The 1,153,433-nt window shown below is 40.0% G+C and overlaps 23 protein-coding genes and 19 long non-coding RNA genes across 46 annotated transcripts in view; 23 read left to right on the forward strand and 19 right to left on the reverse strand.

The window, feature by feature from the left end:
* Positions 1-7,237: 7,237 nt before the first annotated feature.
* LOC145458894 (uncharacterized) lies at positions 7,238-8,636 on the reverse strand. Its single transcript, XR_013921220.1, has 2 exons — positions 7,941-8,636; positions 7,238-7,454 (listed from the first exon to the last, which is right to left on the reverse strand). It is a non-coding gene; the product is annotated as an uncharacterized LOC145458894 (long non-coding RNA).
* A 2,043-nt stretch (positions 8,637-10,679) lies between these two features.
* On the forward strand, positions 10,680-21,223 carry LOC145458640 (uncharacterized). The gene is made up of 6 exons (XM_080337079.1): positions 10,680-11,333; positions 12,441-12,627; positions 16,501-16,631; positions 17,077-17,237; positions 17,294-17,394; positions 20,380-21,223. The coding sequence occupies exons 1-6, from the start codon at positions 11,285-11,287 to the stop codon at positions 20,675-20,677; spliced, it is 927 nt and encodes a 308-aa protein (XP_080193205.1). The 5' UTR covers positions 10,680-11,284; the 3' UTR covers positions 20,678-21,223.
* A 5,041-nt stretch (positions 21,224-26,264) lies between these two features.
* Positions 26,265-29,696, reverse strand: LOC145458488 (DNA-directed RNA polymerase III subunit RPC5-like). Its single transcript, XM_080336870.1, has one exon. It carries the CDS (start codon positions 29,600-29,602, stop codon positions 27,662-27,664), a length of 1,941 nt encoding a protein of 646 aa, XP_080192996.1. The 5' UTR covers positions 29,603-29,696; the 3' UTR covers positions 26,265-27,661.
* A 6,457-nt stretch (positions 29,697-36,153) lies between these two features.
* Positions 36,154-52,120, reverse strand: LOC145458468 (protein O-mannosyl-transferase 2-like). Its single transcript, XM_080336847.1, has 11 exons — positions 51,140-52,120; positions 49,558-49,694; positions 49,050-49,249; positions 47,902-48,192; positions 46,383-46,548; positions 45,110-45,258; positions 43,920-44,033; positions 42,802-42,985; positions 41,376-41,494; positions 38,327-38,548; positions 36,154-36,731 (listed from the first exon to the last, which is right to left on the reverse strand). The coding sequence occupies exons 1-11, from the start codon at positions 51,181-51,183 to the stop codon at positions 36,219-36,221; spliced, it is 2,139 nt and encodes a 712-aa protein (XP_080192973.1). The 5' UTR covers positions 51,184-52,120; the 3' UTR covers positions 36,154-36,218.
* On the reverse strand, positions 51,293-53,705 carry LOC145458511 (putative E3 ubiquitin-protein ligase HERC4). The gene has a single exon (XM_080336908.1). The coding sequence runs from the start codon at positions 53,703-53,705 to the stop codon at positions 52,152-52,154; it is 1,554 nt and encodes a 517-aa protein (XP_080193034.1). The 3' UTR covers positions 51,293-52,151.
* A 3,261-nt stretch (positions 53,706-56,966) lies between these two features.
* On the reverse strand, positions 56,967-60,840 carry LOC145458441 (putative E3 ubiquitin-protein ligase HERC3). Its single transcript, XM_080336813.1, has one exon. It carries the CDS (start codon positions 60,792-60,794, stop codon positions 57,825-57,827), a length of 2,970 nt encoding a protein of 989 aa, XP_080192939.1. The 5' UTR covers positions 60,795-60,840; the 3' UTR covers positions 56,967-57,824.
* A 33-nt stretch (positions 60,841-60,873) lies between these two features.
* On the reverse strand, positions 60,874-66,723 carry LOC145458433 (putative E3 ubiquitin-protein ligase HERC4). Its single transcript, XM_080336801.1, has one exon. It carries the CDS (start codon positions 65,886-65,888, stop codon positions 62,838-62,840), a length of 3,051 nt encoding a protein of 1,016 aa, XP_080192927.1. The 5' UTR covers positions 65,889-66,723; the 3' UTR covers positions 60,874-62,837.
* Positions 66,724-75,398: 8,675 nt separating this feature from the next.
* On the reverse strand, positions 75,399-81,855 carry LOC145434485 (putative E3 ubiquitin-protein ligase HERC4). The gene has a single exon (XM_080311846.1). It carries the CDS (start codon positions 79,269-79,271, stop codon positions 76,203-76,205), a length of 3,069 nt encoding a protein of 1,022 aa, XP_080167972.1. The 5' UTR covers positions 79,272-81,855; the 3' UTR covers positions 75,399-76,202.
* Positions 81,856-142,929: 61,074 nt separating this feature from the next.
* LOC145434487 (uncharacterized) lies at positions 142,930-145,834 on the forward strand. Its single transcript, XR_013913416.1, has 3 exons — positions 142,930-143,279; positions 144,578-144,763; positions 145,657-145,834. It is a non-coding gene; the product is annotated as an uncharacterized LOC145434487 (long non-coding RNA).
* A 6,962-nt stretch (positions 145,835-152,796) lies between these two features.
* Positions 152,797-159,399, reverse strand: LOC145458460 (ubiquitin carboxyl-terminal hydrolase 19-like). The gene is made up of 2 exons (XM_080336837.1): positions 156,615-159,399; positions 152,797-155,230 (listed from the first exon to the last, which is right to left on the reverse strand). The coding sequence occupies exon 2, from the start codon at positions 155,189-155,191 to the stop codon at positions 152,951-152,953; it is 2,241 nt and encodes a 746-aa protein (XP_080192963.1). The 5' UTR covers positions 155,192-155,230; positions 156,615-159,399; the 3' UTR covers positions 152,797-152,950.
* Positions 159,400-161,643: 2,244 nt separating this feature from the next.
* On the forward strand, positions 161,644-171,742 carry LOC145434488 (uncharacterized). The gene is made up of 2 exons (XM_080311847.1): positions 161,644-171,018; positions 171,146-171,742. Exons 1-2 carry the CDS (start codon positions 170,611-170,613, stop codon positions 171,152-171,154), a joined length of 417 nt encoding a protein of 138 aa, XP_080167973.1. The 5' UTR covers positions 161,644-170,610; the 3' UTR covers positions 171,155-171,742.
* Positions 171,743-206,434: 34,692 nt separating this feature from the next.
* Positions 206,435-207,570, forward strand: LOC145434490 (uncharacterized). 2 transcript variants are annotated; one of them, XR_013913417.1, is made up of 3 exons: positions 206,435-206,599; positions 206,657-206,768; positions 207,427-207,570. It is a non-coding gene; the product is annotated as an uncharacterized LOC145434490 (long non-coding RNA). The 2 variants fall into 2 exon arrangements; XR_013913418.1 differs by having other exon boundaries at positions 206,435-206,578.
* A 9,247-nt stretch (positions 207,571-216,817) lies between these two features.
* Positions 216,818-218,687, forward strand: LOC145434489 (uncharacterized). The gene is made up of 3 exons (XM_080311848.1): positions 216,818-217,224; positions 217,686-217,745; positions 218,407-218,687. The coding sequence occupies exons 1-2, from the start codon at positions 216,959-216,961 to the stop codon at positions 217,729-217,731; spliced, it is 312 nt and encodes a 103-aa protein (XP_080167974.1). The 5' UTR covers positions 216,818-216,958; the 3' UTR covers positions 217,732-217,745; positions 218,407-218,687.
* Positions 218,688-238,143: 19,456 nt separating this feature from the next.
* LOC145434491 (uncharacterized) lies at positions 238,144-240,012 on the forward strand. Its single transcript, XM_080311850.1, has 3 exons — positions 238,144-238,549; positions 239,011-239,070; positions 239,732-240,012. The coding sequence occupies exons 1-2, from the start codon at positions 238,284-238,286 to the stop codon at positions 239,054-239,056; spliced, it is 312 nt and encodes a 103-aa protein (XP_080167976.1). The 5' UTR covers positions 238,144-238,283; the 3' UTR covers positions 239,057-239,070; positions 239,732-240,012.
* Positions 240,013-259,855: 19,843 nt separating this feature from the next.
* Positions 259,856-261,726, forward strand: LOC145434492 (uncharacterized). Its single transcript, XM_080311851.1, has 3 exons — positions 259,856-260,263; positions 260,725-260,784; positions 261,446-261,726. Exons 1-2 carry the CDS (start codon positions 259,998-260,000, stop codon positions 260,768-260,770), a joined length of 312 nt encoding a protein of 103 aa, XP_080167977.1. The 5' UTR covers positions 259,856-259,997; the 3' UTR covers positions 260,771-260,784; positions 261,446-261,726.
* Positions 261,727-281,568: 19,842 nt separating this feature from the next.
* On the forward strand, positions 281,569-283,440 carry LOC145434493 (uncharacterized). Its single transcript, XM_080311852.1, has 3 exons — positions 281,569-281,977; positions 282,439-282,498; positions 283,160-283,440. Exons 1-2 carry the CDS (start codon positions 281,712-281,714, stop codon positions 282,482-282,484), a joined length of 312 nt encoding a protein of 103 aa, XP_080167978.1. The 5' UTR covers positions 281,569-281,711; the 3' UTR covers positions 282,485-282,498; positions 283,160-283,440.
* Positions 283,441-292,861: 9,421 nt separating this feature from the next.
* On the forward strand, positions 292,862-294,023 carry LOC145434495 (uncharacterized). The gene is made up of 3 exons (XR_013913419.1): positions 292,862-293,052; positions 293,110-293,221; positions 293,880-294,023. It is a non-coding gene; the product is annotated as an uncharacterized LOC145434495 (long non-coding RNA).
* A 4,060-nt stretch (positions 294,024-298,083) lies between these two features.
* Positions 298,084-299,118, forward strand: LOC145434677 (uncharacterized). The gene has a single exon (XM_080312022.1). The coding sequence runs from the start codon at positions 298,084-298,086 to the stop codon at positions 299,116-299,118; it is 1,035 nt and encodes a 344-aa protein (XP_080168148.1).
* A 7,271-nt stretch (positions 299,119-306,389) lies between these two features.
* LOC145434494 (uncharacterized) lies at positions 306,390-308,274 on the forward strand. Its single transcript, XM_080311854.1, has 3 exons — positions 306,390-306,808; positions 307,270-307,329; positions 307,991-308,274. The coding sequence occupies exons 1-2, from the start codon at positions 306,543-306,545 to the stop codon at positions 307,313-307,315; spliced, it is 312 nt and encodes a 103-aa protein (XP_080167980.1). The 5' UTR covers positions 306,390-306,542; the 3' UTR covers positions 307,316-307,329; positions 307,991-308,274.
* A 9,421-nt stretch (positions 308,275-317,695) lies between these two features.
* Positions 317,696-318,857, forward strand: LOC145434497 (uncharacterized). The gene is made up of 3 exons (XR_013913420.1): positions 317,696-317,886; positions 317,944-318,055; positions 318,714-318,857. It is a non-coding gene; the product is annotated as an uncharacterized LOC145434497 (long non-coding RNA).
* Positions 318,858-328,108: 9,251 nt separating this feature from the next.
* LOC145434496 (uncharacterized) lies at positions 328,109-329,988 on the forward strand. The gene is made up of 3 exons (XM_080311855.1): positions 328,109-328,525; positions 328,987-329,046; positions 329,708-329,988. Exons 1-2 carry the CDS (start codon positions 328,260-328,262, stop codon positions 329,030-329,032), a joined length of 312 nt encoding a protein of 103 aa, XP_080167981.1. The 5' UTR covers positions 328,109-328,259; the 3' UTR covers positions 329,033-329,046; positions 329,708-329,988.
* Positions 329,989-341,515: 11,527 nt separating this feature from the next.
* Positions 341,516-343,134, forward strand: LOC145458872 (uncharacterized). 2 transcript variants are annotated; one of them, XR_013921216.1, is made up of 4 exons: positions 341,517-341,800; positions 342,356-342,515; positions 342,582-342,733; positions 342,987-343,134. It is a non-coding gene; the product is annotated as an uncharacterized LOC145458872 (long non-coding RNA). The 2 variants fall into 2 exon arrangements; XR_013921215.1 differs by having other exon boundaries at positions 341,516-341,800; positions 342,356-342,733.
* Positions 343,135-350,530: 7,396 nt separating this feature from the next.
* On the reverse strand, positions 350,531-353,778 carry LOC145458925 (uncharacterized). The gene is made up of 3 exons (XR_013921234.1): positions 352,735-353,778; positions 352,092-352,181; positions 350,531-351,497 (listed from the first exon to the last, which is right to left on the reverse strand). It is a non-coding gene; the product is annotated as an uncharacterized LOC145458925 (long non-coding RNA).
* Positions 353,779-353,784: 6 nt separating this feature from the next.
* On the forward strand, positions 353,785-355,651 carry LOC145458792 (uncharacterized). Its single transcript, XR_013921188.1, has 3 exons — positions 353,785-354,102; positions 354,160-354,271; positions 355,271-355,651. It is a non-coding gene; the product is annotated as an uncharacterized LOC145458792 (long non-coding RNA).
* Positions 355,652-401,148: 45,497 nt separating this feature from the next.
* On the forward strand, positions 401,149-409,576 carry LOC145434498 (uncharacterized). Its single transcript, XR_013913421.1, has 3 exons — positions 401,149-401,405; positions 403,622-403,681; positions 409,466-409,576. It is a non-coding gene; the product is annotated as an uncharacterized LOC145434498 (long non-coding RNA).
* A 7,003-nt stretch (positions 409,577-416,579) lies between these two features.
* LOC145458918 (uncharacterized) lies at positions 416,580-879,404 on the reverse strand. Its single transcript, XR_013921233.1, has 2 exons — positions 878,605-879,404; positions 416,580-418,168 (listed from the first exon to the last, which is right to left on the reverse strand). It is a non-coding gene; the product is annotated as an uncharacterized LOC145458918 (long non-coding RNA).
* LOC145458498 (uncharacterized) lies at positions 421,194-423,738 on the forward strand. Its single transcript, XM_080336880.1, has one exon. It carries the CDS (start codon positions 421,477-421,479, stop codon positions 423,370-423,372), a length of 1,896 nt encoding a protein of 631 aa, XP_080193006.1. The 5' UTR covers positions 421,194-421,476; the 3' UTR covers positions 423,373-423,738.
* Positions 425,800-907,997, forward strand: LOC145458912 (uncharacterized). Its single transcript, XR_013921232.1, has 2 exons — positions 425,800-426,080; positions 907,722-907,997. It is a non-coding gene; the product is annotated as an uncharacterized LOC145458912 (long non-coding RNA).
* On the forward strand, positions 482,205-485,136 carry LOC145434499 (uncharacterized). The gene is made up of 3 exons (XR_013913422.1): positions 482,205-482,419; positions 482,957-483,016; positions 483,994-485,136. It is a non-coding gene; the product is annotated as an uncharacterized LOC145434499 (long non-coding RNA).
* Positions 514,035-541,973, reverse strand: LOC145434501 (growth hormone secretagogue receptor type 1-like). The gene is made up of 9 exons (XM_080311856.1): positions 541,260-541,973; positions 539,926-540,048; positions 535,611-535,740; positions 535,032-535,160; positions 522,760-522,881; positions 522,568-522,692; positions 520,326-520,427; positions 518,317-518,452; positions 514,035-514,249 (listed from the first exon to the last, which is right to left on the reverse strand). Exons 1-9 carry the CDS (start codon positions 541,328-541,330, stop codon positions 514,078-514,080), a joined length of 1,110 nt encoding a protein of 369 aa, XP_080167982.1. The 5' UTR covers positions 541,331-541,973; the 3' UTR covers positions 514,035-514,077.
* LOC145458890 (uncharacterized) lies at positions 550,017-551,129 on the reverse strand. Its single transcript, XR_013921219.1, has 2 exons — positions 550,778-551,129; positions 550,017-550,275 (listed from the first exon to the last, which is right to left on the reverse strand). It is a non-coding gene; the product is annotated as an uncharacterized LOC145458890 (long non-coding RNA).
* LOC145458768 (uncharacterized) lies at positions 554,149-765,462 on the reverse strand. The gene is made up of 3 exons (XM_080337251.1): positions 765,337-765,462; positions 568,428-568,658; positions 554,149-555,568 (listed from the first exon to the last, which is right to left on the reverse strand). Exons 1-3 carry the CDS (start codon positions 765,417-765,419, stop codon positions 555,460-555,462), a joined length of 423 nt encoding a protein of 140 aa, XP_080193377.1. The 5' UTR covers positions 765,420-765,462; the 3' UTR covers positions 554,149-555,459.
* Positions 557,522-571,819, forward strand: LOC145458929 (uncharacterized). Its single transcript, XR_013921237.1, has 2 exons — positions 557,522-558,099; positions 571,721-571,819. It is a non-coding gene; the product is annotated as an uncharacterized LOC145458929 (long non-coding RNA).
* Positions 584,753-596,449, reverse strand: LOC145458900 (uncharacterized). 2 transcript variants are annotated; one of them, XR_013921225.1, is made up of 3 exons: positions 595,474-596,449; positions 594,958-595,091; positions 584,753-584,949 (listed from the first exon to the last, which is right to left on the reverse strand). It is a non-coding gene; the product is annotated as an uncharacterized LOC145458900 (long non-coding RNA). The 2 variants fall into 2 exon arrangements; XR_013921224.1 differs by lacking the exon at positions 595,474-596,449 and having other exon boundaries at positions 594,958-595,291.
* Positions 777,340-779,349, reverse strand: LOC145434502 (uncharacterized). The gene is made up of 3 exons (XR_013913423.1): positions 778,545-779,349; positions 778,255-778,374; positions 777,340-777,568 (listed from the first exon to the last, which is right to left on the reverse strand). It is a non-coding gene; the product is annotated as an uncharacterized LOC145434502 (long non-coding RNA).
* Positions 864,946-866,998, reverse strand: LOC145459548 (uncharacterized). 2 transcript variants are annotated; one of them, XR_013921461.1, is made up of 2 exons: positions 866,856-866,998; positions 864,946-865,367 (listed from the first exon to the last, which is right to left on the reverse strand). It is a non-coding gene; the product is annotated as an uncharacterized LOC145459548 (long non-coding RNA). The 2 variants fall into 2 exon arrangements; XR_013921462.1 differs by having other exon boundaries at positions 866,793-866,998.
* LOC145459877 (uncharacterized) lies at positions 867,299-869,958 on the reverse strand. The gene is made up of 3 exons (XM_080338392.1): positions 869,603-869,958; positions 869,247-869,545; positions 867,299-867,481 (listed from the first exon to the last, which is right to left on the reverse strand). Exons 2-3 carry the CDS (start codon positions 869,451-869,453, stop codon positions 867,299-867,301), a joined length of 390 nt encoding a protein of 129 aa, XP_080194518.1. The 5' UTR covers positions 869,454-869,545; positions 869,603-869,958.
* Positions 907,998-988,526: 80,529 nt separating the features above from the next.
* On the reverse strand, positions 988,527-995,862 carry LOC145459564 (uncharacterized). The gene is made up of 3 exons (XR_013921463.1): positions 995,646-995,862; positions 991,061-991,272; positions 988,527-988,703 (listed from the first exon to the last, which is right to left on the reverse strand). It is a non-coding gene; the product is annotated as an uncharacterized LOC145459564 (long non-coding RNA).
* Positions 995,863-1,040,864: 45,002 nt separating this feature from the next.
* LOC145458756 (rhodopsin-like) overlaps positions 1,040,865-1,153,433 on the forward strand; it is a 321,540-nt gene continuing 208,971 nt past the window's right edge. Inside the window, exons 1-6 of the mRNA XM_080337226.1 lie at positions 1,040,865-1,040,990; positions 1,041,657-1,041,759; positions 1,042,161-1,042,424; positions 1,042,484-1,042,574; positions 1,042,655-1,042,833; positions 1,043,656-1,044,010. The gene's annotated coding sequence lies outside the window, so the exon portion shown is untranslated. The remainder of the gene's footprint in view (positions 1,040,991-1,041,656; positions 1,041,760-1,042,160; positions 1,042,425-1,042,483; positions 1,042,575-1,042,654; positions 1,042,834-1,043,655; positions 1,044,011-1,153,433) is intronic.
* On the reverse strand, positions 1,047,488-1,049,321 carry LOC145434503 (uncharacterized). Its single transcript, XR_013913424.1, has 3 exons — positions 1,049,183-1,049,321; positions 1,048,950-1,049,108; positions 1,047,488-1,047,773 (listed from the first exon to the last, which is right to left on the reverse strand). It is a non-coding gene; the product is annotated as an uncharacterized LOC145434503 (long non-coding RNA).
* LOC145458423 (uncharacterized) overlaps positions 1,092,345-1,153,433 on the forward strand; it is a 98,825-nt gene continuing 37,736 nt past the window's right edge. The window contains exons 1-3 of the mRNA XM_080336790.1: positions 1,092,345-1,092,399; positions 1,099,329-1,099,397; positions 1,146,410-1,146,556. The gene's annotated coding sequence lies outside the window, so the exon portion shown is untranslated. The remainder of the gene's footprint in view (positions 1,092,400-1,099,328; positions 1,099,398-1,146,409; positions 1,146,557-1,153,433) is intronic.
* Positions 1,128,365-1,130,897, forward strand: LOC145434505 (uncharacterized). Its single transcript, XM_080311860.1, has 2 exons — positions 1,128,365-1,129,498; positions 1,130,389-1,130,897. Exons 1-2 carry the CDS (start codon positions 1,128,632-1,128,634, stop codon positions 1,130,491-1,130,493), a joined length of 972 nt encoding a protein of 323 aa, XP_080167986.1. The 5' UTR covers positions 1,128,365-1,128,631; the 3' UTR covers positions 1,130,494-1,130,897.

The following is a 1,153,433-nucleotide window of genomic DNA, read 5'->3' on the forward strand; positions in this document are numbered from 1 at the left end:
CTTCGCATCGAGCTCAGTGGATTAGATGTGTTCGATGCACACCCCTAAATAACTTGAAGGTGCCATATTTGCCCGATCATAGAAAATAAACGAGTATATTGTACTAATAAATCAGCGATTATCAGCAGCATTTTATATAAATTATGATTTTGAAATAGCGCGTATGAAAATTTAACAAAACGTTTCTTAAATACTTATTAAGTAAGAGGCGAGGTAAGTGTAAAATTGTAAATTAATCGGAGTGTGATATCATATAAATAACAGAGCCATACACGGCTCGCGAGCTACAGGTCCCCTTCCCTGCTTTAGACGAATTGAAAAGGAATACACATATTCCTTACATTTGTTTTTCAATATTAATTCAATACCAGCGCCTCCATTTGCATATTACATACATTTATCGTTCAAACAGCCTTATATTCCACTTAGAAGGGGATCCTTGCTCAAATGAGTCACGTGACACTCATATCTCTCGCTCGTACACACTATACGCTCAGTTTGTCACGGTCAGAATCGTAAAAAAACATTGCATTCTTACGCCTGCCCGTAACTGTGCCAGTTCAAGCGCTTCAAGATATTATGTGCACATGTATAGACGCATGCCGAGGTCGCCTGTACCACGCGGAAGGCGCGTGCGTGTTGCGATTCAAAATATGAGCACCTTTTTCCTCCAGCGCCCCTTTTCACAAATTTCCATGGTCTGGCAGCCCGTATTTAAAGAATTCTACTAAAGATATCGGGATATAGGTTGGAGTTCAGTCAGTCTCTTCGAGTTTGGATTTGACTTTTCGAAGTATTTTGCATGGAATTGCGCCATTCGAGCACTCGATTAATTGACGATCATATAATTTTACGTACTAATCAAATTCAAGGTTATCATAGCAACCGTCTGGGTTCGAACCACTTCTGCGAATGACGATACGATGCAGTTGTAGTGGGACTGGTAAAGCAACTGAAAATATTTTATATGCCTTTGTTCAGATCTTGCGTTACATGGCATGTACTCCAAACAAACCAACTCATATTTTATAACGTTCATGTCAAGTCGTGGATTGCTACACTAAACAGAGTCATTCTTCATGGCGCGATGAAGAAATATACTGACGCTTTCATTTTGTAGCTCTCAAATACAAGGATGATAGGTTTACCATTTTGGTCAGGAAGCTTCAAAGCATGTCTTTGAAACAAATGCGTCAAATAAGTTGTGAAAGCTGACGAAATCTTAATTCACTCTCAAAAGTGGTATAGGGCCACTTTTCGGGATGCAGAGAGTCACCACACCGTGTCCTGCAGGGGGCACTACCTGTTTCGAAACATTTGCTTGTGATAACCACTATCTAGTACAGGGATCGGCAAACTTTTTAGCTCGAGGTCCGCATTCAACATCTGAATTCATCTCGCGGGCCGCACCAGAGTAAAATCTACATTGCAAGCCAATTACCAAGTATTTTTTATAACGTGTCTCGAGGCTTTCGCGGGTCGCACAAAATGTTGTCACGGGCCGTCGTTTCCCCACCTCTGATCCAGTGCGATTGAACTGTGCTGAGAGAGACTTTGCGATTCAAAGGTTCTTGCAAGAAGCACGTAACCCAGAGTTAACATAAATTATAGTAAGCCCTGCGTTTGTGGATACACATCAGTATATTTAGCGCGAGGCACGACGACAAATTTGAGGATTGGATAAATTCTGACAAAAGGGAATTTGCCTTAAGAACTCGGGAATAGAGATATAGTTTAGCTATATGGAACTATATATTCTAGTATGAGCTAAACTCCAACATCTCTATTGCTGCCACTTTTTTTCGTTATAGCCTCCCTTATCGCCCCTGATTTTCTCGTCCCTTCAATATTCAAATATTCCCCTGGGTGGTGAGGGAGTCAAGGTTAATAACCACGGTTCTAAGGTCTAAGGCACCCTACATTACCATAGCATTCTTCTCCAATACATTGATATGTACACCCCGCGTGGGTCATCTTATCAATCACCATTTAGAACGAGTCAAGCTTAGACAATATATAAAAAGATAAATTTGTGCCACGAATGTATTTCTTGAGTCTCAGGTAGCATTCCAGAAGCTAGATGTTTTGCCGGTATCTCGATGAGCCAAATTTGCGGTGATCCGATAAGTTTGGGATACCTTCACTCGCAAATTATTTCAGTTATCAATGCGTTTGGTATCACTTAATTTGCGGTGATATTAATGTCAGGCAGTCACTAGAATTATTGTGAACGTGGGATACGGATGGCTGCGCTTACGGGTGCAAACATATTCAATTTAGTGGAGAGCATGTTGTGGTTTTTGTTGTACGTGGTATACATGTTTCTGTCGAATAAAATAGTCATTTAATCCAGCAGGCCGATTTTCTTAATTGTGATTCTTTATCTGCCGACCGAATCGGCTAACTTTTTGGTTCTTAACCTTGACTCCAGCGACTCCATTGGCGACATGGATTTTGAGGGGGCGAAAACGCTAAAGGAGCAATATGGGAGCCTTGGACAATATGGACGCTATGGGCGCTGCTGTGAAATAGCGTAGCAGTATGGATGGAGTGGTAATTCTTACAGAGATATCAAGTTCAATAGCAGAACTGTAGTTCTATATATGCCGAGCTCTCGTTGCAACTTGACTTAAGAAAAAAAATTGATAAATTCTTCAATCCTAGAAAGAGGCCCGATGCCACTTTTGACGGTAAAATTAAGATCTTCGAAGCTTTCACACCATATTTAATGTGTTTGTGGAGTGGACAATGGACATGCTTTGAAGCTTTTTGGACATGATGATAAACCAGCTATCCATCTATTCGATATTTACTAAATGAAAGTGCTGGTATATTTCTTCATCGTACCATAACGACTGAAACTGCTTAGTGTTATAATCCACAACATCACAATCCCAAAACCCCACAACTCTCAGAGATGTTATCCTGTGCTTACATTGGAGCCGAGTCCCAGACGGCTGTTATAATAACCTTGATTTTGATTTTTACTTACAATTATTCTCAGATCGTTAATCAGTCGAGTGGTAATCGGTTTCGATTCTGCGCAAATTATATAGAAGTCCAAGGCCGACTGGACTTCGACCTCTACCTAGTACAATCCTCAAAATAATGGGGGCGCCAGACCAAGAAATTTTCTGCAACGGCGCGCTGCAGGAAAGAAAGGTCAAGAACCACTCGGTTAACCCATTCGGATAGCTGGTATATTCTAGCAATATTATGTGACCATTGTAACTCTAGTTACGGGCAAAATATAATCGCATATGATTCGGATCTGATACTGGACATTTGGCTCAAGTCGATTCGAATCACCTCCTTGGAATATTATTTGTTTATATGGTTACTATTTACCAGTTGCTAACGATTAATCATGACGAGTGTCATCTGAAAACATTCAGGTATCTTTCAATATGAATGTACTAACAACTTATTTTATTAATCTAAATTTACGGCTGAATAATATTCGATTGAAACGAAATTCACAGCAATTTGGACAATGAACAGTTTGAGAGTATTCGGTAACGAAATACTAAATAATTCTGGATCTTAATAACGTAACAACGTCGCTGTCACATTGATTCCAGCAGCAGTGTATATAGTCTTTTAAAGGCGTAACAGTAGCTGCAGTTTAAAGATATAAATTAATTGCCTGATTGAAAATACACACAAGCCAAGATAACCTTCCATCCAAGGTGTTGGTTAAGTTGGGTGCTATTATTGAAACACGCCGCTATACGTCATTATTCCTAACTGCCAGAGTCTCCCGCACTACATTTCAGAGGACAATTGCCATGGGATACCCCAGATAAAGTGGCGGAGAATTTGTATAGACAAATTGGAAAGGAATACACAGATTACTTTTGAGTTTTGCACAATGCACCTATTGCATATTTAATATATATCGTGCCAGCAGGGAATTATCACAGTTAGGAGAGACGGGGCCTACGTAAGAGAGATCTTTACGTTCGTATAGCCAGCCAGCAGTAGCCACGTGCGTCACGTGATACACGGACCTCTCCCCCGAACAGACTAGGCTTAGTTTGTCATGGTCAGGATTATAAAAAAAAACATTCCTTTCTTACGCCCATTCGTAACGCCAGTTCAAGCGCCTCATGCTATTATGTGCACATTTGGGCGCATACCGCGGCCACATGTATCACGCAGATGGCGCGTGTGCGTTGCGATGCAAAAAAATGGATGGAAATGGTTTAAGGACTAAGGCACCCAACATTGCCGTGGAATTCGTCACAAGCGCATTGATGTCTACACCGCATGTGTCATCTCATCAATCAACCGTCAGATCGAGTCAAGCGTACGTATAGTCTATGCATAAGAATATTTTTGTGTCCCGAATTTATTTCGTGAGTCGTAGCAAAGGTTAAGGTAGTGCAATGTTTCTCTTTTGACTCTTATTGTCATGTTGGCTATCTACCGGTTTCAACTTCATGGTCCTACTCAAGTCATAAGCAATGTCTGTCGTCCCATGTTTTTGAGTCCAAGCGGAAACGAATCAGAGAGAGATAGAGATAGAGAGAAAACAGTAATTTAGACTAAAATTAAATATAATTCAAACTAAAATTGAATAGAGAGAGACAGAGAGTTTAATTTCGGAATCACATAACTGTATTAACGAAAAATAAATACATAATTTACTAAATGAGCAGAACCGTCATCAGAGTTGTCACGTATTGATGCCCATAATTTAACATGAAACCCGAAATGAACACAAAGAGAAGAAAATAATGATTGGCAAATCCAGTTTGCGAGGTGCATTTAGTAGTGAGTTATTATTGTAACATGGGTGATCGAAGCAGCGATAGTTTTTGCAAAATGCGCAGATCGATTATTTAATGTAATGCAATCACAAGATTAAATACTGTATCGACTAATAAAATATAGAATTAAACATGCAGTTTCTCAGCACAATATATAAACAAATAATTATTCCAGATGTGATAGGGTGTCTAAGTGAAATTAATGCAGTATATGTAGTAGCAGGTATAAGATGTCAGTGCAAAATACCCTATATTAATGCACACGATACCTAGTGACAAATCGGGACACATAATGCCACAATGCTGATGTACATATTGATGTTTTAAACGTCGCCAAATGTATCAAACGATATAGTCGTCCCATAAAATCAATATCTTCCGTCGCTTCGCCAACAATTTCGCAAGGGAATATAAGCTTACGCCTTAACGGTCTAGGCCCCACCCGAACAATGCATTTGACGTCTGAGTATTGCTACGCGTTGATATCGGGCAGAGTGTTAAACAGGTTTCTATATTTGCTACCGATATTACCGCCATTAACAAGTTATACAGCAGTAGCCGGCACCCTGATAACACGGATTGGTTTCTATGATACAATAAACATATGAAATCAAGATTTGACTCCGTACGCCGGCTAGAATTTTACATCAGACAACGATATCAATTTCATTGACTGGTTCAATAAGCAGCATTTTCTGACTACCTATACATGTAGTGTATTTCTCTCTTGATGTTGCGTGATTGCGGGTCAAGCTCACAGCAGCGTCTCTAAATACCCACACGGAAAGCTGGATATTTCGTGTAAACTTTTGTAACAACGCTAGTAAAGTATTTGAGATTTTGAAGGTGCATGCTCTTTTAATGTTGATTTTTTTTAAATGCCGCCAGCGCCAAGCTTAGAGTGGCCCTCAGTTGAAATGCAATAAACTTTAACCAAAGATGTTATAATGAAGTGGAAATTGTAATATATGAAAAAGGTTCACAGTGCTTGTGAACGTGAACCACTAAATTTCTGAGGTTCACTCACAGAACGCGAACGTGAACCTCACGTTCGCCTCATCCCTATTCGCAATTATGAGACAACGTGTCATCCAGCATGCGGCATTGTGTCTGTACTCGATGAAAGATCGTCGGCGATGGAACCTTTGTTCAAAATGATAAACTCATGTTCTCTGAAATATTCGATATTGATATGTCCAAGCGCCGATTAATCATGTCCTGGTCAAATGAGCCCAGCGGTATACAGAAACGACGCGCAATATATGTACAACTATCACAATTATTAATCGAATTCATTCATTCATTCATTCATTCATTTTCGAAAAGTTTCGCGCTTGGCGCGGCTAGGACACGTAGACAGAGTTTTCATGACATGTTATCGATTTTTAGTCGTAGTAATATAAATCCTATTTTATCCGTTACCTAATGCGGCGTGCTTCTATAGGACGACTAAAAAAAGGACATCAACATTCCAGTGGCCCGCGTAGTGGTTCGTAAATCTCATCTGACCCTTTAGCCAAAAAGGTTGGCCACCCTTGGTATATGCAATAAACTCGGACTGAACTGTTTTTGATGTAGATATACGGTACTGCGGTAGGTCGTAATATTGTAACATAAAAATAGCAATAATTGAAATTTATTATTTATTATCAACTTCCGATAGAAATTTCATGTCGCCGGAAGTCTAGATTTAATATGGATAGTAGGAATAAAATACGCATGTTTTATAGAAATAGGCGTATTGGCGCCGGCGATTACCACGCATTCAGCAGGACTATATATGACTCTAACCACAGAATATCATTCTCAAACCGGAAAATAGGTCACGACCATAATAAAGGTTGAAACCCCCAGATTTAAAAGAAGGCAATATCCGGACGTATATAGGACGTCTTTCGGATCCACCCGACTGCGGCGTTTTCACAACATCAGTGCCGATCACTGACCATGACCAGTTGTCCGCAAAATGATTTGGCGGAAGTTTGACACATTGTGGAAATAATATTTTCTTTTTAGGCGTAGAAGCACACAAATAATACGTTTCGCTAAGGATAGATTACTTGAAGACGCTCAGCTATATTACGATATCATAACTGGTGTCTGGTCAATATTTATGTTGTCTCCACACTGTAAAAAATAAAAACCTCGATTTACCGCGAAATGTTTGGAAGCACGGTAGCCAGACATTTCGTGGTAATCTAACATTACCGTCAGTCAATGCAAATTCAACTTACACTCGTCCGGTAATCTCACTTTACACGCCAGACTGTAATGTTACAGTCCCCTCCGGTATATCCAATCTACATGTTCTCCTGTACATTTGAGACCGAGACCGTCTACCTACCCACCTAACTACCTACCTAAATCAGGATTACATACCAGCTTGTAAATTCACGTACATCCATACCTATCGCAAAGCAACCCGATGCTAAAATATCGCAAAATTTTCTTCACACTCCCAAAACGACATTGGAACAAACTGTATATTCATTCTTGATATCACGATGAAGTGGTAATCGATGGAAAAGTATTGCTGCTGGAGGTCTAATTCTTCTTTAGGAGACATGCAGTAACACGAGTGGTCGCAAGAAAAGGTGAATTAATTCCACCACCGGCCAAACTTCCAATTGTTTCTTTTTCTCTTCCTCATTCCTTCTGTGTAACTAGTATCTTGCAGTTCCACTAAAAAGAATTCATGAGTAAGTCGCTATATAAAGCAAAGTTCCTAACCTAGACATGACATTATAAAGACTACTAAGACAAATAGGCTAACAAAAATATACGGTAACATGTTTTGAAGTACCGGTACTGGTACATTGTGTGATGAAGGCTCCGCCTTGTACATGATATAGCAGAGATTCATGACTTACTTTATCTAATGTATTGAAGCAAAAGGTTCCTCATTTGAGGTGGCATGTGTGCCAAACAAATCCAGCAGTGGATGAAAACATCTCTATGCCATGGCCCGATAATGACATAAACAAACCAACAGTTTCAACTCCTCCGCGACGGAGTATGTGGTGTCACAGGTCACTATATAAGTCGACTAATATCCCAAAATAGAACAGAGAATGCGGAGAATGAAATATTTCAATCATGAAATCAAAGTGGTGTGCACATTGCACAGTCGCAGATATCCACGGTAACAAATACTATGTAGTACTGTACCTTTTACGATGCGTATCCCATTCAGCGTTCCCAGGAATCTTCCACGATCGTGTCCAGCTGTCCACTTTCTTCAAGCACAACATGCTTCGCTCCACCCTTTGCTCAAATCTCAATAATGGCCAGACAACGATACGACACTCGAACGATTTCGAAATAAGTTGTATTCATCCGCTGACAAGCCACCAATAATATTTGCTGGCCACGTTATAATGTTTGACTTAGGTTAGTTCTCTTTCATACAGAAACATTTATCATTACATATAGTTCCTTTCTTTTCCATCTAATTTCGTATAAATTGATATTTATCCCAAGTGTTGTTCACTACTTACTGTACTTACTAAACGAGACGCTACTTGTGATGTCACAGTTGTGCGTTGGCTGTTTACTACGAATCTCAGAAAACCAGTAACGCGTAACGGTAACCTATTGTAACCTATTACAGGTCGCCTTGTCCGCCATTAGCAAATGGTCAACTGAGCATGCGGTGCTGATATTTCTAGTTTCCCGAACAATATTATACATCCTAAACTGATTTTCTAACTTATCAGCCCTATCCGTAACAACGAATGTAACCAGCGAGATCGGCCGTATAGCCATATAGCCCTATAATATAATATAATGGCTATGGCGTAACCACATTAGCTACGATTGTCAGTTGTTTCTTGTACCCTACTATGTGCTATACTGAAATTGGTACTAGGTAGGGATGGTGTGAACCCCTGAAAGGTTCAGGTTCGTGTGAACGCGAACCTTTTTAAAAGGTTCTGTGTGAACACGAACGTGAACCTCATGACGTCACGTGACGTCATATTGCTAATTCCAACCCTATCTTTCAATGAAGTGATAGCCTATATTAATGTACACGATACCTAGCGACGACTTGGCCCACATAATGCAACAATTCTGAAGTACATATTGGCGTTTTAAACGTGTATCAACTGAGGCAATCAAAGGATATCATACTACCATAAAATCAATATTTTTCGTCGCTTTGCCAACAATTTCGACGAGGACTTACCAGGGAATATACGCTTATCCCTTATCGGTCTAGGCCAGACCGGACAATGTATTCGGTGTCTGAGTATTGCTAAATTGATATTGATCAGAGTGTAAAATGGGTTTCTATATTTGCTACCGATATTACCTCATCAAGAAGTAGCCAACTCCTCAATCGCACAGATTTGGTTTTAATGATGCAGTAAAGATATGAAGTCCAGAGTGACCCCATACGCTTCTCGAATTTTTACATCAGAAAACGATATCAATCTTATTGATTGGTTGAATAAGCATCCTTCGCTGACTACGTATTTCGCTCGTGATGTTGTGTGATTGCGAGTCAAGCTCACAGCAGAGAGTCACTGAATATTCACAAACGGAAAACTGGATAATTCGAGCAAACTTTTGCAACAAAGCAAGTAAAACATTTGAGATTGTCAAGGTGCATGCTCGTTTAGTGTTGATTTTGAATGCTGCCAGCGCCATGCATGGAGTGGCCCGCAGTTAAAATGCAATAAATTTGAACCAATGATGTTATAATGAAGTGAAAATTGCAATATATGAAAAAGGTTCACAGTGCAGAACCTACCAAGGTTCTGTTGTGAACGCGAACCTCTAAATTTCCGAGGTTCACACACAGAACGCGAACGTGAACCTCACGTTCACACCATCCCTAGTACTAGGGCCAACAATTTCCGTACGACAGACCCCAGTTTCGCGAACGAGGTTGAATCAAGTCAAATCACCACGAGAATGATATATCAGTAACATTCATTTCCACGTATAAATTGGCTGCAGCGATTATGAAGCTAATCAATCTTCCCAATAGCCTGGTAAACTGCAGTTACGAGTAACTGTCAGTAATTTTGCGAGGAACTTCTGGTAACTTGACTTCACAGCTAAACTAAGGTAATATCACATATTAAAATGTAAAATTACAAGCTACGCACAGTTATTGGCTGCGACCGGTAATTCGTTGTGAAATTTACAGAGATTTCCCAGTAAATCTACCAGATTTTTTACAGTGCACGCTCCACTGGCGAACAACTGAGTAATTCTCAGTTGCCCCCAATGACACAGGAATCCGATGGATATCGCCTTTAATGTTTACGCGCATACGGTTCACCAGATAGCACTAGTCACTACTCGTATACAAAGAGCATGTCGATTTAACATTCACGGTCAGTTTGAAAGCGTCGTGGTTAGTAGGCCTATATGACTCCGATCCCCCAGTGAAACAGCAACTTCACAAGTTAACATGGCGTATACTGGTAGGACTCTATAGGACCGTCTCACGAATTCCTATGAGAGCAACGAACCGGTTAGCATTGCTGGCTATAATTTTTTGTAACAGAGCCGGCTGGAAATATGACATTGATGACTGCTGAGAACATACTAGAATCCGACCACAGCATATTATAGCCTTTGCAGTGCGCCAATTCTGCACCAGGCTACCGGGAACTGTACGTAGGCTACATATACAGACACACGACTGACTCACGAAAATATTCAATAACAGGTCGTGTCAAACTCATAGTAAATAGTTAGGGTTTCTCTATCATAGTCAAGTTTACTAATTGATGATCATCAAAACACGGTACATGCGCAGATAAGGTGACTCATATCAGCGAATGGAGCACAACACAAGTATACTTTTCGTGACTCAAGTGTTCGTTGCAAAACATTTATACAGCTAGAAAGAGAAGTTCGTTTTCGACATAGTAGACTAACTCCAGATCGCACCGAGTTTTGGCCGAACTCGGGTAGGTTTGCCAATGCCATTTGTAGATAGTCGTGAGAAAAATCTTGGTATGCACAGAAACCTCGTAGATGGTACCATAAGTCGGATTTAAGATTATTGTCGGAGTTCGGAGAGCGGTTAATACGGTATGGATGTTGATTTATGTACTAATTCGAGAAGAAAGGCTGGGATCTTGTCAAAAATCGCTATTGGTGTTATAGATGCAAGCATCGTGCTACCTAAAAGAGATTGGATATATACTAGTGTGTTGAATAAGTTGCAGGTTGATGGCAGTATCTTCAGCATACAGCAAAATTCTATAATAACGAGGTCCGGAGTCATACATGTTCTGTAACTAAAGCTTGCGATATGGTCATTCAACTAAGATATTTCAGTGGTTGGCATTACTTACAGCGACATATAGCCTATCTTCGATTTCCCTGTTATGTTTGATCGTCATGATAGCAATAAACATACACAATTATACATAGATTTGAAGAATGCTGGGCGAATTCGTTCGTCAAAGTCACGATCCTATTACGTTTATGATTTCTCTTTCGTGTTTGTTCTCCAGGATACAATTAAACATTTAAAATAGATTTCAAGAATGCTGGACGAATTCGTCAAGGTCACACTCATGGTATTTTACTTACAAGGTAAGTCATCAAACAGTTGATGATTAGAAATTGTCGATATGAAAAGTTTCGGTTTCATGGAGCCTAATTATGATTGTATTATAGACAAAAAATAATTCAATTTGTAAAGTCTCGACGAATGTCTGGTACTAATATTGGGCAATTCTGTACTGCGTTTTCTGGGGTGCATCAGGTATGATTCGCGAAATTATACAGTACACCGTTATTGCGAGATTTAAATCGAAATAAGAAAATAGAATACTCGAAATCCCTGCTAATTATGTAAACGAAATACCTCATTCGAATTGGACGACATCTATATTGATTCGTCGCAATTTAAAATTGGTGATTCATCTATTTGTTACTTTTAATCATAGGAATGGGCAGTAGGCCGTTCCTATGCTAAAGTATCCGAACATGTTCAATATACGACATGAATGTGGACCAATATAATTGATTTGATGATCGCCGACAGACTACAGGCTTCTTTTATCCGTGAGACATGACGCTTAAATGCGCTTATCCGACAAAATATGATATTGGAAAGCGGTATGGTCAGCGGGTCTAAAGGGTACGACTCTCTAAATACGATGTTCTCTCAAAGTACGGTAGAAATTGTGAAAACAATTTGCTATCAGTTACGGATTTCAGAAAGCCACCGTCTTCGAACAGCAGCTACAAGATTTTCGCGAAATGTAAAACTTTGTGACTCTTGATATAAGTTTCGCGGTTTTTGCCCGGGGATACGCAGCCAGACGTCCGCTAATGTCAGTAATAAAATCTAAACAATTGGTTTTATGTTCTTGTTTGCAGACTGAAGAACACCTATTATTACCCAAAAAAAACATGAACAATTTTCAATAAACGTTCAGACTATGTTGATGATGCTGCTGTTGTTGGCGATGACGGTAGTGTTCGGTTTCGAGATTTATGAGTAGTGTACATCAGACCTTTATTCCTATTTAATAATCCTGAGATGCCAACACATGGCACGAAACACTTTAGTCCTAAGCTTTTGAAGACACTTCTTACCGGTATCAAGTGGCGATGAGGTGCCCAGAAACTCGAGACCACCGTATTCCGTGTGTCTAAATATACTTGGGACTACCGTATTTGGCAATATTGCAGGCGTGGTGGCGTCAATGCCAGAGACCATCTCATGCTCCAACGCGGACGATTGCTCGAAATCGACAACAACAGGGAAACAATTCTGCTGCGGCACTTGCGAGCAAGGCTTTTGCTGCGGGAACGAAACTTTGGTGATCGACAGAACCGAATGCAAAGCGAATGCTCCAGACGACGGTGGGATCAACAGGTAACTTGCGTTTAGGATATCACCAGGACCGAGACAGCACTTCGTTAGCACCCCTCCAAAAAACGTTGGACTTGGTCCCTATCGTGACCTCTCGAGAAAATCCCTCCTGATATACACACGGTTTTCTAGGCTTTTATTGACTAAAAGTTTAGACTAAACTACAAAGAATATAAACGTTAAAATACAAGGTAAATCAGGAAACACATGCTATACTCTCGAAACGCCCTACACCAGAATGATAAACTAACCGAAGGACAAACGGACAAAATAATAACGAAAGGAAATGACGCAAAGCTAGACACCTAGTGGATACATAAAACATCACATCCCCCATTGTGTGATTAACCAAACTTCGCCCCCAGACCTCCCATCTTCCTTTACGTTTTACCGGTACGTATTAGCGAGTTTTGTTTCACTGTTTACTGTGTAGGCTTTTATCGCCTAAACGCGCTAAGCGCGAAAATTTTATATAATTCATGATTGAATCGGTCAATATCATAACGTTTTCTCGCGGCCGATCGTTCTATGGCATACTTCTCGGAGTTACAGGGCCTAAACGCTTCATATGTCTTGGTGCGTCGTGGCGCGGTAATGGCTGACGCAGAAATGTCCATTTTCATAAATCAGACGTGTTTTTCTTAAGGAAAGGGTACTCAACAATCAAGATATTCGGCAACATTGAATTGAAGAAGTTGCATAAATTTCCCATATATTCATATTGAAATGAACCCGAATATTTCCCGCTGACACTCGATGTTCTTTTCCAATGCTCTACTAGTTGCTGACGATTACCCCTGTCGAGTGTCAGCCGAAAATATTCGGGTTCATTTCAATGTGGATATACTTTTCAATTGCATATTGAAGTTCTGTAAATCCCCAAGAAGCTCTTTTATAATTTATGTTAATGCACAAAATAATTTGGGGCCCCTTCGAGCTCGCTCCCTCTCAATTGGGGGTTTGGAATGCGGCAGTTACGGTCCTGGATATCACCAACGACGTCCAGGTTGCATGCTTCGTAATACGGAGTCCAAACTACGAACTTCTTATTCTTTGAATTACATAGAGTATAAATTAGTTTCGGAATATGCCTGGATCACTTATACGGGTGAAGTTGTGAAGACTTGGATGGCACAGTCTCAGTATCACCACTACAGATATGTTTTCGAAAATTGAGTGTGTAATCTGTGGTGTCATAGATCATTTTACATTAGTTGCGAAGATGCACCACGTAGTTTCGAAACTTGCCACCAACTATTAACTCCAAAAAGTATGCGACGCATCTACCTAATCCGCTTTTAGAAATTTCTCCCTTAATGACCATTTAGATCTTCATTTTCTATTTGTACTTGACGAAGTGTTGACATATCTTTGCAAGTGCTAATTTTACTTGTGAGTAAGTAAAAATTAACAACGATACTTTTACTTGATTATAGTAAGCGTTACTTATACCATCTCGGCATATTTGACGTAATTGAGGCTAAACATGTTTTTCCAAGCCTCATCAATGTACGCATAGGATATAGTCTGATCCCCGATTGTCCACTACCTCAGTTAATTTGAACTCCCGCTATTGCTTCGTTTTAACTTGCTTTTTTCGTATAATTCGCTGTTGTTGTGGTGATGATGGCGCGTCAAGATCAGTGGTCACTTAAGTCATCTTGCTATTTCGTTTCTTTGATTTCCTAGCTGATACCGTTTCGTTCTAGGAGGCTTTTATAACATCCCGACTATAAGGATCGGATGGCGATAGATAAACGTTCAACACTCGACGAGGGATTCCGGGGTCGTATTGCAAGTGAAGCTATTACCAATGGGTATACAGATGCGATTTTGTCCGAGTTTTAGGATTTGTTGGTCTCTTGTGAGGCATGAAGCGGCTATAGTATTCGCTATACTTCAGACCTCGCTTTATGCTATGCGGGGCGCGCGGTCACGAAACGCCTTATTGTACGAAGTGACCTAATTCAAGTGCAAAATATGGCGCTCAAAGATTTCGAATTTGATCACGTTACCCTAACGACCTAAACAGCAGTTGATCAAAAGTTTGGAGGGGACCCGATTTGAAGTTGTCCGTGTATCGCCACGTTTGATACAAATAGCACATTCCTGCGTAGTAGGCGATACCGATCTCATACAGCACATCGCCTCGGGTTTCATTTTGAATAATAACGTTTCGGAGCCCGTTATCAATACCGCGCGGCAACTCTGATATATGATAATTTGTATTATGCAAATAAACTGATGAATCTGCAAAACATCCCATGACTTGAAAGCAAAAACACTGGCCTAACTAAGGCGACAAAACACAGACATTCGGTCAAATTTAACGACGGTACATTTTCGTCAATCGGCAATGTTGTAGTGGCAAATCAATGTCTTTCATAACTAAATACTGATTGATTACGTCGTAGTTTTCCGCGACCCGATGACCTAGTCGCGTCTCCTCTTATTTCAGCTCTTGTTTATACATTACGCTCTCGTATTCGAAATTTGATGCTGGCGACGTCGTATTTTGTGATACGATTGTTGCTATACGATGGTCTTTTGAATTCTCTACTAGTTGCTGACGATTACCCCTGGGTTTATTTGAATATGAATATACCGTGTACTATGTGTCTCCAAGAAGCTGTTATACATTATGGTAAAGTTTTACCCATCTCAAACTTATGTCAATGCCTCCAGCTATACCTCATCTCTGTCGAATAAACTAATGAGTCGAAATCCCCTCATGTAAATACATGTAATTGCTGTTACGCAAATATTTAGGCCGCCGTTGTTGTTTAAACATAAATATTTGGTGTTGTGCTATAGCGAGAATATTGTAATATATCACTGTTGTCATAATAATTATAATATAGGTGAAAGGTTACAAGGTTTGGACATCATTCGTATATGTTTTAGGAGAACAAGAATTCAATCTTATAGATTCTTCACATATAGCAATACGGAAACAATCGAATTCCTATTGACCAGTCAAGTAAAACATGTTCGGTGGTTTCCGGATACAACGATAAAAAGAAAGTGGACATTCTAGTTGTTCAATTATGAGCATATGATCATCGATGTCCGTGGTTCTCACATTTTTGAGCTTGAGGACCAGTAAAATCTCAAAACACATTTGCGGGCCGGTCAACTTTCATGAAATAAAAATAAATCCAAAATGCTACTAATACCACAAATATAAGGCAAACAATTTGAACTTTCCTTTTATGTAAAATTTGCTGCTGTCATTTTCATATTACATCTGTTATGCGTGATATTATTGAGTTTTCTGAAAGGCAAAGTCCTGTCAAAACCACCAACTCGAACTTCACTATTCGTTTTCATTTGAAAAAAGTGAGACTTAGCGGCATGCTGTAGTCTATTACATTGCGTAATGTCACGTAATGCACCTGGCCGACACTCTTTATTAAGATTCCGTATTTGCAAATTTTAGCACGGTCCACTTCCAGGCTTTTTAAAGGCACCGCTTCCGCAGATCAGGCGGGGTGGAGCGTGTAGCCTATATAATGTTGGAAGTATACCATGAACTCTATATCCCGTCAGAATAAGTCCCTAATTAAGTTCTAAATTTCTACATTAGTTTAAAATTAGGTGCTGAATTTCTCTAATTAATGGACAAACCGTTAAACTCTTTGATTTTGCAATTAAGAATAAAATTTAAATATGCTTTGTGGACCAGCAGTTGAGAGCCTCTGATTTAGGCGACAGCGACAGGACTGCAAACAAAAATATATTGCAAATATATTATGAGCAGATGTTTCAAATATATGTAGTGTCGAATATGTATTTCGACTACATTCCGCAAATACATTGCCATATTAACTGAACATAACTGGCCGGATTCCTGATAGCGAATAACTTACGTTACAGCTCCGCAAAAATGCTCGGCGTTATCATTGGAGGAATGGTTATATCGTTTACGGGGGCCATGGTGGTACATGGGCTGATCAGGAAGCTGTTACGAAGGAGAAGGAAGCGGAGGAATAGAGACGGTGAAAACGGTAGGGTGTACTTGGGCATACGAGGAGTGCCGTCATTCACCAGTTAGTAGGGATGGTGTGAACCTCTGAAAGGTTCAGGTTCGTGTGAACGCGAACCTTTTTGAAAGGTTCTGTGTGAAATCCATTTCATTGCTACTTGAAGAACAGTCGCCAAAATGACAACTTCAATGTTCTAGGGGTTTTCAATAAATTTGTAACGTCATAAGCTGATCGCAACGTAACTGGAGCATATAAGCGCACAATGTTGTATATACTGAATCCCCTAAATGGTTGCTTCTATAATATGGTATCTAATTGTAAGCTCACCAGAGGCTAGTGATTTCTATCTACCAGCATTTGCCTGTACAAGACTGTGTCAAATAGACAGTCCGGCACCTATTGTGCCCAAACTATTGATATAAAGATTACATCTTGTCTCGCCTCACAACGTGACATATCTTTCCAGGCGTTCCGATTTCTGAACCCGCCACATCAAACACCCAAGTAGGAATCGAATTGGAACTACCGTCATACGATCAAATTCACCTTTACAAGACTGTGGGCCACAGCGACTACATTGCGATAGAACCGGTGGACATGTCGTCACATAAATCAGCCAAAACAGAGGTGAAATAAAAATCATTTTTTCAGTTATGATAAAACAATTAATTGTTGGTGTACAGAATGGAAACCATGTTGCCACGGACGAAGACTTAGAATCGTCGTCGTCATCGCCGCCGCCTCCGTACAGTATTTCGTCGAGAGTTGCGTCTACTGAACACAAGTGAGTTATGGGTAGGATATTGTGAGAATGGGGGTAGCCAGAACATCTTTTTTTTGGGGGGGGGTGAGGGCATCACATGAATGCACGAATATCTATTGTGATGTAGTGTAAAACAATGGCATCCTAATGTCCGAATAGAAAATGTGGAGTATAGCTTTCGTGGTCGTCAGTGACTCAGAAGTCTAAAGTAGCCTATGCTTTGTCTGCTTCACTTAGTCATGTTATGTCAATCTTGGAGAAATTAGTACGGACAGGCACAATCGAATCACTGCCGATTCAAATCGGACTTCACCGCTCACTACTGCATCGAATCGAATTGTTTTTTTTTTCTCAACTTTGCAATAAATGAAATTGTAGTTGGCTACTTTAGAATTGAGTTGTCTTGAATTTCAATGTTCCATTTTTATGGATGTTTGAAAGCGCGATTAGGGATGGGGAAACGGCGCTGTTGCCCCCGTAGATCTCAGTCATTTTACGTTATTTTTTTTATCACATACATCGCGACATTGTTGAGTATTTCCCCTCTAAATTTTCATTCCGGCGACGCAACCGCATGTAGGCAACATAGTGTAAGTACGAAATATTCTTATCCTTGAATGAAACGAATGTTTTATATAATTTCGTCCGTTTTAGCACACCGCAATCTTATATAAGATGTATATTCGACAGAAAGCGAACTAATATATATGTTCTCATCGAAATACAAAGAGAAAAATGTCGGCAACAAAATGAAGTATAGCAAACGCGAGTGATTAGAGCAGTGGTTCCCAGACTGTTTCTGCTTGTGGCACACTAGAAATATTCTAAAACGCGCCCGGCACACTTACAGGGGAAGAAAAGTTGCTTAAAAACTAGTTTTGCGGGTTAATGGGCTTGTTTATAAGGACTGAAGTGAAACGATGTTGCATTGTTTCCAAACAAACACTATTTAGTAGGGATGGTGTAAGAGGTTGAGAGGTTCACCCACACAGCGCAAACGTGACCTCACGCTCACACCCTCCATAGCATTTAGTCGTTAATTTATAAAGGTCTCTCTCGGTTTTAACTATTTTCATGCCATGTTCACATGCAGAACCGAAACAGCAATGTGTTTTGTCAGCCACACCCACATGGAAACGCTGATCATGGACCCCCATAGGGTGTTCACTGCTCAACCTAACTTGCCTCTTTCTTCTCCTAGTAATTTCATCATTAGCCCTTATACATGCGATTCACAAAAACGTAGCGAACGAAACACGTGTTACGCGATAAACGAACGAGTCATATTTATCTGCAGAATACACGAAGGTGATGATGTTAAAAATTTAGGGAACGTAATTGTACATGATCATGTTCAATTGCTCATGCTACACTGTCAGGTCTATCCCTGAGTTAAAATGCTGGTCCCATATTATATTAATATCAACTTAATAGAGAATATTATTGGACTGTCCGCGCGGATAAGTCTGCCTTTTCAGGCGATGTAGTGGTACTCTTTACGGTCAGTCTGCAACCGCGCCAAGTATTCCCGTTCGATCAGGCCCTCGATGCGTCCCTTCGTGACTGTAAATTATGGGTATTCTATTTAATTGTTTGTATTTGCTGGAACGGGAACCCCTATAAAAGTCAAGAATACCAAACAGACTAAATTTCGCCTTATCGCGCCGAGCGCGAAGAAATTTTCAAGTTGAGCATTATGCTGTCCGCCAAATATACTATGCTTCATGTTGCATTGCGAAACAATTTTGTCCCTCCTTCGAGCTTGGATCCTTTCAAATTTGGGGTAGGGACACGGCAGTTACGGCCCCGATCGCATAGCTGTGTAGATGCAGCGATTGTATAATCAGCCCGCAATTGCACCGATCAAGGCATAGGATTTGACAGCAGACAGTCGAAACTCATCCATTTTAAAGCAGATCCTTTCGTAAATCAATGAGCTGTTCTTCTGCAAAAAGCTGTTTGTTTTACTGGCACAACAGTGGCACTTAAAGTCATATGCGCCACGACAGTATACATTGTCTTTACTTTTCGTCTTCTTCCGGGCAACCTGTCACACGCGCACTCATTCACCGTCGGTCTCCCTCGTTTTTTATGCGCCCGTTTCCTCGTCTCCACAGCCGATTTTGGGCTAGGCTCACTTTCACTTCGGGCTTTTCGTACGCACTGCAATCGCAGTGAGGTAGGTTAGCGATGAGGAGCTCAGATAAACCTCCGACATATGGTAGTTTGAACCCACATCGATCGGTGTCGTGGGGCTGGCGGCTTAACCAACTGCGCCAGTCGGCACAAAGTTAGGGAATCACTGGATTAGAGCGTTGAAACGCACATCGTTGATTATGTTAGAAGTCGGCCTTGCCTTGTTTAAACTCGTTACAACCTTCGTTCATTCGCGTCATCCTTATATAAATATAGAAAATATAGATATCATATGTTATTAATATTTATATGCATATACATAAAACATACATAGCTACCAAATGTAAACAAGAACATTGTAGGGAATCAGTAGTTGCCGTTTTGGTATTTTAAATAATCTTCACAAATATTCTTTTCTGTGTTAGGCTATGCGTGTCCGAGGTAAGCCGAATGTCGCTTCTCGAAATATCACGTTTCGCAAGCTTATGTAACGTCAACATTCTGGAACATGCTTCCGTAAGCCCGCCATGTAACATTTACATGCAAGCGATATATATTTGACAGCACTCCATGACTCGACATTGCTATAATTAGGCGTTGTTTACGAAAGGCATTATTTCATTAAACCTGAACCTGCAATTGAAATAACGCGGTTTGTGCGACATTGTTCAATTTTAAAATATGCTGAAATCACGATGAACATGATCTGTAAAGCCACAAATAACTGTATATTGCGTGAATGTCGCGCAAACGGGCCATAAAATTATCCGATTTTATTTAATATCTTTTCTCTTGTTGGACAGATAATTGCAAAACAGAATAATAATACTGTCGGCGCGTATAACACTAATCCGTAATATTCCATTTTAGTACAACCCAACAATCAGAAGGCAACGCGTCCGTAAGTGAAGAAGTTGAAACCGCCAAACGGACGCCGCCCTCAAGGGAAGTGCAAGTCGACGAAAGCCCGTCAACATCAAGTCATACCAGAAATAGTGTAGCCGACACCTCTACGCAACAAACATCAGAAACGATCATCGTCAGAGTGATGAACCTTCTCCAAACGCTGGAGTCAGGCGATAACACAGAGCACACGCACAATGCCATACAGTCAGCGAGAAAATATCTCAATGAGGTCGTCGACAAAGGCCAACTGAAGGAAAAATAACCTAGCCCAAGTTAGAAACGCGGGGAAATGTAAAACAGTCAAGCCATCCGATGGTTCGCACTTACAAAGTTCCATAAACTATATACTAAGTTTATCAACCCAAATCTCACGCCAATCTCACCCAAATGTTTGAGAGGTTGGTGATGGAGAGGGATCAATCCAACAACATCCTAATTTCGGGAAGATGTCGAAAACACTGCCATCAGCTACGCACTTGAGCACTTCAGATTTTTGCTTCGCATACTTTACTATCACATAACCGGGTGATTATGACCATGTCTTTAGTAATAGTGCCGGTCTTATAGATGATCTTATCAAATGCCATTATATTTATCATGTTGAAATTGTCGAGGTGGGATATCTGTCGATTTTTTAGATACATTCTCAGACACAATACCGACCACTTGTGGCATACAGTATTGATAAAATGTTTTCGTTCAAAACAGTATCATTTAGTGTCTTTTGTGTGATTCGAAAGTCACCGTGCAGTTATTTTTCACTTTCAAGCAGTGTCTGGTTGAATTAACTACCTTGAGTTGCAAGTTATGTCAGGTCAAATCATTTAAAATGTTTCTAGTAAGGATGTATGGCGGGTCATTTTATCACGGATGATGAGGACGAAAACGTTCCCTCGCGACGCTCTAAATCGAGCAAAGTGAAATTTCATGTTGAATGAAAAAATAGCTGCGGCCCAATTTTTTTTTCGATCTGTGCTTCAATTTGCGACAACATCAATTTTAGGGCGCAGTGCCCCTTTAATGTTGCATAACTATGGACTTCTGAGTTGAGCGTTGGTGACGACTTTCGATTGAATGTACCGTTATCATTGTGCGACTGCGAACGACGTGACCCATATTCATAAATCTGCCTTTGCTGCACAGATAGAGAGTGCTATTAGTTTACAAATTTTTTAAACAGTTCATAGCGCCCACGTTTACTCACAGCGAACCCAATCACCCAGTTCGTAGCTAGCTCCCCTTTCGATATCGTAAACGCCCCAAGGGGACGCTGGCTCTCACTTTGCGAACCGAGCAGCATCGGACATCGAATCGACTATTGACGCACCAATAACTGGTTGTCAGTCCGACTTCAGACTTCTTTCCTACGTGTTGGAGGTTTGTTTAGGCTCCTCTGGGAGGACATCTGATCCGCGCAAAAGGTGTCTTAAAATGGCTAGAAGTCGGCAGATAAGGAATCATAAATGACCACTGTAGTCAAAACACCATGCTTGCCATAAACAACAGCAATCGACCTAGCGAGGAAGATGCTGAACGTAGTGAACGCCCTACCATTATGAAATCTCGTAGGCGTCTCCACAGCTCCATCGCTCTAAACCTGGTGTCGTTAGGAATATTCCGGGTACCGCGAGACAAACGAAGAATTACAAGACTACTGGCTATTACTGTGATCCCATCAGCTGGGGATATTATGTATTCCAAACTAGGGGATGTTGCGCTTCAGCATTGCAAGTTACCGACTACAGGCGCCTCTGCGTTTCGACGCAAAATTCGTCGGGGCGAATAATGAAAACTGCAACACAAACTGGATACATTGCTGTGACAGAATACACAGAATAGTGTTTCGCTGCTCTGCGATTATCCGGAGAAGTGACGATTTTAGTAATACGGTGCGATTTCGTGAGAGGGCAGGCTGCTGGTGCCCTCACCAGAATGATCTTTACAATTCCGTAATAGCTGTGACAGTAGCTTTCTAATTATACCAGTTTGGATATATTTTCAGTTCCAGTTTGCCCGCTCACAGCAATTAGCCAACAGCTGGCTTTATCCTCGCAATTACTCGAAGCCGCAAGTTTCTTATGTGTCCCTCAAGATGTAAAAGGTTTTGGAGTCTTCTTCCGATAGAGGTTTAGCTAGGGCAGGGGTTCTCAACCTTCTTTTGATCGTGCCCCATTTTCTGGTTTGAAAATATTCTATGGCCCACATCTTGTCCTAGAGCAGCAGGCCGGGGCAAAGTGCGGCCCGCGACGTGATTTTGAGCGGCTCGCGAAAGCTAATTGGAATTCATAACATAAACCCTACCTTTGAATGTTAACCCGTGGACTAAAATTTTAGGCTGTATAAACTGAACCGGAAATTCGTTCACTGTAGAGCTTGTTTATTCATTTGCCGTGATTGCGAAGCCTGCGTATGTCATCCCATAGTAATACACATTCAAAATAAAATGCCTTAACAATTGAATTCAAAAAAGTCATTGTTTCCATATTATTTTGTTCTAACCTTCTCTGCGCGATACTGTCACATGCACACACTCTGTGCCAAATCCCTAATTTGTAAAACAAGTCAATCAGTGCTCGTGCTGAAACGATGAGCGGGCGGGCACGTAAAAAATGAAAGGTGAGGACCCACGGCTGAAATTCTAAGAAGATAATTCGGAGTACTAAATATTTATTTACTTGAGTCGGAGATGGACCCGTCCCTTTAGTTTGTCGCGAACAGGTCGCAATGGAGTGTAATTTATGTCGATATTATGGCAAAACACGAATACAGACACATCGGCTAATGGCGGGCGCATTCGGAAGCATCACTGCTAGTTTCCATCAACAACAAAGGCTGTTTTGCCAAGATGTATACTGCTCGGAAGGCAGTGACCGATGCAAGTTTTGTACTATCGTAAATGCATTTCAATGTCTTAATAGGAAACGTGTCTGTGGGTTAAAAAAGAAGTAAAAATATTTCATCTTTACCATTGATTTTAATTATGGCGGAGAATAAATATCATATTTGTTAATTAACCGACACTTTCTCACTGCCAAATACCAATACATCCACTGAGCACCGTGTATTAGGAATGTAATTCACTGCTTTTAATTTAGAAATACAATTATTAAACCGCAGAACATAGTTAAAATTTTTGACTCGGCCCGCGTCAACATATTTTCTGCTTTCATTTGACCCGCGAGGAAAAATAATTGCCCACCCCTGTCCTAGAGTCATAGTCTTGTACAATCAGTGGTAATCGCCGCCGAAGAGATGACTATATTTCTTTAAAATATGCACATTTCTCTCTTTCTAACCATATTTAAATCTAGGCCAGTAGGGACATCTTCACGTTGAATATTCTCCTCCAAAAAGCAACCAATGAAATAATTTTGGGCCCCTTCGAGCTCCCATAATTGGGGTTTGAGGTGCGACAGTTACGACCCTTGAAGATCGTATAACTCTTGTGTACATCCGCTGTCCCACTCACATAGCGAAATAACCCAATGATCCAATCCCCGCATCCTCTGTGTGATTGGGGTTTTATAGTTTCACTACCACTATGGTGGGAAGCAATATAATCATTCGGGATAAATGTACCCACTTTGAGCCCGCGCGTTTCAAACAATTATTTGGTGAATGGGGTAGTAAAGAGTGGAGAAAGAATTCTTGAATATGCTAGCTGTACAATGTACTGTACATGTAGGCTACATAGTAGGCTATGTCTTGTAGGCTACCTATTGAAGTTGCGATGACAGAGCATTAAATCCGATGATGCAATCGATTCATGTTAGGCTACTGTAACATTATGTACAATGAAGGCCGGACATTTTTAGACCGACTCCAAAGATTAATGTGCAGCGCAAAATCCTCAATCCATTACGATTCGGTGCCGTATACTTTCACCGGCAGTTGATCATTGATAATAAATTACAATTGTGGGTATTTTACATTACTATAATAAGACCTGCCGAAGTACCGTGAATCTACATCATATGCACTTCGGTTCGAGTTTAACGAACACCCATTTTAAGGGCATACAACGTATGAAACCGTCGGAATACTTCGTTACTTCAACATTAATTCCTAGTTATTAAATAATCGAAATTATTTTTGTTGCTGTTGGCCTTAGGTTGTCATAGCCAGGGGACAAACGCCGCCCCCCCCCCCATTTACGACTTGTACATTGTGACTCGATATACGTCTCATCAGAGTCGGATGACAAGCTTTTCTGTCACCTACGTATAATTCGATAATATAAATATATTTTTTTATATATTAACATAACAAATGTAATAAAACTTCTACAAATTTTACAATGTTCGAAATAGCTCTGTGGTCCAACCTCAAATTATTCCTGTGGCCCACCCTCCGAGAACCCCAGAGCTAGGGTTAACATATGTCCTCCTTTTACAGGGAAACGAAACAGCAGTATAGTGTATCGTTAAAAAGTGGGTGATTTTTTTAGTCAACACAACGAGATTTCGAATACAAATTTTAGAATCAGCAGTTTTCTAGTCCGGTAATATGACTTTTATGATTTGTAAAGCAGATGTCTAAAACACGCGGCCCGCGAAAGCATTTTGTGCGGCACGCGACAAAATTTTAGAATTTCAAGTAGGCCTATTTGACAATGACAATATATAAGCGCCACATACATCTTTTCATGTTACAAAGTTAAAATTCCTTCTTAAACTACTCTAAAAGCCTGAAACTATTCGGAAATCTTTGTCACTATCATACCGATTGCAGACGCTACCATGCGGTGAAAGATTTACTATTTTGTCACTTTTCCGATTCATGATGATAAAACGGGGCCCTTAGATAATTCATGACCGAAATTTGTGACTCGGACGCGACCTTTCGTAGAATTACTCGGACTGACTCGATGGCATAATGAAAACGACTCGTGTCTCCGATCTCGAACGGCGAGACTTGAACCCGGGTCGCCTGCATAGATGACGCCACTATGCTTTCTAACGTTGTTTTAATTTGACCAAGGACAATCATAAGAATAATACCCCACTTATCAGGAGTAGCCTACACCCGGAACCTGGATTGGGCTAAACTGCTTAACCCTAAATTGCTGTGAATGTGATATCAGATCAATGTCTGTTATCAATCTGTTGAATTAAAAAATATTCGTGGTAGCTGCAAAATTATAACGCGATAGCTTTTATGCAGACATCATGCATTTGTAGGCTCGCCTCGCATGATGTCTATACCTTATAATTAATACCTACCAAGTACAACAACAATTTTATTCAAATAGTTATAAAGGTGATGTTTGTTTTCGTGTCAGGCCCAAATTGCTACAATAGTATATCACATTTTCACGGTGTGTGTGTCTGCTGGGTCGGCGCACTTTCAACAGGACATTATCATCCCGTCAAATAAGGTCTGCTTGGAAAGACATAGAATAGCCCCTATTGATGTTGCGGCCCGCGGCGTCGTCAAAAACTAGAAAATTGGCCCGCGAGCACATTTGAGTTGGAGAGTCCTGGTATACAGTGTCCTCCTCTCGAGATTATAAAAATATGGTAACCGAAGGCATAGCACATTACCATCTCTTCCTCATAATTATGATTCATAATTTGCACAAATGCTACACAAATATTCGAATAAATACGATTGACAAGCGCTAAACTTTACAACTTATTCGGTACTAGTTTATAGGCCTGCCGTTCTTTGAAATGATGAAACCGCATAAAGTGGATCCAGTGCTAGACCGCCACAAACTATTGTTCCCTTTGTTTGAGTGCCGCGAGGTCAAAAAGGTTTCGAACTACTGCGCTAGTTTTTTCCTAAACCTGACTATCAAAATCAGTGGTACGCGATTTCAAGAAATTACAACCAGTAACGACACACGCTTTTCGAGAATTGACCGTGATATAAAAGAAGTAAAAATCTTCGTTCGTTACAACACAGCCTGTTACAGGAAAATGCACGTTAGTCCCACAGAATAGCGGCATGGTAAATCCAATTCATCAAAAAGAAATCGTGCAACGAGCTATCCAAGTTGGAAAGCTATAAAATGATCAGTTCGGTGATATGAAGAATGTAGCTATGGATGAGAATTTGAAAGGCTCCAAAGATCAGAAACGAACGAACATGCCACAATGTCGAAAACTCAAAATTTGAAGCAGCAAAATCGTATTTTGGCTATACCTGGCGTGAACAGTCAATGCCCAGATCTCAGACCTGGCACTGCTAGTGTTGGTAATGACTATTTAGCAACGTGTGCAAATAAAATTGAAGTCCCCAACAACCGCGAGTAATAGCAATTAGTAAGTACTACGGTTCCAGGCAAAAACGTCAGGCATACTTTTGAGTGCGAAAAAGGTTAATGAATTCATGTAGAATTAGTCGCATAAGATATAACCTGCGTTCAAATTGACTTTGACAGGCTAATAAAATATGTCTAACCAAATCAATTATTGAAGATGTGGAACTCACATTATGCCGACTTGCAGTACATCACTTTGATAACGCGATGCGACAAAATAGGCTATAACAGTGACTGAAAGCGAGGTGCGGTGGACACGTGTTGAAATTGACAGCTGCCCGACATTCGAGCAGGTGAGAAAATGAAAAACGACAGCCGAGCATGCGGACTCTAAATTTGGTAAGGTGACTAAATTCACCCAGCTCCAATCATGCCCTGATTGGTAACTGGGTCTAGATGATGCTTAAAAAGCTACCTGATGAATACAAAAAGGTCACTTTCATCCAGCACATTCATGACTCTCATCCTGAGGTGAGCACAAGAAATACAACAAAACAAAGTCATAAGTCAAAAGTCTTATAAATAAGGACAATGTAGTTTGGTAGTTCTAGGTGCATTGGCCTTTCAAGGATTCTGTAATAGTACTCTGCTTTAGCATGTGACAGAGGAGCATACCACTTTATTGCCATTAAACCAAAACCCAACGTTAAATCTAACTTTAACCCACATGCCCAAGGGTTGCTTGCTTATAATTATGTCCAAGGACCGAAGCTGACACCATACCGCACATGTCCTCGGTAAAATGGACTGTCGGGCATTGTAAGCAATTGCATAGCGCCACCACTAGGTCGATTATGCTGGACTGGCAAACGCGTCTACAGTTGGTCATTAGAGAATAATAACGGAACAACCACCAGGACCAGTGCATACAGTCGGCCACCAGACTATAACGATGGTAGGCTATATCCAGCAAAAGCAGTGCATGCACTCGGTCATTACACCGGCACCTGACCAAACATAGTCTGACGAATAATGATTTCGTCAATGGTCCTTTTCCCGTTTTACATAAAAATTGCCGTCAACCTGAGACGACGGCACCGTCACCTCATGGTCCGGTATCAGATTCTGCAATCTGTTTGGCGAGTTACTCATATAGATCTGGTTCGCTATGCACTGCACCGTGGAATTCACACTGTCGATGTTAATACCGGCCGGCATCGAGCTCAGCGGAGGTATAACTGGTGGGTTTTCCACGCCTGAAGACACCAACGTTGCTGTAAACGGGACAGTGCCGTTTAAGGCCGTACCGGATATACACGAGGTTATCGGCGTAGGAACATTCTCGTTGGACGAAGAGGCTCCGTTTAATTGAACAAAAGGCATCGGAGGTGCGCTTGCTGTGGACACAGGTTCCGTTTTTGGCAATTGCATACGCGTGGGGGATTGCGGTTCCGATTTGGGTTTGATGTTTTGCGCGCTTGCCGCTGTACCCGAATTTTTTCTTTGTTTTTTCACCGTTTTTGTTGATTTCGAAGTGTTTTTATCACCGCCTGGAGACATTATTTTCTTTTTTCGCGAAGGCGACACTTCTGGCTTTTTAGAAGCGACAGTAACCGCGTCGGTTAGCAAGTTCGGCATGTCCATTACTTTGGCCAACTTGGCGCCCATCGCGCTCCAAATCATCCCTTGCCTTTCGGCTACTTCTGGGAATCGAACGGAGAACTCGTAATCTGGATCGAGACGCAATCTCCAGCCCTTGCCAACTCGCATCACAGCGATATCATCTAGTATTGCTTTCACGTCATCGCCGGGTATTTTCACGGTCGCCGTGGTTTCTTTGCGCGACAGAAACTCCCTTATCGTAAACATGAAAAGAATAAAGTCTCTACTTCGACACAAACTTTCGGCTGGCGTGCCGGACAAAGGGCTGACTGTTTCAGCCGGAAATATAACATCACTCTTCACGATCCAGCACCCGCGGATTAACACTGCATAAGACTGCAAAGACCTCACAACAGTGTTAGAATCGGACGCGCCGTGCAATAGCGAAAGAAGATGTGAGAATTTAATAATTTTAGCGTTCCTCATAATTAACTTAATCTGATCGCCGAGACTTTCGTGTTTCAACAATGACACCGAGAGAACGTTTTCAGGCATCGCGGTTTCGTCTACACCGTGCTGCGTATACACAGGCTTCAAACTGTCCAAATAGTCTCGCGGCGTTCTGCGCACTTCAGGGACGCTCTGCCCCATCATGCTATCCGCAGATATAGTCTGTTGGCACAGCAGCTTCCGTTTCTCAAGCTCGACAACGCCGTTTTCGGACGAGTAAAATTTCAGAGAGCACCATCTTTCTTCAGCAAGACGTTTTTCATAAGCTGCATAAGACCGTTCTCTCGCTAATCTGGCTGCTTCCGTTTCAGCGCCTTTAATACGAAGAGTCACGGCTTTTGCATCATCCGTTTCATCTTGTGACGAATCTGCTTCCGCAGCTTCCTTCATCTTCGCGATTCTCACAGCCCGGTGTTCCGCTTGATCCATGTACTTAAAACTTGGACGGAGTTGCAATACATGCGATATCGGTGTCAGGTGTAAATCATTATCGTGTATAACACCGCAGACGTATCTCTTCCCACTTGTAGGTACTGCGATAGACTGCAGCGATTGTTTATCCATGACGTTAGTGTCGAAGACCGTACTACTTTGAAACGCCGCATCATTTCCGTCCACATTCAAAGCGATTTGTTCGCCTTTGCTCTGGTCATAACTCGGACTGCTAATATTCAGCGATACATCCATTTCAAGTTTGTTATTGACCGGTTTGATTTTGGCGCCTTTTCTATCGTGCGGGCCGAAAGGCATTTGGTTTTTTTTCACAGGGTACTGTAATAGGTAAAGCTTTCCTTGTAGTCTTTTGGATAGGTAGACGTCAATCTCGTGTTCGACTTCATCGTCTGATTCACTGTCAGAAGCAGTATCCATTTGTTGTGTAATTCAAAGCTTTGAAGCAAATAGGTAAATTAACAAGTAGGTTTATTGTACCAAATGTTAAATGAATCTGTGACGAAAAAACTCTTAGATGAAGTGTGTTGGAATCTTGCCACGTCGTGGCACATGCACCTAATTGATATGTCTTTCTCATGACCATCGATTGCACTAAATGTGTGCTTCCCGCAATACTTGATAGATAGCAGGGTTGTAACCAAGTTATGTTCCGAGTCACAAGTCAATTCGACTTTTAGCTTTGACTCAAGTGATATCCAATTCACCACCGAGTTATAGAGTTCAATGTTCAGTATCATCGAATCAAGTCAGGTTCCACACACTTCTGTGAATGTCCTGGGTGCTATCGAAGGACATGGATTCATAATATCTTTCTCACTCTTAACATGCTTATTCAAACAAATAGAAGACAGTTTTTGGGCCTACCGTTCAATTATCGGTCCTGATATACACGAGTGGCCACGAGACTTGGATAATTCCTATAGAATGTGTAGAGCCATGTGCAATGACTCCAGTACAGGTTGAGTCAATACAGAAATTCTCCATTTTTATAAACGGACGAGTCAACGAAAAATTGCGACTCGAGTCATTACATCTCTGGTAGATAGCCTAAGCATCACTACATACCGTAACTCTGGTAAGGGTTTAGGCCCTGATTGGAATCTCCGTCCTTTTTTTGAAATAAATCCTGCGTGATAGAAGCTTTTTTCGCGTGACAGGGTCAACTTAGCGGCGTGACAAGCTAGGTTACTGACTTCAAATGACTGTGTTAAGCCAGTGAGAGGAGATCAGATGCTAATGGTTAGCAACTGGTAAGGTGCAAGTACTTTACCAACAGACAGTAATCAACAGATCCTGGCTAAGGGATTAGGTCTAAACATCATATACCACATACTAACTGGAATATAGCATTTGGGGTGGCTGAGAACATTGACTTTTTTTTCAATTTTTTTTTTTTTAATTTTATTTTTTTAATGAAATCAACGACCCGTGACGGCGTGATCGCGTGCAACTGGCGACCAAGTCGGCGTGATCCTGCGTGCCTTGGACACCGATTCCATACTGGGTTTAGGCGTGAACGACATGAGGGTGTGATTTTTATCAATCACATAATGGGATAAGTTTCATGGAGTTATGAACACAGCTCCGCTACACTTACACTTATGCATGTCGCGTTCAAGTTAGTTTTAAATATCCAAGTTGTAGCTGTAACAGAGCATAGGCAGGCAACCGAGACATGAAACGTGACCCAGCAAGACAATACAGTCACATCCAGTTGTGACACTGTGTAGCTACATTTTAATTCATATTTTCGGAGTCAGTGTGACATAGCTTTCGATCAATACCAGATTCAGTAAATTCTGCGCTCTGGAAGACAACTTTTGCACTGCCAGAAATTCTACAGCTGCTGCCACAAAATATGTTTGAAGGAAGCCACAGCGAAGCGGAACAAAGCTGCAAAATCGGTCGTTGCCATTCCATGTTTACATTTGAAGATTTGATAAACACATGAAACGTGAAAGCCGCAATATTAAAATGAAGTTTCCATATAGAAATGCATGGATAGGCTAGGCTACCGTATACATTTCAGATAAACAAGTATAAGCAGGCCTATTATATATATATTATAATTATAATGGTAGAACTATGAATGACTATGTGATACAGTCCCTAATTAAATTAGGCTAATTCTAACTTCAGCATAATGTACAGCGCTTAAAAGCTACAATCATCACGAGCCTTCGTAGTTACGGACACTATAACAAAAATGAACTAATAGCCTACGTTACGTATACGCAGATTCAATCAATTCGCATAACATGCATGTTTTCACAACAGGGTGTATATCTGTTGTGCATACAACGCGGGTCATTTATATCAGCATTACGAAGCAGCAAGCAATGACATAATCGTCGGATTATATTTTCATCCGCCCAATACACACACACACACAATATACAATGCGATATACAATACACACAATGCGACGTAATGAACATATAGCGGGATGCCGAACGACCAACTAGTTAGGGTCTCTGAAACTGGCATCCACCGCGACCTATAGTGCCCAATGTCACAATCTTCTTCGATTGTATTCTTTTTTCGTCGGTCCCATTTTAGAAGCTCTTTTTTTGCTCTTTTTCTTTCATTATCGGGTCTTTTTTCTGGACTTTCTTTGCTGCTGTATGAACAGCCACACGGGGACTAGGAGCCCAGAATAACCTCCGACGGCGGGAATCGATCCTGCGCCGCATGCGTAGATTGTTTCACAAATCTACATAAATTATATGGAGTATTTTGTAAGAGATTTCGTTCTATACTTCAAAATTTTCGTCCTCAGAGGATATTTTGAATTTCCTGAAAAAAGGATAAATCCTCTTAAAGGAGGTGTAGGCCCATACCAAATATAACGCTGGCCGAGAATTACCCCTGCATGTGGACCGACACCATCAATATATTATAGCCTATTTGCAAATTGCCATTGCCCCCAGGCTCGGAATATAGCCCTGTGCTTGCTATCTGAAGTCCTCATCGCACCCCCCTGAGCTGTACCAGTCTGATATATGCCATTTTTACCAATGTTATATAGAGAACAGTCAATCCATAGTATGGATTTTTCGCGCTTCACGCGACTATACGCACACACATAGACATTTAGACAATGACATGTACCCTATTACAGGCAAAAACTGCAAATCTGTTATTGATAAAACGACCTGACGTGAAGGGGTGGAGTTTGGTTTGTGATAGGGGGTGGCAACATACGGCCCGCGGGCCGGATCCGGCCCGCGGACAGTTTTCCGTCTTATATAATAATGTGGCCCGCGACTACAGTCTGCCGAGATTTTCAGCGACTTGCTTATTATACTTTGAATTTTAGTGACTGTATGTTATTATATACATGCGCACTGCGCAGCATGCGAGAGTGGAGCTTACGCATTAGTTCGTTGAGGAGGCAAGACTTACGTTATCGGCATTTACGATGTAGGCCTACTCAACCCTAATATCGTTTGTGGTAATCATGGTGTTTGTTGACTACAATGGTCAAACCAGGCCGGTATTTCTTATGTTTGATTCAGTAGCCGCAGACTTGTAGCACCACGGTACCCGTCTAGGCTTTTGTAAGACACCGCTTATGCCATGGGTCGCCAACTCAAAACAGGTCGCGGACTCGCGGGCCACTTTTCAAATGTCGTAGAAGCCGCGGCCCGCATGAATTCAATATATCGAGATCAAATATACCACACAGTTGAACAACGACGCTGTCTCATCGTCACCTACTCAGCCCTAATGAATTGATATCTTGGTAAATTTGGGGTACCGGCTTATCGAGTGCCTTGAAATCTTAATTAGTGATTGCACCGTCAGTGTTGCCAACTCCGGATGGAAGAAAATCGCTAAAACTGGTGTCAAAAATCGCTAGATGTCGCTAAATATTGAGAAAAAGGCGCTAAAAAATAGCGCTAAATCTGTAACAATTGCTAAAGGTGTTAAATTGGACCATAATATCAATACATTCTTCTCAGCTATATTTTACTCGTCTGGAGCCAAAGTCACCTATCATATTTCTAGCTCATAATACGTAATAGTCATCTCTAAGCGGGACGAAACGTGTAGTGTATTTCGATAAAGGAGATCGCTTTGCGCAATGATCGCTATACGTGACCACTGACCAGGTTTGCAGGCATAACCGCTCACTATATAAGCCTGCCTTGCTCGATGCGTCCGTGAATACGTGATGCGATGTACTGTGGAAATGCGCTTGATTTCTCTAAACTGTGTGTGAGTACCTGAACACGACATGTCGCTGGACACACTTGTACACGACAAGCGACTTGACCCGACACAACACACGACTTGAATCGGGTTTACCAGCCACTATAAGTGGAGACCTTAAGAAAATAATCCGGGGACCAACCCGGGCTACGAAATTTAATGAACTTGGTCTTGGACGAAAGCTGGTGTCGCATTGATTCCGACAATGCGAATTAGGTTCTTGTCAGGACAATGGAACGACCTCAAAACAGTCCCCGGGGTCTGAAATCGGCATTGATCAGGGCAATCACTGGACGAAATTGGTCATTGTTATGTTCATTGTGTTGCGACGGTGCCATTGTTGGAGCAATGCCGGTTTTCAGACTTTGAGGGCTGTTTTTGGACGCATGCATTGTGCTGACGAGATTTTGTTCTGTATTTCCGAGATCACTGCGACACTGGCTTTCGATCGGTGCCAATTATAATAAATTTCAGCGCTCAGGTCGCCAGATGTAGCACTGCCAATTATGTTACTTTTAGATTACTCAACAAGAAGAGACACTGTTTGCCCATGCGTAACCGCCAGGAGTTGCGTATCTATCCGTAGGTTAGTAATCTATAATCATAGTGTTCTTAGAACACCATGCAATATTATATATCATCGGAGTCCGCACTCTGGTGACCGGAGTAGCCAATGCAATCGTCGGCCACAACTGATCTTTATTAGTTATTTTCGGTAAAAAAGCGCTGAATAATCGCTAAATGCTTCTTAAAAAATCGCTAGACTTATCGCTAGGCGCTAGATCCATATTTTTTGGCGCTAAACTAGATGAAAAATCGCTAGATCTAGCGCGAAAATCGCTAAATTGGCAACACTGTGCACCGTGTGTTCATTGATCAGAGAAAAGTAGACATGGCGGCGCCTGTATGACAATGCTGTTCTCAATCCACATTGTCTTCGTCATTAGCGGCGAGAAATGGCTTTGAAGTGACATTGCTGTCGTTAAAATACCTTCATTAAATACGATTTACACCTTGTATATGTGGATAAATGGGCGAAAAATGTGTCGATTCAGCAATCCAGCCCGCCAAGTAGGCTACCTAATATTCTGATATCCGGCCCGCCGACTGGAGAAGTTGCCCTGCCCCTGGTTTATGGTACTGTTGGCGGAGGACGATAAGCGCCTACCAATTTGTTGGCTCTTGTTTGATTCCCGTCGGAGGTTTATCTGGGCTCCTCTTCCCCACCGTCGCCGTTCTCACGGCGACAAAAAAGCCCAGAAAAAGACCGACGAAAGAAAACACCCACAAGGAATGGAAAGAACTAGTAGAAAGGGCCACGTCTTCTAAAAGATCAACATCGAAAACAACTGTGACATCGGGCACTCTAGGCCGAGGTGGATGTTAGATTAAAATGATCGCAACTGCATATGTTGTTCGACATCCTCCTATCTGTTCATTACATCGCATTGTACATTGTGTGTGACTTGTTCAGATGAAAAATATAACTCAACGATCGTATTGAGGCCCAAGACTAACGCTGGGGGGCTGACGAAGCAGGCTACTGTTTCGGTCCTGCACACGGCGGGAGTGGGAGCCCTGGTAACTTTCCGTCGGCCACTGGTATAATTTATGAGCTTAGTTACTTCCGGCTGCTTAGATGGCTCTTTCTATTTCTTGTGAGTGGGCTCTTTCATCGGGTCTTTTTTGTCGCAGTAAGAACATCGACGCGGAGGAAGAGGAGCCTAGAATAACCTCCAACGTTGAATCGAACCCGGCGAAACTGGGCGGTAGGCGCTTATCGTCACCACTACGCTATCTCCCACTCGCAATAATTATCTTTTACTATCCTATGTCCCTTTCGGTTGTTATGACAATCGTGCCCATCAACAAAATCGAACCTAGCCTATACTTTCAAAGTACACACTACACACCCGATTCTTTCGCGTTGGATTAGGCCTACTGTCTGCATCTTGATCCCATCTTCCCACCAACCCTATTAATCTAAGGAAGTTGATACCAGATACTTCCTGCATACATCACTACTCGATAATTTTTTTCATATTCACGTTTCCCAACAAGGGATTCTACATTAGAATTCAATAGTAAATCAATATTTTTCAAAGTGTATTTCAGAAAATATATATAATCAAATATATAATCTGCTTTGAATTCTGTCTGTCAACACAGATGTCATAAACCACTTCATAGTCGGTTTCAAACGTATTCATAAATCATCAATAAATTTAGCAAAACTTGATGGAGGGATGTTTGTATCCTCAGTATCAGTATATTAATTATTTCATTAGATCAAACAATATATCTCGATACAATGAAAAGATATGAAGTAGTCGAAACGACTTGATGGACTAGTATAGGCCTACAATCAGACACTCACCTTCAAGTAGTTGATACTCCTTTATTTTTTTATACCAACAATCTTTCAACATGCTTTCAAGTCGAAATCTATTCTTTAGGATTGACCAAATGGCAAATTGTAGGCATTCTGCAAACTGGCGGGAAACTTGGACTAGTGACCAAATACGTTAGGCTTTGTATTAAAATATGTCATCAGACAGACACGATCGAAGCTAGTCACCAACTGGCAAGCGTGCAGGGACTAGGGATATTATATTGAAGAATTCTCCTTGTACACCTCAGCTTCTAAAATATGCTCAACACGCATTGAAATAACTGCATCCAGTTATCGATTCGCATTACAAAAAATAGCAGAAACCAAAACCTATTAAGGTAATGCTATTAATCAAATGCAGTAGGCAGAAGTATGATTTATTGCAGATTCAGAGTACGGTAAGTCACCAACTAATGTTTTTTTGGCCTAGTAGTTGTAGGAACTGGATGGAACTCCATAAGCAAGCGAAAAATAAAGGTAAAACGGAACAAACAAACAAAATACATACACTGTTATAAAAAAACGTTCGAAAAACAAGCAGGAAAACTTGTAATTACATGATTGAGATAACCGAACAGAAGCCCCTTCGAATATCATATTGTAAAAACAACCGCTAAGACAGCAATTGCACAGCATGGCAGGGTAATAATAATGAAAATAGACGACTCGTGGCATTACAAGAAAAGGCAAATAATTCAGTGCCCACGCAAGTACAAACAATTGGCAATATTGAAAGTGCAAAGGGTCAATACATTCGAAGATGTGTGAAAAGTAATTCTTATAAGCATACAACTTAGGATTGTTAGGTTTGAACTTTAAATGGCGGGACGCAGATAGGATGAAAACAGTAGCCAGCGACCAGATGTTGATGTAAAACACAATTGGGTTACTGAGAAGGTATACTCGGACGCCATGCTCGTCCTCTGTGAGCATTTGACCCTGTAAAACAATAGACAAGTTCAATTGAACATCAATATCATGGTAGACTAAGCATGTGGTAGACAGTAACAAAGTAGGCTACCTCAGTTGTTTTTGGAGTATTTACGTAGGTTTTTAGAAGTTTTACTTGAAACAGGTCACATTTTGGTATTAGTAAAACTATGTGATATCGTTGTCGGTTCAAAATTACGACATCGGTTAGTCTCCAGTAGTGTTAGGATCCAGCCAATACCTTTAAAACTCGTGAAAATTGTTAGCTTCAATCATTTCAAAATTTTCCAAGTCAAGTCATGAGTCAAGCTCGAAGCATCTTAAATTTTCAGATTACCAGTCGACATGAAGTTCGCAAAATCGCATATATGGTAGGCCCCGCCTGAGTAGTCCGTTCCAGAAATTTTGATATGAGTAACTGTGGTTATGCTGCGTGCTTTTCAAAATCATACCGGAGTTTGCCTCGGGGATATCCAGCTCATAGATATCAAGTTCTACATATCCCTGGTATAATTTTGAGTAACAGACATTTATCGACTGAAATGCTGGAGGAAGGCTCTTATCTAGTGCCGAACTCACATTTAGGCTGCAAAAAAATCATGTTGCAACAGAAAGAAGTGTTTTAAAAAATTTCGTCGAAATTGCCAAGAAATGACCAACTGTATCTCTAATACACCTGACTGAAAGTATTTACGCACACATCGTAACTTGTAATGGCGTAATAATGCCAGACAAAGCCGTTATGACGGCATTTATTGGCATGTCGAAGCTGTTATGTCTATGACTGCCGACACAACTGACCACATCGAAATTGGAAACATGAATCGATCTCCAGGAAATGAAGGATTAGTATTGATAACGTGGCTGAACGAAGCAAAATATTTGATGACTTACAAACCCAAAAACTTGTTTGTGAGCTCACGCTATTCCATATCTTTTGATATGTCGAGCTCGAGTCAATTAAAGCCATTTTCGGGCAAAGTGACTTAAATTCACGTCAGTCATTCACAAGAACAGACTCTATGCATGGCATCCCCGAGCTCTACAGCGAGAGGTAGCTTGAACGGTAGCAGAGTGTTTGCACCAACTGTTATCTATTATCAGCGGTTCTCAACCTTTCCAGCTTGCGGGACCGGTAAAATTACAAAAAAAATTACAGACCGGTTAACTTTAAAAGATAAAATCACTCCAGATTTTAATCACAATAAAGGTCTGCAACTCAAAACAAGGAATTGGAACTTGACTTAGTTGAGATCTTTTTGATATTACACCTGTCAATTTCCATTAAAACCACCTACTCCAATTTGAATGTTGGCTTTATTTTTAAGGAAATATGACTTTGTTGTCAGCTAGATTGTGTTCTGTCACGGGTCGTTAAATTGTATTGCTTCTGATTTTGTAAAGGAAGTTTTCTTACCTTTTACATAATACTGGTCTTAATTAAGTTGTCGGCTACTTTTAAACAATTTGGGGCAACACTTGCAGCATTGTTAAGTAGAAAAATTAAAAAGTAAACTAAAACTAAGGTACAAGCCTTCAACCTCATACATTTTATGACTATTGGTTGAGAACCACTGATCCATATCAAAACCAATGCCACCAACCTTGGAGTAAATAGGCCATTGCCAAGCGCTGGATGTCTGACTGATATCAGCCGGAGCGGAATGAAGGTGTAACGCAGCCATCGTCGCGTGAGACTCCATGAATCTGTCCCAAAAAGACATTTGACAGGGAACGATAGACTCTTCGTTCAACTTCTTGTGTGTATGTTGTTCAACATTCCACATGGCGCGCATTGATATTTGTTGATTGTTCGTGCAAGTAACCTGAAAATATATTTGTCAAACTGCATGAATCGGGGCTTTTCATTTTGTGGGTCATGTCGCTATTACCCATGTCGCGCTCGGCAAAATTGAGCACCAAAACTAATTACCTTTTTACATTATGGATGTTGAAGATTGTAGAAAGTAGTTTTGGGAATGGTTGGGAACACTTTTGCGAGTGAAATCATCGCAATAAGCTGTTGAAATAATCCTTGAATCGCGATAACTTCGTATGTTTTGAAAAGTAGGGGGAGAGGAGGCCAAGATGAGACACTTTTCTGATAATTCAACGCCACTCGAAGAGTAATGCCTTCTGAGGATTGATTTTGGTACCAATGGAAAGCCTGTGATCTGTACTATTTATGACTATGGCTTTAGTTATATTGAACAACATACTGATGGATTACTTGGCCCTCAAAAATCCTTGCTCAAATGTCTCAACTTACCCCCAGGTGAGGGTAAGATGAGATACGCTGTGTTCAAGATGAGACACCAAGCAATTCTTGCTCATTACACCACCACTTCATCCCAAACATGAATTCACATAACTGACATGGACTATGAAAATATAGTTTTTGGCATTTTCCTCCCCAACCTCAAATCTGTTTGCCTTGGTAATATGGTAGGACTATATAATGACATTATAGGAACAGCATAGTTAAAGGAATACGTCCCTCAGAAAATTTTTCTACGAAAAATTTGCATGTCTCATCTTGGCCTCCTCTCCTCTACACCTATTTGAAGTGTGATCAGAACTTTTGTGTTGACTGCAAGATTCAACTTTACGACTGCTACCATAAGACGTCTCACCCAAGTCTACTTTGTTCAGTACTTTTAGTCCTTTCATTCAACTTCTACTTGAAGTAGAAGGTATGTCCTGCAAGTAACAAATTACGACAATAGTTCCTCCTTCTACTGGAATAGGCCTGGGCTGTGGAGTCGGTTCCTTTTACACCGACTCCGACTCCTTATATTTTCTACACGGAACTTCGACTCCTAAATTCCAGTGACATCACCCGGGATCTTGTACCTCTAATTCATTTCTTAGACATGTATGGTTTGAAGAAATAATGAAAAATGTACTCACAGAAAGAAATTAAGTTTGCGATGGTTCGATATTGTGAAAAACTTTATAACTTCTGTTACTGCAATGGCACTTTTTAGTAACATTTGGTTTGATATTAATGTACTTGGAGTCGGAGTGAGAGCACTTTACCAAACTTCCACTCCAACTGCAGTGAGTATCTTTTCCCCATATCCGACTACAAGGAGTGCTACAAAATTTCTGTAACTTCAGCTCCGACTCCAAGAGAAAATCTAAGGAAACTCTGACTCGACGACTCCACAGCCCTGGTAGCAACGCATGTAGGGGAGAGTGGGTAGGTATGGGCCACCAAATCTTACAAAGCCTTAACTTGGCCAAACTTGGTCTAATATTCCTAAATTCCGGTATAGACGATCATTAATTATATGGCTAACTAGTGCTGGTAGAATTAAGCTAAAATACCCAAGTATTTGGAAGTGACATTAAATTTTGTAACAATAAATCATTTTTGTAAATAAAAAATAGGCTTCGAGGTATGGGCCGGGGGGTGGTGAGGTATGGGCCGCTGTCTGTATTGAATCAATAAATGTCATTTATATCCTACAAACCTCAACTCTTGTCACAGTTACCAACAGTTTGTATATACTGATATAATAAAGCCGGGCTGGAAGTGGACAATTCATATATTTCAATTCCCGTATTGATCGTAAGCCATAACGCATAACGAAACAAGATAACTAAAAATATGTAACATGAAAATCACTATCAAATCATGCTTCTTTCGCCTCAACTACCCCTTCAAATCCCAATGTCACAGCTCTATCTCTTATTTAAGTGGGAGTGACAAACCATGATACCTATTTGAGCATATGATGACATACTGTGCTAAAAAACTTTTCTCCTCTTCATTCAAGACAGTATTGGAAAACGAGTTTGAAATCTTTTTCATGTGAGACTCATCCCCTGTTTTTTCAGATACCTGTTTAATGTAGCTCTACCAATTTTGTACTGACGGCATGCTTCTCTTTTTGATACCTCCTCCCATGCTTTAACGTCTCATATTGCCATTGCCAAGCTCAGATCTGATTCTGAAAACTGGCCTTTTTATGGGTTTCATGATTTACTTCCAAGTGATTGTATATGGGAGGGATAAGACCAACACCGTCTGTATTCTAGAGATTAATATATTTAATAGGATCAATCAAATATTGATTTCAGGTATATGTTATGCTGTCCCATACCTCAGCCCATTGAGGTATGGGCCGGCCCATACCCCAACCTGCTAAAAGGCCCATACCTCAAACACACCGTCTTGGGGATTCTTACCATAATATCAAGATCCGAGAGATTGACTAAGCATTAAAACTATACTCTATAGTCTATAGATAGCATATTTCTATAGCTTTCACACCATAAATAAGTCTAATCCAAACATTTACATATCTGGACTCAAACCCAAGTTCCCTATTTTCAAAAAAATTTACTTTAGACCGCAAAAATTATGTATCTCTAGCTGAGTCAAAAACTCCGCTGGCCTCATGGATGTGAGTAACATGGGTGATTCTGGAGTCTTTTTCTAACAATCACAGAGCTTGACAAGCATATGCGATGTCACAGTCACCAGATATGGCAGTGGCCCACACCTCAACAGTGGCCCATACCTACCTACTCTCCCCTACCCCTTTCACTGCCTTGCCCATCGCATGATGCACAGTTAGCATGCAATAATTGTAAAACTTAAAATGGATGGAGTAAAGTAGGTCTACTGGCCAACACCTATCTCACCTCGTATTGGTTCGAGCCCCAATCCGGCAAAACCTGGAATGTGCTACGTAAAGAGCAACCAGTATTCGCGTGAACAAGCCGAAACTGAGTGTTCAGACAATCCAAAGTGACAGCATCATCTGTTGATAAAAACCTTATTCAATGAAAGCAGAAAAGTACATTGCATTCTCAACTCTTGACGATAACTAGAGGGGGTCACTAGTCGGTAACGAGCTCCGTCTACTTCAGTGGTTCTCAACCTTTCGTCTTTGTGGATTTAGCTCGATTATCGTGCAACCGTCAAAGGCCGTGTGCAAATATTACCTGTAGGTCAGCGATGAAGAGGAAGAAAATGACTTTTATTCAAGATAACATAATACTAATAATGTAGAAATTGGGAAGACTTTCTGTAGCTGCATTTCTTAAAATATGGAAAATTCATTTGATCGATTTGATATGAACGAGTGCCTCTATCTAAACAGCAGTAGGCTGTGCTTGTATCAGTAGGCGATTGGCAATTGAAATGAGTTTGCTCAGTAGAATATTTCATTTCATACGGCCATTCGGTTTATGCGACTCCTGAAAATTGAGCAGTTACGAAGCGAAACTGCCTTTTGATTTCTTTAATTTGAAAAAAATTACATCATCAACCATTTTGCAAATTTACGCGGCTCCCCGGCTCAGAGCCACCGGTCTACTTGTACGAAGTGCAATAGCGACCTTTGTGTCTTTTCCAGTACTTGTTCAAGTGATTTTAGACTACGATTTTAGACTACCTACTTCTACATCAACTTCTTTTGAGGCTACACTGCTTAGTTTTTATTTAACATTCTGAAAAAGTGACATATGGATGGATTCACAACATTTCCATGTGTGAAGTTGCCACGTTGATTTGGTGACGCAGATACAGTGTCGTGGTAACACTACAGATATAAGTTTGAAAATTGCATCTAGTTTCATCGGCAATCATCATCTTGTGTTGGTCTTGCAAATTTAAAAACTGACCTCTGACCAACAATACAAATTATGTGATGCTTTGTCCCATTCTAGATCATATACCTTCGATTCACGACCTTACATGCTTGGAAAACTGCACTACTTTTACTCGTAATTAAGTGATAGTGCGCGACATCAATTCAAATTCTATTAAATTACTTACATTGACTACTTTGACGGCAAGCAATATCAGATTTTCAGTAGGGTTACCATCACAGAAATTAGATTACCGGACTAAATATGATAATACTGTCTTTATTTGTGCTATGTTGTTGACTAAAAATAGTTGGAAGATCCACATTACAGATTTCATGTCATTTATGGCATTTTTCAGTTGTGCCTGTCCATTAGTCTGTCTGCCACAGCTATAAAGGAGGTCAAATCCTCAGTTTGAGCGGCATGTTCCATAACCTACAATGATCTTCGACATCAGACGATAAAAACGAGGTACCTGTGACGCTCGCAATGTCCAGCCTCCATATTTCGTTCATTTTGGCTTCGTGCAAAGAGTTTTTGTGGCAAGAGACGATTTGATCGTAAGGAGTAAACGCTGCCTTGCGCACGTGCGAATGAAGGTAACACCCTGTTTTTACGTGACGTAACTTTAGAAAGTTGCCAGACTTGAGAAGTTGGACCTGTACAAGAAATAATATGTTAAAAATCCGAAATTTAGTGCATAATAGCCAGATTTGTACAAACTACTCATTTAGTTAGTTGACGCTCAGTTTTTTGAGTAGTTATTGTTCTAGTTTTTGTTGCAGATTTTGAAAATTGAGTAGTTCTAGTTCTAGTTGCAGATTTTGAAAAGTTAGTTGTTCTAGTTATAGTTACAGTTGCGAGTTTTAAAACTTGGATAGTTGTAGTTGCGCTTTTAAAAAATTCAGTAGTTTGTACAAGTCTGATAATAGCAGGAGAGCTTAAAAACTGATGAGGGTAAACGAACTTTGACACAATCAGCTGGTGCTTACAATATGTTTTATTACGAACTCCACCAATATACTGGACATCAGAGGTGGTATTATTTTATCTATTTATTTTTCATTATTATTTTATTTCTGGTAATGAAAGGTAGCCTACATGTTTCAGTGTCTCCCTGTTGCATGATGTCACGATGAATGATACTAGAAAAATATAGCTGAAGATTACTACTCAACTAGGAACTGGAACACCTAGGTTCTCGATTTTGCCCAGCCTTAATTTTAAGTGGGATAATAAACCATTTCTGTGATAGTTTGCAATAATTTTATAGTGTACCGGCGTGGAAGCCGTGCTCTATACTGCTCGTTGTCACAGTTATATTAGTGATGTCTCGTGTTGAATTCGCCTCTTTCATATATGGCAGCTTAAGTAGTGGGACGCATTATAAAGTATCCGCAGCAGTACCATGAGTGATCAGTTACAGATAGAGGTATTTTAACCGGTACAGGAGCGAGGAAAAAAACAATGAAAATCAACCACCTAAATAAGTTCTTTATTGCCGAACAATGCAATGTTTGGTGATGACTGTAAGAGTTTGATCACATGAAAACACAATAACAGTTGAATGACATGTCTGGTTCCGTACTGTACCTCTGCACCGGACTTGTTATGGTATGACTCTTCAGCGAAATATCGCATTTCCACCTCGCTGGGATACACAACTTCCCAGAAGTTGTTTGCGTCTTTATGGAAATTCAGGGTTGCCTGAAAAAATTCCGCAGACGTGGTTAGCGAGATGCCGCCAACTAAAACATGCTAGCGAAACAAAATCAAGCATGAAAATTCGATGATGCATGAATCAGAGGAGTTTGATAAAACGTGGACTATACAAGTTGGTTCACTTTAGAGCCCGGCCGATCTATCATATATCTGTCTCTATAGAAATATCGCCATCTGCGGACTCAATATTTATCGACCTGTATAAAGTCATCTCCAATTCTACAAGAGTTCAAAATGAGAGGGTTTTCGGTACAGGTGGATTGACTTATGGGGACCATAGCAGTTCACTTCCTGGTTTAATTGCTAAAAAGTTTTGTTCCCTGAACTATAATCAATAAAATTCAATAATCGCCAGATTATATTTTGATCTGATCAAGACACGCACAATGCGACATAATGAACAGATTGGAGAATGCCGAACGACCAGTTGTGGTCTCTTAAACTGACATCCATATCGACCTAGTGCCGGGTGTCACAATTCCTTTTTGATGTTAATTTCTATGGCTCTTTCAATTCCCTCAGTGCGTTCGTTCGTCGGGTCTTTTTCTGGGCTTTTTTTGTCGCTGTAAGAACAGCGACAACGTGGAAGAGGAATATGCCTATTGGACCGGAAACAACGGTTTATTACTAAGCTGGAGTCGATTGTGAATAAATGAAGTTTATATGGGTTGTATATCTTAAATTACTGCAGAGAACCGGTCAAAAAGTCCCTATATTGTGGTAACTGAATATTCTTTCCAAAATTGTTCTATTAGTAGCGTCATCAATCATTTTGTGTTGTCACGGCGATTCAACTTGCCATTTCGAAAGAACCGCACCACCATTTGACCACCATTGATCAAATCAACTGTTGATATCAAGTTGTAATTGAGTCAAAATTTATTGAGTTACTGCCACTTCTACTTGAGTATCACTTCTGACTGCATTGATCACCTCTCCAAGCAATCTGATAAAGTATAGGGACTCTTTTACCGACTACCTCTGATTACTCACAAAAAATAGTGTAAAACAAATGGACGATAAACACAGTCACAAACACACAAAACAATCTGATGCCTCACTTGCTGATAGGGAAAAGGCATAATGTCGACAGGGTATAATCTATCGTGCGAGTGCAGAAGACCGGAACGAGATGGTTGATGAAATTTCACTGAGATGAGCGAGTCGTACGCCACATGAGATGGCATGGAAGTGTTATGAAGTGGGTTACCTTAAAACACCATGCAATGGAAGATGTGAGCCACGGCGAGCAATTGGGACACACAAAATTACTGTAATGAGTCATTACTGGCTAGAAATCGGGTTGACGAAGTGCATGCTAAAATGAGAATGAATACCAACACATGCCACTACATATTCAGTGCTTGTCCATTTTATGATCTCGTTAGTTATTGTTCATTCAGTGAAGCTGCCTCCTATTTTACGTATTCTTCTTTTAGTGCTATCTGTAGGTTAAGGCGGGTGTTTGGAGACTATCCAATCCTTTTCTGGTCTGCATCTTCCTATCTTTTCATTGTACTTCAGTATTGTGATGTTTTTACCTGATTATTATGTTGGTATATGAATGAATGTGATTAGGCTATGTAAAACAGGTGGATTCTGAGAGTGTGATAGACGACTTCTAAAATCTAGATAAAGGGACAACGGATACGGATGAAGGCTAAAGATGCGTCTAGTATTAATTGACATCAATGTGGCTTTACAAAGGAATTTAATTTCTGCTACGCCGCTGGCAATGAGATTTTTGGGCGTGTTGGAACAAGCTCATAATAATGCTAATAGACCCTGCCTTTCTTATAGGTCTGTCTGTGTTACCCAAAGAATACTTTTCAGAGAGATTGGTCACGGCTAGGAATAGGCTCTATCAATATCTGATTGAATATTCACGCAAATGATATTTTACGTCGATTCAAATCAAACATCTTTAATCAAATGATTCGAAGCTAATCATCAGGAACAAATGATTCGAAGCTAATCATCAGGAACAATGACATCGCTATCATCCAGATCCAGACAATAATATTAGCTTGGAGTGATGGTGCACTGACCGATATGCAACGCAATTTTGTTTGCCCAAAACGCTCATTCAAGACTGCAGTATTTTAAAGGATATACATTGATTATTAAAAAATGAAGTACAAAACAGTGTTTGATCCGATATATGAATCGAGATCATTTCATATTTTGCCAATTTGAAAAATAAAAAGTTAATCACTTCTGGAGGGACATTCTATAACTGCAGTCATCGTTTATAAGGTTGTGTTCTTATCAAGTGGAGTCTTATATATATCATGCTATTTAATTTCTAGTCAAAGACGCACAAAATTCTGATACCTTTCAAACAAGATTGAAATAAAGATGAGTGGAAACCATCTCCGGTGCCACTGTGATTGAGAACTTCATAATGCACCGCAAACGTCGAGACATATACAAGGAAAGGCAAAATCACGAAGAATACGGCAGACCCAAGAAGTAGGCAGATCCTCGCGAAGATGGTAGCCTGTAATTACAAAATAACGACAACCGTTACAGATAATGCAAATGTCTTGCAAAATAATGTGGCGTAAGAATGAGTATGGATTGTACCCCAAGGCAAGTATTAGCAATGGTGTGAAAAAATTTCAATTTTGCTAGCAAGCAAAATAGAGTTTCCTGTTACGATTTGTGCCAGACCGATAACCAAGATCTGTCTCCATAGAAATATCAGTATCGGCCAACACTGGTCAATATTTATCGGCGGCCTGTTCAATGTCTTAATCACTCCTACAAATATTCAAAGTGAGAGGATCTTCAGTACCGTTTGACTGAAGTGCTCCTTGGAGGCGTGAAAGCAACTGAAGGGTGCGTGAAGTCGCCTGAGAGAAATGAAGTTTAGGAGATCGGAATGAGTTTAAAATTTGTGCTGAAACCTCCAAGTTTCAGCAGCAGTAATAATCCCAATTATATTTCAATTTTAAATGTCACAGTAGTGTCATACTATCTATAGGCAACACCGCTGATTGAGGCTGATACCGGAACTTGCACCGATCAGAAGATGTCTCCGAATTAGGATTAGCTGGTGACTGAGTGTAGGTATTAGCTGATGCTTTTATTGTCCGTTTGTCTAGCATCTGTGTAGAATGCGTGGACAGAAACCAAGTTACGGAGAAATAAGATATTTGCTTATAAGGCCATGTCATGGGCCATGAATAATATGCCTTTTAAATCTAAGAAACAAGGAGTTATATGGAAGTGGCTTAGAACGTAGGGGCATAGCCACCCCGACTATTTTATTGTCTTGCCCGACAGGTGCGACCTGTAGAGAAGAATTATTTGTCCCATGAGAAGTGTCAAGTTTGAAAGGCGGCAACCTGTACCATTGGTTTTTGATCTGCTTCTACTCATAATTATTGCTGTGTTTAGTCCAGATTTCATATTTGTGAGGCCTCTCAACAGTGACAACCTTCCATGCCATCAAACTATGCGTTGGGATTGCAAACATTTTGGTTACTCTTTTTAATATTTTTTGACATAATGAGGGGGCGCGCAATTTTTCATTATCATCAAGGGCGCGTCTAAAAAAATTCGAGAACCACTGATACAGTTGAAATATGTCACATTTGAATATCAACAGAAAATATCGGTTTTAGTAGCAAAAATAAGCCGTATCAGCTCAAAAGTCCGAATTCAATTCTCATAACTCCTATGTTCGAATTCTAAATTGGGATTTGAAGCTCAACGTATTTGGACTAGAAATATTAAGGCCGCTCGTCTATGTAGCCTATGTAACGTGATACCGTCATGATTCAACCAATTTCCATACAAAAGTACTTGAATGCTACGGTGTATTACATTGAAAAGAAGAGGCACATACCTTTCTGCAAGACCAGATATCCCACAGAGTCCAGAAGCAGATAAATATTGCTGTGAAAAGGCCGTTCCATTTCACAGAAACTGTGCACCCGAGACAAAATCCACAGCGCAACATATCCCTGCACCACGATATCACGGGAAATGCCACCCGTTTGGATTTGGAGTAAAGTTTGAAAGAACTGAGCTTATTGGATGATTCGGCTTTAAAATATATAGCGGCAGACATGAAGAAGAGTAAAATTGGGTCGAGAAGTATATATTGTGAAAGAGTCAGTAGTCCGCAGTCGAAAATCTAAAATAAAATAATTTAGATAAATTCAGTGTTTTGGCAGATTTATCAATATCTATTTACTGAATATGATAAAAAATTGGATAATACGAGATTAGTTGTTAAAAACATCAAATTAGAACTCAAAACCGAGGTATAACATGTAGTTTGTAAAAAATGTGGCACTTCTTCGATATACACTCCATATTGCCAATTGTTCACCATGGTCATTAATCCATACACATCACTTACTCTCTTTAGGGAGAGCCTGAATTCTGAGGCGAGGAATGATGGGAATGTAGCGAACAGAACACCCCAACCTGCAGTACCAGCCTTACGGGTAGGTATAACCAACTTTCAATTCCCTTAATCAAGTGCGTGTATTGACCGAACAACATTGGGGCCACTGTTGATTGGTTGCCAAGGAGACATTTCATACGGTGCTTGTATTGAAAAAGTGCCAACGTCGCTACACTGAAAGTAACGCGTCTCAAGAGTAAAATCGGTACATTTTATTAGTCAATTTCGTCTAATTCAGCACATACGACAGCGTGTTGTTTACTGCTGAGATCGACCTGCATTAGAGTACACCTTACATGGCCGTTCTCTTTTTTGACATCATATATTTACAATAGAATGTGTTCCTGTTTACTTCTACGGAACTGTGTTTACCAGATCATAATTATTACACCAGAAATTTGAACTCCATCCATGGTATTACAGAATTCCACTGCTGAGGAGAATCGGTCGAAAAGCTTTAAGCAAACAAAGTGAACAAAATGAACTTATTGCTTTAAAATTTCAAGGAAAACAGTCAACATACACATCATATCGAGGACATCCAGCATATGAGTGAAATTTAATTTATAGTAGGGGCCTACCATGAGCGCACTAGAGAGAAAAGCAGCTAGCTGGCTCCCAGTCAACCTTTTCACAGTATAATGTAGCAGCGAGATCGTCAAAGAGCCCAGTGTTGCACTTGAGGCTCTCATCCCGAAATAATGAACTTTCCAACTGCTGGTGTTGTACGCGTCACCGTGATTTTCAAACGAAAACCGTCCATCATAGCCTGTAAGTCTTCCTGAAATGGAAAAAAAAAACACTGTGGGTTGAAATTAGATCCAATTCAACCTCTGAAGGTCGTATGTCCAAAGATAAAAAGGTTGAACTCAGCTTGTGCTGAACTCAAAATAGTAAATAAATGGTTGGACATCGGTTCTACGATGAGAAACGAGCAAAATCAGAATTCGAATTGTACTCTAAGATCACTGAACGAAGAAAATAATTCCTAAAAATAATTTCTTGAATTACAATAGCCTACTAATAAATTGGTAATATAATGTTTGTTGTGTTGTTTTACCTCAGTACCGGTATATAAGAAAAAAGCACCTGCTGCTGCTATGATCATTTTTCCAAGTGGCGGATGGGCATCAGTGAAATAGGTGCGATTCAGGTATCTGCCGGCCATTTTACCATAATGCACTTCATCCCAACACACATATTCAGGCACAGCCAGATTATGAAATCTGAAAATGCAACAACTGTTAACATCATTAAAATCATTGATAGCATTAGTGTAGACGGGAAAAAATTAGCTTACATACAAAAACATGTAAAACAGCTACCTTGTGTAAAGCACTCATGTTCTTACACAAAGTGAATGGAAATTAGTAATTGATACTTGATATGCATGAGTGGTCTTCTTAGAGTTATTTAAACACAATTTTCTGGAATGACCTCCATATCTCATCAATATCACAGCATAGTTCAGTACAATTTGAAAAATTAAATACAATACTTCACAATGATAACATGTGTGATTAGTTCATGTCTCAATCAGATACCCATGACACCTATAGGGCTATATATAATTGGATAAATGGACATTAGGGCTGTTCAAAAATAACCCTTTTTCCTTAATCTTGCGGGTTACTTGATTAAATCGTTAGGTTGCCTTGAAAAATGACGCACACCAAATTTGAATTCATTCCAACCAATATTCGCGGATTTCGTAGAGTTTGAAAATTTTGAATTTGCCTAAAAATGCAAAAAAAGATTTTTTCCAATTTTCCTTCCAACCTTATGAAATTGTTGCGCTGTCTTCAAAAACGATGCAAAACAAATTTGACTCAATTCCAAGCTGCAGAAGCCGAGTTATTCAAGCTTTTTGATGATAATTCTGGGATGATCCACCAATCAAGGATAATCCCAGAATTATCAAAGAAAAACTGAAATAACTCCACTTCTACGGCTTCGAATTGAGTCAAATTTGTTTGGCATCGTTTTCGAAGACAGCGCAACAATTTCATGGGGTTGGCAGAAAAATTTGAAAAAATTTTTTTTTGCATTTTTAGGCAAATTCAAAATTTTCAAACTCTACGAAATCCGCGAATATTGGTTGGAATGAATTCAAATTGGGTGTGCGTCATTTTTTAAGGCAACCTAACGATTTAATCAAGTAACCCGTAAGATTCAGGAAAAAAGGTTATTTTTGAACAGCCCTAATGGACATGCTTTCTAATATCCAAACCAGAATTCAAACTAACTCTCATATTATAATCAAGTCTTTTCGAATAATAAAATTGTACACATACGAATGAAAATAGGCAAGCTGTACTATTTACCAATGATCCCCAATTACAAGCCTAGTTCTACTGCAGGGGCGGCCAACCGTTTCGGCCGGAGGACCACATTAGATTTACGAACCATAGTGCAGGCCACTTAAATTTTGATGGCCTTTATAAGTCTTCCGATAGGAGTGAACCGGATTAGGCTTTAAAAACTAGACTTATCTTACTACTAATCAAAATCAATAACAACTACATCATGGAAATCTTAAGACCTTCTCGCCCGCCACATTTGGCCTACGGGCCACGGATTGGTCGCCCCTGCTCTACTGGATAGAGCACAGGATTATTTCAAACATTTGTAATGAGCACAATGAATTAGTCATTGTTACGCACTAACCTACCTTGTGAGAAGAGTGAAGATAATAAGTGTCCACATATGATCCATTGTTGAATCCGTCAGGAACTGTACTTGTATGTATATTCAGCCATTCCAATTTCAAGCCATTATTCATGAACGAACCACATTCAGTAGGCCTACTTCATAGGTACAAACACTAGAATAATACAATCGTTCGATTGAAGCGACATAATGTAATTTACAGGGTTTAAGTCACACACTTCAGCTAAAATGGCAATGAGGGAATATAAAAGGCCTCGGGGCATTTTATGATTGTTGCACTCTGTATGCTATATTTGGACTACAAAATGTTTAAGAGAGTATTGTTGAGAAGAACAATCGCACAACATAGTAAAAGCACTGTGTAATCATATCAATGAAAAATTTATTGAATAGGAGCAAGGCATGTGTGGAAAGAATATTTGCATCAATATGAAAAGGAAGTGTGAACATCAAGTTTGTACAGTGGAGTTAGCGGCGATTATACTGATATCAGACATGCATGATGACATTAGGTGTCAAAAAATAGCATAGTATAATTCAAGGTAAGCATTTGTACATAATTTCCCTGAAAACTCATTTGAGTGTTCAAAACTAAAAGCCTGTGCAATTCTCGATTTGTCCCAGATTCATATCAGAATAGTGTGTAAAATCTTGTTACAGCAAGATACAGCATGAATGTATTCATAATATGACGAGAACAGTATCTTAAAATAACATTGAAGAACTAAAAGCGTAATAAAATATATTCAGATCACTTTAAAAGTGTAGTCGTAGCTTTTATGCTGCTTTAGCTTTTCTTAAAAAACAGATTGAAAAACTTGGGTTCTGTTTATCAGTAAGTAGCGTAGCCAAGTAGGCCAAAGGTGCAAATGTCCCTGTCAATTTTCGACTAGCACTAGGGCATTACGAGGTGATTCATTTTCGAAACAGAAATGGTTGCATTGTTTGTGGTGAAATGATTCGACAATATTTCGACACACATAAAATGCAGGCAGAAACAGCACAATAATGGGTCAATAAGCATGAAATCCTTCGGTCTTGATCGCCTTTTTCAACTGTGTTTTCAGAGTCGCTTTACTTTCATAAGGCAGTAATTCAAGAATATTGAAACAAGTCCGAGCGAATGGCAGATAATCATTGATGCTGACAGCATCACCGTCACTCTCATTTTTCATTTTAGGCTGAATAGTCAATTCTAATCCTTGAATAGGAATTTTACTGGAGCCAGTAGTGAAACGTAAAAATTCTTCCTTTTCGTCTTGCGATAGACAATGGAATACTTTCCAGAACCAGACAATGACTTTCGGTTTACGCGTTAGATTATACTCTCCCGTGTAACGTGTCACCTTTTCCAGTTCGCGCCAATCGTAGTTTTTACTTCCGCCGGCCATCTCCATTAGCTCCTCAGGCCGATATAACTTGAACACCTTGCTGTCACAGACACGCTGAAAACCGTTCGCGAAAGCATCGACAGACTTATGCAAAACATGGTCAACGTAAGCGTTTATATAATCGTTGCGATTTTCAGCAGCAACTGCGATATTTTTTCCGTTTTCAATCAATTCAGTAGAGGCATCGGTCGTAAAATCTCGGCAGAACGTATTTTCGACAGTGTTTTCACCATTTTCAACAAATTCAGCCAGTATCTGTAACTTTCGATCCAAAACTGGATCGATTTGCTTCAAGTCCAATCTGGTGAGATCTGCACCCAGAAGCTTTTTATACAACTCCAACGGAAAATTCATGTCCAAAACGACACCGTTGTTGACAGCAAGGCCACAATATATTCCTACAACACGGTACATATCATCGGATACGCACTCATCGCAACTAAACCATAAATGATCAACCTCTTCACATGGCCGCAACAATTTGCGTTTAGGGTCCAATAACTCTTCGAAAAGATGTAAGAAAAAATCCTTCCGCACGCCTCTTTCATCTATGCCGTCCTCCCCAACAAACTTGACCCTAAAAGGACGTTTCAGATTCTCAACATCTTCAATCTTTTTTATTGCATCCTCAAATAAATGATCACGTCTAATATTAACAATCAAACAAGTGCTTTCCATTTGTTCCTCGATTCCCCAGAGTGCTGCTAAATTCCTCATAAAAATGTCGTCAACTATATTTTCTTCATCTATTCGCAAATTCATGTCAATTTGTAAAAGCAGAGCTTTTGCTTTGGTACTGAATACAAATGGATAGCAGCAAAAACTGAAGCGTTCAGTTGCAACCCAATTTCGGTAATCAAATTCGAGCACTTCTGCAATGCAAAGTTCAGGCATGTAGAACTCACTGAAACTAACGATGCTTTCAGCACAGGATTCATTCACCTTGTACAACTTCTCCATCATCTTCAGAAGTGATGTGACGTCTTGCTCGCAAAAGATAGAAGCCATGATCGCGATGATGCATTTTCGACACTTTTCAATCAGTGCCAAAAAGAAACCAGATTCAAGAGACTGATACCACCGGTCCAAAATTCTTGAAGAGTATTCATCCAATGCCAGCAGTTTTTCAATGAATGGTAAAAGAAGGCTGTCAAGATTTTCTGGAATGAGAACCATCAACTCGGGCAAAATGATATACAGCCGCAAAGCTTCAATGTCTGGCGGATTTTCCCACAATGAAGGCAATAAAGATTCCTGTAAGTGAGATAGTAGTTCCGAAATTAACTTCGTGTGTTAGCATTTCATCAACTCGGAAAATGAATTACGAACGTCCTTCAGGTTTAAACCGTGGTATTCATCACTGGTTGCACAGTGATCGGTGGCTAAAAAAGATGAATTGATACATCTTTGTGAGCTCATGGTGCATTTCAACCGTTCAAAGATATTAGAAGGAATCACACCGGATGGTCTGACACGAGAAGCCCCGTTGTACAGTGAAGCGTCGATGCTCCAGGGTTGTCTGACCAATGTCCGAAGCAAGTCCACCGACGAATCACTCATAATCGCAAAACTCTGGTTTCCACAAGCATATATCTGCTTGATTTCACAGGGAGAATTCGATGACCTCCAAGAGCCTTCAACAATAGAAGGCACGGCAAGACATTTCAATTTCCTATTTTGACCGAGCTGACCATTTCCCCCATCACCCCACACAAAAATACTGGAAGAATCCGGGACATACACCATTGTGTGTGTATTTCCGCATGCAACTTGTGTTACAACACTTCCTATCAACACCGATACGTGTTCAGGATTCACTAAATTCCTTGAAATGTTACCGTTGCCCAGATGTCCTTTACCTGATAATCCAAAAGTGAACAGCTGTCCATCATGCGCCAGGACTGCACTGTGATAATCCCCATCAGCTACAACAGGGTTTCTCAACTTCCCTTGTATAACGGGCCGCATTTTAACCGAAGAAGACGCTGCGGGCCGCAGAAAAATATTTACATGTATTTGTGGACTACTGTCAAATTTAGGCTAATGTAGCCTATTTACTAGTTTTCAGCTGCTGCTTGTTGTGAGACTATGTAGCTTTTTGCGGCGCAAGCAAATCCCTTCATGGAGCGTGCATTGCATTCGATACCAAGTCGGTATATTCAACTTCAAACCCTTCCACCAGAAAACCGAATTCTCTGTTTCAAAGCGTGAGAGAGCATGTATGAAATTACTGTAACTTTTGCGTAACGGAGGCCATTATCACATTGAGCTCTGAGTGATATGAAAAGACGTCCGGTGATCGGGGCCATTTCTGAGCGAACCAATCAACCCTTTTTCTTTCCTTCCAAGCCTGGGGCCATGCAGCAATATTTACAGCTAGTCAGCTTTGTCAAGTTGATGTTTTTGCTGGTCCGCTCCCCACGTTTGCCCAGTATGCATTTCCTCTGCATATACGTCAACTCTGATAAAATTCAACCAGATAATTAGTCATGCAATATCGGTGGATTCGTCCGAGGCTGCGTTAAAGTAGTCTATAGACGTATACGCGGCAACGTGTTTCAGAACATGCGATAAAAGATCGAATGACATTGATGTTTCTCGTCTGGTCACGATTGAATCAGACGACTGTATCTTTGCAAGTCGTCGGGTGACGTTGTCCTTGCTACTAAGTTCTGGAAACAGCCAATATTTGCACAGAATGTTGAGGTTTTATTGAAATAACACCTTCTATAGCAGATTTCTTGGGTTTAGCGATATTCCAATCAATTTTGAACAATGCGTCTGTAACGTCGTCTGCAATCTCAACAACCGTACGCAGTGAATCTAACACTCTTGAAAAGTGTAGCCCTACTACGTAGCGGAATTCTCTCGAACTAGAGTCCAGTCGAATACCGATTCAAAACAATAACAATCTGAAGTTGAGCATATATCAAGAAACGAGAACACATTAAAGCAGTGGTTCTCAAACTATTTTAGACGCGCCCCCGATTTTGATAGGGAAAATTTAGTACCCCCTTATCGTCATGTAACAAAATGCAACCAGGAGAGAGATTCTTTTTCGCCTGCACCATCGAGATGCTTTGACGACGGAGTTGCGATACGGCAGTGAGGCCATCTAGCCTGCTACCCCGTTTTTTTCTCCTCTGCGCTATCCCTGATTGCTGAGCGCCTAGCAGGAGAGCTGCGGATACCAATTTTCGAGTCTTTGGTATGACACGGCCCAGTATCGAACCCAAAACCTACCGATCGAGCCGTCGGTCGCATAACCATTACACTATTACACTATCTCGCTCGTGATGCTAGCAACACAAACTGCTAGTTCGATGGCATGGAAAGTTACTGCTGTTGACGAGAAAAATAACTAGGAATCGGAGATAAATTAAGCCCAGCTCAAATTTTTTTCAGTTGACCACAGCTTCGCCCCCCCCCCCCACCTTCAGATGCGTTCATGCCCCAAGGGGGCGCGTCCTCCCGTTTGAGAACCACTGCTTTCAAGAATGAGTAATCAAACGAAAGAGAGACGGTGCGATAAAAGAACTAAGTATCTAAATTAATTTGTAAAAATACCGTGTAATTGCGTTTATAATGAAAGATGTCGCGGGCCGCAAAATGAACGTCTGCTGGCCGCATGCGGCCCGCGGGTTGAGAACCCCTGAGCTACAAACTTGATGGCAATAAATTTTTGCATATTCAAGGGACATGGAACATTACGATTTTTCTGATCACCAAGCCCCAGCTGACCAAAATCATTTCTGCCCCAGCAAAATACTCTTCCGGACACAGTCACACAAAAAGAATGCCATCCGCATGCTTCAACTTGAGTTACAGGTAATCCGGCTATGGATAAGACTTTGGTAGGTTTCTCAGTAGGCTCATCAATGCCGATTCCAAGTTGCCCATAAGTATTGTCACCCATTGCTTAGACAGAACCATCGTTACACAAAACCAATGTATGAGATACACCACATGATATCTGCACAGCCTGCTTACACGGGGTAAGGGGAACACTTGCTGGGACAATTACATAAGCTTCTTTCCAACCAAGTTGTCCGTATTTATTTTCACCCCATCCATATGCACGGCCATCTTTAGCAACAGCAAACATATGGCTTCCACCAGAAAAAATATCAACAATTTTGAACTTCGTCAAAGTTGCCATTTTTATACTAGTGGCTATGTCATTCGTTGGATCCTTACGGTTAAAGATAGTGACAGCGTGATCAGAGTCAAGAATACAGCAATGATTTTCACCACCAGCGAGAACCTTCATGCTTTTTAGTATATCATCATCTTGTGGTATTTCTGTAGGAGATAGAATATCTCTTCTGCGCAAATAGTATGATCCACTTGCGTTATCACCCCAAACAAACATACCGTAGCACAGTTTTCACAGTCGCAGGATCAAAAATTCACATTACTAATAAATATTTCACAGTGTCTGCAACAAGAAGAGTTGAACAAATTGAATATACCGTAACAGAAAAGTTACACAAGTATTTCATTTCAAGAAGAGATGGATATATAACAATGAGGAAATACAGTGTTCTGTGTTTCAATTTACTACACCCGAACAGCAGTTAAAGGTTTGACCATCAGAGAAATCAAGGTTCTGTCAGCCAATATCGCTATACTACATCAGATTTAAAATAAAGATTTTGGGAGTCAGAGACAGCCCATTCGTTTGAAATGATCTAGCTGCACATCATAATGTAATCGATAAAAATTCAAATTCAAATATCCTAACATTAAATACTTACTAGCAAACTCAACATTTCAGTTACAATATATTAAAACTAATAACAATGCAATAATTTGAATAAAAACACATATTGAAGGCTCACATAGTTTTTTTGGATATCCCAACTTTCACACCAAAAATTTATTCACAATTTGCAACAATCATTCATTCGTCCTTAACCAATTTGTCATTTTAAAGCATGATATTGCAAAACCAAGAACATTCAGAATGGCGTCAAATCGTATTGAAGTCTATCGGTGGAATGCTCATTTGTCATTTCTAACAATATTTCTAACATACACAGGAGTTTAGTTCCAAAACAGTATGTATAGTGAGAAAAATTACATGCAAGGGCATGGAAAAATCGATATATGCCAGAAAAGGAACGCTGTCACTAATTTTCAAGTAGGGTAACACTGGTTTCTTTCAATTTCTCAACCATATCAGAGTTCTGCTTACAAAAGTTAAAATTGAAGAAAACGAAAGCAACCAATGAATGAAATCGAAAATATGGTACACAAAAACATAGCTAAACTATAACAGATCGCACACTCTGTTTAGACTAAATAAAAACCGTCAGTCTTGATAGCAAGTTTCAATTTTGACTCCAACGCTTCCTTATGCGTATAGCGTGGCAACTCCAGAATGTATAAGCAGGTACGTGCAACTGGCAAGTAATCATTAATGTCATCATCGGGATGTTTCTTTTTCGGCCTGATTGTCAATTTGAGTCCGTTGATAGGAATTACACTAGAGCCTGTTAGGAAACGCACAAAATCTCTTTTTTCATTCCTTGTCAAAGAGTGCAACACTTCCCAGAACCAGTGAATTACTTCGTCTTTTTTGTAATATCCGCAATCATAAACTGTCACTTTTTGTAATTCTTTCCAATCGTAGTTTTGCAAACCAGTTAGCATATCCCTCAGTTCCTCCGGGCGGATAAAACTGAACATTTTTTCACAACAGACGCGCAGGAATCCACTCTGAAAATATTCAAATTGAACCTCGACAGAATTGTGCAAAACGTGGTTCAAATAAGCATCGATGTATTCGTGGCGATTATCTCCAGTAACCGGGATGTTCTCTCCATTTTCTATCAGTTCTGTGGATTCATTGATTGCAAAATAAAGCATATATTCTTCGACAGTGGAGCCGTCTTCTTCATCTGCCAGTTTCTGTAGATTACGGGCCACATTTGGCTGGAATTCTTTCAAGTCAGCCAGTGTCGGCTGTACTCCGAGAAGCTTTTTGTAGAACGCCAGTGGAAAGTTGATGTCAATGGTTGCACTGTGATATAGCGCAAGACCGAAAAGTATTCCTATTTTATGGTATCTGTGGTCTGGTACAAGGTTACCATCACTGAACCATAAAAGATTTGAATCCTCATTTGTTATAAACATTTTAAACTCTGGTTTAACGACATCTTGAAACAAAAGCATGAAAAATTCCTTACGCAGACCGCCGTAATCTTGGCCTTCCTCTCCGTCAAAGTTAACATATAATGGAAGTTTCAATTTTCTTTCATCACGGATCGCACGTATTGCATCAACTAAAGGCCTTTGACGATGTGCAGTGATCACTAAGACCGGGTTTTCATTCTGTTCGCGAGCATGTCTGTACGATTCATCCATTTTAATTCCTGCATCTCTATTGAACAGATTGCATTTTGCAATCAAATCATATACGAAGGGATAGTGCGAAAGGGTATGATCTTGATTTGCAGATATCGTACGTTGAAGTGGCATTAATTCGCTTAATTGTGGAATGTAGAACTTTCTGAAATCCACTATATTCACAGTGTTGTTCACATCATACAACTTCTGCAAGAAGTTGAGTAGTAGAGTGATTTTTTCTGTTTTAACGTCTGATGCAAGGTTTCTTTTCAGAGTCGAAACAATGCATTCTTGACAAATCCGTATAGGTGTCATAAATGAGTCTGAATTAAGCGACTGATACCATTTATCCAAGATCTTTGAGGGACCTTCAGCCAAATCCAGTAATTTGGCAACAAACGGAAGCAAAAGGCTATCATGATAATCCGAGATACAAAATATTTTAAATTCCGGAATTATAAGATATAGCCGAAGTGCTTCAACATCGCAAGGATTTGGGTGTAAAGAAGGCAGCAAGAACTGTGTTAAACTTGACTCAATCATTTCGATCACACGTTTGTTTTTCTGTTCCATCAACATTGCAAATAATTTTCTGGCTTGCATCAAGTCTACATTGGCATATTCTGTGCTAGTGGGGTGTTTTGCGTTTTCCAAAAATGATGAATTGAAACAGCTTTGTGAGCTCATGGTGCATTCCAACCATTGAGTGACAGCAACTGGAATTCGCCGCGATGGACTCATTTTAGAGATACGGTGACAATGTGAAATATCAATGCTGCAAGGTTGACTGTGCACGGCCAGATTTCGGTAGTCCACTGATGAAGCACCTGTCATCACACAACACTGATTTCCACAAGCATATATCTGCTTGACTTTACATACAGATTCCAAAGATTTCCAAGGACCATCAATAATAGCAGGCGTGTTAAGATACTCAAACGTCATACGTAGACCGAGTTGTCCTTTTTCGCCATCACCCCACACAAAAATATTGGCAGAATCAGGAACATACGCCATTGTGTGCGTTTTTCCACATGCAATTTGTGTCACAACACTCCCTATCAACTCAGATACTCGTTCAGGTTCCACGACAGGATCTAGAGATCTACCGTTGCCAAGTTGTCCTTTACTTGATGATCCAAAAGTGAACAACTGCCCATCATGTGTCAAGAGTGCGCTATGATAATCCCCTCCTGCTACAAACTTCACAGCAAGTGATTCTGGCATATGTAACGGACATGGAACATTCCGATTATTTCGATCACCAAGCCCAAGCTGGCCAAAGTCATTTCTGCCCCAACAAAACATTCTTCCAGACACAGTCATGCAAAAAGAGTGCCATCCACACGCTGCAATTTGAGTCACTGGCACGCCGTTCAACAATGAGACTTTAGACGGTTCCGGCATACCTTCATAGGTCGACACACCGAGTTGTCCATAGGAATTGTCACCGAAGGAATAGATAGAACCATCGCTCAACAAAACCAATGTGTGTGATATGCCACAGGAAATCTGAACAACTTGCCGATCCTGTGGAAGGGGTACACTTTTTGGAATGCTTACATAGCTTTCTGAACCATCTTTCCAACCAAGTTGTCCGTGATTATTTCGGCCCCAACCAAATACACTGCCATCGTTAGTGACAGCAAACATATGGTATCCGCCAGAAAAGATGTCGGTGATATTCAATTCCTTCAACCATGTCATTTTCTCAATGTTTGAGATGTCATTTTTAGGGTCATCGTTGTAAAACAAAGTGACTGTGCCATTGGTACTGAGGACACAGCAGTGGGATTCACCACCAGCAAGTACCTTCACATTCTCAGTGTATTCATCAGGTAGTTCAACGGGAGATAAAATATCTCTCCCATATCCATAGTAGCATCCAATCGTACTGTCGCCCCAGGCAAACATGACATCAATTTTGCAATCGGGATTGAATTAAAAATTAAGACAGCATAATCCAACCATAGCTATTCTAGTTCACTATCACCTGTAAAAAAGAAAGTCGAATTACTTGAATTTATCCAAGAAGAAGAATTAAAATATCGCATCTAACACTTTAGCATAGGTCAGATGTCCGCAAATACCATTTGGCGTGACCCAAAAATCATCTTTAGATTTGCACAACAGAAGCGTCATGTCAGCATGAAATATAGTGAAAAATACAGTGTGATCAAAGCATCAGTTGTCATTTTCTTGCACATACTAGTGCAAAATATGGCTGGCAGCCAAAAAAGTAGGTGTTTGAGCAATTGAACAATGCTTGAGCAGTTTAGATGACAATTTCACTCTTAAAAATGACTTCCAAACATAAATATTTTCATTACAATTGAATAGTATATTCATATTGAAAAAAACCCGAAAATTTTCGGCTGACACTCGTCAGCAACTAGTAGAGAATTGGAAAGAACATTGTACATCAACAATCGTATCACAAAATATGACGTCACCAGCATGAAAGAGAGAGCGTTCAATGTACTATTTTTAGGTGGTACACAACTCCTTTTGTTGACAGAGTTTGGGTTGGTGTATTTTGATTAAAGTCGACTCCAAGGCACACAAACGGAAGTGTGAACAGCCCCTCCCAACGAGGCGAAATCTGTCATCTCGATAATTATTCGCACAAATCGGATAATCTAACAGATGTTTGCCTATGGCAGAATTATTTGCCTTTGATCGGTTAGCATCAGGCTTGAGCGGATGAGTTAAGGGTGAGCCTTTCACAGAGCCTGGTGCACTTGTTCTGATAAATCTAGGGACATGCTGGTTTATGCGTTACTGCAGACGCTTTGACGTTCTTCCCACGTGGCCACAATCACACTGGCACTTATATTCGTACACTACATTACTTAGTTGAAGTGCAGTACAATGAGGTCATGCTAATGTATCTAAAATTCTCTTTGGCTTAGACTAGAATATCCTGTAGCCTGAATTTGTGCGATGATCCACTATTTGCGGATTCCTGACCTAGACAAGGGATAACTGAATCATGGCTGATCACAAATCGCAGAGTAATACGAAGGTGATATATGCGAGTTCAAGTCCCTGCTGCACGCCTACAGTGGAATAGTGTTCTATACATCTGACACATGATATGACAATAGCAACATACCATATTTCAGATGCATGGAGGAAAAAAGGAAATAAAACGTTCGGTAAAAGGCCTTCAAACTATACATTTGATTGATCAAACAGCGACTGTGCAAACAATGGATTGACTAACTACAACATCCCACATGGCCAATCTTGCTGTATATTCAGCGCCTTGAAAAGCCCAGAGGAAGAGAGAGCCAAACTCTGGAAAGACGGCAGCAAAAGATCAGAAAAAGACTGCAAAGACATTGATGTTAATGCAATTACCGTGCTGGGCGCAAATGACCAAGTTGTTAAAAGCGCTAATTATGTCAATAAAACTACAAACATCGTCCCTGAGTTAGATGTTGACATATCTCGATATGCGGTGAGTACAAGTCACTAAATAGCAACTTGAATCAGCATCTATTGCTAATGCACAATTCCATCATTGCAATTTCCATACCATCACAAAAGTATTACTGCAAAAAAAAATCATTATTTCTAACATGATAATCATCATTTAAAAACATTGCCTGACTGCGATGCCATGAAAAGTCAGAGCGGAACGGTTTCACGGATCAAACACTCATATTCGCCTGCAATAGCAAGACACTGAGTTAAGATGTTAATTATGTAAACTTGAGAATTTTGCATATAGAAGTGTCAAGCTCACGAAAAAAAGATATAAGAGCATGTATGAGTATTGAGTACACAGCACACGATGCCAAGTCAATATGGCAGGGATAGAACTTTTAGCACAGAATAACATTAATCAATTACTACTGTCTCATTGAAGTGCTATTTTCACTCGTGGAAATGAAATGGAGCCAATTGTGGGATACATATTAAAATTTGCACATGAGACGGTGCTAATCTAGCCTATGCTACATAAAAGCCATCTGTCTTGATAGCAAGTTTTAACTTTGATTCCAAAGCTTCTTTGCGAGTGTACCGTGGCAAATCCAGTACATTGAAGCAGGTATGAGCAACTGGTAGGTAATCATTAATATTTTCATTGCCATCCTTCATTTTTGGCTTGATGACCAGTTTTAATCCAGTGATGGGGATTTTACTGGTGCCAGTTAAGAAGCGAACAAACGCCTTCTTGTCCTCGGCTGTCAACGAATGGAACACCTGCCAAAACCATATGATTACTTTTGCTTTTTTGACGTACCCGTCCGCATAAACCGTCACTTTTTCCAATTCTCGCCAGTCGTAATTTTGGTTTCCGACTACCATCTCCCTCAGCTCCTCAGGACGGAATAAATCCAAAATTCGGCCACCGCAGACCCGCAAAAATCCGTTTTTAAAACATTTAAATTGAGACCAAACTGACTTATCAAATATGTGTTCCACATAAGCAGTTATGTATACGTCACGATTTTTGACAGTAACCGGGATGTTCTCTCCATTTTCGATAAGTTCCTTGGACTCAGAAATTGTAAAATCAAGCCCAAATACTTCTTCTACTGTTGAATTATCATCTTCTTCAAAATCTCCAAGTTGCTGCAAACTACTACCCAGTATTGGATCTAGTTCAAGCAAGTCTGACAGAATCGTTTCCATTCCTAGAAGCTTCTTATATAACGCCAGTGGGAAGTTGATGTCGACTATTGTGCCATGGTACACAGCAAGGCCACAGAGTAGTCCTACCAAATCGTACATATCATCTGTTCCAAGGCAATCATCATTGAACCACAAAAGATTTGAGTCCTCAAACTGGCGAAACATGCCGTACTTGGGATTTAATATTTCCCTCACGAGAAGCATAAAAAACTCTTTTTGCACACCACCATAATCCTGGCCTTCCTCCCCAACAAACCTAACATATAAAGGACGCTTCAAGTTTCCTGCGTCTCGCAATTTGCTAATTGCGTCTTCTAGCAGTCTCTCACGTCTTATATCAATTACTAAACCCGGATTTGTAACAGTATTCCCTCTTCCAGATAACATGGCCAAAAAATTTTGTTGACATGTACTCAAGACTGCTTCCTCCCTTTGAATGTCAGTGTCAACTTTTAGGAGAATGACTTTCAGTTTCAAATCGTAGACAAAAGGATAACGAGAGAAACAGAATTCCCTCTTTATGTTCAGTGCCCACTGTAGGGGAAGCAAATCATTTAATTGCGGTATGTAGAATTTTCGAAAATCTACAATGCTTGCAGTACTGTTGACACGGTACATCTTTTCCATGAACTTCAAAAGAATTGCAATTTTCTCTAATTTAAGATCTGGTTGTAGGTCTCTTTTCAGAGTTGAGGCAATGCATTCTTGACACATCTGCACGGGCGACAGGAATAAGTCAGAATCAAGCGTCCGGTACCATTGTTCCAAAATGTAAGAAGGTTTCTCCGCAAGATTCAAAAGCTTTTCCACAAATGGAAGCAAAATACTGTCATGATATTCAGGGATACGAAAGATTTCGCATTCCGGCAATAGAAGATATATTCGTAGTGTCTCAATAGAATGAGGATTCGGCAGCAGAGACGGCAGCAAAACCTGGCTCAAATGGGTTTCAATAATTTGCAGCAGTTGCTCATTTTTCTGCTCCATCAACATTGAAAAGAACTTCCTGGCTTGCATGAGGTTTAGACCATGATATTCGTCGCCGGTGGTGTGATGATTCTTGGCCAGAAAAGAAGAATTGAAACAGCTTTGCGAACGCATCGTGCAGTCTAGCCATTGTGTGAATGTAGCTGGAAGTTGTCGTGATGGGCTTATCTGAGAAGCCTGATGGCATCTTGAGGTGTCAATGGTCCAAGGTTGTCTGTGCAACACTGGAATTTCAAAGCTCCTCAACGAATCACCAGTTATTGCCAGACTCTGATTTCCACAAGCAGAAATCTGTATGATTTTATAGGAAGAATTTGATGACTTCCAAAGCCCATCGACAATAGTAGGCACATCAAGATATTCCAATTTCCTCTTTTGACCGAGCTGCCCTTTTTTGCCATCACCCCATACAAAAATATTGGCGGAATCAGGAACGTATGCCATTGTGTGCATTTTTCCACATGCAATTTGTGTTACAACACTCCCTATCAACTCAGACACTCGCTCAGGTACCACAACAGGTTCCAAAACTCTACCGTTGCCAAGTTGTCCTTTACTTGACGATCCGAAAGTGAACAACTGGCCATCATGGCTCAGGACTGCACTGTGATAATGCCCACCGGCTGCAAACGTCACTGCCAGTGATCCTGGCATATGTAAGGGACATGGAACGTTACGATTATTCCGATCACCCAGTCCAAGCTGGCCAAAGTCATTTCTGCCCCAACAAAACACTGTTCCAGACACAGTTACACAAAAAGAGTGCCATCCACACGCTACAATTTGTGCAATTGGTAAGCCAGTCAACAATGAGACTTCACTAGGTTCTGATGTAGGCTCGTAAGTGGTAATACCGAGCTGTCCATAAGAATTGTCACCCATAGAATAGACAGAACCATCGTTCAACAAAACCAATGTATGTGATATGCCACAGGATATTTGCACAACTTGCTTATCCGACGGAAGGGAAACATTTCTTGGAATGCTCACATGGATTTCTGAATCATCTTTCCAACCTAACTGTCCGTAATTATTCTCGCCCCAGCCATACGCACGGCCATCATCAGCAACAGCAAACATGTGGTTTCCGCCCGCAAATACATCAACGATTTTCAACGGTTGTAAAGTCGGAACGACTTTCAAACTAGTTGCAATCTCCTGCAACAAACTGCCAGATATGTCATTCGCTGCTAATATCGGATTTTCAAAAACAGTGACGGAACCATCTTCATCGAGGACACAGCATTGATGCTCACCGATAGCCAGAACCTTCATGTTTTCAAGTATAGCATCGCCTTGAGGTAGTTCGGTAGGCAATAAAATATCTCTGCCGAGGTCATGGTATGATCCAATTGAGTTGTCGCCCCAAACAAGCATCGTCGAAATTGCCACGTTAAAATACTCAGTTGCTAAATATAGTTTGTAGCATATTGTTTTTAACCTGGGTAGTTGAAAAACAAAGGGTTAGATCAGTGGTTCCCAATGTGGGCAATATAACCAACAGTGGGTGATTTTGAGTAGCAAGGGGGCGAAAACATTAGAACGCCCTGTGAGATATATATTTAATTAACATGACCAGAAAATACACATGAATACGGCTAATTCTGCATATTTGACACGAAAAAAAGTCAATTCAGTGAAAAGTAGATGCGGAAATCGTTTTTGCGAGCACCTACTACGTATCCAGAAACCACGGAACATTTTTTAATCTACTGCCCAAAATATGAGGGCAATCGTAATTTCCTTGTTGCGAAATGTGTCAAATTAAATGATGAATTCTGCCTTAAAATTCTCCCACTGAGGACAAAATTATTGCATTCACCATTGAATTCGTATTATCCTGCATCCGCCATTTATGAATAGCCGTGACTGCTTTATTTTCCCACCGCACCGATATTTCCTCTTTTTGACCAGGATATTTTTTCGTGGTGCTGAAATGCTATTTAACAATATTATTATTATTCTATCCATTACGTACGCCATCATTGTCTGCTTTTTATTTCTTCTGTCGCATTTATTGACAGTGGTGCAAAAGATCAAAAGGTGATAAGTAGGGCAAGTTTTTGTTGCAGTTAAATCCGCGGAAAGTTGCATTTATTTATTTATTTTTGACAAAAGTTGCACTAAAAGACCATATTTTGCTCGGTTGACTAAAAAAAAAAGGTCAATTTACCGGCTCAGCTCCCGAAATACCCGTACTTCGGTGCTGATTTATGGCGTTTCAGTCGAATTTGGCTGTGTATTTCACCAAAACTGAAAATACTTGCATGAAAAATCGAAAAAGTTGCAAAATGTTGCAAAGAGTTGCATGAAAAAAATGGACAAAAGTTGCAAAAAGTTGCACTATAAGATACCTTCAAACAACTTAAAACAGCATTCTACATATCTCAAGAGTAATTAGGAAGCTGCCGGAAGCTGTAAAAAAAGTTGCAAAAGTTGCAAAAACTTGCCCTAGGGATAAGCACTAAATTTTTCTTTTAATAAACAACAGCGACAACAATGAGAACCTACTCGGAAAATGACCTTTTTTTGTCCATTCGCCAGCGATCGGAGTTATGTGAATAAATGCCCCGTTTACGTCTTCTTTTTCGGATCCGTAAATATGGGGGGAGAAAATTTATATCGAGTTTGATAAGGGGGCGATGAGACGAAAAAGGTTGGGAACCACAGGGTTAGATGATTCATTTAAAGCCATGGAATGGATCACATCCGATAATACGAATGAAGATGCAACACAAATATTCGATGGTCATCATCATCAATCAATGTCACAAGCTGATATCTCACCTGCAAATATCATAATCCAGCAACAGAAAGAGTCTGAGACAGTAGTAGAGAAATCAGCAAACACAGGCCAGATACGCCCCACAAGCTGCTTCGTAGTCATTTGCTGTGATGTTGTAGGTCTACACGTCTCGACGCCTTACCGCAGTTTCATGAAATCGTTTCAAACCATTTAAACTGAAGCAAGTGTGTCTACTTTAGTAGCCTAATTGTAAACAGTACTAACATATCTTTCAAATAACTTGTCGCAATCAGAGGGGGATCATTCTTGCCAGAAGTGGTTATTTTGGAAGTATAAAGTAGATTTTTTTTAGTTGAAGGCTACCACTTAGTCACTGGTTATGTTTTTAGGCTACTTCCACTTCAGCTTTTTCAAATTTTATTTTTTACTTTAAACAGTTTATCAAGCAATTTGAATTTGGAAAGTAAAGGTAGATATGTTTGCATTATTTTTATGAGCGAAATGCCACCGGTGATGGAATTGCCCGTACCGAAAACATAGGCTACTTCGAAATGGAATCTAGTAAATTAAGGATTAGCGACTCACCGGTTCAGAATTCTTCATGAAATGGTAGGTATATTTGATGACTGGAAAATTGACCCGAAAGTTTGATTTTTCTCATACACCAGGTTCAACTCAAGCCAGGTCATTTTGGGGCAGTGACTCACAACGAGAGACATCCCAACGCTGGTCAGTAACAAACTAGGCTACTTCTACGTTTTTTTCAAGTAGGCCTACTCTAGTGGGTTTTGCCTGCTTGCACCAACAAATAGAGTGCTTCCGCATATGTTTTTAGACTGCTGCAAATGCTACTCGAATGGTTGTAACGCAAAACTACTCACTATATCAATTTCATTTCAATCCGTATCAAAAGTGCACAAGTACGACACACGCGCGTCCTCGTCGTCCAACTACCTGATGGCAGCCAAAAAAAGATCATTGCTTCATCAAATATGCCGGACCGGATTTGTGGAACGGTATCTCACCGGCTATCCGACAGTCATCGAGCATGTCCAGAGTCCACATTTAAGTCGAAATACACACCTGTCCTTTATGTTATCTTCTTTTACTTTTTATTCAGCGTGCATGTCGACTTTTTTATATCACCTAGTCCAGGTGGGTGTCTGAATTCAAAGACTACTACTCCAAGTTGTTTCGACACCTTCTTATCTTTCATTGTATCGCAGTCTTGTGGTGTTTTGGAATGATGAAATTTTCAGCAATAAATGGAATCAAAAATTGTCATAAGAATTTTGTGATGCACTAGTAACTTTCTGGAACCTGGAATGTGTTTTTGTACAACATTGATCAACTCATTTATTCACGATTGCTATATGTCTGGGAGTCTATTGAATTTGTAGTCTCCCCACCATTGTTACTCAGAGGTGGTCACTGGTCAGAAACGAAGTACGGTAACCCATAGGCGCCGACTTTTATTTTTTTACGAGGTGGCGAAGTCTTGTGACGCCATAATTGTTCCATACCGATGACGTCATCAACGCACGTTACTACATGCCGGTGGTATGCGTGCAGCGTTAAACCATTCGCGTGACATTTTAATACTGGCATTGCACTCATTAATATCAAAACCATGCAGTTGAGATATTAAATGGAATCTTAAAACGGTACGATCATTAGAAGTGTTGAAGTGCCTGCGCTACCAGTCCGTCCTACGGAATCTGCAGTTGCATCGATGTTATTCACGCGCCATGCCCAGTGTGACTAACGAAATGCAATACGCAGTGGCCTTGCAAGTAACACACGACAACTCTCGAATACTTTAAGCAGACAATAATGATGATTACAAACGCGAAATCGCACAGCCAATCAATAATTGTCTCTTGCGGTTTCTTGCTTCGCGTTGACCAACTCGCATCGCAGCAATTGTTTGATGATTAAAACATTGGTGCATTTCCCGATTCAAGTTCGCGAAGCATTTCGGGAGTTCATCGACCAACTCGTAAATTCAATCTGCATGTCGACGGCCGCCAACGCATACTAATTGAATTACGTGTTGACGGCCGCACAAATTTCGTTCTACGGCCGCGGGTTGACCACCCTTGGGCTAGAATTAATTCCACTTTCGGACGCATGCCGCGATCTTACCAATAGAAATCCACTGTCTATATAATGCCTAATAGTTTAATATTCGATAATGTTGTTCTCGATGCGAGTACATCAGCAATCATCAAGTTTATCGCAATGTAGAAGGTTCCCTGATCAAACAAATCGAATAAAATCAGAATTTGTGGCACCCATAATCCTGTGATGCATCACGTTAATAATGAGAGGAAGACTGAAAAATGACTTTGTGTGACAATTTCGGAGTACGAATGCATCAAGTAGATAACAAGAAATATGGATGATGGCAAATAAGAAAGCGTGTAATCTAATCAGTATCGCCACGAATCGGTTTTGAGTGTGACACTGTATTGAGTGGCTTTCGTCGCGACAATTGTTTTCTCATTACTGTTCAAGCTGTATTGCTGCATCTCCCGATTAATGTCACAGGAAAAGCGAATCTGCGAAGAAATTAATTCCAATTTGCAGGCACACACCAACACACCCTCCAATTTCGCGCTCCGATTACCTATCACGAAGCTAGCTAGTTCATGAATGGTTTTGTAAACGAATATGGGCGCACATAATTTAGATTTCAGAAAAGCAGAACGCGCCTGGTCGGCAGAGGAGATCTAGGATGGTGCTTCTCAGCACACGCTAGGCGCGTAGCAAGTCGAAAAATTGGTAGGATTTGGATTTTTTTTTAATTTACCAATAAAACATCAATTCAATTAGGGGTCAAGTACAATGTACATGCGTAAATGGCGATCATATTATAACTTCGTATTGACGATTTTAGGCGTATGATAAGCTTGCCAGAGTCCGGGAGTGCTGCCAATTAGCGAGTCACTGATCTCTGGTGAACAATTAAATACGCGCGAGTATTACGCAGGCAACAGTTTCTGCAAATCAAAATGTCCGAGCTTGATTGCACCGATTTCAAACCTTTGTCGTATTTCAGAACTCGAGACATGATACACATCTTGTGGTCGTTACGTTCAAGTATTAGCGGGAATCAATTTTGCACGTTAAAGTCTGTTTGCAGCGATTTGATTTTATTCAGGTTCGCGGTGTCGCTTTTTAATCAATATGACATAAAACAATAACTAATTAGCGTAAACTAGGCCGCATTGTCTCGAAACCAGCGGGAGACAGGAACCAAAGCATGCTAGGCCCGAGACGCGATAGTTAGGCCATAGACCAGCATTCAGCAATGATATCGTTCACTCCAGGCCTATTGCATATGCTATTGTGTAGGCCAGCGATGATATCGTGCACACGAGGCCGAAGCCGCCAATGCAGATTCGATTGCGCAGTTAAGCGATGATATATAGTGTGAACTGGGCCCATTGCAGATGCGATTGTTGAAGCCTGCGGAACCAGGCAGGCTTGATCGAGACGCGATGAATCAGGCTAGCGACGATTGCCCTGCGCACGGGAATGAATGACCTAATTTCGTGACCATCTCAGCGGGAGATGATCACAGATTCTTCGCGCTAATTGACAACACGTTTCTTGCAAACCCGCCGCGCGGAACACTGATTACACAATTATTGAATTGCAACTGTTGCAATTGCAAGAGTTAGAATGATCATTTCAAAATGACGCGGTTTCGCGTTTCAAGTAGGGAAGTTCGACCCCCGAAAACCCGTGTCTACGCGCCTGGCACACGCGCGTGTCGGACTCGTAGAGGTCGCATCGATTCGCCTGATTACTAATTACTGATCACAAATCACTTGGGCGTTTGAGCATTTTGTACGAGGTGGCCGCCACCTCGTAAATATGGTCACGAGGTGACTGCGCCACCTCGTAACCTCGTAAGTCGGCGCCTATGCGGTAACCTACTTAAACTTTTTAAGGGTAGGCCTACCCGATTAGGTTATGCCTACTTCCACTACTCCCTTAAATGGTTACGCTTTCAGACTACTACTACTACTACTTGATGGTTTTTTAAGCAAAAACACTACAATAAATATTTACACTTGTGCTTTTGTAAAGTAGTAAGTAGTTTTCAGGTTGATCTGCATCTCTTCTGTGAGTGAAACAACAAAGTGAAATAGCGCTTTTAACATGATTACAAATAAGCAATGGAATATTCGTAGTGTCATTGGTCATTTTGCGTTTTCACGAAGATACGAATTTAAATTTTGAAAATAACCACCGTCCGTGGTCCGATATACGTCTTAGGCCTATTTGATTACATTTCAGATCTTTATTTCTACTTCTACTCAAGTGGTTTTGACATGTCTTTGAAATTGCTATTTATACTTACAGTTCACTAAATAGTTACGGCATTGCTCATACATCTACTTGAGTAGCAATGCCGACTATTTTGAATTTTTGATCACCTGTCTTCAGCTCAGACGTCTGTTATTACCAAGTACCATCAATCTAAATTTCCATATTGTTTTGGACTGGTTCCCGGTGTAAAGGTATAGTTAGGCAGGGTTGTAATGACTTGGGTCATGATTCGACTCGAGTCACGATTTTCTGATGACTCGAGTCATTTTTTCAAAATACGGAAATGACTCGACTCCAGTCAATCTGTGTATTGACTCGACTTGGACTCGAGTCATTGCGCATGACTCGAGCCAAGTCATTTGACTCGAGACTCATACGGCCAAGACCGACATTTCATTGTAGGGAGATTGACTATAAAAGTGAGATTGACTCGGAGCCTTGTGACTGGGTTACAACCCTGAGTTAAGGTCTGGTTAGGGGTAGAATTTAGGCACTTCTAGCCTACTTGCCGCAAACTTGGATCTACAGTACGTACTTATTCCATTATGTCATGCTACTTATTTTGTGTTTCCTTTGGCAAGTCTATTTCGACTTCATCGATTCATCCTTGGCAGACCATCAATATTTTTTGGGGTCCCACTTTGTAGCCCTTCAGTGACTTCACTCTGTCGCAGTTCGTGATCTTGACACATTGTAAAAAGATTTTAGCAATGGTATTCTGCTATGGTATTGCATTTGTGTGTCACGCCAAGCAAACATAAATCAACTAAAGTCAAATATACTAATTCGAGGAAATTAGCCTGGTCAACATTTAGCCTAGCTGAAACTATTATTTTACGACAGTAAAATGGCGACAATGTGGTAACTGATGCAATATATGAATGTGATAACAGAACACATTCATATCTAGCACTGCTACACCAGAAAACTTCAGGTTTTATTTTCAATTTACAGGCAGTATTATGCTATTATGGACAATTTGACAAAAATTATTCACCATGAAATAAAACCACATAAATTTTTATTGGCCTTCCATGAAGCCCTGCAATAGGTAGTCTACTCAACTGCTTTAATGTGGCTAAGCGGTTTGCCCGCAAACTCGTTTCACTTGAAGTTTTTCAGTTATCTTTCATGAACGAACATGACGTCTATATCGTCGCTGGAAAACCAAACTGCGCTATGTCCACTTTTGGTGATTTTGACTTTTTTGGCTCTTACCACTATTTGGACATAGATCTTTCATTTGGCCCGGGTTCCGTGTTTCTAGGTAGTTGGGATCTCTAGTGAAGTGGACATATACACATGCATTTTCAAGGTTAATTGAAAACCAAACTGGCCTATGTCCAAATTATATAGTCATAAGCCTCTTTGACCTTCCACTTGACTAGGGTATTATGTCTATTTGTGCCGGTAAGTAAACTTTTAGGAACCTGATGCCGTGTATAATATACGTAGCATCACTTTTTCTCAAGTTTCCTTTGTTAGACCATTGTAAGCTATCGACCAATCCTAACTATTGGGCTCTTCTTGAGGATGTATGTTTATGGAAGACATTCATCTCTGATGCCATTACATGTCGGAAGAAAAGTCATAGAAAAAGTGAAATTGCAAACACAAATGACAACAAAAATTACGAGTTTGTCAAGAATGTTTTCTCGGTAGGCCTACACTAAATATTTTGCAAAAAGGTATCAACTGCAATGCGAAAAATTGCTGAGACTGAGAACATTATTCCAGACAGTAGTTGTAAAAAAGGAAGGACATATAGCCTAATTGTGGTTCTAAATAACACGATGATAGGAAATGCCAATAAATTTTGCATTCAAGAAGCATTCTGCAGATGTCGAGGCCTTTTAATTATAGTGATGGGATTAACTTCAAATCGCCCCTCGGTTTACCCTAGTGTCCCTCAATTTGGAAGAACAAATCCATCTAAGTTACTGATCAAAAGTACGGCAAATGAAATATTCAAACTGGTCTAAACCAGCAGTATTTTCAAGTATAGCCTAATGACAGCGAGTCTGGGTTGATAAAGTTGCAGCTGTTCAGTTTGAAGCCATCAACCAGTACAACTGACACATTTCTTCCACAACTGTATCTGGACATGCTAGGGATTTCGGTAGACACCAAGTGCTGCCGAAACGTGACAAAAATTTAGTTCCTTGCAGCCTTTTCTTTAAAAATATTCCAGTGATATGCAATAGTGTAGAATGGCCGAATTAATTTTTTGATGATTTTGTGATTATGTCCCATAATATGTATTTTGAATACCAGGCATTGATTCCCTTCATTTGTTGTGATCATGTGTTTCAGTTTCACTCATTTCTGTCACAAAACACCTCTAAACTATATGTCTGATGCAATTATTGGTACGCTGAAGAGGTATTATGTCCAATAAAATGCTTCTTTGATTGACACTATTCGAGAACTGTACTGGCCTATGTCCATAAATGGGGCTAAAAAAGGGGGTTACTCTTATTTTAAGGAAGTAAAAATTATGTGATTTCTACACTATATGCATATGATTCAATATCCCAGGAGCACACTTCCAATGTATTGGTAGTGTGACCGTGACAACCATTGGAAATCTTCTTTTTCGATTATCTCAGTTTGTCATTTTGGGACATAGCGCAGTTTGGTTTTCCAGCGACGATATAGATTAGGGCTACCATGCATGACATACGTCCTCCTTTAAGGATTTGTTTTTGAAAATGTCCTTCTTTTTGGCAATTCGTCCTCCTTTACAGCTTTTACAGCTAAGATAATGGACAGATTCGAGTGAAAATGGGCATAAATGACGCTACATATCAAAGACGGACGTTCGAGCGGGAAATTTTTGGTTCGACCGAAAGAGACCACTGTTTTTTTAGTCAACCAACACCATTAAATTCAAGTCAGAACTATATAAATCGGGAGTCTGACTCATTTCTCATTTGGTCCTACTCCTTTCCCGATTCCAAAATATGGTAACCCTAATACAGACGTCACAGAAAAACGTCTATATATTGTTCGCTGTGCTAAATTGTCAGCAACAGTGGTTAAGATCGCACTCACATCCAATGTTTCAACGAGTCTGCGCACACTCACCAACTCACTGCGCAGACCCTTGGAGAACAGTGCGTAACAACTAAAAAAAAGGTCAGCACTAAGGATTTTTTGTTCGCAGAGACCGTGTCAGCACTGCGCATTTGCGCAGCTTACAGGGAACATTGCTCGCATCACAGAGCAGAGTGTGACCGTGTTCGACGCTACTCAGTCAGAATTTAGATCGCTAATTATAATTGAAACAACCGAATTTCAATTCGAGTTTATATTCCACCTAATTATGGTCTGTAGTTTTTTCTGAAATAGAAAGCACTTTCCCCACTCATACTTCATGGTATTCCAAAAACATTAGTTCTGCAGAATAACATCTATCATTGATTAGTCTGATCACCTGCAACAACCTCCCTTGTGCGTGCTCAGAGCCAATTCGAAGATAGCATTTTTATCTACCTGAGCACTAGGCTACTATATATCACAACACCGATTTCGGAAAAAACATGAAGTGATGAAGATAATCCAACCCCGACCGCCATGCAGTAGTATTTACATTTTCAAATTATGCCAATAGCTGAAGTTAACCTTCAGTTGTATGAATGTTGTAAAAGAGTCAGTCGGCGTTGCCGGGCTACATAACCTAACATACCTTGCTCTAAGTGCAACGATAGTTCCAGTATGTCCACATTGATCAGCTGGCCGACACTTTAGAATCCCATGATTTTATCAAACAATCAGGTTTACTTCAAAATTTACATTGCCTATAAAATGAAAAACAGTTTCAATTTTTTATGAATTGATAAGGGTATTAAAATGCACACCAGTCAAATTGAGAATGTTACATCCTTAACTGATATGTGAAATCAAAGAATAGTTGCTCGCTTTCTCCAACCGTTGCATCCTAACAAGTCAAAGGCACCCCTGCAGAATGATTCAATACGATCTATGCAAAATCGCAGCAAACTTCGATCCTTGCGAATGAATGTATTTGAAATTGCAGATTACCAAACAATGGTTAAGTACAGACTAAAATATCAACACAGTAGGCCGCACCATCCTTCAAATTAGGAACTCAACGTTGCAGGCGAACAAAGTAGGCTGAACGCAGTAACTGTTGTACATTTGGAGGTAATAAATCCAAAGCAGGTCACGACTGTAATCTGGTAACATACTTGCCTCTAAGTGGCAATTACAAATAAAAATGGATTGAACTAATTGCAAGTCAACTTGACACAATATCTTTTTGCGAGTCCCACATAAAATCAAAACAGACACAATTATTCGTAAGACACACATTACCTCAATACGCAAAATTGTTTCCACACCACAAATCTTGTTATTGGTACAAACATAAGTGATGCTATTTGTCCAAATTGATGTACGATTGGCGCATAGATGTGTCTCTCATGCAGGAAATCGCGATAATGGACCACTTTCAATTATTTGAACCTAGTTCTATGAGATGGGGGTCTTACAATGTACACCATATTCAAAAGTGCGTGAAAAAATGAAATCCAAAGATTATTAAAGCATGTTACAATAAAAATGAAGGTACGAGAGCTCGCTTACGCCAAGAAAAAGCCTTCAGATCGGATAGCCAGTTTTAACTTTGTTTTTAACGCATCTCTGTTGGTATATCGCGGCAAATCTAGTATATTAAAGCAAGTATGCGCGACTGGTAAGTAATCATCTCCAAACGGCAACGGTTGGATACAGAATTCCAACCCGTTGATCGGTATCTTGCTAGAGCCGGTTAAGAAACGGACAAATTCCTTTTTCTCGTCCACAGTCAGGGCGTGGAACACCTCCCAAAACCAAACGATGACTTTATGATTGCGCCAGTATTCGCCTTTATAAACTGTCTTCTTCTCCAGCTCTTCCCAGTTATAGTTTTGATTCCCCACCACCATCTCCATCAGTTCTTCGGGACGGAACAAATTCAACACCTGCCCGCCGCACACGCGCAAAAACCCTTTCTTGAAACATTCAAACTGCGACTCGATAGACTTATTGAAGACATAGTCCAAGTAAGCGCTCACATACTGACTGCGATTATCACCAGTGACGGCGATATTCTCACCGTTTTCAATCAATTCCTTACACGCGGTGGTGCCAAAATGGTCACGCGTGATCGTGAAATTGAGACAGAATATATCTTCGATCGTGGAGCCGTCGTCTTCCACAAAGTCCACGAGTTGCTGCAGACTGTTGCCCACCACCGGGTCTAGTTCTTTCAAATCCGACAACGTCGGTTGTACGTCGAGCAATTTCTTGTACAACGCTAACGGAAAACTGATGTCGATTATTGTGCTGTTGTACACAGCAAGGCCGCAAAGTGTCCCAATCAAATGATACGTATCGTCTGTTTCAATGCCAAAGTCACTAAACCATAACAAGTTAGAATCATCGTAGTTGCGAAACATTCCATACTTCGGGTCTAGAATCTCTCTGAGAATAAGCATGAAGAATTCTTTACGAACACCGCCCGCGTCCTGTCCGTCTTCACCGACAAATTTTACGATAAAGGGGCGCTTCAAATTGCCGTTGTCACGAATTCCACGTATCGCGTCTTCCACTAAACGCTCGCGACGTATCTCGACCTCAATGACAGGACTTTCGAGGCCGACGCCGCCCATCCCGAGCCCGAAAATAGCGGCTACGTTCTGCCCGCGCGCGTGTAAAAATGCTTCGTTCATCTGAAATTTAGAGTCTATTTGCAGAAGTAGCGTTTTAGCTTTGGAATTAAACACAAACGGGTAACGGCAGAAACTAAAATCCTGGTTTGCGGTCCGCGCCCACTGCTGGTAATCTGATTCGAGAGGTATCAAGTCGTTCAACTCCGGGATGTAAAACTTGCGGAAGTCTACAACGCAGGACTCGCCAGAGTTGTTGACCTTGTTCAACTTCCGCATCAAGTTCAACAGTAATGTGATCATTTTTTTCACTATATCCGGCGGCAGGCCTCTTTTTATCGTGGATACGATACAATCCTTGCACATCTCAACCGGAGTCATGAAGAAATCTGAGTCCAACGACCGGTACCACTGGTCCAAAATTTTCGAAGGATTTTCGGCGAGATTCAGTAGCTTTTCGACAAACGGAAACAGCAGGCTGTCGTGAAAATCAGGGTTACGAAAGATTTTGAACTCGGGCAGAGTGATGTACAACCTCAAGGCTTCGATATCCGGAGGGTTCGGCGGTAGAGACGGTATCAAGTACCATGCTAAATAAGATTCGACTTTCTGAATCAATTTCTTGTTGCCGCATTTCATCAGCTTCGAGAATAACAGACGTGCGGTCATGAGACTTACGCCGGGGTATTTGCTGCTGGTGGTGTGGTGGTCTTGCGCGAGGAAGGAAGCGTTCATGCAGCTTTGCGAGCTCATGATGCATTCCAATTGTTGCAAGACGTTAACGGGTATCTGCCCTGCGTCACCAATTCGAGATGCTCGCTCGCAAAGATCGGAATTGACGCGCCAAATTTGACGGTGTTCTGGAGAGTCTCGATAATCCACTGATTTAGCACCGACGATTACAAAACTTTGATTTCCGCAAGCGAGAATTCGGCTGATGTTATAAAAAGGCGAAGTCGACTGTCTCCAAGGTCCTTTGACGACAGTAGGTACTTGTAGAGAGTCTATTTTCGTGCCGAGACCAAGCTGGCCTCTTTCACCGCTTCCGCACGTGAATACATTTCCAGAATCAGGAACATATGCAATTGTGTGCAGTTTTCCGCAAGCCACTTGTGTCACGACACTCCCCATCAGCTCAAACACTTTACGAGGATTCACTTCCGACTCAGAAATACTACCGTGGCCAAGTTGCCCTTTACTGGACGAGCCAAAAGTAAACACCCCCCCATCTTGAGTTAAAACCGCACTGTGATAATCACCGCCCGCAATGAATTTGACAGCGTGCGAACGTAGCATTCGTAAAGGACTAGGAGATTTACGGTTGGCACGATCGCCGAGACCTAATTGACCAAAGTCATTTCTGCCCCAACAAAACACACGACCGGAAACGGTCACACAAAATGAGTGCCACCCGCTGGCTGCGATTTGAGCTATAGGTAAACCGCGCAATGACGTTACTTCCGTAGGTTCTGAGGTAGGCTCGTAAGTGCCGATACCAAGTTGTCCGTATGAATTGTCACCCATGGCATAAATCGATCCGTCGTGCAACAAAACTAAAGTGTGGGACAAGCCGCAGGATATTTGCACCACGCGCTTCGAAGGAAGACGTCTGACGCTTTTAGGAACGCTGATCACCGAATTCCCAGATTCATCTTTCCAGCCCAACTGCCCAAAGTTATTACCACCCCAGCCGTACGCGCGGCCATCATCTGTAACTGCGAACATATGGCTACCGCCAGCAAACACATCTACAATGTTTAAGGTTTCGAATGCAGTGATTTTACTGCTAGTGGAGATTTCATGAGATGAACTACCATTGCAGGTGGTGCCGAAAATAGTAACGGATCCGTCCGTGCTCAAGACACAACACTGATATTCGCCCACAGCAAGCGCTTTCAAGTTTCGTAGGGTGGGGCTTTCTTTGGGCAGTTCCGTAGGTGACATAATTTCTCTTCCGTTTCCGTGGAAGTATCCAATCGAATTATCGCCCCAAGCGAGCATTACGCCCGTTCTCGAGCGTTCGAATTGACTAGCCTTGACTGATATAAATTGCAACTAAATCTAGTTCATAGCGAAAAGAAGCTCGAGAGTTGATCGCGTCACATAACATCAGGGCTGGGCACAATGATGCGAGTCGAGTTAACATATTATTGATTCTGAGACGAGTCGTGAGAGACGATTTCGTCAAGTAGTGAAATAACATGCTCCTTGCCACTAAGACCTAATTATGCAACTTGTCACAAAATGAAATGAAATATAGCTAGTCAAGTCAAAAAACAAATAAATTAATAATCTTTAATGTAATAGGGAGCAATAATGTAATGAGCAGGGAGCATGACATGCAGTGAGAAATTAACTATATTCAAGCATACTTTAAAAGAATGTGTAACAATAGGTTACTTTGTTCTATAGGCCCATGTCGAGAAGGGGTTGGTGACAAATACAGATCTCAAAACTACACTACAAAAAAAATCAGACAAATTTGGTCTCAAATGTAAGACATGAGTATGATTTGGTCTCATTTTCAGCAATTTCAGTCATGCTGTTAAAGTGAGGTCTCAAAATTGAGACCGATTCAGCTTTTTAAGACCAATAAAGCGCATCTTATAAGACATATTGTGATTATTTGATTCATCCAATATTTTGGTCTTGTTTTCAAGACAGATTTCGCTGATCAAGAAACAACATGGTTTGTGGTCATAAAAATGAGACCGGAAAGTTGACATGGGCCAAGAGCACAAGACATAACTGGCTATTTGAGACAGTTTTTGATGTGTCAGTAATTTTGGTCTTGTTTTCAAGTCGGATTTCGCTAATCAAGAAACAACATGGTTTGTGGTCTTAAAAATGATACCGGAAAGTTGACATCCATGGGCCAAGAGCATAAAATTAGACAAATTTGGTCTCAAATCGATTTTTTAGAAAAAGAAGTCTCAAAACCAATTAGTCTCACCAAGTACTTTACGTCCCAAAAGTAAGACCCAACTTGATCGGAGTGAAGGGGGAGAGTGAGAGAGACCATGGGACAATACTTTGCTAAGGACTTTACAGACACAGCTAGCTTATTGAGACAATTTTTGATGCTTCAGTATTTTTGGTCTCATTTACCCACTCACCATAAATGCAATTTTCGACTTAGACAACCATATATATATTGATCTGAATAGTACATGTGAGTAGTAAGTGGCATGTACCTTGATAACTATATCTAGTGAATATCTTGTAAACTCCTTAGTACAGCATTATCCTAACACTGCAAATTCTGATCTCTCTCATGCTTCCCCTTCGCTCAGACCCTAACATTGAAAAGGAGGCCCCCCGAAGCACTTCTACTATCTTCGATCAATTTGTGTCTTACTTTCAAGACATAAAGTACTTGGTAAGACTAATTGGTCTTCAAGACATTTTTTTAAAAATAGATTTGAGACATAGAGACCAAATTTGTCTAATTTTTTTTGTAGAGTAGAAATAGCCTATTCATCAGAGTGGTGCCTTACCAAAGAAAGAATTACTAAAGGTTTTTGGAGAATTCAAATTAAAAAGCCATTGTTGCGAGATGAAGCACCTTACCAAATCGGCCTAAAAGCTATAAGATAGCGTAATGGTTAAGCGCCCGGCTTCTTGATCGGTAGGTCATGGGTCAGACCAAATACCTGAATAGTAACACGGGTATCCACGACTTCCCTGCTTGGCGCTCATGCATTACTGGGATAGCATGGAGGGGTGGTGCAAGACTTAAAAAGCCGTACAAGGCTATATCTGCACCTTCCTTGTCCAGCGGCATATGCACATCATGCACTCATGATATGCATATGCGCAGATCGTGTGTATGTGTATCATGAGTCGGTGTGTATGCTGCAAAAACATCGAGGACAAAAATAAACTACGACCTTTCCTTTCCTCTATATAATCAATCATCATTCAACTGAATGTTACATAGATGCTATGAGCGTGGGCTGTATGTACGGCTAATCTATCACCTGATGCAAGCATCTCTCCACTCACAGATATATAGCAGCAGAATTGATCGAAATTTCTCATTCTCAATACCGGTACGGCATAGTACTTACTTAAATCGCTATGTTAAGAAATTTGCGGAAAGAATTCCAGATCTCGTGCTGCAACTCCATTACGACACTGGGAACTGTGCCCAGAGAATTACCTCTGCATATGTTAACCTATATGCCAAGGATTCTTGACCTTTAAAAAGTCTTCATTTCAGCTCAGAATCGGCTTCGATGTGATTTCAAACTTAAATAAAATAAATCACTACCGGTAGGCTACGTTTAGAAGCAATGAAATGTAAGCTTTTAGAGATATTGGCACCATAAATCGCGATAAGTCCAGGAAACTGTCTCAAAATCAAGTATGGTTAGGAATAGGATACGAATCATACGATTACCGATCCGATCTGGATTTCATCTTACGAAATAATGGCTCACTCAACACACTCAACCGAAAATTGCAGAAGTGCTGTGACAAAAGCAGAACGATAAATAGACTCTCGTGGGAGGGGATATACCGATGGGTATGGTACCCCTTAAGAAAATGTTATCCGATAAGAATGACGTCGCGTTAAATTCTCTATAGACAAAACATCGTGCAAATAAACAATAGACTATACCAGTATCTTCTGGAATGAACTCAGTATGATGTAATATGGTGGATTTAAATAGTGATGTCAGTGATGTCGGCAATATCAGCGATATCACCATACTAGGGATGGTGTGAACTTGAGGTTCACGCTCGCGTTCTGTGTGTGAACCTCGGGAATTTAGTGGTTCGCGTTCACAACAGAACCTTGGTAGGTTCTGCACTGTGAACCTTTTTCATATATTACAATTTTCACTTCAATATGATAATTTTGGTTCGAATTTATTGCATTTCAACTGCGGGCCACTCTATGAATGACGCTGGCAGCATAAAAAATCAACACAAAACGAGCATGCACCTTGACAATCTCAAAGATTTTACTTGCTTTGTTACAAAAGTTTGCACCAAATTTCCAGCTTCCCGTTTATGAATATTTAGTGACTCTCTGCTGTGAGCTTGACCCGCAATCACACAATACCATGAGCGACATGCAGTACCTGTAGTCAGCGAATGATGCTTATTCAACGAATCAATGAGATCGATATCGCTTTTTGATGTAATAAATCTAGCAGTCAATCTTGACTTCATATGTTTACTGTATCGTTAAAACAAAATCCGTGCGATTGAGGCGTTGGCTACAGTTGTATCACTTGTGGTGTAGCCTAATATCGGTACCAAATATGGAAACATGTTTTACGCTCGGCCCAATATCAATGTAGCAATAGTCAGCCACCGAATACATTGTCCGGTCTGGCGAAGACCGTTAAGGCGTAAGCTTATATTCACTGGCAACTCGTCGTCGAAATTGTCGGCAAAGTGACGGATGATATTGATTTTATGGGAGTATCATATCATTTGACTGCCTCAGTTGATACATATAGCGAGGTTTCAAACGCCACTATGTATTTAGGCATTCTGTCATTGTGTGGCCCGACTCGTCGCTAGATATCGTGTACATTAATATAGTAGGCTTACCATACGTCCTCTTTCAAGAGGATTTGTCCTCTTTTTTTGACTTTTTTGAAAGTGTCCTCGGAGGACGCCCTTTTGTCCTCTTTTTTGAGATTTTGTCCTCTTTTTTGAAAATTTAGGTCAGATTTAGAGGAAATTGCGAGTGATATGCCGCAAATTAGCGCAGAAGTGAAGCTCCGGCGGGTATTTCGGAGGGTAAAGCGGCGGTCATATTAGCTCTGAGCGAAAAGAAGACCTTTTTTTTAGTCATCCACCTGGCAATGGGGAGAGAAAAACGTTATTTTGAGCTCTGAGCGGAAGTGAAGACCTTTTTTTTTTAGTCAACCGATCACGAACAGAACAGGAACATGAACCAGGTTGATGACCTTTTTCTGTGTCTATTTGTAGTTGTATTGCTGCCATGTCTTTGTCATCGATGATCATTTTACACCATGCCGATATTACATATTTTGATTCCTGAGGTGCCAACTTTTAGCACTCTTTGGAAGACACTGCTTTTGCAGATCGGGGGACGAGTAGAAGCATACATTAACCTCCAACACCATGGAAGGCATTCACACCGCCGAGAAATGAACTAATTTGGAAGTGATGCTCACGTTTACAAATTAGTATTGCCAGCTTAGCCATTCACATTGCGATTGTTAGGTATAGAGTGCCAGCACTGCAGGTAAAATGTAGGCTCAGGGCGCAACGCTATGTTGCAGGCGACAAATTCCAGAATTGAGAAGTAAAATTTATCAAATTATGTCAGTTACAAATTTCCCCGCCGCTGAGGTTTATTATCCCGGTTTGATGGAACTACAATTGAACTGCGGGCGATTGCCAGTAATACTATTGAGGTAGACTATCCTCATAGGTGCTATTACACGATCTGCGTGGAAATGGGTTTAGCATCCACCTCTTCGCCTCTGTATTTGTTAGTAGCTATTGTGATTGGACTCTTCGATGCGACGGTTGATTACATCGACAATGCGTTAGCGGGCAGACTTTATTGTCGAACCAATCTTATGAAATTAAGCTCAGCCGGACATTTAAACGAGATCTTAGCAGGCCACTCACAGATGTAATAACTGATAATTCAAAACTTCACACGGAAGCGGAGTAAGCTCTTCCGGCCTGCAATAGAATTGTAAAAATATATTTGGGAAGATTTGAAAACGATTCCCATGTCAAATGATACCATTCGTAGACGTATTTGTGAGATGTCAACAGATATAAAAAGAAAACTCAAAGCAGAGAAAAGCCTACTCGTGTGCTCCGAAAAGGTGGAAGTAGCCTACTTCGTCTGTGACCATGACCATCTCTGTAAGACTATGGTTGCCGCCCTGCTATACGCATTCTGGTAGTTCACCTGTGCCGTAAGCCCAATGAGTTCAGAACCACTGTGCTAGTGTGCCGCGAACTATTTTTTATTTTCAAAGTGTGCCGCGCAGTCAAAAAGGTTGAGAACCACTGGAGTAGTCTATTGAATCAGACACCCACCTTGGCCTAGCCCAGGGGTTCGCAGCCTGGGGGCGCGGGAGGCTCTCAGGGGGGCGCGAGAAATTGACGAAGTCAGCATAGGGGGGGGGCGCGAGAAATTGACAAAGTCAGTATAAATTGTACGTGTCTAAACATTTGTTTCACATCCATTATGAGAAGACGATTAATGAAGATGAAATTTATTCCATATTCAAGAAAGCTTGCAACTCTAGCAACCACGCTCAACGGAGTATAGTCTGATTTCAACTTCATTTGAGCAAATTTTTGAAATTCTTTGGAGATAAAGAGAGCAATTCCCACGTGTAAGTCATTCATTGCTTCATAGCTTTGACAGTAGCCTAAAGCTTGTCGCGCTGGGCAGCTGCTGTTAGTAGCTTGCGAACTGCACTGCCTAAGACAGACTTAGATGCAACATAGGTTGCCCGGTTTCGCCCTCAATTAGGCTATAAATCAACACAATTTAAATAATTTCCAAAACTGATCAAATTTAGCCTGGCAGGACAGAACGACGCCTTGTTCTCTGTACTCACTACCAGCATCAGGATTAGTCTCAGGGTGACCTACCTTGAAACTAATTAATGGATGTCTTGTTCAATGTTTTTTTGTTATTTTCAAACAAGTTTGGAGAAATTTGTCAGCAATGTAAAAGACTCAACAACTGGAATGCAGATTCAAAATTGGCGTAAGATATACCTTATGTATATACTATTAGATCAGGGGTGGGCAGCCTGCAGCCGTAGAAGGGAATTTGAGCGGCCGTCGACGCCTAATTCAATTAGTATGTGTTGGCGCCCGTAGACATGGAAATTGCAATTACGAATTCACTCCCGCATTTTCGAGAGATTTTAATTAATCTTGAAATTTTCTTCGCCCTCGCGCAATTCAACAAGAATTCATTTTCGATTTTAATGCAGCGCCCTTCTTAATCTGAGCCGGAATGGGAATTGGCAAGAAATAACAATTCGTTCGCGGCCCTGAAAAATTTTCGCGCTCCGCGCGACAATATGCACCTCCCGGCAACTATTCATAACATTGGCACTCGCTATTTCGGTGCGCACAATAGGCCATTGTGAAAAGTAGAATAGTCCGGAGTTCACCGGGAATGGATATGGACAGTTTACCACCGGGACTTTGCGTCCAGATCGTTCATTGCGGCTATGCCCTGGAATGCGGCCTTACGCTACATAAGCAATCGAAATGCGGCCATGATTATCAAAAACGTTGCCCACCTCTGTATCAGATGATGTGCTCTTTTTGACATGACGGTAAATGCAAGGCGGGTCAGGGGGGCGCAATTTTTTTGACCATCTCCAAGGGGGAGGCGCGTGTCAAAAAAGGTTGAGAACCACTGGCCTAGGCGATGTAAAGAGGTGGCATGCACACTGAATGAAAAGTAAAGAAGATAGTATAGTAAAAGGCAAGTGGCAAGAAATGAGGTGGCATGTCATGGAAGGCAAGATCGATAGGTCGAGTCGTCGTCTGGTAATGTTGTGGATGGACTAATATTCACTTAGTAGTAATTGCTTGTATTTCAACTTGAATGTGGACAATGGACATGTGGCTATCGAATCGAATGTAAACATTCACACCCAAAGGCCCGAAAAGGGTAGCACATGAAAACAGAACCTAACTCAGAATTAAATCGCAGTCATAAGTGCCTGCGTGCATACCTCCCTACGTTACTATGCATGCATGCATGCCAGTGCTGAGATGACTCGAGTCATGACTTGACTTGACTCGAGTCAGACTCGAGTCAACTTTTTCGTATGACTTGACTTGACTCGAGTCACTTTGCAAAAATGACTTGACTTGACCTGACTCGGTGCTTCAGAAATGTGGATTGACTCGTGACTCAGAGCAAAATTTACGAGTCAATTTCAAGTCATCAGTAAGTAAATGGTGTCGACTAAATCACTGTGTAAATTCATGTGTATAAAAATTATTCGCGATAGGCCGGTGGCACTTGTGAGAGCAACCATAGTCATTCACTTATTGTACGTTTCAATGGTCCTCCCTTGTTACATCACAAATAAATTGGCCGCAAACGCAATGATCACAGCTTACGTTACCGTAGCCTTGGAGTCGACTATTATCAAAATACTAGGGATGGTGTGAACCTCTGAAAGGTTCGGGTTCGTGTGAACGCGAACCTTTTTGAAAGGTTCTGTGTGAACACGAACGTGAACCTCGTGACGTCATATTGCTAAATCCAACCCTATCTTTCAATGAAGTGATAGCCTATATTAAAGTACACGATACCTAGCGAAGACTCGGGCCACATAATATCGCATTGCTGAAGTACAAATTGGCGTTTTAAACGTCGCTAAATGTATCAACCGCGGTTATCAAAGGATATAATAATCTCATAAAATCAATACATTCCGTCGCTTTGCCAACAATTTCGACGAGGACTTACCAGGGGATATAAGCTTACGCCTTAATGGTCTTAGCCAGACCGGACAATGTATTCGGAGACTGAGTATTGCTACATTGATATTGAGCAGAGTGTAAAACGGGTTTCTATACTTTCTACCGATACCATAAACAACAAGTTATATAGCAGTAGCCAGCACCTTAATCGCAGGAATTTGGTTTTAATGATACAGTAAAGATATGAAATCGAGATTGACCCCGTACGCCCGCTCGATTTTATACATCAGTAAACGATATCAATGTCATAGATTGGTTGAATAAGCATCATTCGCTGACTACGTATATCGCTCGTGATGTTGTGTGATTGCGGGTCAAGCTCACAGCAGAGAGTCACTAAATATTCACGAACGGAAAGCTGGATATGTGGAGAATTTTTTGGTAACAAAAAAGCAAGTAAAACTTTTAAGGTTGGCAGGGAGCATGCTCATTTGGTGTTGATTTTTTATGCTGCCAGCGCCATGCATAGAGTGACCCGCAGTTGAAATGCAATAAATTTGAACCAAAGATCTTATAATAAAGTGCAAATTACAATTTACCAAAAAGGTTCACAGTGCAGAACCTACCAAGGTTCTGTTGTGAACGCGAACCTCTAAATTTCCGAGGTTCACACACAGAACGCGAACGTGAACCTCACGTTCACACCATCCCTACAAAATACACCAACCGAAACTCTGTCAACAAAAGCAATTCGTCTACCACCTAAAAATAGTACATTGGACGCTCTCTCATTCGAAATTTCATGGTGTGGTGACGTCATATTATGTGATACGAATGTTGATATACTATGTTCTTTCCAATTCTCTACTAGTTGCTGACGATTACCCCTGACGAGTGTCAGCCGAAAATATTCGGGTTCATTTCAATATGAATGGCTGATAATAGTAGCCTGTAGCATAGCTATGTGGTGTGCGTCGTTTTTTAAGGCAACTTAACGATTTAATCACATAGCTAGCAAGATTCAAAAAAAAAAGTTTTTTTTGAACCGCCCTACAGTATACACTTACTCACGTATTTTATTATCAGCTCTACGTGGCGTGTGCGATACAACGCCTTTTTGCAGGTATATATAGCTTTATATTCGTTATTTGTTTCAAGATAATAATGGCTAATTAATCTGTCTTTCACACAGCTGGCAAAATGTTGCGACTTTGAATCATCACTCATAGGCAGGCCGTGTTATTTTTGGCATATGCCAAAACTGCCAAAAATAACTTATTTTTGGCATTTTTCGATTTTTATTTTTGGCAGTTTTGGCATCGTCATCTAAATAGATAGTTTCAGACTCGAATTAGTCACAAAACGCTTCATTTGGGCTTGTTTGTCAAAAGACACCACACAATGTGCAGCACCCACGTTTAATCAGTGCCAACAAACAATAAGTACAGAAGAAAAAACCTAACGATCTCATAGGTTGATAATATCAAACGAAACCACAGAATATGCAGTATCCATCGGAATCGGTGCCAATAAGCAAAAAAAAGAAAGAAAAGCCTAACAAACACGCTCAACAGCTGATTGTTACAGCTGTTGAATAGACTGAAATCATTTGCACTGTAACAGTGCTTCCAAACTCAGGTCAGCTAAGTTTGTCCTAAATTCATTTCTCGCCCAGAGAATCTGGGAAATATCGGCTTCAACGGTACCCGCTGAGGGAAAGAATGTTGCCAGTCATCCACAAAAGTTTTTCAGAGCTTTAAAATCTTTGGAGGGCCGAACCGGCATCCATACATCATAAAAAGCGATCACTTCGCCCGTGCCATCGATCTCATCGGGGAAAGAATTTTCTTCCCGATCCTTTTCCAGGAGTTTCCTGTGTTGTCTCTCAACACATTCTATTTAGTAGCCCGACTATCATTTCTCCTTCAGTCTACCGATATATTTTCGGAGGACTTTTGTCACTTCAGGTGGCTTTAATAGTACCAACTCGCATGGAAGAGTCCTGGGAGAGAGAGAGAGAGTCTTTATTTTTCATCAAACCAAAATACATAACACTCGGCAGTGGTGGTGGTACAGAAAATATGCATGCACAGTATTCGGTATTAGATAGGAATGATCGATAAGACCGTGAGGGTCATCTAGTCTGATCACACCAGCATCAAACAGGTACACTTGACTCTAAACAGTCTGGCTGTAAAAAAAGTTACAGTAGTTAAAAAAATAAAATAGAAGAAAAATTAAACGATGGTAGCAAATGATCAATGAAGCAATGTCTGGGCGAGGTATGGCAACAGTGTTAGTGTAACGATAAGAGGTGATCAAGTAGGGCTTTTTTGAATCTATCATAAGGCAATTCACGGATATGTGGTGGTAATGCATTCCAAATGATAGGTCCCGAGTAGTCGATAGATCTCTTAGTTAGGTTGCTATTGGGTGGGGGTAAGTAGATATTTCCCTTTGACGAGGATCTCGTGTAATGGGAATGGACATGTTTAGCAGGTATGAAAAAGTCATCAAACACAGGAGGCAGACTATTGGAAAAATATTTTTGAACAACTTTTGATACTTCGAAGCGATATAGCTCATCAACTCGCAAAATTCGATGCTTACGGTAGTAAGGCGATAAATAGGTACGTAAAGGTACAGATGAGATCAGCCGTATCGCACGGTTTTGCAGGGTTCGAATTCTGCACAGAAATGTTTTGCATGCACTTCCCCATACTACGATTCCATATTGCAGGTGAGAGTGGAAAAGAGAAAAATATATGGTTCGTAGTATTGATCTGGAAACCAAAGATTGCAGACGGGTCATTATTCCCACACACCGAGCTAGTTTTGATATTGTGCATTCAATATGCTGCTTCCAAGACATTTTAGCATCAATAGTGACACCGAGATATTTTGCTGAGTCACATATGGAGATTTGTTTATGATTGATGTTCACAGTGAAACTATGATTGGCATTATTTAAAAGGAGCATCTCGGTCTTATCTGCATTCAAGCTTAGTTTGTTTGCTTGGAGCCATCTCGACACTTTTGGGAGTTCCCTATTCACGGATGCATGCAAATCATTGCCAGTGTTAGAGGTTATGAAGAGGTGAGTATCATCAGCAAATAGGGTTGTGCGGAATAAAGATGCATTAACAATGTCGTTAATATAAATGAGGAAAAAAGTCGGTCCAAGGACTGAGCCTTGTGGGACTCCACAAGAGTAGTAGTATAGATCGGTCGCGAACTAGCGTTGTGGCTTATGGCGGGGTCGCGATTCGCCGTGAAAACCCGGGGTGGCGATTCGCCTCTTATCTCTTATGGCGGGGCCGCGATTCGCCATGTGTTCTTATGGGTGCGGTCGTGATTCGCCCTTTCGGGTATAGGCTGCGGTCGTGATTCGCCGTGAAAACTCGGGGTCGTGACTCGCCTTTTTTGCTATAGGCGGTGGCGGTGATTCGCCTGTCGTGTATTCTTACGGGTTCTGTGGTGACTCGCCATGTGTTCTTATGGGTGCGGTCGTGAATCGCCCTTTCAGGCATCTCTCGCACGGTGTTGAATATGTATCAAGTGAATAGTCATATGAATGAACCTTGTTAATGTGTATATCGTAAATTATTATATATGATGTAGTTTAGTCGTGACAAATGACCGATCGTGTTCTAAGTGTTTCCTCGCTATTGATCCCTACGTAGCCTGAATAGCACGCCGACTTTCAGATCGGATTATTGACACCTTCGCTGTTTCACATCTACAGAATAGTCTGCTGTTCACAAACTAACACTCCAAAAAGGTGTGAAATATTGGTAAAATCCCGCGATCGCTCACAAGATAATACCTAAGACATAACCATCGCTCGCGACTCGCTGTTACATACATGCCGATCGTTGACAATGTAATATTTTGGTAATTGGTTTGCCACAGAGCCGGCGTAGACGGTGATTCGAATATCAACAATAGCCGCGTTCACAAACCAACACTTCAAAAACGTGTGAAATAGGTTACAAATCCCACGATCACTCACAAGATAACACCAAAGACATAGCCATTTCTCGCGTCTTGTCATTACATACATCCCAATCGCTACAGTGTAATGTGTCGATGGTTGTTACTATCAAGTAATAAGTAATGAATAACAGTACCAGCGCAGACCGTGATTCGAAAACCAACAATTTGACATTTGCCCGCGATCGCTATATGTTTCACGCCTCCCGAATAGTGGCTGACTTTAGTTGCGTGATAAGATCCATGAAAATATTCAATCAATGTGTTAGTTTGTCAACTTGAAATGTAACTCACTACACAAATCAAGTTGAATCGTATTTGAATGTATTGACTCGACCCAACTCAAATCCTTTGACAAATTCTATTAACGCAATCTGTTGAATCGAACGTAACCTGAATATTACTGACGCCAACATTCACCCACATCGGATCATTCACACATTCCACGCCGCTGTTTTAACAGGTATAGAATCAATACAAACTATCTCTAACCCGATAATATTCAATCATTTTGGTAATTTACCAACTTTAAATCCATTCGCGGATGTACTAAAGGTAAATCCAGATAATCCAAAATGAAATATTTGGACTTTGACATAGTCTGAATTGAAATAGATTGACAAACATGACTAACAACTTTCAACCCAGTCATATTTAGAGATTATACGCACATTGATTCGAAACAAGTAATGAAACATTACAACTCTATTCGCGATCCGACTTTTCAATTGTCAAAGCGACATTTTAACATCTTACCATACTCAAAAGAATTATTCACAACAAACACCAGTGTTAAAAATCTAGTTTTCACTTACTTGATTATATCAGTACAACTAGCAAACTTGAACTAATTCATCTGGTTGTATTCATATGACCGATAATTTTTATCCAACTGTAAAGTTCGTTACTATTCTGTAAAACAAAGTATTTACTAATCGATCCATATACGACTTGACATAAACCTATTACATTTTGAATATACGATATTTGAATGTCTGAACAATAACTGAGAAATAATTATCACAAGTGAATCCATATACGACAGCGTAAAAGATATTGGAATGTCAGCAACTCTTTACGGTCGTAGTTACTACCACATTAACTAATTTACCCGACCAACTCGTCATGATCATTCCTGAAATCAACACAAATATGACCACTGACTTGAGTTAACCACAAAACAGCATCAAGTTTTAAATCCACTTGTAGCTTACGGATTATTTGAATGCTGGTTATGTTTTGTTGTAATTGAGTTAACGGAAATACTATTACGTCTCGACATCTGACCATCTTACCATATTCAAAGAATCAACCACGAAAACATTGTCAAGTAAATCCGTTAACCGACCAACTCAACAGTATCAATATGAAAAACAGCCAAACATACACGAATCCATACAAGCACTAAAACCTAAAATCCATAACAAGCCTGGTTGTATTCATATCCCTACATGTCTTTTTTATTCAACTTGAAAAGTCGTTACTATTCTGTAAGACAAAGAAATTACTATGCGGTATATTTTGTAAGATAAAAGTAATTACTTCTCGGTGCCCGCGACTTGAGATTAACATAATATGTTTGAGTATGCGAGATTTGAAAGTCTGCCCAACATGTTGAGAATTCATTTCTTACAATCGAACGCAGGTGTTATATTGAAAATTATCATGATGTAAACATAAGGATTGACACATTGATTTGACATATGTAATAGTTGATCATGACTTGCCTATTAAATTATTTGCGTTAATTAGACCCGGCGTTGTGGTAAAGATTATTGTGACAGCAACAAACTTTTCAGTACCATTGTTATTAACATATTGAGTTGTAAACTATGTGTGTCTAAAATGTTCTCGATTGGAAAATTATTCAGCCTTGGTACAAGCCACGCAGAGTATTGTGGATATCGGGAAATATTTTACAAATGTCTGCATTAAACAAGACTAAAGATGAAACAACAATTTCCTTTGTTGAACAATAACCGGGGCAATACTTTATTGTCGGTGAGAATGGAAACACTTTCGCGCATTACCTGGTGTCAAGATATCACACTTGGTGAATTGACATACCACCATTTGATTAATGCTTAATCCGTTCGCATCATTTCACACTCACTTTGATCATTACAAAAGTAAATTGGAATATGTTTGTTAGGCACCACCTATTCAACTATACTTGAGTAATACAGAAACCTCTCAGCATTAATAAAATCGAAATGTGCGCTACACTGAAATCTACAAAAATGTGTTTGTATTGCTGTTCGTAGTAGCGATATCGATTTGAACCTCCATCATCTAACCAAACTACTGAGAGTCGTTGTCAATTTACATGACGTTCACTGATTACATACTAGAACTATTTGTGCAGCACACACGATCAGAGAAATTGGAAATTTTCCCATTGCCATTTGTCAAAGTAAATGTCGTCACAATACTCAGTCACTAAAAGACCATATACTTGTATGTGATTGAATCACCAACAATTAACTCGCTAAATCAAATCGTAAGGCAATTTCACGCACTCAGCGGATATTACACAACGTCGCTTTATCGGTGTGGGTCGTTTTTTCTAAATACAAATCATATCTGTCCAGTAGAAAACAATTTTCACGCACTTGGGTAATGAAACCAGTGTGCAATATCAATACAAGATATTTTCGTGACACAAAAAATAATCAACTTACTCGATATTCTCGTAAAACGAAACTGTACACAGGTTTCATGTTTTTTGTATGACACGGAATTAATACCGATCGAAGTAACTGTGTTGGAAATGACTTTCATACAAATACACTCTATGTGGTTAACATTCTCATCGATTCTACTGTGATCAATGTATACTATATGTATTCTGGATTCATTTCGATATGGCTAAACATACAACCTCGACAGATACGAATTGTCACACACTCAAGTAATATCATACCAAATAGTTATTTACAAGACGCAGAAAATTTGTTTTGGCCGTTTCGATTTTATTACTGGAGGTACTCATCACTTCGCTTAATACAATCTAGATTTAAACCCCATCGAACCTTTGGTGTCTATCGTTTTGCTGGATACGAATTATGTTAGTCTAACAGTAAACAATTTTCACAATCTTGGGTTATGAATTCAATGTGTTGGCGGTCATTCATTATTTTGTTTGTATCAACTAGTTACTTTGTAGGGTATGAATGAGCACCCTCCCACAACTCTTACAAAAGTACGAAGGATATTTACATCACACAAAGTAGTCGACTTTACTTCATATCCTCACACTACGAAACCAAATGGTTGTTTAGACTCTACAAACTTTTTTACACGAATGGTCACACATCTAAATATTCAAATAATCCAACACATAACTATAGTACTTACAGAAATATCATAGTTCTTGTAACAAAGGTGTTTATCGTAAGTCCTACACAGTCATGATAGCCGTCCGAGTTTGACTTTTAGAAAATATTATATCGATACATCTTTCAAAAACAAAACCATGGTCACTGCTTGAGAGACCTGTCAATGATATCACAATAATACAGTTACTTCCACAAAAAAAAATATGTATTCGACTTACTTTCCACAAATCTAACACACAAAACAATTTACTTTGCTAACGAAAAGTGCTGAGTCATCATATGATTGTCCTCACAACAATACAACTAAAACATACTATCATACAAAATGGTCGTTATAGTTTGCACCCCAACGGTACATCGTAAAAGTAACAAGTTTCAAGAATCGAGTTATTGAAAAACGTGAAAGTGTTTCTCCTGTGTCAAGTCGTTATGTTGATGAAAGTGTATATTGCAATATCATGATCAATTTGCATTCCTTGGTCACAAACTGTCACTATACTCTAAATAATTATTTTTCACTCAAACACAAAAGCATACTAGTCACCATTCGTTTTCATCAAGTACGAGTTCAAGAAACTTACTTACTACGACATGAATTGTTATTTTTATGTTGTGTAAATAGGTAATCGTTATTTTTAGTAACACTTTATCAATGTCATCGAGTTGTGCGAAAAGATTTTCATGTGGTCTTGCGGTTTTAATCGAAGCACACATCATGATCTAATGTAGAGTCGTCTCTATTGTACAACAACTCGGTAATCGAAATGCATGCATTAACATTTGATCAACGATCTTGTTTCGTCGCACCAAAAATATGTTCACTGTCACAATACTCTGCACAAGACGTGCAAATCCTTTTCACCCTCGTAATAGTATACCAACGACCACCGACGACAACGTTTAACAATACCAACGACACTGGAAACACTGAACCCACGACACTTATCCGAGTAAAAATACATTTTCCTTTGGCTACATGACGCTTACCAGAGTAAAAAATATCATTATCACCTGGAGATCCACCGTTACCCGAACAACAAAACCATTTTCCTTTGGAGATCTATCGTTTACCCAGTGTAACAATACATTTTCACATGGCGATCCATCGTTTACCCTGAGCAACAAACCTTTTTCACTTGGAAATATATTTTTTCCCTGGGTAACAAACCTTTTTCACTTGGAAATATATTTTATCCCTGGGTAACAAACCTTTTCCACTTGGAAATATATTTTTTCCCTGAGTTACAAACCGTTTCCACTTGGAAATATATTTTTTCCCTGAGCAACAACCCATTTTCACTTGGATGTATATTTTTTCCCTGAGCAACAAACCATTTTCACTTGACGGTCCGTCGTTTACCTGAGTAAAAATATCATTTACCTTTGGATATCTGGCGTTTACCCAGTGTAACAATACATTCTCACTTGACCATCTAACTTTTCCTAGAGTATCAATACCGTTTTCACTTGGAAATCTGACAACCACACCCGGCAATTTGGTGTTTGTTGTATTGACGACAGTTGGAAATTGATGACAACGAACAGTGACGAAAATATACACGAACAACCGGTTTCAGAGTATACCCGCGTCGGTCGTATCACATCAATATCATCGGTTAGCCACATGAAATACCAATATGCTCTTATACATCGAAATGTATGTTTTGGAAATTGGACTATAGGTTTCGATATGTCTGTGATGTCCAGGTTCGTACTTTGGATTTTCCAGAGTCAAAGTGTCTGAATAAAACACCGCCTCGACTTCGGTAAATGTTTGGCACGCAGATAACGCTGGTCGGAAATCGTGGAATTTATGTTTCCATCGGGCTAACAACTCCAGGTTACTTGTGATTTTTCTCACACGTGTTTACTATGTTGTGTCGCTCTTTATTGATCAATACATAACACGCCATTAAGTTTGAAATCGGAAACCTCGAGAAAGTGTTAACCGGATCCGGATATCAACTCTGAATCGATAAACCATATTCAAGTAAACATACCACAACCCGGGTTTCCATGAAAATAACAAGACATCGCACAAATCAAGCATACTTCGCGATTATTTGCCCACACAAGAATCCCATAAGCGAGGTGTATGACATTACATACATCATGGATAACATCGTGTCTAGCATTACAAACATCATGGGTGACAAATTCGTCTTCTCAAGTCTCGTCATGCACCGACTCTGTACATTCAATGTGGGGTAGACGACTTGGAGACAGACAAACAGACATATTTGACCGTAACATGGCCTTAGCATGAGAATTCGTTACACGGGTACAACGTCGCAGTCAGACGTCTTTAACAGTGATTCCGCGTATGGAAATCTTAATTCGATTGTGGTTTTGTAATGTAATCCGGGTTACTGTGTTTCTGCGGTGTGAAGACTAAATTCGTGTTGATCCCCCTGCAAGAGCGTGATGTCTATTTCACACCTAGAGCAATTATAAAACACATCTTCGAAACTTTTGGTCTAGTTCATCCGCTTGCATTTTGAAACGGACCATCACCGCAAGACAATTGAAAAAACTTTGTCGTTACCTGATCAATATACACGAGTAAGGATGAGACTACGCGTAACTGTCCATAGATTCCTCTGGCCCCACACCGTGGTTTTACGACACAGACAAGATGCAGCAGTGGAAATATTGAAAATGAAAAACGATACCTTGGTTACATTTGATTTGGATTTTACACCTGATGAACCATACACTCGATTGATACATTGGGATGACAACTCTATCGTCGAGGTTGAGGGAAAAGAAATGTACAGATTTGTTGGTGTCGTGGATATTCAACGAAAATCGGGGTACATGATAGTACATGGTTCGCATATATGACTATGAATGTATCGGTATGCATAATGCTCTGTTCACTGTATCGATATCATCAATGGTATTTGAACGCATAACCATGTTACGGTCAAATATGTCTGTTTGTCTGTCTCCAAGTCGTCTACCCCACATTGAATGTACAGAGTCGGTGCATGACGAGACTTGAGAAGACGAATTTGTCACCCATGATGTTTGGAATGCTAGACACGATGTTATCCATGATGTATGTAATGTCATACACCTCGCTTATGGGATTCTTGTGTGGGCAAATAATCGCGAAGTATACTTGATTTGTGCGATGTCTTGTTATTTTCATGGAAACCCGGGTTGTGGTATGTTTACTTGAATATGGTTTATCGATTCAGAGTTGATATCCGGATCCGGTTAACACTTTCTCGAGGTTTCCCGATTTCAAACTTAATGGCGTGTTATGTATTGATCAATAAAGAGCGACACAACATAGTAAACACGTGTGAGAAAAATCACAAGTAACCTGGAGTTGTTAGCCCGATGGAAACATAAATTCCACGATTTCCGACCAGCGTTATCTGCGTGCCAAACATTTACCGAAGTCGAGGCGGTGTTTTATTCAGACACTTTGACTCTGGAAAATCCAAAGTACGAACCTGGACATCACAGACATATCGAAACCTATTGTCCAATTTCCAAAACATACATTTCGATGTATAAGAGCATATTGGTATTTCATGTGGCTAACCGATGATATTGATGTGATACGACCGACGCGGGTATACTCTGAAACCGGTTGTTCGTGTATATTTTCGTCACTGTTCGTTGTCATCAATTTCCAACTGTCGTCAATACAACAAACACCAAATTGCCGGGTGTGGTTGTCAGATTTCCAAGTGAAAACGGTATTGATACTCTAGGAAAAGTTAGATGGTCAAGTGAGAATGTATTGTTACACTGGGTAAACGCCAGATATCCAAAGGTAAATGATATTTTTACTCAGGTAAACGACGGACCGTCAAGTGAAAATGGTTTGTTGCTCAGGGAAAAAATATACATCCAAGTGAAAATGGGTTGTTGCTCAGGGAAAAAATATATTTCCAAGTGGAAACGGTTTGTAACTCAGGGAAAAAATATATTTCCAAGTGGAAAAGGTTTGTTACCCAGGGATAAAATATATTTCCAAGTGAAAAAGGTTTGTTACCCAGGGAAAAAATATATTTCCAAGTGAAAAAGGTTTGTTGCTCAGGGTAAACGATGGATCGCCATGTGAAAATGTATTGTTACACTGGGTAAACGATAGATCTCCAAAGGAAAATGGTTTTGTTGTTCGGGTAACGGTGGATCTCCAGGTGATAATGATATTTTTTACTCTGGTAAGCGTCATGTAGCCAAAGGAAAATGTATTTTTACTCGGATAAGTGTCGTGGGTTCAGTGTTTCCATTGTCGTTGGTATTGTTAAACGTTGTCGTCGGTGGTCGTTGGTATACTATTACGAGGGTGAAAAGGATTTGCACGTCTTGTGCAGAGTATTGTGACAGTGAACATATTTTTGGTGCGACGAAACAAGATCGTTGTTCAAATGTTAATGCATGCATTTCGATTACCGAGTTGTTGTACAATAGAGACGACTCTACATTAGATCATGATGTGTGCTTCGATTAAAACCGCAAGACCACATGAAAATCTTTTCGCACAACTCGATGACATTGATAAAGTGTTACTAAAAATAACGATTACCTATTTACACAACATAAAAATAACAATTCATGTCGTAGTAAGTAAGTTTCTTGAACTCGTACTTGATGAAAACGAATGGTGACTAGTATGCTTTTGTGTTTGAGTGAAAAATAATTATTTAGAGTATAGTGACAGTTTGTGACCAAGGAATGCAAATTGATCATGATATTGCAATATACACTTTCATCAACATAACGACTTGACACAGGAGAAACACTTTCACGTTTTTCAATAACTCGATTCTTGAAACTTGTTACTTTTACGATGTACCGTTGGGGTGCAAACTATAACGACCATTTTGTATGATAGTATGTTTTAGTTGTATTGTTGTGAGGACAATCATATGATGACTCAACACTTTTCGTTAGCAAAGTAAATTGTTTTGTGTGTTAGATTTGTGGAAAGTAAGTCGAATACATATTTTTTTTTGTGGAAGTAACTGTATTATTGTGATATCATTGACAGGTCTCTCAAGCAGTGACCATGGTTTTGTTTTTGAAAGATGTATCGATATAATATTTTCTAAAAGTCAAACTCGGACGGCTATCATGACTGTGTAGGACTTACGATAAACACCTTTGTTACAAGAACTATGATATTTCTGTAAGTACTATAGTTATGTGTTGGATTATTTGAATATTTAGATGTGTGACCATTCGTGTAAAAAAGTTTGTAGAGTCTAAACAACCATTTGGTTTCGTAGTGTGAGGATATGAAGTAAAGTCGACTACTTTGTGTGATGTAAATATCCTTCGTACTTTTGTAAGAGTTGTGGGAGGGTGCTCATTCATACCCTACAAAGTAACTAGTTGATACAAACAAAATAATGAATGACCGCCAACACATTGAATTCATAACCCAAGATTGTGAAAATTGTTTACTGTTAGACTAACATAATTCGTATCCAGCAAAACGATAGACACCAAAGGTTCGATGGGGTTTAAATCTAGATTGTATTAAGCGAAGTGATGAGTACCTCCAGTAATAAAATCGAAACGGCCAAAACAAATTTTCTGCGTCTTGTAAATAACTATTTGGTATGATATTACTTGAGTGTGTGACAATTCGTATCTGTCGAGGTTGTATGTTTAGCCATATCGAAATGAATCCAGAATACATATAGTATACATTGATCACAGTAGAATCGATGAGAATGTTAACCACATAGAGTGTATTTGTATGAAAGTCATTTCCAACACAGTTACTTCGATCGGTATTAATTCCGTGTCATACAAAAAACATGAAACCTGTGTACAGTTTCGTTTTACGAGAATATCGAGTAAGTTGATTATTTTTTGTGTCACGAAAATATCTTGTATTGATATTGCACACTGGTTTCATTACCCAAGTGCGTGAAAATTGTTTTCTACTGGACAGATATGATTTGTATTTAGAAAAAACGACCCACACCGATAAAGCGACGTTGTGTAATATCCGCTGAGTGCGTGAAATTGCCTTACGATTTGATTTAGCGAGTTAATTGTTGGTGATTCAATCACATACAAGTATATGGTCTTTTAGTGACTGAGTATTGTGACGACATTTACTGTGACAAATGGCAATGGGAAAATTTCCAATTTCTCTGATCGTGTGTGCTGCACAAATAGTTCTAGTATGTAATCAGTGAACGTCATGTAAATTGACAACGACTCTCAGTAGTTTGGTTAGATGATGGAGGTTCAAATCGATATCGCTACTACGAACAGCAATACAAACACATTTTTGTAGATTTCAGTGTAGCGCACATTTCGATTTTATTAATGCTGAGAGGTTTCTGTATTACTCAAGTATAGTTGAATAGGTGGTGCCTAACAAACATATTCCAATTTACTTTTGTAATGATCAAAGTGAGTGTGAAATGATGCGAACGGATTAAGCATTAATCAAATGGTGGTATGTCAATTCACCAAGTGTGATATCTTGACACCAGGTAATGCGCGAAAGTGTTTCCATTCTCACCGACAATAAAGTATTGCCCCGGTTATTGTTCAACAAAGGAAATTGTTGTTTCATCTTTAGTCTTGTTTAATGCAGACATTTGTAAAATATTTCCCGATATCCACAATACTCTGCGTGGCTTGTACCAAGGCTGAATAATTTTCCAATCGAGAACATTTTAGACACACATAGTTTACAACTCAATATGTTAATAACAATGGTACTGAAAAGTTTGTTGCTGTCACAATAATCTTTACCACAACGCCGGGTCTAATTAACGCAAATAATTTAATAGGCAAGTCATGATCAACTATTACATATGTCAAATCAATGTGTCAATCCTTATGTTTACATCATGATAATTTTCAATATAACACCTGCGTTCGATTGTAAGAAATGAATTCTCAACATGTTGGGCAGACTTTCAAATCTCGCATACTCAAACATATTATGTTAATCTCAAGTCGCGGGCACCGAGAAGTAATTACTTTTATCTTACAAAATATACCGCATAGTAATTTCTTTGTCTTACAGAATAGTAACGACTTTTCAAGTTGAATAAAAAAGACATGTAGGGATATGAATACAACCAGGCTTGTTATGGATTTTAGGTTTTAGTGCTTGTATGGATTCGTGTATGTTTGGCTGTTTTTCATATTGATACTGTTGAGTTGGTCGGTTAACGGATTTACTTGACAATGTTTTCGTGGTTGATTCTTTGAATATGGTAAGATGGTCAGATGTCGAGACGTAATAGTATTTCCGTTAACTCAATTACAACAAAACATAACCAGCATTCAAATAATCCGTAAGCTACAAGTGGATTTAAAACTTGATGCTGTTTTGTGGTTAACTCAAGTCAGTGGTCATATTTGTGTTGATTTCAGGAATGATCATGACGAGTTGGTCGGGTAAATTAGTTAATGTGGTAGTAACTACGACCGTAAAGAGTTGCTGACATTCCAATATCTTTTACGCTGTCGTATATGGATTCACTTGTGATAATTATTTCTCAGTTATTGTTCAGACATTCAAATATCGTATATTCAAAATGTAATAGGTTTATGTCAAGTCGTATATGGATCGATTAGTAAATACTTTGTTTTACAGAATAGTAACGAACTTTACAGTTGGATAAAAATTATCGGTCATATGAATACAACCAGATGAATTAGTTCAAGTTTGCTAGTTGTACTGATATAATCAAGTAAGTGAAAACTAGATTTTTAACACTGGTGTTTGTTGTGAATAATTCTTTTGAGTATGGTAAGATGTTAAAATGTCGCTTTGACAATTGAAAAGTCGGATCGCGAATAGAGTTGTAATGTTTCATTACTTGTTTCGAATCAATGTGCGTATAATCTCTAAATATGACTGGGTTGAAAGTTGTTAGTCATGTTTGTCAATCTATTTCAATTCAGACTATGTCAAAGTCCAAATATTTCATTTTGGATTATCTGGATTTACCTTTAGTACATCCGCGAATGGATTTAAAGTTGGTAAATTACCAAAATGATTGAATATTATCGGGTTAGAGATAGTTTGTATTGATTCTATACCTGTTAAAACAGCGGCGTGGAATGTGTGAATGATCCGATGTGGGTGAATGTTGGCGTCAGTAATATTCAGGTTACGTTCGATTCAACAGATTGCGTTAATAGAATTTGTCAAAGGATTTGAGTTGGGTCGAGTCAATACATTCAAATACGATTCAACTTGATTTGTGTAGTGAGTTACATTTCAAGTTGACAAACTAACACATTGATTGAATATTTTCATGGATCTTATCACGCAACTAAAGTCAGCCACTATTCGGGAGGCGTGAAACATATAGCGATCGCGGGCAAATGTCAAATTGTTGGTTTTCGAATCACGGTCTGCGCTGGTACTGTTATTCATTACTTATTACTTGATAGTAACAACCATCGACACATTACACTGTAGCGATTGGGATGTATGTAATGACAAGACGCGAGAAATGGCTATGTCTTTGGTGTTATCTTGTGAGTGATCGTGGGATTTGTAACCTATTTCACACGTTTTTGAAGTGTTGGTTTGTGAACGCGGCTATTGTTGATATTCGAATCACCGTCTACGCCGGCTCTGTGGCAAACCAATTACCAAAATATTACATTGTCAACGATCGGCATGTATGTAACAGCGAGTCGCGAGCGATGGTTATGTCTTAGGTATTATCTTGTGAGCGATCGCGGGATTTTACCAATATTTCACACCTTTTTGGAGTGTTAGTTTGTGAACAGCAGACTATTCTGTAGATGTGAAACAGCGAAGGTGTCAATAATCCGATCTGAAAGTCGGCGTGCTATTCAGGCTACGTAGGGATCAATAGCGAGGAAACACTTAGAACACGATCGGTCATTTGTCACGACTAAACTACATCATATATAATAATTTACGATATACACATTAACAAGGTTCATTCATATGACTATTCACTTGATACATATTCAACACCGTGCGAGAGATGCCTGAAAGGGCGATTCACGACCGCACCCATAAGAACACATGGCGAGTCACCACAGAACCCGTAAGAATACACGACAGGCGAATCACCGCCACCGCCTATAGCAAAAAAGGCGAGTCACGACCCCGAGTTTTCACGGCGAATCACGACCGCAGCCTATACCCGAAAGGGCGAATCACGACCGCACCCATAAGAACACATGGCGAATCGCGGCCCCGCCATAAGAGATAAGAGGCGAATCGCCACCCCGGGTTTTCACGGCGAATCGCGACCCCGCCATAAGCCACAACGCTAGTTCGCGACCGATCTATACTACTACTCACAAGTTATATCTCTGGTAGTCGATCTTAATGTCCCCAGTTTAACAAATTGTTTGCGATTTGCCAGGTAGCTTTCAAGTAGAGTTGCTGCAATACCCCTGATTCCATAGTGTTCTAGCTTGTATCTTAAGATTCTGTGGTTAACTGTGTCGAAAGCTTTACGGAGGTCGATAAAAATGCTGCAGCCACTTTTTTTTTGCTTTATGGTTTTGTAATAGTCCGTTACAATTGATAGTATTGCATGGTTGGTGTTGTGGTTTGATCTGAATCCATGCTGGGTCGGAGACAGTACTGCATTCAATTCAAAAAAAATTTTGAGTCGGCAGTCAATCAGTTTTTCAAAAACCGTGGCAAGATTTGGCAGAACAGATATTGGTCGGTAGTTAGAAATTAGCTTTTTACAGCCTTTCTTAAACACTGGCATTACTCTGGCAGTTTTCAGTGCATCTGGGAAAATGCCCAGACGTATCGACTCATTAAAGAAAATGCATATAACATCACCAATAATATTAAAGACTAGCTTCAGAAAGTGCGTTGGGATGAGATCGGGTCCTACTGCTTTGCTACTTTTCATTTCAGATAGTATGATGGCAACTTCTCCTTCACTTGTCGGCTCAAGAAAAATGGATTTCTTGGGGCCAGGACTTAAGTACGAGAGAAAGTCATCGGAGGAGTTCGGTATTGAAGCTGCAAGATCCGGACCAATGTTGCAAAAATACTGATTGAACTTTTCTGCTACTGCAAGCTGGTCTTTGATCATGCTGCCATTCTCGAGTAGCTCGATGTCAGCAGCACTGTTGGGAGCATTACCTTTAGTTAGGTTGATAATTTCTCCAATGGTTTTCCATGTGTTCTTGGGATCCTTGGAGCACTCTTCGAATCTTTTTTGGAAGTATGCCTTTTTGGCATTTTCTTTCATATGCGTCACTTGGTTTGCATATTTTTTGTACACTTTTTTGCCTTCGCTTGTGCCTTGCAGATAGTAGTGCTTATGCATCCAATCCCTTGTTTTGATCGCAACTAGTATGTCATGACCAATCCAGGGTTTCGATTTCAAGCGCCTTGCATTGCGGTTGACTTTCCTAATTGGGAAAGATGTGTCGAGGGCTGCCCGCAGTTCCTCAATAAATTTTTCAAAGTGGCGATTGTAGTTGTCAATTGTGAGTGGAGGAGTTTTGTAGTTGTTGAAGGTATTGCTGACAATTTCAATATACTCCTCAATACCGCGTGGGTTCAGGGGCGTTCGAGATTCAAATTCTTTAGCACATTGTGGCAGGACCAATTTCATGTGGCAGATGATGGGATAGTGATCAGTCATACTGTGTTGGAGCACAAAAGGGGACAGGTGATATTGATGAGTGTTGCAGTAGAAGTGATCTAGTAGAGTTTTGGATTGGTCAGCTATTCTTGTGGGTTCAGTAATTATCTGAGCTATTCCATAAGAATCAAGCATTTCACGGTACCTTGTGTTGAAGTTGGTGGTCTTCAGCAAATCAATATTTATGTCTCCCATAATAAATATTTGTTCGTTAGCTGCCGTTAACGTTTCCAGTATATTTGAGAATTCGTCAAGAAAAGTCTCTTGCTTTGTTCCTGGGTGTTTGTAGATGACTGCCACTGTGAGAGCTTTTTGTACATGCACTCTGACAAATATATATTCTACGCCTTCGGTTTCAAATTTTACGTCGGGCATCATGTCATATCTCACACCTTCGTTGATGTATAGTCCAACACCTCCAGCGTTCGTTTTGGATGGCGAGTGTAAAAAGTTGAAACCTGTCAGGTTAACATTAGTTGTTGGTTGTTCTTTCAACTTGGTCTCAGAGATTCCGATGATGATTGGTGAGCAATTAAACATCTCAAACAGGGGGGGAATTTCATCTAGATGAGCTTGGAGGGATCTTGTGTTTAAGTGTGCAAGTAAAATTCCTTGAGATGATGGGATGTCACTACTATTCGTTGAATTGATGGATCTGCAGTTGCTCATGTTGAAAAAGGTTAGCTTGTTTAATAACATTGACGCAACAAGAGTGTCTGGCAAAACGAGACTATGCAGCTCAGAAATAGCTAGACAGTTTGTTGCGTCACAATGTTCAACTCGATCACAATGCAAAATTCGTGGTTGATTTTGGGGGTTCCAGTTCCATGAGAATAGTTTATATTTTAATAATCAGTACTGCGGCAGCTTCTCATTGATACCCGTTTTATCAAATTTAGCGCTCGACAAGCCGGTCAAAAATGGTCGTAAAATTGCCTTTGGACAAATGGAAAATATGACGTAAACCAAATGCAGTCAGCCGTTCAATCTCGCTGTGCCCACACCGTTTAGGACACCATGCTTTCACCCCTAATGGGTGAGCTGGACCCAGATTAAGAAACGTGCCTTTCACAAACGCTCTTCTCGCTTGTAACGCGGTCCTGTTAACACAACACCATGAACGAAATACACTATTTGGCAGGCCGTGTTATTTTTGGCATATGCCAAAAATTGCTTATTTTGGGCATTTTCAAATTTTTATTTTTGGCAGTTTTGGCATTTGGCTCCTGAAATGCCAAAAATAACACGGCCTGCTCATAGGCTACTTCGAAAATTCAATTTGACTTGAATTGTGACTTGACTCGACTTGACGCGATGAGTCACCTCCAAAATCGAGTGACTTTACTTGAATCGAGTCATCTTCGAAAATCGATTGACTGGACTTGACTTGAGTCAAAATCTGCAATGACTCGTGACTCGAAGGCAGTGACTTGATCCCAACACTGATGCATACTAGGGTTGTTCAGAAATAACTTTTTTCCCGGACTCTGGGATTCACATGATTACATTGGTTGGTAGCTATAACGCAAGACGAATATTTTGATGATATTACACTCGCGTAATATGAATCCAGAAGGCTACTTATAGGATTCGCTGCGTGTATCTTCCCTTTTAACGGACCAGCGTATGTGGCGAGATAGCGCAGTGGTAGGCTATAATCCGCGGCTGCAACACCAATGGGTGCGGGTTCGAGTCCGACCGAGGTCGACTTCTGAATTCCGATAATATCTAAGTGTTGGAGGTTTACCTAGGCTCCTCCTCGCCACCTCATCCGCGTCAGCGGTGCCTTACAAAAGCCTGTGCATAAGTCGGCAGTTACGAAAAATAAGAACAATATCGGCCTGGTGTAAATTACAATAGTAGTCGACAAACACCATGAATACCACAAAACAAACAAATGGGCCAGCGTCCAACGGCAGTGAACGGCTTGACTGACGTACGACAGTGCCTCTCTTGTACAGTACACCGGTAATTGATCACTTTTGTTTCTGTCTCCAAAGACTTGTAAATTTATCGAATCATTCCTGCACGTTACGTCGAATGGATATGAATGAATATTTTAGGCTACTTTGAATTACATAGGCCTACATATGTAAATACGAATTATTTCCTCAAATATTTCGCATTATGCACAAATCATGTCATATCACAAAGATAGCCTACTACAAAGACTTCAATCCATATAATACCCAAAACGTCGTTACCAATACAACTGTTGGTTCAGATGCAGTAAATACCTACTTTACACGGGGAACACTGAATGTAATTCGAGAGAATATGAGACAAAGAAGAGTAAAAAGTCTGAATATGACGAAGCATGAATTTTATGGAAGTACACTTGATCTCATAAGGAACAAGTGCATTTAACACAAATATAATTTGACGTGAAAGCGTAGAAAAAATGTGGAAAAGCCAGGAGATGGGGTTGAGCTCTGTGAAGTAAATCGAACCAAGTGTGGAACACTTGCATGGCAAGCGCCATGAAGCTACACTATAATCAAATGGAGGCACCAACTGAACTTCTTCCAGGGCTGAACGTCATTTCTTGGCAATTTCAGTGGACGGGGGAGAGTCTGAAGACGAACACATCGATTACCTCCTTACTATCTGCGAACGCCAATCTATGAAAAGAAAAGAAAAGATCGTCGAAGGATCACAACTGGGGTTTTCTGCGCCGACACGGGAAGCGTCCTCAAATTGAAAAACGTCGTAGAAACCTAATACCCGCCAAGCTGGGAGGAGCGGCAACCTATAGACATGAAACTACGTAATATAGGTGACTCCTCCCACGTTGACTCCTTAGTAATAATCAATATCGACGGACTGTCGGCTCCATTTGCGATCGAGAAAGGAGACCTCTCGATATTGTAGGTCTAAAATGGATTGATCATGTACAACAATTACCAAACATAGCGACTGAATTTGAATCTCCGCCTAATGCAAACGAAGAGTTGTCTTTAGTAACACTTCATGACGAGATCTCGTGTGATCAGCGGGACGGAACCAAAGTCGGAAGCAGTCTTCGCGACACTGTAACCGATGATGGGTTGATGGAAGCTGCAAATCAAATAAGCGTCGAGTCGGCACGTTGTCTGTGTCGCCGCAGGCCGTTGCCGCTGGCGCAAGTGTCGAGATGGTAATCACCACTGGCGCGAAATGTGTCGAGTCAGGAATCCCTGCTGGCACCAATCATAAATACGCCGATCTTACGACGGCAACTGTCTTACCTTCTTTCCCAAAAGGTCAAAAAATATGGGAAATCCCTAGTGTTGGGTCAGGTAGCCCCTGCTGGCACTAGTCGAGAAAGTGTCGGGTCAGTTAGCACTGCTGGCACTAACTAAAGATGTGTAGAGTCAGGAATCCCTGCTGGCACCATTAATGAAGACGTCGAGCGCGGAATCCCGGCTGGCGTAAATAAGGACCTGCACGAGAAAACTGGTCCTAAATGCTCTCGTGGATGCACTTGTCCGAATAACTGTAATGATTCGGCACATAGATGCATGACGACAGCCACAGTCATGAGTACTACCCCAAAAGGTTCAAACAAAGCAGCTATTGCCGGTCAACCGGATACACGCCCGGTCATGTCCGGCAAGGAGTCTGGGGATTTTAAGATGCACGTCTCCCCAGAAAGGGGCCCCGGCGGCGACCGAATCCGCCGGCGTGACGGTAGGCGTGGGCACACGCCGAGATCAGAGGTCAGATTGAATAGGTTGGGAATCCCCGCTGACAACGAAGAACCTCGCCCTCTCTCCACCAACACCAAAACCCCGTTCATCACGAGATTCGCATTGGGCCAATAACTGGCCCGATTACTATGTAGCCTAACCTTACAACAAGACACCAGTCCCAGCGTGAAGACGGAACTCGAAAGTCTCTGTGCACAATCGGTAGCACTGGCGAAACTGTCATACAAACCTCCTGACTTTTGACTGGCCTAGAAAATATCGCCATTCCTGAAGGAGTCTTGACAGCTGTTTATGATCCATTTGCTTCCGAACTTGATAGCCTGCGGTTCCAACTCAGCGCCCCGCAATCCATGAAATACCAATGTGACATCGGACGTAAGGACCCATCGACTAAGCCTTTCGTTTCTGGCCCTTATAACCCGACGCGGGAGGGTCAGGCGAAGGCACTAAAGGAAGCAATAGATATAATACCTTACTTTGGTATTATTGAACAAGGTTTTGCCGAATGAAAATTGGCTATTTTTGTTGTTCATGAGAAAATGAATGAATTACTACAAGACAAGGCGAGTCGCACTCGATAGTAGCTAGACGGACGTCAGAGGTAAACCCCCATCCCAAGAAGTGTACATGATCGCTTACTACAGTCCGACGTGGGTAACTCCAGCGGCGAAAGACTATGATCCAAGCACTACAGCGCTGAAACATCTGCCACCCCTAACAATACAATGGCGGATGAAAGCGAGGCTGGTGCAAGTAAAACGATCGAAATCGATGGCTAACAAAAAGGGGGAGTATAAAACTGTCAAACCAATTGATGCGACTTATGGGAAGTAACAGTTGCAAACTCTTCGCGCACGAAACCAAACCGACGGAACGACGAAAATCATTGGTGAAACACCTACAACGTCGCGAGTGCATCCGGTCACCACTGCGAAGGCTTTGCAGAACTCCACGGAAGACGGCAGGACCGACATCGGAACGGACTACCAAAACCCGGACCACAACCGTAAGGTAAGTACCGAAACAACTGTTTTGTATTCAACAGGAGACGACAAAGACGACTCGTCCTCGAAGAGTGTCGAACTAATGAATACTACCTTGGAGTCAACGATGGCTAACGCATCACCACTGCTTGGGCAGAAAACCCGAAGTTTAGGAACACCCGCTCCTGAGTATTCCAGAATATCAAGAACCACCGTGGGGAAGACAACCACAGATTTCGTTGACTACAACTATACTCGATGGCTGCACGAACTGGTGATGATGGAAGGTGGATATAAGGTAAGAGAATTATCCTTGATCGATAGGGTTATTATGGAAGGTGCAAAGCTGATACCTATCATGGAACCAGTGGTTGTAATATTGGTGGTAACAGGGTTGATGGCTCTGGTGATTGAGTTATGGGTAGGTTGTATAAGGTGTCGTCGACGTAGAACCTTGAATCTTCCGAGGAACACGAGGAGACGTAACGGAACAAGTCAATGGATGGCGATAAGAGTAATACGGAACACAACGGAGAATGACTAACTCCGAAGGTAAGAATTGGTGTTTAAGATTTAGATGTAAATACGGGATTTTCATAGTTTGTTATAGGGAAGTAATGAAGTGTAACGTTATAATTTTGGTAAATCGTTAAGAAAAATGGTGATAGGTATCATGCGTACAAAACAAATCCTTTGGCGCATCGTTTATGATGAGTCCCAAGCACTCCGTGTTTCACGTAATGGGCGTTAAAGGAAAAAACTGTGAGTCATGGTAAGATAGCTATGTAACGAAGCATAAATGAATGGCAGTGCATCGTTTATAATAGGTATCAAGTGAATTATTTTACGTAATGGGCGTAAACGGAAAAAACTGAAACCTCGCAACTAGAAATCTGTTGAGTAATGAAATATCAATTCGAGAGAACAATAAAAGAAAAAGGTTGACGTGTGAAAAGATTGAGTCAATAAGGTGATTACCATGAACGGGTAATGTTGGTGTATAGTGCACTAGTTCCCAACTGTTTCATTTCCTCTGTCATTTCACGATACAGACTAATGTTATTTATAATCGCTAGGGCAAGTTTTTGCAACTTTTGCAACTTTTTTTACAGCTACCGGCAGCTTCCTAGATACTCGTAAGATATGTAGAATGCTGTTTCAAGCTGTTCGAAGGAATCTTATAGTGCAACTTTTTGCAACATTTGTCCGATTATTTTCATGCAACTTTTTGCAACATTTTGCAACTTTTTCGATTTTCCATGAAAGTATTTTTGATTTTGGTGAAATACACGGCCGAATTAGACTGAAATACCGTAAATCAGCACTGAAGTCACGCTCTTACGGGTATTTCGGGAGCTGAGCCGGAAAGTTGACAATTTTTTTTTAGTGGAACTGGGAAGTTGACCTTTTTTCTTTTTCTTTTTTTTTAGTCAACCGAGCAAAATGTGGTCTTTTAGTGCAACTAATGTGAAAAAATAAATGCAACTTTCCACTGATTTAACTGCAACAAAAACTTGCCCTAATATTCACCCAAAATATACAGCGCTAAAATTGCCTAAAAAGGCTGTACACCAGATTTGGCTCGATTTTTCCAACCAGCAGAAGCCGAAGCAGAGCCAATTGCAATTTTTGAATTTGAAAAAAAGATTGAAGTAAAATTTTCAAATTTGACTGTCGACCCCATGAAATTGTTAAGTTGTCTACAAAAACGATGCAGAATAATTTTAACGCAATTCCAATCCGTAGAAGCGAAGTAATTGACGAGTTTTCATCATCACTATTCCTATATTCATTCGATACAATATACAATACCGTTGGGTTATATTTTTCATCTGAACAAGTCACACACAATGTACAATGCGATAAGACACAAGGCGATGTCATTAACAGATGGAGGATGTCGAACGACACGCATCAGTAGCGTTCGTTTACTCTAACATCCACATCGGCCCAGAGTGCCCGATATCACAGTTTTTTCCGATGTTGACCTTTTTTTTTGAAGCCGTGGCCCTTTCTACTAGTCCTTTCCATTCCTTGTGAGTGCTTTCTTTCGTCGGGTCTTTCTGTTTTTTTTTGTCGCCGTAAGAACGGCAACGGCGGGGGAAGAGGAGCCCAGATGAACCTCCGACGGTCTGTCAGATTGGTGGGCGCTTATCGTTACCGCTACGCTATCTGCCCCGCCAATATAATTCGATATAATTCTGAGTCCGGTTCTGTTTTCGTGTGTAACACCCTTTACGGCCATGTGGGTGTGAATGCACACGCTTTTCGATAAAAGTGTGACAATCCCCACAGCTCACAACATTAGAGATGGCCTATATGTTTCACTCCTGTATACAGTCAATATGCAAAGCTTTGTGACGTGATATTGATGGAACAATGTGTTCATACCTCATTTTAAAACCCGCTAGTAGGCGCTAAAGAATGTTCGGGATTTGAGCCACAAAAATATGGTAACCCTACCCTATCCATAATCTCTATTGCAACCAGATGTGGCCAAGTCGCCGTTAGTAGGCCTACACAAGTGAAAGTAGATCTAACGTTGTAAATGTTTGCTCAAGTGAAAGTAGAATTTAAAGTAACTGGAATTAAGTAATCTTACATAGGCTTAGTTTTGACTCAACTGTGAAAACTCGAAAACTGGTAAAGTGTTAATTAGAATGTCAGTAAGTTAAAATCGTAACCTCCGGACTAGGCTAAGTAGTGCAAATAAGCAAAACTTGCAAAACCTACATGAGTACAAACGAAAAGTAGAAATACTTCGTTACTGAACACCTCTGAATGCAGCATACGCGATTATGTGCTCATTTCCGAATGTATCAATCGAGTGTGAGTGCGTGCGCCCTACAGCCAATAAAACTATCCATGGTCGTAACCAAGTCACAAGGTTCCGAGTCAATCTCACTTTTATAGTTTTGACCCGAGTCAAGTCGAGTCCTTTGCAATTCACCACCGAGTCATGTCCGAGTCCAAGTCAGTTAGGGTTACCATACGCTCCCTTGGATTTTTCAAAAATGTCCTCGGAGGACGCTTAATGTTCTGTTTTTTGAGAATTTGTCATCTTTTTTGAAACTTTAGAGTAAATGTACGCGGAAATTGGACTGAGACATAGGAAATCAGCGCTCAAGTAACGGTCCGGCGGGTTTTTTGGGACTTGAGCTAGATAAATGACCTTTTTTGTATTAGTCAACCAACGAGAAATCTCATAGAAAACGTCGGTATATCGGGAGTTAAGCAGGAAAGGTGACCTTTTTTTAGTCAACCGACCACAAACTCGCGACAAATTTTCCATTTTTCGGATTTAACTTCGTCTGAAAATTTTGAAAAAGTGTCCCTTCTCAGATTCACAGAATAGGGTAACCCTAAAGTCAGTGAGTAAATGGTCGAGTCCGCGTCATAGTGTTATGACTCGAGTCCGAGTCCAAGTCATTGTGTTTTGTGTTCACTGTTCAGTTTTGAGTTCAATCGGGTTCAACCCACATTTGTCAACTTTGCTCCAATGATATAGAACAGCGGTTCTCAACCTTTTTTGAAACGCGCCCCCCTTGGCGATGGTCAAAAACTCGCGCCCCCTGGCCCCCCTTCATTTATCGTCATGTCAAAAAGAGCAAGCATATCATCTAATACAGAGGTGGGCAACCTTCCTGCTAATCATGGCCGCATTTCGATTACTTGAATCTCGAAGAAAAATTTCAAATAGGATAAATGTGCTTAAAACTAATATTATTTATGTGTATTTACGAAAAAACTTTGAGCGTACTTCAAGCATTCAAAATCCTTGACAGTTGGACATTTTTTAGAATTTCATCCTCCCAGACGCAGTTTTTACGGTGAAATTTTGGAGATGTCCGTGAAATTCCGGACGTATGGCAACCCTAGTTTTGTACCATGTTTCTAACTTTCTGTAATCGTTGCTGCTGTCCGGTGTAATGAATTTAGTCATGTCTAGATGCTGAAAAATTTGAGATTGAAATAGTAACCGATAAGATAGCGTAATGGTTAAGCGTCCGGCTTCTTGATCGGTAGGTCGTGGGTTCGATTCCCGGCCGGGTCAGACCAAAGACCTGATTAGTAACACTGGTATCCATGGCTTCCCTGCTTGACGCTCATGCATTACTGGGATGGATAGCATGGAGGAATGGTACAAGACTTAGAAAGCCGTAATGGCTATATCTGCACTTCCTTGTCCAGCGGCTCATGCACCCAGTGTATGCATATGCGCAGATCGTGTGTATGCTGTAAGTTTATCATGAGTCGGTGTATATGCCGAAAAAACATCGAGGACAAAAATAAACTACGTCCTTTCCTTTCCTTAACGCTGCAATATGGCCTCCACCTCAAAGCCCCCTAGGATGCGGTAAATTTTTGGTGCCTTGTTTATACGTAAACATTGGTGTATGCGAAGCAGTGTTTGGTTCAACTTATCGCTGTGAATCAGCTCATCAAAAACAAACACAAAACACGACTCACTACTCAGAATTACAGTGTCGAGTTACCAGAGGTGGTCAGTAACGAAGTAATTCTACTTTTTCGAAGTACTCAAGTAGTTTTCCTCCACTTCTGGTACTTACTCAAGTAGATCTGATTTTCGCTACTTCTACTTCTACTTCTTAATATTTTGTGATCTACTTACTTACTTTTCGCTATTTTCAGTTTGTCAAGTAGAAGTAGTTCAATCTTCCAATCAGGAAGATAGCCTGAGGAATTTCGGAGCTGTTTTCACGGAGTATTAACATTTGATTTTCATAAAAGTTTAGTAAACACAGAATTTTCGTCGCGCTTCGCGCGCAGTGGATACGGAGTGACCAGTATGATTTCACGAAAGTATCGGTGAATATAATTTAGGTGGAGGGTTGGCGTGGTTCCGTTCACATCACATTGTCGCCCTTCGCCCATATGAAATAATTCATCACACTATATATGGCTCATCCTAACGTTTGAAACTGATGTTTCTCAATCTAGCATTTTCTTGTCATATCGTAATCTAGCATATATGTCCATGGCGTGTCCTAATCTGGAAGAGTAGACTTTGACTTTTTTTAATTTTAGAGCTGGTTTAGCATACCACCTTTGAAACTTTCTGGACTAAAAACATGAAATACATATTCTGGTTTTAGAAGTAGTATTTATATATTTCACTTTCAATTCCCAGTATCATATACTTTGAGTTATAATTAATATCAGTTCTTTTGTCCGGATAACATACATGTTGAAGTATAAAAGTAAGTGCAGTAATGCCTTTAATTTCTGAAAATAAAGCTATACACAATATGGCATTTTTACGGTCCACCGTATTTTTTATTAACGTTTACTAATCGCGCAAAGTGTTTACACCGTATCCTATACAACTTCTCCGTATTGCTCTTCGACCAAACTAAGGGCCTTATAATATGAGGTATGGCGCCATACCATGCTATTTTCCAAAACGTGCTGTTCGAGAAAACAGATGATTAGCATCGCATTTCCTTATCAATACTATCATTTTTATCCCATGATGTGGACGAATGCTTATGCTATCGAAAATTGGATACCTGCTGGTATGCATCAATATGAATCAAGCTCGTCACCTATCACATAGCTCAATTTGCACCTTTTTATAGTCCATCCAATCAGGATCGTTTTCACAACTACTTACTTACTTGAGTACTTTTAAAGTCAGTCAATTCTACTTCTACTTCAAGTAGTTTTAGGTTGCTTATGAAAGAAGTACTTCTACTTGTACTTGAGTTGATTTTTTCGGCGCTACTTCTACTTCTACTTGAGTAGCTTTCTTGACTACTTTGACCACCTCTGCGAGTTACATACCAGAGTACAGTGCACCAGTGTTGGGATGACTCGAGTCATGACTTGACTCGAGTCAGACTCAAGTCACCTTTTTCGTATGATTGATTTGACTCGAGTCACTTTGCTAAAAAGACTTGACTTGACTTGACTCGGCGTATCAGAAATGTGGATTGACTGGTGACTCGGAGCAAAATTCACGAGTCAATTTCGAGTCATCAAGCAATCGATGTAAATAAAAATCATTGTGTCTTGCATATGTTCGGATTGTACGCGAAACGCTGGTGTAACCCGTGAGAGCGACCAATCATTCAAAGATTGTGCTTTTTACTGAACCTCCATTGTCCTCACACAAATAAATTGATCGGAAATGAAGTGATCGAAGCTTACAGCTTACGCTGTCGTAAACTAGTATAGCAAAGTAATTTAATAGCAAAATGTCTATTTCTGTTCTTTGTTCTTAACTTAACCAAACTTGTTTTATTGAAATTGAATTATAATATAGTATATATAGTCCTTAACCATTAGCGCAGGTCCGAATCAATTTGTAACTGGGTACTGTATTGTATCTTATCAATCCGTTTCTCTATTCTCCATTTTGGCTGGTAACTATAATTCGAGGCTATGCCATTACTCATGTAGTTTAGCATTTCTACGTATATGTGAGCAATAAAATGCCTTTTTGCGTTTATATTTAACTCTATATTCGTTCATTAGTCCAGAATCAATGACCACTCAATCTTTATTTCTGACAGCTAGCAAAATGGAATGACGTAATCATGCCTTATACTTCGAAAAGGCAACTTGACTTGAATTGTGACTTGACTCGTGACTTGACTTGACTTGACTCGACTTGACTCGAGTCACCTCCAAACATCGAGTGACTTGACTTGACTCGAGTCCTCTTCGAAAATCGATTGACTTGACTTGACTCGAGTCAAAATGTGCAATGACTCGAAATGACTCGTGGCTCGAAGGTAGTGACTTGATCCCAACACTGCAGCGCACTAGTTGATCGCATGCAATGCCAGGCTTCCCACTGACTGATATAGAAACATATAACATGACGTCCAGTCTAAAGTGTGACATGATTTATTTCGAAATTTGAGTTGACTGTTGTTGAATAAGTTACACAAACACGGTGCAAAGTAAGTCATGATTTCTTAAAAAATCATGGTGGATATCTAGTTGAAATGAGATGATTTGATTTAAAGGACTATCTGCGAAGTCTTAATGCAAGGTGATTCCTTATCAGTGCTATGAATATCACAGCGCAAACTCAGTCTGGTACGGGTAAACGTCGGAAGTAAATGGTAGCCCGTCGCTTCAATCAGTACCCAAGACGTAGATCTTGGTAGCAAAAAGGTTGGTGACCCCAGATTCAGAAAAATGAATCAAACCGCATTCATATGTATCAGAAAACGATATGTTTCTAGTATCGGTTGAACCGTGGAGATGCGCTAGTCCTGGGCTGTGCAGTCCGGTGTTTCGGAGACTATAAGGCACCGACATTTCGGTTTCGCTGGGTTCGCGCCGCTAGATCCCAATAGGTAAAAATTTACCACAGCATAGGAATCCGCATCATTGGATACAAACGACAATTTATCTAATTTATCTCAACTCTTATTCACGCCACCGTGCCATTTCAGCAAGTATGTGATGCGTTCCCGCCATTTAGTTCATTAAAAATGTGGTAGATCATAAAATGTTATTTACATTGGATTTTACTTCCGGAAGATAGAGGAAAAACTGCTTTTAGTTTTAACCTTCAACATTCATGTGATCCGAAAAACGAACTCAAATTCATTTCACGGTGTCAAAGTAATAATACAAAATATAAAAAGAAATACAAATACAATTTTGATAAAGCAGAAAACATATTTCATGCCAATTGTCGAGAAAGCTTCAACGGAGGTCTGTTAAAACAGGGTCTGGCGCTCAAAAGTCCAGGACCATACTTTTTCAGGTGAAAACACACCATGTACAGCTGGAATATGATACGATAATTAGATGCTATATTTGGAAACGATAGTTCCAAACGTTATGCTGAGCCGTATTTCCATGTTATGAAACATGTCATATGGTCTTCATTTCGGTATGAAACAACCACTCGACCACGCAAGTGATATTGACCGATACTTTCGTGAGAACGTATTTTCTCGATTCGTACCTATTTCTCGCGAAGCACGACAGATACTCTGGAATTTGTTGACTTTTGTGAAAATTTAATTCTCGAGAACAGATCTACTTTCTTTGTCTTAGTCTTTTTCCCTCTCATCGAAGTAATATAGTCAGGGTTGCCATCGACATGGACCAAAAGATAAGGACAGTCGAAAAATAAGAGTAGCATTGAAATACGTTTTTCTACGTACTTTGTATTTATATGAGCCGTGGCATATCACATTCCATACTTTTTTGCCAGAAACAATCTGCTCCAGCAACTCCTTGTCATTAGAAAGTACTTCGTGGATCTCACGACAGCTCAGGTCTAGGTTTAACTTTACTGAGGGCCGAAGTAGCACTTCGTCAGCCCACCCCCCAAAAAAAGTTGGTCTTGAGTCTTCAATAGGGAATAAACCAAACTTCTTCACCTCGTTGTGATTAGAGGCGTCAGCCAATATGGGAAAAGGCCGTACACCAAGTTTAGACAAAATCATTTTTTGAGCGTATGGAGCAATAAATTCCAGTAACAATGCTTGTAGTCTTGGTCCTGGCCGAAGTAAACTTATTTGCGATGTTGGAATGAGGGAATGTTGGTTTGAACAATTGTGATGTGCAATCATTGGTGAGGAATGATTGCTGGTGTTTGACAGTATGGAATGCCCGGGTACCCTCAGCAGCGGCAGCTGATTTGTAGTCTGTGGTCGTTGGTGCTGATCGACTAGTGAAAAAATTATTCATCGACTGGCTCGAATTTATAATTGTGACACACTTCTTGTGCTTTGAGGTATCAATGTGAGTTGAAATAGCGGTCTTTCCTATGGCCTACAGGTTAATGTCACAATTGCAGGTATTTCAATGCGCGAAACACTCGCCCTTCAAGCTTCGCTGCCTTTTGTATTCTCTCTCATAATCGTAACGAAAAACGTTTTTACACCCGCTCATTTGAACTAATCAGATTTAGCCTTATTAGTAGTTAAAACTATATGTGCAAAATAATTTAGATACATTTATCAATGATTTATAGCTTTACCACTTTTTAACCCAAGTGTCGACGTCACTGCGCCCTTTTTTTCACTACGCAACAAATGCTGCATTCCCCACAGCGTATTCTGCTGTAGACTAAACAGAAAAAACCTGGTACTGCTAAAATGAGGTCCGCTGCGATAGCTTTTGATACACCCGAAACTGCTTTACCACTGTTCACTGCCCTAGCTATCTCACCACTTAGAAGTCAAATCACGCGGTGTATACGTCACGGGAGCTCCTTTCATTTATGATGTCATAAAATCTCGACGGAAAAGCATAATTTTATAATATTATCATACAATATAGATACCAGAGGAAAACGATCAAATTTCTGTAGTGGTTGAAAATAAGACAAAATAAGGACGTAAGTCGAAAATAAGGACATTTCTTAGAAATAAGGACAATTGAGTTTTTTAAGACGTGGCCCTTCAAAATAAGGACAAATCTTAGACTTCTTTCCCCGCTAATTCCGCCAAGCCCGTTCCCTTGGCTGTGGTTTCGCCAGATAGCAGACAGGGACAGAGGGAATCTCGTTAATCCATTCATGCGCGTCACTGGCTTAAAACCAGTTCAGTAATTCCTTAAATACAGTTATTAAGCCATGCAGCAAGGTCTAAAACGGTATTTTCTGTATCATTCCGTTCTATAAGATGGACGCAATTGTACGGAAGGACAAAAGCGGCTATGAATCCAGCACGGCCTTGTGTGAGTTCATTGTCAATTGTTACTGAATGGTTCGTCGCTGTTTCACCATAATTTCTGATCCTTGGCATATGGATCAGCTTGGATCAGACGCTCATCTATCCAGGTAACAGTCCAGAGGTGGTCAGTAACGAAGTACTTCTACTTTTTAGAAGTACTCAAGTAGTTTTCCTCTACTTCTGGTACTTACTCAAGTAGATCTGATTTCCGCTACTTCTACTTCTACTTCGTAATATTTTGTGATATACTTACTTACTTTTCGCTATTTTCAGTTTGTCAAGTAGAAGTAGCTTAATCCCCCAATACGAAAGATAGCCTGGTGAATTTCGGGGTTGTTTTCACAGAGTACCAACATTTAATATTCATAAAAGTTGAGTAAAGCCCAAAACTTTTGTTGCGCTTCGCGCACAGTAGTTGGAGTGGCAACGGAGTGACAAATATGTTTTCACGAAAGTATCAGGGAATATACTTTAGGTAACGGATTGCTTGGTTCCGCTCACACCGTATTGTCGCCCGTATCAAATATTTCATCACAGTAAATATGGACCACCATAACGTTTGAAACTACCGTTTCGCAATCGAGCAATTACCTATCATATCGTAATCTAGCAGCCTATGATGTGTCCTGTTAATCTGGAAAATCCAGCTTTTTTCAACGTTACACCTGTTTTAGCAGATCACCTTCGAAGCTTTATGGACAAAAGACATGAAATATATTTTCCGCTTTTTAGGGGTGGTATTTGTATTTCACTTTCAATTCCGAGTATCATACTTTGAGTTTTAATTACTTTCAGTTCTTTTGTCTGCAGAACATACATGTTGAAGCATAAAAACAAGTGCAGTAATGCCTCTATTTTGCGAAAATAAAGCTACACTAAATATAAATTTTACGATCCACAATTATTATAGCGCGTACTAATCGCGCAAAGTGTTGAAACCGTATCCGGTACGACTTCTCAGTATTGCTCTTCTCCTAAACTTGGTGCCTTATAGTATGGGGTAGGATGCCATGCCATTATATCCTCTAAAACGGGGTCTTCTAGTAAACAAAGGATTAGTATCGCATTTTCATATCAATACTAATTTGCGTCCCATGATGCGACAGAATACTTATTCTGTCGAATATTGATATCTCCGGCGATGCATCAATACGAATCAAGCTCTCTGCACCTTCCGCATATCTCAATTTGCAGCTTTTGACAGTCCATGCGAACGAATTGAGACTGTTTTTAAAACTACTTACTTACTTGAGTAGATTTAAAGTCAGTAAATTCTACTTCTACTTCAAGTAGTTTTAGGTGGCCTATGGAAAAAGTACTTCTACTCGTACTTGAGTAGATTTTTTCGTCGCTACTTCTACTTCTACTTGAGTAGCTTTCTTGACTACTTTGACCACCTCTGGGTAACACACTATGAGCAGTGGTTTGGGTTAATAAAGCCAACGATCCTGAGTTTCAACATTCCAACTGGAATGGCTGGATGAAGAGAATCAATGGTAATGATGCAAAACAGCGCGCACAGATCGAGTTCCTTCCAGTTATTGAAGGAGACCCTGATGACCTCAAAACCTTCTTCGCCAGTCTTAAAGAGTGCACACAGCGCGTTGGGGTAGCTATAGTGACCGTCGATCTTCCGATTCGACAGAAGGCTATATATATAATGAAGCAGACAAATTTACCAGTCATTCCAAGGTTGAGTAGTTTTCACCTATTGAAATATTTTCTTGAACCAATTGGTGACAACATCGAATATTCTGGGCTACTATAGATGTAATCCAGTTGATCTATGCTGGAAGCACAACAACCATCCACATCATGGATGGAGGATGTTTTGACAAGGCTATCTATCAACATACCATGGAAATTGCCTTAACTGAGGATAAGCGTGGTGACATGAAATCCTTCATGGAAAAGGTGACTGGTGGGGAAATGGGAGCCAGACACTGTGACCCAGTATTGCGAGGATTTGAGCGAAGGTTTGAAGAAACGTTCAATCGATTTGCAAAAAGAGGAAGAACACCTGCACTCTGGGTGGAGTGCCAATACATGGTAGATATGCCCAATGTCTTTATCAGAACCGAGTGACACGCAGACCACAATGGGAATCTGTCCTGCATTGTTACCAAGATGCCTCACACCTGCAGGCCATCATCAGCGGTTCTCAAACTTTTTTCGGCACGCCCCTTGATAAAAGATTTCGCCCCCCTCTTATCGTCATATCGAAAAGTGTTAAAAAGAGCAACCAATGTTTGCAACCCAAATGCATTGTCTGGTGGCACGGGAGGTATTATGGCTGTTGAGACACTTCTCAAATATGTAGTTGCAGTTGAATAATTTATTAAACATAACCATGTGCAATGATAACATGCAGCACATAGATATTTTAGCGATTTTGTTGCCTAACCCCTTCTATTACCCCACTTGATCATAGCTCAAACGGACCTGACCACAACCTAAATCAAAAACCAATGGCAGCTACATGCATTTACCAGTTACACTTCATTCAGGGACATCTTCTGATTAGTGCAAGATTCGGTATCACTCAAAATCTAGCATCAGTGTGTGGATGGTACGGCGGAATTATGACATTTCAAATCGAAATGCCTAATTAGGATTATTTCCGATGTTGAAACTGGAGGTTTCAGCACAAATTAAACTCATTCCGAGTTCAAGAAAATCATTTCTCTCAGGTGGCTTCGCGCCTCCCCTCAGATGCTTCCACGACCCCCCACCCCCAGTTTGAGAACCACTGCATTAGAACGTCTTGCGGCCACGGGAACCACGTTGGTGAACCCGCAGAGGAAGAATGCGCAACAGCTTTTCTGGCCACAGATGTTGGGTGCCCACTCTCAGTCATCTGTCAGATGTCAACCGGCGAATGGAGGAGGACGTCAGTAGACATGTACTCGTTCACAGAGAGCTTACCAATACACAGATGAAGCGAGATGCAGGGGCCATTGAAGTTGTCCTAAAATGGTTTGAAGAAATGAAGCCATTCGTCAACGATGGATAAAAGAAGTTGCTCATGTATTTCTCAACTGGATTCACAAGTATACGGTTGATGACGTAGTCGAAATACTGATGGAGCAGCTGAATTTAGGATGGCCATTGGCCATGCAGATCAACCTGGATGAAAAGTCAGTGACGCGCATGACTTCAAACAAGTCATATGACTCGAGACTCAGACGGCCAAGACCAACATTTAATGGTAATTTCGAAGAATAGTAAAGTAACCAAACTATTGGGATTTCGTCTAATAGTACTTGTACTTGAAAATGCGACGAGAAACTGCTGAAAGTGAGGAAAAATAGTATATTAGAAATGCGAACCATTCGATATCACCAAACAGAGTTATAAAAAAGGGGATTTAACATGGCTTTAACTGGAAACTGAGCAGTATCAACACAATGACTTGGATTCGGACTCGAGCCATATTACCATGACTCGGAGTCAACCCTCTGCTCGCTGACTTGGACTCGGACTTGACTCGGTGGTGAATTGAAAATGAATCGACTTGACTCGAGTCAAAACTATAAAATTGAGATTGACTTGTGACTCGGGGCCTTATGAGTTGGTTACAACCCTGGGTAAAAGCCCTGTCATCACAAAGAAAATGTTTTTTACCAGCAAAACATTCACATTGACTCATTGAAGTTGTTCAACCGACTGATCATTTTCACCCAGCGGGATATGGATGTTGCGACAAGCTTACAGTATAAGTTCACTCCTTTCCCGCTGTCCCTATGTTCAGCAACAAATCAGAAGATGAACAAGGCTACCAAGGCAAAATGTTCGAATACAACCTTGTAGGCCTTAACTGAACCACTTGATTCGACTAATCAACCATGCTGGACCCTCATAATTGATGGTGGATGGCTTCTGTACATGGTGAAGTGGGGTCAACGTCAGACATGACAGGGAATTGCCAACAATTACCCAAGCTTCGTGCAGTATCTGGGCCGTTGCTTTCAGAATGTCATTGTGGTCTTTGATGGTTACAGCAGTTCACCAAAACATACAACATGTTCTCAAGGAAGACACCGACAGGAGTGATAAAACCAGAGACACTACCTCTAACAGAGGGTGCAGCTTCATAACGTTCACTCCGCGAGTACCTGCAGACCCGAGATTTGATTCTTTTACAGAACTTGTATCCGAACCCCAGCGATTACGGATGGACAATAGGCGTGCATAGATATGAGCCTGATGAGCTATTGCCGTTCAGAAGCTATAGTTGTCATAAAGATTGCAACAACCGAATATACAGCTGCAAGAAGAATGAGGTCACGTGCATTTCAGCCTGTGGAGTATGTAAAGACCCTATAATGCAGAGGTCTCAAACACGCGGCCCGCGAGAGCATTTTGTGCGGCCCGCGACGACATTTTGGAATTTCAAGGATATGACACTATGACAGTATATTTAAGTGACGTATATCTTTTTTAGATATAACAACTTGAAGTTAACCCTAGAACTACTACAAAAATCACTGAAATCTCAACAAACTTCACTATCACATCACTACCATGCGGTAGAAGATCAGCTATTACGTCACATTTCTAGTTCATGATGATAAAACATGACCCGATGATGATTCGTGACTAAAATTGTGATTTGGTTTGGTCCGCCCTTTCGCAAAATTACTCAATTTCGGATTGACGGGAGGATAAATAAAAATCACTCGAGTTGAGTTTGTTTGTATTTTTATTACCACATCATTTGGCGCTGATCGCGATTATAGTCATTTGCGCCCAGTACATGAATTTTAGTAATGTCAGATGTCTTTTTTGCTTTTTCTCCTTCAACGTGATCTTTAGCTGCCATCTTTTAAGAGTTCGGCTCTCTCTTCCTCCGGGCTTTTGAAGGCGCTGTATTTACAGCGAGACGCCCAGATAAACCTCCGACACATAGAAACATGGCAGAGCCGAGACTCGAACCAGCAACCGTTGGTGTCGTGACCGCAGTGTTTTACCAACTGCGCCACCCGCTTCCCCACTCGAGTTGGGTCAAACATTAAAATCAGAAGACTTGCGACTCGGAACGGTGACTTGGAATATTGTATTGAAAATGGACAGGAGCTAGAAATCTTATTAGAAGCACAACGTGTGCGATCGCTAAAAACGTTAAGAAAGAATGCTATTACTATGGTCAATAATGACTATATTTAGATTTGTTATTGATATGTTCCATTATTAATCGAAGGCAAAATCCAACGCTGATTTAATTTGACTTTGGCAATGGCAGTAACAATAGCCTACTTATCACGATTATATCAAGACCCGGATTAGGCTACACTGCTCAAATGCTCTGATATCAGATCAATCTTCAGTAGATTTTAAAATATTCTACATAAGATTTGTGGCACGTAAAAGGTCCACTAGCTGCAATATTATAACCCGACAGTTTTACGACTCATGATGCACCCTCTTGCATGATGTCTGTAACTCATTATTCTAACAAACTATGCCAGGCACAAAACCAATTTATTCAAACATTAGAAATTATGTGATTTTTTCGTGTCAAGCGTGAATAGTACAATAGTAAATTACATTTTCACGATGTTTGCGGAATGCTTGTCGGCAAGGTCCCGTCAAATAAGGCCTATTTTCAAATTCTGCATTGAATATTCCAATCCTTTATGCTGCGGCCCGCGGCGTCCTCAAAAACTAGGAAATTGGCCCGCGAGTACATTTGAGTTTGAGACCTCTGCTATAATGCAATAATTACATTTACGATGATGTTGAGTCCGAAGAAGGCATAGGCAATGCCTGTTGAAATGTCTGATATTGTGCATGTGAAATAGGCTACCTCTTCAGTGAACATAGCTATGCGAAATAAAGGCGATTTTGTGCATGAATATAAAAGTGGGTGTGGCGTTTTTCACAAAGCAGAGCCTGTAGTGAATTATAAGTGCTAACAATTAATTGAGAATCATGGAAAACCATTATTAAACACGTCCTAAGTTACTTATGGGCGATAAAGATTTTTTAATCTTTTTTAATTTTGTTTTTAATTCGTCAAATTTAACAGCTTTTTGGGGGGGTTTCCCATAAGAGTTAAACTTCAACATTTTAACACATGTTATTACACACCTTAACAAACATATTGGTAAAGAAATTGTTTGGTAACAATATAGTTCACAGATTGTCATAAGTTTCCCTTACTATAAGTTCAATCGGGTGTATATTTGTAGCAAAAGTATTTTGCAACGGACTTTAAAAATCAGCTAAAATTTATATCAAAAGCTATGCGGATATGTAGCCTGTAGACCAAGGGTCGGCAACCTACGGCCCGCCAAGCGAAATCGTCCGGCCCGCCGTTTCATAATGAGTTTCAATCTGCAGTGCAGCGCTGCATGAAAAAGTGCGGCATTGCTACGATATAATAGGCTTACCATACGTCCTCTTTTAAGAGGATTTGTCCTCTTTTTTGACTTTTTTGAAAGTGTTCTCGGAGGACGCCCTTTTGTCCTCTTTTTTGAGATTTAGAGCAGATTTAGAGCAAATTGCGAGTGATATGCCACATATTAGCACAGACGTGAAGCTCCGACGGGTGAAAAACGGTGATTTTAGCTCTGAGCAAAATAATGACCTTTTTTTTTTTTTTTTTTAGTCATCCACCTGGCAATGTGGGGAGAAAAACGGTATTAAGAGATGACCTTTTTTTTTTTTTTTTTTTAGTTAACCAGTCACAAAGTGGGAAAAATTAACCGGTTTTTGAGAATTCTACTCCGATTTTGAAAGTTGGAAATTTATGAAAAAGTGTCCTCTTTTTTTGATTTGCAAAATATGGTAAGCCTACGATATAATAGTAGCCTACATCGTATTAGTCTATTGTTACGCCATGCAACGAAGGTGGTTGAAGTAGGAGATGGAGATAGACTAGACTGGATCAGTGCTTATCAATCGGGTGTATCTCGCAACCGAAGGTGTTCCATACTTTAAAGGGTTGACCACTCTAACGGGGTGTGACAATAAAGGTGTTCTTCCTTTGCTTCAAAAACGCTTGGAACATCTCAGACGCAATGACGGAATCTCAAACTGTTCAATTATAGATAACTAGCCTCCGTATGTTAGTTAGCCTGTCTATAGTTTAATTTTCCAGAAGGCATTGTGTGCCAAGACAAAAAACCTGAATAGTGTTTTGGCCACAATGGTGAAAACTGTTAATATAATTTTTGTCTCATTAACTGAATCAGTTACGCCAGATATTACTAGAAGCAGAGAATGAATGTGGCGATGTCATGTAGGTCTATATCTGTCATGTTCACTCATTAAGTCGAGCAGCTATGCTTACACGAGTGTATGAACTGAGAAATGAAATAGCAGCTTTCCAAATATCGCCGACTCATAATCTTGTAATCGAAAATGGGTATCTCATCTTGCTTTCCTGGTACACTTAATGTCACATCTGAACAAGTTGAATTTGCAACTTCAGGGGGAAGACAACTAAATACATGAGATGTTGAGGCGCATTCAAAACAAATCTGTGACTCTGGAAATGTCAACAGTACAAAGAAAATTATGCTCACTTTCCTATACTGGAGGAGAGAAAGCCTAGTACCAACACTACATTTGTAACTGTGATACGAAATTTAACTACTGAATATTCACCCGCTTTTCCGACATTCCTTCTCTACAAAATGAATTCTGACTATTCAGTACTCTGTTTAATGTGGACGCCAATACCATTGCCTGAAAATTTCAAATGGGCCTTTCTGAAATGCGATGCAGTTGAATTGAATGACAAATTTCATACAAAGAGCATATCGCTGCATGGCTTTGACGAAGAGTACGTTCTTGAAATTGGTCTTTATCCCAGCTTTACCAGCAATGCAAAAGAAATTGCATCGATTTTTGGAAGCACGTACGCATGTGAACAATAGTTTTGAACAATGAAATTCACGAAGAGCAAGCTAAGATCACGTATTTCGGACGTCCATTTTGAATAGGGTCTGATTCTTGTTTCATCTGACTTGTTACCAGAAGTTGAAAACCTTTCACCAGGCAAGCTGCGTCAATTGTCACAATTATTCTGTGTTGATGAAGTGTAAATACATGTGTCTTCTGATTGGTATGATTGAGATTGCAGCAATGTAGGATAATATACCGAAGTGAGCGTAAAATATAGTACTAAGAAAAATTCCGGCCCGCCAAAAAGTTGTACTCCCGAAATTTGGCCCGCGACTAGCAAAAGGTTGCCGACCCCTGCTGTAGACATATGACACAGTTCATTAGGGTTGTTCATATGTTTCTAAAATGGTTTGGGGGAGATGTGGTACCGATGGATCAAAAATTGCAAAATGATCTCTGGCCCTCAAATCTTCAGCCGAGAATAGCGGATCTTTTGCTGTCTCAGCACTTTGATGCAAGCTCTAACTATCGCGGACATTTACATTGATATACCTTTTTTCAAAAAATATTTATAAACGTTTAAAATTTGTTGCTTGAACGTATCATCGGTCCCCACCCGGTGGGTTCAATGGCGCACGACCCTGATACCTAAGAGACATACGCCCAAAACTCAAATGTTTCAACTTGTTGTGTTGTGTTGTTTACTATAATCTAAGGTACAGCATGCCAATGAAGAATGTTTCGTCGCCACCTACGGGAAAAAATAGATTATATCAACTCAAATGTTGGGATACAATCACGTTTTGATTTCCGCCGAAACTTACAAAATTATTGCCACATACATATCACCGGAAAATCGACATTTTGACTTTCAAATACCTCGTAATAGTGATAAAACACCCCAGGTAACTATGATTTACAGCCTCCATATATGTAGGCGTGTTTCTGTTGTTAAGTGATTAGTTGGTCCAACTATTTTGCTTGATTTGGCTGTGGTACCATAGGTCTGCCACCCTAAAAATATTGTAATTGAATTGAAAATAGTCCACTGGAGGATGGTATTGATTCAAAAAATATGTGCCATTATATACCCTGATACAAGCCCTATAATTCACATCACAAATTATTGCGAGTTTGTTAGTCTGGAAGGTGATATAGAAAAATGTATATGTTGATCCAAATTTACTTAGAACCCCCTAAAACGTAAATTATTTGTCACCGACCCCATAAATCACGCAGGTCGAAGTTTTTTGCATGTAAGGAAAGATTCTGTCAGCATGCCATTGTAGACAAAGTCGCGTACTGTAATCATGGGATTATCACAGAGAATTTTTCAAGTATTTTCGGTCCCAGTGTCTCATCGGTACCACATCTCCCCTACATATCACGATTCGTCGAAGGTTTTCAAGAGCGGATCACTTATGAGTGGGGCTTGGCACAATGAATCGAGAACTCGCATCTGAATCGAGTAGTAATTTTAATGATTCGAGCCGAGTAGTAAAAGACGATTTTTTCGAGTACTGAAATTATACGCTCCTCGCCACTGAAAGTTAATTTATCAACGAGAACTATAGTTTCGACACGGTTTTCCACTGGTGGAAGCCTTGAAACATACGCAGCATACGAAACATATAGCACAAAGCTACGAACGTTACTGGAAATAACGCTTTTCCGAATGTCATGATCATCCCACAACCTTATCACTCGGCGTCTCAAAAATAACGATCCACTTGTGACTACTCGAAGCAGTATTTTCGAGTCAATTACATGTCATTAAGTAATCGGTGTCGACTAAATGGCTGTACCTGTACGGACCGTACATGTTCTCGACACGCTGATACGATCTGTGCGAGTATCCAGTCAGTCAACGATTGCGCACATATGGTTTTACCGAGCCTCTGTCGGTAAGTCACAAATAGATTGACCGCAAATAAAGTGGTTAGAGCAGAGGTGGGCAAACTTTTTAGCTCAAGGGCCGCATTCAACATATGAATCCATTCGCGGGCCGCTCCAGAGTCACGGGATATTAAGTCAACACACATTTTCTTATTTGATTACATAACATATATTTGAAACAAACCAAATATTGATTTGATGATAACGCACACGCGTCAGAAAAGTTTAATGATATTGTATAGGCTGGCCATCCCCAATAATCAATTTGTCAAAATTAGGGATGGAAGTCGGTTGTGCCGACTTTTACAACAGGATAAAAATTTGAATTTGTGATCAGCGATCGGCTCATAGATTTGCTGATTTGCTTCAGAACACACAATGCTGACAGCGCCATAACCATGTTACCTTTAAATACGCTTCAGCAAATGGTTTAGGTCACTGAGTTAAACTCTTTTTCCGAAGACTACATCAACATTATTACAGTTGTCTCAAACACATTAATTCGGTTGATCTATTTTGCACCTTATAATTTGATAAAGTGTGCCTATAATTAGGATATTCGGTTTCAAGTGGTGTTTGAAATTACAGCAACGATTTTATTATATGGCAAGTCACATATACATTGCGTTATCTTGACTCCGGAACAGAACTACTGTTCAGCCGGTTCTTTATTGATAGCACAGAATTCATTTTCAACTTTTCGCAATTTAGATTACTTTGGACAACTCATTATGAGGCCGATGGTATGAATTATCTGTAGCTTACTGCACACATAGAGGACAAATCTATCTAACACATTCACGAATCCGTGTTTCCAAGTACAGCACTGCAAGTTCCAGTTGTCAATCTAAAATTACAAATGTTATCCGAATTCAGCCATTTCCGTTTAGATTTTCTGGGATGTTTAGCTATACCGAAATCTTCCAAAATGCATTGGCGCCCGAGGTTGGGCTACTGCGCCACAGCCATAAAATCAAAACATGCTATGGTAAGAATGAAACAAATTAATATCATGATGAAATATATGAGGAAAAGTTTCATCAAGCTGCTGCACGAATTATATTCTTACTACGCATTTTATCAATATTTTCATCATAAAGCTTCTTGGAGGAACAGAACTTCAATATACAATGAAATAGTATATTCATATTGAAGTGAACCCGAATATTTTCGGCTGAGACTCGTCAGGGGTAATCGTCAGCAACTAGTAGAGAATTTGAAAGAACATCGTATATCAACAATCGTATCTAGAAATATGACGTCCCAGCATGAAATGAGATCTCAAATAAGAGAGCGTTCAATGTACTATTTTAAGATGGTTCACGAACTCCTTTTGTTGACAAAGCTTGGGCTGATGTAGTTTGATAAAGGTCGACTCCAAGGCACACAGATGAAAGTGTGAGCGGCCCCTCCCGATGACACGACATCTGTCGTCTCGATAATTTTTTTGCACAGGCGGGATTATCCAGCAGATGCTCAAGGCTGCGGCATGCTTAAGTGGATGAGTCATAAGGGCGAGCTTTTCACCAAGCGTGATGCACGTGTTCTGATAAATCTAGGGACATGCTGGTTTATGCGTTCCTGCAAGCGCTTTGATGTTCTTCCTACGCAACCACAATCAAAATGGCCCATAAATTCGTACACTACGTCACTTAGTTGAAGTGCAGGAAGCACGTCTTTACGTGTTGAAGGTAGCAGTTGCGTTGTCGTAAAAATACATTAGTTTTCAGTGTGTCGTAACACCATAACAGTCGAAAAGTTAAGTACGGTGTTAACTGATCAAAACAACCTTCATCAGATTTCACCATATTCACAAGCCATACGCATTATTGTAGGATGCAGTTAGTAGTCAATCCTTTATTTAATGATACTTAAGAATGCAATGCCTGGAATACTGCCTTCAATCTGGCCGTGTTATAACACTTCGTGATATTTTGCTGCCTGCTCTAGATTACCGCAATGAAGAATTTGATGCACTCATTAAAATAAGACCAGGAATGGCGGAGTTTATTTGAGTAGCGGCATCGTCAAAGTTAGCCGGGACGATGTTATTGCTGGACACGAGACCCGATATATTTCTCGCCCTGATACAGTAGCAGTGTTGATGGATTAGTTGTGTTGCATTTATTATTTTCAATAAAACTATTGATTCACAATGAAGAATGAAGCATTTCAAATTGAAATCCTTTGAAACTACCGGATGTGAATCTTGATCGGATGGTAATAACGACATGCGCAGGCAGGATTTTCCGTATACTTTTTCTGCAGAATCCCCATAGCAAATCGGACGAAATATCTCTGCGGTGTTTCTCAGCTTCCTGAAAAGTGTAGTTGTGTTAGGAAATTACTTGGCAACGGACTCGCGGTTTCATCTTAATGAGGCTCATTCACCGATGCATCAAACTAGATGTTATAGTTCTGTAGTCATTTTCCTGTTCATATCTATGGTAAGACATCTCCAATGTATCATCATCCCGACGCGCTGATTGAAATCATGGTAATGCTGTGATTCACTCTTATTCTGTTAGCACAAACTCTCCGTGATAGTTGCCATTCGAACTGGCTAACTCCATACTAACACCTGTGATTGATTGTGGCAAGATTCCTAATTGAAACGAGGTAATAATCCACCAAATTATACGTAGGCCGCTACCATACTGTATTTCATATGATTTAGACCAGTGGTCCTCAACCTTTTTCACCTCGCGGACCGGTAAAATTTCAAAAAATATTCGGCGGACCGGTGGACTTTCAAAAATGGAAATCAACTCAAAGCGTGCCGTATGCAACTGTTTTATGCAAGTACATGGTGCTAGAGAGTGACATTTTGAGGATTTTGATCGTAATTAATTATGTTCATGATGGCATCTATCAGATTTTACCGTGGTAAGTCTGTTGAGTCGAGGTAAAATTGCCTTACCAAGATAAACCTGCTAACGCCGAGAGTCGTTTACAGTCTTTCGCACCGAAGGTCATGGATTTAACCGACCACGCTAACTCGAATATCAATATTCTCTTCGACAATATCGAGAGAACAAGCGTTTCGGAGTCAAACCAAGCACCTTGTGCTACCTTGCTCATTGCCCACTACCATCAGTTGTAGGTTACTGTGGATATACCATGAATTAGGGATGGTGTGAACGTAAGATTAACGTTCGCGGTCTGTGTGTCCACCTCAAAAATTTAGAGGTTCACGTTCACAAACGAACCTTCGTAGGTTCTACACTGTGAACCTTTTTCATATATTACAATTTTTCACATCTTTAACGTCATTGGTTGAAATTCTTTGCTTTTCAACTTAGGGCCACTATGCATGACGCTGGTAATATAAAAAATCAACACTAATCGAGCATGCAACTGGCTAATTTTAAATATTTTACTTGCTTTGTTACAATAGTTTGCTCGAAATATCCAGCTTTCCGTTTGTGGATATTAGTGACTCTCTACTTTGAGCTTGACCCGCAATTGCACAACATCAAGAGCGAAATACGCTGTAGGTGGATAGCGAATTATTCTTCATTCCACCAATCAATAAAATTTATATAAAGAATACATCGCTGCTACTGCAAAAAATCTAACAAGCGTTGGGTATCCATCTTGATTTTATATGTTTATTGTATCATAAAAACCAAATCCGTGCGATTGGGGTGCTGGCCACTGCATAACGTGTTGATGGGGTAATGTCGGAAGCAAGTATACAAACCCGTTTTACACTCAGCTCAATATCAATATATCAATAGTCAGACGCCGAATACATTGTCTAGTCTGGCACATATCGTTAAGGCGTAAGCTTGTATTCCCTTGCAAGACCTCGTCGAAATTATTGGCAAAGTGATTGAAGATTGATTTTATGGGAATATTATAGCATTTGATTGCTCCAGTTAATATATTTGGTGACTAAAAAGTCAGCATGTACTTCAGCATTGTGGCATAATGTGGCCTCAGTTGTCGCTGTACATTGAAATATGTAAGGTTGGAATTTGCAATATGAGGTCACCGTCACCGGCTCACGTTCGCGTTCACACAGAGTCTTAGCGGATTTCTATGTTAGCCGAAACTTCATTATGTGATGGTGCGTCGTGATGGGGTATGACTGGACGCCGAAATGCCTATTTCAATAATTCATGAGTATTTCTTGGGTGGAAGGACGCCTAATAATCAAGACTTTGAAGACATTTAGTGGCGCTAAACCGCGCAAAATTAGTTATAAAATTGCAAAATACCTCGCGGACCGGCTGGAAAGTCGTCGCGGACCGGAGGTTGAGAACCACTGATTTAGACAAGCGGCGCTTACGCTGATCAATAGTGCTGTTCAAAAATAACTTTCTTTTCAGGATTCCAGTAATTCCTTGATTAAATGGTCGCCAGGTTACCATAAAAAACGCTGCACGCCAAATTTGGTTCAATTCTAACAAGTATAAGACTCCGCAGATCCAATTAAAAATTTTGATTTATTAGGGAAAATTTAAAAATAAAATTCAAATTTTTCTGTCAACCCCGTGAAATTGTTGAGCTGTCTTCAAAGACGATGCAAAACAAATTTGACTCAATTCCGACTAGTAGAAGCAGAGTTATTTGAGTTTTTCGTTGATAATTGTCGGACGCGAAACAATAACTTCATATTGTTAATTAATTCGCGAAAAACTTTTCGACTGACTCTCATCAGCAGGGTCATGGTAAGGTATGGTATGGTATGGAAGTATGGTATGGTATGGTATGGAACGGAATTTCGGTATGGAATATGGAAATGTGCAAGTATGGTATGGTAAGGAACTTTCCCAAGTATGGTATGGAATGTCTTTTACATATACTTCCATACTTTTTCCATACTTTGACAGTTTTGTCAGAACCATGATAATTATCCTACTTTCGATTTGACAAATTGATTGCATAGCTCAGAAAATCGATCACTGTCTAGTGTCTATGCTCGTTCATATCTCAAATTGCGATTCATGACACACACACCCCGGTCATCGACATCTATTTGAAGACAACAAAGTTGCGCAACGCGAATGAGAAGGAATATGATATTAAGGATAATTATTCCAATCAAAATATCATAGAATGAATGATATTCGACCGCTGTCGCGTTACAACCTGTATTTCGCTTATGGCAACCTCTGGTCCGTAAACTACCAAGGGAGTTTTAAATCCGTAGACTCTGAGAACGTAGAAGTTACATGAATATTTGTTGAACAGGAAATAATTTTCTGCGCTTTGGTAGGATGATCATCACGCAATATCTATTTGAATAAGCATCATTGTAATTCAAAAATATGTAGCTTGTCTCGGAGCGACGTTACGATATGCCGGCCTCCAACACTACTACACACCACTGTTGGGATGACTCGAGTCAGACTCGAGTCAACTTTTTCGTATGACTTGACTTGACTCGAGTCACTTTGGAAAAATGACTTGACTTGACTCGGAGCTTCAAAAATGTGCATTGACACGTGACTGGGAGAAAAATTTACGAGTCAATTTCAAGTCATTAAGTAAGCGGTGTCGAATAAATCACTGTATCTTGTGTATGTTCGGATTGTTCGAGATGCGCCGGTGTCACTTGTGAGAGCAACCAGTCATTCACTGATTGTACATTACAAGGTTCCTCCATTGGTAGATCACAAATAAATTAACAGCAAATTAGAAAATTAATCTAAATAGCAATGTGTCTCTGTTTCTTAGACTGCTCAATGCTTACGTTGCCCATTGCTCAGATTTACCAATCCTCTTGTATGATTTAAATCGAACGAATGTATTGTGTGCGTTTATATTCTCACGGATGTGTAGATGGGTAGTGTAGGCTATTGTACCATATCAATTTGTTTCAACTTCTCGAAGCTTCGTATTAGGTCCTATATTTTGGCTGATAAGAACTGACTGTATAGTATGTAGCTGTACAGTTACTCACATATACTTTATTAGCAGTTCTACGTGTGCATGACGGATACACCGTCTTTTTGCATGTATATTTAACTAGATATTCGTTATTTGATCAGGATAAATGATTAATTAATCTGTCTTTCACACAGCTAGCAAAATGAAATGACTTTGAATCATCACTCATACTTCGAAAATTCAATTTGACTTGAATTGTGACTTGACTCGTGACTTGACTTGACTTGACTTGACTCGACTTGACTCGAGTCACCTTAAAAAAACGAGTGACTTGACTTGACTCGAGTCACCTTTGAAAATCGATTGACTTGACTTGACTCGAGTCAAAATTTGCAATGACTCGAGATGACTCGTGACTCGAAGGTGGTGACTTGATCCCAACACTGCTACACACTGTAGCGTGCGAAAGTGTAGCTGATGGCGGCTTATATCTACCATAAACATTAGTTCTTCAACAGCAGACAGTTCATCCGGCCAATGCATTATTTGGCATTTACACCTGTAAATTGATGCTACCTCGCTACATTTAGAAATATTTCAAAATTTTCCCATTTTTCTGTCGGCTTACACATACATTTGACGGAGGCGCAACATTGCATTTACGGTTACCAGTTCACTGCTCATTAATTTCATTGCGTGCCGCCCGATTCTGGGGGTCTTAATATTCACCAATGAAGTCTTTATAAAACAATTCTTACCTAATTTTATTGGAGGAAACAATTTTAAAGGGTGGAAATATAGATTTCAGGTTGAAGGGATAAAGAAAAAAAGGTTGGAAACCAATCTTCTAATTTCAAAATACCTTTGGTTTATGTAATTTTGTAAATGATGTTACTGCAGGCAGTGCGTAACCACACTAGATTTACATGTCATGAGATTCTGTTGTGATTAGGCTGACCACATGTGATATAAAGTAACTGGGGATATCAATGGTTTTATCAGGGCTCTTTAAATAGATAATTTTATCTAAGATAATTCGAATAAAAACGCCGCAACATTTCCACATATCAAAAATAGTGAGCAGAGCTTGGGTATCAGAGCTTGGGCAAGATGCGAAAGTATCGAAAAAGTATCAAATATGGTATGGAAGAATGTTGCTATGGTATGGAAAATTGTTAAGTATGGTATGGAACGATTCGGCGGGCATGGAGTATGGAAGATTCCCCTTCCATACCATACCATACCATACCATGCCCTGCTCATCAGTAGCGAACGTCAGTGATAGTATAGAAATTAAACATGGAACGGCAACGACCGATTTTGCAGCTTCGTTCCGCTTCGCCGAGGCTGGAGTGGAGAATTGTTTTGCGTAAGCGACAGTAGGATTTCTGGCAATCCAAAAGCTATCTTTCCGAACGCAGAAATTATTGAATCTGGTTTTGATCGAAAGCTATTGTTGCACCGATTCCGAAAATATAAATTAAAATAATGATCAGGCACTGATCCACCTAGAATCCGTCCTCCAAGTTTGAAATATCGGCATTGTTCGAACAATCAGAGAGTCGCAACGGATCATTGTTATGGCCATTGTGTTGCGGTTACCCGATTGTTCTGAATGCCGATATTTCAGACTTGGAGGACAGATTCTAGGTGGATCAGTGCCTGATCAATATTTTAATTTATATTTTCGGAAACGGTGCAACAGTAGCTTTCGATCAAGACCGGATTCAGTAATTTCTGCGCTCGGGAAGATAGCTTTTGGATTGCCAGAAATCCTACAGTCGCTTACGCAAAACAATTTTCCACTCCAGCCTCAGCGAAGCGAAACGAAGCTGCAAAATCAGTCGTTGCCGTTCCATGTTTAATTTCTATAGTGATAGGGTGAATCAAATTTGAAATATAGGAACTATTTTGTCCGTATGACGTAATAATAACGAAAACAAACAACTAGTACACTGGTAAGATACGGTAGGCCTAGTAACGATACAAAACAAACGTTAACGAGTAGCCTACATATTCGGTTATAAATAACCGAGAGCAACAACACACCACATTAATGTAATAATCCAAGAGTGTAGAGGCGTGTTCCTTCTGGCGACAGAGAATCGGCTTTCGCAGCTTTATGATCGTGGATTCCAGGACCTTCAAATGAAAAAGAGACCGGCCACGAGCAACTATAGAAAACTGACTGTCATTGCAATGATCAGCACGTTCTGGATGGGATAAGAGATGCTGTCCGATAGCCGAATTACAAGCAGTAACTTGATCATTAATCACGCAGCGTGTCACTAGACTCCGATGATGGAGTTGGAGAAACATTATAGTTATTCTAATTTGCCGTGGAAACTTGCTGGCGAATTCTTTGCTGCAAGCGCTGAGACGTGCGACCTACATACCGACTATCACATCGGCACGTGTATTCATATATTATATTGCGTTGATTTTTCGCAGGTAGCACATCCTCTTGCGTTGCACGCATCAGAGATTTCGTCATGAAGATTATCTGCGGTTCTACTTGTGAAAAACAATGTTTAACTTTTCTGAAATCTTTGACTTTACGATCCATGGTCATTTTAATGGTATGATCAGGATAACCATTAGACTGAAAGATTGACCGAATGTACTCCAATTCAGAATCAAGTTTGACGCTACTACAAATCATCAGAGCCCCGTGCACCAGAGTTCTTATCAAATTGACTTTACGTTTGACTGGACAGAAAGACTCCCACGAAATGTATTGCCCACTGAATAGGCTTACGGTAAACCGATGTAACAAAATTAGCACCCGTCTTTTCAACAAAAACATCAAGGAATGCTAATGATAGCTTTCAATACAACATCCATTGCAGTAAAATATTTATTCAACTCGAAGACTTTTGGAATGTTTTGTTTCCAGTCAGGGTCTCTTGATACTCTGCAAATCCGCATATCCTTTGTAGTCCAAACAACAAAATGTGCACAGGCAATATTTGTGGCATACATTTGGGCCTGAATTTGATGCCAATAAGTGTGATTTACTTGTAATTACCCAGCAGCAGTAAAAAATTGATATCTGTTCAAGATCGAATTTCATGAGCTCATCGACTGTTGTTACGATATTTCCAGGGGCACTTTACCTCAAGCACACCTACTGCCCATGCGGTCTGCTCAGGTAGAATCACTCTATCAGGTGAAGCACCGATACATCCACATGGAAAAAGAACAAGATCATGCTTCGTGCTAACCGCCACAATATTGAATCCATGTTCAGTGTTCATTAGGGTTATGACCAGAAAAATTTTTTTTGCCTGTAGCAGGAATTAATGAACATTTTGGTAGAAATTAATAAAAAATATAATCATTTTGTTCAAATCGAAAAAAATGTCCCGCACAAATTAACTTCAATTTTTGACACTGGTCCAAACATAGAAAAAATTTACAATCCAAAGGTGTTCTTTGCTACAAATTTAATCTTCATATATATGTCCTTTTGCACTCCTGGTACAGTTCATCCATCAAATTGACTTCCCTTTCTGTGATTATGTTAGTGCCAGGGACATCTACAACTGACATATCCGACTTGCAATGGGATTTTTAGGCACGTTATCGCTGCAGGACATTCGAGCGCAAAGATAGCAGCAAATAAACTTTGGTATACTCTAGAGCCCGACCCATATTGAATTTCTTGGTCGATACCGATATCTCACACTATGGCCGAGAACCCCAATACATTCAGCCGATATTTAAAAAAAGCTGGATATACATAAGCACATTTTCAAAGCTTCAGAGCATTTATTTGAACATCTTTACAGCCATTGTTATACTTGAACATGAAATAAACTAGAAAGGCTACATCTGGACACCAGTTAAGTGTAAGCTAAATTTGTAGCTGAGAGTTAGATTTGTTGAGGATGTTGGATTGAAAAACTCTGACATATGCTTTAAGAATCGATATTATTATGTTGGCAACCAATGTAGTGTGATTTATAAAAACCCTTGCTCATCATTGCAATTTGCAGTTACACAACGACATTCCGCCACCCAGTATCACCAGATACTGAGTCACATATGATATGGCATTTTCAAATTTTCATCATATTCCTCGAATCGGTTTTCTAGACCGCTGAAAATAGCTTGAGTTGTTCTACTTTCGCCTTTTCGAACAGTAGTTAGATTTGTGTCAGACAAATTGCAATTATACGATATATATAGTCTACATCTAAAATCGAAATTAATAATTATTTAATAATTATTTAATTCAGTATGTAAGCAAGAAAACGATCGGATAAATTCAATCTGGGCCATCACAATTTACCAATATACTATTTTAAATCTTCGCAATTGGAATTGTGTCAGTTAAATTCAAATAAGTCGGTATATATATTATATAGTCTGTATCTACAAAAATTGCCTATCCTTCATACAGTGAAAACTGGAAAATTTTTGTGCGGGAAGTTTTTGTTTAACCAGTCTTAACTTTTGTTAATTTTGAAATCAGGACACAAAAGTTCATGGTTTGTGACTACAGGACACACAAAATTTTGAATTTTTTTTCTAGTCATAACCCTAGTGTTCATACAGCACTGTCCTTGAAGTGATTTGAAAATAGATGACGAATATGGAGTACCTGCTGTCTTGTTCCCCTCAAAGCAGTCCTAAACCCTACCAAAATTGCTACTTGTGAGTCGAAGAGCCCTGTATTTACCCAATTCTGTACATTCTCTCTGTTCTGGCGATGTCCTGTTGGCATGGTAGCTATAATCCGTATATGACTAAAACTTTGTTGGCTTCCAACTCTAAGATTTAGGTGATGGCTTTGAAGATTCCATTTCAAGGCTACACGATGAGGATTCTAGATCCGGATCATCAATGACAGGATTTGTATGTGCAGCATCCACAACATCGGAGGAAAGACAGTTAATGACACGGCGTGGAAGTGGTAGGAGCAAATGAAGCTTGTCGAAGTAGGCTTGAAGTCCCGCCTTCTTGCTCTGCATTCCCAAGCCTTCCTTTCCTTTGCGTTGGAAGGATATTAGTGGAAAGATCTGTTCTTCCTCAGTTCATTGCCATTAGTTGCACTACATTTATAAACACAGCAGTATTTCGCGACATTCTATTTGAGTATATGTTACTAAATATTGTATTTCCTTTCCTAATTCCATTATTGATGAAGAAATAAACATTTAACTGTAATCTTGTCGTTTTTTATACAGTCCACACGGCTATAGGAATACATCGCAGTGCCAACTAGGCTTAGGTAAATGCAGCGTCCTCCGTTGCTGCGCCGTTTCTATTGCCATTATTGTCTCTCGACCAATCAGCGTAAAGTTTGGTTTACGGCCGTATAACAAACTTTGAAGTGTACGGTACGGTACTATAGTACAGTGGCGGCTCGTGACAATATCGGTTGGTGGGGCAAGGGCTGCAAGCGACTTTTTATCAAGATGACGTCACAATGGCGTTTTCCAACTTAAACAAGTAACTTAATGATGGTACGGTAACATGAATTTCCCGACAACAGTGATTTTGCCGCGAGAAGTCTGCCGGTGAGTTGTGACTTGAAGTGTGGGAACTGCGTAAACGGCGTACGGAACAAAGATTCAACACGGTTCATGTTCGCACTTGACCTGACTAATTATCTGCAGAAATGGAAATGACTATAACTCGAGAGAATGCGTAAGCCTAACTGGAAAGGTCAACGAGTTCGGACACATACGCAATTGTTATCTCATAGATTGGGCCTGTCATATTGAATCCAAAACATCATTCTGAAGAACTATTAAGGATAGCAGCCTCGGAAATTCGGTCTGGGTACACCATAGGAGATTTTGGCCTTGAAACTGGAGACTGTAACACGACACATACGGCTTACTGTCTATATGTCTGCTGCGAAATCGCCTTTGGAAAATATATTACCGAATAAATACGCCCAGCAAACACAAAACCGTAAAAGGATCATCCGGGATCATCTCGATTAGGTTCTGATTTTCTAAGTGTCGAGGGAATGTCTAAAATAAGTAGTAGGATGGTCTTGTGGTTATATTCAATCAGAATAAATTCATACTCGGTGTTGTTCCATCTCATGCATTAGGCTTCGTTATATCCGGTAGTTAACCTAATAATGCAAATTTTCTATCTCTCGCGGGTACGACTAAAATACGTAGAAAGGATGACTTTGTCGGTACATTCAATCACGATGAATTCTATCCGGTTTTGTTCGATCTCATGCGGTAGCTTCGTTCTATCCATTAGAAAACAATGTTCTCTCTTCGTTTTATTGCGTGAGGATGTCACCGGTGTTGTATATTCGTGTTGTTGCTCTAAGGTCGAATAGTTTTGTTTTCCTCTGATATATATGATCTTCATTATATATATATTCGCTCTTTCGGTAATCTCGCATGGTCAACGAGTATGGTTAATAGTTTTATTCAGAGAATAACTAAATAAGTGATATGTTGTACGTTTAGGAATATGATTATCGATGCGTGACTTCTAGAATATTTCGGCGATTCAAATTTTACGTCATCGCGCCATACAAAGATTTGAAGCGCAACAGGTCGCAGCCAGGCATAGTTCGCTCTTTCTGTATGGTAAATGCCGTAAATATATAGGAATTGTGACTGACTGAGGTAGCGGGTTAAAGGTATATATGCAGTAGCATATAGCTTATGGGGTATTTCGAATTGCCTGTAGTATATGACGCCTAGAGCTGTTTGACTTTCTGCAAAACAGGTGTAGACAACTATAGAAAAGTTTCAGCTTTTCCAGGTTAGAATTAGAGCTAAACCGTTTTTCCGAATTAGATTACAATTATATTGCTGGCATTTCGCTCTAATTTAGTGAAATTAGACCACTATAATTCGCTTCAAACATCTGAATTACCGGTACCTATACCTACGGTATATCATAATATTTATGCTTGAATTTTCTAGGTATATAAGTCATATAGATACATTCCTGTAGAACACTGATTCATGATTTTATAAAAGTTGGTGCAAGAATGGAAATTTTCAACTTGATGTTGATTAATGGAGCAAAATTTGATATTTGAGTGCAATTATACCTCGAATCCAGTGACAAGATTATTAATCGTTGAAACCAAACGCAGCTTGATTATGTTGGCCAGAGAATTTGGCTAGCCAGACCATATTGATGGAATATGGTCACAGTAAGATAATATTTTGGGCTATTTTACATGAACTTTCCAACATTTGATTTGATATGTCCACTAAAACAGTTGTTATTCTGCTTTCGAATAAGACCTTAATTGCTGGTTTCAATGGTAACTGTGTTTGTCAAAGGCTGCAAAGGTAATTTCTTTTCCTTGTTAGATGTTTATTTGTTTGTTTGTGGTGTTCATGGTGGTGGTTCGACTACACTGGTCATTTTACACAAGGCCGGTTCTTATTATTATTATTCCGTATCTGCCCGATTACCAGTGAACTCGGCACTTGGTGAATTCGGCCGCACAAACTCGGCACTTGGTGAATTCGGCCGTGGTAGATCTCGTAGCGGTACCGGTCACCATGATTGGTTACTGGAATGTTTGCCGGTGAACTTGGCACTTTGAGTGGTTGTCAATGTTGTACGGCGGTCAGGGCATGCGTAGATCACACAGTCACGGCGTGATTAGATCACAGATTGCGTAATTGCGGGAAATAACGCGACGCTCTTCACTTGGTGAACTCGGCCCTTGGAGGAATTGGCACTAGAACACCTTCGCATTATAAATGCATTTAGTATGAATGAACAGTATCAAAAAGGAAATTTAAACGTGTCGTGGCTCGTGGTAGATCTCGTAATCTTGGGATCCTTCAACCGTGTTATCTAGACACCCTAATCCCAGAGTGGAATCGTCTCTCCAAAGGCAAAAAATAATTTATTTTGACGTGATCATGCGAAACATTTGTTGATGAGGAACACTGGCTTGTCGTGATCGATAAACGAAGAAGCGCCGCTTGATGTTCCACAGTTTTGATCTCACATACAACGCCAAGATCCATCTTCTCAAAACTTACACGACACAGGCCCGTGACTCACGCCATCGATTCCAAGCAGACCGCGCGTGGTCGGTATATGAGCGCTGTGTTATTTCCCGTGGCTACGCAATCCGTGATCTAATCACGCCGTGACTGCGCGATCTACGGATGCCCTGACCTCCTTACAAGATTGACGAATCACTTGATAATACTATTATTAGTTTGATAATTCATATTAATAGCTGTAAATACACTTCATTTCAAAATTTCCCGAGGGCCGAATTCACCAAGTGCCGAGTTTGTGCGGCCGAATTCACCAAGTGCCGGGTGCATCGGCAACCATCTGCCCACTTACAGCACGGCCCACTCCTAGGCTTTTTAAGACATGGCTAGGCGAATCAGATGGCGAGGAGGAGCCTAGATAAACGGCCAACACTTCGGTAGGAATTATGGAGTCGACGTGTCACGCTCGAACCCGCAATTCATTGGTGTTTAGCTATAATGGAACGTACCACTACGTTTCCTCGCCATACCTTGTAAAATGAGACCGTAGCATTTGGCATTTCGTGTGGCAATTGACTTTTGTGTGGAAAATTGTGTTCGTTTTAGAACTTATCCGAAACTTTTATTCCGCCATAGATTGTATATGATAAAACAATATCGGAATTGATCCTAGAAGAATTCCAAAGCAACTCACCACAAAGGAGGATTTAAAGAAGTTTGATGGAAAATTGAATGAAAGCAAAAGCCTTTGCAAGAGATGTGGTATGTTGAATGTTTTGGTATTTTTAAATAGGCCTACTTTGTTGTGCCGATAGCAGACAGTATATATAAACGTAAGATGTGGAAGCTATTAAGGTGTTTTTAGAAATTCAGTCAGTCAAAGTGGACGATCGTATTGCTTGGATTATATTTAGGCTTATTTTAGCATCTTTGAGATGCAACTCTAAACGTGGACGGTCATGAACAGTAGGGCTCTTCAAAAATGACTTTTTTTCTCAAATCGTACTGGCTACTTGATAAAATTGTTAGGTTACCTAATTTAATCCTACAAACAAAATATGGTTCAAATCCAGCCAGTATCCGCTTTGCTACAAGAGAAGAAAGTTCCTATTTATTATATAAAAATGAATAATAAAAAATTTGAAGATTTTCTGTTAACCCCATGAAAGTGTTAGGCTGTCTATAGAAACGATGCTCACCAAATTTGGTTCAATTCCAACCAGTGGAAGCGGAGTTACTGCTGTCGAAAAATTTGGATTTTAATAAAATAGTACTTACGGTGAGCACAATTTAAATAAGTAAACAAAGAATCGGTCACCGTAAATACTATTTTATTCAAATCCAAATTTTTCGACGGCAATATCTCCGCTTCCACTGGTTGGAATTGAACCAAATTTGGTGAACATCGTTTCTATAGACAGCCTAACACTTTCATGGGGTGAACAGAAAATTTTCAAATTTTTATTACCTATTTATTTTTATATAATAAATAGAAACTTTCTTCTCCTGTAGCAAAGCGGTTACTGGCTGGAATTGAACCAAATTTTGTGTTTAGGCTTAAATTAGGTAACCTAACAATATTATCAAGTAGCCAGAACGATTTGAGAAAATAAGTCATATTTTAAGAGCCCTAATGTCCATGTGAGAGAAACGTTTTAGGGTAGGCCTACTCATATGTCTCGCAGCGTTCTCTACATAATTGTCAATTGCGATACAAACTGTTTGCTTGTATTGGTAAAGCCATCCAACTTCGAATTGTAAAATGTTGGGAGTCTTGATATCAAATTTTTGAAAGGTGCACTTTGAGAAGATTTCGGAATCTGTCAAATTATACAAAAATTTAGCAAATTCTTTGACATATTTCATCTATTTGGGACTCGATCAACGTAAAAGAATTGGTAATCATTTTATACAATGTATTGTATTTGTAGTTGAAGTATAGTAATAATTCTTATGGTTACCGCACTTGTAACGATTCACGGCCATAACTGGAATAATTAGAATGATGTAACTTTCAAATTGTCATGCATTTTGCAACCACATTGTTCTCAATTTTCAAGGTGCTGACCATTCGAGGAAGAATCACCCACCGGGAATTCACGATCCGTAAACGCGGCCGACTGTTTCTCTCCTCAAGCGGAAGCGACAGAGAAGAGGAACGAAGAGAAAAAAGGAGCAGAAATAGCAAGAGTGTGACAAGTCGCGTCCGTTCGCTTTAATGCGTATTTCCATCCGCGAAGTAGTAGGTGGGAAAACTAATGGGCGTTTGGTTAGGGCTTATATAAGGTTGACTCCAGCGCTGTATTTGCTTAATGTTGCTATGAAATAGGGGTGGTGTCATTTGGTATCAATATTGCCTATTGAAAGACCATTTGTTAGTGGTCATGGATTTGTTCGGCCAGTATGCAGTAATTTCTGATGGTCACTTCCCGGGCTTCTGTTCTCTAACCCCTCATGATTGTTATTCTGCTTCTAGTGAGACTGTCGATTCTAATGTTTTGTCGTATCATTTGTCGGAGGTTTCGCTCGCTTTATTTACAACGTTTTGCTCTCTGCTAGGTCAATTACTGGCTGAGTATCACTACAGCCTAAGAAACTGCACTAATTCTCATTTTAATGTCTTGCTGGTTATCTTGCTGTCAATTCTAATAATTTATTAATGTCTATACCAGTGCCGCCACTCAAATGTTTTGTTCTCTGTACACAATATTGTTAGGTCTTCAGCTTTCCAGGCAGAGTATCATTCCACTTTCTAGACTTGAGTATATATCTCTCCAACTAGCTGCCAAATAACTGATTCATTTGGATTGTTGAATTGATCATTTTGGACAGAATGTGAAGAAATTTTAGTCAAGAATTCTTTTTGTGTTAGTGGCTGTTTTCAAAGAGTGCTGAAGTAGTCATCGTTGATCTTGATAATCAAGTAGAAGTGACGATTGAAGTCAGTTCTCTAGTCATATAATATTAAAAAATATAATAATAAAACTTGAAAACTTGAGTGGAAATAGTTCAGAATCGAATCCATTTTAGTAAGTATGGGCGAAAAAAATGTAGGAGTCATTCGTTAGTCGCTACCTCTGCCATTTTCGCAGTACGAATGTCTTAGCTATTAATCATCATTTTCATTTTATTTCTGCAGGGTGTTGAGAAAAAAGGCCGCATGCTGGTTATTTAACTGGCTCATCAGAAGATGAAACCTGATGATAAGGACTGTTTTCACTTTCTTTCTAAAGACATTCGTTCGTTTGTTCGTTTTATTTTTTACAATGGCATTATTGCCAATTCGTTTGAAATTAAATTATCACAAATGTGATTAATATGTAGTAAATAATGTGGTGTGTGTACGCAGCCGTGATCAGGTTAAGCCCATAGTGATAGAAAACAGGTTATTATATCAGGAGGATCTTCTTCTAACGTAGGATCTACATTCTACTCACCATGTTTAAAGGCTGTAGCATCTGCATAATATTTACATTATTGAAGGACATGGAAAAGACGTTGAATTGAGTCGACACAAAATCCCCCTTTCTACGACCTGCCGAGATCTAATATCTACTATATCGGCTCGGCTTTTCTACATCTTTGGTCTGTACTGTGTTTGCTGGGCGTGGATAAAAGCCGTAAACTTACATGACACTGTACAAGTGTACATGACATCATCGAGAAGTAGCCTCATGGCCATTTTCGGTATGGTACACTGTCAAAATTAATACGAACAGACCAACACCGAATTTTGCGTAAAATTTACTGAGGAACAGGCTGATCAAGTGATCAGCTGTTAGCCGCCATCGAAAACGAAACAGCTATCGCGCTTGACAGGGGGTTGTAATTGTAAGCAAATGGCCTGAAGGCCGCAATTTCACGGTGAAATTGACATTGGAGAACATAAAATAAAAGTATATATTTGAATGCAAACCGAGAATGTTAGTAAACTGTTTCATGATACCATCATCTCATCACTAGGGCGGTTGTTTTTTGACAAGTCAAAATTTGTCAAAATTTTGTCAAAATTGTAGCGTTAGGTCAAAATTTGTCAAAATTTTTCAAAAAGTCAAAAATTTTTTGACGTCTGTATTTCGTTTTTATCGTAGATTTTGTACTGTCGGTGAACTTATTATTTGATATTTTACAGTTTGTAGCCTATTTTATAGGCCTACCGTTGTAAACAGCTAATTGTCTGCTCATTGTGAATCATAAATCGTCAAATAAAACAAATAGGTAGACACGGTGTTATGGTCAACGTACCGCAATATCCTAACTAAAGACTTCTTGGGCATTGCATCATTCTCATGTTAAGAAGCGCTTGATGAAAAATTGTGATGTTGACAACACTGTCAGAATGAAGCAACACGGTGTCGGACGTCCTTGGCAAGTTTCTTAGTAAGGACATGCATTTTCTACCAAAGAATATAGGAAAGTGGCCTATCTCTTGTTGCACTACAAAAAGTCTTAATTATTTCTTCCATAATACATATTGTAACCACTGGAATTCTTCATAGGGCCAGATTCCGTTAAAATATTGGTTTTTTCATGTAAAAAGTTGCCTGTTTCTGAGCCAAAAACATTTTTTCAGGCCAAACTACTTCGTTAGGACAGCCAGTTCCAACCAGAAATGAAGATAAGTGGAACAATTTTGTGGGAAATGTGGGAAAACACCTAATTTGCATACGTTAGGTCAAAATTTGGTCAAAATTCAGTTTATTTGGGCCAAAAAAAGTCAAAATTTTGATTTTTAGGTCAAAATTTTCCTTTTTTTAGGTAAAAAAAAACCCGCCCTACTCATCACCTATCTCAGTATTAAACACAGTTAACGTTAACACAGATACACCGGCTTTTGCGTGAAATCCGCAATGCGTTAGGTAGGCTAAGTGTCAGATCAGCGCACATCTCTACCATACTCGGCCTTGATAACGAAATTGCTGCCCTAATCATTGGGTGCCAACCTTGAGACTTGGCACAGCGTTCGATACTAAAATCAAGACATACCGTACAAAAGCTCATGGCGGATCCAGGTAAGGAGCATCGTTAAAATCAATAGAGACCAATACCGGCTTTGCGTAAAATCTGTTTGCGATAAATGACGAGTCAGCTCTCACTCGACTTAGGAAACGAAATTACCACTAACATAGTTCAGTGACAAACTTAAAACTTGGTACAGCGTTCGATACTAACATTAGGACTTACCGTACCAAATGTCATGACCGATCTCGGTATGGAACATCGTCAAAATCAATGGATACCAATACCGGCTATTGAGTAAAATCTGTTTGCGATATATGACGAATCAGCACAACCTCAACTTCGGAAACGGAATTACTACCCTAAACTTTAAGTAAAAACCCTGAAACTTGGGGCAGTGTTAAATACCACCATCACGACATGACATACCAAGTTTCAAGAATTATCATAGTGTGAAATACCATCAAAATCGACCTATACCAGCAAACGTCGACTAAACGCATATGACGGTAACCGAGTTCAGATATAGATACGATTGTTACATCACACCTTAAGGGCAACAGACCTATGTTGCCCCACTTGCTCGGTAATTTGATGAATAGGAGAGAGTAAATCACCATTTCTTTATTGTGCGCGGCTTTGAGAGAATAGATAGTGAAAGCTTATTATGAGCGCTACCGGGGCATGCCCCGGCTAGGCATTCGTAAAGCGAAAACATAGGAGAGAATTCGATTTTCGCTGTGATTTCGGTATATATAGATTGCTGTGCGTCTATAAATGGTAAAGAATTGTTATTGAACAGAATTTTAGGTGGGGCAATGCCCCAGTTGCCCTATAGGACGAGCCGCCACTGCTATAGTAACATAGCAATTTGAAACTAAACAATAACAAACACGAATTGGAACGCACTAATGGGAAATTTGTAAGTTATACAGAAAATCTTTTTGTCTACAAAAAATAGGCTTGGTCAATTGGATGATTGTTGATTGTAAGGCTTTCAAATGAAACAAGGATCTTCCTCGCGCAATGACAGTAAACATTTGGTCATTATAGTTTTGAGCACAAGAAGGGTTCTAACTTAAATGTTGGCCAATTGCCGAAGCGTATGCTTGGTAATCGTCATTACAGTCGGTTTTTGGGGCTAATTTGCATTGTCGTGCGAACTCCGTACGGTCATTTGCGCAAGTTTTTGAGCGAATCAATTTGGGAATGTGTTGCGTTATCCGTTCAAACAATCTTTGTGATGTACGTCCCACATACCTACTATCACAGTGGCACTTAAATTCGTAGACGACGTTAGTTGCATTTAAAGCAGGAAGTTCATCCTTTCGGAAGTTTGGCAGAAGTGGTTTGGTTGTATACACCACATGCGCTAATGAATTATTATTTATTACCCTCTTTTTCTATGGTGAATTTCAGTGACGGGTGCAGACCATTCAATTTGCTCAGAAACAAATCACACTGGTATTCATTCTCAAATATGGCGAAGGTGTCATCAACATTTCTTTGAAACTCCGCTTCGGCCTTATTTTTTTTCGCGTGTCTGTTATTTATCCTGATGATGACTCATAGTAATCACGGGCACTGATTGATTTGTTTTACGGATTAGGGATTTAGAAAGGTATCACGAAACAATTTGAAGCACAGACTGTGTAACGTGTAATGTGACAATAGCAACAAAGAATGCTTGAATGAATTAAACTATACGGAAAGAGTGACTTTCTTGTGACTTTAATTGTTAGAGCATACTTTGCTATATTGACTTTATTTGAATCTGGATTACGCATGCGAGGTGCGCGTAATCGCGGCATGTTAATGAACAGGCTTCAAAGTAAAAGAATTTCCTGTTCAGTTTTCAAAGCATATGGTTTTAATCCACGGAGCAAGATTCAAAAGTAGGTTTTATGTTCTCGCGGGTCGCTCAGAATTGCCCAGATCTGCGCCGGGACGTTATTGTTTGCCCTGGTCTGACCTAGGCTGACCCGGTTGAAGAGCCCTGGTTTAGTATACACTCTAATCCGCGACAATTGCAATATTATATCGCTTTTTGAGAATTTGAATTAGTGCTACGTCACGATTCGTGCCACATCTTAAGAATTGGAAAACTACTCACCCAATGCTTGTATACCTCGTCTAATCGGCGTGGTCGGTGAAATTTGGTGTGATTAGGCCTTGGCCTTGGAAGATCATATTGTTCGGTTTATTAGCAATTTTTATCAGTTCAATACACCACAAAAATTGCGATACAAGGAAATGATAGGAAGGTGTCGAAACGACTTGGAGTAGTCTTTGGAATCAGACACCTAGGTCTACCTTGGCCTAGATCACTGGTTTTCAACCGAGAGTCCGCGCCGACCCCTCGGGGTCCGCAAAGCATTTTCAGGGAGTCCGCGAAACCTGCAAATTTGCCTAATGAATAATGACGTAATTTATATATATATTAAATAGAGAAATCACGAGGTAGTTTTGCTTCCTAATTGCTAAAACTTCTGGACTCCCATCAACAGCATCGCCGTCTGAGATGAAACATCCTACTGTGCAAACACATTTTAATTGCAAAATTCCCAATTGCCTACTGATACAGACATATTGCCCTTTGGGGATGTGTAGTCGGGGTGTGTGGAAATTTTTTTTAAAAAAGTTAGAGCAGTAAGGTCAATCAGGGTGACTTCTAAATGTTTGCAAAACATTTTGGATTTGAAGTTCTCAGTCTTAGCAAATCAGTGAACGTGCAGTCGTTCGAAATTGAAATTCCTGAATTTTTCTTTTACTAATATTATGCCCCATGCAATAGGATTGAAACCTCGCCACGGAATCCATTTTCTCGTGTGATTTACAAAACCGCTAGTCTGGAATAACTTCAAGATTAGCTGCTGGAGATAAATGACTGTCTGACTGTTCTTCAATTTTTGTGCCATATGGTGATCATACCCTAAGGTGTCTTCGGAAGCATTACGCTTGAATATTACATTTGCCTCCATATATCTTTGTAAAAATGGATTTTCAGCAATCGTTTATATCAAATTTTTAAGACACGACTGCGTATTTATGCCCCATTTTTAGTATGTTGTATGATGCTACTTTTAAGAAAAGTCAATTTGCTGCTGTTTAGCCGACCGTTAATATTTGCATAAGCGAGATGACGAATGCGTAATAATTGAGCTAAATTTGAAATAAAACTTGATGGGGTCCGCGGTGATCCGTAACGGTGCAAAGGGGTCCGCGAAGACAAAAGGTTGATAACCACTGCTGGTCTAGGCGATGTGCAGTGGATAGGCATGCACACTGAAAGAAAAGTAATAGGATAGTACAAAAAAGCGCCGTTATTATCGAACACTATTTGACTCTTGCCGTGCTCAGCTCATGGTCTCAAATCGATGATCCACCTCGGCCTAGTGCCCGATGTCACAGTTCTTTTCGATGTTGATATCTATTCCGCGGTGCTTTCCATTCTCTGTGAGTGCGTTCATTCATCGGGTCTTTTCTAGGCCTTTTCTCTCGCCATAAAAACAGCGACGCGAGGAAGGAGGAGCCCTGATAAACCTCCGACGCGGAATAGAACTCGGGCCGCCCGGCTAGCAGGCGCTTATCGTCACCACCCTGGGCCTAATATGAATGTATCAACAAATATATCAGTCTGATTTAAATCATGCACGAGGTTCGTCGAGAGTAGCACTGAACAAAAAGACACCGCTATAGAATACTTATAGTCTACGACAACGTAAGCTCTATAATCACTTCGTTTGCGGTCAATTTATTTGTGACTTGTGCTGAAGGAAACTGAGTAAAACCAGCTGCACAATCGTTAAATGACCGCTGGTTGCTCACACAGATCGTGTCAGCGTGGCGAGAACATGTAGGCTACGTACATTCCTACAGGTACAGCTATTTCGTCGACACCTATTGTATCGTCTTATCGTCTTATGTTCTCTACATACTTTTCATTCAGTGTGCATGCCTCTTATTTACTTCGCCTAGGCTAAGGTGGGTGTCTGATCTTAATGGCTACTCCAAGTTGTTTCGACACCTTCCTATCTTTTCATTGTATCGCAGTCTTGTGATGTTTTGAAACGATGAAAATATTAATAAACCTGATTGATTGATCGTAGAGGCATCTGAAAAAGTTGACTGGAGTCTGACTCGAGTCGGCCCAACACTGGGGTCTGGGTGGCGACCCAACACCTGCTATATACGCTGCATTGTTGCTATTCTTTAGTTTCCATTCATGTTGTTTACACATTCTACATTATTGCGTTATAATGAGCTTGTTCTGAATCTTACTCTGTTGTGTCCTTTATCGTGATAACAAGTGATTTGTGGTACAGAACTTCAGAATAACGCGAAACAATAACTTCATATTGTTAATTTATTCGCTAAAAGCTTTTCGACTAACTCTCATCAGTAGCGAACGTTAGTGATGGGGTGAATCAAATTCGAAATGTAAGAACTATTTTGTCTGTATGACGTAATAATAACAAAAACAAACAACTAGTAGACGGGCTAGATACGGTAGTTATCGTGATAACAGACACGTTATCAGTTCTTCGAGTCGATAAACGTTGATATGAACTGAACTTCTACTTCAGTAGAAAATTACGGTGTTACTTCTACTTTAGCACCGACGGCGATTACTTCGACCACTACTTTTGAGGGACAGCAACTTGGTTGACAGCGAGTAGGCTACTTGAAATTAAGTAGATCCGCACTCTTGAAACGTCAAATTATTTTTGCAAAGTTAGCCTATACTCAAGTCAAGTCTTTTAATAAGTAGACTCGGGTCATGTCACGATTAGAGTCGTCTCAAAACTGCTAGAAACTTGAGATTTGTAGTTAGCAAAAATGCTCCAAGAAATATACCTACCTGTATTGCACTAGTATACATTGCAGTAGAAAAATCTAGATGGTCAAAGGTTGCCTCCGGGATTGCATGATGCGTCTAACGTAAATTGGCTAATTGCGTTACACACACATGCTATATTGCATGTAGTTTTGACAATTTCACTCATATCAGCATTGCGAACACATCCTAAAACCGATCTTTGCACACAGAATCCAAAGTGCAAAATGTATGCAGTTTTGGCCAAAATGTAGTAGTCAAAAATATAACTACTTAAGTACTACATAGCCACTTCAGCACCCTCGTAAAGCGGAAGTTATCGACCGCCCCTGCCTAAAATTCAGCAGTGGTAATGCAAATCCTGGTACCAGCCTTCTACTAAACCGCCTGCTCTGATATTAAAACTAAGCTCTACTTTGAAGGTTACTCCAGAAGAAAACATTCCCCTTCAAACACGTGGATTTCTAGATCCCCACCAAAACATTTCGAGACATTACGAGTTTTATTCGCGTGATGAAAACATTTCATATAAAAACAAAGAAATTCGTCAGCCGATCAAACAAGTACACCAAGTCAGACCACAATACAGCAAATAATAAAATCCTTAATAAATACCAAGTGACTTTACAGAAAGTATTCAATCCAACACATCCATATCGGTGTAGGAATCTGCGTTTGGACTGGAATTGATGTAGTTTGAGCAACACGCCACCTCTGTCTCGTCCTCTCTGGGTACTTTTACATCGGAAGCTTCAGGATTAAGTCCATTCAAATTATTACACGGTTTGCTGGCCACGTTCTGTACCTTATCGGGGATACCATCTGTGGAATCACTGTGTTTTACCGACGCATCAGCGTTTCGCCTTCGATAAAATAATACGTATGACGATTTGGTCACCAACCGGTCCAATGACTTGACTCTTGTAACGTTACTATCGTCACAAAATCTCCATCCGGGCCCGGAACCATCGCTGAGTGTTACGAACGAAGTGTAGTGGCCCCCGTGCAGAGCACCATGATGGTTGGCCACCGCGAAAAGGTCGTAGATCGGATCTGGATCTTCTGCGTTAACGCAAAACGGACGCAAGTCCAGCCCCTCGATCGGGAAATTGACCAAGTCGTCCACCTTGCGTCGCCACAGCCGGTTTTGAAGCGAAAATCTTTTCAGTTGGATTATCAACACTTCCGGCAACTTCCACAGAGACAGTTCTTTGGTGGCTTTTCTGCTTTCTTTGCATTGCGGGCAGTGCCACGCTTCTTCTGCCGCCAGCACTTCCGGCTCTGTGAACAACCTCAAACAGTCTGTGATGTCCAGTCCGGTAGATGTCTTCGAATTTACAGTGGCTTTTGGACAGACCACGAAGTCTGTCCCCCATTCGAGTACGACCCGAGAAGCGTTTCCGAAATCGAGGGCGCCGTCTTTCTTCAAAGGATGTTCCTTGGTCGTTTCGCAACATTTGTACATTTTAAAGTCATCTTCTTTGTGGATGCACGATACTTTCGATAAAGATTCGGCGTCCTGTGAACTTTTACGCGAAATTTCGACTGAAAAATCAAGCCACTTGTTGACTTTATGTAAAAACGAGTCGACCGACACGTTTTCCGGAACTTGCACCACAAACGGCACGCCTACGAAGTTCGGCAGGCACGTCGTTTTATGCTTCGACCAATCCGCGCCCTGGCACTCGCGACTGCAATACCCCACGTTCTTGCATTTTGTACACCTCATTATTTTTACGTTATGTTCTTTCGCGGTTTTGTCGCAATTCCGGCATACGTCACTCGTGTTTTGGCGTTGCAAAACCACGACCGTACGTGTATCTACGTCGCCTGACATGCGTTCTTTTTGTAGCACGATGAGAGTAGCGTAGCGACAGTATGTAAGAGATGATGTTTTTGTCATTTCCTCGCACTCGTAAGACGAAGTGATGTTGAGCAATTTCAAACTCTCAAACGGAACGTTATATTTGACGCTTGCTGCCGCCAGTAGGTGCGACGCCGTTTCTGTACCCGAAACCAGCACGTCAAACGTAGCGGGTCCGATCTCCTCACCGCAAAACGTAACACCGATTCTCATTTTCCCTTGCGGAATGGGTACGGACAAAAACACGAATGGATCGAAAGTGGTCGATCGTTTATCGCACTGCGGACAAGTCAGTCTCGATTTTAGCATACCGTGAAATAAATCGACTATATAAGAATCGTTACGCGACTTGTGCAACTTCCATAGTTCTTCCGCGATGGCCTTGTCCGGAAAATTACTGAGATCAGGCGTCTCGAAAAGTGGCTTGTCGACGACTCGATTCAGGTCTTCGTGCAATAAATCCAGAAAAAAGGCCAGAAACTCTTGAGCGTCGTGCTGCATGAAGCCGGAGAATTGAGACGCGCGCTTTGAAACGACAGCCTTCAACTCGTAAGGCGGGTAAGTTCCGGATGACTGGGACCAGATGCGTTTTAGCGTTGTGTGATATTTATCAGCCAGAACGCCCCCGGTGCCCAGCCTGTTGGCGTAATTTAAATCCTTCCGAAACCGACAGGTCAGGAAGTAGTCGCGTAACTCTTTCAGGTTAGCCAGCGATTGTAAGATACAGTTCATAAAGCAGGTGTTGCCGATGTTCGACAGGCCCGTGAAGCCAGCCTCTTCGCGGTCTGGGATTTGATTGGGTGTGGTTTTGGACGGCTGCGGTGTCTCTTTAATACGATCCAATTTGGCACGGTTTCCAACGGATGAGCTGACAAACTCATTTATCGGGTTTTTGTTCTCTATTAGAATGTCATCATTGGATTTCGGTCTCTCGAACCGTTGGGGAGTATTGTTCGCGATCCGCGCGCCGCCGAGCAACGGTTCGTTGATTTGCCCCTCGATTTTGATTGTCATTTTCTATCGCCAAGATAAATAGAAAATATGGTGCAATATCTGTGAAATAGGATGCGGGTATGAGATTGATGTCATATGTAAACTATGGTCGTGATCAAGGCAGGGCACTATGATTCAAATACACTCATCAAATTGTTTATTACGGTAATTGTTGTAATTTGAAGAGCTTCTTGGAGGTGTGGAACTACACTATACAATTGAATAGTATATTTTCATTTGGGTTCCTTCAAGACGACCTTTATCAAAATATGCCAACCAAATGTGTGCCTGCAGGAGCTCGTGTACCATCTAAAAATATTGCAGCAAAATAATACATGAAGCTCTCTCTTCGCCCCGAGTATTCCAAATTTCATCCCGGTGATGTCGTATTTGGTGACACGATTGTCGATACCGTATACAATGCTTTTTCCAATTCTCTACTACTTGCTGACGATTACCCCTGACGAGTGTCGGTCAAGAACATTCGGGTTTATTTCAAAATGAATATAGGCCTACTATTCAATTGTGATAATTCGTGTTGGGTAGTGAAGCGAAGTGAGAGTCGTTTCTTCCTGTACTGAAATTATACAGTTATACAACTCTTTGCACTAAGAATCGCAATATCATGGAGAATTATAGTTTCGCTCTGTGTTTCCCACAGTATAATCCTTGAAACCTGGATTTATCGAGGACAGCATCCAAAATATGGCGTAGGCCCTACAAAGCTACGAACGTTGCACATAACTGGAAATTACATCTCTAACATAAAGTGCAAAGACTCTTGGCATAAAGGCAAATAGTTGCATTACGAATCCTTACAATTGATACTCGACTAGACAAGACAAATTTTTAGTAGATCGATTGTTTGGTTAGGAATAAGTTCAGTTTGTTAATTGATAATTTCATCTTTCCAAAACACCACAAGATTGCGATGAAGTCGAAGGATAAAATGGCGCCAAAGTGACTTGAATTAGTCGTCCAATGAAACATGTTTGTTGGCCTAGCTCAGGGGCGGGCAACATACGGCCCGCGACAGGAATTTGAGCAGCCCACAGAGTGTTTCTACCCTGAAAGGGAAATTTTAGTCTGAAAGCATTGGCAAACCTGAGAAAGATGGTCATGAATGAAACTTTGTTCGGTTCGGATCTCTACCAATGTTCCCTCTAATTTATAACGAGTCTGCGCACACTCACCAACTCACTGCGCAGATTCTTGGACAACAGTGCGTAACAACTAAAGGAAAAGGTCATCAATTCGGATTTTTTGTGCGCAACTTAGATTTTCTGTGCGCAGAGACCGTCTCGGCACTGCGCATTTGCGCACGTGTGCAGCTTTGAGGGAACATTGGTCTCTACATGAATTTGAGAGCAAGCATTTTCTACCATGAGAATTGAAAAGACAAAAATACGTTCCAATCTAACTGATAATCACGTGCAGTCTTTACCAATGGTTTCTACATCCGACATGCAGCCAGATTTCAAAGAACTTGCTGACATTTCATCCGTGTGAGCAGTGTCCTATAAAAGCAACAACATCAACTTGTTGACATCTTAGATGAACCACAAATGTCTGATTGACTTCAACAGCTATTGAAGTAGGCTGCATTAAGTACCGGCACATATATTCATTTTAAATTAAATACGATTAATTCCTTGTATAGCTGTATATGTATCAATTCTGTAATCCGGCCCGCCATTTCCCATATCAGACCTGCTATCCGGAGAAGTTGCCCACCCCTGGCCTAGATAGAACATATAAATAAAGGGCATTTTCAATGATCTAAAATAATAGAAGGTAGTGTCATAAAAAGGAAGAGCGAGGAAAATGAAGTCGTTAGTGATGGATAGCTGAACTATAGTTATGCATGGTTACAGGTTTAGCTTAGTTAAGCACGTCAGCTATAGGGTCGTTTCAATAACCCTAACTACAGCTAACCTTGCGTAACCACGAGCCCAAGCTAACTCTAATACCAACACATGCTGACCCTAGCCCTAACCTTAACCATGTTAACTCTAAACCTACCATACATTGGCGTGATTGGCCTAGTATTTTGAACACGAAATGAGCACCAGTGCTGCCCACATCTGACTACAGTATAATAACGAGCGCATCAACAGCATACATCCTTTCTCTAGTAATAGGCAGTCAAAAATCAATATCTTTGTATATAGCTTGCAATAAGAACTCGGATTTGACCGACATTGATTCCAGTCCCGTGAGACTGGACATATGTCCAGTTGTTAAAATGCCTAATTGCGTGTATTTCCTTTCTAATATACGACAGAACAAATTTATATGCCATTTCTGTGTCATACTATACTCCCTAGTCACTAGCATTCCAAATTATATATACGGGATTACCGGTATCGATTGCAACAGCAACAGAAGCCACCACTATATCAGACTCACAGAACATCATGTTTGAAAGACGTGTCTTTGTAACATTTTCTCATCGTTGGCAGCCCGACCATGTAGTCAAAACATACGATGAAGTTTAAATATTTCTATTTTAATAGAGCGCAGGATACCTATGGTCAGCGATTTTAGATGTAACTGGTATCAACTGTCTACATCACGAAATGCTCTGGTGAGGAATGTCTATTTACTATTGACAGAATTCTTCAAAGTGAACATGAAGATTACTTTTATTAGCGGTATTTGATCAAAAACACTCCAATTATCCAACTACCATAATGAACACTAAGACTCTAATCGAAGTGTTTTGTAAAAAAACCTATTTAAATGTGTGAGAATTTGTAACAACATTAACCGACATTAAATATATTGATTGGTCTGTAAGATCGTTCTGAATGACCAATAAATATGACACACAGTCAGAGTAATGTTGGAATATATATGGAATACTGCACCCAGGAGTTCAACATACATCGATACATGTACTCCCACAAAATAGTGATATTATAAAACGAGCATGTGAGGTTGATAGACAACGGTTAACCAAATCGAAAAATTATTCAACTTAACGATGACACGATGAGGAAATATATTATTCATAAGCCCAACACTTTCATTTTATAAATAACAAATATCGGTTTATCATTTTGGCCAGAAAACCAGAAAGTCGGTTCACTAGTAGCCTCACTTTCAGAAATTTAAAGGGCCACATTTCAAGATTTGGACAGACACAGATATAAGTAAGTTTTATACAGTGTCCCTACTCTACTGGAATCTCGGTACGTTTTGCCTAAATATAACAGGTACGGTAAGCAGCGATGATCCTCCAAGTTGAAGTGCTCTCATTCAACAAAAAATAATGAAAACATGAAAAATTGTGTGAGCTGAGCACAGGACACCGATTCCATACAGACAGTGTAGGCCTAGTGCGCTGCACTGCAAGATCACAATACCTGTTGTTCGAAACGCTTATGAGATGGAGAGTCAGAGTCAGTTATATAATATCATATCGAGGAGCAACTGTTATTAAGTCTTTCTTTCAGCGCCGCCTAGGGCTCGGAGATGTAGCGCCAGCACCCGAGATTAAGAACCACTGGTCCCTGTAGTCTGTGGTCTGCACGTCTTTGTCTGATTGATTGATTCACTACAAAAAAAAATTAGACAAATTGGTCTCAAAATTAGACAAATTTGGTCTCAAATTTAAGAAATGAGGATGATTTGGTCTCATTTTACCACCCACTCACCATAAATGCTATTTTCGACTCAGACAACCATATATATATTGATCTGAATAGTACATGTGAGTAGTAAGTGGCATGTACCTTGATAACTATATCTAGTGAATACCTTGTAAACTTAGTACAGGATCATCTCAACACTGCAATTTCTGGTCTCTCTCATCCTTCCCCTCCTCCGCTCAGACCCCTAACACTGAAAAGGATGCCCCCGAGGCACTGCTACTATTTTCGATCAATTTCTGGCTTACTTTTGAGACATAAAGTACTTGGTAAGACTAATTGGTCTTTAAGACTTATTGGTCTTTAAGACTTTTTTTTTGTAAAAAATCGATTTGAGACATTGAGACCAAATTTGTCTTATTTTTTTTTTGTAGTGTTGTCTTGCGACATTTTCCCCCTCTTAAGTTTTACAGACAGGTCAAAATTTACTATTTCCTGTGACGCTGGTACAGTAATACTCGCTTCCTAATAAGCCTCACCCTAACACTACTATTAGCATCACAGTGGTCCCTACCTTGAGAAGTAGTAGTATCGGGCTATCGCAGCTCTAGTTAATTCACGGTTTATAAGCGATGCGGGTTAGCATTTTTCGAGTCCTTCAGCTTGGTTGTGGGTGTAGCGTCGGTGGTGGTGAGCCATAATCGAAGAGCGATTTCGAATTAATTTTCAGATGCGGATATGAAGTTTTGTATGTAGCTAATGATACTAAGGTACTGCAATCTCTATAATTATACACATAAACTTTCCCTCAACTCCGCTTTTTATGGCTTGCAGCCACTGATTCTATACAGTCTATCCTCAAGATTACCGGACCACGACTGACCTATCGATCTCGCTTCCCATGACATGCCGCCCTATTTCTTGTCGCATTCTTCTTCTATACTATCTTCTTTACTTTCATTCAGTGTGCATGCCTCCTCTTTACATCGGCTAGGCCAAGGTGGGTGTCAGATTCCATAGACTACTCCTTGTCGCTTCGACATCTTCCTGTCTTTTCATTGTATCTCATTTTTGTGGTGTATTGAACTGATAAAATTGCTAATAAACCAATGATGATGATGATGAAGTGAAGCAAATATTTTCTTTAAAAATATAATTTGGGCTCTGATTTTATGAAAAAATTTGCAGCAATCGCATTTCGTCTAGTGTACCAGTAGGTAATAGGTAATAAAATAGGCAGTGGCTACCAGAGATGAGCGGATTTGAAATTTCTATGTCCTAATCCAATCCAAATCCGAACCTTCAAATCCAAATCCAAATTCTAATCCATAACGTTTTCATATTCAAGTCCATGTCCAATCCTAATCCGATTCTAACTGGAAATTCAGAAAAAAAACTAATTTGTGCAATGGAAGGATTCGAAAATTTTCTTTTACAACCAACGATTCACTTCATTCAAGATAACCTAGTAACCATAAGTACATTATTAACTGATCTGAATAAAGTTTGTCGCCATTCGCCACACGACATTTCAATCTCCCAGAAAATAGATAAATCCAATCCAAATCCTAATCCGTTCTGAAAAAAATGTCTAATCCAAATCCAATCCAAATCCGACAAAATTTCACAAATCCTGTTTTTTCAAAACCTAATCCTAATCCATGCTCATCTCTGGTGGCTACTCGTCCGGTACCGGACGAATAATTTTCTCAGGCTATTCGTCCGGCACCGTGTGACGTAGGCCCGTTACTATGGAGACTGTATGCGTTTATGACAGGCTTCGGTTTTGTACATTATTTATTCGCGTTTCTGGTTACTGATTTGAATGGTTACTGTTACTGATTTGTATGCTCATAATTATAGCTCCGAGGGAAAGTTTACGCCATACTAATAATTGCAAATTGCTGTCGTGAAAGTACCAGAACTTGACGCCCACCTTTACCTTTACAAGATATGTTCACCTACGCTTAATGAAGTAAGAACAAGTAGGATACTGATTTGTATGATCATAATTGGAGCTCCGAGGGAATGTTTGCGCCATACGAAGAGTTCCAAAGTGCTATCGATAAATAACCGGATGCAGTCAGAACACGAACGATTCGCTGAAATTCTTGCCGCCTCCACCTATTTCTGAACTCATGCAAGCGTCGTTGACCTAACCAATTGTACGTGAACTTGTACAGCTAAGACGTAATTGTCACCTCTGCTGTACTACGAGTACTCATACTTGATGTTGCTGCGCAGTAATGATTGGAATACCAACTGAGAGAGACTGTGCGTCTTTATTTTCATACAACAGAAATACAGAACAAATGGACAGCAGGAATGATCATACAGAAAACATGTGCATGCCAGTGTTGGGATGACTCGAGTCATGACTTGACTCGAGTCAGACTCGAGTCACCTTTTTCGTATGACTTGACTTGACTCGAGTCACTTAGCTAAAATGACTTGACTTGACTTGACTCGGCGTATCAGAAATGTGGATTGACTCGTGACTCGGAGCAAAATCAACGAGTCAATTTCAAGTCATCAAGTAATCGGTGTCGATAAAAATCGATGTCTCTTGCACATGGTCAGATTGTTCGCGAAACGCTGGTGTAGCCCGTGAGAGCGACCAATCATTCAATTATCGTGCGTTTTACTGAGCCTCCATTGGTCTCTCACAAATAAATCTACCAGTAGGTAATAGGTAAAAAAAAATACTTTTTCCGGATCCGGAGTCCGTCACTCCGGTTCGCCACTGCGCTACTTACATTGATCATTGTCGCGTTCAATCCATCTCGAATGCATTTGGGTCGACTTTTCGAATAGAAGGTAAAAGTAAAGTGTCCTACATACTGATGTAGTGGTAGCAGTGATGAGCAGAAGATATGGTTCAGATGCAGTAAATACCTACTTTACACGGGGAACACTGAATGTAATTCGAGAGAATATGAGACAAAGAAGAGTAAAAACTCTGAATATGACGAAGCATGAATTTTATGGAAGTACACTTGATCTCATATGGAACAAGTGCATTTAATACCAATAAGATTTGACGTATAAGTGTAAAGAAAATGGTGTAAATGTAGTGTAGAGTAATCTGAACTTGAGGGTATTAATTTAGAATACGTGTACCAATAATACTTGGCGGAAACAAACAAAAATGACGGTTGGAATAAGTCGTCGGCCATTTTGATTAAAGCAAAGTTTGAACTCGCCTGTTAGTAATTCACGGCAAACACATATTTCAAACTAACGTCTAAATGCTTAACGGGCGAGGCAAATTCAGGAAGATATCAGGGATCAAATTTCATAATAGAGGCCATATGGTAACTTGAATGGGATGCGACGAACTATCGTTACAGCAAAGTTCACATGATGGCGTTCGGGCGACTTTTAATTTACCGAGGTAATCTGACCTGGAGTTGCGTTTTGTCTCAATACATACGGGAATACATGAATTTTGGAATTGCTGTAGAAATGAGTTCGATAAAATCGCGTGAGAAAAAAACGACAATTGTACGAGATTCTAGATTAGCACTCGATTTGAATCTTCATTCACGCAGGTGAAAACGCCGTGTGCTGGCTATTGTGAGCGTACGTTGTCAAGGTTGTTTAACAAAGCGCGTAGGAAAATGTGAATTATGATTTCATTTTTATAAGGGAGATACAGTAATAGCCTGATCATCCGCGCAATATAATCTGTGCCCTCCCGTATACACCACATGATTGATGTTAATTCCGGTCTGCCTTGAACACTGGATCGATTGGTCAGTATGGTAAGCGTTTGCTCTGTAATTAATACTGTGCAGAAGTGCATTATGCGGTGCTTGGCGTTGGGTTGTGCTGTCAGGTGCTGATGAGGCGCGAGATTCGCGGCGGTGCGAGTTCTGAATTAGTTCAAGTAGTTTTGCTGAACGGACGTTTTCGACACTGGCTTGCTGGTTGGTGATGCAACATGATTACCATATGGATGGCCGCGTAGTGAAAACCCGCGTGAGCCTACCACCTTTTGATCATGAAACTCGAGAACAATCCATCTAAGGTAAACACCCAGCTACGTATCTCGTGCGGCCGATATAAATATACAAGCGAAGATATATCTGACGTGATACTATATCTATACCAAAGTAATGTGACCTGTAGTTGTATTTTGACCCTTTTAAAACTCCGCAATTTTGCAACTATTCGGTGAAAGAAAACATAAAGTTAACTCGACGTTGAATTTCAATAAATTCACCTCAGGAAAATCAACAATAGTCCGGGATTCTAAACTCGCACTAAATTCGGGTGATCAACGCCGTGTGTTAACAATCGTTGGCATATGATGTCGCATGTATTTGACACAGCGCGCAAGAATATATGTATTCTGGTTTCGCCCGTACAAAGAAGATACAAATTATTCGTGCGGTACTCTCTATGCTATAATCCAGTTTAGGAGAACCTCGAATGAATTTCGTGTGCGCATAATGAAACAACAGCGCCCGCTGGCGACCTAAAGAAATATATGAACAAAAGTCGCCCTTTTAATAAAAAAGGGGGGCTATTTGTGATGCGCTAGGTCGTCGCTTCGACCAATTATGGGCCAGCCAAGCTAAGGTCGTACAGGGTATGCCTCTGACGCCTAAAAATACTAGGATCCCGGAGTTCAAGCTAGGCTTCGCATGAAAACCCGAATTGAAGAATTCTTGTTGTTAGACGTTGTTGTGTGTGGGTTGCTGAGTAAGCTTGTAAAAGGACTGACAACCCAAAGGTAATGTATTTCTCTGAGTGGGGGAAAGGTGATTGCAGCGAGCGAGGTACTGCAATGTATTGGGTTGGCACAAAATCAAAAAGGGCGACCGATGTTTCTATCCAAATAAGGAGCCGAGGCCGAATCGTGACACTTAGTCATTTCTGCTCGTGCACGAAGTCGTTATAATGGGTCATTTATAATGATGAGGGAGATTAACTCGCACACGAAGCTGTGCCATTTTGGTAGCTGATAGAGCCGAAAACAATTAGTTAATGGCCGCGGCTGGAGCACGAACTGTGATTCATAAAAAGATTAAAAAGAAAATAACTCATCACGAACTGGGCCCGAAACTTATAGCCAGCTCTTGGCAGGGAAGACCTTGTTTGTTTTTGAAACAGAAATGCATATAAGCAGCCTCGAATCACCATCTATCCAGTCCAATTCGGACTCCAACACGAAGCGGAGGAATTGAAGCTTATAGACAGACCGCATCTACGCACGGACGAGGCTGGCATTGTTGCACTGAGGTTACGTCATCGAAGATCAGAGCGTATGTAAATTTAAGTTTATTCAGTATTTGATTCAAGATAAATGACCAATTAATTTGTCCTACACCCAGTTGGCAAAGTGTAGTGACTTTGCATCATCATGCAATCATGCATACTTCGAAAATTCAATTTGACTTGAATGATGACTTGACGGTACTTGGCTGGGCTCGGGTCGAAATGTGTAATGTCTCAAGGTGACTCGTGACTCGAAGGTAGTGGTTTGATCTCCACACTGTTCTGAGGTCACAAGAGTTTATGGTTATAGCTATTCTGGAACACAGTGCAACTGTATAAAAAGTGCTAGTCGATTTGAATTCAAAGAAAGGGAACGCTGAAAGACAGAGAGGGTCCGAATTGTATGACAATTGCTAAAGAAAAGAAAAACTGACTTGTGGATGATATCAGCAGAGGTGGTCAAAGTAGTCAAGAAAGCTACTCAAGTAGAAGTAGGAGTAGCGACGGAAAAATCTACTCAAGTACAAGTAGAAGTACTTCTTCAATAAGCCACCTAAAACTACTAGAAGTAGAAGTAGAGAAAATCAGATCTACCTGAATAAGTACTAGAAGTAGAGGAAAACTACTTGAGTACTTCCAAAAAGTAGATGTACTTCGTGACTGACCACCTCTGGATATCAGTCATATTCTGTTGTAATTCGAATGGGTGATGACATATGAAATCCTTTGCAAATATTGCCGTTTGTTCTCAGACATGCGCGGTATATAGTCCTAGTTGCCATGGATGAAACAAAGAAGGCTACACCATATTAACACATTTTATCGATAGTATTCAAAACGGATCATGCTTGATGGTATTGATCCATGTCTGCGGAAACCCGCTCGAATAATCAATACGAAAAGTATGTAATTCATTTACGCGAAAATTTGAGTAGGACAGTTAGTATAGTTTAATTAAAGTCCAGAGATACTAATGTCTAGAGATATAAAAGCAGGAAATGACGAGTGCTTATGCCGCGTTTAGTCAATCAGTTTTAATAATATTTTCATCATTTCAAAACACCACGAAACTGCGATCCAGGGCAGTCGTACTAACTATCCTGCCGCGTGTAGTAATTGGCTGCGACAGATTTGGCGCGATGAAAGTGTCTAGTTGAAAGTGAGCCTGACTCCAGTCAAGATTTGAATTTGCCGAAAAACACTCTATTATTTCGTGTAAGCTTACATGGGCCGAACTAGGACCAAGAATTAGTGAGGATGAAAAATAATCACTAGCAGCGATAAAGTTTCCGTAGGGTATGTTGCGGCGTTGTAAATGTGTGGTATCGCAGTGCGTCAATAAATATGTGCCGTTCGCTGTGCATATTTATGCCGACAATAAGGCGGGTGCCTTTGTACCTAGATATTCCATGGTTTTGTCAGCATTTTAGAGCATTCTTGTTTAGTGTTTTTGAGGACAATTTACCTCGCTGACGTAAGATGAAACGCACTAACTCAAGAATAGCTTCAGAAATATACCCACTTGTCGCATTAAGTAATAACAAGGACAAAGTCAAATTGGATTTATTATTGGTACTGCAAGCAGGCGACTCGAACCAGGCTTGGACAACTAAATAATTCTAGTCGTCTAATCTCACGGAATTAGAGCGAAATGCCAGTAATATAATTCTAATCTAATTTGGAAAAAGCTGCGTAGCTCTAATTCTAATTTTAACATAATTTGAAAAAGCTGCGTAGCTCTAATTCTAATTTTAACATAATTTGAAAAAGCTGCGTAGCTCTAATTCTAATTTTAACATAATTTGAAAAAGCTGCGTAGCTCTAATTCTAATTTTAACATAATTTGAAAAAGCTGCGTAGCTCTAATTCTAATTTTAACATAATTTGAAAAAGCTGCGTAGCTCTAATTCTAATTTTAACATAATTTGGAAAAGCTGTGTAGCTCTAAATCTCACCAAATTCGGAAAAGCTGAAAATTTTCTAAAGTTGTCTGGGTATGACTCGAAATGAAAATATATTTACCTATATCTGAACGTCACAAGCGCTACTATTTCGGCAAGGTCAATACACTCAATACCATTCTGATCAGGACATCAATGCCCATGTGGAGACGCTGTAAATGGTCACGGAGCAGCGAGCCAGTTCGTTGGCTACTGTGTCCGTTTTGTGTTGTGATGTATATCGGGGCCTTGTGTTGATTTTACGACCTAGCGCTGAAGCGCCAGTATAGTTGCCGGCTATCTATCGCAAACATCACAAATCGCAAACAACAATATCAGCGGATTTCAAATTGCTAATTCGATACCTTTGGTGCTAGACCTTGGAGAAGATCGATTAATATTCCAAAAGTTTAGGGCTACTATTGTGATTAATAAACATCGATACCTTGGTCACTAACTAGGATTAATACAGAAATATTATACAACCGGAATTACTAGGCCTATAACATTAGGAATACTTCAGGCCAGTACTGCTAATATAAAGACCTTAGAAAAGTAACCCATGGTTGAACTTATCCACACATTCGTTTTTCGAAACTGATGTGTCGATGATGGAATATGACACTAGCCTAAAACCCGCTTTGTCCGCGTATTCACTTTACGAAGTGAATGCGCCTGACGAACGCCATTTTGTCGCATTGCAATCATTACGCGTACGAACTATGAAAGTTTACTGTATTGGCAAAAATCAATCTGCAAAAGGGTATTTTCATGTGAGGGTTTACTATGACGTATTATTGCAACGTGACGCCTATCTTTCTTATATTGTTCAAGTACTGCATTTACCTAATCTTTGACATCTACCATCATATTGCTTTAAGATGACGCTAACATGTCTTAGATATAGGTATAAGTTATGAACATTTAATATGAGAATAGTTGGTTGTTACTGCAGTAATTTAACAGCGAGTACTACAACTGTAGGTATTAATAAAGCGTCATAACTGACCCCGCCCCTATACTAGTGTCAGGACCCTTCACCCCAACGGGACAAAAGTTTGAAAATTTGATGTGTAATGGACCATAGGACAATAGAAACATGGGTATTTAAAGACCTCTCGGGGTAAGGCATTGGAGCATATGTGAGTTCGAAATTCGCGATAAGCCTAGTCTATTGCCTATGAAGCACGATATATACGAATGAATAAAAAAGCTTAAGCACACCAATACTGGAAATTAAGGAATATAGCATGATTACAATTAGGATATTGGTTCACATATGACTATTATAAGTGAGATGGTATCATTTTGTGCTTATCTGGGACTGTGTCGTATGCATGTTAAGTGTTAGCTATACCATCAGTTTGCTTAACCAAAAATGGCGCCACCATTTTTTCATGTATGCGAGCTTTTACAGTGAGCCGAAGTATGACTGATATATGTATGCATATCTATGCCATGTATGATGTCCACATGAATTGTACACTCAGTTGTAGTATCCAATTATTGCATATAAAGACGACATCGGTGCGTCCGCTAGCTTCGGCGAACTTGTGACTCTATGCCAAGTAAATCCGCCAGTCTGAAACAGAGCCCCAAACGAAGCATCCAGTAGCAGACTATATCCAGAAAACCGGACATTGACGGAGGCATTGTGGAAGGGTTTGACGTATTTTGAGATTGAGGGGTGATGTTCCGATGTCCCTCTAAAAAATCTTGACATGCTATTGATTGGGTCGGCTGCTTGCCGCAGTTGCAAAGTATACAGAAATAAAGCAGTGCGATGAAATGGGAGCGACTGCTAACCGAAATTGCAATGTATACATAAATGAAGAAGCTCGATTAAATTTGCTGGAATCGCTCCATAAAGCCGATGGGCTAAAATGGAAAGAGCCAAGAACATAGAGGTATTGCATTCGGAATATCGTTACAACGAACCCTCAACAAACCCCGCGTTCTGTTGGACTTGGAATGCCCGATCTCCGAATCGACAGCACGCAAGTAGGCTATTTGATGACCCTAAGTAGTAACGACTCAAACAAGGGGTCGGTTCCTGGACTAATTGCGGTTTGATATCTGCATCTGGAAGATTGGGGAACTCTTATAAACAAGGTGGTCGGCAAATTGGTCAACTTGAACTCTGTGTGGTATTGTTTTTTTGTGGCATCGATTGGCATATTTCTTGTATATTATATGCATGTATATTGTCGGCAGGAAATACCGTCACATTTATGGTGTAAACACACCTTAGAGTATTGAACTGTTATTAATCGTGCATGAATATGAATAGGTTAAATCTTGACTCGTGTTGTGATTGAAGTATGTTCCGTGTGCTAACTTAACCGAGTTTGGCATAGATACTTCATTGCTGCCTGCATGATAATTATTGGAGTATGTTGGTTGTGTTAAGCCAAGGGGCTTGTCTATTGTATGAATAGTTTGAGCCGCTGGACCTTCCAAGGTCACTGCTTCGTTCGATCAATCTACAACCAATGCTTCAATCAACGTCGACAAAACCGGGTTGTATAAGGGGTGTGGAAAAATGTGGAAAAGCCAGGAGATGGGGTTGAGCTCTGTGAAGTAAATCGAACCAAGTGTGGAACACTTGCATGGCAAGCGCCATGAAGCTACACTATAATCAAATGGAGGCACCAACTGGTCTTCTGGGGCTCAGCGTCATTTCTTGGCAATTTCAGTGGACGGGGGAGAGTCTGAAGACGAACACATCGATTACCTCCTTACTATCTGCGAACGCCAATCTATGAAAAGAAAAGATCATCGAAGGATCACAACTGGGGTTTTCTGCGCCGACACGGGAAGCGTCCTCAAATTGAAAAACGTCGTAGAAACCTAATACCCGCCAAGCTGGGAGGAGCGACAACCTATAGACATGAAACTACGTGATATAGGTGACTCCTCCCACGTTGACTCCTTAGTAATAATCAATTTCGACGGACTATCGGCTCCATTTGCGATCGAGGAAGGAGACCTCTCAATATTGTAGGTCTAAAATGGATTGATCATGTACAACAATTACCAAACATAGCGACTGAATTTGAATCTCCGCCTAATGCAAACGAAGGGTTGTCTTTAGTAACGCTTCATGACGGGATCTCGTGTGATCAACGGGACGGAACCAAAGTCGGAAGCAGTCTTCGCGACACTGTAACCGATGATGGGTTGATGGAAGCTGCAAACCAGATAAGCGTCGAGCCGGCACGTTGTCTGTGTCGCCGCAGGCCGTTGCCGCTGGCGCAAGTGTCGAGATGGTAATCACCACTGGCGCGAAATGTGTCGAGTTAGGAATCCCTGCTGGCACCAATCATAAATACGCCGATCTTACGACGGCAACTGTCTTACCTTCTTTCCCAAAAGGTCAAAAAAATATGGGAAATCCCTAGTGTTGGGTCAGGTAGCCCCTGCTGGCACTAGTCGAGAAAGTGTCGGGTCAGTTAGCACTGCTGGCACTAACTAAAGATGTGTCGAGTCAGGAATCCCTGACGGCACCAATAATGAAGACGTCGAGCGCGGAATCCCGGCTGACGTAAATAAGGACCTGCACGAGAAAACTGGTCCTGAAAGCTCTCGTGGATGCACTTGTCCGAATAACTGTAACAATTCGGCCCATAGATGCATGACGACAGCCACAGTTATGAGTAATTTCCCAAACAAAGCAGCTGTTACCGGCTAACCGGACACATGTCCGGTCATGACCGGCAAGGAGTCTGGGGATTTTAAGATGCACGTCTCCCCAGAAACGGGCCCCCGGCGGCGACTGAATCCGCCGGCGTGACGGTAGGCGTGGGCACACGCCGAGATCAGAGGTCAGATTGAATAGGTTGGGAATCCCCGCTGACAACGAAGAACCTCGCCCTTCTCTCCACCAACACCAAAACCCCGTTCATAACGAGATTCGCATTGGGCCAATAACTGGCCCAATTACTATGTAACCTTACAACAAGACACCAGTCCCAGCGTGAAGACGGAACTCGAAAGTCTCTGTGCACAATCGGTAGCACTGGCGAAACTGTCATACAAACCTCCTGACTTTTGACTGGCCTAGAAAAAATCGCCATTCCTGAAGGAGTCTTGACAGCCGTTTATGATCCATTTGCTTCCGAACTTGATAGCCTGCGGGGCCAACTCAGCGCCCCCCAATCCATGAAATACCAATGCGACATCGGACGTAAGGACCCATCGACTAAGCCTTTCGTTTCTGGCCCTTATAACCCGACGCGGGAGGGTCAGGCGAAGGCACTAAAGGAAGCAATAGATATAATACCTTATTTTGGTATTATTGAACAAGGTTTTGCCGAATGAAAATTGGCTATTCTTGTTGTTCATGAGAAAATAAATGAAAGACTACAAGACAAGGCGTGTCGCTTTCGATAGTAGCAAGACGGACGTCAGAGGTAAACCCCCATCCCAAGAAGTGTACATGATCGCTTACTACAGTCCGACGTGGGTAACTCCAGCGGCGAAAGACTATGATCCAAGCACTACAGCGCTGAAACATCTGCCTCCCCTAACAAAACAATGGCGGATGAAAGCGAGGCTGGTGCAAGGAAGACGATCGAAATCGATGGCTAACAAAAAGGGGGAGTATAAAACTGTCAAACCAACTGATGCGACTTATGGGAAGCAACAGTTGCAAACTCTTCGCGCGTGAAACCAAACCTACGGAATGAAGAAAATCATTGGTGAAACACCAACAACGACGCGAGTGCATCCGGTCACCACTGCGAAGGCTCTGCAGAACTCCACGGAAGACGGCAGGACCGACATCGGAACGGACTACCAAAACCCAGACCACAACCGCAAGGTAAGTACCGAAACAACTGTTTTGTATTCAACAGGAGACGACAAAGACGACTCGTCCTCGAAGAGTGTCGAACTAATGAATATTACCTTTGAGTCAACGATGGCTAACACATCGCCGCAGCCCGGGCAGAAAACCCGAAGTTTGGGAACACCCGCTCCTGAGTATTCCCGAATATCAAGAACCACCGTGGGGAAGACAACCACAGATTTCGTTGACCACAACTATACTCGATGGCTGCACGAACTGGTGATGATGGAAGGTGGATATAAGGTAAGTGGATTAAACTTGATCGATAGGATGATTATGGAAGGTGCGAAACTGATACCTGCACTGAAACCGGTTGCTGTGATAATGATGGTAACCGGGTTGATAGCTCTGGTGATTGTGTTATGGGTAGGTTGTATAAGGTGTCGTCGACGTAGAACCTTAAGTCGTATGAGGAACACGAGGAGACGAAACGGAACAAGTCAATAGATGGCGATAAGAGTAATACGGAACACAACGGAGAATGACTAAATCTGAAGGTAAGAATGGGTGTTTAAGATTTAGATGTAAATACGGGATTTTCATAGATTGTTATAGGGAAGTAATGAAGTGTAACGTTATAATTTTGGTAAATCGTTAAGAAAAATGGTGATAGGTATCATGCGTATAAAACAAATCCTTTGGCGCATCGTTTATGATGAGTCCCAAGCACTCCGTGTTTCACGTAATGGGCGTTAAAGGAAAAAACTGTGAGTCATGGTAAGATAGCTATGTAACGAAGCATAAATGAATGGCAGTGCATCGTTTATAATAGGTATCAAGTGAATTATTTTACGTAATGGGCGTAAACGGAAAAAACTGAAACCTCGCAACTAGAAATCTGTTGAGTAATGAAATATCAATTCGAGAGAGCAATAAAAGAAAAAGGTTGACGTGTGAAAAGATTGAGTCAATAAGGTGATTACCATGAACGGGTAATGTTGGTGTATAGTGCACCAGTTCCGAAGATATTGATTCCGAAAATCCGAATCCGTCTGATCACTTGAGTGTCTGAGGAACTATCCGTCCGAATCCGAAGAATCTCATATAAAAATCCATGCGAATATGGAAAACCTCGATTGATTCGGACATCTGGCTATCCGGACATCCGCTTTATTCGGCCAAAATGCTCAGCAACGAAACATTAATTGAAAATTCCGGCAGCGAGAAAACCTTATTTGCCGAAAAAGACTGGCTTCACACTGACCGAAAACTTCGATATATCTACATTATACATATAGATCTAATTGTCCATAGGCGCGTAAATGACTGGCGCCTGGGGTTGTGAATATAGCCCTTTGGGGGCCACGACCAACGTTTTTTAGGGGGGGCTAACGAAGTGCTGTTTCGGTCCTGGATATCACTCAAAAGCATCTGCGGTAGGCATACCGATCAGAGTTTGATCAATTACATAAATTCAGTTTAATTACAATTACAATTACTTCCTTGCATGGTTCAATTACATTACAATTAAAGTTACTCAATGCCTAAAATATCAAATTACAATTACAATTACAATTACTGTTGAACATGTAATTAAATACAATTGCATTTACTGTTAAACATGTAATTAAATCGGTAGAGATGCCCTTTGGCAACCGTAGCAACGTAATTTTGCAACAACCTCAAGCTAGTCATTTCATTCATGATACGTAGAATACCCTTTAATCAAAAACAACTCGAACGTATTCGAACTATTCCTAATCATGAGTACTGAAAACTACAAACACTGAATTTTTTTCAAGCGACCAAAAGTTTGAGTGAATATAGCCTACAAGAACGGCAGCGAAATGTAATCAAACGAATACACAAAGCTGAGTAAGGCAAATGAAATGTAGGCTAATTGGTAAGTCATCAGCGATAAGTATGATAATGACAAGGTGTGTAAAATTAAAATAAATGCAAAAGAAAAGAAGCTCCTGATAACTACGAATTACAAAATTTTGGTTCCCATTTACATTTTCACTTGCTCAAGAACTGTTATATAGATTGCATTCAGTGGCGGCTCGTCCTATAGGGCAACTGGGGCATTGCCCCACCTAAAATTCTGTTCAATAACAATTTAACCATTTATAGACGCACAGCGCTCAATATATATCGAGATCACAGCGAAACCCGCGTTCTTGTGCTTTCGCTTGCAAATGCCCATACATAGCGAAGTCTCCGCGCAAATCGAATTCTCTTCTGTGTTTTCGCTTTGTGAATGCCTAGCCGGGGCTTGCCCCGGTAGCGCTCATAACAAGCTTTCACTATCTATTCTCTCAAAGCTGCGCACAATTAAGAAACGTTGCTTTACTCTCTCCTATTCGTAAAATGGCCGAGCAACCGGGGCAAATATGCTTGCTCGCCCCTAAGGTGTGATGTAACAATCGTATCTATATCTGAACTCGGATACCGTGATATGCGTTGAGTCGACCGTTGCTGGTACAGGTCGATTTTGATGGTGTTTCACACCATGATAATTATTGAAACTTGGTATGTCATGTCGTGATGGTGGTATTTAACACTGTCCTAAGTTTCAGGGTTTCTACTCAAAGTTTAGGGTAGTAATTCCGTTTCCAAAGTCGAGTGTGTGCTGATCGGTCATGTATCGCAAACATATTTCACGCAAAGCCGGTATTGGTCTCCATTGATTTTAACGATGCTCCTTAGCTAGATCCGTCATGAACTTTTACATGGTAGCCTATGTCTTGATTTTAGTATCGAACGCTGTGCCAAGTCTCAAGGTTGACACTCAATGATTAGGGCAGCAATTTCGTTATTAAGTTCGAGTATGGTAGAGATGTGCGCTGATCTGACACTTAGCCTACCTAACGCATTGCGGATTTCACGCAAAAGCCGGTGTATCTGTGTTCCATACTGAGATAGGTGATGAGATGATGATATCATGAAACAGTTTACTAACATCCTCGGTTTGCATTCAAATATTTAGTTTTATTTTATATTCTCCAATGTCAATTTCACCGTGGAATGGTGGCCTTCTGGCCATTTGCTCACAATTACAACCCCTGTCAAGCGCGATAGCTGTTTCGTTTTCGATGGCGGCTAACAGCTGATCGCTTGATCAGCCGATTCCTCAGTAAATATTACGCAAAATTCGGCGTTGATCTGTTCGTATTAATTTTGACAGTGTACCATACCGAAAACGGTCATGAGGCTATACTTCTCGATGATTTCATGTAACAGTGTACCAAGTTTTCGGCTTTCATCCACGTATTTATTCGGTAATATATTTTCCGAAGGCGATTTTGCAGCAGACATATAGACACTATAGACCGTAAGCCGTATGTGTCGTGTGACAGTCTCCAGCCTCAAGGCCAGAATCTCCCAAGCTGTACCGGGACCGAATTTCCGAGGCTGCTATCCGTAGTTCTTCAGAATGATGTTTTGGATTCAATATGACATTTCCTTGTCCAATCTATGAGATAACAATTGCGTATGTGTCCGAACTCGTTGACCTTTCCAGTTAGGCATACGCAATCTCTCGATTTATAGTCATTTCCATTTCTGCAGATAAGTAGTCAGGTCAAGTGCGAACATGAATCGTGTTGAATCTTTGCTCCGTACGCCGTTTAGCCAGCTGCCTTTAGAGCAAAAATTAGAGGTAAAGCGTCGTGGGATAAGTGTGCAAAACCTGCTTGTTGCGGCTTACGAATGTTGCGATATACTGATGTCCCAAATCCAACATCGTCTGAATAGTGACCAGTTGGTTACTTTCGCCCTGTTAAATCCGAGAAATTTCCCTGCCTACAAAATTCATTTTCCTTCTGGACTACTGCGCAGCGTGCCTCGTTATTACCCGATGATCGACATTGCTCGGTTGGAGAGCGAGTTGACTTGTTTGTATTCTAACACATCCTTTTCGGAAATTAAAACCACTAGTGAACTTTCAAAATTCCTAGTTGAAAATTCGCTTTCGATCAACTTTGCTACAGTAACTAGCTTTCTGAATATCATTTTGACCACCCCGATTTCATCCGCGGAATCCGAGCGCAGTTTAAGCACATTGAAACGTATCAAGATCTTTCTCAGAAACAGGATTGGCCAAGATAGGCTTAATGCAGGGCTGGCCAACCTTTTCAGCCAAAGGGCCACATTCGATTGACGAACTATTGCGCGGGCCACTAGCCGCGCGAAGCGCGAAAATTTTTTGAAGTTCATAGGTCAATAATATTTTCACTTGACTATATTGCGAGCCTGTTGTATATCGCTGGGCTCAGTTTGCGAAGACTGGGCTATTCGGCGCATGGACATATCGATATCGAAAGCTGCGACCAACATGCGTCAATCATTTCGTGTCTATACGTTTCATAGTCGACGGTCTTACTGCGAGCGCAAACGCAATGTCGCATAGGCTATATGTTGAACTCGTAATCGCGAATATAGTTAGACTCAATCTGATACATAAGATATTCTTCCATTTTCACAAAAGGGCAATAATATTAAAAACAAGAAATCATGTGACAACATGTTGCACCAAGCTTGTAGAAAATTTTCACCTTTGATAAATCTATCGCAAATCATTCTGCTTTATTGTAGTGTACGAAGATATACCAATATGTGAATGGCTGATGGATCTGTCAATGCGTCGGAACTGATATTTTAGCCATCACATCTTAAGTCTTGCGGCCAGACTAATCAAATTTTTGGTTCGCCTTGCAAGTTCACAATCTGTGCAATCCATTTTTGATGATATTAGAAATTTCGGAAATTACCTCGCGGGCCACTCAAAACCTTCTCGCGGGCCACATTTGGCCCGCGGGCCACGGGTTGGCCGGCCCTGGCTTAATGCGTTGGCTGTTCTCTCGATTCACAACGACGTGGTTCTGGGAATTCCAGATTTCAATAAACTCGTTATTGAACATTTTGCTAATAAGAAATCACGTCGCGCACAATACTTATACAAGACATAAATTAATGCTGGTGGGCGGACGACTGTACACATCATGTTCTTTCCGAATAATTTCAATCAAGTGAGCCCAGGTAAGTCAACCATGTCTATGGCTAAGGAAAAGTGAGTGGTTTTCATCCTTATTACTCGAGGCACACTGACAGTTAATTTACCGATATATTTTGTTATGGCTATGGAAAAAAAGTGAAAAATTCATCAAGATGAAATAATTTATTCTTGAAATTGTTTAATGCGATATGTGCTCGCATTTCAATTTAACACAATGCTTTGATTCCTGCTTGAATGATGGCAGGCAGACTCGTAATTAATCTTCCATGGATAACAGCTGGCTTTTTATAATGTTTTACGTTTATGGGTGCCACCGCTTTGATTGCCTATCCCCTGGTCGTAACGCATCAGGATCGTGTACCAAACACTTTCGGACGAGGGCAAATCGATTTGACTCGCTTTCGGGACGAGAATCCATATACAAATCGGGTCGGAGGCGCTGCAGCACTTTACAGAATTGCTGAGCATGTAACGATTAAAACACCACAAGGTGTCATGCGAATGCTCTTTGTAGGTAGTTGGTCTGTGTATTTTTGGTATAGTCTTACTCGGCGCTTGCGTAATCTCTACCACGAAATCATAACGCATGCTACTAAGGATAACCTGATGATTGATTCGTGGCATGGGAACGATTCTTAGTTCGCGTACATTTTGTAAAATAATCATTTGAATAAAAAACAATGAATAAAACATTTGTTACCGCACTTCAAGTCACGCCACCGGCAAACCTCTCGCGGCACCTACGTTAAAAATCATTGTTTACGGGAAATTCATGTGGCCATCATGAACGTTGAAAAACGCTACTGTGACGTCATATTGATAACAAGTCGCTTGCGGCCCTTGCCCCACCACCCGATATTGTCACGAGCCGCCACTGATTGCATTTGATGAACATAAGGGTGCGTACAGTTACTGCCCCCAGTAAATTCGCCCAAGATTGGGATAACAACTCTAAAAATGCGTGAGCAAGTTTGATGAAGCCTTGGTTGAAAACTTGGATTTGTTTTTTTGCAATTGTGGCAGCAAGCCTCAGTACTGGTCAGAGATTAAAAAAAAAAACAATGACCGTGATGTAGGAAATGGCTCATCACACATTTCACAAGAGTTTATTGGCTGTTTATCCCTTTTTGAAATATTAAGATTTAGTTTAGCCCACTGGTTCTCAAACTTTTTTAGACACGCCCCCCTTATGACAGTGAAATATTTCGTGCCTCCCTTATCTTCATATCACACAATGAAACCAGAATGCTGGCAATCCTTACAGATAGTTTGATAGTATGGAGGAGGTTATGACTGTTGATGAGAGAATTCTCCAATATGAAATTCGGACTATACAAAGAGCAGTAACTATGAAATTGAGGTAAATCGCGCCAAGCGCATTAAAATTCTTCAATTTACCTATAGATAACTAACTTACAGATAGATACGCAAAACCCGTCGTTACGCTTGCTTGCCCAGAGGTAATTACTGCTCAGCAATCTGAACGCAACATAATTGCTAATCCCATAGCTGACGACCCGCGCGCTTAAATTCAATAAAGTTGATCTTAATTGAAAGCTACAGTTGCACTGATTCCGAAAATATACATTAAAATCCAATGAGGGCAATAGAACTCCCTTGAAATACACCTCAAAGTCGGAAAATCGGCATTGTTCTAAACAATCGCAGTGACGCAGCACAATGGCCATAACACTGGCCCTTTCGTGGTTGCGATTGTTCAGAACAATGCCGATTTTCAGACTTTAAGGTGTATTTCAAGGGTGTTCCCTTGCCCTGATTAGATTTTAATGTATATTTTCGGAATCAGTGCGACAGTAGCTTTCAAATAAGATCAACTTTATTGAATTTAAGTGCGCGGGTCGTCAGCTGCGGGATCAGCAATAGACACTTACGTGACCTTTGACACGAACCAATCAGGTTGCAGCAGGATGTAAACAAAGAACAAGGCCGGGCATGCGGGCAAGCTTACTATGAGCGCTTATGGAAAAGAGTTGAAAAATGAAGGTTTTTAGCAAAATTACATTGAATTGGGAATAGCTGGCTTTGGTGATTGGTAATAACGTAGAGTTAGTATGTATTTGCAGTGGTGGCAAGCACTTATCAGCATGGTATGTCCAAATGAATGGATTTCTGACAACTTTTCGGATGAAGCAACTATTGCTGTATTATCCTTAGTCTTTACAGTCGTATACTATAGGATTGTCGTATCGAATAGCATGTATTAGATTAATCTTGAGTCAGGATATATGGGGCATGGGGTATTCATTATGTGGGCTTGGCGTTATATGCGTTCTATTTATGGAATCGTATATAGTACAGTCTACAGTCTGCATCATTATCTAGCAAATTTGTTACACTGGACACTTGTCTGCATATTCAATGATCATATTAATATGATGTATGTTAGGCAACACGATCCGTTCCCAGTTAAAATCGTCATTTATTGTCCTAGCTCATGTATTGAATCAATCAGGACAAATGCCGGATAAACACTGTGCTAATAGCCTTGTGTAACTTTGAGATGGCTACCCAGACCGGGTGTGCGCTTGTACCTTTCCCAGAGCCAATAACATGCATGGAAGAATGTAAAATCTGGATAAAGGCATGTGGACTACCTTGTAGTCATCTGAATTCTCATTTTATTAATAAAATGACATATCTATTATTGTACCAAAAATATTGAATCGTGACATAATTCAGATTGTCCAATCTGAAATGCAGTCACACTTGATGCCACAATCGACTGGGTGTGTGTCTCGTTTTATTCCACTCCAGTTTTGTTGCTTGATGGTGTGTAATGGATTGAAATTGTTGAGAGCAATATATTCAATAATGAGATGAATAGTTGAAATTGGTAGAGGTGATTCGTTGCACGAGTCGAACGAGTTCGCCTTGATAGGTGCCTGCACAGCAGTGTTGCTCTGTAAAATAAACATAAACATATTGTATATTTTGTGCAGGTTTGATGGATATCTTTTATGAAGCTGCAGAAAGAGGAAGTCGATGGATAAAACGCTAGAAAATCAAATTTCTGGAAGAAGTAAAAGCACAAAACAGGAAACTCGTCCAGGAAAATTACAAATTGATGGACAATTATTGCTAGTGAAGTTCAATTCTCAGAGGAGCATCACAATGTCAAAAGATGCGGAGAAGCTGAAATGTTATACTAGAATACATCAAATTCTTTCTGAATTGCCCGACTTATCCTACTGACGTCAAATTTATAGTATTGCTGTAAGCATGGTATTAAAACCATTGGGTCAACCGTATGTAACTGCTCATTAAATTTCGATTTGGCCATGTAGATATGTGGTTCTAAAAAATGCACCATTTGCATTCATTCATGATTTCTCAAAACTAGAATGATTATTGACTGTCAATAAATCACATACAACTTTGAAAGGATTGATGGATTGTGGTGCACTTACTTTTGTGCAGGAACTGTTCACAGGGACCATTTCAGATCAAAATATTAGTGAAATATGTGGGTTCGACAAGAAATGTGAGAAAATGATGGAGTTCAGCTATGGTGAACTAGGAAATGCTATCATGGCAGAAATGGGATTCACCATTAAGTCTGAAATCAAGAAATTGAATCTAGATTTAAATATTCCTGCACATGATTTGGCACACCGTCTAATGCCTGAGCCAGACTGTTCCGCAACAAGATGGCGAGACAACGTATTCATATTGAACAGCTGATCGGAAGAATCAAGGAGTATAAAATTTTGTCTGGTGTCATACTATGCAGCATTGTGTATCAACTAACCAAATATGGAATAATTGCTTACTCTAATTCAAGATTGAAAATTAAAAATGAATGACGCAACATATTCGGTAATTGTGCAAATTCAGTTCCATTGTGAATATCGTAATGCCTAATAGCATGCTACGGATCGTAATTGCGCGGTGCCATGGTCAATGTGTACCAACAGTGCATGTGTATTCATACTATATTCCAGTGGTGTGCATTGAAGCTCATTTAGATGCCCAATTTGTTGAATGAACAATTCTCCTGGATTATTTGTGTTTGGTGGAATGTTATAAAACTGAAGACACCAGATACACCAAAATCTACCTTGAGGCAGGAGTTGATCGGTTGCGAGTACGGTCGAAAGATTGCTTGTCAATGTAGTCCTTGTAGCTTCAGGTGCTGGATTGTCTTAATCAATGCATATGCATGAGAGCATATATCAGAACCTAATGTGAAAATAAATCATGGTTACAATATCTATTGCAGGAGTCTCTGAAAAAATGTCTTATTCCTTACTTACCCTGTCTTACAAGTGCATGACGAATCAATAATGGATTTTCTGAGAACGTGTATTTCAATTGAGTGTTACATCTCACTTTTCTGCAAGTTGTGATAACATTGGCTGTTCACTAGAATATTGCTTCCACAAAGAGTGGATTGTCTCCTCAATCTTTTTCCCTAAGTCGTGTACGTAGCGCTCCATGAAATACTTCGTAGCTTTCTCCGCGGTGTTAGAAGAAGATGCTGTTCCACTCAAATCCAGAAATTCGATAGAATCTCCATAGCTTTCAAGTTTCATAATCAATACACCAAAATTGTGATGTGTGGCAGCAGCTGTATTTTATAGCATATATTTCTGAACATGAGATATGCTTGAAAATTTGGCTCGAGACCTGGAGCCTGTAGGCCCATTTACATGACGGTTTAAGTCAGCTTCGAAGCTGACTCGTCGATCCGACTCTCTCGTATTCGATGAAAAGAGAAAAACAAACTGCTTCAAGTCGACTCGAGCGTCAAGCTGTTGTGTAATGTGGTTTACGATCGGCTTGAGTATTTGGTCATCGGCGTCCGGCGATTTTCGTTCGACGGCGCTGTATTTTGCCGCGCGGGCTCTTGGCATCGTAATTCATGTTTTTCATTCGATGTTGAGAAATTGGGCAAACATGGTAAGGAAAAGTGGGGTTACTTTGTAAGTGCTCGCTTGTTTATATGTAGTACACCAGTACCGGAGTAGCAACCGTGCTCTTTTAGGGCAGTTTTATATTTGATATTTGGCTTCGATCTGTAGTAGCCTAGTTGCTGTCATCAGCTACATAAAATGGCTAACAAGGTAAAACGTTGCATCTGTATTTCAACTTCTCAGACTACAGTTCGGAAGAGATATGGATTGTACCGGTACTACAATTCGACTACGACATGCATAGTGAACTGATGGAAGAAGCGGCCCTGCAGTGTGATATATCGATACGGGAATACATGGACGATTGCTGCATTTCGTACATAGGCCTACTGTTCCACTGGATAAACTGATGTGAGCGCGCATGTGATGGGATGGAGCTGGTGTCTCTCCCGTGTGGATGATATGGAGATTTGTGACTCTCCTGGTGATGATGAAGCGCAGCGGTGTTAGGATTATTGCTTTGTTTTTAGTTCTGGGTTATAGTGTTCTGCTGATATGATAGTAGTTAGTATGATCGGTCGTGACCTGGCAGGGGTTCTTATGGGCCCGCTGGTGAGGTGCCGCGAAACTCGTGTTGGTGATGGCACCCTTTTGACCCCCCCTTCCGCTGGTGAGGTGCCATGTGTTCTTATGGGATCTCTGGTGATGGTACCCTTTCAGGTATAGGCTTCGTCGTTGATGTGTCGTGAAAACTCGTGTTGGTGATGGCACCCTTTCAGACCCCCTGTCGCTCGTGATGTGCCATTGTTTTTTACGGGATCTCTGGTGATGTGCCATTGGTTCTTATGGGATCTCTGGTGAGGTGCCATGTGTTCTTATGGGTGCGGTCGTGATTCGCACTTTCAGCCATCTCTCGACCGGTACCTCGAAACTCGTCTTGAACCGGTAACCATTTTCGGTATAGGGATCACTCAACCGGTGCCTCGAAACTCGTCTTGAACCGGTGACCATCTCCGGTATAGGGATCGCTCAACCGGTGTCGTAGTGGTAATTCGTACTTTCGGGTATATGCATCTCTCGCACGGTGTTGAATATGTATCAAGTAAATAGTCACGTGATTGGCTCTTAGTTAATGTGTACATCCCAAATTATTATATATGACCGATTCGAGTTAATCCCAACGTTTACGGTGAATGTGACTTTAATATATCGTTATTCTTATGGGCGCGGCGATGATTCGTACTTTCGTTGATAGAATGCTAGCGGCATGTCGTACTTTCACCAAAAAGGGTGTGAAATAGTTTGCTAAATCTAGGAATCAGTCGCTTGGTAATTAGTTTACCACGGAGCCGGCGTAGACGGCGATTCCAATACCAATACCAAAAATAGCCGCGTTCACATATTAACACTCCAAATAGGTGTGAAATAGTTTGCAAACCCTGCGTTCGCTGACAAGATAATGTCTCAGACATACGCGACTTGATGTTACAGGCATATCGATCGCTCACGCGGTGAAATTTTCGTAAGCAGTTTGTCACAGAACTTGATTTCAGCCGTAAAGATTTAATAAGTAACGAATAACAGACCGCCAGTGTCGGTAACTTGAATAGCGACAAATTGTCACTTATTTCCGCTCTAACCCTAATCCTTTGTGAAGTGAACGCTTATTCAAATAGGTGTGAAATAATTTTAAAATCCTACGACACTCACAGGGTAATGCTTCAGACAAAGCGATCCCTCATACCCGCTCACAAGGTAATATTTCCGTAATTAGTTTGTCACAGAGTCGTCGCAGACGGTGATTCGTAAACCAACAATTTGACACTTTCTGGTATGGTCGCTATATATGTTTTTGACACTTTGGAACGTGGTTGACTTTAGTTGTATGATAAGAATCATGCGAATATTCAAGTAATGTATCAATTGACTGAAATGAAACTTACTACACAGCTCAAGTTGATTCGTGTCTGAATGTGTTAATTCGGTACAATTCTAATTAATTTGAGAAATCTTTTTAACGTGATCTTTTGATTCGACCGTAACCTGAATATTACTGACACCGACTTTCAGTCACATTGAATTATTCACACATTCCACGCCGCTGTTTTAACAGTTATAGAATCAATACCAACTATCTCTAACCCGATAATATTCCATCATTTTGGTAATTTACCAACTTTAAATCCATTCGCGGATGTACTAAAGGTAAATCCAAATAATCCAAAATGAAATATTTGGACTTTGACATAGTCTGAATTGAAATAGATTGACAAACATGACTACCAACTTCCCCGCAGTCCCATTTCGATATTATATGCACATTGATTTGAAACAAGTAATGAAACATTGCAACTCTATTCGCAATCCCGCTTTCCGTTTGTCAAAGAGATATTTTAACATCTTACCATACTCAAAAGAATTCTTCACAACATTAACAATTGTTAAAAATCTAGTTTTCACTTACTTGATTATATCACTACAACTCACAAATTTTAATTCATCCTGGCTGTATTCGTATGATCGGTCGTTTTTATTCGATTGTAAAGGTCGTTACTATTCTGAAGACAAAGTATTTACTAATCGGTACATATACGATTTGACTTGGACATATTATATTTTGAGTATACGAGATTTGAATGTCCGAACAATAACTGAGAATTAATTTATCACAATTAAATCCGTATATTACAGCGTAAAAGATATTGGGGTGTCAGCAACTCTGTACGGTCGTAGTTACAACCACATTAACTAATCTACCCAGGCAACTCGTCATGATCATTCCTGAAATCAACACAAACACGACCACTGACTTGAGTTAACCGCGAAACAGCATCAAGTTTTAAATCCGCTTGCAGCTGACGGATTATTCGAATGCATCGATGGAGAATATTATTGAACTCGTCGGTATTGTTACTTCAACAAATTACACCGACTGCGAAAGTTAATATCGAATGATAAGACTTGATCACATATTTGTTGATCACAGACATGACAAAAAAACATTACCGAGATTTTATAAACTAGTCATATTACTCTACACATCTATCAATATCAAAATGCGAGTCATCCAATTTTTCTACTAAAGTAACATTGCACTTTCGGATTCGGATTCGGTATAGTCATACAAATTGTATTAAATCCAACATCAAAACAAAAGGAATTTTTTTTTAGTTTATTGAAATCAAATCATTCGTCTTCGACTTGTGCTTTTCTAGATTGCGCGCAACAATTCGTTACGAATGAGCTGTAACCAAAGTTAAGAATTCTTTGTGTCCACAGATATAGAAGATGAATATAGCTAACACCAATCACGAATCGACGTTTCAGAGTATTTCACGGATGTAATAAACTTGTTAGTGTCGCCTATCTAAAAGTATGCATGCGTTCGATTTCCATACCGACTGTTGCGATGTTTAGGATTCGCTTACAATGACCAAGAGTGAGGATTTAACATCAATGTCGTTACTGGAGGTATTCACAACAGAGAATCGAAACATTACACAGTGTGAAAATATATCTTTGATATCAAAGCACTATCCCAAGTACACGATTAATACTCAACTCCGTTCACACTTTTTATAGAACGTGCTAAATGTAAAATATCACGAGGTTGCACTCTAAGACTTTGATCATTACAAAAGTAAATTGAATATGTTTGCTCGACGCATTCAATTCAACTAGAAATGTCTAGTGCACAACAATCGTAATATTAAGGAAGTACTTGCTACACTGTAATTCACTAAACGTGTTTTGCATTGTTGTTCATTTGTAGCATTGATTGAAATTGTTTTTTGAACCCTCAAATAATAATTCCCGACATGAAACCAAACCGCTGAAAGTCGTTACCAACACAAAGAAACACTTTGTACGATGTTTGCCAAATGTACCCTATGGTTAGGTGTACTAGAATTATTTGTGTAACACATACACCGACAATGTAATCGAAAATTTTTCCGTTGTCATTCGCTAAAGTAAATGTCATCACAATACTCTGTCACTAAAGATCTTACTTGTATCTGATTGAATCACCGATAATTAACTCGCTAAATCAAACCATAAGGAAATTTCACTCACTCATCAGATATGAAACAGCGTCGCTTAATCGGTGTAGATCGTTTTTCTAAATGCAAATCATACCTGACCAACAGAAAAACAATTTTCACTCACCTTGTAATGAAACCAAGTGTAGTGGACCTTCGTTCAATATTTTGTTTGTGTCAAATACTTTGCAATAAACACACTGGAGTGGTCGAGCTTTACATCAGCAGACTGTAATCTGTAAATCAAGCTTACATCCGACTTGTAACTGTATCGTTTACCTAACCGAGTTGTATGCACTGTTTGATATTTTTTGTTATTTGGTAATTGCTGAATATACTACTTCGAAATACTCCCTTGAACGTAATTTCCATCATCGTAATAATCGAAGTACATTTATGTCGAATTCGTAACAGCCGACTATGACATGATAAATTTTTGACAAGTTATGCTTGGAAGATTGGTTGTATATCACGAAAAATAATTACCGCTCATATTCATACTGTTATCCATTGTTCGGTATTTTCAAACGAGTAAAATTTATTACTTGAGTTACTCCGCTTAATGCAAATGTAAACACAACCGTCTTTCAACATCGCAAAGACATCGATACGAAGTATACAATCAAACGCAACAAGTTTTACTTTTGTAGGTTGTGTATGGTTATCCTGCATAACTCATTTCTTACCAAAGCCATATGAAATATATTCATGTTACACGAAAATATTCACTCATGCTACGAACCTGTACAATGATTGGTGGTGCTTTCAAACTGTTTCGATACCTCAAGAACTTTATTGTCTGAATGGTTGTTCATGTATCATAATAATCAAGTAATTCAACACAGAACTAGTATTAACAGAAACACCAAAGTTGTTTACACAAAAGTTTGTATGTGTACAGTATACGAATACCATGTGTAAGTCCAGCACAATTGTGGTATCCATACGAGTTTAGTTAACACAATTTACGACACCGAGGTCGCGTCATCTTTCGTAAGACAACAAACCAAGGCTTCAGGATATGTCCATGTCATAGCAATGAATCAGCTACTCCAACAACAGAGTGCATATGTTTTCTAGTTACGGTGCTTACATCTTACACACAAATCAATCTACTTTGCTAACGAAAAGTGGTGAGTCATCATATGGTTATCTAGGCGTACCATATTTCGGAAAGGAAAAAAGAGGACACTTTTTCAGAAATTTCAGACAAGCAAAACTGGAGAAGAATTCTAAAAAACAGGTAAATTTTACCCGCTTCATGATCGGATGACTAAAAAAAAAAAATAAAAAAGGTCATCACTTCCGCTCAGAGCTCAAAAACACGTTTTTCACTCCACATTGCCAGGTGGATGACTAAAAAAAAAAAAAAAAAAAAAAAGTCATCACTTCCGCTCAGAGCTCAAAAACACGTTTTTCACTCCACATTGCCAGGTGGATGACTAAAAAAAAAAAAAAAAAGGTCTTTTTTTCGCTCATAGCTGAATTCACCCCTTTTCGCTCCGAAATACCCGCCGGAGCTTCACTTCTGCGCTAATTTGCGGCATATCACTCGCGATTTCCTCTAAATATGACCTAAATTTTCAAAAAAGAGGACAAAATCTCAAAAAAGAGGACAAAAGGGCGTCCTCCGAGGACACTTTCAAAAAAGTCAAAAAAGAGGACAAATCCTCTTAAAAGAGGACGTATGGTAAGCCTATGGTTATCCTCACTAGTAAAACATACTATCATACAAAATGGTCGTTATAGTTTGCACACCAACGGTACATGGTACAAGTAACAAGTCTCGAGCATCCAGTTATTCAAAAAACGTGAAAGTATTTCTACACCAAGTCGTTATGTTGACGAAAGCGTATATTGTAATACCATGATCGATTTGCATTCGTTGGTCACAAACTGTCACTACTCTAAATAATTATTTTTCACTCAAACACAAAAGCATACTTGTCGCCAATCGTTTTCATCAAGTACGAGTTCAAGAAACTTACTACGACATGAATTTTTATTTTTATGTAGTGTAAATAGGTAATAATTAATTCAAGTAACACTATATCAACATCATCGAGTTGTGCTAATAGATTTACATGTCTTGTGGTTTTCATCGGGACATACAGCACGAACTAACTGTAGACTCCTCTCTGTTGTACAGCTACTCGGTAATCGAAATGCATTAACATGTAAACAACGATCTTGTTTCGTCACACCAAAAATATGTTCACTGTCGCGATACTCCGCACAAGACGTGCATAGCCTTTGCACACTCGTAATAGTATACCAACGTCAAGCGATAACCTTTAACAAGACCAACGACACTGAACCCACGACGTTTACCTATGTAAAATTACCACTTTCACTTGCCAGTCCATCGTTTACCTGACTAAACATATTATTTTCCTTTGGAGATCTGACGTTTACCCAGAGTAAGAAACCATTTTCACTTGTAAATATATTTTTTCCTTGGCTAACAAACCTTTTTTCACTTGGAAATATATTTTTTCCTTGGCTAACAAACCTTTTTTCACTTGGAAATATATTTTTTCTCTGGTTAACAAACCTTTTTCACTTGGAAATATATTTTTTCTCTGGCTAACAAACCTTTTTCACTTGGAAATATATTTTTCCCTGGGTAACAAACCTTTTTTTCCCTGAGCAACAAACCATTCTGACTTGGTGGTTCGTCGTTTAGCCGAGTAAAAATATCATTTTCCTTTGGAGATCCGGCGTTTACCCAGTGTAACAATACATTTTCACTTGGAAAAATACTTTTACCTAGAGTAACTAATCATTTTCTCCTGGGTAACAATCCCTTTTCGTCTGGAAACTATCATTTAACTGAGTACCAATACCGTTTTCACTTGGAAATACATTTTTTCCCTGGGTAACAATACCATTTTCGTTTTGAAAACTGACAACCACACCGGTCAATTTGATATTTTTGTATATTGTTACAACAAACAGTGACGGAAATATACACAGACAACCGGTTTCAGAGTATACCCCATCGGTCGTATCACATCAATATCATCGGCTAACCACATACAATATGTCCTTGTACACCGAAATGCATGTTTTGGAAAATTGGACAATAGGCCTCGATAGCTCTGTGATGTCCGGGTTCGTGCTTTGGATTTTCCAGAGTCAAAATGTCTGAATAAAACACCTCCTCGACTTTGGTACACGGATATGGTCGGAAAACGGTTGGATTTATGTCACCCATCGCGATAACAATTCCTGGTCGAGTTTTCCTCTGGCATGTTTGCTATATTGTGTCTTTATTGGTCAATGTATGTCTCGACATTCAGTTTGAAATCGGAAATGATAAAGTATGTAACCGGATCCGGATATCAACTCTGAATCGATAAACCAATGAACAATATTCAAAGTAAACATGTCACACCCTGTGTTTCCACGAAAAAATACCATCCAGACATACATCGCGCTTGTTTGCCCACACCAGTATACGCGCAAATGGAGGTGTGTGACATTGCATGCAATGTGTTGGTATACAAACATCGATCCACAGACATTATCATAGCTGGTAGTTTTGATGTAGATCGAATGTCACCCGATAACAATACCAATAAGCCACATTGCAATGACTCTGAGGTAATCTGAAGCATGACATACAGACACACAAACATGGAACCGTAACATGGGTTATTCGCACGGCGGTGAAAGTGAACTGTACAGTACATACCAATATTGCGATCACAGTCAAATATGCAAACCGTGTACAATCATATAACCAGGTTTTTGTCTGATAAGTACAAATCCAATAAATCGATACATTTCTTTTCCCTGGACATCAATAATACAATCACCATTCAAATGCATCACTCGAATGTGAGGTTCGTCTGGTGTAAAATCCATATCAAATAACACCAAAGTGTGCCTTCCGTGTTTTATCATTTCCACCGACGCTTCTTGTCTGTGTCGTAACACTATGGTGCTGGGACTTGAAAAACGACGGATTGTGAAACGGATTGACATGATCTTCGATATGACCAACAGAATCGACGTCAATAGCCTTGTGACGATGTCGTTTCAAAATGTTACCGATATGACGAGCGAAACCTCGATCCCTTGCGGTGATGACCGTTTCGAAATGTGGCTGGACGAATGGGACCCTCAAGATGGCGTGTTTTATGATTGTGTGAAATCACGAGGTAGTGTTCTATTTGTGGTGTACGATTGCAGTCTTCACAGAAACACACCTTATTGGATCACAGTATCAGTCCGAGATTTGCAGAATCACTGTTCGCGATATTTATCTGGAGTCGTTATGTGGGAGTAGCGACATCCATGCATCGTGATTTAGTGAAAGACTGATCGCAATCATTTCGAGCACCGTACTTCGATAGTTCACATTGGTCAAACGCTGTAGCCTCAGCAGAAAACTTCGGTTCTCGACAACACGCTGGATATTGATCGATGTATCCAATTGATCTGGGTGGTCTGTCTGGAGATAGGGTCATGACTATCTTGTAATGTTACAACGCGATAACACCATCGAGTAAATCAGTGAACGGTATCGAAATATCGATGTAATAGCGCGGACTCAGAGTCATTGCAATGTGGCTTATTGGTATTGTTATCGGGTGACATTCGATCTACATCAAAACTACCAGCTATGATAATGTCTGTGGATCGATGTTTGTATACCAACACATTGCATGCAATGTCACACACCTCCATTTGCGCGTATACTGGTGTGGGCAAACAAGCGTGATGTATGTCTGGATGGTATTTTTTCGTGGAAACACAGGGTGTGACATGTTTACTTTGAATATTGTTCATTGGTTTATCGATTCAGAGTTGATATCCGGATCCGGTTACATACTTTATCATTTCCGATTTCAAACTGAATGTCGAGACATACATTGACCAATAAAGACACAATATAGCAAACATGCCAGAGGAAAACTCGACCAGGAATTGTTATCGCGATGGGTGACATAAATCCAACCGTTTTCCGACCATATCCGTGTACCAAAGTCGAGGAGGTGTTTTATTCAGACATTTTGACTCTGGAAAATCCAAAGCACGAACCCGGACATCACAGAGCTATCGAGGCCTATTGTCCAATTTTCCAAAACATGCATTTCGGTGTACAAGAGCATATTGTATGTGGTTAACCGATGATATTGATGTGATACGACCGATGGGGTATACTCTGAAACCGGTTGTCTGTGTATATTTCCGTCACTGTTTGTTGTAACAATATACAAAAATATCAAATTGACCGGTGTGGTTGTCAGTTTTCAAAACGAAAATGGTATTGTTACCCAGGGAAAAAATGTATTTCCAAGTGAAAACGGTATTGGTACTCAGTTAAATGATAGTTTCCAGACGAAAAGGGATTGTTACCCAGGAGAAAATGATTAGTTACTCTAGGTAAAAGTATTTTTCCAAGTGAAAATGTATTGTTTCACTGGGTAAACGCCGGATCTCCAAAGGAAAATGATATTTTTACTCGGCTAAACGACGGACCACCAAGTGAGAATGGTTTGTTGCTCAGGGAAAAAAAGGTTTGTTACCCTGGGAAAAATATATTTCCAAGTGAAAAAGGTTTGTTAGCCAGAGAAAAAATATATTTCCAAGTGAAAAAGGTTTGTTAACCAGAGAAAAAATATATTTCCAAGTGAAAAAAGGTTTGTTAGCCAAGGAAAAAATATATTTCCAAGTGAAAAAAGGTTTGTTAGCCAAGGAAAAAATATATTTACAAGTGAAAATGGTTTCTTACTCTGGGTAAACGTCAGATCTCCAAAGGAAAATAATATGTTTAGTCAGGTAAACGATGGACTGGCAAGTGAAAGTGGTAATTTTACATAGGTAAACGTCGTGGGTTCAGTGTCGTTGGTCTTGTTAAAGGTTATCGCTTGACGTTGGTATACTATTACGAGTGTGCAAAGGCTATGCACGTCTTGTGCGGAGTATCGCGACAGTGAACATATTTTTGGTGTGACGAAACAAGATCGTTGTTTACATGTTAATGCATTTCGATTACCGAGTAGCTGTACAACAGAGAGGAGTCTACAGTTAGTTCGTGCTGTATGTCCCGATGAAAACCACAAGACCGCATGTAAATCTATTAGCACAACTCGATGATGTTGATATAGTGTTACTTGAATTAATTATTACCTATTTACACTACATAAAAATAAAAATTCATGTCGTAGTAAGTTTCTTGAACTCGTACTTGATGAAAACGATTGGCGACAAGTATTCTTTTGTGTTTGAGTGAAAAATAATTATTTAGAGTAGTGACAGTTTGTGACCAACGAATGCAAATCGATCATGGTATTACAATATACGCTTTCGTCAACATAACGACTTGGTGTAGAAATACTTTCACGTTTTTTGAATAACTGGATGCTCGAGACTTGTTACTTGTACGATGTACCGTTGGTGTGCAAACTATAACGACCATTTTGTATGATAGTATGTTTTACTAGTGAGGATAACCATATGATGACTCACCACTTTTCGTTAGCAAAGTAGATTGATTTGTGTGTAAGATGTAAGCACCGTAACTAGAAAACATATGCACTCTGTTGTTGGAGTAGCTGATTCATTGCTATGACATGGACATATCCTGAAGCCTTGGTTTGTTGTCTTACGAAAGATGACGCGACCTCGGTGTCGTAAATTGTGTTAACTAAACTCGTATGGATACCACAATTGTGCTGGACTTACACATGGTATTCGTATACTGTACACATACAAACTTTTGTGTAAACAACTTTGGTGTTTCTGTTAATACTAGTTCTGTGTTGAATTACTTGATTATTATGATACATGAACAACCATTCAGACAATAAAGTTCTTGAGGTATCGAAACAGTTTGAAAGCACCACCAATCATTGTACAGGTTCGTTGCATGAGTGAATATTTTCGTGTAACATGAATATATTTCATATGGCTTTGGTAAGAAATGAGTTATGCAGGATAACCATACACAACCTACAAAAGTAAAACTTGTTGCGTTTGATTGTATACTTCGTATCGATGTCTTTGCGATGTTGAAAGACGGTTGTGTTTACATTTGCATTAAGCGGAGTAACTCAAGTAATAAATTTTACTCGTTTGAAAATACCGAACAATGGATAACAGTATGAATATGAGCGGTAATTATTTTTCGTGATATACAACCAATCTTCCAAGCATAACTTGTCAAAAATTTATCATGTCATAGTCGGCTGTTACGAATTCGACATAAATGTACTTCGATTAATACGATGATGGAAATTACGTTCAAGGGAGTATTTCGAAGTAGTATATTCAGCAATTACCAAATAACAAAAAATATCAAACAGTGCATACAACTCGGTTAGGTAAACGATACAGTTACAAGTCGGATGTAAGCTTGATTTACAGATTACAGTCTGCTGATGTAAAGCTCGACCACTCCAGTGTGTTTATTGCAAAGTATTTGACACAAACAAAATATTGAACGAAGGTCCACTACACTTGGTTTCATTACAAGGTGAGTGAAAATTGTTTTTCTGTTGGTCAGGTATGATTTGCATTTAGAAAAACGATCTACACCGATTAAGCGACGCTGTTTCATATCTGATGAGTGAGTGAAATTTCCTTATGGTTTGATTTAGCGAGTTAATTATCGGTGATTCAATCAGATACAAGTAAGATCTTTAGTGACAGAGTATTGTGATGACATTTACTTTAGCGAATGACAACGGAAAAATTTTCGATTACATTGTCGGTGTATGTGTTACACAAATAATTCTAGTACACCTAACCATAGGGTACATTTGGCAAACATCGTACAAAGTGTTTCTTTGTGTTGGTAACGACTTTCAGCGGTTTGGTTTCATGTCGGGAATTATTATTTGAGGGTTCAAAAAACAATTTCAATCAATGCTACAAATGAACAACAATGCAAAACACGTTTAGTGAATTACAGTGTAGCAAGTACTTCCTTAATATTACGATTGTTGTGCACTAGACATTTCTAGTTGAATTGAATGCGTCGAGCAAACATATTCAATTTACTTTTGTAATGATCAAAGTCTTAGAGTGCAACCTCGTGATATTTTACATTTAGCACGTTCTATAGAAAGTGTGAACGGAGTTGAGTATTAATCGTGTACTTGGGATAGTGCTTTGATATCAAAGATATATTTTCACACTGTGTAATGTTTCGATTCTCTGTTGTGAATACCTCCAGTAACGACATTGATGTTAAATCCTCACTCTTGGTCATTGTAAGCGAATCCTAAACATCGCAACAGTCGGTATGGAAATCGAACGCATGCATACTTTTAGATAGGCGACACTAACAAGTTTATTACATCCGTGAAATACTCTGAAACGTCGATTCGTGATTGGTGTTAGCTATATTCATCTTCTATATCTGTGGACACAAAGAATTCTTAACTTTGGTTACAGCTCATTCGTAACGAATTGTTGCGCGCAATCTAGAAAAGCACAAGTCGAAGACGAATGATTTGATTTAAATAAACTAAAAAAAAATTCCTTTTGTTTTGATGTTGGATTAATACAATTTGTATGACTATACCGAATCCGAATCCGAAAGTGCAATGTTACTTTAGTAGAAAAATTGGATGACTCGCATTTTGATATTGATAGATGTGTAGAGTAATATGACTAGTTTATAAAATCTCGGTAATGTTTTTTTGTCATGTCTGTGATCAACAAATATGTGATCAAGTCTTATCATTCGATATTAACTTTCGCAGTCGGTGTAATTTGTTGAAGTAACAATACCGACGAGTTCAATAATATTCTCCATCGATGCATTCGAATAATCCGTCAGCTGCAAGCGGATTTAAAACTTGATGCTGTTTCGCGGTTAACTCAAGTCAGTGGTCGTGTTTGTGTTGATTTCAGGAATGATCATGACGAGTTGCCTGGGTAGATTAGTTAATGTGGTTGTAACTACGACCGTACAGAGTTGCTGACACCCCAATATCTTTTACGCTGTAATATACGGATTTAATTGTGATAAATTAATTCTCAGTTATTGTTCGGACATTCAAATCTCGTATACTCAAAATATAATATGTCCAAGTCAAATCGTATATGTACCGATTAGTAAATACTTTGTCTTCAGAATAGTAACGACCTTTACAATCGAATAAAAACGACCGATCATACGAATACAGCCAGGACGAATTAAAATTTGTGAGTTGTAGTGATATAATCAAGTAAGTGAAAACTAGATTTTCAACAATTGTTAATGTTGTGAAGAATTCTTTTGAGTATGGTAAGATGTTAAAATATCTCTTTGACAAACGGAAAGCGGGATTGCGAATAGAGTTGCAATGTTTCATTACTTGTTTCAAATCAATGTGCATATAATATCGAAATGGGACTGCGGGGAAGTTGGTAGTCATGTTTGTCAATCTATTTCAATTCAGACTATGTCAAAGTCCAAATATTTCATTTTGGATTATTTGGATTTACCTTTAGTACATCCGCGAATGGATTTAAAGTTGGTAAATTACCAAAATGATGGAATATTATCGGGTTAGAGATAGTTGGTATTGATTCTATAACTGTTAAAACAGCGGCGTGGAATGTGTGAATAATTCAATGTGACTGAAAGTCGGTGTCAGTAATATTCAGGTTACGGTCGAATCAAAAGATCACGTTAAAAAGATTTCTCAAATTAATTAGAATTGTACCGAATTAACACATTCAGACACGAATCAACTTGAGCTGTGTAGTAAGTTTCATTTCAGTCAATTGATACATTACTTGAATATTCGCATGATTCTTATCATACAACTAAAGTCAACCACGTTCCAAAGTGTCAAAAACATATATAGCGACCATACCAGAAAGTGTCAAATTGTTGGTTTACGAATCACCGTCTGCGACGACTCTGTGACAAACTAATTACGGAAATATTACCTTGTGAGCGGGTATGAGGGATCGCTTTGTCTGAAGCATTACCCTGTGAGTGTCGTAGGATTTTAAAATTATTTCACACCTATTTGAATAAGCGTTCACTTCACAAAGGATTAGGGTTAGAGCGGAAATAAGTGACAATTTGTCGCTATTCAAGTTACCGACACTGGCGGTCTGTTATTCGTTACTTATTAAATCTTTACGGCTGAAATCAAGTTCTGTGACAAACTGCTTACGAAAATTTCACCGCGTGAGCGATCGATATGCCTGTAACATCAAGTCGCGTATGTCTGAGACATTATCTTGTCAGCGAACGCAGGGTTTGCAAACTATTTCACACCTATTTGGAGTGTTAATATGTGAACGCGGCTATTTTTGGTATTGGTATTGGAATCGCCGTCTACGCCGGCTCCGTGGTAAACTAATTACCAAGCGACTGATTCCTAGATTTAGCAAACTATTTCACACCCTTTTTGGTGAAAGTACGACATGCCGCTAGCATTCTATCAACGAAAGTACGAATCATCGCCGCGCCCATAAGAATAACGATATATTAAAGTCACATTCACCGTAAACGTTGGGATTAACTCGAATCGGTCATATATAATAATTTGGGATGTACACATTAACTAAGAGCCAATCACGTGACTATTTACTTGATACATATTCAACACCGTGCGAGAGATGCATATACCCGAAAGTACGAATTACCACTACGACACCGGTTGAGCGATCCCTATACCGGAGATGGTCACCGGTTCAAGACGAGTTTCGAGGCACCGGTTGAGTGATCCCTATACCGAAAATGGTTACCGGTTCAAGACGAGTTTCGAGGTACCGGTCGAGAGATGGCTGAAAGTGCGAATCACGACCGCACCCATAAGAACACATGGCACCTCACCAGAGATCCCATAAGAACCAATGGCACATCACCAGAGATCCCGTAAAAAACAATGGCACATCACGAGCGACAGGGGGTCTGAAAGGGTGCCATCACCAACACGAGTTTTCACGACACATCAACGACGAAGCCTATACCTGAAAGGGTACCATCACCAGAGATCCCATAAGAACACATGGCACCTCACCAGCGGAAGGGGGGGTCAAAAGGGTGCCATCACCAAAACGAGTTTCGCGGCACCTCACCAGCGGGCCCATAAGAACCCCTGCCAGGTCACGACCGATCATACTAACTACTTATGATGCGGTCGTGCGGGTGTTCACGATTTTCAGCTTGCCGTTTTGATATTGTATTCATGGTAGCCTATGTGTTTGTGAGGGTGCTGAAATTGGCACTTCTCAAAGTTTAATTGGTGGGTAGCAATTTAGTAGTAGTGCTCTATATTGCTCTTTATGACAGTTTTTATAGACATTCTTGGTATTGGTAACTTCCTATTCGGTATATCATGCCGACAAGATGCTTCAATAAAATCTCTGCAGTAGTTCCTGTATCGTGACTGACTCTTAAGTCACCGGCATACATGGGTTAGTCTGTTACAGAGGAGCGGCCGAACAACTAGAGGCTGCATGGGGTTTGCAAGTGGGTCACTTGAGTGTTAATGACCTTATTTTAATTGCATCGACAAGTGATGCCTGACATATCAAAACAGTCGTTACTCCCGCCTATACTCCACGGCCCATCTTCGTTGACGCCGAAAAAGCTAGCTGATAACTTATACTTGTTGTTTTCCTCTACAATCATGATATGAACAAGATTATTTTCCTCTACAAATATCGATATTATGAGTATCTCATCATCCTCGTTAATTTCGAGGATAAGAAACGTTTCAGAGTACGACCAAACACACATTGTCGTTGTACCTTTGCCCACCAATCTTACTAAGAATATATATTTGTAAGGGGTAAAACGACACCGGGTCGTCCACGATACAGCTTCCTGAAGGATCATGTAAACAGGGCCCTTTAACGAGTCAGCTTGGAGATGAGACGTGACGTCACTGGAGACGACTTGAACGCCAAGTCGAGTCGAACATGTAACCAGGCCTTATGAAATCGTCAAAGTATGCATTGCCACAATCCTATAGTATAGGGTTGCCATACGTCCGGAATTTTCCGGACATGTCCGGAATTTCACAGAAAAATCTGCGTCCGGGAGGAATTTCAAAAATATGCCTAAATGTCCGGAATTTTGAAGGCTTGAAGCAAGCTCAAAAGTTTTTTGTAAATCAACATAAACAATATTATTTTCAAGCAGATTTATGCTATTCAAAATTGTTCTTCGCGCCGCGCGCGAGTTAACGCAACGTATGATGATATTACTATAGATAACTAACCTACGGATAGATACGCAACAGTCGTCGTCACGCTCTCTTGCCCGGAGGAAATTAGTGCTCAGCAATCTGGACGCAGCATAATTGCTAATCCCATAGCTGACTACCTGAGCGCTCAAATTAAATAGAGTTGATCTTATTTGAAAGCTACTGTCGCGTTGATTCTGAAAATATACATTAAAAGTTCATTAAGGCAATGGAACCAGCTCGAAATAGCTTACAAAGTCTGAAAATCGGCATTGTTGCTAACAATGGCAGAGACGCAGCACAATGACCATAACAATGGGCCTTGCATGTTGCATGGTTGCGATTGTTTACAACAATGCAGATTTTCAGACTTTGAGGTGAATTTTGAGTGGGTTCCGCTGCCCTGATCAGATTTTAATGTATATTTTCGAAATCAGTGCGACAGTAGCTTTCAAATAAGATCAACTTTATTCAATTTGAGCGCTGAGGTCATCAACTATGGGATTAGCAATTATGCTGCGTTCAGATTGCTGAGCAGTAGTTTCCTCCGGGCAAGCAAGCGTGACGACGGGTGTTGCGTGTCTATCGGTAGGTTAGTTATCTATAATATTAGTATATGGACACCAGGCACCACCCTCTCCAAAAATGCAATCAAAAGTAATATAAATAACCATCATATACTGAAATAAGTTTGAGTGTAATCGCAATTATAAGCTAACGGAATATTCCTAGAGTTGGTTATAGGCCGATTGGAAGCTTCAATCACAGACAGTGCTTCCAAATCTTGGGGTCGTTCGCCTTTTTCTTGGGATCGCGATTATGTTGGACGCAATCAGCTCCCTAGGCCGTGAGTAAGTTTGGGCAAGGTGATTTTTTTGGTAATCAGCTCATCAAGTTTTGACCTTTGCCACGAAACATTTTCAAGTGGGAAAAGAGGTCGCGACCATAAAGGTTGGAAATCACCGGATGTGCAACCTGCTGGTGCATTTTTTAGTAGCCTAATATATGGAAGAATTAATATTATTGACAGAATTCACACATAAAATTTAACAGCCAAATGTATATAGTATAAGTGCCCAAGTTACATCGACTACCCTATGGTGGGCTCAAGATCAGTGCCTTTTTGGGCGGAAGGGGGGAGAAAAAAAGGTTTTTTCGAACCTGATTAAAACACATATACAGATAGCCCACCGACCTATCAGTATAGCAGGGCTGTCAAACACAATCCTGACAGGCCAGACACTAGGCTTACCATACGTCCTCTTTTAAGAGGATTTGTCCTCTTTTTTGACTTTTTTGAAAGTGTCCTCGGAGGACGCCCTTTTGTCCTCTTTTTTGAGATTTTGTCCTCTTTTTTAGGATTTAGAGCAGATTTAGAGCAAATTGCGAGTGATATGCCACATATTAGCACGGACGTGAAGCTCCGACGGGTGAAAAACGGTGATTTTAGCTCTGAGCGAAAAGATGACCTTTTTTTTTTTTTTTTTTTATAGTCATCCATCTGGCGATGTGGAGTAAAAAACGTTATTTTGAGATCTGAGCGGAAAAGATGACCTTTATTTTTTTCTTTTTTTAGTTAACCAGTCACAAAGTGGGAAAAATTAACCGGTTTTTGAGAATTCTACTCCGATTTTGAAAGTTGGAAATTTATGAAAAAGTGTCCTCTTTTTAGATTTCCAAAATATGGTAAGCCTACCAGACACGGCCCACCAGATGATTTCATCCCGCCCGTGGAGGAATCTATTGCAGACCCTAGCAAGTAGCAATCACCAGAGCTCATATTAAAGGTGACCCAATTCATGACCTATGTTCCACTCCATTCCCGTATCGTGTATACAGTCAATGGGCAATGCTTTGCTAGTGTGACGTCATATTGACGGTCAATGAGTTACACCTCATTTTAAAATCCGCTAGTGGGCGCTAAAGAGTGTCCGGAATTTGCTTTACAAAAACATGGTAACCCTACTATAGTATAGTATACAACAATCGTCGCTTAGTCCGAAAAGTTGTCAAAAACCCATGCATTTGGACACAGCACGCTGATACGTACTTGCCACCATTCATGTTCATCCTAGACTAAAGCTGCAACTACATACTAGCTTTACGCTATTTATTACTATTCATTAAGACCAGTCATCCCCAATTCAACGTAATTTTGCTTAAATCCTTCATTTTTCAACCTTTTTCCATAAGAGCTCATAGTAAGCTTGCCCGGCCTTGTTCTTTGTTTACATCCTGCTGCAACCTGATTGGTTCGTGTCAAAGGTCACGTAAGTGTCTATTATGTTGCGTTCAGATTGCTGAGCAGTAATTACCTCCGGGCAAGTAAGCGTAACAACGGGTGTTGCGTATCTATCCGTAGGTTAGTTATCTATAATTTACCCGAGCTTGGCGCCCCCTTTCAAATGCTTTCACGCCTGACAATGGGGGCACGCCCCCAAGTGTGAGAACCACTGGTTTAGCCTATATTGTAATTCGCTGCGTTTTCTGTTTCTACTGAAGTATGGGAAACAGTTTAGCATGGCTGAATTATCTAGTTAATGAGGCACGCATAGAATACCGATGTGAACAGGCTAATTATTTTATGTTGTGAGATTGTCAATGTAATTGAAATTGTAATTAGGCAAAATTTTCATCAAATTACAATTACATTGCGATGTAATGAAAAAAAGGACGGTGCCGAAGCGACTTGGAGTTAGGGTTGTGTTTGAAACAAAAATCAATTTAAAGCAGACATGTTTAAAACAAGGCCCTTGTTTAAAACATGTTTTTAATGTTTTTTTCCTAAGGCATGACGTCACGCATATTCAATTGTGACGTCATAGTGGATTGATATTGACAATTGAAAATATAGGATAAATATATGGCTCCTTTAACGAAATAGGCTTCCAACCCCTGTAACATACGGACCAAAAATATCTTTAACCAGGATTACATCGTCTTGCAGCATTTTTACGGTCGGTGGGCATCATCAGAACATTCATTCCGTACCAATGTTCTATATCTCAATGTTGGGATCAAGTCACTACCTTCGAGTCACGAGTCATCTCGAGTCATTGCAGATTTTGACTCGAGTCAAGTCAAGTCAATCGATTTTCAAAGGTGACTCGAGTCAAGTCAAGTCACAATTCAAGTCAAATAGAATTTTCGATGTATGAGTGATGATTCAAAGTCATTACACTTTGCTAGCTGTGTGAAAGACAGATTAATTGATCAATGATGATCATTTATCTTGAATCAAATAACGAATATCTAGTTAAATATACATGCGAAAAGACGTTGTATCACTCGCGCACACGTAGAACTGTTAATAAAATACGTGAGTAACTGTACAGTCACATGCTACAGTCAGTTATTATCAGCCAAAATATAGGACCTAATCTACATCTACGTATCCGTGAGTGAATAAACGCACAAACTATATTTGTTTGATTTAAATCATACATAAAGGTTGGTAAAGGTGAGCACTGCGCAACGTAAGCATTGATCCGACTAAGAAACAGAGACACATTGTTATTTAGAGTAATCTTCTACTACAACTACTACTACGACAACGTAAGCTGTGATTGTTTAGTTTGCGGTCTATTTATTTGTGATCTAACAATCGAGGATCAGTGTATCGTACGATCAGTGAATGACTGGTTACACTCACAAGTGACACCGGCGTATCTCGAACAATCCGAACATACACAAGATACAGTGATTTATTCGACACCGTTTACTTGATGACTTGAAATTGACTCGTAAATTTCGCTCCGAGTCACGAGTCAATGCGCATTCTTGAAGCTTCGAGTCAAGTCAAGTCAAGTCATTTTTCCAAAGTGACTCGAGTCAAGTCAAGTCATACGAAAAAGTTGACTCGAGTCTGACTCGAGTCAAGTCATGACTCGAGTCATCCCAACACTGCTATATCTACGTACTATAGCTGTTGAACCGACTGTTTCGAGGGTTCCAACGATCCCATATTGTATACGTCGACTATATCGGGTCGTAATCGTCGACCGTAATTGGCTTACCATATTTCAGCAACCCAAATTCCGGACACTCTTTAGCGCCCACTAGTGGATTTAAAAATGAGTTATGACGTCACACTAGCAAAGATTTGCTCATACACCAGAGGTATGGTCACGATCCGGTTCAGGAGTATGTGGCTGTGTGTTGTGTAACCGGGACCGAAACCACATGTTTTCTGCCCCTTCCCGCCCAAATAAACAATGATTTTGAGCCCACATTATAAGGTTATCGATGCAACTTATGGGTGGGGGTCTTGCTGTATGAATATGGTTTCTATATGCATCTGGTCGTTAAATTATTTGAATGAATTCTGTGTATAATATTGATCGTTCAATATATTACTACTACTCTCCGCCCACATGATCAGAGTTAGCGGTAGAGCTGGTCATGAAGTATGATGAGTTCGATAATACAGGGAGCGTAATTGCATATCGTTAAGTCACGTTCATGTCCTACCGATAAGATTGTTTATCAGCCTTATGCCGGTGCGCACCACGGAGCTTTATAAACACCCCACATTCAGTGGTTTCCAACCTTTTATGGTCGCGACTCCACCTCCAATTTGAAAATGTGCCGTAGCACGGATCAAAATTAGACGAGCTGATTACTAAAATAAGTCAGCACCATTGCCCAGACTGACTCATGGGCTATTGTGGAAGCTGATTACGTTCAACATATTCGCAAATCCCAGAATAAAGGCAAGCGTCCCCCCGTTTTGAACCACCATCTTTGAATAAAGCATTTACACGGCCTTAACGATCTCTAGGAATATAATGTTCTCCTATAATTGCGATTGCAATTAGGCTTATTCCAGTAAATGAATATTTTTATATTTTATGGCAGTTTTCGCGAGGGTGGTAGTCTCCATATTGAAATCAATAAATAAGATAATAAATCGCGCGCAGCGCGAAGAAAAATATCATGCATCAGCATAAATATTCCCAAAACATATTGTTTTTATGCTGATTCACGAATAAATTATGAGCCTACGTCAAAATTCCGGACATTTGGCATATTATAGAAATTCCTCCCGGACGCTAGTTTCAACAGTGAAATTCCGGACATGTCCGGGAAATTCCGGACGTATGGCAACCCTACCGTAGGCTCATATACAACATGTTTTTGTAAAGTTTTTACACAATTATGGCATACCTATACAACTTTGGAAAAAAATTGTATTCTCACGAATACAAACGAAGTCTATTGTATAAATTTTGCATATTTTTTTGGGAGGCTTATATTAAAATCAGTGGGACGATGACGCGTCATAACGACTGACCATTTTTTAGTCAACCCCCGGAAATTTAGTATACAAAAGTGTAAAATTCGACATCGAGCCGAAAAGTTGACCTTTTGTTTTTAGTCAACCAGCCGGTGTTTACAGTTTGTATGCCCATTTTTCGGTACACAAAATTTGGATGGCCGATGTTCGGTGTTGAGCTTGAAAAGGGGGCGATGGGTCGAAAAAGGTTGGGAACCACTGCGTTTTACGGGCCACCTCAGAGAAAGGTAAAGCTGATGCCCTCCGCTTAGATATATTTACCAGTGAGAAATACAGTCCGTTTAAAGCAGGGGTGTCAAACAAACGGCCCGCCAGACGATTTCATCCGGCCCGCGGAGCAATTCTAAGTAAATTGAAACATGCTTATACTTTGCAGCACATTTGTAACAAATGTTAAGATTTTATGTAGGAGATACTTCCATTAATTCAGTGGTTCTTAACGGCGATTTTAAAGGGGGTGGAAACGCTCAGGGGGCGATATGGGGGGGGGGCGCTGGGCACAGGGGGCGATAAGGGGGCGCTGAAGAAAAATGGCTTCGCCGAAGATGATTTTGTAGTAGGACATGAGTATTCAGAACAAATAACATTCCACAAAACATGTCAATTCCCGACATTTTTGGTCGCGATACGCGACTATGTTTGCTACATCTGTTTTCCTAAATGTGGTGGGTTATTATAATTCATATAAAACGAATTGCGCGTACTTTTAGATCGCCAATTTCTCGTTATTTAAAACACTTCCGTCACGCTAGCTAGGGTTATTTCCAACAAAATGTTTCGAATTAGGTATTATATCCCGCAGAATGAGGCACTGTATATCACGTTTGATTGAGAGTGAGAGCCCCTTGTACATAAAATAAGTTTTGAAGCTTTGTGCACGAAATGAATAACTAAATATACATGTATTCGAAAGCTACAAAATTAAATCGTCAGAATATTTCTTCATCGTATCAGAAAGGATGATACTATCTCGTGTTGTGATTTACAACCTCACACGAGCATTTTCAATACCAAAGTTCCAAAAAGACCGACTGAACTTGGACCTCTTACCAAGACCGAAACTGCTGCAACCCAAACCGCTCATCGGTTAGCTTGAAGGGTGCCCTAAATTATTTCGGTGAGTGAACATAAATTAAACATCATGTTTTGACGACTCCCCCACGGAATAATACGCATAATTATAGAAAATAAAAATAGGCATTTCGGCGGCGGCCATTACCATCGCCACGATGCACGAAGACATGAAGTTCCGGTGAATATGGGACTTCGAGAAGTGTGTTAAAAAGATCGTCAACGAGAAAACCTTAGCCGCAGAGCCCTTATGCTGAGCGTAAACGGCGATGTGTATAAGTCTAATTGTCCATGGGTACTTGAATCGCGCGTGGCGAATTATTGGGTCGTCGCAATCTGCTGCCCACAAGACAAATAACATTCATCAGAGAAAATTATTTGCCAGTGACAAAATACCAATTTTGAATAGTGTGCTTACTTTAGTTTAATACGTTTACGCGTTTCAATATGTTTACACTATATAGCGGACAGGAGGTAACAATATAACATGTAACAATTTAATTGTACCAACGGTCACGCCCCAATACGATCAATTATTAATTACGTCGCCTTCATTTTCCAATACAACAGCTCACTCTGCGCTACTGATTACGTGGGCGGAGAGAATAAAAAGTTTATAGTGACATATATTTGCAATTACAACCTATTTCATTCATGCATTATAGAAAATATTGGCTCCTAGGGCGACCAGGCCCATAAACTTTGCTGATCATCGAAATCACGCGACGGGGTTCTTGGGGGCGAAGCCCTCATGAGTTTGGTTTATCACGCTATGGGTCCTCAAGACAATCATTTTTTAGGGGTGCTGACGAAGTGCTGTAACGGCCCTCCCTCTCACCCATTGTCTTAATTACATTCCTTACAATACGAGGTGGGGGGGGGGGCGCTGGAGCACGATAATTTTTGAAAGGGGGCGCTGGAAGAGAAAAGGTCAAGAACCACTGCATTAAATAATTCCCCCAAGAAAGCAAATGTCGAGCATATCCATAGCAGACATGGGGTAATCGCGATTAGTAATCGTAATCGATTACGACGATTACAGCATTTTCAAGTAATCGTAATCGCAATCGATTACATTTGAAAAAATACCGAAGTAATCGTAGTCGTAATCGACTACTTCACATATCTAATTAAGCTAATGAAAAGCTAATGAAGCTAATGGAAAGCACAATGACTATGACATAAACTGAACATTAGTGAACAAGGAGATATATGTGGCGCCAAAATGCCTATTCCTGTAACTTAGCCATGCTTTTATTCTTGAGGGAGTGACGTTTGAATTTGAAAATCAAGAAATTAAGAGACATTAAATTGCGACGCTCGAAGAACATTTTCAAGTTGATTAAATTTCTCGAAAATCTCTCACTCCCCACCGGGGTTGCAACCAAGTTACAATGTTCCGAGTCACCAGTCAGTCTCACTTTTTTAGTTTTGACTTGAGTCAAGTCGAGTCATTTTCTATATGTTCACTGTTCAGTTTTCAGTTCAATTCGGTTCAACCCACTTTTTTAACTCTGCTGGAGTGATATAGAAGACTCGCATTCATAATATAGTAATTTTCCTCAGCCTTAACACTTTGTGACTATATTTTCCGAGTATCAGAACTGATAGACGAAAAATCAATATTGTGTTACCAGAACTATTCTTCGAAGTTGCAATGAAATGTCTGTCTTGAGTGCCCGAGTCTCGAGTAGCATGACTTGGTTCGAGTCATGGACAATGACTCGAGTACAAGTCGTGTCAATGCAAAAATTGACTCGAGTCGAATCGTTTTACGCCTTTGAAAAAATGACTCGAGTAGAGTCGCGAGTAACCAAAATCGCGACTCCAGTCACTACAACCATGCTCCCCACCCGATTGGGGAGTTTGGGGTACGGTAGTTACGGACCTGGCAAGAAAGCGAATGGGTGGATGCGATAAATCGTCCCCTATAAAGTTGGACATTCGTTATATTATGACGTATTATGATGTATTATCTATAAATAAAGTTATCTCATTACGACTTTTCATCGCAATCATTATATTGTCTACCAATATCTTCTAAGATTAGTTCTAAGAAGCAAGATAAATGTAATCGTGAGTAATCGTGATTACTTTTCCAATGTAATCGTAATCGTAATCGTAATCGCGTGACACTGAAGTAATCGTAATCGCAATCGATTACATTCATAAAGTAATCACCCCATGTCTGATCCATAGCCCATCTTAGTACCAGCCGGCTGCAGTGTCGTTGTTTTACTCCAGTTGCCATTAGGAAGAAGTCGGTGTCATCGTAACCCGATTTCGAGAAGGCAATAAGTCTACTAAGTTCAGAGTTTTATGGAAAATTATACCCAAAACACAGTTATTCACAGAAGCGAAAACGCCAATGCGAAGCCGCTATATGCAGTTTATATGTAAAAATATATTGATTTATACAACCATATAATCCAAATATCTGTGGTTGCACTGCGGTGACACTTTCGGCTTAAAAGGTGCCACTGCCCAGCCTCCAGTCAAATCCGAATCGAGATTTAAGATTTATTATGAACCAAATTCCAACGTCTGCGTTTACTGTTCAATCTCTTGTATTCCTCACCCATCTTGCGCAGGGCTGACTCCAGATTACGACTAAAGGAGACGAAGCATAGATATATGCCAACTTATATCGTCGTTAGCGCCAGTGTTTTGGCGGTTTATATCCGTATTCAACCGGCCAATCATGGTATTTTTGCCAATTTCATGGTCCGCGAATAAAATGTTGCTGCTTGTTAGAATAAAACCCCTATGATCCGTGGTACAACGTAAAATACTATTATGTCTATATACTTGATAACAAAGTGAAAAAATAGAGAATCAGGTAACATTTTCGAATTAGTTGACTGGTGCGGCCCGCGAGTGATTTGAAGGCTCGTATCTGGCCCGCGACGCAATTTGAATTTGACACCCCTGGTTTAAAGGATTGATAGATGTTAACCGGTACTGACGAAATTGCATTTAATCGCGACATTTCGATTCATCTGGTGTGATGCACAGATTTGAAGCAATATTTCGTTGTCATAACAATCATTTGGAAATAAAAATTCTTGAGAACGAATGGTATAGCAATACGAATCACCGGTTTGACCCGAGTACATCGCTACACCTACTCGCACCTTGGCGAGTTGACCTTAATTGAGCCATGTTAACCAATGATCCGAAAGATGTAAATTTGTGAGTGTCATCTAGGGCATGACGTACTCTAAGTAGGTCTATATATACAAGAGCAAATAAGTATAAAAGTTATTTACTTTGGTGGACAAAACAATCAGTGTGCAAACAATTTGGTATCACAATCGCTACAAGGCCAGGAAATATGCGAGTCAAACTGATGGTGTTCATCACCATTGCCACCCTTTTGACCAACGGGACATGTTCGTCCGATACTGAAGAAAGTAACAGATATCGTTCTGACGGTTTGTAAATGATAAGTTCGACATCAACTGAAAACGACAAATTGCAAGTAATTCCAGGTGCACATGGTGGTGAAATTACCCCTGTGAAGTGGTCTGCTGCGGCAAAGAATAAACTGCAATCGGAAATATCTTACCGTCATGAAGACCGCATGGCTGGCAGAGAGACACGGTAAGCAAATATAGGCCCTACCCGAAGCGACATTTCTGCGCAACTCATTTGCAGAATATTTTCGCATAACGTAACTCGAAGGTCTCGAGATCTTATTCAACAGTTATTCTCCCATTATTTAGTCAGTCGGATACTTAATTTCATTTTTTCCCTTCATTTTAAGAGCATGGCCTTCTATAAAAGCAGGAACATCCCCCCTTCATAAAATGTACCGAGTTTTCATTCTCCGGAGAAATAGATCTCCAATTATCGGCGATCCCATTGTGGTTAAAATTGAATAGTAGATTCATATTGAAATACACCCGCATATTTCGACTGACACTCGTCAGGGATACTCGTCAGCAAATAATAGAGAATTGGAAATAACATTGTATAACAGCAATCGCATAACCAAATCTGACGTCACCAGCATAAAAAGAATAATTGAGGCGAAGAGATCGCTTAACGACAATGTAATATTTACATGGTAGCGTACTCGAACTTCTTCTATTGGCACAAACTAGGTTGGTATATTTTGATACAAATGGGTAAAATTAGCTCCACAGATGATACTCTGAAATTATGCGGAAAATGTAATTCGATTTATGCCACACCCTCATTTTGTCATCACAACTAGAATGGTTATGAAGTTCCTATATTTATTTTCTTCTACTTGCAGCTATCATCCCGATGTACCCGGATGGCCTTAGTTAACCTATGACGAAGCGACAAAGGATTAAAAAAATAGCGATTGTTCCAAGTCCAACGATAATATTTGATGTAATTTTGATGCTACACATGGAACAAAGTATATTGTCGCAAATTTGACTGGCTATTTCGGTTATCCGGGGCGTCGCAGGTTAATTGCGGGAATAAGGTGACTCTCACGTCCTTCGTGTCCAGAGATTCAATGATGGTTTACCTATAGCATAGTGACGTGCGTTCGAAGGACGTCTCACCTGTTGTCATGACCGCAAAAGAAAATTGTGAAAACTTTCAATGAGGGATTGGTATTATTCTACCGATGTTAATGAATGACTAATCCTGAACATGTTTACACGCAAGATGATGCGATTTACATATTTATTGTTCACAAATACTGAGAGAAGAGAGACGTGGTGCACAGACGAAACAAGCCTAATCTGTGTTTGCGCAAATACTCGTCAAGAGCGCTGAATTTATAATTCATTGTTTTAATCAAATGCCATTATTACACTGATTTCGAAGATCAAGTAATATTAATTACCAATCGCCAAAACAGCAGGACCCCCTTGTAATTTCCATGAAGTTTGGAATTTTTTTTTCTTGCGTTCAATGACTACGCAGTGACTCAATAAAACTTGAGATAGAAATTTATACACCTTGCCAATTGTTCGTTATCAATCCAACAAGCGCAGAACATTGAAACAATGCGCTATCGGTTATCGACAGAGATAGTCAAAGCAGTCAAGAATTCAGTGCATGTATTCAAACATTCTCAAGGAATTTCGAAAGGTAATCATAAATACTATCTCATGGGCTGTCACAGGCCGCAAATTGACCTATGAGAACTGTGCAGAGAACTGGATTCGTGTTGCTACATCCTAAGATGTCTAAATCTTCAATGGCATAAAAATTCGACACCATCATCTGAAGTAAGTTTTGTTATATATAACAACGGCTCTTAACCTTTTTTTTTAGCTCATCTCCCTTTCCAGAAATGTAATATTAAGGTTCCGTCCACCGTAATACAATCCCCGTGACGATGAAGCTGAAATGGGGCATATCGTAAAGATGTAGGCCTATTTACGACAGGGGTGTCAAACAAACGGCCCGCGGGCCGCCAGACGATTTCATCCGGCCCACGAAGCAATTCTGATTAGATTGAAAACTGCTTATGTTTTCCAGCACATTTTTAACTAATGTTGAGATCTTATTTAAGGAAATACTTCCATTTAAATAATCCCAAAAGGCAGCGAATGCCGACAATGGTAATTGTTCAAGGTTACATTTTAACCACCCCGACTGCAGGTTTGTGGTTTCACTCTAGACTTACCACTTGGAACAATTCGGTGACTTTGATACTCGATTTCGAGAAGGCAAAAACGAGCAGACTGACATCAGACTTTTATGGAAAAACGGACCGAAATGCAGTTATTCGCAGAAGCGAAATCGCCAATGCGGAATCGTTTTTTTGCAGTTTACATGGATAATATATTACTTATATACAAAAATACATTTTAGATATCCGTGTCGTTACTGCTATGTTACTTCTGACTCAAAATGTTCCCTGACTCCAGATAAACCAGAATCGCGATTTAGAAAAAATGAAACAAATTCGAACGTCCGCGTTTGCGGTTAAATCTCTTGTGGTCCTCACAATGCATGGGCAGGGCTAACACCTGAAAGAATAGGGAGCATTGAAATATACCATCTTATATTGTAATTAGCGCCACTATTTTAGCCATTCATAACTGTATTCAGCCGGCTAGTCATCGGATTTTGGTCAATTTCATAATTCGCGAATATAGGTGTTGCTACTTGCTACAGTAAAAAAAACCTGTGATCCATGACATAGTAAAAAAAAAACTGTGATTCATGACACAATGTGATATAGGCTACTATTATCTTTATCAAATATTGAAGTATTCGAGTGAAAAGCAATGACATGAGGTAACAATTTTTGAATCAGTTGATTGGTCCGGCCGGCAAGCGATTTGAAGGTTTGAATCCGGCCCGCGACGCATTTTGAGTTTGCCACACCTGATTTACGATATATAAATATATGAAAATTTATCCTTAGAAATAGGAGCATTCAAACAGCAAATTTCAGTTGATAATATGACAGCAAAAATTATCTAAAATCCCATTCAAGTGCTGTAGGAGTAGGCTACATCAAATTATAGCAATGACGATAATGACTTCTTAAAACATTGCAAAAAATTGATATGCATCCGGTACAGCACATCAAACCTTCTCTATTCATTAGATCAACAAACAGAACTTAAATTTTATTGACCTCAAAAAAGTGATGGTTAAAACTACGAAGCAAAATGTCGATTGTAGATGCAAGGGATCAAATGGGTTTGGTGATAGAAACTTTTAAGTAATAATAGGGCTAATACCAGCAAGCATATATTGCCTTCGATAAAACTGATTCCTAATCTTCAGTACTTCTGGAGTCATTATGTGCGTGCAACTATAATATGTCCATTCCATACCCATTTCCTCGGCACATTGTACAAATGGCGTCATTTCTGGCAGATAGTGGGTGCGGCGGGATATTTGCAGGGCATGCTGTCAGTCAGGATTTCACACATTCAGTTTGTAAGATCAATCCATCTCAGCTTACTTAATGCCTACATCACACTGTTAATTTAAGATCCATAATCGCTCTTGATCCTGCTCTGATATCATTGTGAAGCACGCCATTTAAAGCTTTGTGATACAGCTCAACTTATTTGCGATGAATGCTGCAAAATGTTCGCATGATAGAAAGGATATAAAGGGACGCAAACGCCCAGTGAACTTCTTTACATTATGTACTGCAGCAGACTAAGCTGACCAAGCCTATGATTAATCGATGAAATTGCACTGAGAAACTATATAACCTCGGAAATAAAATCATCGTCATGGAGTTAGGTCAGCTGCTGCAAATAACTGAACATGGCTCGTGTACCGATCAATGTTCCCTCTAAGCTGCGCACGTTCGCAATTTCGGACTGCCGACACGGTCTCTGCGCACATAAAATTTAAGCTGCGCACAAAAATTCCGAAATGATGACCTTTTTCTAGTCGTTATGCACTGTTTTCTAAGGGACCGCGCAGTGAGTTGGTGAGTGCGCGCAGACTCGTGAAAAATTAGAGGGAACATCGGTACCGATGCAGATTCTATTAGAGGGCGCACTGGGTATATTTTCCCTCACTTGTCTTGAGATTCGCAGGCCTGTGTTGTGACATAACGAGTCCAATTTCCGTTTTGTAGTCGGATAAGTGGTTCATAAAGTGGTCGCCAGCGTCCGGCTGGGTGACGTTTACGACCTCGAATGGGGTTGATAGCTACAATTTGGGCGGTCGGGGGCGCTGAGAGTAAACGTAGGCTGTTTGACCTATGAGTAACTGTTTGGGTGAGTCCTTGAATTAGAGCTCTCTCTGTGCGCCAATGTAAGATTTATGAATTCATGATCACGTCGTTCACGGTCGTACAAGGTGGATTCAATCGAAAATCGTCACGCACGCTCTCCGCATATGTTCATTGTGAAGGAGGATTGAGTGTTCTAACTGACCAAACAATCAATCAAACAACGAATAGACTAATTATTGTAGTGACACTTATTGTACGATTGTTTTCACTGACTGTGTCTGTCCGGAAATTCGTACAAAAAGGGACAGATCAACGCGAAAAATCTATGCGACAATGCAGTGACTGTGCAATGAGCCAAATACCTTTTTTTTGGGGGGGGGAGCAGGAAGGGGCTAGGGACTGTTCGATACCTGGTTTGCTGTGGAGGTGGTCGATGTGCAGAAAAAGTTTGGCAAACACTGCTCTAGTATAACGGGCTGATTACCAACGTCCAAAACAGGCAGGCAGGTTTTCCCAAGCATATAATTGCAATAATATTGCACGTGCCTAGCCCAAGGAACTGAACGAGATCATTCCGACGGTGTCTAGATGCGCATAACTTGCTGGCGGCTGGAATAAAACGACTCTTATATTTCTAGTCTAGGAGCAATGGTTCCCAACCGCCTGTCCGTGGCAGCTTCCTGCCGGTCCGCCAAATGAACAATAATATTATATACCAGTTCCAAAACGCGAGAAGTTGTGCATTATTAAAGAAGTACGACTTCAAATTTTAAATTGATTCAGGGTATTTCTGCATAGTGTCGTAATAGGGAGCTCATTGTCTACTTTGGTCGTACGTCACAATCAGGACCATAACCGCCGCACCCCAAACCCCCCAACAAATATCGCCTACATGTAGCGCGGAAAACGTATGTCACGGCGGGGGTAGGGGGTGTGGAGGGCCTAAGACCAACATTTTGGGGGTGGCTGACGAAGTGCTGTTTCAGCGCTGGTCATAATGATGCAAGTGTTGTGCGAAACTGTTTGAAAGTAGCCTACTACTTCGAACAAGTTACGGAGATTTTTTAACAAACTTCGTTAATTTCCGACAGCGCAATCAAGCGACACTTCGCAGTATAATAAAATCTATAGGAGGGGTGGACAGACCTGCTTCATGTGCGAACCTCATAAAAAAATCTTAATTTTAAGAAAGCCACAACCACAACAAAAAAAATTCAAAAATACGAATTCATTTCGTCATACAGAAATGTGGGGTATCGAATGAAGTTTACTATAGTGTGATGATATGGTGCGTCTCCATCTGGGCTGCAAGGTGTTTGAAATCAGGCTGATATGATGTTGAATCAGTGCGGAGCAATTCCTTCAAGTTATAATAAGCATTTAAGGTAGATTTCAGCTCGGTAATCACAGTACTTCGTAAATCCGTCTTCGTTTCAAGTTACTAGTTTTGTAATTCTTAGGCGGATTTTGATAGATAAGACACATTGGCTTATACCTTCATTATCACTGAATGCAAACTCTTCCTCTCATTCTGTTTTGCAAGGTTTATATTCCTGTTCATACTTTCTTTTATTTTTGCAATTATCGCTCAACGACATTTTCTTGGTCAAACTCTGCAGTTATTGCTACCCTTTACAATGAAAATAGAAGATCCGTATTCACCATCTTTAGCCCAGAAATGATGTGAACTGCGCTGCCGTGGTTAACCGTTGAGCCATAGTGTCCTATATGGTGTCGACACAAGCAAATCGCACGGTTCAATGAAATTGTATCACGTCACAGTTTCCATTTGGCTACAGGCAATTTGACGGTGATTTTTGCCCGACTTGCCGAGCATTAAATTTGATGAAGCGGGTATCAATCGAAAGCTGACGCTGTACTGCTTGCGAAAATATAAATTTCATTCCACTCATGGCCCTGGAACCCCCACAATCTGCCCCAAATTATTCATTGTCTAGTAGATTGGCAGTGTGACGCAACAATGATGTCTGGCGAAACGAGAGACTAGCTCAAGAGCAAGGATGCGGCCGAGCGGCGAGAGTGGGATCAGCTGACGTCGCGGCAATAGCAATGTGCAACCGCGCCACAGAGAAACGCTGCGCTGTTGATACTTTTTCTATGCGTTCCGGTACAAGCGAGCACACACCAGCCTTTCCTTGACTTGTAAGGGTAGAACTGGGTCCACGGAATGTATTAGGGCCCTACCAATTTTCGCGCAATATCCTTCAGCTGATAGAGATATGTAGTCTACATTGGATATGTCAGATTATTATGATATCGATTGCCTTAGCCCGCTTGTTGCGTAAGGCTCCAGAGCAGACTTGGACAACTAGATAATTCTAGTTGTCTAATTTCACTAAATTAGGGCGAAATGCCAGTAATCTAATTCTAATCTAATTTGTGAAATGTTTCCATGCTCTAATTCTAATTCTAATCTAATTTGTGAAATGTTCTTATGCTCTAATTCTAATTCTAATCTAATTTGTGAAATGTCCCTATTCTCTAATTCTAGCTCTAATCTAATTATTGTTTTAATGAAAATGCTTCTTTGTCCGAGGCATATTGCACTTTTGCGCAGGGAAATCCAGTGCCAAGCCGCCATCGCCTTACTTACACCGTGCAGTCATAGTAGATATTATGACGAATAATAGCCTGCTAGAGTAGCTTGTAGTCTGCGAACAAAATTCTAGTTTTTAAAACTTTACGTTAGTACATCGCCGTTCTGACTAACATGGGCGATGTCCATGGTTATTATGAAGAAGTAATATTGTATTGGTGTACAGAAGTTAATGGGAATGCACTGATGTTGTTGTTGTTGTTTATTGAACAAAAATATGTGGCGCTTATCGCGTGACGGCCTTTTGCACCACGCACTGTGATTTGATATGAACTGGATTTTGCTGTGTTCATTTCCCATATACAATTTCATTCAATTTCCAATTTTTTGCGAACTAAGTAGCTCTAATTCTAATTCTAATCTAATTTGGAAAAAACTTAGTAGCTCTAATTCTAATTCTAATCTAATTTGGAAAAAGCTGTGGAGCTCTAATTCTAATTCTAATCTAATTTGGAAAAACTGTGTAACTCTAATTCTAATTCTAGTCTAATTTGAAAAAAACTATGGAGCTCTAATTCTAATTCTAATCTAATTCAGAAAAGCTGAAAATTTTCTAGTTGTCCAAGTCTGCTCCAGAGATGCGTGGCGCTGTTGATACTTTTTCTACGCGCTTCGCTAAAAGCGAGCACACACCAGCCTTTCCTTGACTTGTAATGGTCAACTGGGTCCACAGAATGTATTTGGTCCCTACCAATTTTCGCGCAATCCTTCAGCTGTTAGAGATATTTCTAGTAAGAAAAATATACTTTCAAGTAATAAGATTCACTCAAGACAGCAAATTTAGATAATGTAAATATATCATATTGTAGTAATACAACTACAGTGTTGAGTTTTCACTCTAGTCCCCATAAGCACCACGTCGGTGACCTTGCCAAATTCCGAGAAGGCGAAAAAGTGCAAACTCTGTTGGGCCGAATGGACAATGGACATTCAGTTATTCACAGATGCGAAAAAAATACTGCAAATCCGTTTTAGGTAAGTTACATTAGGAATATATATACAGACTACAGAATGAGTATAATTCAAATATCTGTGATACCACTGTATTACTTTTGACGCAAAATATCCCCGGCATTCAAAAAAACTATTTGGTGATTGAAAAATGCTAATCCAAATTCCAACGTCAACGTTTATAGTGATATCAGATATATTCCAATGAAAAACAAAGGTATGAATTTGGTGCTAACATTTTGGAATCATTTGGCAGGTATGGCCCGCAAGCTTTCTAGTAACGGATTGAATCCGGACAGCGATTCCAGTTTAATTCGACACTCCTGCTGTTAAACTTTATTCAACAATCAACATTTTACCTGCTGCATTCGCGGACCAAGTCCTACCCATACGGATCAAATAAAAGCTTGTAATGTATGCTCATGCTCAATGCTCCTTGCTCACACTTAACCATAAAAGCGACTATAGAAAGTATCTACACCCGCCATCAACAGCGCGACGTGTCTCTGGAGCCCTACGCAACAAGCGGGCTAAGGCAACCGATATCATAATAATCTGACATATCCAATGTAGACTACTTAGACGTAGCCTACATATCTTTATCAGCTGAAGGATATTGCGCGAAAATTGGTAGGGCCCTAATACATTCTGTGGACCCAGTTCTACCCTTACAAGTCAAGGAAAGGCTGGTGTGTGCTCGCTTGTACCGAAACGCATAGAAAAAGTATCAAAAGCGCAGCGTTTCTTTGTGGCGCGTTTGCACATCGCTATTGCCGCGACGTCAGCTGATCCCACTCTCGCCGCTCGGCCGCATCCTTGCTCTTGAGCTAGTCTCTCGTTTCGCCAGACCGCATTGTTGCGTCACACTGCCAATCTACTCGACAATGAATAATTGGGGGCTGATGGTGGGGGTTCCAGGGCCGCGAGCGGAATAAAATTTATATTTTCGTAATCAGTGCAGAGTCAGCTTTCGATTGATATCCGATTCATCAAATTTAATGCTCGGCAAGCCGGTCAAAAATCACCGTCAAATTGCCTGTAGCCAAATGGAAACTGTGACGTGATACAATTTCATTGAACCGTGCGATTTGCTTGTGTCGACACCATATAGGACACTATGGTTGAACACAATGATTTATCATTGATTCATGAACATGACCACGACCATGCACCATTGGTGCGGGTGAAACGTTCATGTGGAGTCGATTTGAGCGTTCAATTGCAACTTTCTAACCCTGTATAGTCCCACCGTTCTCTCAATTTTACATGTGTTACATAAACTATAAGGAAAGACGACACGAAAACCCTACAGATGTCGTTAATACGTGATAGAATGCATAAATTTGATAATCAGGTTAAATCTCTCTAACAAAATGGCGAAACGCATGAGCAAGTACATTGTATACATTGTACAATCAATGAAGAGACGTAATCGAAGCCTAACATCCGCAAGCGTCTGGTGAGCCGCAGTTTGCCCATCCCTGAGCTATAGCAATCATTAAAGTCGCATTTCTTTTAAAGGATACTGGACATTTACAATCAAGTTTGTGCTGTTCAACTTAGGGATACCATATGTCCTTAGCCGGACTTCGCGAGCTTCGTTAGCAGAAACTTCTATAGAATGATGTATGCCTTATAAATATCTGATTTTAAAGGGCAGCGTTAAATAAAGTTTTAAATATTACATTTGAGTTGCGTGCATTTGTTGTAATTAGATTTAGAGTTTGGGGCCCTAGGGGACGCGTAACACGGTTTGGAAAACCTTGTTCAACACCATTGTCTTTAGTACAACATTAAAATAACGGGGCGCCCAAACAAGAATAGTCCTAGGGCAGTGGTTCCCAAGTGAGGGGGGGGGGAATTCCCCCCTTGGGGGAATTTTGAAATTTTTAGGGGGGAATCTGGTTTAAATTTCTTAGGGGAAATCTGACTATGGCATTGTATTGGAAGATGCACTGGGTTCGCAAGGTTTTCAGAATTTTATGGTGTAGAACTGTTAAGTAGAAATTAGTTCTTTGCAATTGTATGTTTCTTTGGCGGATTTCAAGCTAGGTGTATATTTAAAAGCCTTCCGTAGATATTACACCCCCTGATAAAGTCGAGGCTCACGAGGCGATTTCGTTGTGTCAGCGACAGCCTCTCGACCAAATTGTTACTAGGCAGGAAAACGTCGAGCCGAATTCAGCACAAGGCCGCTAGTGAAATTGTTTAACTTTTTAAACCAACATATGAGCTAACGGGAAAAACATACCGTACCAAATTCATCGATTCAACTCAAGTCCATAGCAAGCGGACTTGTTGATTTATTTTTCGTCAGCGGCTACCCGACCGGGCACACACAGGTCAAATTTGACTGTACTGACTGACTGGGGGTAGGGGGGGGGGGGGGTGCATGTAAAAGAGTATACGACACACTGATCATGTTTGTGTTCTGCTTTGCAAATCAGTTCGATTGATACTCTATTCTAATCGAAAGTAGCGGAAACGTTGATCACTAGTTGGGCCAGTTGTAGATGTACTAATGTTCTCGTTCATAATAGATAAAACCCAATTTTCTTGGTGACTCGTATTGCGGAAACGATGCGTGTACTTTTAATGACTCTTGTTTGGCTATTGCTTCATAACGCGGAATCGAGTGAAGTACCGGGAACGAAAGGCGCTGAAGATTCTGGATCACCGTCTGTCGACGGCAACGACCCACAAAACAGTACATTACCTTCGAACAAAAAAGATGAAAAACTACCGCCTGGACATGCCAAAGGCAATAGCAGCAGTAAAATTAAACCTAAAAAGAATAATGGTGACAAAGGTGGAATAAAGAATATGAAAGTCCCCGGTGAGACAAGGCAAGTGTCGCTTCTGAGCAGTCACTCACGTTATGCGAAACACTGTCCGTCCCTGGCATTCGATTTGCGTCGATAAGAAAGGTTCATGGGGTCCCGGGAACCTTTATTTGTGTTGATCATCACGCCAGTGTCAACTTCTTTGTTTCATTCGATGGGTAATGATTCACAAGGAGTTGACAATAGGCCATCTACAACAGCAAGCATGTAAAGTAGGCTACGAGGTGTAAAATGTCAAAGGATATGTCCACCGACAATGCAACCTCTATAACACCAACGAAATTAAGTTTGCAAAATAAATTTGACTTTGTTAACAATTTTGACAATATTTTGACCTAACACTACAATTTTTACAAAATTTTGACTTTTCAGCCACGTCAAAATATAACTGTCCTAGTTAACATGTATACGATTTAGATTTTAACAGCATTATTTCTCAGCAATATCTTTCCCTTGTTTTTTAGGTACCACAACTGTCCACCAGGATGGCGCAATTGCGTCCAGAAGTGAATCTGCCCACACAGGTAAAATATCCGCCTCTACTACGGAGTAATGCGCAGCACTCCCATATTATGCATTGGAAGCATCATGTGAAGAACTTCCTCTTTACCTACGTCACAAACAGCTTAGCCTTAACTACCGCTTCCACCTCAGACGCTACTAGGCCCACGAACCCCCACCAATAGAAGTTCTCGAAGGCACGTGGCATGAGATATACAGCATCATGAACCCAAAATTCAATACCCCCAACATGACCAGGAATGCCACGTCTCCCAATAACCTCGTACTGGAAAGAAAATCGCATCCAGATTTCACGACATGTTTGATGCAATCACAAAACGTTGATCTAGACCTGACAATTATCATTAAAAAAGGCATCGCACCTCTGTCGCATAAACCCATAGTCCTGGACTTCATATTCGAACGCTATAACGAAGTCATTGAAATATACACTTGACGGCTTTAAATCAACAGAAGGAGCCGGTTATGCGTTTACTATCCCGTCGCTGATGATAAACTTTTCTGAACCTTGTTCGATTTGTTGTAAATGGGTCTCCTTAAAAGCATCTTGGGAACCACTTCTAGGTGTTGAGTCCTTGATTTGGCACCTTTTCGTTAAGCATACATTAGGCAAATTTATGTTTGCCTACGATAATTATCAAAAAATACACATTTATTTTGCAGAACTCATTGACCAATCCATGGAGGGGACGAAAATTTGCTGTGAATAATCGGCATACGGGCAAAATCCATTATTTTCTATAATTAAGTCGTGTCGGTGATTGTGTATAAGTATTTATTGCATTTCATAATTATTTCGATACGGAGAAACCTGATTATGGATTTGGTGCGAGTCTTATGCGTTATCTGAAAAGATAGCGAAGTAATTATTCAACGCTCATTTGTGTCTACTGCATACTGATAATTGACTGCTGTGTGATATTAAAGAGTGTTGCGCAGGCTTACGTGTTACGTGTGTGCTTGCTCAATATTTGCAAGAGGGTTCGAACCTCCGTTACTTAGCCCAGCTTGATCGTTACGCCAGAAACAGTAATATCGATTCCAATCCCGATATCCACACCAGTGATGAGCGGATAGTAATTTCTGAGAATCCGAATCCGTCTGACAGCTCGCGTATCTGAGGAACTATCAGTCCGAATCCGAACAATCTCATCCAAAAATCCATTCGAATCCGATCAATGTCGTCCAGAATACGAAAAGTCCGAATCGAATAACTTTTCCGAAGAATCCTGATTGCACGACTGAGCCGAGATACGATTAGGGCGTAGTCTTCACAAAGGCTAAGGTTAGGGTTTGCTGATTTGTATGTGCTTGGACCATTTACAGAACAACTTTAGAGTACTACCAGTCTTATCAGAACGTGTTTACTGTCCGTGTTTGGTTGTTCAGTTCAAATGACAAATCACGTCTGGTAAGAACTATTCGAAAATATCCGAAGCAGAAGTTACAACTATCCACAAATATCCGAAACAAAATATGCAATAGAATGCGAATCCCATCAGACTGTCTCAAAATTGTGCGAAATCAGGCCGGAACCCTATCCGAGTCCGTCCGATGCTCATCACTGATCCACACATGCTTGAAATGCCAAGAGTGAACACTCATATTATGTCGTATCGATACGACGATTATACTTATTGCCAGATCTACATAGTTTATCTGACATGTACAAAGCAATACTACAAACGTGAAATATGTTATAGGCAGAGGTGGTCAAAGTAGTCAAGAAAGCTACTCAAGTAGAAGTAGAAGTAGCGACGAAAAAATCTACTCAAGTACGAGTAGAAGTACTTCTTCCATAAGCCACCTAAAACTACTTGAAGGAAAGCTAGAATTGACTGACGTTAAATTTACTCAAGTAAGTAAGTGGTTTTGAAAACAGTCTCAATTCGTTCGCACGGACTGTCAAATGCTGCAAATTGAGCTATGCGGAAGATGCAGAGAGATTGATTCGTATTGATGCATCCCAGGAGGTATCAATTTGCGACAGAAGAAGCATTCTTTAGCATCATGGGATGCAAATGATAGTAATGATATGAAAATGCGATATTAACCTTGTTTACTAAGAGACACCATTTTAGAGAATATCATGGCATGGCGCCCTACATCATGTTATAAGGCCCCAAGTTTAGGCGAAGAGCAATACGTAGAAGTTGCATCGGATACGGTTTCAACATTTTGCGAGATTGGTATACAAATATTGTATGCAAATTAGTATACAAATATTGTGGATCGTAAAATTTATATTTAGTGTAGCTTTATTTTCGGAAAATAGAGGCATTACTACACTTGCTTTTATGCTTCAACATGTATATTCTGCAGACAAAAGAACTGAAAGTAATTAGAACTCAAAGTATGATACTCTGAGTATCATACTCGGAACTGCAATTGAAATACAAATACTTCAAACACTTCTAAAAAGCGGAAAATATATTTCATGTCTTTTGTTCATAAAGCTTCAAAGGTAGGTAATCTGCTAAAAAAGGCGTAGCGTTCCAAACAGCCAGAATTTCCAGATTAACAGGACACGTCATGGGCTGCTAGATAACGATAGGTAATTGCTAAATTGCGAAACGGTGGTTTCAAACGCCATATTTACTGTGATGAAATATTTGATATGGGTGACGATGCAGTATGAGCGGAACCATAAGCAATCTGGTACCTAAATTATATTCATATATTTGGCATTCCATATACTGTGCGCGAAGCGCAATAATATTTCTGGGCTTTACTTTACTTTTTTAATATTAAATGGTGGCCCTCCGTGAAACCAGCCCCGAAATTCCTCAGGCTATCTTTCGTATTGGGGGGTTAAACTACTTCTACTTGACAAACTGAAAATAGCGAAAAGTAAGTAAGTAGATCACAAAATATTACGAAGTAGTAATAGAAGTAGAGAAAATCATATCTACTTGAGTAAGTAGCAGAAGTAGAGGAAAACTACTTCAGTACTTCCAAAAAGTAGAAGTGCATCGTTACTGACCACCTCTGATTATAGGCTACATGATGAAGAAAAGGATTAATTCAATTGTCCGAATTTTTCGCTGCCGATGGTGAAGATTAATTTTACGGAATGACAGTTTTAAAGTTGCAACCCTCTTACGGGCCGTGGTAATCTTTATTATTTATCTTGAGCTAATATGTTCACACCACACGTTAAGACTATCCATGAGTTTTCGAACGGTGAGCATCGGGCGGGCCACTAGTAATTACTTACTTAGTTAAAGCATGCTGTTTTGTCGCGACTTCCGGAAAATGTTGTCGCCACTCAAAAGTTATCTCACGCGTACCACAACTCAATAAAAAATTGGTAAGATACGCACGGTTCCCAATTTGCATTTATTCACAGCGCGCAAAATTTATTCCTCTGCTTCTTAGCATTTGTACCGTGGGACTCAGATTGCAATTAATGAGCCATCCCGCGCGATCTTAGGACAAGGTTCTAACGCCGGCGATATTTCTGGGATCGCACTTCGTGTTGGCTAAGACATACCTGCCTTGGTGTGTCTTTTTAGCGCCGTAAAGCTGATACCTAATAGTCCCGCAACCGCTGGCAGCACACGCATATAATTAGATTCAATTCTGAATATCGTGCGTTTCTTTATTCAGGCCTATTTTTTGATTTTTTGATTTATCAAGAGGCGGGCACGCTATAATTAACATACCACTGAAACCATATATCGCGCAAAGCGCGATGAAAAATTTCAAGTCGGATACATATGGTCAATAATAATAAACCTATATTAAGTTTTGAAAAATGTTCAAAAATTATTGGGAGCACGGCCCCATTCTCCCAGTCCTGGCGACGCCAGTGCTATTGTATATATACATAGGCCTATGTATTAATACCGCTAACAGACTGTTTTGCGATATTAAAGAAAGCTCGGTGGATTTACATGCGTGCTCAATACTTGCAGGAGATTGTAAGACACTAGTACATGTAGTGTTTTGAGGCAGAAACTGTATAATATCAACTGCAAATACATATAATTACACATTATTGAAATGATAATAACGCAACCCCTTCATAAGAAAACAAAAATCACAATTCGAGCTCATAACATTATGTCGCTTCGGTACGTCGATTATACTTCCTTCTAGATATACATAGCTAATCGGAGATAATCAGATAAGCATAAAACAGGAATACTAGCGACATACAATAATATACTAAATATGATCCAGAGACGGGTCAATACAATCATCGAGATTTTTGGTTTCTGATGGGAAAAAATGTTAGCGAATGACTTGTTGAACGTGACAACTCCCTATGTATGGGATCTGGTAGTCTATAAGGACGATTATACACTGCTTACGCCTCTATACCGACAACAGCTCACCATCGCTTCTGAAATCAATAATGGTGACAATATCAGAACTTATTGCCAATGAGTTTACATCCCTGTCGGTATACATGCCAAGGCGATCACACGAAGACGAAGACGGTCATTAAATCTGTTTGTTTGTTTGAGGTATTCATTGTGTTTGTCGACTACTTTGTACATTTACACCACGCCAATTTTCTTCATTTTTATTCCGTAGCTGCCGACTTGTAGCACTGCCCACTTCCAGGCTTTTCATAAGACACCGCTTACGCGGATAAGATGGCGAGGATGAGCCTGGATAAACCTCCAACACTTAGGTAATTTAATCTCTATTCGCAGTCGACTAGTCACGAAACATCTTAGGGTTCACGATTATAATAATTATTAATTGTAATCACTGGTTTGCCTGGAAAATAAGGATCACTTCGTGGAATAATTTTGAATTTCCTGAAGAGTTCAACCCAAGCATTGCTCACCGAGGACTGACCGGTATAGCTGCGGTACCGGCGGATAGAATATAATACTAATCTGTGTGCTGCGTAGGCCTGCGGAACGCGCATCCCCCAAACTGAAAAGAGAGTGGCCTCTCACTGTCTTCGAGCTTCAGATCCATATTTTAGTCAGTCTGACGTGGAATGCATAGTGCGGACGCTATACAAAATGGTAAATGGTAAGCGAGTAACAAATTGTGCGAATCCCTGGTTTAGTTAAATGCCTTGAATGAGCTACATAACACTACAAAAAATGTAACAGTGAAATGCGACATGCAAGGTAGACGGGAGGCTCGATATGACATAGTCTTCAGAGCCGAGCCACCCGGGACAGGAGCAATTTTCACAGTCGATAACTAATGAAAATCGATGTTTATGTGAGTAACGTAAACTAGCGATAGTCTACACTACATACGCATTTGGGCTTTGGGCTTTCCCAAGACGATATAGCTCTTCAAAATAACTTGGCGTATTCGTAGCCATTACTGCGACGAGCTGATGTGGATCAGGTGGGAATGAACTGGTATTAAGTATATTTGACTTGTGGTCATCAACGTTTCGGGATGCGTGCTAAGGTAGGCCTACCCAATAAAATGGTTCTACCCGTCAGTCACTCGAGAAGGTTATCGAATATTTGCACCGAAGGTCTTTGTCCACTAAGCGTCAGTAAATAGTTTTTCGTTTTATGGCGGTAATTTTAATATGAAACTGTCGCTCTTTTCCGAAATGTAGCCTACATGGTTATCCCAAATCGAGAAAATCAATGCTTATTGACTGCACAACAAAACGGTATGTGGAACTTGACCTCAAGCTGTCGACAGGGCTGTTGAAATGAAGGCAATTGTTGACTATTGGCGGGTGCTGTAATGCGCCCAAAAAGTGAAGCCACTTGACACCACTGTTAACCCGGATAGCATGTGCAGCTGGATCGATACGCATGCAAGATCTGTCAAGATATAAACGATCATTGTACCACAGGCCAAACCAAAAGTTTGCACGACGTAAGCTGAATTGTGATCAATAAAATAGGTACCGGAAATCATATAGGCCTACACAGTCACTCTACGTAAAGCGTGCGTCGCACCCATCAGGATAGCCAGAACGGTCCGTGGACATATTGTGCGACCTAATTGACGGTTGCCAAATGGCAGCCACTGAATATCCAGATGCTTCCACCACCAAACTCAGTATCAGTAGAAATGGCATCGGTGTGTAATTTCCGAGTGCGGTTACCGATGAACAGACAAGGAATGAAGTATATACGTGACGAACAAAACCTTATCTAAATGATCAACACCGAGCACACACGAGCCATAAGCGCGTGACATGTCCGACCAAATGAAACCAGCAATGAAGCCTTGCTGCAATAGGGCTGGAATGGTCAGCAAACCTGGCTTTGAAACCACGTGACGAATCAAACGTTAAAATTAATTTTTACAATCTACCATCAATTCCGTGAGATACCCCAAATTTCTATTTTCGCTTGACACGGCATACCATTGAACCAATATATACCCAGTACTTGAACTCCGCAACATAAGCACAGGTACATACGTATAGAAATTAACGTCGGTACCAATTGTCTACTAGAATCAGTCGCAAACGCGTAATCAGACGGGCAATCGTTTGCTGCGCGTTTTGTCAAGTCACGAGTCGAGTCTGAGAAATTGGTGAAGTCATCAGTGATTTCCCTTTTTAAGAACAAGTCAGGCACAAGGCTGAAGATAGCTTGACCCAGCCCCAGAATGGCGACGAATATTCCGACAGCCGCTTCAGTACCGACTTGTTTGTCACTTGGCTGCGTCGACTGCGATATTGATGAGATTATGACTCCGAGTGCGGGCATTATTAGGCCCCCGCCGACACCCAGCAGCATGCCTGCGGGCGTTACAGTCCAAAATCGAGGGTAGCCTATAGCAACGCTAGAGTAAATAACAACGAAGGAACTTGGCCTAAATGTAAGCACGCTTTCTTCCCCAAAATACTAATCATTGGTACGTAAATCACCAGTGTCACAATGCAGAGAGCTTCGTAAACCACTACACTAATCGATCCCAGTTCCCAGTGCGCCCTTCACTCCAATGCTTCACTGTAAGGCAGTATGATTGTACTGCAGGCCAGCAACCATTGCAAAGCCAATTGAAACTTCATAAATGCGTAGTTTAGCGGACACTGCTCTTCGCCCCAAATCCACCATTGTAAATCATATAAGCTGTTGTGTGCATATTAGATATGCAACACTCCGTTAAAATTCAATTGTGTGATCGATTATGAGCTGGTCTGATCGTATCAAACAATCTCGATTGTCGTCATCCAATCGTGACTATGCAAGTGTATAGGTAGGGCTGTTGAAAACAAAAAAAAAATTCTTCCAAATCTTTCTTGCTACCTGATTAAATTGTCAGGTTACCCAAAAAAAACGATGCACACCAAATTTGACTCAATTCCAACCAGCAGATGCCGAGTTCTTACAAATTGAAATTTTGGCCATTTTTTAAATAACAGTATTTACGGTGGCAAATTTCGTCACTCCAACATGACGAAAAATCGTGTTCAAGGCATGCCCGAAGGCGCAGGGATGCTTTTTCTACCCGTTTACATCTTGACAAGGGCCTATGGTAGAGTTTGGATTTTAACATCGTCAGTTAACGAAAAAAAAGATATGAGACGGATTAGCTGGAAATAAGTCGACTTCATTGAAATAGCTACGTGCAAATGATGGTGATATAATTTGCAAATAAAATACCTTTCACATTAAAATTAACGACCACGGAAACGAAATAAACTGACAAGCAGGTAAATACACGGTCAAATATATTTCTCAATTGATAGTTACGATTAGTAATCGTAATCGATTACGACGATTACAGCATTTTCAAGTAATCGTAATCGCAATCGATTACATTTGAAAAAATACCGAAGTAATCGTAGTCGTAATCGACTACTTCACATATCTAATCGATTTATTTGTTCATGAACGATTACTTTATATGAGTGCCTTTATTTTGTACATGCAAGCTAATGAAAAGCTAATGAAGCTAATTAAGCTAATGAAAAGCTAATGAAGCTAATGGAAAGCACAATGACTATGACATAAACTGAACATTAGTGAACAAGGAGATATATGTGGCGCCAAAATGCCTATTCCTGTAACTTAGCCATGCTTTTATTCTTGAGGGAGTGACGTTTGAATTTGAAAATCAAGCAATTAAGAGACATTAAATTGCGACGCTCGAAGAACATTTTCAAGTTGATTAAATTTCTCGAAAATCTCTCACTCCCCACCGGGGTTGCAACCAAGTTACAATGTTCCGAGTCACCAGTCAGTCTCACTTTTTTAGTTTTGACTTGAGTCAAGTCGAGTCATTTTCTATATGTTCACTGTTCAGTTTTCAGTTCAATTCGGTTCAACCCACTTTTTTAACTCTGCTGGAGTGATATAGAAGACTCGCATTCATAATATAGTAATTTTCCTCAGCCTTAACACTTTGTGACTATATTTTCCGAGTATCAGAACTGATAGACGAAAAATCAATATTGTGTTACCAGAACTATTCTTCGAAGTTGCAATGAAATGTCTGTCTTGAGTGCCCGAGTCTCGAGTAGCATGACTTGGTTCGAGTCATGGACAATGACTCGAGTACAAGTCGTGTCAATGCAAAAATTGACTCGAGTCGAATCGTTTTACGCCTTTAAAAAAATGACTCGAGTAGAGTCGCGAGTAACCAAAATCGCGACTCCAGTCACTACAACCATGCTCCCCACCCGATTGGGGAGTTTGGGGTACGGTAGTTACGGACCTGGCAAGAAAGCGAATGGGTGGATGCGATAAATCGTCCCCTATAAAGTTGGACATTCGTTATATTATGACGTATTATGATGTATTATCTATAAATAAAGTTATCTCATTACGACTTTTCATCGCAATCATTATATTGTCTACCAATATCTTCTAAGATTAGTTCTAAGAAGCAAGATAAATGTAATCGTGAGTAATCGTGATTACTTTTCCAATGTAATCGTAATCGTAATCGTAATCGCGTGACACTGAAGTAATCGTAATCGCAATCGATTACATTCATAAAGTAATCACCCCATGTCTGATCCATAGCCCATCTTAGTACCAGCCGGCTGCAGTGTCGTTGTTTTACTCCAGTTGCCATTAGGAAGAAGTCGGTGTCATCGTAACCCGATTTCGAGAAGGCAATAAGTCTACTAAGTTCAGAGTTTTATGGAAAATTATACCCAAAACACAGTTATTCACAGAAGCGAAAACGCCAATGCGAAGCCGCTATATGCAGTTTATATGTAAAAATATATTGATTTATACAACCATATAATCCAAATATCTGTGGTTGCACTGCGGTGACACTTTCGGCTTAAAAGGTGCCACTGCCCAGCCTCCAGTCAAATCCGAATCGAGATTTAAGATTTATTATGAACCAAATTCCAACGTCTGCGTTTACTGTTCAATCTCTTGTATTCCTCACCCATCTTGCGCAGGGCTGACTCCAGATTACGACTAAAGGAGACGAAGCATAGATATATGCCAACTTATATCGTCGTTAGCGCCAGTGTTTTGGCGGTTTATATCCGTATTCAACCGGCCAATCATGGTATTTTTGCCAATTTCATGGTCCGCGAATAAAATGTTGCTGCTTGTTAGAATAAAACCCCTATGATCCGTGGTACAACGTAAAATACTATTATGTCTATATACTTGATAACAAAGTGAAAAAATAGAGAATCAGGTAACATTTTCGAATTAGTTGACTGGTGCGGCCCGCGAGTGATTTGAAGGCTCGTATCTGGGCCGCGACGCTATTTGAATTTGACACCCCTGGTTTAAAGGATTGATAGATGTTAACCGGTACTGACGAAATTGCATTTAATCGCGACATTTCGATTCATCTGGTGTGATGCACAGATTTGAAGCAATATTTCGTTGTCATAACAATCATTTGGAAATAAAAATTCTTGAGAACGAATGGTATAGCAATACGAATCACCGGTTTGACCCGAGTACATCGCTACACCTACTCGCACCTTGGCGAGTTGACCTTAATTGAGCCATGTTAACCAATGATCCGAAAGATGTAAATTTGTGAGTGTCATCTAGGGCATGACGTACTCTAAGTAGGTCTATATATACAAGAGCAAATAAGTATAAAAGTCATTCACTTTGGTGGACAAAACAATCAGTGTGCAAACAATTTGGTATCACAATCGCTACAAGGCCAGGAAATATGCGAGTCAAACTGATGGTGTTCATCACCATTGCCACCCTTTTGACCAACGGGACATGTTCGTCCGATACTGAAGAAAGTAACAGATATCGTTCTGACGGTTTGTAAATGATAAGTTCGACATCAACTGAAAACGACAAATTGCAAGTAATTCCAGGTGCACATGGTGGTGAAATTACCCCTGTGAAGTGGTCTGCTGCGGCAAAGAATAAACTGCAATCGGAAATATCTTACCGTCATGAAGACCGCATGGCTGGCAGAGAGACACGGTAAGCAAATATAGGCCCTACCCGAAGCGACATTTCTGCGCAACTCACTTGCAGAATATTTTCGCATAACGTAACTCGAAGGTCTCGAGATCTTATTCAACAGTTATTCTCCCATTATTTAGTCAGTCGGATACTTAATTTCCTTTTTTCCCTTCATTTTAAGAGCATGGCCTTCTATAAAAGCAGGAACATCCCCCCTTCATAAAATGTACCGAGTTTTCATTCTCCGGAGAAATACATCTCCAATTATCGGCGATCCCATTGTGGTTAAAATTGAATAGTAGATTCATATTGAAATACACTCGCATATTTCGACTGACACTCGTCAGGGATACTCGTCAGCAAATAATAGAGAATTGGAAATAACATTGTATAACAGCAATCGCATAACCAAATCTGACGTCACCAGCATAAAAAGAATAATTGAGGCGAAGAGATCGCTTAACGACAATGTAATATTTACATGGTAGCGTACTCGAACTTCTTCTATTGGCACAAACTAGGTTGGTATATTTTGATACAAATGGGTAAAATTAGCTCCACAGATGATACTCTGAAATTATGCGGAAAATGTAATTCGATTTATGCCACACCCTCATTTTGTCATCACAACTAGAATGGTTATGAAGTTCCTATATTTATTTTCTTCTACTTGCAGCTATCATCCCGATGTACCCGGATGGCCTTAGTTAACCTATGACGAAGCGACAAAGGATTAAAAAAATAGCGATTGTTCCAAGTCCAACGATAATATTTGATGTAATTTTGATGCTACACATGGAACAAAGTATATTGTCGCAAATTTGACTGGCTATTTCGGTTATCCGGGGCGTCGCAGGTTAATTGCGGGAATAAGGTGACTCTCACGTCCTTCGTGTCCAGAGATTCAATGATGGTTTACCTATAGCATAGTGACGTGCGTTCGAAGGACGTCTCACCTGTTGTCATGACCGCAAAAGAAAATTGTGAAAACTTTCAATGAGGGATTGGTATTATTCTACCGATGTTAATGAATGACTAATCCTGAACATGTTTACACGCAAGATGATGCGATTTACATATTTATTGTTCACAAATACTGAGAGAAGAGAGACGTGGTGCACAGACGAAACAAGCCTAATCTGTGTTTGCGCAAATACTCGTCAAGAGCGCTGAATTTATAATTCATTGTTTTAATCAAATGCCATTATTACACTGATTTCGAAGATCAAGTAATATTAATTACCAATCGCCAAAACAGCAGGACCCCCTTGTAATTTCCATGAAGTTTGGAATTTTATTTTCTTGCGTTCAATGACTACGCAGTGACTCAATAAAACTTGAGATAGAAATTTATACACCTTGCCAATTGTTCGTTATCAATCCAACAAGCGCAGAACATTGAAACAATGCGCTATCGGTTATCGACAGAGATAGTCAAAGCAGTCAAGAATTCAGTGCATGTATTCAAACATTCTCAAGGAATTTCGAAAGGTAATCATAAATACTATCTCATGGGCTGTCACAGGCCGCAAATTGACCTATGAGAACTGTGCAGAGAACTGGATTCGTGTTGCTACATCCTAAGATGTCTAAATCTTCAATGGCATAAAAATTCGACACCATCATCTGAAGTAAGTTTTGTTATATATAACAACGGCTCTTAACCTTTTTTTTTAGCTCATCTCCCTTTCCAGAAATGTAATATTAAGGTTCCGTCCACCGTAATACAATCCCCGTGACGATGAAGCTGAAATGGGGCATATCGTAAAGATGTAGGCCTATTTACGACAGGGGTGTCAAACAAACGGCCCGCGGGCCGCCAGACGATTTCATCCGGCCCACGAAGCAATTCTGATTAGATTGAAAACTGCTTATGTTTTCCAGCACATTTTTAACTAATGTTGAGATCTTATTTAAGGAAATACTTCCATTTAAATAATCTCAAAAGGCAGCGAATGCCGACAATGGTAATTGTTCAAGGTTACATTTTAACCACCCCGACTGCAGGTTTGTGGTTTCACTCTAGACTTACCACTTGGAACAATTCGGTGACTTTGATACTCGATTTCGAGAAGGCAAAAACGAGCAGACTGACATCAGACTTTTATGGAAAAACGGACCGAAATGCAGTTATTCGCAGAAGCGAAATCGCCAATGCGGAATCGTTTTTTTGCAGTTTACATGGATAATATATTACTTATATACAAAAATACATTTTAGATATCCGTGTCGTTACTGCTATGTTACTTCTGACTCAAAATGTTCCCTGACTCCAGATAAACCAGAATCGCGATTTAGAAAAATGAAACAAATTCGAACGTCCGCGTTTGCGGTTAAATCTCTTGTGGTCCTCACAATGCATGGGCAGGGCTAACACCTGAAAGAATAGGGAGCATAGAAATATACCATCTTATATTGTAATTAGCGCCACTATTTTAGCCATTCATAACTGTATTCAGCCGGCTAGTCATCGGATTTTGGTCAATTTCATAATTCGCGAATATAGGTGTTGCTACTTGCTACAGTAAAAATAACCTGTGATCCATGACATAGTAAAAAAAAAACTGTGATTCATGACACAATGTGATATAGGCTACTATTATCTTTATCAAATATTGAAGTATTCGAGTGAAAAGCAATGACATGAGGTAACAATTTTTGAATCAGTTGATTGGTCCGGCCGGCAAGCGATTTGAAGGTTTGAATCCGGCCCGCGACGCAATTTGAGTTTGCCACACCTGATTTACGATATATAAATATATGAAAATTTATCCTTAGAAATAGGAGCATTCAAACAGCAAATTTCAGTTGATAATATGACAGCAAAAATTATCTAAAATCCCATTCAAGTGCTGTAGGAGTAGGCTACATCAAATTATAGCAATGACGATAATGACTTCTTAAAACATTGCAAAAAATTGATATGCATCCGGTACAGCACATCAAACCTTCTCTATTCATTAGATCAACAAACAGAACTTAAATTTTATTGACCTCAAAAAAGTGATGGTTAAAACTACGAAGCAAAATGTCGATTGTAGATGCAAGGGATCAAATGGGTTTGGTGATAGAAACTTTTAAGTAATAATAGGGCTAATACCAGCAAGCATATATTGCCTTCGATAAAACTGATTCCTAATCTTCAGTACTTCTGGAGTCATTATGTGCGTGCAACTATAATATGTCCATTCCATACCCATTTCCTCGGCACATTGTACAAATGGCGTCATTTCTGGCAGATAGTGGGTGCGGCGGGATATTTGCAGGGCATGCTGTCAGTCAGGATTTCACACATTCAGTTTGTAAGATCAATCCATCTCAGCTTACTTAATGCCTACATCACACTGTTAATTTAAGATCCATAATCGCTCTTGATCCTGCTCTGATATCATTGTGAAGCACGCCATTTAAAGCTTTGTGATACAGCTCAACTTATTTGCGATGAATGCTGCAAAATGTTCGCATGATAGAAAGGATATAAAGGGACGCAAACGCCCAGTGAACTTCTTTACATTATGTACTGCAGCAGACTAAGCTGACCAAGCCTATGATTAATCGATGAAATTGCACTGAGAAACTATATAACCTCGGAAATAAAATCATCGTCATGGAGTTAGGTCAGCTTCTGCAAATAACTGAACATGGCTCGTGTACCGATCAATGTTCCCTCTAAGCTGCGCACGTTCGCAATTTCGGACTGCCGACACGGTCTCTGCGCACATAAAATTTAAGCTGCGCACAAAAATTCCGAAATGATGACCTTTTTCTAGTCGTTATGCACTGTTTTCTAAGGGACCGCGCAGTGAGTTGGTGAGTGCGCGCAGACTCGTGAAAAATTAGAGGGAACATCGGTACCGATGCAGATTCTATTAGAGGGCGCACTGGGTATATTTTCCCTCACTTGTCTTGAGATTCGCAGGCCTGTGTTGTGTTTAGCTTTACATAACGAGTCCAATTTCCGTTTTGTAGTCGGATAAGTGGTTCATAAAGTGGTCGCCAGCGTCCGGCTGGGTGACGTTTACGACCTCGAATGGGGTTGATAGCTACAATTTGGGCGGTCGGGGGCGCTGAGAGTAAACGTAGGCTGTTTGACCTATGAGTAACTGTTTGGGTGAGTCCTTGAATTAGAGCTCTCTCTGTGCGCCAATGTAAGATTTATGAATTTATGATCACGTCGTTCACGGTCGTACAAGGTGGATTCAATCGAAAATCGTCACGCACGCTCTCCGCATATGTTCATTGTGAAGGAGGATTGAGTGTTCTAACTGACCAAACAATCAATCAAACAACGAATAGACTAATTATTCAGTGACACTTATTGTACGATTGTTTTCACTGACTGTGTCTGTCCGGAAATTCGTACAAAAAGGGACAGATCAACGCGAAAAATCTATGCGACAATGCAGTGACTGTGCAATGAGCCAAATACCTTTTTTTGGGGGGGGGGGAGCAGGAAGGGGCTAGGGACTGTTCGATACCTGGTTTGCTGTGGAGGTGGTCGATGTGCAGAAAAAGTTTGGCAAACACTGCTCTAGTATAACGGGCTGATTACCAACGTCCAAAACAGGCAGGCAGGTTTTCCCAAGCATATAATTGCAATAATATTGCACGTGCCTAGCCCAAGGAACTGAACGAGATCATTCCGACGGTGTCTAGATGCGCATAACTTGCTGGCGGCTGGAATAAAACGACTCTTATATTTCTAGTCTAGGAGCAATGGTTCCCAACCGCCTGTCCGTGGCAGCTTCCTGCCGGTCCGCCAAATGAACAATAATATTATATACCAGTTCCAAAACGCGAGAAGTTGTGCATTATTAAAGAAGTACGACTTCAAATTTTAAATTGATTCAGGGTATTTCTGCATAGTGTCGTAATAGGGAGCTCATTGTCTACTTTGGTCGTACGTCACAATCAGGACCATAACCGCCGCACCCCAAACCCCCCAACAAATATCGCCTACATGTAGCGCGGAAAACGTATGTCACGGCGGGGGTAGGGGGTGTGGAGGGCCTAAGACCAACATTTTGGGGGGGGGGGGCTGACGAAGTGCTGTTTCAGCGCTGGTCATAATGATACAAGTGTTGTGCGAAACTGTTTGAAAGTAGCCTACTACTTCGAACAAGTTACGGAGATTTTTTAACAAACTTCGTTAATTTCCGACAACGCAATCAAGCGACACTTCGCAGTATAATAAAATCTATAGGAGGGGTGGACAGACCTGCTTCATGTGCGAACCTCATAAAAAAATCTTAATTTTAAGAAAGCCACAACCACAACAAAAAAAATTCAAAAATACGAATTCATTTCGTCATACAGAAATGTGGGGTATCGAATGAAGTTTACTATAGTGTGATGATATGGTGCGTCTCCATCTGGGCTGCAAGGTGTTTGAAATCAGGCTGATATGATGTTGAATCAGTGCGGAGCAATTCCTTCAAGTTATAATAAGCATTTAAGGTAGATTTCAGCTCGGTAATCACAGTACTTCGTAAATCCGTCTTCGTTTCAAGTTACTAGTTTTGTAATTCTTAGGCGGATTTTGATAGATAAGACACATTGGCTTATACCTTCATTATCACTGAATGCAAACTCTTCCTCTCATTCTGTTTTGCAAGGTTTATATTCCTGTTCATACTTTCTTTTATTTTTGCAATTATCGCTCAACGACATTTTCTTGGTCAAACTCTGCAGTTATTGCTACCCTTTACAATGAAAATAGAAGATCCGTATTCACCATCTTTAGCCCAGAAATGATGTGAACTGCGCTGCCGTGGTTAACCGTTGAACCATAGTGTCCTATATGGTATCGACACAAGCAAATCGCACGGTTCAATGAAATTGTATCACGTCACAGTTTCCATTTGGCTACAGGCAATTTGACGGTGATTTTTGCCCGACTTGCCGAGCATTAAATTTGATGAAGCGGGTATCAATCGAAAGCTGACGCTGTACTGCTTGCGAAAATATAAATTTCATTCCACTCATGGCCCTGGAACCCCCACAATCTGCCCCAAATTATTCATTGTCTAGTAGATTGGCAGTGTGACGCAACAATGATGTCTGGCGAAACGAGAGACTAGCTCAAGAGCAAGGATGCGGCCGAGCGGCGAGAGTGGGATCAGCTGACGTCGCGGCAATAGCAATGTGCAACCGCGCCACAGAGAAACGCTGCGCTGTTGATACTTTTTCTATGCGTTCCGGTACAAGCGAGCACACACCAGCCTTTCCTTGACTTGTAAAGGTAGAACTGGGTCCACGGAATGTATTAGGGCCCTACCAATTTTCGCGCAATATCCTTCAGCTGATAGAGATATGTAGTCTACATTGGATATGTCAGATTATTATGATATCGATTGCCTTAGCCCGCTTGTTGCGTAAGGCTCCAGAGCAGACTTGGACAACTAGATAATTCTAGTTGTCTAATTTCACTAAATTAGAGCGAAATGCCAGTAATCTAATTCTAATCTAATTTGTGAAATGTTTCCATGCTCTAATTCTAATTCTAATCTAATTTGTGAAATGTTCTTCTGCTCTAATTCTAATTCTAATCTAATTTGTGAAATGTCCCTATTCTCTAATTCTAGTTCTAATCTAATTATTGTTTTAATGAAAATGCCTCTTTGTCCGAGGCATATTGCACTATTGCGCAGGGAAATCCAGTGCCAAGCCGCCATCGCCTTACTTACACCGTGCAGTCATAGTAGATATTATGACGAATAATAGCCTGCTAGAGTAGCTTGTAGTCTGCGAACAAAATTCTAGTTTTTAAAACTTTACGTTAGTACATCGCCGTTCTGACTAACATGGGCGATGTCCATGGTTATTATGAAGAAGTAATATTGTATTGGTGTACAGAAGTTAATGGGAATGCACTGATGTTGTTGTTGTTGTTTATTGAACAAAAATATGTGGCGCTTATCGCGTGACGGCCTTTTGCACCACGCACTGTGATTTGATATGAACTGGATTTTGCTGTGTTCATTTCCCATATACAATTTCATTCAATTTCCAATTTTTTGCGAACTAAGTAGCTCTAATTCTAATTCTAATCTAATTTGGAAAAAACTTAGTAGCTCTAATTCTAATTCTAATCTAATTTGGAAAAAGCTGTGGAGCTCTAATTCTAATTCTAATCTAATTTGGAAAAACTGTGTAACTCTAATTCTAATTCTAGTCTAATTTGAAAAAAACTATGGAGCTCTAATTCTAATTCTAATCTAATTCAGAAAAGCTGAAAATTTTCTAGTTGTCCAAGTCTGCTCCAGAGATGCGTGGCGCTGTTGATACTTTTTCTACGCGCTTCGCTAAAAGCGAGCACACACCAGCCTTTCCTTGACTTGTAATGGTGAACTGGGTCCACAGAATGTATTTGGTCCCTACCAATTTTCGCGCAATCCTTCAGCTGTTAGAGATATTTCTAGTAAGAAAAATATACTTTCAAGTAATAAGATTCACTCAAGACAGCAAATTTAGATAATGTAAATATATCATATTGTAGTAATACAACTACAGTGTTGAGTTTTCACTCTAGTCCCCATAAGCACCACGTCGGTGACCTTGCCAAATTCCGAGAAGGCGAAAAAGTGCAAACTCTGTTGGGCCGAATGGACAATGGACATTCAGTTATTCACAGATGCGAAAAAAATACTGCAAATCCGTTTTAGGTAAGTTACATTAGGAATATATATACAGACTACAGAATGAGTATAATTCAAATATCTGTGATACCACTGTATTACTTTTGACGCAAAATATCCCCGGCATTCAAAAAAACTATTTGGTGATTGAAAAATGCTAAACCAAATTCCAACGTCAACGTTTATAGTGATATCAGATATATTCCAATGAAAAACAAAGGTATGAATTTGGTGCTAACATTTTGGAATCATTTGGCAGGTATGGCCCGCAAGCTTTCTAGTAACGGATTGAATCCGGACAGCGATTCCAGTTTAATTCGACACTCCTGCTGTTAAACTTTATTCAACAATCAACATTTTACCTGCTGCATTCGCGGACCAAGTCCCACCCATACGGATCAAATAAAAGCTTGTAATGTATGCTCATGCTCAATGCTCCTTGCTCACACTTAACCATAAAAGCGACTATAGAAAGTATCTACACCCGCCATCAACAGCGCGACGTGTCTCTGGAGCCCTACGCAACAAGCGGGCTAAGGCAACCGATATCATAATAATCTGACATATCCAATGTAGATTACTTAGACGTAGCCTACATATCTTTATCAGCTGAAGGATATTGCGCGAAAATTGGTAGGGCCCTAATACATTCTGTGGACCCAGTTCTACCCTTACAAGTCAAGGAAAGGCTGGTGTGTGCTCGCTTGTACCGAAACGCATAGAAAAAGTATCAAAAGCGCAGCGTTTCTTTGTGGCGCGTTTGCACATCGCTATTGCCGCGACGTCAGCTGATCCCACTCTCGCCGCTCGGCCGCATCCTTGCTCTTGAGCTAGTCTCTCGTTTCGCCAGACCGCATTGTTGCGTCACACTGCCAATCTACTCGACAATGAATAATTGGGGGCTGATGGTGGGGGTTCCAGGGCCGCGAGCGGAATAAAATTTATATTTTCGTAATCAGTGCAGAGTCAGCTTTCGATTGATATCCGATTCATCAAATTTAATGCTCGGCAAGCCGGTCAAAAATCACCGTCAAATTGCCTGTAGCCAAATGGAAACTGTGACGTGATACAATTTCATTGAACCGTGCGATTTGCTTGTGTCGACACCATATAGGACACTATGGTTGAACACAATGATTTATCATTGATTCATGAACATGACCACGACCATGCACCATTGGTGCGGGTGAAACGTTCATGTGGAGTCGATTTGAGCGTTCAATTGCAACTTTCTAACCCTGTATAGTCCCACCGTTCTCTCAATTTTACATGTGTTACATAAACTATAAGGAAAGACGACACGAAAACCCTACAGATATCGTTAATACGTGATAGAATGCATAAATTTGATAATCAGGTTAAATCTCTCTAACAAAATGGCGAAACGCATGAGCATGTACATTGTATACATTGTACAATCAATGAAGAGACGTAATCGAAGCCTAACATCCGCAAGCGTCTGGTGAGCCGCAGTTTGCCCATCCCTGAGCTATAGCAATCATTAAAGTCGCATTTCTTTTAAAGGATACTGGACATTTACAATCAAGTTTGTGCTGTTCAACTTAGGGATACCATATGTCCTTAGCCGGACTTCGCGAGCTTCGTTAGCAGAAACTTCTATAGAATGATGTATGCCTTATAAATATCTGATTTTAAAGGGCAGCGTTAAATAAAGTTTTAAATATTACATTTGAGTTGCGTGCATTTGTTGTAATTAGATTTAGAGTTTGGGGCCCTAGGGGACGCGTAACACGGTTTGGAAAACCTTGTTCAACACCATTGTCTTTAGTACAACATTAAAATAACGGGGCGCCCAAACAAGAATAGTCCTAGGGCAGTGGTTCCCAAGTGAGGGGGGGGGGGGGGGGGAATTCCCCCCTTGGGGGAATTTTGAAATTTTTAGGGGGGAATCTGGTTTAAATTTCTTAGGGGAAATCTGGCTATGGCATTGTATTGGAAGATGCACTGGGTTCGCAAGGTTTTCAGAATTTTATGGTGTAGAACTGTTAAGTAGAAATTAGTTCTTTGCAATTGTATGTTTCTTTGGCGGATTTCAAGCTAGGTGTATATTTAAAAGCCTTCCGTAGATATTACACCCCCTGATAAAGTCGAGGCTCACGAGGCGATTTCGTTGTGTCAGCGACAGCCTCTCGACCAAATTGTTACTAGGCAGGAAAACGTCGAGCCGAATTCAGCACAAGGCCGCTAGTGAAATTGTTTAACTTTTTAAACCAACATATGAGCTAACGGGAAAAACATACCGTACCAAATTCATCGATTCAACTCAAGTCCATAGCAAGCGGACTTGTTGATTTATTTTTCGTCAGCGGCTACCCGACCGGGCACACACAGGTCAAATTTGACTGTACTGACTGACTGGGGGTAGGGGGGGGGGGGGGTGCATGTAAAAGAGTATACGACACACTGATCATGTTTGTGTTCTGCTTTGCAAATCAGTTCGATTGATACTCTATTCTAATCGAAAGTAGCGGAAACGTTGATCACTAGTTGGGCCAGTTGTAGATGTACTAATGTTCTCGTTCATAATAGATAAAACCCAATTTTCTTGGTGACTCGTATTGCGGAAACGATGCGTGTACTTTTAATGACTCTTGTTTGGCTATTGCTTCATAACGCGGAATCGAGTGAAGTACCGGGAACGAAAGGCGCTGAAGATTCTGGATCACCGTCTGTCGACGGCAACGACCCACAAAACAGTACATTACCTTCGAACAAAAAAGATGAAAAACTACCGCCTGGACATGCCAAAGGCAATAGCAGCAGTAAAATTAAACCTAAAAAGAATAATGGTGACAAAGGTGGAATAAAGAATATGAAAGTCCCCGGTGAGACAAGGCAAGTGTCGCTTCTGAGCAGTCACTCACGTTATGCGAAACACTGTCCGTCCCTGGCATTCGATTTGCGTCGATAAGAAAGGTTCATGGGGTCCCGGGAACCTTTATTTGTGTTGATCATCACGCCAGTGTCAACTTCTTTGTTTCATTCGATGGGTAATGATTCACAAGGAGTTGACAATAGGCCATCTACAACAGCAAGCATGTAAAGTAGGCTACGAGGTGTAAAATGTCAAAGGATATGTCCACCGTCAATGCAACCTCTATAACACCAACGAAATTAAGTTTGCAAAATAAATTTGACTTTGTTAACAATTTTGACAATATTTTGACCTAACACTACAATTTTTACAAAATTTTGACTTTTCAGCCACGTCAAAATATAACTGTCCTAGTTAACATGTATACGATTTAGATTTTAACAGCATTATTTCTCAGCAATATCTTTCCCTTGTTTTTTAGGTACCACAACTGTCCACCAGGATGGCGCAATTGCGTCCAGAAGTGAATCTGCCCACACAGGTAAAATATCCGCCTCTACTACGGAGTAATGCGCAGCACTCCCATATTATGCATTGGAAGCATCATGTGAAGAACTTCCTCTTTACCTACGTCACAAACAGCTTAGCCTTAACTACCGCTTCCACCTCAGACGCTACTAGGCCCACGAACCCCCACCAATAGAAGTTCTCGAAGGCACGTGGCATGAGATATACAGCATCATGAACCCAAAATTCAATACCCCCAACATGACCAGGAATGCCACGTCTCCCAATAACCTCGTACTGGAAAGAAAATCGCATCCAGATTTCACGACATGGTTGATGCAATCACAAAACGTTGATCTAGACCTGACAAATATCATTAAAAAAGGCATCGCACCTCTGTCGCATAAACCCATAGTCCTGGACTTCATATTCGAACGCTATAACGAAGTCATTGAAATATACACTTGACGGCTTTAAATCAACAGAAGGAGCCGGTTATGCGTTTACTATCCCGTCGCTGATGATAAACTTTTCTGAACCTTGTTCGATTTGTTGTAAATGGGTCTCCTTAAAAGCATCTTGGGAACCACTTCTAGGTGTTGAGTCCTTGATTTGGCACCTTTTCGTTAAGCATACATTAGGCAAATTTATGTTTGCCTACGATAATTATCAAAAAATACACATTTATTTTGCAGAACTCATTGACCAATCCATGGAGGGGACGAAAATTTGCTGTGAATAATCGGCATACGGGCAAAATCCATTATTTTCTATAATTAAGTCGTGTCGGTGATTGTGTATAAGTATTTATTGCATTTCATAATTATTTCGATACGGAGAAACCTGATTATGGATTTGGTGCGAGTCTTATGCGTTATCTGAAAAGATAGCGAAGTAATTATTCAACGCTCATTTGTGTCTACTGCATACTGATAATTGACTGCTGTGTGATATTAAAGAGTGTTGCGCAGGCTTACGTGTTACGTGTGTGCTTGCTCAATATTTGCAAGAGGGTTCGAACCTCCGTTACTTAGCCCAGCTTGATCGTTACGCCAGAAACAGTAATATCGATTCCAATCCCGATATCCACACCAGTGATGAGCGGATAGTAATTTCTGAGAATCCGAATCCGTCTGACAGCTCGCGTATCTGAGGAACTATCAGTCCGAATCCGAACAATCTCATCCAAAAATCCATTCGAATCCGAACAATGTCGTCCAGAATACGAAAAGTCCGAATCGAATAACTTTTCCGAAGAATCCTGATTGCACGACTGAGCCGAGATACGATTAGGGCGTAGTCTTCACAAAGGCTAAGGTTAGGGTTTGCTGATTTGTATGTGCTTGGACCATTTACAGAACAACTTTAGAGTACTACCAGTCTTATCAGAACGTGTTTACTGTCCGTGTTTGGTTGTTCAGTTCAAATGACAAATCACGTCTGGTAAGAACTATTCGAAAATATCCGAAGCAGAAGTTACAACTATCCACAAATATCCGAAACAAAATATGCAATAGAATGCGAATCCCATCAGACTGTCTCAAAATTGTGCGAAATCAGGCCGGAACCCTATCCGAGTCCGTCCGATGCTCATCACTGATCCACACATGCTTGAAATGCCAAGAGTGAACACTCATATTATGTCGTATCGATACGACGATTATACTTATTGCCAGATCTACATAGTTTATCTGACATGTACAAAGCAATACTACAAACGTGAAATATGTTATATGCAGAGGTGGTCAAAGTAGTCAAGAAAGCTACTCAAGTAGAAGTAGAAGTAGCGACGAAAAAATCTACTCAAGTACGAGTAGAAGTACTTCTTCCATAAGCCACCTAAAACTACTTGAAGGAAAGCTAGAATTGACTGACGTTAAATTTACTCAAGTAAGTAAGTGGTTTTGAAAACAGTCTCAATTCGTTCGCACGGACTGTCAAATGCTGCAAATTGAGCTATGCGGAAGATGCAGAGAGATTGATTCGTATTGATGCATCCCAGGAGGTATCAATTTGCGACAGAAGAAGCATTCTTTAGCATCATGGGATGCAAATGATAGTAATGATATGAAAATGCGATATTAACCTTGTTTACTAAGAGACACCATTTTAGAGAATATCATGGCATGGCGCCCTACATCATGTTATAAGGCCCCAAGTTTAGGCGAAGAGCAATACGTAGAAGTTGCATCGGATACGGTTTCAACATTTTGCGAGATTGGTATACAAATATTGTATGCAAATTAGTATACAAATATTGTGGATCGTAAAATTTATATTTAGTGTAGCTTTATTTTCGGAAAATAGAGGCATTACTACACTTGCTTTTATGCTTCAACATGTATATTCTGCAGACAAAAGAACTGAAAGTAATTAGAACTCAAAGTATGATACTCTGAGTATCATACTCGGAACTGCAATTGAAATACAAATACTTCAAACACTTCTAAAAAGCGGAAAATATATTTCATGTCTTTTGTTCATAAAGCTTCAAAGGTAGGTAATCTGCTAAAAAAGGCGTAGCGTTCCAAACAGCCAGAATTTCCAGATTAACAAGACACGTCATGGGCTGCTAGATAACGATAGGTAATTGCTAAATTGCGAAACGGTGGTTTCAAACGCCATATTTACTGTGATGAAATATTTGATATGGGTGACGATGCAGTATGAGCGGAACCATAAGCAATCTGGTACCTAAATTATATTCATATATTTGGCATTCCATATACTGTGCGCGAAGCGCAATAATATTTCTGGGCTTTACTTTACTTTTTTAATATTAAATGGTGGCCCTCCGTGAAACCAGCCCCGAAATTCCTCAGGCTATCTTTCGTATTGGGGGGTTAAACTACTTCTACTTGACAAACTGAAAATAGCGAAAAGTAAGTAAGTAGATCACAAAATATTACGAAGTAGTAATAGAAGTAGAGAAAATCATATCTACTTGAGTAAGTAGCAGAAGTAGAGGAAAACTACTTCAGTACTTCCAAAAAGTAGAAGTGCATCGTTACTGACCACCTCTGATTATAGGCTACATGATGAAGAAAAGGATTAATTCAATTGTCCGAATTTTTCGCTGCTGATGGTGAAGATTAATTTTACGGAATGACAGTTTTAAAGTTGCAACCCTCTTACGGGCCGTGGTAATCTTTATTATTTATCTTGAGCTAATATGTTCACACCACACGTTAAGACTATCCATGAGTTTTCGAACGGTGAGCATCGGGCGGGCCACTAGTAATTACTTACTTAGTTAAAGCATGCTGTTTTGTCGCGACTTCCGGAAAATGTTGTCGCCACTCAAAAGTTATCTCACGCGTACCACAACTCAATAAAAAATTGGTAAGATACGCACGGTTCCCAATTTGCATTTATTCACAGCGCGCAAAATTTATTCCTCTGCTTCTTAGCATTTGTACCGTGGGACTCAGATTGCAATTAATGAGCCATCCCGCGCGATCTTAGGACAAGGTTCTAACGCCGGCGATATTTCTGGGATCGCACTTCGTGTTGGCTAAGACATATCTGCCTTGGTGTGTCTTTTTAGCGCCGTAAAGCTGATACCTAATAGTCCCGCAACCGCTGGCAGCACACGCATATAATTAGATTCAATTCTGAATATCGTGCGTTTCTTTATTCAGGCCTATTTTTTGATTTTTTGATTTATCAAGAGGCGGGCACGCTATAATTAACATACCACTGAAACCATATATCGCGCAAAGCGCGATGAAAAATTTCAAGTCGGATACATATGGTCAATAATAATAAACCTATATTAAGTTTTGAAAAATGTTCAAAAATTATTGGGAGCACGGCCCCATTCTCCCAGTCCTGGCGACGCCAGTGCTATTGTATATATACATAGGCCTATGTATTAATACCGCTAACAGACTGTTTTGCGATATTAAAGAAAGCTCGGTGGATTTACATGCGTGCTCAATACTTGCAGGAGATTGTAAGACACTAGTACATGTAGTGTTTTGAGGCAGAAACTGTATAATATCAACTGCAAATACATATAATTACACATTATTGAAATGATAATAACGCAACCCCTTCATAAGAAAACAAAAATCACAATTCGAGCTCATAACATTATGTCGCTTCGGTACGTCGATTATACTTCCTTCTAGATATACATAGCTAATCGGAGATAATCAGATAAGCATAAAACAGGAATACTAGCGACATACAATAATATACTAAATATGATCCAGAGACGGGTCAATACAATCATCGAGATTTTTGGTTTCTGATGGGAAAAAATGTTAGCGAATGACTTGTTGAACGTGACAACTCCCTATGTATGGGATCTGGTAGTCTATAAGGACGATTATACACTGCTTACGCCTCTATACCGACAACAGCTCACCATCGCTTCTGAAATCAATAATGGTGACAATATCAGAACTTATTGCCAATGAGTTTACATCCCTGTCGGTATACATGCCAAGGCGATCACACGAAGACGAAGACGGTCATTAAATCTGTTTGTTTGTTTGAGGTATTCATTGTGTTTGTCGACTACTTTGTACATTTACACCACGCCAATTTTCTTCATTTTTATTCCGTAGCTGCCGACTTGTAGCACTGCCCACTTCCAGGCTTTTCATAAGACACCGCTTACGCGGATAAGATGGCGAGGATGAGCCTGGATAAACCTCCAACACTTAGGTAATTAAATCTCTATTCGCAGTCGACTAGTCACGAAACATCTTAGGGTTCACGATTATAATAATTATTAATTGTAATCACTGGTTTGCCTGGAAAATAAGGATCACTTCGTGGAATAATTTTGAATTTCCTGAAGAGTTCAACCCAAGCATTGCTCACCGAGGACTGACCGGTATAGCTGCGGTACCGGCGGATAGAATATAATACTAATCTGTGTGCTGCGTAGGCCTGCGGAACGCGCATCCCCCAAACTGAAAAGAGAGTGGCCTCTCACTGTCTTCGAGCTTCAGATCCATATTTTAGTCAGTCTGACGTGGAATGCATAGTGCGGACGCTATACAAAATGGTAAATGGTAAGCGAGTAACAAATTGTGCGAATCCCTGGTTTAGTTAAATGCCTTGAATGAGCTTGAACTCGCCCGGCAGCTACTTTCCACCATAACGTTGTAGCAAACTACAATGAATTGGCGAAGTATAAATGAAAATTAATTTCAAGGTCAGTGGCCATATCGATGTTCATTACTCACCCTCAAGCGGAATGCTTCGGATCCGTGTTCAGACAGCACAATCGAAAACAGAATTCCCATTTGATCAGGAATCCTAACTGGATTGGATCCGGATCTTCAATAACACGACCCTTGCTTGTGTAATTATAATTGAGTCACCGCGGTACGCCCGCGAAGCAATTTCAGGTTATGCTCGACTAATTCATAATTATTCACTTCGTTGCACGCATCTAGCCGTTGAAATATCGAGAGAGAGAGAGAGAGAGAGAGAATCTTTATTCGTATACATTACATATCAACATAACACTACAAAAAATGTAACAGTGAAATGCGACATGCAAGGTAGACGGGAGGCTCGATATGACATAGTCTTCAGAGCCGAGCCACCCAGGACAGGAGCAATTTTCACAGTCGATAACTAATGAAAATCGATGTTTATGTGAGTAACGTAAACTAGCGATAGTCTACACTACATACGCATTTGGGCTTTGGGCTTTCCCAAGACGATATAGCTCTTCAAAATAACTTGGCGTATTCGTAGCCATTACTGCGACGAGCTGATGTGGATCAGGTGGGAATGAACTGGTATTAAGTATATTTGACTTGTGGTCATCAACGTTTCGGGATGCGTGCTAAGGTAGGCCTACCCAATAAAATGGTTCTACCCGTCAGTCACTCGAGAAGGTTATCGAATATTTGCACCGAAGGTCTTTGTCCACTAAGCGTCAGTAAATAGTTTTTCGTTTTATGGCGGTAATTTTAATATGAAACTGTCGCTCTTTTCCGAAATGTAGCCTACATGGTTATCCCAAATCGAGAAAATCAATGCTTATTGACTGCACAACAAAACGGTATGTGAAACTTGACCTCAAGCTGTCGACAGGGCTGTTGAAATGAAGGCAATTGTTGACTATTGGCGGGTGCTGTAATGCGCCCAAAAAGTGAAGCCACTTGACACCACTGTTAACCCGGATAGCATGTGCAGCTGGATCGATACGCATGCAAGATCTGTCAAGATATAAACGATCATTGTACCACAGGCCAAACCAAAAGTTTGCACGACGTAAGCTGAATTGTGATCAATAAAATAGGTACCGGAAATCATATAGGCCTACACAGTCACTCTACGTAAAGCGTGCGTCGCACCCATCAGGATAGCCAGAACGGTCCGTGGACATATTGTGCGACCTAATTGACGGTTGCCAAATGGCAGCCACTGAATATCCAGATGCTTCCACCACCAAACTCAGTATCAGTAGAAATGGCATCGGTGTGTAATTTCCGAGTGCGGTTACCGATGAACAGACAAGGAATGAAGTATATACGTGACGAACAAAACCTTATCTAAATGATCAACACCGAGCACACACGAGCCATAAGCGCGTGACATGTCCGACCAAATGAAACCAGCAATGAAGCCTTGCTGCAATAGGGCTGGAATGGTCAGCAAACCTGGCTTTGAAACCACGTGACGAATCAAACGTTAAAATTAATTTTTACAATCTACCATCAATTCCGTGAGATACCCCAAATTTCTATTTTCGCTTGACACGGCATACCATTGAACCAATATATACCCAGTACTTGAACTCCGCAACATAAGCACAGGTACATACGTATAGAAATTAACGTCGGTACCAATTGTCTACTAGAATCAGTCGCAAACGCGTAATCAGACGGGCAATCGTTTGCTGCGCGTTTTGTCAAGTCACGAGTCGAGTCTGAGAAATTGGTGAAGTCATCAGTGATTTCCCTTTTTAAGAACAAGTCAGGCACAAGGCTGAAGATAGCTTGACCCAGCCCCAGAATGGCGACGAATATTCCGACAGCCGCTTCAGTACCGACTTGTTTGTCACTTGGCTGCGTCGACTGCGATATTGATGAGATTATGACTCCGAGTGCGGGCATTATTAGGCCCCCGCCGACACCCAGCAGCATGCCTGCGGGCGTTACAGTCCAAAATCGAGGGTAGCCTATAGCAACGCTAGAGTAAATAACAACGAAGGAACTTGGCCTAAATGTAAGCACGCTTTCTTCCCCAAAATACTAATAATTGGTACGTAAATCAGCAGTGTCACAATGCAGAGAGCTTCGTAAACCACTACACTAATCGATCCCAGTTCCCAGTGCGCCCTTCACTCCAATGCTTCACTGTAAGGCAGTAAGATTGTACTGCAGGCCAGCAACCATTGCAAAGCCAATTGAAACTTCATAAATGCGTAGTTTAGCGGACATTGCTCTTCGCCCCAAATCCACCATTGTAAATCATATAAGCTGTTGTGTGCATATTAGATATGCAACACTCCGTTAAAATTCAATTGTGTGATCGATTATGAGCTGGTCTGATCGTATCAAACAATCTCGATTGTCGTCATCCAATCGTGACTATGCAAGTGTATAGGTAGGGCTGTTGAAAACAAAAAAAAATTCTTCCAAATCTTTCTTGCTACCTGATTAAATTGTCAGGTTACCAAAAAAAAAACGATGCACACCAAATTTGACTCAATTCCAACCAGCAGATGCCGAGTTCTTACAAATTGAAATTTTGGCCATTTTTTAAATAACAGTATTTACGGTGGCAAATTTCGTCACTCCAACATGACGAAAAATCGTGTTCAAGGCATGCCCGAAGGCGCAGGGATGCTTTTTCTACCCGTTTACATCTTGACAAGGGCCTATGGTAGAGTTTGGATTTTAACATCGTCAGTTAACGAAAAAAAAGATATGAGACGGATTAGCTGGAAATAAGTCGACTTCATTGAAATAGCTACGTGCAAATGATGGTGATATAATTTGCAAATAAAATCCCTTTCACATTAAAATTAACGACCACGGAAACGAAATAAACTGACAAGCAGGTAAATACACGGTCAAATATATTTCTCAATTGATAGTTACGATTAGTAATCGTAATCGATTACGACGATTACAGCATTTTCAAGTAATCGTAATCGCAATCGATTACATTTGAAAAAATACCGAAGTAATCGTAGTCGTAATCGACTACTTCACATATCTAATCGATTTATTTGTTCATGAACGATTACTTTATATGAGTGCCTTTATTTTGTACATGCAAGCTAATGAAAAGCTAATGAAGCTAATTAAGCTAATGAAAAGCTAATGAAGCTAATGGAAAGCACAATGACTATGACATAAACTGAACATTAGTGAACAAGGAGATATATGTGGCGCCAAAATGCCTATTCCTGTAACTTAGCCATGCTTTTATTCTTGAGGGAGTGACGTTTGAATTTGAAAATCAAGCAATTAAGAGACATTAAATTGCGACGCTCGAAGAACATTTTCAAGTTGATTAAATTTCTCGAAAATCTCTCACTCCCCACCGGGGTTGCAACCAAGTTACAATGTTCCGAGTCACCAGTCAGTCTCACTTTTTTAGTTTTGACTTGAGTCAAGTCGAGTCATTTTCTATATGTTCACTGTTCAGTTTTCAGTTCAATTCGGTTCAACCCACTTTTTTAACTCTGCTGGAGTGATATAGAAGACTCGCATTCATAATATAGTAATTTTCCTCAGCCTTAACACTTTGTGACTATATTTTCCGAGTATCAGAACTGATAGACGAAAAATCAATATTGTGTTACCAGAACTATTCTTCGAAGTTGCAATGAAATGTCTGTCTTGAGTGCCCGAGTCTCGAGTAGCATGACTTGGTTCGAGTCATGGACAATGACTCGAGTACAAGTCGTGTCAATGCAAAAATTGACTCGAGTCGAATCGTTTTACGCCTTTGAAAAAATGACTCGAGTAGAGTCGCGAGTAACCAAAATCGCGACTCCAGTCACTACAACCATGCTCCCCACCCGATTGGGGAGTTTGGGGTACGGTAGTTACGGACCTGGCAAGAAAGCGAATGGGTGGATGCGATAAATCGTCCCCTATAAAGTTGGACATTCGTTATATTATGACGTATTATGATGTATTATCTATAAATAAAGTTATCTCATTACGACTTTTCATCGCAATCATTATATTGTCTACCAATATCTTCTAAGATTAGTTCTAAGAAGCAAGATAAATGTAATCGTGAGTAATCGTGATTACTTTTCCAATGTAATCGTAATCGTAATCGTAATCGCGTGACACTGAAGTAATCGTAATCGCAATCGATTACATTCATAAAGTAATCACCCCATGTCTGATCCATAGCCCATCTTAGTACCAGCCGGCTGCAGTGTCGTTGTTTTACTCCAGTTGCCATTAGGAAGAAGTCGGTGTCATCGTAACCCGATTTCGAGAAGGCAATAAGTCTACTAAGTTCAGAGTTTTATGGAAAATTATACCCAAAACACAGTTATTCACAGAAGCGAAAACGCCAATGCGAAGCCGCTATATGCAGTTTATATGTAAAAATATATTGATTTATACAACCATATAATCCAAATATCTGTGGTTGCACTGCGGTGACACTTTCGGCTTAAAAGGTGCCACTGCCCAGCCTCCAGTCAAATCCGAATCGAGATTTAAGATTTATTATGAACCAAATTCCAACGTCTGCGTTTACTGTTCAATCTCTTGTATTCCTCACCCATCTTGCGCAGGGCTGACTCCAGATTACGACTAAAGGAGACGAAGCATAGATATATGCCAACTTATATCATCGTTAGCGCCAGTGTTTTGGCGGTTTATATCCGTATTCAACCGGCCAATCATGGTATTTTTGCCAATTTCATGGTCCGCGAATAAAATGTTGCTGCTTGTTAGAATAAAACCCCTATGATCCGTGGTACAACGTAAAATACTATTATGTCTATATACTTGATAACAAAGTGAAAAAATAGAGAATCAGGTAACATTTTCGAATTAGTTGACTGGTGCGGCCCGCGAGTGATTTGAAGGCTCGTATCTGGCCCGCGACGCAATTTGAATTTGACACCCCTGGTTTAAAGGATTGATAGATGTTAACCGGTACTGACGAAATTGCATTTAATCGCGACATTTCGATTCATCTGGTGTGATGCACATATTTGAAGCAATATTTCGTTGTCATAACAATCATTTGGAAATAAAAATTCATGAGAACGAATGGTATAGCAATACGAATCACCGGTTTGACCCGAGTACATCGCTACACCTACTCGCACCTTGGCGAGTTGACCTTAATTGAGCCATGTTAACCAATGATCCGAAAGATGTAAATTTGTGAGTGTCATCTAGGGCATGACGTACTCTAAGTAGGTCTATATATACAAGAGCAAATAAGTATAAAAGTTATTCACTTTGGTGGACAAAACAATCAGTGTGCAAACAATTTGGTATCACAATCGCTACAAGGCCAGGAAATATGCGAGTCAAACTGATGGTGTTCATCACCATTGCCACCCTTTTGACCAACGGGACATGTTCGTCCGATACTGAAGAAAGTAACAGATATCGTTCTGACGGTTTGTAAATGATAAGTTCGACATCAACTGAAAACGACAAATTGCAAGTAATTCCAGGTGCACATGGTGGTGAAATTACCCCTGTGAAGTGGTCTGCTGCGGCAAAGAATAAACTGCAATCGGAAATATCTTACCGTCATGAAGACCGCATGGCTGGCAGAGAGACACGGTAAGCAAATATAGGCCCTACCCGAAGCGACATTTCTGCGCAACTCATTTGCAGAATATTTTCGCATAACGTAACTCGAAGGTCTCGAGATCTTATTCAACAGTTATTCTCCCATTATTTAGTCAGTCGGATACTTAATTTCCTTTTTTCCCTTCATTTTAAGAGCATGGCCTTCTTTAAAAGCAGGAACATCCCCCCTTCATAAAATGTACCGAGTTTTCATTCTCCGGAGAAATACATCTCCAATTATCGGCGATCCCATTGTGGTTAAAATTGAATAGTAGATTCATATTGAAATACACCCGCATATTTCGACTGACACTCGTCAGGGATACTCGTCAGCAAATAATAGAGAATTGGAAATAACATTGTATAACAGCAATCGCATAACCAAATCTGACGTCACCAGCATAAAAAGAATAATTGAGGCGAAGAGATCGCTTAACGACAATGTAATATTTACATGGTAGCGTACTCGAACTTCTTCTATTGGCACAAACTAGGTTGGTATATTTTGATACAAATGGGTAAAATTAGCTCCACAGATGATACTCTGAAATTATGCGGAAAATGTAATTCGATTTATGCCACACCCTCATTTTGTCATCACAACTAGAATGGTTATGAAGTTCCTATATTTATTTTCTTCTACTTGCAGCTATCATCCCGATGTACCCGGATGGCCTTAGTTAACCTATGACGAAGCGACAAAGGATTAAAAAAATAGCGATTGTTCCAAGTCCAACGATAATATTTGATGTAATTTTGATGCTACACATGGAACAAAGTATATTGTCGCAAATTTGACTGGCTATTTCGGTTATCCGGGGCGTCGCAGGTTAATTGCGGGAATAAGGTGACTCTCACGTCCTTCGTGTCCAGAGATTCAATGATGGTTTACCTATAGCATAGTGACGTGCGTTCGAAGGACGTCTCACCTGTTGTCATGACCGCAAAAGAAAATTGTGAAAACTTTCAATGAGGGATTGGTATTATTCTACCGATGTTAATGAATGACTAATCCTGAACATGTTTACACGCAAGATGATGCGATTTACATATTTATTGTTCACAAATACTGAGAGAAGAGAGACGTGGTGCACAGACGAAACAAGCCTAATCTGTGTTTGCGCAAATACTCGTCAAGAGCGCTGAATTTATAATTCATTGTTTTAATCAAATGCCATTATTACACTGATTTCGAAGATCAAGTAATATTAATTACCAATCGCCAAAACAGCAGGACCCCCTTGTAATTTCCATGAAGTTTGGAATTTTTTTTTCTTGCGTTCAATGACTACGCAGTGACTCAATAAAACTTGAGATAGAAATTTATACACCTTGCCAATTGTTCGTTATCAATCCAACAAGCGCAGAACATTGAAACAATGCGCTATCGGTTATCGACAGAGATAGTCAAAGCAGTCAAGAATTCAGTGCATGTATTCAAACATTCTCAAGGAATTTCGAAAGGTAATCATAAATACTATCTCATGGGCTGTCACAGGCCGCAAATTGACCTATGAGAACTGTGCAGAGAACTGGATTCGTGTTGCTACATCCTAAGATGTCTAAATCTTCAATGGCATAAAAATTCGACACCATCATCTGAAGTAAGTTTTGTTATATATAACAACGGCTCTTAACCTTTTTTTTAGCTCATCTCCCTTTCCAGAAATGTAATATTAAGGTTCCGTCCACCGTAATACAATCCCCGTGACGATGAAGCTGAAATGGGGCATATCGTAAAGATGTAGGCCTATTTACGACAGGGGTGTCAAACAAACGGCCCGCGGGCCGCCAGACGATTTCATCCGGCCCACGAAGCAATTCTGATTAGATTGAAAACTGCTTATGTTTTCCAGCACATTTTTAACTAATGTTGAGATCTTATTTAAGGAAATACTTCCATTTAAATAATCTCAAAAGGCAGCGAATGCCGACAATGGTAATTGTTCAAGGTTACATTTTAACCACCCCGACTGCAGGTTTGTGGTTTCACTCTAGACTTACCACTTGGAACAATTCGGTGACTTTGATACTCGATTTCGAGAAGGCAAAAACGAGCAGACTGACATCAGACTTTTATGGAAAAACGGACCGAAATGCAGTTATTCGCAGAAGCGAAATCGCCAATGCGGAATCGTTTTTTTGCAGTTTACATGGATAATATATTACTTATATACAAAAATACATTTTAGATATCCGTGTCGTTACTGCTATGTTACTTCTGACTCAAAATGTTCCCTGACTCCAGATAAACCAGAATCGCGATTTAGAAAAATGAAACAAATTCGAACGTCCGCGTTTGCGGTTAAATCTCTTGTGGTCCTCACAATGCATGGGCAGGGCTAACACCTGAAAGAATAGGGAGCATAGAAATATACCATCTTATATTGTAATTAGCGCCACTATTTTAGCCATTCATAACTGTATTCAGCCGGCTAGTCATCGGATTTTGGTCAATTTCATAATTCGCGAATATAGGTGTTGCTACTTGCTACAGTAAAAATAACCTGTGATCCATGACATAGTAAAAAAAAAACTGTGATTCATGACACAATGTGATATAGGCTACTATTATCTTTATCAAATATTGAAGTATTCGAGTGAAAAGCAATGACATGAGGTAACAATTTTTGAATCAGTTGATTGGTCCGGCCGGCAAGCGATTTGAAGGTTTGAATCCGGCCCGCGACGCAATTTGAGTTTGCCACACCTGATTTACGATATATAAATATATGAAAATTTATCCTTAGAAATAGGAGCATTCAAACAGCAAATTTCAGTTGATAATATGACAGCAAAAATTATCTAAAATCCCATTCAAGTGCTGTAGGAGTAGGCTACATCAAATTATAGCAATGACGATAATGACTTCTTAAAACATTGCAAAAAATTGATATGCATCCGGTACAGCACATCAAACCTTCTCTATTCATTAGATCAACAAACAGAACTTAAATTTTATTGACCTCAAAAAAGTGATGGTTAAAACTACGAAGCAAAATGTCGATTGTAGATGCAAGGGATCAAATGGGTTTGGTGATAGAAACTTTTAAGTAATAATAGGGCTAATACCAGCAAGCATATATTGCCTTCGATAAAACTGATTCCTAATCTTCAGTACTTCTGGAGTCATTATGTGCGTGCAACTATAATATGTCCATTCCATACCCATTTCCTCGGCACATTGTACAAATGGCGTCATTTCTGGCAGATAGTGGGTGCGGCGGGATATTTGCAGGGCATGCTGTCAGTCAGGATTTCACACATTCAGTTTGTAAGATCAATCCATCTCAGCTTACTTAATGCCTACATCACACTGTTAATTTAAGATCCATAATCGCTCTTGATCCTGCTCTGATATCATTGTGAAGCACGCCATTTAAAGCTTTGTGATACAGCTCAACTTATTTGCGATGAATGCTGCAAAATGTTCGCATGATAGAAAGGATATAAAGGGACGCAAACGCCCAGTGAACTTCTTTACATTATGTACTGCAGCAGACTAAGCTGACCAAGCCTATGATTAATCGATGAAATTGCACTGAGAAACTATATAACCTCGGAAATAAAATCATCGTCATGGAGTTAGGTCAGCTTCTGCAAATAACTGAACATGGCTCGTGTACCGATCAATGTTCCCTCTAAGCTGCGCACGTTCGCAATTTCGGACTGCCGACACGGTCTCTGCGCACATAAAATTTAAGCTGCGCACAAAAATTCCGAAATGATGACCTTTTTCTAGTCGTTATGCACTGTTTTCTAAGGGACCGCGCAGTGAGTTGGTGAGTGCGCGCAGACTCGTGAAAAATTAGAGGGAACATCGGTACCGATGCAGATTCTATTAGAGGGCGCACTGGGTATATTTTCCCTCACTTGTCTTGAGATTCGCAGGCCTGTGTTGTGTTTAGCTTTACATAACGAGTCCAATTTCCGTTTTGTAGTCGGATAAGTGGTTCATAAAGTGGTCGCCAGCGTCCGGCTGGGTGACGTTTACGACCTCGAATGGGGTTGATAGCTACAATTTGGGCGGTCGGGGGCGCTGAGAGTAAACGTAGGCTGTTTGACCTATGAGTAACTGTTTGGGTGAGTCCTTGAATTAGAGCTCTCTCTGTGCGCCAATGTAAGATTTATGAATTTATGATCACGTCGTTCACGGTCGTACAAGGTGGATTCAATCGAAAATCGTCACGCACGCTCTCCGCATATGTTCATTGTGAAGGAGGATTGAGTGTTCTAACTGACCAAACAATCAATCAAACAACGAATAGACTAATTATTCAGTGACACTTATTGTACGATTGTTTTCACTGACTGTGTCTGTCCGGAAATTCGTACAAAAAGGGACAGATCAACGCGAAAAATCTATGCGACAATGCAGTGACTGTGCAATGAGCCAAATACCTTTTTTTGGGGGGGGGGGGAGCAGGAAGGGGCTAGGGACTGTTCGAGACCTGGTTTGCTGTGGAGGTGGTCGATGTGCAGAAAAAGTTTGGCAAACACTGCTCTAGTATAACGGGCTGATTACCAACGTCCAAAACAGGCAGGCAGGTTTTCCCAAGCATATAATTGCAATAATATTGCACGTGCCTAGCCCAAGGAACTGAACGAGATCATTCCGACGGTGTCTAGATGCGCATAACTTGCTGGCGGCTGGAATAAAACGACTCTTATATTTCTAGTCTAGGAGCAATGGTTCCCAACCGCCTGTCCGTGGCAGCTTCCTGCCGGTCCGCCAAATGAACAATAATATTATATACCAGTTCCAAAACGCGAGAAGTTGTGCATTATTAAAGAAGTACGACTTCAAATTTTAAATTGATTCAGGGTATTTCTGCATAGTGTCGTAATAGGGAGCTCATTGTCTACTTTGGTCGTACGTCACAATCAGGACCATAACCGCCGCACCCCAAACCCCCCAACAAATATCGCCTACATGTAGCGCGGAAAACGTATGTCACGGCGGGGGTAGGGGGTGTGGAGGGCCTAAGACCAACATTTTGGGGGGGGGGGGCTGACGAAGTGCTGTTTCAGCGCTGGTCATAATGATACAAGTGTTGTGCGAAACTGTTTGAAAGTAGCCTACTACTTCGAACAAGTTACGGAGATTTTTTAACAAACTTCGTTAATTTCCGACAACGCAATCAAGCGACACTTCGCAGTATAATAAAATCTATAGGAGGGGTGGACAGACCTGCTTCATGTGCGAACCTCATAAAAAAATCTTAATTTTAAGAAAGCCACAACCACAACAAAAAAAATTCAAAAATACGAATTCATTTCGTCATACAGAAATGTGGGGTATCGAATGAAGTTTACTATAGTGTGATGATATGGTGCGTCTCCATCTGGGCTGCAAGGTGTTTGAAATCAGGCTGATATGATGTTGAATCAGTGCGGAGCAATTCCTTCAAGTTATAATAAGCATTTAAGGTAGATTTCAGCTCGGTAATCACAGTACTTCGTAAATCCGTCTTCGTTTCAAGTTACTAGTTTTGTAATTCTTAGGCGGATTTTGATAGATAAGACACATTGGCTTATACCTTCATTATCACTGAATGCAAACTCTTCCTCTCATTCTGTTTTGCAAGGTTTATATTCCTGTTCATACTTTCTTTTATTTTTGCAATTATCGCTCAACGACATTTTCTTGGTCAAACTCTGCAGTTATTGCTACCCTTTACAATGAAAATAGAAGATCCGTATTCACCATCTTTAGCCCAGAAATGATGTGAACTGCGCTGCCGTGGTTAACCGTTGAACCATAGTGTCCTATATGGTATCGACACAAGCAAATCGCACGGTTCAATGAAATTGTATCACGTCACAGTTTCCATTTGGCTACAGGCAATTTGACGGTGATTTTTGCCCGACTTGCCGAGCATTAAATTTGATGAAGCGGGTATCAATCGAAAGCTGACGCTGTACTGCTTGCGAAAATATAAATTTCATTCCACTCATGGCCCTGGAACCCCCACAATCTGCCCCAAATTATTCATTGTCTAGTAGATTGGCAGTGTGACGCAACAATGATGTCTGGCGAAACGAGAGACTAGCTCAAGAGCAAGGATGCGGCCGAGCGGCGAGAGTGGGATCAGCTGACGTCGCGGCAATAGCAATGTGCAACCGCGCCACAGAGAAACGCTGCGCTGTTGATACTTTTTCTATGCGTTCCGGTACAAGCGAGCACACACCAGCCTTTCCTTGACTTGTAAAGGTAGAACTGGGTCCACGGAATGTATTAGGGCCCTACCAATTTTCGCGCAATATCCTTCAGCTGATAGAGATATGTAGTCTACATTGGATATGTCAGATTATTATGATATCGATTGCCTTAGCCCGCTTGTTGCGTAAGGCTCCAGAGCAGACTTGGACAACTAGATAATTCTAGTTGTCTAATTTCACTAAATTAGAGCGAAATGCCAGTAATCTAATTCTAATCTAATTTGTGAAATGTTTCCATGCTCTAATTCTAATTCTAATCTAATTTGTGAAATGTTCTTCTGCTCTAATTCTAATTCTAATCTAATTTGTGAAATGTCCCTATTCTCTAATTCTAGTTCTAATCTAATTATTGTTTTAATGAAAATGCCTCTTTGTCCGAGGCATATTGCACTATTGCGCAGGGAAATCCAGTGCCAAGCCGCCATCGCCTTACTTACACCGTGCAGTCATAGTAGATATTATGACGAATAATAGCCTGCTAGAGTAGCTTGTAGTCTGCGAACAAAATTCTAGTTTTTAAAACTTTACGTTAGTACATCGCCGTTCTGACTAACATGGGCGATGTCCATGGTTATTATGAAGAAGTAATATTGTATTGGTGTACAGAAGTTAATGGGAATGCACTGATGTTGTTGTTGTTGTTTATTGAACAAAAATATGTGGCGCTTATCGCGTGACGGCCTTTTGCACCACGCACTGTGATTTGATATGAACTGGATTTTGCTGTGTTCATTTCCCATATACAATTTCATTCAATTTCCAATTTTTTGCGAACTAAGTAGCTCTAATTCTAATTCTAATCTAATTTGGAAAAAACTTAGTAGCTCTAATTCTAATTCTAATCTAATTTGGAAAAAGCTGTGGAGCTCTAATTCTAATTCTAATCTAATTTGGAAAAACTGTGTAACTCTAATTCTAATTCTAGTCTAATTTGAAAAAAACTATGGAGCTCTAATTCTAATTCTAATCTAATTCAGAAAAGCTGAAAATTTTCTAGTTGTCCAAGTCTGCTCCAGAGATGCGTGGCGCTGTTGATACTTTTTCTACGCGCTTCGCTAAAAGCGAGCACACACCAGCCTTTCCTTGACTTGTAATGGTGAACTGGGTCCACAGAATGTATTTGGTCCCTACCAATTTTCGCGCAATCCTTCAGCTGTTAGAGATATTTCTAGTAAGAAAAATATACTTTCAAGTAATAAGATTCACTCAAGACAGCAAATTTAGATAATGTAAATATATCATATTGTAGTAATACAACTACAGTGTTGAGTTTTCACTCTAGTCCCCATAAGCACCACGTCGGTGACCTTGCCAAATTCCGAGAAGGCGAAAAAGTGCAAACTCTGTTGGGCCGAATGGACAATGGACATTCAGTTATTCACAGATGCGAAAAAAATACTGCAAATCCGTTTTAGGTAAGTTACATTAGGAATATATATACAGACTACAGAATGAGTATAATTCAAATATCTGTGATACCACTGTATTACTTTTGACGCAAAATATCCCCGGCATTCAAAAAAACTATTTGGTGATTGAAAAATGCTAAACCAAATTCCAACGTCAACGTTTATAGTGATATCAGATATATTCCAATGAAAAACAAAGGTATGAATTTGGTGCTAACATTTTGGAATCATTTGGCAGGTATGGCCCGCAAGCTTTCTAGTAACGGATTGAATCCGGACAGCGATTCCAGTTTAATTCGACACTCCTGCTGTTAAACTTTATTCAACAATCAACATTTTACCTGCTGCATTCGCGGACCAAGTCCCACCCATACGGATCAAATAAAAGCTTGTAATGTATGCTCATGCTCAATGCTCCTTGCTCACACTTAACCATAAAAGCGACTATAGAAAGTATCTACACCCGCCATCAACAGCGCGACGTGTCTCTGGAGCCCTACGCAACAAGCGGGCTAAGGCAACCGATATAATAATAATCTGACATATCCAATGTAGATTACTTAGACGTAGCCTACATATCTTTATCAGCTGAAGGATATTGCGCGAAAATTGGTAGGGCCCTAATACATTCTGTGGACCCAGTTCTACCCTTACAAGTCAAGGAAAGGCTGGTGTGTGCTCGCTTGTACCGAAACGCATAGAAAAAGTATCAAAAGCGCAGCGTTTCTTTGTGGCGCGTTTGCACATCGCTATTGCCGCGACGTCAGCTGATCCCACTCTCGCCGCTCGGCCGCATCCTTGCTCTTGAGCTAGTCTCTCGTTTCGCCAGACCGCATTGTTGCGTCACACTGCCAATCTACTCGACAATGAATAATTGGGGGCTGATGGTGGGGGTTCCAGGGCCGCGAGCGGAATAAAATTTATATTTTCGTAATCAGTGCAGAGTCAGCTTTCGATTGATATCCGATTCATCAAATTTAATGCTCGGCAAGCCGGTCAAAAATCACCGTCAAATTGCCTGTAGCCAAATGGAAACTGTGACGTGATACAATTTCATTGAACCGTGCGATTTGCTTGTGTCGACACCATATAGGACACTATGGTTGAACACAATGATTTATCATTGATTCATGAACATGACCACGACCATGCACCATTGGTGCGGGTGAAACGTTCATGTGGAGTCGATTTGAGCGTTCAATTGCAACTTTCTAACCCTGTATAGTCCCACCGTTCTCTCAATTTTACATGTGTTACATAAACTATAAGGAAAGACGACACGAAAACCCTACAGATATCGTTAATACGTGATAGAATGCATAAATTTGATAATCAGGTTAAATCTCTCTAACAAAATGGCGAAACGCATGAGCATGTACATTGTATACATTGTACAATCAATGAAGAGACGTAATCGAAGCCTAACATCCGCAAGCGTCTGGTGAGCCGCAGTTTGCCCATCCCTGAGCTATAGCAATCATTAAAGTCGCATTTCTTTTAAAGGATACTGGACATTTACAATCAAGTTTGTGCTGTTCAACTTAGGGATACCATATGTCCTTAGCCGGACTTCGCGAGCTTCGTTAGCAGAAACTTCTATAGAATGATGTATGCCTTATAAATATCTGATTTTAAAGGGCAGCGTTAAATAAAGTTTTAAATATTACATTTGAGTTGCGTGCATTTGTTGTAATTAGATTTAGAGTTTGGGGCCCTAGGGGACGCGTAACACGGTTTGGAAAACCTTGTTCAACACCATTGTCTTTAGTACAACATTAAAATAACGGGGCGCCCAAACAAGAATAGTCCTAGGGCAGTGGTTCCCAAGTGAGGGGGGGGGGGGGGAATTCCCCCCTTGGGGGAATTTTGAAATTTTTAGGGGGGAATCTGGTTTAAATTTCTTAGGGGAAATCTGGCTATGGCATTGTATTGGAAGATGCACTGGGTTCGCAAGGTTTTCAGAATTTTATGGTGTAGAACTGTTAAGTAGAAATTAGTTCTTTGCAATTGTATGTTTCTTTGGCGGATTTCAAGCTAGGTGTATATTTAAAAGCCTTCCGTAGATATTACACCCCCTGATAAAGTCGAGGCTCACGAGGCGATTTCGTTGTGTCAGCGACAGCCTCTCGACCAAATTGTTACTAGGCAGGAAAACGTCGAGCCGAATTCAGCACAAGGCCGCTAGTGAAATTGTTTAACTTTTTAAACCAACATATGAGCTAACGGGAAAAACATACCGTACCAAATTCATCGATTCAACTCAAGTCCATAGCAAGCGGACTTGTTGATTTATTTTTCGTCAGCGGCTACCCGACCGGGCACACACAGGTCAAATTTGACTGTACTGACTGACTGGGGGTAGGGGGGGGGGGGTGCATGTAAAAGAGTATACGACACACTGATCATGTTTGTGTTCTGCTTTGCAAATCAGTTCGATTGATACTCTATTCTAATCGAAAGTAGCGGAAACGTTGATCACTAGTTGGGCCAGTTGTAGATGTACTAATGTTCTCGTTCATAATAGATAAAACCCAATTTTCTTGGTGACTCGTATTGCGGAAACGATGCGTGTACTTTTAATGACTCTTGTTTGGCTATTGCTTCATAACGCGGAATCGAGTGAAGTACCGGGAACGAAAGGCGCTGAAGATTCTGGATCACCGTCTGTCGACGGCAACGACCCACAAAACAGTACATTACCTTCGAACAAAAAAGATGAAAAACTACCGCCTGGACATGCCAAAGGCAATAGCAGCAGTAAAATTAAACCTAAAAAGAATAATGGTGACAAAGGTGGAATAAAGAATATGAAAGTCCCCGGTGAGACAAGGCAAGTGTCGCTTCTGAGCAGTCACTCACGTTATGCGAAACACTGTCCGTCCCTGGCATTCGATTTGCGTCGATAAGAAAGGTTAATGGGGTCCCGGGAACCTTTATTTGTGTTGATCATCACGCCAGTGTCAACTTCTTTGTTTCATTCGATGGGTAATGATTCACAAGGAGTTGACAATAGGCCATCTACAACAGCAAGCATGTAAAGTAGGCTACGAGGTGTAAAATGTCAAAGGATATGTCCACCGTCAATGCAACCTCTATAACACCAACGAAATTAAGTTTGCAAAATAAATTTGACTTTGTTAACAATTTTGACAATATTTTGACCTAACACTACAATTTTTACAAAATTTTGACTTTTCAGCCACGTCAAAATATAACTGTCCTAGTTAACATGTATACGATTTAGATTTTAACAGCATTATTTCTCAGCAATATCTTTCCCTTGTTTTTTAGGTACCACAACTGTCCACCAGGATGGCGCAATTGCGTCCAGAAGTGAATCTGCCCACACAGGTAAAATATCCGCCTCTACTACGGAGTAATGCGCAGCACTCCCATATTATGCATTGGAAGCATCATGTGAAGAACTTCCTCTTTACCTACGTCACAAACAGCTTAGCCTTAACTACCGCTTCCACCTCAGACGCTACTAGGCCCACGAACCCCCACCAATAGAAGTTCTCGAAGGCACGTGGCATGAGATATACAGCATCATGAACCCAAAATTCAATACCCCCAACATGACCAGGAATGCCACGTCTCCCAATAACCTCGTACTGGAAAGAAAATCGCATCCAGATTTCACGACATGGTTGATGCAATCACAAAACGTTGATCTAGACCTGACAAATATCATTAAAAAAGGCATCGCACCTCTGTCGCATAAACCCATAGTCCTGGACTTCATATTCGAACGCTATAACGAAGTCATTGAAATATACACTTGACGGCTTTAAATCAACAGAAGGAGCCGGTTATGCGTTTACTATCCCGTCGCTGATGATAAACTTTTCTGAACCTTGTTCGATTTGTTGTAAATGGGTCTCCTTAAAAGCATCTTGGGAACCACTTCTAGGTGTTGAGTCCTTGATTTGGCACCTTTTCGTTAAGCATACATTAGGCAAATTTATGTTTGCCTACGATAATTATCAAAAAATACACATTTATTTTGCAGAACTCATTGACCAATCCATGGAGGGGACGAAAATTTGCTGTGAATAATCGGCATACGGGCAAAATCCATTATTTTCTATAATTAAGTCGTGTCGGTGATTGTGTATAAGTATTTATTGCATTTCATAATTATTTCGATACGGAGAAACCTGATTATGGATTTGGTGCGAGTCTTATGCGTTATCTGAAAAGATAGCGAAGTAATTATTCAACGCTCATTTGTGTCTACTGCATACTGATAATTGACTGCTGTGTGATATTAAAGAGTGTTGCGCAGGCTTACGTGTTACGTGTGTGCTTGCTCAATATTTGCAAGAGGGTTCGAACCTCCGTTACTTAGCCCAGCTTGATCGTTACGCCAGAAACAGTAATATCGATTCCAATCCCGATATCCACACCAGTGATGAGCGGATAGTAATTTCTGAGAATCCGAATCCGTCTGACAGCTCGCGTATCTGAGGAACTATCAGTCCGAATCCGAACAATCTCATCCAAAAATCCATTCGAATCCGAACAATGTCGTCCAGAATACGAAAAGTCCGAATCGAATAACTTTTCCGAAGAATCCTGATTGCACGACTGAGCCGAGATACGATTAGGGCGTAGTCTTCACAAAGGCTAAGGTTAGGGTTTGCTGATTTGTATGTGCTTGGACCATTTACAGAACAACTTTAGAGTACTACCAGTCTTATCAGAACGTGTTTACTGTCCGTGTTTGGTTGTTCAGTTCAAATGACAAATCACGTCTGGTAAGAACTATTCGAAAATATCCGAAGCAGAAGTTACAACTATCCACAAATATCCGAAACAAAATATGCAATAGAATGCGAATCCCATCAGACTGTCTCAAAATTGTGCGAAATCAGGCCGGAACCCTATCCGAGTCCGTCCGATGCTCATCACTGATCCACACATGCTTGAAATGCCAAGAGTGAACACTCATATTATGTCGTATCGATACGACGATTATACTTATTGCCAGATCTACATAGTTTATCTGACATGTACAAAGCAATACTACAAACGTGAAATATGTTATAGGCAGAGGTGGTCAAAGTAGTCAAGAAAGCTACTCAAGTAGAAGTAGAAGTAGCGACGAAAAAATCTACTCAAGTACGAGTAGAAGTACTTCTTCCATAAGCCACCTAAAACTACTTGAAGGAAAGCTAGAATTGACTGACGTTAAATTTACTCAAGTAAGTAAGTGGTTTTGAAAACAGTCTCAATTCGTTCGCACGGACTGTCAAATGCTGCAAATTGAGCTATGCGGAAGATGCAGAGAGATTGATTCGTATTGATGCATCCCAGGAGGTATCAATTTGCGACAGAAGAAGCATTCTTTAGCATCATGGGATGCAAATGATAGTAATGATATGAAAATGCGATATTAACCTTGTTTACTAAGAGACACCATTTTAGAGAATATCATGGCATGGCGCCCTACATCATGTTATAAGGCCCCAAGTTTAGGCGAAGAGCAATACGTAGAAGTTGCATCGGATACGGTTTCAACATTTTGCGAGATTGGTATACAAATATTGTATGCAAATTAGTATACAAATATTGTGGATCGTAAAATTTATATTTAGTGTAGCTTTATTTTCGGAAAATAGAGGCATTACTACACTTGCTTTTATGCTTCAACATGTATATTCTGCAGACAAAAGAACTGAAAGTAATTAGAACTCAAAGTATGATACTCTGAGTATCATACTCGGAACTGCAATTGAAATACAAATACTTCAAACACTTCTAAAAAGCGGAAAATATATTTCATGTCTTTTGTTCATAAAGCTTCAAAGGTAGGTAATCTGCTAAAAAAGGCGTAGCGTTCCAAACAGCCAGAATTTCCAGATTAACAAGACACGTCATGGGCTGCTAGATAACGATAGGTAATTGCTAAATTGCGAAACGGTGGTTTCAAACGCCATATTTACTGTGATGAAATATTTGATATGGGTGACGATGCAGTATGAGCGGAACCATAAGCAATCTGGTACCTAAATTATATTCATATATTTGGCATTCCATATACTGTGCGCGAAGCGCAATAATATTTCTGGGCTTTACTTTACTTTTTTAATATTAAATGGTGGCCCTCCGTGAAACCAGCCCCGAAATTCCTCAGGCTATCTTTCGTATTGGGGGGTTAAACTACTTCTACTTGACAAACTGAAAATAGCGAAAAGTAAGTAAGTAGATCACAAAATATTACGAAGTAGTAATAGAAGTAGAGAAAATCATATCTACTTGAGTAAGTAGCAGAAGTAGAGGAAAACTACTTCAGTACTTCCAAAAAGTAGAAGTGCATCGTTACTGACCACCTCTGATTATAGGCTACATGATGAAGAAAAGGATTAATTCAATTGTCCGAATTTTTCGCTGCTGATGGTGAAGATTAATTTTACGGAATGACAGTTTTAAAGTTGCAACCCTCTTACGGGCCGTGGTAATCTTTATTATTTATCTTGAGCTAATATGTTCACACCACACGTTAAGACTATCCATGAGTTTTCGAACGGTGAGCATCGGGCGGGCCACTAGTAATTACTTACTTAGTTAAAGCATGCTGTTTTGTCGCGACTTCCGGAAAATGTTGTCGCCACTCAAAAGTTATCTCACGCGTACCACAACTCAATAAAAAATTGGTAAGATACGCACGGTTCCCAATTTGCATTTATTCACAGCGCGCAAAATTTATTCCTCTGCTTCTTAGCATTTGTACCGTGGGACTCAGATTGCAATTAATGAGCCATCCCGCGCGATCTTAGGACAAGGTTCTAACGCCGGCGATATTTCTGGGATCGCACTTCGTGTTGGCTAAGACATATCTGCCTTGGTGTGTCTTTTTAGCGCCGTAAAGCTGATACCTAATAGTCCCGCAACCGCTGGCAGCACACGCATATAATTAGATTCAATTCTGAATATCGTGCGTTTCTTTATTCAGGCCTATTTTTTGATTTTTTGATTTATCAAGAGGCGGGCACGCTATAATTAACATACCACTGAAACCATATATCGCGCAAAGCGCGATGAAAAATTTCAAGTCGGATACATATGGTCAATAATAATAAACCTATATTAAGTTTTGAAAAATGTTCAAAAATTATTGGGAGCACGGCCCCATTCTCCCAGTCCTGGCGACGCCAGTGCTATTGTATATATACATAGGCCTATGTATTAATACCGCTAACAGACTGTTTTGCGATATTAAAGAAAGCTCGGTGGATTTACATGCGTGCTCAATACTTGCAGGAGATTGTAAGACACTAGTACATGTAGTGTTTTGAGGCAGAAACTGTATAATATCAACTGCAAATACATATAATTACACATTATTGAAATGATAATAACGCAACCCCTTCATAAGAAAACAAAAATCACAATTCGAGCTCATAACATTATGTCGCTTCGGTACGTCGATTATACTTCCTTCTAGATATACATAGCTAATCGGAGATAATCAGATAAGCATAAAACAGGAATACTAGCGACATACAATAATATACTAAATATGATCCAGAGACGGGTCAATACAATCATCGAGATTTTTGGTTTCTGATGGGAAAAAATGTTAGCGAATGACTTGTTGAACGTGACAACTCCCTATGTATGGGATCTGGTAGTCTATAAGGACGATTATACACTGCTTACGCCTCTATACCGACAACAGCTCACCATCGCTTCTGAAATCAATAATGGTGACAATATCAGAACTTATTGCCAATGAGTTTACATCCCTGTCGGTATACATGCCAAGGCGATCACACGAAGACGAAGACGGTCATTAAATCTGTTTGTTTGTTTGAGGTATTCATTGTGTTTGTCGACTACTTTGTACATTTACACCACGCCAATTTTCTTCATTTTTATTCCGTAGCTGCCGACTTGTAGCACTGCCCACTTCCAGGCTTTTCATAAGACACCGCTTACGCGGATAAGATGGCGAGGATGAGCCTGGATAAACCTCCAACACTTAGGTAATTAAATCTCTATTCGCAGTCGACTAGTCACGAAACATCTTAGGGTTCACGATTATAATAATTATTAATTGTAATCACTGGTTTGCCTGGAAAATAAGGATCACTTCGTGGAATAATTTTGAATTTCCTGAAGAGTTCAACCCAAGCATTGCTCACCGAGGACTGACCGGTATAGCTGCGGTACCGGCGGATAGAATATAATACTAATCTGTGTGCTGCGTAGGCCTGCGGAACGCGCATCCCCCAAACTGAAAAGAGAGTGGCCTCTCACTGTCTTCGAGCTTCAGATCCATATTTTAGTCAGTCTGACGTGGAATGCATAGTGCGGACGCTATACAAAATGGTAAATGGTAAGCGAGTAACAAATTGTGCGAATCCCTGGTTTAGTTAAATGCCTTGAATGAGCTTGAACTCGCCCGGCAGCTACTTTCCACCATAACGTTGTAGCAAACTACAATGAATTGGCGAAGTATAAATGAAAATTAATTTCAAGGTCAGTGGCCATATCGATGTTCATTACTCACCCTCAAGCGGAATGCTTCGGATCCGTGTTCAGACAGCACAATCGAAAACAGAATTCCCATTTGATCAGGAATCCTAACTGGATTGGATCCGGATCTTCAATAACACGACCCTTGCTTGTGTAATTATAATTGAGTCACCGCGGTACGCCCGCGAAGCAATTTCAGGTTATGCTCGACTAATTCATAATTATTCACTTCGTTGCACGCATCTAGCCGTTGAAATATCGAGAGAGAGAGAGAGAGAGAGAGAATCTTTATTCGTATACATTACATATCAACATAACACTACAAAAAATGTAACAGTGAAATGCGACATGCAAGGTAGACGGGAGGCTCGATATGACATAGTCTTCAGAGCCGAGCCACCCAGGACAGGAGCAATTTTCACAGTCGATAACTAATGAAAATCGATGTTTATGTGAGTAACGTAAACTAGCGATAGTCTACACTACATACGCATTTGGGCTTTGGGCTTTCCCAAGACGATATAGCTCTTCAAAATAACTTGGCGTATTCGTAGCCATTACTGCGACGAGCTGATGTGGATCAGGTGGGAATGAACTGGTATTAAGTATATTTGACTTGTGGTCATCAACGTTTCGGGATGCGTGCTAAGGTAGGCCTACCCAATAAAATGGTTCTACCCGTCAGTCACTCGAGAAGGTTATCGAATATTTGCACCGAAGGTCTTTGTCCACTAAGCGTCAGTAAATAGTTTTTCGTTTTATGGCGGTAATTTTAATATGAAACTGTCGCTCTTTTCCGAAATGTAGCCTACATGGTTATCCCAAATCGAGAAAATCAATGCTTATTGACTGCACAACAAAACGGTATGTGAAACTTGACCTCAAGCTGTCGACAGGGCTGTTGAAATGAAGGCAATTGTTGACTATTGGCGGGTGCTGTAATGCGCCCAAAAAGTGAAGCCACTTGACACCACTGTTAACCCGGATAGCATGTGCAGCTGGATCGATACGCATGCAAGATCTGTCAAGATATAAACGATCATTGTACCACAGGCCAAACCAAAAGTTTGCACGACGTAAGCTGAATTGTGATCAATAAAATAGGTACCGGAAATCATATAGGCCTACACAGTCACTCTACGTAGAGCGTGCGTCGCACCCATCAGGATAGCCAGAACGGTCCGTGGACATATTGTGCGACCTAATTGACGGTTGCCAAATGGCAGCCACTGAATATCCAGATGCTTCCACCACCAAACTCAGTATCAGTAGAAATGGCATCGGTGTGTAATTTCCGAGTGCGGTTACCGATGAACAGACAAGGAATGAAGTATATACGTGACGAACAAAACCTTATCTAAATGATCAACACCGAGCACACACGAGCCATAAGCGCGTGACATGTCCGACCAAATGAAACCAGCAATGAAGCCTTGCTGCAATAGGGCTGGAATGGTCAGCAAACCTGGCTTTGAAACCACGTGACGAATCAAACGTTAAAATTAATTTTTACAATCTACCATCAATTCCGTGAGATACCCCAAATTTCTATTTTCGCTTGACACGGCATACCATTGAACCAATATATACCCAGTACTTGAACTCCGCAACATAAGCACAGGTACATACGTATAGAAATTAACGTCGGTACCAATTGTCTACTAGAATCAGTCGCAAACGCGTAATCAGACGGGCAATCGTTTGCTGCGCGTTTTGTCAAGTCACGAGTCGAGTCTGAGAAATTGGTGAAGTCATCAGTGATTTCCCTTTTTAAGAACAAGTCAGGCACAAGGCTGAAGATAGCTTGACCCAGCCCCAGAATGGCGACGAATATTCCGACAGCCGCTTCAGTACCGACTTGTTTGTCACTTGGCTGCGTCGACTGCGATATTGATGAGATTATGACTCCGAGTGCGGGCATTATTAGGCCCCCGCCGACACCCAGCAGCATGCCTGCGGGCGTTACAGTCCAAAATCGAGGGTAGCCTATAGCAACGCTAGAGTAAATAACAACGAAGGAACTTGGCCTAAATGTAAGCACGCTTTCTTCCCCAAAATACTAATAATTGGTACGTAAATCAGCAGTGTCACAATGCAGAGAGCTTCGTAAACCACTACACTAATCGATCCCAGTTCCCAGTGCGCCCTTCACTCCAATGCTTCACTGTAAGGCAGTAAGATTGTACTGCAGGCCAGCAACCATTGCAAAGCCAATTGAAACTTCATAAATGCGTAGTTTAGCGGACATTGCTCTTCGCCCCAAATCCACCATTGTAAATCATATAAGCTGTTGTGTGCATATTAGATATGCAACACTCCGTTAAAATTCAATTGTGTGATCGATTATGAGCTGGTCTGATCGTATCAAACAATCTCGATTGTCGTCATCCAATCGTGACTATGCAAGTGTATAGGTAGGGCTGTTGAAAACAAAAAAAAATTCTTCCAAATCTTTCTTGCTACCTGATTAAATTGTCAGGTTACCAAAAAAAAACGATGCACACCAAATTTGACTCAATTCCAACCAGCAGATGCCGAGTTCTTACAAATTGAAATTTTGGCCATTTTTTAAATAACAGTATTTACGGTGGCAAATTTCGTCACTCCAACATGACGAAAAATCGTGTTCAAGGCATGCCCGAAGGCGCAGGGATGCTTTTTCTACCCGTTTACATCTTGACAAGGGCCTATGGTAGAGTTTGGATTTTAACATCGTCAGTTAACGAAAAAAAAGATATGAGACGGATTAGCTGGAAATAAGTCGACTTCATTGAAATAGCTACGTGCAAATGATGGTGATATAATTTGCAAATAAAATCCCTTTCACATTAAAATTAACGACCACGGAAACGAAATAAACTGACAAGCAGGTAAATACACGGTCAAATATATTTCTCAATTGATAGTTACGATTAGTAATCGTAATCGATTACGACGATTACAGCATTTTCAAGTAATCGTAATCGCAATCGATTACATTTGAAAAAATACCGAAGTAATCGTAGTCGTAATCGACTACTTCACATATCTAATCGATTTATTTGTTCATGAACGATTACTTTATATGAGTGCCTTTATTTTGTACATGCAAGCTAATGAAAAGCTAATGAAGCTAATTAAGCTAATGAAAAGCTAATGAAGCTAATGGAAAGCACAATGACTATGACATAAACTGAACATTAGTGAACAAGGAGATATATGTGGCGCCAAAATGCCTATTCCTGTAACTTAGCCATGCTTTTATTCTTGAGGGAGTGACGTTTGAATTTGAAAATCAAGCAATTAAGAGACATTAAATTGCGACGCTCGAAGAACATTTTCAAGTTGATTAAATTTCTCGAAAATCTCTCACTCCCCACCGGGGTTGCAACCAAGTTACAATGTTCCGAGTCACCAGTCAGTCTCACTTTTTTAGTTTTGACTTGAGTCAAGTCGAGTCATTTTCTATATGTTCACTGTTCAGTTTTCAGTTCAATTCGGTTCAACCCACTTTTTTAACTCTGCTGGAGTGATATAGAAGACTCGCATTCATAATATAGTAATTTTCCTCAGCCTTAACACTTTGTGACTATATTTTCCGAGTATCAGAACTGATAGACGAAAAATCAATATTGTGTTACCAGAACTATTCTTCGAAGTTGCAATGAAATGTCTGTCTTGAGTGCCCGAGTCTCGAGTAGCATGACTTGGTTCGAGTCATGGACAATGACTCGAGTACAAGTCGTGTCAATGCAAAAATTGACTCGAGTCGAATCGTTTTACGCCTTTGAAAAAATGACTCGAGTAGAGTCGCGAGTAACCAAAATCGCGACTCCAGTCACTACAACCATGCTCCCCACCCGATTGGGGAGTTTGGGGTACGGTAGTTACGGACCTGGCAAGAAAGCGAATGGGTGGATGCGATAAATCGTCCCCTATAAAGTTGGACATTCGTTATATTATGACGTATTATGATGTATTATCTATAAATAAAGTTATCTCATTACGACTTTTCATCGCAATCATTATATTGTCTACCAATATCTTCTAAGATTAGTTCTAAGAAGCAAGATAAATGTAATCGTGAGTAATCGTGATTACTTTTCCAATGTAATCGTAATCGTAATCGTAATCGCGTGACACTGAAGTAATCGTAATCGCAATCGATTACATTCATAAAGTAATCACCCCATGTCTGATCCATAGCCCATCTTAGTACCAGCCGGCTGCAGTGTCGTTGTTTTACTCCAGTTGCCATTAGGAAGAAGTCGGTGTCATCGTAACCCGATTTCGAGAAGGCAATAAGTCTACTAAGTTCAGAGTTTTATGGAAAATTATACCCAAAACACAGTTATTCACAGAAGCGAAAACGCCAATGCGAAGCCGCTATATGCAGTTTATATGTAAAAATATATTGATTTATACAACCATATAATCCAAATATCTGTGGTTGCACTGCGGTGACACTTTCGGCTTAAAAGGTGCCACTGCCCAGCCTCCAGTCAAATCCGAATCGAGATTTAAGATTTATTATGAACCAAATTCCAACGTCTGCGTTTACTGTTCAATCTCTTGTATTCCTCACCCATCTTGCGCAGGGCTGACTCCAGATTACGACTAAAGGAGACGAAGCATAGATATATGCCAACTTATATCATCGTTAGCGCCAGTGTTTTGGCGGTTTATATCCGTATTCAACCGGCCAATCATGGTATTTTTGCCAATTTCATGGTCCGCGAATAAAATGTTGCTGCTTGTTAGAATAAAACCCCTATGATCCGTGGTACAACGTAAAATACTATTATGTCTATATACTTGATAACAAAGTGAAAAAATAGAGAATCAGGTAACATTTTCGAATTAGTTGACTGGTGCGGCCCGCGAGTGATTTGAAGGCTCGTATCTGGCCCGCGACGCAATTTGAATTTGACACCCCTGGTTTAAAGGATTGATAGATGTTAACCGGTACTGACGAAATTGCATTTAATCGCGACATTTCGATTCATCTGGTGTGATGCACAGATTTGAAGCAATATTTCGTTGTCATAACAATCATTTGGAAATAAAAATTCATGAGAACGAATGGTATAGCAATACGAATCACCGGTTTGACCCGAGTACATCGCTACACCTACTCGCACCTTGGCGAGTTGACCTTAATTGAGCCATGTTAACCAATGATCCGAAAGATGTAAATTTGTGAGTGTCATCTAGGGCATGACGTACTCTAAGTAGGTCTATATATACAAGAGCAAATAAGTATAAAAGTTATTCACTTTGGTGGACAAAACAATCAGTGTGCAAACAATTTGGTATCACAATCGCTACAAGGCCAGGAAATATGCGAGTCAAACTGATGGTGTTCATCACCATTGCCACCCTTTTGACCAACGGGACATGTTCGTCCGATACTGAAGAAAGTAACAGATATCGTTCTGACGGTTTGTAAATGATAAGTTCGACATCAACTGAAAACGACAAATTGCAAGTAATTCCAGGTGCACATGGTGGTGAAATTACCCCTGTGAAGTGGTCTGCTGCGGCAAAGAATAAACTGCAATCGGAAATATCTTACCGTCATGAAGACCGCATGGCTGGCAGAGAGACACGGTAAGCAAATATAGGCCCTACCCGAAGCGACATTTCTGCGCAACTCATTTGCAGAATATTTTCGCATAACGTAACTCGAAGGTCTCGAGATCTTATTCAACAGTTATTCTCCCATTATTTAGTCAGTCGGATACTTAATTTCCTTTTTTCCCTTCATTTTAAGAGCATGGCCTTCTATAAAAGCAGGAACATCCCCCCTTCATAAAATGTACCGAGTTTTCATTCTCCGGAGAAATACATCTCCAATTATCGGCGATCCCATTGTGGTTAAAATTGAATAGTAGATTCATATTGAAATACACCCGCATATTTCGACTGACACTCGTCAGGGATACTCGTCAGCAAATAATAGAGAATTGGAAATAACATTGTATAACAGCAATCGCATAACCAAATCTGACGTCACCAGCATAAAAAGAATAATTGAGGCGAAGAGATCGCTTAACGACAATGTAATATTTACATGGTAGCGTACTCGAACTTCTTCTATTGGCACAAACTAGGTTGGTATATTTTGATACAAATGGGTAAAATTAGCTCCACAGATGATACTCTGAAATTATGCGGAAAATGTAATTCGATTTATGCCACACCCTCATTTTGTCATCACAACTAGAATGGTTATGAAGTTCCTATATTTATTTTCTTCTACTTGCAGCTATCATCCCGATGTACCCGGATGGCCTTAGTTAACCTATGACGAAGCGACAAAGGATTAAAAAAATAGCGATTGTTCCAAGTCCAACGATAATATTTGATGTAATTTTGATGCTACACATGGAACAAAGTATATTGTCGCAAATTTGACTGGCTATTTCGGTTATCCGGGGCGTCGCAGGTTAATTGCGGGAATAAGGTGACTCTCACGTCCTTCGTGTCCAGAGATTCAATGATGGTTTACCTATAGCATAGTGACGTGCGTTCGAAGGACGTCTCACCTGTTGTCATGACCGCAAAAGAAAATTGTGAAAACTTTCAATGAGGGATTGGTATTATTCTACCGATGTTAATGAATGACTAATCCTGAACATGTTTACACGCAAGATGATGCGATTTACATATTTATTGTTCACAAATACTGAGAGAAGAGAGACGTGGTGCACAGACGAAACAAGCCTAATCTGTGTTTGCGCAAATACTCGTCAAGAGCGCTGAATTTATAATTCATTGTTTTAATCAAATGCCATTATTACACTGATTTCGAAGATCAAGTAATATTAATTACCAATCGCCAAAACAGCAGGACCCCCTTGTAATTTCCATGAAGTTTGGAATTTTTTTTTCTTGCGTTCAATGACTACGCAGTGACTCAATAAAACTTGAGATAGAAATTTATACACCTTGCCAATTGTTCGTTATCAATCCAACAAGCGCAGAACATTGAAACAATGCGCTATCGGTTATCGACAGAGATAGTCAAAGCAGTCAAGAATTCAGTGCATGTATTCAAACATTCTCAAGGAATTTCGAAAGGTAATCATAAATACTATCTCATGGGCTGTCACAGGCCGCAAATTGACCTATGAGAACTGTGCAGAGAACTGGATTCGTGTTGCTACATCCTAAGATGTCTAAATCTTCAATGGCATAAAAATTCGACACCATCATCTGAAGTAAGTTTTGTTATATATAACAACGGCTCTTAACCTTTTTTTAGCTCATCTCCCTTTCCAGAAATGTAATATTAAGGTTCCGTCCACCGTAATACAATCCCCGTGACGATGAAGCTGAAATGGGGCATATCGTAAAGATGTAGGCCTATTTACGACAGGGGTGTCAAACAAACGGCCCGCGGGCCGCCAGACGATTTCATCCGGCCCACGAAGCAATTCTGATTAGATTGAAAACTGCTTATGTTTTCCAGCACATTTTTAACTAATGTTGAGATCTTATTTAAGGAAATACTTCCATTTAAATAATCTCAAAAGGCAGCGAATGCCGACAATGGTAATTGTTCAAGGTTACATTTTAACCACCCCGACTGCAGGTTTGTGGTTTCACTCTAGACTTACCACTTGGAACAATTCGGTGACTTTGATACTCGATTTCGAGAAGGCAAAAACGAGCAGACTGACATCAGACTTTTATGGAAAAACGGACCGAAATGCAGTTATTCGCAGAAGCGAAATCGCCAATGCGGAATCGTTTTTTTGCAGTTTACATGGATAATATATTACTTATATACAAAAATACATTTTAGATATCCGTGTCGTTACTGCTATGTTACTTCTGACTCAAAATGTTCCCTGACTCCAGATAAACCAGAATCGCGATTTAGAAAAATGAAACAAATTCGAACGTCCGCGTTTGCGGTTAAATCTCTTGTGGTCCTCACAATGCATGGGCAGGGCTAACACCTGAAAGAATAGGGAGCATAGAAATATACCATCTTATATTGTAATTAGCGCCACTATTTTAGCCATTCATAACTGTATTCAGCCGGCTAGTCATCGGATTTTGGTCAATTTCATAATTCGCGAATATAGGTGTTGCTACTTGCTACAGTAAAAATAACCTGTGATCCATGACATAGTAAAAAAAAAACTGTGATTCATGACACAATGTGATATAGGCTACTATTATCTTTATCAAATATTGAAGTATTCGAGTGAAAAGCAATGACATGAGGTAACAATTTTTGAATCAGTTGATTGGTCCGGCCGGCAAGCGATTTGAAGGTTTGAATCCGGCCCGCGACGCAATTTGAGTTTGCCACACCTGATTTACGATATATAAATATATGAAAATTTATCCTTAGAAATAGGAGCATTCAAACAGCAAATTTCAGTTGATAATATGACAGCAAAAATTATCTAAAATCCCATTCAAGTGCTGTAGGAGTAGGCTACATCAAATTATAGCAATGACGATAATGACTTCTTAAAACATTGCAAAAAATTGATATGCATCCGGTACAGCACATCAAACCTTCTCTATTCATTAGATCAACAAACAGAACTTAAATTTTATTGACCTCAAAAAAGTGATGGTTAAAACTACGAAGCAAAATGTCGATTGTAGATGCAAGGGATCAAATGGGTTTGGTGATAGAAACTTTTAAGTAATAATAGGGCTAATACCAGCAAGCATATATTGCCTTCGATAAAACTGATTCCTAATCTTCAGTACTTCTGGAGTCATTATGTGCGTGCAACTATAATATGTCCATTCCATACCCATTTCCTCGGCACATTGTACAAATGGCGTCATTTCTGGCAGATAGTGGGTGCGGCGGGATATTTGCAGGGCATGCTGTCAGTCAGGATTTCACACATTCAGTTTGTAAGATCAATCCATCTCAGCTTACTTAATGCCTACATCACACTGTTAATTTAAGATCCATAATCGCTCTTGATCCTGCTCTGATATCATTGTGAAGCACGCCATTTAAAGCTTTGTGATACAGCTCAACTTATTTGCGATGAATGCTGCAAAATGTTCGCATGATAGAAAGGATATAAAGGGACGCAAACGCCCAGTGAACTTCTTTACATTATGTACTGCAGCAGACTAAGCTGACCAAGCCTATGATTAATCGATGAAATTGCACTGAGAAACTATATAACCTCGGAAATAAAATCATCGTCATGGAGTTAGGTCAGCTGCTGCAAATAACTGAACATGGCTCGTGTACCGATCAATGTTCCCTCTAAGCTGCGCACGTTCGCAATTTCGGACTGCCGACACGGTCTCTGCGCACATAAAATTTAAGCTGCGCACAAAAATTCCGAAATGATGACCTTTTTCTAGTCGTTATGCACTGTTTTCTAAGGGACCGCGCAGTGAGTTGGTGAGTGCGCGCAGACTCGTGAAAAATTAGAGGGAACATCGGTACCGATGCAGATTCTATTAGAGGGCGCACTGGGTATATTTTCCCTCACTTGTCTTGAGATTCGCAGGCCTGTGTTGTGTTTAGCTTTACATAACGAGTCCAATTTCCGTTTTGTAGTCGGATAAGTGGTTCATAAAGTGGTCGCCAGCGTCCGGCTGGGTGACGTTTACGACCTCGAATGGGGTTGATAGCTACAATTTGGGCGGTCGGGGGCGCTGAGAGTAAACGTAGGCTGTTTGACCTATGAGTAACTGTTTGGGTGAGTCCTTGAATTAGAGCTCTCTCTGTGCGCCAATGTAAGATTTATGAATTTATGATCACGTCGTTCACGGTCGTACAAGGTGGATTCAATCGAAAATCGTCACGCACGCTCTCCGCATATGTTCATTGTGAAGGAGGATTGAGTGTTCTAACTGACCAAACAATCAATCAAACAACGAATAGACTAATTATTCAGTGACACTTATTGTACGATTGTTTTCACTGACTGTGTCTGTCCGGAAATTCGTACAAAAAGGGACAGATCAACGCGAAAAATCTATGCGACAATGCAGTGACTGTGCAATGAGCCAAATACCTTTTTTTTTGGGGGGGGGGGGGGGAGCAGGAAGGGGCTAGGGACTGTTCGATACCTGGTTTGCTGTGGAGGTGGTCGATGTGCAGAAAAAGTTTGGCAAACACTGCTCTAGTATAACGGGCTGATTACCAACGTCCAAAACAGGCAGGCAGGTTTTCCCAAGCATATAATTGCAATAATATTGCACGTGCCTAGCCCAAGGAACTGAACGAGATCATTCCGACGGTGTCTAGATGCGCATAACTTGCTGGCGGCTGGAATAAAACGACTCTTATATTTCTAGTCTAGGAGCAATGGTTCCCAACCGCCTGTCCGTGGCAGCTTCCTGCCGGTCCGCCAAATGAACAATAATATTATATACCAGTTCCAAAACGCGAGAAGTTGTGCATTATTAAAGAAGTACGACTTCAAATTTTAAATTGATTCAGGGTATTTCTGCATAGTGTCGTAATAGGGAGCTCATTGTCTACTTTGGTCGTACGTCACAATCAGGACCATAACCGCCGCACCCCAAACCCCCCAACAAATATCGCCTACATGTAGCGCGGAAAACGTATGTCACGGCGGGGGTAGGGGGTGTGGAGGGCCTAAGACCAACATTTTGGGGGGGGGGGCTGACGAAGTGCTGTTTCAGCGCTGGTCATAATGATACAAGTGTTGTGCGAAACTGTTTGAAAGTAGCCTACTACTTCGAACAAGTTACGGAGATTTTTTAACAAACTTCGTTAATTTCCGACAACGCAATCAAGCGACACTTCGCAGTATAATAAAATCTATAGGAGGGGTGGACAGACCTGCTTCATGTGCGAACCTCATAAAAAAATCTTAATTTTAAGAAAGCCACAACCACAACAAAAAAAATTCAAAAATACGAATTCATTTCGTCATACAGAAATGTGGGGTATCGAATGAAGTTTACTATAGTGTGATGATATGGTGCGTCTCCATCTGGGCTGCAAGGTGTTTGAAATCAGGCTGATATGATGTTGAATCAGTGCGGAGCAATTCCTTCAAGTTATAATAAGCATTTAAGGTAGATTTCAGCTCGGTAATCACAGTACTTCGTAAATCCGTCTTCGTTTCAAGTTACTAGTTTTGTAATTCTTAGGCGGATTTTGATAGATAAGACACATTGGCTTATACCTTCATTATCACTGAATGCAAACTCTTCCTCTCATTCTGTTTTGCAAGGTTTATATTCCTGTTCATACTTTCTTTTATTTTTGCAATTATCGCTCAACGACATTTTCTTGGTCAAACTCTGCAGTTATTGCTACCCTTTACAATGAAAATAGAAGATCCGTATTCACCATCTTTAGCCCAGAAATGATGTGAACTGCGCTGCCGTGGTTAACCGTTGAACCATAGTGTCCTATATGGTGTCGACACAAGCAAATCGCACGGTTCAATGAAATTGTATCACGTCACAGTTTCCATTTGGCTACAGGCAATTTGACGGTGATTTTTGCCCGACTTGCCGAGCATTAAATTTGATGAAGCGGGTATCAATCGAAAGCTGACGCTGTACTGCTTGCGAAAATATAAATTTCATTCCACTCATGGCCCTGGAACCCCCACAATCTGCCCCAAATTATTCATTGTCTAGTAGATTGGCAGTGTGACGCAACAATGATGTCTGGCGAAACGAGAGACTAGCTCAAGAGCAAGGATGCGGCCGAGCGGCGAGAGTGGGATCAGCTGACGTCGCGGCAATAGCAATGTGCAACCGCGCCACAGAGAAACGCTGCGCTGTTGATACTTTTTCTATGCGTTCCGGTACAAGCGAGCACACACCAGCCTTTCCTTGACTTGTAAGGGTAGAACTGGGTCCACGGAATGTATTAGGGCCCTACCAATTTTCGCGCAATATCCTTCAGCTGATAGAGATATGTAGTCTACATTGGATATGTCAGATTATTATGATATCGATTGCCTTAGCCCGCTTGTTGCGTAAGGCTCCAGAGCAGACTTGGACAACTAGATAATTCTAGTTGTCTAATTTCACTAAATTAGAGCGAAATGCCAGTAATCTAATTCTAATCTAATTTGTGAAATGTTTCCATGCTCTAATTCTAATTCTAATCTAATTTGTGAAATGTTCTTCTGCTCTAATTCTAATTCTAATCTAATTTGTGAAATGTCCCTATTCTCTAATTCTAGTTCTAATCTAATTATTGTTTTAATGAAAATGCCTCTTTGTCCGAGGCATATTGCACTATTGCGCAGGGAAATCCAGTGCCAAGCCGCCATCGCCTTACTTACACCGTGCAGTCATAGTAGATATTATGACGAATAATAGCCTGCTAGAGTAGCTTGTAGTCTGCGAACAAAATTCTAGTTTTTAAAACTTTACGTTAGTACATCGCCGTTCTTACTAACATGGGCGATGTCCATGGTTATTATGAAGAAGTAATATTGTATTGGTGTACAGAAGTTAATGGGAATGCACTGATGTTGTTGTTGTTGTTTATTGAACAAAAATATGTGGCGCTTATCGCGTGACGGCCTTTTGCACCACGCACTGTGATTTGATATGAACTGGATTTTGCTGTGTTCATTTCCCATATACAATTTCATTCAATTTCCAATTTTTTGCGAACTAAGTAGCTCTAATTCTAATTCTAATCTAATTTGGAAAAAACTTAGTAGCTCTAATTCTAATTCTAATCTAATTTGGAAAAAGCTGTGGAGCTCTAATTCTAATTCTAATCTAATTTGGAAAAACTGTGTAACTCTAATTCTAATTCTAGTCTAATTTGAAAAAAACTATGGAGCTCTAATTCTAATTCTAATCTAATTCAGAAAAGCTGAAAATTTTCTAGTTGTCCAAGTCTGCTCCAGAGATGCGTGGCGCTGTTGATACTTTTTCTACGCGCTTCGCTAAAAGCGAGCACACACCAGCCTTTCCTTGACTTGTAATGGTGAACTGGGTCCACAGAATGTATTTGGTCCCTACCAATTTTCGCGCAATCCTTCAGCTGTTAGAGATATTTCTAGTAAGAAAAATATACTTTCAAGTAATAAGATTCACTCAAGACAGCAAATTTAGATAATGTAAATATATCATATTGTAGTAATACAACTACAGTGTTGAGTTTTCACTCTAGTCCCCATAAGCACCACGTCGGTGACCTTGCCAAATTCCGAGAAGGCGAAAAAGTGCAAACTCTGTTGGGCCGAATGGACAATGGACATTCAGTTATTCACAGATGCGAAAAAAATACTGCAAATCCGTTTTAGGTAAGTTACATTAGGAATATATATACAGACTACAGAATGAGTATAATTCAAATATCTGTGATACCACTGTATTACTTTTGACGCAAAATATCCCCGGCATTCAAAAAAACTATTTGGTGATTGAAAAATGCTAAACCAAATTCCAACGTCAACGTTTATAGTGATATCAGATATATTCCAATGAAAAACAAAGGTATGAATTTGGTGCTAACATTTTGGAATCATTTGGCAGGTATGGCCCGCAAGCTTTCTAGTAACGGATTGAATCCGGACAGCGATTCCAGTTTAATTCGACACTCCTGCTGTTAAACTTTATTCAACAATCAACATTTTACCTGCTGCATTCGCGGACCAAGTCCCACCCATACGGATCAAATAAAAGCTTGTAATGTATGCTCATGCTCAATGCTCCTTGCTCACACTTAACCATAAAAGCGACTATAGAAAGTATCTACACCCGCCATCAACAGCGCGACGTGTCTCTGGAGCCCTACGCAACAAGCGGGCTAAGGCAACCGATATAATAATAATCTGACATATCCAATGTAGATTACTTAGACGTAGCCTACATATCTTTATCAGCTGAAGGATATTGCGCGAAAATTGGTAGGGCCCTAATACATTCTGTGGACCCAGTTCTACCCTTACAAGTCAAGGAAAGGCTGGTGTGTGCTCGCTTGTACCGAAACGCATAGAAAAAGTATCAAAAGCGCAGCGTTTCTTTGTGGCGCGTTTGCACATCGCTATTGCCGCGACGTCAGCTGATCCCACTCTCGCCGCTCGGCCGCATCCTTGCTCTTGAGCTAGTCTCTCGTTTCGCCAGACCGCATTGTTGCGTCACACTGCCAATCTACTCGACAATGAATAATTGGGGGCTGATGGTGGGGGTTCCAGGGCCGCGAGCGGAATAAAATTTATATTTTCGTAATCAGTGCAGAGTCAGCTTTCGATTGATATCCGATTCATCAAATTTAATGCTCGGCAAGCCGGTCAAAAATCACCGTCAAATTGCCTGTAGCCAAATGGAAACTGTGACGTGATACAATTTCATTGAACCGTGCGATTTGCTTGTGTCGACACCATATAGGACACTATGGTTGAACACAATGATTTATCATTGATTCATGAACATGACCACGACCATGCACCATTGGTGCGGGTGAAACGTTCATGTGGAGTCGATTTGAGCGTTCAATTGCAACTTTCTAACCCTGTATAGTCCCACCGTTCTCTCAATTTTACATGTGTTACATAAACTATAAGGAAAGACGACACGAAAACCCTACAGATATCGTTAATACGTGATAGAATGCATAAATTTGATAATCAGGTTAAATCTCTCTAACAAAATGGCGAAACGCATGAGCATGTACATTGTATACATTGTACAATCAATGAAGAGACGTAATCGAAGCCTAACATCCGCAAGCGTCTGGTGAGCCGCAGTTTGCCCATCCCTGAGCTATAGCAATCATTAAAGTCGCATTTCTTTTAAAGGATACTGGACATTTACAATCAAGTTTGTGCTGTTCAACTTAGGGATACCATATGTCCTTAGCCGGACTTCGCGAGCTTCGTTAGCAGAAACTTCTATAGAATGATGTATGCCTTATAAATATCTGATTTTAAAGGGCAGCGTTAAATAAAGTTTTAAATATTACATTTGAGTTGCGTGCATTTGTTGTAATTAGATTTAGAGTTTGGGGCCCTAGGGGACGCGTAACACGGTTTGGAAAACCTTGTTCAACACCATTGTCTTTAGTACAACATTAAAATAACGGGGCGCCCAAACAAGAATAGTCCTAGGGCAGTGGTTCCCAAGTGAGGGGGGGGGGGGAATTCCCCCCTTGGGGGAATTTTGAAATTTTTAGGGGGGAATCTGGTTTAAATTTCTTAGGGGAAATCTGGCTATGGCATTGTATTGGAAGATGCACTGGGTTCGCAAGGTTTTCAGAATTTTATGGTGTAGAACTGTTAAGTAGAAATTAGTTCTTTGCAATTGTATGTTTCTTTGGCGGATTTCAAGCTAGGTGTATATTTAAAAGCCTTCCGTAGATATTACACCCCCTGATAAAGTCGAGGCTCACGAGGCGATTTCGTTGTGTCAGCGACAGCCTCTCGACCAAATTGTTACTAGGCAGGAAAACGTCGAGCCGAATTCAGCACAAGGCCGCTAGTGAAATTGTTTAACTTTTTAAACCAACATATGAGCTAACGGGAAAAACATACCGTACCAAATTCATCGATTCAACTCAAGTCCATAGCAAGCGGACTTGTTGATTTATTTTTCGTCAGCGGCTACCCGACCGGGCACACACAGGTCAAATTTGACTGTACTGACTGACTGGGGGTAGGGGGGGGGGGGTGCATGTAAAAGAGTATACGACACACTGATCATGTTTGTGTTCTGCTTTGCAAATCAGTTCGATTGATACTCTATTCTAATCGAAAGTAGCGGAAACGTTGATCACTAGTTGGGCCAGTTGTAGATGTACTAATGTTCTCGTTCATAATAGATAAAACCCAATTTTCTTGGTGACTCGTATTGCGGAAACGATGCGTGTACTTTTAATGACTCTTGTTTGGCTATTGCTTCATAACGCGGAATCGAGTGAAGTACCGGGAACGAAAGGCGCTGAAGATTCTGGATCACCGTCTGTCGACGGCAACGACCCACAAAACAGTACATTACCTTCGAACAAAAAAGATGAAAAACTACCGCCTGGACATGCCAAAGGCAATAGCAGCAGTAAAATTAAACCTAAAAAGAATAATGGTGACAAAGGTGGAATAAAGAATATGAAAGTCCCCGGTGAGACAAGGCAAGTGTCGCTTCTGAGCAGTCACTCACGTTATGCGAAACACTGTCCGTCCCTGGCATTCGATTTGCGTCGATAAGAAAGGTTCATGGGGTCCCGGGAACCTTTATTTGTGTTGATCATCACGCCAGTGTCAACTTCTTTGTTTCATTCGATGGGTAATGATTCACAAGGAGTTGACAATAGGCCATCTACAACAGCAAGCATGTAAAGTAGGCTACGAGGTGTAAAATGTCAAAGGATATGTCCACCGTCAATGCAACCTCTATAACACCAACGAAATTAAGTTTGCAAAATAAATTTGACTTTGTTAACAATTTTGACAATATTTTGACCTAACACTACAATTTTTACAAAATTTTGACTTTTCAGCCACGTCAAAATATAACTGTCCTAGTTAACATGTATACGATTTAGATTTTAACAGCATTATTTCTCAGCAATATCTTTCCCTTGTTTTTTAGGTACCACAACTGTCCACCAGGATGGCGCAATTGCGTCCAGAAGTGAATCTGCCCACACAGGTAAAATATCCGCCTCTACTACGGAGTAATGCGCAGCACTCCCATATTATGCATTGGAAGCATCATGTGAAGAACTTCCTCTTTACCTACGTCACAAACAGCTTAGCCTTAACTACCGCTTCCACCTCAGACGCTACTAGGCCCACGAACCCCCACCAATAGAAGTTCTCGAAGGCACGTGGCATGAGATATACAGCATCATGAACCCAAAATTCAATACCCCCAACATGACCAGGAATGCCACGTCTCCCAATAACCTCGTACTGGAAAGAAAATCGCATCCAGATTTCACGACATGGTTGATGCAATCACAAAACGTTGATCTAGACCTGACAAATATCATTAAAAAAGGCATCGCACCTCTGTCGCATAAACCCATAGTCCTGGACTTCATATTCGAACGCTATAACGAAGTCATTGAAATATACACTTGACGGCTTTAAATCAACAGAAGGAGCCGGTTATGCGTTTACTATCCCGTCGCTGATGATAAACTTTTCTGAACCTTGTTCGATTTGTTGTAAATGGGTCTCCTTAAAAGCATCTTGGGAACCACTTCTAGGTGTTGAGTCCTTGATTTGGCACCTTTTCGTTAAGCATACATTAGGCAAATTTATGTTTGCCTACGATAATTATCAAAAAATACACATTTATTTTGCAGAACTCATTGACCAATCCATGGAGGGGACGAAAATTTGCTGTGAATAATCGGCATACGGGCAAAATCCATTATTTTCTATAATTAAGTCGTGTCGGTGATTGTGTATAAGTATTTATTGCATTTCATAATTATTTCGATACGGAGAAACCTGATTATGGATTTGGTGCGAGTCTTATGCGTTATCTGAAAAGATAGCGAAGTAATTATTCAACGCTCATTTGTGTCTACTGCATACTGATAATTGACTGCTGTGTGATATTAAAGAGTGTTGCGCAGGCTTACGTGTTACGTGTGTGCTTGCTCAATATTTGCAAGAGGGTTCGAACCTCCGTTACTTAGCCCAGCTTGATCGTTACGCCAGAAACAGTAATATCGATTCCAATCCCGATATCCACACCAGTGATGAGCGGATAGTAATTTCTGAGAATCCGAATCCGTCTGACAGCTCGCGTATCTGAGGAACTATCAGTCCGAATCCGAACAATCTCATCCAAAAATCCATTCGAATCCGAACAATGTCGTCCAGAATACGAAAAGTCCGAATCGAATAACTTTTCCGAAGAATCCTGATTGCACGACTGAGCCGAGATACGATTAGGGCGTAGTCTTCACAAAGGCTAAGGTTAGGGTTTGCTGATTTGTATGTGCTTGGACCATTTACAGAACAACTTTAGAGTACTACCAGTCTTATCAGAACGTGTTTACTGTCCGTGTTTGGTTGTTCAGTTCAAATGACAAATCACGTCTGGTAAGAACTATTCGAAAATATCCGAAGCAGAAGTTACAACTATCCACAAATATCCGAAACAAAATATGCAATAGAATGCGAATCCCATCAGACTGTCTCAAAATTGTGCGAAATCAGGCCGGAACCCTATCCGAGTCCGTCCGATGCTCATCACTGATCCACACATGCTTGAAATGCCAAGAGTGAACACTCATATTATGTCGTATCGATACGACGATTATACTTATTGCCAGATCTACATAGTTTATCTGACATGTACAAAGCAATACTACAAACGTGAAATATGTTATAGGCAGAGGTGGTCAAAGTAGTCAAGAAAGCTACTCAAGTAGAAGTAGAAGTAGCGACGAAAAAATCTACTCAAGTACGAGTAGAAGTACTTCTTCCATAAGCCACCTAAAACTACTTGAAGGAAAGCTAGAATTGACTGACGTTAAATTTACTCAAGTAAGTAAGTGGTTTTGAAAACAGTCTCAATTCGTTCGCACGGACTGTCAAATGCTGCAAATTGAGCTATGCGGAAGATGCAGAGAGATTGATTCGTATTGATGCATCCCAGGAGGTATCAATTTGCGACAGAAGAAGCATTCTTTAGCATCATGGGATGCAAATGATAGTAATGATATGAAAATGCGATATTAACCTTGTTTACTAAGAGACACCATTTTAGAGAATATCATGGCATGGCGCCCTACATCATGTTATAAGGCCCCAAGTTTAGGCGAAGAGCAATACGTAGAAGTTGCATCGGATACGGTTTCAACATTTTGCGAGATTGGTATACAAATATTGTATGCAAATTAGTATACAAATATTGTGGATCGTAAAATTTATATTTAGTGTAGCTTTATTTTCGGAAAATAGAGGCATTACTACACTTGCTTTTATGCTTCAACATGTATATTCTGCAGACAAAAGAACTGAAAGTAATTAGAACTCAAAGTATGATACTCTGAGTATCATACTCGGAACTGCAATTGAAATACAAATACTTCAAACACTTCTAAAAAGCGGAAAATATATTTCATGTCTTTTGTTCATAAAGCTTCAAAGGTAGGTAATCTGCTAAAAAAGGCGTAGCGTTCCAAACAGCCAGAATTTCCAGATTAACAAGACACGTCATGGGCTGCTAGATAACGATAGGTAATTGCTAAATTGCGAAACGGTGGTTTCAAACGCCATATTTACTGTGATGAAATATTTGATATGGGTGACGATGCAGTATGAGCGGAACCATAAGCAATCTGGTACCTAAATTATATTCATATATTTGGCATTCCATATACTGTGCGCGAAGCGCAATAATATTTCTGGGCTTTACTTTACTTTTTTAATATTAAATGGTGGCCCTCCGTGAAACCAGCCCCGAAATTCCTCAGGCTATCTTTCGTATTGGGGGGTTAAACTACTTCTACTTGACAAACTGAAAATAGCGAAAAGTAAGTAAGTAGATCACAAAATATTACGAAGTAGTAATAGAAGTAGAGAAAATCATATCTACTTGAGTAAGTAGCAGAAGTAGAGGAAAACTACTTCAGTACTTCCAAAAAGTAGAAGTGCATCGTTACTGACCACCTCTGATTATAGGCTACATGATGAAGAAAAGGATTAATTCAATTGTCCGAATTTTTCGCTGCTGATGGTGAAGATTAATTTTACGGAATGACAGTTTTAAAGTTGCAACCCTCTTACGGGCCGTGGTAATCTTTATTATTTATCTTGAGCTAATATGTTCACACCACACGTTAAGACTATCCATGAGTTTTCGAACGGTGAGCATCGGGCGGGCCACTAGTAATTACTTACTTAGTTAAAGCATGCTGTTTTGTCGCGACTTCCGGAAAATGTTGTCGCCACTCAAAAGTTATCTCACGCGTACCACAACTCAATAAAAAATTGGTAAGATACGCACGGTTCCCAATTTGCATTTATTCACAGCGCGCAAAATTTATTCCTCTGCTTCTTAGCATTTGTACCGTGGGACTCAGATTGCAATTAATGAGCCATCCCGCGCGATCTTAGGACAAGGTTCTAACGCCGGCGATATTTCTGGGATCGCACTTCGTGTTGGCTAAGACATATCTGCCTTGGTGTGTCTTTTTAGCGCCGTAAAGCTGATACCTAATAGTCCCGCAACCGCTGGCAGCACACGCATATAATTAGATTCAATTCTGAATATCGTGCGTTTCTTTATTCAGGCCTATTTTTTGATTTTTTGATTTATCAAGAGGCGGGCACGCTATAATTAACATACCACTGAAACCATATATCGCGCAAAGCGCGATGAAAAATTTCAAGTCGGATACATATGGTCAATAATAATAAACCTATATTAAGTTTTGAAAAATGTTCAAAAATTATTGGGAGCACGGCCCCATTCTCCCAGTCCTGGCGACGCCAGTGCTATTGTATATATACATAGGCCTATGTATTAATACCGCTAACAGACTGTTTTGCGATATTAAAGAAAGCTCGGTGGATTTACATGCGTGCTCAATACTTGCAGGAGATTGTAAGACACTAGTACATGTAGTGTTTTGAGGCAGAAACTGTATAATATCAACTGCAAATACATATAATTACACATTATTGAAATGATAATAACGCAACCCCTTCATAAGAAAACAAAAATCACAATTCGAGCTCATAACATTATGTCGCTTCGGTACGTCGATTATACTTCCTTCTAGATATACATAGCTAATCGGAGATAATCAGATAAGCATAAAACAGGAATACTAGCGACATACAATAATATACTAAATATGATCCAGAGACGGGTCAATACAATCATCGAGATTTTTGGTTTCTGATGGGAAAAAATGTTAGCGAATGACTTGTTGAACGTGACAACTCCCTATGTATGGGATCTGGTAGTCTATAAGGACGATTATACACTGCTTACGCCTCTATACCGACAACAGCTCACCATCGCTTCTGAAATCAATAATGGTGACAATATCAGAACTTATTGCCAATGAGTTTACATCCCTGTCGGTATACATGCCAAGGCGATCACACGAAGACGAAGACGGTCATTAAATCTGTTTGTTTGTTTGAGGTATTCATTGTGTTTGTCGACTACTTTGTACATTTACACCACGCCAATTTTCTTCATTTTTATTCCGTAGCTGCCGACTTGTAGCACTGCCCACTTCCAGGCTTTTCATAAGACACCGCTTACGCGGATAAGATGGCGAGGATGAGCCTGGATAAACCTCCAACACTTAGGTAATTAAATCTCTATTCGCAGTCGACTAGTCACGAAACATCTTAGGGTTCACGATTATAATAATTATTAATTGTAATCACTGGTTTGCCTGGAAAATAAGGATCACTTCGTGGAATAATTTTGAATTTCCTGAAGAGTTCAACCCAAGCATTGCTCACCGAGGACTGACCGGTATAGCTGCGGTACCGGCGGATAGAATATAATACTAATCTGTGTGCTGCGTAGGCCTGCGGAACGCGCATCCCCCAAACTGAAAAGAGAGTGGCCTCTCACTGTCTTCGAGCTTCAGATCCATATTTTAGTCAGTCTGACGTGGAATGCATAGTGCGGACGCTATACAAAATGGTAAATGGTAAGCGAGTAACAAATTGTGCGAATCCCTGGTTTAGTTAAATGCCTTGAATGAGCTTGAACTCGCCCGGCAGCTACTTTCCACCATAACGTTGTAGCAAACTACAATGAATTGGCGAAGTATAAATGAAAATTAATTTCAAGGTCAGTGGCCATATCGATGTTCATTACTCACCCTCAAGCGGAATGCTTCGGATCCGTGTTCAGACAGCACAATCGAAAACAGAATTCCCATTTGATCAGGAATCCTAACTGGATTGGATCCGGATCTTCAATAACACGACCCTTGCTTGTGTAATTATAATTGAGTCACCGCGGTACGCCCGCGAAGCAATTTCAGGTTATGCTCGACTAATTCATAATTATTCACTTCGTTGCACGCATCTAGCCGTTGAAATATCGAGAGAGAGAGAGAGAGAGAGAGAATCTTTATTCGTATACATTACATATCAACATAACACTACAAAAAATGTAACAGTGAAATGCGACATGCAAGGTAGACGGGAGGCTCGATATGACATAGTCTTCAGAGCCGAGCCACCCAGGACAGGAGCAATTTTCACAGTCGATAACTAATGAAAATCGATGTTTATGTGAGTAACGTAAACTAGCGATAGTCTACACTACATACGCATTTGGGCTTTGGGCTTTCCCAAGACGATATAGCTCTTCAAAATAACTTGGCGTATTCGTAGCCATTACTGCGACGAGCTGATGTGGATCAGGTGGGAATGAACTGGTATTAAGTATATTTGACTTGTGGTCATCAACGTTTCGGGATGCGTGCTAAGGTAGGCCTACCCAATAAAATGGTTCTACCCGTCAGTCACTCGAGAAGGTTATCGAATATTTGCACCGAAGGTCTTTGTCCACTAAGCGTCAGTAAATAGTTTTTCGTTTTATGGCGGTAATTTTAATATGAAACTGTCGCTCTTTTCCGAAATGTAGCCTACATGGTTATCCCAAATCGAGAAAATCAATGCTTATTGACTGCACAACAAAACGGTATGTGAAACTTGACCTCAAGCTGTCGACAGGGCTGTTGAAATGAAGGCAATTGTTGACTATTGGCGGGTGCTGTAATGCGCCCAAAAAGTGAAGCCACTTGACACCACTGTTAACCCGGATAGCATGTGCAGCTGGATCGATACGCATGCAAGATCTGTCAAGATATAAACGATCATTGTACCACAGGCCAAACCAAAAGTTTGCACGACGTAAGCTGAATTGTGATCAATAAAATAGGTACCGGAAATCATATAGGCCTACACAGTCACTCTACGTAAAGCGTGCGTCGCACCCATCAGGATAGCCAGAACGGTCCGTGGACATATTGTGCGACCTAATTGACGGTTGCCAAATGGCAGCCACTGAATATCCAGATGCTTCCACCACCAAACTCAGTATCAGTAGAAATGGCATCGGTGTGTAATTTCCGAGTGCGGTTACCGATGAACAGACAAGGAATGAAGTATATACGTGACGAACAAAACCTTATCTAAATGATCAACACCGAGCACACACGAGCCATAAGCGCGTGACATGTCCGACCAAATGAAACCAGCAATGAAGCCTTGCTGCAATAGGGCTGGAATGGTCAGCAAACCTGGCTTTGAAACCACGTGACGAATCAAACGTTAAAATTAATTTTTACAATCTACCATCAATTCCGTGAGATACCCCAAATTTCTATTTTCGCTTGACACGGCATACCATTGAACCAATATATACCCAGTACTTGAACTCCGCAACATAAGCACAGGTACATACGTATAGAAATTAACGTCGGTACCAATTGTCTACTAGAATCAGTCGCAAACGCGTAATCAGACGGGCAATCGTTTGCTGCGCGTTTTGTCAAGTCACGAGTCGAGTCTGAGAAATTGGTGAAGTCATCAGTGATTTCCCTTTTTAAGAACAAGTCAGGCACAAGGCTGAAGATAGCTTGACCCAGCCCCAGAATGGCGACGAATATTCCGACAGCCGCTTCAGTACCGACTTGTTTGTCACTTGGCTGCGTCGACTGCGATATTGATGAGATTATGACTCCGAGTGCGGGCATTATTAGGCCCCCGCCGACACCCAGCAGCATGCCTGCGGGCGTTACAGTCCAAAATCGAGGGTAGCCTATAGCAACGCTAGAGTAAATAACAACGAAGGAACTTGGCCTAAATGTAAGCACGCTTTCTTCCCCAAAATACTAATAATTGGTACGTAAATCAGCAGTGTCACAATGCAGAGAGCTTCGTAAACCACTACACTAATCGATCCCAGTTCCCAGTGCGCCCTTCACTCCAATGCTTCACTGTAAGGCAGTAAGATTGTACTGCAGGCCAGCAACCATTGCAAAGCCAATTGAAACTTCATAAATGCGTAGTTTAGCGGACATTGCTCTTCGCCCCAAATCCACCATTGTAAATCATATAAGCTGTTGTGTGCATATTAGATATGCAACACTCCGTTAAAATTCAATTGTGTGATCGATTATGAGCTGGTCTGATCGTATCAAACAATCTCGATTGTCGTCATCCAATCGTGACTATGCAAGTGTATAGGTAGGGCTGTTGAAAACAAAAAAAAATTCTTCCAAATCTTTCTTGCTACCTGATTAAATTGTCAGGTTACCAAAAAAAAAACGATGCACACCAAATTTGACTCAATTCCAACCAGCAGATGCCGAGTTCTTACAAATTGAAATTTTGGCCATTTTTTAAATAACAGTATTTACGGTGGCAAATTTCGTCACTCCAACATGACGAAAAATCGTGTTCAAGGCATGCCCGAAGGCGCAGGGATGCTTTTTCTACCCGTTTACATCTTGACAAGGGCCTATGGTAGAGTTTGGATTTTAACATCGTCAGTTAACGAAAAAAAAGATATGAGACGGATTAGCTGGAAATAAGTCGACTTCATTGAAATAGCTACGTGCAAATGATGGTGATATAATTTGCAAATAAAATACCTTTCACATTAAAATTAACGACCACGGAAACGAAATAAACTGACAAGCAGGTAAATACACGGTCAAATATATTTCTCAATTGATAGTTACGATTAGTAATCGTAATCGATTACGACGATTACAGCATTTTCAAGTAATCGTAATCGCAATCGATTACATTTGAAAAAATACCGAAGTAATCGTAGTCGTAATCGACTACTTCACATATCTAATCGATTTATTTGTTCATGAACGATTACTTTATATGAGTGCCTTTATTTTGTACATGCAAGCTAATGAAAAGCTAATGAAGCTAATTAAGCTAATGAAAAGCTAATGAAGCTAATGGAAAGCACAATGACTATGACATAAACTGAACATTAGTGAACAAGGAGATATATGTGGCGCCAAAATGCCTATTCCTGTAACTTAGCCATGCTTTTATTCTTGAGGGAGTGACGTTTGAATTTGAAAATCAAGCAATTAAGAGACATTAAATTGCGACGCTCGAAGAACATTTTCAAGTTGATTAAATTTCTCGAAAATCTCTCACTCCCCACCGGGGTTGCAACCAAGTTACAATGTTCCGAGTCACCAGTCAGTCTCACTTTTTTAGTTTTGACTTGAGTCAAGTCGAGTCATTTTCTATATGTTCACTGTTCAGTTTTCAGTTCAATTCGGTTCAACCCACTTTTTTAACTCTGCTGGAGTGATATAGAAGACTCGCATTCATAATATAGTAATTTTCCTCAGCCTTAACACTTTGTGACTATATTTTCCGAGTATCAGAACTGATAGACGAAAAATCAATATTGTGTTACCAGAACTATTCTTCGAAGTTGCAATGAAATGTCTGTCTTGAGTGCCCGAGTCTCGAGTAGCATGACTTGGTTCGAGTCATGGACAATGACTCGAGTACAAGTCGTGTCAATGCAAAAATTGACTCGAGTCGAATCGTTTTACGCCTTTGAAAAAATGACTCGAGTAGAGTCGCGAGTAACCAAAATCGCGACTCCAGTCACTACAACCATGCTCCCCACCCGATTGGGGAGTTTGGGGTACGGTAGTTACGGACCTGGCAAGAAAGCGAATGGGTGGATGCGATAAATCGTCCCCTATAAAGTTGGACATTCGTTATATTATGACGTATTATGATGTATTATCTATAAATAAAGTTATCTCATTACGACTTTTCATCGCAATCATTATATTGTCTACCAATATCTTCTAAGATTAGTTCTAAGAAGCAAGATAAATGTAATCGTGAGTAATCGTGATTACTTTTCCAATGTAATCGTAATCGTAATCGTAATCGCGTGACACTGAAGTAATCGTAATCGCAATCGATTACATTCATAAAGTAATCACCCCATGTCTGATCCATAGCCCATCTTAGTACCAGCCGGCTGCAGTGTCGTTGTTTTACTCCAGTTGCCATTAGGAAGAAGTCGGTGTCATCGTAACCCGATTTCGAGAAGGCAATAAGTCTACTAAGTTCAGAGTTTTATGGAAAATTATACCCAAAACACAGTTATTCACAGAAGCGAAAACGCCAATGCGAAGCCGCTATATGCAGTTTATATGTAAAAATATATTGATTTATACAACCATATAATCCAAATATCTGTGGTTGCACTGCGGTGACACTTTCGGCTTAAAAGGTGCCACTGCCCAGCCTCCAGTCAAATCCGAATAGAGATTTAAGATTTATTATGAACCAAATTCCAACGTCTGCGTTTACTGTTCAATCTCTTGTATTCCTCACCCATCTTGCGCAGGGCTGACTCCAGATTACGACTAAAGGAGACGAAGCATAGATATATGCCAACTTATATCGTCGTTAGCGCCAGTGTTTTGGCGGTTTATATCCGTATTCAACCGGCCAATCATGGTATTTTTGCCAATTTCATGGTCCGCGAATAAAATGTTGCTGCTTGTTAGAATAAAACCCCTATGATCCGTGGTACAACGTAAAATACTATTATGTCTATATACTTGATAACAAAGTGAAAAAATAGAGAATCAGGTAACATTTTCGAATTAGTTGACTGGTGCGGCCCGCGAGTGATTTGAAGGCTCGTATCTGGCCCGCGACGCAATTTGAATTTGACACCCCTGGTTTAAAGGATTGATAGATGTTAACCGGTACTGACGAAATTGCATTTAATCGCGACATTTCGATTCATCTGGTGTGATGCACAGATTTGAAGCAATATTTCGTTGTCATAACAATCATTTGGAAATAAAAATTCATGAGAACGAATGGTATAGCAATACGAATCACCGGTTTGACCCGAGTACATCGCTACACCTACTCGCACCTTGGCGAGTTGACCTTAATTGAGCCATGTTAACCAATGATCCGAAAGATGTAAATTTGTGAGTGTCATCTAGGGCATGACGTACTCTAAGTAGGTCTATATATACAAGAGCAAATAAGTATAAAAGTTATTCACTTTGGTGGACAAAACAATCAGTGTGCAAACAATTTGGTATCACAATCGCTACAAGGCCAGGAAATATGCGAGTCAAACTGATGGTGTTCATCACCATTGCCACCCTTTTGACCAACGGGACATGTTCGTCCGATACTGAAGAAAGTAACAGATATCGTTCTGACGGTTTGTAAATGATAAGTTCGACATCAACTGAAAACGACAAATTGCAAGTAATTCCAGGTGCACATGGTGGTGAAATTACCCCTGTGAAGTGGTCTGCTGCGGCAAAGAATAAACTGCAATCGGAAATATCTTACCGTCATGAAGACCGCATGGCTGGCAGAGAGACACGGTAAGCAAATATAGGCCCTACCCGAAGCGACATTTCTGCGCAACTCATTTGCAGAATATTTTCGCATAACGTAACTCGAAGGTCTCGAGATCTTATTCAACAGTTATTCTCCCATTATTTAGTCAGTCGGATACTTAATTTCCTTTTTTCCCTTCATTTTAAGAGCATGGCCTTCTATAAAAGCAGGAACATCCCCCCTTCATAAAATGTACCGAGTTTTCATTCTCCGGAGAAATACATCTCCAATTATCGGCGATCCCATTGTGGTTAAAATTGAATAGTAGATTCATATTGAAATACACCCGCATATTTCGACTGACACTCGTCAGGGATACTCGTCAGCAAATAATAGAGAATTGGAAATAACATTGTATAACAGCAATCGCATAACCAAATCTGACGTCACCAGCATAAAAAGAATAATTGAGGCGAAGAGATCGCTTAACGACAATGTAATATTTACATGGTAGCGTACTCGAACTTCTTCTATTGGCACAAACTAGGTTGGTATATTTTGATACAAATGGGTAAAATTAGCTCCACAGATGATACTCTGAAATTATGCGGAAAATGTAATTCGATTTATGCCACACCCTCATTTTGTCATCACAACTAGAATGGTTATGAAGTTCCTATATTTATTTTCTTCTACTTGCAGCTATCATCCCGATGTACCCGGATGGCCTTAGTTAACCTATGACGAAGCGACAAAGGATTAAAAAAATAGCGATTGTTCCAAGTCCAACGATAATATTTGATGTAATTTTGATGCTACACATGGAACAAAGTATATTGTCGCAAATTTGACTGGCTATTTCGGTTATCCGGGGCGTCGCAGGTTAATTGCGGGAATAAGGTGACTCTCACGTCCTTCGTGTCCAGAGATTCAATGATGGTTTACCTATAGCATAGTGACGTGCGTTCGAAGGACGTCTCACCTGTTGTCATGACCGCAAAAGAAAATTGTGAAAACTTTCAATGAGGGATTGGTATTATTCTACCGATGTTAATGAATGACTAATCCTGAACATGTTTACACGCAAGATGATGCGATTTACATATTTATTGTTCACAAATACTGAGAGAAGAGAGACGTGGTGCACAGACGAAACAAGCCTAATCTGTGTTTGCGCAAATACTCGTCAAGAGCGCTGAATTTATAATTCATTGTTTTAATCAAATGCCATTATTACACTGATTTCGAAGATCAAGTAATATTAATTACCAATCGCCAAAACAGCAGGACCCCCTTGTAATTTCCATGAAGTTTGGAATTTTTTTTTCTTGCGTTCAATGACTACGCAGTGACTCAATAAAACTTGAGATAGAAATTTATACACCTTGCCAATTGTTCGTTATCAATCCAACAAGCGCAGAACATTGAAACAATGCGCTATCGGTTATCGACAGAGATAGTCAAAGCAGTCAAGAATTCAGTGCATGTATTCAAACATTCTCAAGGAATTTCGAAAGGTAATCATAAATACTATCTCATGGGCTGTCACAGGCCGCAAATTGACCTATGAGAACTGTGCAGAGAACTGGATTCGTGTTGCTACATCCTAAGATGTCTAAATCTTCAATGGCATAAAAATTCGACACCATCATCTGAAGTAAGTTTTGTTATATATGACAACGGCTCTTAACCTTTTTTTTAGCTCATCTCCCTTTCCAGAAATGTAATATTAAGGTTCCGTCCACCGTAATACAATCCCCGTGACGATGAAGCTGAAATGGGGCATATCGTAAAGATATAGGCCTATTTACGACAGGGGTGTCAAACAAACGGCCCGCGGGCCGCCAGACGATTTCATCCGGCCCACGAAGCAATTCTGATTAGATTGAAAACTGCTTATGTTTTCCAGCACATTTTTAACTAATGTTGAGATCTTATTTAAGGAAATACTTCCATTTAAATAATCTCAAAAGGCAGCGAATGCCGACAATGGTAATTGTTCAAGGTTACATTTTAACCACCCCGACTGCAGGTTTGTGGTTTCACTCTAGACTTACCACTTGGAACAATTCGGTGACTTTGATACTCGATTTCGAGAAGGCAAAAACGAGCAGACTGACATCAGACTTTTATGGAAAAACGGACCGAAATGCAGTTATTCGCAGAAGCGAAATCGCCAATGCGGAATCGTTTTTTTGCAGTTTACATGGATAATATATTACTTATATACAAAAATACATTTTAGATATCCGTGTCGTTACTGCTATGTTACTTCTGACTCAAAATGTTCCCTGACTCCAGATAAACCAGAATCGCGATTTAGAAAAATGAAACAAATTCGAACGTCCGCGTTTGCGGTTAAATCTCTTGTGGTCCTCACAATGCATGGGCAGGGCTAACACCTGAAAGAATAGGGAGCATAGAAATATACCATCTTATATTGTAATTAGCGCCACTATTTTAGCCATTCATAACTGTATTCAGCCGGCTAGTCATCGGATTTTGGTCAATTTCATAATTCGCGAATATAGGTGTTGCTACTTGCTACAGTAAAAATAACCTGTGATCCATGACATAGTAAAAAAAAAACTGTGATTCATGACACAATGTGATATAGGCTACTATTATCTTTATCAAATATTGAAGTATTCGAGTGAAAAGCAATGACATGAGGTAACAATTTTTGAATCAGTTGATTGGTCCGGCCGGCAAGCGATTTGAAGGTTTGAATCCGGCCCGCGACGCAATTTGAGTTTGCCACACCTGATTTACGATATATAAATATATGAAAATTTATCCTTAGAAATAGGAGCATTCAAACAGCAAATTTCAGTTGATAATATGACAGCAAAAATTATCTAAAATCCCATTCAAGTGCTGTAGGAGTAGGCTACATCAAATTATAGCAATGACGATAATGACTTCTTAAAACATTGCAAAAAATTGATATGCATCCGGTACAGCACATCAAACCTTCTCTATTCATTAGATCAACAAACAGAACTTAAATTTTATTGACCTCAAAAAAGTGATGGTTAAAACTACGAAGCAAAATGTCGATTGTAGATGCAAGGGATCAAATGGGTTTGGTGATAGAAACTTTTAAGTAATAATAGGGCTAATACCAGCAAGCATATATTGCCTTCGATAAAACTGATTCCTAATCTTCAGTACTTCTGGAGTCATTATGTGCGTGCAACTATAATATGTCCATTCCATACCCATTTCCTCGGCACATTGTACAAATGGCGTCATTTCTGGCAGATAGTGGGTGCGGCGGGATATTTGCAGGGCCAGAGATGGAAGTCGGGCCGGGCTTTTCGGGTTCGGGCCGGGTTCGGGCCGGGCTCGGGCCGGGTTCGGGCCCAAACTTATAAAAATTATCGGGATTGAATCGGGCCGAATAGTCACTACGAAAAGCATTGACTTCATTTACAAATTTGATTTGCAATTTTGTTCGAAAGTGGCACAACTACATATAAGACACACCAATACCATATCACGTAAGTATGGCAATATCTGTGAATAAATTTTATACGCAGTACGAACCCAGATAAACTTCATTATAAGACGGCCCGAAGACTATGATTGAATAATGAAACAATGTCAGCTAAATAGTAAACAAGTGTCCCAAATACGCCAGACATTGATCATTGTTCAGGCCACATTGTGACGAAAACATGACTTACGGATGGATGGATTACCATGCTGGAGCCTGGATTACTACCAATTTAGTTATAATTTCGATGTGGCATGCTGAACTGAACAGCTAGAAGCAAGTGATGAGACGACGGCTTCCGTTGTGGCACAGCAGAATTGATCGATAGATGTGTTACGGCGGTGTTAATATTTATTAAAGAAAGCTTTTAGATGCGCCATAGTGATTTTGTCGTCCATGGTGAATTGCTTTAGGTCTATACGGAAACTAACTTATATTGTATTAGGCTATGTGACAGCGGTAGTATTGTTATATAGTAGGCTACACTAACAGTAAATAATGCAGACGACACATGAATTATCAAAAGAATTGCAAAGACATCCAGAACGATTTACGTTTTCTCCTGCTCCAGGTCGATCAGAGTTTTGGAGGACAATGAAAGTCGTAGCACGGCGTTGTCAGCTTACTAATGCTGTAATTGGTGTCACACCGGAAATTTTGACCGGAATAGTTTCATGCGGTGTTTGCAAACTAGTATTAAAATACGATTGCCAAAAAACAGGGTCGTCCCATATCAAGCGCCATTCCGAACATTGCAAGCCTGGGTCTCATGGGAAAAAGAAGCAGCAGCTAATGTTACAGTTTGCAAATAAAACGCTTAGACTAAGCGAATCTGAAAAGCTGGACATAAAAACTGCTGAATTGGAGTTTTGCGTTCGTGGCTATCATGCCTTTCAATCAGTTGAAAATGACGGCCTGATCAAGCTATTACAGCAATTTGTGAACATGTCCGCGACGCATGGACGTTTTAATGTATCAGACGTGATATATGGACGTAAAACTATATCGTTATATTGCAAGGAAAAAGCTGCAGTAATAAGGGAAAGGACAACAGAGGTTTTAGTTGAACCACAGTTAGCCGAAGCCGTCGCAGTAACGTTGGACTTGTGGACGGACGAATACAAGCATACGTCATACCTAGACGTACACGTCTTCTGGATTGATAAGTCCTATGAACTGAAACATCAAGTTTTGGCGGTACGTCATTTTGGGACTGAACGTCACACTGCTGAAAATATTTCACGGGTTATACAGACTATATTGGCTGAATATGCTATTGATGCTTCAAACATTACGGCAACTACCGACCACGGTGCAAATGTTGTCGCTGCCTTTCGAGTAGGAATGTTGGAAACGTCCGCACGCCTTGACTGTATGGCACATAGGCTACACACTTGCTTCTCAACCATGTGGTCACGGGTATGCACTTCACAGTCAGAATTGCTCGATTACGATAACAATGCATCTTCTCTGGTAAAGTATTGTAATCAAGCCTCCGGTGTGCAGGAACAACTGCCCGTGTCGTTGAAAAAAGGCTCGTCAACTCGGAGATGGCAAGGCTATATTGATAGAGCATATTCCATCAACGAAAGTTATGAAGCTTTGGTGCGCATTCTTTCAGAACCACACAGAGACCGCATGCAGCTCATAGCATCTGTTAATCGAAGAATGAACGCGGAAATTTTACAATTCATGAAACCATTCGGCGATATATTTGATGTTATGCAATTTAATTCCAAACCAACGATAGGCTACGCCGTGCTAGCGTATTATAAGGCGTTTGAACTTGCAAAACCTTGCCAGAATGACCATCCCGTTATCAAGGCCATGAAGACAGAACTTAGACAACTTTTGGACACAGTATATTTTAAATCTTCGCTGAAGGCCCATCACTGGCTAGCTACCTTTCTCGATCCAAATTTCAAACGATTTGAATTTCTGCCACTTATTAGTAATGAAGAGGTCTCATTCAAGATAAGATTGCTCTCGGACATTGATAAATGGGTAATTGAACACATGGAAAAGGTTGCCGACAATAGCCCAGGAAATCAAGACTATGTTCGATCAGAAGCAAGAGAAATGCGACCAATCGAACTTGATGATCCATTCTCCCAATTTCGCGACGGTCTTGACAGACATTCTGCTCCAAGCTTCGCTTCGTCTGACAGTATCAAGCGAAACTTACTTCAGGAACTTCAACGGTACAAGGAATACCAAAATGCATCATCGCACCCCAATCCGCTGAACTTCTGGAGAAACCATGAACGGGACTTTCCAACGCTCTCCTGGGTGGCTAGAAAGATGTTTGCAGCCCAGTGCTCAAGTGCGCAATCCGAAAGAGATTTTTCTTCGTGCGGTCTGACCTTGTCGCAGAGACGAACCCGACTGTCTCCAGTAACTGTTGAGGCTATTGAAATAATCAATTCTTCGTATAACGTGTGAATGCAACGCCCTTTGTATGGATGACATTTGACTTGTATTTTGAACAGACTATTTTTTCTCATCTTGGCCAATTTCATTCCTTTATTTCTTTAATTTAGTTTAATATTGAACCATTTAATACAGTTCACATTTTGCAAAAAGCATGGTGGAACTAAGTTAACAGTGGGGCTGTTTTCAGCGTATTCTCATTCAGATATATTAAGTTCTCTTGCCATGTGCAAGATTGCTATCAAAAGAAAACAAAGTGAGAGCATTGAAAGCGTTGAAAAGCTCGAAATTTGAATCGTATATCAGCTTATTTGCTCGCAACAGTTGAAAATTGCTATTTGAACTTGGTTTCGGGCCGAAACGGGCTGAAAACTCGACCGAGGGGTTCAGGCCGGGTTCGGGCTGAACTTGTCGGGTTCGGGCCGGGTTCGGGTCCGGCTCACCCGGCCCGCTTCCATCTCTGTGCAGGGCATGCTGTCAGTCAGGATTTCACACATTCAGTTTGTAAGATCAATCCATCTCAGCTTACTTAATGCCTACATCACACTGTTAATTTAAGATCCATAATCGCTCTTGATCCTGCTCTGATATCATTGTGAAGCACGCCATTTAAAGCTTTGTGATACAGCTCAACTTATTTGCGATGAATGCTGCAAAATGTTCGCATGATAGAAAGGATATAAAGGGACGCAAACGCCCAGTGAACTTCTTTACATTATGTACTGCAGCAGACTAAGCTGACCAAGCCTATGATTAATCGATGAAATTGCACTGAGAAACTATATAACCTCGGAAATAAAATCATCGTCATGGAGTTAGGTCAGCTGCTGCAAATAACTGAACATGGCTCGTGTACCGATCAATGTTCCCTCTAAGCTGCGCACGTTCGCAATTTCGGACTGCCGACACGGTCTCTGCGCACATAAAATTTAAGCTGCGCACAAAAATTCCGAAATGATGACCTTTTTCTAGTCGTTATGCACTGTTTTCTAAGGGACCGCGCAGTGAGTTAGTGAGTGCGCGCAGACTCGTGAAAAATTAGAGGGAACATCGGTACCGATGCAGATTCTATTAGAGGGCGCACTGGGTATATTTTCCCTCACTTGTCTTGAGATTCGCAGGCCTGTGTTGTGTTTAGCTTTACATAACGAGTCCAATTTCCGTTTTGTAGTCGGATAAGTGGTTCATAAAGTGGTCGCCAGCGTCCGGCTGGGTGACGTTTACGACCTCGAATGGGGTTGATAGCTACAATTTGGGCGGTCGGGGGCGCTGAGAGTAAACGTAGGCTGTTTGACCTATGAGTAACTGTTTGGGTGAGTCCTTGAATTAGAGCTCTCTCTGTGCGCCAATGTAAGATTTATGAATTTATGATCACGTCGTTCACGGTCGTACAAGGTGGATTCAATCGAAAATCGTCACGCACGCTCTCCGCATATGTTCATTGTGAAGGAGGATTGAGTGTTCTAACTGACCAAACAATCAATCAAACAACGAATAGACTAATTATTCAGTGACACTTATTGTACGATTGTTTTCACTGACTGTGTCTGTCCGGAAATTCGTACAAAAAGGGACAGATCAACGCGAAAAATCTATGCGACAATGCAGTGACTGTGCAATGAGCCAAATACCTTTTTTTTTTTGGGGGGGGGGGGGGGGGAGCAGGAAGGGGCTAGGGACTGTTCGATACCTGGTTTGCTGTGGAGGTGGTCGATGTGCAGAAAAAGTTTGGCAAACACTGCTCTAGTATAACGGGCTGATTACCAACGTCCAAAACAGGCAGGCAGGTTTTCCCAAGCATATAATTGCAATAATATTGCACGTGCCTAGCCCAAGGAACTGAACGAGATCATTCCGACGGTGTCTAGATGCGCATAACTTGCTGGCGGCTGGAATAAAACGACTCTTATATTTCTAGTCTAGGAGCAATGGTTCCCAACCGCCTGTCCGTGGCAGCTTCCTGCCGGTCCGCCAAATGAACAATAATATTATATACCAGTTCCAAAACGCGAGAAGTTGTGCATTATTAAAGAAGTACGACTTCAAATTTTAAATTGATTCAGGGTATTTCTGCATAGTGTCGTAATAGGGAGCTCATTGTCTACTTTGGTCGTACGTCACAATCAGGACCATAACCGCCGCACCCCAAACCCCCCAACAAATATCGCCTACATGTAGCGCGGAAAACGTATGTCACGGCGGGGGTAGGGGGTGTGGAGGGCCTAAGACCAACATTTTGGGGGTGGCTGACGAAGTGCTGTTTCAGCGCTGGTCATAATGATACAAGTGTTGTGCGAAACTGTTTGAAAGTAGCCTACTACTTCGAACAAGTTACGGAGATTTTTTAACAAACTTCGTTAATTTCCGACAGCGCAATCAAGCGACACTTCGCAGTATAATAAAATCTATAGGAGGGGTGGACAGACCTGCTTCATGTGCGAACCTCATAAAAAAATCTTAATTTTAAGAAAGCCACAACCACAACAAAAAAAATTCAAAAATACGAATTCATTTCGTCATACAGAAATGTGGGGTATCGAATGAAGTTTACTATAGTGTGATGATATGGTGCGTCTCCATCTGGGCTGCAAGGTGTTTGAAATCAGGCTGATATGATGTTGAATCAGTGCGGAGCAATTCCTTCAAGTTATAATAAGCATTTAAGGTAGATTTCAGCTCGGTAATCACAGTACTTCGTAAATCCGTCTTCGTTTCAAGTTAGGCTACTAGTTTTGTAATTCTCAGGCGGATTTTGATAGATAAGACACATTGGCTTATACCTTCATTATCACTGAATGCAAACTCTTCCTCTCATTCTGTTTTGCAAGGTTTATATTCCTGTTCATACTTTCTTTTATTTTTGCAATTATCGCTCAACGACATTTTCTTGGTCAAACTCTGCAGTTATTGCTACCCTTTACAATGAAAATAGAAGATCCGTATTCACCATCTTTAGCCCAGAAATGATGTGAACTGCGCTGCCGTGGTTAACCGTTGAACCATAGTGTCCTATATGGTGTCGACACAAGCAAATCGCACGGTTCAATGAAATTGTATCACGTCACAGTTTCCATTTGGCTACAGGCAATTTGACGGTGATTTTTGCCCGACTTGCCGAGCATTAAATTTGATGAAGCGGGTATCAATCGAAAGCTGACGCTGTACTGCTTGCGAAAATATAAATTTCATTCCACTCATGGCCCTGGAACCCCCACAATCTGCCCCAAATTATTCATTGTCTAGTAGATTGGCAGTGTGACGCAACAATGATGTCTGGCGAAACGAGAGACTAGCTCAAGAGCAAGGATGCGGCCGAGCGGCGAGAGTGGGATCAGCTGACGTCGCGGCAATAGCAATGTGCAACCGCGCCACAGAGAAACGCTGCGCTGTTGATACTTTTTCTATGCGTTCCGGTACAAGCGAGCACACACCAGCCTTTCCTTGACTTGTAAGGGTAGAACTGGGTCCACGGAATGTATTAGGGCCCTACCAATTTTCGCGCAATATCCTTCAGCTGATAGAGATATGTAGTCTACATTGGATATGTCAGATTATTATGATATCGATTGCCTTAGCCCGCTTGTTGCGTAAGGCTCCAGAGCAGACTTGGACAACTAGATAATTCTAGTTGTCTAATTTCACTAAATTAGAGCGAAATGCCAGTAATCTAATTCTAATCTAATTTGTGAAATGTTTCCATGCTCTAATTCTAATTCTAATCTAATTTGTGAAATGTTCTTATGCTCTAATTCTAATTCTAATCTAATTTGTGAAATGTCCCTATTCTCTAATTCTAGTTCTAATCTAATTATTGTTTTAATGAAAATGCCTCTTTGTCCGAGGCATATTGCACTATTGCGCAGGGAAATCCAGTGCCAAGCCGCCATCGCCTTACTTACACCGTGCAGTCATAGTAGATATTATGACGAATAATAGCCTGCTAGAGTAGCTTGTAGTCTGCGAACAAAATTCTAGTTTTTAAAACTTTACGTTAGTACATCGCCGTTCTGACTAACATGGGCGATGTCCATGGTTATTATGAAGAAGTAATATTGTATTGGTGTACAGAAGTTAATGGGAATGCACTGATGTTGTTGTTGTTGTTTATTGAACAAAAATATGTGGCGCTTATCGCGTGACGGCCTTTTGCACCACGCACTGTGATTTGATATGAACTGGATTTTGCTGTGTTCATTTCCCATATACAATTTCATTCAATTTCCAATTTTTTGCGAACTAAGTAGCTCTAATTCTAATTCTAATCTAATTTGGAAAAAACTTAGTAGCTCTAATTCTAATTCTAATCTAATTTGGAAAAAGCTGTGGAGCTCTAATTCTAATTCTAATCTAATTTGGAAAAACTGTGTAACTCTAATTCTAATTCTAGTCTAATTTGAAAAAAACTATGGAGCTCTAATTCTAATTCTAATCTAATTCAGAAAAGCTGAAAATTTTCTAGTTGTCCAAGTCTGCTCCAGAGATGCGTGGCGCTGTTGATACTTTTTCTACGCGCTTCGCTAAAAGCGAGCACACACCAGCCTTTCCTTGACTTGTAATGGTGAACTGGGTCCACAGAATGTATTTGGTCCCTACCAATTTTCGCGCAATCCTTCAGCTGTTAGAGATATTTCTAGTAAGAAAAATATACTTTCAAGTAATAAGATTCACTCAAGACAGCAAATTTAGATAATGTAAATATATCATATTGTAGTAATACAACTACAGTGTTGAGTTTTCACTCTAGTCCCCATAAGCACCACGTCGGTGACCTTGCCAAATTCCGAGAAGGCGAAAAAGTGCAAACTCTGTTGGGCCGAATGGACAATGGACATTCAGTTATTCACAGATGCGAAAAAAATACTGTAAATCCGTTTTAGGTAAGTTACATTAGGAATATATATACAGACTACAGAATGAGTATAATTCAAATATCTGTGATACCACTGTATTACTTTTGACGCAAAATATCCCCGGCATTCAAAAAAACTATTTGGTGATTGAAAAATGCTAAACCAAATTCCAACGTCAACGTTTATAGTGATATCAGATATATTCCAATGAAAAACAAAGGTATGAATTTGGTGCTAACATTTTGGAATCATTTGGCAGGTATGACCCGCAAGCTTTCTAGTAACAGATTGAATCCGGACAGCGATTCCAGTTTAATTCGACACTCCTGCTGTTAAACTTTATTCAACAATCAACATTTTACCTGCTGCATTCGCGGACCAAGTCCTACCCATACGGATCAAATAAAAGCTTGTAATGTATGCTCATGCTCAATGCTCCTTGCTCACACTTAACCATAAAAGCGACTATAGAAAGTATCTACACCCGCCATCAACAGCGCGACGTGTCTCTGGAGCCCTACGCAACAAGCGGGCTAAGGCAACCGATATCATAATAATCTGACATATCCAATGTAGATTACTTAGACGTAGCCTACATATCTTTATCAGCTGAAGGATATTGCGCGAAAATTGGTAGGGCCCTAATACATTCTGTGGACCCAGTTCTACCCTTACAAGTCAAGGAAAGGCTGGTGTGTGCTCGCTTGTACCGAAACGCATAGAAAAAGTATCAAAAGCGCAGCGTTTCTTTGTGGCGCGTTTGCACATCGCTATTGCCGCGACGTCAGCTGATCCCACTCTCGCCGCTCGGCCGCATCCTTGCTCTTGAGCTAGTCTCTCGTTTCGCCAGACCGCATTGTTGCGTCACACTGCCAATCTACTCGACAATGAATAATTGGGGGCTGATGGTGGGGGTTCCAGGGCCGCGAGCGGAATAAAATTTATATTTTCGTAATCAGTGCAGAGTCAGCTTTCGATTGATATCCGATTCATCAAATTTAATGCTCGGCAAGCCGGTCAAAAATCACCGTCAAATTGCCTGTAGCCAAATGGAAACTGTGACGTGATACAATTTCATTGAACCGTGCGATTTGCTTGTGTCGACACCATATAGGACACTATGGTTGAACACAATGATTTATCATTGATTCATGAACATGACCACGACCATGCACCATTGGTGCGGGTGAAACGTTCATGTGGAGTCGATTTGAGCGTTCAATTGCAACTTTCTAACCCTGTATAGTCCCACCGTTCTCTCAATTTTACATGTGTTACATAAACTATAAGGAAAGACGACACGAAAACCCTACAGATATCGTTAATACGTGATAGAATGCATAAATTTGATAATCAGGTTAAATCTCTCTAACAAAATGGCGAAACGCATGAGCATGTACATTGTATACATTGTACAATCAATGAAGAGACGTAATCGAAGCCTAACATCCGCAAGCGTCTGGTGAGCCGCAGTTTGCCCATCCCTGAGCTATAGCAATCATTAAAGTCGCATTTCTTTTAAAGGATACTGGACATTTACAATCAAGTTTGTGCTGTTCAACTTAGGGATACCATATGTCCTTAGCCGGACTTCGCGAGCTTCGTTAGCAGAAACTTCTATAGAATGATGTATGCCTTATAAATATCTGATTTTAAAGGGCAGCGTTAAATAAAGTTTTAAATATTACATTTGAGTTGCGTGCATTTGTTGTAATTAGATTTAGAGTTTGGGGCCCTAGGGGACGCGTAACACGGTTTGGAAAACCTTGTTCAACACCATTGTCTTTAGTACAACATTAAAATAACGGGGCGCCCAAACAAGAATAGTCCTAGGGCAGTGGTTCCCAAGTGAGGGGGGGGGGGAATTCCCCCCTTGGGGGAATTTTGAAATTTTTAGGGGGGAATCTGGTTTAAATTTCTTAGGGGAAATCTGGCTATGGCATTGTATTGGAAGATGCACTGGGTTCGCAAGGTTTTCAGAATTTTATGGTGTAGAACTGTTAAGTAGAAATTAGTTCTTTGCAATTGTATGTTTCTTTGGCGGATTTCAAGCTAGGTGTAAATTTAAAAGCCTTCCGTAGATATTACACCCCCTGATAAAGTCGAGGCTCACGAGGCGATTTCGTTGTGTCAGCGACAGCCTCTCGACCAAATTGTTACTAGGCAGGAAAACGTCGAGCCGAATTCAGCACAAGGCCGCTAGTGAAATTGTTTAACTTTTTAAACCAACATATGAGCTAACGGGAAAAACATACCGTACCAAATTCATCGATTCAACTCAAGTCCATAGCAAGCGGACTTGTTGATTTATTTTTCGTCAGCGGCTACCCGACCGGGCACACACAGGTCAAATTTGACTGTACTGACTGACTGTGGGTAGGGGGGGGGGGGGGGGTGCATGTAAAAGAGTATACGACACACTGATCATGTTTGTGTTCTGCTTTGCAAATCAGTTCGATTGATACTCTATTCTAATCGAAAGTAGCGGAAACGTTGATCACTAGTTGGGCCAGTTGTAGATGTACTAATGTTCTCGTTCATAATAGATAAAACCCAATTTTCTTGGTGACTCGTATTGCGGAAACGATGCGTGTACTTTTAATGACTCTTGTTTGGCTATTGCTTCATAACGCGGAATCGAGTGAAGTACCGGGAACGAAAGGCGCTGAAGATTCTGGATCACCGTCTGTCGACGGCAACGACCCACAAAACAGTACATTACCTTCGAACAAAAAAGATGAAAAACTACCGCCTGGACATGCCAAAGGCAATAGCAGCAGTAAAATTAAACCTAAAAAGAATAATGGTGACAAAGGTGGAATAAAGAATATGAAAGTCCCCGGTGAGACAAGGCAAGTGTCGCTTCTGAGCAGTCACTCACGTTATGCGAAACACTGTCCGTCCCTGGCATTCGATTTGCGTCGATAAGAAAGGTTCATGGGGTCCCGGGAACCTTTATTTGTGTTGATCATCACGCCAGTGTCAACTTCTTTGTTTCATTCGATGGGTAATGATTCACAAGGAGTTGACAATAGGCCATCTACAACAGCAAGCATGTAAAGTAGGCTACGAGGTGTAAAATGTCAAAGGATATGTCCACCGACAATGCAACCTCTATAACACCAACGAAATTAAGTTTGCAAAATAAATTTGACTTTGTTAACAATTTTGACAATATTTTGACCTAACACTACAATTTTTACAAAATTTTGACTTTTCAGCCACGTCAAAATATAACTGTCCTAGTTAACATGTATACGATTTAGATTTTAACAGCATTTTTTCTCAGCAATATCTTTCCCTTGTTTTTTAGGTACCACAACTGTCCACCAGGATGGCGCAATTGCGTCCAGAAGTGAATCTGCCCACACAGGTAAAATATCCGCCTCTACTACGGAGTAATGCGCAGCACTCCCATATTATGCATTGGAAGCATCATGTGAAGAACTTCCTCTTTACCTACGTCACAAACAGCTTAGCCTTAACTACCGCTTCCACCTCAGACGCTACTAGGCCCACGAACCCCCACCAATAGAAGTTCTCGAAGGCACGTGGCATGAGATATACAGCATCATGAACCCAAAATTCAATACCCCCAACATGACCAGGAATGCCACGTCTCCCAATAACCTCGTACTGGAAAGAAAATCGCATCCAGATTTCACGACATGGTTGATGCAATCACAAAACGTTGATCTAGACCTGACAAATATCATTAAAAAAGGCATCACACCTCTGTCGCATAAACCCATAGTCCTGGACTTCATATTCGAACGCTATAACGAAGTCATTGAAATATACACTTGACGGCTTTAAATCAACAGAAGGAGCCGGTTATGCGTTTACTATCCCGTCGCTGATGATAAACTTTTCTGAACCTTGTTCGATTTGTTGTAAATGGGTCTCCTTAAAAGCATCTTGGGAACCACTTCTAGGTGTTGAGTCCTTGATTTGGCACCTTTTCGTTAAGCATACATTAGGCAAATTTATGTTTGCCTACGATAATTATCAAAAAATACACATTTATTTTGCAGAACTCATTGATGACCAATCCATGGAGGGGACGAAAATTTGCTGTGAATAATCGGCATACGGGCAAAATCCATTATTTTCTATAATTAAGTCGTGTCGGTGATTGTGTATAAGTATTTATTGCATTTCATAATTATTTCGATACGGAGAAACCTGATTATGGATTTGGTGCGAGTCTTATGCGTTATCTGAAAAGATAGCGAAGTAATTATTCAACGCTCATTTGTGTCTACTGCATACTGATAATTGACTGCTGTGTGATATTAAAGAGTGTTGCGCAGGCTTACGTGTTACGTGTGTGCTTGCTCAATATTTGCAAGAGGGTTCGAACCTCCGTTACTTAGCCCAGCTTGATCGTTACGCCAGAAACAGTAATATCGATTCCAATCCCGATATCCACACCAGTGATGAGCGGATAGTAATTTCTGAGAATCCGAATCCGTCTGACAGCTCGCGTATCTGAGGAACTATCAGTCCGAATCCGAACAATCTCATCCAAAAATCCATTCGAATCCGAACAATGTCGTCCAGAATACGAAAAGTCCGAATCGAATAACTTTTCCGAAGAATCCTGATTGCACGACTGAGCCGAGATACGATTAGGGCGTAGTCTTCACAAAGGCTAAGGTTAGGGTTTGCTGATTTGTATGTGCTTGGACCATTTACAGAACAACTTTAGAGTACTACCAGTCTTATCAGAACGTGTTTACTGTCCGTGTTTGGTTGTTCAGTTCAAATGACAAATCACGTCTGGTAAGAACTATTCGAAAATATCCGAAGCAGAAGTTACAACTATCCACAAATATCCGAAACAAAATATGCAATAGAATGCGAATCCCATCAGACTGTCTCAAAATTGTGCGAAATCAGGCCGGAACCCTATCCGAGTCCGTCCGATGCTCATCACTGATCCACACATGCTTGAAATGCCAAGAGTGAACACTCTTATTATGTCGTATCGATACGACGATTATACTTATTGCCAGATCTACATAGTTTATCTGACATGTACAAAGCAATACTACAAACGTGAAATATGTTATAGGCAGAGGTGGTCAAAGTAGTCAAGAAAGCTACTCAAGTAGAAGTAGAAGTAGCGACGAAAAAATCTACTCAAGTACGAGTAGAAGTACTTCTTCCATAAGCCACCTAAAACTACTTGAAGGAAAGCTAGAATTGACTGACGTTAAATTTACTCAAGTAAGTAAGTGGTTTTGAAAACAGTCTCAATTCGTTCGCACGGACTGTCAAATGCTGCAAATTGAGCTATGCGGAAGATGCAGAGAGATTGATTCGTATTGATGCATCCCAGGAGGTATCAATTTGCGACAGAAGAAGCATTCTTTAGCATCATGGGATGCAAATGATAGTAATGATATGAAAATGCGATATTAACCTTGTTTACTAAGAGACACCATTTTAGAGAATATCATGGCATGGCGCCCTACATCATGTTATAAGGCCCCAAGTTTAGGCGAAGAGCAATACGTAGAAGTTGCATCGGATACGGTTTCAACATTTTGCGAGATTGGTATACAAATATTGTATGCAAATTAGTATACAAATATTGTGGATCGTAAAATTTATATTTAGTGTAGCTTTATTTTCGGAAAATAGAGGCATTACTACACTTGCTTTTATGCTTCAACATGTATATTCTGCAGACAAAAGAACTGAAAGTAATTAGAACACAAAGTATGATACTCTGAGTATCATACTCGGAACTGCAATTGAAATACAAATACTTCAAACACTTCTAAAAAGCGGAAAATATATTTCATGTCTTTTGTTCATAAAGCTTCAAAGGTAGGTAATCTGCTAAAAAAGGCGTAGCGTTCCAAACAGCCAGAATTTCCAGATTAACAGGACACGTCATGGGCTGCTAGATAACGATAGGTAATTGCTAAATTGCGAAACGGTGGTTTCAAACGCCATATTTACTGTGATGAAATATTTGATATGGGTGACGATGCAGTATGAGCGGAACCATAAGCAATCTGGTACCTAAATTATATTCATATATTTGGCATTCCATATACTGTGCGCGAAGCGCAATAATATTTCTGGGCTTTACTTTACTTTTTTAATATTAAATGGTGGCCCTCCGTGAAACCAGCCCCGAAATTCCTCAGGCTATCTTTCGTATTGGGGGGTTAAACTACTTCTACTTGACAAACTGAAAATAGCGAAAAGTAAGTAAGTAGATCACAAAATATTACGAAGTAGTAATAGAAGTAGAGAAAATCATATCTACTTGAGTAAGTAGCAGAAGTAGAGGAAAACTACTTCAGTACTTCCAAAAAGTAGAAGTGCATCGTTACTGACCACCTCTGATTATAGGCTACATGATGAAGAAAAGGATTAATTCAATTGTCCGAATTTTTCGCTGCTGATGGTGAAGATTAATTTTACGGAATGACAGTTTTAAAGTTGCAACCCTCTTACGGGCCGTGGTAATCTTTATTATTTATCTTGAGCTAATATGTTCACACCACACGTTAAGACTATCCATGAGTTTTCGAACGGTGAGCATCGGGCGGGCCACTAGTAATTACTTACTTAGTTAAAGCATGCTGTTTTGTCGCGACTTCCGGAAAATGTTGTCGCCACTCAAAAGTTATCTCACGCGTACCACAACTCAATAAAAAATTGGTAAGATACGCACGGTTCCCAATTTGCATTTATTCACAGCGCGCAAAATTTATTCCTCTGCTTCTTAGCATTTGTACCGTGGGACTCAGATTGCAATTAATGAGCCATCCCGCGCGATCTTAGGACAAGGTTCTAACGCCGGCGATATTTCTGGGATCGCACTTCGTGTTGGCTAAGACATATCTGCCTTGGTGTGTCTTTTTAGCGCCGTAAAGCTGATACCTAATAGTCCCGCAACCGCTGGCAGCACACGCATATAATTAGATTCAATTCTGAATATCGTGCGTTTCTTTATTCAGGCCTATTTTTTGATTTTTTGATTTATCAAGAGGCGGGCACGCTATAATTAACATACCACTGAAACCATATATCGCGCAAAGCGCGATGAAAAATTTCAAGTCGGATACATATGGTCAATAATAATAAACCTATATTAAGTTTTGAAAAATGTTCAAAAATTATTGGGAGCACGGCCCCATTCTCCCAGTCCTGGCGACGCCAGTGCTATTGTATATATACATAGGCCTATGTATTAATACCGCTAACAGACTGTTTTGCGATATTAAAGAAAGCTCGGTGGATTTACATGCGTGCTCAATACTTGCAGGAGATTGTAAGACACTAGTACATGTAGTGTTTTGAGGCAGAAACTGTATAATATCAACTGCAAATACATATAATTACACATTATTGAAATGATAATAACGCAACCCCTTCATAAGAAAACAAAAATCACAATTCGAGCTCATAACATTATGTCGCTTCGGTACGTCGATTATACTTCCTTCTAGATATACATAGCTAATCGGAGATAATCAGATAAGCATAAAACAGGAATACTAGCGACATACAATAATATACTAAATATGATCCAGAGACGGGTCAATACAATCATCGAGATTTTTGGTTTCTGATGGGAAAAAATGTTAGCGAATGACTTGTTGAACGTGACAACTCCCTATGTATGGGATCTGGTAGTCTATAAGGACGATTATACACTGCTTACGCCTCTATACCGACAACAGCTCACCATCGCTTCTGAAATCAATAATGGTGACAATATCAGAACTTATTGCCAATGAGTTTACATCCCTGTCGGTATACATGCCAAGGCGATCACACGAAGACGAAGACGGTCATTAAATCTGTTTGTTTGTTTGAGGTATTCATTGTGTTTGTCGACTACTTTGTACATTTACACCACGCCAATTTTCTTCATTTTTATTCCGTAGCTGCCGACTTGTAGCACTGCCCACTTCCAGGCTTTTCATAAGACACCGCTTACGCGGATAAGATGGCGAGGATGAGCCTGGATAAACCTCCAACACTTAGGTAATTAAATCTCTATTCGCAGTCGACTAGTCACGAAACATCTTAGGGTTCACGATTATAATAATTATTAATTGTAATCACTGGTTTGCCTGGAAAATAAGGATCACTTCGTGGAATAATTTTGAATTTCCTGAAGAGTTCAACCCAAGCATTGCTCACCGAGGACTGACCGGTATAGCTGCGGTACCGGCGGATAGAATATAATACTAATCTGTGTGCTGCGTAGGCCTGCGGAACGCGCATCCCCCAAACTGAAAAGAGAGTGGCCTCTCACTGTCTTCGAGCTTCAGATCCATATTTTAGTCAGTCTGACGTGGAATGCATAGTGCGGACGCTATACAAAATGGTAAATGGTAAGCGAGTAACAAATTGTGCGAATCCCTGGTTTAGTTAAATGCCTTGAATGAGCTTGAACTCGCCCGGCAGCTACTTTCCACCATAACGTTGTAGCAAACTACAATGAATTGGCGAAGTATAAATGAAAATTAATTTCAAGGTCAGTGGCCATATCGATGTTCATTACTCACCCTCAAGCGGAATGCTTCGGATCCGTGTTCAGACAGCACAATCGAAAACAGAATTCCCATTTGATCAGGAATCCTAACTGGATTGGATCCGGATCTTCAATAACACGACCCTTGCTTGTGTAATTATAATTGAGTCACCGCGGTACGCCCGCGAAGCAATTTCAGGTTATGCTCGACTAATTCATAATTATTCACTTCGTTGCACGCATCTAGCCGTTGAAATATCGAGAGAGAGAGAGAGAGAGAGAGAATCTTTATTCGTATACATTACATATCAACATAACACTACAAAAAATGTAACAGTGAAATGCGACATGCAAGGTAGACGGGAGGCTCGATATGACATAGTCTTCAGAGCCGAGCCACCCAGGACAGGAGCAATTTTCACAGTCGATAACTAATGAAAATCGATGTTTATGTGAGTAACGTAAACTAGCGATAGTCTACACTACATACGCATTTGGGCTTTGGGCTTTCCCAAGACGATATAGCTCTTCAAAATAACTTGGCGTATTCGTAGCCATTACTGCGACGAGCTGATGTGGATCAGGTGGGAATGAACTGGTATTAAGTATATTTGACTTGTGGTCATCAACGTTTCGGGATGCGTGCTAAGGTAGGCCTACCCAATAAAATGGTTCTACCCGTCAGTCACTCGAGAAGGTTATCGAATATTTGCACCGAAGGTCTTTGTCCACTAAGCGTCAGTAAATAGTTTTTCGTTTTATGGCGGTAATTTTAATATGAAACTGTCGCTCTTTTCCGAAATGTAGCCTACATGGTTATCCCAAATCGAGAAAATCAATGCTTATTGACTGCACAACAAAACGGTATGTGAAACTTGACCTCAAGCTGTCGACAGGGCTGTTGAAATGAAGGCAATTGTTGACTATTGGCGGGTGCTGTAATGCGCCCAAAAAGTGAAGCCACTTGACACCACTGTTAACCCGGATAGCATGTGCAGCTGGATCGATACGCATGCAAGATCTGTCAAGATATAAACGATCATTGTACCACAGGCCAAACCAAAAGTTTGCACGACGTAAGCTGAATTGTGATCAATAAAATAGGTACCGGAAATCATATAGGCCTACACAGTCACTCTACGTAAAGCGTGCGTCGCACCCATCAGGATAGCCAGAACGGTCCGTGGACATATTGTGCGACCTAATTGACGGTTGCCAAATGGCAGCCACTGAATATCCAGATGCTTCCACCACCAAACTCAGTATCAGTAGAAATGGCATCGGTGTGTAATTTCCGAGTGCGGTTACCGATGAACAGACAAGGAATGAAGTATATACGTGACGAACAAAACCTTATCTAAATGATCAACACCGAGCACACACGAGCCATAAGCGCGTGACATGTCCGACCAAATGAAACCAGCAATGAAGCCTTGCTGCAATAGGGCTGGAATGGTCAGCAAACCTGGCTTTGAAACCACGTGACGAATCAAACGTTAAAATTAATTTTTACAATCTACCATCAATTCCGTGAGATACCCCAAATTTCTATTTTCGCTTGACACGGCATACCATTGAACCAATATATACCCAGTACTTGAACTCCGCAACATAAGCACAGGTACATACGTATAGAAATTAACGTCGGTACCAATTGTCTACTAGAATCAGTCGCAAACGCGTAATCAGACGGGCAATCGTTTGCTGCGCGTTTTGTCAAGTCACGAGTCGAGTCTGAGAAATTGGTGAAGTCATCAGTGATTTCCCTTTTTAAGAACAAGTCAGGCACAAGGCTGAAGATAGCTTGACCCAGCCCCAGAATGGCGACGAATATTCCGACAGCCGCTTCAGTACCGACTTGTTTGTCACTTGGCTGCGTCGACTGCGATATTGATGAGATTATGACTCCGAGTGCGGGCATTATTAGGCCCCCGCCGACACCCAGCAGCATGCCTGCGGGCGTTACAGTCCAAAATCGAGGGTAGCCTATAGCAACGCTAGAGTAAATAACAACGAAGGAACTTGGCCTAAATGTAAGCACGCTTTCTTCCCCAAAATACTAATAATTGGTACGTAAATCAGCAGTGTCACAATGCAGAGAGCTTCGTAAACCACTACACTAATCGATCCCAGTTCCCAGTGCGCCCTTCACTCCAATGCTTCACTGTAAGGCAGTAAGATTGTACTGCAGGCCAGCAACCATTGCAAAGCCAATTGAAACTTCATAAATGCGTAGTTTAGCGGACATTGCTCTTCGCCCCAAATCCACCATTGTAAATCATATAAGCTGTTGTGTGCATATTAGATATGCAACACTCCGTTAAAATTCAATTGTGTGATCGATTATGAGCTGGTCTGATCGTATCAAACAATCTCGATTGTCGTCATCCAATCGTGACTATGCAAGTGTATAGGTAGGGCTGTTGAAAACAAAAAAAAATTCTTCCAAATCTTTCTTGCTACCTGATTAAATTGTCAGGTTACCAAAAAAAAAACGATGCACACCAAATTTGACTCAATTCCAACCAGCAGATGCCGAGTTCTTACAAATTGAAATTTTGGCCATTTTTTAAATAACAGTATTTACGGTGGCAAATTTCGTCACTCCAACATGACGAAAAATCGTGTTCAAGGCATGCCCGAAGGCGCAGGGATGCTTTTTCTACCCGTTTACATCTTGACAAGGGCCTATGGTAGAGTTTGGATTTTAACATCGTCAGTTAACGAAAAAAAAGATATGAGACGGATTAGCTGGAAATAAGTCGACTTCATTGAAATAGCTACGTGCAAATGATGGTGATATAATTTGCAAATAAAATACCTTTCACATTAAAATTAACGACCACGGAAACGAAATAAACTGACAAGCAGGTAAATACACGGTCAAATATATTTCTCAATTGATAGTTACGATTAGTAATCGTAATCGATTACGACGATTACAGCATTTTCAAGTAATCGTAATCGCAATCGATTACATTTGAAAAAATACCGAAGTAATCGTAGTCGTAATCGACTACTTCACATATCTAATCGATTTATTTGTTCATGAACGATTACTTTATATGAGTGCCTTTATTTTGTACATGCAAGCTAATGAAAAGCTAATGAAGCTAATTAAGCTAATGAAAAGCTAATGAAGCTAATGGAAAGCACAATGACTATGACATAAACTGAACATTAGTGAACAAGGAGATATATGTGGCGCCAAAATGCCTATTCCTGTAACTTAGCCATGCTTTTATTCTTGAGGGAGTGACGTTTGAATTTGAAAATCAAGCAATTAAGAGACATTAAATTGCGACGCTCGAAGAACATTTTCAAGTTGATTAAATTTCTCGAAAATCTCTCACTCCCCACCGGGGTTGCAACCAAGTTACAATGTTCCGAGTCACCAGTCAGTCTCACTTTTTTAGTTTTGACTTGAGTCAAGTCGAGTCATTTTCTATATGTTCACTGTTCAGTTTTCAGTTCAATTCGGTTCAACCCACTTTTTTAACTCTGCTGGAGTGATATAGAAGACTCGCATTCATAATATAGTAATTTTCCTCAGCCTTAACACTTTGTGACTATATTTTCCGAGTATCAGAACTGATAGACGAAAAACCAATATTGTGTTACCAGAACTATTCTTCGAAGTTGCAATGAAATGTCTGTCTTGAGTGCCCGAGTCTCGAGTAGCATGACTTGGTTCGAGTCATGGACAATGACTCGAGTACAAGTCGTGTCAATGCAAAAATTGACTCGAGTCGAATCGTTTTACGCCTTTGAAAAAATGACTCGAGTAGAGTCGCGAGTAACCAAAATCGCGACTCCAGTCACTACAACCATGCTCCCCACCCGATTGGGGAGTTTGGGGTACGGTAGTTACGGACCTGGCAAGAAAGCGAATGGGTGGATGCGATAAATCGTCCCCTATAAAGTTGGACATTCGTTATATTATGACGTATTATGATGTATTATCTATAAATAAAGTTATCTCATTACGACTTTTCATCGCAATCATTATATTGTCTACCAATATCTTCTAAGATTAGTTCTAAGAAGCAAGATAAATGTAATCGTGAGTAATCGTGATTACTTTTCCAATGTAATCGTAATCGTAATCGTAATCGCGTGACACTGAAGTAATCGTAATCGCAATCGATTACATTCATAAAGTAATCACCCCATGTCTGATCCATAGCCCATCTTAGTACCAGCCGGCTGCAGTGTCGTTGTTTTACTCCAGTTGCCATTAGGAAGAAGTCGGTGTCATCGTAACCCGATTTCGAGAAGGCAATAAGTCTACTAAGTTCAGAGTTTTATGGAAAATTATACCCAAAACACAGTTATTCACAGAAGCGAAAACGCCAATGCGAAGCCGCTATATGCAGTTTATATGTAAAAATATATTGATTTATACAACCATATAATCCAAATATCTGTGGTTGCACTGCGGTGACACTTTCGGCTTAAAAGGTGCCACTGCCCAGCCTCCAGTCAAATCCGAATCGAGATTTAAGATTTATTATGAACCAAATTCCAACGTCTGCGTTTACTGTTCAATCTCTTGTATTCCTCACCCATCTTGCGCAGGGCTGACTCCAGATTACGACTAAAGGAGACGAAGCATAGATATATGCCAACTTATATCGTCGTTAGCGCCAGTGTTTTGGCGGTTTATATCCGTATTCAACCGGCCAATCATGGTATTTTTGCCAATTTCATGGTCCGCGAATAAAATGTTGCTGCTTGTTAGAATAAAACCCCTATGATCCGTGGTACAACGTAAAATACTATTATGTCTATATACTTGATAACAAAGTGAAAAAATAGAGAATCAGGTAACATTTTCGAATTAGTTGACTGGTGCGGCCCGCGAGTGATTTGAAGGCTCGTATCTGGCCCGCGACGCAATTTGAATTTGACACCCCTGGTTTAAAGGATTGATAGATGTTAACCGGTACTGACGAAATTGCATTTAATCGCGACATTTCGATTCATCTGGTGTGATGCACAGATTTGAAGCAATATTTCGTTGTCATAACAATCATTTGGAAATAAAAATTCATGAGAACGAATGGTATAGCAATACGAATCACCGGTTTGACCCGAGTACATCGCTACACCTACTCGCACCTTGGCGAGTTGACCTTAATTGAGCCATGTTAACCAATGATCCGAAAGATGTAAATTTGTGAGTGTCATCTAGGGCATGACGTACTCTAAGTAGGTCTATATATACAAGAGCAAATAAGTATAAAAGTTATTCACTTTGGTGGACAAAACAATCAGTGTGCAAACAATTTGGTATCACAATCGCTACAAGGCCAGGAAATATGCGAGTCAAACTGATGGTGTTCATCACCATTGCCACCCTTTTGACCAACGGGACATGTTCGTCCGATACTGAAGAAAGTAACAGATATCGTTCTGACGGTTTGTAAATGATAAGTTCGACATCAACTGAAAACGACAAATTGCAAGTAATTCCAGGTGCACATGGTGGTGAAATTACCCCTGTGAAGTGGTCTGCTGCGGCAAAGAATAAACTGCAATCGGAAATATCTTACCGTCATGAAGACCGCATGGCTGGCAGAGAGACACGGTAAGCAAATATAGGCCCTACCCGAAGCGACATTTCTGCGCAACTCATTTGCAGAATATTTTCGCATAACGTAACTCGAAGGTCTCGAGATCTTATTCAACAGTTATTCTCCCATTATTTAGTCAGTCGGATACTTAATTTCCTTTTTTCCCTTCATTTTAAGAGCATGGCCTTCTATAAAAGCAGGAACATCCCCCCTTCATAAAATGTACCGAGTTTTCATTCTCCGGAGAAATACATCTCCAATTATCGGCGATCCCATTGTGGTTAAAATTGAATAGTAGATTCATATTGAAATACACCCGCATATTTCGACTGACACTCGTCAGGGATACTCGTCAGCAAATAATAGAGAATTGGAAATAACATTGTATAACAGCAATCGCATAACCAAATCTGACGTCACCAGCATAAAAAGAATAATTGAGGCGAAGAGATCGCTTAACGACAATGTAATATTTACATGGTAGCGTACTCGAACTTCTTCTATTGGCACAAACTAGGTTGGTATATTTTGATACAAATGGGTAAAATTAGCTCCACAGATGATACTCTGAAATTATGCGGAAAATGTAATTCGATTTATGCCACACCCTCATTTTGTCATCACAACTAGAATGGTTATGAAGTTCCTATATTTATTTTCTTCTACTTGCAGCTATCATCCCGATGTACCCGGATGGCCTTAGTTAACCTATGACGAAGCGACAAAGGATTAAAAAAATAGCGATTGTTCCAAGTCCAACGATAATATTTGATGTAATTTTGATGCTACACATGGAACAAAGTATATTGTCGCAAATTTGACTGGCTATTTCGGTTATCCGGGGCGTCGCAGGTTAATTGCGGGAATAAGGTGACTCTCACGTCCTTCGTGTCCAGAGATTCAATGATGGTTTACCTATAGCATAGTGACGTGCGTTCGAAGGACGTCTCACCTGTTGTCATGACCGCAAAAGAAAATTGTGAAAACTTTCAATGAGGGATTGGTATTATTCTACCGATGTTAATGAATGACTAATCCTGAACATGTTTACACGCAAGATGATGCGATTTACATATTTATTGTTCACAAATACTGAGAGAAGAGAGACGTGGTGCACAGACGAAACAAGCCTAATCTGTGTTTGCGCAAATACTCGTCAAGAGCGCTGAATTTATAATTCATTGTTTTAATCAAATGCCATTATTACACTGATTTCGAAGATCAAGTAATATTAATTACCAATCGCCAAAACAGCAGGACCCCCTTGTAATTTCCATGAAGTTTGGAATTTTTTTTTCTTGCGTTCAATGACTACGCAGTGACTCAATAAAACTTGAGATAGAAATTTATACACCTTGCCAATTGTTCGTTATCAATCCAACAAGCGCAGAACATTGAAACAATGCGCTATCGGTTATCGACAGAGATAGTCAAAGCAGTCAAGAATTCAGTGCATGTATTCAAACATTCTCAAGGAATTTCGAAAGGTAATCATAAATACTATCTCATGGGCTGTCACAGGCCGCAAATTGACCTATGAGAACTGTGCAGAGAACTGGATTCGTGTTGCTACATCCTAAGATGTCTAAATCTTCAATGGCATAAAAATTCGACACCATCATCTGAAGTAAGTTTTGTTATATATAACAACGGCTCTTAACCTTTTTTTTAGCTCATCTCCCTTTCCAGAAATGTAATATTAAGGTTCCGTCCACCGTAATACAATCCCCGTGACGATGAAGCTGAAATGGGGCATATCGTAAAGATGTAGGCCTATTTACGACAGGGGTGTCAAACAAACGGCCCGCGGGCCGCCAGACGATTTCATCCGGCCCACGAAGCAATTCTGATTAGATTGAAAACTGCTTATGTTTTCCAGCACATTTTTAACTAATGTTGAGATCTTATTTAAGGAAATACTTCCATTTAAATAATCTCAAAAGGCAGCGAATGCCGACAATGGTAATTGTTCAAGGTTACATTTTAACCACCCCGACTGCAGGTTTGTGGTTTCACTCTAGACTTACCACTTGGAACAATTCGGTGACTTTGATACTCGATTTCGAGAAGGCAAAAACGAGCAGACTGACATCAGACTTTTATGGAAAAACGGACCGAAATGCAGTTATTCGCAGAAGCGAAATCGCCAATGCGGAATCGTTTTTTTGCAGTTTACATGGATAATATATTACTTATATACAAAAATACATTTTAGATATCCGTGTCGTTACTGCTATGTTACTTCTGACTCAAAATGTTCCCTGACTCCAGATAAACCAGAATCGCGATTTAGAAAAATGAAACAAATTCGAACGTCCGCGTTTGCGGTTAAATCTCTTGTGGTCCTCACAATGCATGGGCAGGGCTAACACCTGAAAGAATAGGGAGCATAGAAATATACCATCTTATATTGTAATTAGCGCCACTATTTTAGCCATTCATAACTGTATTCAGCCGGCTAGTCATCGGATTTTGGTCAATTTCATAATTCGCGAATATAGGTGTTGCTACTTGCTACAGTAAAAATAACCTGTGATCCATGACATAGTAAAAAAAAAACTGTGATTCATGACACAATGTGATATAGGCTACTATTATCTTTATCAAATATTGAAGTATTCGAGTGAAAAGCAATGACATGAGGTAACAATTTTTGAATCAGTTGATTGGTCCGGCCGGCAAGCGATTTGAAGGTTTGAATCCGGCCCGCGACGCAATTTGAGTTTGCCACACCTGATTTACGATATATAAATATATGAAAATTTATCCTTAGAAATAGGAGCATTCAAACAGCAAATTTCAGTTGATAATATGACAGCAAAAATTATCTAAAATCCCATTCAAGTGCTGTAGGAGTAGGCTACATCAAATTATAGCAATGACGATAATGACTTCTTAAAACATTGCAAAAAATTGATATGCATCCGGTACAGCACATCAAACCTTCTCTATTCATTAGATCAACAAACAGAACTTAAATTTTATTGACCTCAAAAAAGTGATGGTTAAAACTACGAAGCAAAATGTCGATTGTAGATGCAAGGGATCAAATGGGTTTGGTGATAGAAACTTTTAAGTAATAATAGGGCTAATACCAGCAAGCATATATTGCCTTCGATAAAACTGATTCCTAATCTTCAGTACTTCTGGAGTCATTATGTGCGTGCAACTATAATATGTCCATTCCATACCCATTTCCTCGGCACATTGTACAAATGGCGTCATTTCTGGCAGATAGTGGGTGCGGCGGGATATTTGCAGGGCATGCTGTCAGTCAGGATTTCACACATTCAGTTTGTAAGATCAATCCATCTCAGCTTACTTAATGCCTACATCACACTGTTAATTTAAGATCCATAATCGCTCTTGATCCTGCTCTGATATCATTGTGAAGCACGCCATTTAAAGCTTTGTGATACAGCTCAACTTATTTGCGATGAATGCTGCAAAATGTTCGCAAGATAGAAAGGATATAAAGGGACGCAAACGCCCAGTGAACTTCTTTACATTATGTACTGCAGCAGACTAAGCTGACCAAGCCTATGATTAATCGATGAAATTGCACTGAGAAACTATATAACCTCGGAAATAAAATCATCGTCATGGAGTTAGGTCAGCTTCTGCAAATAACTGAACATGGCTCGTGTACCGATCAATGTTCCCTCTAAGCTGCGCACGTTCGCAATTTCGGACTGCCGACACGGTCTCTGCGCACATAAAATTTAAGCTGCGCACAAAAATTCCGAAATGATGACCTTTTTCTAGTCGTTATGCACTGTTTTCTAAGGGACCGCGCAGTGAGTTGGTGAGTGCGCGCAGACTCGTGAAAAATTAGAGGGAACATCGGTACCGATGCAGATTCTATTAGAGGGCGCACTGGGTATATTTTCCCTCACTTGTCTTGAGATTCGCAGGCCTGTGTTGTGTTTAGCTTTACATAACGAGTCCAATTTCCGTTTTGTAGTCGGATAAGTGGTTCATAAAGTGGTCGCCAGCGTCCGGCTGGGTGACGTTTACGACCTCGAATGGGGTTGATAGCTACAATTTGGGCGGTCGGGGGCGCTGAGAGTAAACGTAGGCTGTTTGACCTATGAGTAACTGTTTGGGTGAGTCCTTGAATTAGAGCTCTCTCTGTGCGCCAATGTAAGATTTATGAATTTATGATCACGTCGTTCACGGTCGTACAAGGTGGATTCAATCGAAAATCGTCACGCACGCTCTCCGCATATGTTCATTGTGAAGGAGGATTGAGTGTTCTAACTGACCAAACAATCAATCAAACAACGAATAGACTAACTAATTATTCAGTGACACTTATTGTACGATTGTTTTCACTGACTGTGTCTGTCCGGAAATTCGTACAAAAAGGGACAGATCAACGCGAAAAATCTATGCGACAATGCAGTGACTGTGCAATGAGCCAAATACCTTTTTTTTTGGGGGGGGGGAGCAGGAAGGGGCTAGGGACTGTTCGATACCTGGTTTGCTGTGGAGGTGGTCGATGTGCAGAAAAAGTTTGGCAAACACTGCTCTAGTATAACGGGCTGATTACCAACGTCCAAAACAGGCAGGCAGGTTTTCCCAAGCATATAATTGCAATAATATTGCACGTGCCTAGCCCAAGGAACTGAACGAGATCATTCCGACGGTGTCTAGATGCGCATAACTTGCTGGCGGCTGGAATAAAACGACTCTTATATTTCTAGTCTAGGAGCAATGGTTCCCAACCGCCTGTCCGTGGCAGCTTCCTGCCGGTCCGCCAAATGAACAATAATATTATATACCAGTTCCAAAACGCGAGAAGTTGTGCATTATTAAAGAAGTACGACTTCAAATTTTAAATTGATTCAGGGTATTTCTGCATAGTGTCGTAATAGGGAGCTCATTGTCTACTTTGGTCGTACGTCACAATCAGGACCATAACCGCCGCACCCCAAACCCCCCAACAAATATCGCCTACATGTAGCGCGGAAAACGTATGTCACGGCGGGGGTAGGGGGTGTGGAGGGCCTAAGACCAACATTTTGGGGGGGGGGCTGACGAAGTGCTGTTTCAGCGCTGGTCATAATGATACAAGTGTTGTGCGAAACTGTTTGAAAGTAGCCTACTACTTCGAACAAGTTACGGAGATTTTTTAACAAACTTCGTTAATTTCCGACAACGCAATCAAGCGACACTTCGCAGTATAATAAAATCTATAGGAGGGGTGGACAGACCTGCTTCATGTGCGAACCTCATAAAAAAATCTTAATTTTAAGAAAGCCACAACCACAACAAAAAAAATTCAAAAATACGAATTCATTTCGTCATACAGAAATGTGGGGTATCGAATGAAGTTTACTATAGTGTGATGATATGGTGCGTCTCCATCTGGGCTGCAAGGTGTTTGAAATCAGGCTGATATGATGTTGAATCAGTGCGGAGCAATTCCTTCAAGTTATAATAAGCATTTAAGGTAGATTTCAGCTCGGTAATCACAGTACTTCGTAAATCCGTCTTCGTTTCAAGTTACTAGTTTTGTAATTCTTAGGCGGATTTTGATAGATAAGACACATTGGCTTATACCTTCATTATCACTGAATGCAAACTCTTCCTCTCATTCTGTTTTGCAAGGTTTATATTCCTGTTCATACTTTCTTTTATTTTTGCAATTATCGCTCAACGACATTTTCTTGGTCAAACTCTGCAGTTATTGCTACCCTTTACAATGAAAATAGAAGATCCGTATTCACCATCTTTAGCCCAGAAATGATGTGAACTGCGCTGCCGTGGTTAACCGTTGAACCATAGTGTCCTATATGGTGTCGACACAAGCAAATCGCACGGTTCAATGAAATTGTATCACGTCACAGTTTCCATTTGGCTACAGGCAATTTGACGGTGATTTTTGCCCGACTTGCCGAGCATTAAATTTGATGAAGCGGGTATCAATCGAAAGCTGACGCTGTACTGCTTGCGAAAATATAAATTTCATTCCACTCATGGCCCTGGAACCCCCACAATCTGCCCCAAATTATTCATTGTCTAGTAGATTGGCAGTGTGACGCAACAATGATGTCTGGCGAAACGAGAGACTAGCTCAAGAGCAAGGATGCGGCCGAGCGGCGAGAGTGGGATCAGCTGACGTCGCGGCAATAGCAATGTGCAACCGCGCCACAGAGAAACGCTGCGCTGTTGATACTTTTTCTATGCGTTCCGGTACAAGCGAGCACACACCAGCCTTTCCTTGACTTGTAAGGGTAGAACTGGGTCCACGGAATGTATTAGGGCCCTACCAATTTTCGCGCAATATCCTTCAGCTGATAGAGATATGTAGTCTACATTGGATATGTCAGATTATTATGATATCGATTGCCTTAGCCCGCTTGTTGCGTAAGGCTCCAGAGCAGACTTGGACAACTAGATAATTCTAGTTGTCTAATTTCACTAAATTAGAGCGAAATGCCAGTAATCTAATTCTAATCTAATTTGTGAAATGTTTCCATGCTCTAATTCTAATTCTAATCTAATTTGTGAAATGTTCTTCTGCTCTAATTCTAATTCTAATCTAATTTGTGAAATGTCCCTATTCTCTAATTCTAGTTCTAATCTAATTATTGTTTTAATGAAAATGCCTCTTTGTCCGAGGCATATTGCACTATTGCGCAGGGAAATCCAGTGCCAAGCCGCCATCGCCTTACTTACACCGTGCAGTCATAGTAGATATTATGACGAATAATAGCCTGCTAGAGTAGCTTGTAGTCTGCGAACAAAATTCTAGTTTTTAAAACTTTACGTTAGTACATCGCCGTTCTGACTAACATGGGCGATGTCCATGGTTATTATGAAGAAGTAATATTGTATTGGTGTACAGAAGTTAATGGGAATGCACTGATGTTGTTGTTGTTGTTTATTGAACAAAAATATGTGGCGCTTATCGCGTGACGGCCTTTTGCACCACGCACTGTGATTTGATATGAACTGGATTTTGCTGTGTTCATTTCCCATATACAATTTCATTCAATTTCCAATTTTTTGCGAACTAAGTAGCTCTAATTCTAATTCTAATCTAATTTGGAAAAAACTTAGTAGCTCTAATTCTAATTCTAATCTAATTTGGAAAAAGCTGTGGAGCTCTAATTCTAATTCTAATCTAATTTGGAAAAACTGTGTAACTCTAATTCTAATTCTAGTCTAATTTGAAAAAAACTATGGAGCTCTAATTCTAATTCTAATCTAATTCAGAAAAGCTGAAAATTTTCTAGTTGTCCAAGTCTGCTCCAGAGATGCGTGGCGCTGTTGATACTTTTTCTACGCGCTTCGCTAAAAGCGAGCACACACCAGCCTTTCCTTGACTTGTAATGGTGAACTGGGTCCACAGAATGTATTTGGTCCCTACCAATTTTCGCGCAATCCTTCAGCTGTTAGAGATATTTCTAGTAAGAAAAATATACTTTCAAGTAATAAGATTCACTCAAGACAGCAAATTTAGATAATGTAAATATATCATATTGTAGTAATACAACTACAGTGTTGAGTTTTCACTCTAGTCCCCATAAGCACCACGTCGGTGACCTTGCCAAATTCCGAGAAGGCGAAAAAGTGCAAACTCTGTTGGGCCGAATGGACAATGGACATTCAGTTATTCACAGATGCGAAAAAAATACTGCAAATCCGTTTTAGGTAAGTTACATTAGGAATATATATACAGACTACAGAATGAGTATAATTCAAATATCTGTGATACCACTGTATTACTTTTGACGCAAAATATCCCCGGCATTCAAAAAAACTATTTGGTGATTGAAAAATGCTAAACCAAATTCCAACGTCAACGTTTATAGTGATATCAGATATATTCCAATGAAAAACAAAGGTATGAATTTGGTGCTAACATTTTGGAATCATTTGGCAGGTATGGCCCGCAAGCTTTCTAGTAACGGATTGAATCCGGACAGCGATTCCAGTTTAATTCGACACTCCTGCTGTTAAACTTTATTCAACAATCAACATTTTACCTGCTGCATTCGCGGACCAAGTCCCACCCATACGGATCAAATAAAAGCTTGTAATGTATGCTCATGCTCAATGCTCCTTGCTCACACTTAACCATAAAAGCGACTATAGAAAGTATCTACACCCGCCATCAACAGCGCGACGTGTCTCTGGAGCCCTACGCAACAAGCGGGCTAAGGCAACCGATATCATAATAATCTGACATATCCAATGTAGATTACTTAGACGTAGCCTACATATCTTTATCAGCTGAAGGATATTGCGCGAAAATTGGTAGGGCCCTAATACATTCTGTGGACCCAGTTCTACCCTTACAAGTCAAGGAAAGGCTGGTGTGTGCTCGCTTGTACCGAAACGCATAGAAAAAGTATCAAAAGCGCAGCGTTTCTTTGTGGCGCGTTTGCACATCGCTATTGCCGCGACGTCAGCTGATCCCACTCTCGCCGCTCGGCCGCATCCTTGCTCTTGAGCTAGTCTCTCGTTTCGCCAGACCGCATTGTTGCGTCACACTGCCAATCTACTCGACAATGAATAATTGGGGGCTGATGGTGGGGGTTCCAGGGCCGCGAGCGGAATAAAATTTATATTTTCGTAATCAGTGCAGAGTCAGCTTTCGATTGATATCCGATTCATCAAATTTAATGCTCGGCAAGCCGGTCAAAAATCACCGTCAAATTGCCTGTAGCCAAATGGAAACTGTGACGTGATACAATTTCATTGAACCGTGCGATTTGCTTGTGTCGACACCATATAGGACACTATGGTTGAACACAATGATTTATCATTGATTCATGAACATGACCACGACCATGCACCATTGGTGCGGGTGAAACGTTCATGTGGAGTCGATTTGAGCGTTCAATTGCAACTTTCTAACCCTGTATAGTCCCACCGTTCTCTCAATTTTACATGTGTTACATAAACTATAAGGAAAGACGACACGAAAACCCTACAGATATCGTTAATACGTGATAGAATGCATAAATTTGATAATCAGGTTAAATCTCTCTAACAAAATGGCGAAACGCATGAGCATGTACATTGTATACATTGTACAATCAATGAAGAGACGTAATCGAAGCCTAACATCCGCAAGCGTCTGGTGAGCCGCAGTTTGCCCATCCCTGAGCTATAGCAATCATTAAAGTCGCATTTCTTTTAAAGGATACTGGACATTTACAATCAAGTTTGTGCTGTTCAACTTAGGGATACCATATGTCCTTAGCCGGACTTCGCGAGCTTCGTTAGCAGAAACTTCTATAGAATGATGTATGCCTTATAAATATCTGATTTTAAAGGGCAGCGTTAAATAAAGTTTTAAATATTACATTTGAGTTGCGTGCATTTGTTGTAATTAGATTTAGAGTTTGGGGCCCTAGGGGACGCGTAACACGGTTTGGAAAACCTTGTTCAACACCATTGTCTTTAGTACAACATTAAAATAACGGGGCGCCCAAACAAGAATAGTCCTAGGGCAGTGGTTCCCAAGTGAGGGGGGGGGGGGGAATTCCCCCCTTGGGGGAATTTTGAAATTTTTAGGGGGGAATCTGGTTTAAATTTCTTAGGGGAAATCTGGCTATGGCATTGTATTGGAAGATGCACTGGGTTCGCAAGGTTTTCAGAATTTTATGGTGTAGAACTGTTAAGTAGAAATTAGTTCTTTGCAATTGTATGTTTCTTTGGCGGATTTCAAGCTAGGTGTATATTTAAAAGCCTTCCGTAGATATTACACCCCCTGATAAAGTCGAGGCTCACGAGGCGATTTCGTTGTGTCAGCGACAGCCTCTCGACCAAATTGTTACTAGGCAGGAAAACGTCGAGCCGAATTCAGCACAAGGCCGCTAGTGAAATTGTTTAACTTTTTAAACCAACATATGAGCTAACGGGAAAAACATACCGTACCAAATTCATCGATTCAACTCAAGTCCATAGCAAGCGGACTTGTTGATTTATTTTTCGTCAGCGGCTACCCGACCGGGCACACACAGGTCAAATTTGACTGTACTGACTGACTGGGGGTAGGGGGGGGGGGTGCATGTAAAAGAGTATACGACACACTGATCATGTTTGTGTTCTGCTTTGCAAATCAGTTCGATTGATACTCTATTCTAATCGAAAGTAGCGGAAACGTTGATCACTAGTTGGGCCAGTTGTAGATGTACTAATGTTCTCGTTCATAATAGATAAAACCCAATTTTCTTGGTGACTCGTATTGCGGAAACGATGCGTGTACTTTTAATGACTCTTGTTTGGCTATTGCTTCATAACGCGGAATCGAGTGAAGTACCGGGAACGAAAGGCGCTGAAGATTCTGGATCACCGTCTGTCGACGGCAACGACCCACAAAACAGTACATTACCTTCGAACAAAAAAGATGAAAAACTACCGCCTGGACATGCCAAAGGCAATAGCAGCAGTAAAATTAAACCTAAAAAGAATAATGGTGACAAAGGTGGAATAAAGAATATGAAAGTCCCCGGTGAGACAAGGCAAGTGTCGCTTCTGAGCAGTCACTCACGTTATGCGAAACACTGTCCGTCCCTGGCATTCGATTTGCGTCGATAAGAAAGGTTCATGGGGTCCCGGGAACCTTTATTTGTGTTGATCATCACGCCAGTGTCAACTTCTTTGTTTCATTCGATGGGTAATGATTCACAAGGAGTTGACAATAGGCCATCTACAACAGCAAGCATGTAAAGTAGGCTACGAGGTGTAAAATGTCAAAGGATATGTCCACCGACAATGCAACCTCTATAACACCAACGAAATTAAGTTTGCAAAATAAATTTGACTTTGTTAACAATTTTGACAATATTTTGACCTAACACTACAATTTTTACAAAATTTTGACTTTTCAGCCACGTCAAAATATAACTGTCCTAGTTAACATGTATACGATTTAGATTTTAACAGCATTATTTCTCAGCAATATCTTTCCCTTGTTTTTTAGGTACCACAACTGTCCACCAGGATGGCGCAATTGCGTCCAGAAGTGAATCTGCCCACACAGGTAAAATATCCGCCTCTACTACGGAGTAATGCGCAGCACTCCCATATTATGCATTGGAAGCATCATGTGAAGAACTTCCTCTTTACCTACGTCACAAACAGCTTAGCCTTAACTACCGCTTCCACCTCAGACGCTACTAGGCCCACGAACCCCCACCAATAGAAGTTCTCGAAGGCACGTGGCATGAGATATACAGCATCATGAACCCAAAATTCAATACCCCCAACATGACCAGGAATGCCACGTCTCCCAATAACCTCGTACTGGAAAGAAAATCGCATCCAGATTTCACGACATGGTTGATGCAATCACAAAACGTTGATCTAGACCTGACAAATATCATTAAAAAAGGCATCGCACCTCTGTCGCATAAACCCATAGTCCTGGACTTCATATTCGAACGCTATAACGAAGTCATTGAAATATACACTTGACGGCTTTAAATCAACAGAAGGAGCCGGTTATGCGTTTACTATCCCGTCGCTGATGATAAACTTTTCTGAACCTTGTTCGATTTGTTGTAAATGGGTCTCCTTAAAAGCATCTTGGGAACCACTTCTAGGTGTTGAGTCCTTGATTTGGCACCTTTTCGTTAAGCATACATTAGGCAAATTTATGTTTGCCTACGATAATTATCAAAAAATACACATTTATTTTGCAGAACTCATTGACCAATCCATGGAGGGGACGAAAATTTGCTGTGAATAATCGGCATACGGGCAAAATCCATTATTTTCTATAATTAAGTCGTGTCGGTGATTGTGTATAAGTATTTATTGCATTTCATAATTATTTCGATACGGAGAAACCTGATTATGGATTTGGTGCGAGTCTTATGCGTTATCTGAAAAGATAGCGAAGTAATTATTCAACGCTCATTTGTGTCTACTGCATACTGATAATTGACTGCTGTGTGATATTAAAGAGTGTTGCGCAGGCTTACGTGTTACGTGTGTGCTTGCTCAATATTTGCAAGAGGGTTCGAACCTCCGTTACTTAGCCCAGCTTGATCGTTACGCCAGAAACAGTAATATCGATTCCAATCCCGATATCCACACCAGTGATGAGCGGATAGTAATTTCTGAGAATCCGAATCCGTCTGACAGCTCGCGTATCTGAGGAACTATCAGTCCGAATCCGAACAATCTCATCCAAAAATCCATTCGAATCCGAACAATGTCGTCCAGAATACGAAAAGTCCGAATCGAATAACTTTTCCGAAGAATCCTGATTGCACGACTGAGCCGAGATACGATTAGGGCGTAGTCTTCACAAAGGCTAAGGTTAGGGTTTGCTGATTTGTATGTGCTTGGACCATTTACAGAACAACTTTAGAGTACTACCAGTCTTATCAGAACGTGTTTACTGTCCGTGTTTGGTTGTTCAGTTCAAATGACAAATCACGTCTGGTAAGAACTATTCGAAAATATCCGAAGCAGAAGTTACAACTATCCACAAATATCCGAAACAAAATATGCAATAGAATGCGAATCCCATCAGACTGTCTCAAAATTGTGCGAAATCAGGCCGGAACCCTATCCGAGTCCGTCCGATGCTCATCACTGATCCACACATGCTTGAAATGCCAAGAGTGAACACTCATATTATGTCGTATCGATACGACGATTATACTTATTGCCAGATCTACATAGTTTATCTGACATGTACAAAGCAATACTACAAACGTGAAATATGTTATAGGCAGAGGTGGTCAAAGTAGTCAAGAAAGCTACTCAAGTAGAAGTAGAAGTAGCGACGAAAAAATCTACTCAAGTACGAGTAGAAGTACTTCTTCCATAAGCCACCTAAAACTACTTGAAGGAAAGCTAGAATTGACTGACGTTAAATTTACTCAAGTAAGTAAGTGGTTTTGAAAACAGTCTCAATTCGTTCGCACGGACTGTCAAATGCTGCAAATTGAGCTATGCGGAAGATGCAGATAGATTGATTCGTATTGATGCATCCCAGGAGGTATCAATTTGCGACAGAAGAAGCATTCTTTAGCATCATGGGATGCAAATGATAGTAATGATATGAAAATGCGATATTAACCTTGTTTACTAAGAGACACCATTTTAGAGAATATCATGGCATGGCGCCCTACATCATGTTATAAGGCCCCAAGTTTAGGCGAAGAGCAATACGTAGAAGTTGCATCGGATACGGTTTCAACATTTTGCGAGATTGGTATACAAATATTGTATGCAAATTAGTATACAAATATTGTGGATCGTAAAATTTATATTTAGTGTAGCTTTATTTTCGGAAAATAGAGGCATTACTACACTTGCTTTTATGCTTCAACATGTATATTCTGCAGACAAAAGAACTGAAAGTAATTAGAACTCAAAGTATGATACTCTGAGTATCATACTCGGAACTGCAATTGAAATACAAATACTTCAAACACTTCTAAAAAGCGGAAAATATATTTCATGTCTTTTGTTCATAAAGCTTCAAAGGTAGGTAATCTGCTAAAAAAGGCGTAGCGTTCCAAACAGCCAGAATTTCCAGATTAACAGGACACGTCATGGGCTGCTAGATAACGATAGGTAATTGCTAAATTGCGAAACGGTGGTTTCAAACGCCATATTTACTGTGATGAAATATTTGATATGGGTGACGATGCAGTATGAGCGGAACCATAAGCAATCTGGTACCTAAATTATATTCATATATTTGGCATTCCATATACTGTGCGCGAAGCGCAATAATATTTCTGGGCTTTACTTTACTTTTTTAATATTAAATGGTGGCCCTCCGTGAAACCAGCCCCGAAATTCCTCAGGCTATCTTTCGTATTGGGGGGTTAAACTACTTCTACTTGACAAACTGAAAATAGCGAAAAGTAAGTAAGTAGATCACAAAATATTACGAAGTAGTAATAGAAGTAGAGAAAATCATATCTACTTGAGTAAGTAGCAGAAGTAGAGGAAAACTACTTCAGTACTTCCAAAAAGTAGAAGTGCATCGTTACTGACCACCTCTGATTATAGGCTACATGATGAAGAAAAGGATTAATTCAATTGTCCGAATTTTTCGCTGCTGATGGTGAAGATTAATTTTACGGAATGACAGTTTTAAAGTTGCAACCCTCTTACGGGCCGTGGTAATCTTTATTATTTATCTTGAGCTAATATGTTCACACCACACGTTAAGACTATCCATGAGTTTTCGAACGGTGAGCATCGGGCGGGCCACTAGTAATTACTTACTTAGTTAAAGCATGCTGTTTTGTCGCGACTTCCGGAAAATGTTGTCGCCACTCAAAAGTTATCTCACGCGTACCACAACTCAATAAAAAATTGGTAAGATACGCACGGTTCCCAATTTGCATTTATTCACAGCGCGCAAAATTTATTCCTCTGCTTCTTAGCATTTGTGCCGTGGGACTCAGATTGCAATTAATGAGCCATCCCGCGCGATCTTAGGACAAGGTTCTAACGCCGGCGATATTTCTGGGATCGCACTTCGTGTTGGCTAAGACATACCTGCCTTGGTGTGTCTTTTTAGCGCCGTAAAGCTGATACCTAATAGTCCCGCAACCGCTGGCAGCACACGCATATAATTAGATTCAATTCTGAATATCGTGCGTTTCTTTATTCAGGCCTATTTTTTGATTTTTTGATTTATCAAGAGGCGGGCACGCTATAATTAACATACCACTGAAACCATATATCGCGCAAAGCGCGATGAAAAATTTCAAGTCGGATACATATGGTCAATAATAATAAACCTATATTAAGTTTTGAAAAATGTTCAAAAATTATTGGGAGCACGGCCCCATTCTCCCAGTCCTGGCGACGCCAGTGCTATTGTATATATACATAGGCCTATGTATTAATACCGCTAACAGACTGTTTTGCGATATTAAAGAAAGCTCGGTGGATTTACATGCGTGCTCAATACTTGCAGGAGATTGTAAGACACTAGTACATGTAGTGTTTTGAGGCAGAGACTGTATAATATCAACTGCAAATACATATAATTACACATTATTGAAATGATAATAACGCAACCCCTTCATAAGAAAACAAAAATCACAATTCGAGCTCATAACATTATGTCGCTTCGGTACGTCGATTATACTTCCTTCTAGATATACATAGCTAATCGGAGATAATCAGATAAGCATAAAACAGGAATACTAGCGACATACAATAATATACTAAATATGATCCAGAGACGGGTCAATACAATCATCGAGATTTTTGGTTTCTGATGGGAAAAAATGTTAGCGAATGACTTGTTGAACGTGACAACTCCCTATGTATGGGATCTGGTAGTCTATAAGGACGATTATACACTGCTTACGCCTCTATACCGACAACAGCTCACCATCGCTTCTGAAATCAATAATGGTGACAATATCAGAACTTATTGCCAATGAGTTTACATCCCTGTCGGTATACATGCCAAGGCGATCACACGAAGACGAAGACGGTCATTAAATCTGTTTGTTTGTTTGAGGTATTCATTGTGTTTGTCGACTACTTTGTACATTTACACCACGCCAATTTTCTTCATTTTTATTCCGTAGCTGCCGACTTGTAGCACTGCCCACTTCCAGGCTTTTCATAAGACACCGCTTACGCGGATAAGATGGCGAGGATGAGCCTGGATAAACCTCCAACACTTAGGTAATTAAATCTCTATTCGCAGTCGACTAGTCACGAAACATCTTAGGGTTCACGATTATAATAATTATTAATTGTAATCACTGGTTTGCCTGGAAAATAAGGATCACTTCGTGGAATAATTTTGAATTTCCTGAAGAGTTCAACCCAAGCATTGCTCACCGAGGACTGACCGGTATAGCTGCGGTACCGGCGGATAGAATATAATACTAATCTGTGTGCTGCGTAGGCCGGCGGAACGCGCATCCCCCAAACTGAAAAGAGAGTGGCCTCTCACTGTCTTCGAGCTTCAGATCCATATTTTAGTCAGTCTGACGTGGAATGCATAGTGCGGACGCTATACAAAATGGTAAATGGTAAGCGAGTAACAAATTGTGCGAATCCCTGGTTTAGTTAAATGCCTTGAATGAGCTTGAACTCGCCCGGCAGCTACTTTCCACCATAACGTTGTAGCAAACTACAATGAATTGGCGAAGTATAAATGAAAATTAATTTCAAGGTCAGTGGCCATATCGATGTTCATTACTCACCCTCAAGCGGAATGCTTCGGATCCGTGTTCAGACAGCACAATCGAAAACAGAATTCCCATTTGATCAGGAATCCTAACTGGATTGGATCCGGATCTTCAATAACACGACCCTTGCTTGTGTAATTATAATTGAGTCACCGCGGTACGCCCGCGAAGCAATTTCAGGTTATGCTCGACTAATTCATAATTATTCACTTCGTTGCACGCATCTAGCCGTTGAAATATCGAGAGAGAGAGAGAGAGAGAATCTTTATTCGTATACATTACATATCAACATAACACTACAAAAAATGTAACAGTGAAATGCGACATGCAAGGTAGACGGGAGGCTCGATATGACATAGTCTTCAGAGCCGAGCCACCCGGGACAGGAGCAATTTTCACAGTCGATAACTAATGAAAATCGATGTTTATGTGAGTAACGTAAACTAGCGATAGTCTACACTACATACGCATTTGGGCTTTGGGCTTTCCCAAGACGATATAGCTCTTCAAAATAACTTGGCGTATTCGTAGCCATTACTGCGACGAGCTGATGTGGATCAGGTGGGAATGAACTGGTATTAAGTATATTTGACTTGTGGTCATCAACGTTTCGGGATGCGTGCTAAGGTAGGCCTACCCAATAAAATGGTTCTACCCGTCAGTCACTCGAGAAGGTTATCGAATATTTGCACCGAAGGTCTTTGTCCACTAAGCGTCAGTAAATAGTTTTTCGTTTTATGGCGGTAATTTTAATATGAAACTGTCGCTCTTTTCCGAAATGTAGCCTACATGGTTATCCCAAATCGAGAAAATCAATGCTTATTGACTGCACAACAAAACGGTATGTGAAACTTGACCTCAAGCTGTCGACAGGGCTGTTGAAATGAAGGCAATTGTTGACTATTGGCGGGTGCTGTAATGCGCCCAAAAAGTGAAGCCACTTGACACCACTGTTAACCCGGATAGCATGTGCAGCTGGATCGATACGCATGCAAGATCTGTCAAGATATAAACGATCATTGTACCACAGGCCAAACCAAAAGTTTGCACGACGTAAGCTGAATTGTGATCAATAAAATAGGTACCGGAAATCATATAGGCCTACACAGTCACTCTACGTAAAGCGTGCGTCGCACCCATCAGGATAGCCAGAACGGTCCGTGGACATATTGTGCGACCTAATTGACGGTTGCCAAATGGCAGCCACTGAATATCCAGATGCTTCCACCACCAAACTCAGTATCAGTAGAAATGGCATCGGTGTGTAATTTCCGAGTGCGGTTACCGATGAACAGACAAGGAATGAAGTATATACGTGACGAACAAAACCTTATCTAAATGATCAACACCGAGCACACACGAGCCATAAGCGCGTGACATGTCCGACCAAATGAAACCAGCAATGAAGCCTTGCTGCAATAGGGCTGGAATGGTCAGCAAACCTGGCTTTGAAACCGCGTGACGAATCAAACGTTAAAATTAATTTTTACAATCTACCATCAATTCCGTGAGATACCCCAAATTTCTATTTTCGCTTGACACGGCATACCATTGAACCAATATATACCCAGTACTTGAACTCCGCAACATAAGCACAGGTACATACGTATAGAAATTAACGTCGGTACCAATTGTCTACTAGAATCAGTCGCAAACGCGTAATCAGACGGGCAATCGTTTGCTGCGCGTTTTGTCAAGTCACGAGTCGAGTCTGAGAAATTGGTGAAGTCATCAGTGATTTCCCTTTTTAAGAACAAGTCAGGCACAAGGCTGAAGATAGCTTGACCCAGCCCCAGAATGGCGACGAATATTCCGACAGCCGCTTCAGTACCGACTTGTTTGTCACTTGGCTGCGTCGACTGCGATATTGATGAGATTATGACTCCGAGTGCGGGCATTATTAGGCCCCCGCCGACACCCAGCAGCATGCCTGCGGGCGTTACAGTCCAAAATCGAGGGTAGCCTATAGCAACGCTAGAGTAAATAACAACGAAGGAACTTGGCCTAAATGTAAGCACGCTTTCTTCCCCAAAATACTAATAATTGGTACGTAAATCAGCAGTGTCACAATGCAGAGAGCTTCGTAAACCACTACACTAATCGATCCCAGTTCCCAGTGCGCCCTTCACTCCAATGCTTCACTGTAAGGCAGTAAGATTGTACTGCAGGCCAGCAACCATTGCAAAGCCAATTGAAACTTCATAAATGCGTAGTTTAGCGGACATTGCTCTTCGCCCCAAATCCACCATTGTAAATCATATAAGCTGTTGTGTGCATATTAGATATGCAACACTCCGTTAAAATTCAATTGTGTGATCGATTATGAGCTGGTCTGATCGTATCAAACAATCTCGATTGTCGTCATCCAATCGTGACTATGCAAGTGTATAGGTAGGGCTGTTGAAAACAAAAACAAATTCTTCCAAATCTTTCTTGCTACCTGATTAAATTGTCAGGTTGCCCAAAAAAAAAACGATGCACACCAAATTTGACTCAATTCCAACCAGCAGATGCCGAGTTCTTACAAATTGAAATTTTGGCCATTTTTTAAATAACAGTATTTACGGTGGCAAATTTCGTCACTCCAACATGACGAAAAATCGTGTTCAAGGCATGCCCGAAGGCGCAGGGATGCTTTTTCTACCCGTTTACATCTTGACAAGGGCCTATGGTAGAGTTTGGATTTTAACATCGTCAGTTAACGAAAAAAAAGATATGAGACGGATTAGCTGGAAATAAGTCGACTTCATTGAAATAGCTACGTGCAAATGATGGTGATATAATTTGCAAATAAAATACCTTTCACATTAAAATTAACGACCACGGAAACGAAATAAACTGACAAGCAGGTAAATACACGGTCAAATATATTTCTCAATTGATAGTTAATATCTATATTCTGTCTGTCCAATGTAGTACGTGTAGTACAACTGTACAATACAACTAATCTGAAACTATAAGTCGTGTGCGTTCTTTGCGAGCAGTGCCAATTATCACTGCAATGTATATCATCTGCAATTCATTTATTACGGAATTTTGTGATACGATTGTTGATATACAATGTTCTTTCCAATTCTCTACTAGTTGCTGACGATTACCCCTGACGAGTGTCAGCCGAAAATATTCGGGTTCATTTCAATATGAATATACTATTTAATTGCATGACGGAATTATAAACTATTTTAATACGCTACATGCCTCTACTTGCACATTACCATAAAACGAACAATTAATTTTCCGCTTAATACAGACATACCCGTTTCTCCGTTTAAATCGGCCAAGAGTGTGCGGAACAAAACAAAGTGCGCTCAGCATCCACGGATAGCATGAAGGAGAAAAAACGTGGTGCGGACCAGTGGTGGCCCTGCGATTGGAGGGGCTCTTGGCGAGGCTTCCGGAGGGGGGGGGGGCTACAAGTATGTAATCGCAGCTTCTGGAGGCAGACCTCCATTTCGCATCTATTGTTACCAACTTAATATAAGTGCGCCATTGGGAAACGGGATTACGCGGTGTGCATATGGCACTTTAACAAGACTTTGACACAGGCCAAAATGTTGAATTGCTCTATAGCTCATGAGCCTTCTTTTATCATACATGGTCAAATTATGAAAGATGTGAACCAATGTATGATTCTCACCGCTTTAGCGCCCCTATGGAGCGATGGCGGTCGTAATTGTTCCTCCATCAGGCTACCATTGTGTGCAGAAATATTGCCGTTGTTTTTCCTCTATGGCGACTCGGTACTGCGAATGCACGAGTTGTTGGTTATTGCAACACTACTATCGCCTGATTTCATGTCATTGCTAGCGAAATCCAGACCCTACTTCTTCATTATAGCTGTTTGAGAAGCCTTAGCGTGTGACTGTATTTTTGCTTTAATTCAACTGTTGCCGACGTTGTCTTCTGATGTCACTATAGTAACAGTAACAATTTACACAGCAATGTATGGAGCTTGTATAGTCTTACACAGCAATGTATGGATCTTGTATATTCTGAGTTGTTGACGGGTCTACCAGAGTTCAGTTTTGCCGACGTAGACAGAATTGCTAGTGAATCAAGAGGTAACGAAAATAGTAAAGGCTATAAATTATCCGCTGAATCTTACATACGAGATTTTAGAGGCATGTTGTAATTTATACTAGCAGAGGTCCTTGGTAGATTTATTCAAGCACTCAAATTATAGGCTCCTAACTGGCTTTGAGAATTAGACTTCGTGACTTTGCAAGTATCATCTGTGATCCTGATGAGTTTTGGGGTGGGCGAGGTGGGCGGACGTCCGCCCCCCCTGGTCGAAGGCCCCCCCAAGGATAATGACGAATAAACATGGAAATCCGTGTCAAGCAAGAATATGATTCCGTACATATGTGCCAATCGTCATCAAATCACTGCATTTGTTAGAATAGTCCCGTATCCCGATAATCATCACGTCTCAGCATGCGGTAGAATTACTTAGTTTTGATGTAGTCTATCCTTGCAGACATGCAAAATAGACATGGCCGAATCCAGCACCTGGGCAAACCTTTGCGGTGACGAAAGATAGATAATAATACCCGCTGCGAAAGGGGGGTCCAGAAGTTACGGATAGATACTTATAGGGGGCCCCCGGTAAGTCTCGCCCAGCCCCCCCCCCCCGTTCGTAGGGTCGCCACTGAGTTTGAGCATGTCAGTATCAGCACAGTGTTGTTGGGGTCAATGCTTGATATTGCATATTGTCAAAACAAAAAATTGTGCTGGAAACTAAAATCAAATAACTTGTCAACAAATTGTTTAGTAATAAACAAATACGAAGCTTTACAATATGACTACAAATTGCTACCATTGCAATGTTTCCAGTTGCACTGCCCCAGTCCCATGATTGTCAAGTGCACCATATACTGCTGCAGTATTTTATGTTCCAGGTGCAGATGTGCCTCATCGACCAGCCACAACGCCACGGACCATCGACAAGGATATTTCGAAATCTGATGAGAAAGCTAGAACTGTCATGGACACCTTGCTCATTTGCGGGATATGAAAGCGTCATGGAGACCCGGAGATCTGTCATTTAAACTGGGTTTAGACTTGTTCTCCACGGTGGACACATCCACCAAGCCGCTAGCTAACTCCCAGTTGTGTCCCGGATAGCTTTGTGCATATAACCGGCTAGCTCATAGCAAATAAATTGCCAATATATCTGATAATTTGTCAATATACAATACCCAACAGAACTATTGAATGTTATTTGTTTGTTTATTGAGCAGATAAAAAATGAATGGGTTAGCGATATAAAGCAGACTTGACCTGTGTGTATGTAGCCACTATGGCCATGTGGTGCGATACCAATCAAGCATTTACAAGTTACATAGTTCTTATAGTAATAAAAATGCTCACTCTGAAGAAACAAGCATGGTGGTATCTGCACTTGTTATTCACAGCAGTCAATTATTATCATGTTTGCTACCATAATTTCCTCATCTGAAGGATCAGGCATATGTTCTCTGATTTTCTCTCTATTCACCCAAATTGCGAATTTCCCAAGAGTAAAATATGAACAATTTGCGTAAGTTATCGATAATCTTCTAACAGATGCAGTGGGCAAGTTGAATCGAACACCAAGGTCTTTCACTCCAAAGCCTTGGTGAATCCGACAAAGAAATAAAAAGAGTTCGTCTTGCAATGGCAGAGTTTATGACTTTGCCTTGAAATTCTTCAATATACCACTTCTGAGATCATTTTTAACAGCTGATAAAATTGGAACAGTTGCAGCTGTTGATGAGACTATATCAAAAAACTTCAAAACAAATCCATAACTTGAAAATCCAGAGTAACACAGAAACATATGTCATCGGATGCTTTGAATCGTGCACAAAATCAGCTTCTCTAGCTCGTTACTTAAATCCCGAATTATTCCCTTTGCTTTAGGGTTCTATACCAATACCGAGAAAACCATTACCGAGAACGAACATTACCGAGAACGCTATTACCGAGAATGGACATTACAGAGAATGGACACCACAGAGAATGGACATTACCGAGAATTGACACCACAGAGAATGGACATTACCGAGAATTGACACCACAGAGAATGGACAGAACCGAGAATTGACACCACAGAGAATGGACAGAACCAAGAATTGACACCACAGAGAATGGACATTACCGAGAATATTGACAATACCGAGAATGGACATTACCGAGAATATTGACATTACAGAGAATGTACATTATCGAGAATGGACACCACAGAGAATGGTCATTACCGAGATTATGGACAATACCGGGAATGGACATTACAGAGAATGGACACCACCGAGAATGGCCATTACCGAGAATGTATATTTCCGAATATGAAGAATGTCGTGAAAGCTGAACCAGAAAATACCTAATATCACGACGTTGGGATCAATGTTATTTATAGTTGTTACGCGCTGTTGTCCAAGGGACCGCGCAGTGAGTTGGGGAGTGCGCGCAGCCTCGTGAAAAATTAGAGAGTGATGCACATACGATTTGTGTTTGTGCAATGTGCAATGTGCATATGCAAAACATGCGTGCATTATAGGCATTGTGCATATGAGACAGGACAGAAATGTGGTAATCTAACCCGTTTACTGTAAAATGTCTCGTACTACTTTCTGCCACCGATAAGGTGATAAGCGTCGCATTGTTTCCTTCTGAACAATTAACAATTAATAATAACAATATGCTGCTGGAAGGGGAAGGTGCAGAATAGCCTTATAAGGCTTTCTAAGTCGAGCAAAGTAAACATTATTGAGAGGACATTACTAGTAGCCTAAAGCCAACCGTTTGCTGAAAATGACTAAGCTGCATCAACCGAAAATGTAGGCCATGATCTGCCTAGATACTTGTTTATCCCCTTTTCGAGATTTGAAAGAATTGATGCCTTCTTGCTTCATACCAATCACAGCAGCTCGATGAGTTCCGCTAGTATTACAGATATCCGTTCCTTTGAAGAAAACTATTGTGTCATAGTTTGCCTTTTCGCTATCAAGCAGATAAAACGAATTGAGATACGAATCACAGCAGGTTGATGGGTTATTAGAGGTATCCATGCCAGTGAAGCGATGGAATTCCTTATCGAACCATAGTTTCTTTAGTGGCTCTTAATCATATTATGCTCTTTTAAGATTAGAATCACAGCAGGTTGTTACAGATTTGTGCGCCAGTGAAGCGAAATTATTCAATGTTATGCCGTAGTTGCGGTATCATCATCACACTAATGTGGAGTGTTCGAGACAATCAGCTGTTTTAAAACCAACCGTATCGGTCAATCACATGCTTTACGACTAAAAGTCATGACAGGTGTTGGTCAGCTAAGGAAGGTGGACGACGAATGGCAGAACAATCAGGACCTAATGTATTAGCAAAATACATTACTTCGACCCGAGGAAATAAGTTAATCGCTGTTGGCGAGTTCGTATTTAGGAGAATGAAAGTTTCGAATGGTACTTCGTACTGGATATGCACGCATTATGACAGAAAAAAATGTCGGTGTTCATTGAAAGTCCTTGAAGGATCAGAGCCACCAATCGTTCTGAAGCAATCTCAAGAACACAATCACTGTGCTACGTTTGGCATAGTAGAGGCAAAAGAAATGGTTCAAAGGTATGATGTTATTTCAATATCGTTTTATGGGAAATGTATTCACGTCTAGCCAGACCAGTGGTTCTCAAACTGGGGTCCGCGAGACAATTTTTCGAGACCGCGAAACACGTTCCAACAAATTCACTAATAATATTGAGTTTCCCGTTTGCTATTTCGGCTCGTTCGTGAATAGCGCAATACCGTTTGTGAACCGAATGCATAAAGAGTAGTGATCAATCGTTTTCGGGGGTTGCATTTGAATTTGAAATGGTTGAATGTTATTCACAAAACTAGACGCTGGAATTAAATATATGAAAAAGGAAAAATCCTGATAAACGGTGGTAAAGTCAAATGATTCAATAAATATAGTTTGTTACCCACACATGGCAACAAACCTTCAAGTCTATTTTTGAATGCAGTCCTCGAATTGTGCTATGATGACGTCAAGTTTCATTACGTTTGAAGCTGGTCTTTCGATATGTTTACTTGCGATGACGCTAACGTATGTTGCAAGTTTATTATAGTGCTTACCAAGAATGGCATTTTCTTTGGGATCAAATAACAGTCTCTATTTAGAATGAAAATCCAAGGTTCCGTAAGCAACGAAGCACCATCGAAAATATATGCCTCTGCAATGGCATCCGCACAATTAAGTCCCTCAGGGGCAATTGCGATGGGGAGGAAAGAAGCCGTAAAACGAGCCATACGTCGTGTTAGATACAGAAATAATCAAGCGGTAAAGTATAGAAATAATATTAGCTATTTGTTAAAATGAAATATATTTCAATTACATTGCTTTCAGCCCTCTCTACCAAAGTAATTACAAGAACTGGAGATTGGTACCTTGGAAACATCCGGAGGGGAAAATCTGGTTCTGTATGACAGTGGGCGATCAGCCAGTAACAGGAGATTTATCGTCTTTTCTAATGATACATTACTAGAAAACATGACAAGGTAAGGACATATCTCGCTTTTTTATTAATTCGATACGTTGCACATGTCTGAGCAGCGTAGGCCAATGTATATATTTCTATAGTGGAGTGCCGTTATCGTTAATATTTAGGTTTGGTGATGTCTTTCTATGTAATGTACTGATATAGAAACAACCGTTAGCTAATCTAATGTATTGTCGCACTGCTGTTAATTTCATACTAAGCATTTTTAAAAGGGTTGTTTTTCTTCTGCCTTATTCTCGATTATTCACCAGATACACAGAATGGCACGCCGACGGCACATTTAAAACTGTGCCAAATCTCTTCCATCAGATGTACACCATCCATTTTACAAAAGATCATGAAACTGTCCCTGGAGTTTACGCTCTCTTGAACCATAAAGACGTATCCATGTACAAAGAGTTACTGTAGGTAAATCATAGACGTCGTTTCGATGGGTTTACAAACATGTGTAGAGCGCTACACCTGCATGAGCAGTGAGTCTGCATATTCGACTATGCGTAACTAATTAGCCTATTCCTATATCAACAGGTGCTAAAACAAAGAGGCCAGACTTGAATCCGACAACACTTATGCACGACTTTGAATCCTCAGCGATTCGAGCATTCTCGGAAGTATTTCCGAACATTAAAATCACGGGCTGCCTATTTCGTTTGAGCCAAAATGTGCAGAGAAAGGTCCAGGAATTAGGTTTGAAAACTGAGTATCAATCTAATTCCGGTTTCTCCGCTCAGGTAAGCGTTCATTTTAGCTACGGCGTCAACGCTAAGTGTAAAACGGGATGATTACTTTCAGGTGAAGTGCTTGACGGCCCTTGCTTTTGTGCCCGAGTGCGACGTCAAACATTGCTTCGAAATATTGACTTCTTCCAACTCAGGCTGGCCAAGTTTTGCCGAAGACTTGGCTAATTATTTCAGGGACACATATATAGGTAGGCTATATTAACAGATGCAATCTTTTTCACTGTTGCGGATTGGATTGGCCACATTGAAATTCTTGCTGATCTGGATTATTTTGTATTCCGTCATCAGGTTTGAATCAGTGTAAGATAGTATAGCATTTTTGGTGTGTTGAGATGTCTAAAACTATGGGGTAGAATCGAAGACTACTCTAACGATGTTCATATTGTTATTATTGTATCTTCACGACCTTGTTGTTCTATCTTAACCACCTAAATCTTTATAATCACCACCCGTCAGACTAGATCAGTGATTCCCAACCGCGGCCCTGCGGGCCGCATGCGGCCCCCAGCTAGCCTTCTTGCGGCCCCCACAAAATATTGAGAAATCGATTTATGAAAAAAATTACTTTTATAATCTACTCTTGTTTGCCTTGGAGTCTGGAGTTTTCAATTAGGATTGCAGGATAGTTGTGAGTAGACTGCTAAGATTACGACACTGCTGTTTCAATGCAAAGTGCCCTAATTTTCCAGTTGAACGGGCAGTACATAGTTATAGGTATAGAGATAGGTATTGACAGGACCGTAACTGCCGCACCCAAAGCCCCCCTCCCCTCCATTGGGGGAGCGAGCTCGAATGGGACCTAAAATTATTTATTGAATAAGTATAAATTATAGAATATTTTATGAAATTTTATGCAACTTTTTCAAAGATTTTTCGCGCTGCGCGTGATTTCAAGTTCCCAAGTACCCTAATTATTGGGTTACTCTTCGACCAAGATAAAGTACGCAAGATTTATAGAAGTTGGCATATCGGCGTTGGCCATTACCGCGCCACGACGCGCGAAGACATATAAAGTTTAGGCCATGTAACATGCGACTCCAAGAAGTGTGCCAGAACGATCGGCAGTGAGAAAACCTTGGCCGTAAAGGACTGCCCTTACGCTGACCGAAAACTTCGTCATGTATATTCAAAATACATATAGGTATAATTGACCATAGGCGCCTGAATGACTAGCGCCGAATGTTCTTGTCTTGGCAATCTGAACGTCACGAAACAAATAGGCTACCATCCCGCAGGGAAGAATTATATGCCAGTGAAGAACTACCAATTTGAAATCGAGTGCATCTTTTAGTTTAGTATGTTTGGGCGATTCTATATTTCTTGATATAGCAGACTGGAGGTCACGAAATAACAATTATTATCATGTAACGAAGTCGTACCAACGGGTCCGCCCGTCCAAATATGTTAATTATTATTTACGGACCCTACAGTTTCCAAGACACCTCACTCAGCTCTACCGGTAAATCTGATTACGCGAGCAGAGATGATAAGCAATAGTAGCAATATATATGCAATTCCCGATCTTATTGACCTATTTTATTTTGAATTATCGAAAATTTTCGCGCTCCACGGTGGCTCATTAAACGGGGATCCTGATTTCGTGGCAGAAGCGAACAACGGCACGGGGGTTCGGTTTATCAACCTATGGGAGCTCAAGACCTAAGTGTTTTGGGGGGCCTGACGAAGTGCTGTTTCGTTCCTGCCAACGGGTAGGCGCCCGAAGATGCTTATTTATTATTGAGTGGTCCTACCTTTTCCAACAGAGCTCACTCGGCTCAACCGGTCAATCTGATTACGTGAGCAGAGAGAGGATAAAAATTGATATCAATATATACGCAATTCCCGATTATATTGACCGATTCAATCATGAAATACAAAAATTTTTCGCGCTTCGCGCGATTAGTCGATAGTAGCTGCCTATAACTGACACCCGATTTAGATGATAAATAGCGGTAAACAGCCATCTAGCGTGAGGGGTCTGGGGGCCTCCAAGTTCTGTTTATCACGCTATTGGGGGGGGGGGGGCAAGAGAAGGTTTTTATTGGGGGGCTGACGAAGTGCTGTTACGGCCCTAGGTATTGATAACTAATTTGCGGATAGATGTGCAACAAGTGCCTCACAATTCAATACGCCGAGATGCGTACTGCTTAGCTGGCAAAAAGCAGCATAATTGGTAGTCCTATAGCTCGCGACCCAAGCGTCCGAATAATTTGTTATGTCATAGTTTATTGGAAGCAATTGTCGCACTGATTCCAAAAATACGATTTGAAATCTCTCCAGGGCAATAAAACTACTCCGAAATAGCCAGCAAAGGTTGATTGTTCTGAACAACGGGAGCGCGGCAACACAATGGCCAATGGCGCCAAGTGAATGATCGGAACAATGCCAATTTTCACATTTTGGTGATATTTTGGGTTCCTTTCATTTCCTTGGTATTCGTGCGGCCCCGGCCGTTTCCTGAAATTCTAAATTTGGCCCTGCCACCGAAAAAGGTTGGGAACCACTGCTATGCCTGCGATGCATTTATATACCAACAACACTAATCGATTCCCATATTAAGTCATCAATAGCGGCGCCGAAATTTGTTTGCGATTCGCTTTCGCCGCTTTGTGACCAAGTCATTATTCACATATCAGCCTACTGAATTGAATAAAATAATCCATCTAACTCTATATTTTAATATATAACTTAACTGGCATACGTTTATGCGTGTAGAGACGTAAACGCGAACTGGCATTTGTACGTACATAGATTTAACCCGATTAATCTACTACAATTTAAAACATTGCCTGATTGCAAAAAAGCACACCTCTCCCCCTTTTGATTCACCTCTGAAGATTGATGACACTTTTGCGAATTGTCCATGACTAACGTCTTTTCATTATCACATTATATCAAACATTGATAGTACCGATTTGCTTCGCGAATATATGAAGTATTTACTATTTAACTCATTATTGTTTCTGCCTTAGGTATCACGAATGATCAACAAGGCAGTAATAGGCGGCCGCTGTTCCCACCCAGCATTTGGAATGTGCGACAACGTACCATCGATGGCATGCACCGAACCAACAATTCTGTTGAAGGATGGCATCGCGGCTTCCGCGTTCTAGTTGGAGGATGTCACGTAACCATTTGGAAATTTTTAGAGTGTATAAAGTGAGTATAAACAATGGAAGATGTATATGTGTACTTGGTTTCAACTTGAATATACATATATATTTGAAGGATGGATGTCATGCAAAATCGAGTGCAGCTGTTACAAACTTCCACAGGCCAGGCAACGCCTAAAAGAAAGAAAAAATACGTCGACATTAGCGACAAATTGAAGCGGCTTTGTGATGAAGCGTGGTCAACCGACATGACTACAGATTTTCTGCCTAGAGTGGCATACAATCTAAGTCAGTGATTCCCAACCGCGGCCCCGAGGGCCGCATGCGGCCCCAAGCTAGCCTTCTTGCGGCCCGCACAAAAATATTGAGGAATCGATTTGAGAAAAAAAATATATATTTATAAAATACTCTTGCTTGGCTTGGAGTCTGAAGTTTTCAATTAGGATTGCAGGAAAGTTGTGAGTAGACTGCTAGGATTACGTCACTGCTGTTTCAATGCAATGTGCCCAACTTTCCAGTTAAACGAGCAGTTCCTATAGATACAGGTATAGATCAGTGGTCAGGAACCTTTTTGTTCGAAGAGCTATATTAGCCCTATTTTTTCCATCTCAACTCCCAAAGAGCCATACATGCTAATCAGTTGTTACGTCACAATTGAAAATTCGTGACGTTATGGCAGCACTAATTCGAACTCACTACATGGGATTTCTCGTGTGCGCCATATTTTCTCTGTAAAAACAAGTATTTATGGTTCGAAAATAACATGAAAATAACATGATACCTTCCTATCTTTTCATTTTATCGCAGTCTTATGATTTTTGAACGATGCGTATTTGAAAACTGCGTTTTGAAATTGGCGTCGCTATGTTTGCTATGCTCTTTGATTAATCAACGTATCGCACAATTTAGGATCAGGGATATCTAGAAGTTCTAGAAATCCCTGTTCAAGATTTCGAGTTGGGTACATAGAATTCGGGAGTGATATTGGCCGCCGGCGTGACAGAAACTTAAATATGATGATTTTAAAAAGAGTGGGTCTGAGCTCCTAAATCTTAAGGCGACATTGTCTTTACCTCTCAAAGACATGTTTATACTGCCACGAGAATAATAATTCTATCCATGATGAAAATTTACCAACAAGTCGCCGCAATATTGATCAATTCAGTAAAAAAATAGATATTTGGCAAAGAGCCATATCTTATACCCAAAAGAGCCATATATGGCTCGCGAGCCATATAGGTTCCAGACCACTGCTACTCTTCCACCAAGATAAAATACGCAAGATTTATAGAAGTGGTCATATCGGCGTTGGCCATTACCACGCGACGACGCACGAAGGCATATACAGTTTTAGGCCATGTAACATGCGACTCCAAGAAGTGTGCCAGAACGATCGACAGCGAGAAAACTTGGGCCGAAAAGGACTACCCTTACGCTGACCGGAAACTTCGTTATGTATATACAAAATACATATAGGTATAATTGACCATAGGCGCCTAAATGACTGGGGCCGAATGTTCCTGTCTTGGCAATCTGAACCTCAAGAGACAAATAGGCTACCATCCCGCAGGGAAGAATTATATGCCAGTGAAGAACTACCAATTTGAAATCGTGTGCATCTTTTAGTTTAATACGTTTGGGCGATTCTATATTTTTTGATATAGCAGGCTGGTGGTCACGAAATAAAATAACATCATGTAACGAAGTCGTACCAACGGGTCCGCCAGTCCGAATATGTTTAATTATTATTTACGGGCCCTACAGTTTGCAAGACACCTCACTCAGCTCTACCGGTAAATCTGATTACGTGAGCAGAGAGGACAAGTAATTGATAGCAATATATATGCAATTCCCGAGCTTACTGACCTATTTTATTTTTCATTATCGAAAATTTTCGCGCTCCACGCTGGCTCACTAAACGATGATCCTGATTTCGTGGCAGAAGCGAACAAAGGGACGGGGGTCGGTTTATCACCCTATGGGAGCTCAAGACCTAAGTGTTTTTGGGGGGCTGACGAAGTATTGTTTCGTTCCTGCTAACGGGTATACTCCTGAAGATGTTCAATTATTATTGAGTGGTTCTACCTTTTCAAACACAACTCACTCGGCTCAACCGGTCAATCTGATTACGTCAGCAGAGAGAGGATAAAAATTGATACCAATATATATGCAATTCACGATTATATTGACCGATTCAATCATGAATTATAAAAAAATTTCGCGCTACGCGAGATTAGTCGAGAGCAGCTGCCTAAAACGGAAACACGATTTAGATGATAGATAGCGGTAATCAGCCATCTAGCCTGAGGGGCTTCGAAGCTCGGTTTATCACCCTATGGGGGGGGGGGCAAGAGCAACGTTTTATGGGCCTGACGAAGTGCTGTTACGGCCCTGGGTATTGATAACTAATTCACGGATAGATGTGCAACAAGTGACTCACGATTGAATACGCCGAGATGGGTACTGCTTAGCCGGCAAAAAGCAGCATAATTGGTAGTCCTGTAGCTCGCGACCCAAGCGTCCGAATGATTTGATATGTCGCTGTTTATCGAAAGCAAGTGTTGCACTGATTCCAGAAATACGAATTGAAATCTCGCCTGGGCAATAAAACTACTCCGAAATAGCTAGCAAAGGTTGATTGTTCTGAACAACGGGAGCGCGGCAACACAATGGCCAATGGCGTCAAGCAAATGATCGGAAAATGCCAATTTTGATATTTTGGTGACTATTTTGGGTTTCTTTCAATGCCCTGGTATTCGTGCGGCCCCGACCGTACTCTGAAATTCGAAATTTGGCCCTGCCACCGAAAAAGGTTGGGAACCACTGATCTAAGTGAATAAATAGATAATAGCTATCACCACATATTTAGCATCCTTTCTGATGAAGAAACGCCAAGTCTGTGTTGGTGATCACCGCTGTACCTATTTATCCTCTGGATGTTTCATTTTAGCATGCCACAGACAAGTAATAAAATGCAAATAACCTGGAACATGATTGCTCATAATGTTGGAACTAGAGTTTCTGGGCTTACAGTAAATTCAGAACTTCTCAGTCTCTTATTTTTGCTAGCCGTAGAAGCTTTAAAACAGTAGGAAAGAAGCGACAAGGAAATATAGCGTGACTATCTGCAAGATAGCGTAATGGTTGGCTGTCAGTTGTCAGGTTGCTGAGTAAAACGGCAGCCTACTGATAAAATATTCTGCGATTGTAACAGCTAGAATTATCATCATCGCGAAATGAAATTCGGGTCCAATTAGTACGGTACAGCGGTACGGTTAGTACGGTATCATTGAATATAGATATGATATATTGCATTACAAAGGTAAGTGCATAATTCGTTGATTGTCCGATTGTTGAGCGAAGCCATTACCTAGGAATCACAATCGTCACGGTCATAATCGAATATATTTCTGCGTAGGAATATTACGCAGTGTACCGTTTGTCTAGGTTTGCTAACTGCTTTAGATGAAAAATGTACCTCGGTTAATTGTATACGCAGCGATCAACGAAGTTTCTTTATCTTGTGCTGTTCAATCCTGATGAACGCGATAATAGAATTTTTAATCAACCCAACTTTATTATCTACGCCCTACATTAAATTGTGTTTGCGCCCAGAATCACCACGAGACACGTTCTCTTACAATAAATCGCGAGCCAGATTTTCGTGACGGTCACTACTGATTAAACACGCACTTTTTCCATAGTAATCATCTGCTACCAATATTAATTCTTGTCTACTTGATACACTCTATTCCCGAATTATCGCGTCAGCCTAAACATATGAATTATCGCGTCAGCCTAAACATATATGTTGACCAATCTATAGAATGACTAACCGTCTACTGAAAATGAGTATGCCCATGCCGCAAATGAACAATGTAGCGACCATGATTTGCCACCATATTTGTTACTCCCTTTGCGAGCTCTGTGAGAGTTGATGACTTCTCGATTTCAACCATATTATACTCTTTTGAGATATGCATGACAACTGGATGCTACAGATTTCCGTATCAGTGAAGCGGAGTAGGCTAATTCGTATGTCACCGTTGGTACACGAATCGGAAACGTTGTAGACAATCAGCTGATATTGTAAAACCGCTTTAAAACCAACCCCATTGATTGATGATCACATGCTTTAGGACTACAAGTTCACGTGTACAATTCATGCATGCACTCATGCAGGCATGTCATGCATATGTAGGTACAGATCGCGTGTATGTGCATCACGGCTATGCCACATTCGGTGTCAATTCGCAGGTATAATTTTACCGACAACGTCCGTCTCAGTAAAATTGATTCTCGACATTGGCAATTCTCGGTAATGTCCATTCTCGATAATGTCCATTCTCGGTATTGTCCATATTCTCGGTAATGACCATTCTCGGTGGTGTCCATTCTCGGCAATGTCCATTCTCGGTGGTGTCCATTCTCGGTAATGTCCATTCTCTGTTGTGTCAATTCTCGGTAATGTCCATTCTCTGTGGTGTCCATTCTCGGTAATGTCCATTCTCGGTGGTGTCAATTCTCGGTAATGTCAATTCTCTGTGGTGTCAATTCTCGGTTCTGTCCATTCTCTGTGGTGTCAATTCTCTGTAATGTCCATTCTCTGTGGTGTCAATTCTCGGTTCTGTCCATTCTCTGTGGTGTCAATTCTCGGTAATGTCCATTCTCTGTGGTGTCAATTCTCGGTAATGTCCATTCTCTGTGGTGTCAATTCTCGGTAATGTCCATTCTCTGTGGTGTCCATTCTCTGTAATGTCCATTCTCTGTGGTGTCCATTCTCTGTAATGTCCATTCTCGGTAATAGCGTTCTCGGTAATGTCCGTTCTCGGTAATGGTTTTCTCGGTATTGGTATAGAACCGATTGTTGCTACTTTGACCAGGAATTTTTTCTGGAGTATGCTGTCCACTACAAATACAGTTAGATGCATTAATAACATGCCGACAGAAATGAAAACATTCATATACGGTATATTTACGATCAACTAAAAATGGCAGTTATTCAGGTACATCTACGTTTTTCAAGTAATAGAGTACCTTTTACTAAATAATTAGTGTTGATGGCATAATCAAGTGCAGAAAAAAATTCAACGTAAACAATCACCCGAATCACAAATGAGCCGAATTGGATAAAAGGTCTGTCAGCTTGCCACACACTAATATCACTAACAATGTTCGGTCATGATGTTTGTCACAGTTCAAGTGATACAGCAGCTTGGGATTGAGCTCTGGATTTTGCTGCACTAATCATAATAACCAGACATACTTTTACGCGATTCTAGAATGGCCAAGCACACCTTGGATATTTTTCACTCAGTTGTGCAAGTTGTATTTTTGGCTGCAATGCACTCTACATATTGCTGAAAAGGCATATCATGTAGTGATTGGACTCTTCCTTCCACCCAATTGATATATGTGCCGAGTTCGCGAAATGTACCAGTCATTGTTAAGAATTGAAAGTAAATTTGTAGCATCATATCATGTCAGTTTACATTGATCTCACCTCTGATGCCTGTGCAACACCCTTCTTGATGGTCGCGACTTCATCCACTTGAATATCCCAGGAACTGCTCCAATTTTCAAATAGTGACTTCTGCAAGACAAAATCCTCGTCATTAAAATATTCCCTTCAAACACGTGTATTTCCAGTTATCTAGAAAAAAGTCAATAGCAATGATATCACAGGGTTGTAATGACTCGAGTCGACTCAGACCCGAGTCACGATTTTCTTATGACTCGACTTGACTCGAGTCATTTTCTGAAAATACGGAAATTATTCAACTCGACTAGAGTCAATTGCTAAATGTGAGGAAAATTAGTATATTATAAATGCGAACCATTAGATATCACTAAACAGAGTTGAAAAGTGGGTTTAACGAGACTTCAACTGGAAGCTGAACAGTCAAAATAATGACTTGAACTCGGACTCGAGTCATAATACTATGACTTGGACTCGACCTTCTGCTCTATGACTTGGACTTAACTCGGTGGTGAATTGAAAATGACTCAACTTGACTCGAGTCAAAACTATTAAATGGAGATTGACTTGTGACTCGGAGCCTTGTGCCTTGGTTACAACCCTGCGTTATCACAAAAGAACAGGAGAGAGTATAATCTGACTGAAACACTTCTAGTAATTTACTCACTTTAAAATTCGGCCCGACTTCACGTCTAATTTTTTATACCCATTTCTTCCGGTGAAAGGATAGATTCATGATCTTTCTTGAGCCGTTGTTGCATTTCAGAACACAACAATGATAGTGTGATCTTCCTGTCACAGTCCACGATCCTGCATCTCCATTCATGTCTGTTATCTCACAGGCAATATTATAGGTTGCTTGCTGTAAAAGTTCTTTGCAAGAAAACAACATGTCCATACGGTCTGAAACATAAACTGTGCTACACGAATAAGTTCACTAATTCAAATTACGTAAATATCTCTGTTACGCCACGTTCTCGGCCAGGCATTCCATATTTTAACTTTGATTGGAATAAAGAGTTTAGGAGTATCAACAGAATCCTAATCGGCAGACTCTTTCAAGACATGACCTAATCCAATAAAATCCCGACGTATTTGGCATTTTGCCTACTAATGCTACTCACTGTCCATGAAACCCTGAAATACGCCTCGAATTCGCATTTAGACAAATTTGGTATTGTGACGGACGACTCGCCAAAGAAAAAACAATGCCTCAGCCGTGAAGCAACGACGAGGGCGGATGTCTCCGTCGCGCATGAACAATAATGCTCAATCAGCGGTGCGGCAATGAGCAATGCGCTTGTTGCCTCAGTAAGAGCGATAGTGGTCGGTTGGAGATGCAATCGCATTGCGGGTAAACAGCAGCGCTATTGATGGCGCGTATCCATACTTAGTCCCGTCACAAGGGATTTGTTGCTGGTTTCTTCGGTTCGGTTCGTTAGTATTTCCATATATTAATTTTCGATCCACTCTCATCCCCCGTGATTGGATTTACCGATGGCTCTGATTGAGTGGTACATTAAAATATTTAGGGCACATCAATAATAATTACACATTTGTGGCAGTTACAGCCCTGCATTCTTCACTGCAATAAAAATGGCGCATTGTATATATTCCGTTGTTCTGACTACACCTCAGAGAAAAGGAAAGCTGATGCCAGCTTCGTGCGAGCGAATGGTATAGCAATACGAACTTCCTGTTTGACCTGAGTACCTCGCTTCACCTATACTCGCACGTTGGCGAGTTGACCTTAATTGAGCCATGTAAATCAATGATACGAAAGGTGTAAATTTGTGACGGTGAAATAGGGCATGACATGCCGTATGTAGGTTTATACATACCAGAGCAAATAAGTATAAAAGATATTCACTTTGGCGGATAAAACAATCAGTGTGCATACGATTTGGTAACATAATCGCTACAAGGCCAGTAAATATGGTAGTCAAACTGCTAGTGTTCATCACCATTGCTACGCTTTTGACCAACGGGACATCTTCATCCGATACTGAAAAAAGTGACAGATATCGTGCTGACGGTTTGTAAATGATAATTTCGACATCAACTGGAAACGACAAATTCCAAGTTATTACAGGTGCACATAGTGGTGGAGTTGTCCCTGCGAAGTGGTCTGCTGCGATAAAGAATAAACTACCATCGGAAATATCCGAAAGTAATGAAGATCGCATGGCTGGCAGAGAGTCAAGGTAAGCAAATAAACCCGAAGCCACATTTGCGCGGCACTCATTTGCAGAATTTTTTCGCATAACGTAATTCGAACGTTTCGAGATTATATTCAACGGCAATTCTCCCATAATTTAGTCATTCGGGTACTTCATTTACATTTTTCACATTTAGGAGCATGGTCTTCTATAAGAGCACAACCCCCCCGCCCCCTTCATAGAATGCATCGAGTTGGAATCCTCCGGAGAAGTACATCTCGACTTATTGGCGATCCCAATGTGGTTAAAATTGAATGGCATATTCATATGGAAATAAACCGGAATATTTTCGGCTGACAATCGTCAGGGATAATCGTTAGCAAATAGTGAAGAATTGGAAAGAACATTGAATATCAACAGTCGTATCACCAAATATGACTTCACCGGCATGGAATTTTGAAAAATCGAGGCGAAGAGATCGCTTAAGCCTGTGGTTCTCAGCCTTTTTGTCTTCACGGACTTTGGACCGTCACAAAGACATTTTTGTCCAAGACCCCGACAAGAAAACATCTACAAACAGTAATATGTTTGTATCAGTAGGCTATTGGCAATTTCGCAATTAAAAGGAGCTTGCACAGCAGAATATTATTCTCTCAGACGGCCATTCTATTATTGTGAGTTTTCAAGTTTTAGCAGTTATGAGGCGAAACTGTTTCACGATTTCTCAAATTAAAAAAAAAAATACAAATTACATTATCAACCATTCTGCAAATTGGAAGGTTTCGTGGACCCCCGGTTGAGAACCACTGGCTTAAGCTTAATGTAATATTTCTAGATGTTACACGAACTCCTTATGTTAGCACAAACCACTGAAACGAGGTTGGCGTATTTTGATAAAAATAGTTAAAATTGTAATAGCTGTACAAATGATACTCTGAAATCACGTGAAAAATGTGATTTTATTTATGCCAAACCTCAATTTTTCATCCCAACGAGAATGGTAATGAAAATCTTATATTTATTTTCTTTTACTTCTTTCTGCAGCTATCATAACCATGTACCCGGATGGCCTTCGTTGACCGATGGCGAAGCGACAAAAGAATAAAATAGCGATTATTTCAATGACAATTTTTGATGTGATTTTGATGATACACATAGAACTTGTCGCAAATTATACTGGGTATTCTGGTTATCTGGAGAGACGAAGACGCCTGCCTCTGCGATTCGCAGGTTAATTGCTGATAAATGGTGACCATCTCGTCCTTGTTGCCCAGGGATTCAATCTGATGGTTTACCTAGCAGTGACGTGCGGTCAGGGAAGACCTCACCTGTCGTCGGGATCGCAACCGAAAATTGTGAAAACCTTTAATAAAATTTGTATTCAACTACCGCTGTTCATGAATGTATAATTTTTGAATTTTTTGCACCCAAGATGTGCGATTTTTTAGAAATATACATACATTCATTTTTATGTTCTTTAAGTTTGAAACATGACAGCATTTCGCTGTCAGCTCCTGGAGAGCTTGCAGATTTGGTACTTTCCCATTTCTCCGACGGCCTGATGACACTGCCGAAAATTACATGTTTTGCCGGTACGCAGCACATAACGCAATGCGGAAATATTTTTCCGCAAAAAGTCAAACAGCTACGCGATAACCGATTAAAAAAAGTCAAACACCACACCCCAATCCCCTAGTCTGCAAGTTGACTGAAGGCATTGCAGCAAAACTCAGTAATGGCGACTCTAACAAAATCGATAGTTTGAAAAGATGACCCAGTGAAATGTAATTATTTTGGTCAAGCCTACTCATGCGTCAAAAGGGGGAAGTATATCAAATTTAAACGACGATGAATCAATCAAGCAATCTATTTATAGATAGTTGAGGCACTGCCGTGTTTGGCTGTGGTTTTATAACTTCTAGCTTGCGAGCCATTGCGACATATGACATTACATGCAGCTAATCCATCACAGCTCTTTGTTGAGCAAATGAAAGTGGGAACCGTACTAGAATTAGCCTTATAGTATATGTTTTTGAAATCACGCCTTCACGTTTAGCGCATCATTCGATAAAAGTTGCAGTAAAAAGTCGTATGAAAAAATAGAAAAAGTTGCAAAAAGTTGCAATATAAAGCCTCTTCAAACAAAATATTTACAGGGCCTGGTGCTAGTCAGGATTTCACACATCCAATTTGTAGGATCAATCCAACTGAGCTTATTTTATCCTTACATCACACCGTTAATTCCAGATCTAATTGCTCTTGACCTTGCTCTGATATCATTGTGAATCACGACATTTAAAGCTTTATTGGGAAACAGCTCAATGATTTTTGCGGCGAAATGCTGCACAACGCTCGCGTGATTGAAAAGTTATACAGGGACGCAATCGTCGAGTTACCTTATTTACATTAGGCTGTGTACTGCAGTAGACGAAGCTGACCAAGCTATGACTGATGGATGGAATCGCACCGAGAAACTATTACCTCAAAATATATATATAGTCATCGACATGGAGGTAGGTCTGCTGCTGCAAATGGCTAACTGAGCCTATAGCTCGTGTATCGATGCAAGAGTCTACAGGACGCGATGGATATTAATTTTCTCCCACAGGTCCCTAAAAATGTCTTATACTTAGCCAGGCATGACAAGTTTTACATACCTAATCCAATTCCTGTTGCGTAGTCGGATACTACTAATATAACGGGGATTACCATACCCAGTCAGATAGGTTTTCCCAAGCCTATAATTGCAATTTGATTGCACGTGTCAAGACCAAGGAACTGACCGACTTTATCCCGACGGCGTCTAGATGCGCATAACTTCCAGACGGCTGGAATAGAAAGCTCATATATAAGAATTTTATATCTCAATTTCAAATCGCGAGAAATTGTCAATTATTATAAAAGTACAAGTTTTAATTTGATTCAGAAGTTTGTAAGGAATTTTCTGCATGCCCTAATAGAGAGTTAATGGTCTATGTCACAATGGTGAAGGTGTTGTCCGAAAATACCTGAAAGTAGCCTACAGCTTCGGACAAGTTAAGGAGAATTTTTAGCAAACTTCGTTAAATTCAGACTGCGCAATTAAGCGACACTATTACAATAAAATCAGGGGTAGGCAGACCTGCTTTATGCGTGAGCTTCATATCATAAATTTTAGTTGTAAATAAACCATGACACAAAAATTCGAAAATACGAATTTATCCGTCGAAATGGAATGTAGGCTGCCGAATGAAGTTTACTATAGTCTGGTGATACGGTGCGTCTCCATCTAGGCAGACTTGGACAACCAGAAAAATTTCAGCTTTCAAAATTAGATTAGAATTTAAATTAGAGCTACATAGATTAGAATCAGAATTATTGAATTCGCAAAATCTTGGAAACTGAATGAAATTGTGAATGAGAAATAAATAAATACAGCAAACATCAAGCTCTCGGCTCATATCAAATGACAGCACATTCCCACAAACATGAGAATGGTTAACGTCTCTACACAAAGCTTGGCTTGTATTGCACAATACCAGGCGTCACAAACACGCGGCTCGGGAGGTCATATTTCGCGGTCACGATCTGAATAGTGGCCCAGACACTACCATGACCAGGACGCATAAAAAACAGCTTAGGGCTTCCCCACGAGATCTATCTTTAAGATGAGATATTCTTTCAGCTAGTAACATGTCTGACTAGCCGTAATATCGATTCGTTAGTCGCTGAAAAGCGTTGTCAGGTATCATGCGCAGCTCATAGTTCAAAATAAAATGAAGTTGATGATCATGATATTTCTTATTACATTTGTAATTCTTTAATAAAACATTACTTCTTTTGTGGTAACTATACCCATCACCCATGTTAGTGAGCGCGGTGTTGTAATAAGGTCAAGTTTTAAAAACGTGGTACTAAACTGTGTGGCCTATTTTGTCTCGATATTGCATTCCTGCGGCCTGTGGCCTCTACGAAATTTGAAAAGTGGCCCGCGACCCTTTTTGAGTTGGCGTCCGCGTACGAGTTTTCGAAAATCAGTTTTGAGATGAGAAAATCGATTCTCTCTTTTTCAGCAACTTAAAACATCACAGTCCATGCTATCACGCTCTGCAGCGAAATATCATTCCACGTCCTCATCTAATTTATTTCCTTTGGTTAGATTTGAAGCAATCATCATATTCTTTTTCGTGATGTACTTAAGGGTATGAAAGTGAACAAGCCTGTATTAACTATCTCCTTTTCTGTGCTGCTGTTCTGCTGGTGATTGAGACTATAAGGTTGTATGGCTTTATTATTCATCACAATACCTGCTATTACACTGTACAGCAGTGGTTCCCAACCTTTTTGTCTTCATTCGCCACTTCAGGTTTATTCCGAGCCGTCATTCCCCACCAGGACCGTAAACGCGCGAAGCGCGAAAAATTTATATAATTCATGTTTGAATCGGTCAGTATGATCGGGAATTTCATATATTTTGCTATTAACTTTTATCCCCTTACCGGCAGAGCTGAATGAGGTGTGTTGGAAAAGGTAGGACCCCTAAATATGAATTAAAAATCTTCGGGCAGACCCGTTGATATATTGACTTCGTTACATGATGCTATTTCTTGACCTCCTATCATCTGCTATGTCGAAAGATATGGAAATCGCCAAAACTAAAAGGCCCACACGATTTCAAATTGGTATTGCTTTACTGTCAAATATTTTTTCCCTGCGGGATGGCATTTGTCCTGTGGGGTTCAGATCGCCCGGACATGAAAATTAGGCGCCAGCCATTTAGCCGCCTCTGGACTATTAAACATGTATGTATTGTATATTGTATATATATTGAAGTTTTCGGTCACCACAAGGGCATTCCTTCTTGGCCAAGGTCTTCTCGCTGCTGATTGTTCTGGCACACTTCTCGGAGTCGCATGTTACATGGCCTATAATTTCATATGACTTGGTGCGTCGTGGCGCAGTAATAGCCGACGCCGAAATCTCCATTTCTATAAATTCTACGTATTTTCGTTGGAGAAGGGTACCCAATAATCAAAATATTAGGCAATAGTAAATCGCGCGCCACAGGTAAAAAATAATTTGAATAAGTGACACAAATTTCCATAAAAATACTCTATAATTTATGTTACTTCACGAAATCATTTTGGGCCCCTTCGAGCTCACACCCCCAATTGGGGGGTTTGGGGTGCGGCAGTTACGGTCCTGTTCCCTACTACCCAACACTTTTGTCATCACAGAGCAGCTATTTGCTGGTTTGACTACACAAGACACACAACCACACCAGTACGCCAAGACAATCGCGTATAACTGCAACGTAAAACGTATTGTTAACCGATACAAGTAACGCTCAAAATTTCGAGAAAGCGTTCTTTCACGTCAAACTAGTCGTGCTGGATGTTTTTGTAACGCCATGATTGGAAATCCAGAGTTAAAAATGAGGTTTTGTGAGCACCGCGCGATATAATTTTAGAAACATACATTCCAGGGCAGTTAACTGGTAACGATAATTGCATATGGATCTCCGTGAATATGTAGACTGTCATGGAGATAATTTTAAACAACCTCGTCTATTCCCCACCAGAAACCATTGAGTTCCCCACCAGTGGGGAATTCCCCACCGTTTGGGAACCACTGCTGTACAGTGTAACGCACTGGCGGCTTATTGGCACTGGATTTTCTAGCGCGAGATTGCAAAATGCCACGGATAAGGAAGCATTTTCCGGAAAACGATAAATTAGAGTATATATATATTTAACAAATTAGATTATAATAAGAATTAGAGCAAACATGAACATTTCACAAATTAAAGTATAATTAGAATTGGAGCAAAGTAACATTTCAAAAATTAGACTAGAATTAGATTACTGGCATTTTGCTCTAACTTAATGAAATCATAGGCAGCTCTAATTATCTAGTTCTCCAAGTCTGCACCTTGGCTGCAAGGTGTTTGAAATCAGGCTGATATGATGTCAAATCAGTGCGGAGCAGTTCCTTCAAGTGCTGATGAGCATTTAAGGAATATTTCAGCATGGTAATCTTATTACTCTGTAAGTCTGTATTTGTTCGGTAACTCGTGGTAAAGTTTTGGTGTTTGGTTTCGTAATGACGTTTAAACTAACTTTATAGCTTTGTAATTATTGAGCGCACTCGGCAGATAGTTTCCCTTCTCTGAGCTATAACAATCGTCAGAGTCGCTTTTCTTTCAAAGGATACATGACATTCACAATCACGGTTGTGCTCTTTAGCATAGGGATACCATATGTCCTTAACCGGACTTTGCAAGCTTCGCCTAGCAAAAACGTCAATATAACGACGATTAAATATATAATATCAAAAAGGCAGCTTTAAATGAAGTTTGCAATATTACTTTTGGTTGCGTGCATTTAGGGTTCGAGGCCCTAGGGTACGCGTCACACGTTTGGGTTTTGGGGTTTGGGAAACCCTGCTCAACACCTTTAAAGTACACAATAAAAATAAGAGGGCGCCCGAACAAGAATAGTCTTGAAATGGCGGGCTGCAAGGAAAATACTATAAGAAATGCTGATGTGAATCATGTTTCTGTTCTGCTTTGCAAATCAATAGTTCGACTGGTACTCAATTCTAGTTCTACCATCAATTGCCCTGTATTGCCAATCGCAGATGTGAATTCGGGATGATTCGAACCACAGGGTATGGGACCGTACCGATTGTTGTTATAACAACCTTGATTTGAACCTGAATACGCTACATACGATAAAAATATGGTTTATTGTAGTCGAGTATAGGATGAGCTCGAAGGGTGCCCTAAGTTATTTCGATGAACGAACATAAATTACACATCATGTTTTGACGACTCCTCCACTAAAAATAGGCATAAGCTATTATACAAAATAGAAATAGACATTTTGGCATTGGCCATTACCACGCCACGATGCACGAAGACATATGAAGTTCCGGCCAATTTGAGACTCCGAGAAGTGTGCCAAAAGATCGTCAGCGAGAAAACCTTAGTCGAAGAGGATTGCCCTTATGTTGACCGTAAACTTCGATGTATATAAGTCTAATCTTTCATAGGTGCTTAAATCACCCGTGCCGAATTATCATGTCGTCGCAATCTGCACCCCTCAGGACAAATAACATCCGTCAGAGAAAAAATATTTGCCAGTGAAGAAATAATAATTTTGAATCGTGTGCTTACTTAAGTTTAATACGTTTCAATATCTTTCGACTATATAGCGGACAAGAGGTAACAAAATAACAACATGTAACGAAGTAATTATACCAACGAGCACGCCCGAATATGTATAATTATTAATTACGTGGCCTTCATTTTCCAAGACAACAGCTCACTCGGCGCTGCTGGTAAATCTGATTACGTGGGCTGAGAGGATAAAAAGTTTTAGCGACATATATATGCAATTACCACCCATTCTTTCATGCATTATAGAAAATTTTGACGCATAGGGCGACAGGGCCACACAAACTTTACTGACCATCAAAATCACGTTTGGTTTATCACGCTAGGGGTGTGCAAGACAATAATTTTTAGGGGGACTGATGAAGTACTGTTACGACCCTCCCTCTTACCCATTGTCTTTATTACAGTCCCAACAATATGGGGGGGGGCGCTAGAGTCCGATAATTTTTGAAAGGGGGCGCTGGAGGAAAAAAAGGTTAAGAACCACGGATCTACGCACCCCACTATAAGTTTATTCGGAACCGTTGTGTCATATACTGCTGGAGGAAATTGGCATTTTCGTGCGGCCTTTTTGACTGTATGTACCCACGATGCAAATGATTCGCCCTCCTTGCGTTGTAAGAAATGGAAGAAATGAAGTTGTGCTTCAAACCTGCCATCACGAATCTTGAAACTTTCATCAAACGTCTTCAAGACGGTATCAAGGTCATTTGGGTCTGCTGCTTCAACTGCTTCCACGCCGTCTGATGCTGCGAATCCTTCAGTAAACACGAGTTCGTCGAATACCTCCTCTCCTTCGCCTATTATATTCAGTAATAGTCCAACTTTCTGGACTCCAGTAGATTCAGCATGACCTGCCGCGAATCACGAATTTCTTTTTCCATTCCAGCCAAGCTTCTGCCTCATTCCCGGCGCTTATTACTGTCAAACATTCCGGATATCTGGCAATGGCCGACACAAGCTGGTTGATCCGTGGACATGTGAGCACTGAGCATGCGACATTATAGCATGCGACACTTCGGCATGCGATAATTTGGCATGCGACACATGAGCATGTGGGTTAAATAACGGGTTAGGGGTAGGTTAGGGTTGTATATATGGATTGGTTAGGGTTAGGGTTAGAGAGAGACAGAGAGTCTTTATTTTCAACCAACCAAAATACATAACACATGGCGGTGGTGGTGGTACAGAAAATATGCATGCACAGTATTCGGTATTAGATAGGAATGATCGATAAGACCGTGAAGTTCATCTAGTCTGAACAGGTACGCTTGACTCTAAACAGTCTGGCTGTAAAAAATGTTACGATAGTTAAAAAAAATAGAAGAAAAATTAAACGATGGTAGGAAATGATCAATGAAGCAATGTCTGGGCGAGATAGGGCAACAGTGTTAGTGTAACGACAAGAGGTGATCAAGTATTAGGGCTTTTTTGAATCTATTATAAGGCGATTCACGGATATGTGGTAGTAATGCATTCCAGATGATAGGCCCCGAGTAGTCGATAGATCTCCTTGTAAGGTTGCTATTGGGTGGGGGTTAGTAGATATTTCCTTTAGACAAGGATCTCGGGTAATAGGAGTGGACATTTTTAGCAGGCATGAAAAAGTCATCAAACACAGGAGGCAAACTATTGGAAAAATATTTGTGAATGACTTTTGATACTTCGAAGCGATCTAGTTCGTCAACTTGCAAAATTCGGTGCTTACGGTAGTAAGGCGATAGTTTGGTACGTGAAGGTACAGATGAGATCAGCCGTATCGCACGGTTTTGCAGGGTTCGAGTTCTGCACAAAAATGTTGTGCATGCATTCCCCCATACTACGATTCCATATTGCAGGTGAGAGTGGAAAAGAGAGAAATGATGGTTGGTAGTATCGATCTGGAAACAAAAGATTGCAGACGGGTCATTATTCCCACACACCGAGCTAGTTGTGATATTGTGCATTCAATATGCTGCTTCCAAGACATTTTGGCATCAATGGTGACGCCGAGACATTTTGCAGAGTCACATATGGAGATTTGTTTATGATTGATGTTCACAGTGAAACTATTATGATTGGCATTATTTGAAAGGAGCATCTCGTTCTTATCTGCATTCAAACTTAGTTTGTTTGCTTGCAGTCATCTCGACACTTTCGGGAGTTCCCTATTCACGGATGCATGCAAATCATCGACAGTGTTGGAGGTTATGAAGAGGTGAGTATCATCAGCAAATAGGGTTGTGCGGAATAAAGATGCATTAACAATGTCGTTAATATAAACGAGGAAAAAAGTCGGTCCAAGGACTGAGCCTTGTGGCACTCCACAAGTTATATCTCTGGTAGTCGTTCTTAATGTCCCCAGTTTAACGAATTGTTTGCGGTTTGCCAGGTAACTTCCAAGTAGAGTTGCTGCAATACCCCTGATTCCATAGTGTTCTAGCTTGTATCTTAAGATTCTGTGGTTAACTGTATCGAAAGCTTTGCGGAGGTCTATAAAAATGCTGCAGCCACTTTTATTTTGCTTGATGGTTTTGTAATAGTAGCACCAGCTACTATCCATCATGCGAATGATGTGTTCCTTTCCATCACCCCTACCAGTAAGCTTGGAATAATGCGCAAACATATAGTGATCTTCAAACAGGATGGGCCACTTATAGTCCTGATTGCGGATACGCCCATTGATTATATTGATCGCTGCCACTTTACCACTGTTTCCAGTCTGATAATTCGTAACCTCAATCTTCCTCGCTAATCACTCGGGATATCGAACAAAAGGACTATCGCCGGCTTCCCGCCTGGATAGCCCCTGTTAATATTAAATATAAAAATGACGATAAGCCTTAAAATCGATGCACCACAATACATTCTTTTGTCAAGCCTACTTGGTATTGGAACGGCTGGTCTACTGAAATTATCTCAACATGAACCAATTGATTGTTGCGATATTGAAGTCTATTAAATGCCCTTTTTCAATATACTGATTGTCAGCAGTCTCTGACACGCCGTGCTAAAATCGTACTGGCCAAATCGTAGTACTCTACGCTTTTGTGTAACCCTACTGTTTATGGAATTACAATTTTATCAAATTCTTTCTTCATCGGCCACAAGAAATGCCCAACAATACGTGTGACAAATAAAGTAATTTACGGATAGATTCGGGGAATCGAGTTACGATCTCATGTCCGTAATTAAATACGCCGTTGATAACAGTACCTTACGGTTACGTGTGTAAATTCGTTTACTGCTCGAAAAGGTGTCTATTTACGGATTTTTCTAACAGTGAAGCTCCAATCTACTCTGGTATCTCACCGCATCATATTCATATATTGGGGGATGCCTTCTCCTTGCCCATCGCTGACTATGCCAAGGTTTTCCGGGAAATTATTTAGATATTTTAGCTTTTAGAATGTGCGCTGTCCGACATAAACATACGGCAGTGGCACATGTGTATCAGGGTTACATGTGCATTCTTATTGTCTGACCACTAAGAAGCACACTATTTCAAAGGCGATACATTTGATCCAATCCCAATCGTGCCTGTGATACTGCAATGATTCAATGCTTCTGTCTTATTCTCAATGTTTCTGTATTATTCACGAAGACTAACTGAGTGTGCAATTCTTACTGCACCTAAGACGTTGCCATATAGGAGAATGTCAAACTTTGGGATCCTTTTTGAGTTACCAATAGACATCTTTCATTCACGCGAGTTGTAAATCGGGATACCTATGTCCTCCAGCAATTCATGATAACAGCATCATGCCAATGCCAGTATCACGGCAATTTACAAATCTACCGAAAGTAGCCCTACGATGAAAACGCCGTTTCTCATGATCTATTGCAGGGGTCACCAACGCGGTGTCCGCGGGCCCCAGATAGCCCGCGAGGACCAGATGAGTAGCCCGCGTGACTGTTTTAAAAATAGTTCGAATAGCATCATTTACCAATATATATATATAATATAATATATATATTGTCATTTGTAAGTTACCGCATGTTCGTGTGATTAAAAAAAGAATAGCTAAATACATCAGCTTACTCGTAATAATCTGACGGATATTGGTAAATGATGCTATTCGAACTATTTTTAAAACAGTCACGCGGGCTACATATAAAATGATGGTGTCAAATATCCTCAATCACAATTTGTGATATTCTAATACACCAATACCAACATTTAATAGAATCACAAGATATCGAAGACGTAGGATACGGCGCACTGCCTATACAGGCGACATGATAGAATGCCATCCACGGTCTTCTTGAAATGGCGGGAGGTTCCGTTAAGGTAGGCCTATAGCTCGACGTCAAGGACAATGCCAAAGTAGTAAACAACATTACTGTTCGGAAGCAGATAGCCGTAAAGTACTAGCAGATTTTAAATATCTGTATGCCCAATACATATTATAGGGTTACCATATTTTGGAAATCTGAAAATAGGACACTTGCAATACCGGAGGAAAATCCTGAAAAAATGGTAAATTTTCCCACTTTGTGGTGGGTTGACTAAAAAAATGTCAGCTTTGCGGCTCAGCTCCCGAAATAGCCGCCGGAGCGTTACTTGCTGATTTACTGTTTCTCAGTCGCATTTTGCCCTATATGTAACCAGAATTATCAAAAAAGCGGACAAAATCTCAAAAAAGAGGACATTTGGGCGTCCTGCGAGGACACTTTCAAAAAGGTCAAAAAAGAGGACAAATCCTCTTAAGAGAGGAAGTATTGTAACTCTAACATATTGCATCTGTTGACACAGCTTGTTTCTCTTACACTCAACGCAGTTTAGTACCATGTTTCTAACTTTCTGTAATCGTTGCTGATGTCATGTACATTGAAATCTGTCATGTCTAGATCCTTAAAGAGACTGAAATTAAAACACTGCAAAATGACGTCTGCCTCAAAGGTTTTGGTGCCTTGTTGATACGGGAAAGTACACTGGTGTAGTCGCAGTAGCTATGAAGGTTGCAAGCGTGTTTGGGTAAACTTATGTAAATAGTAGTGCGTCGCTTCATCAGTACCCAAGAATTAACTCTAGGTTGTGAAAAGGTTGGTGACCCCTGATCTATATTGAGACATCTTTACTTACTTGCCATGTAATCTTTTCTCAATTCGCAAGGATGCTAAAAGTTCCGAATATTTCTCTTCCATGTCGCGAAGCCCACGCCAGATCATTTACCTTGTGTTGATGGACTACTCTACGTTCTGAATCATCTTCGATTTCAAAATCTTCATCATTAGGCCTGCCATTCCTAAGATTTTCATCTTGATCCAAATTATCGAGCTTGTGGGAGTTTCAAGTTACACTGGATAAGCTGAATGGGGCATTGGGGCTATAGATGATAGTAAATATAATGTTTATTTTTCTTGTCATATCCTGCAGTTCGCATCAAATATGTGTATGAAATATCCTCGAATGATTGATCAGTACCAGTACCTTTTTACCTAATAATTCAACTGATCCATTGGCTATATAACTTATTATATGATGAAAGTGTGGATTTCTGTATGGTATGGAAAAGTACTATGGCTAAGTTCGTGAAAATTTGCATATTTTGGGCATATGTCGCAAAGCAAAAACCAGCGGCATTTTTGAAATCAGCAATACCGAAATTAGCCCAAATCAAGTGCTAAATCAAAGTCAACAAATTTTTCGTTCAAAATTGTTGCCCAGCGTTATTATTATCAAAACAGTACCAATTTCCAATCGAGCATATCAAGAAACCAGAATGAGTCATCAATAAACAAAACAGAGACGGTACGATGAGAGAGCTAAGTAGCTAAATTAATATGTAGCAATACCATATCAGTAGTAATTGCTTTCATAATAGAAGATGTTGTGAGCTGCAAAATAAGGGTCTGCGGGCCGCGTGTTACAAAACCATGGAGTAGAGCAGGGGTCACCAACACGCAGCCCGCGGGCCGCATGCGGCCCGCCAAGTCTTATTCTGCGGCCCGCGATCTGATTTGAGATTTCGGAAGAAAGCTAAGAAATCCAATTTGAAATGCTGAAATTGACTACAGTGTCAACATATTGCTGTTGTTGTTCTCTTGTGCCTAATATTACTATTCAATACTAGCCAGTCTTCAGGATTACCGGACTACGACCTAACATCGACCTCGCCCCATGCCACCTAATTTTGTCGCTTGCCTCTTATATTCTCTGCATTACTTTTCATTCAGTGTGCATGTGCATGCCTCTTATTTACTTCGCCTAGGCTAAGGTGGGTGTCTGATCTTAATGGCTACTCCAAGTTGTTTCGACACCTTCCTATCTTTTCATTGTATCGCAGTCTTGTGATGTTTTGAAACGATGAAAATATTAATAAACCTGATTGATTGATTGATCGTCACTAACTAAAACGGCTGTGGTGATCGCTACAACATTCCATCGAGGGAGAATCAGCTGATATGAATGGGCAATGGGCATATTGTCTTGATTTGCAATGGCCCAAACACTGCCAAGACCGAGACGCTTAGAAAACGGCTTAAGGCAGTGGTTACCAAACTGGGGAGCTCGCGCTCCTTGTGGGGGCTCGAAAGCATCTGATGGGGAGGCTGGGATGCACTCAACTGAAATTTTTTTCGCTCTCTCCGCGCGAATTACCTTTAATTCATAGTTAATGCTCTGTGTATAGTCCAAATTTCGTATTTCAGAACTCTGTCATCAACAGTCATAACCTTCCATGCCATCAAACTAGCCGCTGGGATTGCTAGCATTCTGGTTGCATTTCGTGATATGACGATTTTTCAGTATCATAAAGGGGTACGTGTCTAAAAAAGTTTGAGAACCACTGGCTTAGGGCTTCCCTTCCCCACAAGATCAAGCTTTACGTCGAGATGGTCTTTCAGCTAGTCACGTATCTCGCTAGTCCCAATATCGATTCCTTAGTCGCTGAAAATCGTTTCCAGGTATCGTGCACAGCTCACAGTTCAAAATAAAATAATATTGATGATATTGATTTTTGTTGTATTTGTATTCCTTTAATAAAATATTATTTCTTCTGTGGTCAATATGCCCATCGCCTATGTTAGGTAGCTCACCGTTGTACTGGCGTAGAGTTTTAGAACGTTGTTGCCTATTTTTCATCGATATCGAATTCATGCGGCTCGCGGCCTCTACGAAATTTGAAAAGTGGCCCGCGACCCGTTTTGAGTTGGCGACCCCTGGAGTAGAGGATCAAGTCCTATAGTCGTAGTGTTGTGACTGGTTCAACCTGGGTCAACCCACTTTTTCAACTCTGTTCGAGTGATATAGAATGACTCGCATCCATAATATAGTAATTTTTCTTCGGTCCTAAGAGTTTCTTGCCCTATTTTCCAAGTATCAGAATAGACGAAATACCAATAATGTGGTGACTTGACTATTCTTCGAATTTACAATGAAATGTTTGTCTTGGCCGTCCTAGTCCCGAGTCATATACTTGGATCGAGTCATGCACAATGACTCGAGTACAAGTCAAGTCAATACACCAATTGACTCGAGTCGCGTCATTTTACGCATTTGCAAAAAATGACCCGAATCAGGTTGAGTCATCAGAAAATCATGACTCGAGTCATTACAGCCCTGAAGACAGCAATACTTGGGCTGGCTTCCCGAGCGCAGAAGTCTATAAAGCGTAGTATACTGTAATCAATCTCGGAGTCGTTCAGAACGATTCTTTCGTTTAACGCAGTGATGTCATTAGCGCCGAGCAGGCTATAGCAAGTAGCTGAAGAACCAACATGCGTCAAGATTTTTGGGTCATACGGGTGCATCAAATATTCAACGGCAGTGTTGTATAAAGCGCTATGACGCCGCGGTCAGCATAGCACACAAAATTATGGTGCATCAAATAGTTTTGTGACGTTTACGACATGTCAATTCGACATCAGGCCATTAATTGTTCACGCAGCTGAATGTCGTGAGCACTTTAAAACTGCAATGTGTAGAACAACCGTCCTCTCCCGGAGACAAAGATTCGAGTTGGCTTCTCGAATGCGAATCGAATAACTGGGTTGAGTTGTGAGAGTCGATATTTTCGAGTCTGGAAAGCTCGATAACCTTATCGTAACTTTTAAAACATCTAAGAAAAAGCTCACGTCGATGCAAACGAGAATTCCGTGTAATGATTGATCTCAATTTAACACAGACCCCTATGGCATAAGTAGAATTGGAAGCAATTTTTGAGTCCTGATTGTAACTGTCATTACACACTATACATATTCTCTATAAAAATGTACACATTTTGAACTCTTCAAGAGCGCCTTACTCATATATATGACATCAAGGAATGCTCGAATTCTCTACCCCAAGGGTGTCTAACATACAGCCGGTCAGACGAGTTCACCGGTCCGCAAAGCCATTCTGAGTAGATTGAAAAATCCTTTGATTATACAGCACATTTCTAACAAATGTTTTAGTAAAAAATACTTCCATCAAATAATCACTCATGGCAGCAAATGTTAAGCATGTTCATTGTTCATAGACCACATTATAACCATCCGACAGTGGTCTTGTGGTTTAACTCTATGCACCCTTAGAAACAAGTCTACGACATTGATACCCAATTCCGAGAACACAAAAATTGCACACTCAATTCATAGTTTTATGGACAAATTACCGAGAAATAGTGCGAAAACGTCAGTGCAAAAACCGTTATGTGCAGTGTATGAAGAATATAATGTAGTCGCACAAAAGTAATAATCAAATATCCGTGATCGCAGTGCTGAATAACTTCTGATTCAAAAGATCCAGGCTTTCAGAGAAACCCGTATCGCGATTGCATGATAGCCAACGTCCGCGTCTGCGGTTAATATTTCGTGGATTCCTCACAACGCATACGCAACGGTAACGGCAGATTACGACTAAAACTAGGGTTACCATACGCCCTCTTTTAAGCGGATTTCTCCTTTTTTTGACATTTTTGAAAGTGTCATCTTTTCGGAGAATTTGTCGTCTTTGTCAACGATCTTGGTTAAATGTTTGTCAAAATTCAACTGATATACATATAATCAGTGCTCAAATAACGGTACGGCGGGTCTTCCGAGAGTTGAGCCTGAAAGTTGAAAATTTTTTAGAAAGTGTTCTCTATTCAGATTCCAAAAATATGGTAACCCTACTAAAACAAAGTGAGGATTTCGTGACGTGCCTATACCTATATCGCCATTTCAGCCACTGTTGTAGTGGTATTTAACTGTATTCAACCGGTAAATCATCGTATTTTCCCAATTTCGTCGTTTAAGAATAACGGTGTAGCTAGAATCGAACCCGTATATGCTCCATATTATAATAAAATGTTTGATAATAATCATTCAGGTGGAAATTGCGGGCATGGACTTCGAGGTAACATTATGGAACCATTTGGGTGGTGTGGCCAGCGAGCGACAGGAAAGTTTGTATCCCACCGGCGACGCAAATTGAGTTTGACACCCCTGCTTTACTCGATTCACTCATGTACTCATTTTGCATAACAGAATCGAATATATGCTACAAATACAATATGCTATAGCGCAGACGAGCCATATAAAACTCACCTAAGTAAGATTGTAGTCGGATATACCTAGGGTTACCATATTTTGGAAATCTGAAAAGAGGACACTTTTTCACAATTTTCAGACTTGCAAAACCGGAGGAAAATCCTGAAAAAATGGTAAACTTTTCCCACTTCGTGGTCGGTCGACTAAAAAGAAAAGGTCAACTTTCCGGCTCAGCTCCCGAAATACCCGCCGAAGCGTACTTCGGTGCTGATTTCCGGCATCTCAGTCGAATTTGACCGTAAATTTGACCAATATTCTCAAAAAAGAGAACAAAATCTCAAAGAATGAGGACAAAAGGACGTCCTCTTAGATCGCTTTCAAAAAAGTCAAAAAAGAGGACAAATCCACTTAAAAGAGTACGTATGTCAACATTCAATGTAGCATTCTCTATGAGTATACTCTCAGTCTACCACATGTTAGACAAAATCACTGAAGCTATTCCAAGCTATGTACTGGCAGTGTGATGGTAGCGTTTAGCGGCTTCGACGTGCTGGGATGCAATGGTAGTGGATCTCCGATCTGCTGCGTCTTTTTGTCGATAACATCCCGCTCCGCTTCTTTTGGGACTTCATCTTTTCTTTTGGCGGAAACGCCAGATGTACTAGAAACCGAGTCTTGGCGTGTACTCAGGTACGCTTTGGTAGCGTGCCACAATTGACTGAAATAGTTCAATGTATTGATTATTAACATCACGCGTAAGTACCGTTCGCAATGCTTCGAGTCGGGTATAGTGACAAACTTAATGTTCTTTCTAAGCTGCGCGCGCGACAAAGTCGATTCATCCTGTTATGGCCCCATAATGAGTAGTCCTCGAATATTCAAGGCAGCGTCTATTCGACTCGTAATTGATTCACTGATATATTGGATTTTACCCAACCCTAAATGACCACATTTCCTATATCGTAGGGTTACCATATTTTGGAAATTTGAAACGAGGACACTTTTTCAAAATTCTACAACTTGCAAAACCGGAGGAAAATCCTGAAAAATGGTAAATTTTCCCCACGTCGTGGACGGTTGACAAAAAAGGTCAACTTTTTCGCTCAAATCCCGAAAAATTGAGTTTTTCTTTCACATCATCAGGTCGTTGGCTAACAAAAGGTCAACCTTCCGGCTCAGCTCCCAAAATATAGCCGCCGAAGCGTTACAGTCGAATTTTGCCCTATATTTAACCAAAATTCTCAAAAAAGAGGACAAAATCTCAAAAAGAGGACATTTGGGCGACCTCCGAAGACACTTTCAAAAAAGTCAAAAGAGAGGTCAAATCCCCCTAAAAGAGGACGTATGGTAACCCTACTACATGAGCTATGCAAGCCTTTTCCATAACGTTCTATTCATAAAACTTTATTTTAATTGGCGAATTGTAGGCTATATCGGAGACACACACCTGGATCCGTAGTTGTAGCAGAGAGGGTTAGCACATTCTGTTGCTCTCAATAGGGTGTATGATATGTTCCAGGAGAGCCATTTTGCACGTGCCGATAGTAGAGTTTTAGCGATGCCGAATGAGGCCAAATACCGATATACTGTTAGATAAAAGTAGCTAAGAGTAAGACTATATTCTTACAACGACTGATCTGTCTTCCTAGTGAATCCTAGTCAACTGAGTTACAACTCAATGAAGTCACTTTGAGTCAAACGGCTATTTTTTTTTATAGCAATGACAAACTTACCAAGACGGCTCGACACAAGATCGGGTGGATTGGATAAGGGTGAAAAACTGCGTACCTGGCGTCTTACAAATGCGATAGGTACTTTTCTTGCAAATAAGGTCACTGTTTGCGTTTCCGGTCGTGACATTGAGATTCGTGAGATTTGTTATACGGTAAACGAATGTGCGTAATGCGTATGGTAGATCGATACAAGCCATGAACTGTGAATCTTTCCATCAAGCTGATACCATAACTATATGTACATCTTTGTGATATTATAGATATAGCAAAGAACAAAAAGCGATCTTGGGTCAATCCAAAATCTCTCTATTTGCTTCATAATTTCTCCTGGTAAGATATCTGAAGGAACTAAATCGCTTATAAATAAATTACGGAAACAGTCCAGATAAAATGTGCCGTGCGCACTCACCAAGTGGGACGGTGCAACCAACCAGATAACACAAAGCGATGACTGCCACCTGGCGGAATGCCGCCCGATGCTTCTTCACTCTTTTTGTTGTCACAACTAGACCTGTCAGACATAGGAGGGCGTTAGGAAAGTTACAAGCTTGTTGGGACCTCATAATCACTTCGTATACTAACATAAGGTATGTATTTTTTGAGCAGATTTATTCAACTTGTTTTCGTGCCTAGCTTGATTTCGTGTCATAAATTTCTGGATCTTAATATGGGTACCCACCTTCGGAAGAATGGAAATAATATATATTTTTTTAATTCGTATAATACACAAAAAAGAGTGCAACTGTATTTGAAATTATGACATAACGGTATATTTCTAGTATCGCTTGAGGCCGTTAATATTTTAGTTTCAGGTTGTACAATGTACTTCCTGCCGTGCCGGACCCTTTCCCCCCTTAACGCAACATAGACCTATCTGAAACGAAGGAAATATAACACTTTCATAGTGACAGTTTACCACGTGATCGGCCTACTAATCCCCATATCACGGCCACTTAATTCGTTCTTCGATATTCTCTCATTATTGCATGATGAATCCTGAGTATATAAACAGGTTTTCAGGGTTTTAAGATATGAGACCCTTTAACGCTACCTACGACAATGATGTATCCGAATAAACTGTATTGAGTGTATCAGTGGATCGAGAATTCACTACCAGGACAGCAGTGGACGCAGGCCAAGCTACTGGTACAGCGCAAGCCATTATCTGATTAGCACCCATTGTACTTCAGGCATTGCGAATCCGTCAATCTGCTGCACTGCTGTAGCAGGCCGGTTAGGTGCATAATATTTCCATCCCAGGACACTCCAAGATATACTAAGTTTCTGTCAGTTTTGAGCGCGTAGTATAGTTAATGATGGTCAAGGCAGGCGTATTTTCAAGAATCTTATCCATGAGTTGGGTTTGTGTCTGTTGAGATGTTTATCATGGATGATAAATTCGCGTGTTTAATTCATTTTCAGTGGCAAATGGACGACACACAGGTCGCATGCTGCACGCAGGTACCCATACCTTAAATCCGAATTGGCCAGTAGCAACTGTGCAATAAAACACTCTTATGCCCATTCTTAAGATTCTGCAGATGGGAAATAACAGGGCTTCTGCTAGCATTAAGAATGGCAATTTAACATACCTGCAGTGTAAGCAAGAGGAGCGGCTTAACACAGCACAGAAAACTATCATTACCGGTAATGATCAAAAAATTATAGTCTGTCAATCTTTCAGTTCAGTAGGCTATCTAAGGAATCAGGATTCTTGGTTCGTGATTACTCACACACTTCATCGATTTCTTGCCCACTCGCCGACTGCTAAGTTCAAACGCAGCACGCTATATGCGTAATCATACTTTTCCCTGAGCTCCAGTTATAGGCTCATTGATGTTTTCTTAGATAATCTCCGAAATGAGTTTCACCGACCCAGCGTTTTTGTAATTTTCCAAATTTAGGACAGCCCCAGTGTTCAGACAATTCCGGTGGTTAAATCCTAACGGGTGAATAAAAGCCATGGCAATATGTATTCCTTTTCATGCGAACACGTACCAGCATAGACCAACCGTATATATATTGCATAAAGAATTCGAGGTTTGATATAGCTGTAAGACCGGAGTAAAATCCGTAAAAATTGCTAAAAGTTTGTTGTTGGTTGACTAAAAAAAGGTTATCTTTCTGGCTCGGCCCCAGAAATAGACACTTTCATTGAATAAGAATATAAAAACACTTTTTGACTCAGCCCCCGAAATACACGCCGGACCGTTACTTCATTACTGATTTCCTATATCTCAGTTTAATTTTAACATAGATTTACCGAGATTTTCAAAAAAGAGGACAGATTCTCAAAAAATAGTGCAAAAGTGTCAAAAAAGAGAACAAATCTCTTCAAAGAGGACGTTAGGGATATTCAGAATTGACCGACTTTTAAAAGTCACGATTTCAGTCCGTTCCCATGCCCTATGCCCTAAAAACATATTCCAGCTACTTTTTATCTGTAACTCATCCCTTGCATCTGTGTGCATATTGAGCTGGAAGAATATCGGCTGAAAATGGGAGATTCCCCTAAAATTTGAGTGCCACGATTTTATTAGGCCTACTAAAATGCCATATATGTCAGGGTTTTAGGGGCTGTTGTGGTTTGGGGAGATGCAAAACTTCACTGTAGATATTTTCCCGAGTTCAGGACACACTTTTCGTATTGCACACTGTCTTTGAAATCCTCAAACCTACCTAAAACTGAGCAAAATTTGGCACGATTCTCCATGTAAAATGATACAACTGTAAATGCACCATCCAATCGCCCAGCGACATCGTAAATATCTTATTATTTAATGAAACGTAAGAACATAACGAGGAAATGGATAACGAAGCGAAACAACACAACAAATAAATGTGGCGCAGTTGTATAATCCGCGGCTGCAACACCGATGGGTGCGGATTCGAGTCCGACCGAGGTCGACTTCCGAATTCTGATACCTAAGTGGTTGAGGTTTACCTAGGCTCCTCATACGCGTCAGCGGTGTCTTACAAAAGCCTAGAGGTGGGCCGTGGTATAAGTCGGCAGTTACGGAAAATAAGAAGAATATCGGCCTGGTGTTAATGACCATAGTTGTCGACAAACACCATGAATACCCCAAAACAAACAAACAAACAACAAATAAATGTATTAATTTGAAAAACTTCTCCAATACCAATAAGATTGATGGGTTGATTTTTCGAAATTTTAAAATCTTTGCCGGAGATCTTCCAAGACTTGTAAGAGACGGGCTTGCTGTTTTCTGTCGTCAGATATGTTCACTGTACATCGCGTGGTCTGTATTTAATTTTATCATACATTCTGCTGGATCTTTAAGTACTTGACTGTTATTACCGAATTCCCGAGCACTCATGAAATGCGGATACCTATGCCATTCGGAAACTGGAATACTTGTCCAATGATGCTTTACCACCATACCATCAATGTGAACGAAGAAGACGTCTCAAGCAAATCAACGATCAAAACCTGGCATAGATTTGGCTTACAGTGGCTTTCAGAGTAGTAAATTTAGATGGATGATCAGATAAATATCGTGCATCTCCAAAATCAGCTGCTTGTGCAGATATAAAAGAGTTCTCTGTATGTTTAGTTGGCCACTTGCTGCTCGGAGCACCTCTAGCAGTTCAGTCTTAATCTTTTTTCCCGATTTTAACTAACAATTCGTCATCATTGGCATCAATCGCTCCTAATATGTGAGCCCGATCATGGTGAAATGCTATGCCTTAAAATTTCCTTATCATCTGCAAAAGGTCTGTTGGCTTCAACTGTCCCAGACCAAGGATATGTGGCAACATCACAATGTGACTTCGAAGCTGCACTGCGTAAGATATGAGATATATGAAAGGAAACCATAAAGCTATTTCGAAAATTGATGCAAAATCAGAGGTGGTCAGTAACGAAGTACCTCTACTTTGTCGAAGTACTCAAGTAGTTTTACACTACTTGTGGTACTTACTCAAATTAATCTAATTTCCGCTACTTCTACTGCTACTTCGTAATATTTTGTGATCTGCTTACTTACTTTACGCTGTTTTCAGTTTGTCAAGTAGAAGTAGTACCATCCTCCGATTTGAACGAGAGACTGAGGAATTTCGGGGTTGTTTTCATTGAGTACTGACATTTGATTTTCATAAAAGTTATCTAAAGCCCAGAATTTTCATCGCGCTTCGTGCAAAGAAGATATGGAGTGACAAGTATATGTTTTCAGGACAGTGTTCGTGAATAGGCTATAACTTAGGTAGCGGTAGCGTGGCTCCCTTTACTCACGCCGCATTGTCGTCCATATGAAATAGTTCATCATAGTAAATATGCCCCATCATAATGTTTGAAATTAGTAGTTTCACAATCAAGCCTTTGCCTATCATATCGTAATCGAGCAGTCCAGCATATGGCGTGTCCTAATCTGGAAAAGTGGACCCTGACTTTTTGATCATGAAACCTGTTTTAGCAAACCACTGTTGAAGCGATCTGGACAAGAGACATGTAATACATTTTTCGCTGTTCAGAAATGGTGCTTGTATTTCTTATTTAGTTTGCAGTATCATTAATTTCAGTTCCTTTGTCTGGATCTGGAGAAGTTACATGTTGAAGTTTAAAAGCAAGCCTTTATTTTCCAAAAATAAAGTTACACTATGGTATGGCCTTTTTACGATCCGTTATATTTTCTATTGAAGTATACTAATCTCGCACCGATACAGCTTTTCGGTATTGCTCTTAGACTAAACTATAAGCCTCATAATATGGGTGAGGGCGCCGCACCGTGACGTTTCCTAAAACGGTGTGTTCGGGTAAACAAAGATTAGTGTCCATAGCGATATCCTTTGCACCCCATGATGCGGACGAATGCTTATGCTCTTGAATATTGATATCTTATGTGATGCAGCAATATTAACCAAGCTCTCTGCACCTTCCGTATAGCTGAATTTGCAGCTCCATGCGAACGTATTATGACCGTTTTCCGAACTACTTACTTACTTGAGTAGATTTTAAGCCAGGAAATTCTACTTCTAATTTAAATAGTTTTAGGTTGCTTCTAAAAAGAGTACTTCTACTCGTACTTGAGTAGATTTTTGCGTCGCTACTTCTACTTCTACTTGAGTAGCCTTCTTGATTACTTTGACCACCTCTGTGCAAAATCCTCATTTGGGACGATCAAAGAACGATAAGACATAACCTTCGACCATTATTAGGGAGATCCCAGATCAGAAACGATTCGCGGCAAAGATGAATTGTTGAAAGTTAAAATCAGACAACTAGAAAAAGACTGAACATACCTAGAAGACGGCCTGCAGCAGCATGAAGTAGCGGATGTGAACTTATAGCCAGAGCACATCTATCTTATTCACAGGCAGCTGACACCCCTCCTAGCAGGGATTTTGAATTCGCACCAAATGCACATTATTCATATAATCATTCATCAGCATTTGTGACTCTGAAAGCTCTTGTGAACCTATTCAATGACAGATATTTTTCTTATGTTTGTAATTGTGTATTTGATTGGGACTGAATTGTGGTAATATTGATGATATAGCTGTGTAGAACACCATCATGTCGAGTCTTCCAGTGCCAGAACGGCATGGTGATCCGCGTTGCATGAGTGCTCAGGAATTCGTGAATCGTGGTCAAGAACTTAACGGTACAGCAGCTCGTATGATGAAATTTAATACCGACCACGCTATGTTCATACCTGACGACAGAAAACACAAGCCAGTCTCTTACAAGCCGTGGAAGATCTCCGACAAAGATTTCAAAAATTCGAAATATTGACCTATTCATGGACCTGATTGGTCTTGGAATTTTGTCAAATTAATCCATTTCTTTGATATGTAGTGTCGTTTCGTTATCCGTTTTCCGTTATGATATTACGTGTCATTGAATAATAATCTATTTACAATGACGCTGTGCAATTGTATGTTGCATTTACAGTTATATTCTTTTACAAGATGAATCGTGCAAAATGATCATAAGTTTTGGGTAAGTTTGAGGATTTCCAAGGCAGTGTGCAATATGAAAATGGTTCTCCTGAACTGACAAATATATACAGTGAGATTTTGCATCACCTCAAACCACAACAGTTGCCTAAACCCTGACATATATGGCATTTTAGTATAGGCTAAGTAAAATCGCGACACTCAAATTTCAGGGGAATTCCATATTTTAAGCCGATATTCTTCCAGCTCACCATGGACACAGATGCAAGGGTGAGTAACAGAAAAAAGTAGCTTGATTATATTTTTAAGGCATAAGGCATGCGAAACGGACTGAAAACCATGACTTTTTAAAAGTCGGTCAATTCTGAACAACCCTAGAGGACGTATGGTAACCCTGTGTAAGACGTCAATCCAACATATCTCGCTCACAGGTTTTCATAACAAAATAGGAATAAAAGAGTCAGTGGTAAGTGATGACTGATCGACTTTTACGTTGACCTAGTTTTCATTTGCTTTACCCTACACACTTATTGGGTTGGGAACGCTTCAGACGCAACGTATATAAAGGTAGAACCACCTAAACAGCATTTCGCAATAACTAAATGACTTGGCGAAGTGAATGTAATGTGCGCAATAACCATGCAGCTGCAAACGACCAGATACGTAGGGTTACCATATTTTGGAATCGGGAAAGGAGGACACTTTTTCAAAATTTTCAAACCCAGAATTCCGGAGAAAAATCTTAAGAAAATGGTAAATTTTTCTCACTTCGTGGTCGGTTGCCTAAAAAAAGGGCATTTGACAGTAAATTCGACCAAAAGACTCAAAAAGAGGCGAAATCTCAAAAAGGAGAACATTTGGGCGTCCTCGGAAGACATTTTCAAAAACCGGAAAAAGGTGGGAAAATCCTCCCAAAGGAGGACCTATGGTAACCCGTAAGATACGGAAAATAAAAAAGGTTTTCAATAACGACTGTGAAGGTACCGTATTGCCGATAATTGTGCTACCAAACCCTACCTTGTACTTGGTTCATCTTCCGTATATTGTAACAAATGATGATCGAGCATACAACGATTCCCACAGTCGGTATATGTACAAGAACGGGTGCCGTATACTTCATGTGCACCCTCTTAACTCCTTCCCTAAATATATCAGGGATGGTTTAAGATCCAACCCAATTGACAATACGATTCAGGTCTCGCACATGCGGCTGGGGGCAATAGTCAGGGGGCGAAAAGCGTGAATTCACCCCCAAAGTTTCGATTGGCGTGTTACGACTCCATTCGTTTTCACTACAAAACATTGAATATGTGCGATGCCAAGTGTTTATTTCATAATTTTTACCTCCCATTCCCAAGAGTTTATTCCCGGCTACGCCTCTGCTCAGGGATAATGTCATTCAATAGGAGGGGGTTGAAATTGAGTCTCAATGAATCGATCATATCTATATTGTAGTACGAGTGTTACGTATTGGAGGGGATTCTGCATATTATTCCATCAAACAAATTTCTCTTTCATATAATATTCTCAGTATATAGCAAATATGGGTGTTCCGTTGTAATGTCTCTCCTCTTGCTATACCCTGCTGCAGATGGTCTGACTGCAAGGGTACGAACCTATTAATGACCACTGACCAGTGTGGGTTGACTAATTAAAATAAGAGCATGCTTTGAACTTCAAATCATAATTTCATAGGCTGTTGACTAATTCAGCATCGGTAAGATATCAACATACCAGTGCGGAGCGGTTCGACAAATTCTCTGGTCCGGCTCCGATCCGGTATTTCAATTCTCTGGTCCGGCTCCGGCCGTTTCAGGAAGAAGTACTGATCCGGCTCCAATCCGACTCCGGCCCAAAATAAAAAAAAAGTCCGGCCGGAAATCCAGCCTAACACGGTACTGTGGTTCCGTCAATTTATAAATATGGCTCGTTTGTTTTCGCAATGGCTCGGCGGTTACTTGCGTGTGGTTGGTTGGTTGGTAGTTATTTAGTTACAAACGTCATGCTTATCCATACAGATTTTAGCCTTATCAAAAAAGTACTGATCCGGCTCTGACCGTGTCAGAAAAAGTATTGATCCAGCTCCGATCCGGTCCGGCCAAAATTGAAAAAATCCGGCCGGATATCCAATCCGGTTCCGGTCCATGCTCCGCACTATAACATACCAGTCCCCATATGCATTTGAGCATATTTGAGTGTTTCCACTTTTGTCATCTAGAAGCCCTGACGTAAGCATGCGAACAACACCAATCGAAAGAATAGACTCAATCCAGAGTATCCATGCAAGAACCTGCGATTTTGAATAGATGTATAAGCATTTACCAAACACCGCGAGAGTATAGAATATCAAAGTTTTTACCTGAGCTTTGGACGCTGTGAAGTTCGACACAGCTTTCGGGAATTTGAATAAGGCAAGTCTGACGATGCAGCAACACAGAATATGGTGGCATGTACAGATTTCGGTCACTGCGGCAAGGGAGTGAGTTAACTGTGGAAAAATGCATCGCCATAGGTATCGTCGAACCACTGCGAGTTTTAATAATGTTGAATTTCAGCGCCAACAATGCAGACTTGTAGCAAATCTTAAAAAGTGTACCTTTCTAGAAGGGCAGGTAGGGCTGAAAATACTGAATAGGAGAAGAGCTTCTTGGAGGTACAGAACTTCAATATACAATTAAATAGTATATTCATATTGAAATGAACCCGAATATTTTCGGCTGACACTCGTCAGGGGTAATCGTCAGCAACTAGTAGAGAATTGGAAAGAACATTGTATATCAACAATCGTATCACAAAATATGACGTCACCAGCATGAAATTTCGAATGAGAGAGCGTTCAATGTACTATTTTTAGGTGATACACGAACTCCTTTTGTTGACAGAGTTTTGGTTGGTGTATTTTGATAAAAGTTGATTCCAAGGCACACAAATGGAATTGTGAACGACCTCGACCTACGATTCGAAATCGGTCGTCTCGATAATTATTCGCACAAATCGGATTATCGGATAATCTCGATCGTCTCGACCTGAATATGAGAATATCAAGGGATATTATATTACATCGTAAATAAATAAAATATTTGTACGAGAAGAATGAAATCAATCAGATATATACTCGAATCTGCCCAACAGTTTGGGTGCAGGTATACAATTACAATATTGCATAGTCTACTCAAAGTTACCATTGTTCCAAAATTATCACCAAATGGATGTCAAAATCGCAGGGAAACCGGTGACTTATAATTGACAATACCTTGCAAATAAACGATGGGAGTTGAAACACTTTCAGGCCGAAAGTCTTCCGGTAGACAACAAACATGCTGTTCATGGCCGAGACGATATCACTGGCGCAGAGGCTCAATAAGAGGCGGTTGAAAGCCATACTGTATGAAACAGAGAATGTCATGTGGTTATCTCGCACCAAACTAAAGCTTCCGTTGGTTGGTTCAATACTTTTGGCTAATTTATCATTAATCATACCAAGGTTGCGATACAATGACAAATTAAGTGACGCCTACCAGTTGCATTCTTCGAAGAACAAGAGGCGAAAGACAGGAATGGTTAAAATGAGACTTATAAAATGAAAAAGGATACATACAATTTAATAAAAAGAAGGGAAGCGACTACAACGATGAGACGTGTGCCAGCAGCAGTCAGCCTATGTAACTGAAATCCATATGTCAATATGCGATGCAGTAATCGGGAGCAGAGATGGCCACAGTCCATTTCAGGAGCCGGAGCCGGAGCAGGATTTCATTGAATTTTTACCTGGCCGGACTGGATCCGGATTTTGAATTTGCGGTGATGTTCGGATTTTGGCCGGATTTTTTGCTGCAATATGATTAATTAGCATTGTTATGGCAGGATTTTTTCGGATTCCAAGCTGGACCTTCAACAGCCGGACCCCGAATCTCACATTGCCAGCCGGATCCGGATAGATTCGGATCCCGAAATTTGGGAATCCGCCCATCTCTGATCGGGAGACATTTGATATAACCCGCTAAAATTGGTCTCTCAGTTGGGCAATATAGCGAGGCAGATTTGCGGACGCTCGATAAGATGCGCAGAATACCGCGATATGGTCTGTTAAATCCAGTATGATTTCTAGCCATGTGTGCTTTGCGTGCATGCAGTCATTCTTAAAAAGTTGATAATAAAATATAGAAAAGGGTATGAAGGTAGTTCATTTTCATCCGCAACATCAATACGCTTGGACGGTTGAGATTCGAAGTTATCGAGTGTTATCGAGTCAGCACTATAGTTTTTCATTCCACAAATCTCGTGGTGATGAGCGCCTATATAGCTAGGAACGCATGGACATCATATTTTTGATCAAGTCTTTGGCGTGACCCGGTCGGGGATTGAAACCACGACCAAGTAGATTCGATGCCGATCACCTAGGGACAGGGTTGTAACCAAGTCATAGCTCCGAGTCACAAGTCAATCTCACTTTTATAGTTTTGACTCGAGTCAAGTCGAGTCATTTTCAATTCACCACCGAGTCAAGTCCGAGTCCAAGTCATCGAACAGAAGTTCGAGTCCGAGTCATGGTGTTATGACTCGAGTCCGAGTCCAAGTCATTGTGTTGACTACTCAGTTTCCAGTTAAAGTCTTGTTAAACCCACTTTTATAACTCTGCTTGGTGATATCGAATGGTTTGCATTTATAAAATACTCATTTTCCTCACTTTTAATAGTTTTCGGTCGCATTTTCAAATACCCGTACCGATAGACGAAATCCCAATAGGGTGGTTGCTTTACTTGTTCTTCGAAATTACAATGAAATGTCGGTCTTGTCCGTCTGAGTCTCGAGTCATATGACTTGGTTCGAGTCATGCGCAATGACTCGAGTCTAAGTCGAGTCAACACACAGATTGATTCGAGTCGAGTCATTTCAGTAATTTGAGAAAATGACTCGAGTAAAGTCGAGTCATCAGAAAATCGTGACTCGAGTCTGACTCGAGTCGAGTCATGACTCGAGTCATTACAACCCTGCCTAGGGATCATGTTAAAATGGATCCAGCGGCTAGTAGAATGGATGAAAAAGAAGGATATATATAAAAATAATTTCTGACTGCGATAAATACTGCATACCTATATATATTCCCCTTAAATCTACTTACGCTTTCAATGTATCGCTGCTGCTGATAACAAGAATAGTGGTAGTATTGGCAACGAGGCCAAATACAGCCAGAATCGCTGTCAGCACGACGAAGATGATTGCTTCCCAGTCTGTAAATGCACCTCTGAAAACGATGAATTTGTAAACGCTAATATACTTGGTGAGATGTTTAGCATGCAACATTTATAAATAATCCACCCCTATACAGTGACATTGCAAGTGTCTTAAGTGATAAATGGAAAATCTGGCGATTTGGCTGTACTAGGGTTACCATATTTTGTGTCTTCAATTCCGGATACTCTTTCGCGCCTACTAGCGGGTTATGAACACATTGTTTGTCAATATGACGTCACACTAGCAAAGCTATGCCTGCATGGACTGTATACGGGAGTGGAGTGGAACATAGGTCTTGAATTAGTCCATCTCTAATGCGAGCTCTGGCGATTGCTAGGACCGGATAAAATGGTAGACCGTGTGTTTGACAGCCATCAGGCCGGTGCGGGTATTTGGTTGTGTGTTGTAACTAGGTCCGAAACAACATTTACTCGGCCGGCCGCCTTTCTCTTAAAATAACACTGATCTTGGGCACACCTTAGGGTAATCGATGCAAACTCTCGGGGGCTAATGCATCCGGTTAGTAAATTTTTCGAATGAATTTTGTCAATAATATTGGTTTTTCCATAAACCATATATTAATATAAAATGCACCAGCAGGTTGCACATCCGATGGTTTCCAAGATTTTATGGCCACGACCTAATTTCTGTCTTAAAAATGTTCCGTGGCCCAGGTTCAGAATCACTGGAATATACCGTTAGCTTATAAATGCGATTACAATTTGACTTATTTCTGTAAATGACGGTTATTTTTATCTATTTCTGATTGCATTTTTTGCGAGAGCGATGTTCCATATATTAAATACAATAATCCGTCCACTAATTGGCGCGCAGCGCAAAGAAAAAGTTCAACTAGTATATATCTGCTTAAAATGATACTGTTAATGTTGCTTTACGAAACAATTTTGAGCCCCAACCTTCAAAATTCCGGACATTTATGCATATTTTCAAATTTGCTTACGGACGCAGTTTTTATAGTGAAATTCCGGACAAGTCCGGTGAAATCCGGACGTATGGCAGCGCTAGGCTGTATTTGCTACATACCAGGGAATTGGTACGATGAATGCGGTACGTTACGACTGGATTTACCCGAAATTTACGTTACGGATTTTGACCAATGTACTAATATATAGTACGGAATTATGTTACTATTATAATCCAGTTTAAAGTTGCTACGTCGTTGCATGAATACTATAGCCAGTCTCCGGGATTACCGGACCACGACCGAACATCGACCTAGCCCTCCGCCACATGCCACCTCATTTTGTCGCTTGCGTATTATATTCTCTGCATTACTTTTCATTCAGTGTGCATGCCTCTTATTTACTTCGCCTAGGCTAAGGTGCGTGTCTGATATTAACGGCTACTCCAAGTTGTTTCGACACCTTCCTATCTTTTCATTGTATCGCAGTCTTGTGATGTTTTGAAACGATGAAAATATTAATAAACCTGATTGATTGATCGATTGATTGTTGGTATGCTAATGCTACATTAATTCATGTTGCTACCATCGAATATATCCATCACAATGTAGTTGCGCATTGTGACTTGTAATAATTGGTGACAGAGGCCGCGGGGCAGACAAGAAAGAATATGCTGTAACCAGATGGGCAAAAGCAATTTGAATTTTTCGACTTGGGCTTCACTTTCGTTTAATTTTTCACAATGTATCCGAGACTACACTGCAATGCGAGGAATTTGGCATCTCCCAAATTGTTATTTTGGCTATATAGTACCTTGCTGACTGCAGCACGACCTTGCTGACTGCAATTGTTGTATCACGGGACGAAGCAGGCAGCTCGTGGGATCTCCCCATTTCTACATCGACAGCAGCGTAAATCGTATGAAGTGCCATCAGTAAAAAGATATTCGCACCGTGCCAAATAGAGGTATAAGTAGGATATTGTTCCTAAAATGTACCAAGCATTTGCAGTATTCGCGTAAGACAGTGATTCTCAAACCATGGTACGCAGTAGTTGCCTTGTTTAAAGCTGTTCGGTGGCGGGGGCGGGGATTACGATATACATATAGTGTGAACCTATATCGATGATTAACTTGGCGATTGAGTGGCACCATATGCCTTCAATATATCGGTGGGCAGCATTATGGCATAGATCAAGGGTGGCCCAACTGCGGCCATGGAAGGAAAATTAAGCTACCGTTGACACATAATTCAATTAGTATGTATAGGCAGCTGTCAACATGCAAATTGAATATACGAATTGACTCTCAAATTTATGAGAGATTGTCCAAGTATGGTATGGAACGATTGGTCGGGTATGGAGTATGGAAAATTACTGTTCCATTCCATACCATACCATGCCCCGAATTAGTCAGACGATATGGATAAACTGACTAGTCCGCAGTTCACCGGACTTGAATATGTACACTTGTACAGTTTAGCATGGCTATTTGGCGTCCAGTTACTTCATTACGACTGTGCGCTGGAATGCAGCCGCAGGCTATATAAGTAGGCCTAATCGAAATGCGGCCGTGAATACCAACAAAACTAGTCACTCCTGGACTAGATGCACGTTGCATAGCGGGGATATTGGGAGTGCGTGGCAAGAGAAACAAAATACTTACTCATATCGATATAGAGATCCGTTTGATGCCATCCGCGATGTCGTAATATTGAAAGAGTATGTAGATACCATTTCGGTATTTAATTGCCTAGTTATGCTTAGGCGCATTCGGGATAACACACAGTGGTAAGCTACGTTACTCAGGTACATATATCTCCCCCTTGTTCCTTACAATTATGCCATCTCTCGATTAGATAAAGTTATAGTCGATGTTATATCCCAGTACAGCAAGCACGCGAATGTATAATTACTACAATGTACTTTGTGCGATGACATGAAAGACCAAACGAAGCTACATCATGGGTAAGGGCATAAAGCCATCAATTTGTACGAGATCAGATGACATAAATTGGAAATGGGAGAAGATGCAGTGGTGATTATGTCAGGGTAACCTTGATATTATGGGGTAGAGACGGAATGATTTGCGTTATATTGCATTGGATGTGAGCGATGATCATGGGCATTACATTTTCAAATTTTTACTATTCTCATGTGTCTTTTTTGAAAATAAATCAATCCTCAACCAATATGAACTTGGATTCGGGAATTTATTCTGGATTTCGATATCAATGTGAATCTCAAGGTCCGAAGAAGGACTTAGATCTGATAGTACTAAATCTGCTAATCTCTGATAGACACAAGTAATTAATACGGCTTTATGATCTTGTATTTCAACATCGCCAAAGGCCCAAAGGACAGCTGATGACAATCTGCAGGATGACTGCCTGACTGCATAACATTAACAGAAATGGTATCAATCGAAAGTTACCGCGAAAAGGGTGGCGGAAATACACATGCTATTTTATATCATTGAAAAAAAAGTGCAATGTTGATTCACACCAGTGTGAGGACATTATGGTGATGCAAATGATGACATAAATACTTCTTCCTATTGTTGTTGAACAAGATGACAACGGTCAATTGATTCTCATCAGTTTGACAGTTGATGCATGTACGCCTCGAAGTCAATAAGAAGATAATCTTATAATCATAATCCGCCGATCTGTTTACGATTCCTAGTGCAGTAGTTCTCAAACTTTTTCAGACACGGTACCTTTATGATAGTGAACACTTTCGCGCCCCCATTCATCGTCGTATCGCAAAATGCAACCAGAATGCTAGCAATCCACACGGATAGTTTGCTGGCACGGAAGGTTATGACTGCTGATGAGAGAATTCTCAAATATGAAATTAGGACTATGCACAGAGCAATAACTATGGATTGGAGGTAAATCGAACGGAGCGCGAAAAAAGTTTCATTTGACCGCAGCTTCGTGCCCCCTTCAGATGCTTTCACCCCTCTCCATGGGGCGTGTCTCTCCGGTTTGAGAACCACTGCTATAGAGTTTCAATGATAGCTTCGATTAATGGCTTGAAGTTTTATGAATATTATATATACCGACAACGAAATTTTATTCACACATCATACTTCAAGGTTATAAAAATGCGGCGCGGATGAATCAACGATCAGAGGGTTCCAACAATTGCTACAAGCCTTTACTGTAGCGTGATCCTTGAGTTTTTTCCGAAATAACCCTACGTTCCGTTATCTAGTGCAATAAAACTATATATTATTACAGCCATCTTACTAAATAACACTCCCGCGACACTGAAACGCTGGGGCCTCCCAAGTAAACCATGAATGCTGGCGTAGAAAAATTAAGTGATTCGGCAATCTAGATCGCAGCGTAGCTCTTTGTATCAGTACCGTACAGTAAATCAGATACGCGCGACTGTTCGCTCTACTTTGTTTTGTGACTTTTGTTAATCTGAATGAGATTAGCTTTTCTGTCTAGTAGTCTAGAGAATATCATTACATTTTATTGATGTATTCGTATGCTAGGAGAGACGTTCATCACACCGCAAAGCAATATCTAACTGTGTGTGCAATCTCAAGCGGTAGCGTGTGAGAATATATGCGTAAGCTATGTACCTTTCGGTACGTTTCATATTTGGCCACCCATGACTATCAACACATATGTTTTGTATGATTTGCATTAGAAGTATTTTCATATCAGCCAGAAATTACAAATTACAAATTTAAGTAGGGATGCAATCGCATCATGTATGCCCAAAGCATCTTCATTCTTTATCCTAAACAGTTTTACTGTCAATTCGCAATGCTTGGGCAGATGGCCAGTGGTGTAGCAAGTAGAGCGGGGCAGGAACCGCAGCAGAACCGGATATACGGCCCGTTTGTTCCATTTTTGGTCGGAGTCGGCTCGGAGCCGGTGCATACTTTTTTATATGGCCAGAATCGCTATTGAGGCTATTGATGAGCGTGACCGTTGCAACTAGCAATTGTCATATTTTTTGTTGTGTCAAAATTCAATATATGACCTGGACCCGCACGGTATTACTTTTTTATTGGTGTACTAGAAATAAGTACTCGCGGACGATTAATATCGGATTTTTTCAGACGGGATCACGGTCATTTCAAGAATCCGCCCACTGAGTCGCACCGGAGCCGGACGAGACAACCGAAGAAATAGGATCGGATTCAGACCATATAATTTGTCTATCCGCTCGCACCAGTAGCCAGGGGTGGCCTAAGGGGCCATGCATCACCACCAAACCTATATCAAGTGTTAGCAGAAAATGACGCCTTGAAAAGTGCTTATGTAGGTATATAGTTTCAAAATATAGATTCATTCGAAACGGTGCATACTTTTAGTAGCCGTTAGAGGGGGGTATTTTTGAAATCGCAAGCTGCATCTTCACCACTGTCGTAAAGTGATTAATGTCATCGCAAATTTGTGCTATTTCGCCCAGTCTATTTCACTCACGACCGTGACGCCCGAAATATCCCAAAACTATCTTCTACTTTACCAAGTAAAAATTATGAAAAGTTAAAAGGTTTTGCCCAACTGTTTAGTACAGTGGCTCTCAAACTGGGAGAGGGGGAACATCTGAAGCGAGGGGGCGAAGCCTCCCGAGAGAAATGAAATTTCTGGACTTCGGAATTAATTTAATATGTGTCGAAACTTGCAAGTTTAAACAACGGTAATAATCTGAATTATACAACGATTTTAAATGTCATAGCTGCGTCGCGCCATCCATACGCCGATGATGATTGATACCGGACCTTGCACTGATCAAAATATGTCTCAGAATTAGGAGTAACTTATGAATGCGTGTCGGTATTAGCTGATGCTTTTAGAATCTGTCTCACTGTCTGTCAATCATATATGTGCAGATCACATAGTAAGAAACAACATCATAAAGAAATCAAATATTTCCTTATAAGGCCTTGCCATATGCCATGTCTAATATGCGTTAGGAATGAGGATTTAAATCGAAGTGGCTTAGAACGGCGCCGTTGGTTTTTGATTTAGCTCATGTCCAGATACGCTTGAGCCAAGCCTAGGTCAGGAATAAAATGTATTACACACAAAAATTGCTAAAATATGTATATGCTACGTACTATCATCGCACATGATTATTATTGACAAATTATTCCACTGAAAATTTTACTCGCTCCGCGCGATTTACCTCCAGCTGATAACACCGGACTACAAATTTCGAAAAAAGTTGGGCGCCAAAAATTTTAATGATTGATTCGGGCTATTTTAAGGTTGCTGAATCCGATTCTGTGCTCAGAATTTCTTTATCACGATATATTTTTTCCGTATGATTTTTTCCCATTTTCGTAAAGTAATCAAATTTCGAATTCCGTTAGTGGCACCACGGTTAGCATACAACAGCAACTGATCAAATATTGTTATTGAAATAATCTATCATAAAACCTGGGTGGTTGTAGTACAGAATGAGTAAGTTTTCGATGAACTTCAATCCAGTGATCCTCTATCTTCGTTCAATCAGAGGCTCTTTTCGACTCATAAAATTACACTGATCTACAAATTAAAAATTATTTGCTCCAAAAATTTTAATGATTGATTTAGGCTAATATTGGGCTGCTGAATCCGATTCTGTGCTCAGAATTTCTCTATCACGTCAACTTTTTTCGGTATGTATTTTCTCATTTTCATAAATTATTCAATTTTCGACTTTCGTTAGTGACATTACGGTGAGCGTACAACTGCAACAAATCAAATATTGTTATTGAAATAATCTATAATGATGAAACCTGGACTGTTGTAAAACATATAACTGAGTTTTCGGTGAACTTGAATCCAGTGGTTCTCTATCTTCTTTCGATCAGGCCCTCTTTTCGACCAATAAATTTATACGTGGATGATCGGTAGCAGCTATTATCTGTATATACCACTCTTCGTTTAAAGATTGTGATTATTAGCTCCGCACCTAATTTCGTTACCTACGTTATCTATCTTTAAACATTTGTCCTGCAGACTTCATCGGTCAATGCATTGTGTGACAGCATACTGCTCTTTCGTAAAACGCAAAAGTTTGCAAACAAGAAACATTGTATTGTTGGTATATTATGTAGAAGAGAATTGTTCAATCCAGTACATGACCTAAATATGAGGCCCTTTAAGCTTGTTTTGGAACATTAGAGGAAACAGGATGTCTGCTTTTCCAATGAAAAAAGTGCTTATCATGGTAACTTGAAAGAATTCATGATCATTAATCCACGCCTGTACTTATCATGCTAATTCTTCTTCTCCAGTTTAAATATATCGGAATCGAGGAAAGTTGTTTCCGAACGCTTTTATCTTTTGGTTTATTGCCATGGTATAAAGGGCTTCTTTTGCATGGTCTATTATAGACCACCAGATGCATGGAGACTGCTTACTAACAGCTCAACACGAAACCCGAAGTGCGTGTTACTTCACAATAGAAATATTTATGCATTGTTGTTGTTGTGGCCTACACCAAACACCATGTGTTTTATGCTGGAAGAGAGCCTGAGATGAGCATTGGTTAATTTTTAGTAATGTTTTTATATGGTTTCGACTATTTTTCATAGTGTTTTACATGATTAAACGCCAGTTCTAAATATAAACGGCTTACATTTTTGGTGGTTTCTGATTTGCCGTAATATTTTACGATGGACTAGGGTTGGTCGAAGTGATCGGCGTTGCTACTCAAGTAGCACAAGTAGCGCCTTACACTTATACTCAATTACAAGTAGAAGTAATAATTTTCAAGACATCTGAAAACTATTTTAAGTGGAAGACGAAATGAAAGGTCCGTACATATACGAAATCGCAAGATGCATCGTTGTAGCTAACGCAAAATGACTACGATGACACCACCGATGGGTAGAATCGTTGAAAAATATATTCAGGTACCGTGATTAAGAGGCTATTTCACGCGTTTCTTATGACAATTTAACTCATGATTGTGGTGCAATATTATCCCTGGACTACTTTCTACTAACCAAAAACCAAATTGCAAATGTAATTATAATTCACCCAGAATACTGTTCAGGTAGATGTTGAAGTAGTTGTTAAACGTTACCCCTTCAGTAAGCATTGCAAGTAGCCCAAATCTATTTGAGTACCTCGAAATAGTAGAAATATTCAACATATATAATATCCCAAAAAACGTGATGTGAGAGAGCAAAAATAACGCCAGATTCGTATTCAGCGCCCCCAAATTTGGCATAGCTGACCCATAGAAGTCCTGGCGCAAAAATCGTGTAGACCAGTGTAATTAATGCTCTGTGTATAGTCCTAATTTCATAATTGAGAGGTCTCTCAACAGTCATGACCTCAAATGCCATCACAATATGCGCTTGGATTACAAACGTTCTTGCTGCTGTTTTTAATAGTTTTCTTAATATGTTGTAAAGGGGGCGAAATTTTCCACTATCATCACGGGGGCGTGACTAAAAAGGTTTCAGAACCACTGGTTTAGTAGAAGTGAAAGCAGTGATAAAATCTTACCACAATGTTAAGTTCAGGTAGACAACACCTAATCGAATACTCCGACAATTTAGACGTACTCACTAAGTTCTGAGTACAGCTGGGCTGATATCTTTGGTGTAGTGACAATCTTTACGGGAGGTCACGAAATAATATCATGCTTTAAGAAATGTAGTAAAAACAACGGGAACGCCCGATGATAACCCGCGAGCACATCACGAATAGTCTTAAGTAGAGCTCAGCTTTTCCAAACTAGATTCGAATTCTATTAGAGCATAGGTCTCACACACTCGACCCGCGAGACTATTTCGTGCGGCCCGCGAAGGCATTTTTGAATTACAAGTATTCAACAATATATTCAAGTGTCATATATCTTTTTTAGATTTAAGAACTTGAAGTTCACTGTCAAACTACTTCAAAAACCTGAAATCCCAACAAACTTCACTATCACATCACTATTACGCTATCACGTCACATTTCTAGTTCATGATGATAAGACATGACTCGTTGATGATTCGTGACTGAAAATTGTGATTTTGTTTGGTGCGATATTTCGTCAAATTACTCGATTTTGAAAGAACTGGGTGATAAATTAAAAATGACTCGAGTTGAGTCGGGTGAAACGTTGAAATCAGAGAAGGAGTTGCGTCTCGCAATAGTAACTTGGTAATCCTACGGACGATACAATCTATGAAACTGTCATGGGAATATAGTAATAAATCAAAAGGCCGTAGCTTGCGTTGCGTGGGATATATATTTAAGTAATCAGGTCAGTGTGGAAACCATTGGCATTATGTGGCCCCCGTGACGTATATTTGGATAAATCCTAAGTATTGTTTGTCGTCTTTATCCATGTTCTTATCTGTGGCGAGTAAGGTGGCGGATTCTTCGGCGATTGGACATTTTTATTCCATGGGTTCATAACCAGTGGTCCGTGGCCCCTTTGTGGTACGAATCACCTCATCAGGGGTACGAGGTGCATTGTGGAAATAGGCCTATATGCTGTGGAATATTTTTTGGGCCTATTTATTCAACTGAAAAATATTCTTCGCGCTACGTCTTTCTGATCTTTATATGGATACTATCAGAAATTGTATTGAAAATTGACAGGGGCACGGGAAATCTTATTGAAAGCACAAGGGATAACAAACAAACAATGCAAACAAACAAACAATGCAAAACTTATCACCAGTGTTGGGATCAAGTCATTACCTTCGAGTCACGAATCATTTCGATTCATTGCACATTTTGACTCGAGTAAAGTCATTCGATTTTCGAAAGTGACTCGAGTCAAGTCGAGTCACTAGATTTTTGGAGGTGACTCGAGTCAGGTCGAGTCAAGTCAAGTAAAGTCACGAGTAAAGTCACAATTCAAGTTAAGTTGCCTTTTCGAAGTATGAGGCATGATTACGTCATTGCATTTTGCTAGCTGTATGAAATACAGATTGAGTGGTCATTGGATCAGAAACGATGAACGAATATAGAGTTAAATGTACATGCAAGAAGGCGCTGCATAGCTCACATATACGTAGAACTGCCAAACTACCTAAGTAATTGCATAGCCTCAGTTTATAGTTACCAGCCAAAATAGAGAATTGAGAATAGAGAAACTAATTGCTGAGAACTAATACATCACCCATTTACATATTGATATGATACAATTCGAGCCTGCGCCAATTGCTGGGGAGTATATAAATTGTATTCGAATTCAATTTCAATAAAACAAGAGGTTTGGTTAAGGTAAGAACAGAGAACAGAAATATATATTCTGCTACTAAATTACTTTAATACTAGTTTACGACAACGTAAGCTGTAAGCTTCGGTCACTTCGCTTGTTGTCAATTTATTTGTGAGAGAGCAATGGAGGCTCAGTCAAACACACGTTCAATAAATGATTGGTCGCTCTCACGGGTTACACCAGCGTTTTGCGAACAATCCGAACATATACAAGATACAGTGATTTTTATCGACACAGATTATTTGATGACTTGAAATTGACTTGTGAATTTTGCTCCGAGTCACGAGTCAATCCACATTTCAGAGCAAATTGACTCGAGTCAAGTCATACGAAAAATGTGGCTCGAGTCATCCCAACACTGCTTATCACGACTATATCAGAAACCCGGATTAGGCAACACCGTTCACATGCTCTGATATCAGATCAATCTTTAGTAAATAGTAAAACATTCTACACAACATTGTGGCACGTCAAAGTTCCACAAGCTGCAGCATTATAACCCGACAGTTTTTACGATGTTATCATGCGTACTCTCGCATGATGTCTATACCTCATTATTTTAACAAATTATGCCCTCCTCAAAAATTAATTCATCCAAATATTTGAAATTGTGATTTTTTGTGCCAAGCGGGAATAGTATAATAACAAATTACATTTTCGCGATGTTTGTGAAATGCCTGTCTGCAAGGTGCCGTCAAATAAGACCTACCTGGATGCCTTGAATACCCCTACTATTGATGCTGCGGCCCGCGGCGTCATCAGCGAGCACATTTGAGTTTGAGACCTCTGTATCAGAGCTACACAGTTTTTTCCTAATTAGACTAGAACTAGAGTTATAGCTAAACAGTTTTTTTCCATATCAGAACTAGTGAATTCAGGAAAACTTGGAAATTTAATCAAATTCAGTTCATATCCAAGCATCTCATAGGCATGTGAATGGCAAAAGTCTGTACACCGAGCTTGGCTTGTTGCGTAATTTCCCGTTCTCTTGTAGCATTTTCGGGATATCCAGAAATTAGAATAGAATTAAAAATAGACTATAGAAACATTTCACAAATTAGATTATTAGGATTAGAATTAGAGCAAAGAAACATTTCACAAATTAGATTATAATTAGGTTACCAGCATTTTGCTCTAATAACTCTACTTGGAAAACTAGAATTATCCAGTTGTTCAAGTATGCCCGAGCAATTAATATCGATTTGCCAGTAATGTGACACTTTGAAAGTAAAATCTGCATCGGTCATTAGTGGTAACAAATATCATAAATTTCCATGACGTTACAACATGGTGGAGTCGCAGTACTATAATCTTCAACTGCTAGAATATGAATATTGATCTATTTCTGATAACCTACAGGAGTCCAGATGCAGCCTCTATGGTTGATTTCATGTCCAAGCATATCAATGACTGTAAAGCGTTTAAAATATATCCATTGAAGTTTTGGAAACGCGCCTCAAGCTAGATAACCCGTATCATTAGAATATGGGCTGAATATATCTGGATTATCGGAGAAGTTACTGGTTAACTGTTTTATCAGTGTAGACTAAAATCCGATATTAGTCGGACTCTATTCCTTATGTTGAGCATGAACACGGTTGAAGATATATATTATATGATTGCGTGCCTTACATTCTCAAAGACATCACCTCCCCGAGAAAGGGGGTGGAAATTTAATATATTTATGCATGAAAGCATCAATAGTATATGCACAAAATTGTTCACAGTAGTAAAAATGTTGGAGTCGCGAGTAGACTACGCATGCACACTGACTTTCCATAGTATTACTTTTCGATGTTGGTGCGTATAGTAAGACGATCAAAATAAATAGAAATGTCTCGCGTTTGCCGTTACCTGTTCCGCCGCTTTCGTTAATCGTCTATTATACACCGGACATAACTAACCACGGATTTATTATTACTATTTGAGTCAATTCGACTTGCATATTTCTCCATAATTTTGTATATGGCGTGCGCATCTCATTAAAACAACCCTTCAATTTGCTAGAGTTTGCAGCATACTTTTCTGAAGTTCGAGGAACAAATCACAATGGAATCGTGAATATGAGTGGTTACTTTCTAATGTATTCGCAACCGTGTCCGAGTGCATGGTCAGAGATTCCGTGTAATGGTAATCGTTATCCCGCATTTCAAAAGTCGTCACAATCGAAACGGATTACGTTGAGTCGTCGATCCGTTTCTGCAGTCACGCCCGTGTCCACACCACTTTGGAGAGCATTCTGGTGATACATGATGCATTAAACATAAACCGATCGTGCTTCAGGTACTTCACACGGATTACGAAAGTATCATTTCGTCAACTTGGGTGACTTCTTAATCCGGATAATCCGACGAAAAGACGAAAACTACATTGCGAATTAGGCTCAATCAGGAAGATGGGATAAGTAGGATATTTTTTATGTTATAGAAGACGGCGTACTGGGTGTGGGCGCCAGTTTGATTTCATAATTCTAATATGGGAATCAAACATTTGACATGTTTGTGCACCAGAAGAGATGAGCACGTCGTCGACATCGACTTTCAAAGCAGGATGTGAATATTTTGTCTGTATTTGGCGGATTTGCGATTTTAATTGATTTGAAATTAGCAGTGAGATTAGATTAGGACGTGATGTCAATTGACAAAAGTCCGGGCACGATTCACCTGTGCAATTGAAATTGCAGATCAGCAATTGCTTCAACAAAGTCTTAACCTTGACCATGCATGGGATGGAATTATGCTGTTTATGCTAGTATAGTTGCGCTTGCAAAGTGAATAAGCCATCTTGCAATATACGGGTCGGCAACATTCTGTTACAGATCAAATCTATTATATGAGTTGTTATTATTGATTGGTGATTGAAGAAGAACTGCCCTGTAGCCTACCGACTATAAGAAAGCAATCTGCTCGTCGTACAAGCCTGCTATGAAAGCTTGAGATGAGATAGAAATGCTTCCTATTCCACTGGCGCATACTGCACACTTGCACATTCTTTTCAATGTCAAAAGATACCGATTCCCCGCTATATTCAGTAGCATCTCGCACCATCGGACATTATGAATTAGAAATAAAATATAACACATATGCTCCTCGAGGGAACAGGACATATAGTATACTATATAAATAGGGTTGGATTGGATGCTATTGTATTGTATGATGTTTTGCTAAGAATACATTTCGTACTGGCGACATATTTTATCATCATCCTGAATCAGTGGTTCTCAACTCTTTTTTTCTCCACCGCCCCCTTTCAAAAATTGCCCGAGTCTCGCGCCCCCCCCTATTTTAAGGACTGTAGTAAAAACAATGGGTAAGTGGTCGAACTCCGTTTTCGCGTTAGGACTTCACTATTAGACCAATCGACTAAGTAACGGTAGAATTGTATGTGCTATTTTCAGGATCAAGTCCAGGTTGTTATAACAACCATCGGGTAAAACCAACGGGCTTATAGCATTTGGTTCGAGATCGATGTACACATCCCCAATTCTCCCCTGCGATTGGCAATACGGGGAAGTTAATTGTAATACGTCATGTTTTGGTTTAATGCTTTGTGTGACTACTAAATCAACTAAGAATGTTATAGAGATTTGCTCACATTAAATTTAGTCCAGCACCAAGCTCTTAACTTTAACAAGAATGAGGGTATAACAACACTAAGCAGTATCATTCTTTGTGATACGATGAAGAAATATTCTGACGATTTAATTTTGTAGCTCTCAAATACAAGTATATTTAGTTACCTATTTCGGCCAGAAAGCTTCAAAATATCTTTAATGTACAAAGAGCATCACACTCAAAAGTTGTACCGTAGCCTACGGTGCCTTTTCGATTTCGACAGGCAGTGATCTGCAGGATAAAATACTTAGTTCAAATAGTTTTGTGGAAAATAACGCGAGCTATCAGTTTCAGTATCATTTTATTAATATTCTCATCATTTCAAAACACCACAAAAATGCGATATAATGAAGAAAAAAAAGGAAGGTGTCGAGTAGCTAGCGTGACGGGAGTGTTATAACGTGGAATTGGGAATCCAAAGCTACGCTAAATTGATTTTACATTTATTATTATTATTATTAGTTTTGAAAATGGGACATTGGGGCGCTTGTCACCTTATCGGTCTGGTGCGCCACGACAGATTTATCCAAATAAACGACTGCATTCATCGAAACATGATCGGTGAATATTTCGCGATGAGCGCAACGAAAAACGTCGTTTTTGACAGATTTTGTCTATAGTTTTGCCATGAGAACTCAGCGATATATAAAACTGTTGTTCTACTATATAATCATATGTCCGTAGTACACCATCTACTGCAGGGGTGGGCAATTATTTTCCTCCGCGGGCCAAACGAGAAGTAGAAAATAGGTTGGCGGGCCGAGTGAAAATTTTTAGCTATATTCTCCAGTGTATTTTAATTTCATTTCTATATTACATTATTGATAAATGCTGCTCATTGAATGTGTTGATTGATATTATGTAATGAGAAATTGACGGTTACCTAAAAAATATCTATTTGCCGTCATGATTCGAAACAATGTTAAACATGATACATTTTTAAATCTTTTTAAACCCCTAACTACGTTCATCTATTAAGACTTTAAAACAGTGGTTCTCAAACTTTTTTAGGCATGCTCCTCTTTATGATAGTGAACAATTTCGCACCCACTCTTTTCATGATATCACAAAATATTAAAAAGTGCAACCTGAATGCTAGCAATCCCAGCGGATAGTTTGATGGCATGGAATTATGGCTGTTGATGAGAGAATTCTGAAATATCCAAGTCGGACAATACACAGAGCAATAACTATAAGCTGGAGGTATATCGCGCGGAGCGCGAAAATGTTTTTAATAAACTTCGGCTTCGCGCCCTCTATCTGATGCTTTCACGCCCCCAGTTTGAGAACCACTGCACCGAAATGTATAAATGCAATAGTACAAAGCTTATTTTCTTGTTCACTTCCTTCCGAGCAGTGTGCAGCTTAAATAGCCTTTATGTTGAGCGAAGCTTGCAGTTATTCAGAACTTTGCCCTCCCTTGACCGAGTGTTTCGTGTTTTTGTCATAAGACCAACTTAAAATACTTAATCTCACCAACATGCTTGGCAAAAACTGAAAGGACGGGTTTACCCCTGACTCCAGTATACAAATATTTAGTGCTCTAAATTCTAAATCTAAACCTTCTTTGAATTCAGTTTTCTGCTTTATTTTTATTTTGGCATGCCCGTTAATCCTTTATGGGTGATAGATATGACGAGTCATATAGAATTGCGAGCACTGATTGACTTGTTTTACGAAGTAGGGACTTGCAAACGTATCACGTAACAATTTGAAACATATACCGTGTAACGCATAATGTGAAAAGGAAAGTCTGAACTAAACTATATGGAAAGAGAGATTTCTTGTGACTTCAATTGCTACTCATACTTTGCCACATTGCCTTTATTTTGAATCAGGATTACGCATGCGAGGTACGTAGGCAATGTAATCGTGTCATATTGATGAACATGCTTCAAAGTAAACGAATTTCCTGTTCATTTGATACAGCCTATGGTTTTAGTCATTCAAAAAGAAAGTTGTATGTTTTGAATTCCAAGCCACCTTTCGCGGGCCGCACAGAATAGCTTCGCGGGCCGCATTTGGTCCGCGGGCCACACTTTGCCCAGGTCTGATCTACTGCGAGGCTATTTTTCTTCAGCGCCCCCCATACCACCCCCTGTGCCCAGCGCCCCCCATTTCGCCCCCTGAGTGTTTCCGCCCCCTTCAAAATTCATATCGCCCCTAGGGGGGCGCTGGAGACAAGGTTAAGAACCACCTTCCTAAATGCTAACAAGCGGGACTGTTACTAGACTTCAGAAGGTCCATGGGAATGTTGAAAGTTCACAGGATTCTAAAGCAACAGGTATTTAATTAATCCATTGATAAAAACTTGCAAGCACAACAAGATTTGAGTGCAGCAATGAACGTCACCGCAAACCTCGGTAAGCTGTTCACCGTATGCCGTAAATATTATGCAGTGGAACTGCTTTCTTCCTACCTCGGTAAAACTTTCGATAATTTATTTCATCTTCGAAGATCAAGTAAATAACATTTTACACCGTGATATACAGCATCGTCGTCTAATTGTGTTTATCGACCGCAATTTAGTCCAATTTAAATCCAGCCATATCAAATGGGAAAACAAATATCGTGGCGAAAAACATTATGCGATGAGAATATTCATATATTGATTCGCCAACACGGTCATCGGATGAATGCAAGAGTGAGACGCTAAGGTATGCTTCGAACGCCGATCTGCGAGAGACCTAGCGTTGACACAAATTTCGTTCCGGACTCCATCCTATATGGCGGCACAGAGAGAGAGAGAGAGAGAGAGAGGGAGGGATACGGATCGAAGGACATTTAAATTCTTCGTTCCTAGTACTGGTACGCCTCGCGAAGGGTTACGAACGATGGGATTTAGTCCGCCAAGGTGGGTGAAGAGAAGCGTAAACGAGCTTTCAATCATATGATTTTATTTTTTTACCGTAGAAGAGGATTCGATTTATTCTCATGTCAATTACAATGTCTTAGATTGTCGTGTAATTACAGGAGATAATCGTAACAGCTAAGCTACATAAGAAAATATATAAGGCGCCGTAAGAACATTGCCACATTAGGCTACTGTGTGCAACTTAGCCGTTTATGTAGCCGGCCGGTTACTCTTTTTTGAAGTTCTGTATATGTGGATCATCCATTTCCTGTGTATTCGCTGCCGATAGATTAAAATCGATGAGTTCAAGTTTACAGAATTCGGTAGTAGGCTACTAAATGACATTAACGAGCTAGATGCGTAGACATTTTCGAATGAATATACGAGGGATGATAAGTTTCGATTGAAACTATGTCGAATGTCAAATTCCTGACCTAAACTCGATGTTCCGAAGCCACTCACTGAGATTAGTGGCAACATTGGGAATTCGTCAGCCCTCTACATGTATATACTCGCTGAATGAAGTTCGCAAAATGTCTGAGAAATTGCTTTCACAAATAGATATGTCACCAAACATGGCGCGTATATATTTAACGCAAACGCGTTGGTGATGATGTCCACTTAATTTGCAAGTAACCAAAATTTGTACAGAAAATGTGATTTGTCTTAGATAGTACACCTATTTATGGTCTTTTTTGCCCTCTCCGAATTATCTGATACAGGTATTTCTTACTATAAATCAAAGCATTTGTTAGAAATATGGTGGAAATATAAGCATTTTTGAATATACTCAGAATTACTTCACGGGCCGTATGTTTGAAACCTCTGTCAACAAAGAAAATCACCCTATCGACAAAAAATACAATGTCATCGGCGGACATCCGCTCACATATTTTTACTTGAGATCACAATCGATATTGATAATTGAACATTCTTTGCAGAGAATGCGCAGAAACTATGCGGACAATGCTAACGATTATATTGTGCATCATTTACTTGAATATGGGATCTGACACAGTACCTGGGTCGAAAACAGGGCTATTTTTTGCAAACGCGATAGTCGAATCGTCCCGCAAGAAACAAGATGATACCCTACTGCAACCGACTCCACCTCACGAGACAAAGTAGGTGCAGGTGCTCTTGTTTAAGCAGGTCGGCGGTAAAGTGCATTGAATCGATACTATCAGAGATTTCGTCTCGGAATCAATAACGAGGCATATGTCAGCAAATTGTAACTCTTCTCAGGTCGACAACTTGTTTCTTGCTTGCCTTGTAACCAGGTCTGATAACGCAAAATATTCTCAGGAACGTTATGTATAAGATATACCCTACTATGACATTTCGGACCACTATATGCATGGCGCCGGCAGCTAAAAAAATAAACATTGTTATATGATTCGATTGTTCCAGATGATACATTTGGTGACGTTTAAAACGACAATATGTAGGCCTACGTCAGCATTGCGGCATTAATATGTGGACTGAGTCGTCGCTAGGTTTCGTGTTCATTGTTATAGGCTATCACTTCACTGAAATAACGTCAAGTGGCGTCATGAGGTTCACCCTAGACAGCCCCCTCCCACGCTGTGCGCTTTTTGCCGCTATACTTATCATCTACATTGGGTGTCTGCGTAGTGAGTGAGCTATAATTCATGATTGAATCGGTCAATACGATCGGGAATTGCATATATATCACTATCAATTTTATCCTCTCCCTGCTCACGTAATCAGATTTACCGGTAGAGACAAGTGAGGTGTGTTGGAAAAGGTATGACCCCTAAACATAATAATTACACATCTTCGGGTGGACCCGTTGGTATAATGACTTCCCTGCATGATACTGTTCGTGCTATGTCAAAAAATATTGAAATCGCACAAATGTACTAAACTAAAAGACGCACAAGATTTCATATTGGTATTTCTGTACTGGCAAATAATGTTCCCTGCGGGTTGGCGTTTGTCTTCCGGTGCTCAGATCGCCAGGACAGGAGGATTCGGCGCCAGCCATTTAGGCACATATGGACAATTTAACATATATGTATATATATTAGAATTACCGTATTACTGTGACCCAAATTCCGGGCACTCTTTAGCGCCCACTAGAGGATTTCAAAATGAGTTATGAGCACATTGTCTGTAAATATGACGTCACACTAGCAAAGCTTTGCTTATAAACCAGAGGTGGCCAGGATCCGGCTCAGGAGTTGTATGTGGCTGTGTATTGTGTCAGCGTGACCGAAACCACATTTTCCCAGTCCCTTCCCGCCCAATTAAACAACTATGTTGGGCCTACCATAGGGTAATCGATGAACCTTCTGGGGGGGCTTGCTACATGCCATACGTCCTCCCTTTTCAGGTTTATAAAAATGTCATCCGAGGAAGCCTCTAAATGTCCACCTTTTTGAGATTTTGTCGTCTTTGTTAGGAATTTGACCAAAAGTCCTCCGAGATGCCGTAAATCAGCACCGAAGTGACGCTCCGGCGGGTATTTCTGGAGCTGAGTGAGAAGTTGACCTTTTTTTCAAGTCAACCACCTGATAAAGTGAAGGAAAAAACAGTATTTTGGTCGCTCAGCAAAAAGTTGAACTTTTTTTAATTTTGAAAATGTGCCCTCCTTTCGTGATTCCAAAATATGGTAACTTTAGTGGTAGTTCCCATATTAAAATCAATAAATGTGATAGCAGCGCGAGGAAAATATCATGTAGCATATATATTCCCCAAAATAATGTTAATATGTTGATTTACGAAAAAGTTATGAGCTTACGTCAAGCCTTCAAAATTCCGGACATTCAGGCATATTTTAGAAATTCTTTCCGGACGCAAGTTCGAACAGTGAAATTCCGGACATGTCCGGGAAATTACGGACGTATGGCAACTCTAATATACATCGAATTTTTCGGTCAGCACAAGAGCAGTCCTTTACTGTCAAGGTCTTCTCGCTGCTGATCGTTCTGGCACACTTCTTGGGGTCGCATGTTACTTGGCCTTCATATGTCTTGGTGCGTCGTGGCTCGGTAACGGCGGACGCCGAAGTGACCATTTTTATAAATTATGCGTATTTTTTGTTGGGGGAAGGGTATGCAATAATGAAAACATTTGACAACGTTAGAAGTTGCGTAAATTTCCCCCCTAAAAATCTATGATTTTTGTAAATTCACGTAATAAATTTGAGCCCCTTTCGAGCTCGGCCCCATTGTTGGCTTGGGGTGCGGCAGTTACGATCCTGTATATATGCTTCACATTTGACACGATCTTATATTGTACGTTCTTTCGGCCTGCTAAACATGGACCATTCCGGCCATCTTTGTTTATGCGGTCTTGATATCATCATGTTTTACAGATATCACGACTGCCCTGCGGGATGGCTCCGTTGCAAAAGACGGTAATTTCCACAAATCAGGTAAGGTCGTAGGAAAATCTGTACTCCGTGCGTTCCACTGCAGACGGCAAATTAATTAAAATTGTATATATGTAATAGGGGTGTTGCGAACGTTTGGCTAACCTTCGTCTTCGGCGCGAAACAGTGTTTGGATCAAGTCACTATACTTTCGATCCCCCATTCATTTGGAGTAGAAGCAAATGTCGTCACGAGACAAGTTGTCTCGCATTTTCCAATCGTGACTCATTTACAAGTCATAAAATAATTTTAGTTCAAGTCGTGCAAGTTGATGTGTGGATGTAGATACACATGTCCCTACATATTGCATATAGATAGGCTAACGGCAGACCGCGTTAAACATGATTCCATGCAATTTCAAAACTAATAGGGCGATATGAGTCATTATTTCTTCATGTTGGAATACCTCACACAGAGTATACTCCAAGGTAATTACTATGGCAGCAAAATTCAATGTAAGTGACGCTTATAACATAAATTTCATAGGAATGCAACACCAACAGTCAGCACCAACCCGTATCCGTTGTAATATTATATATGTCCCATCTAAGTCTATCGATCCCGGTAAATCTGGGTGATAGTGAACATCCTCTTCGGACAGTTACAAAGATCATATAACGAACGCAAACTTATTTCTAGGGAATTCTGTTAGTTCACGGGGCAGAACCTGCCTCGGTTCGTACAACGAATACGAACGAGAAGCGAGCGTTGGCCCTATACCAGGCCTGGGCAAAGTGCGGCTCGCGAAGCCATTCTGTGCGGCCCGCGAAAGGTTACTTGGAATTCATAACATTGAACCTGCTTTTTGAATGGTGATGCGTGGACTAAAATCATAGGCCGTATCAACTAAACAGGAAATTCGTTTACTTTGAAGCCTGTTCAATAATATGCCACGATTACGCTGCCTACGTACCTCGCATGCGTAATCCAGATTTAAAATAAAGTCAATGTGGCGAAGAATGAGTAGCAAAAATTTGCCAGAAACCAATCTTTGCATATAGTTTAGGTCAAATTTTTTTCTTGCCATTGTCTCATTACGCATTACACCAGAGGTCTCAAACTCAAATGTGCTCGCGGGCCAGTTTTACAGTTTTGACGACGCCGCGGGCCGCAGCATTTATAGAGTATTCTATGTCTTTCCAAGTAGGCCTTATTTGGCGGGAATGAATCGTCCTATTGAGAGTGAGCCGATCCAGCAGACTGACAGTAAACACACATCGTCAAAATGTGATTTACTATTGTATTAATTCAGGCCTGGCACGAAAAGAATCATCACATTTATAACTATTTGAATAGAATCGTTGTTGTACTTGATATATATTAATTATACGATATAGACACCATATGGGAGGACAAATGTATGATGCCATCATGAAAGCTATCGGGTCATAATTTTGCAGCTACTATTGAATATTGTGAATAACAGATTGATAATAGAGACTGATCTGACATCAAAACATTTTTAGGTTGAGCTGTGACTCCAATCCAAGATTCGGGTATACTTCTGATAAGTGGGCCATTAATCTCATGGTCAAATATCTTCAAATATAGGAGCAGAAAAAATATAAATATATTAATGAATGTGTCCTAGTTATTGAGATGTCGGAACGCTGAACGGCCCATTGTTGTTACATCATTGGAGCGTACCACATACGGTACTCGGTACCTTTTGAGTGGCCTTAATAACATGGTTTAGCGACCAAAGATGCAGGGTTGTAACCAAGTCACATGGTTCCGAGTCACGAGTCAATCATACTTTTGTGGTTTTGACTCGAGTCGAGTCGAGTCATTTTCAATTCATCACAGACTCGAGTCCGAGTCCAAGTCACCGTTTAAAGGGTCAAGTCCGAGTCATGGTGTTATGACTCGAGTCGAGTCCAAGTCACAGTATTGAAGTCATGTTCAACTCATGTTTTCAATCCTGCTTGGGTAATATCGAATTCCTTGTTTGCGAAACATGCTCATTTTGTCCCTATCAGAGTCTTGGCACGTGTTTATTTAGGCAGATAGCGGACAGGTCCTGGCCTCATTAACCGATGCTAAAGATAACTTTACTAATCTTAGAACTTAAAATCGAATATCTCTCTTGTCAGTCTGATACATCACCAATACAAGCATTCAGTTTTTATTATGAACACATCGACGATAGTTCACGAATAGCTGATAGAGAACCAACAAATTCACGTCAAGATACTAGTTGATAGAGAATCAATAGATGCATGTTTATGTAGAGGTATTTACAATAGGCCAGCATGCTGTAAAAGCGTGCATGCAACTATGTGCATTGTGCAGTGACAACAGAACAGATACCCTTTGATTATACTAAAGGTTTTCCCAATTGCATTACAGACTACATCGCAGTTACAGCATTGGAGAAATAATTGTACAATGGGGCTGTTCAAAAACATTTTTTCAAATTTTCCGGCTACTTCTTAAAATTGCTAGATTGCCTAAAAAATCAAATTTGGCTCAATTCCAACCATTAGAAAGCAATGCTATGAAAGAAAATTTTAGACTAATTACAAATAGAGATTTTCGAATTTTACCGGCTATCTCATGATATTGTTACATTGTGTAAAAATATGATTCATAGCAAATTTGACTCAATTCCAACTAGAAAAAGTGAAGTTATTAGAGTAGAATGTTTTGGATATGAAAAAATAGTCGGCTTACTACTATGTAATTATAATATATGAAAGAATTTTTCACTAAAATACTCCATTTATTTTCAAATCCAAAATATTCTCCTCTCACATCATTGATTCCACTTTTTTCAAATTAAGCCAGATTCAGTGTTCCTTTTATGCAACATAACAATTTTATCAAGTAACCACCCAGTAAAATAAAAAAGAAGTTATTTTAGAACAGCCATATTGTACAAACATCACACAACATTAGCCATTCATTATTTTTCACGTGCACAATGCACATACCTAACAAAACGTCAAATGGACGAGGGGCATCGTGTGTTTTCACAGACAGCAGATCAAATCAATGAGTTACACCTCAAAAATACTAATGTGGAAAGGAGATCCTCAAATATGTTAAAGCGGCATGGCCGTACAATGAATCCACATCTACTGAATACACGCTCCACTAGTGCACTCGATGCAGGAATTGACAAGCATTTTTGAACCACACTGAAGAGCATTTAATACTCATTCTTTCTAGTCGCATAAAAATGCAAAGAATCATCGCCTTCAAATCTACACATGAGCTTATCAGTCTCTTCACCATCTGAGTCATTTCATTGGCTCTAATTGAACTTTGATCCAATTGTTTGCTTGTATAATTGAAAAGTCTTGAGTACTTTAATTGCGGAGGATCTATTACCTCTTCATCACTGGACGATTTTGTACAATGCATTGCTACTATGTATCATTTTCTGTTGTTTTTACGGCGGCATATCTGATATCAGACAAGTGCAACGAAAGCAGTGGTGACAAATAGCGATGTCGGCAGAATTCGTCGGATGCGTTGATCTAGCCATTATGATTCGCAAATTTCTTCATCTTCAAGTCATATAAAATAAGCCGAGTCAATGACTTGGGTCGAGTCATGCGTAATGACTCGAGTACAAGTCGATTCAATCCAAATATTGACTCGAGTCGAGTCGAGTCATTTTCCCCTTTCAAGAAAATGACTCGAGTCAAGTCGAGTCATAAAAAAATCGTGACTCGAGTCTGACTCGAGTCGAGTCATGACTCGAGTCATTACAACCCTGCAAAGATGTAACCAACAGAATGACAATGGTTTCCATAACCACTTGCTTAATTAGCGAAATACCAATCTGCCCCCTTCAGATCTATTAATATTCCCCTGATACGCGATTAGTTTGTTGGGTCCATGATTCTAACAAATTCACGGCATTCCGAGTCACTCCGAGTCTGGGTAATTCTAAGAAAGGTCGCGTCCAAGCCCAACTCACAAATTTCAGTCACGAATCGTCTAAGGGTCAGGTTTTGTCATCATGAATGGGAAATGTGGCGAAATAGCTAATCTTTCACTGCATATGGTAGCGTTTGCAAATGATGCAATAGTGAAGTTTGCTGAATACCTTCAGGCTTTCGGAGCAATTCAAGAGGGAATTTTCACTTTATAACCTGAAAAGATATGTGACACTTATATATTGTCAAATTAATAAAAATCTAAAATGTCGCCGCGGGTCGCACAAAATGCTCTGGCAGGCCGCATGCGGCCCGCGGGCCGCGTGTTTGAGACCTCTGCATTACACAGTACGTGTATCAAATTCTTACGTGAGGCGTTTCCTAATCCGTAATTCGTAAAATCGATCAGTGGTCACTGGCCAGTGCTCGCGATTACTGTATGACTCATCATATCTATCACCCATAAAGGATGAACGGGCATGTCGAAAAGAGAAAGCCAAAAGCTGAAATTCAAACAGGGTTTCGAGCACTAAATATTTGTATACTGGAGTTAGGGGTAAACCCGTCCTTTTAGTTTTTGCGGAGCATGTCGTAGAGATTAAGGATTTTGATTATAACGAAAACACGAAACACTCGGTCAAGGAAGGGCGAATCTCCGAATAACTGCAACCTTCGCTCAACATCAAAGCTAATTGAGATGCACATGCACAGTTGCACACTGCTCGGAATGCAGCGACCAAGACAAGCTTTGTACTATCCCAAATACATTCCAGTGCGGTGGTTCTCGAACTTGGGAGGGGGGCGTGAAAGCATCTGAAGGGAGGCGCGAAGACCAAGTTAAATGATTTTTTGTCGCGCTCGCGATCTACCCTAGCTCGTAACACGGTTAATCCCCTGTGTATTGTCCGACTTTGATATCACAGAATTCTCTCATGAACAACAATAATCTACCATGCCTTCAAACCGTCCGTTGGAGATGGTAGCATTCTGGTTGCTCTTTTCAATATGCTGAGATAACATAATAGGATTAGGTCGCGCGAGATTTTTCACTATCATAAAGGGGGCGTGCCTAAAAAAGTTTGAGAACCACTGCTTTATTGTCTTAATAGAAGAACGTGGATAGTGGTTTAAAGAGAGTTAAAAGATATCATGTTTAACATTGTTTCGAATCATGACAGCAAATAAATATTTTATAATTAACCGCCACTTTCTCATTACCTAACATCAACACATTCACTGAGCAGAGAGAGAGAGAGAGAGAGAGAGAGAGAGAGAGATGGTATTCTTTTTCGCCTGCACCACCGAGATGCTTTGACGACGGAGATGCGATACGGCCTTTATAGTAAGGTCATCTAGTCTGCACCCCCGGTTTTATTCTCCTCCATGCTATCCGTGATTGCTGAGCGCCTAGCAGGATAGCCGCGGATACCAGTTTTCGAGTCTTTGGTCTGACCCGGCCGGGGATCGAACCCACGACCTACCGATCGAGAAGCCGGACGCACAACCATTACACTATCTCGCTCGGAGCATCATTTATTAACAATGTAATTTAGAAATAAAATTAAAATACGCTGGAGAATATAGCTACAAAATTTCACTCGGCCCGCCAACGTATTTTCTATTTCTCATTTGGCCCACGGAGGAAAATAATTGCCCAACCCGTCCTATGCTGACCTAACTGCTCATATTAACCGTGCATGGTGATGAATATCACGAAATCCATATTTTCATTATACTGCAATCTTGCGGTGTTATGGAATTGACAAAACTTTTAATGATTGACTGATTGACTGAGATGAATAAATGATTTTTTGCAATCAATAACCACAAATTTATGGCGAAGAATTCATTATACTTGTTTTAGCCCGGAATAATTACTTGGAATGTAATTGTTTTGCAGGACTGATGCAGGGAAGGAAAGATATCTCGATTGACATTCTACGGACAGTATTTCAGTTGTAGCGTATTCCGCAAATATATTTGAAGCTATCTGCTTTCAACCTTTACATTACTGGCAAGGCAAAGCATAAGCTCTGGTATTCATGGTCTGTCGACAACTAGCATATATATTCATTTGCACCAGATCGCTCATCATACACATGATTCATGTGCAAGTGCAGCCGACTTACAGCAAGGCCCACTTTCGTTCTAGGCTGCTATAAGACACTTATAATCGTCGGGTCGTTGATCTAACTAACTCTCTGAAGCGGATGCCAAGGCAGATTTGAGGGATATATTGCAACGAATGCATAGTACGCGCGGCGAGATAGCGCAGTGGTATAATCCACGGCTGCAACACCAATAGGTTGCGGGTTCGACTCTGACCGAGGTCAACTTCGGACACACATTACCTCTCCATAATAAGAATGGTTCATCGGTAAAAAGATATCACTCATAATCAATGTTTCCCCGTTTTTCATGAGTCTGCGCGCACTCATCAATTCGGTGCGCCGTCCCTTGGACAACATTTGAAGATCCGAAGCAGAGGACAGTTGACTAACCAAAAATTTAAAATAAGTTCATCAGTTTGACTAGACAGCTAGGGTTGTCCAAAATAAGAAAAATCTCGAAAATGCTTCGGTGTATTGTCTCATTCTATAGATTATTGTTTAAAAAATACAATAAGCCTGGAAGAAGCTCACAATAAAGTGGTTAAGATTTCGTGCAGAGCATTTAAAAGTAGCTACTGAAGAATGGGCGTGCCACCGAACATAGAACGGCGCGAAGACTATTAATCACGAAATCACGGCTCAGTGCCCCCTTGATTGACTATAATCAGATATGCCTTAATTATCGCGACAGCGGCAGCTTGCTGATTAGGGTGGAGTGAAAAATGAAAATTTTTGAATTTCAAAAAAGTGCCGTGATATGAGGTGCCAAATAGTAAATAAATAAATTCTATCATAATTTTGGGTTCATACACCATCTAGTGGTCGTGCATTTTCACAGAACGTGCCGAAAATAGTCAATTTCATCATATCTTGATAACCTCTTACACTAGAAAGCTAGTTATGAGCTTAAAAGATGCAGCAACAACATGTTTCTATCGCACTTCCATAGAACTTACTCTTAAAAATGAAAAGAGCAAATTACTGACTTTATAGGTAAAATTAAGCACTGAAGCAGTGGGTAGGATGTCAAAAGCGTGTAGTGATTGATCTTATGACTGAGCTGTGACGTCTGCATTGTAATGGAGTTTGGCATTGCGGCATTGGGGCCATGACATTTCGGCGCTAGAAGATATCAATATCGAAGGTCGATACGGAATAGCGTACGATCGGTCGGTCGCATTCCAGCGGATAGCCGTACTCGACCACCTGTAAGTCATATATCCGTGTTTGTGTCGAGACTGCATGAGGAAATATACTAACTATGCGCACCGAAATAGCGAGTAATAATATCATGAAAATATAGCGCGATTGTTGTCGGAGCGCAAAAACATATTAAAATTCACGAAAGAACATCGTCAATAATATGAGTAGTTGCACATATCACTATCAAATTTGTATCTTTCTCACCCTATTTCATTAGAATTACCGTTAGATCTGATAGATGGGATGAATTCGAAATTTAGGGCACGTATTTTAATGATCGTGCATTGTCGGATGTGCCCATTGTTATTAATCACTTCATTGCAATATGTTGTTACTCGACTTCCCATCATGATTGTCGGTTATGGTGAAAAGATAGTGGAATCGGCGAAACGTACCAGAAATCAAGTCGTGAGACGCACGCGATTCCAAATTGGTACTGTCTTATGGGGCGTCAACTTTTTGTATGACGTTTGCAATGGTACTGTATATGACTCGCACTTCATAGGTACTACAATCGAAAAATTGAATTGCGCTGATCGCGTGAAGCGCGAAGAGAATTTTTGAAGTGGAATTGCAATGTCTCCATGCATTTTGGTTGGATGAAAATAAAGACTCTCTCTTTCTCTCTCTCCGAAATTTTGGAACCGATAGGTTTAATTCAAATTGCATGACGGCCGCCAATGCTAATTGCATTACGTGTAAATACACCCGCATAACTATTCGTTTACCGCCGTGGTCACCTCTGATCTTAGGCAATATTTTGTTGAACGCAGCGTTGTGTCAGATCAAGAGTATGTGGCTATATGTTCGTAGCCGGAGGGTTCCAGGTTACCGTCGCAGGTTATCGGACACAACGTCCTTTATTGCCACAGCCTGCGTGCGAAAAGTTCTAATGTGATAGCAAAAAGTCGTCAACTGAATCAGCTAGCCTTTTAGAATTTATATCTTTGCGAAGTGATTCTAAAAGAGAATCTACGTCCCCAACCCCGAACTTCACCGCACGTGACTGATTAAATTGATAAAAAGTGGCAAAACAGATTGATTTTTATACACTTATGCTCTCTTTGGACTCCGGCACGCTAGATGGTGCACGGACTGCACGCGCACCATAACGTTGCATGTTATTTCCCCAATATCAAAGCGCACACGCTTTCGTCACGACGTCGGATCCCATGACCAATGTGACCATTGACCATGGGCGTTTCAGTTTTAGCGCGACGTGACTTATCGAGAGTGGCGATGATGCAGGCGGGTATACTGTTTAGTGACTCCAGTATAGTTCAAGGCTGCAGAATTGATATTATTAGGATATATCGAGTGAATCAGTTATCATGGGAAATGTATGCAATGCATATTATAATCAATACCGCCTTTATGCTATAACTTCTATTAGGCTATCCCCGGTAAGTCACTGACGTGATTGATGCGACGTAATCGGTGTAGCTTGTAGGTGTTCATGGAAAAGAATAGCCGTAAATCGGAGAACCAATGTTTTCCACCCGATCAAAGGGATAAATAGGTCGTGGCACCCCATCGCTTGATCAGTAATGAGTTGCTTATATATAGCTTATATATTTACTTACATATAAGATAGGATTACCATACTTTTTTGACTTTTTTGAAAGTGTCCCCAGAGGACGCCTTTTTGTCCTATTTTTAGAGATTTTGTCCTCTTTTTTGAAAATGTAGGTCACATTTAAAGCAAAATGCGAGTGATATGCCGTAAATTAGCACAGAAGTGACGCTTAGAGCTCTGAGCGAAAAGTTGACCTTTTTTGAGTCAACCACCTAGCAATGTGGAGAGAAAAACGGTATTTTGAAAGTGGACCTTTTTTTTAGTCAACCGATCACAAAGTGGGAAAAATTCACCGATTTTTGAGAATTCTTCTCCGGTTTTGCAAGTCTCAAATTTCTGAAAAAGTGTCCTCTTTTTAGATTTCCAAAATATGGTAAGCCTAAAACAGCAGTGTTATTATATCAGCTGATTGTCTTGAAAGCTCACAATGAACTACGCCAGTCCTCTTCAGCCGCGATCGCTATGTTTTACTCAAATTTCCTCAAAACTGCATATCTCAATCTACATAATATATCAAAAATGCGTACTGCGTTGTAATCCTAAACGAGATAAGGCTGCAAGGTTTAATACATGTTAATGCTAAAACCTAACAACGCTCGATATTCCTAGACCGCGACCTCACTAGATGGTTATCGACCGGAGTCTGTGCAGCATTTTCCGGAAAGCCTTTTTGCGAAACAATTGAAAGTCAAATTTGTGATAATGTAAGCCAGGGACGGGCAACATACGGCCCGCGACGGCATTTTGTCCGGCCCGCGTACAGTTTCCCGTCTTGCATGATAATGTGACCCGCGGCCACAGTCTGCCGAGATTCCCCACTACTTGTTTAAACGTCAAATTTTAGTGACTGTTTGTTATTACATACGTGTCTGCGCAGCCTGCGAAAGTAGAGGTTACGCGTAAGTTCGTTGAACCGAGAAGACTTGCATTATCGGCATTTACCATGTACTCAACCCTAATGAATTGATATATTGGTAAATTTGCGGCGGGCTTATCAAACGCCTTGAAATCTTAATTAATGATTGCACCATAGTGTCCTATATGATGTGGACACAACCAAATCTCACGGCTCAGTGAGATTGGTATCTCACGGCTCAGCGAGATTGGTCTACGCCACACTTTCCGTCTTGCCGAACGTTAATTTTGATAAAACTGGTATCGATCGAAAGCTACCGCGGTACTGATTGCGTAAATATAAATTTTATTTTGCGCGTGGCCCTGGACCCCCCCAGAATCAGCCTCGAATGTTGCATTGTAACGTACTTTGATATTGTGACGCAACCATGACGTCTGAGCAACTCGGGAGCAAGTGCGCACGAGAGTGAGAGTGTGACTGCCCAATCGGTTGCGCAACAATGGCCAATACGCTTGCGGTTTGCGCTGCTCCCACTTGCTCCCAGACGGCCAGGTGGCGTCACAATACCAAACTCCGTTATACTGCAACTTTCGAGGCTGATTTTGGGGGGTTCCAGGGCAACGAGCAGCATAAAATCTGTAATCTCGCAATCAGTACCGCGGTGGCTTTCGATTGATACCCGCTTTATCAAATTTCGCGCTCGGCAAGCCGGTAATTATAGGACATTATGATTACACCGTGTGTTAATTGATCAGAGAGAAGCAGATATGGCGGCGCCTGTATGACAATGCTGTTCTCAAATCCACGTTGTCTTCGTCATTATCGGCGAGAAATAGCTTTGAAGTGAATACGATCTATTCCGTGTATATGTGGATAAGTAGGCTAATAATGTATCGATTCAGCAATCCGGCCTGCCGACTGGAGAAGTTGCCCGCAGGTGGATCATATGAAGCAGTTTGCTGATTAGCTGCTAAAACTTCATGGCTTACATTTGCCGACCGGCAGTTAGCGGTAAAATATCATACTGTAGCTGCTCATTTAAATTGCGTGCAAGTTATCTCGTTAACGAGTAGGTCCATCGATAGACAGAGATTGCTATTGTTCAGGTCTGTTTCATAAAGATTTGTGGAAGAATGCGAATTTCGAATAGAAAGGTCATTCTGGGTAATGAAAATCAGAAACCGTCGAAGCACGATGACATTCTCGGTGTTCTCATATTTGGCGTCGGTAGTTTATATGTGTATTTTCCAATGCTTTGCTAATGTCGGGAAATCCCGGTTTAAGGAGTAAAACTTCTTGAAAATCCCGATCCCGTGATTTCAATTGTGATCCGGACAAATTCCAACCTAATTATGACTGCCTGTGCATACCTTCTTATAATTTGATACCAATTCACTAGTTCTAATTCGTATCAGGCAGTTGAGGAAAAGCACGAAGTGGTCGTTAGGGGTCTTCAAAAATGAATATTTCTCAAATCGTACTGGCTACTTGATAAAATTGTTAGGTTACCTAATTTAGGCCTACACACCAAATTCGGTTCAATTCCAGTCAGTAGCCGGTAGCCGCGTTGCTACAGGATAAAAAAGTTTCTATTTATTATAAAAAAATAAATAACAAAAAATTCCAACCAGTGGAAGCGGAGTTATTGCCGTCGAAAAATTTGGATTTGAATGAAATAGTATTTACTCTAATATACTATAATAAATAAATAAAGAATTGGTCACCGTAAATACTATTTTATTCATAATCCAAATTCGGTAAACATGATTTCTATAGACAACCTAACACTTTCATGGGGTGAACAGAAAATTGTCAAATTTTTTGTTATCTATTTTTATATAATAAATAGAAACTTTCTTCTCCTGTAGCAATACGGCTACTGATTGGAATGGAACCAAATTTGGTGTGTAGGCTTAAATTACGTAGCCTAACGATTTTATCAAGTAGCCAGTACGATTTGAAAAAAAAGTCATTTTTGAAGACCCTTAGTGGTCATCTATATCCACACTACGATTGTGTGCTGGGTAACCCTAAAATGATTAGAACTTTAATCGAGCATAAATTGTCAAGATTCGAGTATTGAAAGACGATTTTTATTAACCACACCATAAAGCAGACGGTAATAATCATAATTATTTTCCTGACTACATCCCCAAATCTTTGCTGACTGTTAGATGTTTGAGATTCCTTCATCAGTATAGTTTGACTGTTCCGCGATTTAGGACCGTACTCCACTATTCTCGGTACACGTCCTCAGCCTAATTCGACTCATACTCATACTCAATCGTTTACCTCTTCAGCTTTATGCATGTTCTAGAGCAGAGGTCTCAAACACGCGGCCTGCGGGCCGCATGCGGCCCGCGACGGCATTTTGGAAAATAAGTATTCAACGATACAATCAAGTGCCATATATCTTTTTTTAGGTATAGGAACTTGAAGTTCACGCTAAAACTACTATAGAAATTACTGAGATCTCAACAAACATCATTATCACATCACTTCTAACAACTACCATGAGGTAGAAGATCAGTTATTACGTCACATTTCTAACTCATGATGATAAAACGTGATGCATTGATGATTCGTGACTGAAAATTGTGATTTGGATTGGGGTGCGACCTTGTCGTAAAATAACTCGACTTGAGCTGGGTCAAACGCTGAAATCGGAGGAGGATATGCGACTCGGAATGGTGACTTGGCAATCCTATAAGGACGCAACCAGGGCCGTAACTGCCGCATCCCAAACCCCAATTGGGGGGGGCGAGCTCGAAGGGGGCCCAATATTATTTCGAGAATTAGCATAAATTATAGTCTTTTTTGAAAAATTATGCAACTTTTTCAAAATATTTTCGCGCCGACGCGCGATTTCAAATTGCCAGATATGTGGATTATTAGGTACTCTTCCCCCAAGAAAAACACGCAAGATTTATAGAAATAGGCATATCACCGTTGGCCATTACCTTGCCGCGATGCACCAAGACATATAAAGTTTTAGGCCATGTAACATGTGACTCCAAGAGGTGAGACAGAACGATCGACAGCGAGAAAACCTTGGCCGAAAATGACTGCCCTTATCCTGACCGAAAGCTTCCTTATCTATACAAAATACATATAAGTTAAATTGTCTTTAGGCGCCTAAATGACTGGCGCCGAAAGTTCCTGTCTTGGCAATCTGAACCTTACTAGACAAATACCATCCCGCAGGGAAAAATTATATGCCAGTTAAGAAATACCAATTTGAAATCGTGTGATCTTTTAGTTTAGTACGTTTAGGCGATTCTATATTTTTTGATATAGCAGGCAGGAGGTCACGAAATAACATCACGTAACGAAGTTATACCAGCGGGTCCGCCGGCCCGAAGATGAATAATTATTATTTACGGGCTCTACAGTTTCAAGACACCTCACTCAGCTCTACTGGTAAATCTGATCACGTGAGCGGAGAGGACAAGAAATTGATAGCAATATATATGCAATTCCCGATCTTATTGACCGATTTTATCATGAATTATTGAAAATTTTCGCGCCTGGTGCTGGCTCACTAAACGGTACGTGGCAAAGGCGAACAACGTGAGGGGAGTCGGTTTATCCCCCAATGGGAGCCTAAGATTCCCGTCTTTTTGGGGTGGACTGACGAAGTGTCGTTTCGTTCCTGCCAACGGGTATAGACCCGGAGATGTTTGATTATTATTGTGGGGTCATACACCTTTTCAAGCACACCTCACTCTGCTCTACTGATAATCAGATTACGTGAGCAGAGAGAGGAAAAATTTGCTAGCAATATATATGCAATTCCCGTCCATAATGACCGATTCAGTCATGAATTATAGAAATTTCTCGCGCTTGGCGCGTTTAGGCGAGAAAAGCTGACTCCCCAAACGGAACCCAATGTAGATGTTTAGTAGCGGTAAACAGCGTACAGTGTGAGGGGGGGGTATGGGGGCAGAAGTTCGGTTTATCACCCTATGGGGGGGCCAAGACTAACGTTTTTTGGGAGCCTGACGTAGTGCTGCTACGGCCCTGGACGCAACAATCTATGAAACTGTCATAGGGAATAGTAATATATCAAAAAGTCGTAGCTTGCGTTGCGTAGGGTATATGGCTATCTCATCAGGTCAGTATGGCAACCATATATTTTCTTGGCCAATTTATTCAACTAGAAAATAGTGTTCGCGCTACGCGCGATTTTGTGAATGGGCTTACTGATTTTAATAGGTTAGGTACCAACAGAAATTGTGTTGAAAATGGATTGGGGCTACGAGAAATCTTATTTGAAGCACAGGGGGTACGATCGCTAAGAAGGTCAATAAGCAATGCTATTACTATGGCTCAATAATGATTATATTTAAGTTGTTATTGATATATGGAAGGTAAAATCTCATGGTTATTTAATTTGAGTCTGACAATGACAGTAACAATAGCCTATACTTATCACGACTATCTGAAAACCAGGATTAGACAACACCGCTCAAATGCTCTGATATCAGATCAATCTTCAGTAGATTTTAAAATATTCTACATAAAGTTGTTGCTCGTCAAAGGTCCACTAGTTGCAATATTATAACCCCACAGTTTTACGATGCCCTGATGCATCCTCTCACATGATGTCTATAACTCGAATATTAAAAAAAAAATCTGTCCGGCACAAAAACAATTTTATTCAAATATTTGAAAATGTTTTTTTCCTTGTCTCGCGTGAATAGTACAATAGTAAATTACATCTCCACGATGTTTGTGGAACGCCTGTCTGCAAGGTTCCATCAAATAAGGCCATTGATTATCCCTATTATTGATGCTGCGGCCCGCGAAATCATCAAAACTAGGAAATTGGCCCGCGAGCACATTTGAGTTTGAGACCTCTGTTCTAGAGTTATTTTCCTTATGGTCGATTTGGGTGATAGAGTCGGTCAGAGTTTATCGACTTTCGCAAAATCGTGGCTTTCAGTCCGTTTCCTGTGCCTTATACCAGAAAGGCGTATTCTGTCTATTTTTTCTCTAATTCTTTTTTCTGTGTGCATTTTGAACTGAATGAAAATCGGCAAAAATGAGAGATACCCTTATAATTTGAGCGCCGCAATTTTGCCTAGCCTAGTAAATGCAATATATATATCAGGGCTTATGCGGTTGCTATGGTTTGGACTTCGGAGTGATATAAAATCTCACTATAAAACAGGGGTCATCAACACGAGACCCGCGTGGTCATATTTTGCCGCCAGCGATGAGTTGAAAATTCGGAAGAAGGTTTATTAAAGAATTTTGAAATTCTGGAATTTCAACTTCAAAATATTATTGTTGTTGTTCAAAGTAGGAGGTGAACAGGACGAAGTTAACAGGTGATTAGCACGCATGTCTTTTATTGCATGATTTTTTTAGTCCAAATTCTATATTGTAGGCCGTGAAGTCGTTTACAAATGAGGAGACCCTGTTTAGCTACGTACCCAGTGAGCTATTGAACGACGATGATATTGTCTTTCGAAAGGTAGAGTTTGAACATTCAATGTTAACATGCCTACCAGCCCACGACATAACTTTGTGTACAAGGAATTCTGCTCTTGAAATTAAACCCAAAATACATTTCTACAATTATGTTGATACGCTTTTGAGAGGACTTGCAATCGAAACAAGGCTATGCCTTTCTTCGCACAATTGGCTAAAGATAATTAATAGGAACGCTCGCATAACTGACGGATTTTTTGTTTGTATGTTGAGTAGGCCGCGCATTTGTTTGTTTGTTTTTCATCAATTACAATCACCAAAACATCACGATGCAATTATAAGATAGGAAGGAGTCGAACTGATATATACCTTGGCATTGCATATAGAAAATTCAAATATGAGGCATCCACTCTGAATTGGAAATTATTGTAATATTCGCTTGATTTCCTGCAAAAGATATTCGCTAATTGCGCTATACTCTTCTTAAGGTTAAGTCCACCGTGTTTCAGTATTATATCCAATGGGTGTTGAAAGTCGCTACGATAATATGGATTGGTCATGAAACATGTCCCTCTATTCTTGTATTGCACAATTGGATTTGATGTCATGGTAACATTTGTCTGACATTTGGTTTCTTCGAAGAGGTTCAACGTGCGTGGTAATATGCCAGAAAGGCTGTTTCTGTTCGACCTACTGCAGTTAAGTAGTCGTATCACAGTAGCCTAACGTTTTCTTACGAGCTGGTCGTCATTTACTGCCATGGCATCCTACAAAATAGTTATTGAACGCAGGGATGGTTTGAACGTGAGATTCACGTTCGCGTTCTGTGTATGAACCCCTGGAATTTGGAGGTTCACGTTCACAAACGAACCTAGTGAACCTAGCACTAAACGAGTATGCACCTTTCCAATTTCAAAAATTATTTTCTCGGAATATTCAGCTCTTCGTTTGTGAATCATTTGTACCTCAGCTGTGAGCGTTGCCCTCAATAACGTCATAGCAAGAACGAAACACACCGCATGTAGGAAGCCAGTGAATTGTGCTTAGTCAACAAATCAGTTATTTACAGCAACGTAATTGATATAATGCAGCGGTATCCAAAGTGGTGCCCGCGGGCTACCGGTAGCTCGCGAGAACCACATGAGTCGTCCGCGCTCGCAGTAGGAAGTACTTGAAGGGGCACTGCACTCTAAAATTTTGGCCGCAGCCGTTTGCTTCAGGACGCCACCGTAATGGAGCTGCAATGTATTGAAATTTCCACAAACACATCACGCTCCAGCAGTCACGCAGAGATCGAACTTTATATAGTTGTCGGCCAATGTTATGAAGGAAATATGTCGTACACGACAGAAATAGAATACACTAGGCCCGATTTTGACATAAATCTTATGACTGAATATCTTCCGTTGAACGCGGTATGTAAACCACGTTAGCGTGATTATTTCGAGAAAACTTTTGTAACAAAGCAAGTCCAAAAATGATATTGTAAATCACCATAAGTATCGTGTTTTGAATCAGTTTCTATTTTACTTGAAAATTATCTATACGCGATTTAGTTTTATCGGATATCTTGATTTTAATATGGGTGCATAAATATCTAGAAAAACCAATCGTATCAGCAATACGTCATTCTAATATCGCACGATACGGCTGGGATGCTTTAGTCAAAGGGTAGGAGCGGAGATGTTAGGCATGGGCGTTTTCTGCAAGAAATTAGGCAAATATTACGTGTAATAAACGTTAGCTATGATGCTTTGGCAACCCAAAGTATACTCCTCTGGACATATACTTTACGACTCGCTGGCGTTCAAGGTTTTTATAACAGCCATCGGGTACGAGCTCATACCATCTGGTTCGGGCTCGATGTACACCTACCGAATTCAAATCCGCGATTGGCAATACCGGAAGGTAATTGTATTGGGTTTTGTTTTGTTTTGTTGCTTTTTGTGGCTAGTAATTCAACTGACAACGTGGCAACGAGTAATTAACTTTAACATGAAAGTATTCCAAGCCAAATCAGCCTTTATGATACGACGAGGAAATATTATGAGGATTCAATTTTGCAGCTCTCGAATTCAGGCATATCTAGTTAATCATTTCGGCCGAAAGCTTCAAAGCATCGTTAATGTACTAAGGGTTCTCTCTCAAAAGTGGTACAGTGCCTCTTACTTCGACTTCTACACGCTGCTCGCTGCAGGATACAATACCTCGTCTGGAACATTTTGTGGAAAATAACCTGAGCTAGCGTGACGGCGAATTGGCGATGTAAAAGTACGCGCAATTTTGCCTGAATTATGATAAACCTCTGTATGCATGGAGACATGTCGCAAACAGCTACGGTATATATTTCGCGTGTAGGTCGACGAAAGAATTCATGATTTTACAGATTCTCAGATCTTAATTTGCAATGAGAACTCGGGAATATGTATAGAGCTATTATTCTACTATAACCATATGCCCCTCATAAGACCAGCGTCCCCCTTATCGCCCCTGGGCAGATCAAATAAAATTGTGCAGTATTGCTGCTATTGAGTTTGACATCAACTAACCTACAGTCCCTGGAATGTTCCATGCGAATTTTACTTCCTTGACTTGCTATTTCAGATCGTTTTGTTACAAATACCAACAAGCATTTTTATCATACATATTCAATACTTTGAAGTTCACCAAGACCAGAATTCCCGGTCTCTGAGATCTGCGACAAACATTTTCGTCAATTGAGGAATGTCATGGAGTCGCATCATCAACATTTTCATGATGATAGTATCAGTCATAATTGTTCAATTTGTGGGAAGGAATTTGCTCAAGAGGGTCTCCTCACGGCTCATACCAATATTCATCACTGGTGCGACATATGTGGAAAAACTTTGTCTACAAAAAGCAATTTGAAGTTGCACAGGAATAGACATGCCGGTGTCCAAAAAAATCAAAAGACTTATAAATGTGGTGTTTGTGATAAAGAATTTCCTTTGCGATTTGACTTTAAGATGCATATGAATGTTCATTTGGGAGCTGAAAATTATGAATGTGAAGTTTGTGGTAAGACATTCTCCATGAAAAGTTACCTGAAGCGGCACATGGATAGACATACTGGAGTTACAGTCAAATGCGATATCTGTGGAAAGGAGTTTTCTATGGCACACTACTGGAAGACGCATATGGCTATACATTCGGGTGCTGGGAAACATAAATGCACTATTTGCGGGAGAGACTATTCTTGCAAATCCTACTTGAAGACTCATATGGTACTGCATACTGGAGACAAACATTATAACTGTGATATCTGTGGGAAAGGTTTTTCATGGAAATACCACCTGGAGAGGCATATCAATCATGTACATGATGGTGTGAAAAACCATAAATGCGAAATTTGCGGTATACGGTTTTCTTTCAAGTGCAACTTGAAGAATCATTTGGATGTACATGCTGGTGTCAAAGCTCACAAATGCGATGTCTGTGGTAAGGGTTTTTCTCGAAAATCAATGCTGATGCTACATCTGGGTGAACATGGTGGACTCAGAAATCATAAATGTGAAATTTGTGGGAAAGAATTCCTTATCGATAGTTCTCTCAAGAGTCATATGCTAATGCATTCTGATGTGAAAAATTATAAATGCGATATCTGTGGGATGATGATGGCTCGAATGGATTACCTAAAATCTCACATGAGAACTCACACCGCGGAAAGAGATCATAAATGCCATGTTTGTGGAAAAACATTCGCGAGAAAATACTATGTCAAGTCTCATATGAAGAGCCATAATACGGAGAAAATCCACGGATGCGAAATTTGTGGAAAGGATTTTTCATCGAAAGAACACCTCCAGATTCACATTAAAAGTCATAGTGCAGATAAAAGTCACAAATGTGACATTTGTGGCAAGGAATTTCATCTAAAGAATAACCTGAAGACTCACGTAAATATTCATAGCGGTGTTAAAGATCATCAATGTGAGATTTGTGGAAAAGAATTTAATCAAAAAATTAACCTCAAGACTCACATGAATATTCATACTGGTGATAAAAATCATACATGTGATATTTGTGGAATAGAATTCGCTGCGAAGCAGAACCTCGAGAAACACTTGGCTCTTCATAGTGGCGTTAAAAATCATCAATGTGACGTCTGCGGGAAACAATTCGCTACTCGTCAAGTTCTGAAAACTCATTTGAATATTCATAACGATGTAAAAAATTACAAATGTTACATTTGTGGAAAAGAATACGGTAGAAAATTTTGCCTTACAAGTCATATGAAAATTCACAGTGACGATAAAAATCATGAATGTGCGATCTGCGGTAGGAAATACCGTCATAAATGCGCCTTGAAGACTCATATGAATATACATTGCGGTCTTAAGGAACATAAGTGTGATGTATGTGGAAAGGAGTTCTCAAAAAAGAATAACCTCCTTACTCATTGCAAAATTCATATTGGTGCAAAAGATTATAAATGTGAGATTTGTGGAAATGAATTCACTCAAAAGTCAAATCTCAATAAGCACACACATATTCACAGTGGGGAAAAGAATCATCAATGTCAAATATGTGGAAAGAAATTTACTCAGAAGCACACCCTCGATACTCACTTAACAAGTCATGGTCGAGAGCAATGTTCCCTCTAATTTTTCAAGAGTCTGCGCAAACACGCCAACTCACTGCGCAGGCCCTCGGACAACAGTGCGCAACCACCCACCAATAGGGTGATAAAAGTAACTACTGGGGGGCGAAGCGCCCCAGACCCCCCGACGACTCTAGGCTTCTTCCGGTACTTATCATGTATATTGGGTGCCCATCTAGTAGTAACGTCCCTAAACGCGCGAAGCGCGAAAAAATTTCTATAATTCATGATTGCATCGGCCAATATGATCGGGAATTGCATATATATTGCTATCAATTTTTATCCTCTCCCTGCTCACATAATCAGATGTACCGGTAGAGCTGATCCAGTGAGGTGTGTTGGAATAGATAGGCCCTCTAAACAATAATAAAACATCTGCGGGCGTACCCGTTGATATAATGACTTCGTTACATGATGCTATTTCGCAGTGTTGGGATGACTCGAGTCACTTTTTCGTATGACTTGACTTGACTCGAGTCACTTTGCTAAAATGACTCGACTTGACTTGACTCGGCGTATCAGAAATGTGGATTGACTCGTGACTCGGAGCAAAATTCACGAGTCAATTTCAAGTCATCAAGTAATCGGTGTCGATAAAAATCACTGTATCTTGCATATGTTCGGATGGTTCGCGAAACTCTGGTGTAACCCGTGAGAGCGACCAATCAATCAAAGATCGTGCGTTTTACTGAGCCTCCATCGTTCTCTCACAAATATATTGATCGCAAACGAAGGGATCGAAGCTTACAGCCTACGCTGTCGTAAACTATACTATAGTAAGGTAATTTAATAGCAAAATGTCTATTCCTGCTCTGCGTTCTTAATTTGACCGAACCTCTTGTTTTGTTGAAATTGAATTCGAAAATAGTTTACATAGTCCTCAACCATTGGCCCAGGCTCGAATTGTATCATATCAATATGCAAAAGGGTAATGTATTGTACCTTATCTATTCGTTTCTCTATTTTGGCTGGTAACTATAAACTGAGGCTGTGCAATTACTTACGTAGTTTATTAGTTCTACTTGTATGCGAGCGATACAGCGCCTTACTTGGGTGTATATTTAACTCTATATTCGTTCATCGGTTCAAAATCAATGACCACTCAATCTGTATTTCAGACAGCTAGCAAAATACAATGACATAATCACGCCTCATACCTCGAAAAGGCAATTTGACTTGAATTGTGACTTGACTCGTGACTTGACTTGACTCGACTTGACTCGAGTCACCTCCAAAAATCGACTGACTTGACTTGACTCGAGTCACCTTCGAAAATCGACTGACTTGACTTGACTCGAGTCAAAATGTACAATGACTCGAAATGACTCGTGACTCGAAGGTAGTGACTTGATCCCAACACTGCTATTTCGTGACCCCCTATCTGCTATGTCAAAAGATATTGAAATCGCCAAAACGTACTAAAGTAAAAGACGTACACGATTTCAAATTGGTATTTCTTGGAAAATAATGTTCCCTCGATATGGGACTCGGATCGCGAGGACAGGAACATTCGGCGCCAGCCATTTAGGCGCCCGTGGACATGGACAATGACACATATATTTGTATATATCGAAGTTTTCGGTCAGCACCGGGGCAGTCTTTTTCGCCCAAGGTTTTCTCGCTGCTGATCGTTCTGGCGCACTTCTTGGATTCGCCTGTTACGTAGCCTTTAACTTCATATGTTTTGGCGCGTCATGGTGCGGTAATGGCCGACGCCCAACTGCCCATTTCTATAAATCATGCCTAATTTATGTTGGGAAAGGGTACCCAATAATCAGATATCTTACAATAATAAAACGCGCGTAGCGCGAAAAAAAATCCTGAAAAATTTCAAAAAATACACCATGATTTATGTTAATTCTCGAAATAATTTTGGACCCCCTTCGAGCTCGGCCCTCCAATTGGGGGGTTTGGAGTGCGGAAGTTACGGTCCTGAGTAAATCTTACGCAATGTTCATGCCACACGGAGAAGACTATCATTCGTTAGTTTCTCGCAGATTAACTTCGAGCTAGCCCATTGTTATTTATAACTTTGTTAAACCATGTTATTTCGCCATTCCCAGAAAATAATGTGCTATTGAAATGGTATCAGTATCGCTTACGTGTACGAGGCCCTACTAAAAAATATTTTCCGTGAGGCGCAGGTGATTGTGAACTCTCAATTCTTCACGGAGCGCAATAGTTACATTTGCGGGGTGCACTTGTACCTCGGTTTCAGATTTCAGTGATAACACTATTTGGCCCTGACAATGTTCCATCTTAATTTTCACGAATCTGCGCGCCTGCGTGGTCCATTGGACAACAGTGCGCAACAACTATAAAAAAAACATCATTTCTGATTTGTTGTGCGCAGCGTATATTTTCTGTGCGCAGAGACCGTTTCAGCACTGCGCATTTGCGCACGTGCGCAGCTTAGAGGGAACATTGGTCGAGAGTACAGTTAGAAAAGTGGGCATTTGTAGGAGGTAATATCTGGAAAGGATAGCCTCAAAAGGCATCTATATGTCCATTTTCTCGTCAGAGCGGGAAGAAGAAATTCGTTCAGAAGAGCAACCTCGATAATCACTCATTAAGTCATAATTCTGGCAAAAATTCGGAATGAAGCATTTATGGGACGGAGCCTCAAAGCACATTCAGATATCCTTTGTTAGTGTAGTGTAACTATTAGATAGAAGTCTCGGCGGAACTTGTATGACTCATCTGATTTCACGAGTCGTCAATGCGTTTTGCTTTTAAATGACAGTCAAAACAACATCGTAAAACACTACTCTTGCTTTACTATTGGAGTAAATTAGTAAACAATGCATGTGAACATTAGTGCTGAAAATGAGCTGTGAGGCCCAGGCGCTCTTTTTGAAGACATAATTCGTTTTCAACTGCTTGCATACTGACTTCTCTATAATCACATTAACGTTGAAGTTGAAAATTTTGTTGTCGTGGTCTTTTATTTTACCGCATACCTTCGCATTTCTTGAGTGTTTTAATAAATTAGCCAAACTTCATTTAGGGACTATTAGGGCATTTCATAGTACTACACAGTGAACAGTAGATTCAGTAATACTGAGCAGTGAGCATCAGTAAGAGAACGGCACACGTTGGTTACGGCGGCTCTGTCATTGTTTGCGTGTGGACCATTGTCACGTCAAGTCAAGACCCATTCGTTGCTATCAGAAAGTTTACCGTCGTTCCCGACAAGAACATGTTCTATAGCGGAGATGGCCAAACTGCGGATCTGGACATTTTATTGTGGTTCTTAAATGTTTGCACAGATGCAGCTATCCCGTTATTGGTGAGATAAGTAATATGATTAAGCAATCGATCTCTGGTATCGATTTGAGATGGTCGTTTCCTGCGCAACAATGTCTACATTGCGTTCAGTGATGAACTAGAATTCTGTGTTTCCCAAATTTTGTTGAGCTACCGCCCCCTGGACAGCGAATAAACTGCCAGCGACCCCCGACCTCCTTCGCCACGCCTGAATCATAAAAACGAAAGTTATTCTGCATTTACTACAGCTTAATTAATGACACGGATGAAGTTGGTGTATTCTTTTCACCATCCTCGTCATATTGGGTTTGAGTTTTGATATGAACAATCTCATTCTAAATTCTCCAGTCTCCACGTCCCATGCTTGCACGTAGGTTTTGCTGTGAGTCAGAAACTTAGTCACGGCACTGAAAGCACATTCTATTAAATAACAGCGGGGAAATGCAACGACGAAAAAGACAACCCTACCCCAGTGGGGGTATTACTATTCGATTTAATTGTATATCCAGAGTTGTTGATTGGAGATATTGAACTTTCACTTGAACTAAAAATTGTTCTACACTTCAATATAATCAGCTCCACAATTATTTCATGCTCGGAAACTTTACAGAATGGCTTGATTATCCGGCAAGGGATTTGTAATAGGGATATATCCTGGAATCAAATCACCACATCATCGTGCAGTTTTCTGAAATGGTCGATATATGTTTCTCCGTCAAAGTAGGATATTCGAGCTGGACTGGTAGCCCATGCAAGCTTTAGATTCGGAACAATTCTCGTGTCGCAAAATTTCGGTGAAATATCACGGGCTTATCACTAAATCCAGGCAGTGCCATTTCCACCTTTATGCGTTTTCATATTACTAACAACGGATACAGTGGCGGCTCGTCCTATAGGGCAACTGGGGCATTGCCCCACCTAAAATTCTGTTCAATAACAATTCTTTACCATTTATAGACGCACACCTATCTATATAAACCGAAATCACAGCGAAAATCGTATACTTCTTGTCCTTTCGCTTGTAAATGCCCATATATAGCGAAGTCTATGCGAAAATCGAATTCTCTTCTGTGTTTTCGCTTTGCGAATGCCTAGCCGGGGCTTGCCCCGGTAGCGCTCATAACAAGCTTTCACTGTCTATTCTCTCAAAACCGCGCACAATAAAGAAACGGTGATTTATACTCTCCTATTCATAAAATTACCGAGCAACCGGGGCACGATAGCTCTGTGCCCTTAAGGTTTGATGTAACAATCGTATCTATAGCTGAACTCTGTTACCGTCATATGCGTTTAGTCGACCTTTGCTGGTATAGGTCGATTTTAATGGGGTTTCACACCATGAAAACTCTTGAAACTTGTTATGTCATGTCGTGATGGTGGTATTTAACACTGCCCCAAGTTTCAGGGTTTCTACTTAAAGTTTAGGGTAGTAATTCCGTTTCCGAAGTTGAGTGTGTGCTGATCCGTCATGTATCGCAAACAGATTTTACTCAAAAGCCGGTATTGGTATCCATTGGTTTTGACGGTGTTCCATACTGAGATCGGTTATGACATTTGGCACGGTAAGTCTTAATGTTAGTATCGAACGCTGTACCAAGTTTTAAGTTTGTCACTAAACTGTGTTAGTGGTAATTTCGTTTCCTAATTCGAGTGAGAGCTGACTCGTCATTTATCGCTAACAGATTATACGCAAAGCCGGTATTGGTCTCTATTGATTTTAACGATGCTCCTTACCTAGATCCGTCATAAGCTTTTGCACGGTATGTCTTGATTTTAGTATCGAACGCTGTGCCAAGTCTCAAGGTTGACACTCAATGATTAGGGCAGTAATTTCGTTATCAAGGTCGAGTATGGTAAAGATGTGCTCCGATCTGACACTTTAGCCTACAACACATTGCGGATTTCACGCAAAAGCCGGTGTATCTGCGGTAACGTTAAGTGAGATGATGCTATCATTCTCAGTTTGCATTCAAATATTTACTTTGATCGTATATTCTCCAATGTCAATTTCACCGTGAAATTGTGGCCTTCAAGCCATTTGCGTACAACCCCCCCGTCACTTGATCAGCCTATTCCTCAGTAAATTTTACGCAAAATTCGGTGTTGCTCTGTTCGCATTAATTTTGACAGTGTACCATACCGAAAAGGGCCATGAGGCCACTTCTCGATAATGTCATGTAACAGTGTACCAAGTTTAGGGCTTTCATCCACGTATTTATTCGGTAATATATTTTTCAAAGGCGATTTCGCAGCAGACCTATAAGACAGTAATAAAAACGTATGTGTCGTGTTACAGTCTCCAGTTTCAAGGCCAAAATCTCTTATGCTGTACCGAGACCAAATTTCCGAGGCTGCTATTCTTAGTCCTTTACAATGATGTTTTGGATTCAATAGGACAGGCCCAATCTATGAGATAACAATTGCGTATCTGTCCGAATTCGTTGACCTTTCCAATTAGGCTTACGCTATCTCTCGAGTTATAGTCATTTCCATTTCTGCAGATAATTAGTCAGGTCTAATGCGAACATGAACCGTGTTGAATCTTTGTTCCGTACGCCGTTTACGCAGTTACCACACTTCAAGTCACAGCTCACCAGCGGACCTCTCGTGGCACATACGTTAAAATCACTGTTGCCGGGAAATTCATGTTACTGTACCATCATTAAGTTACTTGTTTACGTTGGAAAACGCCATTGTGACGTCATCTTGATAAAAAGTCGCTTGCAGCCCTTGCCCCACCACCCGATATTGTCACGAGCCGCCACTGAACGGATATATTCTACCCATGAAGTTTGGAAAATATGCCCGTCAAGTAGAAACGATATTTGCTTCTCGCAACCCTGCCGAAAGCCACGGTGACAGCACTGTGGATAATCCACGATCGTATGAAACAGAGATTAGAATCACGCAAGCCAATTTCTCCTACAAAGCTATCACAACTTGCAGTGAGCAACAGCTGCTCAAATACTTTGTAGACCTCACAGCACACAATGAACAACGATTACTAGGGATTTTGCCGACTGCTAAATTAGCCATTGATGTAGGTGTTTCAGCGCGGCAGTCTGAATCCTGCACTGCCGATTATAGGCGCATAAGCCTGTCTAATGGGTTATTTACTATGCTACTCGTTGTAATTCATACATGTACTCCATGACTTTAATAACACAATAGCACGCTCAATTCGGATTCGAATGAATATATAGCTGAAAAATAGTGTAGCAACAGCAACATACAGCTAGATGAAGATAGCAGGCACGCAGTACAGCAACATCAACATATAACAACAACGGAATAAAAGTAAGATTCACGCAGGAAAGTCGTATACGGAACGAACGTGAGTAAGATTTACAATTAAATTTGCGGCAACGTAAATAACCAACAATTGGTAGTTCACACACGCTTTATATAGTGGCGAGAACAGCCTATCTGAAAAGGCTTGATCACAAATTATTACTAAAATCAGGATTAACAAATTTATCCGTAATCGCAGACACTGGGGTTACCATCCGAGATGAGGGGACTTGGAATTTCCATGTCCTAATGCAATCCAAATCCGAATCTTCAAATCCAAATCCTAATCCATAACTTTTTCATATTCAAGTCCATGTTCAATCCTAATCCGATTCCAACTGGAAATTCAGAAAAAATGCTAATTTATGCAAGGGAGGGATTGGAAAATTTTCTTTCGCAACCAACGGTTGCCTTGGTTCAAGATAACCTAGTAACCATAAGTACATTTATAACTGATCTGTATAAAGTTTGTCGCCATTCGCCACACGACATACCAATCTCCCAGAAAATAGGTAAATCCAATCCAAATCCTAATCCGTTCAGAAAAAATCTCTAATCCTAATCCAATCCAAATCCGGCAAAATTTCACAAATCCTGTTTTTTTTCAAATCCTAATCCTAATCCATGCTCATCTCTGGTTACCATACGTCATAGTACAGGAGTCATTATCGCCAGATATCGTCCTATGGCAGAATGCCGAGTATAGCTAAGCCCCGTTTTCCTCTAATATCTACCTACCTACCATACGTTCTCGTTTAGGAGGATTTGTCCTCTTTGTTCACTAAATTGAAAGTGTCCTCGGAGGACCCCTAAATGTTCTCTTTTTGTGAATTTGTCCTCTTTTTATTAGAAAAAAACATTCTCAAATTATACTATCACCCATTTGATGCCCAGCGCTCCTTCGCATTCGCGAGCGCCCACTTTGGGAACCACTGAACTAGATCAATGGTTGGAAACCGCTGGTTCGCGGAAAGCTCATGTATTTTGAAAGTTAAGTGGCGATGCCGAATTATGGTAGCCAAAGTCGGTGATAAAAATTGAAAAGTAATAGCCTAAGCTAATATCTTTATCCGAGAGACGTATGTTAGTGGGTTAGGTAAGATCGGATAATCCTATTTCGGAATTCGAATATAGACTAGTTATCAACGTTATCGCTAAATGGTAAATTGATGCACGCTGAGCGTTTCCAACTGACAATGCGGCGATGTAGCTTCCTCCGTATAGTGAGAAATCGGAGATAATTAGGTTATTGTTCCTCTGAACGTACTGACCCAGTACTAAAAACTATCACACACACCGCAGGCGAGAAAAATGAGATCGCGCACTCACATTTTGACTCGTGAAGTCTTACAGCAGGGGTCGGCAACCTTTTGCTAGTCACGGGCCAAATTTCGAGTGTACAACTTTTTTGCGGGCCAGAATTTTTCCTAATTCTATATTTTCCGCTCACTTCGGTATATTATCCTACCTTGCTGCAATCTCAATCATACCAATCATAAATCACAAGTATTTACACTTCAACAACGCAGAATAAATATGGCAATTGACGCAGCTTGCTTTGTGAAAGGTTTTCAACTTCTGGTAACAGTCAGATGAAGCAAGAATCAGACCACATTCTAAATGGGCGTCCGAGATACGTGATCTTGGCTTTCTATATTCGTGAATTTCATTGTTCAAAACTATTGCTCACATGCGTACGTGCTACCAAAAATCGATGCGATGTCTTTTGCATCGTTTGATAAGCTGGGATAAAGATCAATTTCAAGAACGTACTCTTTGTCAAAGTCATGCAGCGATATGCTCTTTGTATGAAATTTGTCATTAAATCCAACTGCATCGCATTTCAAAAAGGCCCATTTGAAATTTTCAGACAATGGTATTGGCGTCCACATTAAATGGAGTACTGAATAGTCAGAGTTTATTTTGTATAGAAGGAATGTCGGAAAAGCGGGTGAATATTCAGTAATTAAATTTCGTATCACAGTTACAACCAGAGGTGGTCAAAGTAGTCAAGAAAGCTACTCAAGTAGAAGTAGAAGTACTTCTTCCATAAGCAACCTAAAACTACTTCAAGTAGAAATAGAATTGACTGACTTTAAATCTACTCAAGTAAGTAAGTAGTTTTGAAAACGATCCTAATTTGTTCACATGGATTGTCAAAAAGGTACAAATTGAGCAATACGAAAGGTGCCGAGCTTGATTTATATTGATGCATACCAGGAGGTATCCAATTTTCGACAGAATAAGCATTCGTCCGCATCATGGGATGAAAATGATAGTATTGGTTTGGAAAGGCGATACTAATCCTCTGTTTTCACGAACAGTATGTTTTAGAAAATATCATGGAAAGGCGCCCTCCCCCGTATTATAACGCCCGTAGTTTAGTCGAAGAGCAATTCGGAGAAGTTGTATAGGATACGGTGTAAACATTTTGCGCGATTAGTAAACGGCAATAAAAGATATGGTGGACCTTAAAAATGCCATATTGTGTCGTTATTTCCGGAAATTAAAGGCATTACTACACTTGCTTTTATGCTTCAACATGTATGGTATCCAGACAAAAGAACGGATATTAATTAGAACTCAAAGCATATGATACTGGTAATTGAAAGTGAAATATAAATACTACTTCTAAAAGCGGAACATGTATTTCATGTCTTTAGTCAAGAAAGTTTCAAAGGTGGTATGCTATAACACTTTTCGAGATTAGGACACGCCACGGACATGCTAGATTATACGATATGATGAGTATAAGTGCTAGATTGCGAAACATCAGTTTCAAACGTTATGATGAGCCATATATACTGTGATGAAATATTTGATATAACGAAGGGCGACAATGCGGTGAGAACGGAACCACGCCAACGCTACCTAAATTATATTCACCGATTCAATCGTGAAATTCTACTCGTTACTCCGTATCCACTGCGCGCCAAGCGCGACGAAAATTTTGGGCTTTACTCAACTTTTATGAAAATTAAATGTTGATACTCCGTGAAAACAGCCCCGAAATTCCTTAGGCTATCTTCCGGATTGGTGGATTTAACTAGTTCTACTTGACAAACTGAAAATAGCGAGAAGTAAGTAAGTAGATCACAAAATATTACGAAGTAGAATTAGAAGTAGCGAAAATCAGATCTACTTAATTGAGTACCAGAAGTAGAGGAAAACTACTTGAGTACTTCGAAAAAGTAGAAGTACTTCGTTACTGACCACCTCTGGTTACAACTATAGTGTTGGTATTAGGTTTTCTCTTTTCCAGTATAGGAAAGTGAGCATAATTTACTCTGTACTGTTGACATTCCCCGAGTGGCAGATTTGTTTCAAATGCGCCTCAACATCTCATGTATTCAGTTGTCCCCCCCCCCCCCCCGAAGTTGCGAATTCAATTTGTTCAGATGTGACGTTCAGCCTATCAGGAGAGCAAGATTAGATACCCATTTTCGATTACAAGATTATGAGTCGGCGATATTTGTATTTCATTTCTCAGTTCATAGACTCGTGCAAGCATAGCTGCTCGACTTAATGCGCGAACATGGCAGATTTACATTACATCGCCATATTGATTCTATGCTTCTAGTTATCTGTCGTAACAATGTTGGTGATTCAGTTTGTGAGACAAAATGGTATTTACAGTTTTAATCATTGTGGCCAAAACACTTCAGGTTTGTAGTATTGACGCACATTGCCTTCTGGGGAATTAAACCATGAATAACTAGCTACGGGGGCTAGTTATCTGTAATTAAACAGTTTAAGTTTGAGATTTTGTCATTGCGTCTGAGATGTTCCAAGCGTTTTTGAAGCAGAGGAAAGACACCTTTATTGTCACACCCCATCGGAAAACCCTTCAAAAAGTATGGTACACCTACGGCTGCGAGATAAACCCGATTGGTAAGCACTGATCTAGTCCACTCTAGACAATCTCCATCTCCTACTTCAACCGCCTTCGTTTTGTGGCGTCACAATAGACTAATACGGCTTAGGCAACTTATATCGTATCAATGCCGAATTCTTTCCAAGCAGTGCTGCACTGCTGATTGAAACTCATTGTGAAACGGCGGGCCGCATTCTTGTGAAAACTAAATATTATGTCGTGGGCCGGACGATTTCGCTTGGCGGGCCGTAGGTTGCCGACCCTTGTCTTACAGCAGTGGTTCCCAACCGGGGGGAATTTTGAAATTTTTAGGGGGGAATCTGGCTTTGGCGTTGTATCGGAAGACACACAGGGTTCACAATGTGTGGCGAGATAGCGCAGTGGTAAACTACACAGCCGCAACACCAACGGGTTCTGGGTTCGATTCCGACCAAGATCGACTCCAGAATTCCTACCTAAGTGTTGAGGGTTTATCTAGGCTCCTCCTTGCCATCTCATCCGTGTAAGCGGTGTCTTATAAAAGCCTAGATATGGCCCGTGTTATAAGTCGACCGATACGGAATACAGAAATGGAGGAAATTGGCCTGGTGTAAATGACCATAGTAGTCAACACACACCATGAACACCTCGAAACAAACAAGCTGAGTTCACAAGATTTTAAGATTTTTATGGTAGAACTGTTATGAATAGAAACTAATTCTTTACAATTGTATGTTTCTTAGGCGGATTTCCAGCTGGGTGTATGTTTAAATGCCTTCCGTAGATATATACATCCCCTGATAAAGTGCGAGGCTTGCGAGACGATTTTGTTGGGCCCGCGACAGTCTCCCGACCAAATTGCTACTAAGCAGGAAGAAGTCAAGCCGAATTCAGCACAAGGACGCTGGTGAAATTGTTAACGTCTTCAAGTCAACATATATGAGCCAATGTGAAAAACGTCAAATTCATCGATTCGACTAGAGGCCATAGCAAGCCGACTTAGTGATTTATGTTTCGTTAGTGGCTACCCGACCGGTAAAAAAAAAAAAAAATTTAGTTGTACTTTACCACTGTGTATTGCGGTCCGCATTCGACATAGTTCGGACATATCTGAATATGATTGTCCAGTAATTGCTCAGCGAACAAATGGTTGCGCGTTAAAAAGCACCTTTTTTGTTCACGGGCAATTTTTTCATAGGGGGGAATTTCAGCTCAAATATCGGCCAAGGGGGGCACGAGACGAAAAAGGTTGGGAACCACTGTCTTACAGGATGCCGAGGTGGCGTACTTACCGAAACCTGAAATTACTACGAGTGATAACTAGTTCAGACGCCAAATGCCGCGCTGCGGCTGAGATTACGTGGCGTTTGGTGGGCGAACGGTAAGGATGGTGTGAACCTCTGAAAGGTTCAGATTCGCGTGAACGCGATAGTGAACCTCATGACGTCATGTGACGTGATATTCCTAATTCCAATTATAGATTTCAGTGAAGTGATAGCCTATATCAATGTACAATTGTACATGATACCTATAGCGACGACTAGGACCACATCATGTCACAATGCTGATGTCTATATTGACGTTCTGAACGTCGCCAAATGTATCAACTGGGGTAATCTAATGAGAAAATAATCCCATAAAATCAATATCTTCCGTCGCTTTGCCAACAATTTCGACGAGAACTTGCAAGAGAATATAAGCTTACGCCTTAACGGTCTGGGCCGGACCAGACAATGTGTTCAGCGTCTGAGTATTGTAACGTTGATATTGAGCAGAGTGCAAAACGGGGTTCTATACTTGCTACCGATATTACCTCATTAACAAGTTACAGCAGTAGCCAACACCCAATCGCATGGCTTTGGTTTTTATGATACAATAAACATATGAAATCAAGATTGCTCGTACGCCTGGTAGATATTTTTTACATAAGACAAGGATATCAATTTCATTGATTGGTTGAATAAGCATCATTCGCTGACTCTGCAGGAAGTGTATTTCGCTATTGATGTTGTGTGATTGCGGGTCAAGTTCACAGCCGAGATTCACTAAATATTCGAGCAAACTTTTGTAACAATACCAGTAAAATTTTGGAGGTTGTCAAAGTGAATACTAGCTTAGTGTTGATTTTTTGATGCTGCCAGCGCCATGCATATAGTGGCCTGCAGTTGAAATGCAATAAATTCCAACTAAAGATGTTATAATGAAGTGAAAATTGTGATTTATCAAAATGGCTCACGGTGCAGAACCTATCAAGGTTCGTTTGTGAACGTGAACCTCTAAAGTTCTGAGGTTCACACACAGAACGCGAACATGAACCACACGTTTACATCATCCCTCATGAACGGGTTCAAAGCAGCGCGGCGGATGAATAGCTATATGGCGTATGAAAGTATTCAACTAACTCTTGAATGCGAAAAAGAGGACATTTCGGGATTTTTTAGCGTGATATTAGACGATCATTCACTGCTATGTTGGAGATGGCCTTATTGCACGATTCGCATCAACCTGACATGGAATAACATACTCGTTTGATTAAGCAGAACTTGACCGTTCTGTTTTCGGTAGCCTTCACAATTATAACGGCCCAGTCTTCAGATTGGTAATGTTTTATTATGGAGCTTCACACGCAAACTTCAACGTATCGACACCACAACATAAAACGGCCTTAAGCCGGCGGTCACGCGATCGGTCAGCAATACGTCCAGACCTGAAAGAGCGAATCTAATGATTACAGGAAATCACGTGCACAGTTCATGACCAGTGACCACAGATAGCATAAATAACAAGGTGTACAGCAAAACCAGGTCCGCCACATAATCTCGTACCGAATGATCGAATTATAGGTCTACTTCCTGGAACTGCAGTAGACAGTAGAATTCCACTGGCTAGTGAGAGAATGGTACATTGTTTTTCAAATTAGACCCTACTACATATGGACATAAAACCCCTCAAAGCAACTACTCCACAATTAAATCCAGCTATTTGTACACTTGTCCTAGTACATTATAGTCTGGAAAACAGAAACATGCATGAGTAGGTTCGGACTTGGTTCTACCTATCTTCTCTGGATTCATCATCGACTATCACACTGCAATTGGAATGTCTTGAAAAGCCTGGAAATGATAGTGATCCAAAAGAGAAGTCGGTCTGATGAATGACGCTGACGCATCATGGGAGCGTGAGAAATGAGACTGTGTCGTGGAAGAGAGATATAGCATGGAAAAGATGTCTGAAAATGCATTGGACCGTCAAAATACTTATCAGTATCGTGGTGCACATAGCCTTTACACTAGGGCTAAAAGCGACACTGTACATATAATATTAATAATAAACACATGCTGTAAGAATGATATCAATTATTTTATAGTAAACAGGCTGTATTTACAGTGTTTCGTAATGACGTACACTCATAATGCTGAGATGCGAGTATTCTGTCACTATTACGCATATTAAAAGCAATTCCAAGCTATATGCCGCCATTTATGCCTACTGGTAGTGCGGTGGTTGCATTCAGCGGCTTCGACTTGTTGAGCTGCGGTGGCAGTGTTGCACCGATCTTCTGTTTCTTGTTGCTAATATATTCATGCTCTACTACTTTTGGAACATCATCTTTTCTTGAGGCGCTATCGCCAGAGGCACCCGAAACCATGTCTGGCCGTCTATGCAGGTACGCTTTGGTTGCTTCCCACAATTGACTGAAATAGTTTAATATGTCAGGTAATATTTGCTGGCCCAAGCATGATTCGTAAGGTGTCGAGTCGGTTAGTGAGGGACGGCATTTTCGAGTACCGTAATTATATGCTGTTTCTCCCTAAACGTTTGCTTTATTCGTGGGAAAACCCGTTTCTAAACATCCTTTTTTGTTCACTGCCAGCCCTAGAATCACGGTCAATTGTACCCCAGCATCTCGAACATGTACGGAACGGCCTGCTGCACGCTTAGGGAACGATTTTTCTGTGAAAACACAATCGGCCGCGAATTACTATTGGTAGGGTCAGAAAGACAAAAACCGGACTAACATTGATGTGATGAAACTATTAGGGATGGTGTGAACGTGAGGTTCACGTTCGCGTTCTGTGTGTGAACCCCGGGAATTTAGAGGTTCACGTTCACAAACGAACCTTGGTAGGTTCTGCACTGTGAACCTCTTTCATATATTACAATTTTCACGTCATTATAACATCTTTGGTTGAAAGTTATTGCATTTGAACTGCGGGCCACTCTGTGCCTGGCGCTGGCAGCATAAAACATCAATACTAAACGAGCATGCACCTTGACAATCTCAAATATTTTACCTGCTTTGTTACAAAAGTTTGCTCGAAATATCCAGCTTTCTGTTTGTGAATATTGATATCGTTGTCTGATGTAAAAAATCTAGCAAGCGTACGGGATCCATCTCGATTTAATGTGTTTATTGTATCATAAAAACCAAATGCGTGCGATTGTGGTGTTGGCTATTGATGTATAACTTGTTAATGGCGTAAAACCCATGGCGCCATAGCATACTCTGCCAATATCAACGTAGCAATACTCGACGCCGAATACATTGTCCGGTCTGGCCCAGACCGTTAAGGCGTAAGCTTATATTCCCTTTCAAGTTCTCGTTGAAACTGTTGGCAAAGCGACGGAAGATATTTATTTTATGAGATTATAATATCATTTGATTGCTCCAGTTGATACATTTGCGACGTTCAAAAAGTCAGTATGTAGGCCTACTTCAGCATTGTGGCATTATGTGACCCGAGTCGTTGCTAGGTATCGTGTACATATTAAATATCATTAGTCTTAAATGTAGGGTTGCAATTAGCAAAATGACGTCACGTGACGTCATGAGGTTCACGTTCGCGTTCACACAGAACCTTTGAAAAAGGTTCGCGTTCACACGAACCCGAACCTTTCAGAGGTTCACACCATTCCTAGAAACTATCATAGCTTTCCTTATGCTAGAAGAAAAGTATATAATTGAGCATTCCAAGTCGTTGATATTGTTACAACGCCATAATGAGAGATAGGCCTACTCAACGCGACTCGGAGTGTAAACGGGCTCGGAATCGAATCACTCAGCAACTAGATTTTGCCCAGCCCAGACTTGGTACGATGCCTTCTAGCTGGTATGTATGAAGTTTACCTTTTCAATATGTTTATGATATTGAAGCTTTATTCAAATTTGTAAACACACAAACCTGGATCCATAGTTGTAGCAAAGAGGATTGACACATTCCGTCGCTCTCAATATGGTGTACGATATGTTCCAGGAGAGCCATTTTGAACGTGACGATAGTACAGTTTGAGAAATGCCAAATGAAGCCAAATACCGATAAACTGCAAGGTAAAAGTAGCTTTGTTTTATTCGGAACCCGATCTTGGGTATTTGTATTATATTGTATGGACATATATAAATATGTAGTTAGACGAGATACTGTAGTGGTAGAGCTGAGGTGGGCAATTACTTTTTTCCGCGGGCCAAATGAGAAACAGAAAATACGTTTGCGGGCTGAGTCAAAAATTTTAGCTGTTCTCTCAAGTCTAAGAATTTTATTTGTAAATTGATAGAAGAGATTTACACTGTTAATAAATGCTGCTCAGTGAATGAGAAAGTGACGATTAATTACCAAAAAATAATATTTATTTGCCGTTAAGCCCGTCATATTTCCAAACAATGTTATCTGATATGATATATTTTGAACTCTCTTTAAATTCCGATTCGCGTTTTTCTATCAGGACTTTAAAATGTGTCTGGGATACTTTAAAGCTTATTGTCTTGGTCCCTGGACTCTCAGCCATCCGAGCATTGTCCAGCTTGGTGAAATAGCCTGTTTGTTGAGTCAAGCTTGCGGTTCTTCTGAGATTCGTCCTCCCTTGACCGAGTGAATGTATTCGGGTTTTTGTCACAAGACCGGCTTGAATTAAACTCCTTAAACATGGCAATCTGCTCGGCACTAACCACTAAAAAGACGGGTCTACCCAATACTTCAGTAAACAAATATTCAGTGCTCTAAACCTTCTATGAATTTCGACTTTCTTTTTTTGACATGCCCGGTATTCAGAAAACGAAGCGAGAGAACTAGTTTGAGTTCAACTGGAGTCGAACTTGGTGCTCTTTCGAGTTGTACTCTTGTGGTTATGGTATTCAATGACGATCTGAGGTTGAAGTCGGTCTCGAAATGCAGCGTTTGAGCAAGCGTTTCCCGAGTCAAGCCGTTTGCAGACTCAAGGCCTTACTCGTTCTCATTTTTACCGTTTGCCGTAAATACATTGTGGGAATTGCGCTGTGGGCATATTTGGTGCATGAATTCGCAATTTCAACTGTAATATATAGCACTGTTATAAGAAGAAAATCATGTTCTAGTGCCGTATTGCTTCATCGTTGGCTGAGTATTAGGCTATCCCCAAATCGGCGGAAATTTTTCATCAGAAAGGTTTCCGGTGGATTCGCAAAATCGGGTAATTCCTCACAACGCTATGTTCATCATTTTATATAAAACGTAGCATATGGATATGTCGAAACGAATGGAATATGAATGCTACTGAAAAACCACACACAAGCTGTTGTCTATAATAGCGATCTTCCAATCCTAAACAAAAACTGAATCATCGGCGATGCGGACAAATGCATTTCACGATGGTAGATGACCTGGCGCTTTATGGATGTACGCAAGGCCGTAACAGCACTTAGTCAGCCCCCCCAAACGTTGGTCTTTGGCCCCCCCATAGGGTGATAAACCGAACTTATGGAAGGCTTCGCCCCCCAGGCCCCCTCGGCTAGTTCGTTTTTACCGCTACTTATCATCTATATTGGGTTTCCGTTTATTGAGTGAGCTTGTCTCGACTGACCGCGCGAAGCGCGAATTTTTCTTATAATTCATGATTGAATCGGTCAATATGATCGAGAATTGCATATATATTGCTATCGATTTTTATCCTTTCGCTGCTCACGTAATCAGATTTACCGGTAGAGTGGAGTGAGGTGTGTTGGAAAAGTTAGGACCACTCAATAATAATTAAATATCTTCGGGCGTATACCTGTTGGCAGGAACGAAACAGCACTTCGTCAAGCCCCGCAAACAAACTAGGGTCTTGGGTTCCCATAGGGTGATAACCCGACCTTCCCCCATCACGTTGTTCTCTTTTGCCGCGAAATTAGTTGTACTATTTAGTGAGCACGCGCCAGGCGCGAAAATTGTCAATAATTCATAATAAAATCTGTCAAGATCGGGAATTGCATATATATGCTATCAATTTCTTGTCCTCTCTGCTCGCGTTATCAGATTTGCCGGTAGAGCTGAGTGGGGTGTTTTGGAAACTGTAGGGCCCGTAAATAATAGGCTAATTAAACATCTTCAGGCGGACGGACCCGTTGGTATGACTTCGTTACATGATGTTATTTCGTGACCTCCGCTATATCAAAAATATATATAATAGCATAAATGTACTAAACTAAAAGACGCACACGATTTCAAATTGGTATTTCTTCACTGGCATATAATATTTCTCTGCGGGATGGTATTTCTCTTGTGAGGTTCAGATTGCTAAGACAGGAACACTCGGCGTCGGTCATTTAGACGCCGATGGACAATAAACCTATACGTATCAGCATAAGCGCAGTTCTTTTCAGCCAAGGTTTTCTCGCTGCCGATCATTCTGACACATTTTTTGGAGTCGCATGTTGGTCTAAAACTTTATATCTTGGTGCGTCGCGGCGCGGTAATGGCCTACGCCGATATGGCCATTTCTATAAATCTTGCGTATTTTTTCTTGGGTGAAGAGTACCCAATAATCAAGATATTTGACAACTTGATATCGCGCGGAGCACGAAATAATTTTGAAAAAGCTGCATAAATTTTCAAAAAATACTTTATAATTTATGCTAATTCACGAAATAATTTTGGGCCCCCTTCGAGCCCGCATCCCCCCCATTGGGTTTTTTTTGTGCGGCAGTTACGGTCCTGGATGTACGCAATACAATACAGTTGATAAAACCGTCCATCCCTGCCTGTGGCGGAAACGTCAACAACGCGGTACCAATACCTATCACCAGTAATCCAATAATAGCCTGTGCTTATGCCTGAAGACTTCAGGATGAAGTCTGGTGTTTCGTTCTTGAAAAATACTTGCTTTGGCTCCTTTGGCAGTATGTCAAATAGTCGTGCTGTTGAGCGGTGTTATTTCGTCTATACATCCAGCGTATAATTCTAATATAATGTGTTGACGTAATTGAAGGCAAATACTAGGCAACCAATATCACATCTAAAACCGCGGATTGCCTGTTCGCTGGAAGTTAACAAAACCGCAGACGTCTGCAAGCAGTCATCAAGCTGCTGAGTAATGACTCGAAACCGAGAAACGCTCGAAATCCTAACCGAATACCAAAAGCACTCCCGAATCGAGCTGGACTCGGCCTTTGCTCCGTTGAGCGCGACTTGAGTTTGAGACAAAGACGTGTCTCTGAATAGGAGCCTTAAATGAGCTTCAGCTTTCTTAATTGCTGATAAATAAGCACATGTGACGATGAAACCAATAATGGCATTGTCTTATATCAAGGAATCTTTCAGTAGAATAGCTGCTAATTGATTTACCAAAAAGTCCATTGATAGAAAACTATTTCTAGAAAAGAAATTGGATCAGTTTAGCTGTCTGCGTTCAGATCCTATCATATAATCAGTGGAAAAACAATTAAAATTGTGTGAACATTTCCATCGTCGAGGCTGTGTGAAGGTCGCCTTTCCTTTTTGACCTAATTTAAAAGTTGTAAACAAGGGACACTGCTTGGAATTAATGACAAAATGCGAGGATGCTTGTCCTCAAAGCACTGTTGGGAAGACTCGGGTCATGACCTGACTCGAGTCATACTCGAGTCACCTTTTTCGTATGAATTGACTTGACTCGAGTCTCTTTGCTAAAATGACTTGACTTGACTCGGCGTATCAGAAATGTGGATTGACTCGTGACTCAGAGCAAAATTCACGAGTCAATTTCAAGTCATCAAGTAATCGGTGCCGATGAAAATCACTGTATCTTGCATATGTTCGGATTGTTCGCGAAAGGCTGGTGTAACCCGTGAAAGCGAACAATCATTCAATGATAGAGCGTTTCACCGTACCTTGGTTGTTCTCTCATAACTAAATTGACCGCAAACGAAGTGATCGAAGCTTACAGCTTGTCATAGACTCTAGTAGTGAAGTAGTAAAATAGCAAAATGTCTATTTCTGTTCTCTGTTCTGTTGCCTGTACCAAACCTCTTGTTTCATTGAAATTGAATTCGAATATAGTTGGTATTGTCCTCAAACATTAGCGCATGCTCGAATTGTCTCATATCTATTTGCAAATGAGTAATGTATTATAGCATCTTATCAATTCGCTTCACTATTCTTTATTTTGGCTGGTAACTATAAACTGAGGCTATGCAATTACTTGTAGTTTAACAGTTCTACGTATATGTGAGCAATACAACGCCTTCTTGCGTGTATATTATACTCTATATTCGTTCATCAGTTTGGAATCAATGACCACTCAATCTGTATTTCAGACAGCTAGCAAACTGCAATGACTTGAATTGAAATGTGACTTGACTCGAGTCACTTTCAAAAATCGAGTGACTTGACTTGACTCGAGTAACCTTTGGAAATCGATTGACTTGACTTGACTCGAGTTAAAATGTGCAATGACTCTAAATGACTCGTGACTCGAAGGTAGTGAATTGATTCCAACGCTGATACAAAGTAACGTCGTTTTTGCTGCAGTGTTCTGTTCATATAATACCAAATGTCCAAGAGTGCCGCAAAAGTTTTATCAATTTTCTAGTGCGTCACAAGTTGAAAAAGTTTAGGAACAACCGTCGTAGAGAGGGTGGGATTTAAAACAACTTGTTTTATAAAACACATCGATTAAAACATGTTTTAAACAGCTTTTTAAACAAAGGCCTTTAAAATTTTTTTTTTTTCAAGTTGTAAAGTCATGGCATAATTGTGTAAATACTTTCCAACAAACATGTTGTATGAGCCTACGGACAATTACCACCGGATATAGTCGAGGTATATCGATATGGGATTTTTGGAACCCGCAAAATAGTCGGTTAAACAGTTGTAGTGCAGATATTTCGTCAAAGGATCTATATTTACCCTATATTTTCAATTGTGAATGTTAATCCACTATGACGTCACAACTGAATATTCGTGACATCATTGCTCAAAAAAACTAAAACAAAAAAAATGTTGTAAATAAGGGTCTTGTTTTAGACATGCTTGTTTTAAATTGATTTTTGATTTAAATGCAAAGTCATAGAGTCTGTAAATAGAGGTGTTCGAAAAAAAAATCTTTACTATTTTCTTTAGAGTTTACATGAAGTCCCATGCATTTTCATATATATATATTTATGAGTAAACTGGTTCAAAGGGAAGGTGTGCTTACCCAATGGGATGCTGCAACCAACAAGATAACTCAGCACGATGACTGCCACCTGACAAAATGCGGCTCTCTGCTTCTTCTGCCTTTCCGTTGTTATTGCGAGACCTGCCAATTTTTACGCAATTAGTTATAGTAGGTCTATATTACACTGTTACGTTTCTTAAAAGGTAATTTACAATACATAATAAAATCGCAGTATTTACAGAGGGAGCATGGAACTACCCAATTACTATGTCTACGATAAATGAGATATTCGGGAATAGAATAGCTCAACGTGAAAGTAACATATGAGCAATTGAGCATTAATGGGACTATAGGAGTAGTGTTATGGGAATCGTTTGTTACCGTCCAATCACAGAAGGCCACGTCGCCTTAATTGCCACGCCTACATTGCCACATCATCCCCCATTGCCGCACCTATATGACGCCCATTGCTACATCGTGTGTATTTATGAGCAAATTTCATTGTTTTGTGAATTTCAATACCGATTTTCCATGTGTATTTAGCAATATGTATTGAATAACTTGAAATGTATCATCACTAATTAATTAATATGAAAAGCGATTTTGAGCGCTGCGACTTGAATATATTAATCCCTACGCTTCTGATGAATGATTTTATGTGATAAGGACCTTGGTAACATTCAGATTCTGCAACGATTGTTTGGATATACATTTTAGCAATACCCCACTAAATTATAAGCGGTTATATTACTCTATTGGTCGGAGATAACTCATCCGTCAATATTTTTAAACTTGATTTTATGAGTACAAGTTTCGGTTTCTGCGGTCTCCACATTTACGACTTATTTTGATTAGACGCAGGTTAGCGATTCTCAAGTTCGGAGCTATGGAAACAAATCAGTCGCATGTGCACGTTCCGAACTCGCAACAGCTTACTGAGCTTAGTAGCATATACGCGAATCCCAAGGCGAAAATAATCGAACGAACTATAGCCGCAGGCGCGCGAAGGGCTGTAATTATACAAACACTTTATCCGCATATACGCGAACCCTAGCGTTATAACGACAGGAAATAATTAGCGCGTTCTGAAGCCGTAAATTTAGTCAACTTCAATCAGATAGCCATGATTTAAAGATGGTAATATCTCCTAATGACTTTAATACTCTGAATTTTAAATTATCCACACCTATGAGTTAATACTTCTTTACTTAACAACTCCAAAGGTTAGCACAGTTTGTGGTATTTCGATTACCTGCTAATAAAATGTTGAAATGTAATGTACTTTTTTTCAGGGGTCTCGATGAATTGTACCAGTTTCATCTATTTCCTACAATGCATTTCGCTGTCCTGAATGACTTATCATCACCGTGAAAAAATAGTAAAAATATACCGAAAATTTGGGAAGTCCTACTATGCGATATTTGAGTTTTTCAATTTACATTTCGAAATTAGCCCAGTTGGATATCAACGAAAACCACGTAAAATTTCACTCCAAACGTTATGGCTTTAACTCGAGCAAATACGTATTCCGAATTTTATGAGTGAAATAACCTTCCTTATGTCAAATCTACATAGGGCAGAATAAATCGAAAAAACAATAAATGCGGAAGCCTAGGCATCGAGATATAGCTCGGCGTCACACCGCGGTCCAATAACGAGAGTGGAATAATATAGAAATCATACCGAACCATTGTAAAAGTGACGTTTCTTAGTTTATGCATATAAAATTTCACATTGTAAAAGTTAATATTCAAGGTCCATTTTAGTTTAATACTGAAACTGTCTTGAATTTGAAACAGGCCTATATCATAAACACTTGAGTAGTTGGTGCATGTAGGCAAAAAAAACCACTTGAGTACTTTGAAGAAATACATGTACTTCTCTGCTCAACATCTCTGAACGATAGAAGTGGAGAAATAGTCTACAAACATAACCAGTTACTCACTTACTTACTTACTTTGAAATCTGTACTTTTACTTGTATTCGAGCGGAATTGCGCGATGTTGAGTACCATCTGACGGCGTTTATCACACTGCTGGAAAATTAAGGTTCAGTACTCGAGTATCAAATTAGATTTACTTGAGTGAACGTGAGGAGTTATAATAAGTGATTCTACTAAAGTTTCCATGTGGCGCGGTGAGGGCCGCAGGATGGAGAAAAGATACTTTAGGAAAAATGGATACGATCGGTGGTACTAACGCCTCGGCTAACAAAGGATATTTCAAACACTTTTAGTAGTACTTAACAGTTTCAGTTTTAAATAAAATTCGGAATATAAACTAATCGAAAAATTCGGTAACCAATTTCGCGTAGGCTATGCATACAAATGAGGAACGTTACATCAACGCGTGTTAACTAGTTGTATTATGAAGCTTGTAATTCATGCAAGTAAGTCGGACAAATTCGTCGCATGAACACGACTCTAATGGACATAACGAAATGAAAATTTTGTAAAGTAGATATTTTTCGGTATGCTAAATTCGGCTACGCGGTGCTAGTCTTCTTGGCCGCATGAAATAGGATGTTTTAGCTTCAACCTCAACGCATAAGCACATCGAATTTAAATATAGGCGATGAATAATATACAGTAGCTCCAATTTTAATGAAAAAATAAAAATAAAAATAAAAAAGCGCGAAAACTGCATTTATCCTGGAACGCACCAAGAAAAACCGTATGAATTTGTAAAGTAGTTAGAAAACTACACTATTCCGCTACACTAAAGACTTTGGCACTCCGGATTTTGTATAGTGTTTACTAATTTTACATTGCGGAGTATTCAGTAAAGTTTAATCCAGTGATTCTCCATCTATTTTCAAACACGATCATCTTATTTGTCTAGGCTTCGAACCCCACACCCAGTACGTTTTATGGGGATTAATATTTTACTCAGCTATACCTTCCAATTCGGTTCCCGACACGATAACTTTCCTCCGTATGATCATTAAGGCTTCTATTTTTGTTGCAGGATGGCTTTGTAGGATTCTTTAAATATCGCTTTCGACTACAATAACGTTTGGAAGGGACTCGTGTTTGTTGGAATCGGACTGACATCTATAGCAATGGCATTATCAAGATAATGGATGTTCGCATGTTTTATCTCATGTAATATTTTAAGAATAAAATTCTTCATCGTTTAATCGCATCCATTTTACTGTAGGATGTATACAGTTTCAGTATGAATGATGGGTCCTATGGTGCTTGACGAAAGAAGTTGGTCATCTATTCTATATTCCGAAATAATCAAGTTGGCGATTTTTTATCAGCACCTAGCCTCATAGAAACTTTAGTCGAATCACTTATAACTCCTAAGTTTAGTCAAGTAAATCTAATTTGATACTCGATCACTGAACCTTAATTTTCCAGCAGTATGATAGACACCCTCAGATGGTACTCAACATCGTGCAATTCTGCTCGAATACAAGTACAAATAGAGATTTCAAAGTAAGTAAGTAAGTAACTGGTTATGTTTGTAGACTATAACTCGACTTCTATCGTTCAGAAAGGAAAGGACGTAGTTTATTTTTGTCCTTGATGTTTGAGATGTTGAGCAGAGAAGTACATGTACTTCTTTAAAGTACTCAAGTTGGCTAAAATGCCAAGCTACCATGTAACTAAGGCTACTATTTGTCATAATAACTACTATGAGCGCACAATTAGCTTGTTCAAAATCTCCAAATTCCAGGGATTCACTGATTGAATTGATATATATTGAATTAAAATAATGCTGCATACGAAATTTGGTAGATGTGAACGCATTTTTATCAAAATGTTCAAATTTCACTGACATCCTCTTGAAATTGTTACAGTGTCTAAAACAGAGATCTCAAACACGCGGCTCGCGAACCGCCAATTTAATAAACCGTCGAACAATCAGGGTAGGAGACAAGATTTTTCCGTTCTATATCATGACAATACCAACAAACACCGTGCAAAGTTTCAAGGTTGTCATTCGATGATTAAGGAATTAAGAAAACTACTTCTACTAAACTTCTGGACTTTTATTAAACCTAAACACTGCATCTGATCAAGTATAGATAGAAAAGCAAAGCTAATATAAAATTTCACGAAGTCCCGATTCTGTAACTACTGTGAGTAGGCAAACGTTAGCTGAGTATACTCCGAAAAAACAGGAGTAATTCGTTACTCACCAAATAAATGGATAACATTCAATATGAGCGGCGTTAGGATATCCGTCAAATACTTTCCGTTATTCTATAGAAGTTGCGTTTCTGACTACTTAAAAGTTGCTAGAGCTCATGCTGTTTTATCGTCGTATTGATGTTCGTTTTGAAAAGTAGCATGCTCAATGGTTCATGTTCACATTATTCAGGTAAATTAGGTTTTGCGCAAAGAAAAATAAAATTCACGCAAAAGTCGCTATTGCTCCGTCATGATTTTGATGTTGTTCCATACCGATTTGGGAGGTAGTTCACTTAATTTTGTGAAGTACGCAGAAAACTACTTCTACTAAATTCCTACACTTCTAAACTTCTACACTGAATCTTGTAAAGTATATAGAAAAGGAACACTAACGAATAATTCATGAAGTTCCGATAGGCTATAGTTGAGGTAATGATTCCCGTGCGAATGAAAAGTAAGTAGAGAAGCTTAGTATATCAACGATATCGTTGCCAGTCATTGTGTCGATTCGCTGCTTGAAATCCTCCAGATCGATTGATGTTTCGAGGTTTCGTGGTTTCGCTTTGCTGTCATCCGTACGAGCAGAATGTCTGGATTAGGAACAGCTACGCCAGGACCATTGATGCTTTCGATACAGTGCAATATGAATAGCGCTACGTTGATCAATTCAAATTCAACAATGGCTCCCGCGCACGATTATGTAGCCGGATTTTCGTTGAATATTGACGACACCCACAAACCGAAAGATCTCTTTCCCCTTCACATCTATGATAGAGTTATCACTCCAATGACTACGAATAACTTGAGATTCCGTCGGATTAATATCCGAATCAAATAATACCAGAGTATCTTTTCCAGCTTTTAAAACCCGCACTGTCGCGTTCAGCCTATGTCGCAACACCACAATATATGGCCATACAAAACGATGAATAGTTGCTTTTTGTAGTACCATATCTGCGAGATATTTTCAGTTGGGTGTAATTTCACGCTGCTCACCAATTTACAGCTCACAGTGCAACTGAATTTGCGTCCATTCTAATTCTACATAATTTTTGCATGTCAGGCAATTACATCATCAGTAAAATGCCGGCGGCGACTCATTTAAAGCTTGTTAGTATCTGAGATAATTGGCGCTCAAGCGTAGCATGGAATCGCTAATGATGTTTGTCGTATAATGTAAACTGTATATCATTATAAGAAAGATCAATGGGACTACGTCCCGAGTAAAAAAAAGACATTCACGAAGTTCCGATACACTATATCCTAATTTTTAAAAATTATTCCTCCTCTTGAGTCGAGACGTAGTTAAGTAAATAATTTTTATGTATTAATCATTACCTATCTTCCGTAAACCAACAAAATACAACTAAGATCCTATTCCATTATTCCCGCACCACACTATGTAGGCGACCAGCCTGATTTGAACACTCTAATTTTTCCAAAGTAAACACTTAAGAAAATTTTATGTGGTTTTTAGATAATGTCCAAGATGTAGGCTCACTTTAAAGGGTAAATCGTAAAACTCAGATATTGCGCAGTGCGAGTTCGCAAATTCTTGAAGTATTTTTGTTATTTTTATTGCGATAAGTCATTCTGCAGTGCGAAAATGCGTCGTAGGATATAGATGAAACTACCAACACTCATCAAGACCGCTGAAAACAGTACATTTCAACATTTAGTAGCAGTAAATTTCTAATAAAGTACAAGAAGTGATGATTTCCGAGTGAGTTAAAAAGTAAGTATTGCAGGTATAGTTTACCTGAAAACCGAATACTCTGAAATAGAAGTAGATGCAGTGTAAATAGTTAATCACTTGATTAAGTATAGTGCAAGCAGATAAAACCTATACTTGAGTACTACAAAATGCACGAGTACTTCGCTATCGACTCACTCCACGTAATAAGTGACTACGGTTTAAGACTTCTTTTACCGATACTCGTCAGTTTCAGTTTTAGATAGCATTCGGAAACCAAATAATTTCATAAACATAAGCTACTTAAATGAATTTACTCGAATGTACTATGCCGCGCTGATAAGATTAATTATAATATACTTATCATGTTACAGCGATTTTTCTAGCGTAGAAAATCTTTAAAATGTAGTAAGCAGGCCAATATGAAGATATTCGTTGAGCTTAATAAACATAAAAAATACTCTAGACTACTTTATCGGTACTTTACAGTTTCAGTTTTAGATACAATTTGTCCCTTTCACCTATAATTACAACTCCTCGCTATCTAAACATGTTTAGAATATATTATTTGCGATGATACGAACCCGTAAAGTACTCAAGTAGCTTTTCGTAGGATATAGATGAAACTGACACCGCTCACGAAGACCACTGGTCCACTGAAAAAAGTACATTGTAGCAGTAAAGTCCTACTAAAGTACAAGAAGTAATGATTTCCGAGTGAGGTAAAAAGTAAGTATTGAAGGTATAGTTTGGTCAAAACCTAAAAACTCTGAAATAGAAGTAGATGCAGTGTAAATAGTTAATCACTTCATTAAGTATAGCGCAAGCAGGCCAAACCTATACTTGAGTACTTCAAAATGTACAAGTACTTCGCTATGTTCTCCCTGCTCGTAAAAAGTGACTAGGTTTTAGAGTACTTTATCGGTACTTGACAGTTTCAGTTTTAGATAAAATTTGGTAAGACTTTAAATTTTTTAAAGTAGTTTGAGCTTACGTTTGTATCACCTTGACAAGTAACATTATCAGACATGAAAATGATACTATCACCTAATACAGAAGTTAACACACGTCCATGTGCTTCTTAATTCACGAGAAATTGCTTACTAAGAGAAATGTATTCTTGTATAAACAATAGTGGAGAGAATATTTAAAATGTAGTAAGCAGGCCGATGGGTATTCTTTGAGTTGTATAAGCATAAAAAACATTCCCGCGCGCGTGTCTTAGTATTAGGTGGTATAGGGTTAGGATGAATTAGGTTAAGGAGCGCGCGGGAATGTTTTTACGAGGAGGGAGAACATAGCGAAGTACTTGTACATTTTGAAGTACTCAAGTATAGGTTTGGCCTGCTTGCGCTATACTTAATGAAGTGATTAACTGTTTACACTGCATCTACTTCTATTTCAGAGTTTTTAGGTTTTGACCAAACTATACCTTCAATACTTACTTTTTAACTCACTCGGAAATCATTACTTCTTGTACTTTAGTAGGACTTTACTGCTACAATGTACTTTTTTCAGTGGACCAGTGGTCTTGGTGAGCGGTGTCAGTTTCATCTATATCCTACGAAAAGCTACTTGAGTACTTTACGGGTTCGTATCATCGCAAATAATATATTCTAAACATGTTTAGATAGCGAGGAGTTGTAATTATAGGTGAAAGGGACAAATTGTATCTAAAACTGAAACTGTAAAGTACCGCTAAAGCAGTCTAGAGTATTTTTTATGTTTATTAAGCTCAACGAATATCTTCATATTGGCCTGCTTACTACATTTTAAAGATTTTCTACGCTAGAAAAATCGCTGTAACATGATAAGTATATTATAATTAATCTTATCAGCGCGGCATAGTACATTCGAGTAAATTCATTTAAGTAGCTTATGTTTATGAAATTATTTGGTTTCCGAATGCTATCTAAAACTGAAACTGACGAGTATCGGTAAAAGAAGTCTTAAACCGTAGTCACTTATTACGTGGAGTGAGTCGATAGCGAAGTACTCGTGCATTTTGTAGTACTCAAGTATAGGTTTTAGCTGCTTGCACTATACTTAATCAAGTGATTAACTATTTACACTGCATCTACTTCTATTTCAGAGTATTCGGTTTTCAGGTAAACTATACCTGCAATACTTACTTTTTAACTCACTCGGAAATCATCACTTCTTGTACTTTATTAGAAATTTACTGCTACTAAATGTTGAAATGTACTGATTTCAGCGGTCTTGATGAGTGTTGGTAGTTTCATCTATATCCTACGACGCATTTTCGCACTGCAGAATGACTTATCGCAATAAAAATAACAAAAATACTTCGAGAATTTGCGAACTCGCACTGCGCAATATCTGAGTTTTACGATTTACCCTTTAAAGTGAGCCTACATCTTGGACATTATCTAAAAACCACATAAAATTTTCTTAAGTGTTTACTTTGGAAAAATTAGAGTGTTCAAATCAGGCTGGTCGCCTACATAGTGTGGTGCGGGAATAATGGAATAGGATCTTAGTTGTATTTTGTTGGTTTACGGAAGATAGGTAATGATTAATACATAAAAATTATTTACTGAACTACGTCTCGACTCAAGAGGAGGAATAATTTTTAAAAATTAGGATATAGTGTATCGGAACGTCGTGAATGTCTTTTTTTTACTCGGGACGTAGTCCCATTGATCTTTATTATAATGATATACAGTTTACATTATACGACAAACATCATTAGCGATTCCATGCTACGCTTGAGCACAAATTATCTCAGATACTAACAAGCTTTAAATGAGTCGCCGCCGGCATTTTACTGATGATGTAATTGCCTGACATGCAAAAATTATGTAGAATTAGAATGGACGCAAATTCAGTTGCACTGTGAGCTGTAAATTGGTGAGCAGCGTGAAATTACACCCAACTGAAAATATCTCGCAGATATGGTACTACAAAAAGCAACTATTCATCGTTTTGTATGGCCACATATTGTGGTGTTGCGACATAGGCTGAACGCGACAGTGCGGGTTTTAAAAGCTGGAAAAGATACTCTGGTATTATTTGATTCGGATATTAATTCGACGGAATCTCAAGTTATTCGTAGTCATTGGAGTGATAACTCTATCATAGATGTGAAGGGGAAAGAGATCTTTCGGTTTGTGGGTGTCGTCAATATTCAACGAAAATCCGGCTACATAATCGTGCGCGGGAGCCATTGTTGAATTTGAATTGATCAACGTAGCGCTATTCATATTGCACTGTATCGAAAGCATCAATGGTCCTGGCGTAGCTGTTCCTAATCCAGACATTCTGCTCGTACGGATGACAGCAAAGCGAAACCACGAAACCTCGAAACATCAATCGATCTGGAGGATTTCAAGCAGCGAATCGACACAATGACTGGCAACGATATCGTTGATATACTAAGCTTCTCTACTTACTTTTCATTCGCACGGGAATCATTACCTCAAATATAGCCTATCGGAACTTCATGAATTATTCGTTAGTGTTCCTTTTCTATATACTTTACAAGATTCAGTGTAGAAGTTTAGAAGTGTAGGAATTTAGTAGAAGTAGTTTTCTGCGTACTTCACAAAATTAAGTGAACTACCTCCCAAATCGGTATGGAACAACATCAAAATCATGACGGAGCAATAGCGACTTTTGCGTGAATTTTATTTTTCTTTGCGCAAAACCTAATTTACCTGAATAATGTGAACATGAACCATTGAGCATGCTACTTTTCAAAACGAACATCAATACGACGATAAAACAGCATGAGCTCTAGCAACTTTTAAGTAGTCAGAAACGCAACTTCTATAGAATAACGGAAAGTATTTGACGGATATCCTAACGCCGCTCATATTGAATGTTATCCATTTATTTGGTGAGTAACGAATTACTCCTGTTTTTTCGGAGTATACTCAGCTAACGTTTGCCTACTCACAGTAGTTACAGAATCGGGACTTCGTGAAATTTTATATTAGCTTTGCTTTTCTATCTATACTTGATCAGATGCAGTGTTTAGGTTTAATAAAAGTCCAGAAGTTTAGTAGAAGTAGTTTTCTTAATTCCTTAATCATCGAATGACAACCTTGAAACTTTGCACGGTGTTTGTTGGTATTGTCATGATATAGAACGGAAAAATCTTGTCTCCTACCCTGATTGTTCGACGGTTTATTAAATTGGCGGTTCGCGAGCCGCGTGTTTGAGATCTCTGTTTTAGACACTGTAACAATTTCAAGAGGTTGTCAGTGAAATTTGAACATTTTGATAAAAATGCGTTCACATCTACCAAATTTCGTATGCAGCATTATTTTAATTCAATATATATCAATTCAATCAGTGAATCCCTGGAATTTGGAGATTTTGAACAAGCTAATTGTGCGCTCATAGTAGTTATTATGACAAATAGTAGCCTTAGTTACATGGTAGCTTGGCATTTTAGCCAACTTGAGTACTTTAAAGAAGTACATGTACTTCTCTGCTCAACATCTCAAACATCAAGGACAAAAATAAACTACGTCCTTCCCTTTCTGAACGATAGAAGTCGAGTTATAGTCTACAAACATAACCAGTTACTTACTTACTTACTTTGAAATCTCTATTTGTACTTGTATTCGAGCAGAATTGCACGATGTTGAGTACCATCTGAGGGTGTCTATCATACTGCTGGAAAATTAAGGTTCAGTGCTCGAGTATCAAATTAGATTTACTTGACTAAACTTAGGAGTTATAAGTGATTCGACTAAAGTTTCTATGAGGCTAGGTGCTGATAAAAAATCGCCAACTTGATTATTTCGGAATATAGAATAGATGACCAACTTCTTTCGTCGAGCACCATAGGACCCATCATTCATACTGAAACTGTAAACATCCTACAGTAAAATGGATGCGATTAAACGATGAAGAATTTTATTCTTAAAATATTACATGAGATAAAACATGCGAACATCCATTATCTTGATAATGCCATTGCTATAGATGTCAGTCCGATTCCAACAAACACGAGTCCCTTCCAAACGTTATTGTAGTCGAAAGCGATATTTAAAGAATCCTACAAAGCCATCCTGCAACAAAAATAGAAGCCTTAATGATCATACGGAGGAAAGTTATCGTGTCGGGAACCGAATTGGAAGGTATAGCTGAGTAAAATATTAATCCCCATAAAACGTACTGGGTGTGGGGTTCGAAGCCTAGACAAATAAGATGATCGTGTTTGAAAATAGATGGAGAATCACTGGATTAAACTTTACTGAATACTCCGCAATGTAAAATTAGTAAACACTATACAAAATCCGGAGTGCCAAAGTCTTTAGTGTAGCGGAATAGTGTAGTTTTCTAACTACTTTACAAATTCATACGGTTTTTCTTGGTGCGTTCCAGGATAAATGCAGTTTTCGCGCTTTTTTATTTTTATTTTTATTTTTTCATTAAAATTGGAGCTACTGTATATTATTCATCGCCTATATTTAAATTCGATGTGCTAATGCGTTGAGGTTGAAGCTAAAACATCCTATTTCATGCGGCCAAGAAGACTAGCACCGCGTAGCCGAATTTAGCATACCGAAAAATATCTACTTTACAAAATTTTCATTTCGTTATGTCCATTAGAGTCGTGTTCATGCGACGAATTTGTCCGACTTACTTGCATGAATTACAAGCTTCATAATACAACTAGTTAACACGCGTTGATGTAACGTTCCTCATTTGTATGCATAGCCTACGCGAAATTGGTTACCGAATTTTTCGATTAGTTTATATTCCGAATTTTATTTAAAACTGAAACTGTTAAGTACTACTAAAAGTGTTTGAAATATCCTTTGTTAGCCGAGGCGTTAGTACCACCGATCGTATCCATTTTTCCTAAAGTATCTTTTCTCCATCCTGCGGCCCTCACCGCGCCACATGGAAACTTTAGTAGAATCACTTATTATAACTCCTCACGTTCACTCAAGTAAATCTAATTTGATACTCGAGTACTGAACCTTAATTTTCCAGCAGTGTGATAAACGCCGTCAGATGGTACTCAACATCGCGCAATTCCGCTCGAATACAAGTAAAAGTACAGATTTCAAAGTAAGTAAGTAAGTGAGTAACTGGTTATGTTTGTAGACTATTTCTCCACTTCTATCGTTCAGAGATGTTGAGCAGAGAAGTACATGTATTTCTTCAAAGTACTCAAGTGGTTTTTTTTGCCTACATGCACCAACTACTCAAGTGTTTATGATATAGGCCTGTTTCAAATTCAAGACAGTTTCAGTATTAAACAAAAATGGACCTTGAATATTAACTTTTACAATGTGAAATTTTATATGCATAAACTAAGAAACGTCACTTTTACAATGGTTCGGTATGATTTCTATATTATTCCACTCTCGTTATTGGACCGCGGTGTGACGCCGAGCTATATCTCGATGCCTAGGCTTCCGCATTTATTGTTTTTTCGATTTATTCTGCCCTATGTAGATTTGACATAAGGAAGGTTATTTCACTCATAAAATTCGGAATACGTATTTGCTCGAGTTAAAGCCATAACGTTTGGAGTGAAATTTTACGTGGTTTTCGTTGATATCCAACTGGGCTAATTTCGAAATGTAAATTGAAAAACTCAAATATCGCATAGTAGGACTTCCCAAATTTTCGGTATATTTTTACTATTTCTTCACGGTGATGATAAGTCATTCAGGACAGCGAAATGCATTGTAGGAAATAGATGAAACTGGTACAATTCATCGAGACCCCTGAAAAAAAGTACATTACATTTCAACATTTTATTAGCAGGTAATCGAAATACCACAAACTGTGCTAACCTTTGGAGTTGTTAAGTAAAGAAGTATTAACTCATAGGTGTGGATAATTTAAAATACAGAGTATTAAAGTCATTAAGAGATATTACCATCTTTAAATCATGGCTATCTGATTGAAGTTGACTAAATTTACGGCTTCAGAACGCGCTAATTAGTCCCTGTCGTTATAACGCTAGGGTTCGCGTATATGCGGATAAAGTGTTTGTATAATTACAGCCCTTCGCGCGCCTGCGGCTATAGTTCGTTCGATTATTTTCGCCTTGGGATTCGCGTATATGCTACTAAGCTCAGTAAGCTGTTGCGAGTTCGGAACGTGCACATGCGACTGATTTGTTTCCATAGCTCCGAACTTGAGAATCGCTAACCTGCGTCTAATCAAAATAAGTCGTAAATGTGGAGACCGCAGAAACCGAAACTTGTACTCATAAAATCAAGTTTAAAAATATTGACGGATGAGTTATCTCCGACCAATAGAGTAATATAACCGCTTATAATTTAGTGGGGTATTGCTAAAATGTATATCCAAACAATCGTTGCAGAATCTGAATGTTACCAAGGTCCTTATCACATAAAATCATTCATCAGAAGCGTAGGGATTAATATATTCAAGTCGCAGCGCTCAAAATCGCTTTTCATATTAATTAATTAGTGATGATACATTTCAAGTTATTCAATACATATTGCTAAATACACATGGAAAATCGGTATTGAAATTCACAAAACAATGAAATTTGCTCATAAATACACACGATGTAGCAATGGGCGTCATATAGGTGCGGCAATGGGGGATGATGTGGCAATGTAGGCGTGGCAATTAAGGCGACGTGGCCTTCTGCGATTGGACGGTAACAAACGATTCCCATAACACTACTTATAGGCTACTAAACAGACCTTGTACTTGATTCATCCTCCGTATATTATAACAAATGATGACTGAGCATACAACGATTCCCACAGTCGGTAAATGTATAAGAACAGGTGCCGTATACTTCATGTGGATCCTCTTCACTTCTTCCCTAAACACACCCGGAATTGTTTCAGATTGGCCTACACCACGTATAGTCAAGAAAATTCCTACCTATACGCAAATATGACGCAGTTCTAGCGATGTGATTAGGGAGCAAAGGCGCAAATTCCCCCAATATAGTCTCGATCTGGGCGTTATGACGACAATATTGTTTGCTATCTAACATTGCATTCGTGACGTCACGTAAATATTTCAAGAGTTTGGACCTAGCAATACATCTATAGTATAGGCCTGTGCCACATCCTGTGTCACATCCTGTGTCACATCCTATCACATCCTGTCATTGCCTCGATAGCAACCCACCAGCCACTATATCCATTCGAGCATATCCGAGTATTTCCACTTTCGTCAGTTTCAATCCCTGAGGTAAGCATGCGAACGACACCAATCGAAAGAATGCACTCAATCCAGAGCATCCAGGTCAGAAGCTAAATGATTACGAATAAGATCACGGTTCGTTACTGAACGAATACATAATGACATTAATAATAAATTCTTACTTGTGCTTTGTTCGGTGTAAATTTCGCTATGGTTTTGGGAAATTTGAATGCAGCCAGTCTGAAGATGCAGCAGCATAAAATATGGTGACATGTGCACATTTCGGTCACTGCAGCAAGGGTGTGAGTCAGCTGTGGAAATTTTATCACTATAGTTATCGTTGTACGGTATGGTTAATCAATGGAGAGTAGGAGTGTTCAAAAATATTTGTTTCTACAAATTTCACTGGCTACTTGATCAAATTATTAGGTTGGCTAAAAAACTATGCACAACTAATTTGGTTCAATTCCAACCAGTAGCCGCATTGCTACAAGAGAAAAAAGATTTGAATTGATTGAATTTGATTCAATTTCAAACAGTAGAAGAGGAATTATAACAGTGTGAAAAATTTGGACAAGAATTAAATAATAACCTGGTCACTGTACTATTTCATTCAAATCCAAATTCAATCAATGATTCACACACTACCAATACCTTGCAAACAACCTCCGGAAGTTGAAATACTTTGAGCCCAAGAGTCTTCCTATACACAACGAACATGCTGTTCGATGCGGAGACGATGTCGCTGACGCAGAGGCTTATTAGAAGGCGGTTGAAAGCCGTGCTGTATGAATAAGAGATTGCAATGTTGTCATGTCGTGATATTCTCACGTACGTTCGTTTATTATTATAGGCCTGTTTATATTCTCCTGTCATCCAATTATCAATCACAGGGTTGCGATACAATGTAAAAAAAAAAGGTAAATCTGCCAGACAGATACCGGATTGCAATTAGCCAAAACGGAATTTGTTAATAAAGAGGAACGCGAAAATTGGAAAAAATTGGGAATAAATTGCAACGAATAGTAGTGTGTCGGTGCGAGATTTCCCATATGTCATATCATGATCCTATAATCTTGAAAGCAAGCCAGCATTTATTAGCTAGAACCCGTTAGAAGGACTGCGACCCATACCCGAAGACACATGTTATAAGAACCAAGGGAATATTTTCTTCCGCTATTAGTTATATTGTATGTTGAAATTGTGCGACATTTATCTAAAGGGGTGGCTTCCTACATTTTATTCGTTATTATCAACTTCTGATTCATTCCGAGTCTTCAATCCCCGCAACCTAAATCCCCTACCCCCCTTAAAATGCCCCTACGAACCCACTATTGGTGAAAGTTAGGACTGCTCAGAATTCATAGTGACGACATGTGTAGAAAGAGACAATGATTGTGGCATTGCTCATAATTTTTCTCCACAAACGGGAATTTGATATCGAGATAACTATGGTCGTATTTTATATGATCCTGGGTATTTGCTCGAGTCATATGCCGCACGCTTCCTAAACCGAGCATTTTAAAAGATACAAAAACGTTGTGCTGTAACGTTAGGTCTGCCGAACGATGACCTAATGGGCGCCATGCTATTCGTTAGTGCTGGTAATGAACAGTGAACACAGATATTCGATTTCCTATTTGTTCATTCTAAATTATGTAACGACTTTATCGCTACATTTGTTAAAGTCAAAATATTCCCGTTCTTTACATTATTCAAAGTGCAATGTGCGATTATTTACAAAGAAATAACGGGCAGCCATAATGCCGAAATCTGTCTTTCCGAAACAATCAAGTCTTCCGAATGACGGTCATATGAACAGAACACGAATGGTATTGAGTGTTTGCGGTTTGCCGAATATATTTGTCAGAATACCCACAGATTTTGTTCATCGTGTTCGTGATAAGATCGCGAGATCATAAAAAATGTTCGTCGATTTCCCGAATACCGAAGATTTCTATTCTTACGCAGAGCATGTTATAACCTCCGCAGCTCTTTCATTCTTTGAGTGCACCCAATGGTAGTGGTTGGCAATAGCCTTTTATTGCAACATAAAACCGCATGTTAATTTTCTGCAACAGCTTTATTGCACTTCATGCTACTCGTACCAGAAGCGTTTGTGGTGACATTCGTGGTTATCATGAATTCAAAATGAGTTTTTCTGGATAACATGCGATAAAACTATCGGCTCATAGAGTCCAGAGCATTGAACTGTTAACTGTAATCGCGATGTGTTGCACCTCCTTCAATATCTAGATACCAGTGTTGGGATGACTCTAGTCAACTTTTACTGATGACTCGAGTCACTTTGCAAAATTGACCTTTCAATTCCAGGTCAAGTAATCGTTGCCGACTAAGTCGCTGTACCTGAAGGTACATGCTCTCGACACGCTGATATGATCTGTGTGAGCAAGAAATCCTTCAACGACTTCGCAGTCTGGTTACCAGCCTCCGTCGATAAGTGACAAAAGAATTGACCGCAAACGTTGAGAAAGCAATGTCTTTCTGCCCAGTACCCTAGTATTCTTAACGAATCTCTTGCACAATTTAAATCGGACTGATGTATCAGTGGATACATATATATTACTAGTCAACAATTGTGTCGTATCAATGTGTAGGAGGATTGTGCATTACATCACATCATTTCTTACAACTTTTTAAGGTTTCAAATTTTATCATCTATTTTGCGCACAGTTATCGACGTGGCGCATAGTGAGCCTACGATGCCCTATTGAGGGTGCAATTAACTTAATATTCGTAACTCGATTTGTAATAAATGGTAAATCGATCTGTACTTCAATCATCTTGCAAAATGTATTGGCTTAAATCATGCCTCGAACTTCGAATATTCGACATGTCTTTGTCACTTGAGTCGACTTGATTTGACTTGACTCGAGTCAACTGCAACCATCGAGTGACTGGAATTGACTCCAGTCAGATGTGCAATGACTCTAATTGACATGTGACTCGAAGTTAGCGAGTTGATCCCAACACTGCTATATACCGTTTGGAATTTTGCACAATTGCGACAGAAACGGCTAAATTCCTCACAAGTGGAAATTCGCAGACATTTGTCTCACTAGGCCACAGTGGCTTAGTTACAGTAGGTCATGGCTCACCAAGACGCGGCCCGCAAAGTCATAATTGGCACCCCGCGACTTGATATGAGATTTAGGAAGAACGCTTAAGAAAGCAATTAGAAATGCTGAAATAATTTCAGTTTAAAAATATTGTTTTTGTTGTTCAAAACAAGCTATATTTTCGTGTGCCCAACATCACTATTCCTCACTAGGTGATAAGAAGGGCGATGTTTTTGACCTAAAAACGGAAGGTTTTAACCTTAAAAATAATAATTTTGACATTTTTCGACCTTAAGAAACTTAATTTTTAACCATATTTCGACTTCATGTATGTAACTTGAGTGTTTTACCACATAATGTTAGAATTGCACGACCTATCTTCATTTCTGTTTGGAACCGTCTGTCTTGCGAAGTAGTTTGTCCTGATAAAACTTTTTTGGCCTAAAAACTGACATCGTATTACATGAAAAAAAACTTGGTGTTAACAAATCTGGACCTATGAAGAAATCCAGAAGTTACAGTTAGTCTTATGGTGGAAATAATTAAAATTAGTTGTAATACAACAACGAAAGATACTTTCCTACAGTCTCGGGTAGAAAGTGTCTGTCCTTACCAATCAGCTTGCCAATAATGGATAAAGAACGTTCAACAGCAGCAGTTGTTGGCTGGTAACACTAAAGTTGTGCCCACACTGCTGGTGACACACCGTGTTGCTTCATTCTAACAATGTTGTCTACATCACAATCTTTCATCATGCGCTTCTTCATATACGAACCAATGTCCATGCAGTCTTGCTTCAGTTAGGATATTGCGGTACGTTGAGCATAACACCTTGTCAACCTATCTGTTTAATTTGACCGTTTATGATTCACAATGAGCAGATAATGGACCGTCTACAACGGTAGGCCTATAAAGTAGGCTAAAAGCTGTAAATGTCAAATGATCAGTTCATCCATAGCCTTTATATAGACTACGGTTCATCGACAGGGCAAACATCTACGATACAAACGAAATGCAGTTTGCAATTGTTTTACTTTATAAACAATTTTGACAATTTTGACGCCACAATTTTCACAAATTTGACTTATTTTGACATGTCAAAAGTATTGTTTTATCTCGATATTGAATTCATACACCCCGCGACCTCTATTAAATTTAAGAAGTGGCTCGCGACCTGTTTTGAGTTGGTGACTCCTACCTACTGCAGGGGTACGCCTTACGGTATTGTAATAGCTCAACGGACTGCGTTCCGTCCGGTATATTTATGTGTGAAGTTAGTTATCGGTACCGCTATCAACGCTTTTTGGACGTGATTGTTATTTGAATTAAACCGCCATGGTATCGTAAGACGCAGTTTCTTCATAATTTCGGCAAGCAGCTATCTAAAATTCAATTTTTTTCCGTTGATCAAGCCGTGAAAGTGCAACAACAGTGAAAAAAATGCGTGTCAGTAATATAGCAAATGATATGGAACCGATCTCGCGTTACGTCGACATTGCAGACATCAATGGATTGGGATGAAGTGGAATGATACTATACGTGAGAATCTTTTAGCTGCAGTTCGAAACCGTTGGCTTTTTAAGTAAAACGGCTGCTGCTAAAATGTTTTTACTACATACAAGTTAGATATGCTGCCATATTATGTCAAGAGCGCTTGGCCTCTCTAATGTATGGCTATCATACCAAGGACTCTAGAATGAAATACGATACCAAAATTGACTACGGATTAGAAAGACCGTTCAATACTTTTCGAGGGTCTTGTGATCATGTTGAAAATCTATACAAAAACTGCAGTACAACTACATGAAAAAAATATTTTCTACATAATTTCGCGACGGTTGTTTGTTTGTTTGATATTCTTGGTGTTTCGACTACAGTGGTCATTTTTACACCAGGTAGATATTCTTTATTTTGATTTCACATTTACCGACTTGTAGCACGGCCCTGTCTAGGATTTTGTAAGACACCGCTTACGGGGATCACGTGGCGAGGAGGGGCATAGATAAACCTCCATCACTTCGGTGGGAATTCTGGAGTCGACCTCGGTTGGACTCGAACCCATAACCTATTGGTATAGCAGCTGTGGATCGCGACGGGTAATAGTTAATAATGCAACGATATGTCAAATTTTCTTTGAAATGTACTCACGATTTTAAGGTATCTTGGCTGTTGATAACAAGAATCGTGATGATATTGGCGACGATGCCGAATGCAGCTAGAATAGCCGTTACCACGACGAATACTATTGCTTCCCAGTCTGAGAATGCACCTCTGAAATCGATTAATTTGTAAACAATCGCAGTTTAATATAATATGCCTGTGGTAATATGTTTGCCTAAAAAATATTTACCTATCAAACCCATCATCTCTACCGTTAGGAAATCATCGGTGAAACCCACCGATTATCTCATAGCCCACTTCAAGGACAGGAGCCTAGGAGATGAAGTTATGGAAGTGGTGTGAATCCATATCGATGATTTTGTTATGGTACCTGTAATCAGAGTACGTCCAATGTCCATATCCAATGAAACTAGGGGAAATTCAAAGAAAATGTAACTTGACAAATAACAGCTGACACGAACTTAGTAAACATTCCATAGACTCGTTCTGTCAAAGTCGTCCTTGGCGAGCAAAATCGTTACCTGATGACGTTTTAACAATAGATATCTAATTGATGTTTGTCAGAAATGCGCATGAGATGGAGAGATACAGTTTATTTACTACCTCCTAAACCAGACCTGGGCAAAGTGCGGCCCGTGGGACAAATGCCCCGCAAAGCTATTCTGTGCGGCCCGCGAAAGGTTTCTTGGAATTCAAAGCATACAACTTGCTTTTTGAATGACGAAAACCATAGGCTGTATCAAATGAACAGGAAATTCGTTTAGTTTGAACCTGTTCATTAATATGCCACGATTACGCTGCCTACGTAGGCCTATACCTGGCATGCGTAATCCAGATTCAAGATAAAGGCAATGTGGTAAAGTACGAGTAGCAATTAAAGTCACAAGTAATCACTCTTTTCATATAGTTTAGTTCAAACCTTCCTTGTTGCCATTGCCACATTACGTATTATGTGGTATGTGTTTCAATTTGTTACGTGATATGTATACAAATCATTAGTTCGTACGACAAGTCGATCAGTGCTCACTATTGCTATGACCAGGGTTGCCATCGACATGGACCCAAAAATAAGGACAGACGAAATATTAGATTAGCATGAGAATGATTTTTTGTACACACTATGTATTCATACGGGCTGTTGCATATCACATTCCATACTTTCGCCTGAAACAACATGCTCCAGCCACTCCTTATTATTAGAAAGTTCTTCGTGGATCACACGACAGCTCAGGCCTCGTCTAGGTTTACCTTTACTCAGGGCCGCAACACAAGTTCGTCAGCCCCCCTCCCCCCCCAAAAAATAAAACGTTGGTCCTGCCCCCTTCCCCCATAGGGTGATAAACCAAACTTCTTCACCTCGTTGTGATTAGCGGCGTCAAACAAGATTGAAAATGCCGTACACCAAGTCTAGACAAAATCATTTCTTGAGCGTATGGAGCAGGAACTCCAGTAACAATGCTTATAGTCAGTGGTGGCTTTTGGGGTGGGAATGATTGCTGGTTTGGACAGTATGGAATACCCATTACCCAGTTACCCTCTGCAGCAGCTGCCTTGTAGTCTGTGGTCGTTGGTGCTGATGGACTTGTGGAAAATTTATTCATCGACTGGCTCAAATGAATCATCGTAACACACTTCTTGTGTGTTGGGCTATCAATGTGAGTTGAAATTGCGGTATTTCCTATGGCCTCCAGGTTAACGTCACAATTGCAGATATCGTGATGTGCGAAACACTCGCCCTTCGAGTTTCGTTAGATACCTTTGAATTCTCTCTCATAATCGTCACAAGACACGTTTATACGCCTGCTCATTTTAACTAATCAGATTTAGCCTTACTAGTAGCTAAAACTATATGCGCAAGTGCAATATAATTTAGATAAATTTATCAATGATTTATAGCTTTATTACTTTTTAACCAATGTGTCGACAGCACTGCGTCTTTTTTTCACTACGCCATAAATGCTGCCTTCCACATAGCTTGAGCTTATTCTGCTGTAGACCAAACAGCAGGAACCTGGCACCGCTGTTTTCTGCTAAAATGACGTCCGTTGCGGTAGCCTGGTACATAATAAACTGCTGTACCACCAATCACTGCACTAGCTATCTCATCACTTAGAAGTCAAATCTTGTGCTGCGTACGTCACGAGAGTTCCTTTCAGTTATGATGTCATAAAATCTCGACGCAAAAGCATAATTTTAGAATATTATGCAACACAGATACCAGATGAAAACGGTCGAAGTTCAGTGGTGTAGTGGTTGAAAATAAGACAAAATAAGGACACAAGTCGAAAATAAGGACATTTCTTAGAAATAAGGACGGTTGCGTTTTCTAAGACGAGACCCTTCAAAATAAGGACAAATCTTAGAAATAAGGACGGTATGGCAACCCTGGCTATGACTTATCATATCTATCACACATAAAAGATTAACGGGCATGCCAAAAAAGATAGCCGTAAACTGAAATTCAAAGAAGGTTTAGAATTTACAGCACTAAATATTCGCATACTAGAGTCAGGGGTAAACCCATCCTTTCCGTTTTTGCCGAGCATGTCGCCGATATCATATCATGATATCATGCCGAAATTAAGAATTTTAATTAAAGTCGTCCTTATGACAAAAATACGAAACACTCGGTCAAGAGAGGGCGAAGCTCACAAAAACTGCAAGCTTCGTTCGACATAAAGGCTATTTAAGCTGCACACTGCTCGGATGGCAGCGACCAAGAAAATGTAATCTCTGTACTATTGCATATACATTTCGGTGCAGTGGTTCTCGAACTGGGAGACGTGAAAGCCTCAGATGGGTGGCGCGAAGTCGAATTTTATTGAAAAATTTTTCGCGCTCCGCGCGATATATTAGACCTTGTAGCTGTTGCTCTGTGTATTGTCCGACTTGGATATTTCATAATTAGCTCATCAACACCCATAATCTCTAATACCACCGTTTAGGTTACTAGCATTCTGGTTGCATTTTGTGATATCATGATAAGCGGGCGCAAAATTGTTCACTATCACAAAGGACGACGTGCCTAAAAAGTTTGTGGACCACTACTTTAGAGTCTTAATAGAAGAACGCGAATAGGGGTTTGAAGAGAGCTAAAATGTATCATGTTTAACATTGTTTCGAATCATGACAGCAACTAGATAATTTTCAATTAACCGTCACTTTCTCATTCCCTAATATCAACACATTCAAGGAGAAGCATTCATTACCAATGTAATTTAAAAATAAAATTAAAATGCGCTGGAGAATATAGCTAAACTTTTTCACTCGGCCCGTCAACGTATTTAGTTTTCTCATTTGGTCCGCGGGGGAAAATAATTGCCCACCCCTGTTCTAAACACACATATACGATATATAACAAATGGACTTGATTGCGCCTGCAATTACTGCGTGCCAGTGTTGGGATGACTCAAGTCATGACTTGACTATCACTCTCGCCGTCCACTTGCTCCTGAGCTGCGCCATGGTAATTCCAGACGTTTTTGTTGCGTCACAATGCCATATTCCGTAAAAATGCCAAAGGCTAAAAGACTTTTGGGCGGTTCCAGGGCCATGAGCAGAATAAAATTTATATTTTCGTAATCAGCACAGCGGCAGCTTTCGATTGATACCCGTTTTAACAAATTTACCACTCAGCAAGCCGGTCAAAAATTGCCGTCAAATTCCCTTTGGTCAAAGGTGAAGTAAGACGTAACCCAGACGCAGTGAGCCGTTCGATCTTGCTGTGTCCACACCATTTAAGACACTCTGATCACACAATTTTATCGCTGGCAATTTGTCGCCGTTACCATACCAACTTTTCTTTTAGCTACGCACCTGCCAATGCGTAATGAATGGGGAAAGGGCGTGTATTACCACCCGTTACCGCCCGTGATATGTGGGTGCGAATATACACCTGTGTTACATGAAAACATAACCTACCTCATACTTACACCACGACATAAATCAAACACAACATTTCAATCCAAAAGACGCTTGCACGTATAGAGACGTAAGACGGTATACAGTACACGTATGCACGTAGGATTTATAACGCCGATTTTATTATGCGTTAGGTCCTGTTGTCGTGAACCACCTTTTGGGAGTGAATCCACACCCTTTTCGCTACGAGTCTACAAGTGGGATCAGATCATCGGAGAATAAGATTATAATAACGAATATTACATCCCATAACGTATCACACTAAGATATACCCGTAATCCCACGTAACATGGATATTGTGACACGCCGTTACAAATAACCTGCAACTTATACAAGCAACCGAGTTATGATGATATGACATGTTATTTAAAGAGTGTTAAATTTAACCTAATCGGTTAAGCCCGACATCTGTGCCGTTGGCAAACTAGTCTCTTATAATAGCAACATATAGTTAACGTTTACCATTACCACTTCTCAGTTTCGATACATGCGATAGCCTCAACATTCAGGATACAAAACGTTTGTGTCCAAGCAGACTGGGGCTTCTACGTTATTTATTCTGCTTCTACGAGCTTGTGTGGTACAGGTCGATGACAGGAAATTCGATAGACCGGTGTTTATTGCAATTATTGCCGCCGTATCACAACGTTAAGCGGGTTTCCACAAATATGATTCTGAGTTACGGCATGTTAAAGTTATTGATTCGCCACGCTCAACCAAACTTACCACACTGAATAAAGTGGTAGATCTGAATAATTTGTTTTACCGCATTGACACTCATCGAAAAAGAATATTTGATGGACTGAATTACACGCAACGTCGTTGAAATGCTGTGGCCACTGATTCAAAAATGATGCAGCAGTGCGACCACGTATAATCGCGTTATGTTCTTTGAGTACTATGTAACTTATACACAACCGTTCGGAACTGTTTTATTTCACCTGCTGTGTGAATAACTAACTTGCGGCCCATTTCTCTTTTTACCAGAACGCCTAGAGGTGAAGTGGATATTGGTCAACAGACATGGGGTGATTACTTCATGAATGTAATCGATTGCGATTACGATTACTTCCGAATGACGCGATTACGATTACGATTACGATTACAGCAAAATCAGGAAGTACTCGATTACGATTACGATTACATTGGAAAAGTAATCACGATTACTCACGATTACATTTATTTTGCATTTTAGAAGTTATATTGGAAGACAATATATGGATTGCGCTGAAAAGGCCTAATGAGATAACAAACTTTCTTTAAAAAAGATGTGTCATTTGGTTGTTACGTCATAATGTACCCATTGCCCATTTTTATAGAGGACGATTTATCGCACCCAACAAATTGCATTCTTGCCAGGTCCATGACTGCCGCACCCCAAATTTCCCAATAGGGTGGGGAGCGAGCTCGGAGGGGACTCAAGAGTATTTCGTAAACCAACATAAATTATAAAGTATTCTCGAAAGATTTAATTAACTTGAAAATTCTCTCTATATAAGCTTGATTTTGGAATGCATACGTCTCCCCCTCAACTAAAAAGCATACATAAATTATAGTAGGCATGCATTTAAAACAAATGGTTGTTTAAAACACATTGTTTAGAACTTGTTTTAAGCAGTGTTTCAAACAAAGGCTTTAAAAAAACTAAATTGTGTTTTTTAAGTTGTAAAATTATGCCATAATTGTTCAAATTCTTTCCACAATTACCACCCGATTTGGCCGACGTACATCGATATGAAAAGGTTGGAACCCCTCAAAATAGTCGTTTCAACAGTTATAGTACATATATTTTGCCAAAGGAGCTATATTTACCCTATATTTTCAATTGTCAATGTCAATCCACATTGGTGACGTGAAGGCTTGAAAAAAATTAAAAACATGTTTTAAACAATGGCATGTGGTAAACGTGCTCGCTTTAAATTTATTTTTGTTTCAAATGCAACCCTAATTGATAGCATGAGGCATTTAGGTTCTAGTCAATACCGTGCCAAGACACACCAAAAGGCATATGCAATTTCGACCAACACGCGACTTCACGAAGTGTGCTACTAAAGAAAGACCTTGGCCGAAAGACCTTGCTATGTGTCCATTGTCAATAGCCACGCTGGGTGGGCGTACAGTTCTTCCAATCCGAGCCCACAATGCAAATGCCACCCGGACACCCACAGAGGATTAAAGACATGACAATTTGTTTGTGCGTCTCACGAAAGTTTTTGTTTTAGTCTGCTACGTTAGGGATACAACAATATCTTTTGATTATATAACATACCGGAAATCACGAATTAACAACATACACTAAAGTAATTATAACAAGATAACAGACGTTATAATTATGAATTACGTGCCCCCAGCTCTACAGGTAAATCTGACCAAGTGACCATCGGGCAGAGAGAGAGAGGAATAATGTTAATATAAAATGAGTAATAATGTAATGCGATTACCAATATTATTCACGAAATTCAGTCTTCAACTTGAAATTATCGCCCTATGGGGGCCAAAGACTAACGTTTGGATTGGGGGACGAATAGCTGTTTTGGTCCTGATTCTAGCTACAACCCACGCTAACATGATATATAAGCCCGTTGCTATGGCGGCAGGTCCCAATGTTGAGTAAAGAATTGTGAAATAACGATTAGCGCATGTTTCAAGTAGAGTCATATGAGAATAAGATGAAGAGAACATAAAATTCTGCCTTCAACTTAATACAGATAATGTACTGCAAGCTGCCGCTACGAGAAACGGCAAAAACGGCTCGGTTGTGATATATATCAAAAACTGTTGATTTTTATAGCTTCGTTGTGGAAACCGTAATGTTATATTTGACAAATACAAAATTTCAAATCTCTGCTCGGTGTACGTACGTATAGTACATAGGCCTACTGCTTGCCAAGCAGCAACGGTCAAACTGCGTTTGCATAACCAAACATCAATACACAACTTACTTGGTAGAGTGGTGATTAATTATCCTGCTCCGAGGTACTGACGTGTGGAACGGGTTGATAACCTGATATACAGCATGGCGGGTGTTCTTACAATCGCACGAATGTACGTGACGTACATCGAATATCTATTTTCTGTGGATACTTCTTACGCAATGACTAGCAAATAGGGATGGTGTGAACGTGAGGTTCACGTTCGCGTTCTGTGTGTGAACCTCAGAAATTTAGAGGTTCACGTTCACAAACGACCCTTGGTAGGTTCTGGACTGTGAATCTTTTTAATCTATTTAAATTTTCACTTCATTACAACATCTTTCGTTGAAATTTATCGCATTTCAACTGCGGGCCACTGTGCATGGCGCTGGCAGCATAATAATATAAATGAACATGCACCTTGACAATCTCAAATATTTTACTTGCTTTGTTACAAAAGTTTACTCGAAATATCCAGCTTTCCGTTTGTGAATATTTAGCGACTCTCTGCTGTGAGCTTGACCCGCAATCACACAACATCTAGAGCGAAATGTAGACAGTGAATGATGATTTCAACCAATCAATGGAATTGATATCGTTGTCTGATTTAAAAAAATATAGCAGGCGTACGGGGCCATGGTGAATGTTGACTTCATATCTTTATTGTATCATAAAAACCAAATCCGTGCAATTAGGGTGTTGACTACTGCAGTATAACTTGTCAATGGGGTAATATCGGTAGCAAGTATATAAACCCGTTTTACACCCTGCACATTATCAACATAGCAATACTCAGACGCCGAATGCATTGTCCGGTCTGGCCTAGACCGTTAAGGCGTAAGCTTACATCCCCTTGTAAGTCCTCGTCGAAATTGCTGGCAGAGCGACGGAAGGATTATTATATCATTTGATTGTCCCAGTTGATACATTTGGCGACGTTTGTCAGCATTGTGGCATTATGAGGCTCGAGTCATCGTTAGGCATCCCGGGCATTAATATAGGCTATCACTTCACTGAAATGTAGGGTTGGAAGTAGCAATATGACGTCACGTGACGTCATGAGGTTCACGTTCGCGTTCACACAGAACCTTTCAAAAAGGTTCGCGTTCACACGAACCTGAACCTTTCAGAGGTTCACACCATCCCTACTAGCAAAGCCAATAGGCTACTTCTGACGTAATAATGAGCAATGGCATTTAAAAATCAGACGTTTGTGTTATCATGAACCTGGTATAATACATCTTCCTTGTTCACGAATGTTCAGTTTATGTCATAGTCCTTGTACAAATACAAAGTAATCGTTCTTTCACAAAGAAATCGATTAGATATGGGAAGTAGTCGATTACGATTACGATTACTACGGATTTTTTTCGAATGTAATCGATTGCGATTACGATTACTTGAAAATGCTGTAATCGTCGTAATCGATTACGATTACTAATCGCGATTACCCCATGTCTGTTGGTCAATGATGTATCTCTGAAACATACTGCCGCATTTTATATAATCAGCGGCATCAGGAGGTCTTTCACACAAACGCAGCCCAATGAACGGAGATACAATGTTATAGACGTGGCTGTCGAATCAAAACATATGTAAATGGAATACTTACTCATACCGATAAAGCGTTTCGTTTGGTGCCATCCGCGATGTCGAAATATCAAATACATTAGTAGCCACCATTTCGCCCTTCAGTTGCCTATAATTCTGCTTCAGTGCATTCGAGATATGATACGGCGGTGCCACGCTACTTCATAACTTCATACATTTACATCGACGTATTTCCTGCGATATATTTATACCATCGATCCATAAAATATATTTCTTGTCGATGATCTATATTATATCTCAGAATAGAACGCCAATGTATAATCGCCGCAATTAAATACACCTTCTGAAATGCTATGGACGGGCCAAATCGAGGTACATTATGCGTAAGTTCATAAACATCGAATTATATGAGGTATTAGTACTTATTTTGTCTCATAAAATATAAACTTCCGAAAGTGAATATGCGCCAATAGTGATTACTTAAAAGTATTTTAGATACTATAGCGTAGAAAGGAGATGAATGGCATTATGTTGCACAATCTACATTCATTGCAATATAATTTATATAACTCGACGACTATTAGCCTGCGTCTTATAAAGAGTCAAGGCCACAATTACGAGCATAAAAAGAGAGAATTAAATGAACACAAATTTGTCGAATATGAGGTAACGGTAAGGTCATTTTTAAAAGCCCGTTAGACCAGTTGCATCCAAGCACTCATCACCCCCATATCATGCTCGGCATATGTTAACAACCCTACTGAAATTTAGAGTTAATCATTGAAGAAGGACTTTTCCGTAGTACTCGGGTAGATTAATCTACTAATTTTACTTACTCACGTAGTCTTGTGTGTATAATCAATCTACTTCACCAGCTTTTTGATGCTGAAATAATAATATCTGCTTACGTAGTGAAAAGTGATACAATATCTTTTATCGCTTTGCTAACAATTTCGACGGGGACTTTCAAGGGAATATGAGCTTAAGCCTAAGCGGTCCTGGCTAGACCGGACAATATATTCTGTCGTCAGACTATTGCTACATTTATAGTGATCAGAGTGAAAACCGGACTCTATACTTGCTCTACAGATAATACCTCATAGTTATACAGCAGTGCAGGGGTCACCAACCTTTTTGAAACCAAGAGCGACTTCTTGGGTACTGATTAACGCGGAGGGCAACCAGTTACTCCCGCCGTTTATCCATATAATGTTGGATTTCTTCACTTGTACATTCAGAGCACTGCTGGAAAGGGTTCCCGCCCCTTACCAAGAACAAATACCTACTCTCCGGGACTTCCACCAGCGTTTCCGGGGTCCGTTGTGTTGTCGCACTGCGCGCCGAAGCGCTAATGTCCGCGTCGGAAATATTAACTAGATACCCGTTAAGCCTCCGGCTGGGCGAGGACAAGCAACGACCCGATCGAAAACTGCGTTCGAAGGTTCCTTAGGGTCGACTGACCAATGTCCAACTGCTGTTCATATGAAACCCTACTCCATTTCCACCTTGAAATCTCGAAGGAACGCACATAGCAAATCAATAAGTGTAAAATATATTTCATGTCCTTTGTCTACTTTTCCAGATTAGGGCACGTCATTACGATTAAGGTTGGAAAAATCGAGTGTCTGAGTGATTCGTTTCCGAATCGGGTATTATGATTCGAGTCGAATACTCGAGTATCACAGGGTATGACACCATAACAACGTGAAAGATGTGGAAAGATCAAATATGTACCTTTTATGACTGGTATCGCAGTTATTGCCGGTTATCGTAGGCCCAGTCTTATCCTTTTCATGAAGTCCATAGATGTTCCAATACCATTATCGCAGTATTGCACTCATTATATTTCCTGACTCGAAGCAAACTCGATTCATGCGAGCCCAGCACATCACGTCACCTTCAATATAGTATTTTTCTTCCAGATCTGCATTCAACCTAGTGTTGCATCTGAAACAAAATCAATTTAAAACAAACACGTTTAAAACAAGGGCCTTGTTTAAAACATGTTTTTTCTTTCTTTTTTTTCCACTTTTTTAGCCATGACGTCACGACTATTTAATAGTGACGTCACGGTGAATTAGCATTGACAATTAAAAATGCAGGGTAAATATGACTCCTTCGACAAAAAGGGCTTCCGATCACTGTCATAAACAGATCAAAAATATATTTAACCAGGACTACATCGTTATGCAGCATTTTTACATTCGGCGGTCATCATCATCAGAACACCCATTTCGTACCAATGATCTATATATACCTGCAAAAACTGTTGAACCGACAACAATTTCGAGGATTCCAGCCACCCCGCATCGTATACGTCGACTATTATGGGTGCAAATCGTCCGTAGGCTTATACTACATGATTTTTCGGACGTATTTACGCAATTATGGCATAATTAGACAACGTTTAAAAAATGAAAACAATTTTTGTTTCCAAAAAGGCATTTATTTAAAACACTGCTTAAACAAAGTGTTTTAAAACGCCGTTTGCTTTAAACCTTTTAAAATCTGATTCCGTATACGGAATCGGTCAACTTCATCTGGCCCTATCTTTATTTATCTACGTCCTATAGGCTTCGTTTTTGTTTGTAGGGAAAGCTAACAATCTTCTGATTTATATGATACCTAATTCGAAAGCATGAGGCATGACAATTTTCGAGCACCGACGATCTTACATAAGGAGCTCGGCCGAAAATACGCATGCAGAAAAAGTGGTTATCACCAAAAATTTCCAGATATTTTCCGAGTGGGAAATCTAGTCAGGCATTCTGCCAGAACATCAGAAGTCGACTTGTACAGTGTTCTGTGTAATTTTTCACCGTTTCAAACATCAAAACTTGTTCTTAGTAGTATTCTGAAGGGGTTTGGTAATTTTGGTCACGCTTCGGTGATTTTCTAGAACATAGTTAAGTTCGTGACCGAATATGAGTCATAAACTGGTTTATTATGCCTGCAAATGGCTGGATACGACATGAGAAAGTATACCACGTTGTTTCATGCCATTAAGTGGGAGGTAGGGGTCCGATTCGGTATTGATCTTGAAGTTGACCATAGTGACCACTTACTGACCACGCCCATATGTAAATTTTTCATGTATTTTTGATTTTTTCGATAACTGGCGAGCGGCATGGTTTACGGCCATGGTTGCATGGTCACAACGAACTTTGAAAAGTGGCCCGCGACCCGTTTAGAGTTGGCGACCCCTGATCTAGCGTGATTCAGTTTTATCTCAATAATATCACTTATAATCAGGGTTGCCATACCGTCCTTATTTCTAAGATTTGTCCTTATTTTGAAGGCAAGGTCTTAGAAAATTCAACTGTCCTTTTTTCTAAGAAATGTCCTTGTTTTCGACGTGCGTCCTTATTTTGTCTTATTTTCAACAACGACAGAACTGCGATCGTTTTCCTCTGGTATCTGTGTTGCATAAAATTATGCTTTTGCGTCGAGATTTTATGACATCATAAATGAACGGAACTCTCGTGGCGTACACATAAGATGATTTGACTTCCAAGTGGTGAGATAGCTAGAGCAGTGAGTGGTATGACATTTTCAGCAGTAGCCTACCATCGCTATCGCAGCGTACGTCATTTTAGCAGAAACAGCAGCATAGGCGCCGAGTTGCGAGGTTACGTTCGCCACCTTGTCACTATATTTACAAGGTGGCGGCCACCTGTATAAAATGCTCAAACGCCCCCAGTAATTTGTAACTAGTAAAAAGTAATTAGGCGAATCCACGCGACCTCGTCAGAGACGTCGTTGATATAATCAGAAAACAGTTGTCGCGAGGCGAGAGTGGTATAGTAGATCGCTCGTGATTCGTACTTTTTTTGCATGGGCTCTTATGGGTGCGGTGGTGACTCGTATTGAAAACTCGTGTTGAACCGGTGACCCTTTTGACCCCCCTCCTTTCGCTCAACCGGTGCCTGGGCTGGTATAGGGCATCTCTCGCACGGTAACCCTTTTCGGTATAGGGATCGCTCAACCGGTGCCGCGTACTTTCAGACTGTCGTATCGTTCAACCGGTGTCATTGCTTCCTATGGGCGCGCTCGTAACCTGTCTGTCATGTATTCTGACGGGATCTCTGGTGATTCACCGTGTGTTCTTATGGGTGTGGTCGTGAATCGTACTTTCGGGTACAGGCATCTGTCGAGGGGTGTTGAATATGTATCAGGTATATTGATCACGTGATTGGTCCTTAGTTAATGTGTATATCCCAAATTATTATATATGACCGATTCGAGTTAATCCCAACGTTTGCGGTGATTGCGACTTCAATATATCGTTATTCTTATGGGTGCGGCGACACGGTAACGTAGCTGATATAGACGTGGTGACATGATAACGTTACAGGTATAGGGATCGCTCACACGGTTCTACATGAAGACGTCGTAGTTCAGTCGTGACAAATGACCCACCGCATTCTCTATTCCAGAGGTCTCAAACACGCGGCCCGCATGCGGCCCCCGACACTATTATGTGCGGCCCGCGACGGCATTTCGCATTTCGAAGTATTCGAAAATATTGAATTACCAATTTTTTTTAATCCTTGAACCTAAAAATCGGTCTAAAACTACTACAGAAGCCTGAAACTACTCATCAAACTTCACTAATACACCAATTTCAAAAGTTACTACGCAGGGGAAGTTCAACTATTACGTGACATTACTTGTTTATGATGGTAAAACATGACCCGTTAATGATTCGTGACTGAAAATTGTGATTTGGAGTTGAGCGCGACCTTTTGTAGAATTACCCGAGCTCGGACTCGTCGCGTCAAACGTTACAATCGGATGGACTTGTGTCTCGGAATGCCGTGACTTGGTACAACCACGGACGCAGCAAACTATGAAACTGGTATGAGAAATAGTAAAATATGAAAATGTCGTAGCTTGCGTTGCGTATCTTATTTATATATCTAAGCAGGTCGGTATGGCAACCGACATTGGCATTATGTTGCCCCTTTGCTGTATAGTTGGTTACATCCAGTGTCATCTTTGGGTATCTTTATATATGTTATTATTGCCAATTAAATGCGGCGAGTATTAACTAATAGTCGTAGCCTACGCTCCCCAGCTGTAACACCAATGGATTCTTCGGCGATTGCACATTTCTATTGCTATGGAACAGCTTTTATTATGTTCAAGTTGTTATTTATCTGTTCCAATATTCGAAGGTAAATCTAACGCTGAATCTATTTTACTTTGGTAATGACATGATTAATATAGCCTAGTTATCAGGAGTAGGCCTATGCCCAAAACCCGGATTAGGCTGTACTGTTCCAACGCTCTGATATCAGATCAATCTCTGTAAAATTAATAAATTCTACCTATAATTGTGAAACATCAAATGTCCACTAGCTGCAAAATGATCACGCGACAGCCTTTACGGCGTCATGATGCATTTGAACTTTCGCATGGTGTCTACAACTAATTATTTTGACAAACTATGCCAGGGGTCGCCAACTCAAAATGGGTCGCGGGCCACTTTTCAAAATTCCTAGAGGCCGCGGGCCGCATGACATCAATATCGAGATTAAAGTAGGCAACGCAGTTTAACAACCACGTCTGATAACTCTGCGTTATTACAATGCTGTGCTCTCTAACATGGGCGACGGGCATATAGTCACCACAGAAGAAATCATATTTTATTGAACAAACACAAATCCAACAAAAAATATCAAGATCATCAATTTCAATATATTTTGAACTATGAGCTGTGCACGATACCTGACAACACTCTGCATAGCGCAGATAAAACAGGGGTGGCCCACCTATTTCCTTTTCACGGCCGCATTTCAATTACTCATATAGCCTGCGGGCGCATTCCGGTGCATAGTCATGGTGAACTAACTGGGGCCAAACGGCAAATACCCACGTTAGACTGTCCATGTCCATCGCCGGTACACTCCGGACTAATATATTTACGCATATCGACTTACTGTGCGCACCGAAATCGTCATAATAAAAAGAGTCACACGGATTCGAGCTGTAGCCGCGCGACGCGCAAAAAATTTTGCAGGCTCATGAGTGAATTTCGTCAATAAATATTAGTATAGTTTCATATATCACTATAAAACATTTATCCTTTTTCGGCCAATGTGGTCAGATTCACCGGTAGAGCTGATGCAGGGGTTGTCTTCGAAAACTTAGGGAAGTGCTGTGCTGCATTTTTGGTTGGGTCAATTCTTATTAGTCCCCTTTGTTGCATGCAGTTATTTCTTGACCTCCCATCAGATTTGTCGAGAGTCAATTCGTAAATACAGTTTGCATATTGACGGACGCCAACACATCCTAATTGAATTAAGTGTCGACAGCCGCATAATTTTCCTTCTACTGTCGCAGATTGGCCACCCCTGGATTAAAAAATCGATATTGGGGTTAGCTGGACACGGTAGTCTACTTGCTGGAAAACTATCTCTTCGTAAAGCATGGTCTTTTGGAGAGCCCGAACTCGTTTTTCACGGGTCTAGGTCTCGGCAGTCGTGGACCATTGCACGTCAAGGCAATATTCCCATTCATACCAGCTAATTCTTCATCCATGGAATGATATTATCATGCCGAAGACGTATATCAGCTAGTGAGGAATAGTGATATTGGGCACAGTAGAATGGCTTAGTTTGAATAACAACAACAATATCAATTTCAGCATTTCAAAATGCTTCACTAAGCGTTCTTCCGAAATTTTTCCAAATCAGGTGGCGGGCCGCAAAATATGACCTCGCGGGCCGCGTGTTGGTGACCCCTGAACTATGCCAAGTGCAGCAACAATTTTATTCAAATATCTAAAAATGTGATTTTTTTTCGTGCCAGGCGTGAATTCCAATAGTATATCATATTTTCACGATGCTTGTGGAATGTCAGTCTGCAAGGTCCCATCAAATAAGGCCTACTTGGAAATTCATTTAATTCCCATATTATTGGTGCTGCGGCCCGCGGAGCCATCAAAAAGTAGGAAATTGGCCCGCGAACACATTTGAGTTTGAGACCTCTGCTCTATTCTAACTCAAGTCTCTTCATACTGTGTGTTGATTCCTACGCAACCTGACTAGCACGCCGAGTTTCAGTTCGGATTATTCGCACTTTCCATACCGCTGTTTCGCACCTACAAAATAGTCTGCTGTTCACAGTCGCAGCATTAAGTCGCGATTTACCACAGAGCCGGCGTAGACGGCGATTCGAATACCAACAATAGCCGCGTTCACATACTAACACTTCAAAAAGGTGTGAAATATATAACAAACCCCGCGATCGCTGACATGATAATGTCTCGGACATAGCCATCTTTCGTGACTTGGTGTTACAGACATGTCGATCGCTCACGCGGTGAAATTTTAGTAATCAGTTTGTCGCAGAACTTGATTTCGCTGGTAAGATTTAATAACGAAGAACAGAACCGTCGCAGACGGTGATTCGAATACAGACAAATTCTGCTCTAACCCTAATCCTTTGCGAAGTTAACTCTTCAAAAATATGTGAAATAATTTTAAAATCCTACGACCGCTCACAGGGTAATGCTTCAGACATAGCGATCCCTCATGATTTGGTGTTACAGACATACCGATCACTCACAAGGTAATATTTCGGGAATTAGTTTGTCACACGGCAAACGTCGTAGAAATTGTTTATGTGACGACAACGACTTTGAGTGACTTAGTTTCGATCCTTTCTGTAAAAGATTGTCGGACAATGGTGTTATACTCTTCCGTAATGGTTGAGGTCGTCATCAAGTTTCCAATCAACTATTAATCGGCCGTGCGACTTTGGTTTAACAAATCGTAATATTTCTAAAATGCTTGCTGGTATCATAAGACACAAATCGAAATTCACATCAATCAAGACCTTTGCATGCTCTGAGTTTTGTGATGGCATTTATTTCACCCGATATAAATGAACCTGTATCAATAGTAACGCGAAATGCATTTATCATTTTCGGTGTTGGTTGTGACCCTGATTTCATTACCGGTATATACTCTAGAAATAATTTCTGCATACTGAGTTAGGATGCGTTTAACGAATATCATGCAAGTTGTTTTTGTGGTGGTAATGACTTTCAGTAGTTTGGTTTTTATGATTACAATTACTTTAGAAGATTCAAATGATAATGTATGATCACTGCTATGAACAACAATACAAGCACATTTTGTGGATTTCAGTGTAGCAAATATTTTGATTTTATTAATGCTGTGAGTTTTGTCTAGTAGAATAGGTTGCAGCCAGTAAAGATATTCCAAATTGCTCTTGTGCTGATCCAAGTCTTAGGGTGGAGGCCAAAAATATAGATCAAATAAAAGATCTGGGGATTTTGCACGTTGCTGGATTTTCTGCGGACCAGAAAGGTAGATTAGTAAGATTCTGCCAGGACCGACTGAGTATAGACTGCTGCTTCTTGATCCTGGTCGCCACCAGGATTAAAGTCTAGATTAAGGTACACAAGCATATAAATTTGGCGAGGTTTGTAATAGTTATGACATTGTAGATTGAAATTGCTTATCTGAGGCTCATTATAAAGATAGTGAATATTGCATGTTAGCGATATTTTGTTACCGGTACTCAATTGTGCTTCTCCTTATTGACTGATGATCATGTTATTACAGAATGTTTAATGATAATTGCCAGTGGCGGCTCGTCCTATAGGGCAACTGGGGCATTGCCCCACCTAAAATTCTGTTCAATAACAATTCTTTACCATTTATAGACGCACACCTATCTATATAAACCGAAATCACAGCGAAAATCGTATACTTCTTGTCCTTTCGCTTGTAAATGCCCATATATAGCGAAGTCTATGCGAAAATCAAATTCTCTTCTGTGTTTTCGCTTTGCGAATGCCTAGCCGGGGCTTGCCCCGGTAGCGCTCATAACAAGCTTTCACTGTCTATTCTCTCAAAACCGCGCATAATAAAGAAACGGTGATTTACTCTCTCCTATTCATAAAATTACCGAGCAACCGGGGCACGATAGCTCTGTGCCCTTAAGGTGTGATGTAACAATCGTATCTATAGCTGAACTCTGTTACCGTCATATGCGTTTAGTCGACCTTTGTTGGTATAGGTCGATTTTAATGGGGTTTCACACCATGAAAACTCTTGAAACTTGTTATGTCATGTCGTGATGGTGGGATTTAACACTGCCCCAAGTTTCAGGGTTTCTGCTTAAAGTTTAGGGTAGTAATTCCGTTTCCGAAGTTGAGTGTGTGCTGATCCGTCATGTATCGCAAACAGATTTTACTCAAAAGCCGGTATTGGTATCCATTGGTTTTGACGGTGTTCAATACTGAGATCGGTTATGACATTTGGCACGGTAAGTCTTAATGTTAGTATCGAACGCTGTACCAAGTTTTAAGTTTGTCACTGAACTGTGTTAGTGGTAATTTCGTTTCCTAATTCGAGTGAGAGCTGACTCGTCATTTATCGCTAACAGATTATACGCAAAGCCGGTATTGGTCTCTATTGATTTTAACGATGCTCCTTACCTAGATCCGTCATAAGCTTTTGCACGGTATGTCTTGATTTTAGTATCGAACGCTGTGCCAAGTCTCAAGGTTGACACTCAATGATTAGGGCAGTAATTTCGTTATCAAGGTCGAGTATGGTAAAGATGTGCTCCGATCTGACACTTTAGCCTACAACACATTGCGGATTTCACGCAAAAGCCGGTGTATCTGCGGTAACGTTAAGTGAGATGATGATATCATTCTCAGTTTGCATTCAAATATTTACTTTGATCGTATATTCTCCAATGTCAATTTCCCCGTGAAATTGTGGCCTTCAAGCCATTTGCGTACAACCCCTCGTCACTTGATCAGCCTATTCCTCAGTAAATTTTACGCAAAATTCGGTGTTGGTCTGTTCGCATTAATTTTGACAGTGTACCATACCGAAAAGGGCCATGAGGCCACTTCTCGATAATGTCATGTAACAGTGTACCAAGTTTAAGGCTTTCATCCACGTATTTATTCGGTAATATATTTTTCAAAGGCGATTTCGCACCAGACCTATAAGACAGTAATAAAAACGTATGTGTCGTGTTACAGTCTCCAGTTTCAAGGCCAAAATCTCTTATGCTGTACCGAGACCAAATTTCCGAGGCTGCTATTCTTAGTCCTTTACAATGATGTTTTGGATTCAATAGGACAGGCCCAATCTATGAGATAACAATTGCGTATCTGTCCGAATTCGTTGACCTTTCCAATTAGGCTTACGCTATCTCTCGAGTTATAGTCATTTCCATTTCTGCAGATAATTAGTCAGGTCTAATGCGAACATGAACCGTGTTGAATCTTTGTTCCGTACGCCGTTTACGCAGTTACCACACTTCAAGTCACAGCTCACCAGCGGACCTCTCGTGGCACATACGTTAAAATCACTGTTGCCGGGAAATTCATGTTACCGTACCATCATTAAGTTACTTGTTTACGTTGGAAAACGCCATTGTGACGTCATCTTGATAAAAAGTCGCTTGCACCCCTTGCCCCACCACCCGATATTGTCACGAGCCGCCACTGATAATTGCATACAGACTATGTAATAAACGAGTTCTGCCGTTGTCTTGCATTGGAAACAATCAACCAAGCCGTGAAATGCCACATCACCAAACATGGCAAAAACAGAACAGCAATTGAAGGTTGCTTCAAAACAAGAGAAAGTCTCAAAACTGAAAATGACAGAAGGCCTTCAGAACATTCAATGGTTTATGACCCGGTGACGGTGCTATTTATTGCAAGGTAAGTTTGTGGACATTAATTATATCCATAATATGGCGCATATCAGTAAATTAATGGTTAAAGCTGCCATGCCAGCACAGGTTCAGCCATTTGAACATCATTTTGAAAGTGATTCCACCATATTGTCTGTAGTTGCTGCAGAAAATCAATCATGTAAGTTATTTTGCGAGAGAGTAATGAGAACTTGTTCGATACATTGACCACATCGAGAAATGTTCCCCATGATGAAGATCGGTTCGTGTCAGAGGCAACTCTTCTCGTTATTTTCATCACTACTTTTTGCTAATATATCAATTGTACAAGTGTAGATGTATATTATATCGATTTCTTACTTATTGAAGGGAACGCATTCACAACATCAAACGTTCTTGTCATACATTCAGCGATTTTTAATGAGATTTTTTGCTCGTCGTCAAATGATCGGTTTCAGTATTTTTCACCATCACTAGCAAATATGCATGTGCAATTGTGTATTGTACATGTGTAAACATACGTAGGCCTATAGCCTCAAATCCTGAAACATTCACATTTTTTCAGAAACAAGCTACATGGAATCGCAGTCAACATGCGTGACAAAGACGAGTGATATGCCACCTGGTATGTAGCTTCTACTCATTTGGATTTCAAGTCGAGTTGATATTTTAAAATATACAATCTTGCAGTTTCGGAGGGTTTGGCAAACTTTTACTCCACTGCCCCAACCATTGTTATGTAAAAATTTCCCACTTTATACTTAGTTTTCTAGTGAAGTGTATCTGCGAACGATAGAGTTGGAAATGGTGTTTGACTGCTCGAAAGATTGCTGATTACCAGTGCAATGCACATAGTTACAATCCTGTAACAATTGATATAAGATGGTGTACAATGGAGCCTGACCGATTATATCGCTTTGCCGATAATATAGACTCGATATCACTCTTTGAAAGAATTATTGGTATCGGCCATTGGAAATGAATATATATGGGCAGTTTTCGTGAGGTCACAGCATGGTGATAGTAAGTCCATAAACTATAATCTTTTACCACTAGACTGAGAATATTGATATATTTCACATATATTACACTCTACAAGTGTCCTGATACAGCCTTTCTAGTTTATTTCCTGCCCAAGTATAGCATTGGCTGTAAAGCTGTTCAAATAGATGCCCTGAAGTTTTTCAAATGCGCATTTTAAGGTATTCCATTCCATTTGAATATAGGCTATAGTGGTTATCGGTGACGAAGTTAGATATTGGTTTTATCAGTATCGGCCCAAAACTCCAATATCAGTCGGGCTCTAGTATACAAATACAATACAATGAAAACTACCAATTCTGCAATTTGTGATCAGCTGGTTGCAGAATACAAGTTTTTAATGACTAGAGACTGACCGATTATTGGTTCACCGCTCATATCGAATGGATACCACACTTGGAAACAGATATTGATATCAGGCAGTAGAGGAAAAAATATCAGCCAACAAGGCAAAGAGAATTTCCAAATGCTTTCTTTGTGATTGGCTTCCTAATACAAGTTTTAGTTTAATCATAGGTTACTACCTCATCGCAGAGTCAATATGAGCTTCTTTTAATTCAGAAAAACAATGAGCTGAGAATTAAACTGATGGTGTCCAAGATTGAGGACCTCAAAGAAAGAAAAGACATGAGAGACGAAGAATGATATTTCAGAAAGCAAGAATTCGAAATGCGTATTGAAGAACATGCGATAAAAATGGAAAAATATAGATTATAACTTGGACAATTGAGGAATTAGTGACATATGTAATGCAATATTTCTTTGTTCAATTATGTCAAGTTATCTAAATAGCCGAATACGCATTTTCTGAAAAGCAACATTTCTTTATAATATTTCATTGTGCCTGCCTGTCAAGTGTTCCTCGCCTTATAGGCAACTTGGATTTTCTGTGCGCAGAGACCATGTCAGCACTGCGCATTTGCGCACGTGAGTAGCTTAGAGGGAACATTGCTTATAGGTATTATCGACGGTGCACATTTTTTGAAATGCAACATTTCTTTATAATATTTCATTGTGCCTGCCTGCCAAGTGTTCCTCGCCTTATAGGTATTGTCGACGGTGCAAATATTTCGGTACATTTTTCAATTCATATTTATCAAGTTGAATACAAATAATGGGACACCTGCTCGTTGTTTATTGTCTACAGTGCAATTGTAGTTAAATCTTTCATTCCACGAAGTCATACACATTTCATTCTCTTTATTATTTTTACACCAGCACGGTTTACTGTGTTCGTTAAAATTTTAAAATAAACATAATTAGTAGAAATATGTGTTGATCTTATTTTCAAGATAGGCTATTGCGTCATTGTATCCAACTTCAGATGTTATATCCGTAGCTTCCTCGGGAGTAACTGCAATATCAGGAACTGGCTCATTGGTTTTTGTAGCAAAATTGTGCAAACATATTGTTGCAATGATTGCCAGGATGGTGTTTTCGATTTGCATTCACATAGGATTTAGCAACATCTGGAAACGCTGTTTGAGAACGCCAAAGCATTGCTCGATCAGCACGCGTGTCTTTGAGTGCATATAGCTGTATTTTTTTTCTTGTGCAGCCTGTGGATTTGTTAATGGAGTCATCAGGTACATTTTTAGAGCATAGAGCCTCTGTCTCCCAGCAAAATCCCATTGTATTTTTTCTGGCCGAGCTTGTATTTTAATCTGGAATTTGAAAAAGTTCTTGAGTCATGAGTACTCCCTGGCCATCTCACAACAGCATTAGTCACTACCGGTATTCTCTTGGCATTGCAGTCCATTTGACAGTTCGAAGAAAAATATCCTTTCCTGCAACGATAAGCTTTTCTGGTACAGAGTCACCTGGGGACTTTATCGGAATATGGGTAATATCAATGCAACCGATGACATTTGGAACTCCACCTATGTCAAAGATATCACTCTTTGTTTGTAACAAATCATCCAATCGTTGGATAAATTTTCTCTATTCTCTGATAATGCCCGAGAAATGCAGTGGATGATTCGGCGTGCAGTTGTCCGTCTGCCACCAATCAAGTCAGCATCTGTTTGTTGAAAATTACCGTACCAAAAAATCGGAGAGCACAGAGTAATTGCATCATGGGGTGCAAAGCTTGGCACCGTACATCCAACCATGGGCTGTCTTTAATCATGTCCAATAGAATTACCGTAGCTCCCTTGTAATTTCTGTAGCGGTCAACGAATTCATTTTCTGGGTATTTTACAAATGAGTCCGATATGTTTGCCAAGTAATGCCTGGGCATGACAATTGTATTCTAGTCGTCCGAACTGCCATCTACGATATCCAAAATATCCATACTACAGACAGTAATAACAACAGTACCAGTTTGCAATGCCGTCTTTAGAACTTATAACTGTGAATAAACTACAGAGTAATATGCATTAAAGCTGCAAAGTGGCTTCAAATCAATTTCATAAGTATACCTAGGAAACGATGGCATTCATAGCACATGACCAAAATCGACGACATTTCCAATCAGCATTGCCAAAGCATAATATTTACTACGAAGTCGATGGGTTGACATGGCAACCTTCCACGGATCACTACATTTTGCGTCATTTTGACGCAATAGCGTCCTACATCCTGGATTTGTAGATCTACTAACTTCGCACGAACATCCAATGTTTTGGCGTGCGGATCATCTACTTCTAAATCGGGAGATCTTGGAACTCGCAGATTAAGCGAAAATCCAAGATGTTTTTACTCAGCTTTTTGGCCTCCACCCTAGAGTGTAACCTCGTAATGTTTTACATTTAGCACGTACAACGGCGAGTCACCGAAAGGATTAAGTATTGTTCACCCGCTTCTACTGGTACTCGATACCAGAAGTGATATTTTCACACTCTGTAAGGTACGGATGTTTCAATTCGCTGTCACAAATTCCGACAATAAATCGTATCAATTGCTGGATTCAATAGTAACGATATGACATTGTGATATACTAACTTCATACTTAGTCGTTTCAATTACTCGTTGCGAATGGCGATATTAAAGTATTTTGTATCGGGTGTTCAATGTATGAATAATGGAATTATTACATCTTTAGCACCGGTTATAGCAAACGTTAGATTTTAATAATTGTACTGGTTGTTGAATGTAATAACACCGATATTGTTGTTTCATCTTTAGTCCTAATTATTGTAAGCGACTGCATTTGTAAAGTATTTTCTGCTGTCTGCAATACAACGATTGTTTTGTACCAACCCAGAATAATTTCCCAATCAAAAACATTTCAAGCATGCAAGTCTCGTTTTACAAAGTGATGTGTTTATAAAAATATCTCTGAAAAGTTTTTTGATATCGCAATAACCAACACCGGGTCTAATTACCGTGAATAATTTAATAATCAGGTCATGATCGAACATTACAGAATCTCGTATGTCAAACCAATGTGTTAATAAGGATGTTTACAACATGATATCTTTCAATGTAACACCAGCGTTCGATCGTAAGAAATGAATTCTTGACTACGTTGGTCAGACATTCAAAGCTTGTATACTAGAAGCGTATGTTAATCTCAAGTCGCGCACCAAGTAGTAATTACTCCATCTTACAGATGAATAAAAAAGACGGGATATGGATACAACTGAGCTTGGTATGTTTGTGGGTTGTAGTGATTTCTCGCGTAGTCTTGTCTACTTTTCGTACGGACACTTTTTGCTTTGGTTGGGTGAGCTACAAACGGATTGACTTGACAAGGTTTTTGTATTTTACTCTTTTGCGTATGGTAAGATGTTAAAATGTTGAGATGTCATAGTGATAGTATTCTTGAAACTCTATTTTGAAAATGGAAACAGTCGAGTTGTAATGTTTCATTACTTGTTTCAAATCAATGTGCGTATAATTTCGAAATGTGACTGGGTGAAAGTTGGTAGTTATGTTTGTCAATCTATTTCAATTCGGACTATGTCAAAGTCAAAATATTTAATTTTGGGGGGTCTCAATTTACCTTTAGCACATCCCGCGAATGGATTCCGACACCGTACTATAACATTTTTGATAATAAGGACTCATGGATTTTCAATCAACAATACCTGAATTTTTTTGTAATGCTAGAGTTCGCAAATGATAAGCTGCGTGTTTTTGTTAAGCATTTGATTTTTCAGTAATAAATAGAATTATTGTATGGACATACTTGTGATTCTTGATTCTCATTGAGGTAGTTGGTATTGATTTTATAGGTGTGAAAACAGCGGCACGGAATGTGTGAATAATCCGATGTGGCTGAATGTTGGCGTCAGATATATTCAGGTTATGTTCGATTCAACAGATCGCGTTAAAAGGATTTCTCAAAGGATTCGAGTTGTACCGAATTAAAACATTCAGATACGAATCAACTTGAGTTGTGTAGTAAGTTTCATTTCAAGCTGACAAATTGACACATTGCTTGAATATTCTCATGAGTCTTATCATGCAACTAAAGTCAACCACTGTTCCGAAGTGTCAAACATATAGCGACCACCAGAAAGTGTCAAATTGTTGTTCTTCGAATCACCGTCTGCGACGGTTCTGTGACAAACTAATTCACGAAATATTACCTTGTGAGTGATCGGTATGTCTGTAACACCAAATCATGAGGGATCGCTATGTCTGAAGCATTACCCTGTGAGCGGTCGTAGGATTTTAAAATTATTTCACATATTTTTGAATAAGAGTTAACTTCGCAAAGGATTAGGGTTAGAGCAGAAATAAGTGAGAATTTGTCGGTATTCGAATCACCGTCTGCGACGGTTCTGTTCATCGTTATTAAATCTTACCAGCGAAATCAAGTTCTGCGACAAACTGATTACTAAAATTTCGCCGCGTGAGCGATCGACAAGCCTGTAACACCAAGTCACGAAAGATGGCTATGTCCGAGACATTATCATGTCAGCGATCGCGGGGTTTGTAATATATTTCACACCTTTTTGAAGTGTTAGTATGTGAACGCGGCTATTGTTGGTATTCGAATCGCCGTCTACGCCGGCTCGGTGGTAGATCGCGACTTAATGCTGCGACTGTGAACAGCAGACTATTTTGTAGGTCCGAAACAGTGGTATGGAAAGTGCGAATAATCCGAACTGAAATTCGGCGTACTAGTCAGGTTGCGTAGGAATCAACACACAGTATGAAGAGACTTGAGTTAGAATAGAGAATGCGGTCGGTCATTTGTCACGACTGAGCCACGACGTCTTCATGTAGAACCGTGTGAGCGATCCCTATACCTGTAACGTTATCATGTCACCACGTCTATATCAGCTGCGTTACCGTGTCGCCGCAGCCATAAGAATAACGATATATTGAAGTCGCAATCACCGTAAACGTTGGGATTAACTCGAATCGGTCATATATAATAATTTGGGATAGAAACATTAACTAAGGACCAATCACGTGATCAATATACCTGATACATATTCAACACCCCTCGAGAGATGCCTATACCCGAAAGTACGATTCACGACCACACCCATAAGAACTCACGGTGAATCACCAGAGATCCCGTCAGAATACATGACAGACAGGTTACGAGCGCGCCCATTGGAAGCAATGACACCGGTTGAACGATACGACAGTCTGAAAGTACGCGGCACCGGTTGAGCGATCCCTATACCGAAAAGGGTTACCGTGCGAGAGATGCCTATACCTGAAAGTACGACTCACCAACACGAGTTTCGAGGCACCGGTTGAGCGATCCCTATACCGAAAAGGGTTACCGTGCGAGAGATGCCTATACCAACCCCCAGGCACCGGCTATGCGAAAGGGGGGGGGTCAAAAGGGTCACCGGTTCAACACGAGTTTTCAATACGTGTCACCACCGCACCCATAAGAGCCCATGCAAAAAAAGTACTACTATACTACTGGTGATATACTCAATACTTTGCCGCAATCATAACCCATTCTTGCTGAACGCAAGAGACGGGATAATAATAAGATCAGACATGGGCAAAGTGTGGCCCGCGGCGCTATCCTGAACGGGCCGCAAAAAGTTGCTTCGATTTCAAAACATAAAACCTACTTTTGAATGTTAATGTGTGGATTAAAACCACATGCTGTAAAAACTGAACTATTTACTTTGAAGCCTGTTCAATAATATGCCTCGATTACGCAACCTACGTACCTCGCATGCGTAATCCAGATTCAAAATAGAGCCAATGTAGCAAAGAATGCCGTAACAATTGAAGTCATAAGAAGTCACTCTTTCCATATCGTTTAGTGGTAACGATTTAAAGAGTGGTCTCTTTTGTTTCGGCGAAGTGGGCCAAGGAAAGGAACAGACTTGGTGAAACGACAGTCAAACAGTGGCGGCTCGTGACAATATCGGGTGGTGGGGCAAGGGCTGCAATCGACATCAAGATGACGTCACAATGGCGTTTTCCAACGTAAACAAGTAACTTGGTGGTACGGTAACACGAAAACGAACGACAACAGTGATTTTAACGTATGTGCCGCGAGAGGTCTGCTGGTGAGCTGTGACTTGAAGTGTGGTAACTGCGTAAACGGCGTGCGGAACAAAGATTCGACACGGTTCATGTTCGCACTACACCTGACTAATTATCTGCAGAAATGGAAATGACTATAATTCGAGAGATTGCGTAAGCCTAACTGGAAAGGTCAACGAGTTCGGACACATAAGCAATTGTTATCTCATAGATTGGACATGTCATATCGAATCCAAAACATCATTCTGAAGAACTACGGATAGCAGCCTCGGAAATTCGGCCCCGGTACAGCATAGGAGATTTTGGCCGTGAGGCTGGAGACTGTCACACGACAAATACGGCTTACGGTCTATAGTGTCTATCTATATGTCTGCTGCAAAATCGCCTTTGGAAAGTATATTACCGAATAAATACATGATTGAAAGCCGAAAACTTGGTATCACACTGTTACATGAAATCATCGAGAAGTAGCCTCATGACCGTTTTCGCTATGGTACAGTGTCAAAATTAATACGAACAGACCAACACCGAATTTTGCGTAAAATTTACTGGGAAATAGGCCAGACTTGGACAACTAGATAATTCTAGTTGTCTAATTTCACTAAATTAGAGCGAAATGCCAGTAATCTAATTCTAATCTAATTTGTGAAATGCTTCCATGCTCTAATTCTAATTCTAATCTAATTTGTGAAATGTTCGTATGCTCTAATTCTAATTCTAATCTAATTTGTGAAATGTCCGTATTCTCTAATTCTAGTTCTAATCTAATTATTGTTTTCCTGAAAATGCCTCTTTGTCCGAGGCATATTGCACTATTGCAGTGAGTTAAAAAGAATATCCCGCTTGCGCAGTGAAATCCAGTGCCAAGCCGCCATCGCATTACTTGCACCGTGCAGTCATAGTAGATACTATGACGAATATAGCCTGCTAGAGTAGCTTGTAGTCTGCGAACAGCATTCTAGTTTCTAAAACTTTACGTTAGTACATTGCCATTTTGACTAACATGGGCGATGCCCATGGTTACCATAAAAGAAATAATATTTTATTAAAGTATCGTAAAAATCGAGGCAAGCTTGGTGTACAGAAGTTAACCATTCTCATGTTTATGGGAATGCACTATTGTTGTTGTTTATTAAACAAAAATATGTGGCGCCTATCGCCTCACGACCTTGTGCACCGCGCACTGTGATTTGATGTGAACTGCATTTTGCTGTATTCATTTCCCATATACAATTTCATTCCATTTCCAAGTTTTTGCGAACTAAGTATAGCTCTAATTCTAATTCTAATCTAATCTGCAAAAGGCTTAGTAGCTCTAATCCTAATTCTAATCTAATTTGAAAAAGCTGTGTAGCTCTAATTCTAATTCTAATCTAATTTGGAAAAACTGTGCAGCTCTAATTCTAATTCTAATCTAGTTTGAAAAAAACTGTGGAGCTCTAATTCTAATTCTAATCTAATTCAGAAAAGCTGAAAATTTTCTAGTTGTCCAAGTCTGAAATAGGCTGATGAAGCGATCAGCTGTTAGCCGCCATCGAAAACGAAACAGCTATCGCGCTTGACAGGGGTTGTAATTGTAAGCAAATGGCCCGAAGGCCACAATTGCACGGTGAAATTGACATTGAAAAATATAAAATAAAACTAAATATTTGAATGCAAACCGAGGATGTTAGTAAACCGTTTCATGATATCATCATCTCATCAACTATCTCAGTATGGAACACAGTTAAGCGTTGACACAGATACACCGGCTTTTGCGTGAAATCCGCAATGCGTTAGGTAGGCTAAGTGTCAGATCAGCACACATCTCTAGCATACTCGACCTTGATAACGAAATTGCTGCCCGAATCATTGAGTACCAACCTTGAGACTTGGCACAGCGTTCGATACTAAAATCAAGACATACCATATGCAAAAGCTCATGACGGATCTAGCTAAGGAGCATCGTTAAAATCAATGGAGACCAATACCGGCTTTGCGTAAAATATGTTTGCGATAAATGACGAGTCAGCTCTCACTCGACTTAGGAAACGAAATTACCACTAACAAAGTTCAGTGACAAACTTGAAACTTGGTACAGCGTTCGATACTAACATTAAGACTCACCGTACCAAATGCCATGGCCGATCTCGGTATGGAACATCGTCAAAATCAATGGACACCAATACCGGCTTTTGAGTAAAATCTGTTTGCGATACATGACGCATCAGCACACACTCAACTTCGGAAACGGAATTACTACCCTAAACTTTGAGTAGAAACCCTGAAACTTAGGACAGTGTTAAATACCACCATCACGACATGATATACCAAGTTTCAAGAATTATCATGGAGTGAAACACCATCAAAATCGACCTATACCAGCAAAGATCGACTCAACGCATATGACGGTAACCAAGTTCAGATATAGATACGATTGTTACATCACACCTTAAGGGCGACTAGGCTATGTTGCCCCGGTTGCTCGGCAATTTTATGAATAGGAGAGAGTAAATCACCGTTTCTTTATTGTGCGCGGCTTTGAGAGAATAGACAGTGAAAGCTTGTTATGAGCGCTACCGGGGCATGCCCCGGCTAGGCATTCGCAAAGCGAAAACACGAAGAGAATTCGATTTTCGCAGAGACTTCGCTATATATGGGCATTTACAAGCGAAAGGACAAGAAGAATACGATTTTCGCTGTGATTTCGGTGCGTCTATAAATGGTAAAGAATTGCTATTAAACAGAATTTTAGGTGGGGCAATGCCCCAGTTGCCCTATAGGACGAGCCGCCACTGCAGTCAAATCCCAGTTACAAGTAAAGGCAAACTTGAACCTGAGCTGTCGTGACTGTCGTGAGATCCATGAACCACCTTTCAATAGCAAGGACTCGCTGGAGCAGATTGTTTCTGGTAAAAACTATGGAATGTGATATGCCACAGCTCGTATAAATACAAAGTATGTACAAAAATGCTTTTTTAATGCTAATCTAATTTTTCGACTGTCCTTAATTTTGGGTCAATGTCGATGGCAATCCCGGTTATAATCAATGCATGGTACCATGCTTTCTGATAAGACCTACCATGCTCGTACTTGCATTACCCCATACCGCGTTATATACAGAGGTGGCCAGTAACGAAGTACTCCTCCTTTTTTGAAGTACTCAAGTAGTTTCCCTCTACTTCTAGTACTTACTCAAGTAGAACTAATTTTTGCTACTTCTACTTCATAATATTTCGTGATCTACTTACTTACTTTTCGCTATTCCCAGTTTGTCAAGTAGAAGTAGTTTAATCCTCCAGTCAGGTAGATAGCCTGAGGAATTTCAGGGCTGTTTTCACGGAGTATAAACATTTAATTTTCATAAAGTTTAGTGAAGCCCAGAATTTTCGTCGCGCTTCGCGCGCATTGGTTATGGAGTGACCAATATGATTTCACGAAAGTATCGGTGAATATAATTGCGTGGTTCCATTAACACCACAGTGTCGCCCATATGAAATATTTCATCATAGTATACATGGACCATCATAACGTTTGAAACTGATGTTTTGCAATCCAGCATTTACTTATCATATCGTAGTCTAGTCCAGTGGATCTCAACTGCCGGTCCGCAGACCGGTGCCCGTCCGCGACGACATTCCTGCCGGTCCGCGAGGTATATTACAATTTTATACTTCAATTTCAAGATGTGATGTTGAAGGCTTGTCCATTAATAGAATAAATAAAACATAAAATTTTAAAATAATTCAGAAGTTCGTGAGGTAACATTAGGGCTTGAAACTTGTTCGATTTAACTTGAAGTTCAAGACTTGTTATTTGACGATCGAGAAGTACAGAACAGTTACGAGCTGACTCATCGCTAAACAGCGCAGTTTGCGCGATCATTCGTTTTCGATTCATTCATTTTGTGTAGGACGGTAACTGGGGCACCTAAAGCCACCCAATTGGAGAGGGTCGAGCTTGAAAACTGCCCAAAATTATTTTGCAAATGAACTTAAATCATAGCGTATTTTTCTGAAACTTTTTCCAACATTCTTCGATTTCTTTTCGCGCTTTGCGCGATTTAATGTCACTAAATGTCTTGCTTATTAGGTGCACTTCTCCGAGATATACCCATGATTTATAGAAATAGGCATTTCGGCGTCAGCCATTACCGCGCCACGACGTACCAACCCCTAATGAAGTATAGGCTAAAATGGAACTCCGAAGGGTGTGCCAAAAATTCGGCAGCGAGAAAACCGATTCAGTCATGAATGATCGATAATATGTGGTATTGCCGCAATTAAGCTACATAAACTCTCTGCTTACGCCGAGTAGAATGAATGTGCTCACAAGTACTGGTGAAAAAATCCACCAAACTGTATGGTCTGGAGGTGAATTCCCCGGAAGTTTGGCATATCTCCCTGTGGGGGACCAAGACCAACGTTTTTGGGGGTGGGCTAACGAAGTGCTTTTGCGGCTCGGATTTCCGGATGGCCGGTATAGTTGCTGCAAGGTGTTTTGCTGCGGCACACATTGTATTCGTAGTTGCAAGAGTAGCGTGTGTGTCTGATTGAAGTGGGCAATGAGTAAGGTAGCACGGCAAGGTGCTTGGTTCGACTTGGTGCTTGGCTCGAGTTGGCGTGGTCGGTTAAACCGACGGCCTTCGGAGCGAAAGACTGTTAACAACTCTCGGCGGCAGCACGTTTATCTGGATAAGACAATTTTACCTCGAGTCTGCAGACTGACTACCACAAAATCCGATGGATGCTATTATGAAGATAATTAATTACGATCAGAACCCTTTAAATGTCACTCTCTAGCACCATATAATTGCAAAAAAACGGTTGCATACTTTATATTTTGGCTTCATTTCAATTTTCGAAGTGCACCGGTCCGCCAGAAATTTTTTAAAATTTTACCGGTACGCGAGGTGAAAAAGGTTGAGAACCACTGATCTAGTCCACGGCATGTCCTATTCTGGAAAAGTGGGCTTTCCCAATTTTTTAGTTTTAGAACTGTTTTACCATAAAACCTTTGAAATTTCTGGACTAACGAAATGGAATAAATTTTCCGCTTTAAGAAGAAGTCTTTATATTTCACTTTCAATTCCCAGTATCATACTTTGAGTTCTAATTAGTATCAGTTCTTTTGTCTGGAGAACATCCATGTTAAAGTATAGAAACAAGTGTGGTAATTGTTTCTTGCTGTACATTTATTATGGCTCCCATGTGCCATCAACCAGAGATGAGATAAAAGATGAAGCGGTAAAGCACGAGTGATGCGGTCATGCACAGTTGGGCAAGGCATGACGTCATACCTTGCTACTTACAGGGAAGCATCATCATAATACATACAATAACCCACGTAACATCCCCTTCTCAAAACATCACAAAATAATAGAAAACGAAGCGAACCGAATTAGGATATAAATTACAGCAACGAATCAAATTGTAACATAGTCTTGCAAGTATGCTGGTCGAATTACTGTACGGCTTGGCCTGCTGCTACTGGAACAAGATAACGACCCATTAGTGTCGCTGTTCACTACTGCTGGTCTGGCAATCGAAATGTCGTCAAAGTCAAATGCAACATGCGGGCGAGTTACAGTAGTTCGAATAAGCTTTCTGTTGCGTCGGTAGATCGTTCCATCTGTCGCCTTAACAATGTACGATCGATCATTCAGTTGCTTAATCACCACCGCTTCGAGCCACAAGCCATTTTCTGTCCTTTTGAATCGAACCTGTTGACCAGGACTCAACAGGGCGAGGTCTTTTGCACCACGATTGTAATACTTTGCCTGTTTTCTTTTCCGATCCATAAGCGATGGGATGACATCAGAAACAATTTTCGGCTCAAGCAGTTTAGTTGCTATTGGCAACAAGGTCTTGGTGCGTCTTCCAAATAGCCTCTGTGCTGGAGAGCCAGGAACAGTCTCGCCTGGAGTGTTCCTCCAATCCAACAGTACAATATTTATGTCTTTTTTGTCAGTTGTCGCTTTACGAAGTAACGATTTGAAGATTTTTACAGCTGATTCCGCCTTTCCATTCGATTGGCTGTGTCCTGGAGAGCTGGTCACATGTTCAAACTCATATTCCTTTGCAAATGCCTCGAAGTCATGAGCAGCATAGCATGGACCATTGTCAGTAATCAATTTCTCGCAGATTCCATGACGTGCCATATGTGATTTTAAGCGGCGAATAACTGCTGTAGAAGTCTGTGAGGTTAGTCGATCTACCTCAAAATAATCCGAGTAGTGATCAACTGTAATCAAATAATGTTGTCCGTCAAATTCACATAAATCGCTACTGATTATTTGCCAAGGACGTCCTGGTACCGGATGTGAAATCAGACTTTCCTTCTGTTGGTTGGGTTGGTGTAAGCCACATGTGGGACAGCTTGATACGAAGTCCGTAATATCGTTAACCATGCTGGGCCAATACAAACATTCACGAGCCCGGCGTACACAACCTTGAATTCCAACATGACTGGCATGAAGTCGCTTGAGAATAGTTCCTTTTATGGACGACGGTATGACAATACGATCACCCTTCAGAACGATTTGATCCTGGAATGTTAACTCCTCTTTAAAACAGTAGAAATTTCGAATTGATTGGGGTACCAGCTTGGCTTCATTCGGCCACCCATGTTTTATAAAAGAGATTAGCGTGTTCATGACAGAATCAGAGATTGTTGCTTGGCTGACCATGTCGAGCGTGGAGCTTGATACCGGTATATCATTCAACATGTCGATATGTTCAATCTGATGAAAGATATCAAACACATCAGCAGTTTCTGCGTCTTTGGGTGACTTTGGAATGTACGCACGACTCAACGTATCCGCCACAAATAATTGTGATCCAGGCTTGTATATCACCTCGAAGTCATACTTTTGGAGCTGAAGTAACATGCGCTGTAACCGTTTTGGTGCATTAACCAGACTTTTCTTCGTGATCACTTCCAGAGGTTTGTGATCGCTTTCTACTGTTACAAATCTGCCATAGACATATAACTCAAATTTTTCCATGGCAAAGTGAATAGCAAGCAATTCTTTTTCGATTTGCGCATAGTTGCACTCCGTTGTTGTCAACGCCCGTGAAGCATAGGCAACAGGGTGAGAGTTTTGCAATACACAGCATCCTAGCCCCTTTGAACTGGCATCACATTGCAGTACCATAGGTGCGTTTTTGTCGAAGTATTGCAAAACTGGCGCGTTGATCAAGGTTTGTTTTATTTTCTCGAAGCATGTCCCATGTAGGATTGGATCCCATATGAACGCGTTGTCTTTTTTTAGGAGTTCGCGGATGGGAGCGGTTATATCTGAAAGCTTAGGGGCAAAACGCTGCAGAAAATTTTTCATCGCTAAAATTCTCTGGACGCCCTGCTTATCCGTTGGAGGGGGCATTTTTATGATGCCTTCAATTTTGCTCGATGAGGGTTTTAGACCATCTTTTGAGATGGTATGGCCTAAGTAGGGCACTTCAGTCTGCAGATAGCGTAGTTGCGCTTTATTCAGTTTAATACCAGTTTGTTGACAGCGTTTCAACAGTTCAAAGAACTTTTTCTTATTGTCCATAGTCGCCTCTTCAATAGTGTCGCCCACACCATAAATCAAGATGTCATCCGCGACGGGCGTGATTCCTTCCAGGCCGTCCAGCGCTATCTTCAGTCTTCTCATGAACTCCTCCGGTGCTGGGCTGATTCCGAAAGGCAGTCGGAGCCATCTGTAACGACCATATGGAGTACCGAATGTAGTTAGATAACTACTAGTATCATCAAGTTCTACATGCCAAAATCCATTTTTTACATCACACAGTGTAAATACTTTGGCATTGTGCATATATGGTAACACATCATCAACTGTCGGCATTGGATAGTTGTTGCGTTTTAGGGCTTTGTTCAGCGCCAGGGGATCCAGGCACAAGCGGATATCTCCAGATTGCTTTTTTACAGTGACCAGATTAGATATCCAGGGAGTATGGCAATCCACGGGAGCTATTACGTCAGCATCAACCAAACTATCAATTTTCTCCTTCACTTGTGCTTCAAGTGCCAGGGGTATTTTGCGAACAGGCATCTGTACAGGATTGATAGTGTCATCAATTTCCAGATGAAGTTTACCCTCTAGCTTTCCCGTACCATTGAAAACATCCGAAAATTGTTCACATATTTGATCAAACTCCAGGGTAGCAAAATTGGCGAATTCAGGATCCTTCGCTGTAAGAGCTTGTACTGAAGGTTCCTCGACCATTATGTTTTCAAAATTTATCGTAATTAGTTTCATCCTTTGAGCATCGGCGGAACCAATGATGGAAGTGTTCGGCTTCTCAACCACTACAAATTCTAGCAAGTAGTTTTCACCATTCTTTTTATTGGTGATTTCCAACGTTGTTATTCCGAGAGGCCTTATCACTTCCTTATTATATACAACCAGTCTCATAGAAGTAGGTTTCAAGTTGAGCAATTTTGTGTCACCAGTTACATTCAAGTAATCTCGCCATGAAAGAACATTTACGGTTGCGCCACAATCAATTTGGAATTTTACATACATGTTAACCAGGTATAACAGAGCAAATATTTTCTTAACATAGGATTCCTCCGTATAGCACTCACATGTTCAAACGAAAGAACTTCGGCATCCTCTTCTTCATCCGACTCAATGCGGTCAGCTGATATCATCATCACAGTTGTCTGACATGCCACGGCAAAATGGTCTTTTCCGTTACAGCGTGAACAAGTTTTGCCGTTAGCCGGGCAATATCGCCGACCAACAACATGTACCTTTCTATAAAACTTGCAGAGTTTGGGGAGCTCTTCCGATTGAGGTGTACTACCATCATATCCTCGATTCATTTTAGAGTCCCTTTCAGCAGCTGGCCATTTCCTTTGCTTGTACTTATTTTGTATCGCATGAATTGCAACGTCATCTGACGTTAGAGTCATTTTTTTCATTTGCAGAGCAGTTGACTCAAACAATCTGCAGCTCGAAATACAGGAGTCCAATGTAAGTCCTGTCTCTTGTAGGAGTTTTCTTCTCAGCACAACATCGGATATGCACACACAATTTTGTCTCTGAGAAGCTCATCTTCCAAGGTTTTAAAATCACAGGTTTTTATCAGCCTTCGCAGCTGTTCGTAGTATGTGTTGAATGATTCATTTGAAGCTTGACTGCGACTGAAAAAACAGTACCTCTCGTATATAATGTTGATCTTCCCGACACAGCGCTCCTCCATTTTCTTCAATACGACTGGGTAACTCTTGGCGTCATCTTCTGATAAAGTAATGCCATCATAGACATCACACCCAGCTATTCCAAGAGCCGCTCTGAGAGCCGCAATACGAATGGAATGTTCCTCTTTATTGAGTTTTGTAGCCACTTCATAATTCTCATAATGGCGCTTCCAGTTCTTCCAGTTGGTGGCCAAATCACCAGAGACAGTTAAAGGACCCGGATGGGGTATCACATATCTTAGATCCATATAGTTAGATAAGATGATAAATCTTTATGTCGAGCTAATGATAGATTTAGAGCTCGCGAGTTCAGTTATCTTCTGACACCATGTTTCTTGCTGTACATTTATTATGGCTTCCATGTGCCATCAACCAGAGATGAGATAAAAGATGAAGCGGTAAAGCACGAGTGATGCGGTCATGCACAGTTGGGCAAGGCATGACGTCATACCTTGCTACTTACAGGGAAGCATCATCATAATACATACAATAACCCACGTAACAGTAATGCCTTCAATTTCCGTAAATAAAGCTACACAATATGGCATTTTTGCGATCCGACATATTTTTTATTAACGTTTACTAATCACACAATGTGTTTACACTTTCTCCGATACAACTTCTCCGTATTGCTCTTCTACTAAACTACGGGCCTTATAATATGGGGGTGGATGGGGGGGTGCCATGCCATGATATTTTCTAAAACGTGCTGTTCGAGTAAACAGAGGATTAGTATCGCATTTCCATATCAATACTATTATTTTCATCCCATGATGTGGACGAACGCTTATGCTGTCGAAAATTGGTTACCTCCTGGTAAGCATCAATATGAATCAAGCTCTGCACCTTTCACATACCTCAATTTGCAGCATTTGACGATCAAAGCGAACGAATTACGATCGTTTTCACAACTACTTAAAAACGAAACGAGAGAGTAGCTCAAGAGAAAAAGAGCCAGACAGCATTGTTGCGTCCCAATGCCAATCTCCATAACAATGAAAAATTCGAGGCTGATTGTGGGAGTTCCAGGGCCACGAGCGGAATAAAATTTATATATTTCCTAATCAGTGCAGAGTCCACTTTCGATTGATATCCGTTTTACCAAATTTAATGCTCGGCAAGCCGGTCAAAAAGGACCGTCAAATTGCCTGTAGCCAAATGGAAATTGTGACGTGATACAATTTCACTGAGGCGTGAGATTTGCCTGTGTCGACACCATATAGGACCATATGGTTTCACTGTGAACATCAATCATGAACAAATCTCCATACGTGACTCAGCAAAATATCTCGGCGTAGCCATTGATGCCAAAATGTCTTGGAAGCAGCATATTGAATGCACAATATCAAAATTAGCTCGGTGTGTGGGAATAATGACCCGTCTGCAATCTTTGGTTTCCAGATCAATACTACGAACCATCTATTTCTCTCTTTTCCACTCTCACCTGCAATATGGAATCGTAGTATGGGGCAGTGCAGGCACAACATTTTTGTGCAGAATTCGAACCCTGCAAAACCGTGCGATACGGCTGATCTCATCTGTACCTTTACGTACCAAACTATCGCCTTACTAGTTACTACCGTAAGCACCGAATTTTGCAAGTTGACAACTATATCGCTTCGAAGTATCAAAAGTCATTCACAAATATTTTTCCAATAGTTTGCCTCCTGTGTTTGATGACTTTTTCATGCCTGCCAAAAATGTCCACTCCCACTACACGAGATCCTCGTCTAAAGGAAATATCTACTTACCCCCACCCAATAGCAACCTAGCTAAGAGATCTATCGACTACTCGGGACCTATCATCTGGAATGCATTACCACTACATATCCGTGAATTGCCCTATAATAGATTCAAAAAAGCCCTACTTGATCACCTCTTGTCGTTACACCAACACTGTTGCCCTACCTCGACCAGACATTGCTTCATTGATCATTTGCTACCACCATTGGGCTGAAGCTGTAGTATATAGGTGACGTTTTGAATGCTCTAGGGATCGGCGGAATCAGCCGGTTACCCTTGGCACTTATCAGATGCTTACAGCAAATTGAATGCACTTGTAGGCGTTGATAAAGTCCTTAATGATAACGCAGAAAAGAGGTGGTAATGTACGCACACTCGCACATGCTATGCTGGATATGGTATGTCAAAGTCCTTATTGATCCCGCAGAACAGAAGTGTAAAGAAAATCACAGACTATGCTGCATATAGTATCCAGCATAGTTTGGATATCATATCTAGCATAGTTTGGATAGCATATCCAGCATAGCCTGTGCTTACCTTACACCTCTTTTCTGTAGCATCATTAAGGACTTTGACAACTCTTATAAGTGAATTCAATTTGCTGTAAGTAGGGGAGATGTGGTACCGATGGATCACTGGGACCGAAAATACTTTGAAAATTCCCTATGATAATTCCATGATTGCACTCCGTGAACTTGTCTACAATTGCATGCTGGCAAAATCTTTCCTCACATACAAAAAAATTCGACGTGCGCGAGCAATGGGGTCTCTCACAGATGATTTTTGTTTTAGGGGGTGTAAACTAAATTTAGATCGACATATACATTTTTCTTTGTAACCTTCAACACGAACAAACCAGCAATCATTTTTATTGTCAAGTGTACGGCTTGTATCAGGCTATATAATGGCACATATTAGTTTTTTCAGTACTTTCCTTGAGTGGACTTTTTTTCGATTTATGTATAAAATTCGTAGGGTGGGGACCGATGATACAATAGCCAAATCAAGCAAAATAATCAAGCATACTAATCACGAAACAAATGAAACATGCCTACGTATAGAAAATCTTTATGTAATAATTGCATATGATGTTTTATCGCTATAACGAGGTATTTGGAAGTCACACTGTCGATTTTCATGCAATATGTATGTACCCTCAAATTTATAAGTCCGAGCCTAAATCGAAACGTGATTTTATGACAACATTTGAGTTAATATTTATTCTATTTTTTGACAGTTGCGACCAAACATTCTTCTTTGGCTTGCTGTAACTTAGATTATAATACTGAGAAAGAAAAGTAGTCACATTTGAGTTTTTAGGGTATATGTGTCATAGGTCCCCGGGCCGTGTGTCATTGGACCCACCGGGTGGGGACCGATGACACGTTCGAGCAACAAATTTTGAACGTGCATTAATATTTTTTGAGAAGACGGATATTCATGTATATGTGCGCGATAGGTAGAGCTTGTATCAAAGTGCTGAGCCAGCAAAAGATCTGCTGTTTTCGGCTGAACATTTCAGGGTCAGCGATCATTTTCCGATTTTTGATCCATCGGTACCACATCTCCCCTATAACTGCCAAGCATAACCGGCCGATTCCGCCGATCCCTAGAGCTTTCAAAACGTCACCTATATACTACAGCTTCAGCCCAAAAATATCACGCAAAGTATGGTGCCATTGTTAAGCTTTATATATTTGTATTCACTGATGATGGATCCGGACTAAAACGGTGAATTCGCTCAACACATGCATAAGCACCTTTGCTTTCTCTCGATGAAATCACGGCATGTAGGCTTCAGCCGTTTCCTTCACAATAAAGCAGTCATGCTGTAAAAGCTTCTGTGAAGCAGGTGTTGTTTGTTCATCATGTATTTCGTAACTCAACATGTCCTGAATTAATTTTGAAACAGCACCTGCCAAACTACTAACAATGCGCACTCAGAATCCCCGCCGGTAGCTGACTTCTTGAACACCTAATCAGCAAGCTGCTGCTGCCGTGATCATTGAAGCATAGCCGATTAGCCAATCAAGAGCCGTGGTTATTTGATTACTAGTCTTCTTGCCGTTCTATGGCCGGTGGCACGCCCATTCCTGAGTAGCTACTTTCAAACGCTTTGCCCGAAATCTTAACGGCTTTCCTGTAAGCTTCTTTCAGGCTAATTGTTGTTTTTTATCAATAATCTATAGAATGAGACACAATCACGGAGACTTTTTAAGATTTTCCAAATTTTGGACAACCCTACTATGCATGCATATTTTTCTGTACCACCACCACTGCCGTGTGTTATGTATTTTGGTTGGGTGAAAATAAAGACTCTCTCTCTCTCTCTTAAACACCTGAGTCATAGACCAGTGGTTCTCAACTTTTTGTATCCACGGACCGCTTTCGGAGCGTCAAGGACGCCCGCGGACCCCCACGAAGCTTTAGTTCTAATTTAGCTCAATTATCATGCCATCGTCATCTGTCTTGTGCAAATGAAAACTGTGGGCTTAGTGATAAACAGCAACAAAATGACCTTTCGTGAAAATAAAATCATACTGTTTCATGTGGAAATCGAGTTGACTTCTATTATTTCAAAGCGAATTCTGCAACTGCATTTCTTGAAATACGTGGTCGCGTCTTGAAAATCCGCGCCTTCGATTTGATATGATCGACTGCCCAGAATGCATTTTCACAAATATAGTAGGTGGCGAATGTAATAATTCCTCGTAACGCTGCCGACGACACATTAGGGTATGATCGCAACAAATATGGCACCAAAATTGACAAACAAATTTTTATAATGAACATATAACGTCAAGCCATCTATCTTCTATCTAGCACAGTGGTTCTCAAACTTTTTTGGACACGCCCCCTTTATGACAGTGAACATTTTCGCGCCCCCTTATCGTCATATCACAAAATAAAACCAGAATGATATCAATCCCAATGGATAGTTTGATGGCATGGACGGTTATGACTGTTGATGCGAGAATGCTCAAATATGTGATTCGGACTATACACAGAGCAATAACCATGAATTGGAGATAAATCACGCGGAGCGCGAACAAAATTTTCAGTTAACAGCAGGTTCGCGCCCACTTCTGATGCCTTAACGCCCCCAAAGGGGCGTGCCCCCCAGTTTGGAAACCATTGATCTAGCAGCTTATCTTGCTGTTATTATCGAAAAAGGATTTTTGTAAACATTTCGAAGTCACCGTGATTGACCTTACTCATCCAACTTTTTTTCTCCACAATGCCCTTTACAAAACATCTCTAAACAGCAAAATGTTTGTATCAGTAGGCTATTGGTAATTTAGCAATTAAAATAAGTTTCCACAGTAGGATATCAACTATTTTGTGGCTTCGTGGACCCTGTGAAAATGCTTCGCGAACCCTCGGTTGAGAACCACTGTCACAGGCTATCACCAAGCTTTGCGTATTTTTATTTGTGAACTAAAAGTAATGACTTCGCAAGTAGCATCAGTAATGAGTTTGAACATCTCAGTATCAACACAGAGTTGAGTGATGTGCAGTATACTTTGCCGGCAATGTGATGTTATATATTTTTGAATCAAAATTTGAGTTATTTGTATTTGCAGCATGTCACGACACTGCAATGCTCTGCGTGCAGGTAAGAGCTATCATACCATGTCCCGATTAGAAGCTCTGAAATCCCTTCTCAAATCCCTAAAGTTGCTAAATATTGGCTGCTGATAATTGCGAATTACTATTAGCCTAGTATAAAATATTTTTATATGGGGCAGGGGCGGCCAACCCGTGGTCCGCGAGGAGGTTTTGAGTGGCCCGCGAGATAATTCTCGAAATTATTTATAATATCAAAAAATAAATTATCCAGTTAATGTATTGTGAATTTGCATGGCCGAACAAAAATTTGATTAGCCTGACTGCGAAATTTGGTATGTTGATGACTAAAATATCAGTTCCGACGCATTGGCGTAGCCAGGGGCCAGCTACATTTTTCTTAGATATTCGTATACGACCATAACGTAGAATATTTCGTGGCAGAATTATGTGAATATATACTTTTCTCAGCAGTTCGCGCGATTTTCTTGTCCCTCGATTTCTTACTTATAGTATTAGTACCCCCCCTGAAAATTGAAAATTAAAAATACGCCCGATTTATAGAATTGAGTCTGAATATATTCGCAATTATAAGAGAACGTGACGTTCAACAAGCGACTTCGCGTCTGCACTCGCAAAACGATCGGTGGGTTGAAACCGTTGCCCATAATGATAGACGCATCATCACCGAAAATCTTCGATATTCATATGTCCAAGCGCCGAATAATCCTGTCCTTCCAAAATGAGCCCAGTGATATACAGAGACGACCCACATTATTACATGCAAGTGACATTACTGTTGACCGAGTTCATTCATTGTCTTCGAAAATATTTCGCGCTTCGCGTGGTTAGGAAATAGATGACCATTGCCCACTGACTCTTCATGACATAATTGCTATCGATTTTTATATGTAGTACTACAAATCTTGTTTTTACCGTTACCTAGTTCGGTTCGCTCTCATCGTACGACTTAACGAACATGAGCAACATTCAAGTGACCCGCGTAATGGTTCGTACATCTCATGTGGGACTTCCGCCAAAAAGGTTGTCCCCCTGATATAAGGCAAATATCGTACCTTCAAGTTACTTTTAGGCGTGTCCATCGGACCAATGTAATTGGAGCAGTTCGAAAAGAAATTCTGCATAACGTCGGTTAATCACAAAGAAAAGCAGACCTGACGACGCCTGTAGGACAATGCAGAGACATTGTCTTGCTGATCAAAAGCGCGAAAAACTTTCTTGCAAGTGACATTCCCAAATATAAATTCAACGAACAAACTCAGCTATCCATAGTCCAGTTCAGTGCTTTTCACCCTATAGGATGGTACGCTTTTGTGCGAATGAAAAAATTAGTAGTGCGAATGACGAAGGTAGTGCGATTAAGGCAAATGAAAATCCAGATGAGTGTGGATGAAAATCGTAAATAATTGGTAATCTTTCTGACGCGAAATAATTCAAATGCACTTAATAGGAAATTCAAGGGCAGTGTCTCCTTAAATTTTGTGGTTGCGACGCAATTGTAAACAAAAACTTGTTTGACTTACGACGCACCACTAGTCGTAGCTTTGACAATAACTTTGTCTCTCACAAGCTGTCCTGAGTTAATATTTTCGCTCAATAATTATTACGTAACCAAGAGCCTGATTTGAAAGCCGGTGTCGTGGCAGATACAGTGGATCATCCCTTCTGAGTCGGCGACAGGTTGTAAAAATGTCGTCAAATTGACGTTATTCTTTCTTTCGCTGAACAATCATCATATCTTCGTAATAACCGTTCGATTACCGTGAGGCACGAGGATAGTAGTAAATATCATCATTACATACTCACATTTACAAGTTACTGTTACCCTTCTCCTTTAAGGGTTATCAAAGTTTGGTCTGCAAAGAGCGTAATTTTGGGTAGACACGGGGCCAGAGCTATCTGGTAATATGTATGTAATATTTGTTGAATTTATTGCCAAAAAAATCCTGCGATAGTTTTTACATATCCGCAGGGTCACTATGTTGGGTATTATAGCCAATAAGCGAGACCCACAGAAAATATGGCTTGATCATGGAAATCTGCCGACCTGTGGTTTAAATTCATGATACGATTTGTCAGACTTATTTTTTGCTGGAAAACATGGTCGAAGACTATTGCGATTAATTAGTGTTGGGGAGTACAACGAGTGAACATAAAATGCGGTGCCGAAAAATCAGCGGCTACAAAACCTTGGCCAAAATGATCGTCGCTGGATGGCCTAACCTTTCGATATGGATATGCTCCAATGTCGGCAGTCGGCACCGAATAGTCCCGCTCGTGCAATCCGAGTATAGACAGTAGTACAAACGCGACGAGAAGAGGAATTTAAATCACCCCTGTTTGAAATCGTGTGCTTCAGACATGTTCGTTTTGGGTACGTTTGTGGTGTGCGCATTCTGCATGTCATAAATCTCTTTAAAATCGTAGCATACTACCGTAATATTAAAAAAGCCTTCTTTTTCATGTGCGAGGCTCGGGTCGCGAGATGCCACTAAAACTCTGATTTTGGTCGTGGTCTAAGAAGCGGGTTATTGGTTATTGAAGGTTATTGAGCTGTTCCGAACTTTCACTAGATTGAGCTAAAGAGCCGAACACACGATATCGTGACTTTCTTTGCTCTTCTCATATACTTGCGAGCAGAGGTGGTCAGTAACGAAGTACTTCTACTTTTTCGAAGTACTCAAGTAGTTTTCTTCTACTTCCGGTACTTACTCAAGTAGATCTGATTTTCGCTACTTCTACTTCTACTTCGCAATATTTTGTAAACTACTTACTTACTTTTCGCTATTTTCAGTTTGTCAAGTAGAAGTAGTTCAATCTTCCAATCAGGAAGATAGCCGGGGCTGTTTTCACGGAGCATCAATATTTAATTTTCATAAAAGTTTAGTGAAGCCCAGAATTTTCGTTGCGTTTCGCGCGCAGTGGATACGGATTGACCAATATGATTTCACGAAAGTATCGGTGAATATAATTTAGGTAGATGGTTGGCGTGGTTCCGTTCACACTACATTGTCGCTCTTCGCCCATATAAAATAATTCATCACAGTATATATGACTCATCAAACGTTTGAAACTGATGTTTCGCAATCTAGCATTTACTTGTCATATCGTAATCTAGCATGTCCATGGTGTGTCCAAATCTGGGAAAGTGGACTCTGATTTTTTTTAGTTTTAGAGCTGTTTTAGCATACCATCTTTGAAACTTTCTGGACTAAAAACATGAAATACATGTTCTGCTTTTAGAAGTAGTATTTATATTTCACTTTCAATTCCCAGTATCATAAACTTAATTTGAGTTATAATTATTATCAGTTCTTTTGTCTGGCTAACATACATGTTGAAGTATAGAAGCAAGTGTAGTAATGCCTTCAATTTCTGGAAATAAAGGTACACAATATGGCATTTTTACGGCCACCATATTTTTTATTAACGTTTATTAATCGCGCAAAGTGCTTACACCGTATCCTATACAACTTATCCATATTGCTTTTCGACTAAATTATGGGCCTTATAATATGGGGAATGGCGCCATAATAAAACGTGCTGTTCAAGAAAACAGAGGATTAGCATCGCATTTCCATATCAATACTATCATTTTCATCCCATGATGTGGACGAATACTTATGCTACCGAGAATTGGATACCTGCTGGTATGCATCAATATGAATCAAGCTCGTCACCTTTCGCATACCTCAATTTGCACCTTTTTACAATCCATGTGAACGAATTAGGATTGTTTTCATAACTACTTACTTACTTGAGTACTTTTAAAGTCAGTCAATTCTACTTCTACTTGAAGTAGTTTTAGGTTGCTTATGGAAGAAGTACTTCTACTCGTACTTGAGTAGATTTTTTCGTCGCTACTTCTGTTTCTACTTGAGTAGATTCCTTGACTACTTTGACCACCTCTGCTTGCGAGACAGAAAATGGGAAATCGAGAAAAAAGAACGCAAGTTGGAGCACCGTCTCATAAGGTAGCGAGCTCTAATGTACCACCTTTCAGGTGTCTGGTATATGGTCAATTGGTCGTCAATCAATGATAAATCGTTGTTTTCAACAATGAACTTGATCGCAGGTCACGATTATTTCCGGGAAATCAATGGTGAATACGGCTCTTCCATTTGCACTGTGAAGGCTAGCAATAACTACAAAATTTGACCACGAAGATGTCGTTGAGAAATAATTGCAAGAAAAGAAAGTATGAACAGGTAAATACAAGTTTTGAAAAAATGGGACGTATAGAGTTTGCATTCAGAGATAATGAAGGTACACCACTCTGCCTAATCTGTCAATAATTACAAGGCTAGTAACTAGTACCGTCACTACGAAACCAAACGCCAAAAATTAGTCACGAGTTGCCCAACGAAGACAAATTTCCGCAGTAATAAGATTACTGAGTTGAAATCTTCCTCAAATGCTCAGCACCACTTAAGAAACTGCTCGGCACTGATTTGACACCACATCAGTCTGACTTCAAACACCTTGCAGCCCGGGTGGAGACGCACCGTATCGCCAGTCGCCACATCATAATACACTTCATTCGACAGCCTACATTTCATTGTGACGCAATAGATTGGTATTTTTGAATTTTAAGTTGTGGTTCTTTTAAAACTAAGCTATTTGATATGCGTCTCGCGCATGAAGCAGGGTGGCCCACCCCTGCTCTATTATATCAAGTCATGGAATAAATAATAACACTGGTCAACACAAATTTTGTTAACTTTGATCAGACATATGATTTTGACTAACTTTTGTGCGCTGAATTCAAAAAAGACTTCCATTTTTCTCCATCACGTCAAGTTTTTGGGTTAGGCACCCCCACATTGTCTCATAACCCACATAATAGCACCACTTTGAATGTTTTGTGTTTATTGTATAAACGTTTCAAAAACCCCAAGAAGTCGAAAGCAAATCAATAGACTTCAAATAAGCATTTGCACTGCTTTATTTGGTTGACTTAAACCAGTGGTTCTTAACCTTTTTTCCTCCAGCGCCCTATTTGAAAAATTATCGTGCTCCAACGTCCCCCACCTCATATTGTAAGGTCTGTAATAAAGACAATGGGTAAGAGGGCGGGCCGTAAAAGCACTTCGTCAGCCCCTTAAAAAACGATTGTCTTGCGCACTCATAGCGTGATAAACCAAACGTCTGAGGGCTTCGCCCCTAAGAACCCCGTCACGTGATTTCGATGGTCAGCAAAGGTTGTGTGGCCTGGTCGATGGTCGCCCTAGGCGCCAAAAGTTTCTATAATGCGTGAAAGAATAGGTGGTAATTGCATATATATGTCGCTATAAACTATTTATCCTCTCTGCCCACGTAAGCAGATTTACCAGTAGCGCTGAGTGAGCTGTTGTATTGGAAAATGAAGGCCACGTATAAATAATAATTGAACATATTCGAGCGTGCCCCTTGGTACAATTAATTCGTTACATGTTGTTATTTTGTTACCTCTTGTCCGTTATATAGTCAAAAGATATTGAAACGCATAAACGTATTAAACTGAAGTAAGCACATGATTGAAGTTTACTGTCAACATAAAGTCAATCCTCTTCGGCTAAGATTTTATCGCTTACGATCTTTTTGACACACTTCCCGGATTCCCGTATTGACGCGAACTTCATATGTCTTCGTGCATCGTGGCCTGGTAATGGCCGACGCCGAAATGCCTATTTCTATGTTTTATAATTATGCGTATTCTTCCGTGGAGGAGTCGTCAGAACATGATGTGTAATTTATGTTCATTCACCGAAATAATTTGGGGCATTCTTCGAGCTCACCGATTGGGAGTTTGGGTTGCAGCAGCATCGGTCCTGGTGAAAGGTCAAAGTCCCGTCGGTCTTTTCGGGACTTTTGTATTGGAAATATTTCGCGCTTTGATCGCGCTCGAGGACCATTCGACTACAATAAACCATATAACAATTGTGTGTGGTATATTCAGGGTCAAATCAAGGTTGGTATAACAACAATCGGGTACGGTCTCATACCCCGTGGTTCGAACCATCCCGAATTCACATCTGCGATTAGAAATACGGGAAAATTATTGGTATTGGATTTGGTCTTAGTGCTTTGCATAACTACAAGTAAGTCAACTGAGAAGGGGATCTGCTCACATTGATCTTAGTACTGTACCCAGTTAATAATTTTAACTTGAATGTATTCCAAACAAAGCAGCTCATATTATATATTATAACGTTCATGTGAGGTTGTGAACCACTACACTAGATAGTATCATCCTTTATGATACGATGAAGAAATATTCTGACGATTTAATTTTGCAACTCTCAAATACAAGTATATTTAGTTATTCATTTCGTGCACAGAGCTTCAAAACTTATTATATGTACAAGGGGGCTCTCACTCTCAAAAGTGATATACAGTGCCTCCTTCTTCGGTTTTCACACGCTGTGCGCTGCGGGATATAATACCTGATTCGAAACATTTTGTTGAAAGTAACCCTAGCAAGCGTGACGGCAGTGTTTTAACGGGAAATTGGAGGTCTAAAAGTACGCGCAATTCGTTTGACATGAATTATAATAACCCACTACATTTATGGAAACATATGTAGCAAACATCATCACGTAGCGCGACCAAAAATTTCGGGATTTGACATGTTCTGTGGAATGTAAATTTGCTCTGAATACTCATTAAGGATATGTCATGCTACTGCATCATCTAATACGAAGCCATTTTTCTTCAGCGCCCTCCATATCGCCCCCTGAGCGTTACCGCCCCATTCAAAATCGCCAGCGCCCCTTGGGGGGCGCTGGAGACAAGGTTAACAACCACTGATTTAAACTGATGTTGCTTCTACAGGGTCCAAATTTACGATAATAACCAATAATTCTATTTATACTCGAGCAAGAGTCAGCTAACATATGTAATCTCCAATCTACTCTGGTACCTTATTGCCATCATCTTCAGATGTTGGGGGACATTTTCTCCTTGCCTATCTCTGAGTATGTCAAGGTTTTCAGGGAAATTATTTAGATATTTTAGCTTTATTTTTTATGTCTGATTTCCGACATAAACATATGGCCGTGGCACATGTGTATCAGGGTTACAGGCATCCTTGTCTGACCACTAAGAAAACACGATATTTCAAAACTGACACATATTATCCAATCGTGGTCTTGATATTGCACCAATTCAATGTTTCTGTATTATTCTCAATGTTTCTATGTAATTCACGAAGGCAAACTGAGTGTGCAATTGTTACTGCTCCTAAGACGTTGGCATTTTGGAGAATGCCACAGTTTAGGATTATTTTTGAGCTACCTATAGGCATCTGCCATTGAGTTGTAAATCGGGATTCCTAACTCCTCCAGTAATGCATGGTAACAGTATCACACCAATGCCAACATCACGGCAATACACAAAGCTACCGAAAGTAGGCCTACGAAGAAAACGCTGTTTCTCCTGATCGGAAGTGAGATACTTTCTCTACCTTGCCGAATAACCTTTTCTCACTTCGTAAGGACGTTAAAATTTCCGAAGATTTCTATTCCAAGTCACAAAGCTTCTATGAGATCAGTAACTTGTGTTGATGAACTACTATGCCTGCTATGCCTAAGATCTTCATCTTGATCCAAATTATCGAGCGTATAAGAGTTTCAAGTTACACTGGATAAGCTGAATGTGGCATTGAACCTATAGCTAGGAGCAAATGTAATATTCATTTTTCTTGTCATATCCTGCAGTTTGCATCAAATATGTGTGTGAAAGATTCTCGGATGACTGCATCCTCTAACCAAAAATGGTTGAAAGCATCGGCCTAGATCGATACCAGTACCTTTTTTCTAGATGATTTCATTGAGCCCTAGGCTATATAACACGTGGTAAAAGTGTGGATTTTTAAATGGTATCGAAAAGTAATATGGCTAAATTCGTGAAAATTTGCATATTTTGGGCATATGGCGTTGAGCAGCGGTTCTCAACCTTTATTGACACGCACCCCCCTTGGCGATGGTCAAAAAAATCGCGCCCCCTCTGACCCCCCTTGCATTTATCGTCATGTCGAAAAGAGCACATCATCTAATACAGAGGTGGGCAACCTTTTTGCTAATCATGACCGCATTCCGATTACTTATGTAGCCTAAGGCCGCATTCCAAGGCATAGCCGCAATGAACGATCTGGACGCAAAATATCTATGGTAAACTGTCCATATCCATTCCTGGTGAACTCCGGACTATTCTGCTTTTCACAACGGCCTATTGTACGCACCGAAACCGCGAGTGGCAATGTTATGAATAGTTGCAGAGAATGCATATTGTCGCGCTGAGCGCGAAAATTTTTCAGAGCCGGGAATGGATTGTTATTTCTTGACGATTCCCACTGCGGCTCAGATTAAGAAGGGCACTACTGCATTAAAATCGAAAAACGAAGTCTTGTTGAGTTGCGCGGAACGCGAAGAAAATTTCAAGATTAAATAATATCTCTCGAAAATTCGGGAGTGAATTCGTTATTGCAATTCGCTGCCAACACATACTAATTGGATTATAGGCGTCGACGGCCGCACAAATTCCCTTCTACGGCCGCATGCGGCTGTACGGACGCAGATTGCCCACCCCTGATCTAATAGTATGCATAAGGTATATCTTACGCCAATTTTGAATCCGCATTCCTGTTGTTGAGTCTTCTACATGGCTGGCAAATTTCCCCAAACTTGTTTGAAAATAACAAAAAGACATTGAACAGGACATCAATTAATTTCAAGGTAGGTTGCACTGAGACTAATCCTGATGCTGGTAGTGACTACAGAGAGCACGGCGTCGTTCTGTCCTGCCATGCTACATTTGATCAGTTTTGGAAATGAATTAAATTGTGTTGATTTATAGCCTAATTGAGGGCAAAACCGGGCAACCTATATTGCATCTCAGTCTGTCTTTGGCAGTGCAGTTCGCCAGCTATTAACAACAGCTACCTAGCGCACCGAGAATTAGGCTACTGCCAAAGCTGTGAAGTAATGAATGACTTGCACGTAGGAATTGCTCTAAATCTTCAAAGAATATAAAAAATTTGCCCAGATGAAGTTGAAGTCAGCCTATACTCCGTTGAGCGCGACTGCTGGAGTTTGAGTTTGGCAAGCTTTCTAGAATACGAAATAAGTTTAATCTTCGACAATCGTCTTTTCAGAATGGTTGTGAAACACATGTTTAGTCACAATGTATACAGACTTTGTCAATTTCTCGCGCCCCCCAGGTTGAGAACCCTCGGCGTAGAGGAAAAACTCGACGTGATGGAAAAAAATCAACGACATTTTTGGAATCAGCACGCCAAAATTAGCCTAAATCAAGTGCAAAATCAAAGTCAAAAAATTTTTCGTTCAAAATTGTTGCCCAGTGTAATCAATGATTAGAGTGTCGTGATACGTTCCGGATCGATGACATTTGCAAGCACACGACTTGGCAACTGAAATCAGCGATTGTTCGAAACTTCTGCAACAAGACGCCTAGCGACCTAGAAGGTTGAAAACTAAAAATGTTTGTGAGTATATGCTATAATTTGTGCTGCTGAATCGACTATAATAATAACAACAAAAGAAAAAACAACAACAACAACAACAACAACACGAACAACATGTAAATGTATAGTATTAGATCTGCCTTTATATTACAGGGATACACAATTCCAAAATGTACATATGAATTCATATAGTGGAAAAAAAATTTTTCCTGGCGGACGACAAGGCTATTTCTCATCATTACAGGTTACGCCCTTGTTTCAGACGTAATAGTCGATGGGACAGAATCGGTACGAGTCGAAGGACGTAACCTAGATTCCGTAGACGAAAATGTCACTGCGAGGTTTTTATTCATGGAATCGCTGTTCGTGCGTGGCCCTAGCCCGAACAGGTATTGCCTCGTAGCGGTCCAAAGCTGGCTGAAAGTACATAATATAGAATTATGTGACATCTCTATATACATTACACATGTACCAACCGCACTTGCATCCAGATATGGTTATTGTTGTGCATAAAATCGGAGAGGTATTTTTTGTGGCCTGGTATTAAAAGAGTTCATGAAAATCTACTTATAATGCTATTTAATACACTTTTTTCTGTCATCAATGCTGGCGATTCTTGAGACTTTTGGATGTTAGGCGCGTATGATTAACATGCACGACATGTAGGAGCTGTATTCTAGAAAGAAGCGTCGGAAACGCTATGTTCATGGCATTACACAATGGATATTGGATGTGCGCTCCAATCCTTTGTGGACATTCATATTTACTTATACACGGTGGTATTTCGCCGGAGTACTTGACAAATGCTTTCTAACAGAAATCGTCCCGACATCCCGTCGTGGAAACATGTACATTTCGGTCTATTACAGTGCTTCCTAACCGGTAGATCGCGAAGCTATGTCAGGTAGGTCGGGAAGAATTTTTAAATGTTAAAATTTCTCATTAAATTTGCACAATATTCCAACACTTAGTCTTATCAAGATTAGACGAGCAAATACACGTTCTCCTCTTTTAAATTATACTGCGCCATGAGCGCCACAAGCCACGTCCCTGTGCTCCTAATAATTTGTGAGCCAGGTTATCGTGAAAGTCATTTTGATTGGAGAGTGAAATCGGACGGTGTGTTAATGTGTATGCCTGAGAATAGGAATTTATTATTTACTCCAAAGGCTTTGCGAACGTTGCTCGGAAAATGCAGCAATCTAGCCCGATTTGTCGCTATAATCAGCAAACAACTGTCGTGCCGCGTTTTAAAGCTACTCACAAGTTACAACCACTTTGTGTTCGACTTTTGTTGTTGTTTGTGAAATTCGTGATGTTTTTCGACTGCTCATTTACAGCAGACCAATATTCTATATTTTGATTCCGCAGGTGCCGATTGAAAGCAGGGCTCACTTCTAGGCTCTTTACGACACCGCGTCTATGCATATCAGGTGGCGAGGAGGAGCCTGGATTAACCATCCTCCTTTGTAATCATCTGCTGCATGCAGAACCGTAACTGCCGCACCCAAACCCCCTAACTGGGGTTGGGAGCGCGAAGGGCGGTCAATATGATCTCATGAATCCACATGAATTGTAGAGTATTTGTTTGGAGAGTTATTCAAAATACAGCAACAGCACTATATTTAGGGGTAATAGATTTATCATAGTTACAGACTTTCACGGATATCATGTACATAAATAAACTCCAGTCATGTATATAGGTATTTACCTAGATACTCAAATAACGTGGCATAAATTCAATCAGTTTTACGTCAACCACCTATTGTAAATTTGAAATAATCAGTTGGAATATAATATTATTGATATATTTTAAATCAAAATAGTTTTTTCGTAAGATTTTCGCCTGTAAGCTATTTAGTGCAGTTTCTTGAAAGGTTCCGGCAATGGTCTGACATAATATGTTCAATTGTTCATCTCATCTGCCCTGATATCTTTCTTTTGTTGTTCTGATGTTTTGGTAGAACCTCTCCCCTTGCTAATCAACAAGATGATCAGGAAATATATCAAGAAGACTGAACAGGAAGTGAACTTTAATGCTCATGTTTGTGCTCAAGTTTTCGATATGCAGATACGAATTTTCGGAATAACTGTTTGCAGTTGGCGGCTTTGTGATCATCTGAAAAGTTCTATTTACTACATCTTAGGAGAAAATACATGCAGTGACCTCCTTCCTAATATGAAATTGAAATCTTTCATCGGTATTCGTATATACCAGATACCAGATTTAAGCTTCTCGTTTGACAGGGTTACTTGGTATACCCACTTTCTTGACTCAGGGAAAATTATCCATTTACCAGTCAAAAAAAAATGAAACGCATAGGAGTACTGTAGTTAAGCCTTTCAAGGACAAATTTTATTGTCTTACACTTCTCTTTCATTTTGGTAGAATGACCAATTGATACAGGAGAATATGTATTTCCGTTGTGCATAAGTACAATTTTTAGGCTTGACTAACTGCTTTTTTGACAAACAAATATTTCTCATCATGTCATGTTAATATTGATAGAATGACTGAGAATGACATGAGGGTTCTTTATAGTCAAGTAGATATTTATGCGCAGTATAAAATTTAAAAAACTACAATGATTTTCTTCCTACCAAGTGAAATATTTAAGGGTAAATACAGTAATTTTGGGCTTTTTTTGGGGTATAAATATCTTCTGACATGGAGCCAATCTGACAAAACTAATGTGATATTCGTAATCAGCAACCTCAAAAACCCCAGAAACGGCTCTCAGATGTTCCGCCTAAAAAAACTTCCTTCGTTTTATTGACCAGTGTAATAGGTAATTATGTTCATGAAATTTGAAAGACACCACCTCCTCCCTCAGCTCTACTGGTAAATCTGATCCCTTTGGATAAGAGAGGACAAAAAAATTGAAATGATATATGCAATTGCTAATATCAATGACCAAATTCAACATGAATTCCGGAAAATGGTCACGCTAGGCACGAACAAATAACTATAACGCAATGACAACATAAAAACTAGACCCCACGATCAGTGGGTAAAACGTTAGTCGTCAAAGGGGTCTGGTGGGTCGCGCAATGAAATGTGGATGAGAAGTGGGGCACGAACAGAAAACGGTTCGGAAGCACTGGTCTACTGTACTTTGTGTTGACGAGATTAGGCCGAGCGGGCGTACACACGAAACATTATCGTATTAGCCTCGCTCGAATGTCACGTCAACATGATCAGCAGACCGTTTTATGGGAGTGAAATGTATACTTACAATGTTGCGTGTAATTAACGTGCCCTCTCTGTGTAAGATCGGCAACATGAAGCCGTATTGCATTCAGTTTATATTGGCTATGCCACTACAGTCATGGATAAATTTATCCGTTTTGTGGGTTAATACCATTTTCGTGAAGCTAAGACTCTGAACAGTTGTATTTGTGTATATCACACATGCCTGAGTCAATTTTGGGCTCTATGCGAGATCGCAAATAGGATTTATTTAATGCGCGATAGTTTTGTAATATATTCATAACCTTATTTGAGTTGTGTTGGACGTCGGTCACTGTATTTAATTCTTCACGGATGGCCTGAATGGAGTTTGGAGTCAGGGGCGCATACAATTCCAAACGCACTTATATATTTAACACGCTGTGCAGAATTATCTGCACCTTACATATAAAACTGACGTCTCATTATTAGCATCTTATTCAGTTCAATTTATTGCTTAAAACTTCATCATTTCGATACACCACAAAACTGGGATACAATGAATAATAGGAAGGTGTCGAAACGACTTGGATCAGTCTTCGAAATCAGGCACCCACCCGGCCTAGGCTATGTAAAGCTTGGGCGTGGCATGGAACCGTTTTTACGCGATCTATCAGTCTATATATGTATGCAATATTGCCTCCGTATCGGCACATCCAATGAAACGAAGAATATTTGGTGGCTTCAAACTGACTTGATGTAGGAAATCCTTAAATGACTTGACTTGACGCGAGCCAAACTTCCAGCGACTTATTGTCAGGAATTTCTACTCAATTTCAAGTAGGAGCAGCAATTTCCAGGACTTATCAAAACGACGACAAATGAAGCTCTGAAAATTATTCACGCAAGAGGTTTTAAAATTTAGATTATGACGATATGTCGCATACGTTTAGCAGTTGATGGGACAGGGCTACTTTCGAAATTGCATAATGCGTCTTCGCTACAGACGAAAAATGTCTGTTGACGCTATTAATACCTTTACAATCATCGAGAATATAATTAGCCGCAGTGACACAGTAGTTTTATTTCATGCGGACCATATGACATATGACATATGACGAAGCCGTATCAGCTGGTGACGAATAGTGGTTTTAGGTACCAGAGAATGGCTTATTTTTACCAACAACAACTACAACAAAAACAACAATATTTTTAAACTGAAAGCAATTTCGCTATTTCAAAATGATTTATTAACCGTTCTTCCGAAACTGTAATCAGGTCGCGGGCCACCAAATATGACCTCGTGGTGCCATACCTTGATGCATAGTTATAGCAGAGTGGGTTGACACATTCTGACGCGCGCAATAAGGTGTAGGCAACGTTCCAATATATCCATCGGTCGCGACGTGTAAAGCCGGTGTCAACGTTCAAAGCAGCAAGGTAGCGATAGCCTGAAAAAACATTATATTTGACCGTTTCGCATGAATAGTCGGTGGATGATTAATGCTACGGGTCGCAGTCAAGAAGACCGACGGTATGCCACTTGCGGCTATACGGAAACACGTTGCGCATGCGCATATATGAAAGGCACCATGCGCCGTGCTGTTGGTTCAAGACTTGCGGATTTTGAAAATAGAGTGTTCAGTGTTCACTGGTCAATTACCATAGTCGAGTCGCCCTACTCTCACCAACAGCGTAGGTTTTCTTACTTTCACCATTTCTCAGTGGATTTCCGTGCAAGGCTGGTCTGTGAACTATAGGTGAACACCAGGAGTGGTCAGCATAACGAAGTACTGGATTTTCCTATATTTCCACTACTATCTCAATTGATTTTATTTTGAGACTATACCTACATTCCTAGCCAATGGATGTTTATGGAAAAACTACTTAATTTTACTATGCGCTTACTGTAAGCCGGATAGGAAGGTTTGAATAGGATTGCATCACTTTTATGACTGAAAATGTCGTAACAGCTAAGCGAAATATCCTCTGTGTCGCGCTACCTCATAGTGCCTTCGGAAGTAGAGCCATTTGTAGTGTCGTTGTTATATATGGGTTTGATGGTCCTTGACCAGGGCTGGCCAACCTTTTTAGCCAAAGGGCCACATTCCATTGACGAACTTTTGGGCGGGCCACTATTCGCGCGAAGCGCGAAAAATTTTGCAGTTCATAGGTCAATAATATTGTTACTTGACTTGCAGGCCTGCTGTATATCGCTTGGCTAACTTTGCGACGACTGGGCTATTCGGCGCATGGACATATCGATATCGAAAGCTGCGACCAGTATGCGTCAATCATATCGTGCCTAGGTTTCATAGTCGACAGTCTTACTGCGAGCGCAAATGCACGGTCGCATATGTTGAACGACACTTTGTCTCGTAATCGCGAATATAGTTAGACTCAATCTGATACATTAGGTGTTCTTCCAGTTTCGCAAATGGGCAACAATATTAAAAACAAGTAATCGAGTGACAACATATTGCGCTAAGCTTGTAGAAAATTTTTAACTTTGATAAATTTATCGCAAATTATTCTGCTTTAATGTAGTGTACGAAGATCTACCAATATGTGAATGGCTGATGGATCTGTCAATGCTTCGGAACTGATATCTTAGTCATCACATCTCAAGTGTTGCGGCCAGACTAATCAAAATTTTGGTTGACCTTGCAAGTTCACAATCTGTGCAATCCATTTTGATGATATTCGAAATTTGGGAAATTACCTCGCGGGCCACTCAAAACCTTCTCGCGGGCCAGATGTGGCCCGCGGGCCACGGGTTGGCCGGCCCTGTCCTTGACTATACTATGGTCTGCGTATCTGATCTGTTTGAGCTCGTCCATTCGATGGTATTTGATTTGACTGGTACCTATAATTCCAATTCACTAACAGGTTTACTTGAGTATGGACCCAATGAGTCTTGCGCGGTCACGTCAATATGGTTTCATCGCGATACATTTTGTAGATACCTAGATTGTGTGTCTTGAGTGATTATACTGAGTAGTCATTGGCGTCAATCGTGAATATGCAACTTGGAATTTCGAATGATGCGCCTCCGATTAACTGATGAATGTGTGCGAGCCTTCCGACCAAATTTACATTTTGATATCACATATCTGAGTACTTGTCATATCTACACTTTTAATTCCACAGGAACTAATTTTGACATGACTTCATAATATCTACTTCTTCTTGCAATAGAGAAGACATTTACGACATTACTTCGACTTTATTGAGTGTCAACGCTGACTGCTTTGAACACATCTATAGATCATCGTATTATAATCGTAAAATGATTCGGGTATATTATATATTGCTGCGCTTTACCTATCGGCATAGCGTGTCCGATCAAATAGCTTAATACGATCACTGCAATCTGACGCAATGCTGCTTTTTCTCTCTGGTTCCTTGCTGTGGAGCTCGTCAGTCCTGTTCATGAAAATATAAAAATTTAGAATAGTATTGTTTACGCTGTATCATCGAATACTTGCAGCTGCGCTACGGTACAGTTAGAATAAAACCCGAGCGAAATCAAATTTTCGAACTGGCACTAATATAACAATTTTTGCCGATAAGGCGATGTTTTCTGCGGATATCACAATGTAACGTACTTTAACTAAAACTGGGCTACTCTGGTAAGTTTAGGGTCCAGTTGGTCAAGACCGTTATTACTCTTAGAAATACAAATGTATTACGGTATAGCGGTAATAGCCAAAGTAATAAGGGAAGTATATATTGTAATGGTAAAAATCACAGCTAGTGATAGAATTTGCATTTCTTCATTCTTTCTTATTCTTAATTTCTTTCTTAATTTTTTCATTTCCTAACCTAGGTTTCAAAGTGGTGGAAGCGAGTCGAATGCTGTGCTGAAAGTTGCATTGGTCGAGTAGCCATACATATGCGAAATCTATTCGTTGTAAAGTTCATGGTTGAAAATGCTGACTCGCTGATCCCTGAGTCATTCAGTCTCTAGCCAAGGCAGTTATATATTGTTAATTTGGAGCTTGAAAGAAAGAATAAACATACTTTTCTTTGTTTTTGCAAATAAACGATAATGCATTCGGTTGATATAATTAACTAGGGCAACTACCGGATTCGACATTGAGAAGGTCTGCAGTGTGGGACCGCGGTCCACCAGTTTAGTAGCCCTGAACTAGAGCTTGTACTCACGAATAGGGCTGCGGCATTGTTACGCCACAAGGTCAACCAAGTCACAATGCAAATTTCGAGGCTGATAAAGGGGGCTACATGACCGAGAGCAGAAAAAAAATCTATTTACGTAATCAGTAGCGCCGTATCTTTCGATTGATACCAATTTTATTAAGTTTCTTGCTCGGCATGGCAATCTAAATAGTGCCGAAAATTTTATTTTGGTCGAATGGAAAGAATGACGTAACCCAAACGCAGTGAGTCTTGCGATTGGGCTGTGTCCACACCACTGTAGGACAATATGGCCCGTACAGTACTGGCGCATAATGGTTCGGAGCAATGAAGCCATAGAATCCACATTTGCAGTAGTAACTATTTACAATGCCAGGACAACGTTACGACCAAAGAGCGCGGAAGTTGAAGAGATGACTTCATTGGATTGGCCGATAAACATCGCCGGAACTGGCCGATACCGTTATTTTTACGGAATCAGATATCGGCGTCGACATATCAGTTGGAATCTAGTACTGAATATGTGGTTAATATGCGATTAGAGTAATTTCCACACTGTAAAAGTTCATGCCAACCGAATTAATTCACATTCAATCATTATACTGGGAACAGACAACCGCATGTTTATCTTCACAAAAGACGCCATTCGCAAGGGTAGCCTATACGTAAAACATACGACCCGATATACCGGCTTCGCTGAGTAAATAGAATAATTCTCGTGTCTTGCAGCATAATTTTATCACAAGTTTAGATTTTTATGAAGAAATACTATTACGTAAATAATCCCTGAAGACTAAAAATGTCGAATATGTTTTTTGTTTATGCGCGAGTCACTATAAGTGTAACAAGTCTGTGACATTCACACGAAATTCGGAGAACGCAGTAAAGTATACACTCAGCTCGCCAATGGTAAACCGCTACAGGCAAGTTACATAGTGCTCTGAAAAGATGAAGCTAATATCTGTGGTTGTCGTTCAAAGTCACTTTTGACTCCCGGCCTCATAAAGCGATTTTGTCTATCCTCCTAATGTACATTTTCATGCGATCACTTAAAACCTGAAATCTGGATTAAATAAAAAACGAACCAAATGCGGAGAATCCGCTTTTATTATTAATTAAAGCATCAATACACATTGCAGCAGTATTATTATTACAAAGGAAGCATAGAAATATGCCAACTTATATCGTCGTGACCCTGCAGTTTAGAGCCACTGTTTTAGTGGTTAATATAGATATATTAGATAAAAGAATCGCTCAATCAATGTCATCGTTAGGCTGCTTCATTTACTCACTTTATTGCTTGGTGCAATCCGGGTATTTCAACGTCACCTTGTGGAGCTACGAGACCATTTTATAAATCGATTTATGCTTTTAACCAATTTTAGAACAAGAAAATTTCACCCGATACCTTGCACTCGTCTCATGAGCAGTAGATTGTATGCGATGAGGACCGAAAAAATGATGATCGCGGCCGTGGGTATGTGTTGTAGAATTGGAGCGGTATACGTTGTGTAGGTTCTCTTCAAGTGTATCCTAAACGAGATGGAGAACAAGTATTCTTGATGCTCGCGAAGCGAGCATTATGTTTCACGGCTACTACCATGTTCCGTATCCAATGACGCATCTGCGGGCGCCTCCTTTGCCTTCTTCTATTCCAGTCATAAACATGCGGATTACGAATATCGAAAGAATCGACTCGGCCCAAATTACGGCCGACAGGACCTATTTGACAGTATCTGCATTGATTTTCGCGACAGCTCTCATCAAAAGTGATCAGAGCTCAAGCAATAGCTTACGTAACGTCCCAAATTCCAACTCAAATACAAGTAGACCTATACCGATCCTCAAAGAACTTATGTCAAGTGGAAATAGAAAATGAAGGTCTGACCAGCATTCAAGTAAGTACTTTCAAAACATATGCTTCTACTTTAGCAGTTAATAGGTGACGAAATTCTCCTCATCGATGACAAAATTATCCCTATCACCATTGGATTGGTGTTATCCTGCAACCGTCATTTGTGAATAGTCGAGACTGTTTGATTTTCCCACCGTGCCGAATTTTCTTTTTTTTAGCCTTGATATTTTATGTCATTTTGACATTATGTCGTTTATCCATTACGTAAGCCATTATTGACTGCTTTTCATTTCATCTTACGCCATTGTTGACCGTGGTGCAAAAGACCAATGAGGGATAAGGGCCAAATTCTTCTTCCAATAAACAACGAAAAAAGATGATGTCTGCTTCGCAACTAAGGCTGCATTTAAAACAAACGGTGTTTTAAAACACTTTGTTTAAAACATGTTTTAAACCAGTGGTTCCCAAAGTGGGCGCCCCCTGGGGACGTTCGCGAGCGTCAATGGGGCGCTGGCCATGAAATGGGCGATTGGGGGGGCACTGGCTAATAAATTGGGCGGTAGAGCAAATGGGGCGATTCTAGAAGGCAACTGCTGCATACTGTTGAAACGATCGATAAATAAAGCATAGCTAAATACGCAGTAAAAATGCAAAATCGATTCGTTCTGAGCAGCTTAGTATAGTCCGTATATTTATTCAGCTGTACCCGAAAAGTCCATTGTTACATGAAAATGTTGATCCTGCCAGTAGTAGGATGACCTGAAATTGTGCCCCGACATTCCCCGCCCCGAGGCTATTTACGTTCATCGTGCCCGCTAGACTATTGCTGTGTGTATTTATGAGCAAATTTCATTGTTTGTGAATTTCAATACCGATATTCGACAGATGTTCGCGAGATATTCTATTATGTGTATTTAGGACGACTTGACAAGTGGCTATATTCGCGAGATAATATTATTATGTGTATTTGGACTTTGTATTTTAGCGGATAACATGTGCTCTCAGATAGACTCATCAACGTTGAACTATAGCCGCGGTTTTATGATGATTACGTTAGATGATTAAATTCCGAAACTTCATAATAACTTGCTTTCTGGATATCAATAACATTCAGATTACACATAAATTTCGAAAACTATGATGTCAATGCAAGACTATATTTGGCAGATATTCACAGATAACACTCATCAACGTTGAACCAGGCGCGGTTTTATGATGATATATCAAAATTCTACACATCATCACTAATTAATTAATGTAAAATGCGATTTTGAGCGCAGACAGATCGCGGTTTCGATTACCGAGGTGTCCGCATTTCACGACCTAATATGAACGCGCACTACAACTTCATTCGAATACCTGTGAATTTACTTTGCATGTCGAGTATAAAGATAATTTAATCAGCACTAGAACGCCAACGGACGAGCCGCAGGCGCATAATTCTCGGCATTATAATTAAACTAACTTTTCGCTGCAGGTACGCGATTCCTAACTCTCCGTTACGGAGCAAAAGTCGATATTGGTTTGTGATGATTTTGATGTTGTTCCATACCGATTGGGAAGATAGCACACCTAATTTCGTAACTAACTACATAATCCCCAGTAACGTAGTAAGACGCATAACGGAATTTACGCAAAATCGGAATTGCTCTGCGATAATTTTGATCACTATGTTTTGATAATGACTTGCTTCCGAGAAATAAATAACATTCATTATACGTTAGATCAGTGCTTTTCAACCTTTTTGAGCTTCATTCGCACTTTTTTTTGTAAAATAAATTTCATTCGCACAAACTAACCGAAAATTATTATGGTAAATACAGCATTTATTTGCTCAGATGTGCAACAAATTGGCTACTATCTACCTTAAGCTATCAAGTGTGTCTCGGCCAAACAAGTTGTTGGGTTTTGTACAAGAACGTCTATTTGCGCTTGGACGGCCATATGTCTTAAAATCTGTTCTGCACTCCTATCCAAAATACAACGCATTTTTCACCAGTGAAAAATACTTGCTGGAAGAAATTGATTTTGAGAGCTGACAAAAAGGTCTGGGATGAGGCTCCAGTATGCCGAAAGTGTTAATAAAACACTTGTTTGTGTTGAGGCTTTTGCCTTATGTCTTGGAAAATGAGGTCCAAACGATCAAGGATAGTAGGCACATTGGAGCTCGCTACCTTATGATACGTTGCTCCAAATTGTTTTTCGATTTCACATATTCTGTCTCGTATGTATGTGGGAAGAGCAAATAAACTCACGATATACTGTGTGTTCTGCTCTTTAGCTCAATCTAACTGGAGAATTCATAACAGTTTAATAACGTTGAACCAGCTTTTTAGTCTATACGACCAAATTCTCAGTTTTTGTGGCATCTCATGACCGAGCCTCAACCATGAAAATGAATTCATTTTTAAAATTAGAGTAGTATGCTATGATTTTACGGACATGGATGACATACAGAACGCGCACACCACAATTCTATCCAACACAGCTCTACAAAATATATCTGACGCACGCGATTTCAAATTAGGGTGAATTATATTCCTCCGCGTGTTGCAGATGTACTGCTTTCTACTCAGTTTGCAAGAACGGGACTATTCCGTGCCGACAACGGAGCATATCCATATCGAATGGTTTGGTCATCCAGCATCGGTCATTTTTTGACCACGGTTTTGTCGACGCTTATGTCTTGACACCGCATTTTATCAGCCGTTTGTTGGCCAAAACTTTACGTCTTCATTTGACCCGAAGCAGAAGGGGTTGGCCTCGAAATAAATGAGTCTCATAGACCTGAACTCGCTCGTTGCACATCCCTAGTTCCTACAGTAGTTCATCCCAACGGTCTTCAACCATGTTCTCCACGAGAAAAAAAGAGTCGGACAAATCTTATCATGAATTCCCGTGATAAATCCATATTTTCTGCGTGTCTCGCTTATTGGCTACAGTAGGCCTACCCAACACCTTGATCTTGAATTTGTAAAAACTATCGCGGGGTTCAATAAATTCAACAAATATTACATACATATTAACAGATAGCTCTGGCACCGTACCGACCCAAAATTATACCCTTTGCGGTCCATGCTTTAATAACCCTTGATGGGGTGAAGTTTGCGTTACAGTAACTTGCAAATGTGAGTCTGTAATGATTGCATTTACTACTATCCTCGTGCCTCGCACTAATTGAACAGGTATTAACGAAAGTATGATGATTGTTTAGCGAAAGTAAGCAGAATATCAATTTAACGTCAATTTCCAGTCTGTGGCAGGCTCAGACGGGCTGCTATACTGTATGTCTGCCACTACACAAGCTTCCAAACCAGGCTTTTGGTAATGTAATAATTAGAGTGCGAAAATAGTAATTCACTATGGCTTGTGAGAGCTACGATTAGTGGTGGGTCGTCAGTTAAAGATGTTTTACTATTGCGTCGCAGCAACAAAAATTACACTGCCTTCGAATTTCCTATTAGGTTATTTTGAATTATTCCAGGTCTGAAAAACTAACAATAACTATTCACAATTTTCATTCGCACTCATCTCGGATTTTTATTCGCACCGTTCGCACCACCTTCGTCATTCGCACTCATCCGGGATTTTCATTCGCACCGTTCGCACCATGTTCGTCATTCGCACTGCAATTTTTTCCATTCGCACAAGTGCGAACCGTCACACAGGTTGAAAAGCACTGCGTTAGATGATACTTTTCCTTGATATTCTATCATGTGTATTTAGGACTAATGCGACATCACTATATTTACGACAGGTCTGATTTGAACACACTAATTTTGCGAATTAAACTTATCGCCCACCACGGACACTCATCCGCCCATTGCCGCACCTATAGCACGCCCATTGCCACATCATCAGCCACGCCCATTGCCACATCATCTGCTACGTCATCTGTGCCACATCATCAAACACCACGCCTATAGAGCATTATTGACTTTAATACGCTGTATTTTAAATTAATATCGCAAAGTGCACGAATTTCCATGTTGTTCAAATACCACAAACTTTGCTTGCTTTGAGAGTTAGTAACTAAGCGCATAACAGAATTTACCCAAAAAATCGGTCCTTAATTTAGTCAACATCATTGAGATAGCCCTGATTTAAAGAAATTTCATCACAAATCTAATGATGCAACACCCTTAAAACTAACGCAGTCGAATACCGACTTTACGCATATCTGTTTTGCATGAACATAGCGTATACATATACATAGTCAATTTTAATAACGGAATTACCATGCTAATAATCAAATCCCCAGCCTGAAACTTGGTACGCGGTTGTAGGACATTATGAAAATACAGCATACCAAATTTCGTCAGACATTTCATGATGTAACGCACCTTTAAAACTAACGCAGTTCTCTACAGACTTTTGCGTAAATCTGTTTTTCGGTAGCGCAGCACGTACCTATACAGTCAACATTAAAACGGAATTACCATGTTAATAATCGACTCCCCACCTTGAAACTCGGTACGCAGTTGTAAGACATTATGGTAATGTACCATGTCAAATTTTGTTACGCATTTCATGATTGAACAACTTTAAAACTAACGCAGTTCTATACCGACATTCGAGTGAATCTGTTTTGCGGGAGCGTAGCACATACCTATGCGTAGTCAACTTTAACCCTATCTCCGCGGTCGGCCTCGAGTCCAAATTTTACCGCTCTCACGAAAAAGATCATAAAATCCGAACAGTGGGACTTGAACCAACACCCAATATATCGTTGTAAGCAGGAAACAGCTGCCTAACCAACTGAGCTACTCGGATTGATCAGCTGGGAGAGCTGAAAGCGCTATGAGAAGAAGTGTTTCAGGTTTTGAAAAATTAGAAGAGAATTTTGTTACTGAATTTGCCTTTACGTCATACATAGACGCTCTCGGGGTGAAATCATCGCCTGACTGATTTCACAGCAATATCACCTTTCTAAAATGTCCTGAGTGAGCTTCATACCGTAACACAGTCGAGTGTGAAGGCCGTTTATGTAACACGTGCTCAACGTCGCGCATCTTGCAAACGAGGCTCACACACGCGGCGCGCGTTGTTTTGATAGTCTGGCCGTCACAATATCATTGTATATAATCGGTAATTGCCTATCAATCAGTTGTACGATTTATTGCTATGCGTTGAAATAAACCTTGCTCTTTGAACAACAACAGATGAATCCATGGTGGTTGAATTGACCGGTAGTGATAACCTGCAACTCCTCCATGCTTCCTCAGGCACAGATATGCCGTCAATATGGTTTATTGTGTATCGCATGCGCATCGCGGCATATATATTCAAGTAAAACGATATATTTACGTTTGGCACAATACAATATATTTCAATCATAAGTGGAATACTGACAAACTACACTGCTCAAGGATAACATATATAAAACGGATGATTCAACTGTCTGTATGATGTTGGTATTACAGGCGCGAATACCGTACACTCGCGCCAACTTCCACACCCATGTCTGCAGTGGTTAGCACTGGCTTCGCGTAACTTATATACGATCAACCTTCGTGATACTGATCTTGTTGAAGTGTTATGGACTGCATCTAACTATGTGTGTGACATTCAACTGTGTAAGACAATCGTAAGTGAATGTATATGGCCTTATGTGCCAATGCTCATACGTGCGCGGCATTTTTCACGTAACAGAACATTGCTATATTTCTCATCAATTTGAAGAGTGTTCTATCCAACTAATTGCCGATATTATGGTTGAAATGAACTCTTGCGATCAACAACTACTCTAAAACGACAACTGTGTCTGCTTACGACGTGTAGAACGGAAGATGTAAGGAATTATAAGATTAGCGTTCATTCAGGCGAACTGAGCTACACATTGTATTTTGCGGGAAACGTTTTTCTGTATTCAATCTGCATTTTGAACAGGTTATGCCATAAGGCAATGGTTTATATATAGCTGGTCGTATGCGTATCGACAATCGCTATTTCTAGACGATCATTGTAACCGTTTACGACCCCTACAACGCAAGATGTCGTTAATTGATTGAAGCGTGTTTGTGAAAAACTGTGCATGGATCCTATAGGATCCACCCGCGGGGAAAGGGTGACGGAATTACAGATGCAATTAAGTTTCAACACTTTTACAACGATTCTTCTTGCTTCCTATAACATCCCACTCGAAGCCCTCGTTACTAGGCTATGATCCCAGCATGAGCTATGTCTTGAAGCCTACGGAACTCTGCAAATTGTTTCGATTTATTCTGCCCGTTTAATTTAAGATAAGGAAGCCCATTTCACTCAATGTATCGATGCCTACGGTACTCTACAACATTTTCTGATTAATTCTCCCTATGTTAATTTACCATAAGAAACACAATTTTACTCCTAAAGTCCGAAATACTTGTTCGCTTGAGCTAACCCGCAGCGCCTGGAGTGGAATTTTATAGTTCTTGTAAAAAGTTGTTTGTACACAATATATGTTTAAGGTAGGTCCTACACATTCATGATTTCGTCCGAGTTTGTATTTTAGTAGTATATACTAATTTACGATACCGCATTTGTAATTTGTGCAAGAGTTGTATGCGCACAATATATGTTTATCATAAGTCCTACACATTCATGATTTCGTCCTAGCTTGAGTTTTAGAAAATATTATACCGACATCGCGACATCTTTCAAAAACAAAACCGTGGTCAATGCTTAAGAGACCATTTTCGCTATTTTTCATCGCCATAAGTCATTCTGGACCGCGAAAACGCTAACAGTTTCAGCTTTAAATAAAATTCGGAATATTAACTAATCGAAAAATTCGGTGACCACCTAATGAGTGCAAGCGCGAGTTCGCAAGTGGCAAATAAGTCAGATCGCTCGAAATAATAGTCCCGAGTTGCGTAAAGCTAATGTTCTCCCCGTAGCTGAGATCAAGGTTTGCAATTTCGCCTATGGGAATGAGGTATTAGAAAATACCAATTCGAGAGGTTCTCTACTAGATTAGTGCCTAGCTTTCTCCATCGCCAATACCTGATGCTGTCAGACAAGTTTATGAAACTGACATCTGTCATCCAGAGCAATGAAAAAAGTACATTCCAAAATTTCTTATCACTAAATTTCTACTAAAGTACAGGAAGTGCAGATCTCCGACAAGTAAAAAAGTAAGTATTAAAGGTATAGTTTGCCAGATAACTGAAAATAATAAAAAATAAAATTAAAACATTAAAAAGCGCGAAAAATTACATTTTATCCCGGAACGCAACAAGAAAAATCGTATGACTTTTGTAAAGTAGATAGAAAACTACACTATTCCGATGCACTAAAGACTTTTACACTCCGGATTTTGTATAGTATATACTAATTTTACATTGCGGGGTATTCAGTAAACTTTAATCCAGTGATCCTCCGTCTATTTTCAATCACGGCCCTCTTATTAGTCTAGGCTTCGAACCCCACATCCAGTACGTTTTATGGGGATTAATATTTTTAGACTCAAATACTTTTTCAATGTACTAAAGTCTTACAGTACCGATTTTGTAGAGTAGATAGAAAACTACCTTTTGAGTCGATAGCGAAGTTCTTGTACATTTTGGAGTACTCAGGTATCGGTTTTGCCTTGGTAGCAATATACTCAATCAAGTGATTATCTATTTACAGCGCAACCACTTCTATTTCAAAGTTTTCGGTTTTCAGACAAACTATACCTTCAATACTTACTGATTTACTCGTTCGGAAATCATCACTTCTTGCACTTTACCAAAAATTTACTGATACTAAAATGTTAAAATGTACTTTTTTCAATGCCCTCGATGAGCAGCGCCAGTTTCAACTATATCCTATCATGCATTTCGCGCTGCAGAATGACTTATCGCAACGAAAAATAGCAAAAATACATCGAGAATCTGCAAACTCTCACTGCGAAATAGTTGAGTTGTACGAATTATCCTTCAAAGTGAGCTTACATATTGGATATTATCAAAACCGTCTCGATAGCGAAATAATTGTACATTTGGAGTACTCAAGTATAGGTTTCGCCTGCTTGCGCTATACATAATCAAGTGATTATCTATTTAGACTTCATCTACTTCTATTTCTATTTCAGAGTTTTCAGTTTTCAGACAAATAATACCTTCAATACTTACTTTTTTACTCGCCCGGAAATCAGCACTTCATGTACTTCAGAAGATATTTACTGGTAATAGAATGTTGAAATGTACTTTTCCATTGGCCTTGATGAGCGGGCCCAGTTTCATTTATATTCTACAATGCATTTTCGCACTTCAGAATGACTTATCGCAATGAAAAATAGCACAAATACATCGAGAATTTGCGAACTCTCACTATACGATAATTGAGTTTTACAAATTACCCTTCAAAGTGAACCTACATGTTGGGTATTATCCAAAACCTCGTAGAATTTCGCTCCGAGCGACAAATCCTTTGAATTAAGGTGGAAGTACCTATTTCCGACCAAGTAAAACGTCAGTATTCCAGGTCTATTTCTGCTTAATTCTGAAACTATAATGGATTTGAAGCAGTACAATATCATAAACACTTGAGAGTATTTGGTGCATGTAGGCAAAAAACGTACTTGAGTACTCGGAAGAATTCCATACTTACTTGTTTAGCCGCTCGGACATCGTCACTTCTTGTACTTTACTAGAAATTTACTGCTGATAAATGAGTAATCGACTTTACCCGACATTCGCTTACTATGAAACTGAAGAATGAATAGACGCGTTTTCAAACTATAAAATGATATAATCTCTACAAAATGTTTTTGATATCAAGATAACTTTTTTATATGAATGGTCACGTATCCTAATATTCAAATAACCCAACACAGACCTAGTACTTACAGGAATATCGTAGTTCTTGCAAAAAAGTTGTATGTGCACAATATATGTAAGGTAAGTCCTACTTATTCATGATTTCGTCCAAGTTTGTATTTTAGAAAATATTATACAGCAATTTACTTTACTAACGAGAAGTGTCGAGTTATCGAATGATTTTCCCTTGCGTCAAAACAAATAGTATGTGGAACTATATTTCTAACGTTCCTAACCCTTTTGCACACCAGTGGTCAATCACACAAGCAACAAGTTTCGAGTATCGAGTTATTGAATAACGTGAAAGTGTTTTTCCAGTGTCGATTCGTTGTGATGATTAAAGCGTATATTGTAATACCACGAAGTGAGGCTTCGAAACTATATCGTCAGTTCTCCAGGAGCAAATATCGTGTTCTACAAGTGTTAAGTTGTTGTATTATGTAACTAGTAATTGGTGCACTAAGCTCAGGATCGAACTAACTTGTGTTAACTTGCGTTATTATGTACCTAGTAATTGGTGCGAGTAATCCCGCAACTGCTGCTGTTCAATGCCTTTACCGCGTTCTTACCAAGCACCTAGACAGCTCCAAGCGCAGATAATGTAAGTTTGTATGTATGAATGATGGGTCTTATGGTGCTTGATGATAGAAGCTGGTCTTTATTCTATATTCCGAAATAATCAAGTTGGTGGTTTTACCAGCACCTCGCCACATAGAAACTTTAGTAGAATCACTTATAACTCTCACGTTCACTCAAGTAAATCTAATTTGATACATCGAGTACTGAAACTTAATTTTCCAGCAGTGTGATAAACGCCGTCAGATGGTACTCAGCATCGCGCAATTCCGCTCGAATACAAGTAAATGTACAGATTTCAAAGTAAGTAAGTAAGTATGTGACTAACTGGTTATGTTTGTAGACTATATCTCCACTTCTATCGTTCAGAGATGTTGAGCAGAGAAGTACAAGGGTTTCTTCAAAGTACTCAAGTGGTTTTTTTTGCCTACATGCACCAACTACTCAAGTGTTTATGATATAGGCCTGTTTCAAATTCAAGACAGTTTCAGTATTAAACAAAAATGGACCTTGAATACTAACTTTTACAATGTGAAATTTTATATGCATAAACGAAGAAACGTCACTTTTACAATGGTTCGGTATGATTTCTATATTATTCCACTCTCGTTATTGGACTGCGGTGTGACGCCGAGCTATATCTCGATGCCTAGGCTTCCGCATTTATTTTTTTCGATTTATTCGGCCCTATGTAGATTTAACATAAGAAAGGTTATTTTACTCATAAAATTCGGAATACGTATTTGCTCGAGTTAAAGCCATAACACTTGGAGTGAAATTTTACGTGGTTTTCGCTGATATCCAACTGGGCTAATTTCCAAATGTAATTTGAAAAACTCAAATATCGCATAGTAGGACTTCCCAAATTTTCAGTACATTTTTGTTAATCTGCAGTGCGAAAATGCATCGTAGGATGTAGATGAAACTGACACCGTTCACCAAGACCACTAGACCACCGAAAAAAGTACATTTCAACATTTTAGTAGCAGTAAATTCCTAGTAAAGTACAAGAAGTGATGATTTCCGAGTGAGTTAAAAAGTAAGTATTGAAGGTATAGTTTGCTCGACCACCGAAAACTCTAAAATAGAAGTAGATGCAGTGTAAATAGTTAATATCTTGATTAAGTATAGCGCAAGCAGGCCGAACCTATACTTGAGTACTCCAAAATGTACAAGTACTTCGCTATGGACACCCTCCACGTAAAACGTGACTAGGTTTTAGACTACTTTATCGGTACTTGGTAGTTTCAGTTTTAGATAAAATTTGAAAAAAAAAACTAGCTCATTCACCCACTTGGCAATCTCTTCTTTAACCTTCACTTGAGTGCAGCAAGTAAATCTCATTTATTATTAATTCTACATGTACACTCGACCATATTTTATGACTTACATAATTAATTTTCACTATATTTGAAGTCAAGTCTGTCAAATAGCAGTATATGTTACGATGAGCTTATTTTCGTTCTGTTTGATCATTCTGACTAACGATATTCATTAGGCGAGCTCTCCAGTGATAGTCTTAGGACTTGGAACAGTGTTATATGACATCATAGCGATACGAAGTTACGACAGTTTATAATTAGCTACCTTACGAAACCAAATTTCGCCTAAATATACATAATAGAATATCTATCGAATATAGTCTTGTATAGACATCATAGTTTTACATAAAAATACTTGGTGTCGTTGATTTGCACTTATTTGCGGTATGTTTAATTAATTCATGAGCCTTCAAAATGCAGTAAGCCGGGCGATGGGTATTCGTTGAGTTAAACATAAAAAAATATTCCCGCGCTCCAGGTTTTAGGGTTAGGAAAAAGTAGGTTTAGGAGAGCGCGGGAATATTCTTAAACATGTTTGTTTTAAATTGATTTTTGTTTTAAATGCAACCCGATTCGCAACCCACTTAAAATGAATAATGACTACACAAATACCTTCGAATTTCGAAAAACTTAAGTTGTCGTGGTACTGGGGATGTTTGGCCGACTCCTAAGACAATGTCAATCCTTTAGGTAAGTGGTTCCCGATCTTTTTCGACTCATCGCATCCCTATCAAGCTCGACACAAATTTCTGCTTCCCCCCTTCCATATTTACGGACCCGTAAACGAGGACATATAAACGGAAAATTTATTCACCTAACTCTGATCGCTGCTGAATGAACTAAAAAAGGTCATTTTCCTAGTCGGTGCTCGGGAAACCGGTTTCCGCGTCCAGCTGCCGTTGAGTTGACCTTTTTCAGTCAACTTTCGCGTCATATGCAGAATAAGCCGTCTTCACATGCGTTTTTCGTTGTGTTAATTAAATATATATCATTGGACGTTCTCACATTTTCGCCCCCTGTTGCCCGCAGTCGCCCCCTTTGGAATTTTATCCCCCTTGTTTCTCAAAATCGCCCACTGGGGAGCGATATCGCCCACATTGGGAACCACTGATGCAAACATACCTACTAGCTACTTATTACGTTAAAAAATCCAGAATGTAACCGGTAAGTATTTTTACAGAAGAAAATGGTAGATATATATAGAAGAGGAGTAGGCTGGAAAAATCGCCACTTAAGTATGTACTGCATGTAGGTAAAATATACTTTGATACTCAGACAAACTGGAGGTACATCGTTTCTGACCACATCTGAAACTAATCTACGAGACGAAACTTACTTTTGCTTTGGTCGGGGTGAACTTGGTAATGACAATAGGAAATTTCATAGCGACAAGGCGGATGGTGCAGCATGCCAAGATATGATGAGTAGTGCATGTTTCGGTCAGCCCAGTTAGCGAATATGAGAGCTAAAGCGAAAATTATATGTTACAAACGAGAAACACGATGCAATAGCGTCAGGATAGCATGAACTACATTGCTTCATAACAAGAATCAATATCCGCCGCCATGTTTGAATGATTCAGAAACACGATTGTACATTAAAATCTACGACTACTCATGTCCAAAAACATGCGAAAGAAACATACCAGACGATATATGAGATGAGTATATAGGCTATATAGTCAGCATATACCGCGTTCATAATAAAATCTAACGTTTTGTTCTCTGTGGGTCCATCGCATAATGAAGAGTCAAAATACTATACCGAAAAAATACATAAATGATAAATAGATACGCTTGATGACCATGGGAAATGCACAAAAATGCGATCGCTTTTATATGTATACGTTACCGTCTCTTACAATTCATCAAACTTAACGAGATATGCAAGTTTAATGTATAAATTCTATTTATACCTTGCATATAGCCAATGGTAGATTAAATACGCGCAGCCCATAGGTTTTCCTGTACACCACCACCACGCTATTTACGGATGAGAGAATGTCTCCCGCGCAAAGACTCACTAACAAGAAGTTGAATGCAGATCTGTAGAAAAGGGTGAAAATGTTGTACGTTGTCAGCAGGGCTTTGGAGCCTGAGCCGGAACCCGGAGCCGGAGCCCCGGAGCCGTGCATTTTCACCGGAGCTGGAGTCGGAGCCGGAGCTCTACATAAAATTTATCCGGAGTCGAAGCTGGAGCCCGTTATTTGAGGAGTAGCTCCGGCTCCGACGTATTTCATAAGATGCTATTATATATGCAACAACCACAACTGCTGATTTGTCATAATTGAACAGCAGGCCTGAATTTTAATGCTGTGCACAGCAACGGCATAGATAGAGTAAAGTGCGTTCTAGTGCAACTATGATGTTATCGACAATTGACAAGTATTCATTATGACGTCACAAGCCGGCACGGCGGCAGCTATATCTTCTTTGCTACATCGGATGTTACTGACGGTTGACAGACTCTAGATCAGTGGTTCCCAACCTTTTTCGGTGGCAGGGCCAAATTTAGAATTTCAAAGTACGGCCGGGGCCGCACGAATGCCAAGGCAATGTAAGGAACCCAAAATAGTCACCAAAATATGAAAATTGGCATTGTTCCGATCATTCGCTTGACGCCATTGGCCATTGTGTTGCCGCGTTCCCGTTGTTCAGAACAATCAACATTTGCTGGCTATTTCGGAGTAGTTTTATTGCCGATTCGTATTTTGGGAATCAGTGCGACACTTGCTTTCGATGAACACCGACATATCAAATTATTCGGACGCTTGGGTCGCGAGCTATTGGACTACCAATTATGCTGCTTTTTGCCGGCTAAGCAGTACGCATCTCGGCGTATTCAATCGTGAGTCACTTGTTGCACATCTATCCGTAAATTAGTTATCAATACCCAGGGCCGTAACAGCACTTCGTCAGCCCCCCCACAAAAAAGTTTCGCTTGGGCCCCCCATAGGGTGATAAACAGAACTTCGAAGCCCCCAGACCCCTCAGGCTAGATGGCTGTTGACCGCTATTTATCATCTAAATCGGGTGTCCGTTTTAGGCAGCTTCTCTCGACTAATCGCTCAAAGCGCGAAAAATTTCTATGATTCATGATTGAATCGGTCAATATAATCGGGAATTGCATATATATATTGGTATCAATTTTTATCCTCTCTCTGCTCTAGGGCTGGGCAAAATCGAGCACCTGAGTGATTCGATTCTGAATCACGTAAAATGCTTCGAGTCGAGTCGAGTAATCGAGTATCACTCATTATGACGTCATAGCATAATATTATTTGTCAAAGTTCAAATATGTACCTTTTAAGCGACCACAAAGAATATAATGCCTGTTATCCATCATATTAAGGATACTTTGTTATTTTTTTCGACCATACCGATTTCATTGCACTTGGTGGCAATGTTGTGGGATGATGACGACTTCGGAAATGTGCTATTCCCAGTAACGTTCGTAGCTTTGCACTTCATGTTTCGCATGCTACGATACGGCCAATCAAGGTTTCAAGGCTTCAACAGTGAAATTAGCATAAACTCGTTGATCGTTGATAAACTCCTCGTTGATAAATCATCTTTCAGTGGTGAGGAGCGTATAATTTCAGTACTCGAAAAAATCGTCTTTTACTACTCGACTCGAATCATTAAAATTAATACTCGATTCAGATTCGAGTACTCGAATCATTGTGCCCAGCCCTACTCTGCTCACGTAATCAGATTGACCGGTTGAGCCGAGTGAGTTGTGTTTGATAAGGTAGGACCACTTAATAATAATTAAACATCTTCGGGCGTATACCCGTTGGCAGGAACGAAACAGCACTTCGTCAGGCCCCCAAAAAACACTTAGGTCTTGAGCTCCCATATGGTGATAAACCGACCCCCCGTGCCGTTGTTCGCTTCTGCCACGGAATCAGGATCACCGTTTATTGAGCCAGCGTGGAGCGCGAAAATTTTCGATAATTCAAAATAAAATAGGTCAATAAGATCGGGAATTGCATGCTATCAATTACTTGTCCTCTCTGCTCACGTAATCAGATTTACCGGTAGAGCTGAGTGAGGTGTCTTGGAAACTGCAGGGCCCGTAAATAATAATTAAGCATATTCGGACGGGTTGGTACGACTTCGTTACACGATGTTATTTGTTATTTCGTGACCTCCAGTCTGCTATATCAAGAAATATAGAATCGACCAAACATACTAAACTAAAAGATGCACACGATTTCAAATTGGTAGTTCTTCACTGGCATATAATTCTTCCTGCGGGATGGTAGCCTATTTGTCTCGTGCCTATTTGTCTCTCTTGCCAAGACAGGAACATTCGGCGCCAGTCATTTAGGCGCCTATGGTCAATTAAACCTATATGTATTTTGAATATACATAACGAAGTTTTCGGTCAGCGTAAGGGCAGTCCTTTTCGGCCAAGGTTTTCTCGCTGCCGATCGTTCTGGCACACTTCTTGGAGTCGCATGTTACATGGCCTAAAACTTTATATGTCTTCGCGCGTCGTGGCGCGGTATTGGCCAACGCCGATATGCCCACTTCTATAAATCTTGCGTATTTTATCTTGGTCGAAGAGTACCCAATAATTCAGGTACTTGGAAACTTGAAATCGCGCGCAGCTCGAAAAATCTTTGAAAAAGTTGCATAAAATTTCATAAAATACTCTATAATTTATGTTAATTCACTAAATAATTTTGTGGCCCCTTCGAGTTCGCTCCCCCCAATTGGGGGGCTTGGGGTGCGGCAGTTACGGTCCTGTCAATACCTATATCTATATCTATATCTATAGGTACTGCCCGTTCAACCGGAAAGTTAAGGCAAATTGCATTGAAACAGCAGTCACGTAATCTTAGCAGTCTACTCACAACTTTCCTGCAATCCTAATGGAAAACTCCGGACTCCAAGCCAAGCAAGAGTATTTTATAAATATATTTTTTTTTCATAAATCGATTTCTCAATATTTTTGTGGGGGCCGCAAGAAGGCTAGCTGGGGGCCGCATGCGGCCCTCAGGGCCGCGGTTGGGAATCACTGCTCTAGATTACTATAGATAACTAACCTATGGGTAGATTAGTAATCTATATAGACCATGAATGGCCGACCTTTTCGGCTAAAGGGGCACATGCAATTGACGAACGAGTGCGCGGTCTACTAGCCGCGCCAAGCGGGTAAAATTTTCAAAGTTTATAAATATACTAGGCCAATAATATTCTTACTTGAGTATATTGCGGGTCTACAGTATACCGCCCGCTAGGCCCAGTTTGCAAGGACACGTCTATTCGGCGTCTGGCCACATCGATATCGAAGGTCTCCGATAATATGCGATAATGATTTTGTGCCTACATTTCACCGTCGACGATCTTTATGCGAGGGCAAACGCGAAAAGACTTTCTCCCGTAATCGCTAATACAGTTAGACTCAATCGGGTAAATTAGGCATTTTTTTTTCATTTTCAGTAGGGGGTAGGCTACCAAGCAAGAAATCGTGTGACAATTAAACACGCGAGGCGTGAAGAAAAAATTCGCTACTATTTTAGTTTATTGTAATGTACGACGATTTACTGAAAATGTGACTGGACCCAGGATCTGCCAATGCGTTGGAACAGGCATTTTAGTCATCAACATCCCAAGTGCCGCAGCCAGACTTGTAATTTTTGGTTGGCGTTGCAAGTTCACAATCTGAGCAATTCATTTTTGATATTATAATAGGAAATTACCTCGCGGGCCACGCAAAGCCCTCTCGCGGGCCACATTTGGCCCGCGGGTTAGCCACCCCTGATATAGACAGGCCCATTCGATAATTTCAGAGCCGGAGCTGGAGCCGGAGCAATGGTATTAATGCGGCTCCGGAGCAGGAGCCGGAGCTAGTGTATGATAAAAGAAAGCTCCGGAGCCGGAGCTGGAGCAGTTTAAATTTACGGCTGCTCGAAAGCCCTGGTTGTCAGAAACCACAAACTCAAGATGATAGTGGCACGATACAGGACCATTGCATCAGTGACATTGAAGGCCAATACATCTCAATGAATCGGGGTCCATGTCTGACGATCACGTGTGTATGACCCGTAGAGTGCGCATCAATTTGTGGCGTCTACATACAGAACGAATTAACTAGCAAGATGTGATGACCATAAAGTCAACTTCGCACAGTATGGGTGAGCCAGCTCTGTAAATTGCTTGCTCTAGAACGGAATCGTTAGACATTTCCAGCAAAAGTAAATCGTGACATACAAAACCTACCCTTTTAAAGCAACGCTGCTGCGAATAACAAGCATGGTTAAGGCGTTCGCTGCAAATCCAAATATCGCCATTAAAACCGTCAAAACGATAATTATGATTCCCTCCCATTCCGCGAACGTGCCACTAAACAGTAAGATTGTTCAAATTAATAACACCGTAAACATTTCCATGCTGGCATAATATATTCCGGATAAGCACCAGAGTAACCAGCGATATATATATGAAAAAACAGTTACTTTGAATACCATAGATTTATTATTATCCGTCAGCACTGTTGTGACATACATTCATGCCCGTCGCGTATAGTATAGGACTGGATGAGGGCTTGCAATGAATTTCACAGTGTTGTAATGACTCGAGTCACGACTTCCTAATGACTCGTCTTGACTCGAGTCATTTCTTCGAATGCGTAAAATGACTCGTCTCGATTCAATTTGTGTACTGACTCGACTTTTACTCGACTCATTGTGTATGACTCCGAACCAAGTCATATGACTCGGAACTAGGACGGCCAAGACCGACATTTCATTGTCACTTCGAATAATAGTTAAGTCACCACATTATCGATACTTCGTCTATCATTCCTGATACTCGGAAAATAGGGCCAGAAACTGTTACGACTGAGGAAAATTTCGATATTATGAATGCGAGCCATTATATAGCACTCGAGCAGGGTTAAAAATATTGTATTGAAGCGGATTGAACTCAACACTGAACAGTGGACACAATGACTTGGATTCGGAATCGAGTCACAACACTATGAATTGGACTCGACCATCTACACACTGACTTGGACTCGAATTTGATTCGGTGGTGAATTGAAAATGACTCGACTTGACCCGAGTCAAAACAATAAAAGTGGATATTTTCTGGTGACTTTGAACCTTGTGACTTGGTTCAGATCCTGGGATTTCAATTAGTCGGAATATGCTCTGCATAACACAACATATAACTGTCTAATTTATGGTTTCCTAATCTAGGATCCATGGATTCCTTGGTATCCAAGGACTAGTTCCAATAAAGTCCGATGTTGAATCAACTACTTCAAAACTACATAATCCTTATTACCAAGATCTGTCCTTGTTTTGTTTTATTTTTAGTCCTTAGCACTGGTTACAATAGCGACATGGTCGCTAGGAACACTTATGACCAGCTGGCCATGAGGTCTTGATTGGGACGCGAAAGCTATGACGGCCTTTGTATTACACATAAGCTCCCCAAATGTCTCGGTTAGGAATCCACCCAGCCATCCAAATTATCTAGAGCTCCGTGGATCCGTCCTTTCTAGTGTAGTGTCGAGTTATTTACTGTGTTCAGGATCTATTGATACCTACCCTGATTCGCCGTAAGTACGGTTTGCAGCAATCCGATGTCCTGTTGGCTGAGGTAGATAGGTGTCATTCATGTTTGAATATACGTCCAGTTTACTCAGTATTAAGGATTGACTGCCTTTCTGGCTAGAGCGTTACTGAACGGTACAACTATACAGGCGTCTTTCTGTAAGAACTATTATTGAATCCGAGTAAGATACCAGACTTCGAGCTATCACTCACATGCATCTGTAGCACATATTAGATATCGAATTACGAGCTTCATTTCCCTGCCTCAGAAATAATCTATCTTTAACACACTCAAAAGCGCGTGCAGATCGGCTAGTCCATAGTAATGCGGGTTCCCTGATGAAATGGAGTACCTCCAATCGTGGAAGAAAGTTTATTCTCAGATGTCACAGTAGAAGGATGCCGAAATATATAAATGCTACGATGTAGTTAAACTGACCATCCATAAAACTTGACAGATAAGCAATGACTCTACCATTAGGTAACCAACAATTGCAATTGATCCATACGCACGGTACGACATGACGGTGACGAGTATTAAATACTATATATCGTAGTGGTACGTCTTACAGGTGCAACATCAATGAGTCGCGGGTGCAATTCCGACCGGGAACTGTTCCCGAGTCCCAACCTAACTATTTATCTTGTCATCTCATACCTAGCCAATGAGCGATACCATCCAAACTCCTATAACTCAGCTCAGAAATCATAAAAAATATCTGCCGGCTGGTGTACAATTGCTATGGCCAATGACCATAGGATGCATGTCGACAGACCTTGATTAGTAAAACAATAACACCATACGACATCAGGCCGTTGGTTTTCAAAGGCAGTCACAGGTTTTCGTTCCTTTTTTAAACCTTAAGCTACTTTTCGGGGTGCGCGATCCGTGGCATGTACTCTACAACAGGGATGCAAAATATACAACTTGTGATGCAATGCAGAGTGAATGAAGCAATGCTAGTATTCTTCGGCCCATTTCAATCAGAAACTACAATTTTTATTGAGAAATACTTTCAAGTTATTTTCTTTCGAACATCTCGAATGTCCAACAAGTTCAAAAGTCACATTATGATCGTCCTGCTACAATGTAGAAACGTCACGATAGTCACCATCAACTAAAAGTACGTCACATTGACTCCTAATTCTGGAAAGAGCGAAAACTACACCCAGAGTGCAGAATTTTCAAAGAAAGTCCGACGGAAAGCTAGTTAGTCGCATAGGCAAAGACGCCAAAATTAAACTGTCGAATGAGGATTTTATAAGAATCAACCAAATCCGTTTACGGCTAAATCCCCCGTACTCCTTGTAACGCAGACGCAGTGCAAACATCGCATCAGGAATAAAGGAAAGGGGGATGAGATAGCTACCTTATATTGCCGTGACCATTAGTTTCCGAGCCGTCGTTTTAATGATTCATAACTGCGTTCAATTAGCTATATATCGCTAATCTCATTGCATGCGAATAAACATTTTGCCAGAATAGAGGCATAATGATCCGTATTATTATATATTATGTAGGTCTATATCCATAATGATGGAGCGTACAATCGAAAAATGGTATTGATTGTGGGATCATTTGACTTGTCGATATCGGGCTCAGGAGTGACCGGAAGATCTGTATCCTGCTCTACAGCCTAATCTCGTATAAACTCACGCAACCATGAGTCTCGAAACTAGAATTTACGTCAGAAGTCTAACAAGGCAGTTTAATTGATGTGAATGATGCAAAGTAGATTTTGCTAAGGAGGCGTCAAATTGAACAAAAGGTAAGAACCATTGCTTTAGTCTATTCAGGCGACGTATCATTAAATTTTACGGCGGATTGACACTACTTTACAGACAGCTTTTCGCAATACCAAACTTGAAGTCACCAAACTATGTTGATCGGACCAAACACACCTATATCAGACGTTCAACAGCAACTACTATATACTCACAGCGCCTCAATTCTGACCACACCTGTCAAAAATGCAGTGAAGCGGCATCCCCAAGGTGACGCCTCTCATTATCACGATGTCCGAATACCAGAGATGAGCATGGATTAGGATTAGGTTTTGAAAAAACAGGATTTGTGAAATTTTGTCGGATTTGGATTGGATTTGGATTAGACATTTTTTTCAGAACGGATTAGGATTTGGATTGGATTTACCTATTTTCTGGGAGATTGAAATGTCGTGTGGCGAGTGGCTACAAACTTTATTCAGATCAGTTAATAATGTACTTATGGTTACTAAGTTATCTTGAATCAAGTAAATCGTTGGTTGTGAAAGAAAATTTTCGAATCCCTCCATTGCATAAATTAGTATTTTTTCTGAATTTCCAGTTTGAATTGGATTAGGATTGGACATGGACTTGAATGTGAAAAAGTCATGGATTAGGATTTGGATATGGATTTGAAGGTTCGGATTTGGATTGGATTAGGACATAGAAATTTCAAATCCGCTCATCTCTCATCTCTCAATGGTGATGGAGTTATGCACTGTAAATAATATACAGAGTTCTTCCAAAATCCCAGAAAGACTGGCGGCACGCCAGAGAATCCGAGACGGCAGACAGTTTGGAAATCACTGCTATACACAAACTGACTCAAGTCTATAGTAGAGTCAACGAAGGATTGTAACTCGAGCCCAACTCGAGCCGAGTCATGACACGAGTCATTTCAACCCAGGTATTATGAGCCCACCCTATGATTGGCAACGCTTATCAGTATAACTAACCATACCATATTGGGCCAATATGTCATGATTCATATTCGACGATCATTTGCAAATATTCGTCTGCCTATTGCGAACTTATACGGCAGGTTTAATTTTATTCATTTTGTAACTTCGTTGAGTTTCGGAAAAGTGCTGCATTGCCTGATCAAACAATTCATGCCACAAAACTTCTATTCACTTTTTTCCCGAGCAATTTGAAATATCTCCCTGCGTATAATGCTGATAAACAGTGTATTTCTGTTTTTGACCTCGCAGCTGTTACCGACAAGGCCATACATCGAGAGCTCGCATCCGTGTTCAACAAGGTTTTATTGGATAGTGAAGAGAAGACTCGTGGGGATAAACGTATGAGAAGATATTATTGTGATCTTGTTCACCATTGATAAACTGCAACAAATCTCAGTATCTAAATGCCAAATCAGCAACGGGCTGCAGAATTTGACCTGACGTACCACATGTGGCCACAAGTCGGTGATCCCTGATATAAGGTTTGACACTTGAAACCTTATCTTGCTAGCGATCGCTCAACCCTGCTCCTCTGTTGAACTCTGACATTGCATGAAATTTCGCGCGACTTTGGTCGTATGTTGGAAACGGTAAAATGAGATTAGGCATTAAAGTAACGATCTTCCGGTGATACGTCAAGAATTTAAAACATTTAATACCATTTAATATTGTAATGAGCCTTTTCAAGATCTTTTGCCGAATCAATTCAGTTTTTTGTTTGTTTTCAAAGCGTTACGCGTCCATTGCAAATGATCTCGAAGACCATCGTACGGATGCCATCTGAGGCGCTATTGTGGCTTCAATCCCTAGCAAGCAGACATGGTTTGCTGATAAATAATGTGGGTCGACGAAAGAAATGTTATTCTTGCGCGTTAGGGAAGCCTTCATAAATGAAGTCGGCAAACTATTGTTTAGGCTGGAAGGCAAATCAATTTCCAACGAGGAATATGTGACGTTGTTCACATCAGTTTCGCGTTGTTTGATTATGAACATAGGTGAGACCTCTATGCTCCATCTTGTGTTGAACTAATACCAAAATACATAGCAATATAATATGCTGGAATAATATTGGAATAATATTATTACAATTATTGGAAATATATTGGAATAATATAGAGTCCACTCTCCTTACCATGCGTTTACAGATAGCTTATAAACGCTTTGTAACTTGACATCAAGTCGCAACAAACTACAGATTCGACCTTCGACTACTTCAATCAACACCATCCATGATACTTCATCCGAGATATTACCTAGTGTTGTCGCTTGAATTATACCTGAGAACCAACTAGTCCACATACTGTAGTTAGTACAGTAAAAGTGAAGATATGACGCCGAATTAGAATGTACTATATTGGAGCTGTCGATTTATGCGGTAGTTCAAAAGTATTGTGAAATCATACATGCTTGGAAAGTTTCCCAACGCATGAGAAATCGTATCTATGCCATCGACTTTCTAATTGCCGCCAATCTCCAAATTGCAAGATGAATCTCCGGGAACACTACAGATTGACTGATACGGCTACCACAAATAAAGACTAAATAAGTCAGCATAGAGTAGGGGTACTAAACATTCATCAAATTCGGAACTATTCCGCCACGGACCACATTTTTCACCCTAAGAAATCTCACCTCACATGCATCGCGTACAACCAGCGTACACGTTGCGACGCCACAAGAAAGCGCAATGAACGGAGCAAGAATACGCCAGTGTGAATATATAAGTAACATATTTATTGCTAAAAACCGTAGTTGCAATTAATATTATTTTTCAGATTTCTTGACCCTGCAATTAATGGAAAGGCCAGGACATAATATAATTTACGCATCAATGCAACGACAACTTGCATTCCAATACTTTTCTTCTAACAGCTATCCATTCAGCACTGGAAACGACGTCTTGGCTTTCGCGTCCGAACCGTTGTCCTGAACACAAAACGACTTGATCAACATATAAGTCGTGATACCCAGTAAGACTTCTGCTGCGTGACTTTAACACGTTCCTAAGTAACGTGCTTCCGCGGGCAGAGCTATAAAAGTGGGATTACAGATGTAACAGGTAATCACTACGGCGATTTTTTTGACATGTCGAAATAAGCCAAAATTTGGTCAAAATTGTAGCGTGAGGTCAAAACATTGTCAAAATATTTTACAAGGTCAATTTTATTTTACAACCTGAATTTCGTTTTTATCGCAGATGTTTGCACTGTGGGTGAACTCATCATTGATATTTTACAGCTTGAAACCCAATTTATTGGCCTACCGTTGTATACGGCCCATTGTCTGCTCATTGTGAATCATATACGGCCAAATGAAACAAACATGTTGGCAAAGTGGTATGCTCAACGTATCGCAATATCCTAACTGAAGCAAGTCTGCGTGGGCAATGGGCATTGGTTTTTATATCACCAAGCGCATGATGAAAAATTGTGATGGAGACAAAATTGTTGCAACACGGTGTGTCACCAGCCGTGTACTGTACACACAACTTCAGTGTTGCCAGCCAACAATTGCTGCTGTTAACGTTATTTTACCATTCTTGGCCGTTATATACTTAGTTAGGACAGACATTTGCTACCCGAGAATGTAGGAAAGTATCTTTCGTTGTACTACAACAAATTATTTCAGATTAATGTAAAATAAATTTTTTTCATGTGAGAATTTGTCAGTTTTTAAGTAAAAAAAGTTAACTCAAGCCTAATTACTTCGTAATGACTGACAGTGCCGACCAGAAATGAAAAAAATTCTGATATTTTGTGGGAAACACCTAATTTATATACATGAGGTGGAAATTTCGTCAAAATTAAGTTTTTTAATGTCAAAAAAGTCAAAATATAGATTTTAAGGTCAAAATCTCCGTTTTTTATGTTTAAAAAATAATCGCCCTAGTAATCACTAATCACACCCCTTAGTCACGAGTAGGGCTGGGGAAAATCGAGTACCTGAGTAATTCGATTCTGAATCACGTATTGCGCTTCGGGTCGAGTCGAGTAATCGAGTATCACTCATTATGACGTCACAACAGATTGTACTATGTCAAAGTTCAATTATGTACCTTTTACGTTACCACGAAGAACATAATGCCTGTTATCCGTCACATTTAAGATACTTTGATAGTTTTTGACCATACTGGTTTCATTGCACTTCTTGACAATGTTGTGGTATGATCATGATTTCGAAAAAGTGTTAAATCGAGGAACATTCGTAGCTTTGTGCTATGTCTGGTATATGCTGCGACACGGCAAATCAAGGTTTCCTCAGTGGAAAAGAGTATCAAAACTATATTACTCGTTAGAAAATTAATAATAATCTCAGTACTCAAAAAAATCGTTTTTTACTACTCGACTCGAATCATTAAAATTATTACTCGATTCAGATTCGAGTAATCGAATCATTGTGCCCAGCCCTAGTCACGAGTGATTTATGCGCAATTCTTCCTTTGCTATTCCTTCCGTTATTGCGAACCCATGACAACTTCGTCGACTCGGTGGTTTTAGAAATGTGTCAATGTTGACTCGATGGGTTAATAAGAATTCGCTCGCTCTGTTAAGTTCTTTCTACCACACGATCTCACGTACAGAGAGTAGCAACTATCCGATACGTTAGAGGTCATCGTGAAACGACTAAATCAGTGTTTCCCAAACAATTTTAAAATACCGCCCACCTGGGACGCAAACCAGGTATCGAACGCTGCCTAACCCCTTACTGTCGACAAAAAGTTGTTTGATTCATAACACACTCACTATATTGTCGCGTATCCCTTTTGCGTTGATCTAATTTAATAACAGCCCCATATGTACGCCGTGTCTGGGTGACAGTTTCGTACGAATTATTTTACAGACACAAACAATGAAAGCAATCGTACAAGGCAACTTGACTTCCAAATCATCGTACATCGTTTCTGTGCGATATGCGAGCTTTAAACTTATGATAAGTAGAGTACGGAAGATTCTTGATCAAACTCGTCAGAGTTCCTGTTTGAGATTTCACACTCATCTCGCGTCTTTGCATGCCATTTAAATAAAGAGTGATTCATTTACAGACCATACCCATTTAAATAAACAACTTACCGGTACTGTATTGGATATTATTGGAAATTCCTTATCAAATAACATGATTTTGATCTCCTGGGTAATGATACGAATGCGAATCACTTCAAGGGGTAAAACGCCCACTAGCGGCGTTTTACCCCGCGTATAGGGTGGGCGTTTTAGCCACGAGCCTGCCTGACTTTCGAAACACTAACAAGGTGGTTATTTTGTGTATCTGACGATGAAATTACACTAAAATCACATCGAACATAGTAGGATCCTAAATAAAATAAGAAATATTCATTCGACGACCTCAATAGTTACGTTTCGTCCAGTTATATTACGGTTATTTTTGTAAGAAACAAGTCAAAAAGTAATATATCATCGTAAAACTCACCAAGTTCTCTTTCAACTTCAGAAATTAAGGTGACAGCTCCGTCTGACCATTCGGCATACTTTAGGCTATTGTGACTCATTCAACAATCACTTTGTTTGGTAATAGCGATGGTGGGCGTCTTACCTCACAGGGGCGTTTTACCCCACTATACCCTAAGGTAGCAGTGTATAAATGGATGCAGGTGTGTTTCGCATGTTTGCCCCCCATAGATGAGCGAGTATTACTCAGGATTCTTCAAGATATGACAATGAACGTACCAGATAATATATTGTAAACTCTTAACGAAAAAAGTGCGAATTCACACATGTGTACCACCCCTGATATACGGGTGTGAATCTACACATGAACCAGAACCAAGCCCAGACTGAAACCATGGTATCACCCATACACAGCATTTTAACCCGATCGTTGCTTGCACGTAAGGGTTGCATTTAAAACAAACGGTGTTTTAAATCACTTTGTTTAAAAAATGTTTTAAACAGTGTTTTGCAAAAAATGACTTTCTTAAAAAAAAATTTTTAAGCTGTAAAATTATGCCATAATTGGGTCAATACTTTACAAAAACATGTTGTATGAGTCTAAGGAAAATTACCGACCGATTTAGCCCACGTATATCGATATGGAATGGTTGGTACCCTCAAAATAGTCGGTTCAACAGCAACAGTACATATATTTCGTCAAAGGAGCTATTTTTACCCTATATATTCAATTGTCAATGTCAATCCACTATGGCGTCATAATTGAATATTCGTGACGTCATAGCTTTGCAAAAACTTGAAAAAACAATAAAAAAAACATGTTTTAAATTAGGGCCTTGTTTTAAACATGTTTGTTTTAAATTGATTTTTGCTTTAAATGCAACCCTACATATAAGTGACGTTGGAACGTATGTAACTGTGATATAATTCTGAGTTAGGTTATGTTTTTGTGCGCTACCAGCATTTGGGTGTGAATGTGAATGCACACTGTTTTCGCTGAGAGTGTAATCGTTCATGACGATTCGATAAGTTGATATTTATCCGTAGAGCTAATTAAATAGCGCCCAACGGTTTTTTTAATAATAGCGCAAGTTTTTGAAACTTTTGCAACTTTTTTTTACAGCTTCCGACAGCTTCCTAGATACTCGCAATCTATGTACAATGATGTTTTAAGCTGTCTGGAGAGATTTTATAGTGCAACTTTTTGCAATTTTTATCTATTTTCCATACCAATTTTGACTGCAACTTTTATCAAATATTACGTCAAAATGTAAAGGAGTGATTTAAAAACATGCAAACTATTTCCACACTGTAAAAAATAAAAACCTCGATTTACCGCGAAATGTTTGGAAGCACGGTAGCCAGACATTTCGTGGTAATCTAACATTACCGTCAGTCAATGCAAATTCAACTTACACTCGTCCGGTAATCTCACTTTACACGCCAGACTGTAATGTTACAGTCCCCTCCGGGTATATCCAGTCTACATGTTCTCCTGTACATTTGAGACCGAGACCGCCTACCTACCTACCTAGCCTACATGCTGTCCCTGTAAATCAGGATACATACCAGCTTGTAAATTCACGTACATCCATACCTATCGCAAAGCAACCCGATGCTAAAATATCGCAAAATTTTCTTCACACTCCCAAAACGACATTGGAACAAACTGTATATTCATTCATGATATCACGATGAAGTGGTAATCGATGGAAAAGTATTGCTGCTGGTGGTCTAATTCTTCTTTAGGAGACATGCAGTAAAAGTAACACGAGTGGTCGCAAGAAAAGGTGAATTAATTCCACCACCGGCGAGACTTTCAATTGTTTCTTTTTCTCTTCCTCATTCCTTCTGTGTAACTAGCATCTCGCAGGTCCACTAAAAAGAATTCATGAGTAAGTCGCTATATAAAGCAAATTTCCTAACCTAGACATGACATTATAAAGACTGCTAAGACAAATAGGCTAACAAAAATATAGGGTAACATGTTTTGAAGTACCGGTACTGGCACATTGTGTGATGAAGGCTCCGCCTTGCACATTATATAGCAGAGATTCATGACTTACTTTATCTAATGTATTGAAGCAAAAGGTTCCTCACCAATTCCACTCTGGATATGAGGTGGCATGTGTGCCAAACAAATCGAGCAGTGGATGAAAACATCTCTATGCTATGGCCCGAAAATGACATAAACAAGCCAACAGTTTTAACTCCTCCGCGGCGGAGTATGTTGTGTCACAGGTCACTATATAAGTCGACTAGTATTCCAAAATAGAACAGAGAATGCGGAGAATGAAATATTTCAATCATGAAATCAAAGTGGTGCGCACATTGCACAGTCGCAGATATTCACGGTAACAAATACTATGTAGTACTGTACCTTTTACGATGCGTATCCCATTCAGCGTTCCTAGGAATCTTCCACGATCGTGTCCACTTTCTTCAAGCACAACAAGCTTCGCTCCACCCTTTGCTCAAATCTCAATAATAGCCAGATAACGATACGACACTCAAAAGATTTCAAAATAAGTGGTATTCATCCGCTGACATGCCACCGATAATATTTGCTGGCCACGTTATAATGTTTGACTTAGGTTATTTCTCTTTCATACAGAAACATTTATCATTACATATAGTTTCTTCCTTTTCCATCTAATTTCGTATAAATTGATATTTATCCCAAGTGTTGTTCACTACTTACTGTACTTACTGAACGAGACGCTCCCTGTGATGTCACACAAAGTCACTCAACTATCATAGTTGAGTGACTTTGATGTCACAGTTGTGCGTTGGCTGTTTACTACGAATCTCAGAAAACCAGTAACGCGTAACGGTAACCTATTGTAACCTATTACAGGTCGCCTTGTCCGCCATTAGCAAATGGTCAACTGAGCATGCGATGCTGATATTTCTAGTTTCCCGAACAATATTATACATCCTAAACTGATTTTCTAACTTATCAGCCGTATCCGTAACAACGAATGTAACCAGCGAGAACGGCCGTATAGCCATAGCCTTATAATAGAATATAATGGCTATGGTGCAAGTACATTAGCCACGATTGTCAGTTGTTTCTTGTACCCTAGTATGTACTATACTGAAATTGGTACTAGGGCCAACAATTTCCGTACGACAGACCCCAGTTTCGCGAACGAGGTTGAATCAAGTCAAATCACCACGAGAATGATATATCAGTAACATTCATTTCCACGCATATATTGGCTGCAGCGATTATGAAGCTAATCAATCTTCCCAATAGCCTGGTAAACTGCAGTTACGAGTAACTGTCAGTAATTTTGCGAAGAAATTCTGGTACCTTGACTTCACAGCTAAACTAAGGTAATATTACATATCAAAATGTGAAATTACAAGCTACGCACAGTTATTGGCTGCGACCGGTAATTCGTTGTAAAATTTACAGAGATTTCCCAGTAAATCTACCAGATTTTTTACAGTGCAGTATGGCTCTAATCTCTTTGATTTGCATAACAAAGGGCTATATGATGGGTTAGTTGCATCTCACTGTGTTATCTATGACACAATGGCTTGAAAGCAAGATGTTAAACTACCCTGCCAGCAAGACCGTGTCCGAACAATATCTAAATATATCGCTTTATTAATTCTGTCGTTTAAATTTGAGATAGTTTCCCATTCCACGAACGCCCAGGCGAGACCGCCAAAAATTACATTTTCATTGGGTCACCTTATTCTGGCTATTGATTTTGTTTAAGTCGCTAAGAATGAGTTTTTCTGCAACGCCTTGGGCCAAGTTTACAGACTTAGGCGTTTGGGGTGAGTTATTTGACTTGTTTTAGGGAGAGGTGGTTATCGCTATGCAGTTTGGCTTTTTTGAGGAAACTTATTCCCGCATTGCGTCATTTTCTAGCGGTGTAGCTAAGAAAAACATAATTTTTGGTGGTCTCGCCAGAATGTCCGTGAAATGGCAAAGCAGCAAATTTGACAGCTCTGCATGAGCTCGGTTATACAACAGAACCTTTCGAGTATCTAAAACCTGCTAATTCAACAAAAATTTTAAATGCAACTTTTTACTGCAACCATTGTCGAAATTAAGTGCAACTTTCTGGCGATTTTAGTACAACAAAAACTTGCCCTAGTAATTACAGATAGTGGCGTCAAGTTATTTATAGGTGTATAGCGCCACTGGACTTTTACAGTAATGCCACTAATACAATTAATGTTAAGAACGACAACATTGTTACGAAGATAGACAAGTAAGAGCCCATTAACTACTTGTATTAATATAGCATCAGTATATGGTATACCTTTCAATTGGCCAATATTCAAGACTTACAATTTGACGTATAACTTCGTCGCGTCTATGTTCGATTCCAGCTCCTCGCATTTCGAAACCAATATAGTCAGATTCCCCAGCGCGTTCGCATCCAACGATGAAATGACTGCTGACGAATCGTACGATATTGTAGCATACAAGATCCCCAACCTTGGTTTAGTAGCGCGAGTTGGGCTGAAGTGAATAACCAAGGGTTCTTCCTGGAATTACAGCAAAATATGAACACAGATTATGGTACTGCAACATTAAAATTGAGATCCGTTTACACAGGTTTTATTGCAATAATGTGGCCGCTTTAATAATTTAATCCCCAATAATGAATAAGATCAGGAATACTGCTGCTCATTCAACTAAGACTATGACCGCGAACTAACGACTCATCAATTGTATATATATATGTTGCACATGGTGTGAAAAACTGTTGATTCGATTTTATTATTGAGCTGGCGGTACAGTGGCTCTATTGTCCGAACATTTCAGTTAACGTGAGCTTAGCATGCGCTCACCACAAATACGACGCCTAATGCATGGCTTCGTTTAATATTCACCGAAGTTGACGTTGCCACGAAAAGCTTAAGAGTAGCTGAACTTAGCAACTGGTATCTATGTTGCTAATAACGTAAAATCCCAGTGTCAATAAAGACATCATATAGTGCGTGTGCGTGCAAACAGTAACGTTCCCTGGCTGCTTTATAAAACCATAAGTTATGTGGTTGGGGACTCGTGACAAGTTGGCAAAGAGATATTGTATTTGTGAGTTACTAATGTGTAATGAGTTGTTGTTCCACAAATGCTATTTTATTGTGGGGTGTGGCAGTTACGAACCTGTCGTAAACCATCACGCAGGGGCATGCAGTTTGCGATGCAACAGCACAACCTACATTCCTAGCGAAATCAGTGAATATTCACAACCAAAGGGTGGTACATGAAAACACAACCGAACTAAGAATTATATCGCGGTTGTAAACCCTATACCTGCCTATACGTCCATACCATCCTTAGTCTGTACATACAAGCATCATTGGGATAAAAATGTTGTATTTGGTTTATACCGTGGTGTATAAGGTATAGGTTCAGATATCGTACACCACAAGTATATTTTCACACCCTTATATCACTCGTGGTAGACGGGTGTGAATGTGAATACACACCGTTTTCGCTAAGAGTGTACATCAAGATTACGCCGACTATAATTGCAACGTATGACACTCTCGAGGGATGATGTGTGTGAGTAATGAGTATCTATGAGAAGGCTACGGTGACATTGCTATCTCTAGTGCTAATACTTAGAAGAGACATGGTACCATATTTATGTGTGCTGTACCTTGGTAACGCCTTTAACGCCAGACGTTGGTAAATTTGGTTTTCGGCTTTGTGGTGTTAAATATTTTCCATGTGGGGTTGCGGAACTCGTCAACCTGAACACTTGGTTGTCCAGATGTCCACGCAAGGGTCACTCGATTTCTTTCCAGGCCAAGGTGATTGGGGCAGTTGGTTTTTGTCAGCGCCGGCAGTACGGTGGAGCAAAAACTTGACCGCACTTTCTCTTGACTTCTCGATCGGTGGTGAGGATTCTTGATGCGTGACCTTGGCCGCTGATATTTCCTCCTCGAACACAGAACTTTCAGAAGAGCTGTTACTACTTGAAGAGCTGCAACTTGAAGCGGTACTTGAAGTCGAGCTGCTGCTTGAATATCTATTCCTTCGGCGACTGTTTTCCTGGATGCGTTTCTGAGTTTGCAATCTGCAAGCAGAACAGTTGCTACTGTACGACGCCGCCGAGTCTGATGACGAGCCTTCGCTTTCCCCGCCGCTCCGCTCCGCCATATACCGCTCCACTAAGTTGAGATTGTTTGGAGTTGGTTTCTTGTTAGAGTCAGAATGATAATCTTGTAGATAGTCGATATCATCATCCGTAATTTAGATATGAGGCACTGGTGCAGCCACTGTTATATTCGCAGAGTCCCCAGTGCCCTTGTCATTTCCGTCGTGTGTTCCTTCAGTTTTATCGCCTTTTGTGTGGTGTCTCGTGTCTTCGGCTCATTCTTTCCGCGACATTGTTTTAGTTTCAGTGGCTGGTTCTTGTGGTATGGCGTTCTTCTTCGCATTCTCATTGTCGATTCCCCTTTGAGACTTTTGATCATTTGGATCCGCAGTAGATTCTGCTGGCGTTTTTGTATTATTAGGACCTGCGTCTGGCTTGTCCTCTTCGGCAATACGCCGTTCATTTATGGTGGGATTGGAAGCATCATTGATGTTTTCAAGATTATTATCAAGCGTTTTTCTATCCTCTTTTTTGATCGAGTTCCACGCATCCGCAGATTTATCAGAAGCAGATCGTTTATCCGCATCGAGATGGTGTACATCGTCGCTGTCATTTTTAATGTTTTGGTTTCGATCGGCTACGTTTGCGCTAGAGACACTTTTCGTCATTGAATCCAGCAATTCTTGAGTGGAACTTCGGGGAGGTGATGAATTCCCGGGTGTCTGTCGGACTTTGTAACTTTGTGCTATTGAGTCTAGCAGTTTGTTAGAAGAGCTCACACCGTCAACACGGGCAGATGTATTTTTTATTTGTTCACATTCTTCTGGTGATGTCACTTTTGAAATTGTTTCATCAGCCAATTCAAGACTCAATTCAGATTCCTCTACTTTTTCAATGCTCTCGATGCGGTCGTTATTGGAAGGTACCTGCTCTACTTTCTCTGTTTTACATTCTCCCGTTTCGCTTACCATGACATCAACGTGGTTCACCTCATTTGAGACACGTAGGACCTCCTGTTGGTTGGAATCTGGCTGAACAATGGGAGCATCCAAGGAAGCAATGCTTGAATAGTTGCCAACGTCGACATTGTCAGATGTGGGAATCAGGGATATCTAGACTAGGGATTGATAACTCTTTTTTGCCCATTACGTGATGAGGGCAAAATTACAATTATTTGTGAGGACTGCTGTCTGCACCTACGGACCCTTGTTGCCCACTATTACTCCTTCAAGTTGGATAACAAATTGCTGATGACATCATTGTGGCCATGACGTCATAATGACCATGGCGTCATAGTGACTATGACGTCACAAATACTTTTCTTTATTATAATATTCGTGAAATGGCATGCAATTATTTAATTATAAACACAAGATAAACCGTTACAGGACATGCAATACCACCAATTTCGATTGTGTCAATTCTTGGAAGCCTTTGACGTAAGCTTACTAATTTTACGTAGTTTTTTGATGGCGGCTCAACAAGAGATGGTTGAATCGCTTAAGTTCATTCTTCGCAAAGCAATTGAAAGCTGTCTGGGCGATGGAGTTGAAGTTTGCATGACCAGATTGACAGCAGTTATTCAAAAGAGGGCGCATTAGGCTTGACAAATCAACCACCTCGTGAGTTGCCTCCGTGAAAACAAATCTTTGGTTTTGACAACAAAACAATTTTTGCTTCATGTCCATGGAATCACTTATGATGGTGAAATATTTGACAGCAAGCGTCGTTATTGCAAAGCATAACTCGGTAGGCTCAGCAAGGCCACCTCGATCAGCCATTTTGAATATTCTTTTGTATTCTTCTGGGAAGCAGAAATCCAAATCCGGAACGTCACGGTCGGTTATCAGCAATGTTTTGCAATCCATGCACTTTCGTCGCACAGAAATTGATCGGCCAATGCATCCACTGACAAAATATATCACACCGGCCTCTTCAGTTGTGATAAAATTCAGCGGTGCAGAGATAGGCAAAAGAAAGCTCACCAACCATTTGAAATCTTCTGCAGGTTGTAACACAGTTGCGGTCAAAGGTGGGTCTTGTTCATTCAAATTAAGAATACTCTTCAAACCATGCTGCTGAAGTAAGCTCAAGCAGCGGAACTTCTTTTCCGCAGGCAGTAACTGCTTCACGGACATGAAAAAGTTTGCCCCATTAACTTGCCGGTACATGCCAAATCTAGCCTCAATGGGATCTGACAAGACTTTTCCGGTGAGAAAATACTTCACGCCATGTTGCCGTTGAAGGTATCTTGACAGTGAAAGGACTGAGGTCATGGTTTGAATACAAGCCATAAAGGTCTCGTTAGTGAGTCCAGCTCTGTCAGATCTTTGCCACTCCATGAATATAGTTATGGCTCTGTTCAGGGATATCTAGACTAGGGATTGATAACTCTTTTTTGCCCATTACGTGATGGTTTGCCTTCCCCAGTCAGACCCGCGAATGAGCCATTGGTGTACTCAATTCTTTGTGCTGTATACACCTCATCTATCATGAGGCATACGATACGATCGCGGGGTGTTAAGTCTTTTGATCGCTCTTTTAAATAATGCAAGTCTACTTTTCTTGGCTCCACAGTCATTTTCGATGATATTTGGCGAAGTCGACTCATCGAAGGCAAGGCAAAGAAATGCTTCAACTTTTTGTACAGTGCAGGACTAGTCAATCTCGACAGGAAAGCCAACATAAGAGTATCAGGTGAATATCGGCGACCTTTTGGGTGGATTTGAATCAATTTCAACTGTTTCACAATAAATCCTAACAAAGGTGTCATGCAGCCATCCTGTAGAGCTGTGGACTCTGCCGTAGCGACGAGATAATCTTCCAGGATAGACACAGCAAGACTAATGCTGCTCGAGTCATCACTGCCACTATACAGTAGTAGTAGTTATGATCGCTCGTGAGGTGGGTGGGGCTCTTATGGGCGGGGTGGCGAGCTAACGAGAAACCGGGGGTGGCGAACTAACGTTTTCGTCTTATGGCGGGGGTGGCGAACTAACGTTTTCGTCTTATGGCGGGGGTGGCGAGCGGCTGGGAACCTGGGGTGGCAAGCGGCTCTTTCGTCTTATGGGCGGGGTGGCGAGCGGCTATTGTGTCTTATGGTCGCACGGTAACCCTTTTCAGCATAGGGATCGGTCGCAAGCGGCTCTTATGTCTTATCGCGGAGGTGGCATACGGCTATTGCGTCTTATGGCGGGGGTGGCATGCGGCTATTGTGTCTTATGGATGCGGTAGTGATTCGTACTTTCGTTTATAGACTGCGGGCGGCATGTCGTACTTTCAGCAAAAAAGGTGTGAAATAGTTTGCTAAGTCTAGGAATTACTCTCATGGTAATGTTTGAGTAATTAGATTACCCCAGAGCCGGCGTAGACGGTGATTCGAATATCAACAATAGTCGCGTTCGCAAACTAACACTTCAAAAAGGTGTGAAATATTGGTAAAATCCAGCGATCACTCACAAGATAATACCTAAGACATAACCATCGCTCGCGACTCGCTGTTACATACATGCCGATCGTTGACAATGTAATATTTTGGTAATTAGTTTACCACAGAACCCGCGTAGACGGCGATACCAACAATAGCCGCGTTCACAAACTAACCCTTCAAAAAGGTGCGAAATAGGTTGCAAATCCCACGATCACTCACGAGATAACACCTAAGACATAGCCAGCCCTCACCAACTTGTTGTTACATACATTCCAATCGCCACAATGTAATATTTTGATAATTGGTATGTCACAGGAACTGGATTTCACTGGTAAAATTTAATAAGTAACGGATAACAGAGCCGTCACAGACGATGATTCGAATACCGACAAATTCTCACTTATTTCTGATCCCACCCTAATCCTTTGCGAAGTTGACGCTTATTCGAAAAGGTGTGAAATAATTGTAAAGCCCTACGTCGCTGACGGGATAATGCATCAGACATAGCGATCTAGTTATAGCATGGGTCGGAATCCATTCGCGGGATGTACTAGGTAAATTGAGATAATCCGAAACGAAATATTTTGACTTTGGTGTAGTGTGAATTGAAATAGGATTGACAAACATGGCTATCAACTTTCCCACAGTCCCAAATTGATATTATACACACATTGATTCGAAACAAGTAATGGAACATTGCAACTCTATTCGCGATCCGACTTTTCGTTTGTCAAAGCGACATTTTTAACATCTTACCATACTCAAAAGAATTATTTACAACATTAACAAGTGTTCAAAATCTAGTTTTCACTTACTTGATTATACCACTGCAACTCACAAATTTGAATTAATTCATTCTGGTTGTATTCATATGATCGGTCTTTTTTATTCAATTGTAAAGGTCGTTACTATTCTGAAGACAAAGTAAGCTATTTACTAATCGACACATAAATGACTTGACATAAACATATTATATTTTGAGTATACGAGATTTGAATGTCTGAACAATAACTGAGAAATAATTTATCACAATAAAATACGTATATTACAGCGTAAAAGATGTTTGAATGTCAGCAACTCTGTACGGTCATAGTTACTACCACTAATTTACCCGACCAACTCGTCATGATCATTCCTGAAATCAACACAAATATGACCACTGACTTGAGTTAACCACAAAACAGCATCAAGTTTTAAATCCACTTGTAGCTTACGGATTATTTGAATGCTGGTTATGTTTTGTTGTAATTGAGTTAACGGAAATAGTATTACGACTCGACATCTGACCATCTTACCATATTCAAAGAATCAACCACGAAAACATTGTCAAGTAAATCCGTTAACCGACCAACTCAACAGTATCAATATGAAAAACAGCCAAACATACACGAATCCATACAAGCACTAAAACCTAAAATCCATAACAAGCCTGGTTGTATTCATATCCCTACATGTCTTTTTTATTCAACTTGAAAAGTCGTTACTATTCTGTAAGACAAAGAAATTACTATGCGGTATATTTTGTAAGATAAAAGTAATTACTTCTCGGTGCCCGCGACTTGAGATTAACATAATATGTTTGAGTATGCGAGATTTGAATGTCTGCCCAACATGTTGAGAATTCATTTCTTACAATCGAACGCAGGTGTTATATTGAAAATTATCATGATGTAAACATAAGGATTGACACATTGATTTGACATATGTAATAGTTGATCATGACTTGACTATTAAATTATTTGCGTTAATTAGACCCGGCGTTGTGGTAAAGATTATTGTGACAGCAACAAACTTTTCAGTACCATTGTTATTAACATATTGAGTTGTAAACTATGTGTGTCTAAAATGTTCTCGATTGGAAAATTATTCAGCCTTGGTACAAACCACGCAGAGTATTGTGGATATCAGGAAATATTTTACAAATGTAATTGTCTGCAGTAAACAAGACTAAAGATGAAACAACAATTTCCTTTGTTGAACAATAACCGGTGCAATACTTTATTGTCGGTGAGAATTGAAACACTTTCGCGCATTACCTGGTGTCAAGATATCACACTAGGTGAATTGACATACCACCATTTGATTAATGCTTAATCCGTTCGCATCATTTCACACTCACTTTGATCATTACAAAAGTAAATTGGAATATGTTTGCCAGGCACCACCTATTCAACTATACTTGAGTAATACAGAAACCTCTCAGCATTAATAAAATCGAAATGTGCGCTACACTGAAATCTACAAAAATGAGTTTGTATTGCTGTTCGTAGTAGCGATATCGATTTGAACCTCCATCATCTAACCAAACTACTGAGAGTCGTTGTCAATTTACATGACGTTCACTGATTACATACTAGAACTATTTGTGCAACGCACACGATCAGAGAAATTGGACATTTTTCCATTGCCATTCGTCAAAGTAAATGTCGTCACAATAATCAGTCACTAAATCAATCATGTCAATCCGTTTCACAATCCACCGTTCTTCAACTCCCCGCACCATAGTGTTACGACACAGACAAGAAGCGTCGGTGGAAATAATAAAACACGGAAAGCACACTTTGGTGTTATTTGACATGGATTTTACACCCGACGAACCTTACATTCGAGCGATGCATTGGAATGGTGATTGTATTATTGATGTCCAGGGAAAACAAATGTATCGATTTATTGGTTTCGTACATATCCAACAAAAACCAGGGTATATGATTGTGCACGGTTCGCATATTTGACTGTGAACGCTCTATTGATATATGTTGTACAGTTCACTTTCACCGTCGTGCGAATAACCCGTGTCACGGTTCCATGTTTGTGTGTCTGTATGTCATGCTTCAGATTGACTCAGAGTCATTGCAATGTGGCTTATTGGTATGACATTGTTATCAGGTGACATTCGATCTACATCAAAACTACCGGCTATGATAATGTCTGTGGATCGATGTTTGTATACCAACACATTGCATGCAATGTCACACACCTCCATTTCCGCGTATACTGATGTGGGCAAACAAGCGCGACGTATGTCTGGATGGTATTTTTTCGTGGAAACACACGGTGTAACATGTTTACTTTGAATATTGTTCATTGGTTTATCGATTCAGAGTTGATATCCGGCTCCAGTTACATACTTTATCAGGGTTTCCGATTTCAAACTGAATGTCGAGACATACATTGACCAATAAAGACACAATATAGTAAACATGCGGGAGGAAAACTCGATCTGGAGTTGTTATCGCGATGGGTGACATAAATCCAACCGTTTTCCGAATACCGTTATCCACATACCAACCATCGTCAAGGAGGTGTTTTATTCAGACATTTTGACTCTGGAAAATCCAAAGCACGAACCCGGACATCACGGACATATCAGAAACCCCTTTATTCGCCAATTCCGAAAACATACATGTCGATGTACAACAGCACATTGTTATTGTATGTGAGTAACCAATGATTTTGATGGGATGCATCAGAGCAAGTGAATATTTGATTACACAAATGTCAGTTTTCAAAACGAAAATGGTATTGGTACTCAGGTAAATGATAGTTTTCCAAACGAAAAGGGTTTGTTGCCTGGGGAGAAAAGGGTTTGTTGCTCAGTGAAAATGGTTTGTTGCTCGGGGAAAAAATATATTTCCAAGTGAAAAAGGTTTGTTGCTCAGGGAAAAAATGTATTTCCAAGTGAAAATGGTTTGTTGCTCAGGGAAAAAATATATTTCCAAGCGAAAAAGGTTTGTTACTCGGGGAAAAATATATTTCCAAGTGAAAAAGGTTTGTTGTTCAGGGAAAAAATATATTTCCAAGCGAAAAAGGTTTGTTACTCGGGGAAAAAATATATTTCCAAGTGAAAAACGTTTGTTGTTGAGGGAAAACATATATTTCCAAGTGAAAATGGTTTTGTTACTCGGGTAACGCTAAACTCCCAAGGGAAAATGGTAATTGTACACAAGTAACGACTGACCTCCTGGTGAAAATGATATTTTTACTTGGGTAGGTATCGTATGTTCAGTGTCAGTGATGTTGTTAAACGTTGTTGCTTGACATCGGTATCCCGTTAGTGTATTATTATGAGTGTGAAAAGGATTTACACATCTTGTGCAGAGTATCAGAGTGTTGCGACAGTAAAGATATTGTTCGCGTGACGAACCAAGATCGTTGTTTAAATGTTAATGCATTTCGATTACCGAGTTGCTGTACAATAAAGATGAATCTACATTAGACCGTGCTGTGTACTTCGATTGAAACCACATGTAAATCTATTCGCACAACTCGATGATGTTGATGTAGTGTTACTAAAATAAATTATTACCTATTTACACAACATAAAAATAACAATTCATGTCGTAGTAAGTAAGCTTCTTGAACTCGTGCTTGATGAAAACGATTGGCGACAAGTATGCTTTTGTGTTTGAGTGAAAAATAATTATTTAGAGTAGTGACAGTTTGTGACCAACGAATGCAAATCGATCATGGTATTACAATATACGCTTTCGTCAACATAACGACTTGGTGCAGGAGAAACACTTTAACGTTTTTCAATAACCAGAATCTTGAAACATGTTGCTTGTGTGATTTACAGCTGGTGCACAAAGGTTAGCGACGTTTTTTAATATAGTTCCACTTTCTAGTTGCTTTGATGTGAGGCTCGGTGCTTCTCGTTAGTAAAGTAAATTGTTTTGTGCGTTAGATTTGTGGTAAGTAAGTCGAATACATACTCTTTTGTGGAAGTAACTGTATTGCTGCAATATCATTGGTAGGTCTCTGAAGCAGTCACCGTGGTTTTAATTTTGAAAGATGTCGCGATGTCGGTATAATGTTTTCTAAAAGTCAAACTCGGACGGATATCACGGCTATGTAGGACTTACGATAAACATTATACTTATACAACTTTGTTACAAGAACTATGATATTTCTGTAAGTGCTATAGTCGTGTGTTGGATTATTTGAATATTTGGATACGTAACCATTCGTATGAAAAAGTTCTTGTGACATCAGAACAGTTTGCAGAGTCAAACCAACCATTCAGTTTCGTAGTGTGAGGATATCGAGTAAAGTCGATTACTTTGTGTGATGTAAATATCCTTCGTACTTTTGTAAGAGTTGTGAGGATGATCATTCGTATCCTATGAAGTAGCTAGTTGATACTACAAAATATTGAATGATCGCTAACACACTGAGTTCATAACCCAAGATAGTGAAAATTGTGTACTCTTAGACTAACATAATTCGTATCCAGCAAAACGATAGACACCAAAGGTTCGATGGAGTTTAAATCTAGATTGTATTAAGCGAAGTGGTGAGTATCTCCAGTAATAAAGTCGAAACGACCAAAACAAATTTTCTGTGTCTTGTAAATAACTATTTGGTATGATATTACTTGAGTGTGTGACAATTCGTATCCGTCGAGGTTGAATGTTTAGCCATATCGAAATGAATCCAGATCACATGAATTATACATTAATCACAATAGAATCGACGAGAATGTTAACCACGTAGAGTGTGTTTGTTTAAAAGTTATCTCCAATACGGTTACTTCGATCGGTATTAATTCCATGTCATACAAAAACATGTAACCTTTGTACAGTTTCGTAGTACGGGAATATCGAGTGAAGTTGATTATTTTTGTGTGACGAAAATATCTTGTATTGATATTGGACACTGGTTTCGTTACCCAAGTGAGTGAAAATTGTTCTTGGCTGGACAGATATGATTAGTATTTAGAAAAAACGACTCACACCGATTAAGCGACGCTGTTTCCTATCCAATGACTGAGTGAAATTTCTCAGGGGTTTGATTTACCGAGTTAATTGTCGGCGATTCAATCACATACAAGTATATGGTCTTTTAGTGACTGATTATTGTGACGACATTTACTTTGACGAATGGCAATGGAAAAATGTCCAATTTCTCTGATCGTGTGCGTTGCACAAATAGTTCTAGTATGTAATCAGTGAACGTCATGTAAATTGACAACGACTCTCAGTAGTTTGGTTAGATGATGGAGGTTCAAATCGATATCGCTACTACGAACAGCAATACAAACTCATTTTTGTAGATTTCAGTGTAGCGCACATTTCGATTTTATTAATGCTGAGAGGTTTCTGTATTACTCAAGTATAGTTGAATAGGTGGTGCCTGGCAAACATATTCCAATTTACTTTTGTAATGATCAAAGTGAGTGTGAAATGATGCGAACGGATTAAGCATTAATCAAATGGTGGTATGTCAATTCACCTAGTGTGATATCTTGACACCAGGTAATGCGCGAAAGTGTTTCAATTCTCACCGACAATAAAGTATTGCACCGGTTATTGTTCAACAAAGGAAATTGTTGTTTCATCTTTAGTCTTGTTTACTGCAGACAATTACATTTGTAAAATATTTCCTGATATCCACAATACTCTGCGTGGTTTGTACCAAGGCTGAATAATTTTCCAATCGAGAACATTTTAGACACACATAGTTTACAACTCAATATGTTAATAACAATGGTACTGAAAAGTTTGTTGCTGTCACAATAATCTTTACCACAACGCCGGGTCTAATTAACGCAAATAATTTAATAGTCAAGTCATGATCAACTATTACATATGTCAAATCAATGTGTCAATCCTTATGTTTACATCATGATAATTTTCAATATAACACCTGCGTTCGATTGTAAGAAATGAATTCTCAACATGTTGGGCAGACATTCAAATCTCGCATACTCAAACATATTATGTTAATCTCAAGTCGCGGGCACCGAGAAGTAATTACTTTTATCTTACAAAATATACCGCATAGTAATTTCTTTGTCTTACAGAATAGTAACGACTTTTCAAGTTGAATAAAAAAGACGTGTAGGGATATGAATACAACCAGGCTTGTTATGGATTTTAGGTTTTAGTGCTTGTATGGATTCGTGTATGTTTGGCTGTTTTTCATATTGATACTGTTGAGTTGGTCGGTTAACGGATTTACTTGACAATGTTTTCGTGGTTGATTCTTTGAATATGGTAAGATGGTCAGATGTCGAGTCGTATTACTATTTCCGTTAACTCAATTACAACAAAACATAACCAGCATTCAAATAATCCGTAAGCTACAAGTGGATTTAAAACTTGATGCTGTTTTGTGGTTAACTCAAGTCAGTGGTCATATTTGTGTTGATTTCAGGAATGATCATGACGAGTTGGTCGGGTAAATTAGTGGTAGTAACTATGACCGTGCAGAGTTGCTGACATTCAAACATCTTTTACGCTGTAATATACGTATTTTATTGTGATAAATTATTTCTCAGTTATTGTTCAGACATTCAAATCTCGTATACTCAAAATATAATATGTTTATGTCAAGTCATTTATGTGTCGATTAGTAAATAGCTTACTTTGTCTTCAGAATAGTAACGACCTTTACAATTGAATAAAAAAGACCGATCATATGAATACAACCAGAATGAATTAATTCAAATTTGTGAGTTGCAGTGGTATAATCAAGTAAGTGAAAACTAGATTTTGAACACTTGTTAATGTTGTAAATAATTCTTTTGAGTATGGTAAGATGTTAAAAATGTCGCTTTGACAAACGAAAAGTCGGATCGCGAATAGAGTTGCAATGTTCCATTACTTGTTTCGAATCAATGTGTGTATAATATCAATATGGGACTGTGGGAAAGTTGATAGCCATGTTTGTCAATCCTATTTCAATTCACACTACACCAAAGTCAAAATATTTCGTTTCGGATTATCTCAATTTACCTAGTACATCCCGCGAATGGATTCCGACCCATGCTATAACTAGATCGCTATGTCTGATGCATTATCCCGTCAGCGACGTAGGGCTTTACAATTATTTCACACCTTTTCGAATAAGCGTCAACTTCGCAAAGGATTAGGGTGGGATCAGAAATAAGTGAGAATTTGTCGGTATTCGAATCATCGTCTGTGACGGCTCTGTTATCCGTTACTTATTAAATTTTACCAGTGAAATCCAGTTCCTGTGACATACCAATTATCAAAATATTACATTGTGGCGATTGGAATGTATGTAACAACAAGTTGGTGAGGGCTGGCTATGTCTTAGGTGTTATCTCGTGAGTGATCGTGGGATTTGCAACCTATTTCGCACCTTTTTGAAGGGTTAGTTTGTGAACGCGGCTATTGTTGGTATCGCCGTCTACGCGGGTTCTGTGGTAAACTAATTACCAAAATATTACATTGTCAACGATCGGCATGTATGTAACAGCGAGTCGCGAGCGATGGTTATGTCTTAGGTATTATCTTGTGAGTGATCACTGGATTTTACCAATATTTCACACCTTTTTGAAGTGTTAGTTTGCGAACGCGACTATTGTTGATATTCGAATCACCGTCTACGCCGGCTCTGGGGTAATCTAATTACTCAAACATTACCATGAGAGTAATTCCTAGACTTAGCAAACTATTTCACACCTTTTTTGCTGAAAGTACGACATGCCGCCCGCAGTCTATAAACGAAATTACGAATCACTACCGCATCCATAAGACACAATAGCCGCATGCCACCCCCGCCATAAGACGCAATAGCCGTATGCCACCTCCGCGATAAGACATAAGAGCCGCTTGCGACCGATCCCTATGCTGAAAAGGGTTACCGTGCGACCATAAGACACAATAGCCGCTCGCCACCCCGCCCATAAGACGAAAGAGCCGCTTGCCACCCCGGGTTCCCAGCCGCTCGCCACCCCCGCCATAAGACGAAAACGTTAGTTCGCCACCCCCGCCATAAGACGAAAACGTTAGTTCGCCACCCCCGCCATAAGACGAAAACGTTAGTTCGCCACCCCCGCCATAAGACGAAAACGTTAGTTCGCCACCCCCGGTTTCTCGTTAGCTCGCCACCCCGCCCATAAGAGCCCCACCCACCTCACGAGCGATCATAACTACTACTTACAGTTTCCTGCATACAGCAAGCACATTGGCTACCTGGCTGGTGCTTTGTACAAATCCGGTTGGAAGCACGTTCTCATACATCGATCTGGGAACTGGTTTGGAATTAACAAAAGCAAAGACTTCCAAATTCTGCTTTATGAGAAGGGATATGGCAAGTTTCGGTGGATTGATCATATTTTCTGATGTCTCTATCCAGTGAAATTGCAGCGAATCATCGGTCATCGGTGCACACAGAACTATATCCAGATGGTAGTGTCTCGTTCTTAATCTTCTCCTTCCGAGAAGCTAATGTTTCAATATTTTCAAGCAGAAAAATTTGCTTGTTACGGCCCTCAATTAGAGAATTTTGCATTTCACGTCTTGCAGAAGCACTTGTTGATTTCGTACTCCGAGATGTAGGGCTCGGTACACTCAAATACCCCGACAGATTTGGGAAAATATGAGGAACAACACCCGGTTTCAAACGTGATCTTGATAATTTCTGAAATTCGTGCTTGTTTCGGCGGGTGCTGTTTGTATCACAGGTGTCTACCATGAAGTCATCAGGAGAGAAATGCTTCGCACACACCCTGGTGTATATTGTTACTATCCAATTTTTGCGTGGAATCGCTCTAATCCATTTCTGCCGTAAATGTTGCTCTTGTGGAAAAACAGACGTGCGTTCATGTAAAACTGAGCATTCCTCTACTGTAGAACTTTTTCTGGGATTGTATCCAGAACGGCAATTTGGCACACAGCAGGTATATCCCATTCGTCAATCGTAGTGTCAGCGTCAAATAAATTCAAGTCTAATATAATTAGTTCCAGCAATTAATGGTGATAAAATGAAAATTAGATGATATAGGCGTGTAAGCATATGAGCCTGTAAGCCTATAGACCTGTATTATGCCTATTGCCTATAGGCATGTAAGCCTACATGCTTGCAAGCCTACAGGCCTGTAAGCCTATAGGGCCAAAGCCTTGCACGCTTCCCAAAGCCTTGCACGCTGCTCAGTCGCCCACTCGCCCAGCCTATAGGTCTGTCTGTCTGTCTATATACTGTGTAGCACCAGTGGCTATACGTCTAGACAAAAAAAAAACACGAGTACAAATCCGCCAGTCACTACCACTACTACTGATGTACTGAACGACTCGACTAGTTCTTACCGGTACTTCTCGCGCGTGACAAACTTAACGAGCTGAGTAGCCAATACTGGTACCGCTCCAACGTTTAAACTATTAAAACTTATCCTCAGTTCACTTCAGTAAGATCTACGGTCAGACCATCCCGTGCATCAATAGTAACGACGCAGTTAGCGATGAACGCAAACCCGCAATTACAATTAGAATTAGTACCGGCACTGCTCAAACGCGATCGTCATCGACCTTTCGCACGAGATTTATGAAACAGTTTGCCAGCTAACTTACGATGTACGATCGTCCCTAGCCTATCTAGTAGATGCCTGGCGAACAGTATATATCCCTGAATTGACAAATAACAATGCACACAATTTTAACTGCGAGCGCAACGATATTCCTTCACCTCAACTCCTGTTTGACAAGAATGCCCTCATTCCGTCAATTGAGTACGCGGTCACGTGACTAGTTATCAATCCCGTAGTCTAGATATCCCTGTGTGGGAATATTGCGATGTGAGGCTTCTTGAGGTGTTGATGACTCAGTCTCTTCAGTCGCTGTTGGTTCAACAGGAACGGTGGTTGACTACTGTCTGATTTCTGTAATATTATGATTGCACCATCGCCATCCCCGCTAGTAGGGCACTTTTCCTGATTTTCATGAGACATCTCGGTGTTGTCAGTAATCACAATTGATATGTGGTTCTGGCTATTATCTTCTTTACGACTCCTAAAAAATAAGCGATCAAATGTGATGCTGCGGATCTGTTTGAATATAATATATTTAGCTACGAAGGATTTGCAGTCATAGGGTTACCATATTTTGGAATCGGGAAAGTAAAGACACTTTTACCAAATCAGAAAACATCCAATTTTGCTGGAAAATTTGTGGAGTTGACTAAAAAACAAGACGTCACTTTCAATCGGCTCCCGGATGACCCGCTCCAATGTCCGTATAGTAGCTATTTAGAGTCATTTATGCCGATTTACAGTCGAACATTTCCATTATCGTAGCTGTAAAATCTGTAAAAGAGAACGAATTGCCAAAAAGGAGGACATTTAGGCGTCCTCGGAGGACATTTTGAAAAGCCTGAAAAGGAGGACTAATCCTCCTAGATGAGGACGTATGGCAACCCAAGCAGTATTGCTACTAGGGTTGGTATGAACGATCGTTCACGTTAGTGTTATCTGCAATGTTATATTTGGGTCCATGATTCAACATGATTCAGAGGATCCAAAGATTCTCACCCATTCAATACTGGGTGCTAATGCGGGTCCTTGATGGTGCGAAATGACCTCGGATCTATTACAGTGCGTGGACGGAAAGACAACACGTTTCCAGATGTCACTCCAATTTTCCAAAATTCAAAGAAATTCAATCCGGATTTCTGCTAATTCCGATGACAAGGGCCAAAACACACATAGGCGAAGACATAGCGTACATTTCTTTGGAATACCCGTGGTCCCGCAATGTGATGTCACAGATTCATGCTCATGCTCACGTTAATCCTCCCACGGACGAGAACCTTTCAGTGGTTCGCTTTAACACCATCCCTCAGTGGCTACTGATCACAATATTTATATGCTCATCGTGATCAACAGGAGAACGACCGTTATAATAAATATTGATTAACCGATATCATTCGTTACCTCTAACTCCGCAGAAATATCATTATTACAGTACCGATAGGAGCGATATGTCTACCAGACTGCAACGAGAGGGGTATGGTCCCAGTGAATATGGAAATGCCCGGTTTAGCTCAATAGGACAGTAACTATGGTAGGCTGTATTGTTTAGTGCAGTGGTTCTTAACCTTGCCTCCAGCGCCCCCCAAGGGGCGCTGGCGATTTTGAAGGGGGCGTAAACGCGCGGGGGGGGGTATGGGGGGCGCTCGGCTAAGGGGGCGGTATGGGGGCGCTGGAGAAAAATGGCTTCGCAGTAGATGATGTGATGGTAGGACCTATCCTTAATGAGTATTCAGAGCAAATTAACACCGAAAACATCGTTATATATAGACTACAAAAGACATATAGGTTTAATTGTCCATGGGCGCCTAAATGACTGGCACCGAATTTTCCTGTCTTGGCAATCTGAACCCCAGAAGACGAATTCCATCTGGCAGGGAAAAATTATATGCCAGTGAAGAAATACCAATTTGAAATCGTGTGCGTCTTTTCGTTTAGTACGATTGGGCGACAGGGATATTTAAAACTAGATATTCCTGTTGGGCGATATCCCTGTTGGGTGATTCTATATTTTTTGATATAGCAGACAGGAGGTCACGAAATAACATCGTGCAACGAAGTCATATCAACGGGCTCGCCCGCCCGAATATGTTTAAATATTAGTTACGGGCCCTACAGTTTCCAAGACACCTCACAATGTTCGCTCTACGTTTTGATGAGTCTGCGCACACTCAACAACTCACTGCGCAGACCCGTGTACAACAGTGCGTAACGACTAAAAAAAGGTCATAACTTCGGATTTGTTGTGCGCAACGTAGATTTTCTGTGCGCAGAGACCGTGTCAGCACTGCGCACGTGCGCAGCTTAGAGGGAACATTGCACCTCACTCAGCTCTACCGGTAAATCTGGTAACGTGAGCAGAGAGGACAAGAAATTGATAGCAATATATATATGCCATTCCCGATCTTATGACCGATTTTATCATGAATTATCGAATGTTTTCGCGCTTCGCTCTGGCTCGCTAAACAGTACAGCTAATTTCGTGGCAAAAGCGAACAACGTGATGGGGGGCGGTCGGTTTATCACCCTATGGAAGCCCAAGACCCAAGTTTTCTCGGGGGGCCTGACGACGTGCCGTTTCGTTCCTGCCATCGGGTATACGCCCGAAGATGTATAATTATTATTGAGGGGTCCTACCTTTTCAATCACACATCACTCAGCAATTCCCGATCATATTGACCAATTAAATGATTAATTATTGAACTTATTCGCGCTTCACGCGTCTAGGCGAGAATAGCTAGCTCAGTAGGCTAAATGGGCACCCAATGTAGATGACTAGTATCAGCAAATAGCGGATAGCCGAAGGGGGGGGGGTCTGGGGGCGAAGCCCCCGGGAGTTTGGTTTATCTTATATATGTATTTACCACCTATTCATTCATGCATTATAGAATATTTTGGTACCTAGGGCAACCGGGAGTATTATAGTAGATTGGTCTGGGGATGGCAGGGGCTCTTATGGGTGCGGTCGCACGGTGCCGAGAAACTCGTGGTGGCACGGTGACCCTTATCTCTTATGGGTGCGGTCGCACGGTGCCATTGTGTCTTATGGCGGGGGTGGCACGGTTACCTTTTCGGGTATAGGCTGCGGCGGCACGGTGCCGCGAAAACTCGTGGTGGCATGGTTACCTTTTCGGGTATACGCGCAGTGGCACGGTGACCCTTCGGGTATGTCCTGTTGATGATTTGACTAACGTTGCGGGTATAGGCGCGGCGGCACGGTGTTGAATAAGTATCAAGTAAATAGTCACGTGATTGGTTCTTAGTTATTGTGTATATCACAAATTATTATATATGAACAATTTGAAGTAATCCCAACGTTTACGGTGAGTGCGACAGTGATATATCGTTATTCTCATGGCGGGGGTCGCAAGCGGCTCTTATGTCTTATGGCGGGGGTGGCAAGCGGCTATTGTGTCTTGTGGTCGCACGGTAACCCTTTTCAGCATAGGGATCGGTCGCACGCGGCTTCGTTGTTGGCATGTCGTACTTTCGGGTATAGACTGCAGACGGCATGTCGTACTTTTAGCAAAAAAGGGTGTGAAATAGTTTGCTAAATCTAGGAATCACTTGCTTGGTAATATTTTGGTAATTAGTTTGCCACAGAGCCGGCGTAGACGGCGATTCAAATACCAACAATAGCCGCGTTCACATACTAACACTTCAAAAAGGTGTGAAATATTTGTAAAATCCTGCGATCGCCCACAAGATAACACCTCAGACATAGTCATCTTTCACGACTTGGTGTCATAGCCATACCGATCGCTCACGCGGTGAAATTTTAGTAATCTGTTTGTCACAGAAATTGATTTCGCTGGTAAGATTTAATAGGTAACGACTAACAGAACCGCCAGTGTCGGTAACTTGAATAGCAACAAATTGCCACTTATTTCCATCCTAACCCTAATCCTTTGTGAGGTTACCGCATACTCAAATAGGTGGGAAATAATTGTAAAATCCCACGATCGCTCACAAGGGTAAGGAATAACCGAACCACAACGGCGGCGACTTGAATACTATCAAATTGTCAATTGTTGGTATAACTCGAATCTTTTAAGAGTGTAAACCTTTTGAAACTGAATATTACTTGACTTGACCAACTTTCAACTCCGTTTCCGGATCATTCACACATTCCACACCGCTGTTTTAACACTTATAGAATCAATACCAACTATCTCTAACCCGATAACATTCAATCAGTTTAGTAATTTACCTACTTTAAATCCGTTCGCCAGATGTACTACAGGTAAACTGAGATAATCCAGAATGAAATATTTGGACTTTGACATAGTCTGAATTGAAATAGATTGACAATCATGACTACCAACTTTGATCCAGTCACATTTCAAGATTATACTTTGAAACAATCCTTGAAACTGACAACTCTATTCACGACTCCGTTTCCGTTTGTAAAATAGAGTTTCAGAAATACTATCACTATGACAACTCAACATTTTAACATCTTTCCATGCACAAAAGAGTAAAATACAAAAACCTTGGTAAGTCAATCCGTTTGTAATACCTCACCAAACCAAAACAAAAAGTGTCCGGATGAAAAGTAGACAAGACTACGCGAGTAATCACTACAACCCACAAACATACCAACTCAGTTGTATCCATATCCCGTCTTTTTATTCACTGTAAGATGAAGTAATTACTACTTGGCGCGCGACTTGAGATTAACATGTGTTTTGAATATACGACATTCGAAAGTCTGGCCAACGTAATTAAGAATTCATTTCTTGCGATCAAACGCCGGTGTTACATTGAAAGTTATCATACTGCAAACATAAGGATTGACACAGTGATTTGACATATGACGTATATTTTGTAATGTTCGACCATGACTTGGTTATTAAATTATTCACGGTAATTAGACTCGGTGTTTTGGTAAAGGTTATTATGACAGCAACAAACTTTTCACTATCATGGTTATTAAAACATCAAATTGTTAAGCCAGACTTACATGCGCGAAATTTTCTTGATTCGGATATTATTCCGGATTGGTACAAAACAATCGTTGTATTGCAGACAACAGAAAATACTTTAAAAATGCAATCGTTTACAATAATTAGGACTAAAGATGAAACAACAATATCGGTATTATTACATTCAACAACCAGTACAATTATTAAAATCCATCGTTTGCGATAACCGGTGCTAAAGATGTAATAATTCCATTATTCATACATTGAACACCCGATACAAAATGCTTTATTATCGCGATTCGCAACGGGTAATTGAAGTGTAGAGTCAGTATATCACAATATCGTTACTATTGAATCCAACAATTGATACGATTTATTGTCGGAATTTGTGACAGCGAATTGAAACATCCATACCTTACAGAGTGTGAAAATATCACTTTAGGTATCGAGTACCAGTAGTAGTGGGTGAACAATACTTAACCCTTACGAGGTGGGGCCATATTTTGCAGAATTGACCTTCACTTTTCAAATTCTCACCGTTACCCCACCAGGACTTGAATCTGGGCCGTTCCAGTTTAAAAGTGGGCGGAGTATAGCCCTATACCGATTCCACTCTTGATCAACACCCCATGACATGCCTGAGGTTTTTTAATAAGTTTAAATAAACAAGCTTTTCCCCCAAATAAATCTCTCTCTCTCTCAATTTTCAAGACTGACCCTCAGGATGGCGTCAGAGAGAGGAATATGATGCTTCAGTGCGTAGCCACTGTTGCCTGGTTTCAAACAAGCCGTCAACCATGGTTGCAAGCCGCGCGGTTCGTCAGATATCGAAAAATGGGAAATACAGATAAAATTTAAAAATGGGCGTGGTCAGTGAGTGTTCATCAAGGTCAAGTTCATGATCAAGACTCAATCGGCCCCTACAGTCCGGTTTATGGCATAAAACAACGCGATATGCTTTCTTTTCTCATATCCAACCATTTGCAGGCATAGTAAACCGCTTTATGACTCATATGCCGACTGAATTTGCACTTGAACTTGACCTAGATCTTAAAATTCACTGAAGCGTGACAAAAATTTACAAATCCCCCTCAGAAAACTCTCCAGAAAACGTTTTGATGTTTGAAACGGTGAAAATTTACACAGAAACCCGTACATGTCGACTTCTGATGTTCTGGCAGATTTTCCGACAATATTTCCCACTCGGAATATATCCGGAAGTTTTAGGTGATAGCCATATTTTATTTTATTTTTAATTTTTTGTTTATTTTTACAAACTAAAATTTTTGAGTAAGGTACCAAATACATCGGAAAAGTCTCAGCTTTTCAAAAAACGTAGTACCCGATGTCTAGGGCGTGTCAACATGGAGAAATCGGTGTCGGAGACATGCCATATCATATATGATACGCCCACCTCGTAAGGGTTAATTCGTGACTCGTCGTTGTACTTGCTAAATGTAAAAAATTACAAGGTTACACTCTAAAACCTTGATCAGCACAAGAGCAATTTGGAATATCATTACTGGCTGCAACCTATTCTACTAGACAAAACCCACAGCGATAATAAAATCAAAATATGTGCTACACTGAAATCTACAAAATTAGGGATCATACATTATCATATGAATATTCTAAAGTAATTATAATCATAAAACCAAACCGCTGAAAGTCATTACCACCCCCACAAAACTATTTGTATGATATTCACCAAACGCATCACAACTCAGTATACAGAAATTATTTGTAGAGTGCATACCGACAAAGAAATCATGAACACAACCAACACCGAAAATGATAAACACGTTTCGCGTTACTATTGATACAAGTTCATTTCTATCGGGCGAAATAAATGCCACCACAAAACTCACAGCATGCAAAGGTCTTGATTGATATGCATTTCGATTTTTGTCTTATGATATCAGCAGGCATTTTAGACATATTACGAATTGTTAAACCAAAGTCGTACGTCCGATTAATAGTTGATTGGAAACTTGTTCACGTACCTCAACCATTACAGAAAAGTATAACACCATTGCCCGACAATCTTTTACAAAAGGGATCGAAACCAAGTCACTCAAAGTCGTTGCCGTCACATAAACAATTTGTACGACGTTTGCTAAATGCGTCCTATAGTTAGGTGTACTAGAAATATTTGTAAAACACGCTATTGTAAAGAAATCGACGAAAAGATATCCTACACCTAAATCTGGTAAAACCATTTTGCACTTTTTGCTCGTTAGTATAGTATCCATTTGAATTTTTCCATTTCCTCTCGTCAAAGTAGATGTAATCATAGTCACTAAAGAACTTACTTGGACGTGCTTGAATTCTAGACATAGTTCTGATTTACCCGACACAAGACCCAAGGACAACCCTAGTTTCAACCGAGCACACATATCCAAAATATCACAGACACTTCGCTATTCCTAAAGCCCAAACACCCGATACAAAATATTACTTGTTGTGTTGTTGCGGTATCATCTTCACAATATCACACACAATACGAATGATGGTTATGTGTAATATGCTATCGACTTGAATCACATCAACATGGAAGAGGATTTACTCACTCTTTACATAACGATATTGGCCAACATCACGTCGTCGGTGTGTACCGTTTTTTCTAGATACAAACTACGCTAGCGTAGCGGAAAATAATTTAGTGTAACAAAAAACAATTTTCACTCTCTTGACTTATGAAAACAACAGACGAGTCTTCATTCAATATGTTGTTTGTGTCAACTAGTTACTTTGTATGATACGACTGATACCCCCCGCGACTTTTTTCAGATCACAATATGAAAGATATTTACATCACACAAAAGACCCCTCTTGATATTCCATACTATACTAAACTGTGGAATGGTTGGTCAGACTCTACAAAACGTTTGACATCGTTTTTACACGAACAGTCGCGCATCTAAATATTCAAATAATCCAGTACACAGCTATAGTACTTACAGAAATATCATATAGTTCTTGTAACATAGTTGTATGAATATACCATTCAATTGTATATTGAAGTTTTGCACCTCCAAGAAGCTCTTCAAAGTTGTATGTGTACAATGTATACCGTGAGTCCTACACATTCGTGATATCCACCCGAGTTTGACTTTTAGAAAATATTATATCGATATCGCGACATATTTCAAAAACAAAACCACGGTGACTGCTTGAGAGAGGCCTACCGATGATATCACAGTAATACAGTTACTTCCACAAAAGAGTCTGTATTCGACTTACTTTCCACAAATCTAATGCACAAAATAATTTACTTTGCTAACGAAAAGTGCTGAGTCATCACATGGTTGTCCTCACAACAATACAACTAAAACATACTATCATACAAAATGGTCGTTATAGTTTGCACACCAACGATACATCGTTCAAGTAACAAGTCTCGAGAATCCAGTTATTGAAAAAACGTGAAAGTGTTTCTACGCCAAGTCGTTATGTTGACGAAAGCGTATATTGTAATATCATGGTCGATTTGCATTCGCTGGTCAGTGGTCACAAACTGTCACTACTCTAAATAATTATTTTTCACTCAAACACAAAAGCATACTTGTCACCATTCGTTTTCATCAAGCACGATTTCAAGAAACTTACTGCGACATGAATTGTTATTTTTATGTTGTGTAAATAGATAATAATTAATTTTAGTAACACTATATCAACATCATCGAGTTGTGCGAATATATTTACATGTAGTCTTGTGGTTTTAATCGAAGCACACAGCGTGTTCTAATGTAGAGTAATCTCTATTGTACAACAACTCGGTAATCGAAATGTATGCATTAACATTTAAACAGCGATCTTGTTTCGTCACGCGAAAAATATGTTCACTATCGCGATACTATGCACAGGGAGTGCAAATCCTTTTCACACTCGTAATAGTATACCAACGGCTACTGGCGACAACGTTTAACAATACCAACGACACTAAACATACGATACCTACCCAAGTAAAATTACCATTTTCACCTGGAGGTCAGGCGTTACCAGAGCAAAAAATACCATTGTACTTTGGAGATTTATCGTTTACCCAGTGTAACAATACATTTTCACTTGAGGGTCTATCGTTTCCTAGAGTAACAAACCCCTTTTCCTTTGGAAATCTATTTTTTCCCTGGGTTACAAACCTTTTTCACTTGGAAATATATTTTTTCACCGGGTAACAAACCTTTTTCACTTGGAAATATATTTTTTCCCTGAACAACAAACCTTTTTCACTTGGAAATATATTTTTTCTCTGGGTAACAAACCTTTTTAACTTGGAAATATATTTTTTCCCTGAGCAACAAACCATTTTCACTTGGTGGGTCGTCGTTTACCTGAGTAAAAATATAATTTTCCTTTGGAGATCCGGCGTTTACCCAGTGTAACAAACCATTTTCACTTGGAAAAATACTTTTACCTAGAGTAACTAATCATTTTCTTTTAGAAATATATTTTCTCCCTGGGTAACAAACCCTTTTCGTTTGGAAAACTATCATTTACCTGAGTACCAATACCGTTTTCACTTGGAAATCTATCTTTTCCCTGGGTAACAATACCATTTTCGTTTTGAAAACTGACAACCACACCGGGCAATTTGATATTTTTATATATTGTTACAACGGGTAGCGACAAAATATACACCAACAACAACTCCATACATTTGTGTAATCGCATATTCACTTGGTCTGATGCATCCCATCAAAATCCTCAGTTACCCACCTGCAATGTGCTGTTGTACATCGATGTGTATGTTTTGGAAATTGGACAATAGATTTCGACATGTCTGTGATGTCCGGGTTCGTGCTTTGGATTTTCCAGAGTCAAAATGTCTGAATAAACACCTCCTCGACGATGGTTGGTACGTGGATAACGTTGTTCGGAAAACGGTTGGATTTATGTCACCCATCACGATAACAATTCCGGGTCGAGTTTTCTCCCATATGTTTACTATATTGTGTCTTTGTTGGTCAATGTATGTCTCGACAGTCAGTTTGAAATCGGAAACCCTGATAAAGTACGTAACCGGATCCGGATATCTACCCTGAATCGATAAACCAACGAACACTATTCAAAGTAAACATGTTACACCCTGTGTTTCCACGAAAAAATACCATCAAGACATACGTCGCGCTTGTTTGCCCACACCAGTATACGCGTAAATGGAGGTGTGTGACATTGCATGCAATGTGTTGGTATACAAACATCGGGGAGTTAACCGTCGAACCACAGACATTATCATAGCCGGTAATTTTGATGCAGATCAAAGTAGGCTCTTTTAACAAGCACAGAAATTCAATTATCGAACACCGTTTACAAGACAATATTCTACATGGGTAGGCCTACATGTATTTTCACGGTTATTCGCAAAATGATAAACTAAAATTGGCATAAATGGAGGGGGGCTCATAAAATCAAAGTAAGCTCTATTAGCAGGTGCAAAAATTTAATGATCGACTACTGTTTATGGTACCATATTCTACATGGGTACATATATTTTCACGGTTACTCGTAAAATGACAACTAAAATTCGCATAAATGTAAGGGGGGGGGGGCTCATAAAATCAAAGTAAGCTCTTTTAGCAGATGCAGAAATTTAATGATCGACTGTTTACGGTACCATATTCTACATCGGTACATACGTTTTCACGGTTATTCGCAAAATGATAACTAAAATTCGCATAAATGTAGGGGGGGGGGCTAATAAAATCGAAGTAAGCTCTTTAAGCGGATGCAGAAATTCAATGATCGACTACTGTTTACGGTACGATATGCTACATGGGTACATGTATTTTCACGGTTATTCGTAAAATGATAACCAAAAATCGCGTAAATGAAGAAGGGGCCCCCCTCATAAAATCAAAGTAAGCTTTTAGCAGGTGCAGTAATTTAATGATTGACTTCTGTGTGCGGTATTACATTCTACATGGGTACATGTATTTTCAGTTATTTGCAAAATGATAACATTTGCGTATATGTAGGAGGGGGGCCCTTTAGCTAAAGGCAAAATAGATAGAGATCATCACATCAAAGTGAGCTCTTGCAACTAGCGCAGAAATTTAATGATCGACTACTGCTTACGGTACCATATTCGAAATTGGCGCATGGATTTTTGTGGTTATTCGTAAAATGATTACTAAAAAATGAGATTTGATGATTGACCTGTCTTTACGGTACACTACCATATTCTTTATGGATACAAGGATTCCGCGGTTATTCAGAAAATGGTAATACTTAAAAAAAAAGCTCGTAAACCGGAGAAATAGTTGGAAAAAGCGCGTAAACCGAGGAGGGGGGGGGGGGTCTCGAAAGCGCGTAAATCAACCAGGGGGGGCCCTAGGCGACCGCCTACCTCGCCTACCCCAAAAGCCACCACTGATAGTGTCCTATATGGTGTCGACACAGGCAAATCTCACACCTCAGTGAAATTGTATCACGTCATAATTTCCATTTGGCTACAGGCAATTTGACTGTCAATTTTGACCAGCTTGTTGAGCATTAAATTTGGTAAAACGGGTATCAATCGAAAGCTGACTCTGCACTGATTACGACAATATAAATTTTATTCCGCTCGTGGCCCTGGAACTCCCACAATCAGCCCCGAATTTTTCATTGTTATGGAGATTGGCATTGGGACGCAACGTAAGAGTACGTTCTTGAAATTGGTCTTTATCCCAGCTTGACCAACAATGCAAAAGAAATTGCATCGATTTTTGGAAGCACGTACGCATGTGACCAATAGTTTTGAACAATGAAATTCACGAAGAGCAAGCTAAGATCACGTATTTCGGACGTCCATTTTGAATAGGGTCTGATTATTGTTTCATCTGACTTATTACCAGAAGTTGAAAACCTTTCACAAGCAAGCTGCGTCAATTGTCACATTTATTCTGTGTTGTTGAAGTGTAAATACATGTGTCTTCTGATTGGTATGATTGAGATTGCAGCAATGTAGGATAATACACCGAAGTGAGCGTAAAATAAAGTACTAAGAAAAATTCCGGCCCGCCAAAAAGTTGTACACCCGAAATCTGGCCGCGACTAGCAAAAGGTTGCCGACCCCTGGCCTATATTAATGAACACGATACCTAGCGCCAACTTGGGCCACATAATGCCACAATGCTGAAGTACATATTGACGTTTTAAACGTCGCCGAATGTATCAACTGGGGCAATCATATGATATAATATTAACCCACAAAATCAGTAACTCCTAACAATTTCGACGAGGACTTGCAACGGAATATAAGCTTACGCCTTAACGGCCTAGGCCAGACCGGACAATGCATTCGGCGTATTAGTATTGGTACGTCGATATTGAGTAGAGTGTAAAACGGGTTTCTATAGTTGCTACCGATGTTACCCCACCAACAAGTTATACAGCAGTAGTCAACACACCAATCACACGGATTTGGTTTTTGTGATACAATAAACATATGAAATGAAGATGTACCTTGTACGCGTGCTAGATTTGTTACATCAGACAACGATATCAACTTCATTGATTGGTTGAATAAACATCATTCGCTGACTACCTCCATGTGGTGTAGTTCGCCCTAGATGTTGTGTGATTGCGGGTCAAGCTCACAGCAGATAATCACTAAATTTTCGAGCAAACCATTGTAGCAAAGCAAGTAAAATATTTGAGATCGTCAATGTGCCCGTTAGTTTACTGTTAATTTTTTATGCTGCCAGCGCCATTCATATAGTGGACCGCAGTTGAAATGCAATAAATTTCAATCAAACATGTTATAATGAAGTGAAAATTGTAATATATGGAAAAGGTTCGTAGTACAGAACCTATACAAAGGTTCGTTTGTAAACGTGAACCTTTATTTTTCTGAGGTTCACACACAGAACGCGAACGTGAACCTCACGTTCACACCATCCCTGAACAGTAGCTGTTGAAGTCAATCGGACATCTGTGGCTGGTCAGAGTTGTCAACAATGTCTTTGAATGCTGGTTACATGTTGTATGTAAAAACCCTTAGTAAAGCCTGCACGTTAACATCAGTTATATTGGAACGTAGCCTTGTCTCGGTAATGTTCACGGTCGAAAATATATGTACAGAGTACAGGTACACCCGAACAGAGCAAGTAGTTCCATGTCCGTATTTCCCAGGTTGGCAAACTTGGATTCATTCTGTGACGCATGAAATTTGTCGATGCTTTCAGATTAAAGTGCTTCTCGGAGGTACAGAACTTCAATATATAATTGAATTGTATATTGAACAGTATATTTATATTCGGGGTAATCGTCAGCAACTAGTAGAGAATTGGAGAGAACATTGTATATTAGCAATCGTATCACAAAATATGACGTCACCTGCTTGGAATGTAATGTAAAATAAGAGAGCGTTCGATGTACAATTTAAAGATTTTACACAAACTCTTTCTGCTGATGTATTTTGATAAAGTTCCACTCCAAGGCATGCACACGGATGAAAGTGTGAGCGGCCCCTTCCGATGACGCGAAATCTGTCGTCTGGATAATTTTTTGCACGAGCGGGATTATCAAACAAATGTTTGCCAATGGCATAGTTTCTGGCCGTTGATCGTTCAGCACCAAACTTTAGCTTCACCGAGCTTTTCACCGAGCGTGATGCGCGTTTTCTACGATGTTAATAAACAATGTTCTTTCCAATTCTCTACTGTTTGCTGAAAATAAATGGGTTCATTTCAATATTGTACTTTCAGATTTGAATTTCACTTTCACGATAGAAACTCTCTGCGGGCCGGTCAAAATCCCTGCGCGGCCGGATCCGGCCCGCGGGCCGTATGTCGCCCGCCCTTGGTCATTTCTGCCACGACAATGATTTCAGTAATTCAGCCCTTTGTGATGTTTCGGACGACGTCTATGCTCGCTCTCTTTCATCATCGGTATCTGTCGTTTTTCATGCGCCCATAGCTTGAGATTTGCTGCCTTAGACTCACCTTCACTCGGGGCTTTGGAAACGCTGCTACGGCAGTCAGGTCAGCGATTAGCCGCCCAGAGAAACCTCCGACACATAGAATTTGTGTCCGAACCGGGATTCGAACCACTGACATCTGGGCAGAGTGTAGTGATTCTGGCGCTTGACCAACTGCGCTGAATGGTAGACATCGGTGCGCACTAGCTAATTAAGTGTAAATATTATTATTTAGCAAGGCCAGGTCGAACAAGACGATATGAATCCTTTTGTGTCCTGGATTTCGATTCATTGGATCTACTAAACTTACTTGAAGACGCCAGACGACGTAATCAAGCTTACGAACCATCTCAGACGTAGGCACATCTCCGTCATCTCATCCGCGTGAGCGGTGTCTCAAAAGTACTAGAAGTGGGGCGTGCTACATGTCGGCAGTTACGGAATCAAAAATACGGACCATCGGCCAGGAGTAAATTACCATTTTAATAATCAAACACCATGAATACCACAAACAACCACAACCTCGCACACGTTTGCCTTACAAGTTGACATTTCACATTCAAGAACTATCAGACGGAGAAGTTATCGTGGTGAAGGATGCCAATTTCCAATAGCGTAATCAGTGTGAAACAAATTCAAACATTAAATAGTATATTCATATTGAAATGAACCCGAATATTTTCGGCTGATACTCGCCAGGGGTAATCGTCAGCAACTAGTAGAGAATTGGAAAGAACATTGTATATCAACAATCGTATCACAAAATTTATCAGAACACGTGCGTCACGCTCAATGAAAAGCTCACCCTTAACTCATCCACTTAAGATTGATGCTGATCGATCAAAGGCCATTAATTCTGCCATCGGCAAACATCTGTTGGATAATCCGATTTGTGCGAATAATTATCGAGACGACCGATTTCGAATCGTAGGGCGAGGCCGTTCACAATTCCATTTGTGTGCCTTGGAATCAACTTTTATCAAAATACACCAACCAAAACTCTGTCAACAAAAGGAGTTCGTGTACCACCTAAAAATAGTACATTGAACGCTCTCTCATTCGAAATTTCATGCTGGTGACGTCATATTTTGTGATACGATTGTTGATATACAATGTTCTTTCCAATTCTCTACTAGTTGCTGACGATTACCCCTGACGAGTGTCAGCCGAAAATATTCGAGTTCATTTCAATATGAATATACTATTTAATTGTATATTGAAGTTCTGTACCTCCAAGAAGCTCTTCAAATTCAAACATGTTATGCACCATTGGTTGCTCAATCAATCCCTACCTATTTATAGGAGAGGAACACTCTTTGGCACGAATTATCACGCAGTGAAGCGACCGATTCACGCTGTGGAAATTCAAGAATAAATATTGTATTACAGACACGCTATCCTGTCGTGTTACAAAAATTACAAAATTGTGCTTAAATTCGGTTCACAAACGATAACCATCGACTCAAAGGCGATTTCAATTGTGGCGTAGTAACGGTTAACGTTCATAGAAGTGCGAAGGATTTGACAAACGTGAAGAGTTCTATTTTGTATTCGGTAAAATTCCAATGGCAAGTATTTAAACCCACTCAAGCGACGCAGCTCATATTTTAAAAATAACAACGATCTACAGTGATACCTGATACGCGCTACGATTCGGCGGTACGACGCACTCTTCTGTGTACAGTGTATCAGCAAAACTTTGAATTCAATACTTCCCAGCAACTCTCCCGGAACGGAGGTCACTAAATGTCGGGGTGCGGCAGGATTGATTTGGTCTACAGCACAATATAGTTTTAGATATTCTAGTATCATTATATCGACTTATAGACGCTTATATATGACAGAGACCTGTAGCCTATATGGTTTTATGAGCAACTGCGAAACTGGACAACGTCATTGCAATTGCTGACTAGATGAAAGGGCAGACAGAAGTGGTAACTAGCGAAGTACTTCCATTTCTTTGGATTACTCAAGTAGTTTTCACCTACTTGCAGTACTTACTCGAATAGCCTAAATCTAGTTTTCCGTTACTTCTAATACTACTTCATCATATTTTGTAACTTACTTATTTTTCGCTATTTACAAGTATTATACATTCGCAAAAATAGAATGAGACAGAAAAAGACGGATAAATTGTGAGGATGTTTTCGCGGAGAGTGCAGAATTTCCGTCCGAGATTGGGGTGAAATATATATAGAATCACCAAATATATTTCCCAGAAAGTAACGGCCAATAAAATTTATGCAGCGGTTTTGGGGCTCATGTGTGCATTGCCAGGCTGGATATAGTCGCCAATATGACAGTTTCATCATAGTAAATAGAGCTCAGCAAATTGTTTTGAATTATGCGATCTAAACAATCGTCAGCTGCCTTCCTAATCGCGCAAATAAATCATCAATGTACACTGTAAAAAAAAACTCGATTTACCGCGAAATGTTTGGAAGCACGGTAGCCAGACATTTCGTGGTAATTTAACTTTACCGTTAGTCAATGTAAATTTAAGTTACACTCGTCCGGCAATCTCACTTTACACGCCTGATTGTAATGTTACAGTCACCTCCAGTATATCCAATCTACATTGTACACTCTACATTTGCCACTCAGAGTGTCATTTTACCGCCTACCTACATACATGCTGTCTGTGTAAATCAGGATTACATACCAGCTTGTGAATTCACGTACATCCCATACCTATCGCAAAGCAACCCGATGCTAAAATATCGCAAAAGCTTCTCCACACCCCCAAACGACATTGATACAAACTGTATATTCATTCATGATTCACGATGAGAAGATTATCGATGGAAAAGTATTGCTGCTGGAGGTCTAATTTTTCTTTAGGAGACATGCAGTAACACGAGTGGTCTCCCACCATCGGCCAAACTTCCAATTGTTTCTTTTTCTCGTCCTCATTCCTTCTGTGTAGCTAGTATCTTGCAGTTCCACTAAAAAGAATACATGCGTAAGTCGCTATATTAAGCAAAGTTCTATCCTAGACATGACATTATAAAGACTACTAAGACAAATAGGGTAACAAAAATATAACAATTTTTGAAGTACCGGTACTGGTACATTGTGTGGTGTCAGCTCCGTCTTTTACATGATATAGCAGAGATTCATGACTCACTTTATCAAATGCAGCAGGCAAGTTATAAATCATATTGCATCTTCGTGTGGGCCAATTATTATTAGTCATGCACTATATTGCATGCTGTTATTTCTTGACCCCCCGATCAGAATTGTCCATCGTATCGGTAGTGGATATATATTGAAATCGCCCAAATGTACCATAAAAAAATTTATTTCGTGAGGAGCACACGATTCTGATTCCTGCTCAGATTTAGAAGGGCGCTACTATATTAGAATCGAAAAATTAAGTTATGTTGCGTGGAGCGCGAAGAAAATTTCGAGAATAAATAAAATTAAAAAAAAAATTGGGAGTGAATTAGTAATTTCAATTTGCATGTCGACGGATGCTAACACATACTAATTGAATTAGGTGTTGACAGCCGCACAAATTCCCATTCACGGCAGTAGGTGCCCATCTCAGATCTAATAGTATACGTATGGTATGTGTACTGAAAACGTACTACGACCTCAACGCAAGTTTGGTTTTTATTAACTAAATGAAGACTCAAGCAACTAAACGCGGCACATAAAACACTCAATATATATAGGTAAGGTAAGATGCGGGTAATCAACACAAATGCGTGTAATCTTCACAGTTGGTGAGATCATGAAGAAACAATAATCACCACAATCACCCCTCCTTAAAAATAAGACTACACTATAAATAAATCGTTACAAATGACAAATTTTTAAGCTACAAACAAAATAATTTAGGCCCAATCTCCGTATCTATCAGGAGGCCGACGGATGCGAGTAGATCGACGGAGAGATACTGCAGGCATCGGACTGCCATCGTCGTCTGAGCGATCTACGTGAGAATCGGTGTTCGTGCGTTCTTTCTCATCCGACTGAATCGATTCTTCGACCACTTGTTCAGGCTCACGCTCCGGAATCTCCATATCTTCCTCAGTTTCGGACTTTGAACGCAAGGATTTGTACAATTATGCATTTATTAGTGAGTTTTATACTCAAATAAATGATTAAGCTGTAAATAAAGCAACGAAAGACTTAACCGAAACTTGCACTTGTCACTACCTTCAACTCCAGTGAGTTGACACAAACGTCTTTGTTAGCATGAACACAAGTCATGTGTGACGGTATGAGCCATAACCATACATCCCCCCACAACTCCGATAAAGGCACAACTTGAGGAGTTGAAAAGAAAAAGGCGCAACAATAAACATGCATCAATATGAATACAACGCGCCCAGGACATAGTCTTTGTGCCAAAGTGGAGGATTTTTGACACGGTTTGACTTGCGGCCACCATCAGCGCTGGTTGATGGTGAAGTGCCAGGAGAGTCATCATCCATGTACGCATCGTCAACATCATCCACAGGCTGGTCGTTGCAGTCTTCTTCCTCGTGAGCGTCATTGAGAATCCTCTGCGCGGGATTCGCACCATCAACATGCGGTGACTCAGGTGTCGGCACGGGTGATAAAGTTTCCGTACCATGCCGCTTTTCAGCATATCGACAGAATGGCTGTACTTTACGAAGGTACTGTCTGTTTCGCAAAGTCAATCTCCCGGACCCATCAATCTTAACAAGATACTGGTCATTGCCGTTACACTGAACAATCATACCGGTCTTGTCCCATCGAAGAGGGAAACGTCCATGTTGATTTTGTACACGACATATGTCCCCCACTTCAAGGGGTGCCAGATTATGAGTGCGTGGTCGCAAAGATTCGAGCTGCTTAGCGAACCTGGTACGTAATGTACGTTCTCTTGTTTGCCATAGCTTTGTCCACATCGGTCTTACGATATGTCCGTTGAAGACTGAACCTACTTTCTTGAATGGCAGAGCGTCTTTCAAAGGTCTTCCAAAAACGATTTGAGCTGGAGACAGGCCATTGTCTGGATCAGGACAGTTTCTGAACTGTAACACGGCTCGTACAAATGAGTCGGTTCGGAGCTCACCATCCTGTGATATATTTCCAGTGATAAGTCGTTTAATTGACTTGACCGCAATTTCAGCCCGGCCATTTGATCGAGCATTGTATGCTGAAGACAGTCTGTGCCGAACACCCCATCGACGTAGGAAATCTTGCGTGCTATGAGCGGTGAATTCAGGTCCGCCATCGCTGCTCAGTTCTTCTACAACGCCGAATGTCATGAAGTAGTTCCGTAAAGCATCTTGCAGTCCAAGTGCACCAGAGGTTTGAGTGCCAGGCTTGATATGAAAGATTTCAGGCCAATTGCTGAAACGATCGATGGCTACGAGATACTGGTGACCTGCAACAGTGCAGTAATCTGCGGCAATAGCCTGAAAGGGGTATGTCGGTACGTAAGGATCACAAGGGGGCAAATGCGGCTGGCTCGGTGCGGACCTGCTACACGCATCACATTGTGCCCGCGTTCTTGCAATGCAAGCCGACATACCGGGCCAGAAAACAGTAGCTTGAGCTCTCTGTGACATGGCATTGATACCTTGGTGAGCAGAATGAAGGGTGTCACATATTGGTTTCCTCAGAATTGACGGTATAACAACTCGATCATCATACATGCGACATCATCAACAATAGAAAGCTTACCACGATAGCGCCAATATGCTTGGACCTGAAACGGCAACTGATCCGATCCACGTGAGAATCCTGAGACGATGTATTCCTGCAGCTTACTGAGAGTATCATCGCATAGGGTAGCTTTTCGCACATCCTCCCATGAAATGACTTCAATGGCGTTCAGAGATGCCCTTGTAGCTGCAATAATAGATGTCTCTAGCTGGTTGTTTTCATCGTGACCTGCCGCCACACAATCGACTGGGTCCAGGGAGGACCAGTGAGTCGTGTCCAGTGATGCGGGGTGCCTCGAGAACGCATCCGATGCCGGTATGGATTTACCTGGAACATGAAAAATACGAAAGCGCCAGGACATCGTACGCTGCTTCAGGCGGAATATTCTAGTGTTTGTAATATCGTCCAACGATTTGTCCCCGAAGATTTTGATCAGCGGTTTGTGATCGGTAGCGATAACAAGGTCATCACAGCCAAGGGTAAAGAACTTGGTATCCTCCAGTGACCATGCCACAGCAAGGGCTTCACCTTCAATCGGAGCGTATCGTCTTTCTGAATCACGTAAGAATCGGGAACCTGCCAGAGTAATTTTCCAGCCATTGGGACAGCAATCAGGCGTCATAGATTCGCACTCGCAGTATTTTTGACGCAGCCAGTACCCAATGCCCGTTTTCGACCAGTCGGGATTCAAGCAAGTTTTTCGCTTCGGGTCAAAAATGCGCACCCCATTTCGGATTGCTTGAATAATCTCAGGTTTTGACTCTGCAAACGCCTCATCGAGTTCATTGGTCCACGTGAAAGAAGATTTCGGGCTAAGTAAGCTCTTGAATGGTGCCATCATGTCGGTAAGTTTGCCATAATGGGAGACTTGGTTCACAAGTCCAAACCACGACCGTATGTCTGACAGATTCTGTGGCCTTGGGAAACAGGCGATGGATTCCAAATATTTTGGAAGTGGACGTACGTCGTCTGCCGTAATCTCGAATCCTGCAAATTCAATATGCTTACATGGAAATTGAAATTTCGAAGGGTTAAGAATGATGCCATTGCGTCCCATCAGTTCGAGATAATGAATCATTCTCCACCAATGTTCAGACAGACTGTCATCCCATAACACTGTGTCGTCGACGCACTTTGTCTTTCTAGGCACATCAGCGATTATCCGATCATATCGATGAGTGTATCCATCCCCGCTTGCTATGAAACCTTGTGGGGCCACTCGGTATCTATATCTGCCAAATTCAGTGATGAACGTGAGTAAGTGGCGATCATCTTCTCTGACTGGTACCGAATGGTAGCCATTCCAGGCGTCAGTAACCGATCTGAAAGTATCGGGTGGGATGGAACGGGCCTGATGAAATGGTGGAACGATGGTGCGTGTCCCGGGAGCAATGGCGGTTGAGGGATTGGAAGTCGATTACTCTGCGAGGACTTCCATCGCTTTTACGAACCCATATTGCTCGATGACACCACTTTGTCGGCGTATTGGGTTCAACTTTTTCAATGACACCAAGACGCACGTCATCATCCAATTGTTTCTTAACTGCATCACGCCAGTGAATAGGCACTTGAGAAGGTGTGTGGACTGCTGCTGGCTTTGCATCTGGATCAACATGAATGGATATGGGTGTTCCAGACATGGAAGGCAACGTTTGATGTTTGCACTTGTTGAATGTTGACGAACTAAATCGCAGTAGAAGCCATTGTTTCATCTTTTCGTTATTTTCCACACATGGCGTGAATGGGAGCTCAGTGGGCGAACTAGGAGGCAACGAGCGTTTTAGGCATTCACACGAGCGTTGATTACTATTGGTGTTTGAATATTCCTTTGTAGAGGCCGGAGCAGTAATTGCGGCAGCGCCAACCGTAGGGAAATCCGGGCCAATAATATGCAATTGCTCCATTGCACCTCTGCTCATGTAGAACAAATCAGTCGAGTCTGTTACATAAACCATCTCGGCTGTTGCTATGCGATGTCCATTGCGCATTTTACCAGACATTCGAAGGAATACTGCACCCAGAATATTTATGCCCTCTTCATTAGCAGCAAGCATACGTTTAGTTACGGGTAATAGACAGTTCTCAGTAAGCCCACATGCTAAGAACATTGTTAGGCCCATCAAAGACGACTGGGCACCACTGTCCGCAACACCTTTTACTGCCCTAGACGACATTTGTGGACATGGGATATTGAATTGATCATAATCTCGAGTATCAGTCCATACCTGCAATTCCACAGTCGGTTGCGGTTTTGATTCCTTTGCTAACCACCCCTTTGTTCCATCGAAGATGTAGTGCTTGAACGACGACTGATGTCCACGCGGAGTAGCATTACGCGTTGTCGATGCATGTTCATTATGGCGGTCAAGTGTTGAAAGAGATGCCATATGTCCAGACGGGCTAGATGCAGATGATACTTTTCTCTCTGTTTTCCAGCATTCTGAGCATTGTACGAATTCTTTCAAGAATTTTTTCCCGAATCGTCCCTTAATGTACTTGAATTTTTTAATTTTCTTGCCACAAGAACGACATCGTATCATGACATCAAGGTTGGCCGATGGCGGTGCATCTTGGACTTTTGGCACATTAGACGCGACAGTTCCGGTGTTATCGAATGATCCGAAACTCTGGCTACTAACAGAGATAGCACGAGACGCCATTTCTTTGGTTTCAATCACTTTAATAGTCTCTGGCAGAGTCCTGTCGTCCAGGTCAGGTAAACTGAGGATATCTCGCCGAATATCTTCATCTGCTATGCCTGATATCACAACATGTTTGACGATGTCATCAGAATAGTTGACTATCTGATCACAGTCTTGTCGCGTGCACTTCATAGCAAATGTGCAGGTACGAGCTATTCCGTGGACCTGAGCAGCAAACGACCGAATAGGTTGATCACGATCCTGGCGACAACAGAATAGATTGGCCTTGCGAACACTTGCTGCTATATTCATAACAGCTAAGGCCTTAATGGTAGCCAGAAGTTCGTCCTCACTTATCCGAGACACATCATCAACTTGTTTGTAAAGGTCTGTTTGTAACGCAGATTCGCAGCATTGCCAGAGCTGATTAGTGATTTGATCTGCCGGCATATTCGTGCCCCCTTTAAATAATTCCCATTTGCGAAGGAATACATGCCAATCCTCAGCAGTCGTATCTCGAGAGACTACAGGGCGTTCCATGCTGGGAAGTTTTTGACGTGCGACACTGTCATTATGTTGTGTGGCCGTCTGGTGTACCATAGCATGAATGTTCAACTCTGCAGCAGCGATGGCAGCTTCAGTATCAGCAGTCTGGAATCCGCAATTCGGAAGAGGGCATTGACCGACAGGCATATCCGTTATCCAGGTGTATGAAGTTTAATCATGTACAATTATGCATTTATTAGTGAGTTTTATACTCAAATAAATGATTAAGCTGTAAATAAAGCAACGAAAGACTTAACCGAAACTTGCACTTGTCACTACCTTCAACTCCAGTGAGTTGACACAAAAGTCTTTGTTAGCATGAACACAAGTCATGTGTGACGGTATGAGCCATAACCATACAGGATTCTGTTCGTTCACGAGGAGGGCACGGAGCAAGGTCTTTCACAGATACCGTACTTTCACGACCGTCTCGGCGCTTTACAAGAGCATACTTTGGATTTACTTCAATGAGTTCGACAGATTCGCAGAGAGGATCGCTTTTATTTCGGACAAATTTCCTCAGGAGCGCATTTTTGCTGGTTATCATCCAATCTGGAATAGATTGGCCGTGCATCGATCGACGACAAAATGAAAAGAAACGTTCATGCGGAGTCACTCCGGTGGCAGTACATAATAATGACCTTATAGAGTGTAAGGCGTCTGCTAACACCACTTCCCAAGCGCTCTCTGGCAATTTGTGAGATGCGAGTAAAAGTTTAATTGACCTCCATATCGTCTGATTAGCCCGCTCACATTGACTGTTACCCGTAGGGTGATAAGGAGTGGTACGGTACGACTGGTCGCAACACCCTTTCGGATCAAAAACTCGTGGACATCTTTAGAGAGAAAAGACTTTCCCCTGTCACTATGTACATAGCCAGGTAATCCAAACAAAGCGAACAATGACGATAAACAGCTAATAACAGTCTGCGACGTCATATCGGCGCATGGGAAGACGAAAGGAAAACGACTGAATTCGTCGATTACAACAAGCAAGTAAGGTCGCTTTCCAGCGACTGGTCCCTTGAAATCTATACTCACGCGATCCCATGCCCTAATAGCTTTGACGAGAGTATAAGCTTCTGGTCTGTAAAATCGAGGTTTAATTTCAGCACGTTCTGGGCAATCTCGGCACTCCTTCTTTATTTCTTCTGTGGAAAAAGGTAAACATTTAGCTCGAACGAAGTGCATCATCCGTCGCACTCCTGGGTGCGACAGTGTTACGTGAATATTCCGTAAGCTCGATCCTGTAAAGGCACAAACTCTCGACATCGAATCGGCGGCTACGTTGTCTTTACCTGGTCGATGTTTGATGCGGTATTTGAATGCACTCAATTCGAGTTTCCACAAGGACAATTTTGTATTCTTTATCTTACTGCGATGAGATTTCGCGAATATGAAGGACAGTGCCTTTTGATCCGTGATCAAGGTAAACGGCTTTATATGAAGTAAATATCCCCACTTACGTACTGCCTCAATAATGGCAGCTGCTTCTTTTTCTACGGCAGCGTACCTCTTCTCATGCTTGTTCAGCGTTCTGTGCGCAAACGCTACCGGTCTCCCTCTTTGGCTGAGTATTGCAGCAATGGCGAATTCAGAAGCATCGCACTCGATGGTAAATTCTTCATCCTCCAGAATACAACCGAGACTTGACCGTAGGAGATCGTTCTTCAATTGCCGAAATGCCATCAAGGCTTCACTGCTTAAGGGAAATGTCAAATCGTTGTTACATAGCGGACCAATTTTACCGGAAAAATTCGATATCCACTTCGAGTAGTAAGAAAACATTCCCAGACAACGTTTCAAACTTTTTCCGTCAGAAGGCGCAGGTAAGTCAACTAGAGGCTTCAAATGAGCAGGATCAGGCTTTATGGAGTCGTGAGCGACGAGGTGTCCCAAAATGGACAATTCCTTAACACAGAACTTGCACTTGTTAACATTCAGAGTTAGATCACAAACCTTCGCGGCGGTTATAAAAGCTTCCAAACGTTCATCATACTGTTGCTTTGTATCGCCATAAATGGTAATGTCGTCTAGATAAGCGACAGTGCCTTTCAGTCCGTTGCCTTCTATAAATCTGTCAATAAAGCGTTGAAACGCAGCAACTCCATTAGTGACTCCAAAGGGAAGCCTGCAAAATTTATATAGACGACCGCAAGCTTCGAATGCAGTAAAAGGCTTATCATTACTTCCAAGAGGTACCTGATGGTAAGCGGACTTCAAATCTATCGCACTGTACCAATTACCTCGAGCTACTTCATTTACAACGTTTTCAATCTTCGGAAGCGGATACGCATCTGGCGGAGTATAGCGGTTGATTGTTTGAGAGTAATCAACGACCAATCTCTTCTTGTGTCTGGAGTCCTTTACCACCAATACCTGAGCTCTCCACGGAGACGAGGAAGGTTCAATCACTCCAGATTCCAAAAGTTTTGAGACTTCGTCACGTATAAACACCTTGTCATCATTACTGTAGTTTCTGGACTTGGTAGCCAAGGGCTGCACGTTTCCACCTACAAACCGAAAAATACACGGCGTCTCAACCACTTTAGCAGCTATCACATTACAGGCATCAGAAGCTGCTGCTGTATCAGCGCTCCCGTCAACGCTCTCATTTGTGACCATCCCATCGCCACCGCCACTTGCTCTGCCGCTGTTGATGGTTAGATCTCCATCGCCACTGAATTCAAAAACAACTCTTTTATGCTTTGCGAAGAAATTATGGCCTAGAACCAAATCGCAACAAAGATCGTCGAGAACGCCGAACCGAACAGACTTATATATTCGATTGCCCAAATCCACAGGAACACAAACGAAACCGTTGACTTCGGCGGCGAATTATCCTGAAGCGAGTTTGATCATGGTTTGCAGTCCTCTGCCTTTCAACCCAAGCGAAGCGGCTACTTTAGAATCCATGTAATTTTCCAAAGCTCCGGAATCCAGTAAGGCACGCAACTTTGCTTTACGAATGTAAGCGGGCACAGTAGGCTAGTGTTGGACAGCGAGGAACAGCTATTAGATGCTGATCGCAATCCAGAAATGAACGCATCGCGTACAGATTCTTCCAAATGCGTTTCTGCGGTAACCGGCTTGAACTCGCATTTCTTGCCCAATGTTAACAATTCTTGTGCAAATTCAGATACGCTCTCACTCGTCATTTGTTTTCTGGTCGAGAGGTTATGACGAGCGTAAATAGTATTGTTCTTCTTGACATACATCTTCTTCAATTTCTCCATTGCTTCAAGGTAGTTCTCCTTATCTTCGATATACGAAAATATCTCAGCAGACATGTATCCACCCAAAATAGCGATCTTATTGATGGCGGAAAGTGGGGTGAATCTGACCCACTCCCAGACGATGCGGAGCCGGCATTTCTTGATTGCTCAACGGCTTCAATATAGCTCTCCAACATACGCTTCCAATGGTTGAAAACCTTCTGCGAATCCACCGCACGTGGTAACACTTCCAACACTGGTACGCGGATTAGCTTCTCGTTGTAAGCAGCCATGTCTTTTACGGAAAAGACAACAACGTTCGTTTAGTTAATAAAATTGTACTGAAAACGTACTACGACCTCAACGCAAGTTTGGTTTTTATTAACTAAATGATGACTCAAGCAACTAAACGCGGCACACAAAACACTCAATATATATAGGTAAGGTAAGATGCGGGTAATCAACACAAATGCGGGTAATCAACACAGTTGGTGAGATCACGAAGAAACAATAATCACCACAGTATGTCTTACGCCAAGTTTGAATACGTATTCCAGTCTTTAAGATTTTTGACAAATTTCCCCAAACTTGTTTGAAAATAGCAAAAAAACATTGGACAGGACATCAATTTGCTTCAAGGTCGGTTGCACTGAGACTAATCCTAATGCTGGTAGTGACTACAGAGAACAAGGCGTCGTTCTGTACTACCATGCCCAATTTGATCAGTTTTGGAATTGAATTAAATTGTGTTGATATAGGGTAGCTTAATTGAGTGTGAAACCGAGCAACCTATATTGCATCCAAGTTTGTCTTACGCAGTGCAGTTCGCCAGCTATTAACAACAGCTACCCAGCGCAACGAGCTTTAGGCTACTGCCAAAGCTATGAAGTAATGAATGACTTACACGTGGGAATTCCTCTAAATCTTCAACAAATATCAAAAATTTGCTTGAATGAAGTTGAACGCGACGACTGCTGGAGTTTGAATTTGGCGAGCTTTCTTGAATCCGAAATAAGTTTCATCTTCAACAATCGTCTTCTGAAAATGGTAGCGAAACACATGTTTAGTCAGAATTCATACAGACTTAGTCAATTTCTCGCGTTCCCCAGGTTGAGAACCACTGATATTATGTATTGAAGCAAAAGGTTCCTCATTTGAGGTGGCATGTGTGCCAAACAAATCCAGCAGTGGATGGAAACATCTCTATTCTATGCTATGGCCCAAAAATGACATGAACATGCCAACAGTTTTAACTAATCCGCGAGTATGTGGTGTCACAGGTCAGTATATAGGTCGACTAACATCCCTAAATAGAACAGAGAATGCGGCGATGAAGTATTTCAATCATGAAATCAAAGTCATCCCGGTGGTGTGCACAGTCGTAGATATTCACGGTAACGAATACTATGTAGTACTGTACCTTTTACGATGCGTATCCCAATCAGCATTCCTAGGAATCTTCAACGTTCGTGTCCACTTTCTTCAAGCCAACAAGCTTCGCTTCACCCGTTGCTCAGACCTCAATAATGGCCAGGCGACGATACGACGACACTCTAACGATTTCGAAATAAGTGGTATTCATCCGCTGACATGCGACCAATAATATTTACTGGCCACTGCGTTATAATGGTTGATTCAGGTCGTTTTTTTCATACAGAAACATTTTTCATTATATCTAGTTCCTTTCTTTGTCATCTAATTGCGTATAAATTGATTTTTATTCCATGTGTTGTCACTACTTACCGTACTTACTTAACCAGACGCTGCTTGTGATGTCACAATTGTGCATTGGTTGTTTACTACAAATCTCAGAAAAAGCAGTAACGCGTAACGGTAACCTTTTACAGGTCGCCTTGTTCGCCATCAACGAATGGTCAACTTAGCATGCGGCGCTAATATTTCTAGTTTCCTGAACAATATTATACATCCTAAACTGATATTCTAACTCATCAGTCCTATCCGTGACAACGAATGTAACCAGCGAGACCGGCCGTATAGGCATAGCCTTATAATATAATATATTGGCTATCTACGATTGTCAGTTGTTTCTTTTACCCTACTATGTACTATTGTACTATACTGAAATTGGTACTAGGGCCAACAATTTCCGTATGACAGACCCCAGTCTCGTGATCGAGGTTGAATCAGGTCAAATCACCACGAGAATGATATCAGTATCATTCATTTCCACGTATACATTGGCTGCAGAGATTTTCAGGCTAATGAATTTTGCCAATAGCCTGGTAAACTTCAGAAACGAGTAACTGTCAGTAATTTTGCGAAGAAATTCTGGTAACTTGACTTTAGAGCTAAATTGAGGTAATAATACATATCAAAATGTGAAATTACAAGCTACGAACAGTTATTGGCAGCTACCGGTAATTCGTTGCAAAATTTACAGAGATTTTCCAGTAAATCCACCAGATTTTTTACAGTGTAGTATCCGATGCAACTTTATCCGTATCGTTCATCGTCTTATTATCTAGGGTGCCTCGTAATACGAAGCGACACACCATCACATTTTCGGAAAAAGGTATTGGATTGAGAACGGTTATACAACCACTGTTATATATATCGAGTTGATATCCAACTTCGAAAGAAATGTTGGTCTCGGCCATTAGAGGTATGTATCGTGATCTGACAACGCAGTAGGAGGGCGTCTGAGGATTAGAATGTGCTTCAGCTAAACTGACAACGGCAGGGGGCTAGATGCAGCCGTTCAGTTTATTTCATATCCAAGTATAGCTATGGCAGTGAAGCTATTCAAATAATGCGCCTTAAGCTAGATACCACATCTTTTGAATTTCGACTGAATATATCTGGGTTAACAGGGAAAGTGCCAGTCTTCGGTTTATCGGTATCGGACAAAATCAGATAACTGTAGGGCTTGAAAAATTTGTTTTACCACTAGTGGTCGGAAAAAAGTATATATCGCTACGTATTCGAACGGTTACGCCGTTATATCTCATTGTTATTTGACGAGGGCCTAGCTGTCTACTATTCGATATAATACGTTGATTTGTTTATTCATATACGTCTCAGAATATAATAAGGGAATGGTGATGTGACATATTAAAAGCGTTAAGCGTTATATTAACCGACAGTTCAACACCAATCTGACTCCTTGGTATATACGTCACAATGTGCTACGTCAGTGGTTCTTAACCTTTTTATCGTCGTGGACCCCTTTGAACCGATACGGACCCCTCACACAGTTTTAGTTTGAATTTTGTCCAATATTCGTGCAACCGTCATCTGTCTTGCGTAAATATTAACTATTGAATGCTGATAAACAGCAACAAATTGACCATTCTGGAAAAGGGCATCATATTATTTACTTAGAAATTACGAAGACTTAGTATTTCAAAGCAAATTCTGTAGCTGCATTTCTTGATATACGCGGTCGTGTCTTGAAAAGCCACGTCGTCGATTTTATGTGAAGGAGTGCCGAAAATTCCTTTCCACAAAGATAGGTGGGGCGAATATAGTAATAACGCGTAACGCTTCTGACGACACCATTGGGTGTGATCGCAACATATATGGCAGCGTAATTGAGAAACAGATCTTTAATGAACATATAAAGTTCTGCCTAGTAAATTCTATTCAGCAACTCATCTTGAAGTTTTTCTGGAATCGTGATTTATCACAGGGGAAAATGGATTTTTACAAACAATTTTTTTCGAAAACGCCAACATCTCTAAACAAAAATATGTTTGTTTATCAGTAGCTCATTGGCAATTTGGCAATTATAATGAGTTGACACAGTAGAATAGGCCATTTCATCTGTGATGGCGGCCGGTTCTGTTTATGCGAGATCGGAAGTTTTAGCAGTTATGAAGCGATTTCTTCAATTTACAAAAAAATACAAATCAGGCTATTTACCATTTTGCAAATTTGGAGGTTTCGCAGACCCCTTGAAAATGCTTCGCGGACACCCAGTTGAGAAACACTGTCCTACGTCAATGCGATTATCAAGATACTATGTGCCAGTGTTAGAAGTACTCGAGTCAACTCTTTCAGATGACTTGACTTGACTCGATTCACTTTGCAAAACTGACTTAACTTGGCTTTTCTCGGCATTTCAAAAATGTGGATAGACTCGTGACTCCAAGCAAAAGTAATAATCCATGTCACTGTTACTGTAAGTATATACATGTCCTCGGCACGCTGATATGATCGGTGTGAGTCTTTCTACGATCGCGCAGCCTGCTTTTACTGAGCCTCTGTCGGTATATCATATATACATTGACAGCAAACGAATTGATTAGAGCAGTGGATCTCAAACTGGGAGGGGGCGTGAAAGCGTCTGAAAGGGGGCGCGAAGCCGTCTGAGAGAAATGATGTTTCCTTAACTCGAAATACGTTAAATTTGTGCTGATAATTCCAATTTTTTTTTAACAACGGCAATTATACTAAATATATTTAAATGCCATAGTTCATCATATACCGGTGCTTAATTTTGATTGATGCCGCATCACCTTCCACCGATCAGAAGAGGTCTCAGAAATAAGAATTACTGGGGAATGCCTGTAGCTGATAGCTGATGATTTTAGGGCATATCTATCAAGCATCCGTGAAGAGTGCGTAGAGAGCAACACAAAGCAATGGACGAATAAGATGCTTCCTTATAAGGTCATGTCTTATGCCATCTATAATATACTTATTGAATTTAACAAACGCAAATTTGAATCGAAGTGGGCTACAACGTTTAACTAGCCGCTCTCAGTATACTCAATTTGGACACATTTTGTAGTATGCCACTCCCACGAAACGTATTTTATGACAGCCCAAAAGTACTCAATTGAATTATTCTCTTGCCGAACACCTATGACCCGTAGAGAAAAATTGTTTGTCCCATGTCAAGTTTGAATGGTATGCGGCCCATCCTCAACATTACCGGACCCCGACCTGACCTATCGATCTCGCCTTCCATTACATGCCACCCCATTTGTTGTCGCTTGCTTTTTTCTATACTATCTTCTTCTACTCATCATTTAGTGTGCATGCCTCCTCTTTATATCGCCTAGGCCAAGGTGGGTGTCTGATTCCATAGACTACTCCAAGTCGCTTCGACAGCACCTTCCTTTCTTTTCATTGTATCGCATTTTTGTGGTGTATTGAACTGATAAAAATTGCTAATAAACCAATGATGATGATGACATTGGTTGTTTAGTTAGGTTATGATCAAGTAGGCTATACGTATGAGCTAAGCTCAAGTGAGATAATAGAAGGGATTGGACAACAAAATATCTAGAATCTAAATATTGGATATTACGAGCTATACGATCACTGGCGTAGCCAGGGGGGGCGAAAGGGGCGGTCGCCCCCCCCAAATTTATTGAAAATTTTCGTAAAATCAATAGATATTAGAGTATTTTGGGGCAAAAGTATATGCAACCTAAAATTTTTCTTCGCGTTTCGCGCGATTTGGTGTCCGTTCATGTCTTGATTTTGTTATCGGTATCACGAAAAAAATTTATTCCGAAAATACCCATTATTGAATTAACTGCATTCTCAATTATGAGAATACAACATGACCAGTAGATACACTAGTGTAGCCCGAGGTCGTTGGGTTGATTGAGTCTGTAGGAGTGTCAGTTCAGTATGGGGGTTGGGAACTGTTAACTCCGGCAACTACCGTTTCGGGACACACGAAGATATATAAAGTATGCTACATGCTACTCCGCAAAGTGCGCTCCCGAAATGATTGACCACCATAAATCCGACCCATGTATTCCGAAGCCTTCGATATAGATAAGCTATAGTTGGCAACTGGCAGCTTCCATAGGGTATGTGTCTGTGTGCGTCTAAGAATCGTATGTATAAAGGGTAGTGATGAAATTGCCTATGGCAGGATGTACGGTTCTGCGAGATGTTCCCACGGGAGAGCTCCCCTAAAGTCATAATCCCCCCAAAAAAAAAACAAAATAAAAATAAATTGTTTTTCTGGCTACGACCTTGCGTGTGCTCAATCTCTTGAGTGGTGACAGCTTTCTACGCAAGTCATGAAGTAACAGCAATAAATGACAACTGTCCCGCCCGGCGTCCACCCTCTACAACAGGGGCGGCCAACCCGTGGCTGCGAGAAGGTTTAGAGAGGCCCGCGGGTTAATTCTCGAAATTACTAGTATTATCAAAAAATAAATAACCAAAACCGAAAAACTAAAACTTGATTAGCATGACCACGAAATTTGGGGTTTTGCCGACTAAAATATCAGTTCTGAGTTCCGACGCATTGGCGTAGCCAGGGGCCAGCCAGATTTTTCGCAGATCGTCGTAGGCCTATATGACTAGATAATGTACAATATTTCGCGCGGCTAGGTTGGGGATCCACACCAAGTCTTCATATCATAATTGTCATTGATTTTGATGCGTATTAATATAAGTATTGTTTTCAACGTTACCTATTATCCGGTACGCCCCTATCGGAAGACTAAAAAAGGTCATCAACATTCAAGTAGCCCGCGCAATGGTTCGTCAGTCTCATGTGGCCCTTTGGCCACCCTGCTCTAGAAAATCTAGTATTGCCGTGTGGTATGAACATATATAATACGATTGCACATGATTATTCTTGTGAAAACATGCAGCCAACTGAAAAGTTTATCGCGTTCCGCGCCATTTAGATACGGTTTATAATTATGGCTCCGTGTATTATCCGAATGCCATATTTGAGAATTCTGTAAACAGTCAACACATTACATGCCATCAATCTATGCGTTAGGATTGCCAACATTCTGGTTATTCTTGGTAATATCTTTTGATATGACGATAGGGGGCTCGAAATCTTTCACGATCATTAAAGGGGCGAGTTTGAAAACCACTGGATTAAAGCTTATGTTGTCATACTCGAGTATATCCATCCATAACAACGTATTTCTGTTATACAGACTGCTCAGTGTCCACCTTCTTGTACATATAGTATGATTTAAATCGGACCGATATAGTTTATTACATATTATACTTCCATCCATCCATCCATCCATCCGTCCGTCCGTCCGTCCGTCCGTCCGTCCGTCCGTCCGTCCGTCCGCCCACCCGCCCGCCCCTCCCTCCCTCCCTCCCTCCCTCCCTCCCTCCCTCCGTCCGTCCGTCCGTCCCTCCCTCCGTCCGTCCCTCCCTCCCTCCCTCCCTCCCTCCCTCCCTCCCTCCCTCCCTCCCTCCCTCCCTCCCTCCCTCCCTCCCTCCCTCCCTCCCTCCCTCCCTCCCTCCCTCCCTCCCTCCCTCCCTCCGTCCATCCATCCATCCATTTTCCACCGTGTTCCCCACCTTTTGGATTTATGGTGTCAATTGGTGAATCCACCGTGTTCCCCACCTTTTGGATTTATGGTGTCAATTGGTGAACTTGATTACCCAGCATCTCTACACTCTACATAAGATCTCGAAAAGGAATAGTAACAAACAACCCCTGAATAGTGACAATCATCATTGAAGTATACTTCATGACTTCACAGCCGCAGTAGTTATCATTGGCGGATATCAATTTCTATTTTGTAAATAGCACGGGTCGTTTAGAATTTTTGAATTTCCCGTAAGCTGGTACCGTAGCAATCATTCATAGTGTCGATTTTTTTAAAGTCGACCTTAGGTAAATATTTTGTGGAAACCGTACCATTGTTATATTAGATGTAAGAACTTCCTAAGCGCAGTGAATGACGGATTCATTCGCATACACCAAGTCGTAAAAACTGGCAAATCCTATGATCTTCCACAAACACCATATTTTCGGAAAGCGGCAATAGCGAAGGAATTAGCCGACAATGGCTCTTGAATGCTGAAAAAATATGCTTAGTTACCATGTTTCGGATGACTTCCTAACTGTGTTGAAATAAATCTTTTTCTGGGAAATCGATCCGTAGCGGGTACGTCAAAGTTATAGTTATATAGCAATACATGGTTTGCGCAGGCTCGATGACTCGCTGAGCATCGTCATTGTTTGAGCGCAGCCTCCTATTTGCAATGCCTTATTCATATGGATTATTGCATTGATATTATTCTCCGTGCATCGAAAATTGACATGTCTCTGACCATAAGCCAAGGAAGGCTTCCAACAAAAAGCAAATATTAGTGACTTATATGTAGAGCCCGGCCGATAATGAATTTTTGGGCCGATACCAATAAAACCGATATCTAACATCTTCACTTCACCGATAACACCGATATATTCAGCGGTTGTTCAAATAAGATGGAATCTACCTCAAAAGGCCCATTTTCAAATTTTCAGGGCATTTATTCCAACAGCTTTACATCCATTGTCATACTTAAACATGAAATAAACTAGAACGGTCGCATCTGGACACCTTGAAAGAGTAAAAGCTGAATGAAATATAACAATATTCCCAGTCTAGCGGTCAAGCTTTCTGACTTTCGAGCATCATGTTGTGACGTCACAAAAATTGCCGATATTTTTCTCCTCTAATGGCCGATACCGATAATTCTGTCGAAGAAACGATCATCGGCCGGGCTCTACTTATAAGGCGACTATCACAACTCGAACCTCGTCCGAATTGATTTTTTTCACATTACAAAGTCGCTTAGTAGTTTTCGTTTTAATCCTCCAAGCAATGCAGCACCAACCGTGATGGCATTTGATTCGATTTGGCAACTTATTCAATCGAAGAGAAGAAATGATCCGAATTCTTTCCTTCATTCGCGCGGCGGCTTAGCATACTTACAAAACAATATTTATTTTAGAATTGCCACAATGAAAATCAGTCAATTGTTATTATCTAGTTCATTTTTTCGGTGTCCAAGTTGTTTCCTTAATTCAGTGTGAAGGCAGTCGGCAATCCTTTGATCAGTTTAGCGTGACACTGCTGCGGTTGAAGAACTAGTCGTATATCATCAAAGTTTAATCTAAGCTTCCCATGTGAGCATCTCCCAATATCAGTTTCACCAATAGCGATACAATCGAAATACACTATTCAAAAGTTTGAATACAAGCATAGTACAGTCCTTGTCATTCTTTTTCTACGACCTAGTGGTGCCCATTGGTGAGCAGAAATATGGTGGAGCGGTAATTTTCTCAAGCATGCTTGCACTTGCACATCTAAGATCAAAGATCGACGACAGGGGCCGGCAACTTTTTGTGTGCAGCGTGCCAAAATGTCAAAAAATATCAATATTTTACCAGCTTGCGTGCCAAACATTCAATTTATTAATATTTAACGTTTCAAGCAAAGAATAGCACCAACCGTTGTTCTGAAGCTGGCAACGGCATCCGTCATGCCAGTGATTCTTGATTGGTCGCGAAGGGAATAAATTTTGGTCGCTACCGCACCTGACCTAACGCTTACATGTACGTGATAATTACATGATTTATTTTCAGTCGCGCAATGGGGCAATGATCAATCTTCTGTGGTTGATTTGGTCGTTTCCAAGTCCACTGTGTTCGGTACCATATATAATAAGTGACAGGTCAATCAGTGTTGTTACGATGATCTGATCTGATGACGATGAAAATGTTCCGTCCACCCCTGTATCATTCAAGTCGGTTCGGTGTCATCGCATTAAGTCACATTCAAATCGGTTTGGTGTAGGTCTGACACTACGTTGGTATGCAAAGGTCGCGGTGAAGCGGTAAAGATTGCCGGTGCTCCAGATACAATGGAATCGCTGGCACACCAGACGAAACTAAAACAATAGCTCATTCCGGGAGACTTCCGCTGGACTATTTGGCGCTGGTCACTTCGGCGCCTTGACAGTGGACATATCAATGTCGAACGTTTTGGCCAGCATGTGGCGGTTATTTTGTTTCAAGGTGTTATCGCCGTAAATTATTTTAGCAACTTATACAACGCATGAGAGTCGCATGGTCGCATGTTGTCCGAAACTTTATGTCTAGGCCGTGTCTTCTCTGACGTAAAAATGCCCAGCGCCGGAGTGCCGGTTCATAAGTTGCGCTCCCGTAGGACTCCTAGACCAAAGCATCCACACGGTTTCAAACGATATTCGATTGACGTTCTTTCATAACTGCTAATACTGTTGACTCAATTCTGTACATTATGCATAGTTTTTGAAAACATTTTCTATATACAGATTTATTTATTGGGGGTTTCCACATCATAATCCATACATCAGGTACCAAGTCATGGCGCGAATCGCGAACAAAAAATTCACGATAAGTGAAATGTCTATGGCAGTGCTTTTCAAACCTGTGTGACGGTTCGCACTAGTGCCAATGACAAAAATTTCAGTGCGAATGACAAGCGTGGTGCGAATGGTGCGAACAAAAAATCCGGATGAGTGCGAACGGCAAGCGTGGTGCGAATAGTGCGAATGAAAAATCCGGTTGAGTGCGAATGAAAATTGTCCATGTTTCTCACTTTTCTCGACGTGGAATAATTCAAATTAACTTAACACGATATTAAGTACAGTAAGCCCGTAAATTTTGTCGTTTGGAAGCAATTCTAAAAATATGTTGGAAGCTAGGCTTTTCTAGTTCACAAGTGACGAACGCTCACGATGCGTGTATATTGCAAAGTTTGAGAGAATATTTCCGCGCGAGAGGATTACGTCACCGCACGGAGAAAAGAAGGAGTGGAATCGGAATCAGTTACTCGTAAACATCCACCGAGTATGGATATTGTGTACGGAACTTGTAGGAATGTAGGTAATAGTGGCCGATGCCAGTGTTGACATTTGGCACATTTGAATGCAAAATATTGGAATTTTTGCACACATTCATATTGGTTAACTGCATAATTTAGCGTTTCTTTAACTATAACAATTAGCACATTAGATCTATAACAAGTGTTATTTACTCGTGTAGCCTACCTAAGCAAGGATTAGATAAATTAATAAAATTAGTGTAAGCACATTAGTGTCTTACGTCCAATGAATATTTATCTTGCATCACATCGAAATATTAGGTCACTGAACAGTTTATCTGCTGACCAGTGCAATGGCCTGTTTGTAATGCGAACTCCACCTTTTAGGCCTAGACACGCATTCCTGTTCCTGAACTGATGATCTCAGGCCAAGTCTAGATCGTAAAGGCATAGGCCTATATTGACATATCGGTGATGCCACTAAGCTTGCTGATCGGTAGGAAAAGTTTGCCTAGTTTGTGTTTGTACCGCCTTTGTACTACAAACTTTGCAATATTCCGAACTCTACCAATTTACTTTGAACACCGTCTTCATAGCAAAATCAAATCCCCCAAGACGTATCTCTTACGATATTTCTTCTGCAGCCTAATTGAACCGTATTTTGACTGTTGAAACTTATTCCTCCTTATGTATAAGGATATGATGGTATAGTAACGATAATTTGGCATTATTTCAGTCAGTTTTCCAATATTGTACGATTGACCTAAGAGCTATCCCGCAGTTGGCTACCCGGGCCGATATAACTGTGTGTTAATCGTGAATCTTATGTAAGTAATAATTATTCAAGAAGGTGCAAGTGTTGGCTTTTACAACACAAGGATGCCGAGCGTTGTTATTGAAAGATATGTTGATTTATGTACTGCATGGATAAGAAGTGAATGAAGCCTAAGCTTACCCATAAATAACAGTCATCAATTACTCGGATTGTGTGGGTTTGTATAGCAATACATTCCTGATTTCAACGCCCACCGTACCATCCAATCGGCTAACATACCTTAGTACGCGAAGCATCTTTTCGAATGTTGTCAGAAAATGAACCAAAGGTGCTAGTCACAACATTGATGCTACGATTCAAGTGCAGTTTCACTATTTTGTGCGCTCTAAATACGAACACATTCACGTCGCGATGACATAACATGTGGATTTAGTGGCAAAGTGATATTGTAGCGAATGAATATTGTTCCTGGGTTCGCCCTTTAAGCTTCGAAGGAAATCACTGCACGATACCTCCAGAAAATGCAACGAACTACTTGAGAACAAAGGGAGTGCGATATCTGTGATTTTTTTACTGCAGTGATTTTAGTGCTTGATTAATCAATAATACAATACGCTGAATGCTAAATAATGAAGCTCTGTACCTCCAAGAAGCTCTTCGAATACAAAAGTGATGAGTTTCTTCATTTTCTTTTCGTGTACTAAATTTCGGCTGACTGGTGCGAATGAAATTGTTTTTTAAAAAAAAGGGCGAATGGAGCTCAAAAAGGTTGAAAAGCTCTGGTCTATGGTATATTCACTATATTGTGTTGATTTACGAAATAATTTCGGATCGCCTACGATCTTTGTACATTTTGAAAAAACTTGTGAGTAGTATATACGATCGCTCGCATGACGCAATGGGTTTCTTATGGGCCCGCTCGCACATCGTATTGAAAACTCGTGTTGGCATATCGTACTTTTAGACCCCCCCTATCGCTCGCACATCGTAATGTGTTCTTATGGGTGCGCTCGCACATCGTACTTTCAAGTATAGGCTGCGGCGGTGACTCGTATTGAAAACTCGTGTTGGTATATCGTACTTTCGGGTGTAGGCATCTCTCGCACATCGTACTTTCGCATGTCGTACTTTCGCGTATAGGCTGTGTTGGTGATTCGCTATGTGTTCTTATGGTCGCGTCGGCATATCGTACTTTCGGGTGTAGGCATCTCTCGCACATCGTACTTTCGCATGCCGTACTTTCGCGTATAGGCTGTGTTGGTGATTCGCTATGTGTTCTTATGGGTGCGGTCGTGATTCGTACTTTCAGGCATCTCTCGCGCGGTGTTGAATAGTCACCAACAATAACCACACAAACGGAAACGTGGCTCGTTGTGAGGATTAAGCAGTGCGACCTATATTTCGAATGACCTGCGCGCTGAATTGTTTCACGGCCAACCGCGTGCTACTATCGATTATTACACTATTCCATTCAGTGCGAAATAGTTTGCTAAATCTAGGAGTCACTTCCGAGGTAATATTTTGGTAATTAGTTTACCACAGAGTCGGCGTAGACGGCGATTCGAATATCAACAATAACCACGTTCACAAACTAACACTTCAAAAATGTGTGAAATAGTTTACAAAACCCCGCGATCGCTGACGAGATAATGTCTCGGACATAACCATCTTTCGCGACTTGGTGTTACAGGCATATCGATCGCTCACGCGGTGAAATATTCGTAGGCATCACTCGCAGAATTATATTTTGGTAATTATTTTGTCACAGAACCGGTGTAGACGGTGATTCCAACACCAACAATAACCATGCACACAAACTAACACTTCAAAAAGGGTGTGAAATAGTTTGCAAAACCCCGCGATCGCTGACAAGATAATGTCTCGGTCATAACCATCTTTCACGACTTGGTGTTACAGGCATATTGATCGCTCACGCGGTGAAATTTTAGTAATCAGTTTGTCACAGAACTTGATATCGCTGGTAAGATTTAACAAGTAACGAATAACAGACCGCCAGTGTCGGTAACTTGAATAGCGACAAATTGTCACTTATTTCCGCTCTAACCCTAATCCTCTGTGAAGTGAACGCTTATTCAAAAGGGTGTGATAATTTTAAAATCCGACGACCACTCACCGGATAATGCTTCAGACATAGCAATCCCTCATACCCGCTCACAAGGTAATATTTCGGTAATTAGTTTGTCACAGAACCGTCGCAGGCGGTGATTCGAAAACCAACAATTTGTCACTCGCCCGCGATCGCTATATGTTTCACGCCTCCAGAATAGTGGCTGACTTTAGTTGCGTGATAAGATCCATGAAAATATTCAATCAATGTGTTAGTTTATCAACTTGAAATGAAACTCACTACACAAATCAAGTCGATTCGTATCTGAATGTTCTAAATCGGTACAACTCTAATCCTTTGACAAATCCCTTAACGCGTTTTTGTTGAATCGAACGTAACCCGAATATTACTGACGCCGACTTTCAGCCGCATTGAATTATTCGCACATTCGCCGCTGTTTTCACACTTATAGAATCAATACCAACTATAACTCTACAAGAATCAAGAATCACAAGTATGTGCATTACACAGTTATTGTCTTTATTAACTTGAAATCAAACACTTAACAAAAACACGCAACTAATCATTTGGCAACTCTAGCATTACCAAAAAAATTCCAGTATTGTTGATTGAAAATCCTTGAGTCATTATTATCAAAAATGTTATAGTACCGCATCGGAATCCATTCGCGGGATGTACTAAAGGTAAATCCAGATAATCCAAAATGAAATATTTGGTCTTTGACAAACATGACTACTAACTTTGATCCAGTCACATTTCAAGATTATACTTTGAAACAATCCTTGAAACTTAAATCTCTATTCACGACTGAGTTTTCCGTTTGTCAGTTTCAGTAAATACTATCGCGATATTTTAATGTGTTACTACACACAATAGAATCATTCAATGAAATAGCACCTGTTGTAAATATTTCTAACTTGACAACCACTTGTGCATACCGCGATCGACTTGTGACGCGATGAGTTAAATCGGAATATTTCAATCTATTTCTCGAAACCTTGAACAAGCTATCGGGTTATTTTTTTTGTTGTAATCGAGTGAACGGAAATAGTATTACGTCTCAACATTTTAACATCTTCCCATACACAAAAGAGTAAAATACAAAAAACCTTGTCAAGTCAATCCGTTTGTAACTTACCCAACCAAAGCAAAAAGTATCCTTATGAAAAGTAGACAAGACTACGCGAGTAATCACCACAATCCAAAATCCATAGCAAGTTCGGTTGTATTCATAGTCCACCAACTCGTACTTTTATTCAACTGTAAAAGTCGTTACTATTCCGCAAGACAAAGAAATTACTATGTGGTATATTTTGTAAGACAAAAGTAATTACTTCTCGGTGTCGGCGACTTGAGATTAACATATGTTTTGAGTATATGATATTTGAATGTCTGACCAACGTAGTTAAGAATTCATTTTATACGATCGAACACCGGTATTACATTGAAAGTTATCATGCTGTAAACATAAGGATTGACACATGGATTTGACATATGTAATAGTTGATCATGGCTTGATTATTAAATTATTCGCGTTAATTAGACCCGGCGTTGCGGTAAAGGTTATTATGACAGCAACAAACTTTTCACCGCCGTGGTTATTAACATATTGATTTGTAAAACTATACTTGTCTGAAATGTTCTTGGTTTGAAAGATATTCCGTGTTGGTACAAATCACTCTGTGTATTACGGATATCAGAAAATATTTTTACAAATGTAGTTGTTTCCAGTAACCAAGACTAAAGATGACACAACAATTTCGTTTGGAATATCTTTACTGGACGCATCCTATTCTACTAGACTTGAGTAATACACAAAACTCATAGCATTAACAAAATCGCAATAGGCGCTACACTGAAATCTACAAAATGTGTTTGTATTGTTACTCAAAGTAGTGATCATAAATTATCATTTAAATAAGTAATTGTAATCATAAAACCAAACTTGTGAAAGTCATTACCATAACAAAAGAATATTGTAGGTTGCTTGCTAAATGTATGCCGGAAATATTTGTAGAACGCTCACGACCAAAGAAATCGGAAATTTCTCCCCATTGTCATTCGTCAAAGTATATGTTGTCACAATACTCATCCCGTAAAAGATCTTACTTGTATGTGATTGAATCGCCGGTAATTAACTCGCTAAATCAAACCATAAGGAAATTTCACTCAGTCATCGGATTATGATATTAAACAGCGTCGCTTAATCGGCATAGAGCGTTTTTCTAAATGCAAATCATACCTGACCAACAGAAAACAATTTTCACTCACCTCGTAATGAAACCAAGTGGTGGGCCTACGTTCAATATTTTGTTTGTGTCAAATACTTTGCAATAAACACACACACTGGAGTGGTTGAGCTTTACATCATCAAGCTGTCATCTGTAAATCGAGATCACATCCGACTTGTAACTGTATCGTTTACCTAACCGAGTTGTATGCACAGTTTCATATTTTTATCATTTAGTGATTGCTGAACATACCAAACGATACACATTCACTTCCGAAATACTGCGTTGATCTCAATTCCCTTTGTCGTGATAACCGAAGTACATTTGTTTCGAATTCGTAACAGCCGACTTTTCTATGACACGATAAATTTTGACAAGTTATGCTTAGAAGATTGGTTGCATATCGCGAAAAATAACATACTGCTCATATTGATACCGTTAATCGGTATTTTCACGCGAGTCGATTTTCAAATGAGTAAAATTTATTACATGAGTTTCTCCGCTTAATGTAAATGAAAACTCAGTCGTCTTTTAACATCACATAGACATTGATAAAAAGTAAGTAAGCAATCAAACACAACACTTTGTACGACACTAATTATTGTTCCACACATCTCATTTCATACTAAGTGTATACGAAAGATATTCATGTTACACGAAAATATTCGCTCATGCTACAAACCTGTACAATGATTGGTGGTGTAAGTCCAGCACAATTGTGGTATCCACACGAGTTTAGTTAACACAATTTACGACACCGAGGTCGCCTCATCTTTCGTAAGACAACAAACCAAGGCTTCAGGATATGTCCATGTCATAACAATAAATCAACTACTCCAACAACAGAATACATATGTTTTCTAGCACGGTGCTTACATCTTACACACAAATCAACCAACTTTGCTAACGAAAAGCGCTGAGTCATCACATGGTTGTCCTCACAACAATACAACTAAAACATACTATCATACAAAATGGCCGTTATAGTTTGCACACCAACGATACATCGTACAAGTAGCAAGTCTCGAGAATCCAGTTATTCAAAAAAACGTGAAAGTGTTTCTACGCCAAGTCGGTATGTTGACGATAGCATATATTGTAATATCATGATCGATTTACATTCGTTGGTCACAAAATGTCACTACTCTAAATAATTATTTTTCACTCAAAGCCTACTTGTCACCATTCGTTTCATCAAGCACGAGTTCAAGAAACCTGCTACGACATGAATTGTTATTTTTATGTTGTGTAAATAGGTAATAATTAATTTTAGTAACACTATATCAACATCATCGAGTTGCGTGAATAGATTTACATGTGGTCTTGTGGTTTTAATCGAAGTATACAGCACGGTCTAATGTAGAGTCATCTCTACTGTACAGCAACTCGGTAATCGAAATGCATTAAAATTTAAACAACGATCTTGTTTCGTCGCACCAAAAATATGTTTACTATCGCGATACTCTGCACAGGCCGTGTAAATCCTTTTCACACTCGTAATAGTATACCAACAGCTACCGGCGACAACGTTTAACAATACCAACAACACTAAACATACGATACCTACCCAAGTAAAATTACCATTTTCACCTAGAGGTCGGTCGTTACCCGAGTAGAAATACCATTGTCCTTTGGAGATTTATCGTTTACCCAGTGTAACAAACCTTTTTCCCTTGGAAATATATTTTTTCTCTTGGTAACTAACCTTTTTCACTTGGAAATCTATTTTTGTCCTGGATAACAAACCTTTTCACTTGGAAATATATTTTTTCTCTTGGTAACAAACCTTTTTCACTTGGAAATATATTTTTTCTCTGGTTAACAAACCTTTTTCACTTGGAAATATATTTTTTCTCTGGTTAACAAACCTTTTTCACTTGGAAATATATTTTTTCTCTGGTTAACAAACCTTTTTCACTTGGAAATATATTTTTTCTCTGGGTAACAAACCTTTTTCACTTGGAAATATATTTTTTCCCCGGGTAACAAACCTTTTTCCCTGAGCAACAAACCATTTTCACTTGGTGGTTCGTCGTTTACCCGAGTAAAAATATCATTTTCTTTTGGAGATCCGGCGTTTACCCAGTGTAACAATACATTTTCACTTGGAAAAATACTTTTACCTAGAGTAACTAATCATTTTCTCCTGGGTAACAAACCCTTTTCGTCTGGAAACTATCATTTACCTGAGTACCAATACCGTTTTCACTTGGAAATCTATCTTTTCCCTGGGTAACAATACCATTTTCGTTTTAAAAACTGACAACCACACCGGTCAATTTGATACTTTTTGTATATTGTTACAACAGACAGCGACAAAATATACACCAACAACGACTCCGATACATTTGTCTAATCAAATATTCACTTGCTCTGATGCATCCCATCAAAATCATTGGTTACTCACATACAATAACAACGTGCTGTTGTACATCGACATGTATGTTTTCGGAATTGGTGAATAAAGGGGTTTCCGATATGTCCGTGATGTCCGGGTTCGTGCTTTGGATTTTCCAGAGTCAAAATGTCTGAATAAAACACCTCCTCGACTTTGGTAACTGGTTGATACACGGATAATGGTGTTTGGAAAACGGATGAATTTTTGTTCCCCATCGCGCTGACAACATCGGGTACTTGTGAGTTTCCTCGGGTCTGTTTACTATATTGTGTCTTTACTGGTCAATACATGTCGCTCCAGTCAGCTGAAACCGGATCACTAATATGAGAAAGTGTGGGGGCCGGATCCGGATATTCACTCATGACCCAACGACCGATATTCAAGTAAACATGTTACCGACCGTGTTTTGTCTCCATGAAAAATACCTATGCATACACCATCACATCAAGTACGTCACGATTGTTCACAAGTATTTGCGTAAACGAGGTGTATGTACAATGTGTCGATGCACAAACATCATGGGACACAAATTCACGTTCTCAAGTCTCATCATGCGCCGACTCTGTACATTCAATGTGGGCATAGATGACTTGGAGACATGATACAATGGATAGTGCATTATGCATACCGATATATTCTCAGTCAAATATGCGACCCATACACATCCATATACCCTGATTTTCGCTGAATATCCACAACACCAACAAATCTGTACATTTCTTTTCCCCTGACCTCGACGATAGAGTTGTCATCCCAATGTACCAATCGAGTGTATGGTTCATCAGGTGAAAATCCAAATCAAATGTCGCCAAGGTATCGTTTTTCATTTTCAATATTTCCACCGCTGCATCTTTTCTGTGTCGTAAAACCACGGTGTGAGGCCAGAGGAATCTATGGAACGTTACGCGTAATCCCATAATTACTCGGGGATATAGTCAGGTAACGACAACGTTTTCTCAGTGGTCTGCGTGGGTGCACCGTTTCAATACGTAGCTGGATCAACTAGACCAAAAGTTTCCAACCACGTTTTATAACGGCATGTAGAATTACGAGACAGCACCCTCTTGCGGAGTGGTTAACACGAAATCAGTCTTCAACCCACAGAGACACACCTCGGATTACATTATCTAATCGTATTCGAACTCGAGATTCACACACACACAGAGTCCCTGTTTACGATTTCAATCCGGAGTCACTGCTCACGATGTTTAGCTGGAGTCGTTGTGTGGGAGTAGCAACATCGGGCATATTCATCACCTGCAAGATTGATAACGATGGTGATCGCCAAATACCGAAAACCAGGTGAAACACTGCGGTCTCAGCAAAAAGTTCGCAGGTTAGGACGAACAATACGTGGAGGGATTGAGCGAGTTACGCAACCCGATTATGTCGAAGTCTAGATCACGATACAAGTCTACCTGAGAATCCGAACAATCTTGCAAAATCAAGGTGTGAACCCGTGAAAGGGCTGTACTCGTGTGAGATGTATTTTTCACAAGTTGGGTGGAGGTCGGTTCATACTAAGACCATGTTACGTCCAAATATGACCGCTTGCCTGTCTCCAAGTCATCTATGCCCACATTGAATGTACAGAGTCGGCGCATGATGAGACTTGAGAACGTGAATTTGTGTCCCATGATGTTTGTGCATCGACACATTGTACATACACCTCGTTTACGCAAATACTTGTGAACAATCGTGACGTACTTGATGTGATGGTGTATGCATAGGTATTTTTCATGGAGACAAAACACGGTCTGTAACATGTTTACTTGAATATCGGTCGTTGGGTCATGAGTGAATATCCGGATCCGGCCCCCACACTTTCTCATATTAGTGATCCGGTTTCAGCTGACTGGAGCGACATGTATTGACCAGTAAAGACACAATATAGTAAACAGACCCGAGGAAACTCACAAGTACCCGATGTTGTCAGCGCGATGGGGAACATAAATTCATCCGTTTTCCAAACACCATTATCCGTGTATCAACCAGTTACCAAAGTCGAGGAGGTGTTTTATTCAGACATTTTGACTCTGGAAAATCCAAAGCACGAACCCGGACATCACGGACATATCGGAAACCCCTTTATTCACCAATTCCGAAAACATACATGTCGATGTACAACAGCACGTTGTTATTGTATGTGAGTAACCAATGATTTTGATGGGATGCATCAGAGCAAGTGAATATTTGATTAGACAAATGTATCGGAGTCGTTGTTGGTGTATATTTTGTCGCTGTCTGTTGTAACAATATACAAAAAATATCAAATTGACCGGTGTGGTTGTCAGTTTTTAAAACGAAAATGGTATTGTTACCCAGGGAAAAGATAGATTTCCAAGTGAAAACGGTATTGGTACTCAGGTAAATGATAGTTTCCAGACGAAAGGGGTTTGTTACCCAGGAGAAAATGATTAGTTACTCTAGGTAAAAGTATTTTTCCAAGTGAAAATGTATTGTTACACTGGGTAAACGCCGGATCTCCAAAAGAAAATGATATTTTTACTCGGGTAAACGACGGACCACCAAGTGAAAATGGTTTGTTGCTCAGGGAAAAAGGTTTGTTACCCGGGGAAAAAATATATTTCCAAGTGAAAAAGGTTTGTTACCCAGAGAAAAAATATATTTCCAAGTGAAAAAGGTTTGTTAACCAGAGAAAAAATATATTTCCAAGTGAAAAAGGTTTGTTACCAAGAGAAAAAATATATTTCCAAGTGAAAAAGGTTTGTTATCCAGGACAAAAATAGATTTCCAAGTGAAAAAGGTTAGTTACCAAGAGAAAAAATATATTTCCAAGGGAAAAAGGTTTGTTACACTGGGTAAACGATAAATCTCCAAAGGACAATGGTATTTCTACTCGGGTAACGACCGACCTCTAGGTGAAAATGGTAATTTTACTTGGGTAGGTATCGTATGTTTAGTGTTGTTGGTATTGTTAAACGTTGTCGCCGGTAGCTGTTGGTATACTATTACGAGTGTGAAAAGGATTTACACGGCCTGTGCAGAGTATCGCGATAGTAAACATAAGTAGTTATATAGATCGGTCAACCGGTGGCAGGGGTTCTTATGGGCGGGGTCGCATGCTAACGAGAAACCGGGGGTGGCATGCTAACGTTTTCGTCTTATGGCGGGGGTGGCATGCTAACGTTTTCGTCTTATGGGTGCGGTCGCATGATAACGCGAAACTCGTGGTGGCATGCTAATGTTTTTTGGTATACGTGCGGCGACATGCTAACGACGATAAATGTGTCTGTCATGTATTCTTACGGGATCTGTGGCGACTCGCCATGTGTTCTTATGGGCGCGGTCGTGATTCGTACTTTCAGGCATCTCTCGCGCGTTGTTGAATATGTATCAAGTAAATAGTCATGCGAATGAATCTTTGTTAATGTGTATATCGTTATTCTTATGGACGCGGCGATGATTCGTACTTTCGAGTATAGACATCTCTCGCGTGGTGTTGAATATGTACGAGTCACCAACAATAACCGCGCGGACGGAAACGTGGTTTGTTGTGAGGATTACGCGTGCGACCTATATTTCGAATGACCTGCGCGCTGACTTATTTCTCGTCTAGTCGCTACTATCGATTATTACACTAGACCGGTCAGTGTGAAATAGTTTGATCGTAAATTATGATATATGATGTCGTAGTTTAGTCGTATCAAATGACCGATCGTGTTCTCTCTTTCCTCGCTATTGATTGCTAGCTGAATAATACTTTCGGCTTATTCGCTGTTTCGCGCGTACAAAATAGTCTGCTGTTCACAGTCTCAACTTCATCGCGATAGCACAATTTTCACACCTCGATCAGTAGAACAACACCGCACTAACGCAGTTGGCGAATCACATAGGTCATACATTTTACGCGAAATGAAATATTGTATTGTGGTATACAAATATGCAAACTATTCTTTCAATTCAACAAGTCTAGTTAACGAATCGATTTTCAAGCTGCCGACACAGTTTTTAACACGAGTGAGTTGATATTTCTTCCCGGGTACGAGCGAGGCTTTGTTCCATTGATCCAAAACCACCTCACCAGTATCATCCTTCAATGTAAAACTGTATAATTTCAACTCCTTTCCGGCCCCAGAATTGACCATCTTCTCCTCTCGAGAAACACAAGTAGCGGCGATCGAAACGTATTCATCTTTATTCCCGTATACCGATTCGCAGGTCAATAATGGGTATTCTTCAGTCGTATGTCTCGATTTTCCATGCGTGGTTACTGACGAAGCCCGTCCCAGTAATACAGCAGGTTTTCCAGTAAACTTGTCAATTTGGACCCAACCGGATTTGACCATGAGTTTTTTTCGTTTGGAGAATGCTTTCTCAATGACCCCGAACAATTCACGATTGAAACACGTGAAAGATATCTCTTCGTTATTACCGTCGATGAATATACCTTTGAGATATTGGCTAACGCCACCTCTTTTGGGTGATGAGACGAATTTGACGCCGACGTGAAAATTTGAAGTTGCTCCGACTTGCATAGTGTTGACGCTGTTCGATGCCATATCGTTTGATAAAGTGGGAGTCATCAGTGTAACTCACTACACAAATCAAGTTGAATCGTATTTGAATGTATTGATTCGACCCAACTCAAATCCTTTGACAAATCCTATTAACGCGATCTGTTGAATCGAACGTAACCTGAATATTACTGACGCCAACATTCACCCGCATCGGATCATTCACACATTCCACGTCGGTGTTTTAACACTTATAGAATCAATACCAACTATCTCTAACCCGATAATATTCAATCATTTTGGTAATTTGCCAACTTTAAATCCATTCGCGGGATGTACTAAAGGTAAATCCAAATAATCCAGAATGAAATATTTGGACTTCGACATTGCGTGAATTGAAATAGGTTTGACAAACATGACTACCAACTTTCACCCAGTCACATTTCAAGATTATACTTTGAAACAATCCTTGAAACTGACAACTCTATTCACGACTCCGTTTCCGTTTGTAAAATAGAGTTTCAGAAATACTATCACTATGACAACTCAACATTTTAACATCTCACCATGCAGAAACGAGTTAAATACAAAAACCTTGGTAAGTCAATCCGTTTGTAGTAACTCACCAAACCAAAACAAAAAGTGTCCGTATGAAAAGTAGACAAGACTACGCGAGTAATCACTACAACCCACAAACATACCAACTCAGTTGTATCCATATCCCATATTTTTTATTCAACTGTAACATGAAGTAATTACTACTTGGCGCGCGGTTTGAGATTAACACATTACATTTGAGTATACGAGATTTGAATGTCTGACCAACGTAGTTGAGAATTCTTACAATCGAACGATGGTGTTATATTCAAAGTTATCATGCTGTGAACATAAGGATTGACGCATTGATTTGACATATGAGATTTGTAATAGTTGATCATTACTTGATTATTAAATTATGACATTATTAGACCAGGGTTGTGTTGAAGGTTATTACGATACCAACAAACTTTTCAGAAACATTGTTATTAACATATCGATTTGTAAAACTAGATTAACATGTCTGAAATGTTTTGGTTGGGAAGATTATGCCGTGTTCGTAAAAACCACGCAGCGTATTGTGGAAATCAGGAAATAATTTACAAATGTAATTGTCTCCAGTAACCAAGACTAAAGATGAAACAACAATTTTCTTTGTTGAACAATAACCGGTATAATACTTTATCGTCGTAATCTGCGGTGGGAATTGAAACACTTTCGCACATTTCCCGGTGTCAAGATATCACACTAGGTGAATTGACATATCGCCGCTTGATTAATGCTTAATCCGTTCGCGCCATTTCACACACTTTGATCATTACAAAAAACAAATTGGAATATGTTTGCTATATGCATTCAATTCGGTTAGAAATGTCTGGTACACAACAATCGTAATATCAATGAAGTACTTGCTACACTGTAATTCACTTAACGTGTTTTGCATTGTTGATCATTTGTAGTATTGATTGTTTTTGAACCCCCGAATAATAATTCCCCGACATGAAACCAAACCGTTGAAAGTCGTTACCATCACAACGAAACAATTTGTACGATGTTTGCTAAATGTATCCTATAGTTAGGTGTACTAGAATTATTTGTCTAACACATACACCGACAATGCAATCGAAAATTTTTCCGTTGTCATTGCTAGAGTAAATGTCATCACAATACTCTGTCACTAAAAGACGTTACTTGTATGTGATTGAATCCCTAACAATTATCTCACTAAACCGAACTCCAAAGAAATTTTACTCACTCGACGGATATGAAACAGCGTCGCTTAATCGGTCTATATCGTTTTTCTAAAGGTAAATCATATCCATCCAATAGAAAACAATTTTCACTAGCTTGGTAATGAAACCGAAGTCTTCAGTCGATATTTTGTTTGTGTCAAATACTTTGTAATAAACACATTTGAGTGGTTGAGCTTTACATCATCAAGCTGTCATCTGTAAATCGAGATTACATCCGACTTGTAACTCTATCGTTTAACTAACCGAGTTGTATGCACAGTTTGATATTTTGGTCATTTAGTGATTGCTGAACATACCAAACGATGCACACCCACCGCCGAAATACTGCGTTGATCTTAATTTCCATCATCGTGATAATCGAAGTACATTTCTTTCGAATTCGTAACAACCGACTACGACATGATAAATTTTTGACAAGTTTACTTAGAAGGTTTGTTGCATATCGCGAAAAATAATATACCACTCATATTGATACTGTTACTTCATTGATCGATATTTTTAAACGAGTAAAATTTATTACTTGAGTTTCTCCGCTTAATGTAAATGTAAACTCAGTCGTCTTTTAACATCACAAATACATTGATAAAAAGTAGGCAATCAAACACAACACTTTGTACGACACTAATTATTGTTCCACACATCTCATTTCATACTAAGTGTATACGAAAGATATTCACGACACATGAAAATATTCGCTCATGCTACGAACATACGCAATGATTGGTGGTGCTTTCAAACTGTTTCGATATCACAAGAACTTTATTGTCTGAATGGGTGTTCATGTATCTTAATAATCAAATAGTTCAACACAGAACTAGTACTAACAGAAACATCAGAGAGTTGTTTACACAAAAGTTTGTATGTGTACAGTATGCGAATACCATGTGTAAGTCCAGCACAATTGCAGTATCCATCCGAGTTTAGTCAACACAAATTTATTACAACGGAGCCACGTAAACTTTCGTGAAAGAAAAGCATACTCACTTCCAGAGGGTTATGTCAACACCATAGCAGTAAATCAGCTACTCCAACAACAAAGTACATATGTTTCTAGCCACGATCCTTACATCTTTCACATAGATCAATCTAGTTTGCTAACGAAATGTGCTGAGTCATCACACGATTGCCCTCACAACAAAACAGCTAGAAGATATTATCATACAAAAATATTCCTAACCCTTTGCGCACCAGTGACAAATCATACAACAAACATTTTTTGTGAGGTGAATTGTTGTTCAGTGTCAAGTCTACCTGTTGAAACGTACATTAAAACAACACAGTCACAATTCAATTAAAACCACGAATCTATTTTCATTTCGTCACATACAGAAAAATAAATTTTCTTTCCCGAACACATACTTGTAACCAATCGCTTTCATTAAACACACATCTCCATAAAAGTATTTACTTTCTACAGCATAGACAGTCCGATGTAGTCAAGAAATATTTTTATTAATCAAAATCATCGATTTCTGTTCACGGCGTTAGTGTGTGCATGTCATACCTGTGGGCCCCGTATTAAAATGGACAAGACACGACTGAATGTAAGGGGGTAGAAGTCTATCACATCGATTTACATGTGGTCCTCGCTACGGTTTCAAAAAACGAATCATATATTTTGCATTGGTCGAGACCGAGCGAACCAGTTACATGTATTCGCGGTAATGATTTTGCTTGTCATATGCGAATGATAGGGTTGCTACTCCGACAAATCAAATCAACATACAACAATCTTCTGACGATCATAATAGCAATTTCATTTTCCACCCCTTCGTAACTGTATACCCACGAAAAGTATATGGTACAACTCGGTAACTACGTTTAACAAGACCAATCACACTACCAGCGTTGAACACAAGATACCTACCCAAGTAAAAATATCATTCTGGTTTGGACAACTGACGTTTACCTGTGTAAAACTATCATTTTCACTTGGAGGTCCACCGTTACCTAACTAAAATACCATTGTCCTTTGGAGATTTATCGTTTACCCAGTGTAACAATCCCCTTTTCCTTTGGAAATATATTTTTTTCTCTGGGTAACAAACTTTTTCACTTGGAAATATATTTTTTTCCCTGGATAACAATCCTTTTTCACTTGGAAATATATTTTTTCCCTGGATAACAATCCTTTTTCACTTGGAAATATATTTTTTCTCTGGGTAACAAACCTTTTTCACTTGGAAATATATTTTTTCCCTGGATAACAATCCTTTTTCACTTGGAAATATATTTTTTCTCTGGGTAACAAACCTTTTTCACTTGGAAATATATTTTTTCTCTTGGTAATAAACCTTTTTCACTTGGAAATATATTTTTTCTCTGAGTAACAAACCTTTTTCACTTGGGAATATATTTTTTCTCTGGATAACAAACCATTTTCACTTGGTGGGTCGTCGTTTACCTTAGTAAAAATATTATTTTCCTTTGGAGATCCGGCGTTTACCCAGGGTAACAATACATTTTCTCTTGTCCATCTAGCTTTTCCCAGAGTAACAAAACCATTTTCATTTTGAAATCTGACAAACACACCTGACAATTTGGTATTTGTTGTATTGACGATAGTTTGAAATAGATTACAACGAACAGTGACGGAAATATACACGGACTACCGGTTTCAGAGTATACCTCCATCAGTCGTATCACATCAATATCATCGGTTAACCACATACAATATGCTCTTGTACACAGAAATGTATGTTCTGGAAAATTGGACAATAGGCTTCGATAGTTCTGTGATGTCCGGGTTCGTGCTTTGGATTTTCCAGAGTCAAAATGTCTGAATAAAACACCTCCTCGACGAAGGTTGGTATGTGGATAACGGTGTTCGGAAAACGGTTGGATTTATGTCACCCATCGCGATAACAATTCCGAGTCGAGTTTTCTCCCGCATGTTTACTATATTGTGTCTTTATTGGTCAATGTATGTCTCGACATTCAGTTTGAAATCCGAAACCCTGATAAAGTATGTAACCGGATCCGGATATCAACTCTGAATCGATAAACCAATGAACAATATTCAAAGTAAACATGTTACACCCTGTGTTTCCACGAAAAAATACCATCCAGACATACGTCGCGCTTGTTTGCCCACACCAGTATACGCGTAAATGGAGGGGTGTGACATTGCATGCAATGTGTTGGTATACAAACATCGATCCACAGACATTATCATAGCCGGTAGTTTTGATGTAGATCGAATGTTATCACACCCGATAACAATACCAATAAGCCACATTGCAATGACTCTGAGTCTGCGCTATTACATCGATATTTCGACACCGTTCACTGATTTACTCGATGGTGTTATCGTGTTGTAACATTACAAGATAGTCATGACCCTATCTCCGGACAGATCACCCAGACCAATTGGATACATCGGTCGATATCCATCGTGTTGTCGACACCGAAGTTTTCTGCTGAGACTGCAGCGTTTGACCAATGTGAACTATCGAAGTACGGTGCTCGAAATGATTGCAATCAGTCTTTCATTCACGATGCATGGACATCGCTACTCCCACATAACGACTCCAAATAAATATCGTGCAAATCTCGGACTGATACTGTGATCCAATAAGGTGTGTTTCTGTGGAATGAAGACTGCAATCGTACACCACAATAGAACACTACCTCGTGATTTCACACGCAAGCATATTACACACTTTCGTAAGGGTCTAGTTCGTCCGGCGACATTTCGAAACGGTCATCGCCACAGGAGATCGAGGTTGGTCTCGTCATATCGAAGCATTTTGAAACTGTCATCACCACAAGGCTATTGACGTCGATTCTGTTGGTCATGTCAATCCGTTTCACAATCCACCGTTTTTCAACTCCCCGCACCATAGTGTTACGACACAGACAAGAAGCGTCGGTGGAAATAATAAAACACGGAAAGCACACTTTGGTGTTATTTGACATGGATTTTACACCAGACGAACCTTACATTCGAGCGATGCATTGGAATGACGCTTGTATTATTGACGTAGAAGGAACAGAAATGTATCGATTTATTGGTTTCGTACATATCCAACAAAAAGCTGGTATATGATTGTGCACGGTTCGCATATTTGACTGTGAACGCAATATTGATATATGTTGTAAAGTTCACTTTCACCGTTGTGCGAATAACCCATGTTACGGTTCCATGTTTGTGTGTCTGTATGTCCTGCTTCAGATTGATTCAGAGTCATTGCAATGTGGCTTATTGGTATTGTTATCGGGTGTGATAACATTCGATCTACATCAAAACTACCGGCTATGATAATGTCTGTGGATCGATGTTTGTATACCAACACATTGCATGCAATGTCACACCCCTCCATTTACGCGTATACTGGTGTGGGCAAACAAGCGCGACGTATGTCTGGATGGTATTTTTTCGTGGAAACACAGGGTGTAACATGTTTACTTTGAATATTGTTCATTGGTTTATCGATTCAGAGTTGATATCCGGATCCGGTTACATACTTTATCAGGGTTTCGGATTTCAAACTGAATGTCGAGACATACATTGACCAATAAAGACACAATATAGTAAACATGCGGGAGAAAACTCGACTCGGAATTGTTATCGCGATGGGTGACATAAATCCAACCGTTTTCCGAACACCGTTATCCACATACCAACCTTCGTCGAGGAGGTGTTTTATTCAGACATTTTGACTCTGGAAAATCCAAAGCACGAACCCGGACATCACAGAACTATCGAAGCCTATTGTCCAATTTTCCAGAACATACATTTCTGTGTACAAGAGCATATTGTATGTGGTTAACCGATGATATTGATGTGATACGACTGATGGAGGTATACTCTGAAACCGGTAGTCCGTGTATATTTCCGTCACTGTTCGTTGTAATCTATTTCAAACTATCGTCAATACAACAAATACCAAATTGTCAGGTGTGTTTGTCAGATTTCAAAATGAAAATGGTTTTGTTACTCTGGGAAAAGCTAGATGGACAAGAGAAAATGTATTGTTACCCTGGGTAAACGCCGGATCTCCAAAGGAAAATAATATTTTTACTAAGGTAAACGACGACCCACCAAGTGAAAATGGTTTGTTATCCAGAGAAAAAATATATTCCCAAGTGAAAAAGGTTTGTTACCCAGAGAAAAAATATATTTCCAAGTGAAAAAGGATTGTTATCCAGGGAAAAAATATATTTCCAAGTGAAAAAGGTTTGTTACCCAGAGAAAAAATATATTTCCAAGTGAAAAAGGATTGTTATCCAGGGAAAAAATATATTTCCAAGTGAAAAAGGATTGTTATCCAGGGAAAAAATATATTTCCAAGTGAAAAAGTTTGTTACCCAGAGAAAAAAATATATTTCCAAAGGAAAAGGGGATTGTTACACTGGGTAAACGATAAATCTCCAAAGGACAATGGTATTTTAGTTAGGTAACGGTGGACCTCCAAGTGAAAATGATAGTTTTACACAGGTAAACGTCAGTTGTCCAAACCAGAATGATATTTTTACTTGGGTAGGTATCTTGTGTTCAACGCTGGTAGTGTGATTGGTCTTGTTAAACGTAGTTACCGAGTTGTACCATATACTTTTCGTGGGTATACAGTTACGAAGGGGTGGAAAATGAAATTGCTATTATGATCGTCAGAAGATTGTTGTATGTTGATTTGATTTGTCGGAGTAGCAACCCTATCATTCGCATATGACAAGCAAAATCATTACCGCGAATACATGTAACTGGTTCGCTCGGTCTCGACCAATGCAAAATATATGATTCGTTTTTTGAAACCGTAGCGAGGACCACATGTAAATCGATGTGATAGACTTCTACCCCCTTACATTCAGTCGTGTCTTGTCCATTTTAATACGGGGCCCACAGGTATGACATGCACACACTAACGCCGTGAACAGAAATCGATGATTTTGATTAATAAAAATATTTCTTGACTACATCGGACTGTCTATGCTGTAGAAAGTAAATACTTTTATGGAGATGTGTGTTTAATGAAAGCGATTGGTTACAAGTATGTGTTCGGGAAAGAAAATTTATTTTTCTGTATGTGACGAAATGAAAATAGATTCGTGGTTTTAATTGAATTGTGACTGTGTTGTTTTAATGTACGTTTCAACAGGTAGACTTGACACTGAACAACAATTCACCTCACAAAAAATGTTTGTTGTATGATTTGTCACTGGTGCGCAAAGGGTTAGGAATATTTTTGTATGATAATATCTTCTAGCTGTTTTGTTGTGAGGGCAATCGTGTGATGACTCAGCACATTTCGTTAGCAAACTAGATTGATCTATGTGAAAGATGTAAGGATCGTGGCTAGAAACATATGTACTTTGTTGTTGGAGTAGCTGATTTACTGCTATGGTGTTGACATAACCCTCTGGAAGTGAGTATGCTTTTCTTTCACGAAAGTTTACGTGGCTCCGTTGTAATAAATTTGTGTTGACTAAACTCGGATGGATACTGCAATTGTGCTGGACTTACACATGGTATTCGCATACTGTACACATACAAACTTTTGTGTAAACAACTCTCTGATGTTTCTGTTAGTACTAGTTCTGTGTTGAACTATTTGATTATTAAGATACATGAACACCCATTCAGACAATAAAGTTCTTGTGATATCGAAACAGTTTGAAAGCACCACCAATCATTGCGTATGTTCGTAGCATGAGCGAATATTTTCATGTGTCGTGAATATCTTTCGTATACACTTAGTATGAAATGAGATGTGTGGAACAATAATTAGTGTCGTACAAAGTGTTGTGTTTGATTGCCTACTTTTTATCAATGTATTTGTGATGTTAAAAGACGACTGAGTTTACATTTACATTAAGCGGAGAAACTCAAGTAATAAATTTTACTCGTTTAAAAATATCGATCAATGAAGTAACAGTATCAATATGAGTGGTATATTATTTTTCGCGATATGCAACAAACCTTCTAAGTAAACTTGTCAAAAATTTATCATGTCGTAGTCGGTTGTTACGAATTCGAAAGAAATGTACTTCGATTATCACGATGATGGAAATTAAGATCAACGCAGTATTTCGGCGGTGGGTGTGCATCGTTTGGTATGTTCAGCAATCACTAAATGACCAAAATATCAAACTGTGCATACAACTCGGTTAGTTAAACGATAGAGTTACAAGTCGGATGTAATCTCGATTTACAGATGACAGCTTGATGATGTAAAGCTCAACCACTCAAATGTGTTTATTACAAAGTATTTGACACAAACAAAATATCGACTGAAGACTTCGGTTTCATTACCAAGCTAGTGAAAATTGTTTTCTATTGGATGGATATGATTTACCTTTAGAAAAACGATATAGACCGATTAAGCGACGCTGTTTCATATCCGTCGAGTGAGTAAAATTTCTTTGGAGTTCGGTTTAGTGAGATAATTGTTAGGGATTCAATCACATACAAGTAACGTCTTTTAGTGACAGAGTATTGTGATGACATTTACTCTAGCAATGACAACGGAAAATTTTCGATTGCATTGTCGGTGTATGTGTTAGACAAATAATTCTAGTACACCTAACTATAGGATACATTTAGCAAACATCGTACAAATTGTTTCGTTGTGATGGTAACGACTTTCAACGGTTTGGTTTCATGTCGGGGAATTATTATTCGGGGGTTCAAAAACAATCAATACTACAAATGATCAACAATGCAAAACACGTTAAGTGAATTACAGTGTAGCAAGTACTTCATTGATATTACGATTGTTGTGTACCAGACATTTCTAACCGAATTGAATGCATATAGCAAACATATTCCAATTTGTTTTTTGTAATGATCAAAGTGTGTGAAATGGCGCGAACGGATTAAGCATTAATCAAGCGGCGATATGTCAATTCACCTAGTGTGATATCTTGACACCGGGAAATGTGCGAAAGTGTTTCAATTCCCACCGCAGATTACGACGATAAAGTATTATACCGGTTATTGTTCAACAAAGAAAATTGTTGTTTCATCTTTAGTCTTGGTTACTGGAGACAATTACATTTGTAAATTATTTCCTGATTTCCACAATACGCTGCGTGGTTTTTACGAACACGGCATAATCTTCCCAACCAAAACATTTCAGACATGTTAATCTAGTTTTACAAATCGATATGTTAATAACAATGTTTCTGAAAAGTTTGTTGGTATCGTAATAACCTTCAACACAACCCTGGTCTAATAATGTCATAATTTAATAATCAAGTAATGATCAACTATTACAAATCTCATATGTCAAATCAATGCGTCAATCCTTATGTTCACAGCATGATAACTTTGAATATAACACCATCGTTCGATTGTAAGAATTCTCAACTACGTTGGTCAGACATTCAAATCTCGTATACTCAAATGTAATGTGTTAATCTCAAACCGCGCGCCAAGTAGTAATTACTTCATGTTACAGTTGAATAAAAAATATGGGATATGGATACAACTGAGTTGGTATGTTTGTGGGTTGTAGTGATTACTCGCGTAGTCTTGTCTACTTTTCATACGGACACTTTTTGTTTTGGTTTGGTGAGTTACTACAAACGGATTGACTTACCAAGGTTTTTGTATTTAACTCGTTTCTGCATGGTGAGATGTTAAAATGTTGAGTTGTCATAGTGATAGTATTTCTGAAACTCTATTTTACAAACGGAAACGGAGTCGTGAATAGAGTTGTCAGTTTCAAGGATTGTTTCAAAGTATAATCTTGAAATGTGACTGGGTGAAAGTTGGTAGTCATGTTTGTCAAACCTATTTCAATTCACGCAATGTCGAAGTCCAAATATTTCATTCTGGATTATTTGGATTTACCTTTAGTACATCCCGCGAATGGATTTAAAGTTGGCAAATTACCAAAATGATTGAATATTATCGGGTTAGAGATAGTTGGTATTGATTCTATAAGTGTTAAAACACCGACGTGGAATGTGTGAATGATCCGATGCGGGTGAATGTTGGCGTCAGTAATATTCAGGTTACGTTCGATTCAACAGATCGCGTTAATAGGATTTGTCAAAGGATTTGAGTTGGGTCGAATCAATACATTCAAATACGATTCAACTTGATTTGTGTAGTGAGTTACACTGATGACTCCCACTTTATCAAACGATATGGCATCGAACAGCGTCAACACTATGCAAGTCGGAGCAACTTCAAATTTTCACGTCGGCGTCAAATTCGTCTCATCACCCAAAAGAGGTGGCGTTAGCCAATATCTCAAAGGTATATTCATCGACGGTAATAACGAAGAGATATCTTTCACGTGTTTCAATCGTGAATTGTTCGGGGTCATTGAGAAAGCATTCTCCAAACGAAAAAAACTCATGGTCAAATCCGGTTGGGTCCAAATTGACAAGTTTACTGGAAAACCTGCTGTATTACTGGGACGGGCTTCGTCAGTAACCACGCATGGAAAATCGAGACATACGACTGAAGAATACCCATTATTGACCTGCGAATCGGTATACGGGAATAAAGATGAATACGTTTCGATCGCCGCTACTTGTGTTTCTCGAGAGGAGAAGATGGTCAATTCTGGGGCCGGAAAGGAGTTGAAATTATACAGTTTTACATTGAAGGATGATACTGGTGAGGTGGTTTTGGATCAATGGAACAAAGCCTCGCTCGTACCCGGGAAGAAATATCAACTCACTCGTGTTAAAAACTGTGTCGGCAGCTTGAAAATCGATTCGTTAACTAGACTTGTTGAATTGAAAGAATAGTTTGCATATTTGTATACCACAATACAATATTTCATTTCGCGTAAAATGTATGACCTATGTGATTCGCCAACTGCGTTAGTGCGGTGTTGTTCTACTGATCGAGGTGTGAAAATTGTGCTATCGCGATGAAGTTGAGACTGTGAACAGCAGACTATTTTGTACGCGCGAAACAGCGAATAAGCCGAAAGTATTATTCAGCTAGCAATCAATAGCGAGGAAAGAGAGAACACGATCGGTCATTTGATACGACTAAACTACGACATCATATATCATAATTTACGATCAAACTATTTCACACTGACCGGTCTAGTGTAATAATCGATAGTAGCGACTAGACGAGAAATAAGTCAGCGCGCAGGTCATTCGAAATATAGGTCGCACGCGTAATCCTCACAACAAACCACGTTTCCGTCCGCGCGGTTATTGTTGGTGACTCGTACATATTCAACACCACGCGAGAGATGTCTATACTCGAAAGTACGAATCATCGCCGCGTCCATAAGAATAACGATATACACATTAACAAAGATTCATTCGCATGACTATTTACTTGATACATATTCAACAACGCGCGAGAGATGCCTGAAAGTACGAATCACGACCGCGCCCATAAGAACACATGGCGAGTCGCCACAGATCCCGTAAGAATACATGACAGACACATTTATCGTCGTTAGCATGTCGCCGCACGTATACCAAAAAACATTAGCATGCCACCACGAGTTTCGCGTTATCATGCGACCGCACCCATAAGACGAAAACGTTAGCATGCCACCCCCGCCATAAGACGAAAACGTTAGCATGCCACCCCCGGTTTCTCGTTAGCATGCGACCCCGCCCATAAGAACCCCTGCCACCGGTTGACCGATCTATATAACTACTTATGTTTACTATCGCGATACTCTGCACAGGCCGTGTAAATCCTTTTCACACTCGTAATAGTATACCAACAGCGACCGGCGACAACGTTTAACAATACCAACAACACTAAACATACGATACCTACCCAAGTAAAATTACCATTTTCACCTAGAGGTCGGTCGTTACCCGAGTAGAAATACCATTGTCCTTTGGAGATTTATCGTTTACCCAGTGTAACAAACCTTTTTCCCTTGGAAATATATTTTTTCTCTTGGTAACTAACCTTTTTCACTTGGAAATCTATTTTTGTCCTGGATAACAAACCTTTTTCACTTGGAAATATATTTTTTCTTTTGGTAACAAACCTTTTTCACTTGGAAATATATTTTTTCTCTGGTTAACAAACCTTTTTCACTTGGAAATATATTTTTTCTCTGGGTAACAAACCTTTTTCACTTGGAAATATATTTTTTCCCCGGGTAACAAACCTTTTTCCCTGAGCAACAAACCATTTTCACTTGGTGGTCCGTCGTTTACCCGAGTAAAAATATCATTTTCTTTTGGAGATCCGGCGTTTACCCAGTGTAACAATACATTTTCACTTGGAAAAATACTTTTACCTAGAGTAACTAATCATTTTCTCCTGGGTAACAAACCCTTTTCGTCTGGAAACTATCATTTACCTGAGTACCAATACCGTTTTCACTTGGAAATCTATCTTTTCCCTGGGTAACAATACCATTTTCGTTTTAAAAACTGACAACCACACCGGTCAATTTGATATTTTTTGTATATTGTTACAACAGACAGCGACAAAATATACACCAACAACGACTCCGATACATTTGTCTAATCAAATATTCACTTGCTCTGATGCATCCCATCAAAATCATTGGTTACTCACATACAATAACAACGTGCTGTTGTACATCGACATGTATGTTTTCGGAATTGGTGAATAAAGGGGTTTCCGATATGTCCGTGATGTCCGGGTTCGTGCTTTGGATTTTCCAGAGTCAAAATGTCTGAATAAAACACCTCCTCGACTTTGGTAACTGGTTGATACACGGATAATGGTGTTTGGAAAACGGATGAATTTATGTTCCCCATCGCGCTGACAACATCGGGTACTTGTGAGTTTCCTCGGGTCTGTTTACTATATTGTGTCTTTACTGGTCAATACATGTCGCTCCAGTCAGCTGAAACCGGATCACTAATATGAGAAAGTGTGGGGGCCGGATCCGGATATTCACTCATGACCCAACGACCGATATTCAAGTAAACATGTTACAGACCGTGTTTTGTCTCCATGAAAAATACCTATGCATACACCATCACATCAAGTACGTCACGATTGTTCACAAGTATTTGCGTAAACGAGGTGTATGTACAATGTGTCGATGCACAAACATCATGGGACACAAATTCACGTTCTCAAGTCTCATCATGCGCCGACTCTGTACATTCAATGTGGGCATAGATGACTTGGAGACAGGCAAGCGGTCATATTTGGACGTAACATGGTCTTAGTATGAACCGACCTCCACCCAACTTGTGAAAAATACATCTCACACGAGTACAGCCCTTTCACGGGTTCACACCTTGATTTTGCAAGATTGTTCGGATTCTCAGGTAGACTTGTATCGTGATCTAGACTTCGACATAATCGGGTTGCGTAACTCGCTCAATCCCTCCACGTATTGTTCGTCCTAACCTGCGAACTTTTTGCTGAGACCGCAGTGTTTCACCTGGTTTTCGGTATTTGGCGATCACCATCGTTATCAATCTTGCAGGTGATGAATATGCCCGATGTTGCTACTCCCACACAACGACTCCAGCTAAACATCGTGAGCAGTGACTCCGGATTGAAATCGTAAACAGGGACTCTGTGTGTGTGTGAATCTCGAGTTCGAATACGATTAGATAATGTAATCCGAGGTGTGTCTCTGTGGGTTGAAGACTGATTTCGTGTTAACCACTCCGCAAGAGGGTGCTGTCTCGTAATTCTACATGCCGTTATAAAACGTGGTTGGAAACTTTTGGTCTAGTTGATCCAGCTACGTATTGAAACGGTGCACCCACGCAGACCACTGAGAAAACGTTGTCGTTACCTGACTATATCCCCGAGTAATTATGGGATTACGCGTAACGTTCCATAGATTCCTCTGGCCTCACACCGTGGTTTTACGACACAGACAAGATGCAGCGGTGGAAATATTGAAAATGAAAAACGATACCTTGGCGACATTTGATTTGGATTTTCACCTGATGAACCATACACTCGATTGGTACATTGGGATGACAACTCTATCGTCGAGGTCAGGGGAAAAGAAATGTACAGATTTGTTGGTGTTGTGGATATTCAGCGAAAATCAGGGTATATGGATGTGTATGGGTCGCATATTTGACTGAGAATATATCGGTATGCATAATGCACTATCCATTGTATCATGTCTCCAAGTCATCTATGCCCACATTGAATGTACAGAGTCGGCGCATGATGAGACTTGAGAACGTGAATTTGTGTCCCATGATGTTTGTGCATCGACACATTGTACATACACCTCGTTTACGCAAATACTTGTGAACAATCGTGACGTACTTGATGTGATGGTGTATGCATAGGTATTTTTCATGGAGACAAAACACGGTCGGTAACATGTTTACTTGAATATCGGTCGTTGGGTCATGAGTGAATATCCGGATCCGGCCCCCACACTTTCTCATATTAGTGATCCGGTTTCAGCTGACTGGAGCGACATGTATTGACCAGTAAAGACACAATATAGTAAACAGACCCGAGGAAACTCACAAGTACCCGATGTTGTCAGCGCGATGGGGAACAAAAATTCATCCGTTTTCCAAACACCATTATCCGTGTATCAACCAGTTACCAAAGTCGAGGAGGTGTTTTATTCAGACATTTTGACTCTGGAAAATCCAAAGCACGAACCCGGACATCACGGACATATCGGAAACCCCTTTATTCACCAATTCCGAAAACATACATGTCGATGTACAACAGCACGTTGTTATTGTATGTGAGTAACCAATGATTTTGATGGGATGCATCAGAGCAAGTGAATATTTGATTAGACAAATGTATCGGAGTCGTTGTTGGTGTATATTTTGTCGCTGTCTGTTGTAACAATATACAAAAAGTATCAAATTGACCGGTGTGGTTGTCAGTTTTTAAAACGAAAATGGTATTGTTACCCAGGGAAAAGATAGATTTCCAAGTGAAAACGGTATTGGTACTCAGGTAAATGATAGTTTCCAGACGAAAAGGGTTTGTTACCCAGGAGAAAATGATTAGTTACTCTAGGTAAAAGTATTTTTCCAAGTGAAAATGTATTGTTACACTGGGTAAACGCCGGATCTCCAAAAGAAAATGATATTTTTACTCGGGTAAACGACGAACCACCAAGTGAAAATGGTTTGTTGCTCAGGGAAAAAGGTTTGTTACCCGGGGAAAAAATATATTTCCAAGTGAAAAAGGTTTGTTACCCAGAGAAAAAATATATTTCCAAGTGAAAAAGGTTTGTTAACCAGAGAAAAAATATATTTCCAAGTGAAAAAGGTTTGTTAACCAGAGAAAAAATATATTTCCAAGTGAAAAAGGTTTGTTAACCAGAGAAAAAATATATTTCCAAGTGAAAAAGGTTTGTTACCAAGAGAAAAAATATATTTCCAAGTGAAAAGGTTTGTTATCCAGGACAAAAATAGATTTCCAAGTGAAAAAGGTTAGTTACCAAGAGAAAAAATATATTTCCAAGGGAAAAAGGTTTGTTACACTGGGTAAACGATAAATCTCCAAAGGACAATGGTATTTCTACTCGGGTAACGACCGACCTCTAGGTGAAAATGGTAATTTTACTTGGGTAGGTATCGTATGTTTAGTGTTGTTGGTATTGTTAAACGTTGTCGCCGGTAGCTGTTGGTATACTATTACGAGTGTGAAAAGGATTTACACGGCCTGTGCAGAGTATCGCGATAGTAAACATATTTTTGGTGCGACGAAACAAGATCGTTGTTTAAATTTTAATGCATTTCGATTACCGAGTTGCTGTACAGTAGAGATGACTCTACATTAGACCGTGCTGTATACTTCGATTAAAACCACAAGACCACATGTAAATCTATTCACGCAACTCGATGATGTTGATATAGTGTTACTAAAATTAATTATTACCTATTTACACAACATAAAAATAACAATTCATGTCGTAGCAGGTTTCTTGAACTCGTGCTTGATGAAACGAATGGTGACAAGTAGGCTTTGAGTGAAAAATAATTATTTAGAGTAGTGACATTTTGTGACCAACGAATGTAAATCGATCATGATATTACAATATATGCTATCGTCAACATACCGACTTGGCGTAGAAACACTTTCACGTTTTTTTGAATAACTGGATTCTCGAGACTTGCTACTTGTACGATGTATCGTTGGTGTGCAAACTATAACGGCCATTTTGTATGATAGTATGTTTTAGTTGTATTGTTGTGAGGACAACCATGTGATGACTCAGCGCTTTTCGTTAGCAAAGTTGGTTGATTTGTGTGTAAGATGTAAGCACCGTGCTAGAAAACATATGTATTCTGTTGTTGGAGTAGTTGATTTATTGTTATGACATGGACATATCCTGAAGCCTTGGTTTGTTGTCTTACGAAAGATGAGGCGACCTCGGTGTCGTAAATTGTGTTAACTAAACTCGTGTGGATACCACAATTGTGCTGGACTTACACCACCAATCATTGTACAGGTTTGTAGCATGAGCGAATATTTTCGTGTAACATGAATATCTTTCGTATACACTTAGTATGAAATGAGATGTGTGGAACAATAATTAGTGTCGTACAAAGTGTTGTGTTTGATTGCTTACTTACTTTTTATCAATGTCTATGTGATGTTAAAAGACGACTGAGTTTTCATTTACATTAAGCGGAGAAACTCATGTAATAAATTTTACTCATTTGAAAATCGACTCGCGTGAAAATACCGATTAACGGTATCAATATGAGCAGTATGTTATTTTTCGCGATATGCAACCAATCTTCTAAGCATAACTTGTCAAAATTTATCGTGTCATAGAAAAGTCGGCTGTTACGAATTCGAAACAAATGTACTTCGGTTATCACGACAAAGGGAATTGAGATCAACGCAGTATTTCGGAAGTGAATGTGTATCGTTTGGTATGTTCAGCAATCACTAAATGATAAAAATATGAAACTGTGCATACAACTCGGTTAGGTAAACGATACAGTTACAAGTCGGATGTGATCTCGATTTACAGATGACAGCTTGATGATGTAAAGCTCAACCACTCCAGTGTGTGTGTTTATTGCAAAGTATTTGACACAAACAAAATATTGAACGTAGGCCCACCACTTGGTTTCATTACGAGGTGAGTGAAAATTGTTTTCTGTTGGTCAGGTATGATTTGCATTTAGAAAAACGCTCTATGCCGATTAAGCGACGCTGTTTAATATCATAATCCGATGACTGAGTGAAATTTCCTTATGGTTTGATTTAGCGAGTTAATTACCGGCGATTCAATCACATACAAGTAAGATCTTTTACGGGATGAGTATTGTGACAACATATACTTTGACGAATGACAATGGGGAGAAATTTCCGATTTCTTTGGTCGTGAGCGTTCTACAAATATTTCCGGCATACATTTAGCAAGCAACCTACAATATTCTTTTGTTATGGTAATGACTTTCACAAGTTTGGTTTTATGATTACAATTACTTATTTAAATGATAATTTATGATCACTACTTTGAGTAACAATACAAACACATTTTGTAGATTTCAGTGTAGCGCCTATTGCGATTTTGTTAATGCTATGAGTTTTGTGTATTACTCAAGTCTAGTAGAATAGGATGCGTCCAGTAAAGATATTCCAAACGAAATTGTTGTGTCATCTTTAGTCTTGGTTACTGGAAACAACTACATTTGTAAAAATATTTTCTGATATCCGTAATACACAGAGTGATTTGTACCAACACGGAATATCTTTCAAACCAAGAACATTTCAGACAAGTATAGTTTTACAAATCAATATGTTAATAACCACGGCGGTGAAAAGTTTGTTGCTGCCATAATAACCTTTACCGCAACGCCGGGTCTAATTAACGCGAATAATTTAATAATCAAGCCATGATCAACTATTACATATGTCAAATCCATGTGTCAATCCTTATGTTTACAGCATGATAACTTTCAATGTAATACCGGTGTTCGATCGTATAAAATGAATTCTTAACTACGTTGGTCAGACATTCAAATATCATATACTCAAAACATATGTTAATCTCAAGTCGCCGACACCGAGAAGTAATTACTTTTGTCTTACAAAATATACCACATAGTAATTTCTTTGTCTTGCGGAATAGTAACGACTTTTACAGTTGAATAAAAGTACGAGTTGGTGGACTATGAATACAACCGAACTTGCTATGGATTTTGGATTGTGGTGATTACTCGCGTAGTCTTGTCTACTTTTCATAAGGATACTTTTTGCTTTGGTTGGGTAAGTTACAAACGGATTGACTTGACAAGGTTTTTTGTATTTTACTCTTTTGTGTATGGGAAGATGTTAAAATGTTGAGACGTAATACTATTTCCGTTCACTCGATTACAACAAAAAAAATAACCCGATAGCTTGTTCAAGGTTTCGAGAAATAGATTGAAATATTCCGATTTAACTCATCGCGTCACAAGTCGATCGCGGTATGCACAAGTGGTTGTCAAGTTAGAAATATTTACAACAGGTGCTATTTCATTGAATGATTCTATTGTGTGTAGTAACACATTAAAATATCGCGATAGTATTTACTGAAACTGACAAACGGAAAACTCAGTCGTGAATAGAGATTTAAGTTTCAAGGATTGTTTCAAAGTATAATCTTGAAATGTGACTGGATCAAAGTTAGTAGTCATGTTTGTCAAAGACCAAATATTTCATTTTGGATTATCTGGATTTACCTTTAGTACATCCCGCGAATGGATTCCGATGCGGTACTATAACATTTTTGATAATAATGACTCAAGGATTTTCAATCAACAATACTGGAATTTTTTTGGTAATGCTAGAGTTGCCAAATGATTAGTTGCGTGTTTTTGTTAAGTGTTTGATTTCAAGTTAATAAAGACAATAACTGTGTAATGCACATACTTGTGATTCTTGATTCTTGTAGAGTTATAGTTGGTATTGATTCTATAAGTGTGAAAACAGCGGCGAATGTGCGAATAATTCAATGCGGCTGAAAGTCGGCGTCAGTAATATTCGGGTTACGTTCGATTCAACAAAAACGCGTTAAGGGATTTGTCAAAGGATTAGAGTTGTACCGATTTAGAACATTCAGATACGAATCGACTTGATTTGTGTAGTGAGTTTCATTTCAAGTTGATAAACTAACACATTGATTGAATATTTTCATGGATCTTATCACGCAACTAAAGTCAGCCACTATTCTGGAGGCGTGAAACATATAGCGATCGCGGGCGAGTGACAAATTGTTGGTTTTCGAATCACCGCCTGCGACGGTTCTGTGACAAACTAATTACCGAAATATTACCTTGTGAGCGGGTATGAGGGATTGCTATGTCTGAAGCATTATCCGGTGAGTGGTCGTCGGATTTTAAAATTATCACACCCTTTTGAATAAGCGTTCACTTCACAGAGGATTAGGGTTAGAGCGGAAATAAGTGACAATTTGTCGCTATTCAAGTTACCGACACTGGCGGTCTGTTATTCGTTACTTGTTAAATCTTACCAGCGATATCAAGTTCTGTGACAAACTGATTACTAAAATTTCACCGCGTGAGCGATCAATATGCCTGTAACACCAAGTCGTGAAAGATGGTTATGACCGAGACATTATCTTGTCAGCGATCGCGGGGTTTTGCAAACTATTTCACACCCTTTTTGAAGTGTTAGTTTGTGTGCATGGTTATTGTTGGTGTTGGAATCACCGTCTACACCGGTTCTGTGACAAAATAATTACCAAAATATAATTCTGCGAGTGATGCCTACGAATATTTCACCGCGTGAGCGATCGATATGCCTGTAACACCAAGTCGCGAAAGATGGTTATGTCCGAGACATTATCTCGTCAGCGATCGCGGGGTTTTGTAAACTATTTCACACATTTTTGAAGTGTTAGTTTGTGAACGTGGTTATTGTTGATATTCGAATCGCCGTCTACGCCGACTCTGTGGTAAACTAATTACCAAAATATTACCTCGGAAGTGACTCCTAGATTTAGCAAACTATTTCGCACTGAATGGAATAGTGTAATAATCGATAGTAGCACGCGGTTGGCCGTGAAACAATTCAGCGCGCAGGTCATTCGAAATATAGGTCGCACTGCTTAATCCTCACAACGAGCCACGTTTCCGTTTGTGTGGTTATTGTTGGTGACTATTCAACACCGCGCGAGAGATGCCTGAAAGTACGAATCACGACCGCACCCATAAGAACACATAGCGAATCACCAACACAGCCTATACGCGAAAGTACGGCATGCGAAAGTACGATGTGCGAGAGATGCCTACACCCGAAAGTACGATATGCCGACGCGACCATAAGAACACATAGCGAATCACCAACACAGCCTATACGCGAAAGTACGACATGCGAAAGTACGATGTGCGAGAGATGCCTACACCCGAAAGTACGATATACCAACACGAGTTTTCAATACGAGTCACCGCCGCAGCCTATACTTGAAAGTACGATGTGCGAGCGCACCCATAAGAACACATTACGATGTGCGAGCGATAGGGGGGGTCTAAAAGTACGATATGCCAACACGAGTTTTCAATACGATGTGCGAGCGGGCCCATAAGAAACCCATTGCGTCATGCGAGCGATCGTATATACTACTCTTGTGTTTTACCTTTTGCAAGAACCTGGTCTCAATATGTCATTTGCGTGAAATCATTTGGCGTGCCATGAAAAATCACCTCGCGTGATACGAATGGCACGCGTGCACGGGTTTGCCGACCCCTGAATTCTACGACAACACAACTACAGGGGATATCAAAAATCGTTAGTTGATAGGGATGGATATTGTTGATGATATTGAGTTATTTTGGCATTTGAGCTTGACACATCAGCAATTTCTTCTGTCGATATGCATTGTCAATAGTCCGTGAAATATTTAAAGATTGGTCATTCGTCCTTTGAAAAGCAATCTACCATTTCGCATGTCGAGAGCCGTCGAGATAGGACGAAGACGACGATCCATTCACACAGCCGTCAGTCGCGTAGCAATAGAACAGTTAGGTTAGGCCTATCCAGCTTTCTCCGGCTATACGCGTCGATTTTTGTGTGTATTTCTGCAATAAGAAGACAACTAGGTTATGTCAGGTAGTGGCTGAGCGCATAGACAATCGGCAGATTAAGATATCGCTTACCCGTACTTCGATAAGGTAGCGTCAGTAAATTTAGCAAGATTATCGAGTGAAATATCGGTGGTCGAAGGTTATGAGAAGCGACCAATACAACTCGTTGTCTTTAAACAATTCGCCATATTCTGAGTTTTATAGTCAGCAATGAAGTAAATGCAAAAGTCCTATCCTCTGGGTACATTTCCATAACATGTTCAAATAATGATCATGTCTGTAAATTTTGCTCCCGCTGATATCGAGCACAAATCTTGTCAAGGAATGATAAACTGACTTATACAACACCTGGCTTACCTATAGCAAAAGTGATAAGGCAACTGGGGCATTGTACCACTCATAATTCTGTGCTATAACACTATAGACCAGTGGTTCTCAACCGCCGGTCCGCAATGACTTTTCTGCCGGTCCGCCAGGTATTTTAAAATTTTATACTTTAATTTCAAGTTGCTAGATGTTGAAGGCTTTTCAAATGATGAAATAAATAAAACATCAAATACAAACTTATTCAGAACTTCGTGAGGTAACATTAGGCCTGAAAGCATGTTCCATTTAACTCAGACATGGACAAAGTCCGGCCCGCGGGTCCAATGCGGTCTGCGACGCGATTCTGACTGGCCCGCGAAATGTATCCTAGTATTTAGAACATAAACCTACTTTCGAATACTAACTTGTGAACTGAAACAAAAGGCTGCATGAACTGAACCAGAAGTGCGTTTACTTTTAAGCCTGCTAATTTTGCTAATCTGTGTATTGTGATTACGCACTTACGCAGCCTATACGTATATGTCGTATAATATGGATTCAAAGTACTGCAAGCAGAGCAAAGTATACTGTAACAATTAAAGTCCAAAGTAACTTTTTGTCGCCATTGTTGCCTTACAAATTAGGCCTACCTGGACTGCGTGATTTAAATTGTCATGTCATGCGTTTCCAATCCATAATTCGTAAAACAAGTCCATCAGCGCACGTAAGTAGCGGTCACCCGAAAACGACGAACAGGAATGGTAAAAAATAGAGGTGGTGGCTGAAGGCAGACATTTAAAGAAGATGTGAAGCACTAAATATTTACTTGAGTGAGATGGAAACCTGCCATTTTTGTGGTGACCAGGTCGCCGTGTTTGGAGATATATTTTAAATCGGCCAGCCTATTTTTGCTTGTCATTTCGCACGTCTAGAAAATTAATTGCCCAACCCTGATTTAACTTGAAATTCAAGACGTCTCCGGTGAGGACATGCGAGCGTACGAGGTCACTCGTCGTAAACCGCGCAATTTGCACGAACAGTTATTTTCGAATCATTCATTTTTTGGATGACCCCTAATCGCTGTTGCCAGGTATTTTCGTGCAGCTTATTGCACTCATAGTACGTCTGGTGGTAGTGAGAAACGAGCAAGGTAGCGCGACAAGGTGATTGGTCCGACTACGTAACGCAGCTTATCAAGATATTGTCGGACAGGAGAGTATTAGTCGAGTTGGCGAAGTGCCGTAGCCGGTTAATCCACGGTATTCGACGTTAATCGACTTTCGGCGCTACAGCACTTTTATCTGGGATAAAAATTTACCTCGACTCAGCAGACAGTAAAATCACATGAATATCATCATGAACAAACATAATTACGAACAAAGCTCTTAAATAGTATATTCATATTGAAATGAACCCGAATATTTTCGGCTGACACTCGTCAGGGGTAATCGTCAGCAACTAGTAGAGAATTGGAAAGAACATTGTATATCAACAATCGTATCACAACATATGACGTCACCAGCATGAAATTTCGAATGAGAGAGCGTTCAATGTACTATTTTTAGGTGGTACACGAACTCCTTTTGTTGACAGAGTTTTGTCATTCGAAATTTCATGCTGGTGACGTCATATTTTGTGATACGATTGTTGATATACAATGTTCTTTCCAATTCTCTACTAGTTGCTGACGAGTGTCAGCCGAAAATATTCGGGTTCATTTCAATATGAATATACTATTTAATTGTATATTGAAGTTCTGTACCTCCAAGAAGCTCTTCGAACAAAGCTCTCTAAACGTCACTCTCCAGCACCATAGTGCAATAAACGGTTTCATACTTGAAATTTTGGGTTGATTTCAATTTATGATGGTTCACCGGCCCGCCTGATATTTTTGAAAATTTTACCGGTCCACGAGGATAAAAAGGTTGAGAACCACTGGTATAGACAACAGTTTATTATTTATACACGCAGATAAATATTAAGATCTAAACTTAGCATGTAGACACCTTGTCGAGGCCAGGTAGCGCTCATAATTTATCTATTTTCTAAAATTTGCGCATTTTAAAATAGACCGTCGATTTAGTTATTGCAACCAAGAAAACAAATCTCGAAGATGTGATCGATACGACTTCGAATAGAAACACTACTGGCTGCAATGTGGATTTCAAGCGGAATCTATCAGATTGTAAACCCATCACATTACGAAATCGAAAATATGTCCAACAGAAACACTGATCGATGACTGATGGCGACGGTCTAGCAAAATACCTATACAAGAGGTAGACAAAATAATAGGGCGTGGAAAAATCGAGTAGGCCTACATGAATGGTTCGATACTGAATCGAGTATTAGACTTCGAGAATCACTCAATATAACAATTGAATGAATGATGTGGAAAGTTCAAACAGCGACCAGCAAGAATGTAATGCCAGTTTTATGTCACAATAAAGATTATTTGATGTTTTTCGATCATACATATTTCATTGCATTTTGAGACAATGATGTGGTTTGATCACGACCTTGACATGACATATATGTCATTTCCACTATCGTGTGTAGCGTTGTACTATTCCGGGGGAAGCAAAATTCGGTTCGCTAGCCGCATGCGGCTCTTTCACCCTTTGATTGCGTCTCTTTAATGATTATTATCATTTTGCAAGAGATGTTTAACCAGATTATAAATTGATGTATTCCATCACGTATTTACGATATGCGTATTGAATTCGTGTTGTTTCTTTCGTTATGGTTTACCTTTGTAAAAATTAGGAGTGGTGACACTACAGGGTTAGAGCTTGGAAATTGAGCTCTCGAATTGAGTTCACATAAACGTTTCAACCGCAACAATGGTGCATGGTCATCTATCAATTATAAATCATTATGTTTCACAATGATCTTGATAAATTAATCCAGGTATATAACGCAGGTCACAATCATTTCCGGACAAACAATGGTGAATACGGGTCTTCCATTTGGCCAAGAAAATGGTCATGGTGAGATGATTGCAAGAAAAGAAAGTATGAGCAGGGATATAGAACTTTTTAAACAGAATGGGTGGAAGAGTTTGCATGCAGTGATAAACGTCATTACGAAACCAAACACTAACATTTTGCCACCAGTTACCCAGCGAAGACAGATTTACGGAGTAATAAAAATTACCGAGCTTCCTTAAATGCTCAGCAGCACATAAAGCAGGGGTGGGCAAACTACGGCCCACGACACCATTTTTTGCGACCCCGAAAGCAGTGAGAAACGTGATAGAAATATTGATAAAAATGTGAAGTAAAAAATCAAATTACTAGAGCGACTTGATTGAACCTTTTTTAAATACATTTTATCATGAAATTAAGTTGTAGCCTAATCTTAATGTTGCATTTTCTTATTTTATTGTTAGTAAAATAGCCCTAACCTATAGGGGCCTACGCATTTTTAAACGCTTCGGTTGCTAAATATCCAATACAATCAAAATGGAAATGAGGTAATTCGGATCAGGATTTTGATTTCAGAGTAGAATTTTCAGTGCTTTACTTGAAAAAAAAAACGATTCGTTCGTGTGTTTGGTAGATTCGTCCTCTATATGCGCAGTTAGTTGCAAATCATTCATAACTTCGGTCTGACCTCATCCATAACCAGTAGTTCAAAGCAATACGGAAGCGGAGCGCAAAGCGTAATGCGGAAAGTTGACGATGAATGCTGCTGCAATCAATAAAGAATCAACTTATAGGTGGGCCTATACTTCCGTTCCGGCGTCTATGGTAACGCAATAAATATTATTGACATATGACATTATTATAATGAATTCGTTCGTTCGAGGTCAACCCTTACCGGGCCAGGACACATGAAGACGCTATGTTCTGGCCAGCATATCGATATGTGAAGTTTGGTGCCAAAACCTGCCGGCGATAAAACCAAAATGACCGTCCCTGGTTGGCTAATACCTTCAATATTTATATGTCCGGTCGTCGAAATGGTTGGTACCGAACAGTCCGAGTGGAAAGTCAGTACAAGTGCGACCCGTGGTCGAATACCACACTCTGATTTGAAATCCCCCGCGTGAGTCAGACATTTTCCATAGAGCTGCATTGCGTACGACTGCTGTCTGCGAGTTCTTAATATCGTATACATGCCCGCAAAATGTAGCATAGTTATATTAAAAATGCATACGATTTGATGTGTGAGGCTTGGGTAGCAAGATGCCACTAAAACTCGGATTTGGGTCGCAGTCAAAATGGTTTAAGAACCACTGCTTTATAGCCTATAATAGAATAAAAGCTCGCGTTGCGGTTTATAATTACGATATTAGTGCGGCCCGCGAATCAATTCAAATGCGAAATGCGGCCCGCGAGCCGAATAGTTTGCCAACCCCTGACATAAAGGAACTGCTCCACACTTCTTTGACGTCATATCAGCCTGATTAAAAACACCTTGTAGCCCATGTGTAGACCCAACTTGTCACCACACACTAATAAACTTCATTCGATAGCCCATGCATTTGATTGTGTCGTAATTAATTGGTATTTTAGAATTTTTGTGTTGTGGCTCTTTTAAGACAGGTCTGCCCACCCCTATATATTTTTCGTGGGCTGCGATACGACCAATCGAGGTTTGCAGCCTTCATCAGTATAAAAGGACAGCGTAACTATAAAACGATAAATTAATTCTAAGTAGCTAGGGGCAGATAATCTCAGTACTCGAACAAAATCCTCTTTCGCTATACTCTATACTCCATGGGTTCTCAACTTTCCATGTATAACGCGCCGCATTTCAACAGCAGAAGATGCTGCAGTCTGCAGAACATTATTACCATGTATTTGTGGGCAACTAATAAATTTAGGCTACTAAAGCCTTTTACCTTGTATTTTTATACATTCTAAAGCAGTGGTTCCCAACCGGGGAGGAATTCCCCCCTTGGGGGGAATTTTGCAATTTTTAGGGAGGAATTCCACTTTATAATTGTAACGCATTTCTCAAATTGTTCATGTCCGAACTGTCATGTAGTCAACCAGTTATATCCGAAAGTATGCTCCTCATTAGGCTTACCATATTTTGGAAATCTAAAAAGAGGACAATTTTTCAGAAATTCGAGACTTGCTACAAAAACCGGTAAACTTTTCCACTTTCTGATCGGTTGAAAAAAAAGGTCATCTTTTCGCTCAGAGCTAAAATCACCGTTTTCCACTCCGAAATACCCGCCGGAGCGTCACTTCTCTGCTAATTTACGGCATATCATTCGCAATTTGCTCTAAATCTGACCTAAATTTTGAAAAAGAGGACAAAATCGCAAAAAAGAGGACAAAAGGGCGTCCTCCAAGGACACTTTCACAAAAGCCAAAAAAGAGGACGTATGGTAACCCTACTCCTCATAGCTGTTTTTTGCTAAAGTATGTTCAAATGCTATTTGAAATCTCTTTTTCACATACGAATTCCCCCTTGTTTTTTTTTTAAACTAGTTCAGATGTGCTGCAGTTTGCAAGACAATTTTGTTGGACAGCGACGGCCTCTCAATCAAATATTTTTCAAGCGAGCAAATGTCTTGCCGAATCTATCACAACAAAGCCTTTAATGAAACTATTTATCTTATATTCTCAAGTCAACATTTTCAGACAGTGACAGAATATTCCAACGTCATCGATTCAAGTCAAAGAGATCGCTGGCCTTGCTTTATTTTTAGTAAACAGCTACCCGACCGAAAAAAGACATGTTAAACTTGGTGCAGTGTTGCTGAAACGGAATGGGTGTCCTAACTTTCAATGAGCTCCAGCAGGAAATCTGATCACTTGTATGTTATGGATCAGAGCTGTAACCAAGTCACGAGGCTCCGAGTCACAAGTCAATCTCACTTTCATAGTTTTGACTCGTGTCAACTCGAGTCATTTTCAATTCAACATTGAGTCAAGTCTGAGTCCAAGTCACCGAGCAGAGGGTCGAGTCCGAGTCATTGTATTATGACTCGAGTCCGAGTCCAAGTCATTGTGTTGACTGCTCAGTTTCCAGTTGAAGTCTTGTTGAACCCACTTTTTATAACTCTGTTTGGTGATATTGAATGATTTTGATTTATACTGTACTAATTTTCCTCACTCTGAGCAGTTTCTTGTCGCCTTTTCAAGTACCAGGACCAATACGAAATTCCAATACGAAGGCCACTTTACTGTTCTTCGAAATTACAATGGAATGTCGGTCTGTGCCGTCTTATAGTCTCGAGTCATATGGCTTGGTTCGAGTCATGCACAATGACTCGAGTAAAAGTCGAGTCAATACACAGATTGTCTCTAGTCGAGTCGAGTCATTTCCCTATTTTGAAAAAATGACTCGAGTCAAGTCGAGTCTTCAGAAAATGGTGACTCGAGTCTGGTCAATCCTGCTATATATGAAAGCACCAATATCATTGTCCAAATGCATAAGCAAACTTGAGAAAAAAATCGCGAGACCAGTAAATTTATGCATACTGATTTTTCACAGCAGTTATATTAGCGATTTGTGCATGGTAAGCCGAAACACACAAATGGAAGTGTGGGGGTCTGTTGAGTCAAGCCTTCCAGAATTTGTTTGATTGGGACCAAGACTATTGTTTTTGGAGGTCTACAAAGTGTTGTTACAGCCCTGCTAGAAACAAACACTCTGTACTGCCCATCTTATTCTTCGGTCAACTGGTGTTTGCGCAGTAAAAATGACCTTTTTTAATCATCGGCAGATTTCTCCTAAGGGGGGAATTTTGACTCAAATTTCGGCCAAGGGAGGCAGGAGATGAAAAAGGTTGGGAACCACTGTTCTAAAGCATTAATGGACAGCGTTCGTAAGTTTGCAATTGCTGTTTTTTTGTGAGAATATGTATATTCCAGCGGTGCAAGTAAATCCCTTCATGTAGCGTGCATTGCATTATTTGCCAAGTCGGTATATGTAGGCCTACCATCAAACCCTCTCATCTGAGAACGGAACTCTATGTTTCAATGCGTGAGCGAGCAATTATAAATCACGGTAACTTTCTCATTAATGAGGCCATTATCATTTTGAGCACTCAGTGATATGAGAAACTCTGGCGTTTCGGGGTCATTTCTGAGCAAACCAATTAACCCTTCTCCTTTCCTTCCATGGCTGGAGCCCAGCAACAATATTTGCAGAAGTCAGCTTTTTCAAGTTGATGTTTTACGCTGGTCCTCTACCCACGTTTGCCTTGCCAGCATTTCTTCTGCAAATATGTCCCCTCTGATAAGATGCACCCAGAAAATTAGCTATGTAATGTCCGTAGAGTCGGCGAATTAGTCCAATGCTAGGCCAAAGTAGTCCTGGTGGGGAATGAAGGTTCGGAATAAATCTGAAGTGGGGAATGAAGACGAAAAGGTTGGGAACCACTGGCCTAGACCAAGGTGGGTGGGTGTCTGATCTCAAAGACTACTCCAAGTCGTCTCGACATCTCATTTTATCGCAGTTTTGTGGTGTTTTGAAATGATGAAAATATTAATTAACTGATACTGAGTTACAAACTAAGTTTTCACTGTTTAGTTTTCCCTTCCCTTGTTCATGTTTCTGTTCAAACCATTCGCGGTGTACTACGCAGTGGGATTCTCTTAAACCAGAGTCCTGACGAATCCGACAAAACAATAACAATCTAAACTTTAGCATATATCAAGAGACCAGAACACATCAACGATTGAGTGTTCAAAAGAAACAGAAACGGTGCGATAAGAGAGCTAAGTAACTAAATTAAGATGTTACAATCGTACCAGTAGTAATTGCGTTCATAATGAAAGATGACGCGGGCCGCAAAACAAGCGTCACTCGCCGAAACCTACACTCAAACACATGGCGTGAAATGTTAAAGACTGTTCTGCTAACTTGTTTTAGGCTCATTGGTACCAGGGTTGTAATGACTCGAGTCATGACTCGACTCGAGTCCGACTCGAGTCACGATTTTCCGATGACTCGACTTGACTCGAGTCATTTTTTAAAAATACGGAAATGACTCGACTCGACTCGAGTCAATCTGTGTATTGACTCGACTGGGACTCGAGTCATTGCGCATGACTCGGACCAAGTCATTGACTCGAGACTCAGACGACCAAGACTGACATTTCATTGTAATTTCGAAGTAGTGTGAAGTAACCATCACACTGGGATTTCGTCTGATTGGTACTGGTCAGAGTTGGATCAATTGTAATTTGTAATTGAGCTGAATGTAATTAATTACATTGTCACATGTAATTGTAATTGTAATTGAAGCATTTCTATTTTGTCTAATTGTAATTGTAATTGTAATTTGATCAAAATTTTGCTCAATTACAATCTCAATTACATTTTCATGGAAACCTGACAATCACGACATAAAATAATCATTTAATCAATCATTTATTCGTCGCACCTGTGAAAATCCGGTACGAACCAGGATGACGACGAGGGGCCTTAAGGCCTTAGTTAACAGTCACCACATGTAATAATTAGCCTATCAGGGTTGTAATGACTCGAGTCAGACTCGAGTCACGAATTTTGGGTGACTCGACTTGACTCTAGTCATTTTCTTGAAAAGGAGAAATGACTCGACTCGACTCGAGTCAATATTTGGATTGACTCGACTTGTACTCGAGTCATTACACATGACTCGACCCAAGTCATTGACTCAGCATATTTTATATGACTTGAAGATGAAGAGATTTGCCAATCGTACTGGCTTTCGTTGCACTCGTCTGATATCAGATATGCCGACGTAAAAACAACAGACAATGGCACATATAGTAGCAATGCATTGTACAAAATTATCCTGTGATGAAGAGGTAAATAGATCCTCCGCAATCAAAGTACTCGAGACTTTTCAATTATACAAGCAAACAATCGAAGCAAAGTTCAATTAGAGGCAATGAAATGCCTCAGATGGTCAAGTACTTGGAAGAGACTGATAAGCTCATGTGTATAGATTTTAAGGCGATGATTTTTTGCATTCTTGGGCGACCAGAAATAATGAGTATCCAATGCTCTTCAATGTGGTTCAAAAATGCTTGTCAATTCCTATATGTAGTGCACCAGTGGAACGTGTTTCAGTAGATGTGGATTTATTCTAATGCCATGCCGCTATAACATATATGAGGATCCCCTTTCCACTATAGTATTTTTGAATTGTATCTCATCATTGATTTGATCTGCTGTCAGTGAAAACACACAATACACTCCATCCATTTGACGTTTTGTTAGGTATGTGCATTGTGCATGTGAGTAATAATGAATGGCTAATGTTGTGTGATGTTTGTACAATAGGGTTGTTCAAAAATACCTTCTTATTTATTTTACTGGGTGGCTACTTGGTAAAATTGTTATGTTACATAAAAAGAACACTGAATCTGGCCTAATTTTAAAAAGTAGAATCAATGATATGAGAGGAGAAAATTTTATATTTGAAAATAAAGGGAGTGTTTTTGGTGAGAAATTATTTCATATAATATAATTATATGCTAGTAGTAAGCCGACTATTTTTTCATATCCAAAATATTCCACTCTTATAAATTCGCCTTTTCTAGTTGGAGTTGGGCCAAATTTGCTATCAATCATATTTTTACACAATATAACAATATCATGAGGTGGCCGGTAAATTTCGAAAATCTCTATTTGTAGTTATTCCGAAATTCCCTCTCATATTAGTAACGCTCCGGAGCTATTTCGGGAGCTGAGCAGGAAAGCTGACCTTTTTTTAGTCAACCACCTGATAATGTGAAAGAAAAACCGTACGTCTACATAAACATGCATCTGTTGATTCTCTATCAGCTGGTATCTAGACGTGAATTCGTTGGTTCTATATCAGATAGCTTGTAGAATGAATTCGTTGCTTCTCTATAAGCTATAAGCTAATTCAGGATTAGAAACATGAGTTGAACATGACTTCAATACTGTGACTTGGACTCGACTCGAGTCATAACACTATGACTCGGACTTGAGCCTTAAAACGGTGACTTGGACTCGGACTTGACTCGATGATGAATTGAAAATGACTCGACTTGACTCGAGTCAAAACCACAAAAGTAAGATTGACTCGTGACTCGGAACAATGTGACTTGGTTACAACCCTGTAGCCTATTCACATCGGTGTTCTATGCGTGCTGCGTTATAACTAGATAATTCAGTCACGCTAAACTGTTTGCCATACTTCAGTAGCAACAGAAAACTTTGTGAATTACAATATAGGCTAAACCAGTGGTTCTCAAACTGGGGGCGTGCCCCCTTGGGCGGCGTGAAAGCATCTGAACGGGACGCGACGCTCCAGTGAACTGAAATCTTTTCCGCGCTTGGCCCAATTCACCTCCGTTTCATGGTTATTGCTCGGTGTATAGTCTGAATATCGTATTGGAAAATTCTCTCATCAACAGTCATAACCTTCCATACCATCGAACAATATGTAAGGATTTCTAACCTTCTGGTTTCATTTTGTGCCACGACGATAAGGAGGGCACGAATGTCATAAAGGGGGGCGTGTCTAAAAAAGTTAGAGAACCAGCGGGCTAAACTAAATCTTAATATTTCAAAAATTGATGAACAGCAAATAAACTCTTCTGAAACCTGTGCTGGACCAGTACCGAGGCTTGTTGCAACAATAGCAAAAAAAATTCAAGGTTCCAACCAAGGCTTCATCAAACTTGATAACGCATTTATAGAGATGTTATCCCAATCTTACCTCCAATCTTGGCCAAATTTACTGGGGCCAGAAACTTTTCGCACCTTAATGTTCATCAAATGCTATCTAACAGTTTCCGAGCAAGTGAAAATATAAATGCGAACCAAAATATTGTAATTCTTAGTTATCAGGAGGTTCTTTCCTTTTGCATTTATTTTAATTTTACGTACCTTATCGGTATCATCCTTATCGCTGACGCCTTACCAATTACATTTCATTATCCTGACTCAGCTCTGAGTTGCCTAATCGTTTGATTACATTTCATCAACTCTCCTGTAGCCCAGTGGTTCTCAACCTTTCTCACCACGCGGACCGGTAAAATTTCAAAAAATGTCTGGCGGACCGGTGAACTTTCAAAATTTAAATGAAACCAAAATGTAAGGTATGCAACCGTTTTTTCAACTACATAGTGCTAGAGAGTGACATTTAGAGGGTTTTGATCGTAATTAATTCGCTTTTGGATGACATCCGTGTGATTTTATGACAGTGAGTCTGCTGAGTCGAGGTACAATTGTCTAGTCAAAATAAACGCGCTACCACCGAGTGTCGTTAACAGTCTTTCGTGCCGAACGTAGTGGGTTTAACCGACCACCCCAACGCGAATAATATTCTTGTCTATGACAATACCGAGAGAAAAAGCGTTTTGGAGTAGAAGCAAGCACCTTGTCTTGCTACCTTGCTCATTGCCCACTGTCACCAGAGGCAGGCTACTCTTGTAACTACTAATACCATACGTGCAGCAGAAAAAACACCTTACAGCAGCTATACCGGCCATACGCAAATCCGCTCCAAAAAATTACATCGTGAGCCCACCCCAAAAAAACGTTGGTCTCGGGCTCCCACAGGGCGATAAGCCAAACTTCTGGGGATTTGCTCCCGGACCCGATGAGTGGGCGGATGTTTTCACCTGCACTTGTGTGCACACTCATTCTACTCAGTGCAAGCAAAGAGTTTATGTTGCTTAATCGCGACAATAGCAAAAATTTTGGATCATTCATTACTGAATCGGTTTTCTCGCTGCCGAATTTTTGGCACAACTTTCAGAGTCCCATCTTAGCCTAATCTTTATTATACGTTGGTTGGTCGTGGCGCGTTAATGACTGACACCGCAATGCCTATTTCTATATATATCTTGCGTATTTCTCGGAGAAGAGCACCTATAAGCGAGGCATTCAGTGACATTGAATCGCGCAATGCGCGAAAAGAAATTTAAAAGTGTTGGAAAATGTTTCAAAAAAATACGCTCTGATTTATGCTCACTTGCAAAATGATTTTGGCGTGGCACAGTGACGGTCCTGTACAAAATGAATCATTCGAAAACGAATGATCGCGAAAACTGCGCTGTTTAGCGATGAGTCAGCTCGTATCTCTATTGTGTTTGTCGCCTTCAACATTTCATTGTGAAATTACGGTAAAAATTGTAATATGCGTGGCGGACCGGCAGGAATGTCGTCGCGGACCGGCGGTTGAGAACCACTGCTCTAGCCTATTCGAGGTTAGTCGCTCAAACCATTGGTTCGTAACAGTCGCTTGATACATTTTTCTGTGCTTGTAGTTTTCAGTACTCATGATTAGGAATAGTTCGAATACGTTCGAGTTTTTTTTTAATTAAAGGATATTCTACATATCAGGAATGAAACATGAATAGCTTGAGATTGTTGCTAATAACGTCGCTACGGTTGTAAAAGAACATCTCTTTACTGAATCAATTACCTGTTTAAAAGTAAGTGTAATTGTAATTATAATTGTAATTAATTACATGTTTAGAAGTAATTGTAATTGTAATTTGATATTTTTAGCATTGAGTAATTGTAATTGTAATGTAATTGAAACATGCAAGGAAGTAATTGTAATTATAATTGTAATTGAATTAAAATAATGTAATTGATCCAACTCTGGTACTGGTACTTGAAAATGCGACCGGAAACTGCTAAAAGGGAGGAAAATTAGTATATTATAAATGCGAAACATTCGATATCACCAAACATAGTTATATGAAGTGAGTTGAACAAGACTTTAACTGGAAACTGAGCAGTCAACATAATGACTTGGACTCGGACTCGAGTCATGATACCATGACTCGGACTTGACCCTCTGCTCGATGACTTTGACTCGGACTTGACTTGGTGGTGAATTGAAAATGACTCGACTTGACTCGAGTCAAAACAATAAAAGTGAAATTGACTTGTGACTCGGAGCCTTGTGACTTGGTTACAACCCTGATTGGTACACATTACTTAGTAAACTGAAGTAGTTACGGAATTGTTTTGTTTCACCACTGACAGTGAAAGTGTTATATCCAGAGGTGGTCAGTAACAAAGTACTTCTACTTTTTCGAAGTACTCAAGTAGTTTTCCTCTACTTCTAGTACTTATTCAAATAGATCTCATTTTCGCTACTTCTACTTCGTAATATTTTGTGATCTACTTACTTACTTTTCGCTATTTTCAGTTTGTCAAGTAGAAGTAGTTCAATCTTCCAATCAGGAAGATAGCCTGAGTAATTTCGGGGCTGTTTTCACGGAGTATCAGCATTTAATTTTCATAAAAGTTTAGTAAAGTCTAGAATTTTCGACGGGCTTCGCGCGCAGTGCTGGTTACGGAGTGACCAGTAGGATGTCACAAAAGTATCGGTAAATATAATTTAGGTAGAGGGTTGGCGTGGTTCCGTTCACACCACATTGTCGCCCTTCGTTCATATCAAGTAATTCATCACAGTATATACGGCTCATCATAGCTTTTGAAACTGATGTTTCGCAATCTAGCATTCACTTTTCATATTGTAATCTAGCATGTCCATGGCGTGTCCAAATCTGGAAAAGTGGACTCTGACTTTTTTTTAGTTTTAGAGCTGTTTTAGTATGCCACCTTTGAAATTTTCTAGACTAAAGACATGAAATACATGTTCCGCTTTTAGAGGTAGTTTATATATTTTACTTTCAATTCCCAGTATCATATAGTTTGAGTTCTAATTAATGTCAGTTCTTGTGTCTGGATAACATACATTTTGAAGTATACAAGCAAGTGCAGTAATGCCTTTAATTTCTGGAAATAAAGCTACACAATATGGCATTTTTACGGCCACCATATTTTTTATTAACGTTTACTAATCACGCAAAGTGTTTACACCTCATCCTATACAACTTCTCCGTATTACTCTTCGACTAAACTGCGGGCCTTATAATATGGGGATGGCGCCATACCATCCGCTATTTTCTAAAACGTGCTGTTCCAAAAAACAGAGGATTAGCATCACATTTCCATATCAATACTATCATTTCCATCTCATGATGTGGACGAATATCTTATGCTATCGACAATTGGATACCTGCTGGTATGCATCAATATGAATCAAGCTCGTCACCTATCGCATAGCTCAATTTGCACCTTTTTACAATCTATGTGAGCGGATTAGGATCGTTTTCATAACTACTTACTTACTTGAGTACTTTTAAAGTCAGTCAAATCTACTTCTACTTCAAGTAGTTTTAGGTTGCTTATGGAAGAAGTACTTCTACTCGTACTTGAGTAGATTTTTTCGTAGCTACTTCTACTTCTACTTGAGTAGATTTCTTGACTACTTTGACCACCTCTGGTTATATCCAATGGCGATCAAATTTTGCAGACACGCTCCCTTGATGATGGAGAAAAATTTCTCATCCCGTTGATCGTCATATGAAAAAATATTATAAAGAGCAACCAGAATGTTGGTAATCCAAACGCATAGTTTGATGGCATGGTAGGTTTTAACTGTTGAGAGGAATTTTCAAATATGAAATTTTCACTTGACTGCTTTGTCAAAATTAATCATGTGGTAGTTCGAGGCATATAGATCTTTGAGGGATTTTGGTGTCTAATACCAACACCACGTGAGCTTAGCTCACACCCAAATAACAAAAACAATGGTAGGCCTACTGGTAGCGTGTCATTAATACTTGGCATTTCTTCACGGTACAAACATTTTTTGTCTACGGATCGCAGGTGTTCGGAAAGTGAATAATTCAATGGTGTACTTCGGGGCTGCCATAAAATGCGCTTCCTAAGAGTAGGCGTCCTTCCAACTCTTCACATATGCTTGACAGACATGTTATACTAGGCTTACCATATTTTGGAAATCTAACAAGAGGACACTTTTTCAGAAATTTGAGACTTGCAAAACCGGAGAAGAATTCTCAAAAACCTGTGAATTTTTCCCACTTTGTGAAGAAAAAAAAGGTCATCTTCTCCGCTCAGAGCTCAAAATACCGTTTTTCTTTCCGCATTGCTAGGTAGATGACTAAAAAAAAGGTCATTTTTCGCCCAGAGCTAAAATCACCGTTTTTCACTCCGAAATACCCGCCGGAGCGTCACTTCTGTGCTAATTTACGGCATATCACTCGAAATTTGCTCTAAATCTGACCTAAATTTTCAAAAAAAAGGACAAAATCTCAAAAAAGTGGACAAAAGGGCGTCCTCCGAGGACACTTTCAAAAAAGTCAAAAAAGATGACAAATCCTCTTAAAAGAGGACGTATGGTAACCCTATGTTATACCAACCTAACGCAACAGCTAAACGCATTCACCAGGATACTAACTGTTGGATACTAAAGTGTTATGAAACTTCCCGTATTACGCTTGTATTCAAGTACCGGGCACTATATGCACTGTTGGTTAGCGTCATTATATGTGGAACCTGGAATAATTGTTTAAGAAGACTTAGCGTGCACCATGATATGATCGGTCGATTGAAAAGCAAGGTGTGATACTTGTAAGAGTAGTGTTATAGCTGGTGGCCATAACTTAAAATGCAATGAAACCGGTCTCAACCGAAAGCTATTGCTGCACTGGAACCTATCCTCCCAAATCGCCATCAAAGGAATCGGAATCGGAATTGTCCCGAACAATTGTGAATCCGCAAAACATTCATAAAAAAGTCGGCTTTCAGTGGAACTACCTGACAAATTTTACTCAATAATATTCAACAACTAGTTGGTCTACACTACTTCACATAAGCACTAGGGATGTTGCATCACTAAGTCAGGAAACACAGCAATGGTCATGAATTGAAAATTATCGATGATACTAAAAAATAATTCGGTTTTTGAACTTAGCGCCACATAAACCGTAATTTGGCTTCAGAAAAACAGCAAAACAAAAATGCTGTTACGTAGTGTTACTTGTATGCAATAAGGAGACATAGTTAACCAGAGGATATTTGGCAGTCGATTTGAAGCAGGTCAATTGAAAATTCAAGGTCTGACTGTTGAAAAATCCTGTTCAAAACGACTTAAAGCAGGGGATTCCCATGTGCACCACAGCCACTTGGAAAAGGCAGCAGGCAACACAAATGAGCAATGGTATGGGGCTTTGGCAGTGTAGTTGCGTTATGGAACACTGTTTGTAAACTCCGTACTTGAATATGTAGTCTTGATCTCGTCTTAAACGCTTGAGACCAAAGTACATGCGCAGAAATCTGCACAAAATTGACCTGACCTCCTTCTACAATGACCTTGACTGCTTGGCAGATAAAACCGATGCTGTGATCCTCCATGATAACAACTTTAATGAAACATTTGATTACTTCATGAAAGAAATCTCTTGTATTGTAAACAAACATGCACCTTTAAAAACTCTATCAAAGCGTCAACAAAGATTATCAAATAAACCTTGGTTATCTCTTAGCATACTGGTATCCATTAAGCACAGAAACAGACTCTACAGATCACTGAAAAATAAATGGTCAGAATCTAGACAATTGCAATTCAAAAAATATGCCAACTTACTCTCTCAAATCAAAACGAAAGCAAAGGAACTATATTTTAAGAAACACTTTTCTAAACATCAAAATAATCCACGTGAAACATGGTGATCCGTAAATCGTATTATCAACAGAAAATCCGAATCCCAGGCACCTAACAAAATAAAAGATTTTGTTTCTGATCAAATGGTCTCTGATCAGTCCCGGATGACTGAGATCTTTAATAGTTTCTTTTCTACCATCGGCACAAAACTCTCGGAATGTTGCTCAAATGATGATGGCGATCACCATCAGATTTTTGGAAAACGCCCAAGTTCATCATTCTATCTTCAACCAACGTCACCAAATGAAGTCATAAGTGTTCTATCTACACTGAAAAACAATAAAGCTCAAGGTCACGACCAACTACCTGTCATTATTGTCAAACACATAGGAATTCACCTAGCAGATACCATCGCTAAATTATTCAATTTCTCATTTTCTTCAGGGATATTTCCTGATTACTTGAAGATTGCACGTGTGATACCTGTATTTAAATGTGGAGACAAAACCAACGCAAGCAACTATCGACCCATTTCGATATTGTCACCGTTTGCCACTCTGCTTGAGAAAATATAATTTGAGAGACTTAACAGTTATCTCAATAAAATGAATCTCTTAAACTCAAATCAATATGGTTTTAGAAATAACCACACAACCTCTCAAGCTATATTACAGGTTACCTCGAGGATATATGAGCTCATTGACTCTAAAAATGTTGCCACTGGCGTGTTTTTAGATCTGAAAAAGGCATTCGACTGTGTCAATCATTCCAAACTAGTTGACAAACTTGAATTCTATGGTATAAGTGGACTTGCAAAAATGTATTTCGAATCTTACTTAAAAAATAGGAAACAATTTGTTCATATTGGAACAACGCGTTCACAATTACTACCCATACAGACTGGTGTACCTCAGGGATCCGTTCTCGGGCCCCTGCTGTTCATAATTTACATCAATGATATTGGTCATTTATTTGACAATGACATCACACTGTTTGCTGACGACACCAGCCTAGTTATACCCGGTAAAAATTTATCTGATGCATTTGACAACATTAACACTAAGCTATCGACAGTGTCAAAATGGATGGCATCTAACCAACTTCAGCTCAATGCCTCCAAAACCAAAACTCTCGTATTTCATACACAAGTGAATCGCAGTAGAATTATAGTAAATAACGCACATCTTGATACACATAAAACTGTTAAATATCTTGGCATTATCATTGATGATAAACTCGGATGGTCTGATCATATCAACAATATAAAAACTAAAATCTCGCGTGGTGTCGGGGCTCTCTATCGCCTCAAAAATTTAATTCCTCATCAAACTCTCAGATCAGTCTACTATGCCTTAATTCACTGCTATCTCATTTATGGGATCCTAGTTTGGGGACCTGCTGCGAAAAAACATCTGCAGAAATTGCAAGTCTTGCAAAATCGAGCCATACGAATTCTCTGTCGGAAATCTAGATATGAGAATTGTAATAGCATGTATCGTAGCGTTAGAATATTGAAAGTGGAAGACATTTTCAAATTTGAGGTAATGAAATTCATGCATAGCTATCATCAGGGTGAACTGCCACTATATTTTGATAATCTGTTCAAGATACCTTCAGATACCCACCAACATCATACCAGATTTTCTTCTAACTTGTCTCTGTCTGTTTAACACCACTCTACCAGTCTAGTGCAAAATTCAATCAGTTTTATTGGTGTCAATGTTTGGAATAAGCTGCCACCTAATCTCCGCAATTTAGACTCTTGTGCTTTTAAAAAACAATGTTTTCAATCTCTTATCTCTAACTACCGCTAAATTGTATTTGCGTTGTATTTCAAATTGGTCCATGATACTGTGTCTTATTTTCCCTTTCGTTCGTTAGTTTATTTTAATTTTTTTTTCATTAGTTATCTACTGTGAAAATTGCTCCTGTCCCGGGTGGCTCGGCTCTGAAGACTTTGTCATATCGAGCCTCCCGTCTACCTTGCATGTCGCATTTCACTGTAACATTTTTGTAGTGTTATGTTGATATGTAATGTATACGAATAAAGATTCTCTCTCTCTCTTGTGCACTAAACTCATTAATATAAATATGAGGCACGTCGTTCGCGGAGGTGTAAGTCTGTTGTCAACAATCATTGCCACAAGCCCACAAGCATCTCTTTGAATGACGATGAATGCTATGCCTGATATAACTTTACTAGTTTGTGCTTACCGTGACCTGGACACAACTGCTTAATCATATTAGCATTTCTCATGTTACTAAAATTCCTTCAAAACCGTGCATGCTTGCTAACAGTTTTCCTCCTGCATCCGTACTCCGGCCGCGTGTGTGTTTGTTAAGAATGATGTAGCAGTCCGACTGATTTTATGACTCGTTTGTGCCATCATCGCAGCATCACTGTACTGGAGTTTTCGTTGCGAGATCAATATTTGTTCGGTAAACGTTTGCTCAGATGAGAACCATATACGTTGAAGATGTCGTTAGTATTCAAGTCCGTACATCATGACAATCATTGTGTGGTATATATTTGATGAGGGGATGAATGTTAAATAAACTGCATATAGTATATACGTTCCAATAAACGATGACAACCAGCTTTTGCAGCAGCATTGAATCTACGAGTCTCAGGAGTATGTTGACCTACAAGTCATATTTTATCGTCGGACAACAGGGTATAGACCGACCGATGTCTTTTGCATGCCATTTTCTTCAGCATCTTTGCTTTTATCGAGAAGTTCTTATTATAAGTAAATCTTCGGCAGGATTGTAAAATTACTGAAATATTTCGTCGTAGATAATTGGAGACGTTGTTTCTGCGCGACAGTCTGAATTCTGCGCTTCCGAGTATAGGCGCAGAAGCCTGTCTAATGGGTTATGTACGGATGCTAGTCGTTGTAATTCATACTCGTATTCCATGACTGTAATAACATAATAGTACGCTCAAATCGGATTCGAATGAAAATAGTGTAGCAACAGCAACATACAACTTGATGAAGATAGTAGGCACGTGGTACAGCAACAGCAACATACATCTTGATGAACATAGCAGGCACGTGGTATAGCAACAACAACAGCAACATGCGACCGACGAACGAAATAACGTAGGGCGAAAGTAAGGAACGTTAGTAAGTCAAGGGACGGACATAAGAAGACGAGTAAGATTTGCAATCAATTTTGCGTCAAAGTAAATAACCAACAAATGGTGGTTCCCAGACGCTTTATGTAGCGGTAAGAACAGCCTATCTGAAAAGGCTTGATTACTAATGATGACTGAAATCAAGATTAATAAATGAAAGGCGTAATCCAAAACAGACGTGACCACTGACCAATGACCATGTCAGATGAGTTTCTTGCGTGAGTGAGTGGTTGATACTCTTCGGCTAAAAAACGAAAAACTATTCCATGCTGTGTTAGGGATATTGCGGCACTTATTGTGCACGTAGCAGTTAGCACTGACGAAATTCGATTACAGGTTCATTTCATTGTTGTAGGAGTTGCTGTTAATTGTGGCAGTAGAATTATCAGTAGACAGTTGATTACAATTATTGCAGTAATTATGCGATGCATGCAAGATATTCGCCAGAACAAGTGTAATGGTCAACTGCTGCGTACAATGTATATTTCATATTCTGATATCCTTCTTGACATCGATATTTCCTGTTCTTATTACCAATACTCGCGCAGTTCAAGGTGTTGACACACATTATTCAACTGATCTTCATTGTGAATTAGATTCTGTTATATTACAAGATGTAGCCTATTCATACTGACAGCTCGATTGCCTTGCCTCTCCTTTCTACGATGATCCCATATAACTGTTTCAACGCTACTCAGTAGATTATATCACACTGGTTTCAGCGGTTATGGCTGTAGCAATACGAACCAGGTCTCGCAATTGATGCAGATATGAATAAATTAATCTAGGTCCTGGGATTACTGTACGTCGTAGGCCTATGTTGGTGTCAGCAATAATCTCAGAATGTGAATTAATATGTATGGTTTCTGCTGTAATAATTGAATGCTACACGGAATCCTCCGGATACGACCACGTCACCATATCTTATTAGGTTATTGTAAAAGTCGAGTCACATTACTTGCCAATGTTTGGTGCCGCAATGCCACTATACAGCACAAGTACCCTATTCATGCGTATTTTTGCTGAAAAGAGCACCAATCAATTACGGAGCAGACTCATCTAACATAGCCTAATCTGAAATTACTTTCACCAAATACGTTTTTTTGCGTTTACTGCCCGAAATCATATATTTAAAATGACATCCAACTAATCATGTTCGCAGCAGACTAATCGTGAGCGAAAATGGATACTAACACATAGCTATACGCGATTGTATATTTTATATTTTTCACCACGCCTATAGTACAGATGAGTGGCATTTTTCACGAAATTCCAGCTCAGGTCGGTCGAATTACTGTTTATGGATAATTCAACTTTTCTATGGATGAATAAATAGAAGCCGATGAAGAAATTCTGATACGGAATCCTGCGCGTCCAAATCGGAAAGTTCGAATGAGGCGGCGATCGACGCGGGGGCCCTTGGTTACATAAACGGCAAACTGTAAAATACAGGATTGTCGTATCACTACATTGTTTGATATCGCACATGACTCACGCTGCTCCGTTTGTTCAAAATAGTTGCAACACAGAGAGGAATATTCAGTGTTTGCTGTCTAGTTAGGTTCTTTTTTATTTTACTTCGCAAAAACTGTCTAATTAAATTAAGAAATCTGGCTAATTAGTTGTTTCATTAAAAGTGGGGGGATACGGTATTAATTTTGTATTTATATAGGTGGGCTGTGGCTCTTTTTGGTAGCACGGTATTGCAGTCAAACTCGCCGGATCTGACTCGTTAACTCCACCAGATGTATAGTATTTTCTTTTACAGCCATCCGGTTTTATAGGCTGTTAAATTAACAGTTCTTAAATCTTATACAAAAATTGAAAACTATTGGAACTTACTGCCGAGTCGCACATAGTAAGTCGCTTATTGGTGATTCGATTACAACATTATGATATATCCCATACGTAGTGGTCTGTAACACCAAATGCTAATGTGATAGAGCAATGCTCTTCGACCATTTTCGTGTTGGTACACCCTTTTAACGTTTACTCATAACTCCACCCCTGACAACATAATACACCAATTCTGTATAGTAAGCCTTATCCAGGGGGTGTTCAACCTTTTTGCTATTCACGACGCATTTCGATGAAATGTATAGCATACGGCTGCATTTCAGCGTACAGTCGTTATGACCCATCTGAACGACAGATAACCTACTGATGTTAACTTGGCTACCGGGAATTTCGCACCCCGGATAAACCTTGTGGTGTTCCGTGTCATCATTGTTTTTCTTAAATATACCTTGCGTATAAAAGTTTCTAACTGTATAAGCAGAACACCCCCACCGGATTACTAATCAGTGGCTCTCAACCTTTTTGTCTTCGTGGACTATGGTATAGCTCAAATATTATCGTCTTGTGAAAATATTAACTGCAAACTGGTGATTAACAGCAACCCAATGACTTTTCTTGAAAATACTTGATATGCAGCACTTGGAAAAACTTTTAATATGTCAAAGCGAATTCTTCAGCTGCATTTCTTGAAATACACGGTCTTGTGCTGAAAATTCACGCCGTCGATTTGATGTGAACGAGTGCCGAAAACCCATTTCCAGAAATAACGGTTCCGACGACATCTTTGGGTGTGATCGCAACATATATGACACCAAAATTGAGAAACAGATTTTTAATTGTTCAGCCTATTCATTTCTATCCAGCAGCTTATCTTGAAGTTATTTTGGATTAACGGTTATGTATATCACAGGCGAAATGGATTTTTGCAAATAATATTTTTCCAAATCCCCAACAAAACATCTCTAAACTGCAACATGTTTTTATCAGCAGGTTTTTGGTAATTTGACCATTAAATTGAGATGGCACAGTAAAAAGGGCGAAACTTCTAACACTAGGCGAAACTTCCGGGATGGCCCTATCTATATAAACGTGGCTTATTGGGTTATGGGCTCAGGCCAAAATATATAAGTAAGACTGACTTTTGACTCGGAACCTTGTGACTTGGTTACAACCCTGTATGAGGACCGAGAGCTAATCGATCACTAAGGTGACCAAACAATGCATTTGATATAATACGTAGGCCTAGATAGAATTGAAACTTCCAATGAATAAAGGAACTACTATGACCGGACAATTGAATTGATGCATTTATGACTTACAAAAGTAGAAATCAAAATTATGATAGCAAATATGACAGCAAAATTAAAAAAGAACAACTAAATGAAAACTATCTTACGGGTACAAAATGATATTGACTTGGTGTAGACTTACCAAGGTAGCTGAGACATCACGTTTCATGAATACCCAAAACAACAAGAACAACAAACAATAATGACTTCCCTTCTTTGACAACATAACTCAACTAAGAGGGGTTTATGCTCGTGAAGAATTATTGCCGGATCACTCAACAAGGATTAACTTATGGATTATATTTCTATGTCAACAGCGAAAGAAAATTGATTCATTCCTAACAGCTAACACAGCGGTTCTCAACCGGGGGTCCGCGAGACCTCTAAATTTTTAAAATAGTTGGTAACCAAATTTTTATTTTATTTTTTAATTAATAAGAATTAATTCATGCATGAGAAAACATGAGGCAGTTTCGCACCACAACTGCTAAAACCTCATGACTCATATCATCATAATAATCGTCTGACATCGTGGTGTAGAAATTCATTTTCATTGCCTATTTTCCAATAACCTGCTGATAAAAACATTTTGCTGTTTAGAGACGTTTTGTTGGAGTTTGTGGAAAAAAATAAAAATGTGGAGATAGTAACGTTAATCAGGGTGACTTCGTAATGTCTGCGAAACCTTCTCGATTTGAAGTTGTCAATCTCATGAAACAGGGATATCTAAATATCTAAATATCCCTGTCATCAAATTAGTGGACAGTCGTTTGAAATGAAAATTTTCGAAGCATTTCCCTAATTTGTCCCAATGCAGGGATTGAAACCTCGCCAGGAAATCCATTTTATCCTGGTGATATCTATAACCACAATTTGAACAGCTTCTTGGAGGTACAGAACTTTAATATACAACTGAATAGTATATTCATATTGGCATGAACCTACATATTTTCGTCTGACACTCGTCATAAATCGGACAATGATATAACTGCTCTTAAAGCTCGGCTATCAGATTTGGCGCATTCTTATTGCGGATGCCCTATCGATGAGGCTGGTTTTTTGATGAACAAGGAGTGTTTCGTTACTATCAAAGCATTACGCTCCAACCCTGAAATTCATATCACCTGTTATATTGGTATGTACTATGCAGCCTTGTCTTGTTAATGTTCAATTGTTCATGGTCGAAAATGTTTGCTCGTAAATATATATGTAAACCCGAACCGAACAAGTCGTTTCATGACAGTCTTTCTCAGGTTGGAAAACTTGGATTCATTCTTTGGCGCATAAAATTTGTCTATGCTTTTGGATTAGGATTCCACTTTGACGGTAGACACTCTATGCGGGCCGATGAAAATGCCGTCGTGAGCCGAATCGGGCCCGCGGTCCGTATGTTCCCGGTCCTGCGCTAGATGCTGGATGTGATATGTTCATAAAATATATGTTTCTTCATTTTGGTGCCATAAATGTTGCGATCACACCAGAAGTATCGTCGGAAGCGTTATGCGATAATATTGCATTAGCCTCCATCTATATTTGCGGAAATGATTTTCGGCACTCCTCGCTCATATCAAAACGAAGACGCGGATTTTCAAGACACGACCACGTACGTCAAGAGATACAGCAGCTAGATTAGCTCTGAAGTGATAAAAGTCTACCAATTTCTACATAAATAGTACGATGTTATTTAAAACAAAATCATTATTATGCTGTTTATCGCAAGCCTACAGTTCATATTGGCACAATACGGATGAAGGTTGCACCATAATAGAGCTAAAATTGAACTAAAACTGGAGGGGGTCCGCGAGGGTTCTTGACGGTCAAAAGGGGTCCGCGAAGCGAAAAAGGTTGAGAACCACTGAGCTAACACAATAACACATTGAATGCTTGCGATGGTACCGGTCATCAAACAGCTTAGCCAGATCACCTCGTCAAAAGATAGAATAGAAGAAGCTTTTGAAACTGATAATAAAATGAGGTCCGGGGTCAGAACCAGGCTTATAATACACAGCGTCAAATTTAAATATTGTTAGCGCAACTCTGTCTACGCAAAAAGTGCGAACGCTAGTTTCAATAGGAACTAAACATTCCTCAAATCGCCTACTTCTGCTTACAATATACATTGCTGTCACAACTGTGAAAGTATATAATCAATAAAAACTCATTTCTGATGAAAATTTTAAACTTGACAGAAACGACAGGGTTATTCGCAAAATGATGACTAAAAATCACAGAAACGGAGGGGGACCCTCATAAAATCAAAGTAATCTCTTTTAACGGGTGCAAAAATTCAATGACTGACAACCGGTTGCGGTACCATATCCGACATGGGTACATGAATTTCCACGGTTATTCGCAAAATTATAACTGAAATATGCATAAATGTAGAAGGGTGCCCCCATAAAATCGAAGTAAGCTCTTTAACAGGTGCAGAAATATAATGATCAACCACTGTTTTCGGTACCCTATTTTACATGGGTGGGCCTACACATATTTTTACGGTTATCCGCAAAATGATAACTAAAAATCGAGTAAATGTAGGAGGGGGCCCCCTCGTAAAATCAAAGTATCCTTTTTTAACGGGTGCAGAAATTTAATGATCGACAACTGTTTACGTTACAATATTCGACACGGGTATATGAATTCTCACGGTTATTCGCAAAATGATAATTGAATTCGTGTAGAATGTAGGAGGCTCCCACATAAAATCGAAGTAAGCTCTTTTGACGGGTGAATAAATTTAATTATCGGCTACTGTTTACGGTACCATATTCTACATGGGTACATGCATTTTCATAGTTATTCGCAAAATGGTAACTTAAAATAAATGAGAATTTGTCATTGCCCCCCCCCCCCCCCCCAACTTTACATTATCGTATCATATTCTCTATGGATACCCGGATTTCCGCGGTTATTCAGAAAATGGTAATAGTTGCAAAAATCGCGTAAATCTGATAATAGGTTTTTTAAAAGCGCGTAAATCGGGGAGGAGCCCCTTGAAAGTGTGTAAATCAACCAGGGGGCCCTAGGCTACCGCCTACCTCGCCTACCCCACAAGCCACCACTGGGCCTAAGGCGGGCAGCTTAGGAAAAATAAGTTGTATACCTGAAATTGCCAGCGATATTCAGCAACAGCCTAGTTATTGATATATCGGTACCCGGAAATTGGAATGCATAAGTGTCAATTCTATTCATGTTAAATTCGTAATAAATTTGGGTTGGTCTGTGCGGATGAATTTTTTTTTAAATAAAAGTGTGGAGAGTTCTCTGACTGGTTGGAAAGCACTGCGATATAGTGTGGCATTTTCCATCTTTTATTAAAAAATAGGTCCTTGTATACTGGTTCGGGGGGATGTCTTTTTGATCCTTTCTTCTTGACGTATACTCGGTATACTATCGTTGACAAAAAGAAGACTTTACATCTAAAATCCGTTTCGGTTCGTAGCTTAGAGTTCCCCCAGAGAAGCATCGCGTCACCAGCATGCACAACGCTTAGGGTACGCTGTAAGCTACTGCCTGGCTACCCTTTACTGTAAGGCCATAGCTTTGCGTACCTACTTCTCCTTTACAGCTTCCCAAATGTAAAATTCGCAGATCGCACAATGCTTTCTATGTACAAAAATTTCGCAGGCTTTAAAATACATTCAGATAGCTGGACTGGTTCCAAGCAATGTTCCCTCTAAGCTGCACACGTGCGCAACTGCGCATTGCTGTCACGGCGTCTGCGCACAAAAAATCTAAGCTGCGCACAAAAAATCTGAAGCGATGACTTTCTTTTTTTATTCGTTACGCACTGTTGTCCAGGGGACCGCGCAATGAGTCACAGACTCTTGAAAAATTAGAGGGAACATTGGTCCCAAGGAAGTGCAAATGGAAGTAAACCGCCATGTTTCGACTTTGGTAGAGTGGGGTGGTTCTGTTATATCAACTGAAGACTCATAACAATATTGGCGTGCGTTTGTGGTGACTGTCATTTGTAGAGACCAAACAACATATTTTTAAATCAGTCGGACAGGCCACGCTACATAACCGTGTTCAACAGTCGAAAAACGAGATTAACCGTGTCATGGACATCGAGTCCTTATTGGCCAAACCACACATGCTATATAGTTAGATTAGAATCACATCTGGTGTCATATCTTTACTAATCAAAAAGATGTTATTCACACGTTAACCTTCCTAGTCACACCATTAGATGTTCTCAAAAACATCATGTGGCTGAGGTGCTTTGATAAATCCCCTCAAAATCATTATAGTCTATTTCGTATTGCTTGGTGACCATCGCGATGTTGGAAATGTTTTCAATTCTTTTACAGTTTCATGGACTTTCCGCAGGCATATAATAGAATGGAGTCAGGTATGTTAAAATGTTATTTATTTATTATTATTCGCTCATATTTCATTTTTAGATGCTACTCGAGAATGTGTTGCTTCAGAAAAGGTTACAAAGACATACGTGGACAAAGGTAATACAGAAAATGTTAGAAATATATCGTTCTACCCGCTATTGTATAAATATTGAGTAATTTTCATGAAACTAACTCGAGCTGGGAATACTCAGGGCCGGTGGTATTATAAGCGACATTATGGCTCAGCCTACATTCATATTACACACACTCATATTAGTGCACTCACTCTGCATTCAAAGTTTTGTAGCTCTCACCGTATCTGGCATCATCTGTGCCACGGAGTCCAATATTAGGTGCCTTCTCTGCAATTAATTGGGCGCGATAGGAATTCTTTTCACGTGATAGCTGGTTCTTAATCCCTGCAATCCCAACGCATGTAAGTCACGCATTTCGGTCACAACTGAAAAGCAATATTCACTGATGGTAATGACAATACTGGCGTTCATCCGTTTGTGGTGACTGCATATTGCGGTTCGCCAAACCACATTTTTAAATCAGTCTGTCAGCCCACGATGCATAACCGTGCGCAATATCCTATACGAGCATGATCGTGCATGTCACGTAGGCCTACACTGATTCATAGCCGACTCGGACATGTTTACTTTCGAATCACTGCTGATATGTGAGTAGTATAGTAGATCGGTCGTGAGCGGCTATTGGCTCTTATGGGTGCGGCGGTGAGGTGCCGCGAAAACTCGTGGTGGTGATGGCACCCTTTTAGACCCCCTCTCGGCGGTGAGGTGCCATGTGTTCTTATGGATGCGGTGATGATGGTACCCTTTCGGGTATAGGCTGCGGCGGTGAGGTGCCATGAGTTCTTATGGATGCGGTGATGATGGTACCCTTTCGGGTATAGGCTGCGGCGGTGAGGTGCCGTGAAAACTCGTGGTGATGATGGTACCCTTTTGACCCCCATATGGTGATGATGTGCCTATGTGGTGATGATGGTACACTTTCAGATATATGCACGGATTCTTGTGTCGTAGTGAACTAACGTTGTGGATATAGGCCGCGGCGATGATTCTTGTGTCGTAGTGAACTAACGTTGTGGATATAGGCCGCGGCGATGATGTGCCTGTCGTGTATTCTTACGGGATCTTTGGTGACTCGCCATGTGTTCTTATGGGTGCGGTCGCATGCGGCTATTGTGTCTTATGGCTGCGGCCGTGAATCGCCCTTTCGGTATAGGCATCTCTCGCACGTCGTACTTTCGCATGTCGTGCTTTCGCGTATAGGTTGTGTTGGTGATTCGCCATGTGTTCTTATGGGCGTGGCGGTGAATCGTACTTTCGGATATAGGAATCCCTCGCATGGTGTTGAATATGTATCAAGTAAATAGTCACGAGTATCGCTAAACAGGAAATTCACTAAACCGCAGTGCAATGTGCGATTTTGAAAAGGATTATCGCGACCGCGTTTTGATATTTGTGACCCAATAAATACATCCGTTTTGGAAACGCGACCTGATGTGAGGATTTCGAGCGCGCACTATCGTATCGATTATTACACTAATCCAGTCAGTACTATCACATTCAGGAGTATTCAGTATTCAGCAGTGACACAAAATGCAACCAACAAATAACCACGCTCGTAAATTAACACTTCAAAAAGTGTAAAATAGATTGCAAATCCCGCGATCGCTAACAAGATAATGTCTCGGGCATAACCATTTTAGGGACTTGGTGTTAAAGACATACCGATCGCTCACAAGGTAATATTTCGGTAATTAGTTTGTCACAGAGCCGTCGCAGACGGTGATTCGAAAACCAACAATTTGACACTTTCTGTGGGTCGCTATATGTTTTGACACTTCGAACAGTGGCTGACTTTAGTTGCGCCATAAGAATTATGAGAATATTCAACCAATGTATCAATTTGCCAACTCGAAATGAAACTTACTACACAAACCAAGTTGATTCGTATCTGAATGTGTTAATTCGGTACAATTCTAATTATTTTGAGAAATCTTTTCGTGATCTTTTGATTCGACCATAACCCGAATATTACTGACGCCGACTTTCAGCTACATCGAATTATTCGCACATTCCACGCCGCTGTTTTCGCACTTATAGAATCAATACCAACTATAATTCTACAAGAATCAAGAATCACAAGTATGTGCATTATACAGTTATTGTCTTTATCAACATGAAATCAAACTCTTAACAAAAACACGCATCTTATCACTCGTCAACTCTATCATGAAAATCCTCGAGTCCTTATCATCAAAAATGTTATAGCGCGGCGTCGGAATCCATTCGTGAGATGTACTAAAGGTAAATCCAGATAATCCAAAATGAAATATTTGGACTTTGACATAGTCTGAATCGAAATATATTGACAAACATGACTACCAACTTTGATCCAGTCACATTTCAAGATCATACTTTGAAACAATCCTTGAAACTTACAACTCTATTCACGACTGAGTTTTCCGTTTATCAAATAGAGTTTCAGTAAATACTATCGCGATATTTTAATGTGTTACTACACACAATAGAATCAATCAATGAAATAACACCTGTTGTAAATATTTCTAACTTGACAACCACTTGTGCATACCACGATCGACTTGTGACGCGATGAGTTAAATCGGAATATTTCAATCTATTTGTCGAAACCTTGAACAAACTATCAGGTTATTTTTTGTTGCAATTGAGTTAACGGAAATAGTATTACGTCTCAACATTTCAACATCTTCCCATACACAAAAGAGTAAAATACAAAACACCTTGTCAAGTCAATCCGTTTGTAACTTACCCAACCAAAACAAAAAGTATCCTTATGAAAAGTAGACAAGACTACGCAAGTAATCACTACAACCAACAAACATATCAAGTTCGGTTTTAGGCATATACCACCAACTCGTCTTATTGGAATGTCAGCAACTCTTTACGGTCATAGTTACAACCACATTATCTAATTTACCCGACCAACTCGTCATGATCATTCCTGAAATCAACACAAACATGACCACTGGCTTGAGTTAACCACAAAACAGCATCAAGTTTTAAATCCGCTTGCAGCTGACGGATTATTCGAATGCATCGATGGAGAATATTATTGAACTCGTTGGTATTGTTACTTCAACAAATTACACCGACTGTGAAAGTTAATATCGAATGGTAAGACTTGATCACATATTTATTGATCACAGACATGACAACATTACCGAGATTTTATAAACTAGTCATATTACTCTACACATCTATCAATATCAAAATGCGAGTCATCCAATTTTTCTACTAAAGTAACATTTCACTTTCGGATTCGGATTCGGTATAGTCATACAAATTGTATCAAATCCAACATCAAAACTAAAGGACTTTTTTAGTTCATTGAAATCAAATCATTCGTCTTCGACTTGTGCTTTTTTAGATTACCCGCGACAATTCGTTTCGAGTGAGTTGTAACCGAAGTCAAGATATCTTTGTGTCCACAGATATGGAAGATGAATATAGCTAACACAATCACGAATCGACGTTTCAGAGTATTTCACGGATGTAATAAACTTGTTAGTGTCGCCTATCTAAAAGTACGCACGCGTTCGATTTCCATACCGACTGTTGCGATGTTTAGGATTCACTTACAATAACCACGGGTGAGGATTTAACATCAATGTCGTTACTGTCGGAATTCACAACAGAGAATTGAAACATTACACAGGGCGAAAATATCTCTTTGATATCAAAGCACTACACCAAGTACACGATTAATACTCCGCTCACACTTTCTATAATACATGCTAAATGTAAAATATCACGAGGTCGCACTCTAAGACTTTGATCATTATAAAAGTAAATTGGAATATGTTTGCTAGATGCATTCAAATCAGCTAGAAATGTCTGGTGCACAACAATCGTAATATCAGGGAAGTACTTGCTACACTATAATTCACTAAACGTGTTTTGTATTGTTGTTCATTTGTAGTATTGATTGAAATTGTTTTTAAACCCTCAAATAATAATTCCCGACATGAAACTAAACCGCCGAAAGTCGTTACCATCACAAAGAAACAATTTACACGATGTTTGCCAAATGTATCCTATAGTTAGGTGTACTGGAATTATTTGTAAAACACACTCTGGTAAAGAAATCGAAAAGATATCCTACACCTAAATCTGTTAAAACCATTTTGCACTTTGTGTTCGTCAGTAGTATCCATTTGAATTTTTCCATTTCCTCTCGTCAAAGTAGATGTAATCATAGTCGCTAAAGAACTTACTTGGATGTGTTTGAATTCTAGACATAGTTCTAATTTACTCGACGCAAGACCCAAGAACAATCGTAGTTTACAACCGTGCACACATATCCAAAATATCGCACACTCCGCTATTCCTAAAGTACAAACACCCGATACAAAACATTACTTGTTGTGTTGTTGCGGCATCATCTTCACAATATCACCCTCAATACAAATGATGTTTATGTGTAACATGCTATTGATTTGAATCACACCCACCTGACGGAGGAGGATTTACTCAATCTTTACAAAATGGATATTGACCAACATCACATCATCGGATTGTATCTGTTTTGCTGGATATGAGTTATGTTAGTTTAACAGTAAACAAATTTCACCCTCTTGGATTATGAACTCAATGCGTTAGCAGTCATTCAATATTTTGTTTGTGTCAACTAGTTACTTTGTATGTTACTCCACAACTCTTACAAAAGTACGAAGGATATTAACATCACACTAAGTAATTAACTTTACTCGATATTCTCGCATTACGAAACTAAAGAATGGTTGGTTAGACTCTACAAACTGTTTCGATATCACAAAACCTTTATTGTCTGAATGGGTGTTCATGTATCTTAATAATCAAATAGTTCAAAACAGAACTAGTACTAACAGAAACATCAGAGAGTTGTTTACACAAAAGTTTGTATATGTGCACAGTATGCGAATACCATGTGTAAGTCCAGCACAATTGCGGTATCCATCCTAGTTTAGTTAACACAAATTTATTACAACGGCGCCACGTAAACTTTCGTGAAAGAAAAGCATACTCACTCCCAGAGGGTTATGTCAATGCCATAGCAGTACCCCAACAACAAAGTAGGGGAGACCGGGGACAATTGTAACACTTTTCGTATTTTCCAACATTACGTGTTCTTCTCGTGGAAATTTCACTTCCAAAGTTTTATATAAAGAAGCCAACAACTCGATAGTTGATATGAAAACTAAATTGGAACTCAATCAACAATCAATCATGGAAATTTTGGGTCGCAAAAATCGCTGCTCAAATGTTACAATCGCCCCGTACCCAGGGGCAATTGTACCACCCTTGCGGGGCAATTGTAACAGTGTTATTTATAACTAAACACAAACTGAATGAACAACGAAAACGAAAGCACAAATTGTAATATTGCATGAAACTAAAGGAAGAGACGTTTGAACGCTTCCAGGCTACGCCCCATCGCATTTATGGCATCTGAATGCAATATCACTCTCCGTGTCTTGTTCAAGCTTAAAGTGTACAAGAGACACATTCATTCCATCATCTCCCTACACATATTCGGCCTCTTCTACCAAGGTTCTATTGTTCAGCGGGCATAATGGGTTGGTCATTCGGTCACCTGCGAAGGTGCGAAACCGACCTGGCTAACATATCTTGGTTGAATGGGCCGATCATAGTATAGTAAAACGAGGACGCAACATTGCGTGGCGTCAAAGCTATAATGACATTTATCTGTGATGTAGAAAATTAACATAAATTGTTCACATCAAATATCAAAATGTAAGTGGGCCATGATCAAAGTCAGAGGACAAGAATTAAGACATGACTATTGAAGTTCGACACACCAAAAGTCGATCAACATGAGAAAGGGTGGTTGAATCACGAAAATAACCGAACCGTCAGATTCACATCATCACTATTGTATGGCCTTTCCGACAGATGATCATGTTAGAATTGGTATCGCAAGGCAGTATCTGTTCTGGTGAACTTCCGGCTGTTGCAAGATTATTCTGCAGTAGATGAATGGTAATACCAACATATGAACAAAGACAATCAGAATTGACAACATATTGAAACGGGGCAAAAGTAACAGAGTGTTACGATTGCCCCTGACACGCTCGACCATGATTAATGTCTCAGTATGGTACCTTCCCGGCGATGCAAGTCCTATTCTTTCCATCACCACGGTAGACTATAGTAACATTGTTCCAGCTACACATATTACGTTGTAACTACTTGAGGTACTATTCGTCCAGACAAATTATTCCAGACCAGAAAAACTTTACTCAAGGGTCAAAAATTTCGTTTTTTGCAAATTATTCCGGGGTTTCGCATCGTAGCTCAACGTAACTCCAGGTATAATAGGAGAGATAACTACTGCATGCGCACTTGAAATATCAAGCTGATTTCTCCATCCTACTAGCGGTGAGGTCGATTGTTACATTTGCCCCTAGTTACATTTGTCCCCGGTCTCCCCTACATATGTTTTCTAGTCACGGTCCTTACATCTTTCACATAGATCAATCTACTTTGCTAACGAAAAGTGCTGAGTCATCACATGATCGCCCTCACAACAAAACAGCTAGTAGATATTATCATTCAAAACATTCCTAACCCTTTACACACCAGTGACAAATCATACAACGAATATGTTTTGTGGGTCGAATTGTTGTTCAGTATCAAGTCTACCTGTTGAAACTTACATTAAAACAACACAGTCACGATTCAATTAAAACCACGAATCTATTTTCATTTCGTCACATACAGAAAAATAAATTTTCTTTCCCCAACACATACTTGTAACCAATCGCTTTCACTAAACACACAACTTCATAAAAGTATTTACTTTCTACAACATAGACATTCCGATGTAGTCAAGAAATATTTTTATTAATCAAAATCATCGACTTCTGTTTACGGTGTTAGTGTGTGCATGTCATACACGTGGGGCCCGTATTGAAATGGACACGACACAACTGAATGTAAGGGGGTAGTCTATCGCATAGATTTACATGTATATTTTTTCTCTCGGTAACAAACCTTTTTCACTTGGAAATATATTTTTTCTCTGGGTAACAAACCTTTTTCACTTGCAAATATATTTTTTTCTCTGGGTAACAAACCTTTTTCACTGAGCTATAAACCATTTTCACTTGGCGGGTCGTCGTTTACCTGAGTAAAAATATCATTTTCCTTTGGAGATCCGGCGTTTACATAGTGTAACAATACATTTTCTCTTGGTCATCTAGCTTTTCCTAGAGCAGGGGTTCTCAACTTCCCTTGTATAACGGGCCGCATTTTAGCAGCATAAGACGCCGCGGGCCGCAGAACATGGTATGGCCCTGTATTTGTGGGTTACCATTATATTTAGGCTACTGTAGCCTATTTACCAGTCGTATAGAGCATTTAGTACATTTTTATGCATTCTAAAGCATTAATGAACTGCGTTCGTAAGTTTGCCGCAGCTGTTTTTCTGAGAATTTATCTTCCAGCGGCGCAAGTAAATCCCTTCATTGAGTCAAGTTAAAGTCGGTATATACATCTTCAAACCCTTCCACCAGAGAACCGAACTCACTGAGTGAGCGTGCAAGTATAAAATTACGTTAACTTGTGCGTTACAGAGCCCAATATCAATTTCAGCTCTCAATGATATGAGAAGAAGTCTGGTGTTCGGGGTCATTTCTAAGCAAACCAATCAAGCCTTCTCCTTTCCGTCCATGGATGGAGCCCTGCACCAATAGTTACAGAAGTCGGTCTCGTCAAGTTGATGTTTTTCGTTGGTCCCTTCCCCACGTTTGCCCTGCCAGCATTTACTATGCAAATCTGTCCACTCTGATAATATGCACCCGCAATGTCTGTGGAGTCGGCGGATTCGTCCAATGCTAGGCTAAAGTAGTCTGCGCGTCAACGTGTTTAAGAAGATGCGATAAAAGATCGACTGACACTGCTGTTACTCTTCTGGTCACAGCCAATGTTCCCTCTAATTTTTGACGAGTCTGCCCACACTCACAACTCACTGCACAGAACCTATGACAACAGTGCGTAACGACTGCAAAAGGTCTTCACTTCGGATTTTTTGTGCGCAACTTAGACTTTCTGTGCGCAGAGACCGCGTCGGCACTGCGCATTTGCACACGTGCGCAGCTTAGAGGGAACGTTGGTCACAGTTGAAGCAGACAACTGTAGCTTCAAAATTTGTCACATGATGTTGTCCTTGGTGCTAAGCTCCGGAAACAGCGAATATTCGCACAGTATGTTAAAGTTTTATTGAAATCACACCTTCTCTAGCATATTTCTTGGGTTTAGCGATATTCCAAGCAATGTTGAACGATGCGTCTGTAACGTCGTCGGTAATTTTAACAATGCCTTGAAATTTGGATTGTTGGGGTTGGCACCTAGCTAGCAACGTTTTCTTTTAAGATCGAGCGATGTTTATAACTCCAGATGAAGCTGTGATATCATAGGCTTATACGCTTCGTTACGTCAACTGTTCTTCGACAAATATGACACATCGGTTTTTCATTTATATCCGAGAAACCAAGTTTCCGCCGGTTAATTTCCCGTTCCTTGTTCTTGTTACCGTCCAAACCATTCGCGGTGAGTGAAACACTCTTTAAATGTGTAGGCCTACTACGCAGCCGGATTCTCTTGAACCAGAGTCTAGCCGACTATCGATTCAAAACAATACCAATCTAAACTCGAGCATATATCAACAAACTAGAACAAATCACAGAATACGAAATCAAACGAAACAGAGACGGTGCGATAAGAGAGCGTAACGTAACAATAGCCCTCTATTTACCTATCACGACCTGACATATCGATCCGACGCATGCCATTTTTTATATCAACTGTCCTTCTATATTTTTCATTTAGTGTGCATGTGCATGCCTCTTTTTTACATCACCTAGGCCAGGTGGATGTCTGATATCGAAGACTACCCCAAGTCGTTTGGACACCTTCCTGTTCCTATCTCTCATTGTATCGCAGTCTTGTGGTGTATTGAAATGATGAAATTATTAGCAATAAATTGAATTGAATTGAATACCGTGCCAGTAGAAATTGCTTTCATCATGAAAGATGTCGCGGGCCGCAAAATAAGCGTCTGCGGGCCGCATGCGGCCCGCGGGCCGCGGGTTGAGAACCCCTGTCCTAGAGTAACAAAACCATTTTCATTTTGAAATCTGACAAACACACCTGACAATTTGATATTTTTGTATATTGTTACGACGGATAGCGACAAAATATACACCAACAACAACTCCAATACATTTGTGTAATCGCATATTCACTTGTGCTGATGCAACCCATCAAAATCATCGGTTACCCACATGCAATGTGCTGTTGTACATCGACGTTTATGTTTTTGGAAAATTGGACAATAGACTTCGATAGTTCTGTGATGTCCGGGTTCGTGCTTTGGATTTTCCAGAGTCAAAATGTCCGAATAAAACACCTCCTCGACGATGGTTGGTATGTGGATAACGGTGTTCGGAAAACGGTTGGATTTATGTCACCCATCGCGATAACAATTCCAGGTCGAGTTTTCCTCCCGCATGTTTACTATATTGTGTCTTTATTGGTCAATGTATGTCTCGACATTCAGTTTGAAATCGGAAACCCTGATAAAGTAAGTAACCGGATCCGGATATCAACTCTGAATCGATAAACCAATGAACAATATTCAAAGTAAACATGTTACACCCTGTGTATCCACGAAAAAACACCATCCAGACGTACGTCGCGCTTGTTTGCCCACACCAGTATACGCGTAAATGGAGGTGTGTGACATTGCATGCAATGTGTTGGTATACAAACATCGGGAAGTAAGAGATGATTCGTTTTTTGAAACCGTAGCGAAGACCACATGTAAATCTATGCGATAGACTACCCCCTTACATTCAGTTGTGTCGTGTCCATTTTAATACGGGCCCCACGTGTATGACATGCACACACTAACACCGTAAACAGAAGTCGATGATTTTGATTAATAAAAATATTTCTTGACTACATCGGAATGTCTATGTTGTAGAAAGTAAATACTTTTATGAAGTTGTGTGTTTAGTGAAAGCGATTGGTTACAAGTATGTGTTGGGGAAAGAAAATTTATTTTTCTGTATGTGACGAAATGAAAATAGATTCGTGGTTTTAATTGAATTTTGACTGTGTTGTTTTAATGTAAGTTTCAACAGGTAGACTTGATACTGAACAACAATTCGACCCACAAAACATATTCGTTGTATGATTTGTCACTGGTGTGTAAAGGGTTAGGAATGTTTTGAATGATAATATCTACTAGCTGTTTTGTTGTGAGGGCAATCATGTGATGACTCAGCACTTTTCGTTAGCAAAGTAGATTGATCTATGTGAAAGATGTAAGGACCGTGACTAGAAAACATATGTACTTTGTTGTTGGGGTACTGCTATGGCATTGACATAACCCTCTGGGAGTGAGTATGCTTTTCTTTCACGAAAGTTTACGTGGCGCCGTTGTAATAAATTTGTGTTAACTAAACTAGGATGGATACCGCAATTGTGCTGGACTTACACATGGTATTCGCATACTGTGCACATATACAAACTTTTGTGTAAACAACTCTCTGATGTTTCTGTTAGTACTAGTTCTGTTTTGAACTATTTGATTATTAAGATACATGAACACCCATTCAGACAATAAAGGTTTTGTGATATCGAAACAGTTTGTAGAGTCTAACCAACCATTCTTTAGTTTCGTAATGCGAGAATATCGAGTAAAGTTAATTACTTAGTGTGATGTTAATATCCTTCGTACTTTTGTAAGAGTTGTGGAGTAACATACAAAGTAACTAGTTGACACAAACAAAATATTGAATGACTGCTAACGCATTGAGTTCATAATCCAAGAGGGTGAAATTTGTTTACTGTTAAACTAACATAACTCATATCCAGCAAAACAGATACAATCCGATGATGTGATGTTGGTCAATATCCATTTTGTAAAGATTGAGTAAATCCTCCTCCGTCAGGTGGGTGTGATTCAAATCAATAGCATGTTACACATAAACATCATTTGTATTGAGGGTGATATTGTGAAGATGATGCCGCAACAACACAACAAGTAATGTTTTGTATCGGGTGTTTGTACTTTAGGAATAGCGGAGTGTGCGATATTTTGGATATATACAATTGAATAGTATATTCATATTAAAATGAACCCGAATATTTTCGGCTGACACTCGTCAGGGGTAATCGTCAGCAACTAGTAGAGAATTCGAAAGAACAGAGACGAGACGACAGATTTCGCATACTCGGAAAGGGTCGCTCACACTTTCATTTGTGCGCCTTGGAGTCGACTTTTATCAAAATACACCAGCCAAGGCTGTGTCAACAAAAAGAGTTCGTGTATCATCTAAAAATAGTACATTGAACGCTCTCGTATTCGACATTTCGTGCTGGTGACGTCATATTTTGTGTTACGATTGTTGATATACGCTGTTCTTTCGAATTCTCTACTAGTTGCTGACGATTACCCCTGACGAGTGTCAGCCGAAAATATTCGGGTTCATTTTAATATGAATATACTATTCAATTGTATATTGAAGTTATGTACCTCAAAGAAGCTGTTCAAATATTTTGGATATGTGTGCACGGTTGTAAACTACGGTTGTTCTTGGGTCTTGCGTCGAGTAAATTAGAACTATGTCTAGAATTCAAACACATCCAAGTAAGTTCTTTAGCGACTATGATTACATCTACTTTGACGAGAGGAAATGGAAAAATTCAAATGGATACTACTGACGAACACAAAGTGCAAAATGGTTTTAACAGATTTAGGTGTAGGATATCTTTTCGATTTCTTTACCAGAGTGTGTTATACAAATAATTCCAGTACACCTAACTATAGGTTACATTTGGCAAACATCGTGTAAATTGTTTCTTTGTGATGGTAACGACTTTCGGCGGTTTAGTTTCATGTCGGGAATTATTATTTGAGGGTTTAAAAACAATTTCAATCAATACTACAAATGAACAACAATACAAAACACGTTTAGTGAATTATAGTGTAGCAAGTACTTCCTTGATATTACGATTGTTGTGCACCAGACATTTCTAGCTGATTTGAATGCATCTAGCAAACATATTCCAATTTACTTTTATAATGATCAAAGTCTTAGAGTGCGACCTCGTGATATTTTACATTTAGCATGTATTATAGAAAGTGTGAGCGGAGTATTAATCGTGTACTTGGTGTAGTGCTTTGATATCAAAGAGATATTTTCGCCCTGTGTAATGTTTCAATTCTCTGTTGTGAATTCCGACAGTAACGACATTGATGTTAAATCCTCACCCGTGGTTATTGTAAGTGAATCCTAAACATCGCAACAGTCGGTATGGAAATCGAACGCGTGCGTACTTTTAGATAGGCGACACTAACAAGTTTATTACATCCGTGAAATACTCTGAAACGTCGATTCGTGATTGTGTTAGCTATATTCATCTTCCATATCTGTGGACACAAAGATATCTTGACTTCGGTTACAACTCACTCGAAACGAATTGTCGCGGGTAATCTAAAAAAGCACAAGTCGAAGACGAATGATTTGATTTCAATGAACTAAAAAAGTCCTTTAGTTTTGATGTTGGATTTGATACAATTTGTATGACTATACCGAATCCGAATCCGAAAGTGAAATGTTACTTTAGTAGAAAAATTGGATGACTCGCATTTTGATATTGATAGATGTGTAGAGTAATATGACTAGTTTATAAAATCTCGGTAATGTTGTCATGTCATGTTGTCATGCACTCAAGCCACTGCAGAAACTACAGCATAAAGTGCTCCGATTCATATCTAGGGCCCCAAAGGGGCCTGGCTGCCCATCCAATAAGTCGCTGCTGAAGAGATTCGGCGTCCTAAACATAGAAGATATGCGGAAACTAGAAATCGCCAAGTTTATGTATCAGTTTCACTGCGGTCGTTGCCCCGAATATTTCAATGACGTCTTTACCTCTGAATCAAAAGCGCACAAGTACAACACACGCGCGTCCACGTCGTCCAAATATCATATGATAGACCGAAAAGATCATCGCTCCATCAAATATGCCGGACCTGATGTGTGGAACAGTATCCCGCCGGCCATCCGACAGTCGACGAGCATGTCCACATTCAAGTCGAAATACAAGCAATTACTACTAAATAAATACAGTCCATCCTCAAGATTACCGGACCACGACTGACCTATCGATCTCGCTTCCCATGACATGCCGCCCTATTTCTTTTCGCTTTCTTTTTCTATACTGTATTCTTTACTTTCATTCAGTGTGCATGCCTCCTCTTTACTACGCCTAGGCCAAGGTGGGTGTCCGATTCCATTGACAAATCCAAGTCGCTTCGACATCTTCCTGTCTATTCATTGTATCGCATTTTTTGTGGTGTATTGAACTGATAAAATTGCTAATAAACCAAGGATGATGATGATGATGTCTGTGATCAATAAATATGTGATCAAGTCTTACCATTCGATATTAACTTTCACAGTCGGTGTAATTTGTTGAAGTAACAATACCGACGAGTTCAATAATATTCTCCATCGATGCATTCGAATAATTCGTCAGCTGCAAGCGGATTTAAAACTTGATGCTGTTTTGTGGTTAACTCAAGCCAGTGGTCATGTTTGTGTTGATTTCAGGAATGATCATGACGAGTTGGTCGGGTAAATTAGATAATGTGGTTGTAACTATGACCGTAAAGAGTTGCTGACATTCCAATAAGACGAGTTGGTGGTATATGCCTAAAACCGAACTTGATATGTTTGTTGGTAGTAGTGATTACTTGCGTAGTCTTGTCTACTTTTCATAAGGATACTTTTTGTTTTGGTTGGGTAAGTTACAAACGGATTGACTTGACAAGGTTTTTTGTATTTTACTCTTTTGTGTATGGGAAGATGTTGAAATGTTGAGACGTAATACTATTTCCGTTAACTCAATTGCAACAAAAAATAACCTGATAGTTTGTTCAAGGTTTCGACAAATAGATTGAAATATTTCGATTTAACTCATCGCGTCACAAGTCGATCGTGGTATGCACAAGTGGTTGTCAAGTTAGAAATATTTACAACAGGTGTTATTTCATTGATTGATTCTATTGTGTGTAGTAACACATTAAAATATCGCGATAGTATTTACTGAAGCTCTATTTGATAAACGGAAAACTCAGTCGTGAATAGAGTTGTAAGTTTCAAGGATTGTTTCAAAGTATGATCTTGAAATGTGACTGGATCAAAGTTGGTAGTCATGTTTGTCAATATATTTCGATTCAGACTATGTCAAAGTCCAAATATTTCATTTTGGATTATCTGGATTTACCTTTAGTACATCTCACGAATGGATTCCGACGCCGCGCTATAACATTTTTGATGATAAGGACTCGAGGATTTTCATGATAGAGTTGACGAGTGATAAGATGCGTGTTTTTGTTAAGAGTTTGATTTCATGTTGATAAAGACAATAACTGTATAATGCACATACTTGTGATTCTTGATTCTTGTAGAATTATAGTTGTTATTGATTCTATAAGTGCGAAAACAGCGGCGTGGAATGTGCGAATAATTCGATGTAGCTGAAAGTCGGCGTCAGTAATATTCGGGTTATGGTCGAATCAAAAGATCACGAAAAGATTTCTCAAAATAATTAGAATTGTACCGAATTAACACATTCAGATACGAATCAACTTGGTTTGTGTAGTAAGTTTCATTTCGAGTTGGCAAATTGATACATTGGTTGAATATTCTCATAATTCTTATGGCGCAACTAAAGTCAGCCACTGTTCGAAGTGTCAAAACATATAGCGACCCACAGAAAGTGTCAAATTGTTGGTTTTCGAATCACCGTCTGCGACGGCTCTGTGACAAACTAATTACCGAAATATTACCTTGTGAGCGATCGGTATGTCTTTAACACCAAGTCCCTAAAATGGTTATGCCCGAGACATTATCTTGTTAGCGATCGCGGGATTTGCAATCTATTTTACACTTTTTGAAGTGTTAATTTACGAGCGTGGTTATTTGTTGGTTGCATTTTGTGTCACTGCTGAATACTGAATACTCCTGAATGTGATAGTACTGACTGGATTAGTGTAATAATCGATACGATAGTGCGCGCTCGAAATCCTCACATCAGGTCGCGTTTCCAAAACGGATGTATTTATTGGGTCACAAATATCAAAACGCGGTCGCGATAATCCTTTTCAAAATCGCACATTGCACTGCGGTTTAGTGAATTTCCTCTTTAGCGATACTCGTGACTATTTACTTGATACATATTCAACACCATGCGAGGGATTCCTATATCCGAAAGTACGATTCACCGCCACGCCCATAAGAACACATGGCGAATCACCAACACAACCTATACGCGAAAGCACGACATGCGAAAGTACGACGTGCGAGAGATGCCTATACCGAAAGGGCGATTCACGGCCGCACCCATAAGACACAATAGCCGCATGCGACCGCACCCATAAGAACACATGGCGAGTCACCAAAGATCCCGTAAGAATACACGACAGGCACATCATCGCCGCGGCCTATATCCACAACGTTAGTTCACTACGACACAAGAATCATCGCCGCGGCCTATATCCACAACGTTAGTTCACTACGACACAAGAATCCGTGCATATATCTGAAAGTGTACCATCATCACCACATAGGCACATCATCACCATATGGGGGTCAAAAGGGTACCATCATCACCACGAGTTTTCACGGCACCTCACCGCCGCAGCCTATACCCGAAAGGGTACCATCATCACCGCATCCATAAGAACACATGGCACCTCACCGCCGAGAGGGGGGTCAAAAAGGGTACCATCACCACCACGAGTTTTCAGGCACCTCACCGCCGCAGCCTATACCCGAAAGGGTACCATCATCACCGCATCCATAAGAACACATGGCACCTCACCGCCGAGAGGGGGTCTAAAAGGGTGCCATCACCACCACGAGTTTTCGCGGCACCTCACCGCCGCACCCATAAGAGCCAATAGCCGCTCACGACCGATCTACTATACTACTTATGTGAGCATATATTTTTGTCTGAATTAGTGGAATGGTATTCACAAGCAGACATGGGGTGATTACTCCATGAATGTAATCGATTGCGATTACGATTATTTATAAATGACGCGATTACGATTACGATTACAGCAAAATCAGGAAGTAGTGATTACGATTACGATTACATTGGAAAAGTAATCACGATTACATATATTTTGCATCTTAGAAACTATATTGGAAGACAATATATGGATTTCGCTGAAAAGGCCTAATAAGAAAACAAACTTCCTTTACAAAAGATGCGTCATTAACTTGTCACCTCTTATGGTACCCATTCCACATTTTTATGGAGGACGATTTGTTGCACCCAACGATCTGCATTCTTGTCAGGTCCATGACTGCCGAACCCAAAATTTCCCAATAAGGTGGAGAGCGAGCTCAAAGGTGACTCAAAAGTATTTCGTAAACCAACATAAATTTGTAGTGTATTTTCGAGAAATTTAATTAACTTGAAAATTCTTTCTAGATAAGCTTGTTTTGAAATGCATACGTCTCCATTCAAGAAAAATAGCATGCATAATTAATAGTAGGGTTGCATGTAAAACAAATAGTTGTTTTAAACCGTGTTTCAAACAAACGCTTTAAAAAAACTAAACTGTGTATTTTTAAGTTGTAAAATCATGCCATAATTGTGTAAATATTTTCCACAAAAACATTTGTATGAGCCTACGGACAATTACCACCCGATTTAGCCTACGCAGATCGATATGGGGGGGAGGGGGGTTGGAACCCTTCAAAATAGTCGTTTCAACAGTTATAGTACATATATATCTCGTCAAAGGAGCTATATTTACCCTATATTTTCAATTGTCAATTTTAATCCACATTCGTGACGTCATGGCTTAAAAAATAAAAATAAAAAATATGGTTTAAACAAGGGCCTTGTTTTAAACAAGTTTGCTTTAAATTCATTTTTGTTTTAAATGCAACCAGAATTTATAGTAATGGGCATTTACGTTCCAGTCAATACCATGCCACGACACACCAAAAGACATATGAAGTTTCGACCAACACGCGACTTCACGAAGTGTGCTACTAAAGAAAGATCTTGGCATAAACTTGGGCAATGTGTCCATTGTCAATTAGCCGTGCTGGGAGGGAGTGACTAATAGTTCGATCCTTCCAATCTGAGCCCACAATGCAAATGCCACGAGGGCACCAACAGAGCATTAAAGACCTGACAACTTGTGTGTGCTTCCTATGAAAGTTTTTCTTTTAGCCTGCTACGTTTGGGATACAACAATATATTTTGATTATATAACAGGCCGGAGGTCACGAATTAACAACATACACCAAAGTAATTATAACAGGATAACAGACGTTATTATTATGAATTACGTGCTCCCAGCTCTACAGGTAAATCTAACTATCGGGGGCAGAGAGAGGATGAAAAATTATCTGGCTGTATTAAGAAATTATTTAATAATTAATTACTTTAACTTAACCAATTAATTACTTTAACTTAACCTAACTTCTGAACTGACGCATCACTGCTGTGGATGCCTGCGAAACGTTCCGGATATATCGCACCTGGACGTACCCGCCGTGGGACCAAGCGGATGACCCCAGAGGACTCGTCAACTCCGACCACACAGGAACACCAAAGAGAAGATATTTCTCGACATGGCGCCTGCGCAACACCGAACTGTGGCTCACAAAACAGCTCTGCTGCAAAAGAAAAAAAAGAGATACAGATGGAGTAAAGAAGAGTATAAAGAAATAAGGAGATGTTACTTTTTAGCCAAACTTGAAAACTCGGCAGGAGTAACCGAAGGAACTTTTCAAAAATGGAAAGAGAGAACAAACAACTCTCCAACCATGAGTGCCAATACTCTTGCAACAATGAGACGTGTAATAAAAAATAAAAAATTATCTGAACAAGAACTCGCAGAAATCGAGGGAGAAATGTGTAACAAAAACATAGAAAACTCTGAGGCACTGGAATTGCAATTCGGCCGAGATGACCTGAACCCACAACAATCACTTGATGACCCGAACATCGCAGAAGTAGAATTACAAAATACCACCAGGCAATCGAATGAATCAACAACACCTAACGCTGGCGATATAGACACGGAATTAGAATAGGAGATCAAAAATCAAATCATCGACCGGATGAAATCCACATTGAATGTAAATGACAGAGTGCAGTTACCTGACCTACAAATTACAAAGAAACTGAAAACTGATATTGCAGTAGCGAACAAAATTTTGACAGAAACCATACTACCTGCAACTCTAAATGACAAACAAGGAGAAAGACCACAATGTCCCTTGACAACAATCAACAACCTCATTTACAGCACTGCGGCAGTTATGTCAGAAAGGCACTGCAAAATACCAAGAAATGTCAACAAAAAAAGGGGAAGCCATACGCCAGCTTGGCAACGCAGAATTGAAAACAAAATCGCAAAACTAAGGTGTGACGTTGCGATACTCTCAGAACTAAAAAAAGGAAATGCTTCCCGCAAAGTAAAAAATAAAGTGAAAAGAATAGGACTGGAGCACCAAACCAAACTGCAGTCAACAGAAAAAGTGACAATGTTGCAAGAAGAATTAAAAATGAGAATATGCGCCAAAGCGCAACGATTGAAACGATATAAAAAACGAGAAACACAATATCGCCAAAACTTGCTATTTGCTCGCAAACCTGGACAATTTTTTCGAATGATGAAACAAAAGTCGAATAAAAAAATTACCAGCAGCAAAATACCAGTCACTGCAGATGTGAAATCATTTTGGAAGAAAATATGGGAAACCAAAAAATTGCACAACTCAAATGCAAATTGGATACAAGACCTCCACACTGTCCATCTACAAACACCAGAACAACAATGGTCAGAAATCACAAAACAAGAAATCAAGGAGGCCCTAAAAAGTTCACTGAACTGGAAAGCAGCTGGTCCGGACCAGATCAAAAACTTTTGGCTAAGAAAACCAACTGCAACACATAGTTACCTAGCGGTGACCTACAATGAGCTTTTATCCTCAACCAGCTCGCACGAGATCCCAGCCTGGTTCACACAAGGGATCACCTATCTTATTCCAAAAAATGAAAACACCAAGGACCGCAAGAACTACAGGCCGATAACATGCCTGACAACCATGTACAAAACACTGACCAAAATCCTGGCAAAACGAAGCTACAAACACCTAGAAAATCTTCTTACGCCTCAGCAGAAAGGGTGCAAGGAAGGTGCCCTTGGCTATAAGGACCACTTGCTCCTTGACAAAACTATTCTTGAAAATTGCAAGAGGAGACACACTAACCTCAGCATGGCATGGATAGACTACAAAAAAGCTTTTGATTCAGTCCCTCACACATGGGTACTGAAAACAATGCGTGTGTACAAAATGAATCCGATCATCATCAGATTTATTGAAAATTCAATGAAAAATTGGCATACAAAACTGTTGATCAAACATGACCAAGGTGAAACAGAAACCTGTACAATTCAGATACGCAATGGTATCTTCCAAGGCGACTCATTCTCACCGCTTCTATTCTGCCTCAGCTTAGCTCCACTCAGTGAGATGCTGAAAAAAAAAGAAACAGGATACGTGATGAAAAAAGCAGCAAATTCTGAAGGTCAAAAGATTCATCACCTTTTGTTCATGGATGATCTGAAACTGTATGCGAAATCCGATACGGACCTGAATAACCAAATGAAAATTGTTCATGAGTTTTTGGAAGATATAAAAATGAAATTTGCCTTGGATAAATGCACAAAACTTACCATACGACGTGGAAAAGCCACCAGCACTGGCGACATGAACTTCAAAATGAACGAAACCATAACAGAATTGAATGCTGAAGATCACTATAAATATCTAGGGATCTGTGAAAGCGACAACATTAAACATGCTGCAATGAAATCAAGTTTAAAAAAAGAATACATTAGCAGGCTCAAATCAATTCTCAAAACTGAACTCAATTCCAAAAACAAAATCAATGCCGTAAACAGTCTTGCAGTGTCTGTCTTGAGATATAGCTTTGGTGTGGTGAACTGGCGCAAAGATGAAATTAAAAAATTGGACACGAAGACGGGAAAACTGATGACAATGCACCACATGCATCACCCAAAATCTGATACACAAAGACTGCACATCCCCAGAAAAAAAGGTGGTCGAGGACTACAAGAAATTGACCAAATTTCAAAACAGAAATCATCGGCTTGTCACAGTACATCAACAACAGCGATAATATTTACTGCAAACTCATTGCACAGGAAGACAAACAGCGCAAAACAAAATCTCTGAGCTATCGTCACGAAAAGTACGTCAGAGAAGTCAACATGGAAACAGCTAACCTGTACACTGCTGAAAACACTGTTGCCAAACCCACAACAATAGCAAAAGCAGCACGAGTTCGATACAAAAATGCAACGCCCAAAATGAGAGAAACGATATGGGAGTCAATACCTCTTCATGAACAGCACAAGAAGTTAACTTCACAGCCCCATGTAGACGAGCTTCCATGGACCTGGCTATCCAGCTCTGGTCTGAAACCGGCAAGCGAAGGATTCATTTTCGCAGCACAAGACCAATCGCTTCCTACAAAATACTATCGCAAAAGAATTCTGAAGCAAAACACGGACGGCAAATGCAGAATGTGCCAAAACCAAAATGAAACTGTGGCACATCTCATGTCCGACTGTGGTGCACTTGCAGCTACCAAATACACATGGAGACACAATAGGATTGGTCACTACATTCATCTTCAATTATGCAAACATTTTAACATCACCACTTCGACAAAAAATTGGTACGATTACAGACCAGCACCAGTGACAGAAAACGACCAGGTAAAAATTCTTTGGGATGTACCAGTTATAACTGACCGCGAAATCAGAAGCAACCGCCCGGATATGATCATCAAACTAAAAATGAAAAGAGAATGCTTGTTCATTGAACTGGCTGTCCCAGCTGATCACAATATACAACAAAAGAATCAGAAAAGCAGTCCAAATACGCAGAACTCAAAATGGAACGTGAGAAAATGTGGCGATGCAAAATAAACATTGTACAGATAGTCATTGGCGCTACAGGGGTCGTAAGCAAAAAACTCATGAGACATATCCGACAGATTCCGGGTAACGTTCGATTCGACATGATCCAAAAGATCACGTTATTGGGCACTGTGCAGATTCTTCGGAAGGCGTTGAATGCACCACTGGACTAAAATTATATTAGTGAATCACAGCATCATTTCTGTAATTTCGATTCTTCATTTTCAATCATCTCTACCTCCGCTCTGTTTTTCTTGCCAATTCTTCATCTACTGCAATTCTGTAATCTGACTTAGACTCCATGTATTGCATAGGAATATCAATTTGACTGCATTACTGAAATTTTAAAAAATTTACCCCAATCTCGCCATTTTCCTTTGGGTGCAGGTTGCTCCCCGGATTATGTGTGTATTGACCAGTTTCTTACTGTGAATAAAGAAAATAATAATAATATAATGCCATTACCAATATTATTGACGAAATTCAGTCTTCAACAACTTGAAAATATCACCCTGTGGGGGCCAAAGACCAACGTTTGGTCTGGGAGACGAATTGCCGTTTTGGTCCTGATTCTAGCTTCAACTCTCGCTAACATGATATATAAGCCCATGACTATGGCGGCAGGTCCTAATGTTGAGTAATGAATTGTGAATTACCGATTGCCGCCCGTTTCAAGTAGAGTCATATGAGAATATTAAGATGAAGAGAACATAAAATTCAGATACAGATACAGATAATGCACTGCAAGCTGCCGTTACGAAAACGGTTCGGTTATGATATATATCTGCAGTGGTTGATTTTTGATGCTTCGTTGTGGAAACCGTAATGTTTTATTTCACGAGTACCAAATTTCAAATCTTTGTCCGGTATATACGTACGTACTACATAGGCCTACTGTTCGCCAAGCAGCAGCGACCAAATTGCGTTTAGCGAAGCATAACCAAACATCGATACACAAGTTACTATTTTAAACTAGGCAGAGTGGTGATTAATTATCCTGCTGCGAGGTACTGGCTTGTGGAACGTGTTGATAACATGATATCCAGCACGGCGGGTGCACGTTATAACTATTTACTCTGGATACTTCTTACGCAATGACTAGCTAAGCTAATAGGCTACTTCTGACGTAATAATGAGCAATGGCATTTGAAATTCAGACGTTTGTGTTATCACGAAACTGGTATGATACCTCTTCCTTGTTCAAGAATGTTAAGTTTATGTAATAGTCCTTGTACAAACAAAAAGTAATCGTTCTTTCACAAAGAAATCGATTAGATATGGGAAGTAGTCGATTACGACTACGATTACTTCGGAATTTTTTCGAATATAATCGATTGCGATTACGATTACTTAAAAATGCTGTAATCGTCGTAATCGATTACGATTACAAATCGCGATTACCCCATGTCTGTTCACAAGACAACCTTCCCCGAGTCATAACATTACACGTTCCCAAAAACAAGCAAATACCATGTGGCTTATGCACTTGGTCAAATCAAATTCAAAATTATTATACTCGATGTCGAATTGCTTCATTACAATCCTAACGATGCAAGAAATTCTTGTCATTCTTTGATATTGAAGTTACCCTACATGTAACTTTTCTTTATTTTGCGCTGCACCTTTTTCATTTTTAGAAGCTACTACGCAGCAGGCATCTTCGGATTATGTTCCGTTGAAGAAGGTCCCGAAAACAAACGAGGACAAAGGTAATACTGAAGAGAATATAACATCATCACACTGCCTACGTGATGAGTCCAATATACCGTTCTTTAAACGTACCAGGGCTGCGAAAACTTAGGCATGGTGACGATTCTGTCGAGGCATATCTAAATTTATATAGAGGGAGATGTAAGTGGTATTATGGCTTTCTACACTGCGCAGTCTGCATTCAAATTTTCGTATATAGATGCATAGTTCTGTCGTGTCGCTGTTATTTTACTATCTAGAACAGTGGGTCTCAACCGAAGATCCTCGAGGTATTTACATGCTGGGTTCCACGAAACCTCTAAATTTGCGTCAAATTTGTTGTCAATCAGGGTAACGTAATGTTTGCAAAACTTTCTGGATTTGAAACCGTCGCTGGAAAATGGATTCCTGAACAATTTTCGTGATCTGTCTCAGCAGAATAAATGTTCGTCACACGTTCTTGTTCCACTTTCGCCTCTCGTTCATATCGAGTTGCAGGCGTGGATTTCCAAGACACGATCACGCATTTTCTGATTTACTTGTGACATGCAAATCCAATCAAGTGAAGTCGTTTTGAGACAATGAATTGTCTTTGCAGATTCCTCGTGGTATGAAGTCAGTTTTTGAAGTGTACAAGTAGCCTACAGCCGACACTCTACGGCAGCTACTTTCAACCGCATTTAGACAAATGTTAACGACTTTCCTATGAGCTTATTGCACGTTTTTTATCAATAATCTACATAATGAGACATGGATACGTATCTTTTTTGTGATTTTCCAAATTATGGACAACCCTACTATATACACATTGATACACAATACCATTTAAATCATTATTAGGTCAAAGTTATCACAGCCGACTTCTAATTGCTTCGAACGATCTCGATAGCATGCGAACATAACCATGCATGAGAAGGTTAATTTATATTTCGTGACGCATGACATACGAACTGGCATCTATAAAAGTTAGTATTTTATGCTGTACCCTTCGCGGCATGCGTTTCATGTCGCTTGGGTAGAAGCTATGTGCCGTTCCTTCGTTTGACTCACAACGTTGCTGGACGATGACGACATCCATATAGATAGAATATGAAATAGAGAAATAGATATACTCTTACTCCGTGACCCTATTTTCCTAACTGCCAGACGATGTTCTACTAAATCTAAATAGAAACATATTCCTAGAGATAAGAACTAGGGATGGCGTGAACGTGAGATTCACGTTCGTGTTCTGTGTGTGAACCTCAGAAATTTAGAGGTTCAAGTTCACAAACGAACCTTGGTAGGCTCTGCACTGTGAACCTTTTTCATATATTATTATTATTGGCTGAAATTTATTGCATTTCAACTGCGGCCACTCTATGCATGGCGCTGGCAGCATAGAACAATCAACACTAAACGAGCATACACTTTGACAATCTCAGAAATCTTTTTTGCTTTGTTATACAAAAGTTTGCTCGAAATATCCAGCTTTCCGTTCGTGAATATTTAGTGACTCTCTGCTGTGAGCTTGACCCGCAATCACACAACATCAAGAGTGAAATACACCACACAGTCAGCGAATAATGCTTATTCACTCAAGCAATGAAATTTATATTGTTGCCTGATGTAAAAAAATCTAGCGAATGTACGGGGTCAATCTTGACTTCATATGTTTATTGTATCATAAAAACAAAGTCATTGCGATATGGGTGTTGACTACTGCTGTATAATTTGTTTAAGGGGTAATATCGGTAGCAAGTATAGAAACCCCTTTACACTCCGCTCAATATCAACGTCGCAATGATCAGACGCCGAATACATTGTCCAGTCTGGCCTGGACCGTTGAGGAGTAAGCTTATATTCCACTGTAAGTTCATATATGGCTCTTTTGGGTATAAGAGAAAATTTAAATTTTGTACTCAATTTATTAATATTGCAGGAACTTGTTTGTAATTTTTCATGGCGGTCAGAATGATTATTCTAGTGGCAGCAGAAACATTTCTTTGAGACAGTTCTAATTTACGGCGAGAAATAAACTGGCTTGGGAGTGACATTCACAGTTACAAATTCGAATTATAACAACGTCATAGCTATTCATGTTTTCTATCGGTAAGTAGCTTTTAAGCACCGCCGTAAAAACTGTAGGTGTGTAGCGCAGCTTTATACGCTACGCCGAATACTTTGGACGTCGATCAATACTTGGATTTTCGGAACCATCGCGACAATTACATTTTATTAATATCAGTGATTATAAATGCAAAGTTATTTACGATGAGTGGCGCTATCAGTGGTGAGACTTGTCCCGTCTGTGCCTCATCTGTGCCTTTACCTCTCGTTTCTTTCGCGCTTTATTTTCAAACAATAAATATGAAAATTTCGTGATTTTTAGAACAAAAATATCCAAAATCTAGTCATTCATAAACATCGACATAAAATATCAATAATCATTGAAGGTTTCACAATTTTCCTCCACTGGTCCCTGATGACATCTAGTGACCATTATTGGCTTCTCCTAAGCACGTGAGCACAAAAATGGCGAACATTACGGATCCCATATATTTGAGCAACCAGTACGTCACTGATTTTAATTTTGACGTAACAGTTGATTGGCTCTTTGGTAGTTACAGTTGAAAATATTGGCTGAATGTGGCTCTACGGTCGAGAAAGGTTCCCGACCCTACTTTACCGAGACAAAGGACCAAGCAATAGCTATTGACAGAGGCAGAAACGCAAGTGCGAAACCCTTCTTGTTGTGTGTCTGTTACATGCAAAATATAATACCTCTACAAAGAATATAATTGTGTGGTCTCAATGCTGTATAACGTTTGATTTTTTGGCAATTCCGTTGTTTGTTCAGTTGTTCCGAGTAAATTTCTTGCTAGGATTGAACGCCTATCCTTCGTAATATAACGTATACTACTATTACATACAAGGTTGAATAAAGCATTCCAGTGAAAACAAAGTGATGGATTTGGAGGTACCATTGTGAAATCAGTTGACTGGTGCAGCCCGCAAGCGGTCAAAAGTTTTGAATCCAAGCTGAGTGTGACAACCCTGTTATAGAGACCTTATGGATATGGATATACTCACAACGAATTTCAAAATATATAGGTGGGATGCTGCACCCAGTTCTTTCAACATGCATGTAATGAAAAGAAATAACAAATATTTTGTGTATGTAATCGTTGACCGAACACTAAACTGAATATTTCTTGAAGGTATGACAAGGAAATATAATTTCATGTTATAAGTCTCAAACACATGTACATTTAGGGCATACTGAGGACAAATGTAACCAGGGGCAAATCTACCTCACTGCTAGTAGGGTGGGGAAATACCAGAGGTGGTCAAAGTAGTCAAGAAAGCTACTTAAGTAGAAGTAGAAGTAGCGACGAAAGAATCTACTCAAGTACAATTACAAGTACTTCTTCATACGAGCAACCTAAAACTACTTGAAGTAGAAGTAGAATTGACTGATTTTAAATCTACTCAAGTAAGTAAATAGTCGTGAAAACGATCGTACTTCGTTCGCATGGATAGTCAAAAGGTGTAAATTGAGTTATGCGAAAGGTGCCGAGCTTGATTCATATGATGCATACCAAGAGGTATTCAATTTTCGACAGCATAAACATTCGTCCGCATCATGGGATGAAAATGATAGTACTGATATGGAAATGCGATACTAATCCCCTGTTTAATCGAATAGCACGTTTTAGAAAATATCATGGAATGTCGCACTCCCCCATATTATAGGACCCGTAGTTTAGTCGAAGAGCAATACGGAGAAAAAGTGTTGGATGCGGTGTAAAGACTTTGCGCGATTGGTAAACGTGAATAAAAAATATGGTGGATTGTAAAAATGCCATATTGTGTAGCTTTATTTCCGGAAATTAAAGGCATTATTACACTTGCTTGTATACTTCAACAAGTAAGTTATCAAAACAAAAGAACTGATATTAATTAGAACTCAAAGTATATGATATTGGGAATTGAAAGTGTAATATAAATACTACTTCTAAAAGCGGAAAATGTATTTCATGTGTTTAGTCCAGAAAGTTTCAAAGGTGGTATGCTAAACCGCTCTAAACCTAAAAAAAGTCAGAGTCCACTCTTCCAGATTAAGACACGCCATCGACTGATATATTACTATATGATAAATAAATGCTAGGCTGTTTTAAACGTTATGATGAGCCATATATAGTGTGATTAAATATTTCATATTGGCGAAGGGTGACAATGCGGTGTGAACGGAACCACGCCAACCAGCTACCTAAATTATATTCACAGATACTTTCGTGAAATCATACTGGCTACTCCGTATCCACTAAGCGCGAAGCGCGACAAAAATTCTGGGCTTTACTCAACTTTTATGAAGATTAAATGTTGATAGTTCATGAAAAAAGCCCCGAAATTCCTCAGGCTATCTTTCTGATTGGAGGATTAAACTACTTCTACTTGACAAACTGAAAATATCGAAAAGTAAGTAGGTAGATCACAAAATAATGCGAAGTAGAAGTAGCGAAAATCCGATCCACTTGAGTAAGTACCAGAAGTAGAGGAAAGCTACTTGAGTACTTCGAAAAAGCAGAAGTACTTCGTTACTGACCACCTCTGGAAAATACAATCTCTTTTCAATGCTGAATATCTTTGTTCATATGCTGGTATAACTATTTATCTACTGCATATGAATCTTGTAACAGCCAGAAGTTCAATACCAGAACAGATCCTTGCCATTCCAATTCTAAGATGACCATCCGTCGGAACGGCCATACAGACGTGGTGATGTGAATCTTAGGGTTCGGAAATTTCCGTGCTTATACCAGCCTTTCTCATGTTGATCGACTTTTGGTGTATCGACCTTCAATGGTCACTTAAAAACTTAACCATGATTGAATCTGAAATCCTGAAAATAATGGCACATTTTAGCCGACTTTGTGTTCGGTGGACTAGAAAACAAGGACGTATGGTAAACCTAGTCCAGGGGTGGCCAACCTTTTTGCTATTCGCGGCCGCATTTAGATTAGTCATGTAGCATACGGTCGTATTCCAGGGCATACCTCGTAATGAACAAACTGGACGCCAAATACCCATTTTAAACTGTCCATGTCTACTTTCAGTGAGCTCTGGACTAATCTATTTATTCATTTCGCATTATTATACGCACCGAAATCGCGAGTGGTTATGTTATGAATAGATTCTCGGATTCGTCATGATCGCGCTAAGCGCGAAAAGTTTTCAGATTCACGAGTGATTTTCCTCATTAATATTAGTAGTTTGACATATTCCTATCAAAAATATATCCTTTCTCAGCCCATATGATCAGATTTCCCGATAGAGTTGACGGCGGGTGTGTTTTCGAAAATTTGGGGCAAGTTATAAATGATTTTGTATCTTAGGGTGGTCAATTGTAATTAGTAACTTTGTTGCATGCTGTTATTTCATGACCCCTGTCAGTATAGTCGGTATAGTGCAGTGGTTCCCAACCTTTTTCGATGGCAGGGCCAAATTTAGAATTTCAGAGTACGGCCGGGGCCGCACGAATACCAGGGCAATGAAAGGAAACGAAAATAGTCACCAAAATGCGAAAATTGGCATTGTTCCGATCATTCGCTTGACGCCATTGGCCATTGTGTTGCCGCGCTCCCGTTGTTCAGAACAATCAACCTTTACTGGCTATTTCGGAGTAGTTTTATTGCCCTGGCGAGATTTCAATTCGTATTTTTGGAATCAGTGCGACACTTGCTTTCGATAAACACCGACATATCAAATTATTCGGACGCTTGGGTCGCGAGCCATAGGACTACCAATTATGCTGCTTTTTGCCGGCTAAGCAGTACGCATATCGGCGTATTCAATCGTGAGTCACTTCTTGCACATCTATCCGTAAATTAGTTATCAATACCCAGGGCCGTAACAGCACTTCGTCAGACCCCCCTAAAAACGTTACTCTTTGGCCCCCGTAGGGTGATAAACCGAACTTCGAAGCCCCAGACCCCCTCAGGCTACATGGCTATTTACCACTATTTATCATCTAAATGGGGTGTGCGTTTTCGGCAGCTTCTCTCGACAAATCGCGCGAAGCGCGAAAAAATTCTATAATTCATGATTGAATCGGTCAATATAATCGGGAATTGCATATAAATTTGTTTCAATTTTTATCCTCTCTTTGCTCACGTAATCATATTAACCGGTTGAGCCGAGTGAGTTGTGTTTGAATAGGTAGGACCACTCAATAATAATAAAACATCTTCGGGCGTATACCAGTTGGCAGGAACGAAACAGCCCTTCGTCAGGCCCCTCAAAACACTTAGGTCTTGAGCTCCCATAGGGTGATAAACCGACCCCCGTGCCGTTGTTCGTTTCCGCCACGAAATCAGGATCCCCGTTTAGTGAGCCAACGTGGAGCGCGAAAATCTTCGATAATTCAAAATAAAATAGGTCAATAAGATCGGGAATTGCATATATATTGCTATCAATTACTTGTCCTCTCTGCTCACGTAATCAGATTTACCGGTAGAGCTGAGTGAGGCGTCTTGGAAACTGTAGGGCCAGTAAATAATATTTAAACATATTCGGACGGGCGGACCCGTTGGTACGACTTCGTTACGTGATGTTATTTGTTATTTCGTGACCTCCAGTCTGCTATATCAAAAAATATAGCATCGCCCAAACGTATCTAAACTAAAAGATGCACACGATTTCCAATTGGTAGTTCTTCACTGGCATATAATTCTTCCCTGCGGGATGGTAGCCTATTTGTCTCGTGACGTTCAGGTTGCCAAGACAGGAACATTTGGCGCCAGTCATTTAGGCACCTGTGGTCAATTATACCTATGTGTATTTTGAGTATACATAACGAAGTTTTCGGTCGGCGTAAGGGCAGTCCTTTTCGGCCAAGGTTTTCTCGCTGCCTATCGTTCTGGCACACTTCTTGGAGTCGCATGTTACATGGCCTAAAACGTTATATGTCTTCGTGCGTCGTGGCGCGGTAATGGCCAACGCCGATATGGCCATTTCTATAAATGTTGCGTATTTTATCTTGGTAGAAGAGTACCCAATAATGAAGGTACTGGGAAACTTTAAATCGCGCACGGCGCGAAAAATTTTTGAAGAAGTTGCATAAAATTTCATAAAATACTGTATAATTTATGCTAATTCACTAAATATTTTTAGGCCCCCTTCGAACTCGCTCCCCCCAATTGTGGGGCTTGGAGTGCGGCAGTTACGGTCCTGTCAATACCTATATCTATAGGTACGGCCCGTTCAACTGGAAAGTTCGGGCACATTGCATTGAAACAGCAGTGACGCAATCTTAGCAGTCTACTCACAACTTGCCTGCAATCCTAATTGAAAACTCCAGACTCCAAGCCAAGCAAGAGTATTTTATAAATATATATATTTTTTTCTTCATAAATTGATTCCTCAATATTTTTGTGGGGGCCGCAAGAAGGGTAGCTGGGGGCCGCGTGCGGCCGTCAAGGCCGCGGTTGGGAATCACTGGTATAGTGGAAAGATAATGGAATGGCCCAGAAGCTTCCGAAACCAATTTCTTTCGTGATGAAGACACGATTTCAAGTGGATATTTCTACATGGGGTGCATCTTTTTTTCTCTGCTGTTCACATCCGTACTACGGTGCTCAGAATGCAAATGCGCTACCACATCAAAATCAAACAATAAAGTCCCATTGAATCGCGCGCAGCGCGAAGAAAATTACAAGGTTGATCAAAATCTCTTAAAAACGTGGCAGTCAAATCTTAAATTCAATTTTCGTGTCGTCGACGGCCGCCAACGCATACTAATTTAATTTCGTGTCCACGGCCGTACAAATTTCCTTCTACGACCGCAGGTTGGCCACCCCTGACCTAGTCCATTAGACATTTCAATTGCCACGGGAGATGCATACCTGTTGACCATGTGTACCCAAGCCCTCGAGAACATTTCTTCACCAGGTATAGTAAATACATTTGTCCAGATGAATACCGAAGCGTTCTAATAAGCGATTTTGTTCATGTTTGGTTATGCAACAGTTACTTTCTGCTCTCTAAGCAATCGTAGCAGAAATCAGCGGGGGTACAATACAGCATCATTGCGATTACTTAAAGTCTATATTACGCATATATATTGCATACGGATTGGTATCACGAATCATCAGTTTGGAGAATGTTGTAGGAACTTACTCTGTGTGTGATTTAAATAAAGCAAGTGAGCATTATACTCCAATGATAAGCAGTCAGAGCTCAGGAAAATCGCACAATTTATTTAACGGCACGAAGTATATTTCAAACTCTGGAAGTGATCACAAAAAAAGTCTGGTTAATGCACCAAAACGGTTACAGCGCATGTTACTTCAGCTCCAAAAGTATGACTTCGAGGTGATATACAAGCCTGGATCACAATTATTTGTGGCGGATACGTTGAGTCGTGCGTACATTCCGAAGTCACCCAAAGACGCAGAAACTGCTGATGTATTTGATATCTTTCAACGGACTGAACATGAACATATCGACATGTTGAATGATATACCGGTATCAAGCTCCACGCTCGGCATGGTCAGCCAAGCAACAATCTCTGATTCTCTCATGAACACGTTAATCTCTTTTATAAAACATGGGTGGCCGAATGAAGCCAAGCTGGTACCCCAATCAATTCGAAAATTCTACTGTTTTAAAGCGGAGTTGACATTTCAGGATCAAATCGTTCTGAAGGGTGATCGTATTGTCAAACCGTCGTTCATAAAAGGCACTATTCTCAAGCGACTTCATGCCAGTCATGTTGGAATTCAAGGTTGTGTACGCCGAGCTCGTGAATGTTTGTATTATCCCAACATGGTTAACGACATTACCGACTTCGTATCAAGCTGTCCCACATGTGGCTTACACCAACCCAACCAACAGAAGGAAAGTCTGATTTCACATCCGGTACCAGGACGTCCTTGGCAAATAATCAGTAGCGATTTATGTGAATTTGACGGACAACATTATTTGATTACAGTTGATCACTACTCGGATTATTTTGAGGTAGATCGACTAACCTCACAGACTTCTACAGCAGTTATTCGCCGCTTAAAATCACATATGGCACGTCATGGAATTTGCGAGAAATTGATTACTGACAATGGTCCATGCTATGCTGCTCATGACTTCGAGGCATTTGCAAAGGAATATAAGTTTTAACTTGTGACCAGAGGTGGTCAGTAACGAAGTACTTCTACTTTTTCGAAGTACTCTACTTCTTTTGCTCTACTTCTGGTACTTACTCAAGTAGATCTGATTTTCGCTACTTCTACTTCTACTTCATAATATTTTGTGATCTACTTGACGAGGAATTTCGGGGCTGTTTTCTCGGAGTATTAACATTAAATTTTCATAAAAGTTGAGTAAAACCCAGAATTTTCGTCGCGATTCGCGCGCAGTGTATACGGGGTGGCCAGTAATATTTCACGAAAGTATCGGTGAATATAATTTATGTAGCGGGTTGACGTGGTTCCGTTCACACCACATTGTCGCCCTTCGCCCATATGAAATATTTCATCACAGTATATATGGCTCATCACAACGTTTGAAACTGATGTTTCGCAATCTAGCATACTTATCATATCGTAATCTAGCATGTCGATTGTCCAAGGCGTGTCCTAATCTGGAAAAGTGGACTGTGACTTTTTTTTAGTTTTTGAGCTGTTTTAGCATACCACCTTTGAAACTTTTTGGACTAAAGACATGAAATAGATGTTCCGCTTTTAGAAGTAGTATTTATACTTCACTTTCAATTCCCAGTATCATATACTTTGAGTTCTATAATTGATATCAGTTCTTTTGTCTGGATAACATACGTGTTTAAGTATAAAAGCAAGTGCCCTTAATTGCCGGAAATAAAGCTACACAATATGACATTTTTACGCTCCACCATATTTTTTATTAACGTTTACTAATCGCGCAAAGTATTTACACCCTATCCTAAACAACTTCTCCGTATTGCTCTTCGACTAAACTACGGGCTTTATAATATCGGGGAGGGCGCCATCCCATGATACTTTTTAAAACGTGCTGTTCGAGAAAACAGAGGATTAGTATCGCATTTCCATATCGATACTATCATTTTCATCCCATGATGGGGACGAATGCTTCTGCTGTCGAAAATTGGATACCTCCTGGTACGCATCCATATGAATCGAGCTCGGCACTTTTTGCATAGCTCAATTTGCACCTTTTGACAATCCATGTGAACGAATTAGGATCGTTTTCATAACTACTTACTTACTCGAGTAGATTTAAAGTCAGTCAATTCTACTTCTACTTCAAGTAGTTTTAGGTTGCTTATGGAGGAAGTACTTCTACTCGTACTTGAGTAGATTTTTTCGACGCTACTTCTACTTCTACTTGAGTAGCGTTTTTGACTACTTTGACCTCCTCTGCATGTGACCAGCTCTCCAGGACACAGCCAATCGAATGGAAAGGCGGAATCAGCTGCCAAAATCTTCAAATCGTTACTCCGTAAAGCGACAACTGACAAAAAAGACATAAATATTGTACTGTTGGATTGGAGGAACACTCCAGGAGAGACCGCTCCTGGCTCTCCAGCACAGAGGCTATTTGGAAGACGCACCAAGACCTTGTTGCCATAAGCAACTAAACTGCTTGAGCCGAAAATTGTTTCTGATATCATTCCATCGCTTTTGGATCGGAAAAGAAAACAGGCAAAGTATTACAATCGTGGTGCAAAAGACCTCGCCCTGTTGAGTCCCGGTAAACAGGTTCGATTCAAAAGGACAGAAAATGGCTTGTGGCTCGAAGCGGTGGTGATTAAGCAACTGACTGATCGATCGTACATTGTTGAGGCGACAGATGGAACGATCTACCGACGCAACAGAAAGTTTATTCGAACTACTGTAACTCGCCCGCATGTTGCATTTGACTTTGACGACATTTCGATTGCCAGACCAGCAGTAGTGAACAGCGACACTAATGGGTCGCTATCTAGTTCCAGTCGCGGCAGGCCAAGCCGTACAGTAATTCGACCAGCATACTTGCAAGACTATATTACAACTTGATTCGTTGCTGTAATTTATATCCCAAGTCGGTTCGTTTCGTTTTCTATAATTTTTGTGATGTTTTGAGAAGGGGATGTTACGTGGGTTATCGTATGTATTATGATGATGCTTCTCTGTAAAGTAGCAAGGTATGACGTCATGCGTTACCCAGCTGTGCATGACCGCATCACTCCTGCTTGACCGCTTCATCTCATCTCTGGTTGTTGGTACATGGAAGCCATAATAAATGTACAGCAAGAAACAAATACATTAACCGGCTCAAGTCAATTCTCAAAACTGAACTCAATTTCAAAAACAAAATCAATGCCATAAACAGTCTTACAGTGCCTATCTTGAGATAGCTTTGGTTTGGTGAACTGGCGCAAAGATGAAATTAAAAAATTGGACACAAAGACGAGAAAACTGATGGCTAGGGCGATTTTTTTTTACATGTCAAAAAAAGTCAAAATTAGGTCAGAAGCGTTAGGTCAAAATTTGTCAAAATTGTTTACAAAATCAGATATTTTTTGACCTCTACATTTCGTTTGTATCGTAGATTTTGCGCTGACTGTGAACTTATCATTTGATAATTTACAGCCTGTAGCCTACTTTATAGGCCTACCGTTGTAAACGGCCCATCGTCTGCTCATTGTGAATCATAAACGGTCAAATGAAACAAATAGTGAAATGGTTTTATGGTCAACGTACCGCAATATCCTAACTGAAGCAAGATTGCTTGGGCATTGCATGGTTCTTACATCAAGAAGCGCAAGCTGAAAAATTGTGATATAGACAACATTGTCAGAATGAAGCAACACGGTGCATCACCAGCAAGCAGTGTGCACACAACTTCAGTGTTGTCAGCTAACAACTGTTGTTGAACGTTCTTTCTCCATTCTTGGCAAGCTACTTAGTAAGAACAGACACTTTCTCACCCGAGATAGCGCAGTGGTATAATCCGCGGCTGCAACACCAATGGGTGTGGGTTCGATTCCGACCGAGGTCGACTTCATAATTCCGATAGCTAAGTGTTGGAGGTTTACCTAGGCTCCGCCTCGCCACCTCATCCGCGTACGCCGTGTCTTACAAAAAAGCCTAGAGGTGGGCCGTGCTATATGTTGGCAGTTACGGAAAATAATGAAGAATATCGGCCTGGTGTAAATGACCGTAGTAGTTGACAAACACCATGAATACCATGTAAAAATGTGTTAGTTTTTGAGCCAAAAACGTTCTTTCAGGCCAATCTACTTTGTAAGGACAGACAGTTCCAACCAGAAATGAAGATAAGTTGTACAATTTTAACATTATGTGCGAAAACACCTAATTTGCATACGTGAGGTCAAAATTTGGTCAAATTTCAGTTTTTTCAGGTCAAAAAAAGTCAAAATTTAGATTTTTTAGGTCAAAATCATCCGTTTAGGTAAAAAAAAAACGCCCTACTGATGACAATGCATCATATGCATCACCCAAAATCTGATACACAAAGACTGTACATCGCCAGAAAAAAGGTAGTCGAGGACTACAAGAAATTGAACAAACTTTCAATACAGAAATCATCGGCTTGTCACAGTACATCAACAACAGCGATAACACTTACTGCAAACTCATTGCACAGGAAGACAAACAGCGCAAAACAAAATCTCCGAGCTATGGACACGACAAGTACGTCAGAGAAGGCAACATGGAAACAGCTAGCCTGTACACTGCTGAAAACATTGTTGCCAAACCCACAACAATAGCAAAAGCAGCACGAGTTCGATACAAAAATTCAACGCTCAAAATGAGAGAAACGATATGGGAGTTGATGCCTCTTCATGGACAGCACAAGAAGTTAACTTCACAGCCCCATGTAGACGAGCTTTCATGGACCTGGCTATCCAGCTCTGGCCTGAAACCGGCAAGCGAAGGATTCATTTTCGCAGCACAAGACCAATCGCTTCCTACAAAATACTATCGCAAAAGAATTCTGAAGCAAAACATGGACGGCAAATGCAAAATGTGCCACAACCAAAATAAAACTGTGGCACATCCAGAGGTGTTCAGTAACGAAGTACTTCTACTTTTTGAAGTACTTGAAGTAGATTTTTTCTACCCACACTACTTTTTAAGTAGTTATGATTTTAGACTACTTCTACTTCTACTTGACAGTTTTCAGTTTTGTAGGCACAAAGAAACGTAAAATACCTACTTACTTACTTACTTACTTGTGAACCACCACTTCTACTTCTACTTGAGTAGCGACGGTGACTACTTTGACCACCTCTGAGCACATCTCATGTCCGGCTGTGGAGCACTTGCAGCTAGCGAATGCACATGGAGACACAATAGGATTGGTCACTACATTCATCTTGAATTATGCAAACATTTTAACATCACCACTTCGACAAAAAATTGGTACGATTACAGCCTAGCACCAGTGACAGAAAACGAACAAGTAAAAATTCTGTGGGATGTACCAGTTATAACTGACCGCGAAATCAGGAGCATATCAGGACATAATCGTCAAACTAAAAAAAAGAGAATGCTTATTCATTGAACTGGCTGTCCCAGCCGATCACAACGTATTGCAAAGAATCAGAAAAACACTCCAAATACGCAGAGCTCAAAATGGAATGTGAGAAAATGTGGCGATTCAAAATAAACATCGATAGTCATTGGCGCTACAGGGGTCGTAAGCAAAAAACTCATGAGACATATCCAACAAATTCCGGCTAACGTTAGATTCGGCATGATCCAAAAGATCACATTATTGGGCACTGTGCACATTCTCCGGAAGGCCTTGAATCAACCACTGGACTAAAATTACATTGTGAATCACAGCTTAATTTCTGTAATTTGGATTCTTCATCTTCAATCATCTCTACCTCCGCTCTGTAACCCTTGCCAATTCTTCATCTGCTGCAATTCTGTAATCTGACTTCCCCATGTATTGCATAGGAATAACGATCTGAATGTATTACTGAAATTTTAAAAATTTACTCCAATCTCGCCATTTCCCTTTGGGGCAGGTTGCTTTCCGGATTATGTGTGTATTTACCAGTTTTACTGTGAATAAAGGATATTATTAATAATAATAATAATATTGTATTACGAAATTAATTAATAACACTGGTCAACAAAATTTAAAAAAAAATTTGGCAGAACATCTAAGAGCCGTTCCTGGGGTTTTCAAGGTTGCTGATGACGAATATCACATTGGTTTTGCCAGATTGGCTCTAGAAAAGAAGATATTTCTACCCTCAAAATAGCCTAAAATCACTGTATTTACCATTGAATATTTCACTTGGTAGGAAGCAAATCTTAGATTTTACTACTTTTATACTGCGCATAAATTGACATTTGACTGTGATGAACCCTCATGTCGTTCTCAGTTATTCCATCAATATTAACATGACATGACCTGATGTGAGAACTTGGTTTGGTAGAAAAGCAGTTTGTCGAGCCTAATAAAAGCTATACTTTTACACAATGGAAATATATTTAATTCTGTACCAATTGGTCATTTTACCAAGATGTAAAAGGAGTATAAAGCTATCAGGTTTGTCCCTGGAAAGCTTAACTAAAATACTGATATGCGTCTCATCTCTTTTCACATGCAAATGCATCATTTTCCGTAAAACCGACAAAGTTGGTGTAGCCTACCTAGTATCCATATCAAACGAGAAGCTCAAATCTGGAATCTTTGATGGATCTAAGATTCGAATACGGACTAAGGATTACAATTTTATATTAAGAAAGGTGCTCGCTCCATGGCATCCCTTCTAGGATGTAGTTAGTAAATAAAACTTTTTGGAAGATCACAAAGCACCCAACTACAAACAGTTGGTCCGGGAATTGGTATCTGCATATGGAAACCTTGGAGCAAATATGAGCATTAAATCTCATTTCATTTTCGGTCATCTTGATATATTTTCTGATGATATTGTTGATTAGAGGGAATAGAAATGGGAAAGGTTCCAACAATATATAAAAACAACAAAAGAAAGATATCAGTGCAGATGCAACGAACATATTATGGCAGACTATTGCTGGAACCTTTCTAAAAACTGCACTAAATTGCTTACAACCGAAAATAGTACAACAACCAATTTTGCTTTCAGATCAGATATTAATATTATATTCCAACTGATTATTTTGAATTTAAAATAGGTGGTTAACATAAAACTGATTCAATTAATGCAACGTTATTTGAGTATCTATTGGTACATAGTTATATACATGATTGAAGTTGATTTAAGTACACGATATCCACGAAAGTCTCCAATTATGATAAATTTGATACCCTGAAATATAATTCTGTTTGAGTATTTTGATTTAAAACAATCTTCAGTGCGTCAAAATAACAAGTAGATTGAATTTCTGAACTTTATAGTACAACTGAGCCGATTTTTATCGAGCCCATAGAGCAAACATATGAGATTTCAGTCAAAATAGCCCCATAGATTATCTCCAAAAGTAGAGACAATTTGAAAAAAAAACAAGGTCATATTCGGAATCAGTGACCTTCAAAACCCCCAAAGCACTCTTACTTTGTCTGCCGAAAAATATGAATTGACCAGTGTAATTGATGAATTACTTTAACTTAACCTAACTTCTGAACTGACGTATCACTGCTGTGGATGCCTGCCAAATGATCTGGATATATCGCACCTTGACGTACCCATCGTAAGAACAGGTGAATGACCCCAGAAGACTCGTCCACTCCGATCACACAGGAACACCGGAGAGGAGATATTTCTCAACATGGCGCCTGTGCAACACCGAACTGTGGCTCACAAAACAGCTCTGCTGCAAACGAAAAATAAGAAGAGACACAGATGGAGTAAAGAAGAGTATAAAGAAATAATGAGATGATACTCATTAGCCAAACTTGAAAACTCGGCAGGAGTAACCGAAGGAACTTTTCATAAATGGAAAGAGAGAACAAACAACTCTCCAACCATGACTGCCAATACCCTGGCAACTATGAGACGTTGTGTAATCAAAAAATTATCAGAACAAGAACTCGCAGAAATTGAGAGCGAAATTTGTAACGAAAACATAGAAAATTCTGAGGCACTAGAAAATCAATTCGGCCAAGATGACCTGAATCCGCAACTACCACTTGACTACCCAAACCTCAAATAACTAGAATTACAAAACACCACCGGGCACTCGAATGAACCAACAACACCTAACGATGATGATATGGACACGGAATTAGAATTGAAGATTTAAAATCAAATCATCGACCGAATGAACTTCACATTGGATATAAATGACAGAGTGAATTTACCTGACCTACAAATTACAAAGAAACTGAAAATTGGTATTGCAGCAGCTCACAAAATTTTGACAGAAAACATACTACCTGCAATTTTAAATGAAAAACAAGGAAAAAGGCCACAATGTACCTTAACAACAATCAACAACCTAATTTACAGCACTGCAGCAGTTATCTCAAAAAGGCATTGCAAAATACCAAGACCTGTCAACAAAAAAGGGGAAGCCATACGCCATCGTAGAATTGAAAACAAAATCGCAAAACTAAGGTGTGATGTTGCGATACTCTCAGAACTCGAAAAAGGAAATGTTTCCCGCAAAGTAAAAAAATAAGGTAAAAAGAATAGAACTGGAGCCCCAAACCAAATTGCAGTCAACAGAATGTGTGACGATGTTGCAAGAAGAATTAAAAATGAGAATATGCGCCAAAGCACAACGATTGAAATGATATAAAAGGCGAGAAGCAAAATACTGCCAAAACTTGTTATTTGCTCGCAAACCAGGCGAATTTTTCGGAATGATGAAACAGAAGTCAAACCACAAAATTACCAGCAGCACAATGCCAGTCACTGCAGATGTGGAATCATTTTGGAAGAAAATCAGAGAAATCAAAAAGTTGCACAACTCAAATGCAAATTGCATAAGTTGCACACTGACCACCTACAAACACCAGAACAACAATGGTCAGAAATCACAAAACTAGAAATCAAGAAGGCTCTAAAAAGTTCACTGAACTGGAAAGCAGCTGGTCCTGACCAGATCAAAAACTTTTGGCGAAAGAAACTAACTACAACACATAAAATACCTAGCGGCAACCTACAATGAGCTATTGTTCTCAACCAACTCGCACGAGATCCCAGCCTGGTTCACATAAGGCAGGGGTTCTCAACTTCGCATGTACAACGGGCCGCATTTTGCCCGCAAAAGACGCAGCGGGCCGCAAAACATTATTACCATTCATTTGTGAGCTTCTATCAAATTTAGGCTACTGGAGCCTATTTATTAGTCGTATACGGGCGTCTAGTCCATTTTTATGCATTTCAAAGCATTAATGGTCACTTGGACAGCGTTCGTAAGTTTTCAATCGCTGTTTTTGTGAGAATATGTATCTTCCGGCGTCGCAAGTAAATCACTTCATGGAGCGCGCATTGCATTCATTTCCAAGTCGGTATATGTACCTTATTATTATTATTACACGCGGTATTACTGTGACGCTTATCGCCGTTTAGGCCTTGTGCGTCACAACACAGGCACTCTTTTGTTTCAACAGAGGCCATTATCACTTTGAGCTCTCAGTGAAATGAGAAGAAGTCTGGCGTTTCAGGGTCATTTCAGAGCAAACCAATCAACCCATGTCCGTTCCTTCCATGGCTGGAGCCCTCGACCAATAGTTACATAAGTCAACTTTGTCAAGTTGATGTTTTTCGCTGGCCACCTCCCCACGTTTGCCATGCCAGCATTCCTTTTGCAAATATGTCCACTATGATAAAATGCACCAAGAAAATTAGCTATGCAATGTCTGTGAAGTCAGTGGATTCGTCCAATGCTAGGCTAAAGTAGTATACGCGGCAACGTGTTTCAAAACATGCGATAAAATGTCGACGGGCTACTCTTCTGGTCACGGTTGAATCGGACAACTTTAGTTTCAAAATTTGTCGGGTAATGTTGTCCTTGCTGCTAAGCAGTGTTCCCTCTAATTTTGACGAGTCTACGCACATTCACCAACTTACTGCGCAGACCCTTGGACAACCGTGCGTAAAGACTATAAAAAAGGTCATCATTTCGGATTTTTGTGCGCAACTTAGATTTTCTGTGCGCACAGATCGTGTCAGCACTGCGCATTTGCGCACGTGCCCAGCTTGGAGGAAACATTGCTGCTAAGTCCCGGAAACAGCGAATATTCGCACAGTATGTTAAAGTATTAGTTAAGTCACACCTTCTCTAGCAGATTTCTTGGGTTTAGCGATATTCCAAAGCGTCTGCAACGTCGTCGGCAATTTTAATAATACCTCGAACTACGGATTACGGGGGCTTGACGCCTCGGTGGTAAAGTTTTTCCTAAGATCAGGTGATATGTAACCTAGAATAAACTTAAGTGGTATCGTTTCGGTATCGGTATCGCTTCTAAGCGTCGTTACGACAACTGTTCTTCGACAAATATGACAAATATAGGTTTTCCATTTATATATGAGAAAGCAAATTCATCAAATTCAAGCTGTGCGCGTGCACGGCCGCACACTGCTGACAAAGTCGCCACGCACAGATAATCTGTGCCGCGCACAAAAAAGCCGAAGTGATGACCTTTCTTTCAGTCGTTACGCACTGTTGTCAAAGGGAGCGCGCGGTGAGTTGGTGAGTGCACGCAGACTAGTGAAAAATTAAAGGCTCATACCAATACTGATTCAGAACAATAACAATCTAAACTCGAGAACATATCAAGAGACCAGAACACGTCAAAGAATGGGTATTCAAACGAAACAGCGACGGTGCGACAAGAGAGCTAAGTAGCTAAATTAACATGCAACAATGCTGGGCCAGTAGTAATTGCGTTCGTAATGAAATAGGTCGCGGGCCGCAAAATAGACCTCTGCGGGCCGCATGCGGCCCGCGGGCCGCGGGTTGAGAACCCCTGACATAAGGTATCACCTATCTCAGGGGTGGGCAAACTACGGCCCGCGGGCCGCATGCGGCCCGCGAGAGTCTTATGAAACTTATTGAAAATACTGATAAAATGCGTACTAAATGTCGAATTATTGCAGAGACTTGATTAAATCTTTTCTTCGTATATATCACCATGATAATTCTAACGCAGTGTTTCTCAAACTGGGGGGTGCGCCCCACTTGGGGACGTGAAAGCATCTGAAGGGGGGCTTAGAGCTAAACTCAACTAAAAAAATATTGCGCGCTCCGCGTGTTAACTTCCATTTCATAATGATTGCTCTGTATTCAGTCTGAATTTCATATTTAAAAATCTCTCATCTACAGTCGTAACCTTCCATGTCATCAAACTATCCGTTAGGTTTGCTAGCTTCTTGGTTGCGTTTTGTGATATGACGATAAGGGGGCGCGAAATCATTCAACATCATAGGAGGGGAGTGTCTTGAAAAGTCTAAGAACCACTGTTCCAAGGTAAATATTTCCCATAATATTTCTTTATGTTAAATTTCTGGCGCGACTGCCCGATCTCAAGGCCCATGAAGTTAGAAAGGTTTCAACCTAAAATCGGAAACCATTTTGACATAATTCGTAGCACGAGTATGATTTCAGATTGGCCAAACTGAACCGAGAGTGAAATCAGTGAATCTGTGAACAGTTCGCTACTGACAGATTTAAATTTCAATACTATTCTAAGAATCGGGACAACCGACTTTCATCTCCATAGTTTTTACAAATTGATTATTGAGGTCGACCAGCCTATGTAATCTCGCCACTGTTTGTGACGCGTGTACGATATCATCAAAGCAATGTTGGGTTTGTTTTAAATAAGCATATATATCATCTCCATGTCCTCACTATAATCAAATACCTAGGGTAGAGTGGGGTAAGACGCACCGGCGAGGTAAAACGCCTACCATCAATATATTAGAACAAAGCTAGCTTAGAATGCGTCACAGTATTGCAAATATCGCCTAATGGTCAGACGAAACTGCCACTTTGATTTCCACGCCCTTATGAAGATTTGTAACGTTTTATGAGAATTTATGACTTTAACACATATTCTTACCAAAAGAGAGCCTTTTACAATCAAGTGAAATGTCATATTTAACGGATGCTGCAGATAGTTTTCCGGTCTTATTTATGATTTACCAGCGCGTAGTTGGATTTAAGCCACAGTCCAGAGGCGAATTCACATAATAACCGCCTGGTAGCTAGTCGGCAAACAATGGCTACCTCGAGGCTAAAACGCCTACCCCTACCGTGGGGTAAAACGCCCCACCCCTTAAAGTCCAGTAAATATGGGTTCCTCAAGAATGCCTTCTCGGAGAACGCCATTTCTATTGAAATTGCTATTCGGCTGGCGAATATTGGCTATCCCTCTGACTAAACAAGATACATTTCAAGAAATTCCGACTTTGTTTTTTGACTTATTATAATCAGTTAGATTTCTGGATGGAATTTGTTTTCAAAAGAATAGATGCGCCATGAAGAGGCGGAGAAGCTTATATAGGTATGTATATGGATTAAATATTCATCGGTTACTGAGTGCCATGAGGTATTTAGTAGGGTATAACGGGGTGAAACGCAAATGGAGGCGTTTTACCCCACCCATGTAGCAGAACGTCAAATTGATGGACATGAATGAATGATAATTTTACATATGATAATTGATACTTGGACTTTCCAGACGATTATTGTACAGTGGGGACGATATCTCGCGTGCAAATTCCGAAATTCAATTCGTTTTGACTAGTTTGGTGGATATTATGACGTTTCCCGCTTAGGGTAGGCGCGTTGCCCCACTCTACCCTATATTACGTTTTGGCAGGGTTGTATAGCGTGCTCCAGTTGTGGACGCGCGTTCTTCCAGGTCCGCGGCTCGGTAAGACAAAGTAGACACGTCAACATTACTTTTTTATTAAAACAACGAACACATGACTATGCTCGTCCGACTGAAACTAAAAGGCGACTGCTCCTCGGACGGTGACTAAATGCGATTCCTCATTGGAGTGCAACACAACAACAGACAGGCTACCATCCGAATCAGAGAGGGAAATACTAATCAATTGGGGCAATAGAGTAATCAATGAGTGGTACGCTACAGTTGCAACCAAGTCAGAAGGCTCCCAGTCACAAGTCAATCTCACTTTTATAGTGTCATAGAGTCAAGTCCGAGTTCAAGTCAGCGAGCAGAAGATCGAATCGTGGTCATGGCATTATGACTCGAGTCCGAGTCCAAGTCATTGTTTGACTGCTGAGTTTCCAGTTAAAGTCTTGTTAAATCCACTTTTCATTATTCTGTTTGGGGATATCAAACGGTTCGTATTTATAATATACTAATTATCCTCACTTTTAGCAGTTTTTGGTAGCATTTTCAAGTACCATTACCAATAGATAATAGACGAAATCCCAATTGTGGGGTTACTTTACTATTCTTCGAAATTACAATGAAATGTCGTATGAATCGCGACTCGCGAGTCATATAACTTGGCTCGAGTCATACGCCCTGACTACTAACCTACGCTCTGCAGAAAAAACTGTTGCCAAACCCACAACAATAGCAAAAGCAGCACGAGTTCAATACAAAAATGCAGCACTCAAAATGAGAGAAACGATATTGGAGTCGATGCATCATCATGGACAGCACAATAAGTTGACTTCACAGCCCCATGTAGACGAGCTTTCATGGACCTGGCTTTCTAGCTCTGGCCTGAAACCGGCAAGCGAAGGATTCATTTTCGCAGCACAAGACGAATCGCTTCCTACAAAATACTATCGCAAAAGAATTTTGAAGCAAAACACGGATGGCAAATGCAGAATGTGTCACAACCAAAATAGTCCTGTAAAGTTTTTGGTCAACCTAGAAAAAATTCTTATAAAGACGCATTATATACCGTTGGAAGGATAATTTTATCAGCTTTTCGATGATGGGTTTTGTCATTTTTTTTACCTTGAGGAAAAAAATTTATGACAAAAAACGTACATGGGGTAAAATACTATTTTGCCTAACATTATAATACAATTATAAGCTAAAATACGATACCTTCGTAACAGAATACAACACCATGAATTGGAATATTATTATAAGCAAACTAACAATCGGACAGCATAAAAATGAAACATAACTTTATTAAGGGGTATTTATACGTTTGAGGGGGAAAAAGTTGACCGAGACCGAGAAAGGAAATTTTGCGTCAAAAATTTTAATGATTGATTTAGGCCAATTTATGGTTGCTGAATCTGATTCTGTGCTGATGATTTCTCTATCATGTCGGATGTTTTCCGTATTAATTTTTCTTATTTTCATACATTAATCAAATTTCAGCTTTCGTTAGTGACATCATGGTTAGCATACAACAGTAACAGATCAAATATTGTTATTGAAATAATCGATCATGAAACCTGGGTTGTTGCAATATAGAATGAGTGAGTTTTTGGTGATCTTGAATACAGTGATTTTCTATCTTCATTCAATCAGAAGCTCTTTTCGAAAATACAAAAAAAAAACACCAAATACCATACTGGAACAGAGGTAGAAATGAGCATTGGTCACTTTCAAGTGATGTTTTTGAATGGTATCGGGGCTTTTTGTTTGAGTTATGCAACATTAAACGGCAGTTGCAAACACAAAAAGCTTTACATTTTTGACGGTTCCTGATTTGCCGCAATATTTTACGATGAACAAGAGTTTGTAAAATTGATCGGCGTTGCTACTGAAGTAGCACAAGTAACTCCATATATTTTCTACTCAATTAACCGTATAAGTAGTAATTTCTAAGACACGTGAAAACTACTTCAAGTGGCTGAAATATCTAAGTGTATCTGGTCGGGAGAAAAGGGTGGTCGCATACTTTCGACAGTTAGTCGGAGGTGGCTAAATACGAAATCGCAAGATGTATCTTCTCGGCTAACGCAAAATATTTATAATGACACAATACCCATTGGTAGAATATTCGAAAATGTATTCAGTTACCGTGCGCTAGGAGCTGTGTCACGCAGATCTCATTAATGATCATGTAACTATCGAATGTAACTCAGTAATTCTTAACTTTGTCTCCAGCGTCCCAAGGGGGGATTTGTATTCATAAGGGGGTGGAAACGCTCAGGGGCGATATCGGGGCGCTGAGGGAAAATGGCATCGCAGTAGATGGTGAAGTAGTAGGACATCATTAATACATTAATGAGTTTTCAGTGCATATCGACAAATCTCCAAATTTTTGGTTGCGCTCCGCGACGATGTTTAGACTACTACATTTATGAAATCATATTTAGCCAACATCGTCGCGGAGCGGAGATTCGTTTGCAATACATTCGTGTTAAAATTAATAACTGGGTGCAGTACCAAATTCAATGTCAGCAGATATCTCCATGACATTTCCAGTTGATTTGCTAGTCACACAAAGCAGTAGAACAAAGCCCAATACAATTAATTTCCCCGTATTCCCTATCACAGATGGGAATTCGGATTGCGTACATCTGGCTCGAAGCACATGGTATGAACCCTTCCCCGACTGCTGTTATAACAACCTTGATTTGACCCCGAATATACCACATGCAATTGTTATATATATGCGATTGAAGCTCAAAATATTTCCAATAGTAAAGTCTCAAGCAGAAAACAGCGACCGGACCGGATGTTTGGAACCCTCAAAATAGTCGGTTCAACAGTTATAGTATAGATATTTCGTCATGGGAGCTATATTTAGCCTATATTTTACATTGTCAATCCCTTATGACGTCATAATTAAATATTCGTGACGTTATGACCTGAAAAAAACACGATTTAAATTAGGGACTTGTTTCAAACATGTTTGTTCTTATTTGTTTTTTGTTTTAAATGCAACCCTAGTCCAAAGGGTTAGTGGTACTATCACTCTCACAGAAGCTCCAACATGACACGGTGAATCACCAGTCCTATCGCCTTTTCTGCACTTAACAACAATTGCTGTTTCTTTTTGACTAAACATTATCTAAAAAACAGGCAAGGTAAATGACACTGACCAATCTGACCATGTTAAGTAAACAATAACAGAATGAAGTTACAAGGAACAACGACAGCTCTACTGGCGCCCCTCGCCCCTCCCCCCTCCCCATCGCCCATCTTGCTCACTCTTACACCCCGAAACAGATATCTAATTGTATTTTATTTTCATCTATACCTCTATTTCCTGCTTTTATGTTGATGATTAATTAGTTACTAGCCTTCTGTTAATATTTTTATATTATTTTTCCCTAATTTCAATTTTTACCCCTTGGCACGTTTTTTGTCGGAAATTTTTTTCCCCAAAGTAAAAAAAGTGACAAAACCTATCATTGAAAAGCTGGTAAAATTATCTTTCTAACAGTATATAATACGTCTTTATAAGAATTTTTTCTAGGTTGAGCCATTTTTAGACCAAATTCTACAGGACTAAAATGAAACTGTATGCTATAGCGGTGGTTCTCTACCTTTTTCACTTCGCGGACCGGTAAAATTTCAAGAGATACTTGGCGGACCGGTGGATCTTAAAAAGTTGAAATTTAGCCCAAATGCAATGGATGCAGCTATTTTTCTGAAAGTGTCGTACTAGAGCAGGGATGCCAACCGTTTTTCTATTCACGGCCGCAATTCGATAACTTATATGGCCTACGGCCGCATTCCAGGACACTAGTAATGATGAACTAACCGGACGTGAAATACCCATGTTAAACAGTCCAGTCCATGTCTAATTATTTATATCGTCTTACTATACGCACTGAAATCGCTACATAGTGGTCATGTTATGAATAAATACCTACTGGAATCGGACATGGTCGCGCGAAACGCGAAAATTTTTTCGGATTCACGAATGAATTTCGTCAATAATATTCGTATCGTTTCACATATTACTATCAAATAGTTATCCTTTCTCAGATAATAGGGTCAGATTCATCCGTAGAGTTGATATAGAGAGTGTTTTCGAAAATTTAGGGCCAGTTATAAATTATGATGCATCTTCGTGTTGGTATTTCTTGACCTCCCATCAGGATGGTCAATTTGATGCAGTGGTTCTCAAACTTTTGTGGACACGTCTCCCTTTGTGGTAGGGAAAAATTCCACGCCCCCTGATCATCATATCCCAAAATACAACCAGGATGCTGGTAATTCCAACGGATAGTATGATGGTGGGAAGGCTATGCCTGTTGATGAGAGAATTTTGAAATGTAAAATTCGAACTAAACGCAAAGCAATAACCATGGAAAGAAGGTCAATCGAGCGGAGCGCGAAAAACTTATTCAGTTGACCGCACTTTCGCGTCATGCTTCGGATGCTTCCGCACCCCCTAGTTTAAGAACAACTGGTATAGTGGAAAGATATTGGAGTCTCTCAAGCGTACTAGAAACAAATTTCTTTCGTGAGGAGAGCTCGATTTCAAGTTTGTATTTCTATGTGGGGTGCATCATTTTCCTCCGCTCTTCGCGTATGTACTGTGGGGCACATATTGCTAACGGCGCTACGACTATATTAAAATCGAAAAATGAAGTCGTCTTGAATCGCGCCGAGCGCGAAGAAAATTTCAAGATTAATTAAAATATCTCAAAAATTTGGGAGTCAATTCCTAAATTCGACTGTCATGTCGACGCCGCCGACACATACTAATTGAATTACGTGTCCACTGTCCACGGCCACACAAATTTCCTTCTAGGGACGCAAGTTGGCCACCCCTGTACCAGAGAGAGAGAGAGAGAGAGAGAGAGGCATTTTGAGGATTTTGGTCGTAATTAGATATGATTATGATGGTATTCATGTGATTGTACGGTAGTGTCTGCTGATGAGTGCTGAGTCGAGGTGAAATTGACTTGCCCAGATAAACAGAGGCTAATTTCGTGCCGAAGGCGTGGATTAACTGACCGCGTCAACTCGAATAATATGCATCTCTTCGACAATATCGAGAGATGAAGCTTTTAGAGTAGGACCAAGCAGCCTACTACGAGAAAAACGCGCCGCACGAAAACACTTGACAACAGCGATACCTAGCCAGTGATCATCCACAAAATTAATGAATCGAAAATGAATGATCGTACGAATTGCGCGGTTTAGCGAGTCAGCTCGTAGGCCTACTTAGCGAGTCGCTCGTATGTCGTCACCGGAAACAACTTGAACTTTAAGTCAAATTGAACATGTTTCCGGCACTAATCTAACTAATGCTACCTCACGAAGTTCTGCATCACTTTAAAATTTGATGTTTTATTTTATTTTACTAATGGACAAGCCTTCAACATGTTTCATATTGAAATTAAGATATAAAATCCGAATATACCTCGCGGACCGGTAGAAAAGTCGTCACGGACCGGCGGTTGAGAACTACTGTGCTATAGCACATCTCATGTCTGCCTGTGGTGCACTTGCAGCTACCAAATACACATGGAGTGCAGACAAAATAGGATTGGTCACTACATTCATCTTGAATTATGGAAACATTTTAACATCACCACTTCGACAAAAAAATGGTACGATTACAGCCCAGCACCAGTGACAGTAAACGACCAAGTAATATTTCTGTGGGATGTACCAGCTATAAATGACCACGAATCAGGAGCAACCGCCCGGATATGATCATCAAACTAAAAAAGAAAACGGAATGCTTATTCATTGAACTGGCTGTCCCAGATGATCCCAACATACAACAAAAAAATCAGAAAAGCAATCCAAATACGCAGAGCTAAAAATGGAATGTGAGAAAATGTGGCGATGCATAATAAACATTGTACCGATAGTCATTGGCGCTACAGGGGTCGTAAGCAAAACAGATCCCGGGTAACGTTCGATTCGACATGATATAAAAGATCACGTTATTGGGCACTGTGCATATTATTCGGAAGGCCTTGAAGGCACCACTGGACTAAAATGACACTTGTGAATCACAGCATAATTTCTGTAATTTCGATTCTTCATTTTCAATCATCTCTACCTCTGCTCTTCAACCCTTGCCAATTATCCATCTACTGCAATTCTGTAATCTGACTTCTCCATGTATTGCATAGGAATAACAATTCGACTGTATGACTGAAATTTTAAAAATTTACTAGAATCTCGCCATTTTCCTTTGGGGTCAGGTTGCTCCCCGAAATATGTGTGTATTTACCAGTTTTACTGTGAATAAAGAATATAATAATAATATGATCATTTATAAAGCGCCGAATATAACAATATGTCAATACTACACTAGGGCGCTGTACATAAAAGGCAATAAAATATAGAAGTAAACGATAAGTAAAAAAAGGAGTGCATAGTTGTAGGTATAGTGACGTGCGGTGAGGTTCATGGCTGGTGAGGCACTCACTCCCCCCCCCCCCCCCCCCCCCCGACACGCACACACACACACACGATAAGTACCCGATAAATATACACAAATATGTGAATGACAACATAAGCAAGAGAAACGGGTTGGCGAGAGCGTTTTCTTTGCACCTTGTTAGCCGTTGCAATTATACATTCTACAATACATATCTAATTTTTTCCCTTTTGTGAAATGTTTAGTTATATGCAGATTGCTTAACGAAAAGAATGAAACGAAAAGCACAAACATAATTTCTTTAAGATCCTAATTTTGGTTTTATATTCTCTAATGCCCGTTGCTCGTCCAATCTCCTTTTTACAAGATGGACATGAACACAGTATCAGCTAAACTAAATATGTCACACACTAACATCAAACTTGGTTTAAGACATCATTCATCCTGTGGAAAATCAGGGTTGGATTGATGATTTTGATTGGGGATGCCGATTTCCTTGGATGAAAATTCGCAAATATATAAAACCGACAAGGTTAGCTGATGAAGTTGGCGACCTGTTTCTTATCACGTCAGCCATCTTCACACACGGTTTATCTAGGCTACTCGTTGCCATCTGTTCCAAGCGGTGTCTTACGAAAGCCTGGAAGTGGGCCGTGCTACATGTCAGCAATTACATATATGAAATCATAACATAGAATAGCGGCCTGGTGTAAACGAGTATTGCAGTCGAAAATACTATTACGACCACAAACAACGACAACGCAGGCTATGTAAGAATAGCTATCAGATACCACAATTTACGGTTGTTATAGGTAGGCCCATATGGGTGGAAAATACAGATCAGCTGCATCAGCAAGGGAATGTATTTGCTCCGCATTACGAATTGGCCGTCGCTACTACACTGTAAAAACAACAACCTCGATTTACCGCGAAATGTTTGGAAGCACGGTAGCCAGACATTTCGTGGTAATTTAACATTACCGTTAGTCAATGTAAATTTAACTTACATTCGTCCGGTAATCTCACTTTACAGGCCAGACTGTAATGTTATAGTCGCCTCCGGTATATCCAATCTACATTTTATCCTGTATATTTGCCACTCAGCCTGTAATTTTACCGCCTACCTATAACCCTACATACATGCTGTCTGTGTAAATCAGGATTACATACCAGCTTGTAAACTCACGTAGGGCTTACATCCCATACCTATGCTAAAATATCGCAAAAGCTTCTTCATAACCCCAAAACGACATTGGAACAAACTGTATAGTGTATATTAATTCATGATTCACGATGAGAAGATAATCGATGGAAAAGTATTGCTGCTGGAGGTCTAATTCTTCTTTAGGAGACATGCAGTAACACGAGTGGTCTCCCACCATCGGCCAAACTGCCAATTGTTTCTTTTTCTCGTCCTCATTCCTTCTGTGTAGCTAGTATCTTGCAGTTCCACTAAAAAGAATTCATGCGTAAGTGTCTATATTAAGCAAAGTTGCTAACCTAGACAACCTTACTTAGAACCTACAAGACTGACGAATCACTTGATAATACTATTATTAGTTTAATAATTCATATTATTAGCTGTTAATACACTTCAAATTCATATTCATAGTTGTTAATACACTTTATTACAAAATTTCCCGACGGCCGAATTCACCAATGGCCGAATTCACCAAGTGCCGAGTTCACCAAGTGCCGAGTTTGTCCGGCCGAATTCACCAAGTGCCGAGTTTACTGGCAACCGTGAGAAGCACACGATTCTGATTCCTGCTCAGATTTAGAACTGTGCTACTATATTAGAATCGAAAAATTAGGTTATGATGAATTGCGTGGAGCGCGAAGAAAATTTCAAGAATAATTAAAATCTCTAAAAAATTAGGAGTGAATTAGTAATTTCAATTTGCATGTCGACGGATGCCAACACATACTAATTGAATTAGGTGTTGACGGCCGCACAAATTTCCTATCTACGGCAGCAGGTTGCCCATCCCTGATCTAATAGTATACATATGGTATGTCTTACGCCAAGTTTAAATCCGTTTTCCAGTCTTTAACATTTTTGACAAATTTCCCCAAACTTGTTTGAAAATAGCAAAAACAAACATTGGACAAGACATCAATTTGTTTCAAGGTAGGTTGCACTGAGACTAATCCTAATGCTGGTAGTGACTACAGAGAACAAGGCGTCGTTCTGTACTGCCATGCTCAATTTGATCAGTTTTGGAATTGAATTGAATTTAATTGTGTTGATATAGGGTAGCTTAATTGAAGGCGAAACCGAGCAACCTATATTGCATCTAAGTCAGTCTTACGCAGTGCAGTTCGCCAGCTATTAACAACAGCTACCCAGCGCAACGAGCTTAGCTACTGCCAAAGCTATGAAGTAATAAATGACTTACATGTGGGAATTCCTCTAAATCTTCAAAGAATATCAAAAAATTTGCTTAAACGACTGCTGGAGTTTGAATTTGGCGAGCTTTCTTGAATACGAAATAAGTTTCATCTTCAACAATCGCGTCTTCTGAAAATAGTTGCGAAACACATGTTTAGTCAGAATTCAAACAGACTCAGTCAATTTCTCGCGTTCCTCAGGTTGAGAACCACTAATCTTATGTATTGAAGCAAAAGGTTCCTCATTTGAGGTGGCATGTGTGCCAAACAAATCCAGCAGTGGATGGAAACATCTCTATGCTATGGCCTAAAAATGACATAAACATGCCAACAGTTTCAACTGCTCCGCGGCAGACTATGTGGTGTCACAGGACAGTATATATATATATAGAGAGAGAGAGATATGATATTCCTTTTCGCCTGCACCATCGAGATGCTTTGACGACGGAGTTGCGATACGGCCCCATGAGGTCATCTAGTCTGCGCCCCCGTTTTTTTCTCCTCCATGCTATCCGTGATTGCTGAGCGCCTAGCAGGATAGCTGCGGATACCAATTTTCGAGTCTTTGGTATGACCCGGCCGGGGATCGAACCCACGACCTACCGCTCGAGAAGCCGGACGCATAACCATTACACTATCTCGCTCGGTCGACTAACATCCCGAAATAGAACAGAGAATGCGGCGAATGAAGTATTTCAATCATGAAATCAAAGTCATCCCGGTGGTCTGCACAGTCGTAGGTATTCACGGTAACGAATACTATGCAGTGCTGTACCTTTTACGATGCGTATTACAATCAGCATTCCTAGGAATCTTCAACGATCGTGTCCACTTTCTTCAAGCACAACAAGCTTCGCTCCACCCTTTGCTCAAATCTCAATAATGGGCAGACGACGATACGACACTCTAACGATTTCGAAATAAGTGGTATTCATCCGCTGACATGCCACCAATAATATTTACTGGCCACCAGGGTTGTAACCAAGGCACATGGTTCCGAGTCACGAGTCAATCTTACTTTTGTGGTTTTGACTCGAGTCAAGTCGAGTCATTTTCAATTCATCACCGAGTCGAGTCCGAGTCCAAGTCACTGTTTAAAGGGTCAAGTCCGAGTCATAGTGTTATGACTCGAGTCCGAGTCCAAGTCACAGTATTGAAGTCATGTTCAATTTATGTTTTCAATCCTGCTTGGTGATATCGAATTCCTTGCTTGCCAAACATGCTTATATTGTTCCTATCAGAGTCTTGGCACACGTTTCGTTAGGCAGATAACGGACAGTTCCTGGCCTCATTTACCGATGCTACAGATAGACGAGCCAGGCTGTCAATATGATTGTTTGTTTTGTTTTGAGGTATTCACGGTGTTTGTCGATTACTATGATCATTTACACCAGGCCGATAATCTTCATTATTTTCCGTAAGTGCTGACTTATAGCACGGCCCACCTCTAGGCTTTTTGTAAGACACCGCTTGCGCCAATATGATAACTTTACTAATCTTAGAACTTAAAATCAAATATCTGTATTGTCAGTTTGATACATCACAAATACAAGCATTCAGTTTTTATTACGACCACATCAACGACAGCTCACAGATAGCTTATAGAGAACCAACGAATTCACGTCTAGATACCAGCTGATAGAGAATCAGAAAGGTGGATAGAGGTACAGTTTTTCTTTCACATTATCAGGTGGTTGACTAAAAAAAGGTCAACTTTCCTGTTCAGCTCCCGAAATAGCCGCCGGACCGTTACTTCAGTTCTGATTTACTATATCTTAGTCGAATTTGCGCTACATTTACCAAAAATTCTCAAAAAAGGGCAAAATCTCAAAAAGGAGGCTACTTCCTTAAATTGTTAGATTGCCTAAAAGAACTTAAATTTGGCTCAATTCCAACCAGCAGAAAGCCATGCTATGAGAGAATATTTTGGATTAATTACTAATAGAGATTTTCAAATTTTAACGGCTACCTCATGATATTATTAGATTGTGTAAAAATATGATTCATAGCAAATTTGGCTCAATTCCAACTAGAAGAAGCGAAGTTATTAGAGTGGAATATTTTAGATATGAAAAAATAATTGGCTTACTGCTAGTATGTAATTATATCATATGAAATAATTTCTCACTAAAAATATTCCATTTATTTTCAAATCTTAAATTTTCTCCTCTCATATCATTGATTCCACTTTTTAAAATTAAGCCAAATTCAGTGTTCTTTTTATGCAAAATAACAATTTTATCAAGCAGACACCCAGTAGAATAAAAAATAAGTTATTTGTGAACAGCCCTATTGTACAAACAACACACAACATTCGCCATTCATTATTACTCACGTGCACAATGCACATACCTAACAAAACGTCAAATGGACGGAGGGTATTGTGTGTTTTCACAGACAGCAGATCAAATCAATGAGTTACACTTCAAAAATACTAAAGTGGAAAGGAGATCCTCAGATATGTTAAAGCGACATGGCCTTAGAATAAGCATGTTCCACTGGTGCACTGGATGCAGGCATTGACAAGCATTTTCGAACCACACTGCAGAGTATTGGTTACTCGTTCTTTCTAATCGGCCAAAAATGCAAAGAATCATCGCCTTCAAATCTACACATGAGCTTATCAGTCTCTTCCAAGTACTTTACCATCTCTGAGTCATTTCATTGGCTCTAATTGAACTTTGCTTGGATTGTTTGCTTGAATATTTGAAAAGTCTTGAGTACTTTGATTGCGGAGGATCTATTACCTCTTCACCACTGGATGATTTTGTATAATGCATGCATTGCTACTATGTACCGTTGTCTGTTGTTTTTACGGTGGCATATCTAATATCAGACGAGTGCAACGACAGCAGTGATGACAAATAGCGATGTCAGCAGAATTCGTCAGATGCGTTGATCTAACCATTACGATTCGCGAATTTCTTCATCTTCAAGTCATATAAAATAAGCCGAGTCAATGACTTGGGTCGAGTCATGCGTAATGACTCGAGTACAAGTCGAGTCAATCCAAATATTGACTCGAGTCGATTTGAGTCATTTTCCCATTTCAAGAAAATGACTCGAGTAAAGTCGAGTCACAAAAAAATCGTGACTCGAGTCTGACTCGAGTCGAGTCATGACTCGAGTCATTACAACCCTGCTGGCCACTGCGTTTTAATGTTTGATTTAAGTCGTTTTTTCATACAGAAACATTTATCATTACATCTAGTCCCTTTCTTTTCCATTTTAATGCTTATAAATTGATATTTATTCCATGCGTTGTCACTACTTACCGTACTTACTTAACCAGACGCTACTTGTGATGTCACAGTTGTGCGTTGGTTGTTTACTACGAATCTCAGAAAAAGCAGTAACGCGTAGCGGTAACCTAATGTAACCTATTACAGATCGCCTAGTTCGCCATTAACAAATGGTCAACTTAGCATGCAGTGCTGATATTTCTAGTTTCCTTAACAATATTATACATCCTAAACCGATATTCTAACTCATCAGTCCTATCCGTGACAACGACTGTAACCACCGAGACCGGCCGTAAAGCCATAGTCTTATAATATAGTGGTTATGTACGATTTTCAGTTGTTTCCTTTACCCTACTATGTACTATACTGAAATTGGTTCTAGGGTCAACAATTTCCGTATGACAGACCCCAATCTCGCGAACGTGGTTGAATCAGGTCAAATCACCACAAGAATGATATCAGTAACATTCAGTTCCATGTATACATTGGCTGCAGAGATTTTCAAGCTAATCAATTTTGCCAATAGCCTGGTAAACTTCAGCAACGAGTAACTTCTGTCAGTAATTTTTCGAAGAAATTCTGGTAACTTGACTTTAGAGCTAAATTGAGGTAATATTACATATCAAAATGTAAAATTACAAGCTACGCACAGTTATTAGCTGCTACCGGTAATTCGTTGCAAAATTTACAGAGATTTTCCAGTAAATCTACCAGATTTTTTACAGTGTATACAATTCCTACAAGACTGTTGGTTTCCGAAATCGATAGCGCGTTTCACTGCGCTGCGATTGTCCGAATGTTAGCGAATAGTGCATGAGGCATAGTCGTTTGTGCCTCACCTGGCTGTTGTTTCTCGGCGATGGCATTTTCTGTAATAAAGCCGAATGTAACATTTATTGGCGATTTTGATGGGGTTCTGGTGCTCTGACACTGTTAATATTTAGATTTTCATAATCAGTGCGACGATAGCATTTGATTGATACCAGTTATTATGAATTCCGAGCTGTTTATGATGAATTGCATTGTCGCAGGTGAGGCACGACCAATGTTCCCTCTAAGATGCGCACGTGCGCAAATGCGCAGCGATGACACGGTCTCTGCGCACAGAAAATCTAAGTTGCGCACAAAAAATCCGAAGCGATGAACTTTTTTTAGTCGTTACGCGCTGTTGTCCAAGGGTCTGCGCAGTGCTTTGGTGAGTGTGCGCAGACTTATCAAAAATTAGAGGGAACATCGGGCTCGACCCACCCGTGTCTCACCTGTGCCTCTTCTCTCCTTTCGCGCTGTATTTTGAATAATAATTATGCAAATTGATGATGTTGGGTGAAGAAAATGTTCAAATTTAGTTATTTATGTACATCGATGGAAAATATCAATAATCATCGAGGGTTTTCGCAATTTTCTCTTACTTACTCTGACGACAGATGAGGCACTGCCTCACTTGCCTCATTTGACCGCACATCACTGGTTGTAGGGCGGAATGAACACTACTGTAGTTCGGACGCTCATGTGAATATAACGGTCTTGATTTTGCGCTTGAAAACATATAGTGAGTCAGATAGTCTGATAGAAAATGGAAGATTGTTCCACAGACTGGCGGTCGAGGACGAAAAGGTTCTCTCGCCGTATGTTGATGCTTTGACTCTTGGCTGACATGAGTTTCAGCGACTGAGAACGTATCGCCCTTCTGGGATTGTATGGATTGTCACAAGCTCACGAAGATACGCTGGTGTTTACGCCTGCTCGAAAACTCCAGAAAACTACATTGCGGCCTGTCAGGTGAAGGATCTTTTCAAGTCTAGCTGTTTGTAGGCTACTTGTTAGGAAATGATTTTGAAAAAGGTTCTCTAGAATGATACATCAGCCGTAACTGCGCAGTGCTAAATCTCATAAACATTTGTCCCCACCGCAGATTTTTCACACTAAATATTGTTGAATTCGTATATTTCAAGAAGTAATAAAACACAGTGTTCACGTCATAAGTCATTATTATGAATATGATATGCACTGAATACAAATCGACCTTCATAGCGGTTAGATTGATTATCTGAATGAATAGTAGGAATGGTGTGAACCTCTGAAACGTTCAGGTTCGTGTGAACGCGAACGTGAACCTCATGACATCACGTGACGTCATATTGCTAATTCCAACCCTACATTTCAGTGAAGTGATAGCCTATATTAATGTACACGCTACCTATAGTGACGACTCGGCCGACTCGGGTGAAACAATGCCACAATGCTGAAGTACATGGTGACGTTTTAAACGTCGCCAATTAATGGGACAATCAAATATAATATAATATAATGTTCCCATAAAATCAATATCTTCCGTCGTTCTGCCACCAATGTCGACAAGGACTTGCATTGCAAGGTAATATTACACGTTAACGGTGTTGGCCAGACCGGACAATGTATTCGGCGTCTGACTATTGCTACGTTGATATTGAGCAGAGTGTAAAACGGGTTTCCATGCTTGCTACCGATATTACCCCATTAACAAGTTATACAGCAGTAGACAACACCTCAATCGCACGGTTTTGGTTTTTATGATACAATAAACATATGATAAAATCAAGATTGACCCTGTACGCCTGCGGGCCATCCGACAGTCGACGAGCATGTCCAATTCCAAGTCGAAATACTAGCAATTACTTCTGAATGAACAGCAGTCCATACTCAAGATTACCGGACCACGACGCGACCTATCGATCTCGACTTTCATGACATGCCAACTTACATCTTGTCGCTTGCATCGCTTACATCTTGTCTTCTTGACTTTTCATTCAGTGTGCATGCCTCCTCCTTACATCGCCTAGGCCAGTGGTTACCAACGTGGGCGATATCGCCCCCTAGGGGGCGAAAATGACGAAGGGGGCGACAGGGGGGCGAAAATGGACAGAGGGGGCGACGGGGGGCGAAAATAGCGAAGGGAGCGATAGGGGGGCGATGACGCGTTACAACGGCTGACCTTTTTTCTTTTTTTTAGTCAACCCTAGGAAATTTAGTTACAAAAGTGTGGCAGATTAGACATCGAGCGGAAAATTTGACCTTTTTTTTTAGTCAACCCGCCGGTGATTACAGTTTGTATGCCCAATTTTCGGTACACAAAATTTGGGGGGCGATGATCGGTGGTGACCTTGAAAAGGGGGCTATGGGTCGAAAAAGGTTGGGAACCACTGGCCTAGGCCAAGGTAGGTGCCTGATTCCCTAGGGCCTAGACTACTCCACGTCGCTTCGACACCTTCCTATCTTTTCATTGTATCGTATTTTTGTGGTTAATTGAACTGATAAAAACTGCTAATAAACAGAGATGGTAAAAGTAGTCACCGTCGCTACTCAAGTAGAAGTAATAGTAACGCCGGAATTTCTACTCAAGTAGAAGTAAGAGTGGCGGTTCACGAGCAAGTAAGTAAGTAACTATTTTACGCCTATTTTGCCTAAAAACTGAAAACTGTCAAGTAGAAGTAGAACTAGTCTAAAATATTAACTACTTAATAAGTAGTGCGAGTAGTCAAAATCTACTTCAAGTACTTCAAAACGTAGAAGTACTTCGTTACTGACCATCTCTGCTAATAAACCAATGATGACGAAGATGATAATATCAGACTACAACATCAATGTCATTAATTGGTTGAATAAGAATCATTCGCTGACCCAGGACCGTAACTGTCACACCTCAAACCCCCCAACTGGGGGGGACGAGCTCGAAGGGGGCCCAAAATTATTTCGTGAATTAGCATAAATTATAGTGTACTTTCTGAAAATTTATACAACTTTTACGAAAATTTTTCGCGCTCGGCGCGATTTCCAGTTGCCAAATATCTTGGTTTTGGGGTACTCTTCCCCCCAAAAAACCACGCAAAATGTTTAGAAATGAGCATATCGGCGCTGGTCATTACCGCGCCACGATGCACCAAGACATATAAAGTTTTAGGCCATGTAACATGCGACTCCAAGAAGTGTGCCAGAACCACATGCAGCGAGAAAACCTTAGCCGAAAAGGACTGCCCTTATGCTGACTGAAAACTTCGTTGTATATACAAAATCCCGCAGGAAAAAATTATATGCCAGTGAAGAAATACCAATATGAAACCGCATGTGTCTTTTAGTTTAGTAGCATACGTTTGGGCTATTCTATATTTTTTGATATAGGAGACTGAGGTCACGAAATAACGTCATGTTACGGAGTCATACCAACGGGCCCTACAGTTTCCAAGACACCTCACTCAGCTCTACCGGTGAATATGATTACTTCAGCAGAGAGGACAAGAAATTGATAGCAATATATATGCAATTCCCGATCTTATTGATCGATTTTATCATGAATTATCGAAAATCTTCACTCTTCGCGCTGGCTCACTAAACAGTACGACTAATTTCGTGGCAAAAACAGACAACATTATTGGGGGTAGGTTTATCACCCAATGGGAGTACTAGACCCAATTTTTTTAGGGGGGCTGATGAAGTGCTGTTTCGTTCCTGCCAACGGGTATACGTCCGAAGACGTTAGATTATTATGGAGGGATCCTACCTTTTCAAACACAACTCACTTAGCTCTACCTGTAAATGTGATTGCGTGAGCAGAGAGAGGATAAAATTGATAGCAATATATATGCAATCCCGATCATTTTGACCGATTCAAACATGAATGATGGATTTTTTTCGCGCGACTAGGCGAAAAGAGCTCACTCAATAAACGGCCTCATTGTAGATGATAATTAGTGGTAAACAGAGTACAGTCTGAGGGTGGTCTGGGGGCTTCGCCCCCCAGTAGTTCGGTTTATCATCATATGGGGACCCACGACCAACGTTTTTTTGGGGGGGCTGACGAAGTGCTGTTACGGCCCTGCGCTGACCAACTACATGTTGCGTATTTCGCTCATGACGTTGTGTGATTGCGGGTCAAGCTCACAGCATAGAGTCACTAAATATTCACAAACGAAAAGCTGGATATTTCAAGCAAGTAAAATTTTTGAGATTATCAAGGTGCATGCTCGTTTGGTGTTGATTTTTTATGCTGCCAGCGCCATGCATACAGTGGCCCGCAGTTGAAATGCAATAAATGTGAACCAAAGATGTTGTAATAAGGTGAAAATTGTAATATATGGAAAAGGTTCACAGCACAGAACCTACCAAGGTTCGTTTGAGAACCTGAACCCCTAAATTACTGAGGTTCACACACAGAACGGGAACGTGAACCTCACGTTCACACCATCGCTAATGAATGGAATAAAAGAAAGAATAGAATCCAACATTGTCAGAAAGCAATTTAATACACTGATAGTTTCCTTTACGTGTCGGAGAATCGTCGTGAGTGATAAAAAGTATATTCATCGAAAGAAAGTACACAGAACGCTCGAATCGCAAAGCTAAATTCAGAGCTAGTATCGAAAATATCGCTTGTATCGGAGATGTTTTCAATGTCGGTCAACTTATCATTTAAAATTGTACAGCTTGTAGACTACTTCATCGGCCTACCTACCTATACATTAGTGCGGTGCGGATCGACAAATTTTCTGGTCCGACTCCGATCCGGTTTTCCAATTATCTTTGTCCGACTTCGGCCAAAAATGAAAAAAATCCGGCCGGATATCCGGCCCAACACGGTTGGTGGTTCCGTGAATTTATAAATATTGCTCGATTATTGTGGCACTGGCTTGGTGGTTACTTGCGTGTGGTTGATTGGTTGGAAGTTACTTAGTTACAAACGTCAGGCTTATCCATAACGATTCTGGCCTTATCAAAAAAGTACTGATCCGGCACCGATCCGGCTCCGGCCGTATCAGAAGAAGTACTGATCCGGCTCCGATCCGGTCCGGCCAAAATTGAAAATATCCGGCCGGATATCCGACTCCGGTCAATGCTCCGCACTACTAAACATAGGCTGACATGGTGTTGTGCTTCACGTACCGTAATATCGTAACTGATTTTGCGGCAACTGTAGGTACGGTGCAGCTATTGCTTCGGTTTTGCTACTCGAAATGCCGAAATTGTCAAGTAAACACAATAAAAAAGTTGTCAGAAAGGAGAAACACGGTGTGTCACCGGCAGTGTACGCACAACTTCAGTATTGCCAGCTAACAACTACTGCTGTTAACATTCTTTCTCCATTCTTGGCAAGCTACTTAGCTGAAGCAAGACAGCTTGGGCATTGGTTTTTATATCAAGAAAGTAGAATGAAGCAACACGGTATGTCAGCAGCAGTGCACGCACAACTTTTGTGTTGCCAGCCAACAATTGCTGCAGTTGAACGTTCTTCTTCATTCTGGGGAAGCTATAATTAGTAAGAACAAACACTTTCTACCCGAGAAGGCTGGAAAGCTAATTTCGTCGTACTGCAACAAATTTCATTATTTGTATCACAATGCGTGATGTAACTACTAGAATTCTCGATACGTCCGAATTTCGTTCAAATAAAGTTTTGTCCTGTAAAAATTTGTCAGTTTTTAAGTCAAAAAGTTTTTTCAGGCCAAACCACTTCGTAAGGAGAGACAGTTCCAACCGGAAATGAAGATAAGTAGTAGGCCTAGGCTACAATTCTAATATTATGTGCGAAAACACCTGATTTACATACATGAGGTCAAAATTTTGATTTTTTAGGTCAAAATCTTCCGGTTTTTAGCTAAAAAAATCGCTCTAATGATGAGGTATTACAAATTTGTGGACATGTGACTGTTGACAAGTCACATTGCGCGAATGTTAATATCAGATCAAATTTATAGCTCAGTGCTCATGACTGATAGTCTTGATCATCATAGAATGCAATTGATATGTGTATTTTCCTTGTTGTCACATACGCTAGCTAATAAGTTCCACGCTACCAATACTATGGCAGAAGGAGTTCAAGATCACATCTCTAGTGTCGCTGATGACATGCTTACAACATTATCACCTGGTACAAGCAGTAAGTAATGTATGTGGTATTTGAGCGCAGACTGCCTAAATTCATGATGGTATTATCCATATTAACAGGTATAAAATTACATTTAAATAAAGCACTTTTCGCTCCTTGTGTAAATAAGATACCGAAAGATATCGAGCAATTAATAGAATCCATAGTATTTCAAGAACTGGCCCCCAGTAACATAATCAAGCGTTTCTCAGGATCCGCAATTTTGGCTGAAGGGGAAAATGTTCATCTAAAGTTGGCGGCAGCGGTCCCCATTAACGTCGTGGCTGGATCCACAATTTTCGCTGAAGGGGAAAATGTTCATCAAAAGTTTGCAGCGGGCCCCATTAACGTCGTGGCTGGAGAACCGTTACGCAGGGAGAAGCTCGTTTACAACATCATAAATAATACAAGTATAGAAAGTCCTGCAAAACAAGGTGGGTGACACGCTTTTATATTCAATACGATGTCCCAATTGGGGATTGTGACCTATTGGAAGGTAGGCTACGATACAATACGAGACAGAACACATAATCAAGGCTCAGCTAGTAATAATAATTTTGATAGTGTGGTGAGGCATTGATCTGTTGATACATATATTGAGCGCAATGAAACCCACCAGCGTAGTCGAGATGACCGTGGGAATGATGTATCTGCTTTTTAGTCAAGTAGGCCTGCCGGTTGCTGCCCGGTCGGTGTCGGATGATCGTCGCATACCGCCCAGCGATTGGTCATGATCAGACCGACAACATTTCTGTTACGCACAATTTTAATGACGCCATGTTCACTGTTACAGCGAGAGACAAAATTTCTTTCATTTAAAAAGGTTGAAAATATTATTTCAACAATTATTTCATTGAGCATTCCCCAATTATATAAATCAATGAGTGATCCGCAATCCTGTTCTAAAATAGATCGAATAGCATCATTTACCAATATTCGTAAGATTATTACCAGTGAGCTTTTAAATGCATAGACTGATTGATTGAGCTATTCCTGCTTAAATCACTCTAACATGTAACCTATAAATGACAATAGATGCATATAAACATATAAAATGATGACATCAAATATCCTCATGCACAATTAGTAATATACCAACATGTAATAGAATCAGAGGATATCGAAGACGTAGGATGCGGCCAATGATATATATACAATGATTGGAAACTCCATTGAGCTTTGCGTTTGAGCGCGTCGCGAGTCATGCTTCACCAGCGGAATCGAATCGACGTAAACAAACGGTTCGTCAGCAATCTTTCTTCAGGAACTGGCGTTAACGTAGTGAAAAGTTTTTTATCGAGACCTCTGTTGAGGATGAAATATGTGCATACTAGGGTTGTCCATAATTTGGAAAATCTCAAAATTTATGCGTATCCATGTCTCATTTTATAGATTATAGATAAAAAACGTCAATGAACCTGCAATAAGCTCACAGGAAAGTCGTTAACATTTGTCTAAATGCGTTTGTAAGTAGCTGCCGTAGAGTGGGCGTGTCAGCGACCGTAGAGCGGCAAGCAGACTGGTAATCACGAAATCACGGCGCTTGATTGGCTAATCTGCTATGATCACGACGGTGGCGGCTTGGTGATCAGCTGGTCAAGGAGTCGGCTAACGGCGGTGATTCTGTAAGCGCATTGTAGATTGGTCCGCAGATAATGATTTAAGATTAATTCAGAACATGTTGAGTGACGAAATACATGATGAACAAAGAACAGCTGCTTCACAAAAACTTTAAATACATGACTTGATGGCTTATTGTGAAGGCAACCGTTGTGGCCTGTATGCCTTGTTTTCATCGAGGGAAGCACAAAAACACGAGAATAAATATTGCAACGGCGCTTATGCAAGTGGCAAATGAACTTCTAGTTTCAGACGGGATGTTCCATGATTGAATACAAATATAAAACTTGACATTGACAGTTGACACTACTGTGTCTGATCTTATCTTGTCGTAGTAGCCTATATAGTAGAAGTCTTAAAAGCTGTACGGGCTGTATGAATCAGCTATTTATGTTTGGCACTTGTCACATTCTTGCAGCATAATGAATCATACCCGCGAGTGCTGTCTAAGTCCTCAATGATGCCCCGAAAAAAGGTCTAAAGGCAAGCATAGACTATGCAGGTAGGACCAGCAAACAGACCGTTCTCTTGCATTGTTTAGCATGTCCATAATGAATCTTAGATCATTACCGGCTGCATCACGACTAATGCTTGAATCAAACCAGACATGGACGTAAAAAAGAATGTATTGAAGCGGTGCGGTAGTTACATTTCTTTAGAGTCCCAATGTAAGCTACCTGGTCGACCTATATATCTTCTGACAGTGGCGGCTCGTCCTATAGGGCAACTGGGGCATTGCCCCACCTAAAATTCTGTTCAATAACAATTCTTTACCATTTATAGACGCACACCTATCTATATAAACCGAAATCACAGCGAAAATCGTATACTTCTTGTCCTTTCGCTTGTAAATGCCTATATATAGCGAAGTCTATGCGAAAATCAAATTCTCTTCTGTGTTTTCGCTTTGCGAATGCCTAGCCGGGGCTTGCCCCGGTAGCGCTCATAACAAGCTTTCACTGTCTATTCTCTCAAAACCGCGCATAATAAAGAAACGGTGATTTACTCTCTCCTATTCATAAAATTACCGAGCAACCCGGGCACGATAGCTCTGTGCCCTTAAGGTGTGATGTAACAATCGTATCTATAGCTGAACTCTGTTACCGTCATATGCGTTTAGTCGACCTTTGTTGGTATAGGTCGATTTTAATGGGGTTTCACACCATGAAAACTCTTGAAACTTGTTATGTCATGTCGTGATGATGGTATTTAACACTGCCCCAAGTTTCAGGGTTTCTACTTAAAGTTTAGGGTAGTAATTCCGTTTCCGAAGTTGAGTGTGTGCTGATCCGTCATGTATCGCAAACAGATTTTACTCAAAAGCCGGCATTGGTATCCATTGGTTTTGACGGTGTTCAATACTGAGATCGGTTATGACATTTGGCACGGTAAGTCTTAATGTTAGTATCGAACGCTGTACCAAGTTTTAAGTTTGTCACTGAACTGTGTTAGTGGTAATTTCGTTTCCTAATTCGAGTGAGAGCTGACTCGTCATTTATCGCTAACAGATTATACGCAAAGCCGGTATTGGTCTCTATTGATTTTAACGATGCTCCTTACCTAGATCCGTCATAAGCTTTTGCACGGTATGTCTTGATTTTAGTATCGAACGCTGTGCCAAGTCTCAAGGTTGACACTCAATGATTAGGGCAGTAATTTCGTTATCAAGGTCGAGTATGGTAAAGATGTGCTCCGATCTGACACTTTAGCCTATAACACATTGCGGATTTCACGCAAAAGCCGGTGTATCTGCGGTAACGTTAAGTGAGATGATGATATCATTCTCAGTTCGCATTCAAATATTTACTTTGATCGTATATTCTCCAATGTCAATTTCACCGTGAAATTGTGGCCTTCAAGCCATTTGCGTACAACCCCTCGTCACTTGATCAGCCTATTCCTCAGTAAATTTTACGCAAAATTCGGTGTTGGTCTGTTCGCATTAATTTTGACAGTGTACCATACCGAAAAGGGCCATGAGGCCACTTCTCGATAATGTCATGTAACAGTGTACCAAGTTTAAGGCTTTCATCCACGTATTTATTCGGTAATATATTTTTCAAAGGCGATTTCGCAGCAGACCTATAAGACAGTAATAAAAACGTATGTGTCGTGTTACAGTCTCCAGTTTCAAGGCCAAAATCTCTTATGCTGTACCGAGACCAAATTTCCGAGGCTGCTATTCTTAGTCCTTTACAATGATGTTTTGGATTCAATAGGACAGGCCCAATCTATGAGATAACAATTGCGTATCTGTCCGAATTCGTTGACCTTTCCAATTAGTCTTACGCTATCTCTCGAGTTATAGTCATTTCCATTTCTGCAGATAATTAGTCAGGTCTAATGCGAACATGAACCGTGTTGAATCTTTGTTCCGTACGCCGTTTACGCAGTTACCACACTTCAAGTCACAGCTCACCAGCGGACCTCTCGTGGCACATACGTTAAAATCACTGTTGCCGGGAAATTCATGTTACTTGTTTACGTTGGAAAACGCCATTGTGACGTCATCTTGATAAAAAGTCGCTTGCAGCCCTTGCCCCACCACCCGATATTGTCACGAGCCGCCACTGTCTTCTGAGCATACGGGATTGTGTCCAGAATCCATCTCACATCGTGTGCTGCACCAGTTTGGCGATAACTAATATACTTTACCTGCACTGCACCCAGAAAAGCAGGACCACTTGGCGTAATCTCAATCATATCAGATAGGTATTTCTGGGATATATAAGTTCACAAGCATTCGCTGTTTCACCTCTGTCATGCCTGAAGGAGGGTATTGTTGTTCTGAACCTATCGTTATCTAGTTTTAACACTAAAAATTCAATGACTAAGTGTCTCATTTTAGTATTTAATCACCAACGCACAATGCGCTTACAGAATGATCGTTGCCGTTGGCGTACTTCTTGAACTAGTAGAAGCACATAATCAGCAAACCGCCGTGGTCGTGATCATTGAAGCATAGCTGATTAACCAATCAAGAGACGTGATTTCGTGATTACTAGTCTTCTCGCCTTTCTATGGTCGCTAACACGCCCATATGGCAGCCACTTTCAAACGCATTTAGACAAATGTTAACGACTTTCCTGTAAGCTTATTGCAGGTTCATTGATGTTTTTTATCAATAATCTACAGAATGAGACATGGATACGCATCTTTTTTGAGATTTTCCAAATTTTGGACAACCCCAGTGCATACTGTACAGGTTTTGGCCACTACCGGTAGCATGGCCTAATATTCAGACGATACCGATGTACCAGTGTGACTACGTGATGAACATTGTGATCGGAGGTGGTCTCGTAGTAGCAAATATCGGTGGATATTTCATATAGTACGAGGTAGAGTTGGGATCATGTCACTATCTTCGAGTCATTGCAAATTTTTAATCAAGTCAAGAAGTCATTTCTAAATTTTTCAAGTCAATTGAGGCAAGTTCTAAAACTGTCGCTGAAGTCAGGCCTTCTGAAGTCGTGAAAGTGGGCAAAACGTACTCGAGGACTTCGAAAAAAGCATCACGTAATTGAAGTAATAGCCTAATAGTCATTATTCCTTTGTTGCGGAGATTCAGCTTGTGATTAGAATGCTCCTATATAAAATAGAATAAATCGGAATATTTTCGTTGATGCTTATCAGGAGTAATCGTCAGCAGCTTGTAGATACAGTATACAATTGGCTAACAGATGTATACAAAGTCTAGGCTAACTCATTTCTTCAAACTACTCGAGTACTTTTCAGACCGTTCATTTTCTGCTTCAACAAGTAGATTTCAATATCCAGTTGACTAACAAACGTCTGCAAAATCTGGTCTTAACATACTTTTTCAAACTACTTCATGAGTACAATTTACCATGATATGATGGTATATCTTATAAGTGTATGCGTGCGCAAGAGCGACCCCCAATAGGTAGAAAGTTCCTGCTACTGTCCATTTAGATAGACTTGTGCACAGCCAATCATATATAAATGATTGTTTACAGGATATACTTTGCATAGCCATTTAATTGTCGTGTTGTCCATGTTCAGTTTGTCACTCTTACAATCATTGTTGACTTGCAAGATGGTGACTTCGAATAATGGGACGGAATAGAGACTGTCCGACAATCCCCTTCACTCGACAGATTTCCGGACTTACACATCACCATCTATTCCTTCAACAGTCCAGTCGAGGTGATCATGGAAGAAGTTGATCAAATATGAGCGTCATAACAATGCGTCACCGGATGGGTATTACAGAAGCAGGATTTTGAACAGCTTAAATACCTCACCTCTTTATGGACTCCTAAATGCGCTGATACTAGTCGTGACTAAATTTCAATGAGGATGCCAACACCATAATATCATTGAGAATTTTATACAGGCTATAGATATTTCATATACTATAATACTTAAAAACTGCCTAAACAAATTTTGTTATTGTGTCAGACTTGTTGTCATCTAAATTCAGAATAACAAGAACCAAAATCCTAGTAAACGAAAAGCATGCAAGTCAAGTCAACATGTAGCAAAAAGGGATTTTCATGTATATGCAGATTACAATCTCAGATATAGCCTACCTATGTTTAAGCCATTCGATAAATGTACTGTATGCGTCTATTTTTGTTGCAATTTATGAAACTGTGCAGTGCTATTATGAACAATCGAATAACTGTGCCTAATAGTTGATAACGTCAATGTTTCTTCCATGTCACGTAATAAAAATATATATTCTCAAATGTTATTTTTTCGAGCTTTCTTATTCTCTCCTAATGAAAATAACAGGACTGCGGTTGGATGGTAGAGCAGCGATTTTACTATTTTACTATTATGCTATTTCGTGACCTCCTATATCTGCTATGTCAAAAGATATTGAAATCGCCCAAACTAAAAAGCACACACGATTTCCAATTGGTATTGCTTTACTGGCAAATAATTTTTCCCTGTCGGGTTCAGATCGCCAGGACAGGAACATTCAGCGCCAGCCATTTAGCCGCCTATGGACAATTAAACACATATGTATATTGTATATATATCGAAGTTTTCGGTCACCACAAGACCATTCCTTCTCGGCCAAGGTCTTCTCGCTGCTGATCGTTCTGGCACACTTCTCGGAGTTGCATGTTACATGACCTTGGTGCGTCGTGGCGCAGTCCCGCTCCCCACTACCCAGCACTTTTGTTATCACAGAGCAGTTATCTGCTGGTGTGACTACACAAGACACACAACCACACCAGTACGCAAGACAATCGCCTTTAACTGCAACATAAAACGTATTGTGAACCGATACCAGTAACGCTCAAAATTTCGCGAAAGCGTTATTATTTCACGTCAAACTAGTCGTGCTGGATGTGTCAGTGACGCCATGATTGACCGTCCAGAGTTAAAAATGATGTTTTGTGAACAACACGCAATATAATTTTCGATACATAGCCTACATTCCAGAGCAGTTAACTGGTAACGGTAATTGCGCATGTGTCTCCGTGAATATGTAGACTGTTCTGTATATAATTTTGAACAAACGCGTCTATTCCCCACCAGAAATCATTGAATTCCCCACCACTGGGGAATTCCCCACCGTTTGGGAACCACTGTTCTAGACATTGTCTGCACACATTCAAATAAAACAAATAGGTTGACATGGTGTTATGCTCAGGGTACCGCAAAATCCTAACTGAAGCAAGACTTCGTGGGCATTGCATGGTTCTTATATCAAGAAGCTCATTTAAAAAAATTGTGATGTAGACACCAGAATGAAGCAACACGGTGTGTCACCAGCATTGTACGCACTCACAACTTCAGTGTTGTCAGCCAACATCAGCCTCTGTTTAACGTTCTTTCTCCATTCTTTGCTAGCTAAAAAGTAAGGACAGACACGTTCTACCCGATAATGTAGGAAAGTATCTTTCGTTGTTGTTATTGTTGTTGTTGTTGTTGTCAGGACCGTAACCGCCGAAACCCAAAACCCCCAATTGACCGCCCTTATGTTGACCGAAAACTTCGTTATATATACAAAATACAAATAGGTTTAATTGTCCATGGGCGCCTAAATGACTGGCGCCGAATATCCCTGTCTTGGCAATCTGAAACTCGCAAGACAAATACCATTCCGCAGGGAAAATTATATGCCAGTGAAGAAATACTCAATTTGAAATTGTGTGCATCTTTTACTTTAGTGGCTTACGTTTGGGCGATTCTATATATTTTGATATAGCAGACAGGAGGTCACTCAATAACATCATGTTACGGAGTCATACCAAAGGGCCCTACAGTTTGCAAGATACCTCACTCAACTCTACGGGTAAATCTGATTACGTGAGCAGAGAGGACATGAAATTGATAGCAATAGATATGCAATTCCCTATCTTTTTGACAGATTTTATCATGATTTATCAAAAATTTTCTCGCCTCGCGCTGCCTCACTGCACAGTACGGCTAATTTCGTGGCAAAAGCGAACAACGTGATTGGGTGTAGGTTTATCACCCTATATGGTAGCCCAAGACCCAAGATTTTTGGGGGGACCTGACGAAGTGCTGTTTTGTTCCTGCCAACGGGTATACGCCCGATGGTGTTTAATTATTATTGAGGGGTCCTACCTTTTCAAACACACTTCACCTGTAAATCTGATTACGTGAGCAATGAGAGGATAAAAATTGATAGCAATATATATATGCAATTCCCGATCATATTGGCCGATTCAATCACGAATTATAGAAATTTTCGCGCCTAGCGCGTCTAGACGAGAAAAGCTGGCACAGGCAAAGGCGCCCAATGTAGGTTCGATTCATCATCATGTGGGGGGGCCCGAGACCAACGTTTTTTGGGGGGCTGACGAAATGCTCTTACGGCCCTGGTTGTTGTAGTACAACAACAGATAATAATTATTTCTACCACAATACGTGTTGTAACTACTGGAATTCTTCATAGGGCCAGATTTCGTTAAAATCAATTTTTTCATGAAAGAATTTGTCAGTTTTTGAGTCAAAGTAGTTTTTTCAGGCCGAACTACTTCGTAAGGACAGACATTTCGAACCACAATTGGCGATAAGTAACACAATTCTAATATTATGTGGGAAATTACCTAATTTGCATATTTTAGGTCAAATTTGGTCAAAAATAAGTTTGTAAGGTCAAAATCTTCCGTTTATTAGATAAAAAAAATTGCCCCCTCATAACCTTTGGAATTATCGGCAATCTCCATGTATGACAAAACATAATGTAACCTGTTGTGTATACAATTAAAAGACAAAACACAATGAAATATGTAGGACTATTTGTCCTTTCAAACATCATTTCACTGCAAAGGGGGTGTTTGACGTTACTGCACGTGTAAATCTATTCCTGGAAGAGTTTTGGAAAGGCACGGCATCTTATCTATTTCTTTCAACTTTCTGTGGTTTCCTATTGTATATCTTTTCATTTTTGTGATAATTTGCAGATGTATGGAGCGATGCCAATATAGTTTAGAAGTTCTAGGATATGAGGGAGCGATACAACGCCCCTTTGCAATTATAATTCGTACTCTATTTTCGTTACTTGATTCTCAACGTTAGTCACTCAATCTGTACTTCAGTCATCTTGTGAAATGAAATGTCATCCAACGCTTTTTGACGTATAACAAAGTCTTTCATTACAATTCTTCTCAAATATCGTACCAAATTTGGTGTTATTCCACACAGCACGTCTTACTACTTGCTTTCACGGATAGAGAGAGATAACTCCGGATTCGTATCTTTTGCATTACTATAACCTACGACAGCGTGGCACGTCACATTGTGAAATTTTAAGCGACTGGAAAACACCATAAACCCCGTTCGTCTGCGACATCTGCATTACAACTAAATCAGAAATTCCAATTGAAGCAGGCAAAAGGCAGAAATTAATACATGAAACGGTCCTCGGAGGTAATTGCACCAGGAGGATGAATACCAACTCGATGTCTCGTTACTTTCGACCCAAATGAATTGTCGATGTTAGAATGAACGTATCGAACATTTCACATGCACTCGGCGATCAGTGTCCTTATATGGTACTGTCAAATCTCTTGTGATCCTTCACTTTGGGTTCGCCTTTACCCTCATACATTTATAACATATACCGAAATATGTTCTATAAATATATGGTTGCAGCAATTTTAGCGAACAGACGAACAGTTAGCCTACTCGTAATCGAGCTTGCGATTGCTTTGTTTTTGGAAAGCATTGAATTGTCGTTATTCCAAAGTTACCAGAGTTACATGCTACTTCGGTCCACTCTGCATTATAGGTGAAATAAGATAATTGACGCTGGCCATACAGCCTTGCGACAGAGTGACAAAATAGAGGAACATTGATATACATAACCATATATTAGCTGAAGGCCGGCGATGTGCGACATTTTGATGCATATCGAAGCCATGCCCCATGGATTCAAAAATTAGGCCGATTACTTTTGGAAAATGTATATACATGATGTCTGTAAGGATTATAAGCATTTTGTAAGTAGTAGGCTTCTAACTAAATCGACACCCTATTAATTTTTCGCACTATTTCAGGATACACACAAAAACACGTATACCATAGTCCATCAGCAGTACCAGACAAAGTGAATATTCCCAAACTCATTGCTGTCGTTAACGAAAATACTTGGCGAGAAACAGAGAACGACATTCTTGACGACTTCATATACGAAGATCTCAACGGACCGACATTCGAAGTTTTCCCGCAGATGCGAAGAGTCAATACCGGAGACTATTACAAAGGCCGTTATATTCAGCTTACTGGGGAATGTGATTCCCACCTACAACGCGTCGGTAGCAATGAAATTATCACATTTGAAGATATGACGGCCTCAATGCTAAAGTGTTCGGAATTCTTCATCGCCATCGTGGCACCGATGGGGTTCGGGAAATCAACACTGATGCGAAGAATAGCTCGGAAAGCTCATGCTACCATGTCCACAAAGAAAGCAGACAGAGACAAGCTATTTCAAACTAAAATGATACATTACATCGATATGAATAGCCTACGCAACGACAGATTCGTAAAACCTTCGCAATTACTCTTCGGTGGCATATATAAAAGTAATACGGAGAGGGATCGTGTGTACGAATGGTTGGTAGAAAATCAACAAGAAGCCTTATTAATTTTCGATGGGCTGGATCAAGCAAACTTGGATTTACATGAGATCAAAGAACGGAAAATCGGAGAGTTTCAAAGTGCAAGCACGTCGACGATCATGTACAACATCCTATCGAGAAAAATACTTCACAATGTAAGGATCCTTGTATCTTCCCGCGAATTCGGAATTTCCGAGTTACCCGCAAAAGCTCGACCGCGAGATATCTACGTCGTCGCCGGCCTCACAGAACAGGATGCACAACGATTATTCGTTCATCTCATTGGTACCAAAGGGGCTGATGTTTGGAGAGATGTTAGTCTCATGTCTCCTGAATCGCTTCATTTAATGTCAATTCCACTTTTTCTCGTAGTAATTGCCGTTTTGATGGGAGGACATACCGATAGATCACCAAATACAGCTACGGAGCTTTACTACGCGATCTTTTCAACACTCGTAGCGGTACGCAACGTTAGAAATCGTAATGACTTTATTACCATAATCAACAAATTGAAAGAAATGGCATATCAAGGCATGAGGGATGGGCGTAGTATGTTCAGCAAAGCGAATTTAGACAAATTCGACATATCCGAAGAAGAGGTGCACGATTTACTGACGAAAGTCCCGGCCGAAAACATTTTCAGCTACCATTTGACGCATGAGAAGTTCACGTATTCATTCTATCAACGAGGCGTACAAGAATTTCTTGCAGCAAGTTTTGTGGCTGAAATGCAGTTCGTTGAATTCCGTCACTTCATTGACCACGATCAATCAGAACAACGCTGGCCGCTGGTTGACAGCTTTCTTGCGGGGGTTGTGTTCATGCAATCGCCATCCAAGCTGCACACAAGTAAGTCAAAAAATATTGGTTGTTGTTGTTTGTGGTATTCGTGGTGCTTTTCGGCTACTGTGGTCTACTATTATAAGACACCGCTTATGCGGATTAGATGGCGAGGAGAAGTGCACCTATGGGTCTTTTACTACTTCTAGGAAGACGAATACAACACAAACATCAAGTCAACCAGATGCTCTGACGGAGTACTGGTTATCTCCCACTTATTTCTTTTCTTGGCAATGCCATCAATGCAAAACTCTACCGAATAATATGTTGCCATCCTAAATAGTGCTTTGGTTGAGATGCACTGTCTTAAATTAACATTGACATGGTATTTATTGCATTTACAATGAGAATGTCCGGTAAAATAATTTGCACATAATATTAGGTGACATATTTGACTAAGTCGTGTTGTCGAGAATCTAAATCAGTTTAGGGTTACCATTCCTCCTCTTTCAAGAGGATGTGTTCTCTTTGTTGAGTTTTTTTTAAAGTGTCCTCGGAGGATTCACAAATGTCCTCTTTTTGAGAATTTGTCTTCTTTTTTGAAAATTTTGGTTAACTGTATGTGAGCCAGAAAGACGACCTTTTTTTAGTCAACACCACTAAATTCAAGTAAAAGTTAGGTAAATTTGGTGTCGAATGAAAGTGATCACCTTTTTCAAGTCAACCAACTACAAACTAGGAATAAGTTTGCCAATTTTCCGGATTTTACTCCGGTATTGTAAGTCTGAAAATTTGGAAAAAGTGTCCTCTTTTCAGATTCCCCAAATATGGTAACCTTATGCAACATTCGTTGAAATATAACTATAATTTGATAGCACTGTTAGTTTACTAAATTGCACAAATTAGCACAATGGAGTTGGTGGCACAATTACATTTCGATCGTCAGCTGGATTGGCGCATAGTGCCGAAATACTTATTACTTACATAAATGAGTCAAGCTGTTTAGCTAAAGTGTAAATTGTTAGAGAAATTAGGTCACTTTTTGCATTGACCAATAGCGGCTCGACCCAAGATTGGGTAAGTGACAAGCACTAAGAGCACGCCCGAGGACGTTTTTGACACAATGCATGAAGCACCGACATGGTTTGCTATCGCACTGCCGCTGCTACTAGACAAATATAGATTTGCGGTGGGTCACCTTTTCTAACAGTTATGAATGAAAGTAATGACTTCTACTGAAAGCTAGACCTAGGCCAGGGACGGTCAACTTTTCCGGTCGGTGGGCCGGATATGGGAAAATGAAGTACTTGGCGGGCTGGATTACAGAATATATACATTTATCGCGCATTTATCCACGTATATAACAAATAAATCGTATTTAATGTAAACTTTAAGTTTAAAGCATGACGACCAATAACAGTATTTAATGAATTTATTAACAGTAGCTGTTGAAGTCAGTCAGACATCTTTGGTCGGTCATAGTTGTCAACAAGTTCTTTGAACTTTGGCTGCTTGTCGTATGTAGAAACCCTTGAAGACTGCACGTGAACATCAGTTATATTGTAACGCAGCCTTGTCTCGTTAATGTTCATGGTCGCAAATATACAGAGGTGGTCAAAGTATTCAAGAAAGCAACTCAAGTAGAAGTAGAAGTGGCGACGAAAAAATCCACTCAAGTACGAGTAGAAGTACTTCCTCCATAAGCAACTGACTGAATTTAAATCTACACAAGTAAGTAAGTAGTTGTGAAAACAATCGTAATTCGTTCGCACGGATTGTCAAATGGTGCTAATTGAGCTATGCGAAAGGTGCCGAGCTTGATTCATATTGATGCATACCATGGGGTATTCAATTTTTGACAGCATAAGCATTCGTCCGTATCATGGGAAGAAAATGATAGTATTGATATGGAAATGCGATAGTAATCCTCTGTTAAGTCGAGCAGCACGTTTTAGAAAATATTATGGTATGGCGCACTCCCCCATATTATAAGGCCCGTAGTTTAGTCGAAGAGCAATACGGAGAAGTTGTCTAGGATACGGATGCGCAATTGGTAAACTTGAATAAAAAATATGGTGGAGCGTAAAAATGCCATATTGTGTAGCTTTATTTCCGGAAATTAAAGGCATTACTACACTTGCTTTTATACTTCAACATCTACAAAAGAGCTGATATTAATTAGAGCTCAAAGTATATGGTACTGGGAATTGAAAGTGAATTATAAATACTACTTCCAAAAGCAGAAAATGTATTTCATGTCTTTAGTCCAGAAAGTTTCAAAGGTGGTATGCTAAAACAGCTCTGAAACTAAAAATAGTCAGAGTCCACTTTTCCAGATTAGGACACGCCATGGACTGCTTGATTACGATATGATAAGTAAATGCTAGGTTACGAGACATCAGTTTCAAATTTTATGATGATCCATATATACCGCGATGAAATCGGCGAAGGGCGACAATACGGCGTGAACGGAACCACGCCAACCCGCTACCTAAATTATATTCAGCGAAACTTTCGTGAAATCATACTGGTTACTCCGTATCCACTGAGCGCAAATCGCGACGAAAATTCTGAGCTTTACCCAACTTTTATGAAGATTAAATGTTGATACTCCTTGAAAACAGCCCCGAAATTCCTCAGGCTATCTTCCTAATTGGAGGAATAAACTACTTCTACTTGACAAACTGAAAATAGCGAAAAGTAAGTGAGCAGATCACAAAATATTGCGAAGTAGAAGTAGCGGAAATCAGATCTCCTTGAGTTAGTACCAGAAGTAGAGGAAAACTACTTGAGTACTTCGAAAAAGTAGAAGTACTTCGTTACTGACCACCTCTGAAAATATATGTACAAGTACACCCGAACAGAGCAAGTAGCTTCATGTCCATCTTTCTCAGGTTGGCAAACTTGAATTCATTCCGTGACGCATAGAGATTATGAATACTTTCAGAATAGAATGTCACTTTCAGGGTAGAAATTCTCTGCGGGCAGGTCAAAATCCCTTCGCGGGCTGTATGTTGCCCGTCGATGGCCTAAGCTGCATGAGAAAGCCAAGACTATTGAACAGGGATCCGAAATGAATTTTTGCATGTACTGTACATTCGTTATTATCATATATAATTCGACCATCAAATGCATTCTCTCAAACATTCACTAAACGCCATTTATTTGCTGGACTGGGTCTAATTTGTTCTAAAATAACCATCATAAATACATGGGTTTTGATTGTTGCTTGTCAGTCTCAGATCACAAGAAGAAGCAACATCTGCTTGCTGAATCGTTTCTTTTGCAACTTGCGAATTACACCGGTGACGACAATAAGTACCGTCGTTTGGAATTATTCACCGCGATTTATGAATCAAGCAACGAGGATCTGATGAAAGATATATCCGTAATCGATGTATCTAATATTTCATTGAGTCGATATGAAGCTGTTATCGTTGGATCACTAGCAGCTAGGAGCGGTGGCCTCAGACATCTAAATTTACAATTCTGTCAGATTGAAGATCAAATAATGGAAATCGTCGGTCATTGTATCAAAGATCACCAATTACATGTAAGTCGAATTAGAAAACATTTCTATAGAAAAAGAATCGATGCACCAAAACCTGAAAGAACTGAAAAACTCAACCATCTGCAGTGTAAAATGTATTTTTTCTTGAATTAATCTCGTCCTAATTTGTATGAGAAACTATTTCAGTTAAGCGATATATTCGATAGCAAGGTATTATAAACCAGTGCTCTTCAACCTTTTTGAAGTGTTGCATCCGTCACCTTAACCCAAGCACCCCCGTCAGGTCAGGCTGAATAATCTGTGTCAGCAGTCATTAATCTGACAAATTGTATGATATCGGTGTTCATACTGCATAATATACTTGTACCGACTAAAATAAGTTACCCACTTTCATCTGGCTGCAAGATATTGGTCCATTAATGTGACAATTACTGAAATTAGGTCTGTATATAAACCACCGGTTTCAAGTGAAATGCTTCTCAGGCACCTCTGTACACCCTTTTGTAGTTCTGTGCACCTCATGCAGATTTCTATACAAATGTTCATGTACCCAGGGGTGCATTGTGCACACCAGTTGAAAAGAACTGTTTTAACTACCCAATGGCCGTAATAAAATCCAGATATCACATTGTCCAGGTTGACAACTTGGATTTCCAGAACAATTCTTTTACCGCCGAAGCATTACGGTCGTTCCTTGGTTATGGAAGAGATGAATTACTTCGTGCGTCTTTCGACTGGGGAGTGAGTTCAATCTGTATAAAATGCAGGGTGTACTTGGACTTAAGAACCTTGTTCATTATGTGATTACCGATGAATATTCCTTCAATCAATAAATAAGCCGTATTTCAATTACTATTGTAAGCGTATTGCCAATAACATTCTAATATCAATGAAGAAAGTTCATTCGCAAGAAAGGTAAATGACTCGACAATTCATACGATTGCAATTCCACATTACAACTACAACTCTCTACAGTAACTACCCAAAATATTGGTAAATTTTTTGTAACTCTGATGATATTGTAGACCAGGGGTCACCAACGCGATCGAATAGCAGCATTTGCCAATATTCGTCAGATCATTACCAGTGAGCTTTTAAATATATATAGATTGATTTAGTTATTCTTGTTTAAATCACACGAACATGTAACTTTTAAATGACAATACATATGTATAAACACCTAAAATGATGATATCAAATATCCTCAATTACAATTAGTAATGTACCAACATGAAATAGAATCACAAGATATCGAAGACGTAGGATACGGTGCACTGCCCATACAGGTGACATGACGGAATGCCATACACGGTCTTCTTGAAAATGAGGGGTTCCGTTATGGTAGCTCGACGTCAAGGACAATGCCAAAGTAGCATAAAACATTACTATTCGGTAGCAGATAGCCGTGAAGTACTAGCAGATTTTCAATATAATTATGTATGCTCATAACGTATTGCATCTTTTAACACAGATTATTTCTCTTACACTCAACGCAGTTTAGTACCATGTTTCTAACTTTTTGTAATCGTTGCTGCTGTCCGGTATAATGAAATCTGTCATGTCTGGATGCTGAACAGTTCGACATTGAAATTGTAACATTGCAAAATGACCTCCAGCTCAAAGCCCACCAGGCTGCAGCAAACTTGTGGTGCCATGTTGACACGGAAAAGTACAGTGGTGTATCTTATTGATGTAAAAATTAAATAGGTGGTAGTTTTATAAATTTTATATAACTGTTGTAAAAATTTGATATTTAGAATTAAAAATAAATTTATTGACAGAAAGATTGGAGAGGGTTCATTAACTTACTATGAGTTGGGTAGGTTAATTTCGAATTGCTCAGCAGCTATGAAGGTTGCAAACGTGTTTGGTTCCACTTATTGTTGTGAATCAGCCTTTTTGGACATAAACTTCATCAAAAACAAACACAGAACACACCTCACTAATGCACATCTGGAACACTCCCTCAGAGTCGCAGTGTGAAGTTACATACCAGAGTACAACGCACTAGTTGATAGCATGCAATGTCGGCCTTCCCACTGATTGATATAAAAACAGATAACATGATGTCCAGTCTTAAGTGTGACAATATTTATTTTTAAGTTTGAGTTGACTGTTGTTAAATAATTTGTACTAACATGGTGCGAATTAATTCATAATTTTTTGAAAAATTTTAGTGGTTTGGCATAAAAGACTCTCCTAGAAGTCTTACCTCAATGTGATTCCTGCCCAGTACTTTTCCTGATACGACCGGAGCCGGATCGGAGCCGGACCAGAGAATTGAAAAACAGGATCGGAGTCGGACCAGAAAATTTCTCGATCCGCTCCACATTACCATGAATATCAAAGTGGAAATTCAGTCTGGTACGGGTAAACGGTACCTAAGAAGTAGCTCTTGGTTGCAAAAAGGTTGGTGACCCCTGCTTTAGTCTGATTTTTTTTTATCTTTCGTAATCTACAAATGTGTTGTCACCGTGAATCAATCAATCTACCAATCTATCTCCTCTTTAAACTCTCATGATAGTATAGCGTGGGCATGAGACCTGTAAATTCTTGGGCTCAACGAGAGGAGATAATGTCCAAAAAAAGTGTGCCAATCAAAAAATAGTTCGGTAATCGCTTATGTATATTGCACTAAATAATCATGCTGGTCGTGACTGATCTTAGCCACCTTTTGCCATGCTGGACATAGACTATGTGTGTTCCTACTTATTGAGACATGATATATTTATAATCACCCATACTATTAGTGGAATTTCTAACTGAATGGAGGGAAATCCTATCAAACTTCATCCATCCAAACTACACATAAAATCTTGAGATTCCCCTTATGTGTGTTTAAAAATAACGCTGCGGCTTGGGAACCATATTCATTCATATATGTTGTATTGAGGTTATGCAAATAAGCGTCAATTCGCGTTACGTCACGTTGACAAATGATAAAGATTTCATCAGCATCGGAGGAGATGATGTCGTGGGACTTTTTAGCAAAAAGGTGAGACGTCCTACAAAAATACAAAATGTTTGCAAACGAACTTTTATGCCGGAACATGCCAATACTAAAAACGTAGGCTACTTCCTGATGTTTCGCGGTATGTTGTAAGTTACTTTATGACATTTATCCCCTTACCACAGGACTCGGCGCTGACAGTCAAAGCAGGTCATATTTTCACATCTGTCGTGTATTTGGGAATACTGCTTCAACCAGACATAATGAAATTACCAGACCATCAATTCCATATCGTTCAGGACGACTTACGGAAAGCTTCGGCAACTAATATCGAGAAGGTTTATTGATGGGTATTTGATCTACGCATGTTACTTTTTCTCGAATGTGCACCATATCCTGCATAGTCATACTCCTAGGATCCTAGTATAACGCACTGCTCATCCATGTATTGGAATAGGAATTATTGATTCACGCCTATTTATATCAATAAGCCATCTGATGTTTGTTCATTGCATTCATCGCACACTCTCACCATTTCTAGTCTGATCGGTGCGTGAGTGGAAACCTTCAATTATATTGTAGACGACACCAGGGCTGACTTGACTGAAAATAAGCTTGCCTATCCCCAAGTTAAGAACCAATACGCTAACTGCTACTATCATATTCAATTTTTATCGATGATAACCTGTAACGTTACGTTCAGATCAGTATAGTGTGGCTGGACTGCACGGAAGCAACGGCTATCGATTGGTCTTTAATTAGAGCCTCTGTTGAGAAATATAAGGTCATTTTACTGGATTGTAGTACAGAATATTATTATCCATATAGCGGTTCAATTTTATTTGTAGGTTAAAACACTGGATGTTGCTATAAATGCTGGGACGAGAAGTCCTGCGGAATGTAAAGAGATTTCAAAACACAGGAATGATATTTCAAGCTGTGGTGTTGATGTAAATATTCAGTGGTTGTACGAAATTCAGAATGCAGAAGACGCCTTGTCTATGCACGAAGACTATAAGCAAAAATTGGTATGGGATAAGTCCTGCCATTAGAAGCTTTAGTCAAAAATTGCTTGAAAGCCACCCTCTTTTTAGGTCGGTTATATGATGTCCGTACTCACCTACCCCGCTTCGCTTGACGAGATTCTCAATATTATCACAAATTGCAATTCAAAGAAACTCACACTGATGTCTGAGTTTCACGGTAACATGCTCAATGACAAGGAATTGGACACCATTCAGGAGCATTCACGAAGCCGTGGACTCGACACAACCGTTTTGTTGGGTGGGTTGAGTAGGCTATTTAGTACCATTCACAGACGCTTGTGCTTAACGATATGTGTCCAATATGGAGATCAAACGGTTTTTCAATGTTTAGCCATTTACGGAAAAGTAAATTGCCAATAACTAATGTGAAAAAAACAAGCATTACGCAAATATTATTGACTGAGTAGGCCTTACCGTTGCAGGGTGTAATGGACATATTGAATGGCGTAATCATTGTTTGTTCATGTAGTTTCACAACGTCAGTAAAAGGTTGTGAGAATTTGTAATGCATATGTAATTCAAATGTCGCATTCACGGTTGTTCCCTAGCATTTATTAATTTAATAATGAGAGCTCCCATACAGACGTTAGAGAGCGTATGATTAGTGATTAGCTTACTAGCCTAAGGGGTAAAGAGGTAACGCGAACTGCCACCTTAGCGCACCAGCGGAAGTTATGACCGCTCTATAACGGGGCTCGTGCAAATATGTATTCTACGAATAAGAAGTTGCATTATATTGAAAAGGGTTAAGAGAACACACTCACTTGATTCCGCCGATAGTCAACAACCGAAGAAGAAACGTTTAAATATTACTGTAATATCATGATGTATGCAAATGATTAAAAAATAGTTAAGCTCTATCTTAAGGAGGGATTATAAAGGCGCGTATCATCGCGTACACGGCTTTACCCGTATAACTAGTCTACCTCAAAGCAATCGGAATAGTAAAAATACAGTCTATACAAAATATATTGATTTAGTTATTTGGTATAATGTTACTTTTCTCCATAACGTTACGTACGAACAAACTATTCCACAGATCTGGAAATCCCTACCGAAACGGTGACAGTTTTCGTCGGACCAAGCGGAAGGGAAATAGAAGTTGGAGGCTGTAGCGTTCTATTTGCAACTGGCAGTTTCAATGAAGTTGAAGAAGTCACGATCCGATCAGAAATTAACCCGATGGAATATCCAAGAGGACGGGAAGCCATCGCACCTACTTTGACCATCCATGCGCCAAGCTTGAGAGTGCCAGCAACCGTGAAACTACATACATGGTGCATGGCGGAAGGGTGCGAAGAAGAGATCGAGATCATGCGTTTTGATGACAAGACCATGTCATGGGCAAAGATAGACTGTGATATCAATGTAGATTGCAATTTTATTACCTTCAAGAGATCTAAATTCTCTCCTGTCGGTGCATTCTGTAAGACAGGGAATAGTTCGTCGAAAATGTCCCATTTCATGACACCACTCGTTTACTACATGGATGAGGGCTATTCGTTGGCTTTGATCGCGAGAAACAAGCTAATGAAGAAGCGATTAGAACGACGAATGAGAAAGGATTACGGAAAAAATGTAAAGAGACATCAGTTCGCAACTTACCGTTTCAAAAGTAAAAATCGCATAAACATGTCAATCAGCTGTCCGAATAATCCGAATTCGTATTTTATGCCGGATGCAACTTTTGATAAAAGAATTAAGGATATAAAAAGAAATGAACCTGAACCAGTCTTCCGGAAATACACTCTGGAAAATATTCCACCAACGTCAGACACAATTTCGATACGATGGGAGTTGAAGAAAGATGGCGAGCAGTATGACGTCGGATCATTTCATCCTTTAAAAAGAGGTCAGATTTTTTACAAATTATATCCATAAACCACATTGGCTCAATTAATAGGCTTATTAGACATTTTAGATGTAAAAATAAACATGAGGATATTGTGCCCATTCAATATCTGGCAATTAGTTACAGTCGCTATTAATTTTCCAATACAACATCGTACAATCGCATAGACCTGGATTCCCACTGCTGTTACGAAAAGTATGATGTGAGTAACATTTTTTGATTTCATTCGTAAATATCGGAGATTTTCGGCGAAATTCACAAAAACTAGTCTCCGTCGAACTCGTAAATGATCATAATGGAAAGCCTCATACAATAATTCTTATGTTCAATGAACACATCCTGCAATAGAAGACGTCAAAGCATTCGTCGTCGGGTACAGCGAATTCGTAAGTGATATTCACTATTTGTTTTACTGCAATTTTGCTTCAAAAATTATACCAAATTCGTGTCGAACTAGGCAGATTAGATTTAGCTGGAGTAGATCCATAGGACCCCTACCCATGCTATAGGCCAGGGGTTCTCAACCAGCGGCCCGCGGGCCGCATGCGGCCCGCAGACGTATATTTTGTGGCCCGCGACATCTTTCATTATAAACGTAATTACTAATGACACGGTATTGTTACAAATTAATTTAGATACTTAGCTCTTTTATCGCACCGTCTCTGTTTCGTTTGATTACTCATTCTTGAAGACAGTGGTTCTCAAACTGGGGGCACGCGCCCTCTTTGGTGCGTGAAGCATCTGAAGGGGGCGCGAAGGTGCTGTCAACTGAAAATAATTTCGCGCTGCGCGCAATTTATCCCTAATTCACTGTTATTTCTCTGTGTATAGTCAGAATTTCATATTTGAGAATTCTCTGATCAACGGCTATAACCTTCCATGCCATCAAACTAGCCGTTTGTATTGCTAGCATTCTGGTTGCATTTTGTTATATGACGATAAGGGGGCACGAAATTTTTCCCTATCAAAAAGGAGGGGGGGGGCGTGACTAAAAATGTTTGAGAACCACTGCTTCAATGTACTCTCGTTTCTTGATATATGCTCGACTTCAGATTGTTATTGTTTTGAATCATTATTTGGCTGGACTCTGGTTCAAGAGAATCCCGCTTCTTAGTAGGCCTACACTTTTAAAGAGTGTTTGACTCACTGCGAACGGTTGTTGAGATTGCCGACGACGTTACAGACGCATCGTTTAAAATTGCTTCGAATATCGCTAAACCCAAGAAATCTGATATAGAAGGTGTAATTTCAATAAAATCGTAACATACTTTGCGAATATTTGCTGTTTCCGGAACTTAGCAGCAAGGACAACATCACCAGACAAATTTCGAAGATGCAATCGTCTGATTCAATCCTGACCAGACGAGTAACATCAATATCAGTCAATCTTTTATCGCCTGTTCTGAAACACGTTGCCGCGTAGACTACTTTTACGCAGCCTTGCATGAATCCACCGACATTGTATAACTAATTATCTGGTTGAATTTCATCAGAGTGGACATATATGCAGAGAAATACTGACTGGGCAAACGTGGGGAGGGGACCAGCGAAAAATATCAACTTGACAAAGCTGACTTCTGTAACTATTGGTACAGTGCCCTAGGCATGAACGGAAAGGAGAAATGTTGATTGTTTTGCTCAGAAATGCCCCCAAACACCAAATTTCTTCTCATATCACTCAGAGCTCAATGTGATAATGGTCTCTGTAACGCAAAAGTTATAGTAATTTTATACTTGCTCGCCCACGCATTGGAACAAAGAGTTCGGCTCTCTGGTGGAAGGATTTGAAGTTGCATATACCGACTTGACAACGAATGTAATGCACGCTCCATGAAGGGATTTACATGCGCCGCTAGAAGATACACAATCTCACAAGCAGCAGCTGCAAACTTACGAACGCTGTTCATTATTACTTTATAATGCATAGAAATGTACTAAATGCCGGTATACGACTGGTAAATCGGCTACAATAGCCTAAATTTATTAGTAGCCCATGAATGGAAGGTAACATAGTTCTGCGGCCCGCAGCGTCTTTTACTGTTAAAATGCGGCCCGTTATACAAGGAAAGTTGAGAACCCCTGCTATAGGCCTATGTTAGCGAATCACCTAAAAAGGCATAGTCACCGGTTATCATGCCTACCATTAAAATGCAGCGATGAATTATTGAAAAGTTTGTGACACTCTGATGTGACAAGCTGCGAATGTAAGCAAAGTGACGTTATTCCGTACATGAGGCCGAATGTTTGATTTTGGATTCCCGCCTCGCAATACCAGCTGTACTCAAATGAACTTTAGACTGCCTGACTGTACTTATAGTAATGGACGTTGAAGTTGATGTTGCTGAAAGCGAAAACCTATTTAATAGCAGAATCGTTTTGCATTCACGAACCTTGCCATTTTGTTGAAGACGAATTTGGGAAATATTATAATTCTAACTTTTTCATACAGCAAGTCGAACTTCATCAGCAGCGGAGAAGCCATCAGAATCAAAATTTTTATACATCAAAAACTTGAAGCTGACTGCGAGGAACGTGCTGACAGACCATGCCAAATTAAAGGAAGATCACGATGGAACTCATGAGAGCATACATTCAAACCAAACTTGAATTCACATACGCAGTTAGTGAAACAATGACCGCCTTTGCGATTTACCTGTCATCAAAGGACCAGACAATGTGTAGCGTTGAAACGAAACAATGGTGAGATTTGTCGCTTGGTCAATACATACCAGCAAATAGCAAAGTTTGTGACAAGCAAGTCGCATTGCGCTATTGCTATATCATTTGCATACTGAATCGATTAGGTTTGTATAAAGTCTTTAATTATATATTTGACATATACAGCGCTTCATTTTTAACTGCAGTGTATTATTTCCGAGTATCAGTCGATTGGTCTTCGTAATTCTTAAAACATTGACAGATCGAAATTTGAACAGGATTATGAATTTCTTATGTATGTGAGCAGTTATTAAATCAAATCTAGGTCCGTGCTCATCGGTCGTAAATGCGGGATGACCAGTTTTGTCCACTGGTGCGTGAACGTGGACAGGATTTGTTCAGATCAAAATCTTCAATTTCTAAATCCGGAGAGATCCCTAATGAGTTCTATCGATCCGAATCGTATCCCTAGACCGAAAACTGTCGCCTGTTCTCTCTGATCCCTGCGACCAGTCCATATAATAATAATATGGTAAATATTTAGTCTCTATATTGAATCGTATGATTGGTTACTTGGAAGATATATGACGATTGATTTATATCGGCCATTCGTTGTGTGCTTTCATTTCTCCGAAGGGATAGCAATTATCATCGTACAATATATATTGGTCAATTACAGTTATGAATAGTGTAAGTACCCTATATATATGTATACCGTTCCTGGCGACAATGATTTTATCTGTATATTATTTGATGATCTTTGTCTGCTAGTACTGAGTTGATTATTGAACATTGTAGTCTGTATCAGTGCTTGTAAACCTTTTTGGAATGGTACGCTCGTCGATTAGTGATAGAGCTGAGTATCGCAGTGTTCTCACATTATAAATAAATAATTAAAAAAATAAATAAATAAATGTATGTAGTTATACAAGCACGAAGTGACATCATTTGTCAACTGTCGATGTGAATGATTCTGTCAAGGACGTGCTCTAAATAAACCGATAATTTCAATTTAGCATCTCTTCATATGTAAATGTATCTCTTATTGTTCAATATATGCCTCGTGAATGATGATATTGACAGGGATATGGCCTCGATAATGAGGATGGAACGTTAGCATATCAATGAAAATGTAAAACGGTGTTTAAAGTATTGAAAAGTTGCTGGTAAGTTTCAATAAAGTAGCTAGGCAGTTATACGTTATCATGTATAGACGCATAGCAGTGACTGGTTGCGAATTGGTTAGGTGGCTTCACATATAGGGTTACCACATGTCCTCTTTTAAGAGGATTTGTCCTCCTTTGTCAGGAAATCGAAAATGTCCCCGACGGCGCCTATAAATGCCCTTCTTTTCGGAAATTCGTTGTCCTTTACAGCTTTGACAGCTAGGCTGACGGACCGGGTGAACTAAAAATAGCTGTATATGACGGACGCTCGAACGGTCCATTCGGTAGTCGAATCGGAGTTTTGACCTTTTTTTCTTAGTCAGCACCAAAGGAGTATCTTGAAAAAGTGGGTAATCTGGGAGCAAATATTCTAAAATCAGCTGTTTTCAATTTCGGTACACAACTTCTGGGACCTAAAAAAAGTGTCCTCCTTTCCACATTCCAAAATATGGTAACCCTCTTTACATAGATAGCAATGCTTATTATGACTTCGTAGCGTTGCAGTGTAAGGTATGCTCCCCTCCCCTTTTAACCCCCAGGACGAAAACAAGAAAGAGTTTATTTCAAATGTTTTAAGTCCGTGAAACAAGTTTTTAAATCTATTGAACAAACCATTTCACTACATATTTATCAGGATCAGATATCCGCACAAACGAGCAGGATCCACTACGAAGGACCCATAGTGTAGGGTTGCCATACGTCCGGAATTTCCCGGACATGTCCGGAATTTCACTGAAAAATCTGCGTCCGGAAGGAATTTCTAAAATATGCCGAAATGTCCGGAATTTTGAAGGCTTGAAGCAGGCTCAAAAGTTTTTCGTAAATAAACATAAACAATATTATTTTCAAGCAGATTTATGCTATTCAAAATTTTTCTTCGCGCCGCGCGCGAGTTAATGCAACGTATAATGATATTAGCACAGTGTCCTATATGGTGTCGACACAGGCAAATCTCACGCCTCAGTGAAATTGTATCACGTCACAATTTCCATTTGGCTACAGGCAATTTGACGGTCATTTTTGACCGGCTTGCAAAGCATCAAATTTGGTAAAACGGGTATCAATCGAAAGCTGACTCTGCACTGATTACGAAAATATAAATTTTATTCCGCTCGTGGCCCTGGAACTCCCACAATCAGCCTCGAATTTTTCATTGTTATGGAGATGGCATTGGGACGCAACAATGCTGAACAATGCTGTCTGAAACTTTTTCTCTTGAACTACTCTCTCGTTTCGCCAGACAGCATTGTTGCGTCTCAATGCCAATCTCCATAACAATGAAAAATTCAAGGCTGATTGTGGGAGTTCCAGGGCCACGAGCGGAATAAAATTTATATTTTCGTAATCAGTGCAGAGTCAGCTTTCGATTGATACCCGTTTTACCAAATTTGATGCTCGGCAAGCCGGTTAAAAATGACCGTCAAATTGCCCGTAGCCAAATGGAAATTGTGACGTGATACAATTTCACTGAGGCGTGAGATTTGCCTGTGTCGACACCATATAGGACACTATGATATTAGTATGGGCTGCAGGCACCACCCTCGTCAAAAAATGCAATCAAAATAAATATAAATAACCATCATTTACTGAAATAAGTCCGATTGTAATCGTAATTATAAGCTAACGGTATATTCCTAGAGTTGGTTAAGGCCGATTGGATGCTTCAATCTCAGACAGTGGTTCCAAATCTTGGGGTCGTCCGCCTTTATCTGGAGATCGCGATGATGTTGGACGTAATCAGTTTCCTAGGCCGTGAGTAAGTTAGAGCAGGCTGAATTTTTTTAGTAATCAGCTTATCAAGTTTTGAGCTTTTCCACGCAACATTTTCAAGTAGGGCGACCATCAAAGATCGCGAGATTGCGAGATCGCGACCATAAAAGGTTGGAGATCACCGGATGTGCAACCTGCTGGTGCATTCTATAGTAGCCTAATATATCGAAGAATCAATATTATTTACAGAATTCATACAAAAAATTTAACAGCCAAATGCATATAGTAAGTGCCCAACAAGTTACATCGACTACCCTATGGTGGGCCCAAGATCAGTGCTTTTTGGGCGGAAGGGGGGGGGGATGGGATTGTTGTTTTGGACCTGATTAAAACACATAAACAGATAGCCGCACCGACCTACCTGTATAGCAGGGCTGTCAAACACAATCCTGACAGGCCAGACACGGCCCGCCAGATGATTTCATCCGGCCCGTGGAGGAATCTATTGCAAACCCTGGCAAGTAGGAATCACCAGAGCTCACATTACAGATGGCCCATTCATGACCTATGTTCCACTTCATTCCTGTATAGTGTGTATACCGTCAATGGGCAATGCTTTGCTAGTGTGACGTCATATTGACGGTCAATGTGTTACACCTCATTTTAAAATCCGCTAGTGGGCGCTAAAGAGTGTCCGGAATTTGCTTCACAAAAATATGGCAACCCTACCATAGTGCCGTATCTGAGAACTTTTATAGAACGAAGATAAATGTTAAGATGATAAGGGGTGGGTGGAATCGACTTCATGAGTGCTGATTCAGTTCCGAGACGAGTAAAGCTTCGAGTCGAGTAATCGAGCATCACACATTATGACGCTGTTACAGTTAATGGACTTGAAGTACCCCAATACGTACATTCTATGTACTTTCTGTATGCCCATAGATATTTAATGCCATGAACGTTGGTAGCCGTCTGCTGCATGTATTGAATAATACGCTACCCTATATCGACGTTTCATGACTCCGCGGTGACAGGAAAGTATCACAACCATAAGTTTCGTTCATAACGAATTTGGAGCGTATAATGTTAGTGGATCTACTCTAAAGCATAGATCATCCCATTGTTTGTGGTACAAATAGCGATTTAACATCCATTATTATATTCTTTATTTACAGTAAAACTAGTAAATACGCACATTATTCTAATGGCGAGATAGCGTAGTGGTATAATCCACAGCTGCGACACCAATGGGTTGTGGGTTCGAGTTCGACCGAGGTCAACTCCAGAACTCCAAACCAAGTGTTGGAGGTTTATCTAGGCTCCTCCTCCTCGTCTCATCCATGTAACCGGCTTCTTGTAAAAGCCTAGAACTGGGTCGTGCTACAAGTCGGCATCTAGGAATAACAATGGAGAAACTTGGCCTGATGCAAATGACCAATTGACCCCAGTAGTCGACAAACACCATGAATACCACAAACAAAAACACACATATTCCGGAGAGCAACCTGCCCCCAAAGGAAAATTGTATTGTATTGAAAATTGTACTCACAATTTATTTGTGAGAGAGCAATGGAGGCGCAGTAAAACGCACGATCATTGAATGATTGGTCGCTCTCACGGGTTACACCAGCGTTTCGCGAACAATCCGAGCATATGCAAGATACAGTGATTTTTATCGACACCAATTCCTTCATGATTCGAAATTGACTCGTGACTTTTGCTCCGAGTCACGAGTAAATCCACATTTCTGATGCACCGAGTCAAATCAAGACATTTTAGCAAAGTGACTCGAGTCAAGTCAAGTCATACAAAAAAGGTGACTCGAGTCTGACTCGAATCATCCTAGCACTGGGGAATATACACCCTTGAAAAAAATCCATTACATTGTTAACCTAGTTTATTAAATGTCGTTATAAAATGCCGATCGCATCTCTAATATTTCTCAGCTCATTTGTAATTCAGCAATTCCTATTATTAGTGCCTCCAATTAGCGGGAATCGACTAGACAGCGGTGCGCGATCATTCGTAAAGGTTGTTATTCATTTGTATGCGAAATGGTGCGATTAAAATCTCCTGGACTCGCTAATTGCATGACCGGACTCGTTACAGATGAAATGACATATTTGTTTCTTTTCTAGTTATAGTAGGCTAGGGTTGCCATATTTTTGTTTTACAAATTCCGGACGCTTTTCAGCGCCCACTAGCGGATTTCAAAATGAGGTGTGAGATCATTGTCGATCAATATGACGTCACACCAGCAACGCTTTGTCTAATGACTAGAGGTGGTCACGATCCGGTTCAGGAGTACGTGGTTGTGTATTGTAAGTGGTAACCAGGGCCGAAACCACATTTTTCAGCCCCCTCCTGCCGAAATAAACACTGATCTTGGGCCCGCCGTAGGGTATTCGATGCAACTTCTGGGGGCTTACTATATGCATCTGGTCTTTAAATGATTTGAATGAATTGTGTCAATATTATTGGTTCTTCCATATATTACTGTATAAATTTGATCGTCTCTCCGCCCACGTGATCAGAGTTAGCGGGGTAGAGCTGGGGGAGGACGATGACTTCGAAAATGCAAGGAGCGTAATTGTACATCGTTAAGTCATGTTCATGTCACGCCGATGAAATTATTTATCAGCCTAATGCCGGTGCACACTGCACCACTGAGCTATATAGACACCGCACATCCGGTGGTTTCCAACCTTTTTTGGTCGCGACTCCATTTCCAATTTGAAAATGTGCCGTGGCCCAGCTAAAAGTTTGATGAGCTGATTACTAATTAAAGGTAGGTACATTTGCCCAGACTCACTCACGGCCTATATTGGAAGCTAATTACGTTCAACATCTTCGCGAAACCAAGAAAAAAGGCAATCTACCCCCAGGTCTAGAACCACCACCTTTGAATATATCATTCAAACGGCCTGTCCTAAACCGACTCTATGATTTTTCCGTTATCTTGTGATTGCCATTACATGATTGCAATCACACTTATTTTTGTAAATGAATGGTATTTTTCATTTATTTTTGATCGCAGTTTTTGCGAGGGTGATAGTCCACATATTAAAACCAATATATATGATGCCAAATCGCGCGAAGCGCGGAGAAAACGTTCATGTAGCATATATTAGGGATGGTGTGAACGTGAGGTTCACGTTTGCGTTCTGTGTGTGAACCTCAGAAATTCAGAGGTTCACGTTCACAAACGAACCTTGGTAGGTTCTGCACTGTGAACTTTTTTCATATATTACAATTTTTACTTCATTAAAAATCTTTGGTTGAAATTTACTGCATTTCAACTGCGGACCACTATATGCATATATGCCGCTGGCAGCATAAATAAATCAACACTAAACGAGCATGCACCTTGACAATTTCAAAAATTTTACTTGCTTTGTTACAAAAGTTTGCTCGAATATTTAGTGACTCTCCGCTGTGAGCTCGACCCGCAATCACACAACATCAAGAGCGAAATATACACTACATGTAGGTAGTCAGCGAATGGTGCTTATTCAACCAATCAATTAAATTGATATCGTTGTCTGATGTAAAATATCTACCACGCATACGGGGTCAATCTTGATTTCATATGTTTATTGTATCATAAAAACCAAATCCATGCGATTTGGGTGTTGGCTACTGCTGTATAACTTGTTAATGGGGTAATATCGGTAGCAAGTATAGAAACCTGTGTTACACTCTGCGCAATATCAACGTAGAAATACTCAGACGCCCGCCGAATGCATTATCCGGTCTGGCCTAGACTGTTAAGGCGTAAGCTTGTATTCCCTTGCAAGTCCTCGTCGAAATTGCTGGCAAAGCGACAGAAGATATTGATTTTATGTATCATTTGATTGCCCAAGTTAAAACATTTATCGACGTTTAAAACGTCAATATGTACTTCAGCACTGTGACATTATGTGGCCTCTGAGTCGTCGCTAGGTATCGTGTGTACACTGTACAGGTTGGAATTAGCAATATGATGTCACGTGACGTCATGAGGTTCACGTTCGCGTTCACACAGAACCTTTCAAAAAAGTTCGTGCTCACACGAACCTGAATCTTTCAGAGGTTCACACCATCCCTAGATCTTCCCAAAAATAATCTTGTTTATGTTGATTTATGAAAATATTATGAGCATCACTTCAAGCCTTCAAAATTCCGGACATTTAGGCATATTTTAGAAATTCCTCCCGGACGCAGTTTTTACAGTGAAATTCCGGACATGTCCGGGAAATTCCGGACGTATGGCAACCCTATAGTAGGCTATTGCGTGCTAGAGTGTAGCTTATGAAGGATTATATCTACCATACGCATAAGTTCGTCAACACCAACAAGTTTATCTGACACATAGGCGCCGAGTTACGGGGTGGCGGGGTGGCGCAGCCACCCCATGACACAATTATGGGGTGGCGGCCACCCCATGCAAAATGCTTAAACGCCCGCCGTCTAATCTGTCAATTAGCGAGTCTGTGACATCGCGTAAATGCCAACCATTTACCATTAACCGATGCGCGCGTGAATAATTGAATACTCAGCTTCTTCGGCGACGACGAACTAGTGCTTAGAACGCCCAATAAAGTGTAATCCGTGATTTGTAATCACTAATAATCATACAATCGAAGCGACCTCGTTGACGGCGTCGATTTCGACACGCTTGCGCGAAAAATACCATCTCCTCTCTTGACCAGACGAACGAATTAACGTTCTACTTCTCTCAACTAAGCTGTAGTTGCGCGCATATTCGTTTACAAAATAATTCTTGAGGTAGTTTCGTGATAGTCTTTTGAATTGGAGCGCGATCGCGAAATAGGAAAGTGGGTTTGTGTATGCCTTCGAAGAGACAGTCATTCCTGCGCAAAGTGCGCATATTCATTGCTCTAACAAGGGTTTGCTAACTTTTATCTGGTAATGCAGTAATGCAGCTCAAACGTCGTTATAATGAGCAAACAATTGTCGCGATGTCAGACTCGGAACCTCATTGTGCTGTACGCAAGCTGAGGAATTACTGATTATGCGTGCATTCTCGTTTGCTATCATCTGTAGGTACTAATTCTTGTCTGCTTTATATGTTCGTATTCCCTCGATGTCACTTGTCAGTGTTTGATTTGTTATTAATCCTGCGCATTGTGTAGTACATGGCGTTGAATTACGTTGTCAAATATTGATGCAACAAGAGATTCTCTGTGGCGCAAATTCTGAATTTATTCGATTAGTTTGAGCGGGAACCTTCTATGTTCCAATAAACTTCATTGCTGGACGGCCTCTATCGGGCGCAACCATATCGCGGATCGAATCTCAAACCATCGGGATTTGTATTCCCAATAATAAGGTTGCGGCATGCGCCCATATTGCTCTTGCTGCAATAACACCTTGATAATTAAGTCACACCATTTCACGATCAAATTCGACTGGCTGATTGGGACCTACGTAGGCCGTAGGCCCCGGGCCCCGGGCTGATATTAACCAGCGCGTTGTCGGCATTAAAACACTACGTGCGTAGCCAGTGAGTTTCTCATTTCAAACTAAAAATCCCGTCCTTTTGAAACGTCAATTCACAATTCGTATTATCGATGCTGCGTACTGCAAATTAGCGAGAAACATTTGTATGCGAAATGGGTCGTCGATATCTCATGTGCACTATCGTCGGTGATTTGATTTGGCGCGTCCGTATGCAGGCCTGCTACCGTCCGCAGAAACCCTTTCGCCAAACAGTAACAATCTCTGAGTGTAATACTATTTGTGTTTATGTATCTTTTTGATTAAAACTTATACCCGCGTCTGAACAAATTGTGCTCTATGCCATTGCCGAATCTGGGTATTTAGGTATGACTAGCGCACCCTGTAATTGTAAATATTGCGGGTTTATGGCATGTCTGCAATTTCGGTATCAGCGCAGCCTTGCCGGCCGATTGTGCAGTAGGGCTGTTCAAAAATACCTTTTTTTTCTGGATTCCAGCCATTCAGTCATTAAATTGTCAGGTTACACTAAAAATCGCTACACACCAAATTTGGTTCAATTCTAAAAAGTATAGGGCTCCGCAGATCCCATTAAAATTTTTAATTTAAACAGGAAAAATAAAAAATAAAATTTTAAAGTTTTCTGTCGACCCCATAAAATTGTTGAGCTGTCTTCAGAGACGATGCAAAACAAATTTGACTCAATTCCAACTAGTAGAAGCGGAGTTATTGGAGTTTTTCGTTGATAATCCTCGGATTATCCACCAATCAAGGATAATTCGAGAAATATCAACGAAAAACTCCAATAACTCCGCTTCTGCTAGTTGGAATTGAGTCAAATTTGTTTTGCATGGTCTCTGAAGACAGCTCAACAATTTCATGCGGTCGACAGAAAAATTCGAATTCTTTCTTTTTAATTTTCCGGTTTAAATTAAAAAATTCAAATGGATCTGCGGAGCCCTATACTTGTTAGAATTGAACCAAATTTGGTGTGCAGTGTTTTTTAGGGTAACCTGACAATTTGATAAGTGAACGACTGGAATCCAGAAAAATAAGTTATTTTTGAACAGCCCTATTGTGCAGTCCGATAAAATTGTTCACTACTATGTATTTCGCACAGCGTACTGATACTGATTTCAGCAAACTAACGATCGTTGTGAAATGTCAAAATTCGACCTCATTGCTAGAAACGTAGATTTCATCACGCGCTCTGAGAAACACTATCTTCTACCCTGATTTGACGACCAAATATACGTTCACCTTCTACAAATTAAAATGCAATATTTGCATCGATGAGGGCCGCAAGCCGCGTTTAAAATATTTTGTTAACCATTTTTGTCATAAATATTCTCTGAACGCAAAGTTGAACAGTGTTTTATTGTGTGTGCCTGGTAGTTGGAATTTATTTCAGTGCCCATAATAATAGTCCAGTTATGATTTGCGAACGTAAATCGGGAAATGCAGCAATGCAGTCTAAATCGATGTTTTAATCAGCAACCAATTGTCGCGATGCAAGCTACTCAATACTAAGTAAAAACCCATTGTGTTGGCGGCAAGAGAAAATGACTGATTGGTCGCACGCGTTTGTACGTGTTCCAGAATTGTTGAGCCATGTTACTGCTCAGTCCAGCAATGAATGCCGAGCGTTCGGCAATCAATAACCTAATTTCGCAATGATCTCAGCGAGAGATCGCGTCGCGTGCACAGACGAAACTCGATAATTGGTCACGGCCGCGCGTAACACTGATAATACGACATGTTGAATCGCAACTGAATATTAGCATCAGACTGGTAATTTCGAAAGGACGGGGTTTTGCGTTTCAAAAGGAGAGGGTTTCGACACCCCCTGGCTACGCGCCTGCCGCCACCCAATGCAAAAATAAAAGTCGGCAGATTCTGACATATGCATTATTCGGCATTTACACATGTAAATTGATACCACCTCGCTACATTTCAAAAAATTTCAACTCCTTCCTATTTTTTTGTCCGCTTGCACATGCATTTTACCGAGGCGCAACACCGCATGAACGGTTACCAGTTGACTGCTCATCAATTGTATTACGTGCTGTTTAATACTTGAGGTCTTAACTTTCGCCAAAGCAAGTCTTCACAAAACTAAGCCTTTCCAAATTTTAGTGGAGGGGCAATTGTAAAGGGTGGAAATAGAGATATCAGGCTGAGGGAATGAAGAAAAAAGATTAGGAACCACTCTTATAATTTGAAAATACCATTGCTTTATGTAATTTTGTAGACTGTGCTATACTACTAGAAGAGCGTTACCACACTAGATTTCCATGTCATGAGATTGTGCTGTGATTTCAAAATAATCTCGTGTGTATTCTATTTATATTTTACCTTCCGTCCTCCATGATTAGACTACCGGCATCGCTGACGACGCATGGTATAAAGATACTGGTGATATCATTGGTGCATCAGGGCTGTATGGATAATTTCATCAAAAATAATTGGAATATAAACGCCGGAACATTTCCACGCATCGGAAATAGAATATCGCATGAGAGGTTAGACAAGTTGCGAAAGTATGGCATAAGTATCAAATATGGGATGGAAGAATGTTGCTATGGTAAGGAAAATTGAGAAGTATGGTATGGAACGATTGCGGCGGGTATGGAGTATAGAAAATTCCCATTCCATACCATACCATGCCCGGGATGTAACCAATAAATGTCTTCAAGATGAGAGGCTAGATAGAAAGGACTATAGGCTGATGAACGTGATATGCTCATTAAAAACTCACTCCAAAAGCTGTCGTCGGAAGCGTTATATTACATGCGCCACGAATATATCTTTCAATTCTACAATTTCTACATATAGTGTGATGTTATATTTAAAAAAAGAGTCGTTTTGCGGATGTTTATCACGAGACAGGAGACAAGACAGATGATGGTTGCACGATGATTGTGCTAATTTTGAACGAAATCGGGGAGGGGTCCGTGGCGATCCAAAAGGGGTCCGCGAAGACAAAAAGGTTGAGAAGCACTGTACTATAGAGATGGTGAGAACGATCGTCCACGTTCGTCTTCTATTTTATATATATATGGGTTTGCGTTAAAAAGCAAATGTTAGAGGGGTAGCCCTGTACTTTGTGAAAATATTGTGAAATATATGTGTTTCTTTGTAATTTTAACATCCATGATCGAAATCTGTTGGAATTCAACTTCATACCATTAGCTGCATCGCGATGGCAACAAAAAGCGCAAGTTCAATAATACTTTTGACGACGTAAATTATACACATACACATACCGCGCTATCTGTTCTTGCTAATAAAATTACCAGCTCCTATCACTGATACGTATTTGGCTTATATATCTATATTTTGGTCCGACCGCACTGCTATCTATCTGCCTTTAACTAAACGGCAATGTTATATTAGGGTCCATGATTCCACATGGTTCAGGTGGTCCGAATATCCTCATCCATTTAATACTGGGTGCGAATGCGGGTTCTTGCTGGTCGAAGTGACCTTAGATCTATCATGGTGCGTTGGCGGAAAGGCAAAAGCGTTTCCAGATGCCACACAATTTAACAAAAATCCCGATAAATTTAATTTGAATTTCAGTTAATTCTGATGACAAGAGCGAAAATAAACATAGATGAAGTCATTGCGTCCATTTCATTGGAATAGGCTACCCGTCGTCCCACCATGTGATATTTCAGATTCATGCTGATGTTCATCTTCGAACGGACGAGAACCTTTCAGTGGTTCGCTTTCGCACCATTTCTTAGTGCCGAGGTTCGCAAACTTTTTTGGACACGCCCCCTTGATGATAGTGAAAAATGTCGCGTTCCCCCTATCGTCATATCATAAAATGCAAACAGAATGCTAGCAATCACCTCGGATCGTTTGATGGTATGGAAGGTTATGACTCTTGCGGAGATAATTCTCAAATATGAAATTCGGACTGCTCGCAGAGACTATGACTTGGAGGTAAATCATGCGGATCGCGATAATAATTTTCTGTTGACCGCAGCTTCGCGCCCCCTTCAGATGCTTTCACGCCCCCAAGGGCGGTTGCACTCCCCAGTTTGAGAACAACTGCCTTAGTGACTACTGACCAGAATATTTAGTTGCTCGTCGTAATCAACAAGAGAACGACCATCATATTGCATATTGATTAACTGATATCAATTGGTACCTCAAACTCAGCAGAAATATCACTATTACAGAACCGATAGGAGATATAGGTCTACCAAATCCTATGAAAGGAGTATGATTCCAGTGAATATGGAAATGCCCGGTTTAGCTAAAGAGGGCAGTAACTATGATATATTGTTTACTGTGTATTTTACAAATGCTATGACTATCTTTGCGGAGCGACCAAATAATTGGATAGACATGGTAATAGATATATGCATTGATTTTCTCTGGTTATCAATAAATGTAAGCACGTTTGGGTATATCTTTCGGCGGGCGACGCAAATACCACTCGAATTCAATTTGAATATATACTAGTTTGAAATGTAATGTCATACGCCAGTGGTTCTCAACCTTTTTCGTCTCGTGCCCCCCTTGGCCGATATTTCAGCTAAAATCCCTCCCCCTCCCATGAAAAAGTTGCCTGTGACTACAAAAATGTGCATTTGACGCGCAACCATTTGTTGACTGAGCAATTAATGGCCAAACTATGGCGAAAGCGGACCGCACTAAACTTTGGTAAAGTACAGTCAAATTTGACCTGTCTTTGACCGGTCGGGTAGCCGCTGATGTAAAAATAAATCTCCAAGTCCGCTTGCTATGGACTTGAGTTGAATCGATGAATTTGGTATGTTTTTCACGTTAGCTCATATGTTGGCTTAAAAAGTTAAACAATTTAACTAGCGGCCTTGTGCTGAATTTGGCTTGACGTTTTCCTGCTTAGTAGCAATTTGGTCGAGAGGCTGTCGCGGACCCAACAAATCGTCTCGTGAGCCTTACTTTATCAGGGGATGTAATATCTACGGAATGCATTTACACATACACCAAGCTTGAAATCCGCCAAACAAACATACAATTGTAAAGAACTAGTTTCTACTTAACAGTTCTATAGCGTAAAAATCTAAAAACCTTGTGAGCCCAGTGTATCTTCCGATACATTGCCAAAGCACGATTCCCCATAAAAAAAATTAAGCCAAATTCCCCCCTAAAAACTTCAAAATTCCCACCAAGGGGGGAATTCTCCCCGGTTGGGAACCACTGTCATGCGCTATAATGGGTGATAAATAAAATTGAATATTATCCAAACAGTTAACATTACGTGTCCCGCTATCTAAATTGAAAGCATTCGGATATAAAACATGAATCCGTGAACGATGCGGGAATTACCGTGTCAAAACAATGACAGAATTGTTGCTAGTTTGAAGGAATGCATAATCAGTTTCGCGGTACCAACCTTCTCTGAATATTGTTCAAAATAAACGTTCCGGTGCAGATCACAGCGAATCTCGTTACTGTAGCAGATAAGCTATCAGACATTTTGGGATCATCAGTTCCATCGTTATGCTTCTCTCCTCGGGGCCATGTATTCGATGCTTGCGCGTTTTATTCTGACCTGCTGTGATACATTTGTCGAGTGTCACAGAAACACTGACTATGTCGATTGCCCAGATATGATACTGGCTCGCATAGCAAATCTTATACCATATGAGATTGAGAGTCAAGATTTCAAATGAGCGGAATACAAAAGGATGACGACCCGCCACTGACTTCATAATCAGTGATACCGAATACCCAACTCGATTAAAATAGGGTTACCATATTTTTGTGGAGCAAATTTCGAAAACTCTTTAGCACCCACTAGCGGATTTTATAAAATGAGGTATGAAACATTGTCTGGTAATATGACTTCACACTAGCAAATCTTCGCCTCTTGACCAGAGGTGGTCACGATCCGGATCAGCAGCCACTATAAAGTTAGATCGGTGCATTTAGGTGGTTGTGTGTTGTAACCAGGGCCGAAAAAAACATTTTTTTCAGTCCCCTCCCGTCCAAATAAAAACCGATCTTGAGCCCACCACAAGGTAATCGATACAACTTCTGGGGGGGGGGGGTTTACTGTATTCATCTGGTTTCGGTATGCATCTGATCGTTAAATTTTGTGCATGAAATCAGTCCATGATATTGTTCAATGCATCTCTATAAAATCTTGATCCTCTCCCCACCCACATGATCATAGTTAGCGGTAGATCTGGTAGAGGATGATGACTTTGAAAATGCAGGGAACGTAATTAGCCTATACATCGCAAAGTCATATTATGTCTAACGGATAAGACTATTTATGAGCCTAAATGCCGCTCCGCACCAGCAGTTGCACATATAAGGTGGTTTTCAACCTTTTATGGTCGCGACTCCATTTCTTATTTGAAAATGTTCTGTGGCCCAGCTAGAAATTTGATAAGCTGATTACTGAAAAACAGTCAGCACCTTTGCCCATACTTATCCACGGTTTATTTTGGAAGCTGATTACGTTCAACATATTCGCGAACCGCAGAATGAAGACAAACGAACCCCAGGGTTAGAGCCAATATATTTGACTAATGCATCTAAATGACCTTAACCGACCCTAGGAATATACCGTTCTCCTGTAATTGCAATTACAATTAGACTTATTTCAGTAAATCATGGTTATTTTTATTAATTTTTGATTTGATGTTTTGCGAGGGTGGTGGTTCACATATTAAAATCAATGAATGTGAAACTAAATCGCGCACAGCGTGAACAAAAATTACAAGAGGTGTAAATCTGCCCATAAATAGTATCGTTTATGTTGATTTATGAGAAACTTTTGATCCTATTTCAAACCTTCAAAATTCCGGACATTTAGGCATAATTTAGAATTTCTTCCAGGACGCATTTTGAGCAGTGAAATTTCGGACATGTCCGGGAAATTCCGGACACATCGCAACCCCAGAGTAAAAGTCTAACACTCGATTCAGAATCGAATCACTGTCTCGGGTACTCGATTAGGCCTAGTCCATTCTTACAGTACACTGTAGATTCACAGCGTTGAATGAAGCACATTGTGCATAGGTATATACAATATTTGGCTGACACATATTATCGGCTGAGATCTGACATCGAGAATCCGCCATGTTGTGTGCACGTCCACACATCATCAGGGAATGTCATAAGATGTGGGTTAATGCTCATATGATGTGTCTATGAGCTCACATGCGTATCAGTATAGTCATTCCGGACGAATTTCCTGCGGTGTCAAACATTCATACCGGATATCAATTGAGAGGGTGTTTGAGAGGTGGCTGGCCAATCTTCACTCTGTAACTTCACGGAGTTACTGTTGACGTGATAGGCTATATCATCCCAGGCAGCTTAAAGCGCGGTAATATTGATACACGTCGAAAAGCCTCGCCAAATGTGATTTGATCGGTATGTCCTAAGCTATAGATTTTTCTTCAGGCTGCAGTGTTTAATTAACAATATTATTACAGTTATAAATAACCAAGGTTGTAACCGACGGTGGTACCGGGCTTCAAGCAAATAGGTTGGTGATCAGTAGGGCAATTTTTTTTTGACATGTCAAAAAAAGTCAAAATTAGGTCAAAAGTGTAGCGTTAGGTCAAAATTTGTCAAAATTGTTTACAAAGTCAAACATTTTTTGACCTCTGCATTTCGTTTGTATCGTAGATTTTGCGCTGTCGGTGAACTTATCATTTGACATTTTACAGCTTGTAGCCTACTTTATAGGCCTACCGTTGTAAACGGACCATCGTCTGCTCATTGTGAATCATAAATAGTCAAATGAAACAAATAGTGACATGGTTTTATGGTCAACGTACCGCAATATCCTAGCTGAAGCAAGACTGCTTGGACATTGCATGGTTCTTATATCAAGAAGCGCAAGCTGAAAAATTGTGACATAGACAACATTGTCAGAATGAAGCAACACGGTTTGTCACCAGCAGTGTGCACACAACTTGAGTGTTGTCAGCCAACAAATGCTGCTGTTGAACGTTCTTTGTCCGTTCTTGGCAAGCTACGTAGTAAGAACAGACACTTTCTACCCGAGAATGTAGGAAGGGTTCTTTCGTTGTACTACAACAAATTTTAATTATTTCCACCAGAATACGTAATGTAACTACTGGAATTCTTCATAGGGCCAGATTTCGTTAAAATACTAGTTTTTCATGTAAAAATCTGTCAGTTTTTGAGCCAAAAACGTTTTTTCAGGCCAATCTACTTTGTAAGGACAAACAGTTCCAACCAGAAATGAAGATAAGTAGTACAATTTTAACATTATATGCGAAAACACCTAATTTGCATACGTGAGGTCAAAATTTGGTCAAATTTCATTTTTTTAGGTTAAAAAAGGTCAAAATTTAGATTTTTTAGGTCAAAATCTTCCGTTTTTTAGGTCAAAAAAAATTGCCCTAGTGATCAGATATTATGGTCGTGCTGTACCAATACCTGACTGACGACTCGCTGTCTTGAGGTTTGCTCTGATCTGACTTTACATACCTACGATAGTCACGTTAATCCTTATAGTTAATCGCTTGTTTCTCATTTCAGTTTATTATAAACAAATTATCAGATCAGCATACCAAGAGATTGCGATAAAATAAAAAGGTGATCATATTATTTCCTTACCGAACTTACCGAAGAAATTTATAATACAAATATGTATGAAACACCCCGACGTTGAACATTTTACTTGTATCCGGTACCGCTGTCATTGCCATCGAACAACAGTATAGCAATGATTCAGTTATTAGTAGTATCCTTTGTATTTTATCATTGATGAAATAAAAAATTGACTCTGTCTCTTCTTTTCGCATGACTTACTGAGTCACGTGATTGTATGACGCAATCCTGAGACAATCGATCGTTACCAGAGATGAGCGGATTTGAAATTTCTATGTCCTAATCCAATCCAAATCCGAACCTTCAAATCCACATCCAAATCCTAATCCATGACTTTTTCATATTCAAGTCCATGTCCAATCCTAATCCGATTCCAACTGGAAATTCAGAAAAAAAAACTATTTTATGCAATGGAGGGATTCGAAAATTGTCTTTTACAACCAACGATTCACTTGATTCAGTATTACCTAGTAACCATAAGTACATTAATAACTGATTTGAATAAAGTTTGTCGCCATTCGCCACACGACATTTCAATCTCCCAGAAAATATATAAATCCAATCCAAATCCTAATCCGTTCTGAAAAATATCTCCAATCCAAATCCAATCCAAATCCGACAAAATTTCACAAATCCTGTTTTTTCAAAACCTAATCCTAATCCATGCTCATTAGGGTTGTTCAGAATTGATCGACTTTCAAAATGTTGTGGTTTTCAGTCCGATTCCCATGCCTTATACCATAAAAACATATTCTAGGTACTTTTTTTCGTAATTCATCCCTTGCATCCGTGTGCACATTGAGCTGGAAGAATATCGGCTAAAAATAGGGGATTCCCCTAAAATTTGAGTGTCGCTATTCGGACTAGGCTAGTAAAACGTCATATATAAGCTGGTTTTATGTAGCTATTGCGGTTGGAGTGCTACATAACCTCACTATAGAAAGTAATTGTCAGTTCAGGACACCATTTTCATGTCCCACACTGCCTTAGAACTCCTCAAAACTGATAGTCATTTTGTTGGATCACCTATCCTACACTCCTCAACCCTACCCGAGATTGTTCATCAATTGCCGGGATCACCACGTGCAAGAATACAACTGTAAATGTATCATTCACTCACAGCCACATTATAAACATCACATTGTTCAAAGGAAACGAAACAAAAAGGCAAAGAAACAGATCAACTTGGCAAATACTACTTAAATCAGGTCCGGATGAAATGGTTGCTTTAGAGAAATCGGCATATCTGTTCCCGTTATCTTACACGGCTTGTAAGAGGCTCGCTCGCTGTTCTTTGTCATCTGTTTTGAAAGCATCAAAGTCGGTATTCAATTTCACCAAACGCTCTGCTGCGCCGTTAACTATTTCAACGCTACTGACAAATTCTTGAGCAATCACGAAATGCGAATCAGTATGCCATTCCGAAACTGGAAGACTAAACCAATCATGTTCGACATGTATAGCATTGAATAGAAACCATGATTCCGGTTCAATTAAAGCAACCATACTCATTGACTCAGAGACAGAGTCAGAGATTAGACTCAGAGGTATAGCCTACCTCTGCGAAATTGTGCAAGGATTGGCATTTGCAGCAATTTAGCAGCCATCGCTTCCTTCCCTTTGTCGGGAATCTTTGGTTTAGCCGAGAACATTGTTGATACCACCGTTTCCTCGGTGAGATGCCAATGATGTTCTCGCATCTTTTTATATGCCACATCAGCAACTGTGAAATCGCACAATGAAAAGTCTGTCATGCCATGAAGAAATTTGAGATCAATATACTGTGCGTCACATGCATTACCAGTTTTCAACCAAGCTGGGACATAAAACAGGGCAACTTTCTAATGAACTCTTCAGAATAGCCCATTTGCTCTCTCCACGTGAACATTTTTGACAGTACAGCACTTGACTCATCCATCCAGTGCTATTAGTAGCACCAGGCTTGCGAAAACGATTATCAATATATTGGGCAGCTACAATCGCCAAGGTGCCTGTTGCACATTCTCTGTAGTCATTCATTATCAAGACTTCTTTCTGCTTTCCATTATATGGCTTCATCAGTGGAATTATTTCTTGCTTAGCTTCATCAGCTTTGATCGCCAACCAGCTGCATTCATCAAACTGAAGTGTTTTAGAGCTTCTTAATTGATCAATATCTTTCCACTTGGAAGGTATTAAAATCTGTGTTTTCAGGGCCTGTGGTCGCAGATCCAAACACACCTCACTTCCAGACCTCCCCGGATGACTAGTTCATAAATATGATGGCGACAAGCAGAAGTAGAAAGTGGAAAACTTTCCTGTTTATCAATTCTTCAAGTAACAGAACCGCACCTTTATTTTTTCCATTGTTTGAGGGTGTTGTGTCAAACACAAGAGCTCTGACATTATTTGCTAAATTATAAAGTTCCAGCAGTTCAAATGACAGATCAGCCTGTGCTTTTCCTGTAGCACTCTCCAGAGTTCGATTGCCAAGAAGTTTGCCTTTCTCAAATGCGTTGGAATACGCAGAATATGCCAGCACTGCCAAGGCCTCAAATTTCCCTCCGAAACGACTTCTAGTGAGCTTTGCATCCCTGTGCAATGCACTGTGCCAAGTTGATCTGTTTCTTTGCCTTTTTGTTTCGTTTCGTTTGAACAATGTGATGTTTATAATGTGGCTGTGAGCAGTGGTGGCCCTAGGATTGGGGGGGCCCTGGGCGAAACTTCTAGGGGGGGCCCCATATATCCATAAACACAGCTTCTGGGGGGCTACGCCCCCCAGACCCCCCTCGCCTCTCCATACAAGTATTATATATTGCATGTCTACAGTTTCTGTGATACTATACGGAATGTCGATGCTGTGTGTAACTATTTACTATAAAAGGCAACTGTGTCATTCAAGTTCAAGATGAGATTTTCATGCGTGAAAGTAATCACAAATACATTGGCAATGGAAACTAAAAAAGAAAAAGTTCATACTTTTTCAAGGAAACGATGGCAGGATTCCAATGACTCAAATCGTGATATTTTGGTGACTTGACTTGGCTCAGATCAAAATATATAAGCAGAATGAGGACCGAGAGCTAATCGATTACGAAGGTGACCAAACAATGAAGTTTATAGAACACATCCATAGAATTGAAACTTCCAACGAATGAACTGCTATGACCGGACAATTGAATTGATGCATTTAGTTCTTCAAAAAAGTAGAAATCAAAATGATGATAGCAAATATGACACCCAAAGTAAAAAAGAACAACTAAATGGAAACTATCATACGGGTACAAAATGATATTGGCTTGGTGTAAACTTACCGAAGCAGTCGAGACATCATGATTCATGAATACTCAAAACAACAACAAACAACAATGACTTCCCTTCTTTGACAAGAAGACTCAACCAAGAGGAGTTTATGGTCATCAAGAATTATTACTGGATCATTCAACAAGGACTATATTTGTACAGTGAAAGAAAAATGATTTATTCCTAACAGCTAACACAGCAAAAGTACCTGCAGAAAAGAACAAATACCGGTATATTACAAATCACCACTTGTCCCAGAAGTTACCCAACCAGGACAGCTGCATGTTTATGGTAAATATTACAATGAATCCTTGCAATGGTGCCGGTGATAAAACAGCTTAACCAGACAACCTCGTCTAAACGCCTAAAGATAGAATAGAAGCTCTTGAACCTGACAATAAAATGAGGTAAGGGGTCAAAACTAGGCTCATAATAATTTTCAAAATCAAGTCATACACAGCGTCAAATTCAAATATTGTTGGCGCAACACTGTCCACACGAAAATTTAGAACGCTAGTTTTAAGAGGAACTAAACATTATCCAAATCGCCTACTTCTGCCTAAAACATACATTGCTGTCACAACTTAAAAATTATATAGTCAATAAAAACTCATTTTTCAGCATTCTTATAATAGCTTCCATATGATGAGTAGTCATGAAAATTTTCAAGTTGACAGAAATGAGAGGGATACTGCAATGATTTTCATTAGAAATGACTTTAAACTTGAGTGCAGTACACAAAAAAGCTACATTGTAACTTGAATGATATATTAGATCAACTTATATACAAGATAGCTCATGTACAGACCTACCAAAAATTCTGTCAATTTTACGACTGAATGAGCCGGAAAAGCTTGTTTTTTTATCATGCGCTGGCTTGAAAAGCTGGATATTGAATTTAAAAACTTGAAATTGTGATGTAGGCTACTCGGATATATTTCAAAATCACTTAATCCAAATTTCTGTCAAATCTAAAAATTGAAATAAACCATTTAATTGTTTTAGGGCGACTGACATGGAGTTAGCCTATTACTGAAAATAAATGAGATGCACCAGTCACTGAAAATGTATACTTCCTGTATACACTGTAGTAGTTTCTTGTGAATGTTATTGTAATTTTATAGCACTGAGAAAAAGGTGTTGAATATTATTCAAAAATATACTGGAAGTGATAATCATTCATGTTAGTGGATGCGATCGCGTCTCTCACACAAATCACCAATTTGATGATCGACAACCGTTTACGGTACCATATTTTACATGGGTACATATATTTTCACGGTTATTCGCAAAACGATAACTATAAATTTCATAAATGTAGCAGGGGCCCCCCTCATAAAATATATGTAAGCTCTTATACCGCGTGCAGAAATTTAATTATCGACAACTGTTTACAGTACCATATTCTACATGGGTAGGCCTGCATGTATTTTTAGTTGTTCGCAAAATGATAACCAAAAATTGCGTAAATGTAGGTGCCCCCCTCATAAATCGAAGTAATCTCGTACAACGCGTGCAGGATTTAATGATCAACAACTGTTTACGGTACCATATTCTACATGTGTACATATATTTCACTGTCATTCGCAAAATGATAACCAAAAATTGCGTAAATGTAGGAGGGGCCCCTCATAAATCGAAGTGAGCTCGCACGCTGAACGCGTGCCGAATTTTAATGATCGACAACCGTTTACAGTACCGTATTCCACATGAGTTGGCCTGCGCGTATTTTCAGTTATTTTCAAAATGATAACCAGAAATCGCATAAATGTAGAAGCCCCCCCTTATAAAATCAAAGTATGCTCTTTTACCACGCACAGAAATTTGATGATCGAAAACTGTTTACGGTACTACATGGGTAAGCCTACATGTGTTGCCACGGTTATTTGTAAAATGATAACTAAAAATTGAGTAAATGAGGGGTGTCCCATAAAATAAAAGTAAGCTCTTTTAACCGGTGCAGAAATTTAATGATCGACCACTGTTTACGGTTGACCTACCATATTCTACATGGGTAGGCCTGCATGTATTTATACGGTTATTCGCAAAATGATAACCAAAAATCGCATAAATGTAGGAGGGCCTTCCCTCATAAAATCAAAGTAAGCTCTTTTAACGCGGGAAGAAATTTGATGATCGACAACTGTTTACGAGACCATATTCTACATGGGTGCATGGATTTTCATGGTTATTCGAAAAATGTTAATTTGAAAAATGAGAATTATGATTCACGCCTTTTTACGGTACTGTACCGTATTCTTCATGGATACAAGGATTTCCACGGTTATTTAGAAAATGGTAATAGTTGGAAAAAAGCGCATAAACCGGAGAAATAGTTGGTAAAAATCGCGTAAACCGGAGAAATAGTTGGTAAAAAGCGCGTAAACCGGAGAAATAGTTGGAAAAAAGCGCGTAAACCGAGGAGGGGGGGCCCTCCTCAAACAGGGGGGGCCCTGGGCGACCGCCCATGTTCCGACACGGCACTGAAATCAATGAGTGGCGCTTTATCAGGTGTCGGGATCCTGTCTGCTGCACACTAAATCTGGCAATCTGGGTACTAAGCAAGCGTTGCGTATCAACTATCTTCTTTTGTCAAATACAAGCAGTCCAAATGAATATACGGAACAGCTTATTCAGAAGATACACGTTAAATGGCGAGATTCGCAAGATTGCTTGCTCGTCCGATAACAGTTGAAAAGGAGAATGAAACAACAGCAACAGCGAAATATAAAGGTTAACGAGAACGGACGGCGCAATAATTAACCAATCATCAACCAAACAGAACAATTAAGAGGTGTCGAGGAAAATAACGGAACGCAAATAAAGGACAGTTGAATTAATCAGTTTGGATGTTTTAGTGAATCAGTTTAACTAAAAACATGACTCGTCAAAACACTCCCCCACTTGACCGACTATGATCGGTCAACAGATTCTTCTATCAGCTAATCTTTCCAACTTGTCGTTCAACGAAATCCATGGATCAGGTTTCAACGAAACGTCCTTTGACGCAGCTGTTTTAACTTCACCTCTGTGGTGGATTCGTCCCAAAGCAGTAGGCAATATTGTGTCTATGTCGAAATCCCGAAACGCAGGGGTGGAAACATCAACAGTTGATACCATACACTTAGCGTCAATCAATGGTTCCGCAGAAACGTGTAACAATTTGTGGTGGGGTTTCCCACAGCGAGTGACAGAACAACGCTCCTTACATTGATGAAAATGCTTCGGGTGGTCTTTGTGTCCTTTCGGGAATAAGCATCTAAAACACACTTTACCAGGCTTCATAACCAAGTCAGCCAATCGCTGGGCTGGTTTTAATTTCAGAAATTTAAAACAATCTTTCAATAAATGAGGTTTTGAGCAGTAGGTGCATGATAGCTGGACGGATTGAACCACGAGAGACTGGGCAGAAAATGAATTGTCAGGTTTATCGGTACCAACACTAACCAGCTCATCTTTATGTGGGGGCTTTTCACGTACGTCAACAGGGCAACGCCCATTCTGCGACTTACGCAACGATTCCATCGTCGCCAACTCGGTTCTTAGAAACTCAAACAGGAGATCAGAATCAGGAATCTTATCGGCTTCGATCAAGGGGCTAGTTTTTCTGATCCAACGCTCATGCAACGTACCAGGCAACTGGGACTCTAGTACCTGTGTAAAGAGTTGGTCCCAAGAGACGTCATACTGCGATAAAACGGCCCTTTTAGCAGTAGCGGCATCGAGAAGTTGTCTGACTTTGTCGATCTTAAATTCTACTTTCTCACCCTGTAGTAAGTCTTCGATGTGATTTCTCACGATCGCTTGCTTCTTTCCGTACCTTTTAAGAACGGCCTCTACTGCAGGCTCATAATTCACTGCCGCCGAGGGGAAACCATTGAGAAGGCCGGATGACGAACCTTTAAGAGCTGCCTTTAAATACGAGATTTTGTAAAACGGACTGACCTTTGGATTTTTGTGAACCAATGGCTCGAACGACTCCCAAAATGCCGGAAAAGTCAAAATATCGCCATTGAATGTAGGCGGCACTATTCCACTCGGGAGGGATCCAGCAGCTTTTTCCGCTTCTTCGGCAGCTTTCAGCGATGAAGACTTGGATTTGGCAAGAGGAATGTGTACAAAATAAATTTCTTTTGATCTTCTCATGCCATCAATGATTTCGGTCTTGAAATCACCATCGTCAAGCTGGTCGACTTTTGAATCCACGAATGCCTTGAGATCGGTCATTGATATTTCTACCGACCGTATGAAGACCTCAATTTCTTCGACGAAGGTGGAATGTGCATGTTTCTTCTCCAGAGCTTGCAAAGACTCTAAGAGGTCAGCATTCATGCGCCTGAACTTCTTTATAACAACCTCGTGTAGACATGAATGTTCACTTCTTGCCGATGAATGGTTATCGGACTGCTGGCGAATTTCTTCTAATTGCAGTCTGAATCGTCTTTCGGATTCTTCACGGTCTTGGGCGTGTTTCTGCTTGATCTCCTTGAGCTGCAGCTGAAACTTACGGTCAGAAGCTTCCCGATCTAATTGCTGCTGCTGCCGATCGAGATCTAGCTGATGCTTCATCATCTGAAAAAGCATAACCAGTTCAGATGATGTACTCTCGGTGGTGCTCAATGGAGAGGGCTTTGGTTCTTTCTTTTGTGAAGGTTTGTCGGAATCTCGGATTTTCCCTAATCGGTCAGTCAATACAGCTTCGCTCCCACTTGTAGCTTCGCCAAGTTCTTGTAATTCGGGTCGTAAATCGTCGACCGTCATCTTAGCTAATGGCTTCCAAGTCGGTGCCAAGGTTGGAGACTTGCGGGAATCCGTTGGAGACTTCACAAGAGACATCACTCAAACGTATGGAAACTATTTAGATGTTCGCAGATTTAGTGCCAAGCAGAGTCGATAGATCTTCGTTGGACAGCAGAGTCTTGAATGTAGACTAATACCATGCGGTGCCTGAATTGAAGAGTGTACTGTCCAACGAAGATCTATCGACTCTGCTTGGCACTAAATCTGCGAACATCTAAATAGTTTCCATACGTTCCACCCCAAAAGCCACCACTGGCTGTGAGTGAATGATACATTTACAGTTGTATTCTTGCACGTGGTGATCCCGGCAATTGATGAACAATCTCGGGTAGGGTTGAGGAGTGTAGGATAGGTGATCCAACAAAATGACTATCAGTCTTAGGCAGTTTTGAGGAGTTCTAAGGCAGTGTGGGACATGGAAATGGTGTCCTGAACTGACAATACTTTCTATAGTGAGGTTATGTAGCACTCCAACCGCAATAGCTACATAAAACCAGCTTATATATGACGTTTTACTAGCCTAGTCCGAATAGCGACACTCAAATTTTAGGGGAATCCCCTATTTTTAGCCGATATTCTTCCAGCTCAATGTGCACACGGATGCAAGGGATGAATTACGAAAAAAAGTACCTAGAATATGTTTTTATGGTATAAGGCATGGGAATCGGACTGAAAACCACGACATTTTGAAAGTCGATCAATTCTGAACAACCCTAATGCTCCCAAGAGTACTGATGACATCGAGCTACTCGAGAATGGCAGCATCATCAAAGACCAGCTTGCAGTAGCAGAAAAGTTCAATCAGTATTTTTGCAACATTGGTCCGGATCTTGCAGCTTCAATACCAAACTCCTCCGATGACTTTCTCTCGTACTTGAGTCCTGGTCCTCAGAAATCCATTTTTCTTGAGCCGACAAGTGAAGGAGAAGTTGCGATCGTATTATCTGAAATGAAAAGTAACAAAGCAGTAGGACCCGATCTCATCCCAACTCACTTTCTGAAGCTAGTCTTTAATATTATTGGTGATGTTATATGCATTTTCTTCAATGAGTCGATACGTCTAGGCATTTTCCCAGATGCACTGAAAACTGCCAGAGTAATGCCAGTGTTTAAGAAAGGCTGTAAAAAGCTAATTTCCAACTACCGACCAATATCTGTTTTGCCAAATCTTGCCACGGTTTTTGAGAAACTGATTGACTGCCGACTTAAGAACTTTTTTGAATTGAATGCAGTACTTTCTCCGACCCAGCATGGATTCAGATCCAACCACAACACCAACCATGCAATACTATCAATTGTAACGGACTATTACAAAACCATCAAGCAAAAAGAAAGTGGCTGCAGCATTTTTATCGATCTCCGCAAAGCTTTCGATACAGTTAACCACAGAATCTTAAGATACAAGCTAGAACACTATGGAATCAGGGGTATTGCAGCAACTCTACTTGAAAGCTACCTGGCAAACCGCAAACAATTTGTTAAACTGGGGACATTAAGAACGATTACCAGAGATATAACTTGTGGAGTGCCACAAGGCTCAGTCCTTGGACCGACTTTTTTCCTCATTTATATTAACGACATTGTTAATGCATCTTTATTCCGCACAACGCTATTTGCTGATGATACTCACCTCTTCATAACCTCCAACACTGTCGATGATTTGCATGCATCTGTGAATAGGGAACTCCCAAAAGTGTCGAGATGGCTGCAAGCAAACAAACTAAGTTTGAATGCAGATAAGACCGAGATGCTCGTTTTAAATAATGCCAGTCATAATTTCACTGTGAACATCAATCATAAACAAATCTCAATATGTGACTCAGCAAAATATCTCGGCGTCACCATTGATTCCAAATTGTCTTGGAAGCAGCATATTGAATGCACAATATCAAAACTAGCTCGGTGTGTGGGAATAATGACCCGTCTCCAATCTTTGGTTTCCAGATCAGTACTACGAACCATCTACTTCTCTCTTTTCCACTCGCATCTGCAATATGGAATCGTAGTATGGGGAAATGCATGTACAACATTTTTGTGCAGAATTCGAACCCTGCAAAACCGTGCGATACGGCTGATCTCATCTGTACCTTTACGTACCAATTTATCGCCTTACTACCGTAAGCATCGAATTTTGCGAGTTGATGAACTATATCGCTTCGAAGTATCAAAAGTTGTTCACAAATATTTTTCCAATAGTCTCCCTCCTGTGTTTGATGACTTTTTCATACCTACTAAACATGTCCATTCCCATTACACGAGATCTTCGTCTAAAGGAAACGTCTACTTACCCCAACCCAATAGCAACCTAACTAAGAGATCTATCGACTACTCGGGACCTATCATCTGGAATGCATTACCATCACATATCCGTGAATTGCCTTATAATAGATTCAAAAAAGCCCTACTTGATCACCTCTTGTCGTTACACTAACACTGTTGCCCTACCTCGCCCAGACATTGCTTCATTGATCATTTGCTACCATTGTTTAATTTTTTTTCTATTTTCCTTTCGTAACTAAACATTTTTTTACAGCCAGACTGTTCTGAGTCAAGTGTACCTGTTTGATGCTGGTGTGATCAGACTAGATGACCTTCACGGTCTTATCGATCATTCCTATCTAATACCGAATACTGTGCACGCATATTTTCTGTACCACCATCACTGCCGTTTGTTATGTATTTTGGTTCGATGAAAATAAAGACTCTCTCTCTCTCTCTCTCTCTGATCGTTACCACGCAGGACCAGAGTGAGTGAGACTGAAGTGGTCCTGGCGGAATTTAGGCGGAATATTTGTGATCACGTGAAACACTATTTTCGCGAACGCAGAATATTAACCCTCAACCGATGCACGGCAAATGTCATATTTCAGGCTGGATACGAAAGTGTACCTCACCTACAATTCAGATAATTAACACATCATCGGAAAGAGCGTTCAAATTACTTTATTTAAAATCCATTTCTAGATTCCAGATCGTCCTGCTTAATTACGAACACGATGACCAAGTTACGTATATTGCGCTGTCGGGCATTGTTGGCCGCCATTTCAATGTATGGCAAATTCTGTGATATCATCTTCGGTGATATTGCGATTCGGGGAAGCATCATGATGCAGATGATGCTTCTCTGAATCCTAATGTCACTGAAAATGACGCCATGGAAAAAGATGGAATATTGGATTTTTCATATGATGCTTCCCTGAATCGCAATATCACCGAAGATGATATCACAGAAAATGGTGGAATATTAAATCAATCCGATGATGCTTCTCTGAATCCTAATGTCACTGAAGATGATGCCACGGAAAAAGATGGAATATTGCATTCTTCATATGATGCTTCCCCGAATCGCAATATCAACGAAGATGATATCACAGAATTTGCCATACATTGAAATGGCGGCCAACAATGCCCGACAGCGCAATATGCGTAACTTGGTCATCGTGTTCGTAATTAAGCAGGACGATCTGGAATCTAGAAATGGATTTTAAATAAAGTAATTTGAACGCTCTTTCCGATGATGTGTTAATTATCTGAATTGTAGGTGAGGTACACTTTTAAATCCGGCCTTGAATGTGGAATGTGCCATACATTGAAATAGCGGCCAACAATGCCCGACAGCGCAATATACGTAACTTGGTCATCGTGTTCGTAATTAAGCAGGACGATCTGGAATCTAGAAATGGATTTTAAATAAAGTAATTTGAACGCTTTTTCCGATGATGTGTTAATTAGGCGAGGTACACTTTCGTATCCAGCCTGAAATATGACATTTGCCGTGCATCGGTTGAGGGTCAATATTCTGCGTTCGCGAAAATAGTGTTCCACGTGATCACAAATATTCCGCCGAAATTCCGCCAGGACCACTTCAGTTGAGTGAGATATACCGTGAATCTGTCGGTCTTTGTTACGTGAGTCTAAATATCATATAGCGAGGAAATGGAGATGTTTTTAGTTCAAAACGGAATTAAGAGGAAACACATTGATTTACTGCAAGGTAATTCGTTTATGTAAATTTTCAACATCATCTGTAAATAATGTTATGTTCATGTTATCGAGTTTCACATACAGCACCAGCGGTATAAGTAGATATAGATTACCTATTTTCGATCTAGCAGCTTGATGCGCCATAAGAGCAGACCATTGAAATGGGAGCTAATGCTGTTTAATAATTTCATCTGAATATATCATAATAGACCTAGTGCTGAAACCTCATTCGCAGATGAAGTTATGTACATCTTTCTTTGCACTTGACCTGTTTCAATTACTTGATATGGTTTGGTAGAATGTCTAATGGAAAGTGTTGTTTGTGCCCTTTTGTCGGAACTATCGATTTGTTGTCCACACATTTATTGTCACAGACAACATCCGAGTGTTATCATGTCATGCAGGATCTGTGGCATAGTGTATTCAAAATATGAAGATCTCTGTAGCCATTGACCCATTGTAAAAGGAGACACAAAAATATGAAGACACTGGACTTGTTTTGCTATAGAGCACCGTCCTCTCTTGACTATGACCTACTGCCCGAATCCTCTCCGAATTCAATATATTTTGTTTTAAAGTGCATTCATGATCAAATGCTTTTCAGCATTACTTCTCGAAAAAGCTGTCGCAAAAGTTGAGGAATCTCAGAGAAAAGAATCGAAAAAGCTGTCGCAAAAGTTGAGGAATCTCAGAGAAAAGACAAAGGCATCTGGTACGTCTTCATGGAGAGCGCATGCTTTGTGTCCAGGCTCATCAGGTGATTGGGTCAGATCATGTCAGGTGGTCCAAAAAAATTTCAAAACATGCCCCCACCATCTCAGATTATCGTAAAAAATTGATATGCTTAGAAAACTTTTACTTCTGCTTTCAGAAAAATATATTTTATTAAAATCGGATGAGTGGAATCGAAGATACGGCCGTTCAAAAATTGCTGTTATTGTGATCGCTCAAGCGGAAAAAAATGTCAGAAATTGATACATGTTATTTAAATTTGCTATAATTCGTTCAAATCAGGGTTGTTGAGCGTGACACTTTCACACTTGTTCCTTTATATCCTACTTTATACTTTTTCACCTTCTTTGACACCTGGGGTTGCATAGTCTGACCCTTAACCTCGCTATTTTGTTCGTGTCTTTGAAAATCACTCATGCGTGACTTCATTTTCAATTGCAAATATCTCTTGGTGACCAGGTGATGTCATCAAGTGTAAGGTGTCATTGGAAAGCTCTTGACAAGAGCTTTTTAAATCAACAATAACATCAGTGACTTTTGAATCATAACATACCATAAGAGTGCCATGAAACTAACCTGCAAATAACATGTTTTATTCAAAATCCTCCCCCTTTTTAACATGAGCAAACTCTGTAAAGCCCTACTACTACCTCGGTACGTTTTGCCTGATATATCAGGTGAGCAGCGATGACTCTTCAAGTTAACGTAATGTAATAAAAAATAATTAAAAAATAAAATGTGTGAGCACTGGACACCGATTCCATACAGGCTGTAAAGCAACTCATTTCACCTTAATTCTATATACAGTACAGTACCAATTGTTTTATATACAAGGTAGTCAGTATAACTCAAACAGATAACTGCTGACATAAATTATGCTGACAATAATTTTGAAAATATTTTTGAAAATTTGAGATAATTTTGCGATACAGCTTGAGGTGACCACAGAATACTTCCAAAACACATCAGAATTCACAACTGACATGATAAAATGCAATGTTTTATGTAGTCTACACAATACATTCGGGCAACAATCAGCACTAAACAATGAAAGGAACAATGACAATCAAAATCATTATCAATGTCCTGCGGGTTTTGTAGTTTTCATACTATGATTAGATAATAACTATATGCACATATCAGATCTATTTATCTTTGGTGATATTTTTTATACACTTGTTTGACTTTCAGTGCTGATTCCTTTGTCAGTAGGTGTTCTCCCTGATTATTAAATAAACAAGGAACGTAAACTGTGCACAAAATGTGCTGGAGCGGTGTCCAGCATGAATCTTAATTTTGAGGCCAGTGAAAAAACTCTGATGGGCCTTTTGGGTACATGAATTCAACTAAGGCTTTGTTGTTTGGCTTATCAGTTTCTGTGACCATGCCAATATACCAGTTTTTATCATAAACGGAGCATACAAATTTGTTTTGGACAATTTCAGTTTGAAGTACATGTTCTTGGTTTGAGTCTTCATCTAATTCAACTTCCAATACATACTGCACTTCTTGGCTGACACGTTTTGCTCTCAGTTTGGTTGATGACAATAGCCTAAAATGATGGAATGCCCGAGTACCTTTGCCTGTGGTAGCGAGCTGAAATCGATATTTCAAAAAAGATTTCGTGGCATCCAATTCGTCTTTTAGCAAATTAAAATAAATTTTATTTTTTGGAGATTTTTCACGCAATAGGACATCATTCAGACTTCTACATTCAAAATCTGACCATTCCAAACAGAACCTATACTACAATTATCCATACTTTACATAAGTCTCAATACAATACCGTACAACCTGTTATGAAAGTAAAATTGTAATAATATTTTGAACTCAACAATTTTACAACACTATTTTAGAACAAATTTTTCCAATGTGACTATAAAAAGTCAGTAATTTTATTGTTGATTATAAAATTACTTTTCAAGAGCTTTCCAATGATACCTTACACTTGATGATATCCCCTAGTCACCAAGAGATATCTGCAATTGAAAATGAAGTCACGCGTGAGTGATTTTCAAAGACATGAACAAAATCGTACAAAATCGCGAGGGTAAACGTCAGACTATGCAACCCCAGGTGTCAAAGAAGGCGAAAAAGTATCAAGTAGGATATAAATGAACAAGTGTGGAAGTGTCACTCTCAACAACCCTGATTTGACCGAAATATAGCAAATTTAAATTATATATATAAATTTCTGACATTTTTCCCGCCTGAGCGATCACAAAAATAGCAATTTTTAGACGGTCATATCTTTGGTTCAAGATGACCTTTTTTGATGAAATTTGGTTTTCTGAAATCAGAAAACACAGCTCTGTAAGCATGCCTATTTTCATGACAATCCAAGATGGTGGAAATATGGCCAGGATCAAGTGACTTGATATGACCCGATTGGGATGATTGTCATTCTTTTTTTTTTATCATTTATAAGTTTCATGTTATTCAAAAGGTCACCCTAATATAACGATTGAAGATGCCAGGGTGCAGTTGGAAACAGAGTTCAACAGACCTGGCGCAAATTGGCTGAATGTCATCACTCTCATGAAATACACTCATCACGACAGACGTAATCAGTTGAAGGTGCTAGAATTTGGTGGCGTTGCTGAAATTTTGAAGAGCTTTCCAATGCTGCAAGATATTAGACTGGTGAGTTCTTTCATTCCTTACAGATGACTTCAATTTGCAGTCATAACTTCGAAATCAGTAAAATGAAATTGTTTGTGTGCCTCGGCAAATTAATAATTATATTGCCTATGTATCTTCCTATTGCATTAATATACACTGTTTTCCTATTAAACAACATGTGTACAGTGTACAATGTACCAGCCTTGGACAACTAGTAGATTTTCAGCTCTTCCAAATTGAATTAGATTAGAATTAAAGCGCAGTTTTTTCCAAATTAGATTACAATTAGAATTACTCAATTTGCAAAAACTTGAAAATTGACAGAAATTATGAATGACAAGGGAATCCAGCCAAATTCAAGCTTAGTTCATAGGAACGAGCATGAGATTGTGCACCATAGCTGAAAAGTTGGACGTGATGTTGCACGAGACGGATATTTTTGTTAGCTCACTACCAAATACCATAGTCAATTAGCCATTTTTAGAAGAACTATGAATATGATCAGAATTGAAAAAATATGGAAACATTCAACTAATTGGGTTAGAATTATATTAATGAGATTTCGTGATACCATATGCTAAAAATAATTCAATTATTGTGATGATTAAATAAAGAAAATCTAATTATGTTCGTATCAAGATAAGTTAGTGAATAACTATGTATTTTAAAATAAATAATATGGATTAATTTACTTACTCTAACTAACCTGTTTAAGTGATGTGCATATTCATGACTAACAGCTCTGAGTAACGCGTTGTTATTCCCAATAGATCAGACATGAGTTTCATCTGCTTGTTGATAGAAGTGTTGAAGAAATGCATGAGAAGTACATGGAAATGCTTCTCACTCTTGATAAAGTTTTTGGAGAGCAGACTGATCAAGAGGTTGGTATTATGTTTGATAATTAACAGTGCTACAGTCATAGGCGCCGACTTTTATTTTTGCATGGGGTGGCGGCAGGCGCGTAGCCAGGGGGTGTCGAAATCCTTCTTTTTGAAACGCAAAACAACGATCTTTTGAAATGACCATTCTGACTCTAATATTCAGTTGCAATTCAACAAGTCGTATTATCGGTGTTACGCGGGGCCGCGACCAATCAGCGATATTCGTCTGCACGCATATCCCACAATGCTACGCGATGCGATTTCCCGCTGAAATATTTTAAACGCGGCTTGCGGCCCTCATTGATGCAAATAATGCATCGCAAATTGCGATAGGAGATGGTGTTTCTCAGAGCGTGCGATAAAATCTACGTTTCTAACGATGAGGTCGAATTTGTACATCTAATAAGGAAATCAGCATAGAATGTTGTCGTTCAAACTAATGGAATAAATTAAGAATTTGCGCCATCGAGAATCTCGTGTTGCATCAATTTTTGACAACGTAATTCAACGCCGTGTACTGCACAATGCGCAGTATTAATAACAAATCAAACACTGACAAGTGACACCGAGGGAATACGAGTGTATAAAGCAGACAAGAATTAGCAGCCTTCAGATGATAGCAAACTAGATAGCGCGCATCTAATCAGTAATTCCACAACTTGCGTACAGCGCTAATGCCCAAACTTGCCTTTATCTGAGATGGAATGTGATGGCTGGAATGGAAACTTTTGAATTGCAGGAATGTTCCTCACCTGTCTATTATGGTTCTTATTAGTCCTTCACCTGTCTATTATGATTCTAATTGTTCGCAGGGAAATTAGGACGATGAAATTCATATCCTGCTCGAACTGCAGAAAACTCTATAATAGACAAGAAAATAAAGTCGAACCATGGTTTGAGTGCGATGTGTCTTTGTCAGGTAAGATTGCTATCAGTCTAGTATGGATCTGCTTCAGTTTAGATATACATAGAAGTTCTATAAAATAGAATCCTTATATATTATCGAAATTCTTGAGCCGTCCTAAAACAAAGGTATATTATGCTATGCTAAACACTGCGCTCGACGTAATGGAGCTGCAAAATTTCGTATTAAGACCAACTGACGTGGCTGCGCGTCATCGATTCTCAACCCGTTGCGAAAATATGCGATGGTGAAGTAAACGCACTAGAAACGCGGAAGCTCGAGCGTAACGGGTCTTATGCAAAATTCATTTAATTTATGTTTATAATATTTTGGAATCGGGAAAGGAGGATTTTCACACTAACAGTACTGGAGTTGCCAAAAAGGAAGACATTTGGGCGTCCTAGGACGACAATTTCAAAAACCTGAAAAAGGAGGACAAATCCTCCTAAAGGAGCTCGTATGTCAACCCTAATTTAATTGCAGCACCATTACGATGGCTTTCTGAAGACAATGTCTGCGGCAATTTTTTTTCGACCTGCGAGTTGATTTGAGACCACAACATTTTTATAGCGCAGTGCCCCTCTAAGATTAAGCAGCTAACAAGTTATGATCGAACGAGGTCCGAGGTTCATTGGTACCCCTTAAAATTCTGATGTAGAGAAATTTATGCATCTGAGCACAATTGGTGCAACAATTAATGCTTCAATTTATAATCGAATAATATAACAACTTATAATCAATTTGCCCTTTGGAGCTAAGCTTGTTAACGGTGCACTGCACTCTAAAAACTATGTGGTCTCAAATTCAAGGGCTAAACGAGAAAATTTTTCAGGCCGCAGCCATTTTCTTCAGAACGCCACCGTAATGGAGCTGCAATTTATTGAATTTTCCACAGGGGAATCATACTCTAGCAGTCACGCAGAAATCGAACTTTATATAGTTGTCAGCCGATGCTATGAAGGAAATATGTCGTACACGCCCTATGTACCAAAAAAATAGAATACATTAGGCCCGATTTTGACATAAATCTCCCGACTGAACATCTTCCGTTGAACGCGGTGTCTAAACTATCTTTGCGTGTACGACATATTTCCTTCATAATAACATCAGCTGACAACGATATAAAGTTCGATTTCTGCGAGACTGCTGGAGCATGATTACGATCTGAAAAATTCTATAAATTGCAGCTTCTTTACGGTGGCGTTCTGAAGAAAATGGCTGCGGCCTAAAAAAATAATTTCTCGTTTCGCCCTTCAATTTGAGACGACATGATTTTTAGAGTGCAGTGCCCCTTTGAACTATTCGCCGATTCAACTACACTTAAATCTTCCGTGTAAGAAGCAGTGTCGTAACCAAGTCACAAGGCTTCGAGTCACAACTCAATCTCGCTTTTTATAGGATTGACTCGAGTCAAGTCGAGTCATTTTCAATTCACCACCCAGTCAAGTCCGAGTCCAAGTCAACAAGTAGAGGTTCGAGTCCGATTCATGGTGTCATTGTGTTGACTGCTCAAGTTTCCAGTCCTGTTAAACCCACTTTTTATGACTGTTTGTTGATATCGAATGGTTCGCATTTATAATACACTAATTTTCCTTACTTTTTAGTAGTTTCTAGTAGCATTTTAAAGTGCCAGTACCAATAGAAGAAATGCCAATAGTGTGGTTATTTTAGTATTCTTCGAAATTACGATGAAATGTCTTTCTTGGCCATCTGAGTCTCGAGTCATATGACTTGGTTCGAGTCATGCGTAATAACTCAAGTCGAGTCAATGCACAGATTGTGTCGAATCGAGTCATTTTTCTGTTTTGAGAAAATGACTCGAGTCATGAGAAAGTCATTACTCGAGTCATTACATCCCTGATGAGAAGTCTGTCATGTGCTCTTGGATTCGCACGTGAATATTTGGCAAAATAATTTGAAGCTAGCATATTGTTTTAATTCCAGGCACATGCAGTCGATTTAACGACTTAAAAGTTGACTCGACTCCTCCTCATCTTTTGATTGCACGTCATGAGAATGGAGATGAACGGTCGTGGATTGCGGCCAATGGCATCACCATCAAGCGCAGATCCGAAAACCAAAGAAGACCGTTTGAGATTATAATTGATCTCGTAGCATGCTATTAAGCATGGGATCTTAGTTTTCCCAAGGTCTTTCAAATAATGCCATTCATTCAACGTGTCCTTGTTGATGATAAAAATTCGGGATTTCAGTCGAACAAGTTCGTCAATTTTTGGAAAAAATATCAAAATGCCCAGCAATCGATTGAAAAAATGTAGGCCAATTAATCTCCCTTGCTCCAAGTACTTGTACTGTGAGTACTGCTTTCTTTTGGTATGGAATGTACCTGTACATAGTGGATTTTGTTATTTTTTACATTTGCACAATAATTCGTTTTTTTGTGGTTAGACTTTTGCTATGCCTTCAATTAGTAAACTTCTCGTTTTTAGTGGCACTGTACATTAGGGCTGTTCCAAAATAACATACTGTTGAGCCAAAATTAGTTTGCTATGGTTTTTTGGCAATTCAATCAATCATTTGATCACGAAACAGTCAATTTGTGAGAAACAATATTTATTGACGACATTACTGTACTACATACACCTTGCTTTAGTTCCAAATCCAGTTCTTTTATACTGTTAAATAGTATATTAATATTGAAATGAACCCGAATATTTTCGTTCGACACCCGTCAGCAAATCTAGTAGAGAATTGAAAAGAACATTGTATATCAACAACTGTATCACAATATGACGTCACCAGCATGAAATTTCGAGAGAGAGAAAGCATTCAATCTACTATTCCTAGGTGGTACACGAACTACTGTTGACAGAGTTTCGGCTGGTGTATTTTATATCTTATCAAAATACACCAGCCGAAACTCTGTCTACAGAAGGAGTTCGTGTACCTCCTGCATGGGAATAGTGCATTGAACGCTCACTCTCTCGAAATTTCATGCTGGGGAAGGCATATTTTGTGATACGATTGTTGATATACAATGTTCTTTCCAATTCTCCACTAGTTGCTGACGAGTATCATCCGAAAATATTCGGGTTGATTTCAATATGAACATATACTATTCAATTGTGTATTGAAGTTCTTTACCTCCAAGAAGCTCTGTTATTACTGTATAAAATCCTGTCTTACTGTGTCAAAAACTTGTTGTTTTCAATTTGTATTTTCATATTTACCGGCAACTTACACTGTTTCTTTTATTGTACATTCTACAACCGATTCTTTTGAAATAAAACATTGTTTCGAGAAGAGCCTGTGGAAGTGAAGGTATTTCAGTTACATAATTTCGAGCTCTGCAGCGATAGGTACGGACATGCCACTTCAGACCACACAATATTGTGACATACATCGCTACCACGCAATGTGGCATCTAAAAAAAATTCGATTATTGTGTTTTTTAGGTGCATAAATGCACGCGTTTAAGCTTACAGTGATGGATGACTGGCAACATTCTTTCCCTCAACGGCTACTGTTGAAGCCGATATTTCTCAGATTCGCTGGGCGAGAAATGAATTTAGGAGAAGCTTAGCTGACCTGATTTTGTAAGCACTGTTACAGCGCAAACGATTTAAGTCTATTCAACAGCTGTGACAATCAGCTGTTGAGCGTGTTTGTTAGGCTTGTTTTTTTTTGCGTATTGGCACCGATTCCGATGGATACTGCACATTTTGTGGTATCGTTTGATATTATCAACCTATGAAATCGTTAGGCTTTTTCTTCTTCTTATTGTTTGTTGGCATGCACTGATTATGCGTGGATGCTGCACATTTTGTGGTGTCTTTTGACAAACTAGATCAAATAAAGCGTTTTTGTGACTAATTCGAGGCTGAAACTATCTATTTAGAGGACGATGCCAAAACTGCCAAAAAAAGTTATTTTTGGCAGTTTTGGCATTTGCCAAAAATAAGACGGCCTGGCGATAAGCCAAATTTCCGGGGGCTTCGCCCCAGACCCTACAGTTGGGCGATTGTTTTCACTTGTACTTGTAAGCACATTCATTCTACTCAGTGTAAGCAGAGAGTTTATGTAGCTTAATCGCGCCAATAGAGAAAATTTTCGGTCATTCATGACTGAATCGGTTTTCTCGCTGCCGAATTTTTGGCACACCTTTCGGGGTCCCATGCCAGCCTAAACTTAATTATGTGTTGGTACTTTGTGGTGCGGTAATGGCTATGATTTAAGTTCATTTGGAAAATGTTATGATCGTGCATTTTACGTTGGTATCGTTTGTCTGTTATTTGTCTAGGATTAGAAATTACCGACAATCATTATTTCCTCGTGTATCGTGCTTCGTATTTATACTCTGTGTTCTGTTGTCTACTTTTTCGTTTACCTGCACTCTGGATCGTGTCGCCTGTATTAAAGTTATTCTGCTGATAATATACTGATTTCATATTACAACATCGTCGTATGAGTTATTGTTCAAACAAGATCAAGAACATAACAATTGGTGTCAGAAGTGGGATTCGAACCCACGCATCCACTCGGAGGGGGTAAAGATTTCAACTTCGCGCTCCAAACACTTCTCGCTACTTACCGATGTGCACCGCACCCGGGCATAGACTGGAAAACGCATGCTGAGATTTTACATGGTCGGCAGCCGCACAATTTGTTAAGTTTATGCTCGCCCTTCGATAAATCGAAACCCGTTACGCCTGGACAATCAGTATCTCATTTCGAGATTGGTTCCTCGGTGTATACGCTCGCAGTTACCGACGCGGACCAAATGGGTTGCCGGCGTTGTGACGGAAATAATGGGACGCGTTGTGTACATTGTCAAAACAGATCATGGGCATTGGAGAAGGCATAAAAACCAACTCCAGCCACGCTTGATTTCCACTGGTGATGAAACAGCCACACAGGATGTCGCTCAGCCTCAACAGTCACAAACTGAACAACCATTGGCCAGAAATAGGGCACAACCTCCTGAAGCTAGTCCTGCTCGAACGTCTGGCAGTTATGTTCGTGCATTTTACGTTGGTATCGTCTCTTATTTGTCTATGATTAGAAATTACCGACAATCATTATTTCCTCGTGTGTCGTGCTTCGTGTTTATACCGTGTTCTGTTGTCTACTTTTTTCGTTTACCTGCACTCTGGATCGTGTCGTCTGTATTAAAGTTCTTCTGCTGATAATATACTGGTTTCATATTGCAACCTCGTCGTATAAGTTATTGTTCAAACAAGATCAACAACATAACAGAAAATAATTTTGGGCTCTTTTCAAGCTCGGACCCTCTCCAATTGGGCGGTTTGGGGTGCCCCAGTTACGGTCCTGCACAAAATAATGAATCGAAAACGAATGATCGCGCAAACTGCGCTGTTTAGCGATGAGTCAGCTCGTAGCTGTTCTGTACTTGTCGCTCGCATGTCGTCAAATGACACGTCTTGAACTTTAAGTTAAATCGAACATGTTTCCAGCCCTAATGTTTCCTCACAAAGTTCCGAATCACTTTAAAATTTGATGTTTTATTTATTTTATCAATGGATAAGCCTTCAACATGCATCTTGAATTTAAGGTATAAAATTGTAATATACCTGGCGGACCGGCATCGGTCAGCGGACCGGTGGTTGAGAACCACTGATATAGAGGCTATTTCGCCCAGTCTATTTCACTCACGACCGCGACGGCCAACATCTCCCAAAGTCTTCTACTTTACCAAGTTCAAATCATGAAAAGTAAAACGTTTTACCTAAAAGACTAACGGTTTAGTAGATGAGAAAGCAGTGCTAAAATCTTGCCACGTAATGAAATAGTTCTGGTAGACAACACCTACCCGTGTCGTCCGAAAAAGTAGACGTACTCACTGAGTTCTGAGTACATCTGGTGAGCAATTCCGTTGTCTTTGATCCAGCGACAATCTTTAGGGGAGCTCGAGAAATGATAACATGCTTCAACAAATTAATTAACAACAGTGGGACTGCCCGAAGCTATAGCCCGCGAGCAGATCACGAACTACGAATAGTCTCAACTAGAGCTCGAGCGCAGACTTCGACAACGAGAAAATTTTCACCTTTTCCAAACTAGATTAGAATTCTATTAGAGCTACACAGTTTTTCATAATTACACTAGAACTGGAATAATAGCTACATATATTTTTTTAATCATAATAACCGAATTTGCGAAAACGTGGAAATTGAATGGAGTTCAGTTCATATCAAATCATCTCATAGGCATGAGGATGGCAAAAGTCTGTACACCGAGCTTGGTTTGTTGCGCAATTTCCAGCTCTCCAGTAGCATTTTCAGGAAAACCAGAATTAGAATAGAAATAAAATTACGCCATTGAAACATTTCACAAATTAGAATAGAATTAGCTTATCAGCATTTCGCTGTAATTAGTCTTTTTGGAAAACTAGAATTATCCAGTTGTCCAAGTATGCCCGAGCAATAATTATCGATTTGCCAGTAATATGGAGTCCATATGACCAATGTTTCTTCTAATTCTTCACGCGTCTGCGCGCACTCACTAACTCACTGCGCGGTTCCTTGGACAACAGTCCGTAACGACTAAACAAATGGTCATCGCTTCGGAATTTTTGTGCGCAGAGACCGCGCCGGCACTGCGCACGTGCGCAGCTTAGAGGGAACATTGCATATGGCACTTTGAAAGTAATATCTGCCCAGGTCATTAGTGGTACAAAACATCATGACTTTCCATGACGTTACAGCGTGGTGGAGTCGGATTACTATAAACTTCAACCGCTAGAATAGGAATATTGATCTATTTCTGATAACTTACAGGAGTCCAGATGCAGCAGCTACAGTTAATTTCATGTTCAAGCATACGCCTTAAGCTAGATATCGTGTCTTTAGAATATCGGCTTAACATATCGGGGTTCGGTGAAGTTACCGGTTATCGGTTTTATTGATATAAACCAAAATATCAGATATCAGTCGGGCTCCAATCTTCACGTTGAGCATGAACATTGCTGAAGGTATACATTGTATAATTACGTGCCTTAGATTCTCGAAGGCATCACCTCCCCGAGAAAGGGGATGAAAATTTATCAAGTACTACATATGGGAGTACCAATAGTATTTGCCAAAATTATACTAGTAGTAAATTTTGGAGTCGCGAGTAGACAACGCATGAACACTGGCTTTTCGTTTTACCAATTCTCATCGTTTTTATTTATGCACCACTACCCACAGAATCGGAAACGAGCCATCAATCCGCCAATCCTCCCCATGCCCGGGCTGTTTCGAATAATTAGGCCGCAGCTTCCGTCAATTCCTTTCATGTTTGCTTCGCAACAATACCGAAGTTTCGGGGAAGGCCGTCTTAGTAAAGGATCCCCGTCGTTTATAGTCGGACATAGGAATGTAACTAATCGTCTTCGATCTCCGACTTTCACCATGGATCAAGAAAACATTCTTGGCGAATGTTCTCGCATCAGTTCGTACCCCACCGGTCTAAAAATTTCACCTCTAACGGCGGATTACGTTTACGAGGCACGTGTCGTACTTTCGATCGACACTTGAATTGTACGTCGCCCGCACGAGACGGTGTGACCCGCGTGGCTTTCTTGAGTTATTAAAAGAGACGGGCCCGAGAGCCCGGTCGGTTTCGAACCAATAAAAGCACGTCTCCCGAAGTTGCTGCTTAATCGCATGTATTAGCTCTGGAATTGCCACAGTTTGAGACAAGCATATCAACCAGATATCTCATTCGCCGCGAGGAGTCCGCACCGCCGCGAGGGCGATCGGACGCCGGGACCAACGTGTCGCTTCGCTCTCGATCGCTCGATCGTTCTCGCAACCGTCCGCAGTCGCGAAGGGCGCGGGCGCCCGCGCACCGCTTAGTAGAGTCACCGCTCGCTCGTTGTTAGTACTTATAGTAAGCACAGTGATCGATTGAGTTTACCGTGACCTATTCCGTATTTCTCGTTAATCGCATATTATACACCGGACATGATTCCTCATGGATTTATTATTATTATTTGTGGTGATATGAGTTCCTATTTTCCATAATTTTGTATATGGTGCGTTTATCTCAATAAAACAACCCCATAATTTGCTAGAGTTTGCAGCATACTTTTCCATACTAACTAACCATTGCAAGTTTTTGTGTCGACAGGCCTTCACATCTGGTAGCGATGTCTTAAGTTAATATAGAATATCGATGTATCATTCCTAGTGGCTAGATCTCGACTTATCTCATTATTCATCTCCTATGGTCTTACTTGAATCAAACAGTAATTGTTGTTATTCCACTATTCTTTATTGAACATTTGAATCCTTCGTAAACCACTCGTTCATATCGCATTAGCATTGGTCGCAATTGTACGAAAATTGATGGGGGTGACAAATCGTATAATATAATGTGATTTCTAGGCTGAACTTCCAGGAACAAATCACAATGCAATCGTGAATAATTGTGATTACTTTCCAATGCATTCGCAACCGTGTTTGAGTGCATGGTAGGGATTTCCCTGTAATCGTAATTGTTATCGTGCGTTTCAGAATTAGTCGCAATCGCAATGGATTACATTGAGTAGTCAATCGATTTATACAGTCACGCCCGCATCCACACCACTTCGTTGAGATCATTCTGCTTAAACATGGTGCATTCAACGTAAACCGACTGTGCTGTAGGTGCTTCACGCGGATTACGAAGTTTAATTTCGTCAACTTGGGTGCCTTTTTAATCCGGATAATCCGACGAAAAGACGCAAGCGAATTATGCGAATTATGCTCAATCAGGAAGATGAGATAAGTCGGAATATCTCTTTGATATAAATGATTTCTTCGTCACAGCAAGCTATATTATCCTGTTACAGAAGACGACGTACTGGCTGTGGGCGCCAGTTTGATTTCATAATACTAATATGGAATTCAAACATTAGACATGTTTGTGCGCCGGTAGAGATGAGCACGGATTTCGACGTCGACTTGCAAAGCAGGATGTGAATATTTTGTCCGTATTTAGCGGATTTGCGATTATCATTGAGCTGAAATTAGCAGTGATCTTGAGATCAGATTAGTACATGCTGTCAATTGATTCAAAATTTTGGATTCGAAGATAAAAGTCCGGACAGGATTCACCTACGAAATAATTGAGATTGTCATTGAAATTCCGGATCTGCAATTGCTTCAGCTACGACTTAACCATGGCTGGGACGGACTAATGCTGTTTTGGTTATATGCCTGTGGTTGCGCTTGCAAAGTGAATAAGCCGTCTTGATATAATAACGCCACGATTCGGCAACATTCTGTTAGAGATCATATCTATTATATGAGGTGGCGTTAGTGATTGGTGATGTAGGAAACACTGTACTGACTATATATGAAAGCAATGTCCTCATCGTATAAGCCTGTATGAAGACTGGAGTATGAGATACAAATAATGTACACTTGCACAGTCTTTTCAATTTCAAAAGATACCGATTCCTGCTATTGTCAGTAGCATCATTCGCTACCGGACATTATGAATTGTAAAATATAATACATATGCTCCTCAATGGGGCAGGGAATTAGCCTACTATGAAATGATTTGGATTGGATGCTAAGGTATTGTTTAATGTTTTACTAGGAATTTATTTTGTACTAGAAAAGTATTTTACTATCATCCTAAATGCGAACAAGCGCGACTATTACAAGGCTTCAGGAGGTCAATGGGATCGTTGGAAATTGACAATATGCATTTTAATAATCCATTTATAAAGATGCAAGCACGATAAGATTTGAATACAACACTGAACGTCACCGCAAACCTCCGTAATCTGTTCAGTGTTCACTGTATGCCGTCAATATTATGCAGTAGAATTGCTTTCTTCTACACTCGTTAAAACTCTTTCGATAATTTATTTCATCTTCGAATATCAAGTATATAACATATTACACCCGTGATATACAGCATCGTCGCCCAATTGTGCTTATTTACGGTGATTTACCTCAATTTAAACCAAGGATCATAAAAAGAGAAACAAATATCGAGGCGGATAAGCATTATGCGATGATTATAATCATATATTTATTCGCCAACACGGCCATCGAATGAATGCAAGACTGAGACGCTGAAGGGATGCTTCGAACCCTGAACTGCCGAAGTTCGTGAAGAGCCCTATCGTTGATACAAATTTCGTTGCGGACACCATCCTATATGGCGGCACAGAGAGGGGTAAGAGTCGAAGGAGATTCGAATTCTTCGTTCTGAGTAATGGTGCGCCTACTGCAGGGTTGGACGATGAGATTTAGTCCGCCAAAGGTAATTGAAGAGAAGCGTAAACGAGCTATCAATCATATGATTATCTATTATTACCATAGAGGTGGATTGGATTTATTCACATGTCAATTAAAAAGCCTTAGATTGCCGTGTAATTACTAGGGCTGGGCAAAATCGAGTACCTGGGTGATTCGATTCTGAATCACGTAAAATGATCCGAGTCGAGTCGAGTATTCGAGTATCACTCATTATGACGTCACAACCGAATGTACTATGTCAAAGTTAAAATATGTACCTTTTATGCCACCACGAAGAACATAATGCCTCTTATCCGTCACATTGAAGATAGTTTGGTATTTTTTCGACCATCCCGATTTCATTGCACTTCTTGACAATGTGGTGGGATGATCATGACTTCGGAAATGTGTTATTTTCAGTAACGTTCCTAGCTTTGTACTATGTCTCGTATGCTGAGATGCCGCAAATCAAGGTTTTAATGCTTCCTCATTGGAAAATATTACCAAAACTATAACTCTCGTTAGTAAATTAACTTTCAGTTGCGAGGAGCGTATAATTTCAGTACTCGAAAAAATCGTCTTTTACTACTCGACTCGAATCATCAAAATTAATACTCGATTCAGATTCGAGTACTCGAATCATTGTGCCCAGCCCTAGTAATTACATCGAATAATCGTAACAGCTGACCTACATAAGAAAATATATAAGGCGCAGTAAGCACATTGCCACATTTTAAGAAGTTTATGTATATTGGGATCATCCATTTCCCGTGTATTGGCTGCCGATGGTTTAAGATCGATGAGTCTAAGGTTACAGAATTGGGTAGTAGGCTATTAAATGCCCCTAACGAGCTAGATGCGTAAACTTTTTCGAATGATTATACGAGGGATAAAAAGTTTGGGTTGCAACTAGGTCGAAAGTCTAAATCCTGACCCAATCTCAACGTTCCTAAGCAACTCATTGAGATAAATGGCAAAATTAGAAATTCGTCCGCCCTCTACAGGCGTATACTCGCTGAATGAAGTTCCGTGTGTGTAACTTTTCGACGGATTATACCTGAGAAAGTGCTCTCACAAATAGATATGCTACCAAACACGGCGTACATATTTAACGCAAACGCTTTAGTGATCATGTCCACCTAATCAAGTAACCAAAATTTGTACAGAAAATGTACTCGGTCTTCCGTAATACACCTATTTAAGTGATCAATTCTCCGAGTAGTAATAGCACAATAACACGAACTGCCTGTTCCGTTCAGCGTAGTCGTCGCTCTATAGTAGGATTACCTTAGGTCCTCTTTCAAGAGGATTTGTCCTCTTTTTCGACTTTTTTGCAAGTGTCCTCGGAGGACGCCGAAATGTCCTCTTTTTGAGATTTTGTCTTCTTTATTGATAATTTTGGTTTAATATAGGGAAAAATCCGACTGAGATACAGTAAATCAGCCCTTGAGTAACGCATGGAGGCTATTTCGGGAGCTGAGCCGGAAAGATGACTTTTATTTTAGTCAACCAACGGATAATGTGATAGAAAAACTGCATTTCGGGAGTTGAGCCGGAAAGCTGCCCTCTTTTTATTCAACCAACCACGAAGTGGGAAAAATTTACCGTTTTTTCTGAACTTTCCTCCGGTATTGAAAGTCTGAAAATTTTGAAGAAGTGTCCTCTTTTCAGATTTCCAAAATATGGCAACTCTACTCTATAGCCATAATTAAAGCCAGCGTTGTGCAACTAATATGCAGCAGCAGTCAACGTGTTCAATCTGTTCATGTATTCCAAATTTAGTGTTAAGTAGCCTGTATATATTTCCTTTACCATGTATTTATATTACTCCGCGTCTCACATAAGCAGGGGTCACCATAGTATGCAAGGCACGAATGAATGGGAATCGTGCCATTTTGTTGTATTGAATTTTTGCATTTGCGACATTGCTCGCAGCCTATGTCGTAAAGCAGGGGTCGACAACCTCCTGAACGCGTGCAATTAGCGGCACGCGAGATGATTTTTCATGGCACGCCAAATGATTTTACGAACACGACATATCATAACCATGTTTTTTTGCAAAACAAGTCACATACGTTTTCAAAATAGAAAAAGCAAAAAATATTTGATAAATCAACAAAATGCAGACACTTTTGGGGCAGATTTTAGTTATCCTGAACATTTTATCGTGCTCCGCGCGATTTGCCGTGACTTATTTTCCTAATTTTGGGAAACCGACAAAATTATATATACGGCAACCTAATATCGTATGAAATCGTTTGGAAGCTTTAGTCTGAGAGTGTGCAGTGTGAAGCCTGTGGGACCGCAAATATTTGATATGATCTAGCATTTTCACGCTAGAAGACACACGTTTCGGCAACATGCAACTCCAATATTATTGACGGCGATAAAACATTGAAATATAATAATCGCCACATATTGGCCAAAACCTCCGACATTGATATGTCCACTGTGCAGGCGCCGAAATGACCGGCGCGAATAGTCCAGTTTCCGCAGCTTGAGCCGCACGTGTCAAATGAGACCCACCGAGGAAAATAATGAGTCGCGTGTCGAAATGCGAATTTAGAGCTGTGTTCGTCCCACGAAAGGATATATTGTTTTAGTTTCGTCTAAAGCGATGCCAATATATCTGGAGCAACGACAATAACCTTTACCTCTATACCACGATCTTTGGAGCTTTGCAGACAAATCTCGTGTTAGACAAACTTAATTGGGACATCAAACCGACTAGCATGATACAAAGATTGGTACATTTTTATCATCAGGTCATCTCATCAAAGCATATTTGATAAGCCTGTCACTTATGGGCTATGGTATCGAACACAGTAGACTTGGAAACGGTCAAGACAACCACAGAAGATCGATCCTTACACGGCTAAAATTAGATGGTGCGTACTGCGCACCTTACGTATATAGGCGGTAGGTCTAGTGAGGTAGCGACTAAAATTGATACCCGACGCGACCAATACTGTAAGAATTACAGATGTAACCGATGCCGATGCAGGCTGCAGATAGTTGGTTGGTGTGATTCCTTACTTGAAACGCTAAAAATCACAAAATGAAATATGGTTGACACGCCAGTTGGTAATATTTTACAATTTTTTAATATTTTGACACGCTGCGTATGAAAGGTTGCCGGCCCTTGTCGTAAAGTGTCCCGATATAATAGAGTACCGAATAGCCTACTTGAACCATGAAAATCGCCCTACCAACGAAAATAGACATCCGGCGGACATCCGCTATTATTAACGCACTTCTGTTGAATATGAGCCTAAAAAATATTGAGAATTGAACATTCGTCGAAGCGAACACGCAGAAACTATGCGGGCTATGCTAACGATTCTAGTGATCCTCATATACTTCAATATGGGATCTCACATAGTACCTGGAAAGAAAACAGTGCAATTTTTTGCTAACGCGATGGATGAAAAGCTCCGCAAGAAACACGATGATACTCTACTGGAACCGTCTAAAACTCCCGAGACAAAGTAGGCGCTCCTCAATATGTCTAAACAGGTCGGCGGTGAAGTGTATAGCGTTGACACTATCAGAGATGTCATCTCGTAATCAATAACGAGGCATAGCTCTGCGAATTGTAACTTTTCTCAGGGTGACAACCTGTTTTTTCCCTGCCTTGTTCGTGTCTGATTGCGTAAAAATTTGTTTCAGAAGCATTATGTATAAGATATTACGGATGGTTAGGGTTGTATTTAAAAGAAATGGTTGTTTAAAACAATTCGTTCGAAACATGTTTTAAACAGTGTTTTAAACAAAGGTCTTAGCAGTGTTGGGATGACTCGAGTCATGACTTGACTCGAGTCGGACTCGAGTCAACTTTTTCGTATGACTTGACTTGACTCGAGTCACTTTGCAAAAATGACTTGACTTGACTTGACTCGGCGCTTCAGAAATGTGGATTGACTCGTGACTCGGAGCAAAATTTACGAGTCAATTTCAAGTCATCAATAAGTAAATGGTGTAGACTAAATCAATGTATTAGGCGTGACTAAATCAATGCATCATGCGTAAGTGTGTATGTTCGGATAATTCGCGATACGCCGGTGACACTTGTGAGAGCAACCAGTCTTTCACTTATTGTACGTTCCACTTCCGCCGGTCCTCCATTGTTATATCACAAATAAATTGGCCGCAAACGAAATGGTCGCAGCTTACGTTGGTGTAGTAGTAGTAGTAGATTAATCCAATAACTGTTTCTAAGATGGCGCAGTGCTTACATTGCGCTGTGCGAACCTTTACCAACCCTCTTGAATGACTTAAATCTAATGAATACAGTTTATGCGTTTATATTCTTACGGATGTGCAGATGGGTATTATTGTACCATACCAATTTACCCACCAAAATATTCACGTATTTTATTAGCAGTTCTACGTGTGCGTGTGCGATACAACGCCTTTTTGCATGTAGGCCTATACTTGACTTTATATTCGTTATTTGATTCAAGATAAAGGCAAATTAATCTATATTTCACACAGCTGGCAAAATGACTTTGAATCATCACTCATACTTCGAAAATGCAATTTGACTTGAATTGTGACTTGACTCGTGACTTGACTTGACTTGACTCGACTTGACTTGAGTCACCTCCAAAATTCGACTGACTTGACTTGACTCGAGTCACCTTCGAAAATCCATTGACTTGACTTGACTCGAGTCAAAATCTGCAATGACCTGAGATGACTCGTGACTCGAAGGTAGTGACTTGATCCCAACACTGGGTCTTAGAAATATTTTGTTTTTTTTTTCATTGTAAAATCATGTCATATTTGCGTAAATAGTTTCTAAATATATAAGCCCACATACAATTACCACCCAACATAGCCGACGTATATACGATATGGGATGGTTGAAACCCTCAAAATATTCAGTTCAACAGCTAAAGTACGTAGATATTTCGTCAAATGAGCTGTATTTACCCTATTTTTTCTATTGTCAATGTCAATCCACGAGGACGTCACAATTGAATATTCCGGAAGCCATGACCTAAAAAAAAACAATAAAAACATGTTTTAAACATGTCCGTTTGAAATTGATTTTTGTTTAAATACAACCCTACGGTTGGTGCAAACCCCCGAAAGGTTATGTGTGAACGCGAAGGTGAACCTATGACCCCACGTGACCATATATCGCTAATTCTACCCTACAAGTAGTTGTAGTAATATATTACTGTACAGTTTTCCACGCACATGATAGCTAGCGGCCCTCTCATGCCACATTATGCCTCCATACTGATGTACGTGCTGACTTTTTTAAACGTCACCTAGGCGTACTGTATCAACTGAAACAATCAATTGCTATATTAATTTCACATAATCAATATCGTCTGTGGCTTCGTACAGATGTATTCTTAAGAGTGGAACACCGGTCTTTGTACTTGCGCCAGATACTTTCTTACAATCAAGTTATAAAGTAGCCAACACCCCAGTCGGAAGGATTTGGTTTTTATGGTACAATAAGGATAGCAAATCAAAAAAGATCTCGTACGCCTGATAGATTTTATTACATTAAACGTCGATGCATTCATTATATTATCAATTAGGTTGATGTAAATATTAATTTTGTAGACGAAGCACAATTCGCTGACTTCTTACACGTAGTGTGTTTCGATTTCGAAGCTGATATGAAAAGAATCTCAATAGTAATTTTAGCATTGTCGCGAAGATCCATCGTGCAATTTGTAAAGTAGCCTAATCTTCGGGTTACTACTGTAACCACGATCAATTGGACCAAAACTTACCGGAGTACTTTACTAATCTTTCATTTACCACTACTACATGTAGTACAGGGATCGGCAACCCGCGGCTCGTGAGTAGGGCTGGGCCCAATGATTCGAGTACTCGAATTTGAATCGCGTAATAATTTTGATGATTCGAGTCGAGTATTGAAACGCAATTTTTTCGAGTAGTGATAATATACGCTCCACGCCACTTAAAGTTGATTTTTCAACGATAATAATAGTTTTGATACTATTTTCCACTTCGGAAGGCTGCAAACCTTGATTGGCCGTATCGCAGCATACGAAACACAAGTACAAAGCTATACTAACGTTGCTGGCGATAACATATTTCTGGAGTCATGATCCCCCCACAGCATGTCACAAAGTGTAAAGAAACTGGTATGGTCGACAAAACAACCAAATAATCTCTTATAGTCTAATGTGATGGATAACAGGCGTTATATTCTTTGTGGACGCATAAAAGGTACAAATTTTAGCATGGACATCTTACATAATGTTATTACGTCATAATGAGTGATACTCGAATACTCGACTCGACTCGAAGCATAATGCGTGATTCAGAATCGAATCACTCAGGTACTCGATTTTGCCCGATTTTGAGCCGCATGCGATAAAAATATTTGTAACTGTAATACGTAAATTATTTCGCAACACACACTCTCTCTCACGACCATCTGCATGATCCATGGTATGTATTTTTCTATTGCAAACCTACATGGCAACGCTTTCATGTGTATATACATATATCTATATGCTTCAAATTTGTCATTTCATCTATATGCTTCAAGCGTATGTTGGTTTAGCCTGCGAAACAAGTACTATTCCGGCCATCTTTGTGTACGCATGTAGATACACAGTGTATTGATATTATGTTGTTTTTCAGTTATCACGACTGTCCTGCGGGTTGGATTCGTTGCAAAAGACGTTAACTTCGCAATTCAGGTAATGGTATAGTTTGAAAATATCGAAGTTCAAGATGCAATGTGTATTCCGTGCGTTTCACTATGCAGCGAGCCAGCGACAGCAAATTATTTCAAATTATTTATATGTGCAATAGGGATGATGGAAACGTTTGCTGGTTCACATTCGTGTTCGGTATGCGAAACGAGTAGAAGGAAATTTTGGCACGAGTCAAGTTATCTCAAATTTTCCAATCATGAGTCATTTTCAAGTCATGTATGTTTAGTTCCACTTGTGCAAGTTGATGTGTGGATGTCGAGACAGATGTAATTGCATATTGCATGTATATGCCTGTGACTCTTATAACTAACATTTCATAGGGATGCTACAGTCAGCAGCAACCTCATATGTATGTTAAAGAAAAACACTGTTTGAGCGTGCAGGATAATTTAAGATCAGAGTTTGTCGCAATCCAGATTTTGTTGCTAGTAAAACATAACTATTCAACTATTTGAACATTCATCTGAATGGTAAATAAACGCCTGCCTTCCTGGGGGTTATTTTATGCACATGTACAGTAGTACGCTGCACCCTATTTCCAAAATCTATGCAGGTCTGCATGTTCTATTCGAATTCAACGCCTTCGAAGCAGCGTGCAAAGTATGGCGCCGTTTTAGCCCACTATATTCATGCTCGTAAATCCTATTTTCAATGTCGCATATATATATATATATTCTATAGCCCGAAATGGATTCATACATATGTGGTACACAGATATTCATCTTTGATGAGACTTAGTCAGTTTCCAACGAACGACCTCAATGAAAAAATTCTTGTATGGTTGCAGCGATATTAATTCCCTGTCAATATGGCGGCAGTTAAGGACATGCCTAAGCTGTTTTGTTTGCGTTGTCACAGTAATGTAAATGGATTTCAGAATGACATAGAAGGATGCAGTATCATATGCAGTGACTTGAAAATAGACCAAAAATTTCGTACTTTAATCACGAATAATTTTCTACCTTTGACACGTCAACTCCGAGTCAAGTCAAGTCTGTTTAGGGCAGTGCTAGGGCATGGATCTCCAACATGTAACCACGGCCTCCAACCATTTTAAAGAGCCACGAAATAATTTGAAAAAACGGTTGAAACAAATATGGGGGCAATTGATTTCGTAACACGTTCAGAGCAGGCCGGGCGGTGTAAAAAAGGTTGGGGAATCCACGGTGTAATGTAAAGTCAACTTGTTAAAAACGTGACTCGAGTCATCCCAACACTGACGTCAGTCATGATAATTCAGATGTTCACATTCGCAAACGATCGTTAGTAGGTTTTATTCTGTGGAGGTTTTTGTGAAATATCTGATTTTTCCAGTATTCATCATAACATTCATGATCAGAATTCCATGGATTTAAACTTCATCTCATTCGCTGCATCCCTATGGTAGCGCAAAAAAAAATAGCACTAAACTAAGATACTGTGCTTGAGGGATCACGCTATTTTAATTGCTAATAGCTAAATTACTCACTACCGACCTACACTTGATCTATGTTCCGTGCGGTCGCAGAGTAAGTTATGTCTGATGAGACGGAAATGGGTATGTGGTCCAAAATTGTTCCGACAGTCGACGAGCATGTCCACATTCAAGTCGAAATACAAGCAATTACTACTAAATGAATACTAGTCCATCCTCAAGATTACCGGACCACGACTGACCTATCGATCTCGCCTTCCATGACATACCACCCCATTTTTGTCGCTTGTTTTTTTCTATACTATCTTCTTTACTTTTCATTCAGTGTGCATGCCTCCTCTTTACATCGCCTAGGCCAGTGGTTCCCAACCTTTTTCATCTCGTGCCTCCCTTGGCCGAAATTTGAGCCAAAATTCCCCCCTTAGGAGAAATCTGTCCGATGATAAAAAAAGTTCATTTTTACCTGTTGACTGAAGAATAAGACGGGCGGTACCGAGTGTTTGTTTCTAGCAAGTTTGTAACAACACTTTGTAGACCTCCAAAACAATGGTCTTGGTCCCAATCAAAATAAATTCTGGAAGGCTTGACTCAACAAACCCCCACACTTCCATTTGTGTTTTCGGCTTACCACGCACCAATCGCTAATATACCGTAATTGCTGTGAAAAATCATTATGCATAAATTTACTGATTTCGATATGATTTTTTCTCAAGTTTGCGTATGCATTTGGCCAATAACATTGGTACAGACTCGAGTCCCAATTTTTTGAAGACTCGACTTGACTCGAGTCATTTTCTCAAAATACGGAAACAACTCGACTCGAGAAAATCTGTGTATTGACTTCACTTGGACTCGAGTCATTGTGCATGACTCGAACCAAGGCATATGACTTGAGACTATAAGACGGCCAACACCGACATTTCATTGTAATTTCGAAGAACAGTAAATTTACCACCCTATTGGTATTTCGGCTATTGGTCCTGGTACTTGAAAATGCGACAAGAGATTGCTAAAAGTGAGGAAAATTAGTATATTATAAATCCAACTCATACAATATCACGAAACAGAGTTATAAAAAGTGGGTTTAACAAGACTCCAACTGGAAACTGAGCAGTCAACACAATGACTTGGACTCGGACTCGAGTCATAATACCATGACTCGGAATCGACCCTCTGCTCGGTGACTCGGACTCGGACTTGACTCAATGGTGAATTGAAAATGACTCGACTTAACTCGAGTCAAAACGATGAAAGTGAGATTGACTTGTGACTCGGAGCCTTGTTCACAGCCCACGTGATCAGATTTCCTGCTGGAGCTCATTGAAATTTAGGACACCCATTCCGTTTCGGCAACATGGCACCAAGTTTAACATGTCTTTTTTCGATCGGATAGCTGTTCACTAAAAATAAAGCAAGGTTAGCGATCTCTTTGACTTGAATCGATGACGTTGGAATATTTTGTCACTGTCTGAAAATGTTGAGTTGAAAATATAAGATAAATACTTTCACTAGAGGTCTTGTTGTGATAGATTAAGCACGACATTTGCTCGCTTAGGATATATTTGATTCAGAGGCCGTCACTGGACTACAAAATTGTCTTGCTAACTGCAGCACATTTGAACTAGTTTAAAAATAAAACAAGGGGGAATTTGTATGTGAAAAAAAAATACAAATAGCCTTTGAACATACTTTCAAAAAAAAAAAGTTATAAGGAGCATACGTTCGGATACAACTGGTTGGCTACATGACAGTTCCGACATGAACAATTTGGGAAATCCGTTACAATTCTAACGTTGAATTCCTCCCTAAAAATTGCAAAATTCCCCCCAAGGGGGGAATTCCTCCCCGGTTGGGAACCACTGGCCTAGGCCAAGGTGGGTGTCCTATTTCATAGACTAGTCCAAGTCGCTTCGACACCTTCCTATCTTTCATTGTATCGCATTTCTGTGGTGTATTGAACTGATAAAATTGCTAATAAACCAATGATGATGATGAGGGTTCCGGCGATTCACCGTCTGCGGTTCCAATCAGTGAACTCTTACGAATTGCACTCAATTCACGGTGATTGTTGCCTACTAGTATGGCAATATTTTACATAGTCACGAGTGTGTACTGCAAAGGTGAAAGCGCTTTCCACTGCCACCCATATCGCACTAAAATTTCTAAGAATTTAATTCGAATTATTGCTAATTACGATATGGAGGGTAAAATATGTCAATCTGAATTCTAAATCAACAGAATATAGGTTGACGTATGTGGCCTCCTTACATTTATTTCGAATTACGATCGTGATGTCATAGGCTCGTGTTCACCAGACCTGAACCTTTCATGGGTTTGCAATTGCACCATCCCTGGTATCTAACCGGAAAGTTGCTATTGTCGATTATCACCAGTAGAGCGCAACTATCAGTTGTCGTTACAGGTAGTTGCACTAACAACAGCCTTACATGCATGTTTATGTAGATCAGGAGCGGGCAACTTCTCCAGTCGGCGGGCCGGATATGGGGAAATAAAGTACTTGGCGGGCCGGATTCCTGAATTGATACATTATTTGCGTATTTATCCACCGACATAAGAAATGATCAAATGAATCGTATTTATTGGTAATTTTGACCGTAAAGCATAGTGACCAAAACAGTAGTCAATGAATTTGTTAAAGTAATGTACTTCAATAGCTGTTGAAGTCAATGAAACATCTGTGGTATATCAAAGTTGTCAACAAGCTATGTGACCTCTGGCTGCATGTTGGACGTACAAACCCTTAGTAAAGACTGCACGTGAACATAAGTTAGATTTGAATGCAGCTTTGTCATGTTTTTGTTCATGGTCGAAAACGTTTGCACGCAAATGCATATCGCCTCATTATCATGAAAGACTGGAAGCTTTCCGCGGGACGTATGCTGCCCGCCCCTGATGCAGATGAATAAATCGTACAATCGGTCCCGCCTATTAGAATTAGTGAAGTCTGGCTTAAATTTTGTTTCGAATACGGTTGCATTGTAAAGTCCGTTTTTTCCTGTCGTCGCAATCCCTGAGATATCACTAAGAACAATATGAAAACAATATATTTTCTGGACTTTATCACATGTTGTTTGTAAAATGATCAAAAGACCCAGGATATCTCAGTGGGATCCCTGATGTGCATAGAAAATTAGGAATACTTTTGTCCTACTCTGGTTTGAAGCGGTTGCTGTGTATATTTGGGCCTGCATTCGTTGCAATACATCTGTCGCATTTGCTAAGTCTCTTGAAGTCCTCTGCCGACAGTTATAAAGATCAAAGACCGAACGCATATCGAAGACGAAAGTGAAACGAACCTTGGCCCCACAGGCGCCGAGTTACGGGGTGACGGGGTGGCGCAGCCACCCCATGACATCATTATGAGGTGGCGGCCACCACATACAAAATGCTTAAACGCCCGCCGTCTGAGCTGTCAATCAGCGGGGGTGTGATTATCGCGTAAATGCCAACTATTTACTAACCGATACGCGCGCGACTAATTGTATACGCAGCTTGAACTAGTGCTAAACGGCCAAATAAATTGTAATCCGTGATTAGTAATCATGCAATCGAGGCGACCTCGTTTACGACGTCGATTTCGACACGCGTGCTCTGAGAAACAACAGCTCTCTTTACTGGATGAGCGAATTCACGTTATACTTCTCTCAATTAAATTGTATTTGCACGCATATTCGTTTACAAAATAATTCTTGAGTTAGTTTCGTGATAGCCTTTTTAATTGAACCGCGAAAAAGGACAGTGTGTTTGTGTGTGCCTGCGAATTGAAAGTCATTCCTGCGCTAAGTGCGCATATTCAATTGCAAAGAATTGTCGCGATGTCAGACTCGGAACTCGGACGAATAACGGATTAGATGCGCGCTTTCTCGTTTGCTATCATCTCTAATTCTTGTGTGCTTTGCACACTCGTATTCAGTCGAAGACACTTATCAATGTTTGATCTGTTATTAACACTGTGCATTGTGCAGTGCACGGCGTTGAATTATGTTGTCTAATATTGATGCAACAAGAGATTCTCGGTGGCGGAAATTATAAAATTATTCGAATATTTTGAGCGGGAACCTTCTAAGTTCCAATAAACTTCATTGCTGGACGGACTCTATCGGGCACAGCTATGTCGCGGATCGAATTTCAAACCATCGGGATTGGTATTTCCATTGATAAGGTTGCGGCATGTGCAGCCATAATGCTCTTGCAGCAATAACACCTGGATAATTAAAATCACACCGTTCCACGATCAAATTCGACTGGCTGAATGGGACTTACGTATGCCGTAGGTCCCGGGCTGAATAACCAGCGCGTTGTCGGTATTAAAACCCTAGGTGCGTAGCCAGTGAGTTTCTCATTTAAAACTAGAAATCCAGTCCTTTTGAAATGCCAATTCACTAATTCGTATTATCGATGCTGCGTACAGCGTTGGGACCCCGGGAAATCCCGATAGCTGGATCCCGGGATTACTACTCCCAATGAAATCCCGGGATTTTTAAACAGCATCTACCAAGGTTTACGTAACGCCATATCACTGATTTTGGTAATAAAGCAGTGTCACAAACTCGGCTGATTGCCTAAAACAGCGGTCTCAAACACGCGGCCCGCGTCGGCATTTTGAATTTTCTAGTAATCGACAGTATTTGACTGAAAAATATCTTATTTTGAATTTGAGAACTTAAAATTCACCCGAAAACCACTCCAAAAACCATCGCTAGGTTAAATGCCTGCAAGCTGCGAAGTTATAACGCGACAGCTTTTACGATGACATGATGCATTTGTCGTCTCGCATGATGTCTAACTGTCTATAACTCATTCTTTCGCCAAATTATGCAAAGCACAACAATATTTTTAATAAAATATTCAAAATATACCTTTTTCTTGGCAAACGTGAATATTCCAATAGTGAATAAATAACATTTTCACAATGTGTATGGAATGTCAGTCTGCAAGGTCCGTCAAATAAGACCTAATTGAAATTGCAGAATATAACCCTATTTGATACTGCGGCCCGTCGAGTCATCAGAAACTACGAAATTGGCCTGCAAGCAAATTTAAGTTTGAGTCCCCTGGTCTGAACGATGATACTCTTGATGCTTTCAGGTTTTTGCGTCAATATTAAAAGAAATAAATGTTGTTTGTGGAGTTTTTATGTGTATTTTACTACTTTTCTAATCGCGGGAAATCCCGGGATTGAGAAGCGGAAATCCCGGGAAATCCCGATCCCGGGATTTCAAATTTGATTCCGAAGTCCCAACCGTAGCTGCGTACTCAAAATTAGCGAGAATCATTTGTATGCGAAAGGGTCATCGATGTCTCATTGGTACTATCGGCGGTGGTATGCTTTAGCGCCCCCGCATGCAGGCCTACTACCGTCAGCAGAATCACTTTCGCCAAACAGTAACAATCTCTGAGTGTAATATTGTTAGTGTTTATGTATCTTTTTGATTAAAACTTATGCCCGCGTCTGAACAAATTGTGCTCGTTGTCATTGCCGAATCTGGGTATTCAGGTATGACTAGCGAACCCTGTAATTGTAATTGTTGAAGGTTTGCGGCATGCCTGCAATTTCGTTATCAGCGCAACCTTGCCGGCCGATTGTACGTACAGTCCGATAAAATTGATCACTACTATGTATTTCGCGCAGCGTACTGATGCTGATTTCAGCAAACTGACGATCGTTATTAGATGTACAAATTCGACCTCATCGCTAGAAACGTAGATTTCATCGCGCGCTCTGAGAACCACCATCTCCTGTCGCTATTTGACGACCAAATATACGTTCACCTTCTACAAATTAAAGTGCATTATTTGCATCGTTGAGGGCCGCAAGCCGCGTTTGAAATATTTTGTGAACCATTTTTGTGATAAATATTCTCGTAGCGCGAAGTTGTTTGTGCCTGCTAGTTGGAATTTATTCCAGTGCCCATAATTTCAATTATGCTTTGCGAACGTAAATCGGGAAGTGCAGCAATGCAGTCAAAATCGATGTTTTAATCAGCAACCAATTGTCGCGATGTGAGCTACTTTACTAAGTAAAAACCCATTGGCGGTAAGGGATAATTACTGATTGGCCGCGCGCGTTTGTAATCATTATTCTTGCCTGTCTTTCGTGTTCCAGAATTGTCGCGCCGTGTTATTGCTCAGTCCAGCGACGAATGCCGAGTGCGCGACAATCAATGACCTACTTTCGCAATCATCTCAGCGGGAGATCGCGTCGCATTACACCGTGTGATGCGATATGCGTGCACAGAATAATCTCGCTAATTGGCCCCGCGTAACACTGATAACACGGCTTGTTGAATTGCAACTGAATATTAGCGTCAGAATGGTCATTGCAAAAGGAAGGGGTTTCGACACCCCCCTGGCTACGCGCCTGCCGCCACCCCATGCAAAAATCAAAGTTGGCGCCTATGCTTGGCCCTACTTACTTGACTGCTTATATTGACCGTGCATGGTGGTGATTATCTGGAAATCCATATTTTCATTCTATCGCAATCTTGAATGTGTGGTTGAATTGATAACATCTTCGACCACAAATTTATAGCGCAAAATTCATTCTACTTGTCTGACCTATAGTGGTAGACCTAATTACTTATATAATGTAATTGTCTTGCAGGACTGGTGCCAGGAAAAAAGATATCTCTGTTGACATCCTACAAACATCATTTCAGTTATACTATATTCCGCAAATATATTTGAAGCTATGCTATTATTGAACTTTGCTATCCAGGGTTGAAGCGATATGGATTCAGATTTCAGATACATAGTACATAGCTTTACTATTAATGGTTAGTCGACATGAAGCGTATTTATAATCATTTACACTAGTGCGGAGCGGATCGACAAATTCTCTGGTCCGACTGCGATCCTGTTTTTCAATTCGGTGGTCCGGCTCCGGCCAAGAATGTAAAAGTCCAGCCGAATATCCAATCCGGCTCCGTTCCATGCTCCGTACTACACGGTACGGTGATTCCGTGAATTTATAAATATGGTTCGTTTATTTTCGCACTGGCTTTGCGGTTACTTGCGTGTGGTTGGTTGTAGCTAATTAGTTGCAAAAGTCATGCTTATCAATAAAGATTCTGGCCGTATCAAAAAAGTACTGATCCGGTTCCGGCCAAAATTGAAAAAAATCCGGCCGGATATCCAATCCGGTTCTGGTCATGCTCCGCACAAATTTACATCAGATCGCTCATCGTTTGTTTGTTTGTTTGAGGTATTCATGGTGTTTATCGACTACTATGGTCATTTACACCAGGTCAGTTTCTGAATTTTTATTCCGTAACTGCCGACTTGTAGCACGGCCCACTTCAAGGCTTTTATATGACACCGCTTACACGGATGATATAGCGAGGGGGAGCCGAGATAAACCTCCAACACTCATCGTCGTATCATTAGCACGGTTAATGAGCTGCCGACCTCGTTCTAGGCCAGTGGTTCTCAACCTTGCCCCCAGCGCCCCCCAGGAGGCGCTGGCGATTTTGAAGGGGGGCGGAAACGCTCATGGGGCGATATGGGGGGCGCTGGGCTCAGGGGGGCGGTATGGGGGGCGCTGGAGAAAAATGGCTTCGCAGTAGATGATGTGGTGATAGGACATATCCTTAATGAGTATTCAGAGCAAATTAACACCGAAAACTTCGTTACATATAGCCTTCAAAATACCTATAGGTTTAATTGTCCATGGGTCCCTAAATGACTGACACCGAATGTTCCTGTCTTGGCAATCTGAACCCCAGAAGACAAATTCCATCTGGCAGGGAAAAATTATATGTCAGTGAAGAAATACCAATCTGAAATCGTGTGCGTCTTTTAGTTTAGTACGATTGGGCGACAGGGATATTCCTGTTGCGGTTGCGATCTCAGACACCTTGTCCTCTCCTCACCTGGTGACCTGTGGTGTGCCCCAAGGCTCAGTACTTGGACCGGTCCTTTTCACCTTATATGTCAACGACATTTTTGAAACCTCCTCATTGAACACCACACTGTTCGCTGATGATACTCACCTCCTCTCTTCCGCGTCTTCGATGGCAGAGCTGGATGCCCTGACTGGTGATCAAATGCCCAAAGTCCATGAGTGGACGGCCCAGAACAACCTTTGCATAAACGCCTCGAAATCGCAATTGCTGACAGTAAATTCAAAAAATAACCTAACCGTTAATATCGCTGGTCAGCCCGTTTCCAACACAGATAATGCCAAATATCTCGGGGTTTTACTGGACTCGAACATGTCCTGGAAGAGTCATATTCAGTCCCTAGGAACTAAATTATCACCGAAGTGCGGCCTGTTCTACAGCCTTAGGCGCTTCATGCCAGCATGGGTTCTTCTGATACTCTTTAAATCCTTAATCCAATCGAAGTTAGACTATGGCATCCTCTGTTGGGGGGCTGCCAGTAAAACTGCACTCAAGCCACTGCAAAAACTACAACATAAAGTACTCCGAATCATAGCTAGGGCCCCAAAGGGGCCTGGCTGCCCATCCAACAAGTCGCTGCTGAAGAGATTCGGCGTCCTAAACATAGAAGATATGCGGAAACTAGAAAACGCCAAGTTTATGTATCAGTTCCACTGTGGTCGTTGCCCCGAATATTTCAATGACTTCTTTACCTCGGAATCAAAAGCGCACAAGTACAACACACGCGCGTCCACGTCGTCCAAATATCATATGATCGACCGAAAAGATCATCGCTCTATCAAATATGCCGGACCTGATGTGTGGAACAGTATCCCGCCGGCCATCCGACAGTCGACGAGCATGTCCACATTCAAGTCGAAATATAAGCAACTACTACTAAATAAATACAGTCCATCCTCAAGATTACCGGACCACGACTGACCTATCGATCTCGCTTCCCATGACATGCCGCCCCATTTCTTGTCGCTTTCTTTTTCTATACTATCTTCTTTACTTTCATTCAGTGTGCATGCCTCCTCTTTACATCGCCTAGGCCAAGGTGGGTGTCAGATTTCATAGACTAGTCCTTGTCGCTTCGACATCTTCCTGTCTCTTCATTGTATCGCATTTTTTGTGGTGTATTGAACTGATAAAATTGCTAATAAACCAATGATCATGATGATGATGTTGGGCGATATCCCCGTTGAGCGATTCCATATTTTTTGATATTGCAGACAGGGGGTCACGAAATAACATCATGCAACGAAGTCATACCAACGGGTTCGCCCGCCCGAATATGTTTAATTATTAGTAACGGGCCCTACAGTTTCCAAGAAACCTCACAATGTTCGCTTTAAGTTTTGATGAGTCTGCGCACACTCAACAACTCACTGCGCTGACCCTTGGACAACAGTGCGTAACGACTAAAAAAAGGTAATAACTCCGGATTTGTTGTGCGCAACGTAGATTTTATGTGCGCAGAGACCGTGTCAGCACTGCGCACGTGCGCAGCTTAGAGGGAACATTGCACCTCACTCAGCTCTACCGGTAAATGTGTTTACGTGAGCAGAGAGAGAATAAAAATTGATTTCAATTTACAGGCAATTCCCGATGATATTGACCAATTCAATCATTAATTAGTGAAATTTTTCGCACTTCACGCGACTAGGCGAGAATAGCTGCCTCAGTAAATGAACGCCCAATGTAGATACCTAATAGGCTATCAGCAAATAGCGGACAGCCTAATGGGGGTCTGGGAGTGAAGTCCCCGGAAGTTTGGTTTATCACCCGATGGGGGCCCAGGACCAACGTTTTTTGTTTGGGGGGGGGCTGACGAAGTGCTGTTACGGCCCTGGTAACGAATAATTGTACCTGCGGGCACGCCCGAATATGTTTACTTATTCATTACGTGCCCTTTATTTTCCTATACAACAGCTCACTCAGAGCTACTGGTAAATCTGATTACGTGGGCTGAGAGGATAAAAAGTTTATAGCGACTTATGTATGTAATTACCACCTATTCATTCATGCATTATAGAAAATTTTGGTACCTAGGGCGACCAGGCCACACAAACTTTGCTCACCATCAAAATCATGATATGGGATTCGTGGGGGCGAAGCCCTCAGAAGTTCGGTTTATCACGCTATGGGTGCGCAAGGCAATCGTTTTTTGGGGGGTTGACGAAGTGATGTTACGGCCCTCCCTCTTACTCATTGTCTTTATTACATTCCTTACAATATGAAGTTGGGGGGCGCTGGAGCACGATAATTTTTGAAAGGGGGCGCTGGAAGAAAAAAGGTTAAGATCCACTGTTCTAGGCTATTGTAAGACACTTGTAATCGTATTGTCATTGATCTAACTAACTGTCCGAAGTGGATGGCCAGGCCCACTATAATATTCGTCAGGTACTATTGGATCGAGAGTTCACAAGTTTAAGGGGTGTATTGCAACAACTGCATAGTACAATGAAATGGCAAACGCTTCAAGCCAAACAAGACTTCCTCAAATTAAGTACACTCCACTGTACGTTTGACTGACGTTGCCACACGGAGAAACGCATCCCCTATGGTTCCACAGCGGTGTCGACCCATTCCCTTTCCATAATAGAAGTCGTCCGTGCTAAAAAGATATCAATCATAAATGACAAGCAAAGTAAAATATTAATTATAAAATGAGAAGACACTGACACGGAGCGAGGAAAAGGATACTATTACATCATAGTGTGATACAGTGGTCTGGACACTACCAAATAAAACGGCTCACTGAGACAGGGTTACCGCGGTTACGATATACGAAGATATAAATTTTACTCTGTTTGTTGCCCTGGAACCTCCCCTAATCAGCCTAGACTTTTTACATTGCAATTGAGTTCAGCATTGCAGCATTCTGGCCACGGTGCAGACGGTGTAGACTAGGGTTATGACTTGGAAAAAAATTTACCCGTTGCAGGAATGAATGAACATTTTGGTATAAATTATTAAAAGTATATTCATTTTGTTCAAATCGAAAAAAAATCGTCGCGCACAAACTAACTTCAAATTTCCTATGCATCATATTCCTCTAAATCGGTTTCTAGACCGCTTAAAATATCTTTAGGTGTTCTACTTTCGCCTTTTCCAACACCCAATTTGATTTGTGTCAGACAAATTGAAATTATATGATGGATACAGTCTACATATAAAATCGAAATTAATAAATATTTATTAATTATTTAATGTTGACTGTAAACAAGAACAGGATAGGATTAATTCAATCTGCGCAGTCAGAATTCACCAGAATATCATTTTAAATCTTCGCAATTGGAATTGTGTCAGTTAAATTCAAATCAGTCGCTATATATATTATATAGCCTGTATCTACAAAAGAAAGCCTATCCTTCATATGGTGAAAACTGGAAAATGTTTGTGCGGGAGGTTTTTGTTTAAACAGTCTTCACTTTTGTGAATTTTGAAATCACGATAAAGTTGATCATTTGTCACTACAGAATACACAGAATTTTGAATTTTATTTCCAATTCATATCCCTAGTGTAGACCAGCGGTTCTCAAACTTTTTCGACACGACCCCCCCCCCCTTTTCATCATAGTAAAAAATTTCGCCCCCCCTCCTTATCGTCATATCACAAATTGCAACCAGAATGCTAGCAATCCCGACGAATAGTTTCATGGCATAGAAGGTTATGACTGTCGATGAGAGAATTCTGAAATATTTATTTCGGACTATACACAGACCAATAACCATGAATCGGATTTAAATCGTGGAAAGCGCGAAAAATGGAGACCGCAGCTTCGCGATTCCCTTCAGATGCTTTCACGCCCCTCTCCCCTCAGTTTAATAACCACTGGTGTAGACGGTGTCTGCGACAAAAACAGTCATAAAACGGCGTGGTTGTGTTGGTGTGATCAAGTGCATATTGATAGAATAAAAAAAGCTCTTGATACCGAATTGAGAATCATTTCCCGAATCAAATACGGTAATCGGTCAAAACCATGTTTAGCACTTAATAGTTTTAAAAATCAGTCATGCGCGACATTCATTTCAAACATTTCCAGTATACTTTTGTCTACACCAAAATTGGAAACTAACATATAATACGAAAGCCAGCTTCACGGTAGACCTACCTGGCATATTTTTTACATTGCTATTTGATTGCAGGTTGTTCTAAATTACATTACACAAACACTTATGAAAATTATGAAAAGAAAAAAGGAAAGGTGGGTGGGTGAGGGGTATTATGGCACTCAGCATCTAGGGCTTTGCGCACATGCGCCTGGCCTGAGTGGTAGGGTGGATAGGGGTCTATATTCCTCTTCCAGTCAATATCACGTAATCTATTGATGGATGTGCCGTTATAGGATTGCTCAGTAGTACATGAAGGTCCGTTGGAAGGTGTTGCAGATTACACGCCCCAAGTAGGTAACCTCTTTAGGATCGGTAACGCGTGCATGTAAACAAGAAGTGTTCGAACGTTTCGGGCACTTGGCATCATTCACAGGGACCATTGTGATGCTGGCAAATTCGGTGCTGGTATGCGACTGTGCATTTAGTCAACAGTGTCCTGTCCGAAGACGAATCAGGATAGAGTTTTCACGCTGTGTCACTTCATGTAGCTGAGAGGTAGTACCGAGCGAATTCACCAGGCGAACATATCTGAAGCTCCATCTCTGATCCCGTATTATTCTTCCTAATTAACATATAATACGAAAGCCGGCTTTACGGTAGATTAACCTGGTATATATTTCTCATTGCTATTTGATTGCGAGTTGTTGTAAATTACATTACACAAATACTTATGAAAATTAGGAAAAGAAAAAAAGGATAGGTTATAAATTGAAAAAAATCAATGGTATGAAAAAATAATTAGAATTTCGAATTTAGCGCCCGATAAACGAGGATCATCAACGAAAAACTCCAATAACTCCGCTTCTACTAGTTGGAATTGAGTCAAATTTATTTTGCATCGTCTCCGAAGACAGCTCAACAATTTCATAGGGTTGTCAGAAAAATTTAATTTCAATTTTTTAATTTTTCCTAATTAAAAAAATTAATTGGATCTGCAGAACCTTATACTTGTTAGAATTGAACTAAAGTTGGTGTGCAGCGTTTTTAGGGTAACCTGACAATTTAATGACTGAATGGCTGGAATCCAGAACAAAAAGTGTACACATGTACACTCGCTGAAAGACGTTGAGTGTGTGAGACTTTTCTATCGCTTATATATCTGGGAAAGTGCTTTCACAATTTGATATGTTACCAAACACGGCGCACAGATTTAAGGCAAACGCATTGGTAATCATGTCCACTCAAACATTTGGTTCAGTTCTGTTTATTAGCAATTTCTATGAGTTCGATACAACTGATTGGTTGACCGACGGAACCAAATTATGAAAACAACTGGGAGAAAATCAGGCTAAGTACACGAGATACAGGAAACATATTTACAAATATGGAAAAATTATCTCGTATCGAATACTAAACGAAGCATGTTTCACAAGAAATAAAAAGGAAGAAGCAAACTGGATCCAGTCCGGACAAAAAATGCTGAAGACAAAATGCAAACTGTGCGGCACTGAAAAAGACACCCTATATCACATGTACGTCGAATGCAATATGTATAAAAATATATTTTATGTCATCAGGGAAATTATAGAAAATACCGTTCGAAGCGACATAGACGCCACGGGACACGAAATCTACGACAACAGCTACGATGGACCAAACAAAATAATGGTACTGAAGACCTACACCAGAGGTCTCAAACTCAAGTGTGCTCGCGGGCTAATTGCCTACTTTTTGATGGCGCCGCGGGCCGCAGCACCAATAATAGGGGAATTCAATGTATTTCCAAGTAGGCCATATTTGACGGGACCTTGCAGACTGACATTCCACACGCATCGTAAAAATGTGATTTACTATTGTGAATCCACGCCTGGCACGAAAAAAAAAACATTTTTAGATATTTGAATGTTTGTCAAATAGTTGTCGAGACCATGCGAGAGTACAAATGCATCAGGACAGCGTAAAAGCTGTCGCGTTATAATTTTGCAGCTATAGCGGACATTTGACGTGCCGCAATTATAGGTAGAATTTTAGAATTCCACAAAGATTGATCTGACATCAGAGCAGTAGAGCCTAATCCGGGTCTCCGGTATACTCCGGATAACAGGCTATTGATCATGTCATTGCCATATGTCAAATTAAATCAGTGTTAGATTTACCTTCGAATATTTCAACAGATCAATAACAACTTGAGTGTAATAATTACTGTGTCATGGCAATAGAAATGTCCAATCGCCGAAGAATCCATTCGTGTTAAAGCTGTGAAGCGTAGGCTACGACTACTTTATAGTCACCATCGCGATTATAACATGGATAAAGATACCCAAGATGACACAGGATGTAACCAACTAAACATCAAGAAGGCAACATAATGTCAATGGTTGCCATACCGACCTGCTTATAGATATCTAAATAAGCTACGAGACGCAAGCTACGACCTTTTGACATTTTACTATTTTCCATGCCAGTTTAATAGTTTGTGGCGCCCGTGGTTGTACCAAGTCACGGCGTTCCGCGTCACAAGAGTCCTTCTATGACTGTATCTTTCAACGCAACTCAACTCGAGCCATTTATATTTTATCACCCATTGAGTCCGAGTTCGAGCAATTCTACAGAAGGTCGCGCCCAATTCCAAATCACAATGTTCAGTACGAATCATCAACGGGTCATGTTCAACTATCATAAACAAGTAATGTCACGTAAAATAGGTAATCTTTCACTGAGTCGTAACTTTTGAAGGTGATGTCTTAGTGAAGTTTGATGAGTAGTTTCTGACTTCTGGAGTAGTTTTATAGCGAATATTAAGTCCTCAAATTAAAAAATGGGAGTTAAATATTGTCGAATACTTCGAAATCCCAAATGCCGTCGCGGGTCGCACAAAATGATCTTGCGGGCCGCGTGTTTGAGACCTCTGGCCTACACCATCGCCAAACTCGAGATATTGAAATCAAAACGTCCACTTGATATTGCGAATGAATATGCGACGAAGGACCGAATACGGGCAATAATTAACAGCATATCGAAGAAAGTGGACAGAGAATTACGCGAACTATCGAACAACACGCGATAGGCCTAAAGGCGACGCAAATAACCGTTTTTACACACGATTGCAAAATGTAGTAAATATGCTGAAATATGACTACATGCACTATTTGATATATAAAATTTTTCCCGCGTATATATGCATATTGCATAGTCATTCCATATACATGTACTTATATGATTATATATTTTTACGTAAATATGCATCGCCTTTTTCATTTTCCGTATGCAAATAAAACTGCCATTTCGTGTTTCAAAATATCATAATTACGAAGATTGGCAAATTACTACAAATGGACAAACCCAGAACATAGAAAATTACCGAGATACAAACATGACTGAAAATATAAGTTCAATTTCGTCACGCTCTAATAACACCGCTCACATTCACCCTAAAGACTATGAACCCAAGGACCATCTATACATAAAAACAATGGTGAAGGCGTATGAGAAGTGAGATCTTAAGTCTAGCCATCAGAGATTCACATAGGCATGCACTTTTTCTTTTCTTTTCGTGCCTTGCTTATTATGCTTTATTGTGCACTTTGAAATAAAATCACTAAAAAAGATACACCACAAAAAATTGCGATACAATGAAAAGATAGGAAGGAGAGGGAGAGAAGACGACTTGAAGTAGTCTTTGGAATCAGACACCCACTTTGGCCTAGGCCAGTGGTTCCCACTCTTTTTCGGCCGATCGCTCCCTTTTCAAGCTCAACACCGATCATCGCCCCCAAGTTTTGTGTACCGAAAAATGGGCATACAAACTGTAATCACCGGTGGGTTGACTAAAAAAAAAGTCAACTTTCCGGCCCGGTGTTGAATTTGAGACTTTTGCAACGAAATTTCCGTGGGTTGACTAAACAAAAAAAGAAAAAAAGGTCATCCGTTTTGACGCGTCATCGCCCCCCTCGCTATTTTCGCCCCCTGTCGCCCCCTTTGTCCATTTTCGCCCCCCCATCGCCCCCTTTGTCATTTTCGCCCCCCTGGACCGCCAAATCGCCCCCTGGGGGGCAATATCGCCCATGTTGGGAACCACTGGCCTAGGCGATGTACAGAGGAGGCATGTACACTGAAGGAAAAGTAAAAGAAGATAGTATAAAAAATAAGCGACAAAAATGGGATGGCATGTCACGAGAGGCGAGATCAATAGGTCATGTCGTGGTCCGGTAATCACGAGGGCGGATTAGTATTTGTTTCGTAGAATTGCTTGTCGACTGTCGGAACCAGGGAACCAAAAGTTGTACATAAAATGCGCTCCGGCTTCGGCTTAAGAGATCAATTTCCCCAGTACGAAGAGCACAATAACACGGATTGCCTGTTCGTTCAGTGCAGACGTCTGTCCATAGCTAGAATTAAAGTAGGCGTTGTCCAACTAATATGCAGAAGTACCCAACTTATTCGTAGATTGCTAATGTAATGTTTAGTAGCCTGTATATATTTCCTTTACCATGCAATTATATTATTCCGGGTCTAATACTCTCATATTAGCAAGGCACGTGGGGCAGGGAATTGTGCCATTTTGTTGTATTGGATTTTTCCATTTGCGACTTTGCTCGTAAACTATGTCTTCAAGTACCCCGATATAATGCAACGAACAACACATTCATATTCGCAATTTATTAACTCTAAGCTTTTCAACTGACACTCATCGGGAGCGGCCGTCAGTAAATACGAAGAAACCCCTACTTGAAATCCTAATATAAAATATGATCCTATCGACGAAAATATACATTGTCGTCGGCGGACATCCTATATTGAATAACGCACTTATTGTTGCTGATGATCGAAATGAATATGGAGAATTGAACATTAGGGTTGTTCAAAAAAAACTTTTTTTTCCAAATCTCACTCGCCTATTGACTAAATCGTCAGGTTGTCCAAGAAAACGATGCACACCAAATTTGACTCAATTCCAACCAGTAACGGCCGTGCAATCTTGAATTTAAATTTTTAAATTATTATTAAAAATAAAAAAATAAAAATTCTCAAATTTTTCTGTCAACCCCATGAAATTGTTGAGCTGTCTTCAAAGACGATGCAAAACAAATTTGAGCCAATTCCGACTTGTAGAAGCGGAGTTATGTGAGTTTTTCGTTGATAAATCGCGGATTATCCACCAATCAAGGATAATCCGAGAATTAGCAACTAAAAACTCCAATAATTCCGCTTCTACAAGTCGGAATTGGCTCAAATTTGTTTTGATCGTCTTTGAAGACAGCTCAACAATTTCATGGGGTTGACAGAAAAATTTGAGAATTTTTATTTTTTTATTTTTAATAATAATTTAAAAATTTCAATTCAAGATTGCACGGCCGTTACTGGTTGGAATTGAGTCAAATTTGGTGTGCATCGTTTTCTTGGACAACCTGACGATTTAGTCACTAGGCGAGTGAGATTTGGAAAAAAAAGTTTTTTTTGAACAACCCTATTGAACATTCGTAGCAGCGAATACGGAGAAAATATGAGGGCACTGCTAGCGATTCTCGTGTGCATCATATACTTCGATACGGTATCTTACACAGTACTTGGAAAGAAAACAGTCATTGAGCGATTTTCTGCAAACGCAATGGGCGACTCTATTCACACGAGACTTCATGATACCCACAACTCCGGTATACTGGACTGGACTCCACCCGAGGAGACAAAGTAGGTGCACTTAGTGCAGGGTTGCCTTATATCCGGAATTTCCCGGACATGTCCGGAATTTCACCGTTAAAACTGCGTCCAGGAGGAAATTCTAAAATAAGCCAAAATGTCCGGAATTTTGAATGCTTGAAATATGATCAATTTTATGTCGTATATTAACATAAACGATATATTATATTGGGCAGATTTATGCCACTTGAAAATTCTCTTCGCGCTATGCGAGATTAAGCGTCACAATCATTGATTTGAAAATGCGTACCACCGCTCTCGCAATACATGCAATAAAAAATAAATATAAATAACCATCATTTACTAAAATAAATCTAATTGTAATCGCAATTGTAGGAGAACGGTATATTCCTAAAGTCGGTAAAGCCGTTTAGATGCTTTAATCTGGGGTTCGCGAAGATGTTGTTCGTATTCAGCTTCCGAAATAGGCAGTGAGTAAGTCTGGGAAAAGGTGCTGACCGATTTACAGTAATCAGCTTATCAAATTCTGAGCTGGGCCACAAAACATTTTTAAATTAGAAATGGAGTCGCGACCATGAAAGTTTGAATACCACCGCTAACTATGATCATGTAGGTGAAGAGAGGATCACATTTTATAGTCATATATGGAAGAACCAGTGTTGGGATCAAGTCACTACTTTCGAGTCACGAGTCATTTCGAGTCATGGCACATTTTGACTTGAGTCAAGTCAAGTCAATCGATTTTCAAATATTACTCGAGTCAAGTCAAGTCACTTGATTTTTGGAGGTGACTCGAGTCAAGTCGAGTCAGGTCGAGTCAAGTCGAGTCAAGTCGAGTCAAGTCGAGTCAAGTCGAATCAAGTCGAGTCAAGTCGAGTAACGTCGAGTCAAGTCAAGTCAAGTCACGAGTCAAGTCAAAATTCAAGTCAAGTTGACTTTTCGAAGTACGAGGCATGATTACGTCATTGCATTTTGCTAGCTGTCTGAAATACAGATGGAGTGGTCATTGATTTTGAACCGATGAACGAATATAGAGTTAAATATACACACAAAAAGGCGCTGTATCGCTCACATATAAGTGGAACTGCTAAACTACGTAAATAATTGCATATCCTCAGTCATAGTTACCAGCCAAAATAGAGAATAGAGAAACGAATTGATAAGATGCCATACATTACCCATTTACAAATTGATATGATACAATTCGAGCCTGCGCCCATGGTTGAGGACTCTATAATCTATATTTGATTTCAATTTCAATAAAACAAGAGGTTTGGTGAAGGTAAGAGCAGAGAACAGTAGTATACATTTTGCTCTAAAATTACTTTACTATACTATAAGTTTACGACAACGTAAGCTGTGAACTTCGGTCAATTCGTTTGCGGTCAATTTATTTGTGAGAGAACAATGGAGCCTCAGTAAAACGCACGATCATTAAATGATTGGTCGCTCTCACGGTTACACCAACGGTTCGCGAACAATCCGATCATATGCAAGAAACAGTCGCTTTTATCGACACCGATTACTTTATGACTTGAAATAGACTCGTGAATTTTGTTCCGAGTCACGAGTCAATGCACATTTCTGATACGCCAGTAGTTAGTATGATCGCTCGTGATGTGGCAGGGGCTCTTATGGGCGGGGTGGTGAGGTGCCTGAAAACCGGGGGTGGTGAGGTGACCCTTATCTCTTATGGCGGGGGTGGTGAGGTGCCATGTGTTCTTATGGGTGCGGTCGTGATTCGCCTTTTCGGGTATAGGCCGCGGTCGTGATTCGCCGTGAAAACTCGTGGTCGTGACTCGCCTTTTTTGCTATAGGCGGTGGCGGTGATTCGCCTGTTATGTATTCTTACGGGTTCTGCGGTGATTTACCATGTGTTCTTATGGGTGCGGTCGTGATTCGCACTTTCAGACATCTCTCGCATGGTGTTGAATATGTACGAGTCACCAACAATAACCGCACAAACGGAAACGTGGCTTGTTGTGAGGATTAAGCAGTGCGTGCGACCTATATTTCGAATGACCTGCGCGCTGAATTGTTTCCGTGAAGTCGTGTGCTACTATCGATTATTACACTAGACCATTCAGTGCGAAATAGTTTGCTAAATCTAGGAATCAGTCGCATGGTGTTACTTTAGTAATTAGTTTACCACAGAGCCGGCGTAGCCGGTGATTCGAATACCGACAATAACCGCGTTCACAAACCAACACTTCAAAAATGTGTGAAATATTTGTAAAACCCTGCGATCGCTGACAAGATAATGTCTCGAACATAACCATCTTTAGCGACTTGGTGTTACAGACATGCCGATCGCTCACAAGGTAATATTTCCGCAATAAGTTTGTCACAGAGCCGGCGCAGACGGTGATTCGTAAACCAACAATTTGACACTTTCTGGTGGTCGCTATATGTTTGACACTTCGGAACGCGGTTGACTTTAGTTGTATGATAAGAATCATGCGAAAATGCAAGTAACGTGTCAATTTGTCAACTTGAAATGAAACTTACTACACAGCTCAAGTTGATTCGTATCTGAATGTGTTAATTCGGTACAATTCTAATTATTTCGAGAAATATTTTCGTGATCTTTTGATTCGACTGTAACCTAAATATTGCTGACGCCGACTTTCAGCCACATTGAATTATTCGCACATTCCACACCGCTGTTTTCACACCTATAGAATGAATACCAACTATAACTCTACAAGAATCAAGAATCACAAGTATGCGCATTATACAGTTATTGTCTTTATCAACATGAAATCAAACTCTTAACAAAAACACGCGACTAATCATTTGTCAACTCTAACATTATCAAAAAAATTCCAGTATTGTTGATTGAAAATCCTCGAGTCTTTATTTTTAAGAATGTTATAGTACGGTGTCGGAATCCATTCGCGGATGTACTAAAGGTAAATTCAGATAATCCAGAATGAAATATTTTGACTTTGACATAGTGTGAATTGAAATAGGATTGACAAACATGACTAGCAACTTCCCCACAGTCCCGTTTCGATATTATACACACATTGATTTGAAACAAGTAATGTAACATTACAACTCTATTCACAGTTTTCCGTTTGTCAAATAGAGTTTCAGTAAATAATTTCACTATGCTATCGCGATATTTTAATGTGTTACTACACACAATCAAGTCAATCAATGAAATCGCACCTGTTGTAAATATTTCACACTTGACAACCGCTTGCACATAACACGATCGAGTTGCAATGCGATGAGTTGAATCGGAATATTTCAACCTACTTTGTCAAATCGCGATTTGAAGTAGGATCGCCAGACAGACTGGGTAAACTTTCACTCCAATGCGTTTCAGATTAATTTATTCACACGATCACCATCTCGCTGTCTTCACACTTACACAATCGCGTACTGTTTCCACTCGCAACTTCGGTACGATATTTCAACTTGTCACAATAACTGATTATTCACATGTTGATTTGAAACAAAAGAAACCTTGAACAAGTTATCTGGGTATTTTTTGTCGCAATTGAGTTAATGGAAATAGTATTACACCTCGAAATTTTAACATCTTACCATACTCAAAAGAGTCAATCATGAAAACCTTGTCAAGTAAATCCGTAAACCTTGTCAACTAAATCCGTTTGTAACTTACCAGACCAACTAGACAGTACCCGTACAGAAAGAAGACAAGATTACGCGAGTACATACAATCGCTACAAACTAAAATCCATAACAAGTTCGGTTGTAGTCATATACCACCAAATCATCTTTGCTCAACTGTAAAAGTCGTTACTACGCTGTAAGATAAAGTAATTACTACTCGGTAAATTTTATAAACCAAAGTAAATACTACTCGGTGTGTGGTTTGAGATTAACATATTACATTTGAGTATACGAAATTTGAATGTCCGGACACGTAGTTGAGAATTCTTACGATCAAACGCGGGTGTTATATTGAAAATTTTCACGAATTGACACATTGATTTTGACATATGAGATTTTGTAATAGTCGATCATGACTTGATTATTAAATTATGACATTATTAGACCAGGGTTGTGTTGAAGGTTATTACGATACCAACAAACTTTTCAGAAACATTGTTATTAGCATATCGATTTGTGAAACTAGATTAACATGTCTGAAATGTTTTGATTGGGAAGATTAAGCCGTGTTCATAAAAACCACGCAGCGTATTGTGGATATCAGGAAATATTTTACAAATGTAATTGTCTCCACTAACCAAGACTAAAGATGAAACACCAATTTCCTTTGTTGAACAATAACCGGTACAATACTTTATCATCGTAATCTGCGGTGAGAATTGAAACACTTTCGCACATTATCCGGTGTCAAGATAGCACACTAGGTGAATTGACATACCGCCGCTTGATTAATGCTTAATCCGTTCGCACCATTTCACATACTTTGATCATTACAAAAGTAAATTGGAATATGCTTGCTAGATGCATTCAGTTAGAAATGTCTGGTACACAACAATCGTAATATCAAGGAAGTACTTGCTACACTGTAATTCACTTAACGTGTTTTGCATTGTTGTTCATTTGTAGTATTGATTGTTTTTGAACCTCCAAATAATAATTCCCGACATGAAACCAAACCGCTGAAAGTCGTTACCATCACAACGAAACAATTTGTACGATGTTTGCCAAATGTATCCTATAGTTAGGTGTACTAGAATCACTGGTCCAACACATACACCGACAATGCAATCGAAATTTTCCCCATTGTCATCCGTCAAAGTAAAGGTCGTCACAATACTCAACCCATAAAAGATCTTACTTGTATGTGATTGAATCGCAGGTAATTAACCCACTAAATCAAACCATAAGGAAATTTCACTCACTCATCGGATATGAAACAGCGTCACTTAATCGGCGTAGATCGTTTTACTAAATGCAAATCATACCTGACCAACAGAAAACAATTTTCACTCACCTTGTAATGAAACCAAGTGGTGGGCCTTCGTTCAATATTTTGTCTGTGTCAAATACTTTGTAATAAACACAATGGAGTGGTTGAGCTTTACATCATCAAGCTGTCATTAATAAATCAAGATTTCGGTAAACTTGTAAATGTATCGTTTAACTAACCGAGTTGTATGCACAGTTTGATATTTTTGCCATTTAGTGATTGCTGAACATACCACTTCGAAATACTGCGTTAATCTCAATTCCCTTTGTCCTGATAATCGAAGTACTTTTGTTTTGAATTCATAACAACCGACTATGACATGATAAATTAGAAGATTTAGAAGATTGGTTGCATATCACTAAAAATAATATACCACACATATTATTACTGTTACTCCATTCATCGGTATTTTTTCCGTTGTCGATTTTCAAACGAGTAAAATTTATTACTTGAGTTGCTCTGCTTACTATATTTAAATGTAAACTCACCCGTCTTTCAACAACAAACAATGTTAAAAAAGTATGCAATCAAACACAACAAGTTTTACGATACTAATTATTATCCCACATAACCCATTTCTTACCGAAGACATATGAAATATATTCATGTTACACGAAAATATTCGCTCATGCTACAAACCTGTACAATGATTGGTGGTGCTTTCAAACTGTTTCGATACCTCAAGAACTTTATTGTCTGAATGGTTGTTCATGTATCGTAATAATCAAGTAGTTCAACACAGAACTAGTATTAACAGAAACACCAGCGTTGTTTACACAAAAGTTTGTATGTGTACAGTATGCGAATACCGTGTGTAAGTCCAGCACAATTGTGGTATCCATACGAGTTTAGTTAACACAATTTACGACACCGAGGTCGCCTCATCTTTCGTAAGACAACAAACCAAGGCTTCAGGATATGTCCATGTCATAACAATAAATCAGCTACTCCAACAACAGAGTACATATGTTTTCTAGTTACGGTGCTTACATCTTACACACAAATCGACCTACTTTGCTAACGAAAAGCGCTGAGTCATCACAACAATACAACTAAAACATACTATCATACAAATTGGTCGTTATAGTTTGCCCACCAACGATACATCGTACAAGTAGCAAGTCTCGAGAATCCAGTTATTCAAAAAACGTGAAAGTGTTTCTACACCAAGTCGGTATGTTGACGAAAGCATATATTGTAATATCATGATCGATTTACATTCGTTGGTCACAAAATGTCACTACTCTAAATAATTATTTTTCACTCAAAGCCTACTTGTCATCATTCGTTTCATCAAGCACGAGTTCAAGAAACCTGCTACGACATGAATTGTTAATTTTATGTTGTGTAAATAGGTAATAATTAATTTTAGTAACACTATATCAACATCATCGAGTTGTGCGAATAGATTTACATGTGGTCTTGTGGTTTTAATCGAAGTATACAGCACGGTCTAATGTAGAGTCATCTCTATTGTACAACAACTCGGTAATCGAAATGCATTAAAATTTTAACAACGATATTGGTTCGTCGCACCAAAAATATGTTTACTATCACGATACTCTACACAGGCCGTGTAAATCCTTTTCACACTCGTAATAGTATACCAACAGCTACCGGCGACAACGTTTAACAATACCAACGACACTAAACATACGATACCTACCCAAGTAAAATTACCATTTTCACCTGGAGGTCGGTCGTAACCCGAGTAGAAATACCATTATCCTTTGGAGATTTATCGTTTACCCAGTGTAACAAACCCCTTTTCCTTTGGTAATTTATTTTTCTCTGGGTAACAAACCTTTTTCAGTTGGAAATATATTTTTTCTCTGGGTAACAAACCTTTTTCACTTGGAAATATATTTTTTCTCTGGGTAACAAACCTTTTTCACTTGGAAATATATTTTTTCCCCCGGTAACAAACCTTTTTCCCTGAGCAACAAACCATTTTCACTTGGAAATATATTTTTCCCTGGGTAACAAACCTTTTTCGCTTGGAAATATATTTTTTCCTTGAGCAACAAACCATTTTCACTTGGCGGGTCGTCGTTTACCTGACTAAAAATATCATTTTCCTTTGGAGATCTGGCGTTTACCCAGTGTAACAATACATTTTCTCTTGGTCATCTAGCTTTTCCTAGAGTAACAAAACCATTTTCATTTTGAAATCTGACAAACACACCTGACAATTTGGTATTTGTTGTATTGACGATAGTTTGAAATAGATTACAACGAACAGTGACGGAAATATACACGGACTACCGGTTTCAGAGTATACCCCCTTCAGTCGTATCACATCAATATCATCGGTTACCCACATACAATATCCTCTTGTACACCGAAATGTATGTTTTGGAAAATTGGACAATAGACTTCGATAGTTCTGTGATGTCCGGGTTCGTGCTTTGGATTTTCCAGAGTCAAAATGTCTGAATAAAACACCTCCTCGACGATGGTTGGTATGTGGATAACGGGGTTCGGAGGACGGTTGGATTTATGTCACCCATCGCGATAACAATTCCAGGTCGAATTTTTCCCCGCATGTTTACTATATTGTGTCTTTATTGGTCAATGTATGTCTCGACATTCAGTTTGAAATCGGAAACCCTGATAAAGTATGTAACCGGATCCGGATATCAACTCTGAATCGATAAACCAATGAACAATATTCAAAGTAAACATGTTACATTCCACGAAAAAATACCATCCGGACATACGTCGCGCTTGTTTGCCCACAACATATTACGCGTAAATGGAGGTGTGTGACATTGCATGCAATGTGTTGGTATACAAACATCGATCCACAGACATTATCATAGCCGGTAGTTTTGATGTAGATCGAATGTCATCACACCCGATAACAATGTCATACCAATAAGCCACATTGCAATGACTCTGAGTCCGCGCTATTACATCGATATTTCGACACCGTTCACTGATTTATTCGATGGTGTTATCGCAAGATAGTCATGACCCTATCTGTAGACGGACCACCCAGATCAATTGGATACATCGGTCAATATCCATCGTGTTGTCGACACCGAAGTTTTCTGCTGAGACTACAGCGTTTGATCTAGGTGAACTATCGAAGTACGGTGCTCGAAATGATTGCGATCAGTCTTTCAGTCACGATCAATGGATGTCGCTACTGCCACATAACGACTCCGGATAAATATCGTGCAAATGTCGGACTGATATTGTGATCAAATAAGGTATGTTTCTGTGGAATGAAGACTGCGATCGTACACCACAATAGAACACTACCTCGTGATTTCACACGCAATCATAAAACACACTTTCGTAAGGGTCTAGCTCGTCCGGTGACATTTCGAAACGGTCGTCACCACAAGAGATCGGGGTTGGTCTCGTCATATCGGAGCATTTTGAAACGGTGTCGTCACAAGGCTATTGACGTCGATTCAGTTGGTCATGTCAATCCGTTTTACAAAGTACCGTTTTTCAAGTCCCTGCACCATAGTGTTACGACACAGACAAGATGCGACGGTGGAAATAATAAAACACGGAAGGCACACTTTGGTGTTATTTGACATGGATTTTACACCAGACGAACCTCACATTCGAGCGACGAATTGGAATGACCTTTGTATTATTGACGTCGAAGGGAAAGAAATGTATCGATTTATCGGATTTGTACATATCCAACAAAAATCTGGGTATATGATTGTGCATGGTTCGCATATTTGACTGTGAACGCTCTATTGGTATATGTTGTACAGTTTACTTTCACCGTCGTGCGAATAACCATGTCAAGTTCCATGTTTGTGTGTCTATATGTCACGCTTCAGATTGACTCAGAGTCATTGCAATGTGGCTTATTGGTATGACATTGTTATCGGGTGTGATGACATTCGATCTACATCAAAACTACCGGCTATGATAATGTCTGTGGATCGATGTTTGTATACCAACACATTGCATGCAATGTCACACACCTCCATTTACGCGTAATATGTTGTGGGCAAACAAGCGCGACGTATGTCCGGATAGTATTTTTTCGTGGAATGTAACATGTTTACTTTGAATATTGTTCATTGGTTTATCGATTCAGAGTTGATATCCGGATCCGGTTACATACTTTATCAGGGTTTCCGATTTCAAACTGAATGTCGAGACATACATTGACCAATAAAGACACAATATAGTAAACATGCGGGGGAAAACTCGACCTGGAATTGTTATCGCGATGGGTGACATAAATCCAACCGTCCTCCGAACCCCGTTATCCACATACCAACCATCGTCGAGGAGGTGTTTTATTCAGACATTTTGACTCTGGAAAATCCAAAGCACGAACCCGGACATCACAGAACTATCGAAGTCTATTGTCCAATTTTCCAAAACATGCATTTCGGTGTACAAGAGGATATTGTATGTGGGTAACCGATGATATTGATGTGATACGACTGAAGGGGGTATACTCTGAAACCGGTAGTCCGTGTATATTTCCGTCACTGTTCGTTGTAATCTATTTCAAACTATCGTCAATACAACAAATACCAAATTGTCAGGTGTGTTTGTCAGATTTCAAAATGAAAATGGTTTTGTTACTCTAGGAAAAGCTAGATGACCAAGAGAAAATGTATTGTTACACTGGGTAAACGCCAGATCTCCAAAGGAAAATGATATTTTTAGTCAGGTAAACGACGACCCGCCAAGTGAAAATGGTTTGTTGCTCAAGGAAAAAATATATTTCCAAGCGAAAAAGGTTTGTTACCCAGGGAAAAATATATTTCCAAGTGAAAATGGTTTGTTGCTCAGGGAAAAAGGTTTGTTACCCGGGGAAAAAATATATTTCCAAGTGAAAAAGGTTTGTTACCCAGAGTAAAAATATATTTCCAAGTGAAAAAGGTTTGTTACCCAGAGAAAAAATATATTTCCAACTGAAAAAGGTTTGTTACCCAGAGAAAAATAAATTACCAAAGGAAAAGGGGTTTGTTACACTGGGTAAACGATAAATCTCCAAAGGATAATGGTATTTCTACTCGGGTTACGACCGACCTCCAGGTGAAAATGGTAATTTTACTTGGGTAGGTATCGTATGTTTAGTGTCGTTGGTATTGTTAAACGTTGTCGCCGGTAGCTGTTGGTATACTATTACGAGTGTGAAAAGGATTTACACGGCCTGTGTAGAGTATCGTGATAGTAAACATATTTTTGGTGCGACGAACCAATATCGTTGTTAAAATTTTAATGCATTTCGATTACCGAGTTGTTGTACAATAGAGATGACTCTACATTAGACCGTGCTGTATACTTCGATTAAAACCACAAGACCACATGTAAATCTATTCGCACAACTCGATGATGTTGATATAGTGTTACTAAAATTAATTATTACCTATTTACACAACATAAAATTAACAATTCATGTCGTAGCAGGTTTCTTGAACTCGTGCTTGATGAAACGAATGATGACAAGTAGGCTTTGAGTGAAAAATAATTATTTAGAGTAGTGACATTTTGTGACCAACGAATGTAAATCGATCATGATATTACAATATATGCTTTCGTCAACATACCGACTTGGTGTAGAAACACTTTCAGGTTTTTTGAATAACTGGATTCTCGAGACTTGCTACTTGTACGATGTATCGTTGGTGGGCAAACTATAACGACCAATTTGTATGATAGTATGTTTTAGTTGTATTGTTGTGATGACTCACCGCTTTTCGTTAGCAAAGTAGGTCGATTTGTGTGTAAGATGTAAGCACCGTAACTAGAAAACATATGTACTCTGTTGTTGGAGTAGCTGATTTATTGTTATGACATGGACATATCCTGAAGCCTTGGTTTGTTGTCTTACGAAAGATGAGGCGACCTCGGTGTCGTAAATTGTGTTAACTAAACTCGTATGAATACCACAATTGTGCTGGACTTACACACGGTATTCGCATACTGTACACATACAAACTTTTGTGTAAACAACGCTGGTGTTTCTGTTAATACTAGTTCTGTGTTGAACTACTTGATTATTACGATACATGAACAACCATTCAGACAATAAAGTTCTTGAGGTATCGAAACAGTTTGAAAGCACCACCAATCATTGTACAGGTTTGTAGCATGAGCGAATATTTTCGTGTAACATGAATATATTTCATATGTCTTCGGTAAGAAATGGGTTATGTGGGATAATAATTAGTATCGTAAAACTTGTTGTGTTTGATTGCATACTTTTTTAACATTGTTTGTTGTTGAAAGACGGGTGAGTTTACATTTAAATATAGTAAGCAGAGCAACTCAAGTAATAAATTTTACTCGTTTGAAAATCGACAACGGAAAAAATACCGATGAATGGAGTAACAGTAATAATATGTGTGGTATATTATTTTTAGTGATATGCAACCAATCTTCTAAATCTTCTAATTTATCATGTCATAGTCGGTTGTTATGAATTCAAAACAAAAGTACTTCGATTATCAGGACAAAGGGAATTGAGATTAACGCAGTATTTCGAAGTGGTATGTTCAGCAATCACTAAATGGCAAAAATATCAAACTGTGCATACAACTCGGTTAGTTAAACGATACATTTACAAGTTTACCGAAATCTTGATTTATTAATGACAGCTTGATGATGTAAAGCTCAACCACTCCATTGTGTTTATTACAAAGTATTTGACACAGACAAAATATTGAACGAAGGCCCACCACTTGGTTTCATTACAAGGTGAGTGAAAATTGTTTTCTGTTGGTCAGGTATGATTTGCATTTAGTAAAACGATCTACGCCGATTAAGTGACGCTGTTTCATATCCGATGAGTGAGTGAAATTTCCTTATGGTTTGATTTAGTGGGTTAATTACCTGCGATTCAATCACATACAAGTAAGATCTTTTATGGGTTGAGTATTGTGACGACCTTTACTTTGACGGATGACAATGGGGAAAATTTCGATTGCATTGTCGGTGTATGTGTTGGACCAGTGATTCTAGTACACCTAACTATAGGATACATTTGGCAAACATCGTACAAATTGTTTCGTTGTGATGGTAACGACTTTCAGCGGTTTGGTTTCATGTCGGGAATTATTATTTGGAGGTTCAAAAACAATCAATACTACAAATGAACAACAATGCAAAACACGTTAAGTGAATTACAGTGTAGCAAGTACTTCCTTGATATTACGATTGTTGTGTACCAGACATTTCTAACTGAATGCATCTAGCAAGCATATTCCAATTTACTTTTGTAATGATCAAAGTATGTGAAATGGTGCGAACGGATTAAGCATTAATCAAGCGGCGGTATGTCAATTCACCTAGTGTGCTATCTTGACACCGGATAATGTGCGAAAGTGTTTCAATTCTCACCGCAGATTACGATGATAAAGTATTGTACCGGTTATTGTTCAACAAAGGAAATTGGTGTTTCATCTTTAGTCTTGGTTAGTGGAGACAATTACATTTGTAAAATATTTCCTGATATCCACAATACGCTGCGTGGTTTTTATGAACACGGCTTAATCTTCCCAATCAAAACATTTCAGACATGTTAATCTAGTTTCACAAATCGATATGCTAATAACAATGTTTCTGAAAAGTTTGTTGGTATCGTAATAACCTTCAACACAACCCTGGTCTAATAATGTCATAATTTAATAATCAAGTCATGATCGACTATTACAAAATCTCATATGTCAAAATCAATGTGTCAATTCGTGAAAATTTTCAATATAACACCCGCGTTTGATCGTAAGAATTCTCAACTACGTGTCCGGACATTCAAATTTCGTATACTCAAATGTAATATGTTAATCTCAAACCACACACCGAGTAGTATTTACTTTGGTTTATAAAATTTACCGAGTAGTAATTACTTTATCTTACAGCGTAGTAACGACTTTTACAGTTGAGCAAAGATGATTTGGTGGTATATGACTACAACCGAACTTGTTATGGATTTTAGTTTGTAGCGATTGTATGTACTCGCGTAATCTTGTCTTCTTTCTGTACGGGTACTGTCTAGTTGGTCTGGTAAGTTACAAACGGATTTAGTTGACAAGGTTTACGGATTTACTTGACAAGGTTTTCATGATTGACTCTTTTGAGTATGGTAAGATGTTAAAATTTCGAGGTGTAATACTATTTCCATTAACTCAATTGCGACAAAAAATACCCAGATAACTTGTTCAAGGTTTCTTTTGTTTCAAATCAACATGTGAATAATCAGTTATTGTGACAAGTTGAAATATCGTACCGAAGTTGCGAGTGGAAACAGTACGCGATTGTGTAAGTGTGAAGACAGCGAGATGGTGATCGTGTGAATAAATTAATCTGAAACGCATTGGAGTGAAAGTTTACCCAGTCTGTCTGGCGATCCTACTTCAAATCGCGATTTGACAAAGTAGGTTGAAATATTCCGATTCAACTCATCGCATTGCAACTCGATCGTGTTATGTGCAAGCGGTTGTCAAGTGTGAAATATTTACAACAGGTGCGATTTCATTGATTGACTTGATTGTGTGTAGTAACACATTAAAATATCGCGATAGCATAGTGAAATTATTTACTGAAACTCTATTTGACAAACGGAAAACTGTGAATAGAGTTGTAATGTTACATTACTTGTTTCAAATCAATGTGTGTATAATATCGAAACGGGACTGTGGGGAAGTTGCTAGTCATGTTTGTCAATCCTATTTCAATTCACACTATGTCAAAGTCAAAATATTTCATTCTGGATTATCTGAATTTACCTTTAGTACATCCGCGAATGGATTCCGACACCGTACTATAACATTCTTAAAAATAAAGACTCGAGGATTTTCAATCAACAATACTGGAATTTTTTTGATAATGTTAGAGTTGACAAATGATTAGTCGCGTGTTTTTGTTAAGAGTTTGATTTCATGTTGATAAAGACAATAACTGTATAATGCGCATACTTGTGATTCTTGATTCTTGTAGAGTTATAGTTGGTATTCATTCTATAGGTGTGAAAACAGCGGTGTGGAATGTGCGAATAATTCAATGTGGCTGAAAGTCGGCGTCAGCAATATTTAGGTTACAGTCGAATCAAAAGATCACGAAAATATTTCTCGAAATAATTAGAATTGTACCGAATTAACACATTCAGATACGAATCAACTTGAGCTGTGTAGTAAGTTTCATTTCAAGTTGACAAATTGACACGTTACTTGCATTTTCGCATGATTCTTATCATACAACTAAAGTCAACCGCGTTCCGAAGTGTCAAACATATAGCGACCACCAGAAAGTGTCAAATTGTTGGTTTACGAATCACCGTCTGCGCCGGCTCTGTGACAAACTTATTGCGGAAATATTACCTTGTGAGCGATCGGCATGTCTGTAACACCAAGTCGCTAAAGATGGTTATGTTCGAGACATTATCTTGTCAGCGATCGCAGGGTTTTACAAATATTTCACACATCTTTGAAGTGTTGGTTTGTGAACGCGGTTATTGTCGGTATTCGAATCACCGGCTACGCCGGCTCTGTGGTAAACTAATTACTAAAGTAACACCATGCGACTGATTCCTAGATTTAGCAAACTATTTCGCACTGAATGGTCTAGTGTAATAATCGATAGTAGCACACGACTTCACGGAAACAATTCAGCGCGCAGGTCATTCGAAATATAGATCGCACGCACTGCTTAATCCTCACAACAAGCCACGTTTCCGTTTGTGCGGTTATTGTTGGTGACTCGTACATATTCAACACCATGCGAGAGATGTCTGAAAGTGCGAATCACGACCGCACCCATAAGAACACATGGTAAATCACCGCAGAACCCGTAAGAATACATAACAGGCGAATCACCGCCACCGCCTATAGCAAAAAAGGCGAGTCACGACCACGAGTTTTCACGGCGAATCACGACCGCGGCCTATACCCGAAAAGGCGAATCACGACCGCACCCATAAGAACACATGGCACCTCACCACCCCCGCCATAAGAGATAAGGGTCACCTCACCACCCCCGGTTTTCAGGCACCTCACCACCCCGCCCATAAGAGCCCCTGCCACATCACGAGCGATCATACTAACTACTTACGCCAAGTCAAGTCATTTTAGCAAAATGACTCGAGTCAAGTTAAGTCATTCGAAAAAGGTGACTCGAGTCTGACTCGAGTCAAGTCATGACTCGGGTCATCCCAACACTGGGAAGAACCAATATTATAGACAGACTTCATTCACAAAATTAAACGAACAGATGCATATAGAAACCAGATGTATATAGTAAGCCCTCCAGTAGTTGCATAGATTACTCTATGGTGGGCTCAAGATCAGTGTTCATTTGGACGGGAGGGGGCTGAAAAAATGTTGTTTCGGTCCTGCTTACAAAATACAAGCACAAAAATGCACCGGCCTAACATGATAGCGGCTCCTGATCCGGATCTTGACCATCTCTGTCGATAGGCAAATATTTGCTAGTGTGACGTCATATTGACAGACAATGTGTCCTAGCTCATTTTGAAATCCGCTAGTTGGTGCTAAAGAATGCCCGCGGAATTTGCTTCACAAAAATATATAACCCTAACCTAATGATGTCTAAAACAGGTCGGAGGTTTATTGGCATTGGCTCAACACTATCAGAAATTTCATCTCGTAATCAATAACTTCTACTCTTTACAAGTGGAAGTAGCTATTTTCAAGACCAGACGTTGGTTGTCAGCACCGAAGTACTTATAATTGTCCGGAGTACCTAAGTAAGTTTTGCCTTTCATACTACGTACTCGAGGGGTTTTGCCTTCAGACCGCTTTCACTTCTACTAAACAGTTTTGACGCAAAACCTTATATTATTTGCCCCTGGTAGTTTTGCAAAGTAGAAGGTATTTTTTGGATAGGTTTGTATACCTTTTTGAGTGCCACTATCGTATTAACTCAGTCAATCGATCTATTTGTAGTGTCATCAGTCATTTTACGTTGTCGTGAAGATTCTCAAAAGTAGCCCAGTCTTCGGTTTAGTACTAAAACCTCGACCAAATGGATCAAAACTCACCCGAGTACTTTTCCAATCTTTCATTTGCTACTTCTAACTAGTAGTAGTACAGGGGTTGGCAACCCATGGCTCACGAGCCGCATGCGTGAAAGTACTTCTAACTGTACGCGCGTAGATCACAGTACGTATATTATTTCGTATCACACTGCATCTCACGACCATATGCATGGTCCGTGGTATGTATTTTTCAATTGCAAACCTATATGATAAAGCTTACCTGAGTATACACATCTATATATATATGCTTCAAATTTCACATGCGGTCTTCAAGTGTATGTTGTTTTGGCTTGCGAAACACGGACAAATCCGGTCATCTTTGTTTAAACATGTAGATACATAGGGTATTGATATTATCATGTTTTACAGATATCACAACTGCCCTAGGGGATGGAGCCGTTGCAAAAGACGGTAATTTCCACAATGCAGGTAATGGTAGTTAGAAAATGTGTATTCAGTGCGTTTCACTGCAGACGGCAAATTGTATAAAATGATATACATGTATTAGGGATGTTGTGAATGTTTGGTTCACCTTCGTCTTCGGTGCGAAACAGTTTTTGGATCAAGTCACTACTTTCGAGCCTCAATTCATTACGAGTAGATGCAAATTTTGTCACGAGTCAAACTATCTCAAATTTTCCGATTGTGACTCATTTTCAAGTCCTAAACTATAATTTTAGTTCAAGTCGTGCAAGTTGATGTGTGGATCTAGATCAGGGGTCTCCAACACGCGGCCCGCGGGCCGCATGCGGGCCGCGAGGTCCTATTTGCGGCCCGCGACCTGATTTGAACAAATTTCAGAAAAACGCTTAGTAAATCATTTTTAAACGCTGAAAATTATTTCAATTGAAACATAATGTTGTTGTTGTTCGAAGTAAGCCATTACACTGTGCCCAATATCACTATTCCGTACTAGTTGATACGGCTTCGACATGGTAATATCATTCCATGGATGAAGAATTTGCTGGTACGAATGGTCATAATATTGCCTTGACGTGCAATGGCCCACCACTGCCAAGACCGAGACGCGTGAAAAACGACTTCGGGCTCTCCAAAAGACCATGCTTTACGAGGAGATAGTTGTTTAGCAAGTAGGCCTACCGTGTCTAGCTAATCCAAATATTGATTCTTTAATCCAGGGGGGGCCAATCTGCGGTAGCAGAAGGGAAATTATGCGGCTGTCGACACTTTTGATAACAACCCTACGTTTTCTAACATACCCCCTGCATCAGCTCTATCGGTGAATCTGATCACATTGGCCGAGAAAGGATAAATATTTTATAGTAATATGTGAAACCATACGAATATTGACGAAATTCACTAATAAACATGAAAAATTTTTCGCGCTTCGCGCGACTACAGACCGGGGTGTCATGTGGCTATTACAACATAACTACTAACGATTTCGGTCCGCATAGTAAGCCGATGTGCATAAATTGATTAGTTCGGAGTGTACCGGCAATGGACATGGACAGTTTAACGTGGGCATTTGGCCCCAGCTAGTTTATCACGACTATAACAACCGGTATGCGGCCGCAGGCTACATGAGTAATCGAAAAGCGGCCATGAAGAGCAAAAATGTGGGCCACCCCTGTTTTAGCGGCTACAGAGTGTCAGGTATCGTGTACAGCTCATAGTTCAAAATATAACGAAATTGGAAATTGATGATCATGATACTTTTGTTGTATTTGTGTTTGTTCAATAAAATATTATTTCTTTTGTGGTGACTATAACCGTCGCCCATGTTAGAGAGCACAGCATTGTAATAACGAAGAGTTATCAGATGTGGTTGCTGAACTACTTTGCCTACTTTTATATCGATATTGATGTCCTGCGGCCCGCGGCATCTCGGCATTCGGAAAAGTGGCCCGCGACCCATTTTGAGTTGGCGACCCCTGATCTAGATGGATACACATGTACCTGCATATTGTATATAGGCTAACGGCATACCGCGTTAAACTTGACTCAATGTAATTTCAAAACTACTAAGGCGATATGACTTATGAGTCATTATTTTTTCATGTTGGGATGCCTCATACAGAGTATACTTCAAGGTAAATACTATGGTAGCAAAATTCAATGTAAGTGACGCTTATAACAGAAATTTCATAGAAATGCAACAGTCAGCGCCAAGCTGTAACCGTTGTTTTATATCTGTCCCATCTGCTAAGTCGCTCGATCCCGGTACGTCTGGATGATAGTGAACATCCTCTTCGGAGAGTTACAAAGATCATATAACGAACGCTTACTTATTTCTGGGGAATTCTGTTATTTCACGGGTAGAACATGCCTCGGCTCGTACAAGGAAAACGAAAGTGAAACGAGGGTATGCCCTGCTGACCTAACAGCTCATATTGACCGTGCATGGTGATGATTATCATGAAATCCATATTTTCATTATATTGCAATCTTGAGATGTTTTTGAATTGATAAAACATTCAATGAATTATTGATTAACGGAGTGACTAAATGATTTTTGCAATAAACAACCACAAATTTATGGCGGATAATTAGATGTAGGGGAGACCGGGGACAAATGTAACTAGGGGCGAATGTAACAATCGACCTCACCGCTTGTAGGATGGAGAAATCAGCTTGATATTTTGAGTGCGCATGCAGTAGTTATCTCTCCTATTATACCTGGAGCAATGATATATATACAATGATTGGAAACTCCAGTGAGCTCTGCGTTTGAGCGCGTCGCGAGTCATGCTTCACTACAGGTATGAAATCGATGTAAACAACTAACAAACGGTTCGCCAGCAATCTTTCTTCAGGAACTGGCGTTAACGTAGTGAAAGGTTTTTTATCGAGACCTCTTTTGCACGTGAAATGTGTGCATACTGTACAGGTTTTGGCCAATACCAGTAGCATGGCTTAATATTCAGACGAAACTGATGTACCAGTGTGCCTACTTGATGAACATTGTGATCGGAGGTGGTCTCGCAGTATCAAATAAAGGTGGATACTTCATAGTACGAGCTAGAGTTGGGATCAGGTCAATTTTTTCAAGTCATTGCAAATTTTTAATCAAGTCACGAAGTCATTTCTAATTTTTTCAAGTCAATTCAGGCAGGTTCTAAAACTGACTCTGAAGTCAGGCCTTCTGAAGTAGTGAAAGTAGGCAAAACCTACTTGAGGATATCGCAAAAAGCATCATGTTTTTGAAGTAATAATAGTCATTATTCCTTTGTTACGTGATCCGAATGCTCATATATACAAATGAATAAAAATATAAATATTTTTGTTTGATACATATCAGGAGTAATCGTCAGCAGCTTGTAGATACAGTATACAATTGACTAACAGATGTATACAAAGTAAAGTCTAACTCATTTCTTCATACTACTCGAGTACTTTTCAGACCGTTCATTTTCTGCTTCAACAAGTAGATTTCAATATCCAATTGACTAAGAAACGTCTGCAAAATCTGGTCTTAACCTACTTTTTCAAACTACGGTACTTCATGAGTACAATTTACCATGATATGATGGTATATCTTATAAGTGTATGTGTGCGCAAGAGCGACCCACAATAGGTAGAAAGTTCCTGCCACTGTCCATGTCAGGTTTGATAGACTTGTGCACAGCCAATGATCTATAAATGATTGTTCACAGCATATACTTTATATCGTCATTAAATTGTAATGTTGACCATGTCCAGTCCAGTTTGTCAACTCTTACGATCATAGTTGACTTGCAAGATGGTGACTTCGAAGAATGGGACGGAATAGAGGCTATCCAACAATCCCCTTCACTCAACAAATCTCCGAACTTACACATCACCATCTATTCCCTCAACGGTCGAGGTGATCATGGAAGAAGTTGATCGAATCCGAGCATCATAACAATGTGTCATCGCATGGGTATTACAGAAGCAGGATTTTGAACAGCTTAAATACCTCACCTCTTCATGGACTCCTAAATGCTCTGATACTAGTCGTGTCTAAATTTCAATGAGGATACCAACACCATAATATCATTGAGAATTTTATACAGGGTATGGATATTTCATTTACTATAACACTTGAAAACTGCATAAACAACTTTTGTTATCATGTCAGACTTGTTGTCATCTAAATTCAGAATAACAAGAACCAAAATCCTAGTAAACGGAAAGCATTTAAGTCAAGTGAATATGTAGCAAAAAGGGATTTTCATGTTTATGCAAATTACAATATCAGATATACCTATGTTTAAGCCATTCGATAAATGTACTGTCTGCATCTATTTTTGTTGTAATTTATGAAACTGTGCTGTGCTATTATGAACAATCGAATAACTGTGCCTAGTAGTTGAAAACGTCAATGTTTCTTGTCACGTAACAAAAATATATATTCTCAAATGTTATTTTTTCGAGCTTTCTTATCCTCTCTTAATGACAATAACAGGACAGCAGTTGGATGGTAGAGCAGCGATCTCACATGACGTTGAACATCGGAGGGCATTCAAGCATCAAGTACCATGGCATTTGAACACTAGTATGTTTCAAGCCTCTTTAGAAATCAATTATTCTTTGAAAATTACCATATCGCAGGTGCGGCCAGATTTCCTGATCAGGATAAAAATGATTCCAATAACGGATCAAGACTCAATCTCTTGGTGATAATGAGATAGTCTGCTCGATAGATTGGCAAAAATGTCCGTATCAAATTTATCATTGTTGTTGTTTTCTAGTCTCTTTGATAAGCTTCCCTGCTCACGAATTTCGTTGCTGTTTCTGCGGCATAAGAATATCTCCAGTTTTGCAGTAGCGGCATATCTTTTTCAAGCTAGTACCAGTGAAGCAATATTATCTGGAATGCAATATGGCTTAAATGGCAGTTGTAGCTGAACTTGGTTGTCATATTCACAAGGCACACGAAATTATCCACAGGTTGCATTGTAGTGTCCATCTCTTCACCTCTCGTACTCGAATAATATGCATAGTCTTTCAGCAAGACTATTTTTCTCTGCATCAATCGATCCAATGAGTATCAATCCAATCCGGCACCATTCATCAAAGTATTATTCATTTTGACTACAATCTTTGGAAATATCTCAATGTCTGAAGCAAAGTGGAACATGACATGGTTGCTTCTCATGTACGGCCTGGCGTGCCGAAATCCCATAAGATAATGATTTGCACTTTTATTAAGATCCCTGAATCCTTTTCAATTTCCTCGCGGCTGTGGGTTGCTTTGCGGCTGTTTCAATACACGAACAATCTTTTCTTCAAAGTTAGAATGGACTATAATTTATCAAAAATGTTAACGATCCTGTAAAAAATTTATGCATTAGACATTTACAGAATGGGAATTTGTTATGTCACAGTTTTGCCAGTCAACTACAATTGAAATCAAGTTATTTATTCAATCCGTCAAGTATTTTCCGTACTGCCGCATATGCAATATATATGAGCAATGTGCATATTCAAGAGAGAGATTTTGCATTGGATGGTTGTGGAATGTGGAGTTACATTGCTGGAAAAATAACCTGGGTAGCAGCACATACAATGCAAGTTGATGCTCATGCTCAGGTCATAAAGCGTGATGCAAATGACGAAAAGTTATGAAGGTTATACATAAAAAACCATAGACGTACACACTATACAATGACGAAGGTTACAAAATCATTTCCTAACCTTTCAATGAATAAGACACCATAGAATGTTGCTCGCAAATGCATAAATCATCTATTTTGTACAATCCTTCCAGCTATCAATCTTAACGAGTACTCCACGTTAATTTTCAAGGTTTACAGGCAATTCATGGGGAACACTTCACAACGGGTAGTTCATATCAAAGAAGTGCCAAAACGTTTACCAGGTATATTTTGAATAAATGGGCATTGGTAGACGCTTTCGGACACCCCGGTGTGAAAGATTCAACTATTGAGAGTAGTACGACATATCACGCCAGGTCGATGTGCACAATACCAACTATGGAGTGATTATCCTCAATATCATTCTAGTGCATTGTTTTGCCGATGGAATATTGTTTGGAACAATGCCGATTCTTATCATTGATGTGGAATGTGGATTCAACGGCCTGACCCGGTAAAAAGTTATATCTGTTAGCATTTTACCAATCAGTACAATGCTAGTTTCCGGTTAGTTCCGATTTTATATTATATTATGAAGGTACAATCGCTATACTGATACTATGGTTGCCAGTGAACTCGGCCCTACAATATTACAATGTATACTATATAAAACAACTTAGTTGCTCACACAATTATCGTAATCAACCCTTCTCTTTTAAAAAATCAGGTGACATAAATGCTGCCAGAATATTTTAAAATTCTCTTTTAACAATCCTTCTAGGTTCTGTACATCTATATTGACGCTCACCCACAGTATCTATTAATTTTTTTGGCTGTGTCGTACATGCATGGTTGCAACCGATGCTAAAATGCCTCACAGCTAGTCGGTACTTTGATAAATGTGCATTGTTAAAAGTTATATTAGATCCTAGTATGCAGCACTGCCTCACTATGCTCAAGAATCCAACAAAAACTAAACCAATTGGGGAAAATCAGTGAATTAGTACGCCAGAAAGGTCGATTGCAGCACTCCCCCACAGTCGACATACGCAATTCCGTACGTCTACTCAAGCATATCCCGCGACGGACTGATTTCGCCGGGAATCTATCTTATAGCGTTAAGGGGCGTGCAGTTTCCAATCATTGTATATATATCATTGACCTGGAGTTACGTTGAGCTACGATGCGAAACTCCGGAATAATTTGCAAAAAACGAAATTTTTGACCCTTGAGTAAAGTTTTTCTGGTCTGGAATAATTTGTTTAGACGAATAGTACCTCAAGTAGTTACAACGTAATATATGTAGCTGGAACAATATTACCATAGTCTACCGTGATGATGGAAAGAATAAGACTTGCATCGTCGGGAAGGTACCATACTGAGACAATAATCATGGTCGAGCGTGTCAGGGGCAATCGTAACACTCTGTTACTTTTGCCCCGTTACAATATGTTATCAATTCTGAATGTCTTTGTTCATATGTTGGTATTACCATTCATCTACTGCAAATAATCTTGTAACAGCACGAAGTTCACCAGAACAGATACTGCCTTGCGATACCAATTCTAACATGATCATTGATCATCTGTCGAAACTGTCATACAATATAGTGGTGATGTGAATATGACGGTTCGGTTATTTTCGTGATTCAACCACCCTTTCTCATGTTGATCGACTTCTGGTGTGTCGAACTTCAATGGTCATGACTGAATCCTCGTCCTCTGAGTTTGATCATCGCCCACTTACATTTTGATATTTGATGTGAACAATTTTGTACAGCACAGAAGAATGTCATTATAGCGTTGACGCCGCACAATGTTGCGTCCTCGTTTTGCTATACTATCATCGGCCCATTTAACCAAGATATGTTAGCCAGGTCGATTTCGCACCGTCGCAGGTGACCGAATAACCAACCTCTTATGAACGCTGAAGAACAGAACCTTGGTAGAAGAGGCCGAATATGTGTAGGGAGATGATGGAATGAATGTGTCTCTTGAACACTTCAAGATTGAACAAGACACGAAGGGTGATATTGCATTCAGATGCCATAACTGCGATAGGCCGTAGCCTGGAAGCGTTCAAACGTCTCTTCCTTAGTTTCATGCAATATTACAATTTGTGCTTCCGTTTTAGTTGTTCATTGCGTTTGTTTTTAGTTATAAAAAGCTCTGTTACAATTGCCCAGCAAGGGTGGTACAATTGCCCCTGGGTACGGGGCGATTGTAACATTTGAGCAGCGATTTTTGCGACCCAAAATTTTCATGATTGATTGTTGATTGAGTTCCAATTTAGTTTTTATATCAACTATCGAGTTGTTGGCTTCTTTATATAAAACTTTGGAAGTGAAATTTCCACGAGAAAAACACGTAATGTTGGAAAATACAAAAAGTGTTACAATTGTCCCCGGTCTCCCCTACTTGTTTTAACCGGTGCTAATTCCTTAGAATGTAATAGTTTTGCAGGACTGATGCAGGGAAGAAAAAATATCTCGGTTGACATCCTACAAACACTATTTCAACAGTTATAGCGTATTCCGCAAATATATTTGAAGCTATTATCTGCTATCAACCTTCACATTACTATGCGGGGTAAAGCGATAGGGCAGTGGTTCTCAACCTTTTTGTCTTCGCGGACCCCTTTCAGATTCTCACGGACCCCCGCAGACCCCAACGAAGTTTTAGTTCAATTTTAGCTCAATTATCGTGCAATCGTCATCTGTCTTGTGCAAATGGTACCTGTAGGCTTAGTGATAAACGCATGAACAGCAGCGAAGTTACTTTTCTTGAAAATGAGATCATGCTCTTTATGAAGGAATTTGGTTGACTTCCATTATTTCAAAGCAAATTCTGCAACAGCATTTCTTGAAATACGTGGTCGTGTCTTGAAAATACGCGCCTCAATTTTACATGAACGAGTGCCGAAAACCTATTTCCACAAATATGGTTGTCGACAAATGTAATAATACCGCGTAACGCTTCCGACGACACATTTGGGTATGATCGCAACAAATATTGCACCAAAATTGACAAACAAATTTCATGAACATATTACATCAATCCTAGTCATTTCTATCTAGCACAGGGGTGGCCAACCCGTGGCCAGCGGGCCAATTATCGAAACTAGTTATATTATCAAAAATTAATTACACAGGTAATTTATTGTGAACTTGCAAGGCCAACCAAAAATTAGATCAGCCTGACCGCAAAATTTGTGATGTTGATGACTAAAATATCAGTTCCGACGTATTGGCGTATCCAGGGGCAAGCCACGTTTTTCGTAGATCCTCGTGTATGACCATAAAGTAGAATATTCCGCGTATTCGCCGAAATCTTCGATATTGAAAAGTCCAAGTGCTGAATAATGATTGACCTTGCCAAATGAGCCCAGCGGTATGCAGAGGCGACCAACAATTTATGGAAGCAACATTATTGTTGACCGAATTCATTTATTAACATTGTAAAATTTTCGTGCTGCGCGTGTCTAGGTCCTCGATGCACACTGAGTCTTCATGTCATAATTGTTATTGATTTTGATGCGCATTGTTATTAGTATCGTTTTCACCATTACCCAATCGTGTAGAGTTCATCAACATTCAGTGGCCCACGCAATGGTTCGTAAATCTCATGTGGCCATTTGGCCGAGAAGGTTGGCCACCCCTGAGAAGCAGTTTATCTTGAAATTAATATGGAAATATCGTTGTGTAGGCTTATATCACAGGAGATCATGGATTTTTGTAAACATTTACTCATCCAACTTTTTCCACCCACATCCCAAACAAAACATCTCTAAAAAGCAAAATGTTTGCATCAGTAGGCTATTGGAAATTTATCCATTAATATGACAGTAGGATATTTGATCTCAGATGGCCATTCTGTTGATGTGAGTTTAATTTGTAATGAAGCGAAACTGCCTCGTGATTTTCCGGATTAAAAAAAAATACAAATTAGGTTATCAACTATTTTGAGGCTTCGCGGACCCCCGGTTGAGAACCACTGCAATATGGATTCAGACGCATCCTAAATGTAGCTCCATTCATGGTCTGTTGACAACTAGCATACATATTCATTTACACCAGACCGCTCATCATTTGCAGGATTCATGTGCAGCTGACTTATACCAAAACCCACTTTTGTGCTAGGCTTTTATAGGACACTTATAACCGTCCGATCGTTGATCTAACTAACCGTCTGAAGTGGATGACTAGGCAGATTTGAGGGATATATGGCAACGAATGCATAGTACAATAAAACGGCAAACGGTTCAGGCCAGACATGTCTTACTCAAATTTAGTACACTCCACTGTATGTATTGACTTGCCTTGGCACACGAGAGAACCGGATCCACCAGGTTTCACAGCGGCGTGGACACATTAGTAGTATATATGATCGGTCGTGGTGTGCGCTTTTTTGCATGGGGTAGTATAGGCGGGGTGGTGAGCGGCTGGGAAAGCGGGGGTGGTGAGCGGCTCTTATTTCTTATGGCGGGGGTGGTGAGCGGCTATTGCGTCTTATGGCGGGGGTGGTGAGCGGCTCTTATTTCTTATGGCTGGGGTCGTGAGCGGCTGGAAAACCGGGGGTTGTGAGCGGCTTTTATGTCTTATGGCGGGGGTCGTGAGCGGCTCTTATTTCTTATGGGCGGGGTCGCAAGCGGCTGGGAAACCGGGGGTGGCAAGCGGCTTTTATGTCTTATGGCGGGGGGTGGCGAGCGGCTATTGTGTCTTGTGGTCGCACTGGCGAGCGGCTCTTATTTCTTATGGGCGCGGCGGCGAGCGGCTATTGCGTTTTATGGCGGGGGTGACAAGCGGCTATTACGTCTTATGGCATCTCTCGACCGGTGACCCTTTTCGGTATAGGGATCGCTCAACCGGTGTCTCGATCTTATGGCGGGGTCGCAAGCGGCTCTTATTTCTTATGGCCATTGTGTCTTATGGAGCCTCTCAACCGGTAACCCTTTTCGGTATAGGGATCGTTCGACCGGTGCCGCGAAAACTCGTCTTGAACCGGTGACCCTTTTCGGTATATGCATCTCTCGACCGGTGTTGAATATGTATCAAGTAAATAGTCATGTGAATGAATCTTTGTTAATGTGTATATCGTGAAAACTCGTGGTCGTGACTCGCCTTTTTTACTATAGGTGGTGACGGTGATTCGCCCACCGTGTATTCTTACGGGATCTGTGGTGATTCGCCATGTGTTCTTATGGGTGCGCTCGCATTTCGTACTTTCAGGTATAGGTATCTCTCGCATATCGTACTTTCGGGTATGGACATCCCTTAACAGGAAATTCACTAATCCGCAGTGCATTGTGCGATTTTGAAAACCAGATCTTGGCGGTTGTATTTTGACCTGTGTGACCCACTAAATACGTCCGTTTTGGAAATTCGGAGCGCGCACTATCATATCGATTATTCCACTAATCCAGTCGGTGCTATTACATTCAGCAGTATTCGGTATTCAGCAGCGACACGAAAAGCGACCAACAAATAACCGCGCTCGTAAATTAACACTTCAAAAAGTGTAAAATAGATTGCAAATCCAGCGATCGCTGACAAGATAATGTCTCGGGCATAACCATTTTTAGTGACTTGGTGTTACAAACATACCGATCGCTCACGCGGTGAAATTTTAGTAATCAGTTTGTCACAGAACTTGATTTCGCTGGTAAGATTTAATAAATACCGACTAACAGAACCATCAGTGTGGGTAACTTGAATAGCAACAAATTATCACTTATTTCCGCCCTAACCCTAATCCTTTGTGAGATTACCACATACTCAAATAGATGCGAAATAATTGTAAAATCATACAATCTTTTTAGGAATATTACTTGACTTGACCAACTTTCGGCTCTGTTTTCGATTTCCACACAGTCGCTATAAGTTTCCACGCTTCTAGAATAGGATTGACTTTAGACACGTCATAAGAATCATGGTAATATTCAATCAATGTGTCAATTTACCAACTCGAAATCTCACTCGCGCTACAAGTGAAGCTGAATTGTTTCCGAATATGATAATTTACCACCGCTCAGCGCCAAACTGACTCTGTATAACAATATTACGCATGCGCGGTATTTCAGAATGGTATAATGTCATTATCAGCAAATATTTCACAAACTTAATCGTTTACACGAATCAAAGCTAAAGTTGAAACGACAATATCAAGGTTTGAAACCTTACAACTCGATCAGTGATTTTTTATTCAACTGTAAAATAAGTTAATATTCTGTAAGACACAACAATTATTGCTCGGGTAATGTGACATTGAGATTACCAAATTGTATATTGAGTATACGAGATTTGAATGTTTGACTAGTGATAGACTGAAAAATATCTCGCAAGAGAATCCATGTGTTATAATGCAGGCTATCGTGATACAAACAAATTCAATACGGTATACCTATTAACCAATCGGCCCCCAACCCGAGATTCGAGTGTTCGATCAGTGCTCGATAAAAATTATTTTCATGTATACCAACTCTTGCGTTGTGGTGAAGGGTGTTACGATATGAGCAAAGTTTTAATAAACACCATTATCAGCACCCTGATTGAGAAAAAACTTGATTCGTATGTATGAAAAGTGTTTGATTGGGAATTTATCCATTTCTTACAATCCCGCCACTGTAATGAGGACTGGTATTATATGATTATTAAATAATATTTCACAAACTCAAGCCACTGTTTTTGAGGAATGGTATTATATGATTACTAAATAATATTTCACAAACTCAACCCTAATCGTAAGACTTGAGAGAAATCACGTATTCGCTTGATGATAACACGCATGCGACAAAAAACATCACCGCGATTTTGTAAACTGATCATACTAATCAGGGTATTTACCATCACGCTTCTAGAATAGGATTGACTACTGAAGGTAAATTCAGATAATCCAAAATGAAATATCTCAACTTTGACATAGTCTGAATTGAAATAGATTGACAAGCATACCTACCAACTTTAACCCACTCACATTTCGAAATTATGCACACATTGATTTGAAACAAGTAATGTAACATTACAACTCTATTCCCGATCCAGCTTTCCGTTTGTCAATGAGACATTTTAACATCTTACCATACTCAAAAGAATTATTCAAAACATTAACAAGTGTTAAAAATCTAGTTTCCACTTACTTGATTATATCAGTACAACTAGCAAACTTGAATTAATTCATCTGGTTGTATTCATATGACCGATAATTTTTATCCCACTGTAAAGGTTGTTATACTATTTTACAAGACAAAGTAATTATTCCTCGATATATTTTGGAAGACAAAAGTAATTTCTACTCGGTGTAGGTGGCTTGAGATTAACATACTATGTTTGAGTGTACGAGATTTGCAAGTCTGATCAACGTAGTTGGGAATTCGTTTCTTACAATCGAACGCAGGCGTTATATTAAGAATTATCATGATGTAAACATAAGGATTGACACATTGATTTGACATATGAGGTTTTGTAACGGTCTATCATGACTTAATTATTAAATTATTCACGATAATTAGACCCGGTGTTGTGGTAAAGATTATTATGACAGCAACAAACTTTTCACTACCACGGTTATTACCATATTGAGTTATAAAACTATTCGTGTATGAAATGTTCTTGATTGGTAAATTATTCCACCTTGGTACAAATCACTCTGCGTATCGCGGATGTCAGAAAATATTTTACATATGTAATTGTTTCCAGTTACCGAGACTAAAGATGAAACAACAATTTCGTTTACTGATTAACAACCGGCGCAATACTTCATTGTCGGAATCTGCGACTAAGAACTGAAACACATACCCGCATTACCCTGGTGTCAAGATGTGTGAATTGACATACCGCCGCTTGATTAATGCTTAATCCGTTCGCACCATTTCCCACACACTTTGATCATTACAAAAACAAATTGGAATATGTTTTCTAGACACCTCCTATTCAACTAGGCTTGAGTAATACAGAAAACTCTTAACATTAATAAAATCGAAACATATGCTTCACTGAATACTAAAAAATGTGGTTGCATTGATGTTCAATGTTTTATAGTAGTGATCATAAATTATCATTTGAATCTTATAAAATTGTAATCATAAAACCACACCACAGGAGGTCATCAAAAGCATATTGCAGGATGTTTGCTCTATGCATCCTAGTTTGGTAAACTGGAATTATTTGTAGAACGCACACCATCAAAGAAAAACACGCAACCACTAACACGATTCCTAGTTGAGATTGAACTCCTAGTCATTTTCTACGCGTGCACAACTATAGGGTCGTTCTTCTGGATACAAGACCTAAAATTTTTGAGTTGTCAAAACGACACACATATTTGAAAATATCACTTACTTGGTTAAAGCTAATGCATCGACGGTAACAACCGACACGGATCATTACTATTTATTTCATAATCATTTCAACAAAATTACACACACTGTACATTGTTGCTTTTTGCGTGACACGAGAATAAATCAGATCACAACGAACTTAATGTGTATTTTACTCACTCGTCGCATTATGAATATTGACCAACATCGTTTCAACGTCGTGCATCGTTTTGCCGAATACGAAATATGTTAGTGTAGCAAATGTTTTAGCGTAACAGAAAACTATTTTCACTTTCTTGACTTTTGAAAACAATACACGCACATTTTGTTTGTGTCAACTATAGTTACTTGTAAGATACGACTGATAATCCCCGCGACTCATACAAAAGTATGAAAGATATTTACATCACGCAAAGTACTCGACCTTACACGATATTTTTGGTACTACGAAACTCAAGAATGATTGCCTACGCTTTCAAAGTAAAGAATGACGAAAAGTGCTGAGTCATCATATGATTGCCGGCACAACAAAACGACTAGTAGATGGAGCCGTAAAAAAAATGTTCCTAACCCTTAGCACACCAGTGACAAATCGTGCAATGGATATGTTTTGTCGAGTTGTTGTTGAGCGTCAAGTCTTCGTGTTGAACCGTACATTTGAACAGCGCAACCACGATCCAATTGTAACCACGAATCTATTTTCATTTTGACACAAACTGTCGCGTACAGAAAAATAAATTTTCTTTCCTCAACACATACTTGTATCCAATCACTTTCGTCAAACACGCAACTCAATAAAATTGTTTACTTTCTACAACATCAAAACCCCGATTTAGTTGTACATATTGTTGAGAAATATTTTTATTAATCAAAACCATCGATTTCTGTTCATGGTGTTAGTGTGTGCATGTCATACCTGTGGGCCCCTCCGTATTAAAATGGACACGACACGACTGAATGTAAGGGGATAGAAGTCTATCGCATCGATTTACATGTGGTCTTCGCTACGGTTTCAAAAAACGAATCATCTATTTTGCATTGGTCGAGACCGAGCGAGTCAGTTACATGTATTCACGATAATGATTTTGCTTGTCATATGCGAATGATAGGGTTGCTACTCCGACAAATCAAATCAACATACAACAATCTTCTGACGATCATAATAGCAATTTCATTTTCTGCCCCTTCGTAACTGTATATGCACGAAAAGTATATTGTACAACTCGGCAACTACGTTTAACAAGACCAATCACACTACCATCGTTGAACACAAGATACCTACCCAAGTCAAAATATCATACTGGTTTGGACAACTGATGTTTACCTGTGTAAAATTATCATTTTCACTTGGAGGTCAACCGTTACCTGACTAAAATACCATTGTCCTTTGGCGATTTATCGTTTACCCCGTGTAACAAACCTTTTTCCCTTGGAAATCTATTTTTTCTCTGGGTAACAAACCTTTTTCACTTGGAAATCTATTTTTTTCTCTGGGTAACAAACCTTTTTCACTTGGAAATATATTTTTTCTCTGGGTAACAAACCTTTTTCACTTGGAAATATATTTTTTCCCTGAACAACAAACCATTTTCACTTGGAAATAAACTTTTACCTAGAGTAACTAACCATTTTCTTTTGGAAATATATTTCCCCCTAGGTAACAAACCCTTTTCGTTTGGAAAACTATCATTTACCTGAGTACCAATACCGTTTTCACTTGGAAATCTATCTTTTCCCTGGGTAACAATACCATTTTCGTTTGGAAATCAATCGTTACCTAGAGTAACAACCCATTTTGGTCTGGAAATATATTTTTCCCCTGAATAATAAACCATTTTCGTTTGGAAATATATTTTTTCTCTGAGTAACAACACACTTTTCGTTTGGAAATATATTTTTTCTCTGAGTAACAACATAATTTTCGTTTGGAGATGCGATGTTTACCCAAGTAAAAATACCATTTGAGTTTTGAAATCTGACAACCACACGCATCAATTTGGTATTTGCTGTATTGGTGAAAGTTTGAAATAGATTACAACGAACAGTGACGAAAATATACACGACAATCGGTTTCAGAGTATACTCACGTCGGTAGCAACACATCTATATCATCGGTTAACCACATGAAATAACAATATAATCTTGTATATCGAAATGTATGCTTTGGAAAATGACGAATATTGTGTGTGTGTGTATGTGTCCGGGCTCGTACTTTAGTTTTTGCACAGAGTCTATACATCTGAATAAAACACCACCTCGACTTTGGTACCTGGTTCGTACATGGATAACACTACTTGTGATTTTTATCACACGTTTACTATATTGTGTCACTCTTTATTGGTCAATACATACCCCACCGTTCAGTCTGAAATCGAAAACCCGAGAAAGTATTAACCGGATCCGGATATCAACTCTGAATCAAAAAACCAATGAAACATGTTACACCCTGTGTTTCCATGAAAAAAACAAGACATTACACATCAAGTAAACTTCACGATTGTTCACAAGTATTCGCGTAAACGAGGTGTGTGACATTACATACATCATGGATAACATCATGGCCGACATTACAAGCATCATGGATGACAAATTCATGTTCTCAAGTCTCATACATGAACCGACTCTGTACGTTCAATGTGGGGGTAGCACGATTTGTCACTGGTGTGCTAAGGGTTAGGAACATTTTTATTACGGCTCCAGCTACTAGTCGTTTTGTTGTGCCGGCAATCATATGATGACTCAGCACTTTTCGTCATTCTTTACTTTGAAAGCGTAGGCAATCATTCTTGAGTTTCGCAGTACCAAAAATATCGTGTAAGGTCGAGTACTTTGCGTGATGTAAATATCTTTCATACTTTTGTATGAGTCGCGGGGATTATCAGTCGTATCTTACAAGTAACTATAGTTGACACAAACAAAATGTGCGTGTATTGTTTTCAAAAGTCAAGAAAGTGAAAATAGTTTTCTGTTACGCTAAAACATTTGCTACACTAACATATTTCGTATTCGGCAAAACGATGCACGACGTTGAAACGATGTTGGTCAATATCCATAATGCGACGAGTGAGTAAAATACACATTAAGTTCGTTGTGATCTGATTTATTCTCGTGTCACGCAAAAAGCAACAATGTACAGTGTGTGTAATTTTGTTGAAATGATTATGAAATAAATAGTAATGATCCGTGTCGGTTGTTACCGTCGATGCATTAGCTTTAACCAAGTAAGTGATATTTTCAAATATGTGTGTCGTTTTGACAACTCAAAAATTTTAGGTCTTGTATCCAGAAAAACGACCCTATAGTTGTGCACGCGTAGAAAATGACTAGGATTTCAATCTCAACTAGGAATCGTGTTAGTGGTTGCGTGTTTTTCTTTGATGGTGTGCGTTCTACAAATAATTCCAGTTTACCAAACTAGGATGCATAGAGCAAACATCCTGCAATATGCTTTTGATGACCTCCTGTGGTGTGGTTTTATGATTACAATTTTATAAGATTCAAATGATAATTTATGATCACTACTATAAAACATTGAACATCAATGCAACCACATTTTTTAGTATTCAGTGAAGCATATGTTTCGATTTTATTAATGTTAGGAGTTTTCTGTATTACTCAAGCCTAGTTGAATAGGAGGTGTCTAGAAAACATATTCCAATTTGTTTTTGTAATGATCAAAGTGTGTGGGAAATGGTGCGAACGGATTAAGCATTAATCAAGCGGCGGTATGTCAATTCACACATCTTGACACCAGGGTAATGCGGGTATGTGTTTCAGTTCTTAGTCGCAGATTCCGACAATGAAGTATTGCGCCGGTTGTTAATCAGTAAACGAAATTGTTGTTTCATCTTTAGTCTCGGTAACTGGAAACAATTACATTTGTAAAATATTTTCTGACATCCGCGATACGCAGAGTGATTTGTACCAAGGTGGAATAATTTACCAATCAAGAACATTTCATACACGAATAGTTTTATAACTCAATATGGTAATAACCGTGGTAGTGAAAAGTTGCTGTCATAATAATCTTTACCACAACACCGGGTCTAATTATCGTGAATAATTTAATAATTAAGTCATGATAGACCGTTACAAAACCTCATATGTCAAATCAATGTGTCAATCCTTATGTTTACATCATGATAATTCTTAATATAACGCCTGCGTTCGATTGTAAGAAACGAATTCCCAACTACGTTGATCAGACTTGCAAATCTCGTACACTCAAACATAGTATGTTAATCTCAAGCCACCTACACCGAGTAGAAATTACTTTTGTCTTCCAAAATATATCGAGGAATAATTACTTTGTCTTGTAAAATAGTATAACAACCTTTACAGTGGGATAAAAATTATCGGTCATATGAATACAACCAGATGAATTAATTCAAGTTTGCTAGTTGTACTGATATAATCAAGTAAGTGGAAACTAGATTTTTAACACTTGTTAATGTTGTGAATAATTCTTTTGAGTATGGTAAGATGTTAAAATGTCTCTTTGACAAACGGAAAGCTGGATCGGGAATAGAGTTGTAATGTTACATTACTTGTTTCAAATCAATGTGTGCATAATTTCGAAATGTGAGTGGGTTAAAGTTGGTAGGTATGCTTGTCAATCTATTTCAATTCAGACTATGTCAAAGTTGAGATATTTCATTTTGGATTATCTGAATTTACCTTCAGTAGTCAATCCTATTCTAGAAGCGTGATGGTAAATACCCTGATTAGTATGATCAGTTTACAAAATCGCGGTGATGTTTTTTGTCGCATGCGTGTTATCATCAAGCGAATACGTGATTTCTCTCAAGTCTTACGATTAGGGTTGAGTTTGTGAAATATTATTTAGTAATCATATAATACCATTCCTCAAAAACAGTGGCTTGAGTTTGTGAAATATTATTTAATAATCATATAATACCAGTCCTCATTACAGTGGCGGGATTGTGAGAAATGGATAAATTCCCAATCAAACACTTTTCATACATACGAATCAAGTTTTTTCTCAATCAGGGTGCTGATAATGGTGTTTATTAAAACTTTGCTCATATCGTAACACCCTTCACCACAACGCAAGAGTTGGTATACATGAAAATAATTTTTATCGAGCACTGATCGAACACTCGAATCTCGGGTTGGGGGCCGATTGGTTAATAGGTATACCGTATTGAATTTGTTTGTATCACGATAGCCTGCATTATATCACATGGATTCTCTTGCGAGATATTTTTCAGTCTATCACTAGTCAAACATTCAAATCTCGTATACTCAATATACAATTTGGTTATCTCAATGTCACATTACCCGAGCAATAATTGTTGTGTCTTACAGAATATTAACTTATTTTACAGTTGAAAAAAAAATCACTGATCGAGTTGTAAGGTTTCAAACCTTGATATTGTCGTTTCAACTTTAGCTTTGATTCGTGTAAACGATTAAGTTTGTGAAATATTTGCTGATAATGACATTATACCATTCTGAAATACCGCGCATGCGTAATATTGTTATACAGAGTCAGTTTGGCGCTGAGCGGTGGTAAATTATCATATTCGGAAACAATTCAGCTTCACTTGTAGCGCGAGTGAGATTTCGAGTTGGTAAATTGACACATTGATTGAATATTACCATGATTCTTATGACGTGTCTAAAGTCAATCCTATTCTAGAAGCGTGGAAACTTATAGCGACTGTGTGGAAATCGAAAACAGAGCCGAAAGTTGGTCAAGTCAAGTAATATTCCTAAAAAGATTGTATGATTTTACAATTATTTCGCATCTATTTGAGTATGTGGTAATCTCACAAAGGATTAGGGTTAGGGCGGAAATAAGTGATAATTTGTTGCTATTCAAGTTACCCACACTGATGGTTCTGTTAGTCGGTATTTATTAAATCTTACCAGCGAAATCAAGTTCTGTGACAAACTGATTACTAAAATTTCACCGCGTGAGCGATCGGTATGTTTGTAACACCAAGTCACTAAAAATGGTTATGCCCGAGACATTATCTTGTCAGCGATCGCTGGATTTGCAATCTATTTTACACTTTTTGAAGTGTTAATTTACGAGCGCGGTTATTTGTTGGTCGCTTTTCGTGTCGCTGCTGAATACCGAATACTGCTGAATGTAATAGCACCGACTGGATTAGTGGAATAATCGATATGATAGTGCGCGCTCCGAATTTCCAAAACGGACGTATTTAGTGGGTCACACAGGTCAAAATACAACCGCCAACATCTGGTTTTCAAAATCGCACAATGCACTGCGGATTAGTGAATTTCCTGTTAAGCGATGTCCATACCCGAAAGTACGATATGCGAGAGATACCTATACCTGAAAGTACGACATGCGAGCGCACCCATAAGAACACATGGCGAATCACCACAGATCCCGTAAGAATACACGGTGGGCGAATCACCGTCACCACCTATAGTAAAAAAGGCGAGTCACGACCACGAGTTTTCACGATATACACATTAACAAAGATTCATTCACATGACTATTTACTTGATACATATTCAACACCGGTCGAGAGATTCATATACCGAAAAGGGTCACCGGTTCAAGACGAGTTTTCGCGGCACCGGTCGAACGATCCCTATACCGAAAAGGGTTACCGGTTGAGAGGCTCCATAAGACACAATGGCCATAAGAAATAAGAGCCGCTTGCGACCCCGCCACAAGATCGAGGCACCGGTTGAGCGATCCCTATACCGAACAGGGTCACCGGTCGAGAGATGCCATAAGACGTAATAGCCGCTTGTCATCCCCACCATAAGACGCAATAGCCGCTTGCCACCGCCGCCATAAGAAATAAGAGCCGCTCACCACCCCCGCCATAAGACGCAATAGCCGCTCACCACCCCCGCCATAAGAAATAAGAGCCGCTCACAACCCCCGCTTTCCCAGCCGCTCACCACCCCGCCTATACTACCCCATGCAAAAAAGCGCACACCACGACCGATCATATATACTACTCACATTCCTTCTCCATAGTCGGAGTGGCCCACTGGTTAAAAGATAATCACTCATAAGCAATGTTCCCTCTAATTTTTCAGGAGTCTTCGTGCACTCACCGACTAAGTGCGCGGTTCCTTGGACAACATTGCGTAACATTTTGAGATCCGAAGCAGAAGAAAATGTGTTGACTAAAAAAAGTTCATCACTTTGACGAGACAGCTAGGGTTGTTCAAAATTGGGCTGCCGAAGTGATTTTTCGGCCCGGATTTGCGGATGGCCGGTATAGCTGCTGTAAGGTTTTTTCTTGCGGCACGCATTGTATTCGTAGTGGCCAGAGTAGCCTGCGTCTGGTGGCAGTAGGCAATGAACAAGGTAGCACGAGAAGGTGCTTGGTTCGACTCCGAAACGCTTCTTTTCTCGATATTGTCAAAGAGATGAATATTATTAGAGTTGGCGTGGTCGGTTAAACCCACGGCCTTCGGCGCGAAAGACTGTAAACGACTCTCGGCGGTAGCACGTTTATCTGGACAATGCAATTTTACCTCGACTCAGCAGACTCACTACCATAAAATCTCATGGATGCCATGATGAAGTTAATTAATTACGATCAAAACCCTCTAAATGTCACTTTCTAGCACCAAATAATTGCAAAAAACGGTTGCATACGTTACATTTTGGCTTCATTTCAACTTTGAAAGTTCACCGGTCCGCCAGACATTTTTTGAAATTTTACCGGTCCGCGAGGTGAAAAAGGTTGAGAACCACTGGATAGATTACACTGGTCAACACATATTTTTAGGCGGAGAAAGTAAGAGTGGGTTTGGCGGTTCTGAAGGGCACTGATTCCGAATATGATCGTAGTTTTTTTCCAATTGCCTCTATTTTTGGAGATAATCCAAGGGGCTATTTTGACTAAAATCTCATATTTTCGCTGTATGGGCTGGATAAAAATCGGCTCGGTCGTGCTATAAAGTTCAGAAATTCAATCTACTTGTTATTTTGACACGCTGAAGACTGTTTTAAATCAAAATACATCAACAGAATTATATCATAATGACAGACTTCCACGGATATCATATACATAAATAAACTTCAATCATGAATATACGTATTTACTTAAATACTCAAATAACGATGCAATAATTGAATCAGTTTCATGTCAACCACCTATTTTGATTTCAAAATAATCAGTTCGAACATAATATTATTAACTTATCTCAAAGCAAAATTGGTTCTTCTACTATTTTCGGTTGTAAGCAATTTAGTGCTGTTTTTCGAAAGGTTACAGCAATAATCTGCCATAATATGTTCGTCGCATCTGCACTGATATATTTCTTTTGATGTATTGATGGAACCTTCCCCCTTTCTATTCTCTCTAATCAACAATATTATCAGAAAATATATCACGATGACTGAACAGGAAGTGAGATTTAATGCTTATGTTTTCTCCAAGGTTTCCAATTACAAATAACAATTCTCGGACCAACTGTTTGTAGTTGGGTGCTTTGTGATGTTCCAAAAAGTTTTATTTACTACATCCTAGAAGGGATTCCATGCAGTGAGCCCCTTTCTTAATATGAAATTGTAATCCGAATCTGAGGTCCATCAAAGATTCCAGATTTAAGCTTCTCGTTTGATATGGATAGGCCTACTAGATATACCCACTTTGTTGGCTTTTCGGAAAATAATCCATTTACAAGTGAAAAGAGATGAGCCGCATATGAGTATTTTAGTTAAGCTTTCAAGGGACAAACTTGAAAGCTTTATACTCCTCTTTCATCTTGGTAGAATGACCAATTGGTATAGGAGAAAATATATTTCCATTGTGCAAAAGTACAATTTTTAGGCTTGACAAACTGCTAATTGAACAAACAAAGTTCTCGCAATAGGTCACGTTAATATTGATGGAATAAGCGAGAACGACACGAGTGTTCATTAGGGTTGTCCATAATTTGGAAAATCTTACAAATCCTCGGTTGTAATGTCTTATTCGATAGATTATTGATAAAAAACGACACTGAGCCTGAAAGAAGCTCACAGAAAGGCCGTTAAGATTTCGTGCAAAGCGTTTGAAAGTAGCTGCCGAAGAATGGGCGTGCCACCGACCATAGAACGGCGAGAAGACTAGTAATCAAGAAACCACGGCTCTTGATTGGATAATCGGCTATGCTTCAATGACCACGTCAGCAGCAGCTTGCTGATTAGGTGAACAAGGAGTCTGCTACTGGCGGCGATTCTGCAAGCGCATTGTATGTAGGTTGACAGATCATGATTTAGGATTGATTAAGGGTATGTTGAGGTACGAAATACATAATGAACAAACAACAGCTGCTTCACAAAAACGTCTAAAGCATGACTGCTATATTGTGAAAGAAACCGCCGTAGCCTATATGCCTTGTTTTCAACGAGGGAAAGCATAGGCGCTTATGCAAGTGGCGACGGATTCCTAGTTTCAGAAATAATATATCATTATTGAATACAACGATAAAGCTTAACAATGACCCTATAGTTTGTGTGATCTCATTGCGCTCAGGTTGTAGTACATAGTTGAAGTTTTGAAAGCTCTAAGGGTCGGCTGAATCAGCGGGTTATGCTTGGCACTTGCCAGATGCTTGCATCAAACTGTATTCACTTGCAAGTGTTGTCAGAGTCCTTGATGATGACGCAGAAAAGAGGCGTAAAAGTAAGCACATAATATGCTGGATATGATATGTCAAATTCCTTAATAATCGCGCAGAAAAGGGGTATAAAGGTAAACACAGACAATGCTGCATAGTGCATAGTATCCAACATAGTTTGCATATCATATCAAGCAGGGCCTGTGCTTGCATTTAAACCTCGTTTCTGCGACATCATTAGGGACTTTGAAAACATTTACAAGTGAATTCAATTTGCTGCAAACATCTGATGAGTGCTAAGCCTAACCGTCTGATTCAGCCGATCGCTAGAGCATTCAAAACTTCAACTATGTACTGCAACCTGAGCCCAATAAGATCACCTAACTTATAGTGTCATTGTTAAGCTTTATCTTTGTATTCAATAATGATATATTATTTCTGAAACTAGGAATCCATTGCCACTTGCATAAGCGCCAATGCTTTCCCTCGTTGAAAACAAGGCATATAGGCTACAGCGGTTTCCTTCACAATGAAGCGGTCATGCTTTAGACGTTTTTGTGAAGCAGCTGTTGTTTGTACATCATGTATTTCGTACCTCAAGATACCTTGAATCAATCCTAAATCATGATCTGTCAACCTACATACAATGCGCTTTCAGAATCGCCGCCAGTAGCAGACTCCTTGTTCACCTAATCAGCAAGCTGCTGCTGACGAGGTCATTGAAGCATAGCCGATTATCCAATCAAGAGCCGTGGTTTCTTGATTACTAGTCTTCTCGCCGTTCTATGGTCGGTGGCACGCCCATTCTTCGGCAGCTACTTTCAAACGCTTTGCACGAAATCTTAACGGCCTTTCTGTGAGCTTCTTTCAGGCTCAGTGTCGTTTTTTATCAATAATCTATCGAATAAGACATTACAACCGAGGATTTGTAAGATTTTCCAAATTATGGACAACCCTAGACTGTTCATCATAGTCAATTATCTATTTATCCGCAGTATAAAAGTAAAAAAAAACGAGATATACTTCCTACTAAGTGAAATATACAAGAGTAAATACGGTGATTTTAAGCTTTTTTAGGGGTAATATTATCTTCTTTTCTAAGGCCAATTTGGCAAAACTAATGTGATATTCGTAATCAGCAACCTTGAAAACCCCAGAAACGGCTCCTGGATGTTCTGCCAAAAATTTTGTTTCTTCATTTTGTTGACCAGTGTTATTGATAAAAAAAAATAAGCCTGGAAGAAGCTCACGATGAAGTCGTTACGATTTCGGGCAAAGCGTTTGAAAATAGCTCCCGAAGAGTGGGCGTGCCACCGACCATAGAACGGCGAGGAGACTAGTAATCACGAAACCACGGCTCTTGATGGGCTAATCGGCTATACCTCAATGATCACGACAGCGGCAGCTTGCTGATTAATAATTCATCATAATTGAATACAAATATAAAGCATAACAATGACTCTATAGTTTGTGCAATCTTATTGGGCTCAAGTTGTAGTATACAGTTGAAGTTTTGGGTGGTCTAGGAATCGATTGAATCAGCCCGTTATGTTTGGCGCTCTTCAAATGCTTACAGCAAATTAACATATTTTTTTGTACTCGCAGGCTTTGTCAGCAGTGCGCGGCCGCGCACGCGTTCAACTTATAGGAAACATTGCCAATAAGGGGCACGCAAAGTAAAATAGTGATTATAAAATGATACGAGTCATACGACACTGACACGAAGTGGGGACAAAGCTACTGGACACAACCAGAATCATACGGCTAACAGTGATTGGGTTACCGCGGTACTTATTACGAAGATATATATTTTATTCTGCTTGTAGCCTGTAACCTTCCCAAATCAACCTCGGCGTCTGCATTGTAATGGAGTTTGGCATTGCGGCATTGGGGCCATGCCATTTCGGCGTTAGAAGATATTAATATCGAAGGTCGATACGGAATAGCGCACGGTCGGTCGGTCGGTCGGTCGGTCGGTCGCATTCCAGCGGATAGTCGTACTCAACCACCTGTAAGTAATAAAACCATGTTTAATTCGAGACTGCATGAGGAAATATACTAATTATACGCACCGAAATAGCGACTATAAGAAAATAGAGCGCGATTCGTTGTTGTCGGAGCGCAAAAACATATTCGAATTCATGAAAGAACATCGTCAATATGAGTAGCTACACATATTACTATCAAATTTGTATCTTGCTCACCCTATTTCATTAGAATTACCGTTTTACCTGATAGATGGCATGAATTTGAAATTTAGGGCACGTATTTTAATGATGGTGCGTTGTCGAGTGGGCCCATTGTTATTAATCACTTTATTGCATCTTGTTATTACTTGAATTCCCATCATGATTGTCGGTTATGGTCAAAAGATAGTGGAATCGGCGAAACGTACCAGAAAACAACTCGTGAGAACGCACACGATTCCAAATTGACACTGTCTTATGGGGCGCCTTCTTTTTCTATGACGTTTGCAATGGTACTGTATATGACTCGCACTGCATGCTGGGTACTAAAATCGAAAAATTGAATTGCGCTGATCGCGTGAAGCGCGAAGAGAATTTTGAAGTGGAATTGAAATCTCTTCAAAATTTTGGAACCAATAGGTTTAATTCAAATTGCATAACGGCCGCCAATGCTAATTGCATTACGTGTAAATACACCCGCATAACTATTCGTTTACCGCCGTGGTCACCTCTCATCTAGTGCAAGATTTTGTTGCACGCAGCGCTGTGTCAGATCAAGAGTATGTGGCTATATGTCCGTAGCCGGAGGGATTCGCACTCGATATACCGTCGCAGGTTATCGGACACAACGTCCTTTACAGAGGTGGTCAGTAATGAAGTACTTCTACTTTTTCGAAGTACTCAAGAAGTTTTCCTCTACTTCTGGTACTTACTCAAGTAGGTCATTTGTTCGCTACTTCTACTTCTACTTCGTAATATATTGTGAACTACTTACTTGCTTTTCGCTATTTTCAGTTTGTCAAGTAGAAGTGGTTTAATTCCCCAATAAGAAAGATAGCCTAAGGAATTTCGGGACTGTTTTCACGTAGAACCAACATTTAATTTTCATAAAAGTCATGTAATACCCAGAATTTTCGTTTCTCTTCGCGCACAGTAGATATGGAGTGACATATCTGTTCTAACGAAAGTATAGCTGAAAATAATTTAGATACCGGGTTGCGTGGTTCCGTTCACACCGCATTGTCATCTATATCAAATATTTTCATCACAGTAAGTAGCCTATGGCTCCCCCATAACGTTTGAAATTACCGTTCCGCAATCTACCAATTACCTATTATACCTAGCAGCCCATGACGTGTCCTCCTAATCTGGAAAAGTGGACTTTGACTTTTTTAACGTTAGACCTGTTTTAGCAGACCGCCGTTGAAACTTTCTGCACTGTAAAAAATAAAAACCTCGATTTACCGCGAATGTTTGGAAGCACGGTAGCCAGACATTTCGTGGTAATGCAACATTACCGTTGGTCAATGTAAATTTAACTTACACTCGTCCGGTAATCTCACTTTACACGCCAGACTGTAATGTTACAGTCACCCACACGGTATATCCACCCAGCAAACACAAAACTTATTTAAGATATTTTTTAAACATCTTCCATGAGTTCAAAAGATGTTCTTCAATCCTGTGCAAAATATATACATTCGTCGACAGAAATGGATATATATAAGATGTCCTGTAGGACATCCTCAAAGATATTCTGATGGACATCCTCAAAGATATCCTGATAAACATCCTCAAAGATATTCTGATGGACATCCACAAAGATATCCCGATAAACATCCTCAACGATATCCTGTAAGATATTTTTTGTACAGCTCGACCCTGTGTGACCCTGAACCCTGGTTGGCTAAACCTGCTATATGCTGCACTTCACATATGAACGAATACGAATCGTCAGTTTTACAAATCATGTATGGCTTTTTGTTCTATATTATACCAGTTCAAAATACAAAAAAAATGCACTGGACTAGACCTTGACGGAAAATTGCAATAAAAATGGATGAAGAATGAAGGTAAAATAACAGTCCATGACAACACACAGCATACGTTAACAAGAAGTAGACAGCAAGAGGTAGGCCTTGATTCAGAATGAAAACTAATCGCCAATTTTTAAAATCATTTATATGGCTTTCTGTTCTGTATGAAATCAGTACAAAACACGCCGAAAAAAACTCGGATGAAGAAAATACACAAGCAAGAATTGGGCCTTGATACAGAATTTTGCAATCACTTCAGCAAATATTTCTGCATTAGCAATAGTCCATGTTATCGGTATCGGAATCTTCAGCCTCCTCGATAACAGTCTTGCTCCTGTTTTCTCCTTTATTGACATCCTATAACATAAATGAATTGATTACTTTGATTGATTATATCAGTAGTGCAAAAGTAATTTATGTGTTTGGGTGCGAGTACCGTGGGACGGTCATGTGAAGTCACATTCATCCAGTGTTGGGATGACTCAAGTCCACTTTGTAAAAATGACTTGACTTGACTCGGCGCTTCAGAAATGAGGATTGACTCATGACTCGGAGCAAAATTCACTAGTCAATTTCAAGTCATCAAGTAAACAGTGTCAATTAAATCATCCTATCTTATCTATGTTCGGGTTGTCCGCGTTACGTCGATGTCACTTGTGAGAGCAATCAGTCATTCACTGATTGTACTAATCACTGACGCTCCATTATTACATCACAAATAAATCGACCAATAACTAAACGTGTTCACTGCTTGCGTTGTAGTAGTAGTTGTAGATTAATCTAATAGCAACGTACCTCTGTTTCTTAGACGGCTCAGTGCTTACATTGCACAGCGCTCACCTTTACCAACACTCTTATATGATTTAAATCGAACGAATATAGTTTATGCCTTAATATTCTCACGGATGTGTAGGTAGAGTAGATGGATAGTGCCGGTTGTAGCAAATAAATTTGTTCAACTTCTCGAGGCTTCATATTCGATCCTCTATATTGGCTAATAAAACCAGACTGTTGCATGTGGACAGTTACTCGCGTGTTTTATTAGCAGTTCTACGTGTGTGTGCGCGATGCAACACCTTTTTGCATGTATATTTAACTTTATATTCGCTATTTGATTCAAGATACATGGCCAATTAATCTATCCATCACCAGTTAGCAAAATGTAATGACTTTGCATCACCACTGATACTGCGAAAATTCAATTTGACTTGACTTGACTCGAGTCACCTCCAAAAACGAGTGACTTGACTCGACTCGAGTCAAAATGTGCAATGACTCGTGACTCGAAGGTAGTGAATTGATCCCAACATGGCATTCATCCAAGGATACCGAACCGTCTTTTGTAAATCACGACGACCTTGGTGGTATGTGACAGCCGTTTACCATCTACTTCGACTTAATTATCGATTAAACTCTGCGCGCCAAATTTTGCTCAATTCCAACACATAGAAGCTAAGCCAGGCGCTGAGCCCTCCACGCGGTACAAATGCGACCAGTTGAGGATAAACTTGCTTCCCGTGTAGAAATGTGAATTGAAAGGAGTTTGAAATTGAGTGATCGATTATTGGCACAAAAGTTTTGGAGACATTGGTTCCACCGCTAAATCTTAGCAAGTGTAACGAGAGGATCAAAAATTTATGCGAGCTGGGCCGACAATCTTGGCAAGATTAAATAATTACTAGAAATTTTTTTTAATTATATCACTTAACAGTTTGGGAACCACAGGGATAGTGTTCTGAATATGAATGGTAGCGGTCCTGGAGGTAGCAACGATTCACTTACTGTCAAATAATATGATAAAGAACGCAGCTGTCACACAGACGTCAGATTCATAAACAAAATTACCTTGCAAGCTCCAATAACAGTTAGAAATCGTCCCACTTTACTTGTAATTGTTCGACTCTCGGCCGTAGGATGAGTCACTTTGCATGCTCCTTCAAAGAGAATATAAGTAGATCAGGGGCGGCATTACAAAACAATGCGGCAAATCGGAATATCCGCCAGCGGTAACAATCTCTCTGGAATGTGATCACCACATAATGTCAAAATTGGTATTTCAAAACATTTCAGACTCAGCACGGAGTTGCGCACTTGTTTGTGATTTCGCCATGTCGGCAATCTCAGTAGAAGATGACTTCAAACGAGGGCTTACAAGTCCGTGTGGTCAGCAACAATTTGCAATTTAGCTGCAATGATCTTTCACAAGAATGGAAATCAAAATACCCTAACACTGTAAAAATGCTCTCGAAGACATCGTTATTGAGGGTTTTGTAATCGCGATTGTAATATTAGTTACAACTTACGTTCAGTAGTCTTGTCACGAGTAAAATTTTGAACTTTTTTTTTTGTCCATTTTTGCTTGTTTGACCTTTCAGGCTGAACAATTGCCATAAATCCTTTGCAGCTATGCTTGTCATATTTCTGACCGTTGAGGCCAATTGTTCACCCCGAAGTCCATTCAAAGCAGATACCTGTAGTACAAAATACAATACATAGTGGTGTGTGACAGAATGAAAAATCACTAGACCAGTTCAGTTTATTATTAAATTTCAGGTACTCAATTTTGCCCAGCACAAACAATGTTACCATAGTGTCCTATATGGTGTGGACAGTAGGACACTGCATTTGGGTTAGGCTACGTCATACTTTCCATTTGAACAAAAGCAACTTTACGGCCATTTTGACCGGCTTTTCGAGTGCAAAATCCGATAAAACGTGTGTCAATGGAAAGCTGCTGATATAAGAATCACGTAAATATAAATTTTATTCTGTTCATGCCGGCCCTGGCATCCCTAAAATCAGCCAGCCGAAAAATCAGTAATGGGTTTTAAAATAATGGCGCGGGGTTTCGATATTTTTCGAATTCACTAATATAGCATCAATTCATTATGGTTAAGTACATCCGTAAATGACGATTATACAATCTTCTCGTGCTGACGATTATATGCGCATTATCAGCTTGACGACGAGTCCGGAAGTGGTGTTAATTAGCGACTCCCTGATCTGTCGTGAACAAATAAATACCATCGCATATCAATGCGTCGAACAACTAAATACCGTACGCGCGCTGATCTACGTTCATTTGAAATGACCGTACTGATGCTAATATTCAGTCGCAAATCAATAAGTCGTATTTTCACTGTTGCGCGAAGCTAATTAGCAAGAGGCGTGTTGCCAAATAGCGAGATTCATCTGTGCACAAGGCAACGCGACGCCCCACCACCCCGCAACTCGTCGCCTATGGCTGTACAGTACATATATCATTCAATAGAACACCGGCATCTCAATTCGCCCAAAACGACGACACATGTTTACTAGATGTTCGGTATAACTAGTATTATTTCAAATGTGCGACTAGAATTGGAACTACTCAATTTTGAAAATCCGCAACTAGAACTACAACTACCCAAGAAACCGTTAGTTGGTTGACTTTCAACTAACTAAATGGTTAGTTTGTAAAAGTCACTAAATACGGAAATGACTCGACTCGAGTCAATCTGTGTATTGACTCAACTTGGACTCGAGCCATTGCCCATGACTCGAACGAACCAAGTCGGGACAAAGATGGCCAGGACCGATATTTCATCGTAATTTCGAAGAATATTAAAGTAACCTCCCTATTGGGATTTCGTCTATTTGTAGTAGTACTTGAAAATGCGATCAGAAACTGCTAAAAGTGAGGAAAACTACTATATTATAAATGCGAACCATTCAATATCGCCAGACTGAGTTATAAAAAGCGAGTTTAACAAGATTTTAGCTGGAAACTGAGCAGTCAACACATTGACTTGGACTCGGACTCGAGTCATAATACCATGACTCGGACTCGACTCTCTGATCTATGACTTTGACTTGACTCGGTTGCGAGTTGAAAATGACTCGACTTGACTCGAGTCGAATCTGCGTAATATGACAATGGCAACAAAGAAGGTTTGAACTAAATGAAAAGAGTGATTTATTGTGATTTTAATTGTCACGACATACTTTGCTACATTAGCTTTATGTTGAACATGGATTACGCATGCGAGCTTGTGAGGGACGTAGGCTGCGTAACCGCGGTATATTTCCGTTCCGGCCCAGTTTATAAGCTTACGGTTTAATTTTCAAAAGTAGGTTTTGTGTTTTGAATTTCAAGAAATGGACACGCGGGCCGCTCAGAATGGTTTGCGGGCCGCACTTTGGCCAGGTCTGAGTTAGATAGTCCGGCAAAGTTTGCTCTAATCAACAAAATCATACCAGTTCAGACTTCTTGCAATCGCAGTTAATCAAGTTCGTTTCCAGTTGTTCCAGATGAGATAAGGTTTGACAGGGGTCTTCAATAAGATCTTCCAGCAAGAGTGGGGCTGTGGTACTGTGTTTTTTTGAATCGGTGATGATGTGACCTTTACTGAGATTCATCATCTGGTTCATCTGCTTGGAGCTGAGGTCCATCATCTGGTTCATCTATAACTTCAATTCTTTGATGTTTTTACGCATCAAAGAAATTGAGTGGTCACTGTATGCAGATGTTGGAGTTGATGGTGTGCACGGAGCAGCTAAAAAATTATTTGAATATAAGAAAGCTGGATTAATCATATATGTGATAATCTTACCATTACTTTGTGATCTAGGCCTCGTTGTTGACAGTCAGAATTTTTCAGTTCAACATTGCTTACACATGAAGGAGCGTCTAGAAAACAGAACGACGCTATACCTCAAATTCGAGAATGAATCAAAGTGTTAGGAGCTTACTGCATGGGCTAGTTCCCTGCAACTGGCCGCTACATTCAATGTTGGAATCACGCTGTTCTTGAACACTCTCCGCATGATGGCAAACTTGCATTGCAAGCATCATTGAAAACAGCACCCTTGCTTGTCACACTTTTATTGCCAGAATCCGGAGATGGCCGCATTCTTAGAATTGGTATTAGCATGCCTTGTGTCTGAATACTTGGATTACTTTTCTTCTTTGAAGTCCTTCCTTCCTGAAACGCATCATCTACAAAGTATGAAAATTTATATATGAATATTCTGTGTACAACACATAAGGCAGAATAACAAGAGTATATACCGATACCTTGATCATCATTTGAAACAGAATAATCCTAAAAAATTTTGGGCGGTTGACGTCTTTGTTTAGACTGTTGTCGTTCTTCATCTTCAGACAATGAAGAGGGGGGCAAGCTACTATTGTCCACAACTTCTTTCATGTCACTATAAGCCTTCTCCCATACATCTAATACAGATGAATAATATAGTTGGCAAGGTCCCAGATTTGTAAAAACTACTGGATTTTTAGTAAGCGCAACTATAGAATTACTCAAATTTGAAAACTCGCAACTAACGACAGGCGCTCTCTAGTTGTTTGGAAACTATTACGGTAGTATTTTTCCAAATGTGCATCTAGCACTAGAACTACGGTACTGAAAAAACCGTTCGTTAGTTGTCCGTCAACTAACTAAATAAGCAGTCTGTACGAGTCTGCAGATACTTGGTATAGCAGGCAAACCTTCACAAATCATGAGTTTATACTTACTGGATGAGCATTTGATCCGGATTTTCCACAGAGACCAATTGCCCTTGTCATGTTTTAGTGGCTTCCTGTTTTTCGCCTCATTAGTGGCATTCATTGCTTTCGTCTGTGCTTCCACTGTCATATTATACATCTGAGAACTACCAAGTCTTGGCTGAGCCCACAAGCGCCACACTACACTATTATAAACAAAAGTACAAAAACATTCAATCCACAATGAATGATTTGAGTGACCACCATCTGATGATATTATATAATCCAGTACTGTCACAATAGCTTACGATATTCGCAAAAGTGCAAACCAAGTTCTATATACTTTGTGACATACCAACACCACACCATATACCTATGTTTCATATTAAGCATGTATAAATTACCATGTACAGTTCAGTTTTCAGTAATCCTCTGAAGGAATATGGTTAGTTGAACCTCAAAATACCACGATTAATTCCAGAACGCAACTAAACCAAACATTCAACTGTAGCTGTAAGCCGCCATTACGAGAGCGCTTTGTCTGCCGGAAATATATTTCGCGCCGAGACTTTTGTTCGCGTGGGAGAAATGGCCTCTGGTTTACACTCCGGATCAGGAGCCGGAGTCGTAGCAGGATTTCAGCGATACAGTACAGCCGGACTGGATGCGGATTCTGAATTCGTTTCGACAGTCGGATTTTAGCAAGATGCTTAATTATAATCTTAAATACTATATCATGATTTTGGCAGAAGTTTTTTGGACGCAGAACTGGAAATTCTTCAGCCGGATTTTTCGGACTTTCAAATTGCTACCTAGAGCCGGGCTAATATGATATTGAAGTTTAGCCGACAAAATCGCAAGAAACAGCGGGGCACTAGGTGGAACATTCGGTAGTGACACTATAGGTGACTAAATCGCCCTATAAGAGTAAAAATTCATTATAATCTACTGTACATTTATAAACGCCACTCTACCATAATAGGAAGCAATAATCGAATTTGATATTCCTCACAATTATATTTTCAGCATTCGACAAAATTTAGCCAAAAGTAGTTGTGCTTCAGCACAAGGTATGCACAATAAAAAGATATATTCAAGCTGTGCTTTAGCACAAGGTATGCACAAGATATGATTTGGACATGACTGGACAAGAAAAAGATATATTTAAGTTGTGCTGAAGCACAAGGTATGCACAAGATATGATTTGAACATGACTGGACAAGAAAAAGATATATTTAAGTTGTACTTCAGCACAAGGTATGCACAAGATATGATTTGAACATAAACGGACAAGAAAAAGATATCCTGACAGGTTCAAAAGATATCTAGTGTTTGTACAGTGTGATATCTAGTGTTTATACAGTGTTTGTACAGTGTACAGTGTCTAGTGTTTGTACATGTTCTCCTGTACATTTACGACCGAGACTGTAATTTTACCGCCACCTAGGATTACATATCAGCTTGTAAATTCACGCACATCCATCCATACCTATCGTAAAGCAACACGATTCAAAAATATCGCAAAAGTTTCTTCACACTCCCAAATCGACATTGGAACAAACTGCATATTCATTCACTTCACAATGAAATGGTTACGGTATCGATGGAAAAGTATTGCTGCTGGTGGTCCAATTCTTCTTTACATCTTCAGGAGACATGCAGTAACACGAGTGGTATCAAGAAATGGTGAATTAATCCCACCACCGGCCAAACTTCCAATTGTTTCTTTTTCTCGTCCTCATTCCTCCTGTGTAACTAGCATCTTGCAGTTCCACTAAAAAGAATTCATGCTTAAGTCGCCATATTAAGCAAAGTTGCTAACCTAGACATGACATTAAAAATACTAAGACAAATAGGACATTAAAAATACTAAGACAAATAGGCTAACAAAAATATAACATGTTCCGAAGTACCGGTACTGGTACATTGTGTGATGACGGCTCCGCATTTTACATGATATAGCAGAGATTCATGACTTACTTAATATCTAATGTATTGAAACAAAAGCTTGTTCATTTGCGGTGGCATGTGTGCCAAACAAATCCAGCAGTGGATGAAAACATCTTTATACTATGGCCCGAAAATGACATTAAGAAGCCAACAGTTTCAACTCCTCCGCAGCGGAATATGTGGTGTCACAGGTCACTATATTAGTCGACTAATATCCCAAAATAGAACAGAGAATGTGGCGAATGAAATCTTTCAATCATGAAATCAAAGTCATCCCGGTGGTGTGCACAGTCGTAGATATTGACGGTAACAAATACTATGTAGTACTGTACCTTTTACGATGCGTATCCCAGTGAGCATTACTAGCAATCTTCAACGATCGTGTCCACTTTCTTCAAGCAAAAGCTTCGCTACAGCCTTTGCTCAAATCTCAATAATGGCCAGACGACGATACTACACTCTAACGATTTCGAAAAGTAGTATTCATCCGCTGACATACCACCAATAATATTTACTGGTCACTGTGTTATAATGTTTGATTTAGGTCGTTTTTTTCATACAGAAACATTTATCATTGCATATATCCCTTTGTTTTCCATCTAATTGCGTATAAATTGATAGTTATTCCATGTCTTGTCACTACTTACCGTACTTACTTAACCAGACGCTGCTAGTGATGTCACAGATGTGCGTTGGTTGTTTACTACGAATCTCAGTAAAAGCAGTAACGCGTAACGCTAACCTGATGTCACCTAGGTCGCCTTGTCCGCCATTAACAAATGGTCAACTGAGCATGAGGTGCTGATATTTCTAGTTTCAACGAACAATATTCTATTCCCTAAACTGATTTCATAACTTATCACCCCTATCCGTGACAACGAATGTAACCAGCGAGGCCGGCCGTATAGCCATAGCCTTCTACTATAATATAATGGCTATGGTCTAACCACATTAGCTATGATTGTCAGTTGTTTGTTGTACCCTACTATTCACTATATACTGATATTGGTACTAGGGCCAACAATTTCCGTATGACAGACCCCAGTTTCTCGAACGAGGTTGAATCAGGTCAAATCACCTCGAGAATGATATATCAGTAACATTCAATTCCACATATACATTGGCTGCAGCGATTTTGAAGCTAATCAATTTTGCCAATAGTCGGGTAAACTGCATGAGTAACGAGCAACTGTCAGTAATTTTGCGAAGAAGAAATTCTGGTAACTTGACTTCACAGCTAAATTAAGGTAATATTACATATCAAAATGTAAAATTACAAGCTACGCACAGTTATTGGGTGTGACCGGGAATTTGTTGTAAAATTTACAGAGATTTCCCAGTAAATCTACCAAATTTTTTACAAAAGACATTGCATTGTATTTTTCTTTCAATTACGATTATCATACGTTGAGTTCTGATTATAGTTTGAATTCTTTCGTCTGAAGAACATACATGTTGAAGTATAAAAGCAAGTGTATAGTAATGCCTTATATTTTCCGAAAATGAAGCTATTCACTATATGGCATTTTTACGATCTGGCATATTTGTAATTACCGTATACTAATTGCGCAAAGTGTTGAAACCGTATCCGTCACAACTTCTCCGTATTGCTCATCGACAGAACTAGGGGCCTTATAATATGTGGGACGGTGCCAGGCCATGATATTCTATAAAAGCGGGTGTTCGAGTAAACAAAGGATTAGTATCGCATTTTCATATCAATATTTTCATTTACATTCCATGATGTGGACGACTGCTTATTCTGTCAAAAATTGACGCCTCCTGGGATGCATCAACATGAATCGTGCTATTTGCACCTTCCACATAGCTCCATTTGCAGCTTTTGACAGTCCATGCGAACGAATTACGATCATTTCCAGAGCTACTTACTTACTTGAGTAGATTTAAAGTCAGTAAATTCTACTTCTACTTCAAGTAGTTTTAGGTTGCTTATGAAAGAAGTACTTCTACTCGTACTTGAGTAGATTTTTTCGTCGCTACTGCTACTTCTACTTGAGTAGCTTTCTTGACTACTTTGACCACCTCTGATCCTTTACCACCGCCTGTGTGCGAAAAGTTCTAATGTGATAGCAAAAAGTCGTCAACTGAGTCAGCTAGCCTTTTAGAATTTCTATGCTTGTAAGAGGTTCTAAAAGAGAATCTACTTCCCCAACACCGAACTTCACCGCACGTGACTGATTAAATTGATAAAAAATGGCAACGGATTGATTTTTATGCACTTGATCTCTCATTGGACTACGGCACGCATGCGCACCATAACGTTGCATGGGACTTCCCCAGCATCAAAGCGAACACGCTTTCGTCACGACGTCGGATCCCATGACCATCAGAGATGAGCATGGATTAGGATTAGGTTTTGAAAAAACAGGATTTGTGAAATTTTGTCGGATTTGGATTGGATTTGGATTAGACATTTTTTTCAGAACGGATTAGGATTTGGATTGGATTGACCTATTTTCTGGGAGATCGAAATGTCGTGTGGCGAATGGCGACAAACTTTATTCAGATCAGTTATTAGGTCCGTGGACATATGAGCATGCGACATTACAGCATGCGAGACTTCGGCATGCGACACTTTGGCATGCGACACATGAGCATGTGGGTTAAATTACGGGTTAGGGTTAGGTTAGGGTTGGATTTAGGGTTGGGTTAGGGTTAGGCTTTAGGTTAGGTTAGGCTATGTTTCGGGTTGGGGTAAGTTTTGGGGTTATACAGTCACATGCTGAAGTGACGCATGCTGATGTGTTCCATGCTGAACTGTCGTTTTCCATTGTGTCGCATGCTCATATGTCGGGCAACCCAGTTATTAATGTACTTATGGCTACTAAGTTATCTTGAATCAAGTGAATCGTTGGTTGTGAAAGGAAATCTTCGAATCCCTCCATTGCATAAATTAGTATTTTTTTCTGAATTTCCAGTTGGAATCGGATTAGGATTGGACATGGACTTGAATATGTAAAAGTTATGGATTAGGATTTGGATTTGAAGGTTCGGATTTGGATTGGATTAGGACATAGAAATTTCAAATCCGCTCATCTCTGATGACCATGCGGTTAAGTTTTAGCGCGACATGACTTATCGAGAGTGGCAATGATGCAGGCGGGTATATTGTTTAGTGACTTCCAGTATAGTTCACGGCTGCAGGATTTCTATTAGTAGGATATATCGAGTGAATCAGTTATCATAGGAAATGTATGCAATGCATATTATAATCAATACCGTCTTTATGCTATAACTTCTATTATCAATAGGCTAGCTTGTAGGTGTTCATGGGAAAGAATAGCCGTAAATCTGAGAACCAATCTTTTGCACCCGATCAAAGGGATAAATAGGTTGTAGCACCCCATCGCTTGATCAGTAATGACTAGCTTATATATAGCTTATATACTGACTTATATATAAGAGCAGTGTTATTATATCGGCTGATTGTCTCGAAAGCTCACAATGAACTATACGCCAGTCCTCTTCAGCCGCGGTCGCTATGTTTTACTCAAATTTACTCAAAATTGCATATCTCAATCCACATAATACATTGAATGCGTACTGTGTAGTAATTCTAAACGAGATAAGGCTGCAAGGTTTAATACTAGTTAATGCTAAAACCTAACCACGCTCGATATTCCCTGACCGCGACCTCACTAAATGGTTATCGAGCGAAGTCTGTGAAGCATTTTCCGGAAAGCCTTTCTGCGAAACGATTGAAAATCAAATTTGTGATAATATAAACCAGGGACGGGCAACATACGGCCCGCGACGGGATTTTGTCCGGTCCGCGGACAGTTTCCCGTCTTGCATGATAATGTGACCCGCGGCCCCAGTCTGCCGAGATTCCCCACTACTTGCTTAAACGTCAAATTGTAGTGACTCTTTGTTATTATATACGTGTGTGCGCAGCGTGCGAAAGTAGAGGTTACGCGTAAGTTCGTTGAACCGAGAAGACTTGCATTATCGGCATTTACCATGTACTCAACCCAATGAATTGATATATTGGTCAATTTGCGGTACCGGGCTTATCGAACGCCTTGAAATCTTAATTAAGGATTGCACCATAGTGTCCTATATGGTGTGGACACAACCAAATCTCACGGCTCAGTGAGATTGGTCTACGACACACTTTCCATTTCGCTAAAGGCAATTTGACGGTAATTTTTGATCGTCTTGCCGAGCAGTCAAGTTGATAAAACTGGTATCAATCGAAAGCTACCGCGGTTTTGATTGACTAAATATAAATTTTATTTTGCTTGTGACCCTGGAACCCCTCAAAATCAGCCTCGTATGTACCATTGTAACGGAGTTTGAGGTTGTGACGCAGCGATGCCGTCTGAGCAACTCGGTAGCAAGTGCGCACGAGAGTGAGAGTGTGAATGCCCAATCGGTTGCGCAACAATGGCCAATACGCTTGCGATTTGCGCTGCTCCCACTTGCTTCCAGACGGCACGGTTGCGTCACAATACCAAACTCCGTTATAATGCAACTTTCAGGGCTGATTTAGGGGGGTTCCAGGGTCGTGAGCAGAATAAAATCTGTATTTTCGCAATCAGTACCGCGGTAGCTTTCGATTGATACCCGATTTATGAAATTTCTCGCTCGGCAAGCCGGTCATTATAGTACATTAAGATTACACCGTGTGTTAATTGATCAGAGAGAAGCAGACATGGCGGCGCCGGAATGACAATGCTGTTCTCAAATCCACATTGTCTTCGTAATTATCGGCGAGAAATGTCTTTAAAGTGACATTGCAATGCTGTCGTTAAATACATTAATTAAATACGATTTATTCCGTGTACATATATGTGGATAAGTAGGCTAGTAATGTATCCATTCAGCAATCCGGCCCGCCAAGTGCTTAATTTTCCTATATCCGGCCCGACGATTGGAGAAGTTGCCCGAAGGTAAATCATAAGAAGCAGTTTGCTGATTAGCTGCTAAAACTTCATGGCTTACCTTAGCTGACTGGCAGTTAGCGGTAAAATATCATACTGTGGCTGCTCATTTCAACTGCGTGGAAATGAGATTTCCCATTGTACTATTCACGTTTGACACGGAAAAAAATCACATTTTCAAATATTTGAATAAAATTGTTTTTGTGCCGGGCATAATTTTTCTAATTATTGCGTTCAATCAATCAATCAGTCAGTTTTTATTAATATTTTCATCATTTCAAAACATCACAAGACTGCGATACAACGAAAAGATAGAAAGGTGTCGATACAACTTAGAGTAGCCTTTAAGATCAGACACCCATCTTAGCCTAGCCCAGGGGTTCTCAAAGGGTGGGCCACAGGAGCATTTGAAGTCGGCCACAAAGCTATTTAGAAAATTTTAGAATTAATGTAAGTTTAGGTATATTTGTTATGTTAAACGCTAAAAATATATTCATAAACCTTTCTATCCGACTCTGATGAGACGTAGTAGCACGTACGGAGTCAGAACGTACAAGTAGAAAACGGGAGGGACAAACGGTGGCTTTTTCCAATGGTTATGAAAACCTACGGCTAACAGCAACTAAAATAATTTGGAGTATTTACTAACTGGACGGTATTGCTGAAGTAACCAAGCACTCCGGCAGGGTCATATGTCGTATGCCGTTGGAAGGGGTGTGCAATAAACTCGGAATGAAGTGCAATTGATGGATAGATTTCCTGTACTTCGGCAGGTCGTATTATTGTAAGATAAAAATAGCCGTAATTGCAAATTATTAGCAACTTCTGGTGAAGGTATACTGCACTACTGCAACGAATCGTAATGGATTGAGGATTTAGCGAAGCGCATTAATCTTTGGAGTCGGTTTAAAATGTCCGGCCTGGAAATCATTGTACATAATGTAAGAGTCACATGAATTAATTGTATCACTGGATTGGATATTCTGACATCGCAACTTCAGTTAGTTTGATACAAGACATACAATGTACATTGTACAGCATGCATATTAAAAAAAACTCCTTCACTTCTCTGTAGTAGGCTACCCCATTCATTAATAAATTGTTTGAAGCTGGCCCAGAATGATGATGAGAACCACTGATTTAGAATAAATTGCTTGTATTTCGACTTGAATGCGGTCATGCTCGACGACTGTCGGATATCCGGCGAGATGCTGTTCCACAATTGCAGTACGGCATTCTTGATAGAGTTATAGACATCATGCGAGAGGATGCATCATGACATCGTAAAACTGTCGGGTTATAACACTGCAGCTAGTGGACCTTTGACGTGCCACAATTTTATGTAGAATATTTTAAAATCTACTGAAGATTGATCTGATATCAGAGCATTTCAGCGTTGTAGCCTAATCCTGGTTTTGATATAATCGTGATAAGGATAGGCTATTGTTACTGTCATTGCTGAAGTCGAATTAAATCGGCGTTAGATTTTGCCTTCGAATATTATTGGAACATATCAATAATAACTTAAATATAATCATTATTGAGCCATAGTAATAGCATTGCTTCTTAACCTTTTTAGCGATCGTAACCCTTGTGCTTCCAATGGGATTTCTCGTAGCCGCTATGTCCATTCTCAACACAACCTCTGATGGTACCTATATTAAAAATCAGAAAGCCCATTCACATAAAATCGCGCGAAGACTATATTCCAGTTGAATAAATTGGCCAGGAAATTATTCCACAGCATATAGGCCTGATTCCACAATGCATCTCCTACACCCTGCTGTGGTGATTCATACCCCGATGGGGTCTACGGACCCTGGTTAAGAACCCCTGGAATAGAAATGTCCAATCGGCGAAGAATTCATTCGTGTTACAGCTGTAGAGCGTACTACTACCCTACTCGCCACCGATAATAACACGGATAAAGAGAACAAACAACAAGTTTGTTGAGATTTCAGCGACTTTTGTAGTAGTTTTTGTGTGAACTTTAAGTTCTTATATCTAGAAAAGATATATGGCACTTGAATATATTGTTGAATACTTGAAATTCCAAAATGCCGTCGCAGGCCGCATGCGGCCCGCAGGTCGTGTGTTTGAGACCTCTGTTCCAGAGTTATTTTCCTCAAGGTCGATTTGGGTGATAGAGTCTGTCAGAGTTTATCGACTTTCGAAAAATCGTGGTTTTCAGTCCGTTTCCTGTTTCATATACCAGAAAAGCGTATTCCGTCTACTTTTTCTGTAATTCTTTTTTTGTGTGCATTATGAACTGAATGAAAATCGTATAAAATGGGAGATTCCCTTATAATTTAAGCGCCACGATTTTGTCTAGCCTATAGTAAATGCAATATATATCAGGGCTCATGCGGTTGCTATTGTTTGGACTTTGGAGTGATATAAAATCCCACTATAGAACAGGGGTGACCAACACGTGGCCCGTGTGGTCATATTTTGCGGCCAGCGATGAGTTGAAAATCCGGAAGAAGGCTTATTAAAGACTTTTGAAATGCTGGAATTTCAGCTTCAAAATATTATCGTTGTTGTTCAAAGTAGAAGGAGGTGAATAGGACGAAGTTAATAGGTAATTGGCACGCATGTCTTTTATTGCACGATTTTTTAGTCCTAATTCTATATTGTAGATCGTGAAATCGTTTACAAATGATTGGTCTCTGTTTGGCTACGTACCCAGTGAGCTATTGAACGACGAATATATTGTCATTCGAAAGTCAGAGTTCGAACAGTCAATGCTAACATGCCCACCAGCCCACTACATAACGTTGTGAGCGAGGAATTCTGCTCTTTAAATTCAACCCAAAATATATTTCTGCAAGGATGATGATACGCTTTTGAGAGGACTTGCATTCGAAACAAGGCTATGCCTTTCTTCGCACAACTGGCTAAAGATAATTAATAGGAACGCTCGCATTACTGACGGATTTTGTGTTTGTATGTTGAGTAGGCCGCGCATTTGTTTGTTTGTTTGATTATTATTTTCATCAATTACAATCACCAAAACATCGCCATGCAATTGATAGGAAGGAGTCGAACTGACATCTACCTTTGCATTGCATATAGAAATTTCAAATACTCGGAATTGAAAATGAATGTAATTTTCGCTTGATTTCCTGCAAATGATATTCGGTAATTGCGCGATCTTCTTAAGGTTAAATCCACTGTGTTTCTGTATTATAGCCAATGGGTGTTGAAAGTCGCTACGATAATATGGATTGATCATGAAACATGTGCCTCTATTCTTGTATTACACAATTAGGTTTGATGTCATGGTAACATTTGTCTGACATTTGGTTTCCCTGAAGAGGTTCAACGTGCGTGGTAATATGCCAGAAAGGCTGCTTCTGTTCGACCTGCTAAAGTTAACCAGTCGTATCACAGAAGCCTAACGTTTTCTTACGAGCTGGTCGTCATTTACTGCCCTGGAATGGCATCCCACAAAATAGTTATTGAACGTAGTGATGGTGTAAACGTGAGATTCACGTTCCCGTTCTGTGTGTGAACCTCTGGAATTTGGAGGTTCGCGTTCGCAAACTAACCTTGGACTGTGAACTTCTCTCATGTCATAAAATTCCCACGTCATCATAACGCAGTGGTTCCCAAACGGTAGGGAATTCCCCACTGGTGGGGAATTCAATGGTTTCTGGTGGGGAATAGACGCATTCGTTCAAAATTATATACAGGACAGTCTACATATTCACGGAGACGCATGAGCAATTACCGTTACCAGTTAACTGCTCTGGAATATATGCATCGAAAATTATATTGCGTGTTGTTCACAAAACTTCATTTTTAACTCTGGATGGCCAATAATGGCGTCACAAACGCATTCAGCACGACTAGTTTGACGTGAAATAACGCTTTCGCGAAATTTTAAGCGTTACTGGTATCGGTTCACGATACGTTTTATGTTGCAGGTTTAGGCGATTGTCTTGCGTATTGGTGTGGTTGTGTGTCTTGTGTAGTCAAACCAGCAGATAGCTGGTCTGTGATGACAAAAGTGCTGGGTAGTGGGGAAGAGGACCGTAACAGCCGCACCCCAAACCCCGCGGTTGGGGGGGGGGCGAGTTCGAAGAGGCTCAAAATTATTTGGCAAATTAACATAAATTAAAGTAATTTTTTTGGAAATTTATGCCACCTTTTCGAAATTTTTTCGCGCTGCTTGCGCGATTCAATATTGCCGAGTATCCGATTATTGGGTACCCTTCCCCCACGAAAATAAGTAGAATTTATAGAAACGGAAACTTCGGCGTCTGCCATTACTGCGCCACGAAGCACCAAGGCATATTAAGTTATAGGCTATGTAACATGCAACTCCGAGAAGTGTGGCAGAACGATCAGCAGCAAGAAGAGCTTGGCCTAGACGTAATGGCCTTGTGGTGACCGGAAACTTCGATACAGTATACATATATGTTTAATTGTCCATAGACGGCTAAATGGCTGGCGCCAAATGTTCCTGTCCAGGCGATCTGAACCCCCCAGGGCAAATGCCATCCCGCAGGGAAAAATTATTTGCCAGTAAAGCAATACCAATTTGAAATCGTTTGCGCCTTTTAGTTTTGGCGATTTCCATATCTTTTGACATAGCAGATAGGAGGTCACAAAATAGCATAATGTCATGAATTCAATATACCAACGGGTCCGCCCGAGATGTTTAATTCATATTTAGTGGTCCTACCTTTTCCAACACACCTCACTCAGCTCTACCGGTAAATCTGATTACGTGAGCAAAGAGGGGATAAAAAATTGATAACAAAATATATGCACTTCCCAATCATATTGACCGATTCAAACACGAAATATGAAAATTTTTCGCGCTTGGCGCGTTTAGTCGAAGTAAGGCGACGCAAGTAGTATAGTAGATCGGTCGTGACCTGCCATTGGTTTCTTATGGGCCCGCTGGTGAGGTGCCGCGAAACTCGTGTTGGTGATGGCACCCTTTTGACCCCCCCTTCCGCTGGTGAGGTGCCATGTGTTCTTATGGGATCTCTGGTGATGGTACCCTTTCGGGTATAGGCTTCGTCGGTGATGTGCCGTGAAAACTCGTGTTGGTGATGGAACCCTTTCAGACCCCCTATCGCTCGTGATGTGCCATTGTTTCTTACGGGATCTCTGGTGGTGTACCATTGGTTCTTATGGGATCTCTGGTGAGGTGTCATGTGTTCTTATGGGTGCGGTCGTGACTCGCCTTTTCGGATATAGGCCGCGGTCGTGATTCGCCGTGAAAACTCGGAGTCGTGACTCACCTTTTTTGTTATAGACGGTGGCAGTGATTCGCCTGTCGTGTATTCTTACGGGATCTCTGGTGATTTACCATGCGTTCTTACGGGCGTGGCGGTGATTCGTACTTTCGAGTATAGACATCTCTCGCGCGGTGTTGAATATGTACGAGTCACCAACAATAACCGCACCAACGGAAACGCGGCTTGCAATAGGATTACGCGTGCGACCTATATTTCGAATGACCTGCGCGCTGAATTATTTCTCGTCCAGCCGCTACTATCGATTATTACACTAGACCGGTCAGTGTGAAATAGTTTGATCGTAAATTATGATATATGATGTCGTAGTTTAGTCGTGTCAAATGACCGATCGTGTTCCTCGCTATTGATTGCTACCTGAATAATACTTTCGGCTTATTCGCTGTTTCGCACCTACAGAATAGTCTGCTGTTCACAGTCACAACTTCATCGCGATAGCACAATTTTCACACCTCGATCAGTAGAACAACACCGCACTAACCCAGTTGTCGAATCACATAGGTCATACATTTTACGCGAAATGAAATATTGTATTGTGGTATACAAATATGCAAACTATTCTTTCAATTCAACAAGTCTAGTTAACGAATCGATTTTCAAGCTACCGACACAGTTTCTAACACGAGTGAGTTGATATTTCTTCCCGGGTACGAGCGAGGCTTTGTTCCATTGATCCAAAACCACCTCGCCAGTATCATCCTTCAATGTAAAACTGTATAATTTCAACTCCTTTCCGGCGCCAGAATTGACCATCTTCTCCTCTCGAGAAACACAAGTAGCGGCGATCGAGACGTATTCATCTTTATTTCCGTATACCGATTCACAGGTCAATAATGGGTATTCTTCAGTCGTATGTCTCGATTTTCCATGTAGAGTTACTGACGAAGCCCGACCAAGTAATACAGCGGGTTTTCCAGTAAATTTATCAATTTGAACCCAACCGGATTTGACCATGAGTTTTTTTCGTTTGGTGAATGCTTTCTCAATGTTCCCGAACAAATCACGATTGAAACACGTGAAAGATATCTCTTCGTTATTGTCGTCGATGAATATACCTTTGAGATATTGGCTAACGCCGCCTCTTTTTGGTGATGAGGCGAATTTGACACCGACGTGGAAATTTGAAGTTGCTCCGACTTGCATAGTGTTGACGCTGTTCGATGTCACATCGTTTGATAAAGTGGGAGTCATCAGTGTAACTCACTACACAAATCAAGTTGAATCGTATTTGAATGTATTGATTCGACCCAACTCAAATCCTATTAACGCGATCTGTTGAATCGAACGTAACCTGAATATTACTGACGCCAACATTCACCCTCATCGGATCATTCACACATTCCACGCCGCTGTTTTAACACTTATAGAATCAATACCAACTATCTCTGACCCGATAATATTCAATCATTTTGGTAATTCGCCAACTTTAAATCCATTCGCGGGATGTACTAAAGGTAAATCCAAATAATCCAGAATGAAATATTTGGACTTTGACATTGTGTGAATTGAAATAGGATTGACAAACATGACTACCAACTTTGATCCAGCCACATTTCAAGATTATACTTTGAAACAAGTAATGTAACATTACAACTCTATTCACAATCCTGCTTTCCGTTTATCAAAGAGATATTTTAACATCTTACCATACTCAAAAGAATTATTCACAACATTAACAATTGTTAAAAATCTAGTTTCACTTACTTGATTATATCATTACAACTCACAAATTTGAATTAATTCATCCTGGTTGTATTCGTATGCTCTATCTTTTTATTCAATTGTAAAGGTTGGTACTATTCTGAAGACAAAGTATTTACTAATCGGCGCATATACCATTTGACTTGGACATATTATATTTTGAGTATACGAGATTTGAATGTCTGAACAATAACTGAGAATTAATTTATCACAATTAAATCCGTATATTACAGCGTAAAAGATATTGGGATGTCAGCAACTCTGTACGGTCGTAGTTACAACCACATTAACTAATCTACCCAGGCAACTCGTCATGATCATTCCTGAAATCAACACAAACACGACCACTGACTTGAGTTAACCGCGAAACACCATCAAGTTTTAAATCCGCTTGCAGCTGACGGATTATTCGAATGCATCGATGGGGAATATTATTGAACTCGTCGGTATTGTTACTTCAACAAATTACACCGACTGCGAAAGTTAATATCGAATGGTAAGACTTGATCACATATTTGTTGATCACAGACATGACGAAAAAACATTACCGAGATTTTATAAACTAGTCATATTACTCTACACATCTATCAATATCAAAATGCGAGTCATCCAATTATTCTACTAAAGTAACATTGCACTTTCGGATTCGAATTCGGTATAGTCATACAAATTGTATTAAATCCAACATCAAAACAAAAGGAATTTTTTTTTTAGTTTATTGAAATCAAATCATTCGTCTTCGACTTGTGCTTTTCTAGATTACCCGCGACAATTCGTTTCGAGTGAGTTGTAACCAAAGTCAAGATATCTTTGTGTCCACAGATATGGAAGATGAATATAGCTAACACAATCACGAATCGACGTTTCAGAGTATTTCACGGGTGTAATAAACTTGTTAGTGTCACCTATCTAAAAGTACGCACGCGTTCGATTTCCATACCGACTGTTGCGATGTTTAGGATTCACTTACAATAACCACGGGTGAGGATTTAACATCGATGTCGTTACTGTCGGAATTTGCGACAGAGAATTGAAACATATGCACTTTACAGAGTGTGAAAATATCACTTTGAGTATCGAGTACCGTTCGAAGCTAGCGATCAATTCTTAATCATTTCAGTAACTCCCCATTGTGCGTGCTAAATGTAAAATATCGCGAGGTTATACACTCTAAGACTTTGATTATTGTAAAAGTAAATTGTGATATGTTTGTTAGATGCATCCAATTCAACTAGAAGTGTCTAGTATCCAACACTCGTAATATCAAAAAAGTACTCGCTACACTGTTATTTGCTAAACGTGTTTTGCATTGTTGTTCATTTCTAGTATTGATTGAAATTGTTTTTGAACCCTCAAATAATAATTCCCGACATGAAACTAAGCCGCCGAAAGTCGTTACCATCACAAAGAAACAATTTGCACGATGTTTACTAAATGTATCCTATAGTTAGGTGTACTGGAATTATTTGTAAAACACACACACACACACACACACACACACACACACACGATCAGAGAAATTGGAAGTTTTTCCGTTGTCATTCGCTAAAGTAAATGTCATCACAATACTCTGTCACTAAAAGACGTTACTTGGACGTGCTTGAATTCTAGACATAGTTCTGATTTACCCAACACAAGACCCAAGGACAACCCTAGTTTCAACCGAACACAGATATCCAAAATATCACACACTTCGCTATTCCTAAAGCACAAACACACGATACAAAATAATCCTTGTTGTGTTGTTGCGGCATCATCACTCAACAATATCACCCTCAATACAAATGATGTTTATGTGTAACATGCTATTGATTTGAACCACACCCACCTGACGGAAGAGGATTTACTCAATCTTTACAAAATGGATATTGACCAACATCACATCACCGGATTGTATCTGTTTCGCTGGATACGAGTTATGTTAGTTTAACAGTAAACAAATTTCACCCTCTTGGATTATGAACTCAATGCGTTAGCAGTCATTCAATAGTTTGTTTGTGTCAACTAGTTACTTGGTATGTTACTCCACAACTCTTACAAAAGTACGAAGGATATTAACATCGCACTAAGTAATTAACTTTACTCGATATTCTCGCATTACGAAACTAAAGAATGGTTGGTTAGACTCTACAAACTGTTTCGATATCACAAGACCTTTATTGTCTGAATGGGTGTTCATGTGTCTTAAGAACCAAATAGTTCAACACAGCACTAGTACCAACAGAAACATCAGAGTTGTTTACACAAAAGTTTGTATGTGTACAGTATGCGAATACCACGTGTAAGTCCAGCACAATTGCAGTATCCATCCGAGTTTAGTCAACACAAATTTATTACAACGGAGCCACGTAAACTTTCGTGAAAGAAAAGCATACTCACTTCCAGAGGGTTATGTCAACACCATAGCAGTAAATCAGCTACTCCAACAACAAAGTACATATGTTTCTAGCCACGATCCTTACATCTTTCACATAGATCAATCTAGTTTGCTAACGAAAAGTGCTGAGTCACCACATGATCGACCTCACAACAAAACAACTAGTAGATATTATCATTCAAAATATTCCTAACCCTTTACACACCAGTGACAAATCATACAACGAATATGTTTTGTGGGTCGAATTGTTGTTCAGTGTCAAGTCTACCTGTTGAAACGTACATTAAAACAGCGCAATTCAATTAAAACCACGAATCTATTTTCATTTCCTCACAAACTGTCACATACAGAAAAATAAATTTTATTCCGCCAAAACATACTTGTAACCAATCGCTTTCATTAAACACACAACACCATAAAAGTATTTACTTTCTACAACATAGACATTCTGATGTAGTCAAGAAATATTTTTATTAATCAAAATCATCGACTTCTGTTTACGGCGTTAGTGTGTGCATGTGGGATCCGTATTAAAATGGACACGACACGACTGAATGTAAGGAGATAGAAGTCTATCGCATAGATTTACATGTGGTCTTCGCTACGGTTTCAAAAAACGAATCATCTCTTTTGCATTGATCGAGACCGAGCAAGTTAGTTAATGGTCATGATTGTGTTTGTCATATGCGAATGATAGGGTTACTGTCAAATCTACATACAACAACCTTCTGGCACTCATAATAGTAATTTCATTCTCTCCCTTCGTAATTGTAGACTCACGACAAGTATATTGTACAACTCGACAGCTACGTTTACCAACACCAACGACACTAAACATACGATACCTACCCAAGTAAAATTACCATTTTCACCTGGAGGTCAGTCGTTACCAGAGTAAAAAATACCATTGTCCTTTGGAGATTTATCGTTTACTCAGAGTAGCAATACATTTTCACTTGGGGGTCTATCGTTTCCAAGAGTAACAAGCCCCCTTTCCTTTGGAAATCTATTTTTTCCCTGGGTAACAAACCTTTTTCACTTGGAAATATATTTTTTCTCTGGATAACAAACCTTTATCACTTGGAAATATATTTTTTTCCCTGAGCAACAAACCTTTTTCACTTGGAAATATATTTTTTCTCTGGATAACAAACGTTTTTCACTTGGAAATCTATTTTTTCCCTGGGTAACAAACCTTTTTCACTTGGAAATATATTTTTTCTCTGGATAACAAACCTTTATCACTTGGAAATATATTTTTTTCCCTGAGCAACAAACCTTTTTCACTTGGAAATATATTTTTTCTCTGGATAACAAACGTTTTTCACTTGGAAATATATTTTTTCTCTGAGTACCAAACCTTTTTCACTTGAAAATATATTTTTATCCTACAGCAACAAACATTTTCACATGGAAAACTACTTTTACCTAGAGTAACTAATCATTTTCTTTTGGAAATATATTTTCTCCCAGGGTAGCAAACCCGTTTCGTTTGGAAAACTATCATTTACCTGAGTACCAATACCGTTTGCACTTGGAAATCTATCTTTTCTCTGGGTAACAATACCATTTTCGTTTTGAAAACTGACAACCACACCCGACAATTTGATATTTTTGTATATTGTTACAACGGGCAGTGACAAAATATACACCAACAACGACTCCGATACATTTGTGCAATCGCATATTTACTTGTGTTGGTGCATCCCATCAAAATCATCGGTTAGCCACATGCAATGTGCTCTTGTATATCGAAATGTATGTTTGGGAAATTGGACAATAGGTTTCGATAGGTCTGTGATGTCCGGGTTCGTGCTTTGGATTTTCCAGAGTCAAAATGTCTGAATGAAACACCTCCTCGACGATGGTTGGTATGTGGATAACGGTGTTCGGAAAACGGTTGGATTTATGTCACCCATCGCGATAACAATTCCAGGTCGAGTTTTCCCCGCATGTTTACTATATTGTGTCTTTATTGGTCATGTATGTCTCAACATTCAGTTTGAAATCGGAAACTCTGATAAAGTACGTAACCGGATCCGGATATCAACTCTGAATCGATAAACCAATGAACAATATTCAAAGTAAACATGTTACACCCTGTGTTTCCACGAAAAAATACCATCCAGACATACGTCGCGCTTGTTTGCCCACACCAGTATATGCGTAAATGGAGGTGTGTGACATTGCATGCAATGTGTTGGTATACAAACATCGATCCACAGACATTATCATAGCCGGTAGTTTTGATGTAGATCGAATGTCACCCGATAACAATACCAATAAGCCACATTGCAATGACTCTGAGTCCGCGCTATGACATCGATATCTCGACACCGTTCACTGATTTATTCGATGGTGTTATCGCAAGATAGTCATGACCCTATCTCCGGACAGACCACCCAGATCAATTGGATACATCGGTCAATATCCGTCGCGTTGTCGACACCGAAGTTTTCTGCTGCAGCGTTTGACCAATGTGAACTATCGAAGTACGGGTGCTCGAAATGATTGCGATCAGTCTTTCATTCACGATGTATGGATATCGCTACTCCCACATAACGACTCCGGATAAATATCGTGCAAATGTCGGACTGATATTGTGATCCAATAAGGTATGTTTCTGTGGAATGAAGACTGCAATCGTACACCACAATAGAACACTACCTCGTGATTTCACACCCAAGCATATTACACACTTTCGTAAGGGTCCAGTTCGTCCGGCGACATTTCGAAACGGTCATCGCCACAGGAGATCGAGGTTGGTCTCGTCATATCGGAGTATTTTGAAACTGTCATCACCACAAGGTTATTGACGTCGATTCTGTTGGTCATGTCAATCCGTTTCACAATCCACCGTTTTTCAACTCCCCGCACCATACTGTTACGACACAGACAAGAAGCGTCGGTGGAAATAATAAAACACGGAAAGCACACTTTGGTGTTATTTGACATGGATTTTACACCCGACGAACCTTACATTCGAGCGATGCATTCGAATGACGCTTGTATTATTGACGTAGAAGGAACAGAAATGTATCGATTTATTGGTTTCGTGCATATCCAACAAAAACCAGGGTATGTGATTGTGCGTGGTTCGCATATTCGACTGTGAACGCTCTATTGGTATATGCTGTATAGTTCACTTTCACCGTCGTGCGAATAACCCATGTTACGGTTCCATGTTTGTGTGTCTGTATGTCATGCTTCAGATTGACTCAGAGTCATTGCAATGTGGCTTATTGGTATTGTTATCGGGTGACATTCGATCTACATCAAAACTACCGGCTATGATAATGTCTGTGGATCGATGTTTGTATACCAACACATTGCATGCAATGTCACACACCTCCATTTACGCATATACTGGTGTGGGCAAACAAGCGCGACGTATGTCTGGATGGTATTTTTTCGTGGAAACACAGGGTGTAACATGTTTACTTTGAATATTGTTCATTGGTTTATCGATTCAGAGTTGATATCCGGATCCGGTTACGTACTTTATCAGAGTTTCCGATTTCAAACTGAATGTTGAGACATACATGACCAATAAAGACACAATATAGTAAACATGCGGGGAAAACTCGACCTGGAATTGTTATCGCGATGGGTGACATAAATCCAACCGTTTTCCGAACACCGTTATCCACATACCAACCATCGTCGAGGAGGTGTTTCATTCAGACATTTTGACTCTGGAAAATCCAAAGCACGAACCCGGACATCACAGACCTATCGAAACCTATTGTCCAATTTCCCAAACATACATTTCGATATACAAGAGCACATTGCATGTGGCTAACCGATGATTTTGATGGGATGCACCAACACAAGTAAATATGCGATTGCACAAATGTATCGGAGTCGTTGTTGGTGTATATTTTGTCACTGCCCGTTGTAACAATATACAAAAATATCAAATTGTCGGGTGTGGTTGTCAGTTTTCAAAACGAAAATGGTATTGTTACCCAGAGAAAAGATAGATTTCCAAGTGCAAACGGTATTGGTACTCAGGTAAATGATAGTTTTCCAAACGAAACGGGTTTGCTACCCTGGGAGAAAATATATTTCCAAAAGAAAATGATTAGTTACTCTAGGTAAAAGTAGTTTTCCATGTGAAAATGTTTGTTGCTGTAGGATAAAAATATATTTTCAAGTGAAAAAGGTTTGGTACTCAGAGAAAAAATATATTTCCAAGTGAAAAACGTTTGTTATCCAGAGAAAAAATATATTTCCAAGTGAAAAAGGTTTGTTGCTCAGGGAAAAAAATATATTTCCAAGTGATAAAGGTTTGTTATCCAGAGAAAAAATATATTTCCAAGTGAAAAAGGTTTGTTACCCAGGGAAAAAATAGATTTCCAAGTGAAAAACGTTTGTTATCCAGAGAAAAAATATATTTCCAAGTGAAAAAGGTTTGTTGCTCAGGGAAAAAAATATATTTCCAAGTGATAAAGGTTTGTTATCCAGAGAAAAAATATATTTCCAAGTGAAAAAGGTTTGTTACCCAGGGAAAAAATAGATTTCCAAAGGAAAGGGGGCTTGTTACTCTTGGAAACGATAGACCCCCAAGTGAAAATGTATTGCTACTCTGAGTAAACGATAAATCTCCAAAGGACAATGGTATTTTTTACTCTGGTAACGACTGACCTCCAGGTGAAAATGGTAATTTTACTTGGGTAGGTATCGTATGTTTAGTGTCGTTGGTGTTGGTAAACGTAGCTGTCGAGTTGTACAATATACTTGTCGTGAGTCTACAATTACGAAGGGAGAGAATGAAATTACTATTATGAGTGCCAGAAGGTTGTTGTATGTAGATTTGACAGTAACCCTATCATTCGCATATGACAAACACAATCATGACCATTAACTAACTTGCTCGGTCTCGATCAATGCAAAAGAGATGATTCGTTTTTTGAAACCGTAGCGAAGACCACATGTAAATCTATGCGATAGACTTCTATCTCCTTACATTCAGTCGTGTCGTGTCCATTTTAATACGGATCCCACATGCACACACTAACGCCGTAAACAGAAGTCGATGATTTTGATTAATAAAAATATTTCTTGACTACATCAGAATGTCTATGTTGTAGAAAGTAAATACTTTTATGGTGTTGTGTGTTTAATGAAAGCGATTGGTTACAAGTATGTTTTGGCGGAATAAAATTTATTTTTCTGTATGTGACAGTTTGTGAGGAAATGAAAATAGATTCGTGGTTTTAATTGAATTGCGCTGTTTTAATGTACGTTTCAACAGGTAGACTTGACACTGAACAACAATTCGACCCACAAAACATATTCGTTGTATGATTTGTCACTGGTGTGTAAAGGGTTAGGAATATTTTGAATGATAATATCTACTAGTTGTTTTGTTGTGAGGTCGATCATGTGGTGACTCAGCACTTTTCGTTAGCAAACTAGATTGATCTATGTGAAAGATGTAAGGATCGTGGCTAGAAACATATGTACTTTGTTGTTGGAGTAGCTGATTTACTGCTATGGTGTTGACATAACCCTCTGGAAGTGAGTATGCTTTTCTTTCACGAAAGTTTACGTGGCTCCGTTGTAATAAATTTGTGTTGACTAAACTCGGATGGATACTGCAATTGTGCTGGACTTACACGTGGTATTCGCATACTGTACACATACAAACTTTTGTGTAAACAACTCTGATGTTTCTGTTGGTACTAGTGCTGTGTTGAACTATTTGGTTCTTAAGACACATGAACACCCATTCAGACAATAAAGGTCTTGTGATATCGAAACAGTTTGTAGAGTCTAACCAACCATTCTTTAGTTTCGTAATGCGAGAATATCGAGTAAAGTTAATTACTTAGTGCGATGTTAATATCCTTCGTACTTTTGTAAGAGTTGTGGAGTAACATACCAAGTAACTAGTTGACACAAACAAACTATTGAATGACTGCTAACGCATTGAGTTCATAATCCAAGAGGGTGAAATTTGTTTACTGTTAAACTAACATAACTCGTATCCAGCGAAACAGATACAATCCGGTGATGTGATGTTGGTCAATATCCATTTTGTAAAGATTGAGTAAATCCTCTTCCGTCAGGTGGGTGTGGTTCAAATCAATAGCATGTTACACATAAACATCATTTGTATTGAGGGTGATATTGTTGAGTGATGATGCCGCAACAACACAACAAGGATTATTTTGTATCGTGTGTTTGTGCTTTAGGAATAGCGAAGTGTGTGATATTTTGGATATCTGTGTTCGGTTGAAACTAGGGTTGTCCTTGGGTCTTGTGTTGGGTAAATCAGAACTATGTCTAGAATTCAAGCACGTCCAAGTAACGTCTTTTAGTGACAGAGTATTGTGATGACATTTACTTTAGCGAATGACAACGGAAAAACTTCCAATTTCTCTGATCGTGTGTGTGTGTGTGTGTGTGTGTGTGTGTGTGTGTTTTACAAATAATTCCAGTACACCTAACTATAGGATACATTTAGTAAACATCGTGCAAATTGTTTCTTTGTGATGGTAACGACTTTCGGCGGCTTAGTTTCATGTCGGGAATTATTATTTGAGGGTTCAAAAACAATTTCAATCAATACTAGAAATGAACAACAATGCAAAACACGTTTAGCAAATAACAGTGTAGCGAGTACTTTTTTGATATTACGAGTGTTGGATACTAGACACTTCTAGTTGAATTGGATGCATCTAACAAACATATCACAATTTACTTTTACAATAATCAAAGTCTTAGAGTGTATAACCTCGCGATATTTTACATTTAGCACGCACAATGGGGAGTTACTGAAATGATTAAGAATTGATCGCTAGCTTCGAACGGTACTCGATACTCAAAGTGATATTTTCACACTCTGTAAAGTGCATATGTTTCAATTCTCTGTCGCAAATTCCGACAGTAACGACATCGATGTTAAATCCTCACCCGTGGTTATTGTAAGTGAATCCTAAACATCGCAACAGTCGGTATGGAAATCGAACGCGTGCGTACTTTTAGATAGGTGACACTAACAAGTTTATTACACCCGTGAAATACTCTGAAACGTCGATTCGTGATTGTGTTAGCTATATTCATCTTCCATATCTGTGGACACAAAGATATCTTGACTTTGGTTACAACTCACTCGAAACGAATTGTCGCGGGTAATCTAGAAAAGCACAAGTCGAAGACGAATGATTTGATTTCAATAAACTAAAAAAAAAATTCCTTTTGTTTTGATGTTGGATTTAATACAATTTGTATGACTATACCGAATTCGAATCCGAAAGTGCAATGTTACTTTAGTAGAATAATTGGATGACTCGCATTTTGATATTGATAGATGTGTAGAGTAATATGACTAGTTTATAAAATCTCGGTAATGTTTTTTCGTCATGTCTGTGATCAACAAATATGTGATCAAGTCTTACCATTCGATATTAACTTTCGCAGTCGGTGTAATTTGTTGAAGTAACAATACCGACGAGTTCAATAATATTCCCCATCGATGCATTCGAATAATCCGTCAGCTGCAAGCGGATTTAAAACTTGATGGTGTTTCGCGGTTAACTCAAGTCAGTGGTCGTGTTTGTGTTGATTTCAGGAATGATCATGACGAGTTGCCTGGGTAGATTAGTTAATGTGGTTGTAACTACGACCGTACAGAGTTGCTGACATCCCAATATCTTTTACGCTGTAATATACGGATTTAATTGTGATAAATTAATTCTCAGTTATTGTTCAGACATTCAAATCTCGTATACTCAAAATATAATATGTCCAAGTCAAATGGTATATGCGCCGATTAGTAAATACTTTGTCTTCAGAATAGTACCAACCTTTACAATTGAATAAAAAGATAGAGCATACGAATACAACCAGGATGAATTAATTCAAATTTGTGAGTTGTAATGATATAATCAAGTAAGTGAAACTAGATTTTTAACAATTGTTAATGTTGTGAATAATTCTTTTGAGTATGGTAAGATGTTAAAATATCTCTTTGATAAACGGAAAGCAGGATTGTGAATAGAGTTGTAATGTTACATTACTTGTTTCAAAGTATAATCTTGAAATGTGGCTGGATCAAAGTTGGTAGTCATGTTTGTCAATCCTATTTCAATTCACACAATGTCAAAGTCCAAATATTTCATTCTGGATTATTTGGATTTACCTTTAGTACATCCCGCGAATGGATTTAAAGTTGGCGAATTACCAAAATGATTGAATATTATCGGGTCAGAGATAGTTGGTATTGATTCTATAAGTGTTAAAACAGCGGCGTGGAATGTGTGAATGATCCGATGAGGGTGAATGTTGGCGTCAGTAATATTCAGGTTACGTTCGATTCAACAGATCGCGTTAATAGGATTTGAGTTGGGTCGAATCAATACATTCAAATACGATTCAACTTGATTTGTGTAGTGAGTTACACTGATGACTCCCACTTTATCAAACGATGTGACATCGAACAGCGTCAACACTATGCAAGTCGGAGCAACTTCAAATTTCCACGTCGGTGTCAAATTCGCCTCATCACCAAAAAGAGGCGGCGTTAGCCAATATCTCAAAGGTATATTCATCGACGACAATAACGAAGAGATATCTTTCACGTGTTTCAATCGTGATTTGTTCGGGAACATTGAGAAAGCATTCACCAAACGAAAAAAACTCATGGTCAAATCCGGTTGGGTTCAAATTGATAAATTTACTGGAAAACCCGCTGTATTACTTGGTCGGGCTTCGTCAGTAACTCTACATGGAAAATCGAGACATACGACTGAAGAATACCCATTATTGACCTGTGAATCGGTATACGGAAATAAAGATGAATACGTCTCGATCGCCGCTACTTGTGTTTCTCGAGAGGAGAAGATGGTCAATTCTGGCGCCGGAAAGGAGTTGAAATTATACAGTTTTACATTGAAGGATGATACTGGCGAGGTGGTTTTGGATCAATGGAACAAAGCCTCGCTCGTACCCGGGAAGAAATATCAACTCACTCGTGTTAGAAACTGTGTCGGTAGCTTGAAAATCGATTCGTTAACTAGACTTGTTGAATTGAAAGAATAGTTTGCATATTTGTATACCACAATACAATATTTCATTTCGCGTAAAATGTATGACCTATGTGATTCGACAACTGGGTTAGTGCGGTGTTGTTCTACTGATCGAGGTGTGAAAATTGTGCTATCGCGATGAAGTTGTGACTGTGAACAGCAGACTATTCTGTAGGTGCGAAACAGCGAATAAGCCGAAAGTATTATTCAGGTAGCAATCAATAGCGAGGAACACGATCGGTCATTTGACACGACTAAACTACGACATCATATATCATAATTTACGATCAAACTATTTCACACTGACCGGTCTAGTGTAATAATCGATAGTAGCGGCTGGACGAGAAATAATTCAGCGCGCAGGTCATTCGAAATATAGGTCGCACGCGTAATCCTATTGCAAGCCGCGTTTCCGTTGGTGCGGTTATTGTTGGTGACTCGTACATATTCAACACCGCGCGAGAGATGTCTATACTCGAAAGTACGAATCACCGCCACGCCCGTAAGAACGCATGGTAAATCACCAGAGATCCCGTAAGAATACACGACAGGCGAATCACTGCCACCGTCTATAACAAAAAAGGTGAGTCACGACTCCGAGTTTTCACGGCGAATCACGACCGCGGCCTATATCCGAAAAGGCGAGTCACGACCGCACCCATAAGAACACATGACACCTCACCAGAGATCCCATAAGAACCAATGGTACACCACCAGAGATCCCGTAAGAAACAATGGCACATCACGAGCGATAGGGGGTCTGAAAGGGTTCCATCACCAACACGAGTTTTCACGGCACATCACCGACGAAGCCTATACCCGAAAGGGTACCATCACCAGAGATCCCATAAGAACACATGGCACCTCACCAGCGGAAGGGGGGGTCAAAAGGGTGCCATCACCAACACGAGTTTCGCGGCACCTCACCAGCGGGCCCATAAGAAACCAATGGCAGGTCACGACCGATCTACTATACTACTGACGCACTAAACAGTAGACCCAATGTAGCTAATAGGTAGCGGGGAAAAACCATGCAGGCTCAGCGGGGCTGAGAAGGTTCTGGGGGGCTTTAGCTTTGGGTTTATCACCCTGTGGGGGCCAAAGATCAACGGGTTTTTGGCGGGGCTGACGAAGTGCTGTTACGGTCCTGGTGGGGAATGAAGGCTCGGAATAAATCTGAAGTGGGGAATGAAGACAAAAAGGTTGGGAACCACTGTCATAACGTCTTTGGTTAAAATCTTTGCATTTCCACTTCGGACCACTCTCAGCTGGTGCTGGTAGCATGAAAAGAAATTTAGCACTAAACGAGTATGCACCTTGCCAGTTACAAAAATTATTCGCTCGGAAGTTTGCTCGGAATATCCAGCTGTCCGTTGGTTTATCATTAGTAACTCTCTGCTGCGAGCGTTGCCCGCAATAACGCCATAGGAAGAACGAAACACACTACAGGTAGGAAGCCAGTGAATTGTGCTTAGTCAACCAATCAGTTATTCACATCAACGTAATTGATAGAATGCAGCGGTAACCAAAGTGGTGCCCGCGGGCTACCGGTAGCTCGCGAGAACCAAATGAGTCGCCCGCGTTCGCAGTAGCAAGTACTTAAATGAGAGATTTGAAATTCGAAGCGGAGAAGGGTTTCATATGGGCAGCAGTTAAACATGGGTCAGTCGACCAAAAGGAACCTTCGAACGCAGTTTTCGATCGGGGCGTTGGTCGTCTTCACCCATGCCGAGGCTTAATGGGAATCTAGTTATTATTCCCCTATCTACACGCGGAAATTGGCGCCACAGGACGGCTACGCAACTAAGCACGGAGACGCTGATGTGTAACGAGTAGCTCGTCGCATTAGGGCTGTTCAAAAATAACCTTTTTTCCTTAATCTTGCGGGTTACTTGATTAAATCGTTAGGTTGCCTTAAAAAATGACGCACACCAAATTTGACTTCATTCCAACCAATATTCGCGGATTTCGTAGAGTTTAAAAATTTTACATTTGCCTAAAAATGCAAAAAAAAATTTTTTTTCCAATTTTCCTTCCAACCGTATGAAATTGTTGCACTGTCTTCAAAAACGATGCAAAACAAATTTGACTCAATTCCAAGCTGTAGAAGCCGAGTTATTCAAGTTTTTTGATGATAATTCTGGGATGATCCACCAATCAAGGATAATCCCAAAATTATCAAAGAAAAACTGAAATAACTCCACTTCTACGGCTTCGAATTGAGTCAAATTTGTTTTGCATCGTTTTTGAAGACAGCGCAACAATTTTATAGGGCCGGCAGAAAAATTTGAAAAAAATTTTTTTTTGCAATTTCAGGCAAATTCTAAATTTTCAAACTCTACGAAATCCGCGAATATTGGTTGGAATGAATTCAAATTTGGTGTGCGTCATTTTTTAAGGCAACCTAACGATTTAATCAAGTAACCCGCAAGATTCAGGAAAAAATGTTATTTTTGAACAGCCCTATCGTCGCATTAATCAGTACCCAAGAAGTAGCTCTTGGTTTGAAAAAGGTTGGTGATAAAATGATATAAAGAATACATCGATGTCTAAGGTAAAAAATCTGTCAGGCGTACGGGATCGTATCTTGCTTTGATATCCTTATTGTATCATAAAAACCAAATCCGCCCGATTTGGGTGTTGGCTACTGTATAACTAGTTTTTGAGATAATATCTGGCGCAAGTATAGAAACCGGTGTTTCACTCTAAAGAATACATCTGTCCGGTCAAGCGGAGTCCTCATTTAGATTGTTGGCAAAGCGATTTTGGGGAATTAATATAGCATTTGATTGTTCCAGTTGATATATTAAGTGACGTTTAAAAAGGCAACATTTACTTCAGCAGTGTGGCATAGTATGACCTGAGTCGTCGCTAGTTGTCATGTACAGTAATATATCACTTTCGGGACGTAATAAGTTCACATTCTCGTTCACACAGTACCTCCAGGGTTCACACAGAAAGGTTCACACGAACCAGAACCTCCAGGGGTTCGCACCATCCATGCCAGAGACCTGCTTTAATGGCAAACGAGCGAGACGACGTGCCGTAAAGCTCGCGTTATCAATGACGCTATGCTCGTTACGGGAGTGGTCATTCAGATCAAACGAGAAATGTTAATGGGAAGTTAATAGGGATATTCATTGGGCAAGAACAATGCATACTATTTTTTATTTGGGCAATAGCCTACTAATCAATGTTTGAAATTCGATCCGAATATTTGTGATGCCGTTCCAATCGAATAAGGCTAGTGCTTTTCAACTTGTGTTTGCATCCAGTTCTGAGAATCGGGACGACCGAACTTCACCCCTAATTTTGACAATGAGGACGATCAGCTCACAAATTCTCGTCAAGGTGTCTAACGCGTGTACGTTGTCATCAAATCAATGTTTGGTTTGTTTTAAATATACAAATACATATATACCATTGCCATGTCGTCTGCCACTATATAGTCAAATAAAAATATTGAATTTGGGCTTATAATCACAATTTTATATAGTGCGGCCCGCGAATCGATTCAAATGTTGAATGCGGCAAGCGAGCTAAAAAGTTTGGCCAATCCTGGCCTAAGTTATTGCAGACTATTTGTTGCACATCTGAACAAAACATTGTTAAGTATCTTGATCTTCTTTTTGTATGAAAATTTTCGTTTGGTTTGTACGAATGAAATTTATTTTGCAAAAAAAGTCCGAATGGTACTCAAAAAGGTTGAAAAGCACTGGAAGGTAATTAAAGAGCTTCTTGGAGGTACAGAATTTCAGTATACAATTCAATAGTAAATTCATATTGAAATGAACCCGACTATTTTCGGCTGACACTCGTCAGGGGTAATCGTCAGCACCTAGTAGAGAATTGGAAAGAACATTGTATATCTACAATCGTATCACAAATTATGACGTCACCAGCATAAAATGAGATCTAAATAAAAGAGCGTTCAATGTACTGTTTTAAGATGGTACACGAACTCCTTTTATAGACAAAGCTTGGGCTGATGTATTTTGATAAAGGTCGACTGCAAGGCACACAGCTAGAAATGTGAGCGGCCTCTCCCGATGACGCGAAATCTGTCGTCTCGATAATTTTTCGCACGACTGGGATTATCCAACAGATGTTTGCCAATGGCAGAATTTATGACCGTTGATCGCTCAGCTTGTGCGGATGAGTCAAGGGTGAGCTTTTCACCGAGCGTGATGCACGTGTTCTGATAAATCCAAGGACATGCTAGTTTATGCGTTCCAGCAAACGCTTCGAAGCTTGTCTAATCGTGACGGACAGTAACGCCGGTATAAATCAAATACAGTCTTTTACTACAATGATTTAATATAACGGCCCAAAGTTGGCAAAGGTAGACTCAACGTATGCAAAGGTATCAAATTGGAGTTTTAACAATCGTCAGCCGCCTCTACATCAAAGTACCTAGCAAAAACTGAGCTATAGCAATTGAATATATACGGAAAGAAAACGCCGATTGATAATAATGATTGAAAGGAAACGCGCGGTAATGAAATCGAAATAATCAAGTACGGAAATGCTGCCGTTGAGTCGTGAACGCCAGCTACGCACCTGCTTTATCGTTGTGTGAGAGTGCATTTCAATATGTAAGTTTTTCACTCAGGCAGTTAAAAGCAATCATAGACGTCAGATGTTCATTTTCTGCAATGATGCGATTTCGACAACGTAATGAAGATGTTGTCATAATGTGACATAATTGATAAGGATGCCGCCCAATAGAATGACAGTCATCGATATTACCAATTACTTATTTTACGATATTTAATACGATTACGATATGCTACTGTGAAGCGGCAGCTGAGTACTCAGCCGAGAATAAAAAGAAAGATGAAAAAAGGGGGGATTTGAAAATGATTCAAATTTAACGAGGTATCATCAATTTATTAGGGATAACTACATATGTAAATATCGGCGCTTCTTTGATATGCCCCCGAGATCAAACACGTGTTGCCAATGACACCAATTATTGTCTACCATGAACATGCTAAAATTTATTGATTGCTATATCAATTTTATTGATTGGTTGAATAAGCATAATTGCCAGACTACCTACATACATGTATTTCGTTCTTGATGTTGTGTGTACTTAAATTCACAAAACCAACACCGAAAATGAATGTCCTCCCTTATACTAATATTCACCGCAGGACCGTAACTGCCGCACCACAAACCCCTTAATTGTGGGGTCAATATCGGAGGGGTCCAAAAATGATATTGTAAATCACCATAAGTATACTGGACCGTGACTGTTCAACACAGAGAAGTCGATATTTATTCTAAGATAGCTGGACCTGTATTAGTTTTAAACTGTAACAATCGATTTATATGGATAGCTCTTATGAATACGCATATATCAGACCTTATACAACCTATTATATCAATGTATATCCTGCTTGAAATGCAGATTGAACACGCAAAAACGTTTCCCGCAAAATTGAATTTGTAACGTGGTTCGCGTGAATGAACGCCCGATATATAAACAATTGTATCTTCCGTTCTAGACGTCATTTAACCAATTACAGTTATCTTCTATGACTTGTTGTTGGTCATGCTATTCTATGAAAGTCCTTATATCGAAGATTAGCACGTAGATGATGTTTCAAATTGTCGTGAAAGAAAGCAATACCTTATTACGTGAAAATCATGGCTGCGTAAGATTACCCGACTCGTTGCGGTCTCAAACAAATGTACAATTGCTTCAGGCAATTGCAAATTGTACCTATGGTTAGCCATTATCCTGGCATATTCATCAATATCCCTTTCATGGAGCTTAGTTTTGTATAAGAAAGCCGACACCAGCCCTAACACTGCACAAATATGCGTGCGAGCTAGGCTATTTTAGTACCCGAGCCTGTAATAACAACATCATATAGAGCAGAGGTCTCAAACTCAAATGTGCTCGCGGGCCAGTTTTCCCGTTTTGACGACGCCGCGGGCCGCACCACTTATAGGGGCATTCTATGTCTTTCCCAGTAAGTCTTATTTGGCGGGAATGAATTGACCTATTGAAAGTGAGCCGATCCAGCAGACTGACAGTAAACACACTTCGTCAAAATGTGATTTGCTCTTGTATCAATTTAGGCCTGGCACGAAAAGAATCATCACATTTATACCTATTTGAATAGAATTGTTGTTGTATTTGATATATATATATTAATTAAAAGATATAGACATCATATGGGCAGACAAAGGTATGATGCCATCATAAAAGCTATTGGGTTATAATTTTGCAGCTACTATGAATATTTTGAATTTAACAGATTGATAATAGAGACTGATCTGATAACAAAACATTTTTAGGTTGAGCATTGTAATTCCAATCCAGGATTCGGGTGTACTTCTGATATGTAGGCTATGAATCTCATGGCCAAATATCTTCAAATACAGGAGCAGAAAAAAATATAAATAAATTAATGAAACACACTCTTAGTGATTGAAATGTCGGAACGCCGAACGGCCCATTGTTGTTACATCGTTGGGGCGTACCACTACGGTACTCGGTACCTTGAAGTGGCCTTAATAACATGGTTTAGCGACCAAAGATGTAACTAACAGATTGCCCATGGTTGCCATAACTACTTGCTTGGTTAGCGAAATACCAAGCTGCGACCTTCTGATCTATTACTATTTCCCTGATACGCGATCAGTTTGTTGCGTCCATGGTTCTAACAAATTCACGGCATTCCGAGTCACTCCGAGTCAACTCGAGTCATTTTCATTTTGCCATCGAGTTAGCCCGAGTCTGAGTAATTCTAAGAAAGGTCGCGTCCAATTCCAACTCACAAATTTCAGTCACGAATCGTCTAAGGGTCAGGTTTTGTCATCATGAATTGGAAATGTGGCGAAATACTGAATCTTTCCCTGCATGGTAGCGTTTGCAATGGATGTGATAGTGAAGTTTGACGAATAGTTTCAGGCTTTCGGAGCAATTTAAAAGGGAATATTGACTTTATAACCTGAAAATATTTATGTGACACTTATATATTGTCAAATTATTAAAAATCTAAAATGTTGTCGCGGGCCGCACAAATGCTCTGGCGGGCCGCGTGTTTGAGACCTCTGATATAGAGGCAGTTATATATCTGTTTTAGACGACACACGAAGTTACTGTTGGTTTCTATGAATACTGTTGATCATACATGGAACATTAGCCGTGTAGAATATAGTTCAAATTTATGTGAAATAAAGCAATAATAATGTATCACGTGAAATGACTTCTCGACCGTATATGGGCAATTGGGCACTGGGCAGTGTCGAATAAGGCAATATGTGTATTGTGTATACTTACGGATCCCTTATGCAGTTGCGAGTTATATATAACCAGCAACGAATGTTGATAACACTTCAATAGCATGGAGATATATACGATAGGCAAAATTGCCAAGGCAGTTACTATGTTATGCAGAACTGGACGCGCGTTGCCTTCCGCGGGAATACACGATTACGTAATCGATTACTCATCGGCGGCGGCCGTGTCGTTCGGGCTTACCATCTCTACCTTTCCAAGATCGTAGTGCTAGGCTATGAAGCACTACAGTAGCGTGTAATGTCTCGTTGGAACGTACGTATTCATGCGGAAGGCAATCAGGTGGTCATATGGAAAGAGAGGGCCTAAGTATGACGTCAGGAGATATAGAAGAACAAAATTGTATTTTATTTTCAAGAAATCGAGAGCATTTTCTCGCATAACGCTATTCTCTCTGGCGTCTGAGCCGTGAGAGTATCTCAGACCGCTAGGCAGCTACTTCAGGTTTACGCCAATACATTGGGCGTCGATTTAGGCCAGTGGTTCTCAACCGGTGTGCCGCGAGCGATTTCTTCGGAATTTTGAAATTATGCGCAAAATAATTCTAGTCTATAGCAAACGATCAATAATCTAAATCGAGCTTGATGTGAAGTTTGTACATTTGACAAATAAAAAATGATGTTATGCCCGCAATCAATAACCCCCTCGAATTCGCTTTACCGGACATATCGCGTGCCTTGAAGGCTGAATTCAGTTTCGCACAATACGTTGATTGATCGCAGAGAAGAGCAGACATGGCGGTGCCTGTATGACATTGACAATGCAGTTTTCTAAACCTCATTGTCTTCCCAATCACCAGCGAGAATTAAACTTATTTGGAATTGACGTTGGCGTTAACAAATTATAATTACAAACATGGCAATCAACATTGCGATCGTTAGGTATCGTGCCGGCACTTCCGTTAAGATATAGGCTTGTAGCACAACGTTGTGTTACTGTCGACGAATATGAGAATTGAGAAGTAAGGTATAGCTAAAATTATATCAGTAAATAAACCTCTTCGCCGCTGTGGTTATAATGTTGGTTTGTTGGAAGTATAATTGAACTGTGGGTGACTGCCAGTATATCAAAATGTATATCAAAAAGACCACTTTTACTTTCGTCTGAATACGCCCCTGGCCCGAGGAAAACGACGACTTTCCATCACGGTTTAGTAAGCTATATGAGGGACACTTTACGTACAAAAGTTTTCTTATAGAAATATGTCTATGGTGAAGTTGATTTCAAAAGAAACGAAGTACAGAAACATTTTGGATTGACTGCAGAGGTGGTCACATTAGTCAGCGTTTCTACTGGGTGCTAATAAGTATTCTGGGTAGTTTGCAGATGCCGTAAGCCAAAAAATTTCAGAACCACTGTGACGGTGTGCCGCGAACGATTTTTCTATTCCAAAGGGTGCCGCGAGGTCAAAAGGGTTGAGAACCACTGATTTAGGCCATAGGTATGACATTTTATCGTTTTTTTTGTGGATGCAGTAGGCCGGCCGATTACAAAGGGCTAACTTGAAAATTATCTTCACGCGATTTAGTTTTATCGGATATCTTGATTTTGATATGAGTGCATAAATATATAGAAAAACCAATCATATCAGCAATACGTCATCCTAATATCGCACGATACGGTTGGGATGCTTTTGTCAAAGGGTGGGAGCGGAGATGTTAGGCACGGGCATTTTTTGCAAGAGATTAAGCAAATATTACGTGTAATAAACGTTAGCTCTGATGCTTTGGCAACCCAAATTATACCCCTCTGGTCATATACTTAACGAACCGCTGGCGTTCAAGGTTTTTATAACAGCCATCGGGTACGAGCTCATACCATCTGGTTCGGGCTCGATGTACACATCCCGAATTCAAATCCACGATTGGCAATGCCGGAAGATAATTGTATTGGGTTTTGTTTTGTTGCTTTTTGTGGCTAGTAATTCTACTGACAACGTGGCAAAGATCTTTGCTAACACTGAATTTAGTACTGCACCCAGTAATTTACTTTAACATGAAAGTATTCAAAACCAAATCAGCCTTTATGATACGACGAGGAAATATTCTGAGGATTCAATTTTGTAGCTCTCAAATTCAGGCATATTTAGTTAATCATTTCGGCCGAAAGCTTCAAAGCATCGTTAATGTACAACGGGTTCCCTCTCAAAAGTGGTACAGTGCCTCTTACTTCGATTTCTACACGCTGTTCGCTGCAGGATACAATACCTTGTTTGGAACATTTTGTGGAAAATAACCCGAGCTAGCGTGACGGAAGTGTTTCAACGGCGAATTGACGATGTAAAAGTACGCGCAATTGATTTTACCTGAATTATAATAAACCTCTGCATTCATGGAAACATGTTGCAAACATCGACAGTATATATTTCGCGTGTACGTCGACGGAAGGATTCGTGATTTGACAGATTCTGTCGAATATTAATTTGCACTGAGAACTCAGGGATATGTATAGAGCTATTATTCTACTATAACCATATTCCCCTCATATGCCCAGCGTCCCCCTTATCGCCTCTGGGCGGATCAATTAAAATTGCGTAGTATTGCTGCGATTGAGTTTGACATCAACTAACCTACAGCCCCTGAAATGTTCCATGCGAATTTTACTTCCTCGACTTGCTATTTCAGATCGTTTCGTTACAAATACCAATAAGCATTTTTATCATTCATATTCAATACTTTGAAGTTCACCAAGACCAGAATTCCCGGATGCCAGGTCTCTGTGATCTGTGACAAACATTTTGGTCAATTGAGGAGTGTCATGGAGTCGCATCGTCAACGATTTCATGATGATGGTATCAGTCATAATTGTTCAATTTGTGGGAAGGAATTTGCTCAAGAGGGTCTCCTCACGGCTCATACCAATATTCATCATTGGTGCGACATATGTGGAAAAACCTTGTCTACAAAAAGCAATTTGAAGTTGCACAGGAATAGACATGCTGGTGTCCAAAAAAATCAAAAGACTTATAAATGTGGTGTTTGCGATAAAAAGTTTCCTTTGCGATTTGACTTTAAGATGCATATGAATGTTCACTTGGGAGCTGAAAATTATGACGTTTGTGGCAAGACATTCTCCTTGAAAAGTTACCTGAAGCGGCACATAGATAGACATACTGGAGTTAAAGTCAAATGCGATATATGTGGAAAGGAGTTTTCTACGGCATACCACTGGAAGACGCATATGGCTATACATTCGGGTGCTGGGAAACATAAATGCACTATTTGCGGGAGAGACTATTCTTGCAAATCCTACTAGAAGACCCATATGGTACTGCATACTGGAGTCAAACATTATAACTGTGATATTTGTGGGAAAGGTTTTTCATGGAAATACCACCTGGAGAGGCATATCAAACATGTACATGATGGTGTTAAAAACCATAAATGCCAAATTTGCGGTATACGGTTTTCTTTCAAGTGCAACTTGAAGAATCATTTGGATGTACATGCTGGTGTCAAAGCTCACAAATGCGATGTCTGTGGAAAGACATTCGCGAGAAAGCACTATGTCAAGTCTCATATGAAGAGCCATAATACGGAGAAAATCCACGGATGCGAAATTTGTGGAAAGGATTTTTCATCCAAAGAACACCTCCAGATTCACATTAAAAGTCATAGTGCAGATAAAAGTCACAAATGTGACATTTGTGGCAAGGAATTTCATCTAAAGAATAACCTGAAGACTCACGTAAATATTCATAGCGGTGTTAAAGATCATCAATGTGAGAAATTTGTGGAAAAGAATTTATTCAGAAAATTAACCTCAAGACTCACATGAATATTCATATTGGCGATAAAAATTATAGATGTGATATTTGTGGAATGGAATTCGCTGCGAAGCACAACCTCAAGAACCACGTGGCTCTTCATAGTGGCGTTAAAAATCATCAATGTGACATCTGCGCGAAACAATTCGCTACTCGTCAAGTTCTGAAAACTCATTTGAATATTCATAATGATGTGAAAAATTATAAATGTTACATTTGTGGAAAAGAATACGGTTGAAAATTTTGCCTTACAAGTCATATGAAAATTCACAGTGACGATAAAAATCATGAATGTGCGATCTGCGGTAGAAAATACCGTCATAAGTGCGCCTTGAAGACTCATATGAATATTCATTACGGTCTTAAGGAACATAAGTGTGATGTATGTGGGAAGGAGTTCTCAAAAAAGACTAACCTCCTTACTCATTGCAAAATTCATATTGGTGCAAAAGATTATAAATGTGAGGTTTGTGGAAATGAATTCACTCAAAAGTCAAATCTCAATAAGCACACACACATTCACAGTGGGGAAAAGAATCATCAATGTCAAATCTGTGGGATGAAATTTACTCAGAAGAACACCCTCGATACTCACTTAATAAGTCATAGTCGAGGAAACAGTTAGAAAAGTGGGCATTTGCAGGCGGAAATATCTGGAAAGGATAGCCTCAGAAAGCATATATTGTCCATTGTCTCTTCACAGCGGGAAGAAAAAATTCGTTCAGAAGAGCAACCTCGATAATCTCTCAACAAGTCATAATTCTGGCATAAATTCGAAATGAAGCATTTATGGGACGGAGCCTTAAAGCTCGCTTAGATATCCTTTGTGTTAGTGTGGTGTAACCATACTACCATAGAAGTCTCGGCGGAACTTGAATGACTCATCAGATTTCACGAGTCGTCAGTGCGTTTTTGTTGTAAATGACTGTCAAAAGAACATCGTAAAACACTACTCTTGTTATTGGAGTAAATTAGTAAACAATGCATGTGAACATTAGTGCTGAAAATGAGCTGGGAAGCCTAGGGCTATTTTTGAAAACATAATTCGTTTTCAAGTGCTTGAATATTGACTTCTCTATAATCATATTAACGTTGAAGTTGAAAATTTTGTTGTCGTGTTCATTTCTTTTACCGCATACATTCGCATTTCTTGAGTGTTTTAATAAATGAGCAAAATTTCATTTAGGGAGTATTAGGGCATTCCATAGTACTACACAGTGAACAGTAGATTCAGTAATACTGAGCAGTGAGAATCTGTAAAAGAACGGCACGCGTTGGTTATGGCGGCTCTGTCATTGTTTGCGTGTGGACCATTGTCACGTCAAGTCAAGACCCATTCGTTGCTATCAGAAAGTTTGCCGTCATTCCCGACAAGAACATATTCTATAGCAGGGATGGCCAAACTGCGGCTCTGGGCATTTTATTGTGGTTCTTAAATGATTGCACAGATGCAGATGCAGCTATACCGTTATTGGTGAGATATGTAATATGATTAGGCGGTCGATCTCTGAAATCCGTTTGAAATGGACGATTCATGCACGACAATGTCTACATTGCGTTCAGCGATGAACTAGAATTCAGTGTTTACCAAACTTTGTTGAGCTACAGCCCCCTAGACAACGAATAAACTCTCAGCGCCCCCCGACCCGCTTCGCCACGCCTGAATCATAAAAACGAAAGTTGTTCTGCATTTACTACAGCTAATAATGACACGGGTGAAGCTGGTGTATTATTTTCACCATCCTCGTCATATTAGGTTTGAGTTTTGATACGAACAATCTCATTCTAAATTATCCAGTCTCCACGTTCCGTACTGGCAAGTAGGTTTTTGCTGTGAGTCAGAAACTTTGTCACGTCACGTCGCTGAAAGCACGTTCTAATAAATATCAGCGGGGAAGGGCAACGACGAAAAAGGCAACCCTCCCAGTGGGGGTATTACTATTTGATTTAATTGTATATCCAGAGTTGTTGATTGGAGATATTGAACTTTCAGTTGAACTAAAAATTGTTCTACACTACAAATATAATCAGCTCCACAATTATTTCATGCTCGGAAACTTTACAGAATGGATTGATTGTCCGGTAAGGGATTTGTAATAGGGATATATCCTGGAATCAAATCACCATATCCTCGTGCAGTTTTCTGAAATGGTTGATTTATGTTTCTCCGTCAAAATATTATATTCGAGCTGGATGCAAGCTTGAGATTCGGAACAATTCACGTGTCGCAAAATTTCGGTGAAATATCACTGGCTTACCACTAAATCCTGGCAGTGCCATTTTCACCTTTATGCGTTTTCATATTACTAGCAACGGATATATTCTACCTATGAAGTTTGGAAAATATGCCCGTCAAGTGGAAACGATATCGCTTCTCGCAACCCTGCTAAAAGCCACTGTGGCAGCACTGTGGATAATCCACGATCGTATGAAACAGAGATTGGAATCACGCAAGACGATTTCTCCTAAAAAGCTATCACAACTTGGCGTGAGCAATAGCTGCTCAAATACTCTGTAGTCGTCACAACATACAATGAACCACGATTTCTAGGGATTTTGCCGACTGCTAAATTAGTCCATTGATGTAGGGTAGGTGTTTTTGCGCGGCAGTCTGAATCCTGCCGATTATAGGTGCAGAAGCCTGTCTAACGGGTTACGTACGAATGCTAATCGTTGTAATTCATACACGATTTCCATGACTTTAATAACACAATAGCACGCACAAGTCGGATTCGAAGGAATATATAGCTGAAAAATAGTTTAGCAACAGCCAGTAGTGGCTTTTGGGGTGGGCGAGGTGGGCGGTCGCCCGGGGTCCCCCTGGTCGAAGGCCCCTCCTATTTGGATGATGCGCTTTTTTCACGGATAATAATGAACCAACATGGAAATCCGTGTACCAAGCAAGAAAATGATACCGTACAGATGTGTCAATCATCATCAAATCTATGCATTTGTTAGAAAAGTCCCGTATCCCGATAATCATCACGTCTCTGCATGCGGTAGAATTTCTTAGTTTTGATGTATTCTATCCTTTGCACACATGCAATAATAGACATGGCCGAATCCAGCACCTTACCGAACCTTACCGTGGAGAAAGATAGATAATAATAAGAGATGGGAAAAGGGGGTCTGCGGGTGGAGCCCCCCAAGAAGTTACGGTTAGATGCTTATAGGGGGGCCCCCGGTAAGTCTCGCCCAGGTCCCTCCGTTCGTAGGACCACCACTGGCAACAGCAACATACTGCTAGATGAAGATAGCAGGCACGAAGTACAGCAACATCAACAAACAGCCGGCGAACGGAATAAAAGTAAGATCAACGCAGGAATGACGTAGGTAAGTAAGGAACGAACGTGAGTAAGATTTACAATTAACTTTGCCACAACGTAAATAACCAACATAATTGGTAGTTCACACACGCTTTATATAGTGGCGAGAACAGCCCATCTGAAAAGGCTTGATTACAAATGATTACTAAAATCAGGATTAACAAGCGAAATGCGTAATCGCAAACAGTGAGGTTACCATACGTCATGGTACAGGAGTCATTATCGCCAGATATCGCCCTGGGGCATAATGCCGAGTAGCTAAGCCCCAATTCCCCCTACTATCTATCTACCTAGCATACGTCCTCTTTTAGATGGATTTGTCCTCTTTGTTCACTAAATTGAAAGTGTCTTTGGAGGACCCCTAAATGTCCTCTTGTTTGGTAATTTGTCCTCTTTTTATTAGAAAAAGTAATAAAACATTATGAATTACAATCGCCCATTTCATGCCCAGCGCCCCTTCACATTCGCGAGCGCCCACTTTGGGAACCACCGAACTAGATCAATAATTGTTGTTGGCGGTAAGTTTATATATTTTGAAAGTTAAGTGACGATGCCGAATTATGGTAGCCAAACTCAGTGATAAAAATTGAAAAGTAATAGCTTAAGCCAGTGGTTCCCAACCTTTTTGTCTTCATTCCCCACTTCAGATTTATTCCGAGCCTTCATTCTCCACTAGGACCGTAACAGCACTTCGTCAGCCCCGCCCAAAACCCGTTGATCTTGGGCCCCCAGAGGGTGATAAACCCAAAGCTAAAGCCCCCCAGAACCTTCTCAACCCCGCTGAGCCTGTATGTTTTTTCCCCGCTACTTATTAGCTACATTGGGTCTACTGTTTAGTGCGTCGCCTTACTTGGACTAAACGCGCGAAGCGCGAAAAATTTATATATTTCGTGTTTGAATCGGTCAATATGATTGGGAAGTGCATCTTTTTTGTGATCAATTTTTTATCCCCTCTCTGCTCACGTAATCAGATTTACCGGTAGAGCTGAGTGAGGTGTGTTGGAAAAGGTAGGACCACTAAATATGAATTAAATATCTCGGGCGGACCCGTTGGTATATTGACGTCCGTACATTATGCTATTTTGTGACCTCCTATCTGCTATGTCAAAAGATATGGAAATCGCCAAAACTAAAAGGCGCAAACGATTTCAAATTGGTATTGCTTTACTGGCAAATAATTTTTCCCTGCGGGATGGCATTTGCCCTGTGGGGTTCAGATCGCCAGGACAGGAACATTTGGCGCCAGCCATTTAGCCGCCTATGGACAATTAAACATATATGTATATTGTATCGAAGTTTCCGGTCACCACAAGGCTATTCCTTCTCGGCCAAGCTCTTCTCGCTGCTGATCGTTCTGGCACACTTCTCGGAGTTGCATGTTACATGGCCTATAACTTAATATGCCTTGGTGCGTCGTGGCGCAGTAATGGCAGATGCCGAAGTTTCCATTTCTATATATTCTACTTATTTTCGTGGGGTAAGGGTACCCAATAATCGGATATTCGGCAATATTGAATCGCGCCACCAGCGCGAAAATTTTTTGAAAAAGTGGCATAAATTTCCAAAAAAATTACTTTAACTTATGTTAATTCACGAAATAACTTTTGGCCTCTTCGAACTCACCCCCCCCCAATCGGGGGGTTTGGGGTGCGACAGTTACGGTCCTCTTCCCCAATACCCAGCACTATTGTCATCACAGACCAGCTATCTGCTGGCTTGACTACACAAGACACACAACCACACCAAAACGCAATACAATCGCCTATAACTGCAACATAAAACGTATTGTGAACCGATACCAGTAACGCTTAAAATTTCGCGAAAGCGTTATTTCACGTCAAACTAGTCGTGCTGGATGCGTTTGTGACGCCATGATTGGCCATCCAGAGTTAAAAATGAAGTTTTGTGAATAACACGCAGTATAATTTTCGATGCATACATTCCAGAGCAGTTAACTGGTAACGGTAATTGCGCATGCGTCTCCGTGAATATGTAGACTGTCCTGTACATAATTTTGAACGAATGCGTCTATTCCCCACCAGAAACCATTGAATTCCCCACCAGTGGGGAATTCCCCACCGTTTGGGAACCACTGGCTTAAGCTAATATGTTTTTCCGAGAGGCGTGTGTTAGTGGGTTAGGTAAGATCGGTTAATCATATTTCGGAATTCGAATATTGACTAGTTATCAACGTTATCGCTAAATGGTAAATTCATACACGCTGAGCGTTTCCAACTGACAATGCGGCGATGTAGTTTCCTCCGTATTGTGAGAAATCAAGGTTAATTAGGTTATTGTTCCTCTGAATGTACTGCCCCAGTAGTAAAAAACTATCACACGCACCGCAGGCGAGAAAAATGAAATCGCGCGCTCACATTTTGACCCGTCGAGTCTTACAGGATGCCGAGGCGGCGTACTTACCGAAACCTGAAATGACTACATGAGATAACTCGTTCAGACGCCAAACGCCGCGCTGCAGCTGAGATTACGTGGCGTTTGGTAGGGCGAAAGGTAGGGATGTGTGAACCTCTGAAAGGTTCAGGTTCGTGTGAACGCGAACCTTTTTGCAAGGTTCTGTGTGAACGCGATAGTGAACCTCAAGATGTCATGTGACGTCATATTGCTAATTCCAAATCTAGATTTCAGTGAAGTGATAGCCTATTATACAGTGGCGGCTCGTCCTATAGGGCAACTGGGGCATTGCCCCACCTAAAATTCTGTTCAATAACAATTCTTTACCATTTATAGACGCACACCTATCTATATAAACCGAAATCACAGCGAAAATCGTATACTTCTTGTCCTTTCGCTTGTAAATGCCCATATATAGCGAAGTCTATGCGAAAATCAAATTATCTTCTGTGTTTTCGCTTTGCGAATGCCTAGCCGGGGCTTGCCCCGGTAGCGCTCATAACAAGCTTTCACTGTCTATTCTCTCAAAACCGCGCATAATAAAGAAACGGTGATTTACTCTCTCCTATTCATAAAATTACCGAGCAACCGGGGCACGATAGCTCTGTGCCCTTAAGGTGTGATGTAACAATCGTATCTATAGCTGAACTCTGTTACCGTCATATGCGTTTAGTCGACCTTTGTTGGTATAGGTCGATTTTAATGGGGTTTCACACCATGAAAACTCTTGAAACTTGTTATGTCATGTCGTGATGGTGGTATTTAACACTGCCCCAAGTTTCAGGGTTTCTACTTAAAGTTTAGGGTAGTAATTCCGTTTCCGAAGTTGAGTGTGTGCTGATCCGTCATGTATCGCAAACAGATTTTACTCAAAAGCCGGTATTGGTATCCATTGGTTTTGACGGTGTTCAATACTGAGATCGGTTATGACATTTGGCACGGTAAGTCTTAATGTTAGTATCGAACGCTGTACCAAGTTTTAAGTTTGTCACTGAACTGTGTTAGTGGTAATTTCGTTTCCTAATTCGAGTGAGAGCTGACTCGTCATTTATCGCTAACAGATTATACGCAAAGCCGGTATTGGTCTCTATTGATTTTAACGATGCTCCTTACCTAGATCCGTCATAAGCTTTTGCACGGTATGTCTTGATTTTAGTATCGAACGCTGTGCCAAGTCTCAAGGTTGACACTCAATGATTAGGGCAGTAATTTCGTTATCAAGGTCGAGTATGGTAAAGATGTGCTCCGATCTGACACTTTAGCCTACAACACATTGCGGATTTCACGCAAAAGCCGGTGTATCTGCGGTAACGTTAAGTGAGATGATGATATCATTCTCAGTTTGCATTCAAATATTTACTTTGATCGTATATTCTCCAATGTCAATTTCACCGTGAAATTGTGGCCTTCAAGCCATTTGCGTACAACCCCTCGTCACTTGATCAGCCTATTCCTCAGTAAATTTTACGCAAAATTCGGTGTTGGTCTGTTCGCATTAATTTTGACAGTGTACCATACCGAAAAGGGCCATGAGGCCACTTCTCGATAATGTCATGTAACAGTGTACCAAGATTAAGGCTTTCATCCACGTATTTATTCGGTAATATATTTTTCAAAGGCGATTTCGCAGCAGACCTATAAGACAGTAATAAAAACGTATGTGTCGTGTTACAGTCTCCAGTTTCAAGGCCAAAATCTCTTATGCTGTACCGAGACCAAATTTCCGAGGCTGCTATTCTTAGTCCTTTACAATGATGTTTTGGATTCAATAGGACAGGCCCAATCTATGAGATAACAATTGCGTATCTGTCCGAATTCGTTTACCTTTTTAATTAGGCTTACGCTATCTCTCGAGTTATAGTCATTTCCATTTCTGCAGATAATTAGTCAGGTCTAATGCGAACATGAACCGTGTTGAATCTTTGTTCCGTACGCCGTTTACGCAGTTACCACACTTCAAGTCACAGCTCACCAGCGGACCTCTCGTGGCATATACGTTAAAATCACTGTTGCCGGGAAATTCATGTTACCGTACCATCATTAAGTTACTTGTTTACGTTGGAAAACGCCATTGTGACGTCATCTTGATAAAAAGTCGCTTGCAGCCCTTGCCCCACCACCCGATATTGTCACGAGCCGCCACTGCTATTATATTAATGTACAATTGTACACGATACCTAGCGACGATTACGACCACATCATGTCACAATGCTGCGGTATATATCGACGTTTTAAACGTCGCCATATGTATCAACTGGGGCCATCTAATGATATAATATTCCCATAAAATCAATATCTTCTGTCGTTTTGCCAACAATTTCGACGAGGACTTGCAAGGGAATATAAGCTTCGTCTCAACGGTCTGGGCCAGACCGGACAATATGTTCAGCGTCTGAGTATTGTAACGTTGATATTGAGCAGAGTGTATAACGGGGTTCTATACTTGCTACCGATATTACCCCATTACCAAGTTACAGCAGTAGCCAACACCCCAATCGCACGGATTTGGTTTTTATAATACAATAAACATATGAAATCAAGATTGGCCAGTACGCCTGGTAGATTTTTTTACATCAGACAAGGATATCAATTTCATTGATTGGTTGAATAAGCATCATTCTCCGACTACCTACACGAAGTGTATTTCGCTCTTGATGTTGTGTGATTGCGGGTCAAGTTCACAGCAGAGATTCACTACATATTCGAGCAACGTTTGTAACAAAACACGTAAACTTTTGAGGTTGTCAAGGTGAATGCTCGCTTAGTGTTGATTTTTTGATGCTGCCAGCGCCATGCATATAGTGCATATGCACAAAAGTTGAGTAAAGCCAAAAATTTTCATCACGCTTCACGCGCAGTGGATACGAAATGACCTGTATGATTTCACGCAAGTATCGGTGAACTTAATTTAGGTCGCGGGTTGGCTTGGTTCCGTTTACACCAATGGTTCTCAACCGCCGGTCCGCGACGACATTCCTGCCGGTCCGCGAGGTATATTACAATTTTATACTTCAATTTCAAGATGTAATGTCGAAGGCTGGTCCATTGATAGAATAAATAAAACATAAAATTTTAAAATGATTCAAAAATTCGTGAGGTAACATTAAACCGGAAACCGGAAACCGGATACTCTGCATTAGAAACCTAGCATTGTCGTGATTCCCGATCTGTGATCGTGCTTACACACGATGCGTGAAAGATGAGTCGTATAAATATTGCATGGGAATGCATAATATATGTTATGATTAGTGACTGGTATGTATATCGCGTTAGAGAGGCGCTACATCAGCTACGCTTTCATTCGGTTAAGGGTGTAAACAGCAGTGTAGGAATCAAGTCACTACCTTCGAGTCACGAGTCATTTCGAGTCATTGCACATTTTGACTCGAGTCAAGTCAAGTCAATCGATTTTTGAAGGTGACTCGAGTCAAGTCAAGTCACTCGATTTTTGGAGATGACTCGAGTCAAGTCGAGTCAAGTCAAGTCAAGTCACGAGTCAAGTCAAAATTCAAGTCAAGTTGCCTTTTCGAAGTATAAAGCATGGTTACGTCATTATATTTCGCCAGCTGTCTGAATTACAAATTAATTGGTCATTGATTCTGAACCGACGAACGAATATAGAGTTAAATATACATGCAATAAGGGGCTGTATCGCTTACATATGCGTAGAACTGCTAAACTGCGTAATTGCATAGCCTCAGTTAATAGTTACCAGCCAAAATAAATAATAAAGAAACGAATTGATAAGATGCAATACATTACCCATTTATACATATTGATATGATACAATTCGTGTCTGCGCCAATGGTTGAGGAATATATAAACTCTATTCGATTTTAATTTCAAAATAAAATAAAAGGTTCGGTTAAGGTAAGAACAGCAAGAGATATTTTGGTATTAAACTACTCGACTACTAGTTTACGACAACGTAAGCTGTAAGCTTCGATCGCTTCGTTTGTGGTCAATATATTTGTTGGAGAATAATGTAGGCTCAGTAAAACACACGATCATTGAATGATTGGTCGCTCTCACGAGTTACGCCAGCGTTTGACGAGCAATCCGAACATGCAAGATACAGTGATTTTTATCGTCACCGAATGCTTGATGACTTGAAATTGACTCGTGAATTTTGCTCCGAGTCACGAGTCAATCCATATTTTTGATACGCCGAGTCAAGTCAAGTCAAGTCATTTTACCAAAGTGACTCGAGTCAAGTCAAGTCATACCAAAAAGTTGACTCGAGTCTGACTCGAGTCAAGTCATGACTCGAGTCATCCCAACACTGGTAAACAGTATCGATTACATCTAATTATATCCACGTATCATGTTCACAATCAAGTCAATGTTACGATGGCTAATATAGTGATCAAAGCTGTGTGTATCGCATATCACGAAACTACCAGTTCCGATCACAACAATGTCGACGCTTCTATTCTATGATGTGTCAATTTCGGCGGATATAGTGCGAAGCAGTATTCCGACATCATGATAATGTAAGGAGTCACCTTGGGGATGCCGCTTCACTGCATTTTTAGGCAGGTGTGGTCAGAATTGATGCAATGTGAGTATATAGTAGCTGCTTGTTGAACGTCTGATATAGTTGTGTTTGGTTCGATCAACAAGTAGTGTCATTCAGCCGTAAAATTTAGTGATACGTCGCCTGAATAGACTAAAACGATGGGTCTTACCTTTTGTTCAATTTGACGCCCCCTTAACATCATCTACTTTGCTTCATTCACATCAATTAAACGGTCTTGTTAGAGTTCTGACGTGAATTCTTCTATCGAGACTCACGGTTGCGTGAGTCTATACGAGATTAAGCTGTAGAGCAGGATTCAGACGTCTCGGTTACTCCTGAGCCCGACATCGACATGTCAAATGATCCCACAATCAATACCATTTTTCGATTGTACGCTCCAATATTATGGATATAGGCCTACATAATATATAATAATACGGATCATTATGCCTCTATTCTGGAAAAATGTTCATTCGCATACAATGAGATTAGCAATATATGGTTGATTGAACGCAGTTATGAATCATTAAAACGGCGGCTCTGAAGCTAATGGTCACGGCGATATAAGGTCGCTATCTCATCTCCCTTTCCTTTGTTCCTGATGCGATGTTTGCACTGCGTCTGCGTAGCAAGGAATACAAGGGATTTTGCCTTAAACGAATTTGGTTGATTATTATTAAATCCTCATTCGACAGTTTAGTTTTGCGTCTTTGCCTATGCGACTAACTGGTATTCCGTCGGACTTTCTTTGAAAATTCTGCACTCTGGGTGTAGTTTTCGCTCTTTCCAGAATTAAGAGTCAATGTGACATACTTTTAGTTGATGGTGACTATCGTGACGTTTCTACATTGTAGCCGGACGATCATAATGTGACTTATGAACTTGTTGGACATTTGAGATGTTCGGAAAAAATTAAATTGACAGCATTTCTCAATAAAAATTGTAGTTTCTGATTGAAATGGGCCGGAAAATACTAGCATTGCTTCATTCACTCTGCATTGCATCACAAGTTGTATGTTTTGCATCCCTGTTGTAGAGTATATGCCACGGATCGCGCACCCCGAAAAGTAGTTTAAGGTTTAAAAAAGGAACGAAAACCCGTGACTGCCTTTGAAAACCGACGGCCTGATGTCTTATGGTGTTGTATTTTACTAATCAAGGTCTGTCGACATGCATCCTATGGTCATTGGTCATAGCAATTGTACACCAGCCCGCAGATATTTTTTATGATTTCTGAGCTGAGTTATGGGAGTTTGGATGGTATCGCTCATTGTCCAGGTATGAGATGACAAGATAAATAGTTAGGTTGGAACTCGGGAATAGATCCCGGTCGGAATTGCACCCGCGACTCAGTGATGTTGTACCTGTAAAACATACCACTACGATATACAGTATTTATTATTCGTCACCATCATGCCGTATCGTGCGTATGGATCAATTGCAATTATTGGTGACCTAATTGTCGTGTCATTGCCTGTCTGTCAAGTTTTAAGGATGGTCACTGCAACTACATCGTAGCATTTATATATTTCGGTAGCCTTCTCTTGTGACATCGGAGAACAAACTTTCTTAAAAACGAATCACGCTAGGCGAAGAACTGGATAAACATCAAACTTAAAGGTCAGTCATTCATTTTGTATTCAAACTGATTGGATTTTTCACACGATTATTCATTCCGTGATTAATATATAATTAGACATTTTCGTCCTACAGCGATTATCAACTTTCAAAGTATAGGTCGATAATGCCAAAAATACTAAAATCGGTGAATCAGCGGTATATGTGTGCTTAGTTCTTGTGGATGCACATCTAAGACTGACATTATTATCAATTACCACCATACTTATATCAGCCAATAGTTCGCGTTGGAATCATAATTACGGGTTAGTCGCACCAATAATGTTAGTCCAAGAATGTGAATTCGCATAATTTCGAATAGTTTTCATGTGCATTTGTCATCCAATCTGATTCAAGTTAAACGAACCATGTTTGCTATCAATCTTCAATTATTTTATCGCTGTGATCGACGTTGTATTTACCACGTGTGAGGAAGTTGCGAAATAACGCCGGTAACGTCCTACCTTGCATATGAGTGTCGGAAGTTGGAACATTTCGCGTCCGTACGTTTTGCGATACACTACAAAGCCGCTGTTAACAGCTGATGCAATATCACTGACACATAAACTCACCAATATGTGGTTGAATGCAGATCTGGAACAAATAAATTGAAGATAAAGTGATGTGCTGATCTCGCATGAATAGAGTTCGATTCCTGTAAGCGTATAGGAACATAGTGCTCTTCGTGGAATGGATAAGACCGGGCCTGCTATCACTGGCAATAACTGCGATACCAGGAAATAAAATTTAGTCTCTTTTGAGTTGGACGATTGGAGCGATTTAATCTCATTAGTGCGGATGGTACTGCTCTGCGATTTTCACAAACAAGTAATCGTAGCTATGTTCGAGGTGACTTAAGCCGCGAACAGTGTTATTCTGTAATTTCATGGAATTGAATAAACAACTTTGGTACAAAAAATGGTGTGGATAGGGAAACTAAAGGATAGCTAGATATCCCCGGAGAAACTTTATCGTAATGTATTTTCACGACAGATATCGCACAAGTCATGGCATTATACCCATATGAATATCCATCATAAGAGCAGATACATACTAACTACAGCCTGCTCATCAAATCTTTCGCGCTCTTCTCATTTAAGTATATCCAAAACTGTGATGACAGCAATGGTCATATTTTTAATAGCAATCTGCGGCACAGGATGTTTGATATACCATGATATATACAAAGTTGAAATTATGCTCTTCCAAAGTAATATCCTTCATTCGTATTTCGTAGGCTATCATTTACAAGAAAATAACATATCGAAACCCTCTACCTTTCAGTTCATTATATTTAAAAATGATGTCCAATCGTGGTAATATACGGTATGTACTTTTGACTCACTTTTTCAGGGAAGCATTATCGTAAATGACGAGAATTGTGACTACGTTTGCTGCGATACCGAACACAGCCATGATTGCAATTGAAACAATCAGTGCGATAGCTTCCGAGTCTGCGAACGACGCTCTGTAATATAGTATACTGGTTAATATGATTTGGTCTTTTTATAAAGGGTATGGTGGCTAATATTGTCTCAAAACCCGATTTCATTGCAGAAGAGCTTGGATTTATGGTCAAAATTCTAAGATGTAACACTATATATATAGGTGGATTCGTAGCTCAAAGATCCAATATTCCGCTGTAAACCATGTGAACCTTCATGGATTAAATGATCAATATGCAATATACAATTAAACTGAAGCCGGACTGGTGCTTGCATCATTACTGTCTGTACTCAAACATTGACGAATTTCCATCTTGCCTCACGATGTTGAAGGATTAAGTTGTTAGTTCGAATTGTGTTACTTACTGATCCCTAATGGTGATTCATTGCAAATATCGTTAAGTCGTAGCACGTCCTACCCAAATTGTCCGTAAGTTTCATTTGAAACCGACAGCATAGTCGCAAGGTTTTGCTCCGCTGAATCCGTATCTCCGGGGTGATTTCGTGGGTTAGTTTCGTGACACGGAATGAACGCTCGATGAATACTTTGGTAAAGGCAGACTATACAAACGATCCAACTGCTTAGCACACATTTTTAGCGTAATAAGTCGATATTTTATCATCAGATGCTGATGTTTTAGTGTTCATCGCACCTCGACTATATTGGTCATTGACTACATTGGTCACCTGACCGGTATTCGTTATTATGATCAATGGGATGCGACCTTTTAGTACGGATTTTTTTAGTGCTTTATAGGCTTTTCTAACACACCCCACAGACCAGGGTTTCCCAAACTTTTTATGGTCGCGATCCTAATTTGCAATTTGAAATTGTCCCCGACCCAACCTCATAACTTGGTGTGCTGATTCCTAAAAACTGGTCAACACTTTCGCTCAGACCTACTCAAGGTCTATGTGAGAAAGCTGGCGACTATGTGCGCAGTAATAGCAATTATGCAATTATGAACTCTTCCACCTCCATCCTTAGATTAAGAAAATCAACGAAGATTATAGCAACGTATATTTCGTAGGGGTGGTGTGAACGTGAGGTTCACGTTCGCGTTCTGTATATGAACCTAGGAAATTTAGAGGCTCACGCTCACAAACGAACCTTGGTACGTTCTGCGCTGTGAACCTTTTTCATATATTAGAATTTTTGACGTCAATAAAACATCTTTGGTTATAATTATTTGCATTTCAACTCCGGGCCAATCTGTGCATCGCGCTGGCTGCATAAAAAAATCAATACTGAACGAGTATGTACTTTCCAATATCGAAAAAGTTTGCTCGAAATATTTAGCTTTCCGTTAGTGAATATTTAGTTACTCTCTGCTGTGAGCTTGACCCGCGATCACACAACATCAAGAACGAAATACGCTACATGTAGGTATAGTCAGTGAATAATGCTTATTCAACCAATCAATGAAATTGATACAAAGAATACATCGTTATTTAATGTAAAGAATCCAGTACGCATACGAGATCCATCTTGATTTGATATATTTATTGTATCATAAAAATGAAATCCTTGCGATTGGACTGTTGGCTAACTTGTTTATTGGTTAATATCGGTAGCAAGTATAGAAGCCTGTTTTACACTCTGCTCAATATCAATGTACCAATAATCTGATGTCGAATACGTTGTCCGGTCTGGCCTAGATTGTTAAGGCGTAAGCTCATATTCCCTTGCAAGTCCTCATCGAAATTGTTGACCAAGCGACGGATGATATTGATTTTATGGGATTATTATAGCATTTGCTTGCTTCAGTTGATACATTTGGTGACGTTTGAAATGTCAGCATATACTTCAGCATTGTGGCGTATTGTGGCGTATTGTGGCCTGGGTCATCGCTAGGTATCGTTTACACTGATATGTAGTAGGGCGGAGCACGAACCGGAGCCGGATTGGATATCCAGCCGGATTTTTTCAATTTTAGCTGGAGCCGGATCGGAGCCGGATCAGTACTTTTTCTGATACGGCCGGAGCCGAATCAGTACTTTTTTGATACGGCTATAAGGATCTTTATTGATAAGCATGACCTTTGTAACTAAATAACTACCAACGAACCACACACAATTAACCGCCAAGCGAGTGCAAAAATAAACGAGCCGTGTTTATATATTCACGGAGCAACCGTACCATGTAGGGCGGAGCATGGACCGGAGACGGATTCGATATCCGGCCGGATTTGTTCATTTTTAGCCGGAGCCTGATCAGTACTTTTCCTGATACGGCCGGAGCCGGACCAGATAACTGAAAAACAGGATCGGAGTCGGACCAGAGAATTTGTTGATCCGCTCCGCACTAATATGTAGGGTTGGAATTACCAATATGACGTCACGAGACGTTATAGGTTCACGTTGGCGTTCACACAGAACCTATCAAAAAGGTTCGCGTTCACACGAACCTGAACCTTTCAGAGGTTCGCGCAATCCCTATCCCCAGCGTTAAGATTCGATACTTAGTTTGCCAAACAACGCACACCATATCAGTCAACATTTATTAATAGCTTCATCGTGGACATTTTATTCTCCGGAAGTTCAGATTTCACAATACTGTTTCCGAGCTCATCAAAAAAAGGAATTTAGTGATGCAGTTTTTGTCACACTTTTGTGGCCTGTAATCCACTTACAAAGCAACTGGATGCTGCAAGCTCCGAACACAACACAATAGCGACACTAAATGTTACATATTCAAATTATTTCTTGCAAATATGCATCATCCCACAGTAGACAATATCTACGATTACGTTCTCAAATTTCCTAACATAAAGTTAAACTATCCTCTCCTTGTCCAATACGTTGTTAAGTAACCTCTTGTCTATACGCGAAGAAGATATATAACTAAATTTCAATACCATTCTACAAAATTCATTATCAATATTTCATCGCGCCTGAAAATTATGTCTGAATAGTACTAGTTATGCCTACGGCCACCATAAAACCACACATCACAATCTAAGATCGAATTACTCGATTTGTTATTCGATGGTAACCTTTCATCACAACGTAATACAGTCTTGCGATTTATCCATACCATATCACATGCAGCGAAAGCCCTTGTGGAAAGCAACCCAACCGTTATTTGCGCTACCTACCAGAAATGGTGAGCATAGTAGTACTTCTACTTTATGAAGTAACCCAGTGGTTTTCCACTACTTTTAGTACTTACTCAAGTAAATCTAATTTCCCGCTACTTCTAATAAGTAATATTTTGTGATTTACTTACCTACTTTTCGCTGTTTTAAGGTTGTGACGTAGAAGTAATATATTGCGAAAAATAGAGTGAGAAACTGAGGAATTTCGAGACTGTTTTTGCGGAGCACCAACAAGAATATAATTTTCACAAAATTTAAGTAAAGCCCAAGATTCTCGTCGCGCATCGTGCCAGGTAGATATGGAGTAATAAAGCCGTCTTAACGAAAGTAATGGCCAATATAATTTACGTAGCGGGTTGCGTGGTTCTGTTCGCACCGCATTGTCTGCCATATGTCATGTTTCATCAAAGTAAACATGGCTCATCACGATCTGGCCGATTATCGAGGCCATTATTCCGAACTTTCCCGATTATCGATATCGGCCTATGAATTGAATTTGAACTTAATTCAAACTCGTGTTCCAGTAGAAGAGGTCACTCTTCTAGTTAGCCATAATGACTCATCTATATCATGCATAATTCCATGCATCTCAATACTGAAGATGTTACCTCAAGAGTACTGAAAGTAGCCGTATAGATGACGAACTATAGCTATACCTCAAAGAACCGTTATTAAATAGGCAAAAAGATGACCCACTTGAATGGTGGAAAAGCAATAGCGAAATTGCTATAGAGTTACACTTGCAAGACAAGTTTAACTGGTGAGCAATAAGCATGCAGAGAAACTGTGCTTCCTGATTATAATCTACCTCTACTGGACTGATCTGCTATTTTGTATCACGTTTGGCTTTTTGGGTCTGCGTAAATTCAAATGAATGTGCACAATTCAGCAACAGTTCTTTTTGATTTCAGTTTGCTTCTTTGTTGTTTAGCTTTCTGTGGCATGTACCAGTGTCATCTTGCGTAATGTATAATACTTTGGGTAAATGGTTATCTGCTCCTTCCATATTATTATCGGCAATGTGAGCATGTCGATAATAGGTATCGGTATCAGCCTGCAAAAATCAATATCGGTCGACCTCTTGTCTAGACACGCAAAACCGGTACATATTATTTGTGACGACACGCTATTTTTTGTTGCAGGTAATTAGGCGCGATCGGTAGATGAATTGTGAATGCCGTAGTTACCGGCCGTGCAGCGAGTTTGGGTTTAAAATCTAAACACCGTCCGTTTAAAGTGCCACTCTATCTCCAGTCTTAATTGCAATGGTTCTTAACCGGCATTCCATGTAACATTAGGGGTTCGCCGAACCAGTCTCCAGGTTCTCTGGAGGTGAAGACATACACACTTAACTCATGTATGTGATTTGTGATGATACTCCCATTTTGGCCATCATTGGTTGCAGAAATTTAGACCTTTTGAGTGATTTTTATTCAAGTATGTACATAAAATATCAATAATTTCATAAAGAAAATCTTTCCCTTTCATCGGGTCATCTCGTCTCAGCCGTCGCCGAATTTAGACCAGACCAGTATATAGTCGAATTGCGACTGTTGCTGTGGTACGGCGTGTGTAACGGCAATGGGGAGACGTGGAGCTCGAAATCGAACAAGGTGAAACCCCGCATTTTGAACTGATAACTGAACGAGAACAGCCGATTCATGAAAAGTGATGCATTGTTGGTCATAAGCATCCCAAATTTCGAGGTGAGGCTATCAAAGTTACGTCGGCATTTCATTTTCTTGCTGATCACCAGTTTCAAAAATTACCCGAGGACAGCTCAAAACCTTCCCGCGAGCCAAATGTGACGCGCGGGTCACGGGTGGGCCGTCCGTGCCCTAAGCATCCCACAGTCTCCGATAGTGTTTCCACAGACATCAATGTCGGACAAATCTTATCATGGATACAATCATATTTGTGTAATGCAAAGGTCGACACGTTTTCATGATCAAGCCAAATTGTAGTACCGACTTTTCTGCGGGTTTCTCTTATTGGCTTGTTGGAGAAGCCCAACGAAATATCCTCGCTGCAAGAAATTCAACAAATATTACGAAGATCGCGCGCTCTGGTGCTGTCGCGACCCAAAACTATACCCTTCTCGACTCATGACTAGGTCGTGAACCACACTGTAGGAACCCCTGTCATACAGCGATCATAATTGGTTGCATGCTAAATTATCTTTACTACGTAGTCATCAATTTCTTAGTTTTCTCTTTTCAACCACAGTTAAATGCTTTACCGTTTGTGATGTGCTAAATAGTGAAGTAACTGCGTGATTGTAGTAGCTTCCGAGATCTAGAACAAACGAGTACTTGTCAAAATTTGATTTTGTGAAGCCATGTTTTGCAGAATCTCGTGAAGCTGATGAGGTACTCAATACTTTCATCGAGTGGAAGCACTCGGCCGCGATAATGACGAAGAAGACATCGCGTGATACTGCATTATTGATGATGATCATGAACTTGTAATATAGGCATTGTCGTATAGAGATCTCAATATTTTGAATTCCCTAATTAAGCATTGAGCTTCCAACCATTTGCAGCATATTTACGTACCGCTAGATTCTTTCATTGCATAACTCTCAACTTCTCCATAAGACAAGAAAAATTAGTATTTAATACATAACGGTAGGTAGAAAATGCAGGGTACAGCTATGGTCTATTTACAGGGGTGGTCACTTACGAAGTAGGTGATCCTTTTCGGAATTTACTCAAGTAGGTTTTATCTACTTGCAATACTCAGTCAAGTATTTATATGTTTTCGGACTACTTCAACTTCTACTACTTACTATACTTAGTTTATATACCTTGACTTTTAAAAAGTAGAAAGTAGTTTTGGACTCTTTTTGTATCACTTTGCCTATCTTGCAATGTCGACAGCAGCACATTTCCGATTTACTGCGACGCCTCCACCTAATCTATTTTCACAGAACTAGTAATAATAATTTCCTGCTAGTAGTTCACGACTAGAAAACAGATGGAAACCATCGATGCGTACGATACAAAAGAGTCCCGCATTAAAAGATAATACAGAGGAACAGTTTCAGTGACATCTACATGTACCTGACAGGATCGATGGCCTGTTTTGTAATGAATCCTACTTTCTTGAACTGCTCCGCGAAGAACTGGTTGTCAGCACCTTCTCTGTGTCATATATCCCAATATAAAAACGTACCATACTAACATTAAAACTGCATTATTTTGTAGATGAATGAGTCGTGGGTCGCGAGACGTTAATAAAACTCAGATTTCGGTCGCTTTCTAAAAAGTGTGAGGGCCACTCCATTACATTCATTTAGCTCTTAACTTCGTAGCAAAACGTCGTGGAAGTGTATCCAACAGTGGCGGCTCGTCCTATAGGGCAACTGGGGCATTGCCCCACCTAAAATTCTGTTCAATAACAATTCTTTACCATTTATAGACGCACACCAATCTATATATACTGAAATCACAGCGAAAATCGCATTCTTCTTGTCCTTTCGCTTGTAAATGCCCATATATATCGAAGTCTCTGCGAAAATCGAATTCTCTTCTGTGTTTTCGCTTTGCGAATGCCTAGCCGGGGCATGCCCCGGTAGCGCTCATAACAAGCTTTCACTGTCTATTCTCTCAAAGCCGCGCACAATAAAGAAACTGTGATTTACTCTCTCCTATTCATAAAATTACCGAGCAACCGGGCACGATAGCTCTGTGCCCCTAAGGTGTGATGTAACAATCGTATCTATAGCTGAACTCGGTTACCGTCATATGCGTTTAGTCAACCTTTGCTGGTATAGGTCGATTTTGATGGTGTTTCACACCATGAAAACTCTTGAAACTTGGTATGTCATGTCGTGATGGTGGTATTTAACACTGCCCCAAGTTTCAGGGTTTCTACTTAAAGTTTAGGGTAGTAATTCCGTTTCCGAAGTTGAGTGTGTGCTGATCCGTCATGTATCGCAAACAGATTTTACTCAAAAGCCGGTATTGTTATCCATTGATTTTGACGATGTTCAATACTGAGATCGGTTATGACATTTGGCACGGTAAGTCTTAATGTTAGTATCGAAGGCTGTACCAAGTTTTAAGTTTGTCAGTGAACTGTGTTAGTGGTAATTTCGTTTCCTAATTCAAGTGAGAGCTGACTCGTCATTTATCGCTAACAGATTATGCGCAAAGCCGGTATTGGTCTGTATTGATTTTAACGATGCTCCTTACCTAGATCAGTCATAAGCTTTTGCACGGTATGTCTTGATTTTAGTATCGAACGCTGTGCCAAGTCTCAAGGTTGACACTCAATGATTAGGGCAGTAATTTCGTTATCAAGGTCGAGTATGGTAAAGATGTGCTCCGATCTGACACTTTAGCCTACAACGCATTGCGGATTGACGCAACAGCCGGTGTATCTGCGCGGTAACGTTAACTGAGATGATGATATCATTCTCAGTTTGCATTCAAATATTTACTTTAATATTATATTCTCTAATGCCAATTTCACCGTGAAATTGTGGCCTTCAAGCCATTTGCTTACAACCCCCTGTCAAACGCGATAGCTATTTAGTTTTCGATGGCGGCTAACAGCTGATCACTTGATCAGCCTATTCCTCAGTAAATTTTACGCAAAATTCGGTGTTGGTCTGTTCGCATTAATTTTGACAGTGTACCATACCGGAAAGGGCCATGAGGCCACTTCTCGATGATGTCATGTAACAGTGTACTAAGTTTAAGGCTTTCATCCACGTATTAATTCGGTAATATATTTTCCAAAGGCTATTTCGCAGCAGACCTATAGACAGTAATAAAGCCGTATGTGTCGTGTTACAGTCTCCAGTTTCAAGGCCAAAATCTCCTATGCTGTACCAAGACCGAATTTCCGAGGCTGCTATTCTTAGTTCTTAAGAATGATGTTTTGGATTCAATATGACAGGCCCAATCTGTGAGATAACAATTGCGTATCTGTCCGAACTCGTTGACCTTTCCAATTAGGCTTATGCTATCTCTCGAGTTATAGTCATTTCCAGGTCTAGTGCGAACATGAACCGTGTTGAATATTTGTTCCGTACGCCGTTTACGCAGTTACCACACTTCAAGTCACAGCCCACCGGCGGACCTCTCGTGACACATACGTTAAAATCACTGTAGCCGGCAAATTCATGTTATCGTACCATCATTAAGTTACTTGTTTACGTTGGAAAACGCCATTGTGACGTCATCTTGATAAAAAGTCGCTTGCAGCCCTTGCCCCACCACCCGATATTGTCACGAGCCGCCACTGGTATCCAAAGACTACGTGAGCAAATATTATTATTTTAGCATCAAAAAGCTGGTGAAGTAGATTGATTATACAAACAATACTACGTGAGTAAGTAAAACTAGTAGATAACTCTGCTTGAGTACTACGGAAAAGTACTTCTTTAATGATGAACTCTAAATTTCAGGAGGGCGGTTAACATATGCCGAGCATGATAAGGGGAGGGGGGAGTGCTTGGATGCAGCTGGTCTAACCGGATTTTAAAAATGATATTACTGTTACCTCATATTTGATAAATTTGTGTTTATTTAAATCTCTCTTTTATGCTCGTAATTGTGCCCTTGACTCTTGACAAGACGCAGACTAATAGTCGTCGAGTTATGTATATTTTACTGCAATGATTGTAGATTGCGCAACATAGTGCAATTCATTCCATTTCTACACTTTAGTGTCTAAAATGCACTTAAGTGATCACTATTGGCGCATATTCACTTTCGGAAGTATATCTTTTCTGAGACAAAATAAGTAGGCTAATGATAACTCATAGAAGTCGATGTTTATGCACTTACGCATAATGTACCTCGATTTGGCCCTCCATAGCAATTCAGAAGGTGTATTTAATTGCGGCGATTATATATCGGCGTACTATTCTGAGATATAATATTGATCATCGACAGCAAATGTATTTTACGGATAGTTGGTATTACTATATATATGAGGAAATCCGTCGATGTATTTGTATGAAGTTCTGAAATAGGGTAGCATTATAGGCAACTGAAGGTCGAAATGGTGGCTACCAATGTTTTGGATATTTCGACATCGCGGATGGCACCAAACGAAACGCTTTATCGGTTTGAGTAAGTATTCCATTTACATATGTTTCGACTCGTCAGCCCCGTTAGTAGTATAGTAGATCGCTCGTGATGTGGCAGGGGTTCTTATGGGTGCGGCGGTGACGCGCCTGGAAACTCGTGGTGGTGATGCGCCTTTTTAGACCCCCCTCTCGGCGGTGATGCGCCATGTGTTCTTATGGGTGCGGTCGTGATTCGCACTTTCAGGTATAGGCCGTGGCGGTGATGCGCCTGGAAACTCGTGGTGGTGATGCGCTTTTTTAGACCCCCCTCTCGGCGGTGATGCGCCATGTGTTCTTATGGGTGCGGTCGGGATTCGCCCTTTCGGGTATAGCTCGTGGCGGTGATTCGCCGTGAAAACCCGTGGTGGTGATTCGCCTTTTTTGATATAGGCTGCGGTGGTGATTCGCCTCTCATGTATTCTTACGGAGTCTCTAGTGATGCGCCATGTGTTCTTATGGGTGCGGTCTTGATTCGCCTTTTCGGGTATAGGCCGCGGTGAAGATTCGCCGTGAAAACTCGTGGTGGTGATTCGTCTTTTTTGGTATAGGCTGCGGTGGTGATTCGCCTGTCATGTATTCTCACGTTATTCTTATGGATACGGCGATGATTCGTACTTTCGGGTATAGACCGCGGCGACACGGTAGCTGATATAGACGCGACATGATAGCGTTACAGGTATAGGGATCGCTCACACGGTTCTACATGAAGACATCGTAGTTTAGTCGTGACAAATGACCGATCGTGTTCTAACTCAAGTCTTTGCGCTGTGCGATTTTGAAAAACAGATGTTGGTGGTTGCGTTTTGACATGTGTGACACAATAAAATCGTTCGTTTCGCTAAACCGGAAATTCACTAAACCGCAGTGCATTGTGCGATTTTGAAAAACAGATGTTTGCGCTTGCGTTTTGATATGTGTGACCCACTAAATACGTCCGTTTTGGAAACGCGGCCTGCTCAAGTCTTTTACGGCGATTCGAATACCAACAATAGCCGCGTTCACATACTAACACTCCAAAAAGGTGTGAAATATTTGTAAAATCCTACGATCGCTCAGAAGATAACACATCAGAATACCCATCCCTCGTGGTTTGATGTTACAAAGGTAGGAATTACGCACAAGTAATATTTTGGTAATTAGTTTGTCACGGAGCCGGCGTAGACGGCGATTCCAATACCAACAATAGCCGCGTTCGCAAACCAACACTTCAAAAAGGTGTGAAATAGGTTGCAAACCCCGCGCTCGCTGACAAGATAACACCTCAGACATAGCGATCACTCGCGATTTTCTGATACATACATGCCGATCGTTCACAATGTAATATTTTGGTAATCAGTATGTCACAGAACTGGAATTCGCCGGTAAGATTTAATAAGTAACGAATAACCGAACCGTCGCAGACGGTGATTCGAATACCGACAAATTCTCACTTATTTCTGATCGAACCCTAATCCTTTGCGAAGTTGGCGCTTATTCGAAAAGGTGTGAAATAATTGTAAAACCCTACGTCGCTGACAGGATAATGCGTCAGACATAGTGATCCAGTTATAGCACGATGTCGGAATCCATTCGCGAGACGTTCTATAGGTACATTGATGTAATCCGAAGCGAAATATTTTGACTTTGAGGTAGTGTGAATTGAAATAGGATTGACAAACATGACTACATTTTTCCCCCAGCGCCATTTCGATATTATACGCACATTGATTTGAAACAAGTAATGAAACATTACAACTCTTCGCGATCCGGCTTTCCGTTTGTCAAAGAGACATTTTAATATCTTACCACCCTCAAAATAATTATTCGCAACAACATTCACAAGTGTTAAATCGATTTTGCCTTACTTGATTATATCACTACAACTCGCAAACTTAAATTAATTCATCCTGGTTGTATTCATATGACGATAATTTTTATTCAACTGTAAAAGTCGTTACTAATCTATAACACAAAGTAATTACTATACTCGGTGCATATACGACTTGACATAAACATATTGTATTTTGAGTATACGAGATTTGAATGTCTGAACAATAACTGAGAATTAAATAATCACAAGTGAGTCCATATATTACAGCGTAAAAGATATTGGAATGTCAGCAACTCTTTACGGTCATAGTTACAACCACATTAACTAATCTACCCAGGCAACACGTCATGATCATTCCTGAAATCAACACGTACGCAGCCACTGACTTGAGTTAAACACAAAACGGCATCGAGTTTTAAATCCGCTTGCAGCTGACGGACTATTCGAATGCATCGATGGAGAATATTATTGAACACGTCGGTATTGTTACTTCAATAAATTTTCGCTTACACCGACTGCGAAAGTTAATATCGAATGGCAAGACTTGATCACATATTTGTTGAACACAGACATGACAAAACACATTACCGAGGTTTTATAAACTAGTCATATTACTCTACACATCTATCAATATCAGAATGCGAGCCATCAAACTTTTTGTTAAATGTAACATTGCACTTTTGGAATCGGATTCGTTATAGTCATACAAATTGTATTAAACCCAACACCAAAACGAAAGGACTTTTTAGTTCATTGAAATCAAATCATTCGTCTTCGACTTGTGCTTTATTAGATTGCACGCAACAATTCGTTACGAATGAGCTGTAACCAAAGTTAAGAAATCTTTGTGTCCCCAGATATAGAAGATGAATCTACCTAACACAATCACGAATCGCTGTTTCAAGTATTTCACAGATGTAATAAACTTGTTAGTGTCGCCTATCTAAAAGTATGCATGCGTTCGATTTCCATACCGACTGTTGCGATGTTTAGGATTCGCTTACAATGAACAAGAGTGAGGATTTACCATCAATGTCGTTACTGTCTGTATTCGCAACAGAGAATTGAAACATTACACGGTGTGAAAATATCTCTTTGATATCATAGCATTATCCCAATGTACACGATTAATACTCAACTCCGTTCACACTTTCTATAGAACGTGCTAAATGTAAAATATCGCGAGGTTACACTTTCAGACTTTGATCATTACAAAAGTAAATTGGGATATGTTTGCTAGACGCATCCAATTCAACTAGAAATGTCTAGTACACAACGCTCGTAATATATTGTTGTTCGTTTGTAGTATTGATTGAAATTGTTTTAGAACCCTCAAATAATAATTCTCGTCATGAAACCGAGTCGCTGAAAGTCGTTACCATCACAAAGAAACAATTTGAACGATGTTTGCCAAATGTATCCTATAGTTAGGTGTACTAGAATTATTTGTGTAACACATACACCGACAATGCAATCGAAAATTTTTCCGTTGTCATTCGCTTAAGTAAATGTCATCACAATACTCTGTCACTAAAAGACGTTACTTGTATGTGATTGAATCCCTAACAATTACCTCAATAAACCGAACTCCAAAGAAAGTTTACTCACTCGACGGATATGAAACAGCGTCGCTTAATCAGTCTATATCGTTTTTTTAAAGGTAAATCATATCCATCCAATAGAAAACAATTTTCACTAGCTTGGTAATCAAACCGAAGAGTGGGTCTTCATTCAATATTTTGTTTGTGTCAAATACTTTGCAATAAACACACTGGATTGGTTGAGCTTTACATCATCAGGCTGTCATCTGTAAATCAAGCTTACATCCGATTTGTAACTGTATTGTTTACCTAACCGAGTTGTATGCAGAGTTTGATATTTTTGATATATTGATACTGTTACTCCATTGATCGGTATTCTCGAGCGGGTCGATTTTCAAACGAGTAAAATTTATTACTTGAGTTGTTCTGCTTACTATATTTAAATGTAAACTCACCCGTCTTTCAAAACCACAACAAACAATGATAAAAAAGTATGCAATCAAACACAACAAGTTTTACTGTAGGACACTAATTATTATCCCACATAACTCATTTCTTACCGATGGCATATGAAATATATTCATGTTACACTAGGCTTACCATACGTCCTCTTTTAAGATGATTCGTCCTCTTTTTTGACTTTTTTGAAAGTGTCCTCGGAGGACGCCCTTTTGTCCTCTTTTTTGAGATTTTGTCCTCTTTTTTGAAAATTTAGGTCAGATTTAGTGGAAATTGCGAGTGATATGCCGCAAATTAGCGCAGAAGTGAAGCTCCGGCGGGTATTTCGGAGGGAAAAGTGGTGATTTCAGCTCTGAGCGAAAAGAAGACCTTTTTTTTTTTTTTTTTTTTTTTTTAGTCATCCACCTAGCAATGTGGAGTGTAAAACGTGTTTTTGAGCTCTGAGCGGAAGTGATGACCTTTTTTTTTTTTTTAGTCAACTGATCATGAAGCGGGTGAAATTTACCTGTTTTTGAGAATTCTTCTCCAGTTTTGCTTGTTTGAAATTTCTGAAAAAGTATCCTCTTTTTTCATTTCCGAAATATGGTAAGCCTATGTTACACGAAAATACTCGATATTCCCATGCTACAAACCTGTACAATGATTGGCGGGGCTTTCAAACTGTTTCGATACCTCAAGAACTTTATTGTCCGAATGGTTGTTCGTGTATCTTAATAATCAAATAGTTCAACACAGAACTAGTACGAACAGAAACATCAGAGTTGTTTACACAAAGTTTGTATGTGTACAGTATGCGAATACCATGTGTAAGTCCAGCACAATTGCAGTATCTATCCGAGTGTAGTTAACACAAATCTATTACAACGAACCACGTAAACTTTCGTGAAAGAAAAGCATACTCACTTCCCGAGGGTTCTGTCAATTTCATAGCAATAAATCAGCTACTCCAACAACAGAGTACATATGTTTTCTAGTCACGGCCCTTACATCTTTCACACAGATCAATCTACTTTGCTAACGAAAAGTGCTGAGTCATCGCATGCTTGTCCTCACAACAAAACAACCAGTAGATGGAGCTGTATTAAAATTTTCCTAACCCTTTGCACACCAGCGACAAATTGTTTAGTGAATCGAGTTGTTGTTCAGCGTCAAGTCTCCATGTTGAAGCGTACATTAAAACAGTGCAATCACAAGACAATAAAACCACGGATCTATTTTCATTTCCTCACAAACTGTCACATACAGAAAAATAAATTATATTTTCCCAAAACATACTTGTAACCAATCGCTTTCATTAAACACACAACACCATAAAAGTATTTACTTTCTACAACATAGACATTCCGATGTAGTCAAGAAATATTTTTATTAATCAAAATCATCGACTTCTGTTTACGGTGTTAGTGTGTGCATCAGAGTTGGATCAATTGTAATTTGTAATTGTAATTGAATGTATTTAATTACATTTTTCAATGTAATTGTAATTTAATTCTAATTGAGGCATTTTTATTTTGTGTAATTGTAATTGTAATTGTAATTTGAAAAAAATTTTGCTCAATTACAATTTCAATTACATTAAGTTGTTATTGAGACCTGACAAGCACAACATAAAAGAATTGAATTATAATGCGTTCTCTTTAAATGTCGACAAGGAATTTGGTGGATCCATTCGCGGAAGCCCTGGACTGCGCCCATGCGGGCGAAGTTTTTTCTATATTTTTACCGCTATGCTGGCCTCGGCTGCCATTGTATACAATTTTTAGATTACTAACCAACGGATGGATTCGCAACACGTGACTCACGATTGAATACGGCGAGAAGCGAACTGCTGAACGGGCTAAAAGCAGCAGAATTTATAGTACCATAGCTGGCGATCCAAGCGTCGAAATTTGATATGTAAGGTCCTAATCGAAAGCTAGTGTCGCACTGATTCCGCAATAAAAGTATATTTCCAGGCAATGGTACCATCCCAAAATAGTCATGAAAGTCTGGGAATCGGCATTGTTCTGAACAATCGCTGGGCGTAATTGGTAATTGTTGTGGTCATGCTGCTGCAGCGCTCTCACTTTTCAGAACAGTCGGCCTTAAACGGCTATTTTGGAGCAGTTACATTGCCCTGACGAGATTTTATTTTGTATTTTCGGAATTAGTACATCAATAGCTTACGATAAAGACCAGATGCATCAAATTTTGACGCATGGATCGCCAGCTCTAGGACTACAAAGTTTGCTGCTTTTAGCCGGCTCTGCAGTACGTTTGTCGGTGCATTCATCCGTGACTCACATCTTGCGCATCTATCCGTGGGTTGGCAATCTACAATACGATTTCAGATCACGATGCTGCATCGTTACTTCGTCTGGCTAACTAACCAGACCATTGGATATTATATAACGTCTTATCTGACAAAGCACGGTTTTGTTTTTACTCCTCATCCTAATTCCTACGTCCCTCGATAAAAATAATATTATTTCTTTAATTATATACTATATACGCAAATCCCACACGTGCATATATTATAATACTTTTTCAACGACATACTGCACCCTATCCTTAATCCTAACCCATAGGAAATTAGGTAAATAACATTTTACATTCCAATTACGTGAGCCATAATTACCGAGCATGCAACACACGCTTATATCATGTCACAATGACATCTTAAATAGCATACCATGTAGTATGTACGGCGTACGCACATAAACGCATTTATTACTACACAATCTGAACTAGACTTGAATTGTTGTTAAATACGACGCTACGGTTGTCAAGAAGCACGGTAGAATTTATGATTATTCAATTAAATGTTCAACAGCAGCAATTGTAATTGTAATTGTAATGTAATTGAAGCATGCAAGGAGTAATTAAAATTGTAATTGTAATTTGATATTTTTAGCATGGAGTAATTGTAATTGTAATGTAATTGAAACATGCATGAAAGTAATTGTAATTGTAATTGTAATTGAACTGAAATAATGTAATTGATCCAACTCTGGTGTGCATGTCATACATGTGGGACCCGTATTAAAATGGACACGACACGACTGAATGTAAGGAGATAGAAGTCTATCGCATAGATTTACGTGTGGTCTTCGCTACGGTTTCAAAGAACGAATCATCTCTTTCGCATTGATCGAGACAGAACAAGTTAGTTACATGTATTCACGGTCATGATTGTGTTTGTCATATGTGAATGATAGGGTTACTGTCAAATCTACATACAACAACCTTCTGGCACTCATAATAGCAATTTCATTCTCTCCCTTCGTAATTGTATATTCACGACAAGTATATTGTACAACTCGACAGCTACGTTTAACAAGACCAACGAAACCGAACCCACGACGTTTACCTATGTGAAATTACCACTTTCACTTGGTTGTCCGTCGTTTAACTGAGTAAACATATCATTTTCCTTTGGAGATCTGACGTTTACCTAGACTAAGAAACCATTTTCACTTGGAAATATATTTTTCCCTCAGCAACAAACCATTTTCACTTGGAAATATATTTTTTCCCTCAGCAACAAACCATTTTCACTTGGCGGTCCGTCGTTTACCTGAGTAAAAACATCACTTGCCTTTAGAGATCTATCGTTTACCCAGAGTAACAATACAATTTGACTTTGGGTTCAATCCTTTCCTAGAGTAACAAAACCCTTTTCGTTTGCAAATCTATTTTTTTTCCTACAGCAACAAACCATTTTCACTTGGAAAAATACTTTTACCTAGAGTAACTAATTATTTTCTTTTGGAAATATATTTTCTCCCTGGGTAACAAACCTTTTTCGTTTGGAAAACTATCATTTACCTGAGTACCAATACCGTTTTCACTTGGAAATCTATCTTTTCCCTGGGTAACAATACCATTTTCGTTTTGAAAACTGAAAACCACACCCGATATTTTGATATTTTTGTATATTGTTACAACGGACAGTGACAAAATACACACCAACAACGACTCCGATACATTTGTGTAATCGCATATTCACTTGTGCTGGTGCATCCCATCAAAATCATCGGTTACCCACATGCAATGTGCTCTTGTATATCGAAATGCATGTTTTGGAAATTGGACAATAGGTTTCGACATGTCCGCGATGTCCGGGTTCGTGCTTTGGATTTTCCAGAGTCAAAATGTCTGAATAAAACACCTCCTCGACGATGGTTGGTACGTGGATAATGGTGTTCGGAAAACGGTTGGATTTATGTCACCCATCGCGATAACAATTCCAGGTCGAGTTTTCCCCCGCATGTTTACTATATTGTGTCTTTATTGGTCAATGTATGTCTCAACAATGTCGACATGACAGTACGGGCCCTATTATCCAGTCCATATACAATTCAGACTGTCATTGAATTCGTATTGGCTACCCGATTAATCTAATTATTTGCGGATATATTATTTTCGACGTGGTCTGGTGCACAAGACCTTAGTAGTTAAGCACCATTAACCCCACATACAACAACAACAATATATGATCCGCACTGCTGCAAAATAAGTTTAACTTATATAGCACTTCATATTAAACTACAGTCGACCTTGTTATTCATAATTGCTAGTGGTTACTATGAAATCACAGCAGGCATGGTGAGTTGAGTGAAACGAGATATTTACAATCTCGCAAAAATATATGTTCACCTACATTCAAATTTTCGTTTGAAAATATTTCAATGCTAGTTATAACTAGGCTATATAAAAACGTCAATTAGAATTACCCCCCAAATATTGGTAAATTACCCCTTTGGGGGTAATTACCCCAGGTTAAGAACCGCTGGATTAGAGCATACGTTGCCATAGTAGAAGTAGTAGTAGATTAATAGCAACGTATCTGTGTTTCTTAGTCGGCTAGCAAACATTGCGCAGTGCTCACCTTTACCAACCCTCATAAATAATTTAAATCGAATTATTATCGTTTATGCGTTCATGTTCTCACGGATTGGTAGTGTATGGTACCATATAAATTTGCTTAAATTTCTCAAGGCTTCGTATTCGCTCCTCTATTTTAGCTGATAATAACAGACTGTGGCATGTAACTATATACAGTTTCTCACTTATTTCATTGGCAGTTCTAGGTGTTTCTGTGCGATACAACGCCTTTTTGCATGCATATTTACCTTTATATTCGTGATTTGGTTAAAAATAAATGGCTAATTATTCTGTCATTCACGCAGCTGACAAAATGTTATGACTTTGAAGCATCACTCATACTTCGAAAATTCAATTTGACTTGAATTGCGACTTGACTCGTGACTTGACTTGACTTGACTCGACTTGACTCGAGTCACCTCCAAAAATCGAGTGACTTGACTTGACTCGAGTCACCTTCGAAAATCGATTGACTTGACTTGACTCGAGTCAAAATCTGCAATGACTCGAGATGACTCGTGACTCGAAGGTAGTGACTTGATCCCAACACTGCCTTGAAGTTCAACTAGTTTGATCACACCCGAGTCAAACAGATACACTTGTCTCATAATGTCATTGACCAATATCCACCTCACCTCTAGGCGTCCAGTTGAAAAGAAAACTGGGTCACAAGGTAATTATTCGCACATCAGGCGAAATAAAACAGTTCCGAACCGTTGTGTATAAGGTACATAGTGCTCAAAGAACATAATGTAAATATGTATGGTCGCACTGGTGCATTATTTCTGAATCAATGGTCCAGCATTACAACATCGTTGCGTGTATTCAGTTCATCAAATGTACTTTTTCGATGTATGTCCAAGCGGTAAAACAAATTATTCACCTTTTCCACTTTATTCAGTGTGGTAAATTTGGTTCAGTGTGGCGAGTCGACAACTTTAATATACTGAGAATCGTATTTGTGGAAACCCGCTTAACGATATGATAATGTGATTGCAATAAACACCGATCTATCGCATTTCTTGTCATCAAACTTTACCATGCGAGCTCGTAGAAGCAAAATGAAGAATGCAGAAGCACCACTCTGCTTAGAAACAAACGTTGTGTATCCTGAATGTTGAGACTATCGCATATATCGAAACTGATAATGGTAAACGTTACAGTAACGTCGCTATTACAAGAGACTAATATGCCGACGGCACAAATGTCTGGCTTAAGGGAAGAGAAGTTTAATTTTACACTCTTCAAATAACATGTCATATCATCACAACTCGGTTGCTCATATAAATTACAGGTTATTTTTAACGCCGCGTCACAATATCCATGGTACGTGGATGGCAGGTATATCTCATTGCGATACATTATGGGAAGTAATAAAGATCCTATGTGCGTTAGGGTTATGACTGGATAAAAAAATTTAAAATTTTGTTTGTCCTGTAGTCACAAATAATGAACTTTTGTGTCCTCATATCAAAATTCACAAGACTGTTTAAACAAAAAACTCCCGCACAAAAAGTTTCCAGTTTACACTGTATGAAGGATAGGCTTTATTTTGTAGATACAGACTATATAATATGTATAGCGACTGATTCGAATTGAACTGACACAATTCCAACTGCGAAGATTTAAAATAGTATTTAGGTAAATTGTGATTGCCCAGAATAAATTAATGCTATCGTGTTCTTGTTTACAGTTAAAATTGAATAATTAATGAATCGTTATCAATTTCGATTTTAGATGTAGACTGCATATATCGTATAATTCCAATTCGTCTGACACAAATCAAACTGGGTGTTTAAAAAGGCGAAAGTAGATAAACTCAAAATATTTTCGGCGGTCTAGGAAACCGATTAGAGGAATAGGATGCATAGGAAAATTTAAAAATGTCATATCATATGTGCCACAGCATCTGTTGATACTGGACGGCGGAATGGCGAATTTGTGAAACTGCAAAATGCAATGTTGAGCAAGGGTTTTCATAAACCAAAATATATTGGTTGCAAACATTCTATTATCGTTTCTTAAAGCATATATCAGAGTTCTTCAATCCAACGTCTTCAACAAATCCATCTCTTCTTGGAGGTACAGAACTTCACTATACAGTTGAATAGTATCTTCATATTGAAATGAACCCGAATATTTTCGGCTGACACTCGTCAGGGGTAATCGTCAGTAAATAGTAGAGAATTCAAAAGAACTCTCTCGTATTCGACATTTCATGCTGGTGACGTCATATTTTGTGCTACGATTATTGATATACGATGTTCTTCTGAATTCTCTACTAGTTGCTGACGATTACCCCTGACCAGTGTCAGCCGAAAATATTCGGGTTCATTTCAATATGAAGATACTATTCAACTACAAATTTCGAGATGATGTGGTAAACACTACGAAAACTTGATACGATTCACCAAGCCAGAATTCAGATGAAAATATGAGAAAACCGAGTATGGAGGGACGATTTTATGTTTATCTATCAGCTGTGCAGAGCAAGCCGCTCTTTCGAAGAAAATGATAGATTACCACTAATCAAATGGCATAAACTTCCATTACGCAATGCGAGATTGAGCTCAGGGGCCATGATGGCATACTTCCAAATCCCCAAATGGAGAGTAACTCTTGAGATATCATGCTTATTCATCGCAAATGCGTGTCAAGAAGCCCGGTATTCTAACCAGACGTCTAAAGATGGAATATACTGGAGCCCGACCGATTATCGGTTCACCGATGATATCGAGACGATAGCACACTTTGAAAGAATTAACGGTATCTTTGTAAGAATTAACGGTATCTGTGATTGTGGCTACGTGGGAAGAACGTCAAAGCGTCCGCAGGAACGCATAAACCAGCATGTCCCCAGATTTATCAGAACACATGTGTCACGCTCGGTGAAAAGCTCACCCTCAACTCATCCGCTTAAACTTGATGCTGGCCGATCAAAGGCCATTAATTCTGCCATCGGCAAACATCTGTTAGTTCAGGGGTTCTCAGCCCTTTCTTGGCCGTGGCCCATTTTCCAGTTTGAAAATGTGTTGTGGGCTGTGGCCCACCTCTTATCTTAGAGTCATAACCCTGTTCACTGCGTGGTAGTCCACGGCGCCGATATGCCTATTTATTTGAAATATGCGCATTTTCTCTTAATTTACTGATGTGATGAGAGAGAGAGAGAGAGATTTTTATTTCTTTGTCAACCGGAATAAACAGAATACCAGAATACTCATAACAAAACAAAAAACATACAGTAATAACAGCAACACATACACAGTAATAATAGTGTGTAACTGGCTCTATAACGGTATAGACGGGTGCCGGCGATATGATCCTTACGATGATATTTGAATCTAGACCTCTAGGGACATGAAATCGCGCTAAGCGCGACGAAAATTTTCAAGTTGAATAAATATCCCCCTAGAAACGACCAACGACATAATCTTGGGCCCCTCCCCTTCGAGCTCCGCCAATTGAGGGCTTGGGTGCGGCAGACACGGCCCCGGTAGATCATAGGCTAAAACTCATGTGTATATTATGACCGTCCGCTGCTCCATTAGCGTCGCGAAACATAATTATCAAACCCACGCATCCACTGTGTGATTAGGGTTTTAGTTCCACTATTGTGGGGAATAATATAATCATTCTGGGCCAGTTTCAAACATTCATTAATGAATGGGGTGCTAGTACCACAGAGAAGTGGAAAAATAGTTTTGTAATATGCATGCTGTACATTGTATGTCTTGTACCAAACCAACTGAAATTGCGATGTCAGAATATTCAATCCAATGATACAATCAATTCATGTGACTCTTACATCATGTTCAATGATTCCAGGCCGTACATTTTAAACCGACTCCAAAGATTATTGCGCTCCGCTAAATCCTCAATCCCTTGCGATTCGCTGCGGTGGTGCAGTATGCCTTCACCAGAAGTTGCTAATAATTTTCAATACTGGCTACAATAATATGACCTGCCGAAGTACAGTAAATCTATACATCAATTACACTTCATTCCGAGTTCATTGCACACCCCTTTCAACGGCATACGACATATGACCCTGCCGGAATACTTAGTTACTTCAGCATTACCTTCCGGTTATCATATACTCGAAAATACTTTAGTTGCTGTTAGCCGTAGGTTGTCATGGCCAGTGGAAAAATCCGCCGTTTGTCCCCCCGTTTTCGACTTGTACATGCTGACTCCATACGTGCCACTATACGTCTGGGCAAAGTCGGATGAAAAGTTTATGAATATATTTCTAGCGTTTAACATAACAAATATCACTAAACTTACACTAATTCTAAAATTTACTAAATAGCTTTGTGGCCCACCTCAAAATGCTCTAAGGCCCACCAGTGGGCCATGGCCCACCCTTTGAGAACCCCTGTGTTAGTTACTCCGATTTGTGCGAATAATTATCGAGACGACAGATTTCGCGTCGTTGGGAGGGGCCGCTCACGTGCCTTGGAGTCGACTTTTATCAAATACACCAACCAAAACTCTGTCAACAAAAGGAGTTCGTGTATAACCTTAAAATAGTACATTGAACGATGTCTCATTCGAAATTTCATGCTGGTGACGTCATATTATGTGATACGATTGTTGATATACAATGTTCTTTCCAATTCTCTACTAGTTGCTGACGATTACCCCTGACGAGTGTCAGCCAAAAATATTCGGGTTCATTTCAATATGAATATACTATTAAATTGAATACCTTTCAATTGTAATTTTTTTCTATATTTGGACCAGTGTCAAAATTGAAGTCAGTTTGTGCGGGACATTTTTTTTGATTTGAACAAAATGATTACAATTTTAATAATTTATATCAAAATGTTCACTAACTCCTGCTACCTGCTAACCCTAATGTGCATACGTGTATACCTTCCTACGTCCTAATTATTACATTGAAATGTTGTGTTTGATTTACATCGTGGTGTAAGTCTCAGGTAGGCTCCGGTTTCATGCATCACGGGTGCATATTCACACCCAAATATCACGGGTGGTAAACGGATGTTAATACACACCCTTCTCGCCAAGAGTGTACGGGCCCCTATAGATATTTCACCATTCGTTACACAGGATTAGAACCAGAAAGAAGTCACCTATTATATATCACGTTGGCACAGGCGTAGCTAAAACAAAAAGAGGTATCGCAAGGGCGACAAATTGCCAGCGATAAAATTGTGCAATCGTAGTGTCCTAAATGGTGAGGACTAGGGTTGCATTTGAAATAAAAATCAATTTAAAACGAACATGTTTAAAACAGGACCCTTGTTTAAAACATTTTTTTTATTCCTTTTGTAGCCATGACGTCACGAATATCTAATTGTGATGTCACAGTGAATTGTCATTTACTATTGAAAATATAGCGTAAATATGGCTCCTTCGGCGAAAAGGGCTTCCGATCACTGTCACAAACAGACTAAAATATCTTTAACCAGGACTAAATCGTTATGCTGCATTTTTACGGTCGGCGGTCATCATCATCGGAACACCCATTCCGTACCAATGGTCTATATTTACGTGCAAAAACTGTTGAACCGACGAAGCTTTCGAGGGCTCCAGCCACCCCACATCGTATACGTCGACTATTTTGGGTGCAAATCGTCCGTAAGCTCATACTACATGGACGTATTTACACAGTTATGGCATAATTAGACAACGTTAGAAAAAAAAGCATTATTTTTTTTTCAAAAAGGCATTTGTTTGAAACACTGTTTAAAACATGATTTGAACAAAGTGTTTTAAAACACCGTTTGTTTTAAATGCAAACCTAGTGTGGACACTGCGAGATCACTGCGTTTGGGTTACGTCATGCTTTCCATTTGACCAAAGGCAATTTGACGGCAATTTTTGACCGGCTTGCTGACGCTAAATTTGCTAAAACGGGTATCAATCGAAAGCTGTCGCTGTACTGATTACGAAAATATAAATATACTGCTCATGGCCCTGCAACCCCCCAAAATTCGTCTAGTATTTTACATTGCTACGAGGTTTGACATTGTGACGCTACAATGCCGTCTGGAGTTACTATGGTGCAGCTCAGGAGCAAGTGAGCGGCAAGGAGTGAGAGTGGGAGTCAAGTCATGACTCGAGTCGTGCCAACACTGGCACGCAATAATTGCAGACGCAGTCAAGCCCCCTATTATATATCCTATATAAACGTGTTTGGAGGTAGCAAATAAACTGTATCTCTCCATCTCATGAGCATTTCTGACAATCATCAATTGGACATGCATTGTTAAGACGTCACCAGGTAACGATTATGCTCGCCAAGGACGATTTTGGCAGAACGAGTCTACGTAATGTTTCGTAAGTCCGCTGTTATTTGTCCGGTAACATTTCCTTGAATTTCCTCTGGTTTGTTTTGAAGGCTAGATGTATATTGGAGGTACTTTAATTACAGATACCATTACAAAATCATCGATATGGATTCACACCAGTTCCATAACTTCATATCCTCGGCTCCTGTCCTTAAATGAGGCAATGAGATAATCGGAGGGCTTTCACTGGCTTATTTCCTAACAGTAAAGATGATAAATTTGATGGGAAAGCTTTTTAGGCAAACATATTACCACAGGCATATTATATTAAGCTGTGATTGTTTACAAATTAATCGATTTTAGAGGTGCATTCTCAGACTGGGAAGCAATATTATTCGTCGTGGTAACGGCTATTCTAGCTGCATTCGGAATCGTTGCCAGTACCATCACGATTCTTGTTATCAACAGCAATGATACCTTAAAATCGTGAGTACATTTCAAATACAATTTTACATATCTTTGCAGAATTAACCGTCGCGAAATTATGTAGTAAATTTTTTTTTCATGTAGTTTTAATGCAGTTTTTGAATGGATTCTTAACATGATCACGAGACCCCCGAAAAGTCTTGATTAGTCTTTCGAATTCGTAGTCAATCTTGGTGCCGAATTTCATTCCAGAGACCTTGGTAGGATAGCCATACATTAAAGGGGCCCAACGCTCTGAACATAATGTGGCCACAAATTAAACTTGTCAGTGGTAAAAACATTTTGGAACAAGCCATTTTCCTTGGAAAGCCACCGGATTCGAATTGCAGCTAAAAGACAAAGTAGCATTCCAGCTTTCCAGTCCATCCCAACCCATCGATCTCTGTGATGCCGACGTAACGCGTCATCAATAGGGCAAGTTTTTGTTGCTCTAAAATCGCGAGAAAGTTGCATTTAATTTTAACAAATGTTGCATTAAAACGTTACATTTATAATTTTCGTTGAATTATTAGGGTATGAGATGCTCGAACGGTTCCGTTGTATAACCTAGTTCCGGCAGAGCTGTAAAATTTGTTTCTTTATTGCCATTTAACGCATGGTCTGGCGAAACCGCCAAAAATTAAATTTTGTTCGGCACATAGCAAGAAAATTACGTAATGCGGGAATAATACCCTCCCAAAAAGTCAAAAAGCATAGCTATAACCCCTCCCCTAAAACAAGTCAAATAACACACCCCAAACCCCCTAGGTCTGCAAACTTGACCCAAGGCATGACAGGAAAACTCACACTCGGTGACTTCAACAAAAGCAATGGCCTTAAAAAGGTGACTCAGTGACAATGTAATTTTCGACGGTCTCGCCTGGGCGCACGTGAAATGGAAAATTAGTTCAAATTTAAACGACAGAATTACTAAAGCGAACTATTTACATATTGTTCGGGCACGGTCGTTGGCGGGGGTAGTTGAACTTCTTGGTTGCAAGTCATTGTGTCATAGATAACAGTGAGATGCAACTAACCCATCATATAGCTTTGCTTTGCAAATCAAAGAGAATAGAATCATACTAGAAATACTATATAGCATGCTTTTAAATCACTCCTTTACATTTTAACTCAATATTTGATGCAGGTTGCAGTAAAAATTGGCATGAAAAATCGAGAAAAGTTGCAAAAAGTTGCGATTTAAAATCCCTCCAAACAGCTTAAAACATCATAGTACATAGATTCTGAGTATCTAGGAAGCTGTCGGAAGCTGTAAAAAAATAGCAAAAGTAGCAAAAACTTGCCCTAGTCATCAGTTCCTAATCATTTGCGAAATTACTGACACGCATTGTTTCACTGTTGCACTTTCCCGGCTTGATCAACGCGAATAAAAATGAATTTTAAATAGCTGTTGGCCGATAGTATGAAGGAACTGCGTCTTACGATACCATGACGGTTTAGTGTAAGTAACAATCACCGCCGGAAAGAGTTGATATCGGTACCAATAACTTCCACAAAGATACCTGACGCAACATAGTTCGTTGAGCTACAATACCGTAAAGGCGTACGCCTACTTACTGCAGGGGTCACGAACTCAAAACGGGTCGCGAGCGTCTTTTTCAACTTTATTAGAAGCCGCGGGCCGCATTATTTCAATATCGAGATAAAATGGGCCTCACACGTTTTTAAAACTTTACGTCAGTACAACACCGTGCTCTTTAACATGGGCGACGGGCATATAGTTACCACAAAATAAATAATATTTTATTGAAGAAATGCAAATACAAGAAAAATATAATTATCATCACTTTTATTGTATTTTGAACTACTAGCTGCGCATGATACTTGACAACACTTTTCAGCGAGTAATGGAGTGAGCTAGAGCCACGGTATTCGCTGGAAAACTATCTCCTCGGAAAGGTTCTTCCTGTGGGGTAGCCCCAGTTCGTTTTCGAAGCGCCTCGGTCTCTGCATTGTCTAGGCCAGTGGTTGGGAACCTATGGCTCGCGAGCCATACATGGCTCTTTTGGGCATGAGATATGGCTCTTTGCGAGATTTTTATTTTTGTGCTTCATTTATCAATATTGCAGTAACTATTGTAATTAAATCTTCAGCACAACTAATATAAATATGCTCGTGGCAGTTTGAAGTTTCTTTGAGAGGTTAATACAGTGGAGTATTAGGGGTTTGGGGTTGGGCGCCCTTTTCAAAATCGTTACATTTAAGTTGCTGTCGCGGCGGCGACCAATATCACTCCCAAATTCGATGTACCCGCCACGAAATCTTGGATTGCGCGATACGTCGATTGATCAACGAGAATAGCAGACATGACGGCGCCTGTATCGCAATGCAGTTTTCAAATACACATTGTCTTCCTGATCTACGGCGAGAATGAACTGCCGTGGAAGTGACATTCACAATTACAAATTCAAATTACAAACAACGCCATAGCTATTCACGTTTCTGATTGATAACGTATAGTTTTGTAGCCGCTTTTAGCAAGTAGGCGTGTGGCGCATCGTCGCGTTACGGCTGACTACTTTGAGAATTGAGAAGTCGATTCGGAATCAGTGCCACAAATACATTACATTATTATCAGTTATCATAAATTCTTTGATATTTACGATCAATTGCGCTATCACGGGTATGGCATCGTGCGGCCGTGCCTCACCTATGCCTCACTTCTCCTTTCACGCTTTATTTTCGAGCAATAAATAGGCTATTTGCGTGTTTTTGGTGGTAAAAATGTTCAAAATCTAGTAGACAGGTGAGGCAGCGCCTCACCTGTCTCCCCTGAAACCACGTCATACACTGACGCATCACACATTACAGTGGTTATGTATCCTGCTGTATAGTGACCGTGTTTGGCTCCAGCTACGTATGTCATCATGGGTCCTCGCATTGGAGAATAACATCAAGACTAACCTACGATCTCGTATAACTGACTAAAGTCTCAAATTTTGTATGAAGCTTAACCTCAACCAGACTACAAAGCCGTCAGGAATACCATGCAACACCAAAAGACGCATTAACTGTAAAAAGCGTGTAAAAGTAGATTCATACTTTTACTGTTGTCTACGTATGTTGGAAATTTACAAATTAATTGTCTTAAGCTTCGAAAAATATCATATGCCTCTCAGTGCAATACAATTAAAAATGTATAACTAGCAAAGGATATATATGTAACCGAAGTTTTGCATACTCATTACTCAAATAAGGCAACCAATAAGATTAGTACGAGTTTGACAGAGAAAAACGGTGCAAACGACGATTTCCATGCAAAGATTTCGAATTTGCACTACCATGACGACTATATACCAGTGATGGGATGACTCTAGTCAACTTTTACTGATGACTAGGGTGATTTTTTTGATATGCCAAAATATGTCAAAATTTTGTCAAAAATTTTAGCGTTAGGTCAAAAAATTGTCAAAATTGTTTACGAAGTCAAAAGTTTTTGTTGCCACTTGCATTTCGTTTGTATCGTGTATGTTTTCACTGTCGGCGAACTTATCATTTGACATTTTACAGCTTTTAGCCTACTTTATAGCCCGACCGTTGTAGACGGCTTATTGTGAATCATAAACGGCCAAATGAAACAAATAGGTTGACATGGTGTTATGCTGATTCTATCGCAATATCCGGACTCAAGCAAGGCTGCGTGGGCATTGGTTCTTATATCAAGAAGCGCATGATGAAATATTGTGATGTAGAAAACATTGTCAGAATGAAGCAGCACGGTGTGTCACCAGCAGTGTACGCACAACTTCAGTGTTGCCGGCCAACAACTGCTGCTGTTGAACGTTCTTTCTCCATTTTTGGCAAGCTACTTATCGTAAGGACAGACAATTTCTGCAAGAGAATGTGGGAAAGTATCTTTCGCTACACTACAACAAATGTTCATTATTTCAACCATAATGAGTAATGTAACTAATGGAATTCTTCATAGGTCCAGCTTTCGATAAAATAAATTTTTTCGATAGTTTTTAAGTCAAACAAGTGTTTTTCAGGCCAAACTACTTCGTAAGGGCAGACAGTTCCAACCAGAAATGGAGATAAGTAGTACAATTTCAATATTATGTCATGAAATATACAGGAAGTCAAAATTTGGTCAGAATTAAGTTTTTTGAGGTAAAAAAATGTCAAAATTTTAATTTTTCAGGTCAAAAGCTTCCCTTTTTTAGATAAAACTAAATCGCCCTATCGATGACTTAATCTGACTCGAGGCACTTTGCAAAACTGACTTGATTTGACTCGGCGTCTCCATACTGTTTCCGAGTCAATTTCAGGTCAAGTACTCATGTCGACCAAGTCGCTGTACCTATGCGTACATGTTTCCGACACGCTGATATGATGCCCCATTGAAGGTGAAATTAACTGAATATTCGTTACTCGATTTGTAATTAATAGTAAATCAATCTGTACTTCAATCATCTTGCAAAATGTATCGGCTTGAATCACGCCTCGAACTTCGAAAATTCGACATGTCTTTGTGACTTAACACGTCACATGAATCGACCTGACTTGACTTGACTCTAGTCACCTTCAACCATCGAGTGACTCGACTTGAGTCCAGTGAAATGTACAATGACTCTAATTGACATGTGACTCGAAGGTAGTGAGTTGATCCCAACACTGCTGTATACTCTTTGTAATTTAAAAATGCTGAAATAATTTCAGTTAAACAATATTGTTGTTGTTGTTGTTCAAAATAAGCTATTCTCCTGTGCCCAACATCACGATTCCTCACTAGCTGATAAAAGCTTCAATAGAGCATTCAATGGAGGAAGAATGTACTAATATTGACTGGGCATGGGCATATTGCGTTCATGTACAATGGCCTAGATCAGTGGTCGGGAACCTTTTTCGTCCGAAGAGCCATATTGACCCTATATTTTTCATTCTAACCCCCAAAGAGCCATACATGTCAATCAACTACTATGTCACAATTGAAAAATCGTGACGTCATGGTAGTGCAAATTCGAAATCTTTGCATGGAAATCGTCGTTTGCACCGTTTTTCTCTGTCAAACTCGTACTAATCTTATTGGTTGCCTTATTTGAGTAATGAGTATGCAAAACTTCGGTTACATATATATCCTTTGCTAGTTATACATTTTTAATTGTATTGCACTGAGAGGCATATGATATTTTTCGAAGCTTAAGACAATTAATTTGTAAATTTCCAACATACGTAGACAACAGTAAAAGTATGAATCTACTTTTACACGCTTTTTACAGTTAATGCGTCTTTTGGTGTTGCATGGTATTCCTGACGGCTTTGTAGTCTGGTTGAGGTTAAGCTTCATACAAAATTTGAGACTTTAGTCAGTTATACGAGATCGTAGGTTAGTCTTGATGTTATTCTCCAATGCGAGGACCCATGATGACATACGTAGCTGGAGCCAAACACGGTCACTATACAGCAGGATACATAACCACTGTAATGTGTGATGCGTCAGTGTATGACGTGGTTTCAGGGGAGACAGGTGAGGCGCTGCCTCACCTGTCTACTAGATTTTGAACATTTTTACCACCAAAAACACGCAAATAGCCTATTTATTGCTCGAAAATAAAGCGTGAAAGGAGAAGTGAGGCATAGGTGAGGCACGGCCGCACGATGCCATACCCGTGATAGCGCAATTGATCGTAAATATCAAAGAATTTATGATAACTGATAATAATGTAATGTATTTGTGGCACTGATTCCGAATCGACTTCTCAATTCTCAAAGTAGTCAGCCGTAACGCGACGATGCGCCACACGCCTACTTGCTAAAAGCGGCTACAAAACTATACGTTATCAATCAGAAACGTGAATAGCTATGGCGTTGTTTGTAATTTGAATTTGTAATTGTGAATGTCACTTCCACGGCAGTTCATTCTCGCCGTAGATCAGGAAGACAATGTGTATTTGAAAACTGCATTGCGATACAGGCGCCGTCATGTCTGCTATTCTCGTTGATCAATCGACGTATCGCGCAATCCAAGATTTCGTGGCGGGTACATCGAATTTGGGAGTGATATTGGTCGCCGCCGCGACAGCAACTTAAATGTAACGATTTTGAAAAGGGCGCCCAACCCCAAACCCCTAATACTCCACTGTATTAACCTCTCAAAGAAACTTCAAACTGCCACGAGCATATTTATATTAGTTGTGCTGAAGATTTAATTACAATAGTTACTGCAATATTGATAAATGAAGCACAAAAATAAAAATCTCGCAAAGAGCCATATCTCATGCCCAAAAGAGCCATGTATGGCTCGCGAGCCATAGGTTCCCAACCACTGGCCTAGACAATGCAGAGACCGAGGCGCTTCGAAAACGAACTGGGGCTACCCCACAGGAAGAACCTTTCCGAGGAGATAGTTTTCCAGCGAATACCGTGGCTCTAGCTCACTCCATTACTCGCTGAAAAGTGTTGTCAAGTATCATGCGCAGCTAGTAGTTCAAAATACAATAAAAGTGATGATAATTATATTTTTCTTGTATTTGCATTTCTTCAATAAAATATTATTTATTTTGTGGTAACTATATGCCCGTCGCCCATGTTAAAGAGCACGGTGTTGTACTGACGTAAAGTTTTAAAAACGTGTGAGGCCCATTTTATCTCGATATTGAAATAATGCGGCCCGCGGCTTCTAATAAAGTTGAAAAAGACGCTCGCGACCCGTTTTGAGTTCGTGACCCCTGCAGTAAGTAGGCGTACGCCTTTACGGTATTGTAGCTCAACGAACTATGTTGCGTCAGGTATCTTTGTGGAAGTTATTGGTACCGATATCAACTCTTTCCGGCGGTGATTGTTACTTACACTAAACCGTCATGGTATCGTAAGACGCAGTTCCTTCATACTATCGGCCAACAGCTATTTAAAATTCATTTTTATTCGCGTTGATCAAGCCGGGAAAGTGCAACAGTGAAACAATGCGTGTCAGTAATTTCGCAAATGATTAGGAACTGATGACTAGGGCAAGTTTTTGCTACTTTTGCTATTTTTTTACAGCTTCCGACAGCTTCCTAGATACTCAGAATCTATGTACTATGATGTTTTAAGCTGTTTGGAGGGATTTTAAATCGCAACTTTTTGCAACTTTTCTCGATTTTTCATGCCAATTTTTACTGCAACCTGCATCAAATATTGAGTTAAAATGTAAAGGAGTGATTTAAAAGCATGCTATATAGTATTTCTAGTATGATTCTATTCTCTTTGATTTGCAAAGCAAAGCTATATGATGGGTTAGTTGCATCTCACTGTTATCTATGACACAATGACTTGCAACCAAGAAGTTCAACTACCCCCGCCAACGACCGTGCCCGAACAATATGTAAATAGTTCGCTTTAGTAATTCTGTCGTTTAAATTTGAACTAATTTTCCATTTCACGTGCGCCCAGGCGAGACCGTCGAAAATTACATTGTCACTGAGTCACCTTTTTAAGGCCATTGCTTTTGTTGAAGTCACCGAGTGTGAGTTTTCCTGTCATGCCTTGGGTCAAGTTTGCAGACCTAGGGGGTTTGGGGTGTGTTATTTGACTTGTTTTAGGGGAGGGGTTATAGCTATGCTTTTTGACTTTTTGGGAGGGTATTATTCCCGCATTACGTAATTTTCTTGCTATGTGCCGAACAAAATTTAATTTTTGGCGGTTTCGCCAGACCATGCGTTAAATGGCAATAAAGAAACAAATTTTACAGCTCTGCCGGAACTAGGTTATACAACGGAACCGTTCGAGCATCTCATACCCTAATAATTCAACGAAAATTATAAATGTAACGTTTTAATGCAACATTTGTTAAAATTAAATGCAACTTTCTCGCGATTTTAGAGCAACAAAAACTTGCCCTATTGATGACGCGTTACGTCGGCATCACAGAGATCGATGGGTTGGGATGGACTGGAAAGCTGGAATGCTACTTTGTCTTTTAGCTGCAATTCGAATCCGGTGGCTTTCCAAGGAAAATGGCTTGTTCCAAAATGTTTTTACCACTGACAAGTTTAATTTGTGGCCACATTATGTTCAGAGCGTTGGGCCCCTTTAATGTATGGCTATCCTACCAAGGTCTCTGGAATGAAATTCGGCACCAAGATTGACTACGAATTCGAAAGACTAATCAAGACTTTTCGGGGGTCTCGTGATCATGTTAAGAATCCATTCAAAAACTGCATTAAAACTACATGAAAAAAAAATTTACTACATAATTTCGCGACGGTTAATTCTGCAAAGATATGTAAAATTGTATTTGAAATGTACTCACGATTTTAAGGTATCATTGCTGTTGATAACAAGAATCGTGATGGTACTGGCAACGATTCCGAATGCAGCTAGAATAGCCGTTACCACGACGAATAATATTGCTTCCCAGTCTGAGAATGCACCTCTAAAATCGATTAATTTGTAAACAATCACAGCTTAATATAATATGCCTGTGGTAATATGTTTGCCTAAAAAGCTTTCCCATCAAATTTATCATCTTTACTGTTAGGAAATAAGCCAGTGAAAGCCCTCCGATTATCTCATTGCCTCATTTAAGGACAGGAGCCGAGGATATGAAGTTATGGAACTGGTGTGAATCCATATCGATGATTTTGTAATGGTATCTGTAATTAAAGTACCTCCAATATACATCTAGCCTTCAAAACAAACCAGAGGAAATTCAAGGAAATGTTACCGGACAAATAACAGCGGACTTACGAAACATTACGTAGACTCGTTCTGCCAAAATCGTCCTTGGCGAGCATAATCGTTACCTGGTGACGTCTTAACAATGCATGTCCAATTGATGATTGTCAGAAATGCTCATGAGATGGAGAGATACAGTTTATTTGCTACCTCCAAACACGTTTATATAGGATATATAATAGGGGGCTTGACTGCGTCTGCAATTATTGCGTGCCAGTGTTGGCACGACTCGAGTCATGACTTGACTCCCACTCTCACTCCTTGCCGCTCACTTGCTCCTGAGCTGCACCATAGTAACTCCAGACGGCATTGTAGCGTCACAATGTCAAACCTCGTAGCAATGTAAAATACTAGACGAATTTTGGGGGGTTGCAGGGCCATGAGCAGTATATTTATATTTTCGTAATCAGTACAGCGACAGCTTTCGATTGATACCCGTTTTAGCAAATTTAGCGTCAGCAAGCCGGTCAAAAATTGCCGTCAAATTGCCTTTGGTCAAATGGAAAGCTTGACGTAACCCAAACGCAGTGATCTCGCAGTGTCCACACTAGGTTTGCATTTAAAACAAACGGTGTTTTAAAACACTTTGTTCAAATCATGTTTTAAACAGTGTTTCAAACAAATGCCTTTTTGAAAAAAAAATAATGCTTTTTTTTCTAACGTTGTCTAATTATGCCATAACTGTGTAAATACGTCCATGTAGTATGAGCTTACGGACGATTTGCACCCAAAATAGTCGACGTATACGATGTGGGGTGGCTGGAGCCCTCGAAAGCTTCGTCGGTTCAACAGTTTTTGCACGTAAATATAGACCATTGGTACGGAATGGGTGTTCCGATGATGATGACCGCCGACCGTAAAAATGCAGCATAACGATTTAGTCCTGGTTAAAGATATTTTAGTCTGTTTGTGACAGTGATCGGAAGCCCTTTTCGCCGAAGGAGCCATATTTACGCTATATTTTCAATAGTAAATGACAATTCACTGTGACATCACAATTAGATATTCGTGACGTCATGGCTACAAAAGGAATAAAAAAAATGTTTTAAACAAGGGTCCTGTTTTAAACATGTTCGTTTTAAATTGATTTTTATTTCAAATGCAACCCTAGTCCTCACCATTTAGGACACTACGATTGCACAATTTTATCGCTGGCAATTTGTCGCCCTTGCGATACCTCTTTTTGTTTTAGCTACGCCTGTGCCAACGTGATATATAATAGGTGACTTCTTTCTGGTTCTAATCCTGTGTAACGAATGGTGAAATATCTATAGGGGCCCGTACACTCTTGGCGAGAAGGGTGTGTATTAACATCCGTTTACCACCCGTGATATTTGGGTGTGAATATGCACCCGTGATGCATGAAACCGGAGCCTACCTGAGACTTACACCACGATGTAAATCAAACACAACATTTCAATGTAATAATTAGGACGTAGGAAGGTATACACGTATGCACATTAGGGTTAGCAGGTAGCAGGAGTTAGTGAACATTTTGATATAAATTATTAAAATTGTAATCATTTTGTTCAAATCAAAAAAAATGTCCCGCACAAACTGACTTCAATTTTGACACTGGTCCAAATATAGAAAAAAATTACAATTGAAAGGTATTCAATTTAATAGTATATTCATATTGAAATGAACCCGAATATTTTTGGCTGACACTCGTCAGGGGTAATCGTCAGCAACTAGTAGAGAATTGGAAAGAACATTGTATATCAACAATCGTATCACATAATATGACGTCACCAGCATGAAATTTCGAATGAGACATCGTTCAATGTACTATTTTAAGGTTATACACGAACTCCTTTTGTTGACAGAGTTTTGGTTGGTGTATTTGATAAAAGTCGACTCCAAGGCACGTGAGCGGCCCCTCCCAACGACGCGAAATCTGTCGTCTCGATAATTATTCGCACAAATCGGAGTAACTAACACAGGGGTTCTCAAAGGGTGGGCCATGGCCCACTGGTGGGCCTTAGAGCATTTTGAGGTGGGCCACAAAGCTATTTAGTAAATTTTAGAATTAGTGTAAGTTTAGTGATATTTGTTATGTTAAACGCTAGAAATATATTCATAAACTTTTCATCCGACTTTGCCCAGACGTATAGTGGCACGTATGGAGTCAGCATGTACAAGTCGAAAACGGGGGGACAAACGGCGGATTTTTCCACTGGCCATGACAACCTACGGCTAACAGCAACTAAAGTATTTTCGAGTATATGATAACCGGAAGGTAATGCTGAAGTAACTAAGTATTCCGGCAGGGTCATATGTCGTATGCCGTTGAAAGGGGTGTGCAATGAACTCGGAATGAAGTGTAATTGATGTATAGATTTACTGTACTTCGGCAGGTCATATTATTGTAGCCAGTATTGAAAATTATTAGCAACTTCTGGTGAAGGCATACTGCACCACCGCAGCGAATCGCAAGGGATTGAGGATTTAGCGGAGCGCAATAATCTTTGGAGTCGGTTTAAAATGTACGGCCTGGAATCATTGAACATGATGTAAGAGTCACATGAATTGATTGTATCATTGGATTGAATATTCTGACATCGCAATTTCAGTTGGTTTGGTACAAGACATACAATGTACAGCATGCATATTACAAAACTATTTTTCCACTTCTCTGTGGTACTAGCACCCCATTCATTAATGAATGTTTGAAACTGGCCCAGAATGATTATATTATTCCCCACAATAGTGGAACTAAAACCCTAATCACACAGTGGATGCGTGGGTTTGATAATTATGTTTCGCGACGCTAATGGAGCAGCGGACGGTCATAATATACACATGAGTTTTAGCCTATGATCTACCGGGGCCGTGTCTGCCGCACCCAAGCCCTCAATTGGCGGAGCTCGAAGGGGAGGGGCCCAAGATTATGTCGTTGGTCGTTTCTAGGGGGATATTTATTCAACTTGAAAATTTTCGTCGCGCTTAGCGCGATTTCATGTCCCTAGAGGTCTAGATTCAAATATCATCGTAAGGATCATATCGCCGGCACCCGTCTATACCGTTATAGAGCCAGTTACACACTATTATTACTGTGTATGTGTTGCTGTTATTACTGTATGTTTTTTGTTTTGTTATGAGTATTCTGGTATTCTGTTTATTCCGGTTGACAAAGAAATAAAAATCTCTCTCTCTCTCTCTCATCACATCAGTAAATTAAGAGAAAATGCGCATATTTCAAATAAATAGGCATATCGGCGCCGTGGACTACCACGCAGTGAACAGGGTTATGACTCTAAGATAAGAGGTGGGCCACAGCCCACAACACATTTTCAAACTGGAAAATGGGCCACGGCCAAGAAAGGGCTGAGAACCCCTGAACTAACAGATGTTTGCCGATGGCAGAATTAATGGCCTTTGATCGGCCAGCATCAAGTTTAAGCGGATGAGTTGAGGGTGAGCTTTTCACCGAGCGTGACACATGTGTTCTGATAAATCTGGGGACATGCTGGTTTATGCGTTCCTGCGGACGCTTTGACGTTCTTCCCACGTAGCCACAATCACAGATACCGTTAATTCTTACAAAGATACCGTTAATTCTTTCAAAGTGTGCTATCGTCTCGATATCATCGGTGAACCGATAATCGGTCGGGCTCCAGTATATTCCATCTTTAGACGTCTGGTTAGAATACCGGGCTTCTTGACACGCATTTGCGATGAATAAGCATGATATCTCAAGAGTTACTCTCCATTTGGGGATTTGGAAGTATGCCATCATGGCCCCTGAGCTCAATCTCGCATTGCGTAATGGAAGTTTATGCCATTTGATTAGTGGTAATCTATCATTTTCTTCGAAAGAGCGGCTTGCTCTGCACAGCTGATAGATAAACATAAAATCGTCCCTCCATACTCGGTTTTCTCATATTTTCATCTGAATTCTGGCTTGGTGAATCGTATCAAGTTTTCGTAGTGTTTACCACATCATCTCGAAATTTGTAGTTGAATAGTATCTTCATATTGAAATGAACCCGAATATTTTCGGCTGACACTGGTCAGGGGTAATCGTCAGCAACTAGTAGAGAATTCAGAAGAACATCGTATATCAATAATCGTAGCACAAAATATGACGTCACCAGCATGAAATGTCGAATACGAGAGAGTTCTTTTGAATTCTCTACTATTTACTGACGATTACCCCTGACGAGTGTCAGCCGAAAATATTCGGGTTCATTTCAATATGAAGATACTATTCAACTGTATAGTGAAGTTCTGTACCTCCAAGAAGAGATGGATTTGTTGAAGACGTTGGATTGAAGAACTCTGATATATGCTTTAAGAAACGATAATAGAATGTTTGCAACCAATATATTTTGGTTTATGAAAACCCTTGCTCAACATTGCATTTTGCAGTTTCACAAATTCGCCATTCCGCCGTCCAGTATCAACAGATGCTGTGGCACATATGATATGACATTTTTAAATTTTCCTATGCATCCTATTCCTCTAATCGGTTTCCTAGACCGCCGAAAATATTTTGAGTTTATCTACTTTCGCCTTTTTAAACACCCAGTTTGATTTGTGTCAGACGAATTGGAATTATACGATATATGCAGTCTACATCTAAAATCGAAATTGATAACGATTCATTAATTATTCAATTTTAACTGTAAACAAGAACACGATAGCATTAATTTATTCTGGGCAATCACAATTTACCTAAATACTATTTTAAATCTTCGCAGTTGGAATTGTGTCAGTTCAATTCGAATCAGTCGCTATACATATTATATAGTCTGTATCTACAAAATAAAGCCTATCCTTCATACAGTGTAAACTGGAAACTTTTTGTGCGGGAGTTTTTTGTTTAAACAGTCTTGTGAATTTTGATATGAGGACACAAAAGTTCATTATTTGTGACTACAGGACAAACAAAATTTTAAATTTTTTTATCCAGTCATAACCCTAACGCACATAGGATCTTTATTACTTCCCATAATGTATCGCAATGAGATATACCTGCCATCCACGTACCATGGATATTGTGACGCGGCGTTAAAAATAACCTGTAATTTATATGAGCAACCGAGTTGTGATGATATGACATGTTATTTGAAGAGTGTAAAATTAAACTTCTCTTCCCTTAAGCCAGACATTTGTGCCGTCGGCATATTAGTCTCTTGTAATAGCGACGTTACTGTAACGTTTACCATTATCAGTTTCGATATATGCGATAGTCTCAACATTCAGGATACACAACGTTTGTTTCTAAGCAGAGTGGTGCTTCTGCATTCTTCATTTTGCTTCTACGAGCTCGCATGGTAAAGTTTGATGACAAGAAATGCGATAGATCGGTGTTTATTGCAATCACATTATCATATCGTTAAGCGGGTTTCCACAAATACGATTCTCAGTATATTAAAGTTGTCGACTCGCCACACTGAACCAAATTTACCACACTGAATAAAGTGGAAAAGGTGAATAATTTGTTTTACCGCTTGGACATACATCGAAAAAGTACATTTGATGAACTGAATACACGCAACGATGTTGTAATGCTGGACCATTGATTCAGAAATAATGCACCAGTGCGACCATACATATTTACATTATGTTCTTTGAGCACTATGTACCTTATACACAACGGTTCGGAACTGTTTTATTTCGCCTGATGTGCGAATAATTACCTTGTGACCCAGTTTTCTTTTCAACTGGACGCCTAGAGGTGAGGTGGATATTGGTCAATGACATTATGAGACAAGTGTATCTGTTTGACTCGGGTGTGATCAAACTAGTTGAACTTCAAGGCAGTGTTGGGATCAAGTCACTACCTTCGAGTCACGAGTCATCTCGAGTCATTGCAGATTTTGACTCGAGTCAAGTCAAGTCAATCGATTTTCGAAGGTGACTCGAGTCAAGTCAAGTCACTCGATTTTTGGAGGTGACTCGAGTCAAGTCGAGTCAAGTCAAGTCAAGTCACGAGTCAAGTCGCAATTCAAGTCAAATTGAATTTTCGAAGTATGAGTGATGCTTCAAAGTCATAACATTTTGTCAGCTGCGTGAATGACAGAATAATTAGCCATTTATTTTTAACCAAATCACGAATATAAAGGTAAATATGCATGCAAAAAGGCGTTGTATCGCACAGAAACACCTAGAACTGCCAATGAAATAAGTGAGAAACTGTATATAGTTACATGCCACAGTCTGTTATTATCAGCTAAAATAGAGGAGCGAATACGAAGCCTTGAGAAATTTAAGCAAATTTATATGGTACCATACACTACCAATCCGTGAGAACATGAACGCATAAACGATAATAATTCGATTTAAATTATTTATGAGGGTTGGTAAAGGTGAGCACTGCGCAATGTTTGCTAGCCGACTAAGAAACACAGATACGTTGCTATTAATCTACTACTACTTCTACTATGGCAACGTATGCTCTAATCCAGCGGTTCTTAACCTGGGGTAATTACCCCCAAAGGGGTAATTTACCAATATTTGGGGGGTAATTCTAATTGACGTTTTTATATAGCCTAGTTATAACTAGCATTGAAATATTTTCAAACGAAAATTTGAATGTAGGTGAACATATATTTTTGCGAGATTGTAAATATCTCGTTTCACTCAACTCACCATGCCTGCTGTGATTTCATAGTAACCACTAGCAATTATGAATAACAAGGTCGACTGTAGTTTAATATGAAGTGCTATATAAGTTAAACTTATTTTGCAGCAGTGCGGATCATATATTGTTGTTGTTGTATGTGGGGTTAATGGTGCTTAACTACTAAGGTCTTGTGCACCAGACCACGTCGAAAATAATATATCCGCAAATAATTAGATTAATCGGGTAGCCAATACGAATTCAATGACAGTCTGAATTGTATATGGACTGGATAATAGGGCCCGTACTGTCATGTCGACATTGTTGAGACATACATTGACCAATAAAGACACAATATAGTAAACATGCGGGGGAAAACTCGACCTGGAATTGTTATCGCGATGGGTGACATAAATCCAACCGTTTTCCGAACACCATTATCCACGTACCAACCATCGTCGAGGAGGTGTTTTATTCAGACATTTTGACTCTGGAAAATCCAAAGCACGAACCCGGACATCGCGGACATGTCGAAACCTATTGTCCAATTTCCAAAACATGCATTTCGATATACAAGAGCACATTGCATGTGGGTAACCGATGATTTTGATGGGATGCACCAGCACAAGTGAATATGCGATTACACAAATGTATCGGAGTCGTTGTTGGTGTGTATTTTGTCACTGTCCGTTGTAACAATATACAAAAATATCAAAATATCGGGTGTGGTTTTCAGTTTTCAAAACGAAAATGGTATTGTTACCCAGGGAAAAGATAGATTTCCAAGTGAAAACGGTATTGGTACTCAGGTAAATGATAGTTTTCCAAACGAAAAAGGTTTGTTACCCAGGGAGAAAATATATTTCCAAAAGAAAATAATTAGTTACTCTAGGTAAAAGTATTTTTCCAAGTGAAAATGGTTTGTTGCTGTAGGAAAAAAAATAGATTTGCAAACGAAAAGGGTTTTGTTACTCTAGGAAAGGATTGAACCCAAAGTCAAATTGTATTGTTACTCTGGGTAAACGATAGATCTCTAAAGGCAAGTGATGTTTTTACTCAGGTAAACGACGGACCGCCAAGTGAAAATGGTTTGTTGCTGAGGGAAAAAATATATTTCCAAGTGAAAATGGTTTGTTGCTGAGGGAAAAATATATTTCCAAGTGAAAATGGTTTCTTAGTCTAGGTAAACGTCAGATCTCCAAAGGAAAATGATATGTTTACTCAGTTAAACGACGGACAACCAAGTGAAAGTGGTAATTTCACATAGGTAAACGTCGTGGGTTCGGTTTCGTTGGTCTTGTTAAACGTAGCTGTCGAGTTGTACAATATACTTGTCGTGAATATACAATTACGAAGGGAGAGAATGAAATTGCTATTATGAGTGCCAGAAGGTTGTTGTATGTAGATTTGACAGTAACCCTATCATTCACATATGACAAACACAATCATGACCGTGAATACATGTAACTAACTTGTTCTGTCTCGATCAATGCGAAAGAGATGATTCGTTCTTTGAAACCGTAGCGAAGACCACACGTAAATCTATGCGATAGACTTCTATCTCCTTACATTCAGTCGTGTCGTGTCCATTTTAATACGGGTCCCACATGTATGACATGCACACCAGAGTTGGATCAATTACATTATTTCAGTTCAATTACAATTACAATTACAATTACTTTCATGCATGTTTCAATTACATTACAATTACAATTACTCCATGCTAAAAATATCAAATTACAATTACAATTTTAATTACTCCTTGCATGCTTCAATTACATTACAATTACAATTACAATTGCTGCTGTTGAACATTTAATTGAATAATCATAAATTCTACCGTGCTTCTTGACAACCGTAGCGTCGTATTTAACAACAATTCAAGTCTAGTTCAGATTGTGTAGTAATAAATGCGTTTATGTGCGTACGCCGTACATACTACATGGTATGCTATTTAAGATGTCATTGTGACATGATATAAGCGTGTGTTGCATGCTCGGTAATTATGGCTCACGTAATTGGAATGTAAAATGTTATTTACCTAATTTCCTATGGGTTAGGATTAAGGATAGGGTGCAGTATGTCGTTGAAAAAGTATTATAATATATGCACGTGTGGGATTTGCGTATATAGTATATAATTAAAGAAATAATATTATTTTTATCGAGGGACGTAGGAATTAGGATGAGGAGTAAAAACAAAACCGTGCTTTGTCAGATAAGACGTTATATAATATCCAATGGTCTGGTTAGTTAGCCAGACGAAGTAACGATGCAGCATCGTGATCTGAAATCGTATTGTAGATTGCCAACCCACGGATAGATGCGCAAGATGTGAGTCACGGATGAATGCACCGACAAACGTACTGCAGAGCCGGCTAAAAGCAGCAAACTTTGTAGTCCTAGAGCTGGCGATCCATGCGTCAAAATTTGATGCATCTGGTCTTTATCGTAAGCTATTGATGTACTAATTCCGAAAATACAAAATAAAATCTCGTCAGGGCAATGTAACTGCTCCAAAATAGCCGTTTAAGGCCGACTGTTCTGAAAAGTGAGAGCGCTGCAGCAGCATGACCACAACAATTACCAATTACGCCCAGCGATTGTTCAGAACAATGCCGATTCCCAGACTTTCATGACTATTTTGGGATGGTACCATTGCCTGGAAATATACTTTTATTGCGGAATCAGTGCGACACTAGCTTTCGATTAGGACCTTACATATCAAATTTCGACGCTTGGATCGCCAGCTATGGTACTATAAATTCTGCTGCTTTTAGCCCGTTCAGCAGTTCGCTTCTCGCCGTATTCAATCGTGAGTCACGTGTTGCGAATCCATCCGTTGGTTAGTAATCTAAAAATTGTATACAATGGCAGCCGAGGCCAGCATAGCGGTAAAAATATAGAAAAAACTTCGCCCGCATGGGCGCAGTCCAGGGCTTCCGCGAATGGATCCACCAAATTCCTTGTCGACATTTAAAGAGAACGCATTATAATTCAATTCTTTTATGTTGTGCTTGTCAGGTCTCAATAACAACTTAATGTAATTGAAATTGTAATTGAGCAAAATTTTTTTCAAATTACAATTACAATTACAATTACACAAAATAAAAATGCCTCAATTAGAATTAAATTACAATTACATTGAAAAATGTAATTAAATACATTCAATTACAATTACAAATTACAATTGATCCAACTCTGATGCACACACTAACACCGTAAACAGAAGTCGATGATTTTGATTAATAAAAATATTTCTTGACTACATCGGAATGTCTATGTTGTAGAAAGTAAATACTTTTATGGTGTTGTGTGTTTAATGAAAGCGATTGGTTACAAGTATGTTTTGGGAAAATATAATTTATTTTTCTGTATGTGACAGTTTGTGAGGAAATGAAAATAGATCCGTGGTTTTATTGTCTTGTGATTGCACTGTTTTAATGTACGCTTCAACATGGAGACTTGACGCTGAACAACAACTCGATTCACTAAACAATTTGTCGCTGGTGTGCAAAGGGTTAGGAAAATTTTAATACAGCTCCATCTACTGGTTGTTTTGTTGTGAGGACAAGCATGCGATGACTCAGCACTTTTCGTTAGCAAAGTAGATTGATCTGTGTGAAAGATGTAAGGGCCGTGACTAGAAAACATATGTACTCTGTTGTTGGAGTAGCTGATTTATTGCTATGAAATTGACAGAACCCTCGGGAAGTGAGTATGCTTTTCTTTCACGAAAGTTTACGTGGTTCGTTGTAATAGATTTGTGTTAACTACACTCGGATAGATACTGCAATTGTGCTGGACTTACACATGGTATTCGCATACTGTACACATACAAACTTTGTGTAAACAACTCTGATGTTTCTGTTCGTACTAGTTCTGTGTTGAACTATTTGATTATTAAGATACACGAACAACCATTCGGACAATAAAGTTCTTGAGGTATCGAAACAGTTTGAAAGCCCCGCCAATCATTGTACAGGTTTGTAGCATGGGAATATCGAGTATTTTCGTGTAACATAGGCTTACCATATTTCGGAAATGAAAAAAGAGGATACTTTTTCAGAAATTTCAAACAAGCAAAACTGGAGAAGAATTCTCAAAAACAGGTAAATTTCACCCGCTTCATGATCAGTTGACTAAAAAAAAAAAAAAGGTCATCACTTCCGCTCAGAGCTCAAAAACACGTTTTACACTCCACATTGCTAGGTGGATGACTAAAAAAAAAAAAAAAAAAAAAAAAAGGTCTTCTTTTCGCTCAGAGCTGAAATCACCACTTTTCCCTCCGAAATACCCGCCGGAGCTTCACTTCTGCGCTAATTTGCGGCATATCACTCGCAATTTCCACTAAATCTGACCTAAATTTTCAAAAAAGAGGACAAAATCTCAAAAAAGAGGACAAAAGGGCGTCCTCCGAGGACACTTTCAAAAAAGTCAAAAAAGAGGACGAATCATCTTAAAAGAGGACGTATGGTAAGCCTAGTGTAACATGAATATATTTCATATGCCATCGGTAAGAAATGAGTTATGTGGGATAATAATTAGTGTCCTACAGTAAAACTTGTTGTGTTTGATTGCATACTTTTTTATCATTGTTTGTTGTGGTTTTGAAAGACGGGTGAGTTTACATTTAAATATAGTAAGCAGAACAACTCAAGTAATAAATTTTACTCGTTTGAAAATCGACCCGCTCGAGAATACCGATCAATGGAGTAACAGTATCAATATATCAAAAATATCAAACTCTGCATACAACTCGGTTAGGTAAACAATACAGTTACAAATCGGATGTAAGCTTGATTTACAGATGACAGCCTGATGATGTAAAGCTCAACCAATCCAGTGTGTTTATTGCAAAGTATTTGACACAAACAAAATATTGAATGAAGACCCACTCTTCGGTTTGATTACCAAGCTAGTGAAAATTGTTTTCTATTGGATGGATATGATTTACCTTTAAAAAAACGATATAGACTGATTAAGCGACGCTGTTTCATATCCGTCGAGTGAGTAAACTTTCTTTGGAGTTCGGTTTATTGAGGTAATTGTTAGGGATTCAATCACATACAAGTAACGTCTTTTAGTGACAGAGTATTGTGATGACATTTACTTAAGCGAATGACAACGGAAAAATTTTCGATTGCATTGTCGGTGTATGTGTTACACAAATAATTCTAGTACACCTAACTATAGGATACATTTGGCAAACATCGTTCAAATTGTTTCTTTGTGATGGTAACGACTTTCAGCGACTCGGTTTCATGACGAGAATTATTATTTGAGGGTTCTAAAACAATTTCAATCAATACTACAAACGAACAACAATATATTACGAGCGTTGTGTACTAGACATTTCTAGTTGAATTGGATGCGTCTAGCAAACATATCCCAATTTACTTTTGTAATGATCAAAGTCTGAAAGTGTAACCTCGCGATATTTTACATTTAGCACGTTCTATAGAAAGTGTGAACGGAGTTGAGTATTAATCGTGTACATTGGGATAATGCTATGATATCAAAGAGATATTTTCACACCGTGTAATGTTTCAATTCTCTGTTGCGAATACAGACAGTAACGACATTGATGGTAAATCCTCACTCTTGTTCATTGTAAGCGAATCCTAAACATCGCAACAGTCGGTATGGAAATCGAACGCATGCATACTTTTAGATAGGCGACACTAACAAGTTTATTACATCTGTGAAATACTTGAAACAGCGATTCGTGATTGTGTTAGGTAGATTCATCTTCTATATCTGGGGACACAAAGATTTCTTAACTTTGGTTACAGCTCATTCGTAACGAATTGTTGCGTGCAATCTAATAAAGCACAAGTCGAAGACGAATGATTTGATTTCAATGAACTAAAAAGTCCTTTCGTTTTGGTGTTGGGTTTAATACAATTTGTATGACTATAACGAATCCGATTCCAAAAGTGCAATGTTACATTTAACAAAAAGTTTGATGGCTCGCATTCTGATATTGATAGATGTGTAGAGTAATATGACTAGTTTATAAAACCTCGGTAATGTGTTTTGTCATGTCTGTGTTCAACAAATATGTGATCAAGTCTTGCCATTCGATATTAACTTTCGCAGTCGGTGTAAGCGAAAATTTATTGAAGTAACAATACCGACGTGTTCAATAATATTCTCCATCGATGCATTCGAATAGTCCGTCAGCTGCAAGCGGATTTAAAACTCGATGCCGTTTTGTGTTTAACTCAAGTCAGTGGCTGCGTACGTGTTGATTTCAGGAATGATCATGACGTGTTGCCTGGGTAGATTAGTTAATGTGGTTGTAACTATGACCGTAAAGAGTTGCTGACATTCCAATATCTTTTACGCTGTAATATATGGACTCACTTGTGATTATTTAATTCTCAGTTATTGTTCAGACATTCAAATCTCGTATACTCAAAATACAATATGTTTATGTCAAGTCGTATATGCACCGAGTATAGTAATTACTTTGTGTTATAGATTAGTAACGACTTTTACAGTTGAATAAAAATTATCGTCATATGAATACAACCAGGATGAATTAATTTAAGTTTGCGAGTTGTAGTGATATAATCAAGTAAGGCAAAATCGATTTAACACTTGTGAATGTTGTTGCGAATAATTATTTTGAGGGTGGTAAGATATTAAAATGTCTCTTTGACAAACGGAAAGCCGGATCGCGAAGAGTTGTAATGTTTCATTACTTGTTTCAAATCAATGTGCGTATAATATCGAAATGGCGCTGGGGGAAAAATGTAGTCATGTTTGTCAATCCTATTTCAATTCACACTACCTCAAAGTCAAAATATTTCGCTTCGGATTACATCAATGTACCTATAGAACGTCTCGCGAATGGATTCCGACATCGTGCTATAACTGGATCACTATGTCTGACGCATTATCCTGTCAGCGACGTAGGGTTTTACAATTATTTCACACCTTTTCGAATAAGCGCCAACTTCGCAAAGGATTAGGGTTCGATCAGAAATAAGTGAGAATTTGTCGGTATTCGAATCACCGTCTGCGACGGTTCGGTTATTCGTTACTTATTAAATCTTACCGGCGAATTCCAGTTCTGTGACATACTGATTACCAAAATATTACATTGTGAACGATCGGCATGTATGTATCAGAAAATCGCGAGTGATCGCTATGTCTGAGGTGTTATCTTGTCAGCGAGCGCGGGGTTTGCAACCTATTTCACACCTTTTTGAAGTGTTGGTTTGCGAACGCGGCTATTGTTGGTATTGGAATCGCCGTCTACGCCGGCTCCGTGACAAACTAATTACCAAAATATTACTTGTGCGTAATTCCTACCTTTGTAACATCAAACCACGAGGGATGGGTATTCTGATGTGTTATCTTCTGAGCGATCGTAGGATTTTACAAATATTTCACACCTTTTTGGAGTGTTAGTATGTGAACGCGGCTATTGTTGGTATTCGAATCGCCGTAAAAGACTTGAGCAGGCCGCGTTTCCAAAACGGACGTATTTAGTGGGTCACACATATCAAAACGCAAGCGCAAACATCTGTTTTTCAAAATCGCACAATGCACTGCGGTTTAGTGAATTTCCGGTTTAGCGAAACGAACGATTTTATTGTGTCACACATGTCAAAACGCAACCACCAACATCTGTTTTTCAAAATCGCACAGCGCAAAGACTTGAGTTAGAACACGATCGGTCATTTGTCACGACTAAACTACGATGTCTTCATGTAGAACCGTGTGAGCGATCCCTATACCTGTAACGCTATCATGTCGCGTCTATATCAGCTACCGTGTCGCCGCGGTCTATACCCGAAAGTACGAATCATCGCCGTATCCATAAGAATAACGTGAGAATACATGACAGGCGAATCACCACCGCAGCCTATACCAAAAAAGACGAATCACCACCACGAGTTTTCACGGCGAATCTTCACCGCGGCCTATACCCGAAAAGGCGAATCAAGACCGCACCCATAAGAACACATGGCGCATCACTAGAGACTCCGTAAGAATACATGAGAGGCGAATCACCACCGCAGCCTATATCAAAAAAGGCGAATCACCACCACGGGTTTTCACGGCGAATCACCGCCACGAGCTATACCCGAAAGGGCGAATCCCGACCGCACCCATAAGAACACATGGCGCATCACCGCCGAGAGGGGGGTCTAAAAAAGCGCATCACCACCACGAGTTTCCAGGCGCATCACCGCCACGGCCTATACCTGAAAGTGCGAATCACGACCGCACCCATAAGAACACATGGCGCATCACCGCCGAGAGGGGGGTCTAAAAAGGCGCATCACCACCACGAGTTTCCAGGCGCGTCACCGCCGCACCCATAAGAACCCCTGCCACATCACGAGCGATCTACTATACTACTAACGGGGCTGACGAGTCGAAACATATGTAAATGGAATACTTACTCAAACCGATAAAGCGTTTCGTTTGGTGCCATCCGCGATGTCGAAATATCCAAAACATTGGTAGCCACCATTTCGACCTTCAGTTGCCTATAATGCTACCCTATTTCAGAACTTCATACAAATACATCGACGGATTTCCTCATATATATAGTAATACCAACTATCCGTAAAATACATTTGCTGTCGATGATCAATATTATATCTCAGAATAGTACGCCGATATATAATCGCCGCAATTAAATACACCTTCTGAATTGCTATGGAGGGCCAAATCGAGGTACATTATGCGTAAGTGCATAAACATCGACTTCTATGAGTTATCATTAGCCTACTTATTTTGTCTCAGAAAAGATATACTTCCGAAAGTGAATATGCGCCAATAGTGATCACTTAAGTGCATTTTAGACACTAAAGTGTAGAAATGGAATGAATTGCACTATGTTGCGCAATCTACAATCATTGCAGTAAAATATACATAACTCGACGACTATTAGTCTGCGTCTTGTCAAGAGTCAAGGGCACAATTACGAGCATAAAAGAGAGATTTAAATAAACACAAATTTATCAAATATGAGGTAACAGTAATATCATTTTTAAAATCCGGTTAGACCAGCTGCATCCAAGCACTCCCCCCTCCCCTTATCATGCTCGGCATATGTTAACCGCCCTCCTGAAATTTAGAGTTCATCATTAAAGAAGTACTTTTCCGTAGTACTCAAGCAGAGTTATCTACTAGTTTTACTTACTCACGTAGTATTGTTTGTATAATCAATCTACTTCACCAGCTTTTTGATGCTAAAATAATAATATTTGCTCACGTAGTCTTTGGATACCAGTGGCGGCTCGTGACAATATCGGGTGGTGGGGCAAGGGCTGCAAGCGACTTTTTATCAAGATGACGTCACAATGGCGTTTTCCAACGTAAACAAGTAACTTAATGATGGTACGATAACATGAATTTGCCGGCTACAGTGATTTTAACGTATGTGTCACGAGAGGTCCGCCGGTGGGCTGTGACTTGAAGTGTGGTAACTGCGTAAACGGCGTACGGAACAAATATTCAACACGGTTCATGTTCGCACTAGACCTGGAAATGACTATAACTCGAGAGATAGCATAAGCCTAATTGGAAAGGTCAACGAGTTCGGACAGATACGCAATTGTTATCTCACAGATTGGGCCTGTCATATTGAATCCAAAACATCATTCTTAAGAACTAAGAATAGCAGCCTCGGAAATTCGGTCTTGGTACAGCATAGGAGATTTTGGCCTTGAAACTGGAGACTGTAACACGACACATACGGCTTTATTACTGTCTATAGGTCTGCTGCGAAATAGCCTTTGGAAAATATATTACCGAATTAATACGTGGATGAAAGCCTTAAACTTAGTACACTGTTACATGACATCATCGAGAAGTGGCCTCATGGCCCTTTCCGGTATGGTACACTGTCAAAATTAATGCGAACAGACCAACACCGAATTTTGCGTAAAATTTACTGAGGAATAGGCTGATCAAGTGATCAGCTGTTAGCCGCCATCGAAAACTAAATAGCTATCGCGTTTGACAGGGGGTTGTAAGCAAATGGCTTGAAGGCCACAATTTCACGGTGAAATTGGCATTAGAGAATATAATATTAAAGTAAATATTTGAATGCAAACTGAGAATGATATCATCATCTCAGTTAACGTTACCGCGCAGATACACCGGCTGTTGCGTCAATCCGCAATGCGTTGTAGGCTAAAGTGTCAGATCGGAGCACATCTTTACCATACTCGACCTTGATAACGAAATTACTGCCCTAATCATTGAGTGTCAACCTTGAGACTTGGCACAGCGTTCGATACTAAAATCAAGACATACCGTGCAAAAGCTTATGACTGATCTAGGTAAGGAGCATCGTTAAAATCAATACAGACCAATACCGGCTTTGCGCATAATCTGTTAGCGATAAATGACGAGTCAGCTCTCACTTGAATTAGGAAACGAAATTACCACTAACACAGTTCACTGACAAACTTAAAACTTGGTACAGCCTTCGATACTAACATTAAGACTTACCGTGCCAAATGTCATAACCGATCTCAGTATTGAACATCGTCAAAATCAATGGATAACAATACCGGCTTTTGAGTAAAATCTGTTTGCGATACATGACGGATCAGCACACACTCAACTTCGGAAACGGAATTACTACCCTAAACTTTAAGTAGAAACCCTGAAACTTGGGGCAGTGTTAAATACCACCATCACGACATGACATACCAAGTTTCAAGAGTTTTCATGGTGTGAAACACCATCAAAATCGACCTATACCAGCAAAGGTTGACTAAACGCATATGACGGTAACCGAGTTCAGCTATAGATACGATTGTTACATCACACCTTAGGGGCACAGAGCTATCGTGCCCGGTTGCTCGGTAATTTTATGAATAGGAGAGAGTAAATCACAGTTTCTTTATTGTGCGCGGCTTTGAGAGAATAGACAGTGAAAGCTTGTTATGAGCGCTACCGGGGCATGCCCCGGCTAGGCATTCGCAAAGCGAAAACACAGAAGAGAATTCGATTTTCGCAGAGACTTCGATATATATGGGCATTTACAAGCGAAAGGACAAGAAGAATGCGATTTTCGCTGTGATTTCAGTATATATAGATTGGTGTGCGTCTATAAATGGTAAAGAATTGTTATTGAACAGAATTTTAGGTGGGGCAATGCCCCAGTTGCCCTATAGGACGAGCCGCCACTGTTGGATACACTTCCACGACGTTTTGCTACGAAGTTAAGAGCTAAATGAATGTAATGGAGTGGCCCTCACACTTTTTAGAAAGCGACCGAAATCTGAGTTTTATTAACGTCTCGCGACCCACGACTCATTCATCTACAAAATAATGCAGTTTTAATGTTAGTATGGTACGTTTTTATATTGGGATATATGACACAGAGAAGGTGCTGACAACCAGTTCTTCGCGGAGCAGTTCAAGAAAGTAGGATTCATTACAAAACAGGCCATCGATCCTGTCAGGTACATGTAGATGTCACTGAAACTGTTCCTCTGTATTATCTTTTAATGCGGGACTCTTTTGTATCGTACGCATCGATGGTTTCCATCTGTTTTCTAGTCGTGAACTACTAGCAGGAAATTATTATTACTAGTTCTGTGAAAATAGATTAGGTGGAGGCGTCGCAGTAAATCGGAAATGTGCTGCTGTCGACATTGCAAGATAGGCAAAGTGATACAAAAAGAGTCCAAAACTACTTTCTACTTTTTAAAAGTCAAGGTATATAAACTAAGTATAGTAAGTAGTAGAAGTTGAAGTAGTCCGAAAACATATAAATACTTGACTGAGTATTGCAAGTAGATAAAACCTACTTGAGTAAATTCCGAAAAGGATCACCTACTTCGTAAGTGACCACCCCTGTAAATAGACCATAGCTGTACCCTGCATTTTCTACCTACCGTTATGTATTAAATACTAATTTTTCTTGTCTTATGGAGAAGTTGAGAGTTATGCAATGAAAGAATCTAGCGGTACGTAAATATGCTGCAAATGGTTGGAAGCTCAATGCTTAATTAGGGAATTCAAAATATTGAGATCTCTATACGACAATGCCTATATTACAAGTTCATGATCATCATCAATAATGCAGTATCACGCGATGTCTTCTTCGTCATTATCGCGGCCGAGTGCTTCCACTCGATGAAAGTATTGAGTACCTCATCAGCTTCACGAGATTCTGCAAAACATGGCTTCACAAAATCAAATTTTGACAAGTACTCGTTTGTTCTAGATCTCGGAAGCTACTACAATCACGCAGTTACTTCACTATTTAGCACATCACAAACGGTAAAGCATTTAACTGTGGTTGAAAAGAGAAAACTAAGAAATTGATGACTACGTAGTAAAGATAATTTAGCATGCAACCAATTATGATCGCTGTATGACAGGGGTTCCTACAGTGTGGTTCACGACCTAGTCATGAGTCGAGAAGGGTATAGTTTTGGGTCGCGACAGCACCAGAGCGCGCGATCTTCGTAATATTTGTTGAATTTCTTGCAGCGAGGATATTTCGTTGGGCTTCTCCAACAAGCCAATAAGAGAAACCCGCAGAAAAGTCGGTACTACAATTTGGCTTGATCATGAAAACGTGTCGACCTTTGCATTACACAAATATGATTGTATCCATGATAAGATTTGTCCGACATTGATGTCTGTGGAAACACTATCGGAGACTGTGGGATGCTTAGGGCACGGACGGCCCACCCGTGACCCGCGCGTCACATTTGGCTCGCGGGAAGGTTTTGAGCTGTCCTCGGGTAATTTTTGAAACTGGTGATCAGCAAGAAAATGAAATGCCGACGTAACTTTGATAGCCTCACCTCGAAATTTGGGATGCTTATGACCAACAATGCATCACTTTTCATGAATCGGCTGTTCTCGTTCAGTTATCAGTTCAAAATGCGGGGTTTCACCTTGTTCGATTTCGAGCTCCACGTCTCCCCATTGCCGTTACACACGCCGTACCACAGCAACAGTCGCAATTCGACTATATACTGGTCTGGTCTAAATTCGGCGACGGCTGAGACGAGATGACCCGATGAAAGGGAAAGATTTTCTTTATGAAATTATTGATATTTTATGTACATACTTGAATAAAAATCACTCAAAAGGTCTAAATTTCTGCAACCAATGATGGCCAAAATGGGAGTATCATCACAAATCACATACATGAGTTAAGTGTGTATGTCTTCACCTCCAGAGAACCTGGAGACTGGTTCGGCGAACCCCTAATGTTACATGGAATGCCGGTTAAGAACCATTGCAATTAAGACTGGAGATAGAGTGGCACTTTAAACGGACGGTGTTTAGATTTTAAACCCAAACTCGCTGCACGGCCGGTAACTACGGCATTCACAATTCATCTACCGATCGCGCCTAATTACCTGCAACAAAAAATAGCGTGTCGTCACAAATAATATGTACCGGTTTTGCGTGTCTAGACAAGAGGTCGACCGATATTGATTTTTGCAGGCTGATACCGATACCTATTATCGACATGCTCACATTGCCGATAATAATATGGAAGGAGCAGATAACCATTTACCCAAAGTATTATACATTACGCAAGATGACACTGGTACATGCCACAGAAAGCTAAACAACAAAGAAGCAAACTGAAATCAAAAAGAACTGTTGCTGAATTGTGCACATTCATTTGAATTTACGCAGACCCAAAAAGCCAAACGTGATACAAAATAGCAGATCAGTCCAGTAGAGGTAGATTATAATCAGGAAGCACAGTTTCTCTGCATGCTTATTGCTCACCAGTTAAACTTGTCTTGCAAGTGTAACTCTATAGCAATTTCGCTATTGCTTTTCCACCATTCAAGTGGGTCATCTTTTTGCCTATTTAATAACGGTTCTTTGAGGTATAGCTATAGTTCGTCATCTATACGGCTACTTTCAGTACTCTTGAGGTAACATCTTCAGTATTGAGATGCATGGAATTATGCATGATATAGATGAGTCATTATGGCTAACTAGAAGAGTGACCTCTTCTACTGGAACACGAGTTTGAATTAAGTTCAAATTCAATTCATAGGCCGATATCGATAATCGGGAAAGTTCGGAATAATGGCCTCGATAATCGGCCAGATCGTGATGAGCCATGTTTACTTTGATGAAACATGACATATGGCAGACAATGCGGTGCGAACAGAACCACGCAACCCGCTACGTAAATTATATTGGCCATTACTTTCGTTAAGACGGCTTTATTACTCCATATCTACCTGGCACGATGCGCGACGAGAATCTTGGGCTTTACTTAAATTTTGTGAAAATTATATTCTTGTTGGTGCTCCGCAAAAACAGTCTCGAAATTCCTCAGTTTCTCACTCTATTTTTCGCAATATATTACTTCTACGTCACAACCTTAAAACAGCGAAAAGTAGGTAAGTAAATCACAAAATATTACTTATTAGAAGTAGCGGGAAATTAGATTTACTTGAGTAAGTACTAAAAGTAGTGGAAAACCACTGGGTTACTTCATAAAGTAGAAGTACTACTATGCTCACCATTTCTGGTAGGTAGCGCAAATAACGGTTGGGTTGCTTTCCACAAGGGCTTTCGCTGCATGTGATATGGTATGGATAAATCGCAAGACTGTATTACGTTGTGATGAAAGGTTACCATCGAATAACAAATCGAGTAATTCGATCTTAGATTGTGATGTGTGGTTTTATGGTGGCCGTAGGCATAACTAGTACTATTCAGACATAATTTTCAGGCGCGATGAAATATTGATAATGAATTTTGTAGAATGGTATTGAAATTTAGTTATATATCTTCTTCGCGTATAGACAAGAGGTTACTTAACAACGTATTGGACAAGGAGAGGATAGTTTAACTTTATGTTAGGAAATTTGAGAACGTAATCGTAGATATTGTCTACTGTGGGATGATGCATATTTGCAAGAAATAATTTGAATATGTAACATTTAGTGTCGCTATTGTGTTGTGTTCGGAGCTTGCAGCATCCAGTTGCTTTGTAAGTGGATTACAGGCCACAAAAGTGTGACAAAAACTGCATCACTAAATTCCTTTTTTTGATGAGCTCGGAAACAGTATTGTGAAATCTGAACTTCCGGAGAATAAAATGTCCACGATGAAGCTATTAATAAATGTTGACTGATATGGTGTGCGTTGTTTGGCAAACTAAGTATCGAATCTTAACGCTGGGGATAGGGATTGCGCGAACCTCTGAAAGGTTCAGGTTCGTGTGAACGCGAACCTTTTTGATAGGTTCTGTGTGAACGCCAACGTGAACCTATAACGTCTCGTGACGTCATATTGGTAATTCCAACCCTACATATTAGTGCGGAGCGGATCAACAAATTCTCTGGTCCGACTCCGATCCTGTTTTTCAGTTATCTGGTCCGGCTCCGGCCGTATCAGGAAAAGTACTGATCAGGCTCCGGCTAAAAATGAACAAATCCGGCCGGATATCGAATCCGTCTCCGGTCCATGCTCCGCCCTACATGGTACGGTTGCTCCGTGAATATATAAACACGGCTCGTTTATTTTTGCACTCGCTTGGCGGTTAATTGTGTGTGGTTCGTTGGTAGTTATTTAGTTACAAAGGTCATGCTTATCAATAAAGATCCTTATAGCCGTATCAAAAAAGTACTGATTCGGCTCCGGCCGTATCAGAAAAAGTACTGATCCGGCTCCGATCCGGCTCCAGCTAAAATTGAAAAAATCCGGCTGGATATCCAATCCGGCTCCGGTTCGTGCTCCGCCCTACTACATATCAGTGTAAACGATACCTAGCGATGACCCAGGCCACAATACGCCACAATACGCCACAATGCTGAAGTATATGCTGACATTTCAAACGTCACCAAATGTATCAACTGAAGCAAGCAAATGCTATAATAATCCCATAAAATCAATATCATCCGTCGCTTGGTCAACAATTTCGATGAGGACTTGCAAGGGAATATGAGCTTACGCCTTAACAATCTAGGCCAGACCGGACAACGTATTCGACATCAGATTATTGGTACATTGATATTGAGCAGAGTGTAAAACAGGCTTCTATACTTGCTACCGATATTAACCAATAAACAAGTTAGCCAACAGTCCAATCGCAAGGATTTCATTTTTATGATACAATAAATATATCAAATCAAGATGGATCTCGTATGCGTACTGGATTCTTTACATTAAATAACGATGTATTCTTTGTATCAATTTCATTGATTGGTTGAATAAGCATTATTCACTGACTATACCTACATGTAGCGTATTTCGTTCTTGATGTTGTGTGATCGCGGGTCAAGCTCACAGCAGAGAGTAACTAAATATTCACTAACGGAAAGCTAAATATTTCGAGCAAACTTTTTCGATATTGGAAAGTACATACTCGTTCAGTATTGATTTTTTTATGCAGCCAGCGCGATGCACAGATTGGCCCGGAGTTGAAATGCAAATAATTATAACCAAAGATGTTTTATTGACGTCAAAAATTCTAATATATGAAAAAGGTTCACAGCGCAGAACGTACCAAGGTTCGTTTGTGAGCGTGAGCCTCTAAATTTCCTAGGTTCATATACAGAACGCGAACGTGAACCTCACGTTCACACCACCCCTACGAAATATACGTTGCTATAATCTTCGTTGATTTTCTTAATCTAAGGATGGAGGTGGAAGAGTTCATAATTGCATAATTGCTATTACTGCGCACATAGTCGCCAGCTTTCTCACATAGACCTTGAGTAGGTCTGAGCGAAAGTGTTGACCAGTTTTTAGGAATCAGCACACCAAGTTATGAGGTTGGGTCGGGGACAATTTCAAATTGCAAATTAGGATCGCGACCATAAAAAGTTTGGGAAACCCTGGTCTGTGGGGTGTGTTAGAAAAGCCTATAAAGCACTAAAAAAATCCGTACTAAAAGGTCGCATCCCATTGATCATAATAACGAATACCGGTCAGGTGACCAATGTAGTCAATGACCAATATAGTCGAGGTGCGATGAACACTAAAACATCAGCATCTGATGATAAAATATCGACTTATTACGCTAAAAATGTGTGCTAAGCAGTTGGATCGTTTGTATAGTCTGCCTTTACCAAAGTATTCATCGAGCGTTCATTCCGTGTCACGAAACTAACCCACGAAATCACCCCGGAGATACGGATTCAGCGGAGCAAAACCTTGCGACTATGCTGTCGGTTTCAAATGAAACTTACGGACAATTTGGGTAGGACGTGCTACGACTTAACGATATTTGCAATGAATCACCATTAGGGATCAGTAAGTAACACAATTCGAACTAACAACTTAATCCTTCAACATCGTGAGGCAAGATGGAAATTCGTCAATGTTTGAGTACAGACAGTAATGATGCAAGCACCAGTCCGGCTTCAGTTTAATTGTATATTGCATATTGATCATTTAATCCATGAAGGTTCACATGGTTTACAGCGGAATATTGGATCTTTGAGCTACGAATCCACCTATATATATAGTGTTACATCTTAGAATTTTGACCATAAATCCAAGCTCTTCTGCAATGAAATCGGGTTTTGAGACAATATTAGCCACCATACCCTTTATAAAAAGACCAAATCATATTAACCAGTATACTATATTACAGAGCGTCGTTCGCAGACTCGGAAGCTATCGCACTGATTGTTTCAATTGCAATCATGGCTGTGTTCGGTATCGCAGCAAACGTAGTCACAATTCTCGTCATTTACGATAATGCTTCCCTGAAAAAGTGAGTCAAAAGTACATACCGTATATTACCACGATTGGACATCATTTTTAAATATAATGAACTGAAAGGTAGAGGGTTTCGATATGTTATTTTCTTGTAAATGATAGCCTACGAAATACGAATGAAGGATATTACTTTGGAAGAGCATAATTTCAACTTTGTATATATCATGGTATATCAAACATCCTGTGCCGCAGATTGCTATTAAAAATATGACCATTGCTGTCATCACAGTTTTGGATATACTTAAATGAGAAGAGCGCGAAAGATTTGATGAGCAGGCTGTAGTTAGTATGTATCTGCTCTTATGATGGATATTCATATGGGTATAATGCCATGACTTGTGCGATATCTGTCGTGAAAATACATTACGATAAAGTTTCTCCGGGGATATCTAGCTATCCTTTAGTTTCCCTATCCACACCATTTTTTGTACCAAAGTTGTTTATTCAATTCCATGAAATTACAGAATAACACTGTTCGCGGCTTAAGTCACCTCGAACATAGCTACGATTACTTGTTTGTGAAAATCGCAGAGCAGTACCATCCGCACTAATGAGATTAAATCGCTCCAATCGTCCAACTCAAAAGAGACTAAATTTTATTTCCTGGTATCGCAGTTATTGCCAGTGATAGCAGGCCCGGTCTTATCCATTCCACGAAGAGCACTATGTTCCTATACGCTTACAGGAATCGAACTCTATTCATGCGAGATCAGCACATCACTTTATCTTCAATTTATTTGTTCCAGATCTGCATTCAACCACATATTGGTGAGTTTATGTGTCAGTGATATTGCATCAGCTGTTAACAGCGGCTTTGTAGTGTATCGCAAAACGTACGGACGCGAAATGTTCCAACTTCCGACACTCATATGCAAGGTAGGACGTTACCGGCGTTATTTCGCAACTTCCTCACACGTGGTAAATACAACGTCGATCACAGCGATAAAATAATTGAAGATTGATAGCAAACATGGTTCGTTTAACTTGAATCAGATTGGATGACAAATGCACATGAAAACTATTCGAAATTATGCGAATTCACATTCTTGGACTAACATTATTGGTGCGACTAACCCGTAATTATGATTCCAACGCGAACTATTGGCTGATATAAGTATGGTGGTAATTGATAATAATGTCAGTCTTAGATGTGCATCCACAAGAACTAAGCACACATATACCGCTGATTCACCGATTTTAGTATTTTTGGCATTATCGACCTATACTTTGAAAGTTGATAATCGCTGTAGGACGAAAATGTCTAATTATATATTAATCACGGAATGAATAATCGTGTGAAAAATCCAATCAGTTTGAATACAAAATGAATGACTGACCTTTAAGTTTGATGTTTATCCAGTTCTTCGCCTAGCGTGATTCGTTTTTAAGAAAGTTTGTTCTCCGATGTCACAAGAGAAGGCTACCGAAATATATAAATGCTACGATGTAGTTGCAGTGACCATCCTTAAAACTTGACAGACAGGCAATGACACGACAATTAGGTCACCAATAATTGCAATTGATCCATACGCACGATACGGCATGATGGTGACGAATAATAAATACTGTATATCGTAGTGGTATGTTTTACAGGTACAACATCACTGAGTCGCGGGTGCAATTCCGACCGGGATCTATTCCCGAGTTCCAACCTAACTATTTATCTTGTCATCTCATACCTGGACAATGAGCGATACCATCCAAACTCCCATAACTCAGCTCAGAAATCATAAAAAATATCTGCGGGCTGGTGTACAATTGCTATGACCAATGACCATAGGATGCATGTCGACAGACCTTGATTAGTAAAATACAACACCATAAGACATCAGGCCGTCGGTTTTCAAAGGCAGTCACGGGTTTTCGTTCCTTTTTTAAACCTTAAACTACTTTTCGGGGTGCGCGATCCGTGGCATATACTCTACAACAGGGATGCAAAACATACAACTTGTGATGCAATGCAGAGTGAATGAAGCAATGCTAGTATTTTCCGGCCCATTTCAATCAGAAACTACAATTTTTATTGAGAAATGCTGTCAATTTAATTTTTTCCGAACATCTCAAATGTCCAACAAGTTCATAAGTCACATTATGATCGTCCGGCTACAATGTAGAAACGTCACGATAGTCACCATCAACTAAAAGTATGTCACATTGACTCTTAATTCTGGAAAGAGCGAAAACTACACCCAGAGTGCAGAATTTTCAAAGAAAGTCCGACGGAATACCAGTTAGTCGCATAGGCAAAGACGCAAAACTAAACTGTCGAATGAGGATTTAATAATAATCAACCAAATTCGTTTAAGGCAAAATCCCTTGTATTCCTTGCTACGCAGACGCAGTGCAAACATCGCATCAGGAACAAAGGAAAGGGAGATGAGATAGCGACCTTATATCGCCGTGACCATTAGCTTCAGAGCCGCCGTTTTAATGATTCATAACTGCGTTCAATCAACCATATATTGCTAATCTCATTGTATGCGAATGAACATTTTTCCAGAATAGAGGCATAATGATCCGTATTATTATATATTATGTAGGCCTATATCCATAATATTGGAGCGTACAATCGAAAAATGGTATTGATTGTGGGATCATTTGACATGTCGATGTCGGGCTCAGGAGTAACCGAGACGTCTGAATCCTGCTCTACAGCTTAATCTCGTATAGACTCACGCAACCGTGAGTCTCGATAGAAGAATTCACGTCAGAACTCTAACAAGACCGTTTAATTGATGTGAATGAAGCAAAGTAGATGATGTTAAGGGGGCGTCAAATTGAACAAAAGGTAAGACCCATCGTTTTAGTCTATTCAGGCGACGTATCACTAAATTTTACGGCTGAATGACACTACTTGTTGATCGAACCAAACACAACTATATCAGACGTTCAACAAGCAGCTACTATATACTCACATTGCATCAATTCTGACCACACCTGCCTAAAAATGCAGTGAAGCGGCATCCCCAAGGTGACTCCTTACATTATCATGATGTCGGAATACTGCTTCGCACTATATCCGCCGAAATTGACACATCATAGAATAGAAGCGTCGACATTGTTGTGATCGGAACTGGTAGTTTCGTGATATGCGATACACACAGCTTTGATCACTATATTAGCCATCGTAACATTGACTTGATTGTGAACATGATACGTGGATATAATTAGATGTAATCGATACTGTTTACCAGTGTTGGGATGACTCGAGTCATGACTTGACTCGAGTCAGACTCGAGTCAACTTTTTGGTATGACTTGACTTGACTCGAGTCACTTTGGTAAAATGACTTGACTTGACTTGACTCGGCGTATCAAAAATATGGATTGACTCGTGACTCGGAGCAAAATTCACGAGTCAATTTCAAGTCATCAAGCATTCGGTGACGATAAAAATCACTGTATCTTGCATGTTCGGATTGCTCGTCAAACGCTGGCGTAACTCGTGAGAGCGACCAATCATTCAATGATCGTGTGTTTTACTGAGCCTACATTATTCTCCAACAAATATATTGACCACAAACGAAGCGATCGAAGCTTACAGCTTACGTTGTCGTAAACTAGTAGTCGAGTAGTTTAATACCAAAATATCTCTTGCTGTTCTTACCTTAACCGAACCTTTTATTTTATTTTGAAATTAAAATCGAATAGAGTTTATATATTCCTCAACCATTGGCGCAGACACGAATTGTATCATATCAATATGTATAAATGGGTAATGTATTGCATCTTATCAATTCGTTTCTTTATTATTTATTTTGGCTGGTAACTATTAACTGAGGCTATGCAATTACGCAGTTTAGCAGTTCTACGCATATGTAAGCGATACAGCCCCTTATTGCATGTATATTTAACTCTATATTCGTTCGTCGGTTCAGAATCAATGACCAATTAATTTGTAATTCAGACAGCTGGCGAAATATAATGACGTAACCATGCTTTATACTTCGAAAAGGCAACTTGACTTGAATTTTGACTTGACTCGTGACTTGACTTGACTTGACTCGACTTGACTCGAGTCATCTCCAAAAATCGAGTGACTTGACTTGACTCGAGTCACCTTCAAAAATCGATTGACTTGACTTGACTCGAGTCAAAATGTGCAATGACTCGAAATGACTCGTGACTCGAAGGTAGTGACTTGATTCCTACACTGCTGTTTACACCCTTAACCGAATGAAAGCGTAGCTGATGTAGCGCCTCTCTAACGCGATATACATACCAGTCACTAATCATAACATATATTATGCATTCCCATGCAATATTTATACGACTCATCTTTCACGCATCGTGTGTAAGCACGATCACAGATCGGGAATCACGACAATGCTAGGTTTCTAATGCAGAGTATCCGGTTTACAAGTCAATCTATGATGTCAACGTTTGTAAACAACGGTGATGGAGTTGTGCACCGTCAATATTATACGGAGTTCTTCCAAAATCCCAGAAAGACTGGCGGCACACCTGAGAAACCGGGACGGCACACAGTTTGGAAATCACTGCTACACACAAACGGACTCAAGTCTAGTAGAGTCAACGAAGGATTGTAACTCAAGCCCGGCTCGAGCCGAGTCATGACACCAGTCATTTCAACCCTGGTAGCATTATAAGCCTACCCTACGATTAGCAACGCTTATCAGTTTAACAGACCATACCATATCGGGCCAAATATGTCATGATTCATATTCTAGGATCGTTTGCAATTGTTCGTCTGCCTATAGCAGTGGTTCCCAACCTGTGGTACGCGAGGTCTTCCAGGTGGTACGCGAGTGGACTCTGTTTTTTTTCGACCGAAAGGAGGTATTAGTTCAGGTGGGGTTGACTTCAAGTTTTTTGAAACCGTCGTCATCGTGGATAGAGAGACTCCCACCAATGACGACCTACGGCAGGGGTGGCCAACCTGCGGTCGCATGTTGTTGTTTTTATTAACTCATATAATTGGAGCTTTTCAACTCGAGGTTATTTGCGCCCACACAGTAAATTTCATACAATTCATAATGGCATGTCTTCTTGGACTTGAGTCTTTTATTTTCGGCTCATTTGCTGCCTCCTTTCATGAGTTCGGCTCTCTCTTCGTCTGGGCTTTTAAATGCGCTGTAGTACAGCGGGATCGGCGATGAGGAGCCCAGATAAACCTCCGACACATAGAAACATGGCAGAGCCGAGACTCGAACCATCAACCATCGATGTCGTGACTGCAGTGTTTAACCAACTGCGCCACTCGCTTCCCCTGCAGTAGAAGGTAATTTGTGCGGCCGTGGACATGTAATTCAATTAGTATGTGTTGGCGGCCGTCGACATGCAATTTGCATTTACGACTTGACTCCCGATTTCTTGATAGATTTTAATTAATCTTGAAATTTTCTTCGCGCTGGCCGCGAAGAGTAAAGGAAGATGATGCGCCCTATATAGAAATACCAACTCGAAATCGTGTATACCTATAACTATACAGACAATCCTGATTGGAGGTCGAGAAATAACAGCGTGCAACAAAGTGACTAATAACAATTGGCCCACCCGAAGATGCATCATCATTTACAACTTGCCCTCAATTTCCGACAACACCCCTCTATCATCTCTACCGGTGAATATGACCACATCCATGGGCTGAGAAAGGATAAATGTTTGATAGTAATATGTAAAACTTCTATTATTATTCACGAAATTCATTAGTAAATCTTTAAAAAAAATTCGCGCGGCAATGCCTGCAGTCCCATAACATCACCAGTGACCAGTGACCACTCGCGATTTCGTTACATATACCATGCCAATATGATTAAATAGATTATTTCCGAGTTCACCAGAAATGGACGTAGAAACTGTAACGTGAACATTTGGCGTCCATATATAGGTAATTACGACTATATGCCCTGGAATGCGGCCGTCGGCTACATGGGTAGTTGAAATGCGGCCATGAATGGCAAAAAGGTTGGCCACCCCTGGCCTACGGGGAAGAGATCTTATAGTAAAGCATTGGGATTCTCACCTAACCATATTACGTTTTAACATATTTGACCACAATAATTCCAAATGTGTCCATACAGAAATCATTCGCTGTACCTTAAAATGGGCCGTTTATTTTCTGTTTCGCTGCCTTTGGCAGCTCAACACGGTGGAAACATTTTGACCTCCTTCGGCGATCGTAACTTATGTACGTGGTACGCGAGCACTGCATAAAACCTCGAAATGGTACGTGGGTGGAAAAAGGTTGGGAACCACTGGCCTATAGCGAGCGTATAAGGCTGGTTTAATTTTATTCACCTTGTAACTTCGTTGAGTTTCGGGAACTGCTGCGTTGCCTGATCAAACATTTCATGTGACAGAAATTCTGTTCACTTTTTTGTTCCTGATCATTTTGAAATATCTCCATGCGCATAATGCTGATAAACATTGTATTTCTGTTTTTGACCTCGCAGCTGTCACCGACAAGGCCATACATCGAGAGCTCGCTGCCGTGTTCAACAAGGTTGCATAGTGAAGACTCGTGGGGATAAACGTATGAGAAGATATCATTGTGATCTTGTTCACATTGATAAACTGTAACAAATCTCAGCAACTAAATGCCCAAACCAGCAACGGGCTGCAGAATATGAGCTCGCGTACCACATGTGGCTACAAGTCAGTGATCCCTGATATAAGGTTTAATGTATGTATGTATGTATTAATGGACACAACACAGTGGAGCGTGTCGCCTTTTTTAGGCCATGTGCTCCACGACACGAATTTCATAATGTTCAAAGGTCTTCGCTTTTGTATTCTTGGGAACGTCTTTCAGTCTCTCTCGCAGTCATTCTTCATTCTCTCTCGCTCTCATGCGTCCCCATCGAGGTCTCTGCTGCCGACTTGTAGCACGACTCACTTTCAGTCTGGGCTTTTCACTGCACTACCATAGTAGTGAGGTCGACGATGAGGAGCCCAGAGAAACCTCCGACACATAGACGTAGGTCAGAACCGGGATTCGAACCCACGTCCATTGGTGACGTAAGGTTTAATAGGAGAGACTGACACTTGAAACCAGAGGTGGTCAGTAACGAAGTAGTTTTCCTCTATTTCTGGTACTTACTCAAGTAGATCTGATTTTCGCTACTTCTACTTCTACTTCGTAATATTTTGTGATCTACTTACTTACTTTTCGCTATTTTCAGTTTGTCAAGTAGAAGTAGTTCAATCTTCCAATCAGGAAAATAGCCTGAGAAATTTCGGGACCGTTTTCACGGAGTATCGACATTTAATTTTCACAAAAGTTGAGTAAAGCCAAAAATTTTCATCACGCTTCACGCGCAGTGGATACGAAATGACCTGTATGATTTCACGCAAGTATCGGTGAACTTAATTTAGGTCGCGGGTTGGCTTGGTTCCGTTTACACCAATGGTTCTCAACCGCCGGTCCGCGACGACATTCCTGCCGGTCCGCGAGGTATATTACAATTTTATACTTCAATTTCAAGATGTAATGTCGAAGGCTGGTCCATTGATAGAATAAATAAAACATAAAATTTTAAAATGATTCAAAAATTCGTGAGGTAACATTAGGGCTTGAAACATGTTCGATTTGACATAAAGTTCAAGACGTGTTATTTGACGAGCGGCAAATATAGAATAGGTTCGAGCTGACTCATCGCTAAACAGCGCAGTTTGCGCGATCATTCGTCTTCGATTCATTCATTTTGTGTAGGACCGTAACTGGGGCACCCAAAACCGCCCGATTGGAGTGGGTTCGACCTTGAAAAGTGCCCAAAATTATTTTGCAAATGAACCTAAATCATAGCGTATTTTTCTGAAACCTTTTCCAATATTTTTCAATTTCTTTTCGCGCTTTGCGCGATTTAGTGTTACTAAATGGCTTGCTTATTAGGTGCCCTTCTCCGAGATATACGCATGATTTATAGAAATGGGCATTTCGGCGTCAGCCATTACCCAGCCACGACTTACCAACCCCTAATGAAGTATAGGCTAACATGGAACTTCGACGGGTTAGCCAAAAATTCGGCAGTGAGAAAACCGATTCAGTCATGAATGATCTATAATATTCAGTATTGCCGCGATTAAGCTACATAAACTCTCTGCTTACACCGAGTAGAATGAATGTGCTCACAAGTACATTTGAAAACATCCACCGAACTGTAGGGTCTTGGGGTGAATCACCCGGAAGTTTGGTTTATCTCCCTGTGGGGGACCAAGACCAACGTTTTTGGGGGTGGCCTAACGAAGTGCTTTTGCGGCTCGGATTTCCGGATGACCGGTATAGTTGCTGCAAGGTGTTTTTCTGCGGCACACATTGTATTCGTAGTTGCCAGAGTAGCGTATGCGTCTGATGGAAGTGGGCAATAAGCAAGGTAGCACGGCAAGGTGCCCGGTTCGACTTGGTGCTTGGTTCGACTTGGTTCGAGTTGTCGTGGTCGGTTAAACCCACGGCCTTCGGAGCGAAAGACTGTAAACGACTCTCGGCGGTAGCACGTTTATCTGGATAAGGCAATTTTACCTCGAGTCAGCAGACTGACTACCATAAAATCACATGAATGTCATCATGAAGATGATTAATTACGATCAAATCCCTTTAAATTTCACTCTCTAGCACCATATAATTGCAAAAAAACGGTTGCATACTTTACATTTTGGCTTCATTTCAATTTTCGAAGTGCACCGGTCCGCCAGACATTTTTTAAAGATTTCACCGGTCCGCTAGGTGAAAAAAGTTGAGAACCACTGGTTTACACCACATTGTCGCCCTTCGCCCATATGAAATAATTCATCACAGTCTATATGGCTCATCATAACGTTTGAAATTGATGTTTCGCAATCTAGCATTTACTTGTCATACCGTAATCTAGCATGGCCATGGCGTGTTCTAATCTGGAAACGTGGACTCGGACTCTTCTTTTAGTTTTAGAGCTGTTTTAGCACACCACCTTTGAAACTTTCTGGACTAAAGGCATGGAATACATGTTCCACTTCTAGAGTAGTATTCATATTTCACTTTTAATTCCCAGTAGCACATCATATACTTTGAGTTATAATTAATATCAGTTCTTTTGTCTGGATAACATACATGTTGAACTATAAAAGCAAGTGTAGTAATGCCTTTTATTTCCGGAAATAATGCTACACAATATGTCATTTTGACAGTCCACCATATTTTTATTAACGTTTAATAATCGCGCAAAGTGTTTACACCGTATCCTTTACAACTTTTCCGTATTGCTCTTCGACTAAACTACGGGTCTTATTATATGGGGTATGGCGCCGTACCATGCTATTTTCTAAAACGTGCTATTCGAGAAAACAGAGGATTTGTATCGCATTTCCATATCGATACTATCATGATGTGGATGAATGCTTATGCTATCGAAAATTCGATACCTGTTGGTATGCATCAATATGAATCAAGCTCGTCACCTTTTGCATAACTCAATTTGCACCTTTTTACAATCCATGTGAACGAATTAGGATCGTTTTGAAAACTACTTACTTACTTGAGTACTTTTAAAGTCAGTCAATTCTACTTCTACTTCAAGTAGTTTTAGGTTGAGTATGGAAGAAGTACTTCTACTCGTACTTGAGTAGATTTTTTCGTCGCTACTTCTACTTCTACTTGAGTAGCTTTCTTGACTACTTTGACCACCTCTGCTTGAAACCTGGTCTTGCTAGCGATCACTCAACCCTGCTCCTCTGTTGAACTCTGACATTGCAACAAATTTCGCGCGACATGGGTCGTATGTTGGAAACGGTAAAAAGAGTTTAAGCATTAAAGTAATGATCTTCCGGTGATACGTCAAGAATTTAAAACATTTCAAACCATTTAATATTGTAATAAGCCTTTTCCAGATCTTTTGCCGAATCAGTTAGGTTTTTTTGTTTGTTTCCAAAGCGTTACGCGTCCATTGCAAATGATCTCGAAGACCATCGTACGGATGCCATCTTAGGTGCTATTGTGACTTCACTCCCTAGTAAACAGACATGGTTTGCTGAGCAATAATGTGGGTCGACGAAAGAAGCGTTATTCTTGCGCATTAGGGAAGCCTTCATAAATGAAGTCGGCAAACTATTGTTTAGGCTGGAAGGCACATAAATTTCCAACGAGGAATATATGTAGCATTGTTCACATCAGTTTCGTGTTGTTTTATTATGAACATAGGTGACACCTCTATCCTCCATCTTGTGTTGAACTAATACGAAAATACATCGCAATATGATATGTTGGAATAATATTGCAATAATATTATTAAAATTATTGGAAATATATTGGAATAATACAGAGTCCACTCTCCTTACCATACGTTTACAGATAGCTTATAAACGCTCTGTAACTTGTCATCAAGTCGCAACAAACTACAGATTCGGCCTTCGACTACTTCAATCAACACCATCCATGATACTTCATCTGAGATGTTACCAAGTGTTGTCGCTTGAATTATACCTGAGAACCAACTAGTCCACATACTGTATAGTTAGTACAGTAAAAGTGGAGTTATGACGTCGAATTAGAATGTACTATATTGGAGCTATCGATGTATGCAGTAGTTCAAAAGTATTGTGGAATCATACATGCTTGGAAAGCTCCCCAACGCAAGAGAAATCGTATCCATGCCATCAATTTTCTAATTGCCGCCACTCTCCAAATTGCAAGATGAATCTCCGGGAATATTACACATTGACCGATACAGCTACCACAAATAAAGCATAATGTAGGGGTACTAAACATTCATCAAATTCGGAACTATTCCGCCACGGACCACATCTCACTTCACATGCATCGCGTTCAATCAGCCTACACGTTGCGACGCCACAAGAAAGCGCAATGCACGGAGCAAGAATACGCCAGTGTAAACATATAAGTAACATATTTATTTCTGAAACCGTAGTTGCAATTATTATTATTTTTCAGATTTCTTGACCTTACAATTAATGGAAAGGCCAGGACATAATATAATTTACGCATCAATGCAACGACAACTTGCATTCCAATACTTTTCTTCTAACAGCTATCCATTCAGCACTGGAAACGACGTCTTGGCTTTCGCGTCCGAACCGTTGTCCTGAACACAAAACGACTTGATCAACATATAAGTCGTGATACCCAATAAGACTTCTGCTGCGTTACTTCAACACGATCCTAAGTAGCGTGCATCCGCGGGCAGAGCTATAAAAGTGGGAATAAAGATGTAACAGATAATCACTACGGCGATTTTTTTGACATGTCCAAAGAAGCCGAAAATTTGTCAAAATTGTAGCGTGAGGTCAAAAAATTGTCAAAATTCTTTACAAAGTCAATTTTATTTTGCAACCGGAATTTCGTTTTTATCGCAGATGTTTGCACTGTGTGTGAACTCATCATTGATATTTTACAGCTTGTAACCCAATTTATCGGCCTACCGTTGTATACGGTCCATTGTCTGCTCATTGTGAATCATAAACGGCCAAATGAAACAAATAGGTTGGCATAGTGGTATGCTCAACATACCGCAATATCCTAACTGAAGCAAGTCTGCGTGGGCAACGGGCATTGTTTTTTTTTATCACCAAGCGCATGCTGAAAAATTGTGATAGAGACAAAATTGTTGCAACAAGGTGTGTCACCAGCCGTGTACTGTACACACAACTTCAGTGTTGCCAGCCAACAACTGCTGCTGCTGAACGATATTTTTCCATTCTTGGCCGCTACTTAGTAAGGACAGACATTTGCTACCCGAGAATGCAGGAAAGTATCTTTCGTTGTACTAAAACAATTTATTTTCAGATTTAGATAAAAGAAATTTTTCTAATGTAACAATTTATCAGTTTTTAAGTCAAAAAAGTTAGCTCAGGCCTAATTACTTCGTAATGACTGACAGTGCCGACCAGAAATGAAGAAAAACATTGATATTTTGTGGGAAACACCTAATTTACATACATGAGGTTGAAATTTGGTCGAAATTGAGTTTTTTTAATGTCAAAAAAGTCAAAATTTTGATTTTTAGGTCAAAATCTTTCATTTTTTAGGTTTAAAAAATAATTGCCTTAATAATCACTAATCACACCCCTTAGTCACGAGTAGGGCTGGGCAAAATCGAGTACCTGAGTGATTCGATTCTGAATCACGTATTGCGCTTCGGGTTGAGTCGAGTAATCGAGGATCACTCATTATGACGTCACAACAGATTGTACTTTGTCAAAGTTCAATTATGTACCTTTTATGTTACCACGAAGAACATAATGCCCGCTATCCGTCACATTTAAGATACTTTGCTAGTTTTTCTACCATACTGATTTCATTGCACTGCTTGACAATGTTGTGGGATGACCATGATTTCGAAAAAGTGTTAAATCCAATAACGTCCGTAGCTTTGTGCTATGTCTGGTATGCTGCGACACGACAAATCAAGGTTTCAAGGTTTTCTCAGTGGTATCAAACCCATATCACTGGTTAGAAAATTAATAATAATCTCAGTACTCGAAAAAATCGTTTTTCACTACTCGACTCGAATCATTAAAATTATCACTCGATTCAGATTCGAGTAATCGAATCATTGTGCCCATCCCTAGTCACGAGTGATTTATGCGCAATTCTTTCTTTGCTATTCCTTCCGTTATTGCGAACCCATGACAACCTCGTCGACTTGTTGGTTTTAGAAATGCGTCAATGTTGACTCGATGGGTTAATAAGAATTCGCTCGCTCTGTTAAGTTCTTTTTACCACACGATCTCACGTACAGAGAGTAGCAACTATCCGATACGTTAGAGGCCATCGTGAAATGACTGAACCAGTGCTTCTCAAACAATTTTAAAATACCGCCCACCGGGGACGCAAACCAGGTATCGAACGCCGCCTAACCCCTTACTCTCGACAAAAAGTTGTTTGATTCATAACACACTCACTATATTGTCGCGTATAGATTTCGCGTTGATCTAATTTAATAACAGCCCCATATGTACGCCGTGTCTGGGTTACAGTTTTGTACGAGTTCTAGGACAGACACAAACAATGAAAGCAATCGTACAACGCAACTTCACTTCCATATCATCGTACATCGTTTCTGTGCGATATGCGATCTTTAAACTTGTGATAAGTAAGAGTACGGAAGATTGCTGGTACGTTGTGCCAAATTTTCACTCCAATATGCGATAGGAAATTTCTTGACAGTCTTGATGATTTCAATGAAACAAATGGGACTGATTTTATGATAATCTCGTGTTATAATGGTGAATTGAATTGGGGCATTGGAAAAGTTGCCAAAATAGTCAGGTACTGTTCTTTCGTTATATTGTTCCATGATTTTTACAATTTCAAATTGATGCATAATGATTTAAATCCGAGACATTGAAAATGCCCAATTTTCTAAATTCAGGACTGACACAACTGCGCGCAGGTATATTGAATATAATCATAATGGCTTTTTTTGCTTGCAATACTTACGTTTATTGAGCTCAATGTCGCAGGACGCCAGACACCTGTCGCTGAGCGTCTCCCTTTTTACAATTGATGCACGCAACACGCCATTACGAATGATCTTCAACGGTACGTTTCGTATCAGAATGTCTTTATCCCAGCTAACAGAATTCTTGCTCTGTGCGCCGATTCCCAGTTTCCCGCGATGGGGTGTTGATTTCGTGTTTTCTAATATATTGCTAAAAAAGAATTTTAAGGTTTTATAGCATATGTTATGTTTTACTGGCGATTCGATACTGAATATGTTATTGGAAAACGACTATAAATTGGCTTCGACATTAAGGTAACAGTATATAAGTGGATAGCGAGTGTGTGTTGCATGTTTGCCCCGTGGATGAGCAAGTGTTCCTCGGGATTCTACAAAATTTGACAATGAACGTACCAGTCAATATATTGTAAATTCTTAACGAAAAACGTGCGTATTCACACATGTGTACCACCCCTGATATACGGGTGCGATTCTACACATTAACCAGAACCTAGCCCAGACTGAAACCACGGTATCACCCAAACACAGCATTTTAACCCAATCGATGCTTGCACGTAAGGGTTGCATTTCAAAAACAAACGGTGTTTTAAATTACTTTGTTTAAAACATGTTTTAAACAGTGTTTTAAAAAAAGGACTTTCTTAAAAAAAAAATTAGGCTGTAAAATTATGCCATAATTGGGTCAATACTTTACAAAAACATGTTGTATGAGTCTAAGGAAAATTACCAACCGATTTAGCCCACGTATATCGATATGGGATGGTTGGTACCCTCAAAATAGTCGGTTCAACAGCAATAGTACATATATTTCGTCAAAGGAGCTATTTTTACCCTGTATATTCAATTGTCAATGTCAATCCACTATGGCGTCATAATTGAATATTCGTGACGTCATAGCTTTGAAAAAACTTGAAAAACAATAAAAAAACATGCTTTAAATTAGGGCCTTGTTTTAAACATGCTTGTTTTAAATTGATTTTTGTTTTAAATGCAACCCTACGTATAAGTGACGTTGGAACGTATGTATCCGCGATATAATTCTGAGTTAGGTTCTGTTTTTGTGCGCTACCAGCATTTGGGTGTGAATGTGAATGCACACTGTTTTCGCTGAGAGTGTAATCGTTCATGACGATTTGATATGTTGATATTTATCCGTAGAGCTAATTAAATAGGTTTGTTTTTTCTTGGGGGGGGGGTATTTATGGTGTTTGTCGACTACTATGGTCCTTTACACCAGGCTTATGTTCCGTAACTGCCGACTTATAGCACGACCCACCTCCAGGCTTTTGTAAGTCTACAGCATTTGGGTGTATATGTGAATGCACAGTGTTTTCGCTGAGAGTGTAATCGTTCATAACGATTTGACAGTGGCGGCTCGTCCTATAGGGCAACTGGGGCATTGCCCCAACTAAAATTCTCTTCAATAACAATTCTTTACCATTTATAGACGCACACCAATCTATATATACCGAAACCACAGCGAAAATCGTATTCTTCTTGTCCTTTCGCTTGTAAATGCCCATATATAGCGAAGTCTCTACGAAAATCGAATTCTCTTCTGTGTTTTTGCTTTGCGAATGCCTAGCCGGGGCATGCCCCGGTAGCGCTCATAACAAGCTTTCACTGTCTATTCTCTCAAAGCCGCGCACAATAAAGAAACGGTCATTTACTCTCTCCTATTCATAAAATGACCGAGCAACCGGGGCAAATTAGCTCTGTGCCCTTAAGGTGTGATGTAACAATCGTATCTATAGCTGAACTCGGTTACCGTCATGTGCGTTTAGTCGACCTTTGGTGGTATAGGTCGATTTTGATGGTGTTTCACACCATGAAAACTCTTGAAACTTGGTATGTCATGTCGTGATGGTGGTATTTAACACTGCCCCAAGTTTCAGGGTTTTTACTTAAAGTTTAGGGTAGTAATTCCGTTTCCGAAGTTGAGTGTGTGCTGATCCTTCATGTATCGCAAACAGATTTTACTCAAAAGCTGGTATTGGTATCCAATCCATTGATTTTGACGATGTTCAATACTGAGATCGGCTATGACATTTGGCACGGTAAGTCTTAACGTTAGTATCGAACGCTGTACCAAGTGTAAAGTTTGTCACTGAACTGTGTTAGTGGTAATTTCGTTTCCTAATTCGAGTGAGAGCTGACTCTCATTTATCGCTAACAGATTATACGCAAGGCCGGTATTGGTCTCTATTGATTTTAACGATGCTCCTTAATTAGATCCGTCATAAGCTTTTGAACAGTATGTCTTGATTTTTATATCGAACGTTATGCCAAGTCTCAAGGTTGACACTCAATGATTAGGGCAGTAATTTCGTTATCAAGGTCGAGCATGGTAGAGATGCGCTCCGATCTGACACTTTAGCCTTCAACGCATTGCGGATATCACGCAAAAGCCGTTGTATCTGCGGTAACGTTAACTGAGATGATGATATCATTCTCAGATTCCATTCAAATATTTACTTTGATATTATATCCTCCAATGTCAATTTCACCGTGAAATTGTGGCCGTCAAGCCATTTGCTTACAACCCCCTCAAGCGCGATAGCTATTTAGTTTTCGATGGCGGCTAACAGCTGATCACTTGATCAGCCATTCGGTGTTGGTCTGTTCGCATTAATTTTGACAGTGTGCCATACCGAAAAGGGCCATGAGGACACTTCTCGATGATGTCATGTAACAGTGTACTAAGTTTAAGGCTTTCATCCACGTATTTATTCGGTAATATATATATTCCAAAGGCGATTTCGCAGCAGACCTATAGACAGTAATAAAGCCGTATGTGTCGTGTTACAGTCTCCAGTTTCAAGGCCAAAATCTTCTATGCTGTACAGAGACCGAATTTCCGAGGCTGCTATTCTTAGTTCTTCAAATGATGTTTTGGATTCAATATGACAGGCCCAATCTATGAGATAACAATTGCGTATCTGTCCGAACTCGTTGACCTTTCCAATTAGGCTTACGCTATCTCTCGAGTTATAGTCATTTCCATTTCTGCAGATAATTAGTCAGGCCTAGTGCGAACATGAACCGTGTTGAATCTTTTTTCCGTACGCCGTTTACGCAGTTACCATACTTCAAGTCACAGCTCACCGGCGGACCTCTCGAGTCTCGTGGCACATACGTTAAAATCACTGTTGCCGGGAAATTCATGTTACCGTACCATCATTAAGTTACTTGTTTACGTTGGAAAACGCGATTGTGACGTCATCTTGATAAAAAGTCGCTTGCAGCCCTTGCCCCACCACCCGATATTGTCACGAGCCGCCACTGCGATTTGATATGTTGATATTTATCCGTAGAGCTAATTAAATAGTGCCCAACGGTTGTTAACGAGACTGTAAATAGAGGCTGGGAAGTTAAATGTATTCAGTAACATAAGTAGCCTAACCTTTACCTTTCTAAAACAACGACGATCCGTATTGTCAACGCTTTCAAGACTTTCAAAGGACACTGTATTTTGTAACATATAGTAATTATACTAGGGCAAGTTTTTGAAACTTTTGCAACTTTTTTACAGCTTCCAACAGCTTCCTAGATACTCGCAATCTATGTACAATGATGTTTTAAGCTGTTTGGAGAGATTTTAGAGTGCATCTTTTTGCAACTTTTATCTATTTTTCATACCAATTTTGACTGCAACTTTTATCAAATATTACGTTAAAATGAGTGATTTAAAAATATGCAAACTATTTCCAGTTTGGCTCTAATCTCTTTGATTGGCATAACAAAGAGCTATATGATGGGTTAGTTGCATCTCACAGTGTTATCCATAGCTCAATGGCTTGGAAGCAAGATGTTAAACTACCCTGCCAGCAAGACCGTGTCCGAACAATATCTAAATATATCGCTTTATTAATTCTGTCTTTTAAATTTGAGATGGTTTCCCATTCCACGAACGCCCAGGCGAGACCGCCAAAAATTACATTTTCATTGGGTCACCTTATTCTGGCTATTGATTTTGTTTAAGTCGCTAAGAATGAGTTTTTCTGCAACGCCTTGGGCCAAGTTTACAGACTTAGGCGTTTGGGGTGAGTTATTTGACTTGTTTTAGGGAGAGGTGGTTATCGCTATGCAGTTTGGCTTTTTTGAGGAAACTTATTCCCGCATTGCGTCATTTTCTAGCGATGTAGCTAAGAAAAACATAATTTTTGGTGGTCTCGCCAGAATGTTCGTGAAATGGCAAAGCAGCAAATTTGACAGCTCTGCATGAGCTCGGTTATACAACTTAACCTTTCGAGTATCTAAAACCTGCTAATTCAACAAAAATTTTAAATGCAACTTTTTACTGCAACCATTGTCGAAATTAAGTGCAACTTTCTGGCGATTTTAGTGCAACAAAAACTTGCCCTAGTAATTACAGATAGTGGCGTCAAGTTATTTATAGGTGTATAGCGCCACTGGACTTTTACAGTAATGCCACTAATACAATTAATGTTAAGAACGACAACATTGTTGCGAAGATAGACAAGTAAGAGCCCATTAACTACTTGTATTAATATAGCATCAGTATATGGTATACCTTTCAATTGGCCAATATTGAAGACTTACAATTTGACGTATAACTTCGTCGCGTCTATGTTCGATTCCAGCTCCTCGCATTTCGAAACCAATATAGTCAGATTCCCCAGCGCGTTCGCATCCAACGATGAAATGACTGCTGACGAATCGTACGATATTGTAGCATACAAGATCCCCAACCTTGGTTTAGTAGCGCCAGTTGGGCTGAAGTGAATAACCAAGTGTTTTTCCCGGAATTACACCAAAATATAAACACAGATTATGGTACTGCAACATTAAAATTGAGATCCGTTTACACAGGTTTTATTGCAATAATGTGGCCGCTTTAATAATTTGATCCCCATCAATGAATCAGATCAGAAATACTGCTGCTCATTCAACTAAGACTATGACCGCGAACTAACGACTCATCAATTGTATATATATATGTTGCACATGGTGTGAATAACTGTTGATTCGATTTTAATATTGAGCTGGCGGTACAGTGGCTCTATTGTCCGAACATTTCAGTTAACGTGAGCTTAGCATGCGCTCACCGCAAATACGACAGTAGTATAGTAGATCGGTCGTGACCTGGCAGGGGTTCTTATGGGCGGGGTGGTGACTCGTATTGAAAACCCGGGGTGGTGACTCGTACTTCCAGACCCCCCTTGTGGTGGTGAGTCGTAATGGGTTCTTATGGACGCGGTCGTGATTCGTACTTTCGGGTATAGGCTGCGGCGGTGACTCGTATTGAAAACTCGTGGTCGTGATTCGAACTTTTGGGTATAGGCTGTGGCGGTGACTCGTATTGAAAACTCGGGGTCGTGATTCGTACTTTTGGGTATAGGCTGTGGTGGTGACTCGTATTGGAAACTCGGGGTCGTGATTCGTACTTTTGGGTATAGGCTGCGGCGGTGACTCGTATTGAAAACTCGGGGTCGTGATTCGTACTTTTGGGTATAGGCTGTGGCGGTGACTCGTATTGGAAACTCGGGGTCGTGATTCGTACTTTTGGGTATAGGCTGCGGCGGTGAATCGTCTGTCGTGTATTCTTACGGGATCTGTGGTGATTCGCCATGTGTTCTTATGGGCGTGGCGGTGATTCGTACTTTCGAGTATAGGCATCTCTCGCGCGGTGTTGAATATGTACGAGTCACCAACAATAACCGCACAAACGGAAACGTGGCTTGCAAGAGGATTAAGCAGTGCGTGCGACCTATATTTCGAATGACCTGCGCGCTGAATTGTTTCCGTGCAGTCGTGTGCTACTATCGATTATTACACTAGACCAGTCAGTGTGAAATAGTTTGCTAAATCTAGGAATCAGTCGCATGGTGTTACTTTAGTAATTAGTTTACCACAGAGCCGGCGTAGCCGGTGATTCGAATACCGACAAATTTTCACTTATTTCTGACCCAACCCTAATCCTCTGTGAAGTTGACGCTTATTCAAAAAGGTGTGAAATAATTGTAAAATCCTAATCCGAAACCGATTATTTCGACTTAGGCGTAGTGCGCATTGAAATAGGATTGACAAACATGACTAGCAACTTCCCCACAGTCCCGTTTCGATATTATACACACATTGATTTGAAACAAGTAATGAAACATTACAACTCTATTCCCGATCCAGCTTTCCGTTTGTCAAAGAGACATTTTAACATCTTACCATACTCAAAAGAATTATTCACAACATTAACAAGTGTTTAAAATCTAGTTTTCACTTACTTGGCTATATCACTACGACTCGCAAACTTGAATTAATTCATCCTGGTTGTACTCGTATGATCGGTCTTTTTTTTTATTCGATTGAAAAGGTCGTTACTATTCTGAAGACAAAGTATTTACTAATCGGTGCATATACGATTTGACTTGAACATATTATATTTTGAGTATACGAGATTTGAATGTCTGAACAATAACTGAGAAATAATTTATCACAATTAAATCCGTAAAAGATATTTGAATGTCAGCAACTCGGTAAGGTCATAGTTACTACCACATTACCTAATTTACCCGACCAACTCGTCATGATCATTACCGAAATCAACACAAACATGACTACTAACTTGAGTCAACCACAAAACAGCATCAAGTTTTAAATCCGCTTGTAGCTTACGGCTTATTTGAATGCGGGTTATGTTTTGTTGTAATTGAGTGTACGGAAATAGTATTACGTCTCGACATCTCACCATCTTACCATATTCAAAGAGTCAACCACGAAAATATTGTCAAGTAAATCCGTTTGTAACTTACCCAACCAACTCAAACAGTATCAGTATGAAAAAAAGCCAAACATACACGAATCCATACAATCACTAAAACCTAAAATCCATAACAAGCTTGGTTGTATTCATATCCCTACACATCTTTTTTTTATTCAGCTTGAAAAGTCGTTACTATTCTGTAAGATAGAGGAATTACTATGCGGTATATTCTACAAGACAAAGTAATTACTACTCGGTATATTTTGTAAGACAAAAGTAATTACTTCTCAGTGACGGCGACTTGAGATTAACATAATATGTTTGAGTATACGAGATTTGAAAGTCCGACCAACGTAGTTGAGAATTCATTTCTTACAATCGAACGATGGTGTTATATTCAAAGTTATCATGCTGTGAACATAAGGATTGACACATTGATTTGACATATGAGATTTGTAATAGTTGATCATTACTTTATTATTAAATTATTTGCGTTAATTAGACCCGGCGTTGTGGTAAATGTTATGACAGCAACAAACTTTTCAGTACCAATGTTATTAACGTATTAAGCTGTAAAACTATGTGTGTCTGAAATGTTCTTGATAGGAAAATTACTCCACCTTGGTAAAAATCACTCTGCGTATCGCGGATATCAGAAAATATTTCCAGTAACCAAGACTAAAGATGAAACGACAATATCGGTATTATTACATTCAACAATCAGTGCAATTATTAAAATCTATCGTTTGCGATAAACAGCACTAAAGATGTAATAATTCCAGTATTCATACATTGAACATCCGATACAAAATGCTTTATTATCCCGATTCCCAACGGGTAATTGAAACGACTAAGTGTAGAATCAGTATATCACAATATCGTTACTATTGAATCCAACGATTTATTGTCGGAATTTGTGACAGAGAATTGAAACACATGCACTTTACAGAGTGTGAAAATATCACTTTGAGTATCGAGTACCGTTCGAAGCTAGCGATCAATTCTTAATCATTTCAGTAACTCCCCATTGTGCGTGCTAAATGTAAAATATCGCGAGGTTATACACTCTAAGACTTTGAATATTGCAAAAGTAAATTGTGATATGTTTGTTAGATGCATCCAATTCAACTAGAAGTGTCTAGTGCCCAACACTCGTAATATCGAAAAAGTACTTGCTACACTGTTATTTGCTAAACGTGTTTTGCATTGTTGTTCATTTCTAGTATTGATTGAAATCATTCTCGAACCCTCAAATAATAATTCCCGACATGAAACCAAGCCGCTGAAAGTCGTTACCATCACGAAGAAACAATGTGTACGATGTTTATCAAATGTGTCCTACCTGGCCAACAGAAAACAATTTTCACTCACTCGAAATGAAACCAATGTGATGGTCTCCATTCGATATTTTGTTTGTGTCAAATACTTTGCAATGAACACATTTGCGTGGTTGAGCTTTACATCATCAAGCTGTTATTTGTTAATCAAGATTTCGGTAAACTTGTAAATGTATCGTTTAACTAACCAACATTTAGCAAATGTTGAACATACCACTTCGAAATACTGCGTTGATCGTAATTTCCATCATCGTGATAATCGAAGTACATTTCTTTCGAATTCGTAACAACCGGCGTTTCTACGACATGATAAATTTTTGACAAGTTATGCTTAGAAGATTGGTTGCATATCGCTACTCCATGGTTACTCCATTGATCGATATTTTCAAACGAGTAAAATTTATTACTTGAGTTTCTCCGCTTAATGTAAATGCAAACTCAGCCGTCTTTTAACATCACAAAGGCATTGATAAAAAGTAGACAATCAAACGCTACAAGTTTAACTTTTGTAGGTTGTGTATGCTTACCCCACGCAACTCATTTCTTACCAAAAGTAGATGAAATATATTCATGGTACACGAAAATACTCGACATTCCCATGCTACGAACCTGTACAATGATTGGTGACGCTTTCAAAACTGTTTCGATACCTCAAGGCCTTTATTGTCTGAATGGATGTTCATGTATCTTAATAATCAAATAGTTCAACACAGAACTAGTACGAACAGAAACACTAGAGTTGTTTACACAAAAGTTTGTATGTGTACACAGTATGCGAATACCATGTGCAAGTCCAGCACAATTGTGGTATCCACCCGAGTTTAGTTAACACAATTTACGACACCGAGGTAGCGTCATCTTTCGTAAAACAACAAACCAACCAAGCCTTCAGGATATGTCCATGTCATAGCAATAAATCAGCTACTCCAACAACAGAGTACATATGTTTTTAGTTACGGTGCTTACATCTTACACACAAATCAATCTACTTTGCTAACGAAAAGTGCTGAGTCATCACATGATTGCCCTCGCAACAAAACAGCTAGAAGATATTATCATTCAAAAATATTCCTAACCCTTTGCCCACCAGTGACAAATCATACAACAAACATTTTTTGTGAGTCGAATTGTTGTTCAGTGTCAAGTCTACCTGTTGAAACGTACATTAAACAGTCACAATTAAATTAAAACCACGAATCTATTTTCATTTCGTCACAAACTGTCACATACAGAAAAATAAATTTTCTTTTCACAACACATACTTGTAACCAATCGCTTTCATTAAACACACAACTTCATAAAAGTATTTACTTTCTACAACATAGACATTCCGATGTAGTCAAGAAATATTTTTATTAATCAAAATCATCGATTTCTGTTCACGGCGTTAGTGTGTGCATGTCATGCCTGTGGGCCCCGTATTAAAATGGACACGACACGACTGAATCTATTTTGCATTGGTCGAGACCGAGCGAACCAGTTACATGTATTCGCGGTAATGATTTAGCTTGTCATATGCGAATGATAGGATTGCTACTCCGACAAATCAAATCAACATACAACAATCTTCTGACGATCATAATAGCAATTTCATTTTCCGCCCCTTCATAATTGTATACACACGAAAAGTATATTGTAAAACTCGGTAACTACGTTTAACAAGACCAATCACACTACCAGCGTTGAACACAAGATACCTACCCAAGTAAAAATATCATTCTGGTTTGGACAACTGACGTTTACCTGTGTAAAATTATCATTTTCACTTGGAGGTCCACCGTTACCTAACTAAAATACCATTGTCCTTTGGAGATTTATCGTTTAGCCAGTGTAACAATCCCCTTTTCACTTGGAAATATATTTTTGGCCTGGATAACAAACCCCTTTTCACTTGGAAATCTATTTTTGCCCTGGATAACAAACCTTTTTCACTTGGAAATATACTTTTTCTCTGGGTAACAAACCTTTTTCACTTGGAAATATATTTTTTCTCTGGGTAACAAACCTTTTTCACTTGGAAATATATTTTTTTTCTCTGGGTAACAAACCTTTTTCACTTGGAAATATATTTTTTCCCTGAGCAACAAACCATTTTCACTGAGCAACAAACCATTTTCACTTGGCGGGTCGTCGTTTACCTGAGTAAAAATATCATTTTCCTTTGGAGATCCGACGTTTACCCCAGTGTAACAATACATTTTCTCTTGGTCATCTAGCTTTTCCTAGAGTAACAAAACCATTTTCATTTTGAAATCTGACAAACACACCTGATAATTTGGTATTTGTTGTATTGACGATAGTTTGAAATAGATTACAACGAACAGTGACGGAAATATACACGGACTACCGGTTTCAGAGTATACCTCCATCAGTCGTATCACATCATCGGTTAACCACATACAATATGCTCTTGTACACCGAAATGCATGTTTTGGAAATTGGACAATAGGCTTCGATAGTTCTGCGATGTCCGGGTTCGTGCTTTGGATTTTACAGAGTCAAAATGTCTGAATAAAACACCTCCTCGACGTTAGTTGGTATGTGGATAACGGTGTTCGGAAAACGGTTGGATTTATGTCACCCATCGCGATAACAATTCCAGGTCGAGTTTTCCCCTGCATGTTTACTATATTGTGTCTTTATTGGTCAATGTATGTCTCGACATTCAGTTTGAAATCGGAAATCCTGATAAAGTATGTAACCGGATCCGGATATCAACTCTGAATCGATAAACCAATGAACAATATTCAAAGTAAACACCCCGTGTTTCCACGAATAAATACCATCCAGACATACGTCGCGCTTGTTTGCCCACACCAGTATACGCGTAAATGGAGGTGTGTGACATTGCATGCAATGTGTTGGTATCCAAACATCGGGGAGTAAGCCTTCGATCCACAGACATTATCATAGCCGGTAATTTTGATGCAGATCGAATGTCATCACACCCGATAACAATACCAATAAGCCACATTGCAATGACTCTGAGTCAATCTGAAGCATGACATACAGACACACAAACATGGAATCGTAACATGGGTTATTCGCACGACGGTGAAAGTGAACTATACAGCATATATCAATAGAGCGTTCACAGTCAAATATACGAACCGTGCACAATCATATACCCGGATTTTTGTTGGATATGTACGAAACCGATAAATCGATACATTTCTTTTCCTTCAACGTCAATAATACAATCGTCAATCCAATGCATCGCTCGAATGTAAGGTTCGTCTGGTGTAAAATCCATGTCAAATAACACCAAAGTGTGCCTTCCGTGTTTTATTATTTCCACCATCGCATCTTGTCAGTGTCGTAACACTATGGTGCAGGGACTTGAAAAACGGTACTTTGTAAAACGGATTGACATGACCAACTGAAACCGACGTGAATAGCCTTGTGACGATGCCGTTTCAAAATGTTACCGATATGACGAGCGCAACCTCGATCTGTTGTGGCGACGACCGTTTCGAAATGTCACCGGACGAACTGGACAAAGCCTTACGATGATGTGTTTTATGATTGCGTGTGAAATCACGAGGTAGTGTTCTATTGTGGTGTACGATTGCAGTCTTCATTCCACAGAAACACACCTTATTGGATCACAGTATCAGTCCGAGATTTGCAGAATCACTGTTCACGATATTTATCTGGAGTCGTTATGTGGGAGTAGCGACATCCATGCATCGTGATTTAGTGAAAGACTGATCGCAATCATTTCGAATACCCCTCCATGCATCGTGATTTAGTAAAAGACTGATCACAATCATTTCGAGCACCGTACTTCGATAGTTCACCTAGATCAAACGCTGCAGGTTCAGCAGAAAACTTCGGTGTCGACAACACGGTGGATATTGACCGATGTATCCAATTGGTCTGAGTGGTCTGTCCGGGGATAGGGTCATGACTATCTTGTAATGTTACAACGCAATAAAGCCATCGAATAAATCAGTGAACGGTGTCGAAATATCGATGTAATAGCGCGGACTCAGAGTCATTGCAATGTGGCTTATTGGTATTGATATCGGGTGTGATGACATTCGATCTGCATCAAAATTACCGGCTATGATAATGTCTGTGGATCGAATGCTTACTCCCCGATGTTTGGATACCAACACATTGCATGCAATGTCACACACCTCCATTTACGCGTATACTGGTGTGGGCAAACAAGCGCGACGTATGTCTGGATGGTATTTATTCGTGGAAACACGGGGTGTTTACTTTGAATATTGTTCATTGGTTTATCGATTCAGAGTTGATATCCGGATCCGGTTACATACTTTATCAGGATTTCCGATTTCAAACTGAATGTCGAGACATACATTGACCAATAAAGACACAATATAGTAAACATGCGGGGGAAAACTCGACCTGGAATTGTTATCGCGATGGGTGACATAAATCCAACCGTTTTCCGAACACCGTTATCCACATACCAACTATCGTCGAGGAGGTGTTTTATTTAGACATTTTGACTCTGGAAAATCCAAAGCACGAACCCGGACATCGCAGAACTATCGAAGCCTATTGTCCAATTTCCAAAACATGCATTTCGGTGTACAAGAGCATATTGTATGTGGTTAACCGATGATGTGATACGACTGATGGAGGTATACTCTGAAACCGGTAGTCCGTGTATATTTCCGTCACTGTTCGTTGTAATCTATTTCAAACTATCGTCAATACAACAAATACCAAATTATCAGGTGTGTTTGTCAGATTTCAAAATGAAAATGGTTTTGTTACTCTAGGAAAAGCTAGATGACCAAGAGAAAATGTATTGTTACACTGGGGTAAACGTCGGATCTCCAAAGGAAAATGATATTTTTACTCAGGTAAACGACGACCCGCCAAGTGAAAATGGTTTGTTGCTCAGTGAAAATGGTTTGTTGCTCAGGGAAAAAATATATTTCCAAGTGAAAAAGGTTTGTTACCCAGGGAAAAAATATATTTCCAAGTGAAAAAGGTTTGTTACCCAGAGAAAAAGTATATTTCCAAGTGAAAAAGGTTTGTTATCCAGGGCAAAAATAGATTTCCAAGTGAAAAGGGGTTTGTTATCCAGGCCAAAAATATATTTCCAAGTGAAAAGGGGATTGTTACACTGGGTAAACGATAAATCTCCTAAGGACAATGGTATTTTAGTTAGGTAACGGTGGACCTCCAAGTGAAAATGATAATTTTACACAGGTAAACGTCAGTTGTCCAAACCAGAATGATATTTTTACTTGGGTAGGTATCTTGTGTTCAACGCTGGTAGTGTGATTGGTCTTGTTAAACGTAGTTACCGAGTTGTACAATATACTTTTCGTGTGTATACAATTATGAAGGGGCGGAAAATGAAATTGCTATTATGATCGTCAGAAGATTGTTGTATGTTGATTTGATTTGTCGGAGTAGCAATCCTATCATTCGCATATGACAAGCAAAATCATTACCGCGAATAAATGTAACTGGTTCGCTCGGTCTCGACCAATGCAAAATAGATGATTCGTTTTTTGAAACCGTAGCGAAGACCACATGTAAATCGATGTGATAGACTTCTACCCCCCTTACATTCAGTCGTGTCGTGTCCATTTTAATACGGGGCCCACAGGTATGACATGCACACACTAACGCCGTGAACAGAAATCGATGATTTTGATTAATAAAAATATTTCTTGACTACATCGGAATGTCTATGTTGTAGAAAGTAAATACTTTTATGAATTTGTGTGTTTAATGAAAGCGATTGGTTACAAGTATGTGTTGTGGAAAGAAAATTTATTTTTCTGTATGTGACAGTTTGTGACGAAATGAAAATAGATTCGTGGTTTTAATTGAATTGTGACTGTTTAATGTACGTTTCAACAGGTAGACTTGACACTGAACAACAATTCGACTCACAAAAAATGTTTGTTGTATGATTTGTCACTGGTGGGCAAAGGGTTAGGAATATTTTTTGAATGATAATATCTTCTAGCTGTTTTGTTGCGAGGGCAATCATGTGATGACTCAGCACTTTTCGTTAGCAAAGTAGATTGATTTGTGTGTAAGATGTAAGCACCGTAACTAAAAACATATGTACTCTGTTGTTGGAGTAGCTGATTTATTGCTATGACATGGACATATCCTGAAGGCTTGGTTGGTTTGTTGTTTTACGAAAGATGACGCTACCTCGGTGTCGTAAATTGTGTTAACTAAACTCGGGTGGATACCACAATTGTGCTGGACTTGCACATGGTATTCGCATACTGCGTACACATACAAACTTTTGTGTAAACAACTCTAGTGTTTCTGTTCGTACTAGTTCTGTGTTGAACTATTTGATTATTAAGATACATGAACATCCATTCAGACAATAAAGGCCTTGAGGTATCGAAACAGTTTTGAAAGCGTCACCAATCATTGTACAGGTTCGTAGCATGGGAATGTCGAGTATTTTCGTGTACCATGAATATATTTCATCTACTTTTGGTAAGAAATGAGTTGCGTGGGGTAAGCATACACAACCTACAAAAGTTAAACTTGTAGCGTTTGATTGTCTACTTTTTATCAATGCCTTTGTGATGTTAAAAGACGGCTGAGTTTGCATTTACATTAAGCGGAGAAACTCAAGTAATAAATTTTACTCGTTTGAAAATATCGATCAATGGAGTAACCATGGAGTAGCGATATGCAACCAATCTTCTAAGCATAACTTGTCAAAAATTTATCATGTCGTAGAAACGCCAGTTGTTACGAATTCGAAAGAAATGTACTTCGATTATCACGATGATGGAAATTACGATCAACGCAGTATTTCGAAGTGGTATGTTCAACAATCGCTAAATGTTGGTTAGTTAAACGATACATTTACAAGTTTACCGAAATCTTGATTTACAAATAACAGCTTGATGATGTAAAGCTCAACCACGCAAATGTGTTCATTGCAAAGTATTTGACACAAACAAAATATCGAATGGAGACCATCACATTGTTTTCATTTCGAGTGAGTGAAAATTGTTTTCTGTTGGCCAGGTAGGACACATTTGATAAACATCGTACATATTGTTTCTTCGTGATGGTAACGACTTTCAGCGGCTTGGTTTCATGTCGGGAATTATTATTTGAGGGTTCGAGAATGATTTCAATCAATACTAGAAATGAACAACAATGCAAAACACGTTTAGCAAATAACAGTGTAGCAAGTACTTTTTCGATATTACGAGTGTTGGGCACTAGACACTTCTAGTTGAATTGGATGCATCTAACAAACATATCACAATTTACTTTTGCAATATTCAAAGTCTTAGAGTGTATAACCTCGCGATATTTTACATTTAGCACGCACAATGGGGAGTTACTGAAATGATTAAGAATTGATCGCTAGCTTCGAACGGTACTCGATACTCAAAGTGATATTTTCACACTCTGTAAAGTGCATGTGTTTCAATTCTCTGTCACAAATTCCGACAATAAATCGTTGGATTCAATAGTAACGATATTGTGATATACTGATTCTACACTTAGTCGTTTCAATTACCCGTTGGGAATCGGGATAATAAAGCATTTTGTATCGGATGTTCAATGTATGAATACTGGAATTATTACATCTTTAGTGCTGTTTATCGCAAACGATAGATTTTAATAATTGTACTGATTGTTGAATGTAATAATACCGATATTGTCGTTTCATCTTTAGTCTTGGTTACTGGAAATATTTTCTGATATCCGCGATACGCAGAGTGATTTTTACCAAGGTGGAGTAATTTTCCTATCAAGAACATTTCAGACACACATAGTTTTACAGCTTAATATGTTAATAACATTGGTACTGAAAATTTTGTTGCTGTCATAACATTTACCACAACGCCGGGTCTAATTAACGCAAATAATTTAATAAAAAAGTAATGATCAACTATTACTAATCTCATATGTCAAATCAATGTGTCAATCCTTATGTTCACAGCATGATAACTTTGAATATAACACCATCGTTCGATTGTAAGAAATGAATTGTCAACTACGTTGGTCGGACATTCAAATCTCGTATACTCAAACATATTATGTTAATCTCAAGTCGCCGTCACTGAGAAGTAATTACTTTTGTCTTACAAAATATACCGAGTAGTAATTACTTTGTCTTGTAGAATATACCGCATAGTAATTCCTCTATCTTACAGAATTGTAACGACTTTTCAAGCTGAATAAAAAAAAGATGTGTAGGGATATGAATACAACCAAGCTTGTTATGGATTTTAGGTTTTAGTGATTGTATGGATTCGTGTATGTTTGGCTGTTTTTCATACTGATACTGTTTGAGTTGGTTGGGTAAGTTACAAACGGATTTACTTGACAATATTTTCGTGGTTGACTCTTTGAATATGGTAAGATGGTGAGATGTCGAGACGTAATACTATTTCCGTACACTCAATTACAACAAAACATAACCCGCATTCAAATAAGCCGTAAGCTACAAGCGGATTTAAAACTTGATGCTGTTTTGTGGTTGACTCAAGTCAGTAGTCATGTTTGTGTTGATTTCGGTAATGATCATGACGAGTTGGTCGGGTAAATTAGGTAATGTGGTAGTAACTATGACCTTACCGAGTTGCTGACATTCAAATATCTTTTACGGATTTAATTGTGATAAATTATTTCTCAGTTATTGTTCAGACATTCAAATCTCGTATACTCAAAATATAATATGTTCAAGTCAAATCGTATATGCACCGATTAGTAAATACTTTGTCTTCAGAATAGTAACGACCTTTACAATCGAATAAAAAAAAAGACCGATCATACGAGTACAACCAGGATGAATTAATTCAAGTTTGCGAGTCGTAGTGATATAGCCAAGTAAGTGAAAACTAGATTTTAAACACTTGTTAATGTTGTGAATAATTCTTTTGAGTATGGTAAGATGTTAAAATGTCTCTTTGACAAACGGAAAGCTGGATCGGGAATAGAGTTGTAATGTTTCATTACTTGTTTCAAATCAATGTGTGTATAATATCGAAACGGGACTGTGGGGAAGTTGCTAGTCATGTTTGTCAATCCTATTTCAATTCGCACTACGCCTAAGTCGAAATAATCGGTTTCGGATTACGATTTTACAATTATTTCACACCTTTTTGAATAAGCGTCAACTTCACAGAGGATTAGGGTTGGGTCAGAAATAAGTGAAAATTTGTCGGTATTCGAATCACCGGCTACGCCGGCTCTGTGGTAAACTAATTACTAAAGTAACACCATGCGACTGATTCCTAGATTTAGCAAACTATTTCACACTGACTGGTCTAGTGTAATAATCGATAGTAGCACACGACTGCACGGAAACAATTCAGCGCGCAGGTCATTCGAAATATAGGTCGCACGCACTGCTTAATCCTCTTGCAAGCCACGTTTCCGTTTGTGCGGTTATTGTTGGTGACTCGTACATATTCAACACCGCGCGAGAGATGCCTATACTCGAAAGTACGAATCACCGCCACGCCCATAAGAACACATGGCGAATCACCACAGATCCCGTAAGAATACACGACAGACGATTCACCGCCGCAGCCTATACCCAAAAGTACGAATCACGACCCCGAGTTTCCAATACGAGTCACCGCCACAGCCTATACCCAAAAGTACGAATCACGACCCCGAGTTTTCAATACGAGTCACCGCCACAACCTATACCCAAAAGTACGAATCACGACCACGAGTTTTCAATACGAGTCACCGCCGCAGCCTATACCCAAAAGTACGAATCACGACCCCGAGTTTCCAATACGAGTCACCACCACAGCCTATACCCAAAAGTACGAATCACGACCCCGAGTTTTCAATACGAGTCACCGCCACAGCCTATACCCAAAAGTACGAATCACGACCACGAGTTTTCAATACGAGTCACCGCCGCAGCCTATACCCGAAAGTACGAATCACGACCGCGTCCATAAGAACCCATTACGACTCACCACCACAAGGGGGGTCTTAAAGTACGAGTCACCACCCCGGGTTTTCAATACGAGTCACCCCCCCGCCCATAAGAACCCCTGCCAGGTCGCGACCGATCTACTATACTACTTACGACGCCTAATGCATGGCTTCGTTTAATATTCACCGAAGTTGACGTTGCCACGAAAAGCTTAAGAGTAGCTGAACTTAGCAACTGGTATCTATGTTGCTAATAACGTAAAATCCCAGTGTCAATAAAGACATCATATAGTGCGTGTGCGTGCAAACAGTAACGTTCCCTGGCTGCTTTATAAAACCATAAGTTATGTGGTTGGGGACTCGTGACAAGTTGGCAAAGAGATATTGTATTTGTGAGTTACTAATGTGTAATGAGTTGTTGTTCCACAAATGCTATTTTATTGTGGGGTGTGGCAGTTACGAACCTGTCGTAAACCATCAGGCAGGGGCATGCAGTTTGCGATGCAACAGCACAACCTACATTCCTAGCGAAATGAGTGAATATTCACAACCAAAGGGTGGTACATGAAAACACAACCGAACTAAGAATTATATCGTGGTTGTAAACCCTACCTGCCTATACGTCCATACCATCCTTAGTCCGTACATACAAGCATCATTGGGATAAAAATGTTGTATTTGGTTTATACCGTGGTGTATAAGGTATAGGTTCAGATATCGTACACCACAAGTATATTTTCACACCCTTATATCACCCGTGGTAGACGGGTGTGAATGTGAATACACACCGTTTTCGCTAAGAGTGTACATCAAGATTACGACGACTATAATTGCAACGTATGATACTCTCGAGGGATGATGTGTGTGAGTAATGAGTATCTATGAGAAGGCTACGGTGACATTGCTATCTCTAGTGCTAATACTTAGAAGAGACATGGTACCATATTTATGTGTGGTGTACCTTGGTAACGCCTTTAACGCCAGACGTTGGTAAATTTGGTTTTCGGCTTTGTGGTGTTAAATATTTTCCATGTGGGGTTGCGGAACTCGTCAACCTGAACGCTTGGTTGTCCAGATGTCCACGCAAGGGTCACTCAATTTCTTTCCAGGCCAAGGTGATTGGGGCAGTTGGTTTTTGTCAGCGCCGGCAGTACGGTGGAGCAAAAACTTGACCGCACTTTCTCTTGACTTCTCGATCGGTGGTGAGGATTCTTGATGCGTGACCTTGGCCGCTGATATTTCCTCCTCGAACACAGAACTTTCAGAAGAGCTGTTACTACTTGAAGAGCTGCAACTTGAAGCGGTACTTGAAGTCGAGCTGCTGCTTGAATATCTATTCCTTCGGCGACTGTTTTCCTGGCTGCGTTTCTGAGTTTGCAATCTGCAAGCAGAACAGTTGCTACTGTACGACGCCGCCGAGTCTGATGACGAGCCTTCGCTTTCCCCGCCGCTCCGCTCCGCCATATACCGCTCCACTAAGTTGAGATTGTTTGGAGTTGGTTTCTTGTTAGAGTCAGAATGATAATCTTGTAGATAGTCGATATCATCATCCGTAATTTGGATATGAGGCACTGGTGCAGCCACTGTTATATTCGCAGAGTCCCCAGTGCCCTTGTCATTTCCGTCGTGTGTTCCTTCAGTTTTATCGCCTTTTTGTGTGGTGTCTCGTGTCTTCGGCTCATTCTTTGGCGACATTGTTTTAGTTTCAGTGGCTGGTTCTTGTGGTATGGCGTTCTTCTTCGCATTCTCATTGTCGATTCCCCTTTGAGACTTTTGATCATTTGGATCCGCAGTAGATTCTGCTGGCGTTTTTGTATTATTAGGACCTGCGTCTGGCTTGTCCTCTTCGGCAATACGCCGTTCATTTATGGTGGGATTGGAAGCATCATTGATGTTTTCAAGATTATTATCAAGCGTTTTTCTATCCTCTTTTTTGATCGAGTTCCACGCATCCGCAGATTTATCAGAAGCAGATCGTTTATCCGCATCGAGATGGTGTACATCGTCGCTGTCATTTTTAATGTTTTGGTTTCGATCGACTACGTTTGCGCTAGAGACACTATTCGTCATTGAATCCAGCAATTCTTGAGTGGAACTTCGGGGAGGTGATGAATTCCCGGGTGTCTGTCGGACTTTGTAACTTTGTGCTATTGAGTCTAGCAGTTTGTTAGAAGAGCTCACACCGTCAACACGGGCAGATGTATTTTTTATTTGTTCACATTCTTCTGGTGATGTCACTTTTGAAATTGTTTCATCAGTCAATTCAAGACTTAATTCAGATTCCTCTACTTTTTCAATGCTCTCGATGCGGTCGTTATTGGAAGGTACCTGCTCTACTTTCTCTGTTTTACATTCTCCCGTTTCGCTTACCATGACATCAGCTTGCTACACCTCATTTGAGACACGTAGGACCTCCTGTTGGTTGGAATCTGACTGAACAATGGGAGCATCCAGGGAAGCAATGCTTGAATAGTTGCCAACGTCGACATTGTCAGATGTGGGAATCAGGGATATCTAGACTAGGGATTGATAACTCTTTTTTGCCCATTACGTGATGAGGGCAAAATTACAATTATCTGTGAGGACTGCTGTCTGCACCTACGGACCCTTGTTGCCCACTATTAACAGGGCCGTAACAGCACTTCGTCAGGCCCCCCCAAACCTTTGGTCTTGGGCCCCCCATAGGGTCATAGACCGAACTTCTGGGGGGCTTCGCCCCCCAGACCCCCCTCCGGCGATACACTTTTATCTTCATCATTTTCATTGGGGATTTGTTTAGTGAAACAGCTTTTGTCACCGAAGCGCGCGAAGCGCGGAAAATTTCTAGAATTCAGAATTTCATCGGTCAGTATGATCGGGAATTGCATATATTGTTATCAATTTTTATCTTCTCTCAGCTCACGTAATCAGATTTGCCGGTAGAGCTGAGTGAGGTGTGTTTGAAAAGGTAGGACCACTCAATAATAATTAAACATCTTCGGGCGTATACCCGTTGGCAGGAACGAAACAGCATCTCGTCAGGCCCCAAAAACGTGGGTCTCGGGCTCCCATAGGGTGATGAAACGAACCCCCATCACGTTGTCCGCGTTTGTCATGAAATTAGCCGTACTGTATTGTGAGCCAGCGCGAAGCGCGAAAATTTTCGATAATTTATGATTAAATCGGTCAATCAGATCGGCGATTGCATATATATTATGCTATCAATTTATTGTCCTCTCTACTCACGTAATTAGATTTACCGGTAGAGCTGAGTGAAGTGTCTTGAAAACGGGAGGGCCCGTAAATAATGATTAAACATCTTCGGGCGGGCGGACCCGTTGATATGACTTCGTTACATGATGTCATTTCGTGACTTCCAGTCTGCTATATCAAAAAATATAGAATCGTCCAAACGTAGGCTTCTAAACTAAGAGACGCACACGATTTCAAATTGGTATTTCATCACTGGCATAAAATTTTTCCCAGCGGGATGGTATTTGTCTTGTGAGGTTCAGATTGCAAAGACAGGAACATTTGGCGCCAGTCATTTAGGAGCCCATGGTCAATTAAACCTATACGTATTTTGTATATATAACGAAGTCTTCGGTCTGCATAAGGACATAGACCTTTTCGGCTAAGCTTTTCTCGCTGCCGATCGTTCTGGCACACTTCTTGGAGTCTCATGTTATATGGCCTAAACCTTGATTGTATGTCTTGGTGGGTGGTGGCGCGGTAATGGCCCAATACCCAATAATATAGATAAAAGGCGACTTGAATTCGCGCGCAGCGCGAAAAAATTTTGAAAAGATTGCATAAATTTTCAAGAAATACTCTATGATTTATGCTAATTCACGAAATAATTTTGGGCCCCCTTCGAGCTCGGCCCCCCCCAATTGGAGGGTTTGGGGTGCGGCAGTTACGGTGCTGCTCCTTCAAGTTAGATAACAAATTGCTGATGACATCATTGTGGCCATGACGTCATAATGACCATGGCGTCATAGTGACTATGACGTCACAAATACTTTTCTTTATTATAATATTCGTGAAATGGCATGCAATTATTTAATTATAAACACAAGATAAACCGTTACAGGACATGCAATACCACCAATTTCGATTGTGTCAATTCTTGGAAGCCTTTGACGTAAGCTTACTAATTTTACGTAGTTTTTTGATGGTGGCTCAACAAGAGATGGTTGAATCGCTTAAGTTCATTCTTCGCAAAGCAATTGAAAGCTGTCTGGGCGATGGAGTTGAAGTTTGCATGACCAGATTGACAGCAGTTATTCAAAAGAGGGCGCATTAGGCTTGACAAATGAACCACCTCGTAAGTTGCCTCCGTGAAAACAAATCTTTGGTTTTGACAACAAAACAATTTTTGCTTCATGTCCATGGAATCACTTATGATGGTGAAATATTTGACAGCAAGCGTCGTTATTGCAAAGCATAACTCGGTAGGCTCAGCAAGTCCACCTCGATCAGCCATTTTGAATATTCTTTTGTATTCTTCTGGGAAGTAGAAATCCAAATCCGGAACGTCACGGTCGGTTATCAGCAATGTTTTGCAATCCATGCACTTTCGTCGCACAGAAATTGATCGGCCAATGCATCCACTGACAAAATATATCACACCGGCCTCTTCAGTTGTGATAAAATTCAGCGGTGCAGAGATAGGCAAAAGAAAGCTCACCAACCATTTGAAATCTTCTGCAGGTTGTAACACAGTTGCGGTCAAAGGTGGGTCTTGTTCATTCAAATTAAGAATACTCTTCAAACCATGCTGCTGAAGAAAGCTCAAGCAGCGGAACTTTTTTTCCGCAGGCAGTAACTGCTTCACGGACATGAAAAAGTTTGCCCCATTAACTTGCCGGTACATGTCAAATCTAGCCTCAATCGGATCTGACAAGACTTTTCCGGTGAGAAAATACTTCACGCCATGTTGCCGTTGAAGGTATCTTGACAGTGAAAGGACTGAGGTCATGGTTCGAATACAAGCCATAAAGGTCTCGTTAGTGAGTCCAGCTCTGTCAGATCTTTGCCACTCCATGAATATAGTTATGGCTTTGTTCAGGGATATCTAGACTAGGGATTGATAACTCTTTTTTGCCCATTACGTGATGGTTTGCCTTCCCCAGTCAGACCCGCGAATGAGCCATGGGTGTACTCAATTCTTTGTGCTGTATACACCTCATCTATCATGAGGCATACGATACGATCGCGGGGTGTTAAGTCTTTTGATCGCTCTTTTAAATAATGCAAGTCTACTTTTCTTGGCTCCACAGTCATTTTCGATGATATTTGGCGAAGTCGACTCATCGAAGGCAAGGCAAAGAAATGCTTCAACTTTTTGTACAGGACTAGTCAATCTCGACAGGAAAGCCAACATAAGAGTATCAGGTGAATATCGGCGACCTTTTGGGTGGATTTGAATCAATTTCAACTGTTTCACAAGAAATCCTAACAAAGGTGTCATGCAGCCATCCTGTAGAGCTGTGGACTCTGCCGTAGCGACGAGATAATCTTCCGGGATAGACACAGCAAGACTAATGCTGCTCGAGTCATCACTGCCACTATACAGTTTCCTGCATACAGCAAGCACATTGGCTACCTGGCTGGTGCTTTGTACAAATCCGGTTGGAAGCACGTTCTCATACATCGATCTGGGAACTGGTTTGGAATTAACAAAAGCAAAGACTTCCAAATTCTGCTTTATGAGAAGGGATATGGCAAGTTTCGGTGGATTGATCATATTTTCTGATGTCTCTATCCAGTGAAATTGCAGCGAATCATCGGTCATCGGTGCACACAGAACTATATCCAGATGGTAGTGTCTCGTTCTTAATCTTCTCCTTCCGAGAAGCTAATGTTTCAATATTTTCAAGCAGAAAAATTTGCTTGTTACGGCCCTCAATTACAGAATTTTGCATTTCACGTCTTGCAGAAGCACTTGTTGATTTCGTACTCCGAGATGTAGGGCTCGGTACACTCAAATACCCCGACAGATTTGGGAAAATATGAGGAACAACAGTAGTAGTATAGATCGCTCGCGATTCGTAATGGGCTCTTATGGGCGCGGCGGTGAGGTGCCTGAAAACTCGTGGTGGTGATGGCACCCTTTTACACCCCCTCTCGGCGGTGAGGTGCCATGTGTTCTTATGGATGCGGTGATGATGGCACCCTTTCGGGTATAGGCTGCGGTGGTGAGGTGCCGCGAAAACTCGTGGTGGTGATGGCACCCTTTTACAACCCCTCTCGGCGGTGAGGTACCTATGTGGTGATGATGGTACCCTTTCTGGTATAGGCTGCGGCGATGATGTGCCTACGGATTCTTGTGTCGTAGTGAACTAACGTTGTGGATATAGGCTGCGGTGATGATGTGCCCACGGATTCTTGTGTCGTAGTGAACTAACGTTGTGGATATAGGCCGCGGCGATGATGTGGCTGTCGTGTATTATTACACGGTTTCTACTGATTCGCCATGTGTTCTTATGGGTGCGGTCGTGATGCGCACTTTCAACCATCTCTCGCGCGGTGTTGAATATGTACGAGTCACCAACAATAACCGCACAAACGGAAACGTGGCTTGTTGTGAGGATTAAGCAGCGCGACCTATATTTCGAATGACCTGCGCGCTGAATTATTTCCCGCCAACCGCGTGCTACTATCGATTATTGCACTAGACCAGTCAGTGTGAAATAGTTTGATCGTAAATTATGATATATGATGTCGTAGTTTAGTCGTGTCAAATGACCGATCGTGTTCTCTTTCCTCGCTATTGATTGCTAGCTGAATAATACTTTCGGCTTATTCGCTGTTTCGCGCCTACAGAATAGTCTGCTGTTCACAGTCGCAACAAGAATCACAAGTATACACATTTACACATTCGTTTATTACTCTGAAATCAAACTCTTCACAAAAACACGTACAATCGTATCATTCACTTTTTTTATCATCGCCAAAATTATCCAAGTATTCCTCGGTTGAAAACCCTTGAGCTCTTTTTATCAAGAATGCGATAGCATGATCTCCACACACATCTGAAGTTTTACTCTGTAACTGTTTCCCAGTCACTGAAAATTCATCCGGCTCCAGGAATTCGATTATCTGAGGTTTTAGTGGTCCGAAGCCTAGCGAATCATGAAAATGAGTATCGTCATCTCTGTATATAGACACCCAGTGAGATCCAGGCAAACTCGATTCGTCGTAATTAATGGTGATAGCGAATTTTCCGCTAGTTGGTTTCTTCGGTAACTGATCTACTGGATAAGTTCGGCGATTCGAATATCGACAATAACCGCGTTCGCATACTAACACTCTAAAAAGGTGTGAAATATTTGTAAAAATCCTACGACCACTCACAAGATAACACATCAGAATAGTCATCTCTCGTGGTTTGGTGTTACAAAGGTAGGAATTATAAGTAATATTTTGGACGACAATGACATATCGTTATTCTTATGGACGCGGCGACATGATAACGTTACAGGTATAGGTTGTGGTGGTGATTCGCCATGTGTTCTTATGCGTGCGCTCGCACGTCGTACTTTCAAGTATAGGTATCTCTCGCATGTCGTATTGGAAACTCGTGTTGGCTCGCTCACGCGGCGAAATTTTAGTAATCAGTTTGTCACAGTACTTGATATCGCTGGTAAGATTTAACAAGTAACGAATAACAGACCGCGGTAACTTGAATAGCGACAAATTGTCACTTATTTCCGCTCTAACTCTAATCCTTTGTGAAGTGAACGCTTATTCAAAAGGGCGTGATATAATTTTAAAATCCAACGACCACTCACCGGATAATGCTTCAGACATATAGCAATCCCTCATACCCGCCTACAAGGTAATATTTCGGTAATTAGTTTGTCACAGAACCGTCGCAGGCGGTGATTGGAAAACCGACAATTTGTCACTCGCCCGCGATCGCTATATGTTTCACGCCTCCAGAATAGTGGCTGACTTTAGTTGCGTGATAAGATCCATGAAAATATTCAATCAATGTGTTAGTTTATCAACTTGAAATGAAACTCACTACACAAATCAAGTCGATTCGTATCTGAATGTTTTAAATCGGTACAACTCTAATCCTTTGACAAAGCCCTTAACGCGTTTTTGGTGAATCGAACGTAACCCGAATATTACTGACGCCGACTTTCAGCCGCATCGAATTATTCGCACATTCCGCGTCACTGTTTTCGCACTTATAGAATCAATACCAACTATAACTCTTCAAGAATCAAGAATCACAAGTATGTGCATTACACAGTTATTGTCTTTATTAACTTGAAATCAAACACTTAACAAAAACACACAACTAATCATTTGGCAACTCTAGCATTACCAAAAAATTCCAGTATTGTTGATTGAAAATCCTTGAGTCATTATTATCAAAAATGTTATAGTACCGCATCGGGATCCATTCGCGGGATGTACTAAAGGTAAATCCAAATAATCCACATTCGCGGGATGTACTAAAGGTAAATCCAAATAATCCACATTCGTGGGATGTACTAAAGGTAAATCCAAATAATCCAGAATGAAATATTTGGACTTTGACATAGTGTGAATTGAAATAGGATTGACAAACACGACTACCAACTTTGATCCAGCCACATTTCAAGATCATACTTTGAAACAAGTAATGTAACATTACAACTCTATTCACGATCCCGCTTTCCATTTGTCAAAGAAATATTTTAACATCTTACCATACTCAAAAGAATTATTCACAACATTAACAATTGTTAAAAATCTAGTTTTCACTTACTTGATTATATCACTGCAACTCATAAATTTGAATTAATTCATCCTGGTTGTATTCGTATGCTCGGTCTTTTTTATTCAATTGTAAAGGTTGTTACTATTCTGAAGACAAAGTATTTACTAATCGGTGCATATACGATTTGACTTGGACATATTATATTTTGAGTATACGAGATTTGAATGTCTGAACAATAACTGAGAAATAATTTATCACAATTAAATCCGTAATATTACAGCGTAAAAGATATTGGAATGTCAGCAACTCTGCAAGGTCATAGTTACTACCACTAATTTACCCGACCAACTCGTCATGATCATTCCTGAAATCAACACAAACGTGACCACTGACTTGAGTTAACCACAAAACAGCATCAAGTTTTAAATCCACTTGTAGCTTACGGCTTATTTGAATGCGGGTTATGTTTTGTTGTAATTGAGTGTACGGAAATAGTATTACGTCTCGACATATCACCATGTCGGAATTTGTGGCAGAGAATTGAAACATATGCACTTTACAGAGTGTGAAAATATCTCTTTGAGTATCGAGTACCGTTCGAAGCAAGCGATCAATTCTTAATCATTTCAGTAACTCCCCATTGTGTGTGCTAAATGTAAAATATCGCGAGGTTATACACTCTAAGACTTTGATTATTACAAAAGTAAATTGTGATATGTTTGTTAGATGCATCCAATTCAACTAGAAGTGTCTAGTGCCCAACACTCGTAATATCAAAAAAGTACTCGCTACACTGTTATTTGCTAAACGTGTTTTGCATTGTTGTTCATTTGTAGTATTGAATGAAATTGTTCTTGAACCCTCAAATAATAATTCCCGACATGAAACCAAGCCGCTGAAAGTCGTTACCATCACGAAGATACAATGTGTACGATGTTTGTCAAATGTGTCCTACCTGGCCAACAGAAAACAATTTTCACTAGCTTGGTAATGAAACCGAAGTCTCCATTCGATATATTGTTTGCGTCAAATACTTTACAACGAACACATTTGCGTGGTTGAGCTTTACATCATCAGACTGTCATCTGTACATCAAGAATACATCAGACTTGTAACTGGATCGTTTACCTAACCGAGTTGATATTTTTGTCATTTAGTGATTGCTGAACATACCACTTCGAAATACTGCGTTGATCTTAATTTCCATCATCGTGATAAGTGAAGTACATTTGTTTTGAATTCATAACAATAGGCTTTTCTACGACATGATAAATTATTGACAAGTTCTGCTTAGAAGATTGGTTGCATATCACGAAAAATAATATACCACACATATTATTACTGTTACTCCATTCATCGGTATTTTTTCCGTTGTCGATTTTCAAACGAGTAAAATTTATTACTTGAGTTGCTCTGCTTAATGTAAATGTAAACTCGCCCATCTTTCAACAACAAACAATGTTAAAATAGTATACAATCAAACACAACAAGTTTTACGATACTAATTATTATCCCACATAACCCATTTCTTACTGAAGACATATGAAATATATTCATGTTACACGAAAATATTCGCTCATGCTACAAACCTGTACAATGATTGGTGGTGCTTTCAAACTGTTTCGATACCTCAAGAACTTTATTGTCTGAACGGTTGTTCATGTATCGTAATAATCAAGTAGTTAAACATAGAACTAGTATTAACAGAAACACCAGAGTTGTTTACACAAAAGTTTGTATGTGTACAGTATACGAATACCATTTGTAAGTCCAGCACAATTGTGGTATCCATACGAGTTTAGTTAACACAATTTACGACACCGAGGTCGCGTCATCTTTCGTAAGACAACAAACCAAGGCTTCAGGATATGTCCATGTCATAGCAATAAATCAGCTACTCCAACAACAGAGTGCATATGTTTCTAGTTACGGCGCTTACATCTTACACACAAATCAATCTACTTTGCTAACGAAAAGTGGTGAGTCATCATATGGTTGTCCTCACAACTAAAACATACTATCACACAAAATGGTCGTTATAGTTTGCACACCAACGGTACATCGTACAAGTAACAAGTCTCGAGAATCCAGTTATTCAAAAAACGTGAAAGTATTTCTACACCAAGTCGTTATGTTGACGAAAGCGTATATTGTAAGATCATGATCGATTTACATTCGTTGGTCACAAAATGTCACTACTCTAAATAATTATTTTTCACTCAAACACAAACGCATACTTGTCACCATTCGTTTTCATCAAGCACGAGTTCAAGAAACTTACTTACTACGATATGAATTTTTATTTTTATGTTGTGTAAATAGGTAATAATTAATTCAAGTAACACTATATCAACATCATCGAGTTGTGCTAATAGATTTACATGTGGTCTTGTGGTTTTCGTCGGGACATACAGCACGAACTAACTGTAGACTCCTCTCTGTTGTACAGCTACTCGGTAATCGAAATGCATTAACATGTAAACAACGATCTTGTTTCGTCACACCAAAAATATGTTCACTGTCGCGATACTCCGCACAAGACGTGCATAGCCTTTTCACACTCGTAATAGTATACCAACGTCAAGCGATAACGTTTACCAACACCAACGACACTAAACCCACGACGTTTACCTATGTAAAATTACCACTTTCACTTGTCAGTCCATCGTTTACCTGACTAAACATATTATTTTCCTTTGGAGATCTGACGTTTACCCAGAGTAAGAAACCATTTTCACTTGTAAATATTTTTTTTTCCTCGGCTAACAAACCTTTTTTCACTTGTAAATATATTTTTTTCCTCGGCTAACAAACCTTTTTTCACTTGTAAATATTTTTTTTCTCTGGTTAACAAACCTTTTTCACTTGGAAATATATTTTTTCTCTTGGTAATAAACCTTTTTCACATGGAAATATATTTTTTCTCTTGGTAATAAACCTTTTTCACATGGAAATATATTTTTTCTCTGAGTAACAAACCTTTTTCACATGGAAATATATTTTTTCTCTGAGTAACAAACCTTTTTCACTTGGAAATATATTTTTTCTCTGGGTAACAAACCTTTTTCCCTTGGAAACATATTTTTTCCCCGGGTAACAAACCTTTTTCCCTGAGCAACAAACCTTTTTCACTTACAAATATATTTTTTCCTGGGTAACAAACCTTTTTCACTTGGAAATATATTTTTTTCCCTGGGTAACAAACCTTTTTCGCTTGGAAATATATTTTTCCCTGGGTTACAAACCTTTTTCACTTGGTGATCCGTCGTTTACCTGAGTAAAAATATCATTTTCCTTTGGGGATCTGGCGTTTACCCAGTGTAACAATACATTTTCTCTTGGTCATCTAGCTTTTCCTAGAGTAACAAAACCATTTTCATTTTGAAATCTGACAACCACACCGACAATTTGATATTTTTGTATTTTCTTACAGCGAACAGCGACAAAATATACACCAACAACGACTCCGATACATTTGTCTAATCAAATATTCACTTGTGTTGGTGCATCCCATCAAAATCATCGGTTACCCACATGCAATGCGCTCTTGTACACAGAAATGCATGTTTTGGAAACTTGGACAATAGGCTTCGATAGTTCTGTGCTGTCTGGGTTCGTGCTTTGGATTTTCCAGAGTCAAAATGTCTGAATAAAACACCTCCTCGACGATGGTTGGTATGTGGATAACGGTGTTCGGAAAACGGTTGGATTTATGTCACCCATCGCGATAACAATTCCAGGTCAAGTTTTCCCCTCGCATGTTTACTATATTGTGTCTTTATTGGTCAATGTATGCCTCGACATTCAGTTTGAAATCGGAAACCCTGATAAAGTATGCAACCGGATCCGGATATCAACTCTGAATCGATAAACCAATGAACAATATTCAAAGTAAACATGTTACACCCTGTGTTTCCACGAAAAAATACCATCCAGACATACGTCGCGCTTGTTTGCCCACACCAGTATACGCGTAAATGGAGGTGTGTGACATTGCATGCAATGTGTTGGTATACAAACATCGATCCACAGACAATATCATAGCCGGTAGTTTTGATGTAGATCGAATGTCATCACACCCGATAACAATACCAATAAGCCACATTGTAATGACTCTGAGTCCGCGGTATTAGTCATGACCCTATCTCCGGACAGACGTCCCAGATCAATTGGAGACATCGATCAATATCCGTCGCGTTGTCGACACCGAACTTTTCTGCTGCAGCGTTTGACCAATGTGAACTATCGAAGTATGGGTGCTCGAAATGATTGCGATCAGTCTTTCAGTCACGATGCATCGATGTCGCTACTCCCACATAACGACTCCAGATAAATATCGTGAACAGTGATTCTGCAAATCTCGGACTGATACTGTGATCCAATATTGTGTGTTTCTGTGGAATCAAGACTGTAATCGTACACCACAATGGAAATCATAAAACACATCATCGTAAGGATCCAGTTCGTCCTGTGACATTTCGAAACGGTCATCGCCACAATAGATCGGTATCATTTTGAAACGACATCGTCACAAGTCTATTGACGTCGATTCTGTTGGTCATGTCAATCCATTTCACAATCCACCGTTTTTCAAGTCCCTGCACCATAGTGTTACGACACAGACAAGAAGCGACGGTGGAAATAATAAAACACGAAAAGCACACTTTGGTGTTATTTGACATGGATTTTACACGAGATGAACCTCACATTCGAGCGATGAATTGGAATGGTGATTGTATTGTTGACGTCAAAGGAAAAGAAATGTATCGATTTATCGGTTTCGTACATATCCAACAAAAATCTGGGTATATGATTGTGCATGGTTCGCATATTCGACTGTGAACGCCCAATTGGTATATGTTGTACAGTTCACTTTCACCGTCGTGCGAATAACCCATGTTAGGGTTCCATGTTTGTGTGTCTGTATGTCATGCTTCAGATTGACTCAGAGTCATTACAATGTGGCTTATTGGTATTGTTATCGGGTGTGATGACATTCGATCTACATCAAAACTACCGGCTATGATATTGTCTGTGGATCGATGTTTGTATACCAACACATTGCATGCAATGTCACACACCTCCATTTACGCGTATACTGGTGTGGGCAAACAAGCGCGACGTATGTCTGGATGGTATTTTTTCGTGGAAACACAGGGTGTAACATGTTTACTTTGAATATTGTTCATTGGTTTATCGATTCAGAGTTGATATCCGGATCCGGTTGCATACTTTATCAGGGTTTCCGATTTCAAACTGAATGTCGAGGCATACATTGACCAATAAAGACACAATATAGTAAACATGCGAGGGGAAAACTTGACCTGGAATTGTTATCGCGATGGGTGACATAAATCCAACCGTTTTCCGAACACCGTTATCCACATACCAACCATCGTCGAGGAGGTGTTTTATTCAGACATTTTGACTCTGGAAAATCCAAAGCACGAACCCAGACAGCACAGAACTATCAAAGCCTATTGTCCAAGTTTCCAAAACATGCATTTCTGTGTACAAGAGCGCATTGCATGTGGGTAACCGATGATTTTGATGGGATGCACCAACACAAGTGAATATTTGATTAGACAAATGTATCGGAGTCGTTGTTGGTGTATATTTTGTCGCTGTTCGCTGTAAGAAAATACAAAAATATCAAATTGTCGGTGTGGTTGTCAGATTTCAAAATGAAAATGGTTTTGTTACTCTAGGAAAAGCTAGATGACCAAGAGAAAATGTATTGTTACACTGGGTAAACGCCAGATCCCCAAAGGAAAATGATATTTTTACTCAGGTAAACGACGGATCACCAAGTGAAAAAGGTTTGTAACCCAGGAAAAAATATATTTCCAAGCGAAAAAGGTTTGTTACCCAGGGAAAAAAATATATTTCCAAGTGAAAAAGGTTTGTTACCCAGGAAAAAATATATTTGTAAGTGAAAAAGGTTTGTTGCTCAGGGAAAAAGGTTTGTTACCCGGGGAAAAATATGTTTCCAAGGGAAAAAGGTTTGTTACCCAGAGAAAAAATATATTTCCAAGTGAAAAAGGTTTGTTACTCAGAGAAAAAATATATTTCCATGTGAAAAAGGTTTGTTACTCAGAGAAAAAATATATTTCCATGTGAAAAAGGTTTATTACCAAGAGAAAAAATATATTTCCAAGTGAAAAAGGTTTGTTAACCAGAGAAAAAAAAATATTTACAAGTGAAAAAAGGTTTGTTAGCCGAGGAAAAAAATATATTTACAAGTGAAAAAAGGTTTGTTAGCCGAGGAAAAAAAAAATATTTACAAGTGAAAATGGTTTCTTACTCTGGGTAAACGTCAGATCTCCAAAGGAAAATAATATGTTTAGTCAGGTAAACGATGGACTGACAAGTGAAAGTGGTAATTTTACATAGGTAAACGTCGTGGGTTTAGTGTCGTTGGTGTTGGTAAACGTTATCGCTTGACGTTGGTATACTATTACGAGTGTGAAAAGGCTATGCACGTCTTGTGCGGAGTATCGCGACAGTGAACATATTTTTGGTGTGACGAAACAAGATCGTTGTTTACATGTTAATGCATTTCGATTACCGAGTAGCTGTACAACAGAGAGGAGTCTACAGTTAGTTCGTGCTGTATGTCCCGACGAAAACCACAAGACCACATGTAAATCTATTAGCACAACTCGATGATGTTGATATAGTGTTACTTGAATTAATTATTACCTATTTACACAACATAAAAATAAAAATTCATATCGTAGTAAGTAAGTTTCTTGAACTCGTGCTTGATGAAAACGAATGGTGACAAGTATGCGTTTGTGTTTGAGTGAAAAATAATTATTTAGAGTAGTGACATTTTGTGACCAACGAATGTAAATCGATCATGATCTTACAATATACGCTTTCGTCAACATAACGACTTGGTGTAGAAATACTTTCACGTTTTTTGAATAACTGGATTCTCGAGACTTGTTACTTGTACGATGTACCGTTGGTGTGCAAACTATAACGACCATTTTGTGTGATAGTATGTTTTAGTTGTGAGGACAACCATATGATGACTCACCACTTTTCGTTAGCAAAGTAGATTGATTTGTGTGTAAGATGTAAGCGCCGTAACTAGAAACATATGCACTCTGTTGTTGGAGTAGCTGATTTATTGCTATGACATGGACATATCCTGAAGCCTTGGTTTGTTGTCTTACGAAAGATGACGCGACCTCGGTGTCGTAAATTGTGTTAACTAAACTCGTTTGGATACCACAATTGTGCTGGACTTACAAATGGTATTCGTATACTGTACACATACAGACTTTTGTGTAAACAACTCTGGTGTTTCTGTTAATACTAGTTCTATGTTTAACTACTTGATTATTACGATACATGAACAACCGTTCAGACAATAAAGTTCTTGAGGTATCGAAACAGTTTGAAAGCACCACCAATCATTGTACAGGTTTGTAGCATGAGCGAATATTTTCGTGTAACATGAATATATTTCATATGTCTTCAGTAAGAAATGGGTTATGTGGGATAATAATTAGTATCGTAAAACTTGTTGTGTTTGATTGTATACTATTTTAACATTGTTTGTTGTTGAAAGATGGGCGAGTTTACATTTACATTAAGCAGAGCAACTCAAGTAATAAATTTTACTCGTTTGAAAATCGACAACGGAAAAAATACCGATGAATGGAGTAACAGTAATAATATGTGTGGTATATTATTTTTCGTGATATGCAACCAATCTTCTAAGCAGAACTTGTCAATAATTTATCATGTCGTAGAAAAGCCTATTGTTATGAATTCAAAACAAATGTACTTCACTTATCACGATGATGGAAATTAAGATCAACGCAGTATTTCGAAGTGGTATGTTCAGCAATCACTAAATGACAAAAATATCAACTCGGTTAGGTAAACGATCCAGTTACAAGTCTGATGTATTCTTGATGTACAGATGACAGTCTGATGATGTAAAGCTCAACCACGCAAATGTGTTCGTTGTAAAGTATTTGACGCAAACAATATATCGAATGGAGACTTCGGTTTCATTACCAAGCTAGTGAAAATTGTTTTCTGTTGGCCAGGTAGGACACATTTGACAAACATCGTACACATTGTATCTTCGTGATGGTAACGACTTTCAGCGGCTTGGTTTCATGTCGGGAATTATTATTTGAGGGTTCAAGAACAATTTCATTCAATACTACAAATGAACAACAATGCAAAACACGTTTAGCAAATAACAGTGTAGCGAGTACTTTTTTGATATTACGAGTGTTGGGCACTAGACACTTCTAGTTGAATTGGATGCATCTAACAAACATATCACAATTTACTTTTGTAATAATCAAAGTCTTAGAGTGTATAACCTCGCGATATTTTACATTTAGCACACACAATGGGGAGTTACTGAAATGATTAAGAATTGATCGCTTGCTTCGAACGGTACTCGATACTCAAAGTGATATTTTCACACTCTGTAAAGTGCATATGTTTCAATTCTCTGCCACAAATTCCGACATGGTGATATGTCGAGACGTAATACTATTTCCGTACACTCAATTACAACAAAACATAACCCGCATTCAAATAAGCCGTAAGCTACAAGTGGATTTAAAACTTGATGCTGTTTTGTGGTTAACTCAAGTCAGTGGTCACGTTTGTGTTGATTTCAGGAATGATCATGACGAGTTGGTCGGGTAAATTAGTGGTAGTAACTATGACCTTGCAGAGTTGCTGACATTCCAATATCTTTTACGCTGTAATATTACGGATTTAATTGTGATAAATTATTTCTCAGTTATTGTTCAGACATTCAAATCTCGTATACTCAAAATATAATATGTCCAAGTCAAATCGTATATGCACCGATTAGTAAATACTTTGTCTTCAGAATAGTAACAACCTTTACAATTGAATAAAAAAGACCGAGCATACGAATACAACCAGGATGAATTAATTCAAATTTATGAGTTGCAGTGATATAATCAAGTAAGTGAAAACTAGATTTTTAACAATTGTTAATGTTGTGAATAATTCTTTTGAGTATGGTAAGATGTTAAAATATTTCTTTGACAAATGGAAAGCGGGATCGTGAATAGAGTTGTAATGTTACATTACTTGTTTCAAAGTATGATCTTGAAATGTGGCTGGATCAAAGTTGGTAGTCGTGTTTGTCAATCCTATTTCAATTCACACTATGTCAAAGTCCAAATATTTCATTCTGGATTATTTGGATTTACCTTTAGTACATCCCACGAATGTGGATTATTTGGATTTACCTTTAGTACATCCCGCGAATGTGGATTATTTGGATTTACCTTTAGTACATCCCGCGAATGGATCCCGATGCGGTACTATAACATTTTTGATAATAATGACTCAAGGATTTTCAATCAACAATACTGGAATTTTTTGGTAATGCTAGAGTTGCCAAATGATTAGTTGTGTGTTTTTGTTAAGTGTTTGATTTCAAGTTAATAAAGACAATAACTGTGTAATGCACATACTTGTGATTCTTGATTCTTGAAGAGTTATAGTTGGTATTGATTCTATAAGTGCGAAAACAGTGACGCGGAATGTGCGAATAATTCGATGCGGCTGAAAGTCGGCGTCAGTAATATTCGGGTTACGTTCGATTCACCAAAAACGCGTTAAGGGCTTTGTCAAAGGATTAGAGTTGTACCGATTTAAAACATTCAGATACGAATCGACTTGATTTGTGTAGTGAGTTTCATTTCAAGTTGATAAACTAACACATTGATTGAATATTTTCATGGATCTTATCACGCAACTAAAGTCAGCCACTATTCTGGAGGCGTGAAACATATAGCGATCGCGGGCGAGTGACAAATTGTCGGTTTTCCAATCACCGCCTGCGACGGTTCTGTGACAAACTAATTACCGAAATATTACCTTGTAGGCGGGTATGAGGGATTGCTATATGTCTGAAGCATTATCCGGTGAGTGGTCGTTGGATTTTAAAATTATATCACGCCCTTTTGAATAAGCGTTCACTTCACAAAGGATTAGAGTTAGAGCGGAAATAAGTGACAATTTGTCGCTATTCAAGTTACCGCGGTCTGTTATTCGTTACTTGTTAAATCTTACCAGCGATATCAAGTACTGTGACAAACTGATTACTAAAATTTCGCCGCGTGAGCGAGCCAACACGAGTTTCCAATACGACATGCGAGAGATACCTATACTTGAAAGTACGACGTGCGAGCGCACGCATAAGAACACATGGCGAATCACCACCACAACCTATACCTGTAACGTTATCATGTCGCCGCGTCCATAAGAATAACGATATATCATTGTCGTCCAAAATATTACTTATAATTCCTACCTTTGTAACACCAAACCACGAGAGATGACTATTCTGATGTGTTATCTTGTGAGTGGTCGTAGGATTTTTACAAATATTTCACACCTTTTTAGAGTGTTAGTATGCGAACGCGGTTATGGTCGATATTCGAATCGCCGAACTTATCCAGTAGATCAGTTACCGAAGAAACCAACTAGCGGAAAATTCGCTATCACCATTAATTACGACGAATCGAGTTTGCCTGGATCTCACTGGGTGTCTATATACAGAGATGACGATACTCATTTTCATGATTCGCTAGGCTTCGGACCACTAAAACCTCAGATAATCGAATTCCTGGAGCCGGATGAATTTTCAGTGACTGGGAAACAGTTACAGAGTAAAACTTCAGATGTGTGTGGAGATCATGCTATCGCATTCTTGATAAAAAGAGCTCAAGGGTTTTCAACCGAGGAATACTTGGATAATTTTGGCGATGATAAAAAAAGTGAATGATACGATTGTACGTGTTTTTGTGAAGAGTTTGATTTCAGAGTAATAAACGAATGTGTAAATGTGTATACTTGTGATTCTTGTTGCGACTGTGAACAGCAGACTATTCTGTAGGCGCGAAACAGCGAATAAGCCGAAAGTATTATTCAGCTAGCAATCAATAGCGAGGAAAGAGAACACGATCGGTCATTTGACACGACTAAACTACGACATCATATATCATAATTTACGATCAAACTATTTCACACTGACTGGTCTAGTGCAATAATCGATAGTAGCACGCGGTTGGCCGGGAAATAATTCAGCGCGCAGGTCATTCGAAATATAGGTCGCGCTGCTTAATCCTCACAACAAGCCACGTTTCCGTTTGTGCGGTTATTGTTGGTGACTCGTACATATTCAACACCGCGCGAGAGATGGTTGAAAGTGCGCATCACGACCGCACCCATAAGAACACATGGCGAATCAGTAGAAACCGTGTAATAATACACGACAGCCACATCATCGCCGCGGCCTATATCCACAACGTTAGTTCACTACGACACAAGAATCCGTGGGCACATCATCACCGCAGCCTATATCCACAACGTTAGTTCACTACGACACAAGAATCCGTAGGCACATCATCGCCGCAGCCTATACCAGAAAGGGTACCATCATCACCACATAGGTACCTCACCGCCGAGAGGGGTTGTAAAAGGGTGCCATCACCACCACGAGTTTTCGCGGCACCTCACCACCGCAGCCTATACCCGAAAGGGTGCCATCATCACCGCATCCATAAGAACACATGGCACCTCACCGCCGAGAGGGGGTGTAAAAGGGTGCCATCACCACCACGAGTTTTCAGGCACCTCACCGCCGCGCCCATAAGAGCCCATTACGAATCGCGAGCGATCTATACTACTACTAACAACACCCGGTTTCAAACGTGATCTTGATAATTTCTGAAATTTGTGCTTGTTTCGGCGGGTGATGTTTGTATCACAGGTGTCTACCATGAAGTCATCAGGAGAGAAATGCTTCGCACACACCCTGGTGTATATTGTTACTATCCAATTTTTGCGTGGAATCGCTCTAATCCATTTCTGCCGTAAATGTTGCTCTTGTGAAAAAAAAGACGTCCGTTCATGTAAAACTGAGCATTCCTCTACTGTAGAACTTTTTCTGGGATTGTATCCAGAACGGCAATTTGGCACACAGCAGGTATATCCCATTCGTCAATCGTAGTGTCAGCGTCAAATAAATTCAAGTCTAATATAATTAGTTCCAGCAATTAATGGTGATAAAATGAAAATTAGATGATATAGGCGTGTAAGCATATGAGCCTGTAAGCCTATAGACCTGTATTATGCCTATTGCCTATAGGCATGTAAGCCTACATGCTTGCAAGCCTACAGGCCGGTAAGCCTATAGGGCCAAAGCCTTGCACGCTGCCCAAAGCCTTGCACGCTGCTCAGTCGCCCACTCGCCCAGCCTATAGGTCTGTCTGTCCGTCTATATACTGTGTAGCAATAGTGGCTATACGTCTAGACAAAAAAAACACGAGTACAAATCCGCCAGTCACTACCACTACTACTGATGTACTGAACGACTCGACTAGTTCTTACCGGTACTTCTCGCGCGTGACAAACCTAACGAGCTGAGTAGCCAATACTGGTACCGCTCCAACGTTTAAACTATTAAAACTTATCCTCAGTTCACTTCAGTAAGATCTACGGTCAGACCATCCCGTGCATCAATAGTAACGACGCAGTTAGCGATGAACGCAAACCCTCAATTACAATTAGAATTTGTACCGGCACTGCTCAAACGCGATCGTCATCGACCTTTCGCACGAGATTTATGAAACAGTTTGCCAGCTAACTTACGATGTACGATCGTCCCTAACCTATCTAGTAGATGCCTGGCGAACAGTATATATCCCTGAATTGACAAATAACAACGCACACAATTTTAACTGCGAGCGCAACGATATTCCTTCACCTCAACTGCTGTTTGACAAGAATGCCCTCATTCCGTCATTGAGTACGCGGTCACGTGACTAGTTATCAATCCCGTAGTCTAGATATCCCTGTGTGGGAATATTGCGATGTTAGGCTTCTTGAGGTGTTGATGACTTAGTCTCTTCAGTCGCTGTTGGTTCAACAGGAACGGTGGTTGACTACTGTCTGATTTCTGTAATATTATGATTGCACCATCGCCATCCCCGCTAGTAGGGCACTTTTCCTGATTTTCATCAGACATCTCGGTGTTGTCAGTAATCACAATTGATATGTGGTTCTGGCTATTATCTTCTTTACGACTCCTAAAAAATAAGCGATCAAATGTGATGCTGCGGTTCTGTTTGAATATAATATATTTAGCTACGAAGGATTTGCAGTCATAGGGTTACCATATTTTGGAATCGGGAAAGTAAAGACACTTTTACCAAATCAGAAAACATCCAATTTTGCTGGAAAATTTGTGGAGTTGACTAAAAAACAAGACGTCACTTTCAATCGGCTCCCGGATGACCCGCTCCAATGTCCGTATAGTAGCTATTTAGAGTCATTTATGCCGATTTACAGTCGAACATTTCCATTATCGTAGCTGTAAAATCTGTAAAAGAGAACGAATTGCCAAAAAGGAGGACATTTAGGCGTCCTCGGAGGACATTTTGAAAAGCCTGAAAAGGAGGACTAATCCTCCTAGATGAGGACGTATGGCAACCCAAGCAGTATTGCTACTAGGGTTGGTATGAACAATCGTTCACGTTAGTGTTATCTGCAATGCTATATTTAGGTCCATGATTCAACATGATTCAGAGGGTCAAAAGATTCTCACCCATTCAATACTGGGTGCTAATGCGGGTCCTTGATGGTGCGAAATGACCTCGGATCTATTACAATGCGTGGACGGAAAGACAAACACGTTTCCAGATGTCACTCCAATTTTCCAAAATTCAAAGAAATTTAATCCGGATTTCTGCTAATTCCGATGACAAGGGCCAAAACACACATAGGCGAAGACATAGCGTACATTTCTTTGGAATACCCGTGGTCCCGCAATGTGATGTCACAGATTCATGCTCATGCTCACGTTAATCCTCCCACGGACGAGAACCTTTCAGTGGTTCGCTTTAACACCATCCCTCAGTGGCTACTGATCACAATATTTATATGCTCATCGTGATCAACAGGAGAACGACCATTATAATAAATATTGATTAACCGATATCATTCGTTACCTCTAACTCCGCAGAAATATCATTATTACAGTACCGATAGGAGCGATATGTCTACCAGACTGCAACGAGAGGGGTATGGTTCCAGTGAATATGGAAATGCCCGGTTTAGCTCAATAGGACAGTAACTATGGTAGGCTGTATTGTTTAGTGCAGTGGTTCTTAACCTTGCCTCCAGCGCCCCCCAATGTGCGCTGGCGATTTTGAAGGGGGCGTAAACGCGCGGGGGGGGATATGGGGGGCGCTCGGCTAAGGGGGCGGTATGGGGGCGCTGGAGAAAAATGGCTTCGCAGTAGATGATGTGATTGTAGGACCTATCCTTAATGAGTATTCAGAGCAAATTAACACCGAAAACATCGTTATATATAGACTACAAAAGACGTATAGGTTTAATTGTCCATGGGCGCCTAAATGACTGGCACCGAATTTTCCTGTCTTGGCAATCTGAACCCCAGAAGACGAATTCCATCTGGCAGGGAAAAATTATATGCCAGTGAAGAAATACCAATTTGAAATCGTGTGCGTCTTTTCGTTTAGTACGATTGGGCGACAGGGATATTTAAAACTAGATATTCCTGTCGGGCGATATCCCTGTTGGGTGATTCTATATTTTTTGATATAGCAGACAGGAGGTCACGAAATAACATCGTGCAACGAAGTCATATCAACGGGCTCGCCCGCCCGAATATGTTTAAATATTAGTTACGGGCCCTACAGTTTCCAAGACACCTCACAATGTTCGCTCTACGTTTTGATGAGTCTGCGCACACTCAACAACTCACTGCGCAGACCCGTGTACAACAGTGCGTAACGACTAAAAAAAGGTCATAACTTCGGATTTGTTGTGCGCAACGTAGATTTTCTGTGCGCAGAGACCGTGTCAGCACTGCGCACGTGCACAGCTTAGAGGGAACATTTCACCTCACTCAGCTCTACCGGTAAATCTGGTAACGTGAGCAGAGAGGACAAGAAATTGATAGCAATATATATGCCATTCCCGATCTTATGACCGATTTTATCATGAATTATCGAATGTTTTCGCGCTTCGCACTGGCTCGCTAAACAGTACAGCTAATTTCGTGGCAAAAGCGAACAACGTGATGGGAGGCGGTCGGTTTATCACCCTATGGAAGCCCAAGATCCAAGTTTTCTCGGGGGGCCTGACGACGTGCCGTTTCGTTCCTGCCATCGGGTATACGCCCGAAGATGTATAATTATTATTGAGGGGTCCTACCTTTTCAATCACACATCACTCAGCAATTCCCGATCATATTGACCAATTAAATCATTATTCATTGAACTTTGGGCACCCAATGTAGATGACTAGTATCAGCAAATAGCGGATAGCCGAAGGGGGGTCTGGGGGCGAAGCCCCCGGGAGTTTGGTTTATCTTATATATGTATTTACCACATATTCATTCATGCATTATAGAATATTTTGGTACCTAGGGCAACCGGGAGTATTATAGTAGATCGGTCTGGGGGTGGCAGAGGCTCTTATGGGTGCGGTCGCACGGTGCCGAGAAACTCGTAGTGGCACGGTGACCCTTATCTCTTATGGGTGCGGTCGCACGGTGCCATTGTGTCTTATGGCGGGGGTGGCACGGTTACCTTTTCGGGTATAGGCTGCGGCGGCACGGTGCCGCGAAAACTCATGGTGGCATGGTTACCTTTTCGGGTATACGCGCAGTGGCACGGTGACCCTTCGGGTATGTCCTGTTGATGATTTGACTAACGTTGCGGGTATAGGCGCGGCGGCACGGTGTTGAATAAGTATCAAGTAAATAGTCACGTGATTGGTTCTTAGTTATTGTGTATATCACAAATTAATATATATGACCAATTTGAAGTAATCCCAACGTTTACGGTGAGTGCGACAGTGATATATCGTTATTCTTATGGCGGGGGTCGCAAGCGGCTCTTGTGTCTTATGGCGGGGGTGGCAAGCGGCTATTGTGTCTTGTGGTCGCACGGTAACCCTTTTCAGCATAGGGATCGGTCGCACGCGGCTTCGTTGTTGGCATGTCGTACTTTCGGGAATAGACTGCAGGCGGCATGTCGTACTTTTAGCAAAAAAGGGTGTGAAATAGTTTGCTAAATCTAGGAATCACTTGCTTGGTAATATTTTGGTAATTAGTTTGCCACAGAGCCGGCGTAGACGGCGATTCAAATACCAACAATAGCCGCGTTCACATACTAACACTTCAAAAAGGTGTGAAATATTTGTAAAATCCTACGATCGCCCACAAGATAACACCTCAGACATAGTCATCTTTCACGACTTGGTCTAATAGCCATACCGATCGCTCACGCGGTGAAATTTTAGTAATCTGTTTGTCACAGAACTTGATTTCGCTGGTAAGATTTAATAGGTAACGACTAACAGAACCGCCAGTGTCGGTAACTTGAATACCAACAAATTGCCACTTATTTCCATCCTAACCCTAATCCTTTGTGAGGTTACCGCATACTCAAATAGGTGGGGAATAATTGTAAAATCCCACGATCGCTCACAAGGGTAAGGAATAACCGAACCACAACGGCGGCGACTTGAATACTATCAAATTGTCAATTGTTGGTATAACTCGAATCTTGACTTGACCAACTTTCAACTGCGTTTCCGGATCATTCACACATTCCACGCCGCTGTTTTAACACTTATAGAATCAATACCAACTATCTCTAACCCGATAATATTCAATCATTTTAGTAATTTACCTACTTTAAATCCGTTCGCCAGATGTACTACAGGTAAACTGAGATAATCCTTGAAACTGACAACTCTATTCACGACTCCGTTTCCGTTTGTAAAATAGAGTTTCAGAAATACTATCACTATGACAACTCAACATTTTAACATCTTGCCATGCACAAAAGAGTAAAATACAAAAACCTTGGTAAGTCAATCCGTTTGTAGTAACTCACCAAACCAAAACAAAAAGTGTCCGTATGAAAAGTAGACAAGACTACGCGAGTAATCACTACAGCCCACAAACATACCAACTCAGTTGTATCCATATCCCGTCTTTTTATTCAACTGTAAGATGAAGTAATTACTACTTGGCGCGCGACTTGAGATTAACATGTGTTTTGAATATAAGACATTCGAAAGTCTGGCCAACGTAATTAAGAATTCATTTCTTGCGATCAAACGCCGGTGTTACATTGAAAGTTATCATACTGCAAACATAAGGATTGACACAGTGATTTGACATATGACGTATATTTTGTAATGTTCGACCATGACTTGGTTATTAAATTATTCACGGTAATTAGACTCGGTGTTTTGGTAAAGGTTATTATGACAGCAACAAACTTTTCATTATCATGGTTATTAAAACATCAAATTGTTAAGCCAGACTTACATGTGCGAAATATTCTTGATTCGGATATTATTCCGGATTGGTACAAAACAATCGTTGTATTGCAGACAACAGAAAATGCTTTAAAAATGCAATCGTTTACAATAATTAGGACTAAAGATGAAACAACAATATCGGTATTATTACATTCAACAACCAGTACAATTATTAAAATCCATCGTTTGCGATAACCGGTGCTAAAGATGTAATAATTCCATTATTCATACATTGAACACCCGATACAAAATGCTTTATTATCGCGATTCGCAACGGGTAATTGAAATGTAGAGTCAGTATATCACAATATCGTTACTATTGAATCCAACAATTGATACGATTTATTGTCGGAATTTGTGACAGCGAATTGAAACATCCATACCTTACAGAGTGTGAAAATATCACTTTAGGTATCGAGTACCAGTAGAAGTGGGTGAACAATACTTAATTCGTGACTCGTCGTTGTACTTGCTAAATGTAAAAAATTACACGGTTACACTCTAAGACCTTGATCAGCACAAGAGCAATTTGGAATATCATTACTGGCTGCAACCTATTCTACTAGACAAAACCCACAGCGATAATAAAATCAAAATATGTGCTACACTGAAATCTACAAAATTAGGGATCATACATTATCATATGAATATTCTAAAGTAATTATAATCATAAAACCAAACCGCTGAAAGTCATTACCACCCCCACAAAACAATTTGTATTATATTCACCAAACGCATCACAACTCAGTATACAGAAATTATTTGTAGAGTGCATACCGACAAAGAAATCATGAACACAACCAACACCGAAAATGATAAACACGTTTCGCGTTACTATTGAGACAAGTTCATTTCTATCGGGCGAAATAAATGCCACCAAAAAACTCACAGCATGCAAAGGTCTTGATTGATATGCATTTCAATTTGTGTCTCATGATACCAGCAGGCATTTTAGACATATTACGAATTGTTAAACCAAAGTCGTACGTCCGATTAATAGTTGATTGGAAACTTGTTCACGTACCTCAACCATTACAGAAAAGTATAACACCATTGCCCGACAATCTTTTACAAAAGGGATCGAAACCAAGTCACTCAAAGTCGTCGCCGTCACATAAACAATTTGTACGACGTTTGCTAAATGCGTCCTATAGTTAGGTGTACTAGAAATATTTGTAAAACACGCTATTGTGAAGAAATCGACGAAAAGATATCCTACACCTAAATCTGGTAAAACCATTTTGCACTTTTTGCTCGTTAGTATAGTATCCATTTGAATTTTTCCATTTCCTGTCGTCAAAGTAGATGTAATCATAGTCACTAAAGAACTTACTTGGACGTGCTTGAATTCTAGACATAGTTCTGATTTACCCGACACAAGACCCAAGGACAACCCTAGTTTCAACCGAGCACACATATCCAAAATATCACACACACTTCGCTATTCCTAAAGCCCAAACACCCGATACAAAATATTACTTGTTGTGTTGTTGCGGTATCATCTTCACAATATCACACACAATACGAATGATGGTTATGTGTAACATGCTATCGACTTGAATCTCATCAACACGGAAGAGGATTTACTCACTCTTTACATAACGATATTGGCCAACATCACGTCGTCGGTGTGTACCGTTTTTTCTAGATACAAACTACGCTAGCGTAGCGGAAAATAATTTAGTGTAACCAAAAACAATTTTCACTCTCTTGACTTATGAAAACAACAGACGAGTCTTCATTCAATATGTTGTTTGTGTCAACTAGTTACTTTGTATGATACGACTGATACCCCCGCGACTTTTTTCAGATCACAATATGAAAGATATTTACATCACACAAAAGACCCCTCTTGATATTCCATACTATACTAAACTGTGGAATGGTTGGTCAGACTCTACAAAACGTTTGACATCGTTTTTACACGAACAGTCGCGCATCTAAATATTCAAATAATCCAGTACACAGCTATAGTACTTACAGAAATATCATATAGTTCTTGTAACATAGTTGTATGAATATACCATTCAATTGTATATTGAAGTTTTGCACCTCCAAGAAGCTCTTCAAAGTTGTATGTGTACAATGTATACCGTGAGTCCTACACATTCGTGATATCCACCCGAGTTTGACTTTTAGAAAATATTATATCGATATCGCGACATCTTTCAAAAACAAAACCACGGTGACTGCTTGAGAGAGGCCTACCGATGATATCACAGTAATACAGTTACTTCCACAAAAGAGTCTGTATTCGACTTACTTTCCACAAATCTAATGCACAAAATAATTTACTTTGCTAACGAAAAGTGCTGAGTCATCACATGGTTGTCCTCACAACAATACAACTAAAACATACTATCATACAAAATGGTCGTTATAGTTTGCACACCAACGATACATCGTTCAAGTAACAAGTCTCGAGAATCCAGTTATTGAAAAAACGTGAAAGTGTTTCTACGCCAAGTCGTTATGTTGACGAAAGCGTATATTGTAATATCATGGTCGATTTGCATTCGCTGGTCAGTGGTCACAAACTGTCACTACTCTAAATAATTATTTTTCACTCAAACACAAAAGCATACTTGTCACCATTCGTTTTCATCAAGCACGAGTTCAAGAAACTTACTGCGACATGAATTGTTATTTTTATGTTGTGTAAATACATAATAATTAATTTTAGTAACACTATATCAACATCATCGAGTTGTGCGAATATATTTACATGTAGTCTTGTGGTTTTAATCGAAGCACACAGCGTGTTCTAATGTAGAGTCATCTCTATTGTACAACAACTCGGTAATCGAAATGTATGCATTAACATTTAAAAAGCGATCTTGTTTCGTCACGCGAAAAATATGTTCACTATCGCGATACTCTGCACAGGGAGTGCAAATCCTTTTCACACTCGTAATAGTATACCAACGGCTACTGGCGACAACGTTTAACAATACCAACGACACTAAACATACGATACCTACCCAAGTAAAATTACCATTTTCACCTGGAGGTCAGGCGTTACCAGAGTAAAAAATACCATTGTACTTTGGAGATTTATCGTTTACCCAGTGTAACAATACATTTTCACTTGAGGGTCTATCGTTTCCTAGAGTAACAAACTCCTTTTCCTTTGGAAATCTATTTTTTCCCTGGGTTACAAACCTTTTTCACTTGGAAATATATTTTTTCACCGGGTAACAAACCTTTTTCACTTGGAAATATATTTTTTCCCGGAACAACAAACCTTTTTCACTTGGAAATATATTTTTTCTCTGGGTAACAAACCTTTTTAACTTGGAAATATATTTTTTCCCTGAGCAACAAACCATTTTCACTTGGTGGGTCGTCGTTTACCTGAGTAAAAATATAATTTTCCTTTGGAGATCCGGCGTTTACCCAGTGTAACAAACCATTTTCACTTGGAAAAATACTTTTACCTAGAGTAACTAATCATTTTCTTTTAGAAATATATTTTCTCCCTGGGTAACAAACCCTTTTCGTTTGGAAAACTATCATTTGCCTGAGTACCAATACCGTTTTCACTTGGAAATCTATCTTTTCCCTCGGTAACAATACCATTTTCGTTTTGAAAACTGACAACCACACCGGGCAATTTGATATTTTTATATATTGTTACAACGGGTAGCGACAAAATATACACCAACAACAACTCCATACATTTGTGCAATCGCATATTCACTTGGTCTGATGCATCCCATCAAAATCCTCAGTTACCCACCTGCAATGTGCTGTTGTACATCGATGTGTATGTTTTGGAAATTGGACAATAGATTTCGACATGTCTGTGATGTCCGGGTTCGTGCTTTGGATTTTCCAGAGTCAAAATGTCTGAATAAACACCTCCTCGACGATGGTTGGTACGTGGATAACGTTGTTCGGAAAACGGTTGGATTTATGTCACCCATCGCGATAACAATTCCGGGTCGAGTTTTCTCCCACATGTTTACTATATTGTGTCTTTGTTGGTCAATGTATGTCTCGACAGTCAGTTTGAAATCGGAAACCCTGATAAAGTACGTAACCGGATCCGGATATCTACCCTGAATCGATAAACCAACGAACAATATTCAAAGTAAACATGTTACACCCTGTGTTTCCACGAAAAAATACCATCAAGACATACGTCGCGCTTGTTTGCCCACACCAGTATACGCGTAAATGGAGGTGTGTGACATTGCATTCAATGTGTTGGTAAACAAACATCGGGGAGTAAACCGTCGATCCACAGACATTATCATAGCCGGTAATTTTGATGCAGATCAAAGTAGGCTCTTTTAACAGGCACAGAAATTCAATTATCGAACACCGTTTACAAGACAATATTCTACATGGGTAGGCCTAAATGTAATTTCACGGTTATTCGCAAAATGATAAACTAAAATTGGCATAAATGGAGGGGGGGTCATAAAATCAAAGTAAGCTCTATTAGCAGGTGCAGAAATTTAATGATCGACTACTGTTTATGGTACCATATTCTACATGGGTACATATATTTTCACGGTTACTCGTAAAATGACAACTAAAATTCGCATAAATGTAAGGGGAAGGGGGGCTCATAAAATCAAAGTAGGCTCTTTTAGCAGAAGCAGAAATTTAATGATCGACTGTTTACGGTACCATATTCTACATCGGTACATACATTTTCACGGTTATTCGCAAAATTATAACTAAAATTCGCATAAATGTAGGGGGGGGGGGCTAATAAAATCGAAGTAAGCTCTTTAAGCGGATGCAGAAATTCAATGATCGACTACTGTTTACGGTACGATATGCTACATGGGTACATGTATTTTCACGGTTATTCGTAAAATGATAACCAAAAATCGCGTAAATGAAGAAGGAACCCCCCCCCTCATAAAATCAAAGTAAGCTTTTAGCAGGTGCAGTAATTTAATGATTGACTTCTGTGTGCGGTATTACATTCTACATGGGTACATGTATTTTCAGTTATTTGCAAAATGATAACATTTACGTATATGTAGGAGGGGGGCCCTTTAGCTAAAGGCAAAATAGATAGAGATCATCACATCAAAGTGAGCTCTTGCAACTAGCGCAGAAATTTAATGATCGACTACTGCTTACGGTACCATATTCTAAATTGGCGCATGGATTTTTGTGGTTATTCGTAAAATGATTACTAAAAAATGAGATTTGATGATTGACCTGTCTTTACGGTACAATACCATATTCTTTATGGATACAAGGATTCCGCGGTTATTCAGAAAATGGTAATACTTGAAAAAAAGCTCGTAAACCGGAGAAATAGTTGGAAAAAGCGCGTAAACCGAGGAGGGGGGGCCTCGAAAGCGCGTAAATCAACCAGGGGGGCCCTAGGCGACCGCCTACCTCGCCTACCGCAAAAGCGACCACTGATAGTGTCCTATATGGTGTCGACACAGGCAAATCTCACACCTCAGTGAAATTGTATCACGTCATAATTTCCATTTGGCTCCAGGCAATTTGACTGTCAATTTTGACCAGCTTCACTCTAAATTCCAAGCGTTACGTTAAAACACAATATGACTTTTTTCCATCTCTCGAGATGCGTGAGTGTGAAGTAAACACCGGCATAGAGAGAGAGCGACGTCTGTTTTCGCGTGAGTGACATTAAGGTGAGCTAAATGGAGTTCATTCCTCATTTTCCTCTTCTCGTAATATTACGTCACAAACGACGTGGTATCGCACGATCGATATTGTGACAATCGCGAGAAGAGTGAGAACGTTCACAAAATATTCCGTTGAGTGAAGTTGGCTGCAAGAGTTGTTCGTAGTTGGCCGCCATGGAATTAAAATTGGCCATTTTCTGCTAGGACTCGGTATAAAGCAGAGACACGTCTACTTATTGAACGGTAAGTGTTAAGTATATTGATCACGCAAATCATAGAAAGCTATTACGGTAGGTTCTGTTTGATAAGGTTATGACAAATAGCGCTGTTTTACATGTATACAGCTCGACTATTATTTTCTAACGTGCAGCAATGTTTCTTGGTCGATTGTACGCTTTAGATACAGATGGCACAGCCTACAACTGTTCTTCAATTTTGTGTTGTACCGGTAACGTTGCATCATATGATACCTGCATCAGCGTGCATACTTATTTATACATTTTACGAGCAGTGTAACGATAATGCCGAAGATATTTGTGTAATTTCTTGTTCTGCATACAAGTATATATCTATCAAGAATTCTCAGCCTGTGATTCAAGGTTCCCACCACCATGTAAATCTCTATATTTGTAAAGACTGGTCTAGGTTCTTGTCAAAACAGCTACCCTGAATTCAATTGCGTTAAAACGTTTGTACAAGCATCGGGGAGTAGTGATGCTGTTAAGCTCTGCAAATCTTCTGACTTCAACTATCCATGGCTACAAATCAGTCTCAAAATTGATGACACACAGTATATTATTAGCTAGAATGTTGATCAGGTGTGGTGCTTTTGAAGGTTGTCCTGCTAAAGCTATTGGTGTGATTATTATTTCATACGTTTGGGACTAAACAATATGTATTTTCTTTCAGAAAATGAAGTATGTAGCTCGGCTTTTGGATTACTATTGGATGATGATTCAATTAAAATTAATTTCAAAGTGGTATCATGCGTCGTTTGATGAGCCTGAGAGATGTGAGTATATTGTTTCCATATTCGTAGCTACGAATTTTCCATTGTAGAAAGGGAGTGATATTTATCATCTAATCTTGTCTTGCAGAAGTAGTTGACGTCTATCGAACACAGCGAGATCAATGTAGTATCCCATGTTCATGCTCCAAATAGTGATTTTGAACATCCACTGACTTCTCGATCACAAGCTCTTGATATGTGTAGAACTTATTAAAGTAATTATTGCATTCTCCTTTACATGGAAGTATATTTTACAGAAAAGTGAAGTCACTCAGATGGAAAGAGAAGTTAGTACGTAGTACTCGCCTGTCTTGCCTACATCAAGTACTTGCATTCCGGTGTGAACATTTGCAGAACTATATTCCATCGAATGCTCGCATAAATTGAGTACTATCACATTTTAGGCGGAAGAAGTTTAAACAAATCGAGGAAGTAGTGAACCCGGAATCGCAACTACCAGCAAAAAAATGACATCACCCAAATTCAGTGCCCATGTTGCATTCGCATTGCAACATGGAAGAGTTGCCCATTGTATCAATGCGGTTGTGGAGGAGTGCATACAATGTCTTATCACAAGTTGATATGACATCCAAAGGAGAATTTTCGAATTCTCGAGACTGCTTTGTCAAAAGTATACATGCCTGCAATTTATTGGGCGTAATCACTGGGTAAGTGTATATTACACGTTTCTCGATCTATAGTCATTTACCGAGTTTCTCAATTACAGACACATTTCTCGAAAAAACTCTTACAAAAGATACGAAACATTCGTCACAGGAAAAAGAGAACGATCAAGATACCATTATATACAATCGAAGGTAGCATCTATCATAGTCTCAATCAGTTCCCTGTTTTCGTAACCCTTGGGTAATATTTCCTCAAGGCGTTGACCAAGCAGAGTTCGGGAACGAAGCAAGTCTGATGAAAAGGCATGCAAAACATTCTCCGGACTAGGCAAAGATCGGCGTTCTGTTTCGAAAATTGCATCGCTCGCGTCGCGGTGTATTGGCAGAAATGACAACACAAAGTGTGCGACAAATACTAAGGAACTTTCCTGATCTTTTCAATGTGAATCTAGTGAGTATGTTAACTCTTGGAAAGAATGTGCTCAATTTACTCTCATTTTCAGTGATTACGTGATAACTAGGGCAAGTTTTTTTTTGCACTAAAATCGCGAGAAAGTTGCCTTTAATTTTGACAAACGTTGTAGTAAAAAGTTGCATTTAGATTTTTTGTTGAATTATCGAGGTACGAGATACTCAAAAGGCTCAGTTGTTTAACCTAGTTCCTGCACAGCTGTCAAATTTGTTATTTCGCTGTTTTGCGGTCTGACGAAACCGCCCAAAATTACATTTCATCCCGGCACACAGCAAGAAAATTATGCAATGCGGGAATACCAGAAGAAGTGGACCCAGTGGAAATGTAATTTTCAGCTGTCTCATCTGGGCGTTCGTGAAATGGGAAAACTATTTCAAATTTAAACGACAGAATAAATAAAGCGATCTATTTAAATATTATTCGGGCAACGTTGTGCTGGGCAGGGGGAGTCGAACTTCTATCCGGTGTGTCATAGATAACACTGAGATGCAGCTAACCTATCATATGGCTCTTCGTTATGTAAACTGAAGGGAGTAGAACAATACTAAAAATAGTTAATAGCATGGTTACTAAATCACTCCTTTACATTTTTATGCAATATTTGATAAAAGTTGCAATAAAAATTGGCTATAAAAATAGAGAAAAGTTGCACTATAAAATCTCTCCAAACAGCTTAAAACACCATGGTACGTAGATTATGAGTACCCGCCAAGCTGTCAGAAGCTGTAAAAAAAGTTGCAAAAGCTGCAAAAACTTGCCCGAGTGATAACTGATGATAACATAGTAATGCCCTTTTTTCAGATCCGAGAAGAATTCGAGCTTTTGACATCGCGCTCGGCAGCAGAAATCATACAGCGATACCGCACTATGCTTTCCACCGTGGGTACAATGATCGGTGCAATGTCTGGAGAAACGGTCAGTACCGTATACTAGATCATTTATCATTCACCTACCTACTGTTTTTCGCAGCATTATTTGACAATCATTTAGAATTTTAGATCAAAGTGGAACCCCCTAAGGGATGATTTTGAAAGAAGGGGGCAGAAAAGTACAACTGGTATACATGTCAAACCAGGGTTGTAACCCTGTCACAAGTCAATCACACTTATATAGTTTTAACTCGAGTCATGTCGGGTCATTTTCAATTCACCACTGAGTCAAGTCTAAGTCATCAAGCACAGGGCGGAGTTCAAGTCATGGTATTATGACTCTGAGTCCAAGTCATTGTTTTGACTGCTGAGTTTCCAGTTGAGGTCTTGTTAAACCCAATTTTTATACCTGTTTGTTGATATCGAAAAGTTCGCATTAATAATATACTAATTTTACCCACTTTTAGCACTTTCTAGTCACATTTTCGAGTACCGATACCAATAGACAAAACCCGAGTAGTGTAATTACTTTACTATTCTTCGAAATAACAATGAAGTCTTGGCCAGTTAAGTCTCGAGAAATGTGACCTGGTTCGAGTCATGCGCAATGACTCGAGTCCAAGTCGAGTCAATACACAGTTTGACTCAAGTCGAGTCATTTCCGTATTTTGAGAAAATGACTCGAGTCATCAGAAAATTGTAACTCGAATCGGATTTGAGTCCTTACAACCCTGTGTCAAACTAACCTGATTTAAACCCAGCTATATGGATGGAATCGGTATAATTTGCCTATTTTCCACCTATGGAATTACATTGTAACTCTTCATAATTACACATGAAAAAGTTTGCCAGGTAATATACGCGGAGTAGTATAAAACTTATTGCTATTTACGCTTCGCCATTAGCCGTTACTAGACGCTAGTAATATGTGCAAAAGCTCGTCGCCGACAAATATCTGTAGAAGTCTATCAGCAGTAGAAGTAAAGTTAATGTAAGCCGCAGTTGGGAATCGCTGGTCTAAAAGGTTTGTGAACCTCTGATTTAGATCAAGTCAAGAAAACCGTAGCTAATATTTCAACTTATTACAATTGTATTTACCAAGTACTCCACATACATGGATATATGCACGTGACCTAATCACAACATTGTTAAAATGATATTTTCCAGGAAGAAGATGAAAGTAAAGAGTTGAAAGGTCTCCTATTCCTCCAAAAAGAATTGACAGATAAGCGCCTAAAATCAACATCAAAGTTGCTCGCTATTGCCGTCCAGCACGTAATTATAGGTTTTTGAGCCATGATATCTTGCCGAGTATTGTGGGTGAGAGGGCTGTCCAGAGGTGGTCCAAGTAGTCAGCCATGGTACAACAGTAGAGTGAAGGAAATGCCGTAAATTTCACCCACCTTTTCAATTGCAAGGTGCATCTTTGTGACTAATGCCCAAGGCAGAACCTTCTTGAGTATACGGAAAAAGTGAAAGTATTCCGTCACTGATGTTACTCTTAGCGTGCGATCAATTAGTGTTAAATGTGTGTAAAGGAGTCAGGTCTCCAAGTTCTATTCTTGCTAGCCAGTCCCTCAGCAATCTCATCTGGTAATGGTGGTCATGATTTGATATTTTGACAACAGATAATAATAACCGCATTATAGAATGACTTATCCATTTTTATTATTTCAGGCACATGATGTTAAAGTTGAATGCCTAAAACTGGACCCCTTGCACCCACTTATCGCCATCCATGAGTCGGGAGTTCATCAGGGTAAAGTGTTCGTGGATGAAATCACTATACCCTGCACAAAAGATCAAGGAATCCCAGGCATGGTCATTGACCTGATGTCTTGTTACTATGCCTGGGACCTTGCGTACCCAAAATCATTTATTATCCTCGGATTTATTCAAAAGACACTTATCGGTGACAGATTCGGACAACTATATAATTCTAGAAATCCAATTATGTCGCTTGCTCATCATCTGTCCGCGTAACGTTTGTAATGTCACTGCACGTTGCACCTATGTTTCAAATGAGTTGGTGCTTTTTGCAATAAAATTCGTTTCATTTCAGTTCTGCGTCATTGTTGAACACGTCAGGGTTAGTAGTTTTCATATCGAGCTATGTGACAATATTAAACACGACAGCGTTACCTAAAACGCAAAAAAGCGTGACACGCAATATGAAACGCAATCAGGCGGTAAAATTCGACTCACTTTTGGCGTTTTATTTTCCGTCTCATAAACGCTAATGAACTTTAGAGTGTTGTTGAGCAATAAATTTGGTAAAACGGGTATCAATCGAAAGCTGACTCTGCACTGATTACGACAATATAAATTTTATTCCGCTCGTGGCCCTGGAACTCCCACAATCAGCCCCGAATTTTCCATTGTTATGGAGATTGGCATTGGGACGCAACGTAAGAGTACGTTCTTGAAATTGGTCTTTATCCCAGCTTGACCAACAATGCAAAAGAAATTGCATCGATTTTTGGAAGCACGTACGCATGTGACCAATAGTTTTGAACAATGAAATTCACGAAGAGCAAGCTAAGATCACGTATTTCGGACGTCCATTTTGAATAGGGTCTGATTAATGTTTCATCTGACTTATTACCAGAAGTTGAAAACCTTTCACAAGCAAGCTGCGTCAATAGACACTTACGTGACCTTTGACACGAACCAATCAGGTTGCAGTAGGATGTAAACAAAGAACAAGCCCGGGCAAGCTTACTATGAGCTCTTATGGAAAGGGGTTGAAAAATATAGGTTTTTAGCAAAATTACATTGAATTGGGAATAGCTGGCTTTGGTGAATGGTAATAACGTAGAGCTAGTATGTATATGCAGTGTTATAACCTACAATAAGCATGAATGATGGCAAGTACGCATCAGCATGGTATGTCCAACTGAATGAATTTCTGACAACTTTTCGGATGAAGCAACTATTGCTGTATTATCCTTAGTCGTATACTATAGGATTGTCGTAGCGAATAGAATGTATTAGAGGAATATTGAGTCAGGATGTGTGTGGTATCCATTATGTGGCGTTATATGCGTTCTATTTATGGAATCGACATTTGTATATAGTAGTCTACAGTCTGTATCATTATCTAGCAAATTACTGTTACACTGGACACTTGTCTGCATATTCAATGATCATATTAATATGATATATGTTAGTCAACATGATCTGTTCCCGGCTGAAATCGTCATTTTTTGTTCTAGCTCGTGTATTGTATCTATCAGGATAAATACTGTGCTAATAGCCTGCGTAACATGGAGATGGCTACCCAGACCGTTCCTGGTGTGCGCTTTTACCTTTCCCAGAGCCAATGACATGCATGGAAGAATGTAAAATCTGGATAAAGGCATGTGGACTTCCTTGTAGTCATCTGAATTCTCATTTTATTAAGAAAATGACATATCTATTATTGTACCAAAAATATTGAATCGTGACATAATCTAGAATCTAGATCAGCGGTTCCCAACATGGGCGATTTGGCGGTCTAGGGGGGCGAAAATGGACAAAGGGGGCGAAAATAGCGAAGGGGGCGATTCGGGGGGGGGGGCGATGACGCGTCAAAACGGCTGACAATTTTTTGATTTTTTTTTTTAGTCAACCCACGGAAATTTAGTTACAAAAGTGTGTCAAATTAGACATCGAGCCGAAAATTTGACCCTTTTTTTTAGTCAACCCGCCGGTGATTACAGGTTTGTATGCCCAATTTTCGGTACACAAAATTTGGGGGGCGATGATCGGTATTGACCTTGAAAAGGGGGCGATAGGTCAAAAAGGTTGGGAACCACTGATCTAGATGAAACAATTCTGTGTTTCAAAATGAGTCCAATCTGAAATGCAGTCACACTTGATGCCACAATCGACTTGGTGTGTGTCTCGTTTTATTCCACTCCAGTTTTGTTGCTTGATGGTGTGTAATGTATTGAAATTGTTGAAAACAATATATTCAATAATGAGACGAATAGTTGAAATTGGTAGCGGTGATACGTTGTACGAGTCGGACGAGTACGCCTTGATAGGTGCCTGCACAGCAGTATTGCTCTGTAAAATAAACATATTATATATTTTGTGCAGGCTTGATGGATATCTTTTATGAAGCTGCAGAAAGAGGAAGTCGATGGATAAAATGCAAGAAAATCAAATTTCTGGAAGAAGTATAGAAGCACAAAACAGTAAACTCGTCCAGGAAAATTACAAATTGGCGGACAATTATTGCTAGTGAAGTTCAGTTCTCAGAGGAGCATCATAATTTTAAAAGATGCGGAGAAGCTGAAATTTTATGCTAGACTACATTAAATTCTTTCTGAATTGCCCGACTTATCCTACTGACGTCAAATTTATAGTATTGCTGTAAGCATAGTATTTAACCATTGGGTCAGCCATATGTAACTGCTTCATTAAATCGCGATTTGGCCATGTAGATATGTGGTTCTTAAAAATGCACCATTTGCATTCATTCATGATTTCTCAAATCTAGAATGATTATTGACTGTCAATAAATCACATACAACAACTTTGAAAGGATTGATGGATGGTGGTAGACTTACTTTTGTGCAGGAACTATTTACAGGGAGCATTTAAGATCGAAATATTAGTTAAATATGTGGATTCGACAAGAAATGTAAGAAAATGATGGAGTTCAGCTATGGTGAGCCAGGCAATGCTATCATGGCAGAAAAGGGATTCACCATTGAGTCTGAAATCAAGAAATTGAATCGAGATTTAAATATTCCTGCACGTGATTTACACACCTTCAAATGCCTGAGCCAGACTGTTCCACAACAAGAAAGATGGTGAGAGAACGTATTCATATTGAACAGCTGATCGGAAGAATCAAGGAGTATAAAATTTTGTCTGGTGTCATACTATGCAGCATTGGGTATCACAACTAACCAAATATATATGGACTAATTGCATACTCTAATTCAAGATTGAAAATTAAAAATGAATGACGCAACATATTCGGCAATTGTGCAAATTCAGTTCCATTGTCAATATCGTAATGCCTAATAGCATGCTACGGATCGTAATTGCGCGGTGCCATGGTCAGTCTGTACCAACAGTGCATGTCTAGATATTCCAGTGGTGTGCATTATTGAAGCTCATTTAGATGCCCAATTTGTTGAATGAACAATTCTCCAGATGAAAATGTTCTAGGATTATTTGTGTTTGATGGAATGTTATAAAACTGAAGACACCAGATACACCAAAATCTACCTTGAGGCAGGAGTTGATCGGTTGCGAGTACGGTGGAGAGATTGCTTGTTAATCACGATGGAGCTCACTGATGCTGATGCAAATCACAATGTAGTCCTTTTAGCTTCAGGTGCTGGATTGTCTTAATCAATGCATATGCATGAGAGCATATATCAGAACCTAATATGAAAATAAATCATGGTTAAAATATCTATTGAAGGAGTCTCTGAAAAAATGTCCTTTTCCTTACTTACCCTGTCTTACAAGTGCAAGACGAATCAATAATGGATTTTCCGAGAACGTGTATTTCCATTGAGTGTGTTATCTCACTTTTCCGCAAGTTGCCATAACATTGGCTGTTCACTAGAATATTGCTTCTAAAAAGAGTAGATTGTCTCCTCAATCTTTATCCCTAAATCGTGTGCATAGCGCTCCATAAAATACTTCGTAGCTTCCTCCGCGGTGTTAGAAGAAGATGCTGTTCCACTCAAATCCATAAATTCGATAGAATCTCCATAGCTTTCAAGTTTCATAATCAATACACAAAAATTGTGATGTGTGGCAGCAGCTATATTTTATAGTATATATATTTCTGAACATGAGATATGCTTGAAAATTTTGCTCGAGACCTGGAGCCTATGAAATCGTCAAAATATGCATTACCACAATCCTATAGTATAGTATACAACAATCGTCGCTTAATCAGAAAAGTTGTCAAAAACCCGTGCATTTGGACACAGCACGCTGGTGCGTACTTGCCACCATTCATGTTCATCCTAGATTAAAAGCTGCAACCACATACTGGCTCTACGCTATTACGATTCATTAAGGCCAATCATCCCCAATTCAACGTAATCTTGCTTAAAACCTTCATTTTTCAACCTTTTTCCATAAGAGCTCATAGTAAGCTTGCCCGGGCTTGTTCTTTGTTTACATCCTGCTGCAACCTGATTGGTTCGTGTCAAAGGTCACGTAAGTGTCTATTGTCACATTTATTCTGTGTTGTTGAAGTGTAAATACATGTGTCTTCTGATTGGTATGATTGAGATTGCAGCAATGTAGGATAATACACCGAAGTGAGCGTAAAATAAAGTACTAAGAAAAATTCCGGCCCGCCAAAAAGTTGTACACCCGAAATCTGGCCCGCGACTAGCAAAAGGTTGCCGACCCCTGGCCTATATTAATGAACACGATACCTAGCGCCAACTTGGGCCACATAATGCCACAATGCTGAAGTACATATTGACGTTTTTAACGTAGCCGAATGTATCAACTGGGCCAATCATATGATACAATATTAACCCACAAAATCAGTAACTCCTAACAATTTCGACGAGGACTTGCAACGGAATATAAGCTTACGCCTTAACGGCCTAGGCCAGACCGGACAATGCATTCGGCGTATTAGTATTGGTACGTCGATATTGAGTAGAGTGTAAAACGGGTTTCTATAGTTGCTACCGATGTTACCCCACCAACAAGTTATACAGCAGTAGCCAACACACCAATCACACGGATTTGGTTTTTGTGATACAATAAACATATGAAATGAAGATGTACCTTGTACGCGTGCTAGATTTGTTACATCAGACAACGATATCAACTTCATTGATTGGTTGAATAAACATCATTCGCTGACTACCTCCATGTGGTGTAGTTCGCCCTAGATGTTGTGTGATTGCGGGTCAAGCTCACAGCAGATAATCACTAAATTTTCGAGCAAACCATTGTAGCAAAGCAAGTAAAATATTTGAGATCGTCAATGTGCCCGTTAGTTTACTGTTAATTTCTTATGCTGCCAGCGCCATGCATATAGTGGACCGCAGTTGAAATGCAATCAATTTCAATCAAACATGTTATAATGAAGTGAAAATTGTAATATATGGAAAAGGTTCGTAGTACAGAACCTATACAAAGGTTCGTTTGTAAACGTGAACCTTTATTTTTCTGAGGTTCACACACAGAACGCGAACGTGAACCTCACGTTCACACCATCCCTAAACAGTAGCTGTTGAAGTCAATTGGACATCTGTGGCTGATCAGAGTTGTCAACAATGTCTTTGGATGCTGGTTACATGTTGTATGTAAAAACCCTTAGTAAAGCCTGCACGTTAACATCAGTTATATTGGAACGTAGCTTTGTCTCGGTAATGTTCACGGTCGAAAATATATGTACAGAGTACAGGTACACCCGAACAGAGCAAGTAGTTCCATGTCCGTATTTCCCAGGTTGGCAAACTTGGATTCATTCTGTGACGCATGAAATTTGTCGATGCTTTCAGATTAAAGTGCTTCTCGGAGGTACAGAACTTCAATATATAATTGAATTGTATATTGAACAGTATATTTATATTCGGGGTAATCGTCAGCAACTAGTAGAGAATTGGAGAGAACATTGTATATTAACAATCGTATCACAAAATATGACGTCACCTGCTTGGAATGTAATCTAAAATAAGAGAGCGTTCGATGTACAATTTAAAGATTTTACACAAACTCTTTCTGCTGATGTATTTTGATAAAGTTCCACTCCAAGGCATGCACACGGATGAAAGTGTGAGCGGCCCCTTCCGATGACGCGAAATCTGTCGTCTGGATAATTTTTTGCACGAGCGGGATTATCAAACAAATGTTTGCCAATGGCATAGTTTCTGGCCGTTGATCGTTCAGCATCAAACTTTAGCTTCACCGAGCTTTTCACCGAGCGTGATGCGCGTTTTCTACGATGTTAATAAACAATGTTCTTTCCAATTCTCTACTGTTTGCTGAAAATAAATGGGTTCATTTCAATATTGTACTTTCAGATTTGAATTTCACTTTCACGATAGAAACTCTCTGCGGGCCGGTCAAAATCCCTGCGCGGCCGGCTCCGGCCCGCGGGCCGTATGTTGCCAGCCCTTGGTCATTTCTGCCACGACAATGGTTTCAGTAATTCAGCCCTTTGTGATGTTTCGGACGACGTCTATGCTCGCTCTCTTTCATCATCGGTATCTGTCGTTTTTCATGCGCTCATAGCTTGAGATTTGCTGCCTTAGACTCACCTTCACTCGGGGCTTTGGAAACGCTGCTACGGCAGTCAGGTCAGCGACTAGCCGCCCAGAGAAACCTCCGACACATAGAATTTGTGTCCGAACCGGGATTCGAACCACTGACATCTGGGTATAGTGTAGTGATTCTGGCGCTTGACCAACTGCGCTGAATGGTAGACATCGGTAAGCACAAGCTAACTAAGTGTAAATATTATTATTTAGCAAGGCCAGGTCGAACAAGACGATATGAATCCTTTTGTGTTCTGGATTTCGATTCATTGGATCTACTAAACTTACTTGAAGACGCCAGACGACGTAATCAAGCTTACGAACCATCTCAGACGTAGGCACATCTCCGTCATCTCATCCGCGTGAGCGGTGTCTCAAAAGTACTAGAAGTGGGGCGTGCTACATGTCGGCAGTTACGGAATCAAAAATACGGACCATCGGCTAGGAGTAAATTACCATTTTTTAATCATCAAACACCATGAATACCACAAACAACCACAACCTCGCACACGTTTGCCTTACAAGTTGACATTTCACATTCAAGAACTATCAGACGGAGAAGTTACCGTGGTGAAGGATGCCTATTTCCAATAGCGTAATCAGTGTGAAACAAATTCAAACATTAAATAGTATATTCATATTGAAATGAACCCGAATATTTTCGGCTGATACTCGCCAGGGGTAATCGTCAGCAACTAGTAGAGAATTGGAAAGGACATTGTATATCAACAATCGTATCACAAAATTTATCAGAACACGTGCGTCACGCTCAATGAAAAGCTCACCCTTAACTCATCCACTTAAGATTGATGCTGATCGATCAAAGGCCATTAATTCTGCCATCGGCAAACATCTGTTGGATAATCCGATTTGTGCGAATAATTATCGAGACGACCGATTTCGAATCGTAGGGCGAGGCCGTTCACAATTCCATTTGTGTGCCTTGGAATCAACTTTTATCAAAATACACCAACCAAAACTCTGTCAACAAAAGGAGTTCGTGTACCACCTAAAAATAGTACATTGAACGCCCTCTCATTCGAAATTTCATGCTGGTGACGTCAAATTTTGTGATACGATTGTTGATATACAATGTTCTTTCCAATTCTCTACTAGTTGCTGACGATTACCCCTGACGAGTGTCAGCCGAAAATATTCGAGTTCATTTCAATATGAATATACTATTTAATTGTATATTGAAGTTCTGTACCTCCAAGAAGCTCTTCAAATTCAAACATGTTATGCACCATTGGTTGCTCAATCAATCCTTACCTATTTATAGGAGAGGAACACTCTTTGGCACGAATTATCACGCAGTGAAGCGACCGATTCACGCTGTGGAAATTCAAGAATAAATATTGTATTACAGACACGCTATCCTGTCGTGTTACAAAAATTACAAAATTGTGCTTAAATTCGGTTCACAAACGATAACCATCGACTCAAAGGCGATTTCAATTGTGGCGTAGTAACGGTTAACGTTCATAGAAGTGCGAAGGATTTGACAAACGTGAAGAGTTCTATTTTGTATTCGGTAAAATTCCAATGGCAAGTATTTAAACCCACTCAAGCGACGCAGCTCATATTTTAAAAATAACAACGATCTACAGTGATACCTGATACGCGCTACGATTCGGCGGTACGACGCACTCTTCTGTGTACAATGTATCAGCAAAACTTTGAATTCAATACTTCCCAGCAACTCTCCCGGAACGGAGGTCACTAAATGTCGGGGTGCGGCAGGATTGATTTGGTCTACAGCACAATATAGTTTTAGATATTTTAGTATCATTATATCGACTTATAGACGCTTATATATGACAGAGACCTGTAGCCTATATATGGTTTTATGAGCAACTGCGAAACTGGACAACGTCATTGCAATTGCTGACTAGATGAAAGGGCAGACAGAAGTGGTAACTAGCGAAGTACTTCCACTTCTTTGGATTACTCAAGTAGTTTTCACCTACTTGCAGTACTTACTCGAATAGCCTAAATCTAGTTTTCCGTTACTTCTAATACTACTTCATCATATTTTGTAACTTACTTATTTTTCGCTATTTACAAGTATTATACATTCGCAAAAATAGAATGAGACAGAAAAAGACGGATAAATTGTGAGGATGTTTTCGCGGAGAGTGCAGAATTTCCGTCCGAGATTGGGGTGAAATATATATAGAATCACCAAATATATTTCCCAGAAAGTAACGGCCAATAAAATTTATGCAGCGGTTTTGGGGCTCATGTGTGCATTGCCAGGCTGGATATAGTCGCCAATATGACAGTTTCATCACAGTAAATAGAGCTCAGCAAATTGTTTTGAATTATGCGATCTAAACAATCTTCAGCTGCCTTCCCAATCGCGCAAATAAATCATCAATGTACACTGTAAAAAAAAACTCGATTTACCGCGAAATGTTTGGAAGCACGGTAGCCAGACATTTCGTGGTAATTTAACATTACCGTTAGTCAATGTTAATTTAAGTTACACTCGTCCGGCAATCTCACTTTACACACCTGATTGTAATGTTACAGTCACCTCCAGTATATCCAATCTACATTGTACATTTGCCACTCAGACTGTAATTTTACCGCCTACCTCAGGGGTGGGCAAACTACGGCCCGCGGGCAGCATGCGGCCCGCAACACCGTTCTGTGCGGCCCGCGAGAGTCTAAAGAAACTTTTTAAAAATATAGATAAAATGCTAGGAATCGAAATAATGCATGAACTTGATTAAACTATTTCTTAGTATATTTCACCGTGATAATTCTGAGACAGTGGCTCTCAGACTGGGAGGCGTGAAAGCATCAGAAGTGGGGCGCGAACCTTAGCTGAACTGAAAAAAATTTTCGCACTCCTCGCGATTTACCAACAATTTCGTGATTATTTCTCTGTATTTACTCTAAATTTCACATTCAAAAATCTCTCATCCATAGTCGTAACCTTCCATGCCAACAAACTATCCGTTAGGTTTACTAGCAACCTGGTTGCGTTTTTTCATATGGCGAAAAGGGGGCGCGAAATCTTTAGCCATCATACGGGGGGGGGGGGGGGGGGCGTCTCTTAAAAAGTTTGAGAACCACTGTTCTAAGGTAAATACTTCCTATTTTATATTTTATGTTCAATTATTTGCGCGACAACCCGATCTCAAGGCCCACACAGTTTCAAAGGTTTCAACTGCTAACATCACAGAAATCCTAAACGAGATTACCATAATTCTGATCACTAGTGGGATTTCAGATTTGCCACTCCAGTTTTAATTATTTCAGTGATGTGCTTCTAAAAACGGTTCGCGCGTGTCTTAGGGGTAGATTCGTTCTCTGTATGCGTAGAATTGAGGCATTTATATTTTATCCACGCATAGTAGAAGCGTGTTTGAAGCAAACATATTTATGATTCTGTGAGAAATGTGTGTCCTGGAACTGAACCCAAAGTGAAATTAATAAATCTATGAACAGATCGCTGCTCACAGATTTAAATTTCAATCCTGTTCGAAGAATCGGGACAACCGAATTTCATCTCTATAGTTTTGACAAATTGGTTATTGCGGTTGACCAGCCTATGAAATCTCGCCACTATCTTTCTGACGCGTGTACGATATCATCAAAGCAATGCTTGGTTTGTTTTAAATAAGCACATTTATTATCTCCATGTCCTCACTATATAATCAAATACCAATATTGTGTTTTGGTTTATAAACGCATTTTATATAGTGCGGCCCGCGAATGGATTCAGATGTTGAATGCGGCCCGCGACCTGAAAAGTTTGCCCACCCCTGGCCTACCTACATACATGCTGTCTGTGTAAATCAGGATTACATACCAGCTTGTGAATTCACGTACATCCCATACCTATCGCAAAGCAACCCGATGCTAAAATATCGCAAAAGCTTCTCCACACCCCCAAACGACATTGATACAAACTGTATATTCATTCATGATTCGCGATGAGAAGATTATCGATGGAAAAGTATTGCTGCTGGAGGTCTAATTTTTCTTTAGGAGACATGCAGTAACACGAGTGGTCTCCCACCATCGGCCAAACTTCCAATTGTTTCTTTTTCTCGTCCTCATTCCTTCTGTGTAGCTAGTAAGTCAACACATTACATGCCATCAATCTATGCGTTAGGATTGCCAACATTCTGGTTATTCTTGGTAATATCTTTTGATATGACGATAGGGGGCGCGAAATCTTTCACGATCATTAAAGGGGCGAGTTTGAAAACCACTGGATTAAAGCTTATGTTGTCATACTCGAGTATATCCATCCATAACAACGTATTTCTGTTATACAGACTGCTCAGTGTCCACCTTCTTGTACATATAGTATGATTTAAATCGGACCGATATAGTTTATTACATATTATACTTCCATCCATCCATCCATCCATCCGTCCGTCCGTCCGTCCGTCCGTCCGTCCATCCATCCATTTTCCACCGTGTTCCCCACCTTTTGGATTTATGGTGTCAATTGGTGAATCCACCGTGTTCCCCACCTTTTGGATTTATGGTGTCAATTGGTGAACTTGATTACCCAGCATCTCTACACTCTACATAAGATCTCGAAAAGGAATAGTAACAAACAACCCCTGAATAGTGACAATCATCATTTACACTTCATGACTTCACAGCCGCAGTAGTTATCATTGGCGGATATCAATTTCTATTTTAAATAGTATATTCATATTGAAATGAACCCGAATATTTTCGGCTGACACTCGTCAGGGGTAATCGTCAGCAACTAGTAGAGAATTGGAAAGAACATTGTATATCAACAATCGTATCACAAAATATGACGTCACCAGCATGAAATTTCGAATGAGAGAACGTTCAATGTACTATTTTTAGGTGATACACGAACTCCTTTTGTTGACAGAGTTTTGGTTGGTGTATTTTGATAAAAGTTGATTCCAAGGCACACAAATGGAATTGTGAACGACCTCGACCTACGATTCGAAATCGGTCGTCTCGATAATTATTCGCACAAATCGGATTATCCAACAGATGTTTGCCGATGGCAGAATTAATGGCCTTTGATCGATCAGCATCAATCTTAAGTGGATGAGTTAAGGGTGAGCTTTTCACATCGCGTGACGCACGTGTTCTGATAAATCTGGGGACATGTTGGTTTATGCGGTCCTGCAGACGTCTTGACGTTCTTCCCACGTAGCCACAATCACAGTGGCACCTATATTCGTACACTACATTACTTTGTTGAAGTGCAGGAAGCACGTCTTTGCGTGTTGAAGGGAGCAGTTGTGTTGTTGTAAAAATCACATTGGTTTTGACTGTATCGTAACATTTACCGACAGCAGAAATCAATTGTTTTTCAAAGCGGGTGGAAATGGGGCCAATCCAAGGTAGATGGATATAAACATCTTTTATTGTTCGTGCGGTGGGCTCTGCTCGTTTTTCTGCGTTGAATTGCGTTAATTTCCTCTCCATGCCGCGGCTGATGACGTGTTCGGGGTAACCGTTATCAAGTAAGATTTTTCGGATGTAGTCAAGTTCTAAACTCAGTTTGTTACCCGAACATATCATCAACGCTCTATGCACGAGTGTGCCTATGAGGTTAATTTTTCTGCGCCGAGGACTAAATGAATTCCAGCGGAGGTATTGGCCTGTGAATGTCGGTTTTCTGAAAACAGACGTTTCAAATTTGTTGGTATTGCGCTTTTCAACTAATACGTCCAGAAATGATAACGAGTTATTGCGTTCTTTTTCTATTGTGAATTGCAAGGCCGGGTGAAGCGAGTTTAAGCGAATGAGAAATTGGTCACACTCCGATTCATTCCTGAAAATGACAAATGTATCATCTACGTATCGGCGGTACAATAGTGGTTTGGTGGACTCACGCTGGGACAGAAGCTCGCCCTCGTAATACCCTACGAAAATGTTGGCCAAAATAGGTCCCAGGGGACTACCCATGGCTAAGCCGTCTATTTGGCGAAACATGACCTCGTTAAAGCTAAATTCCACGCAGCAAGTTGCCGCTTGTAAAAGTTCAACAAAGACGTTACGCGGGATTGATGGTGGCGGTAACTTACCACCGTACAGCGCGTTGGCACAAATATCAATAGTCTCATGCAGCGGAACGTTCGTAAAAAGACTAGAGATATCAAATGAGCTCAGAAACACGTCTGGATTCGGCAAATCCAGGTTTCGTATTTCACCAGCGAACGTGAACGAATCGCGAACACATTCCGTGCCGTACAATTCCCGAACCGGTTCCAAAATGTCAATAAGCCATTTTGCCAGCTGATGGTGAGCAGACCCGATCATGGAAAGTATAGGTCTCACTGGGACATTGTCTTTGTGAGTTTTTGGCAGTCCGTACATGCGTGGTCTTTGCGATCCCGTCGGTCTGATGGCGCTGTATGTTTCTGCCGTTAGGACACCGTTTTTCTTCAATGTCAACAAACGGTTGGTCAGTCGCCTTTCAATTTTAGGTGTATTATCAAATTCGAAATACGAAACCTGGATTTGCCGAATCCAGACGTGTTTCTGAGCTCATTTGATATCTCTAGTCTTTTTACGAACGTTCCGCTGCATGAGACTATTGATATTTGTGCCAACGCGCTGTACGGTGGTAAGTTACCGCCACCATCAATCCCGCGTAACGTCTTTGTTGAACTTTTACAAGCGGCAACTTGCTGCGTGGAATTTAGCTTTAACGAGGTCATGTTTCGCCAAATAGACGGCTTAGCCATGGGTAGTCCCCTGGGACCTATTTTGGCCAACATTTTCGTAGGGTATTACGAGGGCGAGCTTCTGTCCCAGCGTGAGTCCACCAAACCACTATTGTACCGCCGATACGTAGATGATACATTTGTCATTTTCAGGAATGAATCGGAGTGTGACCAATTTCTCATTCGCTTAAACTCGCTTCACCCGGCCTTGCAATTCACAATAGAAAAAGAACGCAATAACTCGTTATCATTTCTGGACGTATTAGTTGAAAAGCGCAATACCAACAAATTTGAAACGTCTGTTTTCAGAAAACCGACATTCACAGGCCAATACCTCCGCTGGAATTCATTTAGTCCTCGGCGCAGAAAAATTAACCTCATAGGCACACTCGTGCATAGAGCGTTGATGATATGTTCGGGTAACAAACTGAGTTTAGAACTTGACTACATCCGAAAAATCTTACTTGATAACGGTTACCCCGAACACGTCATCAGCCGCGGCATGGAGAGGAAATTAACGCAATTCAACGCAGAAAAACGAGCAGAGCCCACCGCACGAACAATAAAAGATGTTTATATCCATCTACCTTGGATTGGCCCCATTTCCACCCGCTTTGAAAAACAATTGATTTCTGCTGTCGGTAAATGTTACGATACAGTCAAAACCAATGTGATTTTTACAACAACACAACTGCTCCCTTCAACACGCAAAGACGTGCTTCCTGCACTTCAACAAAGTAATGTAGTGTACGAATATAGGTGCCACTGTGATTGTGGCTACGTGGGAAGAACGTCAAGACGTCTGCAGGACCGCATAAACCAACATGTCCCCAGATTTATCAGAACACGTGCGTCACGCGATGTGAAAAGCTCACCCTTAACTCATCCACTTAAGATTGATGCTGATCGATCAAAGGCCATTAATTCTGCCATCGGCAAACATCTGTTGGATAATCCGATTTGTGCGAATAATTATCGAGACGACCGATTTCGAATCGTAGGTCGAGGTCGTTCACAATTCCATTTGTGTGCCTTGGAATCAACTTTTATCAAAATACACCAACCAAAACTCTGTCAACAAAAGGAGTTCGTGTATCACCTAAAAATAGTACATTGAACGTTCTCTCATTCGAAATTTCATGCTGGTGACGTCATATTTTGTGATACGATTGTTGATATACAATGTTCTTTCCAATTCTCTACTAGTTGCTGACGATTACCCCTGACGAGTGTCAGCCGAAAATATTCGGGTTCATTTCAATATGAATATACTATTTAATTGTATATTGAAGTTCTGTACCTCCAAGAAGCTCTTCAAATTTCTATTTTGTAAATAGCACGGGTCGTTTAGAATTTTTGAATTTCCCGTAAGCTGGTACCGTAGCAATCATTCATAGTGTCGATTTTTTTTAAGTCGACCTTGGGTAAATATTTTGTGGAAACCGTACCATTGTTATATTAGATGTATGAACTTCCTAAGCGCAGTGAATGACGGATTCATTCGCATACACCAAGTCGTAAAAACTGGCAAATCCTATGATCTTCCACAAACACCATATTTTCGGAAAGCGGCAATAGCGAAGGAATTAGCCGACAATGGCTCTTGAATGCTGAAAAAATATGCTTAGTTACCATGTTTCGGATGACTTCCTAACTGTGTTGAAATAAATCTTTTTCTGGGAAATCGATCCGTAGCGGGTACGTCAAAGTTATGGTTATATAGCAATACATGGTTTGCGCAGGCTCGATGACTCGCTGAGCATCGTCATTGTTTGAGCGCAGCCTCCTATTTGCAATGCCTTATTCATATGGATTATTGCATTGATATTATTCTCCGTGCATCGAAAATTGACATGTCTCTGACCATAAGCCAAGGAAGGCTTCCAACAAAAAGCAAATATTAGTGACTTATATGTAGAGCCCGGCCGATAATGAATTTTTGGGCCGATACCAATAAAACCGATATCTAACATCTTCACTTCACCGATAACACCGATATATTCAGCGGTTGTTCAAATAAGATGGAATCTACCTCAGAAGGCCCATTTTCAAATTTTCAGGGCATTTATTCTAACAGCTTTACATCCATTGTCGTACTTAAACATGAAATAAACTAGAACGGTCGCATCTGGACACCTTGAAAGAGTAAAAGCTGAATGAAATATAACAATATTCCCAGTCTAGCGGTCAAGCTTTCTGACTTCGGAGCATCATGTTGTGACGTCACAAAAATTGCCGATATTTTTCTCCTCTAATGGCCGATACCGATAATTCTGTCGAAGAAACGATCATCGGTCGGGCTCTACTTATAAGGCGACTATCACAACTCGAACCTCGTCCGAATTGATTTTTTTCACATTACAAAGTCGCTTAGTAGTTTTCGTTTTAATCCTCCAAGCAATGCAGCACCAACCGTGATGGCATTTGATTCGATTTGGCAACTTATTCAATCAAAGAGAAGAAATGATCCGAATTCTTTCCTTCATTCGCGCGGCGGCTTAGCATACTTACAAAACAATATTTATTTTAGAATTGCCACAATGAAAATCAGTCAATTGTTAATATCTAGTCTAGTTCATTTTTTCGGTGTCCAAGTTGTTTCCTTAATTCAGTGTGAAGGCAGTCGGCAATCCTTTGATCAGTTTAGCGTGACACTGCTGCGGTTGAAGAACTAGTCGTATATCATCAAAGTTTAATCTAAGCTTGCCATGTGAGCATATCCCAATATCAGTTTCACCAATAGCGATACAATCGAAATACACTATTCAAAAGTTTGAATACAAGCATAGTACAGGACTTGTCATTCTTTTTCTACGACCTAGTGGTGCCCATTGGTGAGCAGAAATATGGTGGAGCAGTAATTTTCTCAAGCATGCTTGCACTTGCACATCTAAGATCAAAGATCGACGACAGGGGCCGGCAACTTTTTGTGTGCAGCGTGCCAAAATGTCAAAAAATATCAATATTTTACCAGCTTGCGTGCCAAACATTCAATTTATTAATATTTAACGTTTCAAGCAAAGAATAGCACCAACCGTTGCTCTGAAGCTGGCAACGGCATCCGTCATGCCAGTGATTCTTGATTGGTCGCGAAGGGAATAAATTTTGATCGCTACCGCACCTGACCTAACGCTTACATGTACGTGATAATTACATGATTTATTTTCAGTCGCGCAATGGGGCAATGATCGATCTTCTGTGGTTGATTTGGTCGTTTCCAAGTCCACTGTGTTCGGTACCATATATAATAAGTGACAGGTCAATCAGTGTTGTTACGATGATCTGATCTGATGACGAGGAAAATGTGCCGTCCACCCCTGTATCATTCAAGTCGGTTCGGTGTCACCGCATTAAGTCACATTCAAATCGGTTTGGTGTAGGTCTGACACTACATTGGTATGCAAAGGTCGCGGTGAAGCGGTAAAGATTGCCGGTGCTCCAGATACAATGGAATCGCTTGCACACCAGACGAAACTAAAACAATAGCTCCTTCCGGGAGACTTCCGCTGGACTATATTTGGCGCTGGTCACTTCGGCGCCATGACAGTGGACATATCAATGTCGAACGTTTTGGCCAGCATGTGGCGGTTATTTTGTTTCAAGGTGTTATCGCCGTAAATTATTTTACCAACTTATACAACGCATGAGAGTCGCATGGTCGCATGTTGTCCGAAACTTTATGTCTAGGCCGTGTCTTCTCTGACGTAAAAATGCCTAGCGCCGGAGTGCCGGTTCATAAGTTGCGCTCCCGTAGGACTCCTAGACCAAAGCATCCACACGGTTTCAAACGATATTCGATTGACGTTCTTTCATAACTGCTAATACTGTTGACTCAATTCTGTACATTATGCATAGTTTTTGAAAACATTTTCTATATACATATTTATTTATTGGGGGTTCCCACATCATAATCCATACATCAGGTACCAAGTAATGGCGCGAATCGCGAACAAAAAATTCACGATAAGTGAAATGTCTATGGCAGTGCTTTTCAAACCTGTGTGACGGTTCGCACTAGTGCCAATGACAAAAGTTTCAGTGCGAATGACAAGCGTGGTGCGAATGGTGCGAACAAAAAATCCGGATGAGTGCGAACGGCAAGCGTGGTGCGAATAGTGCGAATGAAAAATCCGGTTGAGTGCGAATGAAAATTGTCCATGTTTCTCACTTTTCTCGACGTGGAATAATTCAAATTAACTTAACACGATATTAAGTACAGTGAGCCCGTAAATTTTGTCGTTTGGACGCAATTCTAAAAATATGTTGGAAGCTAGCGGCTTTTCTAGTTCACAAGTGACGAACGCTCACGATGCGTGTATATTGCAAAGTTTGAGAGAATATTTCCGCGCGAGAGGATTACGTCACCGCATGGAGAAAAGAAGGAGTGGAATCGGTATCAGTTACTCGTAAACATCCACCGAGTATGGATATTGTGTACGGAACTTGTAGGAATGTAGGTAATAGTGGCCGATGCCAGTGTTGACATTTGGCACATTTGAATGCAAAATATTGGAATTTTTGCACACATTCATATTGGTTAACAGCATAATTTAGCGTTTCTTTAACTATAACAATTAGCACATTAGATCTATAACAACTGTTATTTACTCGTGTAGCCTACCTAAGCAAGGATTAGATAAATTAATAAAATTAGTGTAAGCACATTAGTGTCTTACGTCCAATGAATATTTATCTTGCATCACATCGAAATATTAGGTCACTGAACAGTTTATCTGCTGACCAGTGCAATGGCCTGTTTGTAATGCGAACTCCACCTTTTAGGCCTAGACACGCATTCCTGTTCCTGAACTGATGATCTCAAGCCAAGTCTAGATCGTAAAGGCATAGGCCTATATTGACATATCGGCAGGCCTGTTTATTTTTGGATATTGGGTTTTATTTTTGGAGATTCTCCAAAAATAAGATTTGAAAACATCCAAAAATAAAGATTTATTTGGATGATGTTTTTTCAAGTTTTTCAGTGAAATAAACAAGTCAGAGCAATGTAAACGACCAGAAAACTCATAAAAACACTCAAAAACAGCATCTATGTGTGGGAGGGGGTCACCGAAACGCTAAAACTACTTCCACTCAATCCACATCACGTTTCTGCTGACCTTGCCCATCCGCCTTTGTACTCCTATATATATAAGTTTCACAGCGCGACACGTAGACAAGACGGGAAGGCAGCTTGAGTGAGGCAAAGGGGACGGCGAAATCATATACCGCCACCTCTGTCACAATCACTTCGTTCACACGATGATGGGACTGATCTGCTGATGCTTCAGTCGGCAACACAACCTGATCCAGTAGATGGAAAGTGCGCACCCCATGTTTGTTGACGCTCGTTTATTGTCAATGAAGAAGGTGGCCTCTTGGTTGACTGGAGACCGTACCAAACTCCTTGATGTTATGGATGAAAACAGTGCGGCGTGTGCACCTTCGCTGCAGTGGTGGATCCATCTGATCGTTCTCGATCGCATGGTCACTTTCTCACAGAGCTGAGCACAACCGTCACGAAGCTTCATGGTCTTGACGTTCTGATCATGGAGCAGCAGGAGCTCATGCGCCAGGTCGAACGCCTTCGACCTCTGTGTCCAGGGGAGGACTGGAACAACGAGGACCGCCACAAGGTTATTTCTGGTCAGAGGGTGTTGGGCTGTCAAGTTCAATGAGGCACGCAACTTCGTGGAGGATCCAAGGTTTCAAGCGCATTACTGACGAGCGCTTTTCAGGAGCAAAGGCTTTGAAGACTGGAGAGTTTGAAGAGTTAGACCAGTGGTTCCCAACGTGGGCGATATCGCCCCCCAGGGGGCGATTTGGCGAGCTAGGGGGCGAAAATGACGAAGGGGGCGACAGGGGGGCGAAAATGGACAAAGGGGGCGACGGGGGGCGAAAATAGCGAAGGGGGCGATAGGGGGGCGATGACGCGTAGAAACGGCTGACCTTTTTTTTTTTTTTAGTCATCCACCTAGCAATGTGGAGCGAAAAAACGTTATTTTCAGCTCTGGGCGGAGAAAGATTACCTTTTTTTTTTTTTTTTAGTCAACCCGCCGGTCATTACAGTCTGTATGCCCAATTGTCGGTGCACAAAATTTGGGGGGCGATGATCGGTGTTGACCTTGAAAAGGGGGCGATGGGTCGAAAAAGGTTGGGAACCACTGAGTTAGACATTCCTCCATTTTTGGACCCCTAAAACCTCGATGTTTCCCACGATTGCGACGTTCGGGGCCGATATCTCGAAAATCAAGTGGGAGGAGGGTCTCGGCAGCAGGGCGTCTCGCACTGATTCATATTTTTTAGAAGGCATTCTCCAGGCCAAAGACTAAATTTGTGAAGAATGTATTGGAAAGTTAGATCAAGATCACTGATGATATCCATGTGATGGAGGACTTGAATACATGATAATAACATATTTTTGGTGGATTTTTTCAGTAGTAATAGGGCTCAAAACACCTTTATTTCTTATTTTTGGAGAAATTGGAAAACATCCAAAAATAAGCTATTTTTTGTTATTTTTGGAGAAATCCAAAAATAAACAGGCCCTGCATATCGGTGATGCCACTAAGCTTGCTGATCGGTAGGAAAAGTTTGCCTAGTTTGTGTTTGTACCGCCTTTGTACTACAAACTTTGCAATATTCCGAACTCTACCGATTTACTTTGAACACCGTCTTCATAGCAAAATCAAATCCCCCAAGACGTATGTCTTACGATATTTCTTCTGCAGCCTAATTGAACCGTATTTTGACTGTTGAAACTTATTCCTCCTTATGTATAAGGATATGATGGTATATGTAACGATAATTTGGCATTATTTCAGTCAGTTTCTCCAATATTGTACGATTGACCTAAGAGCTATCCCGCAGTTGGCTACCCGGGCCGATATAACTGTGTGTTAATCGTGAATCTTATGTAAGTAATAATTATTCAAGAAGGTGCAAGTGTTGGATTTTACAACACAAGGATGCCGAGCGTTGTTATTGAAAGAATATGTTGATTTTATGTACTTCATGGATAAGAAGTGAATGAAGCCTAAGCTTACCCATAAATAACACAGTCATCAATTACTCGGATTGTGTGGGTTTGTATAGCAATACATTTCTGATTTCAAGGCCCACCCGTACCATCCAATCGGCTAACATACCTTAGTACGCGAAGCATCTTTTCGAATGTTGTCAGAAAAATGAACAAAGGTGCTAGTCACAACATTGATGCTACGATTTCAAGTGCAGTTTCACTATTTTGTGCGCTCTAAATACGAACACATTCACGTCGCGATGACATAACATGTGTATTTAGTGGCAACAGGTGATATTGTAGCGAATGAATATTGTTCCTGGGTTCGCCCTTTAAGCTTCGAAGGAAATCACTGCACGATACCTCCAGAAAATGCAACGAACTACTTGAGAACAAAGGGAGTGCGATATCTGTGATTTTTTTACTGCAGTGATTTTAGTGCTTGATTAATCAATAATACAATACGCTGAATGCTAAATAATGAAGTCTCTGTACCTCCAAGAAGCTCTTCGAATACAAAAGTGATAAGTTTCTTCATTTTCTTGTCGTGTACTAAATTTCGGCTGACTGGTGCGAATGAAATTGTTTTTCAAGAAAAAGGGCGAATGGAGCTCAAAAAGGTTGAAAAGCTCTGGTCTATGGTATATTCACTATATTGTGTTGATTTACGAAATAATTTGGGATCGCCTACGATCTTTGTACATTTGAAAAAACTTGTGTTTTTACCTTTTGCAAGAAGAACCTAGGTCTCAATATGTCATTTGCGTGAAATCATTTGGCGTGCCATGAAAAATCATCTGGCGTGCCACGAATGCCACGCGTGCCGGGGTTTGGCGACCCCTGAATTCTACGACAACACAACTACAGGGGATATCAAAAATCGTTAGTTGATAGGGATAGATATTGTTGATGATATTGAGTTATTTTAGCATTTGAACTTGACACATCCGCAATTTCTTCTGTCGATATGCATTGTCAATAGTCCGTGAAATATTTAAAGATTGGCCATTCGTCCTTTGAAAAGCAATCTACCATTTCGCGTGTCGAGAGCCGTCGAGATAGGACGAAGAGTGACTCGCCTATTTGACGACGATCCATTCACAAAGCCGTCAGTCGCGTAGCAATAGAACAGTTAGGCCTATCCAGCTTTCTCCGGCTATACGCGTCGATTTTTGTGTGTATTTCTGCAATAAGAGGACAACTAGGTTATGTCAGGTAGTGGCTGAGCGCATAGACGATCGGCAGATAAAGATATCCCTTACCCGAACTTCGATAAGGTAGCGTCAGTAAATTTAGCAAGATTATCGAGTGAAATATCGGTGGTCGAAGGTTATGAGAAGCGACCAATACAACTCGCTGTCTTCAAACAATTCGCCATATTCTGAATTTTATAGTCAGCAATGAAGTAAATGCAAAAGTCCTATACTCTGGGTACATTGTCATAACTAGGGCGGATTTGACATGTCAAAATTTGTCAAAATTTTGTCAAAATTGTAGCGTTACGTCAAAATTTGTCAAAATTTTTCATGAAGTCAAAAAAATTTTGACGTCTGCATTTTGTTTGTATTGTAGATTTTGCACTGTCGGTGAACTTATAATTTGATATCTTACCGCTTTTAGCCTATTTTATAGGCCTGCCGTTGTAAACGGCTAATCGTCTGCCCATTGTGAATCATAAACGTTCAAATAAAACAAATAATAGGTAGACATGGTGTTATATGGTCAACGTACCGCAATATCCTAAATGAAGAAAGACTTCTTGTGCATCGCATCATTCTTACATCAAGAAGCGCATGATGAAAAATTGCACGAGCGGGATTATCAAACAAATGTTTGCCAATGGCATAGTTTCTGGCCGTTGATCGTTCAGCATCAAACTTTAGCTTCACCGAATGCGCGTTTTCTACGATGTTAATAAACAATGTTCTTTCCAATTCTCTACTGTTTGCTGAAAATAAATGGGTTCATTTCAATATTGTACTTTCAGATTTGAATTTCACTTTCACGATAGAAACTCTCTGCGGGCCGGTCAAAATCCCTGCGCGGCCGGCTCCGGCCCGCGGGCCGTATGTTGCCAGCCCTTGGTCATTTCTGCCACGACAATGGTTTCAGTAATTCAGCCCTTTGTGATGTTTCGGACGACGTCTATGCTCGCTCTCTTTCATCATCGGTATCTGTCGTTTTTCATGCGCTCATAGCTTGAGATTTGCTGCCTTAGACTCACCTTCACTCGGGGCTCTGGAAACGCTGCTACGGCAGTCAGGTCAGCGACTAGCCGCCCAGAGAAACCTCCGACACATAGAATTTGTGTCCGAACCGGGATTCGAACCACTGACATCTGGGTATAGTGTAGTGATTCTGGCGCTTGACCAACTGCGCTGAATGGTAGACATCGGTAAGCACAAGCTAACTAAGTGTAAATATTATTATTTAGCAAGGCCAGGTCGAACAAGACGATATGAATCCTTTTGTGTTCTGGATTTCGATTCATTGGATCTACTAAACTTACTTGAAGACGCCAGACGACGTAATCAAGCTTACGAACCATCTCAGACGTAGGCACATCTCCGTCATCTCATCCGCGTGAGCGGTGTCTCAAAAGTACTAGAAGTGGGGCGTGCTACATGTCGGCAGTTACGGAATCAAAAATACGGACCATCGGCTAGGAGTAAATTACCATTTTTTAATCATCAAACACCATGAATACCACAAACAACCACAACCTCGCACACGTTTGCCTTACAAGTTGACATTTCACATTCAAGAACTATCAGACGGAGAAGTTACCGTGGTGAAGGATGCCTATTTCCAATAGCGTAATCAGTGTGAAACAAATTCAAACATTAAATAGTATATTCATATTGAAATGAACCCGAATATTTTCGGCTGATACTCGCCAGGGGTAATCGTCAGCAACTAGTAGAGAATTGGAAAGGACATTGTATATCAACAATCGTATCACAAAATTTATCAGAACACGTGCGTCACGCTCAATGAAAAGCTCACCCTTAACTCATCCACTTAAGATTGATGCTGATCGATCAAAGGCCATTAATTCTGCCATCGGCAAACATCTGTTGGATAATCCGATTTGTGCGAATAATTATCGAGACGACCGATTTCGAATCGTAGGGCGAGGCCGTTCACAATTCCATTTGTGTGCCTTGGAATCAACTTTTATCAAAATACACCAACCAAAACTCTGTCAACAAAAGGAGTTCGTGTACCACCTAAAAATAGTACATTGAACGCCCTCGGCCTACGCATGCGGTCCGCGTGCGGTCCGCATGCGGCCCGGACACCATTTTGTGCGGCCCGCGAAGGCATCGAGAAACGTGATAGAAATGTTGATAAAAATGTGACGTAATAAATCAAATTACTAGAGCGACTTGATTGAACCTTTTTTTAAATACATTTTATCATGAAATTAAGTTGTAGCCTAATCTTACTGTTGCAATTTCTTATTTTATTGTTATTAAAATAGCCCTAACCTATAGGGGCCTACGCATTTTTAAACGCTTCGGTTGCTAAATATCCAATACAATCAAAACTTAAATAAGTGAGTTCGGATCACGATTGTGATTTCAGAGTAGAATTTTCAGTGCTGTACTTGAAAAAAAACGATTCGTGCGTGTGTTTGGTGGATTCGTCCTCTATATGCGCAGTTAGTTGCAAATCATTCATAACTTCGGTCTGACCTCATCCATAACCAGTAGTCCAAAGCAATACGGAAGCGGAGTGCAAAGCGGAAAGCGGAAAGTTGATGATGAATGCTGCTGCAATCAATAAAGAATCAACTTATAGGTGGGCCTATACTTCCGTTCCGGCGCTTATGGTAACGCAATAAATATTATTGACATATGACATTATTATAATGAATTCGTTCGTTCGAGGCCAACCCTTACCGGGCCAGGATACATGAAGACCGTATGATCTGGCCAGCATATCGATATGTGAAGTTTGGTGCCAAAACCTGCCGGCGATAAAACCAAAATGACCGTCCCCGGTTGGCTAATACCTTCAATATTTATATGTCCGGTCGTCGAAATGGTTGGTACCGAACAGTCCGAGTGGAAAGTCAGTACAAGTGCGACCCGTGGTCGAATACCTCACTCTGATTTGAAATCCCCCGCGTGAGTCAGGCATTTCCCATGGAGCTGCATTGCGTACAACTGCTGTCTGCGAGTTCTCTATATCGTATACATGCCCGTAAAATGTAGCATAGTTATATTTAAAATGCATACGATTTGATGTGTGAGGCTTGGGTCGCAAGATGCCACTAAAACTAGTCAAAATGGTTTAAGTCCACTGCTTTATAGCCTATAATAGAATAAAAGCTTGCGTTGTGGCTTATAATAACGATATTACTATATAGTGCGGCCCGCGAATCAATTCAAATGCTGAATGCGGCCCGCGAGCCGAATAGTTTGCCCACCGCTGACATAAAGGAACTGCTCCACACTGATTTGACGTCAGATCAGTCTGATTAAAAACACCTTGTAGCCTAGGCTTACCAAAATTTGGAAATCTAAAAAGAGGACACTTTTTCAGAAATTTGAGACTTGCAAGAGAAGAATTCTCAAAAATCGGTTAATTTCTCCCACTTTGTGATCGGTTGACTAAAAAAAAAAAAAACGTCACCTTTTCCGCTGAGAGCTCAAAATACCGTTTTTTCTTTCCGCATTTCTAGGTTGATGACTAAAAAAAAGGTCATCTTTCCGCCCAGAGCTAAAATCACCGTTTTTCACTCCGAAATACCCGCCGGAGCGTCACTTCTGTGCTGATTTACGGCATATCACTCGCAATTTGCTCTAAATCTGACCTAAATTTTCAAAAAAGAGGACAAAATCTCAAAAAAGAGGACAAATCCTCTTAAAAGAGGACGTATGGTAACCGATTGTAGCCCATGTGTAGACGCAACTTGTCACCACACACTAATAAACTTCATTCGATAGTCCATGCATTTGATTGTGACGTAATTAATTAGTATTTCAGAATTTTTGTGTTGCGGCTCTTTTAAAACAGGTCTGCCCACCCCTGTATATTTTTCGTGTGCTGCGATGCGACCAATCGAGGTTTGCAGCCTTCATCAGTATAAAACAGTGGTTCCCAAACGGTGGGGAATTCCCCACTGGTGGGGAATGTTGGGATTTCTTGTGGGGAATAGACTCACTTTTGAGGAAATCTTTACAGTATTATTCTTTTTTATAAAATTCCGTTTTGGAATGCCGGTCGTAACTTTAATATATCTTAGCTCATTTGCAATTCAGCGATTCATACTATCAGTGCCTCCAATTAGCGAGAATCGCCTGGGTGTAGCGACACGCGATCTCAAGCAAATGTTTTTATTCATTTGTACACCATCATCGGTCATGAAACGTAGTAACAGAAAATCCCTGATTCATTGTAATATGAGCTCATATTTCAAGTTATTTTAGTGGTTTGTGAAAGTGCAGTTTACGGCGGCTTGTACACCATATATATAGGCTACATCACACGCATTAGTTCGTCAACATCAGGAAGTTTATCTGAACCATGTATGCTACCGCATTTTCCTATGTAAATTGATGCTACCCCGCCACAGTTAGTTGGAAAATTTTTCAAACTCCTCCTATTCTTCTGTTGGCTACGCGCCGGGGTAGATACATATATTTATGGAGGTGCATTTACGGTTACCAGTTCACTGCTGTGGTAATTTTAATGCGTGCTGATCAATTCCGGGGATCTTAACAACCCCCAACAGCACGTATACTTACTAAGCAAAGTGTTGCAAAATCTTATTTGACGTAGCATTTTTAAAGAGGGATATAGAGATTTTAGGTGGGGAATGAAGGCTCGGAATAATTCGGAAGTGGGGAATTAAGATAAAAAGGTTGGGAACCACTGGTATAAAAGGACAGCGTAACTATAAAACGATAAATTAATTCTAAGTAGCTAGGAGCATATAATCTCAGTACTCGAACAAAATCATCTTTCGCTATACTCTATACTCCAGGGGTTCTCAACTTTCCATGTATAACGCGCCGCATTTCAACAGCAGAAGATGCTGCAGGCCGCAAAACATTATTGCCATGTATTTCTGGGCTACTATTAAATTTAGGCTACTAAAGCCTTTTACCTTGTATTTTTATACATTCTAAAGCATTAATGGACAGCGTTCGTAAGTTTGCAATTGCTGTTTTTGTGTGAATATGTATATTCCGGCGGTGCAAGTAAATCACTTCAGGTATCGTGCATTGCATTATTTGCCAAATCGGTATATGTACCTTCAAACCCTCTCACCAGAGAACGGAACTCTATGTTTCAATGCGTGAGCGAGCAAGTATAAATCACGGTAACTTTCTCGTTAAAGAGGCCATTATCATTTTGAGCTCTCAGTGATATGAGAAAGTCTGGCGTTTCGGGTCATTTCTGGCAAACCAATTATTAACCCTTCTCCTTTCCTTCCATGGCTGGAGCCCAGCAACAATATTTGCAGAAGTCAGCTTTGTCAAGTTGATGTTTTACGCTGTTCCTCTACCCAGGTTTGCCTTGCCAGCATTTATGTCCACTCTGATAAGATGCACCCAGAAAATTAGCTATGTAATGTCCGTGGAGTCGGTGAATTAGTCTAATGCTAGGCTAAAATAGTCTACGCGGCGACGTGTTTCAGAACCTGCGATAAAAGATCGACTGGCATTGCAGCTGATACTCGTCTGGTCACTGTTGAATCAGACAACTGTAGCCTCGAAATCTATCAGGTGATGTTCTCCCTGCTGTTAAGTTCCGGAAACAGCGAATATTCGCATAGTACAGTGGTTCCCAACGCTTTTCGAATAACAGATTCCTTCTCAAGCTTGACATGAATTTTCGCCCCCAATATTTACGGATCCAAAAAGAGGACATTGGGGAACTTTATTCATCTAATTCTGATCGCTGGTGGATTGACAAAGAATTGGGTCATTTCCCGAGTAGGTGCTCCAAAAACCGTCTTGCAAGTTAATTTTCCGTTTAGTTATGACTAGGACGATTTTTGTACATGGAAAATGGAAGATTTTAACCTAATAAATCGCAATTTTTACATTTTTTGACCCTAAAAAGTTTGCCCAAATTTTGACCTGATGTTTGTAAATTAGGTGTTTTCCATATAATGTTAGAATTCTGCTACTTATCTTCATTTCTGTTTGGAACTGTCTGTCCTTACAACTTTTGACTTCAAAACTAACAAATTTGTACACGATAAAACATCATTTTAGGGAAATCTGGACGTATGAAGAATTCCAGTAGTTATCTCACTCATTATGGTAGAAATAAATCAGATTTGTAGTAGTTCAACGAAAGATACTTTCCTACATTCTCGGGTAGAAAGTGTTTGTCCTGGCTACGTAGCTTGCCAAAAACGGAGAAAGAACGTTAAACAGCAGCAATTGTTGGCTGGCAACGCTGAAGTTGTGCGTATACACTGCTGGTGATACACCGTGTTGCTTCATTCTGACAATGTTGTGGTTCTCAACCGGTGGTCCGCGGACCGGTGCCCGTCCGCCAGACATAATAAAATTTTATACGTTAATTGTAAATGCAATTAATAAAATAATTAAAACATTCAAAACAGCGTCAGTTCATTAATTTACACCAGGCGTGCCAAACTCAACTGACGTCGCGGATAGGGCTGGGCAAAATCGAGTACCTGAGTGATTCGATTCTGAATCACGTGATATGCTTCGAGTCGAGTCGAGTAATCGAGTAGCACTCATTATGACGTCATAACAGAATGTAATATGTCAAAGTTCAAATATGTACCTTTTATGCGACCACAATGAATATAATGCCTGTTATCCATCACATTAAAGATACTTTGCTATTTTTTCGACCATACCGATTTCATTGCACTTGGTGACAATGTATGGGGATGATCATGACTTCGGAAATGTGCTCTTTCCAATAACGTTTGTAGCTCTGTACTGTATGTTTCGTATGATACCGATACGATATCAAGGTTCTAAGGCTTCAACAGTGAATATTATTATCGAAACTATAATTCTCGTTGATCAATTAACTTCCAGTTGCGAGGAGCGTATAATTTCAGTACTCGAAAAAAATCGTATTTAACTACTCGACTCGAATCATTAAAATGTATGCTCGATTCATATTCGAGTACTCGAATCATTGTGCCCAGCCCTAGTCGCGGACCGGATTACACATTTCAGATCGGTCGCGGGTATCACCAAAATTCCCCAACCAAAAATATTTCAAAATTCATGCTCTTGTTTTGTTTTTCACTTTAATACTTTATTAACCAGCCTATTTGCACCATACTATATTACAATATATTGCGGCGTAGGGGCTCTATTCTATCTGCACCTTTATTCGCAAACAGTGGAATTGGCAATGTTACGATGAATGGGCGACTGGGCGTCTGAATACACTTATAATGGCATATTTCTATGATTTCTCCGTTTTAGTGATATATTGGTATCAACCCTGCGTATGCGTTGTGAGGAATGAAAAGGATTTAGCTGTAAACGCGCACGTTGCAATTTGCTTCATATTTATATTTTATTCTTTATTCATAGTAAAACTGGTAGATACACACATCGTCCGGGGAGCAACCTGCCCCCCAAAGATAAATGGCGAGATTGGTGTAAATTTTTTAAATTTCAGTAATACAGTCAAATTCTTACTCCCATGCTATACACGGAGAAGTCAGATTACAGAATTGTAGTAGATGAAGAATTGTCAAGGGTTACAGAGCAGAGGTAGAGATGATTGAAAATGAAGAATCGAAATTACAGAAATTATGCTGTGATTCACAAGTGTAATTTTAGTCTAGTGGTGCATTCAAGGCCTTCCAAAGAATATACACAGGGCCCAATAACGTGATCTTTTTGTTCAAGTCGAATCGAACTTTACCCGGAATCTATTGGATATGTTCCATGAGTTTTTTACTTACAACCCCTATAGCGCCAATGACTATCGGTACGATGTTTATTTGGCATCGCCACATTTTCTCACATTCCATTTTGAGATCTGCGTATTATTATTATATTCTTTATTCACGGTAAAACTGGTAAATACACACGCAATCATGGAAGCAACCTGCCGCCAGAGGAATATGGCGAGATTGGAGTAAATTTTTTAAAATTTCAGTAATACAGTGAAATTGTTATTCCTATGCAATACATGGAGAAGTCAGATTATAGAATTGCAGTCGATGAAGAATTGTCAAGGGTTTCGGGTTTCTTTCGCGGCTGGAGACCTCTAATATATCTTTCATGTTACCTGCATATAAGTGTTTTGCGTTGGCGTTTTGGCTTCTGTGAATATTTAGTTTTTTTCAATGAAATTAATTTGCACGTTCCTACCTTCTCGGAATTGAGTGTCAATGTCAGCGTCCTGCTCATGATGGTGACTAGAAACCACAACACCGCAGTCGGGTGGTTATAATGTGGGCTATAGACATACTCGACATGTTCTGCCTTGACGGATTATTTAATGGAAGTATTTTTTCGTAAAAATCTCGACGTTTGTTTGAAATGTGCTGGATAATACACGAATTTGTCAATCTACTTAGAATTGCTTCGCGGACCAGATGAAATCCTCAATCGGACCTGATGCGGCCAGTGGACCGTGTGATTGACACCCCTTATTTACAGAGTTTTTAGGTAACATTAGACCTGGGAACAAGTCCGATTTGAGTTGAAATGGTTTCCGGTGACGACATGTGAGCGACAACTCCGAGCCAACTCGCTAAACCGCGCAGTTCATCGATCATTCGTTTTCGATTCATTCATTTTGTGGATGACCGGGTTTTGCTTTTGCCAAGTGCTGTTTTCGTGCGAGGCATTGTATTCGTAGTATCCTACGTCTATGGTGGTAGTGTGAAAGGAACGAAGTAACGCGACAATGCGTTTTGGTTCGACTCTGAAACGCTTCTTCTATCGATATTGTCGAAGAGAATGATAATATTCGAGCTGGCATAGTTGGTTTATTGACAGGCCTTCGGCGCGGAATACTGTAATCGAGACTGGGCGGAAACACGTTTATTCGGGCAAACCAATTTTATCTCAACTCTGCAGACACACTACCGTAAAATTGCATGAATCATGAACATGAAATATCATGAAAAAGACGGTTAGATACATTTTTACTTTATTTCAACTTATGAAGCGCCACCGGTCCGCCGACTATTTTTTTAAATTTAGCCGGTCCGCGAACTAAAAAAGGTTGAAAACTACTGGTCTACATCACAACTTTCATCGTGCGCTTCTTGACTTAAAAACCAATATCCACGCCGTTTTGCTTCAGTTAGGATATTGCAGCACGTTCAGCATAACACCATACCATGTCAATGTCAACCTATTCGTTTCATTTGGCCGATTATGATTCACAATGAGCAGATAATGTGCCGTCTACAACGGTAGGCCTATAAAGTAGGCTAAAAGCTGTCAAATGGCGTATGATAAGCTCACCGACAGTGCAAACATTTATGATACAAACGAAATGCAGGTGTCATTTGACTTTGTAAACAGTCTTAACAATTTTTTGACCTAACGCTACGATTTTGACAAAATTTTGACTTATTTTGATATGTCAAAAAAATCGCCCTAGTAAGACCTTTTTTAGTCAACTTTCGTGTCATAAGTAGAATAAGCCGTCTTAACTTTAATTTTTAACCGTGTTAATTAAATATATCTCACACAACGTTCTAACATTTTCGCCCCTTTTTCCTCAAAATCGTCCCCTGTTGGGGATATCGCCCACGTTGTGAACCACCGGCATCGTCTGTTAAAATTTTATTGAAATTACACCTTCTCTGGCAGATTTCTTGGGTTTAGCGGCATTCCAATGCGTCTGTAACGTTGATAGCAATTTTACCAATGCCTCGAAATATCGCTGGGCTTGTCACCTAGCTAGCAAAGTTTTATAATATCAGACGATTTGTAACTACAAAACATACTTTCGTGTTATCATTTTAAGCTTCTACGCTTCGTCACTACAACTGTTCTTCAACAAATATGACAGATCGGTTTCCATTTATATCTGAGAAAGTAATTTCATTGTTCCACGCCGGTTATCCGACAGCCAACGAGCATGTCAGCATATAAGGCGAAATACCAGCAATTTCTTCTAAATAATACAAGTCAGTGGTCAGCCTCCAGGATTGCCGAACCACGACCTAACAACGTCGACGGCCGCGTAGCAGTAGGCTTATATCAGCTGAAGCGTTTTGTAGCTCTGTATACAATAGTTGTATCGCATATTGGTGTGATATAAAACAGTCAAGTTATGTCAGGTAGTGGCGGGGCGCAGAAGCGGTCCGCAGATTCAGAACTTCCTGGGCCTTCCTCGAAGGAGGTAGCGACGGGGAATTCTACAAGATTTGGTATTGATGAGTCAGTGATTGTAAAAGGTGTAAAAAAGCGCACTCGGCAATACAATCCGCTGACTATAAATAAATCGTTTTACGCAGTTCTTGGCGGTAATTACAAGGATGTGAAAGTTCTTCCCTTAGGAAATATCTGTGTAAAATGTGCGAATAGTGACCAAGTTTCGAAGTTACCGTCATGCACCGATCTCAGATCGAGCACAAATCCGATAGAGGTGCGAACGGAATTATACAATACCAGACCAGTAGAAGTGAAAGGAGTTATTACAAACGTGCCACTAGAAATGTCGGATGAGGAGATATTGCATTCGTTGACAAACCAACATGTTACGTTCGCGAGTAGATTCTCCTATCGCGCTGATGGAGAAACTATACCCGGTAAATCAGTGCTTTTTTGCTTCGCGTCGAGAATCTTGCCAGCCGTGGTTAAGATAGGATTCCTACGATTTAGGCCTCGCCTATACAATCAACCGCCCACTATAGGTGCTATAATTGCAATCGCTTCGGTCATAAATCGAAGCATTGTCGAAGCGCGCAGCGTTGCTCTAAATGCGGAAACCGCCACACCCATGACAAGGTTGACAGTAGTGTTTTCCACTGCGTTAATTGCGGCAATTCTCACTCTGCTCCATACACTGGTTTCCCAAGGTATCAACAGGAAATTAGGATTCCGAAAATAATGGCGAACACCAAGGCAGGCTATTGGACTGCGCGGAATACGTTGCAAAACGAAGCTAGTGATCCGGTAGTGCCACCTCTCAGTGAATTCCCACCTTTGCCGAAACCGAACGCTACCTCGTATAGAATTGCGGACATTTCTCCAGAAGTGTCGAATAAAAACGCCCTACCAGATGAAAACCAGTATCGCCAGAGAGTATCTCAGCAACAAGGCTCAAGAGTGCAGAAGACAGGGGATCATATCACTATCCCAATTTCCGGTTTTTTTTTAAATTTCATTGCCGAAGTCATGAAAAACACGCTAACAAGCTTTATAGAAAAAAAACGAATCGACATTGAAGCAATCATAGAAAAATCAGCTGGGGGAAATCTTGGTATCTCGGTGACAAATAATCACGCATTCAATCAGAGTAACGGCAACCAAGTTAACCAACTCAATGCCATGATGACCACTCCTGAAGTCAATATTGGAGGTGCGATCGATCTGACCTTTAGTGGAGGAAGCAATATGGATAATTCAGAGTGTATGGAATCGCATAACAGTCAACAAACGAGCGAGCCAACAATCGAGAATACCACGAATATGACTGCGGGTGGGGGTCCACTCCTCGCGAAAGACGTACAAGAGGTCATGAAAAAGTCGGGTAGGGACAAAGGACGTTCTTCACAATAATGCAATGGAGTTGCCGCGGCATATATAGAAAGATCAATGAGCTGAAACATTTTTTAGAAGAATTAGCGGAAGAGCCGCAGATAATAGCATTACAAGAGTCACACTTGGTGTCCCGTTACAAGCCGAAAATCCGGGGATATAAGCTCATTCGAAAAGACCGAGACATATATGGGGGTGGGGTCTGCTTATTTATCAAAGAAAGGGTACAATACGAGGAAATTGAACTGACCGGATTGGACCCGATAGAAGCACAGCTTATCCAGGTTGAAGGGGTCAACATCATGAACATTTACGCTCCACCAAATCGATCACTTTCTAAAGCCACTCTAGAAGCATGCATGAACTCTCTGTCTTCGAAAGCAATTATTGTAGGCGATTTTAATCCGCATCATCCATTATGGGGTAGCAGCAGCACAAACAGATACGGGCGGAACCTTTACGAAGTGATCGACAGCAATGATTTTGTGATTACCAACGTCACGGCAGGCACTCGCATCAACATCGCGTCTTATTTTGGTGCCACATCTCTGTTAGACTTATGCATTGTATCAAAGGATATCGCACTCAAAATAGAAACCACGGTCACAGACCACTTACTAGGAAGCGATCACTTTGTCATATTCAACGCGATCAATATCCCAATCGCTATACCAGAAAATTACTTTCGCTCATGGTCATTCAGCAAAGCGGATTGTGACAGGTATAGGCGAATTGGTGGACACAAATTGATGTCAGGACTTCAAAGGGGTGATAATACTATTGAATATGCGGTCCAGGCAATCATACAAGCGGCACGAGCATGCATTCCTGTATCAAAACCCCACAGTAAGAGTTGTGTTCCTTGGTGGAACGAATCCTGCCCCAGAGCAGTTCGTCGCAAATGAGCGGCGTTTCTGAAAATGGAACTATCCCTTCATATTGATTCACTGATCGCGTTCAAGAAGCAGCGTGAAGAAACAAGAAACACAATTCAAGCTGCCAAAAAATCTCACTGGGAAGATTTCTGCTTATCACTGAATAGCAATTCTAAATTAACAAAGGTTTGGCGAACAGTACGATCAATGATGGGGGCCCGCACATGGAACGTCATAAATAGCATCAAGTCCCAAGGCATTAATTTAACAGACAACGCCGATAAAGCAAACGCGCTTGCTGGACAATTTGCGTCGGTAAGTAGCGACCAAAATCTAGATTTGCAGTTCAGGGTCAGACGACAAGAGTTCAAAAACGAATACATTGTGCCAATTATCCAGTGAAAAATTTATTTCCCTGTTCATCGTCATATGAAAAAATATTATAAAGAGCAACCAGAATGTTGGTAATCCCAACGCATAGTTTGATGGCATGGTAGGTTGTCACTGTTGAGAGGAATTCTCAAATATGAAATTTTCACTGACTGCTTTGTCAAAACTAATCATGTGCTAGTTCGGGGCATACAGATCTTTGAGCGATTTTGGTGTCTAATACCAACACCACGTGAGCTTAGCTCACACCTAAATTTAAAAAAACAATGGTAGGCCTACTGGTCGCGTGTCATTAATAGGCCTACTTGGCACTTCTTCACGGTACAAACAATTTTTCTCCACGGATCGCAGGTGTTCGGAAAGTGAATAATTCAATGGTGTACTTTGGGGCTGCTATAACATGCGCTTCCTAAGAGTAGGCGTCCCTCGCACTCTTCACAGATGCTTGACAGACAAGTTATCCCAACCTAACGCAACAGCTAAACGCCTTCACCAGGATACCAACTGTTGGATACTAATGTGTTATGAAACTTCCCGTATTACGCTTGTATTCAAGTACCGGGTACTATATGCACTGTTGGTTAGCGTCATTATATGTGGAACCTGGAATAATTGTTTAAGAAGACTTAGCGTGCACCATGATATGATCGGTCGATTGAAAAGCAAGGTGTGATACTTGTAAGAGTAGTGTAATAGCTGGTGGCCATAACTTAAAATGCAATGAAACCGGTCTCAACCGAATGCTATTGCTGCACTGGAACCCATCCTCCCCAAATCACCATCAAAGGAATCGGAATAGGAATTGTCCCGAACAATTGTGAATCCGCAAAACATTCATAAAAAAGTCGGCTTTCAGTGGAACTACCTGACAAATTTTACTAAATAATATTCAACAACTAGTTGGTCAACACTACTTCACATAAGCACTAGGCATGTTGCATCACTAAGTCAGGAAACACAGCAATGGTCATGAATTGAAAAATATCGATGATACTAAAAAATAATTCGGTTTTTCAACTTAGCGCCTCATAAACCGTAATTTGGCTCCAGAAACGGAGCAAAATAAAAATGCTGTTACGTAGTGTTACTCGTATGCAATAAGGAGACATGGTTAACCAGAGGATATTTGGCAGTCGATTTGAAGCAGGTCAATTGAAAATTCAAGGCCTGACTGTTGAGAAATCCTGGTCAAAACGACTTAAAGCAGGGGATTCCAATGTGCACCACAGCCACTTGGAAAAGGCAGCAAGCAACACAAATGAGCAATGGTATGGTACAATGTGCACTAAACTCATTAATATAAATATGTGGCACGTCGTTCGCGGAGGTGCAAGTCTGTAGTCAACAATCCTTGCCACAAGCCCACAAGCATCTCTTTGAATGACAATGAATGCTATACCTGATATAACTTTAGTAGTTTGTGCTTACCGTGACCTGGACACAACTGCTAAATCATATTAGCATTTCTCATGTTACTAAAATTCCTTCAAAACCGTGCATGCTTGCTAACAGTTTTCCTCCTGCATCCGTACTCCGGCCGCGTGTGTGTTTGTTGAGAATGATGTAGCAGTCGGACTGATTTTATGACTCGTTTGTACCATCATCGCAGCACTGTACTGGAGTTTTCGTTGCCAGATCAATATTTGTTCGGTAAACGTTTGCTCAGATGAGAACCATATACGTTGAAGATGTCGTTAGTATCCAAGTCCGTACATTATGACAATAATTGCGTGGTATATATTTGATGAGGAGATGAACGTTAAATAAACTGCATATAGTATATACGTTCCAATATACGATGACAACCAGCTTTTGCAGCAGCATTGAATCTACGAGTCTCAGGAGTATGTTGAACTACAAGTCATATTTTATCGTCGGACAACAGGGTAGACCGACCGATGTCTTTTGCATGTCATTTTCTTCAGCATCTTTGCTTTTATCGAGAAGTTCTTATTATAAGTAAATCTTCGGCAGGATTGTAAAATTACTGAAATATTGCGTCGTAAATAATTGGAGACGTTGCTTCTGCGCGACAGTCTGAATTCTGCGCTGCCGAGTATAGGCGCAGAAGCCTGTCTAATGGGTTATCTACGGATGCTAATCGTTGTAATTCGTACTCGTATTCCATGACTTTAATAACATAATAGTACGCTCAAGTCGGATTCGAATGAAAATAGTGTAGCAACAGCAACATACAACTTGATGAAGATAGCAGGCACGTGGTACAGCAACAGCAACATATACATCTTGATGAACATAGCAGGCATGTGGTATAGCAACAACAACAGCAACATGCGACCGACGAACGAAATAACGTAGGGCGAAAGTAAGGGACGTTAGTAAGTCAAGGGACTAACATCAGAAGACGAGTAAGATTTGCAATCAATTTTGCGTCAAAGTAAATAACCACTCATGGTGGTTCTCAGACGCTTTATATAGCGGTAAGAACAGCCCATCTGAAAAGGCTTGATTACAAATGATGACTGAAATCAAGATAAATAAATGGAAGGCGTCATCCAAAACAGACGTGAACAATGACCATGTCAGATGAGTTTCTTGCGTGAGTGAGTGGTTGATACTCTTCGGCAAAAAAACGAAAAACTATTCCATGCTGTGTTAGTGATATTGCGGCACTTACTGTGCACGTAGCAGTTAGCACTGACGAAATTCAATTACAGGTTCATTTCATTGTTGTATGAGTTGCTGTTAATTGTGGCAGTAGAATTAGCAGTAGAAAGTTGATTACAATTATTGCAGTAATTATGCGATGCATGCAAGATATTCGCCAGAACAAGTGTAATGGTCAACTGCTGCGTACAATGTATATTTCAGATTCTGATATCCTTCTTGACATCGATATTTCCTGTTCTTGTTACCAATGCTCGCGCAGTTCAAAGTGTTGCCACACATTATTCAACTCATGTTCATTGTGAATTTGATTCTGTTATATTACAAGATGTATTCATACTGACAGCTCGATGGCCTTGTCTCTCATTTCTACGATGATCCCATATAACTGTTTCAGCGCTACTCTGTAGATTATATCACAATGGTTTCAGCGGTTATGGCTGTAGCAATACGAACCAGGTCTCGCAATTGCTGCGGATATGAATAAATTAACCTAGGTCCTGGAATTACTGTACGTATATCGTAGGCCTATGTTGGTATCAGCAATAATCTCAGAATCTGAATTAATATGTATGGTTTCTGCGGTATTAATTGAATGCTACGCGGAATCCGCCAGATACGACCACGTCACCATATCTTATTAACTTATTATAAAAGTCGAGTCACATTACTTGCCAATGTTTGGTGCCGCAATGCCACTATACAGCACAAGTACCCTATTCATGCGTATTTTTGCTGAAAAGAGTACCAATCAATTACGGAGCAGACTCATCTAACATAGCCTAGTCTGAAATTACTTTCACCAAATACATTTTTTTGCGTTTGCCACCCGTAATCATATATTTAAAATGACATCCAACAAATCATGTTCGCAGCAGACAAATCGTGAGCGAAAATGGATACTAAAACAAATAGCTATACGCGATTGTATATTTTATATATTTCACCACGCCTATGGTAGAGATGAGTGGCATTGTTCACGAAATTCCAGCTCAGGTCGGACGAATTACTGTTTATGGATAATTCAACTTTTCTATGGATGAATAAAAGACGCCGATGAACAAATTCTGATACGGAATCCTGCGCGTCCAAATCGGAAAATTCGAATGAGGCGGCGATCGACGCGGGGACCCTTGGTTACATAAACGCTAAACTGTAAAATACAGGATTGTCGCATCACTACATTGTTTGATATCGCACATGACTCACGTTGCTCCGTTTGTTCAAATTGCAACACAGAGAGGAATATTCAGTGTTTGCTGTCTAGTTAGGTTCTTTTTTATTTTACTTCGCAAAAACTGTCCAATTAAATTACGAAATCTGGCTAATTAGTTGTTTCAGTAAAAGTGGGGGGATACGGTGTTAATTTTGTATTTATATAGGTGGGCTGTGGCTCTTTTTGGTAGCACGGTATTGCGGTCAAACTCGCCGGATCTGACTCGTTAACTCCACCAGATGTATAGTATTTTCTTTTACAGGCATCCGGTTTTATATGCTGTTAAATTTACAGTTCTTCAATATTAAACAAGAATTGAAAACTATTGGAACTTACTGCCGAGTCGCACATAGTAAGTCGCTTATTGGTGATTCGATTATAACATTATGATGTATCCCATACGTAGTGGTCTGTAACACTTAATGCTAATGCGATAGAGTAGTGCTCTTCAACCATGTTCGTGTTGGTACACCCTTTTAACGTTTAGTCATAACTCCACCCCTGGCAACATAATACACCAATTCCGTATAGTAAGCCTTATCCAGGGGTGTTCCACCTTTTTGCTATTCACGACGCATTTCGAAGAAATGTATAGCATACGGCTGCATTCCAGCTTACAGTCGTTATGACCTATCTGGACGACAGATAACCTACTCATGTTAAATTGGCTACCAGGAATTTCGCACCCCGGATAGACCTTGTGGTGTTCCGAGTCATCGCTGTTTTTCTTAAATATACCTTGCGTATAAAAGTTTCTAACTGTATAAGCAGAACACCCCCACAGGATTACTATATATCAGTGGCTCTCAACCTTTTTGTCTTTGTGGACCCCTTTGAGTCATGACGGATTACCTCCTCCCTCCCCCCCACACACACTATGGTATAGTTCAAATATAGCTCAATTATCGTATTGTGAAAATATTAACTGCAAACTGGTGATTAACAGCAACCCAATGACTTTTCTTGAAAATACTTGTTATGCAGCACTTGGAAAAACTTTTCATATTTCAAAGCGAATTCTTCAGCTGCATTTCTTGAAATACACGGTCTTGTGCTGAAAATTCACGCGGTCGATTTGATGTGAACGAGTGCCGACTACCCATTTCCAGAAAGAACGGTTCCAACGACATTTTTGGGTGTGATCGCAACATATATGGCACCAAAATTGAGAAACAGATTTTTATTCGTTCATCCCATTCATTTCTATACAGTAGCTTATCTTGAAGTTATTTTGGAATAAAGATTATGTATGTCACAGGCGAAAATACATTATTGCATATAATATTTTTCCAAACTCCAACAAAACATCTCTAAACTGAAACATGTTTTTATCAGCAGGTTTTGGTAATTTGACCATTAAATTGAGTTGACACAGTAAAAAGAGCGAAACTTCTAACACTAGGCGAAACTTCCGGGGTGGCCCTATCTATAAAAACGCGGCTTATGGGGGTTCCCCCCCCCAGACCCCAAGACCTCCAGACCCTGACACTCAAACTCGGACTCCGTCATACTGATACTGTGTTGATGTAATTATTAAGCCTAAAACCACCCACTAAATCCATTTATAACAGGCAACTAGGTGTCATTCAAGTTCAAGATGAGATTTTCATGTGTGAAAGTAATCACAAATACAGTTGCAATGAAAACTCCTAATGCAAAAGTTTATACTTTTTGAAGGAAATGATGATAGGACTACAATGACTTGAGTCGGGATATTTTGGTGACTCGACTTGGCTCAGGCCAAAATACATAAGTAAGACTGACTTTTGACTCGGAACCTTGTGACTTGGTTACAACCCTGAATGAGGACCGAGAGCAAATCGATCACTAAGGTGACCAAACAATGCAGTTGATATAATACATAGGCCTAGATAGAATTGAAACTTCCAATGAATAAAGGAACTACTATGACCGGAAATTGAATTGATGCATTTGGAACTTAAAAAAGTAGTAATCAAAATTATGATAGCAAATATGACAGCAAAAATAAAAAAGAGCAACTAAATGAAAACTATCATACGGGTACAAAATGATATTGACTTGGTGTAGACTTACCAAGGTAGCTGAGACATCACGTTTCATAAATACCCAAAACAACAAGAACAACAAACAATAATGACTTCCCTTCTTTGACAAGATACCTCAACTAAGAGGGGTTTATGCTCATGAAGAATTATTACCGGATCACTCAACAAGGATTAACTTATGGACCATATTCTATGTCAACAGCGAAAGAAATTTGATTCATTCCTAACAGCTAACACAATAACACATTGAATGCTTGCGATGGTACCGGTAATAAAACAGCTTAGCCAGATCACCTCGTCAAAAGATAGAATATGAAGCTTTTGAAACTGATAATAAAATGAGGTCCGGGGTCAGAACCAGCAGGCTTATAATACACCGCGTCAAATTTAAATATTGTTAGCGCAACTCTGTCTACACAAAACAGTGCGAACGCTAGTTTCAATAGGAACTAAACATTACTCAATACGCCTACTTCTGCTTACAATATACATTGCTGTCACAACTGTGCAAGTATATAATAAATAAAAACTCATTTCTCAGCATTCTATGTTGCAATAGATTTGATATGACACCGCTGATGAAAATTTTAAACTTGACAAAAACGACAGGGTTATTCGCAAAATGATGACTAAAAATCACATAAACGGAGAAAGACTCTCATAAAATAAAAGTAAGCTTTTTTAACAGGTGCAAAAATTCAATGACCGACAACCAGTTACGGTACCATATCCGACACATGAATTTCAACGATTATTCGCAAAATTATAACAGAAATTTGCGTAAATGTAGAAGGGGGACCCTCATAAAATCGAAGTAAGCTCTTAAACAGGTGCAGAAATATAATGATCAACCACTGTTTTTGGTACCATATTGTACATGGGTGGGCCTACACATATTTTTACGGTTATTCGCAAAATGATAACTAAAAATCGAGTAGATGTAGGAGGGGGCCCCCTCGTAAAATCAAAGTATTCTCTTTTAACGGGTGCAGAAATTTAATGATCGACAAGTGTTTACGTTACAATATTCGACACGGGTAAATGAATTCTCACGGTTATTAGCAAAATGATAATTACATTCGTGTAAATGTAGGAGGCCCCCTCATAAAATCAAAGTAAGCTCTTTTGACGGGTGCTTAAATTTGATTATCGGCAACTGTCCACGGTACCATATTCTACATGGGTACATGCATTTTCATAGTTATTCGCAAAATGATAACTTAAAATAAATGAGAATTGGTCATTGCTCCCCCCCCCCCCCTTACATTATCGTATCATATTTTTTATGGATCCCCGGATTTCCGCGGTTATTCAGAAAATGGTAATAGTTGCAAAGATCGCGTAAATTTGATAATAGTTTTTTTTAAGAAGCGCGTAAATCGGGTAGGAGCCCCTTGAAATTGTGTAAATCAGCCAGGGGGCCCTAGGCTACCGGCTACCTCGCCTCCCCTACAAGCCACCACTGGGCCTAGGGCGGGCAGCTTTGGAAAAATAAGTTGTATACCTGAAATTGCCAGCGATATTCAGCAACAGGCTAGTAATTGAAATATCGGTAGCCAGAAATTGGAATGCATAAGTGTCAATTCTATTCATGTTAAATTCGTAATAAATTTGGGTTGGTCTGTGCGGATGAATTTTTTTCAAAAAAAAAGTGCGTAGAGTTCTCTGACTGGTTGGAAAGCACTGCGATATAGTGAGGCATTTTCCATCCTTTATAAAAAATAGGTCCTTGTATACTAGTTCGCGGTGATGTATTTTTGATCCTTTCTTCATGACGTATATTCAGTATACTATCGTTGACAAAAAGAAGACTGTACATCTAAAATCCGTTTCGGTTCGTAGCTTAGAGTTCCCCCAGAGAAGCATCGCGTCACCAGCATGCACAACGCTTGCGGTACGTTATAAGCTACTGCCTGGCTACCCTTTACTGCAAGGCCATTGCTTTCCGTAACTACTTATCCTTTACAGCTTCCTAAATGTAAAATTCCCAGATCGCACAATGCTTTTTATTTACAAAAATTTCGCAGGCTTTAACACTAAAACGATCAAGTGGCTTTTTTGACGCATTTTCATTTTTGAAGAGCTGGCATTCAGTCAAATCTTACGCTGTTTGGCTGAAACGTCTTGACTTTTATTACTTTTATGTAGGCGACCTTACCTATGATTTTCATCACTCATCCAGTACAAATAAAAAAGTTATACACAGAACTACCAAGAACTACCGAGTGGCTTTTTTGACGCATTACAGTTTTTCTACCTTCAGTCATCGCAGTTTCATATTCTTGAAAGTGGTTATGTATCTGATAAACGCAGAAAAGCCGTTTGTAACAACAGAACTTTGGTAATATCGACTCGGTCTAACTGTGTTAACAACAACATCCCTTGCAATAGAAGGCCCTGGATCTTCCTCGTTCCGAGTCACCAAAGCTCTGTAATATTATATTTCTAAAGCTCAGCGTGTTACAGGACATGACATTTGAAATGTACCATAGTAGATCAAGCCGACATCTGTATTGCCCATACTAATACAGTAGGGTTGTACAAGGGCAAAGGGCCTTTGCTCTCGTCTACAAGATGGATCTTCGGGGGAGAGTGAGCTGAATCTAGTGAATTGAATGAATATGAGGACGGAGGGCATGGGTGCATTATGTTTAGTCAGGCTCTCTCGGAGAACAGGTTTATGGAAGTCATGAGCTTTCTATTGACATAAGGAGTAAAAAAAAAGTTGCGGACTCGATAAAGATAATATTATTTTCGTTCATTACATGGTCGAAATGCCAGCAAATAATTGGAGTAAAATGTCAGATGGTGGACGCTGCTGCTACCAAGTAAGGCCTATCAGTACAAGGGCGTCTCATATTTGAGCAAGGATAGGACAGGACACCTCTTCCATAATCTATACATTTGCCAAGCATAGTAATGTGAAAAGTCTGATGTAATCCATCTCGAAACAATGTTACATGAATATGGCTGTATACGCTTGGAGAAGCAAACGAAGTCCCAGTTGACACTATTGTCAAAAGTTGCTTGAAGCTACCCAGGACCAGAAGGAACACAGGCAGCTTCATGAAGCCACACTTTTCAAAGCTATCATCTTATTGATAAGCGTAACGGCGAGATGCCAGTGTAGAGATCGAAGTTGTACACATATATATTGAGTTCACTCCAACCGGAGGTAACTGTTTCCTTCAGAAACAACACAAACAAGAAACCAGTGACGGTTAAATGTTATAACGAAACGAAACCAGGGGGATATTATTGGTCAGGTTGCATCATCATCATCATCATCATTGGTTTATTAGCAATTTTATCAGTTCAATACACCACAAAAATGCGATACAATGAAAAGACAGGAAGATGTCGAAGCGACAAGGAGTAGTCTATGAGGGGCAGTATTCCATGGGGGTTCCAACAAGTCGACGATGGCCCCTGCATGTTTTCTTAGAATGTGAATGATCTACTACTTGCCAAAATGCCCACACTATAAAAATATGCAAATCGAGGATTAGTTGCGAAATTGCATTATGCAAATCTTATCTGATAAGCTTGATGATATGTCAGCAATAACTAACAATGATGATGTGGCTAAAGCGGATCTGGAACCTACTCTAAATTTTTAAAGAACGTGCTCAAATACCAAATGCGCACCAGAGCAACACTTATATGTTACACCAAAAAACGGCGATTTGTTTTGTAAGTGTTGACCTAAGGTGTATGTAAAATATTGCAAGTAGCTGTGAGCGCAATAAACAATGGTTTCTGATGCCGTTTATTGAGATTTGTGCTGATTTTTTGCTCCGGTAAATGCATTTAATCAAAGAAAATTCAACATGCGTCAAAAAAGCCACAAGGTACCTCTAGGTAGGTCGAAGTTCCGGTAGTTCTAGTGTTAAAATACATTCAGAGAGCTGGACTGGTCCCAAGCAATGTTCCCTCTGAGCTGCACACGTGCGCAACTGCGCAGTGCTGTCACGGCGTCTGCGCACATAAAATCAAAAAATTCTGAAGCGATGACTTTCTTTTTTGTATTCATTACGCACTGTTGTCCAGGGAACCACGCAATGAGTTACAGCACGGGTGGGCAATTATTTTCCTCCGCGGGCCAAATGAGAAGTTGAAGATACGTTGGCGGGCCGAGTGAAAAATTCCAGCTTTATTCTCAGCGTCTTTTAATTATGTTAATAAATGTTTTTCAAAATCTGTTGTTCAAAAGTTGTTGATGCTGTTAAGTAATGAGAAACTGACGATAAATAAAAAATAATCTATTTGCCGTCATGATTCGAAACAATGTTAAAAATGATACATCTTTTCAATATCTTTAAACCCCCACCCAAGTACTTTTTAAGGCTCTGAAACAGTGTTTCTCGAACTTTTTTAAGCATGCCTGATCCTTTTATGATAGTGAAAAATTACACGCCATAATGCTAGCAATCCCAGCGGAGTTTGATGGCATGGAAGGTTATGGCTGTTGACGAGAGAATTCAGAAATATCAAACTCGGACAATACACAAAGCAACAACTATTAGCTGGGGGTAAATCACGCGGATCGCGAAATATTTTCTCAATAAACTCTGGATTCTGCGCCCCCTTCAGATGCTTTCACGCCCGCAGCTCGAGAACCACTGCACTGAAATGTATATGCGATAGTACAAAGCTTACTGTCTTGGTCGCTGCATTCCGAGCAGTTTACTGCATAAATAGCTTTGATGTTGGGCGAAGCTTGTAGTTTTTCTGAAATTCGCCCCCCTGCCCCCCTCGACCTTGGTCATAACCCCGACTTTAATTAAAATCCTAAATCTCGGCGACATGCTTGGCAAAAACTAAAATGACGGGATTACCCTGACTCCAGTATACAAATATTTAATGCTCGAAACCTTAAAATTTCAGTTTTCGGCTTTCTTTTTTAGACATGCCCTTTCATCCATTATGGGTGATAGATATGATGAGTCATATAGTGATCGCGAACACTGGTTGACTTGTTTTACGGATTAAGAATTTGGAAACGTATCACGTAACAACTTGAAACACATACCGTATTATGTGCAATGTTACAATGGCAACAAAGATGGTTTGAACCAAACTATATGGAAAGAGTGATATCTTGTGACTTTAATTGCTACTCACACTTTGCCACATTGCCTTTATTTTGAATCTGGATTACACATGCCAGGTACGTAGGCAGCGTTTAATCGTGGCGTATTAATGAACAGAGGCTTCAAAGTAAACGAATTTCCTGTTCAGTTGATAGAGCCTCTCAGCCTATGGTTTTAGTTATTCAAAAAGCAAGTTTTATGTTTTGAATTTCCATCAACCTTTCGCGGGCCGCACAGAAAAGCTTCGCGGGCCGCATTTGGCCCACGGGCCGCACTTTGCCCAGGTCTGAGTTACAGACTCTTGAAAAATTAGAGGGAACATTGGTCCCAAGGAAGTGCAAATGAAAGAAAACCGCCATGTTTCGACTTTGTTAGAGTAGGGTGGTTCTGTGATATCAACTGAAGACTAATAACAATATTGACGTGCGTTTGTGGTGACTGTCATTTGTAGAGACCAAACAACATATTTTTAAATCAGTCGGACAGCCCACGCTACATAACCGTGTTCAACAGTCGAAAAACGAGATTAATCGTGCCATGGATATCGAGTCCTTACCGGCCAAACCACACATGCTATATAGTTAGATTAGAATAGGGTTGCCATACGTCCGGAATTTCCCAGACATGTCCGGAATTTCACCTTTAATACTGCGTCCTGGAGGAATTTCTAAAATATGCCTAAATGTCCGGAATTTTGAAGTAAGCTCATAATTTTTTCCTAAATCAACATAAACAATATTATTTTCGGGCAGATTGATGCTACATGAAATTTTTCTTCGCGCTGCGCGCGATTTAGTATCACACATATTGGTTTTAATATGGGGACTACCACCCTCGCAAAAGCTGCGATCAAAAATAAATGAATAAAAATAACATTCAGTTACAGAAATAAGTCTAATGGTAATTGTAATCACAAGATAACGGTATATTCATAAAGTCGGTTTAGGGCGTTTGGACATGACCTAACGATGTAGGCCTACATTGTACAATTACGCTCCTTGCATTTTCGAAGTCATCATCTTCCACCAACTCTACCGCAAACTCTGATCAAGTGGGCGGAGAGAGGATCAAATTATATAGTAATATATGGAAGAACCAATATTATTGACTTAATTCATTCAAATCTTTTAACGACCAGATGCATATAGAAACCAGATGCATATAGTAAGCACTCAGAAGCTGCATCGATTACCCTACTTTGGGCTCAAGATCAATGTTTATTTGGACGGAAGGGGGCTGAAAATGTGGCTTCGGCCCTGGTTACAACTTACGACACGCAACCACATACTACTGAATCGGATCGTGACCACCTCTAGTCGATAGACAAAGCATTGCTTGTGTGACGTCATATCCATCAATGTGCTCATACCTCATTTTGAAATCCACTAGTGGGCGCTAAAGAGCATCCGGAATTCGGGTTACAAAAATATGGTAACCCTAGATTAGAATCACATCTGGTGTCACATCTTTTCTAATTAAAAGGATGTTATTCACACGTTAACCTTCCCAGTTCCACCATTAGATGTTCTCAAAAACATCATATGGCTGAGGTGTTTCGATAAATCCCGTCAAAATCATAATAGTCCATTTCGTATTCCTTGGTGACCATCACGATGTTGGAAATGTTTTCAATTCTTTTACATTTTCAGGGACTTACCGCAGGCATATAGAATGGAATGGAGAATGGAGTCAGGTATGTTAGAATGTTATTTCTTTATTATTATTCGCTCATATTTCATTTTTAGATGCTACTTCAGAATGTGATGCTTCAGAAAAGGATACAAATACATACGTGGTCAAAGGTAATACAGAAAATATTAGAAATATATCGCACTACCCGCTATTATATAAATCTAAAGTAATTTTCATGAAACTAACTCGAGCTGGGAATACTCAGGGACGGTGGTGATTCTGTAAATGTATTTATCTAAGTTTGCATATGTAAAGATATAAGCGATAATATGGCTTGGCCTAGATCAGGGGTCACCAACCTGGTGCCCGCGGGCACCAGGTAGCCCACGAGGACCAGATGAGTGGCCCGAGAGCATGCTCTAAAAATAGATCGAATAGCAGCATTTGCCAATATTCGTCAGATTATCACCAGTGAGCTTATATATTAATTGAGGGATTTAGCTATTCTTGTTTAAATCACACCATAACATGTGACTTAGAAATGACAATACATACACATATAAACACTTAAAATGATGATATCAAATATCCTCAACTACAATTAGTAATATACCAACATGTATAGTATACGGCATGAATACGGCGTATTGCCCATACAGGCGATATGACGGCATGCCATCCACGGTCTTCTTGAAATGGTAGGGGGTTCCGTTATGGTAGCTCGACGTCCTGGACAATGCCAAAGTAGTAAACAACATTACTATCGGGTAGCAGATAGCGGTGAAGTACTAGCAGATGCAGTATGCTCATTACGTATTGCATCTTTTGACAATGCTTGTCTCCCTTACACTCAACTCAATTTATAGTAGGCCTACCATGTTTCTAACTTTCTGTAATCGATGCTGCTGTCAGGTATAGTGAAATCTGTCATGTCTGGATGCTGAACAGTTAGAGATTGAAATTGTACTACTGCAAAATCGCCTCCACCTCAAAGCCCACAAGGCTGCAGCAAACTTTTGGTGCCTATTTGACTGTGAAGGTTGCAAGCGCGTTTGGTTCAACTTATCGTTGTGAATCGGCCTTCGCGGACATGACCTTCATCAAAAAGAAAACGAACACGCCTCACTAATGCACAATGCACATCTGGAACATGCACTCACTCAGAGTTGCAGTGCAAAGTTACATACCAGAGTACAGCGCACTAGTTGACAGCATGCAAAGCCAGGCCTCTCACTGACTTGTACAGAAACAGAAAACACGATGTCCAGTCGAACGTTTCTTTGTTTTGTGGTATTTAAGGTGTTTCTCGACTACTATGATCATTTACACCAAGCCGATATTGTCCATTATTTTCCGTAACTGCACGGCCCAGGTCTAGGCTTTTTGTAAGACACCGCTTACGCGGATGAGGTGGCGAGGAGGAGGCTAGGTAGACCTCCAACACTTAGGTATCGGAATTCTGAAGTCGACCTCGGTCGGACTCGAACCCGCACCCATTGGTGTTGCAGCCGCGGATTATACCACTGCGCTATCCCGCCACTCCAGTCGAATGTGTGACATGATTTATTTTAAAATTTCAGCTTACAGTTGTTATATAATTTTACCAAACATGGTGCGAAGTAATTCGTGATTTCTTAAAAAGTCTTAGTGGCTAGCTAGTTGAAATGAGATGTTTTGATTTGAAAGAATCTCTTAGAAGTCCTACCGCTATGCGATTCCTGCCCAGTGCTATGAATATCAAAGCAGAAATTCCGTCTGGTACGGGTAAACGGCGGGAGTAATCGGTAGCCCGTCGCTTCAATCAGTACCCAAAAGTAGCCCTTGGCTGAAAAAAAGGTCGGTGACCCCTGGCCTAGATTGATATTACACAAACTCATATATTAATGCACTCACTCTGCATTCAAATTTTTGTAGTTCTCGCCGTATCTGGCATCATATGTGCCACAGAGTCCAATATTAGTTGCCTTCTCTGCAATTAATTGGGCACGATAGGAATTCTTTTCATGTTGGATAGCTGGTTCTTAATCCCTGCAATCCCAACGCATGCAAGTCAACGCATTTCGGTCACAATGAAAAGCAATATTCACTGATGGAAATGTCAATACTGGCGTTCATCCGTTTGTGGTCGCTGCGGATTGTGGTTCGCCAAACCACATTTTTGAATCAGCCTGTCAGCTCACGATGCATAACCGTGTGCAATATCCTACGAGCATGATCGAGCGTGCCACGTACACCGATTCATGGCCGACTCGGACACGTTATTTACATTAGAATCAAAGCTGATATGTGAGCATATATTTTTGTCTGAATTGTCATGCGTCTGAATCAGTGGAATGGTATTCACAAGCAGACATGGGGTAATCGTGATTAGCAATCGTAATCGATTACGACGATTACAGCATTTTGAAGTAATCGTAATCGCAATCGATTACATTCGACAAAATTCCGAAGTAATCGTAATCGTAATCGACTACTTCCCATATCTAATCGATTTCTCTGTGAAAGAACGATTACTTTTTATTTGTACAAGGACAATGACATAAACTGAACATTCGTGAACAAGGAAAAGATGTTATTTCAGGTTCGTGACAGCACAAACGCCTGATTTTTGAACGCCACTGCTCAATATTACGTCAGAAGCAGCCTCTAGCTTTGATCGTCATTGTGTAAGAAGTATCCACAGTAAATAGATATTCGATGTACCTATATCGTCCATTAGTCTGATTGTAAGAACACCCGCCGTGCTGTATATCAGGTTATCAACGCGTTCCACACGCCACTACCTCGCAGCAGTAAAATTTATCTCCGCTCTGCCCATAGTTTAAAATTGTAACTTATGTGTTGATGTTTGGCTATGCTTATGCTTAGTTAAACGCAGTTTGACCGTTGCTGCTTGGCGGGCAGTAGGCCTATCCAGTATACGTACGTACCAGTACACCGGACAAAGATTTGAAATTTTGTACTCGCCAAATAAAACATTGCGGTTTCCACAACGAAGCACTAAAAATCAACAGCTGGTGATACATATATATCATAAGCGAGCCGTTTTGCCATTTCTCGTAACGGCAGCTATCATTGCAATATCTGTACCGGGTATTAAGTTGAAGGCAGAATTTTATGTTCGCTTCGTCATATTCTCATATGACTCTACTTGAAACGGGCGCCTATCGTAATTTCAAAATTATTTATTCAACATTGGGACCTGCCGCCATGGCCATGGGTTTATCTATCATGTTAGCGCGGGTTGTAGCTGGTACCAGGACCAAAACAGCAATTCATCTCCCAGTCCAAACGTTGGTCTTTGGCCCCCGTAGGGCGGTAATCTCAAGTTGAAGATTGAATTTCGTCAAGAAATTTAGTAATTGCAATATATTACTATTAATTTTTAACCCTCTCTCAGCCCGCGATGGTCAGATATACCTGTAGAGTTTATTTGTTTGAGGTAATTATGGTGTTTGTCGACTACCACAGACATTTACACCATAGGCCGATTTCATGCATTTTCGATTCCGTATCTGCCGACTTGTAGCACGGCCCACTTCTAAGCTTTTTGTAAGACACCGCTTACGTGGACGAGGCGGCGAGGAGGAGCCTAGATAAACCTCCAACACTTTGGTAGGAATTCCGAAGTCTGCGTCGTTCAGACTCGAACCCGCAACCCGTTGGTGTTGCAGCCGTGTATTATACCACTGCGCTATCTCGCCACACAATTACCTACCTGTAGAGCTGGTTTCCACTGGTTTCTTGTTATAATTACTTTAGTGTATATTCTTAATTCGTGATCTTCGGATTGTTATATCATCAAAAGATATTGTAGTGGCTCAAACGTAGCAGACCAAAATAAAAACTTCCGTGAGACGCATAAACAAATTGTCACGTCTTTATATCTGACTGCATGTCTAGCAACTCAAGTTGTAAAGTACTAGGGTCAGTGGCCACATTAACTATACAATATGACTTAAAAACATTTTTATCATGGTTAAAAAGCATTCATTCAATGCGGCCGTTGAACAATCAAGTCAAATAATTCATTGGTTTGCTGGTCAGATAGCGTTGTAAAACGTGTTGTAACACAGCCTGCACTTAATTAAGTCTGGTGATGAGCAGACTTAAATTTGAGTGCCGATCCAGACGCATTTGAGTGTGAGCATACTTTTTGACGTGAGTTGAGTAACGAAATCGTTGCTGAGTAGAGAATCGCTACTCGACACCAAAGCAATTGGTCTTCACCCTAAATTATAAACTCCAGATTCCAAGCAAAGCAAGTGAAATTTTTGAATATAATTTTTTTTGTAATAGATTGATTTTTTAATATTTTTCTTGGATTTTCCAACGTCAAGGGGATCCGCCAGTTGGCTAGCTGAGAGCCACATGCGGCTCTCGGACCCGCGGTTGGCAATCATTGATCTAGAGAGGATTTTCAAGTTAATTAGATCTCTCGAAAATACTCTAACTTATGTTGGTTTACGAAATACTTTTTGAGTCCCCTTCGAGCTCGCTCTCCACCCTATTGGGAAATTTGGGGTGCGGCAGTTATTGCCCTGGCAAGAATGCAAATCGTTGGGCGCGATAAATTGACCTCTATGAAAATGGGAAATGGATACATTATGACGTAACAAACAAATGACGCATCTTTTTTAATGGGAGTTTATTATCTCATTAGGCCTTTTCAGCGCAATCCATATATTGTCTTCCAACATAGCTTCTAAGATGCAAAATAAATGTAATCGTGGGTAATCGTGATTACTTTTCCAATCTAATCGTTATCGTAATCGGCTATACTTCCTGATTTTGCTGTAATCGTAATCGTAATCGCGTCATTCAGAAGTAATCGTAATCGCAATCGATTACATTCATGAAGTAATCACCCCATGTCTGTGACGCGATTACGATTACGATTACGATTACAGCAAAATCAGGAAGTAGTGATTACGATCACGATTACATTGGAAAATTAATCACGATTACTTTTATTTTGCATCTTAGAAGTTATATTGGAAGACAATATATGGATTGCGCTGAAAAGGCCTACTGAGATAACAAACTTCCTTTACAAAAGATGCGTCATTTACTTGTTACCTCTTATGGTACCCATTGCACATTTTTATGGAGGACGATTTGTTGCACCCAACGATTTGCATTCTTGTCAGGTCCAAGACTGTCGAACCCATAATTTCCCAATAAGGTGGGGAGCGAGCTCGAAGGGGACTCAAAAGTATTTCGCAAACCAACATAAATTATAGAGTATTTTCGAGATATTTAATTAACTTGAAAATTATTTCTAGATAAGCTTGATTTCGAAATGCATAGTCTCCCCTCAAGAAAAAAAGCATACATAATTAATAGTAGGGTTGCATGTAAAACAAATAGTCGTTTTAAACCGTGTTTCAAACAAAGGCTTTAAACAAAACAAAACTGTTATTTTAAGTTGTAAAATCATGCCATAATTGTGTAAATACATTCCACAAAAACATATGTATGACCCTACGGACAATAAACACCCGATTTAGCCGACGTAGATCGTTATGGAGGGTAGGGGGTGTGTGTGTGCTACTAAAGAAATATCTTGGCCGAAACTTGGGGTATGTGTCCATTGTCAATAGCCGTGCTGGGAGGGCGTGACTAATAGTCCGGTCCTTCCAATCTGAGCTCACAATGTGAATGGCACGAGGGCACCCACAGAGCATTAAAGACCTGACAACTTGTGTGTGCTTCTTACGAAAGTATTTCTTTTAGTCTGCTACGTTTGGGATACGACAATATCTTTTGATTATATAACAGGCCGGAGGTCACGAATTAACAATATACACTAAAGTTATTATAACAGGATACCAGACGTTATAATTATGAATTACGTGCTCCCAGATTTACAGGTAAATCTAACTGTCGGAGGCAGAGAGAGTATGAAAAATGAATATCAATAATAATATAACGCCATTACCAATATTATTGACGAAATTCAGTCTTCAACAGCTTGAAAATATTACCCTATAGGGGCCAAAGACCAACGTTTGGACTGGGAGATGAATTGCCGTTTTGGTCCTGATTCTAGCTACAACCCACGCTAACATGATATATAAGCCCATGTCTATGGCGGCAGGTCTTAATGTTGAGTAATGAATTGTGAAATAACGAGTAGAGTCATATGAGAATATTAAGATGAAAAGAACATAAAATTCAGATACAGATACAGATAATGCACTGCAAGCTGCCGTTACGAAAACGGTTCGGTTATGCTATATATCTGCAGCTGTTGATTTTTAATGCTTCGTTGTGGAAACCGTAATGTTTTATTTGACGAGTACCAAATTTCAAATCTTTGTCCGGTAGGCCTATATACGTACGTACTACATAGACCTACTGCTCGCCAAGCAGCAGCGGCCAAACTGCGTTTAACTAATCATAACCAAACATCGATACACAAGTTACCATTTTAAACTAGGCAGAGTGGTGATTGATTATCCTGCTGCGATGTACTGGCGTGTGGAACGTGTTGATAACATGATATCCAGCACGGCGGGTGCACGTAATATCTATTTACTCGGGATACTTCTTACCCAATGACTAGCAAAGCTAATAGGCTACTTCTGAAGTAATAATGAGCAATGGCATTTGAAAATCAGACGTTTGTGCTATCAAGAACCTGGTATGATATCTCTTCCTTGTTCACGAATGTTAAGTTTATGTCATAGTCCCTGTACAAATAAAAAGTAATCGTTTTTCACGAAGAAATCGATTAGATATGGGAAGTAGTCGATTACGATTACTTCGGAATTTTGTCGAATGTAATCGATTGCGATTACAATTACTTATAAATGCTGTAATCGTCGTAATCGATTACGATTACTAATCGCGATTACCCCATGTCTGTTCACAAGACAACCTTCCCCGAGTCATAACATTACACCTTCCCAAAAACAAGTAAATACCATGTGGCTGATGCACTTTGCCAAATCAAATTCAAAATTATTATAGTCGATGTCGAATTGCTTCATTACAATCATAGCGATGCAAGAAATTCTTGTCATTCTTTTATATTGAACTCACCCTACATGTAACTTTTCTTTATTTTCCGCTGCACCTTTTTCATTTTTAGAAGCTACTAAACAGCAGGCATCTTCGGATTTTGTTCCGTTAAAGAAGGATCAGAAAACAAACGAGGACAAAGGTAATACAGAATAGAATATAACATCATCACACTGCCTACTAGTAAGGGAAACTTATGAAAATCTGTGAACTATATTGTTACCAATAAATTTCTTCACCAATATGTTTGTTAATGTGTGTAATAGCATGTGGTAAAATGTTGAAGTTCAACTCTTGTGGGAAACCCCCGAAAAAAGTTGTTAAATTTGACGAATTAAAAATAAAATGAATAAAATATAAAAAAATCTTTATCGCCTGTAAGTAACTTAGGACGGGTTTAACAATGGTTTTCCAAGATTCTCAATTGATTGTTAACACTTATATATCACTACAAGCTCTGCTTAGTGTCACTACAAGCTCTGCTTAGTGTCACTACAAGCTCTGCTTAGTGAAAAACGCCACACTCACTTTTATATTCATGCGCAAAATAGCCTGTATTTCGCATAGCTATGTTGACTGAAGAGGTAGCCTATTTCTCATGCACAATATCAGACATTTCAACAGGCATTGCCTATGCCTTCTTCGGACTCAACATCATCGTGACTGCAATTCTTGCGTTATAAGGCCTTTACATAGTCCACATGCCGAAATGTATGTCTCCTTATTCTTCTTGCTGCTGTGTAGCCTATTCGGTCGTTGCAATCTTAATGACAACTACATCTTGTAAACTACAATAGCTCATCAGGAGCCAACGATTCCAGTATTGGAACTGGCTCATATCCCTGCACGTCTATTGTCCATCCGTAATCGCTGGGGTTCGGAGACATGTTCTGTATAAGAATCCAATCCCGGGTCTGCACGTATTCGCGGAGTGAACGTTGTGCACTGTGCAGTTGCACCCCTTGTTAGAGGTAGTGTCTCCGGTTTGAATGGCGGCCACGGCAAGGAACGAGTACGCGTACGACTCGCGAGGCTATCCACGTAGGTATTTTTGCCTACGCAGACGACCTCACCTTGCTTGACCCGAATACCGCATCGGCACAGCGCCTCATCAACCAACTAGAGGCCGCCGCTGCTCTTATTGGCCTCCAGATCAATGCCAAGAAGACTGAGGTTCTGGCCATACCGGCTCTGTCGGAGAACGCGACACCAATTCAACTTGGAGAAGTCAGGCTCAAAAATGTCAAGAGTTTTATATCCCTCGGTATTGACGTCGCCACCTCTGGAAAAGCACTGAAGGCGAGGCGAGCAAAGGCCTGGGGCGCGGCAAGACGGCTACATTGCCTCTTCCACCTAAGTGCCTCACCCGAGCTCAAAAACCGCATTTTCCGTGCCACTGTCGAGCAGGTTGTTCTCTACGGAATAGAAGCACTCACGCTGACAGAAAAGCTAGCTAAGACACTCAACGCCAACTACGATGCATTCCTCCGCTACGCACTCGGCATCCACCATCCGGAGCACGTATCCACCAATGCTCTGCGCAAACTTACAAAAACGGTCCCATGCCGTTTGCTGGCTGCTGAACGACGCTTCCGCCTAATCCAGTGGTTCCCAACCTTTTTCGTCTCGTTCCACCCTTGGCCGATATTTGAGCTAAAATCCCCCCCCCCTCCTATGAAAAAGTTGCATGTGGCTGAAAAAATGTGCTTTTTAACGCGCAACCATTCGTTGACTGAGCAACTAATGGCCAAACATATTCAGATATGTGCGAACTATGGCGAATGTGGACCGCACTAAACTTTGGTAAAGTACAGTCAAATTTGAACTGTTTTTGACCGGTCGGGTAGCCTCTGACGAAAAATAAATCACCAAGTCCGCTTGCTATGGACTTGAGTTGAATCGATCAATTTGGTACGGTATGTTTTTCACGTTAGCTCATATGTTGGCTTAAAAAGTTAAACAATTTCACTAGCAGCTTTGTGCTGAATTCGGCTTGACGTTTTCCTGCTTTGTAGCAATTTGGTTGAGAGGCTGTCGCAGACCTAACGAAATCGTCTCGTGAGCCTCACTTTGTCAGGGGGTGTATTATATACGGAAGGCATTTAAACATACAACTAGCTTGAAATCCGCTGAAGAAATATACAATTGTAAAGAACTAATTTCTACTTAAAACAGTTCTATACCATAAAAATCTAAAAACCCAGTGTATCTTCCGATACAATGCCAAAGCCAGATTACCCCCTAAAAATTTCAAAATTCCCTCCAAGGGGGGAATTCTCCCCGGTTGGGAACCACTGGCCTAATCAGTCATCTTGTGCGGCATCAAGACGATCAACCAGCCGCCGCCATCATCAACCACAATACGACGGAGCCATGGCGCAGAGGTGGCTGGAATAGAACCACATGGCGCTCGACAATAGAGACCGAGCTAGCGCAACGCGGGCTTTCGCTCGAAGATGCCCACGACCACCCACGCTGGAGGCGCTTAACAAGGGGCCAAAACGGATTATCTTGATGTTCTTTTGTTTCCTGTTTTCTTTTTCCCTTTTATTTAAATATTTATTTGAAAGTCGATATATATATATCTGGTTTGATCACTCCTGCAGCAGTCTTCCTGGAGAACATGTTGTGTCTTTTGGCGAACTGCTGTAACCGTCAAAGACCACAATGACATTCTGAAAGCAACTGCCTATATACTGCACGTAGCTTGGGTAATTGTAGGCAATTCCCTGCCATGTCTGACGTTGTTCCCACTTCACCCTGTGCATAAGCTATCCATCATCAATTATGAGGGTACAGCTTGGTTGGCTAGTCAAGTCAAGTGGGTCAGTTAGGGCCTACCGGGTTGTATTGAAAATTCTGCCTTGGTAGCCTTGTTCATCTTCTGATCTTTGTTGCTGAGCAGGGACAGCGGGAAAGGAGTGAACTCATACTGTAAGCTTGTCGCAACATCCATATCCAGCTGGGTGAAAATGATCAGTCGGTTTTGAGTGATACCGAACCTTGCACCAATAAGAAAATGTACCTGAGTGAAGTGTAATTGGTAAATACGTGAAGCTGCCATTGATTTTTGATTTAGGTTGTGGTCAGGTCTGTTCGAGCTACGCTCAAGTGGGGTAATAAAAGGGGTTACGCACCATAATCGCTAAAATATCTACGTGCTACATGCTATCATTGCACAATGCACATGGTAATGTTTAATAAATTATTTAAAGTATTCAACTGGAACTCCATATTTGAGAAGTGTCTCAACAGCCACAATACCTCTTGTGCCACCAAACAATGCATTGGGATTGCAAATATTCTGGTTGCTCTTTTTAATATTTTCGTTATGACGATAAGAGGGGGTGAAATGTGTTACTTTCATCTAAGGGCGTGTCGAAAAAAGTTTGAGAACCACTGATGATGGCCTGCAGGTGTGAAGCATCTTGGTAACAATGCAGAACCGATTCCCATTGTGGTCTGCGAGTCACGCGATTCTGATAAAGACCTTGGGCATATCTACCAAGTAGTGGTAGGCTACTCCAGTGCTCTTCAACCGGGGTTTTCGTACACCCTAGGGTGAACCAAAATTTTGAAAGGGTGTACCACTCACATGGGGTGTACAAGGCAGAGGTGGTCAGTAACGAAGTACTTCTATTTTTTCGAAGTACTCAAGTAGTTTTCCTCTACTTCTGGTACTTACTCAAGTAGATCTGATTTTCGCTACTTCTACTTCTACTTCGAATTATTTTCTGATCTACTTACTTACTTTTCGCTATTTTCAGTTTGTCAAGTAGAAGTAGTTTAATCCTCTAATCAGGAAGATATCCTGAGGAATTTCGAAGATGTTTTCACGGAGTATCAACATTTAATATTCACAAAAGTTGAGTAAAGCCCAGAATTTTCGTCGCGCTTCGCGCTCAGTGGATACGGAGTAACCAGCATGATTTCACGAAAGCATCGGTGAATATAATTTAGGTAGTGGGTGGGCGTGGTTCCGTTCACATCGCATTGTCGCCCTTCGCCCGTATGAAATATTTCCTCACAGTATATATGGCTCATCATAACATTTGAAACTGATGTTTCCAAATCTAGCATTTACTTATCATATCGTAATCTAGCAGACAATGGCGTGTCCTAATCTGGAAGAGTGGAATCTGACTTTTGTTTTAGTTTTAGAGCTGTTTTTGCATACCACCTTTGAAACTTACTGAACAAACGACATGAAATACATTTTCCGCTTTTAGAAGTAGCCTAGTGTATATATTTAACTTTCAATTCCCAGTATTTCCGGAAACAAAGCTACACAATATGGCATTTTTACGATCTACCATATTTTTAGTCACGTCTAATAATCGCGCAAAGTGTTTACATCGTATCATATACAACTTCTCCGCATTGCCCTTCGACTAAACTACGGGCCTTATAATATGGGGGAGTGCGCCATACCATGATATTTTCTAAAACGTACTGTTCGAGTAAACAGAGGATTAGTATCGAATTTCCATATCAATACTATCATTTTCAACCTATGATGCGGACGATTGCTTATGCTGTCGAAAATTGGATACCTCATGGTATGCATCAATCTGAATAAAGCTTGGTACCTTTCGCATAGCTCAATATGCACCTTTTGACGATCCATGCGAACGAATTAAGATCGTTTTCACAACTACTTACTTACTTGAGTAGATTTAAAGTCAGTCAATTCTACTTCTACTTCAAGTAGTTTAAGGTTGCTTATAGAAAAAGTACTTCCACTCGTACTTGAGTAGATTTTTTTGTCGCTACTTCTACTTCTACTTGAGTAGCTTTCTTGACTACTTTGACCACCTCTGGTACAAGGGTGTACCAGATCCGAATTAAAATGGACCGATGACTATATAGCTATCACAATGAAAAGGCCATTGTATGCTTCAGAACATTAATATGTTGGCCGGGCGTGCATTATCGTAAAATATGTTCATATCAGCTGTACGAGCTTGTAAGCTATATTCCTTTTGGTGTATCATAAGCATATGTTTGTGCACATAACTTAAATGTTGGTATGGTCTTTTTGATTCCTTTTGGAGTAAAAAAGGATGGATATGACATGTGTTCCGCTTGCAATATCCGTCTATAATGATGCTTGAGGACACCAAGGCGACGGTTCAGAAATATTGAATTTGTACTTTCAGTGAGCTCCATATAAATATCGCAGTGTACATCATTACAGGGGCGTAGCCAGGGTGTCTCGAGGGGGTCTAGTTTGAGAACCACTGTGCTAGCTGGTGGTCCGGATCCTCAAGCCCTGATTAGTGTTTAGCATTTCAAATACGTTGCAGCATTGTTCAGTCTTATTTCAACAGACCAGCACCTGCAGACATACGGTCGCATGCAGCCGTTAAACAATATTCATGCAAAACATATTAATTAAATTAGAGCGTGTTTTGGCGTCCGTTAATATGAAATTTAAATTAACGAATTGGTTCTCAAATCTTTGAGAGATTTTAAACTTGAAAATTTTATTCACGCTTGCGCGATTCGGGGGATCCGAATTTTTCGTATTTTATATATAGTGTAATCTAAGTCCCACCAAACAAATGCAAACCGTAAAGCAAAATGATGCACCTCATAAAGAAATACAAAGATGGATTCGTATGCGTGTATGCCTACACCCCCTCCATCAGCTCCATCGCTTAATCATTCACGTGTGCCAAGAATTGATAAATAGTTGACAGTATTATATGTAACTACCCATATTATTGACGAAATAAATCTTCCACATGTAAAGGTTTTTAGCGCCCGCGCGACTACTGTTACAATTAAAAACTTCCATACGCAAGGTATACCTCAAGAAATCAGTGATGGCGCAGAACACCACAAGCGCTCTCCGCGGTGTGAAGTTGCCAGTAGCCAATTTAACATGAGTATTAGGGTTGTTCAGAATTGACCGACTTTCAAAAATTCCAGGTTTTCAGTCCGATTCCCATGCCTTATACCTTAAAAACATATTCTGGCTACTTTTATTTGTAACTCGTCCCCTGCATCCGTGTGCACATTGAGCTGGAAGAATAGCAGCTGAAAATAGGGGATTCTCCTAAAATCTGAGTGTCACGATTTTACCTAGCCTAGTTAAAGTGACATATAGCATGGATTTATGCAGCTGTTGCGGTTTGGAGTGCTACAAAACCCCACTATATAAGGCATTGCTAGTTCAGAATATCATTTCCATGTCCCACACTGCCTTAGAACTGCTCAAAACTACCTAAAACTGATAGTCATTTTGTTGGATCACATATCCTACACCCCTCAAATTACCCGGCACTGTTCATCGATTTCCTGGATCCCCATGTGCAAGAATACAACTGTAAATGTAACATCCACTCACAGCCACATAATAAACATCACAGGAAACGAAAAAATAAGGCAAAGAAAGAGACCAACGTGGCAAAATATTACATAAATCAGGTGGATGAAATGGTTGCTTTCGAGAAATCTGCATATCTGTTCCGGTGATCTTCCACAGCTTGTAGGAGGCTCGCTCGCTGTTTTTTGTCATCCGTTATGAACGCAGCATAGTCGGTATTCAATTTTACCATACGCTCTGCTGCATCATTAACTACTTCAACAGTATTCACAAATTCTTGAGTCGTCACGAAATCCGGATCAGTATGCCATTCCGAAACTGGAAGACTCAACCAATCATGTTCCACATGTATAGCATCAATTAGAAACCACGATTCTGGCCCAATCAAATCGACCATACGCATTGACTCAGAGACAGAGCCAGAGATCAGACTGAGAGGCATACCTCTGCGAAATTTTTCAGGGATTGGCATTTTCAGCAATTTAGCAGCCATCGCTTCCTTCAGTTTGTCAGGAATCTTCGGATTAGCCGAGAACATGGTAAATACCACCATTTCCTAAGTTAGATACCAATGTACCAATGATGCTTTCGCAATTTCTTGTATGCCACATCAGCAACAGTGAGATCGCATAATGAAAAGTTTTTCATGTCATGAAGGAATTTGAGATCATTCCAAGGTGCGTCACATGCAATACCAGTTTTCAACCAAGCTGGAACATAAAACAAAGCAATGAATGAATTGATTCGTTCCAACTTTTCAATGAACTCTTCAGAATAGTCCATTTGGCCACTCCACATGAACATTTTTTGACAGTACAGTACTTGACTCATCCATCTAGCGCTATGAGTAGCACCAGGCTTGCGAAAACGATGATCAACATATTTGTCATCCAAAATCGCCAAGGTGCCTGTTGCACATGCTCTGTAGTCATCTCTTATCAAGACTTCTTTCTGCTTTCCATCATTAGGTTTCATCAGTGGGAATTATTTCTTGCTTTGCTTCATCAGCTTTCGTCGCCAACCAGCTCCCTTCAATAAACTTCAGCGTTTCACAGCTTCTTGATTTATCAATATGTTTCCACTTCTTCTTGAAGGTATTAAAATCCGGTTTTCAGGGCCTGTGGTTGTCGATCCAAACAAACACTTCCAAATCTCTCGAATGACCAGTTCATAAATATGATGGCGACAGGCATTGTAGAAAACTTTGCTGTTATTCAATTCTTCAAGTAACGGAACCGCACCTTTGTTTTTACCAGTGTTTGAGGATGTTGTGTCAAACACAAGAGCTCTAACAGATTTTGTTAAATTCCAAAGTTCCAGCAGTTCAAATGATGCATCAGCCTGTGCTTTTCCTGTAGCACTTTCCGACTATGCTGCGTTCATAATGGATGACAAAAAACAGCGAGCGAGCCTCCTACAAGCTGTGGAAGATCACCGGAACAGATATGCAGATTTCTCGAAAGCAACCATTTCATCCACCTGATTTATGTAATATTTTGCCAAGTTGGTCTCTTTCTTTGCCTTATTTTTTCGTTTCCTGTGATGTTTATTATGTGGCTGTGAGTGGATGTTACATTTACAGTTGTATTCTTGCACATGGGGATCCAGGAAATCGATGAACAGTGCCGGGTAATTTGAGGGGTGTAGGATATGTGATCCAACAAAATGACTATCAGTTTTAGGTAGTTTTGAGCAGTTCTAAGGCAGTGTGGGACGTGGAAATGATATCCTGAACTAGCAATGCCTTATATAGTGGGGTTTTGTAGCACTCCAAACCAGTGTTGGGATGACTCGAGTCATGACTTGACTCGAGTCAGACTCGAGTCAACTTTTTCGTATGACTTGACTTGACTCGAGTCACTTTGACAAAATGACTAGACTTGACTTGACTCGGCGGTTCAGAAATGTGGATTGACTCGTGACTCGGAGCAAAATTTACGAGTCAATTTCAAGTCATCAAGTAAACGGTGTAGATTAAATATTTCTGTATCTTGTTTATGTTCGAATTATTCGCCACACGCCGCTGTGACTTGTGAGAGCAACCGGTCATTCACTGATTGTACATTTCACTGATCCACCATTGCTATATCACAAATAAATTTACCGAAAACGAACTGATGACAGGTTACGTTTATGTACTAGCAGTAGCATATTCTAATAGCAACGTATCTCTGTTTCTTAGACGGCTCAGTGCTTATATCGCGCAGTGCCCACCTTAACCAACCCTCTTGTATGATTTAAATCGAACGAATACAGTTTATGCGTTTATATTCTCACGGATGTGTAGATGGATAGTATATTATATCATATCATTTTGTTTCAACTTCTCGACGCTTCGTATTCGATCCTCTATTTTGGCTCACGTATTTGATTAGCTGCTCTACCTCTGCGTGAGCGATACAGCGCCCTTTTGCATGTATATTTGACCTTATACTCGATATTTGATTCAAGATATATGACCAATATATCTGTCTTTTACACATCTAGCAAAATGTAATGACTTTGAATCATCATTCATACTTTGAAAATTCAATTTGACTTGAAATGTGACTTGACTCGTGACTTGACTTGACTTGACTCGACTTGATTCGAGTCACCTCCAAAAAACGAGTGACTTGACTTGACTCGAGTCACCTTCGAAAGTCGAATGACTTGACTTGACTCGAGTCAAAATGTGCAATGACTCGAAATGACTCGTGACTCGAAGGTAGTGACTTGATCCCAACACTGCTCCAAACCGCAACAGCAGCATAAATCCATGTTATATGTCACTTTAACTAGGCTAGGTAAAATCGTGACACTCAGATTTTGGGGGAATCCCCTATTTCAGCTGCTATTCTTCCAGCTCAATGTGCACACGGATGCAGGGGACGAGTTACAAAACAAAGTAGCCAGAATATGTTTTTAAGGTATAAGGCATGGGAATCGGACTGAAAACCTGGACTTTATGAAAGTCGGTCAATTCTGAACAACCCTAATGAGTAGGCTATATGCAGGGCCGAAACAGCACTTCGTCAGCCCCCACCTAAAAAAACCTTGGTCTTGGGCCCCCATAGCGTCATAAACCAAACAGTAGACCCCTCATCACGGTCTACGTTTTATAACCGTTACTTTGTTAACGAAATTTGTTATACACGTTGGTGGGCTAGTTTATAGCGTAAGATCGCGCGAGGCGTGGAATTTTCTCTAATTCGTGATTGAATCCGTCAATAATATCAGAAATTACATACATATTGTTATAAATTTTGTTATTCTCTCTCTCTGCCCAGGTAATCAGATTTACTTTAAGATTTACAATCAAAATGAAATGTGTTGGAAAATGTATGGCCCGTAAATAAAAATAATTCGGGCGGGCCTCTTGATCTCCTCGGGGTTTTCAGTCAGCACAAGGGTAGTCCTTTTTGACCAATGTTTTCTCGCTGCCAATCATTCTGGCACACTTCTAGGATCGCATTTTGTTACATGGCCTAAAACTTCATATGTCTTGGAGCGTCGTGGCGCGGTAATGGTCGACACCGAAATGCCTATTGCTATTAATCTTGCATATTTTTCTTGGGGAAGGTTACCCAATAATCAAGAAATTTGACATTAAATCGAGCGTAGGGCGAAAGAAATTGAATGAAGTTGAACAAATTTTTGAAAATATACTCAATAATTTGGGACCCCTTCGAACTCCCCCCTCCCCCCCAATCGACGGGTTTGGGGTGCGGCAGTTAGGGTCCTGATTATATGCGCCGGAATGCGGTAGTATGCTATGTAAGGAATCGAAGCACGGCCGTGAATAACAAAGAGGTTTAACACCCCTGGTCTAGGCTTACTATACGCAATCAATGAGTTATCCGGTTATGGGTGTAACAGTTTCAAGTAAACCTTAAAAGGGTGTACCACGACGAAAAAGGTTGAAGAGCACTGGGCTACGCCCCACAGAGAGCAGGTTTTCTTCCTCGTTTTACGAATCGATTGAACGTTTCTTCAAACCTTCGCCCAATTACTCGCACTCTGGGTCACAGTGTCTGGCTTTCATTTCCCCATCAGCCACCTTTTCCACGAATGACTTTATGTCACCACGCTTATCCTCAGTTAAGGCAATTTCCTTGGTATGTTGATCGATGCATCGATGAGGAGGTGAGCACAGATTGCCTTGTCGAAAAACCATCCATGATGTGGCTGGTTGGTGTGCTTCCAGCATGGATTAACTGGATCACATCTAGTAGCCGTGAATATTCCATATTGTTACCAATTGATCCAAGATATTATTTCAATAGGTGAAAACCACCCAACCTTGGAATGACTGGCAAATTTGTCTTCTTCATTATATATATACCCTTCAGTAGAATCGGAAGACCGACGGTCACTATAGCGACCATATAATGCTGTGTTCACTTTTTAAGCGTGGTGAAGAAGGTTTGAGTTCATCAGGGTCTCCTTCAATAACTGGAATGAACTCGATATGTGTGCGTTCTTATGCATCATTAGCATTGCTTCTCTTCATCCAGCCATTCCAGTTGGAATATTAAAAGTCAAGAGCGTAGGCTTTGTTGACCCAAACTGCTGTTCATAGTGTGTTACCTGAAGAGATCAGAGGCTGATCCAAGCTGATCCATGAGCCAAGGATCGGAAATTATGGTGAAACAGCGACGATCCATTCAGTAACAATCGACAATGAACTCACACATAGCCGTGCTGGGTTCATAGTCGCTTTCGTACTTCGTTACAATTGCGTCTATCTTACAAAACGGATTGATACAGAAATACCGTTTTACCTCTTTCTGCATTGCTTAGTACTGTAATTGAGGAATTACTATAATGGTTTTAAGCCTATATATGTGTGTTTTACCCAGTATTACAGTATGCAGAATTTGTTGAATCGCTCGGTATCGAATTATGAATGGTGCAGCCCTACTTGTGACGGTACAGTTATGCCATCAGTGCCATTACTTTTACATATATTTCCACAAAACAGTTTGTAGTAAAATGTATATTTTAACAATCAATTGAGAATGATGGAAAAACCATTATTAAACCCATCCTAAGTTACTTACAGCCGATAAAGATTTTTTTTAATATTTTTAATTTATATTACTTTTTAAAATTTGTCAAATTTCACAGCTTTTTTTCATAGTTTTCCACAAGAGTTGAACTTCAACATTTTAACACATGTTATAAGAGACCTTGAAAGACATATTGGTGAAGAAATTGTTTGGTAACAATAAGTTCACAGATTTGTGAAATATTTCATAAAATACCCTTACTATACGTAATAAGTCCAATATACCGTTCTTTAAACGGACCAGGGCTGCGAAAACTTAGGCATGGTGACGATTCTGTCAAGACATATCTAAATTTATATATAGAGAGATGTAAGTGGTGTTATGGCTTTCTACACTGCGCAGTCTGCATTCAAATTATCGTATATTGATGCATAGTTCTGTCGTGTCGCTGTTATTTTACTCTCTAGAACAGTGGGTCTCAACCGAAGGTCCGCGAGGTATTTACATGCTGGGTTCCACGAAACCTATAAATTTGCGTCAAATTTGTGGTCAATCAGGGTAACATCGTAATGTTTGCAAAACTTTCTGGATTTGAAACCGTCGCTGGAAAATGGATTCCTGAACAATTTTCGTGATCTGTCTCAGAAGAATATTTGTTCGTCACACGTTCTTGATCCACTTTCGGCTCTCGTTCATATCGAGTTGCACGCGTGGATTTCCAAGACACGATCACGCATTTTATGATTTACTTGTGACGTGCAAATCCAATTAGCTGAAGTCGTTTTGAGACAATGAATTGTCTTTGCAGACTCCTCGTGGTATGAAGTCTGTTTTTGAAGTGTACAAGTACAGCCGACAGTTAACATTCGCGTAGGGCAGATGACGGTTGAAGGATGGTTGAGCTAAATTTGAACTAAAATGTGACTACCCAAAACGACCTGCGAATACAAAAAGGCTGACAACCACTGCTCTACAATGTGCAACTTGTATGCATTCAGTTTGGAAACAAATAATGTACTTCCGATAATCATAGGATTAAACAGAGACCTGATATAATGTACGACTAAATTGCTCACCGCCATGTGGTTGCTATCTCGAAACTTATATATCGGCTTATATAAATCAATGAGAGGACAATTAACTCTATATACACATTGATACACAGTACCATTTAAATCATTATTAGGTCAAAGTTATCACAGTCGACTTCTAATTGCTTCGAACGATCTTGATAGCATGCGAACATAACCATGCGTGAGAAAGTTAATTCAGATTTCGTGACGCATGACATACGAACTGGCATCTATAAAAGTTAGCATTTTATGCTGTACCCTTCGGCATGCGTTTGGGGTCGCTTGGGTATAAGCTATGTGCCGTTCCTTCGTTTGACTCACAACGTTGCTGGACGATGGCGACATCTATATAGATAGGATATGAAATATAGAAATAGATATACTCTTACTCCGTGACCCTGTTTTCCTAACTGCCAGACGATGTTCTACTTAATCTAAATAGAAACATATTCCTAGAGATAAGAACTAGGAATGGTGTGAACGTGAGGTTCATGTTCGTGTTCTATGTGTGAACCTCAGAAGTTTAGAGGTTCACGTTTACAAACGAACCTTGGTAGGCTCTGCACTGTGAACCTTTTTCATATATTAAGATTTTCATTTCATCATAACCTTTTTCGCTGAAGTTTATTGCATTTGAACTGCGGGCCACTCTCTGCATGGCGCTGGCAGCATAGAACAATCAACACTAAACAAGCATACACTTTGGCAATCTCATAAATCTTTTTTGCTTAGTTATACTAAAGTTTGCTCGAAATATCCAGCTTTCCGTTCGTGAATATTTAGTGAATCTCTGCTGTGAGCTTGACCCGCAATCGCACAACATCAATATATAGGGAGATACACCACATGTAGTCAGCGAATGATGCTTATTCACTCAAACAATGGAACTTATATCGTTGCCTGATGTAAAAAAAATCTAGCGAATGTACGGGGTCAATCTTGACTTCATATCTTTATTGCATCATTAAAACAAAGTCATTGCTATTTGGGTGTTGGCTACTGCTTTATAATTTGGTAAAGGGGTAATCGGTAGCAAGTATAGAAACCCGTTTACACTCCGCTCAATATCATCGTCGCAATGCTCAGACGCCGAATACATTGTCCAGTCTGGCATAGACCGTTGAGGAGTAAGCTTATATTCCACTGTCAGTTCATATATGGCTCTTTTGGGTATAAGAGAAAATTTAAATTTTGTACTCAATTTATTAATATTGCAGCAACTTGTTCGTACTTTTTCATGGCGGCCAGAATGGTTATTCTCGTGGCAGCATAAACATTTCTTTGAGAGCTCAAGACAGTTCTAATTTACGGCGAGAAATAAACTGGCTTGGGAGTGACATTCACAGTTACAAATTCGAATTATAACAACGTCATAGCTATACATGTTCTCTATTGGTAAGTAGCTTTCTAGCATCGCCGTAAAACTGTGGGTGTGCAGCGCAACGTTACGCTACGCCGAATACTTTGGACGTCGATCAATACTTGGATTTTCGGAATCACCGCGACAATTACATTTCATTAATATCAGTGATTATAAATGCAAAGTTATTTACGATGAGTGGCGCTATCAGTGGCGAGACTTGTCCCATCTGTGCCTCATCTGTGCCTTTACCTCTCCTTTCTCTCGCGCTCTATTTTCAAACAATAAATATGAAAATTTAGTGATTTTCAGAATAAAAATCTCCAAAATCTAATCATTCATAAACATCGATAGAAAATATCAATATCATTGAAGGTTTCACAATTTTCCTTCACTCGTCCCTGACGACATCTGGGGCACTGCCTCACTTGCCTCCCCTATCCCCACGTCACATACGTATCACACCCTGCAGTTGGTATATGTACTGCTCAGTGACCGTATTTGGCTCCTCCTACAAATGTGATCACAAAAATGTCGAACATTACGGATCCCACATATATGAGCTACCGATACGTCACTGATTTTAATTGAGACGTAACAGTTGATTGACTCTTTGGGAGTTACAGTTGAAAATATTGGCTGAATGTGGCTCTTCGGTCGAGAAAGGTTCCCGACCCCTGCTTTACCGAGACAATGGACCAAGCAATAGCTCCTCACAGAGGCAAAAACTCAAATGCGATACCCTTCTTGTTGCGTGTCTGTTACATGCGAAATATAATGCCTCTACAAAGGATATAATTGTGTGGTCTCAATGCTGTATAAAGTTTGATTTTTGGCAAGTACTTTGTTTGTTCCGTTGTTCCGAATAAATTTCTTGCTAGGATTGAGCACCTATCTTTCGTAATATAACATATACTACTATTACATACAAGCTTGAAGAAAGCATTCCAGTGAAAACAAAGATATGGATTTGAAGGTATCATTGTGAAATCAGTTGACTAGTGCAGCCCGCAAGCAAACCTGTTATAGAGACCTAATGAATATGATGAATGATGAATGATGAATAATGAATACTCACAACGAATTTTATTTTAAAATATATAGGTGGAATACTGCACCCAGTTCTTTCAACACGCATTTATCAAAAGAAATAACAAATAATTTGTATATGTAATCGTTGACCGAACACTAAACTGAATAATTCTTGAAGGTATGATAAAGAAATATAATTTCATGTTATAAGTCTCAAACACATGTACATTTAGGGCATACCGGGGACAAATGTAACTAGGGGCAAATCTAACAATCTACCTCACCGCTAGTAGGGTTGAGAAATATATTCTCTTGTCAATGCTCAATATCTTTGTTCATGTGTTGGTATAAATATTTATCTACTGCAAATGAATCTTGTAAAAGCCAGACGTTCAATACCAGAACAGATCCTACCTTGCCATACCAATTCTAAGATGATCATCCGTCGGAACGGCCATACAGACGTGGTGATATGAATCTTAGGGTTCGGTAATTTCCGTGCTTATACCAGCTTCTCTCATGTTGATCGACCTTTGTTGTATCAACCTTTAATGGTCACTTAGAAACTTGCCGATGATTGAAGCTTCATACGCCCTGACTTTAAGCATGGCCCAGGTACATTTTGTCATTTGGTGCGAGCAAATTATTTTAATTTTGTACAGAACAGAAGAATGCCAATAGCTTTGACCCCGCACATTGTTGCTACACTATCATCAGCCCATTACAGCAATATATTTTAGCCGGATCGGTATTGCACCTTCGGAGGTGACCGATTGCCAGCCCATTATGCACGCTGAACAACAGCACCTTAGCAAAAGAGGACGAATTCGTGTGGGGAGATGGTGGAAAGAATTTGTTTCTCATCCACATTGAGTTTTCTCGAATTCAAGTCTATTTTGAAATTGCGAACTCTGTAAAATACAAGCCAATGGAATGCAAACACACACGGTTCTTATTGGGGCAAGCATTTCTGTCACTTTGAGTGTGCTGATCACGATTTGAAATAATCGGCACGACAGGCCCGGCTTGCGTATGACGTCACACGCGCGTTGCGTGAGAATGGAGTACGCGGGTAGAGGTGCCGACGTGTGACATCACACAAAAGGTAAGCACCTTGGCGTTGGTATTGTTAAGTATTATTTCAGCTATTTCATCGCACCGTTTCTGTTCATTGATGGTCGATTATGAAATCAATTACTCCACACGTGATGACTGTATTCTGATGCCAAAACGCGATGGGGCGTAGCCTGGAAGCGTTCCAACTTCTCTTTCTTTAGTTTAATGCAGTAATACAATTTGTGCTCCCATTTTCGTTGTTCCTTTCCTTTGTTTTCAGTTATAAATTACACTTTTATAATATAGGGTTACCATATTTTGGGAATCTGAAAAGAGGACACTTTTTCGAAATTTTCAGACTTATATTACTCGAATAAAATCCTGAAAATAATGGCACATTTTAGCAGACTTTGTGGTCGGTTGACTAGAAAACAAGGACGTATGGTAAACCTAGTCCAGGGTTAGCCAACCTTTTTGCTATTCACGGCCGCATTACGAATAGTCATGCAGCCTACGGCCGTTTTCCAGGGCATACCTTGTAATGAACAAACTTGACGCCAAATACCCATTTTAAACTGTTCATGTCCATTTTCAGTGAGCTCTAGACCAGTGGTTCCCAACCTTTTTCGAGTCATCGCCCCCTTTTCAAGCTCAACTCCGATCATCGCCCCCCAGATTTTGTGAACCGAAAAATCGGTATACAATCTGTAGTCATCATTTTTGCCCTCTTTGTCCATTTTCGCCCCCCCTAGGCCGCCAAATCGCCCACGTTGGGAATCACTGCTCTAGACTAATCTATTTATTCATTTCGCATTATTATACGCACCGAAATCACGAGTGGTTATGTTATGAATAGATTCTCGGATTCGTAATGGTCGCGCGAAGCGCGAAAATGTTTCAGATTCACGAGTGAATTTCGTCATTAATATTAGTAGTTTGACATATTCCTATCAAACATTTATCGTTTCTCAGCCCATATGATCAGATTTCCCGATAGAGTTGATGGCGGGCGTGTTTTCGAAAATTTGGGGCAAGTTATAAATGATGATGTATCTTCGGGTGGTCAATTGTAATGAGTTACTTTGTTGCATGCTGTTATTTCTTGACCCCCATCAGTATAGTCGGTATAGTGGAAAGATAATGAAATCGCCTGAACGCTCCCGAAACCAATTTATTTCGTGATGAAGACACCATTCCAAGTTGGTATTTCTATATGGGGTGCATCATTTTTCTCTGCTGTTCACATCTGTACTACGGTGCTCAGATTGAAAATGCACTACTACATCAAAATCGGACAATGAAGTACCATTGAATCGTGCGCAAGGCGAAGAAAATTACAAGGTTGATCGAAATCTTTTAAAAATGTGGCAGTCAAATCTTGAATTCAATTTTCATGTCGCCGACGGCCGCCAACGCATACTAATTTAATTTCGTGTCCACGGCCGCACAAATTTCCTTCTACGGCCGCAGGTTGGCCACCCTTGACCTAGTCCATTAGAGATTTAAATTGGCCCGCTAGATACATACCTGTTGACCATGTGTACCCGAGACGCGAGAACACTTCCTTACCAGATATAGTAAATGCATCTGTACAGATGAATACCCATGCATTCTAATAAGCGATTTTGTTCATGTTCGGTTATGCAACAGTTACTTTCTGCTCTCTAAGCAATCCAAGCAGAAATCAGCTGGGATACAATACAGCATCAACGCGATTAATTAAATACTATATTACGAATATATTGCATACGGATTGGTATCATAAATCATCAGTTTGGAGAATTTTGCAGGAACTTACTCTTTGTGTGATTTAAATAAAGCAAGTGAGTATTATACTCCAATGATAAGCAGTCAGTGTTCACGAAAATCGCATAATTTATTTAACGGCACGAAGTATATTTCGAGCTCGAATAGCTACGAGTATGCTTATACAGATATGATGGTTACAAAATATATTTCGACGAAAAGCTATTATAAATAATACTTGATAGACATGCCTGATAATATGAAAATTCGATGTCGGTGCTATGGTGCAAAATGATATATGATCCTTCCATTCAATATAAATTAATCATAATATTGCTGATTAATGCATCGCACAACTGTTATGTCATACCAACCAGGACTATAGGCTAACTTTGACTAGCACAAAGGGTCCACCGTAGATAACCACATTGATTTAATAAATAAATAAATAAATAGCTGGGATGGTGTGAACCCCTGAGAAATTCTGGTTCGTGCGGACACGAATCTTTTTGAAAGGTTTTATGTGAACGCGAACGTGACGTCTTGGCGCTAATATCATTCCTATATTTCCATAAATTGATAAATTGATAAATTAATATACACGATACAAGGCGACGACTCGGGCCACATTATGCCACAATGCTGAGGTGAAATCTAACAGTTTGAGCGTCACCAAATGTATCAAGTGGATCAATCAAATACGAACAGTGTTTTAGATGCAACCCAATAAGGTACAAATATCGGTGGCCTTTTGCAGTGGAACGTTCGTAAAGTGATTTGAAATATGAAATTGGATAAGGAGTATTTATTATTTTGATTATTCAATTGTATAATAATGCAACAGTGGCAAAATAATTTTTTTGTATAGAATAACACCTTCTGTTTTAAATGAAAGCTCAGCTGCAACGGATATCACTAAGTTTTTACTGACTCATATGATCGTTTCCACTCAGGTATTCAATGAAGCAAAAGCAGGGGGATCTGGAGTTGGCGCTCCAGTACTTTAACATTCAATAATAATATTAATAACATTTGGTCGTATTACTAAATTAATTATTAATTGAATAATTACTTTAACTTAACCTAACTTCTAAACTGACACATCACCGCTGTGGAAGCCTTCCAAACAATCTGGATATATCGCACCTGGACGTACCCGCCGTAGGAACAGGCCAGTGACCCCCAAGGACATGTAAGTAGTTTAAGTACCTGGTGATGATATGCTAATATAATAAATAAACAAAGACACCGGAAATCAGAAAAGCTGCATTTCGGAAGTCACAAACGCTGCATTGTGAGCTGCCTGGTGGTCTAAAATCGGCCTATCGGAAATCAGAAAAGCTGCATTTTGACCTGTGTGATACGCTAAAAGCGTCCTATATCGTTTCGCAAAATAGGCTATAATAAATAAGCCAACACAGGAAATTCAGAAACGCGGCGCGTTGTGCATTTCATCGCAAGCGGATTTTGAAACAGATGTTCGATCGCGCTCGACCTATATGCCTTGCGACAAATGACTCTGGTATCCTGTCCGCTCACATACTGAATTGTTTCCCGTGAAAACAGCTGGTTGGATGTTTTGTGTCGCTACAGTATACTGAACTTATCGTAATATGGTATCGAGTATTACACTAGTCCGGTCAGTGCTATAACATTCAGCAGTATTCAGTATTCAGTATTCAGCAGCGACACCAAAATATCACTTATTTCTGCTCTAACCCTAATCCTTTGCGAAGTTTACGCTTATTCAAAAAAGGTGTGAAATAATTGTAAAATCCTACGGTCGCTCACAGGATAATGGTTCAGACATAGCGATCTCTCACTCACTGGACAACCCAAGTTTATTTATTTATTTTATTCACACAGACAAAGTGGCGCTTATCGCCTATACCAGCGGTTCTCAACCTTTTTTGACACGTGCCTCCCTTGGCGATGGTCAAAAAGATCGCGTGCCCCCCTGACCCCCCTTACATTTATCGTCATGTCAAGAAGAGCATATTATCTAATATCGAGGTGGGCAACCTTCCTGCTAATCATGGCCGCATTTCAGTTACTTATGTAGCCTAAGGCCGCATTCCAGGGCATAGCCGCAATGAGCGATCTGGACGCAAAATAGGCTACCTATGGTAAACTGTCCATATCCATTCCCGGTGAACTCCGGACTATTCTACTTTTCACAACGGCCCATTGTACGCACCGAAATCGCGAGTGGCAATGTTATGAATAGTTGCTGGGAGTGCATATTGTCGCGCCAGGCGCGAAAATTTTTCGAAGCCGCGAATGAATTGTTATTTCTTGAGGATTCCCATTCCTGCTCCAATTAAAAGGGCGCTACTGCATTAAAATCGAAAAATGAAGTCTTGTTGAATTGAGCGGAGCGAGGAGAAAATTTCAATCTCAAAATCGAGAGTGAATTCGTAATTGCAAATTGCATGTCTACGGCTGCCAACACATACCAATTGAATTAGGCTTCGGCGGTCGCACAAATTCCCTTCTACGGCCGTACGGGCTGCCCACCCCTGATCTAATAGTATACATAAGGTATATCTTACGCCAGTTTTGAAACCGCATTCCAGTTGTTTAGTCTTTTACATTGCTGACAAACCTCCCCAAACTTGTTTGAAAATAACAAAAAAAACATTGAAAAGGACATCAATTAATTTCAAGGTAGGCTGCACTGAGAATAATCCTGATGCTGGTAGTGACTACAAAGAGCACGGCGTCGTTCTGTCCTGCAATGCTAAATTTTATCAGGTTTGGAAATGAATTAAATTGTGTTGATTTATAGCCAGATTGAGGGCGAAACCGGGCAATCTATATTGCATCTAACTCTGTTTTAGGCAGTGCAGTTCGCCAGCTATCAACAACAGCTACCTAGCGCACAGAGATTTAGGCTACTGCCAAAGCTATAAAGTAATGAATGACTTGCACGTAGGAATTTCACTAAATCTTCAAAGAATATCAAAAATTTGCTCAAATGAAGTTGAAGTCAGCCTATACTCCGTTGAGCGCGACTGCTGGAGTTTGACTTTGGCAAGCTTTCTAGAATACGAATTAAGTTTAATCGTCAATAATCGTATCTTGAAAATCGTTGTGAAACACATGTTTAGTCACAATTTATACAGACATTGACAAAATTGACGAAAAGATCCCGCCCACCCCCCCTGAGAGCCTACCGCGCCCCCCCCAGGTTGAGAACCCCTGGGCTATACGGTCATTTGCACCACGACATTAATTGCAGTAATTTCATTCCTTTGTCTTTGTAATGTTTCGGACGACTTCCAGTCTCGCTCTCTTTCATCATCGGTCACGCTCGTTTTTCATGCGCCCGTATCATGTAGGGGGAGATGTGGTACCGATGGATCACTGGGACCGAAAATACTTTGAAAATTCTCTACGATAATTCCATGATTGCACTCCGTGAACTTGTCTACAATTGCATGCTGGCAAAATCTTTCCTCACGTACAAAAAAATTTGACGTGCGCGAGCAATGGGGTCTCTCACAGGTGATTTTTGTTTTAGGGGGTGTAAACTAAATTTAGATCGACATATACATTTTTCTTTGTAACCTTCAACACGAACAAACGAGCAATCATTTTTATTGTGAAGTGTAGGGCTTGTATCAGGCTATATAATGGCACCTATTATTTTTTTCAGTACTTTCCTTGAGTTGACTTTTTTTCGATTTATGTATAAAATTCGTAGGCTGGGGACCGATGATACAATAGCCAAATCAAGCAAAATTATCAAGCATACTAATCACGAAACAAATGAAACATGCCTACGTACAAAAAATCTTTATGTAATAATTGCATATGATATTTTATCGCTATAGCGAGGTATTTGGAAGTCACACTGTCGATTTTCAGGCAATATGTATGTACCCTCAAATTTATAAGTCCGAGCGTAAATCGAAACGTGATTTTATGACAACATTTGAGTTTATATTTATTCTATTTTTTGACAGTTGCGACCAAACATTCTTCTTTGGCTTGCTGTAGCTTAGATTATATTACTGAGAAAGAAAAGTAGTCACATTTGAGTTTTTTTGGGTATATGTGTCATAGGTCCCCGGGTCGTATGTCATTGGACCCACCGGGTGGGGACCGATGACACGTTCGAGCAGCAAATTTTGAACGTCCATTAATATTTTTTGAGAAGACGGATATTCATGTATATGTGCGCGATAGGTAGAGCTTGTATCAAAGTGCTGAGCCAGCAAAAGATCTGCTGTTTTCGGCTGAACATTTCAGGGTCAGCGATCATTTTCCGATTTTTTATCCATCGGTACCACATCTCCCCTACTTTGCTGCCGACTTTAGGCTCGGCTCACCTTCATTCTGGGCTTTGGAAACACTGCTACTGCAATGGGGTCAGCGTGAGGCGCCCAGGCTGAATTGTATCCGAATATGTTAATTTACCGCCTTGTCATCAGGATAATATTATTCTTGACTTGACATAAACATATTATGTTTCGAGTACACAAGATTTGATTACCCGGTCAATCGCAGAAGAGAATTAATTTATCGCAAGTGAATAGGTAGGCTTGCCATACGTCCCGTTTTAAGCGGGACAGTCCCGCTTTTTAACGTCTTGTCCCGGCGTCCCGACCAGTCAGCCAAACGTCCCGCTTTTTAAGGCCGACGGGTATTTCGGAGTGAAAAACAGTGATTTGAGCTCTGAGCGGAAAGAAGACCTTTTTTTTACTTAGTCAACCGATCAGAAAGTGGGATAAATTCACCGGTTTTTGAGAATTCTTCTCCGGTTTTGCAAGCCTAGGATTTCTGAAAAAGTGTCCCCCTTTTAGATTTCCAAAATATGGTAAGCCTATGACTTAACGATGTACGTACATCGTACAATTATGCTCCTTGCATTTTTGAAGTCATCATCATCCACCAGCTCGACCGCTAACTCTGATCATGTGGGCGGAGAAGAATCAAAATTATACAGTAATATATGGAAGAACCAATATTAGTGACATTCAAATCATTTAACGACCAGATACATATAGTAAGACCCCAGAAGTTGCATCGAATACCCTACGGGAGGCCCAAGGTCAGTGTTTATTTCGGCGGGAGCGAGCTGAAAAAATGTGACTTCGGCCCTGGTTCCAATTTACAATATACAACCACATACTCCTGAACCCGATCGTGACCACCTCTAGTCGATAGAAAAAGCGTTGCTGGTGTGAGTCATATTGATCGACAATGTGCTCACACCTCATTTTGAAATCCGCTAGTGGGCGGCGAAGAGCGTCCGGAATTTGTGATACAAAAATATGGTAACCCTATGAATAGGTATATTACAGTGTAAAAAATATCGGAATGTCAGCAACTCTTACGGGTATAGTTATTACCACATTACCTGATTTATCCGGCTAACTCGTCATGATCATTCTTGAAATCAACGCAAACCTGACTTGAGTTAGCAACAAAACAGCAGCAATTTTTAAATTCTGCTTGTAGCTGTTGAATTATTCGCATTCGTCGATAGAGAATATTATTGAATTCGTAAGTATGCTATTTCAACGAACTTTCGTTTTATTCCAACCGCGAAAAATAACGCCTAATCGTAAGACTTGAATCAAATCACACATTTGTTTGATGATAAAACACATACAACAAAAACATTATCGTGATTTTGTAAACTGGTCATACTAATCAATGCATTTGTCAATATTAAAATACAAGTCGTCAGACCCTTTTGTTTAAACTATCATTTTGTAAACTGGTCATGCTAATCAATGCATTTGTCAATATTAAAATAAAAGTCGTCAGTCCTTTTGTTTAAAGTATCATTTTGTAAACTGGTCATGCTAATCAACGCATTTGTCAATATTAAAATACTAGTCATTAGATCCTTTTGTTTTAAGTATCATTTCAAATTGTAGAAATAGATTTGTTGTTGTCTATGTCATTCATACAAAATTACATTTCTGCGAGACCGAGGCAAAGTATTTTTTATCTGAATAACGCAATTCATTCATATTCGACTTGTGGTCTTAAATCACATTCGACAATTCATCACGAATGCGTTGCAACGAAGTTACGAAAAAGTCGCACAGCAAAATTTTCGAAAACTGTGTTATTACTATTTCCATTTGTGAATCTACCTAACACAATCGTGTATCGATGTTTCCAAGTACACCGCAGCGTAATAAACTCGCTAGAGTTGTCAATGTAAAATTACGTATGTGTTCAAATTTCGTAAGGAAATATTCTTGATTAGGAATAATTCTATTACTCACCTCTGTCTGTATTACAGAATGCGATAATGTGCTTACCAGCTAAGATTTTACAAATCGGTCAGTTGTAATCGCCATGGTCAAATGTAAAGCAACAATATCGTTAATGTTGAATTTACAGACCAACGCGAAATATATTTTAATAATTTTCGTTGGCAAGTCGTTATTGATACATTTAACAATCGGTTCAATATTTTATTATTAGAATGTGTGGTGAGAATTGAAACACTTACGTGCATTTCCGGGTTTCAAGATATCACCAGGGCTGGGCAAAATCGAATACCTGAGTGATTCGAGTCTGAATCACGTAATATGCTTCGAGTCGAGTCGAGTAATCGAGTATCACCAATTATGACGTCATAACAGAATGTATTACGTCAAAGTTCAAATATGCACCGTTTTTGCCAATACAAAGAATATAATGCAGTTTATCCATCTCGTAAAAGATACTTTGGTATTTAATCGACCATACCAATTTCATTCTACTTGGTGGAAATGTTGTGGGATTATCATGACTTCGTAAATGCGCTACGTCCAGAAACCTTCGTAGGTTTGTACTATGTTTTGTAAGTTACAATACCGCCAATCAAGGTTTCAAGGCTTCAACAGTGAAAATTATAATCGAAACTAGAATTCTCGTTGATAAATTAACTTTCAGTGGCGAGGAGCGTATAATTTCATTACTCGAAAAAATCGTCTTTTACTACTCGACTCGAATCATTCAAATTAATACTCGATTCAGATTCGAGTACTCGAATCATTGTGCCCAGCCCTAGATATCACACTATGCGAATTGACATACCGCCGCTTGATTATAGCTTAATCCGTTCGCACCATTTCAGAAACACTTTGATCATCGCAAAATAAATTTCGAAAATGTTTGTTACCGTTATCTTAGTTGGATAGACTTGAGTTATTTGTAGAACACGTACTATCAAAGAAATCAGAAACACAACCTACGTAGAAATATGGTAAATGTGTTTGTTCATTAGTACTATTGATATAACTTTCTCCATTTCCATTTTGGTAAAGTAATTTTCACCACAACACTTAATCACTAAAAGATCTTACTTGTATGTGGTTGAATTGTAGACAACATCAGTCCTGACTTAGCAGTACAAGACCCCGGAAGTATCACTGAGCTGTCAACATAGCGCACATATTTGAATATATCACTTAGTAGATTAAAGCTAAAGCATCGATAGTAACAACCGACGTGATTATTACTATTATTTATTTCGTAATCATTTCAAAAAAATTACACACACTGTATAATACATTGGTTGTTGTTTCGTGACATGAGAATAATCGGACCTCAACAAACTCAAGGTGTATTTTAGTCACTCGTCGCATTATGGGCATTTTCCAACATCGGCTCCGTCGTATGGATAGTTTTTCTAGATACAAATTATATTAGTGTCGCAGAAAACAATTTGGTGTAACAGAAAATAATTTTCACACGCTTGAAATATGAAACGATTGCGTCAGTCTTCATTCAATATTTTATTTGTGACATATATTTTGAAAATTGCCCCATTCGAATGTTGATCGAGGTTTATCACATCAAGCTTTCGTCGGTGAATTAAGATTACATCAAACCTACGAATCTGTAACTGTGTCGTTCAACTAACTGAGCTGTAATCACAATTCGCTACCGTTTTCGTTTAGTGATTGGTGAACATACCATACGACAAACAGTCAATTCCGAAGTATTGCGTTGTTCCTAATTTCTATCGTCAATAGAAGTACATTTGTTTCGAATTTGTAACAATCACCTTTTTTACGATACGAAGAATTTTGAAAAATCTATGTTTAGAAGAATCGTTCATTTCGGGGTGGTTAAACATTCAACTGTGGCGGATACTAATTGTCACACTCAACTGTTTTTATACCAAATAGTTATTTAGGTCACAGCATCCATGGTACAGAAAAATGTATGTCTCTCTAAGTAATTGAGAATACTCTTTAACAAAATACTACAAAACCGTCTCTAGATTGGTTATAGAGCTATACTCTGCAGACCCTTTCTTCATTCGCGATTAACAACTATCTTGTTCATATAAATAATATGTTCACTGTCCCGATAAAATCAAATAAACACTCTGTATAAGACACACAAATCCTGTCTGACAAATCCTGACAATAATACTTCATGCTAACGACAAGTATCTCGCGCAACCTGATGAGTTGGAAACACCTTATACCAATTAAAGACCCCATGATTTTACAAAATTCAGTTTTCGTGATGTAAAAAATTTCCATGAGGAATATTTTAAAGCATGATTTTAGTGTGGCTAAATTAATACCGACAACCATGATATGCTCTCCTCATGAAAATGTGGTGTTTCAGGTTCAGCGCGACGTGTAACATTCGTGAAAATATCGTCCTGAAATTTCCATTTCGCACTCACATCGGTATTGAAACATTTTTTGACAAAACAAATGTTTTCTACCACGTTATCGCGGCGTGTTTCGTAACACAAAACCATAGTCACTGGTTGACGGATCTGTCAATGTAATCGCAATCATCTTGTTTCCCCTAGATAACAGTAGATATGTATTCGACCCATGCCTCACAAATCTGACACACAGAAAAGGCTACTTTATTAAAGAAAAGTGGATGGTTATCGAATGATTGTACTCACATCAATACAACCAGAAGACAGTTGCTTTTGAAAAATAGATATTCGGTGTCCTTTACGCACTCGCGCTTAATCGTATAGTATGTTGTATTAATCGAGCTGTTGAATAACGTGAAAGTGTTTCTTGAGCGTCAAAGTCTCTTAAAACATACATTAAAGCGTCACAGTCACAACCTAATTGAGAATACGCGTCTATTTTCTGTGTTTTATCACAAGCTATCACGATATTGACTATTAGATTTTCTTCACCAACCTCGAAGCATATGTGAAATCTATCATTTTCATCGAACACACAACTCAACAAGAGTATTTACTAGTTGCAACCAATATTCTGATTTTGTTGTACATATAGTTAATAATTATTATATTATTGATAATATTATAAAATAAATATCATCGAGATCTGTTTGTGATTTTAGTGTGTATTGCGTACCCAGGAGCCCCATAATAAAATTAAACCGAATTGACATAATGCATAAAGAGTTGAAAGGTTTCGATTCGATTTACGTGTGATATTCGGTGGGGTTTCAAAAAACGAGTCATGCAACGACATTTCCGAAAAAGTCCATCTCTTTTGCGTTGCTCGAGACCGAACATGTAATATACACATTGGCATTTGGATAACGATCTTGTTTCATCATATGTGTGATATGTTCAGTGTTCGCGCCCTCGCGATGATGCAAATTAATACTGTGTATGAGACGTGCAAATCTTTCTCACTCCTGATAGTGCACTAACGGCAACCATAGTCGGTGTGAAGCGACAGCGTTGAGCAAGTCCCATGATTGTGCTAACCTTCTGTAGAGTCACATATTGCATTTCCATAAGTATATTTCAAAATACGATTTTCGTTTGGCGATCATAATCTTGTAACCATAAACAACGGACAATTCGGTATTTTCGCATTGATTGCTGTCAGTTTCAGATTAATTATCCAACGAACAGTCACAAACAATATACACCAAATCGATTTCAGTATATTTGTGTAACCGCGTAGGCTATTTACTTGTTCTAGGGATCATCGCATCAGAATTATCGGCTACCAGCATGCAATAACAATGTGATGTTGTACACCGACATAATATTTTAGAAATATGGCGAATAATACAGGTTTCGATACGTTAATTATGTACTTGTTCGGATTTGTGCTTTGAATTTATTTCCCAGCATCAATATGTCTGAAGTAACAATTTTGTTATCTGGTTGATACTTGGGTAACGGTAACGATCTTCGAAAATGGATGAATTCATGCTCACCATCGTGCTAGCAATTCGGGTTGTATGCTTGTGAGTTTTCTGGGTAGCACTATGCAGATTATAGGTACAAGTAAATGATGTTTTATTCGCTATTGTTCAACGCATATCGATCAAATCATTCAAAATCGGATAACCAATATGAGAAAGTTTGTAAATATATTCACTCTGAATCGATAAACCAGAACTAATGATCAATATTCAAAATAAACATGTTCATTCATAACCCGTGTTTGCTTCCATGAAAAATACCAATGCATATACCTTCAAACATATCAATTTCTTCACGTTTTTTTAGAAGTATTTGTGTAAATGAGGCGTATGACATTACATGCAATGTGTCGTTGTACAAATATTGAGAAATAATGCAGGTTTTGATCCATAGGTAACATTATCATAGCCGTTAATTTTGATACCAGTGATTTGGTACACCTTATTACACTACATATTAGTTTTGACGATCTTCAATCTTGCAACGAGAGATCAATAAAATCGACTTTGTTCAACGGAAGAGTTGGAGATCCAACGCGCAAACACTCGTGTATTCGTCTTTCTACAAGGTTAATCGATCAACTATACCGTTGATGCTATCGATACAATGAACAGCACAAAAGCGATATATTCAAAGTTAAATATTGGAACCAGGAACAACAATGTACCCCGATTTACGTTGAATATTCACAACACCGATGAATCGATGAAGACTGTTGTTAACCCCCGTAAGAGAGCGCTGTCTCCTAATTTCACACATTAATATGTGTTGTCAAAAGTCTTGGTCTAGCTGACCAGGCCACATTCCGAAACAGAACATCACCACCACATATCTATTGATCGACGTTGATTTCAGTTGATTGTATCTACAGAGATCATGGCAATACGTATTTGCGTTTATAGATTTCTCTTGCCTCACACGATAGCGCTGAAACACAGGCATGATGTCCCGGTGCAGATCCTCAAATCGAGAAAGTATACCTTGGTGTTATTTGATTTGGATTTCACGCCCGATGAGCCTACCATTCGAGCTGTGCATTGGGATGGCAATTCTATCGTCGAAGTCAACGGTAGAGAGATGTATCGATTCATCGGTGTTGTGAATATTCAACGAAAATCGGCCTACATTGTTGTTCATGGTTCCCATGTTTAACTTTGAATATATCGCTTTTGTGCTGTTCATTGTATCAATAGCATCAACGGTATAGTTGAACGAATAACCATGTAGTAAGACGAATACACGAGTGCTTGCGCGTTGGATCGCCAACTCTTCCGTTGAACAAAGTCGATTTTATAGATCTCTCGTTGCAAGATTGGAGATCGTCAAAATTAATTTGTAATATAATAAGGTGTACGAAATCACTGGTATCAAAATTAACGGCTATGATAATGTTACCTATGTTACGTGGGTTATTGTATGTATTATGATGATGCTTCCCTGTAAAGTAGCAAGGTATGACGTCATGCCTTACCCAACTGTGCATGACCGCATCACTCGTGCTTGACCGCTTTATCATATATATCATCTCTGGTTGATGGCACATGGAAGCCATAATAAATGTACAGCAAGAAACATGGTGTCAGAAGATAACTGAACTCGCGAGCTCTAAATCTGTCATTAGCTCGGCATAAAGATTTATCATCTTATCTAACTATATGGATCTCAGATATGTGATACCCCATCCGGGTCCTTTAACTGTCTCTGGTGATTTGGCCACCAACTGGAAGAACTGGAAGCGCCATTATGAGAATTATGAAGTGGCTACAAAACTCAATAAAGAGGAACATTCCATTCGTATTGCGGCTCTCAGAGCGGCTCTTGGAGTAGCTGGGTGTGATGTCTATGATGGCATTACTTTATCAGAAGATGACGCCAAGAGTTACCCAGTCGTATTGAAGAAAATGGAGGAGCGCTGTGTTGGGAAGATCAACATTATATACGAGAGGTACTGTTTTTTCAGTCGTAGTCAAGCTTCAAATGAATCATTCAACACATACTACGAACAGCTGCGAAGGCTGATAAAAACCTGTGATTTTAAAACCTTGGAGGATGAGCTTCTCAGAGACAAAATTGTGTGTGGCATATCCGATGTTGTGCTGAGAAGAAAACTCCTACAAGAGACAGGACTTACATTGGACTCCTGTATTTCGAGCTGCAGATTGTTTGAGTCAACTGCTCTGCAAATGGAAAAAATGACTCTAACGTCAGATGACGTTGCAATTCATGCGATACAAAATAAGTACAAGCAAAGGAAATGGCCTCCTGCTGAAAGGGGCTCTAAAATGAATCGAGGATATGATGGTAGTACACCTCAATCGGAAGAGCTCCCCAAAATCTGCAAGTTTTGTAGAAAGGTGCATGTTTTTGGTCGGCGATATTGCCCGGCTAACGGCAAAACTTGTTCACGCTGTAACGGAAAAGACCATTTTGCCGTGGCATGTCAGGCAACTGTGATGATGATATCAGCTGATCGCATTGAGTCGGATGAAGAAGAGGATGACGAAGTTCTTTCGTTTGAACATGTGAGTGCTACGGAGGAATCCTATGTTAAGAAAATATTTGCTCTGTTATACCTGGTTAACATGTATGTAAAATTCCAAATTGATTGTGGCGCAACCGTAAATGTTCTTTCATGGCGAGATTACTTGAATGTAGCTGGTGACACAAAAATGCTCAACTTGAAACCTACTTCTATGAGACTGGTTGTATATAATAAGGAAGTGATAAGGCCTCTCGGAATAACAACGTTGGAAATCACCAATAAAAAGAATGGTGAAAACTACTTGCTAGAATTTGTAGTGGTTGAGAAGCCGAACACTTCCATCATTGGTTCCGCCGATGCTCAAAGGATGAAACTAATTACGATCAATTTTGAAAACATAATGATCGAGGAACCTTCAGTACAAGCTCTTACTGCGAAGGATCCTGAATTCGCCAATTTTGCTACACTGGAGTTTGATCAAATATGTGAACAATTTTCGGATGTTTTCAATGGTACGGGAAGGCTAGAGGGTAAACTTCATCTGGAAATTGATGACAGCACTATCAATCCTGTACAGATGCCTGTTCGCAAAATACCCCTGGCACTTGAAGCACAAGTGAAGGAGAAAATTGATAGTTTGGTTGATGCTGACATAATAGCTCCCGTGGATTGCCATACTCCCTGGATATCTAATCTGGTCACTGTAAAAAAGCAATCTGGAGATATCCGCTTGTGCCTGGATCCCCTGGCGCTGAACAAAGCTCTAAAACGCAACAATTATCCAATGCCGACAGTTGATGATGTGTTACCATATATGCACAATGCCAAAGTATTTACACTGTGTGATGTAAAAAATGGATTTTGGCATGTAGAACTTGATGATACTAGTAGTTATCTAACTACATTCGGTACTCCATATGGTCGGCACAGATGGCTCCGACTGCCTTTCGGAATCAGCCCAGCACCGGAGGAGTTCATGAGAAGACTGAAGATAGCGCTGGACGGCCTGGAAGGAATCACGCCCGTCGCGGATGACATCTTGATTTATGGTGTGGGCGATACTGTTGAAGAGGCGACTATGGACAATAAGAAAAAGTTCTTTGAACTGTTGAAACGCTGTCAACAAACTGGTATTAAACTGAATAAAGCGAAACTACGCTATCTGCAGACTGAAGTGCCCTACTTAGGCCATACCATCTCAAAAGATGGTCTAAAACCCTCATCGAGCAAAATTGAAGGCATCATAAAAATGCCCCCTCCAACGGATAAGCAGGGCGTCCAGAGAATTTAGCGATGACAAATTTTCTGCAGCGTTTTGCCCCTAAGCTTTCAGATATAACCGCTCCCATCCGCGAACTCCTAAAAAAAGACAACGCGTTCATATGGGATCCAATCCTACATGGGACATGCTTTGAGAAAATAAAACAAACCTTGATCAACGCGCCAGTTTTACAATACTTCGACAAAAACGCACCTATGGTACTGCAATGTGATGCCAGTTCAAAGGGGCTAGGATGCTGTGTATTGCAAAACTCTCACCCTGTTGCCTATGCTTCACGGGCGTTGACAACAACGGAGTGCAACTATGCACAAATCGAAAAAGAATTGCTTGCTATTCTCTTTGCCATGGAAAAATTTGAGTTATATGTCTATGGCAGATTTGTAACAGTAGAAAGCGATCACAAACCTCTGGAAGTGATCACAAAGAAAAGTCTGGTTAATGCACCAAAACGGTTACAGCGCATGTTACTTCAGCTCCAAAAGTATGACTTCGAGGTAATATACAAGCCTGGATCACAATTATTTGTGGCGGATACGTTGAGTCGTGCGTACATTCCGAAGTCACCCAAAGACGCAGAAACTGCTGATGTGTTTGATATCTTTCAACAGATTGCACATATCGACATGTTGAATGATATACCGGTATCAAGCTCCACGCTCGGCATGGTCAGCCAAGCAACAATCTCTGATTCTGTCATGAACACGTTAATCTCTTTTATAAAACATGGGTGGCCGAATGAAGCCAAGCTGGTACCCCAATCAATTCGAAATTTCTACTGTTTTAAAGAGGAGTTGACATTTCAGGATCAAATCGTTCTGAAGGGTGATCGTATTGTCATACCGTCGTCCATAAAAGGCACTATTCTCAAGCGACTTCATGCCAGTCATGTTGGAATTCAAGGTTGTGTACGCCGGGCTTGTGAATGTTTGTATTGGCCCAACATGGTTAACGATATTACGGACTTCGTATCAAGCTGTTCCACATGTGGCTTACACCAACCCAACCAACAGAAGGAAAGTCTGATTTCACATCCGGTACCAGGACGTCCTTGGCAAATAATCAGTAGCGATTTATGTGAATCTGACGGACAACATTATTTGATTACAGTTGATCACTACTCGGATTATTTTGAGGTAGATCGACTAACCTCACAGACTTCTACAGCAGTTATTCGCCGCTTAAAATCACATATGGCACGTCATGGAATCTGCGAGAAATTGATTACTGACAATGGTCCATGCTATCAGGGCTTTGGAGCCGGAGCCGGAGCCCGGAGCCGGAGCCCCGGAGCCGTGCATTTTTACCGGAGCTGGAGCCGGAGCTCTACATTATATTTAGCTGGAGCCGGAGCCGGAGCTGGAGCCCGTTATTTGAGGAGTAGCTCCGGCTCCGACCTATTTCATAAGATGCTATTATATATGCAACAACCACATCTGCTGATTTATCATAATTGAACACCAGGCCTGAATTTTAATGCTGTGCACAGCAATGGCATGGAGTAAATTGCGTTCTAGTGCAACTATGATGTTGTCGACAATTGACAAGTATTCAGTATGAAGTCACAAGCCGGCACGGCGGCACCTATATGTCTTTGTTGCTACATCGGATGTTACTGACGGCTGACGGACTCTAGATTACTATTGATAACTAACTTATTAGTAGATTAGCAATCTATATAGACCAGGAATGGTCAACCTTTTCGGCTAAAGGGGCACATGCAATTGACGGACGAGTGCGCGGCCCACGAGCCACGCCAAGCGGGTAAAATTTTCTAAGTTTATAAATTAACTAGGTGAGTATTGCGGGTCTATTGTATACCACCCGCTAGGCTCAGTTTGCAAGGACACGACTATTCGGCGTCTGGACACATCGATATCGAAGGTCTCCGATAACTTGCGACAATCATTTTGTGCTTACATTTCACCGTCGACGATTTTATGCGAGCGCAAACGCGAAAAGACTTTCTTCCTTAATTGCGAATACAGTTAGACTCAATCGGGTAAATTAGGCGTTTTTTTCATTTTCAGCAGGGGGTAGGCTATACCAAGCAAGAAATCGTGTGACAATTAAACACGCGAAGCGTGAAGAAAAATTTCGCTAATATTTTAGTTTATTGTAATGTACGACGATTTACTGAAAATGTGACTGGACCCTGGATCTGCCAATGCGTCGGAACTGATATTTTAGTCATCAACATCTCAAGTGTCGCAGCCAGAATTGTAATTTTTGGTTGGCATTGCAAGTTCACAATCTGAGCAATTCATTTTCGAGAATATAATAGGACATTACATCGCGGGCCACGCAAAACCCTCTCGCGGGCCACATTTGCGGGCCAACCCTGATATAGACAGGACCATTCGATAATTTCAGAGCCGGAGCCGGAACTGGAGCCGGAGCAGTGATTATAATGCGGCTCCGGAGCTGGAGCCGGAGCTAATGTATGATAGAAGAGAGCTCCGGAGCCGGCTGCTCCAAAGCCCTGCATGCTATGCTGCTCATGACTTCGAGGCATTTGCAAAGGAATATGAGTTTGAACATGTGACCAGCTCTCCAGGACACAGCCAATCGAACGGAAAGGCGGAATCAGCTGTCAAAATCTTCAAATCGTTACTTCGTAAAGCGACAACTGACAAAAAAGACATAAATATTGTACTGTTGGATTGGAGGAACACTCCAGGCGAGACTGTTCCTGGCTCTCCAGCACAGAGGCTATTTGGAAGACGCACCAAGACCTTGTTACCAATAGCAACTAAACTGCTTGAGCCGAAAATTGTTTCTGATGTCATTCCATCGCTTATGGATCGGAAAAGAAAACAGGCAAAGTATTACAATCGTGGTGTAAAAGACCTCGCCCTGTTGAGTCCTGGTCAACAGGTTCGATTCAAAAGGACAGAAAATGGCTTGTGGCTCGAAGCGGTGGTGATTAAGCAACTGAATGATCGATCGTACATTGTTAAGGCGACAGATGGAACGATCTACCGACGCAACAGAAAGTTTATTCGAACTACTGTAACTCGCCCGCATGTTGCATTTGACTTCGACGACATTTCGATTGCCAGACCAGCAGTAGTGAACAGCGACACTAATGGGTCGTTATCTGGTTCCAGTAGCAGCAGACCAAGCCGTACAGTAATTCGACCAGCATACTGGCAAGACTATGTTACAACTTGATTCGTAATTTATATCGTTAATCGGTTCGCTTCGTTTTCTATTATTTTGTGATGTTTTGAGAAGGGGATGTTACGTGGGTTATTGTATGTATTATGATGATGCTTCCCTGTAAAGTAGCAAGGTATGACGTCATGCCTTACCCAACTGTGCATGACCGCATCACTCGTGCTTGACCGCTTTATCATATATATCATCTCTGGTTGATGGCACATGGAAGCCATAATAAATGTACAGCAAGAAACAACCTATGGATCAAAACCTGCATTATTTCTCAATATTTGTACAACGACACATTGCATGTAATGTCATACGCCTCATTTACACAAATACTTGGTATGGCTAAGAAAACGTGAGTAAATTGATATGTTTGAAGGTATATGCATTGGTATTTTTCATGGAAGCAAACACGGGTTATGAATGAACATGTTTATTTTGAATATTGATCTTTAGTTCTGGTTTATCGATTCAGAGTGAATATATTTACAAACTTTCTCATATTGGTTATCCGATTTTGAATGATTGTGATCGATATGCGTTGAACAATAGTGAATAACACATCATATACTTGATACCTATAATCTGTATAGTGCTACCATAGTGTCCTATATGGTGTCGACACAGGCAAATCTCACGCCTCAGTGAAATTGTATCACGTCACAATTTCCATTTGCCTACAGGCAATTTGACAGTCATTTTTGACCGACTTGCCGAGCATTAAATTTGGTGGAACGGGTATCAATCGAAAGCTGACTCTCCACTGATTACGAAAATATAAGTTTTATTCCGCTCGTGTCCCTGGAACTCCCACAATCAGCCTCGAATTTTTCATTGTTATGGAGATTGGCATTGACACGCAACAATGCTGTCTGGCGAAATGAGAGAGTAGCTCAGGACGTAACAATGCTGTCTGGCGAAACGAGAGAGAAAAAGAGCCAGACACCATTGTTGATTATATTTTCGTAATCAGTGGAGAGTCAGCTTTCGATTGATACCCGTTTTACCAAATTTAATGCTCGGCAAGCCGGTCAAAAATGACCGTCAAATTGCCTGTAGCCGAATGGAAATTGTGACGTGATACAGTTTCACTGAGGCGTGAGATTTGCCTGTGTCGACACCATATAGGACACTATGGTGCTACCAGGAAAACTCACAAGCATACAACCCGAATTGCTAGCACGATGGTGAGCATGAATTCATCCATTTTCGAAGATCGTTACCGTTACCCAAGTATCAACCTGGTTACAAAATTGTTACTTCAGACATATTGATGCTGGAAAATAAATTCAAAGCACGAATCCGAACAAGTACATGATCCACGTATAGAAACGTGTATTATTCGCCATATTTCTAAAACATTATGTCGGTGTACAACATCACATTGTTATTGCTTGCTGGTGACCGATAATTCTGATGCGATGCTCCCTAGAACAACTAATAGACTATGTGGTTACACAAATGTACTGAAATCGATTTGGTGTATATTTTTTGGGACTGTTCCTTGGATAATTAATCTGAAACTGACAGCAATCAATGCCAAAATACCGAATTGTCGGTTGTGTATGGTTACAAGAATATGATCGCCAAATGAAAATCGTATTTTGAAATATGCTTATGGAAATGCAATATGTGACTCTACAGAAGGTTAGCACAATCGTGGGACTTGTTCACCGCTGTCGCTTCACACCGACTATGGTTGCCGTTAGTGCACTATCAGAAGTGAGAAAGATTTGCACGTCTCATACACAGTATTGATTTGCATCATCGCGAGGGCGCGAACACTGAACATATCATACATATGATGAAACAAGATCGTTATCCAAATGCGAATGTGTATATTACACGTTCGGTCTCGAGCAACGCAAAAGAGGTGGACATTTTCGGAAATGTCGTTGCATGACTCGTTTTTTGAAACCCCACCGAATATCGCACGTAAATCGAATCGAAACGTTTCAACTCTTTATGCATTATGTCAATTCTGTTTAATTTTATTATGGGGCTGCTGGGTAAGCAATACACACTAAAATCACAAACAGATCTCGATGATATTTATTTTATAATATTATCAATAATATAATAATTATTAGCTATATGTACAACAAAATCAGAATATTGGTAGTAACTAGTAAATACTCTTGTTGAGTTGTGTGTTCGATGAAAATGATAGATTGCACATATGCTTCGAGGTTGGTGGAGAAAATCTAATAGTCAATATCGTGATAGCTTGTGATAGAACACAGAAAATAGACGCGTGGTTTCAATTAGGTTGTGACTGTGACGCTTTAATGCAGAGGTCTCAAACTCAAATGTGCTCGAGGGCCAATTTCCTAGTTTTGATAACGCCGCGGGCCGCAGCATCAATAATAGGGATATTCAATGTATAATTTCCAAGTAGGCCTTATTTGACGGGAGCTTGCAGACGGGCATTCCACTAACATCGTGAAAATGTAATTTACTATTGTATTACTCAGGCTTTACACGGAAAAAAATCACATTTTCAAATATTTTAGTAAAATTATTTTTATGCCGGGCATAATTTGTTAATATAATGAGTTATATAGACATCAGGCGAGAGGGTGCATCATGACATCGTCAAACTGTCGGTTTATAATATTGCAGCTAGTGGACCTTTGACGTGCCACAATTTTATGTAGAATATTTTGAAATCTACTGAAGATTGATCTGATATCAGAGCAGTTGAGCGGTGTAGGCTAATCCTGGTTTTTATATAGTTGTGATAAGTAGGCTACTGTTACTGTCAATGCCTAAGTCAAATTAAATCAGCGTTAGATCTTGCCTCCTCGTGCTTCCAATAAGATTTCTCGTAGGTAGCCCCTCTTCATTTAAAACACAATTTCTGATGGTACCTATATTAAAAGCAGAAGGCCCATTCCCATAAAATCTAGCATAGCGCGAATACCATATTCCAGTTGAATAAATTGGCCCCTGTAATATAAATGTTCAATCGCCGATGAATTGATTGGTGTTACAGTTGTGGAGCGTAATATACTACCTATACTGCTAGCCAGATACCCTACGCAACGCAGGCTACGACCTTTTGATATTACACAGGGGTGGGCAACATACGGCCCGCGGGTAGGGTACGGATACGGATACGGATACGGATACGGTAGTGAGCAAGATGCCACACAAAAGATACGCATGTTTGATGGATGGTGTACAATCGAATGATAAATTTTTATGACCCCGTAAAATTCGAAAGCGACAATATTTGATTATTTTTGCGCTATTGAATTCATTTCATTAATTTTCGTCGAATAATTATGCAGTATTATCAATTCGTTTCATTAATTATCGTCGAATAATCATGCAGTATATCATGCATATGTATCGAATTCATGTGCGGAACACTTCTTATCTATGGATTTGTACCTTGGTCATCATGATTACTTGGCAACGGCAAATTTTTCCAGCAATTTACTAATCTAGTGTTTTTTCGCCAATCTAGTGTTTTTTCACGACATAATCTTGTGTTTTTCCTGGAAACTAGAGTGGCAACACTGGCGGTATGTCAATTCGCATAGTGTGATATCTTAAAATCCGGAAATGCACGTAAGTGTTTCAATTCTCACCACACACTCTAACAATAAAATATTGAACCGATTGTTAAATGTATCAATAACGACTCGCCAACGAAAATTATTAAAATATGTTTTGTGTTGGTCTGTAAATTCAACATTAACGATATTGTTGCTTTACATTTGACCATGGCTATTACAACTGACCGATTTGTAAAATCTTAGCTGGTAAGCACATTATAGCATTCTATAATACAGACAGTGGTGAGTAATAGAAGAATTCCTAATCAAGAATATTTCATTACGAAATTCGAACACATACGTAATTTTCCATTGACAACTCTAGCGAGTTTAATACGCTGCGGTGTACTTGGAAACATCGATTCACGATTGTGTTAGGTAGATTCACAAATGGAGATGGTAATAACACACTGTTTTCAAAAATTTTGCTGTGCAACTTTCTCGTAACTTCGTTACAACGCATTCGTGATGAATTGTCGAATGTGATTCAAGACCACAAGTCGAAGATGAATGATTTGCTTTATTCAGATTAGAAATACTTTGCCTCGGTCTCGCAGAAATGTAATTTTGTATGAATGACATAGACAACAACAAATCTATTTCTACAATTTGAAATGATACTTTAAACAAAAGAGTCTGATGACTTGTATTTTAATATTGACAAATGCGTTGATTTGCATGTTCAGTTTACAAAATGATACTTTAAACAAAAGGGCCTGACGACTTGTATTTTGATATTGACAAATATATTGATTAGCATGACCAGTTTACAAAATGATACTTTAAACAAAAGGGTCTGACGACTTGTATTTTAATATTGACAAATGCATTGATTAGTATGACCAGTTTACAAAATCACGATAAGGTTTTTATTGTATGTGTGTTATCATCAAACAAATGTGTGATTTGATTCAAATCTTACGATTAGACGTTATTTTTCGCGGTTGGAATAAAACGAAAGTTCGTTGAAATAGCATACTTACGAGTTCAATATTATTCTCTATCGACGAATGCGAATAATCCAACAGTTACAAGCAGAATTTAAAAATTGATGCTGTTTTGTGGTTAACTCAAGTCAGGTTTGCGTTGATTTCAAGAATGATCATGACGAGTTAGCCGAATAAATTAGGTAATGTGGTAATAACTATACCCGTAAGAGTTGCTGACATTCCGATATTTTTTACACTGTGATATACCTATTCACTTGCGATAAATTAATTCTCTTCTGCGATTGACCGGGTAATCAAATCTTGTGTACTCGAAACATAATATGTTTATGTCAAGTCGTAAAATAAAAAAGACCGGTCATATGAATACAACCAGGATGAATTATTCAAGTTTACAAGTTGTAGTGATATAATCGAGTAAGTCAAAATCGGATTTGTGACTTGTAAATGTTGTTTGTGAATAAGTCCTTTGAGTGTGGTAAGATATTAAAACGTCGGGATGTACTAGCACTTTCATTTCCCTAAACTCAGTTGCAACAAAAAATAATTATAGACCAATGATAAAGTTGTAAGTTTCGACGTTCTGTTTCAAATCATTGTGTGAATAATCCGACAAACACGCCATATAAACATTCTTAATATTATTGATATAAGACATTACCATGTTTACAGACTTTGAATACTATTATCCTGATGTCAAGGCGGTAAATTAACATATTTGGATACAATTCAGCTTCACTTGTGTAGTGAGTTTGGTCGCGAAAAACATTAACTCACAAAGGATTAGAGTTGAAACATAAAGCACCATGTTGTTGGTGTTCGAATCTTGATGTCAAGGTGACAAATTTACGCGTTCCGATACGATTCAACTTCGGTTGTGCAGTGAGTGAGAGATCGCTATGTCTGAAGCATTATCCTGTGAGCGACCGTAGGATTTTACAATTATTTCACACCTTTTTTGAATAAGCGTAAACTTCGCAAAGGATTAGGGTTAGAGCAGAAATAAGTGATATTTTCCTGTCGCTGCTGAATACTGAAAACTGAATACTGCTGAATGTAATAGCACTGACCGGACTAGTGTAATACTCGATACCATATTACGATAAGTTCAGTATACTGTAGCGACACAAAACATCCAACCAGCTGTTTTCACGGGAAACAATTCAGGATGTGAGCGGACAGGATACCAGAGTCATTTGTCGCACGGAATATAGGTCGAGCGCGATCAAACATCTGTTTCAAAATCCGCTTGCGATGAAATGCACAACGCGCCGCGTTTCTGAATTTCCTGTGTTGGCTTATTTATTATATTTTGCGGAACGATATAGGACGCTTTTAGGGTATCCCACAGGTCAAAATGCAGCTTTTCTGATTTCCGATAGGCCGATTCTAGACCACCAGGCAGCTCAAAATGCAGCGTTTGTGACTTCCGAAATGCAGCTTTTCTGATTTCCGGTGTATTTGTTTATTTATTATATTAGCATATCACCACATGGTACTTACGCTACTCTAGTCAACTCCGACCAGACAGGAACACCGAAGAGGAGATATTTCTCAACATGGCGCCTGTGCAACACCGAACTGTGGCTCACAAAACACCTCTGCTGCGAAAGAAAAAAAGAAGAGACACAGATGGAGTAAAGAAGAGTATAAATAAATAATGAGATGTTACTTCTTAGCCAAACTTGAAAACTCGGCAGGAGTAACCGTAGTAACTTCTCAAAAATGGAAAGAGAGAACAAACAGCTCTCCAACCATGACTGCCAACACCCTGGCAAATATGAAACACTGTGTAATCAAAAACTTATCAGAAGAAGAACTCGCAGAAATTGAGATCGAAATTTGTAACGAAAACATAGTAAATTCTGAGGCACTAGAAAATCAATTCAGCCAAGATGAACTGAATCCGCAACCGCTACTTGACATATAAGTAGAATTACAAAACGCCATGCGTGGCGAGATAGCGCAGTGGTATAATCCGCGGCAGCAACACCAATGGGTGCGGGTTCGAGTCCGACCGAGGTCGTCTTCAGAATCCCGATACCTTAGTGCTGGAGGTTTACCTAGGCTCCTCTTCGCCCCTTATCCGCGCAAGCGGTGTCTTACGAAAAGCCTAGAGGTGGGCTGTGCTTAAAGTCGGCAGTTACGGTACAGAATGAAGAATATCGGCCTGGTGTAAATTACCGTAGTAGTCGGCAAACACCTTAAACACCACAAAACAGAAAAAAAAACATCGGACATCCGAATGAACCAACAACACTTAACGATAATGATATGGACACGGAATTAGAATTAGAATTGGAGACCAAAAATCAAATCATCGACCGAATGAACTTCACATTGGATATAAATGACAGAGTGAATTTTCCTGACCTACAAATTACAAAGAAACTGAAAACTGATATTGTAGCAGCGAACAAAATTTTGACAGAAACCATACTTGCTGCAATTCTAAATGAAAAACAAGGAGAAAGGCCACACTGTCTCTTGACAACAATCAACAACCTCATATACAGCACTGCAGCAGTTATCTAAGAAAGGCATTGCAAAATACCAAGTCCTGTCAACAAAAAAGGGAAGCCATACGACAGCTTGGCAACGTAGAATTGAAAACAAGATCGAAAAACTAAGGTGTGATGTTGCGATACTCTAAGAAAATGTTTCCGGCAAATTAAAAAATAAAGTTAAACGAATAGATCTGGAGCACCAAACCAAACTGCAGTCAACATAATATGGGACAATGTTGTAAGAAGAATTAAAAATGAGAATATTAGCCGAAGCAACGATTGAAATGATATAAAAAACGAGAAACACAATACCGCCAAAACTTGTTATTTGCTCGCAATCCTGGCCAATTTTTCAGAATGATGAAACAGAAGTCAAACCACAAAATTATCAACAGCACAATGCCAGCCACTGCAGATGTGGAATCATGGGAAAATATGGGAAACCAAAATATTGCACAACTCAAATGCAAATTGCATAAAAGACCTCCACACTGACCACCTACAAACACCAGAACAACACTGGTCAAAAATCACAAAACAAGAAATCAAAGAGGCCCTAAAAAGTTCACTGAACTGGGAAGCAGCTGGTCCTGACCAGATCAAAAACTTTTGGCTAGAAAAACTAACTGCAACACATAAATACCTAGCGGCAACCTACAATGAGCTATTGTCCTCTACCAACTCGCACGAAATCCCAGTCTGGTTCACATAAGGGATCACCTATCTCAGGGGTGGGCAAACTACGGCCCGCGGGCCGCGTGCGGCCCGTAACACCGTTCTGTGCGGCCCGCGAGAATCTAGAGAAACTTATTAAAAATATTGATAAAATGTTTGTAAGGTAGGACTAGAATCTGTTTAAAATGAGGGAAATTACTGTCATATGAAGGCGAGGCATTCAATTACAGCAGTGATTCCCAACCTGTGGTACGCGTACCTCTATTGCTACGCGAATGTCTTCCAGGTGGTACGCGAGTAGATTCTGTATTTAACTGAGAAAACGCAACGACGCAACTCGGTAACTGTTGAGAGTGTTAATAATATAACAAGCATTAAATATATGTGTGCGATAATGGTTATTATGAGGAGTCAGATACCATAGTTCAGTTTCAACACCCCTAACCACTACAACATTTACATATCCTTGTACTTTTGTTACCAATTTTGTGGCGTGATTATGACGTCATAAATGTTGGAAACATTTTTGGACCGCCTTCGGCACGCGTAGCTTATGTAAGTGGTACGCGAGCACTGCATAAAACTCGAAATGGTTCGTGGGTGGAAAAAGGTTGGGAACCACTGAATTACAGCATCCAAACAGAGTTCAGAAAAACGTGAGTTGAACTGGATATAAGTCTTTTACTACTTAAATATACCGCCAAATATTCCCAAACTCGTGTTTCAGCGAAATTATTCCACCGGTATCCTACGAAACGGGCCGAACTTTCCCGATACGTCAGCGTACAATGGAATCAAGTATCGTAGTTCTCAATACAGGAGCCATATCGATGCAAGAGTCACGAGTCCGAAGAAAATGACTACATTGATGTAATTAATCCACACGAGTATTTTAAACCCCCACTGACATCATCGTATCACGCTCGATCGATCACGGCTGATTTATGGCCAACACTTGCCAGCTCAATTATTCCGCGAGTAGCATGTGAAATTTAAAAAAATCCGGTTCCGGATAAGCGTAAATCCAAATGTAATCCAGTAAAAATCATCCAATGCGCTGAACTCCCATCCAAATTCACGCAGTATGCGAGCCCCGATTCGTCGGCGTACAATGGAATCGAGTATCGTAGTTCTCGATACAGGAACCACATCGGTGCGAGAGTCACGAGTCACAAGAAAAATGACTACATTGATGTAATTAATACAAACGAGTATTTCAAACTCTGACTGACATCATCGCATCATGCTTGATCGACCACGGCTGATTCATGGACAATGGACATCATTTACCAGCGAAATTATTTGACGAGTAGCATGTAAAATCCACAAATCCGGGTCCGGATAAAAGTAAATCCTGAAGTAATCCAGTAAAGATCCTCCAATGCGTTGCTTTTCCATCCGAAATCACGCTCGTTTGTACCGTATACGAGGCTCACTCGATACAGGAACCACATCGATGGAAGAGTCACGAGTCAGAAGAAAATGACTATACTTTGATGAAATTACTCCAAACGCGTATTTTAAACTCCGACTGATATCATTGCAACACGGTTGATCGAACACGGCTGATTCATGGGCATCACCTGCCAGCGAAATTATTTCGCGAGTAGCATGTAAAATCCAAAAATCCGGGTCCGGATAAACGTAAATCCGAAAGTAATCCAGTAAAGATCCTCCAATGCGTTGCTTTTCCATCCAAATTCACGCTCGTTTGTACCGTATACGAGGCTCGCTGCTAGCACACACGCCATCCACTGTCCTAAGCTGCGGCAAGTAGCTTTGAACGTCGTCAACAACCGCTTGAAAATGGCGGCTAGCAAGTAGCAACAGCAATGGATTTATCTCAGCTTCTTTGTGATAATTAAAGCAGTTTTCAATCGAACCCCATATGGTTATTCGAAACTGTCTGCTTACAATCATATCAATGTGATATACCATGAACTCAATGACACAAACGAGTTTGATATTATAACGCGTGCACTACACAGATAGCTTGCAGTCACACTCGATTGAACAGGAAATCCTTGATCGAGAGATCCAAGAGAAATCATACGCCAGTTGAGTTTTAAAATATAAGCCGGAACAAGATGGTTTCATAATATCAAAGTTTTATATCCGCTCGTCTCTGCACCTGACTGACAGTGGGTTACGGTAGTAATTTTGGATGTAACCCTTAAAAATAGCCAACCGTCCCCCACCCCCATCGAAGAACGGCAATTCAACCAAACGGGACTTTACATCGATTCGTGTGACCTTGACCATACGCTTGAAACAAAGCATAAGTTGTCATCATATACCCATCAGTCAATCAACCCGCCATTACACGCTGACACGCTGAGTCACGCCAGGCGAACTTTTCCGTTTCGTCAGGTTACACACCATAGAGATCCAGAAAGATGGGATGTCCTACGCGGAAAATTACAGCAAAGAATACACTAACCTTGAGAATATTTGCCTGAAAATAAATTCGACTGAGTTTAATTCAAGGCAGACGAGTTTTGATTATACGCAGATAGCAGCCCTACTCAAGTGAACCGGAAAGCATTGATCGACATGATAGGACAGCCGAGTTTTAAATCGCCAGGCAGGAAAATTTCTAGCTTAGGAATCCACTCATCGCCCGATAGGGAGTTACGTAATTTTGCAAGCAGCCTTGAAAATGATACCAGTGGAGCGTTCACTTCACAGATGTGATGATCAATGGGCAAATTTTCCCTCACCCCATCACATTCAAGAGAAATTGGATCAACCAACCCACGATTACATGCCGAGTCACAGCGGGAGAACTTTTTTGTTTCGTCGTAGTACACATCATAGAGATCCAGAAAGATTCGATGATCATACGTGGAAAATTACAGCAAAGAATACAATAACCTTGGGAATATTCGCCTGATAATAATGCTCTATTCATCGCAAGCCAGTTTTGATTACTTTATTCACCGCAAACCAGTTTTGATTACACGCAAATAGCAACCATACTCAATTGAACCAGAAATCGCGGTACGATAGGTCAGCCGAGTTTTGAAATCAACAGACAGGACAATTCAACAATCGACTCGTGGTCCAATAGCGAGTCACGCAATTTTACAGCCTCGAAAATGACGCCAGAAATACAATTACACCAAACCAAACTCATTTGAATCGGAAATCAGCCCAGTCAGCCACATAATTTATCGATCAGATCGCTTGCAGCAATCGATCACGGGGGGAAGCACCCTCGACATTTCTGCAATACGCGTAAGCCCGTTATCCTTTGTTTCTTTATTATATTAGATAAATTAGTTTCTTTATTAAAAAAGCTTAAATGCGCTCATATCGCTCTAATATATACTACTCGAGATTCGGCCAAAAATGAAAAAATCCGGCCCAACACGGTACGGTGGTTCCGTGAATTTATAAATATGGCTCGCTTATTTTCGCACTGGCTTGGCGGTTACTTGCGTGTGGTTGGTTGGTTATTACTAAGTTACAAACGTCATGCTTATCCATAAAGATTCTGGCCTTATCTAAAAAGTACTGGTGCGGCTCGGATCCGGCTTCGGCCGTATCAGAAAAAGTAATGATCCGGCTCCGATCTGGTCCGGCCAAAATTGAAAAAATCCGGCCGGATATCCGGCTCTGGTCCATGCTCCGCACTACTAGACATAGACTGACATGGTGTTGTGCTTCACGTACCGCAATATCCTAACTGATTTGCGGCAACTGTAGGTACGGTAGAGCTATTGATTCCGGTTTGCTACTCGAAATGCTGAAATTGTCAAATAAAAGCGACAAAAAAGTTGTCAGAATGGAGAAACACGGTGTGTCACCAGCTGCGTACGCACAGCTTCAGTGTTGCCAGCCGATAACTACTGCTGTTCACATTCTTTCTCCATTCTTTGCAAGCTACTTGGCTGAAGCAAGACTGCGTGGGCATTGGTTCTTATATCAAGAAGCGTAGAATGAAGCAACACGGTATGTCACCAGCAGTGAACGCACAACTTTAGTGTTGCCAGCCAACAATTGCTGCAGTTGAACGTTCTTCTTCATTCTGGGAAAGCTAATTAGTAAGGACAAACACTTTCTGGGAGAAGGCTGGAAAGCTAATTTCGTTGTACTGCAACAAATTTCATAATTTGTATCACAATGCATGATGTAGGCTAACTGCTGGAATTCTCGATACGTCCGAATTTCGTTCAAATGAAGTTTTGTCCTGTAAAAATTTGTCAGTTTTTAGAAAGTTTTTTCAGGCCGAACCACTTCGTAAGGAGTGACAGTTCCAACCAGAAATGAAGATAAGTAGTAGGCTACAACTCTAATATTATGTGCGAAAACGCCTGATTTACATACATGAGGTTTTTAAGTAAAAAAAATCGGTCTAATTATGAGGTATTACAAATTTGTGGACATGCGACTGTTGACACGTCACATTGCGCGAATGTAGATGGAATTTATAGCTCAGTGCTCATGACTGATAGTCTTGATCATTATAGAATGCAACCGATATGTGTATTTTCATTGTTGTCATATACGCTTGCTAATAAGTACAACGTTACCAATACTATGGCAGAAGGAGGTCAAGATCACATCTGTAGTGTCGCTGCAACATTATCACCCGGTGCATGCAATAAGTAGGCTAATGTATGTGGTATTTGAGCGCAAACTACTTAAATTCATGATGATATTATCCATATAAAGCAGATATAAAATTATATTTAAATACAGCACATTTCGCTCCTTGTGTAAATATGATACCGAAAGATATCGAACAATTAATAGAATCCATAGTATCTTAAGAACTGGCCCCCGGTAACATCATCAAGCGTTTCTCAGGATCCACAACTTTGGTTGAAGGTGGACATGTCAAACAGGAGTTTGCAAAGAGCTATGTTGGCGGCCTGGCTGGAGAACATTATCACTGGGGAAAGGTCGTTTACAACATTACCAATATTGCAAGCGAAGCGAGTCCGGCAAAACAAGGTGAGTGTAACGCTTTTATATTCAATACGGTGTCCCAATTGAGGATAGTGACCTACTGGAAGGTAGGCTACGATTCAATACGAGACAGAACACATAATCAAGGCTCCGCTAGTAATAAGAATTTTGATAGTGTTGTGAAGCAGTGACCTGTTGCTACATATAATGAGTGCAATGAAACCCACTAGCGTAGTCGACGTGACCTTTGGAATGATGTATCTGCTTATTAGTCGAGTAGGCCTGCCGGTTGCCCGATCGGTGTCGGATGATCGTGGCATACCACCCAGAGATTGGTCACGATCAGACCGACAACATTTCTGGTATGCACAATTTTAATGACGGCATGTTCACTGTTATTGCGAGAGACAAGTCTTTCGTTAATTTGAAAAGGTTGAAAAATTATTTCAACAATTATTTCATTGAGCATTCCCCATTTATATAAATCAGTAACAGTTAGTTTGAGACGACAGGAACATTTTCAGGTGGTCCACGGACCTATTTACAGTTTTGTACAGTAGCATGAATTCATCGTAGAATTGAATTGAAGGATCCTAAATATCATCATGTAGAGCAGTGGTTCCCAACCTTTATCGACCCACGTACCATTTCGAGGCTTCATGCAGTGCTCGCGTACCACCTACATATGTTCCACAATTTTTGATGTCATAATCGCATATTTGACCTATGCGAGGTGTAATCAAAAATTCTGTTAAACTAGGCATTATCAGCCAGGGTTGATGGAATGCATGGCATTGTTTATTCGATCACCACCAGTGACAAGGAGAACAACATAATGAAATTTAAGGCGATGGCTGCATTTGTTTATTTTTCACTAGCTGTTCGATGCGTGACTCACAGCATAGTGTCCTATATGGTGTGGACACAGGCATATCTTTCTCGGCTCAGTGAAATTGGTCGTCGTCACACTTTCCATTTGATCAAAGGCAACTTTACGGTCATTTTTGAACGGCTTGCCGAGCGCTAAAATGGATAAAGCGGGTATCAATGGAAAGCTGCTGCTGTAGTGAACACGAAAATACAAATTTTAGTTTGCTCCTGGTCCCAGAACCCCCCAAAACCTGCCTCGAATTTTGCATTGTGATCGAGTTTCGAATTGTGACGCAGCAATGCTGCCTGGCTTTTTCTTTCTTAGCTTCACACTCATTTTCCCAGACAGAATTGTTGTGTCAGAATGTTAAAGCTCGGTTACAATGCAAAATTCGAGGCTGGTTGTCGGGATTCCAGGACCAGGAACAGAATAAAATTTATATTTTCGTAACCAGTACAGAAACAGCTTTCCATTGATACCCGTTTTATCGAATTTAGCGCTCGACAAGCCGGTCAAAAATGGCCGTAAGGTTGCCTTTGTTGCCAAATAGAAAATGTGGCGGAAACTAATTTCACTGAGCTCTGAGATTTGCTTGTGTCCACACCATATAGGACACTACACTTTCGTCTTTGGTGTCTGGTCATCCTGGATTCATATGAGCTCCTCTTGCTCCCCAGTCCCGACAGGCAGGTCGGATGGATCAACAGAGAATAGACCGGTCTTGTAGGCACAACATGTCACAGTGGTGAGAAAAAAAAACGTACCTTACCACGGACATACCATCCCACGACGACGACGGCTTTAAAAAACTCAAAATCAACCCCACCTGAACTAAAAATCTCTTCATTGAAAAAAAATCTACTCGCGTACCACCTGGAAGACCTTCGCGTACCACTAGTGGTACGCGGACCACAGGTTGGGAACCACTGATGTAGAGCATCAGGGGTCATCAACGCTGGGCCCACGGGCTCCAGGTAGCCCGCGAGGACCAGATGAGTGGCCCGCAAGGCTGTCCTAAAATAGATCGAATTTTGATTTTTTGAAATTTGACACATAGCTTGTTTCTCTAACAGTCAACGCAGTTTAGTACCATGTTTCTAACTTTCAGTAATCGTTGCTGCTGTCAGGTTTAATGATATTTCTCAAGTCTGGATACTGAAAGGTTGGAAATTGAAATTGTAACACTGCAAAATGAACTCCACCTCAAAGTCCACCAGGCTGCAGCAAACTTTTGGTCCCTTGATGGCCCGGAAAAGTACAGTGGTGCATGCGCAGCAGCTATGAAGGTTGCAAGCATGTTCGGTTCAACTTGTTGATGTGAATCAGCCTTTTCGGACATGAACTTCATCAAAAACAAATAAAGCACTCGCCTCACTTTGGCACATCTGGAACACTCACTCAGAGTCACGGTGTCAAGTCACATACCAGAGTTTAGAGCACTAGCATGCAATGCCAGGCTTACCACCGACTGATATACATTCATGATTTCTTAGTAGCTGGTGACTCCTGCTGTATAGGCTATGATGCACTCGTGCATCTCATCAGCGTCCTGTGCTAGGGGTTTTAACTGCTTATAACTAGGCAAATTTTTTGACATGTCAAAAACATTCAAAATTAGTTCAAAATTGTAGCAAAACATTCAAAAAATGTCATTTCCTTTGTATCGTACATTTTGCACTGCCGGGAAAATTATCATTTGACATTCTATAGCTTATAGCCTACTTTATAGGCCTACCGTTGTAGAAGACCCATTGTCTGCTCATTGTGAATCATAAACATTCAAATGAAACATACAGGTTGACATGGTGTTATGCTCAAGGTATCACCATAGTTTTCACGGGGTTCTTTCAATGTAGTTCCAGCTTATAAGTGTCATATTCATTTTTCATTCATTAGCAATTTCATCATCCAAACTCTATCACAGGCCTCTATCGCCTGTAACACGATGTTTGGTCATACCGAAGTGTCGAAATTCGCCACCGTAAATACTATAAATTCAAAAATGGTCGAAATTTCAATTTAAGATTGCACGGCCTTTACTGGCCGGAATTGACCCGAATTTGGTCTGTAGCGTATTTTTTAGGCAACCTGACAATTTCATCAATTAGCGAGTGAAATTTGAAAAAAAAAGTAATTTTTGAACAACCCTACTGAGCAGTCAACGCAATGACTTGGACTCTGACTCGAGTCATAATACCATGACTCGGAATCGACCCTCCGCTCAATGACTTGGACTGGGACTTGACTCGTTGGTGAACTAACAATGACTCGACTTGACTCGAGTCAAAACTATAAAAGTGAGATTGACTTGTGACTCGGAGCCTTGTGACTTGATTACAACCCCGCATTGTACATAATTGCAAGGGCGTGGCCAGGGTGTCTCGGGGGTCGTGTTTGAGACCTACTGTGCTAATGGTGGTACGGTAACCTCGAGCCATGATCAATGTTCCCTCTAATTTTTCACGAGTCTGCGCAAACACACCAACTCACTGCGCAGGCCCATGGACAGCACTGCGCAACCAGGCCCCCATAGGGTGATAAATCAAGCTTATGGGGGGCTTCGCCCCCCAGACCCCCTTGTGCTAGACGCTTTTTGCCGATACTCGTCATCTAGATTGGTGTCCGTTTAGTGGGTGTGTCGCCTGATCGCGCACAGCGCGAGAATTTCTTATAATTCATGACATAGTCGGTATATTGCTATCAATTTTTATGCTTTGTGTTTTGTGCTTTTTATGCTTTTATGTTTTGCCTTCATTAAAAGCGATCAGTATAAACAGTGACAAGCAGAACTAGCGAGTATTCTTTCAACGTTGGCCACACAGGCAAGCTGCTAGCCAAACACATGAAGCGACAAAAATGGACGCTTGTAACCGCAAGTACTATAGACACCGAATCGTAATTTTGCGCGACCATCTGTGAAATAACAATAAATCCGTGAGCATGGGGACATATAGATTACTAGTAGACGTGCGTACCAGAGGTGTTCAGTAACGAAGTACTTCTACTTTTTGAAGTAGTTCAAGTAGATTTTTCCAACTCGCACTACCAATTAAGTAGTTATAATTTTATACTACTTTTACTTGACAGTTTTCAGTTTGTTAGGCAAAAATAGACGTGGAATAGCCTACCTACTTATTTACTTGCGAAGCGCCTCTCCTACTTCTACTTGAGTAGAAATTCCGGCGTTACTTTTACTTCTATTCAAGTAGCGACGGTGACTCTTTGACCACCTCCGGTACGTACACGCACGAGGACACCCTTCAAATCAATACATGTGTCGATGTAGGCCTACAGCGTTAAAACACTTATGTGACGTCTTAATAACGTCAATGCACTCATTACAATCAGGACAAAATGATACGAATATGCAAGGCTGACTGAAGCAAGAACAGTATTAGCGTATGACCTTATCGACAGAAGATTCCCGTTCAAACGAATCGAATAAAATCAAAATTTGGGCTGCTGGGAAGCTGATGTAATTCAACGCCTTACAGTGCGCAGTTGAAGCATTTCCCGATCAACGTTTGCAAGGGGATGGATTTTTTCAACAATATTGGAGCTTGTACTTGGATATTTTGCATATTAGCCTGTCTCACCATACTTGATCAGATTTGCATGATGTAAGTGATGACTTCGAAAATTCACGGCATGTAATTGTACCGTAAATCTTATGCGATGTTTATGCCACGCGGAAAATATTATTCGTAAGTTTCTCGCAGACTAACTTCGAGCTAACCCATTGTTATTTATAACTTTGACAAACCATGTTATTTCGCCATTCTCAGAAAAGATTGCACTATTGAAAGGATATCAGTATCGCTCACGCGTACGAGACCATATACTAAAAGAAACTCTTTCGTGAGGCGCCCGTCATTGTAAATTATCAGTTCTTCGCAGAGCGCAATATTTACCTTTACGGGCCGCACTCGTACTTCGGTTTCAGACTTCAGCGATAACACTATTTGCCCCTGGCAATGTTCCCTCTAATTTTTCACGAGTCTGCGCGCTTGCCCGGTCCTTTGTAGAACTGTGCGATTCGAGTAAAAAAAATCATCACTTCAGATTTCTTGTGCGCAGCTTAGATTTTGTGTGCGCAGAGACCGTTTCAGCAGTACGCATTTACGCACGTGCGCAGCTAAGAGGGAACATTGGCCATGATTAGTATTTAGCATTTCCAATACGTTGCAATCTTGTTCATCCTTATTTCAACAGGCCAAAGGTGGCTAACCTGCAGACTACGGTCGCATGTAGCCGTTGAACAATAATTATGCGGCCCAAATACACATAATTAAATTAGCGCGTGTTGGCGACAGTCAATATGCAATTTGAATTAACGAATTGGTTCTCCAATCTTCGAGGAATTTTAATTAAACTTGAAAATGTTATTCACGCCTGGCGCGATACAGTGTTACATGGATTTTTCGTTTTTAATATGATAGTATAGAATCTGAGCCCCATAGCTTAAATGCGAACTAGAAAGGAAAATGACGTACCCCATACACAAATGACAAGTATCGGAATCGTGTGCGCCTCACGAATGAAAGTTATTTTCGTACGTTTGGGCGATTGCAATAGATATTTCGATATCCCTATAATCCTGACGGGCGGTCAACATGAAACAAAGTGATTAATAAAAACCGGGAAATGCATCATCATTAATTTTGTGCCAAAAAATTTCAAAGACTCCCCCTCCATCAGCTCTAGCGGTTAATCTAATCACGTGGGCTAAGAATGGATAAATACTTGACAGTAATATATCAAAACACCATTAGTATCGACGAGATTAACTTTTCAGATGAAAACATTTATCGCGCTCTGCGCGACTAGAAAGAAAATCCAGATAACTTTTCTTAATATTTAAACTCGCTATTTTGGATAGTAATCCTGCGGATACTGATACAATTAAAAACTTTTATACGCGAGGTAGGGGAGATGTGGTACCGATGGGTCACTGGGACCGAAAATACTTTGAAAATTCTCTATGGTAATTCCATGATTACACTCCGTGAACTTGTCTACAATTGCATGCAGGCAACATCTTTCCTCACATACAAAAAAATTCGACGTGGGGGAACTATGGGGTCTCTCACAGGTGCTTTTTGTTTTGGGGGGTGTAAACTAAATTTAGATCGACATATACATTTTTCTTTGTAACCTTCAACACGAACAAACCAGCAATCATTTTTATTGTGAAGTCTAGGGCTTGTATCAGGCTATATAATGGAACCTATTATTTTTTTCAGTACTTTCCTTGAGTGGAATTTTTTTCGATTCATGTACAAAATTAGTAGGGTGGGGACCGATGATACAATAGCCAAATCAAGCAAAATAATCAAGCATACTAATCATGAAACAAATGAAACATGACTACGTACAGAAAATCTTTATGTAGTAATTGCATATGATGTTTTATCGCTATAACGAGGTCTTTGGAAGTCACACTGTCGATTTTCGGGCAATATGTATGTACCCTCAAATTTATAAGTCCGAGCCTAAATCGAAACGTGATTTTATGACAACATTTGAGTCAATATTTAATCTATATTTTGACTGTTGCGACCGAAAATTCTTCTTTGGCTTGCTGTAGCTTAGATTATAATACTGAGCAAGAAAAGTTGTCACATCTGAGTTTTTTAGGGTATATGTGTCATAGGTCCCCGGGTCGTGTGCCATTGGACCCACCGGGTGGGGACCGATGAAACGTTCGAGCAACAAATTTTAAACGTCCATAAATATTTTTTGAAAAGACGGATATTAATGTATATGTGCGCGATAGGTAGAGCTTGTATCAAAGTGCTGAGCCAGCAAAAGATCTGCTGTTTTCGGCTGAACATTTTGGGGCCAGCGATCATTTTCCAATTTTTGATCCATCGGTACCACATCTCCCCTATATCTCAAGACATCAGTGATAGGACAGAACACGAACAGGGCACTCCACGGTGCGGAGTTTTCGGTACCCAATTTAACATGAGTATAAGTACGGACGTGAATAATAAAATGCTCGAAAACCCCTGGATTAGGCTTATACGGAATCAGTGTGTTATGTGGTCA

Source organism: Botryllus schlosseri, chromosome 2 (genome assembly GCF_051294905.1).
Source record: "Botryllus schlosseri isolate E-star chromosome 2, Bs_hap1, whole genome shotgun sequence".
Classification (NCBI taxonomy): domain Eukaryota; kingdom Metazoa; phylum Chordata; class Ascidiacea; order Stolidobranchia; family Styelidae; genus Botryllus; species Botryllus schlosseri.

What these genes read in the sequence shown, in the direction of transcription:
- LOC145434493 (XM_080311852.1), top strand. Translation starts at nt 281,712, where the DNA reads ATGCGTGTACTTTTAATGACTCTTGTTTGGCTATTGCTTCATAACGCG. An exon ending in AAAGTCCCCGGTGAGACAAG is followed by an intron (nt 281,978 to 282,438) that starts GCAAGTGTCGCT and finishes CTTGTTTTTTAG; the next exon opens with GTACCACAACTGTCCACCAG.
- LOC145434496 (XM_080311855.1), top strand. Translation starts at nt 328,260, where the DNA reads ATGCGTGTACTTTTAATGACTCTTGTTTGGCTATTGCTTCATAACGCG. An exon ending in AAAGTCCCCGGTGAGACAAG is followed by an intron (nt 328,526 to 328,986) that starts GCAAGTGTCGCT and finishes CTTGTTTTTTAG; the next exon opens with GTACCACAACTGTCCACCAG.
- LOC145458768 (XM_080337251.1), bottom strand. Translation starts at nt 765,419, where the DNA reads ATGTCTGATAGCTTATCTGCTACAGTAACGAGATTCGCTGTGATCTGC. An exon ending in TTGAACAATATTCAGAGAAG is followed by an intron (nt 568,659 to 765,336) that starts GTTGGTACCGCG and finishes CTTATTTTTTAG; the next exon opens with GAGTCGTAAAGAAGATAATA. An exon ending in CACATCGCAATATTCCCACA is followed by an intron (nt 555,569 to 568,427) that starts CAGGGATATCTA and finishes CTGATTCCCACA; the next exon opens with TCTGACAATGTCGACGTTGG.
- LOC145434488 (XM_080311847.1), top strand. Translation starts at nt 170,611, where the DNA reads ATGAAGAAAATCATTGGTGAAACACCAACAACGACGCGAGTGCATCCG.
- LOC145458460 (XM_080336837.1), bottom strand. Translation starts at nt 155,191, where the DNA reads ATGACAATCAAAATCGAGGGGCAAATCAACGAACCGTTGCTCGGCGGC.
- LOC145434494 (XM_080311854.1), top strand. Translation starts at nt 306,543, where the DNA reads ATGCGTGTACTTTTAATGACTCTTGTTTGGCTATTGCTTCATAACGCG. An exon ending in AAAGTCCCCGGTGAGACAAG is followed by an intron (nt 306,809 to 307,269) that starts GCAAGTGTCGCT and finishes CTTGTTTTTTAG; the next exon opens with GTACCACAACTGTCCACCAG.
- LOC145434489 (XM_080311848.1), top strand. Translation starts at nt 216,959, where the DNA reads ATGCGTGTACTTTTAATGACTCTTGTTTGGCTATTGCTTCATAACGCG. An exon ending in AAAGTCCCCGGTGAGACAAG is followed by an intron (nt 217,225 to 217,685) that starts GCAAGTGTCGCT and finishes CTTGTTTTTTAG; the next exon opens with GTACCACAACTGTCCACCAG.
- LOC145434501 (XM_080311856.1), bottom strand. Translation starts at nt 541,330, where the DNA reads ATGAATGACACCTATCTACCTCAGCCAACAGGACATCGGATTGCTGCA. An exon ending in TACCATTGGCTATATGCAAG is followed by an intron (nt 535,161 to 535,610) that starts GTATAAATAGAA and finishes TTTTCGCTTTAG; the next exon opens with CTCTCATATTCGCTAACTGG. An exon ending in TCACCCCGACCAAAGCAAAA is followed by an intron (nt 522,882 to 535,031) that starts GTAAGTTTCGTC and finishes ACTGTCAAATAG; the next exon opens with GTCCTGTCGGCCGTAATTTG.
- LOC145434677 (XM_080312022.1), top strand. Translation starts at nt 298,084, where the DNA reads ATGTGGTCACGGGTATGCACTTCACAGTCAGAATTGCTCGATTACGAT.
- LOC145458640 (XM_080337079.1), top strand. Translation starts at nt 11,285, where the DNA reads ATGCTGGACGAATTCGTCAAGGTCACACTCATGGTATTTTACTTACAA. An exon ending in CATGGTATTTTACTTACAAG is followed by an intron (nt 11,334 to 12,440) that starts GTAAGTCATCAA and finishes GCAATATTGCAG; the next exon opens with GCGTGGTGGCGTCAATGCCA. An exon ending in GAATAGAGACGGTGAAAACG is followed by an intron (nt 16,632 to 17,076) that starts GTAGGGTGTACT and finishes ATATCTTTCCAG; the next exon opens with GCGTTCCGATTTCTGAACCC.
- LOC145434485 (XM_080311846.1), bottom strand. Translation starts at nt 79,271, where the DNA reads ATGCTCGCTTGGGGCGATAATTCGATTGGATACTTCCACGGAAACGGA.
- LOC145458488 (XM_080336870.1), bottom strand. Translation starts at nt 29,602, where the DNA reads ATGGATACTGCTTCTGACAGTGAATCAGACGATGAAGTCGAACACGAG.
- LOC145458441 (XM_080336813.1), bottom strand. Translation starts at nt 60,794, where the DNA reads ATGTTTGCCTGGGGCGACAGTACGATTGGATGCTACTATGGATATGGG.
- LOC145458511 (XM_080336908.1), bottom strand. Translation starts at nt 53,705, where the DNA reads ATGGTTCTCATTCCAGAAAATCTTGACAGCCTTCTTTTACCATTCATT.
- LOC145434491 (XM_080311850.1), top strand. Translation starts at nt 238,284, where the DNA reads ATGCGTGTACTTTTAATGACTCTTGTTTGGCTATTGCTTCATAACGCG. An exon ending in AAAGTCCCCGGTGAGACAAG is followed by an intron (nt 238,550 to 239,010) that starts GCAAGTGTCGCT and finishes CTTGTTTTTTAG; the next exon opens with GTACCACAACTGTCCACCAG.
- LOC145458498 (XM_080336880.1), top strand. Translation starts at nt 421,477, where the DNA reads ATGGAGTCGCATCATCAACATTTTCATGATGATAGTATCAGTCATAAT.
- LOC145458468 (XM_080336847.1), bottom strand. Translation starts at nt 51,183, where the DNA reads ATGGATCATATGTGGACACTTATTATCTTCACTCTTCTCACAAG. An exon ending in ATAACAAGTCCGGTGCAGAG is followed by an intron (nt 42,986 to 43,919) that starts GTACAGTACGGA and finishes TTTCTTGTACAG; the next exon opens with GTCCAACTTCTCAAGTCTGG. An exon ending in GGGGCTCGAACCAATACGAG is followed by an intron (nt 38,549 to 41,375) that starts GTGAGATAGGTG and finishes ATATATTTTCAG; the next exon opens with GTTACTTGCACGAACAATCA.
- LOC145459877 (XM_080338392.1), bottom strand. Translation starts at nt 869,453, where the DNA reads ATGAACCAGATGATGGACCTCAGCTCCAAGCAGATGAACCAGATGATG. An exon ending in ATTGCAAGAAGTCTGAACTG is followed by an intron (nt 867,482 to 869,246) that starts GTATGATTTTGT and finishes TTTGTACTACAG; the next exon opens with GTATCTGCTTTGAATGGACT.
- LOC145458433 (XM_080336801.1), bottom strand. Translation starts at nt 65,888, where the DNA reads ATGCTTGTTTGGGGCGACAACTCAATTGGATCATACCATGACCTCGGC.
- LOC145434492 (XM_080311851.1), top strand. Translation starts at nt 259,998, where the DNA reads ATGCGTGTACTTTTAATGACTCTTGTTTGGCTATTGCTTCATAACGCG. An exon ending in AAAGTCCCCGGTGAGACAAG is followed by an intron (nt 260,264 to 260,724) that starts GCAAGTGTCGCT and finishes CTTGTTTTTTAG; the next exon opens with GTACCACAACTGTCCACCAG.
- LOC145434505 (XM_080311860.1), top strand. Translation starts at nt 1,128,632, where the DNA reads ATGGATCTCAGATATGTGATACCCCATCCGGGTCCTTTAACTGTCTCT. An exon ending in AAGTTCTTTCGTTTGAACAT is followed by an intron (nt 1,129,499 to 1,130,388) that starts GTGAGTGCTACG and finishes TGGTCGGCACAG; the next exon opens with ATGGCTCCGACTGCCTTTCG.